We start from the raw sequence: 1,153,433 nt of genomic DNA, 5'->3' as shown, positions 1-1,153,433 counted from the left end.
GGCTGCACCTCAATCTTCTTTGTCACTAAAGAAACTTTCTATGGTCCTCACCTTTCTCTGTCTTCTCATTTTGCCTTTCTTTTACTTGGCTTTTAGCTCCTTAAAGTGGGGCACTGTTTCCCGGCTGCAGTATCTCAAGCTTCATAAGTCCCAAGTGATATGATTTAAGGAGGATCAGGTTCTTCACTTGCCTGGCCTGTTCCCTGGTTCATAGATGACCCCAGACCAACTTGTTAATCAACTAGCTTTGTGTGTTGTGGTTGTCATCTCCAATGAGCCTGTGCCCCTCCCCCACCTGGGCCACTGCTACTCAAGCCTACCTCCTGATTCCAAGCAGGGGTGAAAAACCCAATTTCTGCCTCAGCACTATACTGCCTTTCCTCAGCCATCTTGGCCATGCCTCGTAAATCTCTAGGTTATTATAATTCAAGCAAGAGTCAACAGGATACTACAAGGGGTATTAGATATGTAAGTAGAGAAATAGGTAGAATCGAGAGAATTTGGGAAACTGAAAAAAATAATATATGGAGTGACAAAAAGGTAATAGTCAAAGGTGGCCCAGGTTGCAATTCTGGGTTACTGGAAAGATGGTCATATCCTTAACAGAAAGATGGGAGTTTTGAGTGCTAGGTTCAGAGGAGGAAATCAAGAAATTCCATTTGGAATATGTTGAGATTTTGATACTAAAAGCACTTTTAAGTAGAGATGATGTTTTCAACAATGACATAAATCTTAAAAAAAAAACCTAATGTTAAATTGTATTAAAAGAATTATTATGTCCAGATCCAAGAAAGAAATAATCATATTCTACTCAGGACTTGTCAGATCACATCTGGATTATTGTGTATATTTATTGGCAACACATTTTATGAGAAACATTAACAAACTAGAGTGTTTCCAGATGATAGTAAGAGAAGTTGAAACTATCTCATGAAAACTAGATGAATATCTGGGTATGTTCAGTCTAGAGAAGAGAAGATTTAAATAGAAGCTGCTATTTATCTTCTAATCATTTTTCCAAATGGGCAGATTTTTAAGAACTAAGTTTAAACTCATTAGGCAGAATTAGAAGCAAAGGATAGAAATTAAGGAAAGGCAGAGTTGGGCTTATCTTGGTATAGATATATTATTGAAGCAGGTCAAAAGTGAAATATTTTGGTGTGGTCAATTGTGATCTACCCATCACTAGAAATATTGACACAGTAGATAGAGCACTGGGAAAGAGTCAGGAAGCTTTGAGCTTGAATTGTTCCTCAGACACTTACTCCCTGTGTAACTTTAGGCAAGTCTTTTATCCTCCATTTGCCTAAGTTTCTTCAAGTTTAAAATGGGGATAACAAAGCACTTACCTACCGGGGCTGTGAAGATTGAAGGAGATAATATTCGTAAAGCCCTTAGCAAAGTATCTCCACATTGTAGGTGCTATACAAGTGCTAGCCATTATTATTATTATTATTATTATTGTTATTGTTATTGTTATCATTAATTACTGTTGTATGTTCAAGGTGAACCTGGATAAGCACCTGCCGTGAATATTGTAGAGCAAATTTATGCATCAAGTAAGGGATTGAAGTGAGTGGCCTGTAGGGTCACTTCTAATCCTACGACTTTTATTTTTCTTTTCAGCCTTGTTTCCCAATAATTCCTGTGAAATTCCAGTGAGAAAATTGCTTTTAAAACTCCTTCCATTGGATTTCACTTTTCCATGCAAATCACAAGTGTCTGGGATGTTTAGAGAAGACTGAAAAAAGTCTGGTCACGCTTTGCCCACTGCCCCACAGTAACAAACCATATCCTGGACTTCTACATTCTCCCTAAGGGAAATTTTTTTCAATACTGGAACATTACATGGGATACCCATAAACATAAACAACATACATCATTAGTATCATGTTAAACAGAAGAAATTAAGATTAAGCAAAGAGGCAGATAATTATATCAACTGCACTTCATACAGTCACTTTATAATGACATGTAGTAAACATGAGCATTTGTTTCAGACAGAATCCTTAAATTCCAAAGAATATCTGATCAAAATGCATGCACTTAAAACAAAACATTGTCTCATGCAATACATAAAACTTTTAAAACATACTTACATATAAATATTTACAAACTGTGTTGTATGTGTATATAGCAATAGTATATGCATAGCATTACATATTAGCACATTCAGCAACTATACATCATAAATGAATAATAATACAAGCACAATAACACTACTGGTACTCATTCTTACATTTTTATGGTACTTTAAGTTAACATTCACAAGGGCTGTGAATGGGACATATGTACATAGACAACTCATATCCTATATACTACAGAGCTATGAGTGTCTTCTGTGCATGTTATTGTGTTATTACCAATTGTTCACTACCTACCAGATATTCTGGGTTAAGACTTGCCCAGGAAGCAGAGGCCCATAAATCCATCAGCCAATTTTTCAGCCAACCCTGCCCCTCCCCCAACATCTGGCTTTTTGGTTACTAAATCTTTCCCCAGCAAAGTTATAGCTCTGTTAAGTCAGGGTCCATGATGAACTTCCTCTCAACCAGGATGCACCAGAAGAAAGTAAATCTAAAGGCTAGGATCCTGGGGGATTATTTCACTCCTTTCTTCACCATTATCTCCTCTGACTCCCACTATTCTACTTTCTTTATTATATCAAATTTTAATTTTAATTCTTTTTTTTTCCTTATCATGCCCCATCCTCCAACAAAGTCAAGTTTCATAGAACTTTACTTTCTCAAATCAAAAGGGAATTGTGTGAAGCCATGATTAGGAAATTACTTTTTAACCTCAACTCCTCATGCTCCCCTGTTTTATGTAAATTAAAATACTAGACTGTTTTAAGAAGCCTAAAAACACTGGTGAGCTTTTTCCTACTTACCTCAATAACAAGTTATACTCTGATTTCTCCACTGATCTCTCCATGCATATAGCCATACCTTATGTTCTAATTAGTTGAAAAGGACAGATTGCATGTGAAAAAGTCAATCAATCAACAAATATTTATTATGCATTTACTCTGGGCCAGGGGATACAAAGCTTAGCAATGCTGATACAAAGAAAAATAAAAATAATACCTGCTCTTATGGAGGAGAGACTATCTCTATCTATCTATCTATCTATCTATCTATCTATCTATCTATCTATCTATATGTCTATCTATTTATCTATCTATATATCTGTCTGTTGGTCTATCTATCAATAATCTATCTATAACAAAATAGACTATATATAGTCATATATATGAACATTGGAACATATACAAGATAAACAGATAACAAATAGATAGCTGAGAAGACTAGGAAAGGTCTCTCAAAGTAGTTAGCATTGGAACTTAGACTTAAACAAAGGCAGAGAAAGATTCTTCAGAGATTATCTAGTCATTCTCTGTCACTTTACAGATAAAGAAACTGAGTTCAAGAGGTGTTAATTACTTTCCCAAAGTCACATAGATGATAAGAGCCACAATTCAAACTAAGGTCCCATGAGATTTTAAGAATTGAAAGCATTTCATGTATAAGGAAAAGTGAATGGAAAATAATAGTTATTAATAAAACAATAACAATAATAATTACAATTTTCATAGTAATTTAAAGTTTGAAAAGCATTTTATAAATATCATCTCATTTTATCCTCTAACAATCCTAGGCAACAAGTACTATTACTCCCTTTTTATAGATTAAGAAAATGAGGCAGAAAGAGGTTAAACAACTTGCCCAGGATCATGCAGGTAGTAGGGAGTAGAGGCTGAATTTGAATTTAGGTCCTCTTGACCTCAGGTCCAATGCCAGTACAGAGATCGACCATGGAGTATCACATAAAATGAATGGCAGGTAGCATAGTATGGCCAGATCATTGAGTAGATGTAAGGGAGCAGAATGTAAGATTTAAAAGGTAGGAAGAAGCAAGATCTGAAGAGCTTTGAATGAAAAACACAGGATTTCACATTTGATCCTGGAGGTAATAGGGAACCAGTGAAATTTACTAAGCAGGTCAACAACCTGATCAGACCAATGATTTAGGAAAGTCACTTTGACAGCTACATGGAAACCTGGATTAGAGTGAAGGAAAGGTTTAGGGAAGAAAGATAGAGGGTGTAATTGATGAAACAAGCCATCCTTAGTCATTTAATTTCATGATTCCTCTGATATGCCGCATGCAAGCACTTGGTAATTTCTCCTTTAACTCTTACCCAGAAAGTGAGTTGTATTTTCAATAGTTTCACAATCTTTCCTCTTCCCCAAAGAGAATCTAAAGATGTCTTCTTTTTCCTGATAACAAAGGGAATCCAAAAAAAGAAAACATATTCTTCCCCTTATCTATATAGTTCTGAGTATACAAAAGAAACTCACTTGTCCCCTTCCAACTTATGACTAGGGAAAAAAAAAACCACAAACAAAAAAAACAACAACAAAAAAACAAAAACAAACCACAAACACTACGAACTGCTTTCAATTCTATATACTACTGTTTCATACTATTAACTCCTCCAAAATTTTAATCCCCTTAGTATTTTCACTTTTCTATACACCAGTCATTTCCTATAATTACTACCAAAAATTCCCTTAGTTTTCCAGGCCCTAAAAGGAAAAAAAATTGTGTTGGCCTTTACTGAGAAGCTCTACAATAACCTCCAAAGAGGACCAGAGTCATGGTGACTGGCTTCCCAACATATGTACAGAAATTGAAGCATAGTAAATAAAATGGCAGCAGAATTCCCCAGGGTCACAGAAAGTTAATGATCAAACTGATTCTCCCCTACTTCCTCACCTTCATTCCAGTGTTCCATTCAGTGTGTACTTACTACCTAAGTGACCTTGACTAAAATGAAGGAAAAAGGTCACCAAATGATCTCTAAGATTTCTTCAAGCTCTGGAGAAAGACACAGACCTATGACTCTGATAACTCTTTATTTCAAAAGTAACAAACAAACCTCAACCAGGTAAATAACAACCCAGATCTGAAATTGTTTCATTAAAATTGTATCAATTAGAGAAATAAAATTAATTTTAAACATTAATGTCACTTAAATATCATTGAGTGTACTTTGTAATAAATCATTAATTTATTTTCAGACTCTTTTACCAAAATCAGAGAGCATGAAATGTCCAAAGAAAAAAAAATCAGTTTTACTATTCCCTTTTTTTCATAAAATAAACCCCTCCTGCATCCTTCTGGCAGAGAAAAATCCACATTCGGTAATTGGAGCCATTTTCCAATTTCTTGTAAATAGTCTAGTATTAGTATTACATCTCCCTATGACAACCTAATTCTCCTTGATACTTTACTAAGCATTCTCCCAAACGGAGCCGTTAATCAAGACATGGATGGGAAAATGATGTAAATCCTTATGTTCAACACCATGAATATCTGGTTTATTCCTGCATAATGACTTAACGGATCTTGCCCACAGGCTTTAGACCAGAATTAGTATAATGATGCATTTTCAGGTCGAATGCCTAGCAACCCAGACTTCATTCAGTATTAGTGAAGTAAACGGAAGCATGGAACTTGGTAATGGGATTTATAAGACATAATGAATGAAATTTGTATTGTACCGCAATACTATAGTTAAAATGCTGTTCTTTTTTCCCCCTCCTACTTTCCTAAACCTAATGATTAATTTGATACTGTTTTTACTTAGCATTTAAAATTGTTCTATACTGTCTCACACCAAAGTCTCTCTTTTAAATGTCTAGGAAGGCTAAGCATTCAATTCAATTGAACAAATAAATTAAGTAACTCCTCTGTGTGGAGCACTGTACTGGTTTATGGGAGAGGTATAAAGTGTAGCTGAGAAATATTCACTACTATTGTGGAAACTTATAGTCTATTAAATAAAAACTTGTACTTTTTTATTTCTTATGTAGAAGAGGTCTGGTCCAGTAGGAAAAGAACTGCGCTTGGATTTAGGAAGATCTGAATTCAATATTCAGATATATGAGACCCTATGTGAGTACTTTAATATTTGTGTCTTTCTAGCAGCTTCTAAGGACTTATGTACTAAGTCAGTGAGATGAAATAACAATAACAACAATAAAGTAAAATAGTAACAATAATAATTACATATATTCATATATAACAATTATTTATCTACATAGCAGCTTGGTGGTACAGCTGATAGAGTGCTACAACTGGAGTCAGGAAGACCTGAGTTCAAATATGGCTTCAGATATTTATTATGTATGTGAACCTGGTAAAGCCACTTAATCCTGTTTGCCTCAGTTTCCTCATCTGTAAAATAAGATAGAGAATGAAATGAAAAATCACTCCAGTATTGTTGACAGGAAAATCCCAAATGGGGTCATGAAAAGTTAGACACAACTGAAATAATTAAACAACAATGTTTTTTTGGTAGCTGCTAAGGACTTATGTACAAAGCCAAGGAGAGAATAACAATAATAACAACAAAAATAGTAATGATAATAACAGCTAGCATTTACATAGTGTTTTAAGGTTTGCAAAGGACTTTACAAATATTATTTCATTACATCCTTACAACAAACTTGGGAGGTAAGTGCTATCATTATTCTCATTTCATAGATGAGGAAACTGAGTCAGACAAAGGTTAAATAACTTCCCCAGGGTCATCAAACTAGTAAATGGATTTTAACTTAGGTCTGACTCCAGGTCCACTTAATATTCATTGATGAAGGGAGGTTCCAATTCAGGAATACTTTCAGTCAAGAATGTCACAGATGATTTGCCCAGTAGGGGAGATAAAAAAATATCATCATAGAAGCAGAGTTGAAAGATTCTTCAGAGATTATCTAGTCATTCTCTGTCACTTTACAGATAAAGAAACTGAGTCCAAGAGGTGTTAATTACTTTCCCAAAGTCACATAGATGATAAGAGCCACAATTCAAACTAAGGTCCCATGATTTCAGTTTCAGAGCCCTTTCATCTGTCATTCTCCACAAAACACTTTCTTCACAATAATATTGTGAGATTATAATGCAAGTACTATTATTCGTATTTTACTAAGAATTCAAGAAACGTGCAGGTGAAGTGACTTGTCCATAGTTGTATGGCTCTTCAATAGTAGCCTTTGGACTTGAGATCAGAACCCCTGAAGCTTTATCTAACACTCTTTCCATTACACTACATAGGACTCCTGGTTTTTTTCCTCTCATATGGAAGAGAAATGCCTTGTCTGTGTTTGTGATAGTTTGCTAAAATAGCAAATTATTTTTTTTTTCAGGTGCATTACCCTGAGGTTTCACTACATCTTCAATTACTTGGGAGAACTAAGTGATTTTCTCACACCAAAGCAAAATGAAATGCCATTGCTTTTCTTAATTTTTTTTTGTCTAGTGAAAAGAATTGATTTTTCAAACATCATTTGTGGTACAGTATAAAGGTATTTACAGAGAATTACTGATCTAGAAAGAAAGGGATTGTGCTTGCCTTCATTCAGTACCAACCTTTTAAGTATAACTCCCATTTTAGCTTCTGGTTTTGATCACTTTACTCATAGCACTATCATGCTAATTAACTGATTGGCCTAAATTGGAAATCCCCATGCCATTCTACATCAGCACATGGCCCACATTTCAATATTACAATTGTAGCTGTTAAAATGCAGGAGTGGTCAAATTTGTCTTTTCCCTTGTGGAAAATCCCTTTGAAAATAATATTACCTTCTGATTATTATATCCTTCTTCATGAGCCCTACTTTTGAGCCCAAATCACAAGGATAAGAAAACTTAAACTTTTTATCTAATACAATAGCAATCCTGGAAAAACTGGACACTTTTAGGAATCTAACCTTCTTTGAAACAAATCCCAGCTTCAACAAGAAGTCCTTTCTGAACCTCCTTAATTTTGGTGCCTTTTCTTTGTTGATTGTCTCCAGTTTATCCTGTTTATATCTTGTTTGTACACTGTCAACTTCTTGAGATCAGGGACTGTCTTTCATTTTTTCTTTATATCTCCAGTTCTTAGCACAATGCCTAACACATAGCAGGCACTTAAAAGTTCTAGTTGACTAGACATATGACAAAGGCAAGAACATGGTACTGTATGGCAAAAATGTAAAGATAATGCAGGACTAAGTGGCCTTGTTAGATATAATTTATAGTTATCAGAGCACTTAGACAAGGAACTATTACTCATAGAGGAATGTGCAGCATTGGACACAGTCCTGAACTTATAGTGGTAAAGATCTGAGCTCAAATCCATCCTCAAGTTCTTATTGGTATATAGTCACTTATTTTCTCTAATATCAGTTTTCTTATATATAAAATGGGGATAATAATTACACCTAACTCTCAGGGTTGTTCATAGGTGAATCTATAAACTCTCTGAATCTCAATCTCTTCATATGTAAAATAGTTATGATGATAGCATTTAACTGGCATAATTTTTGTAAAGTTCAAATGAGATAATATATGTAAAAATACTTGGTAAACCTTAAAGCATTGTATAAATATGAACTATTGCTATTACTATGGAATTCAATAGGATGCTATATCTCAATGCTCATCTTTATACATATTTATTAGACAACTCTTCCTTTATATTAGTCGATTGGAAGTAATCCTATTCAGTACAACTTGGATAGGGATCTGGATGCTGGATCTGTTCATAACTGTATATCATCGGGGCAGCTAGGTAGCGCAGTGGATCGAGCACCAGACCTGGATTCAGGAGGACCTGAGTTCAAATCTGGCCTCAGACACTTGGCACTTACTAACCATGTGTCCCTGGGCAAGTCACTTAACCCTCATTGCTCCGCAAAAAAAAAAAAAAATCAAAAAATCAAACAACAACAACATAACTGTATATCATCCCTTGTTCACTGATTTTATGTATATTCTCTGTAGGGCATAGAACAACATGTATATGGACTTCACAACACAGACAACCATGGTCTTCTCCACTAACCAAAATGATGGTTAAAAAGAGAAAGGACCAGGGGCAGCTAGGTGGCGAAGTGGATAAAGCATTGGCCCTGGATTCAGGAGGACCTGAGTTCAAATCTGGCCTCAGATACTTGACACTTACTAGCTGTGTGACCATGGACAAGTCATTTAACCCTCATTGCTCCAGAGAGAGAAAGAGAGAGAGAAAGAGAGACAGACAGACAGACAGACCAGGATGTAGCTATGTGAGTGCCAGATTTCCACATCTCCTCCTGGACTGTTTGAATTGACATCATTAAATCTCAGTCATAAGTACTTTCCCCCGTAATCATACATAGGCGAGCCCATTACAACTATCTGGCTCCATAAGACATCCAGTTAGAAGGACCAGCACAATCCATTCCCATCCACTCCATCACTCTCCTAGCCCTGGCAATGGAGAGAAAATAGCTCCATACAGATCTCATTCTTGCTGCATCAAGTGCCAGGGCGCTCTTTTAAGCCTTAAGGGTCCACATTGTCCAACTTTCCCTAATCTACTGATGTGGAATCCTTAAGGGAGAACTGACCTGTGGGGCTTTAAGAGCCACCAATTATCCCCTTCTCTAAAAATACCCAGCCACAGTTGAGAAATTGAACTCTGAAAGCTAAATTTAGTCTGCTACAGAAGCTGAGAGCAAAAAGACAGGGGGAGAGGAAAAAGATTAAATGCATCAGTGCTGTCCTCTCCAGTATCCTCAACCAAGCTTATAGTCCAGGCTTCTTGTTTCACAGTCTCTTTTCAGGTTCAATTCCTGAACTGAATTAGACACATTACCCATTTTCCTCCTCAATATCCCTTTTCAACACTGAGAAATTCCTTGTGTTAGTTAACAACCCAGCCTTTTAAAGCTATTGACCTAGAGCTCCCTGCTTAGGGGCATTTCTGTTAATGAACTTGGGCCAAACCAGTTAAATAGTAAAGCAGTGTACTTAAGGCATGTTTACTCTGTCATTACATTTCATTACCAGCCACACAAGTCATGTGGACAATCAATTAGGAGTGGTTAGAAGACATCTGGGGCAAATAACACAGTTGTACTTGGCTTCCTAGGCTCTTTATTTCCAGGTCAAGTGAAGAATTGAAGCAATTATCCAGATATTTTTGGTAAAAGACTAAACTTAAGGAAAAAGAGAGGTTCTTTTTAAAATGAGTTACTCATTGGTTTGGAGTGACCGTACTCATTTTGTAATTAGTCACCTACTTCACTTTATATAGACCACAGCCCAAATTAATCAAAGAATTCAGGACTCCAGAATCTCATCTCAGGAGGTTCTTTCTTTTTTTCTTGGCAACAACCCTATGGCCAGTTCAAGTCCAATGTGATAAAAATATGTTATGACAGGTCAACTGAGGCAGGCTAGAACTCTAGATTCCCTTCTAAGTTCTAAGATTCTAGAATAAGATGACTTCTGAGATTTCTCTTAGCTCTAATCTTCTGTAAGTCCAGGAATGTCAAGGAAAAAAGTAATAAAACCAGGCTTATAAGCTAAAATTGTCAGAAAAAAGACAAATGATGGTCTGAGTTCTCCATTTTGCTAATGTATCTTTAACATTATGTAAAGCCTTGCTTTTAGAAGAAACACATACGGGGCAGCTAGGTGGCACAGTGGATAAAGCACCGGCCCTGGATTCAGGAATTCCTGCGTTCAAATCCGGCCTCAGTCACTTGACACTTACTAGCTGTGTGACACTTAAGCCCCTTTGCCCTGCCAAAAAGAAGAAGAAGAAGAAGAAGAAGAAGAAGAAGAAGAAGAAGAAGAAGAAGAAGAAGAAGAAGAAGAAGAAACACATACACGCAAAAAATCATAAATTCCCTTTATTTAGATTTATGGGTCCCTAATTGAGTTAGGACTAACCAGGAAAGGTTTCAGGGTGATGGAACAAGAGGGGGAAATGAACAGGAAGCTTCCCAAGACAGACAGATGGAGATAAGAACAGAGTGAGACCATTTCTCAGCAAAAGAGGGTAATTCTGATCACCTACTGATCAGGCTGAACATTTCAGCATGGTCAGACCCAGTCAGGAGCAGACAGTGCTTCCAGTGCCCTTCGGAGTCTTCAGCACCAGCAGCATCTGAGGCTCCAATCATGGACTGGTGAGGGGGTTCGGGGGTAGGCCAGGGTGAAGTGGAGGCAGTCTCTGCTGGAGTTGGGGCAGAGTGCCCTTGGTCTGAGCCAGTGGGCTGAATCAAATGGTGGTGGCCTAGTGAGGGAGGGGCACAAGCATGCCAAGCTTCCTACCATAGAGAATCAGAGTTCAATTAGACTTCTGTTTCTGGGTCAAAGAAAAAGCGGCTGTGGTTACTCACAGGACAGGCAGACTGAGAAGAAACCCAATCACTCCCTGGGCCATGCTGTAGCTTGAACAGTGTGTCCTGGAAGCAGTGCTACACTTTAAGAAGGAGTTAAAAGCCAAGAAATAGTCAGCCAAGATGAGAAGACAGAGAAAGCAGCAGACCATTGAAAACTTCTTTGAGGGAAAGGTAGACCACAATATACCCTCAGAAGAAAAAGATAATACCAGGGGCAAAGCTCCAACATTCAAAGCTTCCCAAGACAGACAGGTGTATGAAGGACCAGAAGCAGTTTGCCTGTGATAAAAGATGCCATGAATAGAAGGGTTTATTGACAGATTATCATTGAAAGGATATGAAAGGATGTGGATATCCGGAGTTCATATTAGACATAGAATCACAGAATCTCAGAGTTGGAAGGAGACCTCATATATCATCTGGCCTATTAAATAAGAATGCAAAGTATAATATCCTCAATAATTAGGCATTTGAATTCCACTTGTGGATCTCCAGGGATGAAAAACTCACTATTCCCAAAACAGTCTGGTCTACTTTGGAGCATGTTGATTTTTGTTTTCTTATGTCCTGATATGATCATTGACCCTACAGTTGCTCTTTGTTCCAAAACTTACTCTGAGGCCAAGAAGAACAAAGCTAATCAATCTTCCATATCACAACATTTCAAGTACTTAAATATAATTTTTATTTCTCCTCAAAATCTCTTCTAAAGGCTAAAGATCCCCAATTCCTTTAACTAATTTTTATTTTACATACTTGTTGAGCCCCCTCATATTCCTGGGTCATACTTCTCTGGATGCGCTCAGTGTCATTCTTAAAATGTGACACCCAGAATTGAACATAGTAAGTGAGATTTGACCTCACCATGGTAGAGTACAAGACGCTTCTGAAAAATTATATATATATATATATATATATATATATATATATATATATATATATACACACACACACATATATATACACATACACACACACACACACACACACACATATATATATATATATATATATATATATATATATACTTCCCCCCACAGGGGCAGCTAGGTAGCACAGTGGATACAGCACTGGTCCTAGAGTCAGGAGTACCCGAGTCCAAATCCAGTCTCAGACACTTGACACTTACTAGCTGTGTGACCCTGGGCAAGTCACTTAACTCTGATTGCCTCACCAAAAAAAATAAAGAAAAAGAAAAAAAATATTTTCTCTTCTTCTAGACACTGTTCCTCTATCAATGAAGCCAAAGATTATGCTAGTCTTGTCCACTGCAATGTTTCACTGATGACTCTTAATAATTTGCAATTCATCAAAAAACACATTATTCCATCACTAATCAATCATATAACAATACTTTTTTTCTATCCTATACTTATGAAATTGATTATTTTTTAAATTTTTTAGCAGAATTGTTGGATTTTATAAAACAAATATAGCTAAAATGGTGGATAGCAAAGATTCAAACATGACGTGACAAGTTAGAACATTGGGTTCAACTGAATAAGATAAAATTTAATTGAGATATTTTTTTTTTGTGGGGCAATGGGAGTTAAGTGATTTGCCCAGGGTCATATAGCTAGTAAGTGTTAAGTGTCTAAGGCCAGATTTGAACTCAGGTCCTCCTGACTCCAGAGCCGGTGCTATATCCACTGCACCACCTAGCTGCCCTGAGAAAAATTTAAAAGTCTTAAATTTAGGTTCAAAATTGAAATTCACAGGTATAATGTGAGAACAGAATAGCTATAGGTAAATTAATATTACAAGGATCCAGGCATTTTCATACAATGCAATCTCAATATGACTCAATGATAAGATTTGACAGTTAAAAAAATAATGTATTATTGGGTAGTCATTAAAAGAGCCACAATATTAGTGACTAGGGAAATGATGGTCTCACTTGACTCTGATTGGACAACATCTAGAGTTCTGCGTTTAATTCTGTGCAGGAAAATGACAATCTGGAGAGTGTGCAAATGAGATCCTCAAATTAATTTCATATAGTGAGTGATCAAAGCAGTTGGGAATATTTAGCTTAGAGAAGAGATGACTCAGAATGGTCTGATTAGATTTTCTCCCATTAGACTGTAAGCAGCTTAAGGGGAAAGGCTATCTCTTGTCTCTTTTTCTTTGCCCAGCCGTTAATACAGTGCCTGGCATATAGTAAGCTCTCAACAAATGTTTATTGATTGATTGATTCAAGTATCTGTTTCCTTTACCCTCTGGAATATGATATTCTAGGCCCTACAATTCTTTAATGTAGAAGCTGCTAAATCTTGTGTTATCCTGACTGTGGCTCCACAATACTTGAATTCCTTCTTTCTGGGTGCTTGAAATATTTTCTTCTTCATCTGGGAACTCTAAAATTTGCCTATAATTACTGGCAGTTTTTATTTTGGCATGTCTTTCAGGGGGTGATTAGTACATTCTTTTCAATTTCTATTTTACCCTCTGGTTCTGGAATATCAGGGGAATTTTCCCTGAAAATTTCTTGGAAGATGATGTCTAGGATCATTTTTATATCATGGCTTTCAGGTAGTATAATCAATTTTTAAATTATCTCTTTTGGATCTGTTTTCCAGGTCAGTTGTTTTTCCAATGAGATATTTCACATTGACTTGTATTTTATTTCATTCTTTTGGTTCTGTTTTAATGTTTCTTGATTTCTCATAAATTCATTAGCTTCAATTTGCTCAATCCTAATTTTTTTTTTTTTAGTGAGGCAATTGGGGTTAAGTGACTTGCCCAGGGTCACACAGCTAGTAAGTGTTAAGTGTCTGAGGCTGGATTTGAACTCAGGTACTCCTGACTCCAGGGCTGGTACTCTATCCACTGCGCCACCTAGCTGCCCCTCAATCCTAATTTTTAAGGAGTTATTTTCTTCAGAGAGCTTTTGTACCTCCTTTTCCATTTGCCCAATTCGGCTTTCCAAGTCATCCTTTTCCTCATTGGCTTTTTGTATCTCTTTTACCATTTGTTATAGTGTATTTTTAAGGTATTTTCATCAGTATTTTTTTGTCTCTTTTACCAAGCTGTTGACTTTTTTCATGATTTTCTTGCATCACTCTCATTACTCTTTCCATTTTTTCTTCTGCTTCTCTTACTTTATTTTCAAAGTCCTTTTAGAGTGTATCCATGGCCTGAGACCAATTCATATTTTTCTTGTACGCTTTGGATATAGGTGCTCTGACTTTTTAATTTTCTTCTGAGGGTATATTTTGATCTTCCTTGTCACTATAGAAACTTTCTAAGGTCGGCATTTTTTCTATTCACTCATTTTCCCAGCCTATTTCTTGACTTTGAACTCTTTGTTAAAGTGGGGCACTACTTCCAGGGTGGGGATGCACTGTGCAAAGCTTCAGGGGGTCTGTGAAGCTGTTTTCACAGATACTTTTATGGATTTGTAAATTTTCAGTTCTTCCAAGGTGGTATGATTTAAGAAGAGGTATGTTTGATATTATCCTGGCCTGTGTTCTGGTCTGCAAGCAACCACAAACCTGTTTTTCTGTCGTGGAACTGTGAATAGAATCCCTCTCCACTTTGGCTCCAAGTTCTTGTGTGCTTGTGCTCCTCCCTTGCCTGGGACAACCACTTAAGACTGTGACCTGGATCATGGTATAGGAAAAACAAGAGTTCTACCTCAGTGCCAGCAAAGAGAACCATATAGTCTTCCCCTGGCCAAATGTCTGACCCCCTCACTATCTGTAGGCTGAATTCCAGAAGCAGCAGCAGCAGCAATCAGCCACTGCTGATTCAGTGGCTCCCAACACCTGTTACTGCTCCTGGTTTACTAGGGCAGGGCCTGCACTGGCATGGCCTGCGCTAGACTGTGCTCCACTCCCACCTGGGTGAAACAGACCTTTCCTGTTCACTTTCTAAGTTGCCTTTGGCTGGAAAATTACTTCACCCTATCCTTCTGTGGGTTCTTCTGCTCCAGGAATTGTTTTATGGCATTATTTGAAGGTATTTGGAGGGGTCTTAGGAAGAGCACAGACAAGTCACTGACTTTGTCCCACCGTCTTGGCTCTGCCCCTGAATAACAACTTTGTAAAAATTAAAATGTAAACACATAATGGACTGCTTTATGTGAAAATTGAGATGAATATTGTATCATAGGATTTTTAGTGGTGAAGTATCAACTACAGCTTTTGGTGCAAATGATCAATATAATGAAATTGTATCTGAGAAAAAGTATGTTTTAGTAGCTGTATAGAGAAAGGTCTCTATAACACTGAGAAAATGGAATTTGTGTTTATTTTAAAAAGAATTTTAACTATTTTTCAGCAATGAAAGAATCAATAGACACAGTGATCACCCTCCTAAGGTAACCATTGGATTAATTTAGTAACTGCTTACAGTTACCTTATACCACAATACTCATTTGAAAATGAATTCTAGCTTTTTCTTTTTTTTCTTTTTAAAATAATCAATCTTATTATCTTAAAAGATGGTGATATATCTAGTAGTTTGACATTTAAAATTAACTACTATGGATACAAATTTTGGATAACCTCATATTATTTTATCAATAATATACCAGTAAGGGGTTGATCATGTGTCTCCCTAACTTCTCATTGTCCCAGGCAATGTGGTAGAGGAGGCAGAGAGAGAACTTCAGCATGCCAGTTAACATGAGCAGGAGAAAAGCCCCCTAAAAGCACATTTGGTCCCCCAGAGAGATGGCAGGTAGTCCCCAGGAGACCTGCAAGAGCATCCGCATGTCTCTTTTTATCCCTTTTATTAAAAGGCAGTTCATTATACATCAGACAAATTTAATTGGTTAGCATTATTAAAATCTAATTAGTTGACAGGACATGAAGGTGGGCTATATGATAATGAAGTCAAGAATGACATCACTGAAAGGAATACAAGATCACCAAGCTGATCAGGGCATAGTCCATTCACCTAGTTGTCATAAGTCATTGGACAAAATCAGTAAGTCTTAGACAAAAATATCTATCTCCACCCAAAGCTTCTTTTGTTCCTTTATGTTTGTCCCGGATGAGATTTGATGACAAACTCTCAAGGACACTGCACTTTCTGCAGTGGGGGGCAGGGGAAAAAAGACTGATCCCTTGGTCCCCCAAGAAATCAATTATTTATTATTTACTCACAGTGGAATGTAAATTCCTTGGGGGAGAGGTCTATTTTACTTTTGGATTTCTGTCCCCAGAACCTAGCATGAGGCCTGACACATGGTGGCTGAATGCTTGTTGATTATGAGGGTGAATAGATTATCTGATGGAGTTTATAATTTGTATGGAACAGAGTGCTACAGACTTGAACTCTAGGGGAAATGAACAGTTCAAAGACAGAAAGAAAAAGACAAGCTGGTGAAATAGAAAAAGTGTAGATATGAGTGATATGTGAATTCAGCAATAACTGTAGGAATTAGCTAACATCCCTTGATCTTTCATCAAAGTGAGGATAGTAAGCTACTGTGAAACAACTAACTCATTTTCAACTCAGACTTCATAGAAAGCTTGATGCAAAGGGGAATCTGATATTATGAGGTACACTTTGGTACTACAAATTATGGAGTGTTCATGGGAAGAATTAGTCATCCACAATAAAAAGCTATCAGCCCAGTGGTCACTTTGGACAATGCTCAATTTATGGAAAGTCATGGGTTACTTTTTTTCAAGCACTTTATGTAATTAGACTCAGCTTTCATTTCTGCAGATCTCAAGACCCATTGAAAGTAATGCATATCCCCTTGACCATGATATGTGGAAAGAAATGACTTTTGTTTCTTTCTCAAATAACTTTTTTTTTGTGAGGCAATTGGGGTTAAGTGACTTGCCCAGAGTCACATAGCTAGTAAGTGTCAAGGGTCTGAGTCCGGATTTGAACTCAGGTCCTCCTGAATCCAGGGCCAGTGCTTTATCCACTGAGCCATCTAGCTGCCCCTCAAATAACTTCTTTAAAGGCATCTCTTCCACTTCTTGTTTTCCATGGATAGTAAGAATGGGGGTTAATCTTACTCCCTACTTCTTTCTTTTGATTGTCTTGAAAATGTTTGATATTTTCTTTCTATGTTCAGGTTTCAATAAGAGGTGTAGTCTGACCAGGGCAGAGTAATGCAACACTTTTACTTCATGTATTCTGAACAATGTTTGTGTCAATATATCTAAAACCATGTTTTGTTTTGTTTTTTCCTGCCACACTCTTGACTTATACTGAGCCATCAGTCTGTCTGCTTAAACCTCCATCTTTTTTATATTGAGGTGTTCTCCTTCATAATGAATTTGTGCTTCAGGTATTTTTTACTACAAGTATAAGATTAAATATTTGTCCCCATTAAATAAAATATTATAACTTTTGGGGGGCAGCTAGGTGGTGTAGTAGATAAAGCACCGACCCTGGATTCAGAAGGATCTGAATTCAAATCCAGCCTCAGATACTTGACACTTACTAGCTGGGTGAACCTGGGCAAGTCACTTAATCCTCATTGCTCCACAAAAAAATAAAATAAACAAATAAACAAACAAACAAACAAACAAATAAATATTATTACTTTGGGCCCATAATTCTAGTTGTTTAAAACCTTTGTAGATGCTGACTCCAGTATTTAATGCCATTAACTACAATAGCCAGTTTTGCTATTTGCAATTTTTCTAAGTATGTCATCTAAATCTTCATCTAGGTTTTTGAACAGCACAGTGTCAAGGATAAATCCCAGGGGATCTTCACTAGAGATCCTCCATGGGTTTTAGGACCAATCACTAATCACTAGACCTTGGATCCTGTTATTCTACAGTTCACCCAACTATAACCTATCATTCAGCTCATATCTCTTCAAATTGTGAGATTTTGCCAAAGGCCTTTCTGAAATCTAATATGTGCATTACATTCTCTGGATCTATCAGGCTAGGAATCTCCTTAACCCCCGCCCCCCCAAATATTTAATTAGACATGGAAAAAAAAATTTTAAATTCTACTAATGTCCTTTTTTGCATAATCATCATCATTTCTAAACATGTTTCCCCATTTAAGCCTCCACTGTAACAAAAAAGAAAGAAAAGGCAATTAAGCAACACCAAACAATGTAATGATAACATTAAACAGTGAATGTAACAAAAATGTAGGAAATGTGTTTTATCTCTTTTGTAGGACTAAGATAGCCCACAGCAAATGGACTAAGTTTACCTGCATATTGGTGTGTTGTTTCATATGCCCTATTGTGGCATAAAATATTTTTTAAATGCATGTTAGATATCAGTGATCATTGAATTCCTTTCTAAATGTCTATAAATCATCCCTTTTGCAATGCATGAATTTAGAATTTCCTCAAAAATTAAAATCAAGTTCACAAACCTTTATTTTGAAAGCTCTGCTCTTTCCCCTCTTTTGTAAACTGGAATATTTTACTATTTCCAGTCCTGGGGAACCTCTCTTGTTTTCTATGATTTTTAAAGGTCACTGACAACAATTCAGAATCACATGTGCTAGTTCTTTCAAAATCTTGGTATACATTTTGGCAGAGCTTGATGATTTTAAGTCATTAGGAACAGTTAAATGTTTACTTGTTAACATCTTGCCTATTTTGGATTCTAACTCTCTGACAACTATTTTTGGTCTTTGCTTTCTGGTTAAAAAATAATAGTCCTTACCAAGGAAGACAAGAGGACCTGAGCTCATGTCAAGTCAACAAATAGCTACTCTAGTATTTCTCAGGAAGGAGTCATTAGCCACGATTACTTTTTTCTTCTTTATTTGATCATTACTTGATGAAGGTTCTCACATTGGTGCCTCTGGACCAGCATCATCATATCTTGGAATATAAGAAGCTTCTTCTTCACTGAAGGAGACAATGTTAAAAAGATCAAGTAATGGGGAAAACGATTAATGTGGAAACTTCAGTTAGTGTGGGGTACCAAAGAAATACTGCTAAACAATTAGATATTTCTGTGTAAACCAGGTACTCTTTTGTTTCCACACTCCCTCTTTTTGATACCCAGGCCAATTTTCTTCCCACCATATCTTGATTTTTCTGCTCAAAATTGATTCTTAGACTGACAGAAAGTATAAGACTAGCAAGTAAGACTAATCACAATCAATCCATCAACTCAAGTAATACACATTTACTAAGTGCCTGCTGTGTGCAGAGATTTGTGACAGTCGAGTAAATATTTACTATATTGCCAGCACTTTGATAGGATCTGTAATAACTCTACAGGAAACCAGGTAGGGGGTGTTGGGGAGAAAACACATCTGCACTAAAGAAGGGAAATCTAAATAATTTAATTCCTTGCAATAAATAGAGAATACCTTGGCATAGTAGATAGGGCATTGGGTTTGCAATCAATAAAATGTAAATTCAAATTCCATCTCAAACACTTTCTGGCTCAAATTAGTTTAATGCACCCTGTCTCAATTTCCCTATCTATAAAATAAGGGAGATAGAGTCAATAGCATCTAAGGTACTATATAATGCTAGTTTTATGACCATGTGACTCTATACAGGATGGATGGATTTAATGGATATGTAATGTAAGTAAGGTGTCTTTAATTGTTGGAGCTCTGAATGAACCGAGAGATTTGAGAAATTTGGAGGCTTATTGGTGAGATTTTAAAAGACTTTGTGAAAGAGTCCCATTTCCATTAGGAAATATATAAAAGTGTAATAGGGGAGAAAGAAGGGATTCCAGGCTGCTGAACAGTAAGACTATGATAAGGAAGGGACCAGTCCAAAGGGCCCAGAAGAAGATGATGCCTTCTCCTCTCTGGGGCAAGTCCACTCATATCCCATCTCAAGGGTCCAAGAGTAGCAGATGTTATGCAAAACCCTGTCCATACTCCAGGCTTTCTACTAACCCACCCTTTTCTCTTTCTCCATCCTGGCTGGATGATGACATCTCATTTTCACTTCTCTGAGGAGTATCACAGAATTCCTTTCCTTCTCAAACCCTTGGATAAACTCCCCTCTTGGGAGGTATTGACTACTCCACACCACTTGCATGAACAAGGAGACATCAATTACAAATAGAGGTGACATAGGGAATTTCAATAGAAAGGCCCCAGAAACCATCCTTAAGTTTCTTCAGGAGACTAGGTTCTGAGATTTTGTAGTCCAGTAAATTCCTGCACAAAGAACTTAGAGACAGAGTTTCAAGTTCTTGAATTAAAAGAGAAGATGATAGTTCAAAGATTAAGGAATAAAATCCATTAGAAGATAACTAGAGGGCAGCTAGGTGGCGCAGTGGATAAAGCACTGGCCCTGGATTCAGGAGGACCTGAGTTCAAAGCCAGCCTCAGACACTTGACACTTACTAGCTGTGTGACCCTGGGCAAGTCACTTAACCCCCATTGCCCCACAAAAAAAAAGATAACTAGAATGGAAGAATCTGTATATATAGGATGGCCTTTACCCAAATCAAAATGATACCAGGATATTGGTATTAAATAATTTAAGAAGTAGTCAAAGATATCCCAAATGGAATATTAAGGAAAGGTGACAAGTGACTTTTTAATGCCTGTCACGTATGCATTTGGAGTTTATCTTGATATGTGGTAGTGGGTGTTGGTCTGATCTAATTTTAATCAAACTGATGTCAAATATTTTTCTTGAATGTTGTTAGCCCAATAGTTAGAGTCTTGGGTTTATTGAGCTATTAGGTTCATTTGTGGCTTTACATGGATTTGTTAGTGGGAATTACTAAAGTTCCAATTAAGTGATTGGAAAGACAATGTGGCCAATTATTTTACCTAATTAATCTTGACAACTGGAATGTTAGAAGTCATGTATAATTGTAGAAAAGCAAAACAGAAGTCTATAAATACTTCCTTACTATAATATAAACATAAAAGGCACTTTTTTAATTTTTAAAAATTAAATGGGTGAATTGGAACACTTAGCATAATTTGAAAATACTGATTGAATTGGAATCTCAGAGACTTGAGGAAAGGAAAATAATGACTTAATGGGTGAAGCTACTCGATAGACTCGATACTGTTGGGCTGTTCATAGCACAACATTTTCAATGTGATGCAAACATTACTATCAAATGATTATTTCCAACATCTATATAGATGAAGATTCCATACTTAGCTCATACAAAGTTGATAATAATGCTATGTTATAGAATACTTGTCTATGAAGAGACGAAGTTAGAAATGTTAAAATTGGGAAGCTGAAAAATTAAGTCATGTAGGAGAACTTCAATTAGCCACACAGAGATTGACTGGATACTTCATCAGAATATAGAAATGAGGTTTCTCGATAAGACAAATGACTCCTTCCTAGAATAATTAGTTTAAAAACTCACCAGGCTTGATTCTCAATAGTGGACAGGAATGATTAGAGATGCTGTGGCAATAGAAAGAACAAGGAACTGAAAGACATGAGGATGAAAGAGAAAGGAGACTTCTGAGATCCTAGAGCTGAGGAAAACATCTGAATTGAATGACAACTTATTGTACTGACACTTCTCCTTTGGTATTGTGAGGAATGTTGTATTGCTCACTGGTTGGTATTATTTTCTAAGGACTAATATAAATCTCTTTTCTTTTCTTGACATGTAATAAACCATCTCTATTCTTTAAGTCTTTATTACTTGCATACTTTTGCTTTTTTTTCTTTTTCTTTTTTTTTTTTTGCAGGACAATGAGGGTTAAGGGACTTGCCCAGGGTCACACAGCTAGTTAAGTGTCAAATGTCTGAGGCTGGATTTGAACTCAGGTCCTCCTGAATCCAAGACCAGTGCTTTATCCACTGTGCCACCTAGCTGCCCCTGCATGCTTTTGCTTTACTGGGTAGATGTTGGATATTGAGTTCTTATATTATGTAGATGCCAGTGATTTAGCCAGAGGAATAAAAGAACAAAAATATATCTTGATCTCTCAAATCAGGAATGAACTTCTGATTCAATTGTTACTAAGGACAAGACAGGAAGTGTTGAAGTAGAATTCATTATGATGGGTACACATAGCAGAAAGACATTATAAGACTTGGGGACAAGGCAGCTATGTGATAATGTGGGTCAAGTCTCAAGTAAAAAAATAACACAAATGTTCATGAAGATATTATGGATTACAAAGAATAATAATAGATGTGAGGGTCAGTGTACATTATTTCCTTATCATATTGGCTCAGTATACTGGTACTTTAGCCAGAAAGACCATGAAAATACTGGGTATCCAAAGGGTTATGGGACTGTGCTTAACCTTTGACCCAGTAATAACACTATTGGTCTATTTCCCAATGAGATCATAAAAAGGGAGAAAGAACCCACATGTACAAAAATATTTACAGCAGCTCTCTTTGTGGTGGCAAAGAATTATAAACTGAGGGGATGCCCATCAATTGGGGAATGACTGAACAAGTTGTGACATATGAATGCAGTGGAATACTATTGTGCTATAAGAAATGATGAGCAGGCTGACTTCAGAAAAACCTGGAAAGACTTAAGTGGACTGATGTTGAGTGAAGTGAGCAGAACCAGGAGAACATTGTACATAGTAAAAGCAACATTGTGTGATGATCAACTGTGATAGACATAGTTCTTCTCAGCAATACAATGATCCAAGACAATTCCAAAAGACTCATGATGGAAAATGCTCTCCACATCCAGAAAAAAAATTGTAGAATCTGAATAGTATTTCTACTTTTGGGCTTGGGGGAGGTGTTTTTTTTTTTTTTTTAGTTTTCTTTCCTTTCATTCTGATTCTTCTTTCACAACATGATTCATGTGGAAACATGTTTAATATGATTATACATATATAACCTATATCAGATTGCTTTCTGTCTTGGCAAGGGTCAGAGGGAAGGGAAGGATGGAGAAAAATTTGGAACTCAAAATCTTATAAAAACAAATGTTAAATCTATCTTTACATGTAACTGGAAAATATAAAATACTATTAAGATTTTTAAAAAATAACGGGCATCATTAGGAAGGCTATTGGAAACATGACAATCAGCAATGTTCTACACTTGGAAAAGAGGAATGGGGTTAGTCAGACCTGGAATTAATTGTGTACAATTCTGGTCACTCAAGGAATATTGGCATTGATGAAGGCTCAAAGCTAAACAGCTGAAGTGACTGAAGCAATATATGGGAACCCCCCAAAAACTAGGACTCTTCAAGACCAACTTAAGATTAATTTGTTTCTTAAAGGAGATAAAAGAATTAGAGGGCAACTTTTAAAAGTGACTATACTGTTATATGCCAAATAAATATGATAAAACAATCTCACAACGTCATTTCAATTTTAATTATTTATATTTCCCTCACCTCAGATAAATTATTTGAATAATATTTTAAAACTGCTCTTCCAACTGGTTCTGCTCCTGGAACTCTAAGTTTTTATACTTTTCTCACCCTACCTTTCACCAATTTTCTATCCTCATGAGGGTATCTCCCCCAGTTTTATGTGTGGACTTCCCCCATTAAAATATGGGTTTCTTGGGGGTAAGTCTCTTTTGAAATTTTATTTTTATTTCCAGCACTTGGTACAGTGCTTAATACATAGTAATTACTTAGTACTCTACTTAACCATATCTATCTATCTATCTGTCTGTCTGTCTATCTATCTCTATTTATTAAGCATTTACTATATGCCAGGCACTGTGCTTAACACTTGGGATAAAAAGAGGCAAAAGAAAATCCCTGCTCTTAAGGATCTTACAATCTAGTGGAGGACATAACATGCAAACAAATCTATGCAAAGTGAGTTATATAGAGGAATTAATTCAAAGATGGAAGGAATTAATAGAAATTGGGGAAGGTGGGATTTTAGTTGTAACTTAAAGGAAACCAAAAATGTTGGTAGTCAGAGGTGAGGAGGGAGAGTGTTCCAGGGATTTGGGAAAGCCAGAGAAAATCCCTAGGGCTGAGAGATGGAGTGTTTTATTTCTGGAACATGCGAGATGCCAGTGAGGCTGGATAGAAGGGTATGTGTTAGGGATTAAGGTGTAAAGAGACTGAAAAGGTATAAGGGGGCTGGGTTATGAAAGACTTTGAATGCCAAACAGAGAATTTTATATTTGTCCCAGGAGGTATTAGAAAGCCAATGGAGTTGACTGTGTATGGGGTGACATGATTAGACCTGATTTTAAGAAATTTATTTTAGTGACTGAATGGAGGGCAGATTGGAATGAAGGGGACCTGAGGCCAGGCAGGCAGGCAGATCAATTAGCAGACTATGGCAATAATTCAAACATGAGAGCATGAGGGTCTGCACAAGAGTAGAGGCAGTGTCAGAGGAGAGAAATGAGAGTGTTTGAGAGATGCTGCAAAGGTGAAATCAACAGGTTTTGGCAGCAGCTTGGATATGGGAGGTGAGAGCTAGTGAGGATTCTAAGATGCCTCCAAGGTTATAAGCCTGGGAAATTGTGAGGATGGTGTTGCCCTCTACAGTAACAGGGAAAGTAGGAAGGGGCAGGGTTTAGGGGAAAAGATAATTAATTCTGGTTTAGACATATTGAGTTTAAGATGTCTACTAGGCATCCAGGTTGAGATGTGCAAAAGGGATCTGAAGATATGATATTGGAGGTCCATTAGGGTAGAAAAGGAAGATTTGTGAATCATAAGCATAGAGATGGCAATCAAATCCACAAGAGCTGGTGAAATCACCAAGTGAAGCTAGAGAAGGAAAAGAGAAGATGGTCCAGGGCAGAATTCTAAGTGACACCTATGGCTAGAGGGTGGGATCTGGAGGAGGATCCTGGAAAGGAGCCAGAGTAGGAGTAGTCATATCTATAGAAGAAAATCCAGGAGAAAGGAGTATCCTGAAAATCTAAAGAGAAGTAAGTATCTAACAGGAGAGATTTATCAACAGTGCCAAAGGCTGAAGAGAGATCAAGGAAAATGGGGTTCGAGAAAGGCCATTGGATTTGGAAACAAAGAGATTGTTAGTATTTTTGGAGAGTGTTGTTTCAGTGGAATCATAAGGTCAGAAGCCACATTGTAAGGGTTTAAGAAATGAGGGAGAAGAGAGAAAGTGGAGGCACCTATTTTAGATATCTTTTTCCTAGGACTTTAGCTACAAAGGACAGAAAAGATATAGAATAATAGTGGGAATAGAAGGGCAAAATGGGGGGGTTGTTTTTGGTTTTTAGGATAGAGGAAAAATGGGCATGTTTGTAGGCAGTAGGAAATGAAGTCATAGACAGGGAGAGATTGAAAATAAGTGAAAGAGTGAGGATGACAGAGGAAGCACTCTATTAGTGAAGGTGGGATGGAAGGTAATTATTTGAACAAGTTAGTGCTGGTAAGGAGTTAGGCCACTTCATCATGTGGATAAGGGGTGAAGGAAGAGAAAATGGCAGAAGGCATCTGAGTGATAGGAAATGAAGAAAGGGGGGAAGTAGGAGCTCTTGGCAAACCGAGTCTTTTTATGTAAAATTTGAGAAAAGGTTCTCAGCTGAGAGAGTGGGGGAGGGGATCCTTAGAAAGTTTGAGGAGGGGTAAAAAGATTTGGAAGAGCCATTGTGAAGAGTGGAATAGTGAGTTGATAAGAGAGGTATATTAGAATTGACTAGCAATGGTGAAAGCTTAGTTTCTTTTATGTAACATGAACTTTTAGTTGACCCAGTAAGAATATTTGTGTGATTTTTTTTGCCATCTTCATTCTGTAGAACAATTGATGGAAGTAGTCCAAGACTGAGGCTTAGCTGGTCAGAATTGGCAGTATGATAATGGGTCCAGAGATCCAAGAGAAGAAGACAGTGTAGAGTCGAATTGGTTTAATGAGGAGTTAAGATAGGGAGAAGAAAAAAGAATGGCTAGTGTGTTAGAGATGGGCTGGTAGAAAATTGGGGGGTTCAAGGGATTAGGGATCATGTCGGGGATTAAGAGTAGGGTTATATAAGGAAAGTGATTATCTATTTCTATCTATCTATCTATCCATCTATCTATCTATCTATCTATCTATCTATCTATCTATCTACCTACCTACCTTCTTATCAGTGACTTTAAGAATGCATGTATAGAATAAAAAAAAATTTACACTTACATATTACTTAACAGCTTTTCAAAATCACTTGCTTATACAAAATATTACAATTATCATAAGAATTACGAAAGGCAAATAAGAATATCCCAAATTTTATAGACAAGGAACCTGAGGTCCAGAATGGTCAGATTACCTCTCCAGGGCAAATGGTGGAACCAAAACTAATTAAAATTTGGGGGTTTGAATTGTGTTCCATCTAACTTAAAAGGGTTTCATTTTTTTTTAAGTGAGGCAATTGGGGTTAAGTGACTTGCCCAGGGTCACACAGCTAGTAAGTGTTAAGTGTCTGAGGCCAGATTTGAACTCAGGTACTCCTGACTCCAGGGCCAGTGCTTTATCCACTGCGCCACCTAGCCGCCCCAGGGTTTCATTTTTAATGTAGTTTTTGCAGTGTTAAAGCAGCCTCTCCTAGTCATTTTAAAAATGCCTAAAATTCACTGGTGGGCACAGTAGTAGAACTAGCACAATTGGACAGAGGTGTTTCCTATATCAAGTGAGAGAGCTTTCATTAAATAAGCTTTAAGTTATTTTCAAGTGTTAAAATATTATGAAATCTATCCTTAAATCCAAAAAACAAAAGGAAATCAAAGTGTACCTGCCCAAGTGATAGTAGGTTAGAAAGTCATCTCTGCATGAGGGCAGTGCATTCTTATTTTTAAAAATCAACAATGTGGCTGCTGAAGGGTGTTGTTTTTCTTAAATTGGTTGCTGTACCATCTTTGACTTTTCTCATAACATTTTTAATAACGTCTTATCTGTATTAGCATCTTTGTCAAAGCCTTGCCATGAATTTTCAACACACTACAGAATGCAGCAGTTCCAAGGATGTCATTAATCTATCAAGTAAACAATAAGCAGTATTAAAATTGTCTACATAGATAGTCAAATGACAGGCCATAATGGTTACCCAGAAGCCTAAGCAGTGTGTGCCAAGTAAATACTGGCAAAATCTGATTACACTGAATACCATTACAAAGAGGAGTTCTATATGAGAAAATTATTTCCATGCTCCAGTGGATGGCCCTTAGTAACAGTGTTCTGTTAGTTTGATTAGAATGGATTCTCTGCAATGAATAATCCTATAAAACAAATTATTTCTTTGGTCTACATCCATGTAAATGTCACTGCATAATGAAAGTACCTGATTCTATGCTGTTTATACTCCCAGAAGAAGAAAGGAGCTAAGTTGTTCATGGTTCTATTTTTCCTGCTATTAACTGGTAATTAGTATTCCACTTTCCTTGCCCCTTCCAATTTCAAATATCCCAGTGATCTGAAATCATTCACCAAAAATACAACATTCAAGATGATTCAGAAATTTGGGAAAAGAGATATGGTTAAAAGTATGACATGTACAACACTTCTCACTTTCTTTTTTATAAGGATTAGAGTATTTTTTTTCATGTACTAATTTAGTAGAGAGACAAAGGTCATCAATTCTATTGAATTTCTAGCTCCCACTTACAAGAAAAGTGATCTCCAGAATTCTACTCATTAGATAAATTTTTTACTACAACAAAATGGAAGTATTTTATTATATCTATTTTCATAGACTTATAACTTAAAAAGTGCTTTCAAAATGGATAAATCTATTGGGCTTTTCAAATAATCAAGGCCTTATTTTGTTTGTTTTAAAAGAATCAGGAGACAAGAGATATGTCACTGTCATAGAGATAAACAATAATCATCCTGGTCTCCAAAGGAGGAAAGATTAGGATACTTCAAACCATGGGTTTTTGAGGTTCGTGTCTATTTCTGATAAAAAAAAATTTAAACAAATTATTAAAGAGTAGACTTTTGAGCACTTAGGGAGAGAAAGAGTAATCACTAGGTCAGTATAGCTTCATTAAGAATGATTCATGCAAAACTAACTTACTTTCCTTTTTGGACAAAGTTGTTAAGATAGTAAATATATTACATATATATGCAGAGATAGTGTGTATATATATATGCACATATGTGTATATGTATATACACATATATGCATATATTCAAACCCTAGGAAAGAAGGAAGGAAGGAAGGAAGGAAGGAAGGAAGGAAGGAAGGAAGGAAGGAAGGAAGGAAGGAAGGAAGGAAACGTGCTTTTTATGCATCAGGTACTGTGCTAAGCACTTTACAAATATTGTTTCTTTTTAGACTCATAAATACCCTGGGAGGTAGTTACTATCGTTACCCCCATTTTACATTGAGGCAGACAGAAGTTAAGTGATTTATCCAATCACAGAACTAGTAAGTATCTGATGCCAGATTTGAATTCAGGTCTTCCTGACACTCAGCCCAGAGTTCTATCTACTGTGCTACCTAGCTGCCTTTGCATTCAAGGCCTCAACTGGACAGAGAGACAGAGAGAAGAACATTTATGGAAAAAAAAAAACAACCCAGTAACTAGGAATTCTATAAGCAAAATATGAGTTAGCTATGAGCTGTGGCAGCCAAAAAGAGCTGTAAGAAACCATTAGTCTGTATTAATAGAAGTTTAGTGTCCTAGCTGAGGACCAAACCACTTCTGTTCAGAATACATATAGAATAATGCCCCTCATTTTAGGTGCCACATTTTTCAAGGGACATAGAAAAGGTAGAGTAGAGAAAGAAAAACAGACTAGAAAGGACACTCAAAGCCATTCCATGAGAATTCATTTAAAAGTACTGGAAATATTTAGCTTGAATTAGAGAAGACTTGCTAGAGACATTCTGGTAACCTTCAAATATACTTAGAAGTTGCCATATAGAAAAGGAATTAGATTTGTTCTATTTTGTCTTATAGGCTAGAATAATGATAAATGGATAACAGTGAAAAGGAACCAGATTTCAGCTCCACATAAAGATTTTTCATCAATGAGAGTCATCCAAAAGTAGAATGGGTTCCTTGAACAATAATGAAGGACTCCATCCCTAGAGTCCTTCAAGTCATGGCTGCATGAGCATAGTGGTAATAGGGATCATAGGGATTATATGGGGTGATTCATTATTTTAGCAGGGATGAGATTAATTCAATGCTCCTTTCTAACCATAAGCATATGACACTATGATTCTAGGTTCTATAGAAGTTTATAATGGGATTTTTTTCTAGAACCCAATAAATACAACTCCCTAAAGAGTAGTGTTGCATATAAAGAGCTTCCCCAGGTAGGATCATGCTCTGCTACTTTTGTTCAGCAGTACAATGGGAATCGTCTTTCTTATATGATTTCCCAAATGTACTAGGATTTACCTTTGGATTTTACACTTAACTCTCTGTATATTGAGGACATACTGAAACAGAAAAGGCATATATAGAATTTGTAGTTATACAGTAGTATTTGCTTTAAGTCAAATGGAAAGGCCTAGGAGTCCAGAGAGCAAAACAAACAAGACATATAAATCTCTGTAGACCTTAGGAACTAATATCAGGGCAGATGGTTCTGATCAGTGATTCTTAGGAAGGAGATACTGGGTCTAAGAGTTTCAGTGGAGTGAAGCTCTGGATTCTCTCAGGGAAGGTGAGGGGGTGGCAGTATCTAGCAGCTGACAGGAATTAGGCAATTGGAACTGGGGTGATGGAAGGGAAATGATAGATACCCAGGTACCAGTTGACATCTGGGGTGTTGGTGGACTGGAGTGGAAGAAGGGACAGTCCCTATCTCCCCATGGCATCCAATTCTTGCTTGGGTCCTTGGGCCTCAGGTTGTGTTATCCTTAAATTTCTCATCTTTTCTCCTTTCCTCTATTTTAGCCTATCACCAGATACAATTTTATTTCTATGATATTTATTTCCTTACACATATCCTTTTGTTCTAATTTGGTCTTTTCTTGGTCTTCATTCCTACCCTTTTTTTTGCAATTAATTCATAAAACTTTGCTTCTTTCTATTTTACTCCTCCCTTGGCTTCACTGATCAGTTTACTATTGAGCAATCCTTTAGCATGTTCCTTCATGGACCCTGGATCTATCCTGATGCTCAGGATACACTCTTAACAATGACTTTCTGTATGCTTTTGTGGGGGCCAAATTTAATATATAGAGAGTTAATTGGGTGGATCACTGAAATATTGGGGTCCTGGAAATAATATAGGACCCCTAGGTTCAAAGCTCTCTCCCCTCCGAACTGCCTTTTTAGATATTTCTCCCAGGCCAATAAGAAAGGAGCCTAATAGCCTCTGTTGCACAAATGAATCAGGTTTTTATTAATGAGAATAAAATAAACAGCAAGGGTGAAATTTAAAAAAACCAAAGACAAGGGAATAAGGGAAAGGAAATACAGATAACCTTCCTAGCTCTAACTTAAGTCTATTCAAAAGAGCAGAGTTCATATTTTAACTCACCACCTGGAGCTTGTAGCTTCAATGGAAAGAATAGCTTACAGCCATGCTTGAAAGACTCATCATCATCATCATCATCATCATCATCATCATCATCATTATCATCTGCTGCTGCTGCTGCTGCTGCTCCTGGTCACACCACCAGGAGGAAAGATAACTCTGGAAGAACATGCAGCTCCCTTCAGCGATCATTTAATCTTCCTCCCCCAAAAGGGGAGGTCCTTCAAAAACTGCCTATGGAGCCTATGACCTCAGTAGCATACATCACTTCAGGGCAGGCCAGGTGTGGCCTCTCCAAATGAGTCAGCCAAATTCCAATAATCTTACCACACGTTCCCATATGAACTGGTATTCTATTTCAGTGAATTAATTCTCTGAGATGATTTCTGACAAGAAAAAAGCTAAGCTTGAAAGAGAAAACCTAATTTTCAGAATAACTAAATGGAACACCAAGATGAATAAACAAGATATATGATATCAGAAAATTTTCCTAATCCTTTTGGTATTTCATATAATGGTGGAAAATACTATAGGAAATGCTTCCTCTACCCTTACTCCCAAACAAAACTAAAAGCTAACTCTTTCTCTTTTCTCCAACACAGTTGATTGAATATGGAAGGTCAAGATGAGTGAGGTAGCATATTTATGTCATCCATAGGTCCAATAATAGGAAAAACTGTGAAGTAGGTGAGGTACACCTTTGGTACTCTTCCATTTCCCTTAGCAGCCCCTCAACCCCATCCCCCAGTGCTGCTCCTGGGCTACCCAAAGCCCTTCATCACTTTCCACTCAGGTCAGCCTCCTCAGTCAGCACCAATTATTCCAGATTTAGCCTTTGGACTCACCAAAATTAACCTGTCCTACACCTCAATCCCTCAGCGACTTTGCAATCAACTAGCTATACCTTTGAAGCAATGTGATATACTAATTTGTAATATGATGTTAATCCCAATAATGGATTATTATGAGTCTTAAAATAAATTGCTTTGCCCAAAGGAAAGATCATTGATTTGGACCTAAAAGAGGCCCTAGATACCATCTAGCTCAACTCTCTTATTTTACAGATAAAGAAACTGAGGTACAAAGAAATTGTAAGGGACTGTCTGAAGCAGGATCTGAACACAGATATTTCTAAGTTCAGGGCCCTAGTCATTATTCAATGCTACTTCTTTAATTAATTTCTAATAGTAGAGTATCAGACAAGTAATCTACTTGAGATTAAATCTCCCAAAATGAAAAGCAGCCTGTTGTTCATCAGCATATATTATCAATGTCATGTCTTGGAAATTTTAAACAAGTCAGAGAAATGGGGGGAAGGGGAAGATAAAAAGGCCTTTCTGAGCCATTCAAACTACATTACATTGGCTAGTACTCATTTTATTTACACATGAGACTAGTCTTCCCAAAACATTCCCAGCATGTTCTGGTAACAGTATAAGAATTGGCAAACATGCACACACTATTCCACTGTAAGTTTCTGGTTAGTAAAATAGTTTTATTTTCTTTCTTTCTTTCTTTTTTAAATCTCAGGAACTCAACTTTGGTGATGACAGCAAAGATACCTCTGAAAGAAAATGATAGAGTAGAATGAAACCATTTAGCTAAGTGCTATGCTGGCTCATCTGAGAATTTTCTGGAGAACATGGATCCAAGGAAGCAAGATTATACATTATCATATAATAGGCACAGGCTGGGCTAGTCATAAGCACATTTGTAAAATAGGCAAAGATTTGTTTATTTTCTTCTTTTCCTTTCTTTGTTTTTTTCTTTTTCCTTTGTTTCCTTCTTCCCTTTCTTTCTTCTTGCCTTCTTCCTTCTTCTTCCTTCCTCTTCTTCTATCTTTCCTAGGCCTCTCCTATCAGTGAAGAAAGGGATTGGTAAACTTATCCACACTAAGAAGTCCAGGTGTCACCCCTTTACAAGGACATCAGTTCACCCCACCCCTAGTCATTAGATAGCTCCTTAAAAATGGAACATGAGATGAACAGACTTTCCTGGACTCAGTTGGTTCCATAAGAACAATGTTTGGAATGTTACCAAATGACAATTGGGAAAAATATAAGGAAACTTAGGAAGATTCATATAAACTGGTGTAGAATAGAATAGTCAGAACTAGGTGAACCATTTACATAATGACTATGACTCTCTTCACTTTAATCCATCCTCCATTCAGATGCCAAAGTGATTATTCTAAAGTGTACATCTGACTATGTGATTCCACACCTCCCTCCCCCCTCAATAACCCGTAGTGGCTCCCTATCTCCAGGATCAAATATCAAGTCCTCTTTTTGGCATTAAATCTCAGAAAACCCAGGCCTCCCTTCCCTGTCTTTACAGTCTTCTTACACTTTACTCCCCTTCACTCACTTGATGTTATAACTATAGAGTTCTATTTGGTGTTTCTCACATACAACATTTCATCCCATGCCACGAACACTCTCCTTGCTCATCTCTGTCTCTTAGCTTCCCTTGCTTCTGCTGAGACACAATTCAAATCTCACTTCCTGCAGAGGGTCTTTCCTGGACCTTGCAGCTGCTGGCTGCTTCTCCTCTGAAATAATCATCCATCTACTCTGTATATAAATTATATAAGTTATTTTCCTATTTATCTCCCCCATGAAAATATAAGCTTCTTAAGGACAGGCCCTATTTTAAAAGGAAATGACAGTAATGTAAAAGAAGAAAGGTAGCATCATTATAACTCTTTAGGAAGGGAGGGAAGAGACAGACAGACAGACATATATTGATTCCCATGAGATTTTGTAACTTTACAGTGGAGTATAGTTATATCATATTACTAATTTTTTGAAAGACTGGTGGGGGCATCTGTATAAGGTATATCCATATATTTGCATTTTCAAAAAAAAGATGTATTTTTTTAATACAAAGAGACTAGACAGCTAGATGATTCAGTGGGTAGAATATGGACATGGAATTTGGAAGACCTAAGTTCAAATTTGGATTCATTTACTTTCTAGACTTGTGACCCTGGGCACTTAATCTCTGGATGCCTCAATTTCTTCATCTATAAAATGGAGATAATAATAGAATATATTTTCTAGGGTTGTTATTAGAAAAAATGGCATAATATTTATAAAAAGTTGTACAAACCGTAAAGCATTAAATTATTGCTAGGCATTAGGTACAGTTAACAAAACTTGCTACTGTTGGAATTTCAGACATCAGAGAATGATTAAGCATGGCTGGCACTTTACCTGCCACTCAAATTGTTCCTGTGGATGACCTTCTTCTCACTTTTCTGCAAAGGCTGTAAATGGGACTGAGTTTCAATCCCATGCTTAGGCATGGGTGTCTTAATAAGCTGGATAGTCCCATATCAGTGGAAAGTGTGGAGTGGGAATCTGGATGTCATAGTGGATATGGACTTGGGGTCAAGAAGACCTCAGTTCAAATCCTACCTCAGAAACTTTCCAATTGTGTGATACTGGATAAGGAACTTAGTGTTTCTAGTATCTGTTTCTTCATCTGTGAAGTGAGGATAAAAAAACACCTACCTTTAAGTGTTTGTGATTGACCAAAATAAGATAACATATGTAAAACACATTGAACATCTTAAAGCATTATATACATGCTAGTTAGTATGATAATTATGATGATGAATTATCTTCAACACCTTAAGCACTTCTTTTTGGGAGAGGCATTTGGGGTTAAGTGACTTGCCCAGGGTCACACAGCTAGTAAGTGTCAGGTGTCTGAGGCTAGATTTGAAAGCACTTATAATAAAGAAACTGTAGAAGACAAGGAGATACTGGATTAATTTGCCTTATCATTTCCATGAAAGTTGCAATTTAGGAGTTTGGTAAGGGGTACTGCTAGTTAAAGCATCAATCTTTATTTCTAGAAGGCTGTATCAAAATCATATGTAAGTACACAAATTCAAATGTATCCAATGATCTCATACTAACCCCCAGGGTGGAGCAGGGGACAAAATACCCACCATTAGAACAATCTGAGAATACAACTTTATTCCAAGCATCTGATAGAGAGCAGGCTCAAACTGTGATATGCATTGGCAGAGATGAATAGGAAATGTGAACATCAACTCACAGTACATCTAGCAGAGACCTCTGCTATTGCTTAGATGAATAACAGACTTACATGAAGGAGACAGAAGAGGACAATAACTGAGAAGGTGCTGAGGGAGCCCAGGTTTTAGACTCAATTCAGTTGACCGAACATTTATTAAAGACCTAATGAGTTCAGAATATTATTTTTAGTGCTGTAAAAGTTACAATACTTAAAGAAGACATGGTCCTTGACCTCATGAAGTTTACAGACAAGTTTGTAGATACGATAGCTGAAACAGTACAATCACATATCAAATCTTGATGACTCTATCTCTACAGTATTTTGAATACTATCTTGACTCACACAGCACCAGCCCAATTCCTCATCATCTGTCTCTTAGAATATAGCAATTCAATTCAGGATAAACTTATGAGAAGATCGAATCAATAAACCCTACAAAATGTGCGAAAAGACTGTCAAACATGGGAGAACATGAAAGGTTTTATAAAGGATGTGAGATTTAAGGCAGATTTTAAAGTATATATAAAAATTCAACAGGGAGTAAATAGAAAAGAAGATATTCTAGGCATAGGAAATAGTAAAAGCAAAAGCAAAAAAAAGTGGTAAAAGGCACAGGTATTCTGGGACAGGGAGTAGCCTAGTTTCATTAGTGTATAAAGAAAGGTATTATGAGCTATAGCTAGAAAGGCAGATTTATCTCAAGTTAAGGTGGGTCTTGAATGTCAAACTAAGGAATTTGAACTTTATATTCTAAAGACAACACAGAGTCCCTGAAGATTTTTCAGTCAGTGAAGGGCATGTTCAAATCTGCATCAGAAGTATTGGTCTGGGGGAAGCGAGGTGTTACAGTGGATAGAGCACCGGCCCTGGAGTCAGGAGGACCTGAGTACAAACCCAGCCTCAGACACTTAACACTTACTAGCTGTGTGACCCTAGGCAAGTCAATTAACCCCAATTGCCTCACACACAAAAAAAGAAAGAAAAATTGGTCTGGTAGAAGTAATGAAGGATTTATTGGAATGGGAAGAGTGTGAAATTAGAAGGATACATGTGTAGGTTATTGCAATGTAAGTACACCAAGTAAGACTGTCAAGGGAGAATAGAGAAAAGGGAATGAAACCATTATGGAAGTGGACTATACAGTACCTGTTATTCATTTCTTCTTCCCATTCCCAGAGGTCTAAGTAATTTACACTGAAATAGGGAGATAAACTTCCTTATTGTAATAGTTCAGTTGAGTGAAGACAAGGGCCTACACTAGCATGTTGGCAGTAGTCATGGAGAAGGGACACACATATTTTGGAGATAGAATTAATATGACTTGGTAAATAATTCAATATGAGAGAAAATAGAATAGGACGGGCCTAAGAGAACACCATGGTTTAAACAAAGAGAATTGAATGAATAGTAATGTCACAGAAAGCAATGGTAAAGTCAAAAGGAGTAGTTGATATTTAGGATAAACCTTGTAAGTTAAATTGTGTACATAATGAATGAATTAGATGTGTCAGACAGTTAGAAAAATTGAACTGAAGCTTTGTAGAGAGATTTCAGAATTGTTTGCATAGAGTTAATAGTTAAAACCATGGGAGTGAATAAGACTGCCATGGAAGATGCTATAGCAACATAAGAGAAACCAAGACAAAACATTGGTGGGAAGGACCCTGAGAGGTAAGAAAAAGACAGAGTCAGAATAAGAGTAGGTAGAGAAGTAGGAAAAAACACAAGGAAATATAACCCAGACAGGGGAATATCCAAGAATGCCAAAGTTTTTAAAGAGGTCAAAGAAGATGAAAGTTGAAGAAAAACCCCAGTGTATTAAATGACCAGGTCCTCCTTACTCCAAATTAGTAAATATTTTAAGCAGCTTCTGAAAACAGGGCACTGTGTTTGTTATACATTAGAGAATATGCATTCAGGGAACTTTAAAAAAATATTCATTCAGGGAGCTTAAAAGTTGGCAGGGCTATAATATATCAAGAACAAGGTGCTTTAGAACAGAGAGTCACGTTATAAGCACATCAGTAGGCTACAAAACAAAGTTCGTTGTGAGGTCTGGTGGGAGATAATAGGAGGCAAAACTTCAGATGGCATTTGAGTTGAACTATAAAGTACAGATAGGAATTCAACAGGTGGAAAGGAAGAGTGGAGTTTCAAGAATCCAGTGTACATGAGAGAGAAGAGAAGAGAAGAGAAGAGAAGAGAAGAGAAGAGAAGAGAAGAGAAGAGAAGAGAAGAGAAGAGAAGAGAAGAGAAGAGAAGAGAAGAGAAGAGAAGAGAAGAGAAGAGAAGAGAAGAGGAGGAAGGATAGGAAGGAGAAGTGAAGCACTATCTAATTTAGTTAAATTACAGAATGAAGGGTTAAGACTGGCAAAATAAAATTGATACCAAGTTATGAGAGATCTTTAATGCCAGTCAAAGGAGTTTGAACTTTACTCAGAAAGCAATGCAGAGCCAATGAATATTTCTGAAAACAGAGTAGTCGTAGATAGACAGAAGAAAGCTTGTTCTGGCAAGAATATAAAGGACAGAAAGAGAAGGTGAAAGTGGAACAAAAACAAGTAAGAGGCTACCACCATGGGTTAGGGGTTGATGGTCATGAGAATCTGTATTAGGGTGGTATAAGGTAGAATAGAGAAAAGGGAATGAAACTGTTGTAGAAGTGGAATATACAATACCTGTTATCCATTCCTTCTTCCCATTCCCAGAAGTCTAAGTAATTGACCCCAAAGTAGGGAGATAAACTTTCTTAAACAAAATAATTTCCAGTCATTATAATGTTAGTTTACCTTGACATGGTCTCTGGGCTCCCTGAGGTCTATCATCCTCAAGAACCCTATTTGATAGACTCCTTTAATTTCCTGTCAGCATGGAGCTACCTGGAGAGAAACATAAACAAAGGCAGATGAATGTCCCTAATCCCTCAGAGATTCCATCTGGTAAAAATCACTGAGCTGAACACTTAGCAGAGACAAGGTCACCTAGCCCCTATTTGCTTCCCCAGTGACTTTAACTAATCTCAGGTCTTCTTACCTTCACTTACCTGACTGACTGTGGAAAGGGCTAATGGTTCATATCCTTAGCTTAGTATATAAGAGAGAGGGGATCATTTTCAGTGGTTTGAAAGCAAAACATTAAAACTCATTTGGGAGTATTTAGTGTTCTCATTTGGCAAGATGTCATCATCGCTAGGAGGCTCACCTAAGGAAACTCTTCTAATAAAACCATTTTTGCATACTTGCCAATAGGCATCCCTGAGATTCACAAGGGGTTAACAAGAACTGGACACTTTTGTTTGCTCAGGACTTTGTTTCCCTAAGAAAAGAACAGTGCTAATGGGTTATTCAATCAACCTCAATCCAAGTCAACTTACAATAGGAGATAGTAACAGGCAAAGGAGGAGGTGGAAGTAGGAGCACAGTGAAAAAACACACCAAATATCCAGAACCAGTCAGTCCATCAACATATGAGGCACTGTGCTAAGCAATGAGGATACAAGATGAAAAAGATGGAACAGTTACTGATCTTTTTTTTGGGGGGGGGGGCAATGGGGGTTAAGTGACTTGCCCAGAGTCACACAGCTAGTAAGTGTCAAATGTCTGAAGCTGGATTTGAACTCAGGTCTTCCTGAATCCATGGTTGGTGCTTTATCCACTGTGCCACCTATTTGCCCCCACAGTTACTGATCTTAAGGAACTTACATTGTGTCAAAAAACCACAGGAGAGAGACAAGCTCAAAATGAATTTAAATTGGTGGTAGCTAAAGCTAACAGTAAAGGCAAGAATGCCTCAACAACACAGCTGATTCAGAATTATAATTTGAATTAATGAATAGCAAGCATTTCTATAGCATTTTAAGGTTTCCATAGTACTTTACAAATCTTACCTCATTTTATCCTTAAAATAACCCTGTGAGGTAAGTGCTTTTATTATCCCCATTCTACAATTGAGGAAATGGAGGCAGACAGAGGTTAAGTGAATTGTCCAGGGTCACAGAGCTAGTAAGCATTTTGAGTAAGCTCTTGAACTCAAGTCTTCAAAAATCCAACTCTAGTGCTCTATACTCTGCACCACCCAGTTGCCTCTCATTTATTAATAATTTTCTCTACATTAATGGATTCCGGCAGGAGACAGAAATTAACAGCTAGAAGTTATATAGTATGTAAGATTTTGCAAAACACTTTATATATGTTATTTCATTTGATTCATACAATAATTCTGTATAGCAGGTGCTATGATTATCCCTTTATTCTGATTAAGAAAACAAGGCTAGAAGCAATTATTTGCCCATGATCACACAGTTAGTATCTGAAATAGATGGTTCTCCCAAATATCCTTAACACAGTCAAGAAGAAAAGAACTGATCATTTTCTCTGAAACTTCCCTTCTTCCAAACTTCTCTATCTCTGTTGATGACACTAGGATTATAATCCTGGAATCACTACATTCATCCCTGCTAGACATCTCTACTTGTATATGCCCCAAACATATTAAACTCAACATGGTCAAACAGAAATCATTATTACCTAGTTCCCCCTCCAACTTCCCTATTTCTATCAAACACCACCATTTTCCAGTTACCTCCAACCTGACACTAAAAACTTCCTACAAACTAACTCAGCTAGGCAAATTCCACATTGATATCATGATTGCTACTACAGCCAAACTTAACTACTAGCTCTTTCCTTGATATTCCCTAGAATGCACTTCTTCAGGGGCAGCTAGGTGGTGCAGTGGACAAAGTACTAGTCTTGGATTCAGAAGGACCTGAGTTCAAATCCAGCCTCAGATGCTTGACACTTACTAGGTATGTGACCTTGGGCAAGTTACTTAACCCTCATTGCCCTCCCCCCCCCCAAAAAAATAGAATGCACTTCTCCTATCAACTTCTCAGTTATTCTCATCTTGCAAGGTTCAGCTCAGATGCCATGCCCTCCTAGATGTCTTCCTTGATCCTCCCAGTTATTAATGTCTCCCCCTTTTTCAAATTGTCTTACAGGTACTTTTCTGTCAACATATGGTACCTTCACAGAAGATTGTAAACTCCTTGGTGTCAGAGACGATTCTTCTTGTCTTTTTATCCCCAGCACCTAACGTAGTACCTTGCACATAGGAGGCACTTTTAATACATTTCTTTTTACTTAAATTGAAGTAGTCAGTGCAAGGAAAGGACAATGTGTGAAGTCTAGGGTGGGCTTTTTATATGTTTGTATTTTTATCACCAGCACCTAACATAGTGCTTTGCACATAATAGGAACTTTTAATGCATTTATTTTTAATTGAACTGAAGTAGTCAGTTCAAGGAAAGGACTATGTCTGAGGACTAGGGTGGGCTTTCTATATCTTCCTTTAGTAGTATTACACTATTAAAATACATTCACAATGACAGAGAGAGGGAAAAAGACAACATAGAGACTTAAAGATTCTGAAGTTTCATTCACAGTCCTTGAAGAAAAGAAAAATATATTTCTCTATTAGATTAGTAAGAAAGAGTCAAGCTCAGAATATATAAGAAGTGGTAGGAATCTGAATTTGTTTTTAATCATCAGAAAAACCAAGACTCAATTTGATGAATGTTTATTCAGTTCCTACTGTGTGTAATACACTGTGCTAGGTGTCAAAGATACGAAAACATGGCAGGAGAAAGTAACACAGTCCCTGCCATAAAAAAGCTTATGTGGAGACTGGTATTTTTTAATAGAATGATGAAGAATATCTCACAGTTCATATTGGGAAGAAAACATCAGCAAAGAAAAAAAGAGTCCCTTGACAGTTTTAAAATTTTGAAATTCAATGTAATGCAATATGGATATTGGTGATACCTTGGATACATTAATTCATGAAATCCAGAAATAAAAAGATGAGCATAGATGGAGGGGGAGGGGGAGGGGGAGGAAGAGAAGGCAAAGAAGTGCTCTGTAATTATGTAGATAACATTTATCCTTTTTTGTTAGGCATATTGAAGTAAAAGTGATCTTTTATTCATTACCTAAAATTATTAGCATTTGTTTTAACATTACCTAACTTTATTTTCTCCTTCATGCTTTCTTCTTCTTCTCCTCCTCCTCCTCCTCCTTCTCCTCCTCCTCCTCCTCCTCCTCCTTCTCCTCCTTCTCCTGCTCCTGCTCCTCCCCCTTTTCCTCCTCCTGATCCTCCCTCTTTTCCTCCTGCTCCTCCTCTTCCTCCCTCTCCTTGATTCCTCTACCCCCTTGCCAGTTACTGACTGTTGGCCTGTTCCAATTCCTTTATGTTCACTTGGCTCAGTTTCTAGCCTGCACCCTATGATCAACCATTTCCCTATTTTCAGACACCGCCCTAGACATCTTCACTCCCTTGGCCTTTAGCTTTATTAGGCTTGTTAATGCCTATCTCTATGTTGTTAACCTTTATCTGTTTTCTCTGCTTTTACTCCTGGGCTTCCATATGGCTGGAAAAAAATCACAAAACCAGGACTATTGGTTTCCATTACAAACTAATGCTATCTTATCTCAGCTAGGATTTAATAATGCTCATTATTTACTGTATTTATTTTTGATAGACTGTCTATCTGTCTGGGACTCTCTGTCCCATTCTCAGAGCAGCCATTTTATAACTTTTTAAATTTTATTTCCAAGTCCCTTACCCCTCCCAGGTCCTCTTACTCTTCATAAATGACTCACGCCTACTGAACTGTGCTATCATTCAGTTGTTTCAGTCATGTACAACTCTTTGTGACCCCACTTGGAGTTTTATTGGCAAAGATACTGAAGTGGTTTGCCATTTCCTTCTGTAATTCATTTTATAGAAAAAGAAACTGAGATAAAGGGGGTTCAGTCTTGCCCAGGGTCATACAGCTAGTAAGTGTCTGAGGCCAGATTTAAAATCAAGTCTTCTGACTCCAGGCCCAGCAATCTATCCACTGTGCCATCTAGCTGCTCCTACAGCTAGATGAACTATACGGAGCTCATCAATCTCGAGGTCCCTTTATTTTCATCATTTCTATCTAAAAACTTCTCTGTTTTACCTATCCTCAATTCTTTCTATTAGCATTGCTATCAGAGAGATGGTCAGGACCAAAGTCAGGGAGTGCTAATGAGGTAGATATTGGATAGATACAGTTTCAGCACTAAGAGAAAAGCAGTAGTAGAGCCCATGCATATTCACTGTGCTACCATTATGTCAACTGTATAAGGGGGAAATTATCCAAATATATTTAAACAGGTTGAGCTATAACCAATGCAGGTAAACAGAATTAGACTGACTAACCCCTTTGTCTTCAAATGATTTGAATTGTTCTCTATCAGGGCAAAATCAATACTGAGCTTGACCTCCAGGGCATGTAAATTGTACAATGCTTAGGTTTGGGTAGGATAAATTGTGTGTGTGTGTGTGTGTGTGTGTGTGTGTGTGTGTGTATGTAATGTCTTCTGACAATGCTTCTTGCTTAACCCAGTAAAATTTAAGTCTTTATTTTTTTTAAACTTTGTGTTCCAACTTCTCTTCCTCCCACCTCCCCACCCAAGCCCTCAAGAACTCAAGCAATTCAATATAAGTTATACATGAGTAGTCATGCAAAACATCTTCAATTTAGCCAGGTTGTGAAAGAAAACAGACAAAAACAAAACTTCAGATTAAGGAACTATTAAAATTATATATATATATATATAATAAATCTGTATTCAAATACCATCAGTTCTCTCTCTGTAGATGGATTCTATTTTTCATGGCCTTCAGAGTTGTCTTGGATCATTGCATTGTTGAAAATAACTAGGGCAGCTAGGTGGCACAGTGGAAAAAGCACTGGTCCTGGATTCAGGAGGACCTGAGTTCAAAGCCAGCCTCAGGCACTTGACACTTACTAGCTGTGTGACCCTGGACAAGTCACTTAACCCTCATTGCCCCACCAAAAAACAAGAATTTAGATAAGAAAATAACTGAGTCATTCACAGCAGATCATCTCACAATATTACTGTTCTTTTGTATACAGTATATTTCACTTTACATCAGCTCATTCAGGTCCCTCCAAGTCTTTCTGATAATATCCTGCTCATCATTTATTTAAATAGTAAACTATATTTATACAATGAGCCCAGAAGGTTGATTATTGCAATAGTAATAGATAACATTTATATACTACCTTAAGCTTCACAAAGAATTTTCTTCACAAGAGCCCAGCAAAGTAAGTACCATACATTTTGCCATCATCATTATCAATGAATCACCATCCATCAATCCTCATCATTATCCTCATTCAATCCTCATCATTGTCAATCAGTCCTTATCTTTTTCATTCTCTCCTCCTCATCATCAATCAGTCCTCCTCATAAATCAATCCTAATCAAATGGTCAAAGGATATGAACAGGCAGTTTTCTGATGAAGAAATCAAAGCTATCTATTACCATATGAAAAATGCTCCAAATCACTATGGATTAGAGAGATGCAAATTAAAACAACTCTGAGGTACCATCAGATACCTATCAGATTGGCTAATATGACAAAAAAGGAAAATAATAAATGTTGGAGAAACTGTGGGAAAATTGGAACACTAATGCATTGTTGGTAGAGCTGTGAACTGATCCAGCCATTCTGGAGAGCAATTTGGAATTATGCCCAAAGGGTGATAAAGCTGTACATACCCTTTGACCAAGCAATACCATTTTTGGGTCTTTTTCCCAAAGAGATCATAAAAAAGGGAAAAGGACCCACATGTACAAAAATATTTATAGCTGCTCTTTTTGTGGTGGCAAGGAATTGGATATTGAGGGGATGGCCGTCAATTGGGGAATGGCTGAACAAGTTGTGGTATATGAATGCAATGGAATTGTATTGTGCTGTAAGAAACTATGAGCAGGTGGAGTTCAGAGAAACCTGGAAGGGCTTTCATGAACTGATGATGAGTGAGATGAGCAGAATCAGAAGAACATTATACACAGTATCATCAACATTATGTGTTGATCAACTGTGATAGACTAGATTCTTCTCTTCAATCCAGTGGAACAAGAAAGTTGCAAAGGACTCATGATGGAAAAGGCTCTCCAAATCTAGAAAAAAAAGTAACTGTGTAATATGGATGCTGATTGGACCATACTATTTCTTTTGTTTTTGGTGCTATTTTGATTTGAGGTTTTCTGATTTGAGGTTGTTCCTGTGTGCTCTGATTCTTCTGTCTAGGGGAGGGGGGGAGAGAAAGGGGAGGGAGGAAGGGAGAAAAATTTGAAATTTGAAATCTTATATAAACAAATGTTGAAAACTATTTCTAAATGTAACTGGAAAATAATAAAATACTTTTATTTTAAAAAAATAAAGAAAGAAATCCTCATCAATCAATCCTCACCTGCCTCCAATCATCATCAATCAATGCATCATCATCCATCATCATCTTACTTTACTCTTGCCTCTGCTTCAAAAATGTTTTCACAATTACTATTGTTAACTGTTTCCCTTCATCCTACACCCTTCCCATGATATTTAGTATATTCTCTATCTTCTTTTACCCTGTCCCTCCTCAAAAGTGTTTTCCTTCTGACTGCCCACTCCCCTGCTCTGCCCTCCCTTCTTTCACCCCTCTCTGCTTATGCCCTTCCCCTCCTACTTTCCTGCAGGTTAGATAAATTACTCCACCCAATTGAATGTGTATGTTATTCCCTCCTTGAGCCAACTCTGATGAGATTAAGGTCTTTGAGCTAATTCTGGTGGGTGTAAGGTTTACTCACTGCAAAACTCCCCCCACATCTTTCCCCCCCACTCCATAAGCCCTTTCCTGCTTATTTCCTGTGAGATTTTACCCCATTATACCTCTCCCCTTTCTCCTCCCCCAGTGCATTCCTCTCCCCCCTCAATTTTACCCTAAAAAAGTTATCATGGGGCATCTAGGTGACACATTGGACAAAGTACCCACCCTAGACCCAGGAGGACCCAAGCCCAAATCCAGCCTCAGACACGACTCTCACCAACCCTGACTGCTGCCCCCCCAAAAAAGAGAACAAAAAATAAATGCTTTACAGATATCATCCCTTGATAATCAATTCGCATATGTTCCCTTTGTCTAAATTTATTCCCATCATCTTCCCTAGTACTCAGAAAGCTCTTATGATTTAGACATATCATCTTCCCATGTAGGAACGTAAACAGTTTGACCTTTTAACATCTCTCATGATTTCTTTTTACTGTTTCCCTTTTTATGCTTATTTAGGGTCTTGCATTAGAAAGTCAAATTTTCTATTCAGTTCAGGCCTTTTCATCATGAATACCTGAAAGTCCCCTTTTTCATTGAAGTTTCAGTTTTTACCCTGAAAAATTATACAGAGTTTTGCTGGGTAGGTGATTTTTGGTTGTCATCCCAATTCCTTTGCCTTCCTGAATATCATATCCCATGCCCTCCAGTCCTCCAGCCCTCCAAAAGCTGATATATCCTGTGCTATCCTGACTGGGGCTGCACAGTACTTTAATTCTTTCCTTTTGGAAGCTTGCAATATTTTCTCCTTGTCCTGGGATCTCTGTAATTTGGCTATAATATTCCTGGAAGTTTTCATTTTAGAATCTCTTTCAGGAGGTGATCTGTGGATTCTTTCAATTTCTATTTTACCTTCTACTTCTAGAATGCAAGGGAAATTTTCCCTGACAATCTCTTGAAAGATGATGTCTAAACTCTGACTTTGATCATGGTTTTCAGGTAGTCCAATAATTTTCAAATTATCTCTCCTACATCCTATTTTACAGATTTAAACTCATTTTGATTATGGTTTTCAATTAGTCCAATAATTTTTAAATTAACTCTCCTGGATCTATTTTCCAGGTCAGCAGTTTTTTTCCAAGAACATATTTCACATTGCCCTCTATTTTTTAAAAATAATTTGGATTTGCTTTATCGTGTCTTGGTTTCTCATAAAGTCACTAGCTTCCATTTGTTCATTCAATTCTAATTCTTAGGCAATTATTTGATTCAAAAAACTTTTGTATCTCCTTGTCCATTTGGCTTTTCAAGCTGTTGACTTTTTCTCATGATTTTCTTGCATCAGTCTCATTTCTCTCTCCATTTCTCCCTCTACCTCTCTTACTTTATCTTCAAAGTCCTTTTTGAGTGCCTCTATGACCTGAGACCAATTCATATTTTTCTTGGAAGCTTTGGATGTAGGAGCCCTAATATTGCTATCCTTTTCTGAGGGTTCACCTCAGTCTTCCTTGTCACTAAATAAATTTTCTATGGTTTGCTACTTTCTCTGCTTGCTCATCTTGCCCATCTTGACTTGACTTTTAACTCCTTCTTACAGTGGTGCCCTTCTTTGAAGCTACATTATGCCAAGCTTCAAGGGGTCCCTGGTGTTACAATTTAAGGAAGGGCATGCTCTTCCCTCTCCTTTCCTGTTCTCTGGTCTGTAGATAACCCCAGGACAACTGGCTAATTAACCAGGAAACAAAATTTTGTTTGATGGGGTTGTTAGCTCTGAAGATCCTAGTTCTCTCCATTACCTGGGCCCCCTGCTGCTCAAGGTGTCTTCCTGGTTTCCCAATGGGGTAGGAAAGCTGAATTCCCCCCTCCCCCCTGCCAGCTGTTCAGCCCTCTCACCAGCCCATGAGCTTCATTCAACAAGAGACCAGAACTGCAGCTGATTTGGAGGATCGGGGGTACGTTTCTCTGGAGCAGCCTGCCTGGGGCTGGATCTGTGTTGGTGTGATAATGGGGCTGGACTCCACTCCCAACGAGACAACCCTGCCTGCTGAAATTCTAAGCAATCTTTGGCAGGAAAATAATCTTTGCCCATCTTTTTGTGGGTTCTCCTGCTCCACTGGTTGTCTCATGGGTGTGTTTGGAGATTTATTGAGTAATTATGTCAGGAGCTCTCAGAACTTAATACCTTTCCTCCACCATCTTGGCTTCACCTCCAAGATCGAAGTCTTTATAAGAAAGCTTTTCAGAGACCACTTTAGATATATTTCTGATATCTGTTTAAGCTGAAACTTCATTTATTACCTAGAAGTACATTATCAGAACCAATACATAATATCCTTCTGTCACTAAAGAAAAAATGTGACCTCTCATTTCTAAAATTAACTCTTCACTTTGGGTCCTTAATAGTATCCCTATTTCCTCCAACAATGATTTTTTTTTTTTTCTTTTCCTAACATCTTCTATCTCCTCCACTGGTCCTTTGGAGAAGCAAATTTAGGTCTCCCACCCAAAAACAAAACAAACCCTGAAAATTCTTCAATATATTTGAGTTTACATTGAATTTTTTTCATTCCTTTTACTATTAAATATTTTAGGAAAGGAATCTATATTTGTTTACTCTACTTCCTCATTCATTTACTCCTCAACCTCTTTCCATTTGATTTTTATCCCCAACACTCAACGAGAATTGTTCTCTCAGAAATCACAAATGAAATTTGGAATTTCAGACTAGATTTTATCTTTAAACTTGAATCTAAATCCCTCAGGTTAGGACTGAAGAAACTGGATTCTACAGAAATGAAGTGATCTGGCTAAAGACACACATCTAGTTCGTAGTGAATTTAGGCCTAGAATTCTATTTTCTTTTATCTGAACTACTTCAATAGTCTTCTAACTGCTGTTCACCCTAACTTGATTCTTTCTTTGATCAAACCATCCTGCATATTGCTGTCAGATTAATCTTGCTATAGTATTGTTCTGATCTTTCACTACCCTCATGTACACATATAGATACTCCTAAAAATTTTGACTCTCCACTAGCTATAAATGAGGTCTGAATTCCTTTGCCTAATGTTTATGACTCTTCATAATTTGGCCCAAACTTAACTTTGCAAAGTTGTCTCCCATTATTGTCTTTCACCCTCCAACATAACATGGATTACTTACTACCATCTGAAGACACTCATTCTCACTTCTGTTTTTCTTTAGTTCGAAATATTCCCTCTCTTTCCAAAATACATTTCCATCCTAATTCAGCCTGTCCAACTCCTACTCATCCTTTAAAACCCAATTAAAATACTAACTCTTTCACAAAACCTTCCACTTCACTTATATTCTGCTCCCCTATATTCTCTTTGTTTCTGCCTCTGCTTCTTCATCTATCTCTGTCTGTGTCACTATGTATGTCTCTCTCTCTCACTGAAACGCACACACACACACACAAACACACACACACACAGAAATGGATATGATTTGTCCATCCTTTGAAATCACATTGTTGTATCTTTCTTACTGCATTTTCACATTCTACTATTTCTTTGAATTAGCCACATACTTTACCTCTCCAAGTACAGTATGACTTCCTTGATGGTAGAAATGATGTTTGATTTTTCTTTCTAATTTATACGATGCAGAGACTATAATAAACACATTATCTGATAAGTAAGTGAATGATTAAACTTGATGGAATCAATGCACTGCAACACCAATGTGAAGTCAAATACTTTCCAGTTTTCTTATATGTGCTATTTCTATGTATCAGATTTTGTAGCATCAACTTAACTTCAATGAACATAAAGTCTACTGTTCATAAACTTTTCCCCTTTCTTCCCACTACTATTTGTCACGGGCACTTAATTAAAGTATATATTTTGCTACAAAATGTCAAGGAGTTCAAAAAGAAAAAAAATTATAAAAGCAATACAAAATAGTAAAGGCCTTTATTCCCCTACTTTATATGTATTCCTTAAGGGCAGACTGTGACTAAGGCAAGCCAAGTAGGCAACTGACCACCTCAAACACAATACATTACAGCAAGCAAGGAGAAACACTTTTAATACTCATTTTTATAAATGCATATATTAGAAGTTCCCCCAAATTGTATTCTCCTTGTCCTGCATATACTTTAAGCTAAACATGTTACAGAGAAGGTTTTAATCCATTGAAGGACAGTAAAATATAATTCCCAAATGCAGGGAGCTCAGGTTTCATATCTTGTCTAAAATATATAAATGCCTTCTCCAAATTCTGTTTTGAGGAGCAATTGCTATTAAGTCAGATACAGTGTAGGGGAAAATACAAGCACGAGAAGGTCAAAACCTTTTGGGATTGTATTTCAACACTACAAAAAATCTTTTAGGATTAAAAAGTATACCAAGTATACACACAGGAATTAGATTTTGACCTCCCAAGTTCAAATTGCCTTTTCTTGAAGAGCTGCTTTGCTTGTATTTTGTCCTTTCTAAATACTTTCAATTCTAGTAACATCTTAAATGATTATCTGGGTCAGTTCAGTTGATTAGAGCCTGGTACTAATGAGGATGAGTTTGCAAACTCAAACCCTAAATAGACCTGCTGGGGTAATGAGAGCCTGAACTGGGGATCTCTAATTGTACCATTTCACTGGAAGACTTCCATGAAGCACTGGCTCCCTGCCTTCACTCAATGTCACAATTCAGGTATAGCTACAAATAAAATACTCCTCCTTTCCCTCCCCACAGAAAAAAATGAGAGTCCTACAAAGAACAATCCAGGAGCATGTCAACTGGCCAAAGCCTACCCCTCACATACAGAAAGGTCTAAGTGGATATGTACACAGACAGGTTTTATTAGAAGGAAAATTAGATGCTAGGGCTAGGCCAATCAGGTAATGGAGTCCACAGCATAGAAGAGATAGGGACAATTTATGCTTGAAAATCACAAAGGGGGTCTTTGGAGAAGGGTTAGGAAAGAAAATGGACAGTATTTCCCAAGAACAGGTGGGACACAGAAGCAGGATGCTTTGCAGGAACAGTTGACCACAAGGCTGGTTTAAGTCCATTTGAGGTGCACAGCTCAGCAAGATCAACCAGTGAACACCAGGAAAGGTAAGTGAGATTGACCAAGGCTTTGTCTTATTGCAGGCTCATGACTGGCTCCTTTCAGCAACCAGGCTTTCTCTGTATCCAGTGCACCTTCCTGGTAAGGTAACTAACTAATAGAAAAGAGACATATTATTCTCAGGGGTACTTTCACAAGCATTTTATCAGCCTGAACAGTATATCATGATATATTCTATTCATTTAAAAATGCTAACTGGAGAACTAAATTTAAAACTAAATTAAGGGGGCAGCTAGATGGTGCAGTGGATAGAGTACCAGCCCTGGATTCAGGAGTAGCTGAGTTCAAATCCAGCCTCAGACATTTAACACTTACTAGCTGTGTGACCCTGGGCAAGTCACTTAACCCCAATTGCCTCACCAAAAACAAAAACAAAAACAAAAAACCCTAAATTAAACTATGTACTTTTAAAATTGAATTTTATTTTCCAAAATATATGTAAATTAAACTATGTACTTTTTTTAAAGCACTAGGTACAGTGCTTTGAGATCCCCAGTCTTGCTAGTTTACCTGTAACAATTGTGTGAAATCAGATTCCAGGAAGACTGAACATACTTGTTTTTCTTTAAGAAATTCTGATATATGAAATCTGCATTCATAAAACAAATAAATGAAGGTGGTTACTCATACTACATAAGGATTCTCCTATTTATAAAACTATTCATAACAAGATTCCTTCAAAATATTAAAAATATTATTTCCTTTGCAAAACAATTGATTCAAGTCTTCATTTTTTTTCAGTCATGTCTAACTTTTTGTGATACCATTTGGGGTTTTCTTGGCAAAGCCACTGTAATGGTTTATCATTTCCTTCTCCAGCTTATTTTACAGTTGATAAAACTGAGGCAAACAAGGTTAAGTGACTTGTCCAGGGTCACAAAGCTAGTCAGTGTCTTAGGAAAGATTTGAACTCAGGAAGATGTGTTCCTGCCTCTAGTTTTGGAGATCTATCCACTGAACCCCCATGTTCAGGGTCACACAGCTAATAAGTGTCTGAGGTAAAATTTGAATTCAAGTCCTCCTGACTCTAGGGCCAATACTTTATCCACTGTGCCACTTCCTGCCCAGGCAAAAGTGTTTTCAAATATAATAGATAACTGATCCTCATCACAAGTAATTTTGCTTCTAAGTTGTATTTTGTACCAATATGGAAACCACAACAACTAGAATGGATGCAAAGAATGCACCCATGTAATAATCCTCACTAAAACTCTTACAATCAGGGCACCCAGAACATCAATTAATCATTATGGCTCTCTTCTAAGTGCTTCTTTGTCGTTTTTAGCTTAAGTTGTCCCCAGCCCACTTCTGCAAACTAGGAGAGAACCAGAAGAAACCCCAGTAGCAGTTCCTGAATGAATTCCATTTTTCTACAGCTATCTACTACCAATCCTGAGAATGAACTAATAAAATCCATCTCAGGTTTTTATTTGTCACTGAGCATTGGGGATCAAAAAGTCATTTCTTCTTTAAATGTCTCAAATGCTAGAAAGAAAAAAAAATGTACATATGTGGAAAGCTAATCCATTATGAGGAACTATGTCTTTAAATTCATGGCTATATTTTCAGTTTTCCAAGTGATAGTAAATATTCTTCACTTGTTAATATTACTTTGAAAATGACATGTTCTTGTCTCATAAGCTATTGTTCATTTAAGCTACTGTGGCCATCCTCTATACATACACAAATTAACACACACTAGTATAAAACTTTTGATTCAGATCCCACCAGCAAAAAGCATTAACAGCTATCACTGTGATTGCAATGATGATCACTGATATGTATGTAGTGCTTTAAATTTCGCAAAGCACGATACATATACTATATCCATCCCTCGTTCTCCTTGTGCACTTAATGTCCTTGATGTTTTGGGGGCCATACCATTTCGTGTGTGTAGAGATGCTTTTTTGCCCTATTCCTCATCATTGTCTGTGGAAGATCCTCTCTTCCTTCAAGGTATTGTTCAGATACCATCTTTTCAATAAGTCAATTATTCAGGAAGCATTTATTACGAATTTACTAAATGCTAAGTGGGGGAAGCTAGGTGGTGCAATGAACAGAGTATCAGTCAGGAAACCTCTTCTCCTGAGTTCAAATCTGGCCTCAGACTCTTACTAGCTGTGTGACTCTGAACAAGTCACTTAACCTGTTTACTTCAGTTTCCTCATCTGCAAAATGAGCTGGAGAAGTAAATGGCAAAACACTCCAGTATCTTTACCAAGAAAAACCCAAATGGGGTCATGACTGAAATGACTGAGTAACAACAAAAATATGCCAAGCATTGTGCATTAGCCTTTCCTAATCGCCCCTCCCACTTTGCCTTCTTCAAACTTCTTAAAACAGTTTGCCTTAATCTTTTCTTTGCACTTATCCCAAAACCCAGCTTATAATATTGTTTTGTATGCACAACTTTTCTTCCCTATTAGACTATGAAGCTCATTGAAAGGTACTTTGTGGCATACATATCCTTGTAGCCCCAACATCTAGAGTGTATAGAATGTGATCAACAAATGTCTCTTGAACTGAATTCCTTTCTTTAGGGAGATTATCTATCTCGCCAAGAGGAAATGACATGAGGGGGTAGCTAAATGGTGGAGTGGATAAAGAACCAGTCCTGGATTCAGGAGGACCTGAGTTCAAATTGGCCTCAGACACTAGACACTTACTAGCTGTGTGACCCTGGGCAACTTACTTAGCCCTCATTGCCCCATAAAAGAATATATATATGGAATTTGGAACTATGCCCAAAGGTCTATGGGACTGTTCATACCCTTTGACCCAGTAGTACTACTGCTAGGACTGTATCCCAAAGAGACCAGAGAAAAGGGAAAGGACCCACATGTACAAAAATATTTATAGCAGTTCTCTTTGTGGTGTCAAAGAATTGGAAATCCAGGGAATGCCCATCAATAGGGGAATGGTTGAACAAGTTGTGCTACATGAATACAATGAAATATTGTGCCGTAAGAAATGATGAGCAGGAGGAGTTCAGAGAAACCTAGAAGGACTTACATGAACTGATGCTGACTGAGAGGAGCAGAACCAGGAGAACATTATACACAGTAACAGCAACATTGTGTGATGAGCAATGGTGATAGACTTGGCTCTTCTTAGCAGTGCAATGATCCAAAACAGTTTCAAGGAACTCATGATAGAAAATGTTCTCAACATCCAGAAAAAAAAAAGAACTACAAATTATGAATGCAGATTGAAACATATTGTTTCTACTTTTGAACTGTTTTTTTTTCCTTCTTTTTTGAGGCTTTTCCCTTGTGCCCTGATTCTTCTTTCACAAGATGACTAATGTAGAAATATGTTTAATGTGATTGTACATATACAACCTATATCAGACTGCCTTCTGTTTTGGGGAGGAGGGAGGGAAGGGAGGGTGAGAGAAAAATTTGGAACTAAAAATCCTGTGAAAACAAATGTTGAAAACTATCCTTATATGTAACTGGAAAATAATAAAATACTTCACCCCCCAAAAAGGTGAAATGATATGAGCCAGTTACTTTTCCCAGGATCCATTCCCAGTGTTACTATTGCTCAGTCTAGGATATAGGAAAAAGTTGTAAAACTTCTGGGCATCATTCAGATTCCTTAGTTTTCCACCATCTCTAATAAGAGAGACGAAGATTGTGGAAACCACTGTGAAAATCCAGTAATGAGTTATGTTTAGGGAGTCTCCTTACAATTCTGCCTTGACCTGCTTTGAATTCCATCATGTTTTTATTTTTTTCTCTTTAAATTTCACTTCTACTCAATCCAATCCATTTTTTTATTTATTAAGTGCCCACAATATTCAAGACATTATAGTTAATGCAACAATACAAAGATAAAGGGAAAAAATATCTTCTCTTAAGGAATTTAAATTTTATTAAAATTATGCAAAATATAAACTGATAAGTATACATCCTGATTATTTGAGGAGAAAGATAGCACAATCAACTAAAGTCAACAAAAGAGCCATAATATGGGAAGGGGACACAAACTGAGCCTTGAAGAAGACAAGGATTCTAAAAGCTAGAAAGCTAGGAAGGAGGGCATTCTAGGCCTAAGGAAGAGACTCTGAAAAATGTGGCAGATAAAATACTTAGTTCAGCAGAAATCGAGCCAGTTTGACAGGGATGTAGTATATATGAAGAGGAGGGTTAGAAAATAAACTTACGTAGGGACCAGCTAGGTGATGCAGCGGATAGAGTACCAGCCCTGGATTCAGGAGGACCTGAGTTCAAATTTGACCTCAGCCAATTGACACTTACTATCTTTGTCCCTGGGCAAGTCACTTAACCCCTCATTGCCCCGCCCCAAAAAAAAGTTGTAAGAAAAAAAGGAAAGGAGAGGAGAGGAGAGGAGAGGAAAGGAACATACAAAGGTAGTTGGGAGCCAAGAAAATGTCTGCTCCAGTGAAGTGGTATGGACAAAGCCAGATTGCAAAGAGTAGAGAACTCAGTGGTGGGACAGAAATGAGGCAATGAGTGTAAAGAGACATAGGATGATAGCCTAAGGGTCTGAGATTATCAAGAAAAATGCTTTTTAAGCATAGGAAAAAGGTTGCCAGAACTAAAATAGATAGTGCATAGGGAGATTGAGAATTTGAAGAAGCTTGATCAGAGGAGGACACTCACAAAGGAAATTGAAGTAGGGAGGATCAAGGTCAAAGGTGCAGCTAGGTGGAACAGTGGATATAGTGTCAGGTATATCTTCCCAAGTTCAAATTCATCCTCAGACATTTATTATCTGTGTGACCCTGAGCAAGTTGCTTAACTGTATTTGCCTCAGTTTCCTCATCTGTAAAATGAGCTGAAGAAGGAAATGGGAAACCTCTCCAGTATTTTTGCCAAGAAAATCCCAAATGGGGTCACTAAGAGTCGTACTGAAATGACTGAAATGGCCGAACAACAAGGATCAAGATCACCAATAGTAGGGCTGTCCTTAGTAAGAAGAAAGGATACATCTTCAGGAGAAATTGAAGCAAAAGTTGAAAAAATAGAGGGGAGGTATTGAGAGATTTTGAGATATAGTATAAAGAAGAGGAATCTCTGGAAGCATTAAAGGGGGGATGATTTCCTGCTGAAGTTGAGTTGAAAAGAAGCATTGGAGGAGACTTGAGGAGAAATAAGGAGGTTGAAGGCTTGTAACAATATAGTAGTCTTGAGGATAATATTGGAGGCTAAACAAAGGGATGAAAGCTGGCCACCTATTGGGGATTCTCTGGGATTAAGTGACCCTACGGAAGGGGATTCCTCCTAAAATATAATGCAATAGTCTCTTCTCCCACCAAACAAATACTGAAATAAGACAACTGACTGCAGAATTTCATTTTATAATTAAATACAGATGAATTGTTCACTCATAAATAGGTCTTGTTTCCTTTACGAAGGACTCAACGTTCATTGGATATAAAGTAATTAAGATTCTTTGCAGATCATCTCTTAAACAGTATGACCTCTTCTTTCTATCCCTTAGTAGGTTAACTTTATAGGTCTTGTTCACCTGGCAAAGACTATTTTTTTTCCTGTTTATAGTCTATATCCTGTGTGCTTAACAGAATTGGGATCTTAAAGGTAAAAAGCAAATTATCCCATGAATAGACAATTGTCAAGGGAAGAAATCACAACTCTCAATAAATAAATGTGAAATTTTTTCTAAATCACTAGGAGAAAAATGCAAATTAAAGCATCTCTAAGGTTCAACTTTGAGCCCATAAGATTGACATCATTGACAAAAGGGAAAATGATAATGGTAGGCAGGTCTGCAGGGAATACTGGGATTATTGGCACATGTCACTTAGGGAAAGTGGATGAGTAGGGAATTGAGTAGATTGAGGTGTTAGAAAGTTATGGTACTTAAGGGAATATTAAGACATGTTGAAGTCCTCTAGTATGAGAACAGGATTTGGAGTAGAGAGAAAGACTGGGCACAAGGCACTAAACTCCTTGATGAAAGAAAAATATTGAAGAGATTGATAGACAACAGCTACCATAATCGTGAGTGAATGATAAATTTGATTTCAATGAACATCAAAGAAGGAGCGGTTATTGAATGAATGTGGTACAGGGAGAATTCTGACTCCTCCACCGCAACCAGTGAGTTAAGGGATATGAATGAAAGTACAACCAAAACTGGAAAGTTTCTCACTGCCATTCTTGAAGGGACTTGCAAAGTCATGTATTCATCCCACTCATTTTACATATTGGGAAACAGAGGCCCAGCAAGATTACGTGACCTCCTCTGGGTCACCCAGAGAGTTCAGAGATAAGACAAACTTGTGAACTCTGGCCTCATATTCATCATTAGTTCCATTGAATCATTTAACAGGAACAAAAATAATAACTCTAATTTTAGCTAATTAGCCACACATATTATTTACCTTATTAAATGGTTTTAAAATAGATTTTTTTTTAAAAAACTGGCCACAGAAAACTCTATGTATATAGTGAGATAAACATCCAGGAAGGTATAGCTTTTGTTTCCTTTTATTTTTTTCAGAACTTAGTGCTCTATAAGGCTTTAATGAGCCCAGCAATGCAATCAGCTAGGAAGGGGGGAAAAAAACTCATGCATTGTAGAAATCCATTAATATCACTTCTACAGTAATAGGAGATGGTTGCTTGGGTGGGCTAGGGTTGGGGAAGGAGCAGAGAACATTTGGGATTTTCTTGTTTACTCTAGAAGTGTGAGAGACCATCTAGTTAAGGGTATTTCTGGTTTGGTGTAGATAGCCTCCAACCAGCTTAGAAAATTTGGACCTTTAGAGAGCAATCAGTTGGAATATCAGGGGACAAAACCCCATCCATGGCCTATAAGCATCTCAATCATCAAGTTACTGATTTGGAACTATTGTTACTTGATATGAAGTGAATGCATATCTGCTGAACATGAGAATTAACAAACATGCATTCACCATTTCCATCTCTGTGCAAATAAATGAATCTTAAAGAATTTTCAACCTTCCAATTAGCAGTTTATCATTCTGTGGGAGAAAGTTTTCGATTCAGTAGAGGTCATCCTTGCTCTAAGAACTCCAATTGGAGAAGACCTTCAGAAATGCAGGGTCAAGGTGAAATATGTTGTGGACAATAGTACTGGTATTTTAGCAGTCAGCCAAAAAATTGGCAATAGCTGAGATATTTAAGGAGAGGAAGGGTAATGACTCTTGTCAGTAGATAATTAGGCTGGCTACAATCTTGTTACTTTTAAGCAGATTTGGGGGTTCTTTTTGTTTTTTGGGGGTTTTTTTGGCAGATTGAGTGTCAGATGCAGGTAAGCTTCTGGGGCTCAGGAAAAGTATGATCCAATTTTTTTAGGGAAGTTTCCATGACACTGGTGGATTTCTGTGTTTTCCCTGGTGTGTTGGTGGACAAGAAAAAAGCCAGGGAAATAATTCTTTGTGTCTGCATTTTCTTTCTCTGGGCAGCTTGTGTACAATGTATATGTTTAGTATCTTCCTCAGCGACAAGGTTCAATTTTGCAATAAGAGCTGAGTCTGTGATGATAAGGGCATTCAAATGTAGTCCAGGTTATATTTCTATTATGGTGAATACTATGAGACTCCAGCAAAATAACCCTAAGGGGAGAATTGAGAGACCAGATGTACATACTTTATACAATGCATGGTTAAATTTCCTGAAATCACTTGGGAAAAGTTACATATAAACAGCCTATATTCTATTCAAAGCCCTTCCCCTCCATTCATTCACCTAGAAATACCATGATGTCAAAGTCACTTTAAATATGAAAGGTTGTTGTTAAAAGTTCAGTTATTAGATTCTCCCTGATCTTGATAATTAGGCAAAATGAGAGAGTTTCTGGGAGGATGTTAAGTTAGACCTAGTCACCATGGTAGACAAAAAAACGTGCTGAACTAGGAACTGAGAATGCTGGGTTCAAATACCATGTGTATGCATGAGAACTCAAGAAAGTCAGTGAGGCTCACCATGCTTTACTTTTTTCTTAAAAATGAGAAAGATACTTCCTCTACAAACCTCAAAGTTGTTGCGAAGAAAATTACATAAATGTGAAGAGGAGTATAATAAATGTAAGGCAGTGTTATTATTAGGAACAATTTTTAACAAAACATTAAAATTAACTTATAACAAATATTATAGATTCTCTATCTCTATAAACATAAAGGAGGATCATGTAGACAACTGTATTATCTAAGGCAGACGTATCAAACTCAAATAGAAATCATTGCCACTAATCCATATATAAGCATCCCTGTGAATCATGTATTGATTTAGTTTTAAACTGTAATGTTATCTATGTTTTACTCTGTAAGATATTTTATTAAATTTTATTTTGTTAAATATTTTGTTAAATGTTCCCAGTTTTGTTAAATATTTTGTAATTGCATTTTAACCTGGTTTAAGATGCACTTGGGAGAATTGTAGGTGGCCATTTATTTGACACCTCTGATCCTGAGGCATCTCTTCCTCAGTTGTTAGGCAGAGGAGATTGGATACAGTTCAATTTAATTCAATGAGCATTTATTAAGTACATAACATATACAAGACACTGTGCTGGGCTCAGAGGAGACAAAGACAAAAACAGTCCCTATCCTCATGGAGTTTGTAGTCTGTTGGATGAGGTTAATTTATAGCTCTTAGCATGTAGAAAGATAATAGAAGCAGTCACTAAAGCTTTAAATAAATGTAGTGCTTTTAAATAGAATGTCTGAGGACAGGGAATGGTAACAAGAAGAAGATATCAAGTTCCAGGTAGAATTACTTGGCCTGGGGTTCAAAAGGAAATAAACAGAAAAAATCTAATCATGAGCATAAGGGGAAAAATAGTTTGATGGAAATATCTTCAGTTTAGTTGCAGAAGCATATTTTTATTTATAGGATAATGACCACCCTCTGCTTCTATCCTCCTATAAGCCCCATCCTTCATAGTATATCTAATACATTATTGCTGTGTCCTGAGCTGGTTTTGACACTACTCTTTCTCCACTGTTTCTCTGTGCCTAAGGATTTACTTTTGATGGGGTAGATTAATAGAATTCTGGGACATGAAGACTATAGATGAAGTTGTAAGCTCTTTCCTTTAACCTATTACCTTCCCATTGAGATATTAAAGGTGGCTCCAATGTCCCCCAAGAATCCAGAATTCAACGGTACAACAAATTTCTCCACCCTCTGATTATCACCAGGAGGAAGTGTGGATGTGATACATGTAAGAATGCTTGCCAAGTGGAAAATGATTTGTGGAAAAAGGGTTGACTTTTAGGGTGAGAGTAGGTAGCTGATAGGTTAAAAAGGTTTTTTACATTATTTACTATAAGTAAACCATTATATTTTCAACCATCTTCCTAGAGAGAAAGAATCTACTTTATATAATGAATCATACAGATCCTTGACCTGCAAATCATCCCCAAATGGGTGGCACCAATCATGTGTTCCTTATATGCCACCATGCTTATCCATATGGTATTCAAGACATCAGCCTGGACAACATCAAACTCTCACAGGTTAGCATTCACACTTGGGAACAAGGTATGAGGAACATATCTGGTATACAATTAGTATTGAATACTATAGTTGGCATTTGCAATGTAACACATGGCCCCTAATTTCAATGAGCTCAACTGACTGGCAGGGCATTTAGATGTCTGAAGTTGATGTCTCTTTGAAGACTACAGGAAAAAAAATTATATTTCTAATTTAAAAGCTCATCACGGGACAGCTAGGTGGAGCAGTGGATAAACATATACGTTCATTGGGATAAAGAAACTTAACTCATTCTTTAGGGAAGCAAAAGGGGAAGAGAAAGGGGGGTACTGATAGAAGGGAGGACAAAAGCAAGGGAGAAAAGGGTAAAGAAAAGAGAGGGGGTGCTCGCTTCAGCAGCACATATACTAAAATTGGAAACGATACAGAGAAGATTAGCATGGCCCCTGCGCAAGGATGACACGCAAATTCGTGAAGCATTCCATATTAAAAAAAAAAAAAAAGAGAGAGGGGGCGATAAAAAGGGAGGCAGATTGGGGGAGGCAGGGGTAAGAAGTAAACATCAGTGAGGAGGAATAGGTGGTGAAAAAAGCGTGAAAAGTACAAAGGGGGTAAATAGAATGGAGGGGGAATAGACAGTAATAATAACTGTGAATGTGAATGGGATGAACTCTGCTATAAAACGGAAGTGAACTGCAGAGTGGATTAAAGACCAGAAACCTACAATATGCTGTTTACAAGAAACACATTTGAAGCAGAGAGATACACACAGAGTAAGGTAAAGGGCTAGGCAGAACATTTTATGCTTCAGCTGAAGTAAAAAAAGCAGGGGTAGCAATCCTTATCTCAGACAAAGCACAGGGCAAAAATAGATCTATAAAAGAGATAGGAAGGAAATTACATCTTGCTAAAAGTTACTATAGATAATGAAGTAATATCAATATTAAATATGTATGTGCCAAGTGGTATAGCATCCAAGTTCTGAGAGGAGAAGTTAAATGAGTTACAAGAGGAATTAGACAGTAATACTATACTAGTGGGGGATCTGAATCTCCCCCTCTCAGAATTAGATAAATCTAGCCAAAAAATAAATAAGAAAGAAGTGAAAGAGGTGAAGAGATTACTAGAAAAGTTAGACATGATAGATTTCTGGAGAAAATTGAATGAGGATAGAAAGGAAAATACCTTTTTCTCAGCAGTACGTGGCACATTTTCAATGTATCAGGGCACAAAAACATCACAGTCAAATGTAGAAAGGAAGAAATAGTAAATGCATTCTTCTCAGATCATGATGCAAAAAAAATTACATGTAAGAAACAGCCAGGGAAAGTAGAATGAAAATAAATTGGAAACTAAATAATATCATTCTAAAGAATTAATGGGCCAAACAAGAAATCATAGAAACAATCAATAACTATATGCAAGAGAATGACAATAATGAGACAACATACAAAAATCTATGGGATACAGCCAAAGCAGTGCTTAGGGGAAAATTTATAGCTCTAAATGCTTATATGAATAAAAAAGAGAAAGAGGAGATTAATGAATTGGGCATACAACTTAAAAAGATAGAAAAAGAACAAATTAGAAATCCCCAATTAGACACTAAACTAGAGATCCTGAAAATTATAGGAGAAATTAATAAGATTGAAAGCAAAAAAAAAAACCTATAGAAGTAATCAATAAAACTAAGAGCTGGTTTTATGAAAAAAACAATAAAATAGATAAAATATTAGTTAATTTGAATTTTAAAAAAAAGAAAGAAGAAAACCAAATTACCAGTATCAAAAATGAAAAGGGTGATGTTACCACCAATGAAGTGGAAATTAAATCAATAATTGGGAATTATTTTGCCCAACTGTATGCCAAAAATTTGACAATCTAAATGAAATGGATGAATATTTACAAAAATACAAACTGCCCAGGTTAACTGAAGAGGAAATAAAATCCTTAAGTAAACCCATATAAGAAAAAGAAATTGAACAAACCATTAATGAACTCCCTAAGAAAAAATCCCCAGGCCAGATGGGTTTACGGGGGAATTTTACCAAACATTTAAAGAACAATTAATTCCAATATTATACAAAATTATTGGAAAAATAGGTGAAGAAGGAGTTCTACCAAATTTGTTTTATGACACAAATATGCTGATGATACCAAAACCAGACAAAACAAAAACAGAGTAAGAAAATTATAGACCAATTTCCCTAATGAATATTGATGCTGAAATCCTAAATAAGATATTAGCAAGGAGATTACAGTAAGTGATCACAGGATAATATGCTATGGCCAGGTGGAATTTATACCACGAATGCAGGACTGGATCATCATTAGGAAAACTATTAATGTAATCAACCACATCAATAAGAAAACAACCAAAATCATATGATTATCTCATAGATGCAGAGAAAGCTTTTGACAAAATACAGCACCCATTCTTAATAAAAACCCCTAGAGAGTTTAGGATAGGTGGAGCTTTCCTTAAAATAGATATAAATAAATAAAAATATAAAAAGAATAAACAGTATCTACCTAAAGCCATCAGCAAGTATTAAATGCAATGGAGATAAATTAGAGGCCTTCCCAATAAGATCAGGGGTGAAACAGGGAAGTCCATTATCACCCCTATTATTTAATATTGTCCTAGAAATGTTAGCTTTAGCAATCAGAGAAGAAAAAGGAATTAAAGGAATTAGAATAGGCAAGGAGGAAACAAAACTATCACTCTTTGCAGATGATATGATGGTATACTTAGAGAATCCTAGAAAATCAACTCAAAAATTACTTGAAATAATTAACAACTTTAGCAAAGTAGCAGGATATAAAATAAATCCACATAAATCATCAGCATTTCTATACATGACCAACAAAGTCCAGCAGCAAGAGATAGAAAGAGAAATTCCATTTAAAGTAATGGTAGATAATATAAAACACTTGGGAGTCTACTTGCTAAGACAAACCCAGGAACTCTATGTACACAACTACCAAACACTCTTCACACAAATCAAATCAGATCTAAATAATTGGAAAGATATCAATTAATTGCTCATGGATAGGCAGAGCTAATATAGTAAAAATGACAATACTGCCTAAATTAATTTATTTATTCAGTGCCATACCAATCAGACTACCTAAAAATTATTTTGTAGAGCTAGAAAAAATAATAACAAAATTCATCTGGAAAAACAAAAAATCAAGAATATCCAGGGAAATAATGAAAAAAACTTCACAGGAAGGTGGGTTAGCGGTACCAAACCTGGAGCTTTACTATAAAGTGGCAGTCATCAAAACTATCTGGTACTGGGTAAAAAATAGAGTGGTAGATCAATGGAATAGGCTAGGCTCAGGAAATGCAGTAGTAAATGACACTAGTAATGTAGTGTTTGATAAACCCAAAGATTCCAGCTTCTGGGATAGGAACTCAGTATTTGACAAAAACTGCCGGGAAAATGGGAAGATAGTATGGCAGAAAGTAGGCATAGACCAATATCTTACACCTTATACTGAAATAAGGTCAAAATGGATACACAATTTAGACATAAGAGGTGATACCATAGGTAAATTAGGAGAGAAAGGAATAGTATACCTTTCAGATCTTTGGAAAGGAAAGCAGTTTATGACCAAACAAGAGATAGAGCATATTATAAAATGTAAAATGGATGATTTTGATTAATTAAATTAAAACATTTTTATACAAACAGAAGCAATGCATCCAAAATTAGAAGGGAGGCAGAAAGCTGGGAAACAATTTTTATGGCCAGTACTTCTGATAAAGGCCTAATTTCTAAAATATATATGGAACTAAATCGAATTTATAAGAATCCAAGTCATTCCCCAATTGAGAAATGGTCAAAGGATATGAACAGGCAGTTTTCTGATGAAGAAACCAAAGCTACCTATTCCCATATGATAAAATGCTCTAAATCTCTAATGATTAGAGAGATGCAAATTAAAACAACTCTGAGGTACCACCTGACACCTATCAGATTGGCTAAAATGACAACAAAGGAAAATAATAAATGTTGGAGAAGCTGTGGGAAAATTGGAACACTAATGAATTGTTGGTGGAACTGTGAACTGATCCAACAATTCTGGAGAGCAATTTGGAATTATGCCCAAAGGGCGATAAAGCTGTGCATACCCTTTGACCCAGCAATACCACTTTTGGGTCTTTTGCCCAAAGAAATCATGGAAAGGGGAAAGGGACCCACATGTACAAAAATATTTATAGCTGCTCTTTATGTGGTGGCAATGAATTGGAAGTTGAGTGGATGTCCATCAATCGGGGAATGGCTGGGCAAGTTGTGGTATATGAATACAATGGAATACTATTGTGCTGTAAGAAACGATGAGCAGGAGGTGTTCATAGAAACCTGGAGGGTCTTGCGTGAGCTGATAATGAGTGAGATGAGCAGAACTAGAAGAACATTGTACACAGTATCATCAACATTTTGTGTTGACCTATTGTGATGTACTATAGTGCATCTTCTCACCAATGCAATGGTACAGAAGGGTTCCAGGGAATATATGATGGAGGAGGATCTCCATTCTAGGGGAAAAAATAACTGTGGAGTATAGATGCTGAAATAACCATACTATTTCTTTAGTTTTTGGTGCTGACAGTTTTCTATTTTGAGGTTTTTTGTTATTGCTCTGATTTTTTCTCTTATAACATGACTAATGCAGAAATGTTTAATGTTATTATGTGTATATGTGATATTATATATATATATATATATATATAAAACCTATATCAGATTACCTGCTGTTTAGGGAGGGGGGAGGGAGGGGGGAGGGAGGAGAAAAATCTGAAATTGGAAAGTTTTTATAAACAAAAGTTGAGAACTATCTTTACATGTAATGAGAAAAAATACTTTATTAATTAAAAAATATATTTAAGAACTTTCTGCATATATGGGTATGATACTTAAAATGGGTATTCTTTTCCAAAAACTAGGCTTTCATACATGGCAAGGAAGATATGAGTATTTAGTGTTTAAAAATTAAACTTCACTATTATATGTGAATTAATAATAATATCACTGTTGTAGCTCCAAAGAGTAAAGGACCAAAGAGCAGTAGCTAGATAGAGAATCAGCTTCTCCCTAATTAAAGAAAAGTTAGATGGCAAATCTGGAACATACCTACATCTGTCTCTCTCTCTGTCTCTCTCTGTCTCTCTGTCTCCTTACAAAATCCACAACTATTCAAAAGACATAGTTTTAGGAAAATAATGTATATAAAAAGTATTATAGCAACAATGGAGTTGCCTTGCATTGATTACAATGGTTATAGTCAAAAAGAATTATAGGCTATCTCCCAACATCTGTTGAAGAGATTGAAGAAGTAAAGAAATGTTAGGAAGATCCTGGCAAGGTCACAAAACTAAGTCAGTACATACCTTGAAACTCCATGACTTTGACCAAAAAGGTGAACACAGAGGAGGATGCTGGAAACTATATCTTAGTAATTACACTAAGTTCTGAGACACTACAAAGTCTCCTTACAAAATCCACAACTATTCAAAAGACATAGTTTTAGGAAAATAATGTATATAAAAATTATTATAGCAACAATGGAGTTGACTTAGAAATCACGAAACATAGGTATAAGTGCTACCCTTAACACATGCTGTGTGTCCACATGGGCACATGACTTCTCTTCTCTATAGGCCAAAAGTCCTTTTACATTACAGATTTTAGGTTATACAACAGTTGCTTAATGCATTGGAGAGGGGACTTTCTGAACCAAAGAAATTACAGATACATACAAAATAGTAATTCTAACAACAAGGATGTACGTTATAGTATTTTAAAAGTTTTTCAAACCACTTTTCCCCACTTAACAGATGAGGAAAGTTAATAAAAGAGCAGTTAAATGTAATTGTCAGAGATGAAATATGGATTTACAGTCATTGAGTTGATCTGTCTTTATTTATGAACATATATCTTGGATATATGCTATAGAGAGAGTCCTCTGTGAATGGACTATAGATATACCCAAATAGGCCAAGGTAACCTGGCTTTCTTTTAAGGTGCAACTATGAGGAGAGGAACTAATCCAAGTCCCTCAAGGTCTCAGGTTACCAAACTATACTACTGTATCAAAATCATGCCCGGGACATCAGAACTGGAGTTATATAAGTTGTTAAAGATGGCCATGCTAAGTCATCAGTATTTGGTATATCCCAGTCAAGGTCCAAGTTGATATGGTACAATTAGGAGTGGGAGGTGGTGCTCCAGAATGGTCTGAAGTGATGGTTACCAAGAAGTCTGGCATAGGAGCCCAAGATGAGTTCATATGTGTGAGAAAATAATTATTAATAATAGATTTCTGGGAGAAATCCAGAAGTTGCTCTTCCCCATCTCTCCCCTGCTGGAGAGAAGCCTGTAGCTTAACAAAAGGAATGCAGATTGACCTTCCTGACATCCTAAAGGAAGTTAACTCACCTTGGCTACCCCACAAGACATGTCAATCAATGGAATTGAATGATACTGGCCAATTGGCTTGGATCAATATGCAACAATCCACCTCTATGTGAGAGAGGATAAAAATCCTTGAGGAGAGGGGGGTGGGTCCTCTTCTTGCCACACCTCTCCCTAATACTGACTTAACTTACACTTACCTTACCCTGGGGCTGGCTCTTCCCAGCCCCCCTCCCACCTCCTGGGATTGTACGCTGGGTTTACACACGGTCAAATAAATAATAAACGCTTGCTGCCTAAACTGGTGCAATAGCCTCTAATTTATAAGTAGCAATACATTAGCAACCCCTTCTAAGTTCCCTAATAACTTAGAAAAGAGACAAGCTTCCCCCCAATATTTCAAATGACACATATGTATGAGAAAGGACCAATGAAAAACTGACTATTGTCAGTAAGGCAAGGTATTTGTCAGATTGCCTGCAGTGGAGGAAAGTATAAGGTAAGCAGTGATTACAATACTGATGAAATATAATACAAATAGTCAAAGACTTTGAAAAATGGAGAGCAGTGACCTAGAGAGGAAGGTCTGTGAGTCAGATGAAACCCTACATCCTTAATCTTATCTATTCTAGTTCTATACCTTTTCTTCAAAAGAAAATATTTTCCACATATATTTATATGTGATTTTTATCTTTTAATACTCTCCTAAAACTTTTGCTGTCAAGGACTGTCACAAATATAACCATTAATATTTTTATTGAAACAATTCCATGATAATCTTGGAAGTATGCGGATTTGAAATATTGGGGACAGAAATGGGAGCTTTTTGCTTTAGAAATCTCACATCTCATGGCATGAGAGATCCTGTCTGTGAGTCTTTAAGGCAAAATTTAAATCCCACTTAGATCACTAGGATTTCACCTAGACAGGTTTCATAGATAGTTTATGTGGTTGGAAAGAAATGAGAAAGATGAGCACCTGAACAGGCTAGATACTGATTGCTAGGGCTATGGCTCCCATTAGTGCATACTATCCCCAGTATTTAGGCTCTGAGTTCATCCCACAAATCTAAATTATAACAATGAAAGACCTGAAAGAAGTGTGTTCATCAGTGCTTTTTGGAAAATGGAAAATCCCCTTTGATAATTTACAGGATAAGTGGTTGGTAAAGACAATCCTTCGTAAAAAAAACAAAACAAAACAAAACAAAAAAAACATAAGTTGGTCTAGCCAAGTTAAGTATCTGGGATAAATATGGTCAGGACTAGCTCTAGGCAAAATTGGGTTGCTACCATCTGACTGCTGCCCTTTACTACTTTTATTCTTCCTACTGATACCTATTTCCCCTACCTCTCAGGTGTTGTGTTTTGTTTTATGAGAAGTGTTTTATAAACCAAAAAAATGCTGTGTAAATTGAGTTGTTAAGAATCCACTTTTGACTAGATGTAAAATAAATCCTTGACTTGTGAGTCCATTGTATTAATTCCTTCATACTTTTGGTTCCATTCTAACAGTATGGGTGTCATAGCCTCTGACTTTCAAGAGTCTAAGGGATACTGGCAAAGGCATCGTTATTGTTGTTCTTTGTCCTTAATTCTCAAAGAGGACCGTGAGGTTGAGAAGTAATTTAAGTGAGAGGGCTGTGCAAAGTGACCAGCCTCACTCCTCAAGAACCGTCTAGGTCCAATGACAATATATACATCAGGATGACTGGAGATGGCCCCGAATATTTGGGGCAATCAGGATTAAGTGACTTGCCCAGGGTCACACAGCTAGTAAGTGTCAAGTGTCTCAGTCTGGATTTGAACTCAGGTCCTCCTGACTCCAGGGGCAGTACTCTACACACTGTGCCACCTAGAAAAGGCATACCTAAGAGAATAGGGAAGAACTCAGAAAGGCATCATCAAATACATAGTAGTCAGTGACAATAATACCCAATAGACATTCTCTAAATCTTTTGGTTTAGCATGTGCCTGGAGGTATCTAGAAGCTTACAGTTCAAATCAGCTGCAAACTCTCCCCAGAGATATTTACTACTCAGGGGAATGTAAATAGAGACACATGGTAGAATGCTACCCAGAGTTCCCTAGCTCTGATTTCTCATAACATAGCTCTGTAATATGAAAAGCAGTTTAGAAACACCAACTCAAAAGTCCAGGCTACCCTTCCTGTTACAGTATGGCAAAAGCAAACTGGAGTTGGGGATGTTTTTTAATAGTTGTGTTTCAATATAATTGCTTTCCACTGTTATCTTATGTTTTTTGTTGTTGTTGTAGTTTTATGAATTTACAACTACTATTCTGAAAAAGGATCCATAGACTTTGCCAGATTGCCTAAGGGGTCCATAACAGAAATAAAGGTTAAGAACCCCTCACAAGAGGGAACATCCAAGTTCAGTGGAGACTAACTAAGGTCTCTGAATGATTAGATACAGATGAGACCTTCCTGATTCACAGAACAATTGCCCTGCCTTCCTGGTTGTAACACTCATGCATTTTTAATGTTCAGGGAGAAAAGAAAAAAAATAAGCTAGAAGTAAATTGTGTAAAGGACTGGTTCAAGTTGAAAAATGCTGAGAATCAGTACATGTTCCCAAGGAAACTCCATTATTCACTAATGTCTATATCTGTAGGGAGTAGGAATGAGAGAAGTGGTGAATGATATGTAAGTGGGATTGATAAGCACTTTTTTTTCTAGTTGGATACAATCTCGAGCATTTGCCCAGTAGCATGTGTATTTGTTCCTTTCTGCTTGGTTACAAAGGAGAAGGGAAAAAGGAAGGGAAAGAGTGGCATTTGGAGTCAGATTATGTGGATTCCAATTCTGGCTCTGCTACTTTATTTACTACCCATGTGACCTTGGGTAAGTAGCTTAACCTTTCTAGCACTCAATTTCTTCACTTATAAAATTGGGAGGTGGTGAGTTTGAATGAGAGAGCCCTTAAAGTTCTTTCCAGCCCTAAATCTGTGACCCTGTGAAAATGTAAGGTGGAAATGGGGATTTGGAGATTATGTCATAGAGCATAGGGAACTGGATGATAGCAAGACAGGTGTCCCATCAATTCACTGGATGAGTAATTAGAGCTAACAAAGGAAGCACATTGAGATTTTCTTTCTGATAAACTGCAAACAAAAAGCCTTTAAAGCTGCCTTAAAACCTCCAAGCCAGAAGGAACCAGACCAACACACTTGGTGTAGTGAAAGGACTGGTGGACTAGGAATCGGAGAAAGACTTTTGTTCGTGGAATCAGAGCATCTTATTTTCAATTTCCAATTCTTTGTGACCTCGGGTGAATCACTCCATCCCCTCCCCTTTAGCTGAGGCCAGGGACTATTATGATTTTGTCTTTGTATCCCAATGTAGTAACTGGCACGAGGGAGGTACCTAAGAAATGCTTCTTCATTGAATGGTTTATTTATCCAGACCTTCAGGGGTAAGCAGTTGACCTAAATAATTTTAGGTCCCTTCCAGATCTAACAATCAATGAATACACAAAGCTAGAGAGAGAGTAAAATAGGCAAAACGGATGAGGTTTCATGAAACTGTTACATGGACAAGACACTCCAGCTCACAGCTCCTGGCATTTTTTCTGGCTGTCTTCCTTGCCTAAATGCTCTCCTTCCTCATCTCTGCCTACTTACTTCACTGACTCCCTTTAAGTGTCAAATAAAATGATACCTTCTAAAATAAGCCTTTCCTGACCTTCTTTAATTTGAATTCCTCTTCTCTCCTGATTATTTTCTATTTATCTTGTAAATAGCTCAATTGTATATGTTTGTTTAGTCTCCCCTATTGGATTGTGTTCCTTCATAGCACACTACCCTTTGCCTTTTTTTACCCAGGGCATAGAGTAGGTGATTAATAAATATCTGGCACATAGCAAGTGCTTAATAAAGGCTTATTGATTGATTCACAAAGCCATGAATAAGCACAAAGCTTAGAAGCCTACTGGCACCAAAAGAACCAGTGTAAAGAGATTTAGAATTTGCCATAAAGCAATAAAGTACCAAATCCCAGAGTCACAGAGAAGGTCCTCTAGGCCAGTGCTATCAGATTCAAACAAAAACAGGGTCCCTAAAGCCTACACAAGTATCCCTGAAGGCCATATATTGACTTAGAACACCACATATAAACATTATCTATCTTCTGTTGGATTTTTTTTATTTTATTAAATATTTCCCAATAACATTCTTATCCGACCTGGTGTTTGACACCTCTATCTAGGCAATGATTATCCCAGGTTGAAGGTGTTTTCTGAGTCCCTACAGTTCTTAAAATCATAATTCATAGGCCTCTACCAATTGGTTTAATTTTAGTAGTTAATCAGAGAACACAATTAATTTGAAGAAAAACATTAAATGAGAGTCATGTTTTTGTTGTTGTTGTTTTTTAAAGAAGCAACAAAACATTTCTCCCACGAACTTGGGGTATACATTCCAGATAAGTATGTGTTTGCAATATGTGTATGCATATGCAAATAGATACATATATGTATCTATTTAAAGGTATGCACATATATGTATAAGTGTGCACATATGTTTATATGTATACATTGAAGTATATGCTCCATACATATAGATGTATGTGTGAGTGTGTGTGTGTGTATACATAAATTTATAAATTGTAAGAGTACAAACACAAAGGGAACATGCATCGCCACTGCCTATATATTGTAGAAAACATACATAGCCAAGGTGCATGCTTGAAAGCATGCATCTTTTTGTTTGTCCATTTTTGAAGAAAACCAACGACATGCAGGTGATATCTTGACTTGTATGGCAATTGGCTTTAAGTGAAGCAGAATTGCAGTAAGTTATTAGCCTCACTCTCTCCTCCAAAGTCATCTAAGTCTAGTGGCAAGACAAATTATGAATGACTGTAGATATCCTGGGATGCAGTGGATAACTTTGGCATCTTTAGTGTCTGACCAAGCTTTAAGCATTCCATAGCATCTGCTTCAGCCACCTGCATGGCCATTGGAACAAATTGTTCTCATCCACTCATTCTTCCAGGAAAAGTCTTCATATGCTTGGGAAAATATCCCCTAACTCATCAATAGGTTTGAGGTCTTTCAGTTACCGTCAACCTGGTTTAGCCTGTGTTTCTTAAATTATTGCTATTCAACTGTACTTTCTAAAATTTTTGTTATTTATATAGTAATATACATTTATATAATAATGGCTATTGCAGCCATTTTGGCAGTGAGTTTTTATTATTAATTAATATTAAATATTAGTAAAGAATTGACCGAGTGACAGGTAACCCAAGCAGAAAAGCCCCAGCACCATGTTGTCTCTCAGAAAGCACATGGCCTACTAACCAAACCTGTCCTAAGAGTGCACATTAAGTGACAGTGGGTCCAGGAAGCCAAGAATGCCAAGAAGATCAAGCCCCTTGTGTGGTGTTAGCTTTTTTTCTTCTTTTGATAGAGGTGGGTCACTATACATTGATCAAAGCTAGTTGGTTAGCATCATTCAATTCTATTGGTTGATATGACTTGGTCCAACTTAAAATGAGCTCTACATATGACATCATGGCCTAATGGGAGAGACCCCCTGAGGGTCAAAGGCAAAATCCAAATAGGTATGGTATAATCCCATCAGTTCACTGAGCTGTACAAGAGTCTATCTCCATTCCTATTGTATACCTGGGGCTGGCCCTGAACAAGATGAAAACTTCCTCCTAAGAATTCAATTTTCTGGGGTGAGGGGGAGAAAGCAACTAACCTAAACTCTGGGTTCCCCCAAGAAATCTATTATTAATAATTATTTTCTCACAAGCCCATTTGCTTTACTAGGGTGTGGCCACTGAGCATGCTACATACAGCTTCTTGGAGCCACAGGCAAGAGTTGGATGAATCGAACAACTACAGATGGATGTGCAGCCCTGAAAAGGGTTCAGGAAGCCTTCACACCAGAAATGTTAGTCCTCCTGAACACAAAACATACACCTGTTGAGCTCTACAGTAATAAGGAAGGTAGGAGAGGGAAAGGCTTTAGGAAGAAAGATAGTAAGTTCTGTTTTGGATATATTGAGTTTAATATGTTTACTAGGCATCCAGTTTGAGATGTCTGAAAGGTCGTTTTAGATACAAAACTGGAGATCAGCAGAAAGATTAGGGCAGGAAAGGTAAATTTAACAATTGCCAGTATAAGGGGGCAGGTAGGTGGCAAAGTGGATAAAGCATGGGCCCTGGATTCAGGAGGACCTGAGTTCAAATTCAGCCTCAGACACTTGACACTTGCCACCTGTGTGACCCTGGGCAACTCCCAGGACTAGTTCTGAAAACAGTTACATAAAAAATATGAAGTTTGGTACAGTGTCCCCATCACCCTGGGAGCAAAGCCTCACTTTAACATAGAGTTAGAAGTCAAAAAATAAGCTCAGAAAATGAGCAAAGAAGAAAAAAAAAAGATCCTCACCTTAAAATGTTACTATGATGACAAGGAATATCAAAACACAAACTCAGAAGAACACAACAAAGTCAAAATTGCTACATTCAGAGCCTCGAAGGGATGGGGGCATATATAGGAAAATATGTGGCCAGGATGCAAATAGGAAAGAGTAACTCACACTTCTAATGCTACAAGGATACTGCTGTCTTTTAGTGATGTCATCACACTTCTCCCTCTTTCCTGATGATGTTCTGATACCTGCTGGATGTTTCTTTGCTATAATTTCCTCTAGTTCTTCTGGGTACCTTTTTTATTGGATGCTGCTCAAGCTTCTGGTTCAGCTGAAATCCTTGGCTATCTCTACCAGGGAAAAGCACAAAATGCCATGCTCTTCCAGATTAAGTAAAACACATAAGATTTTCTTAACTTTTCCAAAAAAGGAAGAGACCCTTGTCTGGGAACTGAAAAAAAAAAGCCTTCCCTCTGCAGCTCAATAACTGAGGCCTATGCCTCAGTCCCAGCTGCCAAACTCTTAAGGAGGGGAAAAAGTGTATCCCCTCAATAAGCTATTGACATCAGACTTCATTTTTAATTTGAACTTCTTTTCCTGGTCTACATACATGAGTCTCTCTATCAGAGACATCACACCAGTTTTTGGTGAGGATATATTTAATAGTTATTTGACTAATAAGAACCAAATATTTCTCACATTTGAGGTTCACTAATTTCTTAACCCTAAGTCTCTTTTGTTCTCCCACATAAATGAGTGGATAAGAAAAAGGTACAGAGACAAACTAAGCCCAAGAGTCAAAGTCATTATCTTTTCTATATACTTAAACATACTCCTTGTCTTTTTATAAGCATATATACCCAACCGAAAAGTAAGGGGCTTTAAGGTATCCCTTTATAACACAACAGAGTAAAGCCCAAGTGAGTCGAATGAAAACTTGTAACAATTAAGTGGGGAAAAGAAATCCAAACCTACTGATCTGTCCTTGTATGTCTCTGAATCTTATTGTATAATATAACACTAAATTAGCTGATTGTGGTTAAAGCCAGCCTTTCCAGGGATTTTTGTAATTTAAAGGGAAATGTGGGGGAAGGGAGATATAATTTATTCAGTGCCTACTCTGTAGTCTGAAATATGTTAAGTGCTTTCCACCTATTATCTCATTGGAGTTCCCCTAAAACATCTTATAGAAGACCCAAAAAGCTTTCAAGCACCAAAGAAATGATTATAATGGTGAAATCTCAGGCACCTGGCCAAACAGACTATTGGTCACATTAATAGATTATATTATCCATTTTGCAAGTGAAAAAATTAAGTGCATAAATGTAAGATGCTTCTCCAGGTCATTTTAATGGTAATTAGCACATCCAAATAAAGCTTGTCCTGGGTCAGATAATATAGTAGCACTAGACAATAATAAAATTAAAGCCCTAAATACAAGTAGCTATGGTGCAGAGAACAATGACTCAGATGTATAAAAATATAAAGAGATATAACTTATTTTTTAAATTGTTTTATTTTCTTTCCCATGCCTATTCCTGGCATATGCATTATGGTGAAATTTGTTAAAGATATAAATGAAACTAATTCCCACTGATATTTCTCAGTGAACTAAAGGAGTTCTTGAAAGAAGACAACTCCACAGGGCATAACTTCTCTTATTTTGAATGGGAATTTACAATATGTTATAGTGACCATTTAAATCTTCCACTGAAACCCTCCCCCCCCTTGCCTCATTATACAGGATGAGTCAAAAGTCATGAAAGGGTTGCAATATCTAATACCTCCTTTATTTTGTGTTTTTCATTAGCAATACTATAGCATCATATACAGTATATATAGGGCATGAATTTACATTATATGTGAAAAATGGAATCTCCTAAATGGCAAAAAATAAAGAAAAGATAATTTTCAAAAAGTCATTTAAACATCATTACTTTTGACCCACCTTGTAGTATAGCATGGGTTCTCAAAGGTTATACCAGACGAAAACTGGGCTGGTCCTGCCAACCTAGAAAGGCTTTCAGTATGGATCCATCAATGAATGCAAACTGCGTTGTCTGAAAACTGGTCTAGCTAAATACAATAGAACTCATCTTACAGTTAGACTGTGGGTAATGATTTTTTTTTTTTGCCTTCAAAAACTCAGGCAGACCAACTACAAAGGAACAAAGGGGGTCATGACCTGTATAACTGAAGGGAGTATACCCACATAGTAAATCACAGTTCCTTGACCTATTGAAATAAATATGATTTTAAAAGAAGACACAAAACAATGTGTAACATATAAATAGCACTGGATGTTAAAAGGTCAGATTAGCAGAGTTCTAGCTCTTCACCTATGACAGCAGTGGTCTCATTTTATCACCTGCAAAAAAAGAGAAGATAACAGAATTTTACAACTGAAAGGGGGTTTTAACTCAAAGTTGGAGGCTCCAGAGTACATGGTCATATAAGAGAAATATCAAAGAATTTGATTTCAGAAGACCTGTGTTCCAAACCTACTTCTTTCCCTTTACCCTGTGTAAGCTTGAATACATTCTTTCATGTCTCTCTGCCTCAGTTTCCTCATCTTTTCAATGAGAGGGGTTTGGAATAGATGACCTCTGAGTTCGCTTCTGGTTCTAGCTCACTGATGCTATGATTTGTAAAATTAGGGACTTGAAGAACTCTTAGAGCTCTACATTTATGATTATCCAGGCCAACTCTCATATCTTATGGGTGAAGAAACACTCTCAATGTTAAAGTGGCTTGCCCAAAAGACCATAGTTAATAATTGGCCTGTAGGCACTAGAGTCTAGTTCTTCTGGTATTCATTCCACATTCTTTCCATTTCACCACAATAATACCCTAGCTAACTCACAGGTTGGTTGTGAGAACCAACTATTGTAATGTATATGAAAGCACTTAGTAACTATAAAGTTCAACAATGATAATATAAGTGGTATTTTTCATTAGACTCAGAATTTTGTTTGTTTAGGGAACACTGTTTGCAGAAACACTTTCAACCAAAGGAGATTGCCAACTGTTCTATAGCTTAGTTCCTTGACTGGGGACCCCTAGAGGTTTCTTTTTTTTCCTGGGGCCACATAGCTATGATATGTCAGATATAAGACTCAGGTCTTCCTGACTCTGAGACCGGTTGTTTATATACCATGTTATCATACTACGAGTAACAACAAGGATTAAGAAGTCAAACCCAACCAGTTGTCCGTGTGTTAGAAAAGAGGCAGGGATGGTACTGCTAAACTAAGACAATGTCAGACATTGTGATGTGCAGTGGAGGTTCATTTGTCATAAGACCAGTAAAGGATCTAAGGAGACCTGACAGCAAATGTGGAAAAAAAAAAAAAAACAGGTTGGATGCTATTGATACAATTGATTGGGTTAACACCTGCATTAGAAGAATGCAAATTCCCAAAATAAACGGTGTTGCAGTGATATTGGCTTGTCCTACTCAGAAGCATCATGATAATCATATTGACAACAGAAGACAACAAAGAACATGGTGTTTCTTTATGTTCCTGTACCATAAGGCAACATGTACCAATTTAAACTTGTTGGAAATCCATCAGTGAAGATGGCACTGATCCCTGAAGAAAACACACCACAGATGTGAAATGGGCTAAATCTCAGGTCCTAATCATAAAAGAACATACAGGCAGCCAGTACAGTGAAATTATAAGAAATAACAATTGATGGTTCTTAAAAGGCAGCAGCTAGGGGCGGAGCCAAGATGGCAGAGAGGAAGCAGCAAGCTGCCTGAGCTCTCCTTCTGTTCCCTCAAAACGAACATTAAATCAAGCCTCTGGACGGATTCTGAAACTACAGAACCTGCAAAGAGACAGAGAGACACAGTCCTCCAACCAGAGATAATTTAGAAGACTTCAGGAAAAGGTCGGTCTGACTCGGGCAAAAGGGAGGCCCAGTGCAGGGCAGCAACCCAGCGCCGAGGGGGTCGGGGCAAGTCAGCAGGAGCTGCGGGCCATAGCCGAACAACTGAGGCTCCCAGAACCTGGTCCAAAAATCTGGTGGCCAAGAATGACAGTAGAAAAACCTACCTGCACCGGCCGAGAGGGCCACGAAAGGCGGGATCAGACGCCGGGGTCTGGCGTCTGGCTGGCCTAGCACAATCAGACAGGAAGTGCAGGGCGGGGGATCTCCACACACCATAAAGGTCTCACAGTAAAAGCCCGGTCACACAGCACCTATACACCTGCACAAGAAGCCCAAAACAGGGACCCTGGTGCCCCCAGAGCAGACCTCAACTTAAAGAATAAATAAATAGGCTGCAATAATGAGTAAGAAGCAAAAAAGAGCCCTCTCCATTGAGAGCTTCTGTATCAATAGGGAAGAAGCCAACACAAACTCAGATGAGGACAATAGCCTCAAATTGGCTACATCTGAAGCCTCACAAGGGAAGGTGAATTGGTCGCAAGAACAAAAAGCCTTCCTGGAAGAGCTCAAAAAGGATTTTAAAAATCAATTGCAAGAGGTAGAAGAAAAAATGGGGAAAGAAATGAAAGCAAAACAAAAAAACTATGAAAAAAGAATCAGCAGCTTGGAAAAGGAAGCTGAAGAAAACAAAGCCTTAAAAAATTCATTTCGCCAAATGGAAAAAAAGCTGCATAATCTCACTGAAGAAAACAATACCTAAAAAATTCACTTGGCCAAATGGAAAAAAAGGTGCATAATCTCACTGAAGAAAACAATACCTTAAAAAATTCACTTAGCCAAATGGAAAAAAAAGGTGCATAATCTCACTGAAGAAAACAATGCCTTAAAAATTAAAGTGGGACAGTTGGAAGATAAGGAATCCATGAGACACCAAGAATCAGTCAAGCAGAATAAAAAAAATGAAAAAATAGAAGAAAATGTGAAATACCTCATTGGAAAGACAACTGATCTAGAAAACAGATCGAGGAGAGACAATTTGAGAATCATTGGACTGCCTGAAAGCCATGACCAGAAAAAGAATCTAGACACCATATTCCAGGAAATTATTAAGGAGAACTGCCCTGATATCATAGAATCAGAGGATAAAATCATCATTGAAAGAATCCACCGATCACCTCCTGAAAGAGACCCCAAAAGGAAAACTCCAAGGAATATTGTAGCCAAATTCCAGAATTATCAGGTGAAGGAGAAAATACTCCAAGCAGCCAGAAAGAAGCAATTTAAATATCATGGAGCCACAGTCAGGATTGCGCAGGACCTGGCAGCTTCAACATTAAAGGACCGCAAGGCTTGGAATATGATATTCCGGAAAGCAAAGGAGCTTGGATTGCAGCCAAGAATCTATTACCCAGCAAAAATGTGCATTTTCTTTCAGGGGAAAAGATGGACATTTAATGACATTGGGGACTTTCAATCTTTCCTGGTGAAAAGACCAGAACTGAATAGAAAATTTGATCTCAACATACAAGACTCAAGAGAAGTTTAAAAAGGTAAACAGAGGGGAAAAAAAAAGTTACCCTATTAGGTTAAACTGTTTATATCTCTACACAGGAAGATAATACTCATAACTCTTAAGAATTGTAAATGTATTTGGGCAGAGAGAAGGACTTTATATAGAGGGTATAAATATAAATTGTCTTTGATGTGATGATACAAAAGAATTAAGGGGATAAAAAGGGAGTCTATGGGGAGGAGAGGAAAGGGGAGGTGGAAGGGGATGAATTATATCATATGAAGAGGTGGAAAAAAACCTATTACAATAGAGGGAAAGAAAGGAGGGGGGAACATGGTTTCAACCCTATTCTCATTAGATTTGACTCAAAGAGGGAATAACATATACGTTCATTGGGATAAAGAAACTTAACTCATTCTTTAGGGAAACAAAAGGGGAAGGGAAAGGGGGGGACTGATAGAAGGGAGGACAAAAGCAAGGGAGAAAAGGGTAAAGAAAAGCGAGGGGGTCGATAAAAAGGGAGGGCAGACTGGGGGAGGCAGGGGTAAGAAGTAAAACGTCGGTGAGGAGGAATAGGGTGAAAGAAGGGGGGAAAAGTACAAAGGGGGTAAATAGAATGGAGGGGAATAGACAGTCAGTAATAATAACTGTGAATGTGAATGGGATGAACTCTGCTATAAAACGGAAGTGAATTGCAGAGTGGATTAAAAACCAGAACCCTACAATATGCTGTTTACAAGAAACACATTTGAAGCAGAGAGATACACACAGAGTAAAGGTAAAAGGCTGGAGCAGAATATATTATGCCTCAGCTAAAGTAAAAAAGGCAGGGGTAGCAATCCTTATCTCAGACAAAGTGCAGGCAAAAATAGATCTCATTAAAAGAGATAAGGAAGGAAATTACATCTTACTTAAAGGTACTATAGATAATGAAGTAATATCAATATTAAATATGTATGCACCAAGTGGTATAGCATCCAAGTTCTTAGAGGAGAAGTTAAATGAGTTACAAGAGGAATTAGATAGTAATACTATACTAGTGGGGGATCTGAATCTCCCCCTCTCAGAATTAGATAAATCTAGCCAAAAAATAAATAAGAAAGAAGTGAAAGAGGTGAATAGATTACTAGAAAAGTTAGACATGATAGATGTCTGGAGAAAATTGAATGGGGATAGAAAGGAATATACCTTTTTCTCAGCAGTACATGGCACATTTTCAAAAATTGACCATGTATTAGGGCACAAAAACATCATAGTCAAATGTAGAAAGGCAGAAATAGTAAACGCATCCTTCTCAGATCATGATGCAATAAAAATTACATGTAAGAAAGAGCCAGGGAAAAGTAGAATGAAAATCAATTGGAAACTAAATAATTTCATTCTAAAGAATGAATGGGCCAAACAAGAAATCATAGAAACAATCAATAACTTTATCCAAGAGAATGACAATAATGAGCAACATACCAAAATCTATGGGATGCAGCCAAAGCAGTGCTTAGGGGAAAATTTATAGCTCTAAATGCTTACATGAATAAAAAAGAGAAAGAGGAGATTAATGAATTGGGCATGCAACTTAAAAAGTTAGTAAAAGAACAAATTAGAAATCCCCAATTAGACACTAAATTAGAGATCCTGAAAATTAAAGGAGAAATTAATAAGATTGAAAGCAAAAAAACTATAGAATTAATCAATAAAACTAAGAGCTGGTTTTATGAAAAAACCAATAAAATAGATAAAATATTGGTTAATTTGATTAAAAAAAAGAAAGAAGAAAACCAAATTACCAGTATCAAAAATGAAAAGGGTGATGTTACCACCAATGAAGTGGAAATTAAAGCAATAATTAGGAAATATTTTGCCCAACTGTATGCCAATAAATTTGACAATCTAAATGAAATGGATGAATATTTACAAAGATACAAACTGCCCAGGTTAACTGAAGAGGAAATAAAATCCTTAAATGAACCCATATTAGAAAAAGAAATTGAACAAGCTATTAATGAACTCCCTAAGAAAAAATCCCCAGGGCCAGATGGGTTTACGGGGGAATTTTACCAAACATTTAAAGAACAATTAATTCCAATATTATACAAATTATTTGGAAAAATAGGTGAAGAAGGAGTTCTACCAAATTCGTTTTATGACACAAATATGGTGGTGATACCAAAACCAGGCAAAGCAAAAACAGAGAAAGAAAATTATAGACCAATTTCCCTAATGAATATTGATGCTAAAATCTTAAATAAGATATTAGCAAGGAGATTACAGCAAGTGATCACCAGGATAATACACTATGACCAGGTGGGATTTATACCAGGAATGCAGGGCTGGTTCAACATTAGGAAAACTATTAACATAATCAACCACATCAATAAGGAAACCAACCAAAATCATATGATTATCTCAATAGATGCAGAGAAAGCTTTTGACAAAGTACAGCACCCATTCCTAATAAAAACACTAGAGAGTTTAGGAATAGGGGGAGCTTTCCTTAGAATAATAAACAGTATCTACCTAAAGCCATCAGCAAGTATTATATGCAATGGTGATAAATTAGAGGCCTTCCCAATAAGATCAGGGGTGAAACAGGGATGTCCATTATCACCCCTATTATTTAATATTGTTCTAGAAATGTTAGCTTTAGCAATCAGAGAAGAGAAGGGAATTAAAGGAATTAGAATAGGCAAGGAGGAAACAAAACTATCACTCTTTGCAGATGATATGATGGTATACTTAAGGAATCCTCGAGAATCAAGTCAAAAATTACTTGAAACAATTAACAACTTTAGCAAAGTAGCAGGATATAAAAAAAATCCACATAAATCATCAGCATTTCTATACATGACCAACAAAGTCCAGCAGCAAGAGATAGAAAGAGAAATTCCATTTAAAGTAACGGTAGATAATATAAAATACTTGGGAATCTACTTGCCAAGACAAAGCCAGGAACTCTATGAACACAACTACCAAACACTCTTCACACAAATCAAATCAGATCTAAATAATTGGAAAGATATCAATTGCTCATGGATAGGCAGAGCTAATATAGTAAAAATGACAATACTGCCTAAATTAATTTACTTATTCAGTGCCATACCAATCAGACTACCTAAAAATTATTTTACACAGCTAGAAAAAATAATAACAAAATTCATCTGGAAAAACAAAAAATCAAGAATATCCAGGGAAATAATGAAAAAAAATTCACAGGAAGGTGGGTTAGCGGTACCAAACCTGGAGCTTTACTATAAAGCGGCAGTCATCAAAACTATCTGGTACTGGCTAAAAAATAGAGTGGTAGATCAATGGAATAGGCTAGGCTCAGGAAATGCAGTAGTAAATGACACTAGTAATGTAGTGTTTGATAAACCCAAAGACTCCAGCTTCTGGAATAGGAACTCAGTATTTGACAAAAACTGCTGGGAAAACTGGAAGATAGTATGGCAGAAATTAGGCATAGACCAACATCTTATACCTTATACTAAAATAAGGTCAAAATGGATACATGATTTAGACATAAGAGGTGATACCATAGGTAAATTAGGAGAGAAAGGAATAGTGTACCTATCAGATCTTTGGAAAGGAAAACAGTTTTTAACCAAACGAGATAGAGTATATTATAAAATGCAAAATGGATGATTTTGATTATATTAAATTAAAAAATTTTTGTACAAACAGAAGCAATGCATCCAAAATTGGAAGGGAGGCAGAAAGCTGGGAAACAATTTTTGAGACCAGTGCTTCTGATAAAAGCCTCATCTCTAAAATATATAGGGAATTAAATCAAATTTATAAGAATCCAAGTCATTCCCCAATTGAGAAATGGTCAAAGGATATGAACAGGCAGTTTTCTGATGAAGAAACCAAAGCTATCTATTCCCATATGAAAAAATGCTCTAAATCTCTAATGATTAGAGAGATGCAAATTAAAACAACTCTGAGGTACCACCTGACACCTATCAGATTGGCTAAAATGACAAAAAAGGAAGATAATAAATGTTGGAGAGGCTGTGGGAAAATTGGAACACTAATGCATTGTTGGTGGAGCTGTGAGCTGATCCAACCATTCTGGAGAGCAATTTGGAATTATGCCCAAAGGGCGATAAAGCTGTGCATACCCTTTGACCCAGCAATCCCACTTTTAGGTCTTTTGCCCAAAGAAATCATGGAAGGGGGAAAGGGACCCACATGTACAAAAATATTTATAGCTGCTCTTTACGTGGTAGCAAGGAATTGGAAGTTGAGGGAGTGCCCATCAATTGGGGAATGGCTGGACAAGTTGTGGTATATGAATACAATGGAATACTATTGTGCTGTAAGAAATGATGAGCAGGAAGAGTTCAGAGAAACCTGGAGGGTCTTACGTGAGCTGATGATGAGTGAGATGAGCAGAACCAGAAGAACATTGTACACAGTATCATCAACATTGAATGTTGACCTACTGTGATGGACTATATTCTTCTCACCAATGCAATGGTACAGAAGAGTTCCAGGGAACTCATGATAGAAGAGGATCTCCAAATCCAAGAAAAAAAAAGAAAGAAAGAACTGTGGAGTATAGATGCTGATTGAACCATATTATTTCTTTTGTTTTGGGTGCTGTTGGTTTTTTTTTTCTTTCTATTTTGAGGTTTTGCATCACTGCTCTGATTCTTTCTCTTGTAACAGGATTAATGCAGAAATAGGATTAATGTTATTATGTGTATATATATGTGTGTGTGTATATATATATATATCTATATGTATATGTATAGAGATATATAGATATAACCTATATCAGATTACCTGCTGTCTAGGGGAGGGGGGGAGGGAGGGGTGGGAGGGAGAAAAATCTGAAATTGTAAAGCATGTGTAAACAAAAGTTGAGAACTAAAAAAAATAAATAAATTAAATTAAATTAAAAGGCAGCAGCTAGGTGGCACAGTGGATAGAGAACAGGCCCTGGAGTCAGGAGGACCTGAATTAAGATCTCACCTCAGACACTTACTAGCTGGTGATCTTGGGCAAATCACTTAACCCCATTTGCTTTAAAACATCTAAGGCCTTCTCCAATCATCCTTATGTACATCTTGCCACTGGACCCAGACGGTTCTGGAAGGGAGAGTGAGGAAGCAAGGAAGGGAGAAAAATTTGGAACTAAAAATCTTATGAAAACAAATGTTGAAAACTATCTTTACATGTAACTAGAAAAAATAAAATACTATTAAGAATGAAAAGAAAGAAAATCTCAACTTAAGAAAAACCCCAGAAAAATTTGCCTAATGACAAAATGGATGACAAAAGCAATACAGATGTCTCTAATAATGTTGAAAAGGAAATGAGCATTTCAAAAAATACTTTTAGAGCTTTATAGCATAAATACAACTAATGGACCACCTATATAAAAAAGAATCATTTTTTTTAAAAACTGGAATTTGCTGTAATCTATAATGAATGAATGAATTTTTACCACAAGTCAACAAATATTTATTAAGCACCCACTATGCCCCAGGCTCAGGCACCTAGATACCACAGTGGATAGAGCACCAGGCCTGGAGTAAAAAAGACTCATCTTCCTGAATTCAAATCTGGCCTCAGACACTTACTAGACATGTGACCCTATTTGCCTCAGTTTCCTCATCTATAAAATGAGCTGGAGAAGAAAATGGCAAACTACTCTAGTATCTCTGCCAAGAAAAGCCCACATGGGATAAGGAAGAGTCAGACACAACTGAAACAATTGAAAAACAATAATGTCTCAGTCTAAGTATTAGAGTACAAAGAAAACAATAAAAATATTTCTAAACTTGGGCAGAAGGCACTGGTGGATTTCATCAACATCTAGCTATAGAAAAAGGTGACTACTCTCTTAGCCAATTAAAAGCAACAAAAAAGAAAAATGTGGATAGAAATAAAAATAATATATGAATGTATGTATGTATATGTACCCATACATACATAATATAATATACATATGCTAATGTATATTCCCTTGATCAGTAACTGACAGCAAAAAATTAAAACATTGAGGAGTCACAGAATAAACCACAATGAAATTCAAAAGGAACCAAAAATCTGTACTACAGAAATTTGAGAAATGAGAAAATCAGAGAAGGGGGCAGGTGGAGGAGAAGGGGAAAGGAAGGAGGAAATTGAAGAAGAAGGGGAGAAAAAAGAGGAAGAAGAGGAGGAAGAAGAAGAGGAAGAATATTCATTATCATTTTTGGCAACAAAAAGTTAAAAAAGAATAAAGAAGGAAATGTAAGTCAAGTTGAATGAGACATAGAAAACTTATACATCATTAATGTGATGGAAAATAAAATGTATATCAAGATGGTGACTAAAAGTCTACTTTCTCTCAAATACTGGAGAGAGCAAGGCCTGACAAATTCCATGCTTATTGATTTAAAATATTCACAGTAGCACTATATAATTTTTTTGTTTTGCCTTTGCCTTTATTTCTTTTTTATAATAATACATTTATTTAGAATTTTCCCATTTCATGTAAAAACAAATTTTCACATTGATTTTTTAAAACTTTTTGTTCCAAATTCTCTTCCTCCCTCTCTCCCCAACCCTCCCTAAGAAATCAAGCAATACAATGTAAGTTATACATGTGCAGTCATGCAAAACATCTCCACATTAGTCAGGTGGTAAAAGAAAACAAAGTAACTTTAGAAAGAAGCACCACATAAATTACTAGCAAAACATTTTAATAGTTTCCTCTCAGATACAAGTTTTATATTTTCCTATCTTTTTTGTCAAAATATACTGCATATTTATTATGAAAAGGTGAGAACACCAATTGCCCCTCCAACTACAAATGAATCATATATTTATACAAAACATTCATAGCTTTTATCACTTACAACACTTATAACCACTTACAAGAAAATAATATATGGAACAAAAAGTAAAGAGGGCATGCCAAAAATTCCCAGGGATTTAAGGAGCAGTTTAGTATTTATTCAATAATGATTTAACAAGTGATCAAGAAGCACCATTTTATTTATAATGCCTTTATTGATTGCTGCAAAGACTTTGACTTAGTTCTGCACTCAATTATATAAAAGAGACTTAAGCATAGTGAGAAAGCTAGAGTTCTGGGTTGTTGTTTTTTCTACATGGAAACCTGATCTCTACTTAAGACACTGTGCCAGCACATTAATGTTAAGAACAAATGAAAAAGAAAAAAGAAAAAAAAAGAACAAATGACATAAAACATAGCAAAAATGATACAAAAACATCCAGCCCCCCATATACAACTTATATAGCTTTTCATTCTCACAGGAAACTTTCTTTGGTCTTATTAAAAATTTCATTTGAGCTCTATTAATGCAAAATTCTTATTGATACCAGGAAAATATATATCAAAAGATTGGAGTTTGAATCAATAGCTCATAGAGAACCAGAGGTTTAAAGTGATATCTAAAACTATCTCTGTCTTCTCCAAGCTAGACACATCAAGCACAAAGTAATAAGGAGAAAATAAGTAGTGTCTGTATAAATCAAGAAACTCAATGGCATCATGAAGTAATATCTCAAAGGGAAGAACTTATTTATACCTATTAACATCTCAATGTTAGTTTTGACATATCATTGAAATTTTTTTGGAAAGTTTTATTACATTATTAACAAAAAAACCCAAAGCCTACCTCTCCAAAGCAGTCATAACCTTAGTAATACTTCATTTTTAAAAGGGGGTAGAAGATTGATAGGTGTTACTAGACTATATGACAGGTTTTTTGTTTACAATTACTCAGAAATATTTCCTGAACTAGTTGATGCATTGTCACATACTAAAGGTTAAAGCTAATACTTATTTGCTGCTTTGTTGTTGTTATTCAGTCATTTCAGTCCTGTCTGACTCTCCATTACCCCACTTTGGATTTTCTTGACAAAGAGACTGGAGAGGTTTAGCCATTTCCTTCTCTAGCTCATTTTATAGAAACTGAGACAAGTGACTTGCCCAGGGTCACATAGCTAGTAAGTATCTGAGGCCAGATTTGAACCCAAGAAGATGGGTCTCTCTGACTTCAAGCCTAACACTCTATGCACTGTGCCACCTAACTGTCCTTGATATGCTTCTAGTCTTCTCAAATGTAATAGATATTGGTTGACCAAAAGTTGTAGCCTCTGAAAAGCATACATATATATAGGAATAGAACCAAAAGGCCCTCTATGGGTGACATCCACATAACCAATAATATGCCAATAAAGAAGCATTTAACATGGCTGAGTCAAGTTAATTTGTTTATAGAACCAGAAAATTTCTTTTTTTTAAGTTATTTTTATGAAAGTTTCATGATAGAGATCAACTTCTTGATCTATCAAATTGTTGCTACAAGAAACTACAGAAAGCTCTTTCTTAAGGTCCCTGAACATATTGACTGACTAATAGAGACTTTGCAAAGAAATAGTTGCGACTGAAATACATTGCTATAGGTTGCACAAATTCAGCACCTACAAAATATCTAGAAAGACAAAATTAAGTGTCCAGAATTATATACCAGAAACTGACAATGTATACTCATGGCACAAATACAAACTTCAAAATAACATTGAGAATTCAGTGAAGAAAACTGTACTGAACCTCGAGTGATAGAGAGTAGCTATCAGCTACAGCTACTCAGATAAAATATTGATCCAGAAAAATTAATGTAGGCCTGCTCTCCCCATCGCCTCCTCCACGCTATGTCCTTGAACTCTCCCGTGAAGCGGACCGGATCCAGTCGGCGCTCGAGCAGCTGTGGCGGTGGCAGACACAAGCGACTTCCGTGCCATCGATGAATATAAGCCTCAGGATGCCAACACCAATCCCTCCCTGACCCTGGCTGCTGCCCAGATGCCAGCCTACCAGGATCTGGTAGAAGATGCCATTGCATATGGAAAAAAGCTCAGGGGTCTCACGAAAAGCAGATCCATAATGCCAGCGACAAGTTGTTCGTGTTTTGGGGGGCCAAGATTGTGAAGAAGATTCCTGGCCGGGTGTCCACAGAAGTCAACACCAGGCTGTCCTTTGACAAGGAAGAAATGGTCCAAAGGGCCCATCGTCTCATTGACCTCTACAAAGAGGCCGGCATCAGCAAAGAGCGAGTTCTCATCAAGCTGTCCTCCACCTGGGAAGGAATTCAGGCCGGAAAGATCCTGGAGGAGTAGCATGGCATCCACTGCAACATGACCGTGCTGTTCTCCTTTGCTCAGGCCGTGGACTCTGTCGAGGCTGGCGTGACCCTCATCTCCCCATTTGTCGGGCGCATCTTAGACTGGTACGTGGTGAACTCAGACAAAAAGTCCTATGAGCCCCACGGGGACCCAGGCGTAAAGAGCGTCACCAAAATCTACAACTACTACAAAAGTTTGGCTACAAAACCACTGTGATGGGAGCGTCCTTCCGCAACGTGGGCGAGATCAAGGCCCTGACGGGCTGTGACTATCTCACCATCTCCCCCAAGCTCCTGGGGAAGCTGCTCAAAGAGAACGCCAAGCTCAGTCCAAGCTCAGTGTCCAGGAAGCCCAGGCCAGCAGACTAGAGAATGTTCACCTGGACGAGAAGGCCTTCCTCTGGGAGCACAACCAGAACCAGACCAGATGGCAGCGGAGAAGCTGTGCAATGGGATCTGCAAGTTTGCTGAAGATGCTGTGAAGCTAGAGAGGATGCTGCAGGAACGGATGTTAGGCTCTGAAAAGGGAAACTGAAGGCGTGGGCTTTGTGGCTGGGCAGGGCCGGAGCAGGGGCATCTGGGCTGAGCTGGCGGAGGGGCCAGGGTCCACACGGATGGACACAGCTGCCTGCAATGAGGCTTGTCTAGAGTTTTCAGATTTTTGTGTCAGACTTTGCCTAATACATTAAAATGATCACTCATCTGGGAAAAAAATTTAATATAGCCAGTCAGGTAACAATAAACATTTAATATGTGACAAAGTCTGTGCTAAGTTGTGATACAATATTTTTGTAGGCATTGCCATATTGGAAATTCAAAATATCCAAAATATATGGAAGAACATACTTTCAAAATATGATGTGATATGATACAATATAATAATATAATATAATTATTATAATGGGGCAGCTAAGTGGTGCAGTGGATAGAGCACTGGCCCTGGATTCAGGAGAACTTGAGTTCAATTCGACCTCAGACACTTGACACTTACTAGCTGTGTGACCTTGGGCAAGTCACTTAACCCTCACTGCACAACAAAAAAAAAATTATTAATAATAATATAGTGTTTTTGTTGTTTAGTCTTGTCTGAATCTTTGTGATTCCATTTGGAATTTTCTTACAAAGATATTAGAATGGTTTGTCATTTCTTCCTCCATCTCATTTTGTAGATGAGGAAACAGGGGCAAATACGGATAAGGAACTTGCCCAGGGTCACACAGCTAGTAAGTGTTTGAGGTCAGATTTGAACTCAGGTAGATGTGTTCCTGACTTCAGGCATGCAGTTCTATCTACTGCACCACCTAGCCATAACATGATATAATAGGATATAACATAACATAACATAATGTAATGTAACATAACAATGTAACTTAACGTAATGTAACATAACAATGTAACGTAATGTAACGTAACACAACATAATTGATATAGTGTAAATATGTCTTATTATGGATAAAATGTTTTAAAAAGTGGAGATGGAATAAAATAGCTATTATCCCTGACATACTACCCGCTACTGGAATAGTTTTGAAAGATGACTTCAGAATTATGAGCCTTAAGTGAAAAAAAAAACATTTTTAATCTGTGTAGTAGTTGACTGAGCACTAAATATAAAAGAATAATAGTAGAAAAATGGAGATCAAGATATTTGTATCACCTTATACCTTTGCTTCTATTTGACCCTTTGATTCAGACTCATCTTTTAATAGCCTTTTTTCCTTAGCATTGGTAATAGTTTTGCATTAATAGATCCCCAAATGTTATTAAGAAAAAGCAATAATATAAGAAGAATGAAATAACTAAATAACAACAACAATGAGAAGTTGGGGGAGGGGCATCACAGATAGCTGGTCTCAGAGTCAAAAAGACCTGGGTTCAGGTCATAGCCTTGACATATATTGGCTGTGTGGGCAAACCACATCATTTAGCAGTAACTTTGTAGCCAGCTCTATAAAACTATAACTTACAGAGAAGGTACATTCTTCACCTAAGCTTCTTATAACCTTCTCCACACCCCCAAAAGTCAAATGTCTGGTCAATGACAATAACAAACAAACAGAATAAACAACAAATTTACGTGAACTTTATTTTAGATATTTACAATGGCATCCTTTTATTTATAATTTAGTCCATGAATGTATAATATTTGTTTAATAAACACACCAGAGGTAGCATAAAATATCCTGAATGGCATGCAGATGGTTAAAAAGAAAAAAATGCTTTCCTTTTCTGATAAATGATGCTGTGCAACTTTGGGAAAGTAGATTTGGTTAATCCACACCATCTCTGTGCTTGCCTTGCTATTCTGTCAACATTGGCAGGTTGGTTGATATATCTGACAGCCTCTTATGCCACCGAGGTCTATACATGCCCTTTCCCAATCCAGGAATAACACTACTGTGAGAATGATTCTGAACTGCCAAAGAATAATGTCCATCTTGGAGAGACTCTCATTCTGTATTACTTGACTTTCAGAAGCAACCATTTCATAAAAGTCCTATTTGCTTTACTTTGATTTACAATTATTGAAATTTTAATAAGGATTTTGCAGCAACACTAGGCTTCTCATACTGTCAGGGAGGAATTATAACTTTATTGCAGCACACACTGACAGCCAACTCATAAAAATGAATGACATTCTATATCATAACATCTCATAGGCTGTTCAGCATGTTAATAGCTTACTTCATCTTTCTTTAGCATAATGAGGCAGACAGTGTAACAATATGCAACGTCAAATGAAGATTAAGAAAATTTGAACTGAAGCAAGAAAGTAGCATTTAACAAAAGTTCAGACAATTTACAGATTAAAAGTTTCAATTAAAGCACTGTTAGCAAGCTTTTTGATCACTGGAGCCAAACTTTGTTATTGGAAACCAATTGATATTTCAAAGTATGTTTATCTGTAGGCATATTGAACTCTACATCCCCTACTCCTGAGAAGTTCCTAAGTCTCTCTTACTCAATTCTGTTTTACATGAGCAATTGGATCAGATGGGATTCTGACTGTGCACAGAGCTAAAATAATGAACATAAATAGCTCAAAAAGTGAAAGATTATTCTGCTTGGAGAAAGTAAGCTGCCTGTTTATCATATTTCTACAATCAAGACAGTAGGTACTTCCCTAAAGCCTATTCTTCTGAGTGATAACTTTGAGCTCCATGCTTTTTGAATTGTCTACTTTATATTTAGATTGAGATGATTCTAAAATATCAGAGGGCACATAGGCAAATATGTAGAGATTGAATGAAAAAGAGTATTTATGAGGAAAGGATTATTACACAAAGTCAGAAACTTACACACACATATAAAATTATCAACTTTATTTGGTCTTTGAGCTTTGGAAATTGCAGTCCTCTCAGACTTGAATCCAATGTATAGTCTAGTCAGAAGATATTATTTTGGTTCCTGATACTTTTATAATAAAATGACCCATGAAGGGGGTGGGGCAGGGAAGGAATGACATTTGGGAATCTTTGCATTAAACATCACTATGGAATAATGGAAATAATTCTGCATTTGTGTCAGACAGCCTCGATTTAAATCCCAACTCTGCTACCTACTATCTATGTGACCTTGGGGAAATTATTCTCTGAACTTCAGTTTCCTCATCCGCATAATTAGGGAAGGGAATAGACAGCTTCTAACATTTTTTTCAACTCTAAATTCACAATTTTATGGTAACCCCTGTTTTGAAGACATTCCACTGATGTAATAGATATGGCTTTAAGAGCTCAAATAGAGTACTGAGAAAAGCAGTTTGTGCTAGCAGATTAAAAAAAAAAAGTTTAGAAAATAGATTCACATAAAGTTTTTCTTTCTATGGAGTCAGGAAAAAATGCAAGTTTTATTTTTTGATCCACAAAATTCTATGGGAAATCTGTGCAGAGTATAGGGGGGGGGAAGGTTATGTGAACCTTTCTTCATTAGAAAAAGTTTTGAGTGATCTAAAGAATTGTTTTTAGTGAGGCAAGTGGGGTTAAGTGACTTGCCCAGGGTCACACAGCCAGTAAGTGTTAAGTGTCTGAGGTCAGATTTGAACTCCAGTCCTCCTGAATCCAGGGCTGGTGCTTTATCCACTGTTCCACCTAGCTGCCCCAAGAAATTTTTAATATAGAATTCTAAAAGTGTCTGTGAAGAGTTGGCAAGTAATATATGTTTGGAAAGATTGATTCCTAGAATTAATTGAAAAAAGACCCCCACAAAAAAAGAATAGATAATAGTGGATTTAAGGATGAATATTAACAAGATTTTTAAGAGGCTTCAACCATCTGGAATGAACTGAATGGTCTAAAGCTGAATTTCTAGACAAGTGAAGATAAATTGACTATTGTTGTATTGAGTGTTTAAGGGGACTGTGGCTATGACATTGGTCTTAGACCAAATACGATAATAGTTATATATGCTTTTATGCATCTTATTGATTCCAATTGCTGAATCATTTGTAAATCTTCAATGATTTTGCATTTATATTTAGCTATGGATAAATAAGCATAATTACTATTGGGGAAAAATAGTTTCTCCATTTCATTAGATAATTAATCTTTAATGAAATGAAGTGGGGACTTGAGCTAATTTTTAATGAGGAAAAATTTCAAGTTTATAAAATAGAAATAAATTATCTCAATATACCCTCATATTGCTATCTGAAATATTCAATTATATAACAATAAGTCAAGTGCTGGATTGAGGTTGGGTGACTGATTAGTAAGTATGGTCAGACCTCAAACCTTATAACCTTAAATACACAGGGGGAGTTGTACACCTCCTGCTTCATACCTACTATACTCTGGTAGAAATTCAAAATGCCAAACATATATGACTAAGCATCATCCATCATCCAATCATCTAATGGTCAAAAGATAAGAATAGTTTTAAAGGAAGAAACAAAAATTTTCAAGAACTATATGAAAAATGTTCCTAAATACTGTTAGAGAACTCTGGGGGAAACAACAACAACAACAACAACAACCATCACACTTATATGCTCTTAGTGAGCTATAAATTGGCCCAACTCTCCGGAAAAATAAATTGAAATTATATTTGAAAAATGACTGAGATATTCAAACTCATCGACCTAGCAAAACTGCTATTGGGAATATTCCCCACAGTACTAAAAATAGAAAAAAGTCTCATGTAATCAAATATTTTAAAAAATGTCATGGTAGCAAAAGATTTAAACAAAATGGATACCCAGCAATAAGGAATGAATGAACAAATTATTGTATATGAATGTAATGGGATATTATTGTACCACAAGAAGGATGAAAAGAGGAATTCAGAAAAAAAATTAAAAGTCAAACTTTGGGAAGATATTCATTGACAATAGAGTGGAAAAAAAAGTAAAACTAAAAGAACAAAGGCAGGGAAGATAGTCAACCCCAACAGGGCAATCATCAATTACCCCTGGCCAGTAAGCACAACTTCAATCACTGGATGCCACTTCAGATATAGGGGCAGGTCAATAACTGGGATAATTTTGGGGAATGGAGGATGTGCAGGATGCCTGAGATAAGCATTATCTTCAGAATTTGATTGGGACCTATCGAGGTCATAACAAAAACAGAACCAGCCCCATTTGGGAGGAGATAGAGAGGGACTGGGCTACTATTGGGCTTTTAGAAGACTAAAGCAGAAGACAGGAATGACAGCAGAGGGAAGGGTATAGAAATGAATGATCTACCACCAAGAAATCAAGTAGCATCTGCACTCAGACTACAGAGGGGACACAACCCAGGAGAGCCTGCTCACTCATTTAAAAAAACAAGTATTTACTAAAATCTTACTATGTACCAGGCACGGTGTTAAGTGCTAAACACGGAAGGCTTAGAGCCTAACCTTAGCAAAAGTCATAATCCAGACACCAGAATAGTGATATGAATGAACAGTAGGAATACTGTGAGTTCAGAAAAACCGTAAAGAGCTCCACAAGTACAAATAGAGTTTCAGAGAAAAGAATAACTTGGCCACAAGTTATTAAGCAAGAGATTTAGATATTGAGGAGTGAGAGTGGGGGGAGGGGTGAGAAAAGAGAATGAATATTGGAGTCCCTATTACGTAGTATTGAACAAACACCTCAATTGTTGCATGAAACAACAAGAAATATTTTTAAAAATCAAGAGTGAAAATATACATATGAATGTATGTATGTATGAAAAAGGACTAGTTGGGGGGAGGGAAATGTTTAAGGAGAGATAATTTAAGAACCATCAGACTCCCTGAAAACAATGACCAAACAATTATTGAATCATAAGGAACATATTTCAAAATATCATAAAAGAAAACTACATGAATCTATTAAAAGTGAAGGACAAAGTGAAAATACAAAGAATCCATCAAATATAAAGGAATCTCAAACTGAAAACACACAGGAAAATTCTGGCTAAAATCAAAAGATTCCAGGTGAAAGAAAAAATATACTATGAGCAGTTCCATTTGCTGCCAAATTTTTTTTTTAAAGTTCAAGTACCAAGGAATGAGAATGACAGAATCACACAAAACTATGAAGCAAATAGTACCAAGAAGAAAAAATCTTCCAATATTATATTTAAAAAGAGAAATGATAAAGACTTACTGTAAAACCAAGAACAATTTACCCTTAAAAACAGAATAAATACCACAAGAAAAAATGTATTTTGATAGAATAGTGGATTTTTAAGCACTGCAGATGAAAACAGCAGACCTAGGGAAAATACCTGAAACATAAAAAAAGACAAGAAATTCAGAAAAGAAAATATATTTGAGCAATTATAAAGGGCTTTTATCTTTTAATTTTTAATTAAAAAATTCAAAGGGTTATTTTTATAACAAATTTAAACTTGAGAAAGAAAAGTTTAATATTTTCAGATGAAATAAAGATAAAGGGGTGGGGAAAATGGAGGCTAGTAGTAATAACTTTCAAACTATACTATAAAGAAATGATCATCAAAAGTATTTGGTTGTGATTAAAGATTGATTAGTAAAATAGATTAGGTAAACAAGGCATAGGACCAGTTGAACATAGTAACACTGGGTTTCATAAACCTAAGAATTCTAAATGCTGTGGTAAGGACTTACTATTTCACAAAAACTACAGGGGAAAGTGGAAAGGTTTTTGTTTTGTTTTTTTAATAATATATATTTTTATTCAAAGTTTTGAATTCCAAATTTTATCTCTCCTTCCAACCCCCCTCTGCCCTCCCTGAGGAGGCAAGCCATCAGATATAGGTTATTTCTGTGCAGTTATGTAAAACACTACAATATTGGTTATTTTGTATAAGAAAACTTGAATAAAAGAAAAACATGAAAGAAAGTGCAAAATCGCATGCTTGAGTCTGTGTTCAATCGATATCAGTTTTTTCTTTGGAGGTGGATAGTATGCTTCATCATTAGTCCTTTGGGATTGTCTTGGATCATTGTATTGTTGAGAATAGTTAAGTTATTAACAGTCCTTCATCAAACGATATTGCTATCACTGTGCACAATGTCCTGGTTTGGGGCATTTCACCATGCATCAGTTCATGTAAGTCTTCCCACATTTTGCTGAAATCATCCTGCTTGTCATTTCTTATAGGACAATAATATTACATTACCATCATATACCATAGTTTGTTTAGCCAATCTCCCATAAGTAGAAAGTTCTATGGCAGAAATTGGATTTAGAGCAATATCTCACACAAGAAGCTCCAGATGGACAAATGAACTTGATATAAAAGGACATATTATAAAAATAAAGAAAATGGAAGGACATACTTTTCACAACTGTGAATAGAGGATGTTATTGGGGGAAAGGGGATAAAGATGATCATGAATGGAAAAATAAACAATTGTATCACAAAATTAAAAAGGTTTTGCACAAAAGTAATACAGTTATTTTTAGAAGGGAAAAATGAACTAGAAAAAAAGATTTGTTGCTAATGTCTCAAAGGAATGTCTAAGATCTAAGGTAAGAAATTATATAAACATATTACAAAAAAACCCATTCCATAATAGATAAATGGTGAAATAATATGAATAGGTATCTTGAAAAGAAGAAATCTAAATTATCAACCATATGAAAAATGTTCCAAATCATTAATAATAAGAAAATCAAAATTAAAATAAAAGTTCTACCTCATACCCATCCTATTCAGAAAGATTAAAATAAAAAATGAAAAGTTACAGAAGGACAGGCTTATTAGTTTACTTTGAGGAACTATGAATTGGTTCAACTCTTCTGGAAGTCAACTAGGAACTATATGAAAAAAAAAGTCACCAAATTGTGCATACTCTTTAATCCAACAATACCACTAGTAAGCATATGTTCCAAAGATGATATTGACTTAGGGAATACTGAACTATTTATAGCAGAACTCTTGCATAAATAAAATGCTCACTAATTAGCTGAGCACATATATTATGGAAAATTATTGCATCGTAAGGAACTATGAAAAGGGTGGAGTTAGAGAAATGTAGGAAGATTTGTTTTCCTTGCATACATTTTCAAACATATTTTTACCTCTAGCCCTTCTTAAAGGCCATACTTTATAAGAAAACATAAAATGGGGAATATTTGCAAAATTAACCAAAATATCAAAAAAGTCTAACACTATATGAGGTGTTCTACATCTATAGTCCCCTACTTATACAAAGAAAGAAAAATCATGCTTCTTTATATCTCTTCTTTGGGATCTGTCTTAGCTATGATTATAGTATTGCTTCATTTGTTTTGTTGTTTTTATTTATATTTGCTTTATTGTAGTTTGTGTATATTATCTACCTGATCCTACTTATTATATTTTTATCAGTTCATATGTTTCCTATGACTTTCTGTATTTATCATACTTAATCATTTGTTGTAACATAATAATATTGCATTATATTCACATCCCACAATTTAGTTAGCAATTCCTCTAAATAACAATATATTTCGTTTCAAGTCTTTGCTACTACAGAAGTATTGCTGTAAATATGGTGTATGTGGTAGGATTTCTTTTTCATTGACCTCCTTAAAGTATATGCATTGCAGTGGATCTCTGAATCACAAGGTTTGGACATTTTAATTACTTTCTCAGCATAATTCCCAATTGCTTCCCAGAATGTTTGGACAAATTCATCACTCCACCAATACCTTAGTGTGTCTGTCTTTCCACAAGCTTTCTAAAGCTTATAATGTGTTGTAAACTGTACCCTCATTTTAAATTTACATTTTGTGTTATTAAGAGAGACCAAAAGAATCCTATCCCTAAATGGCCAGCCAACTGAAGTCATCAGGGAAGGTGTTATCCCTGGGCACAGAAAAGGATTAAATGCATGTGTGTGTGTGTGTGTGTGTGTGTGTGTGTGAGAGAGAGAGAGAGAGAGAGAGAGAGAGAGAAACAGACAGACAGACAGACAGACAGACAGACAATGACAGAGAGACAGAGACAGAGAGAATAACAAAAATGAAGGCTGAAGAAGAAAAATGAGGAAAAGGAAGATTCAATAACTCCAAGATACATTATTTCATTGGTGTTGCCACATCCTCCAATAATGCAGTTTACAATCCCTCTATACCATAGTATGCAGTTTTTCTGAATTTTGGCTAAAAATAAAAACATCGCTGAAAATGTTTCTCTCCAAACATAGTTTGTAAAACCCTCAGATAAAAAACATACAAGCTATCTCTGGATTCATATGCAAATACTTTCCAGCTTGGTATGACCTGTTAAAACTCATATCCCCCTATCTTTAGAACTCAAGATCTTCTTCACATCATAATGAGCAAGCAAAGTCATGGAGGTTTAATATTTACAATAATAACAGAAAGTTAGACATAGGGTAGTTTATTCATAACTCTTTTTAACTTCCATTTACTTGAATAATAAGGAACTGACTAGATGGTATTCTATTGCCAAGAGTTCAATGAGTGGGATTAGAATAATACATCATACTTCAATCCTACTGTTTTAGCTGCAGCCCAATCATGGTTCAAGGAGAGACCACAATACTAAAGTATATTGATGTGATAATGTAATTTTTAAAAATGATTTACATTTATTGTGGTCTAATTATATTCTCTCTTCTTTTGAAGATGTTGAGAATGTCAAACAGTCTAATTAGCACTAACATTTTTAATGATTTGTACTTTTTTCCCTGATGTCCTGTCTATCTAGTTCCTATACTATTTTATCTAATAATCATCTTGCTAGTTGTGATGACCCCTCTCTTTAAAAAAAAAGGTAGAAGGAAAGAAGGAAGGAAAGAAGGAAGGAAGGAAGAAGGAAAGAAAGAAGAAAGAAAGAAAGAAAGAAAGAAAGAAAGAAAGAAAGAAAGAAAGAAAGAAAGAAAGGAAGGAAGGAAGGAAGGAAGGAAGGAAGGAAGGAAGGAAGGAAGGAAGGAAGGAAGGAAGGAAGGAAGGAAGGAAGGAAGAAAGAAAGAAAGAAAGAAAGAAAGAAAGAAAGAAAGAAAGAAAGAAAGAAAGAAAGAAAGAAAGAAAGAAAGAAAGAAAGAAAGAAAGAAAGAAAGAAAGAAAGAGGAAGGAAGGAAGGAAGGAAGGAAATTTCCTTCTGGGTAAGTAGCACTTTATCTTATTTCCTACTTTTTTGCTTTTCTGACTTTTGCTAATTGAACATTTGTTTTCATTTGTTACTTAATTGTCAAAGTTTTTATCCTTACAGATTGCTTTTTGACTTTTCTCTTCAGTTACTGTGGATTATTATAGACAATTAAAAATTATATGTTGATACTTTTCAACAAATGCTTTTAAAGAGGTTTAATGATTTGTCAAGTTTCCTTAGTTTATCACATTATGCTAATTTTTTCTTAGAAAATGGGCACATCTATTAAAGAATTCTAAATTACTTAATCTTCGTCCCATTGATATACTGTGACTGTCTTTCCTGTTACTTTCTGATTATGAATAAGCAAAATATTGTTTTCATTTTTTTCTTTTCATCCTTCCTTCTTATCTACTATGAACCACATTGTATTTTGGATTGTAATCTTGATTTCTTTCCTTCTTTTTTTTCCTTTGAAGAGATGATGACCTCTGTAATTTATCCTTTTCAGCAGCAATTTATCCCAAGTGAGATTTGTAGTCATTAAATACTGTATATTTAAATAATGTGGGTAGAGGATTTCATCTTACAATGATGAAGAAAGGACACATTTTCCAAGGCCCTGAAAACCCAGTGCTGCTGCACCTTGAGTCAGAAAACATATTCATGTAAAACTGTAGAAGAGTTTACAAACATATCATAGCAAGGCCTTAAAATGATATAATGAATGTTTTTGTTTTTGTTGTTGTTGTTCAGTTAATCAGTTATGTCCTATTCTTCATGACCCAGTGGACCAACTATCCATGGGATTTTCTTGGCAAAGAGAGTAGAGTAATTTATCATTTCCTTCTCCAGTGGACCATTTTGTCAGGAAGTCAGAAGTTAAATGATTTACATGGTTCAGTGTCTGAGATTGGATTTGAACTCATCTTCCTGACTCAAGGCTAGGCACTCTATCCACTATGATGCCTAGCTGCCCTTTCTTTTCCACTACTCACCAATACCTACCCTTTTTTCTAGTTAGGCTGACTTCCTTACTAGTCCAAATTCCTTGCTAGGTCCCTCCTTACTCCAGGCCCAGACATAGAATCAGAATTCTACTTGTCTCAAAGGGTTTGAATTTCAGACTGGCTTGAAGCTCTCTGGGACTGAAGTCCCCATGACTGCTGATGATGCCACTGGTGATGAACTCCTCAGGAGTATAAACCACAGTGCCTATAGAAGTAATCATGGTTCTGTAGAGGTTGGCCACCTTTTGTTATGGATTTTCCTCAATGATGCTTCCTAGATTTTTTTTTCTAAATTCAGATTACATCAGGATTTGGAGTTACCACATTGAACTGGAGGCCATTATGCTTGATATTGAAGAAGAATACAGCATGGCCTAGTAGCTATTGTGTGACCTTGGGCTAATCATTTAGCCACTCTGAATTTCAGTTTCCTCAAATGTAAAATGAGAGGTTTGGAATAAAAGGCCTGTAAGGTTCCCTCCAGCTCTAAATCTATGATCTGATGATAGCCACCCTGCTGACCATCAGTGAGCACCTGGTCTACTCCCATCCTAATGCCTGTTAGGCCCTTGTGGTCCATGTCCATGACAATGATGCTGTTGGCCATGAGCATGGCAGGGTTCCAAGGGACAAATTTTGTGTCCTGGTACCTCAGGGTTCCTCTATAAAATATTAAAAGGAATTTAAGAAAACTACTCTACTAAAAACAATCTAGACGATCCCATTTAACATCAAACCAATTCATATCTTAATTTCTCATACTAAAGTTTTTATTCCAGTGAGGATATGCAAGTTGGCAGTGGTGCAGAGAGAAAACATACCCTTTGAAATAGTAATACCATTCCTAGGCCTTTATCTCAAATAATGCAAGTAAAGATAAAAAGAACCTTTATGTACAAAAATACTTATATAGCAACTCTTTTTGGTAGCAAAGAACTGGATAATGAAGGGGGTGTTCTTGAATAGGAGAGCATCTGAGCAAATACGAACATAATGGAATACTTTTGTGCTATAAGAAATTATGAAAGGGACAGTTTCAAAGAAACTTGTGAAGATATATGAACTGATGTAGAGGGAAGAAAATGGCGGCAGGAGGGCAATTTTAATACTATAATATAAAAATGGTAAACTGAAGAATTTTGAAAAAAATTAAGAACTCTAATCAATACAATAATCAGCCAGGATTCTAGAGGACTGATGAAACGTGCTACCTAACTCCTGACTGACTATCCCATGAATAGAGTGAAGGGCCTGGAGTCAGAGAGACTCATCTTCCTGAGTTCAAATCTGGCCTCAGACATTTACTGTGTGACCCTGGAAAAATCACTTAACCCTCTTTGCCTCAGTTTTGTCATACATAAAATGAGCTGGAGAAGGAAATGACAAACCACTCCAACATCTTTGCAAAGAAATGCAAATGAGGTAATAAAGAGTTAGACATGACTTAAATGACTGAACTACAAAAAACTCTTCATGGAGAAGTACTAAATATGAATATTTTTGTACATGGCCAATATGGAAATATATTTTTCTTGCCTACAAATATTTGTTATGAAGGTTTTTTTTTCCCTTTTTCACTGGGGGTGGGGTGGTGTTAATAAATGCTTATTGATTGAAAAATAAAATTTAATTAAAAATTAATTTGAGGGAAGCTAGGTGACATAGTTCAAATCTGGCCTCAGACACATGACATTTACTAGCTGTGTGACTCTGGGCAAGACATCTAACCCCAATTGCCTCACCAATAATAATAATAATAATAATAATAATAATAATAATAATAATAATAATAATAATAATAATAATTTGAGCTTCTTGAAACCAGAGACTGTTTTTGCTATTCTTTATATGCCCAGAACTCATAATGCCTGGCACATAGTAAGTTCTTAATAAATGCTTGCTGATTACTAATTTTTTCAGTCATACAACTGCCTGATGACATCTATTATGCTACTTGGGGGGGGGGGTAAGGGTTAAGTGACTTGCCCAGGGTCACACAGCTAATAGGTGTCATGTCTGAGGCTGGATTTGAACTCACGTTCTCCTGAATCCAGGGCCGGTACTTTATCCACTGCCCTACCTAGGTGCCGTATAATGCTACTTTTAAGGGAATTTGATTTGCTTGACTATACGAAATTATTATTATAAAAATTTTATGGGCCAGTTAGATGGCGCAGTGGATAGAGCACCAGCCCTGGATTCAGGAGGACCTCAGTTCAAATCCGGCCTCAGACACTTGACACTTACTAGCTGTGTGATCCTGGGCAAGTCACTTAACCCTAATAGCCTCACAAAAAAAAATTGTATTTCTTTTCCCTCCCACAGTTGGCAGTACACATAGAATGAAGAAAAAATAAATTCTTCTTAATCGAAAAACATGAAACTTACTTTCAAATGATAAATGCTCATTAAATAAAATAAATGCAACTCACAGTAACAGCAAAATTATAATGTTGATGAACTCTGATCAATACAATGATCCAAGACAATCAGAGGGACTTAAGAAAAATGTTATCCACCTCCAACAAGAGAACTGATGAACTCTGAGTGCAAATTGAAGCATCGTTTTCTACCTCATTTTCTTGCTTTTTTTTTTAACAAAATAGCTAATATGGAAATATGTTTAGCATGACTTCACATGTATAATTGTCATAATATTGCTTTCCTTCTCAGTGAGTGGGGGAAGGGCTTGAAAGATAGAAACTTTTAAAATGAATATTAAAAGTAAATCAATAGGGGGGCAGCTAGGTGGCGCAGTGGATAAAGCACCGGCCTTGGATTCAGGAGTACCTGAGTTCAAATCCGACCTCAGACACTTGACTTACTAGCTGTGTGACCCTGGGCAAGTCACTTAACCCCCATTGCCCAGCAAAAAAAAAAAAAAAGTAAATCAATAGGGGCAGCTAGATGGTGCAGTGGATAAAGCACCGGCCCTGTATTTAGGAGGACCTGAGTTCAAATCTGGCCTCAGACACTTGATACTTACTAGCTGTGAGACCTTAGGCAAATCACTTAACCCTCATTGCCCCACAAAACAAAGTAAATCAATAGTGATTTTTTAAAAAAAATTTAAATTAAACTTAAAAAGAAACTGCAAGTGTTGTCTGCAACCTCTAAATATCTGTGCCTTGGGGCAAAGCCTCAGTTTTCCTTCCCTAGTTATACCTCTCCTTATTTTACTACTTTCTTTCTTCATAATTGTACACAGATACCAGCTGTGTGACCCTGGGGAAGTCACTTAACCCCAATTGCCTCACTAAAAAACAAAAACAAAAACATAATTGTACACATAGTTAAGAGAATATAAAATTTCAAGAAGGTAAATACATATAGAACTAGTAAAATAGTGCTAGTCAACGAGGAGTATAGAACTGGAAGAATTATAGAACACTAGGCCCAGAACTGGAAGGGCTTTTAGAAGCCATCTAGTTCAACCACCTCAAGAAACTGAGACCCAGAGAGATCTATTGACTTGCCCTAGGTTGCACAACTGGAAAACACCCTTGGTGGAAATCTAGTCCAAGCTGGTAGTTGGAAACGGAGGTAAAAACAAAAGATAATTCTGAAGCAAGAATCCAGGACACTTGAGAAGTAAGCTTAGGAACGAAAACTCTTTGACCTGCAGTTTACTGAATGAATGTCTCAAAAGAAAACAAAAACATAATGAGAGTAGCATTATGAAAAGGAGACATTCCTATCAGAAAATATTTTAATGGAGTTCCTCTTTCCAGGAGTAAGAAAGAATTGATCCTACAATATAAATAGTGGAACTCCAAAACTCCAGGTCTGGTTGCCCAGATGAAACATTATGACAAGTTCTCTATCAGGAGAAATCAGCTTTGAAGATGATGAATGCAAGCTGTCTGAGCTGGTGGCAAATCATAATTCAGTCCGGGTTTTGTGTGTGTGTGTGTGTGTGTGTGTGTGTGTGTGTGTGTGTCTGCAAAATTAATCTGAGAAAATATCCAAATAGAATCACTGTTTAACATAGAATACTATCCTCTCCTGAGTTTCAAAGACTAAGTATTAAGGTTAAGGTGATATCAAACAATAAGAATGTACTTTGGGGAGGAAAAAAAATGATTAAAGCAAATCCCCCTGACTGGCAATTTAAATCGTTTTAATTTAAATCAAATCCATCCTAAATATAGTCAATTCCTGAGTAACTGTGGGTGGATTATCCAAACTGCAAATTATTTATGTATCAGAGGCTCTGTGATAGAGCTGGAAATGTTATGCTGGAGCCCGAATGCTATTTTATGTCTTTTTATCCTTTGTTAATTGTAACAGACACAAAGAATATTCACAGACAGCCATTCATTGAGTAAAAGAAGGCAAGGGCCTAGGGCCCAGGTTTCGGTGGGGACTTGGCATCTGGAGCCGGTAAGGGAGCAGCAGAGCTGGGAGGAGTTTGTGCAGCCAGCAGTTCTAAGGAAAGCTCTAAGAGGCTCCTAGACTTAGAGTTGAGAGAACTTTGGAGCTGGCTACCCAGCAACAATCCTCTTCCTCCTCCCTTTCCCACTAGCCCCTGAGGCTATAGCTGATATTTCTGTGACAAAGCCTCCCTTTCTCTTTGCCTTTCAGTGATTTCTTTGATGTTCTTGTAAACCATCTTTCCCTGTTATAAAAATATTTGGAAGAAAAGAGGAACTTTGCAGTTTGACTGAGGCCCTCACATCTTTGAGGATTCATTTACTACTTCAAAAAACATTCATTAATGAATACAATGGCTTAATTGGAAAGAACGACAACCATGACAAATTGGAACTAAACACTATAATTATAATGACCAAGCTTGGCCCTGAAGGAGAGATATGAGTATGAACTTCCCTTCCTTCTCTAAGAAAGGGGGGACTATGGGTGTGGAAACAGACTTCCAATAACAAAACAGCAGATTTGGATGTTGTTTTGATTAGTTTAGCTGAACTGCTTCCTCCCCCCACCTTTCTTTTTTAAATGTTTATTATTTGTTTTAAGAGATGGTTCTGGGAGAGAGTGGGGGAGGAGATTTGGGGGGAGGGAATGCAAATGATGTAAAAGGATATGAATGAAATTTAAAGATATATGCACATATATTTTAAACATTAATTTTGCATAATTGTTTTATTAGGCAGTGGAATATACTAATGATGAACAAGACACCATCCCTACTGTCACAAAATAGCATTTTACAGGGGTTCTTAACCTGGGGCCTATGAACTTTACATACATACAAAAAGACAGATAGACATGTATGTATATACAAAGATGTATATACACATACAACACATGCAAGTGTATGTATACATGAATGTATATTATACACATGCACACATAATATATTATATATTGTCATATATTATATACGGATAAATTACAATAACTACATACATACATTTTATTTTATGCTTTAGAAGCAGTTCATATGTTTCACCAGACTGCCAAAGGCATTCATTGCACAAAGACACACACACACACACACACAAACACACACAATTGTTGAAGAAACCCTGATTTCAAAGGATTCATCTGTGGCAGAAAAGGGGAAACAACTAGTGGGAGTGCCCTTTAATTACTTGTTTTCTTTTGCTATTCCTACTTCACTGAGAAATGTGGCAACTATGATGTAGCATAAAGAGTGATGGATCTGGAATTGAAGGACCTGGGTACAAATCTTGGCTCGGATATTTACTAACTTTAGGGCCGTGACTAAGTCACTTTTCCTTGGTGGCCCCCTGCTTCCTTATATGTAAAATTGAGTCCATTGGATTGCATGATCTCTGATTCTCTTCTAGTTCTAAATACTATGACTGATGTCATATGTGTCCTCAGCAAGTTTATTAAATGATCTTCAGTCACTGGTCCTATCTATAAGCAGAACTTGACTGAAAAAAACATTCTGAATGTAGCCCAGGAGAATCTTTATTTAAGTTTCATTGATGTATTTTGTTTTTACAATGCATTTCTGTAATTACCCCAACACTGTGAGAGTCTTCTTCTAAAAGTAAAACAATTATGTAAAACTTATAATACAATTACCTCATCTGAAAGTGCTAACAGTATTGCACACTTCTATAGCATTCCCTACCTTGCCATTAAAAAAAAAAATCTTTTTCCTCCCTTCTACCTCTACTGAATTGGAGGTGAGAAGGGGACAAATTCTTTGTAACACACACACACACACACACATATATAATTGAGGAAAACAAATTCCTTCAATGGTGATAGATATATAGATATAGACATTTGCATATTATGATAGATTGAGACATATGGTAGACCTCCACCAGTCGCAGACGACCATGGATCAGCACCTTGAAGAGCCACAGGCCACAGTGTGGCTGTGCAGTCCGATATAGGAGCCACAGCTCCTGAGTCACTTATAACCAGTAACTGCCACATCCTGTGCTGTATCTACCCCATGAGGAGTAGCTGGAGTGTCCTCTCCAGGGTTCTGGCTGAGACATATATATACCTATATTTATATATAATCTGCATATGTATCCATCATCCTTCTCTAATGGACAATATATTTTGTCATTAGACCTCTAAAATCATGAATGTTCATTGTATTGATCAGAGTTCCTACAGCTTTCAAAATTGTTTACTTTTCTAGAATTGTTACAACATAAATTATCTTCCTGGTCCTGCTCATTTCATATGTCATCATTTTATCATAGTCTCCAAAATTCCTTATATATTTATAATATTGATGTTATGGTATAAATAGTTTATCTGGTTCTATTCACTTCACTCTTCATCAGTTCTTATAAATATTTCCACATCTTGTTGAAATAATCTATCTCTTCATGTATTACAGCACAATAATACACCATCACATTCCCATATTACATTTATTCAGGCATTCCTCAATTAAGAGGCACTCCCATAGTTTCCAATTTGGGGCCATCATAAAAAAATGGCTCCAGTGAATAATCTTCCCTAGTTAGCAGATCCTTTCAAGACCCTAGTGATCCATAGAGAAATTATTCACTGGAGGTGTTTGGTGGATTCCATTCTGGGGGAACAGAGATTATCCATTTGAGAATCATGATGACTTCCTTGCAACAGAAGTGAGAGAAACAGGACAGGATAAAAGAGGCCTTGGGTTTGTGATCTCTTCTTCTGATTCAGACTTCTTAGAGGGGAGCATCATGGGCCAAAATGCGCCTTCATCTGAGGAACAGTACAAACATTTTGAGAATGCAGAGATACTAACACATTCACTTTTGGACCCTAGTGATGCAAGATGGAAAGGCTTGGGCTTGCTTCCTCCTATTTTTTCCTCTTTATCCCAAGATAGAATGAAAACACATTCTTACTCCATTTCCTTTGGTGGCAGATGCTTGTGGTTGATAATTTGCCCTGTATGAAAGGAAGATCTAGGAAAGAAGCAGGTAGGACAGATAGATATAATTAGAGATGACTATCTCTGTGAAGATGTATTCTGCCTATTTTCCATTTCATTTAATTTTATGTAAACTACCATGGCCTCATATTGAGTATCTATGGGAGTACTGAGGGAAGAGACCTACGAGAATGAATCCTCTCAAGGTGCTGAGGGGCCATAAATATAGTCAATTTTGGGGGGGGGGGGGGAGGAATATAGTCAATTTTGTACCTTAACATTTTATCAGTACTTGATCTCATAGGCTAGGCTCAGCACAGCAAGAGGTTAAAAGTTGTCTCTTGGCCAATAGCAAAGCAATGTCACCACAGTGGACTGAGGAGCTGTATTTCAGGCATTTCTAGGGTTTTGTGCTTTCTAGTGGCCAGTGGGAGATGTGGGTGCTGCAATTTGTTAAGAGGCAGCTAGCTTACCCAGGTGACCTGATGTACACTGGGAAGATTAATTACATCTATGAATTTAAAAAGCACTTTCTACTACCTGGCATGTAATGGGCATTGTGTTGGGCATTGAGGAGTGTCAGCTAGGTAGCACAGTGGATAGAACCCTGGTCCTGGAGTCAAAAGGACTTGAGTTCAAGTCTCACCTCAGACATTTATAAGCTGTGTAACCCTGGGCAAGTCACTTAACCCCATTTATCTTAAACATCTGGGACCATCTCCAGTCATTTTGATATATACCTTGCCACTGGACCCAGATAGCTCTGGAGGAAAGAATAAGATTGGTGACCTTGCACAGCCCTCCCTCACTAAAATCCAATTCAGTATAAGTCATGATATCACCCCAATGCTATAGTCCTCTTTGGGAACAAAGGACAAACTACAAGTCATTGGGAATGAATAAAAAAAAAAAGAAACTGTCCCTGACCTAAAAAAGCTTACATTCTAACAGTAAAGAAATACATATTCTCTGTCTCTCTCTCTCTCCTTTGTCTCTCTCTCCCTATCCTCTCTCTATTTGGGTATGTGTATGTGTGTATAGATAAATAGATAGATAGATAGATAGATAGATAGATAGATAGATAGATAGATAGATAGATAGATAGATAGATATGTATATAGAGATATACATGTATATAGATATACATATATAGAGATATGTATGAAAATATGTTTACATATACATATATCATGCATGTGTGTATACAAATGTGTGCATACACATATGTGCATATACAGCAACATTATTCACACATATGGTGACTTTGTAATGAGAAAGGCAGCAGTAGTCAAGGGGATAAGAATAGGCTTCATATAGAAGGTTGTCTTGGAGCTCAATGTTGAAAGAAACCAAGCCATGATTGGCTACACACAGTGAGGGAGAATAAGGAGGAATGAGGAGTTGAGGACAACTTCCAGGTTGCAAATCAGCATGACTGTAAGGATTGTGGCACCTTCATACAGAAATAGGGAAAAGAGAACAGCTCAAGTAGGGCATGACCTCCTAGTCTACTGTGAGTTAATCCAAAGGCACTGGCTGGAATTTTACCTTATATGACTATACTTGAGAAGCAATACTCCATGTGAATACTCCATTCATTTTAGGTGTTTATTACCTATAAATGTGTATTATTTTCACATATACATATACAGTGTCATGTTGCTTAGAGATGAGTTCTCTGATATACTCTACAATGATACTGTTTTAATTAACAAAATATTTGATTAGGAAATAGTGTCTATATTATGATTTCTTGTTTGGTCTCTGAGTGTCCTATCAAAGTTTGGGCTTCCTAAGACTGTTAAGGACATTGGGAAAGGCCTGAAAAGAAGTGTGGCTAAATCATAATTGTTATGCTGGATGGTTTGTATTTAAGGTGTATCACTACTTTCTTTTGTAAACATCAAGCCCTTTTCACAAAGGGTCTTGAATTAAAACTTGATGGCAAAGGTAAGTTCCTATTACTCCAAAGAGATTACAGCCTAAGTCTAATTTTTAACCTCCTTGTCCATACTACTACATTAAGAGAGGTGACTTAGGGTAATAGATAGAGGACTGGTCCCTCGAGTCTTTGCCTCTAGGATCTACTGGCTGTACTACATTGAGCAAATCACATAACCTTATTTATTGCCCAAAGCAACTCTGTAAGACCATATATTGCAAAGAAAATGCCGAATTCCTTGCCAGGTAGGACAGGGGTAAAGATGGCTTACTCATTTAGAAGTTTCATATACAGATGATATCACTGATTATATGTTATGTAGAGTAGCTAGGTGGTACAATAGATAGTGAGGTAGGCTTTGAGTCAGGAAGAGTCATCTTCCTGAGTTCAAATCTGGCCTTAGACATTTACTACATCTCTCACCCTGGACACGTCACTTAACCTTCTCTGCCTCAGTTTCCTCATGTATAAAATGAACTGCAAAAGGAAATGGCAAAGCACTCCAGTGTCTTTGGCAACAAAACCCCAAATAGGATCATAAAGAGTTAGACAGAATTAAAATAACTGAATAAAAACAACATATATTGTGTGTTAAAATAGCCTAGCCCCTTTAAAAATTTATGTTGCTGAATCATCCTAACCACTGTCTCCAAGAGAGAAGTGATTAATTGGAAACAGCTGAGAAAGAGTAACTGCCACAAGCCTAGGCAAAGCACCGTGAAGACATGGCCTGCTTTGCTTCAGACTGTTCCAAAGAGGAACCTTGCTCCAGAACTAGGGGCCAAAGAGAGAAAGGAGAGAGCTTTGTTTTTCACTGCTAAAGAAAAAAGTCTGTTGCAGAAAGGACATAGCTGAAAGGTGATTGGTTGTTCTGAGAACTAGGAAAATAAATAGCTGAATTCTTGCTATTGTTATCAGAGTAATGTTAATATAATATTTAAGCCAAGCTATTTTGTTTAAAAGCTTCTAGAACAAGCTGAGGTAAAATCATCCAAAGACCACTGCATTCAAATCACACATTAGATACCCTACTTGTGTAACATTGGGCAAGCCATTTAACTTTGTGGGGCCTCAGTTTCCTCAACTGTAAATTTAAGAGACTGGATGATCTGACCACTGTGCTATAATTCTATGAGCTTATAAAGGTTAGCATAATCAACTTAGGTCATGTTGGTTTATAGGTTTACAGTTGGAACAGTGGATAAAGTGTCAAGCCAGGAGTCAGAAAGATGTGAGTTCAAATCTCAGACACTTCCTAGCTGTGTAACCCTGGGAAAGTCACTTAACCCAATTTGCTTCAGTTTCCTCATCTGTAAAATAAATTAGAGAAGGAAATGGTAAACCACTCCAGTACCTTTGCCAAGAAAACTCCAAATGGAGCATGAAGAGTCACAACTGAACAACAACAAAATAATCAACTTAAGCACATCTGAAATAGTGCATTTTTTCTTTGCTTTCTTCCTGTAGTGTTTGTTTTGTCTACTTTTTTGGTTTTTTTTCTTTTTTTTGTTTTTGTAAGGCAATTGGGGTTAAGTGAATTGCCCAAGTTCACACAGCTAGTAACTGTTAAGTGTTGGAGTCCAAATTTGAACTCAGGTCCTCCTGACCCCAGGGCCAGTGTGCTATACACTGCACCACCTAGCTACCCCCGAGGACAGTGCTTTATAAATGAGAGTTGTCACATATTATCTTATATTATTAATAATTTTTTCACATGTATAAGTCTTATTTTCCCACATAGACCATGCCCCTGTTTCTCTATTTATTATTACTATAATTATTATTTCTCTTTTATATAGTCCTTTAAAGTATGCTGGATAAAAATTAAATTAAATTAAATTAAATTAAATTAAATTAAAAAGGGGCAGCTAGGTGGCGCAGTGGATAAAGCACCGGCCCTGGATTCAGGAAGACTTGAGTTCAAAGCTGGCCTCAGACACTTGACACTTTACTAGCAGTGTGAACTTGGGCAGGTCACTTAACCCTCATTGCCTGGCAAAAAAACTGAAAAATAAAATAAAATAAAAAATAAAGTAAGCTGGATGATTTACATTTATCAGCTGATTTGATTCTCATGAGAAACATGTGTAAAAGGCTCTAATATTAGCCCCATTTTACAGATTTCAATAAGTCTCAAAGCAGCTAAGGACCTTGCCAGTTCACAAAATTGGCAAGAGTTTCAGGAAGTATTTGAATTCCTGCCTCCAAATTCAGGATGATGATGATGATGCAAATAACATTTTTGTAACCTTATGGTTTGCCAAGTGCTTTATATCTTATCCAATTGATCTTTTTTCCCCCCTGGATTTGGAGATCGTCTTCTATCATGAGTTCCCTGGAACTCTTCTGTACCATTGCATTGGTGAGAAGAATATAGTCCATCACAGTAGATCAACGCACAATGTTGATGATACTGTGTACAATGTTCTTCTGGTTCTGCTCATCTCACTCATCATCAGCCCACGCAAGACCCTCCAGGTTTCTCTGAACTCCTCCTGCTCATCGTTTCTTACAGCACAATAGTATTACATTGTATTCATATACCACAACTTGTCCAGCCATTCCCCAATTGATGGGCATCCCCTCAACTTCCAATTCCTTGCCACCACATAAAGAGCAGCTATAAATATTTTTGTACATGTGGGTCCCTCTCCCCTTTCCATGATCTCTTTGGGGAAAAGACCCAAAAGTGGTATTGCTGGGGCTTCACAGCCCTTTGGGCATAATTCCAAATTGCTCTCCAGAATGGTTGGATCAGTTCACAGCTCCACCAACAATGCATTGGTGTTCCAATTTTTCCACAGCTTCTCCAACATTTATTATCTTCCTTTTTTGTAATTTTAGCCAATCTGATAGGGGTCACATGGTACCTCAGAGTTGTTTTAATTTGCACCTCTCTAATCATTAGAGATTTAGAGCATTTTTTCATATGGGAATAAATAGCTTTGGTTTCTTCATCAGAAAACTCCCTGTTCATATCCTTTGACAATTTCTCAATTGGGGAATGACTTGGATTCTTATAAATTTGATTTAGTTCCCTATATATTTTAGAAATTAGGCCTTTATCAGAAGTACTGGCCATAAAAATTGTTTCCCTGCTTTCTGCCTCCCTTCTAATTTTGGATGCATTGCTTCTGTTTATACAAAAAAGTTTTTAATTTAATGTAATAAAAATCATCCATTTTGCATTTTATAATATTCTCCATCTCTTGTTTGGTCATGAACTGTTTTCCTTTCCAAAGATCTGATAGGTAGACTATTCCTTTCTCTCCTGAATTACCTATGGTATCACCTCTTATGTCTAAATCATGTATCCATTTTGACCTTATTTTAGTATAAGGTATAAGATGTTGGTCTATGCCTAATTTCTGCCATACTATCTTCCAGTTTTCCCAGCAGTTTTTGTCAAATACTGAGTTCCTATCCTAGAAGCTGGAGTCTTTGGGTTTATCAAACATTTCCAATTGATCTTTTAATCAACAATTTTGAATAGGAGCCATTATTATTCTCACTTTACAGATGGGGACTCTAAGGAATAGACTAATTTATTCATATCACCTTTTTTTGTATGAACACTGGTGTGGTTTTTCCTTAACAATTCTTATCCAAATTGGTTCATGCTTGTTGACAACAATGCCCTCCATACTATCCCAAATTATCTAATAGCAATGACTAAAGATTCTGGTCCTGAGGAAGTGATTAAAATAACCCATATAAAAAACTGGAAAACAATATGGCAGAGAACTGAATCAAATTCATAAAAATACAAGTCATTCTTCAATTGATAAATGGTCAAAGAATATGAACAGGCAGTTTTCAGATAATGAAATCAAAGTTATCTATAGTCATATGAAAAAATGCTCTAAATCACTATTGATCAGAGAAATACAAGTTAAAACAACTCTGAGGTGCCACCTCACACCTATCAGGGTGGCCAATATAACAAAAAAGGAAAATCTTGAATGTTGGAGGAATGTGGGGAAACTGGGACCCTAATCTACTGTTAATGTAGTTGTGAATTGAGCCAACCATTCTGGAGAACAATTTGAAATTATGCCCAAAGGGCTATAAAACTGTGCATTCCCTTTGATACAGCACATCGCTGCTAGATTTATATCCCAAAAACATCCAAAAAAGAGAAAAGGACCTATGTATACCAAAATATTTATAGCAGCTCTTTTTGTATTGTCTAAGAATTAGAGATCAAAGGTATGTCCATCAATTGTGGAATGGCTAAATAAGCTGTGGTATATGACTTAATGGAATGTTATTGTGCTAAAAGAAATGACAAGCAGGATGGTTTCAGAAAAAACCTGGAAAGACATTCATGAATTGATAAACAGTGAAGTGAACAGAACCAAGAGAACATTGTACATAGGAACAGCAATATTATTCATTGAAGTACTATGATTAACTTAGCTATTCTCAGCAATATAATCATCCAAGACAATCCCAAAGGACTAATAATGAAGCACAGTATTCACCTCCAGAGACATAACTGACAATGATTGAACACAGGCTGAAGCTTGCTATTTTTCTATTTTTTTTCTTTTATTTGAGTCTTCTTATACAAAATGAGTAATATGGAAATGTTTTACATAGTTGCAAAGCATGCTATATACAGGATAACAAGGAATAATTAACAGAGGGTTTGGCTTCCCTATATCCTGAACCCCCTCTGTCCAAATGGTTGATAATTGTTTAATTTCTTTCTCTAAGCCATACATAACTTTGGGAAAGCAGTTTCTTCTTTATTCAAAAATACTAAGGACCTAAAGGTGAATCTTGTTTAGCAACATGAGAGATAACATACCAATCAACATTCATTTGAAAGATGATGAGATTTTAGTACTTGGATTGAAGAAGTATCTGAAAACCAGAGTCAGGTTCTACAAAAGCCACAGAAGAATGAGGTGTTCCATTCTGCTTCAGATATTGATCTAGCTTTTGATTAAGTGGTGATTGTAAGTATTTAAAAATTAGGGAGGAAAGATATCAATTTCTTTCTTGGGTTTCAATTGCCTACCTAGGGATTCACTCCATAAATATTTAATAAACAGTACCTATGTGCAATAAATTCTAGGCTCTAAGAGAGTTATAAAGATGTTTAAAAAGTATAATTATTTTCAAGTGACTTAGTAAGGATGTCAAACTAAAAGAAGGAAACAACTAGCAGAGCTAGTCTCTACCTTGCTGTCCAATTCCTTTTCTCCTTTTCTCATGAAGCATTCATGTCAACAATAAAACCTCAGAAGCAAGATTATCTTTATTTATAGATAATCAGTTTACTTACAGAAAATGAAAATGAAAAAATTAATTAAAACAAACAATAACTTTAGTAAAATAGAAGGATATAAAACAAACACATGCAAAAATGTCCTTTGTGTATATTGAAAAAAAAACAGGAGGAAAAAGAAAGAAAAACTCTCTTTAAAATGGCTATAAAGTGGAGGAAAGACATTAAATGCACAGGGCTCCTGATACAATCACCCCAAATTGCAATAAAAGAAGCCTTGGGGCAGAAAAACAGAAAAAATTCAGGCTGAGAGTTTTCTACAACTATAGATAGATTTCAGGGGGCCATGCTGGGCCACAAATAAAGCCTAACCCTGAAATCAGGCTGACATACCAGACACCCACCACAGGAATCTGCCCCGGTGCCCCTCAATCGGCTGTAGCATCGGAGTCTTCTGGAACTGAGCACTTGATCGGGCTGAACGGCTGGCTGGGGGGGGGGGTAGGGGGTAAGTGCAGGGGTACCAGTGGACTAGGGGGAAGGATTCGACTGTCCCACCCCAGCAGGCAACCAGGAAGAAATCCTGAGCAGCTGAAGGCCCAGGTGGGGGAAGTGAGCAGGCAGGCTCATCTAAAGCTAAGAGCCCCACCACAGAAAGCTTTGCTGGTTGGTTGCTTAGTAAGTAGGCCTGAGGTTATCTCCGAATTGAGAACAGACCAGGTGATATTAAAGCCTGCAACCCCCCCAACCAAAACACCTGGGACCCTCTGAAGCTTAGAACAGGAGCAGAGCCGAGAAGCAGCCCCACCCCCCACCCCCCACCTCCCAGTGGAAAGTTTAAAATCAAATGAACACGAGATCAGGCAGGCTGAGAAGAAGCCCAACCATCCCCCGGGTCATGCTGTAGCTTGAACAGTGTGTCCTGGAAGCAGCGCCACACTTTAAGAAGGAAGTAAAAGCCAAGAAATAGTAAGCCAGGATGAGTAGGCAGAGAACACAGAAAACCATTGAAAACTTCTTTGGGGGTAAGGTAGACCACAATACAACCTCAGAAGAAGAAGATAATAACAGGGTCAAAGCTCCAACATCCAAAGCTTCCAAGAAAATTATGAACTGGTCTCAGGCCATGGAAGCTCTCAAAAGGTACTTTGAAGAGAAAGTAGGAGAAATAGAAAGAAGATATAGAGAAAAGCAGTAAAGAATGGAAAGGGAAATAAGAGCGATGCAGGAGAGTCATGAGAAAAAAGTCAACAGTTTGAAAAGCCAAATGGAAAAGGAGATTAAAAAACTATCTGATGAAAATAACTGCCTAATAATTAGGATTGAACAAATGGAAGCTAGTTACCTTATGAGAAACCAAGACACAGTAAAGCAAATCCAATTGAATGAGAAAAATAGAGGGCAATATGAAATATCTCCTTGGAAAAAACAGCTGAACTGGAAAATAAATCTAGGAGAGATAATATGAAAATCATTGGACTACCTGAAAACGATGACCAAAACAAAAGTTTAGACACTATCCTCCAAGAGATTGTGAGGGAAAATTGCCCTGATATTCTAGAAGCAGAAGCTAAAATAGAAATTGAAAGAATCCACCGATCACCTCCTGAAAGAGATCCCAAAAAGGAAACCTCTAGGAATATTATAACCAAATTCCAGAACTCCCAGGTGAAGAAGAAAATACTGCAAGCAGCTAGAAAAAAAGGAATTCAAATACTATGGAGCTCCAATAAGGATAAAGCAAGATCTAGCAGCTTCTACATTCAAGGACTGAAGGGCATGGAATATGATATTCCAGAGGGCAAAGAAACTAGGACTTCAGCCAAAAATCACGTACCCAGCAAAACTGAGTATAAGCTTTCAAAGGCAAAAATAGGATTTCAATGAGAAAGAGGCCTTTCGAGCATTGGTGATGAAAAGACCTGAACTGAATAGAAAATTTGGCTTTTCAAATACAAGACCATGGAGAAGCATAAAAAGGTAAACAGGAAAGACTCCGTGAGGGATGTTAAAAGATCAAACCATTTACATTCCTACATGGGAAGATAATACTTCAAAATCATAAGAACTATCTCAGTAAGAAACTCACAGAAGACACAGGTCTGAACTGAATATGAAGGGATGATATCTGTAAAGCATTTATGTTTTGTTCTTTTCAGGGCAGACAGGGTGGGGTGTCTTATGTCTGGGGCTGGATTTGGGCTTGAGACCTCCTGGGTCCAGGGCTGGTGCTTTGTCCACTGTGCCACCTAACTAATCCATGATAACATCATTAAAATACGGTCGAGGTGTAGGAGGAATAAACTGGGGGAGGGAGAAGGGGAGAGATGGTCTGGGGAGAGGTAGTTCACATGAAGGAAACAAGAAAAAAACTTATGGAGGAGAGTAGAAGAGGTGGAAGGAGTTGCGGAGTGAGTGAACCTTAATATTCTCAGAAATGGCTCAAAGAAGGACTAACATACATGCTCAAGTAGGCATAGTAATATATTTTTGCCCTGAGGGAGGGGAGGGAGAAAAGGGGAGGGAGGAAGAAGGGAAGGAGGAAAGGGCAGATTGGAGGAGAGAGCAGTTAAAAGCAAAACACTTTCAAGGAAGATGAAGATGTTCTGCATTACTGCACCAGTATGTTCTATTGAATTGCTTGATCTCATAGGGAGGGTTGAGGAGGGAGGGAGGAAGAAAAATTTAGAACTCAGAATTAGCTCAGGGACCTTGATCTCATTGGAGTGGGCTCATAGAGGGAATAGATTTCATACCCAATTGGGAGGAGTAATCTATTTAATCATGCAGGAAAGTAGGAGGGGAAGAGGATAAGGAAAGAAGGGTGAAAAAAGGGAGTGCAGAGTGAGAGAGAGGATAGTCAGAAGTAAAATACTTTTGAGGAGGAATAGGTAAAAAGAAGATAGAGTAAATGTCATGGGAAGGGATTGGGATGGAGGGAAATAGTTATGATGATTGAATATAGTGGGAAAATATATGGTACCTACTTGGCTGGGCTTTTATGAAGAAAATTCTCTGTCAAGCTTAAGGTACTATGTACAGATTATAATGAACAGGATACTATTAGAAAAACCTGGAAAGACCTGCATGAACTGAAGCAGAATGAAATGTACTGTATATAAAATAACAGCAATAGTGGGGGATGATCTGCTGGGAAGTAGGTGGTTATTTTCAGCAAAGCAATGATCCAATATAACCCTGAAGGACTTATGAAGATTGCAGCCCATCTGCAGAGAAACAATTGATATTATCTGAAAACAGATGGAAACACATTTTAATTTTTTTCTTTTCCTCTTTGACAATTCCTTAATCTGAAGTTTTGGGTTTTTTTACTGTTTTCTCACATCTAGCTGATATGGGAATTTTTCCATGACTACTCATGTATAACTTATTTTGAATTGCTTGAGTTCTTGGGGTGGGGGAAGAGAATGGAGTGGGGAAGAGAAATTGGAACACAAAGTTTTAAAAAAATTGATGTTAAAATTTTGTTTTTACATATATTTTGGAAAATAAAATTCTATTCAAAAAACAAAAAGGAAAAACAAAACAAAACAAAAAATAGCTATAAAGTGGGGGTGGCTAGGTGGTGAAATGGATAATGCACTAGCCTTGGATTCAGGAATACCTGAGTTCAAATCCAGCCTCAGGCACTTGACACTTATTAGCTGTGTGACCCTGGGCAATTCACTTAACCCTCATTGCCCTGTAAAAAAATAAATAAATAAAAATAAAGTAAAATAGCTATAAAGTGGACACTATATTTAGGAATTAACTTACCAAAATATACAAAACAAATTTATCTACAAAAGTGACTTTAAAGAAATAAAGGAAGATTTTAATGCTGCAATGGAGAGTTTCACTGTTCCTGGTTGGGCTATGCTAATATAATAAAAATGGTAATAGCACAAAAATGAATTCATACATTTGTTGCTGTATCAACCAAACCTAAAGGGATTATCATTTGGTGCTAGAGAAAAAAATTTAAAAATTTACTGGAGGAATAAAAGTGAAAAAATTTCTAGGGAAATTGTAGGTGGGGAGAGGAGTAGAGAAGAAGGATCCTAACATTAACAGAAATCATAAAGCATCAGTCATCAAAACTATTTTGTGCTAGTTTTATACACAGGAAAATAGTTCATTGAAACAAACTAGAGAAGAAAAATTAGAAATAAGGAGATATTATAGACCAGTGTTCAGTAAACTCAAGAATAAAAACTATTGAGGAAAGAAGTCACTGTTTGATAAGAACTATTGTAAAAACTAGAAATTAGGTAGACAGAAATTAGTTTTAGTACATTTTATACCATATACCAAATTAAAGCTTAAATGGAAAAGCAAGTAATCAAAAGGTTACATTATTTAAAAGAAAATTATGTAACAGAAGGAGGAGCATTTCAAATATATATTTTGATGAAAATAATAACCATCTGAATGGTTGGTTTTTGTAATGTGGCTAAAATTCTAGCTATACTGTCTGAAATTCTAATTAGTGGTCACCAATACATTAGAAGATTTAGCAAGAGTTTAGACTCACCTGGCCTGTTCTCTGGTCCACCAGATGTACCTCATCTTAAGTCTTTCCTTGGCATCAGGAAGTGACGTTTGCTCGTGGGTACTGTTTATCAATGTTACCAGCTTGGAGCTGTGTGTGTGCATGTGGATGGGATGTTCCCAGTTTCACAGGAGGCTTGTAGGATGAAGAAGGGGCAAAGCTGGCTCTCTCTCTCTCTCTTTCTTCAGGATCTTGTGGGGATTGGAGTTAGAAATGCTGGCTCCATGACACAGATAGATATAGGCATCTAGGCCTCTTTCTCTCTCTTCATCAAATTCTTATATTCCTTAATAAATGCTTAAAAGTCTGGTGAGTGAAGAACCTGCCCCTCCTTAAATACCACCTTAGAACCGCTGAAGCTTGGGACAGTACATCCTGGAAGTAGTGTCTCACTTTAAGAAGGAGTTAAAAGTCAAGTAAAAGACAGACAAGATGAGCAGACAGGAAAAGATGCAGACCATAGAAAGTTTCTTTAGTGACAAGGAGGATGGAGATGCACCCTCAGAAGAGGATAGAAACATCAGGGCTCCTACATCCAAAGCTTCCAAGAAAAATATGAATTGTTCTCAGGCCATAGAGGTGCTCGAAAAGGACTTTGAAGAAAAAGTAAGAGAGGTAGAAAAAAAAAATGGAAAGAGAAATGAGAGTGATACAGAAGGGTCATGAAAAAAAAAGTCAACAGCTTGAAAAGAATTCAAAGTAACTTTAGAGCTCATCTTGTCCATCCCCTTGATTTTCCAGATTACCTGAGACATAGAATAGTAAAGGAGTATCCAGTTGGCTCAGCAGATAGAGTGTTGGGCTTAGAATCAGGAAGACCTAAGTTCAAATCTCACCTCAAACACTTATTAGCTATGTGAACCTGAGCAAGTCACTTACCCCTATTTGCCTCAATTTCTTCATCTGTAAAAAGAGCTAAAGAAGGAAATGGCAAACCACTCCAGTATCTTTGCCAAGAAAAGCCCAAATGGGCTCATAGAGAGTCAGACACAACCAAAATAACTCAACAACAAAAGAGGTAAATGATCTTAGACAATATCAGACACGTATTAGGTAGAAAGGTAAGGATTTATATCCAGGTCCTGTAATTCCAGCTCAGACAATATATAACACTGATAACAGAATCTTTGGGTTTATGGGATTATAGATTTTCACCTGAAAATTCAGATAGGTGTCACAGAGTCCAATTCTCTCGTTTTGCAGATGAGAAAATGGAGGCCCCCAGGCTTGCCCAATGTTACTTAGTTAGGAAATGCCAGGGCCAGGGTTTGAACCTAGGTGCTCTGACTCAAAACCATTTCTCTATTTCTACCCTATTGTTTCCTAAACAGATGGTCTTTAAAAGTTTTGTGTTTTGTTTTTGTATTGTTGTTTTTCTTTTTGAGAGAAAAGTGGAGGAGTGGAGAATCATAAAAGAAAGAAGGAACTTGAAAAAATAACTATAACTCATAGAGTAAGGCACAATCCAGAGACCAAAAAGATTTTTGTTTTGTTTTCTCTGGGGATGAGACAATGCAAATGAGGATGTTGTGATAATCTTGCAGTCCAGGAGAAAAGCATCAGAGGTGTTCAGGCAGCAACTAGAGATTTGTAGAAGTAGCTAGTAAAAAGTAGTTTAAGATCTTGATTCCATGTGGCAACTAGAATTCTTAAAAGTGTCAAGGATGGTGAGCACAGATCAGCTCTGTCTGCCTATATCAAGCACAAAATGCTCACAGAAAACCCCACCATAGGGCTCCTGATTCTCTGTCCCATTAGCAGTAGCTTCCATCAAGGGATGGAATGATTTTTTTTTGTGAGGCAATTGGGGTTAAGTGACTGCCCAGAGTCACACAGCTGGTGAGTGTTAAGTGTCTGAGGCCAAATTTGAACTCAGGTCCTCCTGACTCCAGGGCCAGTGATCTATCCACTGTGCCACCTAGCTGCCCCAGGAGGGAACAATTTTGAGTTAATGTCACTCAATTAACTTAATTTGAGCATGGCTATTCTCTTTCAGTAGCAGCCTGATGTACAAAGTTTCAGGTTTTTCTGTCTACCTCGATATTCTTTCCAAAATAATTCCTGTAGTTGGACACTGGACCAGCCTTGCATAACAACTTCCTTCCCAGAAGAGGGTTTTAAAGACAAGTAGAAAATGACATTAGCCAGGGTCCTGCCTACTGCACAATATCTGAAGTATCACCTTTAGTGCTACATTGCTTCAACAATAACCTACCTATTCAAATTTATTTCTCACTTACTGTTCAGTCATTTTAGTCTTGTCTGACCCTTCATGACCCCATTTTAGGGTTTTCTTGGAAAAGATCCTAGAGTGGTTTGCCATTTCCTGTTGCAGCTCATTTTACAGATGAGGAAACTGATGCAAACAGGGCTAAATGACTTGCACAGGGTCACACAGCTAGTAAATGTTTAAGGCTGGATTTGAACTCAGGTCTTCCTGACTCTAGGCCTATCTACTGTGCTGCCTAGCTGTCCATTATTTCCTACTACTCACCAATAATTACCCTGTCTTCTAGTTTGGCTGATGTTACTAGTCCAAATTTCTTGCATGTTCCCTCCTACTTCCTTTTACTTTTCCTGACTAGAATACACTCCCTATTTCTATATGCCTGCCTCAATCCTACTTCTTCACTAAGGCCCAGGTCAAGGTCTTCCCAGTCTATAAAGCCCTTTATTGCTCTAGAATAAGATCATAAAATTCAATGTATTCAAGGGATCTTATAGGTAGTTTAGGGAAGCTAGGTAGCACAGTGGATAGAGTGTCAGATCAGGAGTCAAGAGGATACACCTTTCTGAGTTCAAATTTGACCTCGGATTCTTACTAGCTGTGTGACCCTGGGCAAGTCATTTAACCATGTTTACCTCAGTTTTCTCATCTATAAAATGATCTGGAAAAGGAAATGGCAAAACACTTTTGTATATTTCCCAAGAAAACCCCAAATAGGGTCACAAAGAGTTGGATGGACATGACTTAAAAATGACTGAATAACAAAAGCAGATCATTTATATAAGAACACTGAGGATCACAAAGCTTAGTGCCTTATATATGTATGTACAAATATATGTATATATACTTAATAATCAAAGAAAACACTGAAAAATCTACAAATTAGCTATTTAACAAATATTCTCAAGGTAGTGAGGGGTTTAAAAGCTAAAGAGAAGAAAAGAAAGAAGCTATCTGTTTAATAATTTTGCAGAACTACTTTTTTCCTTCCTTTATTTTTTCTTAAAAGGGGTAGTTTTCTGTGAAGGTAAGGGTAAGGGTTATATTTGGAAATGTAGGTCATATACAAACAAAGGTATTGATATAATTTATTTGTAATTGCTTCTTGATCAGAGAGAAGTCTTGAGGCTCCCTATAGTTCACTTTTCTCATCTACCAAATGGAACAAATAAGAAACACATTAAATGACTATTGAGAAAAGATTTTTTAAAAAGATGAAAATACTTTGAAAAATTTACCACTGATCCAATTCAATCAATTAAGAAAGGATAAGGTGGGAGAAGAGCCACTTGGCAGAGTATAGGCAACAACCAGCTGAAATCTCCCAACATTCTCCTCCAAAAAACTTTAAAATAGCTACTCAAATAAAATTTTGCTGCAACAGAGCCAACAAGAGCTCAAAGTGAAATATTTTTCCAGCCTAAGACAACTGAGGAGGTCAGCAGATAATGTCCATTCCACTGGGGTTGGGAAAGACCTGGAGCACAGCACAACTAGACATGGACATTGGAGGAGGCTGAAACAGTCTCAGAAGCTACTTCAGTAGCTCTCAACCCAGAGACAATAAAGGGGGGGTCAGAAAACTGGTCAGAAAGAAATTATAGGAGACCATATGCTGGCAATGGGTGTAACTAGTGTGGTCACTCTGTTATCCACAAGCAATTCTGGGTTGCAATTTCAGGGTAGAGAGGAGCACTTGGGGTCCATCACAAGGGGACAGGGACCCTGGTCACAGTTCTAAGGAAGAGAGGAGCACTAGTGTTTGCTGATACAGGAGAGAAGGGGACCTGAGCACAGTTCCAGACCCAAGAAGTGCTTGCAACTACAGGGGAGTAGGTGTCCTTTCTGTATAAATACCAGAGCATGAACCACACCTTGCCCCACATCACACCCCCTTGAAAGTTGCAGATCCCCAGAATAGCTTTGAAAACAGCAGCACAAAAAAGCCTAAAACTTGGGACTGTGCCTTTCCACCCAAGGTAAGAAAAGCCCAACTTCCACAAAAAAGTTCAGTCAAGAAATAGGATGAAAAATACAAAAACAACAACAACAAAGAAATGGACCATGAAAAGCTACTATAATGGCAGAGAAGACCAAGGCATAAAATCAGAGGAAGACAACAATATAAAAACAGTTTCAACCAAAACCTTTAAGAAAACTGCTAACTGGAACCAAAGCCAACAAGAGTTCCTGGAAGTGTTCATGAAAGAGATGAGTGGTAGAAGAAAAAATGGGAAAAATATGAGTGATGCAAGAAAATTATGGAGAGAAAATTAACAGTTTGGTAAAAAAGGAGACAAAAAGTACTAAAGAAAATAACTTTAAAAAGCAGAACAGGTGAAATGGAAAAGGAGGTACAAAAATTCACTGCAGAAAAGAACTCCTTAAAAACCAGAATTGGCCAAATGGAAAAATGTACAAGAGCTCACTGAAGAAAATGCTTCCTTCAAAATTATAATTGGACAATTGGATGCTCCAATGAGACATCAAGAAGAAATAAAACAAAGTCAAAAGAACAAAAAAACAAGAAAGAAAATAAAATATAAAATATCTCATCAAAGAAAAACACAACTGACCTAGAAAATAGGTCTAAGAGTCATAATTTTAAAATTATTAGCTATCTGAAAGTCATTATCAAAAAAGGGAGGCCCTTGATATTATCATTTAAGAAATTATCAAGGAAAGCTTCCATTATATCCTAGAACCAGAGGGTAAAATATAAATGGAAATAATATACCAATCACCTTCTAGGAGAGATCCTACAATGAAAACTCTCAGGAATATTATTGACAAATTCCAAAGCTACAAGGGTCAAGGAGGAAATATTGCAAGGAGCCAGAAAGAAAAAAAAATTAAATATTGTGGAACCACAGTCAGGATCATACAAGACTTAGCAGCTTTTTTTTTTTTTAACATTTTTTTTTTTTGGTGAGGCAATTGGGGTTAAGTGACTTGCCCAGGGTCACACAGCTAGTAAGTGTCAAGTGTCTGAGGCCAGATTTGAACTCAGGTATTCCTGAATCCAGGGCCAGTGCTTTACCACTGTGCCATCTAGCTGCCCCAGCTTTTTTTGTTAAAGAAGCAGAGAGCTTGGAATGTGATTTTCCATAAGGAAAAGGAGCTAGGATTACAACGAAGAAAAACCTACCCAATAAAACTGAGTACAATTCTTAAGGGGTAAAAATAGATCTTTAATGGAAAAGAGGACTTTCGAGCATTTCTGATGAAAAGACCCAAGCTGAATAGAAAATTTGACTTTGAAATACAAGACTGAAAAGAAGCATAAACAGATAAATATTAAAGAGTAATTATAGAGGACTCAACGATGTTAAACTGTCTACATTCCTAGGTAAGAAAATGATACATGTAACTCCTAAGAACTTAATCATTGTTAGGGTAGTTAGAAGGAATCTATATAGACAAAAGGCATGAATGCAAATCAATGGGGAAAAAATTCACATAAAAGAAGTGTACAGCTATCAGTGAGGTTGTGAACTAATCTAACCATTCAGGAGAACAATTTGAAACTATACCCAAAGGGATAAAACTGTGCATACTCTTTGATCTAGCAATGCCACTGCTGGGTCTATACATACAAAAATATTTATAGGAGCTCTTTTTGTGGTGGCAAAAGAAATTGGAAATTCAGGGTATGCCCCTAACTTGGGAAATGGCTGAACAAGTTATGGCATATGATTGTAATGCAGTATTATTGTGCTATAAGAAATAATAAGCAGAATGATTTCAGAAAAATCTGGAACTACATATATGACCTGATACAAAGTTAAGTCAGCAGAACCAGAACAGTGTACACAGTAACAACAATATTGTATGATGAAGAACTGTGAATGACTTGGCTATTCTCAGCAGTACAATGATCTAGGACAATCCTTAAGGACTCATGATGAAAAATGCTATCTGACTTCAGAGAAATAACTGATGTTCTCTGAATATACACTGAATCATACTATTTTTCCCTCCTTTCCTTCCTTCTTCCCTTAATCCCTTCCTCCCTTCCTTCCTTTCTTTTCTTTCTTTCCTTCTTTCTTCCTTTCCAAATCTTCTTGAATCAAATGATTAATATGGAAATGTTTTACATGATTGCACATGTAGAACCTATATCAGATTGCTTATCATCTCAGGGAGGGGAATGTCACAATTGTTTTTTTACATGTAATTAGAGGAAAATAAAATATTATGCACAGGGAAGAGCTTTTATTGTGGATATAAAAATGGTGGTTTGGTGGGGGAAGGTTGGTGGACAGTCCTTGAATGCTATCATGATAATGCTCTCATTGTAATTGGTTCAAAAAGGAAGAATACACACACATTTGTGAGTATGCATGTGTGTTATATGTATACACACACACACACACACACACATTCCATTAGGTATAGAAAGCTACCTTACCTGATAAGGAAATCGAGAAGGGAATAAAACATATAAGGGAGAGGGAAGATGACAAAAGGGAGGGTGGATTAAAAGAGGCAGTGGTCAGAAACAAAACAGATTTTTGAGGATAGACAGAATAAAAAGAGACAGAGAGAAGGATAAGCAGAAGAAAGTCAGATTGAGAAAAATACACATACATTGGTAATAATAACTGTGAATTTGAACAAAACAGAAGCAAATAGCAAAACAGATTTGAAATCAAAATCCAAAAATATATTGTTTACAAGACACATATTTGAACAAAAATGTATATGCAGAGTTAAAATAAAGGGCTAAAACAATCTATTGTGCTTCAGCTAAAATAAAAGAGGCAGGAGTCATAATCATGATCTCAAACAAAGCAAAAACAAAAAGGTTACCTAATAAAAAAGATAATTAGGGAAACTATGTGTTGCTAAAAGGTAACATAGACAAAACAAAATAAGAATTTTGTAGCAAGTTTTTTCTTATAAAGAATTCATTTCTCAAGTATATATGAAACCGAGTCAAATTTGCAAAAATTACAACCATTCCCTGATTGATAAATGATCAAACAGTATAAAAAGGCAGTATTCAGAAGAACTCAAAGCAATTCATAGTCATATGAAAAAGTGCTCTAAATCCCTATTAATTAGAGAAAGGTAAATTACAATAATTCTGAAGTAACTCCTCACGCACATCAGAAATGACTAATGCTACAGGGAATGAGGGAAAATAGGTACAATAATGTACTGTTGGTAGAGTTGTGAAGTGGTCCAAACATTCTGGAGAATAATTTGAAACAATTCTCAAAGGGCTATAAAATTCTGCATACCCTTTGATACAACATTATCACTACTACTACTGTACTACAAAGAAATAAAAAATGGACAAAGGACATATAAATACAAAACTATTTATAGCTGCTCTTTTTGTGGTGGCAAAAAAAATTGGAAATTGAGAGGATGCCCATCAATTGGGGGATGGCTAAACAAATTGTGACATGATTGTGACGGAATACTATTGTTCTATAATAAATGATATGCAGGATGGTTTTAGAAATAAAAAACAGTGTATCACCAATATGAACTGAGAAAAAACAATGTACACATTAATAGTAACATTGGAAAAAAAATTTAAAGGGTGTGGGGAAGCTGGGTGGTGCAGTGGATAAAGCACTGGCCCTGGATTCAGGAGGAACTGAGTTCAAATCCAGCCTCAGAGACTTGACACTTACTAGCTGTGTGACTCTTAACCCCAATTACCTCTGCCTCTCTCTCTGTCTCTCTGTCTCTCTTTCTCTCTCTCTCTCTCTCACACACACACACACATAAATTTTTTTAAAAATAGTAAGATTGTAAAGATGATCAACTATGAAAGACTAGGGTATTCTGATCAATACAATGATCCAAGACAATTCCAAAGGATTAATGATAGGAAAATGCTATCCACCTCCAGAAAGAGACCCTAAACTCTGAGTAAAAATTGAAGTACAATTTTCTCACTTTATTTTTTGAGATATAGCTAATATAAAAATGTTTTGCTTGACTTCATGTGTATAACTGGTATCATTTACTTGTCTTCTTAGTGGGTGGGGAAAGTGTGAAAGGGAGAGAAAGAATTTGGAATTTAAAATTTAAAAAAAACTGAATGTTTAAAATAAGTAAATATTTTAATAAAAGAGAAGACATTATTCATACTTTATTATTTGGGGGTTTTTTGGTTTGTTTTTAGTTTAAGCTATTAGTCACTATTCCACACTATTTTATTGATGATAATTTATATGGTTAGTGTGATCTTCTGTAGTCCTGCCTTGGGCAACTGTGTAACCAGTTGTCAGGTTCAATATGGAACAAATAAGTAAATGCCAACTAGTAATTAAATCTAAATGTCATGGATGAATGTGGATGGTGACTGGTTATGCCCAGTTACCTTGGGACATCTGAATTTCCAGAAGTAATTCAAATATTTTAAATATATAACTTCATCATGATAAAATTTTGAAAAAGGGATTTTGCCAGTTTGAATAAAATATTTATTCATGTAATATAAGTAACTAATGTTTTTTCTGGTTTTTTGTTTTTTGTTTTTGTTTTTGTTTTTTTTTTAGTGAGGCAATTGGGGCCAAGTGACTTTCCTAGGGTCACACAACTAGTAAGCGTTAAGTGTCTGAGGCCGGATTTGAACTCAGGTACTCCTGACTCCAGGGCTGGTGCTCTATCCACTGCGCCACTTAGCTGCCCCATCACTAATTTTTAATAGAGTGTTTTATGATTTGCTAAGTGCTTTACAAACACTAGATCATTTGAGTCTCACAAAAAACATATGACGTAAGGATTACAGACTTCAATATTAGCATGCTCATTTTATAGTTGAGGAAATCTAGGTCAGAAGTGACTTGCTTAAAGTCACCTAAGGTCAAAGCTATTTTGTACTAATAATAAAACATCTTAAATTCTAATTTAATAAATAAAAATAGATATAAAATATCTAAATAAAAGCTTTGTATGGGGGATCCTCAATAATTTTAAAGTGTAAAGGAGTCCTGAAACCAAAGTGTTGTAGAACCACTGCTATGTACCAAGAAGCCTCACAAGTCAGTCAATAAAGATTTATTAAACACCTACCTTATGTTAGGCACTGTGCTAATTGCTAAGGTGAGACAAGCTAAGGCAAAAACAGTTAATGCACTCAAGGAGCTGATACTCTAATGGACATCCATATTCTGCCAATGACTCCTAGCATATAGTAGGTACAATATAAATGTTAGATGCTACTATTTTTATTGTCCATATTATTATAATTACAGATATATCTGCAGTAATCAAAAATTTTCCTTTCCTTGTGATTTCCATTGGCCTCAACCTAGGGGGAGGCTAGGGTAGTTCCTCTCTTACCTTATCCCAGCTCCATGGGTCAATCTCAGAAACAAATCTTTAACAGAAAATGTTAACAACTAAGATAGTAGATCTTGGGGTGGAGTTCACTGCTACAAAGTGCAGAATCCACTGTTTATTAAGGAAGATAGATAGATAGATAGATAGATAGATAGATAGATAGATAGATAGATAGATAGATAGATAGATAGATAGATAGATAGATATCAATATATAGATATGTATTTTAGGAACCTGAGATTTTATACTCTATGTTCAGATTTTTTAAGGATGTGAGGGTTTACTCTTCAAAAATGTACTAGAAGAAAAAAGTACCTACATATGCAGTCCTAGGAAGAATCTAGCTGATTGAAGGAGAAATATTTTTGTATTCTCATATCATATTAAAACTTACATGCAAAACCAAAACAACTTGTCTGAAAATCCGGGTACCACATACCAGCAGAGGTGGAGAGCTGTTGAAAAATATGACCATTTAAAATATAAATTCAATATATCTCTCAGACATGTGCCAAATCCTTAAGCAATATGGTGCACTGGAATGAGCACCAACTCTAAAATCAGAGGACCTGTGTTCGAATTATGTCTCTCAATATAAAATTAAAAAGCTTTCCCCCAAAAGACAAAAATAATGTACCTGAAATTAGAAGGGAAACAGTTAACTGAGGAGCAGGGAGAGGGCTTTGCAACAAATTTCCCAGTTAACAGCTTAATTTCCAAGATATGTAAGGGATTAATGTTTAAGAATGAGTGCTCTTCCACAATTGACAAATGGTCAAATGATATGAAAAGATAGCTTTTAAAGACATTCAAGCTATCTACAAATATATATGGAGAAAATGCTTCAAATCACTAATAATTAGAGCAATGAAATTAAAGCAACTTTGAGTTTCTATCTCACACCATCAAGCTGACAAAAGTGACAGAAAAAGAAAATGACAAATGGTGGTGCTGTAGAAAATTAAGCAGATTAATATACAATGGGTAGAGCTGTGGATTGGCCCAATTACTCTAACAAGGCATTTAGAAATATTCTCAAAAAGTCACTACACTGTGCATACCTTTTGACCCAGTAATAATTTTAGGAGGTATATACTCCCAGGAGATCAAAGAAATAGGGAAAAGAGCCGTATGCACAAAAAAAAAAATATTTATACCACCTCTTTTTGTAATGAAAAGAACTAGAAACTAAGGGAGTGCCCATCAGCTGGGGAATAGCTGAACAAATTATGGTTTATAAATATAATGGATTACTTTTGTGGATTTAGAAATTACAAAAGTGATAGGGTCAAGAAACTTGGGGAAGACCATATGAATTGATGCAGAATGAAGAAAACTTGTAAGAACCAATGAAGAACAAAACCAGAATAACAATTTATAGAAAAACCACATTGTAAAGACAAGTTAACTTTGAAAGTTTTAACATCTCTCATCAGAGCAATGACAAATCACAATTCTAGAGGACTGATAATGATCTATGCTATCCACCTCCTGCCAGAGATTATAGATTCAAAATGCAAAATGAGACACACATATTGTATACCTAATCTGTTCCCTTTCATTACCACTTCTTTTCATGATTTCCCTTGAGAATTTTGTCCTTCTTAGCTCCATGTAAATCTTTTTTTTCTTGTACTGTAAAGTAATCCTTTAGTTGTTTTGATTGGTAAGACATTGATTAAGTGAAGTAATTAAGGTATTGCTTTTTTATTAAATTGATTCATCCCACCCATGAGCAATTAAAGTTTTATTCCAATTATTTAGATATATTTTCAACTCTGCAAATAATGTTTTCTGTTTATATTTATGTAATTCTTGAGGGTATCCTGGTAGGTAGACTGCCAAGTATTTTGTATACTTTTCAGACATTTTAAATTATGTTAAATGCAATTTTGTTTTCCTATCTCTTTTTGTTTTGATATCATATAGCAGTGTTGATAATTTGTAATTTTACCACAAATAACAAGAATTCATTGAGCCAAACAGAATTATGTGGTATTCTTGCCTTTGTTCCTTTATTTCCAAAGCAAATCATTGGATTGTGGTAATGTGTTTGAATGGCCTTTTGGTAAACCAAAAGCCTCTAATAAAGAAAATTAAATGAAAGATTTTTTTTTTTGGAAGACATTTGCCAACACAAGTAAAGTCTGCTAACTTACTAGTTACTGATAAAAATTAAATAATTTATAGATTTTTTAAAAAAACATATGAGTAGCAAAAATCAGATAATGAAGCTTTTGGAATGAAAGAGAAAATTGGCTCAAATTCCATCAAGATGAATTCAAGTTATATCTTTTAAAAATTGTTTTTATATTATTTATATTTCCTAATGCATCTTTCCCCCTTTCTTTTTCCAGGAAGGCATCTCTTATAGCAAAGCATAAGGTGCAGGGGAGGAAGGGAACAATTCATCAAAACTAAACATCAATATAGTCTGACATTATTTGCAGAGTGTCATCTTCCTAACTCCCTATTTCTGAATCTGATGAGAGGGACTGGGGATATGACACACTGCAAGTAATGCCAGACTATATCAATGTTTTGATTAGTTTAGATGAATCCTCCTCCCCCTTGCTTTGCTATAAGGGATGCTTTATAGCTCATATCTCTTCTTTTCACCAAACAGGGTTATTATACTTCACAGCATTGAGCTGATTGTTTTCTTGTCCTTTTGACTTTTATCATCGACATCACTGTGTCTATTGCTTTCCTGTTTCTGCTTGCTTCAGTTTATATCACTTCATATAATTCCTTTCATACTTCTCTTTATTCAGCATAATCAAAGTTTCTTAAAGCTTAGTAACATTCCATTATATTCATGTATCATAACTTGTTTAGCCCTTCCCTAACTGATGGTTATTTCTTTTGGAATTCAGTTTAAATCCTAGTGAAAGATTGACAACAGTTGCAGAAAATTTTCTTGAGGAAACACTAAATAAAAGCATTACAGATGACCTGGAGGACACAAGCTACCAGCTCTGGAACTGTTAATATTAATCATCAAAATTGGCAATTCCTCTCTTGCTTTATTGTTACACAGAACTTTACAAAAATTTCCTTTAATCTGTGAGAAAATTATTAATAATAGGGTTTCGGGGGGCTCAGAATGCCCACACACACACACACAGAGGAACTCTGGCTGGTTTTGCAGGGCCAGCCCACCAGAGGTCAGGAGAATTTCAAAGGAAATGTAGATCGACCTTTCTGACTAACTAAAGGAAGTTAACTAACTTAAGACCACCCTCAAGTAATTTCAATCAATGGGCTTGAATGTTACTCTCCAATTAATTAGCTTGGATCAAGGTGGAGTGATCCACCTCTACCTGAGACAGGTTAAAAACCCTGGAAAGGGATCGCTCTCTCATTTTGCATGCTCTTGCCTCTCCCACACTTCCTTCTGGGTCTTGCTCTCTATCCTAGGTATTTAGGGCTTCTAACCATGTGCTCTCACTTTCTCTAACATTTCATATGCTTTAATAAATGTTTAATACCAAAAACTGGTACAGTAGCCTCTAATTTCTAAGTAAAAATATAAGAGAAACCCCAGATAAGTTTCCTTAAAACTTGGAACAATTATAGGGGACCCCATAAATTTTTAATCACCATATATCCCTACAACAATCCTGTGAAGTAGTCACTATAAGTATTATATCCTGGATTCAGTTAAGGAAACTGAGGTTCCAGGAAGAAAAGTGACTTTCCTAGGAGAAGCAGGACTTGAAACTCCAGCCTGGTGTTCTTTCTAGTATACCTGCTTTCTACTCTGTGGGATCCTTTTAGCTCCATCTGTGAACATTGGTTACTGCTTTAAAAGGCTGGTTGACAGATTTCTGGAATTTAACAGGAAACTCCATAGATAACCACTCATATGCTTATGCTTTATTCCACACCAACAGTCAACAGTTTTGCTGCCTCCATCATACTGAAATACACATCTCCTAAAATTGCCACATTGAGCTTTTTTGGCCTTTTTTTTTCTCTCCATCATGTCTTCCTCCCACCCTCCAGCTGTTCATTTGGAATTCTCTTTTAAATGTTCATAAAACTGAATTTTGAGAATTCCTATTCCCCAAATGCTATCTCCATTTCCAAAATCCATATTCATCACTGACACTCACTTCTTTATCCTTCCTCCTCATTTAGCAAACACACATATTCTTAGCTATCCATAGCTTCTACTCTGAGAGCCTCTGGACTTTATCTCCGCCTAAAAGGCCAGAAAGTAAGAAGAGGAATGGGGCAGAGAAACACACAGAAACAGAGAGAGAAAGAGAGAGACAGAGAGAGATACAGAGTGATCAGAGGTAGGAGAAAGAGGATACAAACATGAAAAATGTGCTTTATAATCCATCTCTTACAAAGATAATAGTTTCCTCTTGGAAATATAGTCTTCAGTGTTGCTGTTTACTGCTGTAAAGCTCCTTCCTCCCTAAACCAGCTTCCTATTTGTTCTGGAGTAGCAGGGATTCTTAAACTAGGTTCAACAAATTTGTATTTTTAAAATATTTTTATACCTATATTTCAATATTTCAATATGACTTCCTTTGTAATCCCATGTATTCTATATTTGCGAACAATATTCTGAGATAGAGTACACAGGTTTCCAAAGGGGTCCATGACAAAAAGGAAGGAAGAGAGAGAGAGAGAGAGAGAGAGAGAGAGAGAGAGAGAGAGAGAGAGAGAGAGAGAGAAAGAAGGGCAGAGCCAAGATGACGAGGGAAAGGCAGTAAGTGCTCAGAGCTACTGACAGAATCACTCCGAAAAACTCCAGATAATGCCATAAGACAATTCCTGGAGCAGCAGAACCCACAAAAGGACAGGCTGAGACCATTTTCCAGCCAAAGACCGCTTAGAAATTCGGTATGAGGGGTGTGTTGTACTGGTGTGGAAGTGGAACCCAACCCTGCAGCCTCATTGACACAGATCCAGCCCCAAGCTGTGCCACAGAAAGAGACTTCCATAGCCTCTAAATCAGCTGCAGCTGTGGCTAACTCAGCTCACAGTCTGGTGAGAGGGTCAAGCAGTTGGTCTGGGGAATATTATAGGGGTCTCTGCTGACACTGAGGTGGAACTCTGACATTTTCCCTGGGCTCATATTCAGGACACAGTCTTGGGTGGTGGTCCCAGGTAGGGGAGGGGTGCAGGTACACCTGAGCATGGAAACAAAGTAAACCAAATTTGTTTCTGTGTTAAAGAGCAAGCAGCCTGTAGTTACTTACAGACCAGAACACAAGCCAGGTGTGCTGAGAACATACCTCTCCTTAAATCTTACCACCTGGGACACCCTGAGGCTTGGAATAGTGCATCCTGGAAACAGTGCCCCACTTTGAGAAGCAATCATAGTGGCAGCTAGGTGGCACAGTGGATAAAGTGCCGGCCCTGGAATCAGGAGGACCTGAGTTCAAATCAGGCCTTGGACACTTAACATTTACTAGCTGTGTGATCTTGGGTAAGTCACTTAACCCCAATTGCCTCACCAAAAGAAGAAGAAGAAGAAGAAGAAGGAATCATACCACCTTAGAACCCCTGAAGCTTGGGACAGTCAATCCAGTAAGCAGTACCCCACTTTAAGAAGAAGTCAAAAGTCAAGAAATAGGCTGGCAATAAGAGCAGTCAGAAAAAGGTGCAGAACCATAGAAAGTTTCTTTGGTGACAAGGTAGATCAAAATACACCCTCAGAATATGGTAGCAGCATCAGGACTCCTACATCCAAAGCTTCCAAGGAAAATATGAATTGGTCTCAAGCCATAGAAGCACACACACACACACACACAAAAACTTTGAAGATAAAGTAAGCGAGATAACAGAAAAAATTAGAGTGATTCAGGAAAGTCATGAAAAAAACCTCAACAGCTTGAAAAGCCAAATGGAAAAGCTCTCTGAAAAAAATAATTGCTTAAGAATTAGGATTGAACAAATGGAAGCTAGTGATTTTATGAGAAACCAAGACACAATGAAGCATATCCAAATGAATAAAAAAATAGAGGGCAATGTGAAATATCTTCTTGGAAAAACAGCTGACCTGGAAAATAGATACAAGAGAGATAATTTGAAAATCATTGGACTACCTGAAAATCATGATCAAAAAAAGAACTTAGACATGATCTTCCAAGAAATTGTCAGAAGCAGAAGATAAAATAGAAATTGAAAAAATCCACCAATCACCTCCTGAAAGAGATCCCAAATGGAAAACTTCCAGGAATATTATAGCCAAATTCCAGAGCTCCCAAGTCAAGGAGAAAATATTACAAACAGCCAGAATAAAACAATTCAAGCACTGTGGAGGCACAGTCAGGATAGCAAAGGATCTAGCAGCTTCTACATTAAAGAATCAGAGGGCACTGAATATGATGTTCTGGAGGGCAAAGGAATTGGGATTACAACCAAAAATCACCTACCCAGCAAAAACTGTGTATAATCTTTCAGGGGAAAAAATGAGACGTCAATGAAAAAGAGGACTTTCAGGCATTTGTGATGAAAAGACTGGAATTGAATAGAAAATTTGACTTTCACATACAAGACCCTAGAGAATCATAAAAAGGTAAACAGGAAAAAGAAATAATTAGGGATGTTAAAAGGTTAAACTGTTTACATTCCTACATGGGAAGATGATCCATCTAACTCATAAGAACTTTTTCAGTATTAGGGCAGATGAAAGAAAAATATTTAGACAGAGGGCACAGATGCGAATTGAATAGGAAGGGATGAAATATGTAAAGCATTGATTTTTTGATTATTGGTTTGGGGGGGTTGTTTGTATTTTTTTCTGTGGGGGACAGTCAGGGTTGGGTGGCATGCCAGGGGGTTGCTGAGTTGGTGAGTATCTTATGTCTGAGGTTGGATTTGGACTTGGGTCTTCCTGGGTCCAGGGCTGGTACTTTATCTACTGTGTCACCTAGCTGCCCCATGATGACATCTTTTCAGTAAAATTGAGAGGGGAGAGGATTGCCCTGGGGGAGGTGGAAAGAGAGAGTTAGAATGGGGATGAAATCATACATGAAAGAAGCAGGAAAGGGCTTATGGAGTGGGGGGAGAAATGAGGGATGAGTGGGGCAGTGAATGAGCCCTACTCATCAGAACTGGATCAAGAGACATTTCTCTCATCAGAGTTGGCTCAAAGAGGGAATAACATACACACTCAATTGGGCAGAGTAATCTATCTAACCCTGAAGGAAAGTAGGAGGAGAAGGAGATAAGGAGTGAGTGATGAAAGAAGGGAAGGCAGAGTGGGGCAGTCAGAAACAAAGCAATTTTGAGGAGGGATAGGGTAAAAGAGGATAGAAAATAGAGTAAATATCATGGGAAGGGAATAAGAGGGGGAAAACAGTTAACAATAGTAACAGAAAAAAATTTTAAGCAAGGTAAGAGTAATGTAAGATGATGATGATTGATGGATTGATGATTGGATGAAGATAAGGACTGATTGATGATGAGGAGGATTTATTGAGGATGATGAGGATTGATGGATAATGATTGATTGGTTGATGATTGATGATGACAAAATGTATTTTACTTACTTTTCTGGGCTGTTGAGAAGAAAATTATTGCTCAGGTATAAGTTACTGTATGAATGTTATCTATTACTGTTTTTGTGATAATGAACCTCATGGGTTTATTGTAAGGAAATCTCTCTTTAAAGTACTATGTAAATGTAGTTTACTATTGAAAAAATGATGAGCAGGATTCTATCAGAAACACCTAGAAGGACCTGCATGAGCTGATGCAAAGTGAAATGTACTGTATACAAAATAACAGCAATATTGTGAGATGATCTGCTGTGAATGAGTTGGTTATTTTCATCAATGCAATGATCCAAGACAACTCTGAAGGTCTTATGAAAAATGTATTCCATCTACAGAGAGAAAATTGATGATATCTGAATACATATTGAAATATAACTTTTTTATTATTTCCTTTATATGAAGTTTTGTTTTTGTCTATTTTCCTTCACAACTTGGCTAATGTGGAAATGTTTTGCATGACTCCTCATGTATAGCTTATATTGCATTGCTTGAGTTCTTGTTGCGGGGGATGGAGAGGGAGAAAGAGAATTTGGAACACAAAGTTTTAAAAAAATTGATGTCAAAATTTGTATGTTACATGTAATCTGGGAAAATTAAATTCTAAATATTGAAAGAAAGAAAGAAAGAAAAAAGAAAGAAAGAAAGAAACAAATGAAGAGAGCTACCATATTAGATATTGTGATCATTCCATTTCTACCTTATAAGATGTAGAAATGGGAGGGGCTTTATGTAGTCAAATCTCCTAATTTTTAAAGGTGAAGAATCTGAGGTCAATGAAAATTAAATTATTTGCCCAATGTCAATCACACAGTAAAGAGTAGAGCTAGGTTTTGTTTGTTTTGGGGGAGGTGCAGCAATGGGGGTTAAGTGACCTGCCCAAGGTGACACAGCTAGTAAGTGTCAAGTGTCTGAAGTTGTCTTTGAACTCAGGTCCTCCTGAATCCAGGGCTGGTCCTTTATCCACTATGCCACCTAGCTGCCCCCAGAGCTAGAATTTAAACCCAGGTTGTGGACCTCCAAATTCAATGATCTTTCCATGAAATCCCAGTAGGGTTAGGAAGAAAGAACGGAGGTACAATTTTTTAAACTTTCTTTATCCCCCAAAATAGGGCAGTTAGGTTACAGAGTGGATAGAGTGGCAAGCCTGAAGTCAGTAAAATGAGTCTTCCTGGGTTCAAATCTGACTTCATATACTTGTTAGCTATGTGATCCTGGGCTAATCACTTATCCCTTTTTTCTTCAGTTTCTTCATATGTAAAATGAGCTGGAGAAAGAAATGGCAACCACTCCAGGATCCCCCAAAAGAAAGCTTCTCAAAGAAACCCTCTGTTTATTTGTATTGTTTTCAAGTACCAATGTTTCTTTTCTAGGTTAATAAGTACTAAAATATTGGAGGGAAAGCTTACTGAATATCTGAAGAAGTCTCAAATATATTTGTCTGAAGTATCTAATTGTCTCAAGAAACCAGACTTTCTAATGCTTTACCATATTAATAGAAATTTTATTTTTTAGACACCTAAATCATTCAGTTTTCATTGGTCTGCACCATGGTATAATTAAGTCTAAATAATTCAGTAACTATCAAAAATTTAGTTAGGTTTTGGCTAAGACAATGGTACCTTAAAAAAACAACACTTTTATTCCCAAATTGCTATTTAAAGAGTTTAGACATTAAGAAATCTTTATATTCCAAAGTAGTTGAATATAAAATCTCATGAAAACATGAAAGAATTCTAGAGGGAAAAATAAATAATGCCAATACATTTTTGATCCATAGTTACATCCTGAATCAAGATGCCTTAAATTAGCACATGTGGTCTCTTATTCTCACCCATCCCCCCCCCACCTCCACCATCCCTTGTCTTTATTTGTGCTTAATAAAGTACTCTTTTACTAAATATGAAACTGATTCTCAGCAATGGTCACACAGCTAGTGTCTGAGACCAGATTTGAACTCAGGTCCTCCTGAATCCAGGGCCAGTGCTTTATCCACTGTGCCACCTAGCTGCCCCCTTAAATGTATTATTTTATTTCCTTCTGTCTTTTTGTTTTTCCCCCTGGGCAATGAGGGTTAAGTGACTTGCCCAGGTTCACACAGCTAGTAAGTGTCAAGTGGCTGATGCCACATTTGAACTCAGGTCCTCCTGAATCCAGGGCTGGTACCTTATCCACTGTGCCACCTAACTCCCCCCCCCATATACAAACTTTAAAAGAAAATTGATTATGGACAAATTCTTGATTTGATTGAATGATGAATAAAGAGGAAAATTCAGTAACTGATTTGCATATTTATATGGAGAACCTAAATCCCCCCCCCAAAAAAAAAAATTCCTTTACTTTGTCCATGTGTAACAGAGGTTTTGTTTTGTATTGAAATCTGGATTCAAGAAAATAGTATAGATAACAGTAATATTGAGATGTTATGCCTCTTATTTTGTCCATTGCTTTTCCTACCTTTCCTACTCCTCTACTTCTGCCTTCTCTCAATTTATTTAATCCAGTTAAGAATGAAGGTTTTTTGATGAGCAGGCAGATTTCAGAGAAACCCAGAAGGACTTACGTGAACTGATGCTGAGTGAGATGAGCAGAACCAGGAGAACATCATACACAGTATCAATAGATTTTACTTTTCTCAGCAATACAACGGTCCAAGATAGTTCCAAAGGACTCATGATGGAAAATGCTCTCCAAATCCAGAAAAAAGAGAACTATGAAAGTTAGATGCAGATTGAACCATACTATTTCTATTTTTTGTGTTTTTCTTTTTTGAGGTTTTTCCTTTTTGCTCCGACTCTTCATTCACAGCATAACTAATGCAGAAATATGTTTAATGTGATTGTGCATATATAACCTATATCAGATTGCTTGTGGTCTTGGGAAGGGGGAGGGAGGGGAGAGAGGGAGAAAAATTTGAAACTAGAAATCTTATAAAAACAAATGTTAAAAACTATCTCTACATGTAACTGGAAAATAACAAAATACTTTTATGAAAATAAAAAGAATAAAGATTTCTACTTTCTGGCTAATTAGCACCATTTTCATGGAAACCTTTGAGAAATATTGCTGTAATTTCCTTCTTCAATGCTAAATCCCCTAAAGAATAATTTATTTTCCTCCTTCTTAAAGATTTTTTTTGAGGGGGGTGGGAAGTAGCGGGAGGGAGTGAGGTGAAGAGCAAAAGATTAGAAACTGAACCACATGTGATCCACCCCACTGTGGAATCAAGTCAAAGGAGTATCTTTTGACTATTTCCTGTCATGCATTTTTAAAAATCCAGACTAATCTCTCAGAGACTTCTCAGAAGATAAGAAACTATGTAGGGCCTGAATGAAGGCACAGCCCACATGAATCCTATGCCTAGATTCCTTTGTAAAAGCCAGCTCCTTTAAAAGAAAAAAAACTCTTGGTCTGTTTTAATTAATGGAAAGATATATTTCTGGTTGAAACATCAAATGATGCTTGAAATTCACATTAAAATCTATTATTACACAGGCCTAGGTGGACAAATATGACTGCTTCTCATAAAAAGAGTAACAGCCATTGTAGGTCTTCTAAATTTATTGGCCTTAATTAAGTGTTTGTTCTAAACCAATACAATTTAAATGGAATGCATTCCATAAGCAAGAGTGCACTGGATATTAAGCACTGACTTCCTTCCCTGTGCAGGGAAATATGTTTCTTAGCAAGAATACCCACAAGAGGTGGTATACTTTTAATAATGTGATTTTTTTTATTTAAAAACAATGGTTTATAATATATTTTGACCTTCAAGCCTGCCTTCTTGTTAACTCACAAGCCATTAGTTACTTGCAGTTAGACAGCATCTTCAGGCATTCCTTTATATATTTATATATAAAAGGTAATCTAATTTAAGCAGTGATGAGTGGTAAATTGCCTTACAATTGATGATGTTGGGGTCCTGTATCAGGTGTCGGAAAAATCAGTTTTGCATCTTCTAATTTTATGATACCAATTACAGCCACCATTCAGGAACTCAATCTTGGAAAGCATTTTGTTCATTAAAAGCTCTAACAAATGTATATGAGAATTTCCAAGTGATTTAAGGTCTAAAACAGAGAGTGTTCTTCACTACTGTATCAGGGCAAGAGATATTTGCCTAGGATCATTTAACAAGAAGCTACAGCTTCTCAGGAAACGTTTTCTGCTCCGCAGAAAACCTTAGCAGGGCCCACTGAAAACAGTCCCCCCCCCTTTTTAATCTCCTAAACTTCTAATCATTATCTTATACTCTGAGTTTTGGGGGGGGTTGTTTTTTTTATATGATAGGAGTAATAGGAATATAAATTTCTGAAAAAGTTTAAAATATTTTTTTAAAAATAAGAGAATGGATAATCTTTGTTAAGAAAATGTAAGCAGATATTACATATGTCAGATCATGGGTGAGGACATTTTGAATTGTTCTGTTGACTGCATCATGGCATTGACAAAGGGGATCATGCAGTTTTTGTATGTACTCAAAGTACATACTGACCTCTTTCTAGTAATGTGATGTTGAGCTCACCATGACAAAGAAAAAACTCCCCATCAGGGTTCCTTACTGCTCTGCATTCTAATCAATAGGAATGAATGTGTTGGCAAGAAATCAAAAGAGAGTCCTCCTGTACAGAGATTATCATCTGACCTTTCCTCACAGAACTACTTGGTGGTGGGTTTTCAGTGGCAGTTCATTCATTCATTTAGCAAATATGTATGGAGTGCCTGCAGTATGCAAAATACTGTGCGTAGAAATATCTTGCCCTTGCTACCAAAGAACTTGGAGGTGCTCAGAGGTGTGGGTGTGGGAAATATTTATATAACCAAGTGACAGAGAAGCACAAAGGACAGTGCTAAAATGTATATAGCATATCAAGGTTTGAAAAGAACTTTACATATCTTATTTCATTTGGACCTCACAGAAATCCACGGAGGTAAGAGCTGCTATTTCCCCCTTTTTACAGAGGAAGAAACTAAGACTGAGAGGGCTTAAGAGAATTGCCCAGTGCCACAAAGCTAGTAAGTATCTAAGACAGGATTTTAACTCTTGTCTTCCTAACTTAAAGTCCATCTCTGTATATAGAAGGCAGCTTCATAGAGTGATGGATCTGAAGACAAGAAGGTGAATTCAAATCTAGTCTCAGATACTTCCTAGCTGTGAGAGTCTGGACAAGTCATTTAACCTCTGTTGGCCTCAGTAGCCTTAACTGAAAATGGAGATAATAATAACACCTACTCTGTAGGATTGTTGTGAAGATAAAATGAGATAATATTTGTAAAAAAGTTAGCAAAATGTCTGGCTATAAATAAATGCTTATTCCCTTTCCTTACTTTCCCACTGCCCCCCATCTCCATCTATTGGGCCACCTAACAACCCCAGAGGTACAGGAAGTGATAGCACTGGAGTTAATCCCTAACGAAAGAACTGCAGTAAATGTAGATTATCATTTTATCAAATGTGTTTTCTACAGGGTTCATTATTGTATTCTATAGGTAGAGGTCACTCTCTCATGGACCTATGTCCATGGACAATGTGCCCTGAACTTCTGGGAGATTATTCTATACCAACTGTTCTTACTATATGACCTTACCATATGACCTTTATATGGACTATTTGTGCCTGACCAGTGATAGAACCTTCCAAGCTCATATTGATCTGATCAGCCAAAGTTGGACACACTGTACCTTGACCCCAACATAGTGATGCCAACTTGATTGATCCTCTTTGAAAACAAAGGACAACAACCAACTACTAAATACACTTGTCTAAAAGCTAAGAGAAGTCTGGCTAACTAGCTTTCAATAGGAAGCACAATGAATAGGAACTTATAAGTGACAGTACTAGAAATCTAAGCCCCTACAGGATTAAGACTGGATCTATGCAGGGTAGTAGTAATGCCATCTTTTGGGGAACTGGCCTGCCAAAGTGGGATTTGAGAGGAGGTGATTCATCTATAGAATAAGTACTTATATTTGGTGTCAGGGGATGTCATAAACCAAGACTAGGGTTTTATAGTTTATTTGGAGTGCAATGAGGAGGTGCTAAGGAATATTAAGTAGAAAAGTCATGTGATCAGAGTAGTACATTAGAACATTGCTTAAATGGCAATGTGAAGGGTGGAGTGCAAAGAGTATAGACTAGAGGCAGAAAGATAGGTTTGGAAGCTACTACTATATGATTTAATAGCTAAGATAAATTAGGGGCTGAATTTATACTGAATTTAGATATGATGTTGCATTGGTGTAGGATCCTATAAAGGTGAGAGGAGGAGGGGGTAAAAGAGTTGATCAGTGGGACAGAGAGGTAGTAGTTGCTGCCAATCATCCCAGTAAGAGTGCTAGCCTCTGACCCACTTCAAGACTGTTTATACGTGGCATATAAAAGGCAAGGAGAAAAGGAGACTTTACACTTCCTGAAATGTATTTTTGAAAGAAAGAGTAAAAGAACTATACAAAACCTCAATGTGTAGCTCTGAAGTTTTGGTGTTCCCTGAGGGATTTATCTGGTGTCTTCCTGGGTTCTTCCATGTTGCACAAACCTCTGAGGATATCTGGGGACACTCAGCCTGTTCTACTAACAAATTGAAGCACTAGGCATAGAGAATACAGGAAGAAAAAGACTATGATGATTCATTATTTCATGAGGTCAAGGGTTTCTTTATCATTGACATTACCATCTAAGACTTCAATTTCCTCAGACATTCCAGGGTCAGAGATTGCTGGACCCCAGCAATCAGAAATTATAGTACTTTCAAACCTGGCACCTTCTAACTTCTACTCTCTAGCTGAATGCTGTCTTAACTAGCTGCCAGAGCATTTTTCTCTCCAAGCCTTTCAACCTCAGCTGTGCCTCCACATAACTGCTACCACCTATCAAAGGAACCATGTCTGCTCCTGCCTAATCAGGAAACTCCTATTGGCTTAGTCTGGTTGAAAGGAGGGCAGCTAGCAATTGGTATATGGGAAAATGCACTGGAATGGGGGCTTTGGCTGACAAACAATAGCATTAGAATAATCCAAGGGGAAAATGTAGCTGTCTTCTAGTGACTTGACTTAACAGTGAGACTGGAGGGTAAATAAGGATGCCTCAAGAGAATAGGTTATATGTGGGCTCTCATTATGGATAAATAACAATTGGGGCCTTCCTATCCACCTGAGGCACCTACCTCATAGAATTGTTTTGGGGAATCAAATGAGATAATGTATTTGGAGCATTTTGCCTTCCTGAAAAGCTCTATAAATGCATAAAATATTATTCATTTCTCATTTCCTTTGTTTAGCCCTCACAGGGAGTTTCCTTTTTAAGTACCAAGTTCTCCATATTTAAACTTTACTCAGATGCATATCTATAACCACTTGGCATACAGAATATACATGCATTGGGGAGCTATCCTTCTGAGATACATCTGTGTTTACTCTCTTCAGTGGGGGGGGAGTGTCTTTAGAATTTGGACATATGGAAGATTAATGAGTATTGCAGCTAATAACCATGGGACTAAATTAATGCATTCTATGAAGCCACACTATCTTCTTTTAACTGAATAAATAGGATTAATTAAAAAGCTACACAATATAAATATAATAGAGTGTTACCATGTAATAAGAAGCAAAAGATATGAGGAATTTGGTGAAATGTGAGAAGATTTGTATACAGTGAAATAGAGAGAAGAAAGTAGAACCAGGAGAACAATATGCACAATTACTAAAATACTATAAAAATAATACTAAAAGGTAATTTAACCTTGATGAATTAAACAGTGTCAAACACAAATGGAAACAAGGGCCCCTAATCCATACAAAAGGATCCCTGCAAATCACATATGGCCTGTTTTAAAATGCAGTATCTATGTTTTATTGTATTTTTAATTTATTTTGTTAAATAGTTCCAAATTACATTTTAATCTGGTTTAAACCATACTTGGGAATGTTGAGGGCCAAATGTGGTCCATGGGCCATTTGTTTGACACTGCTGAATTAAACAATCTTGGTTTTGGAAAACTAATAATGAAACATCTTTCCCCAACAGAGCAGTGGGGACTGTAGGTGTGAAATTAAATATATACTATCAGACATGATTTCTCTATCAGTATTATTTTTTTTTTGTTATAGGAAGTATTGAGTATAGGGTATGGCTTAAGGGGAAACAGCCAAAATGCAAAATTAAAAGGAAACAATAAAGTGTTTTAAAAGTTATTCAATAAAAAAATGAATTTGCAATAGTCACAGCTGCAATGACAAAGAAATTGCTGAATAACTACACCTCCTGATGAAAAATAAGAAGTTCTATAATACTTCAAGTAGACCAAAAGTACTGTTTTTGGGGTAGAGAAAAGTTCCTGCAGTTATTTTCTTATTTTTCTAGTGCCTTTACATGTCTGGAGAAGGGCTTACATTTTATCTACACTCACTCTAACAGATTCTCATTGACAAGGAAAGGATCTCAGACATGCATTCTTAGTATCCATTTGTCCTTGTATAATATCATGTGATTAATGAGTATACCCCTTTAAAAATTATGGAAAACCCATACTTACTTTTTATGGCAACAAAGAACTGAAAATCAAGCAATTGCCCATTAAGAAGGGAATAGCTAGGGGGCAGCTAGGTGGCACAGTAGATAGAGCACCGGCTCTGGGGTCAGTAGTACCTGAGTTCAAATCTGGCCTCAGACACTTAACACTTACTAGCTGTGTGACCCTGGGCAAGTCAGTTAACCCCAATTGCCTCACTAAAAAAAAAAAAAAAAGAGGGGAATAGCTGAATAAATTGTGCAGATGAATCTAACCACAATGACAATCATGCTGGATTCAGAGAAATTTGGCTTTGAAACACTCATGAACCTATGCAGGGTGAATTGAGCAGAACAAGGAGAACAATTTACAAAATGACTATAGTAATACTAAGGAAAACAAGTTTAAAAGAAAACCAAAAAGCTTTTAAGGGGACATAAACAGGGCGATTGTGTCATTACCTTGTTAAATTTAATACATTTTTTTTCAAGACCTATGTAAGGGAAGTTCATGATTTCATATACAATCATCTCTTTTGTTTTTCTTATTGAAATGTTTTAAATGTATATTATTGTTAGATTAACAATAGAAATAGGGGATTTGTTATTATTACTTTTGTTGGGGTGGGGGTTTAAGCCGTTTTCCCCAACCACATCTCAGTATTCCTAATCTTGAGTTGTATTTTCTTTCTGATGCTATTGCCTTTGAATTTTTGCACATAAGTTAAAGTCAAGAGTAGGGATAAAATACCTTTTGGTAGTAGATAGTGGTATCTTCTTCCCTTGACCTGCCCCCCACCAATCCCCATATAAATGTACATTAGGTATCTTTGCCTATAGCCACCATCCCAAGGGAAATATCAGATAACAGGGGGCCTCACAGCCATAAACTTATTTAAAGAATTCTAAATATGACAAAGGAAGAGACAGGGATGAACTTGGGATTCTTGTCACACAAAACCAAATAAAAGTCCAAATACATATCTCTTTAAATATTTTTAAATGTGAAAAATTTGCAAAGGAAAGATAGAAGTAATCACATGCCTAATGTATGAATGAATAAGTTTTGGTCGAATCTTTAGCTTCTCAAGATTTGTTGTTAACTGTCAGGAAAGGGGACACTGTGAAATAAATCTGCATTTCAGTAGAATATCAAGTCACACTGATGAATTAAGACAGTATCTGTGTTGAGCAGAAAAGGCCATAATCATCAACTTATGTGAACTAGGAAATAAAGTCAGTGAACTTGAATAAAATATTCCTAATTACACTAACAGGAGTAACCTAAGAGAACACAGATCTTTGCAACAGACAGTCAGTCCTAAAATAGATCCCTAACTGAAATTTTAAAATAGTTTTTAAAAGATCCAAAGAAAAGAAATTTTGAAGGGCAAGAATTTATGTCAGTAGCAACTCACAGATCATTGAAAACAGAAAGTGGAATGGAACCATCCATTCATGCAGTTAGAAATGGTCTTCCCTGGAGTGCTGTTCACATTTTCATTTCCCTTGTGATGACTTTTTTCCCCCTTTTATTTTAAAATCTATTGGTTCCTGTTCTGTCAAAAGCCTATCTAAATTCAAGTAAAGTTTTGGTGACAAAGGGATTTGGAATAGGGTTTATGAAGACATTTCTAACACGGACAGTACTCTACAAGTTACAAACATCTATTTCTTTTCTTTAACCTTGGAGACAAAAAAAAAAATTGTTAACAGATTATCTGTGTTTATGGAAAGAAAAATTTACTATTTTTCCCATGTTATGGGATAAGACCACATAACTGGTTCACATTATCCTTTTCTTGGGATAGTTTACCTTGTCTGACTGAGCCTATTCAATTTCTTCTTTTTTTTTTTGAACTGTATATTATAATTCAACCCAATATAACTTTGTACAAGCATCCATTCTCTTAAAAAAGATCTTGGGGCACCTAAGTGGTACAATGAATAGAGCACTGGCCCTGGATTCAGGAGGACCTGAGTTCAAATCTGGCATCAGACACTTGACACTTACTAGCTGTGTGACCCTGGGCAAGTCACTTAACACCAGTTGCCTCAACAACAACAACAACAACAACAACAACAACACAGATCTTCAAGTCTGAATGACTTTCAGAAGACTTTCTGATCTATACATTACAATTCAATCCAGAGAAAAGCTGAAAAACAATCCCTGCTCTCAAGGATTATATATAGTCATTTACATTCATCATCTACTATATGTGATTGTGATTACATAGTTGTAAGTATTATTTGGAATTATTGTATATTGCATATTATATCCTGAGTCATAAAGCTAATTCACATTCTTTGCTGTCATCATTATTCTCAGTTATTAAATCAATATGAGCCCTGGATTATGGGAATTTACCATTTGAGACATTAATTGCCTTTATTTAGAGTTATCAGATCTGAGCAGCCAAGATGCCAGGCATTGAACTGTTACAGAAAAGGAGACACGCACAAAGTCCAGGTAGTGCACTGCCTTGGGAAAGGCTGAGAGAATGGCCATTGGCAAGAGCTGAAGTTGGATTCTCTTGTTTTAATTTTTCCCCCCACATAGCACCATTTGGCTGGGCTATGCCATCTCATTCTATGCCTGACTTTGATTCCCCCTCCTATATGCCTGATGCCATGGATGTCTCAATCCCATGCATCATATTAAGCCTGAGTCAGTTTCCTCTCCATATATTGCTCCAGCTGTCTTCAGAACAACGAAGTTTGGCAACTCTGATTTCTCTTACTCCTCTGTTCTTTTATGGTAACCCCATAATTATCTCAGATGTCATGATGGATACAATGTTGGATTTGGCCTTGGCATCTGTTACCAGTTATATTAGATTCTTTATTTTCTCATAATGGCATGAGAATAATTAGGCAGATGATGCAAAAAGTGATGAAATCAAGAGATAAATCCTGTTCTTAATTAATATCACAATTGTCAGCACCGTATTAAAGAAGGGTATACCAACATAACTTATGGACTCTTTTGCAAGTAACTTAAGGAGATATCCACTTTTGTTAGAAGTTATTATAATATAAATTAATCTGACAACTTTTATATTACATCTCAATTTATTCTTCATGGGGGGTTTACAATAATATTAAGATTAAAAAAGTTTCAATTTTTTATTATATCTCTAAAAGATTCTGAATTTCCTTAGACATATTTTTTGAGAACTCTCATTGTTTGACTTGGTTATTGGTAAAGCTATTTAAAGTTATGTTAAGATCAATTTTGTAGGAAATTTTCCAGCTGAGACTTTCTAGATGATCATCAGCATCCACACCTAAAAATGCTTAATTCTACAACTATACCCAGATGACATCCCAAGAATCATCTGAGAAAAGACTCCCAAAGACTTAAAGGGACATTTTCCTGTTTTCTTTTTCCCATTGCATACACTATTTGTAATATCCAATTACTAATGCCCCCTTTGATTTTCTTTATTTGTAATATCCACCTACTAAAGGGGACTGCCCCCTTTAGCTTTTGTCAATGCCTTGTCGCTGAATTTCTTTTCTCTTCATTCCCTTTACATTGTTAATCATAAGTATCTGTAATGTTATTGCTTCATTTAAGGAAACTATGTTTCTTAATGAAGCACAGGGGGGTCTGTAAGAAAATAATGGACTTTGCCAACACCCAAAAGCCCCAGCTCGAGGGGATTGATTTGGACTGATTGGATTGACTGAGATTGACTGCACTTATTAACTCAAAGTTAATTCAACTGAAGCCACATCTGCCTAGCCCTCAGGAGGGTGTATTCTCAGAGACTGTGGGCTCTGACCAAACATGGGACCACCCTCAAGTCCAATGAACCAATGGATTTGGGTGATGCTAGCCAATTAGCTTGAAGCAGTGTGGAAAGACCACCTCTCCTTGGGATGCAGAGGAAGCTTCCATGCTCACTTTGTCTCTTGAACCGGGTGGTGGTGGAGAAATTGAGTAAGAACCAGGTGAGGCTGGAATACTAGGCTAGATAGGCCTTATCTTAACTTTCTGACCCAGGTGTTCTCTTTCTTTTTTTCTAATAAATGCTTAATACCCCCAAACTGGTGCTAAAATTTCTAATTTATAAGTAAATCCTAGCTAGCTTTCCCTATAATTGGGACAGGAATAAAGTGGCCACACATTTAATTTTAAACATCATAGGAGAAGGGGGTGCAGGATACCAAAGATAAACATTAAATAAACACAAATACTTCAAGGAGAAGTACAGATCAAATAAGTGGAGATCCAAGACATGCTTTAGCAGAAATTTGTCATTGTAAAGGCACAGAGATGAAATATTGAATTTAGGGAATATCAAGTAGATCCCTTTGAGTGAAATATAGTTAACAATGGAGCAAGGTGCACAGTATTTGATGGTGTGGACTCAACTTTTTGTTCTTAAAGCCAGATTATTTAATACAATTCAATAATCAACATTTATGAAAGTTCTTCCATGTGCAAAGCACTGTGTTAAGGTATGCATGTGCAAATAAATAAATGGATGAATAAATAAATTAATGGATGGATGAATAAATGAATAAATAGTAAATACATAAATGAATGGATGGATGAACAAACAAACAAATAAATAGATGAATAGAAATAGGTGGATAGATAATAAATTTAGGCATAGTCTCTATCCTAAACAGAAAGCAACCAAGTATTACATTGGTTAAAGCATTGGCCTAGAGTCACTAAGACTCAGACTCAGCTTCAAATACTTACTAGCTATGTTCCCCTGGGCAAATCACCTAACCTGTATCAGCTGTAAAATGGGATTAATAATGGCACCTACCTCACAGAATTGTGAGAATCAAATGACATAATTTTTATAAAGTACTTCACACAGTGCCTACCACCTCATAGGTGCTTAATAAATACTAGTTTACCTCCTAAATTGTAATTAAAGCTGGCAGTTTATACAAACCTTACAACCCATTTTCCATACATGATCTCATGTGATGCTTACAAATACCTTGTGAGGTTGGTAATGTATTAAGATGCCCATTTTAGAGAAAAAAAATGATATCTTCTCTAAAGGATATCTTTTTTCTCTGATGGATAACCTTACCTTATCTAGTTGAAGTGACCTGTCCAGATTCACAGAGCCCATAAGTTTCTAAGGCAAGAATCAAACCCAGGATTCCTGACATCAGGGCTACCACAGTGACCCCTTCAAGGAATTTCACATCTCTTATACGGGGTTGACAGGTAAACGGATTGTGTGTGAGAACAAGTACAGTGGGGTAGGAGGACAGGATCCAGTAGATAATTGGCATCCCAGGCCACCACCAGTCACCTTGACTTTTGTTTTGCGACTGGACCCCGATGACTTTGGAGGAGAAAGAGAGGCTGATTGTCAAGACATCCCCATCCTCATGATGTCATAGGTCCCCTTATGGCACTGGTACTCTTTGAGAAGGAGGGATGAACAACAAGAAGAACATCTTGGATAACTGGAGAGAAAGAGAGATGATTTCCAGATAGGTGACATCAGGGGAGGTTGCACAGAAGAGGAGGCAGTAACTGAGCTGAGCCTTTTAAGAGATGTGTTTTACCAAGCTGAGATGAGAAGGGAGTACATTCCAGTTACTTAGTTAATCATAAGCTTAAGGCAGTGATATTGATAATGCTGGGGCAAAAATCTGGCAGTTAATAAAATGAACCAGTCTGTAAATCTTACCTCTGTTTCAGAACTCAGGAAGACAAAGTTCACCAAATAAATGAGGGTGCTATATTTCACTTCAATATCTAATGTGTAACTAAGGGTAAAACAGGCCACTTCAGGTTACGGAAACAAAAACCCACTGAGAGCCCAGGTCGGCAATACCTTTTTCAGGTATTTCATTTGTGTCTTAACTGAACTGAGCCTTCCTTGTCATTTAAATTCATTGCTGGAGCTTTAATCTGTTCCTTTGTTTGCTCTGCTCTTAATCGCTTTAATGTTACTTCGATTATTTGTGAAAATTCCAGGAAGGATTCTTTCTCGTGCTGCTGCAAGGCACCCCATTTACAAGGTGCAGGAAATATTTTGTTTAGTTGAAACCTTTCCACTGAGTTTCTTCTATTTCTAAAGAATTAAATTGGCCTGGGTTAATAATGGTTTTGCCTTAAATTCCTGTTCCTGGCTTATGTGCCCGTGTCTCTTTCAGCCTTAATGAACAGGCTTTGTTCACCTTCCAAGTGGCACAGGCGCTCATGGATAGTCCAGAATGGATTAGATCATTGCTGATTAGGGTTCCACAACTAGGAAACACAATCCATTAAATCATTGCTTCAAAATGATTCTCCAATCCAAAATCAGAACTAAATATTCATTTCTTTATCATTTTATAGGTTTGAATGAATTTTGCCTTCAGTGCCCTGGGCCTCAGCACAAAGCAGGATGTCACTTCATGCCTGATTGATTTGCTCTCATTGCTGACATGTACAGGAATCTGATTTCATACACTGCAAGCTAGGAGGGAAACATAATAGTGATAATATCATAGCACCTTCCTGATGAGCTCAAAGTATTCTCCAAGTATCACCTCATTAATCCTTACAACATTCCTATGAAGTTAAAAGGGGAGATATTATCTCTATTTTATGGAAGGGAACAAGGAGGTATTCAAAGGATAAGTAACTTGGCCAAAGAAGCAAAGCAAGCAAGAGGATTCAAATCTCCTAACTCTCACTATGGGAATTTGCTCAGTATGTCATAGCTTGTCTTTGCTAAGGACCATGGTTAAGACAGTAATGTAGTTGCTATATAGGGACAGTATAAATTTGAATATGAATAGATGTTCTAAGGAATCATTTAATTGAGATGATAAAATCTGAAAAAGGTATTACTCTCAAGGAAAACTAACTATTCTAGCCATTTATCCCAGAACTGGAGCTGAAAGGGACCAATCCAACCCCATTCATTGAAATAGTGAGGAAACTGTTGCTTTCAGAGGTCAAGTGACTTACCCAAGAGCACAGATGAAGTAAAAGTGTTAGAGCTATTGTAAACCCATAGAGTTTAGACATTTTCTGACAGGATGCATAGACTAAACAGGAAAGTCATAGAATCACAAAATCTTTGGAACTATTGAAAGGAGATCATTTGATTGAATACCTACATTTTACGGATGAAAAAAACTTGGCCTGGAAAATTTAAGTGATGTGCATATAGTCATATAGATTATAGGTGCTAGGGATAGAATTAGCATCTTATTTCCTCTGTGTCAAATCCAGCAATCTGTCCAACTGTGTCAAAAGAGTTAATAGGTATACACACACACATCATCATCATCAGTATTGTTTAGATCAACACCTGAAAGTTATAAAATAAGTGTTCATCAATCAATAAGCTTTGGTTGAGTATCCACTTACCATATGTTCTGAACCACATTAGGTATTGTGTGAGTGATGCATAACGTTTGTACTCCAAGTGTTTATAATAATATTAGATTAACACATTCAATGATTTACAATATAAAACAGTATGCAAAAGTAAGATCTAAGTAAATTCTAGTAACCTGACAGGTAAGCTCAGAGTTAGACCATTATCCCACCATGCAGGTAGGAAATTCCTTTCCTTGTTTTTCAGCTCCCAATTTATGTATTATCTTTACTATTTAGAATGTAAATTATTTAATGGCAAAGACTCTCTAGTTTGCTTATATTTGTTTTTCCAGCATTTAGCACAGAGTACAACACATAGTGATTGCTTAATAAATGGTCTATCTAAAACTTAACTTGTATGGTATCAAAGGTCAAAAATTCAGAGAATAGTGAGCTAATATAATAAAAAAAAATGATAATTGTACCTTAATTTACTTATTCAGTGCCATACCTATCAAATTAAAAATTATTTTATAGAGCTAGAAAAATTAATTGCAAAATTCATCTGGAAGAACAAAAGATCAAGAATATCAAAGGAACCATTGGAAAAAAATGCACAGGACAGTGGGCTAGCCTTACCAAATCTAAAGCTATACAATAAAGCAGCAGTTATCAAAACTATTTGATACTGGCTAAGAAATAGCATGGTTGATAAGTGGAATAGGTAAGGCACAAGAGACAGAAGTAAATGCCTATAATAATCTACTGTCTGATGAAGCCAAAGACTCCAGCTTCTGGGATAAGATCTCACAATTTGTCAAAAACTGCTGGGAAAATTGGAAAATAGCATGGCAGAAACTAGGCATAGACCAACATCTTACATTGTATACCAAAATAAGGTCAAAAAGAGTACATGATTTAGACATAAAGAGTGATACCATAGGCAAATTAGAAGAGGAAAGAATAGTTCACCTCTCATATCTATGGAGATGAGAAGAATTTATGACCAAACAAGAGATAGAGAACATTATGAAATGCAAAATAGATCATTTTGATTACATTAAATTTAAAAAGTTTTTGTACAAACAGAAGCAATGCAGCCAAGTTTAGAAGGAAGGCAGAAAGCTAGGTAACAATTTTTACAGCCAGTGTTTCTGATAAAGGCCTCAATTCCAAAATATATAGGGAACTGAATGAAATTTATAAGAATACAAGTCATTCCCCAGTTGAGAAATGGTCAAAGGATATGAACAGGCAGTTTTCAGATGAAGAAACCAAAGCTAACTATTGCCATATGAAAAGATGTTTTAAATCACTATTGATTAGAGAAATGCAAATTAAAACAGCTCTGAGGTACCACCTCACACCTATCAGATTGACTAATATGACATAAATGGAAAATAATAAATGTTGGAGAAGCTGTGGAAAAATTAGAATACTAATACATTGTTGGTGGAGTTGTGAACTGATCCAACCATTCTGGAAAGCAATTTGGAATTATGCTCAAAGGGCTATGGAGTATGGATTTGGTATTTGTAATACTGCCATTTCTTTAGTTGCTTCTAGGATTAAAGCTTTCACTGAAGCCACAGCAATGCCCTTGGACTGTGTTCATAAGACCTCTCACTCCCTCTCTCCTTAATGAATAGGAATGTCTATACACCCCATTTTTCAGCCTTGAAGAAGCTACAGAAAATGGACCTTCACCCCTTTCTCCTTAGAAATAAGGAAAGGGGTGGAGAAGGTCAGTGGCACAGTGGATAAATCACCAGCCCTGGATGCAGGAGGACCTGAGTTCAAATTTGGTCTCAGACACTTGACACTTACTAGCTGTGTGACCCTGGGCAAGTCACTTAACCCCAATTGCCTCATCAAAGAAAGAAGAAGAAGAAGAAGAAGAAGAAGAAGAAGAAGAAGAAGAAGAAGAAGAAGAAGAAGAAGAAGAAGGAAATGGGGGAATGTTATAGGAATGCATTGAGACCCCAAGAAACCTAAAGATGCCAACCCTCAAAGCCAAAGGAAAAACAGCCCTCTCTCCCACCTCAGGTATGAGGTGTGGCAGGACATGACCCCAGTATGCTGATAAACAATATCAAGATCTTCAAGATGATATACAAGATATGGATGGGTGCTGCATATCTAACTGATGCCCCATTATTCCAAAATCTCCTCCTCCCTGCATTTTCCTCCCAGTTCTTTGTAATGCCTTCCCCTCCCTTTTCTTTTGTAAAGATACAAAAGTCAGGTCTTCTCTTACTCCAGCAGGACAGTCACCAAGGTGATCTGTTCCCTGGCTATATACTCCTCTCCTCATAAATCTCTTTTTATTTTACAAGAAAAAGGGGAGGGGGAGGGCTATGGGTGCATACCCTTTGACCCAACAATACCACTACTAGGTCTGTATCCTAAAGAGATCATAAAAAGTGAAAAAGATCTATATGTACAAAAATATTTCTACCAGCTCTCTTTGTGCTGGCAAAGAATTTGAAATTGAGAGGATGCCCATAAATTGGGGAATGGCTAAACAAGTTGTGCTATATGAATGTAATGGAATACTCTTGTGCTATAAGAAATGATGATCAGGTAGATTTCAGAAAAACCTGGAAAGACTTAAGTGGACTGATGCTGAGTGAAGTGAGTAGAACCGGGAGAACTTTGTACAACAACATTGTGTGATGATAAGCAGTGATAAATTTAGCTCTTCTCAGCAATACAATTATCCAAGACAATTTCAAAGGACTTGTGATGGAAAATGCTCTCCAAATCCAGAAAAAGAACTGTGTAATTTGAATGCAGATTGAACTGTATTATTTTTACTTTTTGTGGTGTTGTGTTTTCTTTTTTGAGTTTTTTTCCTTTTCTTCTGATTCTTCTTTTACAACATGACCAATATGGAAATATGTTTAATGTGATTGTACATATATAAACTATATAGGATTGCTCACTATCTTGGGGAGGGGGTAGGGCAAGGAGGGAGGGAGAAAAATGTGGACCTCAAAATGTTATAAAAATAATTGTTGAAAACTATCTTTATATGTAACTGGAAAAAAATGAAAATACTATTAAAATTAAAAGTCAAAAAAGTTTCAGAGAATAGGAAGATCATGGAAGCATATTTTAAAGCTGAGTAGTTGAGGATGGCTTTATGGATATGAGATCTTGGAGAATGGGTAGGATAGATATATTCATAGTACAGTGCAAGGCATTTCAGTTCAGGAAAATAGCAGTGAAGACTAATGATGGGAATGAGTGAAGTGTATTCCTAATACAAGAAGGAGACTGGCCTAACTAGTGTAATATTGGGAAGTGATGTGGACTGGAATTTGGGGTCAAATTGATTGTGAGTTGTCCCAAAAGAATTACAAGACTCAATGCCTCAGTTTCCCAAGTTTTATTGCTATACTGTGAGTGACCACAGGGAGAGAACCAGAATAGTGGAAAGGTAATGCTCCAATAATGAAAGGAAAGACAGTTATATTTATAGTATAGATAAATTGATTATCAATCTCATTCTAATAATCTCCACCTTGGCTAGGTACAGGGGAGGGCTTGTCCTACTCATTATAACACCTAGGGGTATTACAGGGGAGCGCTTATCCTAATTTGGAGTTCCTGGGGTCCTAAGCCAATCCCCGAGGTGGGTACCTTTTTCAGTGGAGGTGTGTTTTGGGGGTTTACACATCATAAGGTGAATCTGGGGACAAATTTGGCCTTTTCTGTGCATGTCTCTTTCTGATTCCCATGACTAGTTTCAAAATATCTCCATTTTTCATTAGAATTTCTATATCTTTGTCATTTAGTCGATGGTCATCATGGCCTCTCTCACTCTGTTCCTGTTATGGGCACTGATTTCTGTGGGTACAAGAACCTAGCATTTTGACTTGTAAGTTTATCCATTAACTGGGGTCTAACTCCCTTTTGGAGCTCATATCTAAATTAAAGCTTGGATCTTATGTTTTTCTATTGTTAAGGGTTAAAATTCTAGCTAGTCTGTCTAAAATATCTAATGAGTGGTCGCCAATAAATTATAAGCTTTAGCAAGAGTTAGACTTTTAAGCATTTATTAAGGAGAATAAGAATTTGGTAAAGAGAGAGAGAAAGGCCTAGATTCCTATCTATTAAAGGGAGAGCACATTTCTAGCTCCGCTCTCCGCCAGAGTCCAGAGGAAAGAGCCCGAGACCGAGCGCCAGTCTCTTCCTTCCTCCTCCCACTCGTCCGCGTCACTTCCTGATGCCTGGTCTTGCCCTCAAAGACCTTCGCTTCATGGGCAGAACTCCTCCACAGCAAGTCTCCAGCAGGTGGCGTCATTCCAATCGTTACAGTCCCCCCTGTTGTTCCTCAAGAAACAAAATGTTTCCTTGACGGAACAGTAAAAACAATATAATAACTATTGCTAACTAATAATATGTGAACAACAATATAGAAAAGGAAGAGAGGAAAGTTTTGTCCAGAGGGGCGATTTTTTTTTGTCCTCATGAACCGACGCTTTGACATTGGTCTTGCAAAGGGAGGGCCTCTGCAGAGAATACATGTTACAGATGGTGTATATTATAACAGAAAGAGAAAAAAAAAACAACAAAAACAACAAATCAAAACTGTTCATTTAAAGTCTCTGAAAGTCTTTTCTTAGATGTCCTCTAGGTGTAGTCGTGGAATGGAAGTCTTTTCAGGGGTTGAGGTGTGGATGCTGGTAATCAGCCAGGAAAACTTCCTACAAAATTGAACTTAACACAACTTTAAAATAGCTTTGTCAATAATCAAATCAAACAATGAAAGTTCTCAAAAACATGTCTAAGGGAATTCAGAATCTTGGTTGTTACACATGAAACATATAATAAAACAAAAATTGAAACATTCTTTAAAATTATAATATTACTATAGTCCCCCCTTATGGAGGGTAATTGAGAAGACAATTGCTGCCATATTAATTTTTAAAAATAATTTTTATCGTTGTTTCATCACTTTTTGCATCATCTGCCTAATTATCCTCATGCCATCATGAGAAATTAAAAAAACCTAATATAATTGGTAACAGATGTCAAGGCCAAATTCAACACTGTTATTTATCATGACATCTGAGATAATTATGGGGGTTACCATAAAAGAACAGAAAAATGATGGGATATGAGCATTCCCACACTTGAGCAATATATACTGCCAATGCAGTATGCCAGGCTTAAAATAGGTGGATGGAATATACGTCCATGCCACCGAACATATTGGAGGAAACTGAGTCAGACTTAATCAGATCCATGGGATTAAGATGTCCATGGCATCAGGCATATAGGAGGGAGCATAGAAGCCAGGTGTAGAAGTGAGATGGGTGGGATGAATACTTCCAGCCATCTGTACAATATTGTGGGGAAAAATAAAATAAAATATTAAACCAAGATAATCCAACCTCAACATTTGTCAAAAGCCATTCTCTCAGCCATACCTTGACTTCATGCATGTCTCCCCTCATGTGACAGTTCAGTGTCTGCTCTTGCATGTATTCCTCTTGTGATTGGATGGCACCTTGGCCAACTGGCATCTGATAACTCAGAATAAAGGCAATTAATGTCTTAAATGATAAGTTCCCATAATCCAAGTCTCATATGGATTTAAAAATTGAGGCTAATAAATGATTGCAAAAAATGTGAATACATCTTGACTAAGAATATAATATATAATTATGCAACAATTTCAAATAATACCTTTTTTTTACTTAGTATACAATTACTTTTGTGAAAAATCTGAACATATTTGAATACAAGTTAAAGCACAACAGAATCTCAAAGAAAACTTTTTTTGAAAAAAGAAAACTTTTACAAATGTTCCCCCCTTTTTTTTTTTTTTTTGAATATGCTTATCAAAAATAATACTTCTAGAATCAATTTACACTTGCCATGGCAACCAATTTGCCAGGGAAATGCTTTAAAGAGTTTGATCAAATAATCAGTTGAGAAAAAATAACAAAAACAAACAACTCAGAATATGGGAGCACAATACTCCTAGAATTAACATTGTATAATAAAATCAAAACCACCTTGCAATGTTTCAAAATTAGATAGACAAATGAATAGAAGAAAATACACATGGAACAATAAAATACAGTGAAATTCAAACTAAGGAAATCTAAATGAATATGAACTTAATATTAATAAGAGTATTATAAAATATAAACTTGATCACATGACTATAAAAAGCTTTTACAAATATTCTCCTTGTTTTAAAAACTAAGTATGACACAATCTCAAAAGCATGAAAATCTCTATGAAAATAAACCCATACCATTAATTTCAAAATGTATATGTAATAGCATAGAAATCCTATGTAACCTCTGAACTGATACTATTACTCTGAGTGAATTCAGAACACTTTTGATTCCGGTATCTAAAATCCCCAATACTCATATCTATACCTTGCTGCTTACTTCTACATTTCTGTAAAATATATATCCTTCCATGGCAAAAGAAGCAGAGTCTTGAACTATGTTGATGATTGTCATTCTTATTCAGCTTAAGTTTTTCTTCTTTAACCCCTCTATATTGTCTGTCAGTCTTTTCACCATACAAATGCTTTATAAGATTACTAATTAAAGACAAAAGCAGGTTAGCAAAATTATGAACAAAACGAGCATATCTGGAATTTAAAGGGTTTTCTAAGATTGTCTCAAAAGCACAGCCAGGCCGGGGAAGGGCTGAGCCTGAAGCTGCAAATGCAGGTAGAAAAAGTTGAGCATGTGCATCAGATCTCTGGACTTCCCAGGCAGGGGAAGCTATGGGCTTGGCCATGGGAGGAGTAGAGGGTGGGGTCTGGAGAGGAGGGGAAGGACCAGCGCAATTTGAATCAGACTTGATTTTGAACTCAGGCCTGGATTCCTCTTCCCCCACTTGGCCTCCAGGCACTAGGGAATTAAAAGCTTCTAGAGGGTGGGTCATTGCCTCCAGGCATGCAAAATTAAAGCAACAATTAGTGTTAGAACTGGGAAAAGCTGCAGGAATCTCTTCAGGTTTCTCTGAAAAAGCATGGTTGGGAGAGGGGGAGATATTTCCTGGTGTGAGTAAGTTGCTGGCTCTTCTAACAAAAATAAAAAGAAAAATAGAAAATCCACAAAAACAAAGCATTAACATGATCTTATCTCCCACTTATCTAGTTAAACAGACTAAAATCAAAAATAGGGTAATTAGGGAGTTTAAAAGGTCCATTCGAAAAAATTTAAAGGGAAAACACAGCCAGTGCGCCAGTACTTAGCAGTTTAAAGGGTAGGGGAAATTTCTTACCCAACCGGAAGATCAGAAGTGAGGTTCAGCTTTCCTCTTCGTGGTCAGCCATCTGTTAAGGGTTAAAATTCTAGCTAGTCTGTCTAAAATATCTAATGAGTGGTCGCCAATAAATTATAAGCTTTAGCAAGAGTTAGACTTTTAAGCATTTATTAAGGAGAATAAGAATTTGGTAAAGAGAGAGAGAAAGGCCTAGATTCCTATCTATTAAAGGGAGAGCACATTTCTAGCTCCGCTCTCCGCCAGAGTCCAGAGGAAAGAGCCCGAGACCAAGCGCCAGTCTCTTCCTTCCTCCTCCCACTCGTCCGCGTCACTTCCTGATGCCTGGTCTTGCCCTCAAAGACCTTCGCTTCATGGGCAGAACTCCTCCACAGCAAGTCTCCAGCAGGTGGCGTCATTCCAATCGTTACACTATTAACCCCTTTTTGACTCCTCTGATCACTTTCAGGGCAGAGTTTTCATCCCTCCACAGGGTATCCTGAAATCAACCAAACAGGGTATCCTGAAATCAACCAAACTAAAGTGGTTTGATTGATTTCAGGATACCCTGTGGAGGGATGAAAACTCTGCCCTGAAAGTGATCAGAGTCAATACTAATCGTTAAACTTATAAAATATTTTATGCATGTTTCTCATTTGATGCTTGAAACAATCCTGTAAAGTATTACAGGTAGTCTTATCCCCATTTCACAGAGGAGAAAACTGAGGCTTAGCAAGGTTAACTAATTTGCATATCATCACATAGATGGGAAGTATATGAAGTGGGGTTGAAACCTAACTTTCCACTGATTTCAAGTACAGGACTCTTTCTATTATCAAATGCCTTTTCAATGATCCATGATTTTGTTAGGATATGTCTTCTTTCCACTGACTCATATCAAACTGTTTTACTTTTACTCTTTTACATGGACTTAAGGAATTGTTATCGTTAATGCACCCACCCCCCCAAATAAAGTATCACCTTGAAGCCAACCTAATAATGAGCATCCTCTTCTGTTAAAGCCTTTCTAGATTCCATCAACATCCCAATGGTAGTACACTCCCTGCCCAAACTACCTTGTCTTTATTTCATATATATTATGGATATGCTTGTATATGTTTATGTCTTCACTCCATTTTAAATATCAGTTCCTTGAAAACAGGTCCTGTTTCACTTTTTTTTTCCATTGTAACCCCAGCCTTTATCACAGTGTCTGACTCATAGTAAGCATTCCATTGATTGATGGAAAGATTGTCAGAATCTCAGAATTTTTCTAGTCTCTTTATGACACAATCAACATAAGGTTTAATCCCAATCATACTTGAGTTCATATATAGTACGGATGAAATCATGTCTTACTTGGAAGTCTAATGGTCAAGATCACTATGTCTTCTCTTCTATCTCTGTATCACATCCTCCTATTCTCTAACGTTCTGGCATAGATAGAGATACCCTGGTCTCTTCAGTTCCTTTTCTTTCTTTCTATTCTGTGAGAAACATATCTCCATTTTTGTTGTTTTGATATGGTTTTATATATATATATATATGTGTGTGTGTGTGTGTGTGTGTGTGTGTGTGTGTGTGTGTATATATGTATATGTATACACACACACATATATATATACATATATATATGTATAATTTTTATGTATTTCCCAATTACTTTGTTTTTTTGTTTGTTTTGGGGACAATGAGGGTTAAGTGACACAGCTAGTAAGTGTCAAGTGTCTGAGGCTGGATTTGAACTCGGCAAGGCCAGTGCTTTATCCACTGTGCCACCTAGCTGCCATTTTGACCAATTTCTTGTAAGATATTTTTAACATTTGTTTCCTAAAATTTTGACTTCCAAATTTTCTCCTTCCAGCCTGCCCCACCCCCACTCCTTGAAAAGGCAACCAATATATCAGTTATATATGTGAAGTGATAGAAAACATATCTTCATATTGTCCATGTTGAAAACGAAAACACATACACAAAATAAGAAAAATAATGTGAAAAAAGTATACTACAATCTTTAGAATTCATCAGTTCTCTCTCTGGAAGTAGATAGGATTTTTATCATGAGTCTTTTGGCATTGTCTTGGATCATTCTATTAATCACAGTAACTCAGTCTTCCACATTTGATCATTATTACAATATTGTTGTTCCTGTGTACGATGTTCTCCTGGTTCTGTTCACTTCCCTTTGCTTTTTCTTTTAAGGAGCACATCAGTCTCCCTTATAACCAAAAGAATAGAAAGTTTTTTCTCCATTCCTATTACTTAGAATACTCAGTGATATATCTGAATTTCAATTCTGAGTGAATGAAATGAGCTACAATTTTTTATTCCATCCAACATAAGTAGTGAAAGTCCAATATGAGTTCATTGGTCACACAAGCTAACACCAATCTTCTAACACTATTGTTATAAAGGGGGTCCCACCATACCTTGAATCAGCAGCATTTAAAAAAAAATAACAAACTGAAAATCTTCCTCATGAGATGCAGTCCGGAAACTTCTTTTCTTTAGATTATAGAAGATGTGACATTTTTTTTTTACTTAGTTCTAACAGCTGGTCTCTCCAAAGAGGGCAGTGATTGTCATGACAGTGACCTTAGAGAAGGCCTGGCTGCCTGCTCAGTCAGCTGGAGACTGAATGTTGTAGAACTGCCAGTTACTGAAGAAAGGTTGAAAAGTAAAGATCAAGAAAAAAGAATTAACAACAGAAGGGAGGAAAGGGGGGAAGGGTGAGACTTGGGCAATTTAAACTGCAAGTCCAGGCATTTGCACTAAGTGGCAGAGATTCTGCACATATTATTCCTAGGAAACAAAGAAAAAGAATGTGTATATCACCATGGAAATGTGAATGGTGCCACTCTAACAAACACACAAATGTCTCCTATTCCCTTATGTTCAAATAGATTGTTTGCAGAAATTCTGGTGGGAAAGAAGAGATCAGTCTACTGTTTAAAAAAGAAAAAGATATGAAAATATTATCACGTCAGTTTATTATGAAAATTTGGTGTTTGAATGATATTAGCATTCAATATGGAATACAGACTTCAGTGGCTATATGATTAGAGTTTGCTCCCTTTCCCAAAAAGAATATGAAATAGCTCAACTGAAACATGTGTTCAGAAGTGTTTGGGGCTCCATAAAGGTTGCTAGCAACTTTCTTTTCATATACTAACACTTGCTAAAAGTTATTGTTTTTAAATTGTTATTATTTTAAAATGTAACTAACCATTCAAGATATACATTTGACAATGCAGTGAGTAGTGATGAGTGTGTGTGTGTGTGTTAGAAGTAGGGATTGGTAATTCCAATACTACACAAATTATTTGGAAAAATAGGTGAAGTAGTTCTACCAAGTTCTTTTGAAACTATATTGATGTCTAAACCAGGCAGAGCCAAAACAGAGAAAGAAAATTACAGATTTTCCTAATGAATATCTATGCAAAAAATCTTAAATAAAATATTATCAAGGAGTTTACAGCAATTCATCACCATAATAATATACTTTGATCAGGTGGGATTTATACCAGGAATGCAAGGTTGTTTCAACATTAGAAAAACCATCAACATAATCGACCACATCAATAACAAAACTGACCAAAATCATATGATTACCTTAATAGATGCAGAGAAAGCTTTTGACAAAATACAATACTCATTCATATTTAAAGCAATAGAGAGCATAAGAATAGCTAGAGCTTTCTTTCCTTAAAATAATAAGCAGTATCTACCTAAAACCATCAGCAAACATTGTATGTAACAGGGATAAGTTAGAGGCCTTCCCAATAAGATCAGGGGTCAAACAGGGATGTCCATTATCACCTCTATTATTTAATATTGTATTAGAAATGTTGCCTTTAGCAATAAGAGAAGAAAAGGGAATTAAGGGAATTAGAATAGGCAAGGAAGAAACAAGACTTTCAATATCTGCAGATGATATGATGGTATACTTAAAGAATCCTAAAGAATCAGCTAAAAAACTACCTGAAACAGTTAACAACTTCAGCAACGTTGCAGGATATAAAATAAATCCACAGAAATCATCAACATTTCTATACATGACCAAAGAAGCTGAGCAGCAAGAGATAGAAAGAGAAATTCCATTTAAAGTAACTGTAGACAATATAAAATATTTGGGGGTCTGTCTACCTGCCAAGACAGACCAAGGAACTCTATGAACACAATTACAAAACACTTTTCACACAAATAAAATCAGATCTAAATAATTTGAAAAATATCAAATGCTCAAGGACAGGCTAAGCTAATATAATAAAAATGATAATTCTACCTAAATCAATTTACTTATTCAGTGCCATACCAATCAGACTACCTAAAAAATATTTTATATAGCTGGAAAGAATAATAACAAAGTTCATCTGAAAGAACAAAAGGTTAAGAATATCAAGAGAACTAATGAAAAAAAATGCATAAGACTGTAGACTAGCCATACCAAATATGAAGCTATGCTGTAAAGCAGCAGTCATCAAAACTATTTGGTCCAGGCTAAGAAATAGAGTAGTGGATCAATGAAATAGGTTGGGCACAGTAGACACAGTAGTAAATGACTATAGTAATGTACTGTTTGATAAACGCAAAGACTGCAGCTTCTGGGATAGGAACTTAGTATTTGACAAAAACTTCTGGGGAAACTGAAAGATAGTATGGCAGAAACTAGGCATAGACCAACATCTTGTACCTTACATAAAAATAAGGTCAAAATGGGTTCAAGATTTAGAGATAAAGGGTGATACCAAAAAAAAAATGGGGGGTTGATACCATGGGTAAATTAGGAGAGAGAGGAGTAGTTTACCTCTCAGATCTATGCAGAAGAAAACAATTTATGTCAAAACAAGAGATAGAGAATATTATGAAATGCAAAATGGATGATTTTGATTACATTAAATTAAAAAAGATTTTGTACAAACAGAAGCAAGGCAGAAATCTGGGAAACAATTTTTATAGCCAGTATTTCTGGTAAAGGCCTCATTTCTAAAATATATAGGGAACCAAATCAAATTTATAAGAATGCAAGTCATTCCCCAATTGAGAAATGGTCAAAGGATATTAACAGGCAGTCTTCAGATGAAGAAATCAAAGCTATCTATTGTCATATGACAAAATGCTCTAAATCCCTATTGATCAGAGAAATGCAAATTAAAACAACTCTGAGGTACCACCTCACACCTATGAAATTGGCTAATATGAAAAAAAAAGGAAAATAATAAATGTTGGAGAAGCTGTGGAAAAATTGAAGCACTAATGAATTGTTGGTGGAGCTGTGAACTGATCCAAGCATTCTGGAGATCAATTTGGAACTATGCCCAAAGGACTATGGGACTGTGAATACCCTTTAACCCAGAAATTCCACTACCCGGGCTGTATCCCAAAGAGATCATAGAAGAGGGAAAAGGACCCACATGTACAAAAATATTTCTAGCAGCTCTCTTTGTGGTGGCAAAGAATTAGAAATCGAGGGAATACACATCAATTGGGGAATGGCTAAACAAGTTGTGGTATATGAATGCAATGGAATACTATTGTGCTGCAAGAAATGATGAGCAGGAGGATTTCAGAGAAACCCTGAAGGACTTACATGAACTGGTGCTGAGTGAGATGAGCAGAACCAAGAGAACATTGTACACAGGAACAGCAATGTTGTGTGATGATCAGCTGTAATAAACTTGGCTCTTCTCAGCAGTGCAATGATCCAAAACAAGTTCAAAGAACTCATGATAGAAAATGTTCTCCACATGCAGAAAAAAGAACTGTGGATTCTGAATGCTGATTGAACCATACTATTTCTACTTTTTGGCTGTTTTTTTTCTTTTTTGAGGTTTTTCCCTTGTGTTCTGATTCTGCTTTCATAATATGACTAAAGCAGAAATATATTTATTGTGATTATACATATATAACCCATGTAAGATTGCTTTCTGTCTTGGGGAGGGAAGAGGAAAGAGAGGGTGGCAGAAAGATTTGGAACTAAAAATCCTATGAAAACAAATATTGAAAACTATCCTTATGAGTAACTGGAAAATTAAAAAAAATACTTTTATAAGAATAAAAAAAGTTAAGAAAGAAAAAAAAGGAGTAGGGAAGTAGGGATTGGGGGAGAAGTCTGGCCAATGGTGGAAGGAAGGTCCTGGTTCCCTGTGTGTAGGGCACTCTGCCTGATGTAATCACCACAGGGATATTTGTTGAGCCTGCCAATAAAAAGGGTAACTTTGTTGTTGACTTTCAATCTATGGAACAAAAGTTTAAGTAAACAAGGTGAGTTATAAATTAAGGGCAAAGAAATGCATCTTCAAAGGCAATGCTGTAAGATTTATCTCAGATGCAGCAATTGCCATTGCCTCTTCCTACCTAAATCTTCTGCATAAACAGAGCAAGGAAAAGATTAACCAATGTGGAGTGGAGAGAAGGGGAAGGAGGGGAAAAGAGAGGGAGGGAAGGAAGGAGAGAAAAGGGAGGTAGAGAGAGGGGAGAGAGGAAGAAGGAAGGGGAGAGAGAAAGAGAGAGGAGGGAAAGACAGGGAGTGAGGTAGGGTAGTGAGAAGGAACAATGGGGGTGAGAAGTAAAGAGGAAAGAGGGAGAGAGAAGGAGAGAAAAGGGAAGAAAGTGTATGGGCAGATGGAGAGGGAGATAGAAAATAGAGCCAGGCCCCTCTTAAATTCAAAAGGACCCTAAAGTTGCAGAAACCTACTTCAAGCAAATAAATAAAATATAACCCCTTGAGAATGCCCAATTGGAAGACAAAGCAGGATCTCAACCTCATCAGTACTCTCTCCTTTTATATAAAGTCTTCAATTAAAAACACTGACCAATGTTGTTAATGCAGTGTTAAATAAAGCCAAGTACATAAAGGATTCTAAGTGTGACTAGAGTTTTAAGTAATTTTTTCTGGTATGTTACTGAACTTGTGATGACCAAGTATGAAGTAAGAAATGCTGTTATATTTTCAATTGAAATTTCTTTTATTTCTTTTATAATATTGGCATGCCCTCAGTTTCACTTAATCAAATTCACCTAATAATCCTTGTTCCTAAGTTATTTTAGATTTTTTTCTTTTGCCTTTGCTATGTGATATGAGGAATCTAATTTGTTACTTTGAAAAATTTGTAACTTTGAAATAAGCACCTAATTTAGTTTTATTATGGGATGAACTACCATATACCCAACAATGTGCTCACTCCTTTTGATGTATAAGCTTAAAGATGCAATTAGCAGAAGTAAATAGCCACATCCAAACGAGAGATCAAATATTGAGGAGACAAGGGAACAAATCAACAAGAATCCAATTAATTCCTGCCTTCTGTTTTTCACTCCCTAATTCCCGCCTCCATTACTGGGAGTGCAGAATTTTGATTGGCTAAACTAATGTCCAAGCACTATTGGAAGTTGACAGCTTTTGTATGTTTGTGTGTGTGTGTGTGTGTGTGTGTGTGAGAGAGAGAGAGAGAGAGAGAGAGAGAGAGAGAGAGAGAGAGAGAAAGAGACAGAGAAAGAGACAGAGAGAGAGAGAAAGAGACAGAGAGACCGAGAGACAGAGTGAAAGAGAGACAGAGAGACAGAGGCAGAGAGATGGAGAGGAGAGATGGGTGGGGTCAAGAGAGAGAGAGAAAGTCTGTCCTAAGCATCGTGATCCATTTGTGATATGGGAGAGGGAAAGCCTATTTTCCTTATAATTCTCTTGTCCCTTGTAAGGCTCTCCAGCAAATCATCGCTTGTAAACCAAATCAGTATCAGCAAAGCATTTCTAAAAGAGAATAGGATTTGTAATTAGGAGAACTATATTCAAATTCTGACTCTGCCACTCAACTTTTTTGGATTTTTTCCTCATTTATGAAACTAGGATAATAATTCTTTCAATAAGCATTCAATTATATTCTTTATTTTTATTTTATTTTATAATTGGGGTTAAGTGACTTGTTCAGTGTTACACAGCTACTAAATGTCTAAGGCTGGATTTGAATTCAGGGACTCCTGACACTAGGCCCAGTGCTATCCACTATACCACCTAGCTGCCCCTATTCATTAGTATTCAATAAACTCCACTGGCTCCATTACCTTCACAGTCAAATATAAAATCTGCTTTTTAAAATATTCTTTTATTTTTAATGTAAAGTCCTTCATAAAAAAGGGACCTCCTAGTATATTAACACCTTATTCCTCTCCTCTCTGTGGCATTGGCCTCCTTGCTACCCCTCCCACAGAACAAGCCTTCCATAAGACACGGCCATCTCACATTTCTCAAGATTTTCACTGATCATCTTCTAATAACCTGAAATTCTCTGCCTTTCATATCTACTTCCTGGATTCCTTCAAGTCTCAGCTAAAAGCCAACCTTCTATACAAAGTCTTTCCTGATCCCCCTTAAGGCTAGTGCCTTCCTTCTGTGATTATGTACAATTTATCTTTATATCCTGGGAAACATAGTTGCTTTCATGTTGTCTTCTGCTTTAGGTTATGAGCCCTTTGAGAACAGGCATTGTTTTTTATCTTTCTTTGTATCTCCAGCACTTAGTATGGTGCCTGATGCTAAGTAGGTGATTAGTCAATGTTTATTTTCTTGACTTTCAATATCAACCTTATAGGTTTGTTATGGGAAAAGTATTTTATATCCTGAAAATGTATGTTAACATGAATTATTATTGCTCATTTTTGTTTACAGGAACTGTGATACAGTAGAAAAATGATTGGGGCAGCTAGGTGGCACATTGGATAGAGCACCAGCCCTGGATTCAGAAGGACCTGAGTTCAAATTTGGACGCAGACACTTGACACTTATTAGCTGTATGACCCTGGGCAAGTCTCTTAACCCCAATTGCCTCACCAAAAAAAATAAAAAAGAAAAGAAAAGAAAAAGAAAAAGAAAAAGAAAAATGATTGGACTTACAGTTACAAGGACTATTCAAACCCCAAATATGTTTATTACTTATTAGCTATGTGACACTGAGCAATATATTTAATAGACAATCTAACAGAGCTTTACAAAAGTAAAACTGAAATAAGGGTCTCTCCTCAATGAGGGCTTCTCACAAGTGGCTTATTCATCCTGGACCAGTCTGTTGTCTATGGAAGCACAACATTCTCATAGAAGGTAATCCCCTAATGTCCCAACTCTCTCCAGATTAAACCCATCTTTAACTTTGAAATGATCCTCATCTCCCATTACAGCCACATATTTCCCCATAGGGTGCTCCTCCCTGCTTTGGGGAGACTGCACCCCCCACCCCACAAATCTATTCATAGGCTCTTATAGTCAATCTATCTTCTCCCATGTTCGCTGTGAGAGGAATCATCACCCCTTCGTTGTTAATCCATATAGTTGTTAGGATTACATTGCCCATTCTCCTCTTCTTGCTCCTAATTTATACATTCACTTACTTTGTTATTCTACACCAAAATACATTTGCTCGCCTTTTGGGAGTTATGGGGTTTAGGTTCCTCATGCTTAAGTCTTTACCTGTAATTGGAATAGGAGACTAAAGACTCAGAGATGATATGGCATGGTATTTGGGAAGAAAAATGATTATGGGGAGAGCAGGTGGTAGGCCTAGACTGAGTGGTTTGGGAGGCAGTGGAATTTCTAGCACCAGAGCACTGCTTCTCTTCAGCACCTCACAAATCGATACTTCTAAAAGTGAGACACAGCAGGAAAAAGGGCATTATATAGCAAGTTCTATAAAGGTAATAACAGAAATTGGCTAATAGTAGTCATATAGTCATATGTACACCACATCTATCACAGAAATGGTTGTGAGGATCATAACAATAATTCATAATACTAATAATAGTTAATGTTTAAAGAGTGCCTACCAGGTTTAGAATCAGTAAAAGTTCAAATCTGGCCTCAGTCACTTAATAACTGTGTGACCCTGAGCACTTAACCGTGTTTCCCTCAGTTTCCTCATCTATAAAATGAACTGGAGAAAAAAATAGCAAACCACTCTTTGCCAAGAAAACCCCAAATAGGGACATGATTGAAAAAGAGCTGGACATGACTGAAACAGCTGAACAACAAAAATGACAATCTTTGGAAGTTAAGTGCTATCATTTACAATTTACAATTGAGAAAACTGAGGCAAATAGGGTTAAATGACTTACCTAGGGTCACATAGCTAGTTAGTATCTGAGGCTGGATTTGATCTCAGTTCTTCCTGACTCTAGCTAGGTGCAGTGCTTTATCAACTGAGCCACTTACCTGCATGAAACGTTGTGAAAACTTATAAAACATGATGTATATATAATAATGACTGTTGAGATAATGATTAATTTTTAACCTGAATCACTTTTTGGTATGAACTCTATAATTTTACTTCTTATTTTATATATAGAACTTCATATTTTTTGTCTTCATTTCCATTTCTGACTTTTTCATTCTAAATTCACCCCTTAAGCCTCCCTCAGAAGACTCTATACATTCTTGTGTAAAGGAAAAGTGATTTGGTCCCCATCCAAGCCAGATGATGTAGCCATAGTATGCAGTCAAAGATGACAAGGTGTTAATGTATCCCTTTATTTCACTGCCTCAGTTCCCTAACTCAGGAACTGGGGTTAGTCCTACTGGGTGGTTCCTTCAGGTTGTGGTCAAAGGTGAGAAAAATCTCCTCCCCTTCTCCCCTAGCAATTATCTCTTGGGGTCAAGTTCTTCCCCCACTGTTGCCTCCTGGACTGAAATGTTTCAGTTTTCATATGGTGTCTTTTAAGTTACTTTTCTTGCTCTATTCAATGATGTTCTCTACATTTTAATTCAATTAGAGAGGTGTTTGTACCTTGTTAACACATTAACACCTGTGTTATAATCACAATCTGTGATTATATCCTGGGAATACATCTAGTGATTTGGGGGAAACCCAAATTTACTGTTTCTCATACAAAGAATCTAGCTCATATTCACCTTACCCAGGTCTGGATTTTATAGCCTTTGATTGACTACTTCCAGGCCTTTGTTTTTACAGACTAAAGAGTCCTGATCCCTTAAGCCTGATGTACCCTGCATCATTTTAGTTGTCCTCCTTTGATGCTCCTCTCTCCATCCTCTCTTCCTTTAAGATGCAGTGACCAAAATCATGCAGAATATTATTCCAAGCTTGGGCACACTGTGGTTTTATGCAAGGAGAGAATAAGCTTTCCTAGCTGTTGCCGAGTACTCTTTTTGATAGTGTTCAATATTGTGCTGGTTGTTTTGACTACAACAACATATTGGGTAAATCCCTTCGGACAACTGAAAATGTATTAATTCTGTATTTTTATAATACTATTTTAAAGAGGAAATAAAATGATTCATAGCAGAGCTGTGTAGGATGGGAGAACCTGTCTTCTGACAGCTTGGACTTTGTACTAATAATAGAATAACAAGCAACTTTAAATTCTATCCTGACTATAAGGAGTCTTTCTCAAGTCCTGCTTTTTTTTCTGGGAGGAATATTTCACAATTTCAATGAATTCACAATAGCACCAATGTGAGTACTACTTCCATTGATACAACTCACCCACAAATCCACACCTTCTTAACTCATACTTTTATACCCCTGTCTCTCTGTCTCTCTGTCTCTCTGTGTATGTTTCAAAACATGATCTACCCCACATGCTGACAGCCTTCTGCTGGCTTTTTTCATATTTTGTGGACACCAGTGAAACATTCCTCAGACTGTCTATCTTAGAGGAAAGGGAGTGAGGCCTGGGATTCAGATACCGAAAAGTCAGGTAAATTGTCCAGATAGAAAATACTCGTTTTTAAAATAATGAGCGGCCAATTAATCAGCCATTGGCTTTCAAAGTAAAGCTTTCATCTTTGACTCATAGTTACTCTTTCGTTAAAACCATAAAAAGGAGAAAAATGACATGATCTTTGTTATTCAAGTTTTGAAGAGACGTCATTTATAGTCAAGCAGTTCCATGGAGGTGGAATTTTTTTTTTTTGCACATTTTTTAAATGAGGAGAAAAAGTCTATCAACACTGTTTTCCTTGATTTTGAAAAAAGAACTGCCACAAGGAAAAGGCAGTGATGGGGAAAGAAATCAAGCCACCTGAAAAGTGTTACGCTCCAAGGGATCAAAGGAGGTGAGAGTTGAAATGTGATTCTTCTCATTGTCTTTTTACCTATGCAATTCCACTATAAATCATTAACTTGGGCCTGAAGACCTGAATAATTCTAGAGGAATGAATGTTAGGTATATTATAGTTTCCAAAAAATGACAACAGAAAAAGATTAAATCTATTAAAATATACATCCACAGACATGTCAGTGTGCAAATTGCTTTTAGAGTTGGGAGAAGTGGGAAACTGTGTGGCAATTCTATGGGGTGTTTTTCTGTGGGGAAAAAAAATCTGTATGTTTATAATGAGGCTGGTGTGAATTACAGTGCATTTCAAAATACAGGGAGAATGGAAGAATATTCCTCTGTTGTTCCAGGTCAGTGAGTGACACATCCTTTATTTAATGTGTGTCCCTAAATTCTATGATTTATGAATAATTCAGACCAAAGATATTGCTTATTTTTGCTCAGCTGAATTTGGCAATTTTCCACATCTTTCTTTTCTGTGACACAGCCCAGCTTTCCTGAAATATGGCAAAAGAATGGCAACATTTGGTGTGCTGGTAGTCTTACTCATTCTGAAAAATATTAAGGGGTTGACTAAGAGTCCAGGATTCCCCGAATGGTTGTTATCCAAGTCTGAGCATTCACCACCAAAACTACTCTGGTGGCCTGGAGAAATTTCCCCTGGGAAAAGGGGGCCTGGCTGTGATATCAGCACTCTTTCTCATTAGCAGGCTGCTTACTACATTGTTCAAGAAGGATTTGATTTGATTGTTTAGTATGGATTTTTGATTTCAATAGTATAGATAATTCCCAATAAGGTAATTCCTTAGATTGGTACCTACTATAACTTAAAGTGTTACCTGGGGCCCATAGAGACTAAATAGGTCTAGGTGGTGCAGACTTATCTTCATAAATTCAAATCCAAACTTAGACACTTACTAGGTGGTTGACCCTGGGCAAGTCACTTCACCCTGTTTGTCTTAGTTTCCTCATCTCTAAAATGAGCTGTAGAAAGAAATGGCAAACCATTATGTCATCTTTGCCAAGATAATACCAGATAGGATCACAAAGAGTTAGACTGAAAAATGGCTGAACAACAACACGTTGCCCAGAGGTCACACAGACAATATATGTCAGAGTCAGTTCTTGAACCCATGTTTTCTTAACTCCTAAGCCAGCTTTCTATTCATTCACTGTGCCATACAGCTTCCCACACTGAAGTCATACTAGTGGCTTTAAGTACTACATATAAATAGCTGTAAAGAAAATTGAAGGACCAGTCTAAGGAAGATTGTAGCAGGATTTTTCTAAAATGCATTGTTTTTCTCTTCTGAAAAAGATAAAAAGTCCCTAATTGACCATAGACCTCACTATTATTTCTATTGCATAGTGTAAAGAAATTATTTAAAAGAGGATTAGAAACTCCCTTGTTTGTTCTGCCTCTCCTGGATCTCCAACCCACTCCAGCAATAATGCTCCAACAGAATACTGGGAAAGGTAACTGTATTGCTCTGCCCTCTTCCCCAAAGTACCTTCAAGGTAAGCTGCAAGCTCCAATTCTTTCTCCTAGATTCTCTCTGTATCCCCATCTTATCATCCCTCTCCATCAAAGCCATAATTAGAAAGTTCTGCATGAAGGACAAGGACTGAAAAGGTGTCCTAGGTTAGGCACAGAGGAACACAGAGTACAAGACACTGGCACAAGCTGGGTGAGAAGTAGCTCACATATAGGGAAAATCTGATAGTTCTAATCAACTACAAACCCACAAGCATTTATAAAGAACCATTTTTTTTATGAAAGGCACCATCTTAGATGTTAGAGATATAAAGATTTACTCTTGGGAGTTCCCTACATGAATAAAGTCACAGATCCATTCCTTTGCTTAACCTATTCTCCTCAACTAGGTTCTACTTAGAATGTATCGAAAATCCCTGGATGGAAGGTGTGACAGAGGAGTTGCCTTCTTGTCATCACCCTCCCTGCAGACAGGAAGTGGGCAAAAAAGGCTAGTTGAAGAAGAGAGAACCCTTGATTGTTGGAAATTCCACTCCCTCTACCTTTACCCTTTTATGTATAATTATGTAGCTATTCCTCCCAAGTCTGGGAAAGGGATATATTTTCCACCCTCTAAATTTGGAATTGGCTAGGGAAAAGTGTCCCTGAATATTATTCTGCAAATGAAATCTCTTCTGGATGTGTTACTTTTCTGCCTGTCTATAGTATATTAGAAGTTAAGTTTTGAATGAAAAATAGTCATCTGATTGAGTTCTCAGTTTTGATGATCATTCACTTATTTATTTATGAACTAAAATTGTCCCAGTATGATCAATGTATACTTTGATTCTCTCAGCTAAATAAATTCATAATCCTATTTTTCAAAAACAGATTTGTGAGATTGGGATTTGTTGGGTACCAAGATAAAGTAAAATTCTCAAATTTGTAAGACTTGGAACATGTGTAAATGAGGCATTTCCATGAGGAAAAAAAAACCTCTTGAATCTTTATGCTACAGTGTGGTATTCAAGCATTTGTGGGAATAAAAAGTAGCTTGTACACGCAATATTGAGGAACCCTAACATAAGCCCCAAAGATGGAATATTAGAATTAAATAACATCTAGGCTCCCTTGATACAATTTTTCTTTGCAAATTTGGAAATCTTGTACATGGTTATGTATCTAAGAGTAATATTCCTACGTGGAAATGAGGTAAATATGTTACAGTGAAGTTTTTTATTACCTTATGCCTTATTTACCAATTTTGTTTTAGTCACTTTACCTCTTTGCCTCAGTTTCCTCAACTATAAAATGGGGATTATATAACATATATTTCCCAGAGTTGTTGTGAGGATCAAATGGGATAATATTTTTGAAGTGCTCAGCATAGTATTTCACACATAATAGGCATTGTTTAAATTATTATTATTAAATGTATCTTGTATATATCTTGTTTGCATGTTATTTCTCTCATTAGACTTTGAGATTCTTGAGAGCAAGGAATTTTTGTTTCTTTGTTTTATTATTTTAGTTCATGGTTTTTGCTAATTTAATCAGGTCAGTGTTATATCTTTTATTTTCAAAACATTATGTATCTAGAGTCACAAATGTCTTTCACTATAATTTTTGTTGTAAAACAAATCAATCTATTAAATATGTAATGTCTACATGATTATTTTTCTTTTAGCACCCAAAAGGTGCCAACTTATTTTAAATAACACCATGCAGCAGTAGAAACGGAAAAGGCGAGATGATTGATAACTTAGCATACTCATTGACACATCAGCATAATTGCTTCTACCAGTTTTTTTTAGTCTCTTATACATAGGCCTGGCAGAAGTTTTAGGGAGAAGAAAATAATCTGATACTTATTTTTATTCCCAAATTTCCTAATGTCATCTTTCATTACATCCAATCTATTATCTTTGTATTTCCACATAGACTATAAGAAGTGCCATATTTCATACATCTTCAATTTCTATGTACTAGTCTCTATAAAGAGGTCAGAGACAAATTAGGTCAGTTCCTAATGATTCTAATAAACCTCGAGATCATTCATGTTGACCATCTAACTCCTTTTTCTTCTAGATTATTGTTAGTGTCTTGTTTTCTAGACTATTCATTGTCCATCTTTGTTATAATTACCTTTCATGAGCAACACTAATTAAACATGTGCCACTAGCCTCACAAGCCACTATCGTGGCTTAGTTGTCTACATTTTTTGGTCTTTCTTTTATTTTTTTTAAATATTCTAAACTTTTTTTGGTGTGAACACCCACACCTCTTTACTCAGACTCAGTCCTTGTTTGCTAATTGAAGTGATATAGTCGTCCTAAGTTGTCTGTTTATATTTCCTCATCTAGTGTTAATGGGAATTACTGCTATAAATCCTTTTTTCATCGATAGGTGTAACCAGGACACAGAGTGCATGGCACATTTCTTAACTCATTACTCCCATAGTGTAATAAATGTAGTATTAAAAAAAAATGATGCAGGTGTGGACACATCTGCAAATAACAATTGCAGCCACTTTGTCAAGGGTAAAAAAATCATCAATGAACTTTGTCACAGATTGTTTGTCACAAGAATAACTGTATCAAGAGGTTCCAACTCATTGAATCTTGCATTCCCATATGCCTGAACATCTGGATTACAAAGAAGCTGTGTTTATGTGCTAATAGGCAAAACAGTGGTAATGACTTCCACCTACTAGAAGTTGTTACCATTTCCGTTTTGATGTTTAAATTTTCTAGGGAAATACTTTAGACATACCCTGATAAAAATTTTGTGTCTACTAAGATTAATGTTCAAAACAAAAATAAAGGTAAGTTTATAATTCTGGGAAAAATTGATCTTGGATATTTTCATAAAAACAAAATTTCCCCCTTACGTTTAAGTTCCTATGGTAAAATACAATTAAAAGAGTTGCCCTAGTTTTATTTTTACTCAGTAAATAAGAATAGCAATTTCAGTTCTAATACAATGTCAACATTTTGCTTTGTCTGCCCATAATTTCGAATTTGGCAAGGCAAATAAAGGTCACTTACCTAGAGATAAAAAGGATAGGGGATAGGGGTATGGTTGGTTCAACTTTTCTAGCATTAATAAGCATTTTCTTTTCGGTTTTTGTTTTTTGTTTTTGTGGGTTTTTTGCTGGGCAATGGGGGTTAGACTTGCCCAGGGTCACACAGCTAGTAAGTGTCAAGTGTCTGAGGCCTGATTTGAACTCAGGTACTCCTGAATCCAGGGTCGGTGCTTTATCCACTGTGCCACCTAGCCACCCCCTAATAAGCATTTTGAACAACAAAAAGATATCAAAGCTCCTAGATTATCCCCATCATCCCTCAGACTATATGTGCTTAAATCTCCATAGAATTCTCAGACACTACCTGGACCTTGGGATTCTGTCTCCCAAAATGTCCCCTTTGCTTTCTAGGAACACTGATCAAGGGCTAGGAAGGGCCTGAGAGGCTATTTAGTCCAATTACCTCATTTTCCAGGTAAGGAAACTGAGATCCACAGAGGTAAAATTGCTTGTCCCAGCTCAAACAGTTGGTAGGCATCAAGGAGGAGTTGAGATCAGGTCCCATGATTTCCCAAGTCAGCATTCTTTCTACTGTTGCAGTTGCTTGCACACTACAATAGAGTCCTACCTGCTTCACGAATAATAGGATACGATTTGGAGCTAGAAGGGACCTTTATGCTCAAACTCTGTTTTTGATCTTCTCCTCCTCTGGTAATCTGTTATCACTGGTTATTGCCCAGGTATGTTATAGAATGTTCAAAGTTTAAAGGACTTTGAGAATCACCTAGTCCGACTCCCTTATTTTATATGAGAAGTTGGTACCAAGAGAAATGAAATGATTTGCTCAAGTTCATATAACTAGCTAGTGGCAGGGTCAGAACCAAAACTTACATTTTTTCTGCCTAGTAAAATGCCTTTTCCCCTATACCACACTGCCCAAGAGGACCATCAGCTAAGAAGTTGTTCCCAATGCCCCATCCCCATAGGGTATGCCAAGATATTTGGTGTTCCCTAGCATTCAATCAATAACTCAGTCCTTCTGCCAACAATATTAAGCATCCACTGTGTACATAGTGTTGTATCATGTTCCAAGGAAAGACAGAAAAGCAATACCTTTCTAGTTCTTGATATCATGGAACTTAAAATCTTGTTGCAAGCACAGGATATATACATATGAATGTGAAGTAACTGTGCATACAGAATGTATTTGCCTTTGGATCAATAGTCCTTCAGCACATCTAGGGAAGATTCATGGGGGTCTACTGATACCAGTCTTCCAATTTGTATTATGTACATCTTTCTCTTCTACTAAAGTATATAATAAATTAAACCTGTAGTTTTCAAAGATTTCCTGTTTGGTTGTATTTCTGGCCTTCCTTCTGTTTTATTTGCACGAAAAAAATGTCAATGACCTTTTCTTTTATGCAGCTGTTTCTGCATTCGAGTGCACACAGAGATACACAGGGAAAAAGTAAGAAAACAAAGCCCTTGCAACAACACCAACCAGAAGAAATCCCTATTATAGGCTATATTTGAATGTATATCATATCTGGCATCTTGAATCCATTATCAAAGGTTGGCTTGCTATGCTTTTTTTGAAAAACAAAAGTTATTTTGAACTTGATGCCTCCACTTTCTATTAATTCTACCCTAACCCCCTTGCATTCTGACTTTGGTCCCAACTACTGTAGTGTAATTGTCCTATCAAAGCTCATCACTCACCCTCAAGTTACTAAATCCAATAATACTGCTCCCTTCCTCATTCTCCTGGATCTCTCTATAGCTATTGAGACTTATTTTCTTTCTTTTCTTTTCTTTTCTTTTCTTTTCTTTTTTCCTACTTCCTCTTTGTGATCCTGCAGTCTCCTTATTTTTCTTCTACTTCTCTATTCCTTCTCCATCTTTTTGTTGTCTTCTCATCTCCTTCCTGTACTCTTTATGTGTATTCTTCAAGCATTCACCCTTGGTCCTTTAATTTCCTCTGGCTATACTCTCTCGTGGCAATCTCATTCTTTCCCATTGTTTCAAACCCCTATTTCAATGTCTCTCAAATCTGTATCTTCAACCCTGACTTCTCTTCAGGGCTTCAGAGCCAGAACTTGAACTATCTATGAAAAATTTCCACCTGAAATTCTACCAGTACCTAAAACTCATCACACTCCCAAAACGAATTTATTATCTTTCTGACTAAACCTGCTCCTACTTCTGACATCATTATTTTCATCAGTGACACAAGATCTCCCACATGAAATCCTTAGGGCCTTTTTTCATTATTTTTTCATTCATTTGTCAAATTGAATCAGTTGCAAAGTCCTGTCGATTACTTCTGCTGCATCTCCTGAATCCATTTCCATTGCTTTTTCCCCCATATCTAGTAGTGCAGAAAGGCCAACACTGCTACTCAATTGAACTATGAAGTAGCTTCTAATAGGCATTCTAACAACTGCTCTCTGACCACTACAATCCACTCTTCACTTTGCGACCAGAGTAATATTTCTTTGTTGTTTAATTGTTGTGACCCCATTTGGGGTTTTCTTGGTAGAGGTACTGGAATGGTTTGCAATTTCCTTCTCCAGATCATTTTACAGATGAGGAACTCAGGCGAACAGGGTTAAATGACTTGCCTGGGGTCACAAAGGTTTTTAGTATCTGGGGCCAGATTTGAACTCAGGAAGATAAATCTACCTGACTCCAAGCCCAGTGCTCTATCTACTGAGCCACCTAGCTACTCCTTGCCTAGATCTAATCATGTCACAATTTTTGACCCACAAATGAGAGTAGATCTCTATTTATCTAAGAAGTAAAATCCAAACTCCTTTGCCTGACATTCAAGAATATCTACAGAGTAGCACTACCCTACTTTTCCAAAACTTATCTCATAGAATTCCCCACCTAAAGTTCAGTTATTCTGATTATATTTTTGTCCCTCCAAAAAACCTGTGCTTATAAACCTGAGTACCTTTAGTCGTACACTATTCCCTAAGCTTAGAATGGGCTCCCTCCCCACTTTTGCTTACTGGATGTCAACCTGTTCTTTAAAGCCAAGTTTAAGTGGAACCTCCTCCACAAAACCATCCTTCATCTCTTCAAAAGTTAATGACCCTCATTTCATTGTATTTCAAAAACCACTTTGTTTGCAACTCAAATGCATTTATCATGCAATTGCTAATGGCTTCCCTCCTGCACTATCTCATCCTTAATTACTTTGTGTTTACATATATACATATGCATGCATGTATGAAATTTCTATTTATCCTGTACATATTTTTATAGGCACTTGTCTCCCCCATTAGAACATAAGTTCATTACAAGTAGGTCTTGTTTCATTCTTTGTACTTTTCTTCCCAGCAACTAACACACTGTTTGGGCCAAACTAGGTGTTTGAGACTTATTGACTAGTTTACTGTTGTGATATTGTAAATTTTTAGCATGGTATATGGACATACAGATGACCTAGAAGGCAGGAATACCACGTCTGAAATCCTTCCTCTAACACTATTATCTGTGTAACCTTGGGCAAGTCACTGAATGTCTTAGAGTTTTCTAGACAACTACAAGTTTGCAGAGAAGGTGCCAACAGGGAATGCTAGAGAGAGTTTCCTCACCTTAGAGTTTCCTGTATTAATGAAATCTAAGGCCAGTCTCTATGCCTCCTATTATCTGGTTTATGCTACACTTACATACAGGACTATAAACTCCTTGAAAGGAGCACCTGTGTCTTCTCTCAATTTTATGTATCCCCCAGAGACTAGCATGGTGCTCTGGATTAAGTAAGCATTTAATAAATGTTTGTTAGATAAATGAACGGATATACAAATTAATAAAGTACAACAGAGAACACAGGTATGGAGGAGGAAGCATATCATGGAGTAAGCAAGGTTGAACAGGATTAATATTTAAGGATAGGTTGTGGAAGAGATGGGTCTTTAGCAAATGTTAAAGATGAAAAACATGAATTATTGGAAAGGACACAGAGGGGGGCATTTCAGGTGGAAATAGTAGAACATGCAAAAGTTTGCACTGGGATATAAGCAAGTTGATGTGAGAAGGATATCAAGAAGATTATCTTGGCTGAAATTGTATGTACAGGAGTAGTGAAAAATGAGGTTGAGGAGGGATAGCATTCCAAGGACAGGCAAAAAAAGGGACAGGACGAAGAAGTTTGTACTTGACATGACTGGTAATTGGGATCCTCTATGGGTCCTTGAGCATGGTAGTGAGATGATTAAAATGGTATCTTAAGAATGACTTTTTTTATCAGCTCTGTAGAGGATGGATTGTTATAAAGGATCAGTAAGGAGGTTATTGCAATAATTCAAAGTTCTCTCACTACCCATCACAGAGAGGGCTTGTTGTGATATCCCAAACTGCATGAAAGAGTAGAAATCGCTGAACAGGGAGCCAAGAGACCTGGGCTCTAGTTCTATCACTGCATGATCTTTGTGAGGGCATTTTAACCACCTGGTTAAAAGTGACATCTTGGGCCAGATTTTATCTATCATCCATTTCATCTCAAGAGTTCTATGATTACATATCCCATTCTTTGTTGTTGTTTAGTCATTTTAGTCATGTCCAACTCTTTGTGACCCAAATTGGAGTTTTCTTGGCAAAGATACTAGACTGGTTTGCCATTTTCTTCTCCAGATCATTTTACAGATGAACAACCTGAGGCAAAGGGGATTAAGTGATGAATCTTCCTTCTGGCATCATCTAATGCCTGTCAATATCCCATAAGGAACACTATTATACAACTAAGAAAAATCTTGTTCTCCTGAAGTAATTATCTGAAGTAAACAATATGCTCTGCATTTCTTCTATACCCTAATGCTAAGAGATCCACTTAAGTATGTGCATAGCAAAAGTGCATTATTCTATAGATAGGCAGACCATGTATACTATTCCCTTTAAAACAAAAGGTCGTGTTAGTACAAAAATATTTATAGCAGCTCTTTTTGTGGTGGTTAAGAATTGGAAATCAAAGGGATACCCATCAATTGGGGAATGGCTGAATAAGTTGCGTTATGTGATTGTAATGGAATATTATTGTGCTATCAGAAATGGCAAGCAGGATGGTTTCAGAAGAACCTGGAAAGACTTACATGAACTGATGCAGGGTGAAGTAACCAAAACCAGGAAAACACTGTGCACAGTGACAGCAATTTACTGTTCAATGAAGAACAGTAAAAGATAATCCAAAAGACTAATGATGAAGCTTACTATCCACTTCCAGAGAAAGAACAGATATTGATTGAATCCAGACTGAAGCATGATATTTTCACTTTCTTTCATTTTTTTCTTTTATTCAAGTCTTCTTTTTGGGGGGAGGGGAGAGGTGGAGAAATGAGGGTTAAGTGACTTGCTCAAGGTCACACAGCTAGTAAGTATTAAGTGTCTGAGGCTGGATTTGAGCTCAGGTCCTCCTGAATACAGGGCCAGTGCTTTATCCACTGCACTGCCTAGCTGTCCCCTGTTATTCAAGTCTTCTTATACAAAATAATATGGAAATGTTTTACATAATTGCATATGTATAACCTATATCTAATTCCTTACTGCTTCAGGGATAGGGAGGGGAGGAAGGGAAAGAGGGATAGAATTTGGAACTCAAAACTTTAAATATAAATGTTTATAAAAAAACAAAAGCAAAAAAACCAAAGAGGTCATAGTCTCCTAACTAATCTCCCCTCTTCATTTCATCCTCCACTCAGCTATCAAGGTGGTATTTCTAAAGCATCAATGGGATCATATCATTCCCATTTCATTGCATGCCTATCGAGTCAAATAGGGTCGAAGACAAACTTCTCTGATTGGCATTATATACCCTTTATACCCTGGTTCCTACCTATCTTTCCAATCTACATTACTTCCCTTATTCACACACTCTCCAGTCTTGCTAAAATGCCCTTCTTGTTTTATCTTATAGGGGCAGCAAGGTGGTATAGTGGATAGAGGGCTTGAAGTCAGGAAGACTCATCTTCCTAAATTCAAATATGGCCTCAGACTGTGTGACTCTGGGCAAGTCACTTAACCTTCTTGACCTCAATGTCCTCATCTGTTAAATGAGCTGGAGAAAAGGCAAACCACTACAAGAAAACCCCAAATGGGTTCAGGAAAAGTCAGACAGACCTGAAAAACAACTGAACAACAACAACAAAAATGCACAGGCCATCCTCATGGCTGGAAAGGCCTCCCTCCTTATCTCTACATCTTTTGGAATCTTTAGTTTTCATCAAAGCTCAGTTCAAATACCTCTTCCTAAGTGAAAACTTTGCAGATCCTCTAGCTACTAGTGCCTTCTGCCACCAAACTGCTTTATATTTATTGTGTATATATGTGTAGCATACATATCTCTATATACACATATACATAGACATGTAGCATGTATATTTATATATGTTGTCTTCTTTAATAGAAATAGACTCATTGAAAACAGAAACTTTATATATATATCTTTGGATGCTAGTAGGTGCTTAACAAATGTTTGTTGATCTTCCACACCCCATAATGAGGCCTCCATTATGCAGAGTCTCATTCTGGCTGAAAGTTTTCCTGGCTTCCATTGCATTCACAGAGGGACTATCCTTCACCAACAGTTTCAAATACCCACTCAGCTGTTCCTTTATTTCCAATGCTTCTTTACTTGTGTCTCTCCTATTTCTTTTTAGCTTCCACCATTTTTTTCAAGATGCAGTGTTGATTTTTCTCCCTGTTGCTGATATTGCTGTTGTTATTATTATGTCAGACCCTGTTGCTCCTCACATGTCTTCACATCTATCTCCTTGTCCAATAGTCTTTCCCATAGAAGATTCCAACTCATCCCTAATCTGCTGTCTGGCTACTGAGGAAAAACAAAACAAAACAAAACATGTACCTTTCTTCAGTCCATTCCCTCTGCCAAGGGCTACATGAGTTATGTCAAACTCAGATAGAATCAAGGGCAATAAACCATACACAAAGCTCCCTGTGAGTGCATATTGACTTAGAAAACCAAATATTAACATTATCTATAGTCTTGTATTTTAATTTATTTTTACAAATATCTCCTGATTACATTTTAATATGGTTTGGGCAGCACTTGGGAGTATTGCTGGTATAGTTCCATGTTCAATACCAAAAAAACAAAAAACAATGGATTGGAGAAATTATCAGTACCCAATTGTTCTTCATTTTAGTGATTTTTCTTTTTTAATAATTTCCCATTTATCCTTTATATAGCTTGTTTGCATATATGTGTGTATATGTTGTCTGCCGACTGGTTCCTTGAGGGCAGGGATTGTCTTCTGCCTTTTTTTTTTTTTTTTGGTATCCCCATGGCTTATCACAGTGCCTGACACATAGTAAATGCTTAATAAATGTTAATTGACTGACTATCAATTGACCTTCCTGACTTTAATATCATGTCCCTATCTTTTTTGCCATGTTGTCTTGCTATGTGAAAAACAAATAGTAGGTGGAAAGCAGTCTATATTTGCACAATTTATCTCCTTCCCCTTGATATGATCAAAGAACAGTTGACAGACGTAATAAGGTATTACTATGTTAACAAGATGATGAACTAACTGTTAAGATTAGTCTACTCCCTACATTCCTAGAAAAGTATAAACAAGTTCTTTTTAAAAAATAAATTAGAACTAGAGCCTGGGCAATCACCAGGCAAAAGATTTGCCAGCCCCTAGGTGGCCCTTAAAATAGAGTTGAACAGTGAGAGAATTCATCAGAGCAGGCTGGAAATTTCTAGGTCTGAAATAGCTATGTAGAAAGGACCTCTGTGCCTATACCAAAAGGAAAGGGATATATGTGAACAAAAAATAGTGTCAAAGAGAATACACCTATAATTAACTAGAGCTAGGAATGTTAGTATCTCTCAATACCATCAATTTTATACTTGGAAGAAAAGTATCAATTAGCTGTCCCAAAGAGTTATTGAGATGAGATGTACAACTGGTAATGTCCCATATAACTTTTAGAAGTAGTGATGCTAGTACCACTGGTGAAAATTAAACTAATTGTTTTATAATGAAAGAGAATATGCTAGATGTAAAAAAAAAAAACACATAGAAAGTATCATGGGATCTACAATATCATGTCATGAAGAGTGGTAAAACTCTTGAGTTCTCAGGCACTAAACCTAATTACCCTAAATATGAGTTGTGAGGATTGTAAAGCAAATCCTCAAGCCTTTCTTTTCTACATTTCTAGTTTTTAAAACATAATCACTTCACCTTTTTGAGATTAGCTTCTTACTGTCAAGCTGAATCAAAATCCCAACATTGTTCATTTTATCATTCAGTGTCTTTCCTACTAGAGATGTTTGGGTCTCTCATAGCAATTATGCAGTTTTTTTAAAACCAGGTAACTGGGCCTTGCTTAAATTTGGGGCAGAGAGTTCATTTAATTTATCATTTTTTGATAAGGAGTAGTGAGTGTTTTCTTTTTATATGCAAAGAATAATTAAATGTTTTTCTAAGTAATTTCCTTTGTTCCTAAGTGAAAATGAAAAAGGAAAAGATAATATATTATTGAGAGTATTAATAGTGATAGAGTTTATTCCAAGATGGTGGGGCATATTTGCAATTAATCTGAATATATTAGACCAAAAATAAAAGAAAGAAAGAAAATCTCATTCTACTCCAGTTTTCCATCTTCTAACATATTTGATTACAGACAAGTCCCATATATCAAAAAATCACTTTACTCTTGAGGCACAGTAAGTTCTCCTGAATCTGAACATATCTAGACCAACATCCCAAACATTTTAGATATCCAAGAAGGGACCAAAAATAAACAGAAAATTGAACCACTATTGCTATATATTTTCCAGGAGCAAGTTTTGTCATCCAGCTTTTAAATCTTTCAAAATTACCTGAAATAGCTGAAAGGAATTTTCTTGTTGGTCATAAATAAAACAAAGGGGCTCTAAGACCACGGTAGCAATAGGTATTATGTTGTTGTTGTTGTTGTTGTTGTTGTTGTTGTTAAGCCATTATTCAGTCATATCTGACTCCTTGTGACTTTTTTTTTTTAAGCAGATACTGGAATGGTTTGCCATTTCCTTCTCTGATTCATTTTACAGATGAGGCACTGAGGAAAATAGGGTTAACATGCCTTGCCCAGGGTCACACAGTGTCTGAGGCCAGACTTGAACTCAGAAAGATGAGTCTCTAGGCCTGGAATTCTATTTAACTAGCTGCCCCTAAGTAGGCATTATAGTCACTTCTAAAACTAACCTTAATATTTTGGGATAATTGAAAAATAGGGATTTGAAAGTAGGAGTTTCTTTCATTTAAATTTCTGCACAGATGAATTCTATTCAACCCAAGCCAATCCAATAAGATTCTACTTAGTAGCAAGGGAGCTATTTCAATGGCCAATAAAAGATGGACAAAATAGTCATTTGATTGGGATTGGCAATGGGAAGTATGAAAAAATATGTCTTAACTCTAGTTTTCTCCATGGGTCTAGTAGCCCAATTATCAACTGTTTCAGAGAAGTCATGCTTGATGAAATAGTACTAATTCTATGGTTCTTTCTAAGTCTTTGACCTTTGCTTCCCCATTGATTCAGTGTGTATTTTATCTGTATAAAGACTATTAAAGAAAGTGCTTGTTCAGGCAGATACTCCCTCTCTACTGAAAAAATAAAAGATAGAAGTTATGTAACTTTGAAGTAGAACCTTCCAATGAAATGTAGATACTGGGAAAACCAAGTGAATTTTGCATTTGCATAAATCTTAGAAACATGAACTCTAAGGAATATCCAGAAGTCATTTATTGTTTCACCCTTCAATCACTTAATGATTCAAGTAGAACTCAGTTTTCCTTTAGATGGCTCTAGCTTTCCTCCCTTCTGTAAGGAGATGATTCTGCAAACAGCTTCAGGTATTATGCATAGGTCGGCCCAGCTGCCCTGAAAGATGTGAGGCAGAAAAGTGAGAAGCTGGGAGTTTCTATCCAAAGACTCAAACTCAGTTGCTACCATGAGAAACAGGCCTACCATGGGGAAACCAAGGGAGTTAGGAGATAACTGGATATGGATTCACAGTGACCCAACTCAAATTGGAAAACAGAGACCTATTTGTGCATAACAAGATATGGGTATGCCTATAACCAAATGAAGATCCTCCTGTGCATGGATAGTAGAGCTAGATCCATGCATAAAATGTAAATAGGTAATGGACTCTCCAGAGCTGTGAAAGAAGTACAGGTTATCTACTCTTCCCATAATGTGGTTTTAGTTGTTTACTGCTCTTAATCTACAGGGAAATTCTTTTTTTTTTTTCTTCTAAGTGGTATGCTACTCAGACACTGACCTTTTTCTTTGAGGACTAATCCTTGAACCCTTGAATTTGGTGCTCTCTAAACAATCACTAAGGCTGTCTCTGCCCTAAAAATTTCCCCTCCCTACTAGAAGAGGAGATTTTGGATTCATGTTGCCTGGGATATCGATCTTTAAACAGGAGGCAGAGCTTTAGGAAGATTTTTCATGAACTTTTCTCCCGGGTCCAAATGATGTAGGAGGCAAAAAGGGGGTTGACAGAAAAACCTAAGACCCAAGCTTTAATTTAGCTATAAGTTCTAAAAGGGATTCAGACCCCAGTTAATGGATTTGGGAAACAAGTCAGGGCCTAGGTTCTCTTACCTATATTAATCACCATTCATAACAAGAACATAAAGAGGTAGGTCAAAAAGATCTTAAATATAACAATGATACACTTAAAAGCTATAGAAATTCCAACTGGGAACAAATGATAAATGAAGATATTTTGAAAATTGAACATGGGAATCAAAAAGTGACATGCGCAGAAAAGGTCAAATTTGTCCCCAGATTCACCTTATGTGTAAACTCCAAAAACACACCTCCATGGAAAAAAAGTACCTGCCTCAGACATTGGCTTAGGACCCCAGGAAGTCCAAATTAGGATAAGCCCACCCATGTACCTCCCTAAGGTAGAGATTATTATAATGAGACTGATAATCAGTTTATCCATACTATAAATATAACTATCTTTCCTTTCCCTATTCAAGAGGTACCTTTCCACTTTTCTGGTTCTCTCCCTGTGGTCACTCACAGTATTGCAATAAAACTTGGGAAACTGAGTCATTGAGTCTTGTAATTGTTTTGGCATGACTCACAATCAGTTTGACCGTAATTCTATCCCACGTCACAAGCATGTAAGAAAATTGTGGGTCAGCTGATCTAAATCCTATGTGCCTCTTCTCCAAGTCAGCCATTAATTTGTTTTGGTAGATGTAATGAGGAAGAATTCCCCTCTCCACTCTAATATATTCCAGAAGGGAGGTGCAAAGGAGAAGATGGCAAGGCTGAGAACAGTCTGGGGACTCTCTTTTATAGATCAACAATGGGGACTGCCCTTTTCAACAAGAACCTCTCCTCCCAACAGTCTTAACCAACACACTCATCTTAAGGGCATCTTCAGTTGTTGAATTTCATCCCCTTGATGCCACCAAGGGGTCTCTCCAAACATTCATATTATGATGAGTATCTCAGTCTCTCAATCAGGAATTATCTTTTTCCTCTTAGCCAAGCACCAATGGGCTTCTTTACATTCCACTGGGAGAGATGCTTTACAAAACCTCAGACACATCACCTTGATTAGAAGACAGTCTAATCAGTCCCCCTTACACAACTGAAAATTTCACAAGATGCTTTAAACATAAAAAAAAAAAGAGAACCTCATTCATAGACCATTGGTAGTAGATGAGTCACACAGCAAAGAGATGAGTTTGTCACTATCATGGAGGAGACCTAACAAAGAATTGAAGACAAAGAGTGATTCCTATAGGTCAGAGATTATTCACATGGGGTTCATGAACTTAGTTTCTTGGTATGTGTGTTTACCTAATATATATCTCTAGCTATACACACGTATGTATATGCATACATACGTGTGTATGCATAATATATATTAACCTGGAAATTAATGAAACAATAAAGGAGAAAAAAGGTCTTTAATCGGGGCAGAGGAACTATAACTTGTGGTATCATCGTGGAATTTTTTTTCTGATATGGGGGGAAATGGGGTATGGGTTGGTGGGAGTTGGGGTTCTTGGGAATTCCTCTTTAAAGAATTATACTCTCTTGCACACAAAAGTAGTTAGAATAAGGTGGTAGTTTATTTAGGAGCAAGGGAAGGGAAGGGTGGGGGGGGAGGGAAACCATGAAAGAAATCCTTAGACTTTTCATGGGGAGATTGGCATAAAGCACATGGCTCAGAGGTACCAAATCTCCTTGAACAGGAGACTGGAAGGTACTTTTATAGAGGACTGATGGGGGTGGACCATCTGCCCGTGAAAAGTTCCTTTAGTGAGAGAGGACCATCCCCCACTGGTAGTGACTAGAGGAATTGGGTGAGGGGTGGCTACGGATCTCTCTTCAGAACACAAAGACCGCAGCCACACCCAAGTTTATCTCCCCAGGATAAGGGAGACCAAAATGAAGGGTAGGAATCCCAAACTAGCTCAGTCTGATTTGGTTCAGTTTATCTCTCTAGGTTATCTGTCCTCTGGTTTAGTTTTTCAAGGAGAAGATTCCTCGGTGTGCCCCATAGAACTTCTGGGGTGCTCTGCACCCCATGACATTCCCCATTTCTCTATATATAAGGAAAGGGGACGAAGATTCTTCTGAAACTGCTTCATGCTGACGGGGGGTCGAAGAAATCGCGGCGCAAGGGAGGGGGAGGGGAGAGAAGTGGAGAAGGCCTGGAATGAGCAGACTTGCGAGGGGCCCAGAGAGTCCAGAGGCAACACGTAGGCACAGTGTCAGGAATCCTTGAGCCTAGATGGAACAGACCAGAAACGTGTAGTCTGAGGGTCTGAGTGGGGTTCGGACATCTAGGAGTCCCAGGCTGCTCTCTGCTGTCGTGCAGACGCTGACCGTCTCTACCTCTCTGTGACTCAAACGGGAGGTTGAGTCCGGTGGGAGAGGGAGAAGAGAAACCCAGAAGGGAGGGCCTTACCTCCAGGTTGTGTGCCAAACGTGGTCCAGACGTCTATTTGAGCTTTCGGCTAGGGAGGCTCAGGCTGCCCTCCACTGTCACGTGCAAAAGCTGACCGTCTCTCTACCTCTCTATGAGTCAAACGGGAGGTTGTGTCAGGCGGGAGAGGGAGAAAGGAAACCCAGAAGGGAGGTTCCCACCCCCCAGTTTTGTGTGCTAAGAGGAAAGAGGAAAATCCCGCGTCCCTGTTCGGGCACCATATGATATGGGGGGAAATGGGGTATGGGTTGGTGGGAGTCGGGGTTCTTGGGAATTCCTCTTTAAAGAATTACACCCTCTTGCACACAAAAGTAGTTAGAATAAGGTGGTAGTTTATTTAGGAGCAAGGGAAGGGAAGGGTGGGGGGGAGGGAAACCATGAAAGAAATCCTTAGACTTTTCATGGGGAGATTGGCATAAAGAACATGGCTCAGAGGTACCAAATCCCCTCGAACAGGAGACTGAAAGGTACTTTTATAGAGGACTGATGGGGGTGGACCATCTGCCCGTGAAAAGTTCCTTTAGTGAGAGAGGACCATCCCCCACTGGTGGTAGCTGGGGGAATTGGGTGAGCAGTGGAGGACCATCCCCCACTGGTAGTGACTGGAGGAATTGGGTGAGGGGTGGCTACACATCCCTCTTCAGAACACAAAGACTACAGCTACACCCAAGTTTATCTCTCCAGGGTAAGGGAGACCAGAATGAAGGGTAGGAATCCCAAGTTAGCTCAGTCTGATTTGGTTTAGTTTATCTCTCTAGGTTATCTGTCCTCTGGTTTAGTTTCTCAAGGAAAAGATTCCTCGGTGTGCCCCAGAGAACTTCTGGGGTGTTCTGCACCCCATGACATTTCGATGACTAAAAATAGTGTTGGGACATGAATCCCATACTTAGGCCACGTCTGGCGTCTTTGGAAAGTAGTCTGCCCTGCTGTCATCTGCTTCTTTTTCCTGGTCAGATGAAGTTTCTTGTGGCTGGTAGTGTTTCTGACCATCCATTCAGGGGTTGGAGCCTTCTTCAGATGTGATAAGTGGATTCAGCTACCAAGTCCTTTCAGTTTTGCAGTAGAGGGATTGGTCAGCAGGACTTGGTGTTAGGGGTGTTTCCACCTGGGCTGTAGGGAATCCTTGAGTAGATGCCTTTTCCAAAAGACCCAGTCTCCAGGTTCCAACTGTAGGGTAGACTGATTTAAGGTTGAGGCTCTAGAAAATGACAGAAAGACAAGATAGTTAAGGTGATGAAGAGTTTGGGTTAGTCCTTTGCAAAGGGCAGAATGAAGACCTTGATGGAGAGGGAGTCTCTTGAAGGAGAAAAGAGTGGCATAGGATGCCCAGTGATGATTTCAAAAGGTGAAAGAGTATATTTACCAAAAGCAGCTGCCTTAAGGTTCAGAAGAACCAGGGGATGGGCTTTTGGCCTTTGTATACCAAAAATCATCCATAAACTTGCTAAGCTGAACCTTAATGATCCCATTTATATATTCTACCAGACCTGAGGATTGGGGGTGGTAAGCACTTTAATGTGTTGAAGTAATGGCCAGGAAACTAACAATTGGGAGACAATTGAACCAATAAAAGGAGTGCCTTTATCACTGTGAACTTCTTTAAGGAATTCCCCAGGTGGGAAAAATCCTTTCTAATAAGCATTTGGCCACAGCTGTTGCAGTAGCTTTCCTGCAAGGAAAAGCTTCTACCAAATGGGACACCAAGCAAACCCTAATTAATACAAACTTATAACTGGGTGTTTAGGCCTGAATCAGGGGGCTAGCTCACTCAAAGAACTGGAGGCTCATCATGAATCTTGTAAAATAAAAAGAGATTTATTAGGAGGGTATTATATGGCCTGAACAGATCACCTTGATAAGTAGAAGTTGTATCTTTACAAAACAAAGGGAAGGGGAGCAGCTAGGTGGTGCAGTGGATAGAGCATTGGCCCTGTATTCAGGAGGACCTGAGTTCAAATCTGGCCTCAGACACTTAACAATTACTAACTGTGTGACCCTAGGCAAGTCACTTAACCCCAATTGCCTCACCAAAAAAAAGAAAGAAAGAAAGACAAAACAAAGGGAAGGTAATGGCATTACAAAGAACTGGCAAGGAGGAGCTTTGGGAATAATGGGGCATAGGATATGCAGCACCCACCCATATTTTGTATATCATCTAGAAGACCTTGATATTACTTATCTGCATACCAGGGTGATTGTGCTCTGCCACACCTCATACCTGAGGTGGGAGAGAGAGCTGTTTTTCCCTTGGCCTTGGGGGTTGGAATCTTTAGGTTTCTTGGGGTCCCACTGCACTTCCACAACAGGAGGAGGGTGGAAGCTGAATAAATCAATCTGCCAGACTTGAAAAAGGGTAAAGGAATTTCCTAGCAGTAAGTTATGGGCTTGCTTACATTATATTTAGGACAGATTCCACATTGTAGATAAATGTCATGTGCAGCTCATCTCAATTTTCCCCACCAATATTTGCAGTCTAAACTAAGCAGTTTGTCAGGACTTCAGTGACTTAGAGTGCAGGTATCCCATCTTAGGTCAACACAGAGTTGGGGAGGACTGGTCATCCATCTGGCCCACACCAGAGGACAGAGTTTATCCTTTTTGCACCCTTCCAGTCTTAGCCTTTCTTGGAAGGGATATGGCATGGTCTCTTGGAGTATAGCAAGCTGTGCTGGGGTCAATGTTAATTTGGGGCCAGGCCCAGCAAATGTTAAAGACATAGGGATTAGGGTTTTCTGAGCAGCTTGCTTGCCATGCAGGTCAGCAAGGGCATTACCCCGGGTGTGGGGAGAATCTTCAGGAGAGTGTCTTGTCATTTTAATAAGTCACTGCTGCTAGCAAAAAAAGGGAGTCAAGCAATCTTTAGATGTGTAGGATTGCTAGAGGACATCAGGAACCCTTTATATTTTCCATAACATCCCAAACTCATTGCCACCACAAACATATACCTGCTATCTGGGTAAAAATGTTCACTAGTTTTCCTTTTGATAATTCAAAAGCTTGGGCTTCAGATTAGGCCCGTTGTGCTGAGGAAGCCAAAGGAAGGGGTTAATGACCTCTTCTATGTTGGTGGTAGCATACCCAGCATCATTTTGGAGACAAGAACCATTAATGTACAGGAATAATGCGGCTTTTCTATCTCAATTTCTTGGAGACCTTCTTGGGGATTAAAATACCCGATAATTTTAATGTAGTCATAATCCTGAGTGTGGTCAGGGTTCTTATCTGTTGTCAAGGAGAAAAGTGGCTGGGTTGAGAGCTCTACACTTAGCGATAGTTACATTAGGTTTGGAGAGTAGAGAGGTCTCTAATCCTTCAAGACAGAGACTATTGGCTGATATCAGATGTCCTAAAAACTTAAAACCTGAGAACAAGATACTTTATGGCATTTTGAGGTGAGAAAATGGAATCAGAAAACTGGAGATTCAAGAAGCAAAGGAATAAGTCATCTACATACTGGAGAGGGTGGAGCCTAAAGGAAACTTAAGGTCAGCAAGGTCTGCTTTCAAAAGTAGGAGGGGTAGAGGGCAGCTAGATGGCACAGTGGATAAAGCACTGGCCCTGGATTCAGGAGGACCTGAGCTCAAATTTGGCCTCAGACACTTGACACTTACTAGCTGTGTGACCCTGGGCAAGTCACTTAACCCTCATTGCCCTGCTGAAAAAGAAAAGAAAAAAAGAAAAGTAGGAAGGGCTCTCAGGTAAAGGTAAAGTAAAAAATAAAAACTGGCAATTCACACCAAAAGGACCCACTGAAAAAGGCACTACACAAATCAAAGGTGAAAATAGTGGAATCATGGGGAATTATATTTAGGAGAGAGAGAGAGAGAGTATAGGATTAGAGACCCACATGTTCTAGGAATCACAGGAACATTCGCTGCTCAGGTCTTGAACAAGCGGTCACTCGAGCTCACAAATATTAAGGATCAGAATTACCTAGTGCAAAGAATTAAAAGACCAGAGGACAGGTAGTCCTTAATGAGAAGCCTAATGCCCTCAATTGCCTTTGGAAAAGGGATACTGTGAGATTTGAGGAAGAGATTTAGAGGAATCCAACTGCATCTGGATTGAAGAGACACTAAGGGGGCAGCCAGGTGGTACAGATGATAGAGCACTGTCCCTGGAGTCAGGAGGACCGGAGTTCAAATCTGACCTCAGACACAACACTTACAAGCTGTGTGACCCTGGGCAAGTCACTTAACCCCAATTGCCTCACCAAAAAAAAAAAAAAAAAAAGAAGAAGAAGAAGAGACACTAAGAACCTTTCCAATATCAGAAGAGTTAACTGGATGGGACTTCTTCCAGGTGTGAAGAAAAGCAGATTTAGACCGGGGTTGTCAGGGTATGGGGGAAAAGTAGCGGGCTTTTCAGAAAGTGGGAGAGCTGGATATCATTAGAGGGAGAGAACTAGATCATAGTTCTGTAAATCCAGTGAAAGTCATGGCCTAGAAGGTGGGGAGGTGCATCTTTTTACATTTTCATTAGATATTAATTATAACAGTAATCATACCTTTCAGGGAAGAAAAAAATAAACAATACCTCATTAAGGCTGCCTCTGATAAGTCACACTTGGTGTGAAAATTCAGTTTGCCTAAAAATGCCATTAATAGTTAGGACAATATTTACAAAGTAGATGAATGCTATGGAAGTTTGTAATCCTAGCAATGAAATAGAATATTAAGGGAAAGAAAAGAGTTAAAACAGCATAAATGTTTTAACAGAAACACTAGATAGTAAAACAAATTCCAGTTGAATATCCTGTTTTGAAATAAAACTTACTCAAGCATCAAGTGTCTAAGGCCAGATTTGAACTCAGGTCCTCCTGACTCCAGGGCTGGTGCTCTGTTCACTGTCCTACCTAGCTGCCCCTACAGATAGGTAAACTAATGTAACTTGTTTTAAGATCACTCAATTAATAAATTTCCAGATGCAAAATTTTAAACACTTTGTCTTAAAGCAAATCTCAAAATAAACCCTGACTTTAAAAACCCACACATCTTATTAGAAAACATATTTCACGGAAGATGAATAAAATTCAGTTACAACTGGAACTATTACCAAATGGTAGAATTCTCAATTTATCTAAAGCCCATATACTAGCATTTCAATATGAGACCATTATTATCAATAAACACATTTTTACACCAGTGATAAACACTTGTCACTGAGAAGCCAGATATTTCCCCAGATTTAAATAGAAACTGACTATAACCTAAATTTAGGGGTTTATAAAACCTGGAATTAAAATATCTAATATTGGAGATCAATTCCCAATTAAAGTTTTAACACATTTCTTAAAAACAGGTAAATAAAAATTAAGCTATAGTCACTTTCTTAACTGCCTCTATGTGTAAAATTACCTTTCTGACAATTCTGCTTTGAGTGACAGAGAGGATTGCTGACTGAGTGCAAGATAAGGGATTTAGTTTGAATAGCAAGGGACACAAACACACACTCACACACACATACACATTTTAACACATATGCAGAACTTTGTACAAGGACAGACACAAAAACAGTAAACAGTAATGATAAAAATTCTTAAGATAATTTAGCAGGCACAAATTCCTCTTCTATATCCTCAAAGACCCATTAATTTAAGCCAGATCAGCGAGGAGTCTCTTTTCCTTAAAAAAAATTAGACCTTTTTCTGAGGGACAAAAAGTCCTATCAAAAATCCTATTTTCCTCCTTTTTTCCCCTGGAAGGGAGGAGGGTCAGATTTAGATTCTTGCTTAGTTGATTGAAAAATGCCATCAAAAGAAAAAATAACAAAAAAGTCTCACTCAGCCCTTTAATTTGGGGGCTGGCAGAATCAAGACTAAACTCAAAAAGAAAAGAGACCCCACTGTGGCCATCAGTGTTGTGGGTCAGGCTTGAATTCTGTTAATTTTCCAAGTACTTGCAATCATGTAGTACATGATTTGAAAACAAAACCCAGCAACCATCCTTTTGGGACCTGTCAGAGTGGCCATATATGGTCCATAAAAACAAACTGCAGCCATCCTCTTTTGGGGGTCCTGTCAGAACAGACCCATTACAACATCATCCATGGACATAACCAAACCCCTGATCGAAGATCTTTTAGGAGCTCAAGCGAAAAGGACACGAGTTCTGAATTTGAGAGACCCTTACCCAGACCAAACCTCCAAATTTTGAGTCCAGACTGGAAGACAAGATTCCCACTCACACCAAGCATCCAGAGGTCAAAAACAGTGGCTGGCTGGACACAGAGTTTTCAAATCCAGGACAAGCCCACATATGTTAACCTGGAAATTAATGAAACAATCAATATAGGAGAAAGAAGGTCTTTAATCTTAATTGGAGCAGAGGAACTGTAGCTCATGATATCACAAAGGACAATGCTAGGAATACCCAAGGATGGGAACCAAGCACAGGGTTTATATGGGATGACAGAACAAAGGAAACTAAAGACTGTTCTTGAGACACATGTAGAAACTACTTAACTCTCAATAGAAACTACTCAAGTGTAATATATTTTTGCCCTGAGGAAAAGTGGGAGGAGAAGGAGATGGGGGGGGGGATGGGAGAGGAGAGGGGAAGGAGGGAAGGGAAGTTTGGGGGAGGGAGTTGTAAAAAGCAAAACACTTTAGAGGAAGGTGAAGATGTTCAGCATAACACCACATGTATGACATATACTGAATTGCTTGATTTCATAGGGAGAGTTGAGGAGGGAGGAAGAAAAATTTAGAAAACAAAATTATCTCAAAGACCATAACCTCATCAGGGTGGGCTCAAAGAGGGAATAACACATGCACTCAATAGGGAAGAGTAATCTATTTAACCCTACAGGAAAATAGGAAGGGAAGAGGATAAGGAGGGAAAGGTGAATGAAGGGAGGGGGTAGAAAGGAGGAGGGGGCAGTCAGTAGCAAAATACTTATGAGGAGGATCAGGGAAAAATAAGATAGACAATAGAATAAATTTCATCGGAAGGGAATTGGGATGGAGGGAAATAGTTATGATGATTGACTGCAATGTCAAAATATATGGTACCTACTCTGCTAGGCTATTGTGAAGAAAATTCTCTGTCAAGTTCAAGGTACTATATAAAAATTATGATGAACAGGATGCTATCAGAAAAACCTGGAAAGACCCACATGAACTGAAGCAGAGAGAAATGTACTATATACAAAATAACAGCATTAGTGTAAGATGATCTGCTGGGAAGCACGTGGTTATTTTCAGCAAGGCAATGATCCAATATGTTTTCATCAGACAGTTTTTAATCTCCTTTTCCATTTGGCTTTTCAAACTGTTGACTTTTTTCTCATGATTCTCCTGCATCGCTCTCATTTCCCTTTCCATGCTTTACTCCTTTTCTCTACATCTTCTTTCTATTTCTCCTACTTTCTGTTCAAAGTCCCTTTTGAGAGCTTCCATGGCCTGAGACCAGTTCATATTTTTCTTGGAAGCTTTGGATGTTGGAGCTTTGACCCTGTTATTTTCTTCTTTTTCTGAGGTTGCATTATAGTCTACCTTACCCCCAAAGAAGTTTTCAATGGTCTTCTGTTTTCTCTGCCTACTTATCCTGGCTTACTATTTCTTGGCTTTTAACTCCTTCTTAAAGTGTGGTGCTGCTTCCAGGACACACTGTTCAAGCTACAGCGTGGCCCAGGGGATGGTTGGGCTTCTTCTCAGCCTGCCTGGCCTCACTTTCATTTGATTTTAAACTCTCCACTGGGGGGTGGGGGGATGGTGTGGAGTGGGGCTGCTTCTCGGCTCTGCTCCTGTTCTCAGCTTCAGAGGGTCCCAGGTGTTTTGGGTTGAGGGGGGGGGGGCAGGTTTTAATCTCACCTGGTCTGTTCTCAATTCAGAGATAACCTCAGGCCTACTTACTAAACAACCAACCAGCAAAGCTTTCTGTGTTGTGGTTCTCAGCTTCTTATAAGACTGCTCCCCTGCTCCCCTTCCCCACCTGGTTCTCCAGCCACTCAGGATTTCTTCCTGGTTGCCTGCTGGGGTGGGACAGTCGAATCCTTCCCCCCAGTCCACTGGTACTCCTGCACTTACCACCACCACCCCCACCCACCCCGGGCCAGCCGTTCTCACTGACTGTACACTCGGTTCCAGAAGACTGCAGCTGATTCAGAAGCACTGGGGCAAATTCCCCTGGCAGGTGTCTGGTGTGTCGGCCCAATTTCAGGGTGAGGCTTTATTCGTGGCCCAGCATGGCCCCCTGAAATCTATCTATAGCTGGAGAAAACTCTTAGCCCATATTTTTGTGTGTTTTTCTGCCCCAAGGATTCTTTTATTGCTATTTTGGGGGTGATTGTATCAGGATTGTGGGTTTAATGTCTTTCCTCTGCCATCTTGGCTCTGCCCTCGGCAATGATCCAATATAATTCTAAAGAACTTAGGAAAATTTCAGTCCATCTACAGAGAAAGAACTGATGGTATCTGAAAACAGACTGAAACTTTTTTTTGACAATTCCTTAATCTGAAGTTTTGTTTTTATCTGTTTTCTCTCACAACCTAGATAAGGTAGAATTGTTTCCCAGGACTACTCATGTATAATTTATGTTGAATTGTTTGAGTTTTTAGGGTGGGGGTGGGAGGGGAGGGAGGAAAAGAGGTTGGAACACAAAGTTTAAAAAAAAGGTTGATGTCAAAATTTGCTTTTACATGTAATTTGGAAAATAAAAGTCTAAAATAAAAATAAAAAATAAAAAAAAACAAAAACAAAAAAGCAAAACCAAAAACAAACAAACAAAAGAAACTACTTAAATGTAAGTGGATCTTTTTACATAATAACATAAAGTTTCAGGAGTAAGGTGAGGAATCATTGGGAGGGGATAGTTTGTTGGGGGTTGGGGGGGTATCATGTTAGCCCCAGGCAATTCATTTGCCTAGGTAGGGGAACTGGGTGGGGATCAGTCAATTCTCTCAGTAAATGTGTAGTTATCATACATATATAGCAACTAAGCAGTCAGGTAGCACAGTTGAAAGAATGCCAGGTCTGAAGTCAGGAAGACTCATCTTCCTGAGTTCAAATCTGGCCTCAGACACTTGCTAGCTGTGTGACCGTGGGCAAGTCACTTAAGTTCCCTCACCTGTAAAATGAGCTGGAGAAGGAATGGCAAAGCACTCCAGTACCTTTCCCAAAAAAACCCTAAATAGGGTCATGAAGAGTTAGACATGACTGAAATACCTAAATAACAACAACAAATACACACACATATACAGACAAATGTACATATGTTTATATAATACATGCATACGTAATGCATATATTGTATATGTATATAACACATGTGACACATGCATATAAAATTCATATTTAATATTTGTGTGCATACATATATAACAATATATTTATATAATGATTTATACATATCCAACATATGTATCATATGTATATGTACACATATATGTTATACATATACCATCTTTTATATATATAATCTATATAAACTATATTTCAATATCATTTTCTTTGTAATCCTATGAAATTAAAAACAATATTCTGAGTTCTGAGAAGGGCTCCATATGCCTCGCCAGAATGGAAAGGCATAGATGACATATGAAAGGTTAGGAACCCTTACTATACACTGGAGTTTTCTACATCCTCATATTTGCAGATGATCTGTTGATTCAATCAAGACCCAGAATATTGAACGAAATACATATACCCAAAAGACTTTGACCTAAATGTCTATACTTAGATACTTTTGGAGGAAAAAAATTAAAGTGAATCAAAGACAATTTGTTTTTATCCAAAATATAATATGCAGTTGAATGGACAACTTATAATAATCGTTCTTTTAAAAAATATTGCTAAATAAAGATACGTGTGTTTGTAATTAAATAGTGTGATTACTAAGAGTCCTCCATATTGCTGCTTTAGTCTACTATATGCACACCACACATACATACATATGTGTGTATATGTATATATTTTTATACTCATGCATAATTTTTTTAAATTTCTGTGGTCAAATTTTTTCTATTGATATATTTTTTCCATCATATTTACTTCCAAATTGATCCCTTTCACTTCCCCTATCTGGGGAGCTATCTCTTGTTTAAAAAGGAAGAAAAGAAAAGAAAGAAAGCAGCTCCTCAAAAGGGATGCATCAGTTGAATCTGACAGCATAGGTAGTATTTGTGCCCATAATTGAGCACTTCTGCAAAATAAGGGAGGGTCAGGGATGTGTTTTTTCATCTCTTCTTCAGGATCAAACTTGATCATTATGATTGTACATCCCTCAGTTTCATTTTTTGGTCTTTCCTTTCACATTGTTGCGATGATTGTGTATATGGTTTTATTTGATTCTGGTCATTTCACTTTGCCTTAAGTCTTTCCAAGCTTTGCTGTATTCTTCACACTCATCATTTCTTGTGGTCGAGGAATATTCTCTTATATTTATGTACCACAGTTCATTTAGTCATTTTATTGCTGATAATGATCTACTTTAAAAACAAAGATTCATTCAGCACCTGCTATAGGTAAGGCAATGAGCTATGCATTAGATACAAAGAAGTGAGGAAAAATGAATCTGGTACTGCCCCCAAGGGGGCGGAGAAGGGATAGCATATACATGGATAAGTAAATGAAAGGTAATTTGAAGGAGAATGTTAACAGCTTGTGGGGGAAGGAGAATATCAGCAAAGGTTTCCCATAGGAAGTGGCAGTTGAATCTTAAAGCAAGTTCAAGATTCTAAGGTGGTGGAGATGTAGTGGGGTATGCATTGCATGTCAATTTTGGGAAACTCCTTGGTGAGATATAGGGAATATGGAATATGGAATAATTACATAAAAGCAGGTGAAAACCAGGTTGTGGAAAGATTTAAACGTCATATAAAGCAGTATGCTTATCCTAAGTGAAATAGGGAGCCATTGAAATTTTATGAGAAGAGTGACATGATCATAGTTATGTTTTAGGTTTATTAATTTAATAGCTGTGTGGAGTATGGTTTGGAGAAGGCAGACACTAAAGTTTGTTTTAGCTCTTTCTAGGGGCTAGCTGGTCAAAAAGGCCTTCACACTGACACATTACCATTAGTGATTCATCGAATGAAGATCTGATGGACAGAATGGTGCGTGGCTAGCCACTCAAAATCCTATTTGCCTTCTTGGGAGAATCTATTAGGGGTTGAGTGGGACAACAATTCTTAGAGATACTGTGTAGAGCCCAGATGGAGCCAGGACTAGAAATCCAAATATCAGTCCTTTTCCAAAGGGAGCCTGTGAACAACTGAGAGTGTCTTACATGTTTTCTGTATCTATAGGCCTCAGTCAGGAAAGTAAAATGGTTTAGCTGACAGAATCCTGTACTTGGAATCAGGAAGATATAAGTTTATATCCCACTTTCAATAACAATTTATGTGGTGTTAGGCAAGTCACTTAGCCCCCCCCCCCCCCCAGGCCTGTTTTCTCCTCTGTAAAATGTGGAAATAACACCTCTAAACTCCACACCATAGGATTATTTTGTGACTCAAATAAGATGATTTTGGTAGAGTACTTGTGTCTTAGTATCAATTTAAAGCAACATGTAAATGTCAATATTATTATTATGATTTCCCCCCTCTGAAATGAAATGAGTTATCCTCTATACAATATACATTTATAACCAGGAGTGATTATATAGTGGATAACTATGATCTTGTTATCCTCATTTGGGAAAACCTATATATAATTCATATTTGAAGATTTCAGTGTGGAAACTCTGGGTGGAGACCGTAAGAGAGTATTCCTTCTGAGTCAATTTCAGAGAGTGGATCTATGTTATGTCAGCCTATAACTTGGGGGTTCCCTGGCCCATATGTTACATGTACAATGGAATGCTTTTGTTTGAAGAGAGCTTTTATCACGTTATATTGCTGTACTGAATCAAATGCTTGCTTATAATTATCCAAAAGCATAATGGTATCTTGTATTCTCTACTTCTTTTCAATCAATAGTATAAAGGTAAACATGTAGTCTACTGTGGAATATTGCTTGGGAAAGCTTCCCTAGTCTCTTCCGTTACCTCATCAAGGATACCCTCAGAGGGTATGCAGATTGATTGTTCTTATAATCATTCTATATTGATGGGAAAGTATTACTTTCAATTTTAGAGTATAAAAATAGCTGCATTCTAAGGGCTAAAAATTATAACAGGAAAGAATAGTGTAAATATTTATAGAATCAATGATCTGTTTATATTCCAGTTGTGAAGGATAATTATTTGTTAGTTTCAATATGTTATTTAAGGTGTTGACACATGAAAGTATTAGTTGATCCTGGGTCCCTGCTGTGAAATGAACAGCCTGATAAAGTTCAAACATTTTTCATATCATGGGTCCAGTCCAAAAAAATTGTCATGAACGGCTGGAACCAACACTCAAAATCAATAAATTATGAGCTTTAACAATAGGTTAACCTAGCCAAAATAAACAGCTGTGACCACCTGGACATCTTTGTGGCTATTTGGCTATAGGAATATACTTGGTGACTAGTCCACCTAGACTGACCAGTACACTTAGATCAGAGAATACCTGATTTCTTTTTTTTAAATAATAAACATTTTTATTTAAAATTTTGAGTTTCACATTCTATCCCTCCTTTCCTTCCCCTACCCCCTCCCTAGGGCAGTAAGCAATCAGATACAGGTTATCCATGTGCAATTATGTAAAACATTTTTTATTAGTCATTATGGATAGGAAGACTCAAATAGAAGAAAAAATGAAAGAAAGAAAGTGAAAAATTACATTTTTCAGTCTGTATTCAATCAAAATCAGTTCTTTCTTTGGAGGTGGATGGCATGTTTCCTCATTAATCCTTTGGGATTGTGTTAGATCACTGAAATACCTGAATTCTTTCATTAATTCATTGGCAATAGCCCTGCTATATCTCTTGTATATACCTACCTACCTTTTCCAAATTCTTGGATGTTTAAGCAGTAGAGTCAGAATAGAATAATGGTTCAAGCATTAACTTTATAATCAAGAAGGCCTTAGTTCAACTCCTATCTCCAAAGCTTATTAGTGATATGGCCCTAGACAAGGCATTGAACTCTTTTGAGTCTGTTTCCTCATATGAATAATGCAGGGCTAATAATCACAACTACCCCACGGTGTTGTTATGAAAATCAAATGGGAGAATGTATAGAAAGTACTTTGCAATCCTTAAATCACTCTATAGATGTGAGATGCTATTATTTACTTGGAATTCTCCCCTCCCCCAAACTTCTTCTTACTTCCTAATTTATGGAACTTGAATGCCGCCTCTAAAGTAGTAGAGTTTTTGGTTTGACACTGAGTCAGCTGAGAATTCCAAGGGAGCAGACTCAGGGAGGTGATAATGAGAGCTGATTGTTAAATTTTCAGTATAAGCATTAACACATCAAAAATTGATAAATGCTACAAATAAGAAATTGATTTATTGTTTTGTTGCTTACCTATATTTTTAAAAGTAACAGAGAAAATAAAAATAGTGAAAATTGTCTTAAAAATATGTCAGGCATATTTTTTTTTCTTCTAGGAAGTCCATTGTCAAACATTTACCAGCACAGCCCTGGCCAGACCCCAATACTGGTTCTGGTTCCTTTCCTGATCTACCATACTTTGTAATACCCAAGAATCAAATGCTAACAAGATACCTAAAAAAGACCTTCCGTTCTTCCTTCTTTAAGATTTAAGTCTTCTTCTGAAGTATTATGAATATTTCATATTAAATAAAAATACAATTTCTTAAATCTATTTCTTTACTTCTGATGACCACATCTATGATAGTAGAAATGACAGAAGCAGTAGTTTTGAGAACTGTCAGGGTAGAAACATATTGGTAATTTTTATACATAAGTCAAGGAAAAAAAAAATGGCCCACAATAGTTCACTTTACCAAAAGCAATTTTCTTTATATTATTTGTAGTTGTTTTTGAGGCAAATAGATGTTAAATTTAGTGACATTACACAAGTGTTAATATGTTATTTTTATTACATGATTACAATTGCTGTCACCTTGTATGGGGTCAACTACATACTTGCTTAGACTCTCGGTATATGTGCCTGCAGTTTCATGAAGGCACCATGAGATGGAGCTCATTCTAGTAATGGAATTATACTATCAACACCTGAAGGGAAAATATCAAGTATAGTAAAAAACTCATAGATCTAGAGGTAGAAGGGATCTCTAAAGCCATCTAGTCCAAAACCTTCATTTTACCATTGAAGAAACTAAAGCCTAAATACTAAATCTTTCTAATATTTAGAAACTAAATATTAGTTAGATTTAATATTTAATTAAACATTAATTAAATTAAATAAATATTAATTAAAATTAATATTGAATTCATGTTTCATTTTAATAGCTTGCCTAAAGCCATACAGCACATAAGTATCAAAGGTGGGATTTGAGCCTAAATCCTCTGTCTCCAGAGTATGTACCAGGTAGGAGAACTAAGGTTTAAAGAGTTAAATGGACTTTCCCAATCACAAACAATAATGACAACAATAATGTATTTTTCTATAGCACTTAGAGGTTTATAAATCATTTCACTCTCTATAAAAAAGTAGCAAAAGTATCATCATCTCCATTTTACAAGTGAAGAAACTGAATCAGAGAGATTAAGTCATTTGTACAGATTGGCAACCACTAGTTAGTGTCAGTGTCAGAGTCAAGACTTGGATTCACATCTTCTAACTTCAAAATTGTATATTTCATCTCTTCAGATGCAAGGTTTTTGAGAACCAAAAGACATTTATGGACAATCTTCAGAACGTTTGTCTAAACTGTCTATTGACAAGATATAATTAATTCATATTCACAAATGAATGCGGAAGGAAAATCCTAATTTGGAACAAATGTACAAAAGAACAAAAAGTGCATATATTATCTTTAATTTTTATCCTCTGTTATCCTGACTTCTCTAATTATATATATATATATATATATAGTAGTAGTAGTAGTAGTAGTAGTAGTAGTAGTAGTAGTAGTAGTAGTAGTAGGCTTCCACCAGTCATGGACAACCATGGATCAGCACCTTGAAGAACCACAGGCCACAGTGTGGCTGTACAGTCCGATACGGAAGCTGCAGCTCCTGCCACAATGAGGACATCAGAAAACTGCATTCTCTGTTGCCCATCGGTTCCTGCATCTCATTCATTTTTCTTCCCCCCAAGCTTGAAGGCCCATCTCAGCTGCTCGCAAGCTGTTCCTGAGTACTGAACTCCATCGGGTACGGTCCTTGGCCATCTCCTCCCAACTGCCGATGTCTATTCCCAGAGCCCTCAAGTCTAGCTTGCATACATCTCTGTAGTGAAGCTGGGGGCGTCCAGCAGGTCTTTGGTCTGAGGCTAACTCGCCATAGAGTAGGTCTTTAGGAATGCACCCGTCTTGCATGCAGTGCACATGACCAAGCCAGCGCAGCCGTCTTTGTTTCAGTAGCGTGTAGATGCTCAGAAGTTGTACTCATTGGAGCACTTCTGTGTTGGTGATCCTATCTGACCAAGATATGCCAAGAATGCGCCAAAGGCAGTGCATGTGGAAGCTGTTAAGCTTCTTCTCTTGTCTAGTATACTTGGTCCATGTTTAGCTGCCATACAGTAAGGTACTCAGGATGCATGCTCTATAGACAGCAAATTTGGTTCATCTTGTCAGTTTACTGTTTGCCCAGACATGCTTGGCAAACTTAGCCATGGATGAAGTAGCTTCCCCAATCCTCTGATTGATCTCAGAATCAAGTGACAAATTGTCACTGACAATAGAGCCAAGGTATGAGAATTGGTTTATGACATCCAACTGGTAGCTACCAATGTGTATCGATGGAGGCGACATAGATATCTGACACATGACTTTCATCTTTTTAAGATTTATTGTTAGGCCAAAGTCCATGCAAGCTTGGGAGAAGTGATCCATCAAGGTCTGCAATTCACACTCTGAGTGACAGGCAAGTGCGGCATCATCAGTGAAAAGCAGGTCTCTAAGGGTGCTACCTCTCGCTCTGGTTTTGGATCTCAGACGTGAAACGTTGAACAGGCCTCCGTCCAACCAGGAATGCAGATAGATGCCATCAGTTGATGAACCAAAAGCATGATGCAACAGCATGGAGAAGAAAATTCCAAACAGCGTGGGAGCAAGCACACATCCTTGCTTGACTCCGGTGTTTATGCTGAATGCTTCAGAGGTGTTGCTTTCAAACTATACAACACCCTGCATGTTGCAATGAAAGGAATGAATGAGGCTATGGAGTTTAGGAGGGCAACCAATTCTTGAGAGAATTTTGAAAAGACCTTCTCTGTTAACCATATCAAATGCTTTGGTCAGGTCTATGAAGGCAATGAAGAGGGGTTTTCTTTGTTCTCTGCATTCTTCTTGCAGTTGGTGAAGCGAAAAAATCATATTGATAGTGGACCTCCCTGCTCAAAAGTCACATTGAGATTCGGGGTAAACACAGTTGGCAAGTTTACACAGTCTTAGCAAGATGACCTTGGCAAACATTTTCCCAACAACACTGAGAAGTGAAATTCCCCTGTAGTTGTTACAGTCACTCCTGTCTCCACTGTTCTTATAAAGAGCAACTATATGGGCATCACGCATATCCTGTGGCAATTCACCTTCTTTCCAACACAGGCACAACAATTCATGCAGGGGCTTTAATAGGACATTTTTAGAGCATTTGATCAATTCAGCTGTGATACCATCTACACCCGGAGCTTTTCCACATCTTAGGGAGCTAATTGCATTCTCAAGCTCCTCAACACACATTATACACACATACACACACATACATATACACATTTCCATAAAATTCCAGTTCTCTTTGTAGTTACATCAAAGATTCTAACCCTTCTGGTCCTCCATCGCTCCATTTGCTTGTTGACTTGCTTTTGGAGCTGAATATGAGAGCCAATATCTCTAATGATGATACTTAATACTCAATTCATTAATTAATTATCATAATTTGAAACATTCATTTGCTCTTTCACAGAGCCTAAAGATAAAGGTGGGCTTTAGAGAGTATTTCAAAGTAGCCTCACCTTGTCATATGGTCCTTCCAAGAGCCAGGGGTGCTTTACTACCACTTTCAAAATTAAATGAAACACAACATTTTAGAGGTTAGTAAAAACAAAGATAAACTTTTCTTTTTCCTATTCCAATTCATGAACCTCATGATATTTATCCACAAACTATACTCAAAGGGTTATAAAACAGTGTATATCCTTTGACTTTGTGCCACTAGTAGGGTCAGTTAGCTGGCACAGCGGACAGCAAACTGGCCCTGAATAGAACACTGGCCCTGAATTCCAGAGGACCTCACCTCAGACACTAAACAACTGTGTGACCCTGGGAAAGTCACTTAACCCCAACTGCCTTAAAACATCTGGGGCCATTTCCAGTCATCATGATCTATATCTTGAAACTGAAGCCAGATGGCTCTAGAGGGGAGAGTAAGGTTGGTGACTTTGTACAGTCTTCCCTCACTTAAAGACAATTCAGTGCAAGTCATAACATCACATCAATGTCATGGTCCTCTTCAAGAATGAAGGACAAAGGGGCAGCTAGGTGGTGCAGTGGATAGAGCACCGGCCCTGGATTCAGGAGGACCTGAGTTCAAATCCAGCCTCAGACCCTTGACACATACTAGCTGTGTGACCCTAGGCTAGTCACTTAACCCCAATTGCCTCACCAAAAAAAAAAAAAAAAAAGAATGAAGGACAAAGAACAGTCACTACTAGGTCTGTATCCAAAAAGATTTTTAAAAAGAGTGAGATAAGGACCTATATGTACAGAAATATTTATAGCACCTCTTTTTCTGGTGACAGGGAGTTGGAAATTGGGGGCAATTGGGGGCATGCCCATCAATTGGGGAATGGCTGAACAAATTGTGCTATGTGATTGTGATGGTATACTATTATGCTATAAGAAATGACGAGCAGAATCCTCTCAGAAAAACCTGGAAAGACTTACAAGAGCTGATGCAAAGTGAAATATCATGTGTACAAAGTAACAGCAATATTGAAAGATAATCAGTTATAAATTACAACTATTCTCACCAATACAATGATCCAAGACAACTCTGGAGTACTTATGATGAAAAATGCGATACATCCCCAGATAAAGAATTGATAGTGTCTGAATACAGACTGAAGCATACCTTTTAAAAAAACTTTATTTATTTTGAGGATTTTTCTGTCTATGTCTTCTTTCACAATATAACTAATATGAAAATGTTTTACAGGACAATACATGTATAACCTATATTGAATTGATTGCACTCTCAGAGGAGTGGTATGGGAGGAAGGGACAGAATTTGGAGCTCAAAGGTTTAAAAATGAGTGTTAAAATTGTTTTTGCATTTAGTTGGGGGAAAATAAAATATTAAATAAATTTATAAAAAATAAATTTAGGTCAAAAGAAAGAAATCTATCCACGGATCCCTTAGAGATCTTGGGTCCCAGGTTAAAAATATCTTCCATAGAATGTCCAGTGGTCTACTGCTGATGCCTTGTGGCTTTATAAGATCCACCCTATTCACCACTACCCCTGCCTTGTTCCCCAGTACAATTAGACTGATCACCCATATCTGCCCTTCTTTTCCTGGCCATTATCCAGACTTGTATTTCTCCTTAGCTTAGATCATTAGCTCATAGATTTAGAACTGAAAAAGACCCAAGAGGTTGTCACATCTACCTCACCCCCCTTATTTTATATAGTAATGCCCAGAAATGTTAAATTCCTTGCCCTCATACTCTAAGAACCTTCAACATGTTTCAGACTTAGGTATTCCTGACTCAAAATAGAACAATACCCACTACACCATGATACCTCTAGTAACAAAGCATCTTTCTTCAAAGAGTTTCTTGAAAAGTTGATGATGAAGTTTTCAGGCCCCATGTGCCTTTTCTAGTGGCAAAGAGATTTCTTTTTATTATGGAGGGGTGAAAAGAAGAAAGTATTTATCTCCATCTCCCCTTCAATCGACTCACCTAGACCTACCTCTGCCTATTAGGTTTATTTATCAGATTTGCCTTTCTCCTAACATTAAAAAATATATCAATAAAAGAAATGTTGCTGTTGTTGTTCAGTCATGTCTGACTCTTTATGACCCCAGTTGGGTTTTCTTGGCAAACATACTAGAGTGGTTTGTAATTTCCTTTAGTTCATTTTACAGATGAGAAAACTGAAGCAAACAGGGTTAAATGCCTTGCCTAGGGTCACAAAGCTAATAGGTATCTGAGGCCAAATTTAAACTCAGGAAGAGTCTTCCTGACTCCAGGCCTGGTGCTCCATCCATTGTGCCACCTAGCAATCCAAATGAAACATTAGGAGAGAGCATAATCACTTAGTGAAAAACCCAAGATGCTGATTGATGTAAAGGAGTGGTTCTTCAAAATCCAAGACCTAATCAGGAAAAAGATACCATCACACTATGAAGTTAATTGTAAAAAGACAGCCAAACCAAGGGGTCCCTTTAATAAAGAAATAATGAGTTCCTTAAATGATTTTTTAAAAAAAGAAATGTCATGGGGTAAACTGAGTATGGGTTTTGGGGTCCTTAGGAATTCTTCTTTAAAGAATTATCCCCTCTTGCACACAAAAGCAGTTAGAATAAGATGGTAGTTTATTTGGGGGCAAGGGAAGGGAGGGGAAGGGAAACCATGAAAGAAATCCTTGGACTTCTCATGGGGAGAGAGGTATGGCACAAAGCATGTGGCTTTGAGATATCAATTTCCTCGAGCAGGAGACTGGCAGGTACTGGCAGGAGATTGATGGGGGGGAGGTGACCATCTGACTGTGGAAAGTTCCTTTAGTGAGGACCATCCCCCACTGGTGGTGACTGGAGGAATTGGATGAGGGGTGGCTACAGATTTTTCTTGAGCCATCTCTCTCTTCCTGACACAAATGCAGCAGCCACACCCAAACTTATCTCCACAGGGGTAAGGGAGACCAGAATGAAGGGTGGAGGTCCTGAAGCTAGCTCAGTCCAATCTGGTTCCACTTATCTCTCTAGGTGTATCTGTCCTCTGGCTTAGTTTCTCAAGGAGAAGATTCTTTGATGTGCCCCAGAGAACTTCTGGGGTACTCTGAGCCCCAAGACAGAAACAATAGTTGATAGGGTGAAGAACTGTAAAAAGACAGCCAAACCAAGAGATCCCTTTAATAAAGTAAGAATGAGTTCCTTAAAGGATTTTTTTTTAAAGAGACAATAGTTGATAGGGTGAAGAACTGTAGGACATGCCTCTTGCAGATTTCTAAAAGTCAGTTCAGCTGAGGCCAGGAGACAAACTAGTCAATCAGCCAATCAACAGATATTAAGTGCCTATTAAACAGTAAGTGCTATATACATGTTATCTATTATTATTACTATGTTCCAGGCACTGTGCTAAGGGCTTGATGTGAATAAGAAAGAGAAAGACAGTTTCTGTCCTCAAGGAGCTTATAATCTAATAAGGGAAGGCCATATACAAAAAACACCTGAAAGGGGGTGGGGGAGGAGGTATGCAGTGTAGGTGTAAGGTAGAGTCCAGTCCAAGGAGTGCAGCTGGTGGTAAATAAAGAAATGGATGGCCAGGGAGCCCTCTTTAAATGGAGATTTAAGGAGGAATTCTATTCTCTGCTCTCCAGTCTTCAAATCAGAGGGTACCGAGAGTACTGATAAAATGTAAGAATCAAATCTGATGCACCTTCTTCTGATGATGTTTCCTGGTGATGAGCTTTCCTAGAAGGCATAGTGGAGTCAACTCTAAGGAATGCACCTGGAAAAAAAAGAAACAGGTTGAGGATACATGGAACAGAAAAATGGGAAGTTTTAAGAAACCATGTGAAACAGGAGATAAGGAATATAAAGAAAAGGGACTCTGGAGAGGGGCTGCTTGGATCCCTCCAACACTTGAACCCTGAGCTTCTCCCCCTACCACCATGACAAGAATACAGATGCCAAGGCAGTATTCCTGTATCTTCTTTCTCTTATTAGACACTCTCACCACACACTAAAACTTTCCCTCTGGGCATGGGAAGAGGTTTACCTTTCTTTGCTGAAGACATTTACTTTCTCTTTTTAAATGGTGTCATACACAGATCTTTGCTAGTCTGGGTTACTTTATTGAAAAAAGTAGTTAGGAGGAAGTAACTAAGGGAGAAACATCCCCAAAGGACAGACAGAGCTAGATCTAATAACACTATGGTATTTTTTCTTCTAGAAGCCCAGACTGTGCCTGGTATCTCAGATCCAACAAAAGGGTAAAGAGAATTATGGATCCTTGGATACTACATCTCATAGTGGAGGAGCATTTATTCTGGAAAACCTATCTGGGTGACAAGGCAGTCACAGAATGAAGGGCAAGCAGGAGTGCCTAAGCATTTCTTTTCAAGCTGTTAACTTTGTTCTCATGAGTCTCCTGCATCACTCTCATTTCTCTTTCCATTCTTTCCTCCATCTCTAAATCTTCCTTCTCTCTCTCCTACTTTCTCTTCAAAGTTCCTTTTGAGTGCTTCCATGGCCTGAGACCAATTCATATTTTTCCCAGAAGATTTGGATGTTGGAGCTTTGGCTTTGTTATTATCTTCTTCTGAGGGTATATTCTAGTCTACTTCATTGACAAAAAAGCTTTCTATAGTCTGCTGCTCTCCCTGCTTACTCATCTCTACCCAGAATCAGATGTTTGATTGAAATCTGATTCTCCATGGTGGGAAGCTTGGCGTGCCTGTGTCCCTCCTCTACTGGGCTGCTACCACTGGATTAGACCCACTGGTTCAAATCAGGGTGCTTTGGCCCAACTCCAGCAGAGACCACAGCCACTTCACCCCGGCCAACCACCGAACCCCCATGCCTAAGCATTTCTGTTCCTTCCTCCACTCTATCACTTCAATACTGGACACCACAGAGTAAAATTAAGCAAGGGAAAAGTTGAGTATTATCTCAAGTAAAACTTTCAGATTGTGAGAAACTTAGCCAAAGATGTGGCAGGAGTCAAACAGCTTGAAGCACTGAACTCAGCAAAATACTTCGATATCCAACTACAGTGAGCAATGTTTTTCTGGCAGGGTTCTGGCCTAGGTGATCTAATAGGTGTTTTCCATCATCATTTTCATGCTTCTCTGATAATTATAACTTTTCTTTCCCTTGCTATATTCTTTTTCCCATTCTGGGAGACTACTTAATATTCTTGAGTGAATTTCTGTGGAAATCAACCTGAAAGAACTTTGAGAGGAAACGAAGAATGCTGAGTTATTCAGCCACTTGTGATTATTTTATTTAAAGCCAAGTATTGCTGAAATTTTGACTGGCTGTCACTGTACTATTATTAAAATTCTCCTCAAGGAATTTCAAAATGAGAGCAAGCATAAAATTGGAAAAGGGAAATGTGAAATGGTGGGAAATGCCATATCCTATAACTAAGAACATGGATGGGAATCTCTCAAGAGATTCAACCATGGACTATACTGTAACTGCCTACATAGTCATGTAAAGGCCAGAATACACTCATCAGTCCTTGAGGCACCAAAAGTTGTTGTTCAATCATATCCAAGTCTTTGTGACGCTATTTGGGGTTTTCTTGGCAAAGATACTTGAGTAGTTTGCTATTTTCTCCTCCAGATTATTTTATAGATGAGGAAACTGAGGCAAACAGGGTTAAGTGACTTTCCTGAGGTCATATAACTTGTAAGTATCTGAGGCTATATTTGAACTCAAGTCTTCCTGACTCCAGGCCCAGCACTCTATCCAGTGCACCACCTAGCTGCCCAAAGTGTCACTTGATATAGATAATATTGTTGTTGTATAGGAACTGCTTGTTCAACCAACTTACCAGAATACCAGAGATATAGTTTCTTTGCCCTTGTCTATGACCTATTGATCTACCTACCCAGACAGAGTATGGACCATATCCCCTGTGAAGTCCGAAGAATGGACTTCAGGTTGGCCTTCCACCTAAGAGGCCTTTTCCATCTTATCTTTTTTTTTGGCTATTGCTGCTGTTGTTGTTGCTGTTGCTGTTGCTGTTGTTGTTGATGTTGTTGTTGTTGTCCAGGAAATGAGTTACCCTTAGATTGTGTCCAGAAAAAGGTTTGTTTTTATGTTACATTCTCATGCATGATAAAATAATGTTATTGGGAAGATTCTCTGTAACTAGTTTGTAGCCCATGGTCAATACTTGCCATTTCTAAGAAAACCTCTCTAAATATTTGCCTTAGAGTTGTTTGGTTAGATTGCTAATTATTGGTTAAATAGTCATAGTTAATAATATTAATAACTCACATTTTTATAGTGGTTCACATATATATTATCTCATCGGAGACTTGTAACAACCCAGTGGGGTAGTTTGTTAGTATTATTACCCATTTTTATATAAAAATAAAGTGGGCTTCAAAAAGCTTCAGTGATTTGTCCAAGGTCACACAGATCCTAAGTGACAGAGCCAGTCATGTAACTCAGCTCTCTTGATTTATCATCTTAATTGAATGAACCATTCTGTCTCTATTCATGAATCTCCAGAATTGGTTCCTCTCTCAAATTCCTCCCCAAATATATACTTACATACATGTATTCTTTTGCTTAAGCAATGTTCTTCTCCACCCACTCACCACCCCCATCTCACTGGTCATGTCCTGGCTTTCCTTGAAGTCCAAATCATAAAGACAAAAATGTTATAATTTCTGTGAGGCCAAGAATGCCAGCCCACAAGCAAACTCTTCCTCCCCAAAACTAATAGAGCTCCTATTGTCTGTCATTCACTTGGAACATATTGATTCCTATTTTGTATGAACATATGAACATCGCTTATCTCTCTACAGCTATACAGTGGGATTTCTAAGTACAGAAACTATACATATATATGTGTGTGTGTATGTATGTGCATGTATATACACACACATGTGTGTATGTATATATCTATGTGTATGTATGTATGTGTATATATATATATATGTGTGTGTGTGTGTGTCTTTGTATTATAGGTAAGGGGCAAAGCTTTTACTGACACATGAAGTTAGGAAATGTAATATAGAATTCAGAAATCGATTATAACCTATTTTTAATTGAACCAAAGTGGGGAGCATGAAATAAATCTAGAAGAGTAGGTTGGGGCCACATTTTGGAGGGCATTAAATACCATGCTTAGGAATTTGGATTTTATTCTAGAAGTAATAGTGAGCCACTGTGAATAGAAGTTACACAGCTTTAGGAAGATAACTTTGGCTACTGTGTAAAGAAGTATGGGAAAAGGCAGAGACTGAGAAGTAGAGAAACAAATTAAGAGGGAAGAGAAATAGGTTGAGGTAAGAGGTGTCAAGAGCAACTAGAAGGCACAGTGGATAGAGTATCCACTGGAGTCAGGAAGATCCAGGTTCCTGACTTCCTCTGGCCTCAGACATTTCCTAGCTATGTGACCCTGTGCAAGTCACTTAACTCTGCCTCAGTTTTCTCATCTATAAAATTAACTGGAGAAAGAAATGGCAAAACACTGCAATATCTCTGCCAGATAAACCCCAAATGGGGTCACAAGGAATTGGACATTACTGAAAAATGACTGAACAAAAGAGGTGACAAAGGCTTGTTTCATTACAAGGAAAGCAATACGTATGAGAGGTGTCATGGAGATAAAACCCCAAAAATTTAACAACCATTTGGATTGGGGGAGCAATGAGGGGGATAGGAAGAAGAAAGAGCCAAGCACGACTTTGAGGTCATAAAATGAGGAAACAGAGACCACAGTAGTACCTTCCCCAGAAAAAAAAAAAAAGCCTTGAAAGAGGTCATGTTTAAGAGGTGAGATGGTAAATTCTCCTTGGGAAATGTCAAATTTAAGAAGCCAAAAGGGATGTGCAGATGGAGATCTGGCAGGCAGTTGTTGACATGTGACTAGAGTTCAAGAGAGAGATTAGTGATGGCTAGGGTGAAGACTTGTGGATGATCTCCCTAGAGAAGGCTGAATTAGTGGAAGCTGATGGGATCATCAAATGAGAGTGAAGAAGGGGGAAAAAAAGAAAGGAGCTCAGGAAAGAGCTTTAGGAAACATGTTCCCTTAAGTGGGAGAGAGAGGTGGCTGATGAAACAGTGAAGAAGGATGAAAAGGATCAGTCACTGGAGTAGGAGACAAGAAAAGGGTGAGAAGATCCAAAAGAGGGGTGCCAAAAATTTCAGAGAGATTAAGGAAGAAGATTAAGCAAAGGCCACTGTCTTTAGCAGCGGAGAGATTTTTTGATAACTATGAAAAGACTGCTTTCAGTAGAGTTGTGAGGTCAGAAGCCAGATGGTAAGGGATTGAAAAGTGAGGATTGAGGGAAGAAATGGAAGCAGTAAGAGTAAAGAATTATTTCTAGGAGCTTAGTAACGAAAGAGAGCAAAGCAATAGGACAATTGATCTTGAGGTGGTGGATATCAGGGTCAGGTGAAAAAGGTCTTCTGATTTTTGGTTTTTGTTTTTGTTTCAAGCATGGGGGGTGACCTGGACATGTTTGTAGGCAGCAAAGGAGTCAAGATGAAAAAGGAGAAAAGAATAAATGGGCCAAGCTTTCACAGGAGAAGAGTGACAGTGGGAACAAGAGTATATAAGGACAGGATTGGTTTAGGCAAGAAGGGCCACTTCTCCCTCAGAGTTTGGGAGCCAAGAGAGAGAAAATGGATTATGTCATAGATTGGTGGCAAAGAGGAGATGAAAAGACTCATGAAGGATTATCTTGGTTTTGTCAGTAAAGTAGGAGGCAATGTCATCTACTAGGAGACAGTAAGGTGGATATTACATGGGAAATGTCAAGAGAAAGGAGAAATTTTAGAACTGCTAGCATGGGGAGAATGATAGGAAGTCTGTTAGTGATAGCAGTAGCACCTTGGGAAAATGAGTTATCCTTTTCAGATTCCTTTTCTGCAAAATGAAAGAGTGGTTTTCATCTTTATACTATTTATTGGAATAATCTATACATGTATCAAGGGCATTTTTGAAAAGGATGAAACATATGAAAAAGAATTTACAAACATTATTGCATACCATGTCACAAATAGATGAGATCACAGATGCAAAAAAAGTTCTAAAGCATCAATTATTGAACCAAATAGTCTTGTATGTTATGGAATTTTATATGACTTTTGAAAGATATGAGAAATATTTTGTTTAAAGAGTATCTTCAAGGCTTTACTTTGGTTTCTTATAACATTTATAAACAATAAACACAAGAGGGTCTAAAAATAAATAAGTAAAATAAAGTGAGGCATTGGGAAAAAATATTCTGCCAGCTCTATAGTCTGTGAGACTCATTTTTTAAAAATGTTATGTTTAAACCTCTGTAGGAAATTAAGAAAAGGATACATTCCTTTTAAAAGACAATTAAAAGGTTATTTTGTTCTTATCATCATCACCTTTCCCCCCCAAAATATCCTTCCATATGTAATTTAGATAAGGTGATTCCCCTTCTGTTATTTAAACAATTCGTTACTTTACCGCCACTTTTAGGAAGCCTTCCTTGATTAAGTGAGAAAAGACAGTCATTCACCTCAATATTTAATTTTGGAGAGTATCTGCACTAAAACAATATAACTAAACAACCGAGCAAATTATGTAACATTTTTTTTAAGGGACTTTCTTTTGAAGGAGAAAAGAGTGTAACTTCTTAAGCCAAAATCATTCCCCAAACTAGATTAAGCATTAAACAATGCCCGGAGGCATTTGAGAATTTGGCAACAAAGCATAATTAAAATCTCTATCATTAATCAAATAAAATGTTATGTGTAGCTAAGCTCAACTTTGATAGGCTAGACCTATAAATTATAATGATAGGGTTTAAGAGCCAAGACTTCCTCTCCTTTGTGGGGCTGGGAAAGTGGGTTTACCAGGCAGACTTCTTAATGAAGGTAGATTTTTCACTTCCACCAAGATTCTTATAATTCAGGCCCAATCTGAAAATGCTTTCACATGAAAATTTGGCCATTCAGGGCAAACTATTTCTACTTGAATTATTGAAATTCCACTCGTTAACTGTATGTGTGTGTTGATGGGTGGGTGGTAGAGGAAATGCTTTTTCAGGTATGGAATAGGCTAAATGGTCACTGGCCCTTTCAAACTCTGAAAATTTAAGATTCTGTGCATGAAATTGATCTTTGTGAAGAGCTGTTGCACCTGAGGGATAATCAGCATATGTTATAGAAAAACAACGCATCAGAAGCTCAGGTGTACTTCATTTTATATGATGACAATCACATTTTCCTGTTGATTTGTTTTATCATTTCTTTTTTTCCAATCTTAGTATTTTTTTCCAGTTACATGTAAAGATAGTTTTCAACACTCATAATATTTTGAGTTCCAAATTTTTCTCCCTCCCTTCCCTCTCCCTTCCCCAGCAATCCTGTGATTTAGGTACTTCTATTGGCCCCATTTTACAGATGAGTAAAATAAGATTCGAAGAGGTAAAGTGAATTAAATAAGGAACCCTCAAGTGAATCTTTTTATAGTATTAAATGAGGATCAGTCAAGTCCTTTTGCTTTGACCCATAACTTTCTGCTTCAAAACCTTATAGCCTGGGTTCCTAATTCTAAGTCTTGGGCTCCTTGATTCTAGATCTTGTCTGCATAAATCTTCATCACCTTTGTTTCTCTGGATATGATCAGAGAGGCCAATGTGACTTACAACTACAACCCACAATTCTAATTTTTTGGTAGGGGTGTGGAGACTGGGTCTCCCTATCTCACCCAGACTAGAAGTGCAGAGTTCACTCATGCTCACAATTCCAATACTAATTGGCATGGGAGCTTTAATCTGCTCTATTTGTCCAAACTAAGCCAGTGTACTCCCTCCTTAAGCATCCTTGTATCCATCTCTCCCCTCTCCCCAGGGTTCACATATTTGTGCTAAACTCAGTGAAGACACCTGATTGTCTTAGCCTACAGCAGCTGAGAACTCCTAAACTCAAGCAATCCAGTAGTCTCAGCCTCCCCAGTAGCAGGGATTACAAGCAAGTGTTGGGATACACAGCCACAAGTGAAATTTTGCTTAACTACTGAGGGGTCTTGATCCCTTCTATCCAGCCATATTGCACTGCTTATTGCTCAAGTCCCATCATACAATTTCATCGACAAACTTTTAATAAGTGCCTACTTTGTGTACTGTGCTACATGCTGAAGATAAAGGATTCAGATAAAACATGATCATTGGGGCGGAGCCAAGATGGCGGAGAGGAAGCAGCAAGCTGCCTGAGCTCTCCTTCTGTTCCCTCAAAACGAACATTAAATCAAGCCTCTGGACGGATTCTGAAACTACAGAACCTGCAAAGAGACAGAGAGACACAGTCCTCCAACCAGAGATAATTTAGAAGACTTCAGGAAAAGGTCGGTCTGACTCGGGCAAAAGGGAGGCCCAGCGCAGGGCAGCAACCCAGCGCCGAGGGGGTCGGGGCAAGTCAGCAGGAGCTGCGGGCCACAGCCGAACAACTGAGGCTCCCAGAACCTGGTTCAAAAATCTGGTGGCCAAGAAGGACAGTGGAAAAACTTACCTGCACCGGCCGAGAGGGCCACGAACGGCGGGATCAGACGCCGGGGTCTGGCGCCTGGCTGGCCGAGCACAATCATACAGGAAGTGCAGGGCGGGGCATCTCCACACACCATAAAGGCCTCAGAGTAAAAGCCCGGTCACACAGCACCTATACACCTGCACAAGAAGCCCAAAACAGGGACCCTGGTGCCCCCAGAGCAGACCTCAACTTAAAGAATAAATAAATAAGCTGCAATAATGAGTAAGAAGCAAAAAAGAGCCCTCTCCATTGAGAGCTTCTGTATCAATAGGGAAGAAGCCAACACAAACTCAGATGAGGACAATAGCCTCAAATTGTCTACATCTGAAGCCTCACAAGGGAAGGTGAATTGGTCGCAAGAACAAAAAGCCTTCCTGGAAGAGCTCAAAAAGGATTTTAAAAATCAATTGCAAGAGGTAGAAGAAAAAATGGGGAGAGAAATGAAAGCAAAACAAAAAAACTATGAAAAAAGAATCAGCAGCTTGGAAAAGGAAGCTGAAGAAAACAAAGCCTTAAAAAATTCATTTGGCCAAATGGAAAAAAAGCAGCATAATCTCACTGAAGAAAACAATACCTTAAAAAATTCACTTAGCCAAATGGGAAAAAAGGTGCATAATCTCACTGAAGAAAACAGTACCTTAAAAAATTCACTTAGCCAAATGGAAAAAAAGGTGCATAATCTCACTGAAGAAAACAATGCCTTAAAAATTAAAGTGGGACAGTTGGAAGATAAGGAATCCATGGGACACCAAGAATCAGTCAAGCAGAATAAAAAAAATGAAAAAATAGAAGAAAATGTGAAATACCTCATTGGAAAGACAACTGATCTGGAAAACAGATCGAGGAGAGACAATTTGAGAATCATTGGACTGCCTGAAAGCCATGACCAGAAAAAGAATCTAGATACCATATTCCAGGAAATTATTAAGGAGAACTGCCCTGATATCATAGAATCAGAGGATAAAATCATCATTGAAAGAATCCATCGATCACCTCCTGAAAGAGACCCCAAAAGGAAAACTCCAAGGTATATTGTAGCCAAATTCTAGAATTATCAGGTGAAGGAGAAAATACTCCAAGCAGCCAGAAAGAAGCAATTTAAATATCATGGAGCCACAGTCAGGATTGCTCAGGACCTGGCAGCTTCAACATTAAAGGACCGCAAAACTTGGAATATGATATTCCGGAAGGCAACGGAGCTTTGATTGCAGTCAAGAATCTATGACCCAGCAAAAATGTGCATTTTCTTTCAGGGGAAAAAATGGACATTTAATGACATTGGGGACGTTCAATCTTTCCTGGTGAAAAGACCAGAACTGAATAGAAAATTTGATCTCAACATACAAGACTCAAGAGAAGTTTAAAAAGGTAAACAGAGGGGAAAAAAAAGTTACCATATTAGTTTAAACTGTTTATATCCCTACACAGGAAGATAATACTCATAACTCTTAAGAACTGTAAATGTATTTGGTCAGAGAGAAGGACTTTATATAGAGGGTATAAATATAAATTGTCTTTGATGTGATGATACAAAAGAATTAAGGGGATAAAAAGGGAGTCTATGGGGAGGAAAGGAAAGGGGAGGTGGAATGGGATGAATTATATCATATGAAGAGGTGGAAAAAAACCTATTATAATAGAGGGAAAGAAAGGAGGGGGGAACATGGTTTCAACCCTATTCTCATTAGATTTGACTCAAAGAGGGAATAACATATACGTTCATTGGGATAAAGAAACTTAACTCATTCTTTAGGGAAACAAAAGGGGAAGGGAAAGGGGGGACTGATAGAAGGGAGGACAAAAGCAAGGGAGAAAAGGGTAAAGAAAAGTGAGGGGGTGATAAAAAGGGAGGGCAGATTGGGGGAGGCAGGGGTAAGAAGTAAAGTGTAGGTGAGGAGGAATAGGGTGAAAGAAGGGGGGAAAAGTACAAAGGGGGTAAATAGAATGGAGGGGAATAGACAGTCAGTAATAATAACTGTGAATGTGAATGGGATGAACTCTGCTATAAAACAGAAGCGAATTGCAGAGTGGATTAAAAACCAGAACCCTACAATATGCTGTTTACAAGAAACACATTTGAAGCAGAGAGATACACACAGAGTAAAGGTCAAAGGCTGGAGCAGAATATATTATGCCTCAGCGAAAGTAAAAAAGGCAGGGGTAGCAATCCTTATCTCAGACAAAGTGCAGGCAAAAATAGATCTCATTAAAAGAGATAAGGAAGGAAATTACATCTTACTTAAAGGTACTATAGATAATGAAGTAATATCAATATTGAATATGTCTGCGCCAAGTGGTATAGCATCCAAGTTCTTAGAGGAGAAGTTAAATGAGTTACAAGAGGAATTAGACAGTAATACTATACTAGTGGGGTATCTGAATCTCCCCCTCTCAGAATTAGATAAATCTAGCCAAAAAATAAATAACAAAGAAGTGAAAGAGGTGAATAGATTACTAGAAAAGTTAGACATGATAGATGTCTGGAGAAAATTGAATGGGGATAGAAAGGAATATACCTTTTTCTCAGCAGTACATGGCACGTTTTCAAAAATTGACCATGTATTAGGACACAAAAACATCATAGTCAAATGTAGAAAGGCAGAAATAGTAAATGCATCCTTCTCAGATCATGATGCAATAAAAATTACATGTAAGAAAGAGCCAGGGAAAAGTAGAATGAAAATCAATTGGAAACTAAATAATTTCATTCTAAAGAATGAATGGGCCAAACAAGAAATCATAGAAACAATCAATAACTTTATCCAAGAGAATGACAATAATGAGCAACATACCAAAATCTATGGGATGCAGCCAAAGCAGTGCTTAGGGGAAAATTTATAGCTCTAAATGCTTACATGAATAAGAAAGAGAAAGAGGAGATTAATGAATTGGGCATGCAACTTAAAAAGCTAGAAAAAGAACAAATTAGAAATCCCCAATTAGACACTAAATTAGAGATCCTGAAAATTAAAGGAGAAATCAATAAGATTGAAAGCAAAAAAACTATAGAATTAATCAATAAAACTAAGAGCTGGTTTTATGAAAAAAACAATAAAATAGATAAAATATTGGTTAATTTGATTAAAAAAAAAGAAAAAAGAAAACCAAATTACCAGTATCAAAAATGAAAAGGGTGATGTTACCACCAATGAAGTGGAAATTAAAGCAATAATTAGGAAATATTTTGCCCAACTGTATGCCAATAAATTTGACAATCTAAATGAAATGGATGAATATTTACAAAAATACAAACTGCCCAGGTTAACTGAAGAGGAAATAAAATCCTTAAATAAACCCATATTAGAAAAAGAAATTGAACAAGCTATTAATGAACTCCCTAAGAAAAAATCCCCAGGGCCAGATGGGTTTACGGGTGAATTTTACCAAACATTTAAAGAACAATTAATTCCAATATTATACAAATTATTTGGAAAAATAGGTGAAGAAGGATTTCTACCAAATTCGTTTTATGACACAAATATGGTGGTGATACCAAAACCAGGCAAAGCAAAAACAGAGAAAGAAAATTATAGACCAATTTCCCTAATGAATATTGATGCTAAAATCCTAAATAAGATATTAGCAAGGAGATTACAGCAAGTGATCACCAGGATAATACACTATGACCAGGTGGGATTTATACCAGGAATGCAGGGCTGGTTCACCATTAGGAAAACTATTAACATAATCAACCACATCAATAAGAAAACCAACCAAAATCATATGATTATCTCAATAGATGCAGAGAAAGCTTTTGACAAAGTACAGCACCCATTCCTAATAAAAACACTAGAGAGTTTAGGAATAGGGGGAGCTTTCCTTAGAATAATAAACAGTATCTACCTAAAGCCATCAGCAAGTATTATATGCAATGGAGATAAATTAGAGGCCTTCCCAATAAGATCAGGGGTGAAACAGGGATGTCCATTATCACCCCTATTATTTAATATTGTTCTAGAAATGTTAGCTTTAGCAATCAGAAAAGAGAAAGGAATTAAAGGAATTAGAATAGGCAAGGAGGAAACAAAACTATCACTCTTTGCAGATGATATGATGGTATACTTAAGGAATCCTGGAGAATCAAGTCAAAAATTACTTGAAACAATTAACAACTTTAGCAAAGTAGCAGGATATAAAATAAATCCACATAAATCATCAGCATTTCTATACATGACCAACAAAGTCCAGCAGCAAGAGATAGAAAGAGAAATTCCATTTAAAGTAACGGTAGGTAATATAAAATACTTGGGAGTCTACTTGCCAAGACAAACCCAGGAACTCTATGAACACAACTACCAAACACTCTTCACACAAATCAAATCAGATCTAAATAATTGGAAAGATATCAATTGCTCATGGATAGGCAGAGCTAATATAGTAAAAATGACAATACTGCCTAAATTAATTTACTTATTCAGTGCCATACCAATCAGACTACCTAAAAATTATTTTATACAGCTAGAAAAAATAATAACAAAATTCATCTGGAAAAACAAAAAATCAAGAATATCCAGGGAAATAATGAAAAAAAATTCACAGGAAGGTGGGTTAGCGGTACCAAACCTGGAGCTTTACTATAAAGCGGCAGTCATCAAAACTATCTGGTACTGGCTAAAAAATAGAGTGGTAGATCAATGGAATAGGCTAGGCTCAGGAAATGCAGTAGTAAATGACACTAGTAATGTAGTGTTTGATAAACCCAAAGACTCCAGCTTCTGGGATAGGAACTCAGTATTTGACAAAAACTGCTGGGAAAACTGGAAGATAGTATGGCAGAAATTAGGCTTAGACCAACATCTTACACCTTATACTAAAATAAGGTCAAAATGGATACATGATTTAGACATAAGAGGTGATACCATAGGTAAATTAGGAGAGAAAGGAATAGTCTACCTATCAGATCTTTGGAAAGGAAAACAGTTCATGACCAAACAAGAGATGGAGAATATTATAAAATGCAAAGTGGATGATTTTGATTATATTAAATTAAAAAAATTTTGTACAAACAGAAGCAATGCATCCAAAATTGGAAGGGAGGCAGAAAGCTGGGAAACAATTTTTGAGGCCAGTGCTTCTGATAAAGGCCTCATCTCTAAAATATATAGGGAACTAAATCAAATTTATAAGAATCCAAGTCATTCCCCAATTGAGAAATGGTCAAAGGATATGAACAGGCAGTTTTCTGATGAAGAAACCAAAGCTATCTATTCCCATATGAAAAAATGCTCTAAATCTCTAATGATTAGAGAGATGCAAATTAAAACAACTCTGAGGTACCACCTGACACCTATCAGATTGGCTAAAATGACAAAAAACGAAGATAATAAATGTTGGAGAGGCTGTGGGAAAATTGGAACACTAATGCATTGTTGGTGGAGCTGTGAGCTGATCCAACCATTCTGGAGAGCAATTTGGAATTATGCCCAAAGGGCGATAAAGCTGTGCATACCCTTTGACCCAGCAATCCCACTTTTAGGTCTTTTGCCCAAAGAAATCATGGAAGGGGGAAAGGGACCCACATGTACAAAAATATTTATAGCTGCTCTTTACGTGGTAGCAAGGAATTGGAAGTTGAGGGGGTGCCCATCAATTGGGGAATGGCTGGACAAGTTGTGGTATATGAATACAATGAAATACTATTGTGCTGTAAGAAATGATGAGCAGGAAGAGTTCATAGAAACCTGGAGGATCTTACGTGAGCTGATGATGAGTGAGATGAGCAGAACCAGAAGAACATTGTACACAGTATCATCAACATTGAGTGTTGACCTACTGTGATGGACTATATTCTTCTCACCAATGCCATAATACAGAAGAGTTCCAGGGAACTCATGATAGAAGAGGATCTTCAAATCCAAGAAAAAAAAAGAAAGAAAGAACTGTGGAGTATAGATGCTGATTGAACCATATTATTTCTTTTGTTTTGGGTGCTGTTGTTTGTTTTTTTTTCTATTTTGAGGTTTTGCATCACTGCTCTGATTCTTTCTCTTGTAACAGGATTAATGCAGAAATAGGATTAATGTTATTATGTGTATATATATGTATGTGTATATATATATATGTATGTGTATATATATATGTATGTGTATATATATATATATATATGTATATGTATAGAGATATATAGATATAACCTATATCAGATTACCTGCTGTCTAGGGGAGGGGGGAGGGAGGGAGAAAAATCTGAAATTGTAAAGCATGTATAAACAAAAGTTGAGAACTATCTTTACATGTAACGGAAAAAATAAAATATCTCATAAAAAAAAACAAACAAACAAACAAAAAAAAACATGATCATTGACCTTTTAGGCAATGTCATCTGGTAGAGGACAAATATGCATTATGACATGAGCTTTTGGAATTCCTTTTTTGGTATTATTTTCAGAACAAGTTTTGTAAGCCACAGGGGGGAAATATAAATCAGTCATTATATAGTCAGACCTTTAAAAAATCAGAAACAATACTCCCGAGCTTGATTACCCACTTTATTTGCCAAACTTGGTTTCAAATTACTTTTTTGGGATAATTCAGAATGTGGAAGATATTCTACGAAGATGGTTCCTTTAGATGGAAGCACTGAGTTAATAGAATTGAATCATATTTTCAGAAAGTGATTCCAATAAATGAATGGAAAATGTAACAGAAATTTGAGCCATAAAGAATGAATTTAACTTTTAAGAAGAAACAGCAGCTGTCCCCTCTCAAGGAAACACAGGCACTAGTAAATGAGAGGAATCCTGCTATTGCTCCAATGAGGAAAATTGCATTTTGTTAGTCAGTATGTGCAGTTAGTTATATGTACCCTTAACATGGCTAATCAGTTACCATGTCCTCCTCTTCCTAGAACATGCATTTAAAACATAACAGGGCATCTCTCACAGCTTATCAAATACACTGAACACTAGTTATTTCTATTTATTTATATATAAACAAATGATACAGCCAGAAAAATCTGTGAATGTATCTCTAGTGACTTTGAAGTTTTGTGTAGGAAACTGAAGCATTCAGGAGAAGTGTGAGGTTTTCATTCTATCTGTAGTCATGACATTGAAAGAGAAAGAAGAGTAAATGAAGAGAGCAGTCAGCTACCTAAATAGTTTTGGAAATGGTTATTTTTCCTATGGAAACTATAATAATAGACCTCTGGAAAAATATAGGATGTATATGATAGGAACGAGAAAAAATATTTTATGTATACATAGTGCTTTGGGGTCTACAAAAAGTTTTTCTCACAACAGTACTGTGAGGCAAGTTAAGCAAGTATAAGTATCATTTTTTTTTCTAGTTTAGAAGGCAGTTAGGTAGTTCAGTGGATAGAGAGGTGGGCCTGAAGTCAGGAAGACTCATCTTTTTGAGTCCAAATCTAGTCTCCAACACTCACTAGCTGTATGACCCTAGGCAAGTTACTTATCCCTGTTTGCCTCAGTTTCCTCCTCTATATAATGAGCTGGAGAAGGAAATTGCAAACCACTCTAGTATCTTCGCCAAGAAAATCCCAAATGGGATCATGAAGAGTCAGACACAACTAATATAAATGAACAACTTCTAAATGGAAAAACCTAGAAACAGAGAAATTAAGTGACTTACCCAGGGTCTTGTGGATAAAGAAGTGGCAAAGGGGTAGCCAGGTGGGATAGTGGATAAAGCACCAGCCCTTCATTCAGGAGGACCTGAGTTCAAATCTGACCTCAGACACTTGACGCTTACTAGCTGCCCTACAAAAAAATTTTAAAAAATAAGTGGCAAGATTTCTGGCTCCAACTCTAGCATTCTATTACCTTACATTGACATAGATTATTTGTTAGTAGACTTACTGAAGTGATCAAGAGGGTTTTAAATTGATATCTGAAGAGGAAGAAGGAAGCCCAGATAACACTACAAAACAAGATGTTATGAAGAAAAGGTATGAAACAAAAAGAAAAGTAATGATTTCAGTAATTCACTGCTACTTTGAATAATCTGTCATCTTGTCAATATAAATAGTGCCTCAATCAATGCAAATTATAGCCCATCCAGGCCTTTTGATACTGTGAATTCTTTGTTCATGACTTCCCATAAAGTCACAAAATACAATCTACCTAATATATTAGAGGCCACCATGCTCCAATTTCTATAATATTTTATAACCAATAGTTTGTCATTCAGGCTATACACCTGTTATCACTTGACCTAAGTAAATACTGAACTGGTCCACCATCATTCTTTTTGTTTGTTTTGATTTGTTTTTTGTTTGATTGGTTTTTTGGGGGTTTTTTGCAGGGCAAGGAGGGTTAATTGACTTGCCCAGGGTCGCATAGCTAGTGTCAAGTGTCTGAGGCCAAATTTGAACTCAGGTCCTCCTGAATCCAAAGCCAGGGCTTTATCCACTGTGCTACCTAGCTGCCCCCCTGCCATCATTCTTGTTTTTTGGGGGTTTTTTGTAGGGCAATGAGGGTTAAGTGACTTGCCCAAGGTCACACAGCTAGTAAGTGTCAAGTGTCTGAGGCTGGATTTGAACTCAGGTCCTCCTGAATCCAAGGCCAGTGCTTTATCCACTTTGCCAGCTAGACCCTCCCCCCCACCATCATTCTTAATGGTCTGTCTCCTGGAATGTACATTTATATCATGTCTTGCATACACATCATTACTGGCATCATGTGGTCATCACTCAATTTATCAAGAATTTCTTAAGTGGTTACTACATGCCAGGAAATACATGCCTTTAAGTGCTGGACAAACAAAGAAAGACAAAAACACCATCCCTTCCCTGAAGAAGCTCCTGTTCTTTTGAAGGAGACAACATGTTGAATAAGTAGGCACATCCATAGTAACTCTATGAAGGAAGACATTGGCAGCTGTGCTGATGAAGAAAGGCCTCCCGTAGAAGGTGGTAATGGAGCTGAATCTTGAAGGAAGTTAGGGAAATTAAGAGGCCAAGGTGACTAAGAAGATGACTCCAGGCATAGAGGACAACCATTGCAATAACAAAGAGGGAAGAAATTTTATGTCTCAAATAGGCCAGTATGATATAGTGTAGTCATAGAGTGTATGGGAGAGGGGAAAATGCACAGACTGGAATAGCTGAAAGGGGCCCGGTGACGAAGAACTGGAAATGCCAAACAAAGCATTGAATTGTTGATCCTAGAAGTCACAGGGAACCACTGCAGTTTCTTGGACAGGGCACTGGGGAGAGGGCATGAAATGTCCAAATAGAAGAATCTATTTGGCAGCTGCTTAGAAGGGAGACCTGGAAATGGGGAGACAACTTTTTTTTTTGAGGGAGACAACTTAGAAGGCTACTTTGATCCTTCAGGTGAGTGGTAATGGGAACCTGAACAAGGGCAGTCTTTGTGTGAGAAGAATATAAATAAGAGCTGTGGTGAAAACTTGTTTCATTGCCAGCTTAAGTATGGTATGAGTCTCTCTACTATATTTGGGTTGCCTGCAAATATGATCAATTGGAAATCATGTCTTCCTCTGTAATCATATAAATCCCCTCATAATCATAAGATTATGTATCATATCTCAGCCATATATTATCACCCATTCTCCCTCGCATCACATACCCAATCAAAATCTTGTTCATTTTGCCTAACGTTTGATCAAAAACTGGACATAAGAAAATTATAGGTTTTCTTTTTTTAATAGAAGGAAATACAAAGAGGGAAAGGAGAAAGAAACAATTATTAAACACCTACTATGTACCAGGCATTATGTTGAGTGCTTTACAAGTTTACAAGTATGATCTCAGTTGATACACACAACAACTCTGGGAGGTAGATACTATTATAAAACCTATTTCATGGTTGAAGAAACTGAAGTAAATGAGGGTTAAGTGATTTGCCCAGAGTCACATAGTTAGGAAGTATATGAAACAGGATTTGAATTCAGGTCTTCCTGACTCCACATTCAGTGTTATATGCACTATGTCATCTCACTGACTCTATGAAAATAATACAGTCAAGCAGAACAACATTTAATACTTTATTTTTGCAAAAAGCAAGCTATATATAATAGAAAATCACATTTTCACATATTATCTCCTTTATCTATTTGGTTATTTTATTTTATTTTTATTTTTTATTTTTTTGCAGGCAATGAGGGTTAAGTGACTTGCCCAGGGTCACACAGCTAGTAAGTGTAAGTGTCTGAGGTCTCATTTGAACTCAGGTCTTCCTGAATCCAGGGCTGGTGCTTTATCCACTGCACCACCTAGCTGCCCCCTTATTTGTTTTGTTTTTTGTTTTTACATAGAAATAATATTAATTTTCTTCTGAAACTTATAGTCAAGTAAGGAAATATGTCTGATATACTGTTAATTAAGAGCAATGAGTATTTATGATGTGCTAGGCAGTGAGGATACAAAGAATGAAACTACATATGCTTCCAAGTAGTTTATGGTATAAGCTGATTTATGATCATTAGATTACAGAGGTCATCAGTACCATGTTAGGCCAAATGGAGAAGATCCCTACATAAGGAAGATTATTCTGGCCTGAGGATGGTAGTAAAAAGATTCATTTGGAGGTTATTGCATTAATCCAGGTGGGTAATTCTGAGGATCTCTGTTCAGGTGTTACCAGAGGGAACAAAAAGAAAGGCATATGTATCAGAAATGGTTCAGAGGTAGTATCAACAGAAGTTCTTGATAGCTTAAACAGGACATATGAGGGAAAGGAAAGGTATCACAAATGACGCTGAGGTTTTTAGGAAAATGAGTGAATGAATGGTGTTTCCATTGACAGAAACAGTGTTATCATAAAAGGCACTGATTTAAGGAGAGAAATAATAAGATTGGTTTGGAAATGTGGAGTTTGAGGTGCCAATAGGACAGCTATTTGGTAATGTCTTCTAGGCAGTTGAGAATAATAAGAGTAGCATTCATACTTTTAGGTTTACAAATCACTTTACATATGTCATCTCATTTCATCAGCTAGAGGTATAACTCTGAAGCTCAGAAGAGAAGTCAGTTTTGGTGACATAGATCTGGGAGTTATTTATATACCGATGAGATAGAGAGGAAATAAAGAAAAAAGAGAAAGGGGGAAAAGGGGGGGAGACAGAAACAGAGACAGAGATAGAAAGAGGTAGGGAATCATATTTTTACTTCTCAAAGTCATGTTGTACTTCTCCAAAAACAATCTCTAAACTAGGAAGGATAAGATAAACATTGATAAGAAAAAAATTGAAACACAAGATAGGAAAGAAAATAGCAATAAGACACCTGGCCACTTTAAATTAGTTCAAGTCTTTATTGCCTGATGGGTAATATTCATGGCAATTAAAGCATTTTACAGATGAGATCACAGAATGATTGTCAGCAATATTTTGGAAATCATGAAGAGGAGATATAAAAAATACCAAAGATGGGCACATTCTTCCTCAGTTTGTTTCAGAGGAAGAAAATGAATTTTGGAAAATAGATAATATTAAGGAATATTATTATTTAATTAAATGCTAATTAATTAATTAAAGAACATTAAACCCAATATTAGATAAATTCTAGAATAGACTACTACACAGAGGAAAAATAGTAAGAAAATAAAGTCATGGTCTCAAGGAGAAAAAGTGGGTTCACATGGATAATTTTATACCAGAATAGGCACATTTCTTTTTGGTGCTCTTATTAGGCTATTAGGTTGTTGTTCAGTTGTTTTCAGTTGTTTCCAACTCTTTGAGACCACATTTGGTGTTTTCTTGACAAAAATACTGGAATGGTTTGCCATTTCCTTCTCAGTTTATTTTATAAATGAGGAAACTGAGGCAAATAAGGTTAAGTGGCTTTCCCAGGGTCATAAATCTAGCAAGTGTCTAAGGCCATATTTGAACTCAAAAAGATGAGTCTTCCTGCCTTCAGGCCCAGGATTCTATCCACTGTGCCACCTAGCTGCCTTGACTGAAAGGTTAGCTAAATTCAAAAGACATGCTATGTCGAGGAAGCTAGGTAGCACAGTGGATAGAGCACTGGCCCTGGAGTCAGGAGTACCTGAGTTCAAATCTGGCCTTACTAGCTGTGTGACCCTGGGCAAGTCACTTAACCCCAATTGCCTCACTAAAAAAAAAAAAAAAGACATGCTATGTCAATCAATTGATAAACATTCATTAAGTACACACTATATGCCAGGCACTACACTAAGCACTAAGGTTACATACAGTAAGAGGCAAAAGATCATCCCTTTCTGCAATGAACTCACAGTCTGATTTACATTACAATCTGTGTCTTCATATTAGGAAAATATTTGGCAAAATCTCAATATATTCTTGTTTGTTTGTTTTTTTCGGGGCAATGGGTGTTAAGTGACTTGCCCAGGGTCACACAGCTAATAAGTGTCATGTGTCTGAGGCCGGATTTGAACTCAGGTACTCCTGACTCCAGGGCCAGTGCTTTATCCACTGTGCTATCTAGCCGCCCCCTCAATATATTCTTGATGAAGAGACAGAGAAATGTAGGACATATTATTCAGTTAGGTGAAAGAATGCTCCTTCAAGGTCCAATTCTAGCTGCATCTCCTCCATGGAGCTTTGGCTAACCAATGCACTCTGATTTCTCCCTTTCTAGGATTCAGTTACAGTGATTATTTATGTTATTCAATGAGATAATATGATCTTATTTTCTGTTTTATATTTATGTATTGTTGCCTAATCAAGACTGAAAGTTCCTTGGCTGGACCTTCTCCTACTTCCTTCGGCACCTAGCACATTACTGTGCACATAGTGAGCTTACATACAATAAATACTTATATTTATTAAATTATATTCTGTAGGCTGTAGTTCAAACCAAGTTGTTTTTTTAATCTCTTCCAATGGATAGTTTGTTACAAAACCAATTTTCTGGTATCACTGTCATTTCATTTTCCTAATATTACAGATCACTTAGGTACTCAAACTATACTTTGTCAAAACCATGTGATACCATCTGACATTTAAAGTGCTCTAAAATATATTTCTTTTTCCCCTTTTTATTGTATTAATACATGTTTATGGAATAAAACAAGGATTTGGAGGTTATCGTGATGGATAAAGAAGTATCCTGGCATGGAGGCTAGAGATCCAATTTTGACATCAAGACCTGGGTTGAACTCTTGCCTTTAACATAGGAAGGGTGACCCTGGGTAAGTCACATCTCAGTGCACTAGATAACCCACTAATACTGTGCCAACCTACAATGGAATAGAGACTTCCTTAAGAGGAATTACCTATACCAGTGTAATCCTGGATCTTGTTCAATGATAACAAAAAGGTATGACTTTATGTACCTGCATAGTATGGTATTACTGACTCCATCATTTAAACAAGTTAATTTCTGTTATGTTTTTCCCTGTGGGATGGGTGTGTGTGTGTGTGTGTGTGTGAGAGAGAGAGAGAGAGAGAGAGAGAGAGAGAGAGAGAGAGAGAGAGAGAGAGAGAGAGAGGGAAACAGAGAGACAGAGACAGACAGAGAGACAGAGATGGAGAGATGGGAGAGAGAGGGAGAGGGAGAAGGGAGAGAGAGACAGAGAGACAGAGAGACAGAGATGGAGAGATGGGAGAGAGGGGGAGGAGAGGGAGAGAGGGAGAGAGAGGGGGGGGGAGAGAGAGAGGGGGAGAGAGAGAGGGGGAGAGAGAGAGAGAGAGAGAGAGAGAGAGAGAGAGAGAGAGAGAGAGAGAGAGAGAGAGAGAGAGAGAGCACTAAACCAACACAATTCTATCCTTTTTTACTATCTGAAGTTGGTTGGTTTTTCAATTTTAGTGAAGGAGAAGAAGAAATCAGCATTAACGGATCTGGTTCTAAATATATAGGGTGTGTTAACAACCACTTACTGCCTTTTTTCCCCTTCAAATTCAAGTCATTCAGGCCTTGTCATGAAGATACCAAAATGGAATCTAGACTCATTTTAGTTCGGCCCAGTTCTTCACAGCTTCTGGTCTATATATTTCCTAAATGAATTCCAATAGCAAAGTAACCATGTAATCATACATTTCTAACTAAACATTCATGTAATTTAAAGGGGGTATTTTCCCATGGCAGTCATAAATTGGAATGATATATTGCATTAGGCAATTATGGTTTTGAAGAATGGATGGTGTCACCATTCAAAGTGGTTACTTAGGACATATAATAGCAGTGTCACATTCATCACAGCATCCAAGAGACAAGATGCTTAAATACAGTGGAAAGGCCATTAATGTAGAAAGGTTTTAAAACTGTCATTGGATCCATTATAGCTGATACTAGTATTTTACATAAAAATTGCCTGTGCTGCAGATAAGGTAAGTTATTTGAGATCGAATCATCTCAGGACAATCAAAGAAGATAAATGATTGCCAGGTGATGCTACTGCTAAGAGCATTGGGCAGAAATATATATTAATAAGGCAAGATACAGCATAGCCAGAGAAATCAAGAGAAAAGCCCACCTTTGAATGTTCAGTGATTCCTGGCAATTAGCCAAACAAAAATGGAGATCCATCTCTCTGTGGGATCTCATTTGTGGGCCCCAGAAAATAAATATTAATCCATTTGACTATCTACTGTAGCCACAGTCAATGGAGGCAATTAATTTATTCTTTGGGCAGTTTCTGTACAAAGCCTGTGCGGGACATTTATTGTGGGAAATACCATGAGGAAGTTGAACCTCTATTATGCTTTTTCCTTTTCGATGTAATGCTTTTCCTCAGTGACTAAGACTTGCACATTGATAAAGACAAAAGAGTAAGTAAATCTATTGTGTGTCTTCAATGGTGAAAATGCAGTCAACCAGATTAGCAGATAATATAAGATTACACCCCTTGCCCTCCAACACTCCTTCATCCCCTGCCCTAACCTGGCATGTTCCTTGGAATTCTCAAAACTTTAGAGTGAACCCCATTCCAGAAAATGTGACCAGAATTGTTAGAGGTTTTACTCTAAGGTGTCAGGGCTCTACTGTCACATGACCCATATGGCTCAATGAATAACTCACTGACTGCACCTGGAATTAGGATGACTTGAGTTCAAATCCTGCTTCAGACACTTACTAGCTGTGGGATCCTAGGCAAATCACAACCTCTATCTCGGTTTTGTCATCTATAAAATGGTAATGGTACATCTCAGGTTTGTTGTGATGATCAAATGAGATATTTGTAAAACATTTTCAAATATTAAAGAACTATATAAATGTTAAATATTATTATTATTGTGGTGGTGACAGGGTTTGGGGGTTTTTTATCACTTGTTTCACCTACATCTCAGGATTGTTTTTTTAAACCTTAAAGAAATATTTTTTATTTTATTTTTTTTTAATTTTTTTTTTTTAGTGAGGCAATGGGGGTTAAGTGACTTGCCCAGGGTCACACAACTAATAAGTGTTAAGTGTCTGAGGCCAGATTTGAACTCAGGTCCTCCTGACTCCAGGGCCGGTGCTCTATCCACTGCACCATCTAGCTGCCCCCCAAGAAATATTTTTTAATGTGATTTTTATAGTTGTCCAAATAATGACCACAATATGTAAATTTGGTTAAGAAGTACCAACTTGAAGGAAACATTCTTTAAAAATTTCCTAAATAACCTAGAATACAACATGTCACAGTAGGACAGAAAAGGGTACCCACCAGATCAAATTCATTATTACATATCCCAAAGAAAGAAGTCAGATGGACTAGTGCAAAAGTATCAAACATGAATGTAGGTGTAGCCCACAGCAATCTTGAGTGAGATTTGCATCAGAATAAAGTGTAATTAGAAACTATTTGATGAAATAAATTAAAATTATCTTTAAAAAGATCACATGACATTTCAGAACTGAGTCAATAGGGAATAGATTGGTGGACCCTGATTCTAAGTTTGACACCACTGGACTGTCTAGAAAGCTGAGGTGAAGCCAAATACTTCATACCCTTCCTCTGATTCCTACTGGCTATGTGACCCTGGAAAAGTCAGTTAATTTCTCAGTGCTTTCTAAGATTTTAAGTTGTCAAAAGATGCCAATCTACATTAGAAGATAGAAGAAGGAATTTCTTCACTTGGGATTTCTCTCTAACAATGAAGTCACAGATCCAGGCCCCATCCCTATTTCCAGTAAAAGTCTCTAGCTTTAGTCATGATTTCCTATTTCACATAAATATGAGATTCTTTTATTTCACTCTCCCTTATACAACTGTTTGTTGCAGACTGCAGGATTTATTTTTTTTTTTTACCATTGAGGCCATTCTTAAGAACTCTATTTTCTGGGCCATCTGGTATTTTATATGATATTGTACCCTAACAAGTCTAAAATATCCCCTGGAAAATATATCCTTCTACTTGGTTTTTAAACCAGACCAAACATAAAGCTCTTTAGGAATCATAGCAGTAACACCTTCCTATGGTTTGACCATCTTGTTTAGAAACTCTAATGTTATACTGTTTTGTCTTATTAAAATGATGTAATTGTTGGTGCCATGTCAGGTAACAAGCATTTATGTGTCAGGCATTGTGCAAAGAACTGAGAACAACAAACAGTAAAAATACAATGTGCAAACAGACTATGTGCATACAAGATGTGTGTATATGTGTACTGTGTATGTATATACACACACACACACACACACATACACACAGAGGAGAGAGAAGAGAGAGGAGAGGGAGAAGAGAGAGAGAGAGACAGACAGAGAGAGATTGAGAAAAGATGGAAGGTAATCTCAGAAAAAAAATGCACTAGAAGTGGGGGGGGCAGGAAAGTTCTCCCCCAATAATATAATGCCTCAAGATTTAAAAAATGATAATATATATTTATGTTATTCTTTAAGTTTTGAAAAGTATTATAAACACAAACCACACTATATAGAGACATGTCCATATCTATCTATCTATATATATATAGAGAGAGAGAGATAGATAGATAGATAGATATGTTTATATGTATACATATATTTAAAATGTGTGTATCATAATTTTGTCAGTGTTGGGAGCTAACTCCGTATAAGGAACTGCTCTTAGCCGTGCAAAACAGCACTTTCTCTTCAGTTTATAACCTTGGAGAATTGGCTTAGACCTTGAAGGATAAATGATAGGCAGTATCAAAGGAGCAACTAGAACCCAGTTCTTCATAACTCTAAGATTAGCTTTCCACCTACTCTCTCTTTCTCTTTCTCTCTGTCTGTCCCTCTCTCTGTCTCTCTCTCTCTCTGTCTCTCTCTCTCTCTCTGTCTCTCTCTCTCTCTCTCTCTCACACACACACACACACACACAATCTCATTCAGTCCTCACAAAAGCCCCATGAAGTTGTCGTTCAATTGTTTTTCACTCACGTCTGACTCATTTAGGGTTTTCTTGACACAGACACTGGAGTGGTTTGTCATTTCCTTCTCTACTTCATTTTACAGATAAGGTAACTGAGGCAAACAGGGTCACATAGCTAGCGTCTGAGGCTGGATTTGATTTCACAGAGTTGAGTCTTCCTGATTCCAAGACTGGTGCTCTACCTGCTGTACCACTAGTGGCCTCCATGAAGTAGGTATATCTATTTCTACAAATGTGGAAAATGAGGTTCAGGAAGGTCAAATGACTTCTCACAGACACAGGCCCAAGGTGAGATCCAAACCTATGTCTTACAATTGCTGAGTCCAGTGCTCTGTGATATAATCCCATTGTGTCTCCAATGAAAAATTTAAATCTTAATACAATTCCTTTCATTTTTCACCTTTAGTTTGCAGTATGGCTAGTACAAATATTGTCTGTTCTTAAGCTCAACAGACAATATGAGATATTCAATTGCACTGATTTATTTCCCAGTTTCCATTCAACAAAGTTCTCCTATACAACAAAAATTTCCAAATTCCAGGGCCTAAAATAATGTGTGCAACTAATAGGAAAAAATTCTGAGGGTAGAAATTGCCTCCAGTGATTCTGACCACCAGCTCATCTGCAATTTATAATTATAGAGATTTGCCAAGGTCACTGAGAAGTTGTGTGACTTACCTCAGAGGCAGGTTTTTCTGTCTTCAAGGCCAGTCTTCTATCCACTGTGCCTCACTCACATTCCCATTCAAAATACTTTCTAAAAATGCAACAAAAATAATGAATTCCCCCCTTTTTCCATGTTTAACTAAAAAAAAAAATTGGAAACTCTTACAGGATTGCAAATGTACTCATCTGCCAAAGGCTGAAAATACTCCTAATTTTTAAAAAAAGAAAACACCTGTTTTGGGCCCAATTATGAATTGCAGAGAACTATCAGTCCTAATTACTAAATAGCTACAGGATTCTCATTTAAGTCAAATCAACTACACTTGAAAAATAAACCTAGAATTTAAATGTTATAATCATTTATAATTCATTCTGCTCCTGTACACAAAAGCTTCAATTCAATCCAAACTAGAGTAGGACATGCGCTTTGCAGATCTTGCTGGATGGTTTTATGCAGCTGATACCAGTTTTGAAAAATTTCAAGAGAGTGAGAGCTTCTAGGACTCATTTTTTTTTCTTGAAGCATATTTTTGAATTAATCTTAATTTCACCATGTCTTTTTTTAATCAAGAAAATACAAACAATTTTCTCTTCAGTGATGCTAAACAGCCTTTGTTCAAAAACATTTCTATTACATTCTACTATAGAAACCCAGATAAGTCCCAACATTTATGGAATCTTGGGTCCCATTGTGCCTCCATACATGTAATTGATAAGACAGTGCAATTAGATCTCAAATACTGCAAGAGATACCACCTACTACCTCGACATTAGAGGCATCCATTGTCCAAGGGAATCCAAAGATAATTTCTCAGACAAAATCACAGGTCTGACCTCAGACTTTCAATGCACACAGTCCTCCTGGGGAAAAACAAACAAACAAACAAACAAAAAAGCAGTGTCCCTCAATAAGAATCGTTGATTTGTAGGCATCATCCAGTTTCCTGCCTGGGACTCTAAATTAGCTTTCCCAGTTAGATAGCAGATTGACTATGAGCAGCACACACTATACTACATGGACATTGTTGTTGTTGCTGCTGTTCAGTCATTTCTGGCTCTTCATGACCCCATTTGGGGTTTTTTTGGCAAAGGCACTAGATTGGTTTGTCATGTCCTTCTCCATCTCATTTTATAGATGAGGAAACTGAGTCAGGGTTAAGTGACTTGCCCAGAGTCACATAGCCACTGAGTATCTGAGGCTTCCTTACTCCAGACTTGACAATCTACCCTCTGAGCCACCTAGCTACCCTACACAGACACTGATGATAAATAGCCATAGCAATTGCACACATAGTTATTCCATCCTATTTCAGAAAGGATACTTACTCCATCTCAAAATGATAGGTGCTTTTACAGCAGATTTTAGAATAAAGAGGCATTGCCTAATGATCCCACCTTTCCACAGACATTTCATTGCATTTTCTACTCTTTACAGCATATTCTTGACTTTTATTTCCTACTATGAAAATAATGATGACAAAGTAGAAGGAAGGAAATAAGCATTCATTAAGCACCTATTAGGTGCCAGGCACTGTGTAAAGCACTTTACAAATATGATCCCCTTTGACCCTCACAAACAACCTAAGATATTAGTTCCATTTTATACTTGAGGAAACTGAGGCATTAAGGGCCACTCAGATTTGCTCAGAATCACATAGCTAGTAAGTGTCTGGAGCAAGACTTGAACTGAGGTCTTCCTAACTCCAGGCACAGCACACTGTCCACTGAGCCACATGACTGTCTCTAACTTTAAGGTTTACAAATTGTTTTATATATTTCCATTTCAGTTCAATCAATCAAGAAGTATTTGTAGCACCTTGTATGGGGTAAGTACTGGGAACACAAATACGAAGAGCAAAACAATCTTTGCTTTCAAAGAACTTACATTCTGTTTTGTTGTTGTTGTTGTTTTGGGAGGAGGGGGCAATGAGGGTTAAGTGACTTGCCCAGGGTCACACATCTAGTCAAGTGTCTGAGGCTAGATTTGAACTCAGGTTCTCCTGAATCCAGGGCCAGTGCTTTATACACTGTGCCACCTAGCTACCCCCAAAGAACTTACATTCTAATGGATCCTTGCAACACTATGTGATTAAGTATTCTGGCTATTTTAACCCCTCCGCCCCCCCCCTTTTTTTTTTTTACAAATGTGAGTAACAAAATGAAAAAAATTGATCATGGTGGCAGAAACAGAGATAAAAGAAAGTATGCTTTTTCCCTAGGGCAGCTAGGTAGTACCTAGCCTGGAGTCAGGAAGCCATCTTCCTGAGTTCAAATCCAGCCTCAGACACTTACTTGCTGTGTGACCCTGGGCAAGTCACTTCACCCTGTTTGCCTCAGTTTCCGCATCTATAAAATGATCTGGAGAAAGACATGGCAAACCACTACATTATATTTGCAAAGAAAATACTAAATAGGGTTGGAAAGAGTATGACACAAGTGAAACAATGCAACAACAATCTGCTTTTCTCTAATAGGTTAAGAATTTTTTATTGAGGAAAAAGTTATATACCCTTGAAATGCATTCTGATGTCCCTACTCTGACTTTTAGGTCTTTATTTTAAAGTGACTTGGATATTCAAAAAGTTACTTGAATTAATACATGAAAATATCATCATTCCCTTTCAGATACTGATAGTTCACTGAATAGGTTTAGCCCTGATAAAGTATTTCAATAATCCATAGAGAACTGGCCTCAAATACAGGAAGACCTGGGATCAAGCCCCATCTCTGACACATCTTGACCAGTTAACCCTGGGCAAGTCACTTAACCTCTCAATGCTGTAATCAAGGCTCTAAGACTATAACTTTGAACCAAGATCTTTCTTACTCCAAATCTAGCTCTCTGCCCATCATGGCATTTAGCACAAATACTTTAGCCAATTTTGGAATATGTTCTTCCTCTACAAATAAATGAATACTTGACATCCTTAGTCCTGATATGAGGTTCGCAGGCATCCTCCATATCTCTGCCAACTGAAATACTATTTATAAGGGCTAACTATTTCATATGGTGAACATATATAAACTTTTTTAGGATCCCATGAAAGCATTGCAGTATTCAATTCTTGTGTGTAAATATGATTTACAGTTAAGAAAATTCCAGTAACATGAACATGACTGTGTGATAGACCACACCATCATTGGGCTGTAGTTTCTCCAGATGTGTTATGACTGTGGGTTTTTCATACCTCTTCTAGCTTGTCAATATCAGGTGGTGATGCTCTCTCCTTTATTCATGCACTTAACCAACACCCATTTATTAAGTTCCTACTATATGAAGTAGATTGTGGTGGTGCATGACTCCTGGAATCAGGAAGAATAATCCTTCTCATTTCAAATCTGGCCTCTGATACTTACCAGTTCTGTGACCCTGGGAAAGTCACTTAACACTTTGCCTCAGCTTCCTCCTCTGTAAAATGAACTAGAGAAGGAAATGGCAAAAAAAAAAAAACACCCCAGAATCTTTACCAAAAAAATCCTGAATGGTTTCATGAAGAGTCAGATATGACTGAAAAATGACTGAGCAACAACAACTATATGTAGAGCACTAAGCTAGGCATTGAACCACATTCCAAGGTGCTGAATTCTATTTCTGAACAGGGATATGAGATCCTCAGGGCTGCCTAAGAAGATGGGACTAGGAGACCACAATGGCTAGTGTTGGTAAGCAATGAAGCAATATCTGGAGATATCTGAAATATGTGCAACTGAGTTCATACACATTGGCTATTGATATGAACAGAAGGGATATGTGTTCTAGTCATAAATTGCCAGGTGACAGAAGTTGTCAATGGTAGAGATGGAAGTGTAGCTTCAACAACAAGCCTGCGTGTCAAATAAAATTGATCATCTTTGGCATGTATACAAGGGGACTATTTCTATCCTAAGTGATTCTGGAACAGTCACACATCCATTCCAATTCTAAATCTTCCCAACTTCAGATAAGTTCTTAACTTTCTCACCCCAATGATTTCAAGGTCTGGGATACTAGATTTTTTATTGTTGTTTAGTTGTTTTAGTCATGTCTAAGACTTCATGTGCCCATTTGGGATTTTCTTGGTAGAGATAATGGGGTGTTTTTCTATTTCTTTCTCCAGTTATTTTTTTTTTGGTGGGGCAATGGGGGTTAAGTGACTTGCCCAGGGTCACACAGCTAGTAAGTGTCAAGTGTCTGAGGCCAGATTTGAACTCAGGTCCTCCTGAATCTAGGGCCAGTGCTTTATCTACTGTGCCACCTAGCTGCCCCCCTCCAGTTCATTTTACAGATGAGGAAACTGAGGCAAAGGGTTAAGTTACATGCCCGGGGTCACACAGCTAGTAAGTGTCTGAGGCCAGATTTTAACTCAGGAAGATGAGTCTTCCTGACTGCTGGCCAGGCACTTTCTCCACCACACCACCTAGCTGCCCAATGGGGTTCTGGTAGATGTATCCAAATATACAAAGGATGAAAAGGTGATCAGTGAAGCAGTTTATGGATCATTGTACAATGATGAGATAATCCCTATAATAATTTCTTTGTGACCAAGCCAGCATCAATGTTTTACTGTCTATGATAAGGCTCAATTTAGTGTCTTCCTTACAACTTCAGTTAAACATGTTCATATCCATAAGCATAGCTTTAGGCAGAAAGAGAGATAAAGGAATGTATTTTTTTTTCTCTAAGAGGTTAAAAATTCAGAAAAAAAATCTCTTGAAATTTATTCTGATGCTAATACTCTGTTAGGCTATGGGTCTCTATTTTGAAGTGACTTGAATGTTCAAAAAATGACTTAGATTAATACATGAAAATAACCATTATTCTCCTTTGGGCACTGATAGTTTACTTGATAGGTTTAGCAATGATATATCATTTCTATTCACTTCTCATGAAATCTTTGTGATATGAGTCAAATTCTATACACAAGGGAGAAATGAAGTAGAGAATAGAATCAATTATCCAGATAATTCAGGCAAAAACAAGCTCCTGAAACAAACCACTCAGAAAGAAGTCCTAATCTAGTCACATTAGCTGACTAATGGGCAAATCTACTGGATACTCACTTAACTGTTTCCTTTATTTTGCCTGTGTAGTGTTTTCAATCCCTTTTTTATTCCAGTGTCATCTCTGTGTCAGAGATATCATGACATAAATGCCCTGAGTTATTATGGGAGAGCTGGAGACTTCCATTGCCTCCAATAAAAAGCCTGTTTCTCTTACTTTACAAATACTACCTCATTTGATGTTCACAACAATCTTGGGAGATAGATACTATTATTGTTCCTATTTTAAAGCCAGGGAAACTGAGACAAACAGTGCCTAAATGCCTTACCAAGGAAACATATCTTAGCAAGTGTCTGAGGCTAGATTTGAATTCATGTCTTCCCTAGGTCTCCACTCCTGAATCCTTCGTCTTTCCATCTATCATTGCTCAACTCACTCCTATTGCATCTATACCCTTTTTGGTTTTTTTGTTTTATTAATGTCTCCACATGGACAGCTAGGTGGTGCAGTGGATAGAATGCCCAGTCTAGAGTCAAAAATACTCACCTTCCAGAGTTCAAATCCAGCCCATTTAATAGCTGTGTGACCATGGGAAAGTCACTTAATGCCTTTTGACTCAGTTTCTTCATCTGTAAAATGAGCTGGAGAATGATATGACAAATCACTCCAGTATCTTTGTCAAGAAAACCCCAAATGGGGGGGGGGTCACAAAAAGTCATATAGAACTGCAAAACCACTAAACAACAAAAATAACAACATTTCCACATAGCCTGGGCCCTAATGCAATGCCCCTGGACTCTGATTTTATCAATGATTCAAACTTTTCTGACCCTTCAAACTAAAACTGCCAAAATGATAGGCTAGCCAATCAGATATCACTCAACTTGCTCGTGATAGGTTGGCCATGCCCAACACCTACACCCCTGTAATTCATCATAGTTACATACCTGCAGCACCATTTCATTTGGATAGGTTGGGTGTACTTTGAGAGTGAGCATGGTGTAGTGGTTAGACTTTTGGATTTTGAGGTCACAGACATAGTTTTGCTTCCTCCAAAAGCCCACTAATTGAAGGTCTTCAAGTAGAGGCTAGATGATGACCAATCAATCAATTAAAATAGATTAAGTGCCTACTATGTTCCAGATATTGGGCTAAGAGTTGAGGCTACAAAGAGATAAAAAGACAGTCTCTGTTCTCAAGGAAACTTACAATCTAATGGGGGAGACACCATGTAAACAAACTTTCTCTCTCTCTCTCTCTCTCTCTCTCTCTCTCTCTCATTCTCTCTCTCTCTCTCTCTCTCTCTCCTCACTCCCTCTCAACACAAATATCCAAATCTATATCTATACTTATACATGTGGAGAGAGAGACAGAGAGACAGAAAGACAGAGACACACACACACACTCTCTATGTGGATAGAATTCCCAGTCTGGAGTGAGGAAGACTCACCTTCCAGAGTTCAAATCCAGCCCACTTAATAGCTGTGTGACCCTAGGGGAGAAAGAGAGAGAGAGAGCAAGAGAGAGAGAGAGAGAGAGAGAGAGAGAGAGAGAGAGAGAGAGAGAGAGAGAGAGAGAGAGATACACAAGATAAGTAGGAAGACAGGCAATACAATTAAATGGGATTGAGGAAGGTTTCCTGTAGAAGGTGGAATTTTAGGTGGATTTTAAAGTAAGTAAAGGAGGTCAGTAGGCAGATTGGAGGAGGGAGAGTATTTTGGGCATGGGGAACAGACAGAGAAAGAACCCAGGACTAAGAGATAGAATATCTTCTTTGTGGAACAGCCTAGAAGCCAGTGTCACAAGATTGATGAGTACATCTCAAAGAATAAGGTGAAAGAAGACTGGAAAGGTAAAAAGGGGCTAGGTTATGAAGGGCTTTGAATACCAAACATAGTAGTTTATTTTTGATCCTAGAGGCAATAGGGAACCATTGGAGTTTATTGAGTAGGGAAGGGAGAAGTGAGCAGACCTGTACTTTAGGAAAAACACTTTAGCAGTTGAAAAGAAGATAGAATAAAATGTAGAGATAAGTGATGCAGGTAGCCCCACCAGCAGGCTATTGCAATAATCCAGGTGTGAGGTAGTGAGGCCTTGCACTAAAGTAGTGGTAGTGTAAGATGAGAGAAGGGGAAATATTCAAGAGATGTTGCCAAGGTGAAATCAGCAGGCCTTGGCAACAGCTTGAATAGGAGGGGGTTGAGATAGTGAGAAATCCAGCATGACTCCTAGATTGTGAGCCTAAGGGGACTGGGAGGAAGATGTTGACCTTGATAATAATAGGGAAGGTGGGGATGGGGCGGTGTTAGGAGGAAAGATAATGAGTTCTGTTTTGGACCTTCTAAGTTTCAGACGTCTACTGGACATCCACTTTGAGACGTCTGAAAGGCAGTTGGAGATACAAGATTAGAAGTCAGGAGAGAATTTCTGGCAAGAAAGGTACATTTTATAATAAATTATATTAAGGCAGAGATTCCTTGCAGGTATGGGTTAGACTAGTGGTCCACTGAATATATAATATATATAAAGTGTTATGTAAGCCTTGAAGTACTTTGTATCTATTGGTGATGGTTGTTGGTTGTGGTTACCTATAGCCCAGAACTTCTGGTGGCCATTTCTTTGTTTCTTTATACAAGAAGATACCTTCTCACTGCCTCTGCCTTTGTCTCTGTCTCTGTCTCTCTGTCTCTGCAAAACCTCAGCAAGAGACAGTACTCTGACAAAACACTACCTTTGTTCCAACTCTCATCACTTCTTGTCTGGACTATTGCAACAGCCTTCTAATTGTTCCCATTCCCTCAGTTGTCACCTCTCCTATTTCATCTTTCACAAAGCCACCAAAGAAAATCTCCCAAAGAGCAGGTCTGACCATGTTACCCCTCACCACCTTCCCACTCAATCTCCAGTGGTCCCCTATTACCTCTAGGATCAAATATAAACTCCTCAACTTGACATTTAAATTTCATTGCAACTTGGTCTGTTGCTACCTTTTCAATCTTCTTACATATAAATCTCAACCATTAATTCTTCAATCTAGCCATACCAGCCTTCTTGGTCTCCATTAAATCTCCCACTTCCATGCTTACTATTCCCTCATGCCTGGAAGGCACTCTACCCTCACCCCAACTATTGGAATTCCTAGTTTTCTTCAAGACTCAGCTAAGGTCTCACTTTCTATATGAACTCTTTCTTTACGTCCACACTGCTCCTGCCAAGTTGTTGGTGCACTTCCTTTCCAAACTTCTTTATATTCAATTTGTGGGTAGGTGTCTATGTGTGTGCACACATACGCATGTGTATATATACACACATGTATACTGATATACGCACATGTAACATGCATGACACATATGTATTCATCTCCATATAAATATATCTCCCCCATTAAAATGTAGGCTCCTACAGGGACTGTTTCACTTTTTTTTCTGTCATCCCAGCATATACTACCATGCCTAGAAAACAGTAGGAGTTTAATAAATGTTTGTTGCTTGATTACAATCTTGGGCATTTGTACATTAACCTTTTTATGCTTCAGATGCCTAAACCATAAAATGAAAGGGTTGCAGTAGGTGATCGCTGGTCCCCTTTCAGTTGGGAAGTTCAGAGAGTCTATGGTTTATTGAGCAAACAAAAAGGAAAGACCTTTAAAAAAATAAAAACTTTCATCCAAACTTTGTATCTCTTCCAGTACCTAGTGCAGTAAGAACTCTGCATACTGTAGGAGTTTAATGTTTTGTCAAATGAACAAATAATGATTGGATTAACTAGGAGCAAAGAACATAATCAAACTGGGAAGAGACCCGGTAGTAGTTAGAATTAGAAGCACGAGGGGATTTGAAGTGAGTTCGATCTGTGCAGCTTTGTAATGTCTCTGATTACACAACTAATATTAGTAATAACAGCTTGACCATCACCTGTTAACTACCAGAGGGCAGCAGCTTCAGGCATTGCATCAGAGAGGCAGCAGAATGATGCTTCCAACATCATAACATTATTGCAGAAAGGAAGGCAGTCATTTTATAACCAAGTAACTATTATAAATGCTTTCCTAGGTAGCAACTGCAATAGCAAAGGGACCTTCCTGATTCTCCCCCTCCCGATTTTATACTCTCCTGTCTATTCCATTTTCTTTTCTTCTTTCGAAAGCCCAGAGTGTTATTGGAAATACTTCAAGGCACCGTAAAATCCTGTATTATATATAATACTAAAGCTAAAAGTATATGAGATGCTCCTATGCCAGGAAGCTCAGTAACTTAGACACATAGGGTGAACTCATTATTCAAATGATGTTACCTGATAATCATATCATCCTAAGGCAAAATACAGACACATGATCTGACTAAGAACATTGCCTTTTTTGTAAAGTTTCATTAAAGGTAAACCACACACTAGGTTGTTGAGTCATTTTCCAGTTGTGCCCTACTCTTTATGATGCCATTTGGGGTTTTCTAGGCAGAGATACTGAAATGGTTTGCCATTTTTTTTTCTCCAGCTCATTTTACAGATGAGGAACTGAGGCAAGCAGGGTTAAGTGAGTCGCCCAGGGTCACACAACTAAGAAGATTCTGAAGCCTCGTGAAGAGGAGGCTTCCTGATTCCAGGCCCAATGCTCTATTCAAATGTGCTGGGAGTCTTCTTATAGATCTCTTGAAATTACATCAAATAGACTATCAGTTTTACTTTACTCTTGTTCGTCTTTCCCCCCATGTTTATACACTTTTCTAATAATATATTTTGTTGTATAGTATTATTAATAAAAAGCCCACCTGTGCAAAGAAGACATGGGTTCAAGTCTTGAGACCCTGGGCAAATCCCTCAATCCCTCAGTACCCTAGGTAACACTCTAGGACTGTAAGCTACCAAGAAGGTGCTGATCTGCATTAATAGATGGAATCTGGGGATATAAACAAAGTAGTGGTATTGATGGATCAAAGGGTATGCACAGTTCTATAGCCCTTTGGGCATAGTTTCAAACTGCTCTCCAGAATGGTTGGATCTTTTCACAACTCCACCAACAGTGAATTAGCATACCAGTTTTCCCACAATCACTTCAATAACAAATATTTTCCATTCTTGTTATATTTGCCATTTGAATAGGTGTAAGGTAATATCCCAGAGTTGTTTTAATTTGCATTTTTCTGATCAATAATGATCTAGAGCATTCTTATGTGATTACTGATAACTTTGATTTCTTTGTCTGAAAACTGCCTGTTCAAATCCTTTGACCATTTATTAATTGGGGAATGACTTGTATTTTTAAAAATTTGATGCAGTTCTTTATATATTTGATAAATAAGGCCTTTATCAGAGATATTTGTTTCAAAATTTCTTTCCCAGTTTTCTACTTGCCTTGTAATCTTGGTTGCATTAATTTTGCTTTTGTGAAAGCTTTTTAATTGCATATAATAAAAAATGATCTATTTTACATTTAATTTTATTCCCTATATTTTCTTTGATCTTAATTTTTTCCCTGTCCTTAAATCTGACAGAATGGTGTGCTGGCAAGGGTATCTATATACATACATATAAATATATATGTTGTGCATATATTAGTTATTTACGTCTTATTTATATAGTAATTATATTTAAACAAATTTTTCATATATATTATTTATATAAATTGATATGTATACATTATTTATAAACTGTTGTTTACCTGTATAAAAAAACTGCCTGTTTATAAAAAAAAAGGAAGAGGAAGGATTTAAAATATCAAGTTATATGTAGTAGAATATATCTAGGTATATCTAATTGTAATAATGGAGAAAATATGCATTATATATGTCATATATATGTATATTATATCTATGTTTGATATATGTATATAATATAATTATATATAAGAAATAAAATTTATCAAAAAATTGATGGGATTTCCTCAAAAAATGAATTCCCTACACCAACAAAATAATGGATCCAGTCCCTATTCCTTTCTTTTACCTGGTAATACAAAATAAACAAAACAATACATTCCCTCAAAGCGCTTACAGTCTAAGTCTAGTTGGGGTGACAAGTTATCTATATGTTAAAAAAAATCCATAAGAATATAATTTGCTTACACTAAATATGCTAAATAAAGGGTATATATCATAAATGCTCTATTGTCATAGTTTATCAAAGTATTTGGAGTACAAAGAGAGGTTAGAAATCTCCTACTCTAATCCCCTCATTTTACAGTTGAAGAAACTGAGTGTCAAAACAATGCAATTCCAAAAATATACAATGAGATAAAGGTGTGGTCCCATTATGAAAAATTAAAGAGTGTATGTCAATGAATTCAATGACAAAGGAAGAAAAACAAGTGATCACAGCAAAAGGAGGGCATGTTGTATATTGAAAGTTTTTCCAAGATTAAAAAAACAAACACAATGCAGTAAATTGCCAAATGGCTTACAAGTTAGAGACAGAGATAGGTGAGACTGAAAGGCAGGATTCTAGATTCCCAATTCAAGGTTCTTTATACTACCACAATGCTCCCTGTTTATGTTGTATTTATGATATATAAAAACCATTCTGAAATATAGGATTGGGACCCAACATTTTTAACAGTATCGATGGTAACTCTAAATTTACCCATAAATGAAATTCGTTTTCAGAAAATCAATTCAATTAAATTCAATAAGCATTTATTAATGTGAATGTTTCTAAAAATAAATAGAATCACTTAGCATTAGAAATAAATTAGGAAAAAAAGAAATAAATTAGGGTTTGCTTTTTATTTTTGTTTCTGTTTTTTATTTTATAATAAAAATGTAAAGCTGACTTATTTACTACAAAAAGGATTAGTTATTTATGCAAGTTCACATAACTTGGCCATAGGATATTAGTCAGAACAGGAAAAAAAGGCCTTAGAAGTCATCTAGCTCAGCAATCTCATTTTCCAGGTGAGGACCTAGTCTCCTAATTCTGAGCCAAATGCTTTATCTACCATATCATTCCCCTACTATGGTATTATAGAAAGGTTAGATAAAACAATAGCTAAGCATAATGTCCAAAGAGAGAACAATAGACAACAATGGCTCAATGGAAGATGTCTTCCTGACTCCAGGCCCAGCACTCTATCCAATGTGCCACCACTAATTTCAAATAATATGATGATGAATGGCAATGGCTTGGCAGGTACTTCTCTCAGATAACATTTTTTTTTTCTTTTTAGACAGCAGTCTCCAAAGCTTTTAACACAAAGGACAATGTAGCAAAGAATATTAGACTCTGTGATATCTTTTGTACCTGTTTTAGAGTCAGAGGACCTGGATTATCTCTTGTAATTATAACCTGATTGACCTTGGACAGATCAATTAACTTCTCTTGGCCTAAATTTCCTAATCAACAAAATTGAAAAGCTGGGTAAGGAGGCCTCTTATGTCCCTTCCAATCCTAGACTTCATGTCCCTTCACATTTTAGATAAATTGATAGGAAATAATGATGATGAATAATTTGTCATGAATAAAAATATAAATAATAATAATAATATAACAGTACCTATTAACATAAGACTCCAAGGTTTGCAAAGTACTTTCTTCACAACCATATGGGAAATACTAAATGAAAGTATTATCCCCATTTTATGTATAAGGAAAGTAAGGCTCTGAGAGATCAGATCATTAGCTATAATGGAAGGAGGCTAACTAAATTAAATTGTTATGCTTGAATTAACTAGAGCAAATAGCCAAAACTCTAAATTAATTGGAATTTGTTTGGTTACTCTCCACTTTTAGAAGATAGTTTATCTTCCTGCTATTACACTGTTGAAGATTTAGTTGAAAATGTGTTTTTTAAATCTACTAATACCCAGAGATGTTCTGGGATTCACATCAGCCCAGTCCCCTCTACATTTTCTGGCTACAAGGCACTATGATAGGACTGGTGTTTAGAATAATGATTTTCAGACATTTCAGATCTTCCATCATCCTTGAGAAATTTAATTATGTTTATTCTGTTGTGTTTGCTAAGGTAGGAAAGGGGATTGCGAATATTTTGGGGCAAATAACTTCAACAAGGCCTGAAAGAGAAAATATTTGTTAGCTAAATCCTTGATTAATTAAAACATTAAATTAACCATAACCTGGGCTAAATCTCTAAGGTTTCTTCCAACTTTAAATCTTCTGTTCCAATGATGGTGACCTTAGTCGTTGATATCACTAGGTAGGAGACTATTCTATTAAGGCTGACACATAAATTATAAATTATTTAAAACCTTCAAGAGGAATGTTTGGTGCTACTGCATCTTGCTTTTAATGTTGTAGTAGACATAAAAATACAATTACAAATGTAAAAGTTCTTAGAGATGAAGTGAAGTCACCATTCAATTAAATTTGACAAGTATCTACCATGTCCTGTGAACTGGGCTAAACACTGGGAATACACATACAAACCAGTCCCTGCCTTCAAGAAGCTTACAGCTTAGCTGGAGAAATTATATGTGTAAATGTAAGCAAATACAAAATATACAAAGCAATAAGTATTGGAATGGAGAGGTTATACCACTTTTCAAAATACAAATTTTTGTTTCTGCTGCAGGTATTCAATATTTTAAGGAAGCCACGATAAACAAAATCCAAGTACAAAACAACAACAATAATAATAACTGGTATTTATGTAGCACTTTAAGTTTTCCAAAGCACTTTATGTCATTTGATCTTCACAACAAACCTTGGAGGTAGGTGCTATTATTATCCCCATTTTACAGATGAGGAAATTGAGGCAAATGGAGGTTAAGTGATTTGCCCAGAGTCACAAAGTTAGCCAGTGTCTAAGGAAGGATTCAAACTCAGGTCTTCCTAACTTCAAGTTCAACACATTATGTACTGTGCTGCCTAGCTTTATTTGTCTATACAAATGAGGTTGTCATTTTTTAAAAAAAGAATCACACTTCTCCCACACATTTACCACATTCTAAATTACATTCTACCTGCTTAAATATCTGGTTTATTTCCCTGAGTAGATTTTTTAATTTCCTTGGGGGAAGGTGCCATTTTTTATTCCTCTTGGTATTATCAGTGCCCAGCAGAATAAGTTGGATATGATTAGAGCTTCATAATAAATCAACATTTATTAAATGCCTACTATGTGCCAGACACTGTACTAAGTGCTGAGTATACAAAAAGAGACAAAAGATAGTCCCTGCCCTCAAGGAGCTCACAATCTAGTAGCAACTAATAATAACTAAACAGTTATTCAATCAATCTGATTCATTTTTATCTAAGGAATTTCATACAAGGCCCCTTTTGTTTTAGTGAGGCAATTGGGGTTAAGTGACTTGCCCAGGGTCACACAGCTAGTGTTAACTGTCTGAGGCCAGATTTGAACCCAGGTACTCCTGACACCAGCGCCGGTGCTCTATCCACTGCACCACCTAGCTGCCACAAGGCCCTTTTAAATAGCCAGCAATTCTTATTCTCTCCAATAATGTCCCCAGAACAATGATAATATGATCTGGACTTATGAAAATATGATTTTTCATGCAACTTTTCAGTAACACTCATGTTGTGTAAAATGGGACACACCTGTGTAGTTAATAATGCCATTGTTATACAATTTATCAATAGACTAGAGGCAACCAAGGCTGAATAAGTTCAATTTAAAGGGCTGATATTGTGGGGGGTCTAAGAAGGACATTTAATCTCTTTTTGCAGAGTTCTAAACCAATAACAAAGGCTTTGTTGCATCCACCACCACAGAGAGAAAACTTGTGACTAGGTTACTCAGCTCCCTATGATTTTACCAGGCATCTAGAATAGCAGCATTCCAAGAAGTTTCAGATTCCTAGATAAAGTTATTTCTTTTTCTTGTATCTTCAGAATAAATAAAACATATACCGTCAGATTCATTATCACATATTATTCTGATAAATGAGCTCTCTGGGTTTAGTTACTCTTTCTGTTACCGGCACGGGTAAGGAGAAAGTGGGGGAGGGGTTAACATTCACTTACACAGTTGCCATGGCAAAGATCTGAAGAGAATCATGAGTTCTTATTGGAGGTAAGTTGACATCTTACAGCAGTGGAGCCCAGAGGCTACTGGGAAATATCTTATGGGGTCCACATATAAAAGAGCTAGGAGGGGACAGCTAGTTGGTGCAGTGGGTAAAGCACTGGCCCTGGATTCAGGAGTACCTGAGTTCAAATCCAGCCTCAGACATTTGACACTTACTAGCTGTGTGACCCTGGGCAAGTCATTTAACCATCATTGTCCTGCCCCCCTCCACAAAAAAAAAAAGAGCAAGGAGCTTGAAATGGAGGCACAAGAGATAGAATGCTGGCCTTAGAACCAAGAAGACCCAGCTAAGTGTCTCATACATTTAGAATTTGTGTGACCCAGAACACCTAATTTAGCCTCTCTAGTCTTTCTAAAATAATGGAATTTAGCTTGATGGCCTCAAAGTTCCTTGCACTTCTAAAATTGGGGTCCTATGGCCCAATTCTAATGGCACTGGGAGCTAGTAGAGTCTGGAGATGAGTGGGACTCTGTAGTATTTGCCATTTTAAATACAGGGGACATGAAGATGGGAGGGGGTATCAGGATTTTTTTTCCTGAAAATTGGATACCTTCAGCAATATTCTAAAACTGGTCAAAGGCTTCTGGAAGTCGTTGGATTAGGGAAACTATATATACTTAGGAGATAGGTTTGTTAAGAACTTGAATGAAATCTTCCAGAACTCTACTATGTCTGGTTGGATACACAAGGAAGAACACTGGACTTAGAACTAGAATAGCTGATTCACATTCCTCCAGTATTTACTACCTATGTGACCTTTACCTCTCAGAGTCTCTGCTTCTTTGTTTGTGAAATGAAGATAATAATAATATTTACACAACTTCCCTAAGAGGTAATATGATACATATATGAATGTTTCTACATATATGTATATATATTACTTTATTGATGGTATAATATTTTAAAACAAGTAACGATGAAACACTATATCAATATCAGCTATTATTATTATTCCATGGCAGCTAGGTGGTACAGTACATAAAGTTCTGAATTAAGACTCAGGAAGACCTGAGTTAAATTCATGCTGCAAATGTTTACTGACTGTGTGACCATGGGGCAAGTAACCTAACCTTTCTGCCTCAATTGCATCATCTATAAAATGGGGATAATAATAGCACATACATCAAAGGGATATTTTGAGGGTCAAATAAAGCACATATAATTCCATAAAATTATTATTGTCATCATTATCATTATAATCATATAAAGTTTGGATAAATATGAGTATATTATTAAAATATGCAATAGATGGTTTCCTGAAGCATAAAATCATTTTCTTTCCTAATCAAATTATATTTGCTCATTGTCTTGCATTATAAATTCAATTATCTTGTTTCCCCTTCATTTCTGGTTGATCTTCAGTTGGTAGTGCTTATTAATATTTTTTTTCCTCCTTAATATTTTAACTTGGATTTTCTCTCTCCCTGAAAAGTAAACTCATGGGCAAGGAAAGTTCATATTGCCACATAAAAAAGTTCACCATATTCATAAAATGTCACCCCTTGTTCAAGGGATAGAAGGTAGTGAGAATTTTATTTGACTCCTGGGACAGGCCTGAACATACCCGATAAAGGAAATGAAACCAGGGTGGTGAGAAAACTGTACAACATGCCATACATGGATTAGTTTTGGGGGGAAAAGGGATATTTAACCTGGAAAATGAAAGATTCAAGTGGGGCATGAGAGTTCTCTTCAAGTATTTAAGGACTATCATGTGAAAGAGAATTATAATGATGCCTATTGGGCACATGAGGCAGGACTAGCAACAATTAGTAGAAGTTGCAGAGAAGAAAGCTTTCAACTAATTGAAGTTATCTAAAAATATGGCGGTAAGGAAGAAGGGGAGAGAGGGGAATACCTCACAAACACAGAAGAGTAAAAAATTGAAAACATCTGTTACAGACCATCATGCAACAAAATTTTCATTTAGCAAAAGGTCATTGAAAAATAGTTAAAATTAATTGGAAACTAAACAACTGAGTTGTAAAGAACTTATGGACTAAAGAGTGAGTCATACACATGATAGACGATTTCATTAAAGATAATGATAACAATAGGACAAAATATCAAAACTGGGGGGATGAAGCCAAAGCAGTCCTTGGGGGAAAATACATATCTCTAACTTTAATCAATACAAAAGAGAAAGAATTGATCATCATATTGGGCATGCAATTAAAAAAATAGAAAACTAACAAACTAAAAACCAAAATAGAAATTCTGGAAATTGAAGAAGAATTTTTTAATTGAAAGAAATAATTAATAAAGTAATATATTAAAAATAACAATAAATTAATTGATTAATAATAGAAAATTTCTATCTGGGCTTTTTTTTGGGAAAAATCAATAAAATAGACAAATAGCTAAGAAAATAGATAAATTAGCTAATGATAAAATTTAAGACTGGTTAAACTGAGTTTCTTTAAAGGAAAGAAAATTGACTTACCAGTATCAAAAATGGAAAAGAAAAATTCACAACAATGAATAAAGGAAAGTTTTAGAAAGTATTTTCCTAATTATATGTCAATAAAAATGTCAAGTGGAATCATCTAAGTAAATATACAGAATTATAAAATGCCAGATTAACAGAACAAGAAAAAAAGAACTTAACTTGATTTTAGAAAGAAAAACAAAAAACAACAAACAAAAACAATAAACCATGATGACCTCCTAAGGAAAAAACCCCTAGGACCAGATATATTTATAAGTGAATCCTATAAACAATTAAAAATAACAAGAATTCCAATATTAAATAAGCTATTTGGGGGGATCAGGAAAAAAGAAGGGTTCCTACCAAATGCCTTCTTTTATATAAATATCTTTTTGACAACTAAACATGAGAGATAAAAAATGGGAGGAAAACTGTAGATCAATATCCCTAATGAGCACTGATGCAAAAAAAAAAAAGAAGGAAAGAAAGAAAGGAAGGAAGGAAGGAAGAAAGAAAGAAAATATTAACAGGAAGGCTACAGTAACATTTCAAAAAGATTATACATGATGGAAATAAACTTGAAGCCTTCCCAATAAGATCAGGAGTAAAACAAGGATGTCCATTATCATCACTATTATTTAATATTATAATAGAATTGCTAGCTATAGCAATAAGAAAAAGAAATTGAAGGAATAAAAACAACAATGAGTAAATAAAACTCTTTGCTGATGACATGATGGTATACTTAGAGAACCCTAGAAAATCAAATAAAAAACTAATTGAAACAATTAACAACCTTAGCAAAGTTTCAGTATATAAAATAAAACCACACAAATCTTCAGCATTTCTATTTACTACCAACAAAACTCAGGAGGAAGAGATAGGAAGAGATATTCTATTTTAAATAATTTCAAACAGTATAAAATACTTGAAAGTTTACCTTCTAAGACAAACTCGCATATTATATGAACACAATTACAAAACACTTTTCACACAAATAGAGATCTAAACAATCAGAGAAATATTAATTGCTAATGGGTAGTGTAATTTAAAGTTCTAAATGTGGGTTCTAATTTGTTCCCCCAGTTTGGGGGAAAACTGACTAAAATCACTGATAAAACAAGTTTAGGTTTTTAAGGGTTTATTGAAAGATAGAAAGAGAAAGATTGAGAACAGAGTTCCAACACACATGGCAATCCTATCTTTCCTCAATTTTTCCTGTGAAGTCCTCTGCCACCACCACCACCACCATAAAGTCAAGAACCAAAAAGAGACAGACCTCTCTATGCAGGCTCTCCTTCCTCCTTTCTGTCCCCTCCCAGAAAATGAGAGGCTCCTCAAGTTGATTGGCTGGTAGCCTTGGAGGACAGTAGCCATGTGCAAACGTTACTTCCTGATGCCAAGGAAAAGCTGCATGGCCTTGCCCTCTGAGGCATTCTCCTCATGGTGGAGCTTTCCTATAGTAAGTCTCCAGTAGGTGACATCATTCCAATCATTACAGTAGGCTGACCCAATATAATAAAAATGAAAATTCTACCCAAGTTAATTTACTTATTCAGTGCCCTTGCAATCAAGCTACTAAAGAATTATTTTATAGAGCTAGAAAAAATAATAAAATTCACCTGGAAGAACCTGGTCAAGGAAATAAAATTATGAAAGAAGACAACCTAGTAGTACCAGATTTCAAACTACTATAACAAAGCTATTATCATCAAAACAATTTAGTACTAGTTTAAAATAGAGAGGTAAACCTTTGGGACAGATTAGGTGCATAATATATAGAAGCAAATGAATAACTAGCCTCATATTTGATAAACATATAGATCCCTGTTATTTGGACTAAGATCTTACTATTCAATAAAAAAATTGCTAGGGAGATGGAAAGTATCCTGGAAAAATCTGTGTATAGATAAATATTTTATATCACATTCCAGTATAAACTCAAAAGGAATGTATGGCTTAGACATAAAAAATTACATCATGAGCAAATTAGAAGAACAAGGAAAGTACCTCTGAGATCTATGGAGAAGGGAAGAGTTAATGATGAAAGACAGAGAGGATCAAAGAAGATGAAATGGACAATTCTTATTATAAACAATTAAAAAGGTTTTGCACAAACAATACCAATGTAGCTAAAATTAAAAGCTAAATAGGCAACTATGAAAAAAGGTGTAGCAAATTTCTCTGGTAAAGATCTCAATTTCTAGATACATAGATTCAAATTAATAAGAATAAAAATCATTTCTCAAATAGTAAGTGATTTAAAGATATGAATAGGCCCTTTTCAGAGAAAGAAATCCAAGCTTTCAATAGCTATATGAAAAATGCTCAAAATCACTAATAATTAGTGAAATACAAATTAAGGTACCTCGGAGTCATCACCTCATGCCCATCAGATTGGCAAAGTTGACAAACACAAAAACTTACATATTGGGGAGAACATGGGAATCCTCAGTGGGAACCACTGGTAATCAATCGATGGGGAAAAGAGATGACCTGGTCATATTTGAACTTTAAGAGTTCAGTTTGATAGATAATTAGATGAACAGGAATGGAAAGAGAAACTTGAGAATGGCTAACTAGAAAGCTATTGAAATAGTTGCAGTGTGAGATGAGAGCCTGTACCAAGTCAGTTGCTAGTTGGTACAGTATATAGAATGCTCAACCTGGAATCACGAAGACTCATCTGCCTGAGTTCAAATACAGCCTCAGACATTTCCTACCTGTGTGACCTTGAGTAAGTAACTTCACCCTATTTGCCTCAGTTTCCTTATCTGTAAAATGAACTGGACAAGAAAATGTCAAAGCACTCCAGTATCTTTGCTAAGAAAACCCCAAATGAGGTCAGGAAGAGTCAGACATGACTGGAAATTGATTGAACACCAACCAACTAGACAGCAGTGTCAGGGGAGAGAAGGGGGTATATATAGGAAATGCACCAAAGGCAGATTCAATGGGACATGGCAAGCTATTCAATATGAGAGTAAAGAGTTAAGTATGATATCAAGGCTGGGAACCTGGGTGATTAGAAAGATATAAGTGTCCTCAGTAGTAATAGAGAAGTCAGAAAGAGAGGATGGTTTTGAGGAAGAAAGATAATAGTTTCAGATCTGGACATATTTACTTTCATATGTCTATGGAACATCCAGTTGAAAATGTTGACTAGGCAATTGGAAATGCTAGACTTTAGGTCAGGCAATAAGAGAGAAAATAGTTTTGTTAATTTTTTAAAAACCAAGTTAATGTTTTAATGTGGAATGGACTCTCCAAAAGTGGTCATTTCCCTTTGCCCAGAAATAGTTACATAAATGTTAAAAGACTCCTTATTACAGAGTACACCCAAAGTATGTGCATTTCTTTTTTGCTTGTCCAGAGAAAGAAAGATATACAGATATAAACAGTTCCTGTAAGTAATAATCTATGAGTACAGTGCCTAACTGGAAGGCTACCAGTCCCAAAACTGCTTACCTAACATAGGGGTAGTGGGACATTTTTATACAGGGGTAGACAAAAAGATTTGATGCCTATTAGAAATGCACCACTTTGCCCCCTGATGATAAGGCTATTATTACACAGGAGTAATTACATGTTCACCTTCATTTCCCTAAGCCAAAGATGTGCTGCCCAATGGGTAAGAGTAAGGTAGACCACAGACAGTATGTCTTCTTATGTCTTTCTTGTATCAGTGAGTGAATATCCAGTGATAATTTTTACATTTTTGAATAGACCCCAAAATGCAGGCTGGTCTCAAATTAACAAGAATTTATTCCGCCCTTACTATGTGGCAGGCAATGTGCTAAGTGCTGTGGGAGAATGCACACAAAAGATTACCTGGTGAAATTTTGAACCTAACATGTTGGGTACAATAGAAACTTTTGTTCAGTGAATTAAATAGCTGAGGATGGTAGTTTTCTAAATTTTGGTCTCAGGAGCCTTTTATACATTTAAAAATTGTTGAGGACCCCAAAGAGCTTATATTTATCTGGGTTATATCTACTGATATTTGCCACATTAGAAATTAAAATTGATACATTTTAAGTGTTCATTCATCAACGTGTTTAATATTAATAAATAATCTTAATAACCATATAATAAATCTTATACATTAACATGAATAGCATATTATTTAAGAAAATAACTATATTTTTGAAACAAAAAAATACCAAGAAGAATGCCATTGTTTTACATCTTTGTACATCTCTTTCTTGTCTGACTTAATGGAAGACAGCTGGATTCTGTTACCTGCTTCTGCATTTAATATGTTGTGATATGTGGTTTCTGTTGAAGTATATGTAGGAAATCCAGCCTTACATAGATGTGTAATTGTAAAAGGGAGGGGTGTTTTAATAGGCAAATAACAGCTTAATATTATTAGTAATAGCTTTTAATTACAGTGTTATCATTAAAATATTTCTTATCTTGCAAACTCCCTGAAAGGGTCTCAGGGACCCTCAATAGTCCTTGAACCAAACTTTGAGAACTGCTATCCTAGGAGATCATTTCAAAATCTAAGATTATATGATTATGAATCTGAAAAATCATACATTATCTGGAATACTTTTAAATATTAATTTCATTATTAGTACTCCTAACATGACCCAAATTAGAAGGATAACAGTAAGACAATATTGCTTGCTATTAGAAGAGTTCCAACTCAGGCAACACACTGTTGACCCTGAAAAACGGGGAAATGGACAAAAATAAAAACAGTGCCTCTATCATTTCCCAGAAAAAAAAAATTAACTGTTGCAAAATGGTCAATATGAGGAGACAAGAGTCTAGAAGCCACCTCAGTCAGCTATTATGTCTGAGTCAACTGATTGATCTACAAGTGTTTAAGCACTTATGTGCCAAGCACTGTACTAATGACTAGGGATAAAAAACATATAGAACAATCCCTGCTCTAAAGGTACTTATATTCTACTGAAGGAGATAGATAGATAGACACCAGACAGACAGAAAAATAGATGTGTGTATATATACATACATATATATATATATATATAGGCATGCACAAATAAGTGTCTATACATGTCTGTATATACATATACACAGAACATAAATATAAAGTGAATTAATATTTACTAATTAAATACAGTTTGAAACGAAAGGCACTGGCAGTTGAAGGCATCAGAAATGACTTCATACAGAAGATGGTATCTGAACTCAGTTGTATAGAAAGAACAAGGAAAGTGGGGAGGATTCCATTGCAAAGGCACGGAGAAGAGACGTGGAATGTCATGAGTGAGGAAAAGAGAAAGACAATTTGACTAGGTTACAAAGTACAAGAAGGGGAATAATATACAATGAGTCTGGAAAGATAGGTTCTGGCCAGGATGTATAGGGCTTTAAAAACTAAGAAGAGAAGGGGTTTTTTGTTTGTGTTTTTTTTTAATCCTAGAGGCAATAGGAAGCCACTGGAATTGATTGAGTAGGGGAGTCACATGATCAGAACTGTGCTTAAGGAAAATTACTTTGGCAGCAGTTTGTAAGATGGATTGGGGTGGGGAGAGGCTTGAGGCAGGGATACCAATTAGGAAGATGTTGCAACCAACAATTTAGAGGAAAGGTGTTAAGGGCTTAAACTAAGGTGGTATCTAGGTGAATGGATAGAAGGGATCTCAAATATGCTCATTGCAAGATGGGGCAGTCTTTCAGAACAAGCACTATATCACAAATACAGTCGCCTGTCTCTAAAAGGTCTTCTCTTCATAGACTCTTCCTTATAGGAAAATTGATCCACTGATACTAAAGAGTATCAAGTACTGCCCACCCTTCCCATATACACACATACAAAAAAAAAAAAAACCCTCAAGTAAGGAACATACTCACACTCACACTCCTCCCTGAATTCCTCACTATAAAAGAGATGCAAAGCTTTGTGTCCATAATTCTACAGGACCTTTCTCAATCTCCTTAGCCTCACCTAGGTTTCATGCTCACTTTGTGACAGATTGTACAAGCTGCCTTAAGGCACCAAAATTCTATTAACTCAATTAAATCTCTTACCAATTAGCAACAGACTTTCCTCCTTCTTAAACATCTTAGGTAATGCTACCTCTGTGTGCTGCCCCAATCGAAACATCATGTTGCTCACTGTGCCAGTTCCATTGCATTTCCCAGCCTCTGTGCTGACCTGCCAAGTTGCTTCCCCTAGCTATGGAAGATTCTTTAATCACAGAGCTAAGGGTCTTGTCCCTTTCTCTCCCTGCAAGGAAGAGTATGAATCAACCTCTTTTTATGTGTCTTAGAATAAAGAATCTCACACTAGCAAGGGCAATGGCATTTTCTTTCTCTTCACTTATGTGTGGTTTCCAATTTCTTTAGAACTATCTGTTTTGTGGATTGACCCAGTGTTAGTGATTCCATACAAATAAGACATCTCACCATGTGCTCCTGTGGTCCCTTGTCTAGCACTCTCTTCCCATGGATAGTGTTTTGCATATTTATCTTGAAAGCTTGGTTAGTACTGTCATTCCAATTATCTCCTTTGCATTCTGGATTTTCCTAGTAAAATCAGAGTCAAACTCCTACACCTTATTTTTCCCCTGTGGCTTACCAGCCAGGGAAGAGTCTTGAATTTAAAAGTTCTACCTACCAAGGGCCTCTGTTTCCTCTTTTAAACAAGGTCACTGGACTTTTCTGCTCCAGCAAAGGGGGCTGTTTCTCAGCCTTTTCCCCCTGTTTAATTTGACTGATGGCTCAGTGGAAAAGACTGAAGTTTTAATCCTTTGAGTCCCATGAGCCATGATCTGAGAAATTACATGAATCCAATCTTCAATCAAGGCAGGAGAGAGTCGATGTCTAAATATTAGCCCTATGGAGGCTTCATTGATCATGTCTACAAACTACCTGACCAGTCTGACACCACTATCATCACCCAAAGCCTCCAAAATCAGGTCAGGAGAATGGCTTTCTACCATTCCAACCTACTTCTTGGTGGTTTACTATCTACTGGGACTCTTCCACACAGTCAAAAGAATTTTAGACTGAAAAAAAAAAGAATTTTAGAATAAGCAGGGAGCAGAGTAACCATTTAGTTTGGTTGATCATCCCAAAGAAAGCCCTATTATAACATCCCAAATGAGTGGTAATACAACCTCTACTTGAAGATTTCTTTTCTTTTTTTTTTTTTTTTGCGGGGCAATGGGGGTTAAGTGACTTGCCCAGGGTCACACAGCTAGTAAGTGTCAAGTGTCTGAGGCCGGATTTGAACTAAGGAACTCCTGAATCCAGGGCCGGTGCTTTATCCACTGTGCCACCTAGCCGCCCCTACTTGAAGATTTCTAAGGAGTGGGAACCCCCCCCTCCCATTTCTTGAAAGAAGCCCATTCAACTTTTTTTTTTTTTAGTTTAGTATTTTTAAGTGAGGCAATTGGGGTTAAGTGACTTGCCCAAGATTCGAAGAGGTAAAGTGAATTAAATAAGGAACCCTCAAGTGAATCTTTTTATAGTATTAAATGAGGATCAGTCAAGTCCTTTTGCTTTGACCCATAACTTTCTGCTTCAAAACCTTATAGCCTGGGTTCCTAATTCTAAGTCTTGGGCTCCTTGATTCTAGATCTTGTCTGCATAAATCTTCATCACCTTTGTTTCTCTGGATATGATCAGAGAGGCCAATGTGACTTACAACTACAACCCACAATTCTAATTTTTTGGTAGGGGTGTGGAGACTGGGTCTCCCTATCTCACCCAGACTAGAAGTGCAGAGTTCACTCATGCTCACAATTCCAATACTAATTGGCATGGGAGCTTTAATCTGCTCTATTTGTCCAAACTAAGCCAGTGTACTCCCTCCTTAAGCATCCTTGTATCCATCTCTCCCCTCTCCCCAGGGTTCACATATTTGTGCTAAACTCAGTGAAGACACCTGATTGTCTTAGCCTACAGCAGCTGAGAACTCCTAAACTCAAGCAATCCAGTAGTCTCAGCCTCCCCAGTAGCAGGGATTACAAGCAAGTGTTGGGATACACAGCCACAAGTGAAATTTTGCTTAACTACTGAGGGGTCTTGATCCCTTCTATCCAGCCATATTGCACTGCTTATTGCTCAAGTCCCATCATACAATTTCATCGACAAACTTTTAATAAGTGCCTACTTTGTGTACTGTGCTACATGCTGAAGATAAAGGATTCAGATAAAACATGATCATTGGGGCGGAGCCAAGATGGCGGAGAGGAAGCAGCAAGCTGCCTGAGCTCTCCTTCTGTTCCCTCAAAACGAACATTAAATCAAGCCTCTGGACGGATTCTGAAACTACAGAACCTGCAAAGAGACAGAGAGACACAGTCCTCCAACCAGAGATAATTTAGAAGACTTCAGGAAAAGGTCGGTCTGACTCGGGCAAAAGGGAGGCCCAGCGCAGGGCAGCAACCCAGCGCCGAGGGGGTCGGGGCAAGTCAGCAGGAGCTGCGGGCCACAGCCGAACAACTGAGGCTCCCAGAACCTGGTTCAAAAATCTGGTGGCCAAGAAGGACAGTGGAAAAACTTACCTGCACCGGCCGAGAGGGCCACGAACGGCGGGATCAGACGCCGGGGTCTGGCACCTGGCTGGCCGAGCACAATCAGACAGGAAGTGCAGGGCGGGGCATCTCCACACACCATAAAGGCCTCAGAGTAAAAGCCCGGTCACACAGCACCTATACACCTGCACAAGAAGCCCAAAACAGGGACCCTGGTGCCCCCAGAGCAGACCTCAACTTAAAGAATAAATAAATAAGCTGCAATAATGAGTAAGAAGCAAAAAAGAGCCCTCTCCATTGAGAGCTTCTGTATCAATAGGGAAGAAGCCAACACAAACTCAGATGAGGACAATAGCCTCAAATTGTCTACATCTGAAGCCTCACAAGGGAAGGTGAATTGGTCGCAAGAACAAAAAGCCTTCCTGGAAGAGCTCAAAAAGGATTTTAAAAATCAATTGCAAGAGGTAGAAGAAAAAATGGGGAGAGAAATGAAAGCAAAACAAAAAAAACTATGAAAAAAGAATCAGCAGCTTGGAAAAGGAAGCTGAAGAAAACAAAGCCTTAAAAAATTCATTTGGCCAAATGGAAAAAAAGCAGCATAATCTCACTGAAGAAAACAATACCTTAAAAAATTCACTTAGCCAAATGGGAAAAAAGGTGCATAATCTCACTGAAGAAAACAATGCCTTAAAAATTAAAGTGGGACAGTTGGAAGATAAGGAATCCATGGGACACCAAGAATCAGTCAAGCAGAATAAAAAAAAATGAAAAAATAGAAGAAAATGTGAAATACCTCATTGGAAAGACAACTGATCTGGAAAACAGATCGAGGAGAGACAATTTGAGAATCATTGGACTGCCTGAAAGCCATGACCAGAAAAAGAATCTAGATACCATATTCCAGGAAATTATTAAGGAGAACTGCCCTGATATCATAGAATCAGAGGATAAAATCATCATTGAAAGAATCCATCGATCACCTCCTGAAAGAGACCCCAAAAGGAAAACTCCAAGGTATATTGTAGCCAAATTCTAGAATTATCAGGTGAAGGAGAAAATACTCCAAGCAGCCAGAAAGAAGCAATTTAAATATCATGGAGCCACAGTCAGGATTGCTCAGGACCTGGCAGCTTCAACATTAAAGGACCGCAAAACTTGGAATATGATATTCCGGAAGGCAACGGAGCTTTGATTGCAGTCAAGAATCTATGACCCAGCAAAAATGTGCATTTTCTTTCAGGGGAAAAAATGGACATTTAATGACATTGGGGACTTTCAATCTTTCCTGGTGAAAAGAGCAGAACTGAATAGAAAATTTGATCTCAACATACAAGACTCAAGAGAAGTTTAAAAAGGTAAACAGAGGGGAAAAAAAAAGTTACCCTATTAGTTTAAACTGTTTATATCCCTACACAGGAAGATAATACTCATAACTCTTAAGAACTGTAAATGTATTTGGTCAGAGAGAAGGACTTTATATAGAGGGTATAAATATAAATTGTCTTTGATGTGATGATACAAAAGAATTAAGGGGATAAAAAGGGAGTCTATGGGGAGGAAAGGAAAGGGGAGGTGGAATGGGATGAATTATATCATATGAAGAGGTGGAAAAAAACCTATTATAATAGAGGGAAAGAAAGGAGGGGGGAACATGGTTTCAACCCTATTGTCATTAGATTTGACTCAAAGAGGGAATAACATATACGTTCATTGGGATAAAGAAACTTAACTCATTCTTTAGGGAAACAAAAGGGGAAGGGAAAGGGGGGACTGATAGAAGGGAGGACAAAAGCAAGGGAGAAAAGGGTAAAGAAAAGTGAGGGGGTGATAAAAAGGGAGGGCAGATTGGGGGAGGCAGGGGTAAGAAGTAAAACATCGGTGAGGAGGAATAGGGTGAAAGAAGGGGGGAAAAGTACAAAGGGGGTAAATAGAATGGAGGGGAATAGACAGTCAGTAATAATAACTGTGAATGTGAATGGGATGAACTCTGCTATAAAACAGAAGCGAATTGCAGAGTGGATTAAAAACCAGAACCCTACAATATGCTGTTTACAAGAAACACATTTGAAGCAGAGAGATACACACAGAGTAAAGGTAAAAGGCTGGAGCAGAATATATTATGCCTCAGCGAAAGTAAAAAAGGCAGGGGTAGCAATCCTTATCTCAAAGTGCAGGCAAAAATAGATCTCATTAAAAGAGATAAGGAAGGAAATTACATCTTACTTAAAGGTACTATAGATAATGAAGTAATATCAATATTGAATATGTCTGCGCCAAGTGGTATAGCATCCAAGTTCTTAGAGGAGAAGTTAAATGAGTTACAAGAGGAATTAGACAGTAATACTATACTAGTGGGGGATCTGAATCTCCCCCTCTCAGAATTAGATAAATCTAGCCAAAAAATAAATAAGAAAGAAGTGAAAGAGGTGAATAGATTACTAGAAAAGTTAGACATGATAGATGTCTGGAGAAAACTGAATGGGGATAGAAAGGAATATACCTTTTTCTCAGCAGTACATGGCACGTTTTCAAAAATTGACCATGTATTAGGGCACAAAAACATCATAGTCAAATGTAGAAAGGCAGAAATAGTAAATGCATCCTTCTCAGATCATGATGCAATAAAAATTACATGTAAGAAAGAGCCAGGGAAAAGTAGAATGAAAATCAATTGGAAACTAAATAATTTCATTCTAAAGAATGAATGGGCCAAACAAGAAATCATAGAAACAATCAATAACTTTATCCAAGAGAATGACAATAATGAGACAACATACCAAAATCTATGGGATGCAGCCAAAGCAGTGCTTAGGAGAAAATTTATAGCTCTAAATGCTTACATGAATAAGAAAGAGAAAGAGGAGATTAATGAATTGGGCATGCAACTTAAAAAGCTAGAAAAAGAACAAATTAGAAATAACCAATTAGATACTAAATTAGAGATCCTGAAAATTAAAGGAGAAATCAATAAGATTGAAAGCAAAAAAACTATAGAATTAATCAATAAAACTAAGAGCTGGTTTTATGAAAAAACCAATAAAATAGATAAAATATTGGTTAATTTGATTAAAAAAAAGAAAAAAGAAAACCAAATTACCAGTATCAAAAATGAAAAGGGTGATGTTACCACCAATGAAGTGGAAATTAAAGCAATAATTAGGAAATATTTTGCCCAACTGTATGCCAATAAATTTGACAATCTAAATGAAATGGATGAATATTTACAAAAATACAAACTGCCCAGGTTAACTGAAGAGGAAATAAAATCCTTAAATAAACCCATATTAGAAAAAGAAATTGAACAAGCTATTAATGAACTCCCTAAGAAAAAATCCCCAGGGCCAGATGGGTTTACGGGTGAATTTTACCAAACATTTAAAGAACAATTAATTCCAATATTATACAAATTATTTGGAAAAATAGGTGAAGAAGGAGTTCTACCAAATTCGTTTTATGACACAAATATGGTGGTGATACCAAAACCAGGCAAAGCAAAAACAGAGAAAGAAAATTATAGACCAATTTCCCTAATGAATATTGATGCTAAAATCCTAAATAAGATATTAGCAAGGAGATTACAGCAAGTGATCACCAGGATAATACACTATGACCAGGTGGGATTTATACCAGGAATGCAGGGCTGGTTCAACATTAGGAAAACTATTAACATAATCAACCACATCAATAAGAAAACCAACCAAAATCATATGATTATCTCAATAGATGCAGAGAAAGCTTTTGACAAAATAAACACCCATTCCTAATAAAAAACACTGGAGAGTTTAGGAATAGGGGGAGCTTTCCTTAAAATAATAAACAGTATCTACCTAAAGCCATCAGCAAGTATTATATGCAATGGAGATAAATTAGAGGCCTTCCCAATAAGATCAGGGGTGAAACAGGGATGTCCATTATCACCCCTATTATTTAATATTGTCCTAGAAATGTTAGGTTTAGCAATCAGAGAAGAGAAAGGAATTAAAGGAATTAGAATAGGCAAGGAGGAAACAAAACTATCACTCTTTGCAGATGATATGATGGTATACTTAAGGGATCCTAGAGAATCAACTCAAAAATTACTTGAAACAATTAACAACTTTAGCAAAGTAGCAGGATATAAAATAAATCCACATAAATTATCAGCATTTCTATACATGACCAACAAAGTCCAGCAGCAAGAGATAGAGAAATTCCATTTAAAGTAACGGTAGATAATATAAAATACTTGGGAGTCTACTTGCCAAGACAAGCCCAGGAACTCTATGAACACAACTACCAAACACTCTTCACACAAATCAAATCAGATCTAAATAATTGGAAAGATATCAATTGCTCATGGATAGGCAGAGCTAATATATTAAAAATGACAATACTGCCTAAATTAATTTACTTATTCAGTGCCATACCAATCAGACTACCTAAAAATTATTTTATAGAGCTAGAAAAAATAATAACAAAATTCAACTGTAAAAACAAAAAATCAAGAATATCCAGGGAAATAATGAAAAAAATATTCATAGCAAGGTGGGTTAGTGGTACCAAACTGGAGCTTTACTATAAAGCGGCAGTCATCAAAACTATCTGGTACTGGCTAAAAAATAGAGTGGTAGATCAATGGAATAGGCTAGGCTCAGGAAATGCAGTAGTAAATGACATTAGTAATGTAGTGTTTGATAAACCCAAAAGCTCCAGCTTCTGGGATAGGAACTCGGTATTTGACAAAAACTGCTGGGAAAACTGGAAGATAGTATGGCAGAAATTAGGCATAGACCAACATCTGACACCTTATACTAAAATAAGGTCAAAATGGATACATGATTTAGACATAAGAGGTGATACCATAGGTAAATTAGGAGAGAAAAGAATAGTCTACCTATCAGATCTTTGGGAAGGAAAACAGTTTATGACCAAACAAGAGATAGAGTATATTATAAAATGGAAAATGGATGATTTTGATTACATTAAATTAAAAAAAATTTTGTACAAACAGAAGCAATGCATCCAAAATTAGAAGGGAGGCAGAAAGCTGGGAAACAATTTTTGAGGCCAGTACTTCTGATAAAGGCCTAATTTCTAAAATATATAGGGAACTAAATCAAATTTATAAGAATCCAAGACATTCCCCAATTGAGAAATGGTCAAAGGATATGAACAGGCAGTTTTCTGATGAAGAAACCAAAGCTATCTATTCCCATATGAAAAAATTCTCTAAATCTCTAATGATTAGAGAGATGCAAATAAAAACAACTCTGAGGTACCACCTGACACCTATCAGATTGCCTAAAATGACAACAAAGGAAAATAATAAATGTTGGAGAAGCTGTGGGAAAATTGGAACACTTGTGCATTGTTGGTGGAGCTGTGAACTGATCCAACCATTCTGGAGAGCAATTTGGAATTATGCCCAAAGGGTGATAAAGCTGTGTGCATACCCTTTGACCCAGCAATACCACTTTTGGGTCTTTTTCCCAAAGAAATCATGGAAAGGGGAAAGGGACCCACATGTACAAAAATATTTATAGCTGCTCTTTACATGGTGGCAAGAAATTGGAAGTTGAGGGGGTGCCCATCAATTGGGGAATGGCTGGACAAGTTGTGGTATATGAATACAATGGAATACTATTGTGCTGTAAGAAATGATGAGCAGGAGGAATTCAGAGAAACCTGGAGGGTCTTGCGTGAGCTGATGATGAGTGAGATGAGAACTAGAAGAACATTGTACACAGTATCATCAACATTGAGTGTTGATCTACTGTGATGGACTATATTCTTCTCACCAATGCAATGATACAGAAGAGTTCCAGGGAACTCATGATAGAAGAGGATCTCCAAATCCAAGAAAAAAAAAAAGAAAAGAACTGCGTAATATAGATGTTGAATGAACCATACTATTTCTTTTGTTTTTGATGCTGTTGTCTTTTTCTATTTTGAGGTTTTTCATCATTGCTCTGATTTTTTCTCTTATAACATGACTAATGCAGAAATAGGATTAATATTATTATGTATGTATATATATATATATATATATATATATATATATATATATATATATATATATATATATATATAACCTATATCAGATTACCTGCTGTCTAGGGGAGGGGGGAGGGAGGTGAGGGAGGGAGAAACATCTGAAATTGTAAAGTTTGTATAAACAAAAGTTGAGAACTATCTTTACATGTAATGGAAAAAATAAAATACTTTTTTAATTTAAAAATATTGTATTGTTAAAATAAACTATTTTTAAATAAACATTTTTATTTTTAAAAAATCACACCATATTTTCTACAAGAAAGCTTTGCCAATCCCCCTTGATCCCCTTGCCTTCCTCTGTTGATTATCACTCATTTATCCTGTCTATATCTTTTTTGTATATAATTTCCCCCATTTCATCATGAGCTCCTTGAGACCAAAGACTTGTTTTGCCTTTCTTTGTATCTTCAGTGCATAGCACAGTATGTGGCACATATTAATGCTCCTTGACTATCAATTGATAGTCAACAGTCAACAAAATGCAACCCAGAAAATTCTATTCGGTTTCATGTAGTCTTTATGGCAGGTGTGACTAAGGAGATAACTCCATTCAATGATCTGTTGAGTGTTAATACCAAGCAATCTGTAAAATGTGAAGATCAGTTTACCTCAAGTGTTCCCTGAGATTATAGGAGATGCCTTGAGTAAATGAGGAAAGAATTCCCTATTAGTGGAAAGCTTCTACAAATATTCCTAAGTGGGATATAGTGAAAAGAGCACTAGCATTAAGAGTTAAGGAATATCTTGGTTTAAATGATGCCTCTGATACTTATGACTTACGTGACTGTGAGCAAGTTACTTATTTTCTCTGATACTCAGTTTCCATATCTGTAAAATGGACATAATAATGCTTATTTTATCTATCTAATGAGTTATCAAGAAGATCGAATAAAAAAAATGCAAAATGCTCTGTAAACCACAATACACTATATAAATGAAATTTTTATTATTGTCAGTACTAATTGCACTAAAACCCATAAGCTTGCACACCTTCTTCAGTGAAATACATAATGTTCAACACATTAGGTTAATCACCTACAGAAGTGGAAAAAATGAATCAAGCATACTGTTGAAAATATGATACACATATTCTCGAGATCAGCAGCCCATCGAATTAGTCAGCCATTATGCATATCATAGATAGCACATCAGATGGACATTGAGTTGTGCCCAGGATTGAGTAGGAGGAGATCAGGCTTGATCCCATTTGGAAAATTTCCCAGTACTTTCAATGATCCCAAGCTGTCACTGATGCTAAAATCCCCTCTTCAAACACCAATTTTCTTTTAGTGATGCTCCATTGCTATAAATCATGGACACCCTCTTGAAAGAATTAAAATGACAAAGGGCAATGGAGAGACATATGGAGATGGGAGAGGGGTGTAAGTAAGCTGGAACAATGACCTGTGTGTTAGAAATGGCATAAAATTCATCACTGAAGATATTTTTAACCAGAAAAGGAGAACTAGTTAGTCATGTGCCTAGAATGAGAGGTAACAGATGGACAGGCTATGTGGTATATGGGTACCAATGAGAAATTAAAAGTAAAAGTGAAAGACCCAGGCAAATTGGGCACATAATCTATAGAGGATTTGGGGAAAACCACACACAAGAGTTGTGAAGAAAGAGAAGGCATGGAGGGACTTTAGTCTAGGGAGTATCCACACAGATGAAATATGGCATATAACAAACTGCCAGATGAAAGAATTTGCATTGTTGAGGTAATGTCTCCACATTCCACCATGGGAAACTTATTCTTCACCTGTCTTCCTATTTGAATAAATGATCAGGCAAAATATGTACCATACCAAAGGATGCACAATGCATCAGTTAGTATAATTTGGATGAAGTTACAAGGCAACTAGTTTAAATAACAACAACAACAACAGTTTTATTGGCTTTTTTGGATTGAACATGGAGTTTTTTGGTATAAGGAAACAATCTCTACCAATGCATACAAGTACCTGCACTATAATTTGTGATTTTAAAGTTGCCTGAAATACTAAGAGGTTAAGAGACTTGTCCAAGGTCATACAGTTCATATGTATGTATCAGACATAATACTTAAGAATGGGTCTTCATGGCTCTGCTACACAAAGCTGCTTCTTATAAATAACAGTATTGGAGATTGGGGAAAGGAGTACTAACAGCAGGAACCATGACTTAATCTTTTTCTTTTTTAATCTTTCCAGCACCTAGCACAGTACATTGCAGACAATAAGCACTAGATGTTTGTTAGATTCTTGATAAATACATTGTCTGAGGAGGACATTTAGTGCTTGAAGCACTAGAGAAACTCGCTTCTGCACATCCCCCATGTCATTTTCTCGTCCCATTTTAGGATTTCTCTCTCAAACTTCACTCAATCATTTCCCCAGCAAAACAGTACACTTCTATTTTCTTAGCCTCTGTTTCCCCATGATTACTCACTGCAACCCGCCTCCACCCAACCCACCACATCTCTGAATGCTACCTGCATGGTAAATTGACACTTTCATAGTTTATTTGTGTTTGCCTGCATCAACCATAATTACCTCTGAAGTATTTTGTGATATTTTTGCAAAATAAATTATATTACAGTGCATTTCGGGCTCCATTTACTTCCTAAAACAATTGATATGAGTCCATTGCTTACCGGGCATAACAATGTGTCTTGAAATGAATGTCATTAGAAATGCTAAAGACAGCTTTCTCCAAAGGTGCCAAAATGAGTGGATGATTTTTTTTTTAATGCAAACTTGGCCAAATGCATGGAAGAGCTCACTTCCTCTTCATGTGCTTCCTGGGAAATAGTCCTGTCATCCCTCAGGGAGGCAAACCATAGGCTGTTGGACTGGAAGGAGGCTATCTTCTCCTATTCAAAAACAGAAGAATTCCAATCTAGGTTCAGTGAGTCATTCACTTAACTGAATATACTTTGTAATTTGTAATCTGTAATCTGGTTGAAGGATAAGACTGATACACATGAAATAGTTAAAGAATAAACAATGACTTAACAATGCAAATGGCCCTGACTTTGGAAGGCATCTTGGTGTAGTAAAAAATGCACATAGATTCAAACTCTCTACCACTTAAAATCTGTAGGACATTGTTGTTGCCATCTCTTCATGACCTCATTTAGGGATTTTCTTGGTAATGATACTGGAGTGCTTTATCATTCCTTCTCCAGTTTATTTTACAGATGAGGAAACTGAGGTAAACAGGGTTAAGTGACTTGCCCAGGGTCACACAGCCAGTAAATGTCTGCGGAAAAATTTGGACTCAGGTCTTCTGACTCCAGGCCCAGCTCTTTATCCACAGAACCACCTAGCTGCAAAAAGGTTCAAATCTTCTATCACTAAATACTTGTGTAGCATTAGCCAAGTCATTTATTTGTGCCACCCACTAAACCTAAACTTCATTCCCCAAATAACTTTGGAATTAATTTGTTTAGATAGTCTAATTATTTATTTGTATATATGTTGTTTCCCCTGGCCCTCTCTCACTCCCATTCAGAAGAACGTAACATCCATATTAAGGGGAGGGAGTGGTTCACTTTTTCATGTATCCCCAGAATGTAGTCACAATTACCTCTATTTCCCTTTTTAACTTTTTGCCTGTGGTTTTCTTAAAGTACAGAGCTCTGGGTGAGGAAATCACTTGTATCAATTCAGGAAACTGATTTTAAACAGTGCAGATTCTTCCACATACAGCCTTAGAATTGCCTAGAGGACTGAGAAATTAAGTGACTCAGGCAGAGTCACATGGCCAGTAAGTGAAGGTCAATCTTGAACCACTGATATCTTAGCTATAACATCTGTTTCTTTTCCATAATATTAGGAATGAAGGAAACAAACATTTACTATGTGCCAGGCACTGTGCTAAGTGCTTTCCAAATATTATCTCGATGATACAACAATCCTGGGAAATACTGTTATTATTATTCCCATTTTGTGGTTAAGGAAACTGAGCCAGGCAGAGCAAGGTAAGGGAGTTTCCCAGGATCACACAACTATTAAGTGTCAGAAGCAGTATTTGAACACAGATCTTCCTCCAGACTCACCTTGTATACAGTATGTCACCTAGCTGCCTGATTCATTGACTCTCACATATTAGAACGTTGTGTTGTTCTTCAGTTGTTTCAATTGTATCTGACACAAATGACACCATTTGGGGTTTTCTTGGCAAAGATACTGGAGTGATTTGCTATTTCCTTCTCCAGCTCATTTTACAGAAACTGAGGTAAACTGGGTTAAGTGACTTTCCCAGGGTCACACAACTAATGTGTCTGAGGTAAGATTTGAACTTATGAACATGAGTTTTCCTAACTCCAGGCCCAGCACTTTAGCCATTGTGTCACCTAGCTGCTCCATTAGAACATTGTAGGTAATGTTTAATTCATGTTTGTTAGACTAGAAACAGAATGGATATTAATCTCTCTGTGTTTGAGTTTCCTCATCTTTAAAATAGAGGGGCTGGTTTCCAACCAAATAAAGACCTTTCTGCTCCAGGACCTTTAAAGGACTCACCTCCCTACCTATAGGATCCTTCCTATAACTGGATATTATTTTCAGATGCAAGAAAGAAGTCACATCAAAATGTCTCTCTCTGCAGATAGGTCTTCCTCTCTGTTTAGTATATGTTTATTTTAGCTAGAGAGTCAAAGTACTTAAAGTTTCATTTAAATAGAAGGTTACAGTGACATAAAAGAAAAGTCCAATTTTCAATCAGCAGGCTCATTTGGTGCATCACCCCCTTCCCTCACCCCCTCTACCTAAGTCAAAGCACTTCTCTATCTGTCGATTATTTGGGAACATCAGATGGAGAAGAAGGTGGGATGCTGGTAAGACAGTCTGCCTTAGATTTCCAAAAATCAGTCAATATATCCTTCTTATAAATGTTATCAACAAACCACAGAGAGCTGCTGCGTGCAAGAACAAATAAGTCTGAGGGAATTGTTCTGCTTGGACAAGACAAGGGGCAAAAAAAACCCAAGACTGAAGGTAGGGATCAGACAATCAAAGACCCTTAGAATTGGAAGAAATTATGTGATAACTCAGTGATACTATTACTATTATTATTGTTACTATTCCTAATAAAATTAACTTAATATTACTAACATAATAACAGTATTGACATAGTAACACCATTGACAATAAGTAATTTTCATATTATTAGTTACATACTACTAATAATGTTATATTGTAACTATATTAATCCTAATAATAATAATTTGTATTATATGCAATAGTACTTTCAGGTCTATTCTGACTATAAATCCTTCTCTATTTCACACTACATGAGAAGAAGGGACATTTGGAGAATATAGTTAAGAGGAGAGCATTCTTCTCTCATTTGAACTTTATGCAGGATGTCTTCTATGACCCTGGCAGATGAGGTGAATATGTATTTTCCTGCTTTACAGCTTCTTGATATTAATACTCAGCATATCAGTGAATACATTTAGCTCTTTAGTCACACCTATCATAGTCTGTAATGGTTTCTTAAATTCTATTTATATCTTTAAAAAATTCTATTGATATCTTTTGTTTTTATAATCCATTTCTGTGTTTTATAATATTCCAGCTCCATTTCAAAATAAATCCCTCTTCCTTTCAATCTGAGGGAGCTATCCCTTGAAACAAAATTTTAAAAGAAAAAAATAACAAAGCAATAATAAAGTTCAGCAAAACTAAACAACAATGTAATTTAGTGTGATATTATATGAAATGATCCATATTTATAGTATTCCAAGTAAGGAAGATACATTCTCTCATTTCATGTCTTGGACCAAATTTGTTCATTATAATTACTTATCATTTGTTTATTTAATTGATTATCTTATGGCATAGATCTCTCATATGATCTTCATAACAATTCTATGAAATAAGTGCTATTTGTGTTCCCATTTTAGAGATAAGGAAATTGAGACCAACAGAGATTAAGTCACTTGTCCTGGGTCACACAGCTAGGAAGCACCAGGCTAAACTTGAACTCGGGTGGATCAGTGGATAGATCTTGGCCTGTAGTCAGCAAAACCTAAATTCTAATCTGGCCTCAAACACTTAGTATCTGTGTGAACCTGGGCAAGTCACTTGACCTTGTCTGTCTCAGTTTCCTCATCTGTAAAACCAGCTGGAGAAAGAAAGGTCAGACCACCCCAGTATCTTTGCCATGAAAACCCCAAGTGGTGTCATAAAGAAAACAATAAAAGCTTCCTGACTCCAGGTTCAACACTCTACCACCTAGCTGCCCTATGGGTAATATTCCATTACATCACAATTCTGCAATGTGTTTAGCTATTTCCCAGTGGATGGGGCACTTCATGTGAATTTTAAATATCCATGCAGGATTCAAAGCCAAGTTTCTCCTGGTTCCAAGTCTTGTGTTCTTCCTCCACATCTTTACAAGGCAGGATTTCAAGTTCTATCACTACCCTGGTCATTTTCTTTTGGATATGTTCCAGTTTGTCAATGTCCTTCTTAAAATTTGGCACCAGGCTTGAATATAATACTACAGCTGTGGGCTGACCAGGCCAGAGTACAGTAAGACTCTCATTATCCTCATTCTGAACACTCTGCCTCTTTTAATACAGGCTATAATTGCATTAGCTTTTTTGGCAGCCATAGCATACTGCTGACTCATCTTGAGCCTACATCTCACTAAAATCCTTAGGTATTTTCCCTAGGAAGAATGTCTCTCTAACCAAGTCTGTCTTTGGAATGAGGAGTTTAGAAAATCTAAGAAAAGAAAACAAAGATAGTTGCAATGAAAGGGGATGAATGTACAAGAAAAAAATTAATAAATGACGAGGAAACTGAGGCAGACACAGATGAAATGATTTGCCAAGGTCACCCTAGAAAATGTCTAAGGTGAAATTTGAATTCAGGTATTTCTGACTCTAGTTTCAGTGTTCTATCCCCTATACTACCTAACTGCCTCCAGTTGTTTGTCCTCTCTTGAAAAGGACCATAAAAGATGTCATGACTTGCACTGAGTTGGATTTAAGTGAGGGAGGGCTATGCAAAGTTACCAACTTCAATCTCACCCTGGAGCCATCTGGGTCTGGAGGCAATTTATACACCAGGACAACTGGAGATGGCCCCAGATGTTTGAGGCAAGCGAGTTAAGTGACTTTCCTAAGTTCACACAGCTGGTAAGTGTCAAGTATCTGAGACCTGATCTGAACTCCACTCCTCCTAACTCCAGGGCAAGTGCTCTATCCACTCTGCCACCTAGCTGCCCATAACTGCCTCTAGTAACAGTTTATAGAAAAGAATGGTGTGCTAAAAGAGAAAAGGCAAAGGGACAGAACAATGAAATTAAGATGAACATATAAATAGAGTGAGCAATGTAGATTCAGAGAAGCATGGGAAATGGAAGACAGAGATTCAGACAGTTATGAAATGGAGAAAAACAAAATAATAGTATGTACACTAGAACAAAATGAAAAGTTGAGAATTAGACAGCAGACCAGAACTCAGAGTTGGGTGAAGGAGAGTATAGTGAGAAAGAAGGAAAGGGGGCGAGTTCTAAAGAGAGAAAGCACATAAGAAAAAAAACAATTTTAGGAAAGGCTTGGTTACTTTTTTTTCTTTTCTTTCTTTTTTTTTTTTTGAGAGCAGGTAATCAGTTAGATTTCCCTCTTTTTATTTATTTTTTTTTTTGGTGAGGCAATTGGGGTTAAAGTGACTTGACCAGGGTCACACAGCTAGTGTCAAGTTTCTGAGGCCGGATTTGAACTCAGGTCCTCCTGAATCCAGGGCTGGTGCTTTATCCACTGCACCACCTAGCTGCCCCTCCCTCTCCTTTCTTATGACCAACAGTGCTTGGTTATAAGACATCATGAACATATAGACCATGCACATCATCCCTCTCAATAAAATTTCTCTGGATGAAAAGAACATTGACAATTTTTTACACAAAAGGGATTTGCGTCCAATACCTATCAGGGAGAAGGATGGGAAAGGAAAGGTCCAGGATCCTTCATCTATTACTCCTAGGCTCTTGCTACTTTCATTGGCTCATTTTAATCAATCTAACTTTACCTTCACATGACTAATTATATTAAAGCTGTGACTAGAATCCACATCCATAGACTTCTAGTCTAGCATTTGTTTTCATTATTTCATCCATATTTGACATCAACCTAGGTATATTTTGAGCTTTTTGAAAGTAGGGATTTTGGGGGCAGCTAGGTGGTACAGTGGATAAAGCACCAGCCCTGGATTCAAGAGTATCTGAGTTCAAATGTGGCCTCAGACACTTGACACTTACTAGCTGTGTGACCCTGGGCAAGTCACTTAACCCCCATTGCCCCGCAAAAAAAAAAAAAAAAAAAGAAAAAGAAAAAGAAAGTAGGGATTTTGTAATTCAGGTATACTGCCATAGTACCAAAGAAATGGTCACTTTAAAACCTACTACACTGATAAATGCTAAATAACTGTAGTCAGGAGCCCATCATGCCTAGAGCAGTAGAAATTGGCAACATCCTTCATAACCAGTGATTATGTCACTTTCTTGGAAATAGGAATTAAGGATTGTTTCTCTGGTTGAACTAAATCAGTCATCAGTCTGCATCTGCAAGAACTTATAAGTTGGGGTAGCTAGGTGGCACATAGATAGAGCACTAGCCCTGGATTCAGGAGAACCTGAGTTCAAATCCAGCCTCAGACACTTGACATTTACTAGCTATGTGAACCTGGGCAAGTCACATAACCCAAATTGCCTCACCAAAAAAACAAAAAAAAGAACTTATAATTACAGATTCCAAAGTAAGATGATCCTCTCTCTTTGAAACTTAGGCTTGGCAAATGTTTGGCCAAGCCACCTTTACTGAATAAGGGCATGGATTTTGTTTTGTTTTGTTGGGGCAATGAGTATTAAGTGACTTGCCCAGGATCACACAGCTAGTAAGTGTCAAGTGTCTGAGGCTGCATTTGAACTCTGGTCCTCCTGAATCCAGGACCAATGTTTTATCCACTGCACCACCTAGCTGGGCCTAAGGGCATGGATTTGTGGAATTATCCAGGGAATAATTAGAAAAGCAGGAATTGTGATTCATCAAAACTGAGTTTCTTTTTTTTTTTTTTTTTTTTTTGCAGGGCAATGAGGGTTAAGTGACTTGCCCAGGGTCACACAGCTACTTAAGTGTAAAGTGTCTGAGGCTGGATTTAAACTCAGGTCCTCCTGAATCCAAGGGCAGTGCTTTATCCACTGTGCCATCTAGCTGCCCCAAAACTGAGTTTCTAATGTTTCTTAATTCAGTGGATCAAGAGAAGAAGCAGATAATTGGCCCATTTTATACATTTTGTTGTTCAGTCATTTCAGCCTTCTTCAACTCTTTGTGACCCCATTTGGGGTTTTCTTGGGAAAGATATTGGAGTATTTTGCTATTTCCTTCTCTGGCTCATTTTACAGATGAGGAAACTGAGGCAAATAGGTTAAGTGACTTGCCCAGGGTCATACAGTTACTAAATGTCTGAGGCCAGATTTGAACTCAGCTCTTCCTGAGTCCAGAACTGGTGCTCTAACCTTTGGGTTAGCTGCCCATTTTACACATACTGACACTAAAGAAATAGAAGACATTATAACTCTTAAAGGGAATCAATCATTCATCAAGAATTTTTAAAAGCAATGTGTCAGATACTGGAAATATAAAGACAAACTCTAAACAGTTCTTGTATTCAAGGTGCTGAGAGTCTAGTTGATAGAGACAACATGAAGTTGATAGAGACAACATATGAAGTGGCCCAGAGGTGTTGATGCAGTGAATCGTTCATAGCCTAAAAATGCACTAAGACTTTGGGGACATCCTACATATATATATAAAATCTAGATAAAAGACAATTTTAGTGGGTAATCACTAGCTGCTGGAATGATCCAGAAAGAATTCCTGTAGAAGGCAGAGCTGTAGCTGAGCTTTTGACAGTAGTAGATAAATAGCTAGCTAGCTAGACATCTAGACAGACTGACAGATAATGAAAAGTAAAGTTAAAGAAAAGAAAACATAGGCTGTACTCTAGAAATTTGACCAGTGTTTATATAGGGGTCCTTCAGAATCTTAGAGAGGTTTTGAGACTACATTGACCTCACATAATCCTACCCTTTTACAGGAGTCCTCCCCCCGCTTGCGCTCTCTCTCTCTCTCTCTCTCTCTCTCTCTCTCTCTCTCTCTCTCTCTCTCTCTCTATATATATATATATATATATATATATATATATATATATGTATACACACACACATATATATATACTATCTCTTGAATATATAAAGGAAATTCTCACTTCAACCCTTTCTTCAATCTGTTAACCCAAGTTGGAATGTCCTGCCTTCTTTCCCTTTATTGCCTACTTGTTTAATTCCTACTCAAAGCCTATTCATGCTCTACCTCCCCCATGAAGAATTTCTGTCTACCCTCAGAACCGTGGGTAATCGCCTCTGAACACGTGAGATTCTTTTTGTCTGCACCACTCATTTGCACATCCTGTTATATTATTTTTCATTATCTTCCACCAAGACTCTCTGATTAGATTTTAAGCCCCAGGAGGGCAGGGATCTTGCCTTAACTTATTTTATCTCCCTTTTAGTGCCTGCCTTATACAAATATTGGTTAACTGTTTGTTTATACAGTAGCAGACAAGAAGCTCAAAGTCAGTTTCCAGTGGAGTGAAACTGAAAATTTGTCTGAATTAGAAACTTTTTTTTTTTACTACTTTGCAGTAGACAGAATAACTCACAGTGCTAACAAAGGCAGCCATTTATAATTCCAGGTAGGCTTGTTTCTATACAATAGAGGAGAACTGTATATTATTGAAACAGTGTCAATATGAATGAATCAAGATGAAAGTATTGATCAAGCTCCAATTATATGCCAAGCACTGTGCTAAGTGTTAGAAATAAAAATACAAGTAATCAAGAGGATCTCTGCCTTCAGAGAGCTTACATTACATTTTAATGGGGAGGCGAGAGGGGTTATTACATATATAATGGCAAGGAAGTAAATTGGAGGACTAATTCTGGATAAGACAAGGTGAAGACTTATCTGAAAGAGATCAAGTTTTCAATAGGAAGGGGATGAGGAAGCATAGCCAGAGTGCAGATGGCATGGAAGTGCCCATATATAATTGGAGGCTTCTCAGGTCCTCAGAAGCAGAAATGTAGCTTGTTCTCTGTGATGAATGTGCTCCAGAAAATAAAAGTGTAGATTTATTTTCAATTGACCAGGTAAATATGATATTTAAATTGACTCTATGTGAGCCCTTTAAAGGAAAAGTCATTTTGTGCCAGTGTCTTTTAGAATATTGATCTAGACTGGAACCCTTCACCCTTTCTTACCCTGAAAATGATGCCTGGATCAACTCATCCACCATGCAGGATCCCTTTGGATGGAATTTCCAGGCTTCTATGGGACTTCTCTGTTCTGAACCAGCACTCCAAGAATTGGATGCAGAGCCAACCCTATGTGAATCACTCTGAGGCAGTGTGATTCTCCCACCTTCCATTCATCTCTCCCCAACAAACATTTACAATCCTTATCTAAACATCACTGGCTGCTATTTTACCTCTGAAGAGTCTTCGTTTTGCCTAAGATTTTTAATCTTCTTATATTGTATTGACCCTTCACAAAGGTATTATTTTAAACACCTATCACTGATTGACACATTATTGAAGCTTTGAAGAAGTACATGAGAGCACATTAATCAGGAAAAAACAAACAAACAAACAGGAAAACACCAGACATTTCTCTGGGATTAGGGAGAAGTTAGCATTAAGCCGTGTTATTTTGGAGGATAGAGACCTAAAAATCAAGTTTCACCTACTTTACAATAGTACCTAAGACTGGTCAAAAGTGGATTAATACAAAAATGTCCTTTAGACTCAAGTGGTAAGAAAAGAAAACAATTTTATTCATTCATTTATATATTCAATACACATTTATTAAATGTTTACTGTATTAAATGTACATTCAGTTCTTGTTCAGTTCTCCTAGATATTTTATTTCCCTGAGTAATTAATTTTTGTAACAGAATATAGTGTAATTTTTGAGTGACCTGATAGAGTTTCCACCGAAAAAATATTTAAATTCAACCTTAAAAAATGTATTATTTACCTACAAAGTTCAGAGCATTGTGCTAGGGGTTGGGGATAAGGCAAACAGTTTAAATAGAACAAGATTCCTCTAGTCATAGACTTTACACTTTTGTAGAGGGAAAAGTAATATATTAAAATGTATAGAGGAGTAGCTCCAAACCAATGATTCCATCAGTTAGAGGAAGTAAAACTGTCACTATGGAAATTCTGTCTACTATCAGCCACTCCTTTGCAACTTAGTCTTAGAAGGCTGTCTGAGGAAACAAGAAGTTAAATAGCTAGTATATGGTCACATAGTCTATGGTCACACAACAGCATCAGGATTTGTATACAGATCATCTGACTCCAAAACTGGTACTCTCTCCACCAAAGCAGGCTACCTACTTCTCTCTCTCTCTCTCTCTCTCTCTCTCTCTCTCTCTCTCTCTCACACACACACACACACACACACACATACACACACACACACACACACACACACACACACACACACCTTCATATAGGGTAGCCTCTACATCCAATTCAATTTTAGGAATACTGGTTCAGAATAGAGGAGTCCCATAGTGATCTGAGATTCCATCCACAGGGTTTCAGTGGGGTGGATGAGAAGTTGATCTAAACATGAATGCATTCTCGTGTGTACATATATACACATATGTGGGCATGCATATGTGTTGCAAGTGTGCATGCTGTGCATGTGAATGTTTATGCATGCATGCATATGTATATATACACATAAATATTCAGATCAACTTCCATATACGAGTCTATGTATATGTCTATATATATGCATACATAGATTCACACATATATACACTATACATGTATATACATACATACATTCATACATACATATAAGTTACAGTGATATCAGTGAATTCTATGAGTACCATATTTTGAGGGAAAAGTAATCTTGACTTTATACAAATGAAGTATACTCCCTTGCCACCCCCTCCAATATAGCTACAGAGTAGGCAGTGATACTAGGTACTGAAAGAATATTCTGCACCTCTCTCATCTTTCTGGCTTTTGGTAAAGGTCACAAGTACAATATAGGCAATGATATAACCAGAAAGGAGAAGGTAAATACCTTCCTATCTAAATCTGAGACACTTCTTACTATTATCTCAATGCTGCTAATGAAATTGAAATCCTAGATTTAAATTTTAAAAGAAACTTAAGGCCAACTAATCCTACTCCCTCATTTTACAGATGAGGAAACTGAGACTGAGAGAGGTTACTTGCCTAAAGTCACAGAGGTAGTAAATGCTGCAGCCAGGATGTGAACCATGCTCTGATTTCCATTTGAGGGATTTTCTCCTCCTCACTGCACCTGGAAAAGGAAAAAAAGATGGTCATGATTATCTTATCATTGTTTAAACCACAAGTGAATGACTTCTAATGATTTAAACAGCTATATTTGCTTAGGACATGGAAAGAGAGTGGCGAGTCAAAGCAACAGCCAAGAACAACCACAAGCCCACAGATAAGATTTATATATGGGAGTTGATACAAACCGGCTGATTGCTTTAAAAGATGAAACTTAGATCTGTGTCCTATTTAGCTCAAATTTTGGCCAATCATCTAGAACTTATGAGAAAGAGAAAGGGTCATGAAAAAAGATAGCTCCAATGTTCCTGTTTTCCTTATGCCAGATAGTGGTTTTCTCCCACAGTTATATGTCATTTAGTTATTGTAGCAACTCTCATTGAGCATTTTCGTTTCTGGCATATCCAAAATTGCCCTGAGTATTTACTATGTGGAGAAACCATAAAAAAGGTAGGGCCCCTGCCCTTAGAAACTTGTAACAGGAAGAACAGACATGGAAACATTAAATAACCAGAAAAAAAAAGCTAATGTACAGCATACTGGATACTATTCAACTTCGCTGTATGATATAGTGGGGAGAGTATTAGAGAGGAGATAAAGATGTGTGGTATAATGGATAGAATACGCGACTTGTAGCCAGGAAAATCTGGTTTCTAATGCTGACTCTGACACTTGCTAACCCAAGGACCCTGGGCATTACTTAAGCTCTCTGAGTCTTGGGGTGTATTATAAGAGTTAAATTAAATGAATCAATCAGTTGGTCTTCCAACAAGCATCTAATAAGCACTTAATATGTTCCAAAGGGATACAAAAGAAAGCCAAAACAGGTCCTCGCCCTGCCCTCAAGGAGTTTACATTGTTCCAGGAGAGAAAAACTGAATTTATTTTTTTTTAAATTCTCATCTGAGATAAAAACTGTATAAGTAGAAGGAAGCCTCATTGCAAGGAATTCTCACACTCACAAAAGCAAAGGTCTTGGATATTTTGCAGAGTTGGGTTCAAATCCTGACTGTGACACTTAACTGTTACATTAAAAAAGTATTTAATTTTGTGGAGACTCAGTTTCTTCATCTATAAAACTGAAATAAAAAGAATTTCACTAAATGTTTCATATGGTTGTTTTCAGAAAAGTGCTTTATAAATCTTAAGACAATATAGAATTGGGAACTCTTGAATTTCTATCAAGCATCCAATAAAATGCAAAGTAGGGAAGAATGGTCATAGAGAAGTTATTTAAGAGGGTTTTACAAAGCTAAGAAATGAGGTGTTGGATGTAAATCACATTAATCCCAAACTAATTTCAGCTCTGGTTATCTCATAGGTGAAGCTGAAGTTTGATGGCTATAGACTTTTTAGTGATCTCACAGTAAAAACCTGACCTAGTAGATTCAGAGGCAAAGCTAAGTCTGAAAATGAAACATTGTACATAAAGAATTCTATATTTTAGAACATGCTACTAATTATTATTATCATTATTATTGGTGATACTGTCACAAAAGGATTGTTTTGAGGATGAAGTGACATAATAAACAGTATGTAAAGTGCTTTGCAGACCTTAAAGCACTATACATTTACAGAAATATTAGCTATTAAATATTATTACTATTCTCCCTAGCATCTTACCCACATTTTTCATGATTCCAAGCATTTAGAAATTAACTTCCCTGTTCTGCTTGGTAACCTGAAGATACGCTTATCTGCCTGTTCTATCTCTAGGTAGGCTGGGTGCTCTGGCCAGGTTCAGGTTATGAGAAAAAGTCTAGTACATCAGTGGTCTGACAAAGGAGAGCAGGGACAAGCAGAAGGGTGAGCAATTCAAAAGTACTGATGAATATTAGTGTAAATGTCCCAACCTTGGAATTTAGTGTCATCCAGAGGGCTTATATCAAAGTAATATTGTAAAAACAAAGACAAAAACCATTTTGTTTTTTAAAGAACACAATTAAAAGGAGGGTCCATTGGGTAAAATGATATAGTTGCAAGAGGTTACTGATGAAGGCCCTAGAATTTCCTCTGGGCCTCTTTAAAAATGGAAAAGGTATCCTTCTATCTGGCCTGGCCTAGTCCTGTCCGAAGGCAGGGGAATAGACTAAATGACTTAAAGTAGATTTCAGGCCTCAAATTCTATGTTCCCAAATATGATAATGGATACATTCTTATAAACATAGAATTCATACAGTAGAAAATTTATATTTACAATACATATGTGAACACCCATATATGTATATGTGTGCATATTCATACACAGATATGATTACAGATCAAGAGAAGAATGGGACCAAAGAGGCCATCCAATTTAAACCCCTCCTTTTAGAGATAAGGAAACTCACTCCCCCTAACAATAATTTGCCTATTTGGGCATATAGATATATTCGCTTGACATAGCTCTTGGAATATAGTAGGTACTTAATAAATGATAGTTGCCTGGCTGATGTCATGTCATTTTCTCTTAAAAGTAATAGATATTAGACCAAAAGCACTGGGCAGTTGAGTGGAAAGGGGGCTTCCATATACAGCCATTATGCCCCAGGACCCGTCTTCTTCACTGGGGACCAGGTAAATTTCTAGAGGGTAAGGTTAGGGTTGGGAGAAGTTTGGAGGGGAGACAGGCGAGCACGTGGACCGAGGTGATGGAGTGGGTGGGAGGGTTGCAGTCAGGGGGAGTTGCCACTAGAAGTGTCAAAGAGGAAGAAGTAGAATCGCGGGGTGGCAGGGTGTGGTCTGCAGGGGAGTCAGAGAGCAAAGGGAGCGCCCGAACTGGGAAGGAAGAGAAGAGGCAGAAGGGGAGCGCGCCTTGCCTGCGTCTGTCTGTGTCTGTGACAAGGGAGGAGTGGCGGCAGTGGCAGCAGCGGGTGGGAAGGGGAGTTTCCTTTCCTCGTGAAGTGGGAGCCCCCGAGCTCGGAGCTGCGCCAGCAACCAGCTGCCTCTCCCCGCTATTACAGACACCTGCCGAGTCCGGAGCCGGAGTCCGCCTTGGCCATCTTCCCCGCCCCCCCAAGTAAGTCCTGCCTTTTCCCTTCTTTTTTTCTGCGACTGTCACTCTCCGTGGTCCTGTCTCTTTATCTGGTTCTCTTGGATCTCTCGCTTAGGACGGCACAAAAAGCTCCCAACCTTGGCACGGAGGGTCTGGAGCCACAATGCCTAGGCTCTGGGGAAGCCCTGACCGGCCAGGGGACCACTACCTCCCCCTACCCCAGAGACACCCAGGACACCACTACTTTAATACCGTTTCCGAACAGGCAAAAACAGGGCGGCAGAGTTCTAGTCAGGGACCCTGGCCCCGTCTTTGTGTCTTCCCAAGCCCGGGGCTGTGCCCTGCCAGAGTGATGGAGGGGAAGGCACTTTAGAGATTCCAGGTCCTTGGCCCCACCTCTCACACCCCTCCCCAAATCTTCAAGGATTTCAATATGCGCCGGACTCCTCCATAAGTGATTGGAAGGAAACCTAGGGAGGCTGGTAGATGAAAAGGGGGGTGGGAATGCCCAGGTTGGACTCGGGCAGGACCTTACATACGCTCCCTCTTTCTTGGTTTGCTTTTCAGATGCGGTACCTTTAATTGGTGGGTGCAGGGCTAGGAAACGTGCCCTTTGGAAGTGGGCACAGGGGGAAAGACCTTCCCACCTACCTTTCCTTTTGGTTTCTTGCTTGCTTGCTTGCTTGCTTTGGGGAAAGAGTGGGGGGTCGGGGAAAGGAGCAGGGAAGAAGCTCCACTCGAGCTCCTTAGCGTCCCGCGCGAGCAATGCTGCGGGCGTCTTCTCTGGGTGGGTCTCTCCCAGGGCTCATTGTTTGGCAGCGTGGCTACAAGACTGCCAGTTCCCGGGGCGGACGGGCCGGCGACTGAGCAGCCCCGGGGACGCCGGCGCCACCGCTGACGCTCCAAGGCTGCGGCCAACGGGTCACTACGAGGGGCGAGGCGAGGCTCGAGGCTTCACTGGGGGAAAACGGGGTGGGCCGTTCTGGAAACGGACTCCTTGGAGATGGGCGGGGAAGATGAAGGGAATAGACGCCAACAGGGAAAACAGCTCCTAAGTGGCAAACTTAGAACCTGACTAATTTACCCAGGCAGCATCACGAACGCTAATCTCCAGAAACCTGGAGAAAGATTTTTTTTTTTGCTTCTTTTCGTTTCCTTTCTTTCCCTCTGAAATTATTTTCATGATGTAGAAGACGAGTTTTAAATGCCAAGATGAGCTGATTGCTTTTCTCCTATTTGTTGCAAGCACCTGTTTCTCTTTGTGGCTTGTCAGCCAACCTTCCCCCTCCCCAATCCCATCCCCCTGTTTTTCAGTCCTTCAGTGTGTTTTTTTTTAAACTTTAAAATAATGTGTTTGCATCTGGCTGCTTGTATAGTTCGGGGCGGGGGTGGGGGGGGAGACGGAATCTATTTTGAAAAGCAAAGTGCGTTCTCCACTCTTGCAATAGATAGGCAGGGACATAGACGTCCATTGCTCTCTTCTTAACCACATGCTAACATTCATGGAGGCAGACATGTGTGGCCAGAACCCAGCAGATTCCCTTGGTCTGTGTAAACAGAAGTGGAAGGCCATCAAACGTGGACTCTTTTTTTGGAAGAAGATATGATACTTTTGGTTAGCATTTAACTCTTCCCATTTTGGCGAATTTTAATTTCATCATCTTTTTATTTTGTTTATTGCTTGGTCGACTTCAAAGAGGGGTTGTGTCTGGGGAAAGAATGCTCATTTTTTTAAAACCATCTTGGGTAAGAAATGGAACCCACTTGTGACAAAAGACAGTTGCTCATGTTTCTTAAGTGTGGCTGGTTGTAAATCCCAGTGGTTACTCACACCCCCAACTGCCTTGGATAATATTTTACTTTGACAGTTCCTGATGGACTTGCTAAGTGCATCTATTTGCTGAAGCTTAGTTTCTTGGCCCCAGGAGAAACACAGACTAGGAACACCTCGGTCTAACCACAAGTCAGATTTCAAAGGGGGAAGGGGGGAAGCAAAAGCCCTACAGTGGGGATGGTGTTAAGGTTATAGAAAGCAAGAAAGCAACCTGCTTGGTTCTAAGTAAGGAATTTAGGAAATGATTTATAAAAATTGAAAACATTTAGCAGTCTGTGAAGAAAGATCTTCACAGCCTAGTCATTCAATAATTTTACATCTACAAGTACATTTTAAAATTAATTGACTTTGTTATGAACATATAAACACACACATATGTTGTTTCCTTATCTTGCCTCTTCTTTTAATTACTCTACCCTTAATTCATTCCACAACAATATTCATAACTACTATTTGCTTTAATACTCACCCAGTATTAATAATGGGCATTGAATTTATGATTGTTCTAAAAAATGAGATTTTGTTGGCTTTTATACATTTTCTATATGGTTCCCTAACCACATTACTGTATGGAATCTACATGCACAATGAATCAACCAGACTATTAAGACGAAGTCATTGCATGTATTTTTATTGCATATATATGTATATATGTATGTTTCATGTGGATGTATGTATGGATATGTATATTATATCTGCTTGCATATGCACTTAAATGCTTTCCTACATGGTTCATTTTATCTGTTTGCTAAATCTCTTTGAAGTCTTTGAAGTCCAGCCTCTAAATTCTTCCTCACAATGATTATTGCACTAAGTCTCAATTTGCAAAGAACTAGACAATTATTTTGGTCTAATTTATCAGTCAGCAATGTTTAGTGACATAGATTTACTTAACTATATCATTAAGATATGAACAACATGGAAAGTGGATAGAAAAAAATGAATTCCTTCTAAACTTTCCTGTTCATTGGGCAAAAGAACTAAATCCAATGGAATCCATAATAGGATTTCAGTAAGGCCCCATTGTTATTTATGTTAATGAATTTACTCTGCTACAGGAAGAAATCTTGTCCTGTTGTATACAAACTAAAGGAAGATGAGAATTAGAAAAAGAATATCTACAAAGAGTTAACCTGTTGAACAAAATAGAATATTTTATCCATCTTCTCCACTGAAAATATTACTATTTATAAATACAATATTGAAATCAATTATATGGAGCCTTCAAGAACATTTCCCAGAACATATATTTGAAGGATATGACGTAATCCACAGCTTATTTTTATGCAGCAAAATGCCCCCCTGAAAAAATGTTTTCTGTATAATTATGAATTTAGCATGCAATTATTCAAAATATATATCAAAATACATATTTAAGCATCCTACTCTTGCTATAAGTACATTAATTGTAATAGCCCATTCAGTGATGTCTTTATGGCTTTGAATTTTTAAACAGTTGCTACAGAATAACAAACATTATTCTAAAACCACTTGCTGAAATTTCTCAGGACCCCCAAATAGAGAGTTTTTTGTACTGGATACATCAGTACTTGGCTTTTCTGATTACATATTGTTTTTTTTTCTCTTTCTTAAAAGTAATTGTTGGGGCTACTTGAAAAAAATACTTTGATATTTCTAACACTTGCATTGTTATAAATATGTGGATAAATATATTCAACACATTCAAGTTTATAGAGCTCTCTGTTGAGAAGTATGGGAAAGTAATATGGGTGAGGGGAGGTGGTTTTGATTAAATCTTGGAAAAAAGAGTCAAAGGCATAATGGAAAAGAGGAAGGACAAGTTTTACTAAATAAGAAAGAATTTAAAATGCTCCTTTAACCTTTAGAAAGTCAGACTCTGTATGACATGACTTAAATGTAGATAATTTACCCTACTCTCCTAAATAAGAAGGTAAAGTAATAGCATTCCAGTATACATTTTGCTTTGTTAAATTTAAATAATGGTTTTATTTCAATTCACTTTTGCTCATGCATAGCATTAAAAAATGCTGACTTGCTTTTCCCCTGCAGTTTTGAAATCAAGGTGCTAAATTAGTGTGGCAAAGAGAAGTGTCAAAGCTTATTTCTTTAAAAAACACATTTATTTTAGGACAAAAATTATATGCTCTAAACATGGTAAAAGCTCAATAATGTTTGATGGTTATGAGTTAGCTCCACTGTTTCATAATCAGCAATACCCAACACCCTACTAACTGGATGATTTAATGTGTAAATGTAAATATTTCCTAATATTTAGGCTATAACTATACCCATGAACTAGCTCAAAAGAGAAAGTAGTTGGATAAAGCCAACTCTTTGCTTTCAAAAAAAAAATTGCAATACATTAAATTTTCATGGAGAACTTAATCAATTGGAAACTCAATGTAATTGAAGCAACATTTATTAAGTGCCTAACCTGGGTAAGGAATACAGAGAAAGGGAGAGCATGGTGTAGTGAATAGACAGTCAGGTTTTGCAAGAAGACTTATTTTCAAATCCTTCCTCTGACACATAATGGCACTGTGACCCTGGGCAAGTAATTTAACCTCATTCTAGGCAACTCTTTAAGACTACATATTACATAAAAGATGCATATAGGAGCTTCCTTATCTGTATGTTTCCTTTGCCAAAGGAAACGCATTTCCTGAATTTAGTGGTTTACCAAATTATAGGTCAAAAGAGTGCTTGTGTCAAGCTCAGAATACTTTAATTTGGAGCCTGGCTCTATTCCTCATTAGGTATGTAACCATGGACAGATCAGTTAACATTTCTAGGCCCCGATTTTCTCACTTGTAAAATGAAGGATATGGAACTCTATCAGGTCTAAAGTCCCTTTGACCTTTAATACTACAATCTTTTGCCTGTAGGTACTATAGTTTAGACAAGAGGCTCTGTAGGATCAGTTTCCAAGTGAGGAATCCTGATAATGCTGCAAGTTGAAAAATGCACAGAAAATCAAATACAAGGGTTTTATCCCTACTGGGCCTGCATCTCCACATCTGGAAAAATTTGAGATTAAGGAGCATGGGTGAACTAAAATAATCAATTATTTTTAAAAAATGTACAGGATTGGTTCATTCTAAAATCTTTTATTAAGTACCTACTATGTGCCAAATAATAGCTAGGCACATAGACCAAACCCCCATAACAATCTTACTTAAAACACAGCTGGATTTACTGCTTGCCACCTAATTGGCCAGCACCAGGAGATGATTGACAGATGTGGTAATCCAAATGCCATGCATAACCACACTAGGGCAGTTCTTCAAAATTGCTGGTTCTGTAAATACAGTATTTGCACTAAGTACACTACCTGAATATAGTAGTTAAGCTTAAGAACCCACAGGTTACTTCCCAATGCACTTGAATCAGCAGACCCTTTTCAACTTGTAGGAATAACCACCCACAAAACCTTTCATTTGCCTCTGGTTGGGATAAAAAAAATTAAACCAACCTCCTCTCCCCCAAACCAGGAACAATTTTCAAAAGTCCTGATTCAGAGATCACCTAGCAATCTAAATATAAACAAGGCCACTAACTCTGAGTTAATTTGTTCGAGCTAACAAGATACCTCTGTCTGCAAACCAATTGTCTCCTGCAATGAAAAGATATATAGATTATAGAGAGATAGATGATAGATAGAAGAATTTCAGACCTCAAGAATATAAAGATAATTAGCAGACCCAGATTAATAAAGATATTACCTTTTAACTGAACTGGAACAAAATCTCAAACAGAAATATAAATACTTAGCTGTTCAATTTAGCCTTTAAAAAATACCCACAATCACCTACCTGTATAACATTTCTGGAGAGAATATAGCATTCAACATACTTGCACATTTCATGGACTTCCATGTTAATAGGTGACAAATATGCTATAAATAGTTCATAAAACTTTAACATTTTCATCAAATTAATGTTTCACTGATATGCAAATTAGCTGCTGACATCTAAGGTACCTCCATGTGATGATTCCTAATTGGTAAGTGAACCACAGAGCGCTATTTATAGATTACACAGCGACAAAGCCTTCAACTAACTTTCCCATTGTGCAGTTAAGTACTTCGCTTCTAGATGCTTATCTTTGATTCTTTTAATTGTATTATTTTCATATTGTTTTTGATCTATTAAAAAAATCTCCCAGGGATGAGCTAGTTCAGGTGCTAAGTCTATCATTAATAGCATTTGGGCCAAGAAACTGACTTCAAAGTCTCTCTAATAAATTAAGAAACCAGACTTTTTTTAATCCCATGGGTATTATTAATAATAGTATTTATATAATGCTTAAAAGTTTGCAAAGCACTCTATAAATATCTCATTTGATTCTCACAACTATCCTGGGAAATAGGTGTTATTATTATCCCCACTATACAGATTAGACAACTGGGGCAAGCAGAGGTTAAATGACTTGTCCAGAATCTGTGATTTGCAAGAACACATCCACCGCCTCTTTTTCTTTACCAAATGACCTAATAAATTTCTTTCTAAAACCATTTCAGATTTCAGGATTTGTTTTCATGAACAACAGTTCACAAAACTAGTAAGCATCTAAGGCTAGATTTAAACTCGTCTTCTTGACTGTAAGCTCCCAGCTGCCTTAGACCTATAATTCCAGATTCCTCCCACTCAGGGACTTTTTACATGGATGAATAGGAATGGGTTTTTTTTAAGATTTCAAGTAGATTTTCCCCATGACTTTGCACAAATAATATTCAGCCCCATTTTATAGATGGGAAAACTGAGGCTCAGAACATTTAAGTGACAATAGCTATGGAGTGTTGAAGCAAGGATTCAAATTAAGTGTATCCTGACTCCAAGTTTGTACAATTTCCATTGCACCCTCTTCCACAAGGCCAACATAGATAAAGTCCTACCCGGGTGAAGTGAAAAGTGAAGAAGAAAGCTTAATTGAATTACTAGGTAGCTAAGTCAAAATGTCCTTTGTTCCCCAATAAAAGTTAAGGTTTCTCTTCTCTCAACTTTCTGTTTCCCTTGGCTGATGTAGAATGAAGTGAGATTTAGATGCAATTCACCTAGGGCAAGCAGTTCCTAGTAAGCTCTGTTGTTTGATTGGGCATTTTGTTCCTTTCTACATTTTTTGCAATGTTTTCATTAAATTTAAAAAAGAGGGAGAAAGATAGCAAATGAAAAATGTATTTATTGATTTATTTAACAAATATTTATTGAACTCCTGTTATGGTCAGGTCATATGCAAGACACTTTGGAGGGGAAGGGAAGGAGGAAACACAATGCTGAGGGTGTAAATTCCTTCTTTTTGAGGAATTTATAGCCTAGTAAAGGAAATTTTAAAATGAAGTTAGCCAACCAGTTGTTTCATGTATAACAAACTAAACAATAATTTTAACTGATTCCTCCTTCTGCCCCTCAGCACCTACTCCTTAATTGAGAAGCTATTTTTGACATCCCATAGAGAAAATCAGTGTGGGATAAAGGAAAAGGCCCTGTCAAAAGACTTAGATTCAAACCCGAATTGGGACACTTATTATAGTAAAATGATACTTAGTTATTTTATTGTGGACAAATCTCTTAAACACGGACATATTTACTTACAGGGTGGTTCTAAGATAATCCTTTGTCATTTTTGAAATGTTATATGAGTAGATTTTTTTTTAATTTTGTATTTGGGAATATAAAGAAAAGAAGATAGAAATAAAGATGATAGATGGAAAAATATTTGAAAAATTGACAGTCCCATATTAAAATATAAGGGGTGGCTAGGTGGCACAGTGGATAGAGCACCAGCCCTGAAGTCAGGAGGACCTGAGTTCAAATCAGGCCTCAGACACTTGACACTTACTAGCTGTGTGACCCTGGGCAAGTCACTTAACCCCAATTGCCTCACCAAAAAAAAAAAAAACCCACATAAAAATATAATGACATTCTCATTGTAATATTATTATTACATAGTAGGGCAGAGGCTTTGAATTGCCTACATTTTATATTTTCCCCCCAGGTTTCATCAATTAGTAGGTGCTTAATGCATATTTGTCAAACTAAGTTAAATCACCTGGAGGTTTTGCAATGGAGATAATTGTTAGGCCCAGCCAAAGTCTAAAGGCTGTATTCTTAACCTTTTCTGCACCATGTACTTTTTTGGCAGTCAGTATAATGTTTTTAAATTCATGAAATAAAATACAAAGGGATGCAAAGGAAATAATTTTATTGAAACAAATATAGAAGTAATTAGGTACCATGACTAGAGCTTTGGACTCTGGGTCAGGAAGACTTAAATTTAAATCCTGCTTTAGATTCCTACTACCTGTATGGTCCTATGTGATCTGTTTCTTCATCAGTAAAGTGGAGATAATAATGGCACCTACCTCTCAGTGTTATTGTAAGGACAAAATGAGGATAAAATTTGTAAAGTGCTTCAAAAACCTTAAAACTCTAGATAAATGCTAGTTAGCTATTTTTTTTCCTATCCCAATTCATGGACCCACTGAAATCCATCCATGGACCTCCCCTTTAGATCTCTGGTTCAAGATCCTAGTCTAGCTGCAAAGTCAATCAATGAAGAAGCTTTTATGTGATGGGCACCATGCCAAGCATCAGTAATAAAAAGAAAAGAGTGAATGGAGCAGTACCTGCCCTCAAGGAGGAATATAAGATTTTTGTTTTAATAGCTTCAATAGCCAAAGAATCTAGTTTTTAACCTGTCATTTCACAATATCAGGTGATGTCATCCAGAGAGACTTAGGTCTCTTGATTGGTTGTGACTTAACTGTTTTATCAGGCAACCTACCTTTAAATTGAAGGAGCGGGGAAGGAAACCACAAAATATCACCTGTTTGAAACAAACATCTTACTGCACTCTTCTGCGGTCTAGTTCCCTTGTTAAGGAGACACAAGTATCAGTAGGACACTGATTTATTCCTTCTCAGGAGGTTGGTTTGCCATCATGTAAACAAACTGCTATGCACCTTCTAGATGCTCAATAAGCATTTGATTGATTGATTTGACAGAAACACGAGTTTAAATTTTCCTGGCAGTACCTCCTGAATTTTGATTTTGGCTGTGCATCTATACATGGTTCCTAAATCAATATGCTTTATTTTTAAGAAACATAAAATAGGACTTTTATAATAGGTAATCAAGGCTTTAAAGATGTTACCCTAGACTGGGTCTACAACCCAGGAGAATTGGCCATGGGACTGTAAAATACAATTAACCCAGTTTACTGAGGCAAATCTTAATATTACATGCAGGGGAGCTTCCACTCCCAGCTGTGTGGTCTCTCTCTCTGTAGCCAAGTGGCACAGAAGTAGTTCTATAATGTTTTATAGTCCTAATTTTATTCTACATGGTTATGTGGTCCTAATCTCAGATTTTTACCCTCACATTGTCAATATCTAAAAACAGTTCTCAAAATAGCAAATTTGTATAAAATTGCTTCTTCATCACTCCTATCCCAGCATCTAACACACACACACTAACACACACACACACACACACACACACACATACTCACTCATACATAAAGATGTTCCTGCCTCTCCATCTCAGTTTTATGATAAGCTCCAGTGTCATAAAAACAATTAGGTTTTTTTATAGGACTAAAATTTTTCACAAAATTAAAAGATTTAAAGAGGAATCATGTTTTGGGGCTGTATGAGAGATGCTTCAGTTTTCTGTTGTCTTTGTTGATATTACAATACAATTTTACATTGTCACAAAGCCCTCAAAAATGTGAAGGTAAAGAAAGGAAAGGGAAAGGAAGGGAAAGGAAGGGAAGGGGAGGGGAGGGGAGGGAAGGGAAGGGAAGGGAAGGGAAGGGAAGGGAAGGGGAGGGGAGGGGAGGGGAGGGGAGGGGAGGGGAGGGAAGGGAAGGGAAGGGAAGGGAAGGGAAGGGAAGGGGAGGGGAGGGGAGGGGAGGGGAGGGAAGGGAAGGGAAGGGAAGGGAAGGCAAAGAAAAGCAAGGGAAGGGATTTGATTTTTGTTTTGTGCAAGTGGTTTAATTGGAAACATAAACAGGGATCCACCAGAAAGTTATGTCCTAGAAGAAACACACACACACGTGTGTGTGTGTGTGTGTGTGTGTGTGTGTGTGTGTGTGTGTGTAGATGGGGAGTTCCTGAGCATTTAATGAGATATAAAGGTAAATGGGGGGCATGTGGACAGTAGAGCTGGGATGAATGTAGGGGAATTGGATTCATGAACTGGGAGGCTGTAAGAGCAAGAAGGATGCTAAAATAGAACATCCTTCTATCGGGTATTTGCCATAGTCAGCTGAACTCAAGTGTAGGTTTGGAAGAACCATGAAGGCTAACATGTGTTCATCTGAAAACTTTGATCCATTCCTTGAAGCAAGCACCTTTTGGAGACCTTTTGATTTGGAGAGCAAACACTCAGTTTTTCAATGTGGTTAAGGAACCATTTTTTCCCTCCTATCTCTATTTGTAAAAATCACCGGGGAGAAGGATTTGGAGACCATATTTAAAGAGAGAATTGGTCTATTTATTACATCAGAGAGAAAAAGTAAGGTGATAAAAAGAACATCTGAACTTGAAAGCAAAACATCTAGGTTTGACTCTTGTATTTGTTTTTTACTATATTAAACCTGGGAAATTCACTTAACCTCTGACAGATTCGCTTCCCTCATCTCTAAAATTGGGATGGGGATGGTTGTTCTAACTACCTCATAGTGTTTTTTTAATGAGCATCAAATGCAATGATGTTTATAGTACTTTGTGAGCATAATGCTTCATAGACATGTAAACCATTACATTGATTTAGCTCAATTATCTCTTCTCCCCAAATATTTCTATTTTATTTTCTTTACTTAAAAGAAATAATAGTAGCTTTCATGCATTCTAGAACTTCAAATTCAGGTAAAACACAATAACTATTTCTATGTTTCACCATTTGAATGTTTGCTATAATTTTAGGTTGTAAAAAAAAAAACTTGCTTGATAACATGGTGTTCCTTGATTCCTTAGAGCACCAGGTATAGAATTCCTGGTAAGTGTGCAGACTTTCAAAAAGAAATATTGAAAAACAATACAAGATTTCTAGCATGAATTGTGCTTGTTGACTAGCTTTTCAAATTGTACTTTCAGAGACTTGTGGAAGCTACATCCATTTGGAAATGTGCTATAAAAATAAACATGCAAAAATGTATTACTTTATGCAATAGTTGGATTCTCCAATGGTTATATGATTTAAAAAAACTAAATCATGCATTAGAGTCTATAACAAAGCTTGATTGTTAAAGGAAATCTGTAGTGAACTCTTTTGTTAAGTGTGAAAACTTCTTTTGTACTGGGAATAATTAGCCCTGATTTATTGTTTTGTACATCTGCATCTTTGTATAGGGCATTTCTTATACGAGAGTATGCCTGTGTATTATGGCCTTTTTTTTTTTTTTTTTTTTTGCTTTTTAGCTTCTGAGAGTATTGATTAAGCCCATTGTTTGGAATCCTACAATATAAAGCATAGTAAAAATAAGCTTGTTTGACCAAATTCAGCCACTTTTGGTTTTTGTTTGCTTGTCACTTATTTCAGTCTGACCAGTTTTTGTTTTGTTTTCTTTTTACCCTAACCCATTTATAGACTCTATTTTGATAGCTCTGATCTCATCCTTCCTAGGGGCAATCCATCCCCTGATACATGATTCAACCCTTCCATAGCTTCTCATCCCTGTTGAAGTTAACTGACAAAACTCTGTCATACTCTAAGGGAAAAAAGTATATTTTACAGGGGAATAAATTGTTCAATGTGGATTGTTTATGATGGCATGCTCTTGAACTACAGTCTAGGAATCTAGTCCAGAAAGGGGAGTAAGCTATTCCAGTATGAATTATGCTTTATGAAGACATGGCATCTCATGGTGATGATTATGGGTTGTTTTTTTTCAAGTACTCAAATACCATCTTTTTTTGTGGGGCAATGAGGGTTAAGTGACTTACTCAGGGTCACACAGAGGTCAGATTTGAACTCAGGTCCTCCTGAATCCAGGACTGGTATTTTATTCACTATACCACCTAGCTGCTCTATACCATCTTTTTTTTTTTTTTTTTTTTTTTTTTTTAGTGAGGCAATTGGGGTTAAGTGACTTGCCCAGGGTCACACAGCTAGTAAGTGTTAAGTGTCTGAGGCCGGATTTGAACTCAGGTACTCCTGATTCCAGGGCCGGTGCTCTATCCACTGTGCCACCTAGCTGCCCCTATACCATCTTTTTAATAGGACATTCAAGAACATTTCCAGAAATTGAAAGCAAGCTCATAGGCCTACTTTTTGAAAAATCTACTGAGTTTACTTTTTTTGAAAACCAGGTTCACCTTGGTCTAGTCTCTATAGCACCCTTCTCCCTGTTCATTTTGAAAAGATCAATGACAGTGGTTCAGTAATGCTATCCATAAGTTCTTTTAGTACTGTGAGTTGTCATTGTTTCAGACCTGGCAACTTGGTATCTTTTAGAATTCAATAAAATTCTTTATTTTCCATAATTATCTTGGCTTTCAATTTCCTTTAACCATTTATATTACATCGTTCCCAATCAGAAGGTAATTTTCATTCATAGGGAAAAAAAGAAACAAAATAGGAGTTGAAAAATTCTGCTTTTCCTTTCACTTATTACTGTTCTATCTACCTTCAGTAGTTGGAATAGCCTTTCTTTCATCTTCCTCTTACCCCCATCATTGGGAACTAAAGTTTCTATTGTAGTAACTATTTCTTCCTTATTTTCTCATAAGCAGATCCAGAATTATAGGTTCCTTAGTTGACAGATGAAATTATCATAATCCTACTTTCATACCTTTGCTCATATAATTCCCCTTTCTGGGGATGTCATCCTCCCATTCTCTTTGCCTATTTGAATCATACCTATTCAATAAGTCCAGAATTCTTAACCTGGTTCTATGAACTTGTGTTAAAAAAAATCAACTTTGATAGCTGTATTGGATACAAATTGTTTTCTTTGTGATACTACGACTATGCATTTTAGTCTATGCATTTAAAAACATTATTCTGATACAGGGTACATAAGCTTTACCAGATTGCCAAAGGCATACATACAACAAAAATAACAACCTTTATTATAAATCTTACCTCTCAGTCCTTTCTGTAACACATAGTTTAGCTTCCCACATTTATGATCTTAATTGTAATTTTGACACTTAACTATAGCTTCTTTTGTTTCTATCAAAATTTTGTTTTTCCAACTGTATTGTCATTTTCTTGAAGGCAAGCATTATACCATATTTTTTCTCTTCTAAACAGAACTCATTGTACCTGAGTAATAACCATGATCCATCCAGTCTTGCCTTGAACAATATCCTCAAGGACTATGGCTAGAATTACTCTCCCCGCCCCCCATCTATGTAAATCATAAAGGTTTCGAATATATTTGCCATTGACACAGCACATCAATAGCAGTTTGGTACAGGGAGGAAGATGACTTCATTCAGGACATGGACGTTATATTCAGTAATTCACTTCCCTTCCCAATTGACTCCTTTTGTCTATTCTCTGTTCAGGAAATCAGCATATACTTTGCTTCATTGTACTTCATCTCAAGCTCATTCAGTTTCGAGATACACGTTTTGATGGATGTTTTTTAGGTTCCCTTACTCTTATTTCTCAATTTTTGATGAGGGAAGCAGAGGTTAAGGGTAATGATAGAAGAGAGAAGAAGAAGGATGGCAGCAGTCATCGTGTGTGTGTGATATATACTAAGTCTACCTATTCTTCAGTCAGCTCAAATAACATCCTCTCCATAAAGCTTTCCCTGACTATTTAAGGCAAAAGTGATTACCAGCAGCAGCAGCAACACCACCATGACTCCATTACTTCTGATAGCTTTTGTTATCTTTATCATTTATTTTACATTTACCATCCTGTGCCTTGTATGGTTTGTTATCCTTTTAAGCATATATATATATATATATATATATATATATATATATATATATATATATATATATATATATATATATATATATATCACCTTCCCAAAATATTGCAAGCTACTTGAGGACAGAGACCATCTCTACCTTTGTATTCTTAGGAGCATAGTATAATGATATTGATATAGGTAGAATTTAAGAAGCAGCTGTTAAATGAATATATGAAGGAATTGATGAATAAATGAATGAATCATAGAATTGCAGAATCATACAATATCACAATTGGAAGGGACCCCAGAAGCTATCTAGCCCAAGTCATACCAGAAAAAGAATCTTCAGTGCAAAATACTTAACAAATTATTATCCATTCTTTGAAGATCTCTAATAATAAGGAGTCCACCATCTCCCAAGGCTAAACATTCTACTCTTGGATAACTCTAATTCTTAGAAGGTTTTCTTTATGTCAAGCATAAATTGAAATCAGTTATCATGTTCCTCCTAATTCTTCTCTTCTCTAGAATAAACATTGCTATTTCCCTTAACCAAGCCTTAGTTTACATAAACACAAGGCCTGGACCATCCTAGTAGCCCTCTTCTAGATATGAACAATGTTAAATATTCACTGTAAATAGAAAAAAAATTCTTCCTTTTAAAAGTGTGAACTGGTTTAATTTATTACATTTAATTTATCATAATATTATGTTAATCATGAAATATATCTGAAAAATAGAAAGATACTCATACTTCAACTTCCTGAGGGCAGCAAGGTGGCACAATGGATAGTATGCCAGGACTCTGGAATCAGGAAGACTTTTAATCTGGCCTCAGACATTTACTAGTTGTATAACCACTGACAAGTCACTCAACCCTGTTTGAGTCAGTTTCCTCATCTGTAAAATAAACTGGAAAAGAAAATGGCAAATTACTCCAGGGACACAACTTAACAACTTCAACTTGCTCTATTCTTTAAAACTGATTAAACTTCAATTCAAGTTGTGCTTTGGATCATTGTTGAGCACTTCTATCTCATTTTCCTCACCCATAAAATAAGAAAACTATTCTAGATGATCCCTAGGATCCCTTCCATCTCTAACATTCTATGATTATATTATTGTTTTAAATATAAAAAGCCTGAATGAAAAGTTCTTAATCCACTTCTTTTTTATTCTTCTCTTACCAGGAGGTGTCACTGTAACTCAGTCAGAACTATTCATAAACATTTCAAAAGGAAAAATATTTTTTCCTGTCCCATCAAAGAGAAAGTATCCATAACACTATATAGCAAATACACTTAAGGGAAATATTATCTATAAAAATGTAAAACTTATTCTTTCAAGATACCCATTTGTCCTCCATCCACCTCTCCAAAAAACAAAACAAAAAAACCACTATTCTTCACTTATTCAGATGGGAAGAGAGAATGTGGACAGGATGGGGAGCTTAATTTGTGATCTAAGTTATTTTACCTATAGAAACATCAGTAAAAACAGTGGACAAGAGGTCAGGGGTTACAGACTTGGCTTTGCCAAAGTAATGTCATGTAGGAGGGTCATTTTTTATAATATGAAGGTTCCATAGCCTTTATAGGCTTAAAGACATAAATTCAAATTCTGGCTATTCTACCGACTATGTATGTGTCCTTTGTCAAACAGTTTTTTGGGGGTTTCCCCCCCTCACTGGTCTGAAATTTCTAGATCTAAGCATATTAGATTATTAGAATTAAACTGGGATCTGTGAGCTTATTTTTCCATAGTATTTTGATAATAGTATTTCATATACTCAGTTTTCTTTTTAATCCTATCTATTCTATTTTATGAGGAAGTTAGTTGGTACAGTGGATAGAATACTGGCCCAGGAATTAAAAAGACTCTTCTTTGTGAGTTCAAATCTGGCCTAGATACTTACTAGTTGTGTGACCCTGTGCAAGTCACATAACCCTGTTTGCCTCGGTTTCTCATCTATAAAATGAACTGGTAAAGGAAATGTCAGGCCACTTAAGCATCTTTGCCAAGAAAACCTCAAACAAAGTCAGACATGGCTGAACAAAAACAAAAACAAAATTATTTTATGCATTTATTTTATTATTCTCAGAATGGGTCCATAGGCTTCACAGAATCAATGACATAAAAATGGTTATGAATCTCTGGATTGTATGCTTCTTTCTACCTGGAAATCCCTTTATCCTTTGAACTCTGTATTGCCTTGAGCAAGTTCCAACTTCTTTGGACCTTACTTTCCTTATCTTCAAATAAGTAGAAGACAATAGGTGATCATTAATGCCCCTTCCAGCTCTAATGATCTATAAATATCAATAAAGGCATTATAACATGGATTTCTTGTTAAAAACAACAACAACAAGAAGAGTGCTAAGAAAATAAAAAGAGGCAAGCTTAGGAAGGAATAAAAAAAGAAAACAGATAAGATAAGGTTGATGTTTTCTTTTCAGAGAACAGCCTGAATTGAAGCACAATAAGTGATAGGTTAGTGTTTGGGAGATAGGGGAGGAGGGAAGGTGATGATAGTTGGTAGAAGAGGAGGATGGCTTATATTGATGACTCCTTTACTGTATCTACTTATCCCTACTTCTGTATTCCAATGGTGCTATAACAAAACAGGAATTCAATAGGGTACCAATTCAGGAAGAAAAAAAATAAAGGAGGAATAAGAAAGAAGAACTGAGCCTTGGACCCAGAAATATCTGTAAGTTAGCTCCTTAGAAATGAGAAGGAAGCAAAACTAGCCAAGTGGTAATTTTGTCTCAAGCATTTCTAGTGGGAGAGCAAGGGGTCCTAGGAGCAGTGCCCTTGGCTGTCCTCCAGGTGGCAGCATGGACTAGCTGTCAGGGGGAGTGTGATCAGTTCCTTCCGCTCACCCCAGTGCCGCTTCTCTCTGAAGTGTTCACAGGGCTGTTGGTGTCCTGGGAGTGATTTATGGTGCTGCCCACTGCACAGTGAGGGTAATTGGGCCTACAATATTTTCGAGGCTAAAGAAAGACTTCCTGTTTTGCAGCCTGACAGAAGGGTTCTGATATGTTGGATGCTATGGCCCCTCTGAATCTGCAGTCTTGCATGGTGCAGAGGTTCTCCCCCATGTCCAACAAATACATGTTTTAGCAAAAATATACCAAATAAGGTAGGAGGAAAATGGACCAGAATCATTTCTTTTCAGATACTTGGTTCATAATGCATTCCATGCTTTCTCTGCTTTCCCTGGTTTTGCTATAGCATTCCTTTCCACCTGACTTAAAGCAAATCCTTTGGAAGGTGGCTTATGTTAATTACCAACTCCATTTTGTCGGAGCACAAACCGAAATATAGAAAATGTCTTTATTTGAGGGAGCCCTAATCCCTTTATATTGTAAGGGAGGGTATTTATAAGTAAGATGATTAGAAATTCCCGAAGTTGTACATAATTCAAGAAGACTATGAAAACTTGTTAGAGCGAAGGGATGACATTAGGCAACATGCTCTGTTTCTACTAAATTTACATGCAGTATCAATTATGGAAAGGAACTGACAAAAGATCTTAAGCTTGCCTGGTTTTGTTTGTATGACTGCTTTCTTTTCATTTGAATTTTTAGGAACTGGGAAGAATGCCAGCTTCCCCTCACAGGAAAACGATGTCCTAGGTGGGATGTACTAATAGATTTTTAAGCACTGCCAAGGAGAAAATCGGTTATGGGATTTAGAAAAAAAAACCCAACAACAACAACAGTCACTGGTCAAGCCTGAACAATGCCACTGGAGAAACATGGACCACAATACCACAACTTGCTATAGCCTGTACTTGTTGGCATTGTATATAGCTGACATTAGCTAAGTAGGCTCGAGGTGGCATACCACAGCTCTCTGATATCACTTCTGTATTGCCAAGGGGAACATATCCTCAACAAAACTTGTGAGATTTCATTCCATGTCATTAAAGATGTCCTCATGGCAGACCTTTGAAAGATTTGGATTGCATTTCTTTAGAGGCAGTATAGGTTTAGAGACTTGCAAAGCTTAACTCTAATGGGTTGCCTCAGACAGGCAGAGTGTTGAGGTATAAAGATAAGATCTCCGATAAGATCTGAGTTCATATTCTGTCCTAGAAATGTATTAACCTTGTGAAGGGCAAGCCTCTTAAGCCGTAGTTTCCCAAACTGCAAAATGGGAATAATGATACTATTGTACCTATGAAAGGCTTTTTTGGTTAGTCTTCTTTTCAGTCATGTCTAACTCTTCAAGAACGCATTTGGGGTTTTCTTGGCAGAGATACTGGAGTGGTTTGCCATTTCCTTCTCCAACTCATTTTACAGATGGAGAACTGAGACAAACAGGGTTAAGTGACTTGCCCAGGGTCACACAGCTAGTAAGCATCTGAGGCTAGATTTGAACTCCTGGCACTCCATGTCCTGTGCACCTAGTTGTCCAACCCAATCAAAGGCTAGTTGTCTCAAATAATATGACAAATATATTAACAATAGCTGTCATCATTTCTTAAGGATTGCTTTTCCCAGCACCACCAGCTTTTGTCCCTGATGCTACTCCAGTGCCCAAAAAGGCATTGCTCACAGGCATGTTGTCCCTAATTTTATTCCTGTTCAGTTTAGCATTTTACTGTCTTCACCCAAGAATTTAGTGCTTTTTTCCATGGTTCTATGATAAACACTGCTCTTTACTAATTACTCTTTGTGTATGACTTGTCTCTCTGACTTCTTACGGGTGGAACCTGTGGCCTTATACATTTGCATCTCCTTCAGCACCTCACACATGGCTGGACACATGTCAACTTCCCAATATTCTTTGGACTGACTGGTTGATTGAATCCTGTAATCTTCCCTGCTGGCCTGCCTCTTTCAATTCAAATTTTAAAAGCATTCATTGAGCATCGACCACCATGTGCTGTGATGGTCGAATAGTTAAGATATTCATATTGAAATCCAATGGGGTCTCCCTGTGCAAGTTTGAATCTTGCTCACACTGTAAGTACTTTGGGGAAACTTCAGAGTATAGTGAATAGGGCACTAGACTTGGAGTCACGCAGTCTTGGATTCAAATCCTGACTCAGATAGCTATGTGATCCTAAGCAAGTGACTTAATTTCTTTCTTTATACCTCAGTTTCCCAATCTAAGGTCCCTTTTAGCTCCAAATCTATGAAGCAGTGTGCAAGGCACTTTTGTATTTACTGAGTTTATGAAAATGAAGAAAAATTGATATATAAGGTAATATCATCTTCTGTGACATATTAACTTGGCTTCATGTTAGCAGTCAGTCACTCACATCATTTTGTAGTCTCTGTTATTCCAATAATATCACATCATGTGCATGGTCCTGACTCAAGGCCTAGATTTCCTTTTGCTTATACCTAATGGCCCTCAAGTTTGTATAAAATATTGTAAAGACACATGCATTCTCCTTTTTTTTCTATGACCTTGTCATTCACTCCAGAGATTGCAAAGTTTAATCTAATCTATAGGAAGAAGGATGTATAGTGAGTGTAGTAAATTAAGAGCTGGTCTCAGGGTCAGGGAGATATGGGTTCAAGTCCTATTTCTGAACCATACTGGCTGCTTCATCCTGGGGAATGAATCCCTTAACCTCTCCTGGTCCCCAATATTTACTAAAGCAGCAAACTACAGAATAGTCACCATCATACACAGCATCTAGTACATACTAGTAGGCACTTAATAAGCATTTCTTGAATGACTGGTAAAGTGTGTTTCCTCACTGGGAATTTCCAATAGTAATAAATCCACACATTTAAAATATATATATATATATATATGCATATGCACACATGCACATATATATATGTGTGCACATGCATACAGACATGTATTTATGTACATATGACAAGATCATATATACCTACATACAATTTATATTTGTGTACATGGGACATGTGTATATCCATGTGCACATGTGTGTATATTATATACCTCATAACAACATAAAGTCTGTGTCTATGTATCACATTATAAATGTATATATGACTTATTGAATACATGCACATGTATATATATGAATTCTTGTGTATTTTTTCATAAAGTTCTATTCTAATGCCTCTAAGGCTTAGAGCAAAAGTAAAAGCTCTCTGACCAGTTTTGTTGGGGTTTTTTTTTGTTTTTTTTGCAGGGCAATGGGGGTTAAGTGACTTGCCCAGGGTCACACAGCTAGTAAGTGTCAAGTGTCTGAGGCCGGATTTGAACTCAGGTACCCCTGAATCCAGGGCCAGTGCTTTATCCACTATGCCACCTAGCCACCGCCCACCAGTTTTACCAAACTAGAAAGCACCTAATATGGGTCAAGCCAAGATTCTGCTTGCTGACTGAAGATTAGCCTCTCTAAGTACAGCAAGGCTCATTTGAGAAGTCTTACCAAAAATTAGGCAAAGAATTTTCAGGCCATGGCAACCCACAGATCTAGAGCAAGTCAATCTCTTTCCCATTCGCAACCTTCTCCCTCCTCCTATCCGCCAGCCCCGCCCCCCCCAATCAAATAAAACTGTGTTTACCTGAAGTTCACTCTTTGCTAAAGCTCATTTAAGGTCCTTCTTTCTTGATTATGTAAATTCTCCTTCCTTGAGAGTTGGATACTGTTAGCTAGCTGACAAAATATCCTTTTCTCTAAAGTTCACTTCATTATTAATGAAGAGGACATTTGATATATTTTATATAAGTAAAATATTATCTGTCTGTCTATCTAATCCCTGTCTCTATATATGTATATGTGTGTATGTGTGTGCGTGTGTGTGTGTGTGTGTATATATATTTGTGAGGCAATAAGGGTTAAGTAACTTGCCCAGGGTCACACAGCTAGTAAGTGTCAAGTGTTTAAGGCCGAATTTGAATATCGGCTCCTCCTGAATCCAAGGCTGGTGCTTTTCTCCTCATCTGAGTTCATAGATGAGATTGTTGTCACCTAAGTCCCTACGTTTTTCATCCTCTTTCCCAGGTCCTTGTAGTAATTCCTAATGATTCATAATTCTTGGATGAGAAACATACAGTAGTAATCTTTGGTTCTATTCAATCTCTCCATAATGACTCAGATCCTAGAATCCAAGATGACTTGGCAGAGATAATGGAGTAGTTTGGCTTATTCTGTCAGGAAACTTTTGTTATTATAGAATAAGGAAGGCTGTATAACATTAATTCATGATTACTATAAATCACTTTAAAACTTTTAAAGTCCATTAGTTACCACCCCACGTGGTAGCTAGTACAGATGTTATAATATCATCTTGCAAATGAAGAAACTTTTTTTTTTAAAGTACAGAGACTTATCCAGATTCACAAAGCTAGAGATTAGTAAAGTTACTCCTGGAATTCCAAATCCATAACTATATCATAACCTGTCTGGAGTCCATCAGAAGTTAAGTATTTACGAGACTTTCAACAGTATTTCTTGCAGGTGCCTTCTTTTTATGAAACAGAATGGAAGAAAAAGAGATGGATGTGGGCTCCTCTAATATTCAGTTTTAAAGTACACTTATCCCTTCCACATGGTGACTTTCCCCATTGCAATTTTGATATATCATGGGTTGGGATAAGAAATTAAATGGGAATTTGGGGGGAGTTTTGTGGAAGCCAGGGATGTCATGTGACAAAAAACTTTAGAAACTCAGAATATATATAAAATGTATGTATAATATTGTATAATATCAATTCAAATTTTACAATAAGGTACTATAACTACCCCATAAAAGAAAAAGAAAAAAATTCAGACTTCTTCTCTGGTAGGGAGGGAGGGCAAAAAAATTTTACATGGATTTTTTAGACAGTGAGGGCATTTGTCTTAACCTCTGCAATGTGGAAGGGATAACTGTAGTAAGAAAGAAAAGAAGCAAAATGGTAATCCTTTTGGAGACTTACAGTTATTTATATTTAAACCCTCACAGGTTTTGTCTATGCCTGAAGAGTATGAACTGGGTAGCTTTCCCTAGTTATAAAAGAGCCACTGACAATTGAAAGGTGTGAGGCCAGCTTTCTGGTCCCAGCTGACCAATGAGGAGAAGGCATGAAAATAGGGGCAAAATGCACAAAGACAGATGGCATCTAGCTGCCTTTATTATCTACTATGAATCTCACCAGCTAGAAAACTCCTCTCACTATGAGCCAACAACATATTTCAAGCAAGATGCTTTGCTGCACTGCCTTGCAGGGGCCATCTATTTTTACCAGTAACTAAATTGAATCTGCTCTCAGTTATCTGTACAGTTAGGAGGGTAAATAGAGGCATGAGTAATCCAAAACAGATTATTCTTTCCCAAATTATTTCTGTTTGGTTTTCAAATGTGTATTGTAACTTAGTAAAATAATTAAGAGGATGTTCTGGGAATTCAGTTCTAACAGAATGATGAAAAAAGCCTCATGGTAAAGACCTACCTAAATCAGAACCGGGAAACTGTCCAGTTTTTCCCTCATGACCCTAGCTCATATGCTCCTGGTGAACCTCCTCCACAGACATCTCATCCTTCAAATTGATATAGATCAGAGAGCTAAAGAGCTACCCTCCCTCAAACTTTACTAGCAGTTGGGAGTGGTTAAAAGTTTGAGTTTCAGAGGATGTCTCTGCTTAAGAGGCCGTATGAGGTAGTAGAATAGCAGCTCACTCGATTGGAATCAGGGAACCTGGAATCCAATTTCCATTCTGCTATTTACTACCTTTATGACCTTTCAGTTGTTGTTGTTGTTTAGCCATTTCAGTCTTGTCTGACTCCCTGTAACCCCATTTGGGGTTTTCTTGGCAAAGATACTAGAGTCGTTTGCCATTTCCTTCTCTAGCTCTTTTTACAGATGAGGAAACTGAGGCAAACAGGGTTAAGTGACTTGCCTAGTATCACACAATGACTAAGTGTCTGAGATGAATCTTTCCTACTCTAGGCCTGGTGCTCTATCCACTATGCCATCTAGCTGTGCTTATGTGCCCTTGGACACATTCTTTTACCCTTTTGAACATCAGTTTATCATCCCTAAAATGAGGGGATTGACCTAGCTGAGCCTAAGTTCCCTGCCAACTCTAAGCCTATGAACCTACACAGAGAAGGCTACATGCATAATCGAGAGTAGAAAGACCAACAAAGCCAATAGGTGTGAATTTGAAAGCCACATTTTCTGAGGATAACTTATTTAGATGACTGAAAATTGATGGTACTTCAAATCAGAACCAAAACTGGATCCACATTGCTCCAACCTAAAGACTGTCCTGGCAGCTACACAGGAAGGTGGAGAGAGTTCTGGTCCTGAAGTCAAAAAGACTCATCTTCCAGTTCAAATCTGGCCTCAGACAGCAATTATCTGTAAGTCAATTAACCTTCTTTGCCTCTGTTTCTCATCTGTAAAATAGGCTGAAGAAAGAAATGGCACACCTCTCTAGTACCTTTTCCAAGAAAACCCCAACTGGGGTAATGAAGAATTGTACATGACTGAAAAACAACTGAACAACAAAAAGGCTGCCCTATAAATAATAATGTTAAAACTAATTTAGGGGCAGCTAGATGGCACAGTGGTTAAAGCACCGGCCCTGGACTCAGGAGTACCTGAGTTCAAATCCGGCCTCAGACACTTGACATTTACTAGCTGTGTGACCGTGGGCAAGTCACTTAACCCCCGTTGCCTAAAAAAAAAGACCAAAAAAAAAAAAAAACTAATTTAGCAGAGATGGAAAATTTTCTACTCTGGTCATGGACAATATATAACTATATATTTTTAACATCAGGAAGAAGTAAAATCCCTAAGAATGATGTTCAGAGTAATACTTTTAATTAGCCCCTACTAGCCATGGCTAGAATGGAAATGTTAGCGGAAATTCTAACATTTTGCCATTTCTATTCTAATGGGTTTTTGTTACGTGGTTAGGTAAAAAGGAACACTTAATTATGGTAAATCATAACCAACATGAAGTTTCTGGGGTATGGTCGTTGTAAGTTTCAATTTAGCATTAAATTAAAACTGCACATATATTTTCTCTATTTTACTTGTGGTGACATTTTGAGGCTGAGTTTAAAATGCACAGCAGTTTTTTTTAATTGCTCTATAAACATTATGTGAATACATTTTTTAAAAATTTCTTTTCATGGTGTCATAAAGTAGTTGGGCTTAGAGGCACCACAATATGTATCTGATTGTTTTGAAATAAGAGATAGCTAGGTGGTGAGGTGGATAGAGCACTAGTCTTGGGAATCTGGAAGGCCTAAATTCAAACCCACTATCAAATACTTACTAGCTGTGTGATTCCGGGCAAGTCACATAAATTCTTCCTGCCTCAATTTCCTCATTTGTAAAATGAGAATCATAGTAGCGCCTACCTCCCAGGCTTATTATGAGGATAAAATGAGCTAAAGTATTTTGCAAACCTTAAAGTTGAGAGCTATTATTATTCTAAAATTGTGTTACTATACAAGTTGAAAGAATTAGAGAGAGATATATAAAAATTTATCTTCATCTAAATTTGTGATTTCATCAGTGTCAGGACCTCCATTTTCCTTGCTGCAGATGAGCCACTCATCTGTCAGACTCTGAGAGATTTTTTTGATTTGCCCAGGGCCACACAGTCAATACTTAAATTCAGTAGGATTTGAACCAAGATCTTCCAAACTCTAAAGATAGTCCTCTATCTACTAAATCATCTTAATGTCCATTAGAATCAATGGTAGAGTGGATAGAGTGTTGACCTTGGCCTCAGAATGATCTAAATTAAAATTCTACCTTGGTCTGGATATTAGCTATGTGTTCCTGAGCAACTCTTTTTTCTATGTGGCCCCAAACTCCCTAGGATTTATCTCTAAAGTCTTAGGTTGGAATCTGCATTGGTCAAGGAAGTTCCCACACCAGAAATTGCCTAGTGATAAAATTCATGTTTTCTACATAATCACACATATAGGAAATGATACACAAAGATCTATTTGTTTCCAATTGTAATAAGAGTCCTCCTGATAAATCATCCAAAGTATTGTGGAGTGGTGGGGAAATCTGTAAGAGTGATAATCTAATCATTTCTTCTTTTATCAGGTCAACCAGATTTGTGTGCACGTGCTTGAAGGGGGAGGTATTAAAATGACAAACAATCCGTACACAAGGTGGTATTGGTCTTTTTAAAGCCAAGAGAAACCCGATTTCGCCTTGTCTTTCCCATCTGTTTGGAAAAAAGCTTGTGTGATTTGCATTTTTGAATGCTCATTCCTTTTAATTCATGTCCAAACAATTTGTTTCTACATTATGTTGCTTTGTTTGTAGAGAACAATACTTATACGAGTATTTCATGAAGAAAATGGAAAAACACTGCACTTGACAACATGAATTTCAAAATAAAAACCATTAAGGATGAATGACATGCATTACATAAATCTCTACCATATGTCTGAAATGGATATGTTGTACTAAGCTTATTCACTAAATTCATAGCCACTGATTTATCTAGGAAATGGAATAATAATGTTTTTAAGCCTGAGAAGAAACAGAATTATAGTAAATATTTAAGATCCATACATAGACTTCACTGTAGCCCTCCTTTCTGGCCTTCTTCTTAGACAATTCAGGAATAGGCATATCAAAGCAATTATATCAATATTACCAAAAGTGTTCTGGCCTCAGCAATAAATTAGCCAACATCACTTCCTGGAGTGGGTGCTTAGGTGGGTAGAGCCATTTTGAACTTCTTAGAAAGAAATGTAATCGGCCCAAATAAGGAAATATAGCCAAAGCATTTCTAAGTGTCATATTAATGATATCGTTAACCCCTCCAGGCCTCAGTTTCCTTATCTATATAATGAGGAGTTTAACGTAAATGGTCTCTAAGATCATTCTTTTGTGAAAAGTCCAGGATACTATTTGTGATGTATCTTTTACAGTATGAAAATTAAATCTCAGGGACTCCCTCACCCACAACCCTACTGCCCCATACAAATAGAACTACTACCTCTTTTGCTGAAGACATAAAATTTAGAAAAAATATAGAACACCCCCCCAGATTATAAATGTATAATATTTATCTACAGGGGCAACTAATGTCCATCTTTCACATAAATATAAAAATAATATCCCTAAGTCATAGCTCTGAAAATACTAGGTCCTTTGCCTGATATTTAAGGTCTTCTAATCTAGCACCCATCTAACTCTCCAGTCTTCACATTATTTTCTAGCGTGTACCTTGTGTCATGGGCAAATGAGACTACTTGCTTTGCCCCAAACTCAACATTCCATTTCCTGTCTCTGTGCATTCAAATAAACCATGCTCCATGCCTGAGATGCATTCCTTCTTCACCTTAGCTCTTCACAATCCATATCTTCTTTCATTGCTCAGAAACTTTCCCTGATTCCTTCTAAATATTAGTGCTTCCTCCCTCATCATATTTTCCTACAGCTTAGTCTGAGATCTTCTTTGGCCACTTTACCTCCAATCCTGTATTCTGCTTCTCTCTTTTTAGTACATCCTCCTGCCAGGATGTAGGCTTCATGAGGGAAGAGAATATTTTGTTTTTGTCTTTTTCTCCTCAGTACCTCACATATTACCTTGCATTTAATCAGTGATTATGTTTTTAAAATTGAGTTCAATTGAATATACTTCTTTGCTCCTGTGTCATTATTTCCTCAAAGACATGAACATGAATCTATTATCTAAACAAATATGTCTTCCCTGGACAGAATGAATTGTCATTCTTCTGAACTATTAAAATATGAGTATTCTTTGGCTTTTGATGCTGGTTGAACATATACAGTTTTTCTAAGTTATTCTTATGGAATTGATAATTGAAAAATACCTTAGAACTCATTAATCCAACCACTTCATTTAACAGATGGGAACACTGAGGCCCAGAGAGCATAAGTGAATTGTCTAAAGTCACCCAGGTAGTAACAGATTGTATTTGAACTTAGTTTTCCCTGTTTTCAGATGTAGGACTTTTTCTATGGAAAGGAATGAAAATTGTTCATGTTCTCACTTTAAGTAGCTGTTTATGATATGTTTGTTGCATTTAATGTAAGATCATCCCAGAACCAATATAGCTGCATGTATAAAGCTAGTGTTGTTGGCACTCTCTGTGACTCCAATTCAGTCATCATAATCTTAAAAAAAATTCCTGGTCACTCAAAGTTTGGTTCAGTAGCACATATCCCAATAGGGCTTGAATGGACAGAATTATATCTATAAAGAAAAAATGAAAAAAAAATACCAAAGATACTATTTGATAGTAACAGCCCTTTTTTCCCCTTTCCCAGAAGTCACAATAAAAGACTGCTTGTTCTCACTATAATTTATTCATTATGATTGGGACATGTTTTAGAAGCCAAATTAAATATGGGACTGGAGTCATTGCATTGAATATTGTTTACAATGAGGTTAAGGTTGTGGCTATACAACTGCAAACAATAAGTTGAAAAGTGAAAAAGAAATCAGTAGCAACAGTAGTTATTTTAATAACTATCCTCTACTGCTTAGGGACAGCTGTTTCCTTAAGAGAGTAATACTGATGCTCTTGGGAGCTGTCCAGCTGCAGATCCTGGAAGGCAGGGCCAGCTTCATGTGGCCAGGCAGAAAATTACACATGTGGCTGTAAGAAGCAGAGTATTGCAAATTACGTGAACTCTGTGGTTCTCAGACCCTCTCTGAGTTCAGGATTGGACTCTTCAGAGCGACTCATGCTGTAAATCTTCTTAGTCATTTCTTTGATTCTATTTAACCATGGACATCACTTTTCACTGCTAGCTCCTCAGTTCAGCATGTCCACAGGGACATAACTACAAATTTGTAAGAGACTTTAAGGGCCATCTAATCCAAGATCTTTACATATGAGGAAACTGAGGCACACAGAGGTTAAGTAACCTTTCCATGGTCATTCTAGTGTTAAGTGACATTCAGGATTTGAGCTCAGGTTTCATGAGGCCAAACCCAAACACTTTGTTCTCTATACTGGTGGTATCAAACTCAGATAGAAATAGGGCCACTGAACTGTACAATAGCACATATTAACATTATTTATATTCTATTGTATTTTTATTTATTCTGTTTAATATTTCCCAATTTTTGTTTTATACCATAATGCCAAAATCCATGGCAACTGATTTCAGCTTTGCATAATGAATCTAGTACTTCTGACCCCTCTCTGAATGGGAAATTTGTCATCTCTAGGACATGGAAGTTAATATCCTTTGAGGGGATCTCTATAATCACCACAGCACTTCAAATCTGTCTGTCTGTCTGTCTCCCTTCCTCCCTCTCTCCCTTTCTATATACATATATATAAATGATTAATATTATAATATATATATATACATATTTTTAATCTGGAAATATATACATGCATAATACATATGTATAATACATACATGAATAATCAAAAGAGATACTATATAAAAAGCACTTTGCAAACCTTGAAGTACTATATAAATGTTGTATAATAATCATAATTATTTGCCCCCGGGTGCCATAATTCTCAGTAATGATTCTAATTATATTCAAGGCTTGTATTAGAGATCAGAAGAACTATAAATAAAAGCAAGACAGGCTTTATATTCAAGAAACTTCCATAGTGATACTGGCAAGATATGTATACAACTGGTTATCGCATAATACTGGATAAGAATATGACAAGTGTCCAGGTGAGCTATGAGAGTTCCAAGGAAAGTTATTTCTAGAGGGAGAGACTTTTGGGCATGATGGGGATGGGGAATCACTGGACTTGGGAATCAATGTAATAAATTTGGAGTAAAGGTTTCCCCTCAATGCCACTTAACCAGTTATGCACCTATAGGTAAGTCATCTATACTCCCACATCAGTAAAATGGAGATGTTCTTATGTGTTCAAATTTCTTCACAGGGTGGTTGGGAGACTTAAACAAGATTCTATAGTTGAAAGTGCTTTATAACAATAAATCTCTCTACATATAAATTAGTTATTTTGGAAATAGCTTTTGGGTTGGGCATTTAGAGAAGAAGAAGAATTACAAGAGGTAGAAATGAAATGAGGCAGAACTTTGCTTTAATCACACTATATAATATTGAGAAACCTGGCAAATTTAACCGATTTTCTCTTTCCTCTCACCCAAACTCTTCATGTTGTAGGATCGTACTGATAATGTTTAACAGTCTAACACTGAGCTGCTGAGAACTTGGGCAAGTGCATTTGGGGCTCTCCCCAAAGTAAAGTGCCCTGTAATAAACAATAAAGACATCAGACTCAAAACCAAGCATGTATGAATGATTATTTGTTTATACCTGGCTATGTCTATATTTGTCATGAGCCCACTTATACTCACACTGATCTGAAACACATCTTCATGCCCACTTGCACTAATCCCCAACCCCAGAAAATTGTTTTCTCAAATAGAAATTACAGAATAAGAGATTTAGAACTGGAAAGGACCTTAGAAATCGTCTAGTCCACCCCACACAAGAGAACACTTTTCCCAGGTCACAGAGGCAGTGACAGCTGGGATTCAAATACAGCTCCTCTGGGTCCAAATTTAAGGCTGTTATACCATGTTGCCTACTGGAAGCTTTAATAATTTTGTATTTGGTTACATGGTATCTAAACAGCTCCTCTCATCATTGCTCTCCAAATATTTATATCATTATTTGGGAAGGCACTAGGACCTGGAGTATAGATGCCCTCCACTAGCCCTAGCAATCTCTCTTTACTTTCTGACACCACCCCCCACCAAGAAAAAGACCTCAAATGTTCAGGGGTGGTCACAACCATTAACTCCTATATTCAAATTCAAACAATAAAATGACTCCTTGGCTCCTACATCCAAGTAAAAATAGCTAGGATTCTCAGTTCCAGACATGGGAGGATGGGATTCTATACCCAGAAATAGCTCCACTAACTTGCTTGTTGTTCAGTCACTTCAATCATGCCCAGTTCTTCATGACCCCATCTGGGGTTTTCTTGACAGAGATACTTGGAATGGTTTGCCATTTCCTTTCCCAGCTCATTGTACAGATGAGGAAATGGAGGGAAACAGGGTTAAATGACTTGCCCAGGATTACACAGCTAGCAAATGTCTGAGGCTAGATGTGAACTCAGGTTTTCCTGATTTCAGGGCTAACATCCTATCCACTGTTCCCACTAACCAGGACAGGTTTACAATCATATTCAATTCTCTTTTTCCCCTTTCATTTATATGTCTGTCCTGTCCTCCATACTTCTCTCATAACATTCTATATGATCCTAGGTCCATAAAGGGAAGAGATTCAAACGTTATCAAGTTCAATTCAATCACTTTATAGATACGTGTACATATCAATTCAATCTCTATATAGAATCAAGGCCCAGGGAGTTTAAATGACTTGACCGAGGTCATACAAACAGTAAATATTGCTAGATTTCTTTCTTCTCTCATGCATTCTCTGACTCCAAACCCCAGAGGCCAGGGTTCTACCACTATGCCCAACAAAATGACCAATATCAACAAAAAAATCTGAATAAAATAACCCATGCTAGAGAATGACTGGGGCAGCTAGGTCATGCAGTAGCTAAAGCACCAGGCCTAGAGTCAGAAAGAACCCTCTTTCTAAGTTCAAATCTGGCCTCAGATACTTAACAACTGTGTGACCCTAGGCAAGTCACTTAACCCTGTTTGTCTCTGTTCCTCACCTATAAAATGGGCTGGAGGAGGAAATGGCAAACCACTCTAGGATCTTTGCCAAAAAAAACACTAAATGGGGTCACAAAGAGTCATACACCACTGAAATAGATGAACAACAACAAAGAAAGCTGTTGCCAATTAAGAGTAACAGGGAGACTTGTGCATCTTCCACACACAGCTGTTTGCTTTCAAACTCAAGGATCCCCAACGAAGTTAACAACAGAAGATTACTTTCAAAACTCTGACCTTACCTTGCCATGTAGTTCTTTTTTGAGTATCACTCATGTGCCCACGATAGTTGCAAACAGAAAAGGGCCAATTGTTACCCTGAGATGCCAGATCTCATTTTAAGTGAAAGCAAATCAGAAATAGTCTGGACTAAATTAGAATAGATCTATATGTCCATTGGATATATTTTTATTCAAAAGTGGAATATTTGTAGGGGATTATTATCTAAAGATGTTATTATAAAAGAATTATTGTCTAGACAGACAAAGACCTTATGTTTCTGATAAGAGCCCACTGTTCCAGTGATGAGAGAAGTATGAATGAAAGAACAGCTAGGTAAGTGGGAGAAGGAAACAATAGGATCACTTGTACACCCTGTTTAGGCATAAAGGAGGAAAGGAGAACAAGATGAGAGAGTCAAGGCAGAGGAAGAGGTCATGTTTAAGTGATGTTAAGTAAGAACAAAAGTCAGCTGAATTGACAAGACAAATCATTGTAGAGAATAAACCTAAATGTCTATGTTCATTTCATTTTTATCACATTTATCATATCAAGTGAATGGTCCTATATACACACACATAAATGAATATACTATTTTGAAGCTGACTCAGGAACACAGCAAAATAAATTTCACCAATTCTTATCATATCCCTTGCACTTTTCATGCAAACTAATTGGCCCTCACCTTAAACCCCCTTTCCCCATGGAAGGATAGGTAGTCTGTAGCTGAAGTTTTCCATTTTGAAATTTAATTCAAAACATTTATTAGGTCCCTACTGTGTTATGGATACTGTCCTGGATATTGGGGGAACATACAGTATTCAGATGAGAAAGTGTATTACCTTAGGTTTCTTGACTTTGACCTCTAGGCAAGAATTCTTTTCACTATACTTGGCCTCCTCCAGGCTAAGCTGAATCTTTAATATTTTTTAAAATTCATTTGACTTTTATGAGAAAATCCAAAGTACAATAAAACAAGCTTTATTAGGGATTTAGTCGCTCACCTTTTTAAATGAAATCCCAGAGCATATTGTGGAGTCGGTATTATATTTACTCAAGGCAATCTCCTACAAATTTTCTAACTATGATATAATAATTAATATTCGAAATGTATACCCCCAAAACAGTATAAGAACTTGAAACATCCAAAAGAAAACTCAGTTATCGTGTATGTATTCTATTTACTAAGGCAAGAAAATATTACATTTTAGAATTTTTCCAATTAATATTTGAAATGAAAAGGTTTTGAGGATTACTACATCACAGCTCTACTAGAAAACCTATAGTTTTGTATTTATTTTGTTAGTTTTATATATTTATATTATTTATTGATAATTTAATAAAGTATAAATACCTATCCTATCCATCCATAATCTTCCTCAATTCAATTAAGTAAATGTTTATTAAGCATCTATTATATAGCAGGCCCCGTGCTAAGCACTGGGAATTCAAATAAGAAAAAGAAAGTCTCTGACCTCAAGAGCTTGCAATCTAAAGAGGTAAGACAACACACAAAAGGATCCTGGAAAGGGGTGGGGGACACCAGGGGTTACCTTGCAGGCTCTGGCCTACCTTTACAACCTTATCAGTGCTTTGCATAAGACAACACTGTGCAGTACCTGAGGAAGTAAGCCACTATATAGGTATTTAAGAAATGTATGCTGAACTCAGTCATATATCCTACCTTTCACCTTCATATATACTGTTCTTGCCAAAGTGTATGTCCCATTTGTGTCTTGCTCTCTTCCATCTCTTTAACTTTATCCTCAACCTTTGTGCCTAGAATATCTGGCAATTCCTATTGCCCCCAATACTAATTTATGATTGTTAAAATCCTTTGCTTCCTTAAAGATTCAACTCATAAACTTTAGGAAGTCTTCCCACATTCCTTCACCTGACAACTTCCTCTCTATCTTTCAATTTCTCCTATCATATTGTCTCATTCTTTCCTTTGCTCATACACTACCTTATGTTGTAGTTATTTTTACATGAGGCTAATACACACACACACACACACACACACACACACACAGAACCTTATATTGTAAGTGCTATGAGGGTAAGAACTGGGTCGTTTTTTTATCTTTGTATCCATGGCACCTAACACAGTGCCTTTTCAGGCATTTAATAATAGGAGCTTACATTTATAGTTTACTTTTATGCCTAGAAGGCATTTTATAGGCATTTACTTTTTTGATTCTCACAACAGTCCAATCAGTTGGGTAGTGCAAACACCATTTATTAGGTACATTTCTGAGATGAGGTGACCAAGGGTCTGACAAATTAAATAACTTGAACAAAATCACACAACTAATAAATGGCCGTCTGGATTCAAACATAGGTTTTGCCTTCACCTTGTATACTCTTCCCATAACACCCTGTTACCTTCCTAATAAATATTTGAATGAAGTTCAGTTGAATTCCCAGAACATTTCACTTTATCCAAGTTGTACTAGACTTTGTAATATATTTCATATTAATAACTGTGTCACATTTATATAGTGTTTTAAGCTTAACAAACTGCCTTCTTCACAACAACCTTGTGAAATAGGAGGTGTTCGGTATTTTTGAACATCAGCAATGTTAAATCAGGTACTTATCTCAAAGGTGGTAATTGTCAGAGCTGAGATTTAAGCAGTTCTTCTGACTCTTTGCACTCACTTCCACTATACCATGATCCAACGAAACAATCTTCCCTCCTTGACTCTGAAATATTGACGACTGAATGAGGAAGAACAAAGGTCTTAATTTATAGGACTGAAGAAATCTCTATAGGGCTCCATTTCCTCATCTGTAAAATGAGGGAGGTTGAAGTGGATGACCTCTATAGCTTGCTTCAATTCTAAAGCTGTGATCTCATGAAAAAGAAAATGGAACATTGTAGTGAGAGCAAGGGATTACTACTGATAGCCCACTTGTGCTATTGCCATTCTTCAAGTGTTTAGAGCACATCAGAAAGGGCCCCAGTGCACCAGATGGTACCTCTGCCCCAAACAGGGGAGGATATAAATGAGTCACACAGAATGGAGAGGTATGGATTTGGTTTGCCATCTGTAGCATGAGAGGAGGAAATACCCAAATGGGTGAGATTGCAGATCTATTGGGTGCAATATTTGTGTCTTTCCCTCTCCCATCTCTTTGCTGTTGGAGTATCTTCATTTCAAGAATATATGTTAGGAGCAGCTAGGTGGCACAGTGGATAAAGCACCGGCCCTGGATTCAGGATAACCTGAGTTCAAATCTAGCCTCAGACACTTGAAATTTACTAGCTGTATGACCTCATTGCCCCATAAAAAAAGAATATATGTTAGATGTTTGCTCATCTAGGGCTTTTCTCAATAATATAATAAGCATCAATAAAAACATTCAACAAGCAGCCCAAAAGGCAAGAGGTCAAGCATAATTCAGTCATGTGAAGCTTCAACCAGGTTTTTGTTCTTCACTACCCCATGGATCATAGCATGTTAATACTTTCCATGAGGATTTCTTGGCAAAGATACTAGAATGGTTTGCCATTTCTATGGGTGGTGGACTAAGGCAAACAGAGATTAAATGACATTCACATAAATCAGGATTTGAATTCAGGTCTTCCTCATCTCCAGGCTAAGCACTCTATCCAGTGAACCATTTAGCTGCTCAACCATGTATTAAGGCTAAACCCGAGAGTAAGGGAAATTTATCTTTCATACTTACCTGTCTACCTTTCTGTCTCCTTTCTCTACTTCTAGCACCCAGTGCTCTGTCCTAGGGGCAGTTAGGTGGCACAGTGAATAGAGCACCAGCCCTGGAATTCAGGAGGATGTAAGTTCAAACCTGACCTCAGACAGTTGACACTTACTAGCTATATGACCCTGGGCAAGTCACTTAACCCCTGATTCCCTCAATCATCCAGGGCCATCTCCAATCATCCTGATGTATATCTTGCCACTGAACCCAGAGTGAGTCTGGTGACTTTGAACAGTCCCGTCTCACTTAAATCCAATTTGCTGCAAGTCTTGACATCACCCTGATGTCAAGGTCCTTTTTGAGAACAAAGGATAAACAACAAAAACAACAACTCTGCCCTACATATAATATGTGCTATGTGAATATTTGTTAACAAAGGCAGTGATATTCTGGAAGTCTCTATAATCAGGTAGCAAGACATAATAGGTGGAACACTGGACCTGGAGTCAAGAAGACCAGAATTCAAATCTTGTTTCAGCCACTTACTAGCTGTGTGATACAGACTGGGCAAGTCACTTAATCTTTCTGTGCCTCAGTTTCTTTACTTGTAAAATAAGGATAGTAATACCATATACCCCACCAGATTATTATGAGAATAAAATAAGATAATATTTATAAAGTGCTTCTTCATACCTTGAAGTGCTATAAATACTAGCTATATTACTACTATTGTCATCCTTTTCTCATATTTAATGCTGGGTCTCCACAGCCCATTATTTTTGTTCTCCACCTTTGCCTGCCCTCCAAGAAAATGCCCTGTGTTCCACATTTTACTCTTTTTTCTTCTCTATCCCCGAGAATCAAAACTCAGTTCCTCTAGTTTTGTGATATTTACTAGGATGGAGAAATTGATTATCTAATTGAAAAAAATGCAGCTAGAGTGAAAATCATTAAGTTTTAGTGCAGTAGATGGCACAGTGGATAAGAGGGCATAGTCAGGAAGACTTATCTTCCTGAGTTCAAATCCATTCTCAGATACTTACCATCTGTGTGACACTGGGCAAGTAACTTAACCCTGTTTGCCTCAGTTTCCCCATCTGTAAAAAAAAGTTGGAGAAGGAAATGGGAAACCACTCCAGTATCTTTACCAAGAAAATCCTAAATGGAGTCATGAAGAGGCAGACATGACTGAAAAGTGACACAACAGCAGAGGAGAGAAGGGCAGGAAAAAGAATTGTATAGAATTATTTTGGTTGTTTTCTTTTTAAATAGGATATAGTTCTTTCATTTATTATATTTCTTATTTTTACACGTTATTCAATTTGAAAAATATTCTTCATCCTTTAGCTAGTTTATAATGATGATTCTTAAAAGAAAAAGAAGATAAAAAATCAGAAAAAATAATGAGCATATTAATTGTATTTGACAATATATGATATGTTACATTTCCATCTACTTCTTCAATGAAGGGAGAAAGGTACTTTTTTTTTCAATTTTTCTCTAAGACCAACCTTAATCACTGATTAAGTGTTCAAAGTTTCTTTGTTTTATTCTTTTGTTGTTGTTATTGTTGTCTTGTGGTCCTTTTTTTCCAAATATATTATTGTAATTATGAATATGGTTTTCCTGGTTCTGATTTTTTTCACTCCTTTATCAGATCAGACAGGTCTCTGAATTCTTCATATTTGCCTTTTCTCATGGAATAGTAATGTCACATATATTCATGTAGTTAATTAGCTATCTACTGAGTTTCTAATTCTTTGTTACCACACACACACACACGCACAAAGTTCTACTATGAACATCTGACTTTATATGGGACCTTTTTCCTGTTTGAAATCGTTGGAGTTTATACTTAGAACAAAGATCTCTGAGTTAAAGAATGCAAACATTTTAGACACTCAAAAAAATTCAAATTGTTTTCCAGAATTCTTCAATTCCCAATTCCATCCTACACCACCACCACTCCCAGCATGACCAATATGACCAGTCCTTCCGACATTGATTATTTATATTTTCTGCCATATTTTCTTTTTTCTTAAAGTAAACCATCAGAATTTTTTTGAATTTGCATTTCTCTTATCTTTAGTGATTTGGAGTAATCTTTATATTGTTGTTAAATTGTTTTATGATTTCCCTTTGAGAACTATTTATTTGTAACCTTTGAATACCAATCCATTGAGGAATGGTTCTTTTTTTTCTATATATTTATGTTAAACCCCTGTATGTGTTGCATATCAGAACCCTATAGTAGATATTTCACACTATGTCCCCACCTCTGCCCTTGAAGTAATATAAATGCTTATCTACATTTATTTTATTCCTGCAAAAGCTTTTCAATTTCATGTAATTATCTATTTTATCTTCTGTGATTTCCTCTATCCTTTGTTTGGTTAAGAATTCTCCTTAGAGACATAGTTGTGGAAAGTACTTGATCTAATTCTCTTCTAATTTTTTAGTATGACCTTTTAGATTCAAGTCATTTATCTAATTTGAGATTATTGTGCTATATAGTGTAAGATAGTGGTCTCAACCTGTTTTTTGACAGCACGCTCAACATATCTTGTCAGATACAGAACTCTTTGGCATATTAATTTAATGGAATATTACTGTGCTACAAGAAATAACTATCATGAGAGGCATGGAAAAATTTACAAGAACTGATAACAAAGTAAAGTGAGAAGAGCTAGGAAAACAAAATACACAATGATGACAACATTGTAAGTTGAAGAACCCAATGAACAATTGCAAATCAAGTTTGCACCATTATAAAGAACAATCATGGGCCCAGAGAAAAGATGCGAGAAGATGCCTTCCTCTGCAGAGGTCAGGGCACAAGGTCCACAGATGGGGAACATTCAATATAATGCCAGATTTTTCCAATGTATTGATTTGTTTCATTGAATTTTGTATTTTATTCCTCTACTTTTTCTTTTTTGTTGTTAATTCTTTGTTATAAGGAATGGTTCTCTGTGAAGGGAAGGGGTAGGATACAGGGAGACATCTAGCTGATAAAAAACCGTGATTTCAAAAAAAATCTACTTTTAAAAGAAAATATCAAATATAGGGAAGCTTTTACCAAGTTGGTGATACTACCATATTTGTCAAACTGTTATTTCACTTTTATTTCTATTTTTAAAAATTATTTCCCTTGAGATACTAGTTCTTTTGTTTCTCCAAATTAATGTTGATGTCTTTTTGTTTACCTTTTAAAAAGTAACAATAGGGTGTTTTTAAAAGATGTACCTGTTGGGAGCAGATAGGTGTCACAGGGGATAAAGCACTGGCTCTGGATTCAGAAGGACCTGAGTTCAATTCTGACCTCAGACACTTGACACTTACTAGCTGTGTGACCCTGGGCAAGTTACTTAATCTCATTGCCCCATTTAAAAAAAAAATATACCTGTTACAACTGTAAGGGGCTAAAATTCTAGCTATACTGTCTAAAATATCTAATGAGTGGTCACCAATAAATTATAAGCTTTAGCAAGAATTTAGACTTTAAGCATTTATTAAGGAGAAAAAAAATTTGGTGAAGAGAGAGAAAGGCCTAGATTCATCTATCTTGGGTAGCTACAGTTCTCCTGCTCCACTCTCTACAAGAGTCCAAGTGAAAGAGAGCGAGAGAGCCAGCCTCACCTCCTCCTCCTCCCACAAGTAAACATCACTTCTTGATGCCAAAGAAAAGCCACATGGCTTGCCTTCAGACACCTCCTCATGGCGGAGCTTTCCTACAGTAATTCTCCAGCAGGTGGCGTCATTCCAATCGTTACACGACTCAAATATTTCCATAGTTGAAGAAAACTACAAAGAAAACACAAATTTGTGACATATCCCATGTTTGAGAGAAAGATAGGAGACAACATGTGACAGTCAAGTCAAAGCACCAACTTCACATTGACTGCCATCTTCCTTTAGACTCTGATGAAGAGAGTCCGGCATCTTGGGAGTTTTTGTTGTTGTTTAGTTGTTTCAATTGTGTTCACCTCTTTATGACCTTATTTGGGGTTTTCTTGGCAAAGATACTAGAATGATTTGCCATTTCCTTCTCCTTGGGAATAGCAATGATTTTAACCCAGGGTCCACAATTATCATTCTGGGAAGCATCCTCTGTGGAGATATATCTTAGCAATTGTGCCTGCAGGTGCTAAAGCCACATCTATTGAATACCCTGAAAAGAAAGTGCTCACCACCAAATACTTTGACACTATCAAATGGTCCTATCAGTGGAAATGACATCAAATAAGAGGAATTATCAAATACCTGTGGGAAAAATGACTCTTCAGAGTTGCTTTGATTTGCATTTCTCTCATCATTAGTGACTGGAAAGAATTTTCAACATGATTGTAAATACTTTAATCATTCTTCTTTTGAGAATTGTAGAATGATGTGGTACTGCCTCCTAAGAACAATGGAACATTTCTGTCTGACTTGTAGTTAAAACCTTCCCCATATTCTGTCTCTCCCATTAGATTGTCATCTCCCTGGCCTGTCATACTTTTATTTTTGTATCTCCAGTGCTTAATGCAGTACTTTGCACTTAGTAATTGCATAATAAATGTTTCATTCATTCATTCATTCATTCATTCATGACTCCATAACTAGAAAAAGATAGAGAAAATTGTTTTGAGCATATATTTTTGAGCGATGCCTGTATACATAAGGCTGCCTCTACTAACTAAATTTCTTATTCTGAATCAAGAGAACACTTGTTGTGCTCTACTCTGAAGGGTTATGAATGATGGATCTGGAATTTATTCCTTAAAATGATTGTAATAGTCCAAGATAAGTTAATTGGGTTAAAGAGGCACTTCCCCAAATTTTGCCATTATCAAGATTATGAAGAAAAATGTGAGCAAAGAAGGGGAGGCTTTTGGCCTGAATGAAGAAATGAGCACCATTCTTCCCTTTCCCACTCCTACTCCTAGCCCCCATAAACCCATGTCTTCTTAGACAAAGTCAGGGGAAAGGGCTTTTAGGTTTTGTTCTAATTTCTTTAGATTATGGAAAGGCAGAGAACCCATCTCCACCCCTAAATGTTTGGAATTTTGGTTTTTGAAAAGATTTATACAACTGTATAGGACACCTCACTAGTTGATGGCTTTGTTTCTGAGCCTACTAACACCTTAATGTGTCCTTGAGTACATGGTATAGTGTAGTGAACTCAGAGTCAGGAATATCTGTGTTCAGATTCTGCCTTATAAGTTGAGTTAGCTTTGTGACCCTGGATAAATCACTTACTCCCACTGAGTCTCAATTTTCTCTTCTGCAAAATAGGGATAAATGTGGGTAAAGTACATTGCAAACCTTAAAACACTAGTTAAATAATAATAGCTAACATTTACATAGCATTTACTATGCGCCAGATACTGTTCTACATGTGTTACAATTATTTTCTGGTTTTATTCTCACAACAATCCTGAGAGGTCTGTGCTACTATTATCCCCATTCTACAGATTAGGAAACTGAGGCAAACAGTGGTTAAAGTGTCTTGCTCAGGGTCACACAACTAGTAAGTGTGTGAGGCTGGACTGGAACTCAGATCATCCTGACTCCAGGTCCAGCACTTTGTCCATTGTGCCAACTAACCTTAAATGTGAGCTATTATCATATTATCATATTAGTAATAATTACTTCATTGAGTCTCAGTTTTCTCATTTGTAAAATGGGGATGATATTTTATCTATCTCACTGGGTTGTTGTAAGAATCAAAAATCTAAGCTATCATCTCAACATTTCATCACCTCATCCAAATAACCACCCCAGTACTTAATACAATTTCAAGATTGTTTATACAAAGACCATGTGTATATGTGAAGGGAGTTATCAATCAACTTCAAATTCTTAAGAACCTGACAAAATAGAGAAATAAACTTTGGGGAACCTATTATTCGGGGACAATAGGAATCATGACTAGAGTGTGGATAGAGCCAGGTATAGACTTATAGCTCCTTGAAATAAGAAGTTACAAGAGACAGCAGGTGTTTAGGATAGGACACTTAACAATCTAACAGAAATCCCCAGTGTAGAATTGGGAGAAATGAAGAAGCAAAAAAAAAATGGACATTCACTCCCAAATTACAACATCAGCATCTTTCTACAAATCAGACGTGCAAATTAATATGGGCTACTGATCCAGAGCCAAGATGAAATTGAAACATAGGTTTAAAAACAATCCAGCTGCCAACAAATAAACTATTTAAAATTTGTAATGAAGACCCACAAGCACTGTCACCATTATTTTCAAGCTGCTGCTGTCTCTGACCATTTAATCTGTTATCGCCACGTGATTTGAAAATGTGCAAAGGATTTAGGAAAATCTACAGAAAAACAAATGGCAGCCTCGGTGTACTGAGCCAAGTGTTCTATTTCTGACAGTGGCATCAAAGAGTTTTTCTGTGGGAAAATGGTTACTCTCTGTGAATGGACTCAAAGAATCTCTAGCTTCCTTGAATGACTCGTGGAGCTATAATCCATGCTTCAATTTCCCACTTTGAATCTATTTTTATTTTCTATCTGTACTGGGACAGCTAGGTGTTACAGTAGAGAGAATTCCAGGCCTGGAGTCAGGAAAATTCCTCTGGTCTCAGACACTATCTATGTGACCCTAGGCAAGTCACTTCACCCTTTTTGCCTCAATTTCCTTATCTGTAAAAGGAGCTGGAGAAGGAAATAGCAAGCCATTCTAGCATCTTCACCAAGAAAACCCCAAATGGTGTCAAAAGTTCGACCCTACTAAAACAATTCCACTACTACCACCACCACCACCACCATCACCACCATAATAACAACATTCTGTACTATCAGAGAGTAATTATTAAATATCCTTCCCATCACCATTATAAAGTAGTTGTTGGTGGCACAGTGGATAAAGCACTGGCCCTGGATTCAAGAGTACTTCAGTTAAAATCCGGCCTCAGACACTTAACACTTACTAGCTGTGTGACCCTGGGCAAGTTACTTAACCCTCATTGCCTCCCTTCCCCCCAAAAAGGAGTGGTCATCAATTTCTTTCCTTTATACTTTACAGGATATCACCTCAGTCTATATTTTGTGAATGAGTCTGTGTTTACCTTTACCATACTTTTCAGGACTTTATAAATATCAATCACAACCCACATCATTTCAACTCAATCTTTGCTCTCCCAGATTGGAGTTCAATTTTTTTTTCTTTGTCTTTTATAAGGTATCCTCCTTCATTCCTCACCATAAAACAAAACTGACATTTATATGGAGTTTTAAAGTTTATAATGCACATTACACATATTTCTTTGGAGACTTATAATAGCCCTATGAGATAGATTCTAAAGGGAATGTTACCTTGTCAAGCCCTCATTTTACTCATAAGGAAACTGAGTCTGAGAATAATGAAATGCTTTTCCCATAGTCAAGCAAGTAGCAAATTCTACACATGATTTGAAGTCTGGTCAACCTGACTTTAGGTCTAAGACTTTCTTTTATGCCAAACAATCTGGGGAGGGATCTTTCTTAATATTTTCCTGCTGTTCTCTGAACCTTTTTCCAATTCCAACATGTTTCCATGTGCTTAGCACAGTGCTTGGTACATAGTAGGCTTTTAATAAATGCTTATTGACTAGCTATGAGTAGATGACTTTGTCATCCCTACTTCGACATTTCAAGGATCTGCAATTTCCTCATTCTTGGGTTTCCCTCTGTCAGTGCAGAACATAATTCCACTGTTCCATCCTAGATGTCTGTGTTGAAAAAAAAAACCTCATTATTTTTCTGGTACTGGTGAAGGGCCTCTCCAAATTAGCCTAGTTTGTGTATGTATGACAGATATAATTCATCACTGGACTCATACTTGAAGTCTTTCCAGCTTGAGAAGGACTATTACACAGTGTGTTTTCCTGGCAGAGCCTTCAAGAAACTAAGATCATATCTGAGTCAACATGAGTGGACTTCAGTGAAGTGATGAATGGATGAATGAATGAGAAAAAAATTATCAAGTATTTACTAGGTGCTGAGCACTGAGCACTATAGCAAATATACAGTTTCTGCCTTCACTGAGTTTACATTCTTTTTATTTTTATTATTTTTTTTTGCAGGGCAATGAGGGTTAAGTTACTTGTCCAGGGTCACACAGCTAGTAAGCGTCAAATGTCTGAGGCCAGATTTGAACTCAGGTCCTCCTGAATCCAGGGCTAGTGCTTTATCCACTGCACCACCTAGCTTCCCCACTGGGTTAAATTCTAATGGAGCGAATACTATTCAAACATAATGATGGCTTGGGAGAGAAATTTTTGTTCAGGAAAGTTAAAGGTTGTGAGTGTGAGTATAGGAAGTAGATTGAAACCATATACAGAAAAATGACAGAGTTTATTTGATTATGGTTTGTGGTTCCAGAACTGGAGGGAACAAAGCTTATGTGTGTTCAAATTTATCTCAGACATATTTTTTACTACCCCGCCTTCATCATAGCCTACTTTAATACAAATTTTAGTTCTAATATACTTAAATTTCCCCCCAACATGTAGTGTTTTGTTTGTTTGTTTGCTTGTTTTCCGGGCAATGGGGGTTAAGTGACTTGGCCAGGGTCACACAGCTAGTAAGTGTCAAGTGTCTGAGGCCGGATGTGAACTCAGACACTCCTGAATCCAGGGCTGGTGCTTTATACACTGCACCACTTAGCTGCCCTGCCCCCCCCAACATGTAGTTTTAAAAGAGTGTTTCTGCTTTGAAACTTATAGTAGTATCATTGGATTCTGAATCATTTCTAAAACATATCCAAGGTACTAAAATGTAAAAGGTAAGAATGTGCTAGTAAATATTTAACAACTGGCTCTCTTGGGGCAAATGTATGCTAAAAACACTTTTAGGTTTAATTTGCTTTGTTAACATTTTCTACATTGCTTTCTTGAGTCTACTCAATCAGCAAAACACTTAATCAAGCCATGATTTGTACCATTTTCTGATTCCCAAGGTATAAATGCTTATGCGGAAAATTTAGCAATTGGCTCCCTTGAAGAACTGTAGAACAGCATTGACTTTTTGCTGAGGATACTCCTTTGCCTTGTTATGTTGACATAGTTGGCTTCTTGCTAAGGGAAAAATGCCTGCACAGTTCCATCATCTCTTTTATAAATGTTTTATTTCTATTTGAGAGATGTTGTGGCACTGTGGGCAGAGGGCCACCTCAAAATCAGGAAGACCTGGGTTCAGGTCCTTCTTTTAATATATCCTGTGTAAGCCTAAACAAGTCACTTAGCCTCTTAGTGACCCAAAGTATGTATATACATACACATATATATCTAAACATATTTATACCATGCATGTACATATATACATAGATATACATAGATAAATAGATTGTGTGGACATATGTGTGTTTATCTTAAATCTGCATCTCCTGGGATTAGACCAACATGCATATATGTGTGGGTATGTATATGTATATATGTACTTTATATACATATATGTATATGTGTAAATATATTATTTAATATGGTGATATGCCTTATTTCAGTTGTGTCCAAAGTCCTAAATATCAGAGCAGGTATGGATCCTTAGTGGTAGAGAGTCTTTCCTCATGGAAGAGGAAAAGGGAACAAGCATTTATTGAATACCAACTATGTGTTAAATGCTTTACAAATATTATCTCATTGATGCTCACAAGAACCTTGGGAGGAAGGTGGTATTATTCCCATTTTACAATTGAAACTGAGGTTAAATGATTTGTCCAGGGAGACATAGCTAATAAGAATCTGATGTTAGAGTTGAATTCAGGGCTTCCTGACTTTAGACCCAGTACCATATCTTCTGGATGCCTTATTCCTCGTTGGGATTACCTAATAGGAATGAAACCACTGGTCTCGTGCCATAAAAAAATGCACTTGGTAGCATTCTGTGAATGAAAAGGACTTGAGGAAGTAAGGGGGGGGGGAATGACAATGCAGATGAACATAAATGATATCGTTAAATAAAAAACAACAACTCATAAATGTGTTCAGTCATGGCAACTATAATTGGAACCCTGAGTGGATAATGTGCATTTTTAAGAGGTTTTAAGTGAAAAGGTGTTCTGCAGTCATCAGCTGATTGTTTGAAGAATGAACAAAGGTACACATTTTGTAGCTGGAAAGGGTCAGGGACCACTTCTTAATGACAAAGACAGTAAAAGGAGCTGGAGAAATAGTATTTTGTAAAGATTAGAACCAGGCCCAAACCATGTAGACCGGAAGCCTTCCAAAAACAAAGAGGTTTCAAACCATTAATAGAAGAGGAAGAAAAGGTCACTGGGAGACACACTCTGAAGGTCAGAAAGTAGGGGAATATTGGCAGGGCTGGCAGCATGAAGGCTTGTTTAAATGAGCTTCCCCAAAGTGTCCAGGGTTTTGTTTGTATGTTTGAATGATACTTTTTATTTAAAGTATACATAATGAGGGAGTTTAGCATCTGTTCCTGTCCAGTTGCTTTGCTTTAGAGGAAAGATGGAAATTCTCAGAGGCCTGTATATCTTTCAGCCCAGAAACAAGCAAACAGACGTCTGTAAAGAAATTTCATTCAAAGGAAAGGTGCAATCATTGGTAATTATGCCTTGTTATTAAGGAAATTTGCACAGGGAGATGCGTGTTTACCAGTTCTCTCCAGATAAAGCTTAATTTTATTCTAGAAAATGACATGTTGACCTAAAAGCTGTTTAGAGCCTTTGACTAGTGGGTTGGTCGGCATGGGGAGAGGCACAGAAAGGGAGGGGCAGGGAAGTTTGCCTATTCTAGCATCATTCACCACTTTTAGATCATTCTTTTCCTGCTGACAGCCATGGGGACTTAAAAGCCCATTAGCGAAGAAAATGTTCAGTCTATAAGCTTTGGAAGCACATGAGCTGATGAATGTTCTATAAACAGATCTGAGGTTCATTTTAGGCAGGAATCAGTTTTCATTTAGTTGGGGGCTAATTATAAATTGGAGTGTTATTCCCTTTGATGGACAATCCAGTTACATTTAAATTCAAATTAACATCTGGTGTTTAGACTTTTCATTCTGCCATCTACCTGAAGCAGTGCAGAACCCAATAGAGCTCCATGGCTGGAGAATCTTTACTCCACTTGGGGATCAATAAAAAAAAAGATTTAATTTAATAAACAGGCACACTGAACGAATGTTAGAACTATGTTCTTAGTAAGACATGGAAGGTAAGATTGCTTTCTTGTCTCTTTATTCATTAAAAGTAGTGTTGGGATAACCTGAAATCATTAAATTGAAAAAAAAATTCAACATGGACTTCAGACAATGAATATTATTCTCCAGTTTCCATATGTATCCATATATCAAGGGGCTAAAAATTCTTGAAGGTAATTACCTACAGCCTGTGGTGTTGGCCATTTGCTTTGCTCCAGGTAGTTCTAATAGAGCCCCCACACCTGATGATTTTCCATTTGCTGTGGGAGCTCATAGGTGACTCATGGTGGGCCATTTAAAATAAAGGGAAAGGGAGGGGAAGAAGTGGTTCCAGGGTGCTGTGAAAAAGTCATGGCCATGAGCATGTACCATGAAATCCATTTATAAGTGTTTCTTTTTTTAAGCATAGAATTAATGTGCTGGCATTTTCCCCAAAAGTAATTAGGCCGAGTTTGTAAGATGACAGACAGCTCTTCTTATGGCATGGTACCCTGTCTAAAATTAGTAGTGATACTTTATTTACAACTCTCATTTGAAAACTGTTACTACTCCATGGTCATTCTTGAAAAATATATAATTGCCTTAGATGATCAGGGTAATTATGTGGAGGGATTTTTTTCCATAAAAGTATTTTATATAGAGATAGTTTTCAACATTTTTATAAGATTTCTAGTTTCAAATTTTTTCTCCCTCCCTCCCCTCTCTCCCCCCTCCCCAAAACAGTAAACAATCTAATATAGGTTATATGTATATACAATCACATTAAACATATTTCTGCATTAGCCATGCTGTGAAAAAAGAATCAGAGCAAAAAGGAAAAACCTGAAAAAAGAAAAAAAATAGAAATAATATGATTCAATCTGCATCTAGATTCCACAGTTCTTATTTTCTGGATTTGGAAAGCATTTTTCATCATGAGGCCTTTGGAACTATCTTGGACCATTGTATTGCTGAGACGAATCAAGTCTATCACAGTTGATCAACACATAATGTTGTTGATACTGTGCACAATGTTCTCCTGGTTCTGTTCATCTCACTCAGCATCAGTTCATGAAAGTCCTTCCAGGTTTCTCTGAAATCCTCCTGCCCACTGTTTCTTACAGCATAATAGTGTTCCATTACATTCATATACCACAACTTTTTCAGCCATTCCCCAACTGATGGGCATACTCTCAATTTCCAATTCCTTGCCACCAAAAAAAGAGCAGCTATAAATATTTTAGTATATGTGGGTCCTTTCCCCTTTTTTTATGATCTCTTTGGGGAAAAGACCCAAAAGTGGTATTGCTGGGTCAAAGGGTATGTACAGCTTTATAGCCCTTTGGGCATAGTTCCAAACTGCTCTCCAGAATGGTTGGATCAGTTCACAACTCTACCAACAATGCATTGTTCCACAGCTTGTCCGACATTTATCATTTTCCTTTTTTTGTCATATTAGCCCATCTGATTGGTGTCAGATCGTACCTCAGAGTTGTTTTAATTTGCATTAATCTTGTCAATTGCGATTTAGAGCATTTTTTCATATGGCAGTAGATAGCTTTGATTTCTTCGTCAGTAAACTGCCTTTTGATATCCTTTGACTACTTCTCAATTGGGGAATGACTTGGTTCCTTATAAATTTGATTTAGTTGCTGATATATTTTAGATATGAGCCCTTTATCAGAAATACTGACTATAAAAATTATTTCCCAGATTTCTGCCTCCCTTATAATTTTGGATGCATTGCTTCTGTTTATACAAAACCTTTTTAATTTAATGTAATCAAAATCATCCATTTTGCATATCATAATATTCTCTATCTTTTGTTTGGTCATAAACTATTCTATTTGGAGGGAATTGAAGAAAAATCAGCATAATTTAGGAAAAAAAGTTAGAAAAAAATCTGCAATAGTGTATCCCTAAACTCATTTTGGAAAAATTCCAGAGTATTCTTTGGTTTTCCAAAAGATTGTATAATAAAAATAACTTAGTTAACAGACAGCTGTGTTGAAAACTGTAATCAGGCATAGAATGTATGACCAATATATGCCTCTAACATTTCTAATGTCAAAGTAAAGGAGTAAACAAGAGATATGTAATTTGTTTGATGGTATCTGAGGGGTTGATTTCTCTTTTTGTTTTTAAGGGCAATGAGGGTTAATTGACTTGCCCAGGGTAACACAGTTAGTAAGTGTCAAGTGTCAGAGTCCAGATTTGAACTCAGGTCCTCCTGAATCCAGGGTAGGTGCTTTATCCACTGTGCCACCTAGCTGCCCCCAGAGGGATTGATTTCTCAAAGATCAAAGGGTCATAAGTAAAGGAGTGTGAGGAATCTTCAAAGATATCTAATCTTACACCCTCATTTTATAGATGAAGAAAATGAAGACCAGAGAAATGGAAAGATTTGCCCAAGATCATACTAAGTAGCAAAATGAGGGTTCAAACCCAAGTACACTGACTCCAAATCTAGGATTATTTCCTATTCCCAGGAAAATTGCTGTCAGGATCTATTTTTTGTTTTTAGCACTGGAAATATAAGCTAAAACTTGTGTTATATCCCTTGTTACTGGGAGTGCTTTACTGTGTTTTATTATGGTGGGGAAGGATCCAGCCTATGATACTTATCTGTGTAACTGAGCAAATCACTTCATTTCTATCTGCCTCTGTTTCTTTAACTGAAGAAAAGGGATAATAATAGCACGAACCCCCAAAGTTATTTTGAGGATCAAATGAAATAATATGCCAGTATCTGGTACACAGTAGGTTCTTAATAAATGCTTATTCCTTCCTTTTTCTACCCTATAGCTCCCTAAGAACATAGGACAAGATCTTAGAAGTTGGGGCCACAAGGGATCCATTTATGAGCTTCTTCATTGCCAGCTCCTTTGAAACAAAGTGTTTCATTTATCTTTGTTTCTCTCCAGCCCTTTGCACAAAGGAGATGCTCAGTAAATATTTACTGAATTTGAATTCGAAAATAGTTATCTAGTTCTTTGCCTCCTGCCAAGATGAATTTTATTTTCCTTGTTACTTATCATGTTTTTGTTTCTAATTCTTCTTTTTTCTTCTTTCTCCAGAATATGAGAGATAAAAGGGATCATCTAGTCCAACCCTCTTATTTTATAGATGAAAAAACTGAGGCCAAGAGAAGTCATGTGATTTACCCAAGAAAATACCATTTATGTGGCAGGGATAGGATTTAAACTCAGGCCTCTTAAATCTTAGCCAAATGCCCATTTCCCTACCCCACGTTGCCTTGTGCTTCTTCCCCTTCTACTTCATTTTTACAATCCAATTTTTCATCTGAAAAAATATTTAATGAAGTGATTTGATTTTTGAGAAAAACCCAACAGAAATCTCCAAGCTCCCCATGACCAAAAGTATATATCAAATGATATCACTTTCTTTGGCTTCCATAAGAATATCTTTTAAGAAGTGACTCTTCATTCCTAGATAATAGTTGCCCCCTCATCCTCAGCCCTGAAGTTTCAGGCAGAGGAAGAAGAAGGGACATGGGAAAGTTGGTGCCTCTCCATTTTGCAGAGAATGTGGATTATGCCCAGGGATTGGACCAAGATCTCTTTGGTAATGAGTAGAAGAGCCAGGATTCAAATTTAGACCATTGGATTCCAAATATAGTCCCCTTTAGTTCGTAAACCTGTTGGGTTGTATGCATTAAGGACACAAGACTCTGATCCAAATGTGATTATGTGTGTCATGTGGTTTTTGAAACAGTGGACAGCCTTGGAACTTAATCACCATTGCTTCCATGGGAAAGTACACTATGAATTCAATCAGCTTTCAGCTGGCTGTGTTCTAAAAGTACCCTCATAAATTGGAGGCTGCATGTACTGCCTGTATCCATGCCCCATTGTTCAATGAATATATCTATTTCTCTTGTCACATTTCACATTAGGGTTCTGTTGCCAACTAGTGGCTTTCTCTACCACAGACAGCTCAGTCTGTTGTATTGTGTCTCCCTAGGACTCAAAGGGTTGGGGGCCATGAGCTGGAGAGATGGGGAAGGTGGGGCTAAGCATTGGAAGGACTTGCTAAAGGGAGGAAAAGGAGGAGTCAGTGTTTACATTTTGTTAACTTTTAACTTGCTTAACGTGCTTGTAAAAGTTGTGTGGACCAGCCTGAATAATAACACCAAAGACTCAGGGGTTCCTGGGTGCTGGGGTCCTGCTAGTCTGTCTTACACTCCCATTTGCAGGCCTTCTAGACAGCTTGCTAATAATAAATGTGATGAGGACCTGTACTTGCCCACCCTGTCATTGTTCAATGGTCCTCTTGAAGAGGAGCCCATGATTTGTGATCTGTATCTAAGGAACAACTTTTTGGTTGATTAAAGCCATTGCTTGGCTTTTGGACAGTTGACAAAGCATTGAGGAAAGGACAGAGTTAAGAGCAGGATCATATTAAATGGATACCTACTTGTGGCTTTCTATACAGCTGTGAAAGGGGGACTGTGCATGCCTTCCTTATTTGGCAGCTTGACTGGTTTTGCATGTGCTGCTTGTGCAAGATAACACCAGCAGTGAGATTGTAAATATAGCCACACTCCAGAGATAGAACAACAGTGGAATACATATAGGCAGCCCTCCATAGATAACCCACCAAAGAAACAAGTACAGGATACAGCAGAGTTTCACTGGCCTGGTCCTGACTCACTAATAAGCCATGGTAAGCGGTGTGATCTGTAACCCAGGATGAGGGACATTTTATTTCCTTGTTTCATTGTTTCCAGGTTAACGCATCTTTCACGTGTGTGTGTGTGTGTGTGTGTGTGTGTGTGTGTGTGTGTGTGTGTAGATGTATTGAAGTCAGGTGGAAAATTCCTTGGGGGCGGGAGTGGGGGGGAGTGTCTAATGACTTTTCCCACTTTATATTCAGGAATATTTTTATTAAGAGTCTGAAATGTCACTTAAAAAAGAAGGGGAAAGCAGTTGCCACTTAATTAGCTGTGTGGTCTTTAGGCAAGACATATAGTATCTTTGAGTCTCAGTTTCTACATCAATAAAATGGGAATAGGTATTATCTTCCCTCACTCTTAGCAATACTGTGAGGATCAAATGAGATAATATACTTAAACTCTAACAGTCAAGATCCTAGGATGCAGGATGATGAAAGGCAAAGAAAGAGTATTGGATTTGAAGTTGGATAACCAAGTCTCAAAACCTAGGTCTGCTACTTGCTACCTATGTGACTTTGAAAGAAAAAAGAAAACATTTATTAAGAACCTATTATGTGCCAAGCATCATGCTTGGTTCTTTCCAAATTATAGCTCATTTGATCATCACAACAACACCAGAAAGTAGTTGCTATAATTTCCATTTTATAGTTGAGATAACTGAGGCAGGAAATGGTTGAATAACTTGCCAAGGGTATCACAGGTGCTCATCGTCTGAGGCTGGATTTGAATTCAGGTCTTCCCGACTCCAGACCCAGCAATCTACCCACTGTGCCACCTAACTGCCTCCTAAGCCGCTTCTCTGGTCCTCAGTTTCCTCATCTGTTAAATGAAGAAGTTAGGCTACATAGATGACCTCTAAAAGGCTTTCAGTTTATATACAAACAATTCCTTGTTCCCTGTGCCTCCCAGTGCTTAGACCTAAGCTACCCTCTTTCCTTCTGGGCTTTGATGGAAGTCTCCACCCAGTGTCCATGGAGTCAGAAGCACCGAATGACCCTATTTTCATGTTCGTCCACGAAATTATTCACTGGCCTTGACATTCTATTTTTATTTGTTTTGTAGAAACTTGTAAAAATAAAAACACTTGATCAAAATATTTGAGTCTCTTATCTCATGTAGAGTCACCCTCAACTTATCTAGGCCAGCAAAGTATATCCAAGCAGCAGTCCCTGGGGACCTCCTTTTGGAATGTATAAGAATGATTTGTATTTAGAACAACAATTACTTTATGTAAATTGATGCTTCTAAAGTGATTAACCTACTTAAATGGACAAATTGTTTTCAAACATTCCCCCCATGTGATCTTGTTTACATTATTAATTTGCTAAGCAAACCTTATTTTCCTAGAGAGTCCACAAACACACTTGAACAGAGGAGTATACTAAGGGCTAGTATGTTGTAGTATGAGAAATACAGGTTCTGGCTTTAAAAGGCTTAGGTTCTTTTAGTCCTGACACCATGACTTACTAAATGTGTGACTTTGGACAAGAAATGTGACTCCTAACTCTGCAGACTTTCTCTGACATGAAGGGGTAAACTGTAGCCAGTTTGAACTGGCTAGAGAGTCAATTGTTAAATCTTTAGTAAAAAGCAAGGCCTAAAAATCAAGGTTTTATTTTTTTTTGCTATTGTGAAGACTTAAGAAAGTGATGGAGGAAATGTTAATAATGAAAATTACACTTAAAAGTGTGCTGTGGATACATTGGTTTTTGTTTTGTTTTATGTGAGTTTTTGTTTGTTTGTTTGTTTGTTTGTTTTCTGAGAGAGCTGGTTGTTAAACCCAGCCCTGCTACCATTATACATCAGCCTCCTCACCCTGGAAGTTCACTCTTCACGTGGATTTCTTACAATGTACTATCCCTGTATCACTTTACTCTGATTTGTTGATACTTCCCTGCATTTCTATTTTAAAGAAATTACCCAGGCCAGCCATATCTTCATTGTTCTCTGGGCTCCACTCCTAATTCTCTGGACTTTCTCCAATATTCTCCACACAGGTGCCTTCTCCCCCTCCCCTTTTCTCCTTCCTTTTATGTGTTCTCTTATCCCCTAATGGAGAATGTAAACTCTTTTGAGGGAGGGGACTGTGCTTCTTTCTGCTTGTACTTACTTGTGTTGCCAGTGCTCAGCACAATGCCTGGCTCATAGTAAGCACTTCATAGATGATTGTTGATTCGCTTGTTAATGTGTAAATTCTCTGTGCCTCAGTTTCCTCATTTATAAAATGACAAAAAAACAACAGCAACTAGCAAAATAACTTGAGGTTGATGTGAGGACAAGCTTCCTTACAATTAGAGCTGTCTAAAAGTTGGTTAGAGTGCCCAGAAAAGGGACAGATTCCCTTAATTGGGGTTCCTTAGTGTGTCTGTTATATTCAATGGTCACTTATATGCATTCCAGTTCTCAAAATCTGAGTTCAGAAGGAGCCAAAGGGAAGCAGAACAACATTGGAACTACCAGATGAAATTTAAGTTATCCAGAAACAAACTGAACATGGTATAAATCTACAGTTTTTACACACAATCTGCTTTTTCTATTCTGTATACAAGGAGATGTCCAAATTGGTTTGTATTTGTCAAATTTATAATAAAAAGGGGAAAAGGAAATCATTTTAAAAATAAAAAGATATGGGGCAGCTAGATGGTGCAGTGGATAGAGCACCAGCCTTGGAGTCAGGAGTCAGGAGTACTTGAGTTCAAATCCAGCCTCAGACACTTAACACTTGCTAGCTGTGTGACCCTGGGCAAGTCACTTAAACCCAACTGCCTCACTATAAATAAATAAATGAATGAATGAATGAATGAATGAATAAATAAATAAAGAGATATGGGGCAGCTAGGTGGCACAGTGGATAAAGTGCCAGCCTGGATTCATGAGGACCTGAGTTCAAATCTGGCCTCAGACATTTGATATTTACTAGCTGTGTGACCCTGGGCAAGTCACTTAACCCTCATTTCCCTACAAATAAAATAAAATAAAAAATAAAAATATATCCTTCTGACTTCACTCCTGACATTGTTTGAGGTCCATTGGGAATAATATGGCATCTAGGATTGCCCAGGATCGCCCCATTCCTAAAATGGTCGCCCTTCTCAGCTGTACCATGAAGAATCCCTTTCTTCCCTTCAGAGGTTAGCTGAAATCCAACCTCCTATGAGAAGCCTTAACCTAATTCTTCAATTTCTTAGTGGCTGGCACATGCTTCCCACTGCAGCCTTAGGAAGGAAGGAAGGAAGGAAGGAAGGAAGGAAGGAAGGAAGGAAGGAAGGAAGGAAGGAAGGAAGGAAGGAAGGAAGGAAGGAAGGAAGGAAGGAAGGAAGGAAGAAAGAAAGAAAGAAAGAAAGAAAGAAAGAAAGAAAGAAAGAAAGAAAGAAAGAAAGAAAGAAAGAAAGAAAGAAAGAAAACGTTATTTTTGTATTTACTCCTTTATGACTTGTTTTCCTTCCCATGGAAGGAAATTCCTTAAGGTCAAGGGCTGCTTCCTTTTTTCACTTTGCATCTCAAGCACTTAGCTCATTTTTCCTCCTTCCTTCTTTCTCTCCTCCCTTCCTAGCTTGCTTCCTTCCTCCCTCCCTCCTTTCTTCTTTCTCTCTCCTTCCTTTCTTCTTCTTTTCCTCCTTTCTCCTTTTCTCCCTTCCTCTCTTCTTTTTTCTTTCCTTCTTCCCTTCCTTTTTACTTCCTTCACTCCTTCCTTTTTTTACCATCCTCCCTCCTCCTTTTTTCCTTTCCTCCTCCCCCTTTCCTCCCTGCCTTCTTCCTGATCTTCTTTCCTTTTTCCTTTCTTCACTTTTCCTTCCTTCCTTCCTTTGTTCCTTTCTTTCCTTTTTTCATCCTTCCCTCTTTTCTTCCTTCCCTCCACCTTTATTTCTTTTACTCCTTCCTCCCTCTCTCCTTCCCTCCCTCCCTCCCTCCCTTCCTTCCTTCCTTCCTTCCTTCCTTCCTTCCTTCCTTCCTTCCTTCCTTCCTTCCTTCTCTCCTATAAATTGGGATTTCTTTGGGATACAAAATTTCCAGTGAGGAAACTCCCTTCCAATCCAAATAAGCTACTATTCTACAACAAATATTCTAAGAGAGTTGCCTGACGTTAAGTGACTTGCCCAGGGTCTCACAGCCAGTATATGTCAGATGCATGACTTGAACCCAGATTTTCCTGACTGTATCCACTATACAATCCTAGCATATCATAGGTGTTTAAATGTGTTTGTTGAATTACATTGCATTATTGATAATAAACCAGACTCTGGCAAGAATTATTATAAATTCTGAATTAGTCATCATTGGTGTAGTGGACTTGGAGTCAGGAAAATTTGGGTTCAAGTACTACTTTAGATTCTTAACTTTATAATCCTAGGCACTGAGTCTCAGCTTTTAAACTGTAAAATGGGAATAATAACAATCTACCTCACAAGTTTATTGGGAGGTCCTAAAGAAATAATATGTCCTAAGTACTTTTCAAACCTTAAAATGCTATATAAATGTGGGCTAGCAGGTTAGAGCTAGAAGCCACCATAGAAATCTTCTAGTCCAATTCCTTCATTTTACTGATAAGGAAAAACTGAGGCTAAAAGTTAGATGGATTTTTCCAAGGTCATAAAATGAATTAACGACTGATCTGATATTAGAACTCAGGTCCCCTGACTCCCAGTCAGGACTCCATTACATCATACAAATTTATCATGTGCAGACGCATATAAGTATCCGATTGGTTGATTATGAATTAATGAAGTTTTTCTATATGTTCTGAGAAGCACATTTATGTGTTCATTTCATCAAGCCTTTTCATTTATTTCTAACAAACCTTCCCTCTACAACCTTTTATCTTTCCTATGACTTTACAAAGTTTCCATCTGTCCTTTCTCTGCTTCTTTTCTACTGAAAGGAAGAATGAGCCTGGTGCTCATTTCTCCCCAGAGGGAAACTTTGTTTCTTCTTCTTTCTTCAGTGATTTTTATGGGTCCAAAGGAGGTTCAGGTTCGCTCCAAGTCACCCGTAGCAAAGCTCTAGGTGGATGTCTGCATTGTGGTCAGCATCCGTGACAGAGGTGGAGCTGCATGTCACTGGTTTTCTATCATCAAATATAGGGAGCACTCTGTTACCTTCTCAGATAGATTTTCCCAAGTCATCCTTTGTGTCTGAAGGACAGACTTAAGGATTGGTTTCCTGCAATCTTCCATGGCAAGTTATGTAGCTCAAGAGGGCTGCTCACTTGCTACTTGGTCAAGGTCTGTATTACTGTGTCCTTGGCAGGTCTAATTTCCACCCAGTAAATAAAACTGTAGATGACTTGGGAGTGGCCATTATCCTGTCAAAGAATAACCTTTGATTTATAAACATTATATGACTTGTTATCAGAGAAATTTATTTTCTCCCATTACATAAAGCTTCATCATATTCCCCTGCTCTCTCCTTTCCACTGTACCTCTGAAAGGATACCCACACTAAGTTGTGAGGCTTAGCAGTAACTCTTGATTTTCTCATAGGAATGGCTACAACTAAAAAACATCTAATTTCTGAATACCCTTAGCAACTGTGACTTGGAGGTCAGGATGATGTTTGTTTTGAGGGCCAGAAAATACTTTTACTTAGAAACTACAGAGTTCTCTATATCCACATGGTTTTCATAGTCCCCAGGGGTTCTTATCCAAACTCCCCCCTCCCACTGACATGTTGGATCCCCCAAAGTGAAAATGACTATATCTCCCATTTAGGGTTCTAAGGAAGGGGGAAGGTGGGGAATGAAGGTAAGAAGGAGGAAAATATGCTGTAAGAAATGATGAGCTGGTGGGGGGGGGCAGCTAGGTGGCACAGTAGATAAAGCACCGGCCCTGGATTCAGGAGGATCTGAGTTCAAATTTGTCCTCAGACACTTGACACTTACTAGCTGTGTGACCCTGGCTGGGCAAGTCACTCATTGCCCCACCAAAAAAAAAAAAAAAAAAGAAAAAAGAAATGAGCAGGTTCATTTAAAAAAGAAAACATGGAAAGAATTGCATGAAATAACTAAGAGTAAAATGAGCAGAATGCAGAGAACATTGTATATAGTAACAACAATATTGTTTAAAGAACTGTGAGTGACTAAGTTATTCTGAGTATTATACTCAAATCAACTACAAAGAACCTATGAAGGAAGATTCTATCCACCTCCAGAGAAAAAAATGATAAATAGAAATATGCCTAGTATGGAGGGGGGAGTGTCGGTCTGTCTGTCTTTGTGTGTGTGTGTGTGTGTGTGTGTGTGTGTGTGTATCTGTGGTCTGTGTCAAATGGTGGCCTTCTCTACTTCAGGGTGGGGAGGAAGGGAGATAGTTTGGAACTTAAAATGTAAAATAAATTGATTTAATTTAATTTTTAACAAAGGAAGGAAGGAAGGGAAATGAAGGAAAGAAGGAAGGAAAGAAGAAAGAGAGGAAAGAATATTATTCTAATGTTATTGGCTCAAACCACCATTCCAGCACATTATCCCCAATCTCAACCTCCAATTATCTCTTCAATATCATCTAATCAGTGTCAATGGCTATTTCTTCAGTATCATTTGTACCTTTGATTAGCTTCTCTTAATCAGCTATTATTAATTTGCTTCTACAAAGATATTTTTTTACTAACAAGGTATAGCAAAAACAGAAGTTATAAGGCATTTCCCCCAGTACTTGGGAGTTTCCCCTGTACCACTTTATTCCCTAGGGATAGTGAGCCAAAAGTGCGAGAGGTTTCTATGAAGCATTGGTCGCTCCAAGTTCACTTCCAAAAGAAGTACAGTTGCTGTACAAATCATTCTCTTGCTGCAGGGGCATCAGGGTAACAGCTGGAACCTGCAGGTCACTTCTCAGTGCTTTGATCCTCTCTGGGCGGGGTAGCTGGCAAATTCTGGTATGAATTTTAGTTCCTGGATCTTTTGAGAGCTTATAAAGTTCACTGTATCCCTAATACTCATTTTTACAAGTTCAAGAAAGTATAAACAGAAATACCATGTTCATCACTACTTGTTGATGTGGGGAAAGAGAGAGACAGAGGGACAGAGAGAGAGACAGAGACAGACAGACAGACAGAAAGACAGAGACAGAGACAGAGACAGAGAGAGACAGAGAGAGACAGAGAGACAGAAAGAGACAGAGACTGCTAAAAGCAGGAGGTCAGCAACCTTCCTTTTTCAGAACAGTTAAGAACCCTGAAGTAAGTGGAATGGCTTATGAAGAGCACAGTATATCACAAAATCTTTTCACTAAAGTCCATCCCTCATTCAGAACTTCTTTATTCTTGGGTTACATAGATTTCTACCAAGCTAGATTTCCTGACATTTCAAGATTACAGCATATTAGGTGCAGCATCTTAGAAGATGAAAAGTAGAATCATTTGCAGCACTGAAAGGTGATAACTGGAAGTAAGGAGGGAGAAAAAATGATGACAAATAACCAGCACAATGACCTCAATGGCATAGGAGGCCCCAGTCATTGGTTTCAAGGCAAACATACAACATACCACACCTACCTCTCTACCCTCTACAGGCATCACTCTTTTTTATTCAGCATTGTATACCATTGCTTTTATTTGATCCAGACCTGTCATTTCACTGGTGAAAGGGATTTCCTAGGGAGGAAACTCTCTCCTGATGCAAATCAGCAACTCTTATGTGACTGCTAAGTCTTCAAGAGTTGCCAATTAATTAGTATTCAAAATAATGAATCTAAACCATCAAGAAAATTAAATGATGTAACAGGTCCTCTGTTAAAGAAGGCAGGGACATGTCTGATCTATTCTATGAAGATTTTCATAGAAAACAGTTAAAATAAAAACACTTGAGGTTTCCAAAGGGATAAAAAACCTGAGCTAATTGTAACACATGGCTTTGTATGAGGACTTGATATTCAGGAACTCCAGAGATCTTACTATAATTCATTGTGCATTTTGCCTAGTAAGTGCTCTGGCTTCTCTCATTAGGGGCCCTGGCAGGCTTTCAACTAATTAGCAACCAATTTCTAATGGTTTGCTTTGTTTCTAAAGGACTATGTCTGTCTGTCTGTCTGTGTATATGTTTATGTTTTAAAGGACCATGCCTACATATGTATGTGTATACATACATGTATACGTATATGTATGTATGTGTATGTATGTATGTATATATATATATATATATATATATATATATATATATATATATATATATATATATAAGTTTGTGTGTGTATGTGTGTGTATATGTATGTGTGTATACTTGTTTGAGAGACTTCAGTCTCCACCTCTCCTTCACATAGGGAGAGAAGGCAAGGGCCTTTATAATACCATTTCAGGGTACCATCAAGCCCCACTTGACCCCAAATATCTCTTCCTCTTCTCAGCTGTTGTGTTCTCTACCTTTTCTGAAGTTACTACTAGAATAAATAATTAATGAATTTATTTTTTTTAAGTCAGGGGCATTATTTCATTAAAACAACTTTTAAATCCAATTCAAATTAAAACTCCCCTACATAGTCTTCCTTGATCTACTCCAATGGCTTCTCATTATATCCAAGGTCAAATATATGGTCCTCTCTTTGGCATTTAAAGCCCTTAACAATCTAACCCCTTTCTCCCTTTCCATGTTTTTATTCCATTTTATTCCATTCACCTTGTATATTTACTCCCCTCCATGCACTCCATCACCCAGCTGTATAGGCCTTCTCTTGCTATCCCTCAAACACTTCATCCCCCAACTCTATGACTGCACTGGCTGGCCCTCATTCATGCAATCTTCTTCACCTCTGCATTTTATCACTCCTGGCTTCCTTTAAGGTTCAGCTCAAAACTCCACATTCTATAGAAGCTTTTTTCTGCTTCCCTGGAATTAACTTTAATCTAGTTTTTCTGTGTTACATCTGTCCATAATTGTCTACATTCCATCTCCCCCATTAGACTGTGAACCCTTTGGGGGAAGGGGCACTATTTATCTTTCTTTGAATCCACAGTACCTAGCATAGTGCCAGGCACATAGTAAGCACTCAATAAAGGTTTATTGACTGACTGACTGACTGACTACTAGAAAATATAAACAGCTCTTCAAAGTATGGTATAAACTGGACCAATAACAATTTCTCTGGCCCTCATTTTCTCCATACAAAATGCAAAGTGCAGATATACAATAGGAGATTGTTAAAGTTCCTTTTAACCCTAACAAGTACAATTGTACTTAGGGACTGGCTAGAAACTAGGAAGTGACTAACTCAGGGTGCTCAGTTTCAAGCTATGGTAGCTAGTGCCAGTGTGAATCTTAACTTCCCGCAGAGATACATCAAAATAAATCTTAACAAAGATATAACATAAAACCTCAGCAACACACCTCTCCAGCTGGCTCACACTATGTACTGTCTAATCTAATCTCATTAGTCCTTCCCTAGACATCATAGCTTTAGTCCTTTAGCATCACCTGCTTTGTTCCCCGACCCTTTCAGACCTCCACTGTATTTATTGTGTTCATTAAAAATGATCCACAGGTAGGTAAAGTATATGTTTGCAGTTTCTTATCAAGTAAGGTATACACATAGCTTAACTTACTTATCAGACCTTTAAAGCAGTTTTCCCCCTACTTCTTTTCATCTCAGATCTGTGAATTACTAGGGTCTTCCTTGATAATTTCTTCTTCTTCTTCTTCTTCTTCTTCTTCTTCTTCTTCCTCCTCTTCTTCCTCTTCTTCCTCTTCTTCCTCTTCCTCTTCTTCCTCTTCCTCTTCTTCTTCCTCTTCTTCTTCTTCTTCTTCTTCTTCTTCTTCTTCTTCTTCTTCTTCTTCTTCTTCTTCTTCTTCTTCCTCTTCTTCTTCCTCTTCCTCTTCTTCTTCCTCTTCTTCTTCCTCTTCCCTTCTGTCTCCTCCTTCTCTTTCTTCTTCTTCCTATTCCTATTCCTCTTCTTCTCCTTTTTCTGCTCTCTCCTCTTCTCTTCCTCTTTCTCCTTCTCCTACTCCATCATCTTCATCTTCTTCTCTTTCCTTCTCCCTCTCCTTCTCCCTGTCTTCCTTGTCCCACTCTTCCCTCTACCCCTTCTTGCTTTCTTTCCTTCACCTTCTCTTCCCCCCTTTTTTCTCCCCATAGCTCATATTTCCCCTTCAAAATATTTCATGCTCTAGCCAAACTCCTAGTCTTTGCTCGTCAAAACATATATTGGGTAATTATGCTTCCTTTCCTTTGTTCAAACCTCTCCCGATGCCTCTTATGTAGCCAAACTCTTTCTTTACATAGTTTCCCAAAAGCCTTAGTGGAGCTCTAAAGTTTAATGCCCCACTAAGACTTTTGGGATTCCCAATATGTTGAATTCCCCATTTTCCTAAGCCCAATGCAGATATTTCCCTTTGCATGAAACTCTTGATAATTTCCACAGAGGGTAACAATCTTTCTTACTGGACCTCATGCAGTACTTTATTTTGAACCTCTTGAATATAAATATCATGTATCAATATGCATTATAATTATTTGTCTTTTTTTACCTCATGAGAAAAAAGGGCCATGTTTTTATATATACTAGCAAAGTTTTTGCATATATCAGGTACTTAAAATATTTGTTGTTGTTGCTGTCTATCATTTTTGCCTGCTATGATTCATACAGATATACATGCAAGCAGACATGCTCTCCAGGCATAACCATGTATGTCTTACAAGTCATGTGGGAGAAAAACAATTATTTTTTACTACAGGAATAGATATATTTAAAATCTAATTTGCCTGTTGATTACACCCACCCACACAAAATATTTATATCTATATCTATATATGGCTTTTGCCACACTCACCATGACTAGGTACACCTTAGAGAATTAGAGAAAAAGAGGAAAAAGTTTTATAAGGCTAATATGATATGCTATATCTGCTGAAGTAAAAATTAAGTGAAGATAAATGTAAATTCTTACACTGGTTTTCAAAAAAATCAGTTGTACAAATATGTGACCAGGAAGATGGGATAGCACAGTTCATGTGAAAAAAAAAACAGTCAATGTGACTCAAAGATGAGAAACAGCTCTGAAAAGAATTAACAGATTCTTTGGCTAAATTAATAGAAACATAATATTCAGAATGTTACACCTTATGGTCCTGATTTTCTCTAGCCTGGCCAGACCACAGTTGGAGAATTATAATCATTTCCTGGAGTCATATTTTTAGAAAGAGATTGGTTAGTTGAGCACAGTCGGTGGAGGACAACCTGGATGATAAGGATACTCAAAACCATGCCATCTTAGAACCAGATGAAGAAACTGTGAAAGTTTGGCCTAAAGATGAACAGCCTGAAGGGCTGTTAAATAGAAAAAAGTCAGCATGTCCTAAAAGACACTGGACTTAGATGACTCTGGAGGAAAGGGTGAAGCTGACAAATTTGTGCAGCTCTGTCTCATTTAAATCCAAATCACTCACAAGTCAAGACATCACCCTTACGATGTCACTGATCCTCTTTGAGAAGAAAGGACAAACAACAAGTTCACTTCTATGCTTTATTAGACTACAACTACACTGACTTTTGCAACATCTGATATTGGCCTTTTTTCTGCCTTCCTCCCCACACCTCCCCTCTTTCTCAAATGTTCTTTCTTTTTTTTTTTTTTTTTTTTTTTTTTTTTTTTTTTTTTTTTTTTTTTTTAGTGAGGCAATTGGGGTTAAGTGACTTGCCCAGGGTCACACAGCTAGTAAGTGTTAAGTGTCTGAGGCCGGATTTGAACTCAGGTACTCCTGACTCCAGGGCCGGTGCTCTATCCACTGTGCCATCTAGCTGCCCCTCAAATGTTCTTTCATCTCCTTAAACTTCTAATAGACTTCTTTATAATAAACTCCTTGATGGCATGATGGATAAAGTACATGACCTAGAATTAGAAAGACCTTAGTTCAAATCCTGCCTCAGACACTTACTAGCTGTATGAACCTGGATAAGTCACTTAACCTCTCTCTTCCTCAGTTTCCTCATATGTAAAATGAGGATAATAATAACTCCTGTCTCCCATGGTTGTTGTGAAGATCAAATAAGATCCTTTTTTTTTTTTTTTTGGCAGGGCGATGAGGGTTAAGTGACTTGCCCAGGGTCACACAGCTAGTAAGTGTCAAGTGTCTAAGGCCAGATTTGAACTCAGGTACTCCTGAATCCAGGGCTGGTACTTTATCCACTGTGCTACCTAGCTGCCCCTGAGATACTTTTTTGTAAAGCACTTTGCAAAACTTAAAGTGTATATTATTATTAGATGTTATTATTATAGACATGGGGTCATGAGAAGCAACAGAGCGAGGTGAATAGAAAGCTGACATAGGAATAAAGAACTGGGTTCAAGTCCTGCCTCCAACACGTACTGTATTGATGATGATGAACAAGACAATTAATTTCTCAGTGTCCCAGGCTACTCTTTAGGATTTTGAGGTACGTAGTAATTGCAGGTCATCTATTGAAAAGAAAGGGAGAAAGACAGACAGAGACAGAGAAGGAAATTAGTATTAAAATAGAAAAAGGTCTTCTGGAATTTATCCTGATCTCAGGAACTTTTAACCTTGAAAATTATGAGGATTCCCCAAATAATTTTTGTTTATGTGTGTTCCATCTATGACTACTTATTATATATGAACTTAAAATGCCTTACTATGAATATGAAAACAGTTTTGAACTCAGAAACCCCTTGAAAGGGCCACAAGGACCCTGGGTCCCTAGAACATACTTCTTTAATCCTAAACCTAAACCAACACTCCTATGAAAATGAGAAAATTGATGTCCAGAGAAGAAAAATTAATTCCTTAAGATTACTCTGCAAATATGTAGCAAAAGCAAAATCTGAACCCAGGTCCCTAGACTCCATAACAAGTACCAGTCTATTTCCAGTCTATATTTCCCTGCTGACTGGCTTTCTTTTGCCCCTGCCACATTTTACCTCCTTGCATACTTTGAAGAGTCAGTGGATGGAGAACTAGGCTAGTAAATAGGAATACCTAGGTACAAGTCCTGCTTCTGACACATAGTGCTTGGACAAGTCAACAACCTTTCCAAGCCCCAGGTAATTCTTTAAAACTATCATTTGCAAAGAAGACGGCAACCTGCATTGATAGAGGGAATTTCCTCACCTGGAAGTTCCCTGTGCTCATGAAATCTCATGTTTAGCCCCTATCCATACTTATTTATGTAAGCTTCATATCACCCATGTCTATTAGACTGTATCATTTTTCATATTTGTATTTTCAGCATCTTGAACAGGGAGCAGTAGTTGCTTAAGAGATATTTATTGAATTGAATAAAGAGGACACAGCCTGAAGAAGCAACTGATCTAGTGCCTTTGGATTTCAAATTCCTGTAAGATACATGTCTGTTTTGCCTCCTGCCATTATCCCTCCTCAACAGTTCTTTGCTTTAAGTTATCTAGTAGCACAAAAGAATTTTCTAATTTGGGGGCTTCCTTTATAATTTCTCAACTTCCCTGGCTGAGTGGAAAGACTAGGCTACAAAGAAACACAGTGCCTTGGCTGTGTCCCTTTGTCACAAACTCATTGCTAAGACAAAATATAGAATTTCCTTTCCTGGCTATTTTTTTAACCCATACTAGATATTATAATGTAACTAAACCCACTTGAAGGAAGAGAGAATTTAAATCTAGTCAGGAAGTTCCCTTAAAAGCCATCTAGTCACCAGATTCTTGCTTTTTGTGTGTCATGGACCCCTTTGACATTCTGGTGAAGACTATGGGCCACTTCTCAGAACACAGCTTTTAAATGAATACAATAAAATGCATGGAATCATAAAGCAAATCAAGTGTATTGAAATAGTTACCTACATTTTTTTTTTAAGTTCAAAAATGCCAGGTTAAGAACTTCTGGTCCAATCTAATCCCTGCATCTTAAAGACAGGGAAACAGAATAAAAGAGACAAAAAGACTTCACCAAGGTCACACAGATCTTAAATGTTAATGTTGGGAGTTAATCCCAAATGTTCTAGCTCTCAGCCCAGCATTTTTTCCACCACAATTCATTGTAATCTCTCAAGTTTCTGTCTAGCCTTATGAACCTATTCTTGTGGGTTGCTCGTGGGAGTGTGAAAAATCTGAGTACTTCTGAGCATTTCATATTATTTATTTAATACTTATAGATAGCAATTTCAATACTAAAATAAAAAGCTCAAATTTGCATAGCACACTAAGCTTTTCAAAGAATTGTTAGGGCTATCATCTATGCTTTATCTTTCTACAATCATACATGTAGAATTTTTATGGAAAACTATAATTTTATATAGAGAGATATATATATGTATATATATGTATGTACACATACAATATATCTACACATATCTATATATACATATGCATATACATTTTTTCCTGTCTAAACCAACCAGTCTAGTGTGGGGACCAATTTTTAATTGGGGAGTGCTAGCTAAGCGGCTCGCTGCAATATTGGGGCAAGGAAGGAGACTGGCAGCCTCCCTCAAAACAGAACAAGATTTATTTTAACAAGAACGAATTTAAAACAAAAACACAAACAGGATCAGTAGGATCAAGGGAAAGGAAATAAAATGGGGAAAGGGAAATTATAATACCTGAAAAAATACCACTGCCCAGGAATCAGCTGAAAATATGCAGCAGAACGCCTGTGGCTTTCCAGCTTCCACCTAGAATGCCCAATTCTCCTCCTCCAAACCTAGAAACACCCCACACTGTCCTAGCCAATGGGATGGCCGCTCTGACAGTCACATGACTGCCCTCACTAGGCTTCCAATCATTATAATTTTGCCAGGCCCATGTAGGAGTCTGCGAGTGGTGATGACGTGAGGTGCCAGGTTTGCGGAGCCCCAGGGCAGTGCTCCCCGAGGCATAAAAACCTCAAATAACAATTAATTCTTCACATTAGGAAGCTTTGGTCAGGTGAAACAAATAAAGAATGCTTCAGGATGAATTCTGCTGCTTCTCAAGGTTATAAGAGGTATTAGGCCACTTTTTCCTGTTCCATGGGCAGCATCTTGCTGGCTTACACAGAGGATTGATTCTTCTCTGGAGAAGGACGCATGAGAATCCCTAAAACATGAAGGAAGGCAGTGTGATGTGATCAAAAGATCATTGGAGATTGAGTGGCAGGAGGTATGAGTTCTTGCCTCTATTCTAACTTGTTTGTTACCTTGGGAAGTAGGCCCTCTCTGAACCCACATCTGTAAAATGAGGGGATTGTTCCTTCCAGCCATATTATTGTGAGATTCTGGGATCTTTAGGTACCCTGACTATGCATTAGTCTCTCATAGAGGTATGGGAAGAATAAAGATTATGCAACAATTCCTAGTCAATGTCACTTCCCAACTGAATCTCCAAAAACATCCTGAACTGTCACCCAGCCTCTTCCAGTGCTTAGGCCGATTATTTCATATAAATCAGTGGCCCTTAGACTTTCTGTATGTATCATGGACCATTTTGGCAGTCTGATGATACCTATGGACCCCACAATACTTTTTAAATGAATAAAATAGCATTCATAGTGTTACAAAAGAAACCAATTATATTGAAGTCATGATATAATTGCATTCCAATTCAAGTTTCCAAACCCTATGAAGTCTACAAATTGGAATCCAGGTTAGGAACTGTTGGTGTAAATGAAGGCTGAATAACACTTGTCAACAACTAATATTTCTCCCTTGTAAGTCTTGAGCTGTCTGTTCAGAGACCCTCATGAAATCCACCTGTGGGGCCTTTGGTGTCTACACCTGATTAATGCCTGGACGATGGCACCATAACAATTCAGCACAGTGGCCCCAAAGCAATGAGATGCAAATTTCAATATCATAGTCATTGGCAAAACAGCAGGGCCTGCATGACTGCCACCCTCACTGTGGACGATTCTTATCGTTTACCTACTTGGAAGTTCCCAGATGGCCAGAAATATATCCTGACACCAGCTTTCTGGGTGTTTCCATTATGTCTTCAAACATGGTCTCAAAAAGTGAGTTGAGTAAGATGAGATCTATTATGTAACTGTGTCTTCATTCCTCTACTAGTAGCGGCTGAGTTAGGCAAGACACCAACCATATAGTGGATTCGGTTTAAGGAGAATTTCTCAGAATAATCAGGCTTTCTTAGTAGCTATGAGAACACAAGTATACTAATGGAGTTCAATAGTTTCATGTTTTCCTCAGGGTTTAGAATCTTGAGTAGGACTCTTTGTCCTTCAAAATGAACCACTCCTGAAACTCACAAGCAAATAAAATCATGTCCACTCTTCCAGGTTCTAATCTAAATCTATATCACAATTCCAGCTAGTGTGAAGCAGTGGAAAGAATGCTAGCTTGGAGTACTGAACTTGGACTCACTGGATTTAAGTTCAAATTCTGTTCTGTCATTTACTGCCTGTTTGACCTTGGGCAAGTCACTTAACTTTTCTAAATATCATTTTTCTCCTCTATAAAAAAGGAGGTGGTTGGATTAGATGACATCTCAGGTCCCTTTAAACTCTAAATCTGACATTCTATGAGTGCCTACAATCTTTGTATGTCAAGGATAAAAGAGAGCACTAATCAATTAATTAATTAATAAGCATTTATCAAGAGTCTATGAGTTCTCAGCACTCTGAGATGCAGTTTGGGTACAGAAGTAAAACAATGAAGAAACTATTCTGGAGATTACATTGTATTAGGGGAGATGACATTTACATGTATAAGTATATCCAGAATAAATAGAAGATAGTTAGGGAAGGAGAAGGTACTGATAGTAGCAGAGTGGAATTATCCAAGTTAACTCCTTTATTTTACAGAAAGAGGTGAAATGACTCACCTAACTAAGGTCACACAAGTAGCTATTAATGGCAGAGCAAGGTCTAGATCCTGGGTCTCTTTGGCTCTTGGTTCAGCATGCTTTCCCATATGCCACACTGAATTCTTTTTTTAAAAAAAAATACTGGTGACTTAGTCATTTCAGAAGAATTTCCATCAAAATGTGTTTCCAGAGTGGAAAAACACAGAGATGTTGTGGAGACAGAACTGTCTAGAAGACAGCCACCAATCTCTTTGGTCCACTGGCATTGACCTCTGTATTTTTAGTTATAATGAGAACAAACCCTCTTGTTACATCTTTAAAATAGATCAGACCATCCTCTTGATAATCTGAACATTTGCAACCCTTCCCCAGGAAGGTTGGTGGCTGGCAAGATGCTTTGCACAGTGAGTAGAATGCCCAGAGTGTGCGTTTCAGTGGGCTTTCATTGATAATGACGATGACATGGGGACTTTGACAGCAGTAAGGTATTTTGGGTGTTTGCATGTTCTTTTTCGCTGTAGTGCATTTTTATTTTTGTCATATTGTGCCAAACAATAAATAAAGACGACATTAATATTCATGAAAGGCTGCAGGAAGAAAACGTTGAGTTTATTTGGCTCTCAGGGACACAAAGTACTGAAGAGAAGATGCTGTAAATTCATAGTTAGAAAATAAAATAGCAACAACAATCACCATCATCCGCTTAATTCTCTGGGGTACATCAAAAGCAAGCAGGGCTAGATACGTTCATGGGTAAAGGGAGAAAAGAAGAGCATTGGGAGGGTGCTTTACTGCTGCCCTCTCCTCCGGATCATATATGAGTCCCCCCAAAATATTCCCCTATAAAGAAGGAATTTTCACTAAGAGATAGAGGGAGGGATAAGTGAAAGGAAAGCAGGATTGGATCCCATGGCATTATAAAAATTTTCTGAAATATACATTAGTCCTCTGTCTTATACTGCCTGCTGGGAATCAACAGAGGAAAGAGACATACTCAAATAGTCATCGCACACACAGGTCCTGGGACTTAGTTCGTCCTTTATCTAGGGTTCCAGTAGGTGATAAAGTCTACCATTGCCTCTGCTGGAATAGAGAGAGAAACACACTGTGAGTAACAAGAATCTCAAGCAGGAGAGCAAGCCTTTTGGGGGAAGAAAAGACACAGGATGACAAGAAATGTAGTTGGGTTCTCTTTGGTCACTGATCAACCCTCATGAACCCCTTATGGATGAGGAGGAGTTTTCCCACCATGCTCACCTTTCAACAAGGCTGAAGAAGGGAAACCTCACCTGAGGGATTTCAGAGAGGGAAATGATGTGATGTGAAGGCCGGTAGTAAGCTAGGCCCATTATTCTCTGTGTGTTCAGAGATTTACAGTTAGCTCCAAAGGAGGGAACATGAAGGGCCACATAAATGAATGCATCATCATCTCTTCTCACTGCTGTGCCCTGCTCCCTGCTCTTTTTTTCTTCTCACAGGGATTCCCAGAATATCTGATCATGATATTTTACTTTCACATAATTTGCTATAGGTTGCAAAGAGCTTTCCTCACAACAACCCTGTAAGACAGGACACTGAGGCTTGGGAAGGGGATGTGATTTGATTAAGACTGCCAGGTAGCCAATGTCAGACCTGAGATCTGAATCCATGTCTCCTGATACTAAATTCAGCCCTAGTTTCACTACCTTGCTAAAGGAAATCTAATGTCCTTCAGCTACTGAGGTGCATTCTTATAGATTAACTAGATAGAAAATCAGGGACCTGGTTCTTCTTTTAACACTACCCCTTAACTATCTGTGTGACCTTGGAAAAATTATTTAACTGTTCTGGGTCTAGGCGTCCACCTCGGCAACATGTTGCTCATATGTTTGAGTTGGATGAAAATTTAGATGTCATTTAATACAACACCCTCATGTATAGATGGAAAAACTGACACCACTTAACCAGAGGTTCAGTGACATTCACGAGGTCACATAGGCACTAAGCAGGTAAGTAGTGGGGTGGTAAGATGATCTTTACAATGGTTTTCTGCTCTGAATAGCTATGAAATTCTAATTCTACAATTGGTCATATGCCATGCTTTCCCATGAACATACAAGATGTTGCATCTAGATTTATTATTTCACCAGGCAATTCCTTCTTCAACATTATATTATCATAATATCCTGGGTGGCTGGAACCTGCATTGCTATAATGAATTAGATCTGATTGTCCTGAACTATTAAATAGAAGAGACAGACATTAGGAAGGCACTTGTTGTGACTGACATTTGCCAAATAGTTATATAATAAATAATTAGCCATAGCCAAACTCTTTTAGTTCATCTAATGATTCAGAGAAAACTAATTATATGGACAAATTTACAAGGTAAGAATTTATAGATAACTAGGGAAAGTAGAATATGAAAATTTAAAAATATCATAGAGAGAAATCTACAGGCTCAAACATTATGAAAGGTTTTTGCTGCAGTACTTTCAAGCAATCTGAAAAGTAGATGGAGAGTGTTTTCTTTGCTTACCTGTTGAAGAAATTAAGATATTGAGAGAATAAAGGATTTTCTGTCTTCCTTATGACATGTCAGTGGCAGAGTTAAGATCAGAATTCAAAGGGCACATATACATGTGCCTTTAAATTAAACAATAAGCAATTCAAAATGCACAATTAAAAATCCTATAATCAGGGGGCAGCTAGGTGGCACAGTGGATAAAGTACCAGCCCTGGATTCAGGAGTACCTGAGTTCAAATCTGGCCTTAGACACTTGACACTTACTAGCTGTGTGACCCTGGGCAAGTCACTTAAGCCTCATTGCCCAGAAAAAAAAAATAAAATCCTATAATCTAAAGGGTTTTCTAATATATATTTCCCCATGTTACATACGTAGAAAAATCACTTTTATTTGGATGCAGTTGCTACTGTAAGCAATCTGGATTAAATTTTATTTTTAATTTTCCTATAAGTGTGTTCTGTATTTTTAAGAAATTTGCAAAAATAAAACTGCATGTATTCCTTTTTCAATGGATTTTATGGTGTTCCTTGATGCCAAATGCATTCCTAAAATGAGTGCATTTTATAATAAATACTTTGTAGATATGCCCCAGACTGTTTGACTCTCCTACAGCCTTATGATCAGCCCATTGTTCTACTAGATGACAAATTCTATAGACTGGATCTCAGCTCACTCTGAAGTACAAAAGTGTTTCCTGCAGTCACCAGAAGAAGAGCCTTCTACCCCTTTTATAGGGACATGGAATGAAAAATGTTCTACAATTCCTATGTAAATCCAGGCAAATCATCTTGTGCCTTCTCTCCTTCTCCTTGGTTTTTAGCAATCTTGCTTCTGACTCCCAGGCTCAAAGTCAGTGAATAGTTTGTGATTGATACATAAAGAAAAAAGAGGAGCCACAAGACATGTTGTGTAGGTAAATGAGGGTATAAAAATAAATAAAGTCAAAATATAGACTACTGGTCACTCTTTGCATTCTAAAGTGATGTTCCTGTGGTTCTAGAAATGGGATTTCTAGTTAGATTTTCTTTCTTTCTATCTTTCTTCTTTCCTTCCTTCTCTCTCTCTCCTTCCTTCCTTCCATCCTTCCTTTTTTCTCTCTCTCTTTCTTTCATCATCTATCTATCTATCTATATGTTTTATAGAGACAGGGTTCAGAAATACACATGATGTATGCACTTTTAATTTTTTACTTATATATAGACATATATTTCATTATTATATCATATTGTGTTATGTTATATTATGCTACATTATGTTACATTATATTTATTATATCATATTATATTATAATATTTCCCAATTTACTTTTTTATGTTTCACATAGATAGGATTTAGAAATATACTTGACAGCATAACTTTTAAAGCTGAGAGGTTAAGCAGTAAAATATATATTACAATAAGTAAATTTTCCTTATTTAACACAGACATTATAATAAGCATAACAGTGACATTTTCCCTCGGCCTTTGGGCCTAGAGTCAGGAAGATATGAGTTCAAATCCAGTCTCAGAAAATTACTAGCTGTGTGACCCTGGAAAAGTCACTTAGTCACACTGCTTGTCTCAGTTTCCTCCACTATAAAATGGGGATAATAACACTGACCTCAGAGGGTTGTTGTGATGATAAATAATATAATATTTGTAAAAGTACTTAGTACATTCCCTGGTGCATAGTAGGCACTATATAAAGCCTTAATCTCTTTCTTCATCATTTTTCTTCTTCAGATCCTTGGATAAGGATATTATAATATGATATGATATGATATGTAACATAACTTAATGTAGCATAATATAACTTAATGTAATATAATATGATATAATAATGAAATATGTGTCTATATATGTCAAAAACAAAAAGTGCATAAATCATGTGTATTTCTGAACCCTATCCCTACAAAACATTAAAAATAAAACTAAATTGGGAAATATAATCGTGAAATATATATAACATGATATATAATATAGTAATGAGATATAAACATATATGAACCCAACAAAACAAAAGGTACATGTACATGGCATCATGTGTATTTCTGAATCCTTTCTGTGTGAAACATTAAAAAACAAAGTAAATTGGGAAATATGACAATGAAATATAAATATATATATATATATATATATATATATATATATATATATATATATATAATATATATGTACTTTAAAGCCCACAGATAGATAAATGATAGAAAGATAGAAGACAAATTGACAGATAGATGAAAGAAAGAAAGAAGCAAGGAAGGAAGGAAAGAAAGAAAGAAAATCTGATTTCCATTTTCCAGAATCACAGGAACATCACTTTAGAATTCAAAGAGATCTTAGAGATAATCTAGTCTTACCCTTTCATTTTATAGATGAGGAAACTGAGGTCCTACAGGTTATATGATGTAGGTTACCCAGTATCACAAAGGTAGTTAGCAGCATAGCTGAGAATTGAAGAGCCCAATGACCTTCAGATCATGAACATAAGGTAAGGTATAAAATGAAGACTTACCATATGCTCACCAAAAGTGTTTGACAGAGGAAATCCAGGATAGAGTCCAAGTTTCTTTCCTATCCCCTCTCACAAACAAACAAACTAAAATAAATAAATGTTTTATTTATCTGGTTGTTTTTGGAATTCCCGCTCTGCTTATAGAAGAACATATGATAAACCCATGACTAGCCTAATTTCTTCTCTTGGAAGGGAGAGAAAGCAACCAAAAGAATAGCCCCTGCTAGACATAATTCTTACCAACATAAGAGTCTATGAAGTGGCTATGATAGAAACTTGTGAAGAACCTAGTCATGTTAAAGTTCACAATAGCCAAGGAAGGGGCACTGGACAAAGACAAATATGTAAACTAGAATTTAGGAAAGAAGTATTATTTTTGTTCTTTGTGCTCTATTTTAAAAAGAAATGGTGTTGTTTGCATACCATATTTGACAAGAAAACTGTACTCAATCCTCAGTACCATATTTTGAAAGGGAATGAATTCAGAATGTTGTGATCAGTTGCTGAATGCAAATGAGATAGGGGCAGTGAAGAGTCTGGAAGCCATATCATATAAATAACATTTTGTGAACCTAGAGATGTCTAATCTGTAAAAGAAGAATCAGCTTAAGATGTGGTCTGTGTCTTCCAATATTTGAAGAGTTAGCACAAGAAATGGAGGTTAGATTTATTTTGTATTGTTCCAAAAGGCTTAACTAAAACAAAAGATTCACTATGGAAATGTAAATTTCAGCTCAATAAAAGAAAGAGCTTTACTACAATTAGAGTTAGGAAAAAGTAGGGTAGAGTGCTTTGAAAAATAGTGGGAACCTTGTCACTGGATGTGTGTAATCAGAGGCTTGGCTGAGAATGTTCTAGAAATGTTGTTTGAGAGATTTCTAAATGGACTCAAGGGTTGGCCTAGGCATCCTGACTCTAAGACTGTAGAATTCTAATTGGAAATGGTTTGGAGAAAAGAGTCAAAAAGTAATACATAGGTTGGTAGATTAAGTTTTCCTGGTCCTACCTTCCAAATCTACTGTATCTGATCTAGTTCAAAATTTTGTGGATTTGTGGCTTCATCAATATGAGGACCCCCCTCCAGTTTAGATTAAAAAACTAACAATGCCTCCTTATCCTGTGTAATTTCTTGCCTCATTGCTATCCCTATTCTATGTGCAGGATGCTGTACAAAGTTCTGGGAATATGAAGAAAAAGCAAAAACAATCTCTTCCCTCAAGGAGCTTACATTCTAATGGACAGACTACACATACATAATGGAGGTACATACACCTCCATCAAGGATACATCTGACATGGTGATGGTCTTTTTATTTGGGGAGTACCAGTGGAACACTGAATTTAACCAATTATACTCCATTGTTCTGGCCACATGACTGACCCACTCCCTTATCTGATATGTTTCCTTGATGATATCTCTTATGCCACTTCTTATATGTTGGTCATCATTGAAAATATGCTGCAGGCTACTTTTGCCCAAAATATATCTATCCATAAACCATTGTGTCCCTTGCAATTTTCATTCTTCTGCAATTGCAGTGCTCCAAAATTCAGAAATGATCATTTGTATTTTTTTAAATGGATCTGTCCCCCTCCCCTTCCACTGATAAGAATTTTAAGTTCTTTAAAATCACTGCCAAATTTTCCAAATGCAATCCTGCTTGTTGTCTTCTTTTCATTCAATTGTAGGCCCACCTCATTATGCATCATGAGAGCTTGTCCCAGATATAAGTATTAATGTTCTAACTCAGTGAATTAGGTATCTACCTGTATGCCATATTCTGGACATTTATTTTTCCTCTATTTAGTTTTTCCTTTATGGATGGTTGGACTCATCTTTTTTGCATAATCATAGATTTCATTGAAGAGGCCTTATAATACTGAAATCAATTAGCACAATATCATATACAAACAGTAATATATCACTACCTATTGTATAAATCCTATAATGAACCTTTCCATTTGAATATGGGTAGAACCGCTCCATGACAATAGCAAATATCTATAGTAAGCTTAGAATCTGCCTATTTAATGCCTTGTGCTATGTTTATTATCAGAGGGTTTTTTTCAAGGCATATTTATGCATTTTAAGACAAATTTATGCATTTATCATTGCATAAAAGCAATAGCATTTATCAGGTAATCTTAACCCACATATAAAAGTCTCTTCATTGGAAAAAATACCTTTAAAGCTGTATTTTTCTCTACTCAGCCACACTTTTGCAGGTGGGGCAGGGGGAAGGGGAGGGATGATAATCAGGAAATAATAAGCAAAGTCAAATCTTATATTCTTAATACCTTTCAATCAATTTTGTGGCTATAATGATGTGGTCATCTATATTGAATAATTTGGAAATGAATGCTTGTTGCCTTCTCATACTTTCATCAAGAATACTTTCACTGAATATAGATAGATATGTAGGTAGAATTGATATAAATATAAATCTATTATATATCTAATTCACAAGACAATAAACTAGAAAGTAGGCCAACAGATCAGGCATTATTGATGCTTTGATATTTTCTTTGTTGCCTTTTGAGGATAAAAATGTTTGTGATTTTTGTTAATTCAGTGGGTAACTCTTCCCCCAAATCACTAGCAAACTGTTCCTTGATGCTTTTAAGGTTCTTTTATCTCTACTACAAGTTTCCTTGGTAGTTGCCTAGCTTGTTCCAGCCACTCTTCCCACCTTGATCTTTTTACCTCCCATTTCACTTTCCTTATGTGTTATAGCAGGATTTGAAAGGTTAGAGTCTAAATGTATTGGTGAAGATTTTATCACTGATGATAAAAGGAGATCTTTATAAAAGGATGGACAAACGCATCCCATTTTCAATCTCTTTGGTGCCTTCTTGTCAGTTTCTTCTTTAAATTATTTGGGCTGCACTTCTTTTAGGTCCACACTCCAAGTTTTCTCCAGATTAATTTGTTACCTACTACTTTTACTGTTTATTGTGGTGCTGCTGCTAATCCTCTTCCCCTTCCTCCTTTCTACTGCTTACAGGAGTTCTTGGTTCACATTGGCAGTGAAAGGGTGGCTCTCATAGAGGCTTGTATTTCAAAAACTATAAAAGTCACCAGTCAGTCCCCTAAACATGAGCTGCTCAACTCCCTTCCACCTAACATGTGTGAACAGCTCCAAGATGTCAATCCTCATTGATTTCTTCACTCCCAATGAGCATGCTCAGACCACAACCTCACTATGGCTCCCCAACAATTTCCATTCCTGGAATCTTATCTAATCTAAAAGTTTGATTTAATCCCATCAAAATTCATAATTCACTTGGCTGGTGTTTATTCCCATCTCACAGGACCTTAATCTCTTTCCAAACTTCGAGGGCCCCGAAGGGATTACTTACTCACATATTGATTAGTCTGCATTTACTGAATGAAATCAGAAGTGAAAGGTACCTTATTAAAATCTGCTATGGCCATGGTAAGCTATAAGCTATTTTCTAACTTCACCACTATGCTCTACCTCATGCCACCAGCAATAAGACAAGTGAACAACAAAAGCCATTATACCAAATGGTTCTCAATCTCACAGTCATAAGGGTTAGGAAAGAGGGGATTGTTTTATCACTGAGTTCCTGTTTAGACTGTTTCACTGCATGAAACAGACTCCACTCTGATTCCTTTAAGGACAGTATTCCCTTCCTGTCCTTTGGCCAGATAAAACTTAGAGCCAGAGAGCTGGTCACCTGATTTGGGAAGTCTGCCATCTCAGTATCTTCTCTCAGTGGAAGCTGCCCATACTTTTTCTCTGGAGGAAAGGGCCAAGTATGAATAGCCTGCATCATTTATATGTACATTATGCTTATTGCCCTCATCACAAGTTACCTGGAAATTGACATTAGTATTTCCATTAGTCCCATTTTAAAATGTTCTGACTTCATTTAGTTTTTGTAAAAGAGCTACTCATAACTATAGGTATGTTTTAATATTGTTTTAAAGAACACAAGGGGCTCTAAATATTATGACAGAATTTCACTAGCCTTATATTTCATTTACCAGTTAATAGGGTTGCAAAAGTGTGTATAGGGGTAGTGGGATGAAGTGAGAGGGGAACCATTTCCTGAAGTTCATGGGGAAAAAATTTCTCAACTTCCCACATCCCACCCCTCTCACATACCAGACTTCATTTTTTTTTCTGTTTTTGTTTTTGTTTTTGCAGGGCAATGAGGGTTAAGTGACTTGCCCAAAGTCACAAAGCTAGTTAAGTGTCAAGTGCCTGAGGCTGGATTTGAACTCAGGTCCTCCTGAATCCAAGGCCAGTGTTTTATCCACTGCACCACCTAGCTGCCCCCCCAGACTTCATTTTTGAGTGGCATGAAGCTGTGGGAACCATTCCTCCATTGGGAGAACTTTGTTTTTCCTACCAGAAGAGAGAGGATATCAAAAAGGACTGCAAGTACCCAGGGATGCTTTCAGGATGTCCATTTCCCAAGATGACCCTCCTTTCCCCTTTGTCTAATAGGGTATTTATAGCCTATCTAGGAGGCCCTGTTAGGTAATAATCTTTGTTCTTCCTATCACTTTTTCATGTGCTAACAAATATGACCAAGGCAGATGGACTAAATTCACTAACTTTATGCACATACAAAAAGAGACTAAAGATAACATTGTTTAGTCTAGTGTTTAGTAGATGCTTACTCAGATGCTTACTCTCTATATGCTCCTGGATAAGTCACTTAATATTCCTTAGCCTCCATTTTCTCATCTGTGAAAAGGGAAAAATTGCACCTACTCCACAGGGCTGTGGTAAGGAACAAATAAGATAGCATATGTAAAGCCCTTTGCAAACCATTAATGCGCTGTATAAATGCTGGCTATTATTCTTCATTCATTCTACATGTTAGCCAGAGTTCTGTCCTCAGCCATGTAATATATAAAGATGGAGATCAAAATGAGTCAGTCGCATCGCCAAATCATCTAGCAGCTTTTTAATGCCTTAGTCAGGTGTACATGAACAATTCTTTTTCAGTCATCACAGTTGGTATCATGATGTATTAACAATGAAAGATAATTGAGCAGCATAAATCTGTGAGTGAAAGAGCTCTTTCAACCCTCCCTGGTTCACCAATATCATGGCATCATTTCATTAATTCCTCATAAAGTGCCACTCGTATTTAAATTGAAATAATTAGCTGTCAAAGAAGGAGGAAGTACTCTGTCTGTGTGTGTGTGTGTTGTATGTGTGTGGCTTATATAGTTGCTTGTTCAATGGGATGGGGGAGGGGGAGGGTAATCATTCTTCCAATCAGAGCTTCTCTCTGGCATGGGAAGGAGAGGGAAAGCAATGCACTGACCCTCGTGGTGCAGAGTGTATGAAAGTGAAAGCTTCAGAGTAACACAACGCCTGCTGAGCTGCCCACAAAGCCCCCATTATTGCTGTGCCTATGGCTCTGTTTGCATGGCATTGAAAATGTCGCCCTGCACATCAACATAAGCAATTAAAAGCAAGAGGAAAAACATCCGCCTTCTTGTTTCAGATGCTCAGCAAAGGAAGGGAAGCTTGAGAATCAGGAGAAAAGGGAAGTTCAGCATTATCAAATTCCACCTCTGCCTGCCCTTCTCCCCCATCACCCTCCCATGAAACTTGTCTGTAGATTTTTTTTAACTTTAAGTCTTTAAAATGGAAAAAAGGAAGGGGGGGAGGATGAAGGGGAGAAGCTGTGAAAGGATCATTGATGTCTGTCAAGATGTAGGTTAATGCATTTTAAATCAGTACATAAAGAGATGAAATTGTGGTTCATTGGGTATAATATTAATTCTGAAATAACTTGAATAGAATGCATTTCATTTAGAAGACTGTTCCCTAGATGTATACAATCCCCTTGTGAACTCAGTAAATCTGTGAAAACAAATCAATATTGATACAGAAATGCAAAGCAGAGAGATGTGATGGAGTGGATATACCACTGGATATGGACTCACAGGACTAGAGTTCAAATCCTGACTCTGATTTACTACTTTCATGACCATAGCTTAAGTAACTTAACCTATTTAGGTCTCAGTTTCTTTATGTGTGACTTGTGGGTGATAATACTTGCCTCACTTAGTGGTTGTGAGAAAAATGATTTTTATCAAATAATATAGATGAAGTTCTTTGGAAGCCTTAAATGATATATAAATATTAACTATGATTGCTGTAAAAATAATAAATATATCATAATTGTTTTTGTCATTCAGTCACGTCTAATGCTTCATGACTCCATTTGGGATTTTGTTGTCAAAGATGCTATGGTGTTTTGCCATTTCCTTCTCCAGCTCATTTTATAGATGAGGAAACTGAGGCAAATAGTGACTTGCCCAGGGTCACACAGCTAGTAAGTGTCTGAGGCCAGATTTGAACTCAGGTCTTCCAGGCCTGGTGCTTTATTCACTGCGTCACCTAGCTTCCTATCATGATTATTAGGCAGCTATGTATTATAGTGGATAGAGTACTTGACTTGGAGCCAGAGAAACCTGTTCTTGATACTTCTGTGATCCAGGACAAGTCACTTTAAACTGTGAACATTCATTTCCTCATCTGTAAAATACTTTTTTTCTTAGAGGGTTGTTGTCAGGATCAAATAAGATAACATGTGTAAAGCAAATTGGAAACCTTGAAGAGCTATATAAATGCTACTATTAAGCTTTTTCATTACTTCTAGCCCAGATTAGCCACTAATGAGTTATGTGGCCTTGAGTAAGTCACTTCTCAGTTTTCTCATATGTAAAATGGTCAGTGGATTGAACTGGATGATTTCTAAAAGTCTTTTCTGTGGGGGCAGCTAGGTGGCTCAGTGGATAAAGCACCAGACCTGGATTCAGGAGGACCTGAGTTCAAATCCAACCTCAGCCACTTGACACTTACTAGCTGCGTGACCCTGGACAAGTCACTTAACCCTCATTGCCTTGCCCCTCCCCCCAAAAAAGTCTCTTCTGGCTCTAAGTTTTCCTCATAGCAGAAAGGAACCAAAAAATGTCTTTGAGGTTAGTCATTACTTATATCTACAATATAAATGAGAATCTATTTTATTTCTATGGACCTTGAAAACATATCTCACAATTTATACTGACTCTCTATTCAATAACAGAAAAATGTTCTTTGGCTGAAGCAAAGTCTTTCTTGTTGTATCAGAAGCATTTATTCATCTGTTTTATGCCCATGGAAAATGGAGAAAAAAATGGACACCATCTTTTGTAAATAAGTGATTATCCATACTTTAGGGATTAAGAATAATAATCACAATCATAATAATGATACCTGGTTCTATGTGCTTTAAGTGAATAGCTTTCTATAGTGGAATGAGAACTAACTGGGAGTCAGAAGCCCTAGGTTCTAATCCTGCTGATGCTAATGATATCTCATATAACCTTGAGTTAACTATTTACCTCTATAAGCCTCCATTCTCTACTCTTTGAAATGGAGAGCCTAGATTAGAGGATCTACCTCTACAGTTCCAATAGTCTCTAGAGACACATTCTTAGGATCACCGCTCTAGAACTGGAAAGGAACTCAGAGATCACTTTCTAGTTCAACCCCCTCTCCCACTCTTTTTCTAAATTAGAAAACTGACACCCAAAGAAGTGGAATGATTTGCCTAAGATTACATACTATGTGAACATCAGAAACTGGATTGAAGGCAGCATGTTTTCTATGTTCCTATGACAACTTCTCTTAGAGAGAATGGAGATGAGTAGGAAGAATGTCACACCAGGAGCAATCCTACCCTTTTACCCACTCTACAAAGGACATTTTTATAAGCCCATTTGGCCAACTTGGAGGGCTGCAGCTAAATATGTTTGAATCGAGTTGGCTGCAAATATAGTTCAAACTTCAACCAGCTCAGTCCATTTTCTAAGAACCTTCATGCCTTGGAGAATGGGAAAGGAAAACATATAGAGATTCTGCTCCCATCTTTGCTTAGGAATATACACACAATGTGGATATTAAGGAGAAATTTAAGCCTGATTAATAAACCCTTTTTACTGATGACTTCCAAATCTATCTAAGAATTTCTCTAATATATCTTTATATCTATCTCTTTTTATATATCTTTCTATCTTTAGCTTTTTCTCTCTTTATATTTCTCTATTCTCTTTCTTTTTAAATCTGCCTTTGTATCTGTCTTCCTACCTATCAATATCTATCTCTATCAGTCTATGTATGTATTGGTCTGTCTATTTATCTCTATCTTTCTATTTATATCTATTTCTCTATCTCTTCTTATATGTCTTTCCATTTGTAGCTTTTTTTTTCTATATATTTATATTTCTCCATTCTCTTTCTATCTCTCTATATCTAGCTTTGTATCTGTCTTTCTACTTATCTATCACTATCTATCTATTGGTCTATCTATCTCTTTCTATTTATATCTATCTCTTTTTTTTTCTTTTTTTTTCTGTGGGGCAATGGGGGTTAAGTGACTTGCCAAGGGTCACACAGCTAGTAAGTGTCAAGTGTCCGAGGCTGGATTTGAACTCAGGTACTCCTGAATCCAGGGCCAGTGCTTTATCCACTGCGCCACCTAGCCGCCCCCATATCTATCTTTTTTTAATATATTTCCACTAACAGCTATTTTTCTCTATCTTTGCATTTCTCTATTCTCTTTTTCTCTTTCTTTATAATCATCTTTCTATACCTACCTTTCTATCTTTTTACATCTATCTCTCTATCAGTCTATTAGTCTGTCCATCCTTCCATCCATCCATCCATCTATCTTCCCTGAACTTTGGTCCCACATCTCTATCTCCCTTATAAATATAATATCAGAATATTTTGCTGTTACTGCATGCCCATTATATTCTAATTGAATTTATCACCTAATTTCTCTAAACAAACATGGTAGTTATATCCTCTCACTCATCTAGTCTCAAAACTTCAGAATCATCTTTGTTTCACTCTTCTCTTATCCCTCACATCTAATTAATCAGTGATTGTGGTTGGCTCTCCTTTTACATCTCATCTCCCTTTCTTTCTAATCACATTTCAATCATCCTTTTTTACATCTAGAAGGATTATAATATTAACCTCTCACTGACTTCTATCCCTCTAGTCTTCCTCCTTTTCCAATTCATTCTCCAGATATTTGGCAAAATATTCTTTCCAAGGTACAAATCTGATCATGTTACTTCGCTGCTCACAAACTTTTAGTAGCTCCCTATTACCTCTAGAATTAGATGTAAACTCCTTCACTTGGCACTTAAGACCTTCCAAAATTGGTCCCTAACCTGTCATTTTTGTCTCCCTTAAAAATTCCACAAGATTCCTATTCACATACTCTACATTTCAGTCAAAGTGAATGAGCAGCTGTTTCCTGAACTTCCCATGCCTATCTCCCATCTGCTTACATTCAAACAAATTATCCCTCATTTCTGAAATATGCTCTCTCCTTGTCTCTGCCTTTTAGAATCCTCTGTCTTTTAGACAACTTTAAAGTGTTACCTCTTCTGAAAGACCTTTTGAAAGACTTTCCCTATGACCTTTGTATTAAAGTTTTCTCTCCATCCAATTTTCTAGAACACTTTCTAGATTTTGTCCTTGACCCCATTACAATGACCTTTGTAACACAGTTGTCTATGGATATCACTTCTCCCTGATAGAATAGAATCTCCACGAGGCCAATAAACCAGACCATTTTATAATTCAGGGCTTCTCAACCATGAACTTAAAAAAAAAATTCTTGATAATTATATGTCTTTCCTTTTTTCCTTTTTTTTTTTTTGGTTTGTTTGGGGGGGGAGTTTTGGTTTTGTTTGTTTTTTGTTTTGTTTTGTTCTGCTTTGCTTTTTGTGCTGGGCAATGAGGGTTAAGTGACTTGCTCAGGGTCACACAGCTAGTAAGTGTCAAGTGTATGAGGCTGGATTTGAATTCAGGTCCTCCTGAATCCAGGACTTGTGCTTTATCCATTGCACCACCTAGCTGCTTCTAATTATATCTCAGTATAACTTGTTAACTTTGTAATATTTAGTACTTGATTTTATATATTTAACATTTTTATTCTGAGGAGTTAAAGTTTCAAGAAATTGCCAAAGGAATCCCTGTCATAAAAAGGTTAAGAACTTCTCTAATTCCAGATTTGGTATTTTGTCACCACAGGATCTCATAGTCAATTGTCTATTTGAACCCTTTCCAAATTTTTTTTATTAATATCAGTAACAAACTAATAATATTACTAGTTTAGCCTGGAAAAGACATAACTCAGAGGGGTCTATGATAGTTATCTTCAAGTATTCAAAGGGCACTTTTGAGAAGGGGGTGATATACTTGTTCTGTTGGACCCAGTGGGCATAGCATAGAATAATAGGTGGAAGCTACATACAAGCAAGTTTTGGCTCAGATTCAGTAGTTATGAGTTTCTCTAATTCTCTCCCTGATCCTTCCATTGCCATTATATTAGGGTCATATAATTGTGGGATTTTAGACCTCACAAATCTACCTAGAGATTCTATAGTCTAACCCTCTCATTATATAGATGAGGAAACTGAGAGGGGAATAAAATTGATTTAACAAAGATCATAAGGGGAATAAGGGCAGTAGGTAAAGGAGGTAAGATTTGAACCTAGGTCCTCTCATTGGAAATACATTGCTCTTTCTACTACATCATACTCTAATTCTAAGCCTTTTTCTTCCCTTACCTGGACTTCTGCAACAGCCTCTTCCCTTTGCTTTCCACTTGCAATACAACCCCCTCCCAATCCATTATACATGCTGATTCCAGCATGTAGCCTTGCCTGAGTATGTCTCAACATACCTGCCCTGATGATATAACAATGACCTTACATTGCCTTCCAAAGCATTCAAACTCCTTAACCTTGCTGTGAGTGGAGCTGCCCTTCAAGTTCATTATCACTTTCCCCCTGCATTCAACCATGGCACCGTCCAAAAAGACTATTCCTGATGGCCTAAGCATGTCCTGCATTTCCCCTATTCAATATCTTTGTCCTATATTAAATGTCCTCCTGCATTAGACAATCTTCAGTGTCTAAATTCTAGTCATTCAAAGCCCAACTAAAATGTCATTTCCTCCATGAATTCTTCTCTTATTACCCCCAGTGCAAAATAGTCTCTCTCTGCTGCTCTTGTAGCCCTTTGTAACATTGTTTGCATTTCCTCTTAAGTGTATTTGAAAACATTTTGATTTCTCAAATAGATCATAAACTCCTTGGAGACAGACACAGTGCTTTGTTCATATTTGTATGTACCAATGTGTCTGGGACAGTGCCTTACTCATGGTTGGGTTTTTTTTTTTTTCTTGTCTTGGACCTGTTGATTTCACTAGTGATAGGAACTCCTTCTACCAGTTCCAACTGGCAGCAATTCAGCAACTTATTTTTTGTGAGGGATTCCTAAGGCAATGAGAGGTAAAATGATTTTCCCTATAGTTATGGTAAGTAAATTTGAGAGGCAAGATTTGAATTCAGGTCTCTGTAAAGCTGACTCTAGCCTCTTCACCATCTTCCCTCTTCCTTTCACAAAATAGACATCTAATAAATGCCTAAGTATTGACAAGTAACATAATGCTTATTTGTTTGATGATTCTTTACTTCAAACAAAATATAATAAATAAATTAAGTGAAATAATATTTATTACTAAATACAATTTTAAAAAAATAAGAATTAAAAAGAACTTTGTTGCAAAAGGTTTGTTATCTTTCTAGAAATTAGTTTCAGAATTCTTTCCAAGATGGAGGAAAGGAAAAAAATTAAATCAGAAAATGTGCTTCTATGAGGGAAAGTGGTCAGGATATTTTTGGTTAGAAAACATCATGAGGATTAAAAAAAAATGGGGGTCAATCAGAAAAGATATGGGTAGTTATTCTATTCTGGATTTACATTTATGCCCTCTCAATGATCTGATCCCCAACAAAAGATTTCCTTTTCCTTTCTCCCTCTGGGATGTGACCAATAATCCAAGGTCTGAAGCCACTGGGAAGCTATCTACTGTATTGTACCCTTCCATTTGGATATGTTAGTCTGAGACACTTCTTTTCTCAATTCCTGAGTGCTATTGATATGGAGTTGTTGAGCAAGCTTTCTGTAGGTGTTCATCTTTTTGCCTTCATATCTCCTTGTGAAGAATTTCAGTCTGGAAATGATAAAAGTCAACCTACTGGAACAAAGTTGCAATTAGTTCATTGATTCTTCTAATATTTTCATATTAGTTAACCATACCATTCTTTCTGACATTGACAAGTGCCAGTTACCATTGAGATTAATTTGCACCTAATCTTGGACAGGGCCAGAAATATCTATGCCTCAGGCTCCTTTCTATGCCAAATTCATTTTTAGAACATCTATTACCCCAGGGTTTTTTTAAAGAAAACAAAAGTTATATTGTTTTGAATCAACATAAAATGAAAGAGAAGAGCAAAGATTAAAATAGTGGTGCAATATTGGACTTGGATAGGAGGAAACAAGCACTTACAAAGTATATAATGTGCCAGGCACTATATAAATATTATCTCATTTGATGATTTTCCCAACAATCCTGCAAGATAGGTGCTATTATTATCACCATTTTACAGTTGAGGAAACTGAGGCAGACAGAGGTTAAAGTGACTTGCCTGAAGCCACACTTCTAATAAGTATCTGAGACCACATTTGAATTCAGGCCTTTCCAACTCCAGGCCCATACTATCCATTGCAACACCTATGAGGTAATCTGCAGTGTTTGGCATCATATTAAGAGAACCATAGATGCATGGTAATTGCCCAATAAGAGCCCACCACCTAAAAAATGGACACACAGAAAAAAAATAACATATAGGACCTTCTTTTAGCATAAAGTATAGTTTATCTGGTGTGTTTGTGGAGTCCCTGAAAGCTAGGATGAAAGTTAGAGAATTTTCTATGTCATTTTCCACCTCGCTTGCAACATAACCTTAATCTCAGAGATAAACTTCTGTAAAGTGGTGAAAACTTGAAATCTAATTATCAGTTGCTGGTTTTTTTTGTTATTTGTGCTTCTAATTGTATCCCTTTCCTTAAATATTTTACTCTGTCATGTCCTAGATTACAACATAGGTTGAATGTCTGAATTCTTATGGGAAAAGTAAGGTAGTCTGCATTTTTGTGCCTAGTCCCTATTTGGACACCCAAAGCTCTGTTGATTCTGTTGTTTATGAATAAGTTTTGTTAGAAATAAAAATGGCCTTAAATTCTACCTGTTACAGGAATTGCCAGTAGATAAAGTCAATACAGAAGAGCAGGACTAGATTTTTTTAAATCTTGTTTGTATCATTATCTCAGAAAATCAGAACCAAGGCTAGCATCCAGTTCTACCCACTCCCAAGCTAATGATGTCAATACTGCCTGTGAGCCTACTTGTTTAATGTATCACTTCCTTCATCACTCACTACTCTGAAAACAAGTAAAACTATGATTTTTTAGCCCCCAAATGTGAGAAAATTCCCTCCAGGGATATACCTAAAATTGTTGTATGTCCTCTGTAATCATCATCATCAAAATGGTGCCTACTGTGCACTAAGTGCTTTACCATTACTATTTCATTTGATCCTCACAACAATCCTAGGAGGTAAGTGCTATTATTAGCCCCATTTTAAAGTTAAAGAAATTGAGATAAAGTGATTTGCCCAAGTTCATACAGCTAAGTCCCTAAAATCAGATTTGAATTCAGGTCTCCCTAACTTCAAGCTGAAAATATTATGTACTGTACCACATAGCTGCCCTTTCCCAAAGTTCAATAAGGATAAAAGAATTCTACTCTTCCAATGTAATGGGTAATGATTTCTCCCTTTAATCCTTCTGTTGGATGAGGACAATCTCACATCCTTTCCATTCTCTCCACTCATAGTTCTACCTCCCCAGATTAGTTTCTATTTACCTCTTGCCTAGACAACTAAAATAGTCTCACGTTTTGGCTCTCTGCCTCAAGCCTCAACCCACTCCAATCCATATTCCACACGACTGACAAGTTAATATTTCTAAGATATCAGACTGATCATTAGCCTGATATTATCCTGCTCAAGAAGATTCAGTAGCTCCCTATTGCCTCTAGGATGAGATAGAAATTCCTGGGGGTTTTTTTGTTTGTTTTTTTGGTTGGTTGTTTTTTTGTTTGGTTTTGGTTTGGTTTTTATGCATTTAAAGCCTTTATAACCCAGCTCTAAACTTTCTTTCCAGGATATTTTCTCATCGTTCATTCTCATGCATTCTATGTTCAAGGCACAGAGTTTTGCTCAATTCTCTTCCTATGTGGAAGTTGTGTTCACCTCTGATTTTTGTGCTTTGGCATGAACTATGCTCCGTGATGTGGATACTCTCCTTCCTCTTCTTCATCTCTTAGAACCCCTGGCTCCCTTAAAAACTCAGCTCAAACATCACCTTCTAGGAGAAGCTTTTCATGGTTCCTATGGTTATTAATGTTTCATTCCCTTCCAAAAATCACTTATCATTTATTTTTAATTCATTTTTCTATGCATATGCTACTTCCCCCATCCCAGAAAAATGTATGGTCCTTGAAGGGAAGGATTTTGTTTTTGTTTTTGTCTTTGTATCTCCAGAACCTAACACAGCATCTGGCACATGCTAGGTACTTAACAAATGTAGTACTTAGTGAAATTAATGACCCCAGAAAATTTTATTTTTAATAGTAGTCCAGATACTGATTTGTCTCTAAGTCAACTTTTATCCCAGGTTGCCAAGCTGTCAATGACATATGTAGCCCAGACAAAGCTCCAATTCCCTCCAGACTTCTACAGCACACTTAGACCAATGGTACCCTCTCTGTAAAGCAGGAATCTTTTAACCTGGCATATAGAAACTTGATTTGTTTCTTTTTTTCAAAAATAAATTTTGACAACTATCTCAGTATGATTGGCTTCCTTAAAAGAGTTATTCTAATTGGACTCTACAGGCTTCTATAGTCTGCCAATGGGTCCATCACACGCAAACACACACACACACACACAAACACAAACACATGGAGATATTAAGAATCCTTGCCATAAAAGGACTATGGTATCCATAGCACAGTGACAAATATTTATTAAGTGTGTTTAAGTGAGGATAATATTAGCACCCATCTTGCAGAATTATTGTGTCCTGCAACTGTAAGGTAGAGAGAAACTTCAGGTAAGACATAATACTTCCTCTCCAGGAGCTTAAATGCACTCAAGGCTGGGCAGAAGACATATAACACACATCTCCTGGTATAGCAACAACTCCTAGGGGAGCCTCCCTTCTTGTTTCTTGAAGTAAGCACCTGCTAGAACATTGGTATAGGCCAGAGGGATTTCTATTATGCTTCTGTAGCCCTCAAGGTTTACAGTTATATCTTGGGAGCAGTTTGTCTCCTGTGAAATGCAGGAGTTAACACATTTGAAGATCCAGGTGCCCCTGAGATGCAATATGGTCAGCAGTTTGCTCACAGAAGAAGTCTTGAGATTCAGAACATGACTAAGCAGTGCCTGGAACTGGAACCGGTTGAATACCAGTTGAGAATATAGATAGCCTAGTAAAAAGACCTCTGGATTTGTTGTCAGAGGTCTGAGATCCAAATCCTGGCTCTGGTACATACAACTTGTGTGACCCTGAGCTAGTTATTTAAACTCTGTGCACTCCCCAGGGCCTCTCCTAGCTGTCAGTCTGTAATCCTCTGACCCAAGGGGACAAATCAGCAGAATCATTACTAGTGGCAGCCTTAAAAACCACACCTTCATCTCCAGCTCTGGCAGGAGAGGGTTCCAATTGAGGAGGGTTTCAAGTTATGCCAGATGAAGCCCAAGCAGCCCACTCTAACATGTGCATGTCTGAGTGAGGCCTAGTCTGCCTCCTCCTGTATTGCCAATATATTGTATTTCTTGGTTACCACCCCAGCTACCTTATCATTGCCTTGTGGTAGGACATAGAGAGATCAGGCATCAGAAAGATAAGAGGACGGAGGTGATAAAGTAAGGAGAACACTAAGTCTGATGTTAGAGGAACTGAGCCTGAATCCCACCCTCTGATATTTATTACTTATGTGACCTTGGGAAAAGTCACTCAACCTCCGTTTAACTCAGTTTTCTTATTTTTAAAATGAGAAGATTGAACTAGACAGCCTTAGAGGTCAGTCATTTAGTCAATGAATGGTCAGCAGCATTGATTGGGCAATCACAGAGAGCCAAGGCATTATGCTAAGCCCTAGGGATAAAAAGAAAAGCAAAAGCATTGTTAGACCTCAGTGAGCTGCCATCCTAAAAGGAAGATAAAGAGACATACAACTAGGCTAAGTATATTATTGTTGTTGTTGAGTCATTTTGGTCCTGTCCAACTCTCTGAGATCTCCATTGGGGTATTTTCTTTTGCAAAGATGCCATTTTCTTCTTCGGCTCATTTTACACATAAGAAAATTGAGTCAAGCGGTTAAGTGGCTTGTTCAGGGTCACACAGCTACTAAGTGTCTGAGGCTGAATTTGAACTCATTAAGATGAGTCTTCCTGGTTTTAAGCCCAGTGCTCTATCTACTGCACCATCCAACTGCCCATAGATCAAGCACCTCTGTGCATTTTGGTTGCTGTTTCTCTAGGTCTAGAAGATCAGAAAGAGAAAAAGATCAACAATCCATGATTATTGTAAAGATTAATCAAACTTTAGTCCTGCTGCAATGTGGTACATGCTGTGTGGTTCAGGTGTGAAACAATCTTACTATCTTCCACAGATACTGCTAGGCCATTTTCTTAGCTATGTTTTCATTCCTTTTTTTTTTTTTTAATCACCACTTAAGCATAGTTTCTTGTCTTTCCTAACAGAAATGGAACCTGGATCCCAAAGTGTTATAACAATGAGCTCCTTTATCACTTTGTGCTTTCAACTTCCCTTCAGGTGCTTTTAAATGAAAAGTCCTGAAATCTTGAAATTAAACCACTGGTTATTAGAGATGATATTTCCGATCACACACAGCGAGTGGCTCCTTTTCATATTGCATTTATGATAGGCAGTTCCTTGCATGAATAATAGAATGCCCCTGAATGAATTCACATCAGCTTTGCCTCCAGGGGGAAGAAAAAAAAAATATCTTGGGTTTGGCTGGATGACTCTAAGTGTGATCCTTTGCCTGTTGACATTACTTTTAAACTTTTCTTCCTCAGGCAGTGGCAATGTGTATTAAATAAATGATAAACACCAGTTCTCACACAGAGTCTGGGAATCATTCGAACCACAAAGGATGTTTTGCAGGTATTTGAGAGGTTAATGTCTTTGAATTATTGATTTATTATAGTTGGTGGTGAAAAGTTACTATTTTCATCCTTCTTTGGTTTTTTCTTCCTAGTGAGTGATTGATAGAGAGAGAAGGAAATACACAATATCAGAGAAGACAAATCTTCTCATGATTTAAAAAGTGGGAACTCTGTCTTTAGAGGGGCAGCCAAGTTTGGCATATGCTCTGAGAAGAAGAATGACCATGCAGCTAATTGAGAAATAACAATAATGATTCATTTCTATTGTGCTTTAAGGTTTTAAATCATTTTTCCTCAGAACCACCCCATAAGGCAAATGGTATAAGTATTATCCCAATTTTATAGATAATGAAATTGAGGTTCTAGTAGGTCATATAACTTACTTAAGTTCCCAGAACTAGAACATAGCTAAGGCAGAATTTGAACCCCTCTCTCTTAACTGGTAGTCTAAGATTTTTACCAGTAGGGCACACTACCTATTGAATATTATATAAAAAGACTTCTTTATCATGCATGGGATGGTTTCTAAGGCCTCCTCCAACTTTTAGATTCTATGACTCTTTGGAAATCACTTTGCTCCTTCCTTCCTTTATTTATTTATTTATTTATTTATTTATTTACTTACTTACTTATTTTTGTGGGGCAATGAGGGTTAAGTGACTTTCCCAGGGTCACACAGCTAGTAAGTGTCAAGTGTCTGAGGTCAGATTTGAACTCGGATCCTCCTGAATCCAGGGCCAGTGCTTTATCCACTGTGCCACCTAGCTGTCCCTACTCCTTCCTTTAACCATGAGACCAAAGGAAGAAAGGAGATGCAAAAATAATGAAGGAATAAAGAGAAGAGGATTGTTATAAGCATCATTCCCCTTTAGGCTGTGAGCTCCTTGAGAGGAGGAAATATCTTTTGCCTTTCTTCGTATTCCCAGTACTTATCATAGTGTCTGGCACATAGTTGGTGCTAAATAAATACTTGCTGATTTATTGACTGTCCCAAAAGGATTCAGACTTGAGGTAAATCATATTGTGTGCTCCTCTTCCCTCCATTCTTGTTTTAATATATTTATTCAGGTAAAATTTGATTAATGGGAACATCAAGGAAAACCTTAAAGGGGAAAAGATGAAGAAGGAAGACTTGTCCCAATGCATAATATGCAGCCTATGGGGAAGCAGGTGTTATTGCCAGGCAGCCAGCCTGAGTTTTGAATCTTTATGTCTTTGGGGGAACTATGGAATATACTACCTTCTTTCTTCATTACCCTGGTCCACATAGCTTTCTCCTCTGATAGTCTAATCACTTGTTCATTGAAACAGAGCATGATTACACACAGCACATGGGGTCTTGCAGTAGCTCAAAAGTCCTGTACCATGCCCAATTTGAACCACTTTACTTTTTTTTTTTGAAGCAGGGAGGGCAATGAGGGTTAAGTGACTTGCCCAGGATCATAGAGCTACTGTGTCAAATGTCTGAGGTCAGATTTGAACTCAGGTCCTACTGAATCCAGAGCTGGTGCTTTATCCACTGTGCCACCTATCTGCCCTCCCCCACTTTACTTTGTTTATTTTTTTCTTTTTTGGTGGGGCAATGAGGGTTAAGTGACTTGACCAGGGTCACACAGCTAGTAAGTATCAAGTGTCTGAGGCCAGATTTGAACTCAGGTCATCCTGAATCCAAGGCTGGTGCTTTATCCATTGCGCCACCTAGCTGCCCCCCCCCCACTTTACTTTTAATACAAGTTGCACTCACTGCATTCACTCCCAAACCAGGTTCTTTCCCCAGCGTCTATGTTCATGTCAATGACACCACTATCTTCATAGTCATTTAGGCTCAAACTTTCAGAAACATCCTTGACCATTTTATTCCTCATAGCCAGTCACCCAAACCTATTGGTTTTTTCTTTGAAACATTTCTCTCCTATAACTTCATTTTCTTTTATTTCTACTGCCTAATATTATGATAGCCTTTCTGCTTGGTAGACAGATTAATTTTCCAATTTTTCTAAAGCATAATTTCATCATGCCACTCCAATGCTCAACACAACTCAATGGTTCCTTATTGTGAAAGGATAAAGTACAGTTTAGCACTTAAAGCCTTTAACAGTCTGACCCTACCCTGTTATCCCATCTCATATCCCACTAGTCCAATTTCATCTAATCCAATCCAAAAGGCATTTATTCGGCACCTGCTATGTACAAAGGACTACGTTGGGATTTAAACAACAACAACGACCAATCCATGTCTTTAATGAGCTTATATCCCCCACAAAGGCCTTCTGGTACACTGTCCCCTAAAGACAACAATCTCATGCCTACTTTAAGCTCTAGTTCACACAATTTCTGCTCCCCTCCCCTGAAATGCCATTAATGCCCATTCAAATCCTGTCCACTTTCAAGATTTGCATCAAATTCCATCTCTTCTATAATGAACAAATGCTTATTGAATCATTCATTCATTGAATTACCCTCAATCCTCATGATTTCCTCCATGCCTAGACTCTAATGCACCCCTTATCTATATCACTTAATCATATGCCATTTATTAGGATGGCTGATTTTTTTGTGTGTCTATCTTGTCCTCACTACTGAGTTTTAAACAACTGCAAACTGGAAGGCTTACATTCTTTTTATTAATTCTTTTTCTTGGGAAGAGGGGTCTCCCTCAGCATCTACTGCAATTTTGGGCACATGGAAGGATAAGTGAAAAAGGCTTACAAAATCCTGGGAGATCAGAAGGTGGCAGGTGTATTATATAAATGGAAGATTATGGTCCCTTAACTAACCATTCACCTAACCAAACCCCATGCTGGTATAAATATTTAGTTTTCAAAGGGTGTAAATGTTCTTCTACCTATATACCTCATATTCCATGTTCTCATGACAGCCCGAGTGTGACTGAATACACTGGCACTGGAAGAATTCTGATTGAGAACATATTAATGTTTCCTTCAATTAGTTTCCTCCAGAGTTAATCCCATTTACTTTTCCTGTTTGGGCAACCAGCTGTTTGAGGTTGCTGGGCAACCACTATTTGACAGGAGGGCGAGTGTGGGAGAAAGATGTTGGCCGAGAAGTTTCAACCAAGGTGAATAGTCAATAAAAATTAAATGTCACAAAGGATTATTGGGGGGGAGTGCAAAATGATCTTTTATAAGTGAGCATTAAAAATGTAAACAGAATTCACTTGAGAACATTTGTTTTTCACTGTGTATATTCTTAGCTTGATCCAGTTTTTCTTCTGAAACATTGTGGCAACAAAGAGAGACAGAGGATTAGAATATGAGAGAAAGGAGAAAAGTGTGGCTTCCGGGAAAGCTGGCACAGTTCTGAGGTGGCAGTCCTCCTTTGGGATGTCTGTGTTGTTTTTATAGAAGTAGATTAAATAACATAGTATGTACAATCCTGCAGAATCTTCATAAGCACAAAGGAGGGAGTTGGAACTGATAAGAAATACTAATATTGTGTGTAGATGACACACAAAAGCATCTCAGGAAAGCAAAAGAATGGTGCATGCAGCTCATAGCAATATTTATTTACAGCAAAGATATTTTTGACACCTAAAAGGCTTAATTTAGGCTATTTCAGCAATAAAGATATTGTAATTAAGAACCTTAGCCAATTCACAGACTGAAAAAAAAATTCTACCCAGGTGAAGAATGAAAATAGTTGTCTGTTCTCTACTCTAATGGCAACCCTCTGTCCAGTAGGGGATGCATTATTATCAGTCACTTCATAACTTTAGGTTGACAAATTCAACTTTTCACAGAATTTTCTTTGACTCTGAACAAACTGATCATTCAACTTAATATGGCTACAAGATAGAGGAATCTTAGTTGCATTGCCAATATATAATGCATGTGTTTTTCCTAAGATTAAGGTGTATTTTTCATAATTATGTATATATGGGCCCTTGCTGGAATTAACTTTCCTACCTCATTTAAAGAGACATAATCAATTTAAAATAGCTGAACTTGTAATCCTTGTTAAAGTGCTATCTCAATGTTATTTTGAAAAGATGCAAATGCTTTAAAGGTACAATTTAGTTCCTTTCTCACTAAGATTTAACATTTAAAATCAAACTCACGTTGAATCTTCTTGTGATGATTAAAAAAGAAAAAGACTCCCCTAGAAGTTTTTTCTCAACTTTTGAATCAGTCAATTAATTAATTAATTATGCTCTGAATATGTGTCAGGTACATATCCTGGCTTAGCATCAAAGCTCTCTCTTTACTTTTCTTTCAGTGTCTAGTGATCTCTTTGTCTTTGCCAAGGCAGTTTAGTCAACTGCTTAAGGAAAACCTTGTTTACCATTTTGTCCATCCTATGCTCTCAACTCTATTTCCCTTCCTCTATATACAATGTGAGAACATGAGTAAGAGGAAAAGCCTAATAGTTTTGTAATGGTACAAGTATTAGAGCTCTCTTGTAAGTTTGGGTTTTTTTCTCCCCAAAAGGGAAGGAGTTATTTCCTTGTCACCTAACTAGAGCAGTGAAAAAGCCATTTCTATTTCCTTTCTCCTGCTGGAGTTGTTTATTTTGCTAATGTTATTAAAGACATTTGTTAGCTTTTAGTGGCTAATCCCCCTTAGCAAATCCCACACAACAGATAGTGTAAAAGTGTAGTTATACTAACTTTATAGAGCACCTTAAGGTTTGTAAAGTGCTTTACCATATAATATTAAGACATTGGACCGGTGGGTGGAATAATGGATAGAGCAATGGCCCTAGAGTCAGGAAGACTTATTTTCCTGAGTTCAAAGCCGGTCTCAGATATTTACTAGGTGTGTGACCCTGGGCAAGTCACTGTCTCAGTTTCCTCATCTGTAAAATGAGCTGGAGAAAGAAATATCAAACCACTCCAGGATCTTTGCCAAGAAAACCCCAAATAGGATCACCAAGAGTCAGACAACAACAACAAAATTAAGACAAAGAATGCAATATTTTAGATTAAAAAAACCTGATTTCATTATAGGAACAAGTACCAAGTCTTGTATTTCTCCTTGCTAGAAGTGAACCCTATCCAATGGGATGGGAAATGGGTTTCCTGGCCATTCCTCCTCAAGCACACAGTGGCCACATGTTCTTTGCTACTTGTCTAACAGATGCTAAGCCAAAAGTGGGCAGGAAGGTCTTCACAGGTTACATGCTTCTCATCATGGTATCTTAAGCATAGCAGTCAAGGCAGGAACAGAATGAATACCTACATGAATCATTTTTCTCCTTGAAGACCTGAAGAGTGGTGCAAACTATTTGTTTCCTCACTGAGTGGTAACATCTGTGCTGTATAGATTAGCATTAAAATGTTTTGGACCAGAGTGCTATAAATAATCACAAATTGTTCTGTTGCATAGACGTAGCCTGATACTCGGAAGCTTCTGGCTGCTTTACCATTGGATTATTCATCAACTATTTTTTAAAATTCACATGCTATTTATGTTACTAATCCATTCAACCCATTTGAATTTATAAAAACTATACCCCAAGATAACTCCCAAGCCCATACACATTTTAATGGTGAAGGTTCTAACTTCATTACTTCAAGGATTCATGATTTCAGCATTGCTATTACTTTCCAGCAGGACAACTAGGTGGCCCACTGAATAGAGTGCCAAACCTGGAGTCAGGAACACTCATCTTCCTAAATTCAAATCTGACTTCAAATACTCACTAGCTGTGTAACCTTGGGCAAGTCACTTAACCATCTTTGCTTTAGTTTCCTCATCTGTATAATGAGCTGGACAAGGAAATGACAAACCACTCCAGTATCTTTGCCATGAAAACCCCAAATCCAGTCAAGAAGAGTCAGACACAATTGAAAAACAACAAAATTATTTTCCATCAATACAGATCAAAATCCCTCTATGCCCATGTCACACTTGTTGGATCCAAGAAAAAAAAAATCAACTGGTTTTTAATATCCTATGTATAAGCCTCTACAAATTTAGTTAAGTGAGTCTTCAGACCACAGTTACACAGTCCAGTTCCCCACTCAGACCCCCAGATCTTTGCTATCTTTGAAGGACGTGCTAAAGTTTAAAGCTGTAACATCATTGAATTGGAGAACCCAGAGTAACATCCATGGCACAATAGGGAAACAGGGTAGGACTTTAAAGGAGGAGTAGTGTTGCTAATATTATTTTGAATTTATGTTGATGCAAATAAGCAAGTTTTTGTTGTTGTTGTGTTGTTGTTTAGAATAATTTTTTTGAGAACATGACTCCCTGTTTTATCTAGACTGGAATTGTGATCACTCATGGGCCCAGCCCTACTACTGAGGAGAGGAACATAGGAACTTTGACCTATTTGAACCTGAGCAATTTCATTCTCCTTTAGTCAGTCCCCCTGCTTCTAGTAGACCACCATATTGTTTCCAGAATTGGTGGGGACACTTTATTATCTTTAGTTCTGCTGAAACTCAGAACTACCAAGTTCTAACCAATCCATTACCCTCAGCCTCCCCCAACAGCAGGACTATAAGAGAAACCACCAGACCTGGTGGCAAGCGAATTCCAGTATTCTTATAGAACTTTAATATTACTGAGAAGGGCTATTTTGATGGAACAGACAGACCTGTTTGAAATTCAAATGTTGTGTTCAGTTGCAAATCTGATTGGGAATTTTAGTATGATGTCATCAAATAGCAGATACAAAGTTCCTTTTTTCTGTGAAGAGTAGAGGAAGAAAAGGCCAAAGATAGATATTTGAGAGGTGCCCAATTTAAGAGATTAAAAAGTGGATGAAGGGCTAGCAAAAGAGCCAGGGAATAAGCAGTGTTAAAGAAGTAAGAGGAGTACCAGGAGAAAACAGTGTTACTGGATAAAAAGAAAAAGAGATTGTCCATTAGGAAAGGTGGTCAAAGGTAACAAATAGAACCAGAAAAGGCTTTTGAAGATGGAGAGTATTGGTGATTCTTAGAGAATGGTAATGTTTTACATAATTGCACATGTATAACCTATATCTGATTGCTTATCCCCTTAGGGAGTAAGGAGAAGAGGGAGGGAAGGAGAGAAAAAATCCGGAGTTCAAAATTTTAAATAAAAATGTTTATTTTGGTTAATGCTAGCTGTTATAATAATTATTATTGTTATCACTATTATTCCCTCCATCTCTAAATATTGTGAACAAGCCTAATGTCTCCAAAGCCAGTTATGATGGTAATTAGTGTCACAAGCTGCACAAACTGTGGGGGGAACTAATTGTTATAGTGGATAGAGTACTGGGTCTAGTGTCAAGACCTGAATTGAAATCTAGCCTCAGACACTTACTAGGTATGCTCTGGGCAAGTCACTTAACCTCTCTTTGCCTCAGTTTTCTCATCAGTAAAACAGAGATAAGAATAGCATCTACCACACAGAGTTTTTGTGAAGATCAAATGAGGTAACACTTGCAAGGTGCTTAGCACAGGGCCTAGCATATATTGTCTTTCAGTGGTGTCAGACTCTTTGTGACCCTGTTTGGGGTTTTCTTGGCAAAGATAGGGTAGTGGTTTGCCATTTCTTTCTCCAGCTCCTTTTACAGATGAGGAAACTGAGGTAAAAAGGGTTAAGTGGCTTACCCAGGGTCACAGTTAGTAAGTATCTGAGGAAAGATTTGAACTCAGATCTTCCTGACTCTAGGCCTGGTGCTCTATCCACTGTGCAACCTAGTTGCCTTTTGGCACATAGAAGGCACCATGTAAACGTTACCTACTACTACAACTCTACGACAAGCTACCATTTGGGGACTTGCTATTCCTGTGACTCTTCTCCTTCATGATGAGGGAAGGTCTCTCTCAGTTCTCCATTACTTTTCTGTGCCCTCCATCCTCCTCACTGCTGTACTATATGATCATAAGAGTTATAGGATCTTCCTACATCCCTATATGATGATTGCTTACAGAGCTCTGATGAGAATATGATGGACCTTTGGAGAATAAGGAAAAAGCACCAAATTGACTCTTTACCACCAGTAGCTAAAGCCTACTTAGCATGAAAAATACTGAGAACAAACTGTTTAAAAAAGTTGGCAACCTCAAAAGTGCTCATTCTTCTGCCCTAATAATGACTTGGCTCCTTGTTCAGTGAGGTGGAGGAGTGTTGATTGATGCAGTTTTCACCCCTTTAGTTTTTCACTGGCTAATTCTGTCACTCCCATCAATTAGCACACAACCAGAGTAACCATGAGCTCCCTCTTGGTCTATGGTATTCAAGCTCAACTCCAGATTTGAAAACAAGGCATCTGTGCAAGTAAATCATCAATTTTATATAGTTCTCTCCTGCTGCATTTCAAGGGCATTGGCTAATAACGTGCTAGCCTTTGCTCAAAAGCAGAACAAGTAGAGGCCCCTTCAACCCAAGAGGACTAAAAACAATGCATAGGTAAGGCAAGCCTTTTTCTAAATCCTGAAACTCAAATGTAAAAGATGTAGTCTATGGGCAGTTTTCTGAAGGTAGAGAATGACTACTCTTGCATTCTCAATTCCATGTGATCTTGGGCAGAAATTTGTTTTTTCCTTTGATGCCTCTGTAACCCATCCACAATACACCACCTACTTGACAGGGAATATTTTTCAACATAGTAATATAAAGTTACTTTCAAATCTCTGGATAAAGGCTATACATAACAGAAATTGCAGACATTGTTGCAAAGATTTCAACTCAAGCAAAATTCCAAAGCCCACTGGGGTCATTATGTCACCTTTGACATGTAAGGCACAAACCCAGATTTTGAAAAACAATACAGCAGTGTATTTCCTGAAAATGGAATGAGAATATTCAAGACAAGTTCCAGTCAGTCCCACAGTCTCCTAGCAGCCATCTCTCCCACTAAATTATTTTGAGAGATAGATAGATAGACAGACAGATAGATGATAGATAGATAGGTAGGTAGAAAGATAAATTGATGTGTATATGTATATGTATTTATATTTTATATATTATATAATAATTCTTCTTGATTCTGGTATTTTAATGTAATTTAGTTGAATGGTAATCGATAATTAAGGAAAGATCAGATCATTTCACTTTTACAACTCTACCTGTAATACAAGCCACTGTACTAGAGGGAATGGGGTGGATCAAATTTGTTGTATAGGATTGTTTATTGCAAAGAATTTTTTAAAAGCCAAGTACAAAAAAAATTGTGCTATTCAAGACCATCTGTTAATGTTTGAAAAATCCCTTGCTTTTCAGAATCTTCTTTGTAGCAGTGTACCCTGAATGAAAGGGGGAGGCAGATTTCAACTCAATATAGAGGGAGCTTTTAATAATTAAAATTGTTCCTAAATGCGGCTGTCTTCTGAGATAATAGGTGTCTCATCCCCAAGGGTGATCAGGCAGACTTTTTTTTTTAAGTGGGAAAGAAATTCTTTGAGGTGGTGAATGGTCAAATGGGCCTTTCTTCATTCTGAGATTGTGAATATGTTCGCTACATGCAGGATTCTGGATAAGTTTGACTATATCTAGAATCCAAGTAGCTAGCTCTTAAAAGTCTGGGGGCTAGAAGCCAAAGATGACCTCCCAGAAAAATTAAATTACTGCAACTGTGGAACTGAAGAACATTATTCTTTATTTACATGCAATGCCTATACAGATAAATGAAAAACCCCTTGACTTGCTGAAGATTAATTGTTCATCTGCTTGTTGGTCAATTTGACTGATTTGCATTGGGAAAGTTAGAGAGAGTATAAAGAAGCCAAAATGTATTCCAATCTACTTTCCCTGGCATTTTATAGTACTTCCCATCACTTGCACTCTATTCCAGGCACAGATCCTTTTATTTTCATTGTGTTTCCATGCCTGAAATGAAATGTAAGCTCCTTGAGAGCTGGTATTGTTCTTCCCCCCCTCCTTTCTTTGTACTTCCTCCTCTTAGCAAGGTACCTGGCAAATAGTAAATGAATAATAAAGGCTTGTTGACTGACTTCTTTGTACCAGCTTCTTAAAACCCTTGCTTGCCTTCAAGGGTCAACTCAGAGTCCTTCTCATCCTTGCAAGCTTTCTTGTTCCCCTTAGCTGATCATGCCATCCACTCCCTCAAAAGGGTTTGTCTCTCTAACTTACCTCTAGAGTTGTACCTTGTATCTTTCCCCAGTAGAATTTAAGCAGATTATGGGGTGTGGAACCCTGGAAAGAGCACCCTCTCTGGGCTCAGATAAATCTAGCTACAAATTTCACCTCTGGCTTTCATGATCTATGTGACCTACCAGGGAGCTATTGGAAAAAGCCCTGGGCCTGGGGTCAGGAAGGAAGACTTGAGTTCAAATATGACCTCAGACATTTATTAACTGTATGACCTTGGACAAGTCACTTAATCTCAGTCTGCCTCAGCTTCCTCAACTGCAAATGGGCATCATAATAATAATCTATCTCCCAGGATAGTTGTGAGGATCAAATAAAACAATAATTGCAAGTTCTTAATGCAAAACCTGGCAAAAGTAATTGTTCAGTCATTTCAGATCAATCTGACTCTTTATGACCCCATTTGGAGTTTTCTTGGCAAAGATATTAGAGTGGTTCACCATTTTTTTCTCTAGCTCATTTTATAGATGAGGAACCTGAGGCAAACAGGGTTAAGTGATTTGCCCATGGTCACACAGCTAGTAAGTGTCTGAGGCCAAATTGGAACTCAGGTCTTCCTAACCTGAGGCCCAGCACTCTATTCATTGTGCCACTAGCTTGACATATAATAGGCACTTAAAGCTTGTTTCCTTTCTTCCTCCCTTCTTCCTTCCTTCCTCCCTTCTTTCCTTCCTTCCTTCCTTCCTGTGGGCAATTTACTTATCATCCTGGACCCAAGATCCTCATGAGAAATCAAATGAAATAAGATTTTGAAGTTATCGTAGTACCAAGCACATGGTAGACACTTAATAAATACTTAGTCCCCTCACCCTATAAAAAGAGAAATGATCTCTATTCAAAGGCCAGATGAGGGTCATTTTCATCTCTATGGCTAAGAATCTGTCAATGTTTGTCATTGTTTCCTCAGTGCTTATAATACAGTCTGGTAGACAACAGGTGCTTAATGAATGTTTTTTGAATTGGAAAGTGAGAATAAGTTAGAGTAGGAATAAGAGAGACAACTTCCTGATAGCCATCTACTCCTACCTTCTCTATTAGTGTAAATGATGCCTGAGAAGATATTGATTTTGCTGTTAACAAAAAGTAAGGAAGACCTTTCCAAACCTTTCATAGGAATACTCTAAATTATGCTCTAAAGTGCTCACTGTGTCCAGGGGTGTTGTGATCTTCAAACAAGATAGTGGATCTAAGGCAACTTTGCAAATCTTACTTGTGAGTTATTATTATTGTTACTCTTATTTGGAGATAGTTATGTGGTACAGTTGATAGAATACTGGAAGACTTGTCTTCATGAGTTCAAATCTGGCCTCAGACACTTACTAGCTGTGTGACCCTGGGCAAATCATTTAACCTTGTTTGCCTCAATTTCCTTTTCTATAGAATGAGTTGGAGAAGGAAATGTCAAACCATCCCAGTATCTCTGCCAAGAAAACCCCAAATGGGGTCACAAAGCATCGAAGAAGACTGAAAATGACTCAACAACATCAAACTCTTATTGATTGTTATTATTATTGCCCCAAGTCACCAAGTTTCTAGTCTGGTGATCACTTCATTCCTTTTCCATTCTCCTGCAGTCAATCTACTGATGAACTCAAGCAATGTTAGTAGAGCAAAACATGGTTGTGCTGGTAAATGTTTAACTACAGGATCTTCTTCCCTCAAATAAACTTATGCATACACATACACTTTTAAATTTAGTTTGCATTTTTAAAACTTTCTTAAGTCTATACAATCAACAAAACAACAAAGCAAGCCCAGATCCATAGTGAATGTTAGCTTCTAAGTATAAATGCTCAATGAAAATTTAACAGTTGACTTGAATGGGTTAGAGCTGGCTCCCAGACACCTTTGAATGTACACCATTGTTGCCCTTGTCTATGGATATCTCTACCATTTTTTGCGTGTTTGTTTGATTGGGTTTTTTAAACCCTATTTAACAGCCAGATAAGATTCGAGGGACAGTTGAATAATTTTCTGGGTAGTAGACCTACTTTTATCCTTGCTGAGGATGTTATATTTTGTGGTCTAGTCTCCTGAGCTACAACTGAATTGTAGAACTCATTGGAAAGGGCTTGATCTGGGCTTCTTGACAATTCAGGTACTGAAGTAATAATGATAGCATTACTTATTATTATCATTAACATCATCACTATCCCATATTGAGAGAGGAACAGTTTAAGAGTCAGGACTTGAAGTCCCATCTCAGACACATAATGACTTTGTGACCCCATATGAATTATTGAACTTTCTCAGCATGCCCCAGCCAATCCCCTGAGACTATAGACTGTGGCATAATTATTCATCTGTATTAGAAGAGGGCATTTCCTCCCTATAGAGTGTGCTGGAGCCAGCTCTTACTGGCTTATAGAGTCTGAGCATTTATTTGCCCCTAGGAAATCAGCAAACCCCATAAATCAGGGCTTGCTGATCATTATTTTTTTCATTTGTCTAGACTTAAGGGAAAATGTTAATAATGCAGTTTAAACTTAAAAGCCCAGGGAAAGTTGTTTTAAAGGGAAAGCTAGTTGTTAAACATTACCAGCATACCACTGAAACCTATATCGATTAAAAGCACATGTCACAAACAAATAAAAAATAGCTACTTTTAGGGAAGTTAACCAAATGCTTTTCTCACGCTTTTGTTTTTCACACGTTTCATTCATGTCCAACTCTTTGTGACCCCATATGAGGTTTTCTTGGCAAAGATCCTGGAGTGGTTGGCTATTTCCTTCTCCAGCTTATTTTACAGGTGAGGAAACTGAGGAAAATAAGGTTAAGTTACTTTTACAGGGTCATACAGCTAGTATCTGAGGCTAGATTTGAACCCTGGTCTTCCTGACTCCAGGCCCAGTTCTCTATCCACTCTACCACCTAGCCAGCAATTATATACGACTCTGTGGAATTTAATGCTTGACTATTCTATAAGGTCGGTAGTACAACTAATAGTATGCCAGTTTTACAAATAAAGAAACTGAGGCCTAGAGAGATGGTGATCTGCCCAGGGCCATACCACTAGAAAATGGAAAAGCCAGGATTTGAACCTAGTTTCTTTCACTTGAAATCCAGTGATCTTTTTACCATACCATTGTGTGTGTGTGTGTGTGTGTGTGTGTGTATGTGTGTTTGCTTGGTTGGTCAGTTTTGTCCAAACCTATGATTTTCATCAGTATAGGGAACTCACAATGTACATGGGCAACTTTCCTGGGGCATCGAGAGGTGAAATGACAAAGCGAAATATGCAGCATTGTTATTTTGCTGATTGTACAATCATAGATTCGTGTACCTATAGCAATTTCAGATAGAGAGAGGAAAGGGGAGAGGGAGATTGGAGAGAGAGTGTGTGTTTCCGTGGCTATCAGAATGTTCAGGTTGCGGTCGGCTAGGGAAGTGCTCTGGAGTACCACTGGGATTCGATAATGACCACAAAATCAGATCTTTGTGCCTTTCACTGACATGGTCAGAAAAGCCATATCGATAAAAGGAGAATGTGGGATTAGAATTTTGAATTTGGGTTCCCAGTTTAGAAGCTACTCACCTTTCTGCAGAGAGCTCTATCCTCCCTGCCCATCCCTCCTAGACCTTTCTCCAGCTTGCTCCTTCAGATGCTTGGAATAACTCTCCTTAGGAACTTGGCCTGCCTCAGTGCATTACCTTAGCTTTTACCTTAGCTTAGCTCCAAGCTCCTTCCTAAACTTGTCTCCCATCATCCTCCTGTTCCATCTTCACTCTAGAAAGTTACATCTTTATTATAATAAGTAGCAAAAATGGTCAGCATGAGAGAGTGTGGAAAGAGGGATGGCTTTGGAGTCTGAGAATTTAGCTTCCAAACCTGGCTGTACCACTAATTACCCATATGACCTTAGGCAAATCTTGTAAGCCTTCCTGGTCCCCCCTCCTCTTTTCTCCCCCCCCCCTCCAACCACTTAAGCATTCCCTTCTATGGTAACCTCCCCTTTCCTCTGTGTATATCTTGTATTTAACTTATCTATTTATATAATAGTTTTCTCCACCATTTATATGTAAGCTCTGGAAGTCAGGAACTATTTTTATATTTTTGTCTTCCTTTGTAGTGGCACAATGCCTGGGATGTTGTAAATACTTACTCAGTGCATGTTGACTGAGTAATCAATCAACTTAACTGGCTTCAATTTCCTCATTTGTAAAATGGGGGGGGGTGGACTTTGTGGTTCAAAAGTCCCCGACCAGGTCTAAATATATGAAACTATTATCATGCAATGCCCATAAGCCCTGTGTAGTTAATGTTAGTGTTAGCTGGCTATTATCTATGTAATTCATTCTTTCTATTTGTTCTAGCTATTAATGCATATATAAAATTCCTATGACCACCAGTCAAAGTTATATGTGCAAAAGAGAACAGGGAATCATATCTCGAGTTCTCTTGTAAAAGCCAAGTTAACATGATCTGCATTTTAATAACTTCTGTGTAAAGAAAACTATGTGCATATTCTTCTCAGACACTCTGTGTCTTTTCCAGATAACATCTTTAGGAAAGTCAACATTACATGCTATGATTTATAAATAAATTTAGCTGTAGGATTTAATTTGCAGTTATTAGAATCTTCTTTCACGTTTTTAAGTCACGTGAACATTTCTTGAGTAGCCACTATGTTCAAAGCACTGTACAAGGCACAAAGAAGAGAGGTGAGAGAAGTAGGGAGATACAGATGCTGCCTCTTGAGGAATGTGCAGTTTGGAGTCTGATGTGAAGCAACAAAATCCCCAAATGTAATCGTGGAGTACACTGTACTTAGTACCTACTGGCTGAGTAAAATTGCTTTTGGACCATTTTATGGTTCCTCATAAAACAAAGACTTAATAACTTTTCTTGGCAGTTGACAGGCAAAGTAAAAAAAAAAAATCAAACAAGCTTGTTTTGTTTTCCTCTAAGCAGCCATTGGCGTGTTCTTGCTTTTATTTTAAGCAGATGAGTTTCAGATACAATGATTACGTTTGAGGAAAGCATCAGATGTAGTTTGCCCATGCCCTTCATTTGCAGGAGGTGGGTAGTAAGGTACAACCTGTGACCCACTTCAGCTCCCTAAGACATAGATTGTTTTCCTGCAGGAGAAAAACAAACAGACAGGAGAAGGGCAAACAATCAACCTTGCATTGTTTGGTTGGTGAACCACAACAAATCTTGCACTGCTGAATAAAGATTGGCATGTTGTGCCCATGCTCCCTGGGCCCCACAAAAGGGGAGGGCAATGATGGGTGACCAACTTTATAGGGAGAAAATGTTTGTCATTAATTTTGATTGCTTTTTCATGGAAACACTGTTTTCTGAGTCAATAGGGATTCAAATTCAAATATTTGTTATTCATTTCAAGTTGCTTTGTAGGCTCTGTTTCCTTTACACTTCAATTTGTTAGCCTGCCCATGCCCTCCTCTGCCAAGAGAGATTTGGGTGATATTTTTTAACAGAAAATTGATTTTTCTCTCTCCCTCTCTTTTTTTCAAACATTGCCCCATTATACTCAGGATCCAATTTCAGAATAGCATAATTCTATATTTAGAAAATGTGATAGCCTAATCCTGGTCATATAACAAGGCTGGGAGTACTCTTCAAGAGAGGTGGGAAGAGGAAGCAGGTAGAGAGTGGTTCCACATTGCTTATGCCAGATGTATCTTTCCATCCCATCCTCACCCAACAGCCAGATAGATATTTGCTATGCTGTACCTCTTCACTCTTCATCCCCCTCTCCCATCCGAAATCTTTGCAGCTGCATCCTCTCACTTATCACTTAGACCATCTACTATATTCTTAACAAATCTACCTAGTCCTACCATGATGTATTTTTTTTTCTTCATGATCAGATTGGCACAAGTTCATTATTGTACACTATTGAGAAAAGGTGACTTAGTGGCCTAGACATTGATTTGACAGAAACTAGGTCACCTTGGGACTATGAGTTTAAGACCAGCATGGTTGATAATAGAAGCCTTTATCTGTCTATGAGGAATAAACTCAGTAATTTATTAATTTTTAAAAATTTTTATGTTTAGAATTTTATTTTCCAAATTACATGTAAAAACAAATTTTGACATCAATTTTTAAAAATTTTGTGTTCCAAATTCTCTTCCTCCCTCCCTTCCCAACCCCCACCCCAAGAACTCAAGCAATTCAATATAAGTTAAACATGAATAGTCATGGAAAATATCTCCACGTTAGCTAGGTTGTGAGAGAAAACAGACAAAAACACAACTTCAGATTAAGGAATTGTCCAAAAAAAATGTGTTTCAATCTACTTTCAGATACCATCAGTTCTTTCTCTGTAGATGGATTGCAATTTTCGTAAGTCCTTCAGAGTTATATCGGATCATTGCCTTGCTGAAAATAAGCATGTGCTTCCCAGCAGATCATCTTACACTATTGCTGTTATTTTGAATACAGTACATTTCTCTTTGCTTCAGTTCATGTACATCTTTCCAGGTTTTTCTGATAGCATCCTGTTCAACATAACTTTTATATAGTACCATAAACTTGACAAAGAATTTTCTTCACAATAACCCAACAGAGTAGGTACCATATGTTTTGCCATTATTGTCAATCTTCATTACTATTTTCCTCCAACCTATTCCTTTCCCATGATATTTACTCTATTTTCTATCTCCTTGTACCCTATTCCTCCTCAAAAGTGTTTTCCTTCTGACTACCCCCTCCCCTGCTCTGCCCTCTCTTCTTTCATCCTTCCCTCCTAATCCTCTTCCCCTCCTACTTTCCAGTAGGGTTAAATAGATTACTCCTCCCAATTAGGTGTGTATGTTATTCCCTCCTTGAGCCTACTCTGATGAGGTTAAGGTCTTTGAGCTAATTCTGTGTTCTAAATTTTTCTTCCTCCCTCCCTCCTCAACTCTCCCTATGAAATCAAGCAATTCTATATAAGTCATACATGTGCAGTTATGCAAAACATCTTCACCTTCTTCCGAAGTGTTTTGCTTTAAACTCAGTAATTTATTACATGACATGGCTTTCTTTGTATAAGACCTTTTAATGGTGAGAAGTACATGTTTATATTTCACTTCTATGTATTATTAATAACTGATAGATACTTAGTTTACAAATGCAGTGGATAGTGTCTGAACTGAGATTGCTTGGGTTCTCACAAACAGTACCAGTTTACTGCAGAACATGCCAACAGCCATTTATTGACCAATGTTAATTTATTCAGAAATTGTTGCTGCAGAAATGCCCAATTTATTGCAATTAAAACACTCAAGATATTCCATTTGGATTTTTCCCTGACACCATTGTGCTCAATTTTTCCCCCGTGTGAGGAAGTGTGTTCAATTAAATATTGCATAAGGACGACTTTGTCAGACCCTCTTAAATGGAAGTTGCTTGTGGTGGTGGTGGCTAGAATTCATTCTGCAGTGTCAGCAGGGATCGTGGGCCAAAATGGAAAGCAAAGATTGCAGTGGAAGCAACATTTTTTGTTGTTGTTGTTCACATTCCAGCATTCTCAACAACTGATTGAAAAGAAAAGTTGGAACTACAGGCTAAGGGTACTGGGAAAGAGCCCTCTTCAGCCCCCAGGATAAATAAAGAGCCTGCAACTTCTGACGATATGGCTGTGGGAATCTCTTTCTCTCTCTATTCTTCCCTCCTCCCCTTCACCTTCACCTCTGTCAAGCTCAAGGGACTGAAAACACCCAGAAGAATAGAGAGCCTCATCTCCAACCCTTCCCTGTCCACTCCCACCCCGCCTCCTATTCTCCTCTATCCCAGCCAGTGTTATTTCTCCTGTGGACACACCTGGCCTCCCTGCTCAAGTTCAAGAAAGACATGCTCTTAAAACATAAGGCTGTTCTGCCTCACACAGAACTAAATGACTGGTTTGGCATTCAAAGACCATCCCCAGGGTTTCCACTTGCAAGTCTGGACCCACAGGCTTCCCTCTTCAGAGGCCCCTTTTCTAATCTCAGGCTGAGAGAAGCAACGCCGGGTGGAATTCTATTATTGCTTAACATTCTGCTCTTTTCTTCCTGTCATTCTAAATGTTTAAAAGGAGATCAAGTTGGTCCCAGGTTCCCAGAAACTGAACACTTAGAGGAGTGATTTATTGCTACACTGTGTGCCTGATTCCATGATACTCCCTCACCCACTCCACAAAGTGTTCCTTGCCAGGCATTTCTCCTTCAAAGGAAACGAAGGCTTTCCTTTGTTAATTTTCTGGAGGATTTCATAATATTGGAGATACCTCAAGGCTATTACGAAGTCAGGGCAGGAAGCCATTCATCTTAAAATACCTAAATGGCCTTTGGGTCTCTGTTTCTCTTTCCACCACCACCCCATGCCAAGTGTGAGATTTCTGACCCCTAGCCTGAGCTCATGAATTCAGGATGAGAAATGACCTGGCAGTGATCTAGCTTAAACACCTCATTTTACAGATAAGGAAACTGAGGCTCGGGCCAGTGCAATTACTTGAACAGGATTTTACAGATAATAAGCCTAGCTGATACTCAAGCCCAGAGCCTCTGACTTCAGCTATTTATTACTTCTGTCTTTGTTGGTGGTTTCCCCTCCATTTTTGCTTATTTATTTCTTTTAGACTTCTTTGTGCCTCTGGCAATCCTATCACTGGAGTTACAATAGGTTGCAATAGTGGAAAGACAAATAAAGAACCCTTAAATCAAATGCTCAGTCACTGATTGCTTATGTGGGGTGTTTTTGTTTTTTTTATTAAGTCACAAAATCTCTAAACCACTGTTTCCCTATAAATTAGGAATAATCCCACCCAATTTACCAGTTTTACAAGATTCCCAGAGAAAAGTTGTTTGTAAGGTTTAAAAGGCTATACAAAATCAGTGTCTGACTCTTCCTGAATCCATTTGGCATTTTCTTGGCAAAGATACTGGACTAGATTGCCACTTCCTTCTCCAGATCATTTTACAGAGAAACAAACTGAGGCAAACAGGGTTAAGTGACTTTCCCAGGGTCACACAGCTACTAGCAATGTTGTCTAGATCTGCAGTATAGTATAGGGAATTCCCAGTGTGGAAATGTCTTCCATCACTGCAGTTTGGCAAGTCTTTAGAAATTTATAGTATTGGAGAGCTGCCTAAAACACAGAGATTCAGATCCTTGCCCATGATTATCTAGCTAATATGAGTCAGTGGTCTTCTGGAGATAGAGGCTGGCCCTTTGTCCTACATAGAGACGGCTAAGTAGCTCACTAAATAGAGTGTTGGACCTCAAGTCAGGGAAACCTGATTTCAAATCCAGCCTCTGACACTAGCTGTGTGACCCTGGAAAATCCACTTAACCCCAGTCTACCTCAATTTTTTCAACTGTAAAATGGCCATAGAAATAGCACCTACCTCTCAGGGTCCTTGTAAGGATCAAAGGAAATATTTGTAAAGCACTTAGCATAATGCCTGGAAAATAGTAGGCCTTTTGATAGATGCTTGTTTCCTTTCTCCCTAGCCATTGTTTAAGGAGAAGCCAGAAGAGGAAAAGGAGGAGAAAGGGGGAAAGAAGCAGCAATGAATGAGATCATGGATGTGAGAGTATTTGGAGAAATCCGAGGGCATTTTTGCTTCTTCGTCCATAAAGGGAACTCTGAATCCCAGAGAGATGTTTTTGATTTTACAAATCTGAAGTTCGTGAAAAGGAATGAACTCTCCTTTCTGCTAGGCTCTTAGAATTTTTTTCTCCTCCTCTCAATTGCTATACTTGTTGAATGGTGATATTTAATCACTTATTGCCTATCTCTATCCATCTACAGAATAACTGTTTACTTACTCTCAGAAATATTAAGCCCCATCTAGGAACGAGAGTGCTTGGGGCAGATTCAAAAGTCGTATATTTCATTTCACATTCCATATTTAGATCCTCTCCCAGAACAGAAATAAAATGAGCAGTTGCCAGATCAGAGATAGTTTTCCCTACTCTGTACAACACATGTGGGCATCTTTTCAACATAAACTTAATTATCTGCAGAACCAAAGAACAAATTCACCAATAACCACTCCCTTCTCGTCTGTGGATTTCAAAACACATTTGCTGGACCTCACCAAGTGTTAGTTTTGTGGGCTGTGAAATGAGCAGAACCTCATTAAGGCATTGATGGGTTTTGGGTTGCCCTGCCTTCAGAGGCATGGAATCACAAGGATTGTAGAATTATCCCTCGGTAGATTAATGAGCATGGATTAAGACAGCTAGGTGGTGCTATGAATAGAGCCCTGGGCATTGAATGAATTGACCTGAGTTCATTCAAATCCCTTAACCCTTCTCAATCTCTTATGTAGAATGGGGATTATAAAAGCACAAATAAGGAAAGTGAGTGATAGAGAGAAGTGACTTGAATAAAGTAATTCAGGGAGTAAACAGAGCTAGGATATGAATCCACGTGCTCTGACTCACATTCTGTGCTATTTCCAATGACAATTTCTAGTGTCCCTGAGAATTTTTAAGAATTATTCTCCCTTTCTCATTTTTCAGAACTTGAATACACAGTGACAAACCATGGATTGGAAGAAGGATCTAATCAGAGAATTAGGACAATCTTGGTTAGTGTAACAGGCAGCTGGTAGAACAGGGGTTAGAATATTGGACCTGGAATCATGAAGACCTGAGTTTAATCTGGCCTTAGACACTTCCTAGTTGTGTGACCTTGGGCAAGTCACTTAATCCTGTTTGCCTCAGTTTCCTCATCTATAAAATGGGGGTCATAAGAACACCTACATCCCAAAGTTATAGTGAAGCGCAAATGAGATAATATTTGTAAATAAGTGTTTGGCATATAGTAGGTGCCATATACATGCTTATGTACCCCTACCCCCAACCCCCTTAAGTTACTGAGGGGGGGGGACATGGAAGAGGGGGATGCTGCTAGTGATTTAAGTCTGCATTTGATTGGAGTACTGTTTAATCAATCTTAACCTGTATTGGCTATGTTCTGACTCCACAGCTGAAAGCTGCCCAATTTGGGGAAGAAATATGACACCCAATAACTTCTATTTTCCCTATATTTTTGCAATACTCCAAAGGATCTTATTCTATCTAGTGAAGATTGTGACCCATCCCCACCTGCCCATCCTGTGGGAGGCTTCTCTATGTCTTCCTATTAGTTCAGTACAGGGGGTCCACCCAGCATCCTGGGGCCGGGGGAGGCATTTGTCTATATTGTCTTAACTTCTTAAGGGGTGTTTGATTCCCTAAATCTAAAAGGCAGATATTCCTTTTTAGGACCTCAGGCTCAGATCTGATCATTGTTATGTTTCACACTTTTATGGTCACTCTACTAATTCAATGATGTGGATGCCATGGTCCCTCCTCACTTCAGTTAAAACTTATCCCAGTAGCTAGGTGACTCAGTGGATAGAGCACTGGGGAAGATTCAAGTTCAAATCCAACCTCAAACTCTTGTTAGCTGAGTGACTCTAGACAGGTGATTTCATCTCTGACTTGGTTTCAGTTTCCTCAACTGTCAATATCCCAAGGTCATTATGAGGATCAAATAAGATAATATATTTGTAAAGCACTTAGCATAGAGCCTTATATATAGTAGGTAGTCAATAAATGCTCGTTCCATTCCTTTCTTCTTTGGAATTGGACCTAGGTCTTCTGACTCCAAATACAGTGTTCTTTCTATTTCACTTTTTTGTTTCCTGTCCTCATGAGGCTTATACTCTCTCTAGCCCTTCCAGTCTTCTTGTTCTTTATACTACCCCACCTCCCACATAGTCTTCAACCCACTAACACTGACCCTCTTGTTGTTCCTACAGCAAGACACTCCACATCCCAACTCTATGTATTTTCACTAGGTGTCCCCCATGCATGGGCAGTGGTCCCTCCTCATCTCCACTTCCTGACTTCCCTAACTTCCGTTAAGCCCTGGCTGAAACCCCACCAAGCCCTCTTGACTGCAATGCCTTTTCTTTGTTGATCATTTCCAATTTGTCCTGTATATAGCTGGTTTGTACATAGTTGTTTGAATGTCATCTCTTCCATTAGACTATGACCTCCTTGAGAGTAGAGACTGTCTTTTATCTTTCTTTGTATTCCCTGTGCAAGGACTGGCACATAATTAATACTCAATACATATTTGTTGACTAACTAATAAGTGACTATAATATAAAAATTCAAGGGGTGGTGGATTAAGAAATTCTTTTTTGATTAAAAAAAAAGTTAAATAGCTCCCAAGACAAACTAGTCTTATTCTACTTTGGCTCAGTGGAACCAACTAGAAGCAATGGGTAGAAATCAGAGAAAGGCAGTTTTAGGCTTGAATTAAGGAAAATCTTTCTGGCAATTGGAATTGTCCAAAAAATATGATGGGCTGGCTCTGAAGGCAGCAGGCTCTCCCTCACTTTTTGTCTTCAAGCAAAGTTACATTGTCCTGTTCTTTTTCCAACTCTGTGATTCTATGTATTGTAGGTAGAGTTTTAGGTGAACATGATTGCCATTGAATCTTGGGAAACCATCACTTTGTATGCAGCAGAAAGAATCTTATTCAACTATCCAGCTGGCGTTTATGCAGATTCATACTTATGAAGTCTGTGTAGGTGAAATAGAAAATAAACAAAGAAAATGTTAACAGAGAAGCAAACTATGTGCCCAGGAATAGTTTAAAATAATGTAGAACTGCAGTCTTGTTTATCTTGTTAGAACCAGTAGTTTCCTTTGCAAGGGAAAGCAATAACTCCACAGGAAGATTTTATCAGGATATTAGACGTAGAAATTTCTTGCCTTTAATGGGACAAAAAAAAATTGTATCATTGATATCCACAAAAGTGACCACGAAGCATTAGATATAATAGGTTTCAGGGCATTTTCCCATGTGAATATGTTTGCTATGGTGGGAATGGTAGGCCACGATAGCCACCAAAATGACCACCAAGCATAATATTGATTTTAGGACTTCTTTCCATATGAATGCGTGTTTGCTCTGGGGGAAATGGTGGACATGCAAGCTGGGAGGGAGAAGAAAAAATTTCTAAAAGTTGTCTTTGTCCCCTTCTCCATAAAATTAATATAAAATAGGAACAATAATTATCTGTAGAAGCCTCATGGATCAAATAAGAACTCATACCTATATCTGGGGATTTTATTCCTTATAATCAAGATTATAAACTAAGTACAGAGTGTTCTATCTTGATACAGGTAGCCCTGAATCCCAGACAGACCTTCCTCAAACTAATCATTCTTTGAATCTAGACCTGTGCCTCCATCAGGGACAGAGGGATGTCCCCATACATAAGTCTTTTTCTAAGAGAACAAATAAAATGTTTAAAATATTTAATCATCTTGGAAAACCAGAGCTGAGCCTTTTGACAAATCCCTAATACTTAGACACCATAATTAGACTTAAAGGAGAACATACTAACTGGTCTTTGAACTCCACTCTCTTACCTTTCACTATCGACAATCACAATTTAAAAAAAAAATTCCAAATCACTAATAAAAAGAAAATTCATATGCAACCAATTATGTGATATCACCCCACACCCATCAAACTGATGGCACTCACATATTTCAGATGGATCCTTATCTCTTTAATTTGGTAGTTCCCCATAGTAATATAGATCACCACTTACACATGCCCACCCATCTTGTACAACTTTCATCCATGCCCCCATGCACCCAAAGTTCTATAAAGGGTGTTGAGATGATATAATAAAGGCAGGCCTTCCTTAATTTCTCCTGATGTCAAAATGATACCAGTGGAACATGCTAGCTGTCCAATTGTTGTTAGAAGAAGCTAAGAGGAACAGCTGATAAAGTGCTGGAGTTCAAATCTGGCTTCAGATACTTATTAGCTACATGACCCTGGGCAATTCATTTAATTTCTCTTCTTCAGTTTCCTCATATGTAAAAAAAAAAAAAAGAAAGAAAGAAAGAAAGAAAGAAAGAAAGAAAGAAAGAAAGAAAGAAAGAAAGAAAGAAAGAAAATAATAATAATACCACCCTACCCCCTAGAGTTGTTGTAAGGATCAAATGAGAGGAGATTTCAAAGTGCTTTCCAAAAGGCATTTGTTGATAGTTTTAAAATTGTGTGATTCTTAGCACCCTTTGTCCCCTTTCTCACCACTGTTCCCCTATCACTGTAGAAATGGAAGATCCGTTTTAAAATTTTTCTTTATTTCATGGGTTGCCATGGCCAAAACAAACAAATTCCATTACAAACTGGCCAGCCTACTGGTGATATGCATCTCTATCACTGTTGTTGTTGTTTAGTCTTTTGCAGTCATGTCCAACTCTTCGTGACTCCATTTGGGTTGTTTGGGGTTTTTTTGGCAAAGATACAAGAATGATTTGCCATTTCCTTCTCCAATTCATTTTACAGATGAGGAAACTGAGGCAAACAGGGTTAAATGATTTGTTCAGGATCATTCTTCTAGTAATTATCTGAAGCCAGATTTGAACTAAGGAAGATGAGTCTTCCTGACTAGGCTCAGTTCTCAATCTACTGTGCCACCTAGCTGCCCATCTCTGTGATAATTTGATGGGATTTTGGAAAACAGATATGGTCCGTTCCTTGGGCAAAAATGGTTTTTAAAAATGGAAATAGTCAACATTGTATTAGCTGTGGGATAACAAAAATATTGATTCACTGCTGGTGGAGAAGTAAATTGTTCCAAACATTTTGTAAAACAATTTGGAGTTAAGAAAGAAAGCATATTACACTGTTCACACACTTGGATCCAGTGATTTCACTACTGGGTTTATTGTCCAAAGAGGTCATTGACATACAAATTCCATAAGTGCCAAAATGTTAAAAACAGCACTATTTGTAATAGCAGGAAATTGGGAACAAATTATGAGGTAAATAATTGGGAAAGGACTGAACAAATTATGATATATTGGTTTAAATAGCATATTTAAGAAAATATTATAAATAGAAAAATTGTTATTGTGAAAATGAGAAATAGCTGATTACAAATTCAGAAAAACATAAAAAAGTCTTCTATGAACTGATGTAGAGTAAAGAAAGCAGAATCCAAATTAGGATATACATCATAGCTTTAGACACTTGAAACATGGGCCTGTGATTTTTTTTTTAATTTGAACTCCCAGATGATGAAACTCCCTTTGTTAATTCATGTTGGCACTTTCTTTGCACCTTTATTATTTATTATTTATTATATTTGTATTAGAGAGACTGCAGTGCTTAGGCATTGAGAGGTCAGATTACTTGCCCAAGTCACATATCCAATATGTACAACACATAACACTTTACCCATATTTCTCTGACTCTAAAACTAGATCTCTCTCTCTACTGTGCTACCTTCAAACTGCCTCTCATATGATGTCTATAGTAAAGTCAATTAAGACAAAAGAGTAGGGGGCAGAGTAGAGGTTAAATATATAATAGCCAATGTTGATTCCAGTTGATTAAAGTTAAAACAACTTTCTTTTCTATCAAGAAATGGAAAATTATGAATGGAAGCTTGAATTGGGTTAGTTATAATCAACATATCGTACAACTTCACTATTACTTTTTTCAAAAAAAAAAAGGATGGTATTATGGGAGGTTTGTGATTGATGAATCAAAAAATGTCAATAAAAAGATTGTTTTTTAGAAAGAACAGAAAATACCCTAGATAAAAGCCTGAGATGATACCCAAAGTAAGGCGAAATTTTTTAAGGTATCATTTTTCAAAAAAGTAGACATCTAGGTGACACAGCGGATAGAATTTTGAGCCTGGTTTTAGGAAGACCTATCTTCCTCAGCTCAAATCCAGTCTCAGACACTTACTAACTATATGACCCTGGGCAAGTCAGTTAATCCTGTTTGTCTCAGTTCCTCATCTGTAAAATGAGCTGGAAAAAGAAATAGCAAAGCATTCCACTATCTTTGCCAAGAAAATCTCAAATGGAGTCATGAAGAGTTGGCCATGACTGAAAATGACTGAACAACAACATTTTCAGAAAGATTTATAGGATACAGACTCGATGTGTGATTCTATTAATATAGGGAACACCTAAGAGGAAACTCACTCTACCAAGAAAGGTTGGCACCTTCTCTGTAATGTATAGTCTTAAAGAGATTAGGACCTGGTCAGTTGATTTCGAAGAATGACATTGCTAAAAGGCTGGCCAACTCATTCATTCATTTATTTAGTCACAGAAATGAATGAAATCATCTACTTAGGGATGAAAGGGTTAGTATTTGAATTGCTGGAGAGAATACCACTATGAATCAATATTCACAGATTTTTTTAAAGTATTAAAGTAGGAAATAATATATGAGCACTATTCTGTTTTAAATCTTTTTAAAAAGTATGGTCAAGTGTTCCCTTTTCATGTGCAATATCACATACCCGCAGGAGCTGAAAGTGGAAGGACTCTCTTCCCCAACAAACACCCTCCCCACCTCCAACACAGACATAGACACACACACACACACACACACACACACACACACACACACACACACACACACAGAGTTCTTGAACTCTTGAACAATTGCAGGGTGATAGGGTTGGGTTAGGAGGGAACATGAATTGTTCTGCCCCACTTCTACATAAACACACTGAAGACTGAGTTTATAGGACCTTAATATTTTACCTTCCTTAGAAGTTCAAGGAACCCGTGGTCTAGTAAGTCTTGGGCATCTTCTCTATGGTATATTGTAATTGGAGATCAGCAAGCTAGATTTCCTCAGCTTCCAAAACTTCTGAATCAAGCCCTAGCAACCAGAGAGCTAATTATAAATCAGCAGGGCAATGAGGCTTAAGTGACTTACCTAGGGTCACACAGCTAGTAAGTATCAAGTGTCTGAGGCTGCATTTGATGTCAAGTCCTCCTGAATCCAGGGCCTGTGCTTTATCTACTACACTATCTAACTGTCCCCTGGTTCTCAGGATTTTTTATCCAAATTTCATTCCTCCCTCTTTTCACCCTTATTGGCCCCTCTCAACCTAATCTAAACAAACAAACAAAACCCAAGACAACTTGACCATTGTCTTATTCTTCTCCAGGCTGTATTCTCCAGGCCCTGGTCTCCCCATTCAAAACCCCATAGCTCTTTTTTTCAATTTCTTTTCTTGTGTTTTCTTCTATCATTAGAATGTAAGCTCCCTGAAGCTTCCTTTCTACCTATTTGTATTTGTCTTCCCACTGCTTAGCAAAAAGGAGGCACTTAAAAACATGCGCCTTGATTGACTGACCCTCATGTATGTACAACACCAGAGAGTGAGAACAATGATAACATTTGTATCATTTTTTTTCTTCTCTAAGGGAGAGGGATAAGGACCTTAAGAGAGAGAAGTCAGTAAATTTGATGATCTTAGGATGTGCAGATGGTGATTAAATAGAGACAAACTGCTGGGATAAAGTTGGAGGAGGAAGTGGTGCTAATGGGCCACCACCAAACAGCTCTACAAGGAACTATGGGGTTTGGTTCTCTGTGGCCCACTTGGAATCGTTTGAAATCAAACTTAATATAGATAATAATATTTTTCCACAGTGGGAGAACAATCCTTCAATAAAGGGGGAAGGAAAAATGTGATGAAAAGACTAGCGCTGGGGACAATTTTCAGCATGTGTATACCTACAGGAAACAACTATTTTCAATATGGAACAAGATTGCATAAAGGTCCCAGGAGCATGTTAGCAATTGGAATGTATTTGCCTCAATCAGACATTTGCATCAGCCACAATGAGAAATTTCTTCCATTCTTTTGATTAAGGAAGCCTAATGATGATGTTGATTATACTGATGATGATAACAATAACAAAATTAGTAGTAGTAATATTGTTCAGTCATTTCCAGTTACATCCAACTCTTTGTGACCCTATTTGGGGTTTTCTTGGCAAAGATACTGGAGTGGTTTTCCATTTCCTTGTCCAGCTCAATTTACAGATGAGGAATTTGAGGCAAACAAGATTAAATGACTTGCCCAGGGTCACACAGTTGATAAGTGTCAGAGGCCAGATTTGAACTCAGGAAGAACAATCTTCTTGACTCCAGGCCTGGCACTTCATCCACTCTACCCTCAGCTCCCTCCAAGGCAAACAGAGGTTAATTGATTTGTCCAGGGTCACATAGCTAGTATCCAAAGGCTGGATTTAAACTCGGATCTTCCTGACTTCCTTTAGTGCCACTCATCATTTTTTTTTCTTCTGTTCTCTAGTTTCCTTTCCTTAAACACCTTAGGCTATTCAGAAGACAATAACTTCTAGAAGCTTTATAGTTAACAGTGGAAAGAGGACTGGATGGGAGTCAAATGTCCTAGGTGCTAGTACCAGTTTTGCCCCATAAACTAATTGTGTAACCTTGGGCAACTTGAGTCATGTCTCTGAGCTTAAGAGTTCTCATTTGCAGAACAAGAGGGTAAAATATGAAGTTAAGATCCTTTCCAGTCCTATTATCCAAAGTCTAATCCAAAATCCAACCTCCTTCCTTTTCTATATCGCTGGGCAAAGATCATTCAGACTTCTTAAACACTTGCCTGGGGAAACAGGTAAACAATTTGGACTATAAGGACAAGATCAACCACATAAGCTAATTGTGCTTACTGATTGTTTCATTTGCCCCACATAAGGCCACAAAAACCCAATCATTTGGGGCCAAAATACCCAAACTGGCTACAAATGCTTGAATCACATCAAAACATCCACAACTTACATTCAAAGCCAATTCTCACTACCAGAACTGTAACCTTTGAAGGCTGATTTTACCCAAATTAAAGAGCAAGTGGTCCTCATCCAGTTTTTCATTCACTGTAATTTTGGATTCCTTTGGGGTATTTACCTTTGGCAAGAAAAGTAAAGCTGATCTGCATGGCCAATAAACAACAGTTGTTTCAGTCTGAATTGGCCTGGAAATCATTAATAAGCCCAGCATAAATCAAAATATTTTTATTATTCTTGAAGACAAAATACACTCATAGAACATATGAAAGGCAGAGGCTTTTTTCTGTACTCGAGTAACCTGTGCCCTTTATAAAGATGTTTCCCTCTTATGAGCTACTTTTTTTTTTTTGGCGGGGCAATGGGGGTTAAGTGACTTGCCCAGGGTCACACAGCCAGTAAGTGTCAAGTGTCTGAGGCCGGACCTGAACTCAGGTACTCCTGACTCCAGGGCCAGTGCTCTATCCACTGCACCACCTAGCTGCCCCTTATGAACTACTTTTAATCAATTTTTAAACAGTCTTGCAAAGTAAAAATGTGTATATGTGTACACACTTGCCTGTGTATATATAAACACATACATATACATACATGTCTACATATAAGCATATATATGTTTGTGTGAGTGCATATTTATATGTATATGGATATATGAAGGAAATGTTTTGGGGTGGTTGTTGTTTAATCATGTCCAACTCTTTGTGACCCCATTTTTAGGGTTTTCTTGCCAAAAAGACTGGAGTGTCTTGCCATTTCCTTCTCTAGCTCATTTTGCAAGTGAGGAAACTGAGGCAAACAAGGTTAAGTGATTTGCCCAGAGTCACATAGCTAGTGTCTGAGGTTGGATTTGAACTTAGGAAAGTGGGGTTTCCTGATTCTAAACCCAGTGCTCTATCCACTGTACTCCCTATGTACCCCTTATATAGGGATAAGAAAGACCAAATCTATGATTTCATTGGCATAGAGCAGGTATATCAGACTCAAAAAGAAAAGAATGGGACATTAATCTAAAAGAGAATATTATCTATATTTTATTATATTTTTATTTATATTGTTAAATATTTCCCAATTACATTTTTTGGGGGCAGGGCAATGAGGGTTAAGTGACTTGCCCAGGGTCACACAGTTAGTGTCAAGTGTCTGAGGTCAGATTTGAACTCAGGTCTTCTTGAATCTAGGGCCCGTGCTTTATCCACTGTACCACCTAGCTGCCCCATTGCTGCCTAGCTGGCCCCCAATTACATTTTTATTATTATTATTTAATTAATTAATTAATTTGTTTTTAGTGAGGCAATTGGGGTAAAGTGACTTGCCCAGGGTCACACAGCTAGTAAGTGTCAAGTGTCTGAAGCTGGATTTGAACTCAGGTACTTCTGACTCTAGGGCCAGTGCTCTATTCACTGTGCCACCTAGCTGCTCCCCCAATTACATTTTAATCTTTTTTGGCCCCATTCTGGGGGGGTGATATTTGCATAGTTGATAATACATTGTTGAGAACTACTAAGTGAGGGAGCTCTCCCAATTAAGGTGAAAAACTTCTCTCCCATTTATTTTTAGAAGGCCACCTAGAGTGATGAAAAGTTATTAAGGTACCCACTCACTGTCATAAGAGGAATTTGAACTCTTGTTCCAAAGCCTAGTACTCTAACTTTTGCAGAATGCTACCCCTCTCCCTCTCTGCATACCAACACACACACACACACACACACACACACACACACACACACACACACACACACACACACACACACACACACACTACACAGTTAAGGTAAAGAAATAACCAAGATATTTCCATTAGCTCTGTCTTTAACATACTGTCAGCAATTGTCTCAATATAAGCCATTCTCCATAGTCTAATGACTGTGGGTGTTCACACTAACGGATTAGCATAAATTTATCCTGCATGCTGCTATTAGGTGAGCATGAGGCATCCTCTGAAGATTCAGAGATTCTGATTCATTCAAGGAACCTTGGATAATAATCAGATCATCAGAACTTTCAGAACAGATGTGTTCAAGCCCCACATAATTCCCCAGGGGTTTTGGTACCTCCACTTGCCTAATATTCAGACTGAAGACCTTTTTCAAGTAAAATTTTTAAAATCCCACTTTTCCAAGCTTCAGGGCATTGAGTTCTTGGCTGATTACTCTCATATTGTCTATAGGGCCAGGTGAACCTGGGCCACTTGAACAATCATGAAAACGGAAATGAGGGATTTTGCAGACTTTGGATGCCTGCAATACAGGCCTCCTCTCTCAGGATCCCTTGATTTCTACTTATACAGCTGCAGGATCTCTTAATGTATATATATATATATATATATATATATATATATATATATATATATATATATATATATATATATATATATATATATATATATATGCAATTTGACATGTTGAAAGATTTCAGTCGTAGTTTCTATTTTGATACCTGGTGGTCTGGCTCTTCTCAGCCTTGGTGGTGCATATTTGGGGATGTGGAAAAGATCAACCAGCTTTGCAGATTGCTTAAAGATGCCCCCTAGTTACACCAGGAGGTTTTCTTTTCTCTCCTTAGTGCCATTCACCACTTTTGTTTTGTATTTGTATTTTTTTTCCTATTATCCCAAACACCCTTAGGCTCTTTGGAAAACAGCAGCTTCTAGCAGCTTTATCTCCTAACTGTGGACATTACATGGTAGCATGTCTTAAGTCCCCCACTGCCTAAAACATTTTCTAATGTCATTTTCAAGCAATCAATCACCAAGCATGCATTAGGTTTCTTTGTGCTAACCATATGCCAAGCATTGGGGATACAAAGAAAAAAGGCAAACGGTCCCTGTTGGATTTGGCAAACTAGTTTGGGGGCAGACAATATAGATGTGTATTTTGTTGTTGAATCGTTTTTAGTCACATCTGACTCTGTGACCCCATTTGGGGTTCTCTTGGCAGAGATACTAGAATAGCTTGAATTTCCTTCTCCAGTTCATTTTACAGCTGAGGAAACTGAGGCTAAGAGTTCCACAACTAGTGTCTGAGGCTGGATTCGAACTCAGGTCTTCTTGATTCCAGGCCTAGTACTCTGTTCACTGTTCCACCTAGCTGCCCATATTCATATAGAGGTTAGTAGTAATAGTAGTAGTAGTAGTAGTAGTAGTAGTAGTAGTAGTAGTAGTAGTAGTAGTAGTAGTACTGAGAGGAAGAGGAGGACTATCTAACAGCTATGTAGTGCTTACTATGTGCCACATACTATGCTAAGGACTTTATAGTTTTTATCTCACTTATCCTCACAACAATACCAGGAGATGGTGCTATTACTATCTTCATTTTATAGATAATGAAAAAAGAGCAAACAGAAGTTAAGTGATTTGCCCAGGGTCACACAGCTAATAAGTGGCTAATAAGGCTGGATTTGAACTTGTCTTCCTGAATCCAGGCCCAGGGTCTTAGCCCTTCACCAACTACAAATGAGATACAAAGTAGATGCTGGATAATTTGGGGCAGAAGGCATTAGGAGCTGAGGGAAACAGGTATGACTTCATGTAAAAGGTGAACCTTGAACTGAGTCTTGAAAGAGACTAAGCATTCTAAGAGGAGGAAGTGAGCATGAGTACTTTTCAAACATGGAGACAAATGGGAAATGGAGTGTCTTTAGTGAAGAACAACAAGGAGGCCGGTTGGTTGAACTGTGAGGTGTTTGTAAGAACACTGGAAAAGTAGTTTAGGGCAAGGTGGTGAAGGGCTTTGAATGATAGAGAGACTTTTATATTTGATCCTAGGGGCAATAGGAAGCCACTAAAGATCATCAAGTATGGGTCAGACCTGGAGGTCAATTAGAAGTCTATTGGGGGCAGCCAGATGGTGCAGTGGATAAAGCACAGGCCCTGGATTCAGGAGGACCTGCATTCAAATCTGGACTCAGACACTTGACATTTACTTGACCCTGGGCAAGTCACTTAACCCTCATTGCTTCAACAAAAAAACAAACAAAAAAAAAGAAAAGTCTATTGCCATATTCCAGGCAAGAGGTGATGAGTGTCTAAACCACAGTAATGGGTATGTGAGTGGAGATAAGGGGATAGATAAAAGAGATGCTGTGACAAGATTTGGTAACTGATGGGTTATGTATGTAGGAGGAAAGAGAATAAGAAATTGATGATGACTTTAAGGTTATGAGCATGAAGTTTGGTTTTTTTAAAAAAAGAAATAGGGAAGTTTGAAAGAGGAGAAGGTTTGGAGGAGAAACAATGAGATTTGTTTTGGACATATTAAGCTTGAGATGTTTATAGGAAATTTCATTTGAATTGTCCAGTATGCAACTAGTGATATAGAATGTAGTGATGACTCTGCAATCAGGAGGACTGCATAGATAGATATGGAAATCATCTCCATAGAGATAAAAATTAAACTCATAGGAGTTAAAGAGATACCAAAAGAGAGATAAACAGACGACCCAGGACAGAATGTTGGAGAATAGCCACAGTTAGAGGTCATGATGTGGATGATGGTCTAGAAAAATTGAATGAGGATTAGTAAGACAGGTAGGGGGAGAGCCAACGGAAAACTATTCAGGAGAAGAGAATGGTCAATAGTGTCAAAGGCTGAAGAGAGGACAAAAGGATAAAAACTGAGGGGGAACCTCTGCACACACACACACACACACACACACACACACACACACACACACACACAGTTAAGAGGCCATTAGTAACTTAGCAGGTTTAGTTAAGTGATGAGGTCAAATTCAGATTGCAAAGGGTGGAAGCAGGGATAACTTTTTTCTAGGACTTTGTTTATAACAGAGGTGTCAAATGCATAGCCTGTAACACACTCCTGAGTGTCCCTGGAATCAAATTAAAATGTAATTGGGGCAGCTAGGTGGCACAGTGGATAGAGCACCAGCCCTGGAGTCAGGAGTACCTGAGTTCAAATCCGGCCTTAGACACTTAACACTTACTAGCTGTGTGACCCTGGGTAAGTCACTTAACCCCAACTGCCTCACTTAAAAAAATGTAATTGGAAAATATTAACAAAATAAATTAAAAAATAATAGCACATAGATAATGGTAATATGTGGTTTTATAAGACACAATGAGGCCCATAGGGCTTCTTACTTATGGTTAGTGTCCCTGGTTCTATTTTGAGCATGACATCACTGGTATACAAGAGGAGAGATATAATAGTATTATTTGAAAACATGGTATGATTTAGTGAAGGCTCTTTAAGGATGATGGGTCTTTTTTTTTTTTTTTTTTAGTGAGACAATTGGGGTTAAGTGATTTGCCCAGGATCATACAGCTAGTAAGTGTTAAGTCTCTGAGGCTGGATTTGAACTCAGGTACTCCTGACTCCAGGGCCAGTGCTCTATCCACTGTGCCACCTAGCTGTCCCAAGGATTATGGGTCTTTAAAGATAAAGACTTATTAGAAAGTAAGGAGAATGTTAGGAGATAGATGGAACCTCATGAAAGGAAGGGATTGTGGGAACATTCTGTTGGAAAACATCAGAAGGGATGGGATCAAAAGTCCACATTAAGACAATGGTCTTGGGAAGGAGAGGATCCCTTTTTAACATAAACTAGAGGCAAGGAAGAGACAATTAGCAAAAAAGTAATATTATTGGGGTTTTTTCTTCCTCCCTCTCCTGCCTAATCTAGTGTTCTATTTGTTCATTTAGATTACAAATAGTTGTTTGTTCCCTCTGCCCATAAAACCTATTTTCTCCAATGGTCATGCATCATGATTATGAACCCAAGCCATGAAAGGATGAACACTGATGTTAATAATAAGTTAGGGACAAACTCTGAATAATTTTGGAATGAATGGAATACTTGATTACTTGGATTTCAGAACCACACTGTTTATCCAGAACCCAATAAACCCAACTCCTGATTAGAATATATTGGGTTAAGATTTCTGGAGGTTTGGTGACACCTCAATAAATGAACTGAAGGATGTCCCATAAGGGGAGAGCCACAGTGTACTATGTTGTACATCATTGCCCCATGTCCCCTTCCTCCCTGGAGAGATGCCCAAAGGAAAAGTGATCCAGATGGCGGATGGGCTGATCCCCAGCTGCCCCTGAAGTGGTCTGATCTTGAATCTCACTTGCTCACCTGATGCATGTTAGCTGACAGTCTTTAGCCAAAGGCTGAAGCCACCATTGCTGATATTAGCTGTAATGCCCTGACCTCCCTAAGCACTCACCAGATGCTGCTTCCACTCTTCCCCAGGTGACTGTCCTAATATATGACATCTGTGAGGGTGGAGAGTAGAAGGGGAATGTCCAGCAGGGCAGTGCCAGGGGGCTTAGCCTACTCAACTGTATTAATTGAAGGAAATACTAAAGTTCAATGAGAAATTAGTGAAAATAAAGATGTCATATTTTCCCATCCTACTTTTTAAAAAATCCTAAAATCTCTCCAGGGACCCCTCAAGGGTCTGTGGACTCCAGATTAAGAATCCTTGAAATATCTCCAAAGGGTTTTACAAACCTTAAAACATTACATGAAAGATCCACTAAGTGCATGCTTCTATGGGAGGCATAACTAGAGTTGAACCTTGATGAAGCTAGAGCTTCTAAGCGGTGGAAATAAAGAGGGTCTTTATTCCAGACATGGGGTGTCCTTGGGCCTTTGCAGATGTGTGGAATTTGAAGATGGAATGTCACATTCAGAAAACTGGAAAATGATCATTTTGGCCAGAATGCCAAACAAATGAAGAGAGATAATGAGTTGTAAGTCTGCAAAGGAGCCAGAACCCAGAAGCTGGACCATCTGATCAACATCTACCTAGTCAGCATCAGCTATGCTCCCTGGCCAAGGAGGTACTCACAATGGCCTCCCTTTATCTTGACCTTCATTCTTAACCTTTATTTTAGCCACCTCCAGCACTTGCTCTCCCCAACTTCTGCATTCCATTGTACTGGTTCCCAGGAAGTCATTCCTCTTTCCAGAGTCACCCCATCTTCCCCATCTTCTTCATGCTTCTAGCTCTAATGAGAGTTTTCTTTTTTCCTGTCATGACCCCCTTTGGCAGTCTGCTGAAACCTTTCTCAGAATAATATTTCAAAGGCATGAAATAAAATGCATGGAATTACAATGAAAATCCATCATATTGAAGTGCAAATATTAAAAATTAAAATAAAATAAAACCCCAGGTTAACCACCACCCCACCCCACCCCCCAGTTGCAAATCTAGCATTAGCCAGCCCTGCCAGGCAATTGCAGACTATGGAATTAACCTCTTTCTTAGAATTTCTGAATTAAGGTATATAGCCTCCAGGAGTAAAAAGATGAGAGTTCTCCTGTATTTCTGCCCTGGCTTTACTCTATCTAGAGTGTTATGTTAGCTTCTGGGTTCCAGATTATAAGGAAGGCCTCAAGTCTCTGACATATGAGGAACCTCATGACCCTGGAAAAGGGGGCATGACAGATATCTTCAAGTGTTTGAAGGGCTATCATGTGGAAGAAAAAATTAATTTGTACAACTTGGCCCCAAAGGGAAGAACTAGGAGCATGGAGGTGGATGCTGAAAATGAGCAAATTTTGACTTGGGGAAAAAAACTTCCTAGCTACTGGAGCTGTCCAAAAGTAGAATGAACTGACTAGAGATCATGGGGGTTATCTGTTACAGAGGATAAGAGTACGGGAGTTGGTCTCAATAAGACCTGAGTTCAAATCCTCCCTTAGACACCTACTAGCTGTGTGACCCATTTAACCACTCCCACTATGTTTCTCCATGTTTAAAAAAGAGATAATAATTGTACCTATATCCCTGGTTGTTGTAAGGATCAAATGATATAACATGTAAAAAGTCCTTTGCAAACTTTAAAGTACCATGTAAAACTTAATTTTGATTATTATTATTCTAATAGCAATTATCATCATCATCGTCATCCTTTCCTTCCCACTAACAGTCTTCAAATAGAGGCTAGAGGACCACACACCAGGAATATTATAGAGAGTGCTTCTGTTCAGGTTTTTGTTGTTGTGGTTGAGTTTTTCCAGTTGTACCTGTCTCTTTGTGATCTCATTAGGGGTTTTCTTGGCAAAGATTCTGTAGTGGTTTCTCATTTCCTTCTCTAGCTCATTTTACAGATGAAGAAACTGAGGCAAACAGTGTCTAGTGCCCAGGTTCACACAGCTAGTAAGTAGATGGAGGCTGGATTATTGTTCAAGTATGGACTGAATTAAACAGCTTTTGATTCTGTGATTCAATGAATACATTTCTCTTGCTTTCCACCTTCTGTGCCTACTTGGATTTTACTGTGCATAGTTCAGAACCACTGAGTGGTGGTCAACCTGGGTAATAGGTATGGAAGTAGGTACCAAAATGTTTGAACAGGAAACCTAGTAATTAATGCTGAAAATTTACCCTCTCCTTCCTCTGATTCTTCCATCCCAGTTCTTGAATAAAATATATAATGGCTCATCCCAGCTTAATTACCAATGGTCTTTCTAATACAGCTCTCTAGGAATCTCAATTACTCAAGAAGTTGAAAGGGGAAGTAACCAAAGCTTTTCTGCCAAAAGCAGATAATATAGTGACAGGAGTTATAATTTGAATGCTGTCTCCTTCAGGCAGAAAGATCAGAGATAAACAAGTCAGGTGAGGTGAAAGTGACAAAGAGAGATGCCACATGAATGTAAAACCCCTCAAAGATCAGAATCTCTTCTAAAGATTTCCTGAACTATAATTTGATCTTCTTCCCCATCCCCAGATTGTCTCCTCATTTCCTCCTGAATAAAAGACAATGACTGACTGTTACTTGCAAAGTGGCAATTATCCTAATTATGCTCCACCATTTAAAACTATCTTCAGGAAGATGATTTACAAGAATTACATAAAAGAGATCTATATGTGATGACACACTTGCTTGTTTGGCCTGAAGCATTTTATGTTTTCCAGCTTAATCAGAATTCTTGTGATGAGGAGAGAGGTTCTAATGAGTTTCTACATGTCTTGTGTCTAAAGAGATATTAAAAATTGACAGCTTTTTTTTTAAAGAACTGTTGAGGGTCAAGTCATTTTATATTAAGTTGATAAAAAGTTGAGGTATATGCTGTAGAACTGGCATGTCTGAAAGAATACGACCAAAATATGACCAAGAAATAGTGGCAACAAGTATTTATTGAGCGTGTGCTACATTTGTAAAGAATTGTGCTAGGCACTGTTGATAGCCAATGTGATGAAAGTCTGCAAGTGAATTGCTAACTTGTGATCCTAGCCTCATTGTAGATAAAGTAAAACCAGTATTGGGGATGGGTGGGGGAGGGGGGGTCACTTCATTCATTCATCCATCAATCCATCCATCCATCTATCCATCCATCCATTTATTTATTTATTCATTCATTTATTTATTTATTTATGGCAGGGCAATGAGGGTTAAGTGACTTGCCCAGGGTCACACAGCTAGTAAGTTTCAAGTGTTTGAAGCCTAATTTGAACTCAGGTCCTCCTGAATCCAGGGTCAGTGCTTTATCCACTGCTCCACCTAGCTGCCCCAGTATCACTTTATTCAAACCAGCCTAATTACAGTAGAAAATTTCAGCCCTGGCTTTCTGGAATATCTGTGTGTTTTCGAGACAATGGACAGAATGATAGAAGGCTTCAGAGATTCTTTCTACCATAATTTTTGTTTTAATGGATTCTACATATTAGCCTAACTGTCAGAGACATAGGAGTTTAGGTGGCTCATAAAACTATGTAGAATTGCCTCAATGATCTATGAGAAATAGTTACAGCCAAATTGTATGTTTGGTTTGTATACAAAAACCTTACTTAAATGAGCCAAATGGGCTGATTAAAAAAAAAATCCATCCATGATTTTTAGTGGCTCTATAGTGAATGGAGAGAGGTATGGTGTTTAAAAATTTATGAAATTGCCCTATGTCTGTCCCAAGTTGTAGGAAACTTAGCTGAGGTTTCTAATATGTTGCTAAATAGAAATTAGAGGCTATAGCACCAGTTTGGGGCGTTAACCATTTATTAAAGCATTTTAAGTATTAGTAAAGAGATAGCACGTGGCTCAGAATGTAGTGAGAGCTTAGAGTAGCCACCTCCTCTGAGTTCTAGGGGCAAGAGAGTGAGTGAGAGTGGAAGCTTCCTGTGGGTCTGGAGGAGAGGCAGCCCTTCCACACCGCTCAAGGCTGATTGGCTAGCATCATTCAAATCTATTGGTTGGGGGCAGCTAGGTGGTGCAGTGGATAAAACACCGACCCTGGATTCAGGAGGACCTGAGTTCAAATTCGGCCTCAGAGGCTTGACACTTACTAGCTGTGTGACCCTGGGCAAGTCACTTAACCCTCATTGCCCCCCCCCTCAAAGGACAATAGTGTTGATTACAAAGACATTTGGAAAGACCTTTAAGGGGGTAAAGGAAAGTGGAGAAAACCTCCTCACAGAACCAGAAGAATGGAATCCCATATAGTGAAAAGTGAAGGAGATTGAATGAACAGAGAATCTTGATGGGGATTTAGAGGAAAATTGTGAAAAAAAACCCCACAAATCTATTGGTTTACTGGACTTGAGGGTGGTCTGACATAATAGTGCTAAGGTCAAAGTGCAGAGGACAGACCCTCTGGAGGGAAAGGCTTTCAGGTAGGTGTAGTTTTAACCTCTACTCTCTGTATTTACAGTCCAAGGTCCAACCTGACTGACTTTGGGCTGGTCTTAAAAGTTTAGGGAAGGCTCTCTGGGTTAGGCCCTTGAGTGTGGGGGAGGGGCTCTGGGGTCCCCCATTATTTTCTCACAGGTGGAAGCTAGGGAAATGGAATGGATAGAGCCCTGAGTCTGGAGTCAGGAAGATTCATCTTCATGAGTTCAAATCCTATGCAGATACTAACTAGTTGTGTGACTCTGAGCAAGTCACTTAACCCTTTTTGCTCCAGTTTCCTCATCTGTGAAATGAACTGGAAAAAGAAATGGCAAATCATTACAGTATGTTTGCCAAGAAAACCCCAAATGGGATTATGAAGAATAGGACATGACTGAAAAACAACAATAGAATGGGGAGTGCCTATATCAGTTCTGTTGGTTTGTTACAGTGTTCCTCACTTAACCAATCTATATACACTATGTACACACACACACACACACACACACACACACACACACACACACACACATTTCCCTCCCACCATTTCTTTGGCATCCCATAAATAGACATAGTAATTGTTAAGACAGACAACTTCTAAATTTCTTTCAATCTTGAAAATTGTGAGCCCATGCCAACATTATTTGCTTCTGGTTTGCTTTCATCATTGATAAAAAGAAGCATCAAGGTAGTGATGATAGTACTATAGCATAGGTTTTTTTTGTTTTCTTGGAGATGATCCATGACCAAGTGATTACATGAGAATATACAACTGCAATCTTCACTTCAGAGTCTTTTGAGATATCTTCATCAGGACCTGTTTAACTCATGATATATTACAGTTTGATCATGGATTAAGGTTCTGGGGGAGATATCCTTTCATTTTGTTGTTGTTGTTCAGTCGTTTTTCAGTCATGTCTGACTCTTCACAAATCAATTTGGAGTGTTCTTGGCAGAGATACTAGAGTGGTTTGCCATTTCCTTTTCCAGCTTATTTTATACATGAGGAACTGAGTCAAACAGGGTTAAGTGACTTGCCTAGGATCACCCAGCTAGTAAGTGTCTGAGACCAGATTTGAACTTAGGAAAATGAATCTTCCTGACTTCAGGCCCAGCACTCTATCCCCTGAAACACCTTTTATAATTATCTTTTATTTAATCCATATATTTATTCTGTATATACAAAAGAGGTATTTTGACAAAGTGACTAGATTGCTCTATTCTAAGTCAGAAAGACATGAGTTCTAATCCTACTTAACACCAACCTGTTACCTGTATACCACAGGGAACTTTACTCAGTTTCCACTTCTGTAACATAGGCATAATAATAGCACTCACTTCATAGGTTTGTTCTGAGGATCAAATGTGATAATATATGTAAAGTTCTTTGCAAATCTCAAAGTATTATATACATGTTAGTTATCATTAATATTCTTTTTTCCTAATAATTCCCCAGTCATGATTTTAAAGTTTAGGTTTGGGAGGTGGGAGCATAAAAAGTAGACAATGGCTGACAAGAATTATTTTTTTTAAATATGGAATGATATTGTACTGAAGTGGAAATGAAATTATTTCAAATATGGTCCGCATGAATTGCAAGCCAAACAGCATCAAAAGGAAAACATCAGTATTAAGAACATGGAATTTTGTAGCTGTGAGAAGCTGAGGATTATTGGAAACATAGTTCAATTACCCACATGATATTCCAGATAAATTCATGCCTATTCAACTCTGGGCCCAGCTCTTATCTTTATGCATATATAATATAAAGGTACTTAATGAGCTAATTAAACTGACTGTTTATATAATTCCATTTCTCAATCTGGGCAATATTGATTCTTCATCCATTCAGTTTGACCTGTGTGGTTGATGTTTGGCCAATATTTTTTCAATTATTATGGATCTCAATGAGGGAGTCCTGTTGTATTCTAGAGCTTGATGCGATCACAATAGGAGCAAAGATTCATTGGTAGAGGGAATTCCTAAAGGAAGTAACACCTTCTACCCCAAGGCAGATTGTCACCCCTATTAGAGTCTTAGAAGTCACCTGGTAAATTAAGAAGTTAAATGACTTACCCAGGAGGGCAACTAGGTGGCGCAGTGGATAAAGCACTGGCCCTGGATTCAGTAGGACCTGAGTTCAAATATGGCCTCAGACACTTGACACTAACTAGCTGTGTGACCCTGGCAAGTCACAAGTCACTTAACCTTCATTGTCCCACCAAAAAAAAAAAGGGGGGGATACCCAGAATCAAAAAGCCAGTATATTTCAGAGGCCTAGTTTGAGCCAGTTCTTAATTCTACTGTCAGATTTCTATTAGTCAGTTTGTCAATAAGCATTTATTAAGCACTTACTATGTATCCAACAATGAATTAAGCACTTTGAATACAAATACAAACAAAAATAAAGACAGTTCTAGCCCTCAAAGAGCTTATACTCTAAAGGGGTAGACAACTCATAAAAGGGAGATGAAAAGGGGTGGGAGAGGAGAAGGTACATGACTTTGGGAGCATTATGGAGAAGTCCAGAACAGTACAGCCTGATAGGAAATAAAGAAATGACTGGTCTGGGTGCCCTCCTTGAATGGAGGGTCTAAGAATAGTTATCCAATCAGAAGGAGAGGCTCCAACAACACAAGGTACTTCCGAAGTGTAGTAAGTTTCAGGGCCAAAGTGATCTCCCAGGTTGCAGAACTTTTTGGGGCATGATGGAAAAGTCCAGAGGAGTACAGCTCGGTGAAGAAAAAAATTATAACAATAACATTCCAACATGATATAATTTCAAAACAGGAAAAACTATAGGGAATCCCTATTCCATTTAGAGTCTCACAGGACATCTTCCAAGACACTAATGTCTTTGTCAAGCATATGTCTTATTATTTTATGCCTCATTTGATACTGACACTCAGGGGGTCATTGAACGTCTTATATAATTTTAACATATGCTTTGGAGAAACCTTGTTGGAGGAGAGACTTTTGAGCTATGTTTTACTCTACCTAGACATTTTTATTTTTTATTTTTGTAATCAGCCTAAAATAAGCATAGCATCTTATATTCTCTATATCCTTCAGTTAGTTTCATGGTTGTAAAAAAATGTGGCCTTCTACTTAAAAAAATCATCTATAAAAATCTCTTTTAATCCCATCTCACATTATCATCAAGGGAACCTCAATGCATATATTCTAATACACACTTTATAGAGATGAAAGAAACTGTTTTGGAAATTGCCTTCTGCATGCCTTTTTTCCCTTGTGAAAATACCCTTGTGATAGCTTACATTTTGCTGGAATCCTTCCCTGTTTGTGATATCTTCAAAATTGGTCCCTGAGTGGCTTTCCAATTTTGTCATCTTTGTCTCACACTTCTCTTTCATGTATTTGGTCAAGCCAAGTCATTCTTCCCACTTTTACCACTTGTCCTAGTATATCAACCATTGTAGTGGTAGAGTTCAGTTTTGATAATTCCACTATCAACAATGATCAGCATAGACCACATTAGAAATACTGGTAGAGGGGAGCTAGGTGGCGCAGTGCATAAAGCACCAGCCCTGGATTTAGGAGGACCCGAGTTCAAAGCTGGCCTCAGACACTTGACATTTACTAGCTGTGTGACCCTGGGCAAGTCACTTAACCCTCATTGCCCTGCAAAAAAAAAAAACAATAATAAAATAAAATAGATTTTGGGGCAGCTAGATGGTGCAGTGGATAGAGCACCGGCCCTGGAGTCAGGAGTACCTGAGATCAAATCTGGCCTCAGACACTTAACACTTACTAGCTGTGTGACCCTGGGCAAGTCACTTAACCCCAACTGCCCCACCAAAAAAAAAAAAAAAAAGAAAAAAGAAATACTGGCAAATCTATTCCATTTCATTATTTGTTGATCTTCTAATTTAGTGTGTAATTGTTGTTTGATAATCTGACTTAATTGGGTCTCAGACCAAGCTGTCTACAAGATCATTTTCTACTTCATCACTTTCCTATGTTATGTCAGATAACGCTGTATGAAATCTTCTATACTCCTCTTTCTCCAGAATGTTTTACAAATGAATTTGAACCAAAATCTAGTAGTGCCCTTGACTGTTTTGCCTTTCTTATGATCAAAGAGAAGAATTTTTTCTTGATTAGAAATGTTTCTGGGTTTTTTGGGGCTCATTATGGCAACTATTTTACATCAGTTAAATTCTCTAATAAATGATGATATGTGTAGTCAATGTCCTTACTTATATCCGCTTCTCACTTTTCAAAATTATTTAAATAGTTTACTTTGGAGCTACCATAATCACATGTAGGGTCTTCTAAGTTTTATATTCACATTTTTTTTTTTTGGTGAGGCAATTGGGGTTAAGTGACTTGCCCAGGGTCACATAGCTAGTAAGTGTTAAGTATTGGAAGCTGGATTTGAACTCAGGTCCTCCTGACTCCAGGGCTGGTACTTGATCCACTGTGCCACTTAGCTGCCCCCTAAGATTTATATTCAAATGTGGTGATGACCTTTGCCTTTACTCTGACCAGTCAGTAAGCTGATTGAACAGAAATGGCTCATTTTTAAAATCCTTACCACTCTGGTAACTAATCATGTCTGTTTTTAGAAGGACTTTAAGAATTTAGGGATTGAAGAAAGCCTCAAAGGACCAATCTGTATCAACTGATGAAGTGAACTTACACATACTAGAGATACTTCAATATTTTTTCCAAATAAATGATCATATCTCCTTGTAATTATTTGTGTTTATAGTTTATTTGCAAGAATAGGAGAAATTATTTTAAAATTATAAAAATTAACTATAACAAATTATTGAATAAAATGTTTTATTATTATTATTTTTTAAATTCTTGGACTAGAAACACCTGGACCTTCTAGTTTGAGATTTAGTGAATTTTATTTTTGTAATGTTTGATGTTCATCTTGTCAAGTATTTTTATGCTCTCTCTCTGAAGAAAACCTTCAATACACTTATATGAAGCTTCTGAGTTGCCTATAGGACTTTTATTCAGTAATTCTTATTTATATAACTTCAATAGGGTACCTAGGTGGCACAGTGGATAGAGTTCAGGGCCTGGAATCAAAGAGATTCATTTTCCTGAGTTCAAATCTGACCTCATACACTTACTAGCTGTATAACCCTGGACAAGTTACCAAACCCTGTTTGCATCAGTTTTCTCATCTGTAAAATGAGCTAGAAGAGGAAATGATAAGCCACTTCAGTATCTTTGCCAAGAAAACCCCAAATGGGATCATGAAAAATTAAACACACCTGAAAAATGACACAACAAACCTATATTTTCCAATACTTAAAAAAAATCATCCTCCCTTCTGCCTCCCTTCATGCATATTTAGATATATATCGACTTGATCTAGAGAATCTTGTCAAATTCTTCATAATCTTTTTTTCTATGTTCTTGTCCTGTATGACAGATATTGATGAATAAGCTGAAATTATCTTCTTGGTGTTCTATTTACTTCCATTCATCATGGACACAGCAAGGCCTGATGATCAAATGCTCCATAATAGGATGTTTCTTGTTGCATTTGGAAACAAGATGAAACTAATTCCTTTATTTCTCTCTTGAAGGAGGACACGTGAACCATTTTTCCACTTAACCACAACTTCTTTGTGTTGTCTCGTTTCATTTAGAGAGTATGACATTATAGATATGGTTTATTTCATCTAATATTTTGCAGGGATTGTATCGAATACATTAGAAAAGAGCAGTTAAATTAATGTTTGTAAATGTTTTAAATACTTCATAACTCATAGCATCCTCTGACTCCTTATCCACCCTTTCTACCCTAATGTGATGGAATTGAAAGTGGAATATACAGAACCAAAAAGCTACCTTTTATTTCTATTTGTTTCTTTTAACATGGTCAAATTCTGATAATAAGATTTTCCATATTTAGCTATCCTGGTTCTCAGGCAGTCAACATAGTCTGGCCCCACGAACACATTCAAATCTTTGCCATAGGCTATCACAATTGTTGCCAAGTTGGGGCAGCCCTTAAGAACCCATGTTCCCCTCCAGTCCCTGATGAGGCCTTAGAGCAAGACCATTGAGAAACATTTGAAGCCTATCAGAATTAAGTAAGTGCCCCTGTGCTCTGCACAGGTGGGAATATGTAAATTAGTTTCCCCTCCACAATGCCCTCACTTATAAATCCATGGACATATTTCTTGCACGGCCTTATGCAAGGCCAGCATTCTGGATAATGACTCAGAGAACTCAGCTCAGCATTAGTTACTTGCTTCATATTATAGATGTTTTATAATATTCCCTTCATGGTAGAAATTCTGAACAAAGGTGTTTGGGAAAAGTTTATCTGAAAATCCTGAATGCAGACATAGAGATGCTACACTTGTTCAGATTTTTGGCCAGTCAGTTACCAAAAGCCTCATCATCCTTTGTGTTTCAGAACAGCATTGTGCCTGTCTGGCTTTCCCTATAAACAAAATATGGCCTTAGTGACCAAAAGCCTGATGAGTTTGTGTTACATTATCCACACGCACTTGTCCATTATTTTAGCAGTTGGTCCTATTGATTTAGACACTGAGACATGAAGTGTGCAACATGTGGTCTTCCATGGAATGGTTTCCGTATGTAAATAGGATTTGATTTTGGAGACACCCCATCTGACACTCTTTGTAAGAGCTAAATTTGTTTTTTAAAAGGAGGCAAGAAAAGTTGATTCATGTTATCACTATCTCAGAGACACAGCCGTTACTTTAATACTGTTCTCCATAGAGTACTTCTCACCTCTTGATGCTTGAATATAACCTACATTAAAGCCAAGAGAGAATCATGGAAAGACACTAAAATGAGGGTGTGGGTGGGTAGAATTTTAACATATTTTGCCACGTATTCAATTCGGGTTCACTTTGGAGATCAGCACAGCGATATTTACCCTGAAGAAATAGATGTTTTTTCATTTCTTTTACAAATTAAAAGTGATTTTTGAGGCTTAAAAATTTGGATTTTTTTAAACTTTTACTTTTGTTCTCATTAAAATTACTTTGCTGAAAAGGGGAAGGAAAAATCTATATTTAGCTTTTCTTTTGCACAGCAGCTAACAACAAAAGTCAAGAGATACCCTAGGCAGATCACATTTCTGCCTTGCCTTGTGGGAAATATCTTTCTGTGAGTTTTTTCCTCTGTCTACACAAGGCAAACCAAGTGTCAGCCCTAGCTAAAAGCCACAGGAGACAGTTCCTAGTGATGTGCCTTAATTACAGAACCCTCTCCAATAACCTTGCCATTTCTGAAGTCATCTGTCTGTAAGAAGCCATTTCATCTTGCCAGTTTTTCCTCCAATGAAATGTTTAACTTGTGCTTGTTAAGACAAAAGAAACATCTGGACCATTCATCCCTCCTGCCTGTGATATTTAGTGTGCTGTTTGATTGACCCACACCTGGATGGTAGACAAGTTAATTACAGTTACCAACTATATTCCTTCCTTCCTTTGCAATATTTCTTGGATGCACCTTTTCCTATTTGTTCCCACTGCTTCCCTCATAAGACAGATTTTCATCAATTCAACCCCAGATTACTAGATCAGTCTCTAGATGCTCTCCCTCCCCTTTGTCAATCTTCTACCACAGTATAAAACATGTCTTCTTTGGTCCTAAAAGGCAGAAATAGAAGTGGAATAGGTTTTTGGTTTTTTTTGTTTTGTTTTGTTGTTGTTGTTGTTGTTTTTGCGGGGCAATGGGGGTTAAGTGACTTGCCCAGGGTCACACAGCTAGTAAGTGTCAAGTGTCTGAGCCCGGATTTGAACTCAGGTACTCCTGAATCCAAGACTGGTGCTTTATCCACTGTGCCACCTAGCTGCCCCTAGAATTGTTATTGGTAAGCATATTAAGTCTTATGAGGCAAAACTTACTAAAAATTAGAGCTATCCCAAAGAGTAATCGATTGCCTTGAAAGATAGTGTACATCCTTTCACTGGAGGTTTTTAAGTGAGGGTGGAATAACTTTTTGCTGCAGGTGTTATAGATGAATTTTCAGTCATGTTCTGTTTGGAGTAGATGTCATCTGAGATTCATTCCTTTTAACTTTGAGATACTATGAGTCCTAGAATGCCACATTCATCATTTGATTCCCTGATTAATAATCTTTAATAGATCCTATTTCTGTTACATCAAGTCCAAACTTCTCTGCATGATTTTATGGCTTTCCAGCATGTATGCTCTGTCCCAATCAGTCATGCCTTTGTACGGTCCACTGTGTATACCTCATTCATTCCCAACTCCCTGTGTCTTTCTTTTCCTATAGCACTAACCCTTGACCCTTGCTCCATGTCCAATCTGTGCTTTCCTGTCTCTTCACTTCTGCATATTTAAATCCTACTTACCCTCCAAGACTCCATCTCTTCCATAAAAATGCTACCTGACACTATCTTGGCTGACATTGATTTGTCTGTCTGTTGCAGTTCTATTATGCTTATAATCAGCTATACACAATTTAGCACTTAGCTGCCACCTAACTATTGTATGTATGTTTGTCTTGTATGTACACCTGGATTATGAACTTCTTCAGGATAGATCTTGTGTTTTCTGTTTCAGTATCTTTCAAAGTCTCTAAAATAGTATGAGACATAGTAAGTGTTCTTTGAATGCTTTTGGATTGATTGATCTCCCACTAATTCTTTGCTGCTCATCAAAGTTGCTCCATCTGCTTAGCTTAAGGAAGAGGAACATCTCCCATTGGGTAAAAAATGTTATGACCCTCTTAAGAGACATTTCTGACTATTGAGAAGGTATTTGGGTATTTTAATAAATGCTCTACTTCTAATTGGTCATATACAAATTTGGCCATTGTCTGACATGAATATCAGACAAAGCTGAGTTTTGGTTTTCTACTGGCCTTGTGCAGACCTCATAGGTTGGTTGCAGATGCTCAGGGAAGTAGATGACTCACCCTAGCACAGCTGCCTTTCTCCTCTCTGGGTTCTGGAATCCTTCCTGTGAAATCTGCCTCCTTGGGACTCCACATTATTCACACAGATTCCCCTTGACCTCCATGGACCCAGAGTCAAACTCAAGAGGAAGGCAGATGGAAGAGCTTCTTCCCCTCCTGTCTCCAGCCATCTGGACCCAAAGGGGGAAAATCTAGCTCAGCAAGTTGATATTTTTTTTGCAGAGCAGGCGACTAATCTCACTTTCTGTGCCTCACACAGAACATACAACTCATATATCAGGGCTGTAAAGGACCAAATGCTCAACCCACCTGTGCAGCACTCTGTCCAATTTTCCATCTGCCAAGTGTATTGATTTCATCTTTCCATCATGCATGGGTGTGAGAACCTGCTGTATTCCTTGTGCCGCATTTATATTTATCATTGTCATTGGTGGTCAACAGGTCTCAATATTTTGCTGAATAAGCAGCCCACATAAATCCACTGCTGCCTGTCAATCAAAAGACAGGAAATACTGCTTCCTGAAGTGCTCAGTCAGCAAACAAAGGACAAGGACCACAGTACCACTAAGTGGGAGTTGGATATGTGGAAATGAAGAAATCATTTTCAAGAAACAATGAAATAAGGGATGGAGTGGAGAAAGAAGCAGATAAAAAAAGTTACAAAGAAAAAAAGAGAAGGCAAGAAAACAAGGACAGAATAGACTAAAGCTCTTCAATTCCTCTTATTTTTCATCTAAAACTAGTTTCATATAAATTCCTCATAAGTAGGGATCATTTAAATCTTCGAATCTGTATCCCTAGCATCTAATACAATGTCTGGCACATTGTAGGTATTCGATAAATACTTGTTGATGGAATAATCCATTTATTGGGCTTTTGTAGTTCAAATCTCTTTCCCCAATGTCTTTGTGAAGAAAAATATCAGGGAAGAAGGGGACAAGGGAAGCTAATTTACCTGCTGTGCTCAGCCTGATTAGGGGGATAAGCAACATCTGTTCAATGGGTTAAAAAAAAAAACAGACTCAACTGGATTACTCTCAAAGTTTCCTTACCATCCTGGATATACAAAGAGGCATTCTCTATTGCTCCACACTTCCCCTTCCTTTCCACCATCCCCATAACTCCTTTATTATTTCTCAGTTTGTCCTAACTTAATTCTAGAAAATTAGTGTTTATAGGAGGTCTTAACCATAAACCCCACCTCACTTCCCAAATAACTTTCACATGTTGCCTCTGGTACTTTTTCCACATTACTTTACTTTATGCTCTTTTTTGTCACCTTGATGAAAATGACTGACAGTATATATTCCATCATCCTTTAGATTGAGGGCATGGGCTGGTTCTACTCAGATCCAAGTTCTGTTAGTCTGATTTCTTTGCCAGTGTTCTAATAACTCATGACAGGTCTGCCTTAAAAAATCTATTAGTTCCCAAGTCCTCAAATGGCTAAAGCAAAGTGTATCTTATATGTTTCTTTAAAAAATGTTTATATTATTTCTTTAGTCACAATTACTTGTGGCCCTTCACAGTAATTTCATTCCTTGTATTTATATACCCATAAACAAATACAATGCCTGGCATGTAGTAGGCACTTAATAAATGTATTTCACTTGATTGACTGATTAATTTTGAGCATACCTGCATGCTATCTACTTCCTGAAGTCCTATACTCTAATCCCCTCAGGGTCAAACTTAAGAGTTGATAGGTCTTTCATGTTTTATAATATGAAATTTTAGCTTGATGTTCTTACTACATTTTTAAGCCCGGTAGAAGAAAATACTTGTAAACAAAAATTTGTTGCCTCAAGCAGCCACTTAGGTACTTGGAAAAAAAAGAAAAGAAAATACATAGTCAATCAACAAGCATTTATTATGTGCTTGCTAAGTGCTAGTGACTGCATGAAGCTCTGGGGACATGAAAGGCAAAAATAATGTCTCTGCCTGCTAGAAGGTTAAATTTTAACATTCATGTTGTTTTTCCCATTAAGCATACAAGTGATGGATGGATAGATGATAGATAGATAGATAGATAGATAGATAGATAGATAGATAGATAGATAGATAGATAGATAGATAGATAGATAGATTGGTGGCAGGTAGGTAGGTAGGTAGGAAGAATGGAAGATAGTCTAGGAAGTAGAGCAATACCACTGGGGGTTAGAGGAGGAACCCAGAAAGGTTTCCTGCAGGATGTGGGATTTGTACTGAACTTTGAAGGGAGCCAGGGAAACAAGGAGGCAGGGGTAAAGAGAGGGAGCATCCCAAGCATGGAGTTCATCTGGTGAAAAGGCATGGCAATGGAAGATGGAATGTCATGTTCAAGGAAAAGCAAAGAGACTGGCATCACTCGATCATAGAAGGTGAATAGAAGAATAAAGTGGAAGACTAGAAAGGTAGGAAAGGGCCAAGTTATGAAATGCTTTCAACACCAAACAGGAATTTATATTTGATCCTGGAGGTGATAGGGAGACACTGGAGTATACTGAGTAAGGGATGACATGGTCAGACCCTGTGCCTTAGTGTAGCATGGACAGTAGTGGGAAGAAACAAGACAAGGAGAACAATCAGAAGGCATTGACAATAATAAGGATTGGTGGTTATGTGAATGGGAGGAGGGAAGGGTATATAAGAAGTGTTTTGAGATAGAAATAATAAGATTTTGCAAATATTGGATATGTGGGGTTAAAGTATGAATTAGAAGGGGCGGCTAGGTGGCACAGTGGATAAAGCACCAGCCCTGGATTCAGGAGTACCTGAGTTCAAATCCGCCCTCAGACACTTGACACTTACTAGCTGTGTGACCCTGGGCAAGTCACTTAACCCCCATTGCCCTGCACAAAAAAGAAAAAAAGTATGAATGAGAAATTGAGAATGACTCTGAAATCAGGAATGATGCCATCCTGGGTGAATGGGAAGGTGGAGGGAGAGAATTTGGGGAGAGAGATAATGAGCTCTGTTTTGGGTACTTTGAGTTTAAGATGCCTATAGGATATCCAGTTAAAGATGTCCAAAAGGCTATTGTTGATGTGAGATTGTAACAGGAAAGTGGTTAAGGTTGGATATATAGATTCTAGAATTATCTGTAAAGAGGTAATTATTTTTTAAATAATATTTTGTTTTATTTTATTTTATTGTTGTGGTGCAATGATAGTTAAGTGACTTGCCCAGGGTCACACAGCTAGTAAGTGTCAAGTGTCTGAGGCTGGATTTGAACTCAGGTCCTCCTGAATCCAGGGCTGGTGCTCCATCCACTGTGCCACCTAGTTTCCTCCCATCTAATTATTGAACCCATAAGGATTGATGATAACCCTAAGGTGAGAGTGGAGAGTATCTAGGAGAAGATGATCAACAGGATCCAGGTTGTTGGGAAGTCAGGAAAGTTGAGGATTGAGAAAAGGCCATTAGATTTGACAGTAAAGAGATCATTAGTATCAGTGATTTGGGAGAGAACAGTTTCATTTGAACGGTGACATTGGAAACCAGAACATAGAGGATTTAGAATCTGGGGAGAGGAAACGAAATGGCTATTTGAAGGATTTTAGCTAGAAAACATTTTAGAATATCTAGAAGATTTTAGAAGAAAAGATATAACCATTAGTGATCATCAGAACAAGTGAGGTTTTTTTTTTAAAGATGGAGGAGGCATGGGTACATGTGTAGGTAGCTGGGAAACAATCAGTAGAGGGGGAAATTAGAGATTAGTAAGAAAGAGGAGATGATAAGAGGGGCAATCTGCTGGAAAAACCAGGATGGAAAGGGATCAAGGGAGTAAGTATGTAGAGTTTTTCCTTGGCAAGGAAAAGGCCTAACTCTCCAATTGTGACAGGCGTGAAGAAGGATGTAGTGGGTTAGCACATCTGAGTGATACAAGATGAGCAGAAGGAGAGGAGAAGCTGGCAAATGATCTCAAATTTAAAGTCTGAAGCAAATATACACACACACACACACACACTTGTATAAGGGCCCACTCAGCTAATTGAATTTTGGTTCATAGGAAATTCAGAAGGTTTTCCAGAGAAGTAGTTACTATTAAATTACTTTGAACATTAGGAGTCTGAACCAGAGCAGCTGGTCATTCCTTATTATGAAAATCCTCCACAAGCAGTGCAGCATCAGAAGAGAGTGATTTCACAAGGAGCCATTAGAGGGAACTGGGCCTCTAATGCAATTTTCACTAATATCTTTGCTGCTGGGCAGGAGAAGAACTGGAACTAAATTCTTACACAATCACACTTAAAATCTCAAGTCAGCAGCAATTGTCAGGGAGTTCCAGCAATGGCATAATACATGTGATTCCGTTTCACCCACGTTGTAATTGCTCCAACTCAAAAGGAGCTTCAGGAGGCATGCTAATCTAAGTCAGAGAGAAGGAAAAGAGGAGTGTTCTCTTCTTTGCTTAGCAGTCCTGTGGAAAACAACTAAGGACTGCTCCTTGAGTCAGACTACTTGCTGCTTTTTTTTTTTTTTTCAGTGCATTCACTTGACACGGGAAGGATTAAGATGGTACCCGAATCTCAATGAAAAGCAAAAGTGAAATGTTCTATTCCCTCTGCCCCTATTGTGTCAGCCACCCCTCCAAAATCCCCACCCCCCCTCACATGTACACACGCAAAATCAATTTTCAGTTGGTGTGCAGACTGATTTATATTAATGGAGGGTAGGACAGAGGGAGGCCAGCAAACAGTGTTGCCATGCAAACCTTGCAAAGGGCTCTGAAAAAGAATTTAGGGAGTGCCAAGATGGAGCAGCAGTATGTAGGATGGGAGCCTGCAAGTTCCACATTGTGCTTTGATTGGGAACGTTATGGATCCTTAAGAACAGGGATCATTTATTTTTTTCTTTGGGTCTTTTGGGTCTCAGCTCCAAGCACACACTGCTCAGCCAATGGTTGATTGATTGATCTGTAAAAGCTACCCTAGACCTAAAAAATTAAAAAATATTTTCAATTTATTTTCAAGGTTATTCACATTGGGGAGGACAAGTTCTACACCCACCCCACTGCTAGCAGGTTATCCCTGTAAAGATTCATTTAATCTAATAACTGTACTGCTTATTCATCTGTCTGAAGTGAATGGGATCTCTCCTCCAAGGACAAGGCTGGCCAAAATATTTTTTTTCTAAGTTTAAAAATTTGACACTTAATAGCCACAGACAAAAACCACCAATGACGTACATAACAAAATTTTTTGAAAAGATCACAAATGAAACTAGAAACTATTGTTTAGAGTTTGAATTTTAAAGTATGTGTTAACTTCAACAATATAACAAATATTTTGCTTTTGTTCCCATGTCTCCTTCTGAAATGTTTTTTTTGTTGTTTTATGTATTTTTTAATCTTGTGGCTGTTATTTGTAATCTTTTACATTGTTCTCTTATATTTGAGGCACAGTGGGAAGGGAGGGAGGAAAAGAAACTCTGCCAGGAACTGTGCTAAGCATTTTACAAATATTATCTCAGAGGCAGCTAGGTGGCACAGTAGATAAAGCACCTGCCCTGGATTCAGGAGGACCTGAGTTCAAATCTGGCCTCAGACACTTGACACTTACTAGCTGTGTGACCCTGGGCAAGTCACTTAACCCTCATTGCCTGGCAAAAACAAAAACAAAAAACAGACACCCCCCCCCCAATATTATCTCATTTTATCAACAACCCTTAGAGGCAGGTGCTATTATTATCCCCATTTTACAGTTGAAGAAATTAAGGCAGGCAGAGGTCAAATGACTTACCCAGGGTCATATAGTTAGTAAGTGTTTGAGGATGTTTAACTTAGGACTTCCTGATTCCAGGCCCAACATTCTATACACTGCTCCATTTATCTGCCCATATAATGGATAGATTGCTGACCTTTGAGCCAGGAAGAGCTAAGTTTATGCGTGTCCCACCTCTGACACATGGAGACTATGTGACTTTGGGCAAATCACTTCGCATTTTATTGCTCTCTGGGAAAATCTCTAAGAATATAAACTACAAAGAAAATACAGATCTGGAATGGTAGAGTGTGTTCCTCATCTCAGAGTTCCCCAAACCAATATAATCACTGGTCTAGTCTCTAAATCTATCAACTATAACATAGAATATCCTCTTTATTAATAAAAATATTGCTGTAGCAAATTGTTATATTTTCCTTAAATACTTCCTTTGAGTATTTTTTTGGAATATATACACACACACACACACATATATATATAGACAGACAGAGACAGAGAGAGAATGTGTACCATATACCATATACCATGTATGTGTATCTGTGTGCATGTGTGTAGTATATATACCAAAGGGAACAAATAGTATATAACAAATTACTAAGTATTTTGAGAGGCAACATGGAAAGGTAGAGAGCTGACCTTGGGGTCATGAAGTCCTCAGTTAGAGCCCTAGATCTGACACCTACTAGATTTATGATCAAGTCATACTTTTTCTATGTCCAAAAAGTAAGAATTAGCATTGCAGCTCAATTACACATCTGGATCTTTGAATGCATTACTCAATTGGCTTTCACTGCACTGATAAGTTCATACTCTGAAAAAAATTATTATTTATGTATATGGCATAAATATTAGAGAATACATATGCATATAATAATAGCTAATATTTTTATAGCACTTTAAGGTTTCAAAGTACTTTTTTTTTCAGTGAGGCAATTGGGGTTAAGTGACTTCCCCAAGGTCACACAGCTAGTAAGTGTTAAGTGTCTGAGGCTGACTTTGAACTCAGGACCTCCTGACTCCAGGGCCAGTGCTCTATCCACTGCACCACCTAGCTGCCCCTCAAAGTACTTTTCAAAAATTGTCTAATTGTATCAATTCTATTGCAAGAATCTATTTTTATTATGGAAAAAACCTATAAGCAAGTAAGTAGAAATTATACTATTCTCTTTTACTCAGTAAACCAAGCCCATGAAAGGCTTGTTCAGGCTCCAGCTAGGTTGCACTGTTCACTTAGATAGAGTATGTATTATAAATGTCTAATTGTAGGCACAGGGACTTGGAGGAAGTAAGCAGTAGGTTCACAGAATCATAGATTTTAGCATTTGAAAGAAACTTAGAGATCCTCTACTCCTTCATTTTAAAGAAAAGGAAACTGATATCTGGGGTATCAAAGTGGATTTGGCCTAATGACACTCAAGAAGTAAGTAGCTGAGCTAGAATTTGAATCCAGATCCTTTGATGCCAAAGACAGAATATTTCCACTCCCTGCCCAGTACTAAATCATGCTGCATGTCATGGGAATTCACACCTACTAAATAAGAATAATTTTTTTTTGTCAGAGGTATTTAAGAGAAAATATCTTAAATCATTCTTCTGTTCTTAATATGTCAAAATCTTTTCTGTATCGGGAAGCATTAAGAGATGGAGGGTACTGATTTTCCCCTGTTCTTACAGCTTTTTTCCTCCTCTTTATCCCACTGCCTATTCAATTGAAGAATCCATCATAACCACTCACAAACTTATATTGAAGTCTATTTCAGAGTAAGTCAGGAATAAGCCTACCTCTCCCCCCCCCCATTTTTCCCTGTCACCATAGAGACTTTCTATGGTCAGGTTCTTGTTTGTTTGTTTGCTCATTGTTCCTGCCTACTTCTTGACTATTAATTTTATATTACTGTTGAACGTGTTTCGCCCTGGGTAGAGGGGGCACTGTCCCAAGATTCAGATTTTATGTGATACTGTCTTCAGAGCAAATTCTGGGTACCTGTAAGTTTTTAGTTCTTCCAAGTGGTATGATCTAAAGAGAAGTATAGACACTGATTTAATATTTGTGAATGACTGCAAGCACTTTTTTCCACCTTGGAACTGTGAGCAGGATTCTTTATTGCCCTGAAGCCATAAGATTTGGTGTGTTAGTGCTCCTCCTCACTTTGGGACTATAACGCAGGACTGCAATCCAGATCTGAATATAGGCAATGCAACCAGAGATCTACCCAATGAGCAAGTTGTCTTGCTCCCTTACCATCTTTGGGCTGAGAGTTCTAGAATCAATGCTGCTTGATTCACTTGCTCCCCAGACCTGCAACTGGATTGCTGGTGGATGGTCTGTTCTGGATTGTACTCAACTCTCACCCCAGTGAGATACTGTCAATCTTCGAAGTTGTCTTGGGCTAGAAAATTGTTTCACCCTATGCTTTTATTGGTTCTGCTGCTCTTGAATTCATTTTTGAGTTATTATTCTAAAGTTGTTTGGAGATAATTGGTGAGATCTCAGATACATTCCTGTCTTTAGTTTGCCATCTTGGCTTCCTATCACCATTCTATACTCTACTTTGTAAGGTGACAACTCCAAGAAAAACTCAGTTAAAAAACTCATGCAACTCTGTATCTAGCTACATATTATATTGTGTTATATCTGGTAGTTTCTTGCCTGATCACCCTTTTCCTTATTACAATTCTCCCCAACAGTGAGCCATTCTCTTATTCTCCAGTAATCTTCATATTATTTTCCTTTTTCTGCTCATTTTTCTTCTTTCATTCTCTTTGTCCTTTTTCTATGAGATCATGCACATATATATGTATGTCACATGTGTAAAAAATTAATTATTAATAACTATGTGTAATCTGAAAATATATATAATTTTAGACTTATGAAGAATTATGTTTAGAGAAATTATAGAAATGGGCCATAAGTCTTGCCGCGGTCGCCATTCAAATGTAGAAGTATTTTGAATGACTACGCCTAATTTGGGGGGCTAAAGCTGACTGGAGGACTAATCTGGGGACTGTTGACTAACTGGCTGACTGCTATTAATTTAATGTGGGCTGTTTATAAAGTTCCACCACACTGCTCCACTCCCAAATTGATAAGCAAAATATTAAGAAGTCTCTTAACTAAATAATCAAAGCAGAGTTTATTTATGAGATACTATTTAAAAATTAAGAATATGGGGAAATTAAATGTACATCCTGACTGCGTTCCAGTCTGGTGCTTCAACCTGCTGCCCCTGGAACTTTTTTAATACAATAAGGGCCTTAGCCAGCTTAGGGCACTCAGGTCCTTTTATTCTAACTCCGAGCCCCTGTCACTTTGTAAATCCCCCTGCTTCTAACTTGCCTCTCTTTACTGCCACAGCTGAACCCCTGTGTTTCTCTCTCACTGATCTTCTATCTGTCTGCTCCGTCAGTCTGCCTTCGGCCCTCACTTTTCTCTGCTCTCTACTCCTTTAGCCTTCTCCTGCAGCCTTGTAGCCCCATCTCTAGTCTGCCACGCTCCAACCTTTCTAATCTCATCAGCCACCCCCGTGCCTTCCAGTCGGCTCACCCCCGCGGTAGTCGTTGTCTGCTGGCCTCCTCCTCTTGTCAGTCCTCTTCTCAGCCCCCCTATTGTCCCACTCCCAGGTCTATATATATATCTTTCTTATCTCCACTCAAATCTCGGGGCTTTTTGTGCCCCCACAGACCAAGCTAATCTTCCAGCCAGGGCTGCAGCCTGGGGGGTGGTGCACTCCAGCCTCACAGCTACACCAGAGCCCAGCCTGGACAAGCCCAGGATCTCTTGGATACCTCCACTCAGTTTTGCAGGAGCTGGGGCTTTTTCCCCCCAGCTGTCTGACCTGGCGTCTTGTGCAGACCACGGGGCTTTTTGGCTCAGCTGAAGCAGAGGGGGAGGGGCACCAGCACCTCCCACACAGAAGAGACCCTGAGGGCCTAAGGCTTTCTAATCTCAGCCTAAAGGCAGGGTCCCCAAATCAAAATAAAGTTCTACACATGCATATAGATAATTGATTAGTTACACTAAATATGTTATACCTATGTACTTTGGTATTTAGTAAAATGTAAGCTCTTTGAGGAAAGGTACTGATTTGCACTTATCTTTGCATCCCTAGCACCTAGCATACTGCCTGGCACATAGTAAGTACTTAATTGATGTTGATTGATTGATTGGAATATAGGAGCTGAGATTGAAACATCCTTTTTTGTACACTTGGAATGAGATAACCAACTGCAGATACCCAGGGGAGGATTTTTTTAGTAGGTAGAAAAATAAAAGGGAGGGCTTTAATGCCCAGTGGAAACTGCTTCTACTTGTAAAGAGGATTGGCTCCCTTGATTTCCTTCCTACTTGTCTTTGAATTGACTGGACCTCACACCTAAAATTATCTTCTCTCCTCTGACTCTTAAAATCCCTGGATTCCTTCAAGGTCCACTTTATTTGGCAATTCCTATTTTGAGGATTGTCTTAGTTGTTAGTGTTCAATGGCTACTACTCAGATTATCATGTCTATACTCATCTCATGGCAAAATAACTTTTTTGTTCTTTTCATTACCAAAGTGTTTTTGTATGAAAAGGATCATAAAGAGACAATATACCTTAAAGGTTTTATCAGCTAATGTGGCTATCTATGCCCCCATGAATGTTCCTTCTTTTCCAACCCCCCATTCCCCATACTACCATGAGGTTAAGGAGAGGATGAGACCCTTAAGGACAAGAATTGGCAGTTTTATTTTGATTTTTCATAACTCGCACCCACCTCAGCATCATATACTCAGATGACACTTTAGGCATATTTGGACTGGACATGGACTTTTAAATTGGACTGGAACTGTAGGGGACAGAAGATTAAGAACAAAACATTCATGCAGCTATCTACATTTTTCTCTCTCTCTCACCCATGACAGAGAAGCTTGGAAGAGCCCTAATGTTACAATAGAGGAGGACATATTTCCTCAAGTGCCAGGTAGAAGGAGTCTTTGCAAGTTGATTGTCCCTAATCCTTTACTGCCTCCAGAATGTCGACTTGTTCCCATTTCCTTCCCTAGTTGTGGCATTTGACAAGTGAATGTTACATGCCTGCAAGAGATGAACCTAAATAGAAATTGATAGGTATGTGGATACTAACATTTATTAAATAGAAGTTGCTATATTGCAAGCATTGTGCTCAATGCAAATGTTACAAATACAATTAAACAACACAGTCTCTGCCCTCAAAGTGTTTACAATCTAATGGAAAAAAATAGCACATAAAGGGAAACTAATAATGAGGAGATATCCAGAAAGTGAACCAAGGCCCTAGTGAAGTGAAGCATGGGTGAGGCTACTTCTAAAATCATGATTCAGGCAAGAGAGTTGCCAACCAAGAGAATTAGGCCTCAGGGCTGAAGTTTCTTCAGTATGGGAAATTGGCAGATGAAGAAGAGGAGAAATCCAGAGAGTGAGTTAAGGCTAGAACTCACTGGTAATTTCTGTACTGTTATTAAATTCTTTACTTGATTCATTTCTTAGCTACTACTCAAGCAGTTGCCAGAATTAGGCATAGGATATGGGAGTCCCTTGTCGGGTAGCCCAAACAAACTTTGCCCTGGGCTGCCTTATTTCCTGTGATTTCTTCTAAGTAACATTGGGTATACTTGTGATGTGATCAACTAGCTTACATTTTATTTTGGCTGTAAGGGCTAATTCAAAAATTTACCCCCATTTGATCGCAGCCATTAGATAAACATACAGAACAGTAGCCCATTAGTTTAAATACTTTAGGAAAACTGTGGAGTTTTATGATTACATTAAGAGTGAGATATTGTTTACTGATTAACCTACAGGCTTGGGAGGAATGAACCCATAAGAAATACTATTGCCTTTGTCATACACATTATGAATGATTTTGTCAAAACTCTTTCCCCAATGGCCATGTTCCCCAGGTTCTCGAAAGCCAGGAATTCAAAGCACACATTCTAGCAGGTCCTGTTAAGCTGAAAAGGGTTCATGCAAGGGCCTATGACATACGGTGTTTTTCGTTTCTGATGATTAGCCTTGCTAAATTTGGAGAGGGTTATCACCACCGTGACTAGGGGAATGGTGCGCTTTTTCAACCATAGCAAAGCCTCAAAATCTATCTACTAAGCGGTCATCAAATCATAATGTATATCAATGGAGAGAGGACCCATATCAACAAAAATCACAGATACTTAAAATATTGAACTCTTAGACTTAAGAGCATTAGTTTAAGATTATTAGTAAAATGTGCTTAGACTAAATGTGGTGTGTTTTTTTTTTTTTAAGTGAGGCAATTGGAGTTAAGTGACTTGCCCAGGGTCACACAGCTAGTAAGTGTTAAGTGTCTGCGCTGGATTTGAACTCAGGTACTCCTGACTCCAGGGCCAGTGCTCTATCCACTGCGCCACCTAGCTGCCCCCTAAATGTGTTTTTAATTTTCTCATTAGTCAATGAACAAGTACTTGTTGAGTGTTCACTGTATGACAGGGGGATATTTTAAAAAAAGGAAAATAGTCTGGCTTCAAGAAGTTTATGTTTTAATGAGGGAGATGATATGTACAGAAATGGATATGTGCATGGTATATATAGATTTGGTGGAAGGTTATTTTAGAGGGGAAGGCACTAGCAGCTGGGGACACTGGGGAATATTTCCTTGAGGGTACATGATTTAAACATAAAGGGTGATATCATAAGTAAATTAGGAGAGGAAGGAATAGTTTACCTCTGAGATCTATGGAAAGTAGAATAATTTATGACCAAACAAGAGATAGGGAGTATTATGAAATGCAAAATGATTGATTTTGATTACATTAAATTAAAAAGGTTTTGTACAAACAGAAGCAATGCAACCAAAGTTAGAAGGGAAGCAGAAATCTGGGAAACAATGTTTACAGCCAGTGTTTCTGATAAAGGCCTCATTTCTAAAATATATCAGGAACTAAATCAACTGTATAAGAATCCAAGACATTCCCCAATTGAGAAATGGTCAAAAGATATGAATAGGCAGTTTTTAGAAGAAGAAATCAAAGCTATCTATTGCCATATGAAAAATTACTCTAAATCACTACTTTTTAGAGAATACAAATTAAAACAACTCTGAGGTACCACCTGACACCCTGTCAATTGGTTAATATGACAAAAAAGGAAAATAATCTATGTTGGAGAAGTTGTGGAAAAATTAGAACACTAATGCATTATTGGTGGAGCTGTGAACTGATCCATACATTCTGAAGAGAAATTTAGAACTATGCCCATAAGGCTATGGGACTGTGCATACTCTTTGACCCAGTAATACCACTACTAGTTCTGTTCCCCAAAGATATCATACAAAAGGGAAAAAGGACCCACATGTACAAAAATAGTTATAACAACTCTCTTTGTGGTAGCAAAGAATTGGAAATCAAGGGGATGCCCATCAATTGGGGAATGGCTGAACAAGTTGTGGTATATGAATGTAATGGAATACTATTGTGCTGTAAGAAATGATGAGCAGGCAGATTTCAGAAAAACCTGGAAAGACTTAAGTGGACTCATGCTGACTGAAGTGAGCAAAACCAGGAGAACATTGTACACAGTAACAGCAACATTGTGTGATTGTCAACTGTGATAGACTTGGCTCTTCTCAGCAGTGCAATGACCCAAGAAAATTCCAAAGAACTCATGATAGAAAATGTTCTCCACATCCAGAAGAAAAACTGTGGATTCTGAATGCAGATTAAACCATACTGTTTCTACTTTTGTTTTTGTTGTTTTTCTTTTTTGATATTTTCCCTTTTGTTCTGATTCTTCTTTCACTACATGATTGATGCAGAAATATGTTTGATGAGATTGTACATATATAACCTATATCAGATGGCTTTCTGTCTTTGGGAGGAGGAAGGGTAGGGAGGGAAGGAGAAAAATTTGGAACTAAAAATCCTATGAATTCAAATGTTGAAAAATATCTTTACATGTAACTGGAAAATAATAAAATACTTTTATGATTAAATCAAAAAACATTTTAAAGAAATAAAAAGTACCATTTGAGCTAACTCTTAAAGGAAGCAAGGGATCTAGAGAATAATTTGTAAATAAATGGCACCATTGTGCCTAATAGATGCTGAGGTAAGCCATTCTTTTCATTTTTATGTGAGTGCTATTTTATGTTATAGGAAATATAAAAATTACCATCTAATTTATATATTCCAGTAAGAGATAACATAGCATTGTGGACAGAGACTAAGTCTCTAAGTCAAGAAGACTTTGGTTCAAGTTTGGCCTCTGACACATACTAGTTGGACAATTCTAGGCAAATCGTTTAACTTCTCGATGCTCTAGGAAACTCCCTGAGACTTTATATGCTGAGAAGCTACCAGCCTTCATTGATAGGAAAAGTTTCCTCACACTGGAATTTCCTCTACCCACAAAATCACAGGTCTGATCTGTATCCATATCCTGAAGTAAGAAGCTGACCTTGATTAAATTTTCTAAATTATAGGACTAGACATGAAAAAAAGTTATGTTCCCCCCCTGCCCCAGGAGCATTAATGCTGTTAAAGAGTATGAGATGGAGAAGCAAGCTTGTGAATTGAACCTTTGAAACAAAAATGGTATAAAATAGTGATGGTTATCAGGTCCTATTTTTTATGGTTTTAGATCCAAGAATATTTTGGTACTTTTTTTTAATGAAATAAATAAATGAATAGTAAAACAACAAACAAACAAACAAAAACCCTTAAATCAAGCTAGCATGGGGGACAAACAGTAATGATTCCTTTTTTTCTTTTAATATTAGTCATGGTTATGCTTTTGTTCCATACTTTAAGTCTTAAGTCCACTTTCGATGCAAATACAGATATTTTGCTGAGTCCATTTGAGCCCTAAGTAAACAATAGTCTTCTCTCTTTGGAATCCGATCATCTGTGAATGCCACTCACTCCTGTGGGCTAATAGAAGTAAGGGGTCTAATTTTCAAAAGGCCCAATTCTGTTGGCTCAGTGAGTAATACTAGTGAATTCAGGGTCATGTCTCTGTAGGGCCACTCACTCACAGAACAATTCCAATTTCATGGGGTCATTCCCTGACATAATATATAAACATGGTTCCTTTTGAGGGACCATAGTCAGGGACCTTTGGTTTGTTATTACTTCATTAATTTCCAAACATTCAGATTTGCTTAGGAATCTTCATTGGGTAAGAGGGAGAATTCCTGTAGTAGATGAGAGGGTTAATGGGTAGAGTCCTTTTTACCACTAAGATACATCCTTTCCAAGGAATAGATTAGGTAGGAAACAAATTAAGCATGGATGGATAATTATTAAGGATTAGTTAATAGGCCACTAATTGTATCTAAGATTTTTAATTTTTTTTCCAATTATCCTCTAATTTGTCTATATTTTTAAAAAAATTACTAGGTAGTAATTTTTAAATATTTATACTTCACTGCTTTGATAAGCAAGCTATATTTCTGCATTTAAAAGATGAGTATGAAAGCTTGCTAATCTGTCTTTCAGTTAACCAAACTTATAGGAAACCTAGAAGTTCACAGCATGAAGTTATATTGAAGGAGCTACTCTTTGTATATGTGTCACATATGCATACACATAGGTGCATTCATGTACACACATATGTATGCACACATATATGTAGATGGACATGTGTATAACTATATGATTTTTGTATGTATGTATATGATTATGTATACATCTGTGTATGTTTGTAGGCAGGCAATAGGCTAATACTATACTTAAGAATATTCATTTTATTCATCATTGTGGATGAAGCTTCCATTAATGTAAACTCATATTTTAGTTAATAATCTTCACATTGGCCTGTAGTCAAATCCTTCATCATCTTATTGCCAACATTCTGATGATGTATCTTTCTCCATTTACCTATACTGATCCTCAGATGACAAACACAAAGACTGTTCCAGAATCATATTCAAATCCTCTTCATCTTCATCTTGGTTGGAATTACTAATATCTTTGAAGTATATATTGAAAGCATTCTTATCTCTATAATACAAATAAGAAAAGTGAGGCTCAGAGAATAATTTTGCTCAGGATTACAGAACCAATAAAGATCAGAGAGGGGATTTGTACCCCAGTATTATTATTCAAGATCCCTGTTGCCTCTTCTGCAACTCAGAGTCACCTGTCAACCATTGTGAGAATGTTTGTAGAGAGAATACAGTATATGTAATGGAAAAATTATTGTTGTTAAGTCATTCTATAATCATGTCTCATTCTTTGTAACTCCATTTGGGGTTTTCTTGCCAAAGATAGTAGAGCGGTTTGTCATTTCCTTCTACAGCTCATTTTATAGATGAGGAAAACTGAGACAACATGGTTAAGTGACTTAATCAGTGTCACACAACTAAGAAGTATCTGAGGCTGGATTTGAATTTAGAAAGATGAGTCTTCCTGACTACAGGCCCAGCACTCTATCCACTGTGCCACCTAGCTGCCAGTGGAAAATTAGGAAGTCTAATTTAATAGGCTGGATAGATAAATATAAAGTCATGCTTGGATTTAAAAATTCAATTTCTCAAATATACAATGTATAGATAGAAGTTAGTCTGAAAAAAAGATGGGGGGGCAGTTAGGTGGCACATTGGATAAAGCACTGGCCCTGGATTCAGGAGGACATGAGTTCAAATCTGGCCTCAGACACTTGACACTTACTAGCTGTGTGACCCTGGGCAAGTCATTTAACCCTCATTGCCCTGCAAAAAAAAAAAAGGAAGGAAAAAAGAAAAAGAAAAGGAAAAATAAAGATTGGGAGAAGGAGGTTATTGAAAAGCCAGTGTTATGTAAGTTAACAGAGTAATATGCCCCTCTCTCCCAAGCATACTATATTGTCTGAGGCTGCGTTAAAAGTCACCCTGAATAAGGAGGGCATTGAAAAATAGGCATTGAAAGGCAACCAGGATGATGCAGGATGTTGACAAGTACATACCATAAGAGGATCAGTCAAAAGAACTGTGAATAGGGGCAGCTAGGTGGTTCAGTACATAGAGCACTGGCCCTGGAGTCAGGAAGACCTAAGGTCAAATTTGCATTTACATACTTACTAGCTCTATGAACCTGGACAAGTCAGGTAACCCCAATCCCACCCCAAACAAACAAACAAAATAAAACCTGTGGATATTGTAGACTGGAAAAGAAAGGATGTGAGGGAGGGGGAACATGACAGCTTTCCTTCAAGAATGAGAAGGGCAGGTATATGAAAGAGGCAAAACTAGGAGTAATGGCTAAGAGTCACAAAGTGGTAGATTAAATTTGATGTGAGGAAAAACTTCTAAATGATTAGACTTATTCAAAGGAGGGATGGCTGCTTCAGAAAGGAGTGTGTGCTTTCTCACTGTAAGTCTTAAAGCAAAGACCGAATGACCATGTTTTCAGGTAAATTTTTAAAGAGGATCTTTTTTAGGCATTGATTGGAATAGATGGTCTCTCAGGTCCGTTCCAGCTCTGAGATTTTTCTGAGTCTGTAATTCTAAAATAGTAGCTTTTTTGATCGGGAAAAAGTATTCCTGGGTCTGAGGTTTTTGACTATTGATCTACATGTCAGTAAGGAGATTTCCAAGAAGCTGCTGCTATTCAGTCATGTCTGAGTGTTTGTAACCCCATTTGGGATTCTATTGTCAGAAATCATGGAGTGGTTTGCATTTCTTTCTCCATTTCATTTTACAGATGATGGAACTGTGGCAAACAGGGGTAAGTGACTTGCTTAGGATCACACAGCTAGTAAAATATCTGAATCTGGATTTGAACTCGGGCTTCTTGACTCCAGGCCCAACCCTCTAGCTACTGTGCCACCTAGCCTGCCCTAGAGAAACTAAGCTATAAATTAAAGAGGCAGCTACTCAGAGAAGCATACCTGGAATATAAAATTCATACTAATAAATATTTTTTATGTTATCCAGCACTATTTATTTTTAACCAAACTCATAATTTATTATTTCTTCCATTTCATAGACTCCTTCATTTCAATCTAATAATTTTATTTTCTGTAACTCCCTTTCCAGGGAATTTCTCCATATAGAGAATACATAATAAAATACTCTAATAGATCTGTGACCCTAGTGCTATAGTGTATTCCTTCCAACAATGCTAATAGCCACCCTTGTCTATTCTGTGCCAATACAACACACTTTATTAAGCACAGAGTAGAACATTTTGCTCAACACTATGGGAGGGACACAAATGAGCCTGATTGAGTAGTTCACAGTATAGTAGGAAGAAATTATGACAGCACAGGGAGTTGTCATATACACTATTAAGAGATTAGAATGTTAGAAAGTTTCAAAACAAAGTGCTATGGGAGATCTGAAGGGAAGGTCATCACTCACTGGGAATAATTGAGGCAGGCTTTCAGTAGGTGTCAGAATTGGAAATCGACTTCAAAGGATGACCCAGAGTGCAACAGGTGTTAAGAGGAAGGGAGGACAGTCTGGTTATGGAAAACAGGCTAAGAAAAGCTACAGCAGCAATAGGAGCAAAGTTAGTATATTTTTCAGGGGATAGAGAGTTGTCTGGTATGGTGAAAACATAGAAAGCATAGGGGAAAGTAATAGGAGATAAAGCTGGGTTTGACTTGCATATCGTAGAATGTTGTTCCCAGGAGGAATTCTGCTTTCTGTCCCTCAAAGCCTCAGTGTCCTACCTCGATGCCATCAGCAAGAATGCTGTTGGCTGGTTTTACTGCAGCTGATCGAGGGAATGTGCCTCTTACAGAGGAGATGCTTGAGAGGTTAACTCGACATGCAAGGCCCATAGCCCAAGGCCTGAAAATATTGGTCCAGGAAGAAAAGAAATGAAATTACAGCAAAGCAGTGATTTTAATATAAACTGAAGTGTGACTCTCTACTTCTTCAGGTTTCAGATGATCACAGCTTTGGGTCCCCAGCCACATTGCCTTGGGACTAAAAGAGTGAGAAGTACTACTAAGAATTATTGTGATCTCACAGCTTGACAATTCTGGCTTAAAATCATATGGAGTGAGGAAAGGAGAAATTAAGAACCCTATTTCTTGACTATTTAGTGTTTACTAGGGAGGTGATGTGGTGGCAGTGGAAAGGATCATTGGTTCAGGAATCCAAGACTCTGGGTTCAAATTCTGTCTATGCTCCTTGCTGGTTATCTCAGCTTGGGTAAGTCATTTAACTTTCTTTGAACTCAGTTTCCTCATCTTTAAAAGTAAGTTATTGGGGGGCAGCTAGGTGGCACAGTGGATAGAGCACTGGCCCCTGGAGTCAGGAGTACCTGAGTTCAAATCCAGGCCTCAGACACTTGACACGTGGCTGTGTGACCCTGGGCAAGTCACTTGACCCCAATTGCCTCACTTAAAAAAAAACAAAAAGTAAGTTCTTGGAACAGACAGCTTCTGAGGTCTTTTCTAATTCTTTCTCTATGATCTGTATCAGAGGTGTGAAACAAATGAAGGAACACATGGCCTGCAACACTTTCAAGAACCAAATCAAAATGTAATTGAGAGGGGGAAGAGCCAACATGGCAGAGAGTAGCCAGAAATCGCTTAAACTCTCCTTCTGTTCCCTCAAAAAGAACATTAAATCAAGCTTCTAGATGGATTCTGAAACTACAGAACCTGCAAAGAGACAAAGTGACACAGTCTTCCCAACCAGAGATAATTTAGAAGACTTCAGGAAAGGTCAATCTCATTGGGGCAAAAAGGAGGCGCAGTGCAGAAGGGGGCCGGGCACGTCAGCAGGAAGCTGTGGGCCACAGCTGAGCAACTGAGGCCTGGATCCTGGCTTAACAAGCTGGTAGTGCAGCAGGACAGTGGTGAAACCTCACCGAGGTGCCAGCTGGGAGGGCAGGTTGCCAGCTGGACAGCCACCCATAGGACAGGCGTGACCGAGCCTACAGATCCCAGTGTGCAGCTAGCAGGGCCTGGGCAGGGATAAACCCACAAGCTGGTAGAGGCCTCAGTGTAGAAAGCCTGTGGACACAGCCCCTATACCACAGCACAAGAAGCTTGAATCAGGGACCCTGGTGCCCCTAGAGCAGAGCTCAACTTAAAAAAAAAAAAAGCTGCACTATGAGTAAGAAACAAAAAGAGCTCTCACCATTGACAGCTTCTGTGTCTACAGGGAAGAGGCAAACACAAACTCAGATGAAGACAATACTCCCAAATTGCCTACATGTGAATCCTCAAAATGGAAGAGAATTGGTCTCAAGAGACAAAAAAGCCTTCTTGGAAGAGCTCAAAAAGAATCTTAAAAATCAATTGAGAAAAGATAGGGAGAGAAATGAAAGCAACACAAGAAAATTATGAAAAAAGAATCAGCAGCTGAGAAAAGGAAAGCACAAATATTGACTGAAGAAAATAATTCCTTAAAATATTCATCTAGCCAAATGGAAAAAAAAAGGTTCATAATCTCATTGAAGAAAACAATGCCTAAAAATTAAAATTGGATAGTTGGAAGATAATGAATCCATGAGACACCAGGAATCAGTCAAGCAGAATCAAAAGAATGAAAAAAATGGGAAGAAATGTGAAATACCTCATTGGAAAGACAACTGACCTGGAAACAGATGCAGGAGAGACAATTTGAGATCATGGACTGCCCGGAAAGCCATGATCAGAAAAAGAGTCTAGACACCATATTACAAGAAATTATTAAGGAGAACTGCCCTGATATTATAGAATCAGAGGACAAAATCATCATTGAGAAGAATCCACCGATCACCTCCTGAAAGAGACCCCAAAAGGAAAACTCCAAGGAATATTGTAGCCAATTTCCAGAAATTATCAGGTGAAGGAGAAAATGCTCAAGCAACCAAAAAGAAGCAATTTAAGTATCATGGAGTCACAGTCAGAATTGCTCAGGACCTGGCAGAAAATTAAGGGCTTAAAATGGGAATTTATCAGGAGAAGAGGAAAGGGGAGGCAAATGAGGTTAATTGCACCATATGAGGACGGTGAAAAAAAACTATCACAATTGGAGGATAGAAGGGAGGGGTGAACATTGTTTCAAAACTACTCTCACTAGATTTGATTCAAAGAGCGGAAAAACATATACATTCATTTGGATAAAGAACTTAGCTTATTCTTTAGCAAAGTAAAAACAGTAAAGGGAAAGAGGGACTGATAGAAGGGAGGACAAAAGCAAGGGGAGAAAATGGTAAAGAAAAGGGAGGGGGTTATAAAAAGGGAGGGCAGATTGGGGTAGGCAGGGGTATGAAGCAAGATATTGATGAAGAGGAATAGGGTGAAAGAAGGTGGTAAAGAACAAAGGGAGTAAACAGAATGGAGGGGAATAGACAGCTAGTATAATAGCTGTAAATGTGGTTTGGGATGAACTCTGGCCATAAAACAGAAATGAATTGCAGAGTGGATTAAAAAAGCCAGAGTCCTACAATATGCTGTTTACAAGAAACAACATTTTGAAGCAGACAGATAAACACAGAGTAAAGGTAAAATGTTGAAGCAGAATATAATTCATATAATATGATATGATATGATATGATTCAGCTGAAATTAAAAAGCAGGGTAGCAATTCTTATCTCAGACAAAGCAAAGGCAAAAATAGATCTAATAAAAAGGAAGGAAACTACACCTTGCTAAAAGGTACTATAGATAAGGAAGTAATATCAATATTAAACATGTATGCACCAAATGGTATAGCATCCAAATTCTTAGAGGAGAAGTTAAATAAATGACAAGAGGAAATAGACAGTAATACTATACTAGTGGGGGATCTGAATCTTCCCCTCTCAGAATTAAATAAATCTAGCCACAAAATAAATAAGAAGGGGGGCAGCTAGGTGGCACAGTGGATAAAGCAAAGGCCCTGATTCGGGAGTACCTGAGTTCAAATTTGACCTCAGACACTTGACACTTACTAGCTGTGTGACACTGGGGCAAGTCACTTAACCCCCATTGCCCCTAAAAAAAACAAAAAGACAAAAACAAAAAATAAATAAGAAGAAGTGAAAGAGGTGAATAGACTACTAGAAAAGTTAGACTCATGTCTAACTCCAGATGTCTGGAGAAAACTGAATGGGGATAGAAAGGAATATACCTTTGTCTCAGCAGTACATGGCACATTTCAAAAACTGACCATGTATTAGGGCACAAAAATATCATAGTCAAATGTAGAAAGGCAGAAATAGTAAATGCATCTTTCTCAGATCATGATACAATAAAAATTACATGTAATAAAGAGCCAGGGAAAGGTAGACTGAAAATCAATTGGAAATTAAATGATTTCATTCTAAAGAATTAGGGATCAAACAACAAATCATAGAAATAATCAATAATTTTATCTAAGAGAATGACAATAATGAGACAACATACCAAAATTTATGGGATACAGCCAAAGCAGTGCTTAGAGGATATTTTATGGGTCTAACTGCTTACATGAATAAAAAAGAGAAAGAGGGGATCAGTGAACTGGTCATGCAATTTAAAATCTAGAAAAAGAACAAATTAGAAATCTCCAATTAGATACTAAACTAGATATCCTGAAAATTAACGGAGGAATTAATAAAATTGAAAGCAAGAAAACTATAAAAATTAATAAAACTAAGAGCTGATTTTATGAAAAAAACAATAAAATGCATAGAAAATTGGTTAATTTGATTTTAAAAAGAAAGAATAAAACCAAATTACCAGTATCAAAAATTGAAAGGGGTGATGTTACCACCAAAGAAGTGGAAATTAAATCAATAATTAGGAATTATTTGCCCAACTGTATGCCAATAAATTTGACAATCTAAATGAAATGGATATAATATTTACAAAAATACAAACTGCCCAGGTTAACTGAAGAGGAAATAAATCCTTAAATAAGTCCATATTAGTAAAAGAATTTGAACAAGCCATTAATGAACTTCCTAAGAAAAAAATCCTCAGGGCCAGATGGGTTTACAGGTGAATTCTACCAAACACTTAAAGAACAATTAATTCCAATATTATACAAATTATTTGGAAAAATAGGTGAAGAAGGAGTTCTACCAAATTCGTTTTATGACACAAATATGGTAGTGATACCAAAACCAGGCAAAGCAAAAACAGAGAAAGAAAATTATAGATCAATTTCCCTAATGAATATTGATGCAAAAATATTAAATAAGATATTATCAAGGAGATTACAGGAAGTGATCACCAGGATAATACACTATGACCAGGTGGGATTTATATCAGGTGGGATTTATACCAGGCATGCAGGGCTGGTTCAACATTAGAAAAATATTAACATAACCAACCACATCAATAAGAAAACTAACCAAAATCTCAATAGATTTTGATTATCTCAATAGATGCAGAGAAAGCATTTGACAAAATACAGCACTCATTCCTAATAAAAACACTAGAGTTTAGGAATAGGTGGAACTTTTCCTTAAAATAGTAAGCAGTATCACCTAAAACCATCAGCAAGCATTATATGTAATGGAGATAAGTTAGAGGCCTTCCCAATAAGATCAAGGGTGAAACAGGGATGTCCATTATCACTATATTATTTAATATTGTCCTAGAAATGTTAGCTTTAGCAATCAGAGAAGAAAAAGGAATTAAAGGAATTAGAATAGGGCAAGGAGGAACAAAACTTCACTCTTTGCAGATGATATGATGGAATACTTAGAGAATTCCTAGGAGAATCAACTCAAAAATTACTTGAACAATTAACAACTTAGCAAAGTAGCAGGATATAAAATAAATCCACATAATCATCAGCATTTCTATACATGACCAACAAAGTCCAGCAGCAAGAGATAGAAAGAAAAATTCCATTTAACATAACGTAGATGATATAAAATACTTGGGAGTCTACTTGCCAAGACAAACCCAGGAACTCTATGAACAGAATTACAAAACACGTTTCACACAAATCAAATGAGATCTAAAAAATGGAAAGATATCAATTGCTCATGGATAGGCTGAGCTAATATAATAAAAATGACAATCCTACCTAAATTAATTTACTTATTCAGTGCTATACCAATCAGACTACCTGAAAATTATTTATAGAGCTAGAAAAAATAATTACAAAATTCATCTAGATAAACAAAAAGTCAAGAATTCAAGGGGAAATAATGAAAAAAAAAATGCACAGAAAGGTGGGTTAGCTGTACCATATCTGAAGCTCTACTATAAAGTGGCAGTCATCAAAACTATCTGGTACTGGCTAAGAAATAGAGTAGAGGATCAGTGGAATAGACTAGGCACAAGAGAAACAATAGTAAATGACATTAGTAACGAACTGTTTGATAAACCCAAAGACTCTCAGCTTCTGGGATAGGAATTCAGTATTTGACAAAAACTTGCTGGAAAAACTGGAAGATAGTATGGCAGAAAATAGGCATAGATAGACCAACATCTTACAACCTTAATACTAAAGTAAGATCAAAATGGGTACATGATTTAGACATAAGAGGTGAAACCCATAGGTAAATTAGGAGAAGAAGGAATAGTTTACCTTTCAGATCTTTGTAAAGAAGAACATTTTATGACCGAGACAAGAGATAGAAAATATTATGAAATGCAAAATGGATGATTTTTGATTACACTAAATTAAAAAGGGTTGTACAAACTGAAGCAATGCATCCAAAATTAGAAGGGAGGGCGGAAAGCTGGGGAAACAATTTTTATGGCCATTACTCTGATAAAGGCCTTATTTCTAAAATATATAGGGGGAACTAAATCAAATTTATAAGAATCCAAGACGTTCCCCAATTGAGAAAATGGTCAAAGGATATGAACAGGCAGTTTTTTGATAAAGAAATCAAAGCTATCTATTCCCAGATGAAAAAATGCTCTAAATCACTATTGATTAGAGAGATGCAAATAAAAACAACTCTGAGGTACCACCTGACACGTATCATATTGGCTAAAATGACAAAAAAGGAAAATAATAAATGTTGGAAAAGCTGTGGGGAAAATTGGAACACTTGTGCATTGTTGGTGGAGCTGTGAACTGATCCAACCATTCTGGAGAGCAATTTGGAATTATGCCCAAAGGGCTATAAAGCTGTGCATACCCCTTGACCCAGCAATACCATGTTTGGGTCATTTTTTCCCAAAGAGATCATGGAAAAGGGAAATGGACCCACATGTACAAAATATTTATAGCTGTTCGTTTTGTGTGGCAAGGAATTGGAAATTGAGGGGATGCCTATCAATTGGGGCATGGCTGGACAAGCTGTGTATATGAATGTAATGGAATACTATTGTGCTATAAGAAATGATGAGCAGGAGGAGTTCAGAGAAACCTGGAGGGACTTGCATGTATTGATGATGTGTGAGAGGAGCAGAACCAGGAGAACATTTTGTGGCAGTATCATCAACATTGTGTGTTCATCAACTGTGATAGACTAGATTCTTCTCACCAATCCAATGGTACAAGAAAGTCCCAAGGCACACATGATGGAAAAAGGATCTCGAAATCCAGAAAAAAAAAGAGAGCTGTGGAATATGGATGCTGATTGGACCATACTTTTTCTTTTGTTTTTGGTGCTGTTATTTTTCTTTTTTGAAGTTTTTCCGTTTTGCTCTGATTCTTCTCATATAACATGAATAATGCAGAAATATGTTTAATGTTATATATATATATGTTTATGTTATATATATGTGTGGTGTTTGTTTTATGTATATATATGTGTGTGTGTTTAATGTTATATATTTGATATATATGTATATATATATGTGTGTGTGTGTGTGTGCATATATATATATATATATATATATATATATATATATATATATAAAACCTATATCAGATTACCTGCTGTCTAAGGGAGAGGGGAGGGTGGGGACGGAGGGAGAAAAATTTGAAATTGGAAATCTTATTTAACAAATGTTGAAAAATAAAATTAATCAAAAAATAAAATAAAATGAAATAAAATAAAATAAAAATGAAAAAATGCAATTGAGAAATATTTTACAAAATAAATAAAAATACAAAAGGATATACATTATATTAATATATGGGTTTTTTCTTAAGTCAATATGTGACCTTCAGGGATCCTTATGGATGGTTTAGTAGCTCCTTTTTCTATTTGAGTTGGATACCACTGATCACTGGGCTCAAGATCTGGAAAGAACCTTAAAGAGATGATATCTAGTTCCCTTATTTTAGAGATCAGGAACCTGACTTAGGTTTAGGCAGGTTGCATGATATGACTCTAGGTCATGTACTTAATGAGCAGTATAAGCAGAATTCCCAACCCCAATCCTCTTTCTTCAAACCGAGTGCCTCGTCTATTGCTTTGTTGAATTGTTGGTCTCAAGACAAAAAAACACCTTCTGATTTTTCTCCACAAAGATCTCTACAGAAAATCTTAGCCAGATTCTTCTAGGGAAGCCAAGCACATTCCCAAGAAGCAAAATGATTAAGGTTTTCAGAGATTGGTGATTTTATTAGGGGCATCATTAAAAGTTGAGGGTTACTTCCCTGTCATACACCATGCTATCCTTACCCCTACGCCTCTACTTCTTCTATCCTTTAAATTATACAAATAATGCTCAAATCGATTTTGAGATACTCTATCCCTGATTTTAAATTCACTGAAATGGAAATTTCCTCCAGAAAACCAAGAACTTCATCCTTATCTGCATGAAAATAATGTGTAATAATAATAAATTAATTTCAAATTGATTAAAGAATGAGATTTTTCCACACTGCTGAGTAAAAACTGTCTTTGATTCCCAGCAAAAAAAAAAAAAATTGGATTGAATTATAAAGGGATAGTTTGTGAGCACTTAGGAAGGAAAATAGTGATCAGTGTGGATTCATTAATGAGTCAGAATGGTGGATGCTGAACATGTGTTTTTCCTAGATTTAAACCAAGCATTTCACAAAGTCTTTCATGATATCCTTATTAGCAAGATAGAGAGATGTGTACTAGTGACAATACCTTTAGGGGAATTTGCAACTGGCTGACCAGATGCAAAGAGTTTTGATTAATGAATTGACATCACCATAGGAGGGAGGTGTCTAAAGGAATTGTCTCAGGTCTGTGCTTCTTTCTTTGTTCTGGTTTCACATTTTTATTAATGATTTGGATCAAAGTGTCTATGTTGTGATTGTCAAATTCATGAATGACAATGAAAGTGGAAAAGAAAGATAATAGGCTAGAAGACATAATAGGGATTCAAAAAGATTCAGAGAGGCTATAATAATAATATGCTAAATCTTACTCTAGATTTAAAGGTAGGGGTCCTGGGTTGAATCATGATTTACTAGTTATTTGACTTGGAATCAAATTGTCATTTCCTTACACTTAAGTTTCTAGATCTGTTAAATGAGATTGGGCGAAGTGATTTATGAGGCACTTTCTAGTATTTGAGTATAATAGTTAGTTGCTAGAATGGTAGATTGTTGTAATGAAGGGTCAAGAAGACATGAATTTAATCCTATCTCAGACACTGACTAGATGGTGTGACTATAGGCAAGTCACGGGGATGACTCTCACTTTCAGTTTCCTCATCCTTAAGGTGGGGGTAATAATAGTACCCACCGTTTGGTGAGAACCAAAACAGATAATGTATGTAAAGTGCTTTAGAAACTTTAAAGTGCTATATAAATGCTAGCTTTTAATATCATTATTCCCAATTTTCAAAGATCTATGCTTTCTTCAACGTATCCTTTTCACCAACACTGCTTACAAACCCATTTATGCCTCAACAGACTGTTTCATAATTTGCTGTGGCTACAGTAATTGTTCAACCATCTGATTAATGAATTTTTCTGAACTTGCTTGGCCAAGTCCGCAGATGAACAGCCCATTGTTGGGCTCCTATTGTAGCCATTCCAACTGGTAGACCTGCCAATGCTTGCCTTCTGCTAGCACAGCTTCAATAATTCAGGGGTCACCTCCACACAATGAGAAGGCATCAGAAGTAGTATGATAAACAGAGGATGGCAAAAGCTCATCAGATACAATTTATAGTGATCTTAAAATCTTCACGTTTTGTGTGTGTATGTGTGTTAATCAGATGCTCAAGCATAGGATGAGGGAATCACAGATGGAAAGCACTTCATGTAATAGAGACTTGGAATTATGACAGAATAAAAGTTCTACATGAGTCAACAATAGAGTATGGCAGCCATCAATGATAACCTTTAAGCTGCATTAATAGAAATATTGTATGCAAAATAAAGCAGGTGAAAACATTCCTCCACTCAACTCACATAATGAGTATTGTGTCCAGTTCAAGGCATAACTTTTTTACAAAAGACACTACAAACTAGGATTGCCTGTCGAGGGCAATCCAGATAGGCAAAACCAAAAAGGAAATGAGACATTGGTCCTGGAGACAACTTGGTGAAGTCGGGGGGTAGGGGGTGACACAATGGCTGTCTTGAGCATTTGAATGCAGAGATCAGACTTGTTTTGCTTGGTACAGAAAGCATAAGTAAGAACAATTAGTGGAAACTTTGGTGGGTCCAATTCTTTACCTGAAGCATAAATGTCTTCTATGCAGTCCTAAGGATATCATTTTATGTTTCATGTAGGAATTGGATTTAGATGGACTCTGAACCTCCTTTGAACTTTGCGATCTTGTAATTCCATGAATAAATTCTCTTAAATATCTCAAGTCAGTTCCTTTGAATATCAAAATATTTTCATTTTAATCCATTTTGTAAGTCATGTTTCTTTATTAAATCTTTAACTTCCATGTGCTTTTCTACCACATTCTTCTAGAAAACTGAAACATCATTATAAAATCACTTAAATTATTGTATTATGATACACCTAAAATATATAATAGCATAGCACATAGAGAGGTCAGATTCAAGGTCATGAAAGCCTAGTGTTGAATCTTAACCCTTTGATACAACCTGGCTTTGGAACCTGGGCAAGTCACTTAGTCTCTTAGTACACTAAGTTGGCTCTCTGAGACTCAAGTTCTTGAGAAGTCAGCTGAATTGTTGATGTTCTCTATCTGGGAAGTAATTCTCTATTGTGAAGAAAATCACTGTCCCAGACAGCTGTGCCCCTAAGGGGTTATTGAAGTAGGGAGGGCTATTTGTCACCATACTTAATATTACTAGATAGCTTTTTCTCTTTTATGACCTTTTTCTGCCTGTTTAAAGCAGCCCCCTCCCCATTTCTTCCCTTGATAATAACCAGCTAGCTTCAGAACTAGAGGGTGCTGGCAAAACCATTGAGCCTAGGGTTGTTGAATAAGTAACCTTAATTTTATACGCAGTACTAAGTCAATAGACAATTTTTGACCTGTATAGGTCTAGAGCAAGTCACGTAACTCTGTTTGCCTCAGTTTCTTAACTGTAAAATGAACTGTAGAAGAAATGGCAAACCACCCCCAGTATCTTTGCCAAGAAAACCTCAATTAAGGTCATGAAGAGTCAAACACAACTGAAATGACCAAACAACAAGAAAAAAGATTGGCTCAAAGGTGGTTGTATTTCTCTACCCCTAAGTAAATTGCATGAACTTTGTGGCAGTTGTTTTCCTTCATATTTGGAATCTTTTAAAATTTACTTTTGATATGGTGGGAAATGGGGGTACGGGTTGGGGTAGGAGTTGGGGTTCTTAGGAATTCCTCTTAAAGAATTTACACCCTCTTGCACACAAAACTTAGGTTAGAATAAGGTGATAGTTTATTTAGGAGCAAGGAAGGGAAAGGGTGGAGGGAGGGAAACCATGAAAGAAATTCTTGGACGTTTCATGGGGGAGATTTGGCATAAAGCATGTCATGGAGCGCAGAGCACCCCAGAATTTCTCTGGGGCACACCGAGGAATCTTCTCCTTGAGAAACTAAACCAGAGGACAGATAACGCCTAGAGGAACCAAATCTGACTGAGCTAGCTTGGGATTCCTTCCCTTCATTCTGGTCTCCCTTACCCTGGGGAGATAAGTTTGGGTGTGGCTTCGGCCTTTGTGTTCTGAAGAGGGATACATAGCCACCCCTCTCCCAATTCCTTTAGTCACTACCAGTGGGGGATGGTCTTCCACTGCTCACCCAATTCCCCCAGCTACCACCGGTGGGGGATGGTCCACCTTCACTAAAGGAACTTTCCACAGGCAGATGGTCCACCCCCATCAGGCCTCTATAAAAGTACCTTCCAGTCTCCTGTTCGAGGAGATTTGGTACCTCTGAGCCATGTGCTTTATGCCAAATCTCCCCATGAAAAGTCCAAGGATTTCTTTCATGGTTTCCCTCCCCCCACCCTTCCCTTCCCTTGGCCCTCAATAAACTATCACCTTATTCTAACTACGTTTTGTGTGCAGAGAGGGTGTAATTCTTTAAAGAGGAATTCCCAAGAACCCCAACCCCAACCCGTACCCCATTTCCCACCATATCAAGCATATGGCTCAGAAGTACCAAATCTCCTCGAACAGGAGACTGGAAGGTACTTTTATAGAGGACTGATGGGGGTGGACCATCTGCCAAAAAGTTCCTTTAGTGAGAGAGGACCATCCCCCACTGGTGGTAGCTGGGGGAATTGGGTGAGGAGTGGAGGACCATCCTCCACTGGTAGTGACTAAAGGAATTGGGTGAGGGGTGGCTACAGATCCCTCTTCAGAACAGGAAGGCTAAAGCCACACCCAAATTTATCTCCCCAGGGTAAGGGAGACCAGAATGAAGGGTAGGAATCCGGAAACTAGATCAGTCTGATTTGGTTCAGCTTATCTCTCTAGGTGTTATCTGTCCTCTGGTTTAGTTTCTCAAGGAGAAGATTCCTTGGTGTGCCCTAGAGAAATTCTGGGGTGCTCTGCGCCCCATGACACTTTCTACTAAGTAGCTGTCTTCCAGATGGTTGAGGAGGAAAGAGGGCTGACTCCCGTATAACTGGGTGTTACTATATTAAGAAAACTGCTACAGTAGCTGTAAAGAAAGCTAATAACTTTAAAATTAAAAAAAATAAAAAATAAAGCTGTTCTAATTTAGAAAGAGAATAATTACAGTGACAGTCTGGGAGATACAGTAAGAGAGGAGAATAAAAGGTTTTTTCTTTTTGTCCTCCATTTTCTTTGTAAATAGTTTTTAAAATATTCACTCTCAGCTAAGAATTTTTGAACTGTGCCAGATTTCTGTCTTAAGTGAATTTTTATAGTCATGTTTTAAACACTGAAAAAATGTGTAACACTGACACAGCTCTAACTACAGCAAAGCTGGCGTTTGTATAATAAATGACAGCCTCCACTTCCAACATAACTTCTGTGATTCACCTGAAATTTATTACTGAGCAGAACTGCCTGTTATCTAAACTCACTGCTTCATTGTTTGTAAGACTGGAGGATAGCTGGTGAAAAAAAAGAATTCCTATTACTTCATACACACCAAGGATTTAGTTGGCAGCCAATTGTGAAAGCTAACCAAAATATGCTCCTTTCACCTAATGTGGCCCCTTCACTCTGAATGCCTTGTGAGTTCAGGGATATCCTAGGCAGATTCTGCAAGGTAGTGGACATCAGTAATGACTATGTGGGTTCTAGATAATCACAAAACATTGGGAGCACTTTAACAGGTCTTAAATATAAATGAGACTTTCCCGGGTCAAATGCTTTGATCCTCCTTATCAACATGCCTCCTTTTGTAGTTTAGTGTTTGTAATGTATGTTCCATAGTTAACCAGAAGACCACTTTTTAACTGGGTACTGTCTTACCTGAAGGTCACTGATCTTCCCTTTAAAAGCCCTTTCTCCTTCCAATAACCTTCCAGAGCCATCTTGCCTTCCCCAGCTGCTTGGGCCCTGCCTATTGGGAGAAGAAAAAATAAAAGAATCTGATTACTCACTAATATCTTAGCAAAAATTATTTATATTTGTTCCTTCTCCAAATATCATGGGGCTGTGGATTTAAAGCTGGGAGGGCACGTAAATGTCATTTAGTACAATCCTCTCATTTTATAGATGAGGAACCTGAGACCTAGAGAAACTTAGGTGACTTACCCAAGGTTACAAAGGTAATAAGTACCAGAAGCAAGAATCAATTCCCAATTCTTTGATTCTAAATCCTGTGCTTTCTCCACTGTACTACTTGCTCAAGGTCACGTGGACCATAAAGGCAAGTGAGATTTTCATGGAAACCTGAAGAAAACATATCCAAAACACTAAATCTTTTTTCCTCCTCCGGGGCAATGAGGGTTAAATGACTTGCGCAGGGTTACACAGCTAGTGAGTGTCAAGTGTCTGAGGCGGGATTTGAACTCCTGGATCCAGGGCCAGTGCTTTATCCACTGTGCCACCTAGCTGCTCCCAAAACCTTTATTCACAAATTTTCAAACATTGAGATACTTTGGTGAGAAAAATACATTTTGGCAACAGGGCTCTCTTAAGGACATTCAAATTAGATTATGTAAACTACTGGCTCAAGTTAAGATTAGCCCTGTCCGGATTTAATCAGTCAACAGGTATGTGGCAGGCACTTTGCTAAGTGCTGAGAACAGTATGTTCTTACCCTTCGCTATACTGCTCTTTTTTCTTCCCACATTAAATATGATTCTAGTGAGGTCATGTCATCCAACTCAGTCAGCATGATTTCTTCTTTCGTCGTGACTTTCCAGGCTGTAGTTTAAGGTTCAAAGGGAGAGAAAAAAATTCTCCCATAGGGTCATATGTTAAGAACTGGAAAGAACCTCTAAGGTTATCTAGTCTGAGACCCCAGAAGATAAACTGACTTCATTCTTTGTACTAAGGTACAACTTAGTACCTTGGTTACCAAAGTAATACTTATCAAAGGTTGAATTTGAGCCCATGTCCTTCAATTCCTGAGTTGATGAGATTTCCACTTTATCACCTTGCCTCCCTTCCAAATATTATGGAAGAGGAAGTCTTGTACTAAGCTTTTTGGCCACCACAGCTGTCACACAGATGTCCAAGAAAGGGAAACAGGCCTGAGGAGAGTTGGCAAAAAGCACATGGAATCTTAGGTATAGAGACTCTTAACCTTTAATGTGTTTTGGACCCTTTGGCAATCTGGGGAAACTTAGGGGCCTCAGAATATTGTTTTTATTTTTATTTTATTTATTTATTTACTTACTTTTTTTGGTGAGGCAATTGGGGTTAAGTGACTTGCCCAGGGTCACACAGCTAGTAAGAGAATACTGTTTTTAAATGAGTGAAATAAAATATGTAGGACTGCAAAGGAAATCAATTATATTGAAATAAAACTATGAATTTAAAAATTAAAAAAAAAATATGGACCTCAGGTTAAGGGATACTGTTATAAGGACATAAGGAATAGGAGATTCCCTAGGTTCTCTCTAGCACCATAATAACTCATAAATAGCTAGCATTTGCATACCACTTCAAAGTTTGCAAAGTGGTTTACATATATCATCTCATTTGATTTCACAACAATGCTAAGAAATAGGTGTTATTATCCCCCTTTTACAGATGAGGAAACGGAGTCTGAGAAAGATCAAGAAACTTGCCCAGGTTACATAGGCAGGATCTGAGCTCAGTTCTTCATGACTTTAGGTCTGAACCTCTATCTACTTTGTAATCTAGCTGCCTTATACATAACCAATTTTATACCTAAGGAAAGGGAAGAAATTAAGCATTTAGACAGTTCCTATTACATACCAGATACTACAGTAAATAAATACACACACACACACACACACACACACACACATATATTTTTTGGTGAGGCAATTGGGGTTAAGTGACTAGCCCAGGGTCACACAGCTAGGAAGTGTCAAGTGTCTGAGCTTCGATTTGAACTGGATTTGAACTCAGGTCCTCCTGAATCCAGGTCCAGTGCTTTATCCACTGTGCCACCTAGCTGCCCCAGCAAATATATATAAAAAAAAAAAATATCACATTTGTTCTTTACAACAACCCTAAGAGCTAAGTGCTGTTATTATCCCAATTTAACAGTTCAGGAAACTGAGTCAAATAGCAGTTAACTGTCTTGCCCAAGGTCACCCAGATAATAAATGTCTGAGGCTGAATTTGAGGCTTACTAGCTCTAGACCCAACATTCTATGCGCTATCCATTGTGTCATAGTTGGTTCTTGCCACAAGGTAATAATGTAAACCCTACCTTCCCTCACCTCCCAACCACCTTCTTAATGGTATGAGATAGCATAATTTATATGTTTTCCTGTGCCAGTTTTATATACTCATGGAAAAGGGTCTCAGCTTCACAAACTCATTGGTCTAAACTCTCCAATGTCATTCCACCTTTCCCAAACCCCAGATCATACCATATCTCAGTTACCCAGACCAGGAAGGACAAGAATGAAGATTCAAAGGATAATGGGACTGTTCTCTTGCCATCCCATCAGGGTCAACACATGCTGACTTGGCCTACAGTCATTCAGCTAAAATAGCTTTGTCCCACACAGAAGGGCAGATCGCCTTTACCAGAAGTAATAGTAACTGCCATTTCTTTACTACCCTCTCTCCTGCATAGCTCCAAGTACCTTTAGAACTTTAATTTGATCTTCTTAGATTTTACCTGAGCTTTCACAGGAGAATCACAATGTCCCTGTGAGACAAAGGGAGTTTTCTTTGTTTACCTTTAGCTTTCTTCACCCTGGTGGGATCACTGCCTACATAGTTGTCATTTTGGCCCAAGCATAAGAAATGAAAAATATTTTACACATATTAAAAAATATCATTCCAGGATGATACAACCCCAAGGATCTTTCTCTTATTCTTTGTAAAACTGCATATCTTTTTTCTTTTTAAAATATGTTGCAGAGAGATTTTTTAATGAGCTATTACAATGAATTGTAAAGGCACTTGCATGAGTCTAGTCACCACCAAAGGACATAATAAAGAACATGAAATGAAGATTATTTATTATAAAGAATCCTCTGTTCTGAGAGGTACTGAGTAATATAAATAGAAATTTGTGTAACTTCCTATCGTGTATTGCAGTATGGTTTCATTATTGTTTTTTAAAAATATATTCAAGAATAAAATGTGGCCCTGATCATATTGTTGCCTGCCAGCATGTCCAAGTGACATGAGAATTGAGGACATCATGGAAGAGTACCACGTGGTGTTGACAATAATAATTGTTAAGCACTAGCAATTATATAACACCTACTGTGTGCTAAGTGCTTTATGAATATCATTTGATTTGCTCCTCACAACAACCATGGGAGGTACATGTTATCATTATCCCTGTTTGACTGTTGAGGAAACCGAGAAAAACAGGGGTTTAGTGACTTACCGAGGCCAGATTTAAACTCAGATCCTCCTGACTGACTCCAGGTCCAGTGCTCTATGCACTCCAGTGTCATTGGATAACCAAAGAAATACTCGAACAAGTGATCATCTATGGGAAACTTAGCTGGCCTAATGCAAAATGAAGTAAGCAGAGCCAGGAAAACAAAATACGCAAGGCACGCCACAATGTCAATGTGAAGAATAAGAACGACAAAATAAAAACTGAATGCTATGTAATTATAATGACCAAGTTTGGCCCAGAAGAAAGGTTATGAGATTGCATTTCTCTCTTATTTGCAGAAGGGATAATTGATGGGCCTAGTATGCTGCATAGATTGTCAGGCTCAGCTGATGCTTGTCAGTTTTGATGATCTGATTTTTTTCTCTTTCTTATTTTTTTATATTTGTCATAAAAGATGGCTTTCTGGCTGATGCAGGAGAGAGGGATATATTGAGAAACAAAGATGATACAAAACCAGAAGATACAATTGAAACTTTTAAAAACTTAAATAATATCTCTTAACTAGAAAACTGTTCCTTCTTACAACTAAGTACAGAGGATAGAGTGCTAGGTCTGGAGTCAGGAAGACCTGAGTTCCAATCTTGCCTCAGACACTTATTAACTGTGGGACCTTGAGCAAGTCACCAAACCTCTATTTATGTCAGTTTTCCCATTTATAAAATGGGAATAATAATAGCACCTACCTTCCAGGGCATAGGGTGTTTAGGGAGGACTGGCACTTCTGGTATAATGGCTTGCTGAGCTCTTTTCAGGGCTGCTCATCCACCTTTGCTGTCTAACTGCCACCCAGCATGTGGTTCCAAGAATCTGTAGCATGCATAGCAGCCAGAACACAGTAAAACTTTCTTGGCAGATAGGCTAAGGTCATGAACTATATCATAGGCCATTGCCAGTCATCTTGACTTTTGTCTTGCCACTGGGTTTGTATGACTCTGGAAGAGAGAGTGAGGCTGATGACTTTGTGCAACTCTGCCTTGCTTTAATCCAATTCATGAGCCAATCAAGACCCATATCATTGGTTGTCTTCAAAAATGAAGAATGAACAACCACCTCCCAGGGATGCTGTGAGGATCAAATAAGATAATATTTATACAGAGCTTAGCACAGTGCCCAGCACATAATAAATGTTTAATAAACACCTGTTTCGTTCACACTGGAAGAACAAGTTCAATAAGTAATACCACAATAGATGGTTGAAGGGTCCATGAGTCAAAAAAGACAATAGTTCCGCTATCCTATGATCTATCAGACCACACTTATAATATTTTGCTCAGTTCTGGGTACTATATTATAGGAAAAACATTGAAGATCCAGAGCAAATTCAAAGGTGGATGACCAAGTTGTTTAGGATATTGGAGATGATGCCCTATAAGGAGAACCAGAAGGGATTCAGAGTATTTAAGCCGGATAAAAGAAGAATGGGAGTTAATGGGGGAGAGGGGATATGATAGCTTTCTTCAAATATCTGAAGTTCTGTCCTATAGACGAGGGAATAGCCTTGTTACGATCAAGGGCAGAACTAAAAGTAGTGGATGGAAATTGCAAAGAGAGAATGAATAAACAAACAAACAAACAAATAAGCAAATAAACAAAAAATAATAATAAATGAATGAATTAATGAATAGATGAATAGATGGATAAATAAATAAATGGATGGACAAGCAAGCAGATAAACAAAAAAACAAATACATAAATGAAAATATGCTTATTAGGAACTTTGTATCAGGTACCATACTAAAAACAAACAAACAAAAAAGTAAGAAATACTTCTAATAATTAGAACTGTCCAAAACTGGAATGGGCTATTTTAGGAGGTAGTAGGATCTTCTTCACTTCAAGTTTTCAAGAAAAAGGTAGGAGGTTTTTTCTTGTTGAGGATGGTATAGAAGGAATTCCTGTTTAAATATATGTTAAACTGGAGAGGTCCCTGAGGTCTCTTTCATTTCTGAGACTGAGATTCTGTTCAGGAGGTTTTATGACATTTCTAGAATCATTACCCCAATCTTTTATAAAAGAGATTTTTATTGATATCTTTTGTTCTTACAATGCCTAGATTTCTCTCTGCATCATTCTCTTCACTCCTGCCCTTATAAAAAGAAAAGAAAAATGGATGAATAAAAGCAAAAAGTTCATAAAACCATTTAAAACATGAAAAGAAATATGATGTTATATGCAATGTTCCACACCTGTGTTCCCCCACCTCTGCAAAAGAGCAGGGGGAAGTTGGACAATTTAAAATATAAATCAAAGCATTGCATTCTTTCCTATCTTTTGAAATGAAGTGCTCTGGATATAATTTAATCTTTCCTTAAATGCTCAGGGTTTTTATTATGAGTTGTAATTACATTATGTTATAATAATACTCTCAAGTCTATTGAATGTAAATGACCCTAGACTCCAGAGCATGTGCTGTTTGAGTTTTCATGTCTGTTTTTACAAAATAATTATTAGGTCTTTTTCTGCATAATTTGGCTACCAGAAGTTTCTTCTTGTTACCTTTTGAATGCTTTCCTTTAAGAGCCCTTTCTTTAAATATGATGTGAAATCAAATAAGCAAATTTGTTAGAATTGTTCAAGTTTGCACTATGTAATTACATGAAATATCTTCTTTTCATCTTTATCTTGTCTCCTTATTTATTTTTGATCTTTGCTTAAACAAGTCAATGGTCTGGCATATGCAGACAGCTGATTTGGAAATGATTCCCATAGTCATTTCCCATTTGTTAAGATATGGTCAGTTGTATTATTTGTTATTCAGTACTTGTCATGTCCTTTGCCTTCCAACTCACTTCTTTTTTTAAAAAATAGGTTTATTTTATTTTCCCCCATTTTTGTGGGGTTTCTTAATATTTCAATTTATTATTTATTTATTTTTAGTATTCTTTTCTTTTTAAAATTTGAGTTCCAGATTGTCTCCCTCCCATCTACCCCTTCCCCACCCATGGAGAAGGCAAACAATGTATTAATTATACATGTGAAATTATGCAAAGCATTTCTATATTTGCCATATTTTTAAAAAGCAAGAAAAAACAAAGAAAATGTGATAATTATACTTCAATTTGTACTCAGAGTTAATTGGTTCTCTCTCTGGAATTCAATAGCATTTTTTCTTCATGAGTAATTTTGAATTGTCTTGGATCATTGCATTGATCATAGTAGCCAAGTTTTTCCCAGTTGAGCATCATAGCAACATTGATTTTACTGTACACATTGATCTCCTGGCCCCTCTAATTTCACTTTGCATCAGTTCTTATAGTTCTGCCAATGTTTTTCTGAAACCATTCCCCATTTTCATTTCTTGTAGCACAATAGTACTCTATCACTATCACATGGTATAACTTGTTTAACCATTTCCTAATTAATGAGCATTACCGTGATTTTTACTCTTTGCCATCAAAAAAAAAAAAGAGTTGCTATAAATATTTTTGTACATATAGGTCCTTTTTGTTTTCCTTTAGTCCCTTTGGAATGCAGACCTAGTAGCAATATTGCTAGAGGGCATGCACAGTTTTACATCAGTATTTTTGTGCCTTTTTTAACCAAACTGTTAATTCCCTTTTCATAATATTCTTGTACTACTCTCATTTCCTTTCCCAATTTTCCCTCTACCACTTATCTCTTTCCAGGAATTCTTGTTGCCCCACAATTATTTTTCTTTGATGCTTTTTGTAGCTGTTTTCACATGGTTGTTTCACAATTGTTTCACATTGTTCTGAGTTTATGTCTTGGTCTTCCCTCCCACCAATAGTTTTTTCTGGTCAAATTGTTTTCTTTATTTGTTTGTTCATTTTTTCAGCCTATTTCTTGACTTTGAACTTCATGTTAAAATTGGACTCTGCTCAACTAGGAACTCTGTCTCAAACTTCAGTCTTTTTCCTGCTGCTGTTTTCAAAGCTAGTTCTATGGGTCTGCAAGTTCTTTATGTTTCCAAGGCGGTGTGGTCCTGGGTATGAGAATTGTAGCGCCACCACCCTTCTGAGAAATACATTGCAGGGAAGCTCCACCCTGAGGAGAAAGCATGAGGTGACCTTTCTGGGGTTTTGAAGGTTGGATTGGCATCCAGAAGTTGTTTCTACTACCCGTGGGTCATGCCAATCAGTGCTACCAGCCAATTAGCTTGGAGCTGTGTGTGAGGATGACCCTGCTTTCTGTTTCACAAGGGGCTTCTAGGAGAAGTGGCTAAGGATCTGAGTCTTTTCATTCAGGAACTGGCGGTTGGCAGCAGGGACACATTCTCTCTCTCTTAGATAGCTAGATGAAGGCTGTTTTTTTTTTCTCTCTCTATTTGCTAACCCCTAATATACTTTAATAAATGTTTAATGCCCAAAGACTGGTGCTAAAGCTTCTAATTTAAGGCAACCATATATTAGAGTTTTTAGACATCATAGTTAGAATTTTAGGCTACACATGGGGGAGGTGTGTCCATTCTTCCCCTGGTTTGTGTTCTAGTCTTTGCTCAGGAAGGGCCCCCGGTCCCCTGAAGCCCAAAGTGCTAGCATTCCTCTTTGCTTTAGAACTATGACCAGGGACCCTGATCTCTTGAGACAAACCACCAACATTCCTCTCTACTCTAGAATTCCAATGCAGAACTGTCTATAAGCAATAAAGTTGCCAATCAGCGCTATTTATGCCGAGTGGCAACAAGAGGCCCCCTGTAAACTCTTTTTGACCCCTTTACCATCTCTGGACTGAGAGCTCCTGAAGCTACTACTGCTATTGCAGCTGCATTTGAATACCTGGGTTTAAACAGGCCTCTGTGATAGACTTCTTCGGGTCTCTTAAGTTTCCTTAGGCTGGAAAAATGTCTCACCCTTATCCTTTGTTGGCTGTGCCATTCCAAAATTTGATTTGAAGAATTGTTTTAAAGGTGTTTGGAGAAGAGTTTTGGGAGAGTTCAGCTGGGTAGCTGCCCCTAATCCACCATCTTGGCTTCCACCCCAACTCACTTCTTGAAGAAAGTAATTAGGATATTCAGGTATGTAGCTTCTTTGTCTTATACATCTCTGAATTTGTTTCTTGATCTTAAGCCATGTTTCCCAAAATATTATACCATACTTCCCTATACCCATTTTCATTTTAAATCTATTAATAATAATAATGACAATAAAATAATAATCCCATTTATAAAACATTTTATGGTTTGCAAAGCACTGTGCGTGAATCATCTCAATTTACTCTTACAACAACCCTGAGAGTTGGATGCTATTATGATCTTCATTTTACAAAGGAAGGGACTGAGGCTGAGAAAGACTAAATAATTTGGCTAGGGTTACACAGCTAACAAGTGTCTGAGGCCGGATTTAAACTCATGCCCTCCTGATTTCAGGCTCAGCATTCTATCTACTGCTCCACCTAATTACCTAGGTATTAAGTAATAAAATTATATGTTGATTTAATTTGGAAGGTTTTATTGAGTTCCTCAAAAAATTTCTCATCCTCTGCAACAGATGTTGGTACATAAGGTTCAATGATCTTCAATTTTGTCTTTTTTAATTTAATGCTTATCATGGGCACCATATATGCCCCGGTGAAATGATGTTTCTTATTGCCTTTACTGTAAGATGAAAGCATCTTTTTTGTTTCCCTCTCAGAAGAGAAAGACTTTGTGAATGACACTGAAATGTTCTTTTATCTTGGGACTTCATTGATCATGAGAATGTCAATATTAATGTGATTTAGTTCCCTTCAGTAGTACATTGATGGGTTGCTGCTCATTGGACAAGGAATTCACATTTCAAGTTTTAATGGTTGTGTTAATGTTCATAGGCAAGAAAACTAAAATAAAAATAAAAACAGAAAACAAACCTCTATGAATCTTGGCATTTTTGTCCCTTTTCACCACTTAGCCACTATCACTGAAAAAAGATTGGAAATGGGGGTCAGAGAAGTGAGGACTGCTTTATATTTTTTTCGTGCCTCAGACACTTATTAGTGTGACCCTGGTAGAGTTACTTATCCTCTCTCAGGCTCAGTTTTCTCATCTGTAAAACAGGGATATTAATAGCACATATCTCACAGGGTTATTCTAAGAATAAAATGAAATAATATGTGTAAAGCTGCTTTATAAATCTTAAAATGTTCTATAAATACCAGCTATCATCATCATGATGATTATTATTATTATTCCCTGTACTAAGTCTAGTTCTCAGATGTCAGTCTCTATATACCATTTTCATATTATAATTTCATATTCATAGTCATTATAATAGTAACCAGAATATTTCCATATGGGTTAAAATAATAGAAATCCTCATAGCTCAAGATTCAAGATCCACACCCCCCCTAATATGGCTCTATCCCATTTTTTTTAGCCTAGTTTCATACTATTTTCCTTTATGTACTATAGACTTTATTCAAACTGGGAAACCCACTGTTTCTGGAACACATCCATATATTCTACTACACTTTTATTAATATTATTGTTTATATCTAAAATATCTTCCTCCAATTGCCACACCTATTGAATTCATAACCATCCTTCAAGAAACAACTGAAATTCCCCTTTTTCTCATTATTATTCCCTTGATTTAACTATCTTGAGGTTAAAGTTATCTCACTCCTCCCTTCTTTGGCCACCTGTCTCTAATATGTATTATCTACTCTCTACTCCTCTTAGAATGTAAGCTCTTTGAAGGCAGGAACTATCTCACATTTTTTTGAGAGAAAGAGAGAAAAGATTTTGTATTGAAGACTGATAAAAAAACATAACAGGCTTAAACTGTTCCCCTTAAAACAATTTAAAAAATTTTTTTCTTGACACAATTGTATTGGTAGAATGTTTTTTGTTTTTTTTGCAACAAACATTTATTTTTTTTCCAGTTACATGTAAGGATAGTTTTCAACATTCATTTTCATAACATTTAGAGGTCCAAATTTTTCTCCCTCCCTTTCTTCCCCCTTCTACAAGACAGCAACCAGGTTATATATGTATAATCCACAAGTATCTTTTTATCAGTTCTTTCTATGAGGATGGATAGTAAACTTCCTCATTAGTCCTTTGGGATTGTCTTGGATCATTGTATTGCTGAGAGTAGTTAAGTCATTCACAATTGCTCATTGAACAATACTGCTATCCCTATGCACAATGTCCTCCCAGTTCTGCTCACTTCACTATACATCAGTTCATGAGTCTTTCCAGGTTTTTCTGGAATCATCCTGTATGTCATTTCCTATAGCAGAATACCATTCCACTAAAATCATATACCACAGCCTCTTCTGTCATTCCTCCATTGATGGACATTCACTTGATTTTCAATTCTTAGCCACCACAAAGAGTTGCTATAAATATTTTTTGTACAATTTTCCCCCTATTCTCTTTTTCATGATTAATATTGTAATCCCTTCCATCCTATTCCCTTCCCCATGATATTTATCCTATTATCCATCTTCTTCCATCCTATCCCTCCTCAAAAGGGATTTGCTTCTGTCTGTTCCCTTCCCTAATCTGCCCTCCCTTCTTTTGCCCCTCTCTATCTCCTTCCGCTCCTATTTTCCTGCAGGGTTAGAGAGATTACTCCACCCAATCGAGTGTATAGATTATTCCCTCCTTGAGCCAATTATGATGAGATTGAGGTCTTTGAGCCAATTCTGATGCCCAGATTAAATAGATTACTCCACCCTATTGGGTATGTGTTTTAGCCCCTCCTTGAAGCAACTATGATTAGTTTAAGGTCTTTGAACCTTTTCTGATGAATGTAAAATTCATTTACTGCCCTGTTCCTCCCCCATCTCTTCTCCCACTCCATAAGCCCTTTCCTGTTTCTTTCATGTAGGATTTCACCTCTGCCCTTTCCCCTCCCCCAGTGCATTCCCCTCACCCCTCCATTTAACCCTAATGATGTCATCATGGGGCAGCTAGGTGACACAGTGGACAAAGCATCCACCCTGGACCCAGGGGGATCCTAGTCAAAACAAGTCCTCAGACACAATACAGTCACCCACTGCACAACCCCAGGTATGTTCCCCAACTCTAATTTTTTATGGTTCTCTAGGGTCTTGAATTTGAAAGTCAAATTTCCCATTCAGTTCAGGTCTTTTCATCATGAATACCTGAAAGTCCTCTTTTTCATTAAAATCCCATTTTTTCCTCTGAAAATTTACGATCAGTTTTTCTGGGTAGGTGATTCTTGGTTGTAATCCCAATTCCTTTGCCCTCTGGAATATCATATTCTATGCCCTCTGGTCCTTTAATGTAGAAGCTGCTATCCCTACTGGAGCTCCGCAGTACTTGAATTCTTTCTTTTTGGCAGGTTTTGGCAGGTTGACCTGAGAGCTCTGGAATTTGGCTATAATATTCCTAGAAGTTTTCCTTTTGGGATCTCTTTCTGGAAGTGATCAGTGGATTATTTCAATTTCTATTTTACCTTCTCTTTCTAGAATATCAGGGAAACTTTCCTTGACAATTTCTTGGAAGATGACGTATAAGCTCTTCCCTTGATCATGGTTTTCAGGTAGACCAATAATTTTCAAATTATCTCTCCTGGACCTCTTTTCCAGGTTAGCAGTTTTTCCAAGAAGATATTTCACTTTTCCCTCTATTTTTTATTCATTTGGATTTGCTTTATTGTGTCTTGGTTTCTCATAAAGTCACTAGCTTCCATTTGTTCAATCCTAATTCTTAGGCAATTATTTTCATCAGAGAGGTTTTGTATCTCCTCTTCCATTTTGCCAATTTGACTTTTCAAGTTGTTGACTTTTTTCTCATGTCTTTCCTGCATAACCCTCATTTCTCTTTCCATTTTTCCCCTGCCTCTCTAACTTTATCTTCAAAGTCCTTTTTGAGCACCTCTATGGCCTGAGACCAATTAATATTTTTCTTGGAAGCTTTAGGTATAGGGGCCCTGAAGTTGACATCTTCCTCTGAGGGTGCATCTCTATCTTCCTTGTCACAGAAGAAACTTTCTATAGTCCTCACCTTTCTATATCTGCTAATCTTGCCTTTCTTTCACTTGACTTTTAGCTCCTTACAGTGGGGCACTGTTTCCAGGCTGCAGTATCCCAAGCTTCAGAAGTCCCAGTTGGTATGATTTAAGGAGGATCATGTTCTTCACTCACATGGCCTGTTCCCTGGTCAGTAGATGACCCCAGACCAACTTGCTAATCAACCAGCTTTGTGTGTTGTGGTTATCAGCTATGACCAGCCTGTGCCCCTCCCCCACCTGGGCCACTGCTACTCAAGCCTACCTCCTGGTTCTCAACAGGGTTGAAAAACCCAAATTCTGCCTCAGCACCAGCATAGAACACTGTAGTCTCCTTCCTGCCAAGGGCTTAGTCCTCTCACCAGACTGTGAGCTTAGTTCCAGATAACACTGGTGCTTCAACTGATTCAGAGGCTCTGGGGGTCTCTCTGGAGGCCTTCCTGAGACTGGATCTGTCAGGGTGACTGTGGGGTTAGGTTCTACTCCTGTTTCAGCACAGCAACTCTCTCCTTCTGACCTTCTAAGCATTTCTTGGTTAGAAGATGATTTAAGGGGGGCAGCTAGGTGGCGCAGTGGATAAAGCACCGGCCCTGGATTCAGGAGGACCTGAGTCCAAATCCAGCCTCAGACACTTGACACTTACTAGCTGTGTTACCCTGGGCAAGTCACTTAACTCTCATTGCCCCACCAAAAAAAAAAGATGATGATGATGATTTCAGCACATTCTTCTGTGGGTTTTGTTGCTCCAGGCATTGTCCTATGGCATTATTTTGATGTTTTTTGGAGTGATCGTGTCATGAGTTCAAGAGCTCTGAACTATCTTACTTTTGTATACGTATGCCTAGAGCTTAGCTCAGTGCCTGGCATATTGTTAGTCCTCAATAAATGCTTTTTAAAAATTTATTCATTTATCAGAACTTTCATAGCACCTAAAAAGAAAAACAAAAACAACTTCCCCTATGCATTCATGTTCTTTTTTAAAAAATCATAGTTTCTGTGGAGATGTCTATTTTTTAATTTACTCAAGTAGAAAACAAGGACCAAATCTTATTCATCTTTATTGATTACTTCAGCACACAGCCCAGTGCTCTAAGCATAGTAGGTACTTACTTAATACCTATTTCATGTATTTTGTTGAACAGGAATGAATTAATAACCTTGAAATGAATTCATTTTAAGAATAATTATTAGCTCTGATGGATTAGACCATATACCATGTATCTCGTCTCTGTGGGTATTGACACCAGTGGAATTTTGAAGAGGGCTAAGACCTGAATGGCTTTTCTGCTTGGTTGCATATACTTTAATACAGGATACTGGCTTTAACAAGTATCTATACTCAGAGAGTTTAGATTATTGCTATAACACATATCATTCATATGCTTAGATAATTACGACCCTTTATGTAGTCTTTTTAAAAATTGTCTTATGTAGTTGATATTTTGGGAGACTGTCTCCAAACGCTGTCTCCAAACAACAGAAAACAGATGAAACCAAAGGATATGTGTCCTGAAAGAACAAAATTAATATTTTTTCCTCTTATCTCACTAAAAATTGATAGGACTGATCCTCTGCATAGAGGGTAAAATCCTTTGAAATTTTATGAATTCTGGGTGAGAAATGAAAATGTTATAGTTGGAGGTCTGTTTCTTCATGGCAAATAAAGATCCACAAGAGTTGGCTAGAATTATTACAAATATTAGTTATTGTATAAGTAATTTCAATATCACTTTACTAGCTATGGATCATAATAGAAATAAAAACTGAATATTTTCACATCTTTATGATACAAGCAAACACATAAGGTTTTGAATGATTTTTCCACTGCTCTTCATCTGGATGTCTGTCATTACTTAGACACAGTCAGAGTTTTGAAAATAAGAGAAGGTTATTAGAGATAAGATATTTTATCTGGAGATTAATAACCTTTAAAAAAACTTTAACAAACTTCCTTATCTATATCACCCTGCTTTGAGACCCAAGGGGATATTGTGTGTATATGTCTGTATGTATGCATGCATGCATGCATATACCCATACTCATATTTATATACACATATACATTCAAACATATATGTGTGTGTGTACATAACATTCATATTTTTATCATCAATCACATCCCAGTCTTAGGGATGAGATATAAAATTATGGGATGGGTGTTATATTTCCTTAAAAATTCTGCTTCTTGGGAATTTGGACTGTACTTCTGAGCTATTGAGCAACTAGGTGGTGCAGTGAATAGAGTACTGAGCCTAAAGTCGGAAAGATTCATCTTTCTGAGTTAAAATCTGACCTCAAACACTTCTTGCTGGTGATGCTGGATAAGTCATTTAATCCTGTTTGGCTCAATTTTCTCATCTGTAAAATAAGTCAAAGAAGTAAACAGCAAACCACTTTAGTATCTTTGCCACAAAAACCGCAAATGGGGTCCCAAAGATTGGGGCATGACTGAAAATGACCGAACAACAATCAGAGTTATCACTTTCTATCCTCTTTTGTCTACTGACAGCTGATAACTATGATTCAGTTAGGATTTCCTTATAATTGGCAGATCCTGAGGTATGTAAAAAAGAAGAATGAGAACCCAGGCTAATGGCCATGATTGTTATATCCATAAGAGACCTATACAGGTGTGTATATATTCTATCACAGCCACAGGAAATTCCCAGACCAAAGCTCCTAAGCTACTTTTGGGTCCAATGTTTCACTAGGAAGATATGGTTCTGCCACTGAGCTACAGTCCCAAGGCCCAGACACTGTTTTTCATTTCTGGCCTCGAATTAGTTTTTGATGTCATGTCACACATTGCAAGATTAAAATTAGTTGAAGCTAGTTTAAGCCTTAGGTCTCTGGTACTCACAAGGTTCTGAACAAATACATGGTTAGTTTTGTGTTGATGTGGTAGAGTGGATAAGCTTCAGGGTAATGATTTGATGCTCTTGTTTATAGCCTGACACTTCATTAATGTGGTGTATAATATGCACTGAGAGTCACACAGAAATAATTGTTCTGGAAATTGCTATACTGCATCCTCCTGTAGCACCCTCTGCATCCTCTTATTTCTTAGGTGGCATGAGGTACATTGGTTTTCATGGTGGTGGAGATGAGGAGGAGGAAGAAGATGGGAGTTAAAGCTGAAAGGGAGCTCAGATACTATGGAATGAAGAATGTCTACCAGGGTACCGTGCCATGCAGCCAGGGCTAGTTCTTTTCCTTAAAAAGTATTGAAATTGTCCTCAAGATGTAACTGACTCAGAAGATTAAAAGCTCATGTCATCCATGTTACTTCCTGGTGACCTGAGTGTAAAAGACAATAAAGAGTGCTAACTCCTTTCTAATGTTCAACTGGAGATTACCATAGATGATTCAGAGGCAGAGAAGCTGTGGTCTCACAATGTCAATCAATAGACATTTATTAAGCACCTATATATTCCAGGAACAGTGCTAAACATTAGGGATACAAAGAAAGGCAAAAAGAGTCCCTGTCCTCAAATAGCTCATAGTATAATGAGTGAGACAATATGCAAGCAACCGTCAACAAACAGAATGAATTGGAAATAATCAAGAGAAGGAAGGTACTCACACTAGGAGTCATTGGGAAAGGCCTCTTGTAGAAGGTAAGACTTTAGCTGGGACTTGAAAGAAACCAGAGAAGTCAGGAGATAGAGATGAGGAGGCAGAGAATTCCATGCATGGAGGACAACCAGCGAAAATAACCAGAGTTGAGAGATGTATTGTCTTGCATAAAAGGCAGCAAAAAGAAAAGTGTCACTGAATTACAGAGTTCATGCAGGTAAGATGTAAGAAAATTAGAAGGGAAGGCAACCTTTTAAAAGTTTTGAATGACAAACAGAGAATTTTATATTTAACATGGAGGTTACAGGGATCCACTAGAGTTTAGTAGAGACATAATGGCATTAGATTCCTGCTTTAGGAAGAACACTGTGACAACTGAGTAGGGAATGTACTGAAGTGGGGGGCAATGTGAGGTAGGGAAACTAAACAGCCAGATATTGCAATAGTCCAGGAGTAAGGTCATGAGGACTTATACCAGGGTACTGACAGTGTCAGAGAAGCAAAGGAGACATATATATGAGATGTTATGAAGGTAAAAATCAACAGGAATTAGAAACAGATTGGATATGGGCTGTGAGAGATAGTGAGTAATTGAGGACCTATGTTGTAAGCCTAGGTGACTGGGAAGGTGGTGGTAACCTCAACAGTACCACTATTAGAGACTGATAATGAGTTCAAATTGGAACATGTTGAGTTTAAAACGTATACAGGTCATGCTGTTCAAGATCTCCAGTAGTCAGTTGAACATGTGAGAGTAGAGGTCAAGAGAAAGGTTAAGTCTGGATGCCTGGATATGGGAATCATCAAAATAGAGGCAACAGATAGCCTAAATCTATGAGTGATCTGGTATAGAGATACTTTATCTATCTAAGAAATACTCAGCCCTTCATTTTAATACAGCCCAACTCTAATCCTGTTAACCAATTAGATTTGATTGCTGTTTGATGGACCACCTCCTCTTTTCTTTTTTTTTTCTTTTTTTTCTTTTATTTTGGTGGGGGGTAGGGCAATGAGAGTTAAGTAAACTTGCCCAAGGTCACACAGCTAATGTCAAGTGTCTGAGGTCAGATTTGAACTCAGGTCCTCCTGAATCCAGGGCCAATGCTTTATCCACTGTGCCACCTAGCTGCCCCCAGACCACCTCCTGTTTTGAAGGGTATATAAACTGTAAGTCCACTGCCATGATTTTCTTTAGTACTAGAGAGACACCCAGATGACCATCCTTTTATTAATAACCTGCCATCTTTTTTGGGGGGGGCAATGAGGGTTAAGTGACTTGCCTAGGGTCACACAACTAGTAAGTGTCAAGTGTCTGAGGCTGGATTTGAACTCAGGTCCTCCTGAATCCAAGGCCAGTGCTTTATCCACTGTGCCACCTAGCCACCCTCTGACCTTCCATCCTTATTAATAACATGATAAAATAACCCCCAGAAAGAATAGAGGTAATAATTGAATCTTTGGGAGTTGATGAGATCACCAATTGAAATAGTATAGAAGAAGAAAAAGGAGAGGTTATAGGGTAGATCCCTGTGCAACACCCACTAGTGGATATAACCTATATGAATATCCACCAAAGGAGTCTGTGAAAAAGTGGTCAGATAGGTAGGATGAAAACTAGGATAGAGCAGTATAATGAAGTCATAGAGAGGATAGAGTATTGACAAGAAGCAGGTAACTACAATATCAATGGCTGCAAATATGTCCAAAAGCATGAGGACTGAAAAAATGTCATTAGATTTGGCAGTTAAGAGATAATTGGTAATTTTGGGGATACCAATTTCCTTGATCGATGATGCCAGAAGCCAGGGTCTTAAGAAGACAATGAGAGGGAAGGAAATGAAAGCATTGATTATAGATTCTTTATTGAGGAATTTAGACACAAAAGGGAGAGGAGATATGGGATGGTAGCTAATGGGAGGTGAAGGGATCAAGTAAAAGTTTTTTTGAGGGTGGATGAGATTTAGAAACAGAATTAGGGTTGTAGGCAGTAGGGAAGCAGCTAGTAGACAGGGAGATTGAATCTAAGTGAGAGAGTAGGAATGACAGAAGCAATCATCCAGATAAGACACCTCCCATTGGCTATAACAGCCATAGCCTTGAGGGGAGGATACCCTGTTCTGGCTAAGCAAATCTTCTTTTTGTTGACTATTAGATGTGTTATAAATGTCTTGTTTCATTCTAATATCAAAAATAAACTACAAGGGGAACAGCATTGTCAGTTGCAGACATCAATCACCCAGTTCATCTCCCCAATTTTTCATTTAAGAAAGATGAGGCATGTGGTGTGATGTGACTTACCTAACGTTACACAGCTTGTAAATAGTTGCTATAGAATATGAATCAAAGTGCTTTGACCCGAAATCCAAAGGTATTTATATCACTAATAATCCACAAAGCCTTAGTCAAGTTCACAGGATGAACTGAAATGCATCTCAAGGGCCTAATCTAGTACAACTCTTTCATTTTACAAATGACTGTATCCAAGACCCTGAAAGGTTAAGCAACTTGTCCAAGGTCACATAGTAGCAGATATGGGAATTGAACCTCTCCCTCTGATTCCAAATCTATTTTTTTCTAGTGTAAAACATTCCATCAGCTTTCCTTATCCTAATTCTCTAGATGACAATCTCACCTAACCAACTTTTTTCTTAGGTAGTTTCTGCAGACTGGATAGAACACTATGATTCAGAAAGACTTGAATTCAAACCCTGGCTTGAAAGACTGGAAAAGTCACTTATCCATTGTCAGCCTCAGTTTCTTTCTTCCTTCCTTTCTTTCTTTCTTTTTGTGGGACAATGAGGGTTAAGTGACTTGCCCAGGTTCACACAGCTATTAAGTGTCAAGTGTCTGAGGCCTGATTTGAACTCAGTTCCTCCTGAATCCAGGGCCAGTACTTTATCCCCTTCACCACCTAGCTGCCCCCCTCAGTTTCTTTATCTGTAAAATGGGCATAATAATAGAACCTCCCAAAGAATGTTGAAATGAGGATCAAATGAGGTACCATTTGCTTTATAAAACATAAAATGCTATAAAAATATACCTATTATTATCTCCCAGCCCTTTATTGCTTGTCATTTCTACTGAGCTCCAGAATACTTATAGCATCATATCTCCAGCTAGAAGAGAACTCAAGGACCATTCAGTCCCACCCCTTCATGTGATAACACTGAAGAGACTGAAGCCCAAGGGAGTTAAGTGACCAAGGTCAGACTAGTAGTAGGGATCAAAGGCTGCCTCCAAAATATGACATTTATAATTGTCTTCTGACCAGGCATGTGTAAGCCAAATAGTAATAAACTATGGATGGGCAATGCTTTGGAGAAATGGTAATTGATCATAAACTCTCTTCAGTAAAGTAGAATGGACCAGCTTGGAAAAAAAATCATAACGATACATTTCATTCAGCAGCTAGATCTCCCCAAAGCTAACGCATCTAATGCAGGACTTTTGTTTTTCCTTCACCAAATATTCATTTGATGTCCTAGAGGCATAGGCCTAACAGATCCCATTTATTTAGTGTTTTAAGGCTACAGAAAGCTCTGCAAACATATAATTTGATGGTGATATAGTATAAAGAACACTGATTCTAAAATGGAAAAACCTGGGTTAAAATTCCTCCTAAGATGCTGTCTAATTGTGTGACTTTGAACAAGTCTCCTAATCTCCATAGACCTCAGTATTCTCATCTGAAAAGGGGTGTATTATGCTATATTCTGGAGTCTATTCTAGCTCTATATCCATGATCCTTAGAATCCAGATATGGGTTAGAATGAGCTGTGTTGCAGTAGAAAGAGTATGGGATTTTGAGTCCTTGGTTCAAATCTTGATTCTGGTGCTTATTATATATGTTACCTTTGGCAAGTCATTTTATCTTTTGACCTCTGGCTCTTCAGCTATAAAATGTGAGGGGAAATTGGACTAGATGGCTCCTAAGGTCCCTTATAAATCTACATTATGACTCTATAACTCTTTGAGGTAGTTAAATGACTCCGCCCCCTGTTGCCTGGCTACCACCGTCACACCCAAGATTCAAACACAGGCTTCTGACTCGTTTGCTGCTCTCACCACTGTGCCAAATTCATGTAATAGGATGGACTAGAAAGTGTCCTTACTTTTTCTTGATCTTGTCTTATTCTTCCTATGTTTCTTCAGTATGTTTTCCTCATTCAACTTCAAATGTGAGGTTTGGGTGGGTAAACACATTATAGCATCCTATGGTTAGAGCTAGAAGGGACCTCAGTACCGTCTAATCTAAACCCTTCATTTTACAGATCAGGAAACCATAGCCCATGAAGTTAAATTCAAGGTCATGTAGATAGTGAGCATCAGAGGATCTGAATCCAGGTTGTCTGTCTCCTAAGCCAGTTTTCTTTACCTCTACACCATACTATCTCTCCACTGCTATGTCTATATCTTGCTGGCCCCGATCATGTTTGATTCCCATCTAGCTATCCTAAATTGTACCAAGGCCTAGACAGCTCGAGAATTTTGTTGTCTGTCCTGCCATAAATACACACAACTCTGTAGCCTCTGATTTCTAACTCTTGTTTACTGAACAATAATCAAATCAACACTTCTGCTTCTACTGGGATGTGTGACAATATTCTGTCTTATTGCTCCATTCACAATACTTGTGATTGCCTAGCTCTGAGATCCCTTCCCTGGCCACAAATACCCAAAACGTGTCATATCCCCTTAAGAGAATGTAAAATCCCTGTGGGCAGCTAGGTGGCACAGTGGATAGAGCCTAGAGTCAGGAAGACTCCTCTTCCTGAGTTCAATTCTGGCCTCAGATGCTTACTAGCTGTGTGACTCTAAGCAAGTCACTTAACCCTGTTTGCCTCAGTTTCCTTGTCTTTAAAATGAGCTATGGAAGGAAATATTAACCTATTCCAGTTTCTTTGACCAAAATGGGGTCACAAAGAGCTGGATACAGATGAAATGACTGAACAAAATTTCCTTAAATGCATGGCATGAATTGCTTATATACTTGCATTCCTGGTGCCTAGCACATAGTGAGTGCTTAATAAAGGCTTATTGATTTATTGAGAAGGTTTTAATAATATTGACTGGGCAAGAAATCTAGTGCTTTAACTGCTGATGAAACATACAAAAATATTGGTGGTGAAAGAAAATTCAGGCTCTGTTTTCTTGAGTTCAGTTCACTCTTAGAATTAGCAAAAAAGGCACATTGTGAAAGGACTAAGTAGTTATTCATATAACATGATTTAAGGGAGTTTGAAGGAGATACCATTAACCAGAAGTATCCCCCTCCCCCAATAAGGGCCTAAAATTCTAGCTATGATGTCTAAAATCTGATGAGTGGTCACCTTAAATTAGAAGCTTTAGCAAGAGTTTAGAGTTTTAAGTATTTATTAAAGTGTGTCAGAAGTTGGTGAGGAGAGAGAGAGAGAGGTAAAAATCAAACTTCATCTATCTCTAGGAGAGCCCAGCATCCAACCCATGAAGCCAAGGTCAGGAACCAAAAGGCCCCCACCTCAGTGGCTTCTCCCAGAAGCTCTTGTGAAACAGGAAACAGGGCCGTACACACAAACACAGCTCCAAGCTAATTGGCTGGTAACTTTGATTGACACAACTAACAGGCGGTAACTTCCGGACCCTAAGTCACATGGTTTCCAAGTCACATGCTTTTTCCTCATAGTGGAGCTTCCCTGCAATATCTTTCTCAACAGGTTGGTAGTGCTTTAAATCTCACACCCCTCACTTGGGACCACCATGCTGAAAATTCTATCTTCAGAGATGCAGGCCATTCCTTTGATGACCTCATCCATCATCTCTTCTTGACCTATAAATACTTTGGAAAACAGCAACACTTTAAATTCAGTAACAATTAAATTCACATAATCATAGAAGTAAAGGATTTCTGAATTGTAATGGACCCAGGGGCAGCTAGCTGGTGCAGTGAATAGAGCACTGGCTCTGTATTCAGGAGGACCTGAGTTCAAATCCAGCCTCAGACACTTAACACTTACTAGCTGTGTGATCCTGGGCAAGTCACTTAACCCCAACTGCCTCACCAAAAAAAAAGAAAAAGAAAAGCATAAAGGAATGGACCCAGTGGCCACCTAATACAAATGTTCCACTCAACAAAACAACCAACAGATGTGTTGGTAAACACATCTTGGTAAACCATGTTGTCCAATCTAGTGCCCATGTCTAAAAAGAAAGGAGATGTGATTTCTCTGAAATAGCCTTTTTTAATAAAGCCTGGCTTCTTCTTTATGATCACTGCTTCCTTTTTAAGATGCTCATTAGCTATAACAACTATATACTTAATAATACATTCTATGGCACATACATTATCAGACACAGTCAATGTGCTATTTAGTTATACTTAACTTTTATTCTACTTTCTTTTTTAATCTTTGTGATAAGGAATGGCTCCTTATATTGAGTAGAGAGATATAATCAGACATAAAAGTAATTTAAAAACAAAAATTAACAGCATAATCAACAAAAATTATAAGCATGATAGTATTGATGATACATTTGAGTAGTTTTCCAGGAATCAAAGACAAATTCACTGATCTTTAGTTTACAGACTCCCCAATTTCTTCTCTTTTTTGAGAATTGCATCACCATGACTTTTAATTTTAAGGCAGCATTCCCATTTTATCTCATCTCTTAAAGATTTTTGACAATTATTTTTTTGATCAACAATTATTGATGACATAAGAGATCCTTTTCTCTTAGCGAGAGAAAGCCAAGTTTTCAATGAGAGAAATGACACAAAGGGTGACTCATATAAGAAATTCTTTCTTCTTACCTTACAAGTTTATTTAGTATTGGCCATCTAGGCAAATGAATCCCTCTAATCATGTCATTTCCCCAGCCACATTCATTCAATGGCTCCTCATTGCCTTCTGAATGATTCTGCAAGTCCTGACTTTCCCATGTTCAACACTGTTTCTACTGTATCAGCATGCCTCTCTGCTTTGTGAAGATTTACTCCTCTCTATTTAGGTCAGCACAGTCAGAAAATTCACAATGACAATTATAAAGAGCATATAATGAGAACATAAGTAGTTAAAGGAAGCAAAAAGTTCCTACAAAACATACATTAAAAGGAACCAGTTCAGAAAATATTATTTTGTCTGTTTCTAAGGGATACTTGAAGTATTCCCATTGATGAGGCCCCTTTGTTTCCATTTTCTAAGGCGGTTTTTTGCTGTCTTGGCATCCTTCCATAGCCCTTTTGTGCTCTGTTGCTTTTTTAGAAAAGCCTTTTTGGAGGCTAACACCTTTTGAAGATTCAAGATCAGGATGACACGAAAACATGTGCATCTCCCCTGTTGTATGTTACAGTATCTTCCAACCTCAGTAGAAAAGGTGGATTGTTCATTTTTAATTCTTTTCCAACTTTGGTTGTGTATTCCTGAGTAACCTTCCCTTAACTCTCACCTTGCCATCCTCCTTGCACTGTTCATCTTTATGTCTAGTATTGAAAATTGTCCAATAGAGGTGTTTGGGGTTTTTTTTGGGGGGGTAGGAAGGGATGGGGATAGAGAGTGAGGGAACTGCACTTACTGATCAAGGATTGGCATAAAGCAATAAATGAGATTGAACCAAACAACTGAGTAGTGGAATGGCATCTGCCAATGTCCAATCTTGTTCATCATTCTTAGGGGAAAAAATTACTCTGCCTCACTCTGCCCTTATCTTTCTTCTTGCAAATGCTTGGCATGGTCAGAATCACTTTTCTTAGCTTCCTGCATTATTTGAACAAATCCAAGCAGAATGCATCCTCATAAAATCAGTAAGCCCAGAACTGAGATGGGTATAATCTTTTAAACTCCACATTACTTCCACTCTTGCTCTGCTCAATCTGAAATATACCATTTTCTGAGAAGGAATATCAGTTGCTATCCCCAAGGCCTCTTGTTTGCAGGAATGATGCTTAGAATGACATAAAGAAGGTTAATGTTTTCATCAGTATTGCTATTATTATTATTGTTATTATACTTTATATACTTTTATTACATCTTCCTTTGATCTATGACTTTGGTGTTCCAAAGTACGTTTTCACAGATATATCATTTTGCCTTCAGAATAAAATTTGATGAAACATTCATTCTCTCTCAGTTGTACTTTCCTCAAAAATAAAACAAAGGTGTTGGATTACGTGACCTCTAAGCAGCCTTCCAAATTTAAATCCATCATGCTATGAACCTTGTGATTAGGTCATAAATATTAAACATGCAGTGGGGGAACTGCCTAAACCAGGTTAAAATATCACTGGGAAATATTTAACAAAATAACTTAAAGGGGCAGCTAGGTAGCACAGTGGATAAAGCACTGGCCCTGGATTCAGGAGGACCTGGGTTCAAATCTGACCTCAGACATTTGACACTTACTAGCTGTGTGACCTTGGACAAGTCAGTTAACCCCCATTGCCCCGCCCTAAATAAGTAAATAACTTTAAAAGACAAGAAAACCTAGATAATATTAATAAATGGTTTTCTAAGACAATATGTGACCTGCAGAGATCGTTATGTACAGTTTGATAACTCCTGTTTCTATTTGATTTTGACACCACTGATATAATCTAAGATGTATTATTCCCATTTTACAGATGAGGAAAGAGAAATCGAGAGAATTGGACAGGTTTGTTGCCTAGCCACCATACAAATACTAATAAGAGAAAACAAATAGGACCCTAGGCCCCACCAAAAAAAAAAAAACAAAAGGAGGGAAAGAATATTTTTTTGGTTTTGTTTTAAACACTTCCAACATATGCACAAAATTTTCTGAGTACTTGGAAACATGTAAAATTAATTTCCACAATCCCCACCAAAACAGTTCACTTTTGAAAATTCTGTTTATCCAGATCCAGTTGCATATATTTTGACATTCAGCCGAGATGGGGGAGGGGAAAGTGGTTCAGTCTTTATTAGGAAAAAAGAAGTCAGAATTGTACACTAAATCTAAAAATGTCCTTTTCCACTGAAAGGCTTGGTTGGCTTTTATTTCTTCCCTTCAGTGGGAAGAGGAGTAAGGGGCTAAGCAGCTAGATGGTTGTCATCAGCAATGAAGGCACATCCCAGTTATGGTTTAAAATGGCTACTTGCCATTCTGTAGAAAAGAAACTTCTGTGGTTGACAAAAGGGCTGGCAATCCCCATTGTGTCTCTATTGCTGGCAGCATCACTACAGGAAGAAAAAAGTGACAAAGTGGGTTTATTTAACAGTCTTAAGCTGCCTAAAATGTGTATGTCCGGCCCCAGGGGACAAAAACATTCAAGGATCAGGTCGTGAATTTGTTCCAAATGAATTCATGAGATTTTCGGCATGTTCTTTAAAACCAATTTAGAAGAAGAAATAAGGGGCCAGGAAGCAAAGTTTGAATATGTGATTCAGGATGGCAAAGGTTTAGGTTTTCCCAGCGAAAGCATCAAGACCTACCATCCTACCACAGGCATGCAGCAGTGTTCTCAGACTTCCTCCTCTCCAACCCTCTTAGCTAAGGAGCCTACTCCCCCTGAATGTACATACACTTTTGAATATCAGGACTCACCCATCAATAGATAAATAGGAAAATAATTGATTAATAGGATAGTTGCAGTTCAGTATGAGGATAATGACTTTATTGGATTGGAGAAGAAAAAACTGCAATAAAATAAGTTGTCAATTATGACCCACTTGTTTTCCATTTCTCTCTTTTCTCCTTCTCTCTCTCTCTCTCTCTCTCTCTCTCTCTCTCTCTCTCTCTCTCACTCTTGCTCTCGCTCTCTGACGCTCTCTTCCCTCCCCCCTCCTTTTCTCTCTTTCTCTCCTTTTCTTTCTCTCTCTACCTTTCCCTCATTCCCCCCTGTCTTTCTCTCTGTGTCTCCTCTTGCCTCTGTCCTCTGTCTCAGTTTCTTTTTCTGTATCTCTGAATCTGTCTCCATCTCTTTCCTCCCTTTCTCTCATCCTAGAAATAAGGGATAATATTAAATATACATATAAATATATATATACACATATATATACATACATACACATATATGTGTATATATACACACACATATGTATATATACACGTGTGTGTATATGTATATATGTATATATATGTGTGTGTGTGTATATATATATATATATATATCTGCAACCAACCTTGCTTAGGAAAAATGTGAAGAACCCAAAGGTAAGAACAAGGGAAACAATCCAAATTAGCTCATTGTCAGAATAAAGGCTGACAATGTTTAGTTTCCATATCTAACTCTGGGGCTTTGAGAAATATATTACGATTTCAGTCCTGTGAATGTCAAACATCTGCTCTATACACTATCCTGCTACCCTCTCCTTCCCTATTCCTCTGGATTCTCTTTAGTCTCTTAGTTAAATGTCTTTATAATGAACTTTGTCTAGGAGCACCCACCAGTATACTCAGTTGTAAAGAGATACTTCTGGGGAGGAATAGATGGGATTTCCTCATGACTTTGAAGCAAACCTTCTCACCAGGAGGCATGTAAATGAGATACCCATGAAGCATGTTGTGCCACTGCAAAAATAAGGGGCGACCCTTTAGAGCTTTAAATTGCTCTTCCAAGTTTCTTTTTACAGTTTATTTGTAATTTAAACCAACATGCTGTGGTGGAGACCATAAGGGGCAAAACAAAACAAAACAACCATATAGCGCAGGTGTCTCTCCCCCAGGGAGAGCTTAACCCAGAGGGAAAGAGAGGAACTCCTAGGAGGTTCAAGGCCTCTGTGGAACCTGATTCTCTCTATTGGTTTGACCTTCAATTCCTTTCTTTCAAGCTGGAAAAGTGGCACTTTCACACTTAGCCATGAGAAAATTCCACTATCATCTTAGGGAAAATCATCCTTAATGAGGAAGGAGCCTTGGCCTAGGGTCCTAAGATCATAGAGTGGGAGGGGATCTCAGAGGCCATCTAATCTAACTCATTTTACAAATGTAGAAACTGAGGTCCAGGGGAATTAAGCCTTATCTCCAATGTAGTTGTATGTATCTTGTTTATATGTAGTTATCTGAAAGTTGTCTTCTTGAATAGATTTTCAGCTGATGGAGGCCAGGGCAGGTTTTTGCTGTTCTTTATGTCTTTAGAGCTTAGCATAGGGCCTGACATCAGATAACAGCTTATTAAATGCTTGTCTGCTTGCTGAGTTGATTTGACTTGCCCGAGGTCATACATGAAGAAAGTACCAGATGGGCAGCTGGGTGGCTCAGTGGATAGAGTACTGGCCCTGGAGTCAGGAGTACCTGAGTTCAAATCCAGCCTCAGACACTTAACACTTACTAGCTGTGTGACCCTGGGCAAGTCACTTAACCCCAATTGCCTCACTAAAAACAAAACAAGAAAGTACCAGAGGCAGGATTTAAACCCAGGTTGTTATTTTATACATGAAGAAACTGAAGCTCCAGAGAGTTTACGTGATGACATAGGTCGTAATAGGAGAGAAATTTGGCAGTGGAGAATCCGACTTTAAGGGTAAGAGGGAGCTTAGAGATAAACCAATCTGATCTGCACATGAAGAAACTGAGGCAGTGAGGTCCTAGGAACATAAGGCTTGGAAAGGACCTTAGGGAAAAACAAGTGCCACCACCCCCATTCCATATTTTGCTGATGAGGAATAAGAAGCTGGAAGAGGTGAAGGAACTTGCTCGATGTCACCCAGCTGCTTAGTCAGGATGAGTACCTGGGGCTCCTGATACCTTACCCCAATGATTCTTAGGCAAAGGCTCCTTTCTATTTTATTTTGTTAATCTGGAATCAAGAAAACACCTTTACCCCCATGGAACAGAAGGGAAAGAAGGTGTGACTGATCTGAAATGAGCAGATAATCCCTGACCCAGTTAGATTTGCCTTTGGAATGTTTTAGAGTTTGGGGGATTTTTTTTTTTTAGTTTTGATATTTGGAATATAACTGTGTCTGATGTTCTGGGCAAAGCACTTCAAACAAAATAAGAAGACCACACTGTGAAGAGCTGTGTTCAGAGGAACCTAGGAAGTGCTTGAGTATTTGCATAACCATCTGCTCTGTTTACTTAAGCCATCACAGAGACAGAAACCTTTCCATTCTCCTTATGTATTAGCAGCGCCCATTTACCAACCAGCCATATGCAATATTTGGAATGAGAACCCCTACCCCCACCCCAATCATCCTTAATGGAAAGGCAACTACTTCTGACTTTCACTAATATATTTTATATTAAATCTAGTATATTAAATAAGAATGAATACCAGATCTGCATAAGCAACCTGGGACCTTTATGGACCCATGGGCCATGCTGTCCTCCTGGGCTACAAAGAGTCAGGCTGGCAGACTCAGTGGTTTTCAGCATATTTATTGGCACTACTCCAAAACCAGTCTATTTGTCTCTAAAATCACAATTATTACCATCCCATAGTTAGTAGTGCCTACACCTGTTTTTTTGATTACTATAAGTCAGCATCTCTTTGTGGTCTCTTCCTGTTCCTTTTTAGCCCAGAGACTGGTATAACCACAAGATCTTTTTCATCTATCTCATTAGTTTAAGCTTTCCTTTCTTATCTCTTTAGGATTTTTTTTTCTTCTAGTGTAGACATTGAATATTTTAATACAATATGACTAATAGTTTCTGATTGGTTTCTTACTCTGTAATAGCTTCACCATGATAATTCTGCTTTATACAATTTAGGGGGAAGTGTAATTTTCTGGAGGAAAACAAAATGAATTGTAATGAGAAGAAATCTGGTTCCTATTCCTGAGTCTGGGGAAAGCTCTCTATCTTCATTCTTCTCTTTTCTCAACTCCGAAATGGTTTTAATTCTATTTTACCTAGAGGTGATCTCATAGCAATAGGAGTGTTAATGAAATAATGACAATAATTTTATATTCTGTGGATTAGAGACTGAGGTTCCAGAAATATCCTCGGAAAGTCCTCCACTGATTTATCATTCATGAGGAAAGGTACAGTAGCTTTACACTTTCATCACCTAGTGATGTTTTTATGGCATTCATTTTCTGTGTAGAAGCCATTCTCAGTCTTGGATATCTTTGAGGGGAGAGGTCTCACCACAGTCTTTAAATGACTCCATTAACACTTAACCCAAGGCTCTCAGAAGACACCAAAATGCTTCACAGTTGGAAGGCACACATGAGATTTCTCATGTGCTCAACATTCCAGCCAAATTGACTTACTTGCTCTTCTCCAGACACAACATGCCATGTCCCACCTTCTAGCTTCTATCTCCCATGTTTAGATTGTGTCCTTTCTCACTTGCAACTCTTGGAATCTCTAGCCCTCTTCAAGGCTCAGCCTAAGTGCTACCTCCAAAATGAGGCCTTTGCCTTTCTCTATGAAGATGATCCCTTGGCCTTATTGAGATTGATTTGAGATTAACTTCTGTTTAATTTTATGTATTTTGCATACATATTCACACACACACACACATACATACATACATATATATATATATATATATATATATATATTCTATATACATTATATATTTCTACATAATAGTAGTAGTAGTAGACCTCCACCAGTCGCGGACGACCATGGATCAGCACCTTGAAGAGCCACAGGCTACAATGTGGCTGTGCATTCTGATATGGGAGCCACAGCTACTGGGTGACTTATAACTGGTAACTGCCGCATCCCATGGTTGTATCTACCCCATGAGGAGTAGCTGGAGTGTCCTCTCCAGGGCACTGGCCTGGGCAGATCAATATGGAAAACAAGCTGTTGCCCATGCAGCAGGTTTTCCGTCTCTACGACATTGGTGGATCCAAAGGAGAGGCAGAGCCAATACAGTTTGGCACCAGTGCTGCCGCAGGAGTTGCCAGAGGGATGTGATGTCCAACATCCAACTGCCTAAGGGACTCCGACTCCTGATTTTTCCTTGGGGTTAACTCCTGAAGCCTTTCCCATATATGGGTATAGCCACAAGGTAGCAGAGGTTTAAAATCAGGTTTCCTTCCACTAGGCGGGTTGCCTGCCAAGGCTAATGAGCCCCACCTGCCTGAAGTGACTGGTTTTAAGGCACCAGTGACTCGCCTTCACCCCTTCTCCTGTTAGTAGAAACAGTTCCGCCATGAGAAGGCCAGGAGTTGGGCTTTGGTTGTCAGAGGCTATTTGAGACGCACGCCATTGCAGCATTTTATAGAGAGTGGGAGCTTATCCCCATTCCCACCCTGGCATGACAAACCTTTGGAACTTTCTACATAATATATGTATATATATTCACAAACTATATAAATATTAAGAGCAAGATAGTGAGAGACATATAGATATGTATATGTATATAGCTATCTCCCACAACCATGCTCTTAATTTTATGTGTGAATATATATGTATACAAATGATACACATATAAATATATGTGTACATATGTGGGTGTGGGTTTATGCCAGAAGTCTTAGCTTGAGCTGCACTAGGACTTTTGGGACACCTATAAAGTGTACGTGTGTGTGTGTGTGTGTGTGTGTGTGTGTGTGTACACAATATATATGTGAAAGAAGCATGGTGGATGGAGTAAATAAGGAGTTGGCCTTGGAACTGGAATGGTGGATAATGGATAAAGAATTGGCCCTGGAGTAAGGAATAACCAGATCTAATTCTTGTCTCTGACACATACCAAGTATAGAACATTGTTCAAATTACTGGAAGGATTGGGGCCTTAGGCAACTTGATAAGTCCCAGACTGGTTCCCAACTTCTTATTAGTAGGCATTCCCTCACCCTGCATCCCCTGAACCTTAGAAGTCACAGAACTCCCACTCAAAAATGCATTTATTAATCTTTATGTGTACTCCAGTAGAAGGTCTAGTCCAAAAAACCCCAAACAAACAAACAAAAAAAACAAACAAAATGTTTTTATTTCTGTGTGTATGCCAGTAGAAGGGAGGCTTCTTGAGGAGCCATGTCATTTTGTATGTTTGTTTGTTTTGTTTTGTTTTGATTTGTTTGATTTGGTTTTGTTGTTTTGTTTATTTCTTTATCTCCAGGAACTATTCCAGTTCCTGGAACACAGGAGGCACTTCATAAATGCTCGCAGGATTAAAATCAATGCAAAGTGATTCTGTGAGTCCCAACACAGGCTCATCTTCTGAAAGAAACAGGAAAAGACAAGGGCTCTTTTTTCTCTAGACTCTTAGGGAATCAAGCAGAATGAGTTTGAAGAACTTTGAAGTCCAAACGAAAAAAGCGTTTAATAGGATATAATAAAAATGACCTCTCATCGTGCATTTCAAGGGAAGGGAGTCATTTCAAAAATTGGAGTGGATAGTTTCTTTCTCCCAAAATGAATATCCTCAGGAATTAGACCTCTACTACACAAGAGAATAAAATATATTTAAATTGGTTATCACATTCTCCTTAAGTTGTCATGACTTCTTTTTCAGTGATTCTTTTCCAATTAATTTCATTCCTGAGAAAAGATTTAGCTGAAATACTGTGAAACTTAGTATGTTTAGAGGGCCAAATAAAGCTGTCAGAAAAAACATACTGAAGCCAATACTAACGTGTCTGTATTTTTATTTTTTTTTGAGGACAAGATATTAAAATGTACTGAACATGTCTAGGCATCATTGAGTATCGTTGTAGAAAAAATGGCTATGTAGAAAGCCTTCTGGTATAGTTGTTTTTGAGGTTTGCTAGTGATGGCCTTTGTCCCCCTTTTTTTTAACAAAAATATTATCAATAATATAATCAGTGGGTGAATGCAGGGCTGAACTTGGAATCAGGAATACTGATTCTTTAAGACCCACTAATTCTGTGATGATGGGCAATATACTCAACCTCTAAGGACCTCCCATCTAACTCTGTAAGATTTAAATTGCTGATGAGTTGTCATATCTGTATCAGTAGAAGAACCTTCCACATAGAGGGTTCCCTACATTGAAAGGAAGGAGGGAAATAAATAAGCTTTTTTATTGCACCTACTATGTTCCAGACACTTTGCTAAATACTCTACAAATATTATCATGTATTCCCTCAGAATAATGCTGGGAATTAAGTGCTGTTATTATCCGCACTTTACGATTGAGTGAACTAAAACAAGCAGAGATAAAATAACTTGTCCAGATTCACCATAGCTGCTAGATGTCAGGGGTCAGATTTTCATTTATTTATTTATTTATCCATTCATTCATTCATTTATTTATTTGTTTATTCATTAATTTGTTTGTTCATCTGTCTATCTATGTATCTATTCATCCATTTATTTATTTGTTTGTTTATTTATTTATTTATTTATTTAATCATTCATTCATTTAGAATTTTCCCCCAAGTTACATGTAAAAAACAAATTTTTTCACATTGATTGTTTAAAGATTTGTGTTCCAAATTTTCTTCCTCCTTCCCTCTCTGCCCCTCCTTAAGAAATCAAGCAATTCAATATGTTATACATCCGCAGTCATGTAAAACATCTCCACATTAGTTAGGTTCTGAAATAAAACAAAAAAAAATAACTTTAGAAAGAGGAACTAATCAAAAAATATATACTTCAATCTGTATTCAGATACCATCAGTTCTTTCTCTGTAGATGCATCACATTTTTCATAAGTTCTTCTGATAGCATCCCATTCATCATTTCTTTCGCAGTTAACTATTGTTAACTGTATTGTACTCTATTCTATTCCCTCTCCTTGATGTTTACTCTATTTTAGATCTTCTTTCACCCTATCCCTCCTCAAAAGTGTTTTGCTTTTTACTGTCCCCTCCCCCAATCTGCCCTCGCTTCCTTTGCCTCTCCTCCTTATCCCCTTCCCCTCCGACTTTCCTTCAGGGAAAAATGTATTGCTATACCCATTTGAGTGTGTATATTATTCCCGCTTTGAGCCAATTCTGATGAGAGTAAGGCTCACTCACGCCCTTGCTCCTTCTCCATCTTCCCTTCCACTCCATAATCCTTTTCTTGTTTCTTTTTTTTAATAAAATATTATATTTTTTTCCTGTTACATGTAAAGATAGTTCTCAGCTTTTGTTTATACAAGCTTTCCAATTTCAGATTTTTCTCCCTCCCTCCCCTCCCTCCTCTAGACAGCAGGTAATCTGATATAGGTTTTATATATATATATATACACACACATATATGTATATATATACACATACACACATACACACACATATATATTATATATATGTATATACATATATATACATAATAACATTAAACATATTTCTGCATTAGTCATGTTATAAGAGAAAAATCAGAGCAATGATGAAAAACCTCAAAATAGAAAAACTTCTTGTTTCTTTTATGTGAGCTACTTTTATCATTCCACCTTTCCTTTTCCCTTTCTTCCAGTGCATTCCTCTTACCCCTTAACTTTATTTTAAAGATGTCATCATGGGGCACGTAGGTGACACAGTGGACAAAGTACCAGCCCTGGACCCAGGAGGCCCCAAGTCCAAATCAGGCCCCAGACACAAGCCACCCCACCCTGCCTGCCCCACAAAAAACAAGGATAAACAAAAATAAATGCTTTATAAATATCATCCCTTCATATTCAATTAACACATTTTAGCTGCCCTAATACTGAGAAAGTTCTTATGAGTTAGAGAAGTATTATCTTTCCATGTAGGAATGTAAACAGTTTAACCTTTTAATATTCCTCATGATTTCTTTTTCCTGTTTACCGTTTTATGCTTCTCTAGGGTCTTGTATTTGAAAGTCAAATTTTCTATTCAGTTCAGGTCTTTTCATCACAAATGCCTAAAAGTCCTCTTTTTCATTGAAGTCCCATTTTTCCCTGAAAGATTATACTCAGTATTGCTCAGTAGGTGATTTGGGGTTGTAATATCAGTTCCTTTGCTCTCTGGAATATCATATTCCATGCTCTCTTGTTCTTTAATGTAGAAGCTGCTAGATCTTGTGTTATCCTGAATGTAGCTCCACAGTACTTGAATTATTTCTTTCTAGCTACTTGCAATATTTTCTCCTTGATTTGGGATCTCTGGAATTTGGCTGTAATATTCCTGGGGGTTTTCCTTTTGGGATTTCTTTCAGAAGGTGATCAGTAGATTCTTTCAACTTCTATTTTAGCTTCTGCTTCTAGAATTTCAGGGCAATTTTCCCTGAGAATATCTTGGAAGATGATGTCTAAGTTCTTTTTTTTATCATGGCTTTCAAATAGTCCAATAATTTTCAAATTATCTCTCCTGGATCTATTTTCCAAGTCATCTGTTTTTCTAAGGAGATATTTCACACTGCCCTCTATTTTTTTTGTTCTTTTGGTTTTGCTTTATTGTGTCTTGATTTCTCATAAAGTCATTAGCTGCTATTTCCTCCATCCTAATTTTTAAGCAATGATTTTCTTCAGAGAGCTTTTGTACCTCCTTTTCCATTTTGTTAATTTGGCTTTTTGAACTGTTAACTTTTTCTCATGTTTTTCCTGTATCACTCTCATTTCTCTTTCCATTTTTCCCTCTACCTCTCTTACCTATCCTTTTACCTCTCATACTTTATCTTCAAAGTCCTTTTTTAGGGCTTCATAGACCAAGATAAATACATATTTTTCTTGGAAGCTTTGGATGTAGGAGCTTTGATTTTGCCATCTTCTTCTGAGGGTATATTTTGATCTACCTTGTCACCAAAGAAACTTTTGATGGTCCTCTGTTTTTTCTGCCTCTTATTTTGCCTGCCTATTTCTTGGCTTTTAACTCCTTCTTAAAGTGGAGCACTGCTTCCAAGACACACTGTCCCAAGCTTCAGGGGGTCCCAGGTGGTACAATTTAAGGCTACTTCTCAGCCACCTGGCCTGTAAGTAACCACAGGCATGGTTGCTATTTAACCCAGAAGCAGAAATCTGATTCAAATATGATTCTCTGTGTTCACAAGCTTGGCATGCCCATGCCCCTTCCCCACTGGGCAACTGCCACTCAAGTCTGCTTCCTGAGCAACACAGCAGTGCTACATCTCTGCTCCCATAGAGACCCCTACTATTTCCCCCAGCCAACCACTGGACCCCCTCACCAGTCTGTGAGCCAAATTTCAGAAGTACCCGCTGAAGCTGATGATTCTGAGGCTCTGGAGGCATGGCCTGCCTAGGGATGGATCTGCACCACATGCTGAGCTCCTCTCTCACCCTGGTACAGCAGACCTTCCCTGCCATCCTTTGAAGCTATCTTTGGCTTATTCTTTTGTGGGTTCTGCTGCTCCAGGAATTGTCTTATGGCATTTTTTGAAAGTATGTGGACCGATCCTGTTGGGAGCTCCAAAAGTTACAGCCTTTCTTCCACCATCTTGACTCCACCTCAGTGGCTCTGTCCATTATACTGCCTCTCTGTATTGATTAAATCACAGGTGTAGACAAAAATATACATAGATTGATAGCTAGATATAAATAGATACCTATCAGTGGTTATATCTACACATCAAGTTTTGTATGCTTATTTCTATCTGTAACTCTATATCTGTTGTTCATCCTTCACTCTTGGAGAGGACCAATGACATCAGGAGTGTGATGTCTTGATTTCCAAATGAATTGTATTTAAGTGAGGCAGAGCTGTACAAAGCTTCACTCTCTCCTCCAGAGTCATTGGAGTACAGTGGCAAGATGCAGATCAAGATGATGGCAGATGACCTCAGATGCAGTGGGAGACCTTGGCATTTTTAAGCTCAGGTCTTTTCCAAATCTCAGTTTGTCTGAGGCAATGCCCATTCAGTGATTAAGGCTAGCTAAAAATGAGGCAAAAGATAGCCTCGTTTGCCTTCATAAAAGAATCAGTCAAGGAGGGGAAAAACCCATAGATTTTCTGGCTAGAAGGCATGAGAGGCAGCCTGGAATATTAGAATGTCAGTAAAACCTAGGTTCCAATGCCATTGATATCTAGTAGTTTTGTGACCCTACACAAGTCATTTCACTTATATGGGCCCCTAAATAACTCCCAAGGATTTATAGACACTCTATAGCTAGGTTTAGATCTGCCAGCAGTGGTGAAGAGAATTCCAACTCCGGGAGCTCCCAAGCTGAAGAAATGGCAATTATTCTCTTATGAATAAATGAGGAAATAAATTTCCACTATTCATTCTGACTGATCAATAATAGGTCACCATTATCCATAATGGGCAGCTTAGTGGTATACTGGATAGAGCACAGGGACTGGAATCAGAAAGACTCATCGTCCTGAATTCAAATCTGGCCTCAGACACTAGCTCTATGACACTACACGGGCCACTTAACCCTGTTTGCCTCAGTTTCCTCATTTTTAAAATGAGGTAGAGAAGGAAATGGCAAGCCATTCTAGAATTTTTGCCAAGAAAACCCCAAAATGGGATCACTAAAAGTCAGACAAGACTGAAACAACTCAACAAGAACAGCAACATTGTGCATATCAGCAAAGGGCATCCTGGCCATTGGTGAAGTCCAACTTATGATATATAGATATTAAATAATTCATTTCCCCAGATTGCTCCTTATAATTGGTCTTATATCTGAGTTTCAGATTATTCATTTTTCTCTTTATTGATGGATGAGTTTGTGAGGTACACTGTAGATGTATTTAGGATGGGTTGAAGGGGTTTATAGTTGAGAAACAGAATGTCACTGCTTTCTTCTGCCTGAGTATTCACAATGACTATTTCTTTATGTCATGTCTAGTGTTTCTCTCACCTAACTCTACCATGGAAGGAGACAGTGGTTTCCAGCTTTTCCTCTACTGTGCCATAACTGGATTATGCTGACAATTTTTCTTTCAGGTTCTAAAGATAAGTGTTTTGGGTTTGTTTGTTTTGTTTTGTTTTTAGGTAGATAAGGATTAAAATATAAACCAGTAGGAAAAAATGGTTCAAGTTTTAAAATCACTAGTCTTCCATGCAAATGTGTAGGGGGCTGGGCCTTTATTTTCTATGAGTTGAACTTCTCTTGTTGGGGTGTAGCTAGCATCAACCTGGAACTTTTTGCATATTTGGATTCTGGTTGCAAAGCTGCTAAATCACAAGGCTGTTAGCTGGCTCTTTTAAGTATACCTTCTACTTCCCATCTCATGCATAGACCTCTGGTGTCAGGAAGAAATTCCTCACTTTGTACCCCAAGAAATTTTTTTTCTTATGGATTTCATGACATTCTATCTGGTTAACATCTGGAGTTTTATAGCTTTAAATGAGGAGTTTGTAACCTGAACTTTTTATTTTATTTTTTAATATTTGGGTAGTTGTATTTCAATATGATTGGGGTTTTTATAACCTCATGTATTTAAAAAATAGTATTTTGAGAAAGGGACTAGAGACTAGAGACTTTATTGTCTTTCAGTCATATATGACTCTTTGTAACCCTATTTGGAGTTTTCTTGGCAAAGATACTGGAGTGTTTTGCCCTTTCCTTTTCTAACTCTTTTTTATAGATAAAGAGACTGAGGCAAACACGTTTAAGTGACTTGCCCAGGGTCACCCAGTTAGTAAGTGTTTGAGAGCAGATTTGAACTCAGAAAGGTGAATCTTTCTGACTCCAGATCTGGTGGTCTATTCACTATGCTAGGACCATGATACCAAAAGCCAAACAAATAGTTAAAAATCCAGCCCTAGATCTTCAGAAATATCAAATCTGATGTATGTTTCCAGAGTGAGGAATATGTCTCCGTATTTGGATGACAAATTCCAGTCAGCTCTCCTTTAACTACCCCCTCTCCCATGTCAGCCACATGGACTTCGTAGCCTACTCCTTTGTCCTCCCTGGAGGTTTTGGTGTCTCAAGGTCCTTAGAAATCTTATAGTTCTTTTGATTCCATCCTTTATCCTGCTTAATTTTCATGAAACAAATTCTCTATCCAAAAATTAATTCTGGTTCCATCCATCTGATATAAACCTTGGTTTTGCAACTTCTCATTCTATGCTTTTATCTAAGTCAGGTTCCTCCTACAGAACCCAAGCTTCAGTGGGAGTTTTATAGCCACTTCTCTATATGAGGAAGGAGGGGAAGGTAAGGGAAAAAAGTCAATAAATGAGGGGTTGAGAGGTGATTAACAAAGAAAGGAGAGAGGAAACAAGCCTTTAAAAGTGTTTCAAGGATCAAAGAAAGCACCTAGAGCAGAAGTCGAGGCCAGGAATTTACCAGGTATCAAAGTCAGGGAATAGAATGTGTTTTGAGCTCAGGAGCAACAGGTACAAAACCTAGGGGGTGTTGAGAGACTAGTCCATACAGAAAAAGGTAAAGGTCAGGAGGAAAAAGCCTGGAGGATGAAGCATGACTTCATTAGGATACTGTTTTATGTCTAGTCTATAAATGCATTAGCCTTGCCTACGAGCACAACTTCCACAGACAGAAGCTGTGGACTCAGATATTCTGATCAACAGCAAACCACCTTCTCTTCCTCTTTCCAAGACCATTTGCATGAAACCATTGATCTCCTGCTAAAACTGCAATTTCAAGACTGAGGAATATCTTTAGTTCTTAGCTCATTGGTGTAGCTAAGGTGAGAAAGAGACTAACAAATCCATCAGTGTATTTTTGATGATTCATTTTCAAGTGCTCTGTCCCCACCAGGGAGAATGAATTTTCCAGAATAAAAAAAACAACAATCAATTAATTAATTAATTGGCTGATTAATTAATTAATTAATTGATATTTCTATCTATCTAGATAGAAAGCTCTAGATCTAGAGACCAGAGCTAGAGCTAGATATAGATGATATAGATAATAGATATATAGTTGATCACTATATATTTACAGTATACATGCACTGTAATTTTACAAATATACACAATACTTTAAACATATAGCTATAGGAGCAGCTAGGTGGCATAGTGGATAAAGTACCAGCCTTGGATTCAGGAGTACCTGAGTTTAAATCTGGCCTCAGACACTTGACACTTACTAGCTGTGTGACCCTAGGCAAGTCACTTAACCCTCATTGCCCTACCCAAACAAACAAACAAACAAACAAACAAAAACATATAGCTATAGTATCAGACAAGTTCTACCTCACAGCTTATACAGTAGAGAAATGTAGAGGTTTGTAAAGAGCCTAACAGAATATAAGTGGTTAGGGTTTCTCACCATCTGGATCCTATCTACCATGTTCAATTTCCAAAAAATACAAGGAAAACTCCAGCCAATGAACAGCCTTTATTCCTAGACAGATCATATGCTCTGGATTATTATGTCCTTCTTTTCCTGGTGTGAGATGTAAAATTGGATATATGAGCATTAAACTCCCCCTTTAACTTTTCCTTATAGATCTCCCAGACCACTAAGAAAAAGAAGCCTCTGAGCTTTAATCAGTGAGGGATTAGTTTTTATTGTTTGGGAATTAATTAGACAACAAGAGGTGATACCAATTAGGAAAATGGGAAAGTAGAAATACAAATGAATAATCTTAGATCTAAGCTTAGTCTATATTCCTTTAAAAAACTCACCGAATCCTAAACTGCCTGCCAGGCCGAAAACCCGCACCAAAAAACCAAAAGCATGCGCCACTATGGCTAAGCTGAAATGCCAGAGAGCAAACTTCCATTCCACCCTCAGCGTCCTGGAAGTTCATCACAGTCTCCACCCCAAAAGGGAGGTCCTTCAAAAGCCACTTCAGTAGCATGTGCTCAACTCTCAAATGATTCAGCTAAAACTTCCGTTTTTTTACCACACTGGTGAACAAGCTAGAAGCAAACATGAAGCCCCCATTTTTTACCTTTATTTGTTAATCCTGGAGGAGACCCAAAGAAGTTAGACCCTTGTCCTTTGAACTCCATTCTGGTCCCATTACCTTCCCAGCACAAAAGGTACTTTAGGGTTAAAGGCCTCAGCAAACTTAAAGACCACAGATTTTTAAAAAGGAGAGAGGTCGGGGTGGCTAGATGGCGCAGTGTATAGAGCACTGGCCCTGGAGTCAGAAGGACCTGAGTTCAAATCCGGCCTCAGACACTTAACACTTACTAGCTGTGTGACCCTGGGCAAGTCACTTAACCCCAATTGCCTCACCAAAAAAAAAAAAAAAAAAAAAAAAAAAAAGGGGCAGCTAGGTGGCGCAGTGGATAGAGCACCGGCCCTGGAGTCAGGAGTACCTGAGTTCAAATCCAGCCTCAGACACTTAACACTTACTAGCTGTGTGACCCTGGGCAAGTCACTTAACCCCAACTGCCTCACTAAAAAAAAAAAAAAAAAAAAAAAAAAAAAAAAAAAAAGGAGAGAGGTCCAAAGATTTTTGACATTCACACGCCGCCAGCGACCCACGCATAAACATAGCCGCTTCATATAATTGTTCTGGATTTTTTGTTTGTGGTTTGTTTGTTGAACAAACAGGGTCACACAGCTAGTAATCATATAATTGTTCTTATTATAAAATCCCTTTATTTTTCCTACCATGACCTGTGGTTGTGTAATGACAAAGAGTTAGATTTATTCTTCCTGAAGGTCTACTCTGATGCCTCCTTTAGGTGGGGAGGTCGTTCTGGATTCTCTAAAGCTCTGCCAGTGGAGTACAGATTCTGGCAGGTCCTACTAAGCTAGGAAGTTTTTGAGTAATGGCCCAATGATGGACTGTGTGTCTATCACCTGAGGAACAGCCTAATTAAGCATCAGAGTCAGTACTTAATAAATTCTTGTTGAAATGAAGCTAATAAAATTCTGAGAGGTTTATCACTATCCACAAGCTGACATGCTTCTTGACCAGAGAATGACATGAAGCCTGCCTACCCAGTTGGAGAGGGGCGGCAATTTTCTTCTATGGAGTTAGTACTTATAGCAATGAAATCCCAGTTCCTTGAAGTAGTGGCATCTTTATGGGGTCCCTCAATGCTTAAATACCATGTTATGTGTTACAGTGGATAACACAAAGTGTAGACATGTTTCCTGACTTCAGGAAGATCACAGTGTAGCTGGGGAGACACGACTCATGTATTTGTATGTTTTTTCCTTTGTTTAGAATTTTATTTTCCAAATTACATGTAAAAACAAATTTTGACATCAATTTTTTAAACTTTGTGTTCCAACTTCTCTTCCTCCCTCCCTCCCCCCCAAGACAACTCATATATTTGAAACAATTCAGAGAATGATGGGATCTTGAAAATAAATGCATTGGGATCTAAAGAAAAGGGGATCTATATTAGGTGAGATACTAAAGAATACTTCTCAGAAGACACCACATGTGAGCTTATCCCTAAAGGATGAATAGGATTGTAAGTAGCAGAAAGTAGGAGTGAAAGCATCATAGTATAGGTAATAGCATGAACAAAGATGTGGAGTCAAGAATAAGCATGATAGCTAGGACCTCACACTATTGGAGGGCACATGGTAGAGACTAAAGAGAATATATAGAGAAGGCTACATTTTGCAAACAAGGAAAGGAATTTCGGCTTAATACAGCAAGAGGTAGCAAGCCATTATAGATTCATAAGAAGAGGAATACATGCAAGAGCAGACACTGAACTGCCAGTATCAGGAGCTTTTTCCCCAGTTTATACATCACTGGTGGGAGGTGATACTTCTGTTGCCTCCTATATACATGCGAAGACCCTAGAAACACTTCTGAAGGGAATGGAATCTTGCTCAAGGAACAGTAGGGGAGGTTAATGCTCTAGTATCCAATTTTAAATCTCCCAGTTTATGAAAATAGTATTTTAGAAAAAGGGTCAGTATTATGATGACTGAATTAAAAAGGGATTTGCTGGCAGGTCCAACTCTTCCTGACCCAATTTTGGGTTTTCCTGGCAAAGATACTGGAGTGGTTTGCCATTTCTTTCTCTAGCTTCTTTTACAGATAAGGAAACTGAGGCAAAGAGGATTAAATGAATTGCCGGGCATCACACAGCCATATTTAAACTCACTGTACCACCTAGGTTCCCATTGTTAAGGCTAAAATTCTAGCTAGTCTGTCTAAAATATCTAATGAGTGGTCGCCAATAAATTATAAGCTTTAGCAAGAGTTAGGCTTTTAAGCATTTATTAAGGAGAATAAGAATTTGGTAAAGAGAGAGAAAAAAGCCTACATTCATCTATCTGTTAAAGGGAGAGAGCATTCCTAGCTCTGCTCTCTGCCAGAGTCCACAGGAAAGAGTGCGAGTCAGAGCACCAGGCTCCCCCTTCTTCCTCCCACAAGCAAACATCACTTCCTGACACCAAAGAAAAGATGCATGGTCTTGCCCTCAAAGACCTTTACCTCATGGCAGAGCTTTTCTACAGTAAGTCTCCAGTAGGTGGAGTCATTCCAATCGTTATGCCATCCATACATGCATATAGACATATGTAACCCCTGTCCTAAAACCCATTGATATAGAACTTTTTCATTCTTGATGGAGTTGAAGGCCCTGCCCTATGTGAGGAATGGGGAGGAATTGGTAAGAGGTAAACACTCCATTGATAAGACTCTCTGGGGCTAGTCCCCTTTGGGGACTCTTCAAATGGAAAGCCCCATTCAGCATCCTACAGGGCTTGCCTTCTTTGGGACTGATCATGCTTCAAGTCTTCCTTGGGTACCTCTGGCTTCCAGCTTTGAGAGAGAAGATGGAAGAGGTAAATGCTACTTTAGGTTTCTGAAGGAAAAGACTCTGGGAAGACAAGAAAGGATCTGATAGTCTCCATCATCTCCCTATTTCCAGGTTCCTACACTAGAGTCTGTGGGGACGTTTGCTTTAGGTGAGATCCAGGACTCTTGGTTAAGCTCAGTCATTTCACTATCAATGGGAAAACTCCTTCACTCTGTATTGTCAGGTATATATTCTCCTATGTATGCCTTGTCTGATTCCTGTTTTGCTACAATTTAGATAAATGGGATTCTTAGCTATTCACTATGTATGCTCATTATGAGTAATGGAGTGGGAAATGAGTCAAGCGTTGGACATGGAGCTTCCTTCCAAGATGACAAGATGATCAGAAGTTAGATTGAACTCAGTTGTGTCCCCTAGACTAATCATATTTAAAGGAGCAGATAGTTATATTTCTAGCTCCTTGCCCTCTCTCTGAGGAGAGCAAAGCAGTCTTTGGCCCCTACTTCCTTTTCTGACAGGAATGAAAGTCTCCCTTAGAAAACCATAGTAGGTCGGGGTGGGAAGAGGTTAGAGATGTCTATTCTAACTCCCTGTAAGCCACACACAAGGACAGAGTTCTCACTACACATGTGGGGCTCTCCATTCACCTTTTCACTACAGAAAGACTTATAGAAAGAACATTTAGTAAGCATTTTGGAATGGTGCTAAATGATGAGAATACAAATATAGGCAAAAAAGAAGATTCCTACCTCCCCCCAAGGAGCTTACATTCTAATGGGAGAAGATAAAACATAACGGGGAGATGAAAGTGGGGATAAGGTGGATAAAAGTATAGAGAGTCAGGAGTAGATCCAGAAGTCAAAGTTACCAATTGGAGAAGGGAGATACAGGGCAGAGGAATGAAAGAGAAATGGGTGAATCTGAAAAAAAAAAACATTTTGAAGGAGGAATCGGCAGGATCTGGTAGAAGAATAAGGAGAAAGAAGTCAAAAATGATTTCAAGATTCTTTGGCTGGAATGAACAAAAACTGGATCCTTGGAATGAGTAGAAGGTATAAAAGGAAGATATGATGAATGCACATGTTATACATGTTGGATTTGAAGGGACAGAAAAACAGAGACCCTGGATTCAAATTTCAGCTCTGGAAGTTACCAATTACAGGGCCATGAGCATATAACATAAACTCTCTGGTCTTAGTTTACTCATCTGTAAAATGATAGAGTTGGAATAAACAGCTGTCTAATGTGCCTTTTAGCTTCAAACCTATAAAACTATGAAACATCTAAACATTGTCATTCTGTAGGTAGTTCGTGAAGTAAGAGAGGATTTTTATTTATGAAGTATGTTATAGAGAGAATTCTCATTCATGTTATTGGGCAGCTTGGTGGTGTGGTGTCCTGGAGTCAAGAAAGCACCATCTTCCTGAGTTCATACTTGGCCTCAGATACTTACTAGCTGTGTGACCTTGGGCAAATCACTTCCACCTGTTTACCTCAGTTTGTTCATCTGTAAAATGAGCTGGAGAAGGAAATGGGAAACAACTCCAACATTTTTGCCAAGAAAATCCCCAAATGGGGTCTTGAAGAGTCAGACAGAACTGAACAACAAGTCATTCAGGTATAGGTTGGACTAGATGGCCAATCAATGGGATCCAATCAAGCTCTGAAACACTTGTATTCTGCAGTCCAAACATTGTAGGAATGAACCATGCCATTGGATGTGTGAACTGAGGACATGTTTATATTTTTTTAAAGTTCCTCTCACACCTAAATATACTTCTCACAACACTCTCTTTGCCTTTCACAGATGCTTATAAATCAATTCTAGTCAACTATGGAAAGTATTTAGTTGAATGAAGAAATTAGGGTGCAGCTGAGAGTAGAAGCTACTGGGAACATAGATATGTTAGCTTTCCCCCCTTATACTGGTATGATACAGTTAACTTTCCCAGGTTAAAGTTTGCTGTCTAATTTTATCCTTATCACAATCTTGTGAGATAGATAGGGAAGAAATTATTACCCCTTTGTAGCAAGTTAAGGGACTAAGGCTCAACCTAGAAATGTTAAAATCACAGAGTCAGTCAACAAACATTTATTAAGCACCATCTGCTCCAAGCACTGTGCTAAAGGATGAGGATATAAAAAAGGCAAAAGCATGATCTCTGCCCTTAAGGAACTCACATTCTAATAGGAGAGGCAACTTGCAAACAGCTATGTACATAGCAGATACATTCAGAATATGTAAAAGGCCATCATAGTGGGAAGCTAAAAGGTACCAGGAAAGTCTTTTTACAGAAGCGGGGGATAGGAGCTGCATTGAAGGGAGCCAGGAGGCAGAAGTGATGAGGGAGCACTCTCCAGGCATGTTCTTAGCTGAGACTAGATAGAATCCAGACCTCCAGAACACCTGTCCCTAGTGTCTTTGCCCAGACTGCACCTACCTCTTCTCCATCATTCCACTTTCTGCTTCTGCTTTCTCTCACCAATAATTTCTACCATTAGTCCCTGTTCCTTTCCTTTTAGACGTTACCCTTCAGCCTTTCTATTTTATTCCTCAATCTTTGATCTCTCCTTCAGAACTACACATTGTAAATAGTTCCCCCGAAATCCTTGTTCCATCATTTCAGGGAGCGTTGAGAGGAAAGATTTTACGAGTGAGAAGTTTGCAGCTGGCACACTGAAGCTGGGGGAGGGGGGAAGGGAAGAAAGGACTATTCTATGCTATATAATTATTTCCACAACACTCTTATCAAAAACTTCCAATTTAATAGATTGACCAAGATTTAGAAACATTAAAACAAAGATGAGCTTGTTAGAGTAAATTAGGCTTCATAAACGTGTTCCCATTTATTACAAAACATTGATTTCCACAGCTACTTCTTCTAAATTATTGAAAGCCGATGGACTGCCTAATTGACAAGTAATGCCACCACACTCCCTTCTTCTAACGAGGCAAGAGGACAAAAAAAGAGAGATAAAGAGGGGAGGTGGAAAGGTGGAAAGTAAGAGAGCTCTCTACATTATCAAGCATCCCCAAGTGAAAATTTCTGGGAAAAGAACAAAGGATGATCAGAAGCTTGTGTTAGCCTTGGTAAACAAGTATAAGCAAAATAACAGTAATGCAGCAAATGAACAGATAAATAGCGCATTACAGATGATACTTTTCTGCGTGTATTTCCTCTCTGTCCTGCAGTTGAGAGAAGAGAATATGAAAAAAGTGAGATAGGATGTAAGAGAGACAAAGAGACACAGAGATTCAGAGACTTTTTTGTTGTTTAGTCATTTTTCAATCATGTTTGACTCTTTATGACCCCACTGGGGGTAAAGATATTAGAGTTGTTTGCCATTTACTTCTCCGGCTCATTTTCCAGATGAGGAAACTGGGACAAAGAGGCAAAGACAGTTAAATGACTTGCCCAATGTCACAAAACTAGTAAGTGTCTGAGGCCAAATTTGAACTCAGGAAGATGAGTTTTCCTGACTCCAGACCCAGAATTCTATCCACTGTACCACTTATCTGCCCAGAGCTGACTACCTGACAGAGACATATAGACAGAGATAGAAAGACAAAGGAAAGAGAAAGACACAGAGACATAAGGAGGAAGACAGAGACTGAGGGAGACAGACAGAGACAGAAAAAGACATAGAGAGATCTAAAAAGGAAAGAAAACAGAGGGAGAGAGAGAGAAAGAAAGAGACAGAGAGAGAGAAATCTAGAAAGAGGGGGAGACAAAGAGAAAATGTGAGAGAGATAAATGGACAAAGACAGAAACAAACCCAGAGAGAGGTAGAGAGAGATAGACACAGAGACAGAGAGACAGAGAGAATGGATGAATAAATAGCATGGCCCAAGAGAGGTCAAAAGAACTGACTGTGACTTTTGGTTCTGTTTCTGGGTCAAAGTCACTTACCTACTCTGTGCCTACATTTCTCTGTGTGTAAGTATTCATCACTTCTATGCCTCCTTTACTTCACAGGGATGACTAAAAGAAATCTGCTGTGTGCTTTGTGCTTCTTAAAGTTCCCAATAATCAATGTGGAACACAGAACATAATGGCCCTCTCTGGATCCTCAGCTACAAACACAGAAAGTGTAACAATGGCTTGGGCAGACCTTCATTAATCCCAAGTGGATGGTTGGATGTGATGGATACTGTGGAAGCTCCATTGAGCTGAACCCCCCATTCCCAGCACAATCGTTTTCCCCATTCTTTACTTATTGGGTGACCTATATAAAAAGGGCAGACAACTTCCCTCCCCCTCTCTCTCTCTCTCTCTCTCTCTCTCTCTCTCTCTCTCTCTCTCTCTCTCTCTCTCTCTCTCTCTCTCTCTCTCTCTCTCTCTCCATATATATTAGACCTGGCAAGTTTTCACAAATCAGAGAGCCGATTACTTTGCCAGAGCTGATAGACTCTTGCTGGTGACTTCTTAGAGAAGAACCAGTTACTCTAAAGGCAAATCAAGACAAGTAGTCCTCTGGGAAGGTCAGACCTACAGGATGCAATGTGGTACAGTGGAATTAGTCCTGCCCTTTGGGTCAGAGGACCTAGATCTAAATCCTGCTTCTGCCACTCCCTACTTGTGTGATCTTAGGCAAGTCACTTTAGATTCCCTGGGTTTCAGTTTACTCATTTGTAAAATGAGATGGTTGGAATCAATGGCCTTTTTGGTCCCCTCCAGCTCCAGATTAGCATTCTTTCTGTACATCTCTACCCTTCTGTACCCAAGGAAGACTTACTTGGAAAGACTCGTTCCCATAAAGGAGTCCAGCCACTGCTTTCCTGGGTTCACATGACATCCTATAAATTGACAGAGATTTACTTCCAGCGAACCCAAAATCAGTCTGGCTGAACTAGGACAATGCTATCCATCGGTGCTGCTCTATGTGAGTCTCACCTTGTAAGATCCTGTAGCAAAAGTCTATTAGGAAATCTGCATAGCAAAGAAAATTGGTAGAATAGGGTTCCATATTGGGAAAAAGAATTCACAGGATCACAAATTTAGAAATGAATCAGACTGCAGAGCTTATCTTGTCTAAGCCTGTCATTTTACAGATGGCTAGAAGGGAACCTAAGGCACAGAGATTAAGTGACTTATTTGTGTTCACATGTGTCTACATCAGGGCTTGAACCTAGATCGTCAAACACCCAATAATTTCCTATCAACACATTAATTGCAACAGGAAACGGATCATTCACTACAAAGATACTTGTGGCAGCATCCATCATTGGATGTGTGAGACCAGAGAAGAGCTGACTGAAGAGAGATTTGGGTTCAAATGTTCCCAGCTCCAGCAGTCTGCTCAATATCAACATATGTAACACAGAGGAAGGAGCAGAGTAATTACCACTATTTATAGCCTTGTGCCTCTTATTCAGGATTTAATACAGTAGCCATAATTCGTTTTCTATGTAACTAGCCTCTAACAAGTTCCTGTGGGTTGAAATATGTTTGCTTACATTTCAAGGAAAACAAGGACTGTCCCTCTTTTCATTGTAATACATCCCTCTCCCCACCCTTTTCCTACCCATCTTCCCCCCTGCCCCTCACTAGTCAGTCTTTACTCTTGATCTCAGGTGCCAGCTACCTCCCATTCAGGATATCCCAGAGCCGTCATTGCCTGGAATTGGTGCCCTTTGGATGGTATCTCAATAGGACTTGGGCACATCTGGCTGCACAGTGGGAATGCCTCTCTCAAAAGTACAAAAATAAACCTACAAAAGATCAAAAGAAAAGCATTGCAGGCAAGAAATTACCCTTATCTTTATCTCCACAGACTCCATCAAGTACAAGCATCTGAAAGATGGCAAGCAATAAGATAACAAAAGGGGAGCTGGGAGAAAATTAAAACCAGCCTATCATTAGCACTTCAGCAGCCCTCATAGTCTTGAAAGGGGCCTACTGAGGTTGCCAAGTGGGGGCTCCATCAGAACAGGCTTGAGCAAAGTGAACATCCCACTGCTTCATCAGGGCAAGTGGAATTAAAGTGAGTGATTACGGATACAAGCCCAGTTACCTTAGGTTAAAAAAGGGAAACCTGGCTCTATTTGTGGCCTGTAAGCTATATGTTTTATTCTCCCATGCACAGAACATTTAGTCCTGCCTCTTCCTATCATTTTCATTTTTGGGGGGGTGGGAAATAATCTTTTTCTCTCTCCTTATGGAATACTATTATGTAGAACTATCCCCTAGAGGTTGATTATCCTGATGAAGCCTGAATGGCCCCTCAGGGGATGACAAAATCTGATGCTCTCTTAGAATTGTAAACTAATGTTCAACATCTAGCATTTGTCTAGAACAGGTAGTTTCACCATTTTGATTAAACTCAACTAGACTCATATTTATTCTAATCTAAGTGTTATGTAAAGAAAGAAGATGAACCTGAGATTCTCCACTCTTCTGCCATTTTGATTTAGGATGCCTGTTATGGCAAAGGTATGATTCCATGTTCAACTGCCATCCATTGTGTCATATAAGTTAAAATGTTTATTCTGTGCGTAGAAGATCTGATTGAAGGTGGCTGAAACAACTGCATCTGGACGTAGTATGTGTGCTTTAGTTTCTCCATTTTAATTGTGTCGCATTGGTAATACCTTTTTGTTGCCTTTATCACTAGTCCTAGAAGGTCTTATTAGGAGTGTCCCCTTTCCTGGCTTCATTAAACTCGTTTTTTTGCTGGTATCATTTGGTTATTCAGATCATATCTGACTCTTTCATGACCCCATGGATTATGCAGTTCTTTGGGGTTTTCTTGACAAGATAATGGAGTGGTTGCCCTTTCCCTTCGCCAGTGGATTAAGGCAAACAGCAGTGAAGTGCTTGCACCAGAGTCACACCACGCTAGTAGTGTACAGAGATCAGATTTGAACTCAGATCTTCCTGTCTCTACGTCCAGCACCTCTATCCACTGAGCCACACCTAACTCCTCCTTCCTTGACACATGTTAAAGAATGTTTTTTCTCTTAAGTATCTTTCTGGCCTTTTTTGTTTGTTTTTTGTTTTGTTTTTGTTTTTATTTTGTTTTTGTGGGTCAATGAGGCTAAAGTTGGCTTGCCCAGGGTACACAGCTTAGTAAGTGTCAAGTGTCTGAGGCCCGATTTTGAACCCAGGTCCTCCTGAATCCAATGCTGGTGCTTTTATCCACTGTACCACTAGCTGCCCCCTATTTTCCTGCTTTTTGAGGATAAATATGGCTACCAAAGGTAATTAAAATTTGGACAATATAGTTAGTACTACCTGAAGGGTATCACCCAACACAACCCATCAAATTAATATTTTGTTTTAACTTTATTATGGCTAAATTGTGAATAGACAGTCCAAACCATGACTAATGATGAATCTCATCTTGGTATTTATACAACACAAGAAATATTGTTTGAAATAGGAAAATTCAGGAAAGGAAAGGAGGACTTATTTTTTGTATGTCTTCATATACAAAAACTTCACTTTGTTTTCTGTTTTATTTCCATTTAAATCCACTAGTGGTTTTGCTGGTGGACAGGCATGATCTTGAGACATAAGAGATGGCTACTCTTCATCATTCTCCAAGGGGTTTTGTTTTGTTCAAAACTATTGAGAAAAAAAATCATTTTAAGCTGTTTGAAAGGGAATACTGGGAACAGGACCTGCTAATCTGGGGAGTCTGTCATGGTCACAGCTCTTCTTTTGCTTTAATACATTTTCTGTCTTGGGCAAGTAATGATGCAACCCCTGTTGTTGAGGCTGACAACACAGAAATCTATTTAACATTTTAATTAAATAATGCTGGAGCAAGTCTTTCTGTTTCTCTGATGACAAGACTTGGCTTGTAGTCAACAGCTCCCAGTTTAGCTCTGACAAGATGAGGACACTTCTTCTGAGAAAGCAAAAGCCCCCTGTAGCTTCATGCCCTCTTTCTCTCTGCATGGGAATGCTTGCCATGTGACTTGAACATTATGTTTGGGTCTAGCATAGAACAATAGGGGAATGGATCTTTTTTAATGTGCCTTTAAAAAGGTGCCCTTAGCATTTTGTTTTTGTGAGTAGGGGTCCTATTGAACTGATGGCCTCAGTTCATTTTACCTCCTTGGCACCTCTCTGGAGATTTTTTTAAAGATATCAATCACCCTGAGGCCCCTGGGCCCTTGGAGGTGTTAGTTACTGCTAGATAGGCAGAGACTAAATGAAGAAGTAGTGGTATTTAGGGATTAGGGAAGTGAAGAGGAAGGAGAGAACAGTACTAAAAGTGTCTTGAGCATAGTGGTCCCCAACCTGTTTGAACTATACTTCTTCCTTATCACTGTGTGCTAGAATCCCTTACTTCCATATAGCTCAGCTACCCCTTTCTATGTGAAGCCATTCAAGATCAATCCCACCCAACTGCTAAGTTCCTCCAATGCAAACACCCTGGAATTAAAGCACTTTTCATATATTTTTATTTGTTAATACAGTAAAGGAGGATTTCCTGCCTACTTTTGTATTTTGTCTACCCCCATATTAGATTATAAGTTCCTTGAGGACTAGGGACTGTTTTTCTTTGTATTAATGGTATCCCCGTCACTTAGCATAGCCCCTAGCACATAGTAGGCACTTAATAACATGTTTATTGGATTGGATTGATTAGATTAATATTATATTTATGCTGTGTATAATTCCTTTATTTTTGTGGGGCAATGAAGGATAAGTGACTTGCCCAGGGTCACACAGCTAGTAAATGTCAAATGTCTGAGGCCAGATTTGAACTCAAGTCCTCCTGAATCCAGGGCCAGTGCTTTATCCACTGAGCCCCTAGCTGCCCCCCATAAAGCCCTTTTAATGTAAGCTCACTGAGAGTTATGTTTGATTCTTGCATGTACTTTTATCTCCAGTGCCTAGGATGGTGTCTGGAACATAGTAGATACTTAATGAATACTAATTGATTGATTGTCCAACACTATCACCAAGAAAGAGAATGCGCCTTCTTTGTAAATGCCTAAACTGCCCTCCTGGGACTTTTTTCTTATCATAACATTCAGTTAAACTGAATTCACCTGGATGAAAATATTGATTTGTGGGTTGCCCAATAATATTTGCCCTAAGACCTCCAAGGGATGTCCTTATGTACCACATTAATTCGGTTATAGATAATTGGAGTTGAAAAGGACATCCATTTTAAGTTCATAATATGATAAATGTAGAATAGAAGGGATCTTAGAAGCAATTGAGACAATCCTCTCATTTTACAGATAAGCAAACCCAGGCACAGAGAGGCTAAATGACTTGGCACAAGGTGAGACAGTGTCAGGGACACCAAGTCCAGTGCCCTTTCTCACTACATCTAAGCATTAAATCTGTTCTCTAATTTCCCTGACAAGTGATCAGACTCTACTTGAAGACATCGCATAATGAGGAACTCATTGCCTCACCAGCAGTACATTCCATTTTCAGATATTTAAGAAAGGTTTTCCTCATATTCACATAAAACTTGTCGCTCTTCAACTTCTGTTCACCCCTAGAACAGTCTTCTTGGACTAAGGAGAATGTCTGATTCCCCTTCTGCATAAAAGCCCTTCACATACTACTCAAAACACATTGATAATATCGACAAAAGTTTTCTTGTCACTATGTTAAACATCTCCAGGTCCTTCAGCAGATACTACAATACTAAGCTTTAGAGACTCCTCTCAAATCATGGCTACCCTCCTCTGGACATATTCTAGTGAGTCCAGTCAGTCAATAAACATTTCTTAAGATCCTACTATGTTCTAGTCAGCTGGTGAATGGCAAACTACACTGGGTATACAAAGAAACTCAAAAGACAATTCTGCTCTCAAAGAGCTCAAAATCTAATGGGGGTATTTGACATATAATCAAATGTATACAAACAAGCCAAATGAACTGAAAATAATCAACGTAAGGAAGACTCTAGTATTAAGGGGATCAGGGAAAGTTTCTCATAGAAGATGATTTTTAGCTGGCGATTGAAGAAAACCAGGGAGGCATCAGAGATGAAGAAGAGCATTCCAGGCATGGAAGAGAGCAAGTGAGATGAAGTGTTTTCTAAGTAAGATGCAAGAAGATTGGAAAGGTTATGAAGAAGTAGACAGCAAAGAGAAGGGAGGGACAGGTTATAAAGGTTTTGAACACCACAGGATTTTGTTTCATTTGATCCTGAAAATGATAGGGAAACACTCGAATTTATAGGTAGGGAGACAACTCAGGAGAGAGTAGTGTCATGAAACCCAGAGAAAAGGATGTTTCAGTGTGTCAAAGGCTACAGAGGAATGAAGAATGAAGACTGACAAAAGAACACTAGATTTGGCAAGTAAGAGATCATTAGTAATTTTGAGGAGAGAAGTACAGGTTGAATGATGAGGTTGGAAGCCAATTTGTTGAGTTAAGAAAAGAGTGAGAAGAAAAGAGAGTTTCCCATTGTAGATGGCTTTTTCATGGGATTTAGCTTAAAAGGGGGAGGAGAGATGGGAAGCACAGGTATGTTTGTACGTCCAATATATCTGCTTCCTCAAATGTGGCTCTAAAACTGGAACAATACTCCAGTATTGGATATATTAATCACTACTATCTCTTTGCTTCTCTTTCTAATAAACTTTTGTGTTCTATGATACAGTGCACATCCCTCCATCTCATTCACAAAGATATTGTGAAGCATTGTCAAATGCCTTGTTGAAGTTCAGTCATATTATGATATTCACTTGATTTTTCAGATTAATGATTCTGAGGTCAGTATATGATAACCTATTCTTCCTGAACATATGCAGACTTTTATTGATCATCACTTTCCCTTCTAAGTGCTAGGAAATTGTTCTTTCAATATTTTATCTTAAGTAATCAAAAAATTATTATAGAATCCTAAAAACTATATTCTAGAATGCTGAGTGCATTCTAAAAGTTCTATTCTAAATTTCTTAGAGAGGAAAAAAATAACTATTCTAGAATTTTCCAGTACAGAAATTCACCAGGCTATCATTATCATTGGAGGACTTCAATTTCCTAATTCTGAAAATTAGGACATGTCTTTAGTTCTACAGCTTCTCTTGTCTTCTCCTAAATTTCTTTTTTTTATTTTTGTATTGCATTCATGTCTGAAAATGCTTTTACCACCCTCCTTCTACACAGGGAGCCTTCTATTTGACAAAGATTAGATGAGAAAAAAATTCAGCAAAACCAACTGAAACATCAACCACATGTGACTGTATATATTGTTTCCATAATCTAGTCTCTCACCTCTACAATGAAAAGAGGATGTTATACTTATTCATCTTGTCTCTAGGGCCAGACCTAGTCATTATAAGAATATTGTGTTCAATTTAATCTTATTGTCATTTTCATTTCCATTGTTGTAGTCATTTTTTTCTTGGTTCAGCTTTCTTGATTTTATATCAGTTGATATGTCTTCTCATATTTCTAGGAATTTTTCATATTTATTTTCTTACTTAACAGCAATATTACATTATATTTGTGTAACTACAATTTGTTTAGTCATTCTCCAAATGATGGGCGCATTGGATTCAATATTGTAATAAAAGAAATCCTTCTAAGAATATTTTGCTAAGCATAGGGTATTTCTTTCTGTCTCTAACCTCGCTGAGGCCTAAAAGTGGGATCTTGTGGTCAGCGTGCCTAGAAACCTTATTTAGAGAACCTAGATAAAAATTTTAAAAATAATGACTTCAGGAAAGTTGCAGTGTATAAAATAACTCACATAAATGATTAGCATTTCAGTAAATTACCAAGAAAACCCATGAGGAAGAGAAAAAGAAATTCCATTTAAAATAATTTCCAGAATGCATAAAACATTTGAATCAACCTGCCAAGATACACAAAGGAAATATATGAATATAATCACAAACACTATTTACACAAGTAAAGACAGATCTAAATAATTGGAGAAATATTAAGTGTTTATAAGTAGGCTTAGGCAATATAAAACAAATGATAATGCTAGATAAATTAATGTAGTTTTATTTAGGGCTATATCAAAGGATTATTTTTATAGAGCTAGAAAAAATAATAAATTCATCTGGAAGAACAAAAGGTCAAGAATCTTAAGACATTATTTCTAATGAAAAAAAGTGTGAAGGAATGGGATCTGGAAGTGCTATATCTAATTGTATTACACACCAATAACTATCAAAAATGATTTGACATTGGTTAAAAGATAAAGAGGCTGATCAGTAGAACAGAGTAAGCATATGATATACAGACGCAAACAGTAGCCTAGTAGTAGTAATGGTAGTGGTGGCGGTAGTGGTGGTGGCAACAGTAATACAATGTTGTTATTAATGTTATTGTTGTTATTATTAATATTTATATAGTACTTTAAGATTTTACCAAGAACTTTACAAATATTATCTCATCTTATCCTCACAACAACCTTGGGAGGTAGGTGGTATTACTATCCCCTTTCAACAGATAAGGAAACTCAGGAAGACAGAAGTTAAGTGATTTTACCAGGATCACAGAGCTGACCTGAGTCTGGAGTCTGAGTCTGGATTTGAACTCTGATCTTTGTGACTTCTGGTCCAGCACTCTACTATACCACCTAGTTGTGTTTAATGTAACCAAATATTCCAGCTATTGGGATAAGAACTAACTATTTAACAGAAACTGCTTTGGCAAAAAGTGGTTATATACCAACATCTCACACCATATACCAAAATAAATTCTAAGTGGATACATGATTTAGACATTTAGGGTCTAACAAGATAAACAAATTAGAAAAGTAAGGAAGAAATTGTCTTAAGATGTATGGATAGGGGAAGACTTTGTGACCAAATGTGATAGAAAGAATCACAGAAGTTAAAATGGACAATTTTCATGATATAATTTCAAAAAGTATTTGCACAAATAAAACCAATGTAACTGAAATTTTAACAGAAACAAGTAATTGGGAAAAATCATTGCAGTAAGTTTCTCTGCTAAAGGTCTCGTTTCTTTTTTTTTTTTTGTGAGGCAATTGGGGTTAAGTGACTTGCCCAGGGTCAAACAGCTAGTAAGTGTGTAAAGTGTCTGAGGCTGGATTTGAACTCAGGTCCTCCTGAATCCAGAACCAGTGCTCTACCCACTGTACCACCTAGCTGCCTCTAAAAGTGTCGTTTCTAAGATATGTAGGGACTAGATTCAAATTTACAAGAGTAAGAGGCATTCCCCAATTGATAAATGGTCAAAGAATATGAGCAGAAAGTTTTCAGAAGAACAAATCTAAGGTATCAATAGCCATATGAAAAAAATGCTACAGATTACTAATGAGTAAAAAAGTTCAAATTGAAGCAACTCTGATGTTTTGCCAAAGCTAGAATGGCAATAGAAAAAGAGACAAACTAATACATTGTTGGATGAGCTGTGACTGGTTGATCCATTTTGAAAACCAATTTGGAATTATGTCCACAAAGTTACTAAACTATGCATATTTAACAATATTGCTATCAGGCTTTTATCTCAAAGAGATAACAGAATAAAAACATCCCATGTATACAAAAATATATTTATATTATTTCTGTTCTGTGTGTCAAAGAACTGGAAAATAGAAGCATCCCATCAGTTCAGAAATAGCTGAGGGGGCAGCTTAGGTGGCGCAGAGGATACAGCACTAGCCCTGGACTAAGGAGGACCTGAGTTCAAATCTGACCTCAGACACTTTACACTTACTAGCTGTGTGACCCTGGGCAAGTCACTTAAACCTCATTTCCCTGCCCTCCCCCCAAATAGCTGAACAAATCATGGTAAATTAATATAACAAAATATTTGTGTTAAAAGAAAGAAAAGGATGGTTTCAGAGAAACCTAGGAAGACTTGTATGGATCGATACAGAGTGAAATGAAAAGAACCAGGGATCATTTTATATAATAACAGCAACATTTTAAAGACAGGAACTTTGACAGACTTAAGAATTCTAATCAACAAAATCACCAACAATAATTCCAGAGGAGTGATGATGAAGTATGCTACCTACCTCTTGAAAGAGAGATGATGGACTTAGGATGATGCATGAGACAAATTTTTTGAGGGGAATATACATTGGGTGGGAATTTGGTTTGCTTGACTATGCATATTTGCTACAAGGGTTTTTTTTTTCTTTCCTTTTTCAGTGAATGGGGAGTAGGGGAAAAAAGAAAATGGGTATTTTGCTAATTAAAAAATTAAATTAATAAAAGCAAAATATATGAATATTTTAGTTGCTTTTAATTCATTTACATTGCTCTACAGAATAGTTATACCAATTTATAGCTCCACCAACATAATTTTTTTTGTCTTCTTTGTCAATTTGCCAGGTTCAAGATTAAATCTCAGAGTTATTTTGATTTTCATAAAAATCCTTATTAATAATTTGGAGCAGTATATCATATTGTTCTTAATAATTTGAAATTCTTCTTTTGAGAATTATTTGCTCATGTTCTTTGACCAGTTATCAAAAATTACAATCTTATAAAGTCAGACACTTGTCAGAGATATTCCATGCAAAGATTTTTTTTTCTATATAAAATTCCATGATTTTTCAACAGACTTTAGCAGCTGTTCAGTAATCACATTGAAAATTCTTTCATTACCTCAAAATGAAATTTGTCTAATCCAAGTCACTGAAACTCATTAAGGGAAACTACTCAATGGGTGACCTTAATTCATTCACATTATGGCATGCCAACAAAGGAACCTTATTTGAAGCTAGAGGACCTAGGGTTTCAATCCTGGCTCTGCTATCTGTATAACCTTGTAAAAATAATTTAACTTTATGGTTCTCAGTTTCCTCATCTGTAAAATGAGAAGATATAATATCAGTATTAATACAATATTCAGAATTCAAGATGAGGTTGGAACACTGCATTCTTCCCTTGTTGGAACATATCTGGAGTTTTATATTAAATTTGGGCTGCTATATTTTTAAAAAGACAATGATGACATTATGTGTTGATCAACTGTGATAGATTAGATTCTTCTCATCAATCCAATGGAATAAGAATGTTCCAAAGGACTCATGATGGAAAAGGCTCTCCAAATACAGGGGGAATAAAAGGAACTGTGGAATATGGATGCTGATTGGACCATACTATTTCTTTTGTTTTTGATGCTGTTGTTTTTCTGATTTCGGGTTTTTCCTTTGTGCTCCAATCCTTCTCATATAACATGACTAATGCAGAAATATGATTAATGTTATTATGTATATATAACCTATATCAGATTACCTGCTGTCTAGGAGAGGGGGGAAGGAGGGGAGGGAGGGAGAAAAAATTGAAATTGGAAATCTTATTTAACAAATCTTGAAAACTATTTCTACATGTAACTGGAAAATAATAAAATACTTTTATTTAAAATTTAATTAAAATTTTTAAAAAAGACAATGATGAACTAGAGAAAACCTAAACATAGTATGATGAGACATCATGAATTCAAATCATATCAGTTAAAGGAACTAGGATATTAAGCCTAAAGATGTAAGATGGGTTTGGGGTGTGACAAAGGGCACTGAAAAATCTCTTCATGAGTTTTAAGGTTTATCCTCCTGGAAAGGTGGTTAGATCTTTTTTTATTCCCTTCACCTCAGAGGGCAGACTAGGAGTGATGGATGGAAGTTGCAAAGAGGAAAATTTAGGCTTGATAAAAGGGAAATTTTCCTAACAATTAGAGCTGTGCAAAAGTCTAATTCACTATCTCCATAGTATGTTTTCCTTCACAGAAGGTCCTTGAGGACTGCCTGAATGATTACATCTTGTGGATATTTATGAAAGGATTCTTCTTCAGTTATATGGTTTCTCTTCTACCCTGTAAACTATGAGAACTTCTGTGACTCTTTGAGTAGGGTAATCTTTAAAGTTTCTTCTGTCTCTAAATCCTATGAAATCTCTTACTTTAGTTATCTTTATTTTTCCCTATTATTAGTTTTATTCTAGAGTTCTAAGTATTAAGGTCATCCCCCTTGTTACCAAAAAAAAGAACAAAAATGAGAATCGAATTCTTCTGCATTTCTCCATCAGCTGTTATCATTGTCTTACCTGTCTTAAGCAATAGTTCTATTCCTTCATTTATCTTCATCTTTTCCTTGTACATAGCTAAAACCAAATATTACTTATTGTCTTTAACATCAATTTCAAGACTCATTTCATTCTGTGCTCCAGCACTTCTGACATTATTTTCATATGGCTCTATCATATTTTGATCTGCATCCTTGGTTACCTGCACTTGCTTCCATCTTCTATCTATGCCTTCTTTAAATGTAAGTTGTTAAATGACTTATTTGTGTGTCTACATTAGTTTTTTTAGACAGTATCCTCCTTTATTCCTTCCAGAGAATCATTTGTGTCTATATTATTATTTTATATCATTCATGTTTCTCTCTCCCCTGCCTCTTCTGGAAGAGAACCAGATAGAACCACTGACTGGGAGTGGAGTCATTGCCATGATAGCTAAGGATGAAGAGCTGTTGTATTGTGCCTCAGAACTTAATGAGGCACCTTGCCTTTCTGGCAAATCAAGGAAAAAAACTTTGGTGACTTGACTGACTTAAGGTACATAATCTGGCCATCTTCATACCCTACCTAGCAATTGCCATCTCATACTACCCATAGTCTAGCCATCATATTCACCTCCACCTCACAGCAACCTTAGACTTCACCTCTTCATGCCTTGGTGAGCTTTTACCTTATCTTGCCCTGATTGTGACTCTCAAGATATTCCCCAGCCATCCCCATACCTTGAAACTGCATCCTCTCTTCCTATTCCCTTTTATGTATTGTCTTGCCCCATTAGACTCTAATCCTCTTGAGGGCAGGGATTGTCTTTCTTGCTCATGTGTGTATCCAGAAGAACATAGTACAGCACCTGGCATATAGTAAGAACTTCATAGATGATTTATCTACCTAACTATATCATGAGAATTTTGTTCTTGAGAGTATTAAGAACTCAATTCAACTTTCCCTATGGCTCTTAGACTTTTGAAGCCTGCCTATCATTTCCTTGAGCTCTTTGAAATCTGTTCTCCCCAAATCAAGTACACCTAGCTTTTCTTTCTTTCTCCATGAAGAATTCTAAGGTGTTGTGCTCCTTGATATGGTTCTGGTTATATCTACTTCAGTGAATAGTTCCTCATTATTAGTCAGACTCAACTCCAAAAGAATAATTTTCACAGTCACTTCTTCAGCCTCATGAGAGATGCAATTATCAGGAAAGGGATTCAAGAATTTTTGGAAATGTTTTCTTTTTAAATGAGTTAACCAGCCCCTCCTTGCACCCACTAACAGATATCTGGATAGCTGAAACTTCCATTCACTACTGTATTGTGCCTCTGTGTCAGCTTTGTGACTTCTGTTAAAGTCCTACAACTAACCATCATAGAACCATGAGCTCTAGCAGAAGTATCTCCAATAGAATAGTGGAAAATGTGTTGTCAAGGCTGGAGTTATTGCTGATTTTGTGATTCAGTGTCATAATGATACAGCCTTGTACTGGAGGCTGTCCAAAATTCCATCTCATTACACAAAAATCTCCTCAGGGATACACAAGATACCAAGGAATACAGACACAAATGGATAGGCAAATCCACAAATGTAACCAAACTTCCCAAAGCTGACTTGCCACAAAGAGATCTTACTTTCCCTCTTGTTGACATAATCAGTCAACTGTGGAATATGAGTCTATTTAGGAATGGTGGGTCAGAGCTCTATAATAGCTCCACTTTTATAAACTGGTTGCTGGCAGCCTCAGATGCAAAGAGAGATTAATGCCTTTTTCAGGATCATTAGTAATAGTTTCTGCCTTTCTGTCAACATATCAATTGTTGATGTGGTAATGATCTGTTTCCAGTATTCATTAGCTATTTCTTCCCTCTGGATAGTTGGTCTGTAATATAATCCTCTATTCAGCCATCAAAGTCATTTTCCTGAAGCCCTATCATATCTATCAATCTCTGTCCCCCACCCCCACCCCTACACACACACACACACACACACACACACACATACACACACACACATACACACATAAACACACACCATACCACACCACACCTTTTCAGTCTTCTTACACCTAAATTTTCACCATGTACTATTTGATCCAGCTACAATGACAATGACCTCCACATTGTTTCATAAATGAGACACTCCATCTCTCAGTTCCAGTCATTTTCTTTGACATTTTTCTTTGTTCTCCTCCTCATCTCTACTCCCTGGCTTCCCTGGCTTCTTCTAAGCCCCAACTAAAATTTCTTCTATAAGAAGGCTTTCCTAACCCCTCTTAATTCTAGAGTCTTCCTTCTTTTAATAAATTCCTTTATTATTTTATCATTTATTCTGTAGATAGCTTGTTTGTACATATTGGTTTGCTTGTTGTATCTGCATTACATCATGACATCCTTTTTCTCTTTTTGTATCCCCAGAATTTAGCACAGTGCCTGACACATGGTAGATGTGAGGACATAAATGTTTATTGATTGCCTGACTGATTGCCATGTCCCCATAAGGAGTTACACCCCACACAATCTAATTGCTTCTTTTTAGGCCAAATTTGTGTCTTTGCTGAATCATATGATTTTCCTTATTTCCTATCAATAATCTGACATCCTTGAGGGCAAAGGACATATTTGTCCCTTTGTGTTCCCAGCACTTAGTGCAATGCTTAGAGTATATTAATTATTTAATGAATGCTTATTGACTGCCTGACTGTGCATCTGTGTCTATACATCTGATGGCCCATTATTCTATATCTTGTCTAATGAATTGTTGAGCATTTCTACTGCTATTTCATTATATCATATCTGATATTCTCTATAGTCTCTAGATTAACAAACATGTGCAATGAAATGCTGGAGCCAGATCATAAGAGCTGATTGATAAATTTTTAGTGTATTGCCACCTCAGAAATCAGCAAATTCTACAAATCCAGGCTTGAATTATTTTTGTTTTAAATTTTCCAGACTTTAGAAAGTGGTTGAAAAAAAATCAAAAATAAAGAAAAAAGGGGCAGCTAGGTGGCACAGTGGATAAAGCACTGGCCCTGGATTCAGGAGGACCTGAGTTCAAATCCGGCCTCAGACAATTGACACTTAAATAGCTGTGTGACCCTGGGCAAGTCACTTAACCCTCATTGCCCCACCAAAAAAAAAGTGGTGGATAAAAAGTTAATAATATAGATAAAACTTAAAATATATTATGCTTATTTTTTTGGGGGGGGAGGAGTCATTTGTTAAAGAATTATCATGCCACTGGATGGATATAGTAGGTCTTTCCCTCCACCTCCATTTTAGTTTAAAACTCTTGTTATTAGATTTTTAAATTTCTTGGCAAGCAGCTTCTTTGACCCTTCTCAGATACATTGGATCACTGGCCAAGTGCCAGTGCCCACTGCCAGGTTTCAGAGCTCTATATCCCATTTTATGGCACCATTTTCTTAAACACCTGTTATTCACATCCTAAGTCCTCTTTTATTCCCCAAACACCTATTTTCAGTTAATATTTATATAGCACTTTTGGATTTGGAAATCACTTTACATACATTATCTCATTTGATTCACTAGGAGGGAAAACACCACTTGTGCCCCTGAGGTCTTTCGTTTCCCACTCAGAGTTTCTTAACACCATAGAAAAAGAACCAAAATTCAATCTCCGAATAATATGTAATCTGTTGGTAGGAAACCAAATATCACTGCCCCCATCAAAAAATAAGATGTCTCTGCCTTTGGACTTGGAGTGTTTTTATGCAACTTCTGTGAATTGTGTGACATTTTTATAACGTGCTAAGCATTTCAGGAGAAAAAAGACAATAATAGTTTGTAAGAGAAGTAACACCTTAGAAAATTGTCCTCTGTATCTCGCCATTATCACTGATGTTTCCTTTACTGTGTTGTAGCCTGAACATTTGAATCCCAGTATGTTATCATGGCTTTAAATCCTCTTATTGAAATTCAAAAGTTACAATTTTCTTTTTTTCCTCCTGCACTAAAAGATATCATTTATGCAGAAATGAGATTCATTTTTGAATCTTGTGGATCATTATAGTAATCATTCTTGTATTTTGATATATACATAAAAGGTTAGTGCATTAGAAATACATTGGGTTTTCAGTCCCTGCTCAAGTTATTGGCAAAAAAGATAAAGGAAGTTCCTGCCTAAAGAGGAAGTCTTGAAATTATAAAATATTGCTATCATGCCTTAGCTTTAGTATCTCATCATGGAAATTCCTGTCATAAAGTCAGTATGAAAACAGAGCTATTCTTTGGCCCTGGATCGGCACCCAAAGATATTAATTATCTTCCAACACTGGGATGGGATTCTAATTTACCCTGTCTTAGGGGAGAAGTAGAGTAAAATAAGCCATACAGTATTTGTCTTGATTGGCCATACTTACTCTAACATCATCATCACCATCATGTATTACACAGTTCTGTAAATTGGACCATGTAAGAAACCTAAGCTCCCATGATCTTTACCTTAGAAGTCCTACCAGGTTATAGCAGCATTAGCCCATACAAATCATACAGATGGTGGAAAAATTCACTGTGAATTAATCATTAATTAACATTAGCATTATGTAAAACGTGACAATAAGCTCAAAGTGGAATAAGCCAATGGCTTATGTTCTAGAAGAGACATTTCCCAGGCCTTCTTCATCTTAAGGCCTTTCTTTGAAGATTATGGCCAATTTACCCTGTATGGATCTTTTTGTAAAATAATATTTTTTTATTTTTAATTTAGGATGATTGCACATGAAACTGCAAATCTGTTATATACAGCTTGCGATTACTTTTAAATATATCATAAAGTTATCATGTAATTTTTCCCTTTTTTCTTCCCTTCCAGGGACAGACATATATGTGTGGGAGCGTGTGTACATACACACCCACACATATATATCTCTATATATGTATGTATGTATGTTTAAATCATTCTCTATATACTTATATTTATTAGTTCTTTCTCTGGATGCAGGTAGCAATATCATTTTAAGAATACTTTGAGTGAATAAGTCATTTTGACTATTATAAATACCTAAACTAACTACAATGAACATATAAAGAAAGACCCTGTATAATGTCTTATTTGTACACAGTCGTTTGCATGTTGTCTGCCTTGGCTCCCACTATTGGACTATGAGTTCCTTGACTCTAGAGACTGTCTTTTACTTTTCTTTGTATTCCCAGAGCTTAGCATAGTTCCTAGCACATAGTAAGTGCTTAAAAATGTTAGATAACTGACCAGGAAGTAAAAATGGAGTTGTATGAACTTCATGTTTAGACAGGAATTGGAAGGGAGTGGATTGGGTTTTAATGACCAAAAATCTTATTACCTTTCTTCCAATTACTGTGGAAGTTCCTCATGGGGGAATTGATATTTTAAAAACTATTTGAATGAAGAAATAGAAAGTAGCATGGCTTTTGGATAGAGAACCAGGAAGACGTGAGTTAAAATCCTATCTCTGACATATGTTACCTGTGTGACCCTGTGCAAGTCACTTAATCTCTCAATGCTAGGAAACTCTCTATAATGAAAAGTTGCAAGGATATTGACCTTCCATGGTAAAAGGAATTTTCTCATGAGGGCATTTTCTCTATCAGTGAAATTGCAAGTCCAATCCCTATCCCTATTCTCTGAAGGGAGAAATAAGAAGAATTTGATAATCTGAGCAGGCTTGAGTGAAGGAGGTGGAGCAATCTAATAATAGGATCCTTAAAGAGAAAATAAGGTAGTAAGGAAGTAGAGATATATTTAAATAAATGGATATTTATATCATGTCTTATGGTTGACAAAATACTTTGCATTCATTATCTTTTTGCTCCTCACATCTAGTATAGATATAATTGGTTTTTTGCAGATGAGGAAACTGAGGCTCATAGACTTGCCCAGGATTCCACTTTTAAATTTTTGTCTGTGCCATTTGTCAATGTTCCTTTATTTACTAAGTATCCTTTATAGGACATTTGAGTCTGTCCACTTTTAAGGCTAAATTAGGTAAATGCCAGGAGAAAATCAATTTGTATTTAATGTTTTATTGTTGTCATGTGGACTAAACAAGAGAGAAAGAGAGAGAGAGACAGAGACAGAGACAGAGAGACAGAGAGACAGAGACAGAGAGAGACAGAGACAGAGACAGAGAGACAAAGAGACAGAAACAGGGAGAGACAGAAGCAGAGAGACAGAGACAGAGAGACAGAGAGTCAGAGACAGAGAGAGACAGAGACACAGAGAGACAGACAGAGGCAGAGAGAGACAGAGACAGAAAGATAGAGACAGAGACCCACTAAACTTTGGCCACATAGCTCCAGTTACTCCTTCTGGAATGCTCATAAATGTCTTTCTGCTCCCACCCTGGCTATGTTTTCCCTCGAACATCCTCTGCTGCTAATTCTGGTCGATAATCACAGGAGAAGCCAGGGTCATTTTCAGGCTTAAGGCAAGAAATAGCACTCAGATTGTGTGTCACAAAAAATGTAACTTTAATTCCTAACTCCCAATTCCTTGATGACAAGGTCACCAAGTACCATCCCACAGTCTTTTTCCTTCCTTTTTTTCAAATTTAGCTCAGGAAAGAAGAATTCTACCAATAATACACAGATGGAAAATGGAGCTCAGATTTTGTTTTCCTGCCTGATCATCACTGGACCTTTAATGTCACATTGGGTGCAACAAATATTTCCTGACCACCTAATGTGTGTAGACACTATGCTGAATGCTGAGATTCAGAGACTAAGTCCCTGCCCTCAGGAGGATTATAACCTAGTTGCCTCAATGTTTCAAGAGGCTCACTGAATTTAGATTTGTGTTTAGATGCAATTTCAGGTACAGATTGTATAACTAGCCTTGAGTATATATGCTGTTAGTGGCCAGCCATGATATAAAAATATCATGATGTTAGTGGTTTCAGGAAGCCTGTCTGACCCCCACATGAGCTGTTTAATAAAATAAAATATTTCTCAAACTATTTCACAACATAAGTGTTTAATATTTTGCAGCGATTGGACATGAGGTTTAAAGAAATTTGAATCCAATTTGAAATATTCCCAAAACCTGCTCTCTGATGCTGGAAATCCCATTAACAAGGAACAATTAGAAATAAAGCTTGAAATTAAAAAATCCCTGGGAAAGGTAAAATTGTGACTTAAATACCCAATAAGATGTAAATGACTCATATCCTTTCCTTTCCTGAGAGCAAGTTTGAATGGGATGGAGTAGGACAAGAAAAGGAATAACCACATGGTCTTTGGACATGTGGGGATGATGTGGGGGACACAGAAGTGAGAAGAAGAGCAAATAAGGGGGAAGCTCTATACATCAAAGAAAAATTTCAATGTGTCCTAATATACCAAAAGGCTAGTTTGTAATGTTTCTAAGAATTCTGATTATTTTTTTTCTTTTTTGCTTTGTTTTGTTGGCTTACTATCACATTAGAACCCCTCTATTAAAAATTGTGTCTATAAATTTTTTAAAAGTAGGGATCACAGATTTTTATCTAGAAGGGACCTTAGAGGTCATCTCATCCAACTCCTTTCTTTTACAAATGAGGATACTGAGACCCAGGAAGAGGAAGTACATTCAAAGTGTTACAAGTCATGTTTGGCCAAGCTAGGATTCCAACCCAGGTCTTCTAACTCCTGCTACAGTGTTCTTAACACCACCATGCCATTTTCCCAGGCACTGAGAATGGCCAATGAGACTGTATCCCCTGCCTAGGAACTCCTTGCAAGTGACTCAGATCTAACTAATTTACTAGTCTCCTTTCCTTCTAGTCCTACAGTTAAACTCCTTTGTCTCTCTTGCATGCCCCCTCTCCTTGACATAACCACATTTTCTTATCTCAGAAGACCTCATTTGTATGCTCCAACCAGTTACCCAGAAGCAGCCAGGAGGGCTGACCTTGTCTACACAAGAAGTACTAAGTCACTTTATCCTAGCAACTGCCTGAGTAAGCAGAGCAGCAGCTTCCTAATGCAGACCAAACAGATTGAATGGGTTAAGGGAGATAGCATGGTTGGAGGATAGAGAATGCACTGGCTTTGGTCTCAGAAGACTCAGGATAAGCATTTGCTAATGTGGCCACTATTAGCCTTCATTTTCTTGCCTGTAAAATGAGGCAGTTGGTACATTATTTCCTAGGTCTCTTCAAGCTCTCATTCTCATAATCCCATGATATTAGTGATTGGCTAAGCTATAGAAAGATTTCTCTTTTGGTGTCTAGAAAGGGTTTGAGAAGATAGAGGTGGGGGCAAGGAAGAAAAGGGGAAATACCTCAAGTCCCATTGCTTCCTCCTTAAAAGTTTCCTTGATCGCACTAATTGCCTAGTGTCCTCTTTCTCCTACAAACTCCAGTACTACATAGAGTCTACTCTCCTCCACCTATTTGATGATTTTCTGGCCTACATTGCTTTCTATAGGAATCTTTTTTTGTTGTTTTTTTTTGTTTTTTGTTTTTTTGTGGGGCAATAGGGGTTAAGTGACTTTCCCAGGGTCACACAGCTAGTAAGTGTCAAGTGTCTGGGACTGGATTTGAACTCAGGTCCTCCTGAATCCAGGGCCAGCACTTTAACCACTGCGCCATCTAGCTGCCCCTCTATAGGAGTCTTGAAAGGAGTAGCAAAAAGGCAGGAGTAATGCAGAAGTGATACTAGAAAGCTCCAAGGGGTCAGGAAGTATAATACAAAAGTAGAAAGCAACCTACAATGGTGCTGAAGGTTCGATTCCATTTAACAGCCACTATTAATCACCCGATATGTATAAGCCGCTGTGCTACCTGCTAGACCCCACCTCCACCGCTCAAAATAGATGAAAATGGTCAGAGAGGTGGACCTGGAAGGGATTTAAAAGGTTATCTAGCTCAAATTCCACATTTTACAGGTGAGCAAATTGATGCTCAGAGAAGTCAAATGATTTTGCTGAGGCCACAGAGGTAGGAAGTAGCAAGGCCTCTCCACAGGTGTTTGCAAATTGGGGACAAGTTGTGCAAAGGATTCATATACATTTTCTCTTGACAACCAATACAAATTCATTTCCATGTTATCATAATTGCCCCTTGCCCTCAAAGAGTTTTATTCCACTGTAGGAAAGAAGGGGGCAGAATTGCATGTACTTCTTGTTGTTTAGTCATGTTTGACTCTCCAGGACCCCATGGACCTTAGCACTGTCCATGGGGTTTTCTTGGCAAAGATATTGGAATGGTTTGTCATTTCCTTCTCCAGTGGATTAAAGCTAACAGAAGTCAAGTGACTTGTCCAGGGTCACACATCTAGGAAGAGTCTGAAGCCAAATTTGAACTCAGGTCTTCCTGACTCCAGACCCAGTGCTCTATCCACGGAGTCACCTAATTGCCTGATAATAGATATTCAGATAAATAAATACATAGTAATTGGAAGAGGCAATAAGCACTATTAATCAGGGAAATTAGAAAATGCTACAGGTAAAGTAAGGATCCTAAAACACAAAGGTTCTAAATATCTGGTGAGGTGACTCGAGGGCATGAATTCTAGACGGTAAGGACAAGATGTATAACAAATGGCAGTGGAAGATAGAATACTAAATTAGATAAACAACTAGTAAACCAATTTAGCTGGAGTATAGTGTAGGGTATGAGGGAGGGAGAGAGCAATATGAAATATCTGAAAAAGTAAGTTGGAGCCAGACTGTCTGGAGCAATGGTTTCAAATGCTGGGACAGAATTTGTATTTTAGCAGAGAGGCAAAAAGAAGCCAGTGAAAAAAATATGAACAGGGAAGTAATGTGGTGTTACATCAGTGTCTTGGGATGATTATTTTATCAAATGGTTAATTGGAAAGGGTAAAGATGGAAAACAGGACAAATTAAAATCTAATTTGAAATATTGCTATAATAGTCTTGGGAAGACTATAAACTGCTGTAATAATCTTGGGGAAGGGTGGTGAGGGACTGAACTAAGGTAGTGGTCAGGTGACTGGACTTTTTCACCCTTCCCTTGCTTTCTTCCTTTACTCCTCCCTTCCTAGCTTTGGACTAGAGCCTTCCAAAGACTTCTAGAACTAAAGGAATGTTTTCCTAGTTAAATGTTACCATCTTCCTTTCCCTACTACTGTTACTACCTGGGAAAGATTTTCTTTTACTCTCTATGCTTCATGAACTCAACCCTCCTAGAATTTCCCTCAGGAAAAAAAGAAATGACATGATCCTAAATCCACCATCCCCTACTGAAAGCTTTCCAAACCAACTTCTCTCCCTCAAACCAGTTTTCTTTCCATATACCTATACTCTCAATGTGGTTAAAAATATTCAATATATGTCATATTTCAATTGATTACTATAATGTTGACATTTAACTTTTGTTGTTTACTCGTATTCATTCTTAACTAAATAACAAATGGCCGATGTAAGCCCTAGCAGGTAAATCTAAATATTAAACAGGGGTTTGTTTATCGTTTAACATCCCATTCAATTGTCTACATAAGTTCATTGAGGTTCATCATGGCATCTCTAAATTTACTTAAAGATTTAAAGGGAAAGAATATCACTACATAGACCCAGAAAGGAGATTCTTTTGTTGTTCAAAAAAAGAGTTTCAGTTTTTCAATATTTCATCAAATGTTGAACCTACTGAGACTGTGGCAATTCCAGTTCTTCAAAACAAAGATAATAATATGAAATCACTTAAAGAATTTGATATCAGATTAAATTACTATAGGTAAATACCTAATGTAACTTTATTTTGAAGTGGTGATTATTTTGCTAGCTAAAGAATACATTAAACCTAATTCCAATGATGGAGAGAAGTTACATATATGCATTTTAGGTCTTAAATAATTCACAGGATAAAAATCAAGAAAAACCAAGTGTTTGTGCCCTAAATTAAAAGAAGAGTCATCTTCTCCCTAGATATCTGGATAACAGCATTTCTAGAATGAGGTTAAATCAATTGATAATGTCTTTCTCCTGGATATACTTGCAGCTGAGTTTATATTATTAATCACTGAAATGTGGCACAAATAAAAGATGTCCACTGCTTAAAATGGAAATCCAGTATCCCTTCCTAAAACAGACATTCAATCTTTCCTTCAAAAGAAACACAAAAGATTTTTATCTTTTTAAAAGGAAACATGTATTTAACACCTGATCACGTCACTTCAATGCCAAGAATTACTGGTAGACAATGGAAGAGATGAATAGTACCTCATTGTCTGACTCCCATTCCCTTTCCCACTACTTTCTCATTCTGATTTTCATCTGTTCCTGCTTTGACAAATCTGTGTTTCTGAAGGCCTCTTTTTTTATGGCTCCTTTCTTCAACACAACCTGCCTGTTAATATTACTAATTCTACTTGCAGCTCAATTCTAAGCACAGCAGGAAATGCACAACGGCCCCCCACCAATGCAAACTGACTCACGCTTTTACAAAACCAAATGCCAAACTGGTTTCACAATGGAGATGTTGAGCATAAAAGTTGGCTCCAAAATAAGGTCCACCCGGTGGTTATGTGAATGAATGTTTATAACTCGTGTTCAGCTTTCCAGCCAAATACTAGTGTCTCCTAAAATTACTACTGCAGGAAAACCAAATGCTATTTTCCAAACCCAGACTATTCATCTGAGTTTTGGAAAGTTGTTCTTCTTTCTGTATAGTTTGCTAAAGAAAGATAAACAACTCTCCCCAGACAATGGGGCATATTTGGAGCAGAATTGCATTAGTAGGTTGTGTATAAGCACGGGAATGGAAGTACGTGGTTGTGTTTCAGAGAACATTTTGTTGTTTGGTGGGTATAACACTAAATCAATTTGGTTTCCATGATGATCTGAGTTGATGTTTTGTAGGCCAACCTCTGAGAAACTGATCAAACGGATTGTTTCCTCCATATTATCAACAGATAGTTCTTAAAGGGACCTTAAAACATTTTTTCCAATTTGGTTCCTTGACATATTAGAAAACTTAGGCCCAGATATTTGAAGGGACTTAATCTGTCAAAAATATAGCAAAAATAACAGTCAAGATTTGAGCCCAGGTCATCTGCTTTCAAATCCAGTACTCTGGACCCCTTACTGCCGGTCGAAATTCAAGAATTTGCTTGCTACTTGCAAATTTTAATAATAGTTGAAACCAATTTGACCTGAAAATGGATATTAGTTGGTACCTGCAGTCCGTAGCCTCAGTGACCCACTGTTCCTTCTTAATTATGTGCCAGTGACCCCTCATTGACCTCTAGGAAAGCTGTATGTGAGTGGGTCACTACATATGACTTCTAGGAAAGCTGCACTGAAGTCCTTGCAGTTACTTTTTATTTGTGGCTGAGGACAGAATATAGTCCTAAATTATTTATTTGACCTGCTTGAAATTATTAAACTTCATATGAACAAGTTAACAGTGGAATCTATATGGAACAATAATAATTAATTATTTCCATTTAGCTTGGATTTTGAATCAAACACATAATTGATTTGGTAATAATAAATGTGCTACTTAATGGAATGAGCTTATTCAGAGAAATGCCATACTCTTGGGGACCATTAAGAAGTGGGTGTATGTGGCCTTATGGAGACACATGGTTATTATTGGCAACACACTTAGAAAGAATTAGCCAGCAGTCAGGGTGTCCCACTGTATTCTGCCCAGGCTCAGGGCTAAGAAATATGGAATGATGCTTGAAGAAACCCAATTACAAAGAAAAGGTCAGAAGCAATCGCATTCTGTGCCCATTGTATCCTTGCAGTGAAAGAGAACAACGTGTTGGAAACAGGAGGTGGAAAGTAGAAATCATTCATTAACTTCAAGGAGAAGCATGAGCAGTCGTTCTATTGTGTTGGTTGCCTAAATAGCTTTTGAATAGAGGTTTTTGTAGCTCTCATACTTTGCATTAAAGAAATTAGATAATGTTGCAGTGGAAGAAGGAGGCTTCATCTTAGGCATGAGATAGAGCAGGGGTTCTTAAAATTTTGTGTCAGGAAAAACTCTGGCAGTCTGATGAAGTCTATGGACCCTTTCTCAGAATAATGTTTTAAATACATAAAATAAAATGCACAGCACTAGAAAAGAAACAAATTACAATGAAATATAGTTATCAATCTCTCTATATCCATAGATATAGATATGTATATATTTTTGTATATGTGTATATAGATTTAATATATCTCTATATTTATATAGAAATGTTTCTATATAGAGAAATATCATTCTATGTGTACATATATTCCATATAGAGATTTCTACAGAGACAAGTATAGAGAATTGATAGAAAGAGAAATATGGATATCTCTATATTTGTCCACATAGAAATATCTCTACATATAAAATATATAGTTTATATAAAATATTTCTATATTATATAAATCTTATGCATAATTTAATTTTTTATCTTTATATAAAATGTCTATATTTCTCCTCAAAAATATCTATATAAATATTTATATAAAAATCTAGAGATCTCTATATTCATATAGATATACAGATGAAATGTAAGCTACAGATATAGTCTATCTATATACATATGTGCATAATCTATATATACATATCTAACCATGTATACATATATATATGCATGTAGAGAAATACATCTAGAAAGGGAGAATATGTAAACATATAAATATGGAGACTTCTATATTCATAGATATAGATATACACATATAAATACACACACATATCTTACAATGCATGGGGAACAACCAATGAAGATGCCTGAAGCCAGGAAATAGAGTACCTTCTGTGAGGAAAATTCAGGCTGACTCCTGTAGCTGATAGCATCATTTTACCAGTCACAGATTGGCAACTCAATCATCTTGCTAAGTGGATTTGTTTATGTGAAATCTCAAATTGCACCATACTTGAACCAACTAGCTAAATGAACATAGAAGACTATTTGGCAAAAGACTCACCAGCTATACCAAATGGTAGGTTGTTGCAAGAGAGGTGGATATGTTTGAGTGGCTCCTGGCTCTGCTTCTGCCTCTTCACACTTTTCTATAACACTTCTCATAGGTACCTTGATTCACCCCCACCAATTCTTTTCATCTCCCTTTTTATGTGTTAGCTTCTACCTCAAATCCATGAGGGCAGAGACTTTTCCCCTGTATTTACATCCACCGCATTTAGCTCAGTGCCTGGCACATGGCTAACAAGCCCTTAATAAATATATATTGCCTTGACTTGACCTTGAGGAATCTGAGGGTAATATTATTTTCTCCTGTAACTCATACCATTTCTCAGACCTTAGGTTTCCCTTTAATATTATCCTTGATCAGGGTTCCACATAGTACTCTACCCTTTTTTTTTTCTACATCTCATCCTACTCAGCCACAGTGAATATACCCACATATACAAGATACTAACCAATTGTCAAGGAATTATTAGTGTACAAATTATAACTAGCTAAGTGGTAGGAGCCAGGTGACACATAATATAGAACACCCAGTGGGTCTGCAGTTAGGAAGGCTCATCTTGCTGAGCTCAAATCCAGCCTCAGACACTTATTAGCTGTATGACCTTCGGCGAGTCACTTAAGTTCCCTCATCTGTAAAATGAGCTAGAGAAGAAAATGGCAAACCACTTTAGTGTCTTTGCCAAGAAAACCCCAAATGGAGTCCTGAAGAGTTGGACACAACTGAAATGAATCAATAATAAAAAACAACAACAAACAACAATGACTTTTTCATACCTTAAGTTGCCAGTTATATCATTAGTGTCAGTGACTTACAGTACTTACTAATTCCCTTCTTAGTACTTTGTTTATTTCAACCCCAAATGATACCATCTGCCAAATGCCACTTGAATTCTAAGAGTTCTCTCTCCTGCTTCCATCCACTCTATTTTATATCTCATGACATCATTTTTTACACAAAATACCTCATACTATTCCTCTGAAAATCAAGAAAAAAAGGTTTTTAATTTGGCACATGTTAATCTAGAAGCACTCTCAATTGTCACCTGACTGTAGCTCAGGAGAGAGTAATAACATACAATTTCTTTTTGCTCTCCCGTCCCATTTATTAGACACTTACACTGGAGCCTAGATAGAAATGTCCTTAGTTCACTACCAAGTGGTGATGTAACTTCCTCTTGAAGACCTATAAAAATATGGAATACTTTGCCTTCTGAAGCAGTTTTATTTTATTTTATTTTTCTTTAGTAATTTTCAGCTGTGTCTCACTCTTCATGACACCTTTAGAAGGTTTTTTTTGGCAAAGATACTGGAGTGGTTTGCCATTTCCTTCTCCAGCTCATTTTACAAATGAGGAAATTGAGGCAATGAGGGTGAAATGATTTTCCCAGGGTCACATAGCTAGTAAATGTCTGAGGCTGGATGTTAACTGAGATCTTCCTGACTCCAGATAGCTAGGTGGCATAGTAAATATAGCACTGGACATGGAGTCAAGAAAAGTTTGAATCCTGTATGACACTTCCTAAATCTATGACCTTCAATATTATTTAACTTATTTCAGCCTTATTTTCATACCTGGAACTATTCTCCTCTTCTTAGGCAACCTGGTGGCCCTCTACTTTTTAAGGATTACCATATAAGTTCTAGACAATATAGACACCCAATTGGCTTCAGCCCTACTGTAGTTAAAGAACCCCATTTCTAGCAATCTGACAGCCATAGCTTCTCCAGCAGCAGGGCCTATTGATGTGTTCCACCATGCCCAGCTCTATAAAATATCATTTTAAAGTTTGCAAAAATATATCTTTAATTCTGCTCTGATGAAATGTTATCTCACTCAATAAAAATAACAACTAACCTGGAAAACAGATCAGAGAGTAATAATATAAGAATTGTAAAGACTTACTGCAACCTATGGCCAAAAAAAAAACCCTGGAGATCGTAGTTAAAGAAATCACAAAAGAGAACTATACAAATCTATTAGAGGGGGAAAGTAAAAAATGAAAAATAGAAAGAATCCACTGGGCCCTCCCTAGAAGAAAATCCAAAATGAAAATTCCCAACAATATCATAGCCCAGATATAGGGTTTCTAGATCAAAGAAAAAAAATACTTCAAGCATCCAAGAAAAAAAAAAGATTTCAAGTACCAAGGAATTAGAGTCAGACTCACATAAGATTTATCAGCCACTCCTTTAAAGAAAAAGAGAACTTGGAATAGAATATTCCAAAAGGCAAAAAATGTAGGCTTACAACCTAGGATAATTAAACAAAGTTATAATAACAAACAAAAATGAGTAAAATCGTACAGGGGGGAAATGGACCAGAGCAGAATAGAAGTTTTGAAATACAAATACAAGGGTCAAGGAGAGCATAAAAAAGTAATTATCAGTCAACAATCACAAGAGACTATATTGTATTTACAATTTGGGGGTAAGGGAAATGAAACATATGCCTCTTTAGAACCCTAATATAATCAGGGGTAATAGAGGGAATTAAATTAGACAGCACATTTGGGAGTGCTTTTCCTATATTTTAATGATGTTTTCAAGAAAGAAAGTAAAGGTGAGTGGCAATGGATACACATGGGAAGAAAGAAGGAAAGGCAAGAGAGCTTACTCTTTCATATAATTAAGGTTACAAGTAAAAATGCTCTACAAAGAAGGGAGTGTGCATCTCTTAAACTTCATTTTGAACTAATAAAAAGTTTTTAAAAAGCAGAACAAGAATAATTTATATTATAAAAAACAGTATGGTAAAAACTAACACAGTTTTAAAAGATTTAAGAACTCTGATCAACACAATAATCAGTCATAAGGATTAATGTTTTAGAAGCCTAATTATTTTCTGACAGAGCAGTCATGAACTACATATGCAGAATGAAACACACATTCCTGGACATGGCAAATATGAGAATTTGTTTTGCTTGATGCTATGGTTGTTTTTTTTTTTCTCCAGGAAAGAAGCGGGTGGGAGGAAGAGAGGTTAGATTGCTATTATTAAAAAAACAACAACATTTAATTACAAAAATTAATACAATCACCATCCATGTCTCCATAGGATTTATGGCAAATGTATTACTCACCTATTGACAAAGAGGTATTGAATATGAGGTTCAGAAAGAGAATGACACTTTTCAACATGGCCACTGTATGGAATAAGTTTTATTTGATTATGCTTATTTATCATAAGTGGTTTTTATTTTCTTTGTCTTGTTCATCATTGGGAGGAAGGAATGATTGTTAGCAATAGTGATGTCCAAAAACAAGGTCTTTGGGGAAAAAATGAACATAAGAGAAAAGAAGGAAATCCAACAGGAAGCATAGAAAAGCAAAAAAAAAAATTTTAAGTAATAAGGGAAATATATTTTAAAGGGAAGTGAGTGATATTAAATGGATATACAGTTTCATAAAGATTCACATTTTTATGTTCTTCTTTGTCTACGGAAATGTCCTTTTTGAGGGGTGCTTAAGTTCAGATGATTTTTTTTTTGGCGGGGGGAGAGAAATAGTCCATAGAGGTAGAAGGGAGATAGAGAAAGAGAGAGAAGGAGAGAGGTGGTCTTTCCTGGAAGGGAGCCAGACCAAGAGACGCCCAAAGCTAAACCACTACTGTACTCTGTTTGCCAGAAAAGATAGATTCAGAAAGAGAAAGAGCCAGGTGCTTCCTAGCCTGGCCCAGAGCCAAGTCCAGAGACAATAATGCAGCCTCTGGCCTGGCCTTTAGAAAAGAAAGCAGAAATCTTGTATACATCTTCCTATCTTGTTAATTGTTATCTGATCTAGTCAAATTATGTATAATTCCCCTCCCCTTTGCTAGGAACTGTTTCTTGATATTCTCTCCTGGAGTTAAAGAAAAAAAAAACAAATCTTCTGAATTTTAAGCTCTTTTCCCCATTTGATAGTCATTGAGGGCTGTCATCCTTTTGTAAAAGACAAGTTAATTTTAAATAAAGATTGGCAATGGGAAAATGTGTGCTCAGTCCAGTGATATGCACCATTTCTGTTCCCTTTTTCAAATTTTATTATTTTGAATTGAGCTGGCGATGGAGTAATAGAGGACATGTCTTGCAATTTAACCTTTCCTTCCAAAGAGTGAGATAGTGACAGATGCCAATTCAAAATTACAATATTGGCATTAGACCTTTTAACATACTTGTCAAGTCGTTTAATGAAAATTATACATGCCATAGGTAAGGTCTTGAATAGAGAACCTTGGATATCCTTTCCGACTCTTAAGAATCTACTTGACATGCATATCCGACCAGCTTTGGTACCTGGGGTGATATGAGAGGTTGAGAAAACTATCCGTGAGTTTTTGTCCTTTTATTCATTAAAAAAAAAGAGATGCTTTTTTAAAAGGTGGCTGTGATAATATTTGAAAATAAAGAGAGTTCCAAATGTTTCCTGCCTAAATATTTCCAATCAACTCTCCAACAATCTTGTTGTTTTGAGCTGTGAGATTGATTCATTTCCCTCTCCACCTATCCCCATCCCCCTCAAATATCTCTCAGCTTCTCATTCTCTCCCATCTGTCTAGAATTTCCATTTTACTTTGAAATGATTTCTCAGCATGTTGACCTCTCAGTATTCCATCAACCTCACTCTCTTGCACACGCTGAGACTCATTTTCACTAATTTGTGCAATGAGCAGTAAATAGAGGCCAGCTGAAGCTCGGCCTGTAAAGGGCTAATCACCCACTGACTGCCTGGTGTTAAGATATCTGTGTGGAACCCTCCAAACTTTTCCAAATCAATCAGAGAGCTTTTCTCCGCCTCCCTTCAGTCTTTTTTGAACTTGAATAAGTCGTATGAAAGAAGGCATATTCAGCCCTGAGTCAGGCTTATTTTTGTCACTGCTACAATCCACTGCAGCGCATACTTCTTTCCCCATTTATCTATTTCCAAATTAACATTTGGTTACTAAAGTTATTTTCTGTTTAAAAATATGTGTTTCCTTTACAGCCTTGGCAGATCATTTGATTTTTTTTTCCTGCTTCTCGCCTGTGTATTGGGAAAATGAGCGAAGGCTGATTTTTAGCGGTGGATATTACACTGCTTAGTTTCCCATCAAGGTGATAAATCATTTTGGGTGCCTGAATAATTACATTCATGGAAGTGGACTGTAATATTTTATCTCAAAATTCATGAGGCAGTGCTCAGACTCATTATGTACAACAGTTTTCATAACTCATGTAAATATTGTACCCAACTTTAAGGTAGATAGAGGGGTATTTTTAGGAATTCCCATCAATATTTAATAATGCAATTTGCACTACAAACAGGACTCTGAAAATAAAGAGTTCAAGAATGAGTAAGTGCTATTAAGTCAAATCAGGAATTGCATGGACTTGTTTCCATGCTACAGTTCCGTGTTTCAAGGAAACATGAACATACATTTTTGCCTCAGTCACATTTGGAATTAAATTCTTCCTAATTGGTTTGAAAGGAATCGGCTCTATTCTAGGAGTTGAGATGGGCCTTTTCTTCTTATTTCTATAACCACATTGCTTCCTAAACTTGAAAATAGTTGGCTGCTCTCTTTCTCTGTTTGAATAGAGAAAAATATTACCTGTCTTTTACTTTAGGTCATTTTTTTGTAGCTTGCTTTGACTTATTTGGAGAAATACAATATATACATATAAACATACAAATACATTTAGATATAAATGCTTTGAATTTCTATTCACATATTCATATAAATATAAATGTTTGTATATATTCTCAGGCCTCCACTAAAGTCCTTTACTGGTGATAACTCATTATACAGAGGTGGCCCAAGGTCTTTGAAGGCTATGCTAATTGGGCCAGAATCCCAGTAATGGATTGTATATATGTGTTATCTTCCCTTTTGTCTTCTCTCACAAGTAGAATATAAACTTCTTAAGGACAGGGACTATATGGCTTTTGTCTTCATGTCCCCAGCAAAATGCCAGGCACCACAGAGTACAAAGTAGTAAATATATATTGAAATTGATTAAGTTGAATTGATCAATGTATTTAAATGCAGAGAAAATCATCACCAGCAATCTGGACAGAGTAGGCCATGTACTAAAGCATGGAGGGGTTGTAATGGACATAGCCATACCGTTGAAATCATGGACCCTTGAAGAATTAAAGTAAGTCTGCAGTCACACATTATATTGTATGGATGCCTTTTGAGAAATGAAGATAAAAGCTGCTATATTCAGAATTTTTTATTCATTTATGCAGAAGAAAATAAATAAGTATTTATGAATACCTACTATGTACCAGGCACTGTGCTAAGTGCTTTGCAAACAATGTCTCATTTGTTCCTCACAACAACCCTGCAAGGTGGGTGCTATTATTATCTGCATTTTATAGATGAAGAAGTTGAGGCAGACCAAAGGTAAATGACTTCCCCAGGGTTACAGAGCTAGTGTGTATCTGAGGCCAGATTTGAACTCAGGTTTTCCTAATTCCAAGTCTAGGGCACTATGCACTGCACCACCTATGGTGTCTGCTACGTGTACCCTATTAGTTACTAGGAACAACAATGACAACAATAATAACAAATAAAGAATGTCCCAAAAGTCTTGGTTTAAGACTTACAGCTTAAATTCCACTAAGACTTTTGGACACCCTGTATTATTCATTTGATCCTGCCAATAACTCTTTTAATTGGGTGCCTTTATGAGTTTCACTTTACAGATGAAGAAACTAATGCTGATTCAAATTACATAATTTACCTAGCTTCAACCAGATAGTACATGAAGCATGACTCCAAGTCCAGAGTCCTACCTACTACACCACCCAGCTGCCTGTCCTTGCACAGAGAAATGAGCCTGATTCCTTCCCTCAAAGAGCTCATCATCTGATAGGACTGATTAAACATGCATATTGATAAATATAATATAAGTTAGGATATTTTAAGTTCATAAGAGGGGTACTGGTTTTTTTAACTACATGACTTTAAGGTCCCTTCAAGTTCTAAGTCTCTGCTCCTCTGATTCTGTGATCTTATTTGATCTTCATAACAAAACCATGAAATTGTTTTTGTCTTAATTTGACAGAAGAGAGACAATCTCATAAAGTAAGTAACTTACCTAGAGTAATTAGTGGTTGGCCCAGTACTGGAGCCCAGGTATTGGGACTTTTGGTTGAATGCTCTCTCTATTACACCTTGCCTTCGGGGACTGCTCTAGTCATGCTTTAATAGGAACAGGGATAGAGAAGATGCCTTTCTGTTTGTGTTATTTGCTCCCCATGGGTTTGAATAATTCCACAGCTAAAGGGTCCCTCAGTTCTGCTGTTGGCACACAAGAGTAATTGCAATGCATTATAGACTAGCAAGCACACAGCCAATCAGTCAGAAAGTGTCCCCAGTGTTGGTGAGAAGACAATGGGAAGATAGGCTTGCCCTAAAGTTGTCAGTTTGAAAATGAAGTATAGCTTCCCAATTGCTAGAAAATTCACAGTGAGTTCTAGGTGAACTTGCTGATCTATCTACCTAGAATTGAACTACACATTTTACAAAAAAGCACAAGATGAAATCTTGGTTCGGAAACATCTATCGATTTTTTTTCCTAAGAGATGTGTTGTTTAGTAGTTCCTCTATAAATGCAATTTGGGCTGAATGGGTGATCTCATGCGGGTAACTTAATGGAGTATGTAAGACCATATGATTGGTGCTTAGAAAAAAAAGTTAACTAAGAATGAGGGTATGGACTGAAGGTGGATGCATTTTTAGGTAGGGTGTCACTCATGGTCATTGTCCTTCTAGATTCATTCTCTCCCTTCCTCCTTCATTCAGTGATATATTTGCCTTCATCATATGACTTCAAACGACCACTGCTTATACTTGATTTATTTGTGTCCCATTAAATCTGAGCTCTTTCTTTGACTCAGGTTCAAAACATGAGACTTTTTTTAGATGATAATTTACCTGTTTCTGGTTCCCAACACAGCTAAAAAATCTGGAATTTCTAAAGTGAACTCAAGTCAAGGTGTTCAGTGGCTAACTTTACTAATACATTCAAGCAAGAAAGATCACTGAACCAATAAATAATTAAAAGAGAAATGATTAGTAAAACCACCGAAAATCATCTCAGCTACATTTCTACAATTTCTACAATTGCATTGCCTTTTCCCCTCCCATAATATTTAGGGAAGTGAATTGTTTCAATAGATTGATTGCTCTAATAGGGCAACGCATGGTCAAGGGCTTTGTGTAGCAGAGGGGAAGGGAGGGAAACTTCACCAACACAGAACCTGCACCACTGCTGAGATTGCCAGTCAATCTCTCTGTGCAAGTAGAATGAGGGGGTTGAAGTTTTCAGAGTCGAAATCTTGACATTTCTACTTGAAAACTGTTCCTGCTGCTATAGTACTAATAATCACTTGTGAAATTGCTCCATCTTTAATGCAACTCCCAGCTTGGTTTGACTCAGAATCTGCTTGTTGTGATCAATCGCAATGGTCTCCATCCTGCCTTGGCTGAACTGTCTCTCCTGGTTGTCAGAAATGCTGACAGAGACCTCTGACACTCATTATCTCATTGTCCAGGGGTGAGAAACACACTTCTTTGCTTACTGTCTCAAACACATATACATAGGAAGAGGACTCTCCTTTGCAAAATGAAGGAAGAATGTCCTTTGCCCTGAGAAAGCATGGAGTCTCTTACTATATGTTACTACAAATGATCAAATTGTTAGCAAAAAGTTTTGTGTCACAGTAGCTAAATACCCTTCCTCAGAATCAGGAAGACCGAGGTTCTTGTCTGCCTCCACCAAATCCTGGCAACTGTCTAAGACTAAACATTGCACACCAGTTGCTACTGATCTTTTCTCACCCAGAGTTCCCTACCCCAAGCAAATACTGTCCTTACAATAACTTTGTTAAGTTCATAGTGCAACTACTATCATGCCTATTTTAGAGATAAGGAAGTCAGAACTCAGGTGAAGTGATTGATTCATTCTATCTTCTACATTAAGCCTAACTAACCTATTTACTCAAGTATTTTTTTTCCTGGGATTTTTCTCAATATATAGCACCTTATGTTTAACTACCTTGCATTTATTTTGTTTTTATACACACACACACACACACACACACACACACACACATTGTTCAATCATTTCAGTTTTGGTCAACTCTTCATGACCCTATTTGAAGTTTTCTTGACTAGAATTGTTTGTCATTTTCTTCATTGTACAGATGAGGAAACTGAGGCAAACAGGATTAAGTGACTTGCCCAGGATTACATAGAAAGTGGCCAAGACAAGATTTGAACTCACAGAGACAAGATGAGTCTTCATGACTCCAGGCCTGGCACTCTATCTGAAATGCTAGCTAGCTCTCGCTCTCTCTCTCTCTCTCTCTCTCTCTCTCTCTCTCTCTCTCTCTCTCTCTCTCTCACTTTATATACATATACACATACACATACACATTATATGTTGAGAAAATGCTGAGGAAGGAAATACTTGTGTACACACACACATTCTCATGTCATTCCTCTTCTTAGAATGGAAGCATCTTACAAATTCATTTTTTGGACTTATATCCCCAGTCCCTACTAGAGTACTTAACATATAGTAGGTGATTAGTAAATCTTTTTATTGATTGACTAGTTGAATGTAGCCACACTGCTAATAAGTTTCAGAGCCTGAACTCAAGTCACAGTATTAGTTGAAGATTACACCATCACCTCATTTCCTCTTTATGTCCTCTTTGCCTTCCTACCTAATTCCTAAAGATCCTACAAAAGAAGTTGTCACTCTGATCACATAAATTCTTTTCTGTATTACAAAATATGAATGCCTGGCTTTGAAAGTCATATCTCATATTGATATACCCTTCTCTGTCTCAGTTGTAGTATTGGATAATTTCTAGTAAAAAATAGATAAAATTATGGTTTTGGCATTTCCCAGCTAGACAGAAAGTCCATGTATGGAAGGGAACATGCCTTTTGGAATTGGCTAATGATATTATGTGGCAGATTATAAAATGGATATTAATTTATGGGTTCAATGGATCATAGATTTGGGGCTGAAAGTGGCCTTTGAGACCATGCCAACCCCATTTTAAAGATGAAGAAACTGATGCCCATGGACGTTCAATGATTTGTCCAAAGTCTCAGAGATACCTAATTGGCATAATGGTTAGAGGGAGTGCCTTGGAAGGAAGGCAGACTTGAGTTGAAATCCTGAATCAGATACATATCAGCTGAGTCATCCTTTGCAAGTCACCTGTTTCCTCATCTATAAAACTGAGATAATGTTAGCATCTATCTCCCAAGATTGTGAGGTCCAAATGAGTTAATGTGTAATATGCTTTGCAAAAAGTAAAATGCTATCTAAACATTTGCTATTACTATGAAGTAACAGGATCAGGTTTCGAACTCAAGTCCTTTAAATCTCAATTAACATTTGGATTCATTCCACTGTACCCTACTGCTTCCTTGATGATGAATACTACAGCTAATCTTGGTTCATTGAGCCTTACCCATCCCTAGGACTCATCAGTACCAGAAACATCACCCTTCATTAGGATGTTATGCACATATAAATGTTCAGAAGTAGATAGAGCTCTTGTATTTCCACAGCAACCCTTTTGGGATCAGGAGTCTCATCCCTATTTTGTTGTTTGTTCATTTTTCAATAGGGTCCAACTCTTCATGACCCTTTTGGTTTGTTTTTTTTTTTTATTTGCAAAAAATACTGGAGTGGTTTGCTATTAAGGAAATGGCTTATTTTACAGATGAGAAACTGAGGCAAACAGGGTTAAGTGACTCACCCAGGGTCACACAGCTAGTAAGTTTCTGCAGACAGATTTAAACTCAGGAAGATGAATCTTCCTGACTCCAGGCCTGGCTCCATACCATCTTGCTTCCCCCTCATCCCTATAATGTCTCAATAGAAGCCCAAGCCCCAAATGTTACAAAGTACAGAGTCAAAAGTCCAGACTCAAATATGTCAGAAAGTTTTGCTTCCTTCCTAAGAGGCTATTGTGTTGTCCTCTTTATCTTTGCCAAGTACAGTTTGTGCTTTTTGTCATAGTCCAAAATACCTGCTGATGGGCAGCTGTGATGTAGGAGTTATGTCCTCTGTAGGTCCATTGTACAAGTCATACAATTGGTTACCTTAGCTAAACAAAACCTGAGTACCATAAGGGAGACTCTTATCAAACAAAGGAAGCGAGATTGCACAGGCCCAGCTCTTCAAATGTAACCTGCTTCTCTTTAATGACGAAACACAAAGGGATATGTGGTCATATTGACACTTTCTTAATGAAGGGGAGCCCTTTGGTAAAGCTGTGCAAATCAAATACGGGCTGACTTTCGACAGGCTCTGGACTAGTATCAAAAGAAAGAGCTTTCATTGATGGGCACAGCCTTTAACTTCATGGGCAAAACTCAGGATTAAATGCAGGGCATACTGTAGGCCAACTGTATTCACTAATCACTCTCTCCCCAAAGGAGACAGCCTCCATTGCTCACTGACATCAATAGGAATACTAAATCACTCCATAGAATTTCGGCTTATTCCTTTCACAGCAGGACCACTATTGTCTCACCTCGGCTTTGAAATCCTGGAGTACTGACTACCATTTGGTCCAGTTATAAATGAGCCACTGTCTAAACCAACAAGTGGTAAATCTGTCTCAGTGATAATTTGATTTAAATGAGCTTACCTTGGAAAACAGACCTCTACTCATGCTAATTACCATAAAGTATCAGCCTTATTTGGAGATTTGCATAATTAAATGAAGGGATATGAAGATGTTACTGTAAAGTTGCAACCTGTGACTGTGTGTGTATGTGTGTGTGATTGTGTATGTGTGTGTGGGAGAGATTGTGTATGTGCATGTAAGAACAAACAGTTAATTCACCTTTCTTCCCTACTCCCATTTCAATTCTGAACCAACGCCGTTCATGAGCAAACTTTTAGAAACAGTTTAGGAGGTGCCATCCTTGAAATTTTCTCTCTCTTTTTGTGTTATTTTTTTAAGCACAAAGAAATTATGAGATTTCAAAGTAGACATAAAAGTCGGTCGTAGGGATATTTCTGAATTTACGATTAAAGATAAAGGAGATCTTCACATGCCAGAAACTAAAAGGGAGAGCAATTCAATTAGTTATACTTTGGAAAATAAGTTTTGCCATTTTTTTTTACTCACAACTATGAAGCTAATGAAAGATTTTCATCAACAAAGCACACTATGAATGTTTTTGGATTTGGGGGAATTAACATTTTTGTCCAGTGCTTGGGAAGGAAAGTTGCATAGTTTAAGATGCAAAGTACTCAATGACTTCAGGAAGAGTAGAATCAAATAAGGGATCCATCCATCCAGTGGAGTAAATAAACTATTACCCTGAAAAAATAATCAGTGAGTCAATAACAGGCATTGTGCTAAGCTCTGCAGATACAAAAAGAGGCAAAAGATAGACCTGCCCTCAGGGAACTCACAATCTAATGGGGAAGATTATGAGCAAACACATGCTTACAAACAAGTTATGTAGAGGATAAATAGGAAAAAAATAAAGAGTAGGAAAGCTTAAAGATGAACACAGTTTGGGAAAGGCTTCCTGGAGAAAATACAATTTTTACTTTGGTCTTGAAGGAACTGGGGAAGCCAATTGGGTGGAGATTAGGAAGGAGAGCATTCCAGGAATGGGGAACGGCTAGAGAAAATGCCTGAAGTTGACAGTAAAGTTCCTTGTTCTTGTTGTTTGTCCTTAATTTTTGAAAAGGACCATGACATCCAGATGATGTCATGACTTGCAGTGAATTGGATTTAAGTGAGCGAGGGCTGTGTAAGGTTACCAGCCTCACTCATCTATATCTCAGGAAGACTTGAGATGGCCCTGAATGTTTAAGGCAATTGGGGTTAAGTGATTTGCCCAAGATCACACAGCTAGTAAGTGTCTGAGGTAAGATTTGAACTCAGGTCTGCCCAACTTCAGGGCCAGTGTTTTATCGAATGTACCACCGAGTTTCCCCAGTGTCCTGTTCATGGAGCAGCCAAAAGGCCAGTCATTGGATGGGAGAATACCTGTAGGGTATAAGGAAAGGTAGGAGGGGGTGAGGTTATGAGGGACTTCGCAATGACAGAGGATTTTGTATTTGATCCTGCAGGTGATATGGAGCTACTGGAGTCTATTGTATAGGGAGAGGGAAGTGGGCAGGGGATATGAAATAGTCTGGCCTGGTCTTTAGGAATATATCACTTTGGTGGCTGAATAGATGATGGATGGGAGTGAGGAGAGATGAGAGGCTGGCAAACCCATCATTCCAGGCTCGAAGTGATGAAGACCTGCACCACAGTGCTGGCAATGTCAGAGGGGAGAAGGAGGTATATTCAAGAGAAGTTGCAAACAAGACTGAGATATAATTTCTTCCTACTCCTTGTCTGAGCCACCCCCCCCACCCCATTCCTTCTTCCCAATGTCAAAGGACACAAACAGTATATAGTTCCCTTTCTCTGCAACTGGCTTGCTGTGTGACCTTGTAGAAGTAAGTTCGGTTTTAGCTGGTTCAGTTTCCTCATCTGTAAAATGAGGGCTCCTTGTACTACCTACCTCATGTGTTAAAGGGCCAAATGATATAATGTCTGTACCATGATAAACCTTAAACCTCTCTATAACTATGAGTTATTCTATCTTAGCCCTATGCATGATGGAGAGTCCCTTGAGAGGCATGACTATGTTACTTAAGAACACAAGGAAGTCCCAGTGAAATGAAACTGAACCACCATGCTGAGAGCCCAAGCAGTGGGCTTAGGACTTTCCCTTTTCAGGTTACTAACATTTGGCCTTCCTAGGGATCAATACCTGAGTACAAAGTGATTTTCTTCCCCATCCAGTCATATGCATGTAGAAGTAGGAACAATTCTAAGTCACAGTACTACGCTTATTGCTTATAATAAAGTTTGACCTCTCTGCTGGTATAGTTTAGTCACGTACCCTTTATTCCTGAGCTTTGAGTAAGGTGCCAAATCAATAAGCATCTATTAAGTGCTTACTAAGTGTCAGGCATTGTGCTAAGTTCCAGGGATATAGAGAAAGGCAGATAGCAGCCCCTGTTCTCAAGGAGCTCACATTCTAATGGGAGAGATAATCTACAAACAACTATGTATAAATGAGTATATGCAGGAAAAAAATGGAAATGATCAATGGAGGGATGGTACTAAGAATGAATGGGATTGGGAAAGGATTTTTGTAGATGGTGGGGTTTGAGCCAAGGCTTAAAGGAAACCAGGGAAACTAGGAGATAGGGATGAGGAGGGAGAGGACTCCAGGTTTGGGGGACAGCCATTGAAAAGGAATGGGATCAGGAGACAAGACATCTTGTTCTCAAACAGCAATGAGGCCAGCATTGTGACAGAGAGGATATGGGGGAGAGCAAGATGTAAGCAGACTGGAGATGTAGAAGTGGACCAAGTTACAAACGGCTTTGAGGAGAGGGTTTCATATTTGATCCGGGATGTGAGAGGAAACCATGGGAATTTAGGAGGTGACATAGACAGATTTGTTCTTTGGGAAGATCATTTTGACATATGAGTGGGGAATAGATTGGAGTGGGGAGAGATCTGAAGCAAGGAGACTGACCAAATGGCTATTTCAGGAAGCCCAGAATGCGAAAATTTAAATTCTGAAGTCTCCTAATCCTTCATTTGGCTGCCTTATCAGGCAGATGAGAATATCCATTTCTGTCTTCTTCCCTTCAATATAGTGTCACATATAAAAACTTTTAAAAATTACCTCACTGGAGCAGATCCCTAATCCATTCACCTTATATTCTCTCTTAGATAGTGGCATTAAGGGGCTACATTGTAGATTGGCATGGTTGAGATCTATACCTATGATTATTCTCTCATAAATAAATTCAAAGTGAGGAAACTTGAAACTATTTTCTGAGTATCAATGAAAAGAAATAGAAATGTTTAGTCTAGAGAAGAGCATTTCCATTCACAAGGTTATCATATGGAAGAGAGATTAGGTTTATTCCATTGGGCTCCAGAAAGCAGTAGGACTAAGGAGAGAAGTTCTGAGAAATTTTGACTCAATATAAAGAAGAAATTCCTAACAGAGTGTTACCAAAGTGAAATGATCTGCCTTGGGAAGGAGATTAAAGACCTAATTTATTAGGGATGTTGGAAATGTAAGTCATCTTTGGGTAGGATTAAATGAGATAACCTCTAGGGCTTCTTCTAAATCTAAAATTCTATAACCTTGAAATTCTCTGAGAAGACATGGGCTTTAGTCTTGGCCATTATTAACTTACTGTATGACTCTAAACTGAGTCTCAGTTTCCTCATTTGTAAGCGAACTAAAGATGCCTGCCTCATCATGAATATCATTCTAGTAGACACTTAATAAATGCTTATTTATTTGACACTTTACTCAAAGCTCAGGGAGAAAGAACATGGAAAAGCACATGTGACTTAAAAGTTCTATACTAGCAAAGAGGTAATGCTATAATATAAGGGATAAGTAGAATACAGTGACATAGAAGGGCCTTAAGAGGGTCATCATGAAGATCTAATAAGATGATAGGGGTGGAAGGGCTTTGAAGTATTATCAGTGCCAGAGAATCTTTTGTCTGAAGTCAGGAAGACCTGAGTTCAAATCTGGTCCCAGATAGTTACTAGTTGTGTGACCTTGAGCAAGTCCAATCCAAACTAATAAGCATTTATTAAGCACCTACTATGTGCCAGGTACTGTGCTAAGCAAAGGGGATGCAATTAATAAAAAAGACAGCCCCTGCTCTCAAGGAGCTTACAATCAAAAGGAAGAGAAAGACAATATACAAAAAGAAGCAGGAAAGTGGGAGAGGAAAGGAACAACATGGGGTACCTGGATTGGGAAGGGAGGAGATATCTTACTCTGTGTAGCTGAAACCAAGCAGAACAGCAGATGCAAAGCAGAATGAGCTAAAAATCCAGGTTTTGCACTCTATAAAGGAAGTCATTGGGGAAAATCTGATACTGTACCTTCTATGCATCCAAGTAGAGGGGAAAGGAGGCTGAGGGAGTTAGCAGAATGGTGGTAATATGAGAAGTAAAGAGCTTATCTCAAGAAGGACACCTTGTTCTGTAGAGTTGAAACCAGGCAGAACAGCAGATGCAAAAGAAGATGTCATTTAACTTCCATCTGCTTCAGTTTCCTAACCTACAAAATGAAGGTAATAATTGTACCTACCTCACAGGATTGTTGTATGGATCAAATGGAATACTATTTTTAAAACACTTAGCACAGTGCTTGGAACATGGTTGGTATATGAATGCTAACTATTATCATTATCATTAATAGTAATATATTTTTATGGAATAACACCAATAATATGGAATTACACAATACAAATCCTAAATGTAAATTCTCAAAATTAGGCTAAAAAAATTAGTTACAGAGGTCAAGTTGAAAGAGACCTGAATTGGCATCAGCCCATGTGAAAAAGCTTAGCAGTTGAGGGGTATATATTCTCTGATATGAAACCATGGAATGGGAAGAGCAGAATAGTTATTTAATAATAATACTGACTGGTATTCCAATAGTGCTTAGAGGTTTGCCAAGGACTTTGCAAATATTATCCCATTCTATCTTCACAGCAACTCTGGGAGTTAGGTGTCACCATTACCCACATTTTACAGTTGAAGAAACTGAAGCAGACAGAAGTCAGGTGACTTGCCCAGGGTTACATAGCTAGTGAGTGTCTGAAACTGAATTTGAACTCAGGTCTTCCTGATTCTAAGCCCAGCACTCTATCCAATGTGCCACAACTACAGCCTCAAAATGAACACATAAACTCAGATGCTGAAAAAGTTACTATAACCTTATCCTGAATGAACAGGAATATAATGTCCATTTGGGACTGTACTTTGGAAATGTTTTAAGAAAGAGCTATTTGTTCAGAGATATTTATAGTAGCATTATCTACAATTGCAAACAAGCATGCAATCCAAACAATAATTTGAAGCTCCAACAGTAGAATAGTTAAATAAGTTTTGGTGCATTCATGTAATGAATACTATCAATACAATTAACATGGACACAGGAAGAGTATTTTTAAAATCTGGTAAGATCTTTATAAAATGATATAAAGCCTAAATTAGAAGGAAAAAAAAAAGCAGAACCAGAGAAATGGCGTATATGCTAGCTGACTTTATGAGAGTTAAAGTGAATATCTGGACCAAAGAAAGCTAATGAAAATTTAGAGGGAGTGTTTGACAAGTTATAGATATTTTATGTGTTAAAATTACCTTAGCCAATTGTAAACTTTTATAATCTTAATTGGTCTTTCCCAATGTTTTCATTTATGACAAATCCCCAGTGATAAATAAGAAATATAATGGGCAGATCACATAAGTTAATATCCCCTGTAGTCTTTCACCTTGGGTACACTGGGGCCGGTTTCAAACCCCATTTTGGATTGTTTCATTTTTGTCACAGTGTACCCAGCACCTAGCACAATGCTCAGCATATAGTAGGTTCTTGTTGAATGGTAGGTCCTTACTGATAGGCGGATTGGGAGAAATCAATTAACTTAATTAACTACAGAGGAAGGAATCCAGAATAAAGAGAGGTTGGAAAATTATGTCATATGGGGAATAATATATTTGGAGAAACTAGGCTTGTTAAGCCTAAGGAAGAGAGAGGATTTAGGAAGGATATGATAGTTGGGTTCACATAATTAAAAAAAAAAACCCACTAATACAAATTTACTCTGTATTGCCCTAAAGGTAAAAAAAAAGCAAGAGGTAAAAGATACTTGGGGATAATTTAGAGTTATTACTCCAAAATAGCACAAGTTGTACTAAAAAGAAAAGAGCTTCCTGTTGTTGTATTGTATGTATTTAATCAGGACTTCATCAACAGTTTTTTTATTGTTGTATGGCTGTTTCAGTTGTGTCCAACTCTTCATGATCCCCTTCTGGGGTTTTCTTGTAAGATATACTAGAGTTGTTTGCCATTTCCTTCTCCAATTCATTTTACAGATGAGAAAACGGAAGCAAAGAGGGTTAGATGACCTGACCAGGGTCACACAGCTAGCTAGTTTCTAAGGCTGGATCTGAACTGAGGTCTTCCTGACTCTAGGCCTGGCACTCTATCCACTGTGCCACCTAACTGCTCCAGTATCTTCATTCGGAAGGAGTTAAAGCACATCTACTCCTAAGATTCTAAGTGAGAAGTGATATGTCATCATAAAACTTAACTATTGTCAACTTTGATATTATTGTTACTATTAAATGAATTCCCTTTGAAAACCCTTTCACATTTTCATCAGCAATTGCAAATGGATGCACCCTATAAACATACAGGTGGAATTTCTTGTTATATTCCTGTAAGTAATTAATTAGCTTGTTTCCATACTTTCTGTTATGCTAATTAAGAAAATTCAGTGTGTAAAAGATAATTCACTCTTGACACATAAAACTTCAGCATTTTCTTAGTCCCTACTGCTTGCCATTGCAGAATTTTATAGCATAATTATGATATCATATTTCCATTATTCCAAGTGAGCCACATAAACAATTTCCAGCAGTGGTTTACCTCACTGTTTGTTGACATTTGGTTCCTCTGGAAAATTCTTCCAGTATTTTTCAATTCCTTTAAGATCATGAGAGGGAAAGAGTAAAAATAATGCCACAATGTTTTCACATATTATATCTTAGATGGCACAGTTCCTGTAAATTCTACTATCCTACTTTTTTTTGGGGGGGGGCAATGAGGGTTAAGTGACTTGCCCAGGGTCACTGTGGCCGGATTTGAACTCAGGTCCTCCTGAATCCAGGGTCAGTACTTTATCCTCTGAGCCACCTAGCTGCCCCCTCTACTATCCTACTTTTAAACACAAACACAGAAGTGTGTGCTTGTGTTACTCCATTCCATCTATGTGAGCATATGCACACATGTCCACACTTAAGGAAGGCTCTTCAGTATGTAATTTAGAATAGCCCTCATACAGACAGATCATAGCTTTACAGAAAAAAAGGACCTTAAGTGTCATGATGTCATTTTGTTAATGAGGACATTTTTGCCCTGACACTTGGACAACATCACAAACCTAGTAAGTGAGCAAGGAAAGATTTGAAAACAGTTCCTAGTACACAAAATCCAATCCTCTTTTTAATATTCTCTCTCTCACTCACTCACTTTCCCTTCCCCCTCTCTTCCAACCCCCCCCCCGTCTTTCTACATAAATACACACACACACACACACACACACACACACATATATTACACACACATAACGACATGAGTTTCTGCCTTGTGTCAATATTTTAACCCCAACTAGGGCATTTGTGCTTGGGCTAATTATTGAAGTCCAATTAAAAATGATTAAGGATCTTTCCTCTCTTAGCCAAACCTCAGGAAGTGTTCGCTTTGTTCTCACCTATTTAATCACCTTCACAAGTCATTTCCAATCTAGCTTTAGTCCCTTTGACACTTCCAAAAATAGCCTTTTAATTCTGGCCAGTAATATTATCTTTCCTTATCTCATCTGCCACCATCTTCTGCTTTATTAGATGCTATCCAAAAAAGATATCCTTTCCAACTACCTAAATTCATGGAGGTCTGGCTTTTGATATTGCATTTTCTCATTCAACCAAATGCTTTTTGTTAGTTATTTGCAGTGAATGGAATTCTGAGGGCCAAGGGAGGGGTCCCTGGAATTCCAAGGAAGCAGTGTCTATAATATAAAATGAAGGGGAAAATTGAATTAATTAAATTAATTAAAAATGAAAGGAAGAGACTAAAGTTGGCACAATAACTCTAATAATAATCTTCAAAATGACAAAATCCCTTTTCCTCCAGCAAGTACTCCAATACTTCCTCTAGCAAACATTAGCATTACTACACCATCCTGCATTCCTTAGGCCAGAACACAAAGAAAAGCCTGCTACTAAGGAGAATTTTGAAGGGGGCATGGTTCAAGAGAGACAAAAGAGTCCACTTCACAGGTTTGGCCTGAGAGGTAAGAAGAAATAAATTTGCTCATTCATTTATTCATCCAATCTATGAAGAAACATTTATTAAGTACCTCTATAAGCAAGACACAGTTCTTGGTATTCTTGGGTAAACAAAGCTATATTCTACCAAAGACAGTCCTTGATCTCAGGGAATTTATAAAATTGGATTCTTTTACAAAATCTGGTTTCTTTAGCAGATCCTGTGTGTTTTAAGAAAGCTACAGAACCTTATATATTATGTTCAGATGGTTATTAGTCGATATGAATTTTCTGATGCCATTCTTCATTCTTTGTCCTTTGTCACAGCCACCTTCTTCCTCCCCTCCACTTCAGCCTCTTTCTTTCATTGGAGAGTTCCTCTTGGAACCTACATTTTGAGGAAAGAACCAGACCAGCCATCCTTCATTCTCTGGACTTTGCTGCCATTATCCCACTTGTATCTCCTCTCCCTACCCTACCCTCATCCAGTTTTTCATTTCTCTTGTATATTTTATCTTCCCCTCAAAAGCTAAACTTCTTGTTAACTTCTTGCTTCTTCTCATAAGCTCCTTGAGGGCAGGGACATTTTTTTTCTTTTTTCTTTGTATTTATAACCCTTCACTTAGCACAGTGCCTGACACAATATCTTAAATTCTTGTTGACTTGAGGTCATGCTGAAGGAGGCCAGAGTTCCACCTGTAGTTTCTCCCACACTCATTAATGTTCCTCATGGTGTCTTTTCCCTATATATTCTCTGGCCCTTACAGAAACCTGTTCTTTCTGTCTGTCTGTCTTTCTGTTACACCATCTTTTATGTATCTCTGTCTATTTGTCTGTATTCCTCCCTCCTATACTGTTACTGTATCCTATACAACCAATCACCAGTATTTTGGAAAAAAGATTAAGATGATCAAATGTTGCATTTTTAATGGTATGATCCTAGATAAATAAGTTTCATCATACTATCGGAAATTTATTTTTTCTCTCTCCATATCTCTAGCTCTCTTTTGTCTTTCTGTGTCTCTTTTGTCTCTGTGTCTGTATGTGTCTCTTGTCTCTCTGTCTCTCTGTCTGTCTCTCTGTCTCTCTGTCTGTCTGTCTCTCTCCCCCATGCTGTGCCTGTATCCTATAGGACCAATCACCAGTACTTGAAAAGGAGAATTAAAATGATCAAATGTTGGGTTTTTAATAGTTTGTGCCAGGACAAATAAGTTTCATTATACTAATGGAAAATTTATTTTTTTTCTCTCTGTCTCTCTGTAGTTCTGTCTCTGAAGTTCTGTTTCTGTCTATGCCTCTCTTTGTCTCAGTATCTGCTTCTGTCTGTTTGTCTCTTTCTGTGTGTCTCTCTATCTGTCTCCTCCCTCTCTCTGTTTCTGTCTTGTCTCCTCTGTCTGTCTGTCTGTCTGTCTCTCTCTGTCGCTCTCTGTTTCTCTGTCTCTCTGTCTGTCTCTGTCTCTTTGTCTCTCTCTGTCTCTGTCTCTCTCCCTCTTTGCCCCCATTTCCCACATGCATTACATTTATAGGACTTCTCTTCCCAATGAATCAGCTAAACTCAACTTCTATAAGATTATGAGGAAGAGTTCCTCAAGGAGGCATTGATAGCATCATTCATGTATAATTAGTAAAAAGAAAAGATAAGAAAGTCTTTCTTTGTGCAGAGTTAATGCAGAACCTTCCTTTCAATTACTTGTGCAACTGTTCCTCAATAAACTTATAAATATAAAAACCAAGTCTACAGACACCCTCATCCCCATAACTGCCCTGCATCCTGTAGGACCAATTACCAGTACTGAGAGGGGAGAAATAAAATGATTAGATATTGGCATTGTTGGGGTTTTTTAATTAATTTTGGCCAGGATAAATAAGCTTTCTGCAGAAATACTAATCATGCCACAGGCAAACTTATTTTTTTCTCAAGCAAGACCCTACTCTTAGATATCTCCTAGTACTGCCGCTCATATACCTCTGAACCCCCAACATAAGTTTGTAAGTTCTTGCTCACCCTTGGGTCACATTCAGATGAGAACATTGGGAAAGCAAAAATGTGGTGGCTAGTTACAACAGTAAAAATAAACCTGTAAAAGCACTCAAATTGCTTCAAAGGACTGAGATAGTAATGAGTCATAAGATCTTAGATCTGGAGCTGGAAAGGATCTTAGAGGCAGGGACTTCACCTAGCACATCAATAGGGGACTTGGGCATGAACCCAAGAAGTGTGGAATCAGTCAGTGGGATTCCATTCATATTCCCACTCTTGTCTACAATCAATAGTCATGAGGTTAGTGTCCAACAAAACCACATCTACCCTTCACCTATTATACTTCTCCCACGGTTATACAAACTCCCAGACTCCTCCTATTTTCTCAGTCAAGTGAAGATGCTTATTGGTCAATATGAGTTTTCTGATGCCATCCTTCATTCTTGAGCAATTTGCTTAAGGTTACATGGGTAGTGTCAGAGATGAAATTTAAACCCAAGTCTTTTGACCTCAGAGCCAATGTTCATTCTGTTATTACTGTGTTGCCCACCAAGGAAAGATTTAACTAAAAACTACTCTAGGAAAGGGGCTATAAAGTTTGGGGGAGTTTTCCCTGTGGTGCTGAAAAAGAGTTCCACGGATTCTTGCTAACAACAAAATAAGCCCTAGTCCATTGAATGGTACATGGACTTTTTGTTTTTTGCCATACACTACTCTTCTGACTGGCATAATTCACCCGCATAGCTGGGCACCTCAACTAAACACTGCAGTGCAGCTCATATTTCATTGTCATTTTTGTCTACATTGCATCTTTCTCTCATTCATTCTTTATAGCACAGGGTGTCATCTAGAAGTGTTCTGTGGCTTGCATAAATGAGTTTCAAATCTCTGTGCTTTCAAGTGGGCTAAAAAAAAAAACCCAAACCAGACAGAACCTGGCATATGGTATATCCAAAGTGTGAAAAGAACATTATGCATATATATGCACACACACACAAATTCACTTTCAGTGTACTTACCACATTTTTCTCTCACTCATAAGTGCCATATTTAAGAAGAGCTCAGGAGCTTGACTATAGGAAAGGAAATTGCTTTTAGCATTTTCTTGTTCTCAGCCCCTGAAAGACATTATAAGAAAGTTACACTGAGTGGAAATCTTATATCTTATACTCAGCTGTATATATGTCACAGGTAAATATCCACATCTATACAAACATGTTTGTTGGTTTTTTGGATTGTGTGTGTTTGTGTGCGTGTGCGTGTGAGTGTGCGTGTGTGTGTGCACATGCGCATGTGTGTGTGTGTGTGTGTGTCTGTTGTTTTGTTCTGTTTTGGTGGGGCAATGAGGGTTAAGTAACTTGCCCGGGGTCACACAGCTAGTAAGTGTCAAGTGTCTGAGACTGAATTTGAACTCAACTCCTCCTGAATCCAGGGCCTGTGCTTTATCCACTGCACCACCTAGCTGCCCCCAACAAACACATTTTAAAAGAAGAAATGCCTACTATTTCTATCCCAGGTGCCTCATATATTTCCTGGTACACAGTAGATGTTTAATAAATATTTCTTTATTGATTGATTCAGGACCCAGGTCAGGTGCCACCTTCTAGAAAGTGACTTCTATATCCTCATATTACTTATAGTATTTCTTCTAGATCTCTGTGTTCTAATCATATTCTACATTGAAGTATTGTCTTAAAATGTTTGTATCAACATCTTTTGTTTTTTCTTTTTAAATGTTACTATAATTCCTCCCAGTATCTGTATTCCTTCCTCCAGAGAGATATCCTGTATGACAAAAAATATTAAAAAGAAAAATTTTAAAAACTGGTTGATATTTTGAAAAAGTCTGAAAATATGTGTAATATACAATACCTATAGACCTCCACCTCTGCAAAAGGGTGGGTGGGAGGTAGATTCTAATACATACGAGCATGCATATACATATATACATATATGCATATATATTATTTATGTATACATACATACACATATACATACACATGTGTGGCAGTCAAGGTTATTACTTGTCCAGGGTCATATAACTAGTAACTCTCTGAAGCCAGATTTGAACTCAGGTGCTCCTGGCTCCAGGGCTGATGCTCTATTCACTGTACCACATAACTGCCTATAATATTTTTCTATATGTTTTTTCTTTATAATTTTGTAGCATTCACCTTTTATTTGTGTATGTGTTTGTGTGTGATGTTTCTTTCCATTTACATTATTATAATCATATATTATTTTCTTGACTACTTCAATTAATCAGTTCATGTAGTTATTTTCCCATGGTGCTTCATATTTATCACATTTATCATATCTTATACCACAGTAATATTCCATTACATTTGCATACAACAATTTGTTTAGGCATTCCTTAATCAGTGGCCATCTACTGTGTATTTCCAATTCCTTGCTACCACAAATGGTGCTGCTATAAATATTATGGTGTACATGGGGATTTTATTATTATCAATAGCCTCTTTTGGATATATGCATAGTAATGGAATCTGTAGGTCAAAGGATAGGAATACTTTCCTTGCATAATTGCAAAATGGTCATACCAATTCACAGCTCCATCAACAATGTACTAGTGTGCTTATCTTTTCATAATTCCTCAAATACTGACTAGTCCCATCTTTTGTCATCTTTTGCTAATTAAGAACATGTAAGATTAAAACTTTAGAGTTCTACTGATTTGTATTTCTCTTATTATTTGTGACGGAGCATTCTTTCATATGATTGTTAATAGACAAGATTCTTCTTTTGAGAACTGTTCATATTCTTTGACCATTTCTCTATTGGGGAATGGCTTCTGGTTATATTTCTATATTCTGTTTCTATTGTTGCCTCTTGGATCTTGTTATTAGTATTATATAGATGTGATGTTGACTTTTGTTGGTTTATTATGTAGCCTGAAACTTGGCTGAAATTATTCATTGCCTTAATTACTAGTTGTATTTTTTCATATTCCATAGGATTTTTAAGCAAACCATCATATCATCAGCAAATAGGGATAGTTTTATCTCCTTTTCATGTATCTTTATATCTTTAATTTCTTTCTTTTCATTGGTTTAATCCTATATTTATTTGGAAAGGCTCTACTGGATCAGTATTATGTATAATGTTTGGTTTTGGTTTTAGATAGATATTATTAAAAAGGTCTCTATGCCTACAATTTATAGAGGGTTTTTGCATAAATCGGTGTTGTACTTTATCAAAGGCTTTTCCTTCATTTATTCATATAGTAGTTTGGGATGTTTTTGACTTTGAAGTGACCAAATATGTTGATGGTTTCCTAATGCTAAACCATCCCTACATGCTTGATAAAAATCCAACTTGATCATGATGAATGATTTCTTGGATGAATCTCTGGAGTGTGACAGGATTTTATTTAAATTTTTTTAATCAATATTCATCAATGATATTGATTAACTGTTTTTCTCCTGTGTTTTATACTTCCCTGGTTTAGATATCAGTATTATCCATATTTATTTCATTAAGTGAATCTCTTAGGGAGCTTTAATTCTCAATTTTTTGAGAACAATTTGTATAAAATTGATATTAACCATTCTTTAAAGGTTTAATAGAATTCTTCCATGAATCCATCAGCACCAGGAGTTGTCTTGCTTGTTCATTTATTTGTTTTTAATTTGGTAGTTCCTGCTACATGCAAGGTTTCAAAAATAAAATGAAAAACAGCCCCCCCCCAAAAAAAAAAACCTCAAAGTATATGTATGAGCTGGATATAGAAGGTTGTGCCATGAGACAATTAGAAAAGAACTAGGTCAGGTACACTTCCCAGACATGGCTGAGAGAATCCTTAACCAAATGAGACATAGAAGATATTTGTAATATAAATAAAATACAATAATAAATAATAAAATAGGACATTTTGATTACATGATATTTTAAAGGTTGTTGATGAACATCATCAAGAAAACTAAGATAAAAAGAATATAATTGGGGGAAATTTTGTATTTCATATCTCTGATAAGTACTTGATATCTAACATATAGAAAGAGTCATCATACATGTAAGACCAGGAATCATTCTCCCAGTAGATAAAAAGTCATTGGATATAAACAGGGGGCATGTAAGTGGCACAGAGGATAAAGCACTGGCCTTGGATTCAGGAAGACCTGACTTCAAATCCAGCCTCAGACACTTGATACTTACTAGCTGTGTGACCCTGTGCAAGTCATTTAACCCTCATTGCCCCACAAAAAAATGGATATAAACAAATGGTTCTCAAAAGAAAATTTGCAAACTAAAAAGCACTGAATTACAGGGTGCTCCAGAATAATATTAATAGTTCAGTATTTTATTAAGTTCCAGTTACATATAAAAATAGTTTTCAACATTTGCTTTCATAGGATTTTTAGTTCCAATATTTTCTCCTATCCTCCCTTCCCTCCCTCCTTCCCAAACAGAAAGCAATATAATATATATTATATATATGCAATCACATTAAACATATTTCTGCATTAGTCATATTGTGAAAGAAGAGTCAGAGCACAAGGTGAAAAACTCAAAAGAGAAGGGAAAAAACAGCCCAAAATTAGAAACTGTGTGGTTCAATCTGCATTCATAAACCACAGTTCTTTTTTCTGGATGTTGAGAACATTTTCTATTATAAAGTTCTTTGAAATTGTTTTGGACCATTACATTGCTAAAATGAGCCAAGTCCATAACCATTTTTCATCACACAATATTGCTGTTACTTTATACAATGTTCTCCTGCTTCTGCTCTTCTCAGTTAATATCAGTTCATGTAAGTCTTTCTAGGTTTCTCTGAACTCTTCCTGCTCATCATTACTTTTCACACTGATATTTTAAAACTTTCTATTCTAAGTTTTCTTCATCCCTCCCTCCTTCCCCTTCCCTATGAAATCCAGCAATTCAATATAAGTCATACAAGTTCAGTTATGCAAAACATCTCATTAGTCAGGTTGTGAAAGAAAATCGACAAAATACCTTATGAAAGAGGAGCTAACAAATAAAATTTTACTTTAATCTGTATTCAGATACCATCAGTTCTTTCTCTGTTGATATTTTTCATTTTTCATATGCCTTTCTGATATCATCCTGCTCATCATGTCTTTCACAGTGACTAATTCTAACTGTAGTACCTTCCATCTTATTCCCTCCCCTTGATATTTACTCTATTTTCTATCTTCCTTCACCCCATCATTCCTTGAAAATGTTTTGCTTTTTACTGCCCCCACCCCAATCTGCCCTCACTTCCTTTGACTCTCCCCGCTTAACTCTTTCCAGTCCCATTTTCCCTCAGGGAAAAATATATTACTATACCCACTTGTATGTGCATGTTATTCCCTCTTTGAGCCAATTCTGATGAGAGTAAGGCTCACTCATTCCCACCCTCCTTCCCCATTTTCTCCTCCACTTTATAAGCTTTTTCTTATTTCTTTTGTGTGAGCTACTTTTCCCCAGTCCACCTCTCCCTTTCCCTTTCTTCCAGTGCATTCCTATTACCCCTTAACTTTATTTTCAAGATGTTATCATGGGTGAGCTAGGTGACACAGTGGACAAAACACCATCCCTGGACCCAGGAGGCTCCTAGCCCAAATACAGACCCAGATATAAGATACCCCACACTATCTGCCCCACAAAACCCAAGGATAAACAAAACATAAATGCTTTACAGATATCATCCCTTCATATTCAATTCACACCTGTGCCCTCTGTCTGAGGGTATTCTTTTCAGCTGCCCTAATACTTAGAAAGATCTTATGAGTTAGAAGTATTATCTTTGGGGGCAGTTAGATGATGCTGTGGTTAATGCGCTGGCCGTGGATTCAGGAGTACCTGAGTTCAAATCTGGCCTCAGACACTTGACACTTACTAGCTGTGTGACCCTGGGCAAGTCATTTAACCCCCATTGCCCTGCAAAAAGAAAAAAAGTATTATCTTCTCATGTAAGAATGTAAATAGTTTATTCTTTTAGTATCCCTCATGATTTCTTTTTCCTGTTTACCATTTTATGCTTCTCTGGGGTCTTGTATTTGAAAGTCAAATTTTCTATTCAGTTGAGGTCTTTTCATCACAAATGCCTGAAAGGCCTCTTTTTGATTGAAGTCCCATTTTTTTACCCTGAAAGATTGTACTCAGTTTTACTGGGTAGGTGATTTTTGACTGTGGTCCCAGTTCCTTTGCCCTCTGGATTATCACATTCCATGCCCTCTGGTCCTTTAATGTAGCTGCTCCTAGATCTTGTATTATCTTTACTGTAGCTCCACAGTATGTGAATACATTTTTCTGGATGCTTGCAATACTTTTTCCTTGACCTGGGATCTCTGGAATTTGGTTATAATATTCTTTGAAGTTTTCCTTTTGGGATCTCTTTCTAGAGGTGATCAGTGGATTCTCTCAATTTCTATTTTACCTTCTGCTTCTAGAATATCAGGGCAATTTTCCCTTATAATTTCTTGGAAGATGATGTCTAAACTCTTATTTTGTTTATGGCTTTCAGGTAGTCCAATGATTTTCAAATCATCTCTCCTGGATCTATTTTCTAGGTTTTTCCAAGGATATATTTCATATTGCCCTCTATTTTTTTATCCACTTGGATTTGCTTTACTGTGTCTTGGTTTCTCATAAAGTCACTAGCTTCCATTTGTTCAATCCTAATACTTAGGCAATTATTTTCTTCAGAGAACTTTTGTATCTCCTTTCCCATTTGACTTTTCAAGCTGTTGACTTTTTTCTCATGACTCTTCTGTATCTCTCTCATTTCTTTCGCCATTCTTTCCTCCATTTCTCTAAATCTTCCTTCTATCTCTCCTACTTTCTCTTTAAAGTCTCTTTTGAGTGCTTCCATGGCTTAAAACCAATTCATATTTTTCCTGGAAGCTGTGCGTGTTGGAGCTTTGACTTTGTTATTATGTGCTTCTGAGGGTGTATTCTGGTCTACCCCTCCCCCAAAGAAGCTGTCTATTGTCTGCTGTATTCTTTGCCTACTCATCTCAACCTAGAATCTGATGTCTGATTGAAATCTGATTCACTATGGTTGGAAGCTTGGTGTGTCTGTGCCCCTCCCCCACTGGGCTGCCACCACTTGATTCAGCCCTTTGGTTCAGAACCAGGGTGCTTCACCCCAACTCCAGTAGAGACCACAGCCACTTTATCTCGGCCAACTGTCGAACCCCCTCACAAGTCTGCCAGCCAAGCCTCAGAAAAAGCTGCTGGCGCTGAAGACTCTGAGGTGCTGGAAGAACAGTCTGTTCTTGGCTGGGTCCAGACTGCACATTGAACTCCTCTCTCAGACCAATCAGCAGGTGATCCCAGTTGCCATTTTTGGCTAGAAAATGGAAAATAGCCTCACTCTGTTCTTATATAAGTTAGGCTGCTCTGGGTTTTGTTTTTGTTTTTGTTTTTTATGGCATTATTTAGAGTTAGTGGATGGATTTATTGGGAGCTTGCAGGAGTCACAGCCTCTCCTCCCCGATCTTGCCTCCACCTCCAGATTAATATTAAAAAGAAATTCAGGGGCAGCTGGGTGGCTCAGTGGATAAAGCACCAGCCCTGGATTCAAGAGGACCTGACTTCAAATCCAGCCTCAAACACTTGATACTTACTAGCTGTGTGACCCTGGGCAAGTCACTTAACCCTCATTGCCCTGCAAAAAAACAAAAACAAAAACAAAAACAAAACATTATTATGGGGGCAGCTAGGTGGCACAGTGGATAGAGCACTGGCCCTAGATTCAGGAGTACCGGAGTTCAGGTCTGGCCTCAGACACTTGGCACTTGCTAGCTGTGTGACCGTGGGCAAGTCTCTTAACTCCCATTGCCCCCCCACACACACACAAAAAGCAAAAAGAAAAGAGAAAAAGAAATTCAAATCAAAACACTTCTTAGGTTTTACCTCATCACCAGTGAATTGAAATAGATAACAAAAGGTGGAAATAGTTAATGCCAGTGGTACAATGAAAAGATAGGCACACCAATACACTGCTAGAGGAACTGTGGAAAAAGTTCAACTATTCTGGAAAGCAATGTGGAATTGTGATAAAATGGAGATTAAAATGTTCATTGCCTTCATCTCAAAGATCTTATAACTAGGCATATATACCAGGAAGAGCAGAGATATAAATAAATGTCCCATATATACCAAAATATTCAAGCAACACTTTTGTGGTAGCAAAAAACTTTGAAGTAAATTGGAAACTCATTGATTGTGGAGTGACTAACCAAAATGGAGTACTTGAATATTATTATAACATAAGAAACAATGAACATGAAGAATTCGGAAAAATATGGAAAGACTCAGATGAACCATTCCATGGTAAAGTAAGAAGAATTTGGAAAATAGTATCCTCAGCAGCTACAAGTTAAATAGAACTATAAACCCAAACTGAAAATGTTGATTTATAATGAACAATTATGACCCAGAGAAGAGTTGAGAAAATGCACTTCCTGGGGCAGATAGGTGGCGCAGTAGATAAAGCAGCAGCCCTGGAATCAGGAGGACCTGAGTTCAAATTTGGCCTAAGACACTTGACACTTACTAGCTGTGTGACCCTGGACAAGTCACTTAACCCATTGCCCTTCCCCCCCCAAAAAAAAAACGTTAAAAAATGTGGAGCATTGTATATATTGTCTGATGAAATCAATATGTCCTTTGATTTTGTTAACTTTTTTTTAACATCTTTCTTTCTAAATCATTGTTACAAGAGATGACTCTTTGGAAAGGAGGAATCTATTCAGAAATTAATGTGATCAAACAGCAAATGGCATTGATATTTTTTTTACTGAGAATTAAAAAAAAAAAAACTTCAAGAAAAACCCATCCTTGGCTTCAAGGACCTAACAATTGCAGAGTTACTAAAACAACATGTAAACTTTAGTTAAGTCGAAAGAAGAGGATGCGAAAGGGCACTGGCAACTTTTAGGCCCAGAAAATTTTTCCCATAGCAAGTAGCTCCTGCTCTCAGACTGGAAGGACAGTAAGGATTCCAAGAAGTGAAGATAAGGAGAAAGCCTAATCACTAATATTGGATTACTCATACCTCTTCGCTACTCATACTTCATCAGTACTCTCAGTTGCTTCTGCTCCTCTGATTGGAGGGTGGAGAACTAATGTTGGATTCTTTCTCACACATATAAGTGCATATGCACATAGAATATACATACATGTGTGTACACATATACAGGCATAAACAGATGAGGAAGACAGAATCAGGGCTATGCTGGTAAATGTTTAACAACCAGCTCTCTAAAAGAAAAATATAATGTATGACACACTTTCATGTTTAATATGCATTGTTGACATTTTTCCATTATTTTCTTAAGTCTAGAAGATCAATGAAACAACAAATTGAACCTTACTTTGTAGCATTTGTCAATTTCTGAGGTATAAATGCTCACACCAAAATTTAATAATTAGCTTTTGGGAAACCTGTAGAAGCTGCCTCTAACATATACCTAGATGGAATACTAACTTTGAGGAACTAAAAGTAGATTTGTTTTACTGGAATGTACAGTGCATGAAAGGGTATAGTGTGACATAAATTTGAAAAGGTAGATCAGAGCCAGATTTTGGAGAGTTTTACTGTAAATACCAATGTATGGATATTGTATTTTATGCTGGACTCAATAGGCACCAAAATTCAACATATTTTCAAACACAGGGGTCCGTGTCAGATTCCCACTTGTCATGGTGCCAAGTTTCCCCGGGGAAGATTCTACTATACACAAGGGAATCCTTTCCATAAGATAACATATAGGTGGAGAACGTGTTGCCATTCCCTATGAAACAGTATGATATACATTTATTAAGCACCTACTATGTGTCAGGTATAGTGTTTATGTTCCGGTAGATATAAATAAGAAAAAGAAAGACAGCACTTCCTTCAAGGAGATTACAATGGGTAGAAAGTAATACACAAAACAAAGCTAAGAGGGGGAGGGGTGCCAGCATAGGGTACTTGTTCAGGAAAAGGCAGGGCATGAGGATGATGTTGGTAACCTCTAAGCCAAGTAGAGCATCTGCTAGCTAATGAATGAGATGGCTGGGATTTTGAACCTGCTATAAAGAGAGGGTGTGAGAGGAGGGTTTTGTCTTTGTTTTTGTTTGGTTTGGTTTGGTTTTTGTTCCACCCTCCAATCAGAGGAACAGAAGCAACTGAGACTACTGATCAGGTATGAGTAGCGAAACTGAAGCAATTTCCATGATGATGTTTCCTGGGCTGGGCATGATGAACATGACCATGGAGTTAAAACCAAACATAGCAGCTGGTAGTATATGAATGTTCCCTATTAACTCAAATCTTTTCTATCAGTCAACAACTATTTATTAAGCACTTACTTTGTATCAGTCACTGTGCTAAAGGTTGCACAGCCTCATTTGCTGTCTGAACATAGGGAAGGGGCAAAGAGAAGTGTATTTAAAAGGGCACTGGAAAAGGATTCCTCTAATGAAAGGGCCCAGAACCTGTCATTGGGGAGTTCATTTTGCAGCTTACAGAAAAACTTCTCTTTGGCAGCTGTACAGTTCAGCATACAGCTGTGACTATGGGCTCGACTTTCTCCAAAAGTGGTTGGGCATATGCTGACTCCAGAGGAGAATCTGGGAGGTAAGCCCACTGATGCTCTTCCCTTTTCTACTGCTCCAGACCATGTAACTGTGCCCTCCTATAAGAGCAGAGGATAATCTATCACAATGTTCTTTCCAAAATAGTGAATCAAAAGAGGAGCTGTGAGTCGAGCTGAAAGTTATTTGGCATGTCATTGTGTGATATTGCTCAATTAATAGATATTTATTAAGCACCTACTATGTGCTGGGTGCTGTGATAAGCACTGGTAGAGTGGAAGGAGAACAGTCTTGCTGTAAGAAGACCTGGATTTTAATTATTACACTACCAGAGATTACCTATATGACTTTAGGAAAGTCATTTAACTTCCTGTGGCTTTAGTTTCCTTATCTATAAATGAGTAAGAAGAGATGATCACCAGAATACTTTCCAGCTCTAAAATGCAATGGTTTCTACTACAGAATTACTTATGCTTTATAGAAAAAAATCTACTAATGTATGTTGTGATTTTTTAAAAAGAAAGCCAAAGTATCCCAAAAGGGGGAAATGGTGTTTGAAGAATAAAAGCAAAAGTGATCTGCTAAGATGTCTGAAGAAGCGATTCAAGATTAACAAATTTATATGAGGAAGAATTTAATTTCGTCTATTTTGTTTTCACAATTTCAATTTTGCTGAAAGTATTTCTAGATTAGTTTCAGAACTAGAATAAATTTGAGCTTAATGTTTGCCATCTAAATAAATGCTAACTCCTGACTTGTTGATATCCTTTTTTTCTTCCAGAAAAGCTTATTAAACATGACAGCTGTTCTTCTTGTGTGTTATTACTCAAGACCAAAATCCAACTAATGTCTGCATTAGTTGGATAATCTTAATGTTATCAAGGCCTAGGTAATGTTGAAACTTCTGAGACACAGAAGGGATTTGATCATTAACTGAGCTTAAAGGTGTCAGCCACATACGTGACTAATCTGTAATAATGTTCTTTAATAATGATAATTCTCTGATAACAAGATTTCCAATTTTAAGTCTCAACATCAGCCAGAGGTTGTACTTTGTAACTTGTTTTTTGTTATGGATCCCTTTGACAGTCTGCTGAAGCTGATTCACCCTTTCTTAGAATAATATTTTTAAATTCACAAAATCAAACAGAGGATTGATTACAAAAACAATCAATTATGTTGAAACACAGTTTTCAAAATATAATGAAAAAGAAATCTTACAGACCCGAAGTTAAGAACAACTGCTTTATGGTAATGAGTATGTTGGTGTCTTAAATACAAGAAAACTATATTAAGTTCAACAAATATTTGACTGCCCCCTATTTGCAAGATTAGGTCAGGAACTATTGGGCAAAATAGAGGAGGACATGGTATCCTTGTCCCAAAAAAGATTGAATAAGTTGTCAAATTATGTAGGCTCTTACAATGGCATATGGCTCTTTCATCATATAACTATTGACACATTATAATTTTTTATATAGAAATCATAATAATTAAAAAAAATTTTGGCAAATAGTTAAAGATAAAACTTTTCTCTTTAAATTAAAAAAAAATCACAAACCTGGGGAAGTGGTACAATTCAGGAGAAAGAGTCCTAAATTTGGAGGCATAGGACAGGGGTTCACATCTTAGCTCTGGTACTTGGGTGACTTTAGGCAAGTAATTTAACCTCCCTGTACTTCTGTTTCCTTATCTGTTAAGTGAAGGGTTTGGACTAGTTGACCTCTAAGATCCTTTCCAGCTTTAGACATGATTTTCATAAAATTTTTGCTTGTATGTGTGTGTGTGCGAGTAAAATTTGTGAGAGGTAATGGTAGATTCAGAGCTAGAAGAGAGACTTTAGAACTCAGTTGTATTTCTTCTTTGTTGAAATAAGAAAACTGAGACCTGGAGAAAGTTTAAGTTACTTATCCAAGGTTACCCAAGGAAGAGATTACAGAGTTAGGAGCTTAACCCTGATCCAAAATTCAGTGGGGGAGGGGGGTATTTAGGAGGGGGTTGTTTATTTTTTGTTTGTTTATTTGGTTGGTTGGTTGGTTACCCACTATATCACATGATCCCCTTCCTAGGTTTCATGGGTCAGCCTGGATAGGGAATTAATTCATATGAACATATACATACCTACAAATACATAAACATACATACATACATGCATATATACATAAATCCCTTTGATTACTGCAGATACCATATTCTGGGACTAAACCAATGCAAAACTATGCTCCAGAAAGAGAGTCAGGCACAGTGAGTCCAGAATGAGGGACAATGCAGATAATCCATATTCTTTACCATGACATTTTGGCATCCCTGTTGGTGTGTGACCAGCCAGCCCTTGGCCTCCTTCCCATGCACCAGGGTGCTGGGCACCCCTACAGAGCTACCAATTGTGATTGTACCATTGAAGCATAGTTTTTGGTCATCTTGGATTGGTTACCTTTTTTCTCCATTGACTATATCCCTAATGTCGTTTATTAAAACTAACCATGCAGTGCACTGTTATTCCCCCTGCTTGCATTCATGAATGGACTGGTTCTCAGTATGAACAACCATGTGGAGATCAATAGTCAGGCTCATAGTTGGGACAAAAAAAAGTCAATGCTTCAGTGCACGGCATTCAACTCTGTTTAAGAGTCTTATCATTAAGGCAGCAGCAGGCATTCATAAACCAAGCTTGCTGTCTGCACTGGACAAGCATGATTAAAATAATCATCCATCAGACTCTGTCTTATAAATGTTTTCCTCTGACTTTTGGCAGGATCTCCAACCCGAGCATATGCCAGCTTAGATGGGAATACTGATGCCAGCAATTTAAGGATTTTTGCCTCTGTCTGCACTGGTGAGTAAGATCTGGAGATGTGGCAAGGAGAGCATTAAACTATTCCTGTCATTGGCTGTATTGCACTAAAGGGGAACTTCTAGAAGGGAGAACATAATTCCCCCTTGACCACTATGAGGTCTTCTTCCAATTGCCTCATGGGCCACAGTTCACAGGACGCAGATCTACAATGTATAAACATTAAATGCTGTGTTTAGGTAATAGCTTTGAAAAATAGGAACACAAAATGAGAGTTAGAATTCTTAATTCTGCACAAGGGGAACGAAGTGTGGGGTGGGAGAGAAGATGGTTCCTTTTGTGATAATGAAACTGTTTTCTATTCAGAAGAGATCTGATTATCAGAGCATCAAGGGTCATATGATTTGGCATCCTTGGGGAAAAAAGAGAGGGGAAGAGAGAGTCTCAATTCCATAGAGGCATAACTAGACAGGCATGAAAATTAATATGAGTCCAAAGGCCCAGAACCTAAAAGAAGTCAGGCTTTGGTCAATTAAAGGTTTTAATGAGAAGGAATTAAGAATGCATGCCACTGCTGCCACTTTACCTTTACCGACCTTTGGATGCCAGCTGTCAGCAGATGCTCATCATGGTGCGCCATCACTTAATGATTTGGGCTAAGCTAACAGAAATGTTGCAGTATGCATGGCCTAAGTGTAAAATAGCCAGAAAGTCCTGCAGAAGGAGTGATTAAAATTATGCATGCCTGTTAGCTGAGATGGGCCATGTAGGTAGCCAGGCCAGATTGTTCAGACCCCACAAGTGACTTCTTCGGTACCTAAATGGTCCATCGCGGCTGACTAGAGACTTGGCTTCCGGCCCATCACAATCCATATCCTGGAACTGGATCTTCCTAACATGAGAGAATCTGATGAAAAAGTCCATCTGGTTTACTGTAGGCTAGATCAACCATATATATGTTATGGCTGGTACATCTGGTTCTCCACCATCAAGTCTGTCTGGGTAGAAAAGCTTATGGCCAAGAGAGAAGATAGTGCGTGTGTCTTCACTCATTGTGTCTGCCCATGGTTATGCTGACTCTAGATATGGCCTGTGTATCTAATTCTCCAAGGACCTATTTAGGTAATTTTGATATTAATATTTACTTTTGTAAGTGCATTGGTCTCAAAATTGCCATGCCTCTTTATCCAGTCATATTATTATACTTTACTTTTCATATAACAGTGTACGTTCTCAAAATCCATTTATGGAACAATGGGAGAGTGATTGCGAAATAGCCTGGAAGATGCATTAACTGAGCTGATACCTGGAGCTGACTACACAATTTGGTGCTTTTTTACATATGAAATCAAATGAAAGTACCCCTTATTTTTTCCTTTTTATTTGACTATCGCATCCCTATTGATAATTAAATCACTTCGCACCTCAGTGACACTTTTCATTTCATGATTTAAATGGGCTTTCCAAACACTTAAGCCTCACCATAGTTCAGTTGGATCAGTCCTAGTTTCTGATGTGTAAATTGAAGCATGGGGAATCAACTATTAGCTCACAGAGCCATTAAATCATTGCTGTAGAAAGGACTGGAAAGAAATGGGGGAAGAGCTTATCCAGATTCTCAAAAAGCAGCCCCCTATTTCTGTGAACAGAGGGAGTATGACCTGGAGAAAGAGACCCTCATTTGCCTCCAAGCATATCGTTAGAACTCCGAGGAAAGATTTCAGCCTGCAGCTCATTTCTGTTTTATCCATCCTAGTCAATGTATCCAAATTATGCTTTCATTAGCAGTCTTGGGAAAATGCCAGGTAACCCTGATAGATAGTGTTAAGACGGTTTGCATTGTTCGAGAGGGTAGGGGGAGGTTATCCTGGACGTAATACTAAGGTTATTAATTCAAGATCCAGCCGGTGTCTAGAAGTCTGCTATATATCATGGTAATGTGTCATGATGCCAACAATCAGCCAGGTTTGTTTGGGGGCATAGTTCAGAGAGATAGGGTGAGATAGGGAGATAGCAGAGAGCATGTTAGATTTGGCATTAAGAAGATTTGACTTCAAATCTTGCCTGGGATCCATATTAGCTGTATAGGAAACTTGTTTAGCTTTTCTATGTGCCAATTTGCTCATCCTTAAAACGATGTAACTGCCTGTAACATCTCCCTCACTGGGTTGTTGTGAGACTCAAGAAAATGACAATTGATAATAATGATGTATATATTTCATACTTTAAGGTTTAAAAGTGCTTTCCAAATATTATGTTTTGTTATTCCCACAACAACCCATTTTACTGATGAGAAAACTGAGGCAGACAGCAATCAAGTAACTGGCCCAAGATCACTATCCGAGGCCAGATTTGAACTTGAGTCTTTCTTGACTCGTGGCTAAGTGCTCTATCCACTGGGCCACCTAACTGGGCTTAGGAAATCACCCATGGAGAGCATTTTGAAAACATGAACTCACTCTATGAATGTCAATTATCATAATATAAGAAATAGAACCAGGCTGGCAGTTAGGAAAACCTGAATTAGACTGTCCTATTTACACTTAGTTGTAATGTAACCACAAGAAAGTCCTTTAACTTCCCTGAGCCTCAGTTTTCTTATCTGTAAAGTGGATATAATAACCTTACCTAGGACTGCTGTGAAACTCAAAGGAAATGGTACATATAAATGAAACATTTAAATTGATATGGGAATTTCAGTTATTGTCATAGGAGAAAGAACACTAGCCTTGGGTGGGGGGAGAGGAGAAAGAGGAGAATTTGGTTCTTCTAATCCAGGCTCTACTGCTAATTAATTATTCCTATGAAGTGATTTACTACCTCATCTGTAAATTAGGGTAATAATACCTATTGTCTAACTATATCATGGGACTGATGTGAGGATAGAATAGATAAGAGGAGTGAATGCAATTTGAAAATATCTGCCAATGTGAGGCATGATTACAAAAACAAAAATCCAGAGAAACATTTAAATACAAAAAACCTACAGAGTGAACTAAAGATAGAGGTGTAATCCAGGGAGGAAAAGGAATAGGTTTGGGTTTGTTTTATTTTTTGCTTATTTTTGTTGTTGTTTTGTTTTTTGGTTTATTTTTGAGGGTGGATGGGTGGGCGGTGGGGATGGGGGTTGTTGTTAGACAGAGAAAAAGCAAAGTATTCTCACCCTCCCTAGGGGTGAGGTCCAAGACTTGCATAGTAAAGTTGTGATTCTGAAAGGGAATACTGATCCTTCAATATTGGAGGTCAACCATTCAGAGAAGTCATTTCAGGAAAGGACCCTTTGTGGACTGATGTGTCCTCATAGAGAGGGGAAACTTCCAGGGAACCTAAATCCTGATCCATCCAGTTAATCTCATTATATATGGAAAATACCATAAACCCATTGAGAACATTGTTCCTAATCTACTACTTAAAAACTTTCTACATGTAAACTGGTAGGGCCATAACTGGTTCACAAACTAAAACTAGGACAAATCTGATTGGGAAGGGAGATGAGGAGGCCTTGTGCAGAGGACAGTTAGCTCCCCTGTGGGTGAAGTGGTCAGAATCCAGAGAGTTCATCCCCCAGGCCTGAAACGGTACTCCCCAGGAGCAAGGGTCTGGGGGTAGTGGCCAGGGGCAGTCCAATAGGAGGCACCAGGTTATTTTTAAGTGAAGCATAGGACAGAGGTGGCCTGGAGGAGGAATATGCTCTCTGCCAGAAAGGTAGCATACCACCCAGAGATTGACACCTTAGCACAAACCTCCCTCAGCCCCTTGCTAGCGAAGGCTTTGGTAACCGGGTAAGTTCTTACTCAGGGCAGGTCTCAGTGTTTTACATACAAGTGGTTTGGAAAGAAAGGTGATTGAGCAGTGAACTAGTGGAAGAGAATTCTACGACAGTAAGTAACCCTGAAAAGACCCATTTGGAAGGATAGACACGAAGCCAGAAAAAGGCCCCTGGAGAGAAGAGCCCCAACACAAATTGGGCCTTCTCTGGCTTCCCCTGGGCCTTTTCAGATTCAGTCACTGTGCTGAAGGAGATTTTCTGCTCATCTTCCTGTCCCCTCATCCTCCCTTGTCTCCTTTCTTCTCTCCTTCACACCTGAGAAAGTCCTTTTGTTGTTTACAATTCATGGTGTGTTTTTTTTAAGCTATTGACCCACAGCTCTCTGCTACCATAAATCCTGCTTTAAACTATTTGATCCACAAGACAAATACACCCCCACAGCCCAGAGTTCACTCTCTGACTCCGTTTCATTACAAACCATGTAGACAATCAATATGGAGTAAGGGAAAATGTCTTGGGTCAAAAAGCACAGTATGCTTGAATACACTGGACTTTTGTAGACAAAGTCCCGATTGTCTACAGGACCCATTGGTCAGATTGCCTCTGAATGTAAAGCTGTGATACAGAAATAAGTGACCTAGCTGATAAGCAGGAATTGCAATACCTGGACACAACAGAAAACATCCTGAAAGACTTGGGTCCAAGGGGTTGACATTATAAGGAATCATGGATAGTGCATAATGAATGGAATAAAGTTAGATTACCAAATGAAGATAAGGAGGAGAAGAGTGCATTTAGATAATGGGTCATAAAGATATCATGTGAGTCAAAGGATGGCAGTGGCCAATTTACTGACATGAAAAAACTAAAAGAAATATCCCTTCTGTGTTATTGTATTCCTTAGCTGCTAGGGACCTGGGCTCGTATGGGTGTTTTTTTGCACCATTTTGTTCACAACAAAGAAATCATTCCACTTCCTGCCATTTCCATACTATGCTGCCTGCACTGTGGTCATTCTCTTCATCTCTCTCCTACCAGAACCAGATTGTGCTCCTGGGACTCTGGGGTCTAAGAAGGGAACTTTTCTTCATCTTTCATAGAACTAAGACATGACTTTTCCTGACCATTTCCAAGACATGACACAATATTTGTGACCCTATGCACCCCCACCTCAGGATTTACTTTATGCACTGTCTTCTATTAGATATGACCTCCTTGAAGTTAGGACCTTTTGGGGGTTTTGCATTTGTATTTCCACCATTTAACACAGTGCCTGGCATTTAATGAATGCTTTTTTCATTCATTTATACACCTCTTTGATCTTTAAGTCAGACAGTTGGCCTGCAGAAGTTGGCCACCACCAGAACAGGTCAGCTTTATATAAATGTAATACCTAAGATGTACCTTCACCCAGGACAACTGTCACTGGCTGTACCGACCTCTTCTGTGGCCAGTAAGGTATCTTAGAATCCTCTGAGCAGAGAGGGGACCTTAGCATCAGTGCACAGCATACAGAGGGGAGCTGGAGGTGGGCAGGAGGGCAGTTGTATAATAAGTACAGGGACAGTTTGTCCCAGAGGTAGTCTACTGGTACCACTGTAGTCATTGGAGAGAACCAAATGGACACCCCAGAAAGAAATGCCATGATGATAGGACTGGGAGATACGGTCAAGAAAGGGATGGACACTGGACCATTGCAGGAAGAAAGCACCCCCTCTAGTACAACACAATGTAAAACCTACAAAAGTTAGGGCTGATCTGGTGGAAAAGGAAAAGGATTTGTTCTGCTTCTTCCCAAAGGACAGAATTAGGAGCAGTGGGTAAAAGGCAAATTTAAACTTGATCTAAGGACAAAACCACTAACATTTAGAGCCAGTCAAAAGTGGAATGAACTCTCTTCAGAGGCTCTCAATACAGAGTGGCTGAGCAGAGCTTTAGTCATCTGTGTATGGGTTAGAATCAATGGCCACTGAGCTTGTGTTGGACAAAAGAAGGTTGTGACAAGGTTTAGCCTCCTAACTGACCTCTAGTTAAACATTTTAGGGAACTACACAGACAATCACAAAGGGCTTCAACTCGATCAGAATCGGAGAAAGATCTTTGCAGTGGAAGCCTTTGGCCGGGGAATCTTAACTCCTCTTGAGAATGGCATTTTCCCTTCCTCTCACCTGTCATTATCTTATACTTTGAGGATGGTCAAAGCAATACATGACTAAAAACAAGGCTCAGACCACAGGCTTATCTCCTGCAGTCCCATCTATCATTCAGAGATTTGGGGTGCAATAAAGTCAAAACTGAATTTGCTTATCTTATTATCAAGTTTTGCATCTGACAAAATGTCACTAGAATGTGGTGACTTTGGGAAAATTGAACAGATTGAGAACTTTTGATGAAAGGCAATCTTTTCATCTGGGGAAGGAGCCTACTGAATTTGGGAAGGGAGGAGACATTGTTTTAAATAAAAAGATGCTTCTGTCAGAGGTCCATGAAAAAACTAATTAAATGTTTAATGACTTGTTCTAAAAGACCATTGTAAAAATGTATGCAACAAAATGCCTAAATTATTAGTATTTGTCTTGGGATGAACTCGGTAAGTCTGACATGCTTAGTACTGTGTGATTAAAAGATCACTGTACTCTCAGTGCTCTGCCCTTAGCGCTACCATTTATTAACTCTGAGACCTTGAGCAAGTCATTTCTCTTCTGGTGGCTCCAATTTCCTCATCGATAAAATAAGGAGATTAGACTATATGATGTTACAGGTGCCTCCCAGCTCTAATATTCTATATTTCTGCAGTGAATGTCACACTAAAGGTGAAATACATACCCCATATTGTGTCTGTCTACTTCAGCCATGACTGTGGATCCCATGACTACTGACCTGGCAGGATAGTTTTAAGGAAAACACTTTTCAAACTTCAAAGATATTTTGCATGCATGTGTATGTATATGTATATATAAATATGTGTATAAATATATACACAAAATACATGTGTATTATATATGCATATATACATATATTTATGTAAATACACATGTAGGTATATACACTGTACACACATGTACATATATATGTATGCATGTGTGTTTATATAACCATACATCTGGGTGTGTATATATCTGTATGTTGTTCAGTTGTTTCAGTTGTTTCTGACTCTTTGTGACCCCATTTGGGGTTTTCTTGACAAAAATACTGGGGTGGTTTGCCATTTCCCTCTCCAGCTTATTTTACAGATGAGAAAACTGAGGCAAACAGGGTTAAGTGACTTGACCAAGGTCACACAGGTAGTAAGGATCTGAAGCCAGACTTGGACTCAGGAAGATGAGTCTTTCTGACTCCAGATCCAGTGCTTTATCTACTGTACCATCTAGCTGCCCAATATATAGCTATATCTATAAAGAGATAGATAATAGATATACAGCTAGATATAATAATTGATAAAGTCCTGGACTTGTAGTCAGGAAGAAGGAAGAAATAAAATAAGTATTTAAATACCTATTATATGCTAGACTCTGTGCTAAGCACTTTAGAAATATTATTTAATTTGATTCTTTGCAGGGCATAGGAGCTATTATTATCCCCATTTTACATTTGGTAAAGCTGAGGCAGAAAGGGGTTAAGGAACTCACCCAGAATCATAGAGCTAGTGTCTGAGACAGGATTTGAACTCATCTTCTTGACTCCAGGCCCAGAGCTGTATTCACTAAGCCGCCTAGCTGCCCATTATATATGTATATAATTTATATGTATGTATTATAGATGTGTATATGTATATATTATATATGCATATATAATGGATAGCTATATGGTGCAGTGAATAAAATGCCAGGGCATGGAGTCAGGAAGATTAATCATGCTGAGTTCAAATCCAGCCTCAGACACTTACTAGCTAAATCACCCTGGGCAAGTCATTTAACCCCATCTGCTTCAGTTTCCTTAACTGTAAAATGAGTTGGAGAAGGAATGAAAACCACTCTAATATCTCTGACAAGAAAATCCTAAATGGGATCATAAAGAGTCAGACAGGACTGAAAAATGACCATAAACAGAATTAAATGGATGGATGGATATATATATATATATATATATATATATATATATATGTGTGTGTGTGTGTGTGTGTGTGTGTGTGTGTGTAATTATGTTTTCCCCTACTTGAGGAAGACCTGAGTTTGAATCCTGCCCCAGATGCTTACTAGTTATATGACCCTAGGCAAGTCAGTTACCCTCCCTTAGCCTCAGTTTCCTTATTGTATAATGGGGATAATAGTAGCACCTGCAGCCCAGGATCACTATGAGGGTCAAATGAGATAATATAGGTGCAAAGCACTTTGTAAACCTTAATGTGCCTATACAAATTTCTTCTTCTTCTTCTTCTTCTTCTTCTTCTTCTTCTTCATAATAATAATAATAATAATAAAATAATGAATCATTTATGTAAGGCACAAAGTGGCAATAAAGAATAATATTCTTATCCTTTGATTTATCACCCCAGAACCTCATTATCCTTAGTGATATGTTCTACACTGAGTGTCTCCACATATTTTGCAAATTCCAATGGCCTTCTGCACTAAGAAATTCCAGAAGTCTCTTCCCTAGCTTCCTTGTTCAGTAATTCCTGACACAATCCAATTTCTGGTCCAGGATTCAAACAGTTCCTCATATTTTAACAAGTGCATCTTCAAGTCAAGCTGTTCCTCTTAACTGAGGTTTCCCACGGAAAAAGCCTAGAACCTCAGGCCTAGCAACTGTCAGAAATAAAGCAACTTGTCCAGCTTTGTGGTCAGTGACCATTAGCCCTGTCATATGTCCTCCCGTAATTTAATAAGTTCTGTAAGTTGTCCCCTTGCCTGAATGGGATAGTTTAGATGAGTTCATAATTAATCTTCCACTTCTGGTTGTTGTTGTTGTCCTTAGTTCTCAAAGAGGATTAATGGTATCATGAGGGTGATGTCTTTACTTGTCCTTGAATTGGATTTAAGTGAGGTAGAGTTGTGCAAAGTTGTCAGCCTCACTCTCTCCTCCAGAGTTATCAAAGTCCAAGGGTAAGACATAAGTCAAGACAACTGACAATGACCCAGGATTCAGTGGATGATCTTGGCCTTTCTAAATTAAAGGCTGTCCCAGGCCTCAGTTTGACTGAGTCAATGTTCCACATTGTTTATATGACAAAGAAAAAACTGATGAGTCTAACAAAACCAAAGAGAGACCTCTATAGCTATTCTAAGTGCATTTACTCTTAAAAAGCCAGTCTCTCAGAGCAGCTAGGTAGCCCAATAGATAGAGCACCGGCCCTGGAGTCAGGAGGACCTGAGTTCAAATCTGGCCTCAGATACTTGACACTTACTAGCTGTGTGACCCTGGGCAAGTCACTTAACCCCAGTTGCCTCACTGAAAAAAAAAAGATATAAGTTGCCAAGCAGTCAAAGATCTATATTGGTAGTGATGATTCCTTCATTAGAAATTCCCTACAACTATAAAATTAGAGGTTTAAACAACCAGAAAAAAAAATGCAATCGCCTGGAGCTTACTATGTGCTTAGCACTGTGAGGAGTATTGGACTTGGTCCCTTATCTTCCCATTGGTAGGATGTCATCCACACAAGAAACAATTAGATAATATAAGACAATAAGACTAAGGGTCCAAATGAAGACTACTTTGGTTGAGTTCTATGGGAATTATTTGCATTTTCCTACCAGCTGCACTCCTTGGAGCAGACTGTACCATGTCCCCAAGCCACGTACTTTCCTTCTCCTCCTTCCCCCACCCTTCTTAGCTTTATTTCTGTGTATCTTCCCTCATTAGATTGTAAATTCCTTGAGGAAGGATGTCTCTTTTTAAAATTTTAACCCTGAGGGCTAAGCACAATGTTTGGAGCATAGTAGGTGCTTAATTATTGTTTCTTGACTAATTGATGCCTGGGAATTGTAAAATCTTCCATTCCCTTCGATTGTGTCTACATAATACATGGTTTTGAAAATATATCATATTGTATCATATTTTATACTACATTTTATATTATATTGTATATTACATTACATTAAGTACATACTATACTATATTATACAATACTATACTAAGTTATATTATTCCTTTTTCCCCCATCCCAGCCTCCCACACTGCAGCATAAAACAAATGAACTGATGAAAAAGAGGACTAGATTTTAAATCACAATACATGAATTCTAATCCTGATACTCACCTGTCTGAGCCTCAGTTTTTGCATCTCTATATAGTAGGAGTGATTGGGGAACCCCTGATTTTATGTACTGGTGCATGCCCTATGGACCTGGACATACCCTAGGGAATTCCTGATTGGAATTGGGAACCAACTAAGAGCACTTACATTATCCTGGTAAAGCACATACTCCTCAATATTGAACCAGGGTACATGTCAATATCCATGGGAAGTACCCCAGTCCAGCAAATCAAGGCCACCCCCCATCACTCCTGGTATATGTAAAATATGCCCACTGAATTAGATTATTTCTTAAGGTTCTTCCTGGCTGTAAAAGAATGAGTACATTTGTCTTGTTAAACAAAATAATTTCATCTCATATTTGCCATTATTCTGTTCCTACTCTAAACTGATTTCAGACCTATGTTTCCTATCTAGGAATCTTACCTATTTTATTTTATTTTTTTTTTAGTGAACCCTTGCTATGTTTCCTCTAGGAGCTTGCTGATAAATGTCTAACAAAGGGGAGGGGCAAGGGGGAAGAGAGTATATGGTGACACACTTTTTGTTTGTTTGTCTGTTTTTTGTTTTGGGGGTTTTTTTGTTTTGTTTTTGTTTGGGTTTTTTTGCAGGGCAATGAGGGTTAAATGACTTTCCCAGGGTCACACAGCTAGCAAGTGTCAAGTGTGTGAGGCCGGATTTGAACTCCAGTCCCACTGACTCCAGGGCCAGTGCTCTATCCACTGTGCCACCTCGCTGCCCCCGGTGACGCACTTTTAAGTTTAATCTGCATTATTATTTTCTCCATCTTTTTTTTTAAGTCTAGACAATGAATAAACAATAAATAAAGTCCTGATTGGTAGTGTTTGATGATTTACAAAATGTAAATGCTCACACTAAAAATTTAACAATTGGTTCTCAAGAAACCCAAGCACCCTCCTAGTTTCTCTCGCCCATTCCTTTCACTATAGTATACTTAACTTCTAGATTCTGTTTTACCTGCTCTCTTAGTACTGGCCCAAGGTTCCTAACTGGTCAATCTGCCTACTCAAGCAGATTCCCACATACTCACCCATTCAATTTCTACAAATAGATATAATATGTAGGCATAGAATGGAGGATTCTCATCTGCTTGACTCACTAGGGGATGACTGGGAAGGTGAGGATGAAATGAATAGGAAAGATTTGTTACCCAGGAAGCACTAGTAGTGGGGATGGAGGAGGAGTCATGTAACAAAGTTGGTAAGTCCATATTGGGAGACTTAATGAAGACTATTAAAGAATGAGGGCAGCTAGGTGGTACAGTGGATAGTGCAGGGACTGGACTCAATAAGACTTATCTTCCTGAGTTCAAATCTGGTTTCAGATTCTTACTAGCTATATAACCCTGGGCAAGTCACTTAACCCTGTTTGTCTCAGTTTCCTCATCTGTAAAAATGAATTGGAGAAGGAAATGGCAAAACACTTCAGTATCTCTGTCAAGAAAATCCCAAATGGGGGTCATAAAGAGACAGACACAACTGAAAAACAACTGAACAATGACAATAAAGAATGAAGTTGCCCCATATCCAGCCCTCCTATTGATATACTCCTAAAAACAGTAGATAAAGGAGAAGTAGACTTGAGAAATAGATTGCTAGAGATGATTTAGAGTTGATAATACCATAATGATCAATTAATCCAATGTACTCATTTAATAGATGACAAAAAAGGTCAGTTAAGCAACTTACATAGGTCACACAAGCAGCAAGCAATTTAGTAAATATATTAGTGATCTTCAAAATTTAACATTAACTATTTTAACTATCTTTTTGTTATAGGAATCAGTCAACTAAAATGATTGAAAAATAATTAAAGTACAATAAAAACAATAGTTTCCACATCAACATTAAATCAAATATTATTCTATCTCAAGCCATTTGTCTCTGTATCATGTACACAAAGGTTTGATTCTGTTTTAATTTTGCTGAAACACAGTGGTTTCATTGACCACTTCATTATTCTTGGTCTGACTTGCAAGGTTAAAAGGCCCATTTGTTGCTGTTTCTCAATTAAGGAAAACCAAAATCCATTGGCATTGATACAGGGTTTTGACATGTAATCTCATTTGAGCCTCATAACATGTCATAAGATACATGATACATATTTTGTTGCTCTCTTACTGAGAAGAAAGCTTACTCTCACTTTTTTTTTTAGGGCAAAGAGGGTTAAGTGACTTGCCCAGGGTCATACAGCTAGTAAGTGTTAAGTGTCTGAAGCCAAATTTGAACTCAGGTCCTCCTGAATTCATTGCCAGTGCTTTATCCACTGCACCACCTAACTTCCCTGAAATCTTACTCTCATTGAGAAGAAATAACATTCTGATCATCACAAATATGTCAGAGTAAATGTCAAATGTGAAATTTGAACCTAACTCTTTTGGACCCCAAGTGCACTACTCTGAACCCATGTTTTCCTGACTTCAAATTCAGCACCGTGATGTCTCTCAATAAGCTTTACATCTTTTAACATCATATCTAATATTACTTGAAACATTGGTGGAAGTATTGGGCTCTTTAGTTTAACTGAATGGAAGCCACACCTAAAATTCCTGCTGCTTATGTGACAAAATACATACAATGAATCTCCTTACAGAAGAGACAGTCTCACCAGATAGGGTTCCAAGCTCAATTTCTTTATTGTTGCTAATTAAAAAACAATAATTAGGTATTCTGTGTCACTAAAACAGGAGAGAATGAGGGAGCATGTTCTTCCTGACTAAATTTCTTTGGTCATCTCTTCACACTCCATTTCAGCCTTTATCCAACTTTTGTATTCGCACTTTATTGTATTTTCTGGAGGCAAGAGGAGACTTCAATAAGGATGTGATGAATGTCCATATTAAATTAGATCCCCCTCTTTTTTAATTAAGTTCATCTAAATTTAATTTTGTAATTTTACTTCAGTAAACCCATCTGACTCCAGATGTTGGATGTGTTCTTTCCTATTTCTGCTCCCACATAATTGTACCTGTAAAAGATTTATGACTTCAAGAGTCATTCCAGAACCCTTTAGTACATTTTCAGCATATGCCTCATGGATGACTAGTAACATGAACAATTAACATCCTAAAATGTTCTTCTGCTCCCAAGAATACTTTTAATGGGGTAAGTTATTTTTATTAGCTTGAACTTTAAACAAATAATCATCTTAAAGGAAACCTTATCATCAAAATAACTCAATTGAAACAGTGGGCCAACCCTCAAAGGAAATTCTTGAGAGTGTAAGTTAAGATCCTGGGGCCAGAAGAGATTTTTAACAAAGACATAATAAAAATGAAAAATGGGCTTTCATTAAAATGAAAGCTGGAAGCAGTATTCATGTCAAATCTAGTTGGTTGCAAAGTTAGATAACAATACTTATATCATAATAGAAATTGTTGTAGAGGGTCACCAGCTAGGTGAGTGGTGTTAACTCTGGCACAAAATGAAATAATAATCAGAGGTAGGAATATCACCCAAGCAATGCCTATAAATGTAGAACATCCACCAAAGGAAGATGGTCCTTTCCATGGAAGAACTATAATATACTTAAGTCTCAATTATTTCGAATAAATCCTGTGAAATGGTTGCAATATTCCAACTCACATTGGGTTCCTGGTTTCCATTGGGTTAGAATCAACTATCATATTTTGCATATAATTGTAAGTTCAAATTGTGTGAATCTGAATGTGAACACTTCCCTGAATTCTATTCCCACTGTTTGGGACCTATCAGGTCATAGGCTAACAGGGCATAAGTTATAGAATTATTGCTCTAAAACTCTATGACCTCTCATCTCTTCTATTGATCATTTTTGTTTTGTAACTAAGAAATGATAAGAGGGGCAGCTAGGTGGTGCAGTGGATAAAATACTGGCCCCGGATTCAAGTGGACCTGAGTTCAAGTCTGGCCTCAGAAACTTGACACTTACTAGCTGTGTGGCCCTGGGCAAGTCACTTAACCCTCATTGCCCTGCAAAAAAAAAAAGAGAGAGAGAAAAAAAAAAAGAAAAATAAATGATGAGGTGCCAAGGTGAAAGGGTGGTTTTGAATCTTAGCCTTGGGAGCCCAGATTTCAATCTTATTGCTTTGATTTATATATATTTCAATCACTTCCCATCATGCTTTCTTGACGACAAAAATTGCTGATAAATTGCATCCCTTGTTACAAGAATTATTTGAAATCCTACAATTGTTCTGGTTCTGCCTTCTTGCATTCTTAGTCAAAGCGTATCTAATAGCATATTTGATAGTACACCTGGGACCCTGCCTAAAGAAAATCCTGGTCCTCATCAAAGAGAATATACTACAATTAAACCTTTAGATGGCGTGATAAAGAAAAACGGCAAGTACAAGTGCAAAGGAAAACCGAATCAATTCTTTTCCTCGAGTGAAAAATTAGACTTCATGTTTTTGATATATTGTGTTTTGTCTTGATGTATTTGAAATATTCACCACTGTAGTAAACAAATTAGTCTATGGACCTAAGTTTTCCAGGAAGCAAGCTCTATTTTTAATATCCTCTCATTCTTATTCCACCTTAGCTGGGTGGTTTTGCTCTGTTTGGCTTAAGTTTCTAAAAATACTAACCTGGTTAGCATTACCATCCCAAATTTGTTTCCTTTCCTAGACTTCAGATATAGCTAAAAATTGCTGGCGGGGGGGGTGGGGGTGGAGGTGGATAAATTCATTTCTATCTTTAAGACTACCTCTGTTAAATATTGACATAGAAGAAACTCACAACACCATTCAGTTTTGATGGAACAGAAGAAAAATGAAGAAGACTCTCCTAATGAGGTACCATTATGCTGATATTTTTAACATGGGAAATCAGATGAGGCTCCAGAAAGGAAAACCAAATCTCAATTGTCAAATGACAATTTATATACTATTGTTAAAATGTCAAGATGCTAGTTTATTTACTGTGATGGTTACTGTACTGGTGTGTTTTTCTTAAAAAAAAAAAAACAACATACTAAGCAAAAGTATTCTATCTAAACTCTACAGTCTAGAGAAGCCTTAATGACTGCCTGCCAATACAGCTGAGTCCTGCTGGGTAATGGGAGAATGCCTACCTTGTAAATATAAAGGGGGGAGTGGTATTTAGGAGACCCAGTGAGCTGTGCATTACTATTGCAGTTGTCACTTTAAAAAAAAAAGTGAAATGAACTGAGAAGACAGGACGTGCATTGGCTGTTGAAGAGATTCTGAAAATCATTTGGGAGAGACAAAAAAAAAAAAAAAAACAACTACCAGTATCTACCACAGACCTAAATAACCCTAGTTAGGTTTTGCATCTGCCAATGAACCATTTTCTAACATTATTCTGGTTGGTTGGTTCTCTGCCCCTCCAACTCATCCAGAAAAAAACACTCCTTGTGTATGTAGGTTAAAGAAATCTCTCCTAGTTCTTGCCGTATTATCTCCCTAGAGGTAAAATGAGGGGAAAAAAGAAAGCTTGCCCTAATGATGACAGCTCCTATGCAGCCATGAGCCCCAGAACTTCTGAAATGACTTGGTATTACTTTGTCCCTGTTTTATATTTACTTATCTGTGTATATGTTTTCCCCCAGGGGAATATAAACTCCCTGAGAGATTAATAAATGCTGAATAGATTTGTTTTAGATTGGATTGAAGTGTTTACCTTAGAGAGTAGTCTGCTAACCTCCAAAATGTAGAAGCAATCACCACATTTCTATTAGAATACACAGGAGTGTTTCTGACCCCTCTATACTTTCTGGATTACTAATGTAAAAGCAGTGATACCTAGAAAGTCTGGAGCTAAGAGAAATGGAATAATCTCCCATTACAACAGTTTATATGAACTCAGTCTTAGAACCATGTATTGGAAATTTAGGTTTACAGAATACAGGATGTTTAAGACTAGAATTAGAAGGAAATCTAATCTATTATCACTGGATAATAGTAACTCAGCTCCCACTGCCCTATGAGTTGGATCTACATGGGATATTGAAATAGATACCAGCAGATATTTATTTCTGTTTTGTTTTGTTTTGTTTTGTTTTGTTTTGTTTTGTTTTGTTTTGTTTTGTTTTGTTTTGTTTTGTTTTGTTTTGTTGCAGGGCAATGAGAGTTAAGTGACTTGCCCAGGATCACACAGCTAGTAAGTGTCAAGTATTTGAGCCCGGATTTGAACTCAGGTCCTCCTGAATCCAGGGCTGTTGCTTTATCTGCTGTGCCACCTAGCTGTCCACAGCAGATATTTATTTCAATGGACTTTAACAATTCACAATCTTTCTCTAATTGGTGAATTATTGCCTTGCATAGAGATATAACAGAGGTCTTTTTCTGTATGGTGAATACCATTTCTATACCTTCCAGTATGTAACCTCAGACATGCCATATTTCCTGAATTTAGTATTCCATCTCTGGCCACTGGGCCTTTGCCTAGGATATTGCTCTTGCTTAGAATGTCCTCGGTCTTCACCCACAATTCTTCGAGTCCCTAGTTTCCCTCACATATACATTTTCTAGTGGGAAACCTTTTCTGATCACCTTACTTTTAAATCCTCTCCCTCCTACTTAAATTATATACAGAAATGAATACATACATATACACACATATACACATATATTAATTTCTGTTACCAGTTTCTTATTCTTGTTATAATAAAGTATAATGTACATGGTTTTCCCCCTTGCCAGAGGCAACTGCTAATTCACACACACACACACACATACACATGTATGTATATGTGTGTACACACATATACATACATATATATACATGTGTATGTATATGAGCCAAACAAAAAAACATCCCCTCCCCTTAAGAAAATTACATTGATAACATTTTACAGGGTGGGGGAATATGATACATGAATCCATTTATGTATATGCATATATTGCATACATGCACACATATACAATCCACATATGTATGTGCACATATACACATGTTTATGTGTAGATACATATGTGTAGATACATATGTATATGTGTGTATACCTGTATATGTGCAATATACATAACTGGATTTCTATTTACTATCCCCCCCACCCTATAAAATGTAATCTCCTTGAGGGGAGGGGCTGCTTTTTTGTTTGTTTCATTTTTCTTTCTTTCTTTCTTTTCTTTTTTGTTTTTTGCAGGGAAATGAGGGTTAAGTGACTTGCCCAGGGTCACACAGCTAGTAAGTGTCAAGTGTCTGAGGCTGGCTTTGAACTCGGGTCCTCCTGAATCCAGGGCCGGTGCTTTATCCACTGCGCCACCTAGCTGCCCCTGTTTCATTTTTTTAAGGGGAAGAAGGCACAGAATAAGCATTTATATAGTACCTAGTATGTGTCAGGCACTGTGCTAATATACCTTATCTCAGCCATGATCATTAATGACTGAAAAAGATTGATGTATGTTGACCTGACTTGTTACTCCCTAGTTCTTCAAGAAGATAATCCTTAATTAAAGATTAATAATATCACCACAAAGTCAATTATGGTATATAAATATGGCATATAACTATGTCTTCCAATATGTGATGGGCTGGACCATGGCAGACTTAATCTATTCACTTTGGATGTAATAATTGTGCAAATAGACATAAAATGGATTGAATTACAAGTAGCAACATCTAGAATAAAGATGGTTGAAATTATTGGATCTTTGGGTCTGTCAGAGCTTAGGAATCCCATCCTTGTATCAGGAAGGCTAGGTCCTTTGTTGGTAGGTTGGTCCTTTACTTTTTGATGAAAAGGGATGGAAATTCCAAAAGCAATATGTAATGATGACACCTATTCTAACAAACTTTTCAAAGCAAATCACTGATTGATGGATGTGTAATTCCAGTCAGAATAGGGAGGCTCCAATTCTTTCATATACATGCAAATTTCATACTGTAACATTTTTATCCTAAGTGGAACTCAGTGACAGTAAAGAATGATTTTCAATGGGCTTTATAGCTTCCTTAGCTCTGTTATGATTTTTTTAAACTCGTTACCAGTTCCTTATTGTTATTATAATAAACTATAATGTACTTGGGTTTCCCCCTTGCCAGAGGCAAGTGCTAATTCACAAATATTAAAGGAGCATTTTTTTCTTAAAAAAGAATAATTATTATTTTTACCCTTCTTTTAAATGCTAGATATATGTCACTGCATAGATTAAACTGCTACAAAAATGTTAATAAATACACGACTAAATATCGTGTAAAATGCAGGTAGGGAATAATGTAGTATATTTTCATACTCTCCCTTAACCCCACTGAATTAATGTTCAATGTCAGTATGGGCCCAGTTTTATTGAATGTAAGAGGTTAGCTGTAATACAGATGATTTTGAAAGAGAGGAGAGAAGCTAGGACATAGGTGATGTTGGGAATCTTGATCTTTTCATAAAGATGCTTTCCCCAAATGGCTGATCCTGCTTTGATTGCAGTAAGTTTTCCTCCCTAGAAAGAACTTTCTTCCTCTTCTGTCTCATGAGACAATAAACAATGGCAGTGTGATCTGTTTATTACGTTTGTGATAAGAGACTACCACTTTCATTTACAAGAACAGGTGTCTCCATCCTGCTTGCATTTCTAGCCACACTATTCTATAGAGATCACAGAAATTGGGGACAAGAGAATTTGACTTACAAGGAACCTTGCTTTGGTTTCTAGAATCCATAGCCATAAGCACAGAGATTCTCAAGTTTCTCAGAGCTGTGCTCACAGTTCTGGATTCGAGATAGACCAGGAGCTGCGTAAGAGAATGGGCTTGATTGCCTTTGAGAAAATGTACAGTGAATTGAATGACTCCTGCAAAACATTTTTCTCTTAAATGAGAACCATCTTCCCATCTCTTTTTTGAAAACCAATATTCTTTCTGCCCAAAAGATTTAGAGGATTTAACATTCTCTTGTGCCTATTGTTTGCTGACAATAAAAAGAAGGAAAAAAAAAAGACTTAGCCCAGTGCCTGACACATGGTAGTTGCTTAATAAATGCTTATTGACTGAGGAATTCAGCAAACAAAATGCCATCTTTAAGCTTGTCTCTTCCAACAAATTATCTCTGGAACCCTCAAACTTTGCTAGGTCCTGCCACTGAACCCTCATCATCTCTGGCCCTTTCTACCCAACATGCAATTGAACCCTTCTATATATGATTACCCCTATTAAAATGTGAGCTTCCTGAGAGCAGAAACTACCTTAAATCCAATTAGTATCACTTACATATAGCATAGGGCTTTAGAAATAGTAAGTGCTTAATAAATGTCTTTTTGTATTCATTCATTCATTCAATTACCCCCAGGCATATGTCAAAATCATGTGAGATGCCTTAAAATATGTAAAAATTAGGACAACCTTTTTCAGTGAACCTCTGATCATTAATGCCAAGTCAGGCTGAAAATGGGAAAATTTATACTTGTCAGAAGCTTTCACCATTGTGGAGGAGAGGCAGTCAACAAGTGTTTGTAAAGCACTGACTGTATTCTAGGCACTGTATTAAGCATTAGGGATATATAGAAAGTCGGTGAAACAGTCCTTCCCTAAAATGTGGCACCACAGACTGATCATAGTACTCCCATTGAGGTCTGATCATGGCAGAGTACAGAACTATTACTTTCCTAATTCTGGTCACTATAGCTCTCATAACTGAAGACACATCTGAGCTTAAAAGGTAAATAACTCCCATCTAATTCAGTTGGCTGTCTCATACATGACCAGAAATATATAAATTTTGAAGTCATCTCCTGATCTTCTCTTTGCTAAGCTAACCCCTCTATATGCCCAAATGATTCTTTTCTTTTTCTTTCTTTCTTTCCTTCTTTCCTTCCTTCCTTCCTTTCTTCTTTCTTTCTTTCTTTCTTCCTTTCTTTCTTTCTTTCTTTCTTCCTTTCTTTCTTTCTTTCTTTCTTTCTTTCTTTCTTTCTTTCTTTCTTTTTGTTGGCAGGACAATGAGGGTTAAGTGACTTGCCCAGGGCCACACAACTAATAAGCGTCAAGTGTCTGAGGCCTTTTTTGAACTCAGGTCCTCTTGATTCCAAGGTCTTTGCTTTATCCACTGTGCCACCTAGCTGCCTCCTCAAATGATTCTTTTCCCTAAGTATTCTCCAGTAGATTTCCCCCTCTATAATCCCTGCTGTATCACTAATATTTTGGGATCCACTGAGGGGTGCAGGGTCACCCTTCATATTAAGTGCTTATTATGTGCCAGGCACTATGCTAAGAGATTTACATACAGGCAAACAGAGGTTGAGTGACTTGCTCAGAATCACACAACTAGCAAATATCTGAGACTGGATTTGAAATCAGGTCCTTCTGACTCTCTGGCCAGTGCTCTATGTGCTGTGCCACCTAACTCAGCTTCTTGAGAAGACTGTCTATAATCTATGCCTTCACTTTCTTTTCTCTCATTCTTAACTCTCTGCTGTCTGGTTTCCAACCTCATCATTCAACCAAAACAACCTCTCCAATGCCTTTACTGATCTTATGGTGGCCAAATGTAATCCCTGAGAATCCAGAGGGGCTTTGCTTTACTTTCTCCACCTACCCCATGATTCTCAGTGCCCTATTCAAGCAGGGAATCACGGAATGGTAACTAGTTTCTGGCACATAATTATTCTAATGCTTCTGGCTTTCTCATATCACAAGATTAGCCTTGTGTATAGTCAAAGAAGGTGGCCACTTATGAATGTCCTTCAAATAATATCAAAAAAGTCCATAATTCCTGTTTTTTTTCTATTTTTCTTCCCCACTTTTTTCTTCCCCTAATATATCCACATATTCATTAGCCTAGCACAGTAAATGAAATGACTATCATTAATAGTCATCCCTTTGAGTTGTCATTGTCTGCAAAAAATAAAAGTCCCTGTAAAAATGCAACTATTTTTGGGAAGGGGTTAATCCATTAGTTCCTTTTAGCACATAAATTGGAGTAGGACAGTTCATTTATTAGGCAAACTGCCACCTGATGCAGAATGGGTTCTGAGGAAGTGGGACTCAGGACAGACACATTTTTTTGTTAATGTTAAAGAGAAGAAAAGATCTGGGAGACAGGATGCTTCTAGGAAGAATCAAATGATCTTGGGCATTGCTCAATAAACCTTGAGTACATAGAAGGCAAGAAGAAACCTCAAGATGCCCATGAAAAAAAATAGAAAAGGGGGTTCCATTGGGAAGATTAAAATTGCTCCAAACATGTTTTGAATTTTGCTCATCACTCAACCATGATGAGCTAGGATATATGACATGTCATAAGGGATTGGAGCCTGTCAGAATTCCCCAGGAAAAAAAAAGAAATAATTTAAAAATTTTTAAAAAGAATTCCCCAGAGAAATGTCCAGGAGGATTGGGAGGGGAGAAGAAGGATGGTATTTCCCTATCCCTCAAAGCAGATCATCATAATGGGTGTGCATAGAGTAACTGGCCTCCTGTAGTAAAAGAAAAATTGGATCACTTACCCTGTTTGGTACTTCATGTAGTGTTTCCCTCCATGACTTCCCATGGGCTCCAACTTTTATTAAGTTGCAAGAGAAATGAGCTCCATATTTTTGAGAAGATAGAAGAAGGGTGTTTTCTTTACATTAGAGCAGGTGGCCCTGAGACATCATGGACCATCAAGTTTTATCCATCCCAGTGCAAGCTGCCAAATATAGCTTTCTCTGATTTTGTATTTGCAATGAGTCAGGGAGCAGATATGTTCTGCTTTTGTGTTTTAACATCCACTCTATATAGAAAAAAAGAACATGTTAACAAGGTTGTTTGCTGACTGTAAACACAAGAAACAACAGGAAATTCATCTTTGGGAAGGACACTAATGCTATGTATGATTCACTGTGCGATGTTATTAATAACCAAGATACTCTTCTGATTAAACGTTTGATTCAATTGTTTAGTTAAGCCCATTGCGTCATATACTATTAAGAAGCTATTAAGCAGTTAAAATGGTTAATTAGTTCCCGTTAAGACATCCAAAAAGCCCTTTCATGCCCCTCTGTGTCATCGTATATCACATAATAGGCTTGTAAACACAAATCCAGGTCTATAGAGGCTAATTTTTTCCTAGTAGGCATTATGTTTACAGTTCCAATAGTTGTCATCAGGTAAACAATGAGGTTGATTTTATAGCCTCAATGGTAAGGCTTATTCCAATGTGAATAGCAAGGAAAGCATCACACATAATCCAGACAACATGTCCTTTATCCATAAAAAAATATAACTCTGTATAAAAAAGAGTAAGACACAGCTTGTTACTGCAGAGAGAGGGCTGAGCTCAGAGTGAGAAAGGTCTGGGGTGTTGTTTGTCCTTCGTTCTTGAAGAGAACCATGACATTGGAGTGATGTCATGACTTGAACTGAATTGGATTTAAGTGAGCGAGGGCTTTGCAAGGTCACCAGCCTCACTCTCTCCTCCAAAGCCATCTGGGTTCAGTGGCAAGATATATGTCATGATAACTGGAGATGGCCCTGGATGTTTAAGGAAATTGGGGTTAAGTGACTTGCCCAGGGTCAAATGGGGTTAAGTGATTTACCCAGTCCTCCCAACTTCAGGGACAGTACTCTATCCACCTTGCCATTTAGCTGCCTCTAGGTCTGGGTAGAGATTCTACCTCTAATAATAGCTATCTGACACTGGAGAGGTCGTGTCTGTCCTATGTGACTCCCACAATACCATGACGCCTATTTACCAAGGCATAAGATCTTAATCTGTGCTACTGGAGGGAGTTCCCATACAGGGAGTTCTCTATGCTGATGAAACAAGAGATTTATAAAAATGAATTTAAAAAATAAAAATAAAAATACCACAACAGAGAAACATGTGAAAACATATAAATCCATAAAGAGTTAAGTAAAAAGAATTAGGGAAATAAATAACATCACAAACTAATTGTGTTTCTCATAATCTCTCACTAGATTTTTTGTGATTTGAGGACAGAGACTGTGCTTGATCTTTGTATGACTCTCTGGGCCTCCGCACAGTTCTCTGCACATAATGCATGCTTAATATGTGTTTTGCGAAGTTGAAATGAATAGTGATTTTTACATTCATTTAATAATTGTAAAGAAAAAAGGATTTAGGGGGGTTTAATTTTTTCTCCCCTGGAGGCAATTGGCTTTAAGTGATTTGCCTAGGATCACATAGCTAATAAGTGTCTGAGGTCTGATTTGAACTCAGGTTCTACTGACTCCACAGCTGGTGTTATATTCGGTATACCACCTAGCTGCCCTGATTTTTAAGCTTTTTGATGTCCCAAAACCCTTTGGCAGACTGGTGAAGCCTATTAACCCTTTCTCGAAAGAATGTTTTTAATACATAAAATAAAATTACAAAGGAAACCAATTATATTGAAATACAGTAATCAAAATAATTCTGTGTTAAGAATCCCTAGATTAGGACTGAAAAAAATATAATCACACAAGTACTGGCAGATGCTCAACTTAAAACTCCATATATGTTATCAATCATCATTTAACTCTAGTGTTTTCTTATTTTCAGGATTATCTTTAGTTTACACCCTGGCTGTTTTCTGCCCACAGCTTGGTGCTTTCTGGTTTTTTTTTCCTGTTTTGGTTATGGCATTTTACAACCTTTACAACCTACCTGAATTAGATATCCCCTAAAGCTAAATGCGGAACCACAATATGGATGATAAAGATATTGACAGTGCTTTGAGGAGGAGGGAGGTATAGTGAATATTAGCAGCCTCCAATTTCTACACATCCCCAGTATCCCAATCAACAAGATTCAAAGAATGTGATAGGTATAGCATCTTTTAGTCATTCCTCTGCTGACATTTCAATTGGGGAGGGGGTGCTGCAGAGAAAGACATTATAGCAGCAGGAGCTTCATTCCATACCATCCTCCTGGACGTAATAGGAATCCTACAAAAATTGGGATTAATAATAGGGAAAGTCAGTTTGAATTAAAGAAAAAAAAAGTACACTTGCTTGACTGGAGAAGGAAATGGCAAAACAATCCAGTATCTTTGCCAAGGAAAGCCCCCAAATGGCATCAGACATGACTGAAACAATTAAACAACAAAAACATTGACTGGAAATGTTGTTATATTATAAGAAGGGGCTTTGGCATTGGTGGCTAACCTGGATTAACTGAGATGGGCTTCATAATCAACCACTCAGTTGCTATCAAGCTATAAGGGGCCTCTGACTTAAAATTTCAGATAATGGTCTTCATTGCTTTCTTCTTCCTTTTGTCTCCCTGAGATCCCTCTGCTTCACTGTTCCCACAGTGGTTCTCCTAAAAGGCTTAGCTGTTCTAAATCTTTGTGTGCTTTATCTTATAGTTAAACCAAAAGAGAGAAAAACATGCATACATGTGATTTTCCCCAGTTTGGTTTCGTTCCAATAAGGAAGAGATTGCTTTTGACAATTCACATCTACATCATTCCCTGAACTAATTCATTCTAAGCTCCTATTTTGAAGTTGCCTATCTATGTTCTTTTATTTTGTCTAAAATAACTTAAGATCTTCATTGCTAGAGCTCCCCACCCGCCACCCAATTTTGGCTTTTTTGTTTCTTGAGGGTTCGTGCGTGTTTTCCTCCCCAAAATTCCAATGCATGATATAAACACAACAGAACAGGTTTTCTAAATTGATTACACCTCAGCTTCCTCTTGCACAACACTCATAAATTCTCTTGGATGCAGCCTAATTGTCTTGTGAAGCCTTCCTTAATCCCCACAGCTTAAAGTATTTCTTCTCTGCTCAATTTTGTTGGAGTAGTTTGTCTGGATCTCTTCATTATCCCCAGCACATCATTCCCTTTATTGCACTTACCTGTGTATAGGTTGTATTCTTCCCAGTAAACTGTAAACTCATTGAGAGCAGGGACTACGTTATTTTTCAGTTTTGTATCCTTAGCACCAAGCTTAATGTCTTGCATAGTACAGAGGTAACTTGTTTGTTGAGTTGAATTGAATCGAATGTCTTGATTTAGGAAAGGAGTATCAACCCTAGCTTTTCTTGTCTCTATCTGGTAGCAGTGCTGCTAGCTGAAATCTCTCCCCCCTGTACTGCTCCCACTCCTTATAACCTGCCTTGCTGAGTGCCACCTTCTACCTGCTCAACAACTAATACTATACTATGGCTCCTATTTGCTCAAAAAAACTCATCTTCCTTCCTGGGCTTCAGTCAGGGTGGAGGCAGAGAAAAGGGCCAGGTAGAAATGATACCAATATGAGCTGTAAAAAAACTATCTTTATTTCTTAGGGACTAGCATTTGTACAGAAATGAATCATCCTGACTCAATCCCAGCCACACATAAAATTTGTTCTAGACTGATGGACTGATCTTTGTCTATTTCATTTAGATATGTGTAGACCAAAGAAACTACCAATATGGTGGCTTTGCAGATGTTCCTGCCACACAGAGACATTCTCTGAGTCTAAAAAAACTCAGTCTTAGTGTATCTATTGTAGTAATTAGAATACTTACAGATAAATCTCTTATTCTTTTTGTCATTCTTCTAAGCATACACAATGAATTAGTATTCATCAATACATCCTCAAAATGCATTAAAACCATCAATAAACTCTTCTTTTTTTCTTATTAAATGTCCCACTCCATGGCCCACCGTGTCACTGGGTGATGTCTCAGAGTTGAGTGCATTTCATGTTGTCTGTTTATCCCAGAGAGTTTTTTTTTCTCCCTTAAGAAGAGGAGAGTTGTTTGTTCACAAAATCATTAATGAACACAAAAGAACCAAGAGCTATTTTAGACCTGTTAATGCCCTCCTTGAAAACAACTGAAAAGATAACCAATTTTCATTCCATAAAACTACATAGATTTGATTCTTACATCGGCTGCCTTTTCAACATAGAGATAAGAAAAGAGAGAAATTTTCCTGAATAAACAAACCTCAACAGAGACAAATGAAGAAAAGAGATTTATATTTGGACTCTCTGATGTTCTAGAGGGAAAATGGGTTTCCTAACTAGTAGAAATTCTTTTTCTGATTCATTCAATATATATTGAACACACACACACACACACATATAGTAACACATACATTATTACCATAAGCTTAGCAAAAAAGTGGCTTGATTTTTATCTTCAAAGTAACCAAAATAAAGAGAATATGATGAAAAGGACACATACCACCTGGCTCCCATGCCTGGGATGCTCTATTTTCACTACTGCCTCCTGGCTTCTTTCTGGATTTAATTCAAATCCCATTTTCTGTGGAGGGCCTTTTCAGAAGGAGAGTTAGTTTCCCATGCTGACTCCCCAGAACTTGCCCTTTGAGATTGCCTCTCACTTACTAGAGACTGAGACGGAGACACAGAGAGAGACAGAGACACAGAGAGACAGAGAGGCAGAGAGAGACACAGAGAGACACAGAGACAGAGACACAGAGAGAGCAATTTTTTCTCCCATTAGAATGTGAGCTTCTCAAAGCCAGGGACTGTGCTTTTCACCTTTTTAGTATCCTTAGCATTAAACACAGTGTCTGGCACAAAGTAATAGTTTAACAACACATCCCTCAAATGATGAATGTTTCAGGGAGTCTTTGCTAGATATGTTGTCGTTATCACATTAGCATCAGTGATGTTGCAGAAACAGGGCTATAGGAAACCTACATAAATTTGTACTAATAAGAAAGATGGTCACTTTGAATTACAGAGAATGCTGAATTTGGGTGATTTTAAAAAGAATTTTAATTTAATTACCTTCAATCACACAGTAATTGAAACTAAGCCTATAGAGAAGACCTTGAAAGACCTCTTTTATTGAATAGATAAGAATGATCTATAATTATCGTATAACTTGTTTGGAAACAAGTTCGAAAGTGTTTAAAAAGTGTTAGCTCTCTTAAGTGACAAATATTTCTTCTCTGCCTGTGATTTTACTTACATTATTAATTTAATTAGAAAACCCTTTCTAAATAAATAATAAATAGATATATTTTATCCTATATCCTATCTGGATTATCACAAATTCCTAATTTGTGGACTACTTAGAGTCAGGGCTTTAGCATATTTTATAATTCCTTAGAATATGGAAAAAGTCTTAATATAAAAAAAATTTCTAAAAAATAAATTATTTATTGGCACACAAAACAGAAGCTGAGATGACATTGATTTTTACCAGACAAATTCTAGTGAACTTTGGATTTTTTGCCAGAAAACAATTGAATTTTGACTTTTATTGAAAAGGGACTTTCATTGTCAGATAGAAAGCTTACCCTCCTGTTGTGTTTAAGTGTCATCTGGTTTATTCTTCTTGGAAATTTCATGCCAAAATTTGCTATTAAGTCTTTTCTGTTTCTCAGAATTTTGTTAGCATGCACATGGTGATTGGGTCTTAAGTGGAGTTAATCATGGAACTTAGAAAAGAGAGGCGCACTACATGATTATTTTGACAGAGCCAAACAAAAACACAACACAGACTCTAGCCCTTTCTGTAGCTATTATTCAGTTTCCAAGATATTAGAGATTAAGCATAAAATCTGGACTAAAGAGTCTCTATTTATTCCATTTTAAGTCCTGTGGACATCTCGAGTAATAGATAATTAGGGTTCTGTAAGCCCTCTATTTGTCTACAGCTGCTTCAGGCTATCTAAAAATGGAAACTTAAAAATAAGCTTGCATCAATTACTTCACATGTATTACTATCACATGTAACTTAATAAGTGTTTCTTGTATTCCATTAAACTGAATTGTTGGATTAGTAATGCTGAACTCCATTAAGATGCCTTTGTTTTCCTTGATATATTTATCCTCATATGAGATTCTGATTAATGGTGCTCGGTGTTTGGCCCTTCCATTGCATAGAATATGGAGAAAAAGACCAAGTCATGGATTCAAATTCCATATTAACTAGTTCAATTTCACAGAGAAAAAATCTTTCTTGTAGCCATAGACTGAACATCCAGGCCTGACCAATGATCTCATTGATCACAATTTGTTCTTAGGTGCAAGAGAACATATAGCATGCATACCTATCCTCAATACAGGGAAAGTAGTTCAAAGCAGACATCTAGAAGGCAGGAAAGTCAGTAACAGTTGTAGTACAGGGGAAAGAGAAATTTGAAGGCTCGGTTTTGGAGGACCTGGGTTCAAATCTTACCCTGGATGGTTAGAACTTGTATGATTTTGAGCAAGTCACTGAAGTTCCCTAGTCGTAGGTTTCCTCATATGCAAAATGGAGGAGTCAGCCTCTGAGGTCCCTTTTGGTCCTAAAGCCATGAAATTAAAGTCTTCTATATGTGGAGAGTCTATTTTGATTATGTTTACAAATGATTGCGTTCATTCTTATACGTGGGTCTTATTTATATATTGTCCCCCATTCTGGACTCGTACATCCTATGGTGCCCCAATCTCACTGAGGGGTAAGCTCATTTCTTATCAATCCAGAAAAGTTTCATGGAGAGATGGAAGTTTTGATTTGGTTCTTCAGATTAACAGGAGAAATAGTATCTCACAATCACAGAATCTCAGATTTGCAAAGGGACCTCAGAGGCTACTTATTCCAACTCACATGCAGACAAGAACCCATTTTACATGCAACAAATAGTCATATGGCCTTCACTTGCAGACTTCCACCGAGGGAGAACATCTGCCTCCTCAGAGAGTCCATTTTTCTTTTGGAGAGCTCAAATTGTTAGAAAGTATTTACTTCTACTAAGTCTAAACGACATATCCATAGATCCAGAATCAAACCAGTAACCAACCATGCCCCACAGAGAAGCTTACTTCTAACAATCCCTCCTCATGCTACCTGATGTGCTATTGAAGGCCATAATAGACAATATACAATGTTATTCTTGAGAAACACCATGTCGTCATGGGGAGAGTGCTGGACTTGGGGTCAAGAAATCCCACTTAAGACATTTTTGTTTGTTTGTTTTGGCAGGGCAATGAGGGATAAGTGACTTGCCCAGGGTCACATAGCTAGTAAGTGTCAAGTGTCTGAGGCCGGATTTGAACTCAGGTCCTCCTGAATCCAGGGCTGGTGCTTTATCCACTGTGCCACCTAGCTGCTCCCAAGGAAGCCTGCTTAAGATATTAATGATTTCGGGGGAAGCTAGGTGGCGCAGTGGATAGAGCACTGGCCCTGGATTCAGGAGTACCTGAGTTCAAATCTGGCCTCAGACACTTAACACTTACTAGCTGTGTGACCCTGGGCAAGTCACTTAACCCCAATTGCCTCACTTAAAAAAAAAAGATATTAATGATTTATATGACACCAGGCAAGTCATTTCATTTCTCTAAACCTCAGTTTCTTCATTTATAAAACGGAGACAATAATAAAACCAACATACCAAGTTTGCTGTGATGATTAAATGAGGAAATGGACTCATAGAGTGTTTTACCTAACTTCAAGTAGGATGCAAATATGAGATGTTATCCCACTTTTATTAAGGTCATTTTAGTTTAAAAAAAAAAACAGAACTTTTAGGATGACAAATGTGTCCTTTATCTTACCAAACAAATTAGACAATTTCCCCAGTAAATGGAGAAAATAAATGTTTCTTTACCCACAATAAGATGACCAAATGGGTGATTCTAGTTTCTGATTTAGTAAGAGAGTGATTCTTACTTACAGTCAAGAAATCCATGCTTATATTTTGAGAAATATCACACAAAAAGCTATTAGTATGTTTTTAAGGTCATCCTTATCTGGTAGCTTTGATTTAAAATTCACTGATAAGGTGGACTCTAACTCCAAAGTATACCCCATTATATTGCCTAGACTTTTATAAATTAGAGGTTTAGTTGAATTGTTAACGAATTCTCTATATAAACACTCCTGGGAGGGTTGTGTTACTACTCCAGTCTCCTTGTATGTCTCTACCACTCCTTCTGTCTTCCTTCCCTTCTTGTGTTCCTCTTCCATAATGCCTCTAACTTCCTATATATTGCCAAGGCCCTGATTATTTGTAACCTCAACCCTATAGTATTGTCTTGACCTCTGCTCCTGAGCTTTTCATCTTGTCTCTTTTAAGCCTCTTGCTCTTCTCTAAACATAAACTTTTGGATTTCAAAATTGGAAACAAAGGCCAAATTCAACTGTGTCTCACCATGTTGTAAACGTCCCATTGAGTTCATTTTTGGAGAATCTTTTTTTTCCCCATTCACTATAGATTTCTGTAAGCAGCTGCAGGTAGATAGGAAGCTGGGCCATTCTTGATCACAATTGAAAAGACCATTTTCTTGGACTAAGAGGGAAATAATAGGGTCAATACCTCAGTGTTTCTTTGAAGCATCTCATAATGGAAGTTGCATTATACTCATTGAAGTCCAGTTTCCAAACTTGTCAAAGCCAAAACTTTCATTCTTTTTTGGTTTTTGGTGAGGCAATTGGGATTAAGTGACTTGCCCAGGGTCACACTGCTAGTAAGTGTCAAGTGTCTAAGGCCGGATTTGAACTCAGGTCCTCCTGAATCCAGGGCCAGTGCTCTATCCACTGTGCCACCTAGCTGCCACCAAAGCTTTCATTCTTAAACTCTGTAAACTCAGTAGACTAAGGATAGTTAACTTGGAGTCTGTAACCTTGTTTTGTGTGTTAATAAATTTGATAACTATATTACACTATAATTGGTTTACATTTTGTTGGTGTTTAATCATTTTCAATTATGTCCAATTCTTTGCGACCCCATTTGGGGTTTTCTTGGCAAAGATGCTTGAGTGGTTTGCCATTTCCTTCTCCAGCTCATTTTATAGATGAGGAAACTGAGGTAGAGTTAAGTGACTTGCACTTTGTAATCCTATGGGTTTGATTTTATGTATTTAATAACACTATTCTGGCAAGGGATCCATAGACTCCAGAAGACTGCCAAGAGGCCCATAACACTTCCCAAAAATAAAATTAAGAATACCTATCATAGACACTCTAGGATATGTGTCCTCTCCACCCATATTCCATCCACCCTATACTAAAAGCACAATTTTATTATAGATTAATGGAGATTAGTTCTGGTCACATTTTTTGAGGGTTCTGTATTTTGCATTTCAGATAGTAGTTTTTGCTCAGGTGAGCAAAATAGAACTTAATAGAGTAATAATCTGATTGCACCTGGCTTCCTGAATTCCTGGGTTGGACCAGTGTCTGCTTAAACCCTTTGTTTTTAGTAGGTGCTAGGTCAATGATGAGCCCAGGAGATTCTGGGTCAACATTGATAATCTAAAGATAGAAGTAACTTGGCAGGTTTAGAATGACTCTCACATGTCAGAGATTCAACAGAACCTGTGATCTGGGTCCAGACAAAGACCTGATGCCTCAGAAATTAGATTCCTACCTTGGGGTGGGATGGAATCCTTGATACTGGAGATTACCCAGAAGTGGTTCAGACTACTGCTGATAGAAGTCTCTAGTCCACCTTCCAACCTTCTAGAAGGGCCCCCAAACACCATGGAATTCAGGTGGATCTAGAATGGCCTCTTACTAAACACCTGTGTAATTCCTGGAGCTCCTGCCTGAAGTGCCCTCCCTGGTTTATTCAAGGCATCGTAGATTTTACTACAAAAGGAAGAGACCTCAGAAAGCATCAGCACAACTTCTCTTTTTAAAGAAACTAAAATAGAAATTAAGATACTTGCCTATGATCTCACAGCTAGTAAATTCCTGTGGCAGAGATGTGAACTCAGTTCTTCTTAACTCCAAACTTAGCATTCTACTGGCTCTGCCACCAGGTTTCTTAAAAGAACAGCAAGAAGAAAATCAAAGATAGAAGCCAATGCAAAAGGGGAAAGAATAAGCATTTATAAAATACCAAGGACTATGTTAAGTGCTTTACAATTGTTATCTCCTTTAGATCATCACAACTCTGGGAGGTAGATGCTATTATTATCCCCAATCATATTTGAAGAAACTGAGGCAAACAGAGGTTAAGTGGATTGCCCAGCTAGGAAATGTGTGAGGCTAGATTTGAACTGAGGTCTTCTTCCTTCCAGGCCCAGCACTCTATCCACTGAACCACCAGATACAGGTAGGAAGTAAAGGTAGGAGGAAGGTAATTGTTGATGGTTTTATTTTGGTGAGGGATGGTTGTTTTTGTTTTGTTTTTCCCAACCAGGAGCATCAACAGTGAACATACTGAACATACAGCTCCCAGTTGTGGCAGAAATCAGACCACTGAATACTCAAGGGACAGTCAACTTTCAGAAGATCTTCCTACTATTATTAGCTCTCCTTTTTCTTTCTAAGCTATGCCATACACCCACATTAAGTCTGAAATTACCCCTGGAGAAACTGAGTGGGTGGTAGTTAGCTCAGTTGATAAAAGAAGTGATCTCTCACCTTAGAAGCAAACCTCACTGACTGGCTGATAATCAATTTCATTTAATTTGAATTAAGGCAAACTTCCTCCAGGAGAGCAGGAGACCTGTATTGCATTGATCTGACTGAGTCATACCCTTGGTGCTGATGATTCATCTAATTTGCTGTAATTACAATTTTCCTTCTCCTAAAATTTACAGATAATATAGCCTAGAGCCCCAAATCCTCTTGCTCATGAGCAACATACTTGGTTTTCTTACTTCTAACCCCTCCCAAAAAAAACCTGAAAATTAATCCCCTATAAAAGCTTGTTGCTCCTGATTTGCAGACCTGGTCGTAAAAGGTCTGGTACTGGGGTATCCAGTTATCCCTTCTTCATCATGACTCTCCCCATTGCAGTTTCCTGGATGAGAAAGAAGAAACTAAATGGGAAGTTTTTAGGAGCTTTGCAGGAGCTGCAGACAGCATGTGAAGGCCAGCAGACAATGACACAGAAAAGGTTTAGAAAATCATAAATGCATAAAATATATGTAGAGTATTGTAGCATATTTTATCTTTTATTACCATAAAAATTCAAACTCCTTCTCTGGTATGAAGGGGACAAAAAAAAATTTACACAGATTTTTCTGATCATGAGGCTGTAAGATTGCTGTAGTAAAATGATCACTGGATTTAGAATAAGAAGACTTAACCTCAGAGTGAGCCTCAGTTGCCTCATCCAGAAAATGGGAATAATATACTTGCAACATCTATATTGATGAAGATGCAATACACCAGAGTAGAAAGATTCCTGCATTTGGAATCTGAGGACCTGGATTCACATCACTGCTCTGTTACTTATTTTTTTGTGTGACCTTGGGAAAATAAATCTCTCTCCTGTTCTCTGCTGTTTCCTTACCTATAAAATGAATGGAGAGGATTTGCTGAATTCTGAGGTCCCTTCCTGTTCCAAATGAAGGATCATAAACTAAAATGTGTCATAGAAAGGCAAGCTTTTATTATTTCTTCTACCATATGGGGTTACTTTTCCTAAGAAACATGGAAAATTCAAGGGTCCCTTTCCCTAGGAACTTGATGGTATAGTTACAGCAAAGGAATTCTTAGAGTTATGAGAACAGTAGTTGAAGTCAGTGATCTTCCAGCCACTGGTGACTGGTAAACAAATATGCAAGAACTTGAGCAGGGGGAAATGGCACTGATTCTTCAAGTTGTAGTTTGTCCTTCGTTTTCTAAGAGGACCATGATATTGGGGTGATGTCATGACTTGCAGTGAATTGAAATAATGTGAAGAAGGGCTGTGCAAGGTCACCAATCTCACTCTCTCCTCCAGAGTCAGATGGGTCCAGTGGCAAGATGTATGTCAAGATGACTGGAGATGGCATTGGATATTTAAGGCAATTGGGATTAAGTGATTTACCCAAGGTCACCCTAACCCTAACCCTGACCCTAACCCTAACCCTAATTTCTCCCTAACCCTAACCCTAATTTCTCTAATCCTAACGCTAACCCTAACCCTAACCCTAGGTCACACAGCTAGTTAGGTGAGATTTGAATTCAGGTCCTCCCAACTTCAGGGCCAGTGCCATATCCACTGCACCACCTAGCTGCCCCTGCTTCTTCAAGTAGGGATGATACAAAGAGGATGATTGGGAAGAACAGGTAGCTGCCTTGAAGACTATAGCTTATATAATACCACTACCACTACCACTATTACTACTACTACTAATAATAATAATAATAATAATAATAATAATAATAATTAATCTAGCATTTGTATAGCACTTTTTTAGGTTTACAAAGCCCTTTACAAATATTATTTCACTGTATCTTCACAACCCTGGAAGGTAGGTGCTATCAGCATCCTCATTTTACAGATGAGGAAATGGAGGCAGGCAGAGATTAAGTGACTTGCCCAGGGTCACATAGCTAGTAAATGTCTATGATCAGATATGAATACATCTTCCTGATTCCAAGTCTAGCACTCTATGGAGTTTGCCACATAGCAGTATTTATACTAATAGCTAACATTTAAATCATAGAGTTCACAACAAGCCTGGGACATGGGGGTAGAGGGAATAAGCACTTAAATAGCACTGACTATATGCCCAGCACTATGCTGAGAGCTTTAAAAATATTATTTCATCTTCACAATAATCTTGTGGGATACTTGCTATTATTATCCCCTTTTTACAATAGAGGAAATTGAGGCAAACCGAGGTCAAGTGACTTAACCAAGGTTATAGAGCTAGTGTTTGAGGCTGAATTTGAACTCTGGTCTTCCTGATTCCAGGCCCAGATTTCTATCCACTGTTCACAAGTGTTCTTATCCCCATTTTGAGAGAGTTTAGGTGATCTCCCAGGTAATACAGCCAGAAAGTAAGGTAGAATTAGAACTCAGGTCTTTCAGACTCCAAGTCCAGTGCCCTAGTCATTCTGATACCTGGCTATCTCATTGTAGACTTGTCATTTATGATATCTGTGTTTTTAAGAGTGGAGATGAAGTGAATCACCTTGACTTCAATGCCACACTAGAATTAGAGCAGTAAGGCAATTAATTCAGAGTAAACTCAAGAGAACAATTTGTTAGCATTGCATTCCTTAAAAAAAAACCCTCAAACAATAGCGATGCACCATGTAATGAGTGGTTTGTGTACACATTTTAATAACATTTAGAAGTCAGTGCATGACTGTAAAATGAGCATCTACATAAACTCCATCCTTAAAAGGCGGTGTATTTATACAGATCAGGTCACTAGGAAGCCTTAATTATAAGCTACTCAAAGCTTCCCTGCCTCTGTTTATGTGGTTACTAGAAACAACTGATGAAATAGAGCTTATGTTCAACAGCACTGTTCTTGGGGATGTGGAGCAGTTCAAACATTCCTCTTATATACATTCTTTATCTTGTGACCCTGTTGGGTTACAATGTATATTTCCATTATGGTATTTTTCATGGAGGGTTCCTTCCCATTTCCTATTTCCTAACTTTGTAGTTGTTCAGTTGTATCCATCATGTCTGACTCTTCATAACCCCATTTGGGGTATTCTTGGCAAAGATGCTGGAGTAGTTTGCCATTCTCCTTTCCAGATAATTGTACAGATGAGGAAACTAAGGCTAACAGGGTTAAGTGACTTGCCCAGGGTCACACAGCTAGTATCTGAGGCAGGATTTAAACTCAAGAAGATAAGTCTTACTGACTTCAGGCCTGGCACTCTAGCCATTGTGTTACCCAACCATTGACTTCCTTACTAAAGGGAAGTTAAGGGAAGAGGCTGAGTGCTTAACTCAGAGCTGAAGGTATTCTCACTACAGTTTTATAACCTGCTTTTTGGCCCTCTGGGATGGAGTTCAGCAAGCAATAACAAAGATCTTGGCTTTCATGTATGTTTAGCTTTAGGTGTTGGCAGGACAGCCAAGTGACAATAGGCTGCAGACAGCAAGAAATATGGGTCTGGAGCCATCGATGTGAGAAGCAGATGCAGACATGGAATAAGTAAAGGCATGTGGAGGAGTTGAGGTCACCATGGGAATAAGCATTAGAGAGAAAGAGCAAATGCCCTGAATTCAACTTCAGGGGGAGGGACAATGGCCATCAAGGAATGGAGGGAGATAGGGCAGCTAGGTGGGGCAGTGGATAAATCACCAGCCCTGGATTCAGGAGGACCTGAGTTCAAATCTGGCCTCAGACACTTGATATTTACTAGCTGTGTGACTGTGGGCAAATCACTTAACCCTCATTGCCCTGAGAGAGAGAGAGAGAGAGAGAGAGAGAGAGAGAGAAGGAATGGAAGGAGAAGAGGAGTCAGCAAAGGAAAAAGACAGGGCAGATAGCTAGGATGAAGGGAACACTGCATCTCTGAAACAATCTTTAAAAGCAACGTTTTGGAAAGGGTGGGGTGGAGTACCATAAAAGGTAGATTATGTGTGTGTGTTTGTGTGTGCACGCACATGTGTTTTCCAGGCCCTTTCTCAAGTTCAACCCTTCCAATGTCCAGATATGGGATCCTGTGATGGTAGTGTGTTTATGACTTTATGCATACAGACTAGAGATCCTTTAATTTCCTCTTCATAACCATGTACACTACTCGCAATGGTCACCTTTCCCTGATCCCATATTTGTTAATGCCCTCTTCTGGTTTCCCAAGAAATGACTTTGTATTTATTTATTGATCTGTATTACCCAATAGAATGTAGGCTTCTTGAGGTGTTTCCTTTTTTTATCTGTATATCCCCAGACTAACACAATTCCTGTCTATAGGAACCAATGAGGGCAGGTAGGTGGTACAGTGGATAGAGCGCAGGGCCTCAAGTCAGATAGACTCATCATCTGGAATTCAAATCTGGCCTCTGACGCTTTACTGGCTGTGTGACCCTGGGCAAGTCACTTAACCCTGTTTGCCTCAGTTCCCTCATCTGTAAAATGAGCTGGAGAAGGAAATGGCAAACCAATCCATTATCTCTGCCAAAGAAAACCCCAAATCAAAAACAAAGAGTACACCTAACTGAACAACAACAGCAGATTATGGATTGGGAAATTTCAACTCAATACTTATATGTAAATTTAACATTTGACTATCAGTCTATAACTAAAGAGATAAAGCCAGGAAGCAACTTGTCTAGATAGGGTAACCTAGCTGGTGCCAGGATTTGAACCCAGTTCTATATGATTCTTAGGCTAGCACTCTCTCAACTATCTTATGCTGCCACTGCTATTTTTTTTCTTTGTAAACTAGTTGGACATGATTGAAATGACAGAAGAATAACAAATTCCCAGTATTTAACACCATCTAATTTTTTTTGTTCTGAATATTAACCACAATAATTCTAAACATCTGAGAGTCCCACCATTAGTATGCACTATGATGATTTTTAAATGATATTTAATTTGTTCATATTATTTGAATTATGAAAACAGTAGGGGCATGATTAGCAGTAGTACAGTAATAATAATAATTAGCCATTTTTAAAAGCCAGTTTACATTTTTATAATAATTATACATGTATATACAATGAAAACACAGCAAAGTTTTCTGTTACACAAATCTTAATTATCTGAGCTGTAGTCATTACTTGCTAAAAATTTACATGCAACACCTGCTAGGATTGACATTTGATTTTTTTTTCACCCACAAAAATTTTGTTGGGGGTTATATTATTATAGGACTCATCAAAAAATTGGAAGTTGCCTTTGAAATCATGTAGTCTTACCCTTTACCTAATGTGTGAACTCCCTTTCTAGAATCCACAAATCTGTCTTCTAACTGAGCACCTCCAATGATAGGAAACTGACTCATAAGAAATACATTGCGTTTTTGGAGCTATCTCATTGAGTGTCCCCAGCAGAGTGTAAGATCCTTGAGGTCAGGGACTATTTTTCAGCTTGTCTTTGTATTTTATTACCAGTACAAATCAAAACAAAGCTTCCCAGCTAATCAGCAATAGGATTCAACTGGTACTGGATCTTGCATTTCCAGCCTAGGAGAGAGAGAGAGAGAGAGAGAGAGAGAGAGAGAGAGAGAGAGAGAGAGAGAGAGAGAGAGAGAGAGAGAGAGAGAGAGAGAGAAGACTGACAGACAGAAAGAGAAACAGAGAATGCAGAGAAAGAAGAAAAGGAAGGAAGGAAGGAAGGAAGGAAGGAAGGAAGGAAGGAAGGAAGGAAGGAAGGAAGGAAGGAAGGAAGGAAGGAAGGAAGGAAGGAAGGAAGGAAGGAAGGAAGGAAGGAAGGAAGGAAGGAAAGAGGGAAGGAGGAAGGAAAAGGGAAAAAGAAGAAGTTTTGACAAAATAAACCATTTTCTTGCTACTCACAAAAACATCTGCTCCAACAAGGCTAATTTTCTTAATGTTGCTTCTAAATAACTGCATTGCCACCTCTCTTTGCACCCTGCACTTCCTCTTCTGCTTATATAATATCGTGGTCTTCAAAGCCCTGATAAATATTTCTTTCAGTATGTCTTCTCTAAGTAATAATGATAACTTATTTAAATAGCAATTTAAAGTGTGAGCAACAGGGGCAGCTAGGTGGCACAGTGGATAGGGCACCTGCCCTGTATTCAGGAGGACCTGATTTCAAATCTGGGCCTCAGACACTTAACACTTACTAGCTGTGTGACTCTGGGCAAGTCACTTAACCCCAATTGCCTCACCAAATAAATAAATAAATAGATAGATAAAGCGTAAACAACACTGTCCATAAATTAGCTTATTTAAGCCTTACGATAACTCTGTGAGGTAAGTACTATAGGTATTATTGTCCCCAATTCTAGAAGGTACAACTAGGGTTCAGAAAGTTTAAATAACTTACCTGTGGTCACTCCCTTATTACATATTAAAAGTAGCATAAGATCCCGTTTATGATCCCAGGCCTATTACTCTAACCAGTATATAATATACTTATCAGAGTATGGTGGATTCAAAGCCATGGGAACTAAGTTTAATGAACATGGCACATAGTAAGCACTTAATAAATACTTGTCTACTGATGGGATAGTGCAGTAGATACAGTGTGGAGCCTAGAGTCAGGAAGACCTGAGTTCAAATATGGTCTCAGACACTTACTTGCTATGTGATCTGGCCAAGTCCCTTCACACTGTTTGCCTCAGTTTCCTCACTTGTAAAATGAGCTGGAGAAGCAATAGCCAATCAATCCAGTGTATTTGCCAAGAAAACCCCAAATGAAGTCAAGAATAGTTGGACATGACTGAAAACAAATGAACAACAACAAAAATTGACTGACAAAATTAGAATCCTGGATAACCTCCATTGAGCAAGTTACAACTGCAACTTCTCTTGGGCTCCTCCTCCTTACCTGTAAATGGCTAAGTGATCCCTATGAGCTTTTCCAGTTATAAATCTTATAGACTACTCATTATTATATGTTTACATGTTTTTTGTTTTTGTGAGGCAATGGGGTTAAGTGACTTGCCCAGGGTCATACAGCTAGTAAGTGTCAAGTGTCTGAGCCTGGATTTGAACTCAGGTGTTCCTGAATACAGGGCCAGTGTTTCATCTACTGCACCACCTAGCTGCCCCTATTTTTAATATTTTGTCATTTATTGTTGTTTGTCCTTCATTCTTAGGGAGGACCATGACATGAGGGTGATGTCATGACTTGAAATAATTGGATTTAAGTGAGGCAGGGCTATGCAAAGTCACCAATCTCATATTCTCCTCCTGAGCCATCTGGATCCAGGGGGAAAATATACATCAGGACAACTGGACATGGCCCTGGATTTTTGGGGCAATTAGGGTTAAGTGACTTTCCCAGGGTCACACAGCTAGTAAATGTCTGAGGTGAAATTTGAACTCAGGTCCTCCAAACTTCAGGGCCAGTGTGCCACCTAGCTACCCCTGCAATTTATTATGAGTTTCTATTCTATCAAACAATATTTCATGCTCTTTAAGAAAGAATAATTCTGGTTTTGGTAAATTTCTCTTTGTGTCCAGAAAAAAATGAAGCATAGACTATGTGTGTTATTAATCAAATTATTGTGTTATTAACCAAATGAATGAATGAATCTTGTGTGAAGTAAAGAGACGGCTACATAGGGAGCAAGATATTTGTCCTAAATGGCAGGGAATAAGGAGAATATGACTTTAGCCAATAATTTCTTGGAATAAACTAAGGAGAAAAGAGGTCAGAAATAGAAAGATTTATGATGGAAGTAAAAAATCTGGAAACAAGGAGTTAAGATGAGATACAAGTCACACAAGGACAAAATGGAATGTCTTTTCCAACAGGTAGGACAAATGCTATGAATATCACAGCCTCAGTATTATTTATATGAGCATTTTAACATACTGTGTATCATTTCGATGTTTATGGGCAGGATTTTTTTCAAAATCCACAGCTGTCCTTTTGACCATATGAGTTACACACTTTCTGGCAACATCTGATCCCCAGATGACTGAAAATAACTAGCCTTCAAAGAATCCATATCCTGAAATGTATTTGTGGAATCAGAGCCAGTATCTTTTGTAGAGGGGGTTGATGTTGTCTGCATTCCAAGCCACATTGTACTATGAATATTTCTTAGATTGAAACTTTTCAGATCAAGGGAACAGGCATAGAAATCCTCTTTTTTAGCCTAAGTCATTGTTGATTTTACACCCCTCATTTAACTGTGGGGGTGTCTAAGTAGCTGTTCATTTTCACAGAAGGAAAAATGAGCTTACAAGAGAAAATTTGCTAAAGACAGTCAAGGACCATCAGGGATGTAAGAAGGGACCATTCATTATTCATGAGCACTCCACCTGCATGGTGAGCCTGTTCTTGTGGAGCCAAGAGTTAGGAGACTTGAGTTCTAATCTAGTCATAAGTGTGACCTGGAAAAGTCAACTGATCTCTTTGTGCCTCAGTTTCCTCATCCATGAAATGGGGATATAAGTACCCGTCCTACATAATGGACAAGGTATTTGGGAGGATAAAATGAGGTAATGATTATGATTATGTAAGTACTTTGAAAATAGCAACCAATAGACCAATGCACCTTATTAGCTAGGTGAAGAGTTCAAGGCCCAGATAAGGTTATCCATTCTTTCAAGGTTGCTACTCTCGACCTATCTACAGAATCATAGAGGCAATCTGTTTGGGTGCTGCCTCTCAGGATGAAAAATTCATCTCTGAATAACAGGAGCCAAGTTGATGTCCACCATACTTGAATTATTTCTTTCTGGATGCTTGCAATATTTTCTCCCTAACCTGGGAGATCTGGAATTTGGCTGTAATATTCCTGGAGGTTTTCATTTTGGTATCTCTTTCAATAGATGATTGGTAGATTATTTCAATTACTATTTTACCTTCTGCTTCTAAATATCAGGGCAATTTTCCTTGACAATCTGTTGGAAGATGATGTCTAAGCTCTTTTTTGTTTTGATCATGGCTTTCAGGTAGTCCAATAATTTTCAAATTATCTCTCCTGGATCTATTTTCCAAGTCAGCTGTTTTTCCAAGGAGATATTTCACATTGCCCTCTATTTTTTAATTCTTTTGGTTTTGCTTTATTGTGTTTTGATTTCTCATGAAGTCATTAGCTTCCATTTGCTGAATCCTAATTCTTAAATAATTATTTTCTTCAGAGAGCTTTTGAATCTCCTTTTCCTTTTGGCTTTTCAAGCTATTGACTTTTTTTCTCTTTCCATTTTTTTCTCTACCTCACTTACCTTATCTTCAAAGTCCTTTTTGAGTGCTTCCATGGCCTGAGACCAATTAATATTTTTCTTGGAAGCTTTGGATCTTTGACTTGGTTATCTTCTTCTGAGGGTAAATTTTAATCTTTATCGTAACCAAAGAAACTTTCTAGTATCCACATTTTTTTTTCTTTCTGCTCATTTTGCCAGCCTATTTCTTGACTTTTAACTCCGTCTTAAAGTGGAACAGTGCTTTGAGGACACACTGTTCTAAGCTTCAGGGGGTGCCAGGTGGTATAATTTAAGGAGAGGAACATTCTATACTCCCCTGGCCTGTGCTCTGGTCTGTAAGTAGCCACAGGCATGCTTGCTCTTTAACCCAGGAACAGAATTCTATTTCACTAAAGTTGCAAGCTCTGGCATGCCTGTGCCCATCTCCCACCTGGGCCACCATTCAAGACTGCTTCCTGGTTCCTAGCACAGCAACACAACAGAGTTCCACCTCAGAGCCAGCAGAAACCCCTGCAATCTCTCCCCAGCCAACCACTTGACCCGCTTACTGGTTGTGAGCTGAGTTCCAGAAATATCTGCTGTCTCAGCTGGTTCCAAGGTTCTGGAGGCCTGATTCTCTGGGGCTGGAGTTGGGGCTGGGGCTGTGCAGTGTAGCCCATATCTGCACGCCACTCTCTCCCTGGTACAACAGACCTTTCCTGCCAACCTTCTAAGCCATCTTTGGCTGGAAAATTATCTCATCCAGTCCTTTTGTGGATTCTGTTGCTCCAGGAAATGTCTTATGGCATTATTTGGAGGGATTTGGGGGAGAGAGCTTCAAGGAGTCATTGCCTGTCCTTTGCCATCTTGCCAGGGAGCTGGTTTTAAAATCAGGAAGATCTGAGTTCAAATCCTGTCTCCAAAATAAATTGACTATGTGACCCTGGGTAAGTTATTTGAACTCTTAGTGTTCTAGACAATTCTCTACGATTATGAGTTTCATAGAAGGAAGTAAGCAAAGGGAAGGGAGCAAATATTATAAGTGCCTACTATGTGTCAAACATTATACTAAAGGCTTTACAAATATTATTTCATTGGGTCCTCACAACAATTTGTGAAATAGGTGCATTTATTGTCTGAATTATTTGAGTTCCTCATAGTAATAAAATTATGGGTGTTGTCAAAATGGGCATGCACACATGCATACACACGAAAAACCCCCCAAATCCCAAAGAAGTATAAAACCCAATTCACTTTCAAGAATCTATGAGTAGGGAGATAGGGGGGAAGGAAAAAAAGAAGCCTTTTCTACTCCCTCTCCCTAAAGGTCCTGGAAATATGGGGACCCCTATATAGTGATACCTTCCTCAACCAGAATGCACATTGTCATTGAGAGAAGTTTCAGCTTGTTTATTTAAAAGTAGGATATGGAATAGAAAATTAGCCCTTTTCAACCAGGATATTTATTAGCCAGTAAGTTAATTTGCCCACATATCTGGATATTAAGTGGAATGCAGTGATATGTCATCTGCAAAGGATATTAGTGTAAATCTGCAAGAGCAATTCCTCTGAAAAGAGTTCCACCAAGGTCAAATCGCCAATTCTCAGTGAACTCAGTAGTTCTTCTGCATATTTTCGACCTAAGGTATCTTTAGGAGAATCTGCAGTAGCTTTCTAAATGTGTGTGTGTATCTGTATACACACACACATACATATATACACACACACATATGTAATCTCTGTCTTCTGGGATTGTGAGGAAGTGACCTTTGAACTATATCCCACTCTCAATAGACTACGCTAGCAAAGAGAAAATATGTCTTTCATACTCCAAAAGGTCCACAATCTTGTTAGTCTTTTATTTACACCCATTGTGGCCCATCTTTGGGTCCATTGAGAGCTTTTCTGGAGTTTCTGTGACCCAAACACTTCATTAACTGGTGACCAACCTTGGAAAGAGACCAATTAAAGGGATATAACAATAGTCTAAGTGAGAGAAAATGAAGTCCTGAACTAAGGTAATGGTCCTATGAGTGGATAGAAGGAAAAAGATTCAAGAGAAGTTATATGCAATCAACAGGATTTGACATTTGGTTGTACATATGTGAAGTGGAGGGAGAGGTGGATGAGGAAAAAGAAAGAGTCTTAAATGACTTCTCAGGTTACAAAATGGAATGATAGTGAGCATGGTGGTACTCTTCATAAAAATGGGAAAGTTCAGAGGACAGGTAGATGCAGAAAAGGAAAAGCTAATATGTTTTGTTTGGGACATACTGAGTTTGAAGTATGAGCAGGACATTCAGAAGATAACACAGCAGGCAATGAATGGTGCACCATAGAGAGATACACAAAAGTTTAAGGTGTGGTGCCTGTCCTCACAGAGCTTACAATGTTGTTGGATGAGAGGAGAGCAATACAAGCGGTAGATATAATAATAAAAGGGTAGTGAGCCCTCTCTTGTTCAGAGCACTATTTGGGGTGAAGCATACAGTTCACAGAGTAGGTTTGGGGGTGATAAGGTAGGAAATGAAGGTTGAAATAAGATTATAAAAAATATCAGATACCAGGCTGAGAAATTTTTACTTGGCTTTCTAAGCAAAGAATAGGATCTTGGCATTCTGTTCTTTTCATGAAGTTCCAATATAAGAAGATATATCTGAGAGCCTCAACAGTATGTTTTGTTGTTGGGTCAGATGACCTCTACTTATCTGAATAATGATGGAAGGCAAAGCTTCCAGGAAATAGCAGGCCAATTTTGCTCCAGGAAGTTCACCTGGAAAAACAGGAGGAGGAAGAAGAGAAGCTACTTCATGGGTCATTGGGCAGATGCTAGTTGCTCTCTGGGTAGTCATATTCAATATGCAGTAGTAAAATATAGATTGGGACATATGTGGATGATAGATAGATAGACAGACAGATAGACAGATAGAGATAGATAGATAGATCAACCAAAAGATAGATGCACATATGCATATGAGAAATTACTGTAAAAAGTTATCTTAACTTAATCTAATCTGATCTGTAAATTTTATAATTGCGGGCTATATGAAAATTTATGATAATATGAAAAAATATAATTTTAGAAAAATTATAATTTGGGCCGTAAGTCCCATCTGGGGTGCCATTCAAATGTAAAAATATTTTTCCTAACTAGCTGGACCTAATCTCACTGGGGGGTCTAATCTGTGAACTTTTGACTAATCTTTGGATGTTCGACTGGCTGGCTATCTGACTGCTGTTAATTTAATATGGGCCATTTACAGAATTTCTCAACACTATTCTCAAATTGATAAGCAAACAATTAAGAAGCCTCTTAATTAAATAATGAAGGCAGAATTTATTTATAAAAATCAATGTAAACAATAAGGGTAAAGAAATGCAAATTATACAACCTGTCTGCTTTTAATATAATAAGGGCAGTTGCCACCTCTTGCCTTTGGGTATGCTCCAGCTTTCTCCAACTTTCACTCTTTTTCTCCTTCACTTCAGCTTCACTTTCACTGTTCAGCTCCTTTCTTCTAACTCCAAGCCCCCTTCACTTTGTCAACCACCCTGAAAAGCCCCTTAGCATCCTCAACTCTGTTTCCAAACCCCTGGTGTCTCTAGCATCTCCCTTTCTCCAACCTCCTGTACCACTCGCCCCTGTTCTCTTAATCTTTTGGCCTCTCCCAACCTCCCTAAGTCTGCCTCCTTTCTGTCCCTTCCTCCCTTACTCTTGTCAGCAAAAACCCCTGTCTGTCTCTACCTTCCCCCCTTTTTTTAACTTATTTTCTCGGGTGAAATCCCGGGTTGGGCCCCCCCAGGGCCAGCCAAGCCTATGCTCCCCAGGCCGAGCTAGGGGGTGGGTGAAGCAAACCCTAGCATCTCTGAGGGTTTTCGTGCGTGTCCCCACTGTGCACACAGGCAGCACTGTGGCATACCTGCGGCTCAAGGTTTTCGGTCCACCAGCTTAGCCTGACTCAAAGGCCTCCTGGCAGCTCAAGCAGAGGGGGAGGGGCCCTAGCTCCTCTTACACAGAAAAAAAACCTAAAAAACCCTGAGGGCCTAAGGCTTTTTAATCTCAGCTCAAAGGTAGGGTCCCCAAATCAAAATAAATTTCCATATTACTAAAGCCAAGTCATGATTTCCTTCCCCCAGTTCATTGCCCACCCCAACCCTTCAAAAGCAAACTTCACATGGGATATATAGGAGTTATGAAAGTCACCATTTTCAAAGGGTGAGATGTTTCATATTTGACACTAGTCACTCACCTCAGTAGCAGCAGCCCCAGATCAAGATAAAAACTAGAATTTTAATCTGAAAGAAGTTCGGCCTCAGTAAGAGCACACAATGATCAGCTACCTTCCTTTTTTTCTTTTTTTTTTCCAAAGGGAAATGTCTGATCCTTGTGGAGGAGGAAATAAATAACTTTGCACATCTGTTTTCCTTCCTACATTTAAATTTCATCAGTTCCTTACCCCACTCTTTGCTCTTCATAATCTCCATCTGTTTCTCTGTGATCTGCCTCACTGGCATAATGCCTGACTTGTTTTTTTCCCAACCCCCTCGCCCTTTTTTTTCTCTCCCCACCCCCACATAATGGGACCAGGGGGGCCTGAATCACATCTTGGAAAGATGGGTGATTGATTCCCCTCTGGTTCTATTTCCAGGCAATCCCCCTGAATAGTCAATATGATGATGGGTAATATTGGCATGAATCATTGTATTCACAGGTGGAATGCTTTGCTCCTCAAAATTCTCAGGGAGAAAAGTGTGTGTGTGTGTGTGTGTGTGTGTGTGTGTGTGAACATAGAAATAATCCTCATATTAAATTATATCCAACAGAGATGACATATATATTTCTTTCCATTGGGCAACAGAATTTAATATGAATACCATTCTCAAGTAGCCCACAAAAAATACATTGCATTTTAAAACCCTTAATAGTAATTAATACTAGTTCATTAAAAGAACCTCTAGACATTCTCTCCATGACTCTGCCACTTTCTTGAGAACTGTAGACGTGGGCAGGTAGATTCTGCAAGGTGCCTGGGATAGCAGAGGAGCTAACAATGAGCTAACAGGGGGTTCAGGTCACTACAGGTTGCATGGATTTGTATTTATTTCCTCTTTGGAGAGGCAATATTGTAATGGCAGAAAGGGCCTGGCTTTGGAATTAGAGAGCCTGGGTTCAAAGACTGGCCTTGTTATCTATCACTTGTCTTACTTTAAATTTGTTACTTGTAGGGGCAGCTAGGTGGCGCAGTGGATAGAGCACCAGCCCTGGATTCAGGAATACCAGAGTTCAAATCCAGCCTCAGACGCTTAACACTTACTAGCTGTGTGACCCTGGGCAAGTCACTTAACCCCAATTGCCTCACTAAAAATTTTTTTTTTTAAATTAAAAAAAAAAAATTGTTACTTGTAGTTGTTTGGTCATTTCAGTTGTATCCTAATCTTCCTTAATACATTAGCAGTTTCCTTGGCAAAGATACTAGAATGGTTTGCCAAATCCTTCTCCAGCTCATTTTACAGATAAGGAAACTGAATCATCAAACAGGGTTAAATGACTTGCCCAGGGTCATACAGCTAGTAACTGTCTGAGGTAGGATTTTAACTCAGATTTTCCTGATTCCAGGCCTAGCACTTTATCCATTGCACCACCTAGCTACTTATTTACCCACTCTCCTTCAACCTAATCTTCTAGATTTCTCTATTATATTTATCAAACAAGAAGCATTTATTGAGCACCAACTGTGTTAGAATGAAGTTGACTGTTTTCTGAACTTCTAGGATTAAAGACCTAAGTTTCCACAGGATGGTAGCTCCCTTGGAGCCCCCCTTGGCTCAGTGATCAGTCTGGTGAAAATGTTCTCATTCTGCCCAGGTCTTTGCTGACCCTGATTTTTACTGACACTGGATCCTCCTGGGCCCTGTGTCCTTGTGTTTTGCTTCGTCCTTTCTCGCAACTATGACTTATACCGATTGCTTACCTCAATCTGTGCTGACACCAACTGGCTTAACAGGCAGCATGGCCTAGTGAGGGGAGACACTGGTTGGGGAGTCAGAGGGCCTGGGTTTGTAACCCATTTCTGTACTTATTACTCTCCCAGTGTCCTTGGGCATTCCCTTGCCTAAACTCTGCCTCGGTTTCACTGCATGTAAAATGAGGGGACTGGACTAGATGACTTCTGAGATCTTCTCCACCCCTAAATCTAGGACCTTTCCTCTTCCATGTCCTGGTGGTTTTCCTGCTCTGAGCCCCAATGGCCAGAGTCCAGAGCGGTTTTCTTCCAAACCAGGCCATATGCTGCCTCGGCACTCTCTAAAACTGCCCTGCTTCAGCTGCAGGGACTCAGAAACCATTTCTGTGGGTCTGAATCATGGAACCCTTGGTGAAACCTTGGACCCATTATCAGAATCAGGTTCATTGTCTACATTCATTATTGAAGGAAATGCCAAATTTTAGAGGTTGGTAAAAATAAAGATGTATTTTTCCCCCATCCAAGTTTATAGACTCCTGGAACCAGTTTAAGAATGCCTGCTCTACTCAGACTTTTGCAAAAAGAAAAGTGTTACCAACTCTCCACTTCATTTGGTGTTTTATACCATAAGAGTTAAATGCATTGCCCATGATACTACTTCGTTGAAGTCGACAACACTCTTGAGTGAAACCTGAACCAGATGAAAATTGGGAAATGGTTAATAAAATAAATAAAAATACAATAAAACAGATTTGTTGTTGTTCAGTTATGTCTGACCCCCATTTGGGTTTTTCTTGGCAAAACTACTAGAATGGTTTGATATTTCTGTCTCCAGCTCTTTTCTTTTCTTTTTTTTTTTTTTGGTGAGGCAATTGGGGTTAAGTGACTTGCCCAGGATCACACAGTTAGTAAGTGGCAAGTGTCTGAGGCTGGATTTGAACTCAGGTCCTCCTGAATCTAGAGCCAGTGCTCTATCCACTGCGCCACCTAGCTGCTCCTCTCCAGCTCATTTTTATAGATGGGGAAACGGAGGCTAACAGGGTTGAATGACTTGCCCAGGGTCACAAAGTAAATAAGTGTCTGAAGCCAGATTTGAACTCAGGAAGATGAATCTTCCTGACTCCAGGCCCAGCACTCTATTCACTGAGCCATCTAGATTAATTTGGGAGGAGGGGGATGGGCTAGACAATGAGGATTAAGTGACTTGCCCAGGGTCACACAGGTAGTTAGTGTCAAGTGTCTGAGTCCGGATTTGAACTCAGATCCTCCTGAATCCAGGGCCGGTGCTTTATCCATTGTGCCACCTAGCTGCGCCCCACTGAACCATCTAGCTGTCCACAAAACAGACACTATGTTTTTGGGTTTTTTTGTTTGGTTGGTTAGTTTTTGCGGGGCAATGGGGGTTAAGTGACTTGCCCAGGGTCACACAGCTGGTAAGTGTCAAGTGTCTGAGGCTGGATTTGAACTCAGGTACTCCTGAATCCAGGGCCAGTGCTTTATCCACTGTGCCTCCTAGCCACCCCAAAACAGACACTATGTTTTAAACTAAGTTAATATGCAGCCCAATAGGGCTCTTATGTATGGGTCAGTGGCCCCTGTGTCTATTTGAATTTAACACTTCTGCTTCAACATATAGGCTTGATTTGTAAGACTCATTCCGGTTGTATTCAGATATGTTCCAGTTGTTAGAAAGTTAGGGAGCTCAAGCCTAGTCATTGTTTTGAACCCCTGGTGGAAGATGGATTGCATATGCCTCTCCAGAGGAATGGCCAAATGGTGCCTATATTCTGATCTCTGGGCAATGCCAGGGTAGAATTTCTCTCCCCTCTCTCTGAGAGTCGCACATGGATCTGTGAAAAGAATTGACCCAGAGGCCTACACAGCTACAGGATCTGCTGCTTTCCTGTGAACTTAGGAGAATTACTATGAAAACATAAAGAAAGCTATCCACAGAGTAAGATCTAAGGAAGAAGGAAGCCCCTAGCGCACCCTAAATCCTGAGCTGAGCCACATCTAGAACTGTCTCACTCTCATGCATTGGCCTAATGCACGATGCCATCCCTGACTTGTCAGGTTGTGAAGGCTTCCCACTAAAGGCTATCATGAGCCTGGACAATTGGACTCGTGGTGATTATGTGTTTGCACATTTACTGAGTTGAAATCTGAGCATTCACATTGAATTATTTATGTAAAAAACCAAGGTACTCAGGGATCCTCGCTATGCAGACTATGTAGACCAGGAGAATAGGGACTTGGAATCTGAGCTCCCACATGCCTCAGTGACACCGTTTCTTGTTACAGCTTCTTATCAGACATCAGAGTCTATCAGGTAAATAGCATGAATTTTTGAAGACTGCTGAACACATATCACACAATAGACCATAACCCTTCCACAGGAGCCATTACAGAGTTCTTTATGCCTTGTAAAATAATCCCTCAATTCCTATTTATAATATATATTAGAAGTCTCTAAATACATATTCAGATGATAAAGTATGTGTTTACCTGTCCCAAAGTACTTATTTGAAATACTACAAAGAATTAGGAAAACTCCCTAAGAAATCTCATATTTTTCTATACTAATGAAACAGAAAGGCATTGTTTTGAGAAGTGTCTCACCTCTCTCATACATGAGGGACTATTCTAATTGTTTTTTTAATAAGATTAGAAATAAACCAAATAGAATTCATATTCAATACCCAAGACTCAGTCAAAAGAACTCAAGAGACTGGCTTACCTTAAATACATGTCTAATAAACCAGAAAATCCCATTCCAACAGAATCTGCCATCTCTTGCTTTTCCTGTGTGGCCAAGTTGTATAAATGAACTGCTCTCTGCCTCAGCCCTGTAATGGTTGCATGGGGCACCTGTGCTTTTGGTAACCTCCATGAGCAAGAGAGAAAAATGCCTTCTCTATGTCAATTAATTTTAAAAAGCATAGAGCCATTTGACTGCCGGGTCTCCAAAAAGAACTGTCTGCTGCCTTTAGACCTTAGGTCACTCCCTTCTCCAGTCCATTCTATCATAGAACTGCCAATGATTTTCCTTAAGTGCAGATCTAATCATATCACTCCCCTCATCAATCGACTCCAATGCCTTCTTATTGGTGCTAAGATAAAATATGAACTCCTCTGTTCAGCTTTTTACAGCCCTAAACAACCTGGTCCCCACCTGTATTTCCAGCCTTATTATATGTTACTCCTCTTTCCACAATCTATGATCCAGCCAAACTGGACTTGTGTCCATTTCTTGCAGAAAGTATTCCGTCCCCTATCTCTGTGCATTTACACTGGCCCTGTCTGAAACCTGGAATTCACTCCTTCTTCTCTTTTGTCTCACAGACTTCCCCATTTCCTTCAAGATGCAGCACATGTACCATTTTCTATACAAATCCTTTCCTAATTCCAACTACTAGTGCCTGAACTACAACTATCATGTGTTTATTTTTATTTTTTCTATATCTATCCTGCATATCTACTTAGTTGTATTTATCTCTCCATCTTATCTCTCCATCTTTCTTTATCCATTCATATATCAATCCATATCTATCTATTTGTCTGTCTATCACCTATCTATCTATCATCTATCTATATCATCTGTCTGTCCATTCATCTATCTATCCATCTATGTATCATCTACCTCTTCATCTATCTTTCCATCCATCTCTATCTATCTACATCTATCTATCTATCTATCTATCTATCTATCTATCTATCTATCTATCTATCTATCTATCTATCTATCTATCTTTCTATCTATCTACCTATCTACCTGTCTGTCCATTCATCTATCCAACCATCCATCCATCCATCCATCTATCTATCTATCTATCTATCTATCTATCTATCTATCTATCTATCTATCTATCTGTCTGTCTGTCTGTCTGTCTGTCTGTCTGTCTGTCTGTCTGTCTACCTACCTCTTCATCTATCTTTCCACTCATCTATCTATCCATTTATCTATCTATCAACCTGGCTTTCCATTCACCTATGAATCTATATCTTGTTCTATCCATCTCTCTTTCAATCTGTATCTCCATCTATCCATCTCTATCTGTATATCCATCTATCTACTTGTCTGCCTATCCAGTCATTCACCAACATATGTATGTATTTATCTTTTTATCTATCTAGCTATCTCTCCATCTAGCTATCCATAAAGATAGATAGATAGATAGATAGATATATCCATTCATGCATCTATCCATTTCTATATATCTATCTGTCCATCTACCTTTATATTCATCTATGTATGTATATATTTCTCCATCTCTCTATCCATTCATCCATCTATCCATCTCTATTTATCTATCTATTCTTCTATCTGTCTATTCATCTATGCATCTGTATCTGTCTATCCGAAGTCATACTTACTTGTCTTTCTGAAAAAAAAATGTAAACTCCTTGAGAGTAAACTCTTTCTTTATATTTGTATCCTCAGAACTTACCACTGTGTCTTTCAGAGTAAGCACTTAATATTTCCTTGAGCCATTCACCTTCTAGATGATCACCTGTTTTATGCACTTCTATGTTGCTTTCTTTTTATATGGTCTGAATAAATTTAATAGAACAGCAAGGAGCCACTGCTTTCTAGTCAGCTCTGATCCCTAAGCTTTGGTGTTGTTCTGTCCTAACTTAAAAACCCTAAGTCTGCTATCCAAGGCCTCCTCTTCAGTTGAGTTATGACCTTCTGCATGCACATCACTTCTTTCTCAGAACCCAAATTTTCCCTTGTATAAAATGGCAAGAATCATCCACCCACATCACAAGGAAGTTGCAATGTGTTGAGAAACTGTAAAGCACTTTGCAGACAGGGTGCTAATGTAATTCTTAAAAGCCTCCTTGAATCTTCTCACATAATGTGATATTCCCAGTAGACTAGGGTAGGCACATGGACAGGGGTATATTGTAAAATGGCCAAAATCTGAATTTAACTTACCTGTGGAGATCCATCAAAACCAAGAGAAAAGAAGGGTAGTATATGTGTGTTGGTGTGTGTGAGAGACAGAGAGAGGGAGACAGGGGAAGAGAAAGAGAGAGATGAGAGGAAGAGAAAGAGGAAAAGAGAAAGAGAGGAGAGAAACTAAAAGAGAGAAGAGAACAAAGGAGAAGAAGAGAGGGGAAAGAGAGAGAGAGAGAGAGAGAGAGAGAGAGAGAGAGAGAGAGAGAGAATTTTGAAAGGAGGATAAAACTTTGAAAGGGATGAGTATAGATATGTGGGTACGCCAGCATGGCATGATAATTTCCCATGTGGTATGTTTTAAAGCATGTTCAGAATAAGCCCCTACCCGGCCCCCTAATTTCTTCTCAGCTATGTATAAAAGTCATCATGTCACTTAGTCACACAATCTGAAAACCTGCCTATTAGAGATTCATTTCAGCAAAACCCACTGTGTAAAAGCAAATACCCCATGGGAGGCTAAAAGCCACCAATTTATTCATCAGGATGCTATCTTAGGATCACAAGTTTATATGCTCTGAGCTAGAAAGACCTTTAAAAGTCATGTACTTCTAATCCCTTCATTTTACAGATAAGGAAACTGAGGCTCAAGAGGGAAAATGATTTGCCCTGTGGGTCACTAAGGCTGAAAGTGGCAAGACCAAGATGTGAGTTTAATTCCTTGTATTCTGTATCTAGGATGTTTTCCCCTGCCTCATGCTTCCACAAAACCCACATGAGACAGCATCTCTGAAAAAATGAGAATTTGTATTTAGGGGGAGTGGAGAAGTGAGAGTAGGAGGATTTTCAACCATTAGTTACTTTAGACTATTTTAAATTTTAGACCATTAGGAGGAGATCAGGCATGAGTGAAGCTAAGGAGGAATATGAGCCTCTTGAGGCTCTGGGCATTAAGGCCCCAGAATGAGAAGGCGAGAAAACTAAACAACCACGTCATAATTTTGTCCAAGGCCAATCTTGGGAAAGAGGGAGAGAGGTGTATACAGATGGTCGAGGGGGATTATGGGAACATGGAAGTAGAGGATACTTCAAGTAACTGCAAATAAAACAGGAGTCACCTCTGCTTCTATCCTCTAATTATTTTTCTACCATCTTCTCAGAATATATGTTCCTAAACTGGGACTATACCACAAGAGAGACTAGACATCTCTCCTGAATACCAGAGTATTTGTTGCTACTCCAAGTGTACAAGAGGGGAGTAAACACAACCTTGGAAGCAGCACATGTATCTCACTTAGACATATCTTGTAGAGAGGGTATCTAATGGAGAGGAGTGTCGAGGTAGAGGAAGGTGGCTCACAGATTTAGAGCTAGAAGGAATTTTCAGGCCATCTATCTCAACAACCTCATTTTTCAGATGAGGCCCAGAGAGGTTAGATTATTTTCCCAAGGTTACCCAGGTTGATAAGATCATATATTAAGAGCTGGAAGAGAATGTAGAGGCAATTGCTAATTCAGCCTCCTAGAACTTAGCGTAATACCTGTTACATACGAGGCACTTAATGTTTATTGATTGATTGTACAAATGAGGAAATTGAGGGCCAGGGAGGTCATGATTTGCCTAAGGTCACAGAAGTAGTGATATAAACTGAATATGAACCCAGGTCTCCTTAGTTCAAAGTTAACATACTTTCTATTGTTCTACCCTGCCCCCACTAAATGCATGTATATACAGGATGTCCCAAAGGTCTTTGTGTAATTGTAAACCATTAAAGCTTATAATTGTGCTAAGACAATTGGGACGCTGTATATGAAATATTATATGCATGCTTATATAATATTTATGTAAACACACATGTGTGTATGTATATATACATACATATACATACACACAAATATATATATATGTATATATATACATGCATATAACATGTATATCTCACTTTAAGGTTTGATCTAGTATAAAGTGATTTGCCCACGGGGATAGTTTCAGGACCAGATTTCAACTGGTCTTTTGACTCCAAACTGAATGTTCTTTCCACTCCACAATGCTTGGTAGAACTGAAAAGACCCTAATGATCAGCTACCAAATTATAGTCTTTGTTTTACCAGTAAGGTACTGAGGCCCAGAGAAGTGCCTTAATAGTCAAGGCGAAAGGATGGTTAGAGAATGCAGAGGTAAACAGAGAGCATTATTCCCTGATGATTCCCCCACGTAAATATAAAGTCTCAACAGGTAGGCAGAGTAGGCAGCTGACTGTCTAGATTAATTTCTAGGTTGAATTGAAGGTATCCTCTGGCCACAAATTCCCACCATGACCAAGTGAAGTATCTTTAATCTTTGAGTCCCCTGTTGAAAAGAAACATCCCAAGGAAGAATAAAACCTTGTGGATGTCCATATCACCTAATGCTTTAGTGGACAGTAGCTAAAGGCTGCCTGTCAGGCACTAAGAAAGGACAGAAAGGTGACAGGCAGATGAAGACAAACTATTGACTTTACAATTTAACAAACTGTAGTCCCCAGTGGACTATAGAACGTATTCTCTTACAATATCATTCTTCCAGAGCAGCTCTTATTATTATTGTTTTTGTTCTTCTCCTCAGACTTTTTCAATGGCTTCCCATTGTCCCTTAGAAAAAAAAATCCAAACTCCTTCGCCTGATGTTCATAAACAGCCAAAATCTGGTGCCAATCTACCCTTATAATCTTATTTCCCACAACTCTACTATAGAAAACATCCATCCACTCCAGAGAAAATAGAACACTCACTTTCCTCCAGACATACATGTGCATTTCTTTTTTATGCAGTTTTTATTACTAGCAGTTTCTTCAGATCTGTCTGATTCTTCATGACTTGTGCATTTGTGCACCCATGCCTTTACTGACATTAAAGGAAGAGAAAGAAAGAGGAAAAAAAAGGAAGAAAGGAGAAAGAAAGGAAGGAAGAGAAAGGAAGGAAGGAAGAAAAGAAGGAAGGAAGAAAAGCAGGAAAGAGAAGAAAAGAGGCTGGGATGCCCCCTATTACTCAGTATTTTCAAGTGATAAGATGCATACATTAAGTAGAGCCATGTCCCAAATTTCCCAGGCTAATTATTCAACCCTTGTTAAAAGTGTTTACTTCCTCTAGATTAGTGGTTCTCCAAGTGTGACCCAAGGACCCCTGAGAGGCTCCAAGACCCTTTCAGGTGGTCCATGAAGTAAAAACTATTTTCATAATAATTCTAAGAAGTTTTTTCATAATAATACTAAGATGTTTTAATTCTAATGTGGTATTAAGATATATAACCCACATAAATAAAGGCTCTTTGGGAAGAAGGGTCTTCAGTAATATTAAGAGTACAAAGGGTTGCTGAGAACAAAAGTTTGAGATCCACTGATCAAGAATTCTTAATCTCCATTTTATTGTGGACCCCTTAGGCAGTCTGGTGAAGCCTCGAGATTCCTGCCCAGAATAATCTTTCTTGCTTACATTCATAATTCAAAGAAATGCTAAATTTTAGAGGTTAGTGACAATTAAGGTATATCTTTTCCCATCTATGTTCACAGTCCCACTAAAATCTGTCCATGAATGCCTTGAATATACACAGACCTTAGGTTAAGAACCCAGCTTCTCATCCATGCATTGGGCTAACCCTTGTTAGAAAAGACACACTTAATGATATATGAGAGCTACGAGATCCTGAGAAAGATAATTGGTTAATTTTCAGTGTGAGCATTTTTACTTCAGAAATTGGCAAACTACAAATCAGAGCTTGATTTATTGGTTTGTTGATTGTTTAGACTTAAGAAAGTGATGGAGAAAATGTTAATAATGCAGAGGACAAAGACTTATCAATATGAGCTTGTGATATGTACTTCCTGAGAATTCTTCCTTCATGCAAAGTAATGTCAATGCTCATGTCCATAACAAATGGGGTTCAACAGGTTCCTTATTCCTGCTAGCAAAGAATGAGTCCAAGTTCCATAAATATTAAAGATAATCCTGACTCAAGTAGGACAAGAATTTTTGGACAAGGAGCCTTTCCATCTCCTCAATAATGCCTTTCAGAGATCTGTTCAGATTTCATCAGTGACTTCCCATTATCTCTGGGATAAAATCCATATTCCTTAAGCTAACATTCAAGGTCAGCAGAAATCTGAGCCCAATACGCCCTTATAATCTTATTTCTCTTATTGAATTTATTGATGTAAGACTAATCATAGATAGATTAATAGATAATATAGATAGATAAATAGAATATATAGGTAGATAGTAAATATGCATAGATATAGACTGATCACATATATAAAGCTATATACAAAATCTAAGGAAGTGTATGGTTGGGCTAGATGTTATTTATATATGTTTTATATATATATATATATATATATTATATAATTCATATATTATGGATAATTTCTATATTATGTCATATAAATACATAATATATAAATTGTGTTCATTATATATTATTATATTGAAAATATTTATTTAATGAATGTATAATAACATTTAATCATACCCAACAAACACTTCCTTTCTAGCCACTATGTGCAAGGCTCTGTTCTAGATTCTAGGGATACAAAGAAGGGAGAGGAAGAGGAAGAAAAAAAATGAAAAAGAGTTCCTGCTCTCAAGACACTAAAAACCTATACTGAAAACCTTATCTCTGCATAGAATCATACTGATACAGTAAGGCATAGACATGCCAAAATAACCAAATTGTAAAGGGCCGGGTCCTCCTTAAAGCCCCAATAATGCCTTCATCTCAAAGCTCTGTGATTTCAAACCTGCTGAAAGATTTTGAAGTCACACTTAGGATAGTAAATAGAGCAGTGAACTAGATTTCATGAGTCCTGTGTGTGAATCATGGCGCCATCTCATAACATTGGACAAATCTCCTCTCTCTGGGTCTCAGCTTCATCATCTATAAAATGAGAGGGTTGGTTTAGATGTTCTCTAAGTTTCTTTCTCTCTCTAATTGTTCCCTTGAACTGTCTTTATTTCTCATGAATCACAGGGACTCTTCATTCTGAGCCATTGTCAGTGTACTTAAGCCTCAACTCAGCCTATGAGAAAAGATATAAGATAACAACAGTGCCTGGGTGTTCCAGATAGTTTTTGTTTTCTTCCTTAACACTTTAATCAAATAATAGTCTTTTTTATGCATTCACATTTACAAGCTGCTATTTCTTAACAGTACTAGGCCTGAATCACAATTGTTGCTCAGAGTTCCTGGGGGTTTAGAGGGGAGAGATAACTACACAAAAAGAAAACTTTGATTATTTACTTTTAAATGTTAAAGAAAAATTAGACACTTTTAGGATCCGTAAGGTCTCTAAAGTTTTTGATGTTGTTCAAGCTTTTTAAGAAGAAAAAAAAAGTCTTCTCAATTTCACCATTATTCAGAATATGAGGGAAAGTCAATGTTTGCCAACTAGAAGATAAAATATTAGAAGAAGAAAATTGTATTTCCAAATATCCAAGAGGTCATTCAGAAGCAAATGAAGAGGGCACATCTAATCAATTTCATTTAAATCAAAATGACTTCAGCGTCCTTTGGGAAAACGTCATCAGTTCTACAAATGCATTTTATAAGCAAGTGACAATTCTATGTATTTGAAAGTAGATATGAACAAGATAAATCAGATATTCAGAGCCCCTCATGGTCTCTATAGAGGTTATGACAACAGGGACTTACAGGATTAAAAAAAATAATAATTATTGGCTCAGCTAATCTCATCCTATGAACAAAACCTCAGTCTTACTGTAGTAGAAGAGGTGGAGAAAGTCCTGTTTGTATGAGCACTGTCCTTGGGATGGATTGGGCTACTTGTTCAGAGAGGTTTAAACTTCAAACAGGAGCAAAGCTGAAGGTTTTCAGTTGTGTTAAGTGAGCAAAAAAGTTTACAAATAATCAGAGGTGAGGATTCTATTCCAAAGGGTCCTGATTTATCACAGCCCAGAATGTTTTGTAGGAAGAGCTGAATAGGCCTTCCTCAAAAAGATCACAAAAGAATGGAATCAGGGACTACAAAATGAATGATTTCCTTTCCATTGTCAGCATTTCTAATATGCCAGATGAATATATGAATAGATGAGACTGTAGAATGGTTTCTTGGGAGATTATCAGACAACTATGATTCTGATAAGGGTTTGAGAATGGTAATAGCTAAGAAAATCTTTTGGCAAGTCTCTACCCATCTTATTCCTCTCTATATTCTTCATGTTACTGAGCATTTCCTTATATTTAGATATTCCTAGTCTGTCAGTCAACAAGCCTATATGACATGGTTAGTATGAGCCAGGCATTGTGCTAAGAGGTTGGGGTATAAATATTAGTAAAAAGAAAGATGGAATCTTCCCTCAAAAACTTACATTCTAGAGATATAAGAGATTACTGGTCTGGTACATTCATTCTTCATAATGGATGGCTGATCTGGGTCCTTTCATAAAAGGGAGATTCTAGGAAGAATATACCAGTGGGAGAAGGGGCCCACTTTCCTCTCTCAGCCAAAAAGCAAAACAAACAGAAAAACACCTAGATCTTCCTAAGTTACTAAGGCTGGAAATATAGCAGCCATTCACTGGTCCAACCCCACTGTTCATCAGTGTGGGAGTTCTGGACCTATTGTTTGTCACTTGGGCTCATCCACCCCTCCTTAGACAGTCTGGCATCCCTCAGTTCTCAGGAGTTTACCATACTGGTACCAGACTTAGTAAAGACACCTGATCAGCTTAGCTTACTGTAGCTCAGAATTCCCAAGCTCAGTCAATCCACCCACTTCAGCTGCCCCAGTAGCAGGAATTACAGAAGTGCCACCACACCAAGTTCTTTTTTTTTTCAATCAGTGTCTTTAGTAAAATTGGTAAGAATGGGATGTGAGGAAAAACAAGAATTTGTCTGTGGAAAACAGAGAAGCAAGAATAAGAGAAAAAGCAGTAAGGAGTATAAGGAGTCAGCGAAGGCAGGGGGCTAAGTAACCTGCTGGGCTTCCTAGCATCTACCATCTGTGCCCTTGATGACAGCTTTCTGAATTATAAAAAGCATTTGCATGGTCATTACCTCATATTCTGGATCACATTTGGCCAAGAGACACACACACACAGAATATATACACCAAGGAATGGCCTCATGTGTTTAGACGTTATACAGCTGCGCCTCCCATCTTCAAAATACCAATCCTTCAAACAACCACTGCACCATCATTTCTTTGAGTCTTGAGGACATCTCCAACTCAGATGTAAATGCCCCTGGAGGGGCATGATCTATGTTAAACCTTTGTCATCCAGTGTCTTGGTAGGGATTAAGGATTAGTAGGAAGATGTCTCAGGATGGAGGTAGGAAGGAGCATCTAGGGTTCAGAGGGGGCAAGGAGCAAAAGAAGGAAGGGTGTAACAGCACACTAGAAAGATAACAAAGACAAGGTTAGCATTGCTCGCAATTTTTCTGTGATCAGCTATATCCATGTGAGAAATATTGAAATGTTAAATAAACAGTCAAAACTTTCAATCATTACAAATCCTTTCTTTTTTTTCTTTCTTTTTTGCAACTACAGCTTTGTGATAAGATCTAGGGGGGCAGCTAGGTGGCACAATGGATGGAGCACCAGCCCTGGAGTCAGGAGGATCTGAGTTCAAATCCAGCCTCAGACACTTGACACTTACTACCTGTGTGACCCTGGGAAAGTCACTTAATCCCAATTCTCTTACCAAAAAAGGGGGGAAAAAGAAAAAGATAAAGATAAGATCTAGGAAAAGAGAGTTTTCTTAGATAATAATTCCTCTTTTTCCCCCTCATCCTTCTCCCTTTTTTTATCCCATATGTATGCGGCTGTGATGAACACAGTAACACTTTTAATAATTGGTGCCACCTCAATGAAGACCTTTTTTCCTCATGTTCTTCTCATGCAACTAGATAGACTGGGGTCATTGATGATTCATGCCTCTCTCCTATCACAACCACCCTCAAAGATTATTCACTTCTTTCCTTAACCTCCCCAAACATGAGTCAAGATGGCAGGAAAAGAAGCAATGCTATATTTGAAAGAACATTTCAGGAATCTGAGCATTTACTCTGGTTTTCAACTCTGAGAATGAGAGCTGAAAGGGACTTTAAAAATAATCTAGTCCAACCCCCTCATTTTGCAAATAAGAAAACTGAGACCTAGGAACATGCTTGAGGTCATAAGAAAAGATGTGTTTTCTGGAATTCAATGATGAAATTCTATAACCATAGAGTTGAGAGTTGCATCAGAGATCTCTAAGTCCAGGCTTCCACTCAATGCAGGAATCCTCTCTATACCACAGGGGTGGGGAAAGGGAGGTGAAAGGGGGATTATTCAATTCAGTATTCCACAAGGCATCATGCCATTTCATCACTCCTCATCTCTAATTGCTAAATTTTCTGAACACAACTACCATATCTCCACAAAATCTAATTTTCTCTAGACACCCTATGAGTTCCTTAAACCATTTTGGGGGGGTGTGAAGCAATTGGGGTTAAGTGACTTACCCAGGGTCACACAACTAGTAAGCATCAAGGGTCAGAGGCCGAATTTGAACTCAGGTTCTCCTCAATCCAGGGCTGGTGCTCTATCCACTGTGCCACCAAGCTGACCATTTCTTTTTATGGGTTTGAGATCCTTCACAAAGCTGGTTGCCATCCTCTGCATTTGCTATTGACCCTCATTAAATATGGTACCCAGAACTAAACACAATGCTCTCAACTTGGCCTGTTTGGTACAAAGTACAGTGGAACTATAAGACCCCCACCTTTATTCCAAATACTATATTTCTAACAATATAGTTTAATGTTTTATTAGTTTTCAGAGTCACCACATTATTTTTTTGGTTCATTTTGAGTTTAAGGTCAACTTAAAGCCCCAGGACTTTTTCACTTCAATGACTATTAATCTAGGTCTTCTCTATTCTCTACTTAATTTTATTAATTTAGGTCCCCTTCATTCGGTGCTATTGATTTTTTTTAAACCTAGGTCTTCTTACATTGATCCCCATATTTTATTTTGTTTGTTTTGGTTTTTAGATCTAACCTGTGAAGGTCTTGATGCGGCTACTTATCACACTATCTCACTTATCACACTGGATGAACCTTCACTTCTTCAAAAAATTATTAAATTGTATTGAACCTCATGAAACATGATGAGAAATTTTCCACTTGTTTTGCTTGATGTCAATCCATTAATAGATATTATTTTGTTTCCATAGATAGCCTTGAACCTCCTAACTATATTTTTCCATCATATCCACAAGGATTCCATGAAAGATTTTACCTATTCCCTTACTGACACCTAGGTGCACCATTCTGTGTATTTCTCTCCTTCCTGACTGTTTCCTCACATGTAAAATGAGGATAATAACAGCACCTATCTCCCAGGATTATTGTGAGGATCAAATGAGAAAATGTTTGTAAAATATTTTGCAAAATCTTGGAAATCTATATAAATGGTGACTAAGAAACTAAATAGGTATGGGAGCAGCTAGGTGGTGCAGTGGATAAAGCACTGGCCCTAAATTCAGGAGGACCTGAATTCAAATCCGGCCTCAGACACTTGACAATTACTAGCTGTGTGACCCTGGGCAAATCACTTAACCCCCATTCCCCACAAAAAGAAAGAAAGCAAAGAAAGGAAGGAAGGAAGGAAGGAAGGAAGGAAGGAAGGAAGGAAGGAAGGAAGGAAGGAAGGAAGGAAGGAAGGAAGGAAGGAAGGAAGGAAAGAAAGAAAGAAAGAAAGAAAGAAAGAAAGAAAGAAAGAAAGAAAGAAAGAAAGAAAGAAAGAAAGAAAGAAAGAAAGAAGGAAGGAAGGAAAGAAAGAAAGAAAGAAAGAAGGAAGGAAAGAAAGAAAGAAGGAAAGAAAGAAGGAAAGAAAGGAAGAAAGAAAGAAAGAAAGAAAGAAAGAAAGAAAGAAAGAAAGAAAGAAAGAAAGAAAGAAAGAAAGAAAGAAAGAAAGAAAAAAATTAAGAAACTGAATAGGTAGCATCATCGCTGTAGCAGTAGCAGCAGCAGTAGTAGTAGTAGTGCAATAGCAGCAGCGGCAACAATAATAGTAGTAGCAGCAGCAAGAGCAGCAGCAGCAATAGTCTGGCAAAACTACTTAAAATGAAATCAAGTTAATGCCACATGACTTGTTCTTAGTGAAAAAGTAGCATAATGTTGGTTCTTAATAGTTATACTTTCCTTTTTGGAGTGTTGGTATGTTTAATATTCAGTTCTAGTGTATTGCCAGGAATCAGTACCATATTTACTCATCTGTAAATTATAGAATCCATTTTTTCCTTTTTTTGAAAATTGCCTATCTTTGGTCTTCTGGAACCTCTCCCACGCTTCAAAAGTCCTATAAGATCACTGATGATGGCTCTATAATCATATCTAGAAATTCTTTCCAACCTAAAAATATCATTTGCTGTGATATTCAGCCCTGCCCTCATAGTTAAGAAGGAATTGAAACCAAGGTAGTTGAGGAAGAGGGTAAGAAAGCATTGAACTACTCCACATGTTTGGTCTACCTTTCAAACTTTCTCCTCTTTATACTTTGAAAAATTATCAAGCACCCCAAAGAGCTTTGGTTTATATCAATCAGTATTAACCATATTTGAAATTAAAACTTATACTTTTTAAATATTTATACAGTGATTCATTTTTAAACAACAATAATAAACCAACTGCTTATTAAAATAAATAAGATTTTAATGACAGGTATATTTTTTTAAAAATAATAACAATTGTGAGAAGAGCAGTATTGTTTCAAATGTTTTTGCAATTCTCTTTCGTGGTTGGCTTTAATAGAAGACAGCTTGATTCTCCTATCTCCTTCTGCATTCATTTTGTTGAGATACGCTATTTTGGATGAATTATAAGAAGAAAACCTCACGCAGATATGTGATTGGAAAAGGGAGGAATATTTTAATAGGCAAATAACATCTTAGTATCATTATGAAAATAGTTCTGGCCTCACAGGCCCCTAGACCTTCTTTGGTCCACAAACAGCATATTAAGAACCTCTGCTCCATCCTAAAATGAAGATGGGTCACCTTGATAGAGAAAACAGGAGCAAAACAGGCTCGATAGTAACTCTTATCTGTTGTCTATTACCATTTCACCATCAAGCCCAAGTAATAGGCTTTGCTTGTTGTTGTTGTTCTTGTTGTTGTTGAGGGTGGAGAGGTTGTACTAAATATAACAGAAAATCCTTTTCATTATTTTGAAAGATTTTTATATGTCTTTCTATGCTTTAGCTTTCATTACACTATTTTTTCAGGTCTTCTCTACTCTCATCTTTTTTGGTTATGTACTCTCCCTCTCGTACTGTTCCATCTTTTGCCACAGAAACAAAGTGGACAATACATAAATATTAACTATTATTTTTTAGAGATTATTCTCTTAACACCTGAGCTCAAAAATAATTACTAAGCAGGAAACACTCATTCTTTTAGATGTCTCATCCTTTTCTTCCTCCTTAGGATGACATCAATATTGTCAGAATTCTGCTTTTTATATTCCTGCATCTATAGGAGGGGGCTGTTAACTCTTGTTTGTTTGTTTGTTTGTTTTTACTGGATAACTGTGTTTCAGTAGAATTAATTTCCTTTGGAATCCTGTATATTTTGTTTTATGCATTTAAAAGCATTGTTATGAGAAGGGGTCCCACCAGATAGCCAAAGGGGTCCATCACACACACACACACACACACACACACACAAAGTTAAGAACATTGGCTTTAGAGTATCATATCTAATTTTTCTCTGAAGGATTGAAATTAGGTTTTTTGAAGTCTAAATTCCCCATCTATGTAGTGTCCCTTTCTTGGCTAACAAAATACTTAAAGTATCCCTGTCTTTTTCTCCCCAAGGTCCCATTGCTTTCACATCACCAACGTGTTCTTCCTGGTTGGTCATAATTAGGTACAGGGTAGCAATTCCCCTTGGTTCTTCTCTCTTCTGAGAGAGAAAATGTCGGCATAAAAAGTCAGAAATTTAACACATGCTCAGCCTGAAAGCAGAATGAGTAGAGCCATAACAAGGAAGTGGCAACTGGGGCTTTCCCCCAGGACACCAAATTTAGCAGCTACTGACAGCATTTGTAGTCCTTCAACAGTGTAGAAACAATAGAGCGCAGTATCTAATTAGCAAGAATAATTACTTAAAATTGGAAGCTACCAGATGGTGGGCTAGGGTGAGCTCCCTGTAACCCCTAGCCTGAAACAGAAGGCATGGTTCTTGTAATTTGCCCAAGGTGTGGTTTGTGTGGAAGAAAAAAAGGGAGGGAGGAAGGGAGAAGAGGGAGAAGGGAGGGAAGAAGGAAAGAGAAAAGAAAGAAGGAGGAAAAGATGGAGGGAAGTAAAGATGGAAGGAAAGAGGGAAGAAGGAAGGAAAGGAAGCAAGAGAGGGAGGGAGGAAGGAAGGAGGAAAAGAAGTGAGGGGGGAGGGAGGAAGGAAGGAAAGAAGGAAGGAAGAAAGGGAGGAAGGAAGGAAGGAAATAAGCTAACATAATATGCCTAATAACAATAGAATTACATAATATAATGAAATAAATATGATATCCAATAAAATTCATCTAAAAGGATTTTACCTTTATGCAATACAAGAGATACATTGGTAGAAAATGTCTTGCATTGCGTGTTTGTATGTGTGCATATGTATGTATTTGTCTATACTTACAGATATAGATTGCTTTAATAAATATATAGTATTTTCTCCAACTACTTGGACAAAGTACATACATGCTGTTGTTGTTGTTTATCTTTCATTCTCAAAGAGGAACATGGCATCTCCCTGATGTCATGACTTGCACTGAATTGAATTTAAATGAGGGAATGCTGTGCAATGTCAGCAATCTCACTCTCCCCTCCGGAGCCATCTGGGTCCAGTGGCACGATATACATCCGGACTTTTCTCGCTTCCCGGGCATCTTGGCAGTAGGTCTCTGCTCCAGGCTGTGGGTCCTCTCACACTGCAGACAGGAAGATGGTGGCCTCAGAGAAGAAGAAAAAGTTGCTGGAGTCCATCAACTCGGGGCTCCAGCTGGTGATGAAAAGCAGCAAACACATGCTAGGCTACAAATAGACCCTGAAAATGATCAGACAAGGCAAAGCCAAATTGGTCATCTTGGCCAACAACTGCCCAGCCTTGAGGAAATCAGAGATTGAATATTATGCTATGTTGGCCAAAACTGGCATATATCACTACAGTGGCAACAACATTGAATTGAGTACAGCATGTGGGAAGTACTACAGAGTTTGTACACTGGCTATCATTGATCCAGGTGATTCTGATATTATTAGAAGCATGCCAGGGGCAGCTGGGTGGCTCAGTGGATGGAGCACCGGCCCTGGAGTCAGGAGTACCTGAGTTCAAATCCGGCCTCAGACACTTGACACTTACTAGCTGTGTGATCCTGGGCAAGTCACTTAACCCCAATTGCCTCACTAAAAAAAAAAAAAAAAAAAAAAAGAAGCATGCCAGAACAGACCAGTGAAAAGTAAACTGTACAAAAGTATTCTTTAATAAATTGGCCAAAGCTTGTTTATTTAAAAAAAAAAAAGATATACATCAGGACAACTGGAGATTGCCCTGGACGTTTAAAGCAATTAGGGTTAAGTGACTTTCCCAGGGTCACACAGCTAGTAAGTGTTTGAGGTAAGAGTTGAACTCAGGTCCTCCCAACTTCAGGGCCAATGCTCTATCTATTGTGCCACCTAGCTGCCCTATATATACATATACTAGAATCAAACAAAACATCCATGTACTAGAATCCATTCATAACTGTCAGTCAACAAAAATGTATTTGCTAAGCTCTGGGAATATAATACAATCAAAAACAAAGACAGTGCCTACCCCCCAGTAGTTTACATTCTAAAAAAAGGAAACTGAAAAGTGTGTGGTGGGGATGGACATTGTAGAGAAAGTTCAGAGGAGATTCAGGTGTGTAGTCTGAAGAGGAATTCAGATACAGGGGGCCTGGGTGTCCTTAAAATGAAAAGACTACAGGAGCAGAGGGCACTTCCAATGTTCAATGCCACTAAGCTCTCACACCCCAAATTGGGGCATGTATCAAATGGCTATCTTTCTTATTACCTCCATAGGCTTTTAAAAGTTCTTCTGAGTTAACTTGGATTAAATTTTCCTGATGAACTGCCCACAACTGTATTCTTTACTCATCTACATCCAACTAATACCCAAAAGAAAGGAAGACTTTTTTCATGATGAAAACAAGGAAATTTCTTAGAATCTAATTTTTATACCCAAGGAGCTCACTAAGAAAGGACAAGACGTAAAAGTGCTTATCAGAAATTACTTCTTTTTCCCCTTAAGACCTCCTCCTCCTCCTCCTTCCATCTCCAAGGCCATTTCTGATAAACTGTAAAGATTTGAGCCAGCTAGAGGAAAAATCATTGCAGGCCGTGATCAATGAAACCAGGTTAGGCAGTCTGATTCACGCTGTTGCCTGAGAAACCTTTTTCAAATGACCAGATCTTACAGGATAGAAAGTGACCTCCTATAAGTCTCCCACACATGATTTGAAGGGTAGGGTATAAAATAAACACCATACTTTATAATAAAATGAAGAAAAATATAAACTTTTGCAGTTATATGACCTAATACTAAAACACATTCTTGACTGTGACTTCTTTTCACTGCTAAGGAAGGGCAATAGCTGCACATGGTTTTTGCAAGATATTAGATCTGCTGCTGCCAGTGCACAAGGTCCTTATCTCAGGAAATATGGGTATTTGTGACAGCTCCCCAATGCATACTTTGTTTTTCAATCAGCCAATCAATGAGCATTTATAGATGTTCCAGGCATGGTGCTAGGCACTGAAGATACCAAGATAAAAATGAAATAGTCTTTCTGCCTTCAAGGAGTTTATATTCTAGGAAGAAACAACATTTATACATATAAGTAAATACAAAATTTTTATTGTTCAGTTATTTCAGTCATTTCCAACTCTCCATGGCTACATTTAGGGTTTTGCTGGCAAAAATACAAAATCATAAGTTTCAGCTGAATAAGAGATCTAAAAAAGAACAGTGTCATGAAAACTCAGAGTGTATTGAGTATTTAGAAAGAAGGCCTAATCAATAGTCTCAAATGCTACAGAGAGGCTGGGAAGTGTGAGGCTTGAGAAAAGCCATGATGAGTTAATAGTTATATAGAGCTTACTATGTGCCAGTTACTGTACTAAGCTCTTTACAAGCATCTGATTTGATACTTATAATAACTCTGGGAGGTAAGTGCTATTATTATCTCCATTTTACCCTTGAGGAAACTGAGGTAGATGGAGTGATTTGCTCAAGGACACACAACTAGTATGTGTCTGAGTCCAAATTTAAGCACAGGTCTTCCTAACTCCTGGACCAGTGTTCTGGCTACTATATATCACCTAGCTGTCCCTAATATTTGTCAATTAAAAAATCATTGGAAGCTTAAGAGAAGGCAGTCCCAGTTGATAATGTTGAGCAATATTGTAAAATGATGAATGAATAATGATAATGTTGAAAAACATATTTCGAGGGGTTGAGAAGTGAGTGAGTAAAGGGGAAAGGTAACGAGTATAAAAAGCTCTTCCCATCAGTTTTACACTGAAATGGAAAAGACATTGAGGACAATATCTTAAAATAATGGTAAGCTTAAATAAGACTTCTGTTGTTTGTTTTGTTTTGAGGATGGAGGAGACTTGGACATGTTTATAGGCAGCAAGGAAGAAACCAACAGGTAGGAAGAGAGTGAAGATTAAAAAGATGGGGGAGGTGATTGTGAGGATGATCAAGTGGAGGAAATTGTTCTACTCCTAGAACATCATGCTTCCTCCAGCAGAAGGTCATCACCAGAAATCTCATCATCATAACAGTGGCTCCAGTTTTAGTACCCGATACCTCCTTAGAACCCTCAAGTGCCTCTCTCCTATAATTAGAGGAGAAAGCAAAAGACTCCTCCCCAAGCCTCTCTTTATAGAGGGCTTGGAATTCCTAACTCTTTAATTCCTATCAGCTACTTGGCTACATCTTGCTCCTTCAGTGGATACAACTGGCACTTCCCCCCAACCCTTCCCTTTCAGCTTTTCCTGAGAGCATGAATTGTATTTCCTTTTCTTACTTGTATCCCTAGCCCTTAGCATAGTGCCTGGCACATAGTAAAGTTTTATTGCCTATTGCTTATCAATGGTATACATTTACTAGAAAGGTTAGCTTCAGTGAAGAGAAGGGATGCCTCTTTATCAGAGACCAGGATACAGAAGAGGGAATGGGAGGAGATGATGAGCAATTTTGAGAGATAGAGTAAAAAAGAGGGAACTCACAATGAATGCCCCTGCTTTTCTCAGTAAAGTACAAGGACAGGTTCTTTGCTTAGCAGAATGGGTAGAGAAGTAGAGTGGAAAACCTAAGACAAGAAGGCAAGGTTTGGAACAATCACTACAGGAAATGTAGAGAGTCAATTAAGGAAATATAAAAAGATTGACTTGAGACAATAAGGATCCAGTAGTGATTTCATAACATAAATTTGTAGTGGATCTCAGATGTTAATTTATTCTTATGGCTATACAAATACTTACCCATTTACCACCTGACACTTATCAGATAGGCTAATATGACAAAAAAGGAAAATAATAAATGTTGGAGAAGTTGTGGGAAAATTGGAACACTAATGCATTGTTGGTGGAGCTATGAACTGATCCAACCATTCTGGAGAGCAGTTTGGAACTATGCCCAAAGGACTATAAAGCTGTGCATACCCTTTGACCCAGCAATACAACTATTAGGTCTTTCTCCCAAAGAGGTTATAAAAAAGGGAAAAGGACCCATATGTACAACAATATTTATAGCTGTTCTTTTTGTGGTGTCAAGGAATTGGAAATTGAGGGGATGCCCATCAACTGGGGAATGGCTGAACAAGTTGTGGTATATGAATGTAATGGAATACTATTGTGCTGTAATAAATGAAGAGCAGGCAGATTTCAGAGAAACGTGGAAGGACTTACATGAACTGATGCTGAGTGAGATAAGCAAAACCAGGAGAATATTGTACATGGTATCAACAACATTGTGTGTTGATCAATTGTGATAGACTTGACTTTTTTCAGCAATACAATGGTCCAAGATAGTTCCAAAGGACTCATGGTGGAAAATGCTCTCCAAATCCAGAAAAAAAAAGAACTAGAACTATGGAATCTAGATTCAGATTGAACCATACTATTTCTATTTTTTTAGGTTTTTCCTTTTTGTTCTGTTTCTTCTTTCACAGCATGATTAATGCAGAAATATGTTTAATGTGATTGTACATATATAAACTATATCAGATTGCTTGCTGTCTTGGGGAGGGTAGAGGGAGGGGAAGTAGGGAGAAAAATTTGAAACTAGAAATCTTATAAAAAACAAATGTTGAAAACTATTTCTACATGTAACTGGAAAACAATATAATACTTTTATGAAAAAAAATACTTACATTCTTGAAACTCCACTCAGGCTTCATCTCCAAAGATCTTCCCTGATCACTGTAGATCATTGAAGTTATCTCTTTTCTGAATTCCATTAGCATGTAAGCATGATAGCACATCCCCATTATCTCTGCTATTGGGGAGCCTTAAGCTACCAGATCTCTTGAGAAGTTCCAAGCTTCAGTGGACTAAGCCAATTGGTTATCCATCATAAGTTTGGCAGTCCCCTGGAAAGAGAGCTATCAGATTGCCTGATGGTCATTAACAAAGCTGGTAAAAAAAAAAAAAAAAAAGGACCAGTTTGTCAGAATGGGACTAGGCATGTGAGTACCCCTGTACTTTGAGCCTGGGTCAAATAGAAATATGTAATCATTCATTCTTCATTCATTCATTCATTCATTCATTCATTCATTCATTCATTCATTCATTCATTTGTTCGTTCGTTTGTTTTAGTTGTTTATTCATTTGTTTATTTATTCACCTATTCATCTATTTTTAGTTTGTTTATCTATTTATCTATATATTTATTCATTCATTTATTCATTTGTTTGTTTATTTGTTTACTTATTTATTTATTATTTTTGCAAGGTAATGAGGGTTAAGTGACTTGCCCAAGGGTCACACAGCTAGTAAGTGTAAAGTGTCTGAGGCCAGATTTTATGTCAGGTCCTCCTGAATCCAGGGCCAGTACTTTATCCACTGCACCACCTAGCTGCCCCCTATTTTTCTTTTTAAAGTTAGTTTCTTAAGGCAGTCTGTTTCCCCAAAGCTTAGCACAGTACCAGACCAGGAAGCTCTTAATACATATTTGATAATTGATTGATTGTAGAATAATTGTAGCAATTATTTTCTTTATAATTCATTTGGCAGCAACTCACACACTGTCTTGTGATAACTCTTCTACTGTTGCTTTGTAAATTTTTTTTTGTTTTGGCAGGGGCAATGAGGGTTAAGTGACTTGCCCAGGGTCACACAGCTAGTAAGTGTCAAGTGTCTGAGGCCAGATTTGAACTCCCGTCCTCCTGAATCCAGGGCCAATGCTTTATCCACTGTGCCACCTAGCTGCCCCCAGTAATTTAAATATTTTATCATTTAATATATTTACATATTTATTTTAGTAATTTAAATATTTTGTTGTTATTTTCACATAACTTTAGGTGAATTCCATAGTTAGACTTTAGAAATGCTCTAGTCCAGCACCTTAACCTTCATGGTGTTTACATAGTATCACAGAATCTAGTGTTGAAAGTGACATAAGAAATATCATTTCCATGTCCTAAGAATAAAATGAGTCCCTGAGAAATTAAGCTATTTGTCTAAGGTCATACAATATGTACATTCTTTCTTATGGATAATGGTCTTTTGATAGGACAGGACAGTTCAAAAATGGCTAATACAGAGTTGAAACCCAAGTAACAAGTTAATATGTGGACAATGTATTGTCCTATATGAGTTCAAGTCAACTTTAACCAGATGAACTAAATCCTAGGTTAATGAGAGAAATGCCAGCTATGAATGCTGAACAAGTACTCTCAATGATCTATAGAGAGATATCAAAAGATTGGAAAAATGCCCTAACAAAAAAAAAAAAAAAAGAAAGGAAAGGAAAGACGACAATCTATAAATAAGAAACCATTGGGGCGGCTAGGTGGCTCAGTGGATAAAGCACCGGCCCTGGATTCAGGAGTACCTGAGTTCAAATCCAGCCTCAGACACTTGACACTTACTAGCTGTGTGACCCTGGGCAAGTCACTTAACCCCCATTGCCCCACACACACACACAAAAAAAAACAAACATTAAGCTTGACTTCAGTCCTTAGCAAAATTCTAAATATATATTTTAAAGGGGGAGAGGGTATTGGCAACTTTTTTTATAAGGGTAATGTTAAAAGAGCCAGCATAGCTTCATTGAAAACATTTGAGGACAAATGATTTTTTTTTCTTGTTGACATGCTTTCAATAGATAGATCAGGGGAATCTCACAGACATAATTTAACAAGTATTTTGAAATGTATTTCATAGAGTCTCTCATTCTAGTCTTTTGGAAGAGATGAAAGATGTGAATTAGATATTAATATAGGCAGATGGTTGAATGACTAGACTGAATGATTTGATACCAGCCTACAGATTAGTCTTCAGTCAAGTTTCCCAAAGGTCTATGCTTGACTTTGGGCTGTTTAATATTTTTATCATTGACCTTGATTAATTCATATATGGCCTGCTTAACACAAAACTGGAAGGGATAGACACCACAATGGGAAAATAAATCAGGATACAAAGGGGTATAGACAGACTATAACAATGAGTTTAATCTAAAGAAAAAATGTGATATGAATAAGTGTAAACTATGAACCTGGGTTCAAAAATCATATTCAAAGATAGAATATGGAGGAGGCATAGCTAAATAGCAGTTCACCTAGAAAAATAAAAACAATCTGTAAGGTTTTTTTAGACAAGGAGTTCAACCTGAAACAACAGTGTTATATGACAGGTAAGAAACCTAATGCAATATTAGTCTACTCTGAGAGGTATCACATTGAGGAATAAGAAGGTAATAGTCTCACTTTATTCTGATATGACCAGACCATGTTTTAGAATTGTTTTTGGTTTTGATCACATTTGAGGTAGAGCATTGGTAATCTGGAGAACAGATAAAAGAAATGCAATTTTGAGTTCCAAATTTTCTCTCTCCCTCCTCCACCTTCCTCTTCCCTGAGAGTTAGCAATTACATACAGGTTATACATGTTCAATGATGCAAAACATACTTCCATATTAGTCATGTTGAGAAAGAAAAGACAGACCCAAAGGGAAAAAATCCATTAAAAACACAGAAAGTAAAAAATAGTATACTTCAATCTTTATTCATACTCCATCAGTTCTTTTTCTGGAGGTGGATAACATTTTTCAATATAAGTCCTTTGAAATTATCTTGGATCATTGTATTGCTGAGAATAGCTAACTCACTCACAGCTGATCATCGTACAGTATTGCTATTACTGTGTACAATGTTCTCCTGATTCTGCATGCTTCACTTTGCATCAGTTCATATAAGTATTTTCAGATTTTTCTGAAATCAGCCTGCTCATCATTTCTTACGGCATAGTAACTTCATATTACAATCATATACCACAACTTATTCAGTCATTCCCCAATTGATGAACATCCTTTCAGTTTCCAATTCTTTGCCACTACAAAAAGAGTTGCTATAAATGCCTTCTTTGTACAGAAAGGTCCTTTCCCCACCCCCACCCCCTGCTTGTTTTATTTGTGATATCTTATCTTACCAGCCAGGCTGTGAGATCATTGAGGATTGAGGCAGTATTTTTAACATCTTTATATCCTAGCATTGCACCTAGCATGCTGCCTTGTCATAGATGGAGTGAAATGATAGATGCTCAATAAATATGTGCTGATTTTATTTGATTTCCCTTTGTGGCCCAAGAGAGTTAACATACTTCCCACTGTACTGTGCATCTGGGGACTACCTCCTGCATCTATGCATCTATCACTTCTCAGGTGTGTAATCTATTGGTGTGTGGAATGAAAACAAACTCCTTTTACAGACACAGCAGGCATTGATTCACATGGAGGCTGTAGTTTCCATGGCCATCAACATATTTCTTGTTTCTCTGGCTCCTAAGATTAAATCAATGGCCTTAATGAACTATTCCAAAAACCTTTGAATTCTTCAGGGCCCCTGACAAAATGAAGAACACATTTGTTGTGGTGGGTTGTTGCTTGATGGGATGTTGGCTTTGTTTTGTTTTCTTTTCTTTTCAATTTCTGTGAGCCATGTGATTACTTTGTTTACAATGAATAGACTAAATGTCTTCTCTTTTTCATTATTGAGGTTAGGAGCAAGTACGGGGGTAATTTTATCTCTTGTGAAGGAGACTATTTAATTCACCTTTGGGGTGAGAAAAAAGCTGAAAAATGTTCTTAATAATGCTGCCTTTGTGGTGCTTAATGTTCATGATTGAACTTGTCGTTCACTAATTCTCTTTGCTGGAAAAACTATCATTAAAAGGGACACTTGAAAAGAAAGAAAATGCCCAACTACAAGGAGATGTGGCTGGAAGGCTAGTAGGGAATGAACTTCAAGTTAAGAAGTACTGCTTTCCTTCACTCATAGAAATGGGTCAGGCTACCCAAATAAGGATACAAACACACTCTGAATAAGGTCACTCCAGAATTATCAGTGAAATACACAGGCTAAGAAGTCAAATGATAATGTTCTTTTAATAATTGACTTTCTACTAGCAGGCTAGTCTACTCAGTGCCTTCCTAATGCTACTTTCCCTTTTAGACTTTCAAAGCATTGTTCATTCTGCTGTTCCCAGATGAGCTTCAATTAGCAGCATGAATGCCTCTCGTAAGCACGTCTGATCCTTTCTTTCTACTCACAGACACCACCTTAGTTCAGACACTCATCACCTCTAGCCTAAATTATTGCAATAACTCCTTAATTACTCTCCATGCCATAAGTCTCTCCCTATTCCAGTTTATTCAGCACATATTATTTTATTTAAGTATAGAGCTGACTGTACTACTCTCCTACTCCATAAACCAGCAGCTCAAGATTGACTCTAGTGCTTCACAGCCTGGTCTGAGCTTATTTTTCCAGGTTTCAAGTCATGCACCTGAGACATATAGACTGTATGATTCTGGGCAAGTCACTCAATATCTCAGTGCTCTGAGTAACTATTAATGACTATAAAGTTGCAGAGAACGTAGCATCCTACAATGATATAGGGGATTCCCACACCTAGGAGTCTTCAATGTAAAGCATATTATTGCTACATCATTAAGATTCTTTATATATGAAATGGCTTAGTGCTGTTAAAAAGGCAAAAAGAAGTATTTTCATATAAAGGAAAACATTTATATTGGCTGTCAAAGGAAGCAAGAAATTATTGTTGTGGCAGATGAATATTTTGATAACTAAAAATAGGAAAAAAACTTTGTTTCAATCAAAACCTGTTCATGTATGTGTGTGAAGAAAAATACATTTGAAACATGATATAAGCAATGAAATAACAGGTTCAGTCCCTATTCCCATCACTTTATGACTTGTTTGTCCCAAGGCCCCAAATCCCTGTGTTCATACTTGAGAGACTTCTGGGACAAATTCACCTCTGACCTGTAACATACATTGCCAATCCTTGGACCTGAAGTTGCTATCTCCCCTGTTGGCAATATAATCAATACAGTTGCTGATTCTGGTGATTTCAGCTTACCTTCCATTGCATTTTTGATGGTTTTAATTGAAATCATAATATGCTGTATGTTTGTCATATTGATGCTCATGTTGTCCTTCATTTTTGAAAATGTCACTCCTGACAGTCATCCCCGTCACTGGACTTTTCCCATGGCAACAGCATTTGGCTATTGTAAATAGCAGTAATTGATATGTCCAAGTTCTTCAGTGAGAGGCTTGACAGGCATTTTAAACTAGATTTTAACGAACTTTAAGTTCTGGCATCATCAGCTTGACCTTAAGTTTCTTCCCCAATCTCTCAAGGAGACTTTTAAAGACGTTGTTGGAGGCCTAAACTGTATCTGAGACATTAAAAGATCTTCCAGTCACTCAGAAAGCAATCTTTCCATATATGTCTACCCTTCATTGTTGGGTGAACCTCTGGTTTCTTAACATCCTGGTTTTATATGGAAAACAACAACAGCAACAATGGTGGACTCAAAGCTTTGGGATCACTGGGGCCAGCCAGAATCACCAGTTCATCCTTTAGTTACTGCCTCTCACTCTTTAATTCCTATTCTTCATGTTATGGACAGGAATCTGAAGGAAATGCAGCTATCATGGCATTCATAGGCATCAACTTGGTTGTTAGAACTGATTTTGGACCTGATTTAAAGAGCTAAGACCAAAATCCCTAGACTTGATGTTGATAATCTGGACTCGTCTGTAGGAGCTGCAGATTTCAAACAGTGGGGTGTGAATTGGTCTCAAGAATAATATACCTGGCAAAGCAATTACTATCACTCTGTATACATTTTGACTAACAAGATAAATTTCTCAAAGGACTATATATCACTAGGGTGTCTCCATCTGCTGTTGAGGATTGTTATTTCTAGACAGTAATATAAGTTGTATAACAAAAAGACAAGTTACATTAAGTTTAATACTTTACATTTAGGCTTAAGATATTAATTCATATATACTTGTATGAATGAATATTCATACATATACATACATGTAGTTGACAGGTATTTGTATAGTGTGCATATGTGCACATACATGTTATATTATTGAATGTATTATGTATTATTGAATATATTATTGAATAAATCTATATAGTAACTAAAATTTATATTTTTATGACAATAGACTAAGGAAACATAATAAAATAAGGAGCAAGATTTAAAACAGAAAGGAAATTCTAAGGACATTTATGGTGTTCTTCTGCCTTATTTATCCTTTTTTTGTCTGATAGCTGATTTTCAAAATCAAGTTTAGGTACATTGCTAGCTTAAAATTTCAACTCATTCAGCAGTTCCATTGAAGCTTGTAGCCCAATCAGCCAGAATCCCTTGTTGTTGCTTGAGTTTGAATTTCCCTGATGTTGCTAGCAGGCTTTCGATTTAGCAGTGAGTATTAGTGACTTAGATGCTATAGACTTTAATCTCTGCAGTGATAGTCCCTAACCACACAAGAACTATTATTGTCCAGCTGTGGGAGTAGACTTCAGTTCAATTCAACAAATATTTATTGATTTTTTCTTCCCTTCTCCTCTAAAATTCAAAACTCCAAAGCAAGATCAGTCACTACAGTATATGTGGACTCATATAGCATCCCTTTATCTTTAGAATAATTAACTTGGTGATTAATTAACATACCTGACATTTCCTATAGTTTCTTTTCCTCAATATGACAAGAACTATAATATTATAGCTAATAGATGTATAGTTTCCTTTGATAAGATATAAGCTCCATTAGGATAGGTCCTGTTTCACTTCTGTTTTTGTAACTACAGCACCTATCTCGGTATCTGGCACATAGCAGGTGGTTGTTAAATGTTTATTGATTGATTTTTAGTTTCCTAGTTCAAACCATGGTGAGTGTGTGCAAGGGTATGTGCATGGGTACATGCATGTGTGTGTGTGTGTGTGTGTGTGTGTGTGTGTGTGTGTGTGTGTTTAATAGACCTTTGGGCAAAGCAGTTCTATTTGGGTCACTGTGAAAATGACCTTCATGACATCACAGTTGTAAAGACCAGATTGTCACTGGAGTACAATTATCTTCACAGCAGATGGTCTGCTCCTGACCACTTCTTCCAGATAGACTAACTTACAAAACAGGTCTATTTTAGAGGTAAGAGTCTGAACCAAATAAACCTTACATCAGCCTGGGAATAGCTTTGGATTTATGGTCTAGGCTTAAAACTACCCAAGTAAGAACAATATGAATGATTAGCCCATCTAGCTCCCTTTCTACCAAATTCTTAAACAGACTATAAATGGGATAGTGTCTGGTACTGGCATTTCTAGCACTTTGGAAAACACCCACTGAAATTGTCCTTGCGTCAGTGAATGGTGGTTAATACTCTGAAAAAAAGAAAACTTTCCATAAGAGGACTCTAATGAGATGTAGCTTTGGATGTATTGCAGCAAAATAGCTTCCCGGCCTATAGAAAATGCTGCCTGGAGTCTCTTCTAGAAAAGAAGAGTTGGATCTCACTATCAACAAGCAAGGGATGGTCATGACTAAGCTACTGGGAGGGGATAGTTCTCTCTTTTCTAACCTAGCATTTTTTTTTTTTGCCTTCCCTTTAAACTTCTATTAGCCATCACTTGTATCCCTGGATTTGTAATCTCCTCAGCCCTGACTATCAAGTAAGGAAAGCAGCCCTGCTGGCAAGCAGACAGGGGTCTGGGAAGGCCTTCCCATTCCCAGCTGGCCAGCGGAGCCGGAAGCCTGGCAAGTCTGTCTACGAGCCGTCTGGCGAGGGAAATAGGAGAGGCGAGGAGGCGGCTCAATTCCCAGCTGGCAGGTCCTCTGGAAGGTGGGCTCCATTCCCTTTGGCTTGGGAAGTGGAACAGGAGGCCAAGAAATAAGGTTTAGTTCCTGTCAGCTTGTCAGCTTACTTATGGGTTTCCTTAGTTAACTGAGGCAGGAAGATGGGTGATGGACTACAAGAGACAGGCTGGCAATTGAGCAGTAGGGAAAGACTGGGATCAGACTGACTCTAACTGACTCCATTGGGGTCAGAGCCTTGCTGCCCAATGCCTTTCTCATTTCAAAGGAAATAGATCAGGAGTTAGGGCCTGTGGAGCAAAGGGGTTATTATTTGTGGATTTTTTTTTTTTTTGCTACTTTTGTGTTTTTTTTTTCCCCTCAGGAAATAACTATAGACTCAAAGTGCAAAGATTTGCATTTCAAAGCTTAGAAAACCTCCCTTCTGCAGTCTTACCTAAGGATAAATGGCACCAGGTCTTAAATTTGAGTTTTGAATTTTTTTTTAACAATAGGCACTGTGTGCTTTTTAAAAAGTTGGTTGAAATGAATAATACTTTAAATTTGAAAAGGGACCTGTGTACCTTGAAGGAAATGTTCATATGTACATGTAGTGTGACTTTAATGAGTGCCTGTTTTAGATAAGCCATGTAGTAAATGTATAATCAACTCTCACTTATTCAAAGAAAAAAATATGCCTACATTGAGACATAGCAAGGTAACTCTTTCTTTGAAGTTTGTTGACAGCCAGGCCTCGTTTTTCATTATTTTCTTTGTTGGTATGTCAAACTGAACTCTTTGCTCAGTTCTTGTAAGCAACCCGAAGACTAACAGGGAAGCAAGCCATTTGAAACCCAAAGCTTTCCAGGAAGCAGTTGTATTGAAGTGGCCCTACTTAGGATGGTGCTTTGCATTAACCTGAAGGATGAGCCTCTATTTCCTGAAGCAGGTAGATTAAAAGGAAGAGGTAAGCATGGGCCAAATAGGAGGAAGTAGGCAACTTTCCTTCTCTTTCTGCATCTTAGTGGCTTCCCAATGTGGCTTCATATTTTTTTTCTTAATGAATTTCTACATCAATATGAATCACTATTCCAAATTGAAATGCAACAAAAACAGATCCCTAAAGGATTTGGGGTTAAAATAACAGTGATACTAGCTTACACTTTAATATCACTTTAAGGTTTACAAAGTAATATACACACACAATTTTCTTTGTACCTCAAAATACCCCTGAAAGAGTAGGTCCTTCTTTTTTTTTGGGGGGGGGGGATGATGGCAGAGAACTTGTACTTTCATGTATGAACCAAAGTATCAGTGTGAAAGCTCCTTCCATCTATCTCTCCATGGTGCACCTAAGTAATTCATTCGAAATTTATAGTCTTAGAGAGTTGCCTGGGGCCACTGAATTCCTTAATCAATTGAAGACCATGAAAACCTGTTTTAGCAAAGGATAAAACAGCTGTGGGGTGGAGGTGGGAAGTTCTGTCTTTCTGTTTAAAACAAAGCCTGGTAAAAGTCTGATACGATTTTCCTCCCCCTCATGAGACTGTAAACAGCTGCACTCTCAAGATCAGATTCTCATTCTGGGTAACTCAATCTTACCGTTTATTCCTTTCAAGACTTGCAAGAAAAAAAAAAAACAGTCTCTTTCAGTGTATTCCAAAATATTTTTTTTATGTGTATAATTAACACTTAGGTTAAACTAGAACTTTAGAACTATAACCTCACACAGTGCAGCTGGGGCAGGGAGTGGTTTGGGATCTTATATATTTTTGTGGTTATGAAAATAATAATTCACTACCCTGAATTTGGGGCAACTCAAGATTTCTGTTCTACTCGTTCAGATCAACTACATCAGCATATGTGGAGTTGTTTTTGTAGACCATGTGCTTTGGTCAGAGAAAACTCTAATTTGGTTTCTTTTAGTGAAGGCTGCCTAGTCTAGAGAACAACCCATTCATTTTTATTAAGCAAGTATTTATCCAGCAGCTATGATATGTGAATCAGTTCTATTCATTTAAGTACCTTCTACTTGTGCTTATTTGTATACGTAGCATTGGAGAGAGTGGGGGAGAGGATCCAGAACTATGATTTCATTACTATATGAAATTACTCTATCCTTCTTCATTGTACAACATACTTTGTCTCCAATTCTGGGCATTTTCCCTGGCTATTCCCCATGCCTGAAACGCTCTTTCCTTATCACCTTTTTTCCCCCTCATCATCTTTCCCTCTGTCACCCTAACTACCCAAATCATATAACCAACATATACCAGAGGGAGGACTTTCATGTCTCAGGTCTTCCTGACTCCAAGGCTAGTCTTCTGCTCATTTTCCTATGCTGCTTCTTAAGCCACATATTGTATTTTGCATGTGAAGAAACTGAGTTTCAAGTAGGTTGAGTGATTTACACATGGTCACACTGTCACTGAATAGGGAAAGTAGAATTCAAACTCAGTGCCTCCAACTCCAAGTCCAGATTACTTTTCATGATACCATGCTCTCATTCTAGGTTGTCCTCTATCAAGGGGATGTTGGAAAATTTTAACAACCAGGTCTACAGAAAAAAAAATGTGCATATTGAAAATTTAGCAATAGTCTTTTCAGAGCCAGTATGTGCTGGTTCCAGTACACACCATGCTCATCTCTTCCCCCATTAGTGAAAAAAAGTCAAAGGATATATTAACTTTCTTTTACCAAACTGGCAAACATTTACAAAGCAGCTCTTATGTACAGGGTCTGTACCAGGCACTGTAGAGCAAAGAGCACATGGAACAAAATATTGCTAATATCACAAATGTACTGTTGGATTTGGTCTCTTGTTAGTAATATAGTTGTCTCACAAATCCACTTGACTCTGGTCTCCTGGACTCTTCCTACTCCATCTTTTAGGTTCCTGTTTTCTACTTTTCTGGATCTGTTAGGAGTCGGTGTTTCCTTTATATCATGAATTAAAGAAAATAGGATTGGGGCAGCTAGGTGGTGCAGTGGATAGAGCACCGGCCCTGGAGTCAGGAGTACCTGAGTTCAAATCCGGCCTCAGACACTTAACACTTACTAGCTGTGTGACCCTGGGCAAGTCACAACCCCAATTACCTAACCAAAAAAAAAAAAAAAAGAAAGAAAGAAAATAGGATTTAGATTTTATTTTTCTTTTCCTGTTGGAAGGGAATTTAGACACTATTTAGTTTGACTCCCTCATTTTTCAGATGAGGAAACCAAGGCCCAGAGTTGTTAAATGACTTTCCCAAAGGAACACACAGATTGAACCCTGATCGTCTGCCTATAGATCAGTGTTGTGTTCTTTCTGCTGGTCCAGACCGACCTTTAGTTCTTCCCAAAAAATGTGAGGGGTGAGGGTAAAAGTGGGGGAAGAATCTGATTTGGAAACATTTCATGCTTAAGAGAGAGAAATTTGAAAGGAAAAAGGGACAGGGGTGATCTGTATATAAACCAGAAAATAATTTGTTAATGGAAAAGACATTGACAGCTGACTTTTATTTATACATGGGATGTCCCAAAAGTCTTGTACAGTTTTAATCTCGAATAGTTTTAAACCACACTAAGAATTTTGGCACAGCCTATATAGCACTTTTATATGCCATGTTATTTGGGCCTCAGGAAAAAAAAAATCTTGGTAGGTAGCTTCTACAGGTATTATCACTCCATTTTACAGAGGAGGAAACTGAAGCACAGTGAGTTTAGGTGACTTGCTAGTAAGTGTCAAAGGCACAAAATGAATTTATACCTTCCTGGTTCCAAGTCCATCAATACAATGCCATTGTGCCATGCTATATCTCCAAGAAAGTTTTGTCTATTTTTCTATTGTAGCTTGAAATGAATCAATCATAATTTTTTCAAAAGTTTTCAGGAAAATGAACTTTTTGCACTAAAACTTAAAATTGAAAAATTTCTCTAAAAACTTTTTTTCACAATGAGACAGGACCTTGAAAATAGAAAAGATAAAAGAGAACGAGAAAACTGATACATAATAAATGATAGATGATAAATTAGATAGATAATAATATTTGTCCTTTTATTTGTATAAGCCACTTCTACTAAGGATACAGATCAGCACTTGCTTTGAAATTTAAAGGCTTGGAGAATTGTTGGGGTGACTGAAAAGTTAACTGACTTGTCTAGAATCAAGCAGCCATAGCATATTTGAGAAAATATTAGAATCAGCTCGTCCTGACTAGAGAACCAGCTCATCGTCCACTAAGCAAAGCTTCTCTAAACAATTTTGTATTCCACCTTAATAATGTGAGCAGCTTACTAAGGGATTAGCATATGCTGCTAATGTGGGGTTCACTCAGATGAACCATTTAACTTTATACAGGTTGTACATTCCTTTTCATGGCTACAGGATCCACCTAATGCTGGTCAGCTGCCTTTCAAATAAAGGCCATTTGAAAATGGTTAAGATTTTGTAATGGGTTCAATATGACCTTATAAAAGGCTAGGAAAAGTACAGTGAGGAATAAATCAAATATTTTACTGGTAGCAAGGCCCTTGAGAACAGGGACTGTTTTATTGTATCTTTCTATCTTCAGAACCTAGAACTGTATCATAGTACATAGTAATTTGATAAATGTCTATTGTAATTGTTGAATGGTGGACCCATAGTATCTCTGTCAAGAGTCAGTGTAATTGAAAGGGCCCTGGATTTGAGGTTAGAGGCTGTTTTGGAAATTGAGCTCTTCTACTTATTAACTAGGTGACTTTAGAGTCATTGTCTCCATAAGGCTTCAGTTTCCTCATCAATAAAATGAGGAGAGTGGTACTTGCCCTACTCTATCCATCATACAGGGCTATTGTGAGGATCAAATGGATATAATATAATTGAAAAGATGCTGGATTTGGCCGGAGCGAAGCTATGTTTGAATACCAGCTCTGTTGCCCACTATCTGTAAAAGTTTAGGTAAGTCACTGAATGTCAACAACAAAAATAACCACAATAACAATAATGGAAGTTGGAGTAGTAATAGTAGTAGTAGTAGTAGTAGCAGCAGCAGCAACAGCAGCAGCAACAGCTAATGTTTATATCATGTCTTAAAGTTTACAAAGCACTTTATATATGTCTTTTGTTTCTTTGCTTTATATCTCTTTTTAATCCTCACAGTAACACTGCAAGGTAGATATTATTAAGATTTCATTTTGCAAATGAGAAGATTGAGGCTGAGACAGTTTAAGAAACTCATACATAATCATATAGCTAGTGAGTATCTGAGGCAGAATTCAAACTCAAGTCTTCTTGACTACAAGTCTGGCATCATGACCCTAGGCAAGTACTTAATCCCTATTTGCCTGTTTCTTCTTCTCTAAAATGGGGATAATAACAGCACTTAACTCCCAGGGTTGTTGTGAGGATCGAATGAGATAATATTTGTAAAGCACTTAGCATTGTGCCAGGAACATAGGAGATGCTCTATAGATGTTTGTTATTATTATTGCTATATTATTATTATTAATAGCATCTAGCTGTTATGTGACTTCTGAGCTTCAGTGTCCTCATCTATAAAATAAGATGATTTAATGAGATGACTTCTAAGGTCCTTTGTAACTCTAAGTATATGAATTATGTATAGAAAGTGCTTTGTAACTATGAACTATTATATACATATAAGCTATTATTATACAAATGACTGGTGTTACTGTTATAAATAAACCCAGGTCCTATTTCATTGTTAATGAATTATTATGGCAGTATCTAAAGCATTGCACTGAAAAATGGCCAACTCATTGGCTGACTTTTTTGGCCCTTTAACTGACCATTTTCTGCACAATCAATCTGATTAGGCATGTTGTCAATTTTTGTTGTTGAGAAGATGACAAGAAAATGTGGAGCCACCATTTTTAGTACCAGGTATTTTATCAAATAGGTGTGACCTATGGCTTTACATGGTGGGAAAATTCTCCAGGCCCACAGTCAAGTCACATAGGCAGATTGATGACCCATTCTCCTTATAGCTATAATATCACATTAAAGTTCTTTTAAAATGGAATTTTGACCTTTAATGTTTGAATGTCTTATATACATAGTGTTGAAAGTCACTGTCCTCAGAAATGTTCATTCAATTTTGTTCAACAAATATTTATTGTTCATTTGGTTTGGGTTTTTTAGTTGTTTTTTTGTTTTTGTTTTTATTTTTGTCTTGTGGGGCAATGACTGCCCAGGGTCACACATCTAGTAAGTGTCAAGTGTCTGAGGTCGAATTTGAACTCAGGTCCTCCTGAATCCAGGGCCAGTTCTTTATCCACTGTGCCACCTAGCTGCTCCTTAACAAATATTTATTAAATTCAATCAATATGCCAGGCATAGTGCTAGTTGCCAGGGATACAAATGTACACACATACATACATATGTAGTTATATATGCATATATATAATATACATATTTCAAATATATACACACATGCATACATATATATATATATATATATATATATATATATACATGTATATGTGTGTATATGGAGAGAGAGAGAGAGAGCCTTTCAAGAAATAGATAATCTAATCAAAAAGTTTACAAATTATATGCTTTAATGGACTTTCATTTTCAAAACAAAAGAGGTCACTCAGAAATTTTTGATAGCTTATTGATTTTGGTAACATCATGCGGCAATTTTATACTTTGGATTTAATTGCTTTGGGTATCTTCGCATGTAGATCCCTAGAAAGCTAACTCAAGTCCAATGTACCTTGTGGGTCAACATACACTTAAAAATCCTCACTGCACTCATGTATTTCCTTCCTTAGACAAACTAGAAGACACATTGTTTCTAAGTAAAACACATTTAATTTAAGATAATAGCAAACAAAATGATAAAAATAATTCCCTCTATCCATCATACATATAGGAATATGTTCTCTCTGGGGTCATCATACCACCAGTGGGGAAGAGAAGAACATGCAGGTAACCTATTTGGAGGAAGACATATAGAGAGCATAACTGTAGAGAATATCTATGGTCAGAAAAATACATGAAGATACATATATGTAAATACACGTGTCCAAGAAACATGAATAACCCAGACAACTCATGCCTCTGATGCTGTAGAGCTTTTAAAGTCATCTGATAATGGGACTGTGCTACTCTTTTTTTTTTTTTTTGGCAGGGCAATGGGGGTTAAGTGACTTGCCCAGGGTCACACAGCTAGTAAGTGTCAAGTGTCTGAGGCCGGATTTGAACTCAGGTACTCCCGAGTCCAGGTCCGGTGCTTTATCCACTGAGCCACCTAGCCGCCCCAGGACTGTGCTACTCTTAGCTGCTGCATGGTGGGTATCACTGTCTGCTGAACTACTGCTTTCTGAGAAACATCTCTGATGGACATCTATGCTGAGATATGTCTGCTCTTTGCTGCCCTATGCTGGTCTTCAAATTCAACATATTTTTTCCCCTCTGAGTTGCTATTATTCTCTCTTGCCCTTCAGTTATGCTGCTGCTTTTTTGGTGGCTCCTATTTCTCCTTCCTGTGACCAGATGGTCTTCATTCATGATGCAGTTTCTTTCCCCTAAGAGGAAGGTTCTTCCACCTTTTTTAGTTTATAACTACAAGGGCTGTATTTAGCTCTTTGTTGGTGCAGACCCTCAGCCACCTGAACCCAGCTAGCTAGTTAGAAAGGGCTTTAGTCATTTAAAGTATGCCTTTTGAAATATTTTTTTCTAATTCTTTTGATTCCAAATGAACTACTACTTTATGAATTTAAACCATCATTTGGTCAAAATATTTAGAAAATTGCATTCTGCTTCTTTCTATTCCCATAATGCCAATCAGAGATTATGCAAATCACCACACTGGATCTTCAAGTATCAAGACTAGAAAGACAAGGGAGAATTATTGATACATTTTTTCCTTTCTCCCTGCCAGCAACAAAATTACTTCTCTGACTACAAGATGATAGCAGCAACCAGGCAGCCTCTATTTCTAAATCTCTTTTTTTTCCTATTTTACAACCCACATGGATAATCACACATGACCTAATTCAAAAATCTGCTATTTGCTCTATTATTTTCAATCCTGATAATAATAATAGCTATCATTTATTAAGCACCTTCTATGTTCCTGGCACTGTGCTAAGCACTTTACAAATATTATCTTATTATAATCCTCACAACAACTCGTAATTATTCCATTTTACAGAGAAGGAAATGGAGGCAGACAGGGGTAAAGTGACTTGCCCGAGGTCACACATCTAAGGAATAATATCTGAGGCTGGATTTGAATTCAGGCCTTCCTAACTCCAGGATCAGTGCTCTATCTGCTGTGCCACTTAGTTTCCCTGTGGTTAAATGTGAGAGTGTCTCATTTAAATTCTATTTTTTTGTTGTGATCACAGATTATTTCCAGGCAAAGTCAATCAGTCAATAGTCTATAGGCATTTATTAAGCACTTATTATGTACTAGGCACTGTGCTAAATTCTGAGGATATCAGGTAAAGCAAAAAACATAGGCCCTGCCCTCAAGGAACTTACATTCTCATGGAGTAACCTTAGAAGAAAGGCTTTAGTAGCTAGGAGGCAGGATAGAGGAGGATCAGGAAAAGCCTACTATAAAAAGTGGAATTTGATCTGAATCTTGAAAAAAGTTAGTGAAGCCAGTAGGCAGAAGTGAGGAGGGAGAGCATTCCAGGCATGGGGGAAAGCCAGTGAAAAGGTCCAGAGAGAGTGTTTTGTGCAAAGAACAGCAAGAAGACCAGTGTTCCTGGGTCATAAAGTACATGGAGGGGTATAAAATAGAAGACTGGAAGGGTAGGAAGGAAACTGCTGGAATTTATTGAGTCATATTTGCACTTTAGGAAATTCACTTTAATAGGTGAGCAAAGGATGGATTGTAGTGGGGAAGAACTTGAGGCAGAGAGACCAGCCAGCAGGTTATTGAAATAATACAGAAATGAGAGACTGCACCTGGGTGGTAGCAATGTGAGTAGGGAGAAGGAAGTATGTGTGTGTGTGTATATGCATATATGTATTATGCAATACATATAGATAGATGCACAACTATATTTATACATATGCATTATATAATATATATTGTGGAAATTTATTTTGATTTGGGGACCCTACCTTTGGGCTGAGATTAGAAAGTCTTGGGCCCTCAGGGTCTCTTCTGTGTGGGAGGTGCTGGTGCCCCTCCCCCTCTGCTTCAGCTGAGCCAAAAAGCCCCACGGGCTATATGAGACTCCAGGTCAGACAGCTGGGGGGAAAAGCCCCCAGCTCCCTCCAACCTGAGCAGATCTATCCCAGAGATCGTGGGCTTGTCCAGACAGGGCTCTGGCATAGCCTGTGCTGAGGCACTTGATGCTCAAGCATCCCCCCAGCCCCAGCTGCAGCCCTGGCTGGCAGGTTAGCTTGGGATCTGAGGGGGCGAGAAAAAAAAAAAAAGCCCCGAGATTTGAGTGGAGAAAAGGAAAATATATATAGACCTGGGAGTTAGACAGAAAAGGGGACTGACAAGGCCGGCAGACAAGATTAAGAGGGGGCTGATGAGATTAAGAGAGCAAAAAGGCTGGAGCATTAAGAGACTGGGGAAGGAGAAAAAGCTAAGAGCAAGAAAGGAGGGAAGTCGGAGGACAAGATTAAGGACTAGAATCAAGGGAGAGGCCGGAAGGTTAAGAGGTTGGAGAGAAACCGACAGAAAGGGGCTACAAGGAGGGAACGGAGACTAGAGATGCTGGAAGGAGACCAGAACATTAAGAGGAAAGTTAGAAGAAAGTAGCTGAGCAATGAAAGTGGAACATACCCTAAGGCAAGAGGCCATAGCGGCCCTTATTGTATAAAAAAAAAGTTCCAGGCACAGCAGGTGGGAAAGAGACTCAGTGGAAAGAGACACACCACAATGCAGTCAGGTTGTACATTTTATTTCCCTGTATTCTTAATTTTAAATAGTATCTCATAAATAAACTCTGCTATGATTATTTAGTTAAGAGGCTTCTTAATCTTTTGCTTATCAATTTTGGGAGTGGAGCAGTGTGGTGAAACTTTATAAACAGCCTATATTAAATAAATAGCAGTCAGATAACCAGTCAGTCAAAAGTCCCCAAATTAGTCCTCCAGTGAAAGTAGCCCCCAAATTAGCCCTAGTTAGCTAAAATATTTCCACATTTGAATGGCGACCCAGATGGGACTTACGGCCCAATTATAATTTTTCTAAACTTATCATTTTTCATATATTATAATTTTTCATATAGTGCATAATTATAAATTTTCCAGATTAGATTAGATTAATAATTAATTTTTTACAATATACACATATTATATACATACATTGTATGTATGTATACATATAGTTGTAGATGTGTATTTATGCATATATAAATATGACTATATATTCATAGATACACTCATACATACATACATACATACATACATACATACATACATACATACATACATATAGATAAAAAAACAAGACTTGATAACGGGTTGAATATATGGAGTGAGTATAAGTTAGAAGTTGATGATGATACCATTTTTGTGAACCTGGGTGGCCTGGAGAATGGTGGTACTCTCAACAGTAGTGAGGAAGTTGGGAAGCAGGGAGCATTATGGGGAAAAGATAATGAATTCTGTTTTGTACATGTTGAGTTGGAAATAGCAATGGGATATCCATTTCAAGATGTCCAAATGGCAACTGGTAAAGTGAGTTTACAGCTCAGAGAGAAGTTAGAGCTGGTTTTGTAGATCTAGGAATCATCTGCCTAGAGATGGTAATGGAACCCAAGGAAGTTGATGAGATAGTAGAGAGGGAGAAGAGGAGAGGGCTGAGGACAGAGTTTAAGGGGGACACACAAGGTTGGTGGATGTGAACTAAGTGAAAAACCAAGCAAAGGAGACTAAGGACTGATAGGACCCATAGGAGAAGAACCAGGGGTGGGGCATGTCACAAAGACCTAGAGAGGAGAGAGAATGCAGGAGAAGAGGGTGATCAATAATGTCAAAGACTGCAGAGAGATCAAGAAGAATCAGGATTGAGAAAATATTATGACACTTGGCAGTTAACAGATTATCAGTGACTTTGGAGAGAGAGAGCCATTTCAATGGAATGATGAGCTCACAATCCAGACTGCGTAAGGTTTAAAATCAGTGAGGGGAGAGGAAGCAGAGGCCAGGAAAGTGTTGACTTGAACTTGGCTCCTGTGTGGAAAAAATGAGATTTGCAAATACAAATACACTTTAACTTATTAATGGTCACTAAGGCAATCATTATCTTTTATTGATACTTACTTGTGTCTAGAGTAAGGTTAGGTAAACAATTAGTTTTCTTGTGTAAAAACTAGATAATCAAGGAACTAGTTAACTGTCTTTTACCATCCTTAGCCCTAGGAAGTATCATGAATGAATATGGTCTGGTGGTGATCCTAGCTAGAATCAGATGGTTACTATCAACCTTTCTTAAAAGAAGTAGTAGTCTAAGAATAAAAAGGTAATAGGTATATCGATACATCAGGCATAAGTGCTATAACTCTAGTAAAGATCTCTTAAATTATTTTCAGGAAAGGAAGTCATATGCAAAATATTTTGGTTTATTGTTCATTTTTAAGGATGGAAAGTCAGGAGGCTGAGATGGTAAGGATATTGAAAGGAAGGAAAGATTGAAGGAAGCAATACATTTTAGGAAGGACAATTATAGGCTAAAGGATGATGAGGATGGTACAGTTTGTGGTGATCATACCCTGTTAGTGTCCACGAAAGGAAAAAGTAGTATTTAACTTGGAAAAGAAAGACATGCAACATGATAGCCACTCCCAAGTGTTTGAAGAGGTGCCATCTGGAAGATATATTCTATGTAGTCTGAGAAATAAAAATGACCATGGTGAAAGGGGTAGAAGTTGTAGAGCATCAGATTGAGCTTTAGTGTGAGGAAAGACCTCCTAGAAATTAGAGAAAGTTGAAGCATAAAATGGACTACTCTTAGGAGGTAATGAGTTATCCTTCTCTCCTAGAGGAAGAAGAAGGGGCGGGGGGAGGTAGAGGGAGAAGGAGAGGGGGAGGTTAGAGGGAGAGGGATATTAAATATTTAAGAGTTTACTATGATTCCCCAATTGAGAAATTGTCAAAGGATATGAACAGGCATTTTTCTGATGAAGAAACCAAAGCTATCTATTCCCATATGAAAAAATGCTCTAAATCTCTAATGATTAGAGAGATGCAAATTAAAACAACTCTGAGGTACCACCTGACACCTATCAAATTGGCTAAAATGACAAAAAAGGAAGATAATAAATGTTGGAGAGGCTGTGGGAAAATCGGAACACTAATGCATTGTTGGTGGAGCTGTGAGCTGATCCAACCATTCTGGAGAGCAATTTGGAATTATGCCCAAAGGGCGATAAAGCTGTGCATACCCTTTGACCCAGCAATTCCACTTTTAGGTCTTTTGCCCAAAGAGATCATGGAAGGGGGAAAGGGACCCACATGTACAAAAATATTTATAGCTGCTCTTTACGTGGTAACAAGGAATTGGAAGTTGAGGGTGTGCCCATCAATTGGGGAATGGCTGGACAAGTTGTGGTATATGAATACAATGAAATACTATTGTGCTGTAAGAAATGATGAGCAGGAAGAGTTCATAGAAACCTGGAGGATCTTACGTGAGCTGATGATGAGTGAGATGAGCAGAACCAGAAGAACATTGTACACAGTATCATCAACATTGAGTGTTGACCTACTGTGATGGACTATATTCTTCTCACCAATGCAATAATACAGAAGAGTTCCAGGGAACTCATGATAGAAGAGGATCTTCAAATCCAAGAAAAAAAAAGAAAGAAAGAACTGTGGAGTATAGATGCTGATTGAACCATATTATTTCTTTTGTTTTGGGTGCTGTTGTTTTTTTATTTCTATTTTGAGGTTTTGCATCACTGCTCTGATTTTTTCTCTTATAACAGGATTAATGCAGAAATAGGATTAATGTTATTATGTGTATATATATGTGTGTGTATATATCTATATCTATATCTATATGTATAGAGATATATAGATATAACCTATATCAGATTACCTGCTGTCTAGGGGAGGGGGGAGGGAGGGGAGGGAGGGAGAAAAATCTGAAATTGTAAAGCTTGTATAAACAAAAGTTGAGAACTATCTTTACATGTAACGGAAAAAATAAAATACCTTATACATAAAAAAATAGTAATAAAGCTTTGTTAACTGCTAAAAAAAAAAAGAGTTTACTATGACCTAGGCATCATACTAAACACTGGGGATATAAATACAAGAAAGAAAAGAGTTTATCTTTTATTTTTTATTCATTCATTCATTCATTCATGTGGGCCAATGAGGGTTAAGTGACTTGCCCAGGGTCACACAGCTAGTAAGTGTCAGAGCTGGATTTGAACACAGGTCCTCCTGAATCCAGGGCGGTGCTTTATCCACTGCCCAACTAACTGCCTCCAAGAGTTTATCTTTTAATGGAGAGAATACCCCTTTCTGTGAAAGAAGGGTAAAGGAGTAGGAACAATTTTCCATAGCTTTTCCTAAATAATCCACCTTAATCCTTATTCTTCCTTTCTTTCAAATTCCTATTCCTCTGACAGTACATTCCATGCACTTAGCACTTCATTATATGCCTCTTGTTTGCTAATCAGTTTGTCAATTTCACATATTTTATGCAGATATGAAGGTATAGCAGGCTAATGTTACCCAGCATGTAACATGCAATGTAACCCAGCATGACCAACCTCCTTGCCTTCCTCTGCTGCTTTTTAGAGAACCAGTATTGTCAAGGCAAGGGAAATGTGTGCCTGGTGTCCTGAGTTTGAAATAAGGATAGATATTCCCATAACCAGAGTATTATAAAAGTTGTTTAGGTGTCAATGAAATAGAAATATATTCTAGACACAATAGGAGTTCAATAGGCTTCCGTGAGTCGGGTTGGGAACCTAACCCTACCCACCTTTAAAATATCATGGCTATGAGGAAAACTGTTCTGCTTTATAAACAACGGATCTACAAATTAACCTCAAAAGCAAAACCTCTTAGTAGATGAGAGATGTGGCCTGTACTGCTGATTACCTGACCAAAGGTAGATTACACCTAGAAGCTGTGTGCAACAGAGAAGCAAATAGGGTTATTGGAGGTGAAATAAATGTTAAGTAAGAAATAAAGAGAAAACTGGAGGTGGTTTGAGTGGTCCTGGGTCATAAGATCATGAGATGTAGGTTCCTATCACTGTGGTATCTCTCTCCTCTGGCCCACATCCCCCCATGCTACTGCCCTGCCCTGCTCTTATGATCTCCTCACCTCCTTCTCACGGGTTGACCATGCTATAGCAGTGAAGGACAGATTCACTGGAGGTTAGGCCATACCTTTTCATTGTACCATAACACTTGCCTAGGGGCAAGGTACCCGAAGAGCCTGTGGCACACATTTCACAGAGGACATACCTCCAACTTCCAGCAAGTAAGCTGAGAGTCTCTGCCCTTCCTCCTGCCGCCACATACTACGTGGGGTCCTTGCTTTTCTCCTCAAGGCTATTGTATCCCAGGGTTTACATGAACATACACATCAGTTTGATTTGAACTGGGCATCAGAATTCCTAGTTATAATTCTGCATTTAGCAAGATGAGCAGAAAGAGGAGCTAGTTCAGACCAAATTCACCATTTCTTGAGGCAAATTCCTATCACATAACACTTCCAAACTCCTGGTTTTAAAAACAATTTCAGCCTATACTTCATCATCTTATACTCCAGAGTGGCCGCTGTTTGTAGAATCAAAGTAGCCTAGCACTTAGTGCTTGGGGGGGTTAAGTGCCTTTGGTAGATTTGAAAAGAGTTAGGGCAGAGTGGAGAGAGTAAGAAACATTTTAAACTCTTAAGGCTTTTACAGGCACCTGCTTCAATTATTTGCAATGGGACATTTTCCCATTGTGCCTTCTCTCAAGCCCTTCCAAGAGCTCGAGGATATGGAGGCTTGATTCTACTTGCAAGCATTTCCTTTCCCAGACACCTGTCTCAGAAACCCACCCCCTGCTGGCTCTCAGGTCCATTAAGCTCCTTCAGTAAACATGCAGGCACTCGCCTGAATAGAAATGCCCATGCTCCTCTGGGCAGTCAAGCTATTGAGACCCTTCTGAGCTCCCACTGTGTGTAGAACATTACACTTGTTGCCGTGGAGCAATGCAAAAAGAACAGAAGACCATGATAGAGATGAAGAACACTTCTACAGAGTAAAAGGTAGAAATTAATAAAACAAGAATGGATTGAATGAGCAGGGAAGGTTTGTGGCGTGGCAAGGACGTCTGTCAGAGTTACAGGACAAAACAACCAGGTGAAGTTGATTCTCAAAGGCTTCCTGGAGGAGGTTATTTTTCAAGAGGTAAGGGGAGTGTATTCGGGAAATGTTCCCAGTGAAGGTCAGAATGGACAAAGATATTGGGGCAACATTAACCAAGGCATTGTGGGGGATGAGAAGCAAATTGATTTGTCTAAAGCTGAACTGAACCAGGTGGGGGGAGCAAGGGGTGACAGTATATAGAAATGAAGCTGGTGAGGTAAATTGAAGCTGTTTGAAAAAGGAAGGGCTTGTAAAACCTGAAGTGCTCTATGAATAACTTGTAGTCATCATTTTGTTTTTCAGTTTCCTTAATGCTAGTGCCTTCTCTCTGTTATTATCTCCAAATTATCCTTTATATATCGTGTTTGTACATAGTGGTTTGCATGTTGTCTCCCCATTCAATTATTTTCATTTTTCCCCTTTTCTTTGTTTCTTTTTATTCCTTTTTTTCCTTTTCTCCCCCTTACCCCCAGTGCCTAGAACAGTGCCAGACATATTTATTGTTTAGTTGTTTTCAGTCATGCCTAACTCTTAATGATGCCATTTGGAGTTTTCTTGGCAAAGATCCTGGAGTGGATTGCCATTTCATTCTCCAGCTCATTTGTGAGATGAGGTAATTAAGGCAAACAGAGTTAAGTGACTTGCCCAGGGTCACAGAGCTAGTAAGTGTCTGAAGCCAGTAAGTGATTTGAACTCAGGAAGGTAACTCTTCCTGACTCTGGCACTCTATCTACTGAGCCACCTATGAAATCCTTAATAAACACTTGTTTTGAATGTTGTCTCTTTCTATTCATCATATTCAATAGTTCAGATAGAAATGGTCTTGTCGTAGGTCATTAGATCATTTGATTCAGAGTGGGAAGGCTCTTTAGAGACCAGTGAGTCCAGCTTCCTTCTTTAATGTATAGAAGAGGAAATTGAGACTGAAAAATGGTATTTTACTTGCCCAGGGTCACATATCTAATAAATGTCTGAGACAGAAATTGAATTCAGGTCTTTCTGACTCCAAGTCAAATCTATCCACTCTACAACCCAACCCTGAAATGGGGGGCTGGGTTGTCTTCCAAAGGTTCTTCAAGGGAACCCCCAATCTCTAACAGGATAATGATGATGGTGATGGTGATGGTGGTGGTGGTGGTGGTGCTGGTTGTAATTATTATTATTATTAGCATTATCACCACCATCATCATACTTACATGACCTCCCTCTTAAGGTTGTTGCCAGGATAATACTTTGTAACCCTTCAAGTGCTATATAAATGTTAACAACTCTATATCCTGCAGGGTCTGTGCTAAATCTAGATGATGGAATGGTAAGTTGCTTATTGAGGCCAATTCTCATGTTGTATAAAAGGCACATAAGGTTAGCTATATCAGATTGTGTAGGACAAATATGTCATAACTTGGAGCGGAGTGATGATGTGTGAATATTTATGAAACCTTCACCCTAGGAAATGACTGAATTTATGTCCCTTTTACCGAGTAAAAGGATTAGACTCAGCAAGTTCTTGGATGACACAAATGCCATGTCTACACCACCATGGCCAAATTGGATGTGACTAAAATATATGGTCACAATCTGATTCACTGTGACTAATGACAATGGCCTTGTGAATGGGACCCATATTTCTGGATCTCTTCCACATCAGATAGGTCATGGTAAAGTTAACCAACTTTATGTTCAAGTCCGCCCTGGGCATGTAGACATGGCTGACATTGGAAAAGGAGACCTCTACCTTGGAAAACAAAAATAAAAACAAAATAATTATCACCAGTTAGGGCCTGGTTGATTTTTTTAAAGCTAGCATTTACTGGGGACAAGTACTAAGTTGTCTACCTTATATACCTCTACTCTTATAGTGCATATTAAAAGCATTGAGACAGTAACTGTGAATAGCATTAGTCCAGAGATAGCCAGTATACTTTTTTTCACAAAGCTGTCATTGAATCCATTCAGTTGGGCTATACACATATCTGCTTAGCCCTTACAAGACAAAAAATAAACAACAAAAGCCAAAAAAATCCGATTTATCCTTTGGAAATCTCAAAGACATATGTGTCACCATGTACTTTACCCAGCTGCTTACATAGTTCATCTGTATCAAATACCAGCCCCTACCTTACATACATGGCAAGAAAGCTTCACCATCCTGAGGGACCTTGATGCTACATCAAAGTAGTGTTTGTTACAAGATCTTTCCATGGAACTGGATTCAAGCAAAGGCTACTTGACAGCTAGGGAGCCAAACAGCTGCTTTATGCAGAGCTGAAGCAGGGCAACTGAAAGAATAATGATGGACAGAAGAAAGGCCCTGTGGACCTTAGAATACTCTGTGTCAAATGATATTGCAGTGCTAAAGGCCATTGGGAAATGAGGAGTTTCCTGTTGTGCTGTAGTCAGTGGGTGAGATTGCCCATTTTGAGCCAAAGCATTAAAAAGAAGACCCTTGTATGTGAGTCTGAGGCACAAATAGCATCAGCCTTGAAAATAACAGCTGCAGTCAATGTTCCCGTTCACATTGACTGTCCGTGTGCTGCACGGATTTTATGGGCCCCCATATCAAGGAAACATGCAGATTGCCTTGCCAGAGGAAATCAGAGATCTCATATAGATTGGATTTTGGTTGCATGTTTTTATGTGGGTTCTGCTATTTCCAAAATAATGTGAACATTATGCTGAATCTCTATCATGCTTTCTCCACTAACATCCTCTTCCATGCCTCACTATGGTGTGGAGCTGAGCCTGGGTTCTTCAAGGTGATGCCAGGGAAATACAAGTTCTGGTAGTTTCTTCCAAACTGGAAAGACTTCAAGGGGAGCCAGCCATGGACTGTGTGGGTCTGTCATCTGAGGACCAGAATAGCTAGTCAAGCTCAGAAGCTCAAAGTTAGCTCCATGTGATAAAGTTGATGAAACAGAGCAACTCACAAAGACCATCTCCTAATCTATAGGGGAGTTGCAATCTACATCGGTGGGTGAAATCACAAATCAATCTTTTGACATGTGAAAGTACTGCTATGCTTATTATATACTGTCCTTTATAAAGAAAGAGATCATAGGATCATAGATTTAGAACTGGCAGGGATCTTAGAGATCATCAAACCAAATCTCTCCTTTTACAGATGAGAAATCTGAGACCAAGTAAATGTAAGTGACCTGCTCTGGATCACTCAGCAATAGGGTCTGAAGTAGGTCTTGAATCCATGTGGGTCTTCTTGACTCCTATAATTGTATTCTATCTTATGCCACATTGCCTCTTAGATGAAATAATAGAAGCAAAAACCTCTGAAAACTGAAAAGTATTCTATAAATGTAAAATTTGTCCATAAACGCCAATGGGGTTTTTTGGGTTGCTTTTTGGGGTTTTTTTTTTTGGTGAGGCAATTGGGGTTAATTGCCTAGGGTCACACAGCTAGTAAGTGTAAAGTGTCTGAGTCTAGATTTGAACTCAGATCCTCCTGAATCCAGGGCTGATGCTCTGTCCACTGTGCCACCTAGCTGCCCCAACACCAGTGGTTTTAATGAAGGCAGACTGTCAGTTCAAACAAACAAATGGTTAACCTTGTTGATAGAAATAAAAGCCAGACCTTGTGTTGATTAATTTAATTAATGTCCAGTGTCTAATCCATCAGGGTCCTATGTAAGGACTCACCATGCATAAATGAGGTGGTTAGAGCTCCTTTCTATTTTTTCATTTTAAATGCATTTTATTATTTTGTAGTTATATGTAAAGATAGTTTTCAACATTAGGTTTTATAAGATTTTGAGTTCCAAATTTTTCTCCCTCACTCCCTTGCCTCTCCTTTTCCTAAGACAGAAACCAATTTGATATAGGTTATACACGTACAATCACAATATTTTTTCATTAGTTGGACTGTGAAAGAAGAATCAGAACAAAAGGGGAAAACTTCAAAAAACAAAAACAAAAAAGTAGGCACAGTATGTTTCAATCTGCATTCAAAATCCAGTTTCATTTTCTGGCTGTGGAGAGTATTTTTCATCATGAGAACTTTAGAATTTTCTTAGATAGTAGTATTGCTGAGAAGAGCTAAGTATATCACAGTTGATCATCACACAATGTTGCTGTTACTATGTACAATGTTCTCCTGGTTCTGTTTATTTCACTTAGCATCAGTCCACTTAAGTCTTTCCAGGTTTTTCTGAAATCTCCCTGTTCATTATTTCTTATAGCACAATAGTATTCCATTACATTCATATGCCACAACTTGTTCAGCCATTCCCCAGTTGATGGGCATTGCCTCAATTTTCAATTCTTTGCCACCACAAAGAGAGCTGCAATAAATATTTTTCTACACATGGGGCCCTTTTCCCTTTCTTATGATCTCTTTGGTATACTGAACTAGTAATGGTATTGCTGGGTCAAAGGAGGGAAGGGCAGATTGGAGGAGAGAGCAGTAAAAAGCAAAGCATTTTCAAGGAAGATGAAGATCTTCTGCATTACTGCACAAGTATGACATATTGAATTGCTTGATCTCATAGAGAGGGTTGAGGAGGGAGGGAGGAAGAAAAATTTAGAACACAAAATTAGCTCAGAGACCTTGATCTCATCGGAGTGGGCTCATGGAGGGAATAGCACTCATACCCAATTGGGAGGAGTAATCTATTTAACCCTGCAGGAAAGTAGGAGGGGCGTAGGATAAGGAAGGAAGGGTGAAAAAAGGGAGGGGGGAGAGGATAGTCAGAAATAAAACTTTTGAGGAGGAATAGGTAAAAAGAAGATAGAGTTGTAAAAATACTTTTGATGACTAGCCTAATTTGGGGGGATAATCTGACTGGAGGACTAATCTGGGGACTGTTGATTAACTGGCTATCTGACTGCTATTAATTTAATGTGAGCCGTTTATAAAGTTCCACCACACTGCTCCACTCCCAAATTGATAAGCAAAATATTAAGAAGCCTCTTAACTAAATAATCAAAGCAGAGGTTATTTATGAGATACTATTTAAAATTAAGAATACAGGGAAATAAAATGTACAACCTGACTGCATTGCGGTGCGTCTCTTTCCACTGCATCTCTTTCCCACCTGCTGTGCCTCGAACTTTTTTAATACAAGGGCCTTAGCTGCCTCTGGCCAGAGGTCACGTTCCACCCTCACCACTCAGGTCCCTTCTTTCTAACTCTCACTTTGTAAATCCCCCTGCATCTAACTTTCCTCTCCTTACTGCCACTGCTGAAACCCTGTGTTTCTCTCTCACCAACCTACTGTCTGTCTGCCTGTCTGCTCCGTCAGTCTGCCCTTCGGCCTCTCTTTTCTCTGCTCCTAGTCCTTTATCCTTCTCCAGTGTCCTTGTAGCCCTGTCTCTAGTCTGCTGTGCTCTAATCTTGTCATCCAGCCTCCAGTTCTCTTCTCAGTCCCCCGTCTCCTTGTCAAAACCCGCTGAGTCTAACCCCCAGGTCTCTATATATATTTATTTTCTCCACTCAAATCTTGGGGCATTTTGCACCCACACACCAAGCTAATCTGCCAGTCAGGGCTGCAGCTGGTGAGCTTGAGCCTCACGTCCCTCAGCCCAGGCTACACCAGAGCCCAGCATCTCTCAGATACCTCTGCTCAGGGCAGAGGGAGCTGGGGGCTTTTTTACCCCAGATGTCTGACCTGGCATCTTGTACAGCCCATGGGGCTTTTTGGCTCAGCTGAAGCAGAGGGGGAGGGACACCAGCACCTCCCACACAGAAGAGACCCTGAGGGCCTAAGGCTTTCTAATCTCAGCCCAAAGGTAGGGTCCCCAAATCAAAATAAATTTCCACAGAGTAAATGTCATGGGAACAGAATGGGATGGAGGGAAATAGTTATGATGATTGATTATAATGGCAAAACATATAGTACCTACTTTGCTGGGCTATTATAAAGAAAACTCTCTGTCAAGCTTAAGGTACTATATACAGGTTATGATGATCAGGATACTATCAGAGAAACCTGGAAAGACCTACATGAACTGAAGCAGAGTGAAATGTACTGTATACAAAATAACAGCAATAGTGTGGGATGATCTGCTGGGAAGGATGTGGTTATTTTCAGCAAGGCAATGATCCAATATAAACCTAAAGGACTTATGAAGATTGCAGTCCATCTGCAAAGAAAGAACTGATAGTATCTGAAAACAGACGGAAACACTTTAAAATTTTTTTTCTTTTCCTCTTTGACAATTCCTTAATCTGAAGTTTTGGGGGTTTTTTTGACTGTTTTCTCTCACAACTAGCTAATATGTGAATTTTTCCATGACTACTCATGTGTAACTTATTTTGAATTGCTTGAGTTCTTGTGGGTGGGGGGTGGGAATGGAGGGAGGAAGAGAAGTTGGAACATAAAGTTTTTAAAAATTGATGTTAAAATTTGCTTTTACATATATTTTGGAAAATAAATTCTATTCAAAGCAAAGGGTGTGCACAGCCCCATAGCCCTTTGAGCATAGTTCCAAATTGCTCTCCACAATTGTTGGATCAGTTCACAACTCCACCAACAATACATTAGTGTTCCAATTTTCCTACAACTTCTCCAACATTTATCCTTTCCCTTTTTTGTCATATTAGCCAATCTGATAGGTGTGAGGTGATACTTCAAAGATATTTTAATTTGCTTTCTCTAATCAATAGTGATTTAGAGCATTTTTTCATATGGCAATAGATAGTTTGATTTCTTCATCTGAAAACTGCCCGTTCATATCTGTTGACCATTTCTCAATTGGGGAATGACTTGCATTCTTTTAAATTTGATTTAGTTCCTTATATATTTTGGAAATGAAGCCTTTATCAGAAACACTGGCTGTAAAAATTGTTTCCCAGCTTTCTGCTTCCCTTCTAATTTTGGCTACATTGCCTCTGTTTGCACAAAAACATTTTAAATTTAATATAACCATTGTGTGATTCTGGGCAAGTCACTTAACCCTCATTGTCCCTCAAAAAAAGTTAATGTAATCAAAATGATTCATTTTGAATTTCATAATATTCTCTATCTCATTTGGTCATAAATTCTTCTCCTCTCCATAAATCTGAGAGGTAAACTATCCCTTCCTCTCCTAATTTGCCTATAGTATCACCCTTTATGTCTAAATCATGTACCCATTTTGACCTTATTTTGGTATACAGTAGTATATGTTGGTCTATGCCTAGTTTCTGCCATACTATATCTTCCAGTTTTCCCCAACAGTTTTTGTCAAATAATAATTTCTTATCCCAGAAGCTGAAGTCTTTGGGTTTATCAAACAGTAGATTACTATAGTCATTTACAACTCTGTCTCCTGTACCTAACCTATTCGATTGATTCACCACTCTATTTCTTAGCCAGTACAAAATAGATTTGATGACTGCTGCTTTATGTATAGCTTCAGATTTGGTACAGCTAGCCCATCTTCCTGTGTATTTTTTCATTAGTTCCCTTGATATTCTTGACCTTTTGTTCTTCCAGATGAATTTTTGTTATTATTTTTTCTAGCTCTATAAAATAATTTTAGGTAATCTGATTGTTATGGTACTGAAGAAGTAAATTAATTTAGGTAGAATTCTCATTTTTATCATATTAGCTCAGCCTATCCATGAGCAATTGATATTTTCCCAATTATTTTGATCTGATTTTATTTGTATGAAAAGCGTGTTGTAATTTTGTTCATAGAGGGGGCAGCTAGGTGGTATAGTGGATAGAGCACCAGCCCTGGAGTCCAGAGGACCTGAGTTCAAATCTGGACTCAGAAACTTAACACTTACTAGCTGTGTGACCCTGGGCAAGTCACTTAACTCCAATTGCCTCACCAAAAAAAAATTGTTCATAGAGTCCCTGGGTTTGTCTTGGCAGGTAGACTCCCAAATATTTTGTATTGTCTATGGTTATTTTATTTTATTTTTGTCTATGATTATTTTTAATGGAATTTCTCTTTCTATCTCTTGCAGCTGAGCTTTGTTGGTCATGTATAGAAATACTGGTGATTTATGTGCACTGATTTTATATCATGCAACTTTGCTATAGTTGTTCATTGTTTTAAGTAGTTTTTAGTTGATTTTCTAAGATTCTCTAAGTATACCATCATATTATCTACAAAGAGTAATAGCTTTGTTTACTCCTTGCCTATTCTAATTCCTTCAATATTTTTTTCTTCCTTTCTATTTTTTTGGAGAAAGATTTGCATTGACTCAACCTTCTTCTGTGTTCTTACTTTTGTTATCAACACAAGACACCTAGGCAAGTGGTAGAAAGTAGAGGAGGGGCCAAAAAGTTCAATATATAGCCTTGGCTTCCACTGAAACCTTTCTTCAGTAACCTTCTCTTCTGGGACTTATGAAAACATCCTGTGAATGCTAGTTATTGGTGTCTCAGAATGAATAAGGATATTAATTACTGCCCAAGGAACCTGGAGAACACAGAAGCTCTTTCTTTTACCATAAAAGTCTTCTGCCTTTGTATAGAGAGGCTAGTCCTTAGTCAAGTAGAAAGTTAAAAGGGGTATAAAATATAAAGAGGTAAAGACCCTGCCTTCCTATGCAGAAATTAGCAAATTCATAAAATCTAAATGCTATTTATATTTCTGTTGTGAAGGATAATCATTTGCTACTCTAGTAACAGACTGTCCTTAGACCATGGGTATCATTATCCCCAGAGTACTGGTTGAGAGTTTGAGCTCTTACCTTGAACCACCATATCTTGGTAAAAGACACAAACAAAGCATAGCCTAGGGGAAAGAGCTCTAGAATGAGTATCAGAAAATATGGATATGAGTCCCAACAATACCATTTTTCTAATTATTTTAACTATATACAAGTCCCTTATCATCTCTGAGCTTCATCTGTGTAAAGGGTTTAATAGTACCTGTATTACCCACTTCACAGAATTGTGAGGAAAGCAATTTGTATACTGTAAAATAGTATATAATTTTAAAGTTGTATGTCCACACATATATGTATACATATATGAATACATATATGTATGTATGAATGTGTGTGTGTGTATATATATATGGGTATGCAATAACAGAATATCTATACTGTGCATATATACATGTTGAGCAGCTAGGTGGTATGATCAATAGAGTGCCAGGCCTGGAGTCAGGAAGATTCATCTTCCTGAGTTTAAATCTGGCCTCAGAAACTTATTTGCTGTGTGATCCTAGACAAATCACTTAACCCTGTTTGCCTTAGTTTCCTCATCTGTAAATGAAGTTGGAGAATGAAATGGCAAACCACTCCAGTTCTCTACCAAGAAAATCCCACATGGGGTCAAGAAAAGTCAGACATGACAAAAAACAATTTAATAGCAACAAAATATACATTGGTATGTGTATATATACACATATACAGATATATCATAAAAGATAGGTAGCCTAGGTATTATCATCTCCATTTCATATATAACAATAGTACCATTTGTATACTGTGATTATAGCTAGATATACATATCTATCTAGATACATATATGTATATCTATATCTGTCTATGCATATCTATGCATAAATATATATCTCTATCTGTAGATGTATATGCATATGTATCTACACATATGTAAACATTTATAGACAGACAGGTATGGCTATGCATATCTATGTAGTATACAAATGCTGTTGTTGCTATATATAAAGCAGAAATGATCATATCTACCCCACCCACCCTTTATGATTGTTTTGTGAGGTGAGTTTTTTGTTGATGTTGTTGGATGGTGTTGGGGGCAGGAAGGGGAATGGAACTAAACCTCTAAATTCACCAGTGCAGGGGATTTCCAAAGAGAAAATTCTCTCTACCAATGAAGATAGGCATCTTCTCTGCAGCTTGCTTACAAGTCTTAAAAACCTGAGCTGAGGCAGTGAAAAGGTAAATGACTTACTCAAGATTCATGCAGCTAATCTGTATGAGAAGCAAGGCTTGAACTGAGGGTTTCACTACTCCAAGATGAATGTAATCTTTGAATTCATAACCCATCCCCCTCCTACCTTTCCAGTCTTCTTACACTTTATTGCCCTCCATTTCCCCTATGATTCAGTGATATAAGCCTCCTTGTTGTTCTTTGAATAAGGTACTCGAGAGATGTCACAACTCTGAGCATTTTCACGAGCTGCCTCCGTGCCTGGAGTGCTCTCCTTTCTCAAAGCCATCTCCTTGTTTGCCCCACTTCCTTCAAGTACCAGATAAAGCCCTACTTTCTACAAGAAGCCTTCTGGATCTCTCTCTCTCTCTCTCTCTCTCTCTCTCTCTCTCTCTCTCTCTCTCTCTCTTTTTGTGGGGCAATGGGGGTTAAGTGACTTGCCTAGGGTCACACAGCCAGCAAGTGTCAAGTGTCTGAGGTCAGATTTGAACTCAGGTACTCCTGAATCCAGGTCTGGTGCTTTATCCACTGAGCCACCTAGCTGCCCCACCCCCTGTATCTCTATTAATTCTAGTTCCTTCCCCCTTTTGATTATCTACTGTTTATCCTGTATATATCTTATCTGTACATAGCTGTCTGCATGTTGTCTCCCCTATTAAACTGTGAGCCCCTAGAGAGAAGTGACTGGGTGATTGTTATTGTTGTTAGTTTGGTTTCATTTGGTTTGGTTTTTGCCTTTCTTTCTATCCCTAGTACTTAGCACAGTACCTGGCACATGTTAGGCTCTTAAATATTTGTTGACTGACTGCTCTAGGTATCATCCACACTGCTTTTTAAATGAGATAATAAAAGTGAAAACCCTCTGAAAATTATGAATTGCCATTGAAATGTAAAATTCACCCATGGTTTCAATAAAGACATCAGTGATTTCATTGAAGACAGAATGTCTTAGTTCAAATGAACAGATGAGTATCCTTGTCAGTGGAAATATAAGCAAGACTTTATTTTCATTAATAAATGTATTTTCCCTACATTGAATGTTTGGTTTTAATCATAGCATATACTATGTTTACAAATTTTGCACAGTCCCAATTACATTTTGATCCATGTGATTGTTTTACCATCAAATCTTCTTAAAGCTCAGTACATCAAAATCTTTTCAGTTACAAAATGATTGCTTAATGCTGGCATTGATCTATTTCAGAAGAAACACCTCTCCATTTCTTTGAAACATGTTAAAAATAGTAATTAGCTTGGTTGTTTTGGAGTTTAAAATACCTTGTTAGGGAATATTCTCTAATGCTTGGATTCTTAGACTTTTAGAGATTCATACTTAATACTCAAATAATATAGATCTGTAGAAAATTTATGAAGCTTAAGTAAGTGGAGTTAGTGGGGGGAGGAACAATCTAACGTTATCTGGAATATCACAAGTGGAGAACAGTACAGTGAAACTCGGGTTGCAATGAACATTAAGCAAGAAATTGAAATATCTGAAGCTTTTGATGTCTTCTTGACTGTCATCCATTTCACTGTCTTCCTATTTTGCCAACTAAGACTCTTTTGAAGTCCTTGAGGGTTTTAACTTCCTCCCTATCAATTACAAAGGTACTCAGAACAGGGAAAACAAGAAAAGAAACCAAGAAACCCACTCCCAACTCTAACCTTCAAGCAGGGCTTGGAATGAAACACATTTGGATTTTGAATCAAAAAGGATTGGCTGCAAAACAGGAATTGAGCTGTTAGTATAAAAATCAAGCACGACAATCAGGTTCACTAGACCTGTGCTGAAGCTCAATTCCCTGTAAGAGGTTTCTATCCTTCACATTTGGCACGCTGTAACAAGAGCGAGGGAAAAGCTCAGTTGACTGAGCTGGTGAACAATAGCCCATTTGCAGCATGCTGCACAAGAAAGAATAAAATATGGGCCTCCCATAAACATACTTCTGCCAGAGAAACCCATTGTGAGGCATTTCAGTGGCAACCCAAAACAACTCCCATCACTCTGTCTTTCTGATAGCAAGGAAAAGCATCATTGACATCAGTTGTAGAGGCTCTGTTTTAGAATGGAAACATCAAATGAAGGCAATAGCCCAGACAAAATATTTTGTGGTAAAATGAATCTCAGTCAGTTATCTATTTCTGGGTTTATATGGCAGTTTAGCTGTACCCCCAAGACTCACTTAACTCCCTGGGAGAGAAACATCAACTCAATAAGCTAAAAACCCATTAGGGGAAAAGGGTCTATTTTCACAGAAGCTCAGAATTCCAAAGCTAGAAGGGACCTCAAACACCTTCTAGTCCAACTCATAACTGAAAGAATAATTTTCTCTCCTCTGTTCTGAACAAGTGGTCATCCATATCACTTCCCAGCCCTCTCTGCACCTGGTCTTCCCTCCATCTCTCCTTTATGTGCTATTGTCCCATAGTTAGAACAGGAGGTCTTTGAGAATAAGAACAATCCCATTTCCTTGAATACTTGTCTGCCATACTCAACACCATATCTGCCCTGTAGTAAATGTTCTTGCTATATAACTTGTCTTTACTTACAAAGCTTCAATGAGGAGAAGTGCCTCTGAGCATGTTTCTCAAGACAAAGGTAGATTCCTCCTTGGACCACCCCCCCAAAAAAAAAACCATCTTTCCTCTACTGAACCTCTTCCCCATTCCCATCAAGTTCACTCTCTCCATTCTGCAGACTTTCTAAGAAATTATATTATATCAGTACTTTATACATTAGTGTGACCCAAGGCCCAAAGTGGCTTCTGGAAGCAGTATTTCCAGCTTATGCTCTACCTTTAATTGTAGAAAGTAAGAATTATCCCCAATGAGGGAATATCAAACATTGACCAACAGGTGAAGGAGATATTTGGGGAAACCAAAGAGAGGCCTTCCTCATATCCTTGAAATCATAGGCATAGTTCTGGGCTCTTTGAAATACAACATACAAAGAAGATAATTAAAGTTGCAAACAGAAGACCAGAATTTCACATTAGCCTTTAGCCATTCTTAAATTAGAATGGACCTGTAATTCAATGGAAATGCTCTGACTCCAATCTGGCTGTCTTCTCTGATGTAAGATCAGCACTGATAATGAAGACAATGTAGCTATAACAAGGGCCAAAAAAATTCTATTGGAATAATATTTCATTTCCTAAAATAAAGATTGACATGGGAAATTCAGAACACCAAGGTTACTGGCTATATTCTCTTGGGCAAGTGAATGAACTTCTTGGGACCTTAGGTTCCCCATTTGTAGAAATGAGGGATACTCATCTATAGATAGATACTCTATAAGTTTTCTCCCCACTTTCACATTACATAGCAATGATTCTCCAGTTGGTTCCAAGAGGTAATGCTTTTGAATGGAGAAAGCACTGAGAAGCTGTGCCTTTGGGTTCAAGTGCATATGCTTACCTTTAACTACTGCTTTATCAGTTATTATAGGAAACCCCAACAGAGATCTTAGCATCATCCTTAATTCAAGTCACAAATGGCTGTCAAACAGCAAGAAGTAAGAATTACTCTAAACAGCAATGATTCTGTTTGAATGGCTATAGCTTTCTACATTCTAGTGATGTAATCTCACACACTACCTTAAAATTGGATATGGCACATGAAGTCCTTCAGCCATGCAGAAAGTGAAAATGTATATTATAGAGATCTCTGCTGTCTGGAAAACAGCTGATGAAGAGTCCCAAAAGGACTTTTAAATGCTCTCAAAGAAATCCCAAGAGGCATTCAAGTCACAAATAGCAAACCTGTCAATTCATGGTGGCTAAGAACCAGCCTTTCAAAGTTTTCAGTTTATATTTATGTATCACTATCATATTTTAATGTACAATTTAAGGGATGTTTCCCCTATCTCTGTGACTAGAAAATAGTGAATCTAATTTCCTTTATAGCTATTGAATGATTTTCAAATATCTTCTTCCATTATAATTCAAAATGCCTGGATTGTTTTTTGTTTGTTTGTTTGTGGAGTTTTTTTTTTGGGGGGGGGTGCAGTGAGGGTTAAGTGACTTGCCCAGGGTCACACAGCTAGTATCAAGTTTGTGAGGCCAGATTTGAACTCAGATCCTCCTGAATCCAAGGTCAGTGCTTTGTCCACTGTGCCACCTAGCTGCCCCCCAAACAATAATTTACTGTATACTTTCCAGAAATCCATTTTGTGTTTTTTGTTTGGTTGGTTGGTTTTTTTAGATGCGGCAATGAGGGTTAAGTGACTTGCCCAGGGTTACACAGCTAGTAAGTGTCAAGTGTCTGAGGCCGGATTTGAACTTAGGTCCTCCTGAATACAGGGCTGGTACTTTATCCACTGTGCCACCTAGCTGCCCCATGAATTGGTTATTTATATTTTTCTTTTCTCCCTAAAGTGAGATGAACTGCTGTGTTTATTTACTAATTGATGGGCCCTTCTGTACATGGGATGCCATCTCAACATTCTGATTGGAAACATTCACATTTGTATTTCATTTTGAATATAGTAGATTGTTAGATGTGTTGGTAGTAGTTTATCACCTGTGGGAAGAGCACAATTTTGGCTTTGGTGTTTTTGCTTTTGAATCACCACCACTTAGAAACCTGCTTGTATATGGTAGGTGCTTAATAAATGGTTAGTCAGCTAAAGTGGTTTGAATCAAATAAGATTGGCTTCTTGAAGTTGTTTTCTACCATCAACGACAGCCCTAGCATCTTGGGAGGGAGAAAATAAAATGAGTAATCATTGAAAATACTGAATTTTGAAAAGGTCAATGACATTAGGGATTAAAATTCTGATTCTTTACTACTTTCATTATAAAGTCTGCTAAATTGGGATCTGCACATCTTAAATCTGCCCATAGAACCCATGTAGGAGAAAAGGAATTTTTCACAAATGGAAAAGCATTCTTGCCATGGGCAGGCTATCCAGAGAAATCCTATCCTTTTCCTTATTATGCATTATGAACATAAAATCTGAACTAATCCAGTAACTACTGATGGGTTCTATTATCCCCAGTGACTAAGTCTGCCCTGGAAGTAAGTTGAGAGCTTACTACATTATGACAAGAAGGACAAAGATTGGTACCCTGATACTTGAAAAGTGAATGGACCTCCCTAAGTGCTGATCTTAGACTGAGAGTTAGTTAGCCATTTCCCTAAGTGCCTCACTTACTGACTCACTAAGTACCCCACATACCTAACCTCGTTAGTGAGAAGGAACACAGTGCCCAATTCAGTAGGAAATTTAGTCATTTCTCCTCTGATGCCCATTACTGTTTATGCTGAAACTCTTATCTCTAAGGTCTATATCACTATGGTTTTTTATCTGCAGAGTGCATGGGAATGGCAGGCTAGTGCTTTTGAATGAATTGACAAGAAAAATAAAAGGTGAATACTGCATTGCCTCCATTTTCTTTTTTTTCTCCTCCTTTTTTCCTTCACCTCCTCCCCATACTTGTCTTATATCTTCATTTTCCTCCTTCTTTTCTCCTCTTCCCCTATTGGTCTTTTTCTCTTCTTATCTTCCTTCTCCACTCTTCTTTCTTTTCTTCTTTCTCCCTTTTCCTTTCCTTCCCACCTCTTTCCTCCTCCTCCTCTTCCTCCTCTTTCCTCCTTCTTTCCTCTTCTACTTTCTGTTTACCTTTCTTTTTTGTCCATTTTTCCTCTTTTTAAATTCTTTCTCTTTTCCTCTTCCTTCCTTCTGCTCCTTCTCTTCTTTTTCTACCATTTACATCTTTTTCCTCTTCTCTTTCATGGTACCCTTGCAAAGAGAGAAAGAATAGCTGGAACAAAGCTGAAAACAAGTCATAGAAAGACAGAGTCGACTCTATTCAAGCTTTTTGTTGTCTATAGAGACTAACAGGAGAAGTGTGGAATCATGCCAGTAAAGAAAATAACATGGAAGGAAATCAGGGCCAGGAGCCAAGACCAGACATGATTGAGCAGAGAAAAATGACACCAACAGGGCAACCTTAAAAGAGAAAGCAAAGGGGACCCAGTGCCAGCAGAGTTAGCGAGGGAAAAAAATATCAGGTAATGTTTAATTCCACTATACATGAGGCAGCCAAAGGCTGTGATTCAAAGGTTACCTACATTTCACTTCCAATGGATCTAGACTTAGCAAACTTGCTAACTGATGAAATTTGGAGATGAAGGATGATGGAGGCTTAAAATGTGAATGGCCAAAAGCAAAAACAAAGGGAGTTGGCTGTGGAGTTTGTATAGACTTGCTGAAATGTTTTACATTAGGAATAAGAAAAGTGGGATTCATAGATTGAGGTAATCATCAGAGTTGAGAAGGAATAAATAATTCCTGGTAAGATTATGAAAAAAATAAAATAAAATTCTGGTACTTTCCTTGCAGAAAACCTCTATCTATCCTCATATTCTGTGCTCCAGTCCTTTGAAGCTAATGGAATCTATCAATTTTATTCTGAACATTAAGCAAAACTTTCTATGTCAAAACTATATTGTGTCAGATAAATTGAAAAGGATAAGACATGAGACAGTGGGGATTAGGCACACATCACATGGCGAAACTTTAAAGTACAGTATTTTCCTTAATAATTTACAGAGTTCTCCTAAATTTCTGAAGTATTTACAAGGTGCCCTTCATTGAGCATAAAAGTATTATTCTACCTTATGCATTCTAAAGATATACCTAATGCTCCTTCAAAGGTTAATCAAATTTAATGAGATTGTTAAACTAATCAATATTTCTTTTATAGACACATTTTTCACTTGGTCTCCTAAAGGAGAGTCTCCAGGGAGACAGCAACAAGGTTCAACAGGAAAATGGACTGTAATGAAAACACTTGGGAATCACCTCTATTTTTCCATTAAACTTCCCTTTTAGAGGTCTGATTACTGATGCTAATATATCCTAATGGAATACAGGGGCTAATTTATTATACTTTCAGTTTCAATCCCTTTCTCTAACTGGACACAACTAAGAACTATGGTATATTTCTGTGATTTAGCTGATTAGGCCCAATCCCCCTGTTGTTTATCTCCAAATTATGGATGGAGTTGAGAGTTGCAGTCCTGGCTCTGTCCCCGGCTTACTTTATAGAACTGGCCAAAGCAATTCTCCTTTGGCCTTAATTTCTTTTTTTTTTCAAAAATAATGTAGAGAAAATGATTCATCGCCTTAGAAAAAATAATCTTCACAATTTCATAGCATTTTACATTTTGCAGAGTGGTGTTATATAGATTAAATCACTTTATTGAGGATGATTGGATTTCAAGCTGGATGGGAGTTTAGGAAACATTTAATTTCTTCTTATTTTACAATGAGAAAGTGGTAGATTTAAGGTTAAAATGACCTTCCCGTAGGCCACAGATAGAAGCACTGGGGATGCCAATCCAGGCCTCAGACTCCAATTCTTTCTACTACTATGGTAATGCTTCCAACATTAGGAAACAACACAGGAGCTTGTAGCCACCAAAACCCAAGGCAAAATGTGTGTGAGCAAAGTTTTCCACTCATATCCTCATAGTACATTTTATGTATCTTTGTTCTTCCTCTTTCCCTCTACCTGAGACCCAGTGCCCTCATATAGTCCTCTGGCTTCCAAAGCCCTAATTGCAGGACTCCACTCCAGCTTCTCCCCTCCTGACAGCCTGTTTTCTAAAACATAGCCTATTTTCCTTCCTCTCCTCTCCCCACTAGATCTATACAAATTCCCATTCCTACTGTCTCAGTTAGGTTGTTAAATGTTAGTCGTCCCAATTATTTTATTAAAACAATGCACACTAAATTATGGATGACTAATAGGTTTATCCCTCTTGGGAGTATTGGAATTTTTAAATAAGCACTCAATTAATTCAGATAAATCTTTAATTGGTGGAATAGTGTAGGGAAATATTTAAGGGCAGAACCACATTTGTTTCCTTACTTTGTACCAAGTCCACTCATAAGGTAGACAGGGCAGACATTTCAGAGGTGAGGAAACTGAAGACTAGTGAGTTTAGTTGACTGCCCATGATCACACAGCAACAGGTGTCAAAGCTTGGATTTTAATGCAAATTTTCCTGTTCTAAGTTCAGGGCACTGTTTTTTGCCAGAACACCTCACATCGACAAGGCTCTGACTCTATGAAATAGATAAGGGGACATGTCAAGTAGGGCACTGAACCAGGCCACCATGTGGAAGGGATATAGCAGGAGTGATGCTGGGAGAAGTCACTAGAGGTTACAGGAAACTATACTATGATTCTAGACAAGATGGAGGAGTAGAAACTTCTTATAACAATTAGAAGGATAAAGGAAGAGAAGAGAGTAAGGAAAGTAGAGGACAAGAAGTCATGGGTATACGGAGAGAGCAGGTATAACTAGGTATGTTTCTGATTTGGAATTAATTGGCTTCCATTAACGATTAGACATCCCCAAGGCATAAAGCTATTCCTGGTATGAGTTTGTTGCCTTTGTAGTCTTCAACAACTCTTTCAGATCACAAAGGTACAAAATTCATGCATGAAGAGTATCTAGTTCAATGATGTTGATCTCCAAGTTAAATAGCTTTGCTATATATTGATGATTTAAATACTTCTGTGTAATTCAGTCTATTTGTTAACACTAGGATCCCTAATTCACATTTAACTCAGTACATCAGGAATTGGCAATCTGTAGCACCATGCCAAAAGTAGCATTAAGAACATTTAACTAGAACACTGGAAGCTGTAGCAACCAGGGCTCAACACAAAATTTGCAAGGCAAGGTCTTTGATACCTTCTTGCCTCCCTTTCAATAATAACCTTTCCCTTCTCCCTACTTTAGGCATCCAATGTAATTAAGCAATCCTCTGCATATTCTGTGCCTGCATTGTACCTTTCCTAACCTTGTTTTCTAAATGTATTATCTCTTTCTTCCTTGCTCACATCCTTTAAAACATACCCATACAGATTTGCTTCCCCTACAATCTCAGCTTTTAGGCTAATAATAGGTCACATAGTAAGTTAATAAGCACTTGTTAAATACCTACTATGTGCCTCCCACTGTGCTAAATACTTGGGTTACAAAGAAAGGGGGAAAAGCCCCTGCTCTCAAGGAGTTCACAATCTAATGGAGGAGACAATATGCAAACAACAATTTACAAATAAGATATAAACTTGTTTAAATTAGATATAATCATTGGAGGAAAGACACAAGCATTAAGAGGGATCAGGAAAGGCCATTTGATTGGTGAATTAAATATATTACACTGAGAATAACTAATATATCGAAACTTCACAAGGCCATTGAAAAGGAGCCCAGTTAATTCAAATTAGTAGGATGGTAAAAGAAGGATTGGGCAGCTAGATGGTGCAGCGGATAGAGCTCTGGGTCAGGAAGATTCATCTTCATGAGTTTGAATCTAGCCTCCAATACTTACTAGCTGGATGAACCTGGGCAAGTCACTTAATGCGGTTTGCCTCAGTTTCCTTATCTGTAAAATGACCTGGAGAAGAAAATGGCAAACCACTCCAATATTTTTTCCGAGAAAACCCCAAATGGTGTCACAACTTAACAATAACATTAAGAGGATATATAGGAGAGAGGAGCTCACATCATCATTAGAAGCAGCAAGCCAGGAAGAGTTTGGTACAAAATCTGATTCAAACACTAGCTGGGCAAGTCATCCAAATTTTTTTCTCATCAGTAAAATGAGGGGATTGAACCCAAAGCCTATCATGTCCCTTCTAGCTCTAAATTTGTGATACTATAGGGTAGTGAAATTTTAAAAACTAGAACCCAATTAACTGAAATGAATTTCTAACTAGCGGAACAGCTTAAGGGAGATAGTTGAGAGGTGGTGCAGTGTCATGTGTGTTTCCTTTGTCTACTCTGGACCTACTCCACCTAATCTTGCCACTCCAGGCTTTCCAGGAACAGAGCATATATCTTCTTTGAAAACAAAGGAGAGACAACAACAGGTTCATAGATGGGGACCTGGAAAGAGCCTTTGAAGTCACCTAGCCCAACGTAATCATTTTCATAAGTTATGGAATCATAGAGTTAGAACTGAAAGGGATCTTAGAGGCCATCTAGGTCAACCCCCTCGTTTTACAGATGAGATCACTGAGGACTTAGGGATTCAAAGTGATTTGCCTTAAGGTCACATGGGCATTCAGTAATAGAACTGGGGCTTGAACCCAGGTCTTCTGATTCCAAATCCAGGGGTCTTCCATTATGTCATGATACCCCTCAAGGATAAAGGGTATCTAAAGCTATGGAGCTTTCTTCATTTGACAAAATTTTCAAAGAGAGCAGGTTCTTCAGCTCTGTTTTGCTAGAGGAGAAATTGGGATGTTGTAAATCCAGGAGTTGAGCACAGGTGCTGCTGTTTCCAATATGAAGAAAGGGTGCCTTTTACTATTCCCTCCACTGGGAGATTACTGACTGCACCAACCTTTCCACTGGATTATTTAGCACTGGAAGGGAAGAGAAAGACCACTGGTGTATGAGTAAATTGGCAGATACAGAGACTGATTGTTACTTTGTAGTGTACATTGAGTGGGTACAGAGAATGCATTCTTTGGAATGGAGAGAATATTTGGTTATTTAGGGGAGAGTTTTAGCAAAAACCAGTAGACATCATAAGGCACTAGGCAACAGGAACCTGCAGGCTTGCCCTCAGGTGCCCTTCACTGATGTTTCCGTTATGCTGTGAGGGGTTTAATTAATTGATTGATTGATTGATGGATGTCAATGTTAGTTCATGGTCACAGAGTACTGATCACTCACACATCAGTAACAATCTGTTCACCGACAAATAGTAGTGGCACCCAGACTCAAATACCACTCTTTGGATTCCCACTCTATTCCTCCTGTTCTTATTATACCAAACTACATGAGATGAATAAGCTGTTATATAATTGCTAGGTACAAAAGGATTATATCTTTATTAATTTCTAATTTACCAAGCTGTAATGTGTGAGTAAAAGTTTTTATAAGGCTCTTAATTTTATTATAGCATTTAGTCATAAAGATCTTTTTTTTATGAAATATAATTATCACATTTTAGTCTCAGGTCCCTCTCCTCCCATTTTCTGTACTCATCAATTCAATACCACAGATCTTTATAAAGTGTCTTGGAGATGCAACATGCCCTTCCTTCTACTTATACTATGATGAAAAAAGGAAAATAGAAGGCAGTTCCTGCCCTCAAGGAGCTTATAATATTATTTGGGAGATATGACATATATGTGTATATGTGCATATATATAAAGCTTATTTGTATGTATACATACATACATACATACATACAAATAAGTGTGATACCAGGTAGAATCAATAAGGACAAAGGAGGAATTCTAAGTGCTTTAAGAAAATTCAAGGATGTAGGAATCATAGACACTTCATAGAGGAAGTATCATGTGAACCTCACCTTGAAGGAAGAGAATGGTTTCAAAAGACAAAGACGCAGAGGAAGTGTATTGCAAGTTTGGGGGTTGAACTACACAAATATATGAAGGCAGGAGAGTATAGGATGAGATCAGAGAATAGCTAATGGTCTAATTTAGCTAGAAGATAAAGAACATGAAAGTGAATGCTGCAAAATAAGGTTATAAAGATAAATTAGAGTCAAATTGTAGAGAGCCACAAATGTCAGGCTAAGGACCTAGATCTTATTCTATATTCACTGGGGAGCCACTGAAGGAAGTAAACTGATTCACTGAGAAAAAAAATCAGGGATTCAGAGTCAAGAGACCCAGGTTTGAATCCCAACTCTGTTACCTACTTAGTACCTGTGTGACTTTGAACAAGTCATATTCACTATCAGGACCTCAGTTTCCTTATCTGTAAAATGAAGGGATTGTACTACATACATTACCTTGGGTCCCTTTTAGCTCTAAGTCTATGACCTTATGCCTTCTTTATTTGAGAAATTATTTTGGTAGCTGTGTGAAGGATAAATGGTAGTGGGTAGAGAGATAGGACCCATAAGGAGCAGCCTGGGTGAAAATGATGAGGGCTAGCACTAGAAGTGGCGGCGATATCACTCCTAGGGGTAAAAATTAGGTTACCTTTGAGAAATACTGCTGAGAGAAAATCAACGGGACCTGGCACCTGAATAGATGTGGGGGATAGGAAGAGGGGAAAATTAGAGATATCTCTGACGTGCCAAACCTGAGTGACTGAGAGAATAGTGGTATCATCAGCAGAAATAGGGAAGTTGGAAGGAGAGGCAGGTTTTGGGCTAAATGCTTCCAGTTATACAATTTCAAGTCATATGGTGTTTTTCAGGAAGGGCTTAAACTGCTTGGATAAATTGTTTTGAGTTTTTAAGAAAGAGCTAACTGTTTAAAGTAAAAGTAGGCTGTGCCTATATAGGTCTGCCATTTCAGGATATATAGTCATCCATATACCCCCCCATATTCTCCCCCCCCAAAAAAAAGCTTTTGTAAATTAACTATATATTTTAGTACAATTTGCACAAACAGTTGTGGGCATACAGATGTTAGGTGAAATAAATAGTTATGTCTTTATGACTGAGACACTTAAAGTACTTACCTCATTAATCCCACCTTTACCTTGACTCACTGTTTTCTTTCCACCCACCACCCCCCAAGAACTCTTACATGATCATGAGCTTATGCCTAGTGTTTTTTATTGGTTCCACACACACACAACACCCAGAGTTTAGATCTTGAGCTTTCTAATCACATGCCCAAATTCTCCATTTCCACCTTCACTTCCATGTCCCTTTGAATCTCCCTGGTTGCTAGGGAAAGCTTTTCTTGGCCAGAGTCTCCTTTGACCAATCCAAAGGGAGAATCTGGTAAACAAGAGCTGCCTCTGATGTAACTGAAGGTCTGATTGGTTAGAAACACATTGACCTCTAGAATTCTCTTGCATTCTTGGAATTCACTACTATTCTGTTTCTATAATATTGTATCTATTCACCAAATTAAGTGGACAATGAAATTATAAATTACCCAAACATGAAGTCACCAGCATCTGCCTTCCCATTTATTAATAGTATGTTTCCCTGCCCTATAATTGGGATTTTATCACTTGCATTTGTATACTAAAAATAATTAAAGCTATAACGTATGGAATATTCATAAATTCATTTCACAGTTATTTCCAATATAGCAGAAACTTCATATTACTGGGGGAGATGGATTAATTCCATTTGAATTTCCTTTGCACTGACAAATTATGCATTCAGCTTTTAAATATCCCACTATCTAGATTTAACTTTGAGAGGGTTTCCAATAAAGCTGATAGAAGAACAAATGGATTGGACTGTTGTATTTATTTGGAAATCAACTTCATGAGATTTACCTGTGGGTAGGTAGGCATGGCCGTATGCATGTAAAATAAATAATCATCTTTACATGGCATCTTTGCACAAAGCCTGTAAGACTGGCTAATAAAAGTCATCAATCCTGGAATCTTTATCAGGTTCCATTATTGACTTTCCAGATAAGATTGTGAAACTCTCTTAATGATAGCTGACATTTATCTAGCATTTTTAATTCCTGCAAACTGCTTTACATATATTATTTCATTTGATTCTCACAATAATCTTATGAGATAGAAACTACTGGTATTCTCCTGATTCTACAGATGAAGAAACTGAGGCTCAGTGAAATTCAATAGATCTTCTAATATCACATAGTTAATACAATTCAAACCCTGTACTTCCTGCAGCATTCTTTCTTCCATACCAATTAACCAACTGTGTCTCAGTTTCCACATCTGTGAAATCTATAAGACACTTCTTTATAACTGATTTTTGATGACTGGAATAGTCTAGAATTGTTATAATAGAGGAAAGCAGGCTTGGAAACTATATGCCTAGCATTTCCAAAAGGATAAAAGCAGTGCATTAAGCCATTTTATGACAAGTCAGAAAATGTTTCTTCTGGTGAGTTCCATCTTTACTCCAGGATCCTATGTGGTCTTATAGCTTTCCAGCACTACCCTAAAGGTTTGGATACTCCTTACTCCCTTTATTCTATGGATCCCAGTCTCCAGTCCCATAGTATTACCCTAAGAGGTGGGACTACTAGACATAGAAGAATGAACTTGGGGTTGCTAGAATGGCACCCATTGTTTCCATTAGACTTGCACCATCTTGAATGATTGATGGTAGTGTTAAGTCTTTGTTTTGTCCTCCAACTTGTAGCACAATCCCTTGATGTTCCTCTAACTCCAGGACTACATACTTGATCCTCTTTTCCTCAAGAATCTGACATTGCCCAGGGATTCCTCCTCACTATATAAGGCTGGGTCTCAGAAATTTCTAGGAAATCAAATAGCCCATGAACTTCTCCATCAGCTCTCTAAGAAATTGGGTCCAGATTTGGTACTTTCTAAGAAATAGATCAATGGAATGGGTTAGGTACAGGAGACACAGTAGTAAATGATTGTAGTAATCTACTGTTTGATAAACCCAAATATTTCAGCTTTTGGGATAAGAACTCCCTATTTGACAAAAACTGCTGGGGAAAACTAGAAGATAGTGTGGCAGAAACTAGGCATAGACCAACATCTTACACTTTATAGCAAAATAAGGTCAAAATGGGGATATGATTTAGACATAACGGGTGATACCATAGGTAAATTAGAAGAGGAAGGAGTAGTTTACCTCTCAGATCTGTGGAGAAGAAAACAATTTATGTCCAAACAAGAGAAAGAGAATATTATGAAATGCAAAATGGATGATTTTGATTACAATAAATTAAAAAGGTTTTGTACAAACAGAACCAACACAGCCAACATTAGAAGGAAGGCAGAAAATTGGGAAGCAATTTTTATAGCCGGTGTTTTTGATAAAGGCCTCACTTCTAAAATATATAGGGAACTGAATCAAATTTATAAGAATGCAAGTTATTCCCCAATTGAGAAATGGTCAGGTGATATGAGCAGGCAGTTTTCAGATGAAGAAATCAAAGCTATCTATTGTCATAAGGAAAAATATTCTAAATCACTATTGATTAGAGAAATGCAAGTTGAAACAACTCTGAGGTACCACCTCACACCTATCATATTGGCTAATATGACAAAAAGAAGAAGAGTAAAAGTTGGAGAAGCTGTGAAAAAGTTGGAACACTAATTCATTGCTGGTGGAGCTGTGAATTGATCCAACCATTCTGGAGAGCAACTTGGAACTATTCCCAAAGGGCTATAGGACAGTTCATACTATTTGACCCAGTAGAGCCACTACTGGGTCTGTATCCCAAAGAGATCCTAGAAGAGGGAAAAGGATGCACATGTAGAAGAATATTTGTAGGAGCTCTCTTTGTGGTGGCAAAGAATTGGAGATTGAGGGAATGCCCATCAACTGGGGAATGACTAAATAAGTTGTGTTATATGGACATAATGGAATACTATAGTGCTGTAATAAATGATGAGCAGGAGGATTTCAGAGAAACCTGGAAGGACTTACATGAACTGATGCTGAGTGAAGTGAGCAGAACCAGGAGAACATTGCACACGGTAACAGCAACATTGTGTGATGATCAACTCTGATAGACTTGGCTCTTCTCAGAAGTACAATGATACAAAACAATTTCAAAGAACTCATGATAGAAAATGTTCTCAATCCAGAAAAAAAAACAAAAAACCTGTGGATTCTGAATGCAGATTTAACCATGCTGTTTCTACTTTTTGATGGTTTTTTTCCAACTTTTTTGAGGATTTTCTCTTGTGCTCTGATTCTTCTTTCACAATATGACTAATGTAAAAATATTTTTAATGTAATTGCACATATATAACCTATATCAGATTGTTTTCCATCTTGGGGAGGGAGGAGGAAAGGAAGGGTGGGAGAAAATTTTGGAACTAAAAAATCCTATTAAAACAGATGTTGAAAACTATCCTTAATTGTAACTGGAAAGTAATAAAATACTTTTATTTTAAAAAGAAAAGAAAAGAAATTCAGGCCAGAAACTCAAAGCTTGACATTGTCCAAGAGTTTCTTCCATTCTATCCAGGAGTCTGGCTGCATGTTCTCCAGGGGTTATATAATTTAAAGGACCTATCATTGTAGCTTCTTGTTTCTACCTTTTGGGTTACATTGGTGATATCACTTGCAACTGAGTCATGTTTTTACCCCCACCTCTCCAAGACTATCATCAGTAGTTCCTATGGATGGGTGCGTGGGGAGATGTGTGGCTCTATGTATGGATATTCAGATAAAACCCCAGTGCCTAGGTCTGCTCTTAGCTCTTCTGTGGTTTTCTCTTTCAACCTTTTCAAATCTCCTTAATTTTCTTCTTTATCTTTTAATAACCCCAGTATAAAAGGCTAGCTAATATCTTGAGCCAATCAAATTATCCATCATCCTCAAAGAGGTATGAATGGGTCTATAAGTACTTAAGCTCTTGAGATTCCCTAAACCTTCTTAACTAGATTTTAATGGGGGTGTTAATGTCCATCATAGGAAGATGCAAAGTCCAAGTCTGAAATGAAGACTTGTTTTCCATGATCAATCCATTACAAAAATATTTTTTAAAGTTCCTTCTCTGTGCTTATCCCTTAGTTTCTTTTCTAAACTCATCTTACTCTGGTACTTTTTTTCTGTGCTCCCCTGTTCTTTCCAAGGTCACTCCAGATACAATGGAGGGTAGATTGAAAGCCTTATGGCCTTTCAAGTAAGGTGAGGCATAAGTAGATGGAGCATGTAACCAAAGGACAAAAAGACTTTTCCTAAGTATTCTGAGAGGATGATTTTGTTCTATCTTCTTGGCATGCAAGAACAGTGTCGATTTATTTTTGAGATTGTTATCATGACACACAAGGACTAATTTTATAACCAGGTCCATAGCTATAAAAAATAATAATAAAGCTTTTTTTTTTTTTTTAGTGAGGCAATTGGGTTTAAGTGACTTACCCAGGGTCACACAGCTAGTAAGTGTTAAGTGTCTGAGGTCGGATTTGAACTTAGGTACTCCTGACTCCAGGGTCAGTGCTCTATCCACTGTGCCATCTAGCTGCCCCCATAGCTATAATTAATTAACTTTTGGTGTCAATCTTGTCCCTGTCTGCACAGAGTCATCAGGATGAGAGTTGGACAGAAGGTGAATAATGGGGATCCAGAAATCATTAGTAGAGTTAACCAATTAATTGGGTACAAAAGATTTAGAAACTTAGAGATTCTTTGTAATCATTTTCTACTCTGTAAAATTATATGGCAAATAGTAAAGTTGTTAGGAAGGAAGGAAAAAAATACATGGAATACTAGATAGAATGTTGTACCTAGAGTCAGGAAGACCTCAGTCCAGATCCTTTTTTAGACACTTATTAGTGGTGTGACCTTAGATAAGTCACTTAACCCTTAATAGGGCTATTTTAGGATCAAATGATATAATATAGATAAGGTGCTTTGCAAACTTTTAAGGTGTTAAATAAATGTTAGCTACCACTGTTACATAAGGATAAAATTCTAAGTAGGGAACATTTTAATGCAACCTATTGCTGAAGAAGTTTTTATATTCTCCCAGTATGAAGCCACCCTGGTCATGCCACTGTATGTCCAACAGAAATCAGGCACTGAAACAGTTGTTCACAGCATCATTGCCACACCTAGTATACCATGGCTTATGCTGGCACGTGAGTCAAAAAAGTCATCTTACCTTCAGCTGGACTTTATGTAGGATAAAGAAACATCTCCCCATGGCTCTATGATATTTATTACCCACACTAACAACAATTTCAATATTTACCCAGAGACAGATAAAATAATGAGCCGAGCCAGCCTGTGCAGTACATGTATTTCAGCAGTGACCATAAAAAGACATCACACACTTATCATATCCGGCTCTGTTCCCAAAATACATTTTTTTGACAGAAGACAAATTAGATAGTCATACCACGTGGTAATGGGACCCATCTCTCTACAAGGGTTTGATTAAATGCTTCTGACCCATGTCATTGACCACGGGAAGGAAAGAGAGAATATAAATAAATTCTGTGATTTAAATGCGCACTACAAAAAGTAGTCTGTGTGGGATTACTGGGTATTTGTTACTTTGCCTTGCCTCCTGGGGATTGTTTTCCTAGCATGGGGCCACCTAGAAAGGAAGAAAGAGATGTCTTTCCACCTCTGCCCTAAGGCAAGTTGGTTACAAAAACACTCAGAGGATTAAAATCTTAATGAACATGAAAGATCCCATGGTCTAGACTGTTGGAATATGACAAGGGGAAGTCACATTTTTTTTTCCTTTGAAAACTAGTTCCAAAAGCCTTTCCATGATGTGAAAAAGGGGCTGGTGTGTGTGTGTGTGTGTGTGTGTGTGTGCACGTGCGCGTGCGTACATATATACATATATACATGTGTGTGTATGTATGATTGTGTGTGTGCATGTATGTTTTCATCCCTTTTAAAAATGTGAAATGTATGATGACACTGCTATAGATTTGATCCCTCTATGAGGGTCAGCATTGCCTTACCTCTCTCTAGATACCAACTCTGACTCTTCAAACCATCAGGTCAAAGGCATAGACATCTGGATGTAGTAAATCTAAAAGTCTTCTATAATAAATGAATATCCATCACCAGTTTTTCAGTAACACCTACTGATTGCTCAACAGAAGGATGAGAGTAATGGGTAGAAAATGTAGAACTACTTTGCCATCTATTACTTGTTTTCTTGAGGTTAAGCTAGATATTTTTCTAGATCCCAAAAAGTCAAGTGCTTATATTCATAGTGATGCTGATATCCTCTGGATTTAAGATGATTTCCTCTGCATAGCGATACTGCTGATTTTTTGTGACTAGAGCAATGCCTTGTAGCTCTTCTTTTTTGAAAGTAACATCATAAAATGAAAGAAGAGACAGTGGTCCTTGATTGGCAAATTTTGAAATGCTTCAGCATTTTGGGATTCATCTTCTGGATAGGAAACCAGGAGAATTTTTTTTTAAAATGTGCTATTGTTTCCTATTTCTGAACACAAGGCTTCTAATGTACAGACTAAGAGAGTGGGAGCACTTTTTCTATGCAATAATTGTGTCATGCTGCTGATTTTTATTGGGCTTGCAGGTCAGTAACAACTGTGGGCTTGAGCGTGGCTAGAGTTTGCCCTGAGGGCAAGGGCCAATGGGAATGACCCCCCCCAGGTGATGCCCATACTTTGGCCCATACTTTATGTATCCCTATGATCTGAAGTACTTTTTTCATATGACCTGTTGTCAAGCCATGTCTTCACTATTCTATGCTCTTGCTTGAATTGTTGAGTTTTTGCTTTGTTTTGTTTTGTTTTGTTTTTGCGGGGCAATGAGGGTTAAGTGACTTGCCCAGGGTCACACAGCTAGTAAGTGTGAAGTGTCAGAGGCCGGATTTGAACTCAGGTACTCCTGAATCCAGGGCCGGTGATTTATCCACTGCACCACCTAGCTGCCCCCGTTTTGTTTTTTGGGGTTTTTTTGGTGAGGCAATTAGGGTTAAGTGACTTGCCTAGGGTCACACAGCTAGTGTTAAGTGTCTGAGGCCAGAATTGAACTCAGGTCCTCCTGACGCCAGGGCCAGTACTCTATCCACTGCGCCACCTAGCTGCCCCGAATTGTTGAGGCTTTTGAACAGTATATTTACTAAAACACTCAGATGGATCTATGATCTCCTTATTTCTAAAGTTCCCTTCAGTGATACAGATCAGAACTCATTCCTATTTGCTCATCGGGTACAAATCTCATCCATGCCCTCCTACTGGTTCCACACAGGTGGTCCTCCCAACATTCTGGAAGACTTCTCCACTTACTCCTAACATTGCAGGGGTGCCCATAGAACACTTTGGCCATTCACTTGTCATCCCTCACTCTCACTATGAGACCAAAGTATTTTATCTTCCTGTTATAGAATTCCTTGAAGACATATTTTAGTTCTCATTGTTCTTTAGAGCTGCTCTTTGATTATATGTTGCAGCCTTCTTATACCACTATGTACCTCTCCATTGTCCTGTGTGTAATGTTTTTCTCTAGTTCTCCAGAAGCAATGATGTTTCAGGTCTGACTGCTATATAGCACCACTGTTAAAATGTTAATATTGCAAAGACTCAAAACATGACCCAAAACAATCTAGCCTATTCTTTACCTTTTCAAGTCTGAACCCAGCTCACTGTCAGTCTGTACTATCTGTCTCAGATATACATAGTGTTAGAAAAGCTCTATAGGGTTTCCATTCTGATAAATGTTGAAATCTGATCAATTTCATCTTTCCCAGGTGGATGGACAATTCAAACTCTTTTGAATAATTACATATATCTTCCAGGAGTCTGTATAATAACTTAGGGCTTGATGCAATTGACACAATGGTGTCTTCAGACAAGAGCATCTGGAAGATATCTCTATTCACTGTGAATTCCTTTTTAACCTAGACTCTACTCTGGATCTCTAGTATAGAAGGAGATATTTTTGGCATGTAAATATTTCCATATTTTATGCTTTGTATGATATTTATTAATCAGAATATCATTAAACTGGTTTATTTCAGTAGTTAGACCTTCCAAAGTATCTTGAATAATCTTGATATGTGTATGGGAGAGACTTTGTTGCAAAAGATCCTATAAGGCAATGTTTTTGTCTGAGTGAATTGCTTTTTCATAATGAGTAAAACAATTAGTACAGTAAGACCTTATATTCTCATCTTTTAGTAAACTGTGAGATGGTCAAAATGTGGTCCATTGTTGAATAAAATTTCAAAAAGCCTGCTTGTTCTCTATAAATACACTCATCAAAGATGTACCCAATTCATGTATAAGTGAAAAAATAAGTATATAAGTCAGTCTCCTAGCGCTGTATCTTTCTGTGATTAACTACGCTGGTACTTTGAAACTGTTCCTGGGCCCATACTCAAAGCCTTTCCAGTGTGGCTACACCTTCCAAGCTTGCATACCACTGATCTAGCCTTCCAGAACCCAGAGTTATGTTCCTATCATAACAAGGTATTAGGACTTTTGTGGATTAACTTTACATTTATCCCTATTAATTTTCCCTTTTATATTTATTCCGTCATCCTAGACAGTTGAGATTATTCTGTGTCTTTTTTCTATCATCCATTGTTTATTGTCCCTCTTAGTTTTGTGTTATCTGAAAATTTGATAAACAAGTCATCTGTGCATTCATCCTAGTTATTGACAAAAATGTTAAGTAGAAAGCCAAGGACAAATCCCTTTGGCACTTCACTAGTCTGTCAGTCAATAAACATTCATTAAGGGCCTACTATGTAGCAAGAACTGTTCTAAGCTCTGGGGATGCAAAGAAAGGCAAAAGACAGCCCCTCCTGTCAAGGAGCTCACAGTTTAATAAGGGAGACAATAGGCCAACAACTATGTACAAACAGGCTATAAACAGGATAAATTGGAAAGAACCAACAGTGGGAAATCACTAGAATTAAGGGGGGACAGGAAAAGCCTCCTGTAGAAAGTGGATTTTTTTTAAATGGGATTTTACCTGAGACTTGAGAGAAACTAGGGAAGCTATGAGTTGGAAATGAAAAGTCAGGGCATTCCAGTTATGGAAGAGAGAGAGCCAGTGAATATGCCTGCAGTCGGGAGATGGAATGTCTTTTTTTTTCAAATAATCAACCGTTAAACTTTTATTAAGCACCTACTATTTTCCAGGTACTGTGCTAAGCATTGAGGATACAAATAAAATAATAAGGATAGTTCTTGCCCTCAAGAAGATTACAATTGAATGAGGAGAGAGTCTAATGCAAGAGAATTAAACAAATCCAATTTGGAACCCTATGAATCAGTGGAAAGAGTTTTTGGAAATCAGAGACCTGGTTTCACATCTCAGCTTTGTCATTTTGGAATGTCTTTTTTAAGGATCAGCAAGGAGGCCAGTGTCCCTGGATCACAGAGTACATTGGAGGTGCAAACATAGCTCTAAGGGATAAGAATATTGGAAGGATGGGGGGGGGTGCAGATTATAAAGAGCTTTGAAGGCCAAACAGAGGATTGTACAAGATGGGTCAAAAGTCATGATGTTTTAATAAAGTTTTGGGGAATTAAAATTACCATTTATGAGATCTGATTTTTCACATATAATATAAATTCATATATATGATGCTATGGTGTTATAAATTAAAAACAAAAAATAAAGAAGTTATTAAAAATTGAAACCCCTTCATGACTTTTGGCCCACCATGTATATTTGATCCTGAAGATGATAGGGAGTCACCAGACATTTTTTTCTCCAGGTTAACATTGATCTATTAAGCACCTCTCTTTGGGTCAGGCCAATTCAACAGCCCCAAATACACCTAACTTCACTATTATTCAGCCAGTGTCTCTCCATCTTATCCACAAAGATAACAGGAGAAATGAAAGTGTCTTGTTAAAATGCTACATCTGCAACATTCTCTATATGTCCCAGTCTAGTAAGCTTATCAAAAAAGGAAACAGGGTTAGTATGGAATGATCTATCTTTGATGAACTCATTCTGGCTTTTCAAGCTCACAAATCATCCCTTTAGCAGTCCCTTATAGGATTATGCCAAGAATTCAAGATTCCCAGTCTTGAGCTGAGAGGAGCCACTTTATACCTATTTAGAAAATTGGAATATTAGCCTATTTCCAAAACTTATGCTTTTTTGGGTATTCTACATTTTTTTTGAAAATCACTCCCAGTTGCTCAGTAATAGTTTCTTTCAGGTTTAGTGACATGAACTCATTGAGAGGAGTTAGGTGTTCTCTTACTCCATCCTTACTTCTCTTCAGCTTCAATTCCCTATTAATCATTTTTGTTCTTTCTAGTTGGAGAAAAAAATCTCCTTGGGAGAGAATACTGAAGCAAAATAGGCAAGTCATTTTTTCTCTCCATTTTTCTTTATCATTATGCCATCTGCTCTAAAAATCCAGTTCTACCTTTTCTTTGTCCTTTCTTGCCCCTGACCAACATCATTTTTTAAAGTCCTTTATCTTGTCTTTAGCCTCAGCTTGTTTGGAGCTTTAACACTTGAAATTATTCATACATGACCATGTCATTCTTTTGTATTCATACTGAGTTGTCTGCCCTTAGTTCTATCTTTTGGAAACATCTTTTTAAAATCTAAAGGATCATTGAATACTCTGTGTATTCACATTAGTCTTTTAAGACATAAGCCCATTTTTTTTTCTCCTCATTGCCATCAATTATGCTTATGTAATCAGAACTTTGTGCTTGAGAACATACTATCCCATAAGCTAACTCTTTCTCTAAAACTGGGGGACATGGACTCCCAACTATCAACTCTGAACCATTTGATATTTATTCTTCCCAAATCTAGGCTCCATTTCAAATTATGTCCAACTTTCCCTTACTTATTTTCAAAAACTTTAAGATAGTGTGGTCACTTCCTCCTTGGTTCTTATCATTCTCTTTCAGTAACAATATTGGGTAAAATCAGGTCCAAATTACCAGCCACATTTATCATTGTCTCTAATTTTGGAAGAATGTTCATCAAGTCACATAAAGAAATGATCATCTTTGTTCCTTTTAGCAGAGAGCATTCCAGTTATAGATATCAGTGTGGTAAAGTAGAAAGTGGATTGAAATTGAAATCAAAAGACGTACGTCCAAGTCATAGCTTGGACATTTGCTTCTTGTATGTTGTTGCATAAATCGCCTAATCCCTCTGGACTAAAGTCTCTTTAACTACAATATAAAATACAGAAGTTGGACTTGATGACTGCTAAGGTTCCTCTCAACTCTAAATCTGTGATCCTGTGACCACCATTACTATTCAATGCTTCCATGCAAGTTTTATGATCTAGTTCATGAACACATCACCTACTTCTGTCTTCTGACCAGGATGTCCATATCATCTTCTCAATACCCTTTGATTTCTATTTAACCCTTCCTCTTAAAGTATTACAGATTTAGAGGTGGAAGGGACCTTAGAGACCAGAAAGTTCAATTCCTCATTTTATAAATGAGCAAACTGAGGGGCAGCTAGGTGGCTCAGTAGATAGAGCACCGGCCCTGGAGTCAGGAGTACCTGAGTTCAAATCCAGGCTCAGACACTTAATACTTACTAGCTGTGTGATCCTGGGCAAGTCACTTAACCCCAATTGCCTCACCAAAAAAAAAAAAACAAAAAAACAACAAAAACATATGAGCAAACTGAAGATAAAAGAGGTTAAATTATGCCCACATGTATACTTTGACCCAGTAATACTATAACTAGGTCTGTATCCCAAAGATATTTTTTAAATAAAGGAAAAAGACCCATTTGTACAAAAATATTTATAGCAGCTCTTTTTGTGGTAGCAAAGAATTAGATATTAAGGGGATGTGCATCAATTGGGGAACAGCTGAACAGGCTGTTGTATATGATTGTGATGGAATACTATTGTGCTATAAGAAATAATAAGCAAAATGCTTTCAGGAAAAACTTACATGAACTCATGCAAAGTGAAGTGAGCAGAACCAGAATATTGTACATAGTACCAACCATGATGTACAATGATCAACTGTGAATGACTTAGCTATCCTCAGTAATACAATGATCCTAGACAATTCCAAAAGACTCAAGATAAAAAATGCTATCCACCTCCAGAGAAAGCAGTGATGGAATATGAATACAGATTGAAGCATAGTATTTTTAATTTTCTTTATTTGTGTGTGGGGGGGGGGTTGTGTTTTCTTTTATGGTGTGACTACTATGGAAATATGTTTTACATAATTACATACGTATAACCTATATGAAATTGCTTAGTGTTACAGGGCAGGGAAAGAGGAGAGGGAGGGAGAGAATTTGGAGCTCTCTTTTTTGTAAGAATGTCAAAATTTGTTTTTACTTGTAATTGGAAAAAATAAAACATTATTAAAAAATAAAAGAGGTTGAATGTTTTGCTTAGGGTCCACAACTAGTGAATGTCTGAGCCAGGATATGAAATCAAATCTTCCTGATTCCAAGCCCAGCAGTCCATCCTGTTCAACACCTAGCTTTCTACCATGGTTTTTCCTTCAGTTTTGTGTGTTTTTAATGCTACTCCACCAATCCTTTAATTAAATCTGTGCATTTCAAATAAGATATACTTTTCCATTGCCATATTCCCATCAGGAGTTACATTCTATAAAGTCTTAGTGATATAGCCATTAAGCTGAGATCATCTCCTTTCATTAAGTCGTGAACCAGCTTGGTCTTTTTGTTATCTATATTTCATATATTTACACATGCATATCTGAAGTCATTAGTTTTTTTTTTGTTTTTTGTAACTCTAGTAGGAGTAGTCATCAGGTACCTGGGTTCAAATCATACCTTAGCTCCATAAGCTGTTACTCCTCTCTGCCTCCTAATCTCCTTATTTATAAAAATGGATAATGATAGTTATATTTCCTCACTCATGGGATTTTTGTGAGGAAACTGTTTTGTAAATCTTGGAGTGCTAGATAAATGTGAGTCATTATTATGTCATGTCTAGTATGGTGTGTGGCATAGGGATTAGTAGATGAATATAAGAATTTTCCTTCTAGCTCTTCCATTTTATTTTAAGGTACTTATGATCATTTTAAGTCTACAGGTAATATATATTTTCCTGGCCCCATTTAAATTCATTCCATCCCTAACTGAATGCCTGCCATTATCTGAAGTCCTGATCTGCAAACCTAAATCCCTTTCTCTCACACAGTCTTCTTAAACAGCATGTCTTTTTCAATATATTCTCTTTTCTTCTTAAGATCCTGCCTTCAAGTGGCATGCAGGAATAATGAAAACACTACTGGTGCACCTAGGATCTTCAATTTCTTGTCCTAGATTCATATTCCTTGGAGAAGCAATCTAGGTTTCTAGTGCAGAATTTCTCATGTCCATTCAACATAGACCAGGTATTCTTCAGACAAGAAACCCTAATTCCCATATTTCATCTTTTCTTCCTGTGGCAGGCCTAGAGCTGCTTTTCCAGCGACACCTGTAGATCATCATCATTCTGTGGAACACAGGCAACTGCTTTCTCATCCTAGGATATACTTCTGTCTCACGAGGGTCATCTTTACCCGATGAAGATGTTTAAACCTAAAGTATGGGGTGTCCCAAAAGTCTTAGTACAGTTTTAATTATTAAAACTCGAAACTGCATTATGGCTTTTGGGACACCCTATATGACTCCAACATTTCAGTGGTCCTTCTTTCATTTCTCTATATCAATTGATCAATCAAAAAACATTTATTAAGTGTCTACCATGTTCGAGGAACTGTGCTAAGCACTGCATCACCTTCTTCCAATTCCATACACCAGCCTCCTGATATAGGGTTGGATTTCCTTATGTTTCAGCAGCTAGGTGGTACTGTGGATAGAGCTCCAGGCCTGGGGTCAGAAAGACCCAAGTTCAAATCCAAATTCAGACATTGACTAGCTGTGTGACCTTGGACAAGTCAATTAAAACTTTGCCTCAGTTTCCTCATCTGCAAAATGAGATGAAGAACGAATAACAAACCACTTTGCCAGGAAATGGGGTCATGACAAAGAATCAGACAAGGCCAAAATGACTGAACAACAATACTCCCTATGCTTCAGGGTCTTTTTACTCATGATTTTCCTTTTGAAACACTTTTGCTCTTTCTTTTTTTAATTAATTAATTTTTAAAAACTGAATCTCCCTCTTTCAAAGTGCTACTAACAAGTCCAGCTCCACTGCTGATCAGCTCAGAAGCTTTGACCTACTCTGTTTTTCAGACCTGAGCCAATTCCTTCTTTCCTAGGCAACCCACTGGCCTTCTGCTCCTGGGCGTTTATTCCATTGACTCTGGACTTAGTGCAAGCACCCCATTGGCTTTAGCCCAACTTTAGCTCAGATCCCCTGAACTTAAGTTACCCTCCAGCTACCACCAGTATCTGGGTTTACAGATATGTACCACTGTGTTGGGTTTCCTGCTCTGCTAAAAATATTTCCTTTTCCTTAATAAGCTAGAGTAGAAAAGCTCTCCTTTACTGGAGGTAAGAGATAGCTAATCTGAGTCAAAAAAGCATCATAATAAAACCCAAACAGGCTAACATGAGTAGAGATCCAAGGTTGGCTGGTAGATTAGTATCTTAATAAATTTAATGATATATGTTTACCTGAAGAGCTTCTACTGCCACTGCTGTCATTGTTCTCCACCACAATGGTTGATTCTATGTAGCAAAGAAAAGAAGCATTCTTCCGGTCCTTCCACTTTTTCTATTATGGGGTGCAGGGGAACCCCAATCTGACTTTTGTATAAATGTACTTGTCATTTAGCATGAAACAAACATAGGATAATCTCTTTAGGTCATTGAAACAGTTCCCTTGCCCTGTATACTAACTGAACCTGAGATCCTCAAGTCCCTAGCATGCAAGGAAGTTAAGAGGAACAGTGTATAAAGTTTTCAACTTGAAATTGGGAAGACGAGTTCAAATTCTGCTACAGACCCTTACTAGCTGTGTAACCCTGGGCAAGTCACTTAACCTCTCTCAGCCTCAGTTTCCCTATGTGCAAAATGAAGATGATAACAATAATTGCACATACTCCATAGGGTTGTTGTGAAGATAAGAACATTTTTTTTAAATGTGAAGTGCTTTACAAACTTTAAAGTACCATATAAATACTAATTATCATCATCATCATCATCAAAGACAGCTACTACAGAAAGCTTACTATCTCATTTCATAACTTTGTGAGGGGTTCATGAGCAAGGCTTTTTATAGTGATCTTTCCTTCTCTAGCATCAGCTGGCCTCTGTTTGTTTAGGTATATTTGATCTGGTGTTGGGAGATTTCTGCCAGTGCTCAAAATACAAATATTAACTGCCCTTCCCTATGAAAAAAAAAACATCTAAAATACAACTCCTTCCTCTTCCTTCCTCTGCTCTGAAATTAGCAAGACTAAGACATCAGTTTCTGACAATTTATATCTTGCCTCTCCATTGTCCTACCATTTATCTTTCACATAGTTATATATGCAGTATCCATCCTGGGCTATTCTACCAACTCAGCACTGAATCAGTTTGCACGCTAGGTCCTAGACGCTTGACGTTGAAGATACCCATTCACTTTACCATAGTTCAGAAGCCCCCATAAATGTATTTCCCATTAATAGAAAGCTGGTAAATACAATGAGCTATAAAGCATTCCTACCATAAATCGTACTTTCCCCTACAATTATGCATCATATTCATGAGAAAAAAAATGAGCTCAAATTTAGAGACAAAAGTAGGCAAGCATATATGTATGAAAACACATAGTGCCAAGGCAGCAATTCACAACTGCAGTGATGCAAAGCTCCAATGTCTTTTCCCTCCTAATGAAATCCTAATAACCATCTCACCCCATCCTACCAGGCTGTTCTGAGTAGGTTACTCAGCAGGACTTCCAGGATCTATTCCTGACAGATTGCAGTGATATGTGTGAGGCCAGAGCTACCTCCTCTCTTAAATCCAAAGCCAGGTCTCTTTTCTGCTCAAGAGGTTTCATTCCTGGAAACTGCTTCTGGTCTCAAGTTGCTGCCTCTCTGTATCTATGTCTCTTTGGAGGGAGAAAATCCCTCCCCTGCCTCTTCTGGAAACTAATTCCCTCTCAGTAGCTGAGTTCTTCTTCCACCTCTTATTCCCTGACTGAACTGGCTAAACAGTTAGCAACTCAGACTTTTAAAGGCCCTCGGGGCATGGCCAAATATATAGTCCAAATGAATCCCAAGTTGCTTCTTCAATATTAGAAAGATGCATCCACTCACACTTTGTAAAAGAATCACTCTGTGTTTATACCTTCTTAATACCTCATCATCTGTGATTACATCCCTTACATATGGATTAGAGATGTTATATATAAACATACCAAGGATAATATTAGGGATATTAGAGTAATTTTATGCTACCAGAGTGCCAGTGTCACCTTCTCCATTGGTGTCTCATCAAGATCCTCTAAAGTCAGTTCCTCCTTCACTAATCTGGCCAAAATCAAATCAAAAGTCTTCCTGCAATTTCTCAAAAGTTGATCTAGAGTCAGTAGAGTCCAACTGTTTTTATATGATTTCTACAAAGCACTGGGTAAACTTTGCAATTATTTCAAGCAGAATGTTCACACTGGTGGGGGTGGGGGGTGGTGCTAGAGCCAGCTTGTACTAGGTCCTGGGAGCTGATTGTTAAATCCTCAGTTTGAACATCTACATCTTGAGCATAAAATTACTTAAAATGCTGTCATTCTTACATTGTTTTTTTGGAGAACCATCTATTAAATATTTTCCCATCTTAGTAGTAAATAAACTTAATGCATTTCTCTTAAGGAAAAGATGCAACACACACACACACACACACACACACACTCCCTAAACTCCCTTAGTAAAGTAAACAAAATTACAAATATGTATGGTGGTAAAGTCTGGCTAGGAATAAAATTAATCATAAAGATAATAGAAATGATGTACAATAGTCATAGACTTAGAGCCAGAAGAAGCCTTGGCATTCATCTGGTCTAATTCCCTCATTTTTCTGATGGAGAAGCTGGCAACCAGCCAAGTAACCTGTACTAGGTCACAGAGGGAAAAAGGGACAGAGGTAGATTCAAACCTAGAATCTCTTAATCCAGCATTCTTTATGATCCATTGTATGTCTCTCCATAGAGTTAACATTAAAGTAGATGTTTTTCTTCCTTAGAAAATTTACATGAAAATAAAATTCAGGAGAGTGTATCTAGCACATAAAAGGAGTGTTTAGAACATATAGCTCCAATATGTCAGACATATCATGCAAATATGTCAGAAACAAAGTTTGCAACACCAGCATTTTCCTCTCTGCCTGCACCATTCCATCATTCATTCATTCATTCCTTCATCAGACATCATTAAGCACCTATCATGTGCAATAAAAGATGCGACCTACAGTTCCCAATCTTATGGGCTATACACTGTACAAACTGATATGATACATACACAAATAACTGCAGTGCAAAATAATTTGTGGAAGTAACATTTGGATTGGGGCAAGAAAAGGAAAGGTAGATTAGCAACTAGAGGAATCCAGAAAAACTTCATGGACATTTGATCTGGGCTTTAAAAGGCATAGAATAGTTCCAAAAGCAGATGGAGGGAGGGTATGTCAAGCATAGGAAAGTATTATGGATAAAGTCAGAAAGACAGGGAAACATAGAACTTGGACAAGGTATGGTGACCAGTCCAGTTTGATTAGAGTGAAAATTATTTGAAGGAAGTGAGCGTGAAATAGAACTGAAAAGGAAGATTATGACAATGCAAATGGTGGAAGGCTCTGAATACTAGGTTAGAAGATTATATTTAGCCTGGCACAAAGGCACTTAATGTTAGTCCCTTTTCCCTTGCCCCTATTTAATATGGTGGGGGAAATAGGGAGCCATCAAAGGGTCTTGAGAAAAGGAGAGATGTGACCAACTAGATTTATTTTGGGGAAGTTTAATCTGACATCAATGTGAAGGATGGAGTCCCGCCACCACATACATGATGTGTTCACACATAGCCAAATAAGGCCTTGAAAGCGTAACTAGTTTCCTTTCTATTCCCACACTAAAAAACTGTATAGGCACTATTGAAGATAATTTAAATGCTTAGAGATGTAAGGAAGGAAGGGGCCTAGAGATTCCAGTCCTTGTACATACAACCACTTCAATTTTTTAATGGCAAATAGGTCATTTTTCTTAGTCATCTGACAGGAGTGCTTTTGTCCCTGGAAAGGACAGCCTCAGTCATCTCCTGGTAAAGAAGCTGGCATTTCTCTGGTGAGCCTGGTAGGCACCTTAAGGCTTGGTTTCCATAGCAAATGCTTTTGAATTTGGCCTCAGAACACAGAACACTCTGCAGAGCCTGTTATAGTCCAGTGACTATTCATTTAAAAGATCTAAGATAATGAATCATCCAGCATCATCAAGGAAGTTTACCCTTTCACTGAAGGAGGAAAAAAATAGAAAGAGTTTAAAATGGGCCCTTTCATTTCTCCATTTTTCACTTTCTTGCCACCTGGTCACCAGATCCACAGTGGCCCTCCTTTCCTCTCCCTCCCACCCCCACCCCAGTTCCCTTCCAAGAAATTGCCATCCTTGCCAGCTGGCCAGAACACAGCAACAGATAGTTGGATGGATGGATCCCCCCTCCCAGCACCACACACATAGAGACACACAACCCCACCCTGCCTGAATAGCCTTGAATTCTGTTCAACAGTCCCTCATCCTTCCTCCTTCCTTTTGTCCTCTGCAGAGGGAAAGCTTGGGGGACTGACACAGAGTTCATTCTGTCCCTACCTACAGGGAGGGAGTCAGAAACATGTGTTGCTCCATTATTTTTAATGCCTTGGTGGAGAGTTTGGCTCACTCCTGCTGTCTAGGATGGGGAAACTAACAAACACTAATGAAGATTGAAAATGGACCTGCATTGAGTGACTAGATGAAATAGTGTTGGTTATCATTAGACTCATTTTTGAAGGGGAAGGTTGCTGGTGCAAAGATGTGGAGGCAGGATCACTAGATGCTAAGCTAGAAAACATCTTAGAGATCATCGAACCTATTTGATAGATGAAGCTGGGGAAGTTTAAATGGCGTATTTGCCAGAGGCCAGACAATGAGTAATAAAGCCTGGACTTGAATTCAAGTTCTCTGATTCATAGTGAGTAGAGATCACTGGAGATCCTTGTTCTTTGCACTTGTATTCACAGTGTATACCATAGTACCTGGCCCATAGTAGGTACTTAATAAATCCTTGTGGATTAATTGATGTAGGATTGATTGATTTAAACCTTGGGAAACACATCCTAAGGGAGAAGGTTAAAAAGGATGACTTCGAGGGGCAGCTAGGTGGAGCAGTGGATAGAGCACCGGCCCCTGGAATTAGGAGGACCTGAGTTCAAATCCGGCCTCAGACACTTGACACTTACTAGCTGTGTGACCCTGGGCAAGTCACTTAGCCCTCATTGTCCCGCAAAAAAAAAAAAAAAAAAAAAAAAAAAAAGGATGGCTTTGTAATTGGTTGAAAATGGTGGCACAGCTAAAATCAGAGCTTCTCTAGTAAGTCATGTGACATTGGGCAAGTCATTTTATTTTTCTGGCTCTCAGTTTCTTCCTCTGAAAAATGGAGGGAGGGAGGGAAGTTGGACCTGCTCTCTCTTCAGGATCTAATGTATTTTGATTCCAAGTGGAGCCAGAACAGTTGTATGTGTGCATTCCAAAATATTAGCTATTCTCCACTGTAAAGAGAGTGAGATTAAAAGTCAAAGGCCTAGGGGTCAGTGCTAGCTCTGTTGATAACATCAGTTGTGTAACTTTATATGGGCCATTAAGTTACCTCTTTGTATTTCCTCTGTCAAATGGGTATAACAGATATCTAACTTATCATAATAGTGGGGTAAAAAACACTTTATAATCTTCAAAGCACTGTTGAATGTGTGTTATTATGAAAGAAAGAATGAAAGAAAACAAAGGGGAGGGAGTGAAGGAAGAGAAAGAAGAAAGCAAAAAAAGAAAAGAAGGAAGGCAGGCAGGAAGGAAAATAGAAAAGAAGGAAGAAAGTAATGAAAGGAAAGAATGGCATATAACCCATCCCAGTTCTAGTGGGGTTGGGGTAAGGAGGAGTTGGGGTTGGTTCAACAAGGAGGCCAGACCATAGGGAGATAGTATTGAATGTGATGGGAAAGATGCTGCTGAAAGTCACCCCCACACCTGGCAAGGACTCCCCCTGCCCTCATCTTACTATGTAAGGTAAATTCTCTTCCCTGGTCCCTGGCAAAGAGGTTTCTACCTCTACGGCACAATTTTTGTACCTTATTTATCAAGGCAAGGGAAAGACAAATGCTATCTTTCTGTTTAAAGCAAAACCCAGTAAAAGTTTAATACCTAAAAAAAAAAAGGAAGAAAGAAAAAAGGCGGGGCAGCTAGGCAGTACAGTGGATAGAGCAATGGCCCTGGATTCAGGAGGACCTGAGTTCAAATCCAGCCTCAGACGTTTAACACTTACTAGCTGTATGACCCTTGGCAAGTCACTTAACCCCAATTGCCTCACCAAAAAAACAAAACAAACAAAAAAAAGTTTAACACATTTTCTCCCCTTACATACATATAAACAGCTTCCAAAATCACTCTGAAACTCCTACCTTTAAAGGCCCTTTCTGATTCCCCCAATTGTTAGTACCTTCCCTCCCCCCCCATATTATATTGTTTATTTGTACATATTTAAATGGGTACTTTTCTTTCTCCCAATAAAGTATAAGCTCCCTGAGAGTAGGGATAATTTCATTTTTTTTTAGCATCCCCAGCTCCAAGCATAGTACCTAGCATGCAGTAGGCATTCAATAAATGCTAGTTGCTTGATTTACTGATAATCTTTTGAGTTGGCCTGATACATCTCTGTTAAAATATAAATGTATTTTGGGGGAAAGAACCACAAATTAAGCCATCCTTCCCCAAATTCCATACAGTTTGGCTGATTAGTTTCATTTACTTGTCCAGGCCCTGAGGACAAAGGAGAGGATAAAAATGTCTTGCTGGCTTGAAGGATGCCTAGGTAGGGATGAAATATGGTATGCTACTAAGGAGAAAAATCAAAATAGTAGGTGAAGAGGGTGCTAGGAGAAGCTTTACCAGAGGAAAAGACAAGAGGAAGAGAAAGGTGCTGAAAGGAACATGAAGAGTCTCCCAAACCAATTATTTTGAAATCTTGCCTAATAGCAGGCTGAGTGAGAAGGACAAAAGTCCCCAACAGCCTCTATGTCCCCACACCCCCTGATATGGAGATTCAACATTTTTTTTACAAATTTATCATCCTAATTTTTATCTAGTCATCTACAGAAAAATCATCTAATTTAGAAATGGAAGAGACTTTGGAGGTTTTATGCCAAGGCTGTTATATTTAAGGTCCAATATGTGCAGCATATGTCATACTGTAGCTTGACAATTACTTCAACATCTAGTCCAACATTTTCATTTTATAGTTGAGGAGACCAAGACCCAGAGAGGTTTGGGGAAATGCCTTACTTGAGTTTCCACAAGTAGTTTCAGAGATCTAGAACAAGGGTTCTTAGCCTAGTCTCAATCTATCATGGGGGAAAGAAAAGGAAGAAAAGGGAAAGGAGGGAACAAATATGTATTAAGTTTCTACTTTGTGCCTCGCACTGTGCTTTGTAAATGTGCTTTAAAAATATTATTTTATTCCATAATGAATCCCTTAGAGAGTCTGGTGAAACCTATGGCCCCTTTTTCAGAATAATATTTTGAAAGACATAAAATGCTTGGTATTATAAAGGAAACCAATTATATTGAAATTCAGTTGTCAATATATGTATCATAAAATAAGTTCACAACTATGCCCAAGGGACTATAAAACTGTACACACCCTTTGACCCAACAATACCACAACTGTCTATAACACAAAGAGGTTTTTTTTTTAAAAAAAAAAAGGGGGGGAGGGGAAAGGGACCTGTTCATGCAAAAATATTTATAGCATCTCTTTTTGTGGTGTCATAAAATTGGAAATTGAGGGGATGCCCATCAGTTGGGGAATGGCTGAACAAGTTGTGGTATATGACTTTAATGGAATATTGCTGAGCTATAAGAAATGTAAAGCAGGCAGATTTCAGAAAAATCTGGAAGACTTACATGAACTGATACAGAGTGAAGTGAACAGAGCCAAGAGAACATTGTATACAATAACAGCAATATCATAAAATGAACAAGCATGAATGACTTATCTATTCTGATAAATACAGCATCCAAGACAATCCCAAGGAACTCATGATGAAAAATGCTGTCTGCCTCCAGAGAAAGAACTAATGACATCTGAATACAGGCCATAGCATACTACTTTCTCTCTCTCTCTCTCTCTCTCTCTCTCTCTCTCTCTCTCTCTCTCCCTCCCTCCCTCCCCTTCTTTCTTTCTTCCTTCCTTCCTTCCTCTCTTTATTTTTTGTTCAACTTTTCTTCCACAAAATCACTAACATGGAAATGTTTTCCATATCTATCTATCTCAGGGAGGGGTGAGAAGAGGAAGGAATAGAATTTGGAACTCAAAACTTTAGGAAAAAAAAGAATGTTAAAATTGTTTTTATATGTAACTGGGGGAAAATAAACTATCATTTAAAAAAATAAGTTCACAGACCCTAGGTTAAAAAGAATCTGAGGGATCACCTACTTTGGTTTTCTTCTTTTAAAGATCTGGAGCCAGAAAATGCACCTGGCTTGACCAAAGTCATACAGAGAGTTAAATAAGAGAGCTGGTGTTCATGTCTGTGCCCAGTGACTCCAAATCTATTGTCCTCTTTAATCACACCATACCCTCCAGACTAGTTGGAGTCCTGAATTGTATGCCTCTAGGATTGTTTAGGTTCCTCTCTGAAACTCATCCAATAAAGTATATGCATGTTAGATTTACAAACCATTTTGTTACTTTGGTGGCACCAAAAAGACCTTTGCTAAATATAGTCTTGTTGCTAATTGGAAAACAGAGGGCATGTTAAGCTTCAGGCTTAAGTAGAGATCTTGGCAGAATCCCAAATTATGGCATCAAGTTGCTATGGCTTTAGAAGATTGGAGTTTGGGTTTTTTGTCTCATACTGGGGAAAATCCTTTCCTGACCTAACTTGGAATGACCTGATGCTTTGTCATTTTAACCTACCAACACCCCTAAACTTTGTCCCCCCAAAAGCATCATTACTCAACGCTCATGCCTTTCTTCAAGAATTTCCCCAGATGCCTGCTTTTGTCAATGAAAAGGCAACAGGGCCTGAGAATGGCAATAGGGTTAGCAAGAGTATGTCTCAGTTGACATTACGCTGGAGGTTATTATTGTATGAAGGGCCATGTATAATGACATGACATACAGATTTAGAAGAGGCATTTGCAGCATTCTTAGTTACATTAGTGCCAGGGCTACATTATTCCTGTTGCCATATTTACATCCCTTTAGAGCCAGACAGCTACTGCAGCTACAATAGACACACTCATCCTCTAATCCAAGCATAAAGTAGGTCTTTCAAGTCAAGCTTTAGGCATCTACACAGCTGTATCTAATTCTACAGTACTGCTTGTATTTCAAGGAAAAGAGAGCATTGCCTGAAATATTTGTCACTTAGAGCCTGTCTCAGTCCACCAAAATAACATGAAAAAGGCATTGTTCTCATCCTTCCATGGCCATACTAGGGCCCTTGAGACATACATCACTAAGGTTTTCTGGATCCATAAATGAGGATCCCCCACACTTAATCTGGTCTGAGAAAGGTGTAGCAAAAGAGAAGTGAAGAAGAATGGGGAATTGGATAGATGAAATAAAAAGAAAATTATAATTTCTCCTTTCCTTCATATCCCATAGGGTCACATTATTGAATGGAGTAAGCCACTAGGATTCCAGGTCATTAAGTGTGGCCATCTCTGAACTAGTTGATTGAGACCATATGTTGTTGGAGCCTGGATCCCAGGCCTGGGTTTTATCCTCCTGTTCCTGAGCCACCATTCCCATTTAGTTTCCTATGTCCCAGAAATAAAGTAGTAAAACCCCACTTCAAGTTACCCACCACGAAAAAAAAACCAGGCCCCAAAGCAACATTGTTCTCAGGCAGGGGCACAGAGGAGTATTTGTCATAAAGGGAGAAAACAGTAATAGCCCAGAAATGTCTGTTTGTTCAACTCCAACTTGAATGATACCAAAGATTAAATCTCAGTTTCCAATTGTTTCATGCCAAGGCTGTTATATTTAAGGTCCAAATATGTACAGCATATGTCAGACTGTAGCTTGACAATTACCTCAACCGGCAGTGTCAGACAGATGGTAAACATTACTACCAGGCGTATGTACATTTAGAATTAGACATTTAAATACATTCAGGCCTGTCTTAAGCTTATTAGAAGGATTTCAGACTGTGAAGCCACTTTGAGCGTTTGGGAGTAAGAGCATCCCTGAAGAGTCTGCTCCATCCTCTGAAGGCAGATGTAGTCTCCTCCCAGCTCCTTTGGGCTACAGAAGGCAAGTGACAGGGATTTTCCCTACCCCCCCCCATCTGCAATTAAACCAATGATACCAATTAAATAAAAGTAAAGCTATTTCAATACTGTTTTTTAAGACAACTAGGTACCCCTGTTCCCACGCTGACAGACAATCAGAATACCTCAGAACATCCCTGAGATTCTCTTAAAAGCCTCTACACTTCATAGGGAGATAAGAAAATTAACAAAGGCACCTGCCTGAGGACCTATTCAGAATGTCCCAGGTTGAAAACCTTAGGCTATGAAAGACTTTCCACAGGATTCTCAAAAACCCCTAATAAAGGCAAACGTTCCTGCCTGAGGACTGAAAGAGCATTTCAGATGAACTTGTCTTAAGGTTTGTTTTTTTTTTTCCCAAAAAACTACTTAAAAGACACTCTTTGCACCCCTTTAGGGCCTTTGAATCACTTTGGCATAACAACAAGCTTTGGAATGGAGTGTGATGGGAAACCAAATCAGGTTGCAGACAGGGATTTGGAATTTTCACTGAGTTCCAAGAAGTAGCCAACCTGTGTGGGATGACAGTTTCCCATGGAGTTCACTGATCTTTTAAAGACTTACCTTCATGTCCATAAGTGTAGTTTCCCCAAAGAATGTATGTGTGTGTGTGTGTGTGTGTGTGTGTGTGTCTTTTCTCTTGCTTACAACATTTTCTTTCTTTCTCCTTTTGTAAGGAACTTAACTCCAATTTTAAAATAAGAGAATATTTAAGGAGCTGGGAGATTATCCCTGGAATCCTTACTTGATGGAAAAGGTAAACAAAAATAAAACTGTTCTAGGAGGGGGGTGGCAAATGCTGTGTTTCTGGTAAGGGATTGATAGTATTTTCCAAGTCTGTCAACACCTGGACACTCTGGATCAGATTCTCATTCTGAGGAAGCCAATCTTATCAGTTATTCCTTTCTCCAGCTCAATACTTCTTCAGGGGTGCAGCTAGGTGACACAGTGGATAAAGCACTGGCCTTGGATTCAGGAGGTTCTGAGTTCAAATCCGACCTCAGACACTTGCCACTTACTAGCTGTGTGACCCTGGGCAAGTCAATTAACCCTCATTGCCCCGCCAAAAAGAAAAAAAAAAAGTACTTCTTCAGGAAGAAAAAAAAAATCTCTCCCAGGATATTCTGAAATGCTTCCTCACCTATAGAATTTACCCTGAGGGCCAGGATAGAACTCCAGTACTACAAATTGCCATGACATGCTAAGGGAAGGCACGTTTGGGAATTGATAGATCTCTGAAATTATGAAAATAACAAAATAATCCTGGACTCCAGCCCATTCAAGACCTCTAACCTATTCATTTAGATGACTACAGCAATGTATGTATGGGGTTTATTAGTTTGTTTGTAGAATATATACCTTTGTCAAAGGGAACTCAATTTTGAATTTGCCCTTAGAGCAAACTATTCTAAAGTGAATAATCAATACATTTTAGATAAATATCTCTTTATTGAGCAGCTGTTGTTGATGCTTATTTCTGTATAAGTTGAGTGTTTTTTTGTTGTTGTTTTTAAGAGGGAGGAGCAATGAAAATAGCTGTGATTTTTTCAGAGTAGAAAATTTGAACATTAAAACTCTCTCCATTGATAGAGATTGGCAAATTGTCTGTAACTTAGTCTTACAGAGTTAGCTAGGAATACTAAGAAATTAAATACTTGCCCATGATTACATAGTTAATATGTGTCAGAGGCAGGATTTGAACCCAGGATTTCCCGACGCCAAGGCTAGCTTTCTGACCACTATGCCCACAGCCTCTTATATAAATTAGATCCACTATTAGCTTATAAGCTCCTTGAGAACAAAGCCTGGGTCATTTTTCACCTTTTTAGAGCCCCAGAATGCCTGGGGAATTCCCTGGCACATAGCAGATGCTTAATGAATATTTGTTGAATTGGAGACAATACCTTACATTTATCTAGTGCTTTAAAGGAATACATTTTCCTCACAATCTTCTGGAAGGAAGGAAAGAAACAAGTAATGGATAAGTACCTAGTATGCCTCAGGCTCTGTGCTAATGGATTTACAAATATGATTTCATTTGATCCTCAGAATTCTGGGAGTTAGATACTATTATTATCCCCATTTTACAGTTGAGGAAACTGAGTCAAACAAAGATTAAGTCACTTGTCCTGGGTCACACAATGGTTAAGTACTTGAGGCTAATTTGGAACCCAAGTATTCTTTTTTTATCATATAAGTATTTTATTATTTTCCAGTTACATATAAAGATGGTTTTTAACATTTGTTTTCATAAGATTTTTCGTTTCAAATTTTTCTCCCTCCCTCCCTCCCTTCCTTTCCCCCTCCCCAAGACAGAAAGCAATCTGATATAGGTTATATATGTATAATCACATTAAATATATTTCTGCATTAGTCATATTGTGAAAGAAGAATCAGGACACAAGGGAAAAACCTTCAAAAAGAAAAAATAACATCCAAAAAGTAAAAACAGTATGGTTTAATCTGCATTCAGAATCCATAGTTCTTTTTTTCTGGGTGTGGAGGAACATTTTCTATCATGAGTTCTTTGGAATTGTCTTTGATCATTGCACTGCTGGGAAAAGCCAAGTCTATCACAGTTGATCATCACACAATGTTGCTGTTACTGTGTACAATGTTCTCCTGCTTCTGCTCACTTCACTCAGCATGAGTCCACCTCAGCCTTTCCAGGTTTTTATGAAATCTTCCTGCTCACCATTTCTTACAGCACAAAAGTATTCCATTATATTCATATAACATAACTTTTTCAGCCATTCCCCAGTTGATGGGCATTCCCTTGATTTCCAATTCTTTGCCACCACAAAGAGAGCTGTTCTAAATATTTTTGTACATGTGAGTCCATTTCCCTTTTCCATGATCTCCTAGGGACACAGACCCAGTAGTAGTATTACTGGGTCAAGAAGTATGCATAGTCCCATATCCCCATTGGGCACAGCTCCAAATTGCTTTCCAGAGGAACCCAAGTATTCTTGATCTCAAGCCCAGAACTCCATCCACTTCACCACCCAGTTGCCTTATGAAACACGGATTACAATTTTTTTGATCTCCACGGGCTCTAGGTGAGTAAACTAAGGTTCAGGGAACTTACATGCTTTCTCTGTCATTACACAGATAATCAGAGACAGGTTTTGACATTTGATTTTTCTAGATACCAAATTCAGCCTGTTTTCCACATTGTCTCTTGTTGAGTGGGATTAAATTGGCTCGAATTCTAGGAGTGAGAGATGCTAGTATATTGTACTGTCTCTACCTTCAGAAATCTTAAAATCTACTTATGGAGAGACGATTTCTACACATGAAACAATCAGAGAAGAGCATAAGATTGTATGTGCTTAAAGCTAAATGTAATCCTGTATCAGAGTTTATGGCACAGTTATCCAGAGGCAATCAGGCCAGGCAGAAACCCGTGTATGTTGGGGAGATTTTCATGGAGGAAGGAAGGGTGTGAGGAGAGGCTATGATCTTCATTTGAATGGGATCAAGGAGACCTAGTCACATAGCAGACACTCAGTAAATACTGAACCAAAATTAGTTGAGATCATGAATCATCTTGAGCATCCACTTCTACATGACTCCTTTCTGTTCCTGGAATGTTGTCCCTTCTCACCTCTACTTCTTTTGAATCATTGCTGTTCTTCAAGACCTAACTGCCACCTTCTGAATGAGCCCTTTGCTGTTTTCTACCACCTGCCTCCCCTCCACGGTTACCTTCCATCTGCCTTTTAACATTTTATACATAATTATTTGTGTGTGTATAAACCTATAGATCTATACACTTTCTCCTTCATTAGGATGCAAACTTCTTGAGGGCAAGTATGACTTCACTTTTGGTCTTGTGTTCTCAGAACCTAGCATAATGTCTATCACAGAGTATTTATTTAATAAATGATTGTTCAAAGGGAGAATCAAGTAAATAAGTAATTTTACTTCTATGACTCAGATAAATCTGATCTTAATATCTTATTGCATATGTCCATATACACTTTACTTTAATCCATCAATGATCTTTTATTTTGTTGGGGACGGGTCCTCCTTCCATTGAAGAAGACTGCAATTACTATGTAATTTAATTGATAGTTTACCAGAGTTGCTGTGCAGGGAAAAAAAGCATCCCACCATGGCCAAGTTGGTAATGGCCCTCTCCATACTCAGTGGGTTTTGTGTCGTAGGGATGCAGTCCATCCAGCAGGCCATACTCGAAGCCTTGACAACTTGGTAGAAATCACAAGAAATTGATTTCCACTTATGCTGCTTTCTAGAACCTGCATCACCACACCAAAATGAAGGAAAAGAGGAGTGTGTCAATGGAGGCATCTATTCAATAAAATTATAAACCTGACATGTTATATCAAGTACCCACAAATACTACCTTCTGAACTGATGTAGTGTATAATGATTCCCATTTCCCCTAGATGTTTCAAGGATGCCTGTGTAATGGCCCTTCCAACAATGTGTCCTGTTGTTTTATTAACTACCTAACAAATTTTAAATATATCTACATTCAGGCCCACCCTGTGAGAAATTTTGAAGCTGGTAAACCTTGTTTGGAGCCCTGCTCCATCTCCCTCTCTCATCTGCTCTCATCACATCAGCCCTTCTTTTGCCTCTGCCCACATCCAGTGGTCACCAATACCCTGACACTATCCAGGGACCACCACTGTGGCAATTCATTCAGCCCCAACATCCCCACCAGTTGTAACTACTCTCTGGCCTCATGCATGCTATATTTAATGTTTCCCTACCTCAAAACTCATCTGTCAGTTATCCCATCCCTTCTGCTAAATGACTACCTCCTAAATAATCCAATTTATTATAATATTCAACTTAATGAGCATTCACTCTGTGGCTATTATGTGTGAGGAGCAATATCGGGTGCTAGGAAGAACTCATAAAGATAATTAAGATACCATCTCTTCTTTCACCTACCTTGCTAGGTCACAAGCCTACCATTTCATGCCCTGGCCATCTTCATGCCATATCATCTACTGTCCTTCCTCCACCTCAAGCACACACTGAGCTTCTTATTCCCATGACTCTCCTGGGGCTCTGAGTAGTGATCATATACCTTTTTTGTCCAATCTCAACCCAACAACATCACTTCCTGGTCGTCTCTGTGCCATACCATCTTCTCTCCAATTCTGACTGCTGACCCAGACTCAATTTCCCACCCCTATAACCCTGGGTTCTGATTGGTGAGCATGCACTTTATTTTGCCTGGTTTCCTGTCCACAATAGCTCTTCCCCACTATCTGTATGTCATGCTATAGTTTTAATTTATTCTTCAACCCTTATTTTCCAATTCTAACTCTGTGAACAGAAATTAAATAAATACTACCATTCCTCAAAAGAACATGTCAATCATTTGTTCTAAGACTCCAATCATCATTTTTTACTTTATTTCCTGTTTAAACACTCCTCCCTAGTCACCACTCTTATATGTACTGTCTTTTCCTAAAAGAATACCATTTTTTTGAGAGCAACGATTGTTGATAGATTGATAGAGATAGAGATATATTTGAATCCCTGGACTTAACAGAGTACCTGGCACACATTAAGCAACATTGATATTCATTCTAGGAGTTTGTAACCCAATTCATGATATTATCTTTCCCAAACAACATTTGTTGTGCAAATGTATTAAACCAAACAACTCAGAATCATGAAGTCTATGAATGTCAGAGTTGGAGTGAATCATGCAGAGACAGCATGATGTAGCAGAAAGAATTCTGCCACTCGAGTCACATCCCATCTATGACAGTTACTACCTATGTGACCTTGGACAACTTGTTTACTCTCCCTGGGTCTCAGTTTCCTCATATGCAAAATGAGGGAATTAGATCAGATGATTTTTATGAGGTCCCTTCAAGCTTCTAAATCCATGAACCTATCATCTCTTTCCCAGTGGAAACTGACACCAAAAGAGGCAAAAGTACTTATCCAAGGTTGTACACTTATTTAGGAGCAGAGCCAGAATCACAAGTCTCTTGACTCCCAAGTCTACTATTCTTTCCACTGAGGCATGTTGATGGATTGATTGGAGGACAAGAAAAAACTTTGGTGCCATTCAGATCATTCACTTGATTATGGAGGGTTGCTCCTGTTATTCTTATGGAAAATCATTTTTACATATTTTTTTTGTTTTTTTTGTGTTTGTGCGGGGCAATGAGGGTTAAGTGACTTGCCCAGGGTCACACAGCTGGTAAGTATCAAGTGTCTGTGGTCAGATTTGAACTCTGGTCCTCCTAAATCCAGGACCAGTGCTTTATCCACTGTGCCACCTAGCTGTCCCCAGAAAATCATTTTTAATGCCATTCATGCTATCTTGAATGAACAGTATGCCTGCCCCCAAGGTATTATCTTTTTTTTTTTTTTGGCAGGGCAATGGGGCTTAAGTGACTTGCCCAAGGTCACACAGCTTGTAAGTGTCAAGTGTCTGAGGCTGAACTTGAACTCAGGAACTCCTGAATCCAGGGCCGGTGCTTTATCCACTGCGCCACCTAGCTGCCCCCATCTAAATTTTAGTAGGATCAAAGAGGCTTTTACTAAGCAATGTATATGGATAACTATTTGATGTGGCACATAGGCAATCCCTCACTTTCATAATATCAGACAATGCTGGATGTTAATTATTTTTCTTATACCTTCCTCCTGTGTTAGAGTTATCATCTGCATTGCAGCTTTCAAGTGATACACATGATGCTTTGTCAACTAGACTGATAGAAGTTGTTACCTCAATAGATGAGTCAGTCTAAAAATATAAATAGCTTTCCAAAAGGCATAGATAAATTCACAAATGGTTTTCCTTCTTACTAAGGAAAACTAAAGTGTCTGTAGGTGTATATCAAAGCCTTGGAGGTTGATGTTAAACAGGATTATCATGCTTTTTCTTTGTTGCAACCATCAGAAACAAAATAGTGAGCATGAAAGGTCATGCCAGTGAAGCTAAGGGTCAATCTTGGAGAGGGCATTGGTCATTAATATTCTGAACTTATATGTGTTCACATGTATGCTGATACTGGGACATTTTATGACACCACATAGACATATAGCATAAATATTCTTACCGTCTTAATCTATATGGGGAGAATCAAGTTGCTATATACTTACACTAATTATTCCATGAAGATTTAGGTTGTTTTATGCTGCCAGAAAGGTAGGAATAATAATAATAAATAGCAGCCACAAATAGTACTCCCTTTTATCCCCACAACAACCCTGGCAGGTAAGTGTTATTATTATAATACCCATTTTTACAAACGAGGAAACTAAGGTTGTGACTTTCCCAAGATCACATAATTAGTGTCTGAGATCAGATTTAAATGCAGGCCTTCCAGATTCCAGTTGTAGCATTGTTGTGTTTAGCTGCTTCATTTCCCATCATTCCCAGTATCTCTTATTATACAGATTGCATTGCTTCAAACACAGGCACCCCTGAGAAAATAAAGTCTCAGAATATATTGTTAAGGATCTAGCTTTGGCTAACCTTATTTCTGAGTCATCATTACCCAGTCTGTGCACCAGCTTCTGTCCCCAAGACCTTAGAAATCTCACAGCACAGCCTGGTGCATACTCCAATATGATAGGACAGCCTATAGACCCAATTCAGAGACACTCACTCTTCTAACTTTTAAATGCTCACTAAAGAGATAGAGACAGAAACAAGGACAGAGAGACAGATAGAGGAGAGACAGAGATAGAGACAGAGAAAGCTGCCTTAGTTTCCTCAACTGTAAAATGGGGATAATAATAGCACCTACCTCCCATCATTATTGTGAAAATTATATGAGATAATATTTCAACCTCTGGCGCATACTATGTGCTAAAGAGTGCTGGTAAATATTAAACACATATAAATGCTTTTTACTCATAGTCATTCTTTTCATTCATTTTCTTGCGTCCCTTCCTTCCTTCCTTCCTTCCTTCCTTCCTTCTTTCCCTCCCTCCTTCCTTCCTTCCATTCTTCCTTCCTTCCTTCCATCCATCCATCCTTCTATCTTTTCTTCCTATCAGAGATTGGAGAAGGCAAATTAAAACACGTTTGGAAAGTACATTTGGTACTCTACCTTTGATACGTTTGGTGATCTAGTTTTCAAAATATCATGTTTTAAGAATATGAATATTGAGCTTTATGCAAAAAGTTAACTAGGATGGAAAATGTTGAGTTTAAAGATAGATTCTTTGCTTTATAGAAAGATTGCAAAGATGAGAGGCAACATAGAATGATGGAGACAATGCTGGCTGTGGCAAGAGGAGAGATCAAATTTTGGATTCCACCTAGGACCCTCACTCCCTATGTGACTTATGGGAATGTCACTTATCCTCTCTGAGATTCAGTTTCTCGATCTATAAAATGGAGATAATACTCCAGGTCTTTGTACATTTAACAGATTTTTGTTGAACTGAATATGCTTATCAAATAACTGTAACCTCCTAAAAATAAAGTTAAAGTGAAATAATTTTTATCTTTACCTCTCTTACAAAGTTGTTGTGAGAATCAAGTCACATGTTCAGAAAGTACTTTGTAAAGCTTAAAACGCTACCTAAATATTACCCATTATCCTTTAAAGTAGCTATCCCTGGCATCATTAAAATGCAATTCATTTTAGATAAATTAGCTTTACAAGCAATTTCTCAGAAGCCTACCTATAGACTGTCAAGATATGGTCAATGAGTAATAAATCATTGCGAGCAGGGTGTGATATCCTCACATTGTCTCATATTGACACAGACATGGAGAGAAGGAATGATGACAAGAAGGAATCACTTCAGAGACATGATCCCTGGACCTTGATTTCAGAGAAGAGACTACAAAATGATCACAGCCCTCAGCCCTCTTTAGGTCACTAAAATAGTCAGTCCAGGGACCTTCAGTCATCTTGAGGAGCTTTAGCTTCTGTCTGCCTGAACAGAGTCCCAGAGGGCAAAATAGGAATTCTCTACTACTTTAGCATTTAGATAGGGGGCAAGGGAATAGAAGGCCTCTTCAGCCTCCCTCTCTCTGATGTGGGCAGGGAATCCTCCTTCATCCAGTGAATGGGAAGAGGGAATGGAGAGAGTCTTGGCCTCCAGAAGCAACTTGCTACCATCCAAAATAAATTAGGGGTTTCTGCAACTCCCTTCATCCAACATGATATGCTGCAGAAATGGGGCAAAGCCAGGATATACACCTAGAATGACATCTTTCAACATTTGTTTTTATAAGATTTTTTAAGTCCAAATTTTTCTCCCTCTGGCCCTTCCCCCTGCCCTTCCGCCTCTGCCTTCTCAAGACAAAAAACAATCTGATATAGGTTATATATGTAGAATCACATTAAACATATATAATGTCATCTTAATAGGACTTCTGAGACAATTTCTCTAGGCTTCTTTAGTCACCAGGAGATGGGAGTCACGATAGTGCTGACTTTTTAATGAAAATACATTTTCTAGGTCACTGTGACCCCATATGCTAGACTTGGTACAGAAACCAAAAATGATGCAATTACATTCTAATAAAATAACTTTACATCTTCCAGTAATCCTTTCGATCTTTCTTCTGGACCAAAAATATAATGTAGAAAGCTCTAAGGAACATGGAAGAAAAATTATTTTTTGTAAACCATAAGCTTAGTAAAAAGGAGCTAAACTCCTTTTCAGTTTTGTATCCTTGGTGCCTGACACAGCACCAGGCACAAAAATCAGGGCTTAACAAAAGCTTGTTGATTGGTTGATTGGCAAAATGAATCTGAAGGTTATGAACTTCTAGCTTTTCTTTTGCTCCCATTTGAATTACATTCCTTTTTATAATAATTTTGCTTTTCAGTCAACTCTTCACCACCATACTTGGGTTTTTCTTGGCAAAGATACTGCAGTGATTTATCTTTTCCTTCTCTAGCTCATTTTACAGATGAGGAAACTGAGACAAACAGAGTTACGGGACTTGGGGTCACACAGCTAGTAAATGTCTGGGGCAGTTTTTATACTCGGGTCTTCCTTATACCAGGCCCAAAGCCCTATCCATTGTACCATCATTGCCCTTCATAATATAATCTCTGTCATTTACAGGACCGTTTACCTATATTAGCTCATCTGAGCTGTATAACGACTCTATGAGGTAGACACTGCCAATATTATTATGTCCATTTTATAAATTAGGAAACTGAGGCTCAGAAAACTTAAGTGACTTGCTCACCATCACCCAGCTAAAATGTGTGAGGGGCAGGATTTGAACCAAGGTCTTCCTGACTTCAACTCTTGCACACTCTAATCTCTGTGCCTCACTGCCCCTCCAGAAATTGTAAGGACAAAGACTCCCCAGGCACTGAGCTCAGAAATCAATTTCCTCCCCGCCCCTTTTTAATGAATGTCATCATTTAAATTTTCCCAAAATTCCTATAGGTAACATTGCCTCACCATTATGCTGTATGACCTAGTGCCTAAACACTGTTCTCCTGTGTGAGTAGTAAGGTTCTCTAAGTAACCAAATACAATTACCAAAGGATTCTCCAAAATGTCTATTCTAGGCGATGCTATTGATGATGTGGTTTCCAATTTAACCATTACCATCAAACTGGGTTGATTTAACCAAAGTCTAATTTACCATTTGATCAATCTGTTGTACTTTCCCAGGACACAGAAGAAGGTGCAGAATGCTCACCATTCAGAGCTCCTTCCCCACAGCTGCCCCACTAAATGCAAGTGAGGAACATGAAAGTGATTTTACCATCATAGGGAGAGGGTGCATTCATATGAATCATAGACGTATGCTTTGGGCTGCATCTCAGACATGCTGTGAATGGAGATGTACCTCCCTTTCTTAAAAGAAATTAGTCCGAAGAGGGGCATCATTAAATTGATAAGTATTGATGAACTGTAAGATTTGTTCACATAAAATAATTACCTAGTGCCAATTTATTCTCTAGGCAGCCTGTCTGATGCAGGGAACCTCCAGTATTTCTGAGAGCTGAAGCTCATAGGTGACTTCAGAATAAAGCATCTTCCTTAAATTTTTTTTAAAGGACGAGAGAAAGAAAAAGAAACAATTAAAAGTTTTTAAACTTTTTTGAGCCAACAGAAAATAAAGGCTTATCCAGGGATGTGCAGTAATGAAGCAGCTTGGGGGGATAAAGCCTCTGTTTAGATCATGGCCTCCTAGAGAAACACTACTTTCAAGTCTAAGTATTGTACTCAGAGCTCTAGTCTTCTGGCTACACTCAGGGGGGTATATGGTTCCTAGGACAATAGAGTTTGTACCTCGTTTGCAAGTATAATTAACCAAGAATAAAATTCAGTCTCTCTCTTTTTTACTTTCAGAAATACTGGGAAAAAGAGAATTCTAGCAGGAGTGTTATATACCCTTGCTGGAACAGAGCTGTATTGTCTTGTGTAGATTCATCCTTTAGAATTAGAGGCTGAAGGGACTTTTAGAGGTGATGTAGTCCAAGACTCTTGTTTTATAGTTGACGAAACTGAAGCTCAGAAAGGTCAAGTAATTTACACAAAGTCACACAGGAGAGTCAGGATTTGAACTTAGGTGTTCTGACTCTAAGGCCAGCCTTCTGTCCACTGCACCACACTGTGTCCTGTTTGCTTACTTACCTACAAGAGTTTTGTGATTGGGGCAACAGGTTTGGGGTGGGGGGCAATAAGTGGCTCAGTGGATAAAGCACTGGGCCCAGAGTCATGAAGACCTGTGTGACACTGGGAAAGTCATTAAAGCTGTTTACCTAAATCTACTGGAGAAGGAAATGGCAAACCTCAACAATATCTTTGCCAAGAAAACCCAATGGACAGTATGGTCCATGGGGTCACAAAGAGTTGGACATGACTAAAGGACTGAACAGAAATAAGTAAAAGTCCCATTCTGAAGTGCTCCTGATTGTAGGACCCCTACCTGTCATTTTAGTGACCATTTGCTGGAAAGTCCTTTTCCCCCTCCCCTCCCCTCACTGTTTCTATGTCTCTGTCTCTCATCTATCTCTTTCTTGATATATATTTACAGATATATATATCATATGTGTGTTTGGATAGATAGATAGAGGTGTAGATATAGATATAGATAACAGTGACTATAGGTCCTCAAAGAACTGAAATTGGCATGTACCCAAAGGACAATGGAGAGGAGCATGAGCAACCTGTAACACAATACCAAAAAAAAATTACCCATAAAAACCAATATAAAAGAATTCTATCAAATAAATGTATGACCAGGAACAAAAACAACAACAACTAAAAGATGAGGCAGTTGCAGGGAGAAAACCACTGGTATCTATGTGATATCAAGAAAAATTTTTAAAGGCCCCCAAAGTCCATTTTTTTTTCTGACCTTACTCAAGCAGTTGTTCCATCTAACCTCTTCCTTTTACCACCAAACTTCTTAAAGACAATTCTCTGTTCATTGCCTCTATTTCCTCACTCCATTTTTTCTTGACTCTGCAATTTGGCAGCTTCCACCACCCTCATTACTCTTTTAAAACTGCTCTCCAAGGTCATAGGAGATGGAAAGCTGAAAGGGACCTTAGAGGTTATCTAGCCGAACCTCTCATTTTATAGATGAGGATATGAGGCCTAGAAATGTCAACTGATTTACCCAATGTTACCTGTAGAATGGTAGCAGAGAAGAGATTTGAACTCAGGTCTTCTGACTTCAAATCCATTACTTTCTTTGTAACATGATTGTTCTAAGGTCACGAATGACCTCCCCACCAAATCTAATGTGGCTTTTTCTCTGAATTCATTCAACCCCAATACTCTGCAAGATCTCATTCTGTTGACTGGGTCAGCCATTTTTCAAATGGTATCTGACTCTTTGGGAACCCATTTGGGAATTTCTTGGCAAAGTTTTTGGAATATTTGCTATTTCCTTCTCCACCTCATTTTACAGATGAAGAAACGGGCAAACAGGGTTAAGTGACTTGCCAGGATCCCACAGCTAGTAAGTGTCTGAGGCTGGATTTGAATTCAGGAAGAGTAGTCTTCCTGATTCAAGGCCCAGCACTCTATCTACTGTGCCACCTAGCTATCCCCATTCTGTTGACTATCCAGTCCTTGAAATTCTCTCCCCCCGTGGTTCCATAGAGATCACTACCCACTTGGCACAAAATAATCACTCCCTCTTCTGAACTTATATAGTACTTATTGGCTGTATGGCCCTTTTCCATGTGCTCTTTTGGATTGTCATCAACAACAATCCTTTAATATGCCTTGAAGGCCCAGTTCCCAAAACAACTCACTACCTCATGAGATAGGAGTTTGTGATTTTTCTTTCCAAAAGATTTGGTTCATTGCTTCGGCCTGCTGTTGTTTGTTTTTCATTTTGTCTTGTTCTGCTTTTTTTACCCAGGGTTATTCTCTCATCTATGTCTGGGTTTCCCATCATTCAGTTTAAGGTGTGGTACAAGACATATCCTTTTACCCTTCTCCCTTACCCTGAACCCTGAAAATAGCACATATTCCTTCTTTAGTTTTTTCTTTATTTTTCTTTGTTTTTTGTTCTTTGCCTTTTTGGTATAAAGAAAAGGAAGACGTATTTGGAGTAGAAAGACTAGGGCTTGGGTCCCAGTGCTGCCAATTACTGTGTGACCCCAGGCAAGCTGTTTAATCTCTCTGCACCTCATAAAATGTAGATAGTCATTGTACTACCTATTTCACATGGTTGTCAGGAAGATTAAGTGAGATAATATATGTAAAACACTTTGCAAACCTGAAAGGGATCTATATGTTTAAGCCTTAAAGCACCATAGAAATATATATCATTATTACTGCACACAATAAAGATTTGTGTACAACATGGGTAGTTAGTGAAATGATAGATTTAAGAATAAGAAAGACAAATTCAAATCCTAACTAAGAAACTAGTCATGTAACTTAGGCCAAATTATTTAACGTGTGCCTCAGTTTCTTCATCTGTCTTATGGGAATAACAATGCTTCATGGAGTTGGGATGAGAATCAGATGAAATAATGAGATGTACTGTGCTTTGCAAGCAACTTTAACACACTATATAAATCTGAGTTATTTTGTTTTGTTCTGGGTTGTTGTTTAAGTTTTATCTGTGTAGAAAACTGAGTGTGGAAATGCCAGCCCTTCTTATCTGAATGTGTCATCTCAGAAGATTGTCTGGGACGCTGAAAGGTTGGGTGGTTTATCCATGATCCCATAGCTAGTATGTGTCAGAAACAGGACTTGAAACCCAGTCTGAGAGAGAGGGATGGAATGTGCATTTATATAATACCTACTATGTGCCGGGCACTAAGTTAAGTACCTCACAATCTTATGGGGTAAGTGGTATTTCTATCTTCATGTTACAGTTGAAGAAACTGAGGCAAAGATAGGTTAAGTGACTTGTCCAGGGTCATACAACTAGTACACATCTAAGGCCAGATTTGAACTTGGGTCTTGCTAACTCCAGAGCCAGAATTCTACACCCAAGTTCAAATCCTGCCTCTCAGACACTTACTCTGTGACCCTGAGCTAGTCACTTAACCTGCAGTTGACTGTAAAAGGGGGGTGATGATCATACCACCTATCTCCAAGAGTTATTGTGGGGATCAAATAAGATAATATTTTCAAAATTCTTAGTACAGTTCCTAGCGCATAGTCAACACTTATACGCTCATTTCCTTCCCTTCTTCCTCCCTCCACTTCTCAATCACTTCTTCTTTTATTTTGTTTTTTGTTTATTTGTTTGTTTTTATTTGTTTTTATTTCTTTTTGGTGAGGCAATTGGGGTTAAGTGACTTGCCCAGGGTCACACAGCTAGTAAGTGTTAAGTGTCTGAGGCTGGATTTGAACTCAGGTCCTCCTGAATCCAGGGCCAGTGCTCTATCTACTGTACCACCTAGCTGCCCCTCTACCACTTTTCTTGGCCTCAGTTGCTTTTTCCAATCCTGTTGTATTTTTGGTTCGACATTATTTCAGTATAATAATCTTCCTTTCCCAACCCCAAGGCCTAGGTATAAAAACCTAAGGCTTTAGGTTTCTAACCTTTTTCTTCAGTCCCTGAAATTTATTGTTTTGTCATGGACTTCAAACTTGGGACTTTATCATCTCAGATTCATTGGCCAAGTATCTAGAGATGTGTCCCATTTTATCCACTACCAGACTTAAGGTAACTTCCCTCATTTGTGAGAATAAAGAGACAAGCTAGCACTACCTATGGTGGTGGCCCATTAGGAAATTAAGTGACAAGGGTCCCAACTCATTAAGCAGGACAAATTGTTACAGGCAATTTGCAACTAATCCAGGACCCTTGTTTTGACCTGCCTTGTTTCCTGTCTCGCAGATTTATTGTCAGGGACCAGGATGCTGAGTTTCCAACTATACTCCTAAATCCCATTGTTTCCATTGCATTTCACCAGGTTGTGGGCATAACCCAATTGCCATCGACCTTTCTGACTTAATTTTAGCTGACTTCTGTATAGCTGACTTCATTCTCTCCCTACCTGACTTTAATCAGTTACTACTAGTCCCATAGTACCCCATACCAAGATATGTCTTCTGACACCTTGAAAACTCTCAACTTCACTAGAGCCAATCCCCAGCATAGATGGGTCACTCCCCCACTCTGGGCTCCCAGATGACAAAGACATCTTCCTGTGGCCTTATAAGCTCTCTTCCTCTTTGGGCTTAAGACTCCTGTCCCCCCCCCATGTTCTTGACCTTGACCCATCATGTCTTTGGCCCTGAAACCATAGGCTCTGCCTTTCGGGTTCTTCCCAGAGCCTGGCTTCCCCCCATGCTACTTTCAGGCAAAAGATTGATTCTCCTAGATGGCATTGGTTCAAATTGCATCCCCTGGGAGAGTCATATTTCTCTAGCTTTCCTCCAATAGGCTGAACCAAGAACATCATACCCTTACAGTAAATACACATTAGACTCTATTCTTCTAAGTTTACTGGTTTCAATCCCAATTCTTCCCTGAGCACCAGATTCCGAGCTGTAGAAAAAATAATTCCTTTATAATAATTAATAATTATAATTAGATAAATTAGAATAAATATATGGTTTATTATAGAAAATTTAAATGTATCAATAAAATAAGTAAAAATCATTTTTAAATTATTCTTTTAACAGAAGGAATATATCAATATAATGAATGTAATCTAGCCCTACTTTCTCAGGAGCATAGGGAGCTATATTACCCCTCAAGGTGCCAGGGTACCCTGAAGGGTACTCTGAGGGGTTTATGGATGTCTTTTTTTCCTCTAACATTAGCTATGGTCCCCACTAGTTATGTTTCTTCCTTTTGTTAGGGAGCCCGTGACTAGCACCCCATTCCATTTCATCACTTATCATTGATTGGCTTTCAAAAAAGGATATTTATTTCAAAGCTAGAGCAAAAACAAGAATATAATAATTTCCCCTTAATGCCTCTGGGATATACTCTTTCCTATACCACTTCAGTCTCTGAAGAAGTAGGCTCAAAAGTTAGCTCAGTTCCTATATGGCATCAGTCTCACAAAGTTTATATCCAAAGGTGACACTCCTGCCAGGTGAGTCTCTGTTTCAGCTTTTGCCAGCATTGATCCAGTAGGTCACCCTCAAAAATCCTTCTTTGCTCCTAGGGACATCAATACTAAGCGGGCTATAAAACCTGGCCTAGAGTCTAACTCTTCTATGCCTAATTCTCCCTACCAAGAAAGAGACTCCACTCTCTATACCTAGAACAGAAATGGAAAAAGGAAAATGCCAAGGATCCTCACCTGTTTCTTGGAGGTTTTATGGCCTCAGAGGTGAAGAAAGCCATGCGACTTTTCCCTTTAGAGCAGGGTCTTCACTGGAGGTTGTGAGTGAAGAAGTTGCTGAGATCCATCATATGTAAATGGAGTAAAGACAGAGATGGTCAAAGCTGCCTCAAGGTCTTTGTGAAGACACTGTTATGTAACCAGTGGATTAAGCCTCCTCCCTCACTATGTGTGGTGGCCAACCAAGCCAAGTACAGAATGTCCACGCATGCTCCACACTTTCCCCTTTGTACTTCCATTATGGATCATCACAATTCTTATGGAAGCCATTTCTATAATCTCTCCATGTGGAGAGGTTGTACCAGCCAAGCAAATGAAAGCTGATGGGGACCTGTACTTGTGCCAGACCCCCATTACATCAGCAAAATTACTTATCCCATAGGCATTGCATTGGGTACCACAATGACATGTCTGAGTGTATCTCTAGCCCTTAGTTCAGGGATTACCTCCTAGTAAATGTTTAACTTTGTAGATGTTTGCTGGCAATGGTGATGCGATAAAGTTGTGGCTGCCTTTGGGTTGTTGTTATTGTTAACTCTTAATAGTTGATTGTGGGCTAAAAACTGCATGTTGTTAACTATGGAGAAATTAAGTGCTGGTCACTTGATTACTTATTTTTGTAAACTTAAGAGGGGGTAGAATTGGAAATAGAAGAGGGCGTGATTTTTTTTTAATGGGGGAATGGAGAAGGAAGGAGGGAAAGGAGAGGGAAAGCTAAAGGAAAAAACAGGAAGAGAAACTGTCTTGGTTAGTTGAAGATTAGAAGAATACATGGAAAAAATCTGAGTGATGTAGAACTAATTTTTGCCTAATTTTATTTTATGGCTAAATGTAGAGGGATGGCTGAGAATTTTTAAAATTATTTTTGTTGTTTTATTTAGTTGGAATCAAGAAAGGGTCAGGAAAAAGCACTCCAAAGCCAGAACAGTAGGTGTCTACCTAGCCCAAGTTCTGTCACTAATGAGCTGTGTGTTGTTAGATAAGTTTCTTTTCCCTCTCTGGGGCAATTTTTTCTCATCCATAATGCCTGTTCCAGTTCTAAATTCTATAAATTCTATGGACTTCTTCCAGTCTAGAAATTCAGTGAGTCTTGTGAATTCAGCTTACAGTCAGAGTTCAAAAGTAATGAAGCAAAGAGTTATAGGTGACAATCAAGAGGTTAGAAGGAACTGAAGTAATCACTGGCATGGAGAGAAGAGATTTGTGTGTGTGTGGTAAAGAATACTGGGCTAGCAAAAATGACTCAAAATAACAGTCTCTACATGTGCTAATCAGTGATAGATGGCTGTCCAAAATACCATTTTTGGAAAAAACGCATGTTCTAGCAAACCTAGAGGTCTCCAAGGTGATGTAACTCAGAGCCCTGGATGAGGCTGTGTCTCCTTCCCAACTTTCATTGTAGTTGCCATTTGGTTACAAGGAGCGGTGAACAATTTATCTATCTCTACTTCAAGATGATTGCTTGCTAGGTTGTTGCCATTTGTATCATATTAGTGCCTGCCCTCTTCCTTCCTCATGGGGATGTGCCATGGATGGATGATATGGTGTCTGCAAAACACTTCTGCACCTTGGAAGAAATACAAGATGCCGTCATTAGCGTTATCACAAAATACATGACAATATCCTCCTCCTACCACTATATTATTTCATATTATGCCAGACTTCACAGTATCTTTCTGTACTAGTTACAGGCTAGCTTACATGTTTGCTGCTCATTGTTGCCCTTCTAGGACTCTTTTTTAAATTGAATTTTACTGGCATATTTTGTTTTACGTCACCTAGATCATTGTATCAAATTCTTTATTTAAATAGTTCTCAATTACATTTTAATCTGGATTAGCAGCATTTGGGAGTGTTAAAGGCTTCGTGTTTGACATCTGTGACCTAGAATTCCTCCTGTATCCTTCCCCCTCTGCCTCCCAGAGAGCTTTACCTTATAACAAAGGTTTTTTTTTTTTCTTAAAGTAAATGAGAAAGAAGGAAAAAATTCAGCAAAACAGATCAATACATTTTCAAAAATCTGACATTACATGCAGTGTTCCACACCTATATATCGCTACTCCTCTTACCTCTACCAAAGGAGAGGCACAGAAATGCAGGATACTTTCTAATAGAATTTCTGGTAGGATGAGAAAAGTTTTTCCCTTCAACTGAGAGGAAGCTTGGCATACTAGATGGCGTGCTACGTGTGGCATCAGAAAGACTTGGGTTCAAGTCCCTCCTCCGAGATATATTAGCTGTGTGACCATGGGCATCACTTAAACTCTCTGGACCATGGTTTCCTCAACTGTAAAGTAAAAGAATTGGACTGGTGACCTCTAAGGTCTCTTTCACCTCAAATCTACATTCTTAAGATCATATTAAATAAAAACCTTAATTCAGGGCTTTCAGAAATAATATTTAGAGAAGATACTTCGTGTCTTTTTTTCTCTCTCTAGTATCCTTCACCTCTTTCTTTGGGATAACTGAGGGAAGAGTTTCTTTACCATACTATCCTCCTTAAAACCAAATATAAATTTTGCCTACTATATAGTTTGCCTAAAGAGGATAGCCCTAGTTTTGAAAAATATAACAAAAATATTAATTATTTACTATGTGCTTTTAGATCATGAGACCTATAAAGCTGAAAATTTTGCCTTATACTCAGAGGAATCTCTTGAGAAACAGAGGGGCAGCAGGGGCCAAGCAAATCCTTGTACCCACCTCCTTTCTCTCTCTCTCTTTCTCTCTCTCTCTCTCTCTCTCTCTCTCTCTCTCTCTCTCTCTCTCTCTCTCTCTCTCACACACACACACACACACACACACACACACACACACACACACCCCTTCACCATCACCAAAACCAGCAAGTGTAACCAGGTAAAAGAAAGTTAAAATGAACTGTCAGGGCAACCTTGAAAGGGAGAAGTCACCAAAAGACAACATACAGCTTGCCAGCTAATGGCATGTTCTTGAGTTTCTGCTTTTTTTTTTAGTACCTCAGAGAATCAAAGATTTAGAGCTAGAAGAAACTTTAGAGATGAGTCCCAGGGACTAGATGTGAATTACCCAAAGTTATTCAGGGTCTTGATGGCAGACTCAAGATTCTAACCCAAGTCCTCTGATTCCAGATCTAAAATCCTTTCCCCTATATCAGACCATGACTTTCTTTCCCCCACCCCCATCCCTAACTGTGTCCTCTAAGACTGTGCAGAATTCAGGCTCCCATAATAAAATGGGAGGCCTCCAAAGCTCTTCCAGTGACCATGCACTAAAAAAGCTTTACTTACAAAGAATGGGATACATGTGTGAACTTCTCTCTTAGACTACTGCACAACACCAGTCCAAGAGGAGCTGTAATCCCTCTCTAAATATCAGTCTATCTACTACTTTCTCCCACAAGGTCTCCCACTTGAATCTGGGGCTATCTCCAGTCATCCTGACCTATGTCTTGCCACTGAACTCAGATGACCCTGGAGGAGAGAGTCAAGGTGATGATTCTGCACAACCCTGCCTCACTTAAATCCAATTCACTTGCAAGTCAAGACATCACCCTTCTGGTGTCACTGGTCCTCTTCAACAATGAAGGACAAACAACAATCTACTACAGACTTTCCTTGGAGTTGTGGGAAATGATGAAATGTTTTGATTTAAAGCCCTGCTTCTTCAATTGGGTTGCCATCCCATATGGGGTAATGTAACTGAATGTAGAAGTCATGCAAAATTTAGCAAAAGTAAAATGTTATGTATACCTATTTTATATACCCATGTACCCCGGAGTCTCATAAAAATTTCTCTAATAAAAAGCCGTCACAAGTGGGAAAAGTTTAAGAAACCCTGATTTAAAGGACCCTTTTTGGAATTGATATTCAAATATTCTATACTTCATCTGCAATGCAAATCACTTTTTTCCCCTTGTCTAACTAGGTTTGTCACCTGGGGTGAGAATTCTAGTTTGGTAATGTCAGTGCATGAAATAGATTTGTGTTTGAGCACTGGGCAAAGAACACATTAAGTCTCAAGGGATAGAAATAACACATCTAGGTTGGGGGGAAGGTCCATAATTCCCTTTAATGTCCAAGGTCTAACCAGATTGCCTGTGATAAATATATGCATTAAACCATAGCCTATTTCAAAGATAAGCAACCTTTTAAAAGTGTTATGCCAAGATTCCAATCCCTGTTCTGCCAACCTCGTGAGAGGGAGGAAATGGGGAGAGACAACTCCAGCAAATAACCACTCAAAAATTCGGGGTTTAGGGTGAATGGCAATCAGCATGATTTTCCTTGAAATGGGCCTTTCTGCCAAAGACTGTTTACCCTGGCCTATTTTCTCTCCATCCTCCTCTCTATTCCATTGGGTTGACCAGTTGGATGCTGTAAAACATTAATCCAAACTCTTATAAGTACACTTAGTATACTTTTTTGCAGAAGAGGGACAGTAGGAAAACAAAATCTCTGTTTCCCCAACATGCTTGAGGGCTGTAGTACTATATGAATAGCATTACCCCAGTAGAGTGTAAGTTCAGTTTGGGCAAGCATTAATTTTTGGCTTCATATCCCTAATGCCAACAGCTAGATAGAGTGCTAGGCCTGAAATCAGGAAGGTTCATCTTCCTGAGTCCAATCTGGCCTCAGACACTTAGTAGCTATATGGCACTGGACAAATCATTTTTCCCTATTTGCCTCAGTTTCTTCATCTGTAAAAGGAGCTGAAGAAGGAAATGTCAAACCACTCCTGTCTTTGTCAAGAGAACCCCAAATGGGGTCAGCAAGAGTCTTAAACAACTGAACAACCACCTCCCTAATGTCTAGCATTGTGCCATGTATGTGGTATACACTTAAAAATATTCATTGTTCTTGCTACTATTGTTGGCAGCACTGCCCCCTCAAGATGGAAGCAAAGTGGGCTTTGTAAATCTAGTAAAGATTTGGGGATGCTCTCCTTGAACATAACAGGTAGCTAATAAAATTTTATTGAACTGGATTGATTGTGCATTGCCTTGTGTTCTCCTTAACTCTGCTATTCTGTTACGCTTCTGTAACTCATTCGCAGTCACCTTTCAGCAGCATTTGGGCTATAGGCAATGACTAAAGTAGTGTGCGTAATCTCTGACTAGATGGGGGGGGAGGAGGAGGAGGAGAAGGAAAGAGAGAAAGAGAGAAGACTATTTTTCAGTAACAAAGTAAAGCCTCACTTTTTTTTTAGCTTCCTCATAAAGTGATGCTATGACTTAGTTACAATACCTCAGCAGGCCTCTGTTTCTTTCATTTACTCCATAAAACACACACCCCTTTTACCCTTAGGAAGAGTGTGTCTATACAATACCATCAGCTGGCTCATTTAAAAGCAGCTCCTCTTAAAGGCAGGGTCCCTTTCAATGGGGCTCCTCTTCCACGGGCCAACTTAGATCGTTCCCAGGCACCCCTTCACTGATGACTGTCATCTACTCTCAAGGATGAAAAGAGCCCCAATTTCTGTATATTATTTTCAAATTGCTTCCTCTGCGGGAAATTGTGTCAATTCATTTGGACTTTTGTAGTTGCAGCGCACTCCCCGGGCCATTACATCATTATGTGGTAACTCAGAACACCGGTGGCACATTATCGGGCGGCAGTTTATTTCTGGAAGCCAAGAGATAACAAACCGGGAGCGTCTTCATTTGGCCCATAAGCATGCTAAACATCCTAGATGGAGGAAGCCTGAATACAAATAGGCCTTCCTACTGACTTTTTATCAAGGAGAGACGAGGGACGCAGGAAAGATATAAATTGTGTGTGCCCTGCTTCTGTGTTGTATCTATCATAAAATCTATTGCCACAGATACCAACTGGAGTTGGTGTATAATTTAGCGGCAGCTTTGTGCATTATGTCTCATGGCTGACAAGATTTCCACCCAGCAAAGGCTGCCCTATCTGTGCACCCGGAGAATCGCCTGAAGACTTAAGCCATTTTATTCCAGCCTGAATTAACATGCTCAACATAATCTTCAGCACCCCAGGAGACCAAGCATTGTGCTGCCGAGGAAGGGACATAACTCTCTTGGTGCAGGTGGCAGAGTCCCGTGTTTCCACTTGCCTGCATACCATTCCCTCTTGTGTCGCTGAAGATGGTGAAACTTACTCTTAGATTAATAATTTGAGCCATATCAAAGAGGGAGAGAAAAAAAAACAAATTAATGAGGCTTCTGCTGATAAAGGAAATATAATAGGCTTATTTTCCTAAAGATGCCTGATACTGGGATAAATCACAAACAGAAAGCGAGTTGTACTTTATGACTAATTATAAATTACTTAATACCTAGGCAGACCCAAAAGATTTGGAGGTGTGATCATTATAAAACCTAATTAGTTATACAGTGGCTTGGTGTTGTGGTACCTAGATGATTATGTATGCTATGAAGGCTTGTCTTCCCCATCCCCAGATGTTCAACTATATCCTGATGGCCAATAAGAGAACTGATCATGGTATCATAAATTTACAGGCCACCTAGTCTAAATATCTCATTTTACAGAGGAAGAAACTGAGGCCCAAGGAGGTAAAGCAACTTGCATAAAGCAACACAAAAAGGAAGTAATGGAGGTAGGATCTTGCTTAATAGATGACTTGGACCTAGGTTACCAAAATATATTGGTTAATAAGTCCTTAATGATTGCTTTATTCATCTATGGTCCTATGAACCAAATCAAGTCAGAAAAGTAAGACATTCATAGAATCGCAGTTCTAGAATTGGGAAAGAACCCTAGAGACCATTAAGTCAAACTTTCTCAGGAAACTGAGGCATAGGGAGGTTAAGTAACTTGACCAAGGTCGTACAAGTAATATGTGCCAGAAGCAGGATTAAAACCAAAATCCGGTGTCAGTATTCCTAGAATATCTGCTGCCAATCCAAGCTTTAAACTCAAATATCTCCCCCTAACAAAGTCTTTCTAGATCACCCTAATAATCACCACTAGTCTTTAGTGGTCTTTTCTCCTCGGACGTCACATAATGATCTATCTAGTTGTACCTCTCAATGAACATATATTTTATTATGGATTATAATTTTCAGCAAATGTGTCCTATATTCCTAATAAACTGAGATTTCTATTAAGGTAGAGATTGTCTTTTCTATATTTTTCATCTCCTCTAGTACCCTGCATGGTTGTCATTTGCTAAATCATCCAGTCCAATACCTCATTTTACAGATTAGGAAACCAAAGTCTGGGAAACTAGATTGAGGACAACCCTAGAATTTTACAACCATGTGAAACACTGAAGGCTATCACCTTCCATCCCTAGAAGGGGAAATAAGTGGCTCTGAGTCCATGGCAAACTAAATAATAGACAGAAATTGTCTCTGTTATCTTCTCAGCACTATTTCTATATCCTCTCCCTGACATGATACCTCCCTTTTCACACATTTATCCTAGATTCCATTCCAACAGAACCTTGCTCTTAACTAATTATCAGCTGATGATAATGTACAAGATAGTTATACTCAGTAGCATTTGTATTCTATTAGGAGTATAGAGCAGTGTCTTCCAAACTGGGGGCCATGGTCTTACTCCAAGAGGTTATGTAATTAACAATCAAAGTTGCCCAAGTTCACATATTTGATTTGTTTCATCTTCTAATTCACATTCTTACTCATCCCATTTACCAATTCAATCAGCAAATCTTGTTGATTCCATCTCTGGCATCTTCCCCTGCTCTCTACAAACAACTCCTATCCCAGTTCAGACCCTGATCACCTCTTACTTGGACGATTACAATAGCTTTCCAAGTGGTTTCCCTCATTCAGGTCTCTCTTCTCCCCAATCCATTCTCTACTCAACTGCCAAAGGAATTTTTACTAAAGCACAGATCTAACACATTACTCTCCTACTACAAACTCTAGTTGGTCCCTATCCACCTTAGGATTAACTATTATTTCATCTTTAGTCATCTTAATTTCTATTTTGTAGATAACAGCTATATTAATATTAGTTATATTCATATATTTTGGATAATTATAATTAAGCATCTCTACTAATATAGAGATATTATATGTATAGATTTAGTTGTATATCTTGATAGCTAGTACTTTTGTCGGGAGGGGGGGACAATGAGGGTTAAGTAACTTGTCCAGGGTCACAAAGCTAGTAAGTGTCAAGTGTCTGGGTCTGGATTTGGACTTAGGTCCTCCTGAATCCAGGTCCAGTGCTTTATCCACTGTGCCATCTAACTGCCCCCAGCTATTACTTTATATATATATATATATATATATATATATATATGTATGTATGTATGTACATATATATATGTGTGTGTATATATATGTGTATGTATATATATGTATATATATATATATATAATAGTACAGTAGTCCATGTATATAATTTATACATTGGTGGCATGATGAAAAAGTTTTACATTTTAGAGTGTGTGATCAAAAAAGTTCATATAGCTAGCCAAAAGGATAATTTATCCTGTATGTAGCTTGCTTTATATATATATTTCCCATGTTGTCTCCCTCATTAGAATAGAAGCTCCTTAAGAGAAGGGATTGTCTTTTTCTATCCCTAGTGCTTAGCATAGTGACTGGCACATGGTCGTTCCTTAATAACTGTTTACTGATTAACTGACTGCCAAGGCACAAGCCTGCCCTATACATTCTTGCCCATTACTATATCTATCTATTTACACACTAATATGCATTTATGTAAATATATATATATATATATATATGTTCATATCTTTTTATCATGTTCTGAAATTTCTTCCATTAACAGTTATAGTTGGGAGCTGTGGAAAACATCTTCTTCAAAATTTTCCATAGAAACTGATGAATATTGTAATGTTTTTTTCTTTAGAAAATAGAGTTTGAAGGGCAGCTAGGTGGCACAGTGGATAAAGCACTGGCCCTAGATTCAGGAGGACCTGAGTTCAAATCTGGCCTTAGACACTTGACACTAGCTGTGTGACCCTGGGTAAGTCACTTAAACCTCATTGCCCTGCAAAAACAATAGAGTTTGTAAGTATGTAAAGTCACCTACAGAAGATGGGAAAGGCAATCTTGTAATGATATTCCTTCCAAAAGTCATAACCTCCTAAGTACTTCACCATCATGTTGGTACGAATGAGGGCATTTTTAAATTAAAAAAACACCTCACCTTAAGAAAAATGTCTTAGTTTCATACTTTCAATGGAAAAATTGTCTGGGAAGACAAAATCCTGGAAAATGTGTGTGATTTTTATGATGAGAATTTCTGTAAAGTGACCCAATGATGAAAAAAGATAGCATCTTCTTTGCTAGGTTTAGGATTTGTTTTTTCCCCCCACACTTTACAATCCTTAGCATGTAGAACAATCCCTTATAGATTACAAATGATATTACATGTCAGCAGAGTAAAGTACAAACTTTTAGTTGTCATCATCATCATCATTATCATTTTAAGGCCAGGTTTTCCATATTACTTCAACTAGGAAAGTTCCTCTACTATGTAAATGAATAGCTATTTCCCAGAGGACAAAAGGTAATGCCTTTTCATCAGCAGCAAGACCTTGAAGGTGGGAGGTTGACCATGCAGATTGCTCTGTATGTTTCTGTGTGAAGCCTGGGTGACATATTCCTGAGCTTCTGTGAAAATCTTTAATGAGTACATCAGCCTTGAAAGGCTGATTTTTCTGAGCCTGCTGCACTAATTCACTAGCAGTAGCTCCTGTTGCTTCCTTCCATTCATTAAATAACTGGTGAGACATTAAATCCACGTGCCTCTTGTTTCCCTCTCGTTCTATCTCTTCCAATATCATCAAAAGTTCTGCTTTCCAATCCTTTGTCAAAAACCCCTACCAAGAAACAGAGCCATTTGAAGGAAGGAGGGAGGAAAGACTCCCTTTTATATTATCTCTACACCCTTTCCTCCCATTTACTTTCTTCTATCCAAAGCTCTTCCATCTCCTCTGTCAAAACCTGCAGGTAACAAAGCATTAGGCAGTGGGATATTTACATTTTAATATGAATTTAAGTCAGATTGCACATTTGAAGGCAAATTTGCATTTTTGAATCTTATCTTTTAAATGTAAAATGAGGCTTATTGTCCATGGAAGGAATGTCTGGTATTCCTCCAACTGGTGGAGAAAGTTAGTCAATCAGTCAACAAGCGTTTATTAAACATGTACTATAATGTGAGAAACTAATTGGATTTTGGGTTGGGTTTTGGGGGGGAACGGGTTGTTTTGTTTTATAAAGCAGAGCTATAGAATAGGAATATAATGCATTAAGGAAACAAAGAAAAATAAACCTAATTATACTCTGTTATTATTCTTTACCTCCAAGCATCTCCTGGACTTATACTTACTAAAAGTATCTCCAGATCCCTCCATTTTTACATTATAGTTTCCTTGAAGGTGGGGCATATATATTAATTTATCTTTGTACAATGTGTCTTGCACAAAATAAATGTTAGTTGAATTGAAATTATTTGAATTGGGGTCTTCAGAACTTGATGAGTATCTGATTTTAAAAACCATTCACCTCTCTTTGGAGTATAGCTTTATTTAATTTATTTACTATTGTACTTTATCTTCACCTCTTCCCTTTGAGCATCTTTGCCTTGCTGCAAGGTTTGGTTCAAGTGTCTCCACATCCTGTATACTCTTCATGATTTCCCCAACTGATGGTGTTCTTTCCCTTCTCAAATATTGCTAAAGCATTTGATCTAGATCTCTTCTTTATTTCTATCAGCCCTTTACATTATAGTATGCAAACTCTACCAAAGAGAGTACAACTCTAATGGGCTGGCCATGTTTTTCAAATGCCAAATGTACATTTGCCTCAAGGATTATTTTATTTACACAAGGCAAATTTTCACATAGAGGTTGGAAGAAGCAATACAAGGACACTTCCAAGGCCTCTCTGAAGATTTTTGGAATTAATTGTGTCACATGGGAGACACTGGCACAGGACCACCCAGTACGGCATTCCCTAATTAAAGAAGATGACACTATATTCTATGAGCAAAGCAGCATTATAGTAGCTCAAACAAAATGTGAGATGTGCAAATTTAGACATATCTTCTCTCCAAATCTTCATATGGACCATTTTTTCCCAACCTGTGGTAGAAAATTCTGAGCCATAATCATATACACTGTACCTTGACCCCCTTGTAGTGATGCCAATTTGGTCCTCATTGAGAATGAAAGACAACAACCAGATATCTGTGTCCATGTCTCGTCCCCACCGTCACCACACATACATCCTATCAAATGTATGCAATGGAAAGGACCATTTCTTTTTCTTAATTTCCTCTGTCTAGGGGGCAGCTAGGTGGCATAGTGGATAAAGCACTGGCCCTGGATTCAGGAGGACCTGAGTTCAAATCCAGCCTCAGACACTTGACACTCACTAGATGTGTGACCCTGGGCAAGTCACCTAACCCTCATTGTCCCATCCAAAAATAAAAGCCTATGTCTATCACTTAGCAAAGTTTACTATAAGTATTTAATATATCTATCTTGATTTGAAATGTCTGACAACCTCAGCACCTTATACAATAACTTCTATAAAGAAGTGTTACTATATGAAGTCATTCTAATAGCTCTATGCTCTATGAGATTTCATCCCAACCCAGTTTTGAAAGACAAATCTTCTCCTTAATTTGTAACCTTCTTTTATGAACAGAAGGTGATTCTTTTCTTTTTGCTAGTTCGTAAAAGTTAATGAATTTCCAAACAGAGCAGTAACCATATAGGCCTAATGTTTGTTCTTTGGCATATAATTTCTAGCATAGAATAGAACTTACCATCTCTGATTCTGTTTCTAAATCAAGGTCATGAAAATTGTGTCTAAATTGCAAAGGAAAGTGAAAAAAATTTGAATTAATATTCTAAAAATCTCAGTCCCCTAAACCTACTAGTACATTATTCCAGGGTGATGTACAAGTGTTAAAAGTGATCTCTACTGTCATTATAAGGTAAAGGAGAAATAAATCTGAAACTTTGAAAAACTTTTCACTTAATTTGAGTGTTATGTGATACATGAGTGAAGGAAGTAGAACCCATATCCCCATTGGATTGGACTTCCTCCTATTGCCTGCAGACTTAGAATCTGTTGGTTTGGTAATGGGGAGGTTGGGAGGGGGAGGAACTAACTGGGTCTGGCAGGCACCACTGGGGTAATGGAGCCAAAGAATCCTAATCGTGTCCAATTTAGAAAAGATCTGCTTCTTTTGGAAAGTTTCTTCCATCTTCTCTTCCTTATTGGAACAAACACATTCAGATAACACATGTAACTTCTGAACAGTCCAGGGGGACTGAAGCAAATGTATTCCCATACTTCTTCCTAACTATTAAATACCTTAATTAAAAACATCAAAATTAAGAGATTCATCATTAGCTAATTACCCCCCAAATAATGACATTAGTACAACTATTATTACTCAAAACATACCCTACTTGCAAATTATGTCCCCTCTCCTCCCCCAGCTGAAACTATAGGTATAATTAAGTTTGAAAATAGTTACATGATTCTTTGACAACATTAGGAAGAACATTCTAGAAGACATTTAAAAGGAACTGGAATGGGTTTTTCATGTCCTGGGAAGGATATAGAGCATTTCTAAAGGTCACCAAGCAAGGAGTGATGGTGTTTTGAAGATCCCATTTCCCAGAATACAAATCCAGGTTTTAATAGCCTGCCCTTATGCAAGATAGATATAAGGCAGTCACCAGAAAATTAGAAGTAGCGCTATCTGAACCGAAACAGGCTATCTAGCCTGCTTCTGCACAAACCAAACAAGATCTAAATGAAAACAGGAGCCAGTCAAGGACATGCATGTACTGTGGGTACGTGTGTGAAAAGTGTCCTGACCAGGTTAGGTCTTGGTTGAAAAAAGTATATGTCGTCAAAGTGCTATATATGTATCTGCGGCAAATAGACTCTTTCAAATTACATGGGCAATATATCTGTGAAACATTATGGTTGGGATTTGAAGTTAACAGAAGAAGTCTAATCAGACTGAAACTTCTTTCCCTAACCTCGCCTCTGACCCTTTGCCTGTATATGCACAAATTTCTTCTATTTGGCCTTTCATTACACAACCACATATTGGGAGGCAGTATAAGTAACATAGTATTTGACCCAAATGACCATGTATTAGGAAGGAGCAAAACACTTGAAAGATACTAGTTTAAATTGCATTTTTCTATTATTGCATGTGTTTTGATGTAATGCCATATCTGTTTGTGTATAGCTATATACATTTCTATAGCTTCTTTTTCCCTCTTCCCCACTAGTGAATTTTATTGCACATCTGCTTATACACAGTAGATGGGGAAGGAAGAAGGAAATAAGCATTTATATAGAGTCTACTATGTTCCAGGCACTGTGCTAAGTGCTTTTTGCAAATAGTTTCTCATTTGGGAACCATGACTCTGGGAGGTAGGTGCTAGTAGCATCTCCATCATACAGTTGAGGAAACTGAGGGCAGACAGAGGTTAAGTAACTTGCCCGGGGTCACAGAGCTAGTACATGTCTGAGGCTAATTTGAACTCAAGTATTCCAAGGCCAGAATTCTATCCATTGTGCCACTAAAAGCCTCTTGGCATTGGACCTGAGTCAGGAAGACCTGGGATCAAATACAGCCTCAGATACTTACTGTGTAAATCTGGGCTAGTCATGTCTGCCTCAGTTTCCTTAACTCTAAAACTGGAATGATACTAGCGCCTACCTCTTGTGGTTGTTTTAAGGATATAAAAAAGATATTATTTGTAAAGTATTTTACAAATTTTAAAGTATTATAATAGATGACAGCTATGGTTATTGTTGTTTTTATTATTGCCCATTTTCATTAGACAGGTAGGATTGGCAGTCGTTAGTGGTTTCATGTTAAATGTTCATATACAGACTCCCTCTCAAGAGACCAGATATGGTGGTAATTATGAATGTTTATGTGTATTATGTATGTGTGTTATATATTGAAAGAAATGATTATTTCTCTCTCATATTAATAGACAATTATTAAAATTGGAGAAACCCCATTCTTGTCCTATTTCTTTTCCTAATCTCTCAAGGACACGGCTAAAATTCTCCTCATTCTAGGTATTGTTACTTCACCCAACTAGCTCAGGCTTGGGTGGGGGAAATATCAATTTTTTGTTTAGATTGCCCAAGCCTGGGAGTAGTCTGAGTATAGGGATAGTCTTTCTATCCAAGAGTGACACTCTCAGCCCCACATTGGAGTGAGCTCATTTCTCTTTGTAAAGTCAACCCTTTGTTAATTGTTAATCAATTACAGTTTATAGCCACCCTCAGGAACACCCCTCTTCCAAGGGCATATAAGCCATGAGCCTGCCACCATGATTGTCTTTGGCAATTGAGAGTGCCACTGACCTTTTATTAAAATGTTAGCATTATTAATAAAATTATTAATTACCCAGAAATTATGTTTCTTGAACTTATTAAATACCAAAATCTGTGTGTATGTATGTATACACACATATATGTATATCTGTATGAAAGATATGTGTGTATATGGGATAAAGACTAGACCTATGACTTTGTTGGCACAGAGAACTTTCCAAGTAAGGAAATTCCTTCCATTACTTCAGTTTGGCACTTTCTCTTCAATTTATAATCTCGGAGAGCTACCTATAGCCCCGAGAAATGAAGTAATTTGCCTAGGGTCATATACCTAGTATGAGCCAAAGATGAGACTTGAGTCCATGTTTTCCACTATGCCTTACACATATGTTGTGGCAAAAAATAAGATATAAGACACAACCTGGAGTTGTGAGATATGTGACTTAGTGGAAGGAACAGCACCTGAATAACAAAGGGGGTACTGATAGGGAAGGGGGAAGACACCAAAGACCAACTTTCCCTACTTCACAATTTAGCCATGGTCTATACCTAGCTGTACCATTCAAAATTACCTTGCGTTACTCCTTTGGCACAAGTATTAAAGTATCTGTTCATTGTAGAGAACAGTACTCAGCCTGACACTACCCACCCCAAAAAAAAAGACTAGGCAAAAGTCATCTCTTGCTCAAGAGCAGTTCTCCCCCAAAATGCCTGTGCCCATTGCTCAGTCTGTTCCATCTAACCTTTTAGTTTGTTTGTCACTGAGAATTATAGTGAAAAATTTTTTCATCATTTATCATATTAAAAATATTTACCATATTTAAAATGTTTTTGATCTAACTAGAAAATTGCATTGGCCTCCCCAGATAGGTTCCTGCAGTCATTATAAAGCTAGTTTCTCATCTTGGAAGCTCTGAGAGAAACTGGGCTCTCAGCTTGTGACTCTGACCTCAAATAGATAATGCATCAGGATTGCTGTTGTGGGGATGAGTACATGGAACAGTGGGGAAGAGGACCTTTTCCTGATAATTAGCATATATGACTAGGGGAAAGCTTAGCTGAGTCGGAAGGATGACCAACCAGGATATAACAGAAGTTAGCCAACATACTAACTTGAAGTTTTAGGGATATTACCTGGCTAGAAGCAAAGACTACTCCCAAACTTTAGTTCATCCACACTATGACTTCCTACATAGCCTTGGCTAACTCTTTTCAGTTCTCCCACTCCCAACTCCAAATTTTTTTAAAAATCAATTTGTAAAGTACTTTTGATACTCAGAAAAGTTAAGTATATACAGTATGTATTATGGCTTACATACCAGAATCACTCCATCTGCAAATTGGCAGACAAGACATGTCCAAGGTCAGAGAGAAGGATGTTCCTAGGTATAAAATAAAAATATATACATGTTAAATTAATAACTAATGATGTATTTAAATTCTGGTAAATTCATTGTTGTTTTTAGATCACTATGTTTTCATTACTTAAAATGTTAATTTCCAGAAGGGCCAATATCTATACAGACATTAAAACAAATTTAAATTGGAGTCATACATCTCTTATTAGGTTTTAGAAAATTAACTATTAAACAAAAGGTACAGTATTATTATTTTTAACAGACAATATACAAAAGTCTTCTGTATTCTATGGAATATAGATACTTCTTCTTAAATATACACAAAACCTAAGGAAAAACAAATTCCAAACAGACCCCTATATTCTTAAGGTAAAGAAAATGTCATTCTCCCTATTTATTCTAAATATCTGCTCTTGATAATTACATCATATTTCTCTAGTATATATATATATATGGTTGCTTATTTGCTAAATACAGAGTACTGGATTCAGAGCTGCATCCTAATTTTGTCACATACAAGCTGTGTGACCTTAAACAAGTTATTCAATCTCTCTGAGACCCAATATCTTCATCTATGAAATAAGGCTAACAATATTTGGATTTTCATAAAGATCAAAGGAGAAAAAGGCGGAGATTTGTCATCATGCCATAATTATACAAATATGAGTTACAATTATTCTTTTACATAGCAAGTTGGACTAAACCAGCTTTTCCTAAATATCAATAGGAATTGTGCCATTATCCAGAACTTCCACACTTCACTTGGACACTAATAATAGTTAGAATTCAAAAAGGCCATGACAGGCTAGAACACTGGGCCAAAAGTAATACAACAAAAATTATCAAGTATACCTTACACTTTGGTCCAAAAACTCAATTTCACAAGTATAAGATGGGAAAGTGGCAATTCATCTGAAAAGGATCTGGGGGTTTTAGTGTATTAGCTCAATGTGAGTTGACAGTATGATGTGGCTGGCAAAAAAACAAAACAAACAAAAAAAAAAAACAACTTGGTTTTCATTTGCTGTACTCTGGCCTGGTCAAATTCCATCTGGACTATTCTGTATCGTTTTTACAATTTGGAAAAGAGATTGATGACCTGGAAAGTGGCCAGGGTGGGGTGGATGGTGAGGGGCCCCAAACTTAAGTCAAATGGAGATCACTTTGAAGGAACTGGGTTGTTTAGAGTGTAGAAGATTGGGGATAGGGGAGGGAACATGATAATTATGTCCAAGTAGATGAAGAGTTGTCATTTAGATGAGGGATTACATTTGTTCTTTTTGGTTCCAGAAAGCTGAACTAGGAGCAATGAATAGAAAGCTGTAACAAGGAAGATTTTTGTTGTTGTTGTTTTGTTTTTGTTTTTGTTTTTGTTTTGTGAGGCAATTGGGGTCAAGGGACTTGCCTAGGGTCACACAACTAGTAAGTGTCAAGTGTCTGAGGCCAAATTTGAACTCAGGTCCTCCTGAATCCAGGGCTGATGCTCTATCCACTGTGCCACCTAGCTGCCCCAACAAGGAAGATTTAAGCTTAATATAAGAGAAAAGCTTTCTAATAATTAGTTATCAAAAAAATGAAAGAAGCTTTCTTGGGAGCTAACAGATTCTACCTCACCGGGTGTTTTTAAGCAGTCTTGCCTGGTATGTTATGAAGAGAATTGTTTATCAGTTGGATTAAATAGACACCAAGGTCCTTTTCCACTCTGAAACTCTGATGCTATGATTGATCACTAAGGTTGAATAGCTTGCCATTACGCAAGTTTAACAGTCTTTACTTGACATTCAAAGCTCTCCACAATTTGGGATCACCCTATGTGTTTAGCTTTGCCTCCTATTATTCTCCTCCATATACTCTACACTCTCTCTTATTTTTGGTGTCAAGTTTCTGTTAAATATCTATCCAGTCCTTTAAAACCCAATTCAAACACCAGCCACTTCCTCTATGAAACATATCTCAACTGCCCCAACAGTAATCTTGTTTCCCCTTAAACCTCAAAAAAGCCACTTTCTTTCATGCTTCATGAGTCACTGTGTATTATAGTTATCTATATTTATTTCTTCTACCCCTGGACTAGCCTGAACATTCTATGAGAGCTGGAACAATTAGTTATTGAAATGTTGTATCTTCCTTGGCACCCAGCAGGGTGCTCTGTACAGAGCAGAGAGTGGTACTCTGAAGATCTATGGATAATTTAAAAGGTGTGGTAGGTCTAAAAGTGTCCAAAATCATCATAATTAACATCATCAAGGAAATATTAAATTATGTTGGATACAATTTTCATGCTAGGCAAAGTTTTAACTCATTTTCCACAAACAGATGAAAGAAAGAAGCACTCATTGGTCACTCTTTTAGCTTAGCATAAGTAAAAAGATAAACGTGATAACATTTAGTACTCTGGAGCTCTGCTTTGCAGACCTGTGAAACAATTCTATCCCTGAAAGTCAGGTCTTCCTCTTTTACCAAATACATAAATCGATAGATGACTGTACATTTGAGCCACTTGGATCACTATTGACAAATACAAAGCTTAAATTCATTTCTCCCTTTGAGGTATAAGAGGGAACTGTAATGAATCTTTCAGGGCCACAGATGGGAAATGAATTTTTCCTCCCCCCACTCCCATATTTTCCATCATGGGGCATAGTGGGGAGCTTAATGGTAGACAAATCAGTGTGTTGAAATGGATGGCCTTGAGAATAAGTGTGTTGATAACAAGCAGATGAGAACTGACAAAAAAGTATGGGCTCACAAGATATCACATGGTCTCAATCAAGAAAAGGACAGTAGAAATTAAACAGGGCTCCTGGTGAAAGATTAAAGATCATGTGAGTTTATATATCTTTAAGGCTATCTTTGAGGCATATGCCTAATTATGTTGTTATATTAGATTTGTCTTCTTGGGAAACATGAAGACTTATTTAATTCATTAAGTATGTTTTCATTCCTTATTTTGATTTAAAAGTTTTTATTGTGTTTTATTCTATTATTTACTATGGTGCCTAAAGTTGAAAAAGACCAGTCTATAACCCTCACCTAAAGCTTGAATGTATAAGATAGGAGATAAAGTTTATTTAGGAGTTTTTCTATTCCTTTGCTCTCATGTATTTATTTCTATAGCATAAAACAAAGAGTATTAAATGGCTATGTATCTTTATTTTTATCTATTTTGTCTTTGGAAATATATTGCCAAGACATAGCAGGTACTGCAAATAGTTCTAATTCAAAGGAAAACCTGATAGGGGAGATCCCTTTATGGGAATCAGAGGTAAGACAACAAAGACAAATTCTGGGACTCTCCTTGGTCCCCTCTCTGCAAAATTCCTTGGTTATATAACTTGACATATTCCCAGATCTGAGTTCTGTGTGACATAATATACACATTCAAGTCACTTGTTCAAAGGTACTTTATAATTTTGAAACCCAGAAGCTTGCTGATTCTAATGTCACAGCTAGAGGAGAATAGTACTTTAAGTGATACCCCCTTGCTTGTATGACCACCCCACTTTATATTTGTCTGCCTACTATTAAAAGATAAAGAGCAAGAGAGTAGTATATCATTAGAGCTAAAAAGAATGTTAGAGAGATTCAAGACCAATCCCTTCATCCTACAGATTAGGAAATTGAGGTCCGGAGAACTAGAATTACTGAAAGGAGTGTGTGTGTGTGTGTGTGTGTGTGTGTGTGTGTGTGTGTGTGTAGGGGGAGGGAATGAAGCACCAATGTCCTTTCTTTGCAGAGGACAGACTATGAGTCTTGCACATTATTGTCAGAACCGGTTGATGTGTTGGCTACTTTTATTTGATTAATTGGTTAATTGGTTAGTTGTTTTGGTCCCCCCCCCACTTTTGTACTGGTTGTTAAAAGGGATAACTTTACAATTAGGGGAGAAAGGAATAATATATTGGGGAATGGAGATAATTCAAAAATTTAAATGATCAATTTTTTTAAAAAGAAAATTTAATAAGGAAAAAGACTATAGTAGCAAAGGTGAGTGGAAAATTAAGGCTGAGTATATAGTACATACTCAGAGCCCTAAATAAGATATAGTAAAGTGGAGCTTTGCCTCCAGAGAATTAAAATTTAGAGGGTGTTGACAGCACTAGCCATTTTCATGAATATAGACACAACTGAGCTTAGCACCTACTTAGAAAGACAATTTGTTAAAACAGAAGATTTCTCCCTTCCACTACCACATCCCAAGTTTATTCCTCTTTGACCCAGGCCCACCCAATGCCTTGTGTTTTGTGCCTCTTCCTTGATAGCCTCTTCAATAGCAGCCTACTGATGTCCTGGGGCAAGGCTTCCTTACCCAACCAGCCCTTCCCCAGAGAAGAGCTCCTTCTAAATCCTATGCCCTCCTTAGAAGCAAATTAAAGGAGCCCTGGCATCTTCTGTCCCTCCCACTTATGCTAGAATTTGGTGCAGTTTGTCCTAGACACAAAAATCATTGTTTATGGCTCTTAGGAACTTGTAAATACTTTCTGAAATTGCAATGATTTTCCAGATAGCAAAACCACAGGATCACTTTTGCCTGAAAAATTCTGGTGAGCAATAAGGACAAGAATTAATGAATAATTGAATTACCTGACCATTTTCTCAAATACTAACTTTATCCTTTGTATAACATAAACAGTAAAAATGGGAAGTAGAGATGAGGTCCTGACCACAGGGCGGGGGCTTGGAAGACAGAAGGGGTAAAAAAGCCTGAAGCTTGGGACAGTGACCCCCTTCCCCCCTACCACTAAGCAAAGGTGAGCAGTTCCCAACTATCACAAAGAGCTAAATACATGAATGCATGCATATGCTTATAGGTAGGTGTATATGTATCTATGTAAGTATTATTTAATTCTATATAGTATATATTTAATGTATACATATTTAAATATATTGTTTTTGTTGTTCTTCAGTCATTTCAGTCATGTCCAACTTTTCATGACTCCATTTAGGGTTTTCTTGGCAAACATACTGAAATGGTTTGTCCATTTCTCCAGCTCATTTTACACATGAGGAAACTGATACAAACACGGTTAAGTGATTTGCCCAGGGTCACACAGCTAGTAAGTGTCTGAAGGCAGATTTGAACTCATAAAGATGAGTCTGATTCCAGGCCTAGCACTCTATCCACTGTGCCACCTACCTGCCCCAATTATGTATACATGTATGTATACATATATGTAATTTCAATTAACTGACTTTCCCTTGGCAAGCTAAACTGATCAAATTTGCTAGTATATAATGATTCCTGTTCAATGTTATCTTTCCCCATGACCCTACAAATAGTCATGGTCTTCACATTCTCATTTACTTCCAGGCTTAAACCACATGAATTTTCATCCCTGAAGGGCAATTTAGGAAAATTGTTAGGTGACTGGAAATAAGTAATGATGTCTGTGTCTTTCCAAGGAAAATGTATCTTATTATTGGCCTCTAGTTATCTTTGCAAGGATAAATATTCATTATGTGTTGTATATGGGATAAGGGAAATGTATGCAAAAGACAGAAACATCATAATCTATTCCAAATAGGATCTGACTAGATCTGTCAGAATTCTTTTAAGTTAGTATCTTTAAAATCCAAGATTATTAATGACCAAAGAACTCTATAGGGCAAAAATATGTGCAGAAGGATGGAAAGAGGTGAAAATCAAACCTAGCTTGGTGCTAGCTAATTGGTAGTTGTCAACAAGAAGCTGTCAATAGCCACTAGGCCTTGAGCACCTACTATGTGCTTGTTAGCAGCTAAGGAATTGTTTAAAAACAACAACAAAAGCAGGTATGCTCCTCAAGGGGCTTATAACATAGTTTAGGGAAACAAAATTAAATTATACAAAGCAATTCAAGAATAATCAAAGGTCAAGTGGGCTATGGCCAGACTCTATGAAAGAATTTAGAGATAAGAGAGATCATTATGAACTAAAGTGGTCCAGAAAGTTTCCGGTCAAGAAAAAAAAAGGCCTTGAACCTTGAAAAATGTGTAAGATTTGAATAGGTTAAAAGGCATGGGGAGAGCATTTAAAACAACTTGAAAGACATGAGTAAAGGCACAAAATTCACATCACAGATGTGGGAGGAATAGTGAGTTAGAGGTCTTAAGGATTTCCTTCACTTTCCCCCTCCATAGTTATTTGGTTGCCAAGTCCCATTGATTCCACCATTGGAACACTTCTAGTATCCATCTCTTCATCTCTAGCCTCCTTGGCACCACATTATCACCCTTATCACCTCTGACCCGGAACTACCATACTTACCTCCAAAGGAAGCACACTGCTACAAGTCTTTTCACTTCTTTAATCTGTCTTCCATATAGCTGCCAAATTAATATCTCTAAAAGACAAGATCTGACCTCATCAGTCCCCTGATCAAATTCTTCTATATTCCCTATTGCTCTAGGATAAAAAACAAATAGTCCTCAATCTAGAACTTAAAGATCTCTAAAACCTGGCTTCAACTTACCATTCCAGACTTATTTCTTATTTCTTCACTTCGCATATTCTATATCACAGCCAAACTGGATACTTGTTGTTCCTGAGATCAGATAATCAACCAAATATTTTAGTGCTAACCACATGCTAGGCACTGTGTTAGGCACTGAGGATACAAGTACAAAGAATGAAACAATCTATGCTTGTCAGGAGCTTACATTTTAAATGGAGAAAAAACAATTACATTTGCAAATAGATATAGCATAACTATAAAGTGAATAATTGCAAATACATATAAAATATGTTTGCCCATGGAAAACATGTATGTCTTGTGGGCTGTTTAAATGTGTAGAGGCAGTTCATTAACGGAATGAATAGATTTCTCTGCAATCTGTCCTACCTGTCTCTAAGGGAGATTGATTTCTGTCTTGAGGGGAGTAGAAGAGGGCCCATGATTGGGCACTTACTCCTTTTGCCAATATCCAAGAAGCATATCAGGCTAGATTTACATCTTTCTAACCCACTCAAATATCTGTGGTTTTGGGATATGATTTATAGGGAAGGGAGTCAAAAGGAAATTCACTTCTTTGATTGCTCTTCGGAGAGAGGGGTAGCTTTAAGTTTATACCCATTTCCACCAAAAGTAAATTACAAAAAAGACCATCACAAATAGCAAATTGTGAATGATCCCATCTACCCAAGCAAACAAACAGAGATCAGAGAAGTTCCATAAATGTAGAATATAGTAGAAAATAAACGAGTGAATGAGCTCTTTAAATGGAAGCAAGACAAGACATCTCAGCTTAACCAAGAGAAAGGGCCAGTCTTCATCCATATGAAAGTTTCTTTTCAAAGTCTCTAGGGAGACAATCTGGAAATCAAGGACATATCAATGAGCCAGCTCCCCCTACATGTCTGCAGTGACCATAGTCTTTCTACATAACTCTCCAAAATGGTGTCTGGAACCATGTGTCTCTCTCCAATGAAGCCATGACACCAATTCTTCCCCTTACACAGGAGCTCAGCACCATGATGGCACTTAGTATTCTCTCCCAATTAGGATTCGTCTCCTTCTCCATAGCAAAAGCACGAAGAATAACCCAAGCTTAGTTGGAAGCTCTTCAACATACAAACAAAATAGTGGTAGGGTTGGCACGAGCAGTGGTGGGGAAGGGGAGTGTAGTAAAAGTTTTCATTCAGACAATATGGTCTAAGCTACATTTTAGTGTAAGAGAGGTAAGGTATTCTTTGAGGTGGAAGTGAAGAAGAGAATTTATTCCAGGCATAGGGGACTGACAGTGAAAAAACATTTTGTTCAGCATTCCATGTCTTGCCTGAATTCCTTTGCATAGGCTGCTTCATGCATAAAATGCACTCCTACGCGTTTTCCACCTGATGACTCCATAGGCAGCTTCAAGGTTCAGCTCAGGAAGCATCTCCTAAGGTAAATCTTTCTTGAGCTCACTAGTTGTTATTTCTCTCTGTATACTCAAATTATCTTGTATTTAATCTAGCTGTGCACATATTGTATCGCTCCAGGAAAAATGTAAGCTCTTGAAGAGCAGGGGTCCTTGTTTCCATCTTTGTAGTTTCAGTGCCTAGCACAGAGCCTTATAAGAAATAAGAATTTAATAAAATGTTTCTTGATTTGAAATGCATTAAAATGAATTGGATTTTTCTTTATAAAAGTTCAGTGCCCTCTAGAAAATACTTCCAAGGTTTTCCTTTCAATAACTAAATTCCTACAGTGGATATCTTGAAAGATAGAGAGCCAGTCTCACAGCCAGGAAGACCTTGGACAAAGAACTTAACAACGTAACTGCTTTAAGCAACCTTCAAAACCTTTAAGTTGCAGAGAAGGTGCAGACCTACATTGGTAGAGATTCCTCACAATGGAGTTATTTAAATCATTTAAATCACAGATCTAGTCCCTATCCTGTAGACATTACCCTGTCTCAAATGACTAACTCTGCAACCTCTTTTAACATGACCCTTCTGCCCCCATTAAAATGTAAACAGTTCATCCTTATAAAGTTTCTTTGTTCATTTGCATTTACCTTTTTATTTTTTCTCTTGACTCCCATATTTGTATTTCAGAGTTTCTTCTTGACTTTATTTTCTTCCATCAAAAGTGTCTGAAAGTCCTCTATTTCACTAAAGATTCATATTTTCCCTGTAGGATTATAGTTCATTTTCCAAAATCAAAGAAATAGAGAGTTCTTTTTGTGATGGCAAAAAATCCAACAACTTAGAAACTGAATGGATGCCCACTTGATGAGTGGCTAATAAATTATGATATAAGAATGAGATGGAGTACCATTTTGCTAAAAGAAATTAAGAAATAGATGGTTTCAAAGTGACATGAAAAGACATATGAACTGATTCAGAGTGAAGGAAGCAGAACCAATAGAAAGATTTATACTCTAACATCAATTTTATAAAAATAAATAATTTTAAGCCTTCCATAAACTGAAGAATGAAATAAGCAGAACCAAAAGAACAACGTATAGTAACACTATACTAAAAATTTTTTGAAAGCTGTAAGAACTCAAATCAATATAATGACCATCCATGATTCCAAAAGTCCAGCAATGAAATAAGTCCTGTCCATCTCCCGACAGAAATGTTAGATTTGAGGCACAAAATGAAATAGATATTTTACATATTAAATAGTATATTATATATTTTCTTATTTATCATATTGTTTATTTTACATTTATTATATTTCTTTAATTTTTATATTATTTATCATATAACACAGTGATATTAAATATTAATTATCATTGTAAAAATGGGGGGTTGCATGGCTATATTTATATAAGGAACTTGTTTTTGTTTTTTGTGTTTTTCCCCCAAGGGTTTAGGGATGGAGAGAAAATAGATTTCTGCCAAGTAAAAAATAGAGTTTGTGACAACAGATATGGAATATTATGTGCACTTTCAAATGTTGTTTCTGTATTGTTAGTTTGACTTATTTGTGTGTGTTGTTTTGTTGTTGTTATAAAAGATGTCTAAAGAAGTAGAGGAATCTAGAAATGTTTTTAATGTAAAAACAAAACTTATCAATAAAACTTTCTACAAAGACATTAATCTATCAGTTAACCAGCAAACATTTATTAAATTATTACTGTATGCCAGAACCTGTTTCAACGCTGTGGATAGGAAAAACAAACAAACAAAAAAGTAAAATTAGAAAATCGTCCCTCCTCTCAAGGTTCCTATATGATGATGGAGGAGAAAGCATGTACATAAATTAGGTTCATGGAAGAGTCCATATAGAATAGATGGAAGGTAGCCTTAGAGATAAAGGTACAAGCAGCTGACAGAACTGAGAAAGACCAGCTACAGAAAGTAATTTGGGATTTTAAGAGGCAGACAAATGTAAGGAGCAAAAATATTCTGGACATAAGAGGTAGCTAGAAAAAAGCAGGGGGATAGGAAATGGAATATCATGTATGAGGAACAGCCAGTAGGCCAGTATGACTGGACCACAGTACATGTGGGGCATATATATAGAATGACTGGAGAGATAGGGAGGGGCCATTAAACCAGAAACCAGGGCCCACATTATAAATATTTGAATTAAAGGCAAGGAAGTCACTGATTCTTTCCCTAACCCCCACCACACATGATAAATTTCCCCCCACCCCAATTAACAAATACCTAAAATTTCTCAATCAACCTAAGGTGATTAAATTTTAAAGTCTTGGTCCTTGTTGAAATAAATATACCGCTAGAAGGAAATGATACTTTTATCTGCCAAGAATTGTTTCCTTTAAGATACAAATGAAAGATCTAAAATGCTGCTCATATTGAGTACTGGGCATCAGGGAGTGAGAGAAAGGATGTCACTGAAAGGGTGAAAAATGTGTAATGGGAGGTTGGGGAAAACACAGACAAACTCCAGCCATCTCATGACCTAGCCCAGGGAAAGCCAGGCCTTTGCAGAAACTATCTTTCCTTGTAATTATTTTCAAGTATTATTGAAAAAGAGAACTTCCTCTTACCTAAAATGTCTTAGAAGGTCAAAGTAACATCATTTCTAGAACAGTGCACAAAGCCAAAACCTTACTAGTCTGCTGATTTGTATAGTTGTAGACATGACCTAAATTGAGAGTCATCAAAACACTGCAAGAGAATTCAGTTGTTTAAAACAATAATTAATAGGCTTATGTCAGCCAAGTTTTAATTTAATGTTCTAATAAATAAGATCCTTTGTAATTGAGCTTCATATAAGATTCATAAAATCCTTTCCAAACTTTTCAAGTCATCATAAAAATCATAAAATCATTCTTTGAAGTCAAAACTCTGATGAATGGGAAACTATGAGTAAAAATTAACAATGTGGAGTTTCACTATTTGAAAATTAGGGAAGGAATATTATAATAACCCCTTAGAATTACACAAAGAATTATAATACATTTATAAGGTGCTTTAAGGTTTACAAAGCAAATTTTCCATGACACTATGAGGTGTAGATATTATTATGTATTGTTAGCCAATTTTACAGATGAGAAAACTGAAGCTCAAAGAGGTGAAAGTAACTCACCCAGAGTCACACAGCTAGTAAATGAGAGTCAAGATTTAAGTTCAGCTCTCCTTAAGTCAGATCCCAGTGTTCTTTCTTCTCTTCTCATCTCCCTTACTCCCTCTCCCTTTCCTTCCCAATGTTCTTTTCATGACTACACTAGGTCCCTTATGTAAACACTCATGAAGAAAAGAAATTATTTCCCTGCTACAAGATCTAGTTCTAAAGACCTACCTAGGACCCTAGGGATAAAATTAGAGGAAGGAACACAAAGGCTCAAATTCAGGCAAAACCCTCAGTGAAAACCATAAAACTGTGGCAAAAGCTTCAGGAAAATTGATCAGTACACCTTTTACTAGACAAGGTGTTAGAAAAAGTACTGTAGGAAAAGAAAAAATCCCGCCTAGATTAATTACATGATACAGCAAGATAATTTAGAACACAAGACTCATCATTTCGAACTTTCCTTTATATTGTGATATTCTTGTCATCACCTTCTACTACCATGGAAACCTCTAATGATATCGTAATAGGACTTAGCGGATACCTACTAGACAGCTAAGTGACAATTAGCACATAGTGAATTTATTCAAGGGATTAGGCTTTTTTTTTTACTATTTCTTGAAGATCTTATTCATTCATTTACTGGTTCACCCATTCAACATTAATTTACCAGTATAGAGTCAAGCACTATTCTAAGTGCAAGAGATAAAAAAACAAAAGCAAAAGTAGCCTTGGTCTTCCAGGATCAGATATTCACCTGAAGAAAGTAGTATGTATCAGGCAGCTAGGTGGCACAATGGATAAAGCACTGGCCCTGGATTCAGGAGGACCTGAGTTCAAATCCGGCCCCAGACACTTGACACTTACTAGCTGTGTGACCCTGGGCAAGTCATTTAACCTCAATTGCTTCACACACACACACACAAAGTGGTATGTATCCCAAAAGAAAAGATAATAACAAATATATATATATATATATATATATGTATTGTATATATGTAGTATGCATGTATACATAATACATATATATGCATATATGTATTGTATATCTGTGTGTGCGTGCATGTGTATATAATTAATATAGTGAAACAGCATGTCCTAATGGGTTGAGAGCAGCTTTTGTAGTCAAGATGGTCCAGCATCCATTCATCATTCATGCTTCTCATATATATAGCTCCTTTTGTGAATGTAGGAGTGTTATCCAACCTCTCAGTACCCCACACAGTTTCTGGACAGGACACCTGAGGGCTAAAATGATTGACATCACAAATTCATCTTGCTTTTTGTCATGAATCAGCACTAGGACTTTAAAAAGGTCCACTGTCATCCAAATGTCATCCAAAATACCTTCCATATGAAAGTCTTTGTCCTAGGCAGTGGAGACATGAAGCAGTCTTTCCCCTCAGTGAGCTTACCTTCCAAAGGGGGACAAAATCCATAAAGGGAAATAGTAGTTAGGGAAGGGAGTTTTGATCTTGTCACACTGGGAGTAATTAAGGAGAGCAGTAGTAAGCACCCTTCCTAGGAGCAAGAGCAGTAGATTCTCCCAGACAAAATGCAAGCATAGACATTGTAAATTGCTAACTGCATACAAGACAATTTGAAAAAGAATAGAACACAAAAACTTCAACATTCCAATGGGTAGGTGAGCTGAACCATGAAAGAAAGCTAGTAATTAAAAGGTACTTAAGTGTATAGCACTTTAGTTTCTTCAACTATAAAAATGGGGCTAGTAATAACTTCCCCATCTATTTTACAGAGCTGTTTTGTGACCCTACCTACTTTGTAAAATAAGTAATGAAGTTATTATTAGCCCAATTTTATAGTGAAGAAACTGAGGCACTGAACCCTTACATATCTTATAATTTCTAGCATTCTTTCACGGTGTAGCTCACCTACCCACTAGAATAGGAAGCCTTTCCTGAATGTCTTCATTTTAGAGTGAAATACTACTGGTAAAAGCATTTTAAATATATTTGTATGTATACCTATAAACCTACATGCATACATACATATGGATAGAGACTTGTCCTGTGATTTCATTCCCTTAAGAAACACATCAGGTGAAGAAACTCCTTCTATCAATGCAGGTGAGCACCTTCTCTGAAATATAGGATGTCCCATAAGCCATAGGGCAGTTTTAACTGTGCTGTTTCCTAGAACACTGAAAGTTAAAGGGCTTTGCCAGAGGTCACACTTCCAGTATATGTCAGAGACAGAACTTTAATTGTGGTCATCCAGTCAGCTCCCTATTCTTTACGCCAAGCTACCTCTCAAGAAATAGAAAGGCTTATAAAAGTGCAGAGATTATTATATGGATGATCCAAAAAATCGTTTCTATTTGGCTCTGAAATGTGTTTTTATACTATATTTGCATATGGATATATCCAGTGTTCTGAGAATTCACAACACTTCAAACAACATAATGAAGGCATACTGTGAAGACTTAATTAGTTTAGATTAGGTGCTAACTCTTAATAAGAACTTAAAATGGGACTTGTAGTGAATAATCCATAATTTCAGAAACCCACTCATAGCTGAAATTTGTATGTGGTCTGAATCTCTCTCATCTCCCCCCACCCCTTAGCTAAAAGAACATTTGAAGGGCACTCCTGTGTATCCTAACACATTTTAGGGGGAACTTTGTAGCCCCATTGTCAGTTGCTATTTTCTTATTGGTTTTTGAAAGAAAAAATTTTAGAACAAATACAGATCCTGCACGACTGGAACAGACAAGCTGATCAGTCAAGCAAGAATGTACTGTCCAGCCCTCTGCAGGGTCCTATAGGACAGAAAAGTAAGAACAGGAAGAAAAGAACTAATTAAGTGATCAAAACAACAAGCACCCATGTGCCAGTCACTGCTGTAAGTGCTCAAGGTAGAAGCTACTAACTCTAGGGAAGTTCCAAGAAGGAAGTGACCAAAAGAGACTCCATTTATTCTAACACATCATCTATTATAATAATAATAGATTCATAACCATTTGAGCAGGAAGAGACCTTAGAGACCATCTAGTCCAACCTCCTCATTTCACAGATGAGGAAACTGACAATAATTGCTAGAGCCATAACTAGCAATTTTTGCAAGGAGCACAAAAAACATCCCCAATTCAATTGGAGGTTGAGAGGAGGGAGAAGGGACAAATATGGGGAATCTGGGAGGAAGAAGTGCTAAGCCAGGAGGGATCTAAGCCTAAGAATAACTAGGGAGAGAGGTGAAGCTACCATTTAGTTACTTTTAATTTTAAGTCATTATACTTCCTAACTAGGTACTAAATTCATTTGTTTCTATGCTGGTAAAGGACTGAAAATACTATTAGCAATCCTTCTAAAGTTTGGCGTCCAGGATAAAATCCCTATATTTTCACCCTTGTTACATTTCAATAATACTTTGTAAATACAAAGAGGACAGATAGGTGGCATGATGGATAGATAGAAGGGATGGATAGAAAGGGCCTGGAATTAGGAAGACCTGAGTTCAAATCTGGCCCTAGATACTAGCAGTGTGACCCTGGGCAAGTCACTTAACCCTGTTTGCCTCATTTTACTCATCTGTAAAATGAGCTGGAGAAGGAAATGCCAAGCCACTGCAGTCATTTTGCCAAGAAAATCCCAAAATGGGGTCAGGAAGAGTCAGAAACAACTGAAAACTACTGAACAATGGATACAAGGTATTTTTATGCATTGTTCAGATACATATTAAATTAATGTATTAAATACCTACAATGTGCAAAATACATTATCTCATTCTCTAGGTTTGCTGTGAAATATTTTTGGCAATGACTTAGATGATGTACCTATAATAGCTGCAGGTAATAACAAAAGTAAAAGAGATAGACAACACATGGGATCTAAAAAATTCTTAAAAGGCATTTGACTAAATTGAAGAAGAGCCCAATTAATAAGGGGAAATGAAACAACATACACTTGAGTTCCAATGAATTTAACTTCCCAGGTATAAGATAGAGTGACATGGTTAGAGCAAAATTTGTCTGAAGGTGGGGGTCATAATAGACTACCAGCTAAATATGTCAGTAGTGTGATGTGTCAGATAAAAAAAAAGAATGCAACATCAGGCTGCATTTAAGCAGGTATAATTTCTGTGACTGAAGCAGTGTGTTCTGACCAGACCACATCTGGAGAATTATATTCAGTTAAGGGTGCCAGTGGATAAGTATTTATAAATTGGAGAGTTTACAGAAAAAAGAGCAAACAGAATGTTATTTTTGTCATTCAGTTGTGTCCAACTCTGTCAGTCCATTTGGGGTTTTCTTGGCAAAGATACTAGAGTGCTTTGCCATTTCCTTCTTCAGATCATTGTACAGTTCAGGAAACTGAGACAAACAGGGTTAAGTGACCTGCCCAGGGTCACACAGCTATTGTCTGAGACCAGATTTGAACACAGATCTTTCTGATTCCAGTCCTGGTGCTCAACCTACTGCACCACCTAGCATAATAGTGAAGATCCAGGTTACCTTTTACTAGTCAATAGATCAGTGCCCAACCTGTACTTCACTTTGGTCATGTTGGGACCTTCACAACAGTGACTCCTATGGAGAACTGTTTGGAGATGCCAAAGTCAGGAGAGAAATGTCTATGAAGGGAGTCCTGGTATAATTATGGCTTTTCTGCTGGGATAGACATGATCTTTTCTCCTTTGCAAAATCTCATCCAAAAACAGAGTCATATCAGCAGATGATCCAGGGGAGTAAGCCAGCTGTGCTCTTCATGTATGCACCTAACTTATTTCAAATGTGTTTCTGTTGTGTTTTTACAGCTGCATAGTGTTAGCTCTCCTGAAGAGCTGGCCAAGAGAACTATCAGAAGAATTAGCTTAGGGCTGGTTTTTCATGGTATATTCAGGGTTGTTCTAAATGAGTTCCCTGTGCAGTTTCTGAATACTCTGAGCGATTAGAACTGTTTCCCAAACATAGTCGGGATAGTTATTCCTCCATTTTGCAGCTGGTTATTTCATAAAAAGGTCCTTCATGAGATTTTTGCATTCCTTGAAATATTATTGTATATGCTGATTGTATGGTGAGAAGAGTAACATGATTGTTTTGAGCAAGGCCATGGTAGATAGCACCATTCAGTGCAGTCCACAAAGAATGGTCACAAGGCACAACTGTAGATCTCTCTCATTTTGTGGAATGGGAATTTCAAATGCATTTCTGTAAAGGAAATCCTCTTTCTCTCCATCTCCCAGTCCCATTCACTTAGAATCTTTTGATGAGTAAATTATTAAAATGGTGGTCAAAACTATGATATGCTAGCTGTTAAGGTAGATTGCTTTACCAAAGTGGATGTTTCATAAATGCTTGTTAAATTGAATTGAGAGTTTTATAAACCTTCAAAAACCTGTTAGCATTTTCCCAGCTCTGGGATCTCCTCTCTCTTGTTTCTTTATCTCTTTTTCCTGACTTTGGACCTATAAGCCCCCAAAATAATAATATCTCACATTTATGTAATGATTTAACATACATTATCTCAATTGTTCCATGCAGTCACCCTATCAGGTGGGCCCTATCATTATCCCCATTTTACAGGTGAGGAAACTGAGACTTAGAGAGATCAGGCATTTTCAAGGGCCACAAAGCTAATCCATGTCTGAGATAAGATTCTAACAATGTCTGAGATAAAACTCTTCCTGACTCCACAGTCCAAGAATTTTGCCTCCAGGGGCACCTAGGTGGCTCAGTGGATAGAGCACCAACCCTGGATTCAGGAGGACCTGAGTTCAAATCCAGCCTCAGACATTTGACACTTACTAGCTGTGTGACCCTAGGCAAGTCGCTTAACCCCAATTGCCTCACCAAAAAAAAAAAAAAAGAAAGAAAGAAAGAATTTCGCCTCCACATCAGCAGAACTTAGCCCTTGTTGTTTTCCCCTTTTATTGGAATCTTTATGTACAACTACCATATGATTCAAGAAGTCCTACCATTTAACATCCAATGTGTTCATTCCCTCTTGAAAATTCCCTGGACTGGAGGCTTCCATTTTTGTAAGGTAAAATAGTGTCCTGTTTTACCTGCTCCCTAAGTTCAAAATTCCATTTGATTAGAAAAGCCAGATATTGACATACTTATTTAGGGAGTCATTTAACCTCCCTTGGCCTCAGTTTCTTTATCTATAGAATGAGGGAGTTGTAACTTTAGCATCCAAATTTGTGAGACCAGAGAGTTGTGCTTACAATAAACCTTTTTATTTCAGCATACAACCAAGAAAGTTTACAATAAACTAAATTAAATACGAACTGTCTTCTACTAAGGAGTCTCCAAAAACAAGGATTGCAGTTTCAGCAGACAAGTAATAATAATAATAATCATAGTAGTGTAATAGGAAGAGTAGCAGTAGCAATAATGATAATAATAATAATAAGGATAAGGATATTAATTAGCCCAGAAATAGCAATCAATGAAGATTGTTCAAGAAAGAACATTCAAGAAGAAACCGTATAACACATCACTGCAAGCTGCCAAAGTTTAGCACCTAACAAAGCATAGCCTAGTGGTCAATATTATCTATTAAAAGCTTATTGTCTTTTATAGACTGACAGATGATATATCCCCCTGCTACAAATATAGTCTTCAAAATATTCTCAAGAAACACAATCAATATACTGTACTTGAGCCAAACCATTGTTATAGACTAGACTTGTTACCCACAATCTCCTGAAGATAACATTAAAAACGTAAGAACAACATTTTAAATAGATGTCTCCATGCCTAATACTTATAATTTCCAAGGTACATGAATGAAAAAGTTCACAAAATACAGATTAACAGAAGAAATCAAATCATGTAGGAACAGGATGAGGTATAGATTACCTTATCTTGTACTGAAGTTTAGCTAAAGATACATTTGGGGAACTTAGGGAAGATAAGGTGACACCCTAAGATTTATTTATCTTCAAAAAGCAATTATTTGGGGGGCAACTAGGTGGCACAGTGGATAAAAAACCGGCCCTGGATTCAGGAAGACCTGAGTTCAAATCTGGTCTCAGACACTTGACACTAACTAGCTGTGTGACCTTGGGCAAGTCACTTAACCCCCATTGCCCCGCAAAAAACAAAACCAAAAACAAACAAACAAACCAAAAAAAGAAATTATTTTGTTCTTTGGGGGAGGGGGCAGGGCAATGAGGGTTAAGTGACTTGCCCAGGGTCACACAGCTAGTAAGTGTCAAGTGTTTGAGGCTGGATTTGAATTCAGGTCCTCCTGAATCCAGGGCTGGTGCTTTATCCACTGCACCACCGAGCTGCCCCCCAAAAGCAATTATTTTGTCCACCTGTGCAATAGTCCATGGAACATTACATATACAAGAGTAATAGCAGGATAGTGAGTCAACCAACTAGCACTTATCAAGTGTACTTTGTGCCAGGCACTGGGTATACAAATACAAAAAGGCAAAACACAACTCCTGCTTTTGGAGCACTCATGGTCTAATAGGGAAGACAATATGCAAACAACTGTGTTCAAACAAGATATAGAGAGGAGAAATTGGGAATAATTTCAGAGGGACAGCACTAAGATTAAGAGGAACAGAGAAAGACTTCTTTTTTAGGCAGTATGCATTTATTATTATTTTTTTGCAACATTCATTTATTTAATTTTTTCCAGTTACATGTAAGGGTAGTTTTCAACATTCATTTTCATAATATTTAGAGTTCCAAATTTTTCTCCCTCCCTCCCTTTCCTCCGCACCCTCCCTTTCCTCCCCCCAAAGACTTCTTGTACAAGGTAGAAGTTTAACTGAGACTCAAAGGAAGCCAGGGAAGCCAAGAGATGAAGATGAGGAGGGAGAAACTTCCAGACATGAGGAATAATCAATGAAAGTATTCAGAGGCAAAAGATGGTGTATCTACAACTAGAATGAGATGTTACTGGATTTCAGACTATGGAGGTATATAAGGTATAAGAAGACCAGAAGGGGCCAGGTAATAAAGGACTTTAAAAGCCAATCAAAAGATTATTTATTTATTCATATATATATATATATGTCTATATACATATATGTGTGTATGTATGTATATGTATACACACCTTTTTATATTTATATATACACATGTACACACACACACACACACATATATATATATATATTATAGGGAGCCACTGAAGTTTATAGACTAGGGAATGATATGGTCAGACCTGCACTTTAGGAAGATCAATATGAAAGCAAAGTAGAGGGTGGGCTGGAATAGGGAAAGACTTGAAAAGACCCAAGACCAACCATCAACTTGTCCCAGAATCATTGCTATGTAAACTCCATCAGAGAAGATGAGAAATATCTCTCCATAATAATGATGATGATATTATGTGTATCTTAATACTTTTTTCAAGTACAAAGGAAAGTTGTTTTATCCATCTGTATAATGTAGCCAATAAAACATTATATACATGCAAAAAATAATAATTACTAGATAAGAATTTGTTCTAGGATCTTTGCAATATGAACACTAATGAACAAGATGAGAAAATGATATATGTGATAATAACAATATGAGACAGTTCTCACTTTATGCAAATTTAACTTTATGTAAAGAATTTTTACTTCTGCCCCCCCCCCAAAATATGTTACCTTTACTGTATTATGCTTGCTTTCTCTCCACTCCTGCCCATAGGCTGGGCATTTCTGGCCTTCCACCCTCCCCAACCCCCAATAAATTTTTTTGAAAAACTAAAAAAATAACCCCAAGTGAAAGCAGAAAAACTGACACAGAGAGGCTGCCACCACCACCTGCTTTGGGGCTTGACTTGAGACCACCAGCACTGAGAGAGGAGACCTTTGCCTCCTCTCTGTCCACCCACTGTAGTACCTGGTCTGTGTATATATGTCTGTACCCACCTTGAATGTCTGTGTCCATTTTGGCCCCTGTGTGTCTGCCCCTACCTTCTTCCTCTCAGTTCTGGCCAGAGCCTCAAATGGCTAGCCCCAGCCACCTTGTTCCTCCTCTTACTCTCACTTCTCTGTCCCCAGCCCCAAAGTGTCTTTGAATCGTTGGCCTCCTTCTTACCTCCTTCCCTCTCTCCCTTTCATATATCCTGGGGGAAATTCACATTACATAAAAATCACTGTAGAATGGTCCACTTATATAAAGTGAGAACTGTCTATAACAACAAGAAGAACTTTATCCATCATTTAACCTCAATTCTAAAGACTGAATATAGAAATTTTCTTGAACTGTGAGGTTGTTCACAGCAGCTGAAATAAGGCAGTAGCTAATAAAACAAAGCTACCCAGGACAGATGGTCATCCATGCCTGTAACTGCAATAGGCAGTACCTATTTGTTATGATTTTGGGGGCATCAAAAGGGTCCCCTACCCAAAACTATAATCCCCACTGTCATAATGAATGAAATTTTTATAAGGAAGGAGAAGGAATTTAATAAGAATCAAAATTAAAATAATTCATTTAGATAACACTTTAAGGCACTAAGCACTAAGTGCTTTATAGCACTTTCTTGACAATTCTTCAAAGTAGATGGAGCAAATATTTATTATGGCCATTTTATAGATGAGGAAACTGAGAATCCAAAAGGTTAAGTAATTGGCTCATGATCACACAAATAGTAAGTTTCAGAGGCAAGATTAAAATCCCAATTTCTATAGGTATTTGTGCAAGGTGGCAATGTAGATTGAGTGTCAGCCAAGAAGACTCATCTTCCTGAGTTCAGATCTGGCCTCAGACACTTGTTAGTTGTGTCACTATGGGCAAATCAACTTTGCGTGCCTCTGTTTCCTCTTCTGTAAAATGTGCTAGAGAAGGAAATGGGATGTCACTCTAGTATCTTTGCCAAGAAAACCCCAAATGGAATCACTAAGAGTCAGACACAACTGAACAACAACAAAATAAATTTTTACCCATGATTATTCAAGAATCCCATTGCTCAAATTATAATTTGGCAACTGTTATCTACCAAAACCCCAAGGGACTGGAAAACTGGATAGGTAAGCTTTGATTAGTAGTGAGGTCAGGAAAGGTTCAGAATATAAATTATGCATATCCAGGAAGACAGAGCTGGCTAGGATACCACTGACACTTAGCCCTGGGCAACCAGAGATAATGGTCCCCTAGGATGAGGGTTTTGAAAAAGGATGAGGAGACTATTGGATAGAGTTTGAGGGAATATTAACTTTCCCTCTCATTATCTGATCAGGAATATAGGAATTCTGTATCACAGAAAGTCAGAAGTATAAGGAAGCTTAGAGATTATCTAGTCCAACCTGTACCTGACAGAGAATCTTGATTTGGTGTGGCTTTACTTCCCCAGTCAGTATATAACTCACCAAGTGAGTGGGTTGGCATGAGTTCTAAGGCTAGCATAATTCTGTTGATGCTTGCAAGTGTCTGATAATATTAAACAACACCCACGGGCACACATTAAACACCACCACCTCATCAGGGGCATGACTAATAAATCTGGCACATGGAGTAATTTGGGGTGAGGGGAAGCAGGGGGTATGGTCAACAGGGGAAGATACCTTTGCTTGGGAAAGTTTCCACACTACTAAAGGACTGGTGGTTTCTGGCAGGGATAAGGTCAAGCCTAGACGTTCAGCTGTAGGGGAAGAGGGGGCTTCAAGCCCACCCCTAACTGATACTATCAGTTCTCTCTAAATTTCATACCCCAGTTATCTCCCTATCCTTATGACTCAGGCCACTATTGTTTCTTCCATTCATTTCCCCATGCCCCAGTTTACTCTGAGCCATTTAGTTTTCCATAAAGCAGCAATAGAGTTAAATTCCTTTGCTAATGTGAGGTTTCTAGGCAATTGATGCATACTAATGATTTCTTTGATACACCGTAAGACCTCTTTAGGTGTCCTTAAAATTACTTATCAATTGCCTTTCATATACTTTCTATTGGAAACTCATATATAACCAACGAGCAAAGTTTTGGTCCCATCCCAACATTTATTACTTCATTCCTTTGCTTAGGGCCAGCATTGGACATAACCACAGCCTAAGGAAAATGCTTCTTGTCTTGCTGATTTGGATCTAGTAGTTATTAAATTATGTAAATAGTGGTATGGAACAGAGAAATTCATAAGATAAAATTTGATACGAAGGCTCAGGGTAAAAAAATCAAAACTCAGACAATGGCAAGTTGTCAGGAAAACTGATTTACCTAGAGCTATCCTAACCATTCTGTCTGAATCAGTTTCTTCAATGAACTTAGAAATGTTTATTGGTACATCATCATTGGAGCGTATTTGTATATCAACCAACCAACAAAACCATAGCTGAAATGTGCCAAGCATAGACCTACATTTATCAAAAGGCTGAGTTTTATTTCCAAAATAAATGGTGTTTTGGAACCCTAGAGAGAGAACCAGGGTGAGGCTTCAGTCGACTTTGACCCAAAATTGATTAACGCTTTGAGGGAAAATGTGTAGCCAATTGAATTACAAATTAAGGTGAATTAAACCAGGCTGCTATGTTATCCATCACTAGGTGAAGAGAGTGGACACTTATCGATGGGCTCTCTACCTACCAATAACTATTCCAGATTGACTGTTCAATAATCAAGGTATTAAGTGACCTGCCCTTAAAGAGATATCATTTAGGTTTTAATACCTAGTCATATTAGGATTACCTAACACTACATCAATTGATGTTACATCAACTCATTTGCCAATATGACTGAAGGTCAGAGATATAATATTATGAAGGACCGTGGAAAGAAATTGCCTCTGCTTGAAAGCAATCACCGAGAGTGCAGAAAGTTAGCATTCATTCATAGTCCACACTCCATAGTGAATTCATTTGGGTAGTTTTCGTTAAGCATGTCAAGGTCCAATTATTTAAGCTCAGATAAACATGCTCTATTTTTCAACTGAATAAATACCATTACATATTTATATGACAGAGAGAAGAAAATGGAGGGTCCCTCTATACCAAATGGAAAGCATTCTCTCTCTCTCTCCTCAATTTTTCTAAAACATTTTGTCCATATGTCCCTTCATCCCCATAAAATACTACTTTGTACTATACTTATCTGGGTACATAATATATCCCTCCCTGCTCCCTCCCTAGGTAAAACATAAGCACTTGAAGGGCAGAACCTATCATTTTTGTGCTTTGATTTTTCATCTTTGTATGTCCGATGTCTCATACGGTGCTTTATAAGGAATGAAAATGATGTTTGCCCTTGTTGAGTCATTTCAGTCATGTCAGACTCTTTGTGACCCCAGCTGGAGTTTTCTTGGCAAAGATGCTGGAGTGATTTGCCATTTCCTTCTGCAGCTTATTTTACAAATGAGGAAACTGAGGCAAACAAGGTTAAGTGCCTTTCCCAGAGTCACACAGCTAATAAGTATCTGAAGCTGAATTTGAACTCAGATCCTCCTGAGTCCAGGCCCAGCACTCTATCCATTGAATAAACCAGAATGGTGTTTACCAGTGTTTGTAATAATGAGAAAACAGCCTAAGTTGGATATTGGGAGGCATCGTTTTTTAGTTCTGGTTCTGCTCAAGTAATTTTTTTTGCAGGGCAATGGGGGTTAATTGACTTTCCCAGGGTCACACAGCTAGCAAGTGTCAAGTGTCTGAGGCCGGATTTGAACTCAGGTATTCCTGAATCCAGGGCCAGCGCTTTAACCACTGTGCCATCTAGCTGCCCCCCTCAAGTAATTTTTTTTAAAAATATGGGCCTCAATTTCTTTATTCATAAAATGAGGTTAGACTAGATGATTTCTAAGATGTTTTATATTTCTTGCATTCTTTGATCTATGTGACTGCAATCAGAGTTGTCATGGAGTATGGGAGGGGCAGAAGGGTGGGAGAGAAAAGGTGAGTCACCAAGAGCATTTCCATTAAACTTTTTCCATAGGCAGGTAACTACAGGAAACAAGAACACTTCTTCCAGAAGGCACATGAATACATCATTAACAGAGCTGTGGATTGATCTATGTGCACTAAAACAATCTAAAATTATAAATCAATAATCAATATTAAGGACCCAAGATATAGGTCCCAATTTGAGAGAAGTGGTTAAGCTGTTCATGTCCTTAGATCCAGAGCTCTCCTTGCTAGAAATATACCCTGAGAGGTTACAATCAGAAAGGTAAGTCCAGTGTATTGTGATTTTTATCGCAGTACTTTTTTGTGGTAGCAATGATATTTTTTTAAATGTTGCTATCAATTGGGAAATGGCCAAACGAATCATGGCATATAAATGTAGCAGAAGAGCTTTATGTAGAAAGAAATGACAAATTACAAAGTTCAGTGTAGTAAGCAGAACCAGAGTAATAAACAAAATGATGAACTTAATATAAGCAAAATGATCACAGAGAGGAAGACAAATTCTGAGTAATTATTATAACTGTTCTTTGCCTTGAAGAACATGATATGAAACTTACTTTCTTCTTCTTGACAAAATGGTGGGATACCACAGGACCAGAATGTTCCATATACTATCAGATGCAGTCACTGTATTTGGTTGTTTTTCTTTGTTACAAGTGAGAGTTTTGTTTGTTTAGGGGTAGAGGTAATCTTGAAATGACTTTAACAAACAACGGTATTACTGATTGTGTTTTTATAAGGATTTCTTCCTACAGCTTTTTATTTATTTTTTGCCACCTCACCTTGAAGATAGAATTCGCCTGGACAAAATGGTCTCCTACATCTTTCTCTTTATTGTCCCTTATCCTAAGAGGTAAAAATAAACAAGGGCAGGAGATTACATACCAGTAGGAAAGTGACCAGTAGAGGATACAAAGGTAAATAAGTAGAGTAGAGGGAAAGGAGAACTACAAGGAAGAAAAATAAGACTAGAAGATAGAACTCCCCCTACAAAAGAGATTCTGGTGGTGAAGACACATTTGTGTTGGCAGAAGGGTAGGCACCCCTGCACTGGCAACACAATTAATTGCTAAGAACAAAGAGAAGGAAATGTGTCTTTTTTTCTCTTTTCAGATTTGCTTCATAGGAGTGAGGGTGTGGGGGAGGGTTGGGAGTGAGAACAAGATTCCCTTGAAGACTAGGTAGCTAGTACCAAACTCATGTTGCCAAAATTTCTGAGCCCTCCTGCTATTTCTGCTTCCAAAACATTTAGACAACAGAGGCAAAGGAGAGGTAATCTACAAACACTCTAGGATCTGGAAAAGTTAGGATTCTAAAGGGGATAATATCTGGGGAACAGGGCCCTCAATCTAGAAATGTTGATGGAAGGATTGCTTAAATGAGTCATTCAAATAGCTAATGTATTTAAAGTGCCTTGAAAATGTCAAAGAACTATATAGATGCTACCACGTCTACCATTATCATTTGTATTATTATTTCCTATTATTCCTATAATAATTATTTTATTATTATTTCATGTTCATCTTTGCAATAGGGCCCATATAGAAATGGTTCTAGGATCAATTACTATCCTGCTATTAATCTTTTATATTTCATAGACATGCATTGATGGGTAAATTAACTGCTTTTTGTAGTAGAATAAAAGGAAAGGAATAAGAATCCCAGTTCTGTAGGCTCACTGAAAGCATTTTTACTAAAATTCCAGTAAGAGACACAATATTTACCTAATCCTGTTCCCACATGATTTGATTTGTTCTGCTAAATCAGTATATTTTGTGAGCTTTGTGCTCCATGTAGTTTAGAGATTTTAAGTATTTGGTATGGTAACAGCACAATGCCTGACACTTAGTAGATACTTTGAACTATTTGTTGATTTGAAAAAAAAATGTTAGTCTTTAGTTTTTGAGGATCAATGTTCCATAGGGGTAATTGTGAGAAACAGTTCAGACTGGGATAATAGTCTGATTCTATTACAATTTTTCAGTTGAGTGCTCTAGGACATGTTGAAATTTGAATTTATAGTATGGAGATTTGTCATCTGTCTGTCCAAGCTTCTGATGTAATATAATTCTACCCTAGTTGCTTGTTGTTGCTGCTCTTGTACATCTCCCATACCAGTGAAATCAGAGGTCCACTCCCTATCCCTATGCTTAGATGTACTTACTCAAGGATTTTTCTGGTAATAGAGATGGGAGGAGAATAGGAGACAGGGATCCTGTATGGAAAGGAGCATGCACAAGGTATGATAGACCTTGAGAGAAAGGTAGAACATTAGTGATAGGTAATACGAGTAACTAGTGAATTGGTTCTAAGTATTCTCTCATTTTGATCAGTGTCAGGATCAATGTGTTTTTGTTACTCAATTGTATATGGAATCAGAGAAAATGATCAACATTGATGAGAGAATATATTTGAATGTGTGTGTGTGTGTGTGTGTATAATGACAATTTCAGATTTTTTTTCAGTTGTGGCCAAATATAATGTATAAAATAACTATTATGCAGATCATTAATGTGTCAGATTATTTCTGTTTTAAGTTTTATCTGATTATAACACTAAATGGTTCATTTGTGGCATTCTTCTCTTGCTCACAAAAAATTACCATTTGAATATAAATTTTAAGAATTTAAACATTCATCATTACATCTGCCCATAAACCCAAAAGGGATGGTATATCTTAGAATACAAATAAAGGGCTAGTTGTAAGCATACTCCTGAAAATGTATATAACACACTCCTATCCCAGCCTACACCCCAATTGCAGTTTGGAAATAAGTTGTTGACTACGGCACAGAGGTATGTCATTATCTTTATTTACAATTATTTTTATTTATAAAATACCTTGCTATTCTAAAAAGTGCTTTGCTCATAAAAAAACAAAACAAAAGGGGCAGCTAGGTGGCGCAGTGGATAGAGCACTGGCCCTGGAGTCAGGAGGACCTGAGTTCAAATTTGAACTCAGACACTTGACACTTACTAGCTGTGTGACCCTGGGCAAATCACTTAACCCCAATTGTCTCACCCTCCAAGAAAATTTTTAAAATATCTACCCTATAATGTTGGTAATGTTTTATTTTTCTTCATATTCTACAAAAGGAAGAAACCGAGGGCAAAGAGACTTTAAGTAATTCCCCAAGCCCCACCCCACCCCCTCCAGATAGTAAATTAATGAATCAGAATGCCAACTCAGGGCTTCTGACTCCAAAAGGAGTCTTGTTTCCACAATAGTCTAATAAACCTTTTTTTTAAATTTATGTTAGTTGGACCAGAAAATATAAGACTTACACAGAAAGGAATCATTTTCTCTCCTAAGCATTTAAGGAAGGGGTCTATCCATCCAATATTTCCAAAATAAATGAAAAGAGCAGTCAGAGTTTCTGAGTTCAAACCCCATCCCTTTAACCTTAATCTCTCTGGACCCTAGTTTCTCATCTATAAAATGAAGGAGTTGGGCTAGATGATCTCTTAGACCCTTTCCATTTCAAAATCTATAATCTTTTGATCATATCTCCTTCAGCCGTGCATGTGTGTCTACATTTATTTTCTCAGTAGTCATGATAGGTTGACATGAATCATCCAGACTTTTACCCAGATTCCTCTTACAAACAGCAGCAGATGTGTTCCAGACAAGATTATCAGAGTCCAGGAACATTCCCTGTGGCTGCAGGACAGGAATGTTCACTGCCAAGTTATCTGGGCTGCAACCTGCCACTTTGGCCTCTCTAAGCCATGTAGTTTCACCCAGCCCCAAAGAGTTCATGAATGATCCAGGAACAGAAGTTTATCTGACAGATGATATTCCATTCCCAACTCAACCTTCTCTTGGGAAGAATCAAGTGGCGGGTCATTGCTGTTTTGAAAATGACAAACAAAAATCACAATAATTGTACTGTGTAGATCTGGATCCTTGTTTCTCTGGGTAGCCCAGGGAGCCATCCCAATCCCAAAATTCAGAAGAGATGATTAAAATGCACCTGCCAAAGTGGGGTTCCACCAGAGCCCATAAAAGCTTGAAGCACAAAAGCACCCAATGACTGCCAGGAAACAGCATCAGCAAAAGAACAGTTTGGAGATAGAATGATTGTTATGTACACTGCTTGTTTCTTTTACACTGAGCTTTAAAAAGACCCTTTTGCAGAATGAAATGTCTGTCTGTCTATCTACCTGCTTCCTTTTGGTACTTTGCAAATGATTTCTGTGGTGCCCAGCAAGGCTGCTTTTTAATAGATTTTTAAAAGGCGTATCAAATAATATTGCTTGGCTTCCATTGTTGTAATGTATGTATTTTTAACTTCTGGAATTCAGGAAGTTATAACAAAATGAAACAAAGTATGTTCTGCTGTCTTTGCTCTTTCTTGAAAAAGACTCACGTCACAGGGCTAGCAGTAGGTGAAAAAAAATCAGAGCTCAAGCATATATCAAACAAAATGTAGAGAAATAACAATAAACCAACCAGATTGATCTCAGATACTATAAAACTCTCATAGAAATGCATTTTGGAACTATTATTAAAGTCAATCTCCTACCAACATAGAAACAATAAAAATGGATCCCACATGCATTAGAGAGGCAACATGCATAGTGAGAAGAGCACTGGGCTGGGATCCTGGGAACCTGGATTCAAATGCTGATGTTTATCAGCCACATGGATTTAGACAAATCAATTTACCTCCCTCAGCTTCAGTCTCCTCATCTGTGAAATGGAACTAATAATATTTGGACTACTTACTTCAGAGGTAAACTTTAAAGCACTGCATAAATGTGAACTATTATTTTATATGTTCTTTTTTTAAGTTATAGGTGCTTAACTCATCTCAATAGAATAACCAAGAAAACCCCTTTGAAAATGTATATTCCTGGATCAGCTAGGAGGCACAGTAGATAGAGCACCAACCCTGTAGTCAGGAGGACCTGAGTTCAAATCTGACCTTAGACACTTGACACTTATCAACTGTGTGACCTTGGACAAGTCACTTAACCCTGATTGCCACACACACACGCGCACACACACACACAAATAACTAAAAATAGAAAATGTATATTCCTCCCAAACAGTTAAACGAAACCTGTTACAATTTGTTTTATAGCAGATTGTCAGTTTCCACTGTTGTAGTTTACCAGTTGTTCACAGGGAGGGAACATGTATGCTTTAACCCTGATATAGTGCCAACATTGGTATCATATCAACCAATCAATATATGGAGCCAACAATGGGACCAACACTGTCTGTTGTATTTGAACCATATTTTTTTGCTTCTTGGTGTTTACTATACTCCTCCTTTATCAGTCCAGACCTCAAGTACCGTATTTGGTTCTGGACATCACATTAATAGTCTGGAAAAAATCCAGAGGAAGATCACCAGGAACTTAACTTATTAGGATCAATTTAAGGATGTTATGAGAATGAAAGTGTTGAGCTTATAGAAAGCATATGGGAAGATGTGACAGCTGTCATCAAGTATTTGAAGGACTGTCTAGAGAGATTAAACAAGTTCTCCTTGACCCTAGAGTACAAAAATTGGAACAATGGGTTGAAGTCAAATTTAGGCTTCATATAAGAAAAAACTTCCTGACAATTAGAAGTATCCAAAAATGGAGCAGGCTGTGATGTTCAAAATCTAAATTGTGTGTTCGCCTTAAATTAGAAGCTTTAGCACCAGTCTTTGGGCATTAAGCATTTATTAAAGCATACCAGGTATTCAAGTGGAGTTCAGAAAGTTAAGAAAAGGCCTATCTAGCCTAGAGTTCTAGCCTGGTTGGGTTCTTCCTCAAATCCTCCGCCATGAGCCTGCTTCAATCATGAACTCCCCAGCAAACTGAGTGTGGAAGCTTTTTATAGGTCTGGAGCATGGGCGGTCCTTACACACTGCTTCAAGCTGGGTAGGTTAGCATCATCCAAATCCATTGATCACTGGGCTTGAAGGTGGTCTTGAGTTAGGTTCAAAGTCTTTAGCTTCTGAGAACAAAACCTTCTTAAGAGCTAGCCAGGTGTGCTTACAACCTAGTTAAATTGAAGTAGGCTAATCAGCAGTCAATCACTCTCACTTAATTCAAGCAGTTTAGATTAATCTCCAGGTGGGCCTTTGAGTATCTGCTAAATCCCATTATTTTATCACAAGGCTACATCAAGAGGTATATGATTGCCCTTAAGGGAAAACTTCCAGCAAAAGCTGAATGACCACTGCATGGGTCCATTGTTTTTGAGGTGAATCTTGGATTGGGCTAGATTTTATTCCTATAATTGTAGTCATTGTGTGTTTTGTCCTTCTGGCTCATCTTTCTTCAAAGTTCTGTTAATACCAAATAGATAAAGATGGAGAAAAGAATATTCAGATTTTTACTTGTGTATCTAAATGTAATCAAGATTTTTCACTTGTAAGGGCTTGGATTTTTGTTTTCTAAAGCATTCACTGACTTTGAATTTTTTTTCCTTCCCTGAATTACATTTATCTTGTACTATTGTATACATAAGCTCTTTGAAATAAATAAAATCCCCATTTTCATCTTCCAATTGGAGGAAGTACTTACAGGGGGAATGTACTTTACCTACAGTAGTTGATGGGAAAAGGGATAGTGATGAGAAGCTTTTCAAACTTTACGCACTTGGTAGTTGGGAATCCCCAGGGGAGTGCTCAGCTATATGAAGATCAAATGGCTGGAAACCCTGTTGTGGGCCCACATGCTAGAAACTGGAAGCATTGCCAATGAGGGGTTTAGTAGAAAACATGTAGAGCCAGCTGCTCTTCAGCTGAGGCAACTGCTGGTTGGTACATGTTTTTATTATCATAAAATCCTTCTACCTGCCAGAAACATCTCTCTTTGGAACAAGTTCACCTCTTTCTTGGCCCTTTCCTTCCTGGAAGCAAACACAGAGGTGGGAAAAGGTACAAAAAAGAGGTAAAGGAATTTGTCCATATAAATACCCACTGGAAAATGCCCACTCTTCTTTAAATTTCACTTTGCCCTGAATAATGGAGTCTCTGGGTGTTTAAGATATTCCCTGGACATAGTTTGGGCCTTTTAAAAAGCTCCATTAAGGGGCATCTAGGTAGCACAATGGATAGAGCACTGGCCCTGCATTTAGGAGGACCTGAGTTCAAATCCAGTTTCAGCAGACACTTGACACTTACAAGCTGTGTGACCCTGGGCAAGTCACTTAATCCCCATTGCCCCGCAAAAAAAAAAACAAACAAACAAACAAAAAAAAAAAAAACAACCAACCAAACAAAAAAAACTCTATTAATTTTGTTTGGCCCATACATAGAATATAATCCCCTTGAGAACAGGAAGTGTTTCATCTTTATCATTATCCCTGGTCTAGTATGTAGTAGGTATTTAATTAATCAACTTTTATTAAATTGTATCAGTTGTGGTATATTTAGTGCACCACAGTAGTAGTTTAGAAAATGGAAGATTATTTAAATATATCATGAACAATGTAATGTATGATTTGATGGTGCTACAACATTGCACCGTGGTCCAATCAAACATGGAAACTTTGCCCACACTGAATTATATTATCTCTTTCAACTTCTGAGCTGATACCCCTACATTCATAAATGTTAGCTAGCTCCTCAGCCCTTCATTATTAAAAGTCTGATACACCAAGCCATTTGCCTCACCTCTTGCCCATCATGAGTAAAGTTCAGTGGAGTGCTGTGGTTACAAAGAAAATCATTTGAGGTCCCCGAGAAAGAGTAGGCCTGAGGTCTAAGTTAGTCCCAGAACCCAGAGCTACCCTGGAATAGAAGAGAATACCATGGACAGCTCCAGACCTATCCACCTGGGGTTTTGTGGACTAGGGATGAAATGAACTTAGTATGAACCTTCTGGTGATACCAACAAGAATTTCCAGTTGCAGTGAAAACATCTGGAAAGACTATATATAGCCAAAACTTTAGGGTTAGCCAGGCATCCACACCATAGAATTAAGAAGTAGCATCATGTTAACAAGATGAGTAGAGATAATACACCCAGCCTTAACATTTCAAGTCTGTAGCTAATTCAGAATGACTGGGATTTTGACCTAAGGTACCAATCTCTAGAGAAAGCACACTTTCTCCTAAGTGCTGCCATAATCTTCCACCAGCCAGTAACTGGGAATTGGGCACTAGGGCCCTACCCTTTGCCCAACCACACTGCCTACCTCTTCCTTCTAGGCCAGAGAACCCATACCATGTATTCCTGGGGTCAGCAGCAATAGTGGGACACATGCTGACTTCCCCAGCAGCAGCTTCACAGTCTCTGTCTCCCCATCACTCCTCTGAATTTGTCCCAAGTTTTGTAATTCCTACTTGTGATTCTGAAGATGCTATTATATAAAATAATAAGCAGACCAATTTCATGTGTGACTTGAAAAAATATTTATTTTAAACCTTGCTAGAAAAATATTTATTTTAAACTTTGCTAACTACCCTATAGTTAGTTGGCATACCTGAAATATTAAAAGAGAAAGAAACTTATAGTGAATTGGGCAATCTCCAATGGAGAACTTTTGGGATATAATAGAGAAAAATCACCAAAGACAAAAAAATCAAGGAGAAATTTAGTATTCATATCAGTGGGAAGGAGCGCCCACACTGTTAAAAATCACCAGTACCCCAAAGGGCCAAAATAGCCACAATTAAAATGAGTTTCTTGTTTTTAATTACATGGAAAAGTACCATGGACTGAAATTAAAAAGTCCTCTATTTGATATTTAATGGTGATTCATACTCTATGTTTTCTAGACACATGATACCTCTTCACACACTCTTTAACCTAGCCAAGCCATCTTCTTACTTATTTACTATCCATCTATCCTGTAATGTCTATGCCTTTGCATAAGCTTCCTCCCATACCTTGAATTCATTCCCTCCTCACTTCTACCTCTTAAAATCCCTGGTTTCCTTCAAAGCTCAGCTCAAAGGACATTTCCTATATGATCAAGTCCCCCTCCTCAGCTAATAGCACTTTCTTCCTTGAAAATTGTCTTGTATTTATTTTGCATATATTCTGTACACACTTATTTTGTATATGTTTTTATGTATTCACACTGTCTCTTTTAATAGGATGCATGTTCCTTGAGATGACTTCAAGTTTTCATATTGCTAGTATCCAGGTCCCTACCACACAGGCTCAAAATAAATAATTGTTCATTGATTGATAGAAATATAAAGAGGTGAAAGGATTTTTGTGCTACCATATGATGTGGACATCCATTCTTCTCTAATTTTAGTGCATATAAAATATATTACTAGGTAATTTGCTCTTAAAATTGGATGAGGGATTATAAAAATTTTTGTATTTATTTTCATAATTTCCTTGAATATTTAACTAAAAATATCAGGAGAGGGAAGTATCAGTAGGCTAAAGGGGAGTGAGAATTATATAAGCTGGGACCACTCTAGTGCTATCCTGGACAGCCTTCATTAATTTTTAATAAATGGCTCTAAGAAGTTCAGAGAACAAGGATGCCCCCAAAGTTATACAGCAATTAGTGGCAAAGTTAATTAGCCTCTAGATCTCATAACATTTGTCCCTTTCAGCAATTCCTCCATTTCCTAAAAAATGCTACTTAAGGCAAAATCAAACTATGAGGACAGAATTGCCATGGAGAGACTGGGTGGGGGAGTGTCAATGTGTGTGTGTGTGTGTGTGTGTGTGTGTGTGTGTGTGTGTGTGTGTACGTGCATGTGCAGGCATGTTTGTGAGAGTGATACTTTGAATTTGTTATGGTTCTTTATACTTTTCAAAACATTTGCACACATATGATCTCATGAGAGACACAATAGAAGAGAGGTTACAAAATGCTCTGCAAAGCAACTGAAAGTCATATTTACATTTAGGATTTCCTTTCTTTTCTTTGTTTTAATTATTTTTTTAATTAAGAAGAATTTATTTTCTATTTTGCCTACCCTCTTCCAATGGGAATAAAGGAGATAGAAAAAGAAAATCTGTGTAATAAATATGAATAGTTATACCAAACTCCCACACTGAACACATTCAAAAATGTACACCTCCTTTTGTAGTCCATCCTCCCATTCTTCCTTATTGCTACTCTGTAATCATAATTATTCATTGCATCGATCAAAGTTCTTAAGTCTTTCTAAATAGTTTGCTTTTACAATGTTGTTATTATGGCATAAATTGTTCTGCATCTGCTCAGTTGACAACCCCTCCTTTCTTGCTAAGCTTCAGCTTTGAGACTTAAATATTGTTGGGTAGGAAAGAAGGACCTCGCAGGAGTTATGTATATAGTTCACTTTTCAATCACCTCCCCAGAGAGGTGAAGATGTAATGGGAATTCAAGTAAACAGTCCAATAAAGTAGTAGAGACATAGACATATCAAGGAAGCAAGGAGAGGAGCAAGAGAAGTGAACAATGACTTGCAGCCCCCTTTCCCTTTCCCATTCAGCAGAGAACAGTTCGATGTACCTTGGTACTCCTTCCACTTAACCCTTTTTCTAGACAAAAGTAAACTGATTTTGCTTTATGCAAAATATTGTCCCTCATGAAACCCCATGTTGTAAAGAGAAGAAAATAGAAGCTGTATTCTTATCTAGATTGTTCTGCCTCTTGCTGTGAAAGTGATGTTCCTAAAGTCCCCTGAGGAGCTTTGTCTGACAGCTGTGGTTGCAGTTTTAAAGCAGAAAGAGGGAAAATGTTTCTTTAAATTGTCTTCTCAAAATATAGGGGGAAGGAGTAGCTGGGAGGAGAATACATGAGGGCAGAAAAATGCATAATACATATGTTATTATCCCTATTATAAGTGCATAGTGCTACAAAATGGACATCAATTATTCATAACAAAAGGAAGCATGGGTGCAGTAGAAATAGCACTAGACTTAAAGTCATAAGCCCTGGATTTGAGTCCTGTCTCTAATGCTTAAAGCTTTATGATTTGGGGAGAATTTCTTACCCGATTTCTTCATGCATAAAAAGGAATATCACTGCTGGGTATGCCAGTTGCAACCGATCAACCATTTAGCAAGCGCCTACTGTGTGTTCTCCACTGTGTTAGATACTTGGGGTACAAATAAAAGGGATGAAATAATCTCCACTTGTAAAGAGCTTACATTCTAATAGGGAGACAAGAAATACATATCCATATAGACAAAATAACTATAAAGAAAACAATACAAAGAGGGGGCAGAGGGAGGACACTAGCAATTGAGTGGATCAGGAAAAGGTTTTTTGAGGTGATGTTCTTTTTGCATCTTGAATTTACAGAACTATGAAGCTGGAGTTAGGAGGGAGTGCATTCTAGGCCTGAAGGATGGCCATTGCAAAAAGAATGATAGGAAATCGAGTGTTATATGTGAAAAGTAAAGAGAAAGCCACTTTGGCTAAATGGTAAATTATGGATAGAGGAATGGTATCCGTTGATCCTAGAAAGATAGGTCAGGGTTGGGTTGTGAAGGAAATTGAGAGTTAAACAGATGAGTGTATATTTAATTCCAGGGGAACTAAGGAGCCACTGGAGTTTATTAAGTAGCAGTCAGATTTGTACTGAAGGAAAATCACTTTTGCAACATTGTGTAGATGGACTGGCCTGAGGACAGACCAGAAGCATGGATAATAATTAGGAGGCTGTTATGATAATCCAGGTAAGAAGAAATGGGGACCTGAACTAACATGGTAGTTGTGTGAGTCTATAGAAAGCATCAGATGTGGAAAATGTCATGGAGGGAAAACAGCAAGATTTAACCACTAGTTGAACATATAGGATGAGATATAATAAATAGTCAAGGAAAACACCAAAATTATAAACGTGGAAGAGAGAGAGAGAGAGAGAGAGAGAGAGAGAGAGAGAGAGAGAGAGAGAGAGAGAGAGAGAGAGAGAGAGAGAGAGAGAGAGAGAGAGAGAGAGAGAGAGAGAGAAAATAATAGTGATTTTAACAGAAATAGGGAAGTTCAGATTAAGGGTGGCTGTGAATGAAATAATATGTAAAATCCATGTAAATGTGAGTGGTTATTAAGAAATAATTTAACATGTTCATGGATCTTTTATTTCATTGGTTTAGCTACTCCTTCCACTGATAAAGATCATGACCATATTCTCCTATACATGCATCTTCCTCGTGTATAATTATTTCCATAAATGATAGAATAGGAGCATTGTGAGAGTAGGGATCATTTCATGTTTTGTCTTCCCATCTCCACAGTTTAGCATAGTTCCTAGTACATAGGAAGCACTAAATAAATGCATTTTGATTCATTGATGGATAAATACTTCATAGAAGACCCATCTGATGTGCTGGAGGACTTTTTTATTTTTTTAGGCAATCTTGGTACCTTTCAATATATCTATCTGCTGTCTCTCATACATAATTAATAACTGGTCCAATGCCTTTTCTAGTTGTCAAAGTATATGGTAACATCTTTGGGTACTAGTCTTTGTATGTACTGTTGGCACAATACCAACAGTGCTATTATAGCCACCATCCATCTTTCAATTGCCTTTTGTATTACTTGCAATTTAATTTCTTTTTGTTTTGGTTGGGTTTTGGTTTGTTGGGGGTTTTTGGGGTTTTTGTTTGTTTCTTTCTTTTTGTTTTTGTTTTGGTTTTGTTGGGGGTTTTTTGCAGGGCAATGATGGTTAAGTGACTTCCCCAGGGTCGCACAGCTAGAAAGTGTCAAGTGTCTAAGGCCAGATTTGAACTCAGGTCCTCCTGAATCCAGGGCCAGTGCTTTATCCACTGCACCACCTAGCTGCCCCCAATTGCAATTCAATTTCTTACAAGATAACATCTATACATACATATATGTATATACATCTTAAATAAATAAAAAGTCTACGAGGACCAGCATGTATGAAAAGTTGAAATTATGATTTAAATAAAAACTCATCTCTACCTATTTCTTGACTACACCAATCAAAAATTACTCTCATTTTTAGCTCATTTGGGGTACTTTGTGAAATGACACAGTATGGTAGAGTAGATGGATTCCAGTAGGCTTGGGAGCAGGAAGCTCTAGGTTTGAATCTCACCTCAATCACTAGTTGTGTGATCTTGGATAAGGCATTACAACTCTTTGGACCTAAATTTTCTCATCCAAAAATGAGTGAAAAATGGACATATTGACCTCTAAGGTGCCTTCCACCTCTCCATCTATGATCCTATGAAATAAGTTAATAGCTATGGTCCTTAACATCAGAAGACCTCAGCTCCTAACCTTACTTGTTGGGAATTTAATAACAATTATCTACCCACTGATTGGCCAGCCATTAAAGCACATTCTCTCTTTGAAAGGCATGAGTCTACACAAGCTCCAAATGGTACTCTAATGGATAGCCAGGGTGACATGTCAGATACACAAACTATTGTGTATGACACAGTGCTACAAATAAAAAGAGGGATATCTCGAGCATAGAACTGCCAGGAGGGATTGAGGAGAGGCTAACCCAAGTGGTTAACAAATGAGGTAAAATCAATGGGATGGAGTGGAGGGAGGGAATCTAAAAGTGAAAATAAAGCACATGTTTATTACAAGAAATGTCTAGGGGAAAAGGTAATGGGTAATGGTAGACATGAAAAAAAATCAACAAAACAGTTTTTAATACACAGAAGAAAGCCAAATAAAGTACAATAGACACAACTATATCCAACCAGAACAATTTGTTGCTCCCTTGTATTACACACACACATAATAATTTTTAAAATATGTAACAGAAATTCAGTTTCTAATATAATCTTATTTCTTATCCTTTTATGTACATTGAAATGTTTGAGTTAGTGACAAGGTTTACAATAATAAAGAAAAGATAATATTTTGTAGCTGTATGGTGTATTAAGATATAAACAGGCCAGCATTCAGTCAAAAAACACTTATTAAGGATCTACTATATTCCAGGCATTTTGCCAAGCACTGGGGACAAAAATAAAGGGAAATGACACACCCTGATCTCAAGGATCTCACAATATATAAACAGTTATGAACAAGATATATCCAGGGAAATTAGAAGATAATCAACAGAGGCAAGGCACTAACAATAAGGAAGATCAGGAAAGACTTCTTGTAGGTGAGATTTTAGCTGGGACTTGAAGGAAATCAGGAAAGTCAAAAGACATAGAGAAGGAGGGAAAGAATTCCAAGCCTGGAAGACAGTCACTGAAAATGCCCAAAGAGAGGAGATGGAATATTTTGTGGGAGGAACAACAAGGAGGCCAGTGGCACTGAATCAAAGAGTACATAGAATAATAACAGCCAGTATCTATATAGAACCTACTATGTGCCAAGCATATACAAATATTATCTCATTTGATTCTTACAGCAGCCTTGGGCTGGGGGTGGGGGGAGGGTCAAGGTAGATGCTATTATTATCCCCATTTTATATATAAGGAAGCTGAGGCAAAGAGCAGTTAAGTAACTTGCCCAAAGTCACACAACTTGGAAGTGTATGAAGCTGGGTTTGAATTCATCTTCCTGACAAAGGCCCAGCAGCCCATCCACTGTGCTACCTAGCTACCTGAGGTAGCTACCTAAAGTGTAAGATTACTAGCAAAGTAAAAACGTAAGGGTTGTATCAGCCTTGGAATCACAAACATTTCTTCCTGATAATTGAGATCCAACATTGCTAAGTCCTCCTTTCTCCCTAGAAGATTTTTAAAACAGAACAAAAACACACCCATTTCCTCAATGTGTCATATTGAATTCTCTCTGTGTTACTTGAAGGCATTACACTTCTGAAGGGATACTTGTCCTTTCTTTCCCATTAAAATATAAGCACTCGAACATCATTTAGCCCCTTCAAAATGCTCAAATGCATTTACCTTTCTAGGTCTCTCATGACTAGAAAATTTGTATTTCAAAGTTTCTACCTAGCTCTGATCTTGTCAACTAGAATGTTTAAAAGCCCTCTATTCTATTAAAAATCCATGTCTACTTTAGACTTATACTCAGTTTTGCAACCTAATTTGTTCTTGGCTATAAGAATTTATCTTTTTATCTATTCAAATATCATATTCCAAAATTTTCTCTTCTTTATGAAAATAGCTACCATGTCTTATGTAATTTCTGACCATGGTTCCATGATACCTGAACTCATTCTTTCTGGCTTCTTGAAGAATTTTTTCTTTGACTTGAAAGCTCTGGATTTTAGCTATGATATTTCTGGGAATTTTTATTTTGGAGTTCCTTTTAGGACATAACCAGTAGATTCTTCTAGTTCTTCTTTACTCTCTGGTTCTAATAAACCTGTACACTTTCCATTTATGATTTTGTGAAATATGATATCCAGGCTTTTTTTGGTCATACTTTTGTGGGAGTTCAATGATTTTTAAATTATCTCCCTTTAAAATTCCTTTTTAAGGGAAGCTTTTTTGAAAGAAGATACCTTAGCTTTACTATGTTTTTCAATCTTTTGATTTTGTTCTAATTTTTTTTATCTTCTCATAGAGTCATTGAGTTCTGTTTGGTCTATTCTAAATAATCTGATACTTGGGTGAGAACTTTGTTTTCCATTTAATTCTCCTACTTCTATCCTCTATGACTCTTATTTCACTTATGATTTCATTTTTTATCTCTTGCTTTCTTTCTTCTTTGTAGTCTTGTAGTCTTTGTTGCAAAGTCATTTTTCCTCCTAGCTTTTGCTTATAACTACTGTGAAATTATTTTATTTTAATGGGTCATTTCTTGACCAATGATGTTTCTTCTTAGTTGGTACCTTACTCCATTTACTCATTTCTCCTGCCTCATTTCCTGATTTAGGAATTTATATCAGGGCTAGACTTAGCCCCTTCCAACATTCTTGGATTAGGTGTCCAGGCCCTATTTGGTCCTGATACCACTTTCCTCAGTTCCTTCCATTGGCTTCCACTTCCTCCAGAGTGTTTACTTACATTCACTGTATTGTCAGGCTTCAGTGTCCATAGTCTGAGGTCTATAGTTTGCTTTCCAGGGTCTGTGCACTGCCATGGTTTTCCATTTTCCTGAGTGTTCCCCCATTGGGGTGCTGCATGGTCTTCTGTCTTGGCTGCAACTTCTCCACCCATGAAAGTGTTGTAATCTTCCCCACTGAGACTTCCTTGCTTATGGTGTTGCCATGGTCAGCAGCACAGAGGAATTTATCAATGTATCTCTTTGGATTTCTTAATTATTGTTTAATTAGGTGGTCTTTTTAGTTCGCCACTAGGGTAGAAAAGGGAGATTTGGATTATTTGTCAACATTTTACAGGACCTTCTTAACTGCAAATTCTAACCAAATTGTTTTTAAAAATACACAGAGAAACCCTACTGGCCATCAGGGAAATAGCCCATTAAACCTTAAAGAAGGAAAAGACAGAATTCCATATGTGCCAGTTTCAGGTAAAGGGCATAAATTGAATTGGTTGGTTGGTTGATTTTCCTTAAGCCCAAATAGTATGTGTTCTAATGACAGGAGATTTTGGTTGTGAGCACCGTGTCTACAGAGATAGTATAGTAGCAATAAATTCTAGCCGAATGAAGGGGAGGGAGACAGGTTTGATTTGATTCTACCCTCATCACCTATTTCAATTTTATGCTTTTAGCTGTAGAACTAATCCTTCCAAAGTTGCAAGTGAAATTACTTAAAAATCTGTCACACTTCACATGGCACTTGTGAAGTTTTGAAGAACATAAATATTTTTACTTTATCATATAATTGCTGCTAACTAGCAGTTAATAAAACTCCATGCCTGTAAAAAAATAAAATGATAATTTCCCAGTGGGATTGCATAAAAAAACCTTTAGTCCACACCCACGCCTATCACCCTTACACTTTTAGGGGGTGGATTAAGGCCCTATTAATAGTATGCTTATATTTTCTGCCAAAGGAAACACTCTTGGTGTGCTGAACACTGATGAATATTTCACTAAAAAGGAAGAAAACTGGGATTGGGGTACTGAATGACAGGAAATTATTAATAGACACATAAAAATAATAATAATAATAGCTATCATTTCTATGGTGCTTTGAAAATTTACAAAGTTCTTTACATACATTGTCTCATTTGAGTCTTACAACCTATGAAGTAGGTATTATTACCCCTGCTTTGTTCGGTGATACTGAGAGAGAAAAAAAACATTCATTTTATTTGTTTGTTTTGAAACACTATCACGGAGAAGGTATTTCAATCTTCTCATTAGAGAGGTTGAAAATAGCATGATATTATTGAAAGAAAGTCATAACAATATAGGTATAGAGATGAAAAGGATCTTAGGGACTAGATAATCCAACCCTTTCATTTTACAAAAGAAGAAGTTGAGGCCCAGGGAAGTTAAGTAACTTGCCTAAGATAAAAAAATAAAAGACTAAGTAAATGAGCTGGCATTGTAATGTGGGTCTTCTGAATCCAGATCTAATCAAAAATTGTCTTCTTTACTAAAGTCAGTTTTGTACTTTAATCTCTTATGATCTTTTCATTGTTGTCTAGCCATTTCAGTTATGTTTGACTCTCTCTGACCCCGTTTGGGATTTTCTTGGCAAAGATATTGGAGTAATTTTCCATTTCCTTCTCCAGCTCATTTTACATATGAGGAAACTGAAGCAAAAAGGGTTAAGTGGCTTGCTTAGGCTCATACAGCTAGTGTCTGTGAGGCTGGATGTGAACTCAGGTCTTCCTAACTCCAGTTCCAGCATTCTGTCTCCTACACCTCCTAGCTGCCTATGAGAATTAATATTATTCAAAATTTTCAATTTTAAAACTTTTTGCAATCTTGTAAAAAGAATAGCACCCAGATTTCTGAAGCCAGTAGAACACATTTGGAATACTGTGCTCCATGTTCTAATGGGATGTGTTAAGATTGTAAGAGAGATGTTGACAAAGTAGACTATGCCTGGAACAGGGCATGGTAATGTGTTTGAGAAATCATGTTATAAGAGGAATGATTAAAGAAAAGGAACAATTGACATTTGGCCTAAAGAAGAGTCTTAGAGGAAATATGCTCCATTCTCTTCCATATTTTGAAGAGAATACACATTTCTGTTTGACCCTAGAAAGAAGAACTAGGAGCAGTGATGGAAGTTACAAAGAGACAAAATTCAAGCTTGTGCTAAGGACAAATATCATAGACATGAAAGCCATACAAATTTGCCATGAACTGCCTCTGAATTTAGTAGCCCTTCCCCTTCTGGAGGTGTTCAGATAAAAGGTTGGATGACTACTTAAGTATGAATGTCTTTCAGACATGGATTGGACTAGATAGATGCTGTGGTCTCTTCCAACTCTGAAATACTGTGGTTCTGTGAAGGGTTATCATGTGAAAGAGGGAATTAGCCTTCATTAGCTTAACTGAGGAAATCAGAACTAGCACCAATGAGTAGGGGTTAAAGAGAAATAGTCCAATTCAACAGAAGGAAGAACATCTTAATAATTCAAGCTATCTCCAAAAAATTCCGACTAAATTAGATAATGATGAAAGATTGTGGAAGAGGGATGAGTCTAACATCCTTAGTCATCTTCAAACAGAGGCTACATGACCACTTGCCAGGGACTGTGGTGGGGAGGATACTCACCTGTCAGGTGGGGCTTAGGATATAGATTACTTCCCAATTCTAAAATTCAGTAATACACAAATCTACCTTTTAATTAAGGACAACATATTACCATGCAGATTACTTAGAAGAAATTGGCTGTTCCACAAGAGAAAGACAATTTTGAACCAAGTCCTTTTGGCTGGAAAACTTCCTCTCTGACCATACACTGTCCTCATTATGAGCCAGCAACTCTCATTGACAACACCAGCTGCTTACACTCAGACTTTTTTAAAAGTACCTTATGTTTTAAATACATTTTAAAAAGATGCTTTCTGTATCCAGAAATAACCAATGAAGAACTGTAGTGCATTAATTAGGATTTAGAAATGCTTTTCACAGACAAAGAAAATTAATCACATATTACAGAGTAGAATGGTCTTCACCAAAATTGTTCCCCCTTTATCCATGGTCCCTGGTAGGAATATACTACATTAATATATAAATTCTTCATTGCTCAATGGGTCTACAGCTGTGTAATTAAAAGGAAGAGGGCTTGTTCAAGACTTTTGTTTCTTAAAGGGTAGCTTGAAGATGGCCAGAAGATTTGTGGGGTGAGGCAAATAGTATGACTTTTCTGGAATTCAATAGTATTGTCTCTTTAGTATCTGGGGGCACCCTCCCAACTCACAGTTGGTTCTCCAGAGAATGGCTATCCCAGGTTCAAGGTACTATGTGGTTCCACACCATAAAACCATAGCTCATGATTTCCCACTGATGTGGTTACCTTTAATAGTTAGCCAGAAGACAGAATTAGTCCAAAGCAAACACACTTAATGAAATTGCATAGTAAAAGAAAAGTAGCAACAAAGCATCCCCCATATGCCTGGGGTACAGTCTCTCTAACATACACACATCAGTGGGAAGAGAGGATGGATATAGGGAATCCAGATGGCCAGGGTATACATATGAGAGGCTCTCATGTAAGGAATCTATGTGGCAAAGAAACGCATGTGAAGGGGGCAGCTTGTGCCTCCAAAGCAGCAGGAACTCTGATGTCTTCTAGTGATGTCATCACACAGTTCTAGCCAGGCTGGTCTTGTAGTCTTCATTAGACAAAAGTCTAAAGGGCATGTAACCTCCACCATATACCAGTCATCTATAGTTTCTACTGGACCTTGCTCTTCCTCCAGCTTCTAACAGCCAAAATCTGTCATTCTCTCTTCCCCAAGGAAGAGAAAATGCTTCCATTTAACTTACATCCCGTACATAGAGTCCCGCCCCCCCAAAAAAATCCTCCTTTAGAAAATGTAGAAACTCTTGCGTGGGACCAGCAAAAAGGAGAAGCTCAGATTGCTTTACTTTTTTTCCTTCAGAGCCTTGATGATTAAAGCATCTCATCTTCTCTAGAAGGACATTCTCATTATTGTGCTATAAAAAATGACAAGCAGGATGATTTCATAAAGGCCTGGAAAGACTTGTATGAACTGATGTATAGTGAAGTGAGCAGAACCAAGAGAACATTGTGCACAGAGACAGCATTATTATTTAATGAAGAACTGTGAATGGCTTACTATTCTCAGCAATACAATGGTCCAAGACAATCCCAACGGATTAATGATGAAGCATACTATCCACTTCCAAAGAATTGATATTGATTGAACACAGACTGAAGCGTGCTATATTTTCTTGTATTCAAGTTTTCTTATACAAAATTACTAATATAGTAATGTTTTACATAATTGCACATATATAACCCACATCTGATTGCCTCAGGGAGTGGGGAAGGAAGGGAGAGAAGGAGGGATAGAATTTAGAACTCAGAACTATAAATAAAAATGTTTATTATTTAAAAAAATAATTAAATAGAAGGACATTCCCAGCCCCAGACCACAAGCTTTCTAAAACAAAGCACAGGGTCCCACTAGCTAGCTAACCTTAAACTTTTCTTTGAAGTCTCTTCTTGGTCCAGGAGCCTGGTCTCATGACATAGATCTCGCCCTATGGCGAACATTTGTTATACTTCTCTATCCTAATTTCTGAAGGCTAGACTTCTTCTGAAGCCAAGTACTTTGCTCAAACAATCCTGAGGTTTGAAAGTTCCACAGTTTTGTGAGCGCTAAGCCTTCCAAATAATGCCAAATCTAGGATCAAAGTGATTACCTTCTCTACCTGGTCAGCCCCATTCCTTTCTTTTTCATATACTGCTATGCATGGTCAAGGGTGAGGCGTTGTACTATACCTTTATATCAAAATAAATGGAATCCCTATAAAGAGACTTCCATACTTTGAATCCCCAGAACCAAAAAGTCTCTCTCCTGGTTCTTATCAACCTAACTTTTGTTGAACAGAGGTTCAGTGTAGATAGAAAGTTGAATATGAGGTTTGACAAAGAGCTACATGCCAAATCATAGGGTATTTGAATGCTGGACAGGGATGGACTGTTCATTTCTTGTTGAATTCCTAACCATCCTTTATAAGCCAACTCAAATGCCATCTCCTTCATGAAGCTGTCCATGATTCCCTCAGGTCACAAAATACTCCCCCTGGAACATCACATAGCACCATATTTTTAATTCTATCTAATGCTTTTATTTATTCTTTTAGATTATAATTTTCTTTGTGTCACATCCTCTTACTGAATGATAGGCTTCACACAAGAACAGGAACAATGTCTTTCCCTAGTACCTAGCACCATGTTCTGTGCACAGTAAGTGAATAATGTTGGCTGAATGAACTAATTAATGTATGGAGTTTGAAGTGATGTAGTATGGCCTATGGCCCAACCAATTCTGAACCTTCCTGGACTTGGGTTTAATTTGTGGGCAACTCTCAGTGATGAATCACCTGTCTCAATCACTTTGCCCTCTACCCAGTTTGAAAATTGAAAACTGTTAAGGTTAACTCAATATTCAGTTGCTTAGGCTACCTCTGAAAACCACAGGTAGACTTTATTATATACTTAAAAACAAAAGGAAGCTATACAGAATAAAGATCTTAAGTTTCCCATTCTATTGTGTACATAGAAATGGTCATTTTATATGGCATCTTAAGTTCAGAATAAAAATAAATAAATTATAAAATATTCAATTGCTCACCATATGAACAGACCAAGGCATGGAACATCATTGAAAGATTAAAGTATTTTACAGGTACCGAAATGAATAATTATTACAATGAAGAAATAGAAAACAGTTGAAGTACATATTTCCTAAATGAATATAATCTCTTCCTCCTTCCTTCCAGAGTAGTTTGGGAAACCATTTCTTTCTATAAGAATGGCCTAGGTTGGGGCGGCTAGGTGGCGCAGTGGATGAAGCACCGGCCCTGGAGTCAGGAGTACCTGAGTTCAAATCCGGCCTCAGACACTTAACACTTACTAGCTGTGTGACCCTGGGCAAGTCACTTAACCCCAATTACCTCGCTAAAAAAAAAAAAAAAAAAACACTAAAAAAAAAAAGAATGGCCTAGGTAAAGTCTCTGCAACCATAATAAGGTATGATTGAGGCTTTCTTGGAGGTAGTCTTTGACTCTTTGCTTGAGAATTGCTTCTCTAGTATCTCTAGTAGCTGAATTGATCCTAGACTTCATGCCCCAAATGGCTTGGTTTGCTACAGGTACTATTCAACTCATCACTCTTTGAGTTACTCTCAATAACCAGTATGCTCCTGTCTTGGCTCCCTGCTCCAAGTGTCTTTGGCCCCACAGGGCCCTCTATTACTTCTCTGTCTCACGGTTGTGCTTCATGCAATCAATCTCTACCATCTTGGCTCTCTCAATGAATATTCATATTCAGTCCAGGCATCTTAGGGAATATAGTGAAATTGTCCATCTCAGTGATTTCATCTTTAAAATGGAAATAGTAATTATTACATATATGGAGCTCTGAGACTTGAAAGCAAATCACTTTGCATATATTAACTCATTTAAACCTCACAATCCTGAGAGGTAAGTGCTATTATTCCCATTTTATGGATGAGGAAGCTGAAGCTAACAAAAATTAAATGGCTTGTCTAGGTTCACACAGCTAATGAATGTCTGAGTCAGGCCTCCAACACAAAGCTTCCTAACTCCTGGAGCAGCACTCTATCTACTGCATGCTCTTCAGTGAAATTATATCCATATATGCATAATATTATGTATGCTATGTATATCATGTATAATATTATATGCATTATACACTATTGTCTGTCATAATATATTATAGATAGCATATTGTACATATATTAGTATATGTTAATGTATGTATGCATCTATGTATGAAGCATCCTTTCTGTACTTTAAAGTAGTGGTGTCAAATTCAAATGGAAATGGGGGCCAACAATACATGCTTAAGGATCTCTGCAGAGCATATATTGACTTAATTTTAAAATGTAATATTATCTATGTTTAATTGTGTTTTTATTTGTTTTGTTAAATATTTCCCAATTATATTTTTTTCTAGTCCAGGCTCAAAGGGGAGTGCTGTGGCCACATGAACAGCATTTGGCACCTTTGCCTTAAAGCACTAGGGGGAAAATGTCATTTATGTTTATTAAAGGCCTTCTTATGGAGACAAAGGCATTTTAGCTGAGTGAAAGCATTACATTCCAAGTCTGGCAGCATATTAGCAGAGGAATCTGATTGACCCGCTACATCTCATTGTCGTCAAGCAGAAAGCTTGTCTCTTTAAAAAAAAAATGGTGACCCTGCCAAAATGGAACAGAGGAAAGGTCATTCTTGAATTGGGGAGGCGGAACAAAGGTTTTGTCCCAGTACCACAGTGCAATGGAGTTCCAACAACCCTTGAGTGCTGGAAAGGATGAGGTACCAAAATGTGTCAGGCACTTGCCAAAATGTATTGCATATTAGAGAAGGTGGGGTGGGGAAAGGGAGAGAAGTTAAGAGAAGAGAGATGTCTCACCCAATAGAAGCCTGGTCTAAATCTCAGATCACCTTGGACTAGCTCTAGAGAGGCTTATGAGAGAGAGTGAGGGGAGGAACTGTGAGTTTAGAATTCACTTTTTTTTCTATTTAATGTCTAAGAAAGCAGTTTCCTGCCTCTCGCTGTTCTGTCATCTCTGAACATTTTTTTTTTTCCTGGTTAACAAGAGACCAAGAGATGTAGTCAAGTGCAAAGATACCTAGAGGTAACCGACTGTGAATTTACATGCAGGCTATGTAGACACATAATTCCTTAGTTGTATTTAGCTGCCTGTGAGGTAACATATTTTGAGAAACCAACAGAAGGGCTTTGTTTTGGTGACATAGCTTCTGTGTATTTCTCCTACAAACACCATGGGGGGAAAGCGCTGGAGTGTGGAGGTCCGCATTCTTACAGGGATTATTGCGCTTGCTAGGAGAAAACGGTTTTCTTCAGGTTTGATACAAGATAAAGGATTTACAACTACAGATCAGGAATGATTATACTTGTACTTAGAATTTAACATTTTATTATGATTGCTGTGAGCAAAAACAACATTGTCTTCCGGAAGACATGCATGCTTCCCAGACAACAGGATAAGCTTATCCTGGAAATTATTCTAGATCATTAACCCATAGATTCAGAACTTTAAAACCAGATGGGGCCATAGATGAGATCATTTCCCCCAACTCCTTCATTTTACAGATAAGGAGATCCACCAACGTGAGACATCAGGTGCCATCCATAAGATCTCACAGCTGGCTAATGGGAGAGTTAGGAATAGACTCTGAGGTCCCCTGAGTACTAATCTGATGCAAGCCGGGTCCACTATATTGCATGACCTTCCCAACATCAGCTGTCCCAGTAACTAATTTACATGTAAGAAATGAGCGCATTGGTGACTGATAGAAAGGGAAAGGAAATTTTAGATTACCCCTCTGAAGCAAAGTTTTGAACTAGCTACATTCACATGCATACACATTAGAAAAGCAAGAGAGTTTGTTTTCATAGCATTCATATGGTATGGTAAGGTTTGCAAAGTGCTTAACATTCAATTGACCCTCACAATAACCCTGTAAAGTGTACTAGTATTATACCTATCATAAAGATGAGGAAATTAACACTGACAGATAGTAAGTGATCTGTCTAGGTTCATACAGCAAATCAGTGTCTAAGGAAGGATTTGAACTCTAGTCTTCCTGTCTCCCAAGTGCAGGTCTCTATCCATTCCAACACTTATAACCTCCCAAAATATAAGCATCTCATCTTCCCCTTTGCAGCCCTCTCCCTCTCCAAACTATATCTATCAGGTATCCAGTGTCATAATGCCCACTCCCTCAGAATGTCTATGGTCTCATCTTGTGTTGTCCTCTTCCTTTCAACCTCATAATTTAGGACTTTTCTGATGTCCCCTCTATTTACTCATGTATTGTCCTGTCCTGTCCTCAAAACCTCTGTTGTATCTAGTTTACCTGATAAGCCGATGACTGTTAAGGTTTCAATGCTTAACATCTTCCCAGACCTAGTTGGTTGTTTTTTTTTCAGGACAATATCTATATAATTCAATTCAGTTAATAAGCAAGTGCAGATTTGTATTTTAATGGAGGCCTTCAATGCCTTGAAGAAAACAGTAGCAATTCACATTTATTTGCACTTCAAGTTTTGCAAAGCACTTCTCTAACAACTTTTCTGTGAGGTAAGTAATGTGTATTTTATTACAAGTCTTCTCTCCTCCCCCACCATTGTAAAAATAAGGAAATTTAGGCTGAAAGATTAAGTGATTTTCTCAGGATCCCACAACTACTAAGAGTTTAAAGCTGGATTTGAACTGAGATGTCCAAATTTGGCACTCCCTTCTCAGAATGTCCTCTAACCTCTCCCAAGTATAATCAACTCATGATCTCAATTCCTTTTGTGTGTAAAATGATCCCTCCCTTCCATGAATATTCATAGCATTCACTTTAAACCTCCGTGAACATTTTTCTTTTGTTTTTTAATATTTTATTGATAATCATTTCTTAATTTCATATTCCTTTCCCACTGACTCCTTTTACCTTTACCTTATAGAACCAACTCTTAAAAAAAGAAATGATGATAAATAAATACAGTCAAGCAAAGCAAATGAGTACATTGAGCTTATTTATGAAGGTATTCTCTGTGAAAAGAGAATATAGAGTCTAGCACCTCTCTGCCAAGAAATAAGAAACAGGCTTTATCAATAGTTCTCTGAAGTCACAATCGACAGCACTGGTTATCACTCTGAAATTTTTCAAGGGTATTTTTCTTTACATTGCTGTGATCATCTTGTCAACTAACAATATGTTAAACAATCTCTAATTGTCCTTATTTCTTTCTGTTATCAATTAATGGAGTATTCCCAAGTGTTTCTGAATCCATCATATTTACTACTTCTTGCACTACAAAAATATTCCAGTATATTCATATAACGATAGTTTGTTCAATCATTCACCAATTGATGGGCATCCACTTTCTTTCAAGTTCTTTACCTCTAAAAAACATACTGCTATTAAAAGATATATATACTTAATATTGTTCCCACTGTCTTTAACTAGGGGTATAAACCTAGTGGCGGTATCACTGGGTCAATGGATAAGCATAGTTTTGTAACTTTGCTGGCATAATTCCTTATTATTTTACCATAATAATTGATCCAGTGAATAGACCTACCAACAATGCTTTGGCAAGGCTGTCCTTCCATATGCACTTCAACAATCTGTCAGTTTGCTTTTTTGTTATGACTACTAATCTGATAGGAAGGAGATGAAACTTTAAGAGCATTTTCATTTCCCTTATTAATTTGGAGAATCTTTTTCCAAATGATTGTTGATAATAAACTAATCTTCCTCTGAAAACTTCCTATTTCTCAGAAAAGATGCTTCTTCATTTGGAAATAAAATTTAAATTTAAAAAGAAAAATAAGTAAAAACTGCCTATTCATATCCTTTGATCACTCATCTCTTAAAGGTTAGCTCTTGTTCTTATATATTTGTAACAACTACTTATATATCTAGATTATCAGACATTTATCAGAGATATTCAATCCAAAGATTTTTCCCAATTAACTGTCCTGGGAACTTTCTCACTCTATTTTTTATTATGATAATGATATTCATATTGTACTCTAACATTTTCAACATATATTAGCTCATTTGAATCTACACATAGTAGGCACTCAGTACATTGGTGGTGATTTGAGAATTTAATTATTTATACATGATCCTGAAGCTGTTTCTACCACCCATTTGGGTCAGGGACACAGGCCTACTCAAAAGCAGAAATTATGCATACATAACTCATTGGGGCCTCTAGGGCTGCTGAGTTAAGATACTCATAGAAACTAATGCTTCCCTCCATTAATTAATACTAGATCATTGGGAATTCACTGTATCTTGTGAAAGAAGGAAGACAGCTCTGGAAGTCAAAGCAACACCAATGACATGAAAACCAGATTTACGGTTTCTGTTTCTATTAGCATTATCCAACACCTCATATATTTTATTTTTAATTGCTATTTCCTGATATGATATTTTAAAACCCTATGAATTAATACACAAAAATAACCTTGTAAAATAGGCTCAGGAAAGAATCCTGTTAGAAGGACAAGCCCACATAAAATGTGTTAATTTTGCATGACATACAGTTGAAAATAAAATTCATTTCTTTAAAGGAATATTTTCCCCACCTAAGTGCTTCATTTTATACAACAGTTGTATATAGGCAGCAAAGTGAACACTGGCTAAGCAAATCATTTTTGGAACTAGAGAGTTATCTCATCTCATCAGCAGTGGTGGTCAGGCTTGGGATGAGGGCTGAGCAGAGCTTCAAATAGCATGGAGCAAGGGAGTACCAGAGCAGCAATTCAAAGTGGATGTACTTCCTCCCTTGTCTCATGATCCACTACTGGCCCACACTGTGTGATGCAACAACTTTTGGATGGCCACATCTCATCATTATAGCACCCCTTCCCCAATTCCTATAGAAAAAAGGGCCATTCTCTCTGGGGGACAGCTTTTCTCCTCTCACAATGCTATTGCACCTAGGACTGGCCTATCCCTGGCCTCATTGTTCACTTCACACACACACACACAAACACATATACACACACACACACATACACATGCCCTACAGTTACATGGCACTGGTCCTGGAGTCAGGAGGACCTGAGTTCAAATCTGGCCTCAGACACTTGATACTTACTATCTGTGTGACCCTAGGCAAGCTACTTAACTCCCTCCCCATATTCCCTCAAACATCCAGGGCCATCTCCAGTCATTCTGATATATATCTTGCTCTGGAGCAGAGAGTGAGGCTGGTGACTTGGCATAACCCTCTCTCACTTAAATCAAATTCACTACAAGTTACAACATCACCTTGTCATAGTCTTCTATGAGAATGAAGGAAAAACAACAGCAATACTAAATGACTTTTGGGACACCTTGTCCAAAAAAAAGAAACACTGTATAAATGCTGACTATTATTATGCAAATTCCTTTCCTTTGTAATATTTGTATTTTATGTATTTAAAAACATTATTCTGAGCAGTAGGCCATAGGCTTCATTTGACTTCCCAAGGGGTACAGGACCTACATAGATGTAAGAGGTTAAGAACCCCTCTTTAGGAGATAGATAAAGCTGAAATTAGACAAAGCTATGTAGATGAGCCGAAGCAAAGCTATGAAAATGAAAGCTATGGATTGCCTTCATTAAGTGCAGCTAGAATAAGGCCTGAATTAACTGAATAACATGGGGCAGAATGCCAAAAGCAGGAAAATCAGACTGAATTCCACTCTTTATAATTGATGAACCCTGGGTTTCCTGTTGCCCTCATCAAGCAGCACAAATGTTGTCATTAACGTTTAGGAGCTGCACACTTCCAATGTTGCTTGGTGGGCTGCTTCCTCTCAGTTTTGGTTAAGAAAATCAAATCAGGTTTGCATTTCTTGTTAAGTTTTGGATTTACTTCCTTGTTAAGGGCCCAGTCAATGCATTGGAGTCTATTAACATATTCCCATCAAAGGAAAAGCCAGGGCCATTAGACCTGGGTAACTATTGTGTTTGAATGGGCCAGTTAATTTGTTACCCTACAATGAATGCAAGGTCAGCTGTACTGCTCCTGGGGAAAGGACTTGCATACAAATCAATTGAGAGGAGGAGGAGCTAGAGACTAGAGAATACACAAGGTTAGAATTCTCAGGAAATGAAAAGAGGTCTTGAGCATGAACAAGAACTCAATAGCCCTTACTCTGCCCCCTGCTGGCACCTGGCATTGCTGCACCCTTCCCTGTCCAACCTTTCTGCAAATAGAACCCTACCAGAGAAGTTTCTATTTAAGAGCTGAAAACAAACTTAGAGGCTGTCTAGTTTTACAGATGAGGAAACTGAGACCCAAAGACCAGTAGCTTGCCTAAAGTAACATAGTAAATGGCAGAGCTAAGATATGAATAGTGCCTGGCACACAGTAAGCACTTAATAAATGTTCAACTTGACTTAAACTTGAGTTCTTTGACTCCAAATAAAGGAACATTTCCATTGTACCAAACTCTAGAAGTGTAGCAAATTTTAGTTACAAGGGAATTTAAAAATCATCTACTCTAAACACTTCACTTTTACAGAAAAGGAAAAGAAACACTAGAATCAAGTCAAGAAACACTTATTAAGCATCTACTATTTGCAGGGCACTGTTGCTAAGCATAGGAATACAAAGGAAAGTTAGAATCCAGTCCATGCTCTACAAGAGCTCCCAGCCTCATGGAGGAGAACACAAGGAAATAACTATGTACAAACAATATGTACACAGGATAAGTTTGAAATAATCTCAGAGGGAAGGTCTTATGACTAAGAAGGATTGGGAAAGACTTTTTGCAGAAGATGGGACTTGAGTCAAGACTTGAAAGACACTAAGGAACCCAGGAGGTAGAGACTGGTCTGTCGTTTATACCAAATGTTAGGGAGCAAAAATAGCTGAAACTGGGGATTTGGTAAGGTGGAAATCAGAGGTATGGGGGGTTTTTTGTATCATTAGGAGTCTAATAAAAAATACTAATTTTGGAGATCAAGGTAAAAAATAAATAAATGAAAAGCATTTTATGTTACTTAACTGCTGAAGAGCCTATGGTGACTATTATGCTACTATACCATAAGATGTATGATTCCTGTGTATACCTGATACATATACATTATTGTCTTCCTTATTACAATATTGTAAGCTCCTTGTTGTTGTTGTTGTTTGTCCTTGCATTTCAGCACCTTGGACAATGCTTGCTGCATAGTTGGCACTTAATTAAATGTTCCTTGATTGAATAATTGAGACTATATCTTTTTTTGCTTGGTTTCAAGAACTTCTCTAATATAACTCTATCATCTACCTGTACAACCTTAGTTCCCACTACTCCCCAATACAAACCTTCAACTCTTATCAGAACAATCCTCTTCCTCCCCTTCCATTAGATAAATGCATATTACTCTTTAATTATTAAAGGGCTGGTTATTTAACATATAAAAAAGATACCAGGTTTATTTCTTTTCTTTTTAAAATCTGTTACAAAAGATGGCCCACAGAAATGGTAGAGGGAGCGAGAGATATAGTCATAAATTAAGGTTATATAAAAACAAAAGATAACAAAACAATATTTTCTTTCTTCTTTTTAAGAAAAGGAAGCTGTAATCACAAGGAAATGTTATAGTTTCATCCTAACAAATAGAGCTACTCAAAAGTAGAGTGGGCTGATTCAGGAGATGGTGAAATCTCCCTCATTGGAGAACCCCCAGAAAAAGCTGGCCAATTGCTTGTCTGATATGTTGTAGAGAGCATTCTTGTTTTTATTAAGGGTTGGAGTAGGTGGCCCGATGAGATTTCTTCCAACTCTGTGATTCTGTGATTGCCACCTCCGTGCCCTAGAATATCTTCTCATCTCCTCCCCACCTATACAGATCTGATTTCTTCATTGCTTGGTACTCCCCTAGGCACTAACCTTTGCAGATGGGAACTCACAGGCAAGCTCAGCCATGCTCATGATTCAGATAAGATGGACTAGACAAAACCTGACTTTGCAACTCAGCTCTGCTCTGACACAGGTTTGGAAGGAGGTACTAAGAGCAAAGCACATAATCTAACCTATGCCTCCTTGTGACAGGGATGTCTAGAGAATAGTTTCTAATTGTCTGCTGCTTCAATCAACTGAGGGTTGCCTCAACAGTTTATTTGACTGTGATTTTAAGGAGCAAACCTGAGAAGTTCTGAATGAAGAGGCTAGATTGAAAAGAATGGGAAACAACAGTGGGGAGACCATTAGAAACCTATTGTAAGATGAGCTGACAGCCATTTTCCTTTAGTTCAAGCCCTGATTACCTTTCATCTGAACTACTGCATATTTTCACTGCCTCTAGACTTTTTCCTCCTTAATTCATCTTCTGCACAGGCCCCAAATTGAAAAATCTTAAAACATGGATTTGACCATGTGACCCCCCCACCCTACTCAGAAATATTCAGTGTTTCCCTATTACCTCTAGAATAAAACACAGATGCCTCAGCCCAGCATTTAAAGACCTCCTAATATGGCTCTTGGCTAGCTTTCCAGTCTCATTTCATATCACTCTCCTTCATGCACTGAGCATTCCACTAGTCTACTAATCTATTCTTCATTCATGACATTCTATTGCTTGGCTGCTTCTCTTTGCACAAGTGGCACCCTCAATCTGGAAGGCCCTTCTTCCTTATCTCTACCTCACAGAAGCCATAGCTTCCTTCAAAGCACAATTCAGCTGAGGTGATGCCTCCAAAACAAGTTTATTTTGTTTTGTTTTCTAATCTTGTTAGTTATTAGCATCCTCTCTCTCAAAATTACTTTGTATATGCTTACATGTATTTATTTTACATGTCCTATCATAATAGATTGTAAACTCCTTGAGGGTAAGGACTGTTTTGTTTTGTGTTTGTATACTCATTGTCCAGCAAAGTTCCTTTTAGATGGCAGGGGCTTAGAAAATGATTTGTTTAAATTTAATTAAGTAAAATCATAAAGACATACAGATTCCATGGGGGGTTTAATCCAATTGTTACTTGATTGCAGATATAGCTACACTAAGACACTTGGTGAGGTATTGCCCCATTTGGGGATACCTCCACTCCAGGTTCAAATTTCCCAACATGCAATGGAAAAACCATGGGATATCAAGTCAGAAGACTTGAGTTTAAGTTCTTACTGCTCTACATGCCAACAATATGACTTTGAGCATGTTGTTTACAAAATGAGGGCAGTAATACTCATCTGACCTACCTTCTACTGTTGTAAGAAAAATAAATTCACAAACTATTGCAGTATTTGAAATTTAAGTAATTGCTATTTCACAAGCCACATAACTATTTCTGGGGTCCAATTAATGTAAGTTTCATGCTTCTAGCCCTTGTTCCTGAGGCTTCCTTCCTTCCTTCCCCTCCCAGACTCCTGGTGTTTATAATTGTGTCCCCATCTTATCAGTCGGGTGGTTGGGTTTTTTTTCCATTTCCAGTAAAGCATGTTCCACATGGTCCTGCTTCCAAGAGGCTATCCCTTGGCAAAAGACAAATTAGGATAGTTTACAGCTCTTCCTAGAATGCTCCTACCCAAGTGATTAAGTTGGTGCCAAAGGCTCAGTGAGGTCCTACCTAATGTTTCAGCTGGTCTGAGAGAGGTCAGTGGAATCCAAGTAATTGAATTGGCGGATGCTTAGAGAGCGGTCCAATATGTCGCAGTGGCTCTGAATGGAGTCGCCGAGGCGCAGACTTTTTTGTATGCTGCCAGATGGGAGGGTTTCAGCCACTCTGGATGGATCCAAGAGCTGATGTTAATTTGACTCCATGTACAATTTGGAATAGTACAAGGTGATGAGCCTGAATTGAATTTTCCTTCCTTTTTCTGTCTACAAACTATGGTTCAACATATATCTTATAAATTCAGCATTACCTTTTTAATTGACAAGGTCACAAGTTCATTTCCCACTGGGACTCACTTCCTGACCCACTTACCTGAAATATCTTTGAGGCTAATATTAGCAGCATTTGCTATATTCATTCTTCTCTGGGAATAGGGAAAAGGGGGAAAAAAAATCCACCAACCAGGTCTGAAGGAAAGCACTTAAGAACAAAACAAAGAACATTCTCAGAGGCCCACGTTCCTGGAATTCATAAAACCAGTCTCTCTGGCCAATGGCCTTGAGAGTGTGGATTACCTCTTACTGATTCACAATGGGCTGGGAGCTTTCTGATTAGAAAACTCTAGAGTTTAAAGCAGTCCATTAAGTCAAAGGGCTAGGCCTTTGCTCTTTGTGCTGAATTTGATTAACCATCTAAAACAACATAGTGTACAAGTAGTGATTTTAAAAAGCCTATGACAAAGACATTCCAAAGGTTTCATCCAGTCCAAAGAAAGCCAGCAGACTGAGGCTGTGAACTATTTAGTGACTAGGATGTTTTCCTGGAAAAACATTTCAGGAAATACTCTGTTCCGTAGTTTTTGCTTAAAAGCTGTGGTTTCTTAACTAAGTTCTGTTATCACATATTTTATCATACATAGTCTGTTCTCCAGATCCAATGTTGTCCAAAAAAACTAGGTTTGGTATTATCTCCTTTCAGTAGGGGATGGGAAATTGATCAAATAATTGGATAAATAATCAAATAATGGGTTTTTTAAGTTGCAAGATTAAAAATTAAACAGTTTGTGCACAAAAACTATAAGTTGGTTTCTTTTTATAAAGGAAATATGAAACTCAAAGCTATTTGTCTGAATTTATTCTCTCCTGGAACTGACCAAAAGATATTTGTTCTTCTGGCAGCAAGTCCTTGAAAAACAAAACCTATGATTTCCTGTTTGAAGCAGTGTTTCTTATGCAGTATTTTGTTCAAATATCAAAGATAGAAGCCAGATCACACATTTTCCTAAGCTGAAATCAGTTCTGCCCTCAGACACTAAATGAGATAGAAATGTTCCATGTAAAAGGTACCTTCTGAATCACAGGGCAGTATATGCCCATTAAAGGTCAAGGCCACTGGTTTAGATCATTTTGTGTCTTAGTACATATCACTGCCGGAGATGTGAGCATAATCCAAACTCAAGTGGATTGTTTTTTTCTAATTCTATCTAGCCCAAATGGTACAAACTAGGTATATTTTTTTTTATCTGACATTGTGCAGGAGAAGTAAATGATTATTAGCACTGGCCTATAGAATTTAGATAAAATGGAACTTGGGGACACACTTTGAGCTCTTTAAATTGGTGGTTAAGTTTTTTTGTTTGTGTTTTGAAGGGGTTGCCTTCCTATTATTGCTACTGGTTGTTAGGTTTTGTTTTTATTTCTCTTTATTATTTTAAAACAAATTTTAATTTAATTTTAATTGTAATTAATTTTAATATTTAAAAATTTTGGTTAAAATATAATTTTTTAAAATTTTAATTATAATGTAATAAAAGATATTTAAAAAATAAAACCTGAGACAAACAGTAAAGAGCTTTGTGTTTTTATGCCATGCCTGGCTTTGTTTTTCACCTTAGCTTCAACTCTGTTCTCTGTGGCCAGCACTTGGTCCTGGGGACAATGTGTAGTTCACTGCCCCTGGATAGAGTTTGGGATAGAAACACTGACCTCCCTCCTGGAAAGTTGACTTCAACCTTAGACTTCTTGGAACCTCATTTTTGGTCACTGAGACCATGAAACTCGCTATTTCTTCTCCCTGGGTTTTAGTGTTCCTATCTGTTAGAAGTAGTCAATGAATAGAATAAAAGCCTCTTTAGAACAGGAACTGTGTAATTTTTATTTCTGTATCCTTAGTACCTAGCACCTTGCCTGGACATATGGAAGGAACATTATCAGGACTTGGTAATTGAGAAATGAAATGATTAGCAAATGACTCCAGGAGGCTAGATCTAGTCTTCCCTCAAGGTCAGGTGTATGTAACTTTTTTGTTTGTTTATTTCATGAACTCCTTTGGTAGTCCAATGAAGTCTATGGACCCATTTTCACAATAATGTTTTGTTTTGTTTGGTTTGGTTTTTGTTTGGTTTTTTTGCAGGGCAATGGGGGTTAAGTGACTTGCCCAGGGTCACACAGCCAGTAAGTGTCAAGTGTCTGAGGCCGGATTTGAACTCAGGTACTCCTGAATCCAGGGCCGGTGCTTTATCCACTGCGCCACCTAGCAGCCCCACAATAATGTTTTAAATGACTAAAACCAAATAAATAGGACTACAAAGGAAACCAGTTAAACCTAATGTAGTTGTTTTGGTTTGTTTTTGTTTTTAACATCCATTGACCTCAGTCTAGCAGTAGATTTGAAGGCAAACACTTGCATTTGAATAGTAGGTTTGTGATCAGCTAGCTGGATGGGTCTGGGCAAACCATGAAACTACTCTAGGCCTCAGTTTCTTCATCTAGAAAATGAAGAGGTTGGACTAGATTTCCTCTGAGGCCCCTTCTAGCTCTAAATCCTATCATCCTGTGGTTACTATCTTTGCCATCATCTGTCTCAACTTGTACAAAAGTAAGATTCTGGATGCCTCTGACCTTTTTGATCATGCCTCCCTTTCTAAATTTGGATTTATACAGGTTGTCTGGCTATGCCTTTGGTAACAGAAGCCAAGTTTCTCTCTCTAATCTGCTTCCATTGTGACCTGCTTATTTTTAGATGGACTCTTGTTCCCATCTCTCCTCCAGCATGGGTTGTAAACCCATTTGCAAATATTTATGAAGAGATTTCTACCCATAAAATAAAATCGGTTCAATTCAACAACTATTTAAGTGCCTACTATGTGCTAGAAACTGGGGATAAAAGGATTAAAAAACAAACAAACAAACAAAAAATCTTTGCCCTCTAAGAACTTTCAGTGAGAGTATAATTGAAGAAAATGTGGCCTGTGGCTCAAGACTGGAGTTGAGGTCTCACAAAAGCTGTGGCTCTGAATTGACATGGATTAGGTTCAGTCCTGAGAGACCCTGCTTAGATTTGTGCTTGTTTTTATTTTGCTTTGCTTTAATTTAAACTCAGTAGTTCATTATGCCACCACTCCAAAGTTGTGGAGGAAATCTCCTACACAAAGTTTGAGTTCAACTCATTTCAGGAGTCTCCTGGTAAAGGATTAGTAGGGTCCCTTCTAGAAAAGAACTGATTACACAAAGTAGATATCAGATATAGGATTGTTATTTATTTCTCCACTGCAAAAGAAATACTTAAAATACAAAGGGCTTATAAGCACATATTGATACATTGCTTAAAATATAAAATATTAACTCATTACTCATAATACACTTTCCTAGAAAGGTTTAAAAAAGTAATTTTGTTAGATTGGTAAACAGATATTTAATACAAACTTTTGATGTATACTGCCTGAGAAACTCCCAAGGTCTACTGGCAAGCCAGGGACTGGCATAGGCTTTTCTTCTCTGAGAAGTTATTGCAGAAACTACCTTCTGCAAAGCATCCATAGAAAGACATGGTTAAGAATCACATGGGGTGAACAGTGGATGGTTTAAGTGGATTGGCACAATTGGAAGGAGCACCCACACTGAAGAGATAGCAGATCCCTTAAAATATTGAAGAATATGTGGGTGACATTAGCCAAAAAACTTACCACATATTGGTCAGTCTAATGAAATGAGCTTCTTCATACTTAGATGCTAAGTTGGTCCTCAGACAGCAAACATAGCCTGTCACCAGAATTGTACTTGTCCCCTTCTAGCTTGGTTAGAACCTACAAGAAGCTGCAAACCCAGGATCCATTCATAGAATGGATGCCATGTCCACAGCAAAAGAAAGTGAACTTTCTATCCCAGGAAAAAAATTGAGACACATGTACCTCTGCTTTTCCAAAAGTTATGGAGATATGTTAAAGCCCTTGAAACATTTTTTCCCAGAAACTAAACATTTGAACAAAAGAATATTGGAGGGAGGAGAATTTTTATAAGCTTAAAAAAATGTACTAGCAAATGTCTAGAATCATCAAGTATTATTTTAAAAATCCATAATCAATACATAATCAGAAATATTTTGTGGGCACCAGATTTGTGTGAAGCACTGTTTTAGGCTATGTGGAGGATATAGAAAATAAATAAGATGCAATCCTTGCTTTCAAATAACTTGTGGTTTATTTGGGGTGGCAAGCCTAACACACTTATACAGTTTTAACTGTTTTCTAATTATATCTAATATGTGTTCAGTAAAAAGAAGCCACTGTGTTTTCTTCTTTTTTTTTTTTTGCAGGGCAATGGGGGTTAAGTGACTTGCCTAGGGTCACACAGCTGGTAAGTGTCAAGTGTCTGAGGCCAGATTTGAACTCAGGTCCTTCTGAATCCAGGGCTGGTGCTTTATCCACTGCGCCACCTAGCCTCCCCCTGTGTTTTCTTAATGTAGAAAAATTTTAAAAATCTGACCCAAAAAAGCACTTAATTAAAAATAAAAACTAACAGTAAATTTTAAAGCAATATTTTTAATTATTAAAAAAGTAAGAGGTTGACAGCTCACAAAACACTTATTGGTTTTAAAAATCCCCGAATAAAATTAGGTAAAAGAATTTAAATGTTCATTTTGTAAAATGGAAGGGGGGAGAAAAGGGATTAAATAAAACATATGAAAAGCTAAGACACAAACTATTTACATGTAAAAATCCTATAATGATCTCCTCAAGATACCTCGATTATTTTGACATAGTGAAATTTTCCTAACTGGATGTTTTGATGAACCTGTAATTTCACATTATGAGTACTCCCTTATAGCATGTCTGGAGTCCCTCCTTGGCTTCCTATCTTGTATGATTTCTCTGCTTATTTTTCCACAAATCTCTTTATCCTGAATCCACCCAGCATATTAAATACTTTAAAGAGTAATACATGAAGAAGCAAATTTAAAGAGACACAAAGGGTAGACTCCATTTTCCCTACTATGTTTTGGAGGGTGGGATGGGTGAAGGGAGATTGTGAACTCCACAGTATGACCTTATGTCACCCAGGGCAAACTTTGATTGATTAGAAGTGTATGGAATGAGGGTAGTTTAAAAGAGCCTGTGGGTCTCCCTCTTGAATTGAATAGATGTGTTTTGTTATAGCTAGCAGGTGTGGGCGCTGCAGAAACAACAGAAATAGGAAAAATGACAAGTGTATCTATGTCAAACAGAGGACATGGATGGGGACTTGAAAGTCAGGCTGGTGTGGGTGTTGATGGCAGACAGGTAGAATGAGATGCCCAGAGGTGTGGACATGGTCCAGATAGCCTGAAAGTTCCAGTTGCTAAGAGAAAAGTGGTCGCTCAGATGCTACTGTGCTCTGATGGAAAAATACGTTTCTTAATAGAGACCTATTTTCAAGATTCCAATCTTACCTGTGCTGTGAATTTGAACTGATATGTCCCTCTCCTTCTGTGTTGGGGAGGTTCAGGGATTCATTGAGTTCATTGAGGGAATGTTTATGGCCTGATTCAATTCCTTGTTATTACTTTGCATTCTGCTTAAATTAAATGTCTTCTGCTCTGATTCCACATGTCATCTGGAAATAGCCTGGCAAAGAGTCACTGGGTGGGGGCCATGGAACTGAATAAATGTTGGCTCAAGACAACGCATAAAACTTGGAAAGTATCAAGGGGTCCCAGAGCTATACAAGAAACCCACAGGGGCCTATGCTATCATAATAAATAATGAAAATAATTTCATATTTTTCCTGCTAGCCTCTTGTTGCCATAATAACTAGCTCAACCTTGATCTTGTGTAGATACTTCATTGGCAAATTCCTATGTAATTCACCTTACTTGCCTTTTTTAAGAGGCAAAATTTCCCCATAATTTACTAATTGTTATAGGTAATATTCCTAAAATGCTAATAGTTTCATTGACTCTTCAGGGACAGGTCTTATCTATGACTACTTTTTAAATTTTTTTTAAATTTTATTAGTGTTATATAATTATATTTTATATATATCAAACATAGATATGATACACACAAAGACACATATATGACATATATAATGTAAATTTTCTACATTATTACATTTAGATATACCTAGATATATTCTTTTTTTTTCTTTTTTTGCAGGGCAATGGGGGTTAAATGACTTGCCCAGGGTCACACAGCCAGTTAAGTGTCAAGTGTCTGAGGCTGGATTTGAACTCAGGTACTCCTGAATACAGGGCCGGTCTTTTATCCACTGTGCCACCTAGCTGCCCCGAGATATATTCTAATACATATAACTTAATATTTTAATTCCTTCTAAGAAATAAGAGGAAACATTTTTTTCCTGTCTTCTCAACATCCTTAATTAGCTAACTAAGTTCTGAGTTGCCTTTGCTTTTCCATCTATATGGTTCCTCAGTCTGTCTCTTAAAAAAACAAAAAACAGTCATGGATATATGAAGTAGCATAGTATATTGGAAAAAATTCTGAATTTCAAATCAGAAGAGGGTCAGTTTCAAATCCTACCTCGGAAACTTACTAGCTATCCCATTTATTCCCTCTTGGACTGTTTCTTCCTTTGTAAAATGGATATAATACCTGGACTTACTTTGTAGAGTTGCTGCATAATTAAGATAATGTACACATACTAGGAAGTGATAATCAGGACACCCCTGATCAATTGATTCCTAGCCTCCCTCAGCCCATCTGGTGAAACTCCATAAGGATCAGGTAACAAAGATGGCAAGGTATTCATGTATGATATTTCAAACTACATCACAAAGTAAAAAGAATAGTTAAAAAAAAAAACTTTCTTGACTCTAAAAATATGAAGATGTTTTCCTCGATTCAATTAGAAGAGTAGCTAGTTAAGTTACTGGCTAACCAAAAATAATTCATACCTTTGGTGGCCTTAAAAAATACTGGTTATATTCCCATGAAAATCAGTGAAGGTGACTCCATGAAATATGACTCCTGGCAGCAGAGAAGAGAGTCAGCTATAATTTCAAGAAAGAATTAAACAGAGCATTTGGGATTCAAGCTGCAGAGAGAGTAGTTGCCCAGGGGACCAAACTGAGCAAAAAGTCAAGCAGAGATACTATGCCCAGGATGGGAGAAGAGAGGTAGTGTTGGGAAGGATGGAAGGAGTGGGAAGAGTATAAAGATACCACAGGAAGACAAAGAGAATTTGAGCCCTGCTGAAGGAATGGCCTTGTTCACATTTGTTCCCTTCTTTCCTCCCTTCCATTTGTGGGAGTATATATCCCAGGTTTATGGGGGGAGGAGGAGAGGGAGAGGTTTATAGCCATGGCTCTTACTGTACCATCTTAGTAAATCTCTTTGCTTTGAGTTAATTGTATCTACCTGCTGAATATCAAAAGTAAGCACACTTATGGGGGCTGCTGAGCTATAGTTTTAGAGCACCTTTGAACCTGAAGCTAGTTGCCCCACTGGAGACCTGACTTTCACCTGGTGAATAGTAAGTAGGAATGGGGTGGTAGAGTGAAAGGGAGGCTACATATGAAAAATGCTTTGAAAAAGAGTCCAAAGTGCTGTTTACATATCAGTTGCTGCTATTGTTGTTATTGTTCTTGTTATATGTCTTAAAGGTGCCAGGGATCATTCTCTATGCAGAATTAATGGAATGTTGAAATTGATACCACAACTCATTTATCTTATCCCCTTTTCCATGTTTAATGACTATTAGAATATCAATAAAATAAAAACTACAATTCTACTACCAGAGAGAGCCCATGACATTGCTCCCTTCCCCACCCAAATACTGAGGATATTCAGGAATTAAATAACTTAAAAAGAATGTCAGAAGAGCAACCCTTACCAATAAATACCATCACACATATCCCCCAATACAAGTAGAAATAGTGTGGTTTTATACTATTATAATTACTATCTATTATAAGGATGAAAGGAAACTTCCCTCTCCCAACAGAAATTTAGATTTTGTCAAGATTTGAAGTCAACCTTATTGACCTATAGTTTGTGGAATTCCATCTTCTTCCCTTTTGAGGAAATTGGGGTATTTCTGCCAGGCGTGTGACATTTTTTTCATTCTATAGGACTTTTTTTTAAAGATAATTGGTTCAATAATCACATCCTGTTAGTTATAGTTAGTTCTTTCATAGTTTGTCTAGACTTGTTCATCTTAATTTATTGAAAATAACCATGTGTTCTCTTACCAATTTTTGCAATCATTTTGAGTAGTAATTCTCTTTTAAACACTTTTTGCTTTCTCCTTATTAGTTTGGAGATTTCTCGTCTTGGTAGAGAAAAAGGATGAAAATTAAAAGATGAGTAATGCTGCTTTTTCTGTTATGATCCTTCCATTCACCCAAGCTATGGTCCTTTCCCTTCTTATATCTCTTTCATCTTACTTCTCTGATTAAAAAAATAAAACTCTTTTTTTGTTCTTAGCATTCACAGCTGTCTCAGCTCATTCTGAGCTTTACCACCTACCCCTATTCTCAGAGGTCCACCGTACTCCTTTGCATTTTCCTGTAAGCAACTGGGTCTCACAGTGAGCTAGTTATATGCATACAATGGTTCCCTTGACTACCGGTTTTCTTTATATGTCCCTCTGATAGGCTTTTCAAAAATGCCAGATTATACCAGAAAGTGTTTTCTAAAAAAGCAAATTTTTTCTTAAAATAGTGTTTTGAAATGGTTTGTTCTGCAAAAGGGAATTTAATGGAATTTTAAAATAGATATACAAAATAGTTTGACCACAATTCCACTCTCTAATTATATGTACTACAAATTTGGGTATTTTATCATATTGTTATATAAACATGGGCACAGTTTAATATTGCTTTCTTTGGATCAGTGAGGTAATATACGTATAATGTTTTTCAAACCATAAAGCATTATATAATTTTTGTTATGATGATTATTATTCAATGATTATTTCCTATGCATATATCTTGTCTCACAAAGTAGATTGTAAGGTTCTTGAAGGTAAGAACTGCTTCTTATGCTCATATTCTAACATAAACTAAGCACTGAGTAAGTTTTTCACTACGTGTTTTCTAGTCAAATGAAAATTTACTTAACATTTTGGCTAGTTGCATTGGTCTGAATGAAATTCCTGGCTACTCTGAGTTTTAACTATATTCCTTTCCTTTTTTTGGAATAATCATTTAACCATCAGCTTTTGGAATCAAAAGTTTGGGGCATGATCATTCAAAGTCAGGTACCGGGGCAGCTAGATGGCGCAGTGGATAGAGCACCGGCCCTGGAGTCAGGAGTACCTGAGTTCAAATCCGGCCTCAGACACTTAACACTTACTAGCTGTGTGACCCTAGGCAAGTCACTTAACCCCAATTGCCTCACTAAAAAAAAAAAAAAAAAAAAAAGTCAGGTACCATAGGTTTTGTTAAGTTGGATTCCATTCAAAAGGAATTTGATAAGGCAGCTAGGTGGCACAGTAGATAAAGCACCGGCCCTGAATTCTGGAGGACCTAAGTTCAAATCCGACCTCAGACACTTGACATTTACTAGCTATGTGACCCTAGGCAAGTTACTTAACCCTCATTGCCCTGAAAAAAGAAAAAGAATTTGATGTCACATCCATATATAACAACCAATTTTTTTTCCACAAGAGAGCAAAAACCATTGAAAGACTGGAAGTAAATCTGAATATCTCTACCCAGTCTACTGAAATAGCTTAATCAGACTAAGTATTTAGGTTCACCAGTCACTATGCAGTAATCATTCATTCTCATCTCTGATACTACCTTGAGAAAGTCATTTACCTTCCTGGAGCTTCAGTTCTCTCATCTCTAACATGAGGAATTTGGATTAAATGGTCTCTCAGGTGCCTTCCAGATCTGTCTCTTTGATCCTATAGTCTTCTCTTTCTATTGAGGAATAGGGTGGGAGTCGTTAGAGTAAGACAACTTAATGGCCATTCTACTTCCCTTAATAAAAGCCATTATAAGATCATAGAGCCAGAAAAGGAGGCTTTAAACTTTTTTTAACCATAAATCAAAATTTTCAAGCTTCTACCAGCAATATGTATATATTTATTTATAAATTATATTCACGTACTATTATACTAAGAATTTTATATACCATAAAATATACAAAAATAGATATTTTTAAAGGATGAGAGGAAGATAAAAAATATTTTATCCTAGAATCAATAGGGAGTCACTGGAGTTTATCAAGTAGGGGACTGACATGAGCAAATTTGAGTTTTGAAACAATCACTTAAATAGCCTTTGGAGGATAAATTTAAGAAAGGCAGGAGTTAGGATGTTATTAAGAGTAAAAGAATTAGGGTGGTGATTGTGGGAGTAGAAAGAAAGGCTACAGATGTTAATAATGTGGTAGAGAGAGAAATTACAATATCTGGCAACTAATTGGATATATAGGGTAAGGGAGAGTAGTCTTGGTGTCTACCAAGACTAAGACCCTAAATGACTAGTGCCTTTGACAATACTAGGGAAGTTTGGGAAAGGGGGTGGTTTGCAAATAAAGAAATATAGTGAAAGCTGTGGTACTGGTCACAACTTATCCTTATAGCTACTCCTACTGCAATTTACTCTGTTCCATTCAAAATGAAAAGAGTTGAGAGCTAGAGATCTTACTCACCTGTCACTGCCCTTGAGTACAGAGTCTTCACTAGAGAAGATGCCTATTTCAACTAAGAGGTGACCTGGGTGGGCAGGGAATAGATAAATTGAGAGAGAAGAAGGATTTCCCCAATATTACCTGAGCAGCTGCTGCTGTGGATGCCTGGCAAGATATTAGGGGCCAAACCTGGGTCAAAATGATTGGGATTGAGAGCTTGAATAGAGGAAGGAATAGTAGGGTCAGTGTTGTAGTTTTGTTGCAGATATACTGGCTTTATTATAGATGAACCCCACAATTGACTATGAGAGAGGAGCAGGAGATGTGACTCATCTCATCCTCTTAGTGCATTGATTAAACTTAAAAGAATGTTATCTTGTGTCTCTTTTACATCTAATTTTTGCATATGTGACCTACAATGAAAATGAAAATATAAAAATCTGACATGAAACAAAAGACAAATTAAGAGGCAAGTATTTGAATGAATAAATGAAAGGAAAACAATCTTACATTAAGTGCTTACTGTGTGTCAACATTATGCAAAGCACTAGGGACACAAAACCAAAGATAGTACTTGCCTTCAAAGAGTTAACATTCTAATAAAGAAAACCATACGCATCAGGGAATTGAGGTCAAAGAGGGAGACTTTGGCCCAGAAATATACTGGTAGAATGAATGAGTGCAAAGATGGAGTAGATCAACACTTCTCATTCAGGAACCACAGCAAAGTTGATTTACTCATGTATTATTTGCAGTCCCAGAACTGGGAGGGAGAGAAAGGTTATTTGCAAGGTGGTTGTGGAGAGAAGGGAATGAAGGGAAGCATGGCCTGGCTTTCCTGAATGGTGAGAGATGGCCACCAATTAGGAGAGCTGTACCCAAGGGCTGAAATTCCTCCAGGACATGATTTCTGGTATGGGCAATGAGGGGGCCACAGAGAAGTTTGTAGGGAATGATGGAGAGAAGTGCTGTATGTGTTTGCTTCAGAAAATTGTTGTGTGCATGTTTTGTCACTTTTTTTTTTACAAAATGATGCATGTTGTTAAACTTGAAATAATGATTCCCCTAAGTGCATTTTTAAAAAATGATCCAATTAAGCTTTTTTGCACAATTTTTCAAGAATCCATCTATTGTATAAAGCGGTATATACTTATGTTTTGTCTTAATTGGAATTCAACTTGTGAAATGTTTAGAACCAAGATTATAAGAGCTTGTAGAAATGGAGCAAAAGGGAGGCCCAGAACTGAGTCAGATAAACAGAGAGTGAATTGTTAAGACTCTACAACCCAAACAGCATCTGGATGTGGGAGGAAATGATTCTGGGCAGTGTGGGGAAAGCAGGAGACCTGCCAATCCCAAGTACAGAAGCTAAAGGAATGAGTTTCTGGCAGAGGTTCATTGATCTTTCACTGAGAGCCAAGGCAAGGTCCAAAGTTAAGATACTAAGAATAAGTCCATTGGGAATTCAGATAGAATTGTTTAATAAATGTACCACATGTGGCATATTAATTATAGGCAGTGGTGTGCTGGTAAATGTTTAACAATCAGCTCTGAAGGGGGCAGCTAGGTGGCACAGTGGATAAAGCACTGGCCTTGGATTCAGGAGGACCTGAGTTCAAATCTGGCCTCAGACCCTTGACACTTACTAGCTATGTGACCCTGGGCAAGTCACTTTACCCTCATTGCCCCACAAAAAAAAAATTAACAATCAGCTCTGTGGGGGAGGGGAAACAGTAAGAAAGATGTACTTTTAAGTTTAATGTGCATTATTGACATTTTCTTCACCACTTTCTTAAATCTAGACAATCAACAAAGCAATAAATCAATCCCTTATTTGCAACATTTTGTGGATTTCTAAGGTATAAATACTCACATTGAAAATTTAACAATCATCTGACCTACAAACCCTGGGTGTAGGCCTATTGTGTATAAAAAGGCACACTCTCCTGAGTACTTGGTAGCTCAAAGGGCAACCCTGAAGTGACTTATATTTCAGTTCAATTAAATTCATAGGATCAAAGAGCTGGAGGGGATTTATGAGAACATCTAGTCTAATGCCCTTATTTTTCAGAGGTGGAAACTCAGGTTCATAGAAAGTGACTTGTCCAAGATCACAAAGGTCATATACAACTAAACCCAGGATTTCAACACAGATCCACTGACTTCAAGGAAGCTAGATTCCTCAGTGATTAGAGCACTGTACCTAGAGTCAGGAAGACCTGATTTCAAATGCAGCTGTGTGACCTTGCACAATTCACTTAAGCTCTGTTGGACTCAGTTTCCTCACCTGAAGTGATGAAGGGAGTGGTTTCAGAGAAACATGAAAAGATACATGTGAATTAATGCAAAGTGAAAAGAGCAGAGCAGAAGAACAATTCATATAATACTGGCTATATTATAAAAACAAACAACTTGGAAAGATTTAGAGACTGTTCTACACGATGAGCAACCATAATTTCAGAGGACTCATAATGAAACATGCTTCTTCTTGACAGAGAGGCAATAGACTCTGTGTGGATGGATGGATGGATGGATGGATGGATGGATGGATGGATGGATGGATGGATGGATAGATGGGTGGGTGGATGGATGGGTGGATGGTAGATGAAAGGATGGATAGATAGATGACTAGATAGATTATAGATAGATAGATAGATAGATAGATAGATAGATAGATAGATAGATAGATAGATAGATAAATGAATATCACATGGACAATAAAGGAATTTGTTTCACTTGACTACTCATGTTTATAACAAAGAAGTTATTTTTCTTCCTTTCTCATGGTGGGGTGGGGAATAAGGGGTGAGGGGAGGTAGGAGGAAGAGAATGCAGATCTGAAAATAAAACAGGATTTAATTTCTAAAAGTAATTTGCAGTGAAAGACTGAAGTGAGGTTACAAGTGTACTTCTGAGAGACAGGCAAAGAGACGATTTACATATGACTTAAAGGTAATGTGTACATGTGGGATTATCTTTTAGTTTTCTATCAGAAATATCTTTAATTCCAGGAAAAGAGGGATCAGGCAACTGTTCCACAGCTTACCACTCATGACTCCTAACAGGATTAGAGATAATACTGAGGGACATAACTCCCCTCTCAGCCAAAGGAAGAGGGAGAGAGCTTCAGTCAGATCTCATTCTCCTATGTTCACCCAGCTGCCTTTTGTTCAGTTGTTTTTCAGTCATGTCTGACCCTTCCTGACCCCATTTGGAGTTTTCTTGACAAAAATATTAGAGTCATTTGCTATTTCTTTCTACAGCTCACCTTACAGATGAGGAAAGTGAGACAAATATGGTTAAGTGACTTCCCCAGAGGAACACATCTAGTAAGTGTCTGAGGACAGATTTGAACTCAGGAAGATGAGTCTTCCTGACTCCATGCCCAGTACTCTCTCCACTGTGCCACCTAGCTGCCCTATTTGCCTTTTACCCTTTCCATTTATTATAAATATATGAAGCTAGGTGGAAGCAGTAGAGAGATTGGTGGGCCTAAAGTCAGGAAGATTTGAGTTCAAATCCAACCTCTGACAATTGCTATGTGACCTTGGGCAAGTTAAGTAACTTTCCCAGGATCACAAAGCTAGTGTCTGAGGCTGGATTTGAACTCAGGTCTTCCTGACACTAGTCCTGGCACTGAACCACCTAGCTGCCTGTATACACTTATGCTCATATTCAAGAAATGGTCTCCCTCCTTACCTCCATCTCTTAACCCTTGCTTCCTTCCTTCAAAACACAATTCCTTCTATATGAGATCTTTCATGTTCTAAGCCCTTATCTCTTATTGTTCTCTCTCTCTCTCTCACACACACACACACACTTTTTTATTACTTAATATTTCAGTATGTGTGCACATGTTGGAACAGTTTGGTTACTTACTTTATTTAATCCCCAGTCCTATAGATCTTCTGACTAGTAAGATTCTCCCAGGACTCTCATGGAACCCAGGCTGAGAAATTACTCAACAGGAGCCAATAAAGATACAAAAGTTATATACTCAGAGCAGTACATTTGGGAAATCATATAGGTGATAGTGCAAAGGAATGATTGGAGGTAGGAAATTAGATGAGAAGACTGTAATATTTGTCTAGCCAAGAGGTAATTAGGATCTACACTAGAGTGCTAGTGGTATGCATGGAGAGGCAGGGATGGCTGTGAGATGTGGAGGTAAATTTGGCAATGATTGGATATAAAGATTGAGAGAGAGGAAGGAATCAAATAAGATTCTGAAGTCCTAAATGTGTGTGTGCACACACCCATGCACAGGAATGTACTCTATTCTCATCTCTACTTCTTGGTCTCCCTTGCTTCCTTCAATTCTTCTCTCTCTCTCTCTCTCTCTCTCTCTCTCTCTCTCTCTCTCTCTCTCTCTCTCTCTCTCTCTCTCACACATACACACACACACACACACTTTGTATTGCTTAATATTTACATACCTGTGCACATGTTGTATGCCTACAGATAATTTAAGTTCCTTGAAGGCTAAACTATTTCATTTTTGTCTTTGTATGTCTATCACCTAATAGTGCATTGCACATACTTGGAACCTAATAAATATTCTTGAACCTAATTGAATTATATACTAATACAACACATAATCACAAAAATCTCAAACATACCAGACAAGCAGAAACCAGAAAACCTTAGGTAATAAAAACATAATTAACAAGAATGAAACATACTCCCTCCAACTTTTTTTTGAAGCCATCAGGATTAAGGGTGTTGGATACATTCCATAGTCTTAAAGGGTCAGTAATGAACTGGCTAAATGTCAGAAATAATAACCAAAGGCTGTCATCTGAGAAAGAATTTTCTCTTTTCTCTTTGCAAGATGCACCATGGTTTTATCATTTCGGGCTCATCTCTGACTAATCATAATACTGTAGTACCTAGTGATGGTATATGCATGAAAAATTATAAGGGTTAGAAAATGGCTAAAATAATAGATCACTGATTTGCTCATGCTTTGGTGCTCTATAACCCAGTCCACAAGGCAAGGAAAATAGCAGTTTGTTTCCCAGAGAGAGGCACACACATGCCTGTTCTCTTGACTTAAATGACAATTCTCAGCATCAGTTTTGCTTGGTAAGTGGCATGTGACTACAGAACATAGTAATTACATGTTCCTGAAGACTACTTGGTAATTTGCACTTAATAAGACCAAAAATAATTACCCTATACTCCAATCTAGAAAATATAAATAATCGTAAATATATGGTACTCAACATGTAATTACTTTGCCACTCCATGCTACTCTCCATAAGATTGAACAGTAACTGAGGAAGTAAAGAGTCATAACAAAATATTCCCTTCTTTTGCTTGATAAACTAAATCAGCACAAATACACATTTGCATTCTGAAGTACATCTTAAATCCTTAAACCCTGAATATAACATCATCCCTTTCCCTCCTCAAGTAGCCCTGATGTGTTCTTGTATCAAACACCTAATCTGCTACTACCTAGATGGGTGATTTAGAGCAGGACGACTAGTTAGGATGAAGGGGAGGCTAGGTGATACAGTGGATAGAGCACTGGCCCTGGGGTCAGAAGGACCTGAGTTCAAATCTCACCTCAGATACTTACTAACTATGTTACCCTGGGCAAGTCACTTAATCCTAATTGCCATAAAAATATCTGGGGACGTCTCCAGTTGTGCTGATTTATATCTTGCCCCTGGACCCAGAAGGCTCTGGAAGAGAGAGTAAGGTTGGTGACCTTGCACAGCCCTCCCTCACTTAAATCCAATTCACTGCAGGTCATGACATGACCCTGATGGCATGGTCTGAAAACTGAGGACAAACAACAACAGCAGGTTAGTATGAATGGTGTAAAGAACATTCCATTTTAAATCAGAAGGTCTGTCTGTGTTCAAGGAAAGACAAGTCACTTAACTTCTCTAATACTGTTTCTCAATATGTTAAATGTGAGTAATGATGCATACCCTACATATAAATGTTTTGAAGAAAGCACTTCCTAAACCTGTTTTGTGCTAAATATATCAAACTCAAAGGAAGTACCTCCAAAGCTTATTGACTCTTGGGCCACATGCAAATATTCCAAACCATCTACTTACTAAACTCCTGACTTTGAACAATTCTCTTGGCTTTGGTTTCCTCTTTTCTAAAGTGAAGACATTGGAGCAGATGACTTCTAAGGACTCTTCCAGTTTAGAATCTATGAGCCTATTCCCCTTCTTGGCCTCAGTTTCCTCATCTGTGTAATGGGAGTGATAATGCTCACCCCACTGTCCTTATGTAATTGTTATGAAGAAAACACTGTCAATGCAGGTAAAAACTTATTCTGTAAGTCTTAACTTTTAGTTTCAGGATGTTGCCTGGGACTCTGGCTTGCCCAGTGTCACAACCACTAACAAATTTCAGGGATAGGACTTGAGATCCTGTCTTCCTCACTCTTAGGCCAACTCTCTCTCCTCTATTCCATGCTTTCAAATGACTCATGAACACCTTAAAACAAGGAACACCTACAAGCATCAGACGTTGCCATATTTCCATACAAGTAGGAAATGCCAGGATTCATTCCACAATTATCTCAGCTTTGTTCACCAGGAAGTACAGTAGCAACTCACCTTGAAGTCTGATTATTTGCAATTTCCACATGGAAAATTACAATTTTCCACTTGGAAAAAGATACTCGGTGGTACAACTTTATGTAACAATAATGATGGCTTACATTTCTATAATGCTTTTCATCTTACTAAGTGCTTTACCCCCTTGCAGAGTGAAGAATGTAAATTTTGACACAACTATTTTACAAATAAGTCAACTAGAGTTTAACCAAGTTAGGATTTTTCCTCCAAATTTCATGGCTAATAAATGTCAGAGCTCAGACTCAGCCTCAGGTTATCTGATCACAAATCCACTGATCTTGCCCCTATCTAGTGCAGCAGCTCAGCAACACTGTAACTAAGGCAGGATAACTAGATTTTTGCCCCCAGGGCTGGAGAAAATTTGGAGAATAAAGACAGTACCATTTTAGAACATATCACTGTTGGCCACACCCAAGGTGAACTCCTACCCACTCAGCCCCACCCTCAGCAAGTCTTATACCCAGTGCCTATACCTCCAGTATTCCCTGCCCTACAACTCCCCAGCAGTAGCCAATCCTTTGGAAGCTGATAAACCTAATTTGTGGCCCTGACCACACTTCTTCATTCTCCCACCCACATCCAGGTGAACTCCCCTTGCTGCCCTCCTATCTTTCTGCCTTTCCCTGCCCTCCCTTTGCCCTGGGAACAGAAATCTCTAGTTAAGCATGGGCCTCTTGGTTAGTCTTCTCAAATATGCTTACAATGTTTTTCAATGTGTTTTCTCCAAAAAGATGATTGTTACTTATCCTCATGGAAGGGCAGAGGGAAAAGAGATCACTAATGACAATTCATCCTCAAATTATGTCATCATAATGGAAATCAGGAATTATGAGTGCATTTTCCAGGTATCACTTGTGAACAATGCATGGGGTTAAGGCTGGCAAGCATCTTGATGAGAGAAAAAACAAAACTTGAACATGAATGTTAAATTAATCAGTCATTCTCTAACTCACTCACCTTTCAGGAGCATTAAGCAGTAAGTCTCCAGATTATAGCCCTTTCAGATGTAAATTGCTAATGAGGCCTGAGCAAACTTCTAAAGCTCTCAAATTTAGGTTTTGAAATAGCATACATACCAACTAAGATTTCTAAAGATGTGGAAAATACCAGAGAGATCTCCCTACAAAATGTTTCAATGACTTTCATATTTAAAAGGTCATAGAAAATAACATGTCTGAGGTTGAACACTTCTGGGTTTGCCATATATGCCTTCTTCACCCCACTGGTGAGAAGGAATGGGTCTGACAAAGTTTCAGGACCGCCTGGATGCTGGCTAATTGCCTGGGGCAGTCACGTTTGTTACTTAGCCACCAGAGGCCAGGGCTACAAATGAAGTGGGAATGTCTGTGCCAGGTCTAAGAAAATAGTAGAGACATCTTGCTGCTACTCCCTTTGCTTTCAGTGTATCTGACATAAAACAGATTAGACACATGACATGAGAATTTCCTGACTGTCAGAATTATTAGGCTCAGCAGTGAGTAACTGAAAGAAGTGGTAAGATCTCTTTCCCTCAATAGATAGACACCTGGTTTAGATATAGACTTGTCATGAGGCAAGGGAGTAGACTTGATCTCATGAAGTGCTAAGTACCAAAGGGTAACCACTGAGAAAGTCTGGTCCCATGTGTGGGAAAAGGAATTTCCTCCATGGCATCACCTGAAGGGCCAGATTCACCCCCAAGGAGTGGGTAAATAAGGGCTTACTGGTCAGTAGCAGAGGTCAGTGCTGAGGGAGTCCAATAATAGAGGACATGACAAAGACTGACAAAAGGGCCAGATGACCAGTAAAACAAGTATGGGCATCAGTAATCAGAAATAGGCTGGGAATCAGAGTGATCAAGCAAGTGGAAAGATGCTTCCACAGAAAGGAAGGGCTGAGGGGAGGTATCCTAAATTCTAAGGTGAATGGTGAGCATATTCACAGGACAACTTGCAATGTACAAGGTTCATAATTTACTTCAAAACTTTTCTTCCTCCAGATGTCCCCAATAGTTCACTTCTCTCATCTTCAATATTCTATCCATACTCTTTGTTCATTCCTGGTTTACTTTATCTAAATTATTTTGTCCATCCTATGCCCACCAGGCAGCCTTCAGCCAACCATTGCACAACTCATTTCCCACCCCACCATCACCTTAACTCAAAGCCTGCTAAGACATTCATCTCCACAATTCCAGTGGTCATAGTGGTCATTAAAATGGGGCCACTGGGGCTTTGCCCTAGGATGATATGATTTTTTAGGGGTCCCTGTGGCAACAACAATCCTCTGATAAACTTCATAATCTAGTTATTTCTCTAACCACATCCTCCAGGGTCCCATTACTACAGTATCCAACTCTAAAGCTCCACCTTCCTCCCATCCCTCCAAGCAGACCTACAGGGGCATGGACAGGACTCTGAGGAATGGACTACTCCCATAGCTCCACCCCTTCTACCCAAGTTCAGCTCAATCATGTTTGTCTCCCTTCAAATAATTCCTGGGTAAGCTCTTATAATTGTTCAAACTCTGCCACAAAGCCAGCAATATTTTTCTTTTTCCCCCCCTTCTCATCATATAGAAACTTCCCTGCTAATAAGCCCCCATAATCTACTATAGCTGTCATTTCTCCCACCTCCTGGCTTCTCTTACACTTCATTTGTCTCATTATCTTCTAATGTGGTTCCTTGCTAAGCCAAAATGTTTGTGGTCACATTGCATATGATTCGATAATTCCCATGTGAATCTCATGGTCACCTCAAATACCACTCACTCCTCCTCTTCTCTGACTATCCAATACCCATTGCCTTCTCTTCAAGCCAGCTCAAAATTCATCTTTTTCAGGAAGCTTTCTTTGACTGGGGTCACCACACTCCAATTACTTCTTGACATTGTATCCCCTGATTGTGGGTGCATTCAAGTCACACTCTGTCTTCTTTCCTTGTTAATAGTTTATCCAGCAGTTGTCATTATTTCATTGTGTTTGCTCCATTTGCTCAATTAGGCTGAAAGCTCCCTCAGGCGGGACCTTCATTGTCCATTTTTTTTAGTAGCCATCATCTCAAGCCCTCAAGCCAAGCTGCACACAACAGGTACTCAATGGTTGGCCCCTAACTACTCTCCCATCCTGGAAATAAAAGTTTGGCAATGTTGTGTGTATGAAACAAACATCCATGTGCTCAGCAATTTAATTTGGTGTCTATGTATATTCTCTAGGTTAGCTTTACCCATAGATGGGAAAGAAGATATAATTTGAGGGACAGAAGAAAGTGTGATTTCCTCTATTCACCCCTTTCTGAACCCAAAGCATTGCTCCTAGAAACCTCTCATATGCTGCCTGAAATAGAGATTTATTCCTTTGAATTAAACATCATCTTTTTTAAACATGCAAATACTCATAAAAGGGGAAATAACACCTTCATCTTGGAGTTGTTTTAAGTTTTCTGTATATTTTATATAGATTATTTTGTCAAATCACTTTCCTTTGAAATAATTAGTTAAGAGCAAAGCACTGAGGGAAGAGCAATGTTGAAGCAGAAAGAAGGGGCGGAGGAGAAAAGAGGGATAATTAAAGGGCACCTAGTACAATTCTCAGAAGGATATCACTGAGCAGGGAACTATAGTAGAGAATCTCAAGAGCTCTCAATACTGGCTAACTGGAGGGAAGGGGAAGAAGAACAGGGGGTAGAAAGAAAGCCAGGAATACCATATGTTAGCCCCATCAGCACTATCTATCTTGAAATAAACATTTAGCTCAGACAAGCACAAGGTTCACCTATTATTTGGCACCTACTCAATACCACAGAAAAACAACACCTTGAGAAAAGGTTTTTCATTATGGCATCTTAGATTTAGGAAAGACCTAATTCATAGGTCATCTTATCCAACCCTTACCTCAAGCATTGATTCCTGCTATTATAACACTGATAACTGGTCTTTTAGACTCTATCTGGAAATTTCCAATGAACATACATTCTCTATCTCCCAAGGCCATTCCATTTTTTGAACTTCTCTAATTATTAGAAATGTTTTTCTTATATTGAGCCAAAATGGCTTTCTTTGTAGTTTATAATCATTGGTCTCACTTCTGCCCAGTGGGCCAAGGAATGTAAATCTCTTCCCTTTACATAAAAATTCTTTAAAAGTTTGAAGATAGCAATTATTATGTCCCTTCTCCAAAACCCCAAGGTTTTTTTTTCTTCCCCAAGCTAAATATGCCCATTTTTTTCCCAACTCATCTTCAATCGAGTGTGTTCTTTATCTTGGTTACCTTGCTCTGAATTCACTCCAGCTTGTCAACATTCTTCCTAAAATATGGTGGCCGAAAGTGGAGAGAATGCCCTAAATTTAATAATTCCGGACCGGGGTGATCTTGAGTTAGGCTCTAAACACTGTACTATTCTCACTAAGTCTCCCCCTAGACCTACCTGTCCCTGGAGCAGACCTGCCTTTTGGAGACTTGATAAATTTTGCCATTCATTAAATAAATGTTTATTAAATGCCAGACCACCTTACATTAAATAATAACATTGCTGTAGGGTTTATAGACTAGAAGACTTTGTAAGGTCTCTCCCATTGCTGTAGTTTTTAATTTTGTTCAAAAATGCTAAGGATTTTGAGGAGATGGTGTTAAAAAAGTCTCTTGAGCTCTACAGATATGGAGAATATATAAGTGTAAAGTGTCTTTATATCTACTTTGTTATATAAGCATCCAGTAAGATTGCTTTAATGCAGAGGGATGTGCATTGTTTGGCATCTGCTTATGTCAAGTCTAATCTTTTCTCAGATCCCACATGCAACCTGATGTGGCCTGACATATTGCAATGTACCTGTCACCTTGTCACACATAACCCGAACAAAGGTCCGACTTGGCATTTTAATGTGTGAAAATAAGAATTATTCATTATTGAATTCATCATATCCAGGCATTATAGAGGCAAATTTCACTAAATCAGTTATATTAGATTAATAGAGAAATTTTAATAGACAATCAACATTCTATTATCTCTATGACTAAACTTGAGATTTATATTTTTAATAAATGGATGAGGACTGAACCTCTAATTTCATTGGTATAAGAAACTGTCAGGTGGAAAAACTCTCTCTATCCATACAAGTCTGAGCCTTCCCTGAAACTTACCCAGGGCACTAAGTTTAATGGTCACACAGCTAGTGTGTGTCAGAGGTAAAATTTGAACCCAGGTCTTCCTGGTTCCAAGACTGGCTGGATATCTGTTAGACTTTTGTTTTAATTAAAAAGCACATTATTTAAATATATTAAACAGAGGTGGGGCAGCTATGTGGTGCAGTGAATAAATTACCTGCCAAGGATTCAGGAGGACCTGAGTTCAAATCTGACCTCAGACACTTGACACTTAGTAGTTGTGTGACCCTGGGCAAGTCATTTCACCCTCATTGCCCCACAAAAATAAAAGGATGCAATATATTAAACAGAGTCAAACATAGTTGGTTTCAAGTATATTACATTCCCCATATTCTCCCTAACATTCCCAATTCTGGTGAATTCATAGAAATCTTGAAAAAATGATGTTACTTAGGGCTTGTTGCTAGGGTAAGGCAGGCAAAAATGCAGTCAGGAGAACAAATAGAATTTCTGCTATAATACTGGGCTTCTGCACACATGTAAAATCTTAATCATAGTCCCACCCATTTGAAATTATTTCCTAGAGCACAGGAAACTTCTGATTAAGATAGGAGAGAAGTAGGGATATATACAGTTTCATTTTTCTACAGTACATTCAAAGTTTCTCATGATCTTTTTTCTATAGCTTTCTCTTTCTATCTAGTACAATTTGTTTACCTAGCCTTTGACTTTTGTTGCTGTTACAACAACAACAAAATGGAGCACTGATTTCATTGGCTATAACTTCTTCACCTCTTGAAGAGATAAATTTTTAATCTATTTTTTTTCAATTAACAAACTCTGTTTTCTCTTCCTTTCATCTCTCTTTCCACTGGGAAAAATAAGGAAGAAAAACAAAGCCTCCCCTGTAGCAAATATGTATATCCAAGTAAAACAAAAATCTTCACTGGTCAAATCTAAATAGTATATATGTCAATCTGTCATCAGGCAGATAGCATGTTTCCTCATGAGTCCTCTATAATTGTGGTTGGTCATTACACAAGTCTTTCAATTTTGTATGTCTCTACAATGTTAATGTTGTATAAATTGTTCTCATGGTTCTGCTCACTTCACTCTTCATCAATTCATAGAAGTCATCCTGGGTTTCTCTGAAATCATTTTCCTAAGAGATTAACTTGGCCAGTATCTATCTTTCTGATGAAGATACTGCTCCTCACCCAGAAGACTGATGATGAAGCATCCCTGCCACCTCTTAGTGAAGTGCTAGACTAATAGACTATAGGTATGAAAAAAGGCATATATTTTTAGACATAGAAAATTAGAACATAAATTGGTTGTACTCATTTATGCTTTCATTTTAAGAGAAGGCTTTTTTCTTGGGTGGGAGAGGAGTAGAGGGTAGTAATGGTGATTTTTTCAAAAGCAGAAAAAGGAAAAGTGTCAACAAAACAGTTAAAAATATACCAACAAGAACAGAAGGGAGTTCAGAAGGGTATCCCCTGAACAAGCAAGAGTAATGCTGACACTACCATATTAAATTGATTATATAACTGGTTCTATGTCATAAATTCAAGTAATGCCCATGTTCAGGACTTTGTCATATATTAATTGTCCATATTTTTGATAATTTTCTACCTTATATCAACAGAAAAATGTTAAGATATTTCCTCTCTATGCTCCAAGGAACACTAATAAGTCTACATATGATGAGCATTTGTAAACAGGACTCATTTCAGTTAAACTCTCTACTCTTGGGAGCTAAGCAAACCTTGCAACTAGTATCCCAACAGGGAAAGTAAAAAGTTACAATTACTGTAGGTGATGTGTTCATTTTACAGAGAATTATTTCATATGCCACTCAGAGACCTCTATGTAATACCATTTGAGTTATACCCTCTAACTTGATATAAGTACCTTGAAGACGTTACTTTTTTAATCCTTGTATTTCTCTCAAGGGGCGCAGCTAGGTGGCAGAGTGGATAAGGTGCCAGACCTGGAGTAGAAAGAATCATCTTCCTAAATTCAATCTGGCCTCAGACACTTATTAGCTGTGTGACCCCGATCACTTGACCCTGTTTGCCTCAGTTTGTTCATCTGTAAAATGAGTTAGAAAGGAAATGGCAAACCACTTCAGTATTTTTGCCAAGAAAACCCCAAATGGGATCTCAAAGAATTGGACATGACTGAAAAATAATTGAATAATAACAATTTCTCTCATATCCTAGCTTACCATTTTATCCAGATTGCTTAATGTGTCTTTGTTGAATTAAATTCAGGAAATGGGAGAGGGGAAGGGAAGAGCCTATGATATTTCTCTGAACTATTCAATTTTCTTCTGGCCAGATTATATTTGGCTTATCAAGTATGGTAAAGTAGTCAGAATACTGGATAAGGCTTCAGAGGAACTGGATTCAAATCCTGATTTTGCTACTTGCTAGCTCTTTAATCCAGAACAGTTATTTAACCTCAATTTCCTAACATGCAAAATGAGAGGGATAATTATAGGATCATGGATCTAGAGCTGGAAGGAACCTTAGAGGTCATTAAACACAATTCCCCCATTTTACAGATGTAGAAACTGATTCACTGAGAAGCAAAGTGACTTACCTACAGTCACAGTTATTCAGTGTCTTGGGAAAGATTTGAATCTTGTTCTTCCCTATAAGTCCAGTGCCATATATAGTATATCATGCTTCTCCAAGGATCCTTCTGGCTCTAAATGTTAAACTCTTTCATGGAATTAATCACTGAAACTGGCAGCAAGGTTGAGTGCAGTAGGTAGAGTGCAAGACCTGGAGTCAGGAAGACCTGAATTCAAATGTGACCTCAGACATTTACTAGCTATATGTGTCCCTTGGAGGATCATTTAACCTCTCTCTCCCTCTGATTCCTTAAACGTAAAACAGGGAAAATAATAGCACCCACCTCTCAAATACTTATTGTCCATGTCACCCTGAGCAAGTCACTTAACCTCAGTTTAACTGCCTCAGTTCCCTTATCTATGAAATGGGTGGAATAATAGCATTTCCCTCTCATAATTATTATGAGCACAAAATGAGATAATATTTATAAGGCACTTAGTAAATCCTAAAGTGCTATATAAATGCTAGTTGCTATTATTCGTAATGTTATTAACTTTAATGACCAATTAAATATTAATTGAATAATAGTTTAATTAAATAGTAACAATGATAAAAAACAATTTTTAAAAAGTTAGATCTAGAAAGGACTGTGATATTCTTATCAAGATATTATTCTATATGAAGATAAAATCACTTCTAAACAAATGCCATTTTTCATAGCTGTTTCCACAGCCCAGCAGATGGCCCATAGTAACAGTGCTTCGCTTATCTTCTTAAACGTAGCATCCTATAGAACAGATGCATTCACAAGTCCTGTCCATGCAGTAGGCCATCTGTAAAGAAAACTTTGTTTTGGTACTTTGGTTTATGCTCTAAGTGTATTTAAATGCAGCGTGAGATTTTCAAAATAAAATCTGACAGGTTTCGTAGGAGATATGCCTGTGTTTGTGTTCTTTCTCTTTTCCCCAGAGAGCTTCCAGCAGGGCCTGGAAAGCTGTCAGTAGGGGAGGAGGGCAGGCTGGAAGCTAAAAGTCTCCAGGGCTTTAGGCCTGAAGATGCGGGTTGGGGAAATGGAAGATTTAAGGAAGACTGTAAGGCCTGAAACCAGCCAAAGGAGAGGTCAAGAGTCAAAAGCTTAGTGAGAGTGGAGCTATGAAATGTACCAGGGATGAGTACCACAACCCATGCCCAGGGCAAACTGTGTGAAAGGCATCCTTGGGGTGTGTCTATGTGGGGGGGGACAGGAGATGAGAGAGACTGAAAAGAGGGGAAAAGATGCTACCCCATGCCAGGAAATGAAGGGGAGACCACATGATTTCTGCTAGTAGGCTGCCCATCCCCCCAACCCCCTACTCTGAGGAATCAGGCCATTTGGTAGCTTTGCATTTGAACTAATACTCAATGACTAGGTGTTAGGATGATGTTTTTTCTTCACATTTAGTCTCCAAGAAGCCTGATTATTAAATGTTTTGGGGTACAATGATAATCCTTACAGCAAACTGATGTTTTAGGAGATGGAGCTAAAAGATGGCTTAAGAAAGAATATCTAACACCACCACCAAAAAAGGAAAGAAGGAACTAAGGAACGAACAAAACAAACAAACAAACAAACAAAACTATAATGGTACCAAATTAGAAATGGAAGAAATTTTAGGTTTTAGGGACCATCTACTCATAGGATCATGAAGCTGTGGCTAGTAGGAGCCTCAGAGGCCACCTAGTCCAAACATTTCATTTTAGGGAAAGGGTAGGGGAAGGGAATAAGCATTTATTAAGTACCTACTATGTTCTAGGAACTGTGTTAAGCATTTTTTTTTAATTTGTAATAAAGTATTTTATTTTTTCCCGTTATATGTAAAGATAGTTCTCAACTTTTATTTATACAAGCTTTGTAATTTCAGATTTTTCTCCCTCCCTCCCCCCTCCCCTATACAGCAGGTAATCTGACATAGGTTTTATATATATATATATATGCACATATACATAATAACATCAACCATATTTCTGCATTAGTCATGTTATAAGAGAAAAATCAGAGCAATGACAAAAAAAAAACCTCAAAATAGAAAAACAACAGCACCAAAGACAAAAGAAATAGTATGGTTCATTCAGCATCTATACTCCACAGTTTTTTTTCTTTTTTTCCTGGATTTGGAGATCCTCTTCTCTCATGAGTTCCCTGGAACTCTTCTGTACCATTGCATTGGTGAGAAGAATATAGTCCATCACAGTAGATCAACATACAATGTTGATGATACTGTGTACAATGTTCTTCTGGTTCTGCTCATCTCACTCATCATCTGTGCTAAGCATTTTACAAATATCTCATTTGATCTTCACAACAACCCTGGGAGGGAGGTCCTATTATTATCCCCATTTTGCAGATGAGGAAACTGCAGCAGAAAGAGATTGAGTGACTTGCCCAGAGTCACACAGCTAATAAATGTCTGAGGCCCAATTTGAAATCAGATCTTCCTGACTCCAGGGCCAGTGATGTATCCATATCTATGAACTACCTCATTGTACAGATGAGATTCAGAAAATAAACTGGGATTCAGAGAAGTTAAGTTATTTGCCCAAGGTCACAAAGGTAGTAAGCATCAGAGGTAGGTTTTGAACCCAGGTCTTTGTAAAGACACTGCTTCCTCCACTATACCTGGCTATTTCTCAACACTTTGAATTTTCTAGGAAAGAAACTGAGGTCACAGTCAGGGAAGTGACTTGCCCAAGGTCATGGAGGAAGGCAAATTCACTTCTTACTGAAATTAAGGTTTGGGCTGATATAGAGTCAAATGTATACAAATATTCTTTAATGTTTCACTAAAATGCAATTTTGAATATCAATGTAAATAAACTTGCTTAGTAACTAATTGCATCCAAATGAATGTCGATTCATAGAGTATCTTACCACTTACATTTGCCCAGTATTAATCCCCATCAGAATTCTCTGCCCAGTCTTTCTTGTTTTCTTTTCCCCATAATCATCATTAATGTACATTCTATTCTTGTAGTTCTGCCTTTTTTTAACTTGGCATAATTTTCTAAAGGTCTTTCCATATTTCTGTGTATTCCTCGTACTTATTTGCCTTTATTGCATTACAGAATTCTATTATATTAATTTACCACATTTTATTTAACTATTCTGGTATTGATGGGCATTTAGATGGGCTACAGGGATTTTTTTCCTTCCAATTACATGTAAATATATCCTAATCACCTAGTTTTGATTCTTATTGATTTTGATAAGTTTTTCAGAGAATATTCCAGAGAATGAAATTATTGAGACAAAGGTTATGATTATTATTGTAACTTCTACTTCATACCATAGATTGTTCTCCAAAAAGAGTTTGCAAGTTCATAATTAGAGTTATGTGGAGCCCAAATCTCATAGAGTCATATGTTGTCTGAACTGGAAGGGATCTTAGAGACCACTTGTCCAGCTTCCTCCTTTTACAGAAAAAGAAACAGAGACCAAAATTAGGGTCAGAGTATGGACTAGGACTAATTTTTTTTTTCTGATTCCCAGTCCAATGCTCTTTCAACTATTTTGTTGAAATTTGGCCTACCTCATTGTACATAGTAAAAACAATGTTGTAAAGATGATCAGCTGTAAAAGATTTAGCTACTCTGATCAAGACAATGATCCAAGACAATTCCGAAGGAGTCATGATAAAAAATGCTATCCACCTCCAAGGAGGAAATATATATACTCTCAATGCAGATGGAAGAATACTTTAAAATTTTTTTCTTTGTTTTTCTCATTTGTGTCTGTGTGTGTGTGTGTGTGTGTGTATGTGTGTGTGTGTTCTCTTGTGCAGCATGGCTAATATGGGAATATGCTTTACATGACTTCACATGATTGCCTTTTCTTTTTTAATTAATAAACATTTTTAATTTCTAGTTTTGAGTGCTAATTTTTATCCTCCTTCCCTCCTTTACCATCCCTAAGATGGTAAGCAATCAGATATGGGTTATACATGTAAGACTATGTAAAACATTACCATGTTAGTCATTTTCTACAAGAAAATGTGAATAAAAGGAAAAAATGAAAGAAAGTGAAAATAGCATGCTTCAGTCTGTTTTCCATCAATATCAGTTCTTTCTTTGGAGATTTATTGTATTCTTCATCATTAGTCCTTTGGGATTTCCTTGGATCATTGTCCTACTGAGAATAGTTAAGTCATTCACAATTCTTTTTTTTTTTTTTTTTTTTTTTAGTGAGGCAATTGGGGTTAAGTGACTTGCCCAGGGTCACACAGCTAGTAAGTGTTATGTGTCTGAGGCCGGATTTGAACTCAGGTACTCCTGACTCCAGGGTCGGTCCTTTATCCACTGCACCACCTAGCTGCCCGTCATTCACAATTCTTTAACATGATTGCCTTTTCAAGGTGTATGGGAGAGATGGAAAGGAGAGAATTTGGAACTCAATTTTTTTTTTTAAATGAAAGTTAAAAAAAAATGTTACATGTAATTCGGAAATATTCCATGAAATTAATAAATATATTTTTAAAAATCTGGCCTACCATGGGGGCACACATGGGGATAACAGCTGTTCCAAAGCAGTTGTCCCTGGTCTCACGACTGTTAAGCAGCTGAGCACAAAGGGGCTGCCAGTCCATTATTTCAGGCATAGGCTGGTCTCTCAGCTCACCACCCCCCACCAAGTTCAAGCAGCAAGTAGAGCAATGCTTCAAAAGAAAGAAAAGTCCCAGGGATGAGGGAAGCAGAGGCTTTGCCAGGAAGGTGTGACTTCTCCCCTCCTTTCTGGGAATGCCTTTACTTCCCCATGTCCCCACCTGGAGTTCACCTATCACCTACTCTCTCTCACTTCCCCTCTCTTGCTGCGGAAGACCAGGGCAGGAGGTAGCAGGCAACTTCCAAGCCTGGGGTCCCTTGTTCTCCTTCCCCAGCACACTGGCTAGTCTAGGCCTGAGGAACCTTTGAAAAAAAACAAAAGAAGAAAAAACTGAGGAAAGTCATGAACCCCAGAGATTGAGGAGGCAGAAGCATCTCCAGGAAGACACAGCAAGAATGGAGGAGCTGATTCTCTTATCTAGCCCCTTCTCTCAAAGGCCAATCAAGTAGGGTGCTGAAAGGAGGGCCCTCCCCACGGGGCTGTCAGGCCACAGCTGTCAGCAGCTGGCCTCAGTCAATCAAGCTTGATCTACTGGAAGAAACAGGGAGTCAATCAAGCTACTGCTTTGTCACCAGCTCTCTTGGCTGCCATTGAACACCTGTCTCACCACCAGGTTCCACCTCTTGGTTTCTCTTTTTTCTTTTCCTTTCTTTTTTTCTTTTTCTTTTCTTTTCCTTTTCTTTTTGTGTACCCTGACACGAATTTTTTGTTATTGAAATCTCTTATTTTTCTATCACCCAAAATTCCCAAAAAATCCTTCCCTTGTCCCTTTGTGGAAATCCATAGCTTATAACAAATATTAAAAGAAAGAAAGAGAAAAAACAATTCTGCAAGACTAATCTCAACCCTTCAACCAAGTCTGATTTTGTATGTACTATTCTGCACTCATATTTCCAGTAACTTTGCATAGGAGACATTCTTATATCTCTCCTTTTGAGCCAGTCATTATAATTACATATCATTTAGTTTCAATTTTTTATTTTCTTTGTAATTGCTGCTGCTGCTGCTCTTGTTCATATGGGCATAGAATTAAAGTTGGAGGGAACTTCAGAGTCCATCTGGTCCAGCCCCCTCATTTTACAGATGAGGAAACTGAGACCAGAAAGCTTCAACGACTGCCTCAACCTGCCTGATTCAGCTGCATGTGATGCTATTGGCCTTCTCCTCCTGAGGACTCTCTTATCTTCAAGTCTTTATGATAGTAGTGGTTCTCCTACTACCTGTCTTACTGTTTCTGCTTGGCTACCTTTGTTGGCTCATAATCAGTATTGTGCTCCCTAACTAGGAGCGTTCTCCAAGACTCGATCCTAAGTGCTCTTCTCTTCTTCCTCTACACTCTCTCATCCTCAGTAACCTCATCAGCTACCATGGGTTTAACAGTGATCTCCGTGGAGATAACTCATTCATAGATGATAGATAGATGATGATAGATTGATAGATAGATAGATAGATGATAGATAGATAGATAGATAGATAGATAGATAGATAGATAGATAGATAGATAGATAGATACTTTGATAGATCTCTTTATAAATGCAGTCCTAGTCTCTACTCTGAGCTTCAGCCCATGTCACCAATTGCCTATTAAACATTCCAAACTCATCACCCTGAAGACATCTTAAACTCACCATATCTAGAACTGAGTTGATTTTCTTTCCCCATGAAATCTCCCCTCTCCTAAAGCCCTTATTTCTGTTGAAGTCATCACCATCCTTTCAGTCTTCCCAATTTAGAACCTTGACATTATCCTTAATTCTCTCATTCCTAGTAATAGCTTAGATATCAAAGGTCCCAGAGATGGGGGCAATAAGGTAAGGAGGGTAAAGAGCAGGAAAGAATAAAATAGGAAAGTCATGATGGGAAACATGTTACAACTGAAGACTAGAGAGATTTGCTCCTTCCCCTCCATATTTCCCCTCCTTTATATACTTCCTTCACTAAGCAACTGGTTACAGGTGAAAATCTACAATCTTCCTTGAGACCCTAGAGGGCTAGCTCCTATACTTTTCCATCATTTTATTTCACATTGAGAGTGTAATAAATCAGGGCTTCCTTCCCCTGCCATGAAGTTAAACTAGCTGTTTTTTTTTTAAAACAAAGAAGTTGTCCCCAATACCTAGCCATTCAAACTCAGTAGATGTCCCAAGGTATGTATTTTGGGGACACAATTCTATCAGCTCTGATTGCTACATTCTTGTTGAGTATCCTTTCTATGCCATAACTAAATTGACTTTTTTGGTTGACTACTAAACAACCTACCAATGTTTCATTTCATTTCAATATCAGCCTACAGTACAAGGAGACAAGTATGAGTCAGGGACAGCATGCTACAGGAAAAGGATAATGGAAGGGGTACTTATGGCTCAATGGGCCAGCTCCTAAATTATCATTACCTTAACCTAGAATTAGCAGCTCAGTTCCTGACCTCCCTCCCAGTTTCCTTATTGTCTAGTTCTCCTCCATTCTTTCTCCCCTTCTGTCATCTCTGACATTAGAGTTCCAAGACTTCAGCTGCCAGCCTTCCCCTACTTGACAATTTTCCAAGCCCCTGCTATAAAGCACCATTTGTGAGAAAGCAAACTGAACCAAAACACAAACATATTCTAAACCCCCATTTATTTTTATTTCATGAATCTTGTGCTGCATTTTTATCTAGATTCCATTCAATGGACAACGTAACTAGCACCTCCTTTTTGCCCCAGAGTAAGAGAGATGAATTATTGAATGGAATGAAGTAATTTTGATGTTCCATTAAGTTCCTTCCAATAGGATTCTTACTAGATAGATTATAGTTAGTTATTAACAACCATAACAGGCAAATAAGAGAGCAGATACTCAACATTTTCAGGGATATATCTTAAAGTTATATCCCAGCAATAGAGAAATCCAGATACTGTACCTTAAAAACAATGGTGGTGGGTTATGGGACTGTCTTTGACTCTTTTGTATCCCCATTACCTAGCACAATGCCTGGCACATTTTGTTCAGTCATTCAGTCCTGTCTGCCTCTTCATGACCCCATGGGCCCTAGCACACCAGGCTCTACTATCCTCCACTATCTCTTTTTTAATTTTTTTTTTGGGGGGCAGGGCAATGAGGGTTAAGTGACTTGCTCAGGGTCACATAGCTAGTAAGTGTCAAGTGTCTAAGGCTGAATTTGAACTCAGCTCCTCCTGAATCCAGTGCAAGTGCTTTATCCACTATGCCACATAGCTGCCTTCCACTATTTCTTGAAGTCTGTCCAAGTCCATATTTGTTGTTTCCATGATGCTACTGAGCCATCTCATCTTCTGCTATCCCCTTCTCTTTTTCTCTTCAGTCTTTCCCAACATCCCATTCTTTTCCAATGAGTCCCATCTTATCATTATGTGGCCAAAGTATTTAAGCTTCAGCTTCAGTATTTGCCCTTCCAGTGAATAGCCTGAATTAAATTCTTTACATATTCTCTGATTTGCCCTTCTTGCTGTCCAAGAGTACAAGGTACTCTCAAAAGTCTTCTCTAGCATCACAATTTCAAAGCATCAATTCTGCAGCACTTAGCTTTCTTTATAGTCCAACCCTCATATCCATACATTGCTACTGGAAAATATAGTTTTGATTATATGGGCCATTGTCACCAATGTGATGTCTCTGCTTTTTAGTATGCTGCTCATATTTGCCATAGCTTTCCTTCTAAGGAGCAAACATCTTTTAATGTCATGGCTTCAATCACCATCTGCAATGATCTTTGAGCCTAAGAATATAAAATCTGACACAGCTTCCAGTTCTTATCCCTCTTTTTGCCAGGAAGTGATGAGGCCAGTTGCCAAGATCTTAGGGTTTTGTTTTTTTAATGTTAAGCTTCAAGCCAACTTTTATACTTTCCTCTTTCACCCTCATCAAGAGGCTTCTTAATTCCTCTTCACTTTCTGCTATTATAGTGATATCATCTACATATCTGAGGTTGCTATTATTTCTCCCAGAAATCTTAGTTCCAGCTTTTATTTATCCAACCTGGCATTTTGCATGATGTACTCTGCATATAAGTTAAATAAATAAGGTTACAATACATAACCTTGTCATACTCCTTTTCCAATCTTAAACTAATCAGTTCTTTCATGTTCTTCAGTTCTAGATATTGCTTCTTGCCCAGTATACAGGTTCCATCTGGAGAAAAATAAGGTAATCTGGTACTACCATCTCTTTGAGGACTTGACACATTTGGTTGTGATCCACACAGTCAAAGGCTTTAGTGTAACTAATGAAGTAGATGTTTTTCTGCAACTCTCTTGCTTTCTCCATAACACAGTGAACATTGGCAATTTGGTCTCTAGTTCCTCTGTCTCTTCAGAAACCAGCCTGCTGTTCTGATAATTCTTGATTCACATATTACTGAACCCTAGCTTGCAGAATCTCAAGCAAAATCTTGCAGGCATGTGAAATGAGCACAATTATTCATTAATTCGAACCTTCCTTGGCATTTCCCTTCTTTAGGATTGGGATGTAAACTGATCTTTTCCATTACAGTAGCCACTATTGAGTTTTCTGAATTTGCTGGCATTGAGTGCCACACTTCAACAGCATCATCTTTTAGGATTTTACATAGCTCAGCTGGAATTCCATCACCTCCATCAGTCTTATTATTAGCACTGCTTCCCAAGACCCATTTGACTTCATTCTCCATGATGTCTAGTTTCTTCTGGATGGCAACTTCTAGATGTGTAACCACACAGTGGTTATCTGTGGTGTTAAGGTCCACACACAACATATACATGTATTCTTTTTTTCCCTGAAGCATGGACAAGGAGGCTGGACTTTATGGTCCATCCCTTCTATCCATAAAATAGTATTATTTCTTCCTCTTCTGTCTGCCCCATACACTTCCCTAATGCACACTTTAGCTGACCAAAAGCCCTACCTCCTCAGCTCAAACCAACCCAGGTCCAGCCTCTCTCCTCTAACTTCCCATCCTATGAATGGTACCTTAGCTAGGCATTGATCTGATAATCTTCTTAAAAGTAATTAATGTTAGGGTATAAATGAAACTTATCGTGAGGGGGAGAGGGATTTACATTTTAAAGAGAATCTTATTAAACCAAATTAATATCTAATTGGTATCCTCATATTTTTTAAATTCTTTAAGCTTTACAAATTGCTTTCCTCACACCCACCTTGTGTAAAAGGTAGTTACCATTTTACAAAGGAGGAAACTGAGATTCAGGGAAGTTAACCAATTTACTCCAGGTCACATAACTAGGACCAAAACTTTCGACTCAGATATTCTGACTCAAAGTCTAGTGGGTTTTTTTGTGTTTTTTTGTCCACTCTGACACACCACCTATAAATAGGTGTATGGCTTTGTGGAGGAAGATATTTTTGAGTCTGTGTTCCTTGCCCAGTCAGCCCTCCGAGGGAAGTCCCTGATTACCAGGGAGTAAAATACATAGAATTAGCACTGCAGTTTCCTTCCTTCCACCCTTACCTTCTTCATCTTTATAAACAGAGTTCCTGATCCCATAAGAACAAAGATCTGTCCCTTAGGGGGATATCAGTGGTTGGCCCAACAGATTGCGTATGTTCAGAACTATAAATTGGGGATCTGAGAGTGCAGTGAATCTCCTACTTAGGCTTTTGTCATCTCAAAGGCCAACCCTCCAGATACTATCCTTCCTTCTGAGGCTAGGTTGGGTACTCTCTCAGTGCAAGAGAAAAGAAGTATTCCTAGAAGAATTGAGGTGCTGGAAGATAATGCTTTCAAAGGCAGTGTTATCTGGGCATGTTTAAGATTGTCTTGTTGAGCTTGGGTAGTTCATAGGATCTTAGTTTAAGGTTGGAAGGGAATTTGGAAGTTTTTGAGTCTTGCTGCCCCCCCCACACACACACCTTTTTAACATGTGGAGAAAATGATACCCAGAGGTGCCCAAGGTCACACAACCAGTAAGTGTTTAAGGAGTGATTCATACCCAGACCTTCCTGACTGCCAAGGATACCTTCATACCCTTATCTTAGGTCTCCAAAGTATCCCTTCTTCAGAGAACAGAAATGCAGTTGGTACAGTAGAAAGACAACTGGTTATTTAATCACAGAACCTGCCTGCATTCAGCTCTCAGCTCTCAGCTCTAATGCTAACAATATATGTGAACATGGATAAGTCACTTGACACCATCCCTCAGTTTTTCTTCTTTGTAAAATTAAGGAGATTGGACCAGAGGGCCTCTGTGGTCCCTTACACTTATAGACATATGAACCTGATCATTTAACACTTCAAGGTTTTCAAAGTAGGTGAGAAGAATATTAATGCCCCCATTTTACAGAAGAGGAAACTGAGCTTCAGAAAAGTTATGTGACTTGCTTAAGGTCACACAACTAGTAAAATGAGGGGGTTAGACTGGATGACCCCTATAAGACCCCTTCTAGCTCTAAACCCTGTGATTCTAGTGTCAAAAACAGAATTCAAACCTGTGTCATTACTCAAATGCCATTGTGCTAATTCAGCTTATTTGGCAGCCTTTTGAGAGCACTTTGTGATACCCAGTGCCCCCTAGACAATGACATCTATTGTTGTCCAGTCATGTCAGGCTCTTTTTGACCCCATTTGTCATTTTCTTGGCAAAGATACTAGAGTGGTTTGCCATTTCCTTCTCCATCTCATTTTACAGATGAGGAAACTGAGACAAACTGTGATAAGTGACTTGCTTCAGGTCACACAGCTAGTAAGTCTATCCACTGTGCCACCTAGCTGCTGTAGACATAGAATTACCAAGACAAGGAATCAAAGAATCTTAGTACTAATTGAGTTATTTTATAACTAGTAAATAATATGATAACATAGTAGTATAATAAGCTAGTATGGTATAATCATAATAACTAATATAATAATAACCCATCATTTTACCATCTTTAGAGGTAGCCAATTGGCATAGTAGCTAGCTCAATAGACCTGGAGTTAAGGAGAGGAGAGTTCAAATCAAGTCTCAGACACTTAGTATCTGTGTGAGTTGGGGCAAGTCACTTAACCAGCATCTGCCTCAATTTCCTCATCTGTAAAATGGAGATAATAATAGTACCTCACTCCCAAGAATGTCATGAGGATAAAATGAGAGAATATTTGCAAAGTACTTTGAAACTGTGAAGAACTCTATAAATGTTGGTTATTTATTGTTATTCTCAGTAAGAAAAATGGAGGCCCAGAGAGTGACTTGATCAAGGTTCATGGACTCATAAATTTTTTTTTGTTTATTGTGTACTTAATAATCATTAACAAACACAAACATTTCAGTATGCTTTTAAAAGGGCATGAATAAGGAACACATTTAATAAATGTTTGTTGATTGATCAATTTAACAAGGTAGTAATAAAACTACTCCTGCAATTTTTTTCTTCTATTCATTAAAATGTCTTATTAAATGGTCTTTTGGGGACATCTATCACTACCTACTAATCTACCACACACACACCCCCAAAAGATTTCCCTTGAAATGAATATGTCTAGTCCAGCAAAACAAATTATTAACACATTGGCCATGTTTACGAATATAGACAGATCTATTTCTGCATTTCTAGTCCAATATTTCTCTGTCAAGTGGTGGGAGGTAAGTTTTATTGCCAGTCTCTTGGAGTCATTTTTGTTCACTGATCTTTCTGTGACCTTTCCCCAAAGTGGGTTACAAGCAGGGTACCCCAACTCCTGATGGTGTTTGACAGGAAACTCTGAAGGGAGAGCTGAGACATGGAGTTTGAAACCCTAGAAGAAGGTGAAAGGTTGATTTTTTTTTCACTGTCCTGGATACTTTTGAAAAACCTTGCTGGCTATTCCAGCCCTAGACTTAGTCCCTCTAAGTTCCTGACAGAGCTCAACTTAGGTATTCTATCCTAAGCAGGGTAACAGGAGATGAGGATTTGATCATCCTCTATTAAAGCACATGTTTATATAAAGCAGCGACTCAGATATCTTTGTCTCTTTCCCTTAACCTCCACGTCTGTCTTTATCTCTGTCTCTGTCTTTTTGTATCTCTCTCTTGTCTCTCTGTCTCTCTATCTCTGTCTGTACCTAACTCTATCTCTCTGTTTCTGTCTATCTCTGTCTCTGATTCTGTTTTTCTATGTTTCTCTGACTTGTCTCTCTATCTCTGTCTCTCTCTATCTCTCTATCTCTATCTGTGACTCTGTCTCTCTGTGTCTCTCTCTGGCTTTTCTGTCTCTATCTGTGTCTTTCACTGTCTTTCTTTGTCTCTTTCACACACACATACACATGGTCACACCAATGTTCAACAGTCAGAAAATAATGTCTTCCTCCCTGGAACATTCAAAATGAATTGTCCTTTTATACACTTATCATGCCCTCTTTTGTCTTAGACTAATGTATGTTTACAAAGCCAGTGGAGTTATATAGGCCCTGGTGGGCAGCTGTGGAACTTAGCAAGCTCTTCCCCTTACACATACTAGCTGCCCACCTGAGGGCAGGTGACTTAGCCTCTGGTGCCTCATGCAACTCTCCAAGATTAGTTACAAATGAATTGTGAGTCAGTAGAGGGAGTTTCCATACTAGGAATTCACCCACTGATGAATCATAGCTTCCCTTCTCCTCCAAACCCCCCCATTTTTTTCATATCTCCCCACAGTGGATGATAAGCTCCTTGAAGTCAGGGACTGCATCTTATTTAACTTTGCAGCTTTAGAGTTCCTAATGTAAGTGCCTACCTAACACCCAGTAGGAGATTAATAATATTTTTGACATTTCACTATTTTGTGACCTACAAGGAAAGGGTTAAGTAGGAATGAGATGGTGAAGAACAGTCTAGTCCTGTCACCCCGGTGGGATTAAAAATAAGATGCCCCCTCCTGCCAAAGTCCTTCTCAGAGTGAACCAGCAGTCTCTGCCTCACCCCTTCTCTAAAGCAGCAGTGAGTCAACTGCTATTTAGAGTGAGACACAGCCTGAGGCTATACATTTTCTTTTGGCTCAGACAACCTGGACTAATTCTGTCTCATCCTTTGTGGTTGGGTCATCTTGATGAAACTGAATTAGGGGGAGAAAACAAAAAAAAGGAGAAAGATCCTTGTTTTCCTCAGTGCTAATTTCTACCGTGTTAAATATGGCTGTCCTAGCCAATGATCGTGGAGCCTGGTGTCTATGATTAGCCATTTAACTGTGTGGTAATTTCAAGCTAAATAGAGTAAAGTGTTTACAACAAACCCCTCAGTTAGGAGAAGGAGGCTTCCTCCAATTACCTTCTATGAAAGTGACATAAATAAAAATTTGCATTGGAGAAGGGCCCTTCAAGAAAATTACACATAAATGATTGTGAATTCTCTCCATTGCCTATGGACTGGTTCCACCGTGGTGATGGCAGCCTAATTGTAGTGATGGTCTGTAATATTTTATATCCTACTATTATTTACCCAAACCATATGGTACATCACTTTGTTCTTTATTAAAGGTAACTATGTCTGCTTCTGACTGTTATAAATTTCATCCTGACAAGCTTGTGACACGGTAGTATGATGAGTGATGATCTCCCAGAACATAGGCAGGCTGGGGATCATTAAAGATAGGGTCCTGGCAGCATGGAAATCATAGAAAGATTGACTTGTCCTCCGGACATTCTGGACTCCATCCAGAGAAGTACCATTCTGTGTTGGGTATGTCCTTGTCTTTAACCTTGTTCTAAAATGTCTATATTTCCCACCCATCCACCCCCAGGTAGTACAGTGGTTAGAACACCAGGCTTGGAGTCAGGAAGACCTGAGTTCAAATTCGACCTCAGACAACTTACTAGCTGTCTGGCCACCTAACCTCTGCCTGCCTCAGTTTCCCATTGGTAAAATGGGCATAATAATAGCTCTTGTATCCCAAAGTTGTTGTGAAGATCAAATGAGATAATAATTTTAAAGTTTAATATATGTGTGTGCACATACACACACACACACATATATGCATAGATTTTCATGGTAACCTGGCATTAAGGAAATGGTCTGGCAATGATCCAAAGTGATTAGAGGCAGGAAGACCAGTTGGAGCAGAGAGGAAGGGAATAAGCATTTATATAGCACCTACTATGTGCTAGGCACTGTGCTAAATGATTTTATAAAAATTTTAAATATATAATATAAAATTATATACATTATGTGTACATATACACACATACATCCTATACACACACATCTACTGTGTGTGTGTGTGTGTGTGTGTGTGTGTGTGTGTGTGTGTATTCTTGGTTCTAGGATTAGGCAGGAAAAGAGTGATGCCTTTGAGCCAACCAAGTAATTTATATGAACAATTCTCCAAATCAGGAATGTTTCTTAAGCCCTTGGGTCTGAAGTATTGCTTAAAGAAACTTTAAAACACTCTCTTCCAGGGTCTTCTTCCTTATTTAGAATAAAACAAAGCTGAGCAGAGTCATGCCCAAGGAAAGTTCATTTCTTGCAGGCAGAGTTTTGCTGTCTCCTGTTTGGCAAGAGGAAGAAGGTGCTTTTAAGACTTCCCAAACTTTGAAAGGCATTATTAGTTCTTACAAAGAAGCTGATTTAACCTCATTTACCTTGTTTATTATTATTCTATTGCCTCAACCTTAGTTTGCTACCTCTGCCTGAACTCACCTATGAGACTCCTAACAGGGACAGCTGGTGGCTCTGTGGTTAGAGTACTGGACCTGGAATTAGGAAGACCTGAGTTCAAATGTAACCCAACTGCGTGACCCTGGAGAAGTCACCTAACCTCTATATGCCTCAGTTTTCTCAACTGTAAAATAGAGATGATAATAATAGTACCTATCTGGCAGGGTTGTTAGGAAGAACAAATGATATCATTTTTCTAAAAGTACCCAGCACACAGCAAGTACTATATGAATGTTTATTCCCTTCCTGCCTCCCCTAACCGATTTCCCTGCCTCTCATCTCTTCACAACTCCTCTACATCCTTACCATCACTGCCATGCTATCTCCTCAATGACATCTTGCCATAATACTCTCTGTTCAAAAACCTTCAGTAACTACTCATCAACTCATAAAGCATAAAATCTTTACCTTGGCATTTCAAGCCCTTCATAGACTGGCTACTGGTAGGAGTGTGCTAGTAAATGTCTAACAATCAACTCTCTGAAAGAAAAAAAAGTGTATGCCTGCCCAACACTTATACTTAATCTGCAGGATTAACATTTTCTTCATCACTTTCTTAAGTCTAGAAATCAACAGAACAATAAATCAAATTCTGATTTGTAACTTTTGCTGATTGAGGAAGTGTAAATGCTCACAAATCTGATTTAGCCAAGAGCCATCCTGAGCTGACTCCAGTTTATCTTTTCAGCCTTAATTAATATCCTCCACTTCACTCATTCTACATTTCAGACACTACTCACTCTTCCATGACCCCATCCTTCATCTTTCCCAACTCCATATATTTGCCCACACTGGCCTCCATTCCTGAAATTAGCTCCCCCACCATCTTTACCTGTTGAAATCTTTTCTTTCTTTCAAGGATCATTTGAGGTACCATCTCCTTCCTGATCATGCTAGCTAGATATGATTTCCCCTCTCAACTATTTCCTGCCACTCTGCTTATGGTAGATATGTTTTAAATTGTGCAATGGTTATTTGCATATAGGTCTCATACCTATACATTAGATTTTAAGCTTCTTTAGGATAAGGAGTATGCTATTTTCTATCTTTCTATCTTCATCATCTAGTGCAGTACATCAACACCACTTGCAAATAATAAGTATTTAATATATGAAAATATACTAGACTAAAATGGAATGGAACAAATAATTATTGCTGTTTAGTCAGTTGGTTATATCTGACTCTTTGTGACCCCATTTGGGGTTTTCTTGGCAAAGATACTGGAGTGGTTTGCCATTTCCTTCTCTAGCTCATTTTACAGATAAGGAGATTGAGGTTTAAGTGACTTGCACAGGGTTGCAAAGCTAGTAAGTGTATGAGTCTGAATTTGAACTCACATTTAGTAAGTGTCTGAGCTGGGATTTGAACTCAGGTCCTCTTGATTCCAGGGCCATTGCTCTATCTACTGAGCCAGCTAGCTGTCTTATAGAATAAATAATAGAATTCAATATTCTCAATTCTCAATCTTTGCTGGGGGATGGACAGAAATACTTTTGCTTTATTCCGATACTCTAATTCCATTTTCTCCTTTTTAGACTCCTAGAATAAAATTGCTACTCTGAAACTAATAGGTCTAACACATGACTCCCAAGTAAAAAATTTCTACATGTGCTTCTCAAGAATAATGTGTATGCTCCAAAGACAAGGATACCCATGATAAAAATGAGTTGTTTAGAAATCCATTTTCCCTGGTTTTATTAAATGTTCCACTTATGGACATTTTAAAGACAAATCAGTTACAGGTCTGCACACACTGCCTCTTGACTCTGTGAAGGAAAAGTTGCTAAAAACCTTAGGATGGACAAACAAAATGGTATAGCCTGGGCGAGGTGGGCTGCTGTTTACTGTTTTATCAGAATGCAGATGGTTCAACTTATACCTTAAGTACATACAATAAAACAACTCTCTCAAACATGAAAAAAGAAAAGAATGTGTATGTCATATGCCATATAAAGCAAGTGATGATGGCTGAACTATTAGAAAGGAAGAAGGAGGTGAGCTTCGAGATCTGCAGAGAGGTCAGTGTTTAAGGCATCAGTCCAAGAGAGAAATTTGGGGAGGTTTATGTGTTTGTGTCTGTGTGTTTGTGTGTGTGTGTGTGAGAGAGAGAGACAGACAGACAGACAGACAGACAGACACAGAGACAGAGAGTGAAGAGACAGAGACAGAAAGAGACACAGACAGACAGACACAGAGACAGAGAGAGAAACAGAGAAGAGAGAGACACACACAAAGAGACACAGTGAGAAAGGGGGGAGAGGGATGGAGGAAGGAACTGAGGGAGGGGAGAGAAATTATCATGAAAGTAGGGTCAGCTGGGGCAGCTAGGTGGCACAGTGGATAAAGCATAGGCCCTGGATTCAGGAGTACCTGAGTTCAAATCTGGCCTCAGACTAGCTGTGTGACCCTGGGCAAGTCATTTAACCCTCATTGCCCCATCAAAAAAAAATAGTAATGGTGAAAGTAGGATCAGCAGGAGCAGAGGACAGTTAAAGTCATGTGGACACACAACAGTGGGCAGACATTAACAATGACTAGAAAGAGTATGCAGTGATGGGATGAGCGGAGGTGAGAAAATGACAAAGAAGGACTGAGATCACAACAATTCCAAGCTATGCTCTGAATGACAGGCTCCTTTACACAGCACACTTCAACAAAGGTATGATAGAGGAGGAAATCACCAAATACACCCTTCTTTTCTTCTTTAAAGGGGCAAATCCTTGAGAATTTAGGATTGATACAGAGCTAGAAACTGTTAAAACCCATAAAGTCCTATAGGTAGCAAGATTTCCCTACTAGTCCTTCCCAGCCCCAAAGAACAGGACCACAGCAGTGTTGCAAAGTCCCAGATTGCTCTCATAAAAGCAGAAGGAAGAAAATCCTTCACCCTTTGTAATCCTGTGAGCTTCCTAACCTGACAAGCATTTCAACCTATGAACTGGAAAATTAGGATCAAATATTTATCACTAATTGTGGTGAAGCAGTGAATACAATGCCAGGCCTGAAATCAGGAAGACCTGAGTTCAAATCCAGCTTCACACACTAACTGTATGACCCTGGGCAAGTCACTTTATACTGTTTGCCTCAGTTTCCTCATCTGTAAAATGAGCTGGAGAAGGAAATGCCAAACCACTTCAATAACTCTGCCAAGAAAACCTCAAATGGGGTCGCAAAGAATCAGACATGACTAAATCGACAAAACAACAACAAAATTAGAGAAGTTGCCCTAATAATATGAAAAAGAATTATGTACATCAATCAGTCACCAAGTATTTATTAAGCATCTAGTATATGCCAGGCACTGGAGATACAAGTACAAAAAAATGAAACAATCTATATATTCAAAGAGCTTCCATTCTGACAGGAAGATGACAAGTACATATTTGAGTACATATAGAATAGGGGCAGTTAGGTGGCACAGTGGATAAAGCACCTGCCCTGGAGTCAGGAGGACATGAGTTCAAATCCGGCCTCAGACACTTGACATTGACTAGCTGTGTGACCCTGGGCAAGCTACTTAACCCTTATTGCCCACAAAAAAGAGTGAGTATATACAGAATAAATTTAAGTAAATAAAAAGAAGTGAAAGGCAAATGGAGGGAAGGCACTAGCATTGGTGGGGGAGGGCAGGGCTCAGAAAAAGCTTCATATAGAAGATGCTACTTATTTTGTGTATTTTGGAAGAAAAGAAAAAAGACATGTGATGAGGCAGAAGTTTGGAAGGGAGTGCTTTCCAAGTAGGAGAGATGACCTATTTAAAGTCATGGAGCTGGAAGATGGGATATTGTGTTTGAGAAGAAGCACATTACAGTACAGTAACATGCATAAATGCTTTGATAATATTAATATATTAATTCAGGCAAGAATTTGAAAGGTTTGTGCTGTCATAAGCAAAAATAAGAAAACTATGAATTAGTAAAAAAAAAAACTACAAAAAGTAGGATGGCACATACCCATTTCATTATCGGGTTTCTAGCTAAAAACATAAGATTCATGATTAATTGTATTTACTTGTAGAAGGCTCCCTATTTCCTTGATTTTTAAAGCCTAAAATTGAGTGGAGGGGATAGATTATGAAAGCAACTGCTCCTATCTACTCCCACTCTCCTCAAACTTCATTAATCTTTAAGATTCTCACCCCCTTCCGCTCTCTTACCAAAAAGACAATGTGATCTCAGGCAAGTCATTTAACCTCTGGGAGTTTCTTTCATCATCTGTAAAATGAAAGTGTTGTGACATCCCACCAAAGATCCCTTCCAGCTCTGTAATTCGGTGACTCATACAGAATCACACAGCAAGCTGACCCCACATTAATTGGAATCTAGATCTCCTCATGTTTACCTCCTTTCTTTATCATGTTTTTTGGCACTTTGGGCAAAAATACTGCTTTTAAAACCACTCTCCAATCCCCCTCCCCCCGTTTTATAGCCAGAAAAGAGGAGGGGAAGACAAAATGTGTAGGTAAAGATGGACTTTTCATTCTTGAAGAAAGCCCTTTCTTTTCAAATTTCAAGTCAATTATGACTTGAAGAAAAGAGGTATTTCAAAATACCTTCTGCCCCAGAGGATTAAAAAAAAAAAAAAAGACCAAGCAAGTTAGTACAGTCCCAGATCATTTCTTATGTCTTCTCCTTAAATTAGAGGTATTTTAGTGCGGTTTATAATCCCACTCTAGGTGACACATAAAAGGGGGGAAAGCCTATGAGGCAATTGGATATGGGTAGAACTAGAGATGATTGACTTTCTTTTCAATTCCCTTTACTCCAACCAATGACATGTAGTCTGTCGTTCCTTTAAAGTAACCCTTTGTCTTCTCTTGCAAAGTCAAAGTATTCGCTCTTTAGAGAAGTCTGCCGGAACCACAGAACTGTTCTAAAATAGAAGAGAGATTGGAGGGTAGCAGTTGCAGCAGCTATTTGTCATACTGTTTACTTCAAAAGGTACATGGGAATGGGAGACAAGTGTGACTACACACTTCACCTTAAAACCTCTCTAGCTAAAATCAGGAGGCATGCTATAATTACACGTTTCCTTCCAGGGCAGAGACCCAACAAAAAGAGGGTAAATTTGCCATAATTTAAAACATACCCTTTACTGTTTTTAAATAAGTAAAAGGATTTTCACATAATCCCATGTCTTTCTTTTTTTTTTCCCTCCTTGATTTTTGCAGTTCACTGTACACTTCAATGTTAATTTTGCTTTAATCTCCACTAATAATGTGTACAAAGCATAGTTTCTGCCCCTGAAGCAAAGCATGCTCAGGATGAAATTATCAATATGTCGTTGCGTCTAAAGAAAAGGTACTAGAGTCAAAAGTATTATAACCTTTCTGTTGAATTCAGGCATTGTTGGCTAAACACAGATTACAAAGCAAAGCAAAACACTGAAGTGAAATCCATTCTTTCAGCCCAGGGAGAGGAAACGTTTCTAGACCCAAAGGAAGTATGTGACATCCTGGAAAAACAAGCCCAGATGCCAAGAGTCATAATGAACAACTGAAGCCTACATTATTGCTCTGGGTATTATTTTTAAATTGTCTATGTATCCAGAGTTGGAAGATACACAAATTTAAAATAATCATTCCTGGATTAGCGTTTGTTTACAAGGCACATCCATAAACAGATTTGGTATCAGTATAATTAGAAAGGTGAAAACAAAGAAACAAGGAATCAGGAGATGTGGATTCAAGTCCTGATCTTGCCATTAACTAGGAGTGTGACATTGTGCCTCACCCAGTCTCTGTTTCCTCATCTCTAAAGCAAGGAGGCTGGAGCAGATCATCACATCATAGATTTAGAGTTGAAAAGGACCTTATGGGCCATTTAGTCTAAACTCTTAATTTTGCACTGGCCAACTTCATCTTTTATATAGCTTACAAGATCTCTAGGGCTCCTGGTAGACATAAGTTTCTTTGATGATCTATAAGTTTTGAGGGCAGCTAGGTGGCGCAGTGGATGAAGGGCTGGCCCTGGATTCAGGAGGACCTGAGTTCAAATCTGGCCTCAGACACTTGACACTTACTAGCTGTGTGACCTTGGGCAAGTCACTTAAGCTTCATTGCCCTGCACAAAAAAAAAAAAAGAAGAAGAAAAAAGAAAAAAGAAAAAAAAAAAGATGATCTATAAGTTTCTTTGCAGGTCTTTGAAATTCTGAAATATGAGAAATGCACATACATTTTAATAGCACTTACAGTTATGTATATCTATTTATTAAAGTAACATTCATTTTCCAGAACCTCAAGCAGAAAATTTCAGACCAGAGTACCTGTATTATATAGCAACACCAGTGGCAAAGGGTGGTATTGCAGCCTAGCTGCGTATGGAATGATTATCTGGAAAGAAAGAATATGATAAATTCAAACAAACTGCATCACTGGAAGCCCAAGGAAATACCTTTAGACATGGACTTCTTGTTCATGTATAGGGAACTGAGACAACCAACAGCTGCTATTGGAGCTAGGTTTTCTGATTGCCACTCAGCTGTTTGGGGGCAAGTGACCACTAATACTGGAATGGAAATCCTGGGTTCTCACAAACAAACCAGGATAGCTATAATGCAGTCATGCCCCAGAAGTTTCATTCCATTATACTTTAGGAATTCCATGGATACTCTCAGAAAACCAGAAAGGTCCCCCTGAAGCAGTTTGGGAAGATGTCAAGGAAAATGTAGGAAGATTTATTTTTTCCCTATTTTTGTTAAGTTTAGTTAATTACATGGCCATTATATGTGTGTATATGTATATATGTATGTATATGTATATATCCGGTGAATTTTAGATGGTATGATCATAGGGAAAACAGTTCAGGTACAGGGCAGGGCCTTTTATTGTTTTAATATTTTGAGCAATGTTCTATATCATCTCTTGGTTTGATTCAGAACTTGTCCAGCATGAATTTAGACTGATCAGTGCCACCTCTTGAAGGTATGCATCATGGTGGTAGGTGAGCAACCTAGATATTTGTAGGCCGAGTGCCCTTTGATGGCCAGAGGAGATATGGGCTTTGGGGAGGCTACCCACACATGCAACAGAAAGGAACAGAGATGGTTCCTGGGCTGGGGTCTTAAACATAGTGCTGACTAGTGGACAGTTCATATATTATTCTTCCTCTCTGGATAATTAATACAATGACATGCTGTCATCCCATAAAAAGAAGGTATCACATAAACTTATTGCAGTGTTCCAAGTGTCATATGTAGATACACAGGTATTACACTTCCATATCTAATAATAATTCACATATAGTGCTTTACATTAGCTCATTTTTGTCAACAACTCTGTGAAGTGGTTACTATAGGTACGATTATGCCCATTTTAGAACTTTGAGTAACTTGCCCATGGATGTACAGCTAATATACATCCCAAATAGGATCTGAACCCAGTTCTTCCTCATTCCATGCCTAGAACTCTGTCTACTGAACCACATTGCCTCTCCCTACCTAAGGGGGATAAGGTCTGTTTATCAATTTCTTACCCTTCTATAGTAACATTTTTTCAACTCAATCTATTGGAGAAGTTTGTTCACCTCTTGAGAATATATACCTCTTATTTAATGATAGAAATAAATGGGAAAATATTATTCATGATATGGAATTTGCTTTGTGGACAACTTTGCTAAAACATACCTAGTCCATAAACCAAGGAAAGGCTGCAATTGAGTTGTTAAATTAATGTATATAACCTCAGTTAATAATGGTAACTTACACTTATATGGGGATTTTTGGTTTTTTGTTTTGTTTTGTTTTGTTTTTTGCTGGGCAATGGGGGTTAAGTGACTTGCCCAGGGTCACACAGCTAGTACGTGTCAAGTGTTTGAGGCTGGATTTGAACTCAGATCCTCCTGAATCCAGGGCTGGTGCTCTATCCACTGTGCCACCTAGCTGCCTCTTATATGTTCTTTACGACAACAATATGCTTTATATATGTAAGTGTAGCAGGGATAAGACATAATAATGAGGTAACTCATTCTTTCTTTCCTTTGTTCTTACATAGATTTTTTGACTGGACAAACCCAGGCCCCTCTAAGGTAAGACCTAATTTTATTATTTCTTGGTTGGACGATGAAGTCGTTTTGCTTTTTGTTTGTTTTAATTTTACTTGGTGTAGGCAGCTCTTGGGAGAAAAATCCTTCTGCCAATGAACATCTTCAACTCACTGTCACAGAGGATTATCTGAGGCACTTATATAAGTGGCTTGCCCAAGGTCACACAGCCTGTCCTGTCAAAGAAAAGACTTGAACTCAGGTCTTCCTGACTCAGAGGTCTACTCTCTATTCCTATACTGCCTCTCAATTGCTGTACTTTTGCCTTTTTCCCCCTATTACAGCCTTTCATTGAACCCCATATAGTGTGACCTTTAGAAGATGTTCATAGGGAGCAGCTAGGTGGCACAGTGGATAGAGCACCGGCCCTGGAGTCAGGAGTACCTGAGTTCAAATCCAGCCTCAGCCACTTATTAGCTGTGTGACCCTGGGCAAGTCACTTAACCCCAATTGCCTCACTAAAAAAAAAAATTAATTAAAAAAAAAAAGAAGATGTTCATAGTTGGAGGTCTTGGCTGTGGTATTTGTCAAGTGAGGATCCAGGCAAATAAAGCTTCAGTGAGCCCAGGGGCTCCTAAGTGAGAGGAAGAGAGAGAGAGAAAGGAGACAGCTTTTTGTCTTTGGGTTTCCAGCCTGATTAGACCCTTTATGAGGCAGAGGACCGCTTGTCTCTGAAGCTGGATCACATGAAACACATCCTTTGTGAGTCTCTGTGGCAGGGTACTATATTGTCCTCAAAGCCTTTTCTGGGAAGGGAAGAAAGAAAAAGTGGTTTACACCCTCCTCCCATCCCCGTTCCCCCCCCCCTTCCCTGCATCAGGGGCTCCAATACAAATCAGATGAAGATTTTACTGAGGTCTTCCCACCAGGGTCCAACAGAGCTCAATTAACCAAGTTGCTCAACTTTCCAATAGTATCAGTCAAAAACAGTGATTGAGGGAGCCCTAATCTCATTAAGAAAGACAATAGGAACACTCCTATCTTGTTAGAAAATCAGGTTTCATTTGATGTGCAACATCTGTTTTGTTAATTCAGGATGAACTTTTTTCTTTTCTTTTTTTCTTTCTCTCTCTCTCTCCCTCTCCCTCTCCCTCTCTCCTTCAGACAAAGTTGTAAGTACTGAACTTCCTGTGCCTGGATAGAAATACTATAAACAGGCTAACCCCCTTCCCAACACTATTTTTTGGTCAGATACAGGACGGAATGCACAAATCCTATACTAAAGAGGTCCCAGAAATAGTTACAACCTCCCCCCATCCCCCAGCAAATGCAAGTAACTGGCAACTGAATGAGGAGGGAGAAGAAAAGGGATAGGACACTTCCAAACAGGACATGGGTGCCCCCCCATAAAAGAAATATATATATATATATATATATATATATATCCTTGTGGTTATAGTCCTTATTGGGAGGAGGAGGAATGGGGGAAGGATGAGAAAGGATAGGAAACTTCCAGCCAGTCCCTAGGTGCCCCCCATATACCTGATTGTGGTTACAGTCTTTGCTGGGTATAGGGAGAAGGGAAACCAGTGGTTAGAGCAGGGATTCTAAATCCTAATGGTTCCTTGAAGACATTTCAGGAGATCTATTAACTTGGTGGGGAGGGGGGAATATGCCTCTTCTTCCCACCAACATCTAACTAAAATTTAGCTTTTCATGATCAAAAAGATATATATCCTAGGGGCAGCTAGGTGGCGCAGTGGATAGAGCACCTGCCCTGGAGTCAGGAGTACCTGAGTTCAAATCCAGCTCAGACACAACACACACTTACTAGCTGTGTGACCCTGGGCACTTAACCCCAATTGCCTCACTAAAAAAAAAAATAATAATAATAATAATTATATATATATATACATATATATATATATATATCATAATAAAAAGTCCATAGGCTTCACCAGACTGTCAAAAGGGTCCATGACATTTTTAAAAAAGGGTTAAGAACCCCTGAGTTAGAGCATGATTATAGCTATGGGAATCTTACCATCATTTTTATCAATTCAAAGTGAATTCCAATTTGCTGTTTTCTGAAGCTGCTTAAGCCATTTGCAATAGGGAACTTCAGGACCTTAGAAAACTTGAATCAGATTCATTCTGTGTCGTGTATCATTTTTTTAAACTAAGAATAACTTTATGGATGCAATATTTCTACTGATACATAATTATTAGTGCAGATAATAGTAAAAGTTGGTATAGTACTTTAAAGTTTGGAAAGTGCTCCACATACATTATCTTGTTCTGGCCTCATGAGGACTCTGTAAGTAGGCAATAAGTTATTCATATTCATCTTTTAACTTGTATTAACTGATATATAGTGAAGTGAGCAGAACCAAGAGAACATTGTGCACAGAGACAGCTATATTGTTTGATGAAGAATTGTGAATGACTTAACTATTCTCAAAAATACAATGATCCAAGACAATTTCAAAAGGACTATTGATGAAACATACTATCCAACTCCAAAGAAAGAAGTGATATTGAGGGAACACAGACTGAAACATGCTATTTTTCACTTTCTTTCATTTTTATTCAAGGTTTCTTATACAAAATGACAAATATGGTCATGCTTTACATAATCATACATGCATAATCCATATCTGATTGCTTACCACCTCAGGGAGAGGGAAGGGGAGGGAAGGAAGGAGGGGGAAAAATTGGAACTCAGAACTATAAATACAAATGTTTATTACTTTAAAAATATTCACCTTTTACAGATGAGGATATTGGAAATCAGAGAGGTTCCATGATTTGCCTACAGTCATAGAGCTAGAGGCAGAATTTGAAGCAAGCTCTTCCTAACCCAGAGGTGGGCTTATCATTTAGCTGAATAACAGTTCTAGTGTCTGATGAGCCTTGTCTGATTGACAGGTAGTCTGGTGCATTAGAAAGAATGCTAGGTATGAAATTGAGGACTTGAGTTCAAATGAGGACCCTAACCCTTTATTACTTGTATAACCTTGGTGTCTCAGGATCTCAACTCCTTCCTCTTTTGGTCTAGAGGACTTCCAAGATTCCTTTTCACCATGATCCTTTGATTAAAAAACAATCAATTAATCAATCAATCTCCCTGCACTGAAGTTATCTTGCTAAACACACAGTTCTGCAAATTAATGTCTTTGAATCATAAAAGCTGCTTCAGATGAACAATTCTTTCAGCCCAGACACTTTTTTAATTCTATAAATTGCAAACATGATTTGTATAGCAAATATTGTGCTCTTCTTAACCTGATTATAATTGGAAGAACCTACCAGTATGTATTCCACAAGTCTGGCTCATATGGAAGATGGAAACATAATTATAGTACAGGCAATCTCATCTAGGGTAATTACTGTTGTCTCCATCAATCCAATTAACCAGGATAACTAACTCTGCTAAGCCACAGTTACAAAGCTTCCTAGTTAAATCCAGCCTGCTGTCTAGGTGGGGGGATTAATTTGCGAAAATATTAAAGAAATAGATAATAATTTATGTGGTGAAGGTGACACTGGATTCCTACTGCTTTGCCCTAGGGGAGGGATGTGGAGGTGACACAGAGTTCCAGAAGGCTAGAACAATGGAACACAGGTTCTGGTATGCATTATTACATTGGGTAGGTTTCCTTATATACATGTCATCCCAAATCAGGCTGTCCTAAGGGGAAGAAATAATAACAGTCATTAAATCAGGGAGCTTTTGAAATATTAAGATATATGGAGGGAAAGGAAGGAAGGGCAAATAGAAAAAGAAAAAAATTCAATTTATAGGATCATAGATATGAAACTGGAAGGAACCTCATTTTACAGATAAGGAAATTGAGGTCCTGGGAGGTTAAATAAATTAATGTTACACAGGTTGTAAGGATCAAAAGTGGGATTTGAACCCAATTCCTCTGATTCCAGAACTAGTGAGCTTTTCACATTGTTCTTTAGGACACTTTAAAAGGGAAAGATATGTCATTCACTGGTCAATTTCTTGTTAACAAAACTGATCATCAGAAATAGGTCACCATAAATGTCTTTTGAAAGTTTAACAAAGCAGAGTGGCAATCAGTCAGAACCTATCTGTCCAGATCTAGAACATATTTCTAACTGACTGTTTCTTCTAGCCCTTCATGACTTGTTCTAATTTAAAAGGTACAACACACTTTTTTTTCAAATGTCTCCCCAAATAGTGGCAAAGTTGACCTGCCCTAGGCATAAATTATTCTGGTTCATATGGTGATAGGAAGTGGCAAGTTATCAAAGAACTATATAAATCATGACATAATAGAAAATTATATACCTTAAAACAAATGCCCAGCCTCTATATGTATGGTAGAACCAAGAAAATGATTTCCACATCTGTACCCAGTATTGAAAGAAATGAAGTTGGGGATGATGTGAACCAAAAAGTAGGTATAAAAATACTTTAAAATACCTACTACTTATATTTTTTTAGTCTTTTTGGTTTTGCTTTGCCAAAAAGTATGTTGTAATGAGGGAATTTTAAAGAGATAGGTGCTGATGTTCACTTAGCCCAATCTCATGGGCAGCAGGTAAAAGAGAGGGTGTCATATCTTTGGGTCTTAGTTGTTAACCACTGAGAAGCGTGTTAGATAAACCCAAATGTCTCCCCAAATAGCATTTTGCATCTCATTTTTAAGTTTGAATTTTTAAGGAAAGTTCAGTTATATTTTTAAAAATCCAGATGAGTTAAGTTTTTATTTCTTTAGTTTAATCAATGACTGACTGACTGACTGAATGAATGAATGAATGAATGAAAGGGAAAAGACATTTGTCAATCACCTACTCTGTCTAGCACCTTTTTAAAGTCATTTCCATTGATAAAACCACATCCATTGTGCCATTTGTAGAAACCAAGGACTTCGGTGGTGAAAACTTTGTTTATGATTCTTCAGTAGCCTTTAGTAGTGAAGAAAACAGATGTTGCAATCCCTTTAAAAGCAATTGTAATGTGGAATCTCTTCATACAGAGGAATTGTTCCCTCAGACAATGGCTGCACATGGTGGGCTGGATGAAGAGCAGGTGATCTGCAAGGCTCTGTTGTTTCTTTCAGTCAAAGAGTCCTAGGCTATTATGCTCAGGGTCTCAAGAGAAGTGATGATCAAGATGTCGGGGGCTAACAAACCTGTTTCTTGTCCCTCCTTCAGAGCACTTCACTGAAATGAAAACAATTGTCTTTGTGATTACAACTTCAGTAAATGTTCACTTTAAAAAATTAAATTACCTGTGTGAATGCTCTAATGAAATGAGTTGGGTATACCCTATAGTGGGCTTCTTTTCTCTTTACCTGCACTCTCATCAAAATCCCCATACTGATCCAATTTCAGCTATCATTATTTTACATTCTATACATTTCTTCCTTTCATGTGTGACTCACTTATTCTCATCCTCATACCATTTTCATTCTATTGCAAAGAACATGAATTTCCTCAAATCAAGTCTTTTTTTTGTTATTTTTAAAGTAATAAATATTTTTATTTATAGTTTGGAGTTCCAATTTTTATCCTTCCTACCCTCCCTCCCTGAGGCAGCAAGCAGTCAGACATAGGTTATGCACAATCATGTAAAACATTACCATATCAGTAATTTTGTATATGAATATATTAATAAAAGAAAAAATCAAAGAAAGTGAAAAACAGCATGCTTCGATCTGTGTTCCATCAATATCAGTTCTTTCTTTGGAGGTGGATAGTATGTTTCATCAATAGTCCTTTGGAATTGTCTTGAGAATACTTAAGTCTTTCACAGTTCTTCATAAAACAATATTGCTCTCTCTGTACACAATGTTCTCTTGGTTCTGTTCTCTTCACTATACATCAGTTCATACAAGTCTTTCCAGGCCTTTCTGAAATCAACTTGCTTGTCATTTCTTATAGCACAGTAATATTCCATCACCATCATATACCACAGCTTGTTTAGCCATTCTCCAATTGATGGGCATTCCTTTGATTTCCAATTCTGAAATCAAGTATTTAAAGATAAATTCAATTTTGAGGAAGGAGCCTCTATGACCCAAGACCCCATGGAAAAAGAAACAGAGATCTCCATTGTTGGAGATGCTATTAATGGACAGGTCCAGTGAGGAGGAAGTTACCTGAGCTAGCCACCAATGCAAAAGAAGCAGAACTCATAGTACCTTACTATTTAGATTATTCTTGATGGCTATGAACTAAGCAATATTTTTCTATTCTATTGATGGAGTGAAAGTGCTATAAATGCCTTTTAAACTTTGGTACCTTGGAGCAAAGCTATGGTTGGCCCTGTCTAGTTAAAGTTCTGACTTTGCTTCTTCTCTATCAATCCAAGAGAAACTTCAATGGTTGAACCTGGCAAGAGTGCAATAGAAGGCTCAGGGAATGAAGCCAACACCAGACTAGAGGCTTAGTGACTGTAGAATGATGATGATGGTGGTGGTGATGGTGATGGTGTTGGTGTTGTTGATGATAATTAAGATGACAATTACAAAGATGACAACAATGACAATGACTAGAATTGATGTGGCAATTTATGGTTCACAAAATGTTTTACATGCATTATCTCATCTAAGCATTTTCTCATCACTATCTCTTACAATCACATCTCATCATTAGCTTATCACAACACCCTTGCTGCTTCCAGTACTGGTGTAATTATTTTTGTCTTCAAGTTGTCTCATACTTATATTTCACCATTCAACTCTCCCCAACTAGAATATAAACCGTTTGAGGACAGAGAAATGTATTTATCTTCTTTTCTATGTGCTATTGGTGTAATATCAGCTCTCAATGAATATTTATTGAATAAATGAACAAATGTGGTAATGATTGAGGTTGAATCAAATTCTAAAGGCTCTATCAAATTTTAAAGCTATTTTTTGAAATTTTATAGGTGTGGGTTTCAGGGACTTGCATTACTATGGTAACCTTGGGAATGATTTTCAAAATTTTTGTAATACTCTTCTAAACATTTTTTCATACTCCAGAACTTCAGATTTAGAATGCTTTTGTTGCTGGAGGTCTCAGCAGCTTAGAGAGGTCAATACAAGACTAGTTTTGGAGCTGTGATATCTTGGTTCAAGTCTACCTTTTAAAACACTAGCTGTGTGACCAAAGGCACATCACTTATCCTCTCATTCAGTGTCCTCAAACAAGTCTCTATAAGACTTTATATTATAGATGAGCCGGGAGTTTTTTCACATTTATAATTGTCTGCAGTAAATGAAATCATATTTCTAGTTATCTGCCTACCCTTCAAAATTATGAACTTTGCACAAGAGAAATATGCACAATGACTAACCTTTCTTTCATCTAACAATACTTAGGCAGGGGTTCTTAGCCTGGCTTCTGTGAATTTGTTTTTGTAAATATTTTCACAACTATATTTCAGTAAAATTGGTTTCCTTTTTAAACCCATACATTGTATTTTATACATTTAAAAACATTTTCCTAAGAAGGGATTTACAAACTTCACTGAAATGACAAAGGGGTTCATGAACCACACACACACACACACACACACACACATACAAAAGTTAAGAACACTGCCTGAGAAGAAGCAGGGAGCCTCACAGAACACAGACTGAACAACTTTAACTAAGAACATGACTGTTGGGCTAGATTCCTGGAACCAGGGCATTTATTAGATGGCCTTTGTGTTGTCATATGAACATATGAGCTGATAGAACAGAAGGATATCACTTGTTCTCACTGCATATCCACAAGGGCAGGGGAAAAGGGCTAATTTTTCCAACTTTATCATCTCCTGGAAGAACTCTAACAAAAATTGTCTAAACATTTCCAGATCTTAAATGCATCAGAATCTTCCCAGACCTTAGTCCTCCTTTCTTAACTTGGGGGTGGGGTTGGGTAGGGAAAGAGAAGCTAGGGAAGGAGGCCCTTGTGAAGTAGGGTTGGGTGACAGATGCTTTCACTGCTGTTGTTTTGGGACATTATTAAATCTATAAGTGATTCTGAAGATACAGTGACCAAAGACTAAACATTCTGAAAAACTATCCTTCAAATTAACTCTTGGGGGCAACTAGGTGGCATAGTAGATAAAGCACCAGCCCTGGATTCAGGAGGACCTGAGTTCAAATACAGCCTCAGACACTTGACACTTACTAGCTGTGTGACCCTGGGCAAATCACTTAACCCTCATTGCCTCACAAAAAAAAAAAAAGACCAAACTATCTAACCTATAGTAGCACTTGTTTTGTATATCTTTACCATGGAATGTTGTGTATTTTAATTTTCTGTGTATGTGTCTTATGTACTAACTAGAATATAAGCTCCCTGAGGGCAGGGATGTATCTTATCAAAACTGTGAACATATATCACTACCATCCCCTTTACTAACATAGTTCTCTACTCAGAATAGGGCCTTAATAAACACTGGTGAAATTTCATAGGAATGGCATACTCATGGCCTCTACAAGTCACTCAAAGGATCCTTAAAGATCATCTAATCTAATAGGTTCCAAAGTGGGTCATGTGGACCTGCCTGATACCAAGGGGTATGTGATCAAAGAATTAGAGGGCCAGAAGACAGATCACATCTCTCCCCACCCCAACCCTGTCCCCAGACAACCAATCATGTGGTTTTTCTCTAAAATAACCACAACTATCCCTACTTCCCAAAACTCCATTTTGCCCCCTCCACCCACTTTGTAAATTCCCAATTATCCCTCTCCTGAGATGAGCATGGGCTCTTCAGGGAATTTTTAACCTAACCTTTTACAGACCACCAATGGCAACTGCTGCACAGGTGACATTAGAAAAATTCTGCCTGTCCCCTACCTGACACCCGCAACTCTAGCATATCCACCTTCTGCTCCTAGATAATCAACTCTTGGTTACAACAGATAGGCTTGCAGTAAGGGCAGGCTCTGCACTTCAGGGCAGTGATCAATAAGAGCACCCCCTCTCCCTTTCATTATGGGAAGAATAATGCCACAGAATAAATATGAATGGATTATGATCTGTATCAGAGCTCTCATTGCAATATCTTTCTCCCAAAATCCACCTATTTTTACTGTCAAAGACACCACCATTCCTTCAACCACCCAGGCTTACATCTTCTTGGGTGCAATCCTCAGCTCTTAATTCTTCCTCACAGATCAATCAAAAGATCTTGTTTCCACTTCTTTTTTTTTTTTTTTGCAAGGCAATTGGCATTAAGTGACTTGCCCAGGGTCACACAGCCAGTAAGGGTTAAGTGTCTCAGGCCGGATTTGAACTCAGGTCCTCCTGAATCCAGGGCCAGTGCTCTATCCACTGCGCCACCTAGCTGCCCCTTGTTTCTACTTCTATCTCTCTTACAACTGTCCTCTTCTCTCTCCTCACAATCACTACCTTGTTTTAGGCACTCCTCATTTCTTACCTGGAATATTGAAATAGCATCCTACTTGATCTCCTTTCTTCAGGTTTTTCCTCACTGCAGTGCATTCACCACATAACTACTAGGGGTATTTCCCTAAAGCACAGATCTGACCATGTCATTCTCCTACTCAAGAAAGTCCAATGGATCCCTATTGACTTTAGAGTCAAATATTATTTCATCCCTTTTAAATTTCTTTTTTGTGTAAGTTTCATAATGAATATAATTATTAATATAGAAGTACATATGTATAATTTATAAATAAGTAAATATACACTCATTGAGTGCATGCTGATGATATATTTCACTGATCCGGGACACAATTTTAAAAGTTTGGAAACCATTGATTTACTCTACCACCATCCTAATGCCCTAATCTATAGAAAAGGAATCTATAGAAAGGAATCGTAATAAGGTATGAGAAGAATAATGAGTTTGGATGCCCAAGGTCATGTAAGTATGTAACAGATATAGGATTTGAACCCAGATCCTCTGATTTTAAAGACACTGTGCTTTACATGACACCACTCAGGCAACCACAATATACAATTAAGTTGTAGGCTTATTAGCTAGAAGATATCTTCTAGCAAATTAATTGACAGCAAATTAACAACAAATTAATTGATAGCACATCTAACTTAGAACTAACTCACAATCAAATTTTCTTTCTACTCTCTCTGAATGGTTTTCTCTTCACTGGCATAAATAAATCATTGTCTATTTTGAAAAACAGGTGCAGAAAGATGTTTTATTCCAAAGGTGAAATTACAGTGCTTTAAAGAAAAAATTCATTGAACACCGGACAGGTGCAGTGACCTTTGCTTTAGCTATCATCCTTTGTTTTCCATAATAGACCTGTAGGTAATAGTGTCCTTATTAATAAAAGGACAGCCTTGGAGGATGGAGGGAGATGGGCCGTTAACCTGATTGACCTCTTGCCTTTTGGCACACATTGTGCCCCAGCACTAATAAATAGTATTAATGAAGCATTGGGTGCAGTGCTCATTGGCGTTTCTCAGCCAACAAAGAAGCTGGCTGTGGCTGTGCAATAACTTTGTAGACCTGCTGGAAGACTATGAAATGGGTTATAGGATTATGTTGGCTTATGGCCAAACATGTCTCAGACTTCTCTGCCTCTTATCCTTTCTGTTTCTCCCTTCCTGTTCTTCTGTAGAGCTCCAGGCTCTGTGCACAAAATAATTGAGGTCATAATTTGGCCCCTGAGAATGATTTCCCCCCCAAGATTATCATTTAAAAGTTGTCCAGTATGAATGTAAACAAGAAGTCTGTTCTTTCCACAGTCGAGATAACATTACAGAAAGGCTCGCTGGTGTGCCAAATGGGAAGGACCTCGAATTCTCTGCTATTTCACTTAAAGGGACTTAGTGGAAACTTATTTGTCCAAATGATGGGAAAGGTTTTGCAGTCTGAAATTCACAGAATAGTCCTATTCATGAACTCCCTATTTGCTGATAGTTGCCGTTTTAAGAATAATAATAATAATGATAGCTGACATTTGTACAGGCTTTTAAAGTTCTGTGAGAAGCTTCGCATACATTATCTCATTTTATCCTGCAACAGTCTTGTTAGTTGGAATCATAGGATTATAGATTCAGAACTGGAAGGAATCTTAAAACTGATCTATTCCAATTCTCCTTATTTTGCAAATGTGGGAACTGAGGCCTAGAGAGGTTAAGGGATTTGTCTGAGGCCACAGAGGCGGTAAGCAACAAAAGTGGAATCTGAACACAGGTCCTTTGAGGTACCAGAAGTAATCAAATCCCCATCATGCACATGGGAAAACTGAAACTCAAAGAGAATAAATTATTTTCCTGTGGTCACACATCTAGTAAATATTGGAGTCAGGATTTGAATAGGTTTCTCCTGACTTTTAGTGTAATACTCTACTTGCATAAAGATGCTCTGTCAGCATGCTAATATACCATTAATGGAACCATGATTTTGTTCTGGAAAAGAGTAGACAATTATGTAGAAAAAGTGACTATAATTTTTGACTCAGAAATCTTACAATGCCAAGGATATCAAAGTCAAAAATAAAGTTACCATGTATGCCAAAATATTCACAGCAGCATCTAACGAGACTCCAGAGAACTAGAAATAAAACGGGTGCATCAATTGGCAAATGGATGAACTAGTTGTGGTACATGAATAAAATGCAATGTTATTGCAGCATAAGAAAAAATTAAGGGGGCAGCTAGGTGGCACAGTGGATAAAGCACTGGCCCTGGATTCAGGAAGACCTGAGTTCAAATTTGACCTCAGACACTTGACACTTACTAGCTGTGTGACCTTGGGCAAGTCACTTAACCCTCAACACTCATTGCCCCATCAAAAAAAAAAAAACCCAGAAAAAAATAATAAGAATTCAGGGCATAATGGAACATATGAACATATGCAGAATGAAGAAAGCAGAACCAGGAAAACAATGTACACAATGACAACACTGTAAATATAACAATATGATAAAATTCAATGTTATATGATTATAATGAAAAAACTTGGACCTGGAGAACAGACAAGATACCAACTTCCTTTCACTGAAGAAGTGGAGTACTATGGGTATGAAATGTTGCATGCAATGACCATGACATGGTCAATATATTAGTTATTTTTGCTGAATACTTTTAAACATATTACAAAGGAAATCTTAAGGGGATGTTGAGAAATATATGTGATTAAAAAACAAAAGGCATCACTAAAACCTAAAATTAATAAATGTAGTACTCCTATCCAGTGGCATTTCACAATAATATCATTAACATATTATAACCAGATCCTATAATAAAATCACAAAACCCTATTGTAATATTGTTCAGGCAGTTCCAAAATGTATCGTTTTTTTTTTTTGAGAAGGATTTGTTTATTTGTTTAATTTTTTTTTAATGTATGAGGTATTTTATTTTTTCCATTACATGTAAAGATAGTTCTCAACTTTTGTTGAAATGTATCGTTTTTTAAAAAATCATTGTGATGGAATTATTTGAATCTTGCAATATCATCCCACCTAATTTCACCTATTTATTATTTTTTGTGGAACAAATTAATGATATGAGACAAGTTAGACCCATAACTGCCCTCAGGCCTACTATGAACCTGCCCTCATTTAGTAATAAATAAAGACAACAATAATTGCATGTAAGTCATCTAGGATATTATTTGTCAACAGAAACTTTGCTTTATATCACTTGTGAGTAGAGAAAATATAATGCTGTTGGGTTTGATTTATTTTTAAGAGGAGGTAGTTCTATAGTAGCTATGATTGAAGGTAAATTATATTATAGATTTGGGTGCTCAGAGCTTACCCAGAACCAATTTTTTTTTTCAATATTTGTTTTCTGATAGAGCACAGGAGCTGGAGTCCTGTGTCCTAAGTTACTTACCACTTGTGTGATTCTGAGCAAGTGACTTAACCTGAGTCTGACTCAATTTCCATCTGTAAAATGGGAATAATGATATCTACCTCCCTGTGCTGTCGTGAGGATAAAGTGACATTTAGAAAGCATTATGTAAACCTCATTACCCTGTGTTAATTACTATTGTTGTTAGCCATTTTCCCCCACTCAAAAGTCCTACTCTAGTCTTGCTCATTATGGTACACAAGATAATCATACCTATTCTCTGGAATATTTTCGAAAGGCAGGATGGGAAGTCAGTACTAATCTGTCATCTGAGGGCAATCTACCCTACCATGGAGAGGCTCGTTTCTAGAAAACTGACCACTGGGTTGTGAATTTTTTGGCCCTGTCAACCTATGTAACATGATAGAAGATTAAAGACAGTTTTCTGCTCTATATTGGCCCCATTTCAGATGTGTACCACCATACTCCCAGTCACCCAGACTTGAAACCTCTACTGACCAAGCTGGTGATACACTGTTAAAGAAAGGGAACTATTTCATTATGGGAATTCTTACTATAAATGAAACACAAAGACATAAAGAAATATTGGGTAAATGGAATTATAGCTCACAGGTTCTTCCCTGAGAGGATAATAAAGGTGAGTTGATTTCATCATGCGTATGCGCCAAACACCAACAAAAAGTGTCATTTTGTGGATCTCTTGACCATCTTGCTTAGCAATGTTGATGATGAGCATAGGTTGATGGACCACCAAGTAGATAATTGCAGTCAATATATAATGGCATCCTTTGTAGAGAATGATGAATTAAAGAAATATGATGGACAACTCGACAAGATCTTCTAAACAAAGTCAAAGTATGTCTAATCCTAGGTGGTAAAGATGGAAGGGTCCCAAAAACTGGTTAGAAAAATATGGTTTAAAATCATGAAATAAAAAAGGCTGTAGTTGTGTGAATGGCTCAGAGGCCTCACACCTGTTCATCATTAATACTTAATTCAAGAATGGAGTCTGAAGGCACTGGATGTGGGGAACACCAAATAAGATGAAAAAAAATTAAATTGAGTATGCATTAATGGAGAGGAAATAACTGTTTACAGCTGTAACAGTCGTTTCTGAATGAGGACCATGGTGGCATAGATTTGGAACAGGAAGGAACCTCAGAAATCATACAATCTGATCCATTCATTTTACAAATGAGGAAACTGAAGCCCAGTTTCAGATTGAATGACTTGTCAAAGATCACCCAGGTAGGAGTAGAGCTGGGTTTCCAACTCTCTTACTCCAAATCTAGCCCCCTTTCCTCTGATCCACAATGTTGTATGCACTTAAATCATCCAATATTTAGAGCAAAGGTCAAAATCAATGCTAAATTAGAAAAAGGATCGAGATGAGAAGGTAGGGTAGGTGATTGACACAGTTCTCATCTAACCTCTTAAACAAGCTGTCAATTCCAAAAAATGGGAAATCAACAGGAGTAAAGACATTCATTTTTAGAGATGTTTGAATGATGCAAACCAATCACCCATCAAGGAGGAAGGAGAACATGTCCAGAAATCACCTCAGTCTATAATCACTTCATCATCTCCTTTCCAAGAAGAGAGACATGGAAGCCCAGGCCAGCACTGCTTTAGAGTACAAAGCAATACCATTCAAGTTGATGGAAGATTAAAAGCAATATTGACTTGAAGAATGAAAAGCAATGTGACTGCAGAGAGCTTGGCATAACACCCAGCTAAGCCAGATTCCCCCGACCCCAAGAGCATTCTCAGATAAAATTGAAAGGGGGACAACTAATAGACAACCACTGGAATATATCTACTGCTGTTTTTGTAATTATCTTTCCTCACTAGTGATGAAGAAACCACCACATTTAGACTCAACCTCCTTAGGACTCAATGAAGAATGGGGAAATGGTGATCATAATGAAGATAATGAAAATCAATACTTATGAATTGATTTTCAAAATATCTCAACAAGGGAAAATATTCTAACAAAGGATGGAAAAAGATCACTGACACTACCTCAATAAACAAACAAAAAAAGATATCCAAGAAAGCATCAGCTGCTGTCCTCCCATGTGTTTACTTTATCGCATCTACAGAACATCAATGAGAATGATCTGTTCATACAACAAGGCTATGTTTGATTAAAAAAAAAAAACACATGGGGGGCAGCTAGATGGCGCAGTGGATAAAGCACTGGCCCTGGATTCAGGAGTACCTGAGTTCAAATCCGGCCTCAGACACTTAACACTTACTAGCTGTGTGACCCTGGGCAAGTCACTTAACCCCAATTGTCTCACCAAAAAAATCAAAATTTAAAAAAAAAAACATGAATAAGCAGATTTTTGTAGAAAATTTTCTATAATAAAGCTTTTTGCAGTCCTTAATAATTTTTAAGAGGATAAAGGGGTCCTTGGACTGGAAAGTTAGAGAACCATCAGTACAGGGAATTCTTAGACAAGGAAATTCCCTATACCATTGAAGGATAGTATGTTATCTACAGATTATAGACTTAGAGATTTGCCTAGAACACTGAAAGGTTTAAATGACTTCCTAGGCTTACACAGCCAATAGGTATAAGATATATGACTTAAACCCACTTCTTTCTGGGTCTGAGGACAGCTCTTTATGCACTATACTATTCTTCATTTCAGTCTCCAACTCTATGATCCTACGACATGGTAACAGAACCAAAGAAATACTTCTAGAAGTTTGATTTATATAAGATTAACAGAGATGGTCTACAGACATCGTGACTCTGAGCTGCATTTGAAAGGCTAGGACTAACACTAAAGACATCATAGAACCACTAAAATATCAAAGTGGATTTATTCACAGATCAGCAGAAATAAATGCCGCATAACCCCAAAAAAGGAAAGTCCACCAACAATCCCCACACAGCATTCAAACAGTCCCATATCAAAATACTCATCCCCCAAATACTAAAGTATATCCAATATGTATGCTACCAATGATTGTAATTACATAATTTTAAATTGAGATTCTCCCTGGAGAAAATTCTGTATTATTGCCATTTCTCCCAAAGCATCTGTCTTCAGCTTCCTTGAGGTGGGTACCTTTTGAATTTTACTTTATCAATTATATGTGCTCCTCTTGTCTGCAAAGAGAACACCTGTATATGGAATCATTTCCTACACTGATTTCTATTATGGAGTTCAGACATGTTCTGGGGAGAAAAAACACATGTTTCACGTAAAGTTGTAAAAATAATACTTAGCCTTCACATTTGGTGCATAGGGCATTGTGCTTTTGCCAACCCTGTCTGTATATATTTAATTCTCTCACACAACCTATGCAAGGAAAGTCTGCCAAAAGAACGAGACTCATAGGATGGATGAGATCCATATGACCATGATGTACTCATTGAGAACACATGTATAGTGAAAATACCACATGCAGTTCATTCCCGCTGCCTTGAGAGTTCTCTGGGATTCTCTTGGTCTTTAAAAGTTTAAGTGACCGTGCTGCTGATGCCACTGACCCAGGTAGTTTGTAGGACTATTAACAGACCAAATCCCTTCAATGTGTATTTTTGTTTCAGTTCTATTATTGCCTTTTGTTTTTTACCACAATTATTTCTCCTTAATGATCCTGACCCCATTACATGTTCCTTCTAATTAAGAAAAACATTTAAGGAAAACTGACACAGTAACTGAGTCTGGCAGTGAGTACCATCTTTTACAACTGAGATCTCGCCCACCTCTCTACTGAGAGGAGGTGCATGGATTTCATTATAGTTCTCTGGGCCTGAGATTTTTGCTTACATTTCATCAGAGTTTGACTGCCTTTTAGCACTGCTATTGTTTACATTATTGAAGTCATCTTGTATATTTTCCTCTTGGCTCTGCTTATGTAGCTCTGAGTCCATTCATAGAAGACTTCCCAGGCTCTCCTGAATTCTTCATTTTCTTGGTTTCCTGTGCCACAATAATATCCCATTACATTTATATGCCACAGTTTGTTCAACCATTTCCCTCATCAATGGTGGAGATGTATTTTGGACAGAACACACCAGCTGCCCTGGATACCATAATGCACTTAGTTTTCAATTGTTTATTGTAGAATGTGAAGAGGGATGGATCTTTTAAATAATAAGACACATTTAAAACTCAAAACCTGTTTAAAAGGCTTTTTTTAAACCAGTTCTCAGTATTTAGATATACCCACATTAAGCCAAGTTGTCATTAAGGGACTGCTTAGTTTAACATTTGAAGGTGCATTTGCAGGTGTTAATTGACCCCAGAGGGGGTCCTTTGAAGTTCATTCTACTTCAAGAACTTAGTTGAAATTTGATTTTTGCTCCAGTAAAAATTTTATGTGTGTGTGTGTGTGTGTGTGTGTGTGTGTGTGTGTGTGATATGCTATCTGGATACCTAAATCAAGCCACTGCTTTAATAGATGAAATGCCTATTAAATGAAAATGCCCAAAGCAATGTAGACTGGTGTGTTCACATGTATAGTCAACATATAGTGTATATCATACATATATATAGTATACATGTGTATAGTATATATGTATAGTATACATAGATAGATAGATAGATAGATAGATAGATAGATAGATAGATAGATAGATAGATAGATAGATAAATAGATAGATAGATGAAGAGAGAGAGAGAGAGAGAAATACACATAGTGCTTACTATAGGTAGAATGTATCTTAGCATACTCCTTGTACTTACCAAATATTTCTGTTTCTCTTACTCTGGGCCTGTGAGGAAATATTTCCTACCACTAACTTATCCATTCCTACCATAGTCATTTACTCTTGGTATCATTTTTCTCCAAACTCCTAATATAAATAGAGATCCAGCTCCCTGCAATAGGTATGAAGGGATTTTTTCCCCAGCAGTTGCTTCCTTTTCAATGTCTATAAAGCACAGTGTAAATAAATATGGAAATACAAATAATGGCTATTTCAAAACAACAGCTAAAGTGGAAAGGAGAGTGAAAGAAAATAGGACAGAAGAAGAAAATGGCAAATCTCAATGCTTGCCCCCAAATAGATTTACTCTGTCCACAAAGGGGATTATACATTATATGGCAGCTAAGAACACTTAAGAACAACTTGATTTGACCAGAGGTGAAATCTTTTGTATGGCTGATGGTTCAACAAAGTCGAGGCTTTTCCTGCAATCCTTAAGACATCAGTTATTAATAGCAAAGAGCTCCTAAAACTTGAGAATAATGGAAACAACTCAGAAGGGATTTGGTGTCAGTTTGGCACTTTATTATAATAATAAAAGCTTATTTTATATACTGTTTTGAGATTTACAATGTACTTTACTTGTAGCCCAGTGAGGTAGACAACACAAGTTTTATCCATATTCAATTCAACAAACATTTATTCAGTATCTACTAAATGTGGGCAGTTATGTTGGCAGAGTGGATAGAGGGGCAGGTCTGGAGTCAGGAAGACCCATCTTCCTAAGTTCAAATATGACTTCAGAGACACTTACTAGCTGTGTGACCGAGGGCAAAACCCTTAACCCTGTTTGCCTCAGTTTCCTCATCTGTAAAATGAGCTAGAGAAGGAAATAGCAAATCACTCCAGTATCTTTGCCCAAAAAAAACCCCAAATGGTGTCAGGAAGAGTCAGACATGACTGAAAACGACTGAACCAAAAACCCATATTAAATTTAAGACTTGATGCCAGGTACTGGTAATACAAAATTGTTGCCCTCAGGACCTTATATTCTATTGACATTTCCACTTGTGGGTAGGGGGATGTAACCTTATCCCTCCCCCCTGTTGTTCAGTTCTCTTCCCCTTGGAAAGAAAAATGCCAAAAATTGGTAGGAGTGAGGATCTGATAAGACTTCCTAGAGGAGATGACAGATGAAGCTGTCTTTGAAGAAGATAACAGTTCAGATAGGTAGAGATTAGGAAGTTCATTCCAGACTTGAGGGAGGTACTGTACAAATATAAATTGATGAGAAATGGAAATTCCAAGTTGAGGGAATAGTTTGGCTTGAATGTGGGTTGTATGAATGTGATATCAGTAATGTGATATCAGACTGGAAAGGTATGGCTGGAGCCAGATTGTGGAGGCTCTTAAAATCTAGACTGAGATACAGGAGTATTGTTCCCCCCTTTTTATAATGATAAAACTAAGGCTGAAAGTTTATATGACTTACCAGTAGTACCATTAGTATGTGTCAGACACAGGATTTGAACCCTGGGACTCCTAACTCCAGGTCAATCAATCTTTCTACGTGCCAGTCAGTCTCTCCTTGGTGAGCACTATTCGAGTTCTGGATTATTCTTGGCAGGTGAAATGTTATCACCTCATTTGGGTTTTTTTTCTTTGTGCTTGCTTTCAGAAACATCTGTTTGAAATCTTCTCATTCCTTAATATGTACAAATAGATGTGAAGACATGAAAAATTACTGCAAACTTTGTTTCCCAATTTGAAAATGTCCTCAATCATTTCTGATGCAGCAAAATAGAACAGGATGTTCCAAACAGGTCCAACTCCAGGAAAAAACACTAGGAATCAGTGTCACATTTGAACCAATACTAGGACTGAGGCAGTTCGTGTTGAGGCAATGGTATTTCAGATTAGTCAACAGAGAAGAGTGTGGATGGAAGTTCAGGTGGGTTCACAGAACAGAGGGAAGGGAAGTTATATTGGGACAGAGATGTCAGGAGAGACAGGAACAGGGAGAAAATTGACAAGAGGAAAGAGTTAAGAAGTAGTGGGAGGAGGGGCAGCTAGGTGGCGCAGTGGATAGAGCACTGGCCCTGGAGTCAGGAGTACTTGGGTTCAAACCTGGCCTCACACACTTAACACTTACTAGCTGTGTGACCCTGGGCAAGTCACTTAACCCCAATTGCCTCACTAAAAAAAAAAAAAAGAAAAGAAAAAAAGAAGTAGTGGGAGGGGGCAGCTAGGTGGTGCAGTGGATAAAGCACCGGCCCTGGATTCAGAAGGACCTGAGTTCAAATCCGACCTAAGACACTTGACATTTACTAGCTGTTTGACCCTGGGCAAATCACTTAACCCTCATTGCCTCACCAAAAAAAAAAAAAAAGTAGTGGGAGGAGGGAGATGACAATAGTAACAGCAAACATTTACAAAGGGGTTAAATGTGTATAATGTTCCACATTCTAGGGTTCCAAGTAAGAAAATAAGAATAAGTCCTCATCTTTAATGAGGTTACAATGTGCCATCACCAGTCATCCTGATATGTATCTTGCCACTGGACCCAGATGGCTCTGGAGGAGACAGTGAGGCTGGTAACTTTGCACAGCCCTGCCTCATTTCAATCCAATTCACTGCAAGTCATGACATCACATCCCTGATATCTTGGTCCTCTCTGAAAACAAAGGAAAACAATAACAACAACAAGGGGGTGACATGCTGTTGTTCAGTCGTGTCCAACTCTGTGACCCCATTTGGGATTTTCTGTGCAAAGATACTGGAGTGGTTTGCCACTTCCTTCTCCAGCTCATTATACAGATGAGGAAACTGAGGCAAACAGGATTGAGTGACTTACCCAGGTCAGACAGCTAGTAAATATCTGAGGCCATATTTGAACTCTAAAAAATGAGTCTTCCTCATCCCAGGTGCAGCGTTCTCTATCCACTGTGCTGCCTAGGTGCCTCCAGATGAGACATTGGAATATGATAAATCCCTCTCCCTAACAACTTGAGGGCTACTCTATGGAATGCTCAACTTGCAGTCAGGAGACCTGAATGTACAAATATTACCTCAGACACATAGTTCTATGATGATGGATAAGCCACCAAGCCTCTGTTTCCTAGTCTGGAAAATGGGTATAATCATATGTGTACTACCTATCTTGCTGGGTTGTTGTGAAGAAGGCTCTTTGCCAATGTGAAAGTGCTGTAGTAACACGAGTTACTATTATTTAACTAAAATAACACTTCTTCTGTCTAACAGCATTAGGGAATGGCATGTTCTTTATAAGCAACTTTTCCAAATGACTGAAGCTTATTCCTCTAAGTGCCAAAATTTTTTTTTTATTTTAATTGTGACCTTTTTTAATGGAATTCTTTCTGAAATAGATTACCACACACTTTCCTGTATGCTTAAATAGAGCTTATTGAACATATTTTAACCTTTTCTTGATGACTTGGAGCCATCAATGATTGTACTGAACTTTAATGTAGTGATACCCTTAGAGGCTGCTGAGGTTTGTGGAGCTGTTTGCCCCTGTGCTAAAAGGCCCCAGATTCTTGCACATTTTGAGTTATTGAGTCTGGTTTTTATATCTTTTCTATCCCTTCATCCACCGTCAGTCTTCAGGGGTCACTTCTTGAAGTGTCCAATGGCTATCCTTACAATAGCCTCCCTCCTTTTAATGTGCTAGAGTCCAGGAGACCACATAACCAAGTTTGTTAGCATTGTATCTAAAGGAAGAGGAAATAGATTTTGAAACTCTGTGACATCTACTTTTCTTTCTGAAGATCTCTTTTTTGTTGTTTATTCTCACATTCTCAGCTATATTTCAGATAGATAAATAACCATATGAATTACCTCTGGATAAGTGAGGTATTATGGTACCATCAGCTTTTTACAATGTGCCTTCTTTTCCAGGACTTAAAGTGACAAAGATGTCTCAGATCATGTCAGAAGGGGATGAACCACAACAATAAAACTACCATATTTAAAGTTTTATTTTAACAGATTTAAACTCATTTACTAACAGCCCCAGTCAAAGAATAATCAGGTTTACCTCAGGAGGATGTTCATTGAAACCAGAACTGTCTCCTTAAATATTATTGTGATGAAATGGGAAAAGATGCTTCTCTTGATTGTGTAAGCCCAAGTACCCCCAAAGTAAACATTAGGACATCATGGCATTAGATGAAATTCTTAGCCAACAAGCAACATTTTCTGAAAAGGCTCTTCTAGTTATAAAATAAACAGCTCTCTTTGCAGGCTTCCTGCAATGCAAAGGTTACTTGAACAAGGTTTAACTGAAGAAGGTATAATATGTAAATGTAGTATTCGTAGAGCCTTAGAGGTTTCCAATAACTTTATGAGAAGCCAGTGTGTTTATTTGAGAAATATCTAAGTTGAGTGCATTTTTTTTAGACACAGCAATTCTCAAAGGCTATATACTAAGGCAGGTAAGGGTCACTATCTGCATCAGTGGAAACACTATCCTCCCCAGTGAAATCACAGATCTTTGGAATTATTACAGAAGTCCTATTATTACAAAGAAACAGGTAGTATTTTTTTTCAATGGAGTTTTCACAAATAACAGGATGTCCGAACTCAAAGACACCCTTGAAATGGTCTGGTAGAGGGCTTTTTAACCCTTTTTGTGCATATCATGGACCCCTTTGGCAATCTGATTGAAGCTTATGAATAATGTTTTAAATGCATAAAATAGATACATAAGATTACAAAGAAAATCAAGTATACTGAAATATACTTATAATTTTAAAAAAACAAGTTCAGGAATCCCAGTTTAAAAACTCTTGGTCTGGGGCAGCTAGATGGTGTAGTGGATAGAGCACTGGCCCTGGAGTCAGGAGTACCTGAGTTCAAATCTGGCCTCAGACACTTAACACTTACTGGCTGTGTGACCCTGGGCAAGTCACTTAACCCCAATTGCCTCACAAAAAAACCAAAGAAAACAAAAAAACCCAAAAAACTCTTGGTCTAATCTAACCATCTCATTTTACATATGAGGAAATTGAGGGCCCAAAAAAGGTATGTGACATGCAAGGTAACACAGCAAATAGGTAGCTAAGCTGGGATCCAAATCCAAATCTTCTGACCTTCAATCCAATATTCTTTCCAATGTGTTGTACTTCCTTCCTGAGTTTTCATTCTTCCAAAAGAAGAAGAAAACAAATTCTTTACAAATTCCAGTAACTGGGAATGACCAGTCAATTCCCTTATGGCAACCCGGTCTCTAAGAAATCCACAGAAACAATACTTCAAGTATACTGTCAATATGAATTGAAAATGTGTAAAAAAAAAAAAATTAAGGGTATGATTTCCCCTGTTGCTCTTTCCCAATTCACCTTACCTTCCACACTGACTGATTTCCAAGCACATCATCATCGTTTGTGAAAGTTCTATGAGGCAGGATATGACTCCTCTCCTCCTTTCCTTTCCCCCAAAACTGTGAGAACAATTATAATCTTGCTGTTAGAAATGACTAAACACTGACAGAATATGTTTTATAAAGTTCTCCAAACTCTATCTTGAGTTTGCAAACATGAATTAATTCTTTCTCATTCATTTCCCTCTTCCTCTTTGTATAAATTCCTGATCTCTTGGGAAGGGAAAGGATATACTGACTCAAAGTCACTTAGCCTCTGTCAGGATTTGGAGAAAAGAAAATGGATGGCTGGGGCAAGAAGGTGAAACCAAGAATTGTTCTGGTGAACCTAAGCCATCTGGTTAGCTGAGATAGTGGAAAAGAATCATGGGATCTAAAGCTGCAAGGGATATGGGATATAATCTCATCCAAACCTTCTTTTTTCCAGATGGGGAAACTAAGGTCTAAAGTCTAAATGACTTGGCCAAGATCACACATGAGGTAATAAATAGCATCTGGAAAACAAACCCAAATCCTCAGCTTCAGATACTTTCTTCTTTGTCATCTTCTTCTACACAGGAAATGTCAACTTATTATAGTATGCCTTCTTTTCATATTTATACCAACTGAGTTGATGCACACACATACACACACAGATGCCGAGTAAAGTCAATAGAATCAGGAGAAGAATTTATATAACGACCATCATAATGTGAAGGAAAACAACGTTAGAAAACTTAGAACTGTGATCAATTGTGGATAAATAGCAATGCTTGTATACCGTTGCCAATTCATTGACCAGTCATGATTTCAGAAGACTACTGATGTACATATTTTCTACCTTTTGACAATGAGGTAATGGACTATAAGTTCAGAATGAGAAATAGATTTCCAGATAAAGCCAATGTACATATTTGTTTTTCTTAACTGGACTTAACTGATACAAAGGAGAGCTACTATTTGGGGAATGGAGGAGATAAAAGAAGGGAGTTGGCATAAAGTTAATTGTGATACAAAAAAAAAGAAAGAACAAAATAGCACCAATAAAACATTTTAAAAGATACAGATGAAAGCAGAAGAAATTTCCGAAAGGAGCAAGGACATGCAGGACTATCCTTCCTATTAAAAGAGAATCCGGGCAGCTGGATAGCACAGTGGATAAAGCACTGGCCCTGGATTCAGGAGGACCTGAGTTCAAATCTGGCCTCAGACACTTGACACTTACTAGCTGTGTGACCCTGGGCAAGTCACTTAACCCCCATAGCCCCACAAAAAAAAAAAAGAAAGAGAGAGAATCAATGACATCAGGATGTTGGATCAAGGTGTAGTGAGTGTCCTGTGTTTGACTGTGGCTGATCAATCAAATATGAACTCAGAGGGCTCTACCATAAACAGTCCATTTGAACATTTGGGATGGAGATGCTGTATCTCATGTTCCCCTTGTGTTACTGCAATTCTGCTTTGCTTATAGAGCATAGCACCTTCTTTGATGCTGACACATCATGCTGGGCAGTTCTATGCCAACATATCCCATTTCTCACAATCAATACTAAAGTTCTTTGGAGAGACCTTGAGAGTGTCATCAAACCACTTCTTCTGATATCCCCATGAGTACTTACCTTGTAGCAAATTCTCTGTAAAATGGTCTTTTAGGTAAACATATGTTTGGCATTTAGGCTTCATGGCCAGCCCATTAGAGTTACACTCTCTGCAAGAGTTTGAATGCTTGGCAGTTCAGCTCAAGAGAGGACCTCAGTCTGTCAGTCAAGAAGCATTTATTTTTAAAAATTATATTAAAAAAGAAGCATTTATTAAGCACCATCAATATGCCAGACATTGTGCTAAGGGCTGGAGATAAAAAGAAAGGCAAAAAACCAGTTTCTGCTCTTAAGGAGCTTAGTCTAATGAGAGGGTGGGAGGAGGGGGATAAACTATGTTCAAACACAAGGTGTATACAGGCTAAATCGAAGGTAATCCACAGAGAAGAGGCACTAGCATTAAGGTGTATTAGGAAAGACTTCTTGTAAAATGTGGGATTTTATCTGGGACTTGAAAGAAACTAGAGAATCTGGGAAGCAGAGATGAAAAGGGAGAGAATTCAGGTATCAGGGACAGCCAATGATAATATATGTAAGATGTGGAGGTTGAGTTTCTTATGGAAGAAACAGTAAGGCGGTCACAGTGTCACTGGATCAAAGTATATGAGGTAAGGTATAAAAAGACCAGAAAGGTAAGAGGGAGCCAGGTTATATAGGACTTGGAATGACAAATTGAGGATTTTATATATGATCCTTGAGGTAAACAGGGAGTCATTGTAGTTTATCAGATGGGGGAGGGGGGAGAGGGGACGTGACATGATAAGACATGTGCTTTTAGGGAGATTGAGTGGAAAATGGATGAGATCAAGGAAAGACTTGAGGCAGAGGGACCAACCAGAAGGTTACTGTGATAGTTCGTGGATGAAGTGATAGGGGCCTTCACCAAAGGGGTAGTAGTATCAGAAGAATAAAAAAAGAATATAAAAGGTATGTTGCAAAGGTAAAATTGATGAGAGATGGCAATAGATTGGAAATGAGAAATGAGAGAGCAAGGAGTCAAGGATGCCACCTAGGTTGTGAGCTTGGATAACTGGAAAGATGGTGATACCCTTAAGAAGAAAGTTTGGAAAAGTGGAGGATTTTCAGATTTGTACATGTTGATTTTAAGATAGCTATCAGACCTGTGTTTCAAAATGTCCAATAGGCAGGTATAGACCTGATGCCAGGAAAGAGGTGAGGTCTGGGTAGGTAGATCTGAGAACCATCAGCAGAGAGATGATCATTGAATTCATGAATGCTGATGAAATCACCAATTGACAGTATAGAAGGAGAAGAAAAGGGAGCCCAGTACAGACCCTTGGGAGACACTCATAGTTAGTAGCTGTGACCTGGATGAAAATCTAGCAAAGGAAACTGAGAAAAAATAGTAGACAGATAGGAGGAGAATGAGGCTTGAGAAGGGTGACAGAAAACTAGAGAGAAGGAAGTATTGACGGTCAGAGGCTGCAGACAGGTCAAGAAAAATGAGGACTGAGAAAATGTTTATTAGATTTGTCAAGTAGATCATCAGTAACTCTGAAGAGAGAAGTTTCAGTTGAATGATAAGGTTGGATGCCAGACTATAAAGAGTTAAGAAGAGTGAGAAGAAACTATCATGTTCAATTTGACATATATGTTTTAAAATTTTTGTAACAGTGATCCATAGTTTCATGGGCAATACTTTCTGTTCTTTGAATATTGATGGGATCATGTTTGTTAATATTTAAATTCATAATAGAAAAGAAAATTTAAATTAAAAAAAGTACAATCCAAGACATTTTCCTCCATAGCATACTTGTTCAAATGGCTATGAATAAATCTTCTCCTAAAACCACAGAACTGATAGAAAGGAGAAAGCACTGTCTCAGAGGTGCTAAAAATCATTGTAAAAAATGGATTTTTGTCCTTAGTAGAGAACCATCCCCCTGTCACTATCCAGGTAGAATTATAGTAAGCCCAATGTCCAGCAGAGACAAAAAATCTTCCTCCAATCAACCTCGCTGCTGTACTGTGTTCACATCCTCTTATTATGCCTCATTGTGTTCATACTTTACATAGAAAAGAGGTATGCCTCAATTCTTTTGTGTCTCCATTACCCCTACCACAATACACACACACATACACACAAACAACTTTCTATATAATATTCAAAAACTTTGACCAACTAGAAATTTGACCTTGTTTAGACTTCAGAAACAAAACACAATTTTTTCACGATTCTATACACTTCAAGAGAAAGACGCAGAGCCAACATACCTTTTAGAATTTCCAGGTTACAGAAATTCCTGGTTATGTTTCTGATTGAAAGATTGTCTTGGCTAAAAAGTAGGAGGGGTTAAGGGCTATTAGTCAAAGAATACCAGCTCTATGGGGATGAGGAATAATAGAATTATTGATGGGAGTTTGGAAAAAAAAAAGTCACAGATTTCTTTGGTATCTCTCAGATGAAATTCAGAGAAAGATCCGTTCCCCCTTCCATATTTATGCTTTGATCTCCTGATTCCTTACACTTACCTCCTCACCCTGTCCACCTTCTTCTCCAAGCATCACATAATTATATTAAGTCAGAGATTATAAAATGAAAGAAGGCTCCAGGCAGTGTCCTATAAGCGAAAGGAAACTCTGACTTGGTGTCAGTAGAAGTAAATTCTAGCCCCAGCTCTGAATTGTGATTGTCACTTGAGTTACTCATTTTTATCATTGATAAATTGAGGAGTTGGAGAAAATCTCTAACTTCTAACTCTAATGGTCTTTATTCTTTTTTTTCTTTCTTTTTTTTTTGTGGGGCATTGAGGGTTAAGTGACTTGTCCAGAGTCACACAGCTAGTAAGTTTCAAGTGTCTGAGGCGGGATTTTAACCCAGGACCTCCTGAATCCAGGGCCAGTGCTTTATCTACTGTGCCACCTAGCTTCCCACCCTCCCCCCCCATAGTCTTTATTCTAAACCTTCTAACTAGATTATAAATGCTTACTGGCTGTGGACTTGCAAGTTCAATATTGGTTCAAAAGTCTAATATGGCATTCAAAAACCATGAATGTGATTTTGGCTCTATTAAGGCATAGTTTCCAGGAATGAGAAGGTGATTGTCCTGTTGTATTCTACCCTAAGAGATGGTATCTGCACAATTGTGCTCAGTTTGGACTACCATAGATTAGGAAGGACATTGATAAGCTGGAGAATATCCAAAGGAAGACAACCAGAAGGGTGAATGAAAGGTCTTCCTTGAGTTCAAGCCACATGAGGATCTGTTGAAAGAACTAGGGACTAGGTTGGAGAAGAGACAGCTGGGGGCAAAATGAGAGCTGTCTCTGGTGATTTGAAAGGATGTCATATAGAACAGGAACCACTCTGTTTTGTTTGTTCTGTTTTGGCTTCATAGGAAAGAATGAGTAACAATGAATGAAAGACCTAAGAGTGCAATAGACTGTCTCCTGGATAGCAGGTTTCCCCTTATTGTTTTCAAGCAAAGACCAAATGACCCTTTGTCACTTGTGTTGCATTAGGGAAGCCTTTGGGTTAGAGGTTAGACTGCTGAGGTTGTTTCCAATGCTGAAATTCTGTGATTCCATATCTCTAGTTCTTAGCATAGGGCACTCAATACTATAAAATAATTGCTAATGCTTTTGTGCTTGAATATGTCATTATTACAACAAAGAAATAAAAACAAACAACCCTTTTGCACTTATGTGGTCTCACCAATGTGCTAGAGATGATTTACCTATCCTGAGATTCATCCAGTTCTCCCTACTACTCCTATCTGATTATCTCCTAAAACTTCTGCATTTGGTATTTCTTCTTAGATTAGATTGCTAGTAAGAAGGATCCTAAGTCAAGCAACCCAACTCTATCACTGGTACCAGAAATAGTTCCTTTTGGTGTGACCCAGAATCAGAACCTGTTAACTTCTAGGAAGATATGAGTAAGATTTTCACCAATCATGGGTAAGTCCTCCCTCTTCAGTGAGCCTTCAAGTGAAAGAGAAGCCTTTTTATACCCTTTCAATATGTGCTATGACATGCCCCCCCCACCATGCTTCTTGTCCCTCCTTTAAAGGAAAGTGAAAGGAAGAGGAGTCTGATGACTTTAAGCAACACTAAGTAGAATAAAGTGTTAGCCCTTTAGAAGGAAACATCCTGAGGGCAGAGACTTTCAATCTTTGTAACCTGTAAATTAAGGAAACAATCAATATAGAAGAAAATAAGGTCTTTAATCGGGGTGAAGGAACTATAGCTCCTGGTATCATAAAGCAAGAAAGTAGAAATACCCAAAGATAGGAACTGATGACAGGGTTTTTATGGAGTAACAGAACAAAGGGAACCAAAAGACTGATACAGTACAGAAACTACCAACTACTGAACCTTTAACAAAAGAAAGTATAGAATTGCACCAGAGTTAAGTATAGCTACTTTACTCTAAATAGAAACTACTTCCTGGAGGTGCACCCTTTTACATAATAACAAAGTCCTGGGAGTAAGGAGATAGGGGATCATTTTACTTGGGGTAAGATCCATAAGTTCATCAAGAGTCTGGAATTGACAAAGACCATCAGGGAGCTGAATGGGAATCAGTCAGTTCTCAGGAAATTTGTAGTTATCAGTATCTCCAACACTTAGGGCAATGTCTGGCACATAGTAAATTTTTATAAATAATCAATATGCATTTAGTAAGCACTTACTGTATGTCAGACATTAGTCTAAGCACTAAACAGAGATGAAAAAAAAAAGGTAAAAAGAGTCTTTGCCATCAAGAAATTTTCATTCTAATGATAGAGACAAAATATACAAATCAGTTTTTCAGTCAAGTCTTACTACTTTTCTTGGCAAAGACACTGGAGTGGTTTGCCATTTCCTTCTCCAGTTCATTTTACAGATGAGGAAACTGAGACAAAATTAAGTGACTTGACCAGGGTCACACTGTTAGTAAGTATCTAAGGCCATATTGAACTCACAAAGATGAGTCTTCCTGAGCCATCTACCTCATAAATCAGTACACCCAAAGTAAATACAGAGTATGCAGAAAGTAACCTTGGATGAGATGGCCTGCATTGTTGGCCTAGAACATTGACTGATGGCACATCAGTGGCCTTAATTTAAGCCCTGAGTGCCCATCCCACAAAACCACCTATGGAGGGAGGGAGGAAAAAGCTACAGGTGTGCCAATGTTCCTCGAATTTCCCTAATGGGCCATGACACTTTAACTGATCCTTAAGTGATGTTGACATATGGACTGGAGCAGAGCTGTGCAATGATCTGAAGAGGTCTAGCAGACAACAGAATCATTTTTGAAGCTGAATTTCCTAAAGCTGCTTTGACTCTGGGCTACTGGCTGAAGTCTCCTTCCAATGCCTGCTCCAGCTGCTTATCTTAAGGCTAAATGGTGTGACTTTCTTCAGAGGAAGAGGAAGGGGAAATGGGCAGGGACTTGTTCCCCACCCCATCTCTCAGAGGAAGTCACAGTCAGCCAGAACCAAAGCCCCAGGTTCTAGTCTTAGTCCCACCACCAAATAGCTGTGTGATCCTCTGGGTTTTTTATACATCCTCCTTTTACAAAGATGAGGAAGCTTGGGGTGTAATCTTTGTAATCTCAAGGAATATCCATTGTAAAGGAGAACAAATAAAGGAGAATCAAAGGGTCATGAATTCTAATGTACTTAAGTATTTGGCTCCAGGACCTTTCTTGGCTTTACCAGCCCAACCAATAATAATAAAAGGAAGAAAAATGATACACAGCAGAGGGAAAATGTGTTTTATTTAATGCTCAATTTGGGTCTGGGTAAAAATATTGAGTTACAGTTTCCCTTCATGGAAGCATTTTCATCAATAAAACTAAATTCTGAAAATGATTTCAGATGAATTTTTATGTAACCCATGGCCTAGCTAACCTCAGGTTCTGGGAATACATGGACCAATTTCAGTCTCAGAGAAAAGATCACAAAATCATCTCTTCTTCATCATTTTACTCCCACCCACAGTTGTTTCCAGGAAATCATTGAATATACCTCACATCCAGTACATAGTTAGGTTTCTACCTTTATAAGTAAAAAGATCCCCGGCTCCCATATCAGCACTCAAGGGTGTTTTTATTTCACCCCACAGAATAATGAAGAAAATACATAAAGGGACACACAGTAGCCTATAAACCATTGATATAATTCTTCTCCCTCTTTGGTAAGTCTCACCTTGCCTTCACTGGCTATACAGCATGTAAGACTCATAGTACCATATTGTGGTTTGGGCTTCCCTCAAGATGGAAGCAAACTTGGAGATGCCTAAGAGTTAACTCTCAACATTCTCCTGAGTCACATTTTCATCCCAGTATGCACACAAGCCTACAGCCCTATGGTACTAGAATAAGGACTTAGATTTCCCCCTAGAAAGGAAATTCATTTCAGGTTTCTAGGAAAGCAGACCCATTCCCATCAGATCTATACTGTCTGAATAATTTACAGTTTTGACAGAGGGCAAAGTCCAGGTCTTAATCCCTGGCTTCTCTTCTATCTGCAAGCCCACATGCTACATTATCTTTTCCTTATGACATGAGAGATGCTTAGGAGCTCTTCCTTCTCTCTATCTCTGTCTCTGTCTTTCTTCCCTTCTGTCTGTCTCTGTGCCTAGCTCTCTGTGTCTGTCTGTCTGTCTCTCTGTCTCTGTCTTTCTGTGACTCTCTGTGACTGCCTCTCACTGTCTCTCCCTGTGTCTCTCTGTGTTCTGTGTCTCTCTGTCTCTGTCTCTCTCCCTCTCTTTTTCTCTCTCTATGTCTCTCTCCCTCCTTCCCTCCCTCTAAACTCTCAAACCTGTCAGGGGGTTTGTACAGAAGCAATGCCAAGGCTGGCACGCCCTGGAATTCTGCTTTCTTTCTTTCTCTGGGATGTTCTTCTCTTTAAAAGTCTGACACTCTTAACAAACTTGTCCCTTCTTGATCGAGGAAATTAAGTTTCAGGGACTCAGCCTGTCCAAAAAATTTTTCCCTTTTCTATCTAAGAGGCTAGGGCTCAGGAATCAGGGCCTAGGAATTGTCCTCCCAGGCTTCATGAGTGAGAACACTTACAAATTCAAAATACCTTTGCATTGTTGACTGGGGTGGTTGGGAAGATAGACACATTCACCAGGTTCCTCAACCACTTTTAGTTCTGTTGCCCTCTCAGGATCTCCTAGAAAAGGGGCAAAAAGAAAGAAGGCTTATCTGAAACCAATACAAAGCAAAACAAGCAGGGTTCGAGAACTATTTGCACAATAACCACAAAGATATAAAGAGAAGTAATTTTGGAAAGACATGGACACTGATCAATTGAATTACCAATCATGTTTTCAGAGGATAGAACAGGGAATGGATATGTTATTTTCTTGATATAGGGAATTCCTAGCTAAAGAAATTCTCTCTACCAATTCAGGTCAGCATCTCCTCTGCAACTTACATATTTTGCAGAGTATTGAGAAGTTGGGTCTCACCTAGGGTTATAGAACCAGTAGGCATTAAGGGCAGGATTTGAGTCCATACCTTCCTGGATCTGCAGCCAGTTTTTTATTCACTACTCTTTGCATATTACCTTTACTCCTACTATTAATAGTAGTACTTCTTCTGTTATTTGCTACCTTTGTCTCAGTCTTAGGTCTCAAAGAATTGATGGCTAAGTATACCTCCCCTATCCCAGAGGAGAAATAGGTGCCTGTAGACATAGATTATTTTTATATGGTCAATATTTTCATTCATTTTGCTCAATTCTACTTGTTTGTTACAAGGGAGGGTTCTAGGCTGGAGGAATAAAAGTCATAGAGTCATTGTGAAGGTACAGTAATATACAAAAATGAAACCAAAGAGCATCAACCAAATATTTTAAGAGGGTTTACCAAAATGAGCCCATTCTGATCCATACTAACTGAGTGATCCTGGGTAAGTCATTTAATATTTTGGTGCCCCCAAGCAACAATCCATGACTAAATGCCAGTGTAAGTACCAACATGTATTGGTACAGAGGATTTCTTCTTGGGGAGTCCCAATGCAGGCAGAGCCAAGATGGCAGAGAGAAGCTAGAAAGTTGCCTCAGTCCTCCTTCGGTTCCCTCAAAAAAGAACATTAAATCAAGGCTTTAAATGGATTCTGAAACTACAGAACCTACAAAACGACAGAGAGACACAATCTTCCAACTGGGGAGTCCTGTATACTAAGGAAATCACTAGATAAGTAAGTTCTAAAGAGCTACTTAAGGCAGGAAGAGGTTGGGTGATTTGTCCAGGGTCATAGAAGAGGTGGGATTTGAACCCATCTTTTTGATTCTAAGCTTAAGCTTTAGCTACTATGTGATATCTATGTATTGCAGATTGGAGTCAGGAAGCCCTGAGTTCAAATCCTGATCCAGCTATTAGCTCTGTGACTATAGACAAATGACTTGACCTCACTTTCCTTTATCTGTAAATAGTAGTACCTACTTCACAGGGTTGTTGTGAGAATCAAATGAGATAACAGATGTAAAGTGCTTTGCAAACATTAAAAGCATTATCTAAATGCTAGCTACCATTATTATGAAATACTGCCTCCCTAATGGAATAATAACAGAGGAATAAAAGGCAATAAAGCCAGCTTTCCCCACCTGCCTGCTCATCCTCTGGCATTTTCACTGATGAAGGTTCTACCCCCACCTTCTTTCCATAGTTCCACAACTTTCAGAAAATGCTGCATCTATGTTGTGAAGTATTTTGTTTCCCAGCTGCCTTGAGTAGAACAGCTAAAAGCAACTGATTTGGGCACAACTGTGCTTTTTTGCACCTGAATTTCTAGTCACATACTAGCCCAGGGCCAAAAATTCAAGCCAGCAAATTTAGCTCCAAAGTGTGAGCAGCTGCAGCAGCAGGGAGCTGTTACCACCTATGAGCAGAACCATAAGGAAGGTGCCATTCCACTTTGACCTTATATTCCCCAAGAGTTCAATTCCAGTTCCTTCTTTAGAAAGGCTGGAACCAGTTAGTGTTTTCCCAAAGTTTTTCCCAAGGTCATGGAGAGTCAGTGGCAAGAAGACTAGAATTCATGACCTCCCAGATGCTTGGCTGCTGCTCTGATGGCTCTTATAGCAACAGGAACAGGGAGGGGAGAGAAAAGTAGGAAGAAGTGATGGAGGGTGAACTCCCTGGCTGTCTTTCTTGATACATTTTCTCCACTCTGGGTTTTCAGTATATGCTCATTTTGGTATGTTCTTGATAAGATGTCTGTTCTAATTCCTGACTATTCCTTCTTAATTGAGTCTGTTCTCAAGGTTAATGCATCTTGATCGATTTACCCCAGTGAAAGAGGAAGAGTCAGCTCAGAGAATATTCAGGCTGTGAGATCTAATCTTGGCTCTGACACTGCCATGCTGTGTGACCTTCTCCTCTCTGGGCTTCAGGTCCTTGTCTGTGAGATGGGGATAATCATACTGACCTTTCCTTCAGGGTTGTGGGAGGAATTGCAATGCATTCTGTAAATGTGTAGTGTTTGATACATGCTCAGTAATTAAAATGAGGTAGGTCAGCAAGATAGATCTGCTGGAGCAGGAAGGGATGGGGGTAGGGAAAGGGCACTCTGATCTTGACCTGGCCACACAGACCCCTGGCCTGATTTCTAAAAGATCTACCCTGAAGAAGCACTTTGGGACAAATGTTCTCCATGTATTTAAAGGGGGAAAATGTGTGTTTGGATATATACACACACACATATCTTTGTACTCACACATACATATATACACACATGCCTACTTATCTATATGCATATGTGTGTATGTGTGTGTACATTTTGTATTTTATGAAGGGAGGTCTACAGAAATTTCATTTCAGCTAAATCCCCTCCTTAATATTCTATGGTTCTCTAGATTCTGCAGAATAAAGAAGCACAAATATATACATATATACATATACTCTCTCCCTCCTTTCTTCCCTCCCTCCTCCCCAGCTGATTGCACTTGACATTAGCTCTTATTTTGACTATAGAATGTTTATGAATGAATCCCAGACAACAAAGAAATGATTGTCAAATCCTTTGCCTATTTAAAGAATGGGCATCATAGAATATGGCTTTGGTCATTTACCAGCTGTACGACCCTGGGCAATTCACTTAACTTCTGTTTGCCTCAGTTTCCTTATATATGAAATTAGGATAATAATAGCACCTACCTGCCATGGTTGTTATGAGGCTAAAATGAGATAATAAATTGTAAAGTGCTTTGCATGGTGCCTGGCACATAATAAATACTATAGCTGTTAGTCAATTATTATTGTTAAGGGATGAACCAGCAGGTTAAAGCTACCATGATGGTTAGAATGGGAATTAGGGGCTCCAGAGAGATAGGGATATTCAGTCTTAAAAAATAATGAGGGGGTGGGGCAGCTGGGTGACACAATGGTTAAAGCACCAGCTCTGGATTCAGGAGAACCTGAGTTCAAATCCAACCTCAGACACTTGACACTTACTAGCTGTGTGACCCTGGGCAAGTCACTTAACCCTCATTGCCCCACCAAGAAAAGAAAAAAGAAAAGAAGATCAAAGAAAAGGGAAGGAAAAGGAAAAGAAAAAGGGTAAAGGAGAGAAGGAGAAAAAAGGAAAGACAAAGAGAGACAGAGAGAAACTAGAGAGAGGAGCTGTTTCTTTATATTCCATTTCCTTTCTGGCTGCCCTCTTCTCTCCCTTTAGTTGTTGTGATGTGTCCACTTATATAACATCTGGCTGTCTGTTCAGATTACAAGGGAAGGAAGGATGTCTCATGGGAAGAAGAATGATTGTGAATGTGTCACCAGGGTGTGGAAGCCCATGTTTGGGAAGAGCCATTAATTTCCTGAAAGCTAGAGAAGGGTTGTTGCTTGCAAAGGTGCAGCTTCAGTCAAGCACGAACATGGTGCTTCCTAGTCCTAAAAAACCCCAGAAGTGACTCCTCCCTCGGAATAACAGCAAGGGCAGGCCAAGGGCACTCATTGCTTTTTACTTCTCTCTTAGTGGGCCCTAAGTTCCACAGCACCCAGGCCCCCTTGCCATCTCTAGTGCTGCCCATCTCCTGGGACCCTAGAGTTTCAGTTTCCCCTTCTCCAAAAAGGACCATAATCTGCTCTACCTCCTCCCAGGGGCTACTGAATGAGGTATTTGCAAAAGTGCCTTAAAAGCTATAAAGTAATTCGGGAACATAAGGTGTTATAATAGAAAAGGAAATAGAAATTTGAGATAATTATCTGGAGGTCTCAAGTCATATCCACATGTCAGTTTTTTACTTGCCTTGTGCTTTTTTGTTCAAGTATAAAACTTGGGTTTTGTCTTCAAGCATTTTAATAAAGAGATGAAGGGAAAATGCAGGAGTTTTGAGGTATGGGTTCAACTCAAAACAATTTAATTTGATAAATGGTTATTGAGATCCTACTACAATGTCAGGCACCGTACTAGGTGCTAAAATACAAAGAAAACATGAAACAGGGCCTGGCTTCAAACTTATTTTCTTTTAATTGCTTATGTGTCCTTCCACTGTAATTAAGCATGAGGTCAACCACATCAAGCGCCAAGCCCAAGGCCACTAGCATATCTGCCAGTGCCTCAACTCTATTTGTGGATTCTCCTTGATCTCCCTACTAGGGTCCTACAAGCCTGCTCCTTCAGAATCAGGGATTAACATTCTGTTGAGGTGGGGAAACTGGGATGATGAAGTGGGAAAGAATTCCAGAGAGAGAGGACCTGTGTTGAGATCCTGGCTTTGCCACTCATAGGATTGTCTTTGAGTCCTCATTCACACTCTATCCCCAAATCCAATTTGTTGTTAAATCTTGTCTTTTGGATCTTCACAATGTCTCTCGTATATACCCCTTATTCTCTGTGCATACAACCTACCTTTGTAAAGGCTCATATTACCTCTCCCCTGGACAATTTTCATAGCCTTCTAATTGTTTTCCCTGCCTCATGTCTTTCCTAATTCCAATCTATCCTTTACCAAGCTGTCAAAATATTTTTTTAAAAAGTGATCTAATTGGGGCAGCTAGGTGGCGCAGTGGATAGAGAACTGGCCCTGGATTCAGGAGTACCTGAGTTCAAATCCGGCCTCAGACACTTAACACTTACTAGCTGTGTGACCCTGGGCAAGTCACTTAACCCCAATTGCCTCACTAAAAAAAAAAAAGTGATCTAATTATGTCTCTCTACCCCCTTCACTCAATAAATTTCAGTGACTCACTATTCACTTCAGGACCAAATATTAAACCTTCTGTTTGCCATTTAAAGAACTTCACATTACTAGCTGTGTGACCCTGGGCAAGTCACTTAACCCCAATTGCCTCACTGAAAAAAAAAAAGAAGGGGAAAAAAAAAAGAACTTCACAGCCTGTCCCCTTCTCACCTTTCTAGTCTTACCCTTTACTTCTCTACATATACTTTATGATCTAGCTTTTGTGGTTTGGTCATTTTTTAGTCATATCTGATGCTTTGTGATCCCACGTGGGGTTTTCTTGGCAGAGGTATTGGAGTGGTTTGCCATTTCCCTCTCAACTCATTTTACAGATGAAGGACTAAGGCAAACAGAGGTTGTGACTTGCCCAGGGTTACATAGCTATTAAGTTTCTGAGGTAGGATTTGAACTCAGGCTTTCCTGACTTCAGGTCAGGTGCTCTAGCCATTGTACCACCTGACTGCCCCTAAGATCTAGCTATACTGGCCTATTTCATACACTACTATTCTGACTTCTTGCGATGGCACTGGTTGTCTTCCATGCTTGGAATGATCTCCTTCCTCATTTCCAACTCCTGTCTTCCCTCCTCAATTCCCATATTCTGCTAGAGGTATTTCCCAGTTCCTCTCACTACTAAAATTTTACCTCTGAGATCCCCCTTAATTTTTACTGTATATATCTTCTCTGTTCATAATTATTTACATGTTGTATCTCCATTAAAATGTTAATTAATTAATTAATTAAAGACAATCATCTTTTCATCTTTATTCATATCTCCATGCCCATTGCCCAGCATATAGTAAGTGATTGATAAAAACTTGTTCACTGAAGGTATCACAATGAATGACAGAATTAGCATTCAAAAATTAGAATCACCAAACTAGAATAATGGATTAAATCTAAGATTAAATTTATTAGGGAGAAGTATATTCATGCCGGATTCAGAAAAACAACTACATACAGAATTTCAGGAAGTAGAAAGGAAGAATTTCAGGAAGTGGGGAGAATAATACTTTAATATACAGGTGGGAAGTGGGGAGAACAATATGTCAATATTCGATAATATTTCAAACAATACAGGGGGTTTTAGTGAACTCCAGTATAATGAGTCAGCAGTATTATATGGTAACTCTAGGATTAAAATCCAACTAGTTCTGGATTTTAAGAGGATCACCGACCAAATGTTGGCCAATGGCCTCTTAGAATGAGATAGAAAGGACCCTAAAGACTTTATCTAGATCCCATAAGAATCTAATCTCCAAGAGTCTGACAAATGAAACACAATCCTCTAGATGTGATGTGACCAGAAGGTCATAAGTATATGCCAGGAACTGTCCTACACACTGGGAATACAAAGAAAGGCAAAAAACAGTCCCTGTCTCCCAGGAGCTGCCAGTCTAATGAGGGAGACACTATGCAAACATTTATGTACAAACAAGATGTGTACAGGATAAATTGGAAATAATCAACAGTGCCCTGGAATTGTTACCTACCCCAATCTGGATATTACCCAACTTTTAATTATTAATGCAGTCTACGATTAAAATAGCTTTTATTTTTAAAATAGCCATGTCCTATAATTACTAGCTTATTTTGTTTGACTGCAGCCAATTAAAACCCCTTTGACTCCCCATTAAAGTCTATTAAGCCAGGTCTCCCTCATCTAATACTCATGCATTTGTTTGTTTGCTTGTTTGTTTTTGGAACCTTTTAAAAGGGCCAAGGCACAATGCCAACTATTGAATTGCCTTAATTAGGATAAGATATAGAGGTCATCCACTGATGGAATCACAATTTCTAAAACTCACAAAGACTTCAGAGATAATCTGGTCATTTTACATTTAAAGAAACTGAGGCCAGAAGAGGTTAAAGGCCACACAGGTTGGAAAGAGTAGAACCAGAGTTTAAGCCCAAATCTTCTGATTACAAAATCTGTGTATGTTTGATTTTTTTCCCTTTTGGTATACATTAGAGGAAGTCTCAGACTTTGGAGATAGAGATGATTGAGCTACAGTTTATTAACTGACCATCTTTCAATCCAAGAAAATAAACATTTGGTCATAGTGATAGTTCATTTTTATATACTAATTGTCTACATAAATGATTTTAATCTCCTCAGTAAGTGCTGTTAATATCCCCATTTCAGAATTGAATAAAAAATAGAACTTAGAGACATTATATGACTTACCTAACCAGGGGCATACAGCTAGTAAGTGGCAGTTGGGTGGCATAGGGCATAGAGATCTGGACATGGAGTCAGGAAGACCTGAGTTGGAATCCTGCCTCTGACACTAGCTATATGGCCCTGGACAAATCATTTAACCTCTGTCTGCCTCAGTTTTCTCAACTGTAGAATAGGAATAATAGCACCTACTTCCCAAGGGTTATTGTGAGGATCAAATGAGATATTATTTGTAAAATTCATAGCACAGTGCCTAGAATACAGTATGTATTTAATACATGTTCATTTTCTTCCTTCCTCAGTTAGCCTGTTTGTAAAATGGAGATAATATAGCATGTATCTCCCAAAGTTGTGAGGATCAAATGTGTAAAGAGCTTTGTAAACCTTAAAGTGCTATATAAATACTAAGTGTTTGTTGTTGTTTTTGTTGTTGTTCGTTGTTATTATAGTGTATGAGATAAGATCTGAACCCAGGGCATCTTGAATCCAAGTCCAACACTTTTTTCACTAGATAGGTTATTAGTTTCTTCAAGTATAAAATGGAGGGGGGGAGTTAAGGGGGAAATTAGGTGACCTCAAATGTCCCTTCTATCTTTCTTAGTAGTTTTGTTATAAGGGAGGGCCATATCTGATACTATAAGTAGCTTCCTTATATCAAAAGTTACTTAGCAACCTGACCTTTTCCTAAAATTTAGAGCTGGAGAGAGCTTTAGGGGCCAATCAATCAACCAATGAGCTTATATTAAGCTTCTGCTCTGTTCTGGGCACAGGAGATACAAAGGGAAAAAGGAAATAAACCCTGCCCTCAAGGAACTCACACTCTATCAGACAAATGAGTCCAAAATCCCATTTTGCAAATAACAATTCCCCCATGTAACTTTTCAGGGCTTCCCTTAATAACCTGAGAACTGGAGAAGTTAAGTAACTTTCTCCATGTCACACAGATAGTCCACAACAGAACTAGGATTCAAATCATAAACTCTGACATAGAAAGGACCCTAAAGGCTTTATCTAGATTCCACAAGAATCTAATCTTCAAGACTTTGAAGAACTGCTTCTCTAGTAACAGAAACAGACCAACAGACTGCTGAATGAGACCCACTAGATCTAAAATCCAGCCCATACTCCTCCATGGCCACCCAAGGGAGAAAAAATGCATATGGGAAAATGGAGGCGCAGAGGAGTTAAGTGACTTACCCAAGGTCATCCAGGAAATGAGGAGAATCTGGATTTGGACCCAAGTCTTTAAACTCCAAATCCAATTCTCCCCAGCCCCCACACCATGCTGCTTTAATTCAAGATTCCCTATCCCTGATATGCCAAGAGTCCCTATAACTCATGCCCCAGGTCAGCTTGTCATAAGGGTTCTGAAGCCCCTAAATCTGAACATAAGAACAAAGTTCCCACAGCAGCTGCATGGTTCCAGATCACAGGAAAGAGAAGAGGTCTAATATTTAAAGTTTAAAAATTAAGATGAACACACTGCCTCTGGTTACTTATTGATCAAGTCCAGAGTTATTTTTAAAAAGCAAATCAGCCAGCTGTGCCCAACAGTCAGTGTATTCGTCTTCTCTCCTTCATCATGCTGTCACCCCACCATGATCTAGTGTGTACTAAAAGCAATAAATTAGGGGGTGTTGTTGCTGCTATCAGCTCTGGTCTGTGAGCGTGTTTGTATGTGTGCAAGCCCACAATTTGCTTTGTCTGGAGGTATCTTTGACGTATGTAACTGTGTGTGTGTGGAGGGGGGGAGGGAGGTTGCCCACATTTTACTTTATTACAAGAATGTTTTGTTTTGTTTTGTTTTTACTTTGGGAATGTTGGGGTTAAGAAAAAGAGCTAGTTTATCTGCCTGGCCTAAGAGATTATTCTTCCCTCTCCAGCCACCTTGCTCTGGTTAAGGCTGAGGTGCCAAGTTTGACACCAACATAGCCCTGAGATCCCACCAGGACTAGATATAAAAGAAAGAGGAAGCTGCCCTTAGGTGGGAGGGGAAGAGGTAGATATGTGTAGCATCCTGGCTTCTCCTAATACATTGATTTTCCTGAAAGCTACCCCATGCCTGAGGCAGATTGTGGGTCAGCATCCCCTCCATGCCACAGGCTTAGAATTTAAGCTCTTTGAGAACTGGGGTTGTCTCATTTTTGTGTTTGTAACCCTAGAAACAGGCATGTGGAAGTGGAGAGGAGGAGAGCATAGAAGAAAGGGAAGGGAAGCTAAAGATCTTTGTCTTATTTCCTTGCTAATCACAAAGTAGTTCCTTCCCTCTCTACATAACAAACACCATAACAACCTGGAAGTAAGCACAAATGTGTTTGTCTAGTAGCCCTCAAAGGGGGGCTTTGTTGACTATCCCTAGACTAACCCAGAGAAACAGTGTAGTATAGTGGAAAGAACACTAGCGTTGGTGTCAGATAACCAAGAGTTTAAGTCCTGTTTACTCACCAACTAGATAGGGAATAGAACACTGGCCCCGAAGTTGGGAGGAACTCTGTTCAAATCTTACCTCAGATGCTAATTGTGTGATCCTGGGTAAGTCACTTAACCCCTATTGCCTTAAACATCTGGGGCCATCTCCAGTCATCCTGATATGTAACTTTCTACTGGACCCAGATGCCTCTGGAGGAGAGAGTAAGGCTGGTGACTTTGCACAGCCCTGCCTCACTTAAATCCAATTTACTGCAAATCATGACATCACCCTGATGTCATGGTCCTCTTTGAGGATGAAGGACAAAAAAAAAAAACCAAAACAACAGCAACAACAAAAAAAAAAACCACAACTAGCTGTATAGTCCTTATCAAGTCACTTTCCCAAGCTTCTATGTCCTTATCTATAACAATAACTTGCAAGATCTACCTCACAAAGCTGTGTGCCAGTCAACAGTCAATAAGTAAGTACTTATTCAGTACCTGCTAAATTTCTAGGCATTTTGCTGTGCGCTGAGAATACAAAGAAAGACAAAAAATAATTATCTACTCACAAGGAATTCACAGTCTAATGGGGAGGCAAATGCAGGGAGACAATTTTGTCAAATAAGACAAAGGATAAATCAGAAATAACACAGGGAGGGCACTAAAATAAGAGGATTGGGAAAGACTTCCTATAGAAGATGGGACTTTAGCTGAGACTTGCAGAAATCCAGGGAAACCAGGATACAGAGATGAGGGGGGAAAGCATTCCAGGCATTGGGGGAAAGCCAGTGAAAATTCCCAAAGTTCAGGAGATGGAGTGTCTTGTGGGAAGAATATCACGGAAACAAGGATTACTGGATTGCATAGTATATGGGGTGGATGGGAGGGGATATAAGAAGACTGGGGGGAAAAACACTTTTAAAAATGTGAGGTGCTATATCTGCTTTCTTTAGGAGTGCCAACTCAAAAAAGGGAAGCTTTAAAGTCTTCATACCCCAGTGCCTAGCAATCTTCTTTGTGATATGAATTCTGAGAGTTTATCACACTAATTTAGAACATTGTCATTTGGTTACCTAATGGTATTCTCTTAATCCTCTTTTCCTTTATGTGAGAATATATACAATACATGCTGCCTCTTACAGTGAAATTTTTTGAAATCTCTACCAGCGAAGGACTCAGCTCTGCTTAGCAACATTGTAAATTACTATCTCCAAATTGAAGAACAGTGTTCCTATAAAAGTAGGCCAAAAGGAATAATGTATCTCATAAAACTCTGTCGCCACCAGAAACATGGTATCAGATGGCTTCATTGTTATAACCTATGCAAGTCCAGACTCCTTCTGGACATTTTTAGCTGAATTAGCAAGGGGTGCTCTAAACTCTTAACATCTGTGAGTCAATAGAAATGATTCACTTTACAACTGCTTCAGATTTCCTTGGCAAGGACAAAGAGACATAACTTTAGAACAGTGCTAAACCGGTCAGTTCCAGGTACAGCCAATCTCGGGGCTGGTGGAGAAGCAGGGAACTGTCCCAGTTCCTAGTTCACCCACACCTATAAGACATTCTGCCTCCAAGTTGAGAATGAGGACTTTCTTGTTGCCCTTGCTCCTTGCAGACTAGACAAGTGGCTAAAAACATTCTCCTCCCTCCATCACCCAAAAGAAACTGGAAATTACCAGAATATTGCAAAAGATAGAAAGGGGGAAAGATCAAGGACCGAGGAATTGGGAGACCTGAATCCTAATTCTTTCTAGTTCCAGCAACTGAATTCCCTGCTTGAATGATCTTGAGAAGTTCTTTTAACCTCTTGTAGCCTCAGTTTCCTCATCTATTAGATAAGGAAAATAATAACAACTCTTCCTACCTCACAGGATTGCTAAGAAAATTTAAGAAGAGTCTACTTTTCAATGTGAAATCCTATATACATGAGGATTTTTTTTAAGAAGTGGAAGAGTAGAATGAGCTCTTCTGACTCTACACTTGGCTTCAATGAGCTAAGGCTAGAAAGGTAAACAAAAGAGAGGTTCTGCAGGTTTTTGAATGCCAGACTAAGGAGACTGAACGTTATTTTGAGTGTGCAAATGATATAAGTATAGCTCTATATTAAGAATATTAACACAAAGTTGGAAATAATCTGATGTAGTGGAAAGAGAACTGAAGCTAGATCCCTGAGCTTGTAGTCATACACTCTGATTTAACCTCTCTGCACTCCTGTAAAATATCCTATGAGATTCCTTCCAGCTCTAGCTCTACAATCTCATAGGTTTCCACCACAATCAAGGCCAGCATCCGCACCAACACTTGTGCCAATGATACTGTTACATGGGTCCTAGAGTTCTCTGAGTACACCATTTCAAGGATGCTTTCTAGGCTGGCAAAATGAACGTGAAGGTCTGCTTGCAATGTAGATTTCTGGTGGTCAGTGTTATCAATAAATGTCTCAAACTTTTGATATTTTCTATAAGGTGGTGCAGTGGATAGAGTTCTGGTACTGGAATTAGGACCAGTTCCAATCTGGTCTCAGACACTTATTAGCTGTGTGAACCTGAGCAAGTCACTTAATCCTGTTTGCCTCAGTTCTTCACCTATAAAATGAGCTGGAGAAGGAAATGGCAAACCACTCCAGTATCTTTGCCAAGAAAACCCCAAATAGAGTAACGAAGAGTTGGACACAACTAAAACAACTTAACAATAACACCAAATAAGTTAGACAGTGGGATTCTTGAAAACAATGCAGTCAAATCCAATTTCTCCCTGGTCTACTAGAATTCCCTAATCGCTCAACCACCGTTATCCATAGGGGAATATTCAAAACCCAGAGAGGCAAGTTTTACTATGTGAAATTAACACTTGCTGATTGTGAAATGACATTGAGGTATCACCTGGTGCTCACTGGGTTTAAGCACCCAGCCATTTGCTCTTTCTGCTAATGTTGCCTCTGAATAATCCTGAACTCCAGATGGCAAGGAGTCTGGGTACAAAGGCTTTTCAAAAAAAAGTAATCTCCAAACTGAATAGTTTTCAAGTTTTCAAAGTAGACAAAGTTGCTAAGAAGCTAGAATTTTTTTCAGTGCCCTACACCCACCTCCTTTGGAATACCTGCCCCTTCTCCTGTTTTGGTTCTAGAATAAACTGTCACATGCTCCCAAACTAAACGTTTTTCCTCTCACACCCCCATTGGCTTAGTGCCCTATTTTCAGCTAACCATACAACTACTTAAAGCCTTTTCCTTGACATTCAAAGACAGTTTTAACCAAATATAATTTAAGCTTTAATGGTTGAATTTCAAGAAGTGTGAGAAATGTATGCAGGAGACATTTGGGAGCAAGGAGGTCATTCTAACACCCCTTAAATCAGACCTTAAAAGTGACTGCCTATTCTACGTCTTTGTGAAGTCACATTTACCCATGACGTGATAGAAATTCTGACCCACACACCTCCTAACCAAATCCTTATTCATCCTCATTCAGTAAATGTTGTTATACAGGAATGGACAGAATTCCTTAAAAATAGCTTTAAAGCATGTGTGTGACAGCAGATTAAAATTTAGCACTTCTTCTTTGAAGTGTCATCTTTCCTTCTATTCAGTCTACCTTTGGTCTGGGTTTTCTCTTTCAGGGAAATAATGTTGGCAGTTAGCTAAGCTTTATAACTATGCCTGTGGGAGAAGATGTACTCTTCCGCTCTCATTGACTCCTTGGCTCACTCCCCATAGCTTTGCTTGAAACATCTTCCTCTCTCTTCACATTTCCAATTCCTCTTACCTCCACTACCCCACCTCATTTGTAGCAGATGACCTCACATCTGTTTTCACTTAGATCCCCACACTTTCACTTCTCTGTGACTCTAGATTTAACCTTTCTTCTTTTGCCTAAATCTGACAACATATTCTTCCCTCACTCCAAATATCCTTCTATCTGTATGACTCATGATAAAAATAACAATAATAATTATCATTTAGATAGGACTTCAAGGTTTTCAAAGCACTGTGCATATGTCATCTCATTTGATCCTCACAACAGTCCTGTGAGTTAGCTGCTATTATTATAGTCATTTTATAGAGAAACTGAGATATAGAGAGGTTGAGGGATTTGATCAGAATTAAATAGCTATTAAATTAATAAAGCAGAATTTGAACTCAGATTCCTAATTATAGATCTAACATTCTCTCCGTTATGCCACCTAGCTGCTTCATTATGAAGTTAGATTAAATTCTGTGCTTACCCCCATCCCAATACTTTTACTCTCCCCTCACAGGCTTCTTTCCTTCTATCTTTCAACATAAGGAAGACATGAATTTTGGTTATTGTCCTTCCTGCTCAAAGAGGACCAAAATGGCATCACTAGACTGTGGCTGAGCAGAGCAACAAGAGCAAGGAAGGCTTTACCACAGGTCGGGTTCAAATAGTCCATATAAACATTTCGAGTAGAGATGATTTTAATCTGTGCATTCCAAGTTTCTTTTGAGATACTGTAATTCTGCTTCTCTCATGAAGTACAACACCTTCTTTGATGAAGGTTCAACATGCTGGATGGTCCTATGCCAATGTCTCCCATGTCTTGCAATTGATTCCAGAGTTCTTCAGTGAGACCTTGAGAGTGTCCTTGTATCACTTCTTCTGACCTCTGTGAGAGTGCTTGCCTTTTCTGAGTTCTCCATAAAATAGTCTTTTAGGTAAATGTACATTTGGAATTGGAACAATATGGCCCGTTGTAGACTCCTTTCCTTTCAATATAAGGGAAAAATAAATATATGTAAAAGTAGATGGCAGAATTATTCAACTCTTTTTATGCCTATTTTCTCTAACAAGGAAAGGGTCATCAGCCTGGAAAGGATCCAATGGAAATCTAAGATGGGAATGATGTAAAAGATCACCTAACTGTCTTAAGTGAATTCATGTCACCTGTCCTGGAGGAACTACAAACTAAAAGTGCTATAAAAACTTCTAAATGTGATATCTGATTCATTTTTACTAATCTCTGAGGAATGAGAATAAGCAGGAGAGATGCCTCAATACTGAAGATGAGCAATTGTCCTAATTAAAAAAAAATATGAAGAAAATTGGTACTAAGGCTGTTGAGCTTAGCATACATTTCTGGCAAAATTCTAGAATGATTTATTAAAGGAATATCTACTAAACCTTGTAAGGGGGAAAATAGGTGATAATTAAAAGCCAAAATAGGTTCCTTAATAACAAATAGATCCAAACTAACTTTTTCCTTTTTGGCAGTAGACAGCATAGCTAGATATCAGCAAGAGATTTGACAACTCCTCTCATGCTAGCATTGTGAACAAGATAGGGGAAATATGGGATGGATAAAAAAGTTTGGTGGGTTGGCTCAATGAATCAGCATTTATTAAGTACCTACGATGTTCCAGACATTTTTCCAGGACCCAAACAAATAGATGCTCCATATTAATGGAGCAACATGAAGGGAAGTCTCTAGTGGAATGCCATGAGAGCTCTGTCCTTGGTCCTGTTCCATCCAATATTTTTGTCAATGACTCACATAAAGACAAAGATGGCATGCTTATCAAATTTGTGCATAACATGAAGCTAAGAAAAATAGCTACAGTAGCTGATGGGAGAATTAAGATCTAAAAAGGGTCTACCAAGATGAAATTTAATAGGAGTAAACACAGAATCCTACACTTGGGTTTAAAAAATTAACAGTATAAAGTACAAGATAAGGGAAGATATTCCTAGATGGCAGTTCATGTGAAAAACACCAAGGTGTTCTCATGGATATCAAAATCGATATGAAGTACAGTGTTATCTGGCAGTCAGAAGAGGTAATGGCAATGAGTTACTTAGGGGTATAATAAGTTTCCCTTTTCTAGAAGTCTTTAAGCATAGGATGAACAAAATGTCAAGCAAAGAGTCAATAACAAGAACATCATGGAAAAGATTTAGGGAATTAGACTCATTGGATCTTCAGGATTCTTTAAATTCTGATGTTCAATGATTCTATAATTCTATAGTGATAGAGATTGGACTCATGATTTCACTGGTAGAAGGAACTCTCAGGTGAGGAAACTCACCAAATTCTACTGGCACCTTTTTTGCAACTCATAGTTTAAGTGAGCTTCCTAGAGCACTAAGAATTAAAATTATTTCCCCAGGGTCACACAGCAAGTGTGTATCAGAGGCACAATTAGGACCCAGGTCTTCCTGATTCCTAGACCATCACTTTTTACTGTGGCATTCCATCTCATAATTCTCTATGTCTCTTAATTCAATGCAAAATTATGTTCATAGACTTCTTTAAATGACTGGCAGATGCTGTTTTTGATTTTTTTTTAATATATTTTATTTATTTAGAATTTTCCTCAAGTTACATGTAAAAAAACCAAATTTTTTCACATTGATTTTTTAAAGCTTTGTGTTTCAAATTTTCTTCTTCCCTCCCTCCTCACCCCTCCCTAAGAAATCAAGCAATTCAATATGTCATACATGTGTAGTCATACAAAACATCTTCACATTAGTCAGGTTGTGAATGAAAACGGACAGAATAACTTTAGAAAAAGGAACTAACAAATAAAATTATGCTTCAATCTGTATTCAGATACCATCAGTTCTTTCTCTGTTGATGGTTTGCATTTTTCATAGGTCCTTCTGATAGCATCCTGCTCATCATTTCTTTCACAATTACTATTGCTAACTGTATTACCCTGCATCCTGTTCCTTCTAGTTGATATCTACTCTATTTTCTATCTTCTTTCACCCTATCTCTCTTCAAAAGTGTTTTGCTTTTTACTGCCCCCTCCCCCAATCTGCCCTCCCTTCCTTTGCCTCTCCCCCTTATCCCTTTCCAATTTTGATGAGAGTATGGCACACTCATTCCCCCAATCCTTCACCATCTTCCCCTTCACTCCATAAGCTTTTTCTTATTTCTTTTATGTGAGCTACTTTATCCCACTACACCTCTCCTGTTCCCTTTCTTCCAGTGAATTCATTTTACCCCTTAACTTTATTTTAAAGATGTCATCATGGGTCAGCTAGGTGACACAGTGGACAAAGCACCAGCCCTGGACCTAGGAGGGTTTACAGATATTATCCTTTCATAGTCAATTCACACCTGTGCCCTCTAAGTGTGTTCCTTTCAACTACCCCAATAGTGAGAAAGTTCTTATGAGTTAGAAGTATTATCTTCCCATGTAGGAATGTAAACAGTTTAATCTTTTAATATCCCTCATGATTTCTTTTTCCTGTTTACCTTTTTATGCTTCTCTAGGGTCTTGTATTTAAAAGTCAAATTTTCTATTCAGTTCAGGTCTTTTCATCACAAATGCCTAAAAGTCTTCTTTTTATTAAAATCCCATTTTTACCATGAAAGATTATACTCAGTTTTGCTTGGTAGGTGATTTTTGGTTGTAATCCCAGTTCCTTTGCCCTCTGGAATATCATATTCCATGCCCTCTGGTCCTTTAATGTAGAAGCTGCTGACTGTAGTTCCACAGTATTTGAATTCCTTTTTTTTTCTAGTTGTTTGCAAAATTTTCTCCTTGACCCAGGATCTCTGGAATTTGGTGATAATATTTCTGAAAGTTTTCCTTTTGGGATCACTTTCTGGGGGTGATTAATAGATTCTTTCAATGTCTATTTGACCTTCTTCTTCTAGAATATCAGGGCAATTTTCCCTGACAATTTCTTAGAAGATGGTGTCTAAGTTTTATTTGGATCATGGTTTTCAGGTAGTCCAATGATTTTCAAATGATCTCTCCTAGATCTATTTCCCAGCTCACCTGTTTTTCCAAGGAGATATTTCATATTGCCCTCTCTTGTTTTATTCATTTGGATTTGCTTTATTGTGTCTTTTTTGTTTGTTTGTTTGTTTGTTTTTGTTTTTGCGGGGCAATGGGGGTTAAGTGACTTGCCCAGGGTCACACAGCTAGTAAGTATCAAATGTCTGAGGCCGGATTTGAACTCAGGTACTCCTGAATCCAGGGCCGGTGCTTTATCCACTGAGCCACCTAGCTGCCCCGCTTTATTGTGTCTTGATTTCTCATAAAGTCATTAGCTTCTTTTTGCTCTATCCTCATTCTTAAGCAATAATTTTCTTCAGAGAGTTTATGTACCTCTTTTTCCATTGGGCCAATTTGACTTTTCAAGCTGTTGATTTTTTTTTCATGACCTTCCTGCATTACTCATTTCTCTTTCCATTTTTTCCTCTACCTCTCTTACTTTATCTTCGAAGTCCTTTCTGAGCACTTCCATGGGCTGAGACCAATTCATATTTTTCTTGGAAGCTTTGGATGTAGGAGCTTTGACTTTGTTATCTTCTTCAGAGAGTGTATTTTGATCTACCTTGCCACTAAAGAAGCTTTTGATGGTCTATTGCTTTCTCTGCCTGTTCATTTTGCCCACCTATTTCTTGATTTTTAACTCTTTCTTAACATGTAGCACTACTTCCAGGATGCATGTCCCAAGCTATAGGGGCTCCCAGGTGGTACAATTTAGGCTCACTCTCAGCATACCTGGCCTGTAAGTAACTACTGGCCTGCTTTCTCTTTAGCCTGGAAGCAGAAATCTGATTGAAATCTGATTCTCTGTGTTTGAAAGATTGTCATGCCTGTGCTCCTTCCCCACTGGGCCACTGCCACTCAAGTTCTCTTCCTGAGTAACACCACAGCACTCACACCTCTGCTCCAGCAGAAACCCCCTACTATTTTTCCCCAGCCAACCATTGGACCCCCTCACTGGTCCATGAGCTGAGCTTCAGAAGGAGCTGCTGATGCTAAAGATTATGAGGCTCTGGAGGCATGGTCTGCCTAGAGCTGGATCTGCACCATGCACTGAACTCCTCTCTCACCTTCATTCAGCAGATGATCCCTGCTATCTATGTAAGCTGTCTTTGGCTACAAAATAGTTTCACTCTGTTCTTTTGTGGGTTTTGCCCCAGGAGTTGTCTTATGGCATTTTTGTGGATAGATTTTGTGGGTTTTACTCTAGGAGTTGTCTTGTGCCATTTAAATGGACATATTTGTTGGGAGCTCAGAGAATCACAGCCTTTCCGCTGCCATCTTGGCTCTGCTTCCGCAATATATTATTTTTTTTTCAGGGCAATGGGGGTTAAGTGACTTGCCCAGGGTCACACAGCTAGTCAGTACCAAGTATCTGAGGTCAGATTTGAGCTCAGGTCCTCCTGAGTCCAGGGCCGGTGCTCTATCCACTGTACCACCTAGCTGCCCCCACAATATATTATTAATGTCCGTTATGCATCAATACAATTGTACTTGACAGTATTTCCAGCTATTCCCCATAACTTCCATATCTTTCTGTTTGTATCAAACTTTACAAGCATTTAGCCTTGTGCTGCTGAAAGATTGTATTAAATAGGAATAGTAAAACAGGGGCAGAGGGCGGCTAGGTGGCGCAGTGGATAGAGCACCAGCCCTGGAGTCAGGAGTACCTGAGTTCAAATCTGGCCTCAGACATTTAACACTTACTAGCTGTGTGACCCTGGGCAAGTCACTTAACCCCAATTGCCTCACTAAAAAAAAAAAAAAAACAGGGGCAGGTAGGCAGCACTGTGGATAGAGTGCTCGGCTGGCTTCAGACACTTAATAGCTGTATGATCCTGTTTACCTCAGCTTCCTCATCTGTAAAAAGATCTAGTTAGAGAAAGAAGAGAGCGAGGGCAGTGTGTATGCCTTTTCCAGTGTCCCAGGCCATGAGAGCTGAGTTTTTGATTAACTAGAACTCCCAAATAAAAGTTCTTTTCTTCTTTTTTATAAATACATGATGCTTGGAGCAATAAGAAGTAGGAACCACTAAAAGTCTGAGCAGAGGAATGGCATGATAAGTATGACACTTAAGGAAAAATAATTTGCACAGTTATTCAGAATGAACCAAAGGAAGAGAGACTAGTGTCAAGGAAGTGAGTTACTAGACTGTTATAGTAACCCAATGTAAGGTGATGAAAGTCTGAGCTAAATTGCTGACAGAGGAAAAAGAGAGGAAGGATTGAATGAGTTAGATTTCAAGCAAGAATCAACAGGACTTGGTGTCTGACTGTCTGAATATAACAGATGAAGAAAAGGGATGAGTCAACAATAACTCCAAGGTTTTGTACTTGGATTATTGGTAGAAAAACTTCCTTTGACAAAGCCAACGAAGTTGAGAAGGGTAACTCATTTAAATTGGAAACGTTAAATGTGGTTTTTGAACATGTCGAGTTTGAGAGGACAATGAAATATCTAAGTGGAAATATCTGACATTCAATTCTACTCTGTAACCAGAGCTTGGTTGAAAGAACTGAACTAGATATATAGATTTGGGAAGCATGAGAATATTAGTGACAGTTAAAGCCATGAGTACTCAGAAGGTGAATTCAAGCAACCACAGAACAGTCAATATAGCAATGTTGCTTGGGAAAATACTAGAAGAAATCTCTGATATCCATTGGCTCAATCCTACACATCCTTCAAGACCCATTCTAATGAAACCTCCTTTAGAAAGCTTTTTCCCCCCATAATTTCCATTTAGATATGATTTTTCTCTAAATCACCATGCTTTTGGTCATCTTCTTATGGAATTGATCATATTCTGCCTTGCGCTATGATTATTTTTTGGTGTGTGTGTACACCTTTTTCTTTCAGTGTTCTTACACGCATACCCCATATTCTGTAAACCAGTGACACTGGACACCTTGCTATTTCCAGTACTAGATATTCTACCTCCCAATTCTGGGCATTTTTTCTGGCTGCCCCCCATACTATTCCTCCTTTCTCACCTCTGCCTCTTAGCTTTCCTGACTTTCACCTTCTACAAGAAACCTCTCCCAGGCCTCCTTAATCTTATCAAATAAGATATTCATAAAGCGCTAAACATAGTGCCTGGCAAATAGTAGGCATTTTTACATAAATTCCCTTCCTTAATCTTTGTGCCTTCCCTCTAAGATTATCTCCAATTTACCCTGTTTCCTCCATTAGACTGTGAGCTCCTTGAGAGCACAAAATGTTATTCCCTACCCCTTTGGGGTATGTGTGTGTGTGTGAGAGGCGGGGGTATCCCCAGTGCTTAGCACAGTGCCTGGCACATAGGAAGTACTTAATAAATGCTTATGAATTGAGTGAGTGAGTCACTGGTAGGTTGTAAGTTTCTTGAACATAGTGACCATGTCTTATTCAACTTTGTATCCCTTACCATGGGAACTATGGTACCTTGCATATAGCAAGCAGATTGCAATTGTTTTTTGAATTGACAATGGGTTAAAATCAACAACTAACTAGCAGCCACTCAGAAGAAATGAATTCTATACACTACAAAGCACAAAATGGGCTTTATGATGAGTTTTTTGTCCTGACCAATTGAATTTCCTCTTCTGATCGCACCATCATTCTTGTAAACAAAGAAGGTGTAGATGTGAGCAATCTTGATTTCAGCAAGCCATTCAGTCACCTTTTGCATTGGCAAGCTAGAAAAGTACATAGCATTGATGTGCTTTACTGACTTGTCAGGTAGAAGAGCAACCACTTCAATGTTTACATCCAAAAGGTAGATATCAATGACATGGCATCAATCTAGGGCATTGTATTGAGTGGTGTGTTGTAGAGATTAGGCCCAGGATTTATTCTATCCAATGTCCTTATTGATAACCTGGGCGAAGTAACCAAGGAGAAGCATCCTTATCAAATTTACAGGTGATTTAAAAAAATAGAGGTAGTAGGGTATAGTAGATAGAATATTGAGCTTAGAATCAGAAAGATCTAGGTTCAGAGCCTATCTCTGGACACTTACTAGCTGTGCCAATTGAACAAACATTTATTTAGTAACTGCTAAATGACAAGTGCACTGTGGTAAGGGCTGTGTGATAGATATAGATACATAGATATATAATATACATATAATACATACATACACATATATATACACTTACATATGACTTTCATATATATGTGTGCATATACACACATACATATATAGTGTGTATATATGTATATTGTATGTGTATGTATATATGTAGAATCGTATAGGTGTATCATATGTATATATATGAAATCCATAGGTGGGTTAAGATATATAATATACATGTACGTATACATGTATGTATACACATATATGTGTACAAACATGTGTATATGTGATACATCTATACACACAATTGATCCAGACATATATGCATATATATGAAAGTCATAGATGGGTTCATATATCTATACAATACACACATATATACACAGGTGTGTGCTTACATATATACACATATGTGTGTATGTTATATATATCTTGACCCATCTATGACTTTCATAGGTATGTACACACATAAACATACATATATGAAAGTCATAGATGGGTTAAGATATATATATATGTATATATGATACATGTGTATATATGTACACACACCATGACTTTCATATGTATGTATACACATACATATATGAAAAGCATAGATGAGTTAAAATTTTTATTGGAGCTCCCCTCACCAAAAAATTGCTCCTTGTTCAAGATCTGGAAATTTTGTGAATCTCTGAGAAAAGAGAGTCCCTCAAAAGATCCTCAATTTTCTGTTTCATTCTTCATTTCTATTAGGACTCTCTTTTGGAGCTGCTGGTAAGGCAGATATCATTTTATATATGTTAATATTTAGATTAAATGCAATGCTGTTTTCCACTCTTACTGGCAAGATTTAAGAAATCTAACTGGTCACTCATGGGTTTAAAAAATAAAAGGGTGAGAATGGGAAAGTGGGGTGAAGTAAGATCCTATGAGCTATGTATGCCAGATGAAGGAAATTTCTCAGACATTTCCTCTCCCATCTGTCCAAGAAAAGTTCCAGTCCTCTGAACTTTTGGCTCATGTAATATGCATAAATCTTGATGTTTTGGTGGAAGGAGATCCCACCACACCTGGAGATCCCCAGCTGAGGAAATTGCAGCTCCTTCCTGGGTATTTAATTGGGTGGGAGTGCTTATAATCTGAAGGTAGGAATAAAATTAAAAATGATCTGGATAAGTTGAAAATGCTTCTGTAAAAACAGTATGGAATTCAAAAACGGCAAGTCCCTGATTATACAGAGAGAAAGGCAGGGAGGGGTACCTCTTTCAGATCAAGGATGGATGGACCCAATCATAGCAAAAAACAAAATCAGGAGGCGGGGAAAGGGTCAAAACAAAATTTAAAAGGCTAGCCATAGCTGACCACAAGCTGAATGAGTCAGTAGTGAGATCTCCATGGTGAAACAAAAATGACGTGATCCCCAGATTTATTAAAAGCAGTATGACATAGAAAAGTTGGGAAGGAGTCATTAAAAGGGTTCTGATTAAAGCAGTGTTATGTATAGTTTTGTCATCATACTTAAAAAAAAAAAAAAGACTATGGAGAAAATGGAAAATGCCCAAAAAGATAATTATAAGTATTAAAAATGGATCCTACAAGGGAATGTTAAAGGAACTGGAATTCTTTTGCCTAGAGCACAGAAGAGTAAGATGATTACATAATGTCTTCAATTTTAAGAAAAATTTTTATGAGAAGGCTATTGAAGGACTCATAGTTAACCATGAGTTGGGTGTGTCAGCAATGAGGTGCCATTGTAGAAAAATAACAAAGAATCCTTATATTTACTAAAAAGGAAGACCCAGGTGGGCCTGGAAGAAGCTACCAATGAAGGTTATAGGGATACTATTTGTCAATAATCAAGATGAAAATACACAAAGATTTGATTGAGATGGTTTAGCCATTCAATGGCTCAGGATCCCCCAAAGCTACTTGAGACAAAAATCACAGAGAACAAAAGAGAGATGAGATGCAGATACAGAAAGATAAAAGTCCAGGGTGGTTTTTGTCCTAAGGCCATGTTCAAAAGTATTATTTGTATGATAGCAGCCCTTGCATAATTGTAGTTACACCCCTATTTATGGACCCTACACAAAAAAGTGAAAGCAAATGAGTATAGAGCTTGGACCTGTAATTTTATAAATTGTAAAGAACAACCAAGTGAAGAAATACCTTCCACCAAGGCAGACTGGCACCTTCCCTGCAAGTTATAGTGTTAGAGAATTGCCAAGAGCCCTGAGAGAGTAAATGACTTGCCTGGGGTCATACAGCCAGCATGTGCCAAAGGAATGACTGGAACCCTGGGCTTCCTAGCTCCAAGGCAGTTCTCTATCTACTCTGTCATGCTTTCTTTCTACACAACTAAATATAGCATTTTAACCACTCCAGGTCATTCACATTCCATGTACAGTGCTAAAATTGAACAATACCTCAGAATAAATCATAATGGCAGTAATAATTTGGTGGAGAGAATTCTCACTATACTTGGAGTTCCCCAAACAAGGAAATCATTGCTCCTTGCCTGGCTATTAAATTAGATGAGGTTGCTTATATTCCAGAAGGCAATAATAGTATCCAAAATGACCAGGATAAATTGGAACATTCTTCCATAAGAATAAAATGAAATTATGCCTCAAAAAGGGACAACATGAGATGGGTTTCCATCTAATTTATTTTAGGAGGATGTGGTACAACATCTTTCCCTCCAAAGGGGAAGCACCAGTTGGCTAATCCGTGATCCTTCATTTTCCCTCCCAGTGAACCAATGTGCCTATCAACTTACTTCCTTTTCTTGTCACCTTTCAAATTTGGGAGAATAAGGAGAAGCATGGCTAACTTTAGGAAAATGATATCCCTGAGTCATGTAAAAAGAGTACAATAGAAAGAACTATAAACATATATCCTATATACTTCTTGTGTCTGGACTAGAGAGGTAAAATTTTGATTCCATGAACAATTTTGTTTTGTTGGCATATGTTGGGGATGGGGAGTGGAAAGGAGATGAGGAATAAAGTAGAAATTTAGAGGTAAAATCACAATACATGCAATCTTTTCTTTAGCATACCTCACATACACAGTTGGTTTAAGAGAAGAAAAATTGTTATGCTAACTTGATTTCCTCAGATAATAACATTAAGTTTATTAAATTTAAAGGGATAATTTTTACATAATAATGATTGATTTGCCAATCAAATTTATTCTTAATGTTAATTTTTTTAAGTTTTATGGCAGCTTAAAATATTCAATGCATTAGTTGATCAATAATAAAAAATAAATAGTTATAAGCTGCTGAACTTTAAGAAATCCAGCATCTCTTAATTTTTGCTGGTTTATGAAAAGACAGGCCAGACCTTGAGAACAGAAGGAACCATTAAAGCACTAGTAAAGTGCCAAGTGTGATCCATCATTTCCTAAGTGTGCCTATTCCCTACATTCTTGCAGAGTATAGCCTTGCCTTGACTTTCATATTATGTAACTCTTGACCATGTTTTTCATAAGGTCATAGATTTAGAACAGAAAGAGACCTTCAGGCTCATGTATTCCAACTCTCTTATTTTACAGAGAGGGTAGCTGAGGCTAAAAAGGTTAATTGACTTGCATCTAAGGCCACAGAGGTAATAAGTAACAGGTAATAAGTGAAAACTGAACTGGATTACCCATAAATCCTCCAGATGAGATCCACCCAATATGTGTTGGAAGCTGTCCTCTAAGTGTCTCTGTGTGTCCTGGGTACCAGTGTAGTTCCTAGGATGTTTATCTGTTACCATTCATTCTTGCCACACGACCTATCTCCTTGTCCAATCAAAAATATCTTTTATGATCCTCTGTACCATAGTGGACAAGAACAAGATGGAAAGTTAGAAAATTTGGATTCTAATACTGGCTCTCCTACTTCCCATGTGTATGCAAGCTTCTAAGCATCTCTTGCCCTGATCGAAAATAGACAGAGAGTGGGCAGTGAACCAGGTGATCCTGAGAATGAGGAGAATATTATCACTTAGGGCCATGGTAAATTATTAAATAACATGGTATACATGGTGCCTAGTAGTCCAGGGGGGAAAAAAAAGAATTTTCAAAAATGGAGGTAAGGAGAATAGGCAATGAGATCAGAGAGAAAAAATCCTCCAGGCTCCTTGAAACCAACCTCTCCCACACTGAACTTTCTCTAATCTGGCTCATTTTCTTAGCTAGCACTATCCAGTTTCCATTGCTTCTGAGGTTTCTCACCTGTTTTGGATTCCTCTGTCTTCAGCATGTGAGAGTTATTAGTCTATATTTGGAAAGGCTCATGCCAAATCAAGAAATAAACTTTCACGTGAAAGGGTAGGGGAGCTTGTTGCAATTGAGGCAAAGCTTAGGTTTTCAGAAGTCTGAAGAGGATAAAAATGGAGCAAGTATGGTGAGAATCTGTGACCTACAAAAGTCTTCCCTCCATGTTTCAAATGGGATGTGCTTGGCAGAGTCCCAGCCTGCATTCCTCGACAAAATAACCAAGCATTTTCTCTACTCTAAAACACAGGAAATCACCTTTCTAACATTTAGCAAATGTTTATTAAATACCTACTATGTATAGGGCAGAGGCAGCTAGATGGCCCTGTGGATAGAAGACTGGGCATGGAGTGGCATGGAGTCAGGATGATATGAGTTCAAATCCAGGTTCAGACACTAACTAGCGGGTGTGAACCTGGGCAAATCACTTAGCTTCTTTTTGTCTTAATTCACAGGAGAAGGAAATGGCAAATCACCCCAGTGTTTTTGTCAAGAAAATCCCATGGACATTATGGTCCACAGGGTCAAAAAGACTCAGACAGGACTGAACAACCAAACAACAACAAATGTATAGGGCTCTTTGTCAAGCACTACAAATAGAAGAGTGAAATAATAATATCAAACATTTATGCATTGTTTTAAGATTTACAATTGCCTTACATTTGTAACCCTGTATGGGGTAGGGGCAGCTAGGTGGCACAGTGGATGGAGTACTGGCCCTGGATTCAGGAGGACCTGAGTTCAAATCCAGCCTCAGACACTTGACACTTACTACCTCTGTGACCCTGGGCAAGTCACTTAACCCTCATTACCCCACAAGATAGATACATAGATACATAGATAGATATGGTTAGATGAATGAATAAATAAACAAATGAATGAATAAATAAATACATAAATAAACACTGTATGGGGAAAAGTGGTGGTACCCACTTTTAAGGAATAGTAGGGCATTTTATGTTCCCTATGTGTAACAGCATAGACCACTGTAGCCTTCCTCACATCAAGAAGACCCAGTTCTGGCACCCTGTGTGTAGCAGACTAAGCTCTGTACTATGTCAAGTAATGTTTCCCACATATAGAGAGCGAGTATATTACCCTCTTCCTAGCCTTGGCTCACTTTTGCCTCAAGGGATTATCTTTGCCAGGTATAGGAACATGTATATTTATACTCTCTCTACTTATATTCTATCTTGTTTATGAAAACTTGTGCTTGTCCACAGTTCTGATTTCCATATCCCTCCACTGTGTTTGGAACTTCGAAATGGAGTTAGTATCTGTTCTTCCTCCCCTCACACCTCACCAAAATAGGGCTATACCTTTGCTCCTTCTAAAGAAATCCAAGCTTTTCCCTTATTCTCTACCTGCAAAATCATCAATCACTCCAGGCAAGGATTTAGAAGTTGCTGACTTTTATATAAATGGGAATAAAATGACAGCAATGAAAAGACAGTAAGCAGTGGCAGGGGTGGGGGAGGAGGAAGGACAGTTTATTGGAAAGGAATCATCTGGAGGCTCATCTTACTTGCTATAGAGAAAGAATCAGCTTCTCTTCTTTGTAATTCCTCTTCCTTTCAGGAAGGGAGGAGAGTCAGAACTTGGGTAGGCTTAACAGCTAATGAGGAAGGAAGTTCCTTCACCAAGAGTGGAGATGGCAGGATAGGAAGATGTCCCAGAGTGGCATTCATATTGTCCCACCAACTATCACTTTCTAGTGTCAGGAGACCTTCTGGTACCTCATTACTCTGATTGCTTCATCCAGCAACAGCAGCCCATAAAAAATCTCAGAAGCAGGAGATGGGACAAGGCATCTGGAGATCAGATCAGACTCAGTGCTTGAGCCTGCCTCCCCTATATTTTATAAGATGGAGAATTGAATGATCTTCTTTAGCTTTTTTTCTGGAGCTCACCAGGATTATATGTGTTGGAGCCTCTTTTATTTCATAGCAATGCTATCTGGGATGGAAGTTCAGAGCCTTAAGACAACTTTGTGAAGTGGGTGTTGTCTGTCCTATTTTACAGAGGAGTCTCAGAGACTTTAAGTGATTTCCTTGGAGCCACACAGCTCAGTTGTGCCCAAGGCAAGATTTGAATTCGAGTCTTCCTGGTTGTAAGTGCTCTATTAACTAAGCCAAGTTCTCTTTCAGTAGCAGGATTCCTGTCTCTAAGCAGCTTAAAATCTAATGTGCACAAATATACACAAAGAAATAAAATGCCAGATGACCTGTGATAAGAGCTAAGAAGTCTAGGCAAAGTGCAATGCTATAACTATTTTTAAAATGTTTTTTGAAAATGGGGGATGATTATTTTCATCGAGAGGAGTTTGCAGAAAGAGGAAGGACCTTCAGTGAAGGAGAGGCCTTCAGGATGTGGCACCTAGGTTGGGCCTTGAAGAAAGAGAAGTATTCCAACAGGGAAAGATGTGGAAACTGTCTTCCTGGCATGGGAAAAGGCTTGTGCAAATGTACAAAGGCAGGGAAGGTGGGATGAGATCAAGGAAAACCAAGTTTGAGGAGAGTAAATTCAAGGATGTAGGAGTCAAACTTTAAACACAAGCTTAAAGGAGTGATGTTTTATTGTGGAGGCAGTTGGAACCACTGAGGTTTTTGAGCAGATAAGTGACTTGGAAATTAGGAAAAATTATTTTAGCAGCTGTGGATCAGAGATGGGAGAGACAAGAGGCAGGGGAATCAAACAACTCTCTAGATAAGAAGAAATGAGGGTTTGGACTAGGGTGTTGGCACTAAGTAGAGGGAAAGAAGGAGATGAAAGGCAGTAGGATATAGGAGAATGAAGATGTTTGGAAATCAACTCATTCCTTCCAAAGCAAGAGTGAAAAAGTCAGAATTGTCTTTCTTAACCCTAAGGTTTACAAAGGCAAAGCTGGACATCTTGAAAGAATATTGTCCCAAATTGACACTTATCTGGGATGATAATCAAGATAGGGCAGTTAGACGATGCAGCGCATAGAGAGTATTGGTGTTGGAGTCAGGAAGATCTAAATTCAAATCCAACTTGAGATATTTACTAGCTGTATGACACTGGGCAAGTCACTTCACATTGTTTCCTTCAGTTTCCTCATCTGTAAAATGAGAGGCAGAAAAAATGGCAAACCACTCCAATATCTTTGCCAAGAAAATCTCAAATGGGGTCATGAAAAGTCAGACACAACTGGGAAAAAAAAAAAAAAGACTGAACATCAGGATAGATTACAAAGACCTGCCAAGGGGCAGCTGGGTAGCTCAGTAGATAAAGCACTGGTCCTGAATTCAGGAGTACCTGAGTTCAAATGCCTCAGATACTTGACACTAACTGTGTGACCCTGGGCAAATCACTTAACCCTTATTGCCTGCAAAAAACAAACAAACAAACAAACAAACAAAACCAAAGACCCATCAAGAAGTTGCTGGAATTCATGGAAGTCAGTGGACCTACATTTGAATTCCACTACTGGCCCTTGCTACCTGTGAGACCTTATGTAAGAGTCACTTAATTTCTCCAGGCCTCAGATTCTTCATTTGTAAAATGAGACAGTTGGTCTATATGACCTCTGGAGGTGCCTACCAACTCTGAATCTTATATGTGAGAGATGTTATGGAGGTAGAATGGATAGGTAGGGCTTCCATTAAAGCCAACATGAATTGCTCATTTTATGGATTGAATTGAATTTTACATTTGAAAATACATAAATTATGGGAAGACTCAGATGAAATAAATCAAAGTGAACAGGGAAAATAATATGTACAAACACAGCAATAAGGCAAAAATGAATAGAACCCTAAAATGAAGCCCAATGCTTTATAATAGCAATGTGCATTCTTGGCCCTAAGAAGAGATGAGAAAAGGAACCCTCTTCCTTTCCCTAGAGAGGTTGGGAGCTATAAGTGCAAAATGTTATAGAAAATGTCAGACTTTGTTTTTATTTCTCTTGCTTTTACTTGTTTTTCTATGTAATAAGGGAATACTGAATTTAGTGGAGTACACCTGGAAATCTTCTTTAAAAAAAAAGAATCTAGGTGTTGCAGTAGATAAAGCATTGGCCCTGGATTCAGGAGGACCTGAATTCAAATGTGGCCTCAGACACTTGACACTATGTGACCCTGGGCAAGTCACTTAACCCTCATTGCCTCACAAAAAAAAAAGAGCCATCTATAGAAGATTAATTTCAAATTTTAAACAAAAATATATAAAAACAATAGCAAAACAGTTGACTTTACCTAGACCATTTGGCAAGAAGTGTAGGTGGGGATAGGAGGGAAGTATATCCCTATTCAGATGTTATATTTGGCTTTGGGGCCATCATCATTGTCATCGTTGTCATCATCATCTCCTCTTCACATCAACCCCATTGAAGTAGCTACTATTATTGTTCCCATTTTATAGTTGAGGAAACTAAGATAGAAAGAGCTTAAAGCCCAAGGTCACACAGCTAAGGAATGTTTGAGGCTGGACTTGAACTCCATTTATCCACTGGGTCACCTCTTCAAAGAGTTCTGCAAACACTCTAAGAGGATGTCTTTCTCCAGTAAGGAAATCCTTATACTTGTAGGCACTATAAGGTCCTTGATTTCTACTGATTCTTAAAGAACTTTGTTTTGCAATAATCTCTCAAAGAACAATGCTCCCTTTGCCTTTATTTTAATGAAGAGTCTCCCTTGCACTATTCTTTCTTTCTTTTCTTTCTAGTTCTTTTTGAAGACAATAACCTGGACTTGAGCAGCTCTTACATAGTAATAGCTTACACTTACATAGTACTTTACAAAGGGCTTTGCTTCTGTTATCTCATTTAACAGCCACCTGCAAAAGAGTATCATTATCTCCATTAGACAGCTGGGAGACTTGGGCTTTGAGAAGTTATCTGACTTAGCTGAAGTCCTACCTAATATCCAGGTCTCCTGATTGTAAATCTGAGCCTCTTTGCGCACATTTTTATTACTTGTGCTCTCCTATAGAGTTTTCGGAATTGACCCACACTGTGATTGTAAAGTAAATTTAGTCCTTTGGATGTATATCCAATTAAAGTAATATTTGGATATTTAACTATTATTCAACATTCAACAAATATGCAATAAGATTCTTCTATCTGCTAAGCTCCTAGTTAAATACAATATGACTCTTGTAATGGGATCATAGTTTTAGAACTGAAAGGGATCTTAGAGGCCATAGAAAGTCTAAGTGTCTTGCCCAAGGACAAATAGCAAATAAATATCTAAGACTAGATTTGAACTTAGGTCTATCCTGACTCCAAATTTAGTTCTACATCCACTGTATCACCTGGCTGTCCTTAAAGGATTGAAAACTTACTGGAGAAAAAGATAACACATAAATGAACTAGATAATAGATGGATGGATAGTTTATTAAGTCATTTTTCAGTTGTGTCCAATTCTTTGTGACCTCTTTTGGGTTTTCTTGGCAAAGATATTGGAGTGATTTGCCATTTCTTTCTTCAATTCATTTTACAGATGAGGAAACTGGGGCAACAGGGTTAAGTGACTTGCCCAATATCACATAGCTAATCAGTATCTAAGACCAGATTTGAACCCTAGCTCTATCCATGGCACCACCTAGATGCCCAAGTAGATAGTAGGTAGTGTTAACCTGGAAATTAAGGAAATCATCAATATAGGAGAAATAAGGTCTTTAATCAGGGCAGAGGAAATATAGCTTATGGTATCACAAAGCCAAAGCTAGGAATACCCAAAGATGGAAACAGAGGACAGGGTTTTTATGGTGTAAGAGAACAAAAGGAAACCAAAAGTTTGCTCCAGAGTCACTTAGAACTACTTAATGTAAATGAACCTTTAACAAAAGAAACAATAGAACTGCTCCTAATTTAATTATAGATGTTACTAATGCTAAATAGAAACTACTTAATGTAGGTGGACTCTTTTTACATAATAACATAAAGTCCAAGTAGTAAGGCAGGGATCATTTTGCATGGGGGAAGGTCCATAAGTCCATCAAGAGTCTGGAATTGACAAAAGATTGGTTAGCCCCAGGCAATTCACCTGCCTGGGTAGGGGGGACTGGGTGGGGAATCAGTTCTTAGTAAATTTTGTAGTTATCAGTAGTTAGGTGAATAGATTAATGGATGGTTGGATGGATATGATGAACTGTATAATTCCACAAGTGTAAGTGAAACCAGGTGACACATCCACCTCAAGAGATCAGGGAAAGTTTCATGGAGGAAGCAGCATTTGAGCTAGTTCCTTGATGATACCAACAAATAAAAATGGGATAGGGAAAGGAATGGTGTTGCAGAGAAAAGGAATCAGGAAGCTTTCATAGTAGATGTTGGTCAGAAAAGCAAATATTTCCCAGAATGAAATTGGGGGAGGAGATTAGATCACACTACATTTGAAAAATTGCTTATTTTCAGTGTTCTTTCCTTTACCAAATGCTTGTCTTTTTAACATTCTTCTTCTTCTTGGTAGAAGCAGCATGGTATCAGATAGAGAATAGAATGCTGGGATAGGAAGAAGAATTCTTGGGTTTAAATGGCACTCCTAACACTTTCTAGATGCATACTCATGGGCAAATACATCACTTAGCACATAGGAACCTCAGTTTGTCTATGAGCCTCACATTTTTCAGCTATACTATAGGGATAATAATATTTGTGTGACCTATTTTATACGTAATAATACTTGCATGACCTACTTCTAAAGGTTGCTTAAGTAGAGGATACTTTCTGTGTAAGTAGACTGACTTTTCCATTCTCATCGACTTCCATGTGGCAGATAGGTAAGAAGCAAACTTTGATATCATAATAATCAAAATTCTAGGTGACCCAAAGGGTCATAGAAAGATGCTTGATGGGTGTAAGTAGTATCTATAATATAACTGATGACTCAGCCTAGATATGCTGTAAATGAAGTGGGATCTGGAAAGGACCTCAGGGGTCTTCTAATTCAACTTCTAAGAAATACAGTGATGAATCAGTGGAATCGATTAAATATGCAATATACAGTAGTAAATGAGTAAAGTAATCTACTGTTTGATAAAACCAAAGATTCAAGCTGTTGTTGTGGGCCCAAAGTACCCCAGAAGTTCTCTGGGGCACATCAAGGAATCTTGTCCTTGAGAAACTAAACCAGAGGACAGATACCCCTAGAGAGATAAGCGTTACCAGATCTCAGACAGAGCTAGCTTCCGGACCTCCACCCTTTATTCTGATCTCCCTTACCCCTGGGGAGATAAGTTTGGGTGTGGCTGCAGCCTTTGGGTCCTGAAGAGAGAGAAGGTTTGAGAGATCTGTAGCCACCCCTCACCCAATTCCTCTAGTCACTACCAGTGGGGGATGGTCCTCCACTCCTCACCCAACTCCTCTAGCCACCACCAGTGGGGGATGGTCCTCCCTCACTAAAGGAACTTTCCACAGGCAGATGATCACTCCCATCAGTCCCCTATAAAAGTACCTACCAGCCTCCTGCTTGAGGAGATTGGTACCTCAGAGCCATGTGCTTTGTTCCATACCTATCTCCCCAAGAGAAGTCCAAGGATTTCTTTCATGGTTTCCCTCCCCCCTCCCTTCCCTTCCCTTGCCCCTAAATAAACTACCATCTTATTCTAACTGCTTTTTGTGTGCAAGAGGGTGTAATTCTTTAAAGAGGAATTCCTAAGGACCCCAACCCCATACCCCATTTTCCACCATAACAAAGCTTTGGGGATAAGAACTCGATATTTGACAAAAATTTCTGAGAAAGCTGGAAAGCAGGTTTTTTTGTTTGTTTGTTTGACAAAAATTTCTGAGAATGCTGGAAAGCAGAAACTAGGCATAGACCATCATCTCGAACTGTATACCAAGATAAGGTCAAAAAGGATAAGTGATAACACAAGTAAATTAGGGGAACATGGAAAAATGTACTAGTCAGATCAATGGCTAAGGGAACAGTTTATGAGCAAACAAGAGATAGAGGGGATTACCAGAAATAAAATAGGTAATTTTGATTACATTACATTTAAAAGATTTTGCACAAACAAAACTAATGCAGCCAAAATTAAAAGAAAAGCAGGACACTGAGGGGGAAATTTTATGGCAAGTTTCTCTGATAAAGGCTGCATTTCTCAACTATATAGGGCACTGAGCCATATTTATAAAAATGAGTCACTTCCCAGTTGATAAATTGTTAAATGATATAAACAGGCCATTTTCAGAAGAAGAAATTAAAGCTATCAATAGTCATATGAAAAAATTCTCTAAATCACTACTGACTAGTGAAATGCAAATTAAAACAATTCTGAGATGCCACTTTATAGCTATCTAACTAAATTGACAGAAAAGGAAATGACAGATGCTGAAGGAGATTTGGAAAAATTGGGACACTAATGCACTGTTGTTGAAATAGTCCAAACATTCTGGAGAATACTTTAGAATTACCCCCAAAGGACTATAAAACTGTGCATACCCTTTCACCCAGCAATACCACTGCTAGATCTGTACCACGAAAAGATCAAAGAAAAGAGAAAAGGACCTATTTATACAAAAATATTTACAGCCTCTCTTTTTGTGGAGACAAAGAATTGGAAATTGAGGGGATGCCCATCAATTGTGGAATAGCTGAGCAAATTGTGGTATATGATTGTGATGGAACACTGTTGTGCTATAAAAAATGATGAATAGGATGGTTTCAGAAAAACTTGGAAAGACATATATGAATTGTTACAAAGTGAAGTGAGCAAAACCAGAACATTATACATGGTAACAGTGATATTGTAAGGATGATCAACTGTTAAAGACTTAGCTGCTCTGATCAAGACAAAAATCCAATGCAATTCTAAAGGACCCATGATGAAAAATGTTATCAACTTCTAGAAAGAGAATTGATGAACTCTGATTGCAGATTGAAGCATACTTCTTTTTACTATCTTTATTTTTATTGTTTTCTTTTGTTTGTGTTTTCTTTTGCAACATGACTAGTATAGAAATGCTTTTCATGACCTCACATGTATAATTGAAAATAAATTTCTTGCCTTCTCAAAAATGGGGGAGGACCATGAGAGAAGGAAGGAATTTGAAACAAAAAATTTCTTTAAATTGTATCTAAATTATTTTCCCATGTAATTAGGAAATACCTAACAAAATTAATAAAAATAATTTTAAAAGACAAATGTAGAAACTGAGGCCCAAGAGATATTTGTCCATGTTTGCCTAATAGAAAAGCCAGATTTTAAACCTTGATCTTCTGGTTCCAATTTCAGCATTCTTTCCACTATAACAAGTAGGTTTATAATTTAAAAAGGAGATAGTCCATTAACGTCACAAAAGAGAAGAGAACCAATGGATAATATGAGTACTTCAATGATATCTGCAAAATCTTGAAACACCCAGAGGAGGATCTCTTGTTAATTGGGTAGATCCTCTGTAGAGTAATTAAAGGAAGACATGGACAAGAAATCCCACAGGATAAGATATGAAATAGTTCTATTCTGTGCCAGTGGAGGAAGTAGCCATATGGATGAAATTCACTAAAGAAGAAATGGAAGTATTTTCTGCAGGGTTTCACATATTTGACAACTGTTCTACTCTGCCAAGAGTATATTCCTTCTGGTTTCCAAGATCCTGTTAACTACTGGTCTTGTTATCCCGAAGTTTATGATTCCTTTTCCCCGTGTATTTGTTCCTTCATCTATAAACACTGCAATACGCAGGGTTTCATTGATTCTTCCTTGCAGATTCCATTACCTGGTCATATTCGGAGTCTGAAATAGACTTGCTTAAAGGATGTCTGCTGCGCCGACAACTTGATGGGTTTAGTAATTTTAAACTTCCTGTCATGATTTATTTTGAATTATTAGCAATAACATTTCAGAAGTTTATACTGCTCTTGCAGGAGCTCAGTCATATTTTTCCTCCTGATCTTCAGGTATCTCCTATAAATGTAGCCACTGATATTTTTTAACTTCTCTGTACACCACTGCTTGTGATATTTAGTGGCTACTTTTTAAGTGGGTAGTCCTCTCTGATGTCACTAATGTCACAAAAGCTGTACATGAATAATCATGGATGCTTGAAATGGGAAAACCCTAGAGGTCATCTAGACCAAGCTCTTTATTATACCAATGAAGAAACTGAGGCCGAGAGAGGTGAAATGATTTGCCCCAGACTATATAGGTAGTATAATTATTATATTCTATGTAGTATAGTACACATGTCATAGAAGGTGAGGGCAGCTGTGCCAGCAGAAGTTAGGGTCTCCATTTCCATACTTATTGGGCCCCATGCCAGTCATGATGCCTGGATGGCATGGCTGGCAGTATCCAGCTCTGGCTATACCTGACTGTGGCTCAGAGCCACATGGTGGCACAGTGGGATCAGCTGGCTGGCCAATTTAAGTGCCAGTTGGGCTGTAGCCAAGGCATTGTCTTTTCATAGCTGGTCCTTGTGAACAAGCTTGAAGGCCTCAGACCCCAGGAAGACCACAGCTGAAGCCACAGCCACTCACTCTGTGGTTTACTTTCTGTCCACATCAACCATGGTGGCCTGCCCCTCTGTGTCCAGGTGAGTCAGCTCATCTGAGTGGGGAGAGAGTCTGGGAATAGCTGGGGTAAGTGATATCTCTTTATTAAGGTACTTAGTCCTGGAATAAGGATCTTGGGGGTGAGAGCTATAGAATTTCCAGGGAGGGGGCAGCTAGGTGGCGCAATGGATAAAGCACCGGCCCTGGATTCAGGAGTACCTGAGTTCAAATCCGGCCTCAGACACTTGACACTTACTAGCTGTGTGACCCTGGGCAAGTCACTTAACCCCCATAGCCCTGCAAAAAAAAAAAAAAAATCTCCAGGGAGAACCTGCCTCTAGCTTCAGTTAGGTTAGAGGAAGAACTTGTAGGAATCCTCATCTTGATTGACATAGATTTCTAATGGTTCTCCTCCTACCTATGAAAGACTTGATGTCGACAGAATACTTGTTTCTTCTTCTTCTTCTTCTTCTTCTTCTTCTTCTTCTTCTTCTTCTTCTTCTTCTTCTTCTTCTTCTTCTTCTTCTTCTTCTCCTTCTCCTTCTCCTCCTTCTCCTTCTCCTTCTTCTCCTTCTCCTTCTCCTTCTCCTTCTTCATCATCATCACCATCATCACCATCAGTCACATTTATATAGCTCTTTATTTGAGGGGGGGAGGCAATAGGGGTTAAATGACTTGCCTAGACTCACACAGCCAGTAAGTGTCAAATGTCTGAGGTCAGATTAGAACTTGGGTTCTCCTAACTCAAGGGCTGGTACTCTATCCAATGCACCACCTAGCTGCCCCATATATACCTCTTTTAAAAGAACTTTGCTCACCTTGGAACATAAATAGTACAAGTATTATGATTTCCCTTATATAGGTGAAGAAACAGAGAAAGTATCAGAATTTAAATAGTTTCATAATGTAGGAAGATAATCTCACCACTTTTATAAGGGAAAGGGAAAAAAATTAAAATTTATCTTATATAGAAAAACTAATTATAATATATACATATTGAGCAAAAATAACATCCCATTCGAGTTAACTGTAAGCAAACTCCTAGCCTGATAGTCACTACTTCCCGGCTAAAGTTAGATGAATGGTTTTGCCACCATCATCATAGTAATAGTATGAGCAATTATATAGTACTTTGAAGTCTGCAAAGTGATTTACAGGTATTATCACATTTTATCTTGATAACATCCCCAGGAAATAGGTGGTATATTATCCCTATTTTACTTATAAGAAAACTGAGGCTGACAGGTGTTCAGTGACTTACTCAGGGTCACACAGCTACTAAGTGTTTGATATTGGATTTGAATTCAGGCCTTCCTTTCTCCAAGTCCAACATTCTACCCATTGTACCACCAAACTGCCTATACCATAAAATGTTGGCTTAGTAGGAATCAGTTAAGTTCACCATTTTTGTTTGTTTGAAGCCAATTCCACACTTCTCCCTAAAAAAATTTTTTGAAAGAAATTTTTAAAAAACCTTTGTACTAAATATGCATAGTCATATGCCAGGAGGTGGGTAGCTCATTTCATCACTAGTCAGAGTTCTTAAGTCTTTAGTGGTCAGTTTTCATTATAAGGTTTTTATTATAACTATTGTTCTCTGAGTTCTGCTCATATCACTGCATCAGTTAACTCAAGTCTCCAAGGATTCTCTGAAACTGTCACTTTCATAATTTTTATAGCCCAATTAAATTCTGTTCCATTCATAGTCCAAGATTTATTGTTATTCCCCAATTTTGCTACTACATTTCAATTATGGTTATAATTTGACTTGAGAAAAATGGAAGCACTCACCTTGCCATACAGAAGTATACCTTCCTTAAGTTTCCTTGTGAATCTCAGGATCTCAATACAAGGAAGAGTCAGGTTCCATCTTCCTTACCATCCCAAAGCCCTGACATTTGCTCTGACTCCTTTCTGTCTTGTACAATGTGAATAAGTAAGAGGTCAAAAGTATGAGTCTAATAACAGCTTCCTCATTGAACATTTAACATAAGGTGGTTTACTTTGCCTTAACACAGCAAGGATATGCCACAAGTCTACATTGGCATTTGTATTCTCTGAATACAACCATCCCCTGTCCACCACCCTTATTTCCATATGGAAATATTTCTGGTTAGCCGGGCAAGATAAAGTTAGTGAAGTGCAATTTCAGAAATCCACCAAGTTGTAAGGGACTTAGGGTCTATGTGGCTGAGACTTTTATGCCCTTAAATTACTAGGAAGATGAATTGAAGAAGAGAATGCCAATCAAGTCCTCTCTGGGCAGGGGTATTCTGGAGCCAGTTTGAGCAGATTGTTAAATTTTCATTGTGAACATTTATACCTCAGAAATCATCAAATATTCCAAATCAGTCCTTGATTCACTGTTTTCATCATTATCTAGACTTAAGAAAGTGATGAAAATATTAATAATGCAGATTAATCTTAAAGGTATGTCATGAGTATATATACATACATATGGAAGCTGGGACCAATCAGGTAGGTCAATCAGGGCCTTGGGTCAGCTTTCTTTTAGGTAAAGCCTCCCCTTTTGGTGGGTGAGAGGAAGTATAGGGGGAAGTGCTGGCCCTTACCACACAATGTGATAAGCTTGATGGGCCTAACCCCTACAGAGCTGAATATATATTACTGTCCTTATTCACTCTATTCCCAATTCTTTGAGAAGGATAGAAACATATTGGCCAGGCTCTAATTGAAAGTCAACAAGAAGAAGCCTAGAAGCCAAGAAGGTCCAGAATCCTTTTTTTTCCTCTCTTTTTGAAAGTGATGTTGTGTGTTCCCTATAGGCATTTTACATTTGAGTTGTGCTGGACTTCTTGGCCTTTGTGTGTATAATAATTGTAATAATAGATAGCATAACAGAAATTTCAACAGCATCCCAAGCTGCAGAGGTGCCTCAGAGGTCATCCAGCTCTAAAGCACTAATACCTTCTACAATATCCTTGAGAATTGATTACTTGAAGACTTTCAGGAACAGGTAACTTACCTAAGCCCCTTTCCACTTTTGGACAGATCTACTTGTTTGGATGTTTCTTGAGCCTAAATTTATTACTTTTCCCTATTTGTTTCTCTTCTTTATCTGAAGTCACGTAAAATAAGACTATTCTCTTTTTTCCATATGACAACCCTTCAAATAGAGGATTAGATCCATGATATCCTTAGAATAGGGAGCAACTCAATGAAGGAACTCCCTCTACCAGTGCAGGTGAGCATCTTTTCTGCATCTTCTAATCATTTAAAAACATATTTATTTAGTATTTTATTTTTCCCCAATTACATGTAAAAATAATTTTTAACATTCATTTTTAAATTTTGAGCTCTGTAACGATTAGAATGACGCCACCTGCTAGAGACTTACTGTAGAAAAGCTCCGCCATGAAGTGAAGGTCTTTGAGGGAAAGACCATGCATCTTTTCTTTGGCATCAGGAAGTGACATTTGCTTGTGGGAGGAAGAAGGGGGAGCCTGGCGCTCTGACTGGGGCTTTTTCCTGAGGACTCTGATGGAGAAGGGAGCTAGAAATGCGCTCTCCCTTTAATAGATACATGAATGTAGGCCTTTCCTTCTCTCTTCACCAAATTCTTATTCTCCTTAATAATGCTTAAAAGTCTAACTCTTGCTAAAGCTTATAATTTATTGGCAACTACTCGTTAGATATTTTAGACAGACTAGCTAGAATTTTAGCCCTTAACAGCTCCAAATTCTCTCCCTTCCCCCCCGCCCCCACTTTGGAAGGGCAAGCAATTATATATGTATAGTCATGTAAAACATATTTCCATATGAGTCATGTTCTAAAAGAAAACACAGATGAGAAAAACAAGAAAAATAAAGATTTTAAAAGTATGCTTTGATCTGTATTCAGACTCCATCAGTTCTTTCTCTGGGCATGGATAGCATTTTCATCATTAGGCCTTAAGAGTTATCTTGAATCATTGTATTTCTGAAAATAGTTAAGTCCATCACCACTGATCATTGCACAATGTTGCTGTTACTGTTTACAATGTTCTCCTGGTTCTGCTCACTTCACTTAGCTCAAGTAAGTCTTTCTACGTTTTTTCTGAGAGCATCCTGCTCAATATTTCTTATAGCACACTAGTATTCCATCACAATCATAAACCACAACTTGTTTAGCCATTCCCCAATTGATGGGCATCCCCTCAATTTTCAATTCTTTGCCACCATAAAAAGAGGTGCTATATTTTTGTACATATAGGTCCTTTCCTTTTTTTTTTTTATTACTTTAGGATAGAGACCTGGAAGTGCCAAATTTGTCCTTAAGTTCACCTTATGACATGTAAACCCCAAAATTACACCTTCAAGAAAAAAGGTACCTGCCTTGGGGGTTGGCTTAAGCCCCCCAGGAACTCCAAATGAGGATAAGATCACCCATGAAACTCCCACAAGGAGACTAAGATAATGAGGAGATAACCTACTTTATCTCACTATAAATATAATCATTTTCCTCTCCCAATTCGAGATGCCTATTTCTTTTGGGTGATTCTCTCTGTGATCAGCATAGTATTGCAATAAAACTTGGGAAACTGAGTCACTGAGTCTTGTAATTCTTTGGGACGCCTCATGATCGATCTGATCAATTAAACCCACCCCTGACATCAAGTCTATCCATCAAAGTCGTAAGAGAGCTGAAGCACCAAGAGATTAATAATTAGCCCAAGGTCACACAACCAATATATGTCTCAGGCACGATTTGAACCTAATTCTTCCTGGCTCCAAGGCTGACTCTCCATTCACTATCCCACACTTCAAATATCTGAATTGCTCAATCAAAAAATATTTATTAAATGCCTGATATATTCTAGGAACTCTGCTGGACACTGAAAATACAAAATCAAATAGCTTAATTCCTACTCTTACAGAAAATATGTGGAGAAGACTTCTCTAAGCCTTCATTTTCCAGAATAAACATGCCTCTTTGTCGTGTTGGTAGATGCCAGAAATAAATACACAATATGTCTTTTTCTTTCTTTTTTTTTTTTTTTTGGTGAGGCAATTGGGGTTAAGTGACTTGCCCAGGGTGTCACAGCTAGTAAGTTTGTAAAGTGTCTGAGGCCGGATTTGAACTCAGGTCCTCCTGAATCCAAGGCCAGTGCTCTATCCACTGCACCACCTAGCTGCCCCACAATATGTCTTTTTCAAAGCACTTTATTCACCATTTTTTTATTTTTTTAGGGCAATGACGGTTAAGTGACTTACCCAGGGTCACACAACTGGTAAGTGTCAAGTGCCTGAGGCTGGATTTGAACTCAGGTCCTCCTGAATCCAGGGCCGGTGCTTTGTCCACTGTGCCACCTAACTGTCCCCTTATTCACCATTTTTTAAAATCAATCTAAAAGTTTACAATTATTCCAGTTTTAGAAGGGTTTAAAAAAAAAAGTTCCCTGACAGAAACATACCTACCTTGTTTTCCTGAATTTTAATCTTCCCCATCCCCCAGGCTTTCACATGTCTATTTGGCACATTAACTGTCATTTAAACATTCAAGCCCCCTCAGGGGTTAAACACATCAGAAATCAGTTTCTCATTATCTACCATCAGAAAAAAAAAATCTTTCTTGATGGAGACTTTCCAAAGCTCACATACTTTTTTGTTTTGTTTTGTTTGAGGGATGTACAGAATTTAATTTCCTGACACTTAAAATCATTTGACTGAGAACAGCAGGCTGGAAAGAACAGAAACAGGGGCAACATAATATGAAACAAGAGAGTGAAAGAGTTTCTCACTGAAAAGGTTTAATTCTGAAAAAGCAACTTGTGGGAGGGGGATGTTAGCTACATAAAGGCAGAATTATTACCGTGTCCAAGCTTTCCCTATTTGGCACAAAGAAGGCGATTTGTAGCTGGGTGCCTATCTTGCATTCAGAGGTGAAGGCACTTGACTTGCTTAGCAATTACTAAGTCATCCCTCCTCCAGTGAGTTGGGCCTCCCCCCCAGGGGGGAGGGAAGGGGGGAGCATAGGAGCACATAGAAAATAAATTCACCTTTGTCTTATACATGATTCCTTTTTGATCCCATTAAACTAAAAGCTGCCTTGAGACCAATCTAGTTTTTTTTTTTAAAGGAATGTCATCGGCAGAGTCGAAATGTATTGAATGAGCAAAGTTTGTGCTGACATGGAATAAAGTGAGGGAAACAAACCCCTGATTATACTGATGAGTGACCCTGTTTTTGATATGAAGTACCATGACTCTTCTGCCCGAGCCTAGATAAAACCACCCAATTGTTTTAGAGGTTTGTGGGAGACTCCTCGATTCATTTGCTGAAATAGCGTTTTGTGATTTTTTTTTTTCACTTGAGAATCTCACTTGGGCCTTCCCTTGGAAAACAGGGACTTCAGGGATATCTTAATCCAAATCCAGAGTGAAATTCTTTCATTCTTCCTGCATCAATAATGAGATGGATTTAATATTGGATTTGGTAGAAGGCTTTAGCAAGGAGGATTTCCCCTAGAATCACAAAGGCAAATAACAGGGAAAAAAGCCGGGGGTGGGGGGGGGGTGGGGGGGGGGATTTTATGGAAATCTCTTTAGAAGGGAGAATAATCCAATCCTGGTCCTCGTCATGTGAACATAGAACCAGGAATTCTTTATACAAGGGTAAAGATATAACTAGGAAAGGGCAATGGGCCCTTCAGGGTGCCAAAAGTTAGAGGCCACTAAAAGTACAGTCCCCATGACTCTCTTTCTTCCTTTGGCAGTTGAAACTCCATACCCTTATCCCCTCCCTCTGTTCAATATTAGTGGTCAGTCCTTCAGAAGTATAGGAATATCATGGTATCCTAGGCCAGGTTTCCTTAACCCAGCAGTCAAACTCTGGGGGATCTCTTTCTCTACCATCCTCATTCCTCCCTCTGCTTATCTCCTGATACGTCAGATGCAAAAGTTCCTAGCTATAGCTCAGGATGCACACACCCTTTTCTTGAGCTCTTTGCTCCCTGCCATTTTCTGCTCCCATCATACGGTGTTCATCTAACAGACAAACAGTATTGTGGCATGGAATACAACATGTGGAGCGTATTTGCACTACCAGATCTCATGATTGAGGGCAGATGTTACATGCCCTTAGCTTCCCCTTTGGGGAATCCTGATGCCATTTAATGGCATGTCTAGTAGCATGCTTCACAACATAACGTTGGCCAGGAAAGGATCTTTCGGGAATTCCTACATCCTCTCTGTTCATGAGACATGAGCAGCAGGGCCAAATGGTGCTGACAGCAGGATACATTTTATCCTATGGTTACCCTGGGGAGTTGCTTTCATCTGGCTCTTTATGTGAGTTATTTTGGGATGGTTTATATATATGTGTGTGTTTATATGTACATGTGCATGCATGTACATATATGTGTATGCACATATTTATATGTATACATAAAATGATATGTATTTCTATATAAATAATATATATTTATACACACACACACACACACACACACACACATATATATATATATATATATATATATATATATATATATATATATATATATATATATGAAATCAGGGTGCACCTGAATGCAAAGTATATATTTCATAGAGCAAAGTGAGTACTACCATACAACCAATACTTCTGTTTGGAGGGGGAAGGTTTTGGCCTCCCCAAAATGTTTCTCAAAGTCTTCAAGTTAAGTGAAACTTCTCAAAGCAACATTGAGATTATCCAATGAGATGATATATGTAAAATGCTTTCCAAACTTTAAAGCACTTTTGAAATACTGACCTTTAAAATTATTTTCATAGGCTTTTCTCGATGGAGCAATTATTTACTGTTTAAAAGTTGTATCAGAACATTTGACTAGGGAGGCAGCGCTGTACATCGGAAAGACCATTGAACTGGGAATCAGGAGATTGGCTTCCCATTCTGGTGGCCATTACTCACCTTAGAGAAATTTCCTTATCATCAAATAGGGAGTTGCAAAATAGATAATCTTTTAGGCCCTTTCAAGTTCTTACATGATCTACTCCTATGTAAATCATTTCACATCTCTGGACCTCAGTTTGTTTATCTGTAAAATGGGGAGTTGGACTACATGATCTCTAATCCCCTTATAGACCCATTCATTTGGGGGGGGGGGTGAGGCAATTGGGGTTAAGTGACTTGCCCAGGGTCACACAGCTAGTAAGTGTTAAGTGTCTGAGGCTGGATTCGAACTCAGGTACTCCTGAATCCAGGGCCAGTGCTCTATCCACTGCACCACCTAGCTGCCCCTTAGACCCATTTATTTAAGGAGCATTTTGTAAGCAGCTACTATACTCAAGGCACTGGAGAAACAAAGACAGCAATAAAACAATGACTGAGGCAGGATTCAAACCCAGACGTGCCCAATCCAACCCTACTGTTACTGCCCATGATACGGGTTATGCAGGTAGCCTGGTGGGCAGAATGAAATCTGTCTTTTTGATGCTGACAGCATTGCCAAAGCAAGGTACAGCCTTGGAAAACCTATCTCATTGTGATTGTACAGGATTAAGATTGTGAATGACCAGTGAGCAAACAACTGACACCTATGTTGTATCTTCAAGTATCAGCTAAAAATTCCCCCTCCTACTGAAAGTCTTTCCCCACCACCACCCTTAATGCTAGTGTCTTCCCCCTGAAATGACCTCCATATCTTACATTGTCCAAATATTGTATGCACATCACTGTTTGCATGTTTTTGTTTGTATCTATGTTCCTGTCATATAGTGAGTGCTTAACCAATGCTTGTTGACTAACTGATAGTATTTTCATAATGGGAACTTGGGCAGCTGCAGTAGAATCTAGAGTAGAATCCTGGATCTACATTGACTATGTGACTTTAGACAAGCACATAACCAAACTATACTTCAGTTTCTTCAACTGTAAAATGAGGGAATTGGATTGGATAGACCCTAAGTCTCTTCCAGTTCTAATGTTGTTGTTCAGTCACTTTTCAGATGTGTCCAACTCTTCATGACCACATTTGCAGTTTCCTTCTCCAGAACATTTTACAGATGAGGAAACTGAGGTAAAGAGGGTTAAGTGACTTGCCCAAGGTCACACAGCTAGTAAATGTCTGAGGCCAGATTTGAGGTCAGAAAGATGTCTTCCTGACTCCAGGCCCTTTGTGCTACCTAGCAGCTGCGTTCATACTCCACCTCTGCTTTTTCCTACCTCTGAGACTTCTAGCAAGTCTCACTACTCTGGGCTACCATTTCCTTATTTATAAACCAAGAAGGATGAACTAGACTCCCTTTTAGCTCAAAACCTATGATCCTATGAATTTGAGAATAGGTAGGAGAAGAGTAGAATGGTATGGAAGGCTGGCGGGTGGATATTTTGGGAGAGGCACGGCCTTTTGGCATCTCAAATCACACTGATCAAGCAGCTGTCCCCTCCACCAACACACGGTCCCAGCCTTGTCTCCTCTGTGTCTGTAACATTTGCTCTTATCCCCTTAGGGACTGAACACATGATGTCGACAAAGCACTCTAGGCAGCCCATTTTCACTTGGTTTCCCATATAGCAACACTACCAACAGAATAGTATGCCTTCTTTAATCCACAAACATTCCAAACCAGTGACAAATATCTCCTGCAGCTACCTAAGAGAGACTATTATATCTGCCATCCAATTCACTCTTGAGGCAATGTGGCATAGTGGACATTGGATTTGGAGGCCAGGAACACCTGGATTCAAATCCCATTTCAAATACTTACTGGTTAACCAACCCTGAACAAGTCATTTAAATTCTGATCCTAAATTTTCTCATCTATAAACTAAGGTGGATTTTCATTACCTGTATTTTCCCTCGACTAAGTTGTATCAAATGAAGCAATGGGTGTGGCGGACTTTTTTTTTTTTTTTAGTGAGGCAATTGGGATTAAGTGACTTGCCCAGGGTCACACAGCTAGTAAGTGTTAAGTGTCTGAGGCCAGATTTGAACTCAGGTACTCCTGACTCCAGGGCCGGTGCTCTATCCACTGCGCCACCTAGCCACCCCGGACTTTTTTTTTTTTTAAACAAAGAAATGTCTACTTCAAAAGTATAACAAGAACAATGGTAAAAATATTTCCCCCAACACCTGAAGTGGGAGGGGGGCATAATTCCCTCTATACCACTTTAGTCTCTGGGGAGGAGAAGTGAATTAGGTTCACAGGTTATCACAGCTCCTACAGAACCTACAAAGTCCCAGGTCCATTCCCCAGGAGCAGAGGGCCCTGGGGAAGGAGACAATAGATGACCCTTAGGCCCTTCCTCTTCCATGGTGTCCTTCCTGTAAGTGGAGTCTTGTGCCCATGGACAATGCCAGAAATTAGCATAATGTGTTTTGCAAACAGTCACTAGATACATGAGGTTATTTTATTCATTATTACAGGTAAAACATCTCCATCACTAGTATTGAGTACATATGCCATGTGCTGGTAATTTCCTTCCAAAAGGAGAAAAGGAGTCCTGCTATAGGGGAAAGAGTGGACTCTTTTTGGTTGGGGTTATTTGGAGTGACTGATTTCCATTTTTTTAAAAATTGAGTCTTCATAGGATCATCACCACTTCCCTCTTTTTACAGATGAGGAACAGGAGGACAACAGAGGTTCATGTCCTTCTCAGGTTTACTTAACTAGTGCTAGGTCTTTCCAACTCCAAGTCTAGAACTCTCTCCATAATGCCACCCAGATGCTTCACTAAGTGGGAATGAAGTCAATGTTCCTCAGTGGGCCCAGAAACAACCCCATGAAGTTGGTTGATATCATGGGTACCATTATGCCCATTTTACAGAAAAAACTGATTTGTCAATATTCACACATGCTAGAGGTGGAATAAGAAGCCAGGCCTCTACTTATCTCCAGCGCTCACATTCTATCTATTATTACACCATGGTTCCTCTCCAATGGGAGGATGTCGAGCTACTTTTTCCCACCATGCACACTGCAGGTAATGGCATTCTGTAACTAGACGGTGGTATCCACAAAGTACATTAGGATTTGTAAATGAGAAGGGCTGCTGAGCAAAAAATCATTGCAATGCATTCCTTTGGCTTCTGTGGTCTTCAGGAAACTTGAGTTTTGCAAAAAGAAAAAAAATCCTATTAGATTTACTCAAGACACTACATTCATAAACAGGCTTACACATCCCCTTAACAACATAACTAATGTGTATGAATCTTTTATATAATTTTCCTTGTCAAATGATGTTTGACAATAATCAGATGATAATGAAATGTATAATTAATAATAAAAATGCCAACATCTGTTAGCTTGTTAATACAAGCTGATTTCAGTGTACTATTTTGAATGTGTCATCATTAAACTTAATTTATATTAAAATCCGTTAAATACAATCTGCTTTCATTAGTTGTTAATTTAGGCAAGCGCATGACACCTAAGAGGAAGTTTTTTTTCTCTTTATCCTCCCTCTCTTCCTCTCTCATTTCCCTCAAACCTCCCTCCTCCCCCCCACCAAACTAACGTTTTCCCCCAAATGTCTTTAAAACCTGCTGCAGCAGCTCAAATGTTCAATCGGCAGATGGATCAGGTTTGCTGGATGGTTTGCTTGCTCTCAGCTGTGAGTGATTAGGCTGCTGAGCCTGACGAAGTCTAACGTTGTCTCTGGAATGGGCCCCTGCCCCCTGGCACCATCCTCTGTCCAGTGCTGTGCTTACTTGCCACTTCCTCCCTCAGTGTTCCCTCCCCTCCCTGATGCCATCAGGAACTAGCTAGGCCCTCCAAGCAGTGATGGATGAGAAGGTCTCTGTATGTTTGGAGCTCATTTTCCAAGTTATACAGATGCAGCTTTTAAACCCACCAGACTGCTTTCCAGCTCAGTCAAAGGCCAGAGGCAGATTTCCTTAAAGGGGTGACTGACCGGTGACCAGATGTCCTCCCCAAACGAGAAACATTTGTTATTTTCCCCCCACACATCTAACCAGGGAAGTATTGGTCACAGGGGAAGAGTTATTGTGTAGTGAAAAACAGGCCAAGAACTGAGATGAGATTCCCAGGCAAAAGTCATCACACCATCTGCAGGGAAAGACCTACATATGGGTCTAACTCTTAAGAAGACTTCCCAGAAAGGGAAACCTATAAAGGAAAGTCTGCTGGGCTTTTAAGATGCAAATTACAGTCATTCTGTAGATGTCTGAAAATTCTCTGGGGATTGGCAATGGTCATCAGAAAGCAGCTCATTCCTACCATGACCTTGTGAAATCATCTGGCTTCCTATGAAGATCTCAAAGCAATATCATCCTATGCTGTCCTCCCTAGTGGAATCAGGCAGGTGGAGTACACTGGTGGTCTCTGTACTCATAGCCCTCCTGTGGATGGGAGTACAGGGCCATCAGCAAAGGCTGGAGGGAAAAAGCTCATACTACACGCCACCATGCACCTAATATGACAAAAGCTAAAAATGCTGCCATGATAATTGTTTCATTAGTTGAGATGGGGGAGGGAGGTCTGATGGATTCCCCCTCCCCTTCTTGAGCATTAAGCAACCTGAATTTATTAAGGGTCTATTTTGTGCTAGAAGCTGTGTTGGGTGCCGGTGATAGAAAGAGTCCCTTTCCTCACAGAGATTGTAAGAGGTATACACCAAATGTATCTCTTTTAAAAATGTAAGCCCTTCCTGTTTGGTATCCAATGAGGGGACAGTTTCATAACCTCAAAGGTCTTTCAATGCCAAATCAGTGATAATCAGAAACAGGAAGGGCAACTCTGCTCATACCCTATTCAATCCACTCTGTGTGTATATGTGTGTGTGTATACATACATATACATACACATACATACATACAAAAAAGAGACAATAATTTGGAAGGAGGGAACTAAAAAGTTGGGGGTGAGGAATCAGCAGTTGTCTTCAAAGCAACAGAGATGAAGGCGGAATGCATGAGGCCACATTATACCAGTTTGGCTGGACGTGAATACATGCAGGGTGATCATATGTAATAAGGTTGAAAAGGCAGATTAGTGACAAACTGTGAGGAGACTTAAATGCCAAACAAAGGAAGCCCATAAGGTGAGTCCTTTCAACATACTTTTGTATCAGCAGATGGGACGCATTATTCTTTTCCCCTCCTATTTCTATTATGAGCTGAAGGTTGGCACTTTGGATCATCTGACTCCCACTTATTGTAGTCAATAGAAGAAGTGCTGATAGAGTATGTATGTTGTTAAATAACACACTTCACAAGTCAGACTTAACTACTCACAAAAACATCCTAATTATCTGCACCGAAAGAACAAGATATTAACATTAAATATGGCCACAAGCTGATCAGGGAGAAAAGCTGGAAATGACTCTGGAAATGCCTCTCTCTCTCTCTCTCTCTCTCTCTCTCTCTCTAAATTAATGGAAAGATCACTTTAAAACCCAGAAAGTAGGAGGTGATAGCATACACTTACACAATGCTTTAGATTCAGAGACCTCAGAGTGTTTTATAACTTATTCTTCATATCCATAGAGCTCAAATTTCACAAAGAGGTTGGCACCAGCAATAAATCTGGGTCCTCATTAGACTAACTTTTTGAAGCAAAGCTGAAGCAATGGGGTCTAGGAGGACTTCCACTTTTCTCTATGGTAACTGCTGGCCCAGAGAGGCCCCTGTAGCCGCCTCTTTCTTCTCTGCTCCCTTCTCATGGGGGCTGGACTTTAATTTCTAGATCAATATAAAGTAATGGATAGAGGCAGCAGAGTGTGGTCCTTGGAATTAGGAAGGTACACAGTCACCAACTCTGGTTCAAGCGCTCGACACCTATCACTGGGACAATTGATAGGATCTGCTGACTTCCTGCCTCCTGTGTCTTTCCCTATTCAAGTCCATTCTCTACTCAGCCACCAAAGTGAGCTACCTAAAATACAGGCCTGACCCCTTTCAGTCATTTTTCAGTCATGTCCAACCCTTCATGACTATGTCTCTCCCCCCTTACTCAATAAGTTCCAATGGCCCCCTGTTACCTGTGGAATCAAATGTAAAATCATCTCTTTGGCTTTCAAAGTTCCTGGCTGCCTTTCAGGTCTTCTTTATACCTTCCTCCCGATGTAAGCTCTACCATCTGATGACATCAGCCTTCTTACTACTCCTCATACAGGATACACTGTGTCCCACTTCTGCACTGTCACTGTCTATTCCATGTTGGGAACTCTCTCCCTCCTTATTTCTGCCTCCCAGATTCTCTGGATTCTTCTAAGACTCAAGCTCCAATTCAAACCTTCTGCTGGAGGCATTTCCTGATCCCCAGCCTCTTTCCCCCATTCCCTCTAAGATCACCTTCCAGCTATTTATGTGTTGTCAGACCCAGTAGGATGTAAGCCCTTTATAAGGGCAGAGACTGTGTTTTAGCCTTTGTGTCCCCAGTGCTTAGCACAATGTCCTCCACACGGGAAGAGTTCCATAAAGCCTAGCCAGCTGAGTGACCTAGGTTGAAACCCCACTCCTGACAGTCAATACTGGTAAGACCCCAGCTGATTCACTTCTATATGCCTCAGATAACTCTCCAGGATGGATATATTAAGTCATAAGTGGTTGGGATCTGCTTTGATGGAGGGAGTTCCCCCAAACTGAAAAAATCTTAGAAACTTTCTATCTTTATGTATAAAGTAATGACAGGATGGATCATGGACAATATCTTGTATGTAGTTCTTTATATGTCTCCCCTATTATAATGGGAATTCCATGAATACAGAGACTGTTTGGGCCTTCATTTATTTATTCGTTTATTCATTCATTCATTTATGCAGCCATTCATTCATTCATTCACTTATTTAATTTTGTGTCCTGAGTTCTTAGCACAGGGCCTGGCACATAGTAAGCACTTAATAAATGCTTATTGACTAACAGAAAAGAAATGTGAGTCACAGAAAAGCTTCTGGCTCCAAGCATATTTCACAAGTACTAGATTATGGGTCAAGGAACCTGTCTTCAATTCCTAGTTTTTTCAATTACTATTACAATTACAATTACTATTAGTTGTGAGATTTTAAACAAAAAGGTTGGGAATATTATTATCCTGTAAGGGACAAAGTCAGAGAAGTTTAGGAAGAGTTATATGACCTAAAGAAGTGAAGTAAACAGAATCAGGAAAAAAACAGCTAGGTGGCACCAAAGTACACAGAGTACCTGGATTCAGGAAAACCTGAGTTCAAATCCAACCTCAAATACTTAGCTGTATGACCCTGAGCAAGTCACTTCATCTCCATCAGCTTTGAAATAAGAATAGCATCTACCTCACAGAATTGTTGAGAGGATCAAATGAGATAAAATTTATAAAGTACTTAGCATAGTATCCAGCACATAGTAGGTAGTTAATAAATCTAGAAATAATGTAGCTAATATAAATATAAATGATATAGATATGGATGTCAATGTAGATCTAGACATAGAAAATGATGTTAACATCAGTATCAATATAGGTGTGGACAGAGATATTGATATCAATGTAGATATAAATGATCTAGATAGGGCATCTTAGGTGGCACAGTGAATAGAGTGCCAGTCCTGGGCTCAGGAAGACTCATCTTTCCGGGTTCAAATCCATGTACATATATCTCTATTTAATACATATATTTGTGTGTATATATAGATGTTTGTGTATATACACACATACACAGCTTTTCATTCCTCAAAGTGCACTAATTCTTGATTTTTTTTCCATGTTTAAAAGTCCTTCTTCATGGCTTAATTAATTAATGGAATTCCCTTCTAATTACACATCCATCAGCTTTCATTTCTAGATAGATGGGTATCATGACCTCAGACCTGGTATGTAGCCCATATGTCTGGTTACACACATAAGTACATATATTGTATGCATATGTATACACATATGCATTTACAAGACCAGACCTATAAATTCATTGGAATAGGAAATTCCCTCTACCAATGCAGACACAAACCTACTCTACAACTTATAGTTTCAAAGAGATATATGGGGCATTAAGAAGTTAAGTGACTGGGGCAGCTAGGTGGCACAGTGGATAGAGCACTGGCCCTGGATTCAGGAGGACCTGAGTTCAAATCCAGCCTCAGACGCTTAACAATTACTAGCTGTGTGACCCTGGGCAAGTCACTTAACCCCAACTGCCTAACCAGAAAAAAAAAAAAAGAAGTTAAGTGACTTGCCCAGAATCCCCCAGTCAGTATTTGTCAGAGGTTGGATTTGAACCCAAGTCTTCCAGACTTCATAGGTCACCATGCCATGTTCCCTTTGTGTTTCTATACATCTGTGAAAAACAAAAAATCCTGTACACACACCCCCTCTTTGACTGCCCACAGTGTCCCCTCTCCACACAAGTTAATTTAATGGAGAGTTGGCTCCAGGATAACAGAATTTATGCTGGATATATGCCAGGCAGTATGAAGTAGGTTGGTCTGAGGCCACGACACCCACCTAAAAGTAAAAACTGATTGACGCACAGTTGAAAGATAATTCCATTTTTAATTAAGCCATGAAGAACCATATTAAAATGTGGAACAAATCAGAAATGGAAGTTCTACGCAGAATGAAAAATTCTTCCTTAAAATGCTGTTTCTGGGATTTTCACACTGGCAAAGAAGAAAATCAGACTTCCTCGGCTAGGTCTGAAATGTTCCATGGGGGTAAGGTAGTTTGAAATATCTGAGAAACCTATCTCAGCTCTGGCTCTAAACCTCAAGGGCCGTGTGTACACTGATCCGTATTCATACCTTGGACCATTACAAACATTTGTCTGGATATGATTTCAAAGGCAGCCAGGAGGTCAAATTTTAGAAAAGGAGCTGAAGGAAATGACTGCCTGTGTGCGTCAGACTGGATTTACGTAGCCATTCACCAGGCAAACATGCCCCCTTTGGCAAAACATGTCACCAGCTGAAAAATTTATCACTGTTTCCCATCTTCCACACAAGAAGACCGTGATAAATAAACTGCTTAAAAGAGAGCGATTTGGGGGAATTAAAAAAAAAAAAAAAAGGTTTGTCTTTAGTTTTCATCAAGACTGCAGCTGTAACCAAAAATAATCACGTGGAACTGTAGTTAATTGCGCAATAACTGACACCACACTCCAAGCCCCTAAAATTCCCAGGTGAGAGCTTGTCTCATCACTGCTGATTCAATGACAAGCTCATCTTCAGCCTGTGATGGGTTATATGAAGACCAAACAAAGCAACATTTGGTTGCCTGTGTCCTCTGTCACAGAAATCTTGTAATTACAATTTTCCTAGGAGAGCAATATTTTGAATATAATGTGTACTTTACAACGTATAGGATTTTTAACAACCAAGATATACACCTTTATAAGTAGTGGCTATTAAAACAATTTAATAGTGTGTCGACAAGTACCAATGTGTACATAAAAACAGAATTGTTCAGTTTGTTTTAATACAGTACACCAATCCTGCCATGGTCCTGTCAAGTGCTATTGAGAATCACTTTGGACTAACAGGATTACATGATTGGAATAGTATTCAGTGAAGGTCTTAATTCTCTGGGCTAACACTGAGATAAAATGTCCTATGGTTCCTAGACAGCCAACCTAAGAAATGTGCAGTGTGTATATGCTAATACATGAAAGATCTGGGATTTTGTCAGTGTTGGTAATTCTGGTGGGATATTTCTCTACCTGCATAAATTGGGACCCTTCTGGGAGTCATAAGACTAGAGTAAGATTAATGTCTTGCTCAGGCTCACAAACTAATGTATATCTATGTAAAAGGCAGGATTTGAACCCAAGTCTTTCCAATTATGTGCTTAGCACTCAATCCACCATGCCACACTACTTCTTTTTATATAGACAAACACACATCCATATTTAGAGATTCAAAGACAAGCACATATCCATTCATGTGTGTTTAATCCAGCAACAGATTTTTTGAATAAGTAACAGATATACTCTGTAGATTTTAACTATAGCCAGACTGGCTAATTACAGGCAGAATTTCATCCAGCCATTTGGCTATCTCAAAATCTACTCAATGGAGTTTTCTGAGATCAGAATTCATGCTAAGTATGCCCCAGTGTGTGTAAAGAAAATTGGTGCTGACAGACATCCTAGCACTGAAATGAAATGTATATCAAACCCATATATTCTAAACTATACTACAGCTTGCAAGACTATAGCAGTTTATCCTATGGAATACTCAGAAAATGTAGCACTACAAATAGTGTTCAAAGGGAGAGAGGAGATTTGGTTTTCCAGTCCAGTCTCATTCCTTTTGTAATAAAACTAATAGTTTACAAACTATTAGTACCTGACATCAACCAGATACCCTAAATTCATGAGATATTTAACAGGGTTTTAGAGATTATCTATTTTAATTCTTTCATTTGACAGATAAGGAAAAAGAGCTGGAGAGGTTTACTAACCTATTCAAGGTCATGTAATTAGAAATCCTAAATGCTAATTGGTGAAACATGTCCTAAGAAAATCAGAATTTGAACCCAGTTCTGATTTCATATCCTGTGCCCTTTTTACTAAATCATAAACCTGTACTTTTATAGACATCAGACAAACATTTTAGAAGTGAGGCTGTGTATTACAAAGGAAAGAATGTGGAAACCAGTTTATAAAAACGAACCAAATGGTCAATTATATGTCTTCATATGATAGGTTATATGAAATTAAAAAGAAAGACAAAATGGGAAGATTTATATGAATGGATGCCGGATGAAATAAGAAGAACCAAGAATATAGCATACACAATGACTACAATGAAAATATTTTTTAAAATAAATAAAGCATGACCAAGTGCTATATCATTATAACAACCAAGTATAGGCAAAGAGAAAAAATGGAAATAATGTACTTCCTTCTCCCATATCATAGAAGTAGAAGACTATTGATATAAAATATTGCTTATACTGGGAGACTATGTCATTATGTTGATTGGTTTGGTCAACTTCCTTGTTTATTACTTTTTTAGTCTTTATTATAAGTGAAGACTTGTTAGGTATGACAGAGGACAGGATATAGTTGGAAATGCATCTATAGAAAAAAAATTGAATTGTTGAGTATAAAAGTATATTATTGGGGGCAGCTAGATAGCACAGTGGATAAAGAACCGGCCCTGGATTTAGGAGTACCTGAGTTCAAATCCGGCCTTAGACACTTGACACTTACTAGCTGTGTCACTTAACCCCCATTGTCCAGAAAAAAAAAAAAAGTATACTATTGAGAGACAGAAGCAAAGAGAAAGAGGAGGGCATCTGTGATGTAAAATGCACCCCAAATAAGGTCTAGCAACAGCTATGGTTGAGTCATTCAAAACCTACCTTCATAATCTTTGAAGTATAAGGGTATAAGGGTTCATTGATTATCCTGCCTAACTTTAAAAAATCATTTTTGTTAAATATGAGCACTTCTTGTCTAAATCAATCAAAGCTGAATGTGAACAGGGCCTGTACACCTCCTTAAATCAATCAAACCTACTGTATAAGGAACTTCATCATGTCCCAAGGAACTTGTATAAAAAGGAAGAGCTATCTCAGAACCAGAATAGAGATTCATAAGGTCTGAACTAAAAGAAGGAATGGTATCATAGAAAACTGTGCCAGAAAGAGCTATCAGGCCATAATCAGTGAAAGGAGAATAAGAAAATAAAACTTAGCTATGGCAGAGAAGGAGGATATTAAGGAGAGCCACTGACTCTCCTGGCATCTCAGAGCAAAAGAATCAGGCTGATGCCCCGAGTTGTCTATTCACAGACACTGCTGCTTTACTACCCAAACATTTCCAGCCATATAAATTGTGCCTCAATATACAAAGGGTCCATGCTTTAACTAGAGATAAGTATAAATATAAATCAAGGCAGAGAGCCAAATTTCTGGCTCAGTGTTAGAAATGTTCCTAACTGGGAATTCAGTGTAATTGTGATTGTGCCCATAACTTTTCACTTAAGAGGGAACCATGTGGACCTTAGGGGCCATTACATTTGCTTGAGGCTGAAAACAAGTTACAAGATGTTACAGGAGCAATCTCAATGAACATGTATTCATCCATATTGTACTGACTAGGCAGAATGGAACATCCTTCAAAGACTTTGCTTAGAGAAGCATAAAGAATAATTCTTAGTCAGGCTTAAGTTATTAGATCAAAGAGTTCTAATTCTCATAGACATACCATGGAAGGAATGCTGGATGAGAATTCAAAATTCCTGGGCTGGCCTCTTTGCTCTTCCATTTCATTCCACTCATGTGGCCCATTCGCATGACCCCAGGCAAGTAATTTCACATCTTGAGGTCTCAATTTTGTCATTTTTGTAATGAGGGGATTGGATCAGATGAACTCTAAGGTCCTTCCCAATTCTCCCAGTCTATGACTCTTGCCCAAGTGCCTACAGAATCAATAGATGCTCCCAAAGAAGAAAAAATAGATTAAATAAAAGTGGAGAGCTTCTTGATCCCAATGATAGTGCCACAGAAATAGTAGTGAATTTGGAGTCTAGTGGACCTGAGTTCAAATACTAAGTCTGCTATTTGCCATCTGCATGACCATTTAACCTCTCAAAGTTTCAATATTTAATCTTTAAATAAGGGGGTTAGATGAGACGAGATTGCTTCCAGTTCTAAATTCTGTGATGGAACTATTCTGCTCCTGATAGAGAGGTGTTGGACTTAGAGTACAGATCAAGACATATCTCTTCATTCTTGGAAATGGCCAATGTGGGAATTTTTTTGTAATAATGGAATGCATAGATGAGAACAATTTGTTCCAAAGGTCATGAAGGCAGCTGAAGCAGGTGCTGTGGAGCACTTAGAGCTTGGTCAAGTATGGTAGACTCCAGGGTCATCCACTGTATCTTAGGCCATCGCCAGTCATCTTGACTGATGACTCTGGAAGAGAAAGTAAGGCTGACAACTTTGTGTAACTCTGCATTTCTTAAATCTAATTCATGTGCAAGTCAAGATATTGGTCTCCTTCAAAAATGAAGAATGAACAACAATAATCACCACTCTCTTCATATTTTTGTTTGATTATGTTTTTAAACCAATTTCTTCATCTCTTCCTTGCTCATGATTCAGTAGCAAATAATTATGGTTCATAATTCCTAAATATTTTAGTTCCTTTTCTTTGGTCTTTTGCCAAATTCCAGGTCAAATTATAGTTTAATGAAATAGAGCAAAACCAGATTTAAAATAAACTATGACTTCCTAAATTTTCCTTAAGATAGAAAAGTAATTTTCAGCAATCAGTGTGTCCAAGAAAGCTTACTGAGTGGTGTTACAAGTTGAGTGGGCTAGGTCTTATCCCTTCTCTCCTTATGTCCTAGGAAAACACCACATGTCAGTGGTTTTACTCACCTCCCTATCAGTCAGTGTCATCCTTTATAGTCAGTATAATTCTCCCAAGCCCAAGCATATCATTCAGAATTATTGTCCGAAGAAACTCCACTCCTAGGTATTAAGTGCACAGTTACAACCAATGAATAAAAACTTTAATGAACATTTACTAAAAGCAGCATGGTAGAATATAGAAAGAGGGCCGAATTTATAGTCAGAGAACATGAGTTTGGATGCTGGCTCCACTAATCACTATCTGTGTGTACTTAGGTAAATCACTTAGCATCTCTGGGCCTCAGTTTCCCAATGAGAAACGTGAAAGATTTAGACTATATTTCCTGGGAGCTCCCTTTCAGCTCTAGACTTAGATCTATATCTTCAGTGTTGTTATGAATTTGTAGGTGTAGCTTTTTCTTCCTTGCTTTGCTTAAGATAAAGGGGGTAAAGTATTTGTCTGCTTCTCTGGTGGCCCCTACTTTTCAAATGTGGGCATTTCAGGTGAGGACCAGCCGTACCTTTTATCCTTCCACGGGGTAGTTTTTACCTCTCATCTATATGTATGGGGAGGAGAGAATGGGGGAGAAGTAAAGCCATAGCTGGACCACTCAGCCTTGTCCCAGGCAACAAATTGGCACTGTGACTCATTTTTAGCCTAAGGAAGGAAAACCCCACATCCAGTTTAGTTCTACCTCTTCCAAAGTATATAAAAATGATAAATAACCAATACTATAAAATTCTCTTATTTTTAGCTCATAGCCCCCAATGAGGAGAAATGTTGGCACTCTTAGGGATCAGGGGTCAAACCCAGATCCTCTATCTCTATACACCTGAATTTTGTTCTCTCTACTGTAGCCCCCATATTCACAAATAAGACAACACAGAGATCAATGATAATTAAATTGATTGCATTTATCTAGTGGCAAGAGAAATCCAAACTGCTCCAAAAGAAATTATAAAAGTAACTTTTACAGAACTAAATAAGATTTGGAATCAGCTTCTGTCCTTCTCAAGCAGAGGAAAGAAAGGGAAATCCCACTTCACGGTCTCCTACCTATTCTCCCAAATGGAAAGTTAGCATCCACCATCCCATTATTGCAGTCCCATTAAAGCTGCCTTGGGGGCTCTAGCGGAAACCCCAGAGGCTCTTGTTACACCTCCAAGCTCATGCATTGAGGATGCTTCTCCTCAATGTCTACCAACTTTTATTCCATTTGTTCATTTGCTCACAATTGCTACCATTTCTGGTGCTGTTACTGCTGGCCCACCCCCACCCCATCCCACCTCCACTCTTATCTCTGCTGCATGCTTAGTTCAAAAGCTTCCAGAAAACTTCTAACCACTCAAGGTCACACTCCCCCAGCTAAAGACCATTCTAGTTTTGATGCTTTTTAATTTTCTATACAACTCATAGGATGTGTACCACATACTAACAAATATTATAGTTATTTCTGCATATCTCATATCCTCAACTAGATTATATGTTCTTAGAGGAAAAGGACCATATCTTATACCCTTATGCAGAAATGTCAAAAATGCAGCAGCCAGCTGGCACTGTAGACAGAAACACTTTGGGGTAAGGCTCCAACCAAACTAAAGTGTTATTGGGAAATAGTAAACAAAATAAATAAAAATACAATAAAACATACATAATGTTAATATGTGGTTTTCTATGTCAATATGAGGCTTATAGGGATCCTTATATAAAGAGTTTGACCCCATTGCTCTTGTGTTTCCTCTGTATTTCTACATATAAACACACTATTTTTGAATAAGTTAATTAATCAATGTAAGACAAAGAAAGAGGGGTGGAAGGGATTTAAGAACTCTGCCTTTGGGGGCAGCTAGGTGACTCAGTGGATAAAGCACCAGCCCTGGATTCAGGAGAACCTGAGTTCAAATCTGACCTCAGACACTTAACACTCACTAGCTGTGTGACCCTGGGCAAGTTACTTAACACCCATTGCCCTCAAAACAAAACAAACAAACAAACAAAAAACCTCAGTGTCTGATCCTGCTAAGTACTGGTTATACAAAGATAAAAATTAAGCAGGCCCTGCCCCCCACAGAATCTATATTCTACTGGGGGGAAGCTACATATATGCCAAAAAAAAAAGGAAATGTGAAATAAATGCATTGCAAATGCACAATGTTTAAAAAAATAGAAAAACTTATTCTATCTAACTACCTGTTACTCCCAACTTTTCTTGGCCAGGGAAGTGGATTTTATGGATGCCTCTGCTTTCTTAACAGATAAACATGCCTGTACACCTGGCAAAGTATAATTGAGGGTAGATCAGTTTACAAGAAAAATGCAAGATAGTAATAAATTCTCATGAATCATGGCTGAATCACTCTTGAAAGGGAAAAGTTCCAATGGAACTGGAACCTAAAGCAGTAAGTAGGTATGTTTTGAAAGTGCAGTGGAATCTAATCTCTCTGCACATAATAAGAAACCTGAAGCCACAGCAAAGAAGAGACACCTTCCACCACACTTTAAAAGGGGAGTCCCAAAAGCTTAATGCAGACATCCTTCCACCAGGTGCCACCTTCTTTGGTACTCATTTAAATCATTCACATTTATGCAGCCTAAGAACCAGGAGAATATTGTACACAATAACAGCAACATTGTGTGAAGATCAGCTGTGATAGACAGCTCTTCTCAGCAATACAGTTCCATAGAACTTATGATGGGAAATGCTCTCCACATCCAGAAAAAAATAAAGAACCATGGAATCTGAATGCAGATTGAACCATATTGTTTCTACATTTTTTGTTGTTGTTTTTTTCTTTTTTGAGGTTTTCCCTTTTTGTTCTGATTCTTCTTTCACAACATGACTAATGCAGAAATATGTTTAATGTGATTGTACATATGTAACCTATATCAGATTGCTTTCTGTCTTGGGGAGGGGGGAGAGAAGGGAGAGAGGGAGAAATTTTGGAACTCAAAATCTTATAAAAATAAATGTTGAAAACTATCTTTACATGTAACTGGAAAATAATAAAATACTTTTATGATTTAAAAAACCTTTTAAAAAATTTAAAAAACATTTATGCAACTAGTAGAAGTGCCTGTATCCTTTATCATAAGGTCAGCAGAGAATAGTCTTGGCATTACTGGGTTCTCCTTTTATCATTTCATGGGCTCGTTATATGCCTTTCCCTGTGTTCCCTTTTCTTATCTAAATTTTACTCTTCTCTCAGGGTTCAGCCCAAGACTCATCTCCTCAATGAAACCTTCCCTGAAGACTGCCACCAAAACAAATTTTCCCTCTTCTGAAATCCTGTGGCATTTAGTGTCTATGCCATTTAATTTGCATTTAATAGTTTGCCAACTAATATTGCCATTTGATTGTTTCATATCTATATTTTGTCTCATCCAATTAAAAGATAAGCTTACTGGGGGCAGGGACCATTTCTTATTCTTGTCTCATACCCCCCATAGAGCTGACTCAATGAATAATTGATGAATTAATAATAACAGAGATTCTACACCCTTTGACCCAGAAGTTTCACTGTTGGGCATTCACCTTCAAGGAGGTCATGGCCAGAAATAAAGGCTCCAAATATAACAAAATTTTTATAGCAGCATTTGTGTGTGTGTGTGTGTGTGTGTGTGTGTGTGTGTGTGTGTGTGTGTGTGTGTGTGGTAGCAAAGAATTAAAAACAAAGTAGAAGTCAATCGGTTGGGGAATTGCTAAACAAATTGTAGTACATTAGTGTAACATAATGCAATTGTTCTGTAAGAAATGTGGAGAATGGAAAGATATGAACTGATAAAAAAATGAAATAAATAAATCCAAGAAAATGATATACATAAGGAATGCAGCATGGTAAGTCAGAGGGTCTTCACCTTTTTGTGTCATAGACTCTTTTGCCAATATGGTGAAACCTATGGACCCCTTCTAAGAAGAGTATTTTTATTTTTATTTTATTATTTTATTAAAGAGTATTTTTAGATGTAGAAAATAAAATACAGACTAATTATATTGAAATGCAGTCATCAAAATATTTTTAAAAACAAGTTCATAGACTTCAGGCTAAAACCCCCAGTAAAAGGAAAGAAAAACGACCATCAAATTAGTTCCAAAATTATGAACAAGCTGTGGGGACCAATTTTTAATTGGGGAGTGCTAGCTAAGCAGCTCGCCGCAATATTGGGGCAAGGAAGGAGACCCACAGCCTCCCTCAAAACAGAACAAGATTTCTTTAAAAAGAACGAACCTAAAAAAAAAAACACAAACAGGATCAGTAGGATCAAGGGAAAGGGAAATTATAATACCTGAAAAAATACCACTGCCCAGGAATCAGCTGAAAATACACAGCAGAATGCCTGTCACTTTCCAGCTTCCACCTAGAATGCCCAATTCTCCTCCCCCAAACCCAGAAACACCCCACACAGCCCCAGCCAATGGGATGGCCGCTCTGACAGTCACATGACTGCCCTCACTAGGCTTCCGATCATTATAATTTTGTGGGTGGAGCACTATGCAGTTTGCCAGGCCCGAGGCCAGTGCTCAAAGAGGCATAAAAACCTCAAATAATAATTAATTCTTTACAAAGCATAAGGCCAAAGAAAGATATGATAACTCCCTTTTCCTCTCCTTCTGCCCACCTCCAGGTGTTATTACATAGATTGGCATTACACATAATGTCGGGATTTTTTTTCTATATGTTGATCGTTTCTGTTGATTTTTTTCCCCTTCCTTTTTCTTTTTCTTTTTTAAAGTTTTTATAAGGAATGGATCTCTGGATGGGAAAGAGTATAAGTGGAAATATAGGCCATGTAAAAAATAAAAACTATCAATAAATATTTTTAAAAAGAATAATGAACAATCATGTACCACTTTAAGGTTTACAGAGTTTATATACATGGTCTCCTTGAGAGTCACAATAATCCCGTTAAGGTTGTTGTTCTGTTGTGTCCAACTCTTTGTGACTCCATATGGATTCTCCTGGCAAAGATATTGAAGTAGTTTGCTATTTCCTTCTCCCGTGGATTAAAACAAACAGAGTGACTTGTCCAAGGTCACACAGCTAGTGAGTGTCAGAATCCAGATTTGCACTCAGGTTTTCCTGACTCCCAGCCACGGAACCACCTAGCTGCCTCAGGATAGGTAGTACAGGTATTATTACTATCTTCATTTTACAGATGAAGAAATTAAGGCTTAAAAAGATTATGTGACTTGCCTTTAGTTAAACAATTGATAAGCATCAAAGCCTGATGTGAGCCCAATTCCTCTCTATTCCAACTCCAATATAATGTCTATCAAACCATGCCACCTCTCAGGTCTTCATTAATTCATTCAACCAACAAGAGATAAGGAGACTTCTCCGTTAACTCTGCTATATAGTGATTGTCGGGGTTCTTTACCATTCTGTATTCAAGTTCCCAACTCAAAGGAAGTTCTAACCATTTGTACAATCTTTGTTAAGTGAACAACCTTTCTTATCCTGATCAACTGGAGCAAGAAAAGGCAGAATTCCACTTAAGCACCCACTGTGTCTAAGGGCTGTACTAAGTTCTCTAGGGAGCTACAGAATCAATTCAGTTTAGCAATCGTTTATTAAAGGATGGCTTCTTAGAGGAAAATCTGAAGGAAGAAAACTGAAAGTCCCCTTTCTCCACCTACCTCTCCTCAGAGCCTGGATTTTAGAGCCATATTTCTCTGCCATTTTTGTTTCCCTTTGGCATTCAAGTGAAGACTATAGACCCTTTCTCAATATGACGTTTTTAAAGGCATAAAATAAACTATACAGGACTACAGTAGAAATCAAATGTTAGTAGAAAATAAAAATATATTTTTTTCTTTTCCAAGTTCATGGACCCCCCTACAATCTATCCAGAAACCAGGGGATCCTTACCTTGAACCTTAGTTTAAAACCTCTTGGTTTGGAGCAAGCCCTGAGCTGCTAGCTCCCTGCTTACTCCTCTGATCTTCTTCCTCATTCTAGAAGGTTCTGCCAAGCCAAACACCCCTCCCAAACAATAATCTCACCAGCCCTGTCACTAGCAGCAAACATAGCATGTATTGCCCCAAAGCCCTGTATAGTCAGTCTAGCCCAACTCATTCCTTCCCATCATAATATCATAGATACAGAACTAGAAGGAACCATAGATGTTATTTACTGGTTATTTTACAGATAAAGAACCAAAGCCCAAAGAATTTGAATGACTTTCCCAGGTAGACATCCCGTACCAGATCATAATAGCTAGCATTTATATAGTACATTGTTTCATAAAGTACTTTATGTGTTGTCTTTTTTTGAGCCTCAAAACAGCCCTGCAATTTAGGGGGCAATTATCATTACTATTTTACAGATGAGGAAACTGAAGCTAGATGAGGTTAAGTGGCTTTCTCAGGATCACATACCTGAGGTAGAAGTTCAGGTCTGCCTGTCTCTAAGTACAGAATTCTAGGCAGTGGGCTACTTCACTGCCTCTGTGTGCTTGTTTGATGTGTACCCATAAGGTATAAGGAGGTAATTAAGAGACACTGGGAATAGGGCACTGGGTCTGATTATCTTCTTTTTGTTTGTTTGTTTGTTTTTGGTGAGGCAATTGGGGTTAAGTGACTTGCCCAGGGTCACACAACTAGTAAGTATCAAGTGTCTGAGGTCACATTTGAACTCAGGTCCTTCTGAATCCAAGGCTGGTGCTCTATCCACTGCACCATCTAGCTGCCCCTGAATATCTCTTTAATCCAAATCCAGCCTCAGATACTTACTAGCTGTGTGACCCTGGGCAAGTCACTTAACCCTGCTGGCCTCAGTTTCCTCATCTGGAAAATGAGCTGGAGAAGGAAAGGACCAACCACTCTAGTATCTTTGCCAAGAAAACCACAAATGGGGTCACAGAGAGTTGGATATGACTAATAAATTCCTAAACAACAACATAAGGTAAAAATGTGGGAAAGGAATGACCCATTCTGGGGTGGGAAACTGTTCTACTTCTTCCGAATATTTTCTTGACTCTAATGAATTTATGCTTTGATACTATCATTTAACCTATTTTGTTGTTGTTGTTGTTGTTGTTTGTCCTTCATTCTCAAAGAGGACCATGACATTGGGGTGATGTCATGACTTGCACTAAATAGAATTTAAGTGGGGAAGGCTGTGCAAGGTCACCAACCTCACTCTTTCCTCCAGAGCCATCTGGGTCCAGTGGCAAGATATATATCAGCTGGAGATGGCCCTAGATGTGTTTAAGGCAATTGGAGTTAAATGACTTGCCCAGGTTCACACAGGTAGTAAGTATCTGAGAGGAGAGTTTAACACAAATCTTCTTGACTCCAGGGCTAATGCTCTATCTACTGCTCCACCCATCTGCCCCTAACCTATTTTGCATTACTATGAAAGCTTATTGTAGGACCAGCTAGAATTAGAAAGGATTTTACAGATCAGGCACCTAGGGTACAGAAAGGCTTGACTCTGGGTAAGGGTTAGAATTTAAATGGGTCTTTCTAACTCCAAGTCCAGTACTCTGTATTATTCACCTTTCTCTCTCTCTCTCTCCCTCCTCCACCTCGTCTATTATGTGATTATGTATCCCAGGTGTTTTCTTGTACCCCTCCATAAAGACATTTCAGTGGGTGAGGTAAGATATGGGCCTGCAGTGATTAATTTTGCCATATGCCTTCTTCTCTGACACTAAAATTCTTGAGCAATAAAATCCTTATCATAATCATTGTCCCTTCTTACATACCTCCTAAGAGGGAGGTAATGAATGCATAAGAAAGTGTTATTAGTAATAGCATAAATGCTTGGAAGAGGTTTGATTTAATTTAACAGGTATTTATCAAGCTGTTACAGTGCCTTGCCCTGTTGATACAAAGGTAGATATGACACAGACACTTTCAACGGCCTTGATAATAATCATTTTAAAATAATGTTAGCTAACATTTATGTACCTCAAAGTTTGCAAAGTGCTTTCTTTTAATGATCTCATCCGACCATTGATTAGTAGGTGGGAAGCACTACATACTAATATATACATCTTTCTAGTGTTCTTCTATATTACTCCCTTCTGTTCACTCTACAATCCAACCATACTCACTTCCTGTTCAGTATAAATATCTTCTGTCTCTGTGCCTTTACATTGGCTGTCCTTGCATTGTTCTCCTTCCCCTCCACCTCTTAAAATTCTTCTCTTCTGTCAAGATGTGGCTTAAGTACCACCATCTGCCTGAAACTTTTCAGGGTTCTTCCCAGATGCTTATGCCTTTCTCACTAAGGTTACCTTTCATCTACTCTGTGTCATAGGTGTATATAAATAGGCATATATTTAATACATGTATATATTGTCTTCTCCATTACAATGTAAGCTTTTTGAGGGTAAGAACTGTTTTCATTTTTGTTTGTTTGCCCAATATTTAATACACTGCATGGCACATAGTAAGCACCAAATAAATACTTATTGATTGATTGATTCAAAATGTGATGAGGTCAAAGGTAAAACTCTATGAGAACCTTGAGGAAGAGATCGTTTTTGGCTGAGATAAGGGTCAAGGATTATTTTGTGAAGGAGGTGCTTGGAAGAGATGAGAAGTTCATTCTAGTAATAAAGGAGAGTATGTCAGTCAATAAGCATTTAATAAGTACCTCCTATATGCCTGTGCTATGGGCTGGCAATTCAAAACAAGGCAAAAGACAGGTCTTTGCGATGCTCACACTCCATGGCATAAGCAAATGCATAGAGATGAAAAGATCAAGAAAAGAATGATGGCCAGAGAGTATACTACTTTGACTATAATTCAGAATATATGTAAGGTGTTGCATTTGATAGAGTTGAAGGCATGGGCAGATTGGAACTAGACTGTGGAGGGCATTGAGTTCCAGATACAGAGGCAAAAGAGAATCACTGAAAGTTTTTGAGTAGAGAATTGATGTTACCCAGGTGGTACGTGACAATATGGTGTAGTGAATGAATTGGAATAAACCAGACTATAAGCAAGGAGTCCAGTTAGGAAGCCATCCCAATTGACCCCTTGAGAGAACATGAGTGGATGAACTGGGGTGGTTGAAGTGGAGATGAAAAGGAAGGGATGGGTGTGAAAGACATTATTAAAATAGTATCAACAGGACTTGGTAACCAATTTAACTTAATGAATCAAAGACAGTAAGGACATCACCAAAAACATGAAAGTTAAAGGGAAGGGTTGCTTTTGTAGGGAAGATAAAGAGGACAGTTTGGGATATGTTGAGTTTGAAATGTCAGCAGGCTATCCAGATGGAAATATCCAAGACAGTTAGAAATGCAGAACTGGAGCTCTGGGGATAGGAAATACAGTTTGAAGAATCATTAAATCATCTGCATGGAAATGAGAAGTGAAGCCATGGGAATAGATGACATCACTGAGAGAGGCTGGCCAAGGACAAAGCTATTGGGAACTCCAAGTTTTTAAAGATAGGGGGAAGATGAGGAGCTAGCCAAGAAGACAGAATGAAAATAGTGGAGTTAGGAGGAGGGTCAGAAAAATGCATTGTCATGAAAGCCAAGGGAAGACAGAGGATGAAGAAGAAAGGGGTGAACAGAATGAAATGCTGCAACAAGTTGAAGGAGAATAAGGACAGAGGAAACTGCTTGGATGTAAGTAATAAAGAGGTGAATGGTAATCTCAGAAGAAGTAGTTTAAGGCAGGTGGTTGTAGTGGATATCAGTTTGTGAAGAGTCCAGAAGGGAATGGTTCTTGAGGAACTATCACATTCTTTCCAAATAGAAAGAATTTTTTAAATGAATGAGTGAAATCAAAAGCATATGTTAAGCACCTACTATGTTCCAAGCACTGTGCTAAGTGCTTGAAATACAAAAAGAAAAGGTGACACAGTCCCTGCTCTCAATAAGCTCACAATCTGTCTTAAGTAGAGGAAACAGAGTTGTTGATTTCCATATTATTCAAACCCAGAGAGCAGTCAAGTAGTCCAGGCAAGGAAGAAGGGCATTGGTTCTTCTTGCTACCCAGCCAACCTGGATAGGACAGGGAAAGAAGAGAAGCGGCAGGGGAGAAGGAGAAAGAACACTGAATTTGAAGTTAGGACTGGGTTTGATTTACTACACCAACATATCCTGTTTAACTACAGGCAGGTCAATTAACCTATTTCAGACTCAGTTTCTTCATTTGAGTATTACCTATAGTCCAAGGACACACTTCCCACAAGGTTTTGGACTCACATATACAGGATTTAGCCCTGGGGGAGGCTGACTGCAAAGAAAGGTGAGTCAAGCTTTTCTCAAACTCTCTGGTTTATTACACAATCATCTAGAGAACAACTGTGGGAAAAATCTAAAACAGAATTTAGATATGACTTTTGTCTAGTATCTGCCTAGAGAGGATGAACAGAGTTCATTCTAGAAAAGTACTCACATTACAAAATAGTAAATATCAGGTAGAGGATGGCTATTTTTTCTACTACAAGAAAAAAATACTTAAAACATAAAAGATTCATTAAGTATATGTAACGCCTTGTTATAATAATTAGCTCATTTTAAGCCTAGGAGCAATATAATGTCTCCTCAAGTCCACAGAGTTCCCATTTTTGCTACTTTATGAAGTTTATATTAAATCAAAATTAAGGGCAGCTAGGTGGCAGAGTGGATAAAGCACTGGCCCTGGGATTCAGGAGGACCTGAGTTCAAATCCAACCTCAGACATTTGACACTTACTAGCTGTGTGACTCTAGACAAGTCACTTAACCCTCATTGCCCCACAAAAAATAAAAAATTAAAAAATTAAAATTAAGAATATTTTCAATCTCCAGTTAGTAAATAAATGGAAATACTTCAATAAATTGAATAACTTCGATTCCCAGTTAGGAAAATTTCTAACATTTAGGAAGAGGTTTGGCTTTTTGTCTTGATTTATGTTTATATTTGTCTCTCGCTAATCCCTAGTGTCTTTGTGGTTGAGGCAAAATTCAGGTTACTGGAAATATCTGGGTAAACAGACAGCCAAGTCGGCTGATAGACAGGCACCAGAAGGGGAAGTTAGGGAAAGAGTAGACATATTCTTGGAACTTCTCTCAGTCCTTGAGTAGCTGAAGGCATTAGCCCCCATTTTATGCTCTGAGAAGCCTTTTGGGCTGATGGCCCCTCTTGATTTTTTACCATGATTCAGTCCTACTTTATCTCTCTCCTTTCACTCATTGCCCCCATGCTGCCAATTCTTTCTGGCTCAGAATCTGACATCTCGCTAGTCCTTCCTTCTCTTCCTCTCTGCTGCCGGCCCTTCAAAATCTCTTGTTCTAAACTAACTCCTCCTTTTATAGAAGCCCCTCAGGGTTTTTACCAAGTTGCCTATCCAATGTTACCCCCTCTCCTTGCACCTAATTGAAAAGTCTTTGATAGAGATGCCTAGGTTTTGTTCACACTGAGTGTGGCTGTGTTCTCACACAATTAAGTGTATCAGGCCTGATAAATGAACCAGAGATAAGCATATTGACTTGAATTTAAATGTAGTGGGGTGATTTGATTAATTTAATCAATCTCCCACCTTTATACAATGACAATTAAATGCTTAAACATTTACTTCAATGCTTAAAAACTTAGATACATTTACTTAAATACTTACACAGCATTAAACAATTATAACGTTATTTAACAAATATAAATATCATAAGATATAAACAAATATAACATTAAACATAATTTCTATGATATTGTCCTAGGAGGTAAAGACTATCAGGAGACTTATAGGACTGCTGAAGAAATATTTTACTTTTATCTCAGTGTTGCTTGTTATTTAGTCATTTTTCAGTCCAACTCTTCATGATCTCATTCAGGGTTTTTTTGGCAATGAAACTTGAATGGTTTACCATTTCCTTCTCCAGCTCCTGTTAATAGATAAGGAAACTGAGGCAAATAGAGTTAAGTGACTTGCCCAGGGTCACACAGCTAGTAAGTGTCTGAGGCCAGATTTGAACTTGGGAAGATGAGTCTTTCCTGGATTCAGGCACAGCACTGTACCCCCTACAACTTCACCTTAGCAATTCATAAGGTCCTAATCTACTGGTCAATTCTGCATGACTGGGGCTTCCTTGGTCCTTTCAATTATAACATCCTCAATTAAACATCAATTATAACTACCTGGTGGTGGCAATCTCATTTGGGAAGAGTATAGTTGCAGGGTTCACCTTTCACTGGGTATCCAGCTCCAGTGCAGGAATTCTGAGACCTTGAAAACTTACAACATAGCCTTCAAGGATGGAAATATCCATCTCTCAGAATCACTGTTCAGTCACCCCTGCCCAAGAAAAGGCACATAAAGCAGAAGAAGCATTCAGGCACTTGAGGTACAGTCTGAGACTCACCTAAGAAAGCCCATGTTCTTGGGTTTGGGCTTGGGAGAGAGGGAAGGTGAGAGAAATTTCTCCTTCCCTTGGCTAGAATTCCAAAGGAGAGGCTGGCAAGAGTCCTAACCACATTCTCAAAAGAAGGAAAGATAAAGAAGTTGTTTCTCCTCAGTTCCTCTTATCATTTACTCAGAGGGTGGTTCTTCCTGGCCCATTTGCCAGCCTTCTTCTACATAATCCCCAGTCATGGGACCAACCAGCAGCTGATACTTGTATACATCCTTTAGAAAGAGCCCAAAGCATATGATCAAGCAGGAGGGGCCACGGTTCAAATTGAGCTCCATCGCTCCTTTATATATAGGGATAATGATACTGCCACAATCTGTTGATAGGAAATTTCTTTGGAAAACATAGAGTGATTAATAATAATAAAGATAACCTCAGTGACAGTAATAATAATAATAATAATAATAATAATAATAATAATATGATGGTGGAGGTGGTGGTGGTGATAATGAGGGAGAATTTTGGTGTTGCAGGCCACCAAGTAGTGACAGGAACGCTATGCAGAAAGGATAGCATGGTCAAATATAATTTAATTAAATGTATGCCAGGCTGGGGGAAGATCTTAAGATCATTGCTTTAAAGCTGGAAGGGACCTCAGAGGTTATCAAGTTCAGCACTTTCATTTTACAGATGAGGAAACTAAGTAACTTGGTCACAAAGCTAATAAAAACCTGAGGTGGGATTTGAATCCAGGTTTTCATGACTCCAAGTTCTGTGCCCTATCCACTATCATACTGCCTCTGTGTAAATAAGTATATATGGACAGACAAAGCTACATATGGGTAGTTATGAAGGTAAATAGATTAGAAGTAGAGGTATATATTGTTTGTCCCGAAAATCCTAGTGCTGTTTTAAGCTTCAATAACTTCAGATAGATGTATAAATGCTACGGAAAAAAAACAACACCATTTGAAAGATTACGTATTTATATTTTTAAAATATTGATGCTTCTTATTAAATTCAACATAAGCGCACTGTTGTGCTATACATCATTCTAGTATATTTTAGAATTTTATAAAAACTTTCCTCAGCTGCTGCTCAGGGACTGAAAGGATTGCACTTGTAATCACAGCCTTAAGATCTTCCAAATGACAAAGTTTTGATGCAGATGTGAACCCAGCAACAAACATCTAATCCAGATAGATCAGGTGACTGAAGCAGCCAAGCAATAGGACAGGTCAAAGAAAAGGTCATCCAGAAACTGTTGCATACATAATGCATAATAACCATGTGCCCCATCTTGATAAAATTAAAATTAAAAATGTATTATTTATACCTCACAAAATGCAGAAAGTATAAAGGAAATTTTAAAATTTTAATTTATGTTTATGTATATGTATGTATTTACACATATGTTCATATATGTAAGTTGTGCATATATACACCTCTACACACATTGTATGTATACATGTGTGTATATTCGTATACATATATGCACACATAGATAGATACACATATGTAATGTGTACATTCCCTTCAGTCATGTCTGACTCTTTGTTGACCCCATTTGGGACTTTCTTGGCAAAGTGACTAGAGTGGTTTACCATTTCCTTCTCCAGCTCATTTTTACAGATTGGGAAACTGAGGCAAACAGGGTCACAGAGCCAGTAAGTGTCTGAGGCCAGATTTGAACTCAGAAAGATGCTCAGGTCCAGCACTCTATCCACTGTGTCACCTAGCTGAGATAGATAAATGATAGATGGATGGATGGATGTGTGTATATATTTATATACATGCATGTGTAAATATATACATATATATTTTTTTTTTACACATGTATATGTAAAGATTAACAAATACAGTTCCTGTCCTCTCGGAGTTTACAAAGGAAGAGGGGGAAATGCACAAATAAACATGAAACAAAGTAGAATAAATGCATAGGCAAAGTACATACAAAGCACTCTCCAAAACTTAAGGTAGGGAGGGTCATCTCTGACTGTGGGTATCAGAGAAGACTTCATGAATAAAGTAGCACTTGTCCATTTGTGCTGAGCTGCCAAGAATGGGCAGGATTTTAACGGGCAGAGATGGGGAAGGAGAGGCCCTCCATTTGTAGCTCAGATAAAGCCAATAGAAGTGTTCCAATTTTGAGGTCAAGCACAAAAGGAGTTTTAAATGCCAACTGCAATGGATTTTTTTAAAAAAGAAGTGCAATCTGATCTTATTTTAAGTGTATCAGATATATCCAGACAAGACCAAAAAATAGCAAGAGAAGACTCATGTTTTATAATTTTTCATTTTACAAAATATCACTTTGAACCAATCTATAATTGCTGGGGAAATGAGCTTTTTCATATGAAATCCAAGAGAGATAGGGAAAGAGACAAGGGATAGAATATGGAAGAAACAAATGGAAAAAAGGGAATATAATAAAACTGGGGATCAGCAGTGGTGGAGATAGTGGTAGAGGCCAACTGGGAAGTCAGACTTAGGCGTTTGTGTCTGTGTATATGTGAGAGAAAGTGTTTACAGATATGTCAGTATGCTGCACTGATTTACAAAAAAAAAAAAGGATGCATTCTTTACTCCACATAAATGTGTGTGTTCTAACAACTGACAAATATCTCTAGGCATGACAAGAATTGTAGACCATGATGGGAGTAAAGGACAAACAAAGGAAACATGGAGGTCAATTCTACATTTCTTTTTTTCTTTTCTTTTCTTTTTCTTTTTCTTTTTTCTTTTTGCCCACTACCAGTCTCATATCCCATGTAAGGAGTACGTTATGATCAATGAACGTAGAAGACCTGGGTTCAGGTCTAGGCTCTACTGACTAAGAGACTTTGTACCAGTTGCTTAATTTCTCTAAGACTCTGTTCCCTGCTCTGGAAAATGGGGATTGTAACACTTGCATTTTCTATCTCACATGCTTTCAGTAGAGGAAGCATTTGTAAACCTGAAGGTAGCAGAGAAATAACAGCTGTTATAACATATATTAACACTAACCCAGTGTCTGCTAATGACAGGGCTATGGCCAAGGTATAAATCCATCAAAGTGAGCAAATTCTGTGGTTAAATGATTCCTTTTGTGAAAGGCTAGGAGGCTAGAAATGGCTTCTTCGGTAGAATTTTGAAGTCCCTTTCCCAAAGGGTTGAGTCTTTCTTTCTCTCTGAGCACCTTCATCCAGACCCAGCAGAAGTCTTAATGCTCTTCCTGAAACCCTGAGCCAAGTGGGAGCAAAGCTTAATTCCCAAACCAAGACAGGTTTGTGGTTAGGTGCAAGACTCCCAAGACTCCCAGCATCATAGTGTTATCTAAGCTATTTCTGTTTCCCTCCAGTAATTCAGATTGCAACAAATCCATTTCTTGCCTAACCCTTGTCCATATCCATAATTTCAAAGAGGAATCACTTAGGTCTTCTTCAATTTCTTTTAACATCACTAGGATACCAATGGATCACCATGGGAAGAAAAATTCAGTGAAATGAAATAATAGGATCATAGTTTTAGAGCGGAAAGGAACCTTAGTCCCTCCCCCTTGTTTTATAGATAGGGAAACTGAGGTTGGCAAAGATATAAAAAGTAAGACTGTTAAAGTTAGGCTTCAAATCAAGGTCTTCTGGTGCTATATCCATAATTTCTCCCTATTATATCAGGTTGCTTCCACAGGAGGTATTGAGTTATAAAGATACAGTGATTTAAAAAAAAATTTACTGGGGCAGCTAGGTGGCACAGTGGATAGAGCACCGGCCCTGGAGTCAGGAGTACCTGAGTTCAAATCCGGCCTCAGACACTTAACACTTACTAGCTGTGTGACCCTGGGCAAGTCACTTAACCCCAATTGCCTCACTAAAAAAAAAAAAAAAAATTTACTATGTACCCCTATAGAAAGAACTGATAAAAAGAACACTTGTGGATTGTACATATATAACCTGATTGCGATCTTGTGGAGGGGGAGGAAAGGGAGGGAGGGAGGGAGAAAAATTTAGAACTCTAAATCTTGTGAAAATGAATGTTGAAAACTACATGTAAATGGAAAATAAAATAAATGTTTGTTGAAAGAAAAAAAAATTTAAACCTGTGCCAGCTTCATCCTCACAGATTTCTTCTTGAATTTTATTCTACCTTTGTTTTCTCAATGGCAGATGCTAGGGCACTTCCATGTCTCTCTCTTCAATAAGTGCAATCCTTGAGGAATCCTCTATGTACACCCTTCCTCACTGAGCTCAGAAATTCTCACAATTTTTAAAACTTTTGGAGACCCTTCTCTTAAATTCCCATCCCAAAAGGAAAGCAGGGACAGGCACCATTTCCAGAAGTTATCTAAGCATTGAATCCACCTGTGGAAAGATCTCAGCACTGCTCAGCATGATCACTTCCTGCTCTCCTGACTAGTCACAGACTTTAAACCTCTGAAGCCTTTTGGCTGGTTTCCTGTTTATGATGTTGAAATTCTTGCTGCCCTCGCATTAACCCTGAGTAATCTCATTTCCTAAATGGTTAATCCAGTCTCGGAGGTAGCACATTTTGGATGCAGGGTAGTTGGGGAGGGGAGAGAGGAGGTCGGGGTAGGGGCGTTTCAGAATAGCAATAGTAACTATTAAAATTAGAGTTCACGGGGCTGACCTCTCCATTCCCTTCCTCAAGAAGCTCCAAGGTAAAACGTAGACCCTGTTATCTGATGTTTAAAGCTTTTCAAAATTTTATTCCAACCTGTCTCTCACACATATTACAGTCCAACCAAACTGGTCTGTCTGCTGTTCTTTGTCCATGTTCCTTTGTATATGTGTGCTGGTAAATGTTTCGCAACCCACTCCTGGGGGAGAAAGAAAAAAGAAAGAAAAGGGGGATGCAGGTGGGGGGAAGGAAAGAAAATATGAATTCATAACACACTTTTAAGTTTAATCAGAACTGTTAACATTTTCTTCATCATTCTCTTAAGTCAAGAGAATCAATAAAACAATAAACCTAGCCTTGATTTGCATCATTTTGCTGATTTCCCAGGTGTAAATGCTCACATTGAAAAGTTAACAATCAGCTTCCAGAGCAGGTTAGAGCTGACTCCAGCACAGCCCCATTTCTACAATTGTAACTTTGCACAGACTACTACTCTGCTTTCTCCAAGGGGAAGGTAAACTTTGGCTTTTCCTTTTGCACTGATGCTAGTACCTAGCATCTTACCTGGCACAGAGCAGAGACCCTTTAAGAATGTTTCTTGAACTGAAACCTACATTTCTCATCTACTTATCTGATTAACTGTTGTTTTCCTCCAGTTGAAAATAAGCTCCTTGAGCATAGGAGCTGTTTTATTTTCTTTTTCTTTGGTCCTTGTATCTCTAGGGCCCAACACAAAGTCAGTCCTTAATGAATGCTTATTGAAGCGAATCAACTGAATTTATAGGTTCGTAGACAGAGCTTCAAAGGACCTTGGAAGTATTTGAGTCTGAGAGGCCTAAAAACTTGCCCAGGCAAGCATGGTCATGCTGAAGCTACCTCAGACCTGCTCCAGAGAGCTGATTGTTAAATTTTTTGATTGAACATTTAGATCCCAGAAATTGGCAAAGGCTATAAATTGGGGCTTGACTGATTGTTTTGTTGATTCTCTTGACTTAAGAAAGTGACGGAGAAAATGTTAATAATGCACATTAACCTTAAAAGTATGTCCCTGGGAAGCTGATGGTAGGTCAATAGTACCCAGAAGTAGATAACATGGAAGACTTGATTGAATGGGTGCTCCACTTATGGGAATTAAGGGGAAAAAAAGAAGTCCAAAAGATATTTACTGGAATCCATCAGGTAGACTGAAGATAAATGACTCTGCATATATTAATGGATCCTCAAACAAACTATAGCAATTTAGAGGCTACAGTGTCTTAGCTACTTACAGATATCATTACTTATTTACAATCATTTCTGTTCTAGTAGTGGGTATTTCTTGATAGCCTACTACAGTGGCAGCTAAGTGGTGCAGTGGATAGAGCATTGGACTTGTAATTAGGAAGTTCTGAGTTCAGACTGACCTTAGACACTAACCAATTGTGTGACCCAGGGCTAGTCACTTAACCTTTATCTGTCTCAGTTTCCTCATCTGTAAAATGGGGATTATGATAATAATAGCACTTACCTCCCAGAGTTATTGAGAGGATCAAATCGGATAATATTTGTAGAAGTGTCTTGAGTTAAAGCATGTTTTACATTAGCTATTATTATTTAATGGTGACACTTAGATCTTATCTGCCAAGGGCTCTGAAATCATTTTAACAAATTTTTTCTCAATTCTCCCTGGTATCTAGGTAGAAGGAAGACAGGGCCAGAGGGCAGCAGTATTCTGTGCTCCTTCTGGTGACTTCAGTTGTGTTCATTCACCCTTATCCAAAATGAGAGGCATCCCTTTGTTTTCTCTTATAATCTCTTCTCTCCCAGGCCAGGTCTGCCCCTCCTTTCATTTCCTTCTTACACTTCCTAAGCTTTCCTCAAACTGCAGATGGACAGCCCTTATGATAACAGGGCAGGGGAAAGGTGTGGTCAGAATTTGATGGGGAGGATGACCCATTCTGACCCTTCCCCCCACCCATCCCCAAACTCTGATTTCTATCCTAGCTGACTATTGTTATTTCTATTCTAGCAGGAGAAGAAACAGAAACTCAGGGGTTTGCCAATGGAACATGTATAACTAGTAGAAGCAGGATCTTAAGAGCCCTTGAGAGGCTCAGTTCATTCAGTCATCCAGTCAACAAAGATTTTTTCTTAATAAGCCCTTACTCCATGCCAGGCACTGTGCTCAGTGCTGGGGACAGAAACAAAGGCAGAAACATGGTCCCTGCTCTCAGGCAGCCTACTGTCTAATGGAGGAGGCTACATGAAAACAATTAGGCACATATGAGACATATATAGTGTAAAAGGCAGCTAGGGATCACAATGAATAGATTGCAGGCCTAGGTTCAGGAAGACTGGAGTTCAAATCTAGCTTCAGATACTTGTGTAAAAGGCAGCTAGGGATCACAATGAATAGATTGCAGGCTTAGATTCAGGAAGACTGGAGTTCAAATCTAGCCTCAGATACTTGCTAGCTGTGTGACCCTGGATGAGTCACTTTAGCCTATTTGCCTCAGTCTCCTTGTCTGGAAAATGAACAGGAGAAGGAAATGACAAAACACTCCAGTATCTTTGCCAAAAAAAAAAAACTTAGAGTCACAAAGAGTAGGACACCACTGAAAAATGTCTCAACAACAACAAAAATCTCAGAGGCGAAGAACTTAGGGGGAGAGGGGAAAGAAGAGGAAACCAGAATATGCTTCCTAAAGAAGATGTCATTTGGGCTGAATTTTTAAGCAAGCCAGGAATCTAGAAGTTACTGCTAAGGAGGGTGTGTGTGTGTGTGTGTGTGTGTGTGTGTGTGTGTGTCTGTGTCTGTGTCTGTGTCTGTGTCTGTGTCTGTGTCTGTGTCTGTGTCTGTGTGCATGCATAAGGAACAAGTATGCTAGTGTCATTAGATCAAAGAGTGTGAAGCAAACAAGTAAAGTATAAGAAGATTGGAAAGGTGGGGATGGTCAAGGCTGTGAATGGGCTTTAGATGCCAAACAGAGTATCTTGTATTTCATCCCAAAGGTAATAGGAAGCCACTGGAAGTTTAATGAGTAGGGAAGAGAAAGGGGAATGGTCAGACCCAAGCTTTAGAAAGATCACTTTGGCAACTAAGTGGAGGATGTTTTAGAGTGAGGAGAGAATTAAGGCAGAGAGACCAGTTAGAAATTTATTACAATAGTCCATCTGTGAAGTACTGAGGGTCTGAACTAGGGTTATGGTTGTATGGGTAGAGAGAAGGGGATGTATGAGAGATGTTGCAAAGCTAGAAACAAGATTTGACAAGAGATTGAATAGGTGAGGTAATGTGAGTGAAGAGAACAAGGTTGTCAAGCCTGGGTTACTGGGAAGGTGGCAGTAGCTTTGACAATAATAGGGAAGTAGAGAAGAGGAGAGGGCTTGGGGAAAATGTGATGCATTACTCGGGAAAAATTAGCATACAACCATAACCAATCTTCTTATACTTTACTTCAAAGTTCTATAATAAATGTCAGTTATGGTTATGAAGCAACATGCCCAAAAACCAAGGTGGAAGGTAAGAGAAATGGAATTTGAACCCAAGTCTCTTGATTCCAGTTTCAAGTTTTGTTTGTCTGTTTTTCTCCACAGTACCATGCAGTCTCCCCTCACTCATATGCCTATGTAAAAGAAGGAGTCTTATTCTCTTTCTCTGTTCTAGTCCTAATCCTAAAAGGTGGGAGATTAGGTTTGTGGATAGTTTAGACAGAGCTTAGCAAGTAGGCTCCAAATGTGTAGGCCAAAAAATGTATCATTTATGATACCTCCTCGCCCTTCCCTTTGTGCCCTCTTTGCCCCTTCCTTGGAGTCCCCTTCCTAATACCCCAGCTTCCATTCTTTCTTATTCCCTTCTTCCCCCAGGAATTCCAGGTAACTTTCTGGTTCTCAGTTGTCAGATAATCCTAGCTCTGAAGGTTTTTAACCTGATGAGGGTTTAAACCACCTCATTCTCCAGAGATGTTTGCATTTTAAAAAGGATTCTGAATCTGGAAGGCTTTTCAGTTTTCAAAAGGATTTCAGGATCCTCACAAAAGACAGTATTTATGAGCTTAGGATAGGGCTGGGGGGAGGGGGAGGTCTGATCCTCTAGAAATCATACCATGCATTTCTCTTAAGACCATATCTGGGGGCAGCTAGGTGGCACAGTGGGTAAAGCCCCGGATTCAGGAGTACCTGAGTTCAAATCCGGCCTCAGACACTTGACACTTACTAGCTGTGTGACCCTGGGCAAGTCACTTAACCCCCATTGCCCCACCAAAAAATAAAAATAAAAATAAATAAATAAATAAATAAGACCATATCTGACTAAGGAGACAGAGTTAAGTCCAGGAAGTTTGAAGACCACTCATGTGCTCTGAGTAAATCTCCTCCCTCCTCTCTGTGTAGACAGACATGAGTCTTTTCCTATAGACATCAAATGTGGATGCCAGTGGAATTCTGATGAATTGGAATGATTATTCTCCATCCAAGATAAATAATAATAAAATACTTTCCTATTTTCACTAGAGAGATGGGAGCCTTAGGAGGCTGAATACCATATATTCTGTCAAAGAGTTTACCGGGTCTTTTAGGTTTTATTTAAATGATTTTCTTTATTTTTTTATTTTTTAATTTTTTTTAACATATAAGGTATTTTATTTTTTCCGTTACATGTAAAGATAGTTCTCAACTTTTGTTTATACAAGCTTTACAATTTCAGATTTTTCTCCCTCCCTCCCCTCCCTCCCCCCTCCCCTAGACAGCAGGTAATCTGATATAGGTTATATCTATATATATATATATACATAGACATATAGATATATATACATATATACACACACATATATACACATAATAACATTAATCCTATTTCTGCATTAATCTTGTTATAAGAGAAAAAATCAGAGTACTGATGAAAAACCTCAAAATAGAAAAAAAAAACAACAGCACCCAAAACAAAAGAAATAATATGGTTCAATCAGCATCTATACTCCACAGTTCTTTTTTTTTCTTGGATTTGGAGATCCTCTTCTATCACGAGTTCCCTGGAACTCTTCTGTGCCATTGCATTGGTGAGAAGAATATAGTCCATCACAGTAGGTCAACACTCAATGTTGATGATACTGTGTAAATTGTTCTTCTGGTTCTGCTCATCTCACTCATCATCAGCTCACGTAAGACCCTCCAGGTTTCTCTGAACTCCTCCTGCTCATCATTTCTTACAGCACAATAGTATTTCATTGTATTCATATACCACAACTTGTCCAGCCATTCCCCAATTGATGGGCACCCCCTCAACTTCCAATTCCTTGCTACCATGTAAAGAGCAGCTATATTTTTGTACATGTGGGTCCCTTTCCCCTTTCCATGATTTCTTTGGGAAAAAGACCTAAAAGTGGAATTGCTGGGTCAAAGGGTATACGCAGCTTTATCGCCCTTTGGGCATAATTCCAAATTGCTCTCCAGAATGGTTGGATCAGTTCACAGCTCCACCAACAATGGATTAGTGTTCCAATTTTCCCACAGCTTCTCCAACATTTATTATTTTCCTTTTTTGTCATTTTAGCCAATCTGATAGGTGTCAGGTGGTACCTCAGAGTTGTTTTAATTTGCATCTCTCTAATCAATAGTGATTTAGAGCATTTTTTCATATGGGAATAGATAGCTTTGGTTTCTTCATCAGAAAACTGCCTGTTCATATCCTTTGAACATTTCTCAATTGGGGAATGACTTGGATTCTTATAAATTTGATTTAGTTCCCTATATATTTTAGAGATGAGGCCTTTATCAGAAGTACTGGCCTCAAAAATTGTTTCCCAGCTTTCTGCCTCCCTTCTAATTTTGGATGCATTGCTTCTGTTTGTACAAAAGTTTTTTAATTTAATGTAATCAAAATCATCCACTTTGCATTTTATAATAGACGCTATCTCTTGTTTGGTCAAAAACTGTTTTCCTTTCCAAAGATCTGATAGGTAGACTATTCCTTTCTCTCCTAATTTACCTATGGTATCACCTCTTATGTCTAAATCGTGTATCCATTTTGACCTTATTTTAGTATAAGGTGTAAGATATTGGTCTATGCCTAATTTCTGCCATACTATCTTCCAGTTTTGCCAGCAGTTTTTGTCAAATACTGAGTTCCTATCCCAGAAGCTGAAGTCTTTGGGTTTATCAAACACTATATTACTAGTTTCATTTACTACTGCATTTCCTGAGCCTAGCCTATTCCATTGATCTACCACTCTATTTTTTACCCAGTACCAGATAGTTTTAATGACTGCTGCTTTATAGTAAAGCTCCAGGTTTGGTACTGCTAACCCACCTTCCTGTGAATTTTTTTTTTCATTATTTCCCTGGATATTCTTGATTTTTTGTTTTTCCAGATGAATTTTTATATTATTCTTTCTAGCTGTATAAAATAATTTTTAGGTAGTCTGATTGGTATGGCACTGAATAAGTAAATTAATTTAGGCAGTATTGTCATTTTTACTATATTAGCTCTGCCTATCCATGAGCAATTGATATCTTTCCAATTATTTAGATCTGATTTGATTTGTGTGAAGAGTGTTTGGTAGTTGTGTTCATAGAGTTCCTGGGCTTGTCTTGGCAAGTAGACTCCCAAGTATTTTATATTATCGACCGTTACTTTAAATGGAATTTCTCTTTCTATCTCTTGCTGCTGGACTTTGTTGGTCATGTATAGAAATGCTGATGATTTATGTGGATTTATTTTATATCCTGCTACTTTGCTAAAGTTGTTAATTGTTTCAAGTAATTTTTGAGTTGATTCTTGAGGATTCCTTAAGTATACCATCATATCATCTGCAAAGAGTGATAGTTTTGTTTCCTCCTTGCCTATTCTAATTCCTTTAATTCCTTTCTCTTCTCTGATTGCTAAAGCTAACATTTCTAGGACAATATTAAATAATAGGGGTGATAATGGACATCCCTGTTTCACCCCTGATCTTATTGGGAAGGCCTCTAATTTATCTCCATTGCATATAATACTTGCTGATGACTTTAGGTAGATACTGTTTATTATTCTAAGGAAAGCTCCACTTTTTCCTAAACTCTCCAGTGTTTCTATTAGGAATGGGTGTTGTATTTTGTCAAAAGCTTTCTCTGCATCCATTGAGATAATCATATGATTTTGGTTGGTTTTCTTATTGATGTGGTTGATTATGTTAATAGTTTTCCTAATGTTGAACCAGCCCTGCATTCCTGGTATAAATCCCAGCTGCTCATAGTGTATTATCCTGGTGATCACTTGCTGTAATCTCCTTGCTAATATCTTATTTAAGATTTTAGCATCAATATTCATTAGGGAAATTGGTCTGTAATTTTCTTTCTCTGTTTTTGCTTTGCTTGGTTTTGGTATCACCACCATATTTGTGTCATAAAATGAATTTGGTAGAACTCCTTCTTCACCTATTTTTCCAAATAATTTGTATAATATTGGAATTAATTGTTCTTTAAATGTTTGGTAAAATTCACCCGTAAACCCATCTGGCCCTGGGGATTTTTTCTTAGGGAGTTCATTAATGGCTTGTTCAATTTCTTTTTCTAATATGGGTTTATTTAAGGATTTTATTTCTTCTTCAGTTAACCTGGGCAGTTTGTATTTTTGTAAATATTCATCCATTTCATTTAGATTGTCAAATGTATTGGCATACAGTTGGGCAAAATAATTCCTAATTATTGATTTAATTTCCACTTCATTGGTGGTAACATCACCCTTTTCATTTTTGATACTGGTAATTTGGTTTTCTTCTTTCTTTTTTTTAATCAAATTAACCAATATTTTATCTATTTTATTGGTTTTTTCATAAAACCAGCTCTTAGTTTTATTGATTAATTCTATAGTTTTTTTGCTTGCAATTTTATTAATTTCTCCTTTGATTTTCAGGATCTCTAATTTAGTGTCTAATTGGGGATTTCTAATTTGTTCTTTTTCTAGCTTTTTAAGTTGCATGCCTAATTCATTTATCTCCTCTTTCTCTTTTTTATTCATGTAAGCATTTAGAGCTATAAATTTTCCCCTAAGCACTGCTTTGGCTGCATCCCGTAGATTTTGGTATGTTGTCTCATTATTGTCATTCTCTTGGATAAAGTTATTGATTGTTTCTATGATTTCTTTTTTGGCCCATTCATTCTTTAGAATGAAATTATTTCGTTTCCAATTGATTTTCATTCTACTTTTCCCTGGCTCTTTCTTACATGTAATTTTTATTGCATCATGATCTGAGAAGGATGCATTACTATTTCTGCCTTTCTACATTTGACTATGATGTTTTTGTGCCCTAATACATGGTCAATTTTGGAAAATGTGCCATGTACTACTGAGAAAAAGGTATATTCCTTTCTATCCCCATTCAATTTTCTCCAGACATCTATCATGTCTAACTTTTCTAGTAATCTATTCACCTCTTTCGCTTCTTTCTTATTTATTTTTTGGCTAGATTTATCTAATTCTGAGAGGGGGAGATTCAGATCCCCCACTAGTATAGTATTACTGTCTAATTCCTCTTGTAACTCATTTAACTTCTCCTCTAAGAACTTGGATGCTATACCACTTGGTGCATACATATTCAATATTGATATTACTTCATTATCTATCATACCTTTAAGCAAGATGTAATTTCCTTCCTTATCTCTTTTTTTTTTTTTTTAGTGAGGCAATTGGGGTTAAGTGACTTGCCCAGGGTCACACAGCTAGTAAGTGTTAAGTGTCTGAGGCCGGATTTGAACTCAGGTACTCCTGACTCCAAGGCCAGTTCTCTATCCACTGCGCCATCTAGCTGCCCCCTTCCTTATCTCTTTTAATGAGATCTATTTTTGCCTGCACTTTTTCTGAGATAAGGATTGCTACCCCTGCCTTTTTTACTTTAGCTGAGGCATAATATATTCTGCTCCAACCTTTTACCTTTACTCTGTGTGTATCTCTCTGCTTCAAATGTGTTTCTTGTAAACAGCATATTGTAGGATCCTGGTTTTTAATCCACTCTGCAATTCGCTTCCGTTTTATAGCAGAGTTCATCCCATTCACATTCACAGTTATTATTACTGACTGTCTATTCCCCTCCATTCTATTTACCCCCTTTGTACTTTCCCCCCCTTCTTTCACCCTATTCCTCCTCACCGACGTTTTACTTCTTACCCCTGCCTCCCCCAATCTGCCCTCCCTTTTTATCACCCCCCTCTCTTTTCTTTACCCTTTTCTCCCTTGCTTTTGTCCTCCCTTCTATCAGTCCCCCCCTTCCCTTCCCCCTTTGCTTCCCTAAAGAATGAGTTAAGTTTCTTTATCCCAATGAACATATATGTTATTCCCTCTTTGAGTCAAATCCAATGAGAATAGGGCTGAAACAATGTTCACCCCTCCTTTCTTTCCCTCTATTGTAATAGGATTTTTTTTCCACCTCTTCATATGGTATAATTCATCCCATTCCACCTCCCCTTTCCTTTCTTCCCCATAGACTCTCTTTTTAACCCCTTAATTCTTTTGTATCATCACATCAAAGACAATTTATATTTATACCGTCTATGTAAAGTCCTTCTCTCTGCCCAAATACATTTACAATTCTTAAGAGTTATGAGTATTATCTTCCTGTGTAGGGATATAAACAGTTTAACCTAATAGGGTAACCTTTTTTTTTTCTCCCCCTCTGTTTACCTTTTTAAACTTCTCTTGAGTCTTGTATGTTGAGATCAAATTTTCTATTCAGTTCTGGTCTTTTCTCCAGGAAAGATTGAAAGTCCCCAATGTCATTAAATGTCCTTATTTTCCCCTGAAAGAAAATGCACATTTTTGCTGGGTAATAGATTCTCGGCTGCAATCCAAGCTCCTTTGCCTTCCAGAATATCATATTCCAAGCCTTGTAGTCCTTTAATGTTGAAGCTGCCAGGTCCTGAGCAATCCTGACTGTGGCTCCATGATATTTAAATTGCTTCTTTCTGGCTGCTTGGAGTATTTTCTCCTTCACCTGATAATTCTGGAATTTGGCTACAATATTCCTTGGAGTTTTCCTTTTGGGGTCTCTTTCAGGAGGTGATCGGTGGATTCTTTCAATGATGATTTTATCCTCTGATTCTATGATATCAGGGCAGTTCTCCTTAATAATTTCCTGGAATATGGTGTCTAGATTCTTTTTCTGGTCATGGCTTTCAGGCAGTCCAGTGATTCTCACATTGTCTCTCCTCGATCTGTTTTCCAGATCAGTTGTCTTTCCAATGAGGTATTTCACATTTTCTTCTATTTTTTCATTTTTTTTATTCTGCTTGACTGACTCCTGGTGTCTCATGGATTCCTTATCTTCCAACTGTCCCACTTTAATTTTTAAGGCATTGTTTTCTTCATTGAGATTATGCACCTTTTTTTCCATTTGGCCAAGTGAATTTTTTAAGGCACTGTTTTCTTCAATGAGATTATGCACCTTTTTTTCCATTTGGCCAGATGAATTTTTTAAGGCATTGTTTTCTTCAGTGAGATTATGCACCTTTTTTTCCATTTGGCCAACTGAATTTTTTAAGGCATTGTTTTCTTCAGTGAAATTATGCACTTTTTTTTCCATTTGGCCAGTCAATCTTTGTGCTTCCTTTTCCCCAAGTTGATGATTCTTTTTTCATAGTTTTCTTGTTTTGCTTTCATTTCTCGCCCCATTTTTTCTTCTACCTCTCTCAATTGATTTTTAAAATCCTTTTTGATCTCCTCCAGGAAGGCTTTTTGTTCTTGAGACCAATTCACCTTCCCTCATGAGGCTTCAGATGTAGGCAATTGGAGGCTATTGTCCTCATCTGAGTTTGGGTTGGCTTCTTCCCTATTGATACAGAAGCTCTCAATGGAGATGGCTCTTTTTTGCTTCTTAGTCATTATTGCAGCTTATTTATTTATTTTTTAAGTTGAGGTCTGCTCTGGGGGCACCAGGGACCCTGTTTTGGGCTTCTTGTGCAGGGGTATAGGTGCTGTGTGACCGGCTTTTTACTCTGAGGCCTTTATGGTGTGTGGAGATCCCCGCCCTGCACTTCCTGTCTGGGTGCGCTCGGCCAGCCAGGCACCCGCTCCTGGCGTCCGTTCCCGCCTGACCCGTTCGTCGCCCTCCTGGCTGGTGCAGGTAGGTTTTTCCAGGGGCCTCAGTTGTTCAGCTGTGGCCCGCAGCTTCTGCTGACTTGCCCCGACCCCCTAGGCGCTGGGTTGCTGCCCTGCGCTGGGCCTCCCTTTTGCCCGAGTTAGACCGACCTTTTCCTGAAGTCTTCTAAATTATCTCTGGTTGGAGGACTGTGCCTCTCTGTCTCTTTGCAGGTTCTATAGTTTCAGAATCCGTCCAGAGACTTGATTTAATGTTCGTTTTGAGGGAACGAAGGAGAGCTCAGGCAGCTTGCTGCTTCCTCTCCGCCATCTTGGCTCTGCCCCCAATGATTTTCTTTATTACAAAAGAAAACTGTTTAAAGGGAAATGACATGGTTAAGAGGTAAAAAGCAAAAGACAAAAAGGAAACTTCTTCTGGAAGCAGTTGAGAATAAGTGATTTGCCCAAGGTCACACAGCTAGTAAGTGTTTGAGGCAATATTTGAACTCAGGTCCTCCTGGCTGTAGAACTGTAGCCCTGTCCACTGCACCACCTAGCAGCCCCTAAAAAAAGAGACTTTAAAAAAAAAATTAAGCTTAAATAAATTTTGGCAGCTAGGTGGTGCAATGTACAGAGTGTCTGACCTGGACTCAGGAAGGAAGACCTGAGTTCAAAATGGACCCTGAATACTTACTAGCTGTGTGATTATTTCCTATTTGCCTCCGTTTCCTCATCTGTAAAATGAGCTGGAGAAGGAAATGGCAAACCCCTCCAGCACCTCTACCAAGAAAACTGCAAATGGGGTCATGAAGAGTCAGACATGGCAGCAACAACTAAACAACAACAAATAACAACAAATTCCTATTCAGTGGCCACAATTATCTCCTGGGGAGGAGCAACTTTCTCTACTTTTTCCTGGACTCCTATCATACACAGTCACTCAGTAACATTTCTTGAATGCCTGTTTTAATATTTGTTTGGTTTTTTTATTTCATTTTATTTTATTCTGAACTTAACAAACACCAAGTAAAATGAACATTTCCATATATATAAACTAGGAAGAGAGGATTGTACATGAAATTGTGAGGCACTTTTATGCAGAGCTTACTTTTCTTTTTAAGTGCATCATAAATTCCACATGTAACTTTCAAAGCTGTCCTGCTTATCTATGATTTCTCCAGGCCTTCTCCCTTTTCATTTTTGTCAGCAGAGGACCCTTTCCCTGTACTCTCCCTCTTACCTCCCACCCGCATTTAAAAAAAAAATAACGAAAACATAAAGAAAACCCTTGGAATAAAATGTGCATAATTGAGCAAAACAATTGAATGTCTCTCTTGTAAGAAACATTAAGCCATTATACTGTTGAAAGAGAGTAAGAAGAGTTTCCTATGACCAAAGCACTTAGAGCAGCAGAATTCAATGGAAAGAATTCTGCATTTGGAGTCAGGAAACCTGGGTTCAAATTCCACCCCTGACTCTTATTGTGTGACTTTGCACAAGCAGCTTAACCTCCCTTAGCCCCAGTTTCCTCTAATATAAAATAAGAGGTTGAACTAAATGGTCCCTTTTAGATATATTATTATCCCTCTATTATAGATGAGAAACCTGAGATATAGAGAGAGCTTAAGTAACTTGCTTAATAAGTGATAACAATTATTAAATGTCCGAGGCAAGATTCAAACACAGGTCTTCCTGACTTGTTATTGTTGACTTTTTTCCCTTTCTCCAACATAGGGCAGAAATTCAAACTGATTGCCTTAAAACACAAGGAATATTTTTGAAAACACTAGATTCAAGCACGCGCGCGCACACACACACACAGACACACTATTTGGTATAAAGCTACAGGTGTACTTCTAAATCCAAGACTTAATAGTACATAAAGGGTGGAATCACCTGACATGCTCTTTTAAATAAGGTACTCTCTGCAATAACCTAGTTCACTCTACTTCTGCATGACCATATAAAATGTATTTTGTTTTACTTGTTTTATATTTTTTATTATAAAAGTATTTTATTGTTTTCCAGTTACATATAAGAATAGTTTTCAACATTTGTTTTCATAGGATTTTTAGTTCCAAATTTTTCTCCCACCCTCCCCAAGACAGCAAGCAATCTGATATCGGTTATATATGTACAATCACATTAAACATATTTCTGCATTAGTCATATTGTGAAAGAAGAATCAGAGTACAAGGGAAAAACTTCAAAAAAGAAGGGAAAAAAACAGCCAAAAAGTAGAAACCGTATGATGACCCTATAAAATGTACTACCAAAAGAGACTCCCAACAATTCTACATCACTTGGCTGAGGGTAGGAGATTGGTATAATTTCTCCAGGTTGGCACCAAGATAAGAGCAAGTATAATAATTATGGTATTTCATACTTAACTACTAATTTAAGATTTACTAAGCATTTTAGAGGCAACTAACTGGTAACCCAGTTGAATATGGTTCTGGGCCTGGAATCATGAAGTACTAAGTTCCAAATATGGCCTCAGACACTAACTGTGAGCCTAAACCAGTCACTTAACCTCTGTTTGCCTCAGTTTCCTCAACTGAAAAATGGGGTTAATAGTAGTACCCACCTTGCAGGGTTGTTGTAAGGATCAAATGAGATAATGTTTGAAAACAAACAAAAAAAGTGCTTAGCACAATGTCTAGCCCAAAATAGACAATAGATAAACGCTTATTCCATTTCGTATATCCTTATTTGATTCTCACAACATTCCTGTGAGTTAAGGAGTATTATTATCATAATACCCATTTTAGAGATGAAAAAAGCTGAGACTCAGATATTCCCCAGGGTTGAACAGTCCGTCAATAGGTATTTATCAAGTATTTCCAATATGCGAGGCACTGGGCTAAGTGCTGGAGATACAAAATTGATGGAGGATCTAGAGGATTAAGACAGATTTGAGTATTTGAGTATTTGAGCTGAGTCCTGAAGGAAACCAGGGATTCCAAAATCCAAAAGTGGGGAATGAATGCATTCCAAACATGAGGGGCAGCTATGATGAAGGCATAAAGACAGGAGATGTCGCATGACCTGGGCAGAACAGTCAGTAGGCCTGTATAATTCAACTACAGAGGTCATAGAACAGAGTACTTAGTAAGAAGTCTGATAAGTGATCTAAGAATATGAACAGATATATGACAGCTCTTAAAGGAAGAAACCCAGGATATCTATATCACTACTAATTGGAGAAATGCAAATTAAAGTAATTCTAAGACCCTAAGACTCACACCCAGCAGAGTGGCAAAGATGTCCAAAAAAGGAAAATTATCAACGTTGGTAGGGCTGTGAGAAAATGGGCACATTGGTAGACCTGTAAATGGGTACAACCATTCTGCAAAACAATTTGGAATTATGCACATGAAGTTTCTAAACAGTGCTTGCTCTTTGAGACAGGTATACTACTACTAGGCCTATACCTAAAAGAGATCAAATAAAGAGAAAATGTCTTCTATGTTCAAAAACATTTTTAGTGGGGTTTTTTTGTGGAGGCAAGAAACTGGAAATAAAAAGGAAGCCCAGCAATTGAGGACATAATGAATAAGTTCTGGTATGTGAATATAACGGAATACTATTGCACTATTAGAAATGAGGAAATAGTTTCAGAGACATGAAAAGACTTGTATGAACTGATGTCATGTGAAATAAGCAAAAACAATAATTTACATGATAACATCAGTCTTATAAAAATGAACAATTCTGAAGACCCATATAGACTAATAAAGAATGAAATGAGCAGAACTTCCAGAATGAGCTATGTTGTAACAACACTGTAAGAATGTATAGCTTTGTAAAACCTATGGCCACACAATGACCATTACCATTTCCATAGAACCAATGATGAAACATGATGTCTATTACAAGGACATTATAAAACTAGGGTGCAAAATGAGACATATATATGTATACGTATATTTACATATAGTCATTGAGGAAACTAGTTTTGTTTGTGCATTTTTATAAGAAATTTGCTTTTTTCCCCTTTTTTTAATGAAATGGGAGTGGGAAGGAGAAAAAATAGCTTTATTTTCTTTAAAAAAAAAATTGAGGGGCAGCTAGATGGCGCAGTGGATAAAGCACCAGCCCTGGATTCAGGAGTACCTGAGTTCAATTCCAGCCTCAGACACTCAACACTTACTAGCTGTGTGACCCTGGGCAAGTCATTTAACCCCAATTGCCTCACCAAAAAAAAAAAAATTGAGAGGGGGGAGAGGTTTAATACTACAGGTGTAAAATGTTGCATGAATTTCCAGATGAGGTCACAATATTATTAGTCTCACTTAACTGTTTTAATTTTGGGGTTTTTTGTTTGTTTTTTTAATAAGAGATCTCAAACTGAGTGGGAGTAATGTGTAAATGTTTGCAATGTAAAAACAAAACAAATTAATATAACTAAAAAAAATAAGAAGGTTGAAAAAGTAAGAAGGGGCCACATTTTAAAGAGATTTCAATGCCAAACACAGGAATTCATACTTTTTTTTTTGCAAGTAATAGGGAGCCATTGGTATATATAAGGAACGGGGAGAAGGGGTGGGAAAGTGATACAGTCAGATCTAGGCTTCTGAAGCATCACTTGGTGGATTTATGAAGAAAATGGATTGGAGTGAGCAGAGACTGTATAGGGAAGCCAAATAGGAAGCTACTGCAAAGTCCAGGTAAGACATGATGAACCTGAGCTAAGGTGGTAGCTATGTAAGCAGAGAGACTATGGGAAAGATGTTGTGGAGATAAAAAGAGTAAGACTTGGCAACTGATTGAATATGCAAAGTAAAGAGAATGTGAAGCTGAGTGACTAGGAAGATGGTGGTGCCTATAATATGAATAGGAATTTTCAGGTTGTTGGGGCTCTATTTTGGACATGTTGATTTTGAGATGTCTATAGTTATATCCAGTGGGAAATGGCCAATAATCAGCTGCCAATATGGGCCTAGAGCTCCTAAGAGGAATTAGAGTTGGATTTATAGATCTGGAAGTCATTTATATTTGTTGTGGTGGTGATTTTGTCACTTTTCAGTTGTGTCCTACTTTTCATGACTCCCTTTGGGGTTTTCTTGACAAAGATACCAGAGTGCTTTACCATTATCTTCTCCAGTTCATTTTCCAGATGAGGAAATTTAAGTGACTTACACAGGGTCACACAGCTAGTAAGTGAGGCTGGATTTGGACTCAGGAAGATAAATCTTCCTGACTCCAGGACCATCACCTAGCCACCCTGTCATTTATATTGAGGTGGTAATAAAACCATTGAGCAAAAGAATTCATGATGAAAAATGCTATCTGCCTCCAGAGAAAGAACTAATATATTATCTGAATACAGACCATTTTTCTTTCTTTCTTTCTTTCTTTCTTTCTTTCTTTCTTTCTTTCTTTCTTTCTTTCTTTCTTTCTTTCTTTCTTTCTTTCTTTCTCTTTCTTTTCTCTTTTTCCTTCCTTTCTTTCTCTTTCTTTCTTTCTTTCTCTCCTTCCTTTCTTGTTCAAGTCTTCTTGCATGAAATGACTAATATAGAAATGTTTTACATGATTGCACATGTATAACCTTTATCAGATTGCTTACTGTCTTAGGAATCAGGGAGGGAAGGGAGGAAGAGATAACATTTGGAACTTAACATTTTTTTTTTAAAGAATGCTAAAATTGTTTTTACATGAAAATGGGGGGAATATTTTTGAAAATTTAAACTACTGGGAGCAGATATTCATCAAGTGAAAGAATGAGATAAAAGAGAAGTTGGCAAGTTACTGAGGCAGCATTTTAACCAGGTCCTTCTGACTCTCATGTCCGCAATCTACTTACTAAAGCCAAGCTATAGAGAAAAGGCAATTTTCAATATCCGCTGAAAGGAAACCCCCTCTGCATTCATATTGTCTCAGGCTCCTATCATCACACACACACACACACACGCACACACACAGATTTTTTTTTCTGCCTTATAACACTTTTTTCAAACAACAATCCAGACTCCAAATGTATTTGACTAAAGTAATTTTTATGAAAAACATTTTGGAAAAAATAGCACCTTTCAGAGGCAGCCATAAAGAAAGCATTTTCTTCTTTCCCTCATGTTATTACAAGTCTATTCAACAAGTTATTCAGATGTAGCATTTCTGTGACATTTTCACTGATTCCATTTCCCATTTCACAAACCTGGATAACTAGGATCAATTGTGTTAAAACAATGAGCTTCAACAAGGTACGGTATTAAAGGCTTTCAAACCACTTGAGTCCTTTCTTAGCTATGCTATAAACAAGTTGACTATAAGCTAGCAGACATTAAAACTCCTGATATAGTCTAACATACTTGGCCTTGGCAGAGTAATCCCCATGCAGCTGTATATAACTTATTTACTACTCTTTCCCAACATTTTATTTATAAACAGCTGGAATATGTGTGGCTATGTGGGCTTTGTACTGATTTTAGTTGCTTATTCTGGTTTAAGATACTTCTCAATTTATTATATATCAATCAAAACAATTGCACCCATATAATACTAACTACCAAGACCTTCATGGCCTAGAAGGCCAGGTAAGGTTATATTCCACTCCTCCCCTAGGCTTCTCTGGTACTTTTAAGGAGATTGGGGGGGGGGGTTTAGGATCTCTGAAAATAGCTCCTGCTCCCCCTCCCCACCCCTACCTCCATGGTGTTCCATAGGGTGGGGGAATGGTATAGGGAGAATGGTCTGTACCCAAGTTCCACTTAGGCACTAACAATCAAGATTCACTTTTACAAAGGAATGTTTATTTCAGAAGGTATGATCACAAATACATAAAGTTACTCCCCCAACATCCCACTCCTGTTTATACCACCTCAGTTTCTGGGAAGGGGAAGAGGATTAGATTCATAGTTTAGCTCAGTTTCTATGGAGCATAAGCCCAGTTCCAAGTGCAATTTCCTCTACTACCTTCTTCCATTTAGCCTAGGCATTGGAGAAGAAAAACAGCTGTAGTAAACTTGTGGTGGAAAGAATGCTAGAAGTTTATGAAGGAGAAAATCATGTCTAACACCTTCATACATACACCCCTCCCAGTCCCCCTCCCAATGCTACCCTCCTTATACTCAGGGATCTCTAAATTGTTTCCCACTGTGCAGCCTGGTAAAAGTGTTGCTTTTTTAAAAATAAAATAAAATTGTATTTATATATTTTGTTTTTTACATCACTAGGATTTCTCCCAATTGTTTCTCTCCCACCTCCCTCCCAGAGGACCATTGTTTAGAACAAATATTTTTAAAGAAAAAGAGGAGGTAAATAATCAGGAAATTTGATTTTAAAAGTTTTAAAATAGAGTTAAAATTTAAAAAAAAGTTTTAAAATATATGCAATGTTCCATGCCCATGGGGCTCCCACATCTGCAAAGGCATAGGTTAGAGTTATCCTTTCATAACCTTCCTTTGGGATTATAGTTCTTCTTTGTAATTTTGCAGAATTCTCTTTTGATTCTTTTGTGATTGTTAATTCCGTTTTTATTGTTGTAATCATTGTAGATATTGTTTTCTTGGCTTTCCTAACTTTCCTCTACATCTGATCAGTTCAATCTGCCTATATTCTCTGTATTCATCATATTCATCATTTCTTATAGCTCAGTAACGTTCCATTACATTCCCATGCCATAAATTCTTTAGCCATTCCCCAAATGATGGACATCTATTTTGTTTCCAATTATTTGCTTCCGCAAAAAGTGTTACTATAATTTTTGTTGTTAATGTTGTTATTTATGGAGACTTTCTTATAAACTTTAATCTCTAGATCAAATAGTATGGAGATTTTAGTATCTTTATTTGCATAATTCCTATTTGCTTTCCAAAACACCTATGCTGATCCATACCTCCACCAACAATGCACTAATGTGCCTATCTGTAGACAACTTCTCCAGTACTGACTGTCAGAGAATATACTTTGGGGGGGGGGGGTGAGGCAATTGGGGTTAAGTGACTTGCCCAGAGTCACACAGCTAGTAAATTGTCAAGTGTCTGAGGTCGGATTTGAATTCAGGTCCTCCTGACTCTAGGGCCAGTGCTCTATCCACTGCGCCACCTAGCTGCCCCTAGGGAATACACTTCTATAATGATTCTATTATGGTATTCCTGTCTTCTGTGAAAGGGACATTAGATTTTTTTTTTAATTTCAAACATTAGAAGTCATTGGTTCATACATATCATGGTTGTGGAATAGAGTAATAAAGTAGAGGAGATAGAATGATGGATTTAGAATCAGTATACCCAGGTTTGTGTCCCAATTCTACCACTTAATAACTATGTGAATGTAAGCTCTGTGGGAGTAGGAATGGTCTCATTTTTTATATTTGTATCCCACCTAGCATATAGTAGGCACTTTGATAAATACTTGCTGATTTATTGATTTATCTTGGCCAAGTCACATCCCCTCTATTGGCCTCAATTTCTTCACATGTAAAAGGAGCAAATTGAATTACATGATTTATAAGGTCCTTCTAGCTCAAGCATTTATTTGATGGGAAAATGTATTCTGAGTTCTAAATACCCAATTTACTCATGAACTTCTGTAATACCAGCCATCCGTGAATTATGGACTATCCGTACACATTGCACATTGTAATCTTCAGAATAGTGTTAACTAGAGTTAAAAATGGAAACTGAGGAGTCCAGGCCGAATCCAATAGTTTCCATATATTTATTGAGCTTCTACTATGTACTTGTTAGGGGTTGTAGGGAATATTAAAGAAGCATGGAGCAAAATCCTCTCCCTTGGGCTATTATAATTCAACTGGCAAGGTGAAACATTGAAGGAAGAGAAGTTAAATAACAATTCAAGGCATTATAGGATTAAGGACCCTGTGATTAGTAAAGGAAGTAAATTATGTAGATCTCTAGATAAGTGGGAATGGGTTGAAGGAAACTGTACCAGTGAAAGTGGAGGAAGGGGAGTTGGTTTTCCTATCTCAAGCTATATCAAGAGATGACTTCAAGGTACCCCCTGAGAATTTTTTAAGTGATTAAGGCCTTGAAGGCAATGAAAAGAAATTTGGACACTTGTAAATGGTCATTCAACCAATCAAGAGCAAGCATTTATTAAAAGGTTACTGTTGTCTAGGCTTTCTTTACCTTTAAGAGTTCCAATGACAGATAATTCTTTTTTTTTTTTAAATATTGAAATACCATTATCAATATATGTGGCATCTACTTTATTTCCAATTCTTTGCTGCCACAAAAATTGCTGCTATATTTTGGTAGATATGGGTACTTTCTTCTTCTTAATGACCTTTTTAGGGTATATACCTAGTAATGGAATCTCTTGGTCAAAGGAGATGGGCATGTTACACACTTTATTTATGTAATTCCAAATTACTTTTTTTTTTTTTTTTAGTGAGACAATTGGGGTTAAGTGACTTACCCAGGGTCACATAGCTAGTGAGTGTTAAGTGTCTGAGGCCGGATTTGAACTCAGGTACTCCTGAATCCAGGGCCAGTGCTCTATCCACTGCGCCACCTAGCTGCCCCTCCAAATTACTTTTTAAAGTTTTTTTTTGCTTTTTTTTTAATTTAATTTTAATTTAATATCTTATTTCCTCCAAGTATATGTAAAAAACAATTTTGAACATTAGTTGTATACACTTTTTGAATTCCAAATTCCCTTCCTCCCTCACTCCTCTCCCCTATCATTGATAAGAGAAGCAATTTGTTATGTTATATATGTACAGTCATGCAAAACATATTTCCATGTTAGTCCTGTTGTGAAAGACAACATAGAAAAAAAATAAAGAAAAAGTGAGTTTTGATCTACAGTCAGACTCCATCAGTTCTTTCTCTGGAAATGGATAGCATTTTTCATCATAAATCCTTCAGAATTATATTGGCTCATTGTATTGCTGAGAATAGCTAAGTTATTAATAGTTAATCATCATACAATATTATTGTTACTATATACAACAGTATCCTGGTTCTGTTCATTTCATTTTGCATCAGTTCATGTTAGTCTTTCCAAGTTTTTCTGAGAGCATCCTGCTTGTCATTTCTTATTACACAATAGTATTCCATCACAATCTTATACAAAAACTTTTTAAGCCATTCCCCAACTGATGGACATCTCCTTAATTTCTAGTTGTTTACCACCACTAAAAGAGTTGCTATAAATATTTTTGTACATATAGGTCCCCCTTTTTTTTTTTTTAGATTTCCTTGGAATACAGACCTAGTAATGGTACTATTTGGTCAAGGGGTATGTCTAGTTTTATAGCCCTTTGAGCATAGTTCCAAATTGCTCTACAGAATGGTTGACTCATTATATCCACCAATAGTGCATTAGTGAATGATAATATGACTTCACACAGTCCTTCATCCCGAATTTCCCTACTCTCTTTCTCTCTCTCTGAAACAGAATTGTATCTGTGGACTTCTTTCTTGAGTTATAAATTTTAACCTTTCCCCATGATGCAGTTGTTGATTTCCTAGTTCCTAGAATCACTAAACTCAAAACTAGTGCATCTGGCTCTGCATACAGGTCTCATGACATCGTTTTTGGCTTCCATTTTCTTTACGAAGAAGGATGATCTTTAGAATGGGGAAGGGAAAATAAAAATTATTACCAAGGAACTGAAGCTCAAAACAAGTGAGGAGATAGCATGACATTATCCAGCTACCCTTGATGAGGCCCAAATAAGACATATCACATGGATGCAATTACTGCAGTAATTGGGGTTGGGGGTTAGAAAAGGGGGAAAAAACATGGAACTAGAGGAGGGTAAAAGTTCTGGTTTTCAAAAAGGTAGATTCTTACAACTAGTCCATCAGTTGATACACATTTGTTAAGCACCTACTGTGAGCCAGCTACTGTGCTAAGTGCAAAGAAAGGCAAAAGACAGAACCTGCCCCCAAGGAACTCATAGTCTAATTAGGAGCTCACAAACTAATCTGGAGCACAATTCCTGGCAAAATTCAAGAATGTATAATTAAAAGGAATGATTTGTAGACACTTAGAAAGGTAACCACTGATCACTATGAGACATCAGTTCATAAAGAACAAGTAATGGACTGTGAACTTGTTCTTTGAGGAAAATCTCAGCAAAGTTGAGGGAGGTTTATAAGCAGAACAGGCACAGCATAACAAATTTTAGGATCACAGCAATTCTTTAAGATCCTCTACTAAATTGTACAGGGGTTGCCATCTGCCATAAGCAAGGGATCAACCACACCAATGAAATGTCTACTTCTTGAAGCTTTGAAGTATCCAAATAATAGACAAGTAAATTATGGGTCATTCTGGAGATATGGAATATCTGAATTTCCCAAAATATTTGACAAAATCTCTCATGATACTTTTCCTGAAGACCACTTATTGAGGATATTGGAAAGAAGAATGCAAGGCATACTTAATGACCTCTGTGGTCCTTTCCAATCTGAGATTCTGCAGTTACTTCTTATTTTTGGAAATCAGGACAAATTAATGGTTTGGCTGGGAGAATGAGGATTATCATTTAAAAAATGTGACCCAGAGGTAATGGTAGAACATGTATGGGAAAATGTCCAGTGGGCAGTTGGATACAATTAACTAAAGTTTGGAAAAGAGGCAAAGATAGAGAAAAAATGTTTAATCACCATCTGCAAAGACATTAGAGCTGACAGATAAAATTATTTCTGGAAGAGAGAATGGAGAAAGATGAGTAGACAGCCAAGGAGAGAACCCTTGGGAATGTTATGTTAATGTTTTCTTTTTTTGTTTCACTATTTTAAAATAGCAGGAAAACAAATATATGTGCATATTTCCAATGTAATAATTAATGAATGACTAAATCAATCAATAAAAATTTATTAAATACCTACTATGTACCAGACACTTTGTTAAGCACTGGACCAGTAAAACTTACTCCTTTTTAAAATAAAAAGTGGTTATAGTTGAGGGTATTGTAGATTGGGGGAGAGGGATTATTATTATATAAAATTGTAGACTTTTATTATGTATAGTTTGTATTTATTTTTAAAGGGTATATTAAATTCAGCATGATACTAGCTAAAATTTTTATAGCACTTTAGGATTTGCAAAGAGCTTTAAAAATATTACCTCATTTTATTCTCATAGCCACCCAGAATGGTAAATGCTATTAATCAATAATAAGTCAATAAACATTTATTGAGTGCCTACTATGTACTAGACATGATACTAAATGAATTTTATAGATGAGAAAACTGAGGTAGACAGAGGTTCAGTGACTTGCCCAGGGCCACACATCTAATGTCTGAGGCTACATTTGATCTCAGGTTTTCCTCTCTCTAGATTGACTGTACCACTTAGCTGCCTCAGATATCAAATATCAAAAAATAAAAAATACTAAAAATTATTATCTTAATTACATTATACTTCAATGAGCCTCATCAGTGTTACTGATATCATAACTTCTACTCACCTCTTCTTCCTATATGGATCTTATCCAAAATTTTCTATAAATCTTCCTAGGCTCATAGAGTTAAAGTAGGAAGAAATCTGATAAGTCATCTGATCCAACTCCTTCCTTTATAAATGAGAAAACAGAGACCTAGAGGAAGAGGCAGGACTTGTCAAGACTTTACCAATGGACCACATTCCCAAGAGGACTTCCTCTGGTACTTTTGGTATTTCACAGATATCAATGAAGCACTGAGGATGTCAATTTGCTATCTTTCTCTTTCTCCATGACCTACATTTTGAGATATATAGGTCTTTAATAATGTATTATACATGACTTTGAGGTCATAGGTCATAAGACTGAGAATGATAATTGACCCTAGTGATTATCTAGCCCAACTCCCAAACTTTGTAGATGAAGAAACCAAGGCCCTTTGCACATGAAGCATTTGCTGGGAATATGATTCAGCCTAGGTATACTCACTGTGCATCTATCTGTTGCCTCCACTTGATCTTGAACAATATCTTTCTTTTTTTCTTTTACTTTTTCTCTAATATATGAAATAAAACAAGCATTTCTATAACACAGTAGAATTTTTTGTAAAAAAAAAAAAAAGATGATTGCACAGTATTTTTCAATATAGATTTCATCATCCTCCTTTGTACCTTCCTTGGCATTAAAGTACCTAAGAATCAAGGTAGATATTAATTTAGTTTGCAGAATTTTGTCAGTTTCTTCAAAGAATTCTCTACTTCTTCATACTTTGCAAAGTATATTAACATATAACCTATAATTTTCTTTATATTGATTTATTCACTTATCTGAACTATGAGCACAGAAAGGGAAGAGGAACAAAAGTTCAATGCAATGATAATTCTTCTTTCATTTGGGTACATAACAAAATTAATACAACCAAATAAGATACATATGTAAAGTGTTTTTGCAAGCTTTGAAATGCTATGTAACAATGCTAGTTATCTATTTTGCCATAAGTAATAAAAGGTAATTTTTAAAAGAAATTTTTTCTTTTACATATAATATTAAGTCTTATTTGTGATGTATTAATAATATCACTAATTTTTATTCATGTTGGAGTGCTCTCTTTTGTCTTTCATAGCTTCATTTTCTTGTTCATTGTAATGATGATCATAGAATCATAGGTCATTCAAACTGGAAAGGATCATTTTTATCATAAGGAACTGAGGCCTGAGAGATAAAGTTACTTGCCTGTGATCACACAGTAAAAAGCAGATTGAGATCTGAATCGAGGTCCTCTAAAACCAATGCTCCTTTCACTATATAAAATAATATCAAGAAGGGGTGGAGCCCAGATAATGGAATAAGGCAGGAACTCACTTGATCTTTTCCAAATCCACTTCCAAACAACTATAAAATAATGCCTCAAAATAGAATCTGGAGAAGCAGAACCTATAAGAGCAGAGGCTTTAATAGTTTTCCACCCCAAGATGACTTAGAAGGTCAGCAGGAAAAGTCTATCTCAATGCAGTAAAGGGAAAGCGGAGTCCAGCACAGGTAGTGTCAAGGCAAGCCAACAATAGGCTGCACCCCAGCAAGCCAATGGCAAGGCCCAGTACCCCCAGTGCAGGCCAACAATGAAGTCCCTTGTTCTTTCCCCTCCCCAACCATGCATACCAGCAGGGAGATCTCATGCCCCTGAAGCCTTATAGATGGCCTCACACCCCAGATGCAAGACTTGGTACAGTGCCTTCTCTACCCTAGGAGCAGACACCAGCTTTAATATAGTCACAAAACAGGTTGGGAAAATGGGGGGTGGGGGGGAAGAACCCAACAACAAAAAGTTTTGTTGGTGACAGGGAAGATCAAAACACAAACTCAAAAGAGTACAACACTGTCAAAATGCCTATATGTGAAGCCTCAAAGAAAAATATGAACTGGTTATAGGCCTAAAAAGAATTCCTGGAAGAGCTCAAAAAGGCTTTAAAAATCAAATAAGAGAGGTAGAAGAAAAATTGGGAAAATAAATGAGAGCGATTCAAAAAAATCATGAAACAGAGTAAACAGCTTGGTAAAGGAAATACAAAAAATGGAAAAAGATGTAAAGAATTAACTGTAGAAAACAATTCCTTAAAAATTAGAATTGGACAGGTGGAAGCTATTGACTCCATTAGACATCAAGAAAAAAATAAAACGAAATCCAAAGAATGAAAGTATAGAAGTAATGTGAAATATCTCATTGGAAAAACAACTGACCTAGAAAATAGATCCAGGAGAGATCATTTTAAAAAATATTAGATTATCTGAAAGCCATGATCAAAAATAAAAGAAGAGCCTGTAAATTATATATTTAAAAAATTATCAAGGAAAAATAACCTGATATCATGAAATTGGAGGACAAAATTGAAATTGAAAGAATCCATCAATCACCTCCTGAAAGAAATCCCAAAATGAAAATTCCCAGGAATATTATAGCCAAATTCTAGAGCTCCCAGGTCAAGGAGAAAGTACCACACACAGCAAGAGAGAAACAATTCAATTACTATGGATCCACAGTCAGGATTACACAGAGTTTAGCGGCTTCTACATTAAAGAGTCAGATGGTTTGGAATACAATATTCCACAAGGCATAGGAACAAGGATTACAACCAAGAATCACCTACCCAGCAAAGCTGAGTATAGTTTTTCAGAGGGAAAAAATGGGCATTCAATGAAATAGATGACTTTTAATTATTTCTGATGAAAAGATCAGAGCTGAACAGAAAATTTGAATTTCAAATATAAGACTTAAGAGAAGCATAAAAAGGCAAACAGGAAAGAGAAAACATAAGGAATTCAATAAGATTAAACTGTGTTCATTCCTACACAGGAAGTGATACTTGTAATTATTAAGAATTTTATCACTATTAGCGTAGTTAGAAGGAGTATACAGACAAAGGGTGTGGATACAAATTTATTATGATGGGGTGATATCCAAAAACAAAAAACAAAAAACAAAATCAAGGGCTGAGAAAGAGGATTGCATTGGACGAAGCAGTAAGGAAGAGGTAGAATAGGCTAAATTATCTCATATGAAGAGGCACAAAACACCTGTTACAGTGGAGGGAAAGGAAAGATGGGGCATGAGGGTGGACAACACTTGAACTTTACTCTTGTCAGAATTGGCTCCAAGAGGAAATAACACACTCTCAGTTAGGTATACAAATCTCTCTTACCCCATAGGGAAGCAGGAGGGAAGAGAGATAAAACAAAGGAAAGCAGGACTGATAGAAGGGAAGGCAGATTGGGGAAAGTGGTGGTGGTCAGAAGTAAAATAATATCAGCATGCTGATTTCACTCAGCTTGGACTGCTTGTTGTTTTTTCTTCAATTCTAGTCAGTTTATTGCTAATAATTATTATACATTAGTAGTATATGATAAATATGACATTTTTCTTAATAATGATGTCATACAAACTTGATGTCATTTTGAAATGGTCTTTCAATTATAGAAATCTGTAGTATTAATAATAGTAACAGCAACTTCTTTGAGATGGGGTTTGTATTACATGCCTGCCCCTACGGCTTTCAGTGCCAGAGGCAGGAAGATCAGTTATTCCTATAGTATGCCTGAGACACAAGAGGATGACTTTCTTTAGCGGCATCCAGCCCTCATTAGATGGACACAGACCAGCAGCTTTTCTTCAAACAATACCCCAAATCCACTGGTCAACTACCCATTTGGGTTATGTCTGTCCCTAAGTATGTCTCCATAGAAAAAATGAATAAAAGCCAAAGTATTTGTTGGGATAGAATCTACCCACTCAAAGAAAGCCTGAGGCTAAAAATCTGGTGTATACTCTCTCTCTCTCTGAAATAATATTAAGTTCAGGCATATATAATTATACAGGAACTATCAGCCTGTGAAGGATGAGAAAATATAACACAATTATCTCTTCATGAACCTCAAGTGAAATTTGACAGAAATCAACAGGAACTGTGAACACTCTCCCCTTCCCCTGTCTTCAAACTGCTTTCCACCAAAATCCATGCTGAAAGTACCACCATAACTACAGTAATAGAAAGACTGGTTTTCCCTAGGATAGCATTTGAGGTAAGATGGTCTACTCAGATGATAGTGACATTTGTGGGGAAAAAAACGATTGTTGTTAGTACTATATAAAAGTGAACTATGAGGACAAGATGACCACTGAAATTGGTTATCTGGAATAGTTTCTGTAAAACAAAAAGCTTCCATGACCACAGACCATACACGACCAGATATGTCAATGGATTCCAAAGATTCTCTTCTTGGAATGGGGTCATAACAAAGAGGGAGAGAAGGAATCAGAGGGAAGAAAAGGATGGAAATGACCCTCCTATAAAAAGAGGGCTAGAGTCACTTCAGAGATTAGTAAGAGACTAGATAATAAGGGCCAAGACTAGGGATGTGATTTTTTTTTAATTAATAAAGTATTTTATTTTTTTTCCCGTTACATGTAAAGATAGTTCTCAACCTTTGTTTATACAAGCTTTACAATTTCAGATTTTTCTCCCTCCCTCCCCTCCCTCCCCCCTCCCCTAGACAGCAGGTAATCTGATATAGGTTATATATATATATATATATATATATATATATATATATATACATAATAACATTAATCCTATTTCTGCATTAGTCATGTTATAAGAGAAAAAACATCAGAGCAATTATGGAAAACCTCAAAATAGAAAAAAAAAAAAACAACAGCATCAAAAACAAAAGAAATAGTGTGGTTCATTTAACATCTATACTCCGCAGTTCTTTTTTTTTTTTTTCCTGGATTTGGAGATCCTCTTCCATCACGAGTTCCCTGGAACTCTTCTGTACCATTGCATTGGTGAGAAGAATATAGTCCATCACAGTAGATCAACACTCAATGTTGATGTTACTGTGTATAATGTTCTTCTAGTTCTGCTCATCTCACTCCTCATCAGCCCACGCAAGACCCTCCAGGTTTCTCTGAACTCCTCCTGCTCATCGTTTCTTATAGCACAATAGTATTCCATTGTATTCATATACCACAACTTGTCCAGCCATTCCCCAATTGATGGGCACCCCCTCAACTTCCAATTCTTTGCCACCATGTAAAGAGCAGCTATAAATATTTTTGTACATGTGGGTCCCTTTCCCCCTTCCATGATCTCTTTGGGAAAAAGACCCAAAAGTGGTATTGCTGGGTCAAAGGGTATGCACAGCTTTATCGCCCTTTGGGCATAATTCCAAATTGCTCTCCAGAATGGTTGGATCAGTTCACAGCTCCACCAACAATGGATTAGTGTTCCAATTTTCCCACAGCTTCTCCAACATTTATTATTTTCCTTTTTTGTCAGTTTAGCCAATCTGATAGGTGTCAGGTGGTACCTCAGAGTTGTTTTAATTTGCATTTCTCTAATCATTAGAGATTTAGAGCATTTTTTCATATGAGAATAGATAGCTTTGGTTTCTTCATCAGAAAACTGCCTGTTCATATCCTTTGAACATTTCTCAATTGGGGAATGACTTGGATTCTTATAAATTTGATTTAGTTCCCTATATATTTTAGAGATGAGGCCTTTATCAGAAGTACTGGCCTCAAAAATTGTTTCCCAGCTTTCTGCCTCCCTTCTAATTTTGGATGCATTGCTTCTGTTTGTACAAAAGTTTTTTAATTTAATGTAATCAAAATCATCCACTTTGCATTTTATAATATATGCTATCTCTTGTTTGGTCATAAACTGTTTTCCTTTCCAAAGATCTGATAGGTAGACTATTCCTTTCTCTCCTAATTTACCTATGGTATCACCTCTTATGTCTAAATTGTGTATCCATTTTGACCTTATTTTAGTATAAGGTGTAAGATATTGGTCTATGCCTAATTTCTGCCATACTATCTTCCAGTTTTGCCAGCAGTTTTTGTCAAATACTGAGTTCCTATCCCAGAAGCTGGAGTCTTTGGATTTATCAAACACTATATTACTAGTGTCATTTACTACTGCATTTCCTAAGCCTAGCCTATTCCATTGATCTACCAACTCTATTTTTTAGCCAGTATCAGATAGTTTTGATGACTGCCGCTTTATAGTAAAGCTCCAGGTTTGGTACTGCTAACCCACCTTCCTGTGAAGTTTTTTTCATTATTTCCCTGGATATTCTTGATTTTTTGTTTTTCCAGATGAATTTTTATATTATTCTTTCTAGCTGTATAAAATAATTTTTAGGTAGTCTGATTGGTATGGCACTGAATAAGTAAATTAATTTAGGCAGTATTGTCATTTTTACTATATTAGCTCTGCCTATCCATGAGCAATTGATATCTTTCCAGTTATTTAGATCTGATTTGATTTGTGTGAAGAGTTTTTGGTAGTTGTGTTCATAGAGTTCCTGGGCTTGTCTTGGCAAGTAGACTCCCAAGTATTTTATATTATCGACCGTTACTTTAAATGGAATTTCTCTTTCTATCTCTTGCTGCTGGACTTTGTTGGTCATGTATAGAAATGCTGATGATTTATGTGGATTTATTTTATATCCTGCTACTTTGCTAAAGTTGTTAATTGTTTCAAGTAATTTTTGAGTTGATTCTTGAGGATTCCTTAAGTATACCATCATATCATCTGCAAAGAGTGATAGTTTTGTTTCCTCCTTGCCTATTCTAATTCCTTTAATTCCTTTCTCTTCTCTGATTGCTAAAGCTAACATTTCTAGGACAATATTAAATAATAGGGGTGATAATGGACATCCCTGTTTCACCCCTGATCTTATTGGGAAGGCCTCTAATTTATCTCCATTGCATATAATACTTGCTGATGGCTTTAGGTAGATACTGTTTATTATTTTAAGGAAAGCTCCCCCATTCCTAAATTCTCCAGTGTTTTTATTAGGAATGGGTGTTGTATTTTGTCAAAAGCTTTCTCTGCATCTATTGAGATAATCATATGATTTTTGGTTGGTTTTCTTATTGATGTGGTTGATTATGTTAATAGTTTTCCTAATGTTGAACCAGCCCTGCATTCCTGGTATAAATCCCAGCTGCTCATAGTGTATTATCCTGGTGATCACTTGCTGTAATCTCCTTCCTAATATCTTATTTAAGATTTTAGCATCAATATTCATTAGGGAAATTGGTCTATAATTTTCTTTCTCTGTTTTTGCTTTGCCTGGTTTTGGTATCACCACCATATTTGTGTCATAAAATGAATTTGGTAGAACTCCTTCTTCACCTATTTTTCCAAATAATTTGTATAATATTGGAATTAATTGTTCTTTAAATGTTTGGTAAAATTCACCCGTAAACCCATCTGGCCCTGGGGATTTTTTCTTAGGGAGTTCATTAATGGCTTGTTCAATTTCTTTTTCTAATATGGGTTTATTTAAGGATTTTATTTCTTCTTCAGTTAACCTGGGCAGTTTGTATTTTTGTAAATATTCATCCATTTCATTTAGATTGTCAAATGTATTGGCATACAGTTGGGCAAAATAATTCCTAATTATTGCTTTAATTTCCACTTCATTGGTGGTAACATCACCCTTTTCATTTTTGATACTGGTAATTTGGTTTTCTTCTTTCTTTTTTTTAATCAAATTAACCAATATTTTATCTATTTTATTGGTTTTTTCATAAAACCAGCTCTTAGTTTTATTGATTAATTCTATAGTTTTTTTGCTTGCAATCTTATTAATTTCTCCTTTGACTTTCAGGATCTCTAATTTAGTGTCTAATTGGGGATTTCTAATTTGTTCTTTTTCTAGCTTTTTAAGTTGCATGCCCAATTCATTTATCTCCTCTTTCTCTTTTTTATTCATGTAAGCATTTAGAGCTATAAATTTTCCCCTAAGCACTGCTTTGGCTGCATCCCGTAGATTTTGGTATGTTGTCTCATTATTGTCATTCTCTTGGATAAAGTTATTGATTGTTTCTATGATTTCTTGTTTGGCCCATTCATTCTTTAGAATGAAATTATTTTGTTTCCAATTGATTTTCATTCTACTTTTCCCTGGCTCTTTCTTACATGTAATTTTTATTGCATCATGATCTGAGAAGGATGCATTACTATTTCTGCCTTTCTACATTTGACTATGATGTTTTTGTGCCCTAATACATGGTCAATTTTGGAAAATGTGCCATGTACTACTGAGAAAAAGGTATATTCCTTTCTATCCCCATTCAATTTTCTCCAGACATCTATCATGTCTAACTTTTCTAGTAATCTATTCACCTCTTTCGCTTCTTTCTTATTTATTTTTTGGCTAGATTTATCTAATTCTGAGAGGGGGAGATTCAGATCCCCCACTAGTATAGTATTACTGTCTAATTCCTCTTGTAACTCATTTAACTTCTCCTCTAAGAACTTGGATGCTATACCACTTGGTGCATACATATTCAATATTGATATTACTTCATTATCTATAGTACCTTTAAGCAAGATGTAATTTCCTTCCTTATCTCTTTTAATGAGATCTATTTTTGCCTGCACTTTGTTTGAGATAAGGATTGCTACCCCTGCCTTTTTTACTTTAGCTGAGGCATAATATATTCTGCTCCAGCCTTTTACCTTTACTCTGTGTGTATCTTTCTGCTTCAAATGTGTTTCTTGTAAACAGCATATTGTAGGATTCTGGTTTTTAATCTACTCTGCAATTCCCTTCCGTTTTATAGCAGAGTTCATCCCATTCACATTCACAGTTATTATTACTGACTGTCTATTCCCCTCCATTCTATTTACCCCCTTTGTACTTTCCCCCCCTTCTTTCACCCTATTCCTCCTCACCGACGTTTTACTTCTTACCCCTGCCTCCCCCAATCTGCCCTCCCTTTTTATCACCCCCCTCTCTTTTCTTTACCCTTTTCTCCCTTGCTTTTGTCCTCCCTTCTATCAGTCCCCCCCCTTTCCCTTCCCTTTTTGCTTCCCTAAAGAATGAGTTAAGTTTCTTTATCCCAATGAACATATATGTTATTCCCTCTTTGAGTCAAATCTAATGAGAATAGGGCTGAAACAATGTTCACCCCTCCTTTCTTTCCCTCTATTGTAATAGGGTTTTTTTTTTCACCTCTTCATATGATATAATTCATCCCCTTCCACCACCCCTTTCCTCGCTTCCCCATAGACTCCCTTTTTAACCCCTTAAAATTTTTTTTTGTATCATCACATTAAAGACAATTTATATTTATACCCTCTGTGTAAAGTCCTTCTCTCTGCCCAAATACATTTACAGTTCTTAAGTATTATCTTCCCATGTAGGGATATAAACAGTTTAGCCTAATAGGGTAACCTTTTTTTTTTTTCTCCCCCTCTGTTTACCTTTTTAAACTTTTCTTGAGTCTTGTATGTTGAGATCAAATTTTCTATTCAGTTCTGGTCTTTTCTCCAGGAAAGATTGAAAGTCCCCAATGTCATTAAATGTCCATCTTTTCCCCTGAAAGAAAATGCACATTTTTGCTGGGTAATAGATTCTCGGTTGCAATCCAAGCTCCTTTGCCTTCCAGAATATCATATTCCAAGCCTTGCAGTCCTTTAATGTTGAAGCTGCCAGGTCCTGAGCAATCCTGACTGTGGCTCCATGATATTTAAATTGCTTCTTTCTGGCTGCTTGGAGTATTTTCTCCTTCACCTGATAATTCTGGAATTTGGCTACAATATTCCTTGGAGTTTTCCTTTTGGGGTCTCTTTCAGGAGGTGATCGGTGGATTCTTTCAATGATGATTTTATCCTCTGATTCTATGATATCAGGGCAGTTCTCCTTAATAATTTCCTGGAATATGGTGTCTAGATTCTTTTTCTGGTCATGGCTTTCAGGCAGTCCAGTGATTCTCACATTGTCTCTCCTCGATCTGTTTTCCAGATCAGTTGTCTTTCCAATGAGGTATTTCACATTTTCTTCTATTTTTTCATTTTTTTTATTCTGCTTGACTGACTCCTGGTGTCTCATGGATTCCTTATCTTCCAACTGTCCCACTTTAATTTTTAAGGCATTGTTTTCTTCATTGAGATTATGCACCTTTTTTTCCATTTGGCCAAGTGAATTTTTTAAGGCACTGTTTTCTTCAATGAGATTATGCACCTTTTTTTCCATTTGGCCAGATGAATTTTTTAAGGCATTGTTTTCTTCAGTGAGATTATGCACCTTTTTTTCCATTTGGCCAACTGAATTTTTTAAGGCATTGTTTTCTTCAGTGAAATTATGCACTTTTTTTTCCATTTGGCCAGTCAATCTTTGTGCTTCCTTTTCCCCAAGTTGATGATTCTTTTTTCATAGTTTTCTTGTTTTGCTTTCATTTCTCGCCCCATTTTTTCTTCTACCTCTCTCAATTGATTTTTAAAATCCTTTTTGATCTCCTCCAGGAAGGCTTTTTGTTCTTGAGACCAATTCACCTTCCCTCATGAGGCTTCAGATGTAGGCAATTGGAGGCTATTGTCCTCATCTGAGTTTGGGTTGGCTTCTTCCCTATTGATACAGAAGCTCTCAATGGAGATGGCTCTTTTTTGCTTCTTAGTCATTATTGCAGCTTATTTATTTATTTTTTAAGTTGAGGTCTGCTCTGGGGGCACCAGGGACCCTGTTTTGGGCTTCTTGTGCAGGGGTATAGGTGCTGTGTGACCGGCTTTTTACTCTGAGGCCTTTATGGTGTGTGGAGATCCCCGCCCTGCACTTCCTGTCTGGGTGCGCTCGGCCAGCCAGGCACCCGCTCCTGGCGTCCGTTCCCGCCTGACCCGTTCGTCCCCCTCCCGGCCGGTGCAGGTTGGTTTTTCCACTGTCCTTCTTGGCCACCAGATTTTTGAACCAGGTTCCAGGGACCTCAGTTGTTCAGCTCTGGCCCGTAGCTCCTGCTGACTTGCCCTGATCCCCTCGGCGCTGGGTTGCTGCCCTGCGCAGGGCCTCCCTTTTGCCCGTGTTAAGGGCTAAAATTCTAGCTAAACTGTCTAAAATATTTAATGAATGGTCGCCAATAAATTATAAGCTTTAGCAAGAGTTAGACTTTTAAGCATTTATTAAGGAGTATAAGAATTTGGTAAAGAGAGAGAGAAAGGCCTAGATTCCTATCTATTAAAGGGAGAGCACATTTCTTGCTCCACTCTCTACCAGAGTCCAGAGGAAAGAGCTGAGACCGAGCGCCAGTCTCTTCCTTCTTCCTCTCACTAGCCCGCATCACTTCCTGATGCCAAGGAAAAGACTCCTGGTCTTGCCCTCAAAGACCTTAGCTTCATGCGAGGAACTCTTCTACAGTAAGTCTCCAGCAGGTGGCGTCATTCCAATCATTACACCTGAGTCAGACCGACCTTTTCCTGAAGTCTTCTAAATTATCTCTGGTTAGAGGACTGTGTCTCTCTGTCCCTTTGCAGGTTCTGTAGTTTCAGAATCCATCCAGAGGCTTGATTTAATGTTCTTTTTGAGGGAACAGAAGGAGAGCTCAGGCAGTTTGCTGCTTCCTCTCCGCCATCTTGGCTCCGCCCCAGGGATGTGATTTTTTGAAAGAAAGAAAGAAAGGAAGGAAGGAAGGAAGGAAGGAAGGAAGGAAGGAAGGAAGAAAGGAAGGAAGGAAGGAAGGAAGGAAGGAAGGAAGGAAGGAAGGAAGGAAGGAAGGAAGGAAGGAAGGAAGGAAGGAAGGAAGGAAGGAGAAGAAGAAGAAGAAGAAGAAGAAGAAGAAGAAGAAGAAGAAGAAGAAGAAGAAGAAGAAGAAGAAGAAGAAGAAGAAGAAGAAGAAGAAGAAGAAGAGATAGGGAAATGGACTGGACCTGTGACTTCATTCACATATGAAACTATTATTTGTATCAATACAATTCAACATCTTACCTTCAATTCAAAACTTAGAATTGCTTTAGACATTGAGAGGTTAAGTGACCCATTATGTGTGTGTGTGTGAGAAAATTTGATTATCCAGCCAATTGTTAAATTGGTAGCAAAGTCTATTCCAAATAAGAATTAAAATTTCCTGTCAAGTTTTATGCCATTTTAAATCCTGGCATGTTCATAAATCTGACTTTCTTAGGTAAATTGGAGAGAGTTTGGGAGGGGAAAAAGGAAAAATATTGAAAGGACATATGATTTACCATCATTACCAAATATTAATGGGACACCCACTGAATCCATCGCACTATACTAGGCCCTTGGCAAGCAACCTGAACAAATTCAGGGGTCCAGGAAAATTGGACTCATATTTGGGAAAATCCATTGACTGTCCTGCAGTTTATGAGAGACAATTTTGATTTGAAATTTTTACCAGCTGGCTTTTCCCTCCATTAGTGCCATCCTCATTCCTTTGTTTACTTCTATTCTGCTTAGCACAGGCTGCCCGGGAGAAAGAGATTTGAATTCCAGCTCTCACACTTAGGCTTAGCCATGGAGAACTGACTTAACTATCTCCCCAGGGAAGGTGTGTCACATGGACAACAATCTTAGAGAGAAAGTCATCAAACAGAGGTACATAGTAGTCCCATGGATTATTCATAATGTCACCATGGTGGGTACTATCTTGTGCAATTTCCTCATCTGCTATTTGTTTTATTTGGTTGTATTCCCCTAAAAATCCTCCTATGATGAAGTCTAATTGGGACATAGGATATGCAAAAAAGGTACGAAACACCTAATAATTCCATTATTGGGAGCATCTCCTGGCAGTGATATCGAGAGTAAGAAGAAGAGCTATCAGTTCAGATGTTATATCTGCTACGTGCAATTGCTAAAGACTGGAAGCAACCTGTGTGCCCAGCAATTGGGTAATGTTTAGATAGCCTATGGTGCATTCTTTGTAATGAAATGGTAGAAAGCAATTAAGATGGACAGTTATGAGGAATACAAAGAAATCAGAAAGCCTTTTATAAAAGCAAAAACAGAAAAGTGGAGTCATTATTTGGTGGGAGAATGAATAAAAATGAATTGGCAAAGAATTCTGATGGGTGGTTAGAGGGAGGCATTGGAAAAGTGTCATGATATGTTATGCATTAAAATTAATAGTTTAAGTGTAAATAGTCACTAAGTAAGGAGAAGTATTTGTATTGATGTCTAATGCTTCTAATAAAGACACTTTTTTTAAATGAAAGGAAAAAGAATTAGTACAAAGCAGACTCTCAACAAGTATATTTAGTCTGAACTGTATTTTGTAATTCTCTGCCAATGCATAAAAAGGGCCATCAGTGTTGAAAAGGCAGGTTTCAAATGTAAACTGTAAAATGCACAAGCCAGTCAAATAGAATGTATTTTTAGGTTATTTATTCTTTTGTATTATTCTCACAGCTGCTCCCCTCCATTTGCATAGATAATCAGGGGTCAATTCACTTTCCTTTTCTGATTCCTTTCCTTGTTCTTCTCCTACCTTGCTCCTTTAAAAAATAAAATAAAAACACTCCGTATATCACTTACAGTCATATCTGTATACAGCTGGTAGCCCAGGCAAGTTTTCATCACCAGGCTGCAGTGATTTCAGGGATTGCAAGTGTCTCTCCAATCATATCTAAGCAACAGCCTTTTCTTGCAACCTTGAAAAGACTATCTGGTTCTGCACAGTAAACCAAAACATCTTCCCCCAACAAACCTGTTCCCTTATGGACAGCACGCCTCCCACCCACCAGGTACCCACCCAGGCATTGCTATAAGAAAGCCAAGCAGTGCTCGGATTCAGGCATTTGAATTACTAGGGATTCTGTCTCACTATGTATGTATACGTGTATGTATGTGTGTGTACGTATGTATGTGTATGTGTGTATGCACACGTGTATGCATATACTGTCTCACCACATATATACGCATACACATGTGTATGGATATACATGTGTATATGTGCATGTGTATATGTATATGTACACATATACATATATACAGAAAGAGAGCACTAGAGAATGAGAGTATAAATATATATACACACATATATGTATATATGTGGTGAGACAGTATATGCATACACACATATAGTTCTCTCTATAAGATACTTTGTACATATAGTTATGTGTATATGTATATAGTTCTTTAGAGAGAACTATATGTGTGTATATATATACAGATAAATACATATATCTATGTGTATATATATATATATATATAATCTCTATTTCTCTATCTCTAGCTATATACATATACATATACGCCTATGCCTGTACCTATACCTATACTTATACCTATACCTATACCTATGGTGTGTGCGTGTGTGTGTGTGTACAAGCAGTTTCAAAGTTCTAATGCTTGCTGAACACTAATTGGTCACATTTCCACAGATCATTGGTTCATAGTGCTGGGCTAAACAGAGAGATTGCTAAGGCCCAGAGCTGCCCTTCCATTGCAGCCTTTAAAACATTAAGCAATTGTTTGGTTATAATGAAAACTGAGATGCACTGTTAAGAATGAGGGGAAGGTCAGCTCTGCATGCAAGCAGGTTAACTCTGAGTTCTGGGGAGATGACATTCCAGGACCTTGATCTCATTTAATTATTATTTTTTTAAATTTGTTGAATGTCTTTTGTTTAAAAAAAAAAAAAACAGTCATTTTTAGCCTCCCTCTCTTCCTCCCTCCCTTCCCAAGAAGATCCTTGGAACAAAGAAAATCATTTGAACAAAATCAGCACAGTGGCCAATCATCTTCAACATTCTGAACCTATTTCCCTCTGCCTCTCTGCCAAAATGAAGTGTCTCTTTGCAGAGCCAGGATTAGTCATTACCATTAACGAGTAGCTGGCTTAATTTTTATGGTGTTTTCATTTCCATTATTATAGTCACCGTGTATATTACCCTCTGGTTCTATTTATTTCATTCAGTATAATAACAACAATAATAATGCATTTAGATAGCACCTACTCCATGCTAGGCACTATGCTATGTGCTTTACCAATATTATCTCATTTGATCCTTACAAAAATCCTGGGAAATAGATGTTATTATTATTCCTATTTTACAGATGAAGAAACAGAACCAGGCAAAAGTTAAGTGACTTGGCCATACTCACTCACCTAGTGAGTTTCTAAGACTTGATTTGATCTCAGGTTTCCTGACTTCAGGACTGTGTCTTCATCCTGTGCACCACCTAGTTGTAAAGGTGACTGCAACAAAACTGGTGACCCACATATCCAAAGACCATCTCTAGCACCTCACAACATATTTTTTATTTACTTCTTTTGGTCTTTATTTTTTAAATTCTCAACAAGCACCAAATAAGATTGGCATTTCCATATATAAATTAGAGCCCCCTAAAAGAAGATTGTTTATAAAATATACATTTCTTTTACATATATCCTTCTTAATATATAATAAATTAAACATAACTTTAAAAAATATATAACTTTCAAAGTTGTCCTGTTTGTGTTTCCTTCTAGATTTCTTTCCATTACATATCTTTTATACAAAAGGAGAAAGAGAATACAAGACATTATGTGGTCAAAAATGATCTCCATCAATAGACCCAATTTCTAAACTTCTGACAAAAGAGGCTTTATAATTACACTTAATTAAAGCCTCCTATCTGGAGAAGGGATGAAAGTGAGGAGTATTTTTCTTTTTTTTAAATGAGAATCTTTCTAGGTTCAATAATTTTACTCTGGAAATATCAAAGCTTTGATAAATACACTATCCTAAGACTTCACTAAAATTAATTTTTTTCAATTAGTAAAAATCTACCTTCTCTCCCTCCCCTCCTTGAGAACAAAAGAAAAACAAACCCCCTATCACAAATATGTATAGTCAAGAAAAATACATTTTGACATTGACTATGTCCAAAGGAGATATAGATATGTTTATATGTATATATAGAGAGACGTATATACATATCTAGATATACCATGAGACAATGATCAGACTAATGATGAAAGCAAGTTATTCACCTACTGATAGAGCTGAAAAATGTGACGCAGAGACAGACACATAGATATAGAAAAGTATAGATGCATCTATAAAGTGCTATATAAATGTTGTCTATCATTACCATTATGAATTACTTTACAGTTTTTACAGAAAGCAAAGAAACTGGTCCAAATAAACTTCCTTTGCACAAGCTGCCAATATTGTTCTATACTGCATGGTGAGGGAACAGGTGCCAACTGGCAGTGTTGTAAGGAATGCCTTCCTCACAACAGTTCCAAGTAGAGATGCTTGTGGTTCAATCACTTTCTAGTCATGTTTGACTCTCTATGACCCCATTTGGAGTTTTCTTGGCAAAGATACTGGAGTGGTTTGCCATTTCTTTCTTCAGCTCATTTTATATATGAGGAAACTAAGGCAAACCAGCTTAAGTGACTTGTCCATGGTCACACAGCTAGTAAGTATCTGAGGCCAAATTTGAACTCAGAGATTTTTCCTGACTCCAAGCCCAGTATTCTAACCATTTGTACCACCTAGCTGCCCAGACAGCTGTACAGATGTTGTCTCCATTTTACAGATGAGGAAACCAAGTCTCAGAAAAGAGACATGACTTGTCCATAGTCATATTATTGGTGGGAGTCAAGACATGAATCTTGTTCTTTTGGCTCAAGGTATAGTGCTCTTAATTCTTCACTGCGGGAGTTAAGTTGCTCTTTCCTGATCTTTTTTGTTTGTTTTTTTTGTTTGTTTGTTTGTTTGTTTTTTAGTGAGGCAATTGGGGTTAAGTGACTTGCCCAGGGTCACACAGCTAGTGTAAAGTGTCTGAGACCGGATTTGAACTCAGGTACTCCTGAATCTAGGGCCGGTGCTCTATCCACTGCACTATCTAGCTGCCCCATGATCTTTTTTGAGGACCTTGCTGTTCATGACTGACAACTTCCTCAAATGTTCCTGGTCCCTGGTACTATCTTTTCCCTACCACCCAAACCCTGCCAAGGTTTTTCCTGAATTGCCCAATCTTCATCTATTACATTGCACTCCCTGGCATTACCCTTTGTTCTATAAGCATCCTAAATTTCTTCTATTCATCAAATTGTATCTTGTTTGTCCATTCCCCAAGATTCTGTTCTCTGTTAACTGATAAATTTGGTTAATTTGATCGTGGAAGCTGTTGGGTTAATGTATCATCACCCTCCTATTAATAACGAGCATTTATTTGAACTTTCTAAAGATTATACTTTGAGGGATGGCAAAATGAACTGTGGTGCAGAAAAGTAATAGAATATTACTGCTATGTAAGAAATGATGAATTTGAAGAATATAGAGAAACATGGGAAGAGTTATATAACCTGATGCAAAATTAAGTAAGACAAGAAAAAATCTATATGTAATGACTAAAATGGTATAAATGCAAATAACAACAACAAAATTGAAAATGAGTGTTGTGAAATTATAATCATCTATTCTGGCCCCAAAGAATAGATCTGAGAATGAGCCTGGTTTGTTTTTGTTTTTGTTTTATTTTTTTAGTTTAGCTGAACTGTTTTTTATTGGGTTTTGGGGGGGGTGTTTGTTTGGGGATTGTTTTTGTTGTTGTTGTTGTTATTGTTGTTTTGCTTTGTCACAAGGGGTGGCTCTTTGAGTGCAAGAGGGCATAAGATAGCCCCCATTTGTATAGAGCTTTAAGATTTACAAAGCACTTTACAGATGTTATCTCATTTTCTCCTCAGCTCCTCACAATAATCCTGGGAGGTAGATGCTATTATTATCCCCATTTGAAAGATGAGAAAGATGAGGCAAACAGAGGTTCATTGACTTTCCCAGGGTCACACAGTTAGTAAATGTCTGAGGCCAAATTTTATCTCAGGTCTTTCTGACTTTAAGCCCCACTTTCTAAAGAGAAGGGACAATGTTTTTTTTTTGTTGTTGTTGTTTTGTTATTGTTTTGTTTTGTTTTTTTAGTGAGGCGATTGGGGTTAAGTGACTTGCCCAGGGTCATACAGCTAGTTAAGTGTTAAGTGTCTGAAGCCGGATTTGAACTCAGGTACTCCTGACTCCAAGGCTGGTGCTCTATCCACTGCGCCATCTAGCTGCCCCCTGGGACAATGTTTTAATGTACAAGAGCAAGTGAATTTGATGATTAAAATTTCAGACAACAGGGAGGGCAAATATTTTTAAGCAAGGAAGGCCTTGAAGCACCCCTCAGATTATACCATGCAAATTGCTGTCTACTTCACTGATGCACAGAAATGACCATGGTGGTGGGAAAAGGGGTAGGATCAAGGAAGATGGTCAAGAATAAAGGTAGAAGGGGCAGCTAGGTGGCGCAGTGGATAAAGCACTGGCCCTGCATTCAGTAGGACCTGAGTTCAAATCCAGCCTCAGACACTTGACACTTACTGGCTATGTGACCCTGGGCAAGTCACTTAACCCTCATTGTCCCACGGGAAAAAAAAAAAGAATAAAGGTAGAATCCGATTCCTTGTTTGAGTGAAGACTCTTCTCTGCACCTTTTTTTTTTTTTTTTTTAGTGAGGCAATTGGGGTTAAGTGACTCGCAGTCACACAGCTGGATTTGAACTCAGGTACTCCCGACTCCAAGGCCAGTGCTCTATCCACTGCGCCACCTAGCTGCCACTGCACCTTTTGAGGAAAGGGTTTTTGAGGTCTGATGTAGTGAAAAGAATCCTAGACTGGGAGGCATTAAACTTGGTTTCTAGGCTGACCTCTACTACCAGACCGTAGTTTAATCTGGAACAAGTTGCTTAATTAATCTGGGCCTCAGTTCTCTCATTAGTAAAACGAAGGGATTGAACTAACTCGTCTCTAATGTACATTCCAGCTATGGGATTTTTTTTTTCAAAGTAATTGCTTTAAAGAGTACTAAGCCTATGTAGTATGAGCCAAGATTCAGCCTCCCGACATTTATTTTGTTTCTTATCAGAGGAGAGGAATTTGACTTTTGAGACATGAAAATCTCTGTAGCTAGATTTGGTCTCTTGCTACTTAAGTATCCTGGTCTCAACCAATTAGAGCATTCCTGAAGATGGATGCCAGTCTCCGCCAATAATTACAGTAATGTCCAGTAAATTCACAGCTGACATTATTACATAGAGTTCAAAAAGCATTCACTATTTCTCCAAATAAAAAATAAAATATTTGCCCTAGTGGTATTGGTGGCCTTTTCTAAACTTAGTAGTTCCTTGTTTATGTAGTTCTGTTTATCAGGGGTCTTTTTTGTTTTGTTTTTACTAGTTCCTGCCTCCTTCATTGAGCCTTTGGTAGTTCATAACTGAGAGAAAAGACAATATTTCGACTCTTCTCAGAGCCCTAAAGGCAGAGGGTGAGTCTGGTTTCAAGCCAACAGCTTTATGCCCCCCCCCCCCCAACCTCTCAGCAGGGGGCCATTCCCAGAGGAGGCTTCCTGCCAAGGCTCCTGGGCCTTAGGTCCGAGCAGAACCTGAAGAAGGGCCTGGGTTTTGTGGGAGTTGGGCTGGGCTGGGAGTTCACCTTGAGGCACCCAAGGTGATCCCCATGTGACTCAGAGCTCAAGCCCTTACTTGAGTTTTGTTTTGAAAAGTTATGTTTACGCAAGCACTATTTAGTGGGGAATGGGGACATTTTTACTCCAGCATGGGGTTGGGGCCTAAGGCTGCAATCTGATTGGTTGGTTGGTAAACGCAACACTCTGACTGGTCAAATCCCAAGACAGGTGTTCTTTCTTGAAGAGTTATGTATGTTAACACAGTATTGTTCTCAGGGGGTCGACACTCTTGCCCAGAATAGGTTAAAGCCTGGTATTGTAGTTTGTAAAATCTGATTGGTCAACTGGTACTACCTGATGGGTTCTTAGGCTATTACTGTTATTCTGTATAAATAGCAACTGTAATAATTGAAATGTAAATGAGGGGTATCAAAAGGCCTTAATGTGATTGGTCAGAGGGGACCCCTTGAGGGGTATAAATAGAGGAGAGGGACCTCACTTCAATGCACTCTCCGACACATTCAGAAGAGTGCCCATCTTTGCAAAGATGAATAAAGCCTTCACTCACCAACTGCTCCCTGCTTGGGATTTTTGAACAGGGACCTGCTAGCAACACTAGAGCTGCTAACACTAGAGCCGAGCAACATGAAGAGCCATTAACTGTGTTTCTAACAATAGCCCAACTTGGTTTTGTCAAGTCATTCTACATACAACTGATAGAACATGTTAAAGTTCTTTACTTCATTACTCAGCAATAAATAATCACAACCTGGACTCATCACCCATTTTTCAGGCTTTTTTGAGTCAAAGCTCTGTCACTTATTAACTGTGTGATGTTGAATAAGATATGTTACCTCTTCGAGGCTATTTACTCATCTGAGAAAAAGAAAACTGAACTATATCACCTCTATGGTTCCTTACCAGCTTGAAAAACAATATAATTCTATGAATAGAATGTAAGTTCCTTGAGGTCAGGGACTATCCAAAACTGTTGTTGTCTTTGAATAGAGACTGTGTGTGTCTGTGTGTGTATGGGAGTGCACAAACCAGTGATTTAATTCATGTGGAGAATTCCTGGTGTAGAAACTCTCTCCACCTATTCAGCTCCATTGTCTATAACTTAAGATCTTGGAAGATAGCCTAAGAGAGAGCTTTAAATGGCTTATTCATGTTCAGAGGTAAGAATTAAATGTAAGTCTTCCTGACTCCAAGGGCACCCCCCATCCACTACTCCAAGCTACCTTTTTTGTACCTTATTGTTGTTCAGTTCAGTTGTTGTTCAGACGCTTCCTGACCCCATTTAGGGTTTTCTTGGCAAAGATACTGTAGTGATTGACCATTTTCTTCTCTAGTTCATTTTACAGATAAGAAAACTGAGACAAACAGAATTAAGAGACTTACCCAGGGTCACACAGCTAGAAAGTGTCTGAGGCCAGATTGAATTTACAAAGATGAGTCTTCCTGACTCCAGGCCCAGCACTCTATTCACTGAGCCACCTAGCTGCCCCTTCTCACACCTAGTAACCACTTAATAAATAATTACTAAATAGAATAGAATTGAGTTTGACTTATGTGAACTATCACCGACAAATTTCCTTTGGAAGAGAGAATGAAAATAAAACTGAGACAACACAAAGGCCATCTGAGGTAAAGGGTAAAGTCTTCATTAGTAAAAGAGCAAATTTCATCACTAATGTTAAGTGCATAAAAACTGTTGATTGATTTCCTGAATATGGTGTGCATTATCAGTTTAGTTCACATAGCCTAGTGAGACTCCAAAGAGTAGAACATGAAGGGAAAGGATCAAAGTCTGTAGCAAGCATTTTTAATACTTTGGGAATGACACAGAGAAGCCATGGTGTACAATTCTTTCAGATAAATTCAGACTTAGAAATATTTTGTGGACATTTATAAGTCCTTAAATTTCCATCATATTTTAAATTATGAGTCAAGCTTTGCATTTCAAAGAGGAGAGCACCTTCTGGAATTTGTCTCCCTACCAGAGCTTTTACATGAACACGTTGGAACTTTCTAATTGCATGATCTTTAGCACATCTTTTGTTTTTTTTTTGTTTGTTTGTTTTTTGTTTTTTCCCTCAGAAATCAACCTTTCACACTTTATTTAATTTGGATTGATTTTTTTTTCACTGCCCTTTTCTAAACAAGACATCACACATCTGGACACACACAAAATGATTACTTAAGTGACAATTTTAAAATAATGGGTGCACATTAGTACATATGAATGATTAATTCTCCCTTGTGAGGTGAGGCATCCAGGCTATGGCTGGGTAAAATATTGATGGTACAAAGGAAATGAGCCATTTCCTAATTTAGTTTAGTTCTGGTAATGTGTAACTAATGTTGTTTCTTTCTAGCAATCCGCATTTAGTGACCCTTTAAAATTTTTATACTTAATGATAGCAAAACTAATAGCTGCACAAGGTTATAATGAGGCAGAATTCTTAAGTGCAGATATTTTACACCAATTGATATGGGGTCATTCTGAGAATGGACCAGGTACATTGGCCTTCACACCCAAGCAGTTTTGGTGGAAGGAGAGTTAAATTTCCTTTTGTCGTGCCAGCTGAAGGAAAGCAATGTTGCTGCAGGGCTTTGTCAAAGTCTTCCTTGCCTTTTAACATTAGAGTCACCTCTTGATTAACTGTATGTAGTTTTTTCCTTAACAAAATCATAATCACAGCCCATCTTTCCAACAAATTCTTCATTATTCTCAGTATCTAAGGTTCCTAGGATTCAGACCAATTTTAATATGGGCCCAAAGAAAAATAACTGGGTAGGTAAATCTCCCATGTTCAATATGTTCAATTCGACCCAATAATTCATTACAAACATTTATTCATGCATTTACTATGTGAAAGCATTGTACTGGTGCCGGGGAAACAAAGATAGATGAAAACTGTCCCTGCCCTCAAGGAGCTTATAGTCAACTACATGTATACATACATATAATCCTCAAGTTCATTTATTGAAATATGTATTATATGTTTATGATACATGCTGAAACAACTTATTCCACCACCTTAATCTATTCATTCACAATTTGGGATTCTACAATTCTGTGCTTCTCTCTACACAATTACCAGTTAACTACATAGCAAATGTATAAGATTGATGTTTATAAAAGAATTCCTTTTTCAGAATCATGTATGATTTGGTACATCCACGGATTTAGACTCAGAAGGGGCCTTAGAGGTGATCTAGTCCTACTCACTCACATTTCTTTAAGAGGAAACTGAAGTCCAGAAAGTTTAAGTTATTTGTCCAAGGTCACACAGCTAGTAAAGAGAAGAGTTAAGATGTGAACTTGGATTCTGTGACTCCAGGTCGTCCTACTCTATATTGCTTCTCAATAATACTATGTTCAGTTTCCATTAATCATAGTCAAATGATTGTTAACATAATGAGAAAGTTCCCTTTTAAAAACCAGGACCCCCATATACATTTCAAAGTATTTTAAAAGTTGTGTTCAAATGACTGTACAATTGTGTGGATTATTGGGGGGAGGGGGCAGGGTAGTAGATACACTTCATACTAATATTTTGGTACATCCAATGAATTCTTTTGCTCTATTATGGGGGGGGGGGGAATGCATCATGTAGAATATAGGCAAAGCCAATGATTGTCTTGTGGTAGAGAAACATTTATACAGGGTGTCCCAAAAGACTTAGTTCAGGTTTAAGACTTGAAGTTTAAAAAGTTATTATCAGGATTCATATTCAGTCCCCCTCTTTCCCCCTCCCCCCATTTAAAGTCCAACATTCTATCCATTTAACAACCTAGTGGCTTTTAAATGAGAAACTGAGACTTAGGCCCGGGAAGGATAAAAAGTGAAGTTGAAAGAACCATAGAAATGTAGGCCCCAGGCAATGGTAGTTGTGGGTACTAGAGGAACTGTAGCTGAAAGTCAAGAGCATCTAACTTTGTTTCTGTGAGTCCAGCCATAACAAAAGAACAGATCAAGAGTAGAGGTGAGAAAGGGGTGAATTAAATAAACACTTTCACTGGAAGAATGAGGAGAGCCATTGATTAATCTGAAAACTAAAGGCAGAGAAAGAAAGCTCTGAAGATCAAATAAGAGTCTTTCTCATTGGGATTCAAAGTGGAAGGAAAGGGGAAGGTTAGTGGGAAGAACTCTACAGGTCCAACAGAGAAAAAGTTCCTTATTTGGAGCAAGGACAAGAATCTAAGGAAGTCAATTATATCCTTTACCTCCAGCCATCTCATTATCTAGGATCTTTATGTCATTAATCCAATCCCATCTGATCTAATTCAACTTAAGGCCTACCCCAGAAAAGACCCAGAACTACCCTCCTCTCTCCAGGGCTTTGGGAAACAGAAATGGCTCCTAGATATTCATTCTGTCTGAAGCAACTAGTTTCCAGAAGCTTAAAGCAGCCCTATATCCCAGAGGTTGCCATGGAAATGTCCCTATAGCCTCAGAATCCTGTGGACTGCAACATGCTATGAATCTCTCGGTATTTCTCCAGACCTCCTAACCTGATTTGGTTCCTAACAATCAGGGTAGAGCAAAAACTGGATGAGCTAACTCAGGATGAGCTAGACCAAATGGTAAATACCCATTCTCTGGGCTACCTAATAAATTGAGCTTTGAAGACTTAGGTAGGATGTGAGAGAAACATCTGCAAGACAATGTGACACAGTAGAAGCATCACTGCCTGAAAGTCTAAAGTCCTGGATTCTGGTCCTGCAGCATCCTCCCCCCACCAAAAAGAATTACTATTTATTTTGTATAGATGTATATATTGTCTCTTCCATTAGAACACAAGATTCTTGAGGGCAGGTGCAGTTTGTTTTTGTCTTTGTCTCTCTAGCACCTAGCTCAGTGTCTGGTGCTTAGTTGGCACTTAGATATTTGTTGGTTGATTGATAATTGATTACTACAAATCTGGTCAGAGGTTGGATCCACCTATCATGGAAAAATGCTTTACTAACACTGGAGGAAGGGAGCAAGAAAAGAAGAAAAATAATTTAAGGGGAGTGAAAGGAAAATGGAGATTCTGGCCCAATTCTGTAGTTGGGGGAAAAAAGTATGTAAACCCACATAGAGTGATTAAAAATGATCTTAAGCCATGACTCCCTGCTTTGCTTGACATTCCTGTAGACCACAGCCCATGAGAAGAAGAAATGTGCCCACCTCACCCTTGAGGGAAGTCCTATCTCAGCTTTCACCCTATCAAATATATACTGGAAATTTCCCCCAGCATTTGAGTGCTTGGCTACAGAATTCATTCAAGATTTCTAGATTTGACCCTTTCTGAAGATGTTTGTTGTTGTTTTTTCATTTCATTTTTAATTCCCTCACCTGAGTTTCAATTTTAAGTTGATGAGATGGTTCTGGCTTATGATAACCTGCCATACTTGGGCAGGACTCCTGGGAAACATCCCAACAAGGCTCTGAGGAACCAGCATTTATTTTGAATTCCAGCCATGCAGGGCTCCAAGTTACTTTCTGAATTAGATCTATATTTATGCAGGTGTCTCACAGAGCAAATTACCATGCTCAGCAGTATGGTGACATCTTGGATGACCAGGGGTCCTAGCCTAGGTGGGGAGGGGGAGGAAGAACCTTCTAGCCAATGGACCGGCAAAATGGGGGTGAAAAAATTTGAAGCAACTGGAAATTTGGGACTTGCATTATCCAAGGATTCTTCCCTAATGCCACAGTACTGTGGCTCACTCTGAGAACTTACTGCCCATCACTCTGTAGTCAAATTGGCCTTATTCTTGTTCCTCCCACATAACAACCCATCTCCTGTCTCTAGGCCCTGATACATGTGGTCCTTTTTTTTAACCTTCCCTCTCTTAGAATCCCTATCTTCCTTCAAAACTCTCTTCAAGGGCCACCTCCTATATGAGACTTTTCTTTATTCCCCCACCCCCAGTTTGTAGGTTCTTTCCAACTTTTCTTGGATTTATTGGATATATATGTATATATATCTTGTACGTTATGTTATATTGTGTCATTTCATGTCATGTTGTGTTGTGTTATGTTACATTCTCTTTTAGGGAATGGCCTGTTTCATTTTTGTCTTTGTATTTCCAGCACATAGCACAATACCTGACACATAGTGGGCATTTAATAAATGCTTGTGGGTTGAAGGATTATGGAGGAGGGAGGAGAGCAAGCTCTTCACTTTAGCCAAATTCCTCACAATGGCAATTTCCCTCTCCTTACATTCCTGCCATAGCCCAAATACTTAACCTAGACCACTCTAGATGATGCAGAGAAAAGTAAAGAACTAGCTCCCCTTACCTTTTCAAACACTCTGCTCCTCTTCTGATCCTATCCCTTAACCCTATCCTTTTCTGCTACTAGCTATGGTCAAGAGTGTGAGTACATGATTGATATTTTCAAACACATTCACTTTACTCTGGGTAGCTAGACCTTAGACTCATGGGGAGACCAGATAGTTTACATTTTCTGGGAAGAAGGTTCTCCATTTCCTAACCATCTTGCTAACTCACCCTTTCCCCACCCATCCTCACAATTTCTCTGGCAATCTCTCAGTTCCTGTCTCTTGAGATGACTTCCACAATGGTCTGATGAAGCAAGCTTGCTGGGGCACAGGGCATTTGGGTATGCCTAGTTTGTATGTCATCACTACTTTCTAGTTCAAGACTCCTGGGGATTTCCTGGGCACCAAAATAATTGGCTTCCAAGTTGGAAAACAGGAATTTAGAGCAAAGTGTTTCCCTGAAACACAATAGCTAGGCAGCCGGGTTCTACTGTTAAAAACATCTCTTATGCCCGTAGGCATCTATTTCTCTCTTAAATGGAGTGGTACTGTCATATGGACAAAATGAAAAAAAAAAAAAAACCAGACTCACTCTATCAATTAGATCCTGTGCTGCCCATCTGCAGTGATGGCTTGGTGCCCATGTATGAGGTTAGAGGCCAGCTGCAATTGAAGATGGGCACCAGCTATCTAGAAACCTACAAAATAGGGGTGATCCTCCATTAATATATTTCTTTCAGCACTGAATTTTTTAAAATAGATTTTTAGTTACATATTTTGTTTTTATATTGTCTAGATTCCCTCCTTACATCTCTTCCCTTCTTTCCTTCCAGAGATCCATACCTTATAACTAATAATTTTTTTTAAAAGAAAGAAAGAAAAAGAGGAACAGGTGGGAGGGAATTAAGCAAAACCAATCACTGTATTGAAAAAAATAATCTTACATTATATAGAGTGTTATACACTCATGGACCCTAGCCTCTGAAAAAGAGCAAGGATAGGTATCATATTTTTTTTTCCTTTGGGGCCTAACATTGTTCTTTATAGTTTTGCAACATTCAGTTAGTTAACAGTGATTATTTTGGGGTGGTTCTTTCCATTTACATTGGTATAGTTACTGAGAGTATTGTTTTCCAAACTATGCTTTACTTCATTCTGCATAAGTTCATGTAAATCTTTTTGTGCTTCTCTGTATTTATCATGCTTGTCATTTCTTACAACACAAGAACAAAAATAACAAGCATTTATTACTCCCCAGCATACTTTAGAGTTGCAAAGTATTCTACAAATATTATCTCATTTGATCCCCACAATGAGCCTTGAAGGTAAGTACTTTCTCTATCCTCATTTTACAATTGAGGGAACTGAGGCAGACAGAGGCAAAATGACTTGCTCAGGGTCACACAGCTCAGACACTTGTCTGAGGCCAGATATAAATGTAGGACTTCTGAAGACCAGTGCTCTAACTGTACCACAATTTGTTTAGTCACTCCCCAGATGATGAGCATCTATTTTGTTTCCTCTTCTTTCCTACCACAAAATATATACACACACACATACACATTGAAAATTGACCTTACAGATATTATTCTGTTGTCTTTCCCTCTTTTTTCAGGGTCCCCTCTGCCTTGATGTTCCTGGCAGGGGATGCTTTTCATAAAATCGTAGTAAATAGCTCAGATGTTATGCAGGTATCTGTGATCTGGTTCCTTTCTTGGCTGTAGCATTTACCCACAATTCTCTGCAAAGTGTTTATCAACTTCCTCTTGAACATTTTTGAAATCTAGGAAAGTCAAATTAGGATTTTCTCCTTCCATTCACATGTGAAAACTCGTTTGTGTGTGTGTGTGTGTGTGTGTGTGTGTGTGTGTGTGTTTAATTCCCTGAAAAGAAGGCACAGAATAAATACAAGCCAGTGCCACACTGTGAATGCAGAATGCAAAAGCCTAGGACATCACAAATATGGGTTCCTAGCAACACCAGTCCAACGTAGGCAGAATCCCCAATTTATAAAGAGGTTACATTCTAATTTTTTTTTTTTTTGGAAATTGAGTATATGGAGTTCAGGAACATGTTTTCCCATAGAAATGTTGTTATAAATGTGGTTAGATCTCAACACTAACCCATAAAAATCCTATGTAATCCATAATGTAATTGAAATACATGTGTAACAAAAACAATGGAAAACAATGCTACCAGAAAAAAAGTAATTTTTGATGGGAAAATGCTTTCCAAAGGAAAAGTTTTAGAAATCTTTATCATCTCTTCTTCTGCAGCATCCACTGATTTGAATTTGGGATTTTCAGGGAACTAAAGGGAAACTGACTAAGGGAACTTAGTGGAAAAAGTTGGGGGGGGGAAGGAAATTGGATGGAGAGATGGTAGAGACTGACTGACTTTATCCTTCCCTCTCCCAACTCCTGTCATCTATACCCATTCCCCTTAGGGGAATATACCTCCTTTCTACCCTCAGTCACATGCCAGAGTCATCAGCTCACACAGAAGGAAAAATAGGGGTTCAGGGAATAGTTATTTTTGAGAGACAGTTGCTTATTTCTGTGGGATGGTGGTAAATAAGATGTTTTTGAGTTGGAAAAATGCCTGTACTTAGTATGGTGAAGCTTCAGAAGGCTCATCTGCATAGGATATTCAGTGGTAGCCAAGTTTCTCAGTACCTGATGGTGCCCTGCCCCCCCCCCGCCAAAAAAAAGGAAACCAAACTATGGATTTTGTGTCTGATTCATTAGAGTTGGGAGGCAAAAAATCCATCTCTGAATTCTTTTTAAAGTTGTATTTTTCTGTGATTTATTCCACTTAGTTTTTCCTCTTCAGCCACAAGCATATGAACATATTAATGCTGCACCCACATTTCATTCTTTGATTTCCCTCTTTTTCTAAGCCAAATACTGTTCAGCCGACCTAGTAATGATCTTGCCAAGGTCCAATTGCCAATTATGCAATTTGCCCTGCTAGAAGTCCCTAGGCGTGTGTCACAAACGCAGCCTACCTTTAGCCCAGAGAGTTCGTCTGTGAGACAAGATTGTCTAGCATCTTAAATACTGTGATGTTATGTGAAAAATACATTAAGCCTGATTCTCCATCCCTTGGAGTGGAAAAGTGAACCATGTAAGCCTAGTGAATCAGGTCCTCCCATAATGGGCAAGAATTGGTGCTTATTGAGTATGAGAAAGATGCTCCAGCTTTTCTTGAGTAAAGTAACTTTGTTTGGATATATAGGCCTGACACTGAAGGATTTCTGGGCCCAATTTATCTTGTTCAACTTCATTTAATATCTCCATTTCAGTCAAACTGGACTATTGTCTGTTTCCCCAAATTCCTACATTCTGGCATTTTTATCTTAAATATCTTCAAAACTCAATGGAAGAGCCCCCTCCTCCAAATGTCAGTACCCTCTTCAAATATTCCTAGAACACTTCTGTGATATCTCCTATACCCCTTTCACTATCTTGTGTTCTTAGTGTACAATGTACAAATAGGAACTTTTTGGTAGAGAGGAAACTCCTTGAGGGTAGGGTCTGCTTTGGCTGTCTCTGTATATCCAAGTCTGAGAAGAGTCCTATGCTTGGTCAATGCTTAATAAAAGTGAATTTCAGTTATGAAGACTGCTCTGGGTTCATTTAGAACAGAAGTTCTTAACCAGGAGTCCAGGAACACCTCAGAGGTCCATGGATAGATTTCAGGGAGTCCTTGAATTTGTATGGAAAAAATTTAACTGTTTATTTTCACTAACTATTAACTAAGATTTAGCATTTCTTTCCATTTTGAACATAGGCAACAAGACCGAGAGTATTAGCAACACCTATGACTTTGTCACCAATAGAAATCACGAAAATGTTAAAATAATATTATAGTTATTGCAGACATCTTGAAATATCATTTATCTTTATTGATATTTCAAAATTACTATAGTTATTAGATTTCAGCTAAATATATGTATATATACAACTATATCACAATTTGTTTTTTTTTAGTTTTCAACATTTGTTTTCATGAAATTTTTAGTTCCAAATTTTTCTCCCTCCCTCCCTTCCTTCCCCCCTCCCCAAGACAGAAAGCAATCTGATATAGGTTATATATATACACAATCACATTAATCACATTTCTGCATTAGTTATATTGTGAAAGAAGAATCAGAACATAAGGGAAAAACCTGAAAAAAGAAAAAAAAACAGCCCCAAAGTAGAAACAGTATAGTTCAATCTGCATTCAGTACCCATAGTTCTTTTTTCTGGGTGTGAAAAACATTTTCTATCTTGTGTTCTTTGGAATTGTCTCACAATTTGTTTTTCTTTTTCAATATGTTGATAACTCTATTTCAATAATCTTTGTAATATACTTTCTTTTATACATTTAGGAAAAATCATGAACAGGGGTCCATAACTCATAAAACCATTAAGAAATTTCTGATTTAGCCAGTTTCCCACTCCATCCTAGAGTCAGGAAGATGGTGCAGTGAACAGAATGCTAAACTCGGGGGTTTGAAAGACTTGAGTTCAAATATAACCTTAGAAACTGACTAGTTTTGTGACTGTGAGCCAGTCACTTAACTTCTTTCCTACTGTTTCCTCATGTATAAAACTGGGATAATTATAGTTCCTGCCTCACAGAAACCACACAGGGTTGTTGTGAGGATGAAATGAGGTAGCAGATCTAAAGTGCAAACCTTAGAGGTGTGATAATATAACACTATATAAGACCTAGTTATTCTTGTTATGTTGAAAAGACCATGAGAAAGACTGGAACTAATTGAGGCTATAGAGGACATGAAGTGCATTAGAATGATTCTCCCCTGTGAATGTGGCCCATTTGAGAGGAAAACCAAAAGAATCCAAAAGGCAAGGCAGCAACAAGGGGGAGGGGGGAGAGTTTACAGACCCTTCTTATTTTCCAAACTAGCCCTATTTCAAGTTCCCAGAGTTGGAGGAAGAATCAAGCCCCTTGAGAAAATGAAAAGTGAAAGCTTCCTTTCTTCCTTTTTTTTTTTTTTCCTGTTCAGTTGCAATACTGTTACTATACAACCTGGAGCCTGACCACTCTGAGATCTTCTTAGAGATTGTGCAATGGATTCAACTTATTGGTGGGACAGTTGGAAACACTGATGGTGACAATTTCTATGGGACAAATAATGCAGGAGTGGGGGGAGAGAGAGAAAGAGAGAGAGAGAGAGAGAGAGAGAGAGAGAGAGAGAGAGAGAGAGAGAGAGAGAGAGAGAGAGAGACGCAAGAAAAGAAGGGAGGGAAGAAGGAAGTTTTATGTTAAGATTTGCTTTTGGTGACTTATGATGGAAAATGCTCTCCACATCCAGAAAAAGAATTATAGTCTAAATGCAGATCAAAGTATACAATTTTCACTTTATTTGTTGTTATATTTTTCTTTCCTGTGGTTTTCCCCTTTTGTTCTGATTCTGCTTTTACAACATGACTAATAGGAAATATATATAACATTATTTTGTGTGTGTGTATATACATATATACACACATATACATATACATCCACACACATATATACACACCTATATCTGATTGCTTGCCGTCTTGGGGAGGGAGAGGGAAGGGAGGGAAAAAAATCTAGAACTCAATTGGGCAGCTAGGTAATACAGTGGATAAAGCACCAGCCCTGGATTCAGAAGGACCTGAATTCAAATCCAGCTTCAGACACTTGACACTTACTAGCTGTGTGACCTTAGGCAAGTCACTTAACCCCCATGGCCTGGAAAAAAAAAATTAGAACTCAAAATCTTACAAAAATGAATGTTGAAAACAATCTTTATATGTTATTGGAAAATAAAATTCTACCAAGGGGGGGAAAAGATTTGTTTTTGGATAGTTGCATGAGTTTAAATTCAAAGACACCAAGGAAAATTTTTGGAAACCCTTCCCCATCATAATCACCCCCAAATGCAAGAGCTACTTAGATAATATTTCTACATTGGGACCAATGACCATCAAGTATTCAGTCAGTGTAAGTAAGCCTGTGGCTATATATATATATATGTTTGTGTGTCTGTGTATTTGGGGGTGTTTGTATGTGTGTGTATATACATGTGTGTGCATGTATGTATTACGTATACACACACATATATCTATATATCTATATTTCTTCACATGGATTTAAATAGTCCAACTGTGAAAAGATTAAGGCATGTGTCTGTTGTAGTCAGTCAAGTGCAAGTTATTTTTTTTACAGCAGGGCATAAAGAGTATAGGAAGAAGACAGCTATTTTCTGCAAATCAGCATAATCTTTTTAGATGGAAGCGGCAAAGATGAAAAGTCACGACAGAGGAAGTCAGCAGTTACGATACATCTGGGACCAATTACAACAAGTGTAAGAATTAAGGAAGCAGGTTGTGATTTATTTGAATGGAGTTAGGGTAGGAAAGAGAAAGCACAGCACCCAAACTAGGTAGCCTATTGAACTTTGCCCCAAGCCATAATTTAAATCAAGATTGATGATGATTTTTATTATTCACTGAGTGGTAACAAGGTGCCTAGTCAGCCCTAATGTATTGAAACCGAAGTTGTATAGATGGATTTTGCAGCCAAATTCAGGGGATCCGAAGGGGGTGCAAACTAGTTGATGTTCTGTGCCTAAATGAAAATTATGTTGTAAATCAGTGTGGACTCAAACGGGTTGATCCTATCAAGGTCAAGCCCCCAAATTCTGTTTTCAAAGCACAGAAGATGGAAATAAAGTTAGTAAGGTGACTGCCTGTTAAAATTCGCCTGCGGTGGTGTCAGCCATGAACCCTTCAATTCTGAGTTGGTTCAGGCCCTAACAGGTTTGAGGTGTAAACAACACAGAAGGGAATTGTCATTGCTGCCCTCTTGGGAGGTAGCATGGTTCCAGCCAAAATCAGCAGGAAGAGATCTGATCACTAAGGCTCAGCCGGTTTGATCCGTGGCTGCCCATATGGTTACAAATCAGAAGGGGGTGGGGAGAGCAAAGAAGGGTGTAAAAGACTACTTTCCGCTCAATGAGAATCTTCAGGCCATCAGATGTCCTTAATATCAACAAGCGAAACTTCTTATTGGGATTGAAATATAGGCCTTATTATTATTTTTTTTCTATCAACCAATACTAAAATATAATTAAAAAAGAAAAAACCCCGAAGCACTTGGGTTTCTAGCGTAGGAGGGGTAAGAGAAGAAACACTGAGACTCGTGACAGACGGAAAATGCTATCAGAAGTCAGCATTGGTATGGGATTTGAATGCAGAAACTTGACAGCCTGCTGGTTCTTATCAGATTTTGTATTTGCTGACACATATAATGGGATATCAACCTGTTGAAAAGCTAATTTAACTTGTAACCAGTGAACATTTGGCACATCTGGTAACCACGGATGTTTGCAACCAAATGATATAATCAACTGCTGGTAGTTTTAGTACCAAGTTTTGCAAATACTTGAGGCAAAGAAAAATTGAACTAGATTCCCAGTCAGTTCTATTTTCTATTCTTTGATCCTGTAAACCCAGGTTTCCTGAGTGTCCAGAGGCTGTATTTGAACTCAGGTCCTCCTGAATCCAGGGCCGGTGCTTTAGCCACTGTACCACCTAGCTGCCCCAAGCCATTTCTTACAACAACTATTTTTAAAAGAATTTAAAAAAGAGGAAGGTGGGGGGGAGTCAGTAAAAATGGTTTTCTTTTCATGTGAGCAAATCACAACCTGCCTATGATTTAGTAGAGACGTACTAGAAAATTACTTAAGTCATAGAAGTTTAGTGACTTGTCCAGGATTGTAGAACTAGCCAAAGTGGGGGATGAGAGAGTGAGAGTCTCCCTTTGATCCTTTTATCATGTGGTGTTAAGCTGGGTTTACCAAGATAAGATAGCACATGTATACACTGCCACTTCTGATAGGATGCTTCAGAGAGGCAGTGTTCCTGGGGGGGGGGGGAGGGGGCAGTGCACAGGAGACCTGGGTTTGAGCCCTAGCTCTGACACCTACTAGCTGGGTGACCCTCTGGTCACTACATTCATGTCACTACATTCCCATGGGAAATTAATTTTTTCCTTTGTTAAAGGAGAGTGTTTGAGACTTACTCCAGAAGAAGAGATGAGAAAAGGTACCTTTCTTTGCAGAGGTGGGACTGGATTTTTCTCTTCCTTTTTTATTCTTTATTTCAAGGGATAATATTATGGTCAGACTTGATGTTAGTTCAGGTTGGGAAGAAACAAAGCACTCAGGGGCAGCTAGGTGGTGCAATGGATAGAGCACTGGCCCTGGATTCAGGAGGACCTGAGTTCAAAAACAGCCTCAGACACCTAACACTTACTAGCTGAGTGACCCTGGGCAAGTCACTTAACACCAATTGCCTCACTAAAAAAAAAAAAAAAGAAAGAAAGCACTCATAAGTCACCGAATGGTTAACAAAAGGAGGTTTACTTAGCCTTAACATAGCAAGAATACACATCAAGCTTCTAGAGGCAGCTCCCCTTGTCTCCACTCAGAAATTGTCAGCAGGGCAGGGTATCAGGACTCCCATGTTCTCTAATCATCCACCGAGTCAGAAGGGCTGTACTCTATGTGGTTGCCCTTAGGTGACCAGGAAGCATGTTAGTACACTACCGGGAAGCTGCAACAAGGAAGGCAGAGCTCAGTCAGGTTATGGGAATGGCTTTGTTGCCTTTTGGGGTTTTGGGGGGGTTTGTTTTGTTTTTGCGGGGCAATGAAGGTTAAGTGACTTGCCCAGGGTCACACAGCTAGTAATGTCAAGTATCTGAGGTCAGATTTGAATTCAGGTCCTCCTGAATGCAGGGCAGGTGCTTATCTACTGCACCACCTAGCTGCCCCATTTGTTGCTTTTTTGGGAAAACTAATCAGAGCATCTAGGTAGTACAGCTGATAGAGTGAAACCCTGGACTCAGCAAAACTCATCTTTCTGAGTCAAAATCTGTCCTCAGACATTTACTGGCTTTGTGACCCTGGGCAAGTCTTTTAACTCTGTCTGCCTCAGTTTCCTCATCTGTAAAATGAGCTGGAGAAGGAAATGTCAAACCACTCCAGTATCTTTACCACGAAAATCCCAAAAGGGGTCACAAAGATTTGGACACAACTAAAACATGACTGAAATTCATGTGGGTGGGGGGCAAGGAAGGGAGGGAGAAGGAGTATGGGAAACCCTGGTAGGAATTAGCCCCATCACAGATAGATTGCTAGGTAGATAATGGGGAGAAGGATCTATCTGGATATGAAGTTAGTGAAAAAAACAAATGCATCAATAATTTTTTGTTTGTTTTGTTTTGTTTTTGCGGGGCAATGGGGGTTAAGTGACTTGCCCAGGGTCACACAGCTAGTAAGTGTCAAGTGTCTGAGGTGGGATTTGAACTCAGGCTCTCCTGAATCCAGGGCTGGTGCTTTATCCACTGCATCACCTAGCTGCCCCCAACATCAATAATTTTTTTTTAATTTAAATAAGGATGTTTGACTAGTTGATCTCTAAGATATATTCTAGCTCAAAGACTGGGTAAGATTCATAACGATCCCATATGCTTTAGTCAGACATCCAATAACAGGCTTGGAGGGGCTGGGGTTGAAGTCACTGACAGACTTGTTCACCTCGAGGCAAGTCTCCACCCCCTGACCTGTAATACTTGTATTTGTTTCTACCATTGATTTGGGCTTATGGTGTTGCTAAAAGCAAAGTGAGGTAGCAGGGTGCCAATGGCATGTGAAGATGAACACTAGAAAAGATGAGGAGCAGAAGGGTAAAGGGGGAGAAGCCATCTATTTTATTTGCTGGTATACTGGGCAGTTGCTAAAAATTATAGCACAGTGAAAAGAATACTATATGAGAAGTCAGGATGACTGTGTGGAAGAGCACACTAGACTTGGAGTCAGAAGACCTAGGTTCAAATCTTGGCTCTGACACTTTCCAGTTGTGTGACTTTGGATAAGTCATTTGATCACTGAGCCTCAGTTGTAAAAATGAGAGCATTAGGCAAAAATTGATCTCTAAGTTCCCTTCCTGTTCAATTTTTAAAAATTGCTCATTGGACAAAGCAAGAGGCATCTAGATGGCACAGTGAACGGAGTGCTTGGACTTTAGAAAGACCTGAGTTCAAATCCAGCTTCAGACACTCCCTGTGTGACCTCTGGGCAAATCACTTCTACTATAAAATGGAGATAATAGCACCTACCTCCCAGAGTTGTGAGGATCATATGAGATAATATTTGTAAGGCTCTTAGCACGGTGCCTGGCAGATAGTAAGGTACTTATTCCACTCCTTCCTTTCTCCCATTAGATAATATACTTGGTAGTGGTGTTGGAGTTGAGAAAACAGATTAGATGACAGATAGCAAGTCTAGTTGCGTTGGGTAGAGAAGGGCCATCTTGGGCCGACGCAATGGGCTTGTGGGAATCAGGTAAGACTCAATCCAGTTGAAGTACCTTTCCTGTGTAGGAGCATGCATTAGAGCCTAGCTAGATCAAACATTTTGTTTCAAATTAACGCAGATTAATTCATCTAATCTAGCTGACAATCTCCCTTCAATTCAAAAGAATAAAATGGCTTCTGCGTAGCATGGTTTCATAAAATTTTTCCTCTGATATTATTTTTTGTCATTAAGACATGCCACTAGTGCCGTATGAAAAGTTTCATTTTTCCTCAAACTGGTTATTTCCCATCCTGTAGATATGCGGTTAGTGTGTCCCTCTGGCATTACATAATTTGTGCCCAATCTAGAAAACTTGGCACCCTAACAGAGTTCAGTGGGAGGACAGTGAGCATTTAAATGAAAACTCTTTCAGGTGTTGAGGCTCCAATATGATCTCACAGAGGGAAGAAGTGTGCAAACAAAAAGGAAAAAAAAGAGGGTCATTTTGAACCTTGGTATTATTTAATAGAGGAAATGATTGCACTTTCCAAGGGCAAGCATGAAATTTTATAAACGGTTTATGCAGTTACTGCAAAACTTCTAGCAATAAAACTAAAATTCTCTTAAGACCTTTTTCAAGGAACCAGCTACCAAAATCTTCTTACTATGGAAAACTTCTTAGAAGGAAAATGAAAAACTGTTGCCCTAGAGATGGGACCTAAAACTTTGATTCTGTTTAATGAGAAACGTTTATGAACTTGATTCTTACCCTAGCATCTGGAATCTGTTACACATCCCTCTTTCTCCAACCTTCCCATTCCACAATTTTTATTTATTTATTTTTGATACAGGGTCAGAAGACCTGCAAAGGATTTCCGGCCTACATTCTAGCTTATACAGACCTAATAAGAGGTCACACTTTTGTAGTGTTCAAGGTTTACAAAGCAATTTCCTCTTAACAGCCCTGTGAAGTAGTCAGTGTAAATAATCTCCCCATTTTATGGATGATTACACTGAAGTTCAAAGGTTAAGTGTGAGGGCAGGGACTGTCTCATTCTTCTATTTGTGCCTAGCCTAGTGCCTGTCACACAGTAGGCTTTAACTAATACTTGTTAATTGATTGATAATTAATTGATAATTGACTGGCATAGACAAAGGGTATGGACAAAAAATAAAGTAACGGGAGACTTCAGTGATCCATACATCTTGATAGATCTGTATGTGTGTGTGTGTTTTCCCCAAAAGATGAACAGCTAATATGAATTCTTGATTGGCCTTAAAGACAATTTCTTTCTTCAAAACTGGGGGAAGCCAAGGAAATTTCTTTTCAACCAATAAGAAAGACTTGGCTACTCAGATAAAAACACTGGGAACCTTGAGGTAAAGTGAACAATTACTCCAGAGTACATGATAGTTAATCATTCAGTCAATTAACATGTATTAAGTACCTACTATGTGTCAGTGCTAAGTTCTGGGGATACAAAGAAAGGTAAAAGACAGTTCCTGCTCTCAACGAGCTCATAGTCTAATGGGGGAGACAATATGCAAAAAATATGTACAAACGTGATATACAGGATAAATTGTAAATAATCAACAGGGGAAAGATAATGAGATTAAGGGAGATCCTAAAAGGCTTCCTATAGAAGGAGAGCTTTTATCAAGGACTTGAAGGGAGGTGAAGATGAGGAAGGAGAGAATTCCAGGCTTGGGAAACAGCCAGAAATAGGGAAACAGAGTGTCTTATGGGAGGAACAGCAAGGATCATTGGATTTCAGAGTAAGAAAACTGGAAAAGTAGGGGAGTTAAGTTTATAAAAGGCTTTCAATACCAAACAAAGGATTTTATAGTTGATTCTGGAGGTGATACGGAGTTATTAGAGTTTAATTGGGGGGAGGTGAGGAAAATCAAACACAGTAAGACCCCAGCCCCAGATTTTGTTGCTGCTGCTTTAAACTAAACTTTATTGACATCTTTTGCTTTCACATCAGTCATGTAAAAATAAGCCCCCCCCAGTCATTCCTTATAACAAAGAAAAGCAATTCACAAAATCAAATATGTATATAACAGCATATGCAACATTATACACCCACAGTTCTCCACCTCTCTACCTAGAAGTGGGAAGTGCTTCCTCATCTTTTGTGTGACCAAAATTGGATGCTAGATTTTAAAAAGATCAGATTTCAAATATTTCAGAAAAAGAAGAGGGAGAATTCCATGGATGAAAATTCTTCATGGGGAAGATAGCCCAAGAGGCATAGAAAGTTCTAAAGGATGAAATTCTGAAGCTATAAAAACAATTTCAATGAGGAAGAAAAGGGGGGAGCTCTCTAAAGAGACTAATGTGGTTATTTTGAGAGCTCATCCAACAATTTAGATTTTTTTTTTTAACAATTTAGATTTTTAAGACACATGTAGAGAAGAAAGAAACAAGGGAAGGTTTATGGAGGAGACATGTTAAAGATGTATTACCTCAATTATAATTTCAAAAATAGCAAGAATAGCACCTAAGCTTGGAAAGAATTAAGCTGAATGAATGCCAACAAAAAGGACTTTTTTAATAGCTATATTTGTTTAAAAGAAAAAAAAAGAGGAAGATAGGGCCACTACTCAGCATGAATGGGATGACTACAGACAACAGAGAGAAGTCAGAACTACTCAACTCCTATTTTGCTTCTAACATAGTGCCTGGTACATAGGTAGCACTTGATAAATATGTGATGGACTTCTTCTGTTTTCTCTATCAAGTAGAATGATCTCAGCTATGTGGTACAGTAGATAGTGTTCATTTCGGAGTCAGGATGTTGTTGCTGTTGTTCAGTTGTTTCGGTCGTGTCCAACCCTTTGTGACCCCATTTGGGGTTTTCTTGGCAAAGATACTACAGTGGTCTGCCATTTCCTTCTCCAGTTCATTTTACAGATGAAGAAACTGAAGCAGACAAGGTTAAGTGACTTGCCCAGGGTCACATAGCTAGTAAGTGTCTAAGGCCAGATTTCAACTCAGGAAGAGGAGTCTTCCTGACTCCAGGCCTGGCACTCTAACCACTGTACCACCTAGCCTCATCTGCTTACTAGCTACATGACCCTAGGCAAGTTACTTAACCTCTATAGGCCTCAGTTTCTTCACGTGTAAAATGGGAATAAAAATATTATTTATCTCTCAGGGTTGTTGTGAAGATGGAATGAGATAACATTTGTAAAATTCTTTGTAAACTTTAAAGCCTATATAAAATGCTAACTATTGGGGCAGCTAGGTGGCATCGTAGATAGAGGACTGGCCCTGCATTCTGGAGGACCTGAGTTCAAATGTGACCTCAGACACTTGACACTTACTAGCTGTGTGACCCTGGACAAATCACTTAATCCCAATTGCCTCACCAAAAAAAAAAAAAAAATGCCAACTATTATTGGACAAATAAGCAAATAAAAATGCAGAAATAAATAAACAACAAAGCAAATGAATGAATGAACAAATAAATAAACAAATGGATACAGAAAGAAAGGAAAGAAAAGAAAAGAGGAAGGGAGGAAGGAAGGAAAGAAGGAAGAAAGGAAGGAAGATAGAGAGAAAGGACATAGGGGACAGAAGTGTCACAAGATTAACAATGGACAAATACCCTGATCTTTAAAAAAGGAATGAAGAGTCAAAACTGCAAACTCTAGACTGGTAAGCTTGATTTTTATTTTTGTAAAACAAAATTCTAGGATATATTCTTTTTTTTATTTTTTTAGTGAGGCAATTGGGGTTAAGTGATTTGCCCAGGGTCACACAGCTAGTGTCAAGTGTCTGAGACTGGATTTGAACTCAGGTCCTCCTGACTCCAGGGCTGGTGCTCTATCCACTGTGTCACCTAGCTGCCCCTAGGATATATTCTTTAAGAGATATGTAATTTATAAACATCTGAGGATAAAGGTCACTAAGTTAGAATGACTTCATCAAGAAGAGATCATGGCATTCTGATTTCATTTCCTTTTTTGGACAAGGTTCTCAGACTAGTCCATAAGGGGAATCCTATAGACATGGTTTACCTAGATTTCAGTAAAACATTTGAAACAATAGTGAGGAGGATATAAATAGTTTCTTATGACATTCTTGTGAATAAGATGGAAAAATAGTCTTTGTGAAGTGGAATTAGAGCTGGTTGAATGATGAGGCCCAAAGAGTCTTCATGAAGGGGCTTCAAGTCAGCTTGGGGGAGATATATGACTAGTGAAGTGCCCAAGGATTTCATCTTTGGCACTCTGCTATTCAATTTTTTTTATCAGTGACTTGAATGAAGGCCTGCATGGCATATTTATGAAATCTGCAGACAACACAAAGCCAGGAGGGACAGCTAATAGGATGCATGACAGAGTCAGTATCCAAAAAGATCTTGAAAAACTAGGAGCACAGATTGAATGTAATAAGATGAAATTTTGAAGAGCCAAATGTGAAGTCTTCCACTTGGGTTCAAAAAATCAACTGCCTAGGAGGCTGGTAGGTTTGGCAGGGGCATGGGGGGTGGGAAGAAGCAATCTTGGAATGTGGGTGAAAAGAAAGCTTAATATGAACTAATAGTGCAGGGTAGCAGCTAAACAGCTCTGTGTTGGCCAAGTCACTTAAATTCTTTGATGCTCAGGTTCTTTATCTGTGAATCATATAATGGAGGTAATAATAATAATAATGGCTACCATTTACATAGTAGCACTTACGGGCAGTTAGATGGCAGAGTGGATAGAATGCCAGGCCTGTAGTCAGAAAGATTCATTTTCCTGAGTTCAAATCTGGCATCAGACATTTCCTAGCTGTGTGATGCTGGGAAAGTCACTTAACCCTGTTCAGCTAAACTGTGGTGCTTAGAAATGAATACAACCAGTCAAATGAGATCTGACCAAGACAGACTACAAAAAGATTGATACCTCCAGTATTCTGAATCTACCTCTTTAATTCTAAGAATTGGTTAGCTGAAAACAACTGAATATCCACAACCAATAAACTGGGTCAATGATCATTATTGCTGGGAACAATCTTTAGGTGAAAGAATTAGTCTGCAAACAGTTATAGTCTACTACAGCTTTGATTGAATCAACTTGCATTTAAATTAAATGGGTGGTAAACAAGATATACGATATAAGGGTAGAGATTTGTTGTTCAGTCGTTTTTCTGGGATTTTCTTGGCAAAGATACTAGAACAGTTTTCCATTTCCTTCTCTATCTTGTTTTACAGATGAGGAAACTGAGGCAAAGTTGAATGACTTGCCCAGGGCCACACGGCTAGTAAGTGTCTGAGGCCAGATTTGAACTCAGGAAAATAAGTCTTCCTGACTCCAGATCTGGCACTCTATCCAAAACTACACCTAGCTGTCTCTGTCATATAGTAGATGCTTAATAAGTGTTTATTGACCTTATATAATAGACAACATTATTTTTGATATTAGTGGTTTCCTTTTTATTTAATTTTATGCATTTGGCCTCAGTTTCCTCAACTGTAAAAATGATAACATTGCACTACATTATCTCTGAAGTACCCTTCAACTCCAGATTCTATGATGCTATATTTTTATTCCTATTGATTAAGGGGGAAAGGAGGGGGAGCACCCCAGCCTTGTCCCGAACAGGTACAGACTGGGCCTCAGATTCCCTCTTAACGACAGCTTTTAGAGAATTCTTCTTATGAGATTGAGATGGGGATGGAGAAATCTTATTTCTCTGTCCCTCTGCAACTTAGAGGATGAAAACATTAAAGAAAATTCAGCGGAGGCAGATCAGCAATTCAATCCATGCTGAAGCTCTCCCCAGATCTCATAGCTAAAGTGGGATCTTGAGAGTTCTCTGGCATATTAAAAATTCATCAAAAGCCAAGAGCGACTTTTCAACATTTGACTGAATAATAAAAGTAGATTTGTCCCATCTCTTTACCCAGTTACAGAAAGCACTAAATTATGGTTCTAATGAAGGCTGTTTAAAAGAGAAAGAGAAAAATTCAGAGGTTTGTCTCAGGCTTTCATTTTCTTTTAATTCAACCATAAACTAAACAGAATCATAAAATGTTTATAGAGGGTAATAAAGTGATTTTTTTAATACAAAGGTTGCTATTTGTAATTAAGCATATATTCTGTGACATCCTGTGTAATTTGAAAGGATTTGTAAAAACTTAACAAATACCCATGTCTTTTAAATTTTCCTTCCATTAATGAATGATTTTTTTAAAAAAAGATATATTCCTGCCAACATATGAACCTGCAGTTCAAAAATTGAAACTGCAGATGTTGCTAAAGACTTTATCTTTGTCTTGGAAGTGTGCCATTAAATTTAATTAGTCTTTTCTCTTTTTTCCTTGCTTTTCTCTCTCTCTTTTTACTCTACATGTTAGGAGCAAACTCCATCAAATGATAAGTAAATGCCATGAAATAAACGGAGAAGCTAATCACTATAATAGAAAAGAAAGTTTCTTTCCTTTCTGTCATTCCTATAGATGTTTCTATTATGAGATCCCTTCAATGTACAATTATTCAAAGTGCTCATTGAAAATTCAAGAATACTATAGCAGCCGTGGTACTCTTCTTACCCGTTTTTCAAAATGTTTTTTTTTTTCCTCCTTAAATGAAAATAAGACTAGGTCTGAAGAATGGGAACCATGCTTCTTTTTAAAGATTCCTCCTTATAAAGTGTTAAGGGCTAAAATTCTAGCTAGTCTGTCTAAAATATTTAATGAGTGGTCGCCAATAAATTATAAGCTTTAGCAAGAGTTAGACTTTTAAGCATTTATTAAGGAGAATAAGAATTTGGTAAAGAGAGAGAGAAAGGTCTAGATTCCTATCTATTAAAGGGAGAGCGCATTTCTAGCTCCCTTCTCCGCCAGAGTCCAGAGGAAAGAGAGCCAGACCGAGCGCCAGTCTCTTCCTTCCTCCTCCCACTAGTCTGCGTCACTTCCTCCCCGCCAAAGAAAAGACTCCTGGTCTTGCCCTCAAAGACCTTCGCTTCATGGGCAGAACTCTGCTACAGTAAGTATCCAGCAGGTGGCGTCATTCCAATCGTTACAGTCCCCCCTGTTGTTCCTCAAGAAACAAAATGTTTCCTTGACGGAACAGTAAAAACAATATAATAACTATTGCTAACTAATAATATGTGAACAACAATATAGAAAAGGAAGAGAGGAAAGTTTTGTCCAGAGGGGCGATTTTTTTTTTGTCCTCATGAACCGACGCTTTGACATTAGTCTTGCAAAGGGAGGGCCTCTGCAGAGAATACATGTTACAGATGGTGTATATTATAACAGAAAGAGAAAAAACAACAAAAACAACAAATCAAAACTGTTCATTTAAAGTCTCTGAAAGTCTTTTCTCAGATGTCCTCTAGGTGTAGTCGTGGAATGGAAGTCTTTTCAGGGGTTGATGTGTGGATGCTGGTAATCAGCCAGGAAAATTTCCTACAAAATTGAGCTTAACACAACTTTAAAACAGCTTTGTCAATAATCAAATCAAACAATGAAAGTTCTCAAAAACATGTCTAAGGGAATACAGAATCTTAGTTGTTACACATGAAACATATAATAAAACAAAAATTGAAACATTCTTTAAAATTATAATCTTACTATAGTCCCCCCTTATGGAGGGTAATTGAGAAGACAATTGCTGCGATATTAATTTTTAAAAATAATTTTTATCTTTGTTTCATCACTTTTTGCATCATCTGCCTAATTATCCTCATGCCATTATGAGAAATTAGAAAATCTAATATAATTGGTAACAGGTGTCAAGGCCAAATTCAACACTGTTATTTATCATGACACCTGAGATAATTATGGGGGTTACCATAAAAGAACAGAGAAATGATGGGATATGAGCATTCCCACACTTGAGCAATATGTACTGCCCATACAGTATGCCAGGCTTAAAATAGGTGGATGGAATATATGTCCATGCCACCGAACATATTGGAAGAAACTGAGTCAGACTTAATCAGATGCATGGGATTGAGATGTCCATGGCATCAGGCATATAGGAGGGAGCATAGAAGCCAGGTGTAGAAGTGAGATGGGTGGGATGAATACTTCCAGCCATCTGTACAATATTGTGGGGAAAAAGAGAATAAAATATTAAACCAAGAGAATCCAACCTCAACATTTGTCAAAAGCCGTTCCCTCGGCCATACCTTGACTTCATGCATGTCTCCCCTCATGTGACAGTTCAGTGTCTGCTCTTGCATGTATTCCTCTTGTGATTGGATGGCATCTTGGCCAACTGGCATCTGATAACTCAGAATAAAGGCAATTAATGTCTTAAATGATAAGTTCCCATAATCCAAGTCTCATATGGATTTAAAATTGAGGATAATAAATGATTGCAAAAAATGTGAATACATCTTGACTCAAAATATAATATATAATTATGCAACAATTTCAAATAATACCCTTTTTTTTACTTAGTATACAATTACTTTTGTGAAAAATCAGAACATACTTAAATACAAGTTAAAGCACAACAGAATCTCAAAGAACTTTTTTTTTTTTTGAAAATAGAAAACTTTTACAAATGTTCCCCTCTTTTTTTTTTTTTTTTGGTAATATGCTTATCAAAAATAATACTTCTAGAATCAATTTACACTTGCCATGGCAACCAATTTGCCAGGGAAATGCTTTAAAGAGTTTGATCAAATAATCAGTTGAGAAAAAATAACAAAAACAAACAACTCAGAATATGGGAGCACAATACTCCTAGAATTAACATTGTATAATAAAATCAAAACCATCTTGCAATGTTTCAAAATTAGATAGACAAATGAATAGAAGAAAATACACATGGAACAATAAAAGACAATGAAATTCAAACTAAGGAAGTCTAAATGAATGTGAACTTAATATTAATAAGAGTATTATAAAATATAAACTTGATCACATGACTATAAAAAGCTTTTACAAATATTCTCCTTGTTTTAAAAACTAAATATAAAACACAATCTCAAAAGCATGAAAATCTCTATGAAAATAAACCCATACCATTAATTTCAAAATGTATATGTAATAGCATAGAAATCCTATGTAACCTCTGAACTGATATTAATACTCTGAGTGAATTCAGAACACCTTTGATTCCAATATCTAAAATCCCCAATACTCATATCAATACCTTGCTGCTTACTTCTACATTTCTGTAAAATATATACCCTTCCATGGCAAAAGAGGCAGAGTCTTGAACTATGTTGATTGTCATTCTTATTCAGCTTAAGTTTTTCTTCTTTAACCCCTCTATATTGTCTGTCAGTCTTTTCACCATACAAATGCTTTATAAGATTACTAATTAAAGACAAAAGCAGGTTAGCAAAATTATGAACAAAACGAGCATATCTGGAATTTAAAGAGTTTTCTAAGATTGTCTCAAAAGCACAGCCAGGCCGGGGAAGGGCTGAGCCTGAAGCTGCAAATGCAGGTAGAAAAAGTTGAGCATGCGCATCAGATCTCTGGACTTCCCAGGCAGGGGAAGCAATGGGCTTGGCCATAGGAGGAGTAGAGGGTGGGGTCTGGAGAGGAGGGGAGGGACCAGAGCAATTTGAATCAGACTTGATTTTGAACTCAGGCCTGGATTCCTCTTCCCCCACTTTGCCTCCAGGTGCTAGGGGATTAAAAGCTTCTAGAGGGTGGGTCATTGCCTCCAGGCATGCAAAATTAGAGCAACAATTAGTGTTAGAACTGGGAAAAGCTGCGGGAATCTCTTCAGGTTTCTCTGAAAAAGCATGGTTGGGAGAGGGAGAGATATTTCCTTGTGTGAGTAAGTTGCTGGCTCTTTTAACAAAAATAAAAAGAAAAATAGAAAATCCACAAAAACAAAGCATTAACATGATCTTATCTCCCATTTGTCTGGTTAAACAGACCAAAATCAAAAATAGGATAATTAGGGAGTTTAAAAGGTCCATTCGAAAAATTCAAAGGAAAAACACAGCCAGTACACCAGTACTTAGCAGTTAAAGGGAGAGGGAGGGGAAATTTCTTACCCAACCAGCAGATCAGAAGAAGACTGAGGGTTAGCTTTCCTCTTCGTGGTCAGCCATCTGTTAAGGGCTAAAATTCTAGCTAGTCTGTCTAAAATATTTAATGAGTGGTCGCCAATAAATTATAAGCTTTAGCAAGAGTTAGACTTTTAAGCATTTATTAAGGAGAATAAGAATTTGGTAAAGAGAGAGAGAAAGGTCTAGATTCCTATCTATTAAAGGGAGAGCGCATTTCTAGCTCCCTTCTCCGCCAGAGTCCAGAGGAAAGAGAGCCAGACCGAGCGCCAGTCTCTTCCTTCCTCCTCCCACTAGTCTGCGTCACTTCCTCCCCGCCAAAGAAAAGACTCCTGGTCTTGCCCTCAAAGACCTTCGCTTCATGGGCAGAACTCTGCTACAGTAAGTATCCAGCAGGTGGCGTCATTCCAATCGTTACAAAAGGAATTGATATTACCAAAATCATTGCAGTTTTTACTGGCTCCAAGTCAAGATGCCATTTCTTACAACAAGATGAAGAATCTTTATTGAATTTCACTTAAAACATTTTTTTTTAAAAAACCCAGAATGATGTAGATATTCCTGTTGCCTGAGGTCCGTGGGAGAAGCCACTAAACATTGTTTTCCAAAGATTATGCAGGCTTTAAGAAGACTTGTTCCCTAGAAAATGTGGTCACCCTGCTCTTTAGGGACTGAGGTGGTTGTTGTATTGGGTAAGGGTATCTTTTCAACAAGTCTTTCCAAATCTGTCTCCCTTTTCTGAATTAGGAAAGAATAAACCCTAGAATTAATTCCCTGTGCAGTTAGCAAACAGTGATTTCAGATAGTTTTGCAAAAAGTTTCAATGGCATAGATCAGCATGTTTTGAAAAAGTAGATTTCAAAGCTGCTACTGAGCAGTTATTAGAGAACATGTGATGAAATACTATAGTTTTTTTTTTTCCCCCTGAGGTAAATGGGGACAAAATTATGCTGTATTTCTTTATTCCTATTGCATTTCCAGGCTGTACAATGCTTTGCTTTGGTTGGAGTCAAGATTCCAGGAGTATAGACAATGAAGTATTTAATTCCCTCAGTACCCCCAGGGCATTTTGCTGTCTTACTCAAGAGGGCATACAAATTAACCTTGCTAATTAAACAGAAAACTTAATTTTAAGATATATATATATATATACATACACACATATATGTATGTACACACACACATACATATATATGAAGTGGAAGGGTTCACAGAAACCATTTAGTGAGTCTACTCCACTAGAATACTCACCCTTCCTTTTTTTTTAGAGATGAGGAAACTTGGGTCCAGAAAGCTTTAAGTGATTTGTATAACATTCATCAAATCATAGATTTAGAGCTAATAGGTACTTTAAAGGTGATCCAGTTGCACTGCCTTACAGATGAGGAAATTCAGACCTAGAGAAGTGATTCTCCTAGGGTCACATAGCTACCTGAGTCAGAATTTGAATTCAGCTCACTTTTCCTTGCCGTTGCAAAATACATTAATAACAACAAAATATTTTACAAAGGGATTAAAGTTGAGAAAAGAGTCTGAACCCTAAGCATTTGCTTTTTTTGTTGTTGTTTAGCTGTTTAGAGGATTTCAGTCATGCCTGACTCTTTGTGACCCCAATTGGAGTATTCTTGGCAAATATATTGGAATGGTTTGCCATTTTCTTCTCTCTCTTTAGCCCCTCCTAGAGCTAGGAACAACCCCTTTCTTTATAGATACTGGAATGCCTTTAGGTAACTTTTGGAGACTAATTCAATTACACTTTTACTAAACTCTTATTAAGTCACAGGTATTCTAGTAGGCCCCAGGATACAAATACAAAGTGAAACAGCCTCTACTCTCAAGAGGCTTACATTCTAATGGACAAGACAATAATCAATACCCCCCTAGAGAAGCTGAGATTTATCCCAAAGGATTTTGAACTAAAATGTGCAAACAAATAGTTTGGCCCCTTAACCATGTAAAGAAGCAGTCTATTTATTCAGGATCTTGATTAAAATCCTAATTGTGGGGAGGCTTCCTGGGACCTTGGGCCATTAGCCTCAATTTCATTATTTGTAAAATGAGGTAGTTCCAACTAATGTTCTCAAAGCAATGCCTCTTATTGCTTCAGAAGGGCTGTGATTTCATCAGTGTGAGCATTCTCTTGCCCAGTGAAGATTCATACCTCGTAGGTGGTCTTCATAGCCTTCTTTTTTTATTAAAGTTTATTTTAAAATGTGTTTTATTGGTGTTTTGATGTTCTTTTCTTCTTTTTTTTAAATATGACTTTCATTTCCCTCTAACTCCCCCTCCTTCTCACCCCCAATAGAAATGTCTCTTGTAATATATAAGTATTGTTGTTGAGTCATTTTTGTCATATCTAACTCTTCATGACCCCATTTGTGGTTTTCTTGGCAAAGATACTAAGTGGTTTGTTATTTCTTTTTACAACTCATTTTACATCTCAGGAAATGGAGGCAAACAAGATTAAGTGATTTTGAGTCTCAAAGCTAATAAGTGTCTGAGGCCAGAGTTGAACTCAGGTCTTCCTGACTCCAGGCTAGCTGCCACTTAGCTAGGATCAAACAAAGTATAGCAATACATAGGTCATGTTAGAAAAAGTATACCTCATTCCATAGGTGGAATCCATCACTTTGCTAGCAAGAGGAAGGAAGTGCTTTCATGAGTTTCTGTGGCCAAAAAATATATCCATTTGGTAGTCAAACTTCTGAAGATGAGACCCTCTAACCAAAGGTAGTTTGGTCTTACAATAAATGCCATCATCTTTCACTAGGTTTGACTCAAAGCCCTTTCAGTTCAGTAGCATCTGCTAGATCATACTGATGGCATAACCTTCAAGAACCCAAGGTCACAACACTTTCAGGCCACAAAGAGGCATCTTGGTGGAAGAGCCTTATTTGGGAACCAGTTGAATCCTCAGAAGAAGCCTTCCAGTAGGGTGGCATGTGTTTGTAGGAGTTTCAAAATCAAAGTCAAACCCAGGACACAGCATTCCTTTCTATATCCTTGGAAGTGAAAACTAAAACAATAGGGAAAATTCACTCATTAGCTAAGGGGTGGGCCATTCAGACAAATTCCATTATCAAGTGATCAGAATGAAAATAAAGCCTTTAATTCGATCAAGGGCATTTGACTATGATGCTGAAATCAGTTTGGCTGATTTGACCTTTTAAAATTTATTTGCATCCAACTTTTTTGACATTTTATGGACACATTGTTTATCTTCTTAATCCTTACCACTTCTCTGTGAGGGAGATGACAAGTATTATTTTTCTTTTAACAACATCAAAACTATGGGGTCAAAGACTTTCAAACTTGACATTATCTAGAGCTTATGGGAAGAGGTCTAAAAAGACTGGATATCTATTTAGAAAATATACTTTTGAATACATTAACAATTACAAAAAAAAAACACCCCACAACCTCGTGTTTTATCAAATAACTGTATTATTGGAATCCTAAATAACAAAATACAAACGCACTTATCCCAGGTTGGGGTTTTGTTTGTTTGATTTCATCTAGACTTAGGATTTCATTGCTATGGGGAACTCCCTCTGCCAACATAGACCAGCAACTTTGTTACCTATTGTCTTAGTTATTAAGGGGTGATGTGATTCTCCAGGATCATCCAAGTCAAGTCATCAAGTCACAAAACAAGGACCTGTTTGGTTGGGTTTTTTTTTGAGTAATTGTACTAAGGGGAATGCAAAGAGAAAACCAAAACCAAACAAAACAGTCCTTACCCTCAAGAGGTTCATAGTCTAATTGGGAGAGATAACATGCAAACAACTTTATAAAAACAAGACATTTAAAGGATCAATTGGTTTTTGTTGAGTCATTTTCAATGATATCCGGACTCTTCCTGACCCTTCTGGGGGTTTTCTTGGCAAAGATACTGGAGTTGTTTGCCATTTGTTTCTTTAGCTCTTTTTTACAGATGAGGAAACTGAAGCAAACAGAATTAAGTTACTTATCCAGGGTCACACAACTAGTAAGTGTCTGAGGCTGGATTTGAATTTAGGTCTTCCTGACTCCAGGCACAGCCCTGGGAGATAATCTCAAAGGGAAGCCACTGAGATTAAAGAGGACTGGGAAATGCTTCTTGTAGAAAGAAATACTCTAGTTAAATCTGAAAGAAGCCAGTGAAACCATGTGGCAAAGTTGAGAAGGGAGAGAGTTCCAGGCATGGGAGACACCCAATTAAAGCAATCTCAGTCAGGAGGTGAAGTGTTGAGAACAGCAGAGGCCAGTGTCACTTGATCACAGAGTAGACTGGAAAAGTAGGAGGGGCCCAGTTAGATACTGGAGATCATTTGGAGTAAGTGGAGTTTATTGAATAATTATGTATCTGAAGTAGAGACTTGAACCTAGGACTTACTGACCCAGAGGCTAGTTTTCTACCTACTATGCTCACTTGCTTCTTATTGCAATATCATGAATATCAGTGGTATATTTAAAGAGTCAGTAGACTTCTCTGGGTCTCCATTTCTTCATCTGTAAAATGAGGGGGTTGGATTCAGTGGTTTCTAAAGTCATTTGCAGCTCTAAATCTGATATAATGAACATATTTTAAAGAAGAGGGGAAAGTTTTGTAGAATGAAAAGCATGCTAGATTTGGAGACCAAGGAACTGAGGAGAATCCCTGCTCCCATACTTACTACCTGTGTGACCTTTAATCATGTAGTATAGGTTATAGAATATGATCATGATGGAGTAATAGTATCTATAAGAGATGATGAGCTCGATGATTTTAGAAAAACATGAATAGACCTGCACAAAATGATGAAGAGTAAAATGAGCAGAACCAAGAAAACATTGTATAGAAAAGCAGCAATATTGTTTTAAGAACAACTTTGAGGAACTAAGTCATTTTGGCTATTATAAATACCAAAATTAACTCCAAAAGACCTATAAAGGAAGATGCTATCTACATCTAGAGAAAGAACTAGTAAATAGAAGAATGTATAGAATGATTTTACATATATGTATATATATATACATAGACACACACATATACATATTTATGTATATATATACATATACGTGCATGCACATATACATATATACACATACCTACTTATGTCTAAGGGTAGCCATGTCAGGGGGGAGGAGAGGAAAAGAAAAAAGGGGATAAAAAGATAACTTTATTATAGATTTAAAAGGAATAGCAAGTTGTAAATAACATTTTCAGTTTCACTGCAATCATCCTTTTTTTCTATTCTGCTATGTTATGGAAATGCTTGTTTTATTTTTCAAGTTCAGAATTTTTTAAAAAAGAGTAATAGTTAACATTTAGCAGTGCTTTAAGGTTGATAAATCACTCTTTTAAAAATATTAGCTCATTTGATTACATCTTTGGACCATAGTCTTCTCCTCTATAAACTGGCCTCCATCAGTGGTGCCAAACTCAAAAAGAAATAGATCCCCATGGGCCACATAATGACTTAGAAAACCATAAATTTACATTATATTTGTTGTATTGTATTTTTATTTATTTTGTTAAACATTTCCCAGTTACATTTTAACCTTTTATGAGCTTCACTGGGGAGTTAGTTTGACACCTCTGGCCTAGGTGATCTCTAAGGTCTCTTACTTTTAAAATTAATTAATCCTCCATTTGTGAAGTAGAGAATTAAATGAGCAAAATTCTCATCCCTGATACACTGGTTAAATATGTGTAGCACTTGGAATTTTAACAGTAATGTAGGCCATCTACCTCTTTTTTCTAGTAAAGAAACTGAAGCCCAGGCAGGTTAAATGCCATGTCCAAAGTTACAAAATTAATTAGCAGCTGTCAGTCAGTCAGTAGACACTTCTTTTTTTTTTTTGCAGGGCAATGAGGGTTAAGTGACTTGCCCTGCAAGTGACTTGCCCAGGGTCACACAGCTAGTGTCACGTGTCTGAGGCGGAATTTGAATTCAGGTCCTCCTGAATTCACTTCGTCCCTAGCTGCCCCCTCAGTAGACACTCATTAAGCACCTACTATGTGCCAGGCACTGTGCTAAACTCTGGGCTATAAAAGCAAGCAAAAGGCAATCCCTGCCCTTAGGGAACATATAGTCTAACAGGAGACAGAATGCAGACAACTACATACAAACAAGATAGACAGGAAAAACTGGAAGTAATCGACAGAGGGAAGGTGTTAGCTCCAAGGGGGAGTGGGAAAGGCTTTTTGTAGAAGGTGGGATTTTAGCTGGGACTTGAAGAAAGTTAAAGAGGTCAGAAAGAGGTGATGAGGAGTGAAAGCATTCTAGTCATGGAAGACAACTACTGATAATGTGCCTCGAGTCAGGAAGTAGAATGTCTTGTGTGAGGGATAGCCAAGTGTCCAAAAGTCATTGGTTCCAGTAGTACAAGGGGGTGATTATGGTGTAAGAAGACTGAAAAGGTGGGGTGGGAAGAGGGAGCTTATGAAGACTTTGAACAACAAAGAATTTTATGTTTGAGCCTCAGAGTATTAGGGAGCCACAGGAGTTTAATGAGTGTGTGTGGAGAGGGGTTTGGGAGGGAGGATGTGATCAGACCTGAATTTTAGGAAGATGTAAATGAGCTGGAATTCACTCTGGAATATTGCAGTATGATTTAAGCATCTTGGGTTTAAGAGATATATAATGTGGTCACAGAACACAGAATTGCTAAAATAGTCCTTCTGCATCTTTCCTGCCCCTGAAGTACCCTTGTCTAAGCTTCCTTTTCTCTAAACTTTTTAATTTAAACACAAATTCAGACAATAACAAATAATGTGAAGTTCCTTCTTAGCCATTCCTTCAGGATATAAAAACTAAATTATCTCTTTCAGTCTACCTTACAATCCAAGCTCCCTCAAGAATGCTACAATGAACTTCACCCTGTACTATATGGTACAAATTAACTTAGTTTATTTTTAAACCGGGTAAGCTGGTTGTTATAAAAATTTATAGGCCTCACTGTTTCTTTACTTGCCATCTGAACTGGTACATCCCAAGCCTGGATGGGTATAGAAAAAAAAGAGGTAGAAAGCTATGCAGATATCTAGCAATAAGCCTCAACTCGACTCCGACCTCCAACCTTCCTGGCGGCAAATAAAAGGCCAGTGATATCGGAACCAGCAAAGGGAACTTTGTCTGCTGTCACATGTTCCTCCTTGCCATTGCTGACTCAAGTGATACCTTACCTGAGACCCAGATTTCAACAACAAGGCTAGTAGCCAAATGCATTTTGCAAATATCTTGGTGGGCCTTGATTCTTCACCTCAGTTTAAATGGGCATTTGGGGCTTTAGACAACCCTCTTTATTATATCTGAGTACTGATAGAGTTTTATATTGATTTTAATCTTAAGCCAAAATGTAAGATTTTTCCTATTCCCTTAGATGCTGACTGACCGATTTTTTTGGAGACTGCATATGTAATGTAAATACAAATTTCAGTTTAGCAAAGAGTAAGGATAAGCATCTTTTCTTGTACATCAAAAAGATGAACAAGCAAGACAATGGAAATGAATTTTGAGTTAGGAGATCTGATTCAAATCCCAGCCCTGCCCCTTGCTCATTTTGTTAGTAAATCCTTTGATAGTCAGTTTCCTCATCTATAGAAAGAGGAGGTCCTTTCCAACTTTAAATCTCTGATCTATGGCAAATGATTGTCTTTTTGTACCTTTGCAGATAGGTAAATTACCCAGAATGCCATTCATTTCTTTTCTCCAACAGGTGGCAGTAGTGGTTATGACATATGAATCAATCATCTTTGGCTATAATTGTAAATAAATGTCTTCACTTGTATTATTTAACATAATCAGGCCTCTGGCCGTGAATAGAATATATAGCCAAAACTAATAGTTTTATTTTAATACCATTTGTATGTGATGGAATTAATTCAATACTCTTACCACTTACCAACTGCTAAGATGTACTAACATATTCCAAAGTTCTTACAAGGGATTTGGGGTTTAGTCCATCCTGCAAAGACCATTGTAGTGATATTATCAAAAACATTCTGTACATGGCTAGGAAAACTTCTAAAGAATCAGAAATTTGAAGAATTCTTTAAAGATAATTCTCATTTATCTGGATGTGGATTTTAATCCCACATCATGTTCTTTATGTCTCAGTGTATATACTGATGTACCCTCAACAGTTTTAACTTTAGTATTAGCCTAAGAAAAACATAATAAGGAGGGTAAATATGGTTTTAAAAACACTTTACATAATATATTAGATTCCAAGATTTTTAAAAAATTTATGTACCACTTTTGATCATTGGCATTATTGTACTCCTGCCTTAGGATAGATAACATGTTTAGTCAACATTTTAACTAAAACATTTTCTCCTTGGAAAGCACTGTGGTAGGAGAGATACAAAGGTAATTCAGAGTTATTGTTGTTGTTCAGTGGTTTCTGACTCTTTGTGACCCCATTTAGAGTTTTCTTGGCAGAGGTGCTGGAGTGGTTTGCCATTTCCTTCTCCAGCTCATTTTACAGATGGGGAAACTGAGGCAGACAGGGTTAAGTGACTTGCCCAAGGTCACACAACTAGGAAGTGTCTTCAGATACCAGTTTTGTGACCTTGGGCAAGTCACTGAATCCAGGTCTTCTTGACTCCAGAGGCCCTGCACTCTATTTACTGTACCACATAGCTGCCCTGATTGAGTAGACCATTCCATAGCTGAACTATCATGTGATTACCAGGGCTTTGCCCCATATCAGTGCTGATATTGGCACTGGGGGAGAAAGGTTGTGCTTTTTTCCCTCCATTCCATTCTCCCACCAGTGCCACCCCCACCTTCTTTCCCTTGACCAGGTCCAGGCCATAACTCTCCTCCCTTCCCTTGTTGACATAATGCCCTTCCCACAGGGCCTGGCTTTTTTATTGGATGCAACTACATCCTACTCTATAAGACTGCCTATGCCACATTGCCAGTCTTGCAGATCTGTGCCATGGAGGGTGCCCAGCATCAGAGACAATAGCTATATGTGCCAGCTTCCCCAGCAAAAAAACAAAACAAAACAAAAAACCCCTCAGGTTTCTGTCCCCTTCTGACCCAACTCTTTCTTTGCTCAACTAAATTTGCCCATCTGGTACCACAATTTGTACATATGACTCAAGTCCCTGAGCAAATCAAGAATTGTTAATTTCTCAGATTATTAATTCTCTCTCATTTATTAAAAGCCAAGGGTCAGATTATTATAAATTCACAGAGGGAAGCCTTCTCCTGGGTTTTCTCCCAGGGTGGAAGACAAAACAGCTCTGTTTCCTTCCTATCAAGATAGGAGATAGAATCTGTATATCCTTACCATTGTTCTTTAAAATCCTACTCTGTGAAAGCAGAAGCAACTGTCCATTTGGTGCCCTCTATCCCAAATTGCTTTTGTCTCTTCTAAAAGAGGGGCATTTTGGCCAGTCCTTGAGTTTACTGGTTTAATTGATGGGTTTTCCCTATGATTATAGCTGGTCCCTTTTCCACTCTACCTCCTTTCCTTTTACAGGGGCTTGCTCTATTAATCTACTTTAAAAGACGTGACTCTCTGCCTTAGTGCTGAGCATCATCCTCAAACACTTAGTCTTCTTCACCTGACTTCCTTCAAGTCCCAGTTAAAATTCTATCTTTTACAAGAAACTGTTACCACTCCTCCTTAATGCTAGTATCTTCCATCTGAATTTATCTTTAATTTATCCTGTATATATCTCATTTACACATACTTGTTGGCATGTTGTCTCTCCCATTAGATTGGGAGCTTCTTGAGGGCAGGGACTATCTTTTGCCCTTTTTTGTATCTCTCTCTGGTGTTTAACCCAAAGCCATACATATAATAGGATCCAAGTAAATACATATTGAACTGACTCAGGAATGGTTTGTTTTCATGATGACAATAGAAAGAAAACAAAAACGATTCTTTTATTTTTTTCCCCTTAAGTCCATCATTGGTTTCCTTTAATCAGGGCATACTGGTAAGAATTATTCATGGGAGAGCAAATTAGTCTCATTCTAAATCCTAACCATCTCTGACACAGGTATAGCTCTATGAGTACACTCTCACAATCTATACCAATAGTTACAAATTGCATCAGCAAAATTTGGAGGCACAAGATTTAAAATGACAAATTACTTTTATTAAGTTGAAATATCTTGGCAGAGTCATTTTCATATGCAGGCTACAGACAAAGTAGTGGTCACTTGTGCCGATGCAAATGCAGAGTTTATAGTCTGTATATTATTAATGATGTATTATGTTATATGGGGCTGAGATTAGTTTTTAAAGAACTCCCTTGCCACAAAAAGCTCTTTCTTTAATGTGCATGCACAAGTAAGCCTGTATGTGTATTCCAAATTAAAGTAATCACGTGAGCTGCAGTCACCTTTTAAATTTAAATATCTCTGTAGTTTTATTTTGGAAAAATGAAATATAGGTCCCAATCTGTGCTAGTCATGAAATTTTTTTTTAAATCCTATTTTGCATCAAATGAAAAGGAAGAATGTACACTCATGGATCTTTAGAGAGGTCCTTATTGGTAAGGGATTATTAGGCTTCATCACAGATCTGTGGTTGGTGAGGGTGGCTCTGTCTGTGTCCCCTCTACAATGTCAACAGCTCTTTTCATAATGTTCTGTGGTCAGAAAGTTCATAATCTTGTAGCCATCTGGCCATGGTCTTCTTTAGTTCTGAGAGCAGACACAGTCTGTCCTTGGCTGGTACTAGCAGCTTTTACAGATTGGTGGGACCTGCCAGAGCCTGTAACTCAGTTGGCACAGCTTTTAGGAATACTCACCGTATCTCAATGAAGTGTCAGAGAAGGACCTTAGTGGAGGAAAGCACTACAAGTATGTACTACTATAAATATAAGGGATTTGCTATACAGCTGTATTATCAAGGAGTGGGGCAGGAAGGCCTGAGTTAAAATCTGGCCTCCCACACTCACTAGCTGAGTTACCTGGAGCAAGTCACTTAACCTCTATCTGACTCAGTTTTCTCATCTATAAAATGGAGATAAGAATAGCACCTACTTCCTAGTGTTGTTGTCAGGATAAAATGATTTAATAATAGTAAAGTGCTTAGCACAGTGCCTGGCACATAGTAAGTGCTATATAAATGTTACGTATTTAGTAGTAGTAGTAGTAGTAGTGGTGGTGGCAGTAGTAGTAGTAGTAGTAAGTAGTAGTAGTAAAGCACTTTTCAAAACCTTAATTCACTGTATATGAAAATGCTAGTTTTTTTTTTTAAAGGAGGCATCCTTTCTGTAGGTTGTTATATTTTAAAACCTTGGCATCTGAATGTCCAAGCTGAGAAAAAGCCTTTTCACATGCATTCTCTTGCCTTATTTGAAAAAATAGCAAGAAAGACCTTAATAATTAAATCAATATTAACTATTAAATGCATGAATAAAAAAGTTTTCATAGAATCTTTTATTATGAAATGAGTTCAGCAAAGATTAACCGGCTTGTGACAGTGGAAAGACTGCTAGATTTAGAAATCAGAGGACCTGAGTTTGAATTTCAGCTAGCCATTGGTAAGTCACTTGACCTATATAGGCCTCAGTTTTCCCATTGGTAAAATGAGGAGATTGGGACAGAAGATCTAGGTCCCTTCTGAATCTAAATCTATGTGGCAAGGTCGGCCTTTCTTTTGGTACATGGATTTTTGTGAAATCATACAATCACATATAGACTTTCTATAATCTTCATATTTCTTAGAATCCTTTAACTGGATGGTCAACTAACTAGTATATACAAGTTAGTCACTGAAAATAGAGGCTGATAATATCAATGTATGCTCTGCAACAATATTCTCTGTTAAGCCCTTGGGAATTCTTTTCAGGGAATTCTCTTTCATGAACAGCTGTGTGATATTATTGAAGCCCGTCATGATTTCAGCCCTATTCCAGAGATCTGATGACCGTGATTTTAGAGCAGAATGGGACCTTAGAAGCCATGTAGTCCAACCCTTTCATTTTCCGGATGAAGAAACCCAGGGAGCTTAAAGTGAGGTTAAAGGAGGGTAAATAATCAGAGGCTTGATTTGTACCCAGGTCCACTAGAGGCAATGCTCTTTCCACTGTGACACATTGTCCCTCCAAAGTTTAAAATGAGTTCTCAGCATGAACATAATATCAGAACCTGGAGTCAGGGAGAAATCAGTTCAAGCCCAAACTTAGACACTTGCTAGCTGTGTAACCCTGGTCAAGTTATTTAACCTTTGTCTGCCTCAGTTTCCTGATCTGCAAAATGAGGATAATAGCAACTGTTTATCAGGGTTATTGTGAGGATAAAATGAGATAACATTGGTAAAGTACTTTGCAAACTTTAAAGAGCTTTATAAATGTTATCTCACTTCATCTGATTCTGACAGATAGGTTCTATTATTTTAATTTTGCAGGTGAGGAAACTGAGGCTGACAATGATTTGAAAGTAATCTTTCTAAATCTAGCACTCTTCAAATTGAGTAGGAGTTAAATGCATGAACAACATGTAATGTTTATAAGACTATTTAATATTAAAGCACAAGGAGCACTCCTCCTTGCACACTTACTACCCATGTGTTACCCTGGGCAAGTCATTTAAACTCAATACACTGAATATTCCTTATCTGTAAAAAGAAGGACAAATGGCCTTTGAGGTTTATTCCAACTATCCCACTAAACTTCCAGGGTTCTGGTCTTAAGTGAAACTACAATTCATTCCCTCCTCCACACTTCCACTTTCTCTACCCCCACTGACAGAAGAGCTTTGAGCCTGACCAAAAGGAAGAGGGACTCCAGTATCTTCAGGTCAGAGGCTGACTTATTTCCAAGGCTTTCCTCCCTTGGCACACCACAGAAAGACACTGGGTTTGAGGTCCAGAATGGTGTTTTGAATGAGAACACCTCAGAATCTTGGCTCAAGATGCCCCATTGGCCAAGTACAAAATCAGGAAAATAACATGTTCATTATTAGTTTAGGATTTCAGTTTGGGGCACCCAGAGAGTGGTCTCTGAAAGACAAAAAATTTAGATTTTAGAAGCACAAAAAATTCAGAAATATCCAGTGAGCTGAACCCTTTTCGCTGTTGCAGTCACTCTGCAAATTACAAGCTTTCTGCCCTCGGGTTGGCAATTTGATTCCTAATCAAGCCAATAATCACCTCCCCAGCATCTTCATGCAGTGCACAGATTCCTATGCCTGCAGTGGGGGGTGGCTCCCTTGAAGGAGAAAATAAGGAATGACTTGATACCAGGAAAGCAGGCACAACTTTCTGGGTCAGGAATTGGCTGTGGTGGGGCTCTCACTGCCAAGAAACTTGCAATGATGTCAGAGCCATCAACCCAGCACCACCAGAAAACATTAAAAACCCGAGGATTCACAAAAGACTCCAAAAAACCCATAAGTCCTGAATTTCCAAGCCACAAGAAGAGCACCAGGAAGAGATTTTTATATTTTCTATTTGGTAAGTTCTCTCTCTCTCTCTCTCTCTCTCTCTCTCTCTCTCTCTCTCTCTCTCTCTCTCTCTCTCTCTCTCTCTCTCTCTCTCTCTCTCTCTCTCTTCCTCTCAGTGTTAACTACCGCTTTAAGTAGAACAACTTTCTGCATGAGCTCTTAGCAGCTCGGTTCCTTAGGGTGTATTCTCTTCGTTTTGCTTCAAGGCTGCCAATGAAATTTCAGAATTGGAAGAAAAAGGTATTTCTCCCCCCCCCCCCCCTCACAAATGTAAACATATAACTTAGTCTCTGAGAGGAAGCAGAGAAATGATTTTTTTTCTTCTTCTAGGAGGATGAAATTAAAATTTTAAAATCTGGAGGAAAAGCCCTTTTCAATACCCCCCCCCCTTTTCAAACATGGGTCCGATGCTTTACTCAGACCACTTTAAGCCTTGGGCGATTTATAATTCATCTGAAAAATTAATAAAACATCCCTTTCTGAGAACAAATGTGTAAATTAAAATCCTCTTGTTTTGGAATATGTTACTTTCTCCTCCCTTTCTTTTCTAATACTCTTTTTAAAGGATGTCACTTCAAGGACATTTTCATTTCTCCCAAAACATTTTACACGAAACACTTGTCTGTAAAACTGGCTCATTAGCCTGCAAAATTATACTGTACTGAACGACTTTCATTCAAAGTAGAAATGGGATTTTTAGTAGGCAATTTCTGTATTTTATAAAGATAAAGCCATGTTTGATTGCCTCTTCCCAGCTGTTTTGCTTAGTGGTTATAAAGAGACAGTGTGTATGTGTTTTGGGGGTGACAGCTGGGGGTGGCTCTCTGTGTTAAAAATGTCCCTTACCCCAGGAGGGGAAAGGGAAAAAAATCCAACAACTAAGGCAGAACTTTATCCAACAACTGCGCATGCAGATCCATTAGGCAGTAATGATTTGTCCTTAGGATGCCTGGAGTAAACCCTGAATAAAGAGAGGGAAGGAAAGAGGAAGCAAGACTGCAGTACACACAGAGAGGACTGAGGTGTTCCTGAGTTGCTGGAAGGAGCCCTTCAGTGGAGGTGGGGAGGGGATGCGAGGCCAGGAGGCCAGAGAAGGGTCACTGGGCGCCCAGTCCGAGGGGGCGGGGGCGGAGGCGGGGAGAAGGGGAGGGGGCCTTTCGGAGGCAGCGTCGGCTCCGCCAGTGAGGGCGTGCAGTCAGTCCCAGCCTGCGTCTCTTTCGTTCTTGGGGGTGGGACTGGAGCTTCAGAGCTGTCTGATTGTTGGGAGGGAAAAGCAGCCTCCCTGGCTCTCTGGATGGATTGACTGGAGATGGATCGAATTACACCATTTGCCGTGCTTGGGTTTGTTTTGCTCTTGCTCTGTCCCGCTGCTGAAAGGGTTGGTGGCGAGTTTCGGGATTATACCGAGGAAACCAAAACCTAAGAAGACCGGATTTTTTTTTCTCCCTTCTTATTTTTTCCTTTCTTACCCTGGTGGGTTTCAAGCTTCCTTGCCAGCCTCCCCCCATGAGGTAAGCGCTTCCTTTGGAAAAAAAAGAAAAAAAAATCTTTGCCACTGTTCAAAAGGGATGGGTGGGGGGACCCCCAAATCCCCGGACACTCAGCCGTGCATCTCTCTCTCTTCGCGTGTGTATGTGCATATAGATAGATGGATATTTATAGTGTCGCTGGAGAGTTGATTTCTTTTGCGAGGAGCCCTGTCAGCCTGGCGTGCAAGGAGCACACCGAGTCGGAGTAGGGAAGGTTATTTGTACTCGCCTGTGGCCAGCTCCTCTGCTTTGGGGGGGAGGGGAAACTTGGAACGGGAAGAGGTACTCTTCCCTTAGCGCACCCACTACCTATCCTTCACCCCCAGAAATTAAAGAAAGAGGGGGAAAAGTTGCTTGCCCACGGTTAGGTCTACGTTGCTCCCCGCTCCGCCATCAGTCGGACTCGGGTTATTTGGGGTGCCAGGGCACGGATGGTTTTTTTAGCTACGGACTGAGAGTCGGGGCTGGGAACCCCCGTTCTTCCTATTCCTCCTCCCCAGGCTGGGCCCCCAGACGGCGCTGGCTTGGAGGCTGGGACAGAGAAGAGGTGAGGTCTGGAGGATGGACGGACGCAGGAACTAACGAGCCTCCGCCAGCTCCTCCGCTCGGCTGCCCGCCTGCAGCCAGGGAGGGACCTCGGCTGCCGGGACCCGCGGAGTCAGCCACCCGACGGGGGCTACCTGTTTGTGCTGCCCGAGCGCTGCTGCCGCTGTCGGGTTCCCGACGGCTCCCTAAGCCTGCCTGAGCACGCTCGCGGACCCCTCCTTGGAGAATCCCTGGGGCCCCGACCCCCGACCCCCAATGCCGAAGGGATCCCATTGAGGGACGGCGGAGCTACAACTCCTCCTCTCCAGTCCTCCCCTGCTGCCGGAGCTTGCCGCAGCGGCCAGGACTACGGATTGGGGGTCCTTACCCTCCTTCTGTTCCTGTGCCACCCCACCCCTTCCCTTCCCCACTCCTCTGTAACTTTCAATGCTTTGTTCTGCTAGAAATGATTTACAGAAGCTGGTTGGACGGGGGCCTCCGCTGAGCTTTAAGAGCCCAGCACTGGGATGTGTTAGGTTTCCATCTACCCATCAATTATGGATGGAAACAAATAAGGAAGAGTCAATTTTGCATGAGCCCCTTCCTAAGGCGAGGGGCGTCCTCCTGCCTGGAGCCGCCTCTTCTTTTGAAGGCAAATGGCAAAGGGGGGGTGGGAGGAAGACGAAGGGGAGGGTGATGGAGGAGTGGAAGGTAGGAAAACTTTCTTTCCCCTTTCTTTACGGTGATTATCTATTTGTTCCAGTTCTGCAGAAACTGATACAGCAGCTCACACTGGGTAATTTGGAAGGACTTAAATAAGGCTCCTCTATTATTTATAACTCTTGGATTGAAATGAAAGGTCATAGAGGACTTGGAGGTGTAGATGAGCCCTGGGTTTGAAAGATTCCTCGCAAATTGACTCCCAGAACCGTTGCTGTCAGGTGATTGAAAATAATCCTGGACTTAAGAGATAAATGTCATGGAGCGAGAGGGGGAAAAATGTGTGGATATTAATTGGATCCTTTCAGAAAATAATTTTGACCATTCCCGAAAGGCATCAGTTTATTAGCAGTACTAGATAGTATAGTACTCCAACCACCCTGTAGCACTCTCGCTATCTTGCTCTGTACTCCAAAAGCCTAAAAGGGGAAGGGGGTGGGGGTGGGGTGCAATTTAGACCGTCTTCTTTTAGAAGCAGTGAGAGTGTGCTGTTGGTCACGGGCAGGATTGGATGGGGGAACGTGGATGGTTCAGGGCAAGTTCATTCCCACTTATGGAAAAACATCTAAGTCCATGACCTACTGATAGTAGGTCAGTAGTGGCATCTTTACTTGGAAGGAGGACACATTATCGTTGTAAATATGTAGATGGGGAGGGGAAGAACTTAACCCTTACTGTATTTTAAAAATATATATACACAGATAAGTGGTTGCATCTTTGGTGTTTACAATATGGTGGGGGGGAAAGATTGGTGAGTCAGGAAACCCGAGTTTTAAACCATTGGCAGGGCACAAAGTATCTTTGTGACCTTGGGCAACTCTCTTAGCTTGGGGGGGGGAGGGGGAAGGGCTGGAAGAGCTCAGTCTACATATGTAAAATGAGTAACTGTCATGACATTTCCTGAAGATGTCTTTTCCTACCAAGAATCCTGAGTTTTATTTTAAAAAGAAAGTATCAGATGTCTCCTACACTTTGGGTAATAAAGTTATCTCTTCCCTCATTTCAGCTTTTGGGTCTTCATGAAATATTTCCTAAAACTTCTGGGCAAATATAAACCTAGGAAAAATATTTGTAGAGAGGATTCTTTAAGATTCCTTCCTCCTCTTCTCGAGGAATCTTATCCCAGGAAGCTTAGTGTGAGAAGGTTTGCTATCCTTTTGTGCTGTGAAAGAATACAATTTTATGCTGCTTTATTCATGCTGGACAAAAAAAAGAAAGAAAGAAATCTACCCATCTCCTTAATGTATGTATCTAATTCAGCAAATTGAGTTATATGTAGTCAAGTTTAACATGAGTGACAGGCATATTATATAAACATTTACTCTGGCTTAGATAAATAGAACTTACCAGTTTAGCTCTGTGATTTTGGTCTCTATTACATTAATTTAAACCTTTTATGACAAATTCATATATAGTTCAGCTGTAACAAAGGTGTTGGGGAGAAAAGACTTGTGTAGAATCTATGCTTTGAATTGTCTCTTGAGTGTCTCTAAATCTACCTCAATGGGAAAGTACTTTGAGAAGGACAGATAAGGTAAACTTAAGATTTTTAAATGTTTTATTTAGGAGACTGTTCACTTCTGTTTGTATCTTTAGTTACCTTAAACAACTATTCTTCCTTTTCTTATCCTGTAGGATGTTTCTAGTAGGGAGGCAAGATAGTTCACATCATCCTCTCCAATATTTCTGTGATGGAGGAGAGTGTGCCAAGAATTACAGTGGCTGCCCCACCATATAATAGGTAGTTTTCATTTGATTTAAGTTTACTTCCCTTCTCTCCCCCCTCCCCCCCCAATGGACCATCTGGACATTTCTAATTGGGTAGAATGATCTGAGATGACAGCAGTAAACTCCTTAGTCCTTGGAATGATTACAGTTTAGGTACCCAGAAGCCATAAGAAGTTCATGCCCTGAACTGGGATGAGAGCTTGTGATTGCCCTTATCTATTAGCCCCTTTATTGTATTTAATGGGTTATGCCTGGAGACTGTATGAGTGAAACCCTCTCTCTATCATATTCATTGGGATCTACTACTTGAAATGCTCAAAACTCTATAAACTAAGACCCAGAAACTTCCACCTAAAGATTGTCACCATTACTGTTGATATTACCAGAAATTGGTCGAGATAATCCTTGGGAAAAGCACATGTTCCTAAGTAGCTTAGTCGTTGTTCTTAAGGAAAATATGATTTTTTCAATAAGAAACTGGAAGGGAAACACATGAAATCGGATTAGTTTCCACACTACATATAGTCAATCAGTCATTAAGCATTTATTAAGCACCTGTTACACGTCAGGAATTGCTAAACACTGGGAATACAAAGAAAAGCTATAATAATCCCTGCTCTCAATGGGTTCACAGTCTAATGGAAGAGACAACAGGCAGACAACTATGTACAGACAAGGTATGTAGAGGATAAATTGGAAATAATCAGTAGGGGGAAGATACTAGAATTAAAGGGCATCAGGAAAAGCTTCTGGTAGAAGATGGGATTATGTGTATGGAAATATAGATGTGTATATACATATGTGTGTGTATTTATGTATGTATGGCTTTGTATTGCCTACTGCTACTGCCATAGAACGTCAGCCTAATCATTATAACATTACAGGTTAAAATTATATGTGTGTCTGTATTTGGGCTGGATCTGTGATTTTCATCAATGAATGGAACTCTCTGTGAGGAAGCTCCTGCTATTAATTCAAATTGGCAACTGATTTGCAAGTCTTAAGGAGTTGCTAGGGGCCTGAGATGTAAAATGACTTGCCTACAGTCACATAGTCCCTACTTGTCTGGTGATCCCAGAAACCCAGATCTTCCTGACCCCCGAGGCTTTCTCCTTTAGCTACTGTGCTAGGCTGATGCAAACTAATGTTCTTTATGACAAGACATTGGAGGGTGTTTGTGTTTATGAGAGGACTAAGGGGAGAAGGGGAGTTTGAGGCCATCAGATCAATCCATCTCAAAGACATTGTGGTAAATAGTAGTATCAGATGAACAAGCTTTTTTTTTTTTTCCTCTCTCCTTTAATCAAGAATTGGTGATCACATGCTAACACATCACATAAGTACGAAGTTCATACATATGTTCCTTTCAAGTCACATGAACATTTTATCTCAGAGAAGGATCAAAACAAGATTAAAGACTTGGAGGACCAAACCAGTGGATTGACTGGACTTGGAGTCAGGAAAATCTAGATTATGTCTGCTTATTTTTTGACCATCAGCAGATTGTGCCACTTTGGAGCCTCAGTTTATTTATCCATAAAATGGGGATAATAATACCTACCTCACAGGCTCCTTTCGGCTTTCAACCCTCACTAATAAAACTTAAACATTGTTCCTTTCATTATGCTGGTTATTAAAACAGGTGTGCTCTCTTTTCCCAGGCTCTCATAAGCTAGTATGTTTAGAGTTAAAATCTATCTAAGTCATCTTTATTAAGCTGTCGCTTGTTTTGCGAACAGTTTCCAATTCAGAAGAAAGTGTGCTCTGATTTGCTCCCATGTCATATGTAAGAAATGAAAATCATATCACTGTATCAAGCTGTGGGCACTGACTGTTTGAGTTTCCTTCCTCAGACCCCTGACAGCAATGGTAGCATAGTTGAAATTGATTTACTTCCATTTGGTCAAATGGGAAAATGCCTAGATTGTCTTTATTTTCAAAAACAAGTGTTTATGGAAGCGGTGAAATCAAATCCGGGGTCACAGTATACAGCACATGAGGTGTCCTTCTTTCTCATACTTTTCTTTTCCATTAGGCTTTTGTTAACTAACCCAGATTAGCATTTTAACAACCCTGAAGTGAACTTCTGCCATTCTTTCAACTTGGACACAGTATGTATATCATCCATCATTCTGTCCTTGGCCACAACAGGCTACTGGCTCCATAACCATTTGGAGCTACACAGAATTCATCCGACTGTGAACAGCACAGCTGGCTATAGCAATTTTTTCTTCCACACTACTGGCATCATTGTCTGGTTTTGGTAACTAAAGTTAACATCCAGAACGGGAAGTTTCTTTTGTTTGCCAACCTGGGCCAAGCCCCTCCCTGATCCAACTCACAGGCACACCTGCAGAAAAGTCATAGTCTGGGGTGGGAGGGGAGCAACCAAGGGCATTTTTTTATGGGGAATCACCCTAACCTTAACGTAGATTCCTATGTAGCCTCTTCAGGCTTGATTATTAAACCACTCGAGTAATGGAATTAGAAGGAGCTGCTCAGACGCCACTCAGACTGGACTTTGAGAATACCGTATATTTTGAAAAAGAGAAGAAAGAAATTAAAGTAGTTTATAGCCTGCAGTTCCACTTGACAGAAAACAGAAAGACCCAGACTAATTCTTTGGTGAACTACACATGTTATTGCTACATCTTTTTTTCACAAAGGCAAACACGTGATTTAACTAAATCTGGGCCCCGTGTCTAATAGTTGCACCAGATGCTTTCTGCAAGAAATTTTTTCCCCTTTTCCAATAAAATGATATAAAAGTACGGACTCATTACTTGTTAAGGCATGAAAGGCATGAATCATTATAATAAAATTGGCTTTCCATAGATAGATTATTTGTAACCCTTTTCTGACCTGTTTCAGAGGTTTGGTTTTTTTTAGCTTTCCAAAATTGGCAAGTTCTATTGTTAGAATCCAACATCAGCTAATCAGCAAACATCTATTAAGCACCTATTGTATGCCAGGCACTGTGCTAAGCAGTGGGATAATAAGAAAAAAATTTCTCCCCTCAAGGAGCTCCATTCTAATGGCAGAGATAGCATGTATGTGTGTACAATATATGTATTATACTGTATACATATGTATATATATATATATATATATTCAAATGCCTTGTAACTGTTTTTTTTGGTGTGTATTTTATATATATACACATATATGTAATATATATGGTGAAGACATATATATAATTGTGCTGAAGCTGTCAATGACATGTATGTATATATATATAACACAAAATAGAAGGCACTCGTGTGTATATACATGTATACAATACATATATGTGGATACTTGTTATCTCTGCCATTAGAATAAGAGCTTGAGGGAAGGGATTTTTTTCTATTTTTGCATACCAGTGCTTGGCACAATGCCTGGCATATAGTAGGTTCTAAATAAATGCTTGTTGATTAACATGTTCATTTCTCTCTCCATACATATAAGTGTATGTGTGTATGTTATATATAATATACACACAAATACACACAAAACAGAAGACATTTACAGTGGGAGAGGGGTAGGAAAGGTGAGTAAGGGAGAGCACCCTAGAGAGGAGGAACATCTAGTGAAAAGAGATGAAGATAGAAGATGAAATGTGTTGTATGAAGACCAGTAAGAAGGGCAGTGTGGCTGTGTTGTAAAGTGTGTAGAGGGAAGTAATATGTCATAAGTCTTGAAAAGTAAGATGGAGCCAGGCTGAAAAGAATTTAAAATGTCAAACAAAGGACATTATATTTGATTCTCAAGGTAATTGGGAGCCATTTGAGTTAGAGGTCAGGGGGGAGTGCTAAGGTCAGACTTTAGGATAATCCATTTGACAGCTGTGTGGAGAGCAGAGGGAATTAGAATCGTAAAGAGTCTCTCTTTTAAGATTAGATTTCCTTGATAAATGCAACCACAAAGAGAACTCTGTTCAATGACTTTCTCATTATTACTATCAAGAAATGTATAAAATTGGGGGGTAGCTAGGTGGCTCAGTAGATAAAGCACTGGCCCTGGATTCAGAAGGACCTGAGTTCAAATCCGGCATCAGACGCTTGACACTAACTGTGTGACCCTGGGCAAGTCACTTAACCCTCATTGACTTGCAAAAAAAAAATGTATAAAATTGGGAGACAGAAGCCTTGACATCATTCTAGGATGACCTATGCAAAGTCCATAGGAAAGGATTATCAATAGAAGGTAGGGTCTCTCCTCCAGATACTCCTGTTTGTGGATGATGTGTTATTTGCATCAAGCTCCACAATGTTTACAGAGAGGTCTAGTTGACTGATATTTGAAAGAAACATTCAAATAGGAAAAGGAAGTGGATGAAAAATGATTATCCAACATCGCATTCAATTAGATGGTCTGTTTTCATTGAGTTGGTACTTGAGTACACATGAATGAGTGATCCTGGGTGTGTATGTGTATACATGTCTGTATATCTTAGACAGTGCAAGTGGAATATGAATTGGGCCCAGAATTGAAAGAGAGGAGAAAGAGAGAAGAAAGTAGACTGAGTTGCATTTGGAAAATAGCACAGAGCTTTTAACATCTCAATACTGTGCCCAGATTCAAAGACCATTTCTTTTTTCAATCCAATCATTCTCCCAGCCAGCAGCGGTGTAGAATTGTGCACCATGGAACACCCCAATTTGCAAGAAATCAAAATTGCAGGTGACCAAAGGATAATCGAGAGAATACATACTAGGGGAGTAATGGATGGAGAGCCCCAGTTCTTCACTAATGCTCCGCTGGTGCTTATAAAATGTAAAGGGAAGAGAGGAAAGGAAGAGTATCCTCTATGGAGGAACAATTAAAAACAAGTATAAGAAGTCACTCGGGTTGGAAAGTCATGAATGATTTGCCATTTGCACTAGTGTGTAAGATCCAGTGATCTCTTGAAGTATGAAGACACTGAAAAATAGAAAGGAAATGTGTTCCTGGAGTCAATAGTACTACTAGTGCTTATAATTTGAAACAGGCAGGTGACATTTCTTTCTTCCTAAACATTGACATGCTAATTTAGCCCCAAAGCAGTTTTGATAATAAGAATCTAGCTTTACCATCTCCTGGCCCCGTGATCTTTCTGACCTCACTCTTCATCAAGGAGGGTAAAGATGATATTTTTATAACAAATTCATTTAACATAATGCAATATATGCAACACTGAATAACTTTTATCTAAGTCATGCTCTTGCTCTCTGTCCTTCAATTCCCTCCTTCTGCCCCCCAAATTATGACATCTTGCCCCTTTCACAGTATGCCAGAGAAGTATCTTGTCCTGCAATTTTTCTCTTTGTTAGGGTTCCCTGTCCAAGATTACAGTGGCATAGGACAAATGGTGTTATTTATCACTCTCCTTCAAAAAGTGTTTTTGTTTCTGGTGTGATTGACATTCATTTCCCAGATCTTGGCAGGTGAAGATCCATTATGTATCCTTGTCCCATTTCCCAAGAGTATTTTATTGGCCCCATCAGCAAAGACAGCAAGGGCTGCAGATGTTCAAGCATTAGTAGCATCAGCATGGAGAGAGTAGTACTGTAGTTTCACTCTGTGTTACAACATACATTTTTCTGGGTTATGGTTGAATGAAAGCGTCCTTTTGCCTATATAAGTAATCAGATCCATCTCTGAGAAATTGCCAGCTAAGCTGGGGTGTTTTTTTTGGGGGGTGTCAGAGAAGGGGGTACTTTTAGAGTAAGTTAGATACTTCTCTATTAAAGGTTTGCATTTGGCAAATAAGTCCAAACACACAGAATGCTGACATGTCACACACTAAACCCTCCTAAGTACATTTGGGGGAAGAAAGCCATGGGTTAAAAAGTCCTGGGATTCTTGCATGTGTATAATCAGACCTCAGGAAAAGCTGCAATTACTTTGGCTATTACTGTAGTCTGTACTTAAATTTAAAGGAGGGAGTTGAGTTATACCATGTGTCTCCTTTGGCATGTAGCAGCACAGCAGAGCAGGATGAGGGCACCTATGATCTGGGGCAGAAGAAACTCTGACCAAAATAACATATTCATTTTCTAGGATTAGGCTGTCAGCAGCCCAGCAGATAAGAACGCTGCAGCTCCTGCTGCTGGCCAAGGACTCTCAGTGCTGTTAAAAAGGGGTTTTAGGTAGCTCTTTTTAGTTTGTTCTTTGCTGTCTTTATCAGTGGTGAAGTTCCTGAAAATCCTGCGGATAGTGGGTAGGGCAGGCAGCAGCTCTGTCTACCTGGTACAAGAAATTCGATGTTTGTTGTTGATTCCTTTTTTTGTAGATTGCCTTAACGGCTGGTCTGCGGACCAGCCTGCAGCAGAGGCTTTGAAAAGCACACCATCCTTAAGACAGAATGAATGGGATCGACCTTGGGGTGATATAGTTTAAGATGCCATGATTGGTTATTGGCAGACACAGTCCCCAAACCAGCTGCTACTCACGCTGCTACATATAACCATGGCAAGAGGTAACATATTTTAACCCAGATTACCAGTTAGGACAACTGCTAAGCAGATATGAAGCAAAGGCTGCCTTGAATATTGGTGCTTCCTTCACATATGTAATCCCTTTTTAACTTGAAAGGAGCAGAGATCCAAATACTTTAAAAAACCAATCAATTAACCAAAAGGTGGTTTGTTAAGTCGTTACTAAATGTGAAACACTGGGCTAAGCACGGAGGAGTACAAAGAAAAAAGTAAAAACAGCCTCCGCCCTCCAAGAGCTTATTTTTTAAAAGGGGAGACAGGATATACATATATAAGATACAGGGGGAGGGAGGGGAGAAGGAAGGAAGGAAGGAAGGGAGGGAGGGAGGGAGGGAGGGAGGGAAGGCAGGCTTATTAAGAACCTACTATGTTTCAGGTACCATGATAAGTACTTTATAAATATTGTCTAACAACAACTCTGGGAGGAAGCTTTTATTATTATTGTTGAGGAACCTGAGGCAGATAGAGCAGTTAAGCGGCTTGTCAAGGGTCACACAGCTAGTAAGTGTCTGAAGATTTGAACTCAGATCTACCTGACTCTAGGGCCAGTTTTATTATTCCACCAAGCTGCCTCTATAATAAAACCATAGAGGGGATACCTGTTAGCTAGCAATTGGGAGAACTGAGAAAGAATTCCTGCCTTTCAGCTGGCTACTCAAGATAGCTCTTGAGTTGAGTCTTAAAAGAAAGTAAAAGATTCCAAGTAGTAGACTTAAGGAGGGAGAGTATTCCAGACATGGGGGTGGGGGGCAGTCAGAATAGAGGCAGCGAAACCTACAGGTATAGGTTGGTTTTGTTTTTGTTTTGGGAAGAAGTCTATCAGAAATAAATTTTGTGAATAGGTAGTATTTGAATGGTGATAGAGTGATTAAAGGTTTGCAACCTGCTACATCAAATATATATATATATATATATATACACATACACACATACATACATACACACACAAACACAATGTATATATGTATATATACATACATATATACTCACGCATATATTTGCATGCATATATTATTACATTTGATCTTTGCAACACTATAAAATAGGTTCTATTATTATCTCCATTTTATATCTTAGGAAACTGAAGCAGAAAGATTAAGGGACTTGCCCACAGCCACACAACTAAAGAAGTATCAGGTCTTCCTTACCCCCAAGTCAAATGCTATCTGCTGCACCACACTGCTGCCCTGTGTGAAAGTTAAATAAATGTGTAGCTCAAATACATTGCAGAGGTGACTCACAGTGACCCCCAAACCACCTATAGCTTCTTCCTAGAACAGAGGTACTCAGACAGTTGTTTATTTTTTTGTTTTTTGTTTTTTGTTTTTTGCAGGGCAATGAGGGTTAAGTGACTTGCCCAGGGTCACACAGCTAGTTAAGTGTCAAGTGTCTGAGGCTGGATTTGAACTCAGGTCCTCCTGAATCTAAGGCCAGTGCTTTATCCACTGCGCCACCTAGCGGCCCTACTCAGACAGTTATTGATGAGAACTGGATGCTTTTCATTTCTCTGAACACCAGAGTTGGGGAAGAGGAGGCTGAAGGTGAACATCTTATCTTAGGATCTCCCGATTTGGGACTCTTGCTATCAGATCCTCTCTTGGAGACCCCAGAATGGGGGTGCTTGGTATGGTGAAAAAACTGGTGAGAAAGAACATGCTGTACCAACATCAGTGGAAGGAAAATGGGAACTTGTGGCTTAGGAAAGAGAAGACATAAGCAGCTGGGAACATAATAGCAAGTCTTCAAGGAGTTCAAGGGCTGTCATGGGGAAGAGGGATTATTCTGGTTCTGCTTGATTTCAGATGGCAGAGCCAGGAGTGATGGGTGCAGGATAAAGAAAGGCAGATTTTAAGCTTAATGAAGATCTGGGAGCCGGTGATCACAGAGAGCAAACATGGCTTTACCAAGAGTGGGTTATGTCAGATGAGCATTATTTCCCATTTTGACAATGTTATGAGACTGGTGGATCAGAGGAAAGGAATATAGGAGATAAATATTACCTGGATTTATTCACTCATTCTTCATTCATTCATTCATTCATTTACTCATCCATCCATCCATCCATCCATCCATCCATCCATCCATCCATCCATTCATTCATTCATTCATTCGAGTTCCCCTTGATTTTAGCCAAGTATTTGACAAGAATTTTTTGTGCTGTTCTTGTGGATAACATGGAACGATGTGGGATAGGTGATAGTTTAGTCAGGTAGATATGAAATTGGTCAAAAGTCTCAAACCAAAAGAAAAATCATTTATGGTTCAGTATTCATTTGGAAGAAGGTCTCTCTGGAAGAGTGCTGCATGGACCTGTGCTATTTAAAATTTGTCAGCAACTTAGATAAGGTTATAGATGGCACACTTAGCAAATTTGCAGATGATATAAAGCTTGGAGGAATAAGCTAGCTAACACATTAGATGTCAGGGAGAATGGATCCAAAAATATCTTGACTGACTAGAATGTTGGGCTGAATCTAATAATACAAAATTAACTCCGGTACTAAAAAAGGCTCTGTGATCTCATTGAAGTGCCTGCTCATCCTCAGTATGACTCTTAAACATATTCTCACGTGAGTTCACTACATCCGATATGCTTGGAGGCCTTCCTCATTTTTTTTTTTAAACATCATGAGGAGGGGCAGCTAGGTGGCGCAGTGGATAAAGCAGCAGGCCCTGGATTCAGGTGTACCTGAGTTCAAATCCGGCCTCAGACACTTGACACTTACTAGCTGTGTGACCCTGGGCAAGTCACTTAACCCCCATTGCCCTGCAAAAAAAAAAATTTAAAATTAAAATAAATAAACATCATGAGGACACTAATGGTGCATGCAGGATATTCAATAGTTATCTCCTACTTTCACTCCATGATGGCTGCATATTCTTTTCTGATCCTACATCTCTTTGATATCCTTTAAACCACTCTTCCTGTGTAACACCTCATTTATAACATCTTTTCAGCTTGGTCTTGTCCACCATTAATCAATCATCAGGCATTTATTAAGTGTTTCCTATATGAGTGAGGCACTGGGCTAGACTGAAGGAATACAAAGAGGAAAAAAATGAAATTGCCCCTTCTCATAAGGAGCTTGCATTCTGTTGGAATATACTTCTTTATTTGTCCTTTGAGCAGACCTAATTTTAATTCTTTGGAGGCCTTCATATTCTATGACTTGTAACCATACAACTTCACCATCAGAATGGTGGCATTAAAGAGATTTTCCTATCTATATAAATTTTTATAGACCCATTGAGGGCCTCCTTGATGAGGCTATTAGAAAAGAATAAGCAAGATTTACTAAGCCGTATTCCACAGTGGACTACATCATTACCAATTACCATCAATTGACAGAGAGATGTAGAGAATACAAATCACACCGTGAGTCTTGTTTGTTGGCTATAAGAAAGCATGTGACTCATTCAAGTAAGACACATTAAAGACTGTCTTCCACCAAAGTGTCACGCATACATATGTCAGAATTTTTCAAGAGTCTTCAGATGATATGGTGGACAACCCTTTGATCATTCATAATGAATAATCACTGATAAGCAGGAAAGCTTCCAAAGGCATGTGACCAGGATGATGAAGAGCTTGGCAGGCATGTAACACGAGAACTGGTTGAAGGAGCAACAGATATTTGCCCTGAAGAAGAGAAGGAATACTGAGAGGTGGGAGGAAAAGGATGGCTATTTTTTTTCTTAACCTTTGAGAGTAGAACTAGGATTCGTGAGTGGAAATTGCAAAGAGTCATGTTTAGACTTGATATAATAAAAAAAATTCCTAATAATTGGAGCTGTCCCAAAGTAGGATGAGTTGCCTTGAGAAATAGTGGATTTGGAAAGTCTTTAAACCAAAATGGGATGTCTGCGTTTCTGAGTCTGTTGTAGACAGGGTCTTTGTTTGAACTAGATGGCTTCCAAGGTCCTTTTCATCTTTTCGACTCTGTGATTGGGCATTTCTTTCCTAATCCAAAGTCATAGTCTGCCATCCACCAGTGGTAGGCCACCAATAAAGCTAAGTCTAGGTTGATGTGACAAGAGGAGGCTGAAGGTGAAGGTCTTTAATGAGGAAAGAAAAGAGAGGAGCTGCAGTTCTGTGACCAGGAGCGTGCCTGAGACATCTTTGACCAGTTTGTGTGAGTCTATCATTAAATTTTCAGTGTGTGCATTTAAACGTCAGAAATTGGCAAATGCTACAAATCAGGGCTTGATTTATTGTTTTGTTAATTGTCTAGACTTAAGAAAGTGTTAATAATGCAAATTAAAATTTGAGTGTGTACATACTTTTTTTTTTTTTTTCCTGGAGAGCATGGCTGTTAAACATTTATGAGCACACACCTGCATTGCATGTTCATTGCTTCAGCTTAGCAGGAGTGCAATAGAGGGCCCAGGTAATGAAGACATCATTGGACCAGAGGCCTAGGCTAATAATAATAACAATAATAATGTTAACTGACATTTATATAGCACTTTAAAGTTTGCAAAGTGCTTTATAATCACTATGTCATTCGAACCTCATAACAGCACTGCATATGCCCCTCTGCCTTTTAGAAATTCTAACAGCAGAAGCCAGGTTTGATGGGCTAGTGGGTGAGGCCTCAAGATCTATATATAGGTCTAGGCCTCTGTAGGCTCATTTTATTTTTCTTAACGCCTAATCAGGTCACTTCCCTTTCAGAGGTAGTCCGTAGCAGTGGTGGTAGTAAAAATCTTGCCAACTTAGAGTGGAAGGAGGAACACTTCTCCCTATTATAAAAAATGTTTTAAGGAAATTCATTATGATAAAAATTAATTTATAAACCTGATAAATTAGGGGATAATTACTTAAACCATCTGTTTTACAAGTAGTATATGAGCCCAGAGTGCATTTAAATATAAGCTCCTCAAGTTCATTTTTTAAGACCTTGAAAGATCATTTACTACTTGACAGAAAGGCAGAGACATTTATAGAATGTGAGAGCATTTTTTACAGATGAGGAAGTTCTCGAGGTCAAGGTCACAATGTCTGTCAATTTAGTGGCAGGGCTTAGATGAGAATCCAAGTCTCTTGTCTGCCAGCCTTGTGTTCCTTCCTCTAGACAGCCTCTGCTGCCCAGTAGTTGAGCCACTGTCAAATAAAGATCAATCAGAAATAAAGACAAAGCTTCTCTGAATTTATAAAATAAGCCATTGGAGAAATAGGATACTGTTTATAAAAATCCAATACAGGCAGCTTTTCAGGAGCACATTTATTGTATAAAGCAAGGTACAACTATTGTCTCTTAATGTCCCCAGTTAATGGTGCTAGGCACAGACGAAATACCTGTTAGACTGATTGACTGCCTGCCTCACCCTCCCAGAAGAAGAATTCCATTTCTGCATTGGTCCTGAAAAACAGACCAGACTGGTCTAAATTTTCAAACCACCCCTCCCCCCCAAAGGTCTTGAACAAAATCAGCTTGGGAATGAGGAAGGTCTGTGTGTTTGTGATGGGGAGGAGGAGACAGGACAGGAGTTTTGTTTTGTTTTGTTTTTTCCCCTGTCTAAGGAAGAATTACTTTCCATTTCTTGGAAGCTTTCAGATGACCAGGATGGGAAAGAGATGCCAACAGCAACAATAACTCACTTTTATATCATGCTTTAATGTTTACAAAGTGCTCTCTTTCCTCAAAACAACCCTGAATGACAAGTATTATTATACCCAATTTACAGATGGGGAGACTGGGTCTCCAAGGTTACTCAAACTCTTGTCCATGATCATACAACTGGGGTTAGAAATCAGATTCAAACTCAGGTCTCCTGATTCCAGATTTAACTTTCTGACCACTTCCCCATACTTTTTTTTTTTTAACCAGACCTATGATCACATTAATAGTGAACTTGGAGAAAAACCCCTAATCCAAGGCAGTGTTTCCGCAATTTACAGTTCTGACGCATACATCCAGAGGTTAAATGATTTGCCCAGGATCACACAGTAGGCATCAGAGAGAGAACTCAAACCCTAGTCTTCTAGTGCTCCCACGCCCCCAAATTGAAACAGTTAGAAATGGTCTTCTCTTCCCATCTTGTATGTAGCAGGGCTTTCTGCACTGAGGTGACCCTGCAGGCTGATAAAAGGCTTAATAAAGCAGTCAGATTTCAGAGATTTTCCTCAAGCTTCTCTGGTCAGGGCTAACACTTAGTTCCCTGGGCCCCTGAGTTACCATCTTCATTGATGCATGCAGCAAGATAACTAGCAGCTAGGATGCCTGTTGCTTTTAACTAACAAGGAGAACCGTTATAGGAGAGAAAACATCCCTAGCTGCCTCCAGAGAGAGCGTATCAAGTAATAAAGCCTGCTCCAAGCTAAATGGTTTCTTTCAGTTTGCAAAGATCTTCTCAGGGAAACAGAAATTAAGGAAGCAAAGGGCAGCCGCTTCTTTCTGCCGGCTAGCCTGTATAATTTCATAAATGGAGTCCTGCGCTAGTATTTATAGCAACAGTTTTTGATTTAATGATAAACCAAGATAAGGGTAATCAAACTTCATGCTTCAGGGCATAAGGTGCTTGTCTGCTACAGTCTGGATGGATTTTGTTCCCCCTTTATTCTTTGCCCAATTGTCTAGCTACATTCAAGAGCAGTTAGCTCCACCCTGTAGATTTGGCCTCTGAGAGAATCCCACCTGTTAGGGTGGAGCCATCATGGGGAAGGTATTTTCCAAAAAGAGATGAACAGTCATCATCTTATTTGACCACTTGTTATACTTTAAGAGAGACATAGACCAAATAGGGGTGTATGTGTACACATATACAGATATATGTGTTTGTATATACACGTATGTTATGTGCTATACATACATGTACATATATGTATGACCACACATAGATGCATAGACATGGGCATATATACACAGACCAGGTCCAGACGCTTATATTGAGAACTGTGCTTTTGGGGCAGCTAGGTGGCACAGTGGATAAAGCACTGGCCTTAGATTCAGGAGGACCTGAGTTCAAATCCAGCCCCAGATACTTGACACTTACTAGCTGTTTGACCCTGGGCAAGTCACTTAACCCTCATTGTCCTGCAAAAAAAAAAAAAAAGAAAGAGAACTGTGCTTTTGTAGAATTACTAGTTAATACAATTATCTGCTCATTTGAATCAATATGGGGAAATGAAAAGCCATCTGTATATTATTACATTTGGGGGAAAAAACTTGCTCTCATTAAAATCATGAATTTTGGATTTTGGAATCAGAGGCACTATTCAAATGCAGGTGGTGAACACTTGGCTAAGGAGGCTTATACAGATTGATCTCAGTAGCCACTCTTTGTGTAGGGTGTACTGGAGGTAAAGACAGAGTTAATAGTGGAAGCTTTGCAGGGTTGTCTTGAAGCCTGCGTGAGCAAGATCCTACTGATTTCTCTTCTTTTACAAAGTATCATTGCAGAAAGTGGACAGAGGAGGTAGCCCAATGGATAACACACCGGGCCTTACTAGCTGGGTGATCCGGGTCCAGTCACTTAACTTCTCTGTGACTCAGTTTCCTCATCTGTAAAATGAGGAATTAATGTCCGTTGAGTTGCCTTCTAAGTTTAAACGTCTGATAAGTGGTTATCACTCCTTTGTACCAGCATCCTGCTTCAATTTATACTGCATCTCTAGCTTTAAATTGAAAGATCAAACCACCTTTGCTGGACCTGGATCCCTGAAGGGCAACTAGAGAATCAAAGGAATGTGGCCAATGGGTCTGATCAATTTACAAAGGAGCCCAGTACAAAGTTATGTGACATCTTTTAAGATGCAGTACCCCGATGAGCTAAACCCTGAGGTGTTAGTATAGTTCTGAAGTTCCAAATGTGAGACCTCTGGTTAAATGCTTTTCATGTCTCCATGTAATTGAATTGGACGGTTAATAAGCTCAAATCCCACAGTGATTCTAATCTTTGGAGTCCATTGTATACAAATACATGGTCAAACATTTTTTAGTTGTGTATTTATTTATATAGCCCCCTTGTGGTAAGTTTCCAGGAGAATTTGGCCAAGTGTCCCAGAATGGGTAAACATAAGTAGGTTTTGATCTGCATTGTTGGAGGGAATAGGCACATCAGTGATATTAATCAACCAGCATTTATTAAACTTAAGGTGTGGTATACACTATGCTAAGTGCTAAGAATACAAGGAGAAGGAAAAACATTGTACCTACCCTAACAGAGATTAAATTGTAATGGGGGAGAAAACATGTACATTAACAACTATATATATATGATATATAAAGATTTGATTGAAGGTAACCTTAGGAGGGAAGACTCTCACAACTGGGAGAACCAAGGAAAACTTCTTAAACAAGGTTCAGATCCCACATCGTTTGGAGTATCATTCTAGTTCTCCCTTATTAGGGTATACAGGTTCTTGTTATATCTATCTTATCTTTTGCTGTTGTTCAGTCATTTAAGTTATGTCTGACTCTCTGTATTGGCCCCCATTTGGGGTGTTTTTGGCAAAGATACTGTAGTGTTTTGGTATTTTCTTCTCCAATTCATTTTATAGATGAGGAAACTGAGACAAACAGGGTTAAGTGACTTGCCCAGGGTTACACACCTAGTAAGTGCCTGAGGATGGATTTGAACTCAGGAAGGTGAGTTTTCCTAACTCCAGGCCTGGCACCTTGTACACTCTTTCACCACCTTGTGGCCTTATCCATCTTATCTATGTCGTTGAAACTCCGGAACCTATCCTAGATTGTTGTATATAGTAGAGACTTAATGATTGTTTATTGAATCAATATATCTATTAAAAATCATGTAGATGTAACTGTGGATGGAGGACTTAACCCCAATTGCTACCCCGCCAAAAAAGAAAGCAAAAAAATCATTTATTAAGTGCATACTATGTGTAGGCATTGGGGATACAAAGATAAAATATTAAACAATTCCTATCCTCAAGGAACCTCTCTTTATTGAGGGATAAAACATGTATATAAGTAAATATAGCTAGACTATCTTATGGCATAAATATAAGGAGTTAGGGCAGTGGGATGGAGGGGGAATCAGTAAAAACTTCATGCAGCAAAGGACATGTTTGAGCTGCATCTTAAAAGAAACAAGAGGTGGATGTTAAGGTGGAGATGAGGTGGGGGTACATTCCAGCCATGAGATACAGTCAGTGAATGAAATTAAATGCTTGGGGAAAGTTTTCAAATTGAAGTGATCACATCTCTCTTGGAATTCATGGACTTAAACTATCACTGCCTCCCCTTCCTTTCCCTACTCCCCTCAAGATCCCCATAATTTCCAGTTACACTAGCCCTGAAGAGCAGTCTCATATAAGTGGCTACATTGCACTTACTGTCTTGTTCTGAGATGCATAGCTCCCCTATAGCAATCTCACCCACTGGGGTGATAAACAGTTATCTTACACCGAAGTGCCACCTGGGCTAATGCCCAAGCCAAGAGTGAGAATGGAGGAAGCTAGAGTAATCTCCCCCTTGAGAAGACTCTCACTGGCTGCCCTGGATGAGAAAAAAAAAACCATAATGATTATTGTACTTAGATCTTGCCATATCTCGTGTGTTATGGTTGATATGGGAAGCACAAGTAGTGATTCCTACCATTTTTGCTTTCTTACTATTTCCCGATATTTTACCCTCAGATGAAGAAAGGTTTTGTAAAAGTATTTTTAGCAGCCTCTACATCCTTATTTGTATCCACCTAGGTAAACATATGGATATCTTCTCCATGTGTGCACGCATGCATGCATGCACCTGGGTATGTGCCCACACTTAATGTCTCTTACTGAAACATGTTCATGCATGCATGCAGGCTGTACAATTAGAAAATGTGATCCAAATGTTTGGTACATGGCTCGGAAGAAATGTTATTCCGCTTTTATGTGAAAATTTAGTGTGACTGGAACGGAGTCTGTATTTGATTAGCCAATTTTTAAAAATGTCAGAGACTTTACACTCGAGGGCAGTACTTCAAAAGGACTGAATAGAACATGTTATAAAATCGGTCTGCCTTCACCAGGCTTCCATGTTCTCTGCAGGCTATCTTAAATGAGAAGAAATGAACTCCTTCCTTCTTCCCCCTTCACCTCAAGTTAGCACTTTTGAGGCTATAATTACTGAAGCATTTTCATCTTCTACAAGGGAGAAGCATGAATATAAACTTCATTGATTTTTTTCAATCCTGGTAGACCTTCTACTCTGCCTTAGTCAATTTTTCCCATGGTTGACCCTTAACTCTTAAAGTGAGATGTATTTATTAAGTGCCTACTGTTTGCCTAGCACTTTAACTTAGCTGCTTCAAGAAATTTAAATCTTTTTTCTTACATTTTAACTTCCGAGATGTCTCCCTTCCTTCCTCCCTACTCCTCCCTAGAACTAGAAGCCACCATTTCTCAATCTCTCTCTCTCTCTCTCTCTCTTTCTCACACACACACACACACACACACACACAAAGACACACACTTGTGCACTCATGTGGCTGTGGGTGTAAAAAACCATACTATACATACTTCTATTTATCAATTCTTTCTCTGGAAGTGGATAGCATCTTCCTTCCTATGTCCGTTGTATTTGATCTGAATACTCTTGCAACCCTGAAGGCAAGTTTCTTGCATTTCTGTTGAATTTACTGAATCTTAGCCCCATTTGAAAAGTCATGCACATCCCTTCTCTGCCCCATCATGAATGCTCTTTGAGTATAATCCGAGTCTATTGCCATCATAAATTATAGCTCATATTTTTTAATTGGTCTTTATAAGTTTACAAAAGTGTCACCTAGGTGGCATGAGGGATGGAGCACTGGATAGAAGTCTTACTCCTACTTCCCAGGGTTGCTGTGGGGGTCAAGTGAGGTAATATGTATAAACATGCCTTAGATGCTAGGTATTATACTAACTCATAACAATCTGGTGAGGCAAACAGTGCAAGTATTAGTCTTCCTGTTTTATAGCTGAGGAAACTGAGACTCTGAGAGATTTGGTGACTTGCCCCTGAGATCTCAGAGCCAGTAAATGACAGACTCCAACTCTGATGTAATATAATTGCATCATGTGGCTCTTTAAAAAAAAGAAAGAACCCCACTCTTCATCCCATTCCACTCTCCTTTGTATCAAGTTTAAGACATTCATCCCTAATTCAGTCCACCTCTTCTTGCCCCTTTCTTACCCCCAGTCACTGGAACACTGGGAACATTAGAAAAAAATCTACAGCAGTGGGTGAAGTGCCGGCAGCTTCCCTATTACATAAACCTTGCAAACAGCAGCTTTCCCTTGTATCCCCTCTTCTGTGAATGCCAGCCCTCCGCCGTTGTCTTCCCTCTCGGAGGAGCCCATTAATCATTTCCAAATAGATGCCTTTCTGAAATGGAAAGTAGCTGAGGTGATCAGTTGTGGGCAAATATGACTTAAGTGAGTGTCCAGTGAGAAGCTTTCACATACCTCAGGTTAGTTTGATCTATTCCTTGTGTGTCCCTCACCACAGAATCTGACAGTCCTGGATGGGAAGACATAGGAGAAAGCATACTTTAGCCTTGGTCCTCTATGTGTGCTCTAAAGCCTCAATTTTCCTGGGCAGTGGAGAAATAGAAAGAGAAAGACCTGAGGAGGGCAGTGTTCAAATCACTACAGCATAACATCATTGCAACAGCATCAGGAATAGGTGGAGGGTGGGGCGGAAGTGTTTCTGATTGTATTGCTTCCTCAATCAATGGCTAGCTTTATAGGGCAGTAGATTTTGATGAAGCCAGCTCCTTCGGCAATGTCTTTGCTTCTGGAACAAGTCTTTGAGCATCAGGGTGATGATGCCTGTCACTAGCAAGGGTAATTATTTGAGCTTGGGAAGCTCAGGATTGAAATGACGTATTGATCCACCTTGGGTCACTTTTCTTCTTAGAGGACAAGGGTTCTAAATCATCACAGTCAACATGCCCTCAGAGGTCTAAAAAAGATCAAATGGAATTCGTTCATTCATCATTCGACAGTCTTTATTTTTCTTTTTAAAAAACAAAAATTATTTTTATTCCAATTTTAACAAACACTAAACAAATGGCATTTCCATATATCTGGTAAAATGGAAGAGGAAGGAGGGAAGAAGATCATGTACAAAAGTCATCTCTATTGCATATAGCTTGGTTTTTTTGGAGTAAATAATAAATTCAGCTTGTTGTTTTCAAAGCTGTCCTGCTTTGTACTTCTTTCTGGCCTTCCTTCTTTCTCTTCTTTTCTGTCCATTCTTTTTTTTTTTTTTTTTTTTTTGTGAGGCAATTGGGGTTAAGTGACTTGCCCAGGGTGACACAGCTAGTAAGTGTTAAGTGTCTGAGGCCGGATTTGAACTCAGGTCCTCCTGAATCCAGGGCCAGTGCTCTATCCATTGTGCCATCTAGCTGCCCCTCTTCTGTCCATTCTTTAAAGATGCCCCAGTGACTTTTTTTATTCTCTTTTTTTCTTTTTTGCGAACCTGTTTGTTTCTCCCTTCTCTCCCTCTTCTTATCCTCTCCCCCTTCCCATTGTTAAAAGGAAAACAAAGCCCTTGTAATAAATATGCATAGTCAAGCAAAACAAATTCCCATACAAGCTTCAACAAACATTTATCAAAGCCTACAGGACCAATATTATTCTACAGTCTATAGATGTTCAGCACTGTGAAGGACACCTGGCTGTTGTCTTTCTGGCAATTTTGTGGTCCAACGCTCTCATTTTACAGATGAAGAAATGGATGTCCAGGTAGGTTAGGTCATTTGCCTAAGGTCATAAAGGTAGCAAGTGACTATGCCAAATAATTGAACCCCAGATACTCTGAATCCAAAACTTGTGCTCTTTATGCTAAGCCCCAAGGTCCTAGAGGTAGACTCTAAAATATGAGCTAATTGAGGAAATAAGAACAATTCTGAGATTGAAATGATTATTTCTCATCCACTGAATGCTGCAGCAGACCTCACCCAGGCCTAGCCAATGTAGTTATCTACAAGGCCCTGTGACATAGCCCTGGCATGCAGTCCCCTTACCCAGAGCTAAGTTGTGTGGCTGGATTATTATTTTTATTATTATTATTTTTTGCAGGGCAATGAGGTTGCTTGCCCAGGGTCACACAGCTAGTTAAGTGTCAAGTGTCTGAGGCCAGATTTGAAATCAGGTACTCCTGAATCCAAGGCCGGTGCTTTATCCACTATGCCACCTAGCTGCCCCCCTGGATTATTTTTTAAACCTTTTTTCAAATCAGGATGTGTGACTCTTACTCCTCAAAGGTTATGCAAGTAACAAAAAAGCTTTAGGTAAACAAATCTCTGGAGACAAGCCTACCTAAGTTCAAGGAGTCTAATCAACAGAAAGTCAGACACCAAGCGTTGGGGCTTTTTTTTGTTTGCTTTGTTTTTGGCTCTTTTTTTAAGGTATGAGGTAGTTGCGTTCTTTATTAGTTCAGGGAATACTCCCTCCAAGGATATCACAAATCATTTGAAGTGTTGAAGTAATATATCTGTTAGTAATCAATAAATATTTATCAAATACCTACTATGTGCTAGGCACAGTGATAAACACTGGGGACACAGAAAAAAGGTAGACAGCCTCTGCTTTCAAGGAACTCACAGTTCTAATGGGGGAGAAAACATGCAAAAAAAAGGTACAATAGAGCTTTATTTTTATGTATATGACAAATGCCAGATATGCATAGACACACGACATATATGCCACATGTATGAACACACCACATATGTATGAGTGTGCCATGTATGCGCACGTGTCACATATGCCACGAGTATATTATATTTTATACAATCACATGTAGGTATATTATATAAGTGTATAACACATATGATAAGGATAGATATACATGATATTTCTATGATAAATTGGAAATAATCAGTAGAGGGAAAGCCCTAGAATTAAGAGATTGAGAAAGGCTTCCTCTACAAGGTGGCATTTTAGCTGGGACTTCACGGAGACCAGGAGGGTGAAGAAGGGAGGATATTCTAGACATGGAAAAAGAGCCAGTGTCTCTGGATTGCAAGGATACAAGATGGTATGTAAAGTGTAAGAAGACTGGAGAGTTGGAGGGAGCAGGTTATGAAGGGCTTTGAATGCTAAGCAGAGGATTTGACATAACCACATAGACCCAACAATAATAAAAACATCTTTCTGTGCATTCCAGAAGCAGTAACTCAAGCATTAACTCTTTCCGAACCTGAACCTAAGTGGATGACTTACTAAAAGACACTTTAGTGGTTTTAGTGTAGTGGAAAACATCAGATTTGGAGTCAGGAAATCTGGGTTTGAATCCTGTCTCGATTACTTCCTACCTGTGTGACCTCTTCCTTCTGCTTGTTGTTCAATTGTGTCCAGTGTTCTTCCTGACCCCATTTGGGGTTTTCTTGGCAAAGATACTGGAGTAGTTTGCCCTTTCCTTTTCCAGGTCATTTTACAGATGAGAAAACTAAGGCAAACTGGGTTAAGTGACTTGTCCAGGGTTACACAGCTAGTAAGTGTCAGAGGTTGGATTTGAACTCAGGAAGATGGGTCTTCCTGACTCCAGGTCTAATACTCTACCTAGCTCCCTCAGGCAAGTCATTAAATCTCAGTGGGGGCACAGTTTCCTCATCTAGAAAATGAGGGTTGAATGAGATGATCTCAAAGGTCCCTTCTAGTTCTTGATTTATTGAAACTCTGATCCTAGAATCACAGTGATAATTTGGCTGGAAAGAACCTTCAAGATCATCCAATTCAATCCCCTCCCTCATATGACAGACAATGAATCCCAGACCAAGAGAGGTTCTATTTCTATCCTTATTTTTTTACTGCTCTCCTAACTTCAATCTCAAGCTAAACTGGGCTGTTCACTTATGACCTTGTTCTGCTCTTTCTCATCTTTGTTGTTGTTTGTGCCATTTCCGATCTTAACTGTAGAAATCCCTGCCCCAGCCCATCCCTTCCAGGAGGCAGCATTTGAGCTGCATCTTGAAGATTTTCTTGAATCCTTGTTGTTGGAAGTGGTCTCTCTATCCTTAGAACTCTCATGGTCTATTTGTTTGTACCTCTCAGTTACTTCCCATTTGAGTTTATGAACATGGCTGCCCTGCTTCTAAATTCCATGAGGATAGGAACTTATTTATCTTGGTACCTATTCCTCAGGTATTAGTGGTGTTTTGTATTTAGTATACAGTGAAATGATGTTTATCGAATTTTATTATTTTTTTTGTCACCTGATTTTCCCCAAGGTCCCAAGGCTAGTTTGTAGCAGAATGGAGACAAGAACTCAGGTCTCCTGACTCCTAGGCAAGTGTTTTGTTTCTGTTATATCATTTTTTTAACAGTAAAAGAGAAAAACATTCTCAGAGATTGCTTTTATGTTGATATTTGCAAGTGACCTCAACTGGAATGAAAACAAGAAAGCATTTGAGGTTCAGATATTCCATGGAAACAACAGCATAGTCTCTTTTTAGATTATAATTAATTTTATTTTTTCAATAAGCAAAAATAGATTTTCTTTCCCTACTTCCACCTTTTAAGAATTAACAAAAATCTTCTCCCTTCTACCTCCCCCTTACTGAAAAAAGAAAGAAAACCCATATGTAATAAATATGCAAAATCAAGCAAAATGATTTCCTATGTTGGCTTTGTACAAATAATATATGTTTTAATTTGCACTGAGTCTATCGCCTCTGTCATAAAGTGGATAGCACATTTCATCATGGGACCAATTGTGTTATTCAGAGTTTTTAAACCTTTCAAAGTTGCTTTTTTTTGGAGTATTATTGTTTAGTCTTTTTTTTTCTGCTCACTTCACTCTGCATCAGTTCATAGACGTCTTCCCAGGTTTCTTTGAAACCACCTCCTTTATCATTCCTTATAGCACAGTAATATTCTATTATGTTCCCATACCATAATTTGTTTAACCATTTCCCAATTGATGACCACCCCCTTAGTTTCTAGTTCTTTGACACCACAATTTTTTCAACCATTCCCCAACTGATAACCATCCCCTTAGTTTATAGTTCTTTGATATCACATAAAAAGCTGTTACAAATATTGTTTTTTATACAAATTGGGTCCTTTTTAATCTTTCTTTGCTGTCATTTCAGTATAGATATAGTAGTAATACTGTTAGGTCAAAGGGTATGCACAGTTTAGTAACTTTGGGGGCATAGTTCCAAATTCCTTTCCAGAATGACCTAACCAATTCACAGTTCTTCCAGGAGTGCAGAAATGTGCCTGTTTACCCACATCCCCTCCAACACTTGTCATTTTTCCCTTTCTGCCAGCTTTATTAATGTGATGGAAGTGAAGTAGATCTTCAGAATTGCTTTGATTTTCATTTCTCTAATAGTTATATATCCTAATAGAGATTTTTACATTGGCTCAGCTGTCTTTTGACAATTGACCAATTGATCAATAGGATTAAACCTATAATAATAGTGTCTTTCCTTTATGAACTCAAAACACTTTTACCTATGAAGTTGGATTATAGATTTAGAGATAGATCTTAGATGTCATTGAATCCAGCCTCTTCATTTTATGGATGGGAAAACTGGGGCTTGAAGAAATCAAGAGACTCGCCCAAGGTCCTATAGCTTATAGAGGCAGGATTTGAACCCAGGTCTTTGTCTCAGTCTCGAACTCTGTCCTCTAATTTCCATTTTAATAAATAAGGACAGGCAGCTGGGTGGTACAGGGGACAGAGTGCCAGACTAAGAGTCAAGAAGACTCATCTTTGTGAGTTTAAATCAGATCTCAGATGATTACTAGTTGTGTGACCCTGGGAAAGTTACTTAATCCTGTTTGCCTTAGTTTCTTTATAAGAGAAATTAGCTGGAGAAAGAAATGGCAAACCACTCCAGTATTTTTGCCAAGAAAACCCCAAAATGGGGTTATAGAGAGTCAGACATGACTCTCCCACAATAAGTTAAGAAGGCAGATGGTGCTATAATCTAAATCTTGATTTGTAGCCAGTGTTCTGTTCATCAGATAACCAACTTGGATCTTGATGGTTTTGCAATATAAAATCAAATTGATCAAGCACTGGAATAAATCTGCTCATTTCATCTGGATCTGTCTTTTCTTCTTTGTAGATTTAACCTTAATTTCCCAGGGGAAATTTAACTCACTACAATACATTTGCCATGGTTTAAAAAAATCTATATTACTTTAATATAAATGTTGACATCCTTGAGAATGTTCTGGGTTAGAAATTTGGTATGTTCTTCTGTGAACTCAATTGCTAAAAAAAGATCCAGTATTTCTTCATTTTGAGGTCCAAAGATCCAGTCATTTAAGGATATGGACACACACACACGCACCCTTTCTTGACACTAGAAGAACCAGGGGCATCAATTGATACAAAAATTGGCTTAATCCTTCCACGTATTCTTAGAGTTCAGTCCTAGTGTTGAGCCTGTGTGTGTGGGCAATTCACTTAATCTGGCAGTTTAAGCGGAGCCCATTTAAAAAAAAAAAAAAACCTCTCTTTTAGAATATACAACTGTTTCTGTGGCAGATCTAAGCCTCAAATACTGGCTTGTTTTTCCTTCAAGTTGAGGTCACTTGCAAATTGCAACATGAAAGCCATCTGAGGAAATAAGCAACCCCAAATTAAACAAGATTCGATTATCACCATCCTCACTTTTTTGGACAGGCCTCCCTTTCTGCCTGAAGCCACCTTCTACTTCAGCAAATTTTAGATCACAAGAGAATTCAGCCCTCAAAGTCTCTAATCATCCACCTAAAGCAGTTTGCATCATTAAAAGTCAGCCACTCGACATTACAAGCATTCTGTCAGCTTGTTTTAGGGAGAGGGAGGCAAGCACTTTCTGTAATGTTAAAAGCCTACAAACAACTAAAGTGTAGCTAGCAGAACCACAAACCAATTAAGATCAAAGCTGTGATACTTAGTAGGAAGATTTCATCACTTAAATATGAAGGCTTTTTTTGTTTTACTTTGACATGGACCAGGAGGTGTTAATGCAAATTCTTTAAAACAAGTCAAATAGTTTCATTTTATAGAGTGCAAGAATTGTAATTTTTCTCTTTCCAAGTCAATTAGTATCCTGCCTCTGGGTATCCCCAAAGCACTCTGGTTTAGGGGTTAACAGAATTTTAATGGACAACAGCAGGGCTCCCCTCTCTTTTTCTTCTATAGCGGATCGGATGCTTAGAAGCCTTGGAACCCAATGAGAGTTTACATTTCAGCCCATAAGATATTTTTTCAGCTCCTAAGCATTTGGCTGACTGATACATTTACATTTGCCTTAGCATCAAGGAGACTGATTTCAAAGAGGGCCACGGAGATAGTTTAAAATCAGAGGTTTGTTGCCATAACAACTAGATGTAGCACTATTCTTATCCCCATTTTAGTTTATAATTAGCAGAAATGGTTGGATGGTCCCAAATTCAGAAGCAGATTTAGTTTTTCAGTGAGGGGCTTATTTTCGATGTAAATTATAAAGAGCTCAGCTGTAGAAATTGGTGTGTGAACACTCCCATTCAGCATTTAGTTACTGAGCCAAATAAAAAATTCCCTCAGAGCCAATGTTTTCACCTGTTTCTATCCCAGATGTTTCTGGTCCTCCAGAAAAGGGTTAATTCAAACTCTTTTTTTCCTCTTCCTTCCCCATCACCAAGAGAGTTTGGAGCATAAACAATGCGGGGCTTTTATTAATAAAGTTGTTGCTAGTTTACCCATTTTCTCTAAAGCATACAAAGTTGGAATTTGTGGATTTATTGATGAAAAATATCTGGATAAATGAGGCAAAAGTAGTTGGTTATTTTTTACCCAACCCCTTGAAATAATTCAAATAATTGCTTCAGTTTTCTATTTCCCTGACATTGGTGTAGAGATGGCCCCCAAGTGTGAATGAAAACAGCAAAATCAACTCAGTCCTTCATGCCTTTCTCAGCCTACTCACTTTGAAGCAAAAATTATTGTTCCAGTTACTTGGTTTAAGAGGACAGGAATTTGATATTGATGACAGAAATTGTTGTGGGTAGATCTAGTGTAGTAATGAGGGTTTGGGAAGGGGTGTTTGTTGGGCACGGAAGACGGGGGAAGAACAGGAGATAGGAAAGAAAAATAATATCCCACACTTTGTTTTAAGTCATTTCTTAGGATCATAGATTTAGACGTAGAAAGGACTTCCAAGGCCATCTAGGAGCTCATTTTGCAGATGAAGAAACAGTGCTTTGTTTCAATTCACACAGGAAGTTAAGTAGCAGGACCTGGGATTTGAACCCAGGTCCACTGATTGTACTAAATGGCATAGTACTACTTCATTTTGACAGAAATATCTTAAATTGCACGATTGATCACTGAGCAGTCAGTGTGTGAACAACTGAGCTCTCCAATAACAGAGATCTTGTTGTCTGGAATATTCTTATGTCTGGTCTTGAGATAGACTAGCTCTCCAAGAGAAGCCGTCTATAAAATAGGCTGGATAAATAACAGGGTATTAGGAAGAGTGAGGCATCATATCCCTGCAAGTCATAGACCAGTTCATTTAACTTCATATATGATTTCTTAATGGCAAAAGTGGACTGCCCCTTCCAGACGTTTCAGGGACAATTACTGGGCTGCTTGACACTCACTTATGCGATATAAAGACAAAGGGGAATTGTTAGAACTTCTGCCTTTTAATCAAAGGCTCCCTGTGGCTACTGGGTATGCTTAGCTCTGATAGCTAATTTTGAGCCACTGTTGGGGCTAGGAGAAGAGATAAAAGAAGGGGGAAGCTTAGGACTGTGAACCCTGAGAAGAGTAGGACACAGCATATACATGGTGTGGGTGGGTGGGGTGACCCTCCAGCCTGATGGAATATTAGAACCCTAAGCCCCTTGCTTTCCAAAATTACTTTGGCCATATATGGGAATACTCTGAAATTTGGGATAATGGTATGGTTATCAGGTTCTCTCCACCCTTACCATCAGGAGGGCCTAGAACCTGATTTAGCCCATTGCCCTGATGTACTGACCATACCCAACTAATTTTCCAAGTTCAGCATTCCCACATAACCAGTGGCTTCTAGAATCACAGTCTTTAAAGAGCTGGAGGGGAACTTACAGGCCATGGAAATCTAGAACAGCTTTTAAAAAATTAATTAATTAATTAATTAATTTTAGTGAGGCAATTGGGGTTAAGTGACTTGCCCAGGGTCACACAGCTAGTAAGCGTTAAGTGTCTGAGGCCGGATTTGAACTCAGGTACTCCAGAATCCAGGGCTGGTGCTCTATCCACTGAACCACCTAGCTGCCCCTAGAACAGCTTTTTTGAGTGGTCAATCTAGCTTCTGTTTAACCACCTCCAGCAAAGGGGAACTCATATTATGGCTGACATTTATGTAAATATATGTTGGATAAGACATAGGATTTTGTTGATGCACAGAACTTTTAGTGAGGAAATTTATTCCCTCCATCAATACAGGTGCAACTTCCAGTCTGACAGCTGTCTTGGACCCTGAAAAGTTAACTGATTTGCCCAAGATTATGAAGCCAGCAGATATAAGAGGTGACACTTGAATGCAGGTCTTCTTGACTTCCCAAGCCAGTCCACAATACTAGTGTGGAAGAAAGAACTCTACATTGGGTTAAAATTCTATCTCAGAGGTTCAGTACCAGTGTTACCTTGGGCAAGTCACTTAACTTTCTGGGCCTAAGTTTCTTTATCTGTAAGATGAGGCAGTTGGACTAGATAGTTTCTAATATCCTTTCCAACCTTTAATGTGTTATTTTTTCTCCCTATAGATATAAATTTTTTGTGTATTGTTTTACATGCTTTCAAGTGTATACTGCTTCCAGGTTTGTATGTTTTCACATATGGCATCTTATTTCAATTCTTGCAATTAACCAGGGTGGGTAGTTGCAAATGCTTTTAATCCTCATTGTAGAGATAAAGAAAGTAGGACTCAGAAACTACTTGCCAGGCTTACACAGTTAGTATATTCAAGGAAAGAGGCAGGGGCAAAGTTGGATTTCAATCCTGTTCTCTTGTCTCTAAGTCTAATACTCTGTCTACACATCCCTGCCTCATGACTTTCTTTCCCACAACCTACGTGTGCCTCTGACACATTCCCTATCTTCTATTGCATCATAGCATTCATTTGCCTGTCCTTTTTAATTATCTTTACCCTCATTCTCCTCTATTAGTACAGATATTAATGGTGGGGAAGTATTTATGTACAGAGCATATCAAGTAAAACAGTCTCCTTAGGTATATTTTGTCATTTATATTAGATTAATCTCCACTTTTTTCTCCCATAGGTGGCTACCCCATGTTGGAAAATTCTGCCTGGTTACTGATTTAGAAAACTGAGTGTGTCCTTATCCAAAACCAGAAATAGGGATGTTGGTCAGAGAGGAGCCATTTCTCTCTTTGCCTTTTGCCTTCTTTCATTTTTTAGTTCTTTCATTGGCTTTAATTTTTTCATAGTCAAATACCCCCAATTCTCAGATTGGCCGTATACAAAAATGTGTATCTTATTGGTCAAATTAATCCATCACTTTCCTGGCCAGATGTGTCTTTTCTGGAGGATAGAGCGAATATGTGCTATCAGGCCATGAATGTCTGAAGAGAAAAATTGGATGGAGAGTAGACTGAAGAAATTTCATAATAGAATACTAGACTTGTAAAGCTGGAAGGGATCTTAGAGACCCTCTGATTCAACTTCTTCATTTTATAGATAAAGAAACTGAGGCTTGAAGGGACCCTAGAGATAGGGCCCAGCCTTTTCATAGTATAGATAAGGAAACTGAGTCTATAAGAAGGGTAAGTCAACAGGGCTGGTTATTTAAATGAGTGCAAATGGTACTAATTGTTTAAAAGTTGTTGTTGTTTTGTTGTTCAGTCTTGTCTGACTCTTTGTGACCCCATGGACTGTATTATACCAGGCCCTTCACTGTCTCCCAAAGGATGGCCAAGGTCATGTTCATTGCTTCCATGACATTGTCTATGCATCTCATCCCCTTCATTTTTTGCCTTCAATCTTTCCCAACATCAGGGTCTTTCCCACTGAATCCTGTCTTCTTATTATATGGCCAAAGTATTTAAGCTTCAGGTTCAGTGATTGCCCTTCCAATGAAGAGTATGAAATATTTTCCTTAAGTAGTGAAAATGAAACATGTCATATCCCTTTTTCCCCTTCGGGTCACAGAAGGGCATTAGTTCTTGGGTGTGGAAGAAGAGAGTCCTCTGAGTATTCTTATAGCCAGGGATACTCTGCCAGCAGCTTCACTCAGCATGTATTGGCTCTGTTATTTACCATTAGCACTGGAAGAACCTTCCAATTCTTTCTGCTTTCTTTTTCCATCTGTAAAATGGGATGATATCCATTTGGCTAGATTTAATAACCAACAGTTAAAAGGTGTTGAAGATCATGGTTTCATGCCAGAGCTGCTGAGAAAGAATTTTTTTTTCCCACCAAGGGCCTCATCAAACCTTTATTTTTCAGCTTCCTGATATCCTTATTGTGCATTATTTAGTATTATACTTAACTGAAAAGGCTCCATGGTATAATGGCTAATGAGCTGAACCTCAGTCAGAAAGACTTGGGTTCTACTCCAACTTGTTATACACTCCACATATGTGACTCTGGGCAAGTCAAAAAATTGCTCAGTGCCGTAGATGATTTTATAAGATCATTAAGTTACCCGTGTGTTGTAGATCTTTATTAGTACAGGGAGTTCCTTTCATCACTGAGATCACAAGTCTGGTCCAAAACAAGCCAAAAAAACCCCAATTGTATGCGCCCTGTGCCTTTGCTAGACTATAATGTCACTGAGGTTTAGTCTCCTCTAGGACTTAGCACAGTGTTATGTGCATAGTCTGTGATTGATGAAGTTTTGGAATTGAATTATTGAGTAATATCTAGGAGTATCATCTTTTTCTTTTGCCCTTAAAAAGGGAGAAAAACCTTTCAGAGGCAGGAAGTTTAAGCTCCTTCCTTGCTTTTGCATTTTTTTCTTTTCCTGGTAGATGTGCCTCTTAATAGGATCTTGTAGGGCAGCTAGGTGGTACAGTGGATAAAACACCGGCCCTGGATTCAGAAGGACCTGAGTTCAAATCCAGCCTCAGACACTTGACACTTATTAGCTGTGTGACCCCAGGCAAGTCAATTAACCTCACCCCCCCCCCCAAAAAAAGTATCTTGTTCAGTCGTGTCCATCCCTCTGTGACGCCATGGACCATATCCATATCCATGGGTCTTTCTTTCTTTCTTTCTTTTTTTTTTTTTTTGGTGGGGCAATGAGGGTTAAGTGACTTGCCCAGGGTCACACAGCTAGTGTCAAGTGTCTGAGGCTGGATTTGAATTCAGGTCCTCCTGAATCCAGGTCCAGTGCTTTATCCACTGTGCCACCTAGCTGCGCCCCCCCCCCATGGGTCTTTCTTGACAAGGGTACTGGAGTGGTTTTCCAGTTTTTTCTTCAGAGGCAAGAAGAGTTTAAGTGACTATCACATAGATAGTAAGTATCTGGGATAGGATCTTAGACTTAGGATAGAACTCAGAGCTCCATCCACTGAGCCATCTTGATGACTGCATCTAGCAGTTTCTGTTCTGCTTTTAAAAGTGTATTTGGAGAGCACCAGAAGGGCTGGGACCCAGGGAAGCCTTCAGGAGTCTGGATTTAAATGTCTCCTAAAAGCAGACTAAGTAAGTAGTATTGAGGGCTTAGGCCTTGTCCAATACCCTACATGCTGTATCCTTCACAACTTGCTTCTCTCGGGGATGGGTTTCTTTTGGGGGGTGGGTGGCGGCAATGAGGGTTAAGTGACTTGCCCAGGGTCACACAGCTAGTAAGTGACAAGTGTCTGAGGCCAGATATGAACTCAGGTCCTCCTGAATCCAGGGCTGGTGCCTTATCCACTGCGCCACCTACCTGCCTGGGGATGGGTGTCTTAAAGATCTCTTTTGGTGCCTCAAATCCACTGAAACCCAAATCCAGAGAGGTGGCCACATCTACCACCTTCCCTGACCCATATATACCAAAATATTTATAGCAGCACTTTTTGCAATAGCAAAAAAAATGGAAACAAAGTAGATGCCCATCAATTGGAGAATGACTAAGTGAATCATGTCCATGAATATTAACTGTGCTGTAAGAAATAATGCATGTGATCAGTACAGAAAAGCATAAAAAAATCTATTTGAACTGATGCAGAGTGAAATGAGCAGAGCCAAGAAATCAATATTCACAATAATTACAACAATGTAAACAGAAAGAATAACTATGGACCAAAAACTTCAAAGTGTGGGCAGCTAGGTGGTGCAGTGGCTAAAGTACCGGCCCTGGATTCAGGAGGGCCTGAGTTCAAATTTGGCTTCAGACACTTGACACTTACTAACTGTGTGACCCTAGGCAAGTCACTTAACCCTCATTGCCCTGCAAAACAAAACAAAACAAAAAACAAACAAAAAAGCAAGGAAGCCAGTGTCACTGGACTGAGAGTACATAGTGTGATTTAAGGTGTAAAGAGATTGGAAGGATGGGAGGGGGCCAGGTTGTGAAGAGTTTTTAAAGACCGTATTCTCATCCCAGGAGTTCAGTACTAGGGTGCAGTGTATTTAGTAGAAAAAGGACTCAACCTAGATTTGAGACTTGGGTTTGAATCCCAGTTTATTAGCTTTGCATCCCTGGGAAAAAGGCTCCAGTGGTTTCCTGGTTGTTGTTGTTTTTTTGCTTGTTTTTTGTTTGTTTGTTTTTTAGGCTTTAGTCTATTACTTGCCTTTAAATACTTTTTTCTAGCTCAAAAAGGCAACTTGCTGTTGCTCATAGAAGACTGTCTTCTATGGCTAGAATTGACCCTCTCCTCATATCTACCCCTTCTCATCCCTAGCTTCCTTCAAGATAAAGCTCAAATACTCTTCCATGCTCTTCAGAGTAGGGTTGGGGCCATGAGTCGTCAGTCAATAAACATTCATTAAGTGTCTACTGTATATGCCAGACATTGTGATAAGTAAGCTCTGGAGATCCAAAGAAAGGCAAAAGACAGTCCCTGCTCTCAAGATGGATACTTTCTTTCTTTTTTTTTTGGTAGGACTGTGAGGGTTAATTGACTTTCCCAGGGTCACACAGCTAGTAAGTGTCAAGTGTCTGAGTCTGGATTTGAACTCAGGTCCTCCTGAATCCAGGGCTGGTGCTTTATCTACTGTGCCACCTAGCTGCCCCCAAGATGGATACTTTCTGATGGGGGAAAACATGTAAACAACTATGGACAAACAGGAATAAACTGGAGATAACAGAGCATTGACCCTAGAACTAAGGAGGCTGTAGAAAGGCATATAAGGTGGGCTTTAGCCAAGACTTGAAGGAAGCCAATAATTACCTCCTATAGTTTCAGGCTTGGTGAGATGGGGAGACTTGGTCTTTTTTTTTCTTCTTTTTTTTGTGAGGCAATTGGAGTTAAGTGACTTGCCCAGAGTCACACAGCTAGTAAGTGTTAAGTGTCTGAGGCCAGATTTGAACTCAGGTACTCCTGACTCCAGGGCCGGTGCTCTATCCACTGCGCCACCTAGCTGCCCCTAGACTTGGTCTTCTAAAAACTAAAAAAAAAAATGAGCATCATCATTCACTACACAATGAAAACCAGCCCAAATATCCGTGCTATTCCAGCCACATTTCTGAGGCAAACAGGGTTAAGTGACTTGTCCAGGTCACACACACTAGTAAGTGTATGAGGCTGGATTTGAACTCAGAAAGATGAATCTTCCTGAGTCCCAGCCCAGCACTATGCCACCTACGTCTCTCCAGAGGAAACTTATGAAGTAAAATTTGAGTGTAAAACCCCTTTGGATTTTGGCCCTGGAGATGAGAATCTATGTCCGTAGCTATATTCCCTGTGACTTAGAAAACTAAGATGGAGAACAGGTACTTCTGCTTTTAGGGGGAGCTCTGGCACTTCAAAATAATTAGAGGTTTGAATTGAAAGTGATTATACATTTGGTGTGGAGTTTTGCATCTTGGGCAGGCTGCTGAGCTTCTAAAATTGTTTTTGTTTTATATGTTTTTGATGTATTTGGAATAAGATTAATGTTGCCTTAGGAGACTTACAGGGTGAGTTGAGAAGAAATACAGAGAAAGATGTATGATATGAGTTTGTGAAACCAGGATAAGTGCTTTTCCCACCAACATCTAGGGTACCCATATGGTGCCATGGGGACTAAAGACCTCCCTATTGGAATGCTTTTTTGCCTTACAGGCCTCCCTGTTGCCCAGACCAAGCTCTCCCAGGAAGAACAGTAAAATCCAGCTGGACTCCATTGTCTCATCCCTCCCTCCCATCTAAAGGGCAACTCAAGAAACCCTGTGACCCTTGACCTCATTACTCAGTTTGGGGAGCACATGCTCTCAGGCTCACCCTTGCTATGTATTACTTTTTCTGGTCATAGAATTCAGTCTCCCACATTCTTGGTCAAGGCTCCATTTTTAACCTGCAACTTGTGCTGAACCCAAGATGATTCTTCACCTCCTACTTCAACAGAGTTAATAATATTCATTTCATCCTCACTGCAACCTTGGAAAATGGATGTTATTATTCCCATGTTACAGTGAGGAAACTGAGGAAAACAGTGGTTAAGTTACTTGTCCATGGTCATACAACTAGTGTTAAACTCAGGTCTTCCTTATTCTGGGTCCATTGAATTCGTCATTGAACACATGGCTGCTGCGGGCATCATGTCAAACAAAAGAACAATTAGCTATTAATGATTATCCAGTGAGTTTTCCTTTTGAAAGGGCAGTGTTAATTATTATAAGTTGTTATGGGCAACTTAAAACAATTCTTTATATATTTTGGATTTCTTTTACATGATTTTTTCCCCCATGGCCTTTGACATACCCATTTTATGGGCTATGAAAATAGAGTTAGCCATTTTTATCTGAGGCCACATTTCCAATTATTCAAATCCTGCCTTAGCCAATTATTAGTTGAGTGGCACAGGGCAAAGCACTTGATCTCTCTTAGTCTCTGTTTTCTTATCTGTAAAATGGAAGTAATAATAAACTCCATATCAGAGGGTTGTTCTGAATATTAAATGAGATAATAAATGAAAAGCGCTTTTGCAAGCCTTAAAGCACCATATAAACACTAGCTAGTGGCTAGTGGTAGTAGTAATAGGAATTGGCCTCACTGAAACTTAAACCCTGGATTCTTGATTTCCAGTTGGGAGTATGTTCTCTTGACATACTTTACATAGTGCCAAGTAATTCTAGACTTTCAGTGGCACCAAAAGATATGGCTTAACATTTAGCTTTCTCTTGAAGAGTCACATGTTGGTGAATGAACTGTACCTATTATTCAAAGCATTTGAGTTCAACAAGCATTCTCTGACCAGTGCATACTGTTAGTCATTGGGGACACAGAGACAAAGATGAAATAATCCAGTCTGGGAGGAATTTACCATCTTGAGGGGAGTTGTATACACAGAAAGACAAATACGAGGTAATTTGAAGGAGAAGAACTCATTAACAATTGAGGGGAATGGAGAGACTCATATGTGGGGGCCCAATCTTTTCTAATGCTGATACACAATAAGTAATAGAACATTAGACTCTGGGTCAGGAGCTTGCATCTCTAAAATTATGATCCCATGCTCTTGAGTCCACACCTAAAAAGACAAGTCACTAAACTGTTGTCTTCACTGTCTGTCTCCTTTTATTACTTGAGAATAATATCATTATCCTATTTTGCATTTTCCAGATATTGCAAGAGTGTATTGAAAGCAATTTAAATCCCCAGGAGGAAGGTATTCCTATATGAGGAGTGAGATGGGCTAAGGGTTCACTTAGAGACTGCATCAGTCAATCTGGCAGAGTTGGTACGAACACACACACCACTTCTGTCATCTCAGCATAGGGAGCCGACCAGGCATGGTACCAGAGCCCTATTATCCCGAACAGAATGTCAGCCTTGGCCCATATGGCAACCCCAGTGGGTCATTTGGCCCACTAAGGCAATGTTCCAAAGATGGGCATGAATCTCTTGGCATCCCATTCATACCTTAGAGTTTCAAGCTAATTATCTAGATTCACACAGTTGCTTAGAAAGCCCATGGGGGGCGGTAGGGTGAAGAGGTGTTCTGATATGTCTTGAAATTTATGAGTGCATGAGAGAGAGGGGGGGGGTGGGGAAGAGAGAGATGGAGAGAGAAAAAATTAATTTCTGTATTCAATAGCTAACCTTGAAGGACCTTCTGTCCTTCACAGAGAAAGGAGCAGATAAATCTATGTTCACTTCTGTTATAGTACATATTGTGTCCTTAAGGGGGGGGGGGCGCGGAGATTGCAACTGCTTCTTAAGGCTTATATTCTTTTTTTTTAGAGGGGGTAAGGCTTATATTCTTACAAAGCTAACCCTGAGCCCCTGAGGTCTCCCTAGAAATGAATTTGTCTTTTCCCTAATAGGAAGCGCTTTTCAAATGAGAGGGTCATCTTATACAAAGACCATCTTCTCATTAGTTTACCACATCATTTGCACTTTAATTCATACTTCATTTTCAGGACATTTTGGCTCCAACACGTTTTCTGACTCGAATTTGGGTGAACAGGTAGAAACTTGTATGAGCCATGTCATTTGTGGTGTGGAGTGGTGTGGTGTGTGTGTATGTGTGTGTTGTGGTGTGTGTGTGTGTGTGTGTGTGTGTGTGTGTGTGTGTGTGTGTGTGTGTGTATGTGTATGTGTGTATTTTCTCTCCAGAGCCATTGTTCAGAGTTTTTAGCTCCTTGTATCCTCTGGAGTTTGTGTTCAGTTTACAGAGGACTAGTCGCATCTTGCTTTGTCTCTCTCTCTCTCTCTCTCTCTCTCTCTCTCTCTCTCTCTCTCTCTCTCTCTCTCTCGCCTGGATCATTTAAATTCAATCTTGTTCTCTTATGAGTCACTGACATTTTTACTGAAAGGGCTGATAATTCTAGTGTGTAGGTGTTTTGCTTGAAGAAAACCCAATATACAGAAATCCAGGGAGCAGGGTAGGTGCTTATTCACTTTACCCCTGGATTCTTCAGTTTATAGTTTATCTTTAAAGTAAGTTTTATTGAGATCCTTTGTATTTACATCACCTAAAAGCCCCACTGCATCCCTCCCACATAACAAATAATATTTTACAGTTCCTTTAAATACCAAACTTCTATAATTCCTTTAAAATATAATTAGGGTTAGGGGCAGCTAGGTGGCGCAGTGGATAAAGCACTGGCCCTGGATTCAGGAGTATCTGAGTTCAAAGCTGTTCTCAGACACACTTGACACTTACTAGCTGTGTGACCCTGGGCAAGTCACCTAACCCCCATTGCCATGCCAAAAAAAATTTTTTTTTAAAAATATAGAGTTAAGAAAAATTCAGTTTATCCATAACTTTTGTGGAACCCATCTATTACAAAAACAATGCTGAGATAGGGTCAGCCCTAAACCAGATTGTGAAATAAGTCAAGTTTGTCTTACTGGTCTTCTCCTATGGCCCATATTCTTAATCCAGAGTCCATGGATCCCCCCTCCTTAAGTAGGCCATAGATAGATTTAAGGGATTCCCATGATCTTGGATAGGGGAAATATATATATATATATATAAAATATGTATTTATTTGTTTTCACTGACCTTTGGTTTCCTTAGTAACACTACATATTTTATTTTATGTATTTAAAAATATTACTCTGAGAAGTAGTCCATAGGCTTCAGGGGGCCACCAAAGGGGTCCAGGTCCAATGACACCAAAAAGGTTAAGAATTTCTCTTCTATGGTATTCTTCCTCTCCACGGTTTCTGAAAGCATACAGGGTCCTCATCTTCCCCTGACCTTTTCAAACCCTTTCTAATGAGCTATCAGGAAAGTTTTCCCTGCACTTTACTCCTCAAGTTGGCCTGATTGTTTTCCTTATCTAATCTTATAGCACTTTGTCCTCTTTTTAATCACTTATTATATTATAATCTGTGTCATATTGATCTGTTTACAGTTTTATCTTTCCTAGCAGATGGTAAGCTCCTTGAGGGCAGCTGCTTCTCATGGCTTTTTGTTGTTGTTGTCTTTTCTGTACTGGGGAAAAATCGATCAGTTACCTTGATGCCTCAACTGAGAAATGGCCTAATGATGCTAACTTCCCATTTAACAAAGGAAAATATTAATTCAAAGAAATGAATCTCAGTTCACAAAATGATCAGTATCTGTGACAGCTGGCCAGCTATATTTGGCTGGAACCCAGAACCAACTCATAAGACTGACTTTGGCCCTGCATATGTTGTTGCTTTGGGATTTGTTGTCTTGGCAAGGTTGGAAAAGGAGAAAGTACTTAAAGGGAGGTGGCAAGAGATAGCTAGTATTTCCCTTTTGTTGTCTTTTGGTTTGGGGCAAAAGAGCAATTTATTAATTTGATTATATGTGTTATATTGGGTACATCAATTCAACAAATATTTGTTAAATGCCTACCAGTGGCAAATCTTGGTGCTAAGTGCTTTAGAAAAAAAGATGCAAAGATAATTAAGGTTTTCTGGCTCAATCTCAATTCGGGAAAATATACTTTTAGGAGGTTTTGCCACAATATCAACAACAACAAAATCCTTTGTTTGACCAGGCTTAGTGCTTTGGGATTTGGAAAATGTGGTCACTCTTAAGAACTCTGATCAACACAATGACTGACTCTTGCTCCAGAGGCCTGATCAGGAAGTATGCTACCCACCTCCTAACAGAGGTGATTGACTCATAGTGCATGAGACATCTATTTTTTGGATCTGGCCAATGCTGGAATTTGTTTTGCTTGACTAAGTATATTTGTTACAGGGGGTTTGTTTTTCCTTTTTTTTAACCCCCAAGGGAAGGCAGAATGTGAGGGAGAGAAAAATCAATTTTTGTTAATTGAAAAAATACAATTAAAAATATGGTCACTGAATTTGTCAGTTAAATAGGCCTTTGTTTATTTTTTTTAAATACTACACTGGGGAAATCCTTTAAATTACAGCAAGTTATAGCTTTAGAAATGGAAAAGAAACAATAAATTGACATTGATTCATCAAATACTTGCTCAGCTCCTACAATGTATATGATATTGCCCTGTCCCTCTTGCTAGGCCAGGAACCTGATTGGCCTGGGGGTACTGTCAGGTTATTAAGGATGCAAGAGTGAGGGTAAGATCCAGCTAGATCAACCAGGGTCCTGATGGGTGAAGGAGGCTTATCAGTTGTCAACAAAGCTGAGTCGATTTCAAGGTCCTGGTCTGAAATCATCACCAGAATTCATTCAAGTTTGAAGTAGGATCAACACATTAGCAGAATACATGATCAGAGGAAAAGGGTTACTGATGCTTCCTATAGCCTTATGCCTTTACACTGCCCTCCAGGTGGGTCTTCTCATCCTGGGTGAGCTATAGTTGTGTTATTGGAGGCAAAAGCAACCTCATGGCTATGGGGGATAGCATTCCTGTTCCCCATGGGCTTTGTCATCTGGTGGGGGGCAGGTAAGACAGTGCAGTAAGAGAGGTACAAACAGAGACGTCTTAATGTCTTTGTGTATCTCCCTTACCACCTGGCATAGTGCATCGCACATACATAGCAAATGCCTAATCAATATTTGTCGAATTAAATTATTGAATAGGAGTTCAAAGAATGGGGATTAAAACACTGACGGTGCATGGAAGTGCCTCCTGGCATATGTAATAGAGTGGGAGCATTGTTGCTACTCACAACTAGTGGTTGTAAAAGCCACATCTTTAACAGTGGCTGGAGAGCATTAGTGACAGCAAGGTGCTTCTCACAACATTTGTAGGTGGTAACTGGCCTGGGGGATACAAGGAATTTGTGGGTAGGTAATAGGAAAGCAGTGGTAAGAACGGGAGCAGATACGCTGATGCCAAGTGGATTGCAGTTGTTATTGATAGCATTCAGGGTGGCATGGTGGAAACAGTGCTGGACTCAGGAGTCCGGAGACCTGGGTTCAAGTCACAGTGATTACATTTTTTAGTTGTGTCTCCATGGACAAGTTGCTTAATTTTCCTGAACATTATTTTTCTGTAAAATGTGAATAATGTATATCTACATAGAAAATAAGATAATGTATCTCTGTAAACTTTAAAGCATTATATGAGTCTCATTAATAATTTTGTTTTGTTATTAGTATTACATATAAATTTACATATCAATAAATTTATTATTAATGATAAAACATATTTATGTCATGGATATGATGATGACGATGATGATGTTGTGGTTGTGGTTTTGGGGAAATCACCTTGTAAACATTCACTGACTGGCTGACCCTGGATAAGTCACTTAACCTATTGGTACCTCAGGTTAACCCTCTAAGGCTACAAATTGCAAAGCTGGTCCTCATCTGTGCTGGTAGAAGGAATTTCCTTACTGGGAGTTCCTTATACTGGTAAAAGCACAGGTCCAGTCGCCCCTTATCCCTCTTTCCCCCAAAGACCAACTATATAAATGTGAGTTGTTATTTATGGTAGCTGGAGTTGACTAGTTAAAAAGACTTCAGAAGAAACTAGAAGGTGAGGCCTCAATTCTCTCCATACCTTCCATATAGCTGCTACAGTGATTTTTTTTTTTAAGTATATATCTTACTGTGACATTATTCCACCTCAATAAAATCCAGTGGCTTCCTAACTAACACTCTAGGACTAAATATTATTTCTTCTTTATCTCATGGTTTTTAATTCTTTTTTTGTGTGTAAGCTTTATAATGTGTTTAATTCCTTAGTTACAATAGTATACATATGTGTTTTATAAATAAGTAAATACCTGTAAATTAGGATGGCATACTCAAAAAATTTTTAATGATTAGAATGTTTGAACTAAAACATTTGTAGACCACTGACTGCTGTTTTGTGAGGCTGCCTCTGAGAACTTCTAGCAGTGTGACCTTGGACAAATCACTTAACCTTTCATTGCTTTGGGCAACTAAGAATAAAAGTTGCATGGTAAGCTTTAAAGGTTTCTTCACTAAGAGTTCCCCTATACCAGTGGTTTTTAGTGTGTGGTCTGGCTGGGGATCCCCAAGACCCTTTCATGGGGGTTATGAAATCAAAACTGTTTTCATAATAAAATAATACTAAGACAATTCAATTTCTAATATGATAAATATTGGTAGCTATAACCCACTTAAACAAAAGCTTTCAGGGAGGGGAAGGTCCTTAATATATTTTTTGGGGGAAGGGCAATGAGGGTCAGGTGACTTGTCCAGGGTCACACAGATAGTGTTAAGTGTCTGAGGCCGGATTTGAACTCAGATCCTCCTGACTCCAGGGCCGGTGCTCTATCCACTACTCCACCTAGCTGCCCCTCTACCTTTATTATTGACCAGTCATTTCTGTGCATCAGTGAAGTAGACAGCAACTTGCATGATATAATCTGAGGGGTGCTGCAAGGCCTTGCTTGCTTAAAAATATTTGCTCACCTAGCTGCCCCCAGGTCCTTAATATTTTTAAGAGTATATATGGGTACTAAGACTAAATAATTTCAGAACTACTGTCTTTTATCAGTGAAATCACAGGTCTAGTTTAAAAAAAAAGAAACAATAACAAAAACCCTACTCTGTTAATTATCTGCTGCAGACAGAACTCTCAGTCCTCAAGAATGGACTCAATACTTTTTCCTATTGGTGTTTGGGTCCAACTATTATGAATCTGTAATAATTGTTAAATAAGTATTAATTAATCAACAGGCACTTACTAAACACATAATTTATGCTAGGCACTTTGCTAGATGCTAGAAATACAAAGACAAAAATGAAAGTACCTGCCCTCAAAGAGCTTATATTCTATTGGCAGAAACATGTACTTGTTTAAATGTTATAAAATACATACCAAGTAATTTTGTAGGACACTAGCAGCTGGAGGGGATAAGGAAGGCCCTCATGTAGGCAGTGGGCATTTGAGCTGAGTTTTGAAGGAAACGAAGTGGCAGGATTGAGTCAGGAGTGTGTTCCAGGCATGGGATGAAGATAGGAGATTATTATGTATCCTGTGAAGAATAGCAAGATGTGGCCAGTCTGGCTGGACCAAAGAGTATGTGTAGGATAATAACATATCATTAATAATAAATAGTGACCCTGTGTCTTGAGGGCATTCTACAAGTGAGTCCTAGATGCCTAAGAGTGGCAGCTTTTGGTTAGAGAGCTCAGTTCTTTCCCTGGCAGGGAATGTATACAAGGGATGCTCTTGGGTTTAGATTTTTCCACTTTCCATGCTTACTGGTGTTTTTTTTCCTTTATGAAACACAAGCACACAAGGGAGAAATAGGATGTAGCCTATAATTCATGGGACTTCCATTGCTGGGTTGCTTCATCACTGCTACCACAGAACTCTCCTGACTAATGTTTATGGAGACATAGCAAGGCATAGGCAGAATCTGCTATGAGGGTAGAAAGAATGTTTTGTCCTTAATACTCAAAAGTCACTTAATCAGTATCAGCTTTCCTCTAAAATGGAAATAATAATAGCACCTACCCTCACAGAGGTATTGTGAGGATCAAATGAGATCACATATATAAAGCATTTTTCCAAACACCATATAAATGTTTGTTGTTCATTTATTTCAGTTGTGTCCAACTCTTCATGACCCCATTTGTATTTTCTTGGCAAGTATACTGGGGTGGTTTCTCATTTCCTTCCCTAGTTAATTTTACAGATGGGGAAACTGAGGCAAACAGGGTTAAGTGACTTGCCCAGGGTCACACAGCTATGAAGTGTCTGAGGCCAGATTTTAACACAGGAAGATGAGTCTTCCTGACTTCAGGCCTGGCACTCTATCCACAGTGCCACCTAAATGCCCCATATGAATATTAACTACTGTTATTTTTGTTGATATTAAAAAGGCCCATTGTCCAGGGCTCATTGTTAATTGTAGGATGCCTTCATACATTCCCAAGGGTGAACCAATCCCCCTCTCCTAACATGTTTCTTTGAAATTTTCCATCACCACCATTCCAGCCAGTGATGGATATACTGAACTGTTTTGCTTAAATGTCTTATGGTTTGAGAAAACGACAAAGAAAGAAAGACACACAGAGAGAGAAAGGAGGGAGAGAGAGAGAGAGAGAGAGAGAGAGAGAATGATAATAAGAATAAAGATGACTTTGTGCCGTGACCGACAGGAAGCATTGGTTCTGTTGGGAAGAATGTGGTAGAGCCCGGGGGGGGGGGGGGATGGGGGGTTGTAATTTGAAGAGAAATCACTTTATGCAGTGTCAGATGAATGAATTACAGGAAATGATAGCTCACTAGGCAGCTAGCCTCTCTCCTATGAGTCAGCACTGATTCAGTCTTCAACCTTGATGCTGGGGTCACAAGTGCTGAAAAGACACCCTTTCCAGGAAGGTTTGGTACCCAGTCCAACTCTCTAATAGATGGCAGGTCCATGTCTATATGATACCAGATGTTTAGATTCATGGACAAAATACTGAGGTTCTTGATTGACTTTTTCCTAAGACTCTAAGACCACACATTATTTCATCTTTATCTCATCATTTTAAAATTTCTGTTTTTGTATAAATGTTATAATGCATTTAATTATCAGTTTTAGTAGTATCTTTATATACTTTATACTTAGTGGTTTGTACATAGGAGAGAAATAGGATGTAGCCTATCAAGCATATGATTGCCTGTGATGGGCTACTTCCTCATGGCTATCAAAGGGTTTTCCTGACTAACATTTGTTCATTGAGGTGTTTGTAAGTATCCGGATAACGGGGAAGATTTTTCTAGTTTTTATCTCATTGTATCAAAAAACAGCATAGAGATGCCTTTTTTTTCCTGCTTCCATCCATAGTGGTGAAGGTCTTAGTTCTGGTGCCCTAGCATAATTTAATCATCGTCAGAACATCTTGTATTTACATAATGCTTCGCCTTTTCAAAGGGCTTTATAAATCTGATAACCCCCTTTGAGGAAGGTGAGGCTGGAAGAACCTATCTCAGTAGATGTATAACTGACCTTTCGAGGTCATTTTTGTTCATCCATCAGGCTCACGGGACAACATAAACCTAGATTAGGCCAGAGCAGTGGGCTGATTTTTGCTATAGCCAGAGGGAGCCACTGACTGAGGGAGGACATAGGATTTCCCAGACCCCTTCTCAGACTCCAAGGGCAAGCAATTTTAGGGAATTGTCATGAACAATTCTGGGCTTCCCCCCAACACAAAACTGCTGCTGGATGAATTTCTAGGGTCTCAGCCACTCTTTAAGGGCTGAGATCAAAGACCTTGATCTTGGGACTGTGGCCTTTGATTTCTCAGCTAGATGGGGAAATGGATAGAGGACTGGGCCTCAGAGTCAAGAAGAGTCAAGTTCAAATCTAACCTCCGATCCTTGCTAGCTATGGACCCTGTGGAATTTACTTAGCCTCTCTGTCTCAGTTTCCTCAACTGTAAAATGGTGATAATAACAATGGCACCTACCTCCCAGGGTTGTTGAGTAGATCAAATGAGACAGTATTGGTAAAGAACTTAGCATAGTGGCCAGCACTTTCCTCCTAGTGCTTTCATAAAAGTACCTGGGAACTTTCATAATGTCTTCAACACCACTCATCTGCAGCCAGTTAAGGTGCACAGAATTGTTTCAACAGTGCATAAAGTGCACTAGCCTTGAAGTAAGAGGGTCTCAGTTTAACTCCTGGCTCTCTTACTAATTACCAGTATAATCCAGGGCAAGTTACTTTTTTTCCTGGGCCTCAGTTTCCTTATTTGTCAAATGAGGAGAGAGGCCTAGATGATCTCAAGGTCCTCTTTAGCTCTAATTTTCTGTGATTCTAACGAGCTCAGACACAAATCTTTATAGATAAGTAGATATGTAGTTAGACAAATTATATATAAGACAAACTGACTTGATTTGACTTAACTACATTTAACATTTTAAGCAGGATTTTCAGAGACTTATTCTTCATTTTATTAATTTTATATTTTAAACTATCAAAAAACTTTAATATATTTAAAAATAAAAATTAAAGACATTTATTTTCTACAATCCCAGAATTCATCAAGCATATTTATTTATTATATACTTAAGATATATTAAAATATTTTAATAGGGTTAAATAAATATTATTTTATATTCAAATATTTTCTTGTAGTTAAACATATTTATTTTACATTTTTAATATAAGATAATGTATTTACTATATATCATCTATAAGATGTATATCATATACACAAGATATATCTTAATATATTTATTTATTTGGTGTTTTTCCCCTTCTTGTTCCTTCCCGCCCCCCCCCCCCATACTCTTAGGTCAGATAAAGTTCTCTCCTTAAGGCGTCTCCGTATTTGCATAAGCAAGATTCTCTTTGCCTGTACATTATATTCAGATTTAGGACTGCACTGTATTCAAGCAGTCTCCTTTTATCCTGCACAGTATTGTTTCCCTGATCTTCTAATTGCAGACATCTCTGGTCTAGTTTTCTCTTTTTCCTGGTCAGCTTCCATAAGCTGATCTTTGACCTCCACTTCAAGCCTCCCTAAATCTCTATCCTTGAAATAGGACCAAATAATCATCCTGATTTCTGAGCCCCTCCCCCCACCAAGTATTTCTAAAATACTTTACTATTTATTTTCTTTTTTTTCCCCCTATTTATTTCCATCTCCATCTTCCTTTTAGCAAAAAGCTTTTGGAGGTTATTGGACCTTTCATCCAGGCTCCAACAAATTCATTCCAGTATTTTTCTGCCTTTACATCCCCCCAAACTCACATTTCTGTGTGTGATTGTTCTAAGGAGCAATCTTACTGTATTCTGGCCAAGAGGTTGGAGTTCCCTGGGAATTGGAATGATCTTATACCTTCACTTCAGGCTCTCAGCAAGGGAGGAAATCCAGGTGTTTTTATAGTAGCTGGCAGTCCAAACTGGCAGAGATAGTTTGGGCAAAGTGGGGTCTTTGGAATTTTTCCTGTGTACCCATCCATACCATTGAGAGCTATCAAGAGAGCAGAGAAGGGGCCCTGGGGTATGGTGGCTGCTTGATTTTTAAAGTTAATTGAGCTTTAATAACATCCTCCAAAGTAAACTTTTTTATTTGATGAATTGTCATCTCAAGGGCTTTAGGGGATATGTGGTTCAATCCCTGCCCAATGGATGCTTCCCCTCTCCAACATTCCCAGCAGGTCCTCCAACCTCAGCTAGTACTATCTTCATGCTGTGTAAGGAGAAAAAAATTAACATCCATTTAATTAATTAATTTCTACCCAAAAAACGCACAGAATATGGTATCAGAAGACCTGGGTTCAAATCCTGATTCTATATCTTACTACATTTTTGAGATACCTAATCTCTCAGGGCCTCATTTACTATATCTGTTTTTTTAAAAATAGGGTGAAGAAGGGATTGAACAAGATGGTCCCTTAAGGTTTATTCTAGTTTTCAATTTATGATCTAGTATAATTTGCTTTGTGTCCTTGGGCAATTAGCTTCCTCTCTTAGGGCCTCAGTTTCCTCCTGTGAAAATTAAGGAGTTGGACAAGATGATCTCAAAACTCAGAGTTCTAACGTTATAAGAAGCCAGTTCTACATAGTGTATTTTAATATGGCATGTATCAGAGGGCTTTCATTAAAAATATTTATACTTGGGGGCCACTAGGTGGCGCAGTGGATAAAGCACCGGCCCTGGATTCAGGAGGACCTGAGTTCAAATTCGGCCTCAGACACTTGACACTTACTAGCTGTGTGACCCTGGGCAAGTCACTTAACCCTCATTGCCCCCCCCCTTAAAAATTTTAAATTAAAATTAAAAATATTTATACTTGGGCAATCTATCAACTCAGCTCTCTCATCTTTGCCATATTTTTTTTTTCTGAATTGTACAGGGAACATTTTTTTTTTCTATTACTTCTCTCTTACCCATCTCACTTGTACTATTTCATGGCTATCATATTTTGATTACCACCAAATCCAGGATAAGCAAAACAATACAACAACAACAAAAACTTCTCAGAAACTTTGGGTTTCAGGCCCTTGTTATGCTTACAGCAGTAGCACAGCATCATCTCCAGCCAATAGGTTACTAGGGTGATGGCCATCATTATCTCTCTGGATATCTGTGAGGACAGCTTAGGCATTTTAGAGGATGAAGGGAAATTCTGTATTGGATGTTTTTCAGGAGGTTTGGGGGAAGGGAAGGAAATTGCAGTTTAATTAAAATTCTAATCCCAACTTTCACCATCTTCTTGCCAAGTCAGCAGCCTGAATTTCTGTCTGTGGTTCTTGTGACTTTGCTGTGATGACATACATAGTTACCTCAAAAAAAAAAAAGCCTGTGAATTTGCCTAAAAAATTCACAAACATCCATACGCTTCCCAGATGCTAAATTTAATCAGTTCTGGAATGCTGCCACCTTCTCCCTGTGTTTGTAAAGGTGCCTCATCCAGACCTGCCAGCACTTATGGGGAGGGGGGAAGGGGGGGTGAAATTGAGCTGATTACAAATGAGAAAACAGTTTTATCACAGCACAGAAATCTTTTCAACCTGTTTGTGTTTTGCAGGTAGCTAACCCAGATTTCTGAGGAGGCGCTGCTCTTTTTTTCTCCCCCTTGGCCAACCATGAGGCCCCCCCTGCTTTGTGCATATATACTGTTAATAACCATCTCCCAGTTGAGGGCAGTCAGCTTTCCTGAGGACGATGAACCCATCAATACCGTTGATTACCACTGTAAGTAAGCCATAGAATGATTCTTTTTTCAGGAGAAAGAAGCACTTGGTTCTCAGTTCCTTGGTATGCTTTATAGAGACAGGCATTTTTATTTGCTTTCTTTAAAGGTATTTTTAATTTTGAATTTGTCCCTGATTATTTCTTAGGTTTTTCTTTTTCTTTTTTTCATAACTACAAAATCAGGCAGTTTTGTTCAGGTGTTCTTTTCTAAAGCAATCAGAAATAAGTCATGTAATTTTAGTATAAAAAAAGACCATTGGCTGACATTTCCCATCTTTTATTCATTTACATTCAGGACATTACTAGAGGAATTTAGTTAAAACCCTTCTACAACTAGTATATACAGCTAATCAATGCTGTCTATTGATCTTCCAACTCCATAATCCTGACTGATGGTGTAGGCCATTTTTACTTGCAGATTCAAGGCAATATCCAGTTTTTAGAGGACGCCCTTCAGGCAATGAATCTCAGCACAGGCTGGACTTTCAGCTGATGTTGAAAATTCGAGACACACTTTATATTGCTGGCAGGTAATTTTCCTCTCGTTGGTTTATTAGATTAAAATTCTTTTCTCTAGTGGTGCATGCTTTAATGCATCTAGTTCATGAAAAAGTAATATGTAGATAGCGATCAAAAATCAGATGTAGGCAGAAGAAAAGGGGAGGGGGGGTGGGAACCAAGCTACCCAGAAAATTCCCAGAGTTCTGTAGCAGGGACAACATCCAGAGACAAAGCATTCATCAGCACTTTGTTACTATAGCCATTAAGGTCTCACACTTGACTGTTCTTTCTGAAAACTCTTGGGAATAGCTGGGAAATAATTCTTCCCTGTTTCTCCTTAACTTGGAATGAACCAGCTGAATATCATAAGTATGTTTATGCTTATACTCTGAGCTACCGTGATAATACCTCTCCCTGACTAGGGAAATGATCCACAGGCATCTTACTAATGAAAACATGCCCTTTGTTAACTAAATTGTTTCAGAGGGTGAGCAGTCTCTAAGGGCTTAACAACATATTTAAGAGACAGATCTTTTAAAAAAACACACACAAAAACACAAAAACCAGAGACAAGCTTCTCATTTTTATGCCTTCTAATAACATGGCCTACTCCCATATTTCCAACAGGGATCAAGTTTATACTGTAAATTTAAATGAAATCCCCAAAACGGAAGTGATACCAAGCAAGGTAAGAAACTTTTTTGGGGGGAGGTGAAATTGATTTTCATTTACCCATTCCCTCCCCCAACTTCCCCTTCTAAGAAAAATATTTCCAAGGTAAGGAATTAATCTCTCTCTCTCTGCACCCCACCCCCCTCTCCTTTGATTAAAACAGAAATTAACATGGAGGTCAAGGCAACAGGATCGAGAAAACTGTGCCATGAAAGGCAAACACAAAGTGAGTTCAATTGTGAAAACCTTGGAGTACTTCGAGTTTTTAGAGGGGTATGCTCATGGAGAGCCATGTGAAAAATCTATTGTTAATGTGTAACTTTTTTTTTTTTAGGATGAGTGCCACAACTTTATTAAAGTGTTTGTTCCAAGAAATGACGAGATGGTTTTTGTCTGTGGCACAAATGCATTTAATCCCATGTGCAGATACTATAGGGTGAGTCCATTGGATATGATATGATTTGTCTGTTATTGTTATAGGCTTTTAAACCTTCTATTACAGTGTTAAGAGCTGAGTTTTCTAGTCTGTACCCCCAGCGACTTGTTTTGTCTCTAATGCTATGGGAGACTAGAGAAGGACAGAATTTGTCATATAGAATTACAACAGAAGTCAAACACAGTTGCCTCCAAACTGGTATGTGGAACAGACGTGATGTCTGCTCTTTATTCTTCTTCTGCAGTTGAATACCTTGGAGTACGATGGGGAAGAAATTAGTGGCTTGGCAAGGTGCCCTTTTGATGCCAGACAAACCAATGTTGCCCTCTTTGCTGGTAAGACCTTTTCTAGTCATGATTCCAAATGACTATTGACAATAAAGGGGATGAAGAATTTTTGCAGGAAAGCCTATAACCACCTAGATAGCTTCATTGACACAGGTGTGCTGAAAATCAAATCTTTAAATAGGTTTCCAAGAGACATTGATGGAAAGTGAAATTCTTTCAATAAAAATTATAATAGTTCTAAAAGGGAAGTGACTATTTAGGTGATAACAAATTGCATGTACTTTAGTGGAAAGACTGCTCTCTATGGAGCCAGGGGACCTTATTTGTAGTCCTAGATCTGCCATTTAATTAGCTATATGAACTTGGAAAAGCAATATTCTTAACTTCTCTGTGCCTCAGTTTCCTAATCTATCAAATAAAAGTAAATGATACAAGAGGGACGGCGTGATTTGGTGGATAGATTTACTAGATTTATATGCTAGATTTGAATTCAAAAAGCTCTGTATTTGAATCCCACCTCTGACACTTAGTAGCTGTGTGTGTTCATGGACAGCTCATTTAACTTCTCTAAACCTATTTCCAAATCTGTAAAATGGGCACAATAACACTGTCAGAACCTGACAATAAGATATAGTGATCAGAAGACCATTTTTGGAGTCAGGAATACCTGGATTCAGGTTCTGCCTTTGACCTGTATACCAGATGAATGACCCTGGCAAGTTTCCTGGTATACCCATGAAATTTTCTAAAGCTTTAAGTTATAGAGGAGTTGTTGGTTTGCATCTGTTGGGGGTTGTTTTCCTACCAAGATTTTCCCACATAGATGCAATTACATGTCCAAATAAAAGCAAACATACCATTACCTCCCAGTATTGTTAGGAAGTTTAAATGAGATAATGCACATAAACTGTTTGCAAACGTCAAATCCCTAAATAAATGCTAGCTATTAGTATTTTCCCTGATTATCTCAAAGGATTTTTGCATGTATCAACATAAATTTATAGCTTAGAGACCATTTGAGCTAGCCAGTGTTTTCAAATGTGGGCTCTGAGGCACAGAAAAGTCAAGGGACTATTCCCACATGACAGCCATACAAAATATTATTATTGTGAGGATGAGATCATGGGCTCCCTGAGAAATGAGAGCATGTTTTGCATTTGATTTTTGTGTCCATCTCTGTATTTTGCACATAGTAGGTGCTTAATGTTTTGTTCATTTGCTATACCAAATCCAGAACTCTTGTTTCAGATGGGAAACTGTATTCTGCAACAGTAGCCGATTTCCTGGCAAGCGATGCTGTCATTTATCGGAGCATGGGCGATGGATCTGCTCTACGAACCATAAAATATGATTCCAAGTGGATAAAAGGTACCTTTGAAAAATGGAGGCAACTTAGAGCCAAAGATGACTCAGCTAAGGACCCTGGGAGGGTGGAGGTTCAATTACAGGCTATTGTTTGTTTATCTATATCACAATCTACTTCTGGCAGGGTCTAGGGAAAGGAGCCCTTGATTGGGAGTGAAGGGACCAGAATCCACATCAGGAGTCTGGCCTCAGCCAGGCTCCTTTTTTGTATGACCCTCAGCAAATCCTTGCATAACATCCTAGTGAGGGTGAATTTGGTGAATGTCTACAGACACAAGAACTGAGATAACAGAACTTGTTATTTTGGACCTGGGATTCAAGGTTTTATTTCCAGTGTAAGAGTTTTTCTTTCCTCGTTAAATAGGTTAATGAATAAATCTGTAGAAACAAAGACCTTTGCTGTAGTATAATTCCCTGTAGGCCTTTTTACAGTCCATTAGCTGACATTAAAGACTCCAGGTTCATTGAAGCTTGAACACATCCATATTTGAACTCCTTAAAATCTTCAGCATATCCGAACTCCTGTTGACTTGTTCATATGTAACTAAGGGACATCTGTCCATCATTCATAACACTTAGTGTCTAATGCTAATCGAATTCTCCTTTAGATACCAGTTTGTCTTCAATTTTTCTTTCAGAGCCACACTTTCTTCATGCCATAGAATATGGAAACTATGTTTATTTCTTCTTTCGAGAAATTGCTGTAGAACATAATAATTTAGGCAAGGCAAGTATGATAACAGACTTATGTGGCACTGTGTGGGAGGCTGATCTGTGAGAGTTAGTGATATGGGGCACCTTCTTCCTGTATGAGTGCATTGCATGCAGTCCATAGAGGGTTTTTGGCTATCTTGGGAAGAGTATTGAATTTGGAGTCACAGGATCTGAGTTCAAATCCTAGTTCGTACAGGGCAGCTAGATGGCGCAGTGGTTAAAGCACCGGCCCTGGATTCAGGAGTACCTGAGTTCAAATCTGGCCTCAGACACTTAACACTTACTAGCTGTGTGACCCTTGGGCAAGTCACTTAACCCCCATTGCCCCGCAAAAAAAAAAAAAAAAAATCCTAGCTCGCCTTGCCTCTTGCTACTGCCCATGTGATCTTGGACAAAGCACTGGGCCTCAGTTGAGCTCTTTAGGTCCCTTCAAGCTGGAGTGCTATCATCTTCTGATGGTGACTCCCAGGGAGACTTGAGCAATGTCCAAACTAGAAATAGAAGCTTTGAGACTGTCATTTTTTATATCTTCATGGGTAGTTATCTGCAAGTATCCCTGGCCTTTGCTAGTTTCTTATTTCTCTAGACCTAGTCACTTTTTTGAATGAAACAAAAGCTCTTTCAAAACTAGGCTACTTTAGGAATGAGTATTTATATAATAACTAAGACTTAAATATGTTATTCCCCACTCAAACATATTCATGCATGAACATACACACAGAGCACACACACACACATACATTTGCACACACTTCTCTGCCAATATTAGATTCCATGGACAGTATGAACATTTAGGAAAAAAAAAACCAAAAAACTAAGAGGTCAGGTCCAGGAGAGGCAGGTCAATGGATAGAGCACAGGACCTGGAATCAGGAAAACCTGAATTCAAATATGACATCAGACACTTACTAGCTACGTGACACTGGGCAAGTCATTTAACCTCTGTTTGCCTCAGTTCCCATATTTGTAAGACGAGAATAATAGCAGCACCTACCTCCCAGGGTTATGGTGAGATTCAAATGAGATAATATTTATAAAGTGCTTTGCAAGTCTTAAAGCACTATATAAATACTAGCTATTATCACTAAGACAGCCCTTCCCTCTGATTTGCTTGGTCTGGTGTGAATTCATTTTGTTAAAGGGGAAAAAAAACAACAACAAAACTTCCTCTAAACCAGATAATCTTCCTATTTTGTATCGATCTCTTGAAAAATGGCTTGCTTTCTCATGATTTCCTCCACATTCATATCCCTGTTGCTCTTCTTTCTTCACCCGGACAGGCCGTGTATTCTCGCGTGGCCCGTATATGCAAAAATGACATGGGTGGCTCCCAGCGGGTCCTGGAGAAACACTGGACTTCTTTTCTCAAGGCCCGGCTCAACTGTTCTGTCCCTGGGGATTCGTTTTTCTACTTTGATGTCCTTCAGTCCATCACTGACATCATACAAATCAATGGAATCCCCACTGTGGTTGGCGTGTTTACCACACAGCTTAACAGGTGAGGGACTCAGCACCTGACCTTCAGAGAAATTCTTGGCTTCCTTGTTAGAATCTCCCAGTGATTTTTTTTCCCTCTCTTCTTACAGCATCCCTGGTTCAGCTGTGTGTGCTTTCAGCATGGATGACATTGAAAAAGTATTCAAAGGAAGGTTTAAAGAACAGAAGACCCCAGATTCTGTCTGGACAGCAGTACCTGAAGACAAAGTCCCAAAGCCAAGGTAAAGAACAACAACAAAAAGGATGGAAGGAAGGAGGGAGGAAGGAAAGAAAGGAAGGAGATAAGAAAGGAAGGAAAGAAGGAAAAGAAAGAAAGAAAGAGAAAGAAAAGAAAGGAAAAGAAAAGAAAAGAAAAATATCTGGGGTAGGAGTCTTACTCAGGACATAGTAAAGAATCATGGAATTGTAGAATCTTAGCCCTGGGAGAGACAGAAGGAAGCCTCCAATCCCAACTTCCCATACAGTTCTGGAATTCCCTCTACAATATCCTTAATAACTTGTCAGTGAAATTGCCTTGTGAATAGCACCTTTGAAAACTATGAAACATGGAGGGATTGTCATATAAGTAGAAATAGCATTTCTCCTTTGTGACTCAAGCACTCCCTTGCTTCTCTCTGTTGTCCTTCCATAATCATGGGATCACACAATCAGACATTTAGAATGGGCTTCCAAAGCCTTCTATTTCAAGAGATTGTTAATACATACTTTCCTTCTTTCTTTCTTTCTTTCTTTCTTTCTTTCTTTCTTTCTTTCTTTCTTTCTTTCTTTCTTTCTTTCTTCCTTCCTTCCTTCCTTCCTTCCTTCCTTCCTTCCTTCCTTCCTTCCTTCCTTCCTTCCTTCCTTCCTTCCTTCCTTCCTTCCTTTCTTTCTTTCTTTCTTTCTTTCTTTCTTTCTTTCTTTCTTTCTTTCTTTCTTTTTTTTCTTGTTTTATTTCCTTCTTCTTTTTTTCTTTCTTTCTCTCTCTCTCTCTCTCTCTCTCTCTCTCTCTCTCTCTCTCCCTCTCTCTCTCCCTCTCCCCCTTCCTTCCTTCCTTCCTTCCTTCCTTCCTTCCTTCCTTCCTTCCTTCCTTCCTTCCTTCCTTCCTTCCTTTCTTTCTTTCCTTTTTTTGAGTCATTGACCCTTTTGGCAATCTGGTAAAACCTATTGACCCCTTCTCAGAATGTTTTTCAGTATAGAAAATAAATTACATAGGATTATGAAGGAAACTAATTATATTGAAATAGAGATGCAATTTTCCCTCCCATCCAAGGGCGCTTCTGAAATCTCTTCACAGATTATTTTAGAACCCATGAACCCCAGGTCAGTTATCCCTGATCTGCTCTGTCCCATACCTAAACCCTTAATATTCTCTGCAGCAAATTGCAAGTGTTCATATAGGATCCATTTGAAAATCTGCAGGGATAGGAGAAGCTGTCTCTTCCTGAGGCATTCCAATACACTTTTGGACAGTTTAACTGTTAGAAAGTATTTCCATATATCAAGCCTCAATATACCTGTCTGCCTCATACACCCATTGCTTTTGGTTTTGCCCCCTGAGGCCAAGAAAAACAAATATATGTCCTTAAATAAAGATGTGACACCCTCATTTCTTTACTACACATTCTCTTATTAACTTAATTATTTTGCCAGAACTTTGATTTTAGTGGAAGAAAAATTAACTAGTGTTGGTCTTTTTCAGGCCTGGCTGTTGTGCGAAGCATGGCCTTGCTGAGGCTTACAAAACCTCAATTGATTTCCCTGATGAAACCTTGTCCTTCATCAAATCGCATCCTTTGATGGACTCCGCTGTCCCATCCATCATTGAGGAGCCCTGGTTCACAAAGACTCGGGTCAGGTAGGCTTGTTTCAGGGGATTACACCCATGTCTACTAGAGCTATTGCCTATTGACTTGGCGCTTGACTTTACCACATTGTTCTTCCTTTCCCCTTCTTTGGTAGGTATAGGTTGACGGCTATTGCAGTAGATCATTCAGCTGGACCATACCAAAACTACACAGTCATATTCCTTGGCTCAGAAGCTGGAGTGGTACTTAAGATCCTGGCAAAGACCAGTCCTTTCTCCTTGAATGACAGTGTATTACTGGAAGAGATTGATGCTTACAACCATGCAAAGTAGGTATATTTTACAAGAATTCTTCTCCAGCACAGCTCAAATATTTACTAAGTGTTTTCCCCCTAGTCCTTTCCTCCTGAGGACAGCTAGGTGGTGCAGTGGATAGAGTGCTGGGCTTGGAGTCAGAACACTCATCTTCATGGGTTCAAATCTGGCCAGGGACACTTAGTAGCCATATAACCCTAGGCAAATCACTTAACCCCGTTTGCCTCAGTTTCTTTATCTGTAAAATCAGCTGGGGAAGTAAATGGCAAACCACTTCAGTATCTCTGCCAAGGAAAGCCCAAATGCGGTCATGAAGGAGTTGAGTGAACAACAACAACCTGTCTTCCTAGATACCTAAATTAGTGATGGTTTGGTATGGGAGTGTTCTTTTAACAGAAAAATGTCCCTATATTTTTCATTTTACTGGGTACATGAAGGCAGAGAAGGTGAACTACTGAGCAGGCTAAAAATGGATCTACTCTTGCTTTCACCCGGGGAAAGGGAGAAGTTTTTAACACCACTCCTGTTACATCGCTGAGATATTTTAGGATGGCACATGCTAACCGACAGTTACAAGTGAAAAAAAAGAATTTTTACACATCTGTTTCTGTGTTTTCTTTAACCTCCTATGAAATAAGACCCTTTGGCTACTAGAACAAAAGAGTTGGATTAAAGCATGGTAAAGGATGCTTTTACCATAGCCGTATGAGGATTCAAACCCAGATCCTCTGACTTCAGAGCCATCACTTTCTCTGCTGTTTCACATTGCTTTCATACCAAGATGAAAATAATACATGCATTAAAGTACAAATTCCTTTCCTTGTTCCCTTTAAAAGTTATGTTTCTCTGTTATATATCACCTAAACTACAAAACTGACAATCTTTAAGAACCTTTAGCCAGCTTCAAATTTGATCAACCTTTTTACATCTGTTATCATTACACACACATACACACACCCACCACCTTTGAAACCCATGAGGGAAAAAAAATTGAACAAAAACAGCTGATACTATGACCAAGCTGACAAGGTATATGCTGTCCTGTTTCCCCTCTGGTGTAAGGGAACAGGTATGTTTCCTAATCTGTTTTATGGCATCTTTATTGGTTTTGGCAATGAAACTAAGTCCAACTTTCTTTTACTTGAATTTAAAGAAAAATTTAGAGATGTGTTCATAGAATTTAAACTTTGAAGGGACTTCAGATGTCATCCAGCATAAAGCTTCTTAAACTGTGGGCTGTGATCCCATATGGGGGTCATTTAACTGAATGTGGGGGGTCATAACAATTTGGCAACAGTAAAAGGTTATGTATACCTATTTTATACACCTGTATACCTGGGGTCGCATAAAAATTTCTCAGGCAAAAAGGGGATGGGAGTGGAAAAAGTTTAAGAAACACTGATCTAGCATAACGCCGTTATTTATGTATTGATATTGAACACTTAGGTGGCACAGTGGAGAGAGTACTGGGCCTGGAGTCAGGAAGACTTATCTTTGTGAGTTTAAATCTAATTTACTGGCTATGTGACCCTGGACAAGTCACTTCACCTCTGTTTCTTCATCTTTAAAATGGGAATAATAGCACCTGCCTCCCAGGGTTATTGTGAGGATCAAACACTTAACACAGTGCCTGGCTAGGGTAGGTAGTATATAAATGTTAAATGTTAACAGATGAGGAAAGGGAAGCCCAGAGACATTAAGTGAATTGTCCAAGGCTGTGACATAGGTCAAGTGGAAAAGCTGTGGTTCAAACCCAGAACCTCCTGAATCCTAAATCTGATACTTTTTCATGTTTTTGCTTTCACATGATGATCCATTTGTTCCAAAACATTGTGTTCTCCCTTTCAAAAGTAGAAATTCTGATTCTGTAGCTATTATAGGTCATCAAAACTCTTAAGCTCCTCCTAAACAGTCTTTAGGAACTTTTTATCCAGCCTTGAACATGCCTAACTTGAGCTTGATCATTCTCAGAGAGGCAGAATATAGAACATGTGAATGATTACTTTTCAGAGATGATATCTGCCTAGATTTTTGCCAAGGGATACTCATTCCTCCAGGCTTGCCCAGTTCCAGCAGATAGCTAAAGCCTAAGTACTTGCCTTCTTCTCTGGGCCATGTGGTGTTTGACTTCCAAATGTTTCCTACCAAACAGGTGTAATGCTGAGACTGAAGAGGACAGAAAGGTCATCTCTCTGCAGCTGGATCAAGACCACCACGCCTTGTATGTTGCCTTCTCCAGCTGTGTCATTAGAATTCCCCTCAGTCGCTGTGAGCGATATGGGCCATGTAAAAAGTAAGCTGCCTTTCTTTTTTTTTACTTCACCTGGAATCCACCTACCTGCAGACCTTTGGGTAATGGGAAGAGCCCACACTACCTCCTATTCTCATTTTTTGTACAGATCTTGCATCGCATCTCGTGACCCGTACTGTGGCTGGTTGAGCCAGGGAGCCTGTGGCCGGGTGAAGCCTGGGATGCTGTAAGTGTCCATTGTCACATTAGGCAAAATGTCACTTGTTCCTTTTGATGGTGTGTGAGGCCAAGGCCCTGAACTCTAGTAATATTCAAATAACTTGTCTCTTTTACTGTTATTGGACATAGACAGTAAGACAAGGGCAGGGAAACTCCAACCAGTAAAGGGACATGGGTGTGGAGGAAAAACTTAATATTGTCCTATATCCCAAGCATCCTCATTAACAAGCCCTTCCGCACAGACACTCATTGTAGCAAGGGGATCTTTGTATGTAATGTTGCTTGCTGCTATTGTTGTCTCCCCGCCCCCCCTTTGGAAGCCTTCCTCTATCCTGTCTTTGCTAACCAGTTTTATGTTCTTGGTTCTGCTTTGATTTTCACTTGTACTGCTATGAAGGTTGTTAATTGAGGACTTCTTTGCTTCCCATAACCACAGTGCTGGAGGATATGAGCAAGACACAGAATATGGAGACACAACACAACTTGGGGACTGCCACGGTAAGAAGAGATCACTTGGGCCTCTTGCTGCAGCTCTCAATGACCACAATCGCATGTGGACGTTACTTGACGATCAGCCTTTTATGAAGGACACTGTTCAGTTTTACCACCTAGCATTTAACTGAAAACTTCGCAAAAGCCAAGTTATTTGGTCTTTGGGGATTCAGTAGGGAAGTTTTCCTTTTTTTTTTTCTTTTCCTCTTAACCTCTTAAAACTGCTTAGGAAAGCTACAGAAAAGTATTGGAATAGGGTTTTTTGTTTTTGTTTTTGTTTTGTTTTTGTTTTTGTTTTTTTGTTTTTGGTTTTTGAATTTGCAGTCTCTTATTTTGACTTTTTTCAGTTACTTAGAATTTATAAATTTTTGCTTTCTTTTGGTTACTTTGCACTGATTACTTGTTCCTTTAATTCTTTTAGAAATTTTGCCTACTTCAACTACACCAGATTACAAAATATTTGGCGGCCCAACATCTGGTTAGTTTTTTTTCATTTTTTGAATTAATGACTTTTTCTTTCCTTCAGTTCAGCATTTTTATCTCCTCCCCCTTCTCCTTCCTTTTGCGCAGTTTGGCAACCCTTCATTTTTGTGCTTTGTCTCATAATCCAACTGATGGTAGTGAGAGACTTTGTGTCTTTCTGGACACCTCACCTCTGTAGCCGCATGTTAACAGTTTATCATTGACAGAGACATATCCTTTAAAAAAAAGTGTTTTTTTTTTTAAAGAAGCCTAATTAACATAGACTGCATCTCAGCTGCACGCAAGTCAACCTAGCTTTTTTTTTCCTTCTTCTCCTGCATTGTGAATGTTTCACTTGGCCATCTATGCCCAAGGGATGGCAGAATTTCATTGCCCTCTCCCCTCTCTCTCTTCACCTTTCCCAAGACTTATAAAACAAATATGCATTTGATAAAATGCGTATTTACAAGTTTTAGAAATGTTACAGAGTGTTTCGTGATCATGGAAATCATCAGGCCTTGTGGCCTGATGAGGGCTTTAGCTAATGGATTACAGAAACCAGGCCCTGATATGTTCTGATATCAGTGGGCTGTTTCCACACCTGCATTTGTGTCTTGTCACAGTGCATTGACGTGGGACCATTTGCACCCATCTGAAATGTGATCCTTGAGGTCTTCACCTAAAAGAAGTTTGATTTTTTTGTTTTGTTTTCTAAACTTCCAGAAAATCCACTTAGCTGCTTTCTGTTCTAGGCATGCTAAAACATTTAAGTGGTTTTTGCTTCTACTGGCACTTCTAAAACTCCCTGGCATCTTCATTTCTCAGAGTAAAGGGTGGCAGTCCTGATCCAGGAGGGCATGTTTTATAGGGAAGTAGTCATTGTTTTGCTTGTTGATTCCATTTCTTTTTGCATGAATCTCTTAATTCTCCTGAAGACATTTCTGCAGGAATATGGGGGAACCTTGAGCAAAGTGCATCCAGCCATTGCTTCAGAGTTCTGCTGTTGGGCTATGATCACTCTGGTGGGAGGGGGTGAATAAGCTATAAATTAAGAATTATTCACATCTAAGAAGAACATAACCAGAATTTATGGGTATCCTTCATTTCCTGGGTCAAAAAAAATCTATTTTTCAAATGTATGTAACCACCTATTTTCTAAGCAGATTATACTATTGGTTAAGTTTTCTGAGCTTTAAAAAATGCATATTAGGTTTTTGTAAACCCATATCTGGGGCACATAATATGCATTTTAAAACCTTCCATGAATATGCTTTTGAAAGAGAAAAAAAACAGGAGGAAATTAAATAACTCTCTCAAGGGAAGGAAATAGAAATTAAATAGGGCTGTGACTTTTTTCCCTCTCCTGGGATAACATGAATGACTATGGGGTATTCAATGGGAACTTCCTGTGTTTTTTTATTTTTGAAACATGTTTCATGCTTCCTCTTTAATTTTTGTTCTTCCCTTGAAAGGAAGGGATTCGACTTAGTTTCCTCAGATGCGTTTGTGTGAAGAGCTAGAAGAAGCTTTCTTAGGATATCGCTTACAATTTGCTAAGAAATGCCACAGACTAGTGAGGGGGGAAATTGCTTTTTCCCTTACACACACGCATTAATAAAAATCTGTTTGCCACCACAGACATGGAGGTATCCTCATCTTCTGTTACCACAATGGCAAGTATCCCAGAAATAACACCTAAAGTGATTGATTCCTGGAAACCTAAACTGACGAGCTCCCGGAAATTTGTAGTTCAAGATGAACCAAACACTTCTGATTTTACTGATCCTTTATCAGGTATCCCAAAGGGTAAGGCCTTACCAGGGAATACTTTACAAACTGAGTGGAAACCTGACATTCAATGGCTCTCAGTGCAGGGACACTGGGTCCTGAGGGTGCCTTAATTCCTTTTACTCTTATGGTCCTTGACAAGTGACACTGGAAAAGTTTTAGGTGTCATTGCTTCTGCTACTGTTCTTCTCAGGCCCTTGGGTCTCCTTAGGTTAAGTCTAAATGTGTCCTTTAACAGATGAAACAAATGGACAACTCATAAAGAGAGGGCTGGTGAAATAGCCACATAGATTATACTCATATATTGGATTTCTCCCTGAAAGAGCTAATAATCTCAGAGAGATCGGGCAAGAAATTGGAGGGCCCTTTGAGCAACACCAGAAAACAATGCTCCCTAATTGGTGCCCTCTAAATTAAAAGCAGTTGTGAGATTGTGTCCAGCAACCCAGACTCTTGCTATATTTATTTTGGCACACACACATACATACATACATACACATATGCACATGTGTTTTTCCTTGCTTATGATATCCATAGTAGTTAATGCTTTATAGGAAATAAATAAATGTATGTGTTTATATATACATATATGCACACATCTTTTCTTCGCTTATGATAGCCATATCAATTAATGCTTTAAAGAATTAAATATATGCATGTTTGTGTGTATACATATACATGTACACATATATATGCATTTATTTATATAAATACTTATTTATGTAAAAATAAAGGCATTTACATATAAAATTATGTATGTATAAATTAAATAATATAATCAAATCTATGAAATTATATGTAAATATATATTTTTCTATAAAGCAATAGCTAGTATAGCTATCATAAGCAACAAAATATAGTAACCATTTTCCCATGCCAGTCATTTTTATTATAAGAAATAATAAAAAATATGCTTGCTGGATCCTTTTACTAGATAAATTCTTCTGGAAAAAATTCATACTGTACTATTTATCTAACATGATATCAGGTTTCCAAACAGTTTTTATTTTTTATTAGTGCATTGTCATTTATGATTTCTGTTTGTTGATTTGGGATTTTGTGTTTTCATTTTAATCTGCCATTCATATGTTTCTTTTTATTTTTTTTCTAGTTACTTTCCCCCTCTTATTTTAGTGATCCTTTCATTCTACTTTCTCTTTGATTCTTTTACACAATGCCACTGAAATCTATAATAACTGTGAACATTGACCCCCAAACTAATATTCAAAGGCCTTGGCAACTAACCAAAAGCAAGCAAATCTTAAAATCTCACTCTTCACTCACTCTGGGATAGTTGTGTCTATTGCATGTAACAGAGCTAGGTTCCTCCTTAAACTAACGTTGTTTTGACTGTAGGATGTCTGTGGTTGCATTAAAAATTCCAACAATTACCAACTAATCCACTCTTCTTCTTCTAGGTCTAAGTTAAATATCTCTCTTGAAGAGTCTTGTACTTTGTTGCCTCCCTAGTATATAGTGCCTTTCACTAGACTCTGTGGATTTTTAAAGGAGCATATAATTTAAGAGTACTCCTCAGGTAGGAAGGGAAAATAAAAAGATAACTGGAGCAAACGCACTCGGGGAAACTAGTGACTCTCAGCTGTCCAATGAATGCTTCTAGTGTGTGAACAAAATATGTGTAACTGAATTTTAAAAATTATCATGATTTTATTAGCATGACGTGTATATCGATGTTACTTCATACATTGTTTTTCATAATACCAGCTGCCTTTTGGCATGGATTTGTGGGTTAGGGAGAAAAAAAGTAAGACAAATCCCTTTGTGATTCACTAATTGCCTAGCTAGACAATAGACACCTTCTAACCCCAATTTTCTGGCAGAAATCCTTAGAGTTCCTAAGATTACATAAACTACTTCTGTGATAAATAGTGAGGTGTTGGAGAATGGTAGCCAGACAGGCACTGCATCATTAGGGGATCCTTGTAACTAAGGATAGGCAGGGATGTATAATTCTGATAATAGTCCTTATGGTAATTCTCTCACCTGGGAATCCCATAGTAAAGATGAAAAGTGGTGGGAGCTTATAACTCCAAACCAAGCTTATTAACCCTATGAAAGTAGTTCTGCTTGTAACATGACAATAACCCTTTTTCAAAGCTACTTGCTGGAAGAATTGCCATGCCCTTAACATCTTTCCTGCATATCTATTACAGGTGTAAGGTGGGAAGTACAATCTGGAGATTCGAACCAGATGGTACACATGAATGTTCTCATCACTTGTGTCTTTGCGGCTTTCGTTCTGGGTGCCTTCATCGCTGGGGTGGCAGTTTACTGTTACCGTGACTTGTTTGTTCGGAAATCCAGGAAGATCCACAAAGATGCTGAATCTGCTCAGTCCTGTACAGACTCCAGCGGGAGCTTTGCCAAACTGAATGGTTTATTTGATAGCCCCGTCAAAGAATATCAACAGAACATTGATTCACCCAAATTGTACACCAACCTCCTGACTAGTCGTAAAGAGCTACCACCAAACGGAGATACAAAATCCATGATCATGGACCATCGAGGTCAGCCTCCAGAGCTAGCTGCACTTCCTACACCTGAGTCCACTCCTGTCCTCCAACAGAAGACCCTACAGTCCATGAAAAGCCAGTCTGATAAGGCACATGGTGCTTCAAGGAAAGACACTCCTCAGTTTTTCCCTTCTAGCCCTCCACCCCACTCTCCATTAAGTCATGGGCATATTCCCAGTGCTATTGTTCTTCCAAATGCTACCCATGACTACAACACATCTTTCTCAAATTCTAATGCTCATAAAGCTGAGAAAAAACTTCAAAATATTGATCACCCACTAACCAAATCAAGCAAAAGAGATCACCGGCGCTCTGTTGATTCTAGAAACACTCTCAATGATCTCTTGAAACATCTTAGTGACCCAAGTAGTAACCCCAAAGCCATCATGGGAGATATCCAGATGGCCCATCAGACCCTAATGCTGGATCCAATGGGAAATATGTCTGAGGTCCCACCTAAGGTTCCAAACCGGGAGGCATCATTGTACTCCCCTCCTTCTACTCTCCCAAGGAATAGCCCAACAAAGCGGGTGGATGTGCCCACCACTCCTGGGGTCCCAATGACCTCTCTGGAAAGACAAAGGGGCTATCACAAAAATTCCTCCCAAAGGCACTCCATATCAGCTATGCCTAAAAACTTAAACTCACCCAATGGTGTTTTGTTATCAAGACAGCCTAGTATTAGTCGTGGAGGGTATATGCCTGCCACAGGAGGTGCAAAGATGGACTACATGCAGGGAACACCAGTCAGTGTTCACCTGCAGCCTTCTGTCTCTAGACAGAGCAGTTATAGCAGTAATGGCACCCTCCCTCGGACGGGAATAAAGAGGACACCATCCTTAAAACCTGACGTGCCACCAAAACCCTCGTTCGTTCCTCAGACTACATCAGTCAGACCGCTGAACAAATACACCTATTGAGACTTGTATGTTCTTTCCTGGGTGTTTTAGCCTGTACTGGTTGTAGGGATGATATTGGGGGGTGGGTACCTTAAGACAAGAGACTCACTTGTATTTAAAGAGAACCAAGTGGCCAAAGAAACTGCTTGACTTTGGCAGCATCAGAACTTGCCACATGTAGCTACTGCAAGGCTTCAAAGTACTTGCTTAAAACAAACAAACAAAAAAACAAAGGAAGGTGCTGGTCATTCCATTTCTTTTGTTTGGAGTTAAAGAGGTGTAGCAATGGGGCTACTTTACCATTATAAATAACGAATACAGTACTCAGAAGAATCTGTAAGCAAATACTTGAAAATGGGTTCATTTTAGACTGCCGTGATGTGTGGTCTTCCCATTAAATGTGAACATTTAATATGTATGCATTCACCTTGCCTCTTGCACAAATGTCAAAAAAAGGATGGTAATGTCTCCAAGAAATGAACTTCTAGATTACCAAGCAATTTGCTGAAAATTCAGTCTCTGGCCCAACTGTAGCATTTTTTTTCACATGTGGCATTTTGTCTGTGCCACTAACGAACTGTGTTATGATTGTGCACATGCTTATGCACATGTGTGTGCGTGTGTGTGTGTGTGTGTGTGTGTGTGTGTGTGTGTGTGTGTGTGTTGTGTATACACTAGGATCGACTTAGGTACCCATTGCATCTTTTTATGCTATGGAATTGTTTACATTGAGCATGACTGAACAACAGACACCAATGTCTTTGTACGGCAGTCCACTGGGTTGAGCTTTGAGATAGAAAATGGAGCCAGGTTTCAGGTGATTAGCTGGAATGATGTGGGACCCAGTGCCAGAATGTAAAAAACCTAAGGAACTTTGTGCTGCTATTCATCCGACCGTCAATTATGATCTTGCCAGTTTTGAGGGATAGAGGTATTAAAGATGAGTCCATGGTTTTTCCACCAGTATTTGGTAGTTTGAGCTACCTGTCCACTGTGAATCCAGACCCCAGTTATTCTACAAACTTTGGACATACCAATGCAAAGGTTATGCTTTGGTTCTGTTCAATATTACCCTATAGAAAATTCTTCTTCCCTTGTCCTATCCTCCTGTACTCTCATTCATTCCCCCCATCCCTTCCCCCTTTTTTTTTTTAAAGTATGTGAGAAACTCAACAACATTTGGCCCTACAGAAGCAGTCTGAAAAACTTAACAGTAGTGCAATCATTTTGTTTATGTTGTGTTATGTGAAGATTTTTCTCCAAAGTCATGCAGGTTATGACAATTTGCTGTAAATATTATGTGTGGGTTTACCTGAATCTGTGCATTTTGTGCCTTATTCATGAGAATGGTAAAAGTACTAGAATCTGTCCGGTGTTCTCACTATCGCACATCATTTTCTGAGTGCCAGTTGTATTTCTCAACTAGCACCTGAACAGTTTTTTGTTTTTTTGGGTTTTTTTGTTTAAAAAAAATCATAAAATGATCCAGAACAATTAATGGTTAAAACTTACACACAAATACACAGAAACCAGTCCAACCATATGGCTGCGGCCCATCCTTTGCCATGATGAACATTCCACTCCTGTTTTCCTCCAGATGAAATACTTAGAATGTGAAATTAAATGAGGTTTCCAGGGTAATGTGACACCTGCCGAGATCTTGTAAAGGAGATCGTTTATGCGGTTTTACTGAAACCACTAGCAGTTGAGGATGTGCCTCACCGATGACTGTTTTAGTTAACACATTGCTTATTGAAACTAATGTAGAAAGAACCAAGGCAGAGAGCGCTGGTGGATTATTAGGACAAAGAAAAAAAATTTCAACTAGTATCTTGAGATAAAGCTGATTTCTATTACATTGTGGGTGTTGGGGGAGGAGAATTTTGCCGAAGGCCAAGGTTTTTTGTTTCTTGGTTTTTGTTTTTTACTTGCAACACAGAATGATGCAATTATTCTTTTCCTTAAAGGATACTGCTTGATAAAGAGCATTATTTCCCGAGAACTCTGGAAACCCCAAAGCTTTCGTCTTTGTTCTTAAAAAATTTCAATAGTGGAACTAAATTATTGTAGATTAATAATGAATTAAATCAACCAACCACCACCAACAAACACTGCTCAGTTTACCCACAACAAATGTTTGTTTGAATTCACTTTACCAATATTAATCCAGACTTGTGTAAAACTGAAACAATACTTGTGCGTGAGCCCTGATAACTTTCTGTAACATTGTGCTGCCTTGTAGAGTGTAATGTGAGTTCTATCAGTATTTATGTTGAAATTTCTAACATTCAATCTAGTCTCAATTCTGTTAATTTAATTTTTTTAAAAAAATGCTTTATCTGTTTGTGCAAAGGTAAACACAGATTGTATCTTTTTTAATGGTACGGCATAAAAAAAGTAACCCTAAATTGAAGTTACTCTATACTGTTTTATAGAGTACTTTAACATGTATAGATATCTTGTAAACTTGTATTGTGGATGTGTAAATACTATGTACTTTGGGTTTTTAACACCGCATGTAAAGTCAAAATAAACTATTCAACTCGATTGAATAACTGCCTGTTATTAACATAGGGGATAGGGACCGGACCTATGACATTATTGGTATACGATAAAGAAACTCCCTCTACCAATGGTTGGCCCAGTGGTCATTTTAGGATGCTGCTCAGAGTACTGTGGGACTAAGTTACTTGCCCAGAATCACACTAGTCAGAAGCCAGATTTGAACCTAGGACTTCTTGTCTCCAAGGCCAGCTCTCTGTTCATTACTTCACACAGTGTAATGCATCTGGTCCAAAGGCTACTTTATGACAAAAAGAACATGTCACAGTTTAACTCTGCATATATTAAAAAGGTTTAATCAAAAAGATTTCCTTAACTAGAAATATTTACTATCATTCTAAATGAATGCTACCATGACCTACCATTATGTCTCAGGGGCCTAAAGATATCTTCTTACTGTGTAATGTTGTTGAGACGCCTAAATTAAGCCAGATGTGTTACACAAGCATTATAGTGACTCCCGGGGCATGGATATTTTGAAAAACTCATGCTTTGATATTCCCATACACAATTTTTTTTTGTAATTTCATTTCAAAATTATAGCTGGCCAGTTGGGTTCCCGTGAATGTTCCATCTATGTAGAGGTACCTTCTAGTCAGATGAAAGTGAAAATAAATGATGAAAATAAAGATTTGGAAGTTATTTATGAAGAGGTAAGAGTTATTGAGTTTGTAATTAAGATTGTGGATTAGATAGAGGTTGGAGGGTTCTCTGACCCTACATGTAGCATGGTACTGGGAACTTTTCTCTCTTGCAAAAATGTTGCTTTTCCCTCTCACAAAAAAGAGAGAGAAGGGGAGGGAGGGAGAGAGAGAGAGAGAGAGAGAGAGAGAGAGAGAGAGAGAGAGAGAGAGAGAGAGAGAGAGAGGAGAGAATTTTAGAGTTATTCATAGCTACCTACTCCAAAGAGCAGGAAGTTTTTTCACTTTAACCCCTTTAGCATTGGGGAAACATGGTAGTAAGCACCACACTGTCTACTAGGACATATATGGTTGATTTCCTGAATGTTAAGTCTGAAAGAGTTCAGAGATTTGCTGCATTGATAGCACTCAACCCCCAAGACTCTCATTATATGCTCTAAAGGAAAGATTTTTGGTTTTAAGGCTTTGCCACTTAACCTGTGCAACCTTGAACCATAGCGCTTGACTTTTATATCTTTTGAATAGAGGGGGTTGGATTAGATGGCCCCTAAATTCTCATCCAGTTTTAAGCTGATGGTCCTTTTCTCTTAGTGTGTGACTGAGAGTACTGAGGATGAGCTTCAAGGGCTATTCTCAATCTGTCAATTAGCAAGCATTTAAGCTCCTACTATGCGCCAGGCACTGCTAGGCACTAGGAATACAGTGACAAAACCAAACAGCCCCTGCCTGAAGAAGCTTACATTCTATTGAAGGAAGCAATAGACAACTATACAGCTACATACAAACTTGATGCAAGGTGATGGGTGTGGCTAGAATGTATTAGGAGCTGAAGAATGCCAGGAAAGGTTTCACATAGAAGGCAGCATTTGAGATGAGTCTTGAAATAAACTCGGAATTCTAAGGGGCCAAGGTGATCATGGAGTGTTTTTGAAAATGGAGAATGCCCAGGGCAAAGGTACAGAGATAGCATATAGAGTGCTATGTCTGAGGTACAACAAGAAGGCCATTACATGTGAGGGGAGGGGATGACGTGCAGGAGGCTGGAAACACAGATCGGGGCCAGGTTGTGAAAAGTTTTCAATGCCAAATAAAGTAGTCAGTATTCTTAGGGGCAAGGGGGAGGAAATCAGGTTTTTAAGTAGGGGAGTAATATGGCCAGACTAGCTCTTAGAAAAACACTGGTGGAGGATGTGTTGGAGTGGAATAAAAATTGAGGCAGGAAGATAATTTAGAAGACATACAATAGCCTGCATGATAGGTGATAAGAGTTTGAATTAGGATGGCAACTGTGTGGGAAGTGAGAAGGGCACAGATGAGAGATATCCTTGAGGTAGAAATAACAAGTCATGTGGGATGAGAGAATAGACAAATGAATAAGTATCAGATGCTTAACTTGTGCCAGACACTGTGATAAGGGCTGAGGTTATAGATACAAAAACAAAAACAGTCCCTGCCCTTAAGAAGCTTACATTAAAAAAAAATGTTTTTTTAGGTCAATTGGGGTTAAGTGACTTGCCCAGGGTCACACAGCTAGTAAGTGTCAAGTATCTGAGGCCAGATTTGAACTCAGGTACTCCTAAATCCAGGGCTGGTGCTTTATCCACTGTGCCACCTAGCCTCCCTTCTCCATGTATTTTTAAAGGAAGGAGGAAAGAGATGTTAACTTTTCTTGCCCACTTACCTGCCTCAGGAACAGAAAGAAGGGCAGGGTCACTTGATTGTCAAGGATGTGGAGAGGAATAAAGTGTAAGAATATTTGAAAGGTAGGAAGTAGCCAAGTTGTGCAGGAATTTAAAAGTCAAAGATTGGAACTTATATTTGACCATAGAGGTGATTAGGGAACTTTGGAAGTTGTTTAGTAAAAGGAAGGCTTACATTTTAGGAACATCACTTTGACAGGTGAGTGGAGCATGGATTGGGGAAAGCCTTGAGTCAGGGAGATTAACTTGTAGGGTATTGTAATAGTCCAGGTGTAAGGTGATGAGAGCCCACCCCAAGCTAAGTGATGCAGTAGATAGAGTCCCAGGCCCAGAATCAGGAAGACACATCTTCCTGAATTTAAATCTGGCCTCAGACACTTACTAGCTGTGTGACCCTGGGCAAGTCATTTAACCCTGTTTGCCTCAGTTTCCTTATCTATAAAATGAGATGGTGAAGGAAATGGCAAACCACTCCAGTAATTTTGCCAAAAAAACCCAAACTTTGAAGAGTTGGACACCCCTGAAATGACTGAATGACAACAATAGTGTTCCAGTCACTATGCTGATTTCTGGAATATAAAGCTGAAAAACAGGCAACAGACCCTGCTGTTGAGGAGCTCATATATTGCTGGAAGATAAAACCAATGCAAAGATAATCAAATACAAAATAATTTCAAGGAAAGAGAGAAAATGTGAGAGTTCTTATGTAGAAAGTTCTTATGTACAACTAAGTTGTACTTTGAAGGAAGCTAGGAATTTTATGATTCAAAGGTGACATTCTAGATGTCAGGGACCACCTGCATAAAGAATCCTAAACAGGAAAGGACTGTTCTGGATGGGAAATAGCTAACAGATATATAAGATGTATAAGAACAGAGTCTAAGAGGGAGGAATAATATGAAATGACTTGAAAGGGAGCCATATTGCAAAAGGCTTCTGTTAAAATTGTATCTCATCCTGGTGACCCTAACTACCCCTCCCCTCACTTCTAGTTAATTTAGGAAGTTTATAACTAGCCAGTATAAGGGGCTAATAGCAGGAAGTCGGATTGCAAAGGGGAACCTGTAAGTCAGGAACAAACCGTCCCAAAGATGCTCAAAAGAGCATGATTTATAAATTGTATCATATACCAACCACAATTCACATCTCGGTGATATGCGCTGAATCAGGGAAGCCATCTGGGCATTGCTGTCAGGGTCTTTCGGTCCTGTGATATCTAAATCCCAGACCGATTCCAAGCAATAAAGCAGATCACCAAATGGTACTGATCATTTTGAGATGATGTGAACATGTTGATTTTAAAGTTTTACTCACAACTCTGAAATGATTTGGATATGTTAATGAACTGACCACAAGGTGGCACAGGTAAGAGTCTGTTTCCCCCCCAAACCCTATAAAATGAGACTTCAAATTCCTGTCCTTCCTTTGACCCCAGCCCTCTTCCCTCTCTATCAGGGCCATGCTGACTAGGGTTTCCAACTTTAATCCATGGCTACATGAGTGATTGTCTCTGCTTCTCCCCCTCCCTTGTTCTCCTCTGCCTGCCTTCCTTCACCACCCAATCCTCTGACCCCAAGCTGTCTGCCTCTATACCCCTTTAGCCACTTGTATTTATTTTCTGTGCTATCTGCCCCAATACCCTCTGTGGTTATTAAAGTGTGATTACAGCTCCATTTCCCACTACCATGAAGGTCTTTCCCGGCAAGCATCCAAAGAACCGGGTGTGCCTACTTCCATTTCATAATTTCATAAATTAATGATCAATTCAAGGCTTTAAATGCCAGAATGAAGAATGGGAATTTTATCCTAGTGCTAATAGGGAGCCCCTTAAGATTTTTTTAAGTAGTTTTTGTCAGATGACAGTAGAAAACAAATATTTGTGGGGAATATTAATATTAAGGTGGCAGGGGTAGAGTTTAAGTTGTCATGGTTATAATCATATAATCCCCTTACTCAATGGTGTCTATTTTTTATTCTACAAAACCCTTACGAAGATGACAACAAATATTGTGAACCTCCAGGCTAATTTAATATAGTAATCGATAGTCTTTTATATTTATTCCCTAAGGGCTTACAGTAAATACAATGGGAACTTTTGCCCCCAAAAGCTCCAGAGTAAAATGTACATTATATAATTATAATTATTTATTCAACTTACAATTATTGAAACATTAAATATAAAACTAAAAGACTAAAATAAATATGAATATTTTATGTAAGACATTCTATGAGAATTAAGAGTATTATAGCATGGCGGCTAGGTGGCACAGGGGATAAAGCACCAGCCCTGGATTCAGGAGTTCCTGAGTTCAAATCCAGGCTCAGACACTTGACACTTACTAGCTGTGTGACCTTGGGGAACTCACTTAACCCCCATTGCCCCACAAAAAAGAGTATTATAGCAAGACCTCATATACTTATTATTATCCACAAGACTTCATATTTAATTTCTTCATTTAAAAAATGTTGTTGAATATAAATATCACTTTAATGAAATGAGTTACAACTTGGAAGATGTTTAACATAACATAATAATCACATTTAATTTAATTTCAATGCAGGACTTTTTTACCTAAGTGAATGTAACATTTGGCTCAAGGTGAGACAAATACAGTCTTCAATCTGTTTCTACAGTGAGTTCATTTTTATATTTTGATTTTAATTTTTTTTTTACGGGGCAATGCGGGTTAAGTGACTTGCCCAGGGTCACACAGCTAGTAAGTGTCAAGTGTCTGAGGTCGGATTTGAACTCAGGTACTCCTGAATCCAGGGCCGGTGCTTTATCCACTGCGCCACCTAGCCGCCCCCTTATATTTTGATTTTAAAACAAAAATAAAGTAAAAATGTTTGCTCACACAAATATGTGGTAGAAATGGTAGGCAAATTATGCAAGCTGTCTTGCTGATTTTTAAAAAACATTAATAGAAATTTAGTAAAAGAAAATAAATAGTTAGGTATCATAAAGTATTTACTTTTCTAGTGGTTAATAACAAGCACTATATAAAATGGTAAATATACTTAAAGTTAAATTTCAGGGGCAGATAGGTGGAACATTGGATGGAGCGCCAACACTGGATTCAGGAGTACCTGAGTTCAAATCCGGCCTCAGACACTTGACACTTACTAGCTGTGTAACCCTGGGCAAGTCACTTAACCCCCATTGCCCCAGGGAAAAAAAGTTAAATTGCATATATTGCTATATTTTTGAACAACTTTTATACATAAGTTTACCTTTGTAAGGAAAGAATCTCTTCAGATTTGACTTTCTTCTCTTCTGCTATTGGCTCACTGGCTATATTCTCATAGAAACCCTGCTGCATGATGGAGCACTGTTGCCAACCTATTCATTTGAAAATCCACCAGATAAAAAACTTGGTAACATAGGTAAAGGATGTCAGGCAAAAGTCTTAGTACTTTAATAATAAGCAATATGAGATTTCTTTCTGCAAAACATTTGTGATGGTCCAAGATGGTTTCAAGATGGTTTATAACATACATTATTATATTTCTATTTATTATAATTATTATAAGATGGCTTATAATATACATGACCAACAATCATAGCATTTATTTGCTCATCAAGAACACAAATATTCATAAAATTTGGAACATGTGACTACACAGCTGATGAGTTATGATTACACTGTAAGAAGGGATTGAGAGAGCTACTCTGATGTAGTATAAAGAAAGCAAATTAGAGTGTGTTCATGCATCTTACCATCTGTTAGAAATTGGTCTGCACTTGAATGTTGAATACTTATGGTGGTTTGGAAACAATTTGATGGCAGGTTAAAAAACTGCAAGAACACATTGCACTTAATCAAATTTGTCAATTTGGTGTAATTACTGAACAAACACCAAAAACTTTGTGCACATACATGATCATGATGGTTTTGAGTCATTGCAAAAACAAACTTATAATGCATTAAACATGAACATGCTTATTGTCTCAGAGGAAGAATATATTTGTAAAATAATCAGTTAATTATTTATTGCTTGAGGCACTATTAAATAATTCTTATCATGAACCCCTTAGAACATCATTACTAAATATAAACTATTATTCTTTTTTTCCCTTTTGTTTGTGGGGCAATGAGGGTTAAATGACTTGCCCAGGGTCACACAGCTAGTAAGTGTCAAGTGTCTGAGGCTGGATTTGGACTCAGGTCCTCTTGAATCCAGGGCCAGTGCTTTATCCACTGCACCACCTAGCTGCCTCTCTAAACTATTATTCTTATTAAATGAGATTTGGGTCAATGTAGTTTTCCTAAACAGGGTCCAGAACACCTGGAGTAAGAAACTTCAGAAAACTCTGAGGGCGGCAAGCTATCATTAAGAGATTGAGTACCAGGACTTAAAGACGTCTTTAGAAAAAGGAAATGGATTGGTTGCCAAAAATTAACTCACCATAATTATGATTATGACCTCCTCCATAACCAGTATTTCCCTATAAGTATGGTATATTCTCACAATGAGCAACAGAAGTCAATACTTTGGGCATATAGTCAGGAAAAATGTGAAGAAGAGGGTTACCTAATAACAACTCCTATTCTTTGTCCTCATTAAAGAGAAGTTGTAACCCTGCAGTGACTAGAGGAACATCAATGACATAATGATCTAAAACAAATATTCACTAACCTTATTTCTGGCACCTTGGTTCAGACTAGAGAAAGCCAACATATTCTAAATTGGATTTATGTGGCACTTATAATTTAATGCGAATTAGAGCTGTTGTGAAGATGAAAATGTAAAGTGTTTTAAAATCCTTATAGTGCTGTTAGCTTATCATCATCATCATTGCTATTATTATTGTTATTGTTATTATTATTGATTTGATGACTGCTGAGGCTATTTCTAGGTCTAATTAGATCAAAAGTATAAGTACAGGGTCTGGTCCAGGGAAAGTATGCACAATAACCATGAAATAGATGGGAAGCAAACCCAGACCACTACAGCCAAGATGCTTCAGGCTTCTTGGATGGCCTTCTTGACATGCATTCCTGAATCCTTCCATACAGCTTTGCACATTAGTGATATTGATGTTATCAATCCATCCAGGGATTATTGGACTCTAGAGAACTGATTCACACCAACCAAACTCATAAGGGATTACAAATGAATAAATTGGCATCTGGCTCTATCAATCAATAAAAAACATAATTGCCAAGTAGATCAAAATGTTTTTGTCAGATACTCAGCATTCTTTTCCCAGCAGGAAGGAAAATAGACTTCAGAAATTCAATTAATATCAGGTTGCTTTGTAAGGAAGTCAAAGTAATGGGATTTGAATGGAGAAGCAAATCATCACAGCCAGATATAGCTTTCAAACAGAATATTGGAGGTGTCCGCAACTCCTGGATAACTTTGGATAAATATTTATGATTTTATAGTTTGGGGCTTCTTTAGGTGCCTATGCAAACTACCGGTCTTCCATTTACATTTGCCATTGATGCACTAGAATTTACAAGGTTAGCATTTATCCCTAATATTTACCTTTAGCTTTTGAGTCTTTCAAGATGGTCAAATGGGGGAATCTATAGATTGTATTACTTCTGCAAGTGCCCAATCTCATCCATTTTATGATGATGATTATTAGTTTCTTCTTAGATTTTCCAAAGTTGCCCCATAACTTTGGGATATTTCCTTTTGAGAGTCTATAACTCCTCATGCAACAGTATATTACAGAGAATGTCCTCCCAAACCTTTGAGAAACAATGCATTTACAATTTACAATTATCTTAAAAGGAGTATACATCCTCTTGGGGGGCTACAAGGTTTTCTATAGCAGGTTCGTTTCCTTTCAATTCTCCCCTTTGCTAAAAACACATTAAAGCAACTGTCTTTGCTCCTGAATGTGAAGAGAGCCTGGTTTTCTATGTTGCATTCCTGCCTTCCTCTCATAGTCTCCCTTTCCTTCTCAGACTAGAACCTGGATAGGGAAGAGTGGCTAACCATTGAACATACTCCCAACACAGGTTGTTGCCACAAACTTTCCTATAGTTGGTTCAAATTTACTCTAAATTTATAGAGGCCCAAAGGAAGACAGAAGTTTCAAGAAGAAATTCAAGAGACACAAACTAGAAAACTGTCAAGGAAGAGGCAATGGAGAGCAAGTAGAGAGGAGCCTTGATTTTGACGTAGATATTCTGTTGATTGCTTGTGGAAATCTCATCTTTTGAAAGGAAATAAACTACTTGATAAATTTTTCCAAGCTCTGAGAAATACTTTGTAATATGTAGAAACACCAATACAAAACTGTGAAAAATGTGTCAGATCTTATTAAGCATGTTCCCTAGACTGAATGCTCTGTGAAGTCAGGGATTTGTTTCTTATTCTTGCCATCACCCTACAGTGCTTAGAACATGTTGGGAATACAATAGATACTCAGTAACACATTGATGAACTGTTCAATTTTATGTTATATTGCATATACATACATGATAGAAAAATAGGTATTTATTTTCCATTGTTTCATCTACTTTTGTCTATATCCCCCTTGCCCCATACAGCTTTATACTTTGTAATTATAACATACACCTAATATGTGTTTTATGTAAAAAAAAATAAAACTAGTAAATCACCCATTGCGCCCTCTTCTTCTATTGTAGTATTTAGATTTTTCATTGGAGGTTCACATTACTTCTGGGTGGTAGATCAAAAATAAAGCTGCAGCATGGCAGAATTGAATTGTTGCTGTCTTTTCCACATATATATTGAAATTCCTTCCATTTTAGTTCATATATCCTAGCTGTATATAGTGGTAGTAATGTCACAGATAATGTCATGGTACCTCAGCTCAAAGAAAATACAATGAGGGGACTGGCCAATGAGGACCCAGTCCTTAGGGAATGTATGGCTTGCCCTGCCTAGCTCCAATCCACATGAAGGCTTGGTGAGTCTGATGCCAAGCATGAATAATGCTCAGAGTATGCACACATATCTTCCTTAGCTTACTGCATGGTAACAAGAAGCCTTTTAAATGGATGCTAAATGGAATTGTGTGTCCATCCAAAAGGCTGCACACTGATGGATTATCTTCCCTGTTGACTTTTGAAGAGGAAGAAGTACTGTGTCAAAGTTGTGGGAAGAGCAGCAGCTTCAGTTGCATTAGTTCCCCATCTAACTGCCATGCATCTATTAATGCATACTTCCTTGGGTCATGATGTCTTTCTTTTTTCCTGATAGTCATGAATAAGTATGTTGAGATAGGAGCACCCAGGCCACTGGTGAGAAGATAAGATGCATCAAAGAATTCTAAGGTTCACTAACAGCTGAGTCACAAAGCCAGTGGCAACAATAGCCAAGTCTAATGAGGAGACATTGCAGCGGCCACGAGGAGTGACCTGGTTGACCCAGTCCAAAAAGGGGCCATCCCATCTGTCACTTCCTTTCTATTCCTACTGATGCCAACCTAACATGTGCATTCATTGACCCTTATTTGGATTATTCTAATATACTCCTAATACATTCTAATATTTCCTCATTACTGCTTTTTCCTACCTCTGTCTGCTCTTCCCACTCCTTCAAAAAATATCTTAGCATAGATATGGTCATGCCACATTACTGTCCCTAAATATTGCCTGAATATAATAAAAATTCCTTTGCTTGTTATTCAAGATTTTCCATAAATGGGTACCATTCTACCTTTCCAGGCTTATCCCATATTGTTCCCCTCCAGGCACTGTATGTTCAATTTAATTCAGTAAATATTTAATTAGTAGTCATTATATTTTAAATTTCAGCAACTTGTATATCTTTCCACTGGAGATGTTGCATTATATGGTGCTATAGCATGAGGTTGCTTCTGAACCTCAGTTGGGCTTTTCACTGCTGCTAGGCAATCCTACGCTTGCCTTATCAACTCACTATCTCTCTTCACAACAGCTCTTCCAGACCTTTTCATTCCTCCTCAAATTTCCCATGGTTTCCCTCTCCCTACTCTTTGAGTTGAGGCTCTTGCTTCATATCTTACAGTGAAAGTTGAGGCCATTCACCATGAATTCCTTCTTCCACTTTCTTCCTCATCTCATTTTACTCATGGGTTCTGCCACTCTCTCTTCCTTCACCTTTGTCTTACATGATGTGGTGGATTTACTCCTTACTAAAGCTAACCCCTCCAACCAGCAAAAGTTTCTCTGTCTACTGGCTCCTTCCCTATTGCCTACAGACATACCTATGTTTTCCACATTCTGAAAAAAAACAAAACTCATTGATCCTTCCATCTCCACTAAATATCATCCTAGATCTTTTCTGTCCTTTGTGGCTAAACTCTTTGAAAAGGTCATCTACTATGGGTGCTTTCACTTTTCCCCTTCTCATTCTCTTCTTAACCCCTTATAATCTGTCTTCCAACTTTATCATACACCAAAACTGCTCTCTCCAAAGTTACCAATGATTTCTCAGTTACCAAATCTAATGGCCTTTTCTCTATCCTCATTATATTCAACTTCTTTCCAGTATTTGATGCCAGTTATCAGCCTTTTCCCCTTGATACTCTCTTCTCTTTAGGTTTTTTGTGATACCACTATTCTGTTGTTTCTTCCTACCGGTTTGGCTTCTCCTTCTCTGTTTCCTTTGCTGACTCTTTATCCAGATTAAGCTCTCTATCCATAGGTGTCTCATAGGTTTCTGTGCTGGGTCTTCTTCTTTTTCCTTTCTATACTGTTTCCCTTTATGATGTCATCACTTCCCATGGATTTAATTACTATCTCTTTGTCAATTACTCTGAGTTCTACCTATACTTCCCTAATCTCTCAGCTGACCTCCAAACTCACATCTCCAACTGCCTTTGAAAGGTGATACAGGGGATGGAGCACCAGCCCTGGAGGCAGGAGGATATGAGTTCAAATCTGGCCTCAGCCACTTACTGTGCCACCCTGGACAAGTCACTAAACACTGGTTCCCTCCTAAAAAATACAAAGCAAAACAAAAAATACATCTTGAACTGAATGTTCAGTAGACATCTCAAATCTAACATTTTCAAAAGAGAACTCATTATTTTTCCTCGCAAACCCTTCTGCCTAGAACCCCCCTCCCCAGCCTCCACATCCTACCTTCCCTATTACTATAGAGGATAACACCATCCTCCCAGTCCCTGAGGCTTGCAACCTAAAAGTCATGTTGGACTCCTCACTGTCTCTCACCCTCTATAAACAATCTGTTGCCAAGGCCTGTCGATTTCACCTTTGCTCTTGTGTTATGTTAGCTTAGGGTCTTATTTAGATATCATGTGCATTAGGAAAATCAATGTGGATAGATTCAGCACAAGTTAAATCAAGTTATCCAGAGTCCTACTGTCTATAACTATGCAAGACCCAAAGGGATCTCTCAAATACACTCCCTTCTTTCCTCTGCCACTGCCTCCACCATGGTGTAGGCTTTCATCAACTCATCCTTGGACTATTTTAATAGCCAGCTTGTAGATCTGCTTGCCTCAAGACTCTACGTACTCCAATTCATACTCCAAACAACTACCAAAGTGATTTTCCTAAAGCATAGGTTTAAATATATCACCTCTCTACTCAATAAAATCCAGTAGTGCCTTCTTACCTCCAGTATCAAGTACAAAATCCTCTGCTTGTCATTCAAAGCCCTTCTTAACCTAACTCCCTCCTACTTATCTAGTATTCTTCAGACCTCACTCCCTAACATACTCTGATCTAGTGACACTGGCTTTGCTGTTCCACAAATAAGACATTTCATATCTTAAGAGGTTCTGGGCATTTTCTCTGTCCATAGCTGTCTTCCATGCTTGGAATATTCTCCCTCCTCATCTCTACCTACTGACCCTCTAGTTCCTTTAAATCTCAATTAATTTTGTACAAACAGAAGCAATGCATCCAAAATTAGAAGGGAGGCAGAAAGCTGGGAAAATTTTTATAGCTGGTATTTCTGATAAAGGCCTCATTTCAAATTTATAAGAATCCAAGTCATTCCCCAATTGAGAAATGGTCAAAGGATATGAACAGGAAGTTTTCTGATGAAGAAATCAAAACTATCCATTGCCATATGGAAAAATGCTCTAAATCACTATTGATTAGAGAAATGCAAATTAAAACAACTCTGAGGTACCACCTGATGCCTATCAGATTGGCTAATATGACAAAAAAGGAAAATAATAAATGTTGGAGGTGGAAAAATTGGAACACTAATGCATTGTTGGTGGAGCTGTGAACTGATCCAGCCATTCTGGAGAGCAATTTGGAACTGTACCCAAAGGGTTATAAAACTGTACATGCCCTTTGACCCAGCAATACCACTATTAGGTCTTTTCCCCAAAGAGATCATAAAAAAGGAAAAGCACCCACATGTACAAAATATTTATAGCTGCTCTTTTTGTGGTAGCAAGGAATTGGAAATTGAGAGAATGCCCATCAATTGGGGAATGGCTGAAAGAGTTGTGGTATATGAATGTAATGGAATACTATTGTGCTGTAAGAAATGATGATCAGGTGGATTTCAGAGAAACCAGGAAGGACTTACATGAACTGATGCTGAGTGAGATGAGCTGAACCAGGAGAACATTGTACATAGTATCAACAACATTGTGTGTTGATCAACTGTGATAGACTTGGCTCTTTTCAGCAAAACAATGGTCCAAGATAGTTTCAAAGGACTTATGATGGAAAATGCTCTCCAAATCCAGAAAAAAAGAACTATGGAATCTAGATGCAGATTGAACCATACTATTTCTAGTTTTTTGTTTTTCTTTTTTAAGGTTTTTCCTTTTTGCTCTGATTCTTCTTTCACAGCATGATTAATGTAGAAATATGTTTAATGTGATTGTACGTATATAAAATGTATCAGATTGCATGCTGTCATGGGGCAAGTGGAGGGAAGGGAAGGAAGGAGAAAAATTTGAAACTAGAAATCTTTTTTTTTTGGTGAGGCAGTTGGGGTTAAGTGACTTGCCCAAGGTCACACAGCTAGTTAAGGGTCAAGTGTCTGAGGTCAGATTTGAACTCCGGTCCTCCTGAACTCAGGGACGGTGCTCTATCCACTGCGCCACCTAGCTGCCCCTAGAAATCTTATAAAAACAAATGTTGAAAACTATCTCTACATGTAACTGGAAAATAATAAAATACTTTTATAAAAAAAACTCAATTAAAATCCCATCTTCTACTGGAAACTTTCCCAACTCCTCATTCTGGTGCCTTGCCTCTGTGAATTATTACTCTTTATGCTGTATATACCTTGTTTGTGGATACTTGTTTACATTTTATTTCCCCTATTAGACTATGACCTCCTCAAGATCAGGAACTGTCTTTTACCTCTTCTGGTGTCTTACTTACTTAGCACAGTGCCTGACACATAAGAGGTGCTTAATAAATATTCATTGATTGATTGCACATGGAGCCATTGCCCTCCCACCCCCATGGAGCATGATCAGAATCACCATTTCTGGCTTTAAGTGATCATATACATGGAAATTTAGAGGATCCTGCTTCCTTCTCTGTTTGACTCATTGCTTATAGGTTTGCATTTTGTGTATCTTAAAAATCTGTAATGCAAAGTGATTTGGGGAAGGAGAAAGTTCTGATGACTAGGGAATATGGATATCCATAACTCTGCACTCCAAACATGCCCAAAATTCTTCCACCTTTGAGCCTTTTCTAAAACTGTGTCTGGAATGGACTTTAAATCAGGGAAAACTGGGTTCTTGTCATGACTCTGCTACTAAAAATCAAATCAAAATACTTCTCCATGCCTCACTTCCCTCATTGGTAAAATGAAAAAGTTGGACTAGATGACCTTTAAAGTCAATTCAATTCAGTTTAACAAATGTTTTTAAAATGCCTACTCTGCGCAAGGCACTATGCTGGATGTGGGAAGCAAAGGTACTGACTGACATTCAGTGATCTAGGTAATGAATCCTGACATTTAAAAACTATTCTTTTAATGGTTAGCTTTTCATGCCTTGTGTGCATGTAGGAAGCATATTCTGGGGTAGGGTAAGGGGGGTGGTGTATAGAAGAGATTAGCAATAAAATTAGATATGTCAGAGGATGCACTTTAAATCATCATTTGACTCTTGTACGTAGTTGGCATTTCCCCTCTTCACATAGATAACCTATAAAGCATTTCAACCTTTTGCCAATGTTACCTTCTTTATCAAATAAATGAGATGGTGTAAAAAAGGGTGGAAAACTTCCTTTAATAAAATTCATCTTTAGTTCCCAGTGGGGGAAAAAAGTTTGCTGTCTTCTTATGCTTTCAGGTCATTAATCAACTAGAATTCTCATATCAATGTGTATAACACGTTGGCCCCTGAAGAACGACTGAATCATTCTTTCAAATTAGGCATAAGATATTGTTTAGCAAATCTGCTCATGATGCATCGTTACACATCTCTTGCGATGCTTTCATCTGGGGGTAAGAAATCATCACATGTACCAAATGTGGGGGCTGCAGTTGTTTTTTTTTTTAATTTATATGAAAATATCAGACCCAAATGCTATTGTAAAGATTACCTTGAGACCAACCAACCAGGGTAGTTATGTTTGTATGAAAATCAGTTACTCTGGTTATGCCAGTAGCTATGAATGATCCAGAGTCTGAATGCTGAGCCTGCTTCTCTAGTCAATTTGATATTCTTTGGAAGAGCTGGCTCCAGTTGCCAAAGGAACTCATTGGTTCTAAGAATTGTAGGACATTTCTGTTTTTTTCTATTCTACACCATGGAGTCTTGTATGACCCTAGACACACAGTAGGACTCTGGATAACTTGACTTAACTTGCAGGGAATCTATCTATACTTTTTATCCCCCATAACATATATGATGTCTAAATAAGACCCTATGCTAATCAATCAATCAATAAGCATTTTTGAAGTACATACTATGTGCCGGACATTGTGCAAGACCTTAGAAAGGGTAAAGAAAGAGATGGGAATGTAGTGCATACTATGTACCAAGAACTATGCTAACTGATTTGCAAGTATTATTTTATTTTATCCTCACAACAATCTTGCTGGGTAGGTTCTGTTATCTCCATTTTAAAGTTGAGAAACCTTCAACAAATGGTGGTTAAGTGATTTGTGAAGGATTACAGTTAGTAAGTTTGTGAGTCTGGATTTGATCCAAGGTCTTTCAGACTCCAGAATGACCACTTTATCCATTGTGCCACCTAGCTGCCTTTGGAGATACGAATCTAAGGAACGAAACAATCTCTACTTTTAAGGAGCTTTCATTCTAATAGTGAAGACATATATACCTCCATACATATGTCTATACATACACACATATATACACACATAGTCATACACATAGAATAAATCCAAGGTTGTTTGGGAGGGAGGGCACTAGCAGTTAGGGGTATGGGAAAAGACTAAGGAAAAGAGGAATTCTATAAGGCAGAGGGAAGGAGGGGGCATTGCATGCATGGGTGATATCTAATATTACTGAGACAGGAGATGTAGTACTGTATGAAGAATAGAGAGAAGACCCTTAAGAAGATATCCAGCCCCTAGGAGATCATTATTTTTTTCTAAGCATGTGGAAGTTTGTTTTTTTCTCCTCCTGAAGTTATACTAGTGGGCTCTAATCAGTTAATTCTCAAAGGAACCTTAAGAAGAGGCATAGTTTATTTTATCTCCATTTTGCTTATAGAGAAAATGAGGTACGAAACTGAGACCTTGCTTTCTTAAAAATCACACAAATCAGATTCATCACCAACACAAATCATACATGTCAGGGGTGGTTGGGACCATAGAGATAATTTAAACCAATTAAGGAGTTGATTAAAGGACTCTTCTTGATGAGTTTGATTTGATGAGAGCTTGCAGGGAAGTGAGTATGTTTGATAAGAACCTCTTCCATTTTAAGTATGAACATGCCTGTTGGCACCTTGTTAAGCAGGACAACTCCTGCTTGGTTTATTGTGATCGGATCTGCTCTCAAGGTGATTTGGTTACCTGGGATTCATAGAAGGGTAAGCTCTGGTTGTAGAAACCAACCTATGAAGAGAATGGACATATTGCTTTTTTATCATCTTTTTTCATGTGTCTTTCTTTAGAAGTTGGGTGGGACACCACCAAAAGGAGTCACCAATGGTTGCCTTTTATTAGAAGCACATGGCGAGGTGCTCAGGTGAACCAAGAAGGGAATTCTTGGACCCAAACTTCCTGACCAACTTCTGCTGATATTTCCTCTCCAAACACAAATTAGAGACTAGAGGGCCGATTGTCTACTTTCTCAGACCAAGTGACGATAATGGCATCATTTTAAAGTACATCAGAGAGGCAGCTTTATACATGCCCTTGTGACCTAAGAAGCTAGTTTATGAACAATGTTCCTGAACCCCAAAGTCCTGTGTAAAACACAAGATGTTCTTGTATATTCTTGCTGGTATGATCCCAGATCGTAACCTTCCAGCAGAGAAAAAAGGTTTCTTGGGTAACAATATTGGGCACTGCCTTGAGAGTGACCTGAAGTCAAGAGTTTGTAAATCTGACTTTCAATATTATATTTAATGAAAGTTCCTAAGCAGCAAATGCTTCTTGGAGAAAGAACACTGTCCAAATGGCCACTGTGACTGGAAACTCAATAGGGAAAAATAGCCAAGGGATATAGGAGTAGAAGACTTGTACTTTGTTCCTTAATATTACAACAACTTACTAGAATAGTGCAGGTCCTATCAGAAAAGGGCTCCCATCACTCCAAAGTATGCCTTCTAGAAGGAATCCATGACAGTGGATATCATGAAGATCCTGGCAAGACCAGCCTCTTTTTAAATCTGTGGAAGAGTGAAAATTCACTGGAATATCTGGGTATTTTCCTATTGACAACACCAAGTTCATTCCCCTTCCAATAGAAGCCAAAATGAGTGCTTTATGTGTTTTCTGTGTCTGTTTATGGGCTCCCATGAGTCTTTTGAACTTTCTGCATTTTTAATGGGGTGAAATGAAGGTTGTCCTCCATCTAATATGTATTTGCTAACTTGAGAGCTTATACAGGAGCATATATTTTGGCATTCATGGAATACATATTTGGAGATTTCAAAAAATAAATTCTGCATGGGGTCATGAGTCAGTCCCAAAGTCTGGATCTATTCTGTAGGAGACCTTGGATTGGGTTGGAGAGGGGGATAGGAAATGCCTTGGGTCATAAATTACATATGGATGAGATCTAGAGAAATTAAGTGCCCAAGATCAAGTTGATGGCACATACATCATTAAAATCATGTCTCCTGTCTCCCAGTCCAGTGTCTTTTTTATTAAATTACATTTCCTTAAAGTCCCAAGATTCCCAGTTTTTTCTCAATATACAAGCCCATGGTTTTTTTTTTTTAAACTAGAAGCAAACTGAGTATTAAATCAGAAACTATGGGCTTTCTCTAATACTTCATGTACGAAAAGTAGAAACAATAAAATAAAGTTAGAAATAATTATAGTATCTGGGAGTCCATGCCAAATATTCAATAGAGGAGTGAAGAGTTCAGTTGAATCACTGGGTCATCTTAACAAGCCCATCAAACTAACTGTTTAATTTTAGTCTGGACCAAATCCACATGATATTTTAATAAAAATTAAGCAAATATAGGGCCGTTGAAATAGACATTAAATTTGACCAAATCTTAGCCACCCAGGTTCTTGGATGTATTACTTTAGTATTATCATTATTGTCGTTAAGGAGAGGCAGTGCACACAATGGATAGAGAACAAGTCTTGCCTTGGATGGACCTGGTTTCAAATCCAGCTTCTCACACATAATGGTTGTGCAATTCTGGGTAGGTCACTTATTTTCTCAATACAAAAGGAGACTCTCTAAGGTTACAAACTACAGGGAATGTGTCAACTTGCACAGGTAACCAATCAAATCACAAGTCCAATCATTGTCATCATTATCATTGTTTATTACAGTACAGCTATAAAGCTCTTTCAAGGTTTACAAAGTGCCCCTCTCCACACATATATCTGCATTCGCTTGGTTTTTATACTACCTCGTGTAGAGACAGAAGGTAATTATGGAAATAAAGGCAGAACGAGGTTAAGTAACTTGCTCAGGGCCACATAGGTAACAAGTTGTAGAACTAAGACTTGAAAACAGATCTTCTGATTCTAGTCCAGAGCTCCCTCGTAGGTCTGTGACATACTTAGAAAACGTGGAACAGAAACTTGGACACTTTGAACCCTCTATCAATTTTGAAAAGCAACCTAGGGTTTTAGGGAGAATTAAGGTCCCATGATTGCTAAGGCCAGGATATAGGCTCAAAGTTTTGGGGCTCTTATTCCTTTTGCTTCTCCCAGGTAATCCATATGTCTGTCACTTTGTAGACAGGTGTGGAGTAATCAGTGTGACTAAGTCTCATCTCAGTTTGATTCAAAGGAGGCTGATAGACACAACACATACAGCTGTCTGAGACAGCCCCATCTGATCCCTCCATCTGCAAAGAGAAGAGTCCAGGATGTGAGGTTTTTGGTTCCAGGGAGCTTTGTCAGGCCTCACGTCCCAGCCAATTAAACAGGGACCCTCAATAAGTGTTCAAAACTCTATTTCTTCCCTGGTGGCAATTTGTCTTCTTCAGCAAATTACATTTTTTCCCCTATTAAAAAATAATAGGATCAAAGGTGCAGAGCTGGAAAGGGATCATCTAATCCAACCACCTCACTTTACAGATGAGGAAACTGAGGTTAAAAGAAATTAAATAACTTGTCCAAGTCACAAGAAAACCAAGTAGCAGAGCTGGGATTTGAATATAAGTCCTCTGATTCTTAGGGCAGCTATGTGGTGCAGTGGACAGAGCTCCAGGGCTGAAGTCTGAAAGACTCTTCTTAAGTTCAAATCTAACCTCAGATGCTTACTACCTGTGTGACCCTGAATAAGTCATTTAACTCTGTATGCATTAGTTCCTCATCTATAAGAACTGGAGAAGGAAATGGCAAACCAGTCCTGTATTTTTGCCAGGAAAGCCACAAATAGGATCAAGAAGAGTTGGATACCACTAAAATGCCTGAATAATACATTCATTCCACTGTACCATATTGCTTCCTTATTAATGGCTCGTTCTTCCTTAGTGCTTAGAGGTCTGCACAGGGCATTTCTCACAATAACCCTGCCAGGTTGGGAGTGGGAGTATTATTAGAACCATTTTCATTAAATTTGTAACCAAGATATTAAAATTTCAGGCAAACTCTAAATCCCTTTTTTTTTTATTGTTTTGTTTTGTTTTTTTGGTGAGGCAATTGGGGTTAAGTGACTTGCCCAGGGTCACACAGCTAATAAGTGTTAAGTGTCTGAGGTCGGATTTGAACTCAGGTCCTCCTGAATCCAGGGCCAGTGCTCTATCCACTGCACCACCTAGCTGCCCCTAAATCCCTTTTACAAAGGGAGAAACCAAGACACACAAGGGAAAATGACTATAAAGAAATACGGTAGTCAACAGAAGAAATGGGTGTCAAACTCAGGTCCTTATATGTCTGCAGACTTTAATCCTATTTTCTTTTCTTCACTGAGTCACACTCACTGAAGAAATGGAGGTTCACAAAAGTTTAAGTGACTTGTCCATGGTTTTGTAGGTGTTAAGGGAAGGAGTCAGGAAATGAGCCCAGGTCCTTCTGGCTCCAAATCTACTGCTCTTTCAGGCTTACTGCCCTCTACCAAACCCATCTGATGGCTGGAACTGAGACATACAAGCTCTTTGAGAGGAGGGTTTATTTCATTTTTGTCTACACATTCCCAGGCCCTATGACATTTAAAAAATATATATATTTGTTCACTTTCAACTCCAAATCCATTAAATCTTGGTGACAAGTAAGTAGCTCATTATAAACACCAAGAACAGTCCCAGGCACATAATAGGCACTTCGTACATAGTAGGCACTTGTTTTAATCATTTATCAACAATATTCCATTTCAAAATGTGGCTCATTTCCAGGAGGCATGTGATAAAAATTGATGATAGCACAGTGGTATGTTAGGGCCAGCTCTTACTAGTTCTAGAGACCCAGTTATTAAAATTTCAGTGTGAGCAAATTCAGCAAATACCACAAAGTAGGGATTGATTTGTTGTTTTGTTAATTGTGGAGACCACTGGTGTCAAACTCATATATGAATGGGGTCTATTAAACCACAAGATTCTTTCATGCCCTGTATTGACTTAGAAAACCACATATTAAAATTATCTGTTTTATTGTATTTTTTATTTATTTGTCAAATATCTTCTAATGATATCTTAATTTGATTCAGGCTTTACTCAGGAGTGTTAGGGGCTATGTGTTTGACTTCTCTGGTATAGATCAGAGAAAGTGATGGAAAAAATGTTAATAATGCAGGTTAAGCTTAAAAGTGTGTTGTGGTTTTGGCGGGGAGAGCTGGCTGTTAAAATATTTACCAGTACAGAACCGGTTTAGATTTTGGGTTTGTTCAGGAAAAAAAAATTAGAAAAAGGGCAACCAACTTTGTCTAATTATCTTGTCTTAAAGCAAAAACTTCTCCAGTCATCACAGAATGTAAAACAGCAGAAGCCTTTATTAAGTGAAAAGGGAAATGGCAGTGATTTTCATTGACCTTGAATGTACTTCGTATTTTTAAGTGTCTGAGTGGAGTATTTATGTATTTTTCAGTCTGGTTTGAACTGATGGGAAATGGAAATTGTGGGGAAAATGCTGAACAGCAGAAAAAAGGTTCTACTTAAGGAAAAAAAAATGGACAGGAGATGACTGGGGAGGAAGAGAATGAAGGTGTGTCTGAGACTCCACAAAGTTCAGCCCAGGCATTCAGCACAGAAAGGAGACATCAAGTTTATGCTTCCTCTGGTCTCTAGTGGCAATAATAGAAGAAGCAATGAATTCCCATTTACTCTTTTGTCTCTTCCTACCTTGGCTTACAGAAAATGTAGAGGGTGTAGGGAGGAGAGTTGAAGGAGGAAGCAAGTGCCTGTGTGGGACAATGAGATTGTTATGGTAATGACGACTTGTGAAAATACCAGGTAATTAGTACAGCAGAATTCTCTCTTCCTTGACAGCATGCCAGTTAAGGCTGTCAGGGACAACAACACACTTTTCCAAAAAATCTCTGTGGATTTTTTTCCCCCTCCCAAGAAAATATGTTCATCTCAATTTAACTGTATTCTCTTTGAAGAAAGGGGTATGGAGGAAAGAATGAAAGATCGAGAGTCAGAGGACCAGAGTTTGAATCTCAATTTTTCTACTAACTACATGTGAGACATTGGACAATTTGCTCCCACTTTCTGGGCCTCAGTTTCCTCATCAAGAAAATTAGAAGGTTGACCTCGATGATCTCTAATATCCTTTCCAGCTCTACATCTGTGATGTCTATGGCCATGTATAGTATTATTAAGTATAAATTGATAAAAGCAACTAACCATTTAACTGGATACACAAAGAGCCAAACAGGTTAATTTAGGCCCTTAGTAGATACTTGGGAGGTGCTTTTTCAGTGCTTCTAATGGTTCAATCCATCAATAATCAATCAATAAACATTTATGAAGCACCTACTAAATGCCAGGCACGGGATACAAAAAGAGGCAAGAGACATTTCCTGTCCTCAGGGAGCTTACAATCTAATGGCTGAGAAAGAGCATTCATTACCTTGGGAACCAAGAAAACCTAGGTTCAAGAGCTAGCTCTGCCCCTTAGCAAATGAAAGCTTAGTCAGGAAGATCTGGGCTCAAATATCACTTCAGATACTGATTTAGGTATGTGATGTTGGGTGAGAATTTAAACTTTCTGAGTATTTATTTCCTCATCCATAAAATGCGGATAATAATAATACCTTCTTCACAGGGTTGTTATGAGGTAAGGAATTTAAAGTGCTTTGTAAACCATAAGTACTATATAAATAATAGCTTTTGTTGTTTTAAATTAGCCACGTGATCTTGGGTAAGTAATTTCAAATGGTCTCCAAAGTGCCTTTTAGTTTCGACATGCCATGATTACATGAATTCCATAACACAGAAAAACCAAGTTAGGAAGTTGAATGAGTCCATCACATAAAAAGGTAAATAAAACACCTGATATTTTAGGAGAAACCAAAATTCCTGTCTAGAAGAACTAATTCTGTTCTTTCTTTTAAAAAAAATTCTTAGTCAACAAAAATCTATTTTTGTTTTTCTCACCTCTGCCCACCTTGATCCCAAAACCTTTGGGGAAAAGAGAAAAGGAAGACGAAAGCCTCATAATAAGTATTCATAGTCAAGTTAAATAAATTCCATCAATGCCCCCCCTCCTCAATCACATTTCATTCCTCACCCTGAGTACATCACCTTTCTGCACGGAGGTAGGTAGTATGGCAATAGGGGAAAGCTTTGGTTTTGTGGTTAGAGGACATGGGTTTGAATTCCCACTGTGTTATTAGTAAGTGTGGGTCTGTTTTTATTCTAAAGAATGAATCTTCAAGGGCTAGCTAGGTGGTGCAGTGGATAGAGCACCAGCTCTGGAGTCAGAAGGTCCTGAGTTCAAATCTGGCCTCAGACACTTGACACTTACTAACTGTGTGACCTTGGGCAAGTCACTTAACCCTCATTGCCCAACCAAAAAAAAAAAAAAAGAAAAAGAATGTATCTTCATCTTCTCAATTTAACTGTCACCAGGGTGATCATGGTCAAGGTCATTAATATCTTCAAGCCTCAATTTTCTCATACAAAAAAAATCAGGGCATTGGCAATGTGGTACAATCCTCCTTGGTAAAATGAAAAGGTCAGACTAATTGGTCTCTGAGATTTCTTCTAGTTCTAGAGGTGCAAACTTATCATCGTATGACCACATCACAGAAGCTCAGTGTTAGAAGGGCCCTCAGAGGCTATGCAGTCTAATGTATATCTGAGCAAGAAACTTTCTACAATATCCCTGAGGGGTGCTTCCCTCTTGTCAGAGAAAACATTCCTGGGGGGAGTTTGAGGTGGAGGAAAGGGGAGATATATTTGACATTGGCTATACCATTCTCCATGAAGTAGGAGGATGGAGAACCAGTGTAAAGGACAGTGTCCTGGGAAAGTTTCTTCTGCTCTAAATGCATGATCTATGATCCTATGAGCACATTATTGTTCATTTATCTCTTAGTTTCAAATTGATGCTGAACCACATATGGCCACATTTTTTTTTTTCAAAATGAAGAGGGATGACTTCATTTTCCTCGACATCTTAAAATTAGTCAAGTGGGCAGCTTTTCTTTATAGATTTCCAAATCCTCAGTAGCTGAGTTCAGTAGGCTACACATTGCCAACACCTAAGTTGAAACTTTTATGGAAACAGCATGCCTCTTAATTGTTCTACTTATTACATATGACACATTGGAGAGAGGCCACTTTTTCTGATCATATGATTAATTTCCTTTCCACCCTTTCAGTTAGTTGCCTGAGTTTGTACTTTGAGAATTAATGTTTCTTGAATGAGAGAATATGGAAATCTGGGATTTAATACCAGGCACAACTATCTTCTATGGGATCTTGGAAGATGCATATCTAACAAGGGGCAGGGGCAGCTAGGTGGTGCAGTGGATAAAGCACTGGCCTTGGATTGGGGAGGGCCTGAGTTCAAATCCAGCCTCAGACACTTGACACTTAACTAGCTGTGTGACCCTGGGCAAGTCACTTAACCCTCATTGCCCTGCTAAACCCCCCCCCCCTTCAAAAAAAAATAACAAGGGGCAAATGGGACTTTTCTCAAGGCTGCCAACACAGGCAAATAGGACTTCCTTCTTGAATTGACTTGTATAACTATTCCTTGCCTAGATATTCCATTGTCTCATTTCACCATGTGACATAATCATCACCAGGTCATTCCCTCTCGAATTAAACAATTCCTGTTTAAGTTTCTGAACCCTGGACAAGTCACTTATCTGCTGTATGCCTTAGTTTCTCCACTTACAAAATGGTACCACAGCTGTAGTTTTATAACATAATAAATCTTGTCCCCTCTGAAGGCTTCCTGTCAGGACTAAGATAAAACCGCGGAAGAAACAAGCCTGTCCCTACACTGAAGCGCTTTATAAATGTGAATTATTATTATTGACATATGCTTTTGTGCTATTCCCAAATGTGTCAGCTGCTCATTGAAATTGATTCTGACAGACACAGCTACTGCCTACAGGTCCTTGCAATATGAAGGAGACAGGAAAAAAAAATGAATATGGAAACACATTCAGTAAAAGCTGTTTTCTCAAAGGCTTTGACTTTCTAGCTTGGCTAGCTCCCCCAAGCCCTTTCTGTGTTTTTGGCTGCTGGGGATGGGAGAGGAGGAAGGGCTTTGCAGAAGCAGGAGATTTGAGAGTGAAACTGGAAACTAAAGAGCTTTGTGGGTTTAGGGTTTTTATGTTTCTCTCTCCTTTCATTCCTCTGGGGAGTCTTTGAAAAGGAATGTGTTAGAACTTGGAAGAATCCAAGTTTAATTTCATTCTTCCTGTACTTCCATGGAGTCTTACTCTTACCCTAACGTACCCTACTTCCTTCCCCTAAAATAGGAAAGAAATGGAGACAAATAGCAAAGGACACAGGGGGAGAAAGAGGAAGATAGACAGACAGAGACAGAGATATAGAAAGCCAGAAACAGAGACAGAAACAGCCAGAGAGTTCGAAATAGAGACAGAGAAAAGAATAGAAAGATGGACAGAAAGACAGACAGAGACAGTGACCCGATACGAAAGTGATATTCTTCTTGTCCTCTCCCTCCTCCTCTTTTCTTCTTCTTCTTCTTCTTCTTCTTCTTCTTCTTCTTCTTCTTCTTCTTCTTCTTCTTCTTCTTCTTCTTCTTCTTCCTCCTCCTCCTCCTCCTCTTCCTCTTCCTCTTCCTCCTCTTCCTCCTTCTCCTTCTTTCTTGGAAAACAGGTCAAGAAGAAATAATTTAAGAATAATTGGGGGGACAGGTAGGTGGCACAGTGGATAAAGCACCTGCCCTGGATTCAGGAGGATCTGAGTTCAAATTCAGACTCAGATACTTTACACTTACTAGCTGTGTGACCTTGGGCAGGTCACTTAACCCTCATTGACCCGCCTTCCCAGAAAATAAATAATTGGATTCCCTGAAGACCATGATTCAAAAAAAAAATTCTGGCCACTATTTTCTTTTCTTTTCTTTTTTTTTTTTCCTGGCCACTATTTTCAAGAAATCTTAAATGAAAAGTGCTAAGATCCATTAAAACTAGAGGAAAAAAGTAAAGATAGAAATAATTTGTCAATCATTACCTTTAAGAAACTCCAGGAATATCTTAGTCAAAACCTAGAGTTTCCATGTCAAAGAAAGAATACAAAAAGCATCATGTACCAACTAACCACAGTCAAGAGTACCCAAGATCTAGCAACTTATAATATAAATAAGAGGGAATCTTGTAATAAAATATCCCAAGAGCAAAAAATGATCTTATAACCAAGAAAAACTTACCTTTGCCAAACTGATTATAAACCTATAATGGAAAAATAGACCTTTAATAGAAGACAGAACTTTCAAACATTTCTGATCAAAAGACCTAAGCAGAATAGAAACTTTGAAATGCAAACACAAGAGTCAAGAGAAATGTAGAAAACTAAATTTACCAGGGCAATTGGAAGGGCCTGTATGATTATGTCATGTTAATTTAAAAGAAGGAGAAAAGTGTACCTTCGGAACCTAGATGTTTTTAAAGGATACTGATGAAGTTAAATAAGAAAAATAGAGTACCTGGGGGTAAATTGATTTTATTCATATTTTTAAAAGAAAAGGAGAAGTGTAGGTTAAAAAATAAAAGAATGTGAAAAGGAGGAATGAGGGGATAGAACTTGCTATTTCTCATAATTGTGATACCTGAAAAGTGTATCTAAATATAAAAGGAGTATAGGGAGTAAACATCAGATGACCTCTTCTGTCTGACTTTGACAAAAGAGTTAGTTAAACTTACAATCTCTTTGTCTCTGTCCTCCTCCTCTTCCTCATCCTCCTCCTCCTCCTCCTTCTTGTTCTCTCTCTCTCTCTCTCTCTCTCTCTCTCTCACACACACACACACACACACACACACACACACACACATACCAAGTCTGGTGTAGAAATACATTAAGATCAACAGGAAAACAGGTGGGAATAAGAAAGGCAGAGAGTACAAGGAGGCAATGTTCACAAGCAAAACAGCCTTTCCTCATTCTGAAAGAGGAAAGAGGTTTTAAAAAAAATTTTAAGAAGAAGGAGATAACTGGAGGCTAAGAAGGTGCCCATAGATGGCAAATGACTAAACAAATTTTGATATAGTACTGGAATGGAGTATTATTGCACCACAAGAAATAATGAAAGAGATGATTTTGGAGAATCCTAGGAAGTAGAAACTGATGAAGAATGAGCAGAAGCAAGAGAACAATTTATATGATGACAACAATATTGTCAAGGAAAAAACAAACAACTCTTAATTGGGGAGAGATTGGGAAGGAGGGGGTAGATTGGTAAAAATGACACTCCTTTACACCCTGTCCCCAAAGGGTCAATGAAGCTTTTTTTTTTTAATGCACAGAAAAGAACAGATGAAAGTCTTATGGAAACAGGACAGTTTTGAAAGTAAATGTGGAATTTAGCATATACTTTTTTTTTAAAAGCAAGAAAAGTGAAATGGAGAGTTAGTTTCATCTACAATCCTCTTGGATTCTGCTATGTATATGGAAATGCTTCTTTTTGTGTTTAAGTTCAAAAGAAAAAAAATAAGAGTAAAAAAAATAAGGAAACTAGGTTACAAAATTTAGGGCCAAGCTAATGGAAAGAGTTCTGTATTACTGATATCACTGCAGGAGATAGCAACTCTTGAGGGAATTGCCAAACACAGTAAATGACCTTTTGGGCTACCAACATATTACCAGCTTAGTTTAGCTATCAGAATTCATCAGGAGCATAGAGCATAGAGCTCACCATAGAATTCACCAGTCTGTCTGTGGGGTGTCTGTTTTACAGGGAACGTAAACACCAACAGTTAGTGTTCTTTATTTTTGACAGGAAGGCTGATGGTATCAGTACTTTGATCACCTTGATGAGTTTTGGTTAAGAAAGCAAGTATCCATGAAAAATATGGGAGTGGTATTTTTTGAGAGGCTGGGCATAGTACTTGGTTATATTTTAGTGTAAGGAGAATGGCAAATGGTGGTTGATTGAGTAAATCGTTGGATATAACACTGGAAGTGGAGTCAGGAAGACCTGAGTTCAAATCTAGTCTCAGATGTTTATTAGCTATATGACCTTGGGCAAGTCACTTAACTTATTTGCCTCAGTTTCCTCAAGTGTAAAATGGGGATAATAATAGCACCTACCTTTTAAGATTGTTATGAAGATCAAAATGAGATAATATTTGTAAAAACACTTAGCACAATGCCTAGTACATTTTAAAAAATTGTTATTCAGTCATTTCAGTTATGTCTAACTCTTCATGACCCCATTTGGAGTTTTCTTGGAAAAGATACTTTCCTTCTCTAGCTCATTGCACTTATAAGGCAAGTGAGGCAAATAGGGTTAAGTGACTTGCCCAAAGTCACACAGCTAGTAAGTGTCTGAGGCTAGATTTGATCAGGAAGATGAGTCTTCCTAACTACAGGCCTGGCACTTTATCCACTGAACCACCCACCTGCTCCTCCTGGCACAAAGTAGCTGCTATATAAATGCTTATTCCCTTGCCCATTTTATTTAAAGAGATAAGATACCAGGATACTTTAATGAAATGAGAACAAATCTCAATCAATCAATTACATTTTAGATCAAGGTTCTTAATCCTGTTGGTGAACTTTAGGGGGGAAATGATAACTATTTCAATATAATTGGCTTCCTTTGTAAATGTAAATATTTTGTTTTATGCATTTAGAAAGATTATTCTGAGGAGTCCATAGGTTTTACCAGACCAAAGGGTTCAATAACACAAAAAAGATGAAGAATCCCTGCTTTAGACTAAGGTTGTAGAATGAACATGAATGTACTTAGATAGGTCATGCCCTTAGGGTCATTTGCAAAGTATCACACTACTGGAGAAGCAGAGTTATTCCAAAGATTGGAGCAAGTGAGGCATCTCAGTTAAACCCCTGAGGAGGAATTTCTTGGAAGGGAAAAAGAGGCCTTGGGTTTGGCTTTGGCCAAGCCCTCTATGCTGCTCCTTGCTCCACTTGGCTCATAGAGGACCTTTTGAGCTTTGAAGGGCCTGAAGGATTCTGGACTTCCAATTTTCTCATCAGCTTCCTAGCACTAATCCCTATGGGATGGCAGTGGCTGGCAGTAGCATCTGCTTCAGGAGCCAAGGACAAATTAGATACAGATTCACAGTTCTATAAAGAACCCAACATAGAAACTATACCATGATTAAGGGGAACATCTTGAGTATCCCACACAGAAGAGCACTTTCAGCAACCAAGAGCTGTGAGTTACCCCTTTGCCAAATGTGTTCTCTTAGCTTGAGCACACTTTCACTTGGCCTCTATATGTACTGGGAGAATGGGTCAGATATTCTTGAGAGGATGTTTTGTATTATAACAATGATTGTTACTATAACACCTTATAAATACTCCTAACCCCTTTCTAAAAGCTACTGAAGGCTGGCTGACTAAATTCAGTCTTTTTTTTTTTGGTGAGGCAATTGGGGTTAAGTGACTTGCCTAGGTGCTCTATCCACTGCGCCACCTAGCTGCCCCTAAATTGATTCTTAATTGGTAATCTTGGGAAAAAGTACACTGGTGAGGGCTTGTGAGCTATAACCCTAGGAAAGATGCCTCCTGAATCCTTAGGGCTGTCCAAGAGATTGCAGTAGCCAAGGAGAATGATAGAGACCCCACAAAAGCACATGGAAGAAGCAGATACGTGTTTTCCCACTAAGCCTGAGTAACATTTTATGGACAATGTTCCTGAAGCCCAGCCTTCTGTGTAGAGTGGGGGAGTTTTTGGTTTCCTGTGCTGTGAGATTCTAGAGTCTAGCCATATAGACAGATCAGTGATATTTGTTGGGCAGCAACAGCCTTGCAGGTTGCCTGAAGAGCAGCCCCTATCCAGAATTTTAAGACTGACTTATCTAAAGAGAAGGGGAGTTCTGAGGAGCATCTTCTCGGAGGAAGTAGAGGCTTGTCTACATGTCCTTAGCAACTGGAAGACATAACTTGAATGGCAAGGGGTTATAACCTTTCTCTGTTATTTGAGCAGAAGACATCTGATAGGAAGCAAATTTCTATCTAACAACCCCAAAGTGTATTTTTCATGTTTTTTTGGCAGGGGGAGATTCCAACTACTGGGAGACACTTTGAGTCTGTTGGGACTAAAGGTGAGCCAGGAAACCACCAGAGTGCCACTTCTGTCCCAATAGCAAAGCTAAGTTTAGTACTTTCTGAGAGAGCTACTATGAATTCTTTAAGTGCCTTATGCATTTTGAGGTGTGAGGAGGAAGGTGTTGAATAAAAGCCATCCTGTACCTATTGTGAATTGTTACCCTGAGTACTTATATAGGATCTGGAAATTCTGTAATCCACATTTGTGTTTACCTAGACATAAGCTATAATTAACCTATAGTTGGAAATTTTCTCACAGTATACTCCAGGTGGAAGCTATGAGCCAAAAGAGAAAATGACACTTTTTGTTTATTATTTTTTTTTTTGCAAGGCAATAAGCATTAAGTGACTTTCCCAGGGTCACACAGCTAGTAAGTGTCAAGTGTCTGAGGTCGGATTTGAACTCAGGTCCTCCTGAATTCAGGGTCAATACTTTATCCACTGTGCCACCTAGCTGCCCTTATTTTATTAATTATTATTATTATTATTATTGTTATTGTTATTTGCAGGACAATGAGGGTTAAATGAGTTGGATAGTCCTCAGTAAGATGTGGACACATCAATGCTTTAGAGCAGGGATATCAAACTGACATAGAAATGGTGGTCACTAAACTGAATATAAGAATTTAAGTGGATTATATATTGAATTAGTTTTAGAATATAATATTATCTATGTTTTATTGTATTTTTAGTTTCTTATGTATTTTTCAATTACATTTTAATCTAGTTCTGGTGAAAGCCAGGAGTGTTATGGGACACATGCATGTTTAACACCTCTGTTTTACAGCCATGTGCCTATTTTTAAAAAAAAAATGTCTAAAATATTGAATCATCATTCTGGAAATGGGTCACATTTTATGGACAGTGATCTCCATGAACACAAGGATTCATATATTTTTCTTCTTTGAATTTCTTACCATGCCTTTCAGTTCCTTACACATGTAAAATGCTCAATACATATTTTTGAATTGAATTGGTGAATCAATACAGAATATTACATCCAGATATTACTTGAGCAGAAGAAAGATTTATCTTTTCAGGTGCTACATTCCTTTCTCCCTAGATCTCCACTCATCTTTCATCTTTGCTGTTTTCACAAACACCTAATGTGTGCATTCTGTCAACAGTAATTACATGGTATACCTCCTTCATGCACCACAGCAGTCAGCTTCCATTATGGCCAGGTTGGAAGGATAAAATTTTGCTGGCAATTTTCATGTCAATTTTTAAATAATGGAGGAGAGACTGCATAGAATGCTGAAATAATAGATTCTTGAGGTGTTAGAGTAATCTTTCAAACAGGATTCTATACATACATAGAGCTAGTCCCTATCCTCTAGATGCTTACCATCTAATGTCTTTATATTTATATAGAAAGGGAAGAATCATTGCCTTTTGCCATATATATTCAAGTCCTTTCCCCCAATAACACATATTGGTTTCAAAGGGAATGTTGTTCAAGGATGGGCAGAGTTGGGTGGAATAAGAATCACAGAATATTAGAACTGCAAGTGGGGCAGCTAGGTGGCACAGTGGATAGAGCCTTGGAGTCAGGAGGACCTGAGTTCAAATGCGGCCTCAGACACTTAACACTTACTAGCTGTGTGACCCTGGGCAAGTCACTTAACCCCAATTGCCTCACCCCCCAAAAAGAAAAAATTTAAAAAAAAAAAGAACTGCAAGTGACCTCAGAGATATTTAGTCTGATGGCTTCATTTCTATTGTGATAAAATAATGGGATTTGGCAAATGCCCAGGGGCCCCCCACCTGAAGATTGATTTGGAATTGATTGAATTGGGTGAGACTGAGAGACTGACTGAGAACCTACTTAAGGTTGATTAAATCAAGATCACACCTGGCTGGCCCTGAGTGGGGTGTTATTCTCAGAGGCCATGGACTATGACATCAACAGGAGACCACCCTTAACCAATCAGCTTGAAGGACCTCCCCTTCCAGGGAGGGATAGAGGAAGTAGGGAGGTGAGGCTGGCTCTCTGGATCGGCCCTTTTCATGCCAGGACTTTGGATTGGGTGGCAGAGAGAGAGAGGTAAGTAGATAGATTTTTCTTGGGTTACTGTACTCCATGTATTGTCTTTACTCTTTAACAAATACTTAAAAGCCTAAACTCTTGCTGAATTTATCAGTAAATCTAAGCTAGTTTCCCCCCAAACTGGTGGGGGAAAGGTAAGGACACACATTAGATTTTAAATATCAAACTATGCTAAGGAAACTGAGTCACACAGAGATTAAATAACTGTATCTAAATCAGTGAGCTAGTTAGAAAGGAACAACAGAATGAGACACTAAGTCTCCTGATTTACAGTACAATTATTTTGAAATTTTAGTTTTGTTGATGCTTTTCAAAAAAAAAATCACTTGTCACTTCTCAGTAACCATCTTATCCATAGAAACTTGATTGTAGCAAAAATAGTTAAATAAAACATATTCTTCCCCCATCCACCCCAAATATATTTGTCAAAATAGTTTTAGAATATTTTTGTATTGTTTTATTGTATTTTTATTTATTTTATTAAATATTTTCCAATTACATTTTAATCTAGTTTGAGCCACATTGGTTTGGGCATTGTGGGTCACATGTGTGTTAATAGATGTGCATTCTACAACTGTAGTTAGTCATCTCTCATTAGAAGAAAGTAAGTTTCATCATCCATTCTCTGGCACCAAAATTGGTCATTACATTACTCTGAATTCTGATTGTTCTTTTTGCTTTTCTTTATATTTTTGGGATCACTAAAGATTTGGTGTTTTTGTTTATTTGTTTGTTTGTTTTGCTCTGCTTTCTTTGCTCAGCATAAGATCCTACTAGTCTTTCCAAGTTTCTCTGAATTCTTTATTCTTTATATTAATAATTTCTTATGGTATGTAGAAACTAGGTGTTTAATTTAATTATAATAATATTCAAATGGATTTAAATGTAACAATTTAAGCCATTCTTAATCCATAGGCACTTAGTTTGTTTCCGTTTTTTTTTATTCTTCCACAGAAAATACTGCTATGAACATTTTTGCATTTATCTTTCTTTGACCACCTTTGGGGATATATTCCCAGTCTCAGTAAGATTGAGTCATAGTGACACCCTTAAGTGACTGCTCACTATTTTAAATTATTTTCCAGAAAAGTTAGATCAATTTATAGCTCAACCAATAGCATATTAGCACACCTGTTTTCCCATAACTCCTTTAACATTAATTATTTTTATATTTTGTCATCTTTATCAATTTGCTGAGTATGAAGTGAAATCTAAGAGTTGTTTGTAATTTGCATTTTTATTGGTCATTTGTAGTATTTTTCCATATAGGTTATTAATGACAAAAGTCCTTTAGAATTATTTTTTGTTTGGTTTTTGTTTTTGCAGGGCAATGAGGGTTAAGTGACTTGTCCAGGGTCACACAGCTAGTAAATGCCAAGTGTCTAAAGCTGGATTTGAACTCAGGTCCTCCTGAATCCAGGGCCAGTGCTTTATCCACTGTGTCACCTAGCTGCCCTCAGAACTGTTTGTTCATATTCTTTGATACCTCTAGATCTTATGTATTTATGTCAATTCCCTATGTAATTTGGATATATCTTTTTTTTTTTTTTGCCAAATTGATACAAAAGAATTTTCCCCAATTGACAGGCTCTTTATTTTAGTTGCATTGATTTTGTTCATGTCAAAAACAATTCATTCTTTGTTAGCAAAATTGTGTAATTTACCTTTTATATTCATCTTTGTCCTTCATTTGTTAAGAATTCCCTTTTCATTGGTTGTGAGAAATTTCTGTTCTGTTCTCTAATTTTTAAAATGACATGATTTTTTTTATCAAACTGGTATTTTTTCCACTTTTTCTTTATTTTTTCCCAATTTTCTTTTGCTCCCAATACTAACCTTTCTAAGAAAGTGAAATATTTATTGATTTTTTTTATCTCCCTGGTGGCCATGAAACTAAGAATATAATTTAGCAACATATTGTTATACTCTCAGGCAAGCCACATCCTGGCTTGGATACTCTGAAGAGTTTGTCAGGATCTTAAAGTCCAGTTCTCTTCCCAGAGAAGGGTTGATAACAGTCTTCCAGTTGTTAATCAGAGAATCTGGCTTGACTTTTCTACATCTCTAACCTATTTCTTCCAACTTTTCCCAAGTTCTAACACCAGCATGGTGGCTAACATCATCATGCCCAATTTGAATTAATAAATATTTATTATATATCTATTATGTGCAAGACACTGTGCTGGACACTGAGGATGTACAGACACCAGGGATACTTTAATTCCTTCTCTATGTTGACCGAGGTGTGGAAACGTCAATTCCCCATGACAATCCACAAGCAGTTGAAAGGACAAAGCAAAGCAACTAGAGTAAAGTTTTAGTTATATGTGGTGGATAAAGGTACAAAAAAGGAAACTGTACTGAGCAGTTTTCTGGATTGGTCTAGATGAGAGACTCAAGTAATGCACTTTTAAGATTGGGTAGCTTTTAGCTGTCAATGTTTCTGAGACATGTAGGATATTCAGTTCCTCTCAGAACCCGTTTCATAATTCTACTTCTAGATATGTATTCCCAGATCATAACTCCAGGATATTGAGCTTCTACCCTGAAGCCACCCTTGACCCTCTTGGGTACTGAACTGGTATCTCTTCCTTGGAGGCAGAAGGCACATTCCCCCCCCCATGTTTTTGCATTAGTCATGTTGTCAAAGAAGAATCAAAACACAAGGGAAAAACCTCAAAAAAGAAAAAAAACCACCAACAACAACAAAGTAGAAAAAGTATGGTTCAATCTGCATTCAGAATCCACAGTTCTCTTTTTGGGATGTGGAGAACATTTTCCATCATGAATTCTTTGGAACTGTCTTAGATCATCATATTGCTGAGAAGAGCTAAGCCTATCACAGTTGATCATCACATAATGTTGCTGTTACTGTGTACAATGTTCACCTGGTTCTGCTCACTTCACTCAGCATCAGTCCACTTAAGTCTTTCCAGGCTTTTCTGAAATCTGCATGCTCATCATTTCTTACAGCACAATAGTATTCCATTACATTCATATACCACAACTTGTTCAGCCATTCCCCAATTGATGGGCATTCCCTTGATTTCCAATTCTTTGCCATCACAAAAAGCTGCTATAAATATTTTTGTACATGTGGGTCCTTTCCCCTTTTTTATGATCTCTTTGGAATACTGACCTAGTAGTGGTATTACTGGGTCAAAGGGTATGCACAGCCCCATAGCCCTTTTGGGCATAGTTCCAAATTGCTCTCCATAATGATTGGATCAGTTCACAACTCCACCAACAATGCATGTGTTCCAATTTTTCCACAGCTTCTCCAACATTTATTATTTTCCTTTTTTGTCATATTACCCAATCTGATAGGTGTCAGGTGGTACCTCAGAGTTGTTTTAATTTGTATCTCTCTAATCAATAGTGATTTAGAGCCTTTTTTCATAAGACAATAGATAGCTTTGATTTCTTCATCTGAAAACTGCAGAAGGCACATTTCTATGGGAGGACCACCATCTCTGGGTTTTATGTCATCTTGTCCTGAAATAGCAGTTGCCTCATTTACACTGGTCCACTAAGTTTCTGTAGTTGCTGGACCTTTCTACCTGGTTGTCGTCTTATGCTTTACTCCTCTTCAGGCATTACACTGGTCTGTTTTTCCTTCCACATGACTTTCCATCTCCTGATTATGTACTTTTCTCCTTGGTATCCCTTATGCCTGAAACATTTTGCCCTCTCATCTCCCCCATTAGCTTTCCTTGTTTCCTTGAAGTCTCAACCCAAACTACTGCAGATCTTTCCCTACTTTGATCTTCCTACCCCCTTCCCCATTACCTTCTTTCCATCTACTCTGTATACATCCTAAAGATGCATAATTATTTGCAAGTTATCTCCTCCATTAGAATACTCTCCTAAAGGTCTGGGACAGTGTTTTTGCCAGTCTTTGTAACCCAAGCACTTAGCACAAAGCCTGATATAGAGTGAGTGCTTAATAAATACTTGTTGAATGATTGATTGACACTTCATTTGCCCCTTATCCACTTCTCTGTGCAATGTTCATAATGAAGCATAATCATCAGCCAATTATTAAGTTTGATTTCACCCTTCCATGATACTAGAATTCTTTTTAAAATTTTCCTTTTTCTTAGAAATTTATCATAATGTTCATATTAAAATGTACATTTTAATATGCAAAGAACAAAAAAAGAGGATTGTATAGGAAACATGAATTTCTGTTTTTCAAAGTGCATATTAAATTAAACACAGTAATAATGAAATTGCCCAGTAAATTATAATAATTAAATAATAATTTGTAAATAACAATAATTAAATTTAATGTGGTAGTAATAAAATTCCCCAGTACTGATTTTCTCCACCTATTCTTCTAACCTAAGACCTTGGTCAAATTTCTGTTTAACAAATGTGACCTCAACTGTGAGCACCATCTTTACCTTTCACATAGCATCAGCTCTTGTCACTTGTCAGAAGCAGACTGTCCACTTCTCGTTTCAAAGTCTATGCCTCCTTCAGGTTCACTTTCCATGTTCATGCCTGCTATTTGAGAAATGCTTCCAGGCCTATGTTCACCTGTAAAGCAGACATTATTACTATAGAATTTTTAGAGCCAGAAGGAATCTTAGACATCATCCTTTCTAAGCTTTTCATTTAATAAATGGAAAAAAACAAGGCCCAAAGTGATGAAGGGACTCACCCAAGGTCATGGAGATAATAATTGGCAGGGCCTATATTTGAACCTAGTTATTCTGACTCTAAATACAGTGCTTCCTCCATTACACCATTTTGGTAAGTTCTGAGATCAAGATTGTCATCCTGTCCACAGAGAACTTATTTTTTTAGCTTAAAATTTACATTAATCTTTTTTATTTGTTATCTTCCTTTTAATTTTGCTCAATTTTCTAGCATTTTTTCTCCCTACCACCTGAAAAAAAATAAACAAAACCCATGCAATGAAAAACAAAGTTCAACAAAACAAATTCTTATATTGGTTCTTTCCCAAACTGTGTGTCATTCTGCATATTAGTCCATCACCTGTCAGAAAGTGGGTAGCATCCTTCATCAACAGTCTGCTGGATTTATGGCTAATCATTAGATCAGGATTCTTAATTATTTCAAAACTGTTTTTTTAAGCGTTTGTGTAAAATAAATTGTTCTCTTCACTCTACTCATGTTATTGCATCAGTCCATATATATCATCCCAGGTTTCTCTGAAACCTTATCTTTCTGAACTTCTTATAAGACAATATTATTCATATTCAATAACTTAGGTAGACATTCCTCAATTAATTGGTACCCCTCCTTAGCTTCCAGTTCTCTGTCACTGTAAAAAGAGTTTATATATATATATATATATACACACACACATGCATATATACATATATATATGTATGTATATATACACATAGATACATATGCATACACACATGTATATATGCATGTGTATATATTTTATATATATATATCTATATAGATATCTCTCTCTCTATAGATAGATAGATAGATAGATAGATAGATAGATAGATAGATAGATAGATAGATCACGTACACTTAAGAGTTTCCTCCTTTCTTGTTCACTTTGAGGTATGGGTCTACTAGTGGTATTGCTGGGTCTCAACAGTTAACTTGTTAAAATGTTTTAAGCATGTATTAAAACTCTATGCACAAAATCCCCAACAAAGAAAGAGAAAATACATTCCCTCACAACACCTTCATCACCTTTATTATCCCTGTCATTATCACCATTAATGTAAATCAAAGACCAAATCTCATACAGTACAATTTTTTCCTTTTTTTTTGTTGTTGTTGTTGTTGAGGCAATTGGGGTTAAGTGACTTGCCCAGGGTCACACAGCTAGTGTCAAGTGTCTGAGTCTAGACTTGAACTCAGGTTCTCCTGACTCCAGGGCCAGTGCTCTGTTCACTGTGCCATCTAGCTGCCCCATATAGTACATTTTCCAAGGCCAACTAACTTTAGTCTCCCTCAATCACCACAAAATCACCATAAACACAGAATCTTAAAGTTGAAAGGGACCTTAGAGGCCATGTAGCCCAACTCAAACAAGAACAATAATTCCCTCAAAGTGGAAAGAGTATTGAATTCGGAATGAAAGGACTCAGGTTTGTCTCTTGGCTCTGACGCTAACTTCCCATGTAATCTTGAACAAGTCAATTTACCTGGGTCTCAGTTTCCGTGTCTGAAAAAGGAGAGGGTTGGAATAGATGGAATAGATTCCTATAAGTGTATAAGGTATAAGGTGACTTATACAACCTCTCCAACCAGTGTTCATCTAACCCTTATTTGTGGCACCCAATGAGGTTTGGGATGAAAATATTAAGGACCCAGTTGCTGGTCTAAAGAAAAATTTCTAAAATGGACTAGTCGTCTTCATATAGGGCACCTCTTGGAAACTTTATACCTGAGTAAAGGCTGTGTGGATAGAAAAAAAGTCTTCAGAACGCACAGTTAGAAGACTGGGCTTATAGTTCTATCTTGGCCACTAACAATCCAAGTGAGCCAGGGTCAGCAATTTAGCCTCAGCCTTCTCATTTGCAGAATGAGAAGTGCTGGACTATAGTAAGTATAGCATTGTGAACAAAGTGCTGAACTGGGAGTCAGGAAGACCTTAATTCAAATACCTCCTTTAAAGGACCTTGTTGCTGTTCAGTCATGTCTGACTCTTCGTGACCCCCCCCTCCCCCCAAATGGGGTTTTCTTGGCAAAGCTACTGGAGTGGTTTGTCATTTCCTTCTCCAGTGGATTAAGGCAAACAGAGGTTATGTGACTTGCCCAGGGTCACACAGCTAGTGAGTATCTGAGGCAGGAGTAGTAGGTATGGCCCCAGGCATTCTGACTCCAAAGTCAGTGCTCCTTCCATTGTGCCACACCGAAAGTGCCATTGTTGTCATTGTTCTTGTTTGTCCTTCATTCTCAAAGAAAACCATGACATCAGGAGGTGATAATGTGATATCATGACTTGCAGTGAATTGGATTTAAGTGAGGGAGGGCTATGCAAAGTCACCAGCCTCACTTTCTTCTCCAGAGCCATCTGGGTCCAGTGGCAAAATATAGATCAGGACAACTAGAGATGACCCTGAATGTTTAGGCAATTGGGGTTGAATGACTTGCCCAGGGTCACATAGCTAGTAAGTGTCTGATGTAAGATTTGAACTCAAGTCCTCCTAACTTCAGGGCCAGTGTTCTATCCACTATGTCACCTGGGTGTCCTGAGGGTGCAATAGTAAGGGAGAGCAGAAGAAATGGGAAGTAAAAAGAAATAGAGAGAAGAGTGGGATAAAATAAAGGGGTTGGACCAAAATAGAGGTCATTTGTAGCTTTAAACTTTGAAATGATGACTGGATGATCTCTTAGGTTCCTTCCCAGTGGCCTGATTTCATGAACCTCTATGAAAACTTGAGGAATGCAGCTATGATCTCTATGAAGTTTCCAAGAATAGAAAGGTGATAAAAAGCTATTCATCTGATGAAGTGAGAAAAAAAATGGCAGGCTCAAAAATGAACTGAAAGTAACTTCTCACAGACCCTGAGTCTGGGTGTGAATGTGTGATGCACAACTACCGCTTGTACTTCTTGTTTTATGGGACACAAATGATCAGGGAGCTACAAATTTTTGACTAATGTGATGGGGCCTAAATCCACTGGTCCCATCACTTTCATCCTGAGTAAGATCTAAGATCTCTTTGTTCTGGGTAAACAAACAAGGCCAACCCAACACTATGAGAAGCACTCAAGTTAAGTCTTTGTGTGTGTGTGTCATTAGGTGCCCAAAATAAGCATTTCAATTAGATTCATTAAGATAGTTATTACTTGGTAATTGAATAGCAACAGATTGCTAAGGAATACTTATTGAGGGCTAATAAGTATGTAAGAGAGAAATCTTTTTCTCCTGTAATTCCATCAGCTATAAACTAGTATAATTAGATTCTTACTAACTCATTCAAATTGAAGGGAATATTGAGGCATATAATTGGCACTTAGGAAGGTACCTGTAGTAGGTTTGGGTGCTTTCCATTTACATACTTATTAAGTGTCAGTTTAACTTGCTAAATAATTGAGACTAGTGGACAGCTGATAAGTTGGTTAAGGGTGAATTAAATTCTAAAATATATTAATAAATCAAGACCAGATATAGTTTTGAAATTTGAAATGCATGATTGTTGAGTTCACTTATTATACTTTATAATCCATTGTCTTTCGATTCAATTCAGCAAACATCTTTTTAGAGGCAGCTAGGTGGTGCAGTGGATAAAAAGCTAGACCTGCAGTCAAGGAAGGCCAAAGGTCAAATCCAGCCTTAGACATTCACTAGCTTTGTGACCCTAAACAAGTCACTTAATCTCTTCTTTATCTTTCTCCTCTGTTAAATGGACCTACTGAATTAATAGTTGTCAAGTGCTTTGAAAACCTTAAAGCAATATTTTGATGATGGTGGTGGTGGTGGTGATGATGATGATGTTTAAAGCAGGATAGGAAAGAAAGGTTAAAACTGAGATCAAATCTGGTTGTCTAGATCAATCACTACCAAGAGAGCTAATCTCTAGAGCTGAACTGACATGTTACTTGGGTATGCTTTACTTAACATGGGTGTCTAGATAAATAAGGGATTTCTAGAGCCTCAGACAGCCTTCTTTAAAGCTAATGTGTTTATTTTGGGAGAACTTAAGCTTAGCCTCCTTAGCATTAAGTGTAAGCCAGCGTTTTTTGGATCTAGTTTTCATTCTTACAGGAAAAGAAAAAACATTACTTTTATATATCAACAAGCCAATAGAGTCCCACCCTACCTGTGTCTCCAATATGGTCTCAGAGAGAGAAAGAGAGGAGAGAGAGAGAGAGAGAGAGAGAGAGAGAGAGAGAGAGAGAGAGAGAGAGAGAGAGAGAGAAGAAAAACCTATTCTAAACTTTAAATTTACTATTCCTGTGGATTTGGATTATGGCAAGCAAGCAAAAGAATAAAATGTCTCCATGATGAGTGATACAGATGTACTCTGAAGCTTGGGTGGGGGTGGAGGTGGGAAGGGCAGAGAAGAGAGGATTCTGGATTCAAACATATTGAATTCAAACCTAGTACTCTGGGCCCCAAAGAAGAAAGTCACATTTCTCTTTCCCCGATTCTACCACCATCATTGAAGTGATTTCAGAGAAAGTTTCTAAAATAAAGCTTTGATATGGCTCACATCTAGGGTCTTCTCAAAATGTGGGTAACAAGTTCCCCTCTAGAAAGGTATGTTACGTACAATATAGACACAAGGTATAGAACAGTGGTTTGTTTCTTCAACTACAGAAAATATGTAAGATGAATACTATGTGCAAGAGCAAATACAGCGGGAATTTCTGGCCATGAAGACTGCATGGGCAGAAGCAGGAAGAACAGCTGCCCCACATCTAATCCAGAGAAAATTTAAATACCACACCAGGTCAAATTATGATCAAGAAATCCAATGAGAAACTATAGTTAGTGCCATCCACCCCCAAACTGCTAGAAAAAAATCAATCAGTTGCTCACAGATAATAGGAAAGGGGCCTCTAGCAAAGCTAGTGATGGCTTTGGCAAACAAACTTGCATAAGCAGAGATACTGTAGTCTCTAGGACTTTGTGTCCAGAAGCAGATAAAGTGGAAGACTCCCCGAGGAAGGCCCAGAGGGCATCAGAAAGTCATTGTGGAGATGTTAGATGCTATTAGTAGTGCTAGCAACTACTATGGTTGCTCATCACTCAGACTAGAATATCCCAGGTCCTTGGGCTCAGTGGTGCCTAGCACTATGAACTGGGATACTAAAGAGTGCACTGAAAAATCTATCACTCAGTGATCCAGGGTAGCCTAACTCTGGCAGGTGGAGGTCAATTCAGGAACCAGGGTGATCCAGTGTGAGCCAAAGCAGGGCTGACCACTCCATCCAAAAAATTCTACAAGAGGAACAGTGTGATCCTAACATAAAGCCCCAGTTCAAGATCCTACCACAGGAAAGTTAAGCACACTAGAAAAAATACCATCCATTATAAGGAATTATTGTAGATCCAGAGATGGCCAAAAATCCAAAGTAGGAGAGTAAAGCATCATGATAACTGCAGGCAAAGACTCAAAAGAAAAGAAATAAGATTTTCCACAAGGACTATATGAATACCTAAAAGAAATAAAGCAAAAGATTTTTTTAAAAAAAGATATCCAAGTTATGGAGGAAGGAATTGGAAGGAGAATAAATAATTTATAACTGAGAGTAAACCTTATCCATATAATGGACTCCCAGAAAATTAGAATAAGGCAAATAGAAATCAACAACTCAATAAGACATCAAGAAATGTTAGAACAAAACCAAAATATTAAAAAATAAGATATAATAGGGAAAATATGACTGATCTGGAAAAGAGATATAATTTAATAATCATTGGACACTCTGAAAATGATTTTTAAAAAACCTGGACACTCTTTGAAGAAATCATAAATGAAAACTATCCATATCTTTTAGAACCAGAGGGCAAAGTGAAAATAGAAAGAATTCACTTATCATCTCATTAAAGAAATCCCAACAGTAAAAGCCCAGAGATGTCATAGCCAAAATCCATAGTTTTATGTCAAAGAAGAAATATTTTAAGCAGCCAGAAAGAATTAAAATACTAAGGAAGCATAGTTAGGCTCTCACAAGATTTAATAGCTTCAGCTATAAACGAGAGATCTTAGAATATAATGTTCCAAAAGGCAAAAGACATGGGCTTACAACCAAGAATAACTTACCCTGAAAAGCTGAACATAATCATACTTGGGGTGGGGGATGGACTTTCACTAGAACAGTACTTTTAAAGCATTTCTAATGAAAAGACCCAAGCTGAGTAGAACGTTTGAAAAATAGAAAGGTAAATTTATTTGAGTGATGATGATTCAGGGCTAACATTCTAGTTGAGGGATAAGAAACAAGGGACCCTTTAGAATTGTGAATGTTTTAAAGGGTAATAAGAGAGTTAAATATGAAGAACAAGACCTGGAGGTAGATTGCTTGAGTACATAAGGGAGAACTGGACAATCTGCTTTTGTTTAGGTATCCATCTTGGAAAGAAAACATCTCTCTGTTTCTGTCTCTGTGTCTCTGAGTCTCTGTCTCTGTCTGTTGCATACTCACACAGAGTTTAGAATAGAAATATTACAAAGTCAATAAAGAAACAAGCAGAGAAATGGAGAGAAGTTAAGAAGGAGGATAATATAGGGGATGGAATAAAAGACTTTTGACAAAATATAGCACTCATTACTATTAAAAACATTAGAGGGTCAGCTAGGTGGTGCAGTGAATGGAGCACCGGCCCTGGATTCAGGAGGACCTGAGTTTGGATCCAGCCTCAGACACTTGACACTTGCTGGCTGTGTGACCCTGGGCAAGTCACTTGACCCCAATTGCCTCACAAAAACAAAACAAAAACAAAAAAACATTAGAGAGTATACAATAAATGGAAATTTCCTTAAAATGATAAGCATTATCTACCAAAAACCATCAGCAAACATTATATGCAGTGGAGGCATTCTCAATAAGATTGGGGTGAAACAGGGGTGTACATTATCACCTCTATTATTTAATATTGTACTAGAAATGTTAGCTTTAGCAATAAGAGAAGAAAAGGGAACTAAAGGAATTAGAATAGGCAAGGAGGAAACAAAACTATAACTCTTTGCAGATGATATGATGGTATATTTAGAGAATCATCTAAAAATACTTAAAACAATTAACCACTTAAGCAAAATTGCAGGATATAAAATAAATCCACATAAATCTCAGCATTTCTATACCTTAACTGTAGACAATATAAAATATTTGGGAGCCTACCTGCCAAGACAAACACAGGAACTCTATGAACATAATTACAAAACACTTTTCACACAAATAAAATCAGATCTAAACAATTGGAAAAATATCAATTGCTCATGGAAAGTCCAAGCTAATATAATAAAAATGAGAATTCTACCTAAATTACTCTATTTATTCAGTACCATGCCAATCAGACTACCTAAAAATTATTTTATAGAGCTAGAAAAAATAATAACAAAATCCATCTGAAAGAACAAAAGGTCAAGAATATAAAGGGAACTAATTAAATAAAATGCACAGGAAGGTGGGCTAGCCATATCAAATCTGAAGCTATACTATAAAGTGGCAGTCATCAAAACTATTTGGTACTGGCTAAGAAATAGAGTGGTGGATCAATGGAATAAGTTAGGCGCAGGAGACACAATAGTAAATGACTTTAGTAATGTACTGTTTGATAGACCCAAAGACTCCAGCTTCTAGGATAGGAACTCAGTATTTGACAAAAACTGCTGGGAAAACTGGAAGATAGTATGGCAGAAACTAGGCATAAACCTACATCTAACACCATATGGGTACATGATTTAGATATAAAGGGTGATACCATAGGTAAATTAGGAGAGGAAGGAATAGTTTACCTCTCAGATCTATGGAGAGAAGAACAATTTATGATCAAACAAGAGATAGAGAATATTATGAAATGCAAAATGGATGATTTTGATTACATTAAGTTAAAAAGTTTTTGTACAAACAGAAGCAATGTTTCCAAAATTAGAAGGGAAGCAGAAAGCTTAGAACCAATTTTTACAGTCAGTGTTTCTGATAAAGGCCTCATTTCTAAAATATATCAGGAACTAAATCAAATTTATAAGAATCCAAGTCATTCCCCAATTGAATAATGGTCAAAGGCTATGCCTGTTGGCAGTTTTCAGATGAAGAAATCAAAGCTATCTATTGCCATATGAAAAAACGCTCTAAATCACTATTGATTAGAAAGATACAAACTAAAACAACTCTGATGTACCACCTCACACCTATCAGATTGGCTAATATGACAAAAAAAAAGAAAATAATAAATATTGGAGAAGCTGTGGAAAAATTGGAACACTAATGCATTGTTGGTGAACTGATCCAACCATTCTGGAGAGCAATTTGGAACTATGCCCAAAGGGCTATGGGACTGTGCATACCCTTTGACCAAGTAATACCACTAGGAGGTCTGTATCCCAAAGAGATAACAAAAGGGAAAAGGACCCACATGCACAAAAATATTTATAGCAGCTCTCTTTGTGGTAGCAAAGAATTGGAAATGAAGGGAATGCCTGTCAATTTGGAAATGGCTGAACAAGTTGTGGTATATTAATGTAATGGAATTTTTTGTGCTATAAAAAATGATGAGCAGGCAGATTTCAGAAAAACCTGGAAAGACTTATGTGGACTGTTGTTGAGTGAAGTGAGCAGAACCAGGTGAACATTGTACACAGTAACAGCAACATTGTGTGATGATCAGCTGTGATAGACTTAGCTCTTCTCAGCAATACAATAATCTAAGACAATTCCAAAGGACTCATGATAGAAAATGTTCTCCACATCCAGAAAAAATAACTGTGGAATCTGAATTCAGATTAAACCATACTCTTTCTGCTTTTGTTTTTTTTTCTTTTTTGAGATTTTCCCCTTTTGTTCTGATTCTTCTTTCACAACATGACTAATGCAGAAATATGTTTAATGTTATTGTACATGTATAACCTGTATCAGATTGCTATCTGTCTTGGAGAGGGGATAAGGGAGGGAGGGAGGGAGAAAAATTTGGAACTCAAAAAGTTATAAAAAACAAATGTTGAAAACTATATTTACCTATAATTGGAAAATACTTTTATGATAAAACAAACAAACAAACAAAATTTGGGGAGGAAATAGATGCAAGGAAAATAAATTTCCTGATCCTGAAAGGGGAAACAATAAGGGGTTAACTGTAATCTAAGGGGTTGCCTATCAAATGTGTGTAGGCAGAACAAATTGTGATGTATGGATGTAATATAATATCATTGCAGTGTGAGAAATGTTGAAAAGAATAAGAACAGAAAACATTAGAAAGGATGAACTGATGCTGAGTGAAGTGAGAAGAACTGGAACAATTTATACAATGACAAAAACATTGTGAAAGACTTAAGAACTCAGATATAAGCAATAACCAATCATGGCTCCAGAGACCTGTAATAAAACATGCAGCCCACCTCCCTGTTAGAGGTGATAGACTCAAGGTGCAGAAAAAGACACACATGATTATTTGCACAGGTTCTCTCTCTCTCTCTCTCTCTCTCTCTCTCTCTCTCTCTCTCTTGGAGAGATTATTTGAAGGGAAAGAATATTGGCAATAGTGATGACCCCCTCCTATAAAAGAGGGCCAGTGAAAAAAATATATGCATGGAAAAAAAGAAACTTCAGAAGGAAGCAAAGACAGACAGGACAACCTTGAAAGTAATTTGTAATTTGTTATATAGATAGGAGGCACAGGGGCAGCTAGGTTGCTTAGTAGATCGAGTACTAAGCCTGGTATCAGGAAGACTCATCTTCCTGAGTTCTAATCTGGCCTCAGATACTTAGAAGCTATATGACCCTGGGCAAGTCACTTAACCCTGTTTTCCTCATAGGTAAAATAATCTGGAGAAGGGAATGTCAAACTACTCCAGTATCTTTGCCAAGAAAAACCCAAATGGGGTCAAGAAAAGTAAGATACAACTAAAAAATGAATGAACAACAAATATTTTAAAGACAAATGGTATGAAATGGAGATTCCTATAGAATCCTTTTTTGTGTTCTGTATATTTAGAAATTTATTTTTTGGTTTTTAAATTCAGAATAAAAAATAGCAAATATGTAAGGTGTAAACATCTCAAACAACCCATTAAATTAATTTTACCACCACAACTACCTTCCCACTTGGAGGGGGGGGGCGGTGGAGAGGGGAATTTCTGGACCTCATGAGCAGATATTTCCCTTTCCCCTCAGGCCTATTCTGTCTTAAACAATCTGAGATCCAGATCTCCTTGTCAACCAAGGCATGGCCTTCTTTAATCATTTGAGCTACAGGATGCCCCTGTCAGTGGTGATCTCCTCCCTTGGTGTGAAGCTGTGGAAATCTCCTCCCTCAGCTCACCTGATGCCTGAATCGAGAACCTGGGAACCCCTTCCTCATGAGGTTACCATCAAAGCTAGTTACTCAGATGGGTTTAGGAAAGGAAACAGAAAGGCAAGAAAATGACAGCCAGGGATTCAAGGTTCTGTCTCAGGGTTTCACAATTCTTCTGCTATCTGCCATTGGTACTGGGGAAGTGGGGACAGGCAATGGGCAATAGAGAGAAGTGAAATCTCATCCCTTCCCTTTTCTGGGAGTTAAAGGGAAAGAAGACTCCCTTAAGAGGGCAGAGCTGCTTCCACAACCCTTTTTCTATACTCAGGGTAGGAGGAAAGTTTCATGGACAAGAGTCTATTCCCTCTAAAATCTCAATTGCCAATCATCTTCAAGTCTCTGGGAACCAGTTGTAAGAGGCTGTCATCCCAGTAAAATGTAAGTCCTTTAGCAAGGGATCAGAGCCCATATCTGTCTTCATGGGAAGTGACCCAGTCCAGCAAACCAGGGGTTACCCTGATCATCCTTGTTGCCAAATATATATATATATATATAAAACTGAAAAAGGCATCATGAAGTAGAAATTTCCCCAATAAAAAATTCCAATAGGTTTAAAAAAAACAGGCTTTGAAGGTACATGAAGAAGTAAACAATGCCAGAATTTATTAAATAAAGTACTAAGAATTATACTTTGAGGTTGTAGTATGGTTTTATTCTTTTTAGTTAATTTGTTTCTCCTTCTTTTCTTTTTTCAACCATCTACTTTTCTGGAAAGAGGCAATACAGAGGAACTGTCTTCTTCAAAGTTCTAGCACCATTTTGACTTTTACTATTATCAATCCTGGTGATCCTAATACTTCAGCCTTAGGAATTCAGCCTCTTATCTTCCAGGCTAACCTCTTTCCCTCCCCTTACTGCTGGAGACACTGTTGTCTCCTCTTCTTTCATGCATGCTATCACAGGTCTGAATCTGACACTACCCTTTCCTCCCTATCGCTAAGAAATGAATGTCACTCTCCTTTCCCCTCCCTCCCATCTCTAACACTACTCCCTGCCTTACCCTATCTCTAAAACCTTTACCAATGTTTTATCCTGTGCTGCAACACAACATAGACTTAAATGACAGCTAAGGGGATTTATCTTCTATATAGGGAAGAATTTCCTGCCCACAAAACACTGGGAAAAAGGGCTCTTGAGGGAATCTGGGGCCATCTTTATGAATAAGATAGATTGACCTTGTTGGGGAAAATGATTTTAAATTTTCTGACCCCAACCCTCATCCCTCTGCTACCTATGCTTATGACAGATTTCTCTCCCCAAAGGATATAGAAAAAGAGACGATTTCATTATATTTCCTCTAGTGTAGTTGCCCAGTTTCTATTCAGTCTGGTCTAATTTCTTCTTATCTTTCAGAACATTGTTTTTACAAGACCAGTCATTTCATGGTATAAGAAACTTCCAGTGAAGGTATTCCCTCTACCAATCCAGACCAGCAGACTTGCTCTGCAATTTTAAAGTTTAGAGAGCTATCTAGAACACTTTTAGGTTAAATGATTTGCCCGGAGTCACACAACCGCTATGTATTAGAAGCAGGACTTGGGCCCAGGTCCTTTCACCCTGAAACACCCCTCAAATCCCTTCTTTGGTTCCCTTCTACCAGTAGTGAGTTTCTTCTGGAACCCTCATTTTGAGGAAGGGACCAGGCCAGCCATCCTTTATTTCTCTCCTGGCTCTGTTTCTGACCCCCTGGACTTTGCTATGTTCCCCTCACCCCAACCCAATTCCACGCACCTTTTTTCAGTTCTCTTTTATATGTTATCTTCCCTCATTAGAATGTAAGCTGCATAAGGACAGCGACTGCCTTTCTTTTTTATCGTATTTTATACAGGGCCTTATGGAGAATAGTGCTTGGCACATGGATTTAATATATGCTTGCTGACTTGTTGACTCCTTGACTATTAGGTCAAGTCTCTATTCACTGAAAGGATACCTCTTAGCAATGTATAAGTGGATGTTTACATTCTAGGCAAGCTCATAGAATAATTATAGATTCCATGGCAACTGAATATGAGCTATTTTGATATGGTAGTAAATATTCCAAGTCTCTCTGTTTTTAAAATTAATTAATGTATTCATTCATTCATTTATTTGATTTATTTGTGGAGGGCATCCTACCCATTGCACTTTAGGTCTACTAAGAAACCATTTTTTTATGGGTGAGTAACTTTTATTGATAATAATTTTAAATGTTGTTAATAACCCAATAGTAATGAATTAAGTTTGTATCATGGTGTTGCATCATGTTGACTATAAAAAATAGGTAAATTCATCTTTAACAAAATACATCTCTTAACCCCCACTGAAAATCTAGTACAGTGTGATTTTCCCTACTTATGACAGGCAGTATTTGAACTTTCCTCAAATATATGTACTAAGAGACCATTTTGGAGCTAAGAACTTGTGGTATGAACTTCTGCTCCATGTTAAGCCCTACCTAGATGAAGTATAAGTCAGTTGTTGTGGCTGAACATTGATCCCAGACCCTAATAAAATCACTCTAGGAGCATCATATTTTCATGTTGCCAGCAGGGAAGTATTAGCTCTGTCTTACTGCTCTAAAAATAGTCAAATTTTGCCTTTAGAATAGAAAGAACTATGCATCACTGAACATCATATCAATGGTCTACGCATAGTACATCAATGTTAATGCCCTGTGATACAAATTGAAAAAAAAAGTGTTCTTGCCATCTTACTAAGAACCTGGGTAATATACTAAGATAATGACAAATCCCAGTTAGGAACTTTTCTTGGAGAAGAGTATGAGAAAGAATAAATGAGGAAGAGTAGGAAAACTCTCCTGGAAAAAATGAATTGGAAATGTTTGAACTAAAATGCCACAACCCACTATAAATTTGAAAAACTCCCTTGAGGGAGAAGAGATAATCATTTCATATCATTTATCATACCCATACCTTTTTTTTCACACAGCCACTATATACATTATGGCCCTCCCTGACCCTTTATTGGGCCATTGCAATAGTCTTCTAAAGGGCCTCCATGCCTCAAGTCTCTCCTCACCCCAATTTTTCACCATGCCTGCCCAAGTAATTTTTCTAAAGCACAGGTCTGATGCCTATCACATCAATACTTGATAAACTACAGTTGCTCTCTAGTGCCTCTAGAATTTAATATGAAATAATCTATTTGGTATGCAAAGCTCTTTACAACTCGGTTCCATCCTACATTCCCATCCCTGTTACACATTAATCCATTCTACATCCTCTATTCTCCCGCCAAATTGGTCTTCTTGCTGTTTCTCATTACTGTGTCTCCCATCTCCTTACCCTTGCACCAGCTGTCTCTTGTGCTTGGAAAATACTCCCTTCTCTGTTCTGCTTTTTGGTATCTTTGCTTTCCTTCAAGACTGAGCTCAACTCAAGCATCATATTTTGAAGTGAGTCATTCAAATATTTATTGAATGTTTACTATCTATCAGGCATGGTGCTAAGTACTAGAGATACAATCAAAGGCAAAAAGTTCCCTATCTTCAAAGAACATCCATTCTAAGGGGAGAAGAAATATGTAAATCAGTATGTAAACATAAGATATATCCAGAGCAGGTGGGTGGTAGTCTAAGAGAGGATTCTCAGAGGGGATCTGCAGGGGGAAGGGAAGGGACAGAGGAACTGAGAAAGGCCTCCTATGGGAGGAGGTGGTGATGAGGGGGTGGAGCTCTCCAGGCATAAGGGAGAACCAGTGCAAAAGCATGGAGATGAGAGATGGAGAAGAGCTACAAGTAGACCAGTGTTGGTATATCACAGAGTGCATGGGGGTGTAGGGGAGCAGAGTGTAAGAAGAAAGAAAGTTGAGAAAGTTATAAAGAACTTTAGATGCCAAAAGGAATCCTTTGTACTTGTTCCTGGAGGTAATAGGGAACAACTGGAGCTCAGTGATCAAGGGAGTCATGTGGTCAGACCCATGCTGTAAAAAAACAAGTCATCTGGGAAATTGAATGGAAAATGAACTGGAGTGGAGAGAGACTTGAGGGAAGGACACTAAACATCAGGCTATTATAATAGTCAAATTGAAAGGTAATAATGGACTGGATAAAGGTTGTGGCTGTGTGTTAGAGAGAAGGGGATGGATATGAGAGATGTCATCAAGGTAGCAATGACAAGATAGAGCAATGGACTGGACATATAGATGAGTGAGAATGTGGTAGTGAGAATAACACCAAGGTTGTGAACCTGAGTGGCTGGGAGGATGGTAGTGCTCTCAACAGTAATAGGGAAATTCAGAAGAGAGAAGGGTTTAGGAGAAAGATAATGGGCTCTGTTTTGGACATATTGATTTTGAGATGGCTAAGAAACATCCAATTCAAGATGTGGAAGAGGTGGGTTATGCAAGGAGAAGCATACTGACAGATCAAAATTTCCAAACTAATCAGTAACCACTTCTAGCTTGGATGAGGTAAGGAGAGAAATAAAGACTGTGGGACAATGAAGAGAGGGGAGGGAGTGAAGGAGAAAGACAGAGATAGAGTGACAGAAGAGGTTTAGTTGAATCATGAAGTTAGTTGTCCAATTAGAAAGGATTTAGGGGGGGCATCTAGGTGTCTCAATGGATAAAGCACTGGCCCTGGATTCAGGCGGAGATGAGTTCAAATCTGGCCTCAGACACTTGACACTTACTAGCTGTGTGACCCTGGGCAAGTCACTTAACCCTCATTGACTTGCAAAAAAAGGAAAAAAAGGATTTAGGCAAGAGTGAGAGGGGAGGAAGCAGATACATCAAGTATAAGCATTTTTCTCAAGGAGTTTAGCCATGAAAGGGAGGAGAGAGGATTCTAGTTAGGAGAGATAGTAGGATCAAGTTAGGATTTTTTTAAGGATGGGGGAGACATGAGTATGTTTATAGGAAGCAGGGAAAGAGTAGATAGGAAGAGATTGAAGATGAGAGACTGGGAAGAATAATAGGGGCAATTTGCTAAGGAAGTGAGGAGGAGATGGGATCAAAAATGACTGTAAGAAACTTGGACTTGGCAAGAAGACAGTTCACCTTTTCATTTGTAGTGGACTCAGTCAACATGGCTTTGTGTTTTTTTCTCCAGCTCCATCCAGTAACACATTTCTCCTTCTCCTCCTTCTCTCTTCCTCCTCCTCCTTTTAATATTACTAATACTATTGTTGTTGTTATAGCTAGTATGTATATACTGACTGGTTCATTGTTGTTTTGAGATAGGGAATGGAGTAAGGTGTAGCCAAAGTACGTCTAATGGTCTGATAAAGAACTGGAGAATGGTAGATGTTGGCCAAAGTAAAGAAGAAGGACCCTACAGAGATCAATACGGCCTAGGAAAAAATGGAATAATAAGTGTAGTGATGATTCAGAACATGCCTAGGCCACCTACTATGGTGTCACACACATAAAAGGTGCTGAGAGATATGCCTCAAGGATAATGGAGAACTGGAAAATCAGTAGAATTCTGTTTTGGTTTATCATATAGTTGGCAGCATTTTTTTGCATTGGCTGCATAGCTTGAACTGTCTGCATCTTTAAAACTACGTGATTGAGCACAGTCAGAGTTTATCATGTATTCATGTTCAATGGTGAAGGACTCCTTCACTCACAGCAGGTGATACCATATGGTAAATGGGGAGGGTCTGAGGGCTGCTTTCTTCCCAACCCCTATTAGGTACAGAGAAATAAGCCTGGGATGGTCCTTTTCAATTCTATGCATAGGGAATTGAGTTTCTAATCTAGGACCTCAAGCTATAGGTAACCAGGAGTCCAGGGATCCAGTTTAGGTGTTGGAGTCAATCAAGCAGTGATGCCTTAAGGAACACCAGAGCATGAGCACAGCAGAAGCCCATACTGCCAGCTTTGGATTTGGAATTGGTGGAACAAATGCTATAAAGAAACTAATCCTACGAGTCTAATCCTCCTCCCCTACTCAGAGATGGAGGTGGTATAAAGATTAGATTATGCTTCCAAGGTATTGGGGAAAATGTATGTTTGATCTTGCTACATCTTTGAAGTAAATAACATTTAGGCAGCTAGGTGGTGCCTCAGTGAATAAAGCACGAGCCTCGGATTCAGGAGGACCTGAGTTCAAATCCCACTTCAGATGCTTGACAATTACTAGCTGTGTGACCTTGGGCAAGTCACTTAACCCTCATTGTCCCACACACACAAAAAAAGGGAAGTAAATAACATTTTATTAAAGTTGATCTGATATTGAGTGTCTAAATGGAACTGAGGTGCTGGTCACTGGGCCACCAAAACTGGAAGAATACAATTGGTGGGAAGTTGAATTGATGCCATAGAAGAGAGATTTCCCAAACTCCTCAGGTTACCAGAGAACTCTGTGGGGGAATAAAATGTAGCAGGCCTGGTCCTGAGAGAGTGGGGCTATAGCAACCTCTATTACATGGTTCTTATCAGATAAGGAATGTCAGCTCATGAAAAAGGAAGTGGAACATTTGTGGGTGATGGCAAGATAAAGGGTATGATCATCTCTAAGTGTAGGTAAGACAGAGTGGAGGAATAGGTCATGGGAATTTAGTAGATAGAAGAAAGACATGGGGAAGAAAGAAATACCACAGCTCTGGTACTGAACATATTGAGGAAGAAGGGGAATGTCCTAGATATCTAGAGATAACAGTGATAAGGATCTAGATTGGATGATTAGGTAGCATGAGTCTTAATGATGAAGAGCTTACTTTGGTGAAGGGGGTAGGGAGAGAGAATCTGGAAATGGCTGTGGAATCAAGGAATATTCTGGATCCCTAACCTTGATATAGCTTATATTTGCAAGGGCATTGAGAGGAACCATGTGTCAGTGAGGGCCAGAAAATGGAAGGACTGAGAAAGGAAGTAGTTTAGGCAGTTTGTTAAATGTGGATCATGCATCCCACAGGGAAAAAATGAGACAGGTACGCAGATCTGGAGTGGGACACATGGGGTGTTGATAGGGCTGAGTAAGATTGGTGTGAGGGTATGGGTTGTTGAGGATGGGGACTGGTGTTTGTATAGAGGTAGCAGAATTATATAGAGGATGAGGGGATTCATAATTGTGGGAGTTAGGTAAGCAAAGGTTAATGAGAGCATTCTAACCATTTAGCTGTAAATTCAGTCACACTTTAAATGGTAAGAGAGAGGTTTGTTGAGGGAGGATGCAATTAGACTGTTTAATGTTTTACCTACTGGCAGGTGATGATGTTATGTCCTAGGAAATCCTAGAAAGATGACTTCATAGCAGGCAGAGGGTTAGAAATCTGGTCAGGAGGTAAGGGCTCTTTATTTGTCCCGGAGAAGTGCATGGGGGGAAAGAGATGGAAAAACTCTGAATAAGGTCTTTCCTCATCCCCCAGTTGCTAGTGCCTTCCCATCTGAGATTATCTTGTATTTGTTTTGCATGTGTTTTGCATATACCTATGCATGTATACATTGTCTTCCCTGTTAGAATGAAAGTTCCTTCAGGGAACAACTATATTGCTTTTGTGTTTATATTACAGAGCTTAGTACAGTGCCTGATAAAAAGCAGCTGCTTAATAAATGTTTGTTGATTGATTGATCAAATGAACATAAAGACAAATAAGACAATTACATTACTCCAATCCCTCCCCTCAGGGACACTGTCATGGATCCTTGGTGGAATTGGAAGATATTTTCTCACAGGTACATATACATTTTTTTTCAGAGTTCCTCAAGTTTATGGGGATTTTTGATTTGGGAAAGAATTTCCTTCTGAGAAAGTAGCCACAGGATGAGACAAGATAATTCAATCAATCAATCAACATTTAAGAACCTACCATGTTTCAGTCATTATGCTAAGTTCTGGGGATACAAAGAGGCAAGCAAAGTCCAAGCCAATGGACTCACGTCCAGACTAAGAAGAAGCTAATGAAAAAGGGAGAGTGATAATTCAAACTGAGGTATGATAGAGAAGGAATGTCTGCAATTTTAGCAATCTTTGAGATATCTAAACCTTAGACTAGTTTTGAACCTGGAGAGAGACTTAATGAGGACATAATCCAGTACCAGAAAAAGGTGAAAGCTAGTGTTTCTTCAAGTAATATTATATCCTGTACATAGCAATTATTCCAAATCCTAGCTGGCAACAATATCATATTTACTTGGATTTTCCTTTTGTGTATGTTTTCTTTATCCCATATTTTAAGAAAAAGAAGTATTCATTGTAATTCCTGTCCCTGTGTCATCATCATCATAATCATCACCACCACCACCATCATCATCTCCTCCTTCTCATCATTATCATGACCATTATAACAAGGTATACAGTGTGTAGGGTGCCAGGCTTAAAGTCAGGAAGACCTGTGTTCAAATCCCACTTCTGATACTTAAAATATATGTGACCCTGAGCAAGTTATTTAACCTTTATGTGCCTCAGGAAAATCCCAAGGACTTATCTACTATGCCATAGTCCAGTTGCTACTGCGTTGGTGGAGTTTCCACTCAGGGAATTTCCCAGCTGATGAAATCCTTTGGGTATTTCCATACTTTGAAACAGCAACTGCTGTGGCCAATAGAAGCTTATCTATGTAATTTGTTCTTGCCAGAAAAATGAGTTAAATGAAAAGAATTCTTGTGGATTTTTTGTATCTTATATGAGAGGAGATAGAAAATGAGAGAGAATAAATGAAAGTAAAGGAAAGAGAGAAGAACTATTTAACAAAAAACTTTCTTTATTGTCCACATCTATCTTTCTTTTATTTTTGTCTTTTTTCTACTGAGATTAAAGGGAGCTTCAGTGTTCATCCAGTCTTGTAGAGATCCACCTCTCCCAGGAATATATACATTTAAAAATCTTTTTTTTTTAAACTGGTAGAATGAGAGATTTATTCTCCTAGTCAAAGGATTTTAGGTATCAGGTAATTAATGAAAGTGATTAGAAGGGTCGTTAGGGTGACTTTGCCTGTGCCCTTGAAAACATACCACTAAGGTATTCTACTTTAGCAATTAATCAAGGAGACATTAAATACCACAATATCTTTCTTAGTATGGTAAATGATGTGCCATTACTTCTGTCTCCCTTTTTCAACCTTCAAACTCTTATTGCTTGGTCAATGGATCCTTCAAGCCCCTACTAGGAAACTTCAATATTCACTGGGCTTTTTGAAATATCTATATATTATAGGAAGACAAAGAGCCAATCTTCTTCCATCTTGCATTGTTTATTTTACTGTAATTATTGTTTCAGTTACATGAAATGGGAATTAGTCAACTTGAAAGGATAAAAGGGTAACTTCCACTGAAGGAACCCTATAATATTTTAGAAATAGAGTCTCCTAGAGAACACAGGGAGTGCAGACAGTTTGATTCAGAAAAGACAGAAGCAGCAACATTGTGAAATCATAGAAGTTGAAACTGGAAAGCTTTTCATCTAGTTGAACAGACTTATTTTACAGAGGGAGAAACTGAGGCTCGGAGAGATGAAGTTACTTAGCCAAGGAAATTTTACTTGGACAGTCTAAGCCTTAAGCTTCAGTTGTATTATCAAATATTATTACCCAGAGGTAATCATAGAATCATAGGCTCTTAGAGCTGAAAGGGGTTTTAGGTATCATCTAATCTAAATTTCTCATTTTAGAGACATAGAAAGTGAGGTCCGGAGAGGTTGTGACTTGCCCTAGGTGGAGTGGGAAACATTGATTTCTAAGTCTGTGCTCAGAGTGATGATATATTAGTCATCCAAAAAGCAAATTTAAAACTCTACACTACCAGATGACTAACAATGGCAGGGGAGAACAGAGAAATGTGGTAAAAGAGCAAAGAAATATTGGTTAGGACAACAAATATAACTAGGCACAGTCAGAGATGAGAACAGTCTTAGTTCCAGGGATGCAAAGGTCTCTATGGCATTTGGACAAGAAGAATCAGATCCAGGGGACAGCCAGCACCCTGGGAAGCTCTAAGAATAGCTCCAAGGACAGCTGCAGGCTAATTGATGAGAAGTTTGCATATCAAGTTGTCAGGCTGTTTTGTGGCATGATCCCAACTCACTTGGCAGAGAGAAGGTCTTGGAAAAGCTTATAAACACTTATAGGAAATAAATGTAATACATTCCAGGGAATGCGAAAGTAGGGATCAATGAAAGTTCTTCCCTTTCAATAGTTCTTCAAAAAAAAGAGATCACAGAATATCACCCTTTCCCACAAAGGTTATTTTCATTACATAGAAATATGATGGGATAACTCTTCTCTTACTTCTGGTGGGAGTTGTCCATATTCTGACTGAGTGTAATAGAGGGACAAAGGGCATCTCAATATGCAGGAATCATAAGAATCTGAGACTTAGAAGGGACCTTAGAAGTCATGCAATACAAATTGTATCTGGAAAAAGTATCCCCCCTCCACATCATGAGTGGCAAGTGCCTCATCCAGATATATCTTGAAGACTCCTACCCTAGCCATTATTTCCCTAAGCTAGACTCCCTTTTATCAGTAAGCTATGATAACATTAGAGAACTTAAATAATGCAATAAGCAAAAAAAAAAAAATGAGAGGAAATTTATGTGCACTTTGTTCCTTGAATTGTTTTTCTTATATTTTATTTCATTTAAAGCAACTAGGTGGCATAGTGGACAGCATCGAATTTGGGAAGCCCTAAAATTAAAATCCCACCTCAGGAACTTACTAGTTGTGTGAGCCTAGGCAAATCAGTTAATCTCTCTGTGCTTCAGTCTCCTCTTCTCTAAAATGGGGATAATAATAGCATCTATTTCACAGATTTGTTGGTGAAAAGGTGACATATTTAAAGCACTTTGCAAACCTTACAATACTATATAAATGCTAGGTATTATTGTTATCAATTATTGTTATTAATCCTTATAACAATCCAGTGAGGGAGGTTATAGTATTATCTTCCTTTTTTACAGATGAGGAAATTTAGACTCAGTGAGATTAACTGACTTCTCTTTGATCTCACAGCTAGTATGTATCTGAGTTAGGACTCAAATTCACATCTTTCTGATTATGCCATGAATAGAATCTGAATAGAATTCTCCTGAATGGAATCCAAATAGAATAATAAAATCTGAATACAATTCTCTCAAATTGAATCTGAATAGAATCATAAAAAATATAATATCCTGGAACTGGAGGGGGATCTTGGAGGTTGTCCAGTAGATCTCTCTTAATTTACAATTGAGACAACTGAGGTCCAAAGAAATTAAGGAGTTTGTCTAGTGTCATGCTATGGATAAGAATACATGGTACATAGTTGTAGCAGCTCCAATATAACTTATTAAATGGACTCCAAGAAATTGGAAATAGATAAAAGTAAAGATACTGACTGATCGATAAAAAATGTACGCTCCAGTGAGAAAGACAGTAGAGTATAGAAACCACCTCAATGAGAAAACAGCCAAGGACGATGTCAGTTTAGAGTAAAAATTCATTTGTAAAATATCACAGAGAAAAATGACAGATTGTGAAAAGCATCTCCTCACAAAACTACTCAAAAATAGTTGAAGGGGAATAAGCCTGCAGATCTTGGCATATGATTCACTTAAGCCAGCTCATTACAAGTGCATTTGTAAGCAAAACTAGAAAGAACATAACAAATAAACAAGAAAGGGAATGGATCTCTAAGTTTTTCTCAATGATGATAGTGGAATCACTTCTTTTGGATTCTACCACCTTAGTATTTGATGTTTTATGGGAGGGAGTGTCATGACACTTAGCAATATGAAAGCAGGAAGATGCTGTCCCTTGCACACAGTAAATGTTTGACAAATATTTGCTGAATTGTTGAAGAGAATTGGTCTTGACATACAGAAGAAATATATTTTGGAAGTAACTCCATTTTAAAGGTACTCAAGGATCAATTTTTTTATTATGAACTTGACAAATACAAACACAAGCATTTTCATATACCAAGAACAAAAAAAAGATTAAATAGGGAACCACGAATCTCTATTATGCCTAGCTTGTTTCCATAAAAATATAATAAAATGTTTAAATATGAAACAATACTTAATAAATCATTTAACAAATAATACATAATAAATTCAACATGTTGGTTTCAAAGCTATCATTAGTCTGTACCCTTCTCTAAATCTCATTCTATTTTTTCCTGTGTATCTTAAATATTTCACTGACACTGTTCTTTCCCTCTTTCTTGCCATCACTATCACTAGCTCCCCTATCCTACTTAATTCACTACCCACCATAAAAAATAAAGAAAACCCCTTTTTCTAACAAATAAGCATAGTCAGGCAAGACAAAATTGCATATTGGCTGTGTCCTAAAATGCATGTCTTATCAAGTGCCTCTAGTCTCTCACCTTTCTGTCAGGAGATGGGAAGAATGCTCCACCATCAATCCTCTGGAGACATAATTTGTCACTGCATTGGTCAAGTCTATAAAAGTTGGTTTTCCTCCTCCTTCTCCTTCTTCTCAATGATGTCATGCTACAAATTGTTTTCCTGATTCTAATCACCTCACTCTGCATTAGTTCATTAAAATCTTTCTAGGCTTCTATAAAATGTTCTCTTTCATAAAAGATAATATAATATTCCATTACATTTATATAAATTTTTTCAACCATTTTCCAGTTGACAGAGAAATTTTCTTAGTTTTTAGAGCTTTGATTTTTAAAATGTGGCTATAATTATTTTGTGCAGTTCTTTTCAGATATCAGGGTTTTTTTTAATATATCTTAAGCCAGGGACTGTAGAAGAGGAGAAATTAAAAGTCTGATAGGACTGGGTATAGGCTCAGTCTGGGGATCAAGGCTAAAAGAATCGATAAATAGGGAAGGCTAAAAAAAGATTTGGTTCAAGCTATAATTCCATTTTCAATTTTTTAACTTTCCAGTTTAGTTTATTATTTTGATTCCTAAAGGTATCCTTCTGATTAATAGTAATGAGGATTTCCTACATAAGCTACTTAGTTTAGTTAGTGGGGAGAGTTAGATAGCTGTATTCCCTCCTTTTTTAATAAACAATTTTTCATTTATATTATTTGGTTTTATGTCACTTAAATTTACTATTTCCATCTCCCTCTCTAATAGAGAGCCATACCGAATAATGAATATGTTTTTTTAAAAAATAAAAAGCAAAAGAGAAAATGGCAGAGAGAAGCCAGGAAGTTGCCTGAACTCTCCTGAGTTTCCCTCAAAAACAACATTAAATCAAGCCTCTAAACAGATTCTGAAACTACAGAACCTACAAAAAAACAGAGACACAATCTTCCAACTTGAGATAATTTAGAAGACTTCAGGAAAGGACAGTCTCACTTGGGCAAAAGAGAAACACAATGCAGTTCAGCATAGCATGGAGAGATTCTGGGCATGTCAGCAGGGGACTCATGGCCACAGCACAGCAACTGAGGCCCCCTGGTCCTGGCTCGGCAGGCTGATGGCTCAGCAGGCCAGTTTTGAGACCCACCAGCCCCAGCTAAGAGGGCAAACTGCCAGCTAGAGAACCACCTACAGGACAGATGGGAATTGGCCAAGTCATCCCAGCACAGGGAGCAAGACCAGGGCAGTGAGGAATCCCAAAGCCACAAAGGTCTCAGAACAGAAAGCTAGTGCCCAGGCCCCTGTCCCCCAGTACAAGAAGCTTGCAACAATATCCCCTGTGCCCCAGGAGCAGACTTCAACTTTATAAGTTTAAGAATAGGCTTCTATATGAGTAAGAAACAGAAAAGGACCCTTACCATTGAGAGCTTCTATGGAGACAGGGAAGACCAAAACACAAACTCAGATGAGGACAATACTATCAAAATGCCTACATGTGAAGCCTCAAGGGAGAAGATGAATTGATCACAAGACGGAAAAACCTTCTTGGAAGAGCTCAAAAAGGTTTTTAAAAATCAAATGAGAGAGGTAGAAGAAAAACTGGGGAAGGAAATGAGATAAATGAAAGTTACACAAAAAAATTATGGAAAAAGAGTCAACAGCTTGGAAAAAGAAGCACAAAAATTGACTGAAAAAAACAATTACTTAAAAAATACAATTAGCCAAATTGGGGGGGGGGGAGGACGAACTGACGAAATGGAAAAGGAAATACAAAAGCTTGAAGTGGGGAATGGTTTTAATTTATCAAATTGATTATGAGGCATCCCAAAGAGTCACAAGACTCAGTAACTCAGTTTCCAGTTTTATTAAAAGACTGCAGCCATGAGGAGAATCACCCAGGAGAAAGGTGTCTCGAATAGGGAGATGGACATGGTTATATTTATAGTGAGAAAAGCAAGTTATCTCCTCAGTATCTTAAAATCCTCCTTGTGGGAGGTTCATATCCTATTTTGGACTTCCTGGGATCCTAAGACATCTTCCAAGGTGGGTACCTTTTTCCCTAGGGATGTGTTTTGGGGGTTTAAATATCATAAGGTGAACCTAAGGACACATTTGGTCTTTCTGTAAATGTTCCCAAAACATATTTAAACTTGTCAGATGTCAAGGGTCTCTCTGTTTAGGATATCTCTTTACTTTAAGACCTGATTTCTAGGTGCAGTTTCTGTTTCCTGTCATCTATGAATATTAATGGCTATTAATGGTTATTAGTCCCTGGTTACTGTCTCCTTAGGCTTCTGTTGATAGTGTTGGTTGATAGGGACTTGAACCCTCTGCTACTATACTGTTGATAAGATGACAAACCTTAGTTTCTCTGTTAACCCTTTTAGCCTCATCCATCAAGCTTACTGAGGAAAATAATACCTTAAAAATTAGAACTGGGTATATGGAAGCTAATGACTCCATAAAACACCAAGAATCCATCGAGAAGAATCAAAAGATTGAAAGAGTACATTTGCTACATTTTGCTCAGATTGAATTAGTGCAAAGCTAAATTTCCCTCACTTTGTACTTTCCCACTATTTATATGACCATATACAGTTTTGCATATTGATGATCAGAACTCTATCAATTTCATAGGAAATGGAAGGAAGAGGAGGTGGGAAAATCTTTGACAATATCTATTGTCATCATTGACTGTCAACTTCAAGCATTGTTGAAACACAAAATATACCAATTCCACCAAGTATATACCCACCCTCTTTCAGACACCAGGATCAGCTGAGGATCAGGAAGTAGTCAAGTATGAATAGATAATGGGTTAAGCATACCTGAATCATCAGAAAACCAAATACCAGGAACTGAATCAGTACAACATGGATCAGGATAGGGCCAGACAGGATGTTTGTTTTTAAGCCTCTAGTCCTCAGAGTCTCTGAGGTCTTATCAACCATTCACCTGGTAGGCTGTATGAGTGGCTTGACTAGAGGCAAAGAGCAAAGGACGGAGGTGAAGAGGTCAAATGCTGCCAGACTCTTCAATCAAGTCTCTGGAAGTCTTAGAAATCAATATTCTTGTATTGCCATACCATAGGAGCTCAATGTCCTTTGGAGTCATTATCTCATTTGCTTTCAGACCTGCCTGGGCAGTAAGTAGGCGTGCTTATCCCTATAGATCTTTTGTTCAGACTTGCTTTCTGAGACTTGGTTCCAGTCTCAAAAGTTTGCATTTCTATTGGCACACAAGGGCTTAGCTAAGATACTATTGTTGTCACTTGGGCTTTCAGCTTTTGTCACCCGTTGAAAATGTGTGTCTTATCATGAATCTCAGACACCTGCCAAAAGTGTCTTGACTATTTCTTCCTTAGCTAGTCCAAGATGATAAGAAGAAGTAGAAGTAAGATTTCAGGGCAGCCCTGACTCTTCTGCATTTTATCTTAAGTGGAATGGGGAGTAGGGGTGAGTTATAAATATTGGTATGAAATCAGTGTACCCAACACAATAGAGGGAGATCACCAGGGGAGGGTGGAGCAAGGGAAGTGGGGGGACAGGGGGAAAAAAGGTCTTTTTTGTCTGAGAGCTTCCAAGAATCAGAAAAATGGATTTGGAATTTTTGTAATATGCATCTCACTTATTATTTCCAAAAGTAGAATCAGACAGTCTAAGAAGGAATCTCACAAATGGAGGCATTCTGGAGCCAGCTCAAACTGACTCTCAATTGTGAAATTTTCAGCAAGCATTTTTACTTCAGAAGTTGGCAAACACTACAGACCAGTACTTGATTTGTTGCTTTGTTGACCGTCTAGACTTAAGAAAGGGATGGAGAAAAATATGAAGAATGAAAATTCAACTTAAAAGTGTGTCATAGTACATTCCTGCCCTTCCCAGAGAACTTGTTATTAAATAGTTACCTGCTTATAGACCATCCAGCCCAACCTGTACCTAAGCAAGGATTCTTTCTATAAGATGCCTAACATCTATTCACTGTTTGAAGGCCTTCCATTTCACTTTTGGGTGGCTCTAGTTTTTATGAAGTTTTTTTTTTTTTTAACAAAGTCTAAATCTGGCTTTCTCCAACTTTACCTATTCCTTTTGGTTATTCCCTATGGGAGCCAAATAGAAAAAAAAATTAAGTTTCTTTTCTACATTAGAGTCCTTCAAACATTTGAATACATACCGTATTGAATATGTCTTCTGCAGAAAAATGGGTGACTGAGTCAAAGGGAACTCTAGATGAGGTATTTGGAAAGAGTTGATGAAGGTGATACTTGATTGAAAAACAGTCCTGTAAATACCAAGACCACCTTTCATTAGCACCCATGGTAGCATTAACAGTCCCTTGGGCACTCAGTAAGTATATGCTGACAATGACCAATTTGATCTGCTTTTCTTAACCTTTCTCATTCAAAAA

The 1,153,433-nt window shown here is 37.9% G+C and overlaps 1 protein-coding gene, 1 non-coding gene and 1 pseudogene across 10 annotated transcripts; all 3 read left to right on the top strand.

Annotated features, from left to right (window-relative positions):
* The first annotated feature begins 59,114 nt into the window (after positions 1-59,114).
* On the top strand, positions 59,115-59,222 carry LOC122744815. The gene has a single exon (XR_006355158.1). It is a non-coding gene; the product is annotated as a U6 spliceosomal RNA (small nuclear RNA).
* Positions 59,223-85,705: 26,483 nt separating this feature from the next.
* LOC122743826 lies at positions 85,706-86,649 on the top strand (annotated as a pseudogene).
* Positions 86,650-280,731: 194,082 nt separating this feature from the next.
* On the top strand, positions 280,732-1,090,246 carry SEMA6D (semaphorin 6D). Of its 9 annotated transcripts, XM_043985488.1 has the most exons (21): positions 280,732-280,968; positions 556,606-556,686; positions 832,573-832,606; positions 1,071,318-1,071,484; positions 1,071,903-1,072,014; positions 1,072,613-1,072,673; positions 1,072,821-1,072,883; positions 1,072,992-1,073,093; positions 1,073,338-1,073,428; positions 1,074,629-1,074,748; positions 1,075,384-1,075,472; positions 1,076,740-1,076,957; positions 1,077,046-1,077,177; positions 1,078,635-1,078,790; positions 1,078,895-1,079,068; positions 1,081,207-1,081,347; positions 1,081,454-1,081,531; positions 1,081,961-1,082,022; positions 1,082,438-1,082,494; positions 1,084,117-1,084,284; positions 1,086,441-1,090,246. In XM_043985488.1, exons 4-21 carry the CDS (start codon positions 1,071,376-1,071,378, stop codon positions 1,087,718-1,087,720), a joined length of 3,213 nt encoding a protein of 1,070 aa, XP_043841423.1. In that variant the 5' UTR covers positions 280,732-280,968; positions 556,606-556,686; positions 832,573-832,606; positions 1,071,318-1,071,375; the 3' UTR covers positions 1,087,721-1,090,246. The 9 variants fall into 9 exon arrangements, with proteins under 9 accessions (XP_043841423.1, XP_043841426.1, XP_043841424.1 ...); XM_043985491.1 differs by lacking the exons at positions 280,732-280,968; positions 556,606-556,686; positions 832,573-832,606 and adding an exon at positions 988,542-988,600; XM_043985489.1 differs by lacking the exons at positions 280,732-280,968; positions 556,606-556,686; positions 832,573-832,606 and adding an exon at positions 1,020,863-1,020,985.
* The last annotated feature ends 63,187 nt before the right edge of the window (positions 1,090,247-1,153,433 follow it).

The sequence above is a fragment of the Dromiciops gliroides genome, chromosome 2, assembly GCF_019393635.1.
Source record: "Dromiciops gliroides isolate mDroGli1 chromosome 2, mDroGli1.pri, whole genome shotgun sequence".
NCBI lineage: Eukaryota > Metazoa > Chordata > Mammalia > Microbiotheria > Microbiotheriidae > Dromiciops > Dromiciops gliroides.
The sequence above is the reverse complement of the archived record's forward strand: the minus strand, read 5'-3'. Positions and strand labels throughout refer to the sequence as shown.

What these genes read in the sequence shown, in the direction of transcription:
- SEMA6D (XM_043985488.1), top strand. Translation starts at nt 1,071,376, where the DNA reads ATGAGGCCCCCCCTGCTTTGTGCATATATACTGTTAATAACCATCTCC. An exon ending in CAATACCGTTGATTACCACT is followed by an intron (nt 1,071,485 to 1,071,902) that starts GTAAGTAAGCCA and finishes TTTTACTTGCAG; the next exon opens with ATTCAAGGCAATATCCAGTT. An exon ending in CGGGTGAAGCCTGGGATGCT is followed by an intron (nt 1,081,532 to 1,081,960) that starts GTAAGTGTCCAT and finishes CCATAACCACAG; the next exon opens with TGCTGGAGGATATGAGCAAG.